Source organism: Jaculus jaculus, chromosome 3 (assembly GCF_020740685.1).
Source record: "Jaculus jaculus isolate mJacJac1 chromosome 3, mJacJac1.mat.Y.cur, whole genome shotgun sequence".
Classification (NCBI taxonomy): Eukaryota; Metazoa; Chordata; class Mammalia; order Rodentia; family Dipodidae; genus Jaculus; species Jaculus jaculus.
Genome location: NC_059104.1, coordinates 154,964,104 through 156,080,007, shown reverse-complemented (window position 1 = coordinate 156,080,007; position 1,115,904 = coordinate 154,964,104). Strand labels below are relative to the sequence as shown.

Below are 1,115,904 nucleotides of genomic sequence, written 5' to 3'. Positions count from 1 at the left end.
TGTTTTAGAAACATTTTTAACTAAATTGGAGACAATTGAAGTCTTGGCTTTATGTTACTATAATATTGCAATTTATGCTGTTTGACATCTCATTGAAGAACATACGATTGATTCTATTGCTGCATAGGAAGAAATGAAATTAATGAATATGCTATTTGGACCAATTTCAAAGTAGGTCAATCTACAAGTGATTCTAGGATGTTATCCAAATAATTAGTGGTTGATAGGTTGAAAATATTTCATGACAGTAAGGAAAAGACTGTCATGAAAGACAACAGATCTACGTAAGTGAATGAGAAATGGTGATTGCATAGGTTGCTTCCTGGTTTAACGGTTATGACCAGGACATCAAAAGACAAAAACTCTTGGGCATGTGAAGGTTTAGGAATGAGTTGTCTCTGCTTCTGATGCTTTCTTTCAAATCGAAGGAGAGTTATCCATGTCGCACTACTGACTTCCTTCTTGCTTCAAGCGTCACTCGATAAAGAGGAGAAAGTGACTCATTTTGTTAAGAAAGTAAGTGGAGCGAGTTGCTCTGAGCTGTGTTATTTTCTACATAGGACATGTGTTCTTGATTATTTGATTTCTTTATAGACATTTAAAAAAGCCTTACAGAGGTGTGTGTGTGTGTGCGTGTGTGCGTGCGCGCACGTGTGTGTGTGCACACCCACACACGCCTGTAGCAGGCCAGACACACCTATTACTGAGCCTAATTCTCATTCTGAAACACCTTACTAAAAACACATTTGACTAGAAAGAAAGCTAAATTCTCCAAAGTATGTTAAAGTAATAAAACTGACATGCAGTGTCCCAGTTATCTGGATTTAGCTTTTCTTCCATTTAGAATTTAGGATAGTGAAAAAGGATGCTACATACTATTTCTTGTTGAAAATTTTCCAAAAGTGGACACTGTGTTTTGTTTGTATCTCTTGTGCCTTTAAAATTTTTCTCTTAATGTTATAAACATTATAACATAAATATTTGGTAGCCATTTCATATCCATCAGTAAGAGTATAAACTGTGTTGTCAGATATTATTAACTTCTGACACCATCCATCTCTCTTTTAGTACTCTTGGTTACTTGTGATTGTCCAATTGGTTGAACTAAGAAATACTTAGGGTATTCATGGGATGGGGACATCCCATGGCCTGGAGACCCTGGATGAACAAAAAGGGAAAAAAAGAGAAAGCAAATTATTGCAGTCAGTTTTGCTATGCTGTCAGAAATTACCCAACCAAGAGCAGCTTGTGGGGAAAGAAAATGTTTATTTTAGCTTATACACTTGATGGGAAGCTCCATAATGACAGGGGAAAATTATGGCATGATCAGAGGGTGGACATCACCCCTGGCCAACATAAGGGGGGCAATAGCAACAGGAGAGTGTGCCAAAGACTGGCAAGGGGAAACTGGCTATAATACCCATAAGCCTATCCCCAAAAACACATTGCCTCAAATGGGTATCAATTCCCAAGTCTCCATCAGCTTGGAACTTAGTACCCAGAACACCTGAGTCAAACAACCAAACAAGTGGAATTCCAACAATCATGTCTTTCCATTTTCTGATTTAACAGAGGTGAGGAAGCAGCCTCATCTTTCATATCATATTCATTACTTTTGGTTTTAAGAAATACATGAGAAACCAGGCATGGTGGCGCATGCCTTTAATCCCAGCATCTGGGAGGCAGAGGTAGGAGGATCGCCGTAAGTTCAAGGCCACCCTGAAACTCCATAGTGTATTCCAGGTAAGCATGAGGTAGAGTGAGATCCTACCTCAAAAAACAAAAAAACAAAAAACAAAAAACAAAAGAAAGAAATACATGGGAGAAATCAATTAAAAGGAGGAAAGATTTATTTTAACTTATGTCTTGAAAAGGTGCAGTGTGTCATGGTGATTAAAGCATGAGAGCTGGAAGATGGAACTTTCAGATTATTGAGCCCAGAGATCCACTTCAGCTATCAGTCATCAGACCTGTGCCGGGAAATTATATTGATTCAAAACAGACTATAGGCCTGGAGGGATTGCTTAGCAGATAAAGCATTTGTCTACAAAGCCAAACCACCCAGGTTTGATTCCCCAAGACCCACGTTAGCCAGATGCACACGTGTCTGGCGTTCATTTGCAGTGGCTGGAGTCCCTCGCATGCTCGCTAGCTCTCTCTCTCTCTGCCTCTCCCTCTTTCTATGTTAAATAAATAAATATATTTAAAAAATCAAAACAGACTGTAACTTTAGGGTGGGAGATATTATTTCTAACAACCATTTTGCTTCCCATGTCTAGCTTTCTATATCTTTAATTCACCTCACTATTAATCATGATCCAGAGGAAAGTGAGGCTTTCAGAATGGCAATTTTATTTTTATTTTTCTGTAATAACTACATGACCATGAGATGTCAATCTCACAGGTAGGGACAGAAAAGCCCCAGGACTGTGGGGGAAGAACTGAGGCTCTGTAGAGTGGTTGGTTCCCATGGAAACCTGTATATGACAGCTCCAAGTAGGTCAGTATCTCAGGGCTTGATAGGAAGAGTGTAAGTTCACCAACCAATAAGAGCTAGCTACATCAAGAAATGCAAAACAGGCCTGGAGAGATGGCCCAGTGATTAAGGTGCTTGCACACAAAGCCCAACGGGGCTAGCTGGATTCCCCAGTATTCATAAGCCAGATACACAAGGCCATGCATGTATCTGGAGTTTGTTTGCAGTACCTAGAGATCCTGGCTCATCCACATTCTTCCTCTCTCCTTCTTTCTCACTCTCCTCTCTCTCTCTCTCAAATAAATAAAAAATGATATCTGGGAAAGCAATTCAAAACAAGAAGATTAGAGATGACAGGCACAAGGGACTGGTTCAGGTTTGGATATCAGATCAGATAAGAAGGTGTTCAGCTGGGGGCAATGAAAGGGATCAAGAAATGTCAGTAGATTCAGTAGTAGTAGTTTAAAAGTCAAAGTGGAAAAAAAATGATGATGTTTAAAATACCAAAAAATTGGGGGCTGGAGAGATGGCTTAGTTGTTAAAGCATTTGACAAGAAAGCCTAAGGACCCAAGTTGGATTCCCTAGTACCCACATAAAGCCAGATACACAAATGTGGCACATGTATCTGGAGTTAGATTACAGTGTCTGGAGGCCTATTCTCTTTCTCTCTATCTCTCTCTCATAATAAAATAAAATAAAATAAAATAAATATTTATTAAAAAAATACCAAACTTATGTGAAGACAAACCCTGGCTCTGTGTTTGAGTGTGCCTCATCCTACTCTTAGACTTGATGGAGCCTATCTTTATTTAAAAATTTTATATTGTTTCCATCATGGAATGTTTCATATTAATTTTACCATTTTACAAAAGTAATATTAAAACATTAGCTTTTTGTCCTTCGAGACAGTATCTCTTTCAGTTGCTCAGGTTTGTCTCAACCTCATGAGTCTCCTGAGTACCTGATATTCTAGGCATGTTCCAGCCATCTTGATTAGTGGATATATTGTGGCTGTCTTACAATGTGTGTGTGAAAGCTTCATTTACCTCACCTATGCCCCAACCCTAGCATCGGATCCAAATCCCTACCTTAGCTAGAAAATGGACTTTCATATCATGGTAGTACACATATTTCTTATTTTGTTGTATTGGCTCTTTATGCAGATCTCTTAAGTAGCAGATTTTGACTTGATGGTGTCCAACATGTCTTCCACCTCTGAAATTCTCCAGGCGGCATATGCATAACACGGGTAAAGAAGCCTCAGATAGTTTGGACACTCTGGGCAAATATATGCATGAAGAAGCTGTGACTTTCCAGAAAGCAGAGCTATTGGATGAAGAGTAGGGAACCCAAAGCTGATAGTTTGCTTGAGATCTCACCCCTGACTTTCTTACATTTTTGGTGTTGATTGTCTCTTTTTCTTTTAGATGTTGAAACATGTAAGGATGCAGACATGAGGTGGTGAAGGGAAGAATGAGTCGCTGAGCAGCAGCCACATGTCACTCTTGAGTGCAGGCATTTTAAGCACCTTTGCATAAGAAGTCATAGCTGTTCTCAGGAGGGTCGGAGAGGACTCATTGCCATGTAAGGCCATCTTCCATGTTCAGGGTGAGGGAGGGAAGCCCAGGAGCTATGTGAAGTTCTTCAGTTATTTCTCACTCCAGTGAGGATTCCTGCTTGGTTATCAGCTTAGTTTGTCAGTAACTAGATCTCGAGCTATTGGAATGTATGAAGGGAGCAAGGACTAGACTCAGAGATGAGTTGCAGCGGATTTAGCTGGCTATGAGATGCACTGGCAGAGAAGAGAGATGCTGGCAGGACAGTCCCACAATGCTGATGTGTTGACGCAGCTGTAATGAGGCAGGAAGAACATCGCTTTAAGGGTGTCTCTGGAAGGGTTTGTTCCATGAAATAAAGTTAGGAAAAGTAGGAGTACCTTGGACATTGGGTTTTCCTCTTTGGAAATGACAGTTATCATGATCTGACTGCAGATTATAGAGATCCTGGACTAATGTGTGGCTCAGTATATAGAATGAAAGTGATATCAGTTCCAGTTCCTATCACATTGGCTAGCATTTTCTTTTCTCTTTTGTTTTCTTTATTTTTTTAAATTTTTTGCTCCCTGCTATTTCCATTATTGCCTCAATGGTGGGGTAAGACAGACAAAATGTGTTTATTTTAAAATATTTGAGTTTTATTTATTTGAGAAAGAGGGAGGGAGAGAGGGAGAGAGAGAGAGAGAGAGAGAGAGAGAAGGAATGGGTGTGTCAGGTCCTCTAACCCCTGCAAATGAACCCCAGATGCATGTATCACCTTGTGTATCTGGCTTACATGGCTCCTGGGGAATCAAACTGAAGTCCTTTGGTTTTGCGGGAAAATGCCTTAACCACCACACCCTCTCTCTAGCCCCAAAGTCTGTTTATTTAAGTAAGAGTGGTAGAAGCTAAAGACTACTTATTAATTCAGTTCAGAAGGATCTCGGGAGCCATTTTGGCTGGAGTTGTATCCATAGCCCTGGGCTTCTGGCCGCAGGACATTAGCAAAACTATAGCAGCCTTCCTGCAAGTAAGATTGTGTATCTTCAGTGTCGGGAAACCATCTGGCAGCAAGACATTAGCAAAACCATAACAGCCTACTTGTAAGCAAGATTAGGTGTCTTCAACCATTTGTCTGGTCCTTTGTACTGAGAAATGATTGAAATGCAAAAACTCTGTAACAGGAAGGTTTTTTGATAAGGAACTTGTGAAGCTCATAAAATCTTTGTCCATGGAAAAACTGTTTGTAAAAAAGATATAAAAAGGAATGCTGTGAAATAAACCATGTCTTCATCCTGGCTTGAGGCCTTGCTTCAGCTCTGGACTGGAGTTCATGCTTTCACTCTTTCTTCTGTCTTTCCTTAATCCTCACTCCCCATCAGGCTCGAACCCTTTCAGCCGGCAGGCTCCGGCAGAAGGACAAGCTTATTAGCTGAAGAGGTGGACTTCTCAGGCTATAATGTGTGGATGACTAATGACAAGGGCATTATGCTGTTAGAATGTGAGTTCAAATAAAAGTCCTAAGGGTCTCACTCTAAGTGAGTCTTCCAACTCTGTCTCAGCCTTACTTTCACTCTACCCCATACAGTAATTACACAGTACTTCACTGTAGTGTGTCAGTACATGAGCATGCTCATTGCTGCGACCTCTTCATAGCCCTCTGAATTATGTGAAGTAAAACAACATAATCGGAATCAGCAATCAATCAGAACTGAACACACAGTTTGGTCAAATGCTTATAAATAGAAGAATACTTGGACACAACAACCTACAGAAGACTAAATTTCCTCTCAAGTAAGTCCACTGAGAAAAAAATTATTTACATCCCAAAGATATAGGGCAGATTGGAAATATGAAGAGCATGTTACTTTCAGTTGCTAGAGACAGGCTGGCGATGAACAAAAGGAAATCAATTGAGGATATTTATAAGGTACCTGAACCCTAAAGTTCCTTTATTAGCCTACAATACAAGGTAAATCCATGTTCTCTATACTTTTCAAAAAGTAGTATGTTCTCAGAAGAATTTGAACACAAGATCTACAAGTATTAATTGTCCACAGAAATAAGATATACTACAAATAGATAAAATAAATGCAAATTCATTCAAATGGTGCATGCACACACACACATACAATAACACATAATCCTATGTCCTCGATCACTTCCTGGGACACAACATCCAAGCCAAGCACCAGGCCCCTCCCTGCATAAAGTGTAGTAGAGGCTGAGCTGCAGAAACCCAGAACCACAACAAGTGGGCTTCCTTATGATACTGGCAGCTCATGATGCTTTCCACAGTAACAGATTTCAGGTAACCCTCCCTCAGATTGCTATCCATTATACAAAAGCATGCCTGAGCCTACTGACCCGTGGACATCCCCAACAAGCATCCTGTTTGCATAGACAAACACAAGCACTTTATTGTGAGTCATATGAATGAACAGGTTGCAATTTAGCAAAGATGTTTTTAAAATATTTTTTTGCTTGGTTTTCAGGTTAGGGTCTTCCAGGATGATCTATGTAATCTCAGGCTGGCCTCAAACTCACAATGATCCTCCTACTTCAGCCCCAAATTCTGGGATTATAGGCGTGCACCATCACACTCTGTTATTTTTCTTGCCTGACCCTTATCTATATATGTGGGATGGCATCTTTACATGGGTCAGAGATCAAAGAAAAATAAGAAAATAAGAAAAAAAAATTACCAGCGAAAGAAACCATATATACCTAAATAAGGAAGCAAGCACACAATCACTGTTCACTCCAGAGAAATAAGAATCATTTTCTTCTCTTAATGAATCGGAAATTACAGTATTTATTAGAAGAAAATAACATGTCGTTCTACTGCTTTCTGCTATTGACTTACCTATGTGATCAAAACGACTATGAAAGTAGACAAAACACACCATAGACGATCTATTCCTATGATCTCTGAACTAACAGAACTTCATGTCCTATGCTTTAAGAGAAGCACATCTGTTCATGGTGCTCAAGGTGGAGATGAATCAGAATGTGGCAGGCTTGTTGAAGAATGTGATTAAAGAAGAAATCTTCATTGGGATTTGGAGGGGACTCAAAAATCAGCTCATTTTCTTAGCCCTTGTCAAAGGCTGTACACATGTGTAAGGAGTGAGAATCTGTAAGTCCCAGAAGACAGAATCTAGTACAGAGTGACAACTAAATGGAGATGCCAGATGTCACTAGATAGAGTGAATGGAGTCACAGTCCAGGCTACAGTGAATACTCAGTGAGCATCTTGACCATTCATTTGAGAGCTCAGACAGGTTCCATATTACAAGTGAGACACACTGTGTTTTAAGAACTGTGTTCTGAATCCAGTAGTTAAAATAAACCTTCCCAAACAAAATTAAACACTCAACACATGCTCTATGTAATACGTACAGTTCACATAAGACAAAGTCTTATAAAAGGAAAGATCGACACTTTGAAAACAACATAAATCAATATTACTGAGATGTATTAAGTGTTTAAGGAAAAATTTAAAAATTGCTAGTCAATGCAGCTGACATTTGTAAGTATATAAAATGTGAAGATGACATAGTTATTACAATTAGGAACTTATAATTTAAAACAAGAAATTGTAATTATATTCCAGGATATAGAGAACTTATAATGAGAGCACATATGGAGATCTGAGCAGAAAATAGAAACATTAAAAGGGAAACAAATGGAAGCTTTAAAACTGAAAAATGGTAACTTTGAAAAGAAAAAAGTTCACAGATGGGGCCTAGCAGCACATTGCATACTGGAAAGTAAAAAGGTCATAAAAATATATGATTACAAATTATCCACATTTAAGAAGACAGAAAAAGTTAAAATTATAAAATAAGGGGATAGCAAGTTGTATTAGTGGATGATTGCAAAGCCTGCTGTCCTGGCTTCCATGGTCCAACAAACATATACAGCTGCATGCAAAATGGCATATATGTGATACATGTGTGCCGACGTGCATGCATGCACACAGACACACACACACACACACACACACACACACACACTTTTAAATGAAAAATTCCTCATATAATGTCATTATATATTGCAACAGAAATCCCAGAACAACAAAAATAATACTTAATTTTTTTTAAAGAAATGTCAGACAATTTCCCTATTATAGTAAAGACTAAACCTACAGGTCTCAGAAGCTCAGAAAATATTTCACAATACAATTGTAAAGAAAAAGATGTGAAGTTGTCACAGCAAAACTTCTGAACACTAATCCTAAAATTAAAAGAAATCTTAAAAGCATAATAGGAATAAAAAAGGGTTAAAGAGATGACTCAGCAGTTAAGGTGCTTGTCTGCAAAACCTAGCGACACCCTAGTATCCATGTAAAGCCAGATGTACAAAGTAGTCCATACACCTGGAGTTTATTTGCATCAGCTGGAGGCCCTAGCATGCCCATACCCCATTCTTCTTGTAAGTAAATGAAAATAAATATATTTTAACAAATTAATAAAAGACACAGTACATCAGAGAAACTATTACGTAAATTACAGCTTCTTCCTCATCAGAAACAATGGTGAACAAAAAAAATTAAAATCTTAAAGATACTTCAGGAGAAAAAAATATATACTACTCAAATATACTAGTTTCCTAGGGTTCCCCTCATAAATTGCTACAAACTTGGTGTCTGTAGTGGTTTGATTCATTTGTCCCTCATAAACTTACGTGTTCTGAATGCTAGGTTCCCAGCTGATGGAGGTTTGGGAATTAATGCCTCTTGGAGACAATATATTGTTGGGGGCTTTATGGGTATTATAGTCAGTTTCTCCTTGACAGTGTTTGGCACACTCTCTTATTTCTATTGTCCACCTGATGTTGGGCAGGAAATAATGTCCACCCTCTGCTCATGCCATTGTTTTCCCTTACCATCATGGAACTTCACCTCAAATCTGTAAGCCAAAATGAACCTTTTTTCCCCAAAAGGTGCTCTTGGTTGGATGATTTCTGCCTTTTGTGTCTCCATATTCACAGCATGACCTCTTTGTGTTTTTATGCCTTGTCCTACTGAGACAAAGATACCAGGTACAGGACTAAAACCCAGGAAGGTTTAATCTCAAGATCCCCATTTAATTTTTCATTTGTGAAGAAAATATTTCTAAGATCACTTTGTGATGTACTAGGTTAGCATTAATTGTTGGTGGAGGGTGAATGTTACTCAACTTACCATAACTCAAAATTCTATACCCTAATATAAGATTTTTAAAGATGTGGGCAAATTAGAAATATTCTCATGAAATAAAGCCAGAGACAGTTATTTTGCATCAGATTATCTATAAGAAACAAGGAAGATAACTTTCAGGCAGAAAGAAAATGGTATTACATTGAAGTCCAAAAGAAATATGTATTACCAATGGTAACTATGTGATTAACTATAAATAGTACACTTTATCTTTTTTGCTTTTTAATAGACAACTGACTCCTTAATAACTTTTATTGTGGGGTTAACATGCAGAAAAATAAGTGACAAGTTATTAAAACTTTTGGAATAAATAAAATTATTGAGCAATCCATGGTTTTTTGTTAATTACTCAATTATAAATATTATAGAAGAAATTAAGAATGTATATTATAATTCCTTGGATAACAACTAAAACAGTAAATTTAGCTGAAAGCCAATTAATGAAATAGATTCATCCATTTCAAGAATGATCAAGGAAAAAAATGAGAACACAAATTAGCACTATCAGGATTTAAATAGGGTATTTCACCAGGGAGTATAATGATGCTTAACGAATAACAAACTATGACAATAGTCATCCTTTTATACTAAATTGATAATCTTTGAAAATCGTGCATACTAAAGTTGACACTAAAAGACAATAGACTCTGAACAACACTGTTTCTACTAAAAAATAGATTTCATAAATAAGAAAAAAATCCCCAAGGAAAAATTTTGTATCATGAATATTCAAATCATTTAAAGAAGAAAATCAATGTCAGACAATAGGACAAGTTTTATAGCCATCTTATGAAACCAGAAAGATATTGGTTTATCAATTATAAAGACACTAACAAAATCTTACTTATAATGCAACAGCTGTGTATACATATTTTAAAAGTTCTTTGTGAATGTAAATGACAAAGTTCATAATAAAATGGAAAATTTATGGTAGCATTTTTCCCAAAGGAATGATACACTATAACCAAGTGGGATTCCATCCTTGAAATGAAACTTTAATGTGACCCATAGAAATCAACCAACATAACTGAGCACATTAACAGAATAAAGTAGGACAGTGTGTTCATCGCAAAATGGTATTTATAAGTTCAATATCAATTCACTCTTTAAAAATTACTCATAGCAGTCTTGGTCATTATCTCAGTTTAAAAAAAGTAATAGCATATATGAGGCCCTGATCTAGCATCACACACACACACATAGACACTGTTAGTACAAGGAAATGGCTCAAGATGATAAAGGAAAAATCTACATGGACCATCATACCACAGTGGCGAAATGCTGAACACTACTCATCTTTGAGGAAAGTATGGTATACATTCACCTCTAGTAAGTACAAAGAAGAAATTAAGACTGGACACATTGAAGAAAAATTTGTTGTATTGAAAATGACATGGGTATTTATATAGAAATTTCTAAATAGACTAGATATAAATCAAAACACTCTCTTAGAACAAAGAAGCGAATTTAGTAAATTCTCAGATTAAAGACCAACATGCAAGACCTCAGTTCATTTGTAGCAAGTAAAAAAATAAATTTCATAGATTTGTATTTTCAACATGATTGAAAAATATTGCATACTCAGGCATCAAATTGGACAAAAATATTGAAAACCTTTGTAGAGGAAACAAAATATTCCTAAAGGAAATTAAAGTAGCCATAAAAGACAGAGACATACTCAATTTTTCTGGACTCAAATACTTAATTTTGTAATTTAAATGACAATCGATTCATTTTAATGTGAATTTCTCCAAAACTAATTCATGGCCCCAGTACAATCCTACAACATACTTGTTCCAGAAGGTTTTATTCTCCTTTCATAGAATTAATGTCTTTAATTATAAATACTAAGGAAAAGCAAGGAACAAAGAATAGTTAAAGTATTGTCAGAAAATAATAATAAATTCAGAGAACTCATGAGATAACTTCAAGAATTATCATAAAAAAATCTAGCATAATATTTGCCCCTAAAGTCAGTGGGACAGTACAGAATAAAATGCCTATAAACAGAAAAATATTTATATGGTTAATTTATTTACAAACTGACCAAATAATTCAATGAAGGGAAGAAGAATCATTTCCAAGATTGATACAACTGGAAATTTATGTGATAAATATATCTCATTCATATCTCCTACCATATGTAGAACTAAGGTAATTAAAATTATAGTATCATTGAATTAATTATAAGGACAAAAATTTAAAACCACCTAATGAAAATTTAGGGTAATATTTAGAATTTGGTCATAGCTAAAGATGTCTACACTTTTGTACCAAAAACCTAACAAAAATTAATACATCTAATTATGTCTAAATTAAAATCTCAGGGCCAAAGACGTATTAAAAACAGCCTAACTGTGCATATTTCATATTTTTGTGTCACTGTGACAATGGACAACATACTTTGTTCAAAACAAACAATACAAATAATTGTTGAATTGAGATGTACTCTTTTTTTTTTCATAAGAGTCAGAGTATATCAATAACATGATGAGAAGGAATCCTAACTATGTTTAATCATGATAGACTCAAGAATTTAGAGATAAATAATGTCACTAAGAAAGATAAATTTTGTCTTGAAAGGATGAGAGTATTTTGGTTGTGTTCCTCTAAACATTTTTATACTTTGTTTCATGTAATTCTTAAATTAATCTTATAAAGTGTCATTATCCTACTTTTATTTTTTAAGATTTTATTTATATTTATTTATTTATGAGAGAGAGGGAGGGAGAATTGGCACAGGGCCTCTAGCCAGTGCAAACAAATTCCAGATGCATGTGCCACCATGGGCATCTGGCTTAAATGGGACCTGGAGAATCAAACCTAGGTCCTTAGGCTTCGCAGGCATGTGCCTTAACTGCTAAGCCATCTCTCCAGCCCTCATTATCCTATTTTTAAATGAGGATCTGAGGCAAAAGACAAAAGGCAAAATTTAAGACCTATATTCACAACCCAAACACTAACCCTGCTCTTAGTAACCTCTTATAATCAAGCTGCCACCCTTCAGCACCTTCCTTTACTTGCCTCCTCACCTAATATTCCCAAATGTCAGCTCTTGCTCCTTCTGTCTAGAAGTGACTCCAAAAAAGCCTGGTCTCAATGTTAACCCCTTTGACCACTCCCTTCACTGAACCCTTTCTGTCTGGATTTTATTTTAAAAGTTCTCAAAGCCCTATAAGAAAACACCTTAGTCTGACAAGCTGTTACAGTCGATATCTACTGTTAGAAGTATTCAGTGGCCCCACAATTCCTTTTACTCTTCACATATTTTAACTGGGTAAGTCAGATATGACTACACTTAATGTAAGACACAGTATTAAGAGGTTACATGGATTTTGGCAATCATTTTTTCATAAAATAACTTCTTGTTGGGAGCTAATTAGATATGTGTAAGGTATATTTCCATATGCAAAAAGAAAACAAACCTCCTGTGGTTCAAGATCTGGTCCCTACTTTGATTTTCCAATTTTTCAGTATCATTAACTTTGAAATAGGGCCATTTCTCTCAATGAGGCATTTTAAACCATTTAAAAAGCATATTTTTGTGATTTTCAAGGAGAGAATGAGAATGAGCATGGGCAGGCATGTCAGGTCTTCCTGCCCCTGCTAAAGAACACCAGATGCATGTGCACTGAGCCACCTCTCTAGGCCCTAGGAGGCATTATTATTATTATTAGCATCGTCATCATTCTCAAGTTTAAAAACTGAGACTTACATTGGGGCATGGCATATTTAAAGTAGCCTAGGAATTTGTAACTTAATTCATGTCCAGCCTGCATCCAATTCACATGCACTCCTAAAAACTAATTTGAACAGGCATGATAAATATGTGACTGAAATGGCCACTGCTGGAAAATTAAAAATGATAAAGAAAAGGTACGATTATGACAAGGGTAGTCTTAATAGTAATATTACAACCTTGGCCTCAGCTATTCAATTAATTTCCCATGTCCTTATATATAATATTATTATATATTAGATTAATGATATATTAGTACTATAACATCTGTTATTATATAATAGAGGCCAGAGGCAATATAGCCTACAAAGGCACTTACTCCCCCAGTAGCTTACAGTCCAGTCCAGCCTCACCTTCTCTATTAGTTATTTTTCTTACTGCTGTGACAAAATACATGACAAACTGTGGCTATAGCTGTGGGGTTTAGTCCTTCCTGGCAGGGAAGGCCCAGTGACAAGAGCATGAGACAGAAGGCCATGTGTCAGCAGTCATGAAGCACAGAGATGAGTGCTGCTATTTCCCTAATTTTCACCTTTTTATTCAGTCTAAGACCCAATCCTATGGAATGGTAGAACTCATTGGCAGGTGGATCCTCTCTCCTCACTTAAGCCTCACTGGGGGCTCCCTCACCAATACACCAAGTGGATTGTACTCTGGGAGAATCCAGTCAAGTTGACAGTCATGAGGCACCATCGCATCGTCCCATCTCCATCATCTAGTATTCCACTTGATTATGAATCCATCAAAGGATTGGTTATATCAGTGCCTTCGTGATCCAATCACTTTTCAGTGACTGGCCACCAGCCTTTTGACGGACACTTCATATTCAAATGATAACACCTGGTCTAATCACATGTCAAGTCTCTTCCCCATCTTGAGCATCTTCAGGTTTTGAATGTAGCTATGAAGAGGTATGTCAGAGATGAAGAGATTTCTTTATATTATCTCCTGATGTATAAACTGATGCTCTCCTAGCCAATAAGAGCTCCACATTTCTCAACTAGAGCAGACACAGGAAGAGTCCCCATATTGCTTAGATATTTGGAAAGGGGCTATTGAGGTCACCTTCAGAATCCATCAGGAGACAAGATCTGCAACAAGAGATGCCACCATATTGCCAGGGAAGAGACTAGGAGTCATACTGGTGGTAACTAACACTGAGGAAGGTGGAAGAAATGGGGCATCAGTATCGAGTGTGTCTACTGTATTGCTTTGTATATCATTTATGTTCCATCATCTTTTTAAACCAGACAGCTTCCATGCTTGGGAACCCATATATATTCTTCTGCATTCTGTGGGAGGATGGACTAGGACAAAGATGAGTTAATAATGCCCTACACCAAAGCCACCTGTGTCTTCTCTTGCACACAGCTAGTGATAGAAATTACATGATCCACAAATTACTACCAGCCAGATGAGACATATCTATAAGCTCCTTTGTGTTATTGAAAAAGTATTATTCTTTTCCTATTGAGTCAACACTCATCATTCTACTTCCTGTCCTTCCTCAGTATTCTAATGAGCATTGAATTGGCCTATTAGAGAATTTAATGTGTTTTAATTTCATGGGGAATCTCGTATTCACTATACACTATCATAATTTCAAAGGGCGAAGTGCAGTAAATTGAGATCACATGACAAAAAATAGACTTCTGAACTCTCAAAACACATATATCCCAAAGCACTAACAGCCATAGTTTCCTCACTGTAAAATAATATGCTTGCTCCCACCTCCCTGAAAAATCATATAGTTCTGACATTTTCAGGGTCTATTAATATTCTGAAGTTCATTTATTTCAGAATTTCTGAACACAATAAACATTACTGAATACCAAAAGCAATCCAGAAGGGAACCTGAAATTGTTATCTAATCTTAGATGCCTTAGAGAATATCAATTAGAAACAGAAATAGAAAATTGGATTCAGGAAATAACAACCTTAATAGTAATTGTCTCTGCTTATCTGTGCAAAGCAGGAGCGAAGGGTACACGCTTTACTGTCTTCATTAATTTCTTTTGTTTGGATGAAGTATGTGTTCAGCAAAGCACAAACAAATACTGTTTTTATTTTCTACTAATAACATCGTCAGATGTGGCTTCATGCTTACTCTGTGTTTCTCTTGTTTGAAAGCTGAAACAAAAGAACGAGAACCAATTGAGAACGGCAAGCAGCATGAAAAGCAGTGCTGAGATTTTGTTCTACCTGATTCAGAACCTGAAGTTTAGGAGATTTATGATTGCTGCAAACTGCTACCATGAAATGCAAGAAAAGAGCCAGGGCAGTTATGTTGAAAAATTGAAACCAGTCAAAAACGGTCTCTCGAGTAGGTGCTGGGCTGAGATGGATCTAAAGAAAAGTGTCTAGAACAATTCCTGTTTTCCACATTTCTCTGAAGTTTATGGTTTAACAATGAGAGCCTTATCAATTCACCTTGTCTTGCATGCACAGTCTGGGGTTGGAATGGACTACTTGTTTCTCAAATACATGGTATAAAATAAAAACTTGATTGAAAACAGGTATGAGGAGAATAAAATCAATCATGTAGGGAACAGTTCACATGATTTTCATATTGTTTGCATATTGCTACATAAACAATACCAGACTTGCAGTAACAATACTAGAAAAGAAAGATGCATGAAAATGATTGAGCAGCCATTATATATGTTGCCTTTTTTATTAAGTGGAAGAAAGAAGATAAATGCTACCCTAGAGAGAATGTTCTCACTCTTTTTCTTCAGTGTCAGGTAGTTGAAGATAATGGAAGCTCTAGAAGGACAAATGAAAGGGTAAGGATCTTGATGCCATGCTGTAGAATACACACACACACACACACACACACACACACACACACACATACACACACACACACTTTTCTTTTCATTTATATACTTCATATGTGGTGATTTGAATGGAAAACGCACCCCCTGATATCCTCAAGTGTTCTTGATGAAGCCTTGTACTTAGTCCCAGCTGGTAGAGTCCTTTAAGAGGTGGAACCTTGCTGGAGATGTTGTATCACTGGGGTTGGGCCTTGGAGTTTTACAGTCCACTCCACCTTACTAATGCTAACTGAACTCACACTCTCTACTTCCTCACTGCTGACATGTGACAACGTGAGCTAGCTTCTTGCTTGTGCCATGTTTTCATAGGCATCATGACCTGTAAGCCAAAATCAACTCATTCCTTCCATAAGCTGTTTCTATATTCTGTTTTGTCCTTGTAACAAGAAGGTAAATGCTATCATATGGTAGGTATCTGCAATTCTATGTGTGGAATGTGAGGTTCAGAAAATTTAAAAGTTCTTCAAATTCACATAGTTACTGGATTTATAAAATCTGGGATTCAGGATTCAAACAGAGGCAGGCCTGACACACCAATATTTTTCATAAATTTCTTAATTTACTTTATTTATTTATTTGAGAGAAAGAAGGAGACAGAGAGAGATAGAGAGAGAGAGAGAGAGAGAGAGCATTCCAGGGCCTCCAGCCACTGCAAAGGAACTCCAGACCCATGTGCCACCTTGTACACATGGCTTACGTGGGTTCCCGAGAATCTAACCTAGGTCCCTTGGCTTTGTAGGCAAGTGCCTTAACCACTAAGCCATCTCACCAGCCTGGTTTCTTAATTTTATATGTATCCTAAAGTTTCAAGAATAGGAATAACCTATGTTACTCATTCTACCATACAAAAAGTGCATCATGTAAGTGTTATTTTGCTAATCTAAAATGAGAAATTGAAGCCCTGATTCATTTTAGAAAATGGGTTTTTGAATTTCACACAGCTCAGATGTGTTTAGACGTTATGTAGTTGAGACCGGCAGTCAGCTCTGACTTCGAGGGTGTGCTCCATTACCCTCCCAACATCAGGCTCTGATTGTAATGGATGCTGTGAGTGGTGGTGGGCATCCCCAATTTATTCCAGCACAGTGATCTACGCTATGGGCAAAGCCTCTTTATACTTGGACAGCTGTGTGGTTTATGCAGTATCTTTCCTCAAACCTTATTTTTCTTTTGTCCTTATTCTGTGCATTCCTGATGAGGTGAGGGTAGGATAGCACAATTTAGAGACTCCCCACTTTCCTCAGTGAGGTTTACAGAGTGAAAGAGACATCCTCAAGGGCTACTCTGGAAATGCCATTAGAAGGAGCATTGAAGAGTGAAGGACAGAAACAGACAGACTCGACAACCTGTAGAAAGTTATAAAGAGGAAGACCCATAGACTCTTGAAAGAGGAGCTCACCAACCAATCAAATTAGAAATGCATAACAAATGGACCTTAAAATCAAAATATCAAGCTTCAATCGTAGCTTGTATTTCTTTACAAATTTTACCAGTTGTGAGATTCTGCTACAATGTCAGCTCTTTCTGACAACTTTACTTAAGGTTATGTTCCTCAGCACTAGCCAGGAGGGTTCATCTTCATCCATCTGACCACCTGCCTGGTGCTACAAGGAGATGCTTCCATTTATCCTGTGAGCTTTGCCACCTGAGAGGTACTCCATTCCTCAGGTGCTGTTGGGGTTGCTCTCTTTAATTTTAATCCTTTGGGCAATGCTGTGACCTTGTTTGCTTTAAATCCCAATTCTACCAACTACTTAGTATGACCTTGGGAAAATCCACTTAACCTTCTGAGTCTCTCTTTTAAAAAATATTTACTTATTTGTTTACTTATTTAGGAAAGAGAAAAGGGGAGAGAGAGAGAGAGAGAGAGAGAGAGAGAGAGAGAGAGAGAGAGAGAATAAATGCACAAGCCAGGGCTTCTAGTCACTGCACAAGAATTCCAGATGTATGCACCACATTGTGCATCTGGCTTTACATGGGTATTAGGGAGCCCAACCTGGGTCCTTAGGTTTCACAGGCAAGTGCCTTAACTGCTAAGCCATCTCTCCAGCCCCCACCCCCCAAGTGTCTCTTAATTAATATTTAATAATCCTGAATGCAAAGCTCTTAACATATGGCAAACATTCAATTTGGTATTAGCTATTATGTTGATCACCGTTTTGCAGATCATGGACATGTGTTATTCATGCTATTGCGTGTTTATTAGATCTACTAGAGGGAGTCAGGAGGAAACAAGAGTAGGTTATGAAAGCATTTGTCAAAACAGAGCTAATATTGCTCCTTCCTACAAAGGAAGTATGTCTCCTTAAAAGACCCCTAATGAGTCTTTGCATGCCCCAGGCTCTTATCTTAGTTAAAAGAATATCTTGATTCTTGGAGAAGAACGATGGTTTGGAGTGCTCTGTGGAGATATTGTGTGAGTCCGTCTCTCCTGCCGTGACATCCTTTAGGTAAAGGACAAGAGCCATTCTGGCTACTTTGGGAATTTTGGACTTGTGGATCAGAATAAACCCTTACCATTTAGCCACACACATTTCCTGTGTAGTCTCAGACTGGCCTGGAACTCATGAATCCTCCTACCTCTGCCTCCTGAATGCTGGGATTAAAGGTGCCAGTATCACACCCAGCTTAGTAGCCATATTTTCTTTGTATTCCTCATGGCAGTCCTTGTCTGATTGTGACTATTTGGAGTCTTGGTGTGGGAAAACATGTGTTTGATTTGTGTACTTGACCTGCTCACCAAAGGCCAACCCACATCCCCCACTGGGATCTAGTAGGATGCGACAATGAGAATAATTAAATTATTTTGTAGTGTTCCCTACCTTTACTGTCTAACAGGATAAGAGTATGGTGAAAACTGCACAACATAAAGGACCACTGTTCCTGATTGTTTATACCTTTGCAATTGTTTTAGTTTTCTGGGATCCAATTATACCACCTGCAACATTTAAATCAAGAAACCTCTCTGAGTGGTATTGTATTGACGAGTTATGTTAGATCATGATGGCGAGATATTTGCCTAAAGAACCGACTCCTACGCCTGTGAAATACAGTGCAAACTGTTGAATATTTGGCATGATTTTTTTTTTTTCTTTGCTGATACAGTAAGAAGTTTTCTCATTAACTTGCTTCTAGGCGAACACAGGTGGCTAATAGCTGTCCACAGCCAGCTAAAGACATAGCTTTATTTATTTTTATTTTATTAAGTAGAAACCTTACATGGACACACAATGTTGGTTCCATCATTTTCCCTCCTCCCTGTCGCCACTCCACTGAGATGGTTCTTTTTAAACGAGTCACGTGGTGAGTCCACAGCCATTTCTCCTTCCACCTCCAGGAGCAGCCACAAGGGGGCAGCACAGACCCGCATGCACTGCCTGGTCATATGCCACAGCTCCATTCTAGCCATGCAACCATTTCCTGGTTTTTGTTGTTTTTTTTTTTGGTTGTTTTTAAGTTTAAAAGTTTTCTTTCAGATGCAGGAGAAATAAGCAGAAACACGTGAACTAAGCAAGACAAACACCATGGCACCATGGCCGTGGTGTTGTGCTCTCCTTCACTTGCTTGAGTCAGTCATCTAACCTCTTGTGGACCTCACTTTTCTGTATTTCTAAAATTCACCCAATGTCTAGGAAATCAAAACAAGGCAACTATGTCTCCAAAATGAAAGTATCCAACCTCTCTGCCTTAAAGTAATTCACACCATCTTGGGTTAATCATACTAAAAAAAAAAAAAAAAAAAAAAAAAAAATCACATAATAAGCAAAGTTCAAGTTCAAATTTGAAGAAGCCAAATTTTGGTGAGTCAATAAATAGATGAGCAGTGAGAACAGAGAGGAAAATATACCTAAGTCGGGACTGCAGAGAGATGGTTACGTTGCATTTGGGGGTAGGAATCAAATTCTTATCCATTGGTCCATTAATACTTCTTCATATATGATATTATACATAGGTATACATGTGTATTTCTTTCCGTTAAAATCCATTTTTGATCATGTCATATAAATCTATTTTAAACTAAAGCTCTTGGAAAGAAGCTACATCGCACTCGTGTTAAGCATGCATGCCTGATAGCCTCATTGGTTCTGGGATGTTGGAAGGTTCCAGGTCTAGAGATAAGCTATCTTTAGTTATTTTAGCCCCTTCAATGGCCATTTTTACCCCACCTCTGCATCTTACATAACATCATGGGACTGTTTAGTAAATGCTTTGGAATGTATGAACAGACCTGTAACTTCCATAAGCTCAGAAGCTAAGGTTGTCATCAGAGAGCATCTGTGGCCTATAGCAGAGAGACTTCTGGCTTTAATGTGTAGGGATCTGGACTCAAGTACTCAGACTCCAGTAAGAGCTACCTTCTTTCCAGCCCACTGTCATTTTTTTTTAATTATGTCTATTGTATTTAATCATCTGTTTGAGACAAAAACATTTTAGAACTAATGAAAGAATGTGGCAAGTTTGAGTTCAATTTAAAAAGTGTAAGGTCATTATGCTAAAATTGGTAGTATTTTTTATCTATTGGCATCTGAAAGCCAGAAAATCAGTATTCAAGCCTTACTTTTAGATGAATTACCATTAGATGTGCTTGATTTGTTACCCTAAGATTTGATTTTGAATAAATAGTTTTGGCTCCATGTGACTGTCTTAATATTTTTAAACTCATTGATAGTTTCTCTGACTTAGTCATTATAGTGTGATTGCACAATGGTTTTTAGATATGTCTATGTTTACTAGCTATCATTCTGTAAAGAACCATTTTATGGAGCTAGAGAGATGACTCAGCATTAAAGGTACTCACTTGCAAAGCCTGCTGGCCTGGGTTCAATTCCCTGGCTATCCCCTTAAAGCCAAACAGACATCTGTTAGCATTGGCAAGAGACTGCGGTACACCCACCTGCCAAAGACACACACACACACACACACACACACACACACATACACATACATCTGTAAATAAATAATGAATATTTTTAAATCGTTTCTGATTCTTTTCTGTTTAATGTATCAGTATTAACTTTTCATTAATACCTATTATTATGAATAGATTTTAATCCATTATTTTATAATTTTTTATGTGCTAGTGTTTTAATTATATTTTATATTTAAATATGCTCATATGCTAAAGTTTACAAATCCTTTTTTGGGATTTATTTTTATATTGTATTGATAAATGCTTCAAACGATGGGAAATCCTCAGTGAAAATAAAAACAGTAAAATTTTCACAACTTTATGTGAAGCATTGCATAGCAATATTCTTCAACACATGTGAAATAATATGGGAATGCTCAGAATCCTCAGTGATGAAATTAACTATACACTATTCATAGTTCTTCATTTCAAAGCAAAACTGGTTTTCATAAATATTTAAAATAATTTGTCAATATTGGATAAGAACATAGCAGTTCACAAATCTTAAATGTGCCATTCAATGATTTTTACCTATTATAGCCAAGAGATAACACCATCATCCAAATCACAATAGAGCATTATCACAACCCCAAGAGTCTTCCCATGATTCTGTCCAGACTTCAACCTGATGCTAAACCACAGCTCACATCCTGAATTCTACCACCATTAATTAGTTTATTTTTCTTATTTAACTTGATATAGATGAAACCATAAAATGTGCCCTTTTTTATTCAGTGCAAGTCATCCATGTTGTGACAAGTATGAGTAGATCATTCTTTTTTGTTGTTGTTTGCTTGTTTATAACACAAATATGCTACTGGATTGATAAGGTTATTTTTTTCCCCTTTTGTAGTACTGACATATGCTATTATAACCATTATTCCTGTCTCTCTAGTGTGTATAAGGTCATTATTTTGCATTTTCTATAATGTTCTTCCATGTATTTTTCATTCACTTTCCTCATGTGTTTCAATCTGCATATTTCCCAGAAACTTATTTTTTTTTTTCATCTTAGAAATTCTTTCCTCTTTTTTCACTTAATTTATTTTAGGTTCATCTGCTACACTTTTGAAATTCTAAACATTATGTTTTTAAATCTAATGCTTCTTTTGAAAAATAAATTATAAATGTAATCTGATGATGGTGATCATGTTCATATTTTTAGCAAGTTACTTGAATGTTGTTAATTATAATTATCTGAGATTTTCTCTGAAAGCTGTGGTATCTAAGTCGTTCCTGGATATGTTTCTATAGTTTAAGTTTTTTGAGGATTGCTCCTGTTCCCTGACCTTGCTGGTAGTTTTGACTGAACATTATGCATTACTTAGGTTGGGGTGGCGTAGAATGAGAAAGTCCTGGGCTGTACTATCTTTCTCCAAAGAAAATTCAATTTCCTTATGGTAGGTAGAGTGTGATTATGTAACCTTTATGGAAAAAAGAGGCTGAAACATTTCAAGTTACATTTCAGCTGGTTTGGACTGGCTTATGTCTGCACTGTGCTTCCTCCTGAAGACTCTATGGCTCCCTAAGCAAAATCAGGTATTTCCCAAGTAATCTCAATTTTGGCTTTGCCTGATTTTTTTTCTCTTCCCAACCTATAAAATTCTCTATAAAAAAAAAATAATAAGGGTTATCCCATTTTTCTCCTGCTAACTTTACTCTCCATTGGAGAATCCTAAGGAGAGAACCACCTCATCATACCTCAAAAAGGCCCCAGCTGAAACTAAGAATAATTGGCAAAACAATCAAGGGTGCTATTTTCTTGGTGAACCTGGTACCAGGACAAGGGTGAAGAAGATCAACACAGAGAACAATCAACCCCTACCAAACCAGATATCCAGAGACACAGAGGCCCAACACTTCATCACTGAAGCAGACCCAAAATGAACCCAACATGGCTCAGAGAAATTTTGCAGAAGAGGGGGCAGAAAGAATGTCAGAGCCATACATTGGGTCATGATAAGCAGAGACTTTTCCTCCTACCCATAACTGTGGGCTAACTCCACAACATATGACCCATATACCTCAACAAGGAGGGCCAGGGGCAGGTGGTAGGACATGGAGGATGCTTGCAATAGTACCAATTAGACTATTCACTGAGTACAAAACTAGTTAATAAAAAAATTAAAAACTAAATGTCTTCCTACTATCATCTCCTTTGTGTTTTCAGCATGAGGTTTAGTTTAAATATAAAGTGATTCACACAAATGTATATATTTTAATTATTTTATTTCTATGCTCTGAAACAATTAAAGTATAAATGCTCTTTGAAGGGTTGGTGGAATTCCCTATGTAACCATCGAGCATGAGTAATTTTATGTAAGTAGTTCTTGGAATTATCTTTCTGTATGACAAACAGCCTATTTAAGCATTCTATTATAACAAACACCAATTTATATAAATTGTATTTTCTTGTAGTATTTCAAATTCATCTACATAGATTGATGTGAAAAACTTTTATGATTTTGCTCATTTAATCTTTTAAAAAATTATTTCTCCACTATAATTTCTCATTTTGCTTGTGTTTATCTAAGTTTTATTATTTATTCCATGAAAAGTTACATAATAGTGCTTTTTTTATTTGGTAGTTTTCTCCAAAGAACCATTTTAATATTCTAAAATATTGTGTTAATGGTTTAACATTTTAATATCAATAAAGTACACTCATTTTAAGTGTACAGTTTGAGAAATAACAAACATGTGTTTGAATAAGCACCCCACAGTAAAGGTAAAAAGCGTTTTCATCAAATAGAAACTCCATCACAAAATTCTCAATAAATAACATCACTCCTATCCATAGGAAATCACTCTTCTACTTTCTGTCAGTAAACTAAGTTTGCCTATTTAACTTAAATTCATGTTTTTGTTTTTTTTTTTTTTTTTTTTTTGGCAGTGTGTTCTATATCACAGCCTATCCATGTGTGGTCTTTTAATTATATGGCTTAGGAAATGTTCCTCTCTATACAATCCCATATTAACTGGCATTTTGCCTAGAAGAAAAGCAAAATCCTGAATAATGTTAAATGAGGCCAGAGCACTCTGACCACAACTGCCTTAGTGTGGAGAGGCCAAAGCAGCAGAAGCATTTATCGATATTTCAGAATACAGGCTCATGAAATTAGTATGCATGGTAAAGGGCTAATTAAGACCTCTTTATACATCTGCTCTTTCTGTTGGTCCTCCTTTACTATGTGCTTTCCCCTTTCTTCCTTGTGCTGGTTCCCTTCTTACTCTCAGTAGCCCCCTTATACTTTTATGCTACATGAAATCTATTGCTTTCTCTCTCTTTCTCTCTCTCCCTCCTTCCCATAAGTCCTCTTTTCCTATGGCATAGTCCTTTATCCAGTTTCATGACTTATAACTTTCCATACTCCCCAATACATCCATCTATAAACATTAAATCTGGGCTCTGCATGAGAAAAAAAAACCACAATGTATTTGTGTTTTTAGTCTGGGATACATCAGTTTACCTAATTTCCAGTTCTATCCATTTTCCTGAAAATGACATGATTTCATTTTTCTTTAGGGCTAAATAAAATTTTATTATATAAATATACTATGTTTTCTATATCCAATTATTTCATGATGGACATTTAGGCTGGTTCCATTTCTTGGTTACTTGTGAATAGTGTGCCAGTGAACATATCAGGTATCTCTGTGTACAACATAGATTCCTTTGACGATATGCCAAGAAGTGGTACAGATGGATCACGCAGTTCTATTTTTAGTTCTTTGGGGGGGGGGAGGCTTCCATCCTGATACCCATAGTGACTGCCCAACTTCTAGTCCTGCCAGCAGTGAATAAGAGTTCATCTTTGCCTTACACCCTTCCCAGCATTGCTCATAATTTTTCTTAATGATAGTCATCCTGACTGGATAAGATGGAATCTCAAGTAGTTTTAACTTGCATCTCCTCAATGATGGTTAAGGATATTAAACACTTTAAAAATACATATTGACAATTTATGTTTCTTCTTTTGAGATTTGTCTACTCAATTATTGAGTTCATTTATTGCTTGGTAGTTTGGAGGTATTTAAATTCTTTCAGCTGCTTATATATTCTAGATATAACTCCCCTGTATGGTGTATAGCTGGCAAGGATTTTCTCCCAGACTGTAACCTGTGTCTTCACTTTACTGGTAGCTTACTGTGCAGAAGCTTTTTTAAAAATTTCAAGTTCATTCATTTATCAAATTCTGGGGGTTATTTTCTGTGCTATTGGTGTCTATTTCAGGAAGTTTTTGCCCATATATGCCTATATCTTGAAGTATGTTTTCCTTGAAGTAACAACTTTTGTGCTTCATATTGATTAAGTATGTTTGGTGCATTTTGGAGTAGGGTGCGAATATGGGTCTCATTTTCCTCTTCCACATGTAGATGTGCAATTTCCTAGCCCCATTTTCTGAAGAGGCTGCCATTCATTTTTACCATGTATATTGTAGACCTCCTTGTGAAAAGTAGGTTCTAGAAGCTGTATAGATTTATTTCTCTTCTATTCCATTGTTCTAAATATCCGTCTCCATGCCTGTACTAGGCTGTCTTTGTTATTATGGCTTTGCTGTATAATTTGAGGTGAGGCATTGTGCTATGCTCAAAATTTTCTTTTTATATATTGTCACTTTCTTCATTCCAGAATTTTGTATTTCCACATGAACTGTGAGATTGTTTATAAAAGTTTTGTGAAAAACATTGGAATTTTTATGGGGATTACACAAAATGGACTGCTTGTTCATCTCTTCTAACTACTTTTGGTTTGAAGATAACCCTATTACATATAAGCATCCATGCCAGCTTGTTCATACTTCCAGTCACTTTGTAGAGTGATTTCCATTCATGATCTATCAATTAGGACATCTTTGCCTGTGAAATTTACCTTCTGTAGACAATATATATTTGTATCATTTTTTTTCTAAATCTAGTTTGCTATTCTGCATCATTTAATTATTGAGGCCATTGTACTTAATATTATCATTCAGAGGGATTTGCTTTCATGTGCTATTGTTGGTTATGGTTTCAGTTGGTTGGATTATTTCCAACCTTTGCCAAATTTTTCCACTGTTTTTTTTTTTTTTTAGGGATCTGTTGGTTTACTGCATTGTGTTATTATTAAGGATTTGCTAGTTGACTGTGTTGGGATCATGGAATCCTTTCTGCCTGGCCTCTCTTCAATTCCTCTCCTGAAATGCATTCTTTCTTAAACTGTTATGGAAAAGACTCAACTTCTGTAGGAAGAGTTTCTTTAAGAATCATTTTTTGAAATGTTGCCTTACTTTGTACTTATCATGAAATGTTATTTCTTCACCCACTTTAAAAGATAACTTTGCTGGGTATGACAATCTTGCATAATTGTTATTTACTTTCATTTCTTTAAATATAATATGCCAGGTTTTCCGGGGCTTCAGGTTTATTGATGAGACATCCAGTGCTATTCTGATGCTTCTGGCTTTGTATATGACTTCTCACTTTTCTCTTATACCTTTTACTATTGCTTCTTTATGTATTTTACATCTTGATTATGATATGTCATGGATTGGTTCTTCTCTGGCCATGTCTCTTTGGAGTTCCAAATAGTCTTGTGCTTGAATGGGTATTTCTTCCTCTTGGTAAAGAAAATTTTATCATATAATTTCATTCAATATATTGTCTATTTCTTTAGGTTTTATCTAAGTTCCTTCTTCTACTCCCGTAGATTTTTGAGTTTTGTCTCTTGAGTTGATCTGAGAGTTCTTATAAGTTTTTGGTCTTGGTTATATTTTTACATATGTTTGGCCTTCCTCCATTTCTGATATTGATCGTTTGCTTTGGTCTAGCCTGTTGATGCTTTCTATTTTGTTTACTTAATTAATTTGTCTTTTGGATTTTCTGATTTATGTTTGTTTCTTTTCCAGAGTCTCATTTCTGAATTTTTCCTCCATACTTTTGAGTTTTTCTTCCAAGTTACTGACCATTTTGTTTGTTTTAATAACATTCTTTTTTTAAGGTTTTTATTTTTTTATTAATTAGTTTTGTACTCATCAAATACAGTCAGTTTGGTACCATTATTAGGCTCATCCATGACCTACCCCTCCCCTTGGCACCTCCTTGTTGAGTTATGTGGGTCATGCATTGTGGAGTTAGCCCACAGTTATGGGAAAGATAAATGTCTCTGCATATCATGACCCAACATGTGGCTCTGACATTCTTTCCACCCCTTCTTCCACAAAATTTCCTTGAGCCATGTTGGGTTCATTTTTGGTCTGCTTCAGTGATGAGTTGTTGGGGGCCTCTGAGGCTCTGGCTCTCTGATTTGGTAGGAGTTGATTTGTCTCTGTGTTGATCTCCTTCCCCCCTGTGCTGGTACCAGGTTCACCAGGAAAACAGCACCCTTGCTTGTTTCGCCAATTTTTTTCTTAGTTTCAGCTGGGGCCCTTTTGAGATATGATAGGGTGGTTCTCTCCTTAGGATCTACATCTATCTGAAAAAGAGAATCAGATTCTCCAATGGAGAGTAAGTTAGCACCAGGACAAATGAAATAACCTTTACATTTTTTATAGAGAATTTAATAGGTGTAGGTCCTCAACACAGATATCCATCACTAGATAACTAAGATGTGGTATATGTACACAATGGAATTCTATACAGCAGTAAGAAAAAGTGTCATAATGTTTTGGTAACATTCTTATCTGTATTGTGAATTTATCTCCTTGCTTCATTCTTTTGCTTGGTTCTTCTACATGGTACTTTACCTATTTAAAAAATAGTTCTCTGGGGCTGGAGAGATGGCTTAGCAGTTAAGCGCTTGCCTGTGAAGCCTAAGGACCCTGGTTTGAGGCTGGTTCTCCAGGACCCATGTTAGCCAGATGAACAAGGGGTGCACACATCTGGAGTTTGTTTGCAGTGGCTGGAAGCCCTGTCATACCCATTGTCTCTCTCTGCCTCTTTCTCTCTCTGTCACTCTCAAATAAATAAATAAATAAAATGAAAAAAAATAGTTCTCTGAAATGTTTTTACATCATTTCAGCTAGCTCCATTTTGTTTTTTAATGATTTAGTAGGTTATCATCTCAAGCACGTTTCTTTGTTGTGTTTGTGCATTGGTTGGGCTGGAGGTGGCCTCTAGTTTTTCCTCCGCATTTTGGTTTCTTTATTATTCATGTGAATCCTTGTGATGAGCTATTTTCACTTGGAATTTTGTTCTTCACTTATGTGGGAAGAGGGGATGACTAAAGAACAGATATGCTGATGTAAGGACAGTTCCAGTATAACTAGTATAGGGCACTGTTGTACTTCATTTGTATCCCCAAGATGGTGCAGAGACAGTAACACTCATATGCAGATGAGGGAAATGTAGTTTATTTAATTAATGGTAAAGGGCCAATATTTAATGAAACAAGAAGGGAATGGGAAAGAGGGAAGGAGAGTAGAGTATAGTAAGAAAGTATATTGGTTAGAGTCTGAGATGTAGTAGAAGAAATATTGGGACGTAGGTATAGTGAAAGAAATAACAGCCGTAGAAGCCTTTTCCAGCGAGACACAAAATGAAAACACAATAATAAAACATTTAATGTAAAAATAATAAGTAATAAATAAACAAAAGTAGGTAATTAAATGGAGAATAAGGTATTATAGCCTCAGTAGTCTTTCTTCCCAGGTGAAAGACAAGATTTCTTCTTCCCCATGGATTGTATTTTGAGTCACTCTCCACAGGTGTGTGTGGCGAAGAAGGAATATTGCTATTCTCAGTACTTCAAACAAGTTCATTCAGTATGTTCTTCCCAGTGAGAAGAAATTCTATGACTAAAGTCTACTTCCTTCTGAAATTCCTTAGACTGAGACCCTCTGATTACAAATAAAATCTTCTCTTTTAGGTTTTGGCCCATCATTCTTTTCTACACTGGTACCCTTTGAATAAGGTTCTGAGGGCCCACCTGTGTTAGTCATGCCACTCAGGATACTGCACCAAATCCCATTATATACGTCCTACAATTGAGTGTAAATCATGCAGGTAATGGTATGTTATCTCTTTCTCTCTCTCTCTCTCTCTCTCTCTCTCTCTCTCTCTCTCTCTCTCTCCCTCCCTCCCTCTCCCTCTCCCTCTCTCTCTTTCTCTCTCTCTCTCTCCCCACCATCCATAAGAACAGTTCTAAGATAAATTCAGCACCGAGGAAATTATGTATTTTAGTTGGAGTGATCAGTTTGGCTGTTTCTTTGTGAAAAAAAAAATCCAACATATGCTTATTTCTGTTTTCTAAAGAAATTTGTAGAGAGAAAAAAGGCTCTTTCTCTTAGAGGAATGGGATCTAATTTTTATCTTAATGATTTTCATCTGGTCACATGGACTTGATTTCTAATCTACTCTCTTATTAGGAAGTATTAACTTGCTGTGTTTCCTATGTTCTCTATCAAAACAAACATACATTTACCCAATATTCTCTAAAATAAACAACTTAGTAATCATTTTTTTTGTTTTCTGTAGACCTTTTTTTAACTTATTAAACAAGTATACCAATTCATTATCTTTACAATCTGTACTTCTGTGTTCTTATGATTATTTATTTAGTTCATGGAAAACAATTTATGCTCAAATAATTTGTTTCTTTTCCTTTGTTTCAGTGCCTATCTGATGCACAACTTTATAGATACATTTGATGTACTCCACATTGCAATCAGCAATACTTTGTAAAAGCCTGTTTATTTGATTTTTTTATTTGCTGTGTGCAAATGTTCTGATATGCTTTATATTTGCTAAAATGAAAAAAGGAAGCCTCTGATTCTTTTATAAATAAAAGACACAAACATGAGGAAAATACTAAGAAATTAAAAAAGTTAAAGTTGGGCTGGAGAGATGGCTTAGCGGTTAAGCACTCACCTGTGAAGCCTGTGGACCCCGGTTCGAGGCTCAGTTCCCCAGGACCCACGTTAGCCAGATGCACAAGGGGGCGCACGCATCTGGAGTTCTTTGCAGTGGCTGGAACCTGGCGCGCCCATTCTCTCTCTCTCCCTCTATCTGTCTTTCTCTCTGTGTCTGTTGCTCTCAAATAAATAAATAAATAATGAACAAAAATATTTTTTAAAAAAAGTTAAGGTTGAATCTGTTTTAGAGCACATAAATGAGGTAGAACAATTGGGTGACACATAAAAAGTGAAAGAGTAGAAATGTGTGTGTTCTGCTGTTTTTTAGTTGGGGCCAGCCTGGGGGGAAAATGATTTTGGATAATATTCTGAGAGGGATGGGAGAAGGGAATGGACATTAGTTTTATCAATTTCAAGACTTCTTAGAATCTATAAATACTTTGTTACTGTATCATTTCTGTTTGTTGTTCGAACAGGCTGGCTATTAGGACTCTAAGCAGGCTTTGCCACTTATAAGCTTCAGGTTCTTTTTTAGACTTATTGTGTGGGGACATACTTAACAGGTAACTTGGTCAAATATAAATCAAACATGCACCTAATACCCTAGATAAACAGAATAGTATTTATCCTAGATAAGCAGAATAGAAAAATGCAGAAAAAAAAAAATTAGTAGCACCAAGAGAAGAAGGGACTAAGATTCCCAAGTTCTTTTTTTTGAAGCTCAACACTATTTTTGTTCTAGTAATAAATTAATTGGGTTTCTCCAAATTCCCACTAGTCAAGAAATATCTAAAGGAAATGCACCAAAAGGGGAGGGAGAGGATGAATGGCAAATTAAGCTCAACAACAACCTCAATGGAAATGAGTGTGTACCAAGAGAGACTTTAAGCCACACCTTCTATCAGGGTAGAGCTTTAGGCTCCTTGGCTGTTTTAAGTATAACCTAAAGAACTATGACTTTGTAAATTCAACCTTGCACATCTTAAAATGAATAAAATGCTGGTGGGAGTAGGGTTCTGACCAGACATTTGTCTTTGCTTCATTAATTAAGAAAGATCCAATAGTTAGCACTAGTTCTTGACTTCATATAGTAGCAAATGAACAAGGCCTTCAAAAACCTGCACCCTTTTACAGCCAGATGTTGTTCTTGAGGCGTTTAATGATAGAGTCCTAGGAACTTTTGACTGAATAATTTCCTAGGAGTTATTTTATAATTGCCGGGTAAGGAAGCTCCCACAGACATACTCTAAAACCTTACCTGTATTTTTTATCTGATTTTCCAAGGAAAAAATCCCCTTGATCATGTGGCTTAAACAAAAGGAGTTCAGTTGCTCACAGTTTTGCACACTGGATGTCTGAGATCCAAGTATTAGCAGACTCTTCCACCCCTCTATTTAATTGCCACTCCATATGCTCTTCTATCTGGATACATCTGGGTGTCAGACTTTTCACTACTATGACAAAATACTTAGGAGAACAATATTAAAGAAGAAAAGATTTTTTTGGCTCAGGGTTTCAGTTCACTATGATCAGCCTCTGTTGCTCCTGGAGTGTGGTTAGACATGGATGAGTAGGTAGTCACATCATGATAATAAAGAGGGAGAGACAAGAAAGAAAGAAAAAGAAAGAAAGGAAGGAAGGAAGGGAGGAAGGAAGGAAAGAAGGAAGGAAGAAGGGAAGGAGGGAAGAAACAAAGAAAGAAACAAAGAAAGAAGAGAAGGAGGGAAGGAGGGGAGGAATGAAGGAAGAAGACATGGACTAATTATAGGGCTAATAGGATCTCCTCAGTGCCTTACTTCCTTCAGCTCCCAGAGAATTCAGAACTTCCCAATATGCTGCCACCAGCTGAGGTCCTCCAACTGATAAATATTTTGGAATAATACTTCATACCCAAAACACAACATTCTGTATCCTAAATTCCTCTTCCTATACAATACCCATTACATTAGATAAGAATCAATTCTAATGCTATCATTTTACTCAATTATCCCCTTAAAAACCCTATTTCCAAATACAGTCACAATTTAAGTAGTAGAGATTAATGCTTCCGAATACATACTACAGAGCAGGGTTAACATTTTTCCCATTATGCTTCCCAAAGATGCACACTTGTGTTTTAATGTTGAAAATATACCATCAACTTTAAGTAATTTTGTCAAATTTTTGCCTAACGTTACTTTTATCAATCTACTTCTATATCATAATTGTTAGAACTTTTTCCAAATAAATTCATTAAAGTAGATATAAGCAAACTTCTTGTGATTCATTCTCTCTTCCCATTGCTGACTATTGCTCTCTACAAGTTAGTAGCATTTATCCTAAAAAGCATTGCTGTGTATCTTGTCTTTAGATTTCTGTTGTGTTATTAACTGACTTTTGGTATAGATCATATGACTTACAGATGCTTAATATTCTCATATAACTTAAGAATAGATATGGGGATGGAGATATGGCTTAGCAGTTAAGGTGCTCTCCTGCAAAACCAAAGGACCTAGGTTTGACTATACAGGACCAATGTAAGCCAGATGCACAAGGTGGGACATGCATCTGGAGTTCATTTGCAGTGGCTACAGGGCCTGACACACCCATTCTTTCTTCCTTTTTCTCTCTCTCCAATAAACAAATAAATAAATAAATATTTTTAAAGGAATAGACATATATTTGACACCAAGGCACATTATTTAATTGCCTGTCCTGACCTGACATTCCTGTCCCACTCACTGCCCTGCCCCTTTACAACAAGAAGATGAGTATGTCATGTGCATTCATAAATTTTTATTTCCTTGTACATACCTTTCCCTGCCTAGAATGACCTGGCTTATTGCCATTTAGTGTATGTAGTTCTTTCATTCTCATGGTCTTTGAATAATTCTGTCACAGTGCACATTGTATCAGATAAGATGGTAAATTCATGTCATGTTTCACTGAAAGGGTGGCAATATGGTGACTGACACATTAAATACTATTAGCTCAATATTTATCAAATGCATGATCAATGTCTGGGCTTGTTTGTCATTGATGATACTGTTGATAATACTACCTAATTAGCACATGTCCCATGAAACTGAGAAAAAAAAATTAGTTATTGGGTAAATCTGAAAATGGCGTATATATGAGTTCCAAGAGCAATACAAGTGGCATCCAAATAGGGAAACAGGAAGATAGATGTATTTTCTGAATATCTTTCTCCTACTGAGACTTCTGGTGCCTCTGCACCTGTGGCACATGTGGCTGGCACACTCTGGGTGCCAGCGTACAGCCTTTACTTGATGCCCGACAGGTCAGGCGCCTCTGATCCTGGTGAGAACTGCGACAAGCCACCTGGTAGTAAGAACTTGTACTTTGGTCTTATTAAAATGGATAACTTGTCCCTGGAAACTAAATCCACCATTATCCATACCTAAGGGAAAACACTAAAGATTTAAGGAAATAAACAATAAATCTTAATAATAAATAAATTTGGAAGGACAGGTTAGGTCCTGAAATGTTAAATATTGCTTTATTATTATGTCTATGCTTAAAATTTACTATAAGTTAAACTCTCCATTTTCAAGGAAAAAAAAATACATTTTTAACAAGTCACATGCCATAGACCTAGGAAAAGGCCTGACACATCCTAGAGACAGCTAACCTGTGGGGGGAGATAGCCCCCGACCTTTGTGCTTGCTAACTTGGGCAGTCAGTTCCTATGCACAGACCTGCTGCACCACTAGTACCTCCTGTTAATTGCTTCCCAGGGAAGTGCTGAGAAGCTAGGCTGGAGACATCTAGCAGCATCCCGAGCTGATTCCCTAAGGCTCTCTTATACTCATTATCTCTCTCATACACAACAGCCTCCAGGTTTCCCCAGAGCACTTTAAGTCAGCTATGACACAGGACAGCAACTTAGATCTCCTCCCTACTGTGTGATATAACGGGAGGATAATTCTCAGGCACAGTGCCTGGGGATGCCAGGGGAGTGTGCAAGGGAGACTGGTAATTCCCAGGTAAATACATGTCAACTCTCTTAACCTAATTACTGGAGGCAGACAGAAACTGTCTAGGTTTGCAGTCCTTAGAGGATGCAGGCTGCAGTGTTGTCACTAGAGACAAAGCCAGAGGACAGGGCAGAGAATTCGTGGGGAAGGTTTGCAAAGTCTTCTATAAAATATGACACTGAGTTGTTCTTCTATTCTGACCCTCAAAAAGCCCGACTCAGGTCTCAAAACTCACAAAACAATTAGTAATTATGATCTGTCATAGATCAGAGGTTTAGAACAGAAACAACTCTACAATGGGTGGCATAATAAGATACAACTTTCTATAGCGATAAGTTAGTGTGTAGTAGCAGCAATCACTTGAAATATATGTATTTATGTAAAAACTCTGTACACACCATACGCATACACTGAACAATAAAATAATTACTGTTGCTGGAAAAGAGGAAGCCTATGCATAAACAACAAGTCTGAGGCTTGCTGATTGATTATAACTAGATCAGAATAATCTAGAAAGTACATATCTCTTAGACTTTCCCCTACATAGACATTTCATTGCCCCAGAATCATTTGCCCTCTTTCACATGATCAGGCCTGTCTCCTCAAATAGACAGCAATGCTCTCACCTGCATCCCTGTTGTCTGACTTACTTCTGTATATTCTACTGTGTCCAGTAAAGAAACAGATAGAAAGGTGCTAAGTTAGTGTTTGTGCAAAGGAAGGAAACAAGGCGAAGAAGGAACAATGACAGGATGGAGGCAAAGAATGAGCTAAGGGGACAAAGGAGATAAGGAGCCTTTTAGGGGCTTCTGAAATTATATAGAAAACCATTCCCTGGGCCAAGATACAGATCGAAATTTTTATTACAAGGAACACATCCACAGCTTATATTCACAGCTCTTAGTATGCAATCATATTTAAAGGTTAAGGAATATTTATAGACATCCTATACTGTTTTATAACCATTTGCCTAAAGCTGGCCAAATCCAATAAGCAAAACAGTTATGGACCTGGGAGCAAACAAGCAGATATTCTATACAAAGGGCTTCAAATAGGACATTTAAAATATATTTTCAGTCTTTGTCTAAGTATGTGTGTAGATAGCTAAAGAAATGACAGTACTTGGGCTGGGGAGATGACTCGGTGGATTAAGTGCTTGCTTCACAAGCATGAAGGCCTGAGCTGAGAGCCCAGCCCTGAGACAGCAAGATGTGGTGGTGCTCACATGTAATCCCAGTGTTGAGGAGGTGCAGACAGGAGGATCATTGGCATTTGGTGGCCGGTGGTCAGTTAGAGACCCTGTCTCAAAGAATAAGGTAGAGAGCAATTAAGTAAGATACCTGTAGTCAAGCTTTGGCCTCAACATGCACATTCATACATAAACACCTGCACCCACATACACATGTGCATTCACACACACTTGAAAATGCATGCATGTATGCATGCATGACACACTCAAAATACACTAGAATTTTTTTTTTTTAATAATAACACCAATCTTGACTCATCATTCTTAAAACCATGATCCACCTTTTAAGGTGGATCATTGCTTTAAGCAACTGAGACTATAAATAAGAAAAATGGTTGAACCACTCATCATACCTCAAAAGGGCCCCAGCTGAAACTAAGAATAATTGGCAAAACAATCAAGGGAGCTGTTTCCTAGATGAACCTGGTAACAGGACAAGGGTGAAGGAGATCAACATAGAGAAAAATCAATTCCTACCAAAACAGATATCCAGAGACACAAAGGCTCCCACCACTTCATCACTGAAGCAGACCCAAAATGAACCCAACAGGGCTCAGGGAAATTTTGCAGAAGAGGGAGCAGAAAGAATGCCAGAGCCACACATTGGGTCATTATAAACAGAGACATTTCCTCCTACCCATAACTGTGGGCTAACTCCACAATGCATGACCCATATGCCTCAACAAGGAGGGGCCAGGGAGAGATGGTAGGACATGAAAGAGGCTAACAATGATACCAATTTGACTGTATTCACTGAATACAAAACTAATTAATAAAAAAATTAAAAAGGAAAAGAAAAATGGTAAAATGGCCAGTGCCAGCAAATATGGAGAAAGATTTTCATATTCATGATTTCCTCAAAACAATGAGGAAGAAAGAAGCCAAGATAGCAATTTATAAGTTCACAATTATAACATCTTTTTCCCCACAGATTCAGAGGGCAACATGAAACAACCACAACTAGCTAAAACTTGTTCACTCTGATCATGGCGATCCTCCTACCTCTGCTTCCCGGTGCTGGCATTAAAGGCATGCACCACCACGCCCAGCAAAATGTGTAGCCCAGGCTGGCCTCAAACTCCTGATCCTCCTGTCTCTGCCTCTTCAGCAATATATCCTACCAGGTTGAGCCACCACAACTGGCTCCCTCTCTTTCTGCCTCTGTCTCCCTCTCTCTTTGGTGTGTGTGTGTGTGTGTGTGTGTGTGTGTGTGTGTGTGTGTGTGTGTACTATGCACTTTCTCCTATAGAGTGAAGGCAAAAAAAAAAGTTGCGTTATTTTTAAAAGTTTAATAATATTCCTGTCATGCATGCTTCATGGCACATAGTTAGAAGCTCATCACTTAGGAGGCTGAGACAATAGGCTCCAGAATTGGTAGCCAGCCTGGGCTGCATAGCTGGACCTTATGCTATTTTTCCAGCCCTGTGGCGCTGCTTGTCTTGAAAGTCTGTTGAGCTGCAGATGGAAGTCTCTGTTCTGTAGGATGAGATTTATTAAAGTTATAATGAATATGGCCAATTTTTAAGAGATTCCAAGTGAAACTGAGAAAATGGTGAGAAGGCAAATTGACTAGTATACTCAGAAACCCTTGGCCATCCAAACCAAAATTTCTACAACATGCCCCTAAGCAGGATGATAGCTTGTGTAACAGAAATATTACTTATCAGGTCACTTATACTATAGAAGGCAATATGATAGGTTATGCAGCTTATGCTCATGATCTAACAAAATATAGTAAAAGTTGCCCTAACCAATTATGCTACACCCAATTTTACTGGCCTGGTGCTTGCCCACACTTCTCAATAGGTTTTGCATGATGATATCTGTGAAGGCCAAATAGAGGTGACTAGAAATGAATACAATGAAGAGAGCATCGATGGTCAGTCTGGTGCCTTCACTTGTATGGATTCAGGCCTTCCTTTAACTACAACGGGCAAGAAAGTTTTTGGGGTCTTGAACCTAATCAAAATCCTATGGCTAGGAGATCATAAACCATAGGCGGAAACTACACTGTTGTTTGGCTAAATGGATATATTACGACCACCAAACTACCCTCGATACTGATTTTCATTTTTGTTGTTGTTGTTGTTGTTTTTCAAGTCAGGATATCACTCTAGCCAAAGGCTGATCAGGAACTCACTCCTTCATTCCAGACTGGTCTCAGACTCACAGCCATCCTCCTATGTCTGCCTCTCAAGTGCTGGGATTAATGGTGTGCACCATCACACCCAGCTAAATACTGATTTTTTTTTTGCCCAAGCATTAATGGTACTCTTAGTGTTGATTAGAGAAGCCTCTATGTTCAGATGATGGTGACCACATTGGAGGCTGAAAACTCACCAAACTTCCGAGAAGAAGTGACAAGGTAGTTCTCAGCAATGAGACAACTCTATCATATCCTCCAAGGCTCAGGTTACTTTGAAGAATAGATGGAAGGAAGAATGTAAGAGCCAAAGGAAGGGAAGGAGCATTTTGCAATGTTGTCTTCCAAATACCAAGTAGATGGGTCATTCCTGACCTCACAGTGGCTTAATAGGACTGTGATACTTTGACTGGATGCCCTCCAAAATATTCAGCTTTATTAAAGCATCTTGGATTTCTAGCTACCTGGCTGGACGAGTTGTCACTGGGGGGATCCTGGTGTCCAGCGCTAAGGTATGTCTAAAATTCCAGAATAAAATATACAGAATACTTGAGCTATGTCAGGGTTCCCGAAGTGTACTTTCCTGTGAAAGTGGTAGGCTTTTTTTTTCCCCCTCTCTGCATGGATCTGTGAAAGGGGGCCAGATTCTTCTGCATTATGGAATTTGCCCTGGATTTGTAAGCTTTAAATAAATCCCTTCCTTTCATAACTTGTACCTGATTTGGAAGTTTATCCAAGCAAGTAAAGCTGACTATGACCAAGGGGAAAAATGATGACATCAAAATAGAAGAAAGACTAGTTAGAAATAAAGGTTCAGTGGAGGAGGGATAGGAGAGAGTGAGCAAAAGAATGTGGTCAGAGAGTACAGTGGTCATGGTATATTGTATATATGCATGGAAAATGTCAATAAAAGTTTCTTTTAAGCTTTGGGTGTCCTGAAGGGAACTGTGGATGGAAGCTTGTCTGTCCTTCTCAGTACCAAATGATTCCCTGGCTATGACTTTGAAAGCAAGGAGTTCAGTGTCGAATCATTTCACTGGTCAGGATGCTGCAGATTATTTATGTTCCCTGATAGAAGAACATGAAGACACCTGGAAGAAACGTTTCTCTTGGTACATACCAAGCAATGGAGCTCCAGAATGGTTGGAGAGATATACAAAATTCCATATGTAAAGCCTACAAGAAGCCCAAGAGAGAGGTTAACAAGAAGAGAGTGGGTGCATGTAGTCTGTGTGAGGTGATGTGTGTCTACTGGGTATATGCGTGTGTGTTTGCAGATGTCTGTGTTCTGTGTGCATGATTGTAGAAACCAGAGAAGAGCATCAGGTGCCCTCTTTTAGCTCCTTTGGTTGTTTCCTTAAGAGGTAATCTCTTACTCAGTCCAGTGTTGACAAGTTTGCTATGGTTTTCTAATCTCCAACCCCTCCCCAAGAGGACTATGGTCACAGGTATGCAAGGGTGCCACTGAATTGAATGTAGGCAGACTTGGGCCCTATCAGGCCCTCATGCTTGCTCAACAAATGCTCTTCACCACTAGGCCTTCTCCACAGGCCCCAGTGTGATTTATTTTTAATGAAGATGATCATTGATAAATCACCAACATTAGATTAACCTTAAATAGCCATATTCAAACAGCAGTAGGTAATTAGTGTCTTGAATACATGTACTAATGCTAAAGTGTTCTAGGACGTCAGATAGCTTGATGAAATTTAAAGGTCTTTGAGCTACTTTCAGAAATGTTTCATGAGCCGGTGAGATGGCCTAGCTGTTACTCTACAAAACCTACCAACCCATGTTGGATTCCTCAGTATCCACATAAAGTCAAATGCGCAAAGTGGCCAATGCATCTGGAATTCATTTGTAGCACCTGGAGGTCCACTCTTATCTATCTTCTCTCTCTTTCCCTCTTCTCTCCATCACTCTCTGCTTGCAAATAAATAAATAAATAATAAAAATAAATGTTTCGTGACAAGGAAAAGAAAACCAATCACATAATTGTCATAGCTACATTGCTAATAAAAGCACCTGACCAGAAATAGCTTATTGGAGGAAAGGATTTATTTTGGTTTTCAATGTTGAGGGGAAGTTCATGATGGCAGAAAAAAGATGGTATGAGCAGAGGCTGGACATCACCTCTGCCACAGAAGTTGGAATGTAACAGCAAAAGAATGAGCTAAATTCTAGCATGGGGGAACTGGCTACAACACCCCTAAGCCTGCCCCCAATAGCACATCTCCTGTGGCAAGGCTCCACCTCCCAAATTGCCATCATCCCAGTGAAACATTCCATCATGTGGGTATAAGGGGAAATCTGATTCAAACCACTATACTTATGTAATGATTCCTATGGGCATAATGTGGAGAAAAAACTGTAGTAGCAAACAGGTAATGGGATAGAATAATATGTTCTAAAATTAACATAAAGATGCTTAGTTTATTTGTAAAGGAACATGAAAATGTGGATAAAAATACCCCTGTATAGGGAAGGAAAAGTTGGCCAAAGGATGTGAGGAACCAAAGATAAAACCACACCTTCCCAAGGACAATAAACAAAATTGAAAGCAATAGAGGCAGAAAATCTTTAACCTGAGGTGTGTAACCTTCAGACTTCAGTGACTCAGAGGAGGCACCAGAGTTATGGTAAAATAAATTACTACAGTTCAGGCAATAAAAAGGCTGTGATTATCAAATTATGAACAAAAGCTTGTTTTGGTTTATTTTCTTGTGTTTTTGAGGTAGACACAGTGCATGTGTGTGCCATCTCTGACTCTTATATCATTTTCCTTCTGTGTGTGCAAAGTGACGCTATTAAACAATTTGCTTTCAAACTTATAAACTATGTTTTTAGATCTGCTCTGTCTATATTATGACTATTTGAAAAAACTTGTGTATCAGTTACCTGTTAATATGAGAATCAGAAAGCTAAAATATTTAATTAATTGATTCATTCTTTTAACCAAATTACTACCTCATATTTTCCAGTCTCACAGTTATACATAGGAAGGTGACTAAGAGAGCTACATCCTCTGTCTTCAGCATGTGTAATTCGGAGGTTGGGAGATGTCTAGAGAACATTACAGGAATATACAGTGTGATGGGAATCATGTGACAGAAATTTTCTGTTAGGTTTAAAATGACAGCTGTCAATGTGAGGATTGTCAGTGAAGGGTTACCAAAATGTCCTTCAAACTAAATGCAGTTACACTTGATTGAAATTTTTTCTTTCAAAACATTTAATAAGCCCATGAAGCTTTTATAGGGACAAGTGAAATACAGAAATCATGAAATCACCAAACCTAATATACTAACGTTTATGTCCAAGTTTACTTGATGATTCCCATCTTCACTTGGTGGATTTCCAAGGTTTGTCATTGCCGTCTATTGGTTGGGTCCTGGGTACAATCACTGAACAAGACTGACCTGACCCTACCTCCACCCAGCCTTTCTACAGCCCATCTAACTCTTCAGCACATCCCTGGAGAGTCTCTACACAGGGAGAAACACTGAGCACATTAGGGGTGGAGACCTTTCTCAACCTGGGACAAACCTAACAGGAAAGATGACCATCAGCCTGAGAAATCCCGCAGCCATTCCTTGCCTGCACAAAAGACATGAGAATTCAACAAGGTATTCTGGGAGGAATTTGTTTCCCTCTTCCCAAAACCACTCATAATGCAAACATCCTCAGTTCAAAGGTTTCCTTATGCCTGGAGTCCTTATCAATGAGGGAGAGAGTATCTGTAAAATAAAAGATTCCTAGATTGAAATCTTTGCCTCCAAACATCAATCCAGGACAACTCAGTAATTGCTTGAGTTTCCCAACCCTCACATTCATTATCTCTCCCAAAAATGAGGAGAAGCCTAATCAATTTGCAGAGTTATGATAAGAGTGTAACTGCTAGCTACTGTGACTGAGGGACACAGCTCATTGTAGTCAGTAAATGCTATTATCTTATGGGTCACAAGGTCCTGTCCAGTTTTCAACACCATGTTAAGACACTTTTCATTTTGCTGAGACACTGTGGAGCTCAGAGGTAACTTCTGTGTTCTCAGTCTATCTTGGGAATGGGCTTGCCAGGGCCTGTAGCCACTGCAAATAAACTCCAGATGCATATGTCATGTTGTGTATCTAGATTTATGTGGGTACTAGACAATAAAACCTGGGTTGGTAGGCTTTGAAGGCATGTGCCTTAACCTCTGAGCCATCTTTCTAGTCCTCCTGCTATTTGTTTATTTATTTATTTACTTACTTACTTACTTACTTAAGAGAAAGAGGCAGAGAGAGAAGGAGAGGGAGAGACAGAGAATGGGCGCTACAGGGCCTGCAGCCATTACATACAAACTCCAGGTGCATCTGGCTTATGTGGGTCCTGGAGAATCAAATTGGGGTCCTTTGGCTTTGCAGGCAATGTCTTAACCACTCAGCCATCTCTCCAACCCCTTCCTCCTCTTTTAAATTCATTTTTTAAAAATTTTTTATTTATTTATTTGAGAGCAACAGACACAGAGAGAAAGACAGATAGAGGGAGAGAGAGAGAATGGCGCGCCAGGGCTTCCAGCCTCTGCAAACGAACTCCAGACGCATTCGCCCCCTTGTGCATCTGGCTAACGTGGGACCTGGGGAACCGAGCCTCGAACCGGGGTCCTTAGGCTTCACAGGCAAGCGCTTAACCACTAAGCCATCTCTCCAGCCCCTTCCTCCTCTTTTGAAACTGTTTTCCTACCAGACTACAAACTCCTTTAGGGTAAGGGGTATGTCTTCTGTAGCTGTGTGGCCCTGGCCTAGGATCATTGTTTGGAGCCTTTTAACTGCTTTTCTCCTTTTAGCACCCTCCACATCACACCATTACACCAACTTCCCCTGTCACTTGGAGATAAAAAGATTTGATGGAAGTAAAATTAACCAGAGGTTTGGGACTCTTTTAAGCATCCTCACAGGTAAATCCCAGTGCTTCGGAAATCTCTGCCACAGACAGAGGAGGTATGTCCTGCAGAACTAGGTCTTACAAATTTTCAAATGGTTGGCTGTGCTTATTTGACAACCAAAGCAAAGAAGGAAATGTGAGTACTTATATGATTTGATGTGGGAAATCAACAGCAAACAGAAGCATTAGAGAAGAATAGTTCTCTCTGGTATTAAAACCAAAGAGTCATTTCTCTACGGCCTTCCACAGAGGACACTCCCATTTAAGAACAATGCCTGCAAGAGGATCCTTGCGGTACATGCAGCAAAAAACAAAAAGCTGATAACCAGGATATCTGGGCACATTCCTGCTGGCCATTTGTAGTCTAGAGATAGATGTTTCAGTGTTTAGAGGAACAAATGGACAACATAATTTTCAGACTGTCATCCATAAATATCATTTTCTTGCAGCAAATTTGATATACTTGGAACATCTGTGACTGAGAATCTACTTCCTTGACAATACATCCAACAGTATGGTTGAGAAAATGTGAATTCTGGTTCTAAGGAAAAGACAAGCTCTTCTCGTCTTCTGATGGGAATGTGAGCTTGTACAGCCATTTTGAAAACCAGTATGGAGATAGATCGAACATCTAGCCCAGCTCAACCACTCCTGGGTAGACTCTAAGTCAGCATACCACAGAGATACTTGCATAATTGACAACATCTGATATTGGGAATCTAAAGGGACTTTCAAAGGGCTTCCAGGTTTTTGTGTCCCAGAACAAGGAATTGAGAAGAGAAAATAATTGTAGCCAAAGCTGAGGCCCTTAACTAGGCAAGAGTGTAAAGTTCCAGAGGGATGGGATGTATTAGAGCAAAGAGAGAATTCAGCATCTCAACAGCTCAACAGTTGGAGTTCACATAATTCCTCTCATGGGCAGAATTTAAATCTATCTATCATCTATCTATCTATCTAACTATCTATCTATCTATCTATCTATCTATCTATCTATCTATCTATCTATCTGTGTGTGTGAGAGAGAGAGAAAGAAAGAGAGAGATGGAGCATATGTCTAAAGGGAAAGGAAAAGTGGGGAAGGAAAGGAGGTCATGTGGTAGAAAAAAAGCTAGATAACATATTTTCTGTCATCTGGCACATTTATTTTTTATTGTTTCTGGAAGTGTTCTGGGGAGTTTTCTATGAAATGATGTCCAGGTTCTTTGAGTCACAAAATAATAAACTGAAAAAGAAAAATAGTGATGGTGAAAATGTAAATTTATTAAGAGTGAGATCAAAAGCATAGAATACATCCAATAGGGTGGGAGTAGCTAAAGTGAATACCAGGGTTTTTAGGGGCATTGGGGTCTTTTTATGAGCTGAGTGGAGAGAACACTTGCTCCCCAATGATAAGAATGTGATGGATACTTATTCTGATTGCAACAAATGGTTATATAACTTTGACAATCTGTGCCTGAGTGGGTTGTATAGCCCATCATTTTAAACAAAGTTCAGTCCATGCATACACATGAGATGGTAAGTAGGAATTTTCCTCTGACAGACAGCTGCAAGGATAGACATACCCTTACTGCACTTACATTTGATATTTATTTAAATTGGCATTATTTCTCCTTTCACCAGGAAGTGCTTGACTCCCACATTACCCATTGTAGGAGAGGTCTGAGCATAGATCTAATAGGAAGGGGCTTATACTCTTTCCTGAAGGGAGTTGCCCCAAGGTATACCTATTTTTGCCTACCTAGTAACTACACACACACACACACACACACACACACACACACACACCTTTGTATATGTATAATATATGCACATATATTATGTATATATGTATATACCCATTTGTATATACATATATTCATATATATACATACATATATGGAATAGAAGGGTGGCTATTTGGGGGTAGAAAGAAGACTATTGACAGGGAAGGGGGAGGGATGTCAAGGATTGTAGGGGAATATGTGCAAGACTGTATATATATATATATGTGTGTGTGTGTGTGTGTGTGTGTGTGTGTGTGTGTATACATATATGTACACATACATATACACATATATATGAAAGTGAAAATGTCATAATATAACCCATTATTTTTTAGTGTACTAAAAAACAGTGACTATACTGAAATAAATCATGCAAATTATACAAAAATGTCCAGACTCTGACTCACACACTGTCCTAATCAGTGTTAATTTTGTGAGTTTGATAAAAGGTATCGGAATTCTCCAAGATTTATTATGTACATGAAAAATGCTTAGCTAGATGTGTAGGAGATTATACATACTTAATAAACAGCTATTAACACACTTTGAGGGGGACAATCGCTGTCTCCTAATTATTCATTTTCTTACATTGAATCTAGTTTGCTTCCTTTGGATGATAACTTATATCCATTCCAAATTGAAGTTTTCCTCAGAATCTGTTAATGTATGGGATGGAATCCATTCCATTCCACACAAAGAACAAGTGTTAAACTTTCCTAATCTTACCACCCTGTCTTCCCCACAATGAAACTTCCCTTCTTTGTCAGCCAAAATAAACGTTTTGCTTCCTTAAATTGATTCTGGACAGGTATTTATTCACAGCAATGAGAAACTAATTCATGCATTATATATTTATCAAATTATATATGTTTGTTACTCTTCTTGTTGTGGCAAAATATCTGATAAAATCAGCTTAAGGAAGGTATGGTTTATTTTCACTCACAGATTTAGGGTACAGTCTTTTGCATCAGGGAAGGCATAACATCAGAAACTTAAGACATCTGTTACTGTTATCTGTAGTCAGCAAGCAGAGTGATAAATGCCTGTGGTCTACTCACTTTCTCCTTTGTATACAGTCCAGGACTCCCTGCTCATGTCATAATGAGTGCTCAGCAGTTAAGGTGGCATTTGCCTGAATAGCCTAACAACTCAGGTTCAATTACCCAGTATCCACAAAAAGCAAGATGCACAAAGTGGTGACTGTGTCTGAACTTCATTTGCAATAGTTAGAGACCATGGTGGGCCCATTCTTGGTCTCCATCTCAGTTCACTCTCTTTCTGCTTACAAATAGATAAGTACAAATATTTTTTTTTTTTTTTAAAAAAGGAAGAGCCAGGGCAACCTGTGTAGTGCCAACCAGTGTTCAGGAGTGTCAGTAAATGGCTACAGATGGTCAAAAGATCCAAGATCAAGAAGTTGGCAGAAGCCTCAGAAGTACAAGGAAAATTGTAAATTGGCATGAATTTCAGTGCTATGCAAACAAGAATATTACTCATGTGTATTTGGAAGAGACATTCCAGGTGTCTAGAGACATTAGCCTGGTTATATGTCACAAAGGAAGGCATCACATTTTTAGTTATCATTGAACAATCAAATTTCAATATGCGATTACCTCGAAATGAGAGGGCTGAGTCAAGTAGTGACCTTCTTGACTGGAGCAAATTAAGAATATTGAGGTAATGAAAGAAATTTTGTTAAACACAATCCCAATGTCTTCTAGACAATGAAATTCAATTGACATAATATTGTCTTTGTAGGCCCTAGAGAGCTGCCTGAAATATGGCTAAACACAAGTGTGAAGCCTGATTTCCTCTCATGTAATCAACACACAACATGCCAGCAAGGAGACCTGCCAACCTGCTGCACCGGGAGCCCATCTGGCACCATGCTGAGGCATCACTCAAAGAAGAAAAGGTCAGCCTCACACTGCCATTGTCGTCATACAGCTGAAAGCATTTCCTGTGTGAGTGTAAAAATGATGCTTTCCACCCTAAAATAGTATTTTCATTTTCTTTATGACCTCTTCAATTACACTCTTCTCAAATTTTTGTGTGTGTGTGCTCATTTCAAACAGAAACATCTAGGAATGCTCTGATAAAGATGTCTTCCTGTCTTTCCATTGCTAAGAAGAATGCGGAAAGATATTTTGGTAAATAAACAAAAAGAAATAGACTATCTTCTAGTTACTTTTCCTTCTTGAATTCTTCCCATAGGCATCTTTATGTTGTTTGTGAAAGATTTGTTTTCTCTAATGCTTGGTAGCTTCCTTTCATTAACTCAAGCAAGACAAAGAACATGGTAGCTTCCTTTCATCCACCATGTTCAGATTAATGACTCATGAATGGCTTAGGCATATCTCAGTTTATTCCTCTGTTGGGAAGACTGAGGGGAATTAAGGGACAAGTCAAGATTATATCATAATCTTAATAACTTTTTGAAAACTCATTCACTGAGAAAGAGTCCTTTGGAAAGTGATATAAATCTATTGCTTTCTCGTCATATTGATAATTTAATGTATGTAGACATATTTGTACACAAATATATGGAAATTTTCTGATACTTTAAAATGAACTTAAAATACTTTAAAATAATTTTGAAATGCATATGTTCAATCATTATATATGGCTCTATTGAGAGCCAAATAATTGCAACAAGCCTCATCAATGATTAGGGATGGACTGTCATTAATCAAGATTTTAAGCTTTGGGAGGGTCACTGTACTAATGAATGACTAACTGGGACATTGTGTTACCACCTTATGAATAAGGTAAATGTATTCAATGTGTGAAAGAAAGTGTAATAAAATACTGAAATTCATAAAGACAGATTATAGAAACTTACTTCTACCAAACTCAATTCTCATGCTACATTGGAGCTATGTGACTGGGTTTCAGTTAATGTCATGTAGAAGAAGGCATTTATTGCCACGTTCTGGACCAGCTTATACAGCCACATCACACCGTATGTATCACGCTACTGCAAGTGAAATGTAGAACTACCTCAAAGAAAAGAGTATACATCCCTGACTTGACATTCATCCTGTGTTAATGTAAATTAATATAATACTAAATTAAATCAATTAATTAAAATAATAAGGTAATGTACAAATGGGCATCTTTATTTTTCTGCATCAGACTATGATATGCATCAGAAATAAACCTGGGTTTTATAAACTACTGAAATTTAAGTGCTGTTTGTTGAAGCAACTACAATTAATAATCTTAGATTTTCTTTTTGCCTAAATCATCAGATTCTCAGGATAATATGAGCATACCATATAATGAGCCATTGTGTAATTTGAGACTGTGTTTTCACTTTATAGTTTGGGAGATTCTTTGATTATGATCCTTTGGGTTTTCCTGATATTTTCTGTTTGTCAAATGTCCATGATGCTAAAATGTGATCTGAAAATAAGCAGTATTTCTTTCTGCATTGACTTTATCATCTAGTGGAGAAATCTCTGAGTGTTGAAAATGATTTTTACAAATGTTTTGAGTCTCTAGGAGAAAGTCTCTGATATAAGGCTATATTATCTGTTCTTGGGACCCTCATTCCTGACTTTTCTTTATACCATCTCTTTTGGGATCTTTTTAAGGCCAGAGCTCTGTAAAGGTAAGCAGTTCACTCCCAGCTCCATTGTGACGCTCAGCTGCAGGTTTACTTCACAAGTATTGACTCCATTGTGTCACAGTGATACGTTCTGCAAGTTCTAGAGCATCTAAGATTTCATCCACAATGCCTGAATCATTGCGGTAGAATAACCTACACTTTCTGGCATCTAACATTCCTAATATTTTTGACGCACTTGACCTCACAATGAATATGTGTTGCTCAGTATGCCATGCTTGGAGACTGTGGGGAAGTGCTGAGGAAGGAGTGGAAACACATAGATTTATTTAATGTCAAAACTCCTTTACCTGGGTCTATGCATCCCCAGAAGCAGGTGTAGGCAGCAGAATGTATCAGCATTGTTCTGCTCTTTGGGGAAGAAATACAGTATTTGGTACACGAGGATAGAGAGAAATAGAGAAGCGTGAATTTCGTATCTCCCACTCAAAAGCTGTGGCCACCCTTTACACCTCAAGCGCCATTGAAAAAGAGGTCGAGGAAATCGTGTACGAGCCACAGGTTGAGAAGGAACGCTTTGCAATAATGTCTGCATAAGACTTCCATGATATTGTGCCTATCAATATGTCATAGTGGATAATGGAAAAAAGATCAAAGGTAAATGGAGAGGACTAGTTGGAAGTGGAAGATGTGTGACAGAATGGGCAAACAGAGGGTGAGGGAGGGGATTATGATAACGATACATTGTATGTCTATATGGAGGTTGTCAATAAAAAACTATTAGAAAAAAATGTGTCTTTGGGCAAGTGTACTAATGCGGGTCGCACATCTTATTAATTTACAAATGGGTGTCACTCATCAAGAAGCCCTCATATGGTCTCTGTGACATTGAAGTTGTTACATGCAACACTTAGGCAGGGTGTTGGTTCTGAGAGTGACCTCAGGTTACAGCATAGTCAAGCAGTTTTCAGTTGATGTTCATCATGATGCCCAAAAAGATGTCCTTGTGATCTGACTGATTGTTCTGTTTTATATTTACATTTCAGATTCAGCTTTATGTACCTTTTATGAGTCTTCTGATGGAAAGTTAAAAGATGACATGGGGGCAAGGTTGTTATAAGTTTAGAAGCTGCTGTCATTGAGGGGTGAAATGACCCTGAAGTGACCCCAACCCTGAAGACACACTGAAGACTGCCTTGTTTTATAATTACCAAAGAGCAAGGGACCTTCATTCATATGATTTGGAAATTTAAATGTACGCTCTGTCACAGAGGATTAGATAGACAACAGGGTAACTTGATTGCTAAAATTCTGTCTCAGAGACACTTCTGACTCCATGCTGGTTCACTGCACAAAACACATCAGCAACAGTCTTGCCACTGGGTCAGGTATACTTGAATATGCTGCATAAATTTACATTCAAAGCCCATACCAACACACACACACACACACACACACACACACACACACACACACAAACACAAACACGGCCTGAAGATTCATGCTGATTATACTACATTAATCCTAGGTCTCATCATCTTTGCTAAAGATATTGGAATAAGATTGTTTTCATTATTGAAATTTGTCTAAAACGTGAAAGTCTTTCTCTCTCTAAGAAGATAAGTCAAGATATTTCAGAACCTGTTGCTCACCCTCATTCTGAGTGCTGCAGTATCTAAGGATAAAATGACACAGTAAGACTTTCAAAGCATGGTGAAAAATGCACTGGACTAACTAGTGGCAGTGATACTAAGTGGTTACATGCAGGGGCCATGTTTTAACATATATCTGGATGTTACGGGGTCACAGTCACCAATAAATATGAACTTGAATAAATTAACTCACCATTGAGATCCTTATTTTTCTCATCTGAAAGTAGAAAAACAAAATGCCTCAATTCCAAATTAGCCCTGGTGGCAGATTCCTGTAATGCCAAAGGATCACAGGTATAAGACTGCCCTGGGCTACATGAAGAGTTACATAACAGGCCAGCCCAGGTTATCTAGTAACTGGATGCCATGGACAGTTCCATGCCAGACTAGGAGATCCTGTCTCAAAACAAGTAAACAAACAAACATTTAGATGGACAGATAAATAATATAAATGAAAGAAAACAAACCTTGATTCCCTGGGAAATTTTTCATATTAGCTTTTACCTGTCAATTTCTCATTGAGCTATAATTTGCTGACATTAAAATACCCCATAGGTTTGTGTAAAATGATGTGTTTTTCAAAGGCTTATGAGCCCCATCAAATACAGAACATTTTCATCAATTTATGTACTACCTCAGGGTGCTTTACCATTCATTGTGGTTCCACTCCAGAGACAACTACTGTTTTAATTTTTTTTTCTTAAATAGATTTGCCTTTAAAGGAGACAAAACATGAAGTGAAATGATGAATGTAGAATGCTTAGAATATGTACTGACATCTAGTAAGTTTTGACTGAATTATACCTCTTTTTAAAATTTTATGTATGTGCTTGTGCGCATGTTTGTGTGGGGAGGGGGGCATGCATGTGCTATGGGACATATGTTAAGTCAGAAGAAAGCTGGTTAGTTCTTGCATTTCTTCCTCATTTGAGGCAGGGCTTCTCTCTCTGGGTCTTGCTCTGCCTCTGTTCTTTGCTGGATTGCCACAAGCTTCTGAGAGATTTTCCTGTCCCACCTCTCAATTTGCTGTCAATATGCTGGTGTTACAGAAGGCCACCACACCTTCTGGCATTTCACATGAAGTCTGGAGATCAAAGTTGGGATATAACCACCACCACCACCACCACCATCATCATCATTATTAATGTATCTATACAGAGAGAACATCAGGGTAGCCAATGTAAGGCAGAATTAGAAAACAATCATTTTTAAGAGTTTTGGGATGGAGGCTCTCAGGCCTCTTACATATGGAATCATGTCATCTGCCAATAGAGCTAACTTAACTTCTTCCTTTCCAAATTGTATCCCTTCTATTTCTTTCTCTTGTCTTATTGCTTGAGAAAGGTCTTCCAGTACTATATTAAAGAGCAACAGTGAGAGTGGACATCCCTGTGTTATTCCTGATCTCAATGGGAATTCCTCCAGTCTCTCCCCATTAAGTATTACTTGGGCTTTCATAGCTTTATATATATCACCTTTATTATGTTGAGATATAAACCAACCATGCCAATTCTCTCCAATGTTTTGATCGTGAAGTGATGTTGTACTTTGTCAAAGGTCCTTTCTGCATCTATCGAAAACAATATTCAGGAAAATTCAAGTTAACAACAGAGAATGAGTTATATAAGAAAAAAAATTTAAATGGGGAAAAAAAGAAGAGATCAGTATAAGCAATATAGTGTTCATCATCCATTGAGTGAATGAAAGACGGCAGCACCATGCCAGTACTTTGCTTTATTTAATCTTTTATTTAATTATGAAATGGGTTAACAAAACAAGCACAGGGTTCACAAAGGAAGAAACACAAATAGCCAATCTATAGTTTATAAAATGTTCAGTATTCTTCGTCATTGTGGAAATACAAATTAACATCACTTGAGATGCCATCTCAGCCTAGTCAGATTGTTTATCAAGAGAACTTACAACAAATGCTGGTGAGGGATCAGAAAGGGGGACACTTGTTCACAGCTTGTGGAATGCAAACTAGAATAGCCAATGTAGAAAACCATATGGAGGCATTCAAAAATATTAGAAACAGAACCACCATAGGACACAGTTATACCACTACTGGACATGCGCCCTAAGGATTCCACAGTGTACTACAGAGAGATTACTGTTTTTGTTTACAATAGCTAGGACTTTGAATCAGCTTACGTGTCAACAAATAAATGGCTATTTAAAATGTGGTACATGTACACAGTGCAATTGACTATCATGGATCTGTTGCTTTGGGAGATGAAGGAATAAGAAAGCTTAATAGATGAATCCACTTTCCCCTGCCCCCATTCTTGTTCCATGCCAATATTCCTAATACTTGCTACTACTTACAATCAACTCAAGCGATTCCAAGTTAGGAATTCCATATAAGCAAGAACATGCACTTTATTTTTCTTTCTGAGCCTGTGTGACCTCACTAAGTAGGATATTATTTCCAAATCCATCCATGTTCCTGCAAATTTTATTTTATTTTTTATTTACTGCTGGATAGAATTCCATTGTGTATATGTACAAAATCTTTATTAAACATTCATCAGTGGATGAACATATGGGCTGATATATCAATTCCAAGTAATTGTGAATACAGCAGCAACAAACATTGGTGAGCACGTATCTCTGTAGTAAAGAATAGAGTCTTTATGATATATGCCTGGAAGTGTTATAGCTGGGTAAGATGGTAGATCTATTTTCATGCATCTATGGCCCTACAGTGAACAGCCAACAACACCACTGAGTAGGGCTGTCAGTGGAATGGGGGCAAGAAGGAAGGGATACACATATTGCTGGAGAGTCCATATACTTGTGCTGCAAGCTCACTGAAAAATCCTGCTGGAACTGAGCTGAAAACCTCCTCTGTGTAAACCAGCTGACAGAAAACTGGAAAAAACTCTGCTGCATGCCATTCCATGGGAGAAAGAGAAATCGCCAGTGGGGATAAACAACAGTGAATATTATAAGCCTTAAATTTGGCCAGCCAGGCCAAATGAGCCAATGGGTACAACAGTGGCATGTCTGTTATGGGGAAACCAACTGCTATCTAGGACTGGAGGCTCACTCCATGGGAGGGAATACATAGCTGATACTGAAAGCCTGTGACAGGGAAGTCATGAGCCCTAGGGGTATAATGTCTGCTAGTGTCTGGCTAAATTTAAACACTATGCTCACCAAACTGCCCAGTAAGCACTTCTTTTAATTCTTTTGTATCTGATGGGACTTGGTCTGTGGCCTAGAATGGGGAACATTTCACAGGAGATATCACAGTTACCATGTATACCCTTAGAACTTCAAAGGTCATGACCTCAATGGTAGTGAGCAGAAGATGTCTGGCTCAATAATTAATCTCCCATACTCATGAATAAGCAGGATTTTACTGTGAAATGGCTATACTACTAAGCTAGTCTACAGATTTAACATAACCTCCTTCAAAAGTCCCAATGACTGGGCTGGAGAGATGGCTTAGCGGTTAAACGCTTGCCTGTGAAGCCCAAGGACCCCGGTTCGAGGCTCAGTTCCCCAGGTCTCACGTTAGCCAGATGCACAAGGGGGCGCATGCGTCTGGAGTTCGTTTGCAGAGGCTGGAAGCCCTGGCGCGCCCATTCTCTCTCTTTCCCTCTATCTGTCCTTCTCTCTGTGTCTGTCACTCTCAAATAAATAAATAAAAATTAAAAAAATCCCAATGACATTCTTCACAGAATTAGAGAAAACAATCCTAAAATTCAAGGTATCCCGAACACCTAATTCAATCTTCTAGCAGAAAAAATAATGCTGGTTTTATTAAAAAAAATAAAACCTAATCTCAAATTATATTACTGAGTCACAATAATAAAACAGCATAGTACTGACATAGAAACAGACATGTTGACCACAGAAGGAAATATAAGACATGGAAATAAATCTATAGAGTTGTAATCACTTAATTTTTGAGCTGTCAAAACTCATTGGAACTAAAGACAGCCAACTGAATAAACCATGCTAGGAAAAATTGAACAAATTCATTTCAAAGAGGATCAAATGCCTTAACCTAAGACCAGAAACTATGAATTTTTAGAGGAAGTCATATGAAAACACAGATCTAGGAATAAGTAAGGATTTTCTAAACAGAATTCTAGCAGTACTAAAAATAACCCCAAGGATTAAAAAAAGGGGATTGTAAGAACTAAAAAGGGTCTTACTAGTAAAGGAAACACTCACCAAAGTGAAGAGACAGCTGAAAGAATATGAAAAAAAAATCATTCTAATATACAAGGGATTAATATCTAGGATACATGAAGAACTGTAATAATCAAATACCAAAAATCAAATCATCCAGTTAACAAATTGGCTAATGAAATGTACAATCAGTTCTCAAATGAAGAAATACAAATAGCTAATAATGCCTTGAAAAAGTGTTTGACATCCTTAACCATCATCAAAATTAAAAATAGAACTGTGGAGATTCCACTTGACCACAGTCTAAGTAATCATAAAAGACAAAAACAAAACAAAACAAACAAAAGATGGCAACTAATACTGGAGACTATGTGGGGAAAGGTGATTAATCACTGCTGAAGGAAATGCCATTTTGTACAGACACAATGGAAGTTAGTATGGAGGTCTCTCTAAAAGCTTAAAATAAACCTACCCTGTGGCTCAGCTATGCCACTCTTTGGCATGTGATGGACTCTAAGAAATGCTCGCATTTCCATGTTTATACCAACCACATTCATAATATCCAAGGAATGGAACCAGTCTAAATGTCCACCCACAGATGAGTGGATAAGAAAAGATATGGTAGTGGTCACTACCAGAAAGAAAGAAGACTTACACATTGATTAGGATGTCTCAGACATGGAATTGGAGATTTTTGTGGGTAAGGTGGAAATAGATGGGAATCTTTAGGAAAGAAATATACAAAATATAGAAATCTGTCTTATGACAGTGAAAAAGACAAATTTTTGATGCTTCTTCCATAACTTCAACTCAGTGAAGTCTATACTTGCTTCGGTGGTTAAGATGCAGTGGGGTACAGTGGAAATGTAATATCTGCATCACTCACATCTACCCAAGATAGATTGCAATGTGAACACTCACTCACTCTGAGAAGTGGGGAGAATTGTCTATATTATTTGACACTCTAGCTACTCTCTCAAAATGGCACTACACTTACTTCCCAGGACACTGTAGGGTTACATGACTGTTTCTCTGAAATATCTTCTCTCTTTTTCTCATGGCATGATCTCTTAATTTTACAAACTTGATAAACTGCCCATCAAAAAAGCCTTTATCAGCTTCCAAGAGTACCCTGTGTTTACCTAGCCTAGCTACATAAGCTATAAATTCACATTTTTAAGTAAAAGAAAGTCCTTGTTTCTTCTATATTGATGGGTTATATCCCTCAAATTCCTAATCTATTTTGTGATATGATCTTTATCTCTCTGTCATTCACTCTATGGTGTGAAAACATTTGTCTGAGGCTTAATATTACCATAACATGTATATTTGTATGTACATGTATATGTATGTATGTAGTAAGTATAAGTATGCATAGCAGGGAGAGGGGTATCTGGAATCCTGCTATAGACATCTGCCCACAATGCTATCCAGAAATGTGTCTTTATGCTCCCATCATGATTGTTCTGAACAAAGCCTGCTACTCCTAGCCACCATTGCCCCCCTTATTATCTCATTTGCTTCAGCACCACAAGGGGTTCAGAGAACCTCAGATATTCACTCACTGGACTTTGTTATGGAAACCAGGGACCCTGGGAACTAAAACTAGTAATTCACGATTACAAAAACTTATGAATAGATTAACTTTAATTTTTCTCTAATTCTGTGAAGAATGTCATTGGGATCTTGAAGGGGGTTATATTAAATCTGTAGTTTAGCTCAGTAGTATAGACATTTCACAATACAAACCTGCTTGTCCATGAGTATGGGAGGTTAAATTCTTGAGCCAGCCATCTTCTGCTCACTACCATTGAGGTCATGAACTTTGAACTTCTAGGGGTATGCTTGGTACCTGTGAAATCTCCTTGTTAATCTGTGAAAACTCCTCTGTTAATTTTGCTGGAATGACCTGACTTCAAGAAGAAATCTGCAAAACAAAACAAAACGTGGTTAACATCTTGTCATAGACCTATGTGCTAAGTTTTGTAATGAGGATCTTAGTCACTGGGGCCATCAAATACAGAGTCCCTGTAGACCATTATTGCCAGCACTATTTTCCTTTAACCTGATTTGCTCGATGAAGGTTATTGATGTGCTAATGGATATCTTGGTGTCTATTATTTTTCCCTATATTTACCCTTCTCCTGGGATGACATCCTAGGGATCCTCCTATACCAGAGGTAGGAAGTGACCTGGAGAGGAACACTCCTTTTCTACTTCTCTAATGCCTGTTTCTCATTCTACCAACATTGCACCACAGTAGCAGCATGTCTTGGGAGGGTATCCACTCCTGTGGCATGGAGACTGGCATACAGTGAGTCCCAGCTCTAAGTACCACGCCTCAGTGGGGGCTCAGACCCTCAGGAAAAATTGAGTACAGAGGACAAGTGGATTATATACCTTCCTCACACACATTGAATAATTTACTTAAAATGGGCCATATAACTAAATATTAGGTAAAAGTAGGAAAAATATATAAATTAAAATTATTATTGCATATTAATTGTACATATCAGTGAGCTTTACTCTGACATTACCATCTATGCAGAAGATGGTTGCATTTTGGTTGTATCTACCATTGCCCCATTTCACCCTTCCTTTCTTCCAACCTCCCGTAGCCCTCCACCCTTTCCCAGTAGTTCCTTTATTATTTTCAGGTCACTTTTTTTTTTTTTATTTTCTAGATTCCAGCTATAAGAGAAAACATAATAGTTGTTTTTCCACATCTGACTTATATCACTTAACATTACAATCTCCATGGAGTTTCATCCACTTTTATACAAATGACAAGATTTTCTTCATGTGGCTGAGTAATGTTCAATTATGTGTATACATATAATGCATTTTCTTTATTAATTCATCTATTGATGGGAGCTAAGCTGATTCCACAACTCCTCTATTAAGAACAACGTGACAATAAACAGGGTTAGGGTTTGTTTAGAATCCTATATAGACTGAGCTTTGGGTATATGTGCTGAAATGGTATAGCTGGAGGATATGTTCATTCTCTTTGTAGTTTTTTTAATTAATTAATTTATTGATTTGAGAGAATAATAAAGGGAAAGAGGGGGAGAGAGAGAGAGAGAGAGAGAGAGAGAGAGAGAGAACTAGTGTGCCAGGGCCTCCAGCCACTGCAAACTAACTGCAGATGCATATGCTACCTTTTGTGTCTGACTTACATGGGTCCTGGGGAATTGAACCAAGGTCCTTTGGCTTTACAGGCAAATGCCTTAACTGCTAAGCCATCTCTCCAGCCCATAATTCTTTTTTCTAAACATCCATACTATTTTCTGTACTGGCTGAAGACTAATTTGAATTCTCACTAGTATTAGAAAAGGATTCCTTTTCCTTCCACAGCTCTAGAAGCTCATGTTAAATTTTATTTGCTTTCATAGTAGTATTTTAACAAGGGTGTGATGGAATCTCAATGTACTTCTGATTTGCAGTTTGCTGTTGGCTAAAAATGTTGAGAATTCTTCATGTATGTATTGGTCATTTGTATTTATTTTATTTTTATTTGTTTTTGGATAGACAGAGAGAGAGAGAGAAAGATGGAGAGAGAAAGAGAAAGAGAGAGAGGGAGAGAGAGAGAATGGCTGTGCCGGGACCTCCAGCCCTTGCAACCGAACCCCAGATGCATGGTCCACCTTGTGTATCTGGCTTACATGGATTCTGGGGAATCAAATCTGGATCCTTATGCTTTGCCGGCAAGTGCCTTAACTGCTAAGCCATTTCTCCAGCCCAGTCATTTTTATTTCTTAATCTGAGAAGTGTTTGCTCAGATTACTTTCCCATTCATTTATGGGATATTTGTCATTTGTTATAAATTTTGTTGAAATTTTTTTTGAGATGGGATCGTGATATGTAATTCCAGCTGACTTTGAATGTATGATCCTCCTATCTCAGCCTCCTGAGAACTGGATTTACTGGTGTGCACCACTCCTAGCTGTTTGGGTTCTTTATATCGTCTAATGCCCTGAAATGAGTGGCTATAGGAGGTCTTGTCCTTCTACTGGTCCTCTTGTTTGCTGTAAAGCAAATAAAAATTTTAATTTGATGTACATGTCAATTCTTGCTTTTATTTCATAAATATTGCAACGTTATTCAATAAATTATTTCCTGTGTCAGTATCTTCAAATTTTCCTCTAGTGCTTTCAACATACTGAATCTTACATTGAGAACTTTGATTTCTTTTAAGTTGATGTCTATATAAGGCAATTCACATGGATCTAGTTTCTATATTCTACATAGGCATACACAGTTTTCCCAGATCTACTTGTTAGACTGTTAAATAGTTACCGGTAGATGCATTTGGTTCTAGGTCTTTCATCATTACAGGACTGTGTTGGGGACAGTCCCAGGCTATTAGTGTGATATCTTTGAATTCCAGAACTGTAACAATTCTTCACTTATGGCTCTTTTCACCCAGGGTTGGGATTTTGCATTTCAGCATGGATTTTATAATCTCTTTTCTAGTTCTGAAAAGAATACTACAGTTATCTTGATAGTAACTGCACTGAGTATATAGACTGTTTAAGGTAGTATAGTCACTTTAACACTGTTTCTTCATATTCATAAACATTATAGATATTTCCATATTTTCATGTTTATATGAATTTATTTCCTAGAAGTTTTTATTATTTTTATAGCTCTTCCCATTCCTTGATTTGGTTTCTTGCTGTCTTTTCTTTTACCTGTTTTTTTTTTTTTTTCCCTATACACCAGTATTACCTACATGAGAAAAGAGATCTTGCTGCATTCATTGCTTTTTCTCAGCAACTTAAAAAATTTTACAAGTTGGTGAATAAATGAGATGCATTTGAAAAAAAAAGGACAAAGGAAGGAAGAGAAAGGAAGGAAAGGAGGAGTCCTTTTGTTAAACAAAGGTCTACTGTAGGACAAAGTTATCATTTGGAGTAACAATATATGTATAGTTTTTTGTTCTTTTTTTACTTATTAGTTTTGTACTCAGTGAATACAATTTGGTACCATTATTAGGCTCATCCATTACCTACCCCTCCCCTTGGCCCCTCCTTGTTGAAGTATATGGGTCATGCATTCTAGAGTTAGCTCACAGTTAAGGGTAGGATAAATATCTGCATATCATGACCCAGCATGTGGCTCTGACATTCTTTCCACCCCCTCTTCCGCAAAATTTCCTTGAGCCATGTTGGGTTCATTTTTGGTCTGCTTCACTGATGAGGTGTTGGGGGCCTCCAGGTCTCTGGCTCTCTGATTTGGTAGGAGTTGCTTTTTCCCTGCGTTGATCTCCTTCACCCTTGTGCTGGTACTTGGTTCACCAAGAAAACAGCACCCTTGCTTGTTTCTCCAATTGTTTTTAGTTTTAGCCGGGGCCCTTTTGAGGTATGATGGGGTGGCTCTCTCCTTAGGATCTGCATCTATCTGAAAAAGAGAAGCAGATTCTCCAACGGAGAGGGAGTTAGCACCAGACAAATGAGATAGCCCGTACTTTTTATAGAGAATTTAATAGGTGTAGGCCCTCTTGTATCCCCCAATTTGTGGTTGCTTGATAGTGGAGAGCATGCTTATGTTTGGATATGGTTCTGATTTGTTTCCCAGCTCCAGCTATGGGTCCCCTACCAATGAGGGGATCAGTAAGCCAAATGCAGAGCAGTGGGTTCCCCACCATGGCTATGTACCACTATTGCACTTGTGAGGGCATCCCAACAGGTTATTTGCTGCTAAGTAGGTGAGACCATGAGTTGCTTGGACAGATATTGGTCATTTTCCCCCAGATGCCTATGTAGCACCTTCTGGCACTAGATGCTCTGACTGTCTGGGGACTGACTCTCTTCCAGCTTCCAGCCATGCCATTCCATTTTATGTGTCAACCACATAAGGTGTCTTCAGCAGTAGGGTCTTACCACTCACCTTTGGTGGGTTATCAAGTACTCTGACAGAAATCTGTCTTTCTTTTAACAAACCTTGTAGGTCTCAATGAAGAAAAGCTCATTGTGGATGATAGCCACATGCTGGTACTGGGAGTTACAGGTCAGTGCCCACTAAGAAAAGGAAGAAAAAGATAACTAATATAAAAGAGATAGAAGACAGACAGACAGACAGAGAGAGAGAGAGAGAGGCTGTAGAATATTAAGGTTAGTCTTCATTCTACCCTCTCCAGTGTCTTGTGGCTCAGGTGTTCCCTCTAAGGACCTGGTGAAGGTTCAGCCATTTGGTCTGCCTTTTAGGATGTAGAATTTTATGGTACCATTACCGTTTGGGTCTAGATTTGTGTTTCTGACTTCCTCCCCTCCCAATAGATGTATAATTTGATGTCATGTTATTAAACTTAAAAATGGACAAATGTATTTATATAGAAAATAGTGCAGAAACATATACTTCAAAATGTCAACAGAACATATAATTTGATAGTGTGTTTATACGGAGGGGTTTTTGGAGGAAATAGAAAATCTATTTTTTTCTATCTGTTATTTTATATTTGGAAACAAAACAAAAAAGATAATTCTCTCTATGAATATCTTTTTTTTTTTCTTTTTCAAGGTAGGTCTCGTGTTAGCCCAGGCTGACCTGAAATTCACTAAGTACTCTCAGGCTGGCCTCAAACCCACATTTATCCTCCTATGGCTGCCTTCCAAGTGCTGGGATTAAAGGCATGCACCACCACACCTAACACCATAAATATCTTTAAACAGAAAATTATTCTTTTTTAAAAATAATATATTTTATTTATTAATTTATTTGATGCAGAGAGAAAGAGAGAGGGAGAGAATGGGCACACCAGAGCCTTCAGTTCCTGTAAACTAACTCCAGATGCATGCGCCTCCTTGTGCATCTGGCTTATGTGGGTCATGGAGAATCAAACCAGAATCCTTTGCCTTTGCAGGCAAATGCCTTAACCACTAAGCAATCTCTCCAGCTCCAGAAAGTTATTCTTTAGAGATAAAAGATGTAATAAATATAGAAGGTGTGTATGTTTATATTTTCCCATCCATTTCCCAACCAGAAAGTTCAACCTTGGGACTAGATTAAAGTAGACATGATTTTATCTATACACAAGAAACTTACTTTCAATACTCATTGTCATAGATTTACATACTATCAATAAACACCAGTGAAATACCTATCGCTTTGTAGGGAGTAGAATATTAACAGGTCAAATTCCAGAAGTATCCACAGGAATAAATAAACAACAACAGCAACAAAATATACCAACAGTAAGACAAATGGCAAACAGCTAGCTGACGGAACTAAGTGAGAGTACAAGAATATTCCACTTGTGTCCCTCAAGCAGTTAAACTGTTGGGCAGGTAATACAGAATTTGCATTTAGGAAGGGAAGAAATCTTTGAGTTCAAAACCTCTACTTCATTCTTATGGAATATGGATTTAAAAAGTAACCAAGAATAGACTGGGTCCCTCCTGAGGCATAGTGTGTTACCACACAGTAATGAGTGCTTTGGGTTGTTCTCACCTTTGTGACTCACAAACAAGGCATATCAGGGACTTTACAGATATACTAAGGCTATGTCTGTCCACTACTGCAGGAAGAATGTGAGGGACTTTTTCATCTCTTAATCTCCTCTGCTAGCATTATATTTGTATATTCAACTTTACATTTGTATATTCAATACCAAAATTAAAGTAATTTCCAACATAAGTGGAAAATCGAAGAGAAACCACAGCTTCTGACTGTATCACTGCATAATTGAGATCTTAATCTAAGGTCTCAGAGCCTCATATGTCTTATTAGTACCACACATGGTTGTCAGCATTAGATACAGTCAAACATAAAAACAATTCATAAATTCATAAAACAATATCACATCTCTTATGTTCTATTCCTCATGCTTTTTGTTGAGATCAACTCCTCCAGGAAGCATTAACTTCACTTTTGAATTATCAATAGATTTATCCATTAAGCACTATGATTTGGATTTTTCCATAGCTTGTTATAAGTTACTATACATCAGGTATGTTAGAGATGCAGTCATACCAACAAATGGAGTTTTTTTTTTTTTTTTTGGTGGTAGCAACAAGCAGACACGATTTTACTTATAGACAGGAGAACTTCCTTTCCATTCTCATTTTCCTTGACCTTTCTGTCACTCAACATTTTATCATAAATTTTGTGTAACAAGTGAAATAAGAGCATAGTAAAAGATATTTCAAAACCAGAAAGAAAGATGGTGTAGCAATTACTGTCTCGTTACCAGTACAAAATATCTAACCAGAAGCAGTTTACAAAAGGAAAGAGTTTCTTTTGGTTTATATCTTCAGGAGGACACTTACATCATGGTGGGGAAATCATGGTGGGAGCAGACAGCCAGTGTCACATCTTCACATCAGTAGGGAGATACAGAAAAGATAAAGAGAACCAAGCAGGGCTGAACTTTAGCATCCCAAAGCACAACCACAGTGACACACCTCCTCCAGCAAGATTCCATCTCCTAAAAGCTCCACAAACCTCCCAAACAATGCCACCAACTGGAGACCATGTATTTAAGCACATGAGTCCATGGAGGACATTCTACCTCAAAGCAACACAGAGGGAAGAGAAAACAGGCTGTAAAAGACATAGGACAGTGTATCTGATACTAAGAATCAGAATTGAATTTATCTCCCCTTGCTGTGTGGCCTTGTACAAGTTACCTAACATCTTTTCTGCCTCTTTTGCCTGTAAAGATATATGTATAATCAAATTTGGTGTGGCAATTAGATAAACTAGTCTAAATAGCAACCCTGATATGCAACATTCCATAAGAGAAATGCGGTATTCTTAGTGGAATATGGGAGATGTTATTTGTAGCCATTTTTTCTGGATCTTGGTTAGATGCATGACCACATGTATGCCACTCAAACTTTTTAGATTTAAGTACTTTTAAATGGAGAAGAGATGTATAAAAGAACCAAACATAAAGATTGTTCTATACCATGGTTTTAAAACCACTTAATTTGTTTAAAGGACATTTTTAAATAGTTGGATTTTCTTTTTGTATCGATATTTTACAGAAGCTCCTCTGAAACTCAGAAATAGAATAAAACCCAAAGGAAGCCTATCTGTGTCCAGTGACCTCAGTTTGTCCTTTTAGAATCATGACTTGGCAGAGAATGGCTAAGGCTATTTTCTACATTGTATTTACACCTATCATTTCTACCCTGTCTGGGGGAATAGAACACCTACATTACTTGAAAACAGTCCATCCTCATGTCCTACCTTTTTATATACTACTGAGGATGATTTGTATTTTTATATTTTTCTCTTTTATGATTTATGGATTAAAGGGGTGTGGTAGGAGGAATGTGAATGTATGTTCCCCGCTAGCCTAACATATTTCTGATGAAGCCTGCAATATGAATCTCCTATGAGCAAAGCCCTGATGAAGAAGGTGTCACTGGGCAGTTTTAAGCTCAGGCTCCTCATGGCTGTTTGATGATATCTCTCTACCATTTGGTGCTATCTTTTGCCATTGATGGTGCCTCCCCTGGATTCCATAAGCCTAAAAATAGACCCTTTCCTTCCATTAGCTACATCGGGTCAGGTGTTTGTCCAGCAATGTGAAGGTAACTGCATCAGGGGAATAAAAAAACAAATTCTTATCATTTAGAAAAGTTAATTCTAGCTTAAATGTTTCTTATTTCTAACTGAGCATGGACTGGGCCAAGCAAAATTAAAACATGTCCCTGAGTGCTCACTTTGGTTCAGAAAAAGCTCCTATAGTGTTAGCCTCTCATTTCTTGAACAAAGCACCCAACCAAAAGCAGCTGATGGGAGGAAAGGGCTCATTTTAGGCTTATGATTTGAAAGGGAAGCTTCATTGTGGTGGAAGACTGGCTTACAACATCACTCCCACAATAGAGAGAGAGCAGTCAGTGGAATACATGGTAGGCTAGAGGTAAGGTTCACTGACAGTGGCACACCTCCTCCAGCAAGGCACCACATGCTGGAGACTAAATAAGAAGTTTAAAATACTTGATGCAGTGGAGACATTTACATTCAAACCACTGCAACTCCTTAATCAATCCTATTTGTCTTGATAATTATTTGAAAGTCATTGAACTATATCTTATCTTTATCTAAATATATGAAGAAACTTGTCTTGGCAATTTTTTCATATGTAAACTGATTGTGTATAATATATAAAAATGTAATAAAATATTGGAAAGTAGATTCTAGGATTAAAATCAAGCCTGGCTTGTTATTAAATATTCAACCACTTTCATGCCCTAGAGCTTAAGTAAATCCCTTTCCTTGTTAAGTTATTTTGTTTTTCAATTTTCACAGAACTCACTAGCTCTCCTTGAGCCATGGGTTTTCTTTGCTTGACTTTCTAAAAAATTCAAAGAAAGGCTGAAAGAGACCTTCACATGGGCCCAGGTGGGAATTCTTTCACATTAATGTTTCACTGCATTCAGTTAGACCCTCCTAAGGGGAGTGCACAAACTCACAGTGTAAGCATAGATGAATACTTTGTAGGGAATAAGTACACACACACACACACACACACACACACACACACACACACACTCCAAACCCACACACCTTAAATCAATAAAGTTAAATGATTAAATGTGCCAAGTACACATTTTATAAGGTCAGTTGTATTTAATACTCCTTCAGAATAATGATTTGGGTACAATCTCTGTCTATAGTTGCTACAAAACACACTCCTGGCACGTAAGGTCAAGACATGCCTTTTGTGTCTTGACATTTGAATTTCAGTACATATCAGAACGCTAGTAGCTAATGTTTTGCAGTTCAAATTTCTAACGACCCTTATAAAAGCTTCACCTCAATTACCTCATTTAACTCACTTGACAAATCCATGGTAAGGAACTTTATTTTTTTTTTCAGTATTATTGGAAAGTCTTTGATCATGAGTGATTTCCTATATCATCTCTTAGTAAAATAATAAGGCACACATACAACTAAAAAGAAAGAATGGAGAAGTGGAAGAGTGGGAAAGTGAAGATGGTATAGGAATTTGGGGTTCCTTGTCTTTGCACCGGTATGATACGCCAAACCACCAAAAATTCTGCAGTGTCTCTGGATTCTTGTCCTGTGAATTCAAAGAATGAAGTCTACAGATCACAGGAGAAGGTTCAGAAAGGTTTGGTTATAGCTTATTGATTTAGGAGGGAAAGTTCTAAAGCAGGGGTGCTTGAGGGAAGGAATGAAAACATTGTTTTTGCCTAAAGAGGCAAGAGAGGGCTTGAGAAGCACATTTCAAGACACAGGTTGGGGAGTGTGTGTGTGAGAGAGAGAGAGAGAGAAAGAGAGAGAGAGAGAGAGAGAGAGAGAGAGAGAGAACTGTGATTGGGTGGCTGGTCTATATAGTCCAGTCCTAACATCAGTTGTCTTGGTTCAGGATTTCTGGAAAAGGACAATCTTTGCAGAAATCTTAATTTTCTAGGGAAGGCCTTCTCAGAAGGGATGGGCGGAGTCCCTAAATGGGCAGAGATAAGGTAGGCATTTCTGAACTACAGTAACATGAAATGAGTTAGATTTTCCCCTATGGGCCCAAAGACAGTTTCAGTGTTTAAACAATAAAAAGCTATTCATTTGGGGGCCCTAACCCACCGAGCTATTTTCTATATCCTATTCTTCAAGGGAAAAGAAGAAATAAACAAATAAAAGCATTAAAAATAGATAAACAAATAAAGCCATCTGTCTACTATTCTAAATTCAAAGAGATAGAACAATATTGAAAGATGAGGAAATTATTCAATATGAGCCAATAAAGCTGAAAACTAAGATTAAAAAAAAAATAGGAGAGGGAATGGTGAGATTTTATGCAATTTCAAAATAAGAAAATCATATAAATGCCCCTTTATGATGACAGACTGAGCTTGTATTACATAATCCAGTAGTCTTTCACATTTTATACCTTATATTTTGCCAACAATACATGTTAGTTTTAGAGAAAGGACTTCACGATGTAGTCCAGAGTGGTGTCCCACTCATTATCCTCCTGCTTCAGTCTTTCTGCATACTGGGATTGTAGACATGTACTACCAGACCCAGCAGTCTTCTGTGATTTAAATTGCAAAACTAAATACTTCTGTGTAAATTTCTTGTATCTACTCTATCACTAGAATTTTATTTTATGCAAGGTTAAGATGTAAGTAACCTCAATGGTATTTTAGAAAGTGCATTTCATTGTCATTATTCACAGTAAGATTATCTTACTATGATTTCAAAGGTGGTATAATAGCATGGATTCAAAAAATTGTTTTTCACTATAAGACACAAAGATGTCAGTCATATTTTGGGCAAGTGAAGTCTGCAAGTCACATCTTTCTGGCAGATAAGTAAGTTCTGAGAAAAATTAGTTCGTGCTTACCCTTCTTTTTTTTTCAGAGCCACCACACTTCTCCCCAACTATGAGAGAGCAGACTGACCTTTGCCAAGAATGCTGGAAAGGAGGGCAAGGGGGAGACTTAAACTTGAATTTAATCCTGTCTCCAATTGTAAAGCACATTTCTATAACCTGACATTATACTTTTGGTGTCTGCAAAGATTTCTTCCCCTCATATAGTTATGAATATCACCATGACATGCACATTGACAGGTTGTTTTTTTTGAAAGGAATCTGTAATAATTGTGAGTATATGCCCAAGACAGGATCATATGTGGCTATGCTGCTTGGCCATTTCCAAACATCTCCTATAGAGGAGAAATTAATAAGAAATAAGCTGTCTGAGAGTAATTTTCAGGTTTCTCTAAAAATCTGCATAAATTATGACTGAGCAATTTTATTTCAAGAAATTTTTTCTTAAGAAGTTACAGATACCATACAATTTATCCTTAGACTATTATTCAAAGGCATATTATTGATGAACATGAAAATGTACTTCATCAGTGGCTTGGTTATGTAAGCCACACTGTGCACTAATACATGCATTTCTGTGACAACTGGGGACATGAGCGCCATGAAAACAGACAGCTGGATTCAAGTTGAGTCCTCTCTTAACGACTAGGCAGCTATACTAGTCAGTATCAATTGGTTTACAAACAGTAGAGAATCAATCTCCTCTTCTCTAAACAGAGAAAACAAAGCAGAATGTGTTGCTTCCTATAACATGGAAAATAAAGGTTAAATCAGGATTCATATAGGATCTCCCTTCCTGTCCACCCTGATCTCTCATTATTTGATTCTCAGAACACTACGTATGGGTGACATTTCACTGGGCTGCTGCTAAGGTAAGAAAATGATGGTCATTCTCTGTAGACCCCTTTCTGAATGTTCCATGGACAAAGGAGAAGACAGTGTGATAGAGCTTGGATCACTAGCATACCTCTCCTTCTGTCTCTGTCACATTACTGAGAAAGGACGGAATATTCAGATAGGCTAGGAAGGTGGAAGCACTGGCTCCACAACATGCCAGGTCACTTCTCTATAAGCCTGTTTTTCTATCCGTAAACTGTGAAAGCCTCCCCCCCAGCAAAGTGATAGTGATGATTAAATGGCATGCTTAGGGAAGCTATAGTACATGCTGCAGCCCAAGATGATAGCTATTAGCACCCGTAATGAGAAAAGTGGGGAATGTCATGCAGTAGAAACAGAAGCAATTATTTTGACCCTCATTTGATTCTTTTGTCAGTCTTGTCAACCACTCACTTCCTCCATGGAAATTCCAAAGTTAAAGTGCAGGGAACCATGGCATTTTATTCCTCTTGTTTCCTTGACAACAGCTATCAAAGGAGGAAAAAAAGAAACATACACATTAAGCACTATGCATGTTGTTATAGATCTTGATACATGGCCCATTTAATTCAAACATGCTGATTTGCTTAGAGCAGTGACTTGATAGTCGTTTGATTAAGGAGTTCAATGAACACAGTTTGATTGATGTGTAATATTGGGCATAAGGTAACTTCATAAAGTTCAGTTCAAGGGATTGGGGAAATGGCTCAGCAAGAGTTTGTTTCTCAGTACCCACATAGAAAGCTGAGCATGATCATGCATGCCTGTTGTCCTAATGCTGAGTGGGATGAAAACAGAGGATGGTTGAGCCTCCCTAGGCAGCCAGTGTAACTGAAAAATGAGGGTGTCCAAGTTCAGTGAAAGACTTTCGCAAGGAGATAAGGCAGTAGAACAGATAAGAAAGACAGTTCATGTGTTCTCTGGCCTATGTATGTGTGCACATTGAGCTTGCATATCCGCATACACATGAACATGTACCGCACACAAATACACACATACACACACACACACACACACACACACACCATACATGCTACACACATACACAAAGAAAACTGTTTAAAAGTTCAGATCAAGACACAACAGTAAACAACCCCATAGTGCATTGTAAGTAACAGGAATTCTTTGGTATCTGACATTTAAAAGAAAACATCACTTCTTGGTTCTTTTGAATGTAAATTTTGTTTAAAGAAAGCATAATTCAAGTTGTCTGTAATTTTAAATTCCAGTGTCCTTTGTTTTAACACTAGTGAGTACATTGCATGTAGGAAAAAATACTACCTGTGCCTGGAGACTGATATTCTGAAAACTAATCACATTGAAGAAAATAAGTTGGTTTGTCGCCAGGAGTGCTTCACACTGACCGATGCTGTGACGTAGTTGTGAAGATGCTTCTCAGAGGCTTTGCACCCAAGTGTTTGTGACTTTTGTATTGGAATGCCTCATGCATTTTTTTCAGTACTTTGTATTGTTTGAAGAGCCCAGACGGTCACAGATATTTTTGAAAAGAAACAGCACATGTGCAGTTGAATATAAACCCAGGCACAGGGCTAGCTCTACCACCCAAGAGCAAGCTGTGAAGTCAGAAGTGGTGGGCAGATGAGGGTGCTGAGAAAACTTGCCCTTAAGACTCCTTCCTGCAGAGCAAACCCAGGACAGTATTCCCCAGATGAGCTGAATTAGTGTGCCTGGGAAAACATCTTCATACTGCTTTGTCCTCTGCTTCTTCTTGTCTTATCATAGCCTTATTACTTACTTTCACAACATATTACATTCATCTAAAGTATACCATGGGATGGATTTTGAATATTCACAAAGTTGTGTGACTATCGGACATTGCAATTAGTTTAGCAATAATTTTACTATCCCTAAAAGAAAAGTGTTACTTTTAGCAGGCACTCTTGTTTCCCCAAACTTAAACAATCATAAAGTATATCAATAGATTATTAATCCTAGTACCACATTTTTTAAATCTTTACTTTCATTGTTGATAATTTCATTACATGTATATAGTATATTTTGTTCATGGTCACCCACCATTACATCTTTTATTCCCTGCCAACTCTCCATAAACCCTTTCTTCTTCTCACTGAAACCCCTTCTTCTTTTCATGTTTAGGGCTACATTTTTGACATCTATAAAAATATGTACAATTTTTTATTAAATTATTACCCTTTAACTGAAGAATAAAGAAGCAAAATAATATCATGATAATCATACTTATTAATGGCTTGTTATGTTTTGGGCACTACATTAGGTATTTTACACTCATTACCTCTTGAAACTACCTCTCATCTCTGTGAAGATAATGCTTGGTAGTTTCTGGTATGAAAACGTCTCTTAGCATTTTCTAGGCTGAGTATTATACTTTGCACTCAGGCCTGTATTCCTTCTAGATATCTACGAGATAGTTTTCCACAATCCTTAGTAGCAAAGCCATGGGAATTAGACTTCCTGGGTTTGAATCCCTGCATTGTTGGCAGGTAAGCTGTGTGGGTTTTGGCCAGTTGCCCAATGTCTTCATAAAGATGAACTTATGACAATATGCTGATCCTTTGAATTGGGTAAAATTTTCAACTCTCCTTCCCCTAACATAATGAATACTGCAAACATCAGGCAGAGCTTGTTGAACAAAATAGTCTAGTGAAACTAGATCCTAGTGTTCATCGAAGAGAACAGCAGTCACATGTACTTTATTTCCTGGAACGTGATTATAGCTATAGTCATTGTATTCAGAAGTATCAGTACTCAAATCATTTCCAGAAGTATCTTAGATTGGATATCCGTCTTCTCATCTAACATAAGGTGAATTTCTGCACATTTGAATTCCTGATCATCACATCTTACTAGTTAAGATCACAACTCATTGTATCTCTACAACAGTGCCTTACTGGTGGAAACATTTTTGATGGTTTAATAAATATTTGCTTATAAAGTGAGAGAGCTAATAACTTCATGAAGATTTCTTTTGGGGGCTTAATATATATAAGAACGTTCTGTGGTAGAAGAGATTTAGAGTTCCCATCTTTAAAAAGCAGTGTAGTGTGGTGCAGACCCCTGTCATTTCCATGATATCCAGAAGGCTGAAGCAGGAATATCACAAGCTCGATACCAGTGTGGGCAATAGATAGACTCCAGCTCAAAGACAGAACATAAAATAGAAAATCAGTGTCTTACACATTCATGGTTGCTGCCTAGGGTGCTTTGCTGTTTTAAGGACCATTAGCACTTAAAGGTCAACCAGAAATAAAATTCCTTTAATGATCCTAGGATGCACTAAAAAGAAGGGAGAGGAAAGGGAAGGAATCCAGAGAGGCTGTAACTGTGAGTACCGCTGTCTGTAGCTTTGCCCTAGTCCTGTTGGAGATCTCTGGGGAAGTACATAGAGCAAGCCCGTTATCCAACCCAGAGGATGAGGAAGCTGTGCTACTTATTAATTTACATCAGTCTTGCATGAAGCTCCTTCAGGAAACATCAACTCTGTAGCACTCAAGCCCCCAGGCATCCGGAGAAAGCTTTTACACAAAGTTACACAGGACTACAGTTGGAGTGAAATGCAGGTGCATATGGTATCCCCTGCTGTTGTCTGCCAAGGTTCACATCTCAGATGCTCCGACTCACTCCTCCTGCACCTTTCTATCCCTCTGCCCTTTCACGGACTTCTGAGGGATGTCACTTCGCTGGTCTAAATGAGCGCATCTTAAACTTTTCTCCCATGTAATCCCTTTCTACTCAAGAAATTATTACAGAACCGTGGATATACACATAGCTATATAAAATAGGTACATAAAACAAGCATTTACTGATAATAAACTATAAATTTATATTAAAAACATCGGGGACGCATGTAATTTTTCCATTTATTAAAAGTGAATGTAAGGGCTAGAGAAATGGCATAGCAGTTAAGGCACTTGTCTGCAAAGCCAAAGGACACAGGTTCGGCTCCCCAGGACCTACATAACCCAGATGCACAAGGGAGTGCATGCATCTGGAGTTCATTTGCAGTGCTGGAGACTCTGGCATGCCCATTCTGTCTCTCTCCCTGCCTATTTCTATATCTTGCTCTCTCTCCAAAATAAATAAATATAAATAAAATATTTTTAAATGAATGTAAATACAAATAAGATGGATTGTCTTATTTATATATACATAACAATTAAATATTAGTTGAATATTTAATACTACAGGACATAGAGTATCTTCAATGTTATTCAAAATTCATTGAAATTTTGATTTGATAATCAATGATGCTGAGAATGAGATGTCACACAAGCATGCAAAACAAAATGGTAGAAGTGTGTTTAGGACCATTTTAGAAATTGTTGAAAATTCTGTCCTAGTCCCAAGCCCAAATTTCTTGAACAATTTTCGTGAAACTTAAGTGAGTAACTCAAACAGTGATTTTCAAAATCAAGTATTGTAGCCCAATCCAGTCTAATTTTATATTTCCATGCTGGTGAGTAATGACAGGAAAATATTGTCTATTTCCCACAGTTAAACTATTATTTTTCTTTAAGAGCAGAAAACTTTGTAAGTACAGTTAAAATCCTGCAGTTCATAGCATCCAATCACCTTGACTCTGAGCTGAGCTGTTCCAGACAGAGTTTGGAGTTGTGTCACACCCAGTACAATGTACATTTGCATGTTCAGAACCAGGCCTTCAGAGAAGCCATGAGCTACAGCATGGGTGAATATCAGAAGGACCTTGGACTCATTACCTGTTTGATTTTGTGTTGCTGTTTGGTAGCTGTGTGTTCAAAAACCTTTTATTGTTGTCAAATTTTTCGCAACTCTCCATTCAATTATGTGACAATGTATATGGTCACAACACACACTTTAAGAATCTGAGATCATAACAAAAAAAGGGAAAAAATCTACAGAAAAGGAATGAGGGAGTGGGGAATTAGCCAATTTCTCCTCTATTGTAGTTAATGTTGAGATCATAACTAATCTTACAATTGGTGTTCAGCATTCCTCTTTTCTCCCATTCCCATTCCCTTGACTTAATTGCTTCCAGACCAATTTCATTGCATGGTGCTATAGGTCACATTTTCATTGCTATGAATATGAGATCCTAGTTACCCTCACCAATGGGATGCTGCAATTATCCAGTTATCCAGTTATCACCAGGCATTCAAACATTAAGCAGAATCCAAGTGAACCTAGAATTCCAGACATACTCCTTTTTCATCCATTACATATCAGCAATCCTAGCTTCCCTTGACCATCAGGGAGAATTACTCTGCTTGTGTTAAGTACATCCTCTACCTGCTGGTACCTGGGCAGAAGCAGTAGGAAGTGACCAGATGGAAGCTGGAATTATAAACATAGTGGAATCTTTACTATGTTCATTAATGTAGGGATCAGGACTCCTAATTCTGCAGCTTCATACTGTAGCAATGAGAAGCACATTTTTAGAATTTATCAATAAAAACAATAGTGAGGTATTCCATTCTACTTTTAGTCAAGGTATACAGAACATTGCAGAAAATGCACTGGCATCATTTTAAAGCCAGTCCTTGTGAAGCATGTATGGGGGTGTTTCTATTAAAACACAGCCATCTCTCTATAAACTTAAATCTGTTCTGCCAAAACAGCCTCCTTTCAGGTTTTTACTGATATTGTTTCTTTCTCTCTGTCTGTCTGTCTGTCTCTCTCTCTCTCTCTCTCTCTGTCTCTCTCTCTCTCTCTTTTGGAAGATTCCATATTGCTTTAGTGAAGGGAGTAAATTCCACATTCAGATAGATGACATAGTCAACTGGTAGCTTCTTTGATCTTTCAATATGAATACTTTCTAATATGTGCCCTGCTGTGAGAACTTAAATTGCTTCTTTATTTTACCAAGATAATGGTGGGCATCTCCCTATCATTTATTTCACACCAGTACCATTTGAAAACTTCAGGTAGACATAGAGTAGCATATTAAGATCAACTATAGGTGGACTTTGCAGAATGTTAAAAGTCTACTCATGAGTAGTACCAACATAAACAAATTCTCTACTATCTGGAGTCTGTGTGTGTATGTATGTATATATATATATATATATATATATATATATATATATATATATATGTGTGTGTGTGTGTGTGTGTGTGTGTGTGTGTGTGTGTGTGTGTGTATGTATATATATATATATATATGTATATATATATATATGTATATATGTATATGTATGTATGTATTGTCCTCCCTTACCAAGGATAATTTATTGAATGGCTTTACAGATCCACTCCAGGCATTTTTAAACTAGATCTTTAGTACACTGACCTATCATCCTCCATCTGAGGTCAGCCTTTTCCATTTAGTTCTGCAAGGGCCCTGACTTTAGTGAAGGGACTTGTTAGCTCTGTGAATTCACCCTCCTTTATAACTCTTCCTCTCATACAAGAAAATAAAATTTTGAAATGGATAGTGAGAAACATGGTTATTGTCAAAAAAAAAAAACACACAACATTCACAATACTCAAAGAAAGGAACCTCAAAAGCACTTTCAGAACTAGAGAAACAGCATCTTTTAATGTTTTATTTTTCACTTGTGAAAAATATATATAATATATCTTACATGCGCTGAGAAGACCCACAGCTTGAATCAGGCAAATCTTTTCATACAGGTTTTAGTTAAGCCAGCATTCAGGGCATAGTAAGTGATGGTGAAGGTAACAGAAGCTCAGGAAGCCTGTGTGCACAACTCCGCTCCACATCACAGGCAACTCTTAAGTCTGCTAAAGGAGAGAACATACTGTTTCTGTATAATAGCACTATCGGACCATCAGAAAACACTGAAATCTGAACAAGGACACACCAGGGAATGGCAAACACCAGTGCTTAGCTTGACAGCAGGTTTACTCTTATTCCCAGTCTCTGCAAGGCCATAGGCCTGTGCTGATTTAATGGAGTAAATATCACAGCTGACTCTTCCTGTACCTGGGAAGTTTTGCAAGGCAATATAACAAAATTTTTTTTAACCAATATTGTATTTAAAAAGCTGTAAACACTGTGATGATGGTGGGAAAACTTAAAAAAAAAAGCACAGTTGCTATTTCTCTCTTACAGAAATGTACAGTCATAGATCTTTGGCTTATCACATGTGTTTCCCTATCTTGAGGCTTACCCAATATGGTAAAAATTGAGGCACAATTTATGAGATCATGGGATTGTGTCTGTCACATGTCAGTGAAGAGCCTACTAGGCTTTGGCACAGCCAGAGCAGCTGACAACCCTGGGTGCTGTGAGGTGGGGCTTCACAACGTCGGGTTCAATAGACTCCATGAGGTCGCATTCGTTAGCAAGTATGTGTTTCACCAGGCATCGGGAGGCTTCATCGATGTTTATATTTTCCTGAGGGGAAAGGCAAACACTTATTATTCAGTATTCTCAAATAACTTTGCAGTAGAATCCCTCACATAAGACAAAAGAAAAGGGTTTTTGATGCTTCATGATGCTTCTGTCACTTCCCTTTCATCCTCTGTTTCCCTATCACTCCCATTATTTTTCCTTTGTAGAACTCTGTGCTTTGGTTCAAGGATGAACTACATTGCCTGTACTCATAGAATAATATTATAGGAGAGCCATGGTTTTCAGTCTTAGATTCATAGCTGTCATCTGCTGCACACTGCATTCATGGCCTTGAGAAGATACAGACATAACAGGATCCCTTTTTTAGCCATCACTAGTAGTTTTACAAATATTTCTGGCTCTCTGTCTTTCAGCTCCATATTAAGACTTGACTTCTTCTGGCCTTCTGAAAATCAGTCTGGGATGTGTGATGGCTACAGACCTGTGAATTGTATGCAGTGTTGTGTCTCACTTTCATAGAGAAGCAATCAAAGCTAATGCTCTGTTCCTCACCTCGTCTTGGTGCACTTATCGAAACACCAATATGGGACTTCTCTTAGCCTTGGTCTATGAGAAAGGATCTGGTAGAAGTCAATGCAAATGAGCTCAGGGGGATATACATAGCATGGCTGAGAACTGTTCCTTTGTTGTTCTGAGCCACTAAGATTTGAAATTGCTTATTACTTTGGCATTCCCTACCAAATGTGTACAACTATATATGGCCAAGGATAGTAATAAATGTTTCCAAAACTGTAAAAATGTTAAAATTATGGGGCTTGTTTTCTGCAATTTTTTTTTTTTTTTGGTAACTTAATTTACTGGTTCTGCAGTGTGGACTTCCTAGATGACAATGTCATGACACAATGATAAAAGCTTGGGAAAGTCATTGATAGAATCCTTTAAAGGAAACCATGAAGTCAGATATAAATCTAGTGGAAAAATATAGAGCAACCATTTGAATATAAAATAATATATTTAATTACTACAGAATAAAATGTTCTCTGTTCCTGCTAGTCAGAAAGCAAAAACATGGAATATTTACTACCAGCATACTAATATAAATATATCTTTTTCTTAAGCAAAATGCAAGAATGATCTTTCATAAAGTTAACTTTTATTGTTTTTATATTATTGTTTACTGGCAGAGTATGTGGGGGATACACATACCACACAACACACCTGATGGTCAGAAGGCAACCTTGCTATGGTAGATAGCTTTAGGCCACTGGGATGAACCTCCAGACTAGACACAGTTTATAGAAGGAAGTGTTTATTTGAAGCCTACAGATTGAGAAGTTCCACAATGGCAGAAGATGTTGTCTCCCTTTCACAGATTTAAGCACAGAGAAAGGCTACCACCAACACCAATACCATAGGCATGCATACTTTAGGCAAAGTTAAAGCACTTTGCAAATCTTTAGACTGGATTTCCCTAAACACACCTTAGGGCTGGACACTAGGGTCTATCCACAGTGACACCTCCTCCAGCCAGACAGCTAGAGTTGCAAGCATTAATAAACTACTCAATATATTGAGAGACATTCATTCAAATTACCACACTTGGGAAGTCTGTGCTCCATGTCTTTAAGGCAGTCTCTTATACCTGAAAAAGAGCATCAGCCAAGCTTCAAAGTCTCCTAGCTCTGCTTCCCACTGCTGTAATTTCATGTGTCAGGCTTTACATGGGGTGCTGGGGGAATTGAGTCTAAACTGGCAGTCTTCATATACAGCATCTTTAACCACTGAACCATCTCCCCAGCCCTATACTGTTATTGTTTTAATAAAAATTTATAGAATTTTTTAGTATATTTCCATATGTTCTATGTGAAAATAATAATGACTTTCTTCTTGCCAAATTATTTTACTGCTGCTTATGTGCTGAGAAAGAAGGCAGTGAAAGCTTACCAAATGAGAGCTGTCGTTATCTATGTTTGCAGATATGAAAGTTTAAAGTTAGAGAGGTTAGCAACTTCCCCATGATCATGCAATAATAGGGCTGGAGGACCAAAATGAAACCAGGTTCCTCAGACAAAGCCTGTCTTATCAAGTACTATGCCTTTCCAAGTTTGTTTTTAAGAACAACTACACAACAAATAATAAAATAAATAAATAATAATTTTACTTTTTACTAAACTGAAATGGACATACTTGTTCCTGTTATTTTATGTTTGTTAAAATGTTGGTATATTTTGAGCAAGAAATCACGTCACATGGAAAATGTAAGATGGCTAGTCATGGCTTCCAAATGGCTCTATAGCTGAGGGCATTGGCTTAATGTATTCATTAACCTACTCTCCATCCATCCAGTCTGACCTTGAGTTCACCTCCAATCAAAGTGTAAAGCACCCGAAACCCTAGATAAAAACAAGTGTTTTTCTGTCTCTACAGAGCTTTAGTGAACAATGTTTCTGAGAGCTTCTACATGAAAAAAGCAAAGTAAAAGTTCTGCCTACCATTGTGCTTGTTGCAAAAATGTGCTTAGACCTCATTGCTATTGGTTTATGCCTGTCTCTGAGCCAATTTTGTCAATTATATAATGGCTTCTCTGCTAACCCTCACCTATGTAAAACTTGGTTCTCTTGACAAGATGCAGTGGTCACTGGTAGGTTCATAAAGGGAACATGCTAGGTATATCACAGTGATGGCTTTCCATTCCCTTCAGAGTGTTACAAGATGCAGATGAGGTTTTGTCTTCTCATTGACTTTGTTGTTGCTGCTGGAACGTAAAGCGAGTGATGTGCCTTCCTTCAGCTCATGTATACCTGCCGTATTCCCTGGAAACCAAATTATAGCAATACCTGTGCCTCTGATCCCTGTCAGATAGATCACTGTGCCTGTAATTGCCACTCCTTCTGTTACTCTTCCTGTTTCCACTGTCCTGTCCAGATGTGCCACTTGAACTACTTGCTCTGGCCCAGGCAGGATCTGGCTCTTTGGGATAGACCTGGCTTGGCACTTTTCTCCTGAATCTGGCCACAGATTTATCTGACTGAGTAGAATCCTATCCAGTAGTCCTTCCACATCATGTTTAGGATGGTGGATACATGTGTGCAGGACTCAACATCATGGGCCAGCATATCTCACCAAAGCCCAACATACTGAGGTTACTTTAAGATAACCCACTTGGCACTTAATAAGCCAATACTTTGATTCTCATTTGGCTGCTGCTTATGTGCTGAGAAAGAAGGCAGTGAAAGCTTACCAAATGAGAGCTGTCGTTATCTATGTTTGCAGATATGAAAGTTTAAAGTTAGAGAGGTTAGCAACTTCCCCATGATCATGCAATAATAGGGCTGGAGGACCAAAATGAAACCAGGTTCCTCAGACAAAGCCTGTCTTATCAAGTACTATGCCTTTCCAAGTTTGTTTTTAAGAACAACTACACAACAAATAAAATTCCTTTCCCTAGTATGAGATATAGGAGGTACTAAATAAGTATAATTCATTCCTATTTACTATGTATTGTAATAAAAACATCTAAGTGGCAAAAACAAACAAATATTGAACACTAAGAAGGATCCTTCTTCTCATACATTATAACTTAGATTTTATTCAGTATCATTTTAACCATTTTGAATACATAATAATTTATGTATTAACATACCAGCTTCCTTTCATTAATGTGTGAATTGACAAAATCTATTAGTGAGCAGAGTTAAATGCTAGCATGTCTAAGACAAAGAAACTACATCATAATTATGAAAGAAATGACTAAAATCTCTGCCCAGTTAGTGGCACCATAACAAAATAATTTTAGTCAAAGATAAAAGGTGACTCAGATGAAATAGTATGTGAAGTTGAACACCTCAAGAAAAGGTGGATTGAGTCAGGACTGGACTAGAGGATGGCTCCCAACAAAGGACACAGGCCGAGCCAGACGTGCAGTCTTCCCTGAGACTGCAAAAATATGAACAAAGTGGCAGCTCATGGAGACTGAGACACATTCATTAGTGTGTGTGTGTGCATGCACACACACATGCATATGCACACATATGTCATGGGATGAGTGTGAGTACAACTTTGGGTGTTGATCCTCACTAACTACCTTGTTTGAAGCTGAGTCTCTCCTTGTTTACCACTGAAATTCCCTTCCTTTGCCATTGGAGCACTGAGATTACAGGTGTCCACTACAGCGTCAGGCTTTTATGTTAATTCTGGGCATGGAAACTAAGGTCTGCAGATTTGCATGGCAAGTGCTTTATCCTCTGAGCCATTTATCCAGCCCCCACATTCACTCTTTCTTTCTTTCTTTTTTTTTTTTTTATTTGTTAGAGTGTGTTGCAGTCAGGTTCGCAATGCTAGCAGAAATCACCCAACCAAGAGTAGCTTTTGGGGAAAAAGGGTATATTGTGGCATGTAGACTCGAAGGGATGCTCCTGGATGTCAGGGAAAGTCGATGGCATGAGTAGAGGGTGGACATCACCCTCTGGCCAACATAAGGTGGACCATAGCAACAGGAGAGTGTGCCAAACACTGGCATGGAAAAACTGACTATAGCACCCATAAGCCCACCCCCAACAATACACTGCCTCCAGGAAACTTTAATTTCCAATTACCGTCAGCTGGGGAGACTAGCATTCAGTATACCTCAGCTTATGGGGGACACCTGAATCAAATCACCACAGAGAGAATAGGCACCCCCAGAGCCTCTACCCACTGCAAATGGACTCCAGACACATGTGTCACTATGTTCATGTAGCTTACATGGATACGAGGAAATTGAGCCTGGATCCTTAGGCTTTGAAGGTAAGCACATTAACCAGTAAGCAATATCTTCAACTCCACATTCAGTCTTTCAACCAAGATTAATTAGATTTCGATTCCTCCATACAGAGAAAAAATATGATGAAGCCCCATTCCAGACTGAGCTTACACATGAGAAATGTTTATATAAATAACAAATCCACAGACACGTTTACAGAGAGAAGCTGAGGGTCAGATCACTGCTTGACTTGATGACTAAGTTGGTCAAGTGAAATCACTGAAGTTTTTGTTTGTTTCTTTCTTTCTTACAGTTGAAGTGCTAACAAACACAATACTATACATACCCATTGCTAGGCAAAACTGTATAGACACTCATCCCTCTGCCTCAGCACTCCACCAGTGTGTGGTGGGAGTTAGCACAGCAGCACACCTAGGTCAGATTAGATGTTTCAGATGAAGCCAGGAATAATGACACCTGCTATTTTTTATTGTCATGTTCTCCATATGCATGGTATAGAAGGCAAGGGATACACCGTGCAGAGAACTGGCCTGGAATCACAGACTTATCTCACTCTCACTTTCTGTCTAAATGACCTTGTAAAAGTTCATGTAAACCATAAGATGTGTCAGTTTCTTCATCCACAAAAAAAAAAAAACCCTATAAGAATCCTTTCCCACAAGTGATTGTAAATTAATACTTAGACCACATGAAACACTTAGAATAGTGAATGACATAAAATTATCTTTATATTCTTCTCACAATCATTTAGTGGATATTCATGTCCTTCATTTGTAGCTGAGGAAGTTGAGACAGAGAAAGGATTGGGAACTAAACTCAAGTCACACACTAGTAAATGGTAGGGCAAGGTGCCCAAATGGTGGAGAGAGATGTAGTGTCTAAAAGCCAGCTTGAAGCTGGACAGAGTCCTTGGCACCATAATTAAAAAGGTAGGGGCATGCCATCAGGACTTCATGCAAGGTGGTATGTACTATTGGCACACTCTCGGGCATTTCTATACCTGTTCTTACTTTTCTTTAAACCCTCAAGTCCCTGACAAAGAGCCTAGACTGACAGAAGGATCGTCAGGACAGAACAAACTTCCCTCCCCTCTTCTGTCCCAAAGCCAACCTGGATGACCCAGCCCTGCCTCACAGGCCTGCGATGGATTGCCACTTTGCTTCCAGGTAGACACGACGCTGGCATGTCCTGGGTGAACATGTAGAAACAGAACTCCTGGGCCCACTCTACAATACAACTTGCACATTTTCATTTGCATTTATTACAGACATCCCAGTACGTCTTTGGCCTAAAAGGAAATTTACACATGCTGTAACTTCCCAGTCACATGCAGGCCCATAGCATTCTGCTGATTTATTTGCATATCTGCAACATGACAAGATGGTTTATTGTGCTGGCTGCTTTCGGTCAGCATGTGCTCATTGCTAGTGCCACTGCTATAATTCTATTGTTTGTTTAGATCAATAAATAAGTCTGGGAAACAGGCTTAAAGTGGCTAACAAAGCATTCTGCTAAAAAAAATAATAATAATGGAAGTAGCTACTATGGCTAAGCAAGTGCTTTATTTAAAAAAAAAAACAATGTTCTCATGCGCACTCCACAAAAGTCTACTAAGAGCTAATCGCTACGCTGTGAAGTTCAGGAGGAGGCAAAGCTAGGTAAACTCACCCAGAGCAGGGTCTTGCTTAGTTTGTCGTTTCAGTCAAGATAGCCCTAACTCAAAGTTCTTTGCTTTTCTTTACACATGGCATGATAAGTTATACCAGGATTAAAACTGGTAAATTTCTAAACTAGGAGTTCACAATCCTGGCTTCAGATTTCTATCATTTAAGATTTATAAATGGACACTGCTAGAATCCTCCTCCCAGACATTGATCCAGTTGTCTAGTGTAGCAATCCATATGCACAGCTTTACAAAGATTCTCCACTCGCTTAAAATGTGTACCCAGTTATGGACACACTTAGATAATTATGAATGGCTTTAAAGACATTGTCCTTTTGATTTCTATGGTGGAGCTTCTGGAAATATAATTTAATACAGTGCAGTGATTCTGATCTTCCCGTGGAGCAATGCCTCTAAATCTAACATCTGAGGTCCAGGGTACTTGACAGTTGTTTAATTAGCTCTTCAAAACATCTGTCTGGGGGCAAATTGTTTAAACTTTGACCCCCACCCCTCCCAGTTCCTGAGAGAAAAAAAAAATTCTAATAGAAAACCTTCACATCTGCCTAGTTGGAAACTAGCAAAGAATTCATCCTCCCATAATCTTTCCAAATACATCAAACTCAAACAAAATACCAAATGTACCAAAGGCTCTAAGGTTAAGGCACTAAATTCCTCAGCCCTGTGAAATTTTAATTAGAGCAGATGGTGGCTGCATAGTAACACCACTATAAGAAGTCTTGCACAGTGCAGAGCTATAAAAATCCCCTCTCTGAGAAGATTTAGCACTTGTTTATTGAGCACATAAATACAAAACAGTTTCTAGCTTCCTGTTTACTTTAGTAAATACCTAACATGAGCGGGTGTATAAGGAACACCTATACTTTTATCTGCTAAGCACTTTTGCCTCTTTCTTAAGACCTCCCCCATTTCCTTTGAGAATTCGCTGCCTGCCAGTGAAATCACTGAGCTTCAGGTGGGGCTCCTCTCCACCAGCCTCATGCCTCAAGAGTTGTTCTCCCAGCGTGGCATTTTACTTTCTCACCACAGTAATGCTGAGTCATCTTTTCACAGATGTGAAAATTGCAGTTCAAAGAATGAATGTTGAACACAAGGTCTTGGGACAATAAGATTCTAAGCCAGCTTTCAATCCCTGTCATCAAAGTCCTGTATTTTCCACTTGCCTGTTTATGCTCAGGCTAATGCTCACCAGCCTCGAAGGCACACGGCTTTGCCCTCTGCCATGATTTCTTCCCGAGAGACCATGTGTGGAGAGTGTGGTACACAGAACCCAGGTCTAGAAGATGCTTTGTGGGGACTAAAGTTACCAGACTTTAGTCTAACAGTTACTGGAAAAGGACAGACTGAACCACCTCATACAATTTGAGCATAGAAAAATCATATTGTCTGTGTGAAGAAATGGAGAACAGAAAAGCAGAGTTTAAAAATGCAGCCATCTCTCCAGCCCCCCAGGACCCACGTCAGCCAGATGCACAAGGTGGCACATGCATATGGAGTTCATTGACAGCAGTTTAAGACCCTTGAGCAACCTTTCCTCTGTCACTCTTGTTCTCTCAAAATTAAAATAAAAGTATAAGTAAAAATTTTGAAATGCAGTCAAGTACAAAGATTGTGTTCATATAAAAATTCTGCCTGTATTGCCACCATACCCTACCTTAGGCATTCTGTTTTCAATATTTTTTTTTCCTGTGCTAGAGATTGAACTTAGGACTTGAAACTATTAGGCATTTGACATTTACATTATGTACCCCATGCCCTTTGCTTTTTAGAAGTTATAGTCCATTTTAAACCTTTTTGACTCCTTTACTGAAGGTTCAGGCCTTCCTATCTTCTGGCTTTCTTATCTACTGATGGATACTTATCCCATCATTCAGGCAGCTTCTGGTACTCTCCTTCAGCCAGGAACCCACCCCAGACTTACAGAAAATCAGCAAACATTACAGAAGATAAATCAAACCTCATGACTACTTTGATATGTTTAGTTTTACACACCAGAAAGTTAAAGAAGAGGAGGAAAAATACTTACCTGACATCACCCAGGCTACCTCACAGAGAAAATATGCCACCATGTACTTCCCATCTTAGCTCTTGCTGTGTGTTCTTCTCCCTGTTGTATGAAAACATCATCTCTCTGGGTAGCCTTCTCTTCATATTACGAAATGTATCTTCTACATGCCCTGTCTCTTTATACCCACCTCACTTACACTTAAGACTGACCTCCCTGACTATTATCTGTGTTTTGATGCTAGCATAATGTCTAATTATACATGTGTTGCTGGCATCCAGCATAGTAAGTGCTTTCTAAGCCATAATACTACTAAGAATCATTAATCCCTGAGGATAACATATTATAAGCTAGGCATCATTTATATACCTATGTCATATATATATATATATATATATATATATATATATATATATATATATATATATACATATATACATATATATATATATACACATATATATAGATATGTATATAGTTTATATATATTTTGACATATACAAAATGCCAAGCAAGCACATGGAAGTTAACTAACTTCCCAAAATTACCTAGATCACATGTCAGACTGATTTTCTAACTCATCCTCAGCCACCAACCATACAAGCTCTGAACGCTCCTATGCTGTCAGGTGGCAGGGCCACACTTAAGCTGAGTCCCTCTTCTTAGCTCTTCCTCATAAATGCTTATGGAAGGCATGAAGAGTTAGATCTCCTGACTTGCTGTCCGATTGCTTATGTTTAAATCTCAGAAGTATGAAAGAGTAGAACATAGTGTACTACGTTTCGTCCACAGCTAGTCATTCATTTTAGTGGTTTTCAGTTTGAACTGTCCCTAGTGTCACCTGCAAACATTCCACATTGTCACAGAATTTACCCATTTATGATACATTTCTAATCCCTGAAAGATATGACTTGTCACACCTGCCTTATCTCCTACACCTGGTATTGCAATCCTAATATTAGACAGTTCTCAAGCTGGGTTAAGATTTTGCCATTCCTCAGCAGGCCTCGGGTATCCAAACATATCCTTACCAAAAGAAACAAGTCTGGAGGTATCACCATATCCAATCTAAAGATATATTATAAAGCCATAGTAACAAAAACAGTTGTTTACTGGCATAAAAACAGAAATATAGACCAATGAAACAGAACTGAAGACCCAGACATTAGGTCAAGTAACTACAGCTACTTGATCTTTGACAAAGGCATAGACTGCAGAAAAGACAGCATCTTCAACAAATGGTGCTAGAGAAATTGGATAATCATATGTAGAAAAACAAAACTAGATCCACTCATCTCACCATACAAAAAAAATCAAGTCCAATGGATAAAAAAAAAAAAAAAAAAAACTCAATATATAACCTGAAACTCTTCTCTTACAGGAAGAAAAAATAGGAGGAACTCTCTGTGATATAGGAGTGGGAAAAGACTTCCTGAACAAACCTCAGAACAACTCAACCAATCGGATTTCATGAAGCAAAAAAGCTTTTGCACAAACATAACATAAGCAGAGCTAACAGATTACTCACTGCATGTGTGAAAATTACCAGCTATACTTCTGACAGAAGCCTACTATCTAGAATCTACCAAGTACTCAAAAAATTAAACAATAAAAACATCAAACAACCCACTCCAAAACTGGGGCAGAAAACTGAATAGGGAGTTCTCAGAGGAAGAAATACAAATGGAAAACATGCACTTAAGAAAATGTTCAACTTCCCTAAACATTAGGGAGATGTGAATTAAAACAACTATGAGATTCTACTTTACTCCAGTAAAGATGGCAACTGTTAAGAAATCCAACAACAAATGTTGGGGAGGATGTAAGGAAAGAGGAACTGTCGTTCACTTTACTGGGAATGTAAACTTGTACAACCTCTATGGAAGTCAATATGAAGATTTATGAAAAGAATAAATATAGAGCTACCAACAGACCCAGTTATTCCCTTACTGGGCATTTATCCTAACTGCTCCATGCTTCTTCACTACAGAGATATTTGCTAAACCATGTTTATACCTGATCAATTCATTATAGCTAAGAACTGGAATCAACCCAGGGGTCCATTATTGCATGAATGGATAAGAAAGTTGGGGGCTGGAGAGATGGTTCAGCAGTTAAGGCGCTTGCATGCAAAGCCAAAGGTCCCAGGTTTGACTCCCCAGGACCCATGTAAGCCAGATGCACAAGGGAGCACACACATCTGGAGTTCATTTGCAGAGGCTGGAGGCCCTGGCACACATTCTCTCTTATTATCTATCTATCTATCTATCTATCTATCTATCTATCTATCTATCTATCTATCTATTTACCTACCTATCTATCTATCAATCTCTACCTGCCTATGTCTGTACCTCTCTCTCTCAAGTAAATAAATAAAAATATTAAAAAGTGAAAGTTGTGGTACATTTACAAAATGGAATTCTATTCAGCAGTAAAAACATAATACAAAGAAATCTGTAGAAAAATAGACAGACTTGGAAGATCATATTCAGCGAACTCATACAATGAAAGAGAGACAAACACCACATGATATCACTTATCTGATAGGCAGCTCAAGACCCATACAATATGGACGGAAAGGTTTGTGGGGAGGGGAGGATGGGGAAAACACACACAAAACTAAATCCAAGTTGAACTGGTGCCATAGAAATCTTTATCCTTGGAGATAGACTTAAAGATATAACCCTCAACAGGAATAAGGGGAAGCACCTGAAAAGAAGGACCCTGGAGAGGGTGGGATGAAACTAAGTTCTTTTTTAAATTTTATTTTAATTTTGGTCTCTGGCCTCTAACTCCCAGCACCAGAAATCAATTGCTACCTACAATGAGCCATTGATCAGAAAGACCCACAAGGTCCCCTAAACAAGACAGGTTTTTGTCAAGCACTTGATTATCAGCCTGAGGCATAAGGTAAGACCCTATTGCTGAAGAAACCATATGCTGCTGACACATAGCACGGGGAGACCTGGCTGGAATCTAGAAGAGAGCCAGTCCCCAGACACCCCATCTAGTTCTGGAAAGTGCCACATGAGTTACTGGAGAAAAGTGGCCATCAAAAGCCTGAGCAACCAGAGGTCTAAGCTACTCAGAAGCAAACACCCTGACAGGATGTGCACTCCAGTATGATAGCAGCACACCGCCTTGGTAAGTAACCAACAGCTTTCTGAGTGGCTTAGAGCGCCACTCAGTGTAAAGAAACCCATATCTAGAATTGAGAACCAGATTACAATCCTATGGAGACCCGAGGAAATAAACTATCCTTCATACTTCAGCCAAGCCATAGCTGAAACCACGGAGGAATTGGGGAGATGAGCAAGAGTGCTGCTTGTATGGCGAACTTGGTAATCAGCACCACGGTGGAGACAGACCCTGAGCACACTCAGCACTTCCCAAAGCAGAGATCCAGAGGCTCCTAAGAGATCCTCACTGAAATAGACTTAAAACTCCCCTACCACATCTCAGGGAATTTTGTAGAAGAGGGGGTGGAAAGACTGTAAGAGCCACAGGTAGTGACATCATGCCCAGAGGCATTCCCTTCCCGCCAGAAACAACTGACCGCTGCTCCCACAATGCATAAACCACAACCCCATGGGGATTACCTGTAACCCACTGAGGAAAGTCCCCAGCAGAATGGGGGCAGAGATGGGGGAAAAGAGGGTATTAACACATGATGTATCCATACAAAATATCTTGTTAATAATAATAAATACATAAATAAAGAAAGAAGATTTGGCCACGCCTGAGCTACATTTTCCACATTCAGTATGTGTAGCTTACCATGAATGATCATTCAAAGTTACAACATTAATAGACTCTGCCTCTATTAACACCTCACTTTTGATTTAGTCATGTTTTAATTGCTAAAGCTATGAGTCATTTACTAAAACAGTACCAGAACACTCAATAATTAGTTTTTAAAGAAGAATAAATATAAGTCTAAAAATTACCATTTAGTCAGACTTAATAATTCAACTTATGAAGAGCAGACTTCAGTTAAAATGCCTTCTTATTTGTCAGCTGCAGAAGATATGTGACTCATCAGATACAAAATATTAATAGTAATAAAAGCTAGCCTTGACTGAATACCCACTCACTATTATGGTATGTGTGCTTCTAGATATGTAATCTTAGTTGAACACTTAGCACCAACCTTGAGAAGTTACACAGTGTTAAAAAATGATTGCACAGAGAAGACCAAGACACATATAGAATAAACCATTTAGCCACAACACTTGCTAGATGTGTTCAATTCAATGTCAAGTGTTATTGATTGCTTGGTATGGGAAGAAATTATGTGTTTTACCAGCTATCACTGTCTTGATTAAATGCTTTGCTTTTATTCTGCTCCCTGTGTGCCAAGAGTACAGAGACTCGAACATCATTGTCCCAGGAGGCAGCAGGGTAGGATGGAATGAGAAAGAGCTTTAGGGGCAAGCTTTAGAACTTGCCTTAACCAACGACAAGTTGAAAGCCTCTAGCTTCACTCCTTAGTCTGTAAAATGAGCCCAATCGTAACTCTATTTCATGCTGCTCTTATTTGAGTGAAATATTCACAGAGGAAGCATCCAAACATGATGTAGTTGCTACTCCATTGATCATACCCCTATCACCTCAGCACCCTTCCTTCAAGTTATTCTTTGGTGATGGCTTTCTGTGGGGTGTCTTTTCTGATTATCTATGGCTGGAACAAATGACCTTCTAATCTAACTCCTAAATGATCAACAAGGGGAAAAATCGTGTGTGTGTGTGTTTGTGTGTGTGTGTGAGAGAGAGAGAGAGAGAGGGAGAGAGGAAGGGAGGGAGGGAGGGAGGGAGGGAGAGAGAGAGAGAGAGAGAGAGAGAGAGAGAGAGAGAGAGAGAGAGAGAGAGAGAGAGAGAGTCTTTGGATAATACACAGGCAAACAAAAAGCCAGCCAACTGACTGGATGGGTAAACAAGGTCCTCAGAAGACTGACACATCACAGTTTATTAGGTTGGGTGATTTGGGAAGAAAGTGAGAAAGAAAATATGTTCATGGCAGAATTTATTTTGTAAGTCAAGCTGCAGTTCTTATTTTGTTTCCCAGTTACTATCTGACACCATTCTATTCAGGTGAAGTGGAAGACTGGCTGACTGAGCCAGTTCCTCAGTACTTGAGCTGAACTCAGTTGGGAATCAGATTTTTCACCCAAGCAGACCCTAGGTTGGAACCCTGATTTTCTTTAAAAATAATTATTTAAGCCGGGCGTGGTGGCTCACGTCTTTAATCCCAGCACTTGGGAGGCAGAGGTAGGAGGATCACCATGAGTTCGCGGCCACCCTGAGACGACAGAGTGAATTCCAGGTCAGCCTAGACTAGTATGAGACCCTACCTCAAAAAACCAAAATACATACATATATATATATATATATATATATATATATATTTATATTTATATTTATATTTATATTTATATATATATAATTATTATTATTATTTATGCCTTGTTGTTTCAAAGTTACTTGGGATAATTTTTGCTGTTTTAATAACTAGATTTACTTAAGCAAAGGACTTAATTTTGGGGCCTTACCTATAGAATACAGATAGTGAAACCCACTTGACAGAATTATTAAGGAACATGAACATTACACGTGGGAGGGGAGTAGAAAGAAGGTAATATTACCTATTTATGATTGCCTATTAGTGTAATATAATTCCTATAATATTTATACATGCTATTTCACTACCATCTTCCCTTAAGAACTTCTATAAGATCAAATGAATAGCTACTTCTAGTGTATCAATATCCTTTCAGGACTGTAGTTAGTTTTTTCCTCTTCATATATTACTTTTCTCTAGCCTTCAGCCAACTCTCTGATACAGTGCTTGAAGTTCTTACCTTGCCAGCAATATAACTGAAATTACTACTTTTTAACAATTATTTATTTGAGTGCTAGGGGAGTTGGGTGGGACAATTGCCTCCTCAAACAGACACCATATACTTGCTACACTTTTTAAAAAAAAATTTTTCGTCTATTTTTATTTATTTATTTGAGAGCAACAGACAGAGAGAGAAAGAGGCAGATAGAGAGAGAGAGAATGGGCGCACCAGGGCCTCCAGCAAACAAACTCCAGACGCTTGCACCCCCTTGTGCATCTGGCTAAAGTGGGACCTGGGGAACCGAGCCTCAAACCAGGATCCTTAGGCTTCACAGGCAAGTGCCTAACCACTAAGCCCTCTCTCCAGCCCCACTTGCTACACTTTTGATTCTGGTTTACCTAGGTAGCTTGGGAATTGAAACTGGGCAAATAGGCTTTGCAAACAAGTGCCTTTAACCACTGAGCAATATTCCCAGCCTCAAGTGAAATTATTTCTACCCACACTGTTAGAATACTGTAAACTTGGTTGAAAACACATAGGAACAGGAGCTGTGTGTGAAAATAGAAGTGTTGATAAAACTAGAGAAATTCACCTGCAGTCAGTCATCTTTTTTATATTTGGAATGCCAGTGGCACTAGCAAACTATCAGAACTCTGGCTTCAACTGTGGGACATAGGACAATCCCAACCAACTTTCCAAATCCCTGAGGGATATCTTCTAAATTCCTCAGTCACACAGCAAGTCGTTCACAGCCTGGGATCCACCTTACCCAGCCTTTAGCAGGTGCTATATAATTTCCTTCTTTCAGATGTAGAATAGCATGTTCCCTCCTTCGTTCCATAAATATGTAATAGGAAAATAGATATTATATGAGTTTTAATTCTAACCATTTAAGACTTGAGATATTACATAACTGAAAGAAATAATTTGTTGTTCAGCAAATAATTATTGAGCATTTTCTATGGACCAGAGAATATCTATCTAATGCTGGGCTTTAACATACTATGATTGTCTTCTTAAGCCTGGCTTTTCTGTAGGTTCACATAGACATGATAATTGTCATGATGTGCTGTCTTCATGTCCTGTACAGTGTCCTCTATGTCTACATGCTTTCAGTTTCCTCCTATTACAATCACCCTCCCATTCCTTCCAGAGTAGCTCCTGAATACTTTATTTGAAGTGTAGTTAGTTAGGTTCATACCTCATCATCCGTGACCAGTTTAAAATAATGTATTGGTTCATCCAAGTACGCAATCCTATTTGGAGTTAGTACAAGATACTAGACTGAAGCATCCAACATGCCACAGCTTCTCTCCTCTCATCACTATGTGTTTGTCCTGTTTAACTGGGCCTAATAGAGCTGGAACCTAGGACCATTCCTCAGTATGTTCTCTACTTGAATTAGTATGATCCCTGTATATGCATGCAGATATATTATATGCCTTTGCTTGTATTAGTCTGATTCAAGGTCTATCTGCAGATGCACTATATATTCAGACAAAAATATCTCATTTGCAAACATTTAGCTGTTGTTCCTAAAGAATTAAATTTTATTCGGCTCTAGGGTTGTGGATGAAATTCAGGGACATTCTTCAGCTTTAGAACATTCTAGGATTTTGAATTATTAATATTTTTGTGTTTATTTAATTTTAAGAAGAAATATGAAGTAAAAGGACTCAGAAATTTCTCATTTCACCAACTGCTGGCTGTGCAACCTCAGGAATGTCACTCTAATATCTCTCTCCCGTTCCTTTCTCTCCCATCCCATCTCTCTCCCACAGCCTCAATATATTTATCTTTAATCTATGATTTAAAAATAACACCAACTTTATAAGTAGTCAAGGACGTATAAAAATGAGGTAAGTGTAAAGAAGTCAGCAATAGTGAGTATACAATAGATACTAAAAATAAAAGAGCAAATAATACAACATATAATAAATATGATTAAGCCCATGTAAAATGTGAATGTTAGGAAAAGCAAAAATATTTATTTGGAGCTATAGAGATGGCTTAGTGGTTAAGCGCTTGCCTGTGAAGCCTAAGAACCCCGGTTCGAAGCTGGATTCCCCAGGACCCACATTAGCCAGATGCACAGGGGGCGACGCATCTGGAGTTCATTTGCAGTGGCTGGAAGCCCTGGCGCACCCTTCTCTCTCTTTCTCTGCCTCTTACTTTCTCTCTCTCTCTCTGTCACTCTCAAATAAATAAATAAAAATGAACAAAAAAAATTATTTGTTGAAGTAAGATGTCCAAATGTCAGTACTGAGGTTTAAAAAGATATTGTAGGAAGGGAAGAAAACTTATGGCTAAATAACTTTAAGAAATGCTAAGCTAAAAATAATTCAAACATGTATCATAGTCATGGGATTTCTCAGTCTTAAAAAGCCCAGAATGTGGCATGTGATTAAGCTTCCTGTATTAACTGGAAAAGCATCATTGTTAAGATGACATGAGAGGAGCCAGAAATTGGAGCCCAGGAAACGATTTGCATCCATAATGTGTGGATCTGGAAAAGGTTGATTCCAGTTGGAATGAAAAATTGAAGCGAACCCAGCAGCTCTCTTTCTTTATTCCATCCAAACCCAGGGAAGGAGCATGTCTCCCATTCACTGGACCACATCACCACTGTGTAATGCCACTTCTCACAGGAACAGTGACCCTCTTCTCACATCCTGGCAACCTCTAAGCAGAAGCCACAGGGGTATATGACAGGAAGGTAGTTCGGGATGGAGAGGTTGGGCAATTTGACATGTAACAACTAATTTTGAACTGTCATTATTTGTAAAATTATGCTGCCTAGGCATTTTACCCTTCTCATATTTCTGTACCTAGTTCAAGATGAAATAGTGTGTTTTTTAAATACATAATGTTTAAAAAAATAGTTATGTGATGCAAAATTGGAAACAATGGGCTTGATTGGTTATAAAGAGGCATTGGTGCGCCCTGATAGATCAATATACCCTGCCCCTAAACCTGAACAAAGTTGAATGCGTCTTCTAGGTCCTTCTTAGTGGTCTTCTATGGTAGCTACCACCCTATAAATGCAAATACTTTTTTAAAATATCATTAATGGGGCTGGAGAGATGCCTTACTGGTTATGGCACTTACCTGCAAAGTCAAAGGACCCAGGTTTGATTCCCCATTACCCATGTAAAGACAGATGCACAAGGTGGTGCCTATGTCTGGAGTTCATTTGCAGTGGCTAGAGACCATGGAGTGTGTGTGTGTGTGTGTGTGTGTGTGTGTGTGTGTGCACACTCTCTCTTCCCTCTCTCTAAAATAAATAGATAAATGCTTTTCAATATCATTAATGAGTGAGTTTTCTTATAAAATGCAAAGAAAAGTTAGAAAAAATTATTGGGAGTTCCTCTGTTTTGATATCCTTTAGGTCAGGGCAGGTGAAGACAGGGAATGAAAAGACTCAGCCTTACACTTGATGTTGCTCCAAACTGTCTCTGGTGACAACTTCATCAGCTGTGAAGACAGAATTTAAACTCTGTCTTTTTCCAAACAGGACAGAAGACGACCCTTGAGATCATCTCCATCTCTTGACAAATGTAGTTAAGCTTGTGGAAGAGCAGAGAATAATGCTCCCTTAATGGGAAATATTTCTCAAACTGAGAGTTTAAGTATAAGACATTTGTATAACAGATCACTTGCTAGAGAAAGTTCATTCTATCACCATGATTAGCCATAAGATTTTCTTAACTACAAACACCAGAAATCCATTGAACTGCCTAGGCTAGATGGAAGACAGCTCCCAAGAGTGACAGGAGTACTATCTTTCAGAAAGAGAAACTCAGGTTATTCCATGAACCTTAACAAATAAACGTAGACTCTCAAATGATATCAGGTCAGCTTATTTTTTCTACCTGCCAACAGCCTTTTGCATATAAAGAGGCCTGTAGCCTCTGGGCTCACATACTCATTGTTTTGTAGCCTGAAACCCGTTTGTTTCTAGACCTCAGGCTCAGTGACAAAACTCCCAGGGAAACACCATGATAAATTTAGTGCCAGTATCCTGTTCACACTCAAGACTAAAACAACTCTAAGTCCAAAGGTCAGTGATGTCAGGAATGACCCCACTTGGATCACGTGGACACTGTTAGGCAACTACAGGGAATTATTGGGCACACCATTTAGGGCTAACGACTTCCATTTAGATAACCTATGGGCAAACAATCACATGGCTAAGAGCAGAAACAGAAACCTAACATGGTAGAATCATTTTGAACTTGAAAACTCTTGGTTGTATTTGCTATGTCACATTAATAATGTGATTTTAGAAGATGAATAAAAAAATAGTTTGAGTTAAGATATGCATTATCAAGCAGAAAGAAATACAGTAGCAGCTGAAAAGGTTACCATGTACAGAATACATGTATAGAGGAGGAAAGTTGGAATACAAATACTTTGAAAAAAGTCTTCATCAAAAAGGCATAATTATTCAATGCATTTATTTTTGAAAACAAATATAGGAATAAAGTTATTTCTTAAAACATTAGAACTAATCGTGGTTCCTATTGTTTTTTTCTCTCTCTATCTATGTATATATGTAAATTTTACTGTCTCTACTAGATGAAGAAAAACAATACCTTAGATAACTAAAAGGTGCTTCTGCCTCAAATGCGAACTTGAAAACTTCAGCATTATGCTGGGAACCATGCAAGACACTGTGTTGTTTCATATTCTAGAGCATTATTCAGAAAAGGAGGTTCCAGTCCTGATTCTGGTACTTCTCTCCCTCCCACAGTTGTTATTCCATATACGCAGCTATACATCTACATATAATGAGTCAGTTCAAGGCTGAGACTTTACAGACAGATATGACTGATAATAAATAGGATGACATTCCTTTTAATCCATGTATATACTCATATTTCTTACTAGTAGGAAACAAAATGAAATTTAAACAAATCAGTTAATGTTTGATCACATATAAGGTTAATCTTGTATTTTATAATTCTAGTTATTTTCTAAGTTCTCCATATAGTAGATGGGCTATACTTTTTTTTATTTTTTTCTTTATTTTTATTTGAAAGTGACCGACAGACAGAGCAAAAGAGGCAGAGAGAGAGAGAGAGAAAGAGAGAGAATGGGCGCATCAGGGTCTCCAGCCACTGCAAACAAACTCCAGATATATGCGCCACCTTGTGCATCTGGCTTACGTGGGTCCTGGAGAATCTAGCCTTGAACTGGAGTCATAGGCAATCGCTTAAGTGCTAAGCCATCTCTCTAGCCCCAGCTAAAATATTTTTATTTCACTGGGATGTCGTTTAGTTGATAAGAGTGCTTACTTTGCATGCATGATGTCCTGGGTTCAATCCCCAGGGCGGCATAAAACCAGGTGTGGTAGTGCAAACTTTAATCCTAGAATTTTGGAAGTTGAAGCCAGAGAATCAGGTGCCCAAGTCATCCTCAACTAGTTCAAACCTAGCCTGAGTTACATGAGAGTCTGTCTCAAAAAAGTTTTTTTCAAAGTATGGAGCAAAGAAAAAACAAAGACTTTTAAGTTTTAAGCCTTGAGCTAGTTTATTTCAGCTCTGAAACCCTAAAACATGAAAGAACATGCTGATAAATATTCCATGATCTAGAAAATAAGAACATATAGGAATAAATGGAAAAGCTCTGTAGGTTCCATTAACATATGGAAAAGAGTTCATAATTTAATTGGAGAAAAGTAATAATAGGATACCAAAAAATTATAATTACAAAATCATGAGTAATCCAGTGAAAGAGTAAAGAAATATAAAAGAAACCACCTTGACTACAAAACCATCTCCCATAAGGTAAGGTTTAAAAATAACATGTACCAAGGAAAAAAAGAGAAGGGATATGAACTCAGAAAAGATTCAAAATTAGTCTGAACTCATCCAAATAGGGTCAAGCAATTCAAATGAAGTCTCAGGACAAGGTTAACAAAATACTAATGGCATGAAGCTTATCAGAGCAAAGATATTATTACTGAAAGGAAGGAATCACAGTGTGAGTTTAGTAAGAGACACAGAGCAGACACACCTACACAAAAAATAACTTCATGTTTTTCATTAACAAAGATATAGATTAAGCAATCAAAAGACTTTGCTGCAGCTGATCTTTAAAATATTCCCTTCATAATATTCCAGCTGACATGATAATTATAGGTTGGTACTAATAGAAAATGAGTCGGTTTGTATGGATTCAAACCAAGGACTACTAAGAATTTAATTTCACTAAGCAAGTCCACAACTAGCCTCATTTTTAACAAAGATTGAATATTCTCATAACAAGCACACTTGACAAAGTTTTGCTAGCTACAATAATAAGAAGTCAAACTGACATAATAGAAAAACCCAGGATTTTAGAATGTTGTCTGACAAACAGGTGGACACTTCTACATTGTTGCTCTATATAAATTAATTTGTTTTTAAAAATAAATGTGGATGCAGAGAAGACTCATTTAATGTATGCCTTTTATCTTTAACCTCTCCAGAACACGTGGTCTTGTACAGCAATCACTATGGTGGGCCCAATTCTAAGATGTCCCCAGTGTTCTTATGTCCTGGGTTCCATGCCCATTGAGTGTATGATGGGAGAATCTCCTTCAAATCATGAAGAGTAACCTGCAATGTGGTGGAAAGGCCAAAGGACTAAGAACTCAGGTTAACCTCTAGAGGCTAAGAGCAAACCCCACAGTAACACCAGTAAGAAGAGAGGAAGCTCAGTCCTCCACTGCAGGGAACTAAGTTCTGCAAATAACCAAATGAACATGGATGAGAGTCCCAGGTGTCCAGCTAGAATACACCATGGCCAGTGTCTTGATTGCAGCCTGATGAGACCATGAATGAGGAGCCAGCTAGTCTTGCAGCCCTTCAAATAACCAATGGAAACAGAAATCATAAAGCTTTATTATTTTAAGCTGGCAAGTTATAGCAATAGAAAATAAATAAAGGAGCTGAGGAGATTGCTCAGCAGTTAAAGACACTTGCACTGCATGCCTGCTGACTATAGTTTTATCATCAACACCCATGTAGAGCCAGACTCTTGGCAAGCCAGCTAACTGGCTTTCTTAGTGGGAAAATATGAAGAGACACACCCTGTCTCCAAGGTGGAAAGGAGAGGACCAATATCCTGAGGTTGTCCTCCCACTTCCAAATATGCATGCCATGGGGGAACTCACATACACACACACACACACACACACACACACACACACACACGATATAAATAAATAAATAAAATCAATACAAATGAGGAAATAAAAAGGTTTTCTAAATTATTTATTTATTTGTGAGAAAGAGACAGAGAGAAAGAGGCAGACAGAGTGAGAGAGAGAGAGAGTAAGAGCACACTAGGGCCTCCTGCCACTGCAAATGAAATCCAGATGTCTATTCCACTTTGTGTATCTGGCTTTATGTGAGAACCGGGGACTTGAACCCAGGCTACTTAACTGCTGAGCCGTGTCTCCCTCCCTGTATTGTAGGTCTGAAATTGTGACCCAGTCACGGTAGGTTGGAGCACTGCTGTGCCACTCTCTGATCAATAGAACTGGACACTCTATTTAAGCTACATATGAACCGATCAGAGTGTGTAGATAAGGCAATGAGAATGAGAGGAGTTCTTAAAGCTGTCTCATATAACAGATGGCAAGAATGAATTCTCCACAGAGAATCTTTCATTTTAGAATATTATATTTGTTCATTTTCTTTTAAATTTATTTTATTTATTTTGAGAGAGAGAGGGAGAGAAATAAAGAGGTAGATATAGAGTGTGCCAGGGCTATCAGCCACTGTATACAAACTCCAGATGCATGCACCACCTTTGGGCATCTGCCTTACGTGGGTCCTGGGGAATCAAACCTGGGTCCTTGGCTTAACAGTCCAATGCCTTAACCACTAAGCCATCTCTCCAGCCCCTCCACAGAGAATCTTGAAAGAGTGAAATGTCATCTTGCGCTGAGAATTCAAAAACAACAGATAAGAAAAGAGATACTGGAAAGTCCCAAACATTGAAATCCCATGCAAATGTCATATATTATCATTTGGAACATTCCTGGTGAGTAGTAAAGGCTGACTTTTCCACTGAGATGAAGAGATCATTTATGAAGTTTCTGAATATTTTTGCCTTGTTATAGACTTGAAAGTCACATTTGCATATTAAGCTCTTTGAATGGGAGTTAAATATGTCAAAGTATGCTAAAGCCTGAACAAAGTAATGCTTCTATCATATACTGGACCTGTTAAAATTTTATGATCTAAAATAAAGGACACACTGTCTATACAGACAGAAATTCATTTCATTCTTTAATTTTCTACTTTAAGTTTCAGGCCCAACAGCAAATAAGCACAAAGTAAATAAGTCTATGTTTTGAAGAATTAGAGAGATATTCTATGCTATACAACCTGGATTTTTATTTTCTTGTCCAACATCTTCCCGGTTGATGTAATTTCCCATTATTTCTTGTCTAGACTTATATCTTGAAGTGTTTTCCCTATATTTTCCTGTAATTGCTTTGCAGTTTCAGGTCCCACTTTAAAGTCTTTCATCCAGTTTGAGTTGATTTTTACATAGGGTAAGAGAAAGAGATCTAGTTTCCTTTTTCTGCATGTATTTTTCTAGATTATTTAAAGAGACTGTCTTTCCTCAAAGTGTACATTTTTGGCTATAGATATATGAGTGCATATCTGGGTCCTCTATTACAAAAAGAAACATGTCTACTTCTCTGTCAGTACTATGATGGTTTGGACACTATGGTTCTATACATAACTTGAAACTAAGTATGGTGACGCCTCCAGCATTATGTTTTTGCTCAGAATTGTTTTGGATATTTGTAGTTTTGTGCTTTGGTATGAATTTTAGAATTCTTTCCAACTTGTGTGGAGAATGCCATTAAAATTTTTATGGGGACTGAATTGTATATATTACTATAGATTACTTTCACTAATATAGCTATTTCACAATATTAATTCTGCCAGTCCATGTGTATAAGAGGTCCTCTGTCTGCCAGTATATTTTTCCAATTTCTTTTTTCAGTGTTTAAATATTTTATTGTAGGGTTGGGCTGCTCAGTAAACAAAGCATTTGCTAAACAAGCACGACTACCTGGGTGCGGAACAGCTCCAGAACTCACTTAAAGCCAGACATTATAGTCAGCGAGGAGGAAGGCAGAGACAGAAGAATCTGCTGTAAGCTTGTAGATCAGCTAGCAAGCAAAGAGATGAACAATTAGAGACTTTGCCTCAAGCAAGGTGTAAGGTGAGAGCTGACACGTAAAAGGTGTCCTCTGACCTTGACAATGTGTGCTGTAGCATGTGTGTTCCCACATTACACACATATAAACACAACTACACACATACATTTTTACTTCAGAAGGCCTCGGTGTGGCTATGCTCGTGCTTTTATTGGCCGTTTATCTGGATGTGCTTGCTCTGCTCAAATGTCCGCACTGTGGTCTTAGCGCTGAGTCCAGGTCAGCTCATGTGGAGTGTACACGTGAGTCTCTGGGTCTCATACTCTTAGTGGTAGAGGAAGGCTTTGGCTTTGGCTTTGGAGAAGTGGTCGTTCAGTGTTCTCTCTTCCCACTCCACGTCCTGGCCCAGCAGTTTAATTGACGAGTTTCTCTAGGAATCTGCGCTCTCCTTGCCCCAGTATTGTAGGATGCTTGTCAGCAGGTAATTTCCTAGCATCTGCTCCACACAGATAGTGGGACTTCCATCTGTTTTGGTTTTTATCTTTGCTTCTGGAGATTTTCTTCTTCTCTTTGGTTTGCAGGCCCAGAGTGAAGAAAGGAGGAATCCTCTGATAACCCTTCCCTGCTGCTTTACTCAGTGTTGTGCATTAGTCTATTATTTTCCTGAGAAGTCTATCTCTTGATTCTATCTAGTGTCTCACACTCTGCTAATTATGGTGACACTCTGCTGCCTTTACTCACTTCCTGCCTCCTTTTATAGTCACGTTTGAGATGTTTTCTTTCAGATTGATGTGGCTATAGAAGAGTGCTGCTTGCGCCTGCTCTGCCATCTCCCTTCTCCCCGTGACATGCTAATCATTTCAGAGTATCTCTCCTCACAGCAGGCTGAGGCAGCCTCGGAGCACTTCCCCAGTATGTGAGGTCGGAGGACTGGCAGCTAGGGAGCTGCCGCTGCTTCTCATTTATGTCTAATGGGATATTGATTTTTCCCCAATCCCAGCAGGCTCTCCCAAGAAATCAATAACTCACTAACAGTGAAGCAGACAGAGATGAAATGGAATGCCTTGGTAGGATAAGACTGTCACCCACAAATCAAGAATGCTTCAAAGACGGCAAACAAGACACATTAGAGAAGGTGAAGCACCATGAAACAAGGGATGAGCAAACTCAATACAGAAAACAATGCGGTGACACCAACACCAGAAGGAAGAAGGCAAGCCAGGCTTAACAAAGGAACCCCTCCTGGAACAGGAAGCAGGCCCTCCTAGCGCTAGAAGAGAGGGAGGTTGACAGGGCCTTTGTCTATTCCTTTTTACATTACAAGTTGGGAAAGACAGCTTGAAGGCGAATCAATCATACCTGAGTCTCAATCCTGGCTCTGACACTACTCAAGTGATGAATTACAGTGGGTGATACTGTGTATGTAATAAAATGAAGATAAAAATACTAATTTTTAAATACACTGCAACAATTACATTACACAGTGGCTAGGATTTGGGTAAGAAAGCAGACAACCAGCAAATGGAGAAAGAACATGCACACTTTCTACTTAAATATGGCAGAGCAAGGACATGTGTTCCTCACCTTTCACTAGCTATCCTCTACAAAAACAACTGCAGCATACTATCATAAGCAGAAACTTAACTTCTTTTTAAACACAGAGAGAGGGAGCCAGATAGAGAAAGCTTCAGTGGGTATGCCAGGGCCTCCAGCTGCTGCAAATGAACTCCAGACACATGTGCCACCATGTGCATCTGGCTTATGTGGGTCCTGGGGAATTGAACCCAGATCCTTTGGCTTTTTAGGCAAGTGCCTTAACCACTAAGCCATCTCTCCAGCCTGAAACTTAACTTCTTAATGAGAAAATGATTAAATGTGCATTTGTAAGATCTGGGAGTAATGGAGAAGCAGTCTTGGGATGGCTAGCATGTAGGCAGATCATCTAAAGGTTGTGAAGAGGGAAAGATGGTTAATAGTAGATATAACTCATGTCCATAAAACCCTAGAGTGACACAAATCACATGTTAATGGTAGTTGAAACCAGGGGGAATGTGTTAAACGTCAAAGTGGAGCCATTAACCCCATTCCTTCTTTCTTCTTTCATATAAAATAGCACCAGCTAGACATTTGCATTTTGAGCCAGACGCTGTTCCTCTGAATAAACTAATGAGCAATGATACTCAAGAGATGCTAATGAATGTGTCTGTGTAGAGACATTAAAATGGGCCAAAAAAGGTCAACTAAAAATCTTTCAGTATGACAGCCAGATCTCAGAAAATCTCAGATTTTCTTACCACTAGTAGGACTGAATTATTCTGTAGAGAAAAAAATTCTCCAGCCATATTTGAATGGCCTCAATGGTTACCAACTCAAATTGAAACACACTTATCAATATCAGCATAACCAGCAAGTTGATCTATACACACAGAGTTTAGTATGTGCAGCTTATTTTTTTTGGCGTGTGTGTGTGTGTGTGTGTGTGTGTGTGTGTGTGTATACGCATACATGCCAGTGTCTCTTACCACTGTGAATGGATGCCAATCCAGTTTTACAAAACTGACTGGAGACTTGAATCCAGGCCAGCAAGCAAGTCCCTTTAACTGCTGAACAAGATATCCAGTCCCAAGTACTTGTTTTTGGTACTCTACCAAAGACCACTGGATGTTTCAAAGGAACTATCAACATAAAATACAAGAAAAAAATGGTCTGAATCAATACCTCTAATAAAGTCTATGATGCTGTAAGTGAAAATAAGCTTTGGAAAAATCAATTACTGAGGCATGGCAGATGATCCATTGGTAAAAGCACTTGCTATGCAAGCACAAGGTCCAAGGATCTGAGTTCTGTCCCCATAACCCACATAACATGCCAGGCACATGTCTATGATTTACTGCTGGGGGAAAGGAGGTAGAGAAAGAAAGATGAATGAGGTTCATCAGTCAGTCACTGTAAACAAAATAATAATAATGATGATGAGTTCTAGATCAGCAAGAGACCCTTTCTCAAGAAAATAAGGGACAAGATCAATGGGAAAGGATCCTGGATAGCTTCCTCTGGCCTCCACATGCACACATATGGGACACACTCATCTCCATGTGCATGTCTACACACACATGCTACACACAACAAAGCACTTAAAAAGAGAAATGAGTCATTTCACAAATGCTGTAACATTCTCAAGCACAGGATGGCATAGAAAAATCAACTGAAGAATAGAAAAGAATTTTTTCTCAATAAAAATTTTAATGGCTGTAATGAAGAATATTAGAATCATAGAAAATTAAGTCAAAGACATGCAGAATATACTAAAAATTACAAAGTGTTGGATTTATGTGGGGAAAAGTATGTGTTCACAGACTTAACTGATGAGGTTACATCCAACAGCAGGATCATAAAAAAAAAAGGGAGAGACAAAGTGTATAAAACTAGCAAAGAAAAAAATGTTGCTTTTTTTTTTTTAACAGAATGTAAATTTCTAACTTGACAGAACTCACAGAATGCAGAAGCGTAAATGACAGTTCTCAAGGAGCACTTGTGAGATTACAGATCACCAGGGGTATAGGGATGATTCCACAGTCTCAAAGACAATGGGAAGCACCTTTAACATAGCGCCTAAGCAATCACCATAAACCCTCACCCCAGCAAAGGTATTAGGCAAGGCCTTCACATTATAATAGGAAATTATTTTAAACCTAGAATTCCAGATCTATCCAGATAACTGAAATTATGTGAGACTTAGAAAAGTCATATTTGAAGACTTAAAAACGAGCATAGTTTTTCTTAAGAATTGCAGAAGCCTGTGTTCTACTTTTTTAAAAAGGACATACAGTTGGGCTCTTGGGGAGCAGGCAAGGGCACACCACAGAATGGCAAAATCCAGCTGGAGTCATGAGTTGGGTCTATGGGGCACTCATATTGGATGTGAGAATCAGAAGAGTCCAAGACAGAGGTCACCAGCACAAAACTGTTCTCAACAGAATGATTAATATGATGGAATTTCTTTGTTTTGGTTTTTTTTTGAGATAAGTTCTCCCTCTAGCCCAGGGTTATCTGGAATTCACTATGTAGTCTGAAAGTGTCCTTGAGACAGAATTTCTCTCTCTCTCTCTCTCTCTCTCTCTCTCTCTCTCTCTCTCAACATGGGGCTGTGTTTATTTATTTATTTGTGAGCAGAGAGAGAGAAGACAGATAGAGGCAGAGAGTATGGGTGCACCAGGACCTCCAACAACTGCAAATGAACTCCATATGCTCATGCCATTTTGTACATCTGGCTGTACATGGATATTGAGAAATCGAACCAAGTCCTTTGCTTTGATAGCAAATGCCTGAGCCACTAAGCCATTTTTCTAGTCCTGGAGCTGTTTTGTGTGTGTTTGTGTGTGTGTGTGTGAGTGTGTGTGTGTGTGTGTGTGCGTGTGTGTGTGTGTGTGTTTTCTTTTCTTTTCTTTTTGTGAGCCCCAGTGATTCTTTGGTATTTTTCTCCCCAACAGGACTGGAATCTACAGAAATGCATGGCCCCATCTAGCTATTTACATGAATCACAGAGAATAAAACTCGGAGCAGTGGCTGTCTCAGGAACTCTCAGGCCCTCATGTTTTTGGCAAGTGCTCTTCCCTGACAAGACATCTCTTCAGCCCATGGTTACTGTTTTCATATCAAATTATATAATACTAAACCAGGCATGGTGGCACAAGTCTTTAATCCCAGCATTTGGGAGGCAGAGGTAGGTGGGTTGCTGTGAGTTTCAGGCCAGCCTGAGACAACAGAGTGAATTCCAGGTAAGCCTGGACTAGAGCAAGACCCTACCTTGAAACACTGAAAAGAAATTATATGATCCATAAATTTTGTTATGGCTCAACTAAAAAAGTGACAGAAATCAACTGTCAAGACTTGGAGTAGCTGGAAATGAATTATGTCAGAAAATAAAATCTTCATCCAGTACAGCAAGTGATCTGTGCCTATGCCTACTTCTCATAAGCCAGGCACACATGAGGCAAGACTACTACTTAGACCTGGGAAAGAGAAGAAACCAAGGTTCACGTAGGGAGCTTTGCTCTATTCTAACTCTTCACATGCTCAACACACGACCCCAGGTAAATGCATTAACTTCTCTAAGCTCTGGCTTCTTCATGTGGAATAATACCATCCATTTCTATGTCACACAGATTCATGAGAGCTGGCAAAATAAATACCTCAAGCACTTAGGGAAAGTCCTCATTGAGAGTAAGCATGTGTTTTGTAACTTTTTGCTAGTACCCAGATTCTTTGTGACCTCATAAAGTTAGGTCACCGTGCAGTAGCAGCAGCATGTTCTTGCTCAGATAACTGAGAATGAAGATGAAAAGCTTGCCTTCTTTTTTAAAGCCCACAAGTCCCTAAATGTGATTCATAAGCCTCCACTGTACAGCAACCATCAAAAAGGAGTTCTTCTCAGAGTCCCCATGGGTCTTCCTTTGAGGCCTCCTTCTCCTCAGCGACCCTGAATGAACAGAAAGGAATTTGCTTCTAGCAAAGGTAGAGGTTTTGTCTGTAAGTTCCCTCCTTACTCTCACAGAATTACCAAGTTTCATGAAACACAACAGTGTGCTATTATTTGTTTTGTGAGCTTTCTTCCAGGAGACTGAAATATTTTTAATAAAGAGAAACTGTGCTTCATAATTTCTGGTACTTAGCAAAGTACCTACCTGGATGCACAGGAGTTATTCTCAGAATGCTATGGGAATGCGTAAAGAAGGAAGGAGAGAAAGAAGGAAGGAAGGGAGGGGAAGGGAAAGGAAGGAAAGAAGGAAGGAAGGAAGGAAGGAAGGAAGGAAGGAAGGAAGAAGAGAGGGAGGAAGGAAGGTAGAAATAGATTAGGATGGGGAAGGAGAAAAGAAAGGAAAAGAGAAATGGATGGAGGAAGGGAGAAAAAAAGGGGAGAAAGGAAAGAAGGAAGGAAGGAGGAGGGGAGAAAGGTAAAGGAAGGGAAGAAAGCAAGCTAACACCACTCCGTCTTGACCAGTGTGAAAATTAAAATTGCCTAATGATTTATTAAATAATTTATTTACTTGAGAGCAGAGAAAGACACAGAGAGAAGATGGACATGCCAGGGCCCCTAACGACTGCAAACAAACTCCGGATACATATGCCACTTTGTGCATCTAGCTTTACATGGGTACTGGGAAATTGAACCCAGGGCTTTTCAAGCAAGTTCTTTAACCACTGATCCACCTCCCAGCCCTTGAATATTTTTCACAACATTCTGACATCCTCCAGCTATCTCAAAATTTTGGACCATAGCATCTGCAATTTTAGCACAAATACGACTGTTGCACAGGCTTGTTCAAGAAACACTGACAGTTGGCTGTATCTGAAGAGCAAGTCCAGTTTCTTCCATGAAAATCATCCCTAGAACATTGTCTTTTTATCAGAGACAAAAATGACAGCAGTTATATAAGGTACAAATGACAGTGACAAAACACATATGAAAAACAAGTAAAAACAAACTTTGAGAACTCCAAGTGAGGAGAAAACAGCTATATTTTAGGTCCTAACATTTGAAGGTGGAGTAAGTTAGACAGTCAGATCTACAGACCAACATTAGGCAGTTAGGGGAGGCTGGGTAACACTACCAAGCAAAGAATCACAGTCCCCCGTTTAGAGGTGAGGGTGATAAGTGTGTAGAGATACCTCCTTCACCTTCACTTTTCTCCTGTGCTCCTCCATCCACACAGCAGAGCACTACCAGCTCCTTGACGTCCAAGTGTCTGGAGAGCTTTCTAGATGAAAGGAATTACATATTGTGGAGTCCTTTTGGGAAAAGAAGTGGTAATTTAATATTTCTGCTTCTGCCAGGCTCTCTGAGGACAAATATACCCCATAAGGGCAGAGAGAGAATGATACAGTAAAAGAAACTTCCGAAAGAGTCCTTGAAAGACAACGCAGCAACTAGTCCTGTTCCGTCCAATCAAGTCTGATCAGAGAAGTCATCCCCCTGCCCTGTGACAGCCACCGTGCTGGGTGTCAAGCGCACCTCATAGTCTAGGCCCATGAAGAAAGAGTTTTCACACAAAGTCGTAAGGGGGAAACAAAAGAAAAACTGAGAGTCGTTAATTGCTGACTCCCCAAAGGAGAAGCCAGTGTGTAAAGGTAGGAAGCAGGTTCCAACTGGGACAAATAAGAGACCCAGGGAGGGCTTAATGCCGTTTAGTCCAGCCGTGGAGCAAAGAGGGAGATAAGAACACCTGGAAGGAGCAGAGAAAAGCCTCACCGTGAGACTTGTTTATACTGAGCTAAGAGGGTATAGAAGCTTCAGTGTTAAATGTCCCCACCAGCCTCATGTATTTTGAATACTTTGCCCACAGCTGGTGGCAAACAGGTAGAGTTGTGGCACCTTTCAAGAATGCATTTTTGCTGGAAGAGGTATAACATTTGGAGAAGACCTTAAAATTAATTAAGTCCAGCCCTCTGGATGTTCAGAGTTAGCTTATTTTTGCTACTTCCTCTCAGCTGGTGTGACATGATGCACAGTGGCCTGCCATCCCATGCCTTCCCTGCCATGATGAAGCTTCTGCCTTGAAACTATAAACCAAAATAAACTCTTTCCTTCCAGCATCTGCTTCTGGTCAGGTGTTTTTTGTTTTCATTTTTTCCTAAATAATGAGAAAGTAACTATTATAGAGGGGTTCCTGAAGGATAAGCGTCTTGGTAATATGGTGCCTGGCTTAGCTGTGTGTATGATAATGTTTTCAGAGAAACTGGTGCATTGAAGTTCAGACACGTTAGGGTTAAGGAGTTCACTGGGCTCTAGAACAGCAAAGATCCAAAAGAATATATATGGATATCTGAAGCTATAGAGAGAGATCCAGGCAGAAACTGACTCCATGGTTAGTTCATCATTCCTTGGATCCTGCTACTAATAATGTCTAGAGTCCCAAATTTCATGATCACAATAGCTAGCAGCACCCAAGAAGAGTGTTCACTCCCAGTCATCCCAGAACTCTACCTGAATTCCCCACCTTTCATAAACTACTATTTTTTATGAAGGGCTTTTCTGTTTCAGATGACACTGTGATAAGGAAGAGCCCTGGGTCATCTTTAGTCCTTCAAAATCCGAAGGCAGCACAAAGCCCTTTTTTTTTTTTTTTTTTTTTTTTTTTTTTGCTTAAAACATTTTTATAGACAATTATGACATGGATCAGAGATATAGTTAACACAGAATGCAGAATGAAAATGTTACAGAAGGTTCATATGGACTCTTGTTGGTCTGTAATTCCTGGTTCCCTGTCTCAGATGACACCAAGAAGCTCACTGGATTTTTCTGAACAATCCATCTGCATTTTGGAGAAGAGTTGGGCTTTCTCTTCATCAGTCTCCAGCATTCTAGATAGACTCACCACTTTGTGGCTCATGAACACACTCCCAAAAGAGCCATGTCTGAACCTATACAGTGACTCAAGAGGGAAAGGGAGGTGTTGGCACCCTCATTAAGACATCTTGTGAAATTCTCTGGGAAAAGATTTTAATTTAAAAGATCTACCACTCCATCCTTTCTGATTGAGATATTGCACTCCAAAATGAATCATACACTTGTTCACTACTTTTTCCCCTTCAGAAATCTCCAGCTTCAACAGTTTTTGAACTTACCTTTGAAGAGGACTTAAGAAAGTCAAGGTACCAGGGACTAGCTACAGAACACATTCTGTGCTTCAGTGGACAAGTTTGTCTAGGAAGCCTCTGGAAATTTTGTGCAATGATTTCACAGATGTATCTTTTTCTTCCTTTTGGAGGTCCGATCATTTGTTGTATAATAACTAGCTTCCAGGTACTCCATACCTCTCCGCCTTCCTGGCTGCCGGGAACTGAGTAGCTTTGCTCTCTCATCTGACTACCATGTGATGTCCAGTCTCACCTCAGGCCCAAAGTAACTGGGCCAGAAAGCATGGACTGAACCTCTGAAACCATGAGCCAGAACATATCTACTGCTTCTGTCCAAGTTACTCCCTCAAGAATTTCATCCAAGTGAGGAAAAGCTGAGGAACACAAAGACTTATTTCCATCCCTGTGTCTCCCTCATTTGACTTTAAGCTTCTAGAGAGCAGGGCCACATTTTATTCATCCATATGTGTCAATTGCTCAATGAGTAGTAACTCTATTACCTACTACCCATGAGAACTTGAGCTAGTCATTTACACTTTCTATTCTAAGATGTATTCTCTTAATCTGTAAAAAGAAAAATGAATACTAACTCCCTTACAATCTTGTTTCAAGACTCAAGATTGGCCTAATGCATATAAACGCACTAGCACAGTGGTGCGTATAAATCCAGTGGCACGGTGTCTGGCTAAATAGTAGCAATTCTTACTCAAAGACATCAGTGCTAAACTGTGAAGAGTATAGGGTTGGATGATGAACAGTTCAGGGTCTGGAGGCAATTAAGGCCCCTGGTATAACTGCTCAGCTGTGTGGTTGAAGCAGAAAGCAGCCATCAATAACATGTGAGCCCCTGAGCACGCTGTGTTCCCACAGAATTTCACAGAGGGAAGCAATCTTTGTCCAAGAGACCAGAGTTTTCTGTCTTTCCTCAGCTGTCCAGATCATAATTATGAACAGTGAAGACTGCTGAAGATTTCTGAACTAGGAAGTGACAGGACAAAAATGTTCTATAGACAGTTGTAGATTTGAGCAGCAGGTATATGAGCAAAGTCTGATGATCGGATACAATAAACATCTGAGCATGAGAATGCAAGGATCAAGCTTTAAGTTATGAAAGTAGGATCTATGAAGGACAGATTAAAATTTTCTTCACCAAGCCACAGTTATATTATCTGATAGTCCATTTCTATTCTTTTACCATGTCTTAGTCACAGCTGGATCTCAGAGTATCCAGTAAATTACAAACATAAACCTAGATAATATTTAGAGAAGTAATTAGATAAATATAAAATTGTAAATGCTATTATTAATGTATACTAATCATTAAGCAGATGAATAACTTGAGACTAAAACTCTTGAGGTTAAACGATTCTCAAGTTTAGGAAAATATTTCCATTTTTCATGTAGAGCATTAAGTACCTCACAGAAATAATGGTGTATATAGGTGTATTACAGAATTGATAGTCATGTGAACTAATCAAAACTATTGAGGACAGCCATAATTTTCTTTAACTTAAACCTTCTAACTTCACTTTGATTTTAGATTTCAGATAAGCCTCTTCCTTTGTTTGCCTTAAGTTCTACTGGATAAGCTAAAAATACAGGCTTAAATGTGCCATGACCAATTAAGTCAGTTTAGCCATGTCCTATAAATCTATGGGAGATAAATGTCTAAGACCTATAATATCCATTTTCCACAAAGCCCTTTTAAAAAAGAACAGGTACATTTCTCTGAACATGACACAGAATTAGTGCACAGCATTCCAGTGAAAAATCCAGAAATAAAAGTTACCCAGGATACACTGCACTAATCAATGACTGCATAAGTGACTGTAAAGATTTTTTTTTCATATTTTGCCATTTAAAAAGTGGAAATGATCTGAGATACATTTAAATATAAAATTATTATAAAATAATGGACTGTACTCAATTCACTAAAAATGAATTAAAACAACCTTTTACCTATACCCAAATGTAATTATCATTTCCAGTTGGTATCAATGCATAATATAACTGCATATTTTCTAGAAGCCTATAAAATAAATGATGCGTGATGCTACCCCTCAAGCAGCTTCTAGACAACTAGCTAATTTGATCTGCTATAAATTCTAACTAGTGGGATAACATAAACATTATAATAAAAGAGCTCACTCAATTTAATGAAACCCTGAAAGCTTTCCTTTTGCAAAAGAATTCTAGCCTACTGCTCTGATTGTTCAACACCACAAAAACCACTTAGAAACTACTGTACAGATATGTCATCTTTTGGAGGAAACTGTAAAATCCAAATCAATACAAGATAAGTCATAAAACATTATTTATGAGACACACCATCAGACTTTAGGGTATACCTTAATTTTGAAATGGTAACATGAGAATTTTAAAATATATGTTAGGGGCTGGAGAGATGGCATAGCGGTTAGGCGCTTACCTATGAAGCCTAAGGACCCCGGTTCGAGGCTCGATTCCCCAGGACCCACATTAGCCAGATGCACAAAGGGGGCACACATGTCTGGAGTTCGTTTGCAATGGCTAGAAGCCCTGGCACACCCATTCTCTCTCTCTCTCTCTCTCTCTCTCTCTGCCTCTTTCTCTCTCTGTCACTCTCAAATAAATGAATAAAAATCTAAAAAAAAATTTTTAAAAATATATGTTAGAATAAAAAATGTAGTACACTATAGTGAAGTCACCTCAGACTTCAATTTTGTTTTTCTTTTAACTAATAATAATGCCTACTCCATAGGGTCTTGCTAGTGATTGTATGAGTTCATGCACATGAGTTTCTGCACAAAGCTAGCATACCAAGCAGCAAGAGGCACAATGATTGTTATTAGTTGAGACCCAGAACACACATTAGAATATTAAAGTCTGAGCAGAATAGTTAACGAGGTTTTCCACATGCATGAGACGATCTATATGGTAATCCAGGTTCTTATATGCTAGGTGCAGAAGCTAATGATGCCTTGAGTAAATATGAGCTTATACAAGGGATGCTGGGTAAGTCTGTAGAATTATTTAGAAGTTCAGAGAAAACATTCAACCTAATCTTTCCTAAAGAAACTCAAACACCACCAAGGAACATTCTAAGGAAGAAACTACTCCAGCCACCACAGAGCACTGCTGCTGCATCTGACACTCCTAGGAATTTGACTAGCACCCACTTGTCCATGTATCTAGTGGTGAGTGTTTCTGTGTCGAGTTCAGGACCCTGTAAGTCCTGCCATCTCCCAGAGCAAGAGCATGCTGGACCATATGTCCTCCAAAAAAATGAGCTCATCATTCCATCTTTTTCATCTAGTTGCTGTCTTCCTAATCCATGTAGCTGGTGGAATCTAGGGCATACGCCTGTGGGCTAGCTCCAAAGGAAAGAAAGAGGGAAATATTATAGACCAGCCTTGCACAGTGAGCTAGAAATTTACCAAAGATAATAAATGTGTTAAACAACAGCTAGAAAGTCAAAATACTGTGGTGGGGAATGTTCACGCCTCCTAAAATAAATAAATACATAAATAAAACACCAATACCCTCTCAGAGAGAACACAGTGGAGTATACTCTTTTCCTCAGCTCAGGGACACACATCAATACTATTTCTTTTAATCAAAATAGACTAGGTTTAAATTTAAGAAGGCTTCTTCATAGAACAGCCACTTCTTCCAGAACTCTCTTAAATGAGTAGACCTAAGAAGTCCCACAGTAAGCAGAACAGAAATAGTCAAGAAACTCTGTCAGGAATAGAGCTTGAGATATAGAAAAACACGAACAGGAACACTGCAAGCTCTTTCTGTCAGTTTGATTCTTTTTATTTTTCTTTGGTTGGTTTTTCTTTTTTTTATTGACAATTTCCATAATTGTAAACAATATCCCATGGTAATTCCCTCCCCCCACTTTCCCCTTAACTCCCTCTCTATCATATTTCTTCCCCTTCTCAATCAGTCTCTCTTTTATTTTGATGTGATCATCTTTTGGTGGTTTTTTGAGGTAGGGTCTCACTGTAGCTCAGGCTGACCTGGAATTCACTATGTAATCTCAGGGTGGACTCATACTCACAGCAATCCTCCTACCTATGCCTCCCGAGTGCTAGAATCAAAGGCGTGCACCACCATGCACTGTTGTGAGTTTGATTCTTATCTGTACTATTTTATAGATATACGTTGATCCATCATTTCTCAGCTGTAGTGTACTTCCCTGGTGTTCTTCTGAGCATAACCACAGCTGCAGCACAATACTCCAAGAGTGAGGTGGAATAGACTAAAGGCTGAGATATACAAACAGGCTGTGCAACCATGTGCAGCTGTGTGTCTCAGATCCAGTTACAGCTGGTGAAACCCAGACAGAGAGATGGGCTTGGGAATGGATAGTAGGATACTGTTGCAGGCAGCTTCACATTGCTGGGGTGAATTTTCAAGCAGGTACAGTTTATGGGAGGAATGAGATTTATGTTAGGTTTACAGATCCAAGAAGAAGCTCTATCAGTGGTGGAGGATGTTGGCTCCCATTCATAAATCCAAGAACAGACACACCACCAAATGTCAAACAGCACCACAAGCAAGCACAAAACCAACAGCAAATAGCAGGGAATCCCAATAGCCCCAACAGCAGACACCTAGGCAGAACTCTGACCTCTCTGCATACCTTCAGGGTGGAAACAGATCTGCCCCCAAACACACAGTGGCTGGACCCCAAGATCCACCCACAGGGAGACCTCTTCCAGCCAGGTGGCTAGAAATTCAAATTTTGATAAAAACACCTGAGTCTATTGGAGAAGACACCTGGCATACATTCAAACTACCACAGATCTTGTGTGTGTGTGTGTGTGTGTGTGTGTGTGTGTGTGTGTGTGTGTGTGTGTTAGAGGAACCATGTATAATGCAACTGGTAACTCCACAAACTTTCTCCTAATGATTAAAACAGCTCCAGAAGGCGGTTAGGGAGCAAATCCGAACATGATATTAGGTAAGGATTCAGACAACAGGTATTAGGAATTCACCAAATAAATCAGTTAATGTTAATAGGTAGTAGGGCTCAGTCAACCACTAAAATAAACCCAGATGACAAGATTTCAAACTGTGGGCATATATTAACACCAACAGGGTAGGGCCAGAGCACATTAGAAGACAACACTATCCATTATAAAGTTATGGATTATGTTGTTGACCAATAGAATGACCATATAAATGTAAATTTCAAATCAGGAATAGGGAATATTATTAGTAATTACTTTAGGACAAGTATAAACCAGGAGTGTTTAGGGGCAAATTGAGACCTGTTGTGACTCTCAATTATATATAACCTAAAGCATCCACAAAATACTGAGAAAAAGGGGGAAATGCAAAAACTGAAAAGAAAAGAAAGTCTTATTTAGAAAACAATCCTATTTCATTTTCATTTGTTTTTAAAATCAGAAGAAAATATTAAAAGTCAGATACCACAGTATAATTAATTTTTTTTCCTTAAATCACTAGTTAGCCAGGGGTTACCATGCTGATTCCAGCAACAGTCATAGGCATGACACTCTCATGTGATATGAACACGGATAATGGAAGAATAAGAAGGTGTATTCTCCTCAGCAGTGGGGTCAGCAGCAGGATGGAAGTTGGTTTCAATGAAAAGTTCCTCTAAGACTATCAGTTCTATTTCGGAATGCCTGGCTACTTGCTGATGCCCAGAAGAGTTCTCCAGGATGAGCCCAGTGTGAGTTGGGCTCATTAGAAATTTTGGATATAGAAAAGTAGAAGTCAGATTTTTATCACCAGCCTGATTATGTCACTCAAGAGCTCACTGACTTTGCAGATTCATTTTCTAGCAGAAAGCCTGCAATTGCAATGTTCCTTGACCCCAAATGTAATCAGGGAAGGACTATTTGTTGTTCTTAAATGCTGCTTTCTTTAGCTTCAGGCAGATAGTCTGATCTAGTCCTCAGGCAGGATCTCCTCAGAAAGAGAGCAGAATGTTAGCTCATGACTTTGAACTATGGGAATTCCACTCTGTTAATGCTGAATATTATATCAGAGGTTTCAACTATTGATAATGAAGATTGAGCTGGCACCATCACACTACTTTCTTTAGGACATTCAAAAACACAAATTCAATTTGTGTCACTTTTAGAGGGAAGAGAGATGTGGGAACCAGAAGCAATTTTAATTGCCCCCCCCCCAATTTATAGATCTCTTTCTTTCTTTTTGTTTCTTTTTAGCATGGAATCACTAGAAAAACACAATATATTTTATTTATGCTATGGTGTTGTTATCTGCAAAGGCAAGATGCAATCAGCTTTATACTTATCTGCCTTTTAAATGCTTGAAATACTTGGCTAGAGTATAATAGATATCCAGTAGTATTTATTTAATTTACAAATGCTGGAAGACTCCCCTCACCACATTAACTATTCATTCTAGTTTTTCTTAACTAAGAAAGGAATTCTCTTAGGTCTCCCCTCTACCTGAGCTGGAGACTGTGAGAAAGGAACTTGAACAAAAATATAGAAACTATAAAGTTGAGTGTGTGCCTAAGCAAAAAGAATGGAGGTTAAGTCGCATTGTTGTAATTGAAAAGACAAAGCAAGGATCTGAAGATGACTCAGTGGTTAAAGACATATGCTTTCAATGCCTGCCTACCTACCAGGGTTAAATTCCCCAGTATAATTACATAAAGCCAGATGCACAAAGTATTGCATGCATCTGGAATTCATTTGCAGGAGCCAAAAGGCCCTAGCATGCCTACATACCATATACTTTCTCTTCCTCTTGCTGTCTTTGTTTATAAATAAATAGATAAGTATATAAACAAACAAATAAATAAGTAGGTAAGTAAGTAAATAAATAAATAGAACTTTAAAAAAAATTGAAGAAAGAAAAAGCCAGGCTAAAAACCCAGGAAAAGAATCAGAATGTTTGTCAAGTTTTTGTAACTTAGTCATATTTAAGTTTTGCCATACATGTCACCTTTCATAGCAATAAATCCTTCAAACAAAAAGAGGAAATGATAGTGATCTATTACATACTGAGCTAAGGAATTATTTTTGTTTTTGGTTTTTCGAGGTAGGGTCTCACTCTAGCCCAGGCTGGCCTAAAATTCATTATGTAATCTCAGGGTAGCCTCAAACTCATGGTGATCCATCTACCTCTGACTCCCATGTGCTAAAGGCGCACACCACCACACCTGGATGGAAAGAATTTTTTTTTTTTTTAAATGGAGGGAAATTAAAGATTTTTAGGGTGGACGAGTATGCTGAACACTGGAGCCACAGACAGAAGGCAATTGTACTAGGAAGTGAGGAATAATGATTCTCTGAAGAGCAGAGTAGCTTAGTGATAGCAGAGACAAGTCAGCAGTGAGACTCCATTAAACTGCTAAAACAAAGATCTTTCCCAAGTGTGATCCAAACATTACCTCCACTACGCCCTATTACTTTCCATCATCCATGGAGGCAAACAGATGCTTAACCCTGTTGTGTTTCTACCTCAATGATGGCCTCAAATAGTTTTTCTTCAAACTTCTATAGACACTAATGTTAGTTAGGCCTCATCATTTTCCCATAGAAACTCCTGTAGTATTTAAATCTAAGTAAAGATATCTGGTGAAAACATTTCTTAAACAATGCTTTTTCTATTTGAAAATATACAATACAGTTCCATTATTATAGTCTCACTACTAGGCAATAGAATACCCCCAACTTACTTTGAAATGCTGGCTTTTAATATTTTCTTCTGATTTTAAAAACAAATGAGAGTGTATTTCAACCCATTCTCTGATGACTCATACAAAAGTACACAGTGAGGCCTAAGTGTGACCTCCATAGATAAGGAAATCATATCTATCTTATTTACAGTTGAATCTCAAACAAAGAGCACAATACTTGTGCTCCACAAATATCTCAATATTTGTCTGCATGAATTAATCAAAATAAAGCAATCATGATATGACACTATGCCAATTTCAATCTTAATAACATAAAATATATACTTCTGCACACAAAAAACAGATGAATATGTGAATTACACTAAGTTGAGTATTGCCTAATGTTTAAATGAATCAAAGTAGTTCATTTATTTTATAAATAAATATTTAAAAAAAATATGTAAAAGCATTCCATGTGAATTAAAAATAAAACTAAATACTTTTAAAATTTTACCATGAGGGCTGGAGAGATGGCTTAGCAGTTAAGCGCTTGCCTGTGAAGCCTAAGGACCTCAGTTCAAGGCTCGATTCCCCAGGACCCACGTTAGCCAGATGCACAAGGGGGCGCATACATCTGGAGTGGCTGTAGGCCCTGGCACACCCATTCTCTCTCTCTCTCTCTATGTGTCTCTTTCTCTCTCTGTGTCTGTTGCTCTCAAATAAATAAATAAAAATAAACAACAACAACAAAAAAATAAAGGTGTGTGCCATCATGCCTATCTTATTTAAAAATAAAATTACCGTGAAAGATAGTTTCTTTTGAAAGTGAGATTAAAAAATAAAGTCAGGGCCTAGAGAGATGGTTTAGTGGTTAAAGATTGCCTGTGAAGCTAAAGGACAATGGTCTGATTCCGCAGTACCCATATAAGCCAAGTGCACAAGATGGCACATGTGTCTGGAGTTTATTTGCACTGGCTAGAGGCCCTGATGCACCCATTCTCTCTCTCTCCTTTACTCCCTTGCTCCCAATTTCCCTCCGCCCGCTCTCTCTCCCCCCCCCACCCTCTCTCTCAAAAAATAAGGCAAAAATGGGAGAGGAGAAGAACAAAAGCCTATTCCAGCAAATCAGGTACCATAATAAAGCAAAACTGTAAGTGTAATGCCCTCATCATGACAAGTGAAAAGAGCTGAAAGAGTAGAATAAAATCCAATTGCCTTGGCCAATGAGATAGAAGAATAAGACATAAATGTAGATGTAATACACTCATCATGCTGCAGGAGATCCTGGGACCCCCACCTCTACCTTTGCTCCTACACCATGCACTTCTCTGCCTCCCAAGAGAATCAGCAGCACAGTTTCTCCCCTCATACTGTTCTGTCACCTCACTACTCCAGTATTCCCCATGTGGCAGTTCTGTATTACTGCCATCTCTTCACTGGTATGGCAAAATGCAATTTCCGACATAGAGTTGAATGTTTTAAGTGGCAACAGCATTAATTTAAGAATAAGATAATGACACAGCATGTGAGGCCCATTTCTTTAATTTACTATGAATTTAGATTTGTTATGAAGGGTAGATATAAGAATCCATGTGAAACATGCCAGGCACACAGTGAGCACTCAAACATTGTGCACAGTCATAAACTGTGATGAAAGTGACCAGGTACAAGTGGCTTTGCTCACTCAGTCCATCATCCCAAACTGTGGGTAATAGTTCCTACCCTGCCCATTCACTGCACTGAGATTAGAAAGAGCAAAAAGCAATTTGGAAACTACAATCACCAACCAGACATATTATTATGACAATGCTGATGATAATGATTATGAGCTTCTCTCTTTGTGAATCTTGCCTGTACGTACTAAGCTTATGGTTTAGTGCCACATTACCTTTGCTGACGTTTCAAACCATCCTACGAAACCATGCTCCTTGCAGAACTGGTCCATCTTGAGGCCATTATTCAGGAGCACGTCCTTCCCCTGATCACATTTGTTAGCTAACAAAACTACTGACACTGGCTTGCCATTGGGAAGAGTTAACTTTGAGTCCAAGTCACTTTTCCACTTGGCCACTGCTTCAAAGGTGGCTGGCCTGGTGACATCGAAGACAATAAATGCGCCCATAGCTTCGCGGTAATAGACTCTTGTCATGTTTCCAAATCTCTCTTGACCTGTCATAAAAAAATAGGATACAAAAGTTATTAAAATTGGAACCAGAAAATACATAAGAACTTCATTTTACCTTCAGTATAAGCAGGTCAGTTAGCAAAGAGTTTTATGCCTAATGTCTCAAGAGTGGAATAAGTATATAGTCACGCAGCTGTCTTCTTTAATCTTTAAATCCAGAAGGAAATTCTTTCATTCAATGGTATTTATTGAGAAAGTACTATCACCATATGGGCTACAGAAATTCAAATAGAGGCTGGACACAGTGTGTGTGGATAAGTGTCCAGTGCACAGCAGACTGTGGAGGAGAGTCAAAGCACAGAATAAACTTACCAAGGAAATGGAAACAGGCTGGCAGAGCTGTTCCTATATCTGATTAGGTACATTTCAAACCAAAACTAGTCAGGAGAGGTAAAGAAGGCTGCTACTCATTTATAGAGGGAATAATATATTAAGAATATAAATAGTACTGAGATTTCTCAGTGGGTAAAGTACTTGCTGTGTACACCTGAAACTGAGTTAGGGTTCCCAGAACCGACATAAAAGACAGAAACAATAGCTCATATCTGTACTCCCAGAGCTCCTTCAACATGATAGGGAAAGGAGACAGGATTCTTTACAGACTCTCAGGCCATCTACACTGATGCATCCAGCAGAAAATAAAAGATTGTCTCAAAGAAGATTTAAATAAACAATAGTTGACACTGAAAGCCTTAAGCTTGGCCTGCTAGGCCAAGTGAGCCAATGGATGCAATCGTGGCATGTCTATTATGGGGGAAACCAACTGCTCTGTAATTGGACTGGAGGTCTGGTCTATGGGAGGTAATACATGCCTGATCCTGAAAAACCTATGATGGAGGAAGTCATGAACCCTAGGGGTGTAACACTTGCTGGTGTCTGGCTAAATGCATGCATTATGCTCACCAAAGTGCCTGGTAAGCATTTATCTTAATGTTCATACCCATATAATAATGCCACTCTCACTTTTGGTTACAGAAGCTCTTCTTTTCAGATGGTGCTAACCTCTGGGATGACTCAAAAGGACCACAGTGCTGAGAAAAAGTGACAAAAGTGTGCTCAGAACTAAACTATATCACACCTTCCAAGGCTCAGCATCCATTGAGGAAGAGGTGGCAGAAATACTATAAGAGCTAAAGGAAGGGTAGGACTCCTTACAATGCACTCTTCCAGACACAAAATAGTCTGTATCCATGACCTTGCAGTGCCTGGCACTATCTACACAAGACCATCATGATAGGAGGAAAAGATGATGACATCAAAATAAAAGACTGATTTAGAGTAGGAGGGGATATGATGGAGAATGGAGTTATGGTCGAGAAAGTGGGGGGAGAAAATTATCGTGGCTTATTGTCTGTTTTTGGAAGTTGCCATTAATAATTAAAAAAAAAAAAAAAGATGGAAGATGACCAAAGTCCGAGGCTGTCATCTGATCTCTGCACGTATACCATGCCATGCGTGCCCACACTCATACACACAGACATTCACACATAAACAAGTGTTTTGATAATATGTAACAATGACTGTACCTTTTTCTGAACTAAATGATAGTGTTTCCAATTTCATAAAACAAACACTGAAGCCCATGAAAGATCAGATAGATCTTAATAGAGTAAGAAGGGAGATTTAAATAACCCAATCTAATTTTTAGATAATTCTTCCAAATTAAATATAAAAAAAATGAAGCTCAGTTTTAAATGGTATCATAGTTTCACTAGATCTTACAGATACCGAGCTGTGGAGGTGGCTCAGTGGTAAAGTCTGTAAAGACCTGAGCATAGATCCACAGAGCCCACCAAAAAATGCTGAGCATAGTGGTGTGTGTCAGCATTCCCAGCACTGAGGAGGAGCCACATAGATCTCTAGTGATTACTTACTTACTAGTTAATCTAGCTGAATTAGTGAACACTAGGTTCAGTGAGAGGCCCTGTCTCAAAAATTATATATATGTTTATATAAGGTGTAGAATGACTAAGGGGGAAACCTATCATCAATATCTGTGTTTCAAACACATGTCCCCACAGTTGTATGAGCAGCAGCACATATACACATACACCACACACATTCAAACATGCATGCATACATACATGCATGCATATGCAAAAAATCATCAAAAATCTACTTCATTCGAAGACCATAAAACAAGTCACCATACTCTGTATGTTACTAACCATCAAAAATGTGACATATGGGGCTGGAGAGATGGCTTAGTGGTTTAGCGCTTGCCTGTGAAGCCTAAGGACTCCTGTTCGAGGCTCGGTTCCCCAGGTCCCACGTTAGCCAGATGCACAAGGGGGCGCACGCATCTGGAGTTCGGTTGCAGAGGCTGGAGGCCCTGTCACGCCCATTCTCTCTCTCTCCCTCTATCTGTCTTTCTCTCTGTGTCTGTCGCTCTCAAATTAATTAATTAATTAATTAATTTAAAAAAATGTGACATATGAAAATGATGAAAGTTCAACTAATATCCTCATTTTGACCTTATTATTATTATATGCCTGTAGCGATTGGAATTCAACTCTGGATCTCATATGTACTGGCTAAGCAGTCTGCCACAGAGCTAAACCCTCAGCCATTATCCTCATTTTAAAATGAGAAAATTGATACTTAGTGTCTAAGTAACTTTCTCAAGTCAAGCAGATGGCATGCATACAAATTCAAAATTTTAATCTGAATCCAAAGCCACATTTATTTATTAACGCCAAGTACTTTCAATTCCTAAACTATCATCTGATACCAACTCTCTTCAAGATTTATGTATCAGGAGCACCCTTTTAAATCCAATTTTACAGATACTTCTATGTCTGTAGACTGCCAGATTCAAATGCTCAAGATATAACAGTGAACTAGAAATCTCTGCCCTTAGTCTACAGACTACTAGATAAGAAAATACCCTGACATTACACAAAGTCATTTTTTATTTGAATGAAGAAAGAATGAGAGTTGGTTTTGGAATTAAGCGGCAATCAGTTTTGCTCTGATACTGAATTCTCTAAGGGAGTGTTGGCAAGCTTCTTATACACAACTAAGCCCTCTGCTTTTAGAATATGTAACTTTGCAATAAGCACCAAACAGACTATTTTAAAACTAGTCAACATTTGAAATTCACTTCTATGTATTCCATATGTTAAGAATGTAATAGAAATATAATGCATGTTCTGAAGGAAGACTTTCAGACCAGAGTTCATAATCAAGCAAAATGACAGGTATTTCAGCTGTCACAAGAGTAAACAAAATCATATCACCCCTAATTCTGTGAACTAGTAATTACTGAAAATGGGAGCTGATGAAGATGAGATTATAATTTCTGAACCTAAAACCTCAGAAGCATGAAACCAGGCACTTTTCATATTTGAAAATGTTTGTTGAATTCCATAAAGTTATATAAATTAGAACAAAAGCAAAATGCCTATCACTTTTCTTAAAAAGAACAAAAATGCTGAAATGGAGTATATATCAGAAAATGCAGGTCAACATAGGTTAAGAACACTGTAAATATAGTCTGAGAAACAAAAAGATTCTGTGCTGGTAAATTTTAATATAAATTAAAAATTTTTTATTAATTATTATTATATGGTTTTTTCAAGGTAGTGTCTCACTCCAGCTCAGGCTAACCAGGAATTCATTATGTAATCTCAGGGTGGCCTCAAACTCATGGCAATCCTCCTATCTCTACATCCCAAGTGCTGGGAGTAAAGACATGCACCACCACATTGACATTCACACTGAGACTAAAATGGTTAAGACTCTCCAGGAACTTTTTTTTTAAGTTTTTTTTTTTTTAATTTTGTTTTTTTATTTATTTTAGAGTGGCAGACAGAAAGAGAAAGAGGCAGAGAGAGAGAAAGAATGGGTGCACCAGGGCCTCCAGACACTGCAAATGAATTCCAGATGCACATGCCACCTTGTGCATCTGGTTTACATGGGTCCTGGATAATCGAGTCTCGAACCAGGGTCCTTAGGCTTCAGAGAAGCCACCTTTCCAGCTCCTCTCCAGGAACTTAGGGAGAAGGGATAAAAGGCAGCTGTACTGGGCTAGAATCTGAGCCTGTGTGCTCCAGCATGGCTCACTGCAAAGGAGCGTTTTGTTGGGACCAACACATGACAGTATGAAAGCACTGCTTCCATAGATCGTACCACGGAAACATTCATCCATCAATGAAGGCAAAAGGTAAGAAGTCTTCACATGACTCACAACCCATGAGTGAACTTTCATTTCTCCAAATGAGTACAGTTAGTTTTCATTCCTTACGCCTGATGTAAACAATGGTCTCCTTTGATCCTATTAAGGGTGGGCAATGGAATTTCAGGAAGAGAGGGGAGGAAAAAAAAAGCACTCTGTGATCATCCACAACTCTGACAGCCTCTAGGCTTTTGAAAGGATGTCTTATGATCTTTTTCTGAGATCTAATCTGATAAAGGACAAAGTCATGGGTTATTCAATAATCTGTCTTTCCAGTGGTTTGCAGTGTACAGTAGGAAGTGTCTAAGAAGAAAGATTTCACATTTTAATAGATAGACAAGGATTTTCTTAAAGCAATGCAAAAGGCAGTATATATATGGTTTATACCTTCATTAAGAGTAAAAACAAAAGTATACATATGCGCCTGTAAGTGTATGTACTGCATCATATATGTGTGTTCATGAGCTTGTGAGAGTATGTACTACAATGAGAAGACAGCTTGTTTCTAGAAAGAAAAGATCTTTGTATATGGAGGTCACTGGGCCAGTTCATTTTGGAAAGTATATACTTTATGCATTCCAGCAAGGGGTCACATTCAGATCAGAGCATTTCTAGCACTCTTTCCTTCATCAGCTGACAGCCCTCTCTGCTGTTTATTGTTGAAAAGAATGGGAACCACGTGATTCTTAGTGACTGCCTACTGATGGGTAGAGACACTTGTCTGACTTTACCTGGACAAATAAACTTTAAAAAAAAAAAGATTAAAATTCAAAACCCACTTTTATCATTACATCACTCATTAATCACATGTCTACTAAGTGCTTAGTGAGATTCTGGTTCTGAACTTTGTGTTGCCAATATGTAGAGTTTTGTCCATAAGGAACTTCTAACCAGGAAGAGTCACACTGGATCCTTGCACTGAAAATGACCCAAATCACCACGTGGGACCTCATCTTCTTTTAGCCTCTGAACACCTCCCTGGCAAGTGGATGTGGCTCATCATTCTTTGTCCAGCTGCCTGGGATGTTAAGTGGCAAAAGGCCTTGACTTGAAGGGTCAGAATACCTGGACCTTGATTTTAATCACTGCCAGTCTTTCAGTCTTCAACAAATCAGGGCAGTCTTAAGACAATCCTGTTTCTCTCCCTGAGCATCCTTTTTTCCCCTGCGTTAAGTGAAGTTGATATGGCTAATCTCTAAGGCTCCTTCCTGTGATCATGCTTAAGTCAATCCAAGGTCCTCTTTCTAAACACCCTGAATGGTTCAATTAGTATCACAAATTTAGCTAAAAACACAAGCAAATGTGATAGACCTAATGTGCATTGATGGCACTTTCACATCATAATGAGTATTCTGTAGACACTCTCAGCAAGACAATCAAATACTGAATCTCCTGGACAGGCATAAAACCATTGGCAGGGGCATGAGGGGTTATCTATTATATTTATTTACCACTCTGGTCCTAACCACCTAGGTGTGTGACCTCAGATTAGTCACTTCATCAGTATGAGCCTTAGTTTCCTGATAGATAAACAAGAATGCTACATTGTAAACTATACCCACTATTGATTCTGGGAGCCTTCTCTTTCTTAGGTGGTACCTAGTCCTCCATCTAATATTCCTTCTCTGTTCTTTCTTTTGAGTTCAGACAGATTTTTGAATATTTTTACTTATATATTGGTCTTACAAATATTTGTTTTAAATGGGACTTTTGTCTATGAATATGATAAAGCAAAAAAAAATCTGGCAAATATCAGGGCCAAACAAATTCTTAACAAAAATTTTCTATGTAGTCTTCATTAACACAAACCTTTGTGAACATTCCACTCTTCCTGTCGATCCTGAATCTGTTTCACAACAATGAAGCTACAAGGCGATGTGGTGATTCAATACAACTATAAATGTTTGTAATAAAAAGAAAATGGAGAAGGAAAATTTATGGGAGATTCTGAGAAGCAAGTAAACTCTTGTAACTTTCAGCAATGCACAGTACAAGAGGCACACTGATTAGCAGGAGTGGGCACAGCTAAGTTGTTTTCTAGGGGCTCCAGTAGTTCATGTAACAATTAACAAAAGGATAGGACAAAATTTGAGCAAGATTTATACATGTTGTAATGTTTCACTTGGAAGTTCTTCCTCTTGAGGATGCTAAGTTCTTCAGCAATGTTCCCACCATCATCCAAAGCTTTAGTACAGAGTATGAAATACAAACATACTTGATTTGTAGCCCCCTAAACAGTTTGGGTTTATCACTTCTGAGAAAGCCTGGACTTAAGGGGACTGCCCTAATTTTCATCCAAGGACCCTCAGGACTAGCTCTTGCACATAGCTTTTTGGTTTTAGGTTGTGCTTCTTCCTAATACCAGCCTCTGCAAGCAGGATCCAAACTGAAGGATGTTCTAAAGAAGATCACAGAATTTCAGAGCAAGTTTCTTGTAAAACCTAACTCTTCAAGCCTCTGATGACAGCTCCACCTGAGAGCAGACATCACTTGAAGCAAGATGGACAATAGCAAGTACAGTCCCAATGGTGGACGTAGCCACTCACTCATTGCCACAGCTAGAGACTCTCCTACACCTTCTGTATTCCCCAGTCTGGGTTGAAACATCACCCACAGAGCCACTTATAATAAATCTTTAGGTCATATTCTAACACACTCCCTATTCTGTCAGCAAAAGGGCCTCTAATATCCTACCAATACTTGCAGTTCAGAAATTACCCTTCTGTTGGCCACTTCCTGTCCATCAGCATTGCTACTGTACCTGGACAGCCCCATGGATCCTTCCTTGGACCACTAGCTCTTTTCTCCTGCTCTTCATCAATTTCTCTCTACCCAGATTTCAACATAAGCAAAAGCAATCATAAAAAAATGTAATAATGAAGGTCCTCAGACAGTTTCCACCTGGCATCATTAGAAAAAAAAAATATCTGAACCATTTATAGAATATTTATCCATGTACTATATAATATCCACAAAGTCTTACTGTGTTAGTCTTGTGTAAAGTACAGAAACCTACATTTTAGCACTGTCTACATGACATTCATGCATGCTCTAGTCTTGTGGCTCCTAGCTTTATTATAATCCGCTTACAAAAGGTAATTTTACCTTGCTGTTTTAGCTATTCAACAACTCAAACATACTTAAGAAAAAGACATTTTAATTATATGTGCATACATAAAATTATATCTTTTGACTTTGACCACTTTTACACATTCATCTCACGTCACATCTTTCAAAATATTGTATGGCCAAGACACACTGGAACACTCGTCTTTCTAACACAGAACCCACGTTAATCTTAATTTTCCTGCCATTTTCATTTGTCTGTACTCTACTCTCATCCTTCAGTGAAATCCAATGTGTCCTTCAATTGTACCCCAAAATTTCTTAACATGTGTACAGACTTCACTGTCCTGACAACCGAAATCATTTACTCCTTTATTCATGACTCCACACTTTCTTTGGCCTACATTTTGAGCACTTGTTATAGTGTAATCCTGGAGAGCAGGATAGTCATGCTTTGATTTTATAAAACTTGGGGCTATTTCCTCACTTCTTGGAAATAGTGAGAACTGAAGACATCATGACAAAAATAAACTGAAATTGAAGTACTTTTTCTCTAGCACACAGCATCACATAAATATACTCAAACTGCATGCTGGTGAGCTTTTTCTATATTCAGATCTCATTTTCAGTAAATAATTAGTATTTTTTCATTAGAACAAAAGGTGAACATTGCCCTAACAGGATCCTGCATATATCTGTTGCAGTAAGTTTCAGGCTGTGTCATGCTTTTGTAACCATTCTTATTATTAAGAAATTATTTGCTCCAAATGATACACTTTTGGGGGTCATGTTCAAATGATAATATCTAAAAGCAACATGAATATATTCTCTATATCTCTTAGAAGTGAATCAGGAAGTCAATATAACACCTAAAGTAAATATGGATTATGCACAATGTGCTAGAAGCAAAATAATCAAATGATATGGTGGCTTCATGGTCAATCCTGACCTTTCACTAGGGCAAGCATGTTTGGAAGGCTCAAGGGAAGTCCATATACTAGGATCAGAACCAGGATGACAACCTAGGATCAAGGTTTTCCACAGTTTTAGGAGCCTTTCTGATCCCCTTTATTGTATGTCTTCTCTACTTTGCCCTGTTAAACCTGTGACAGCAATGTGTCATTGAACCACTATTTTTCCATTGTCAAGGCATAGATTCTAGTATCCACTTTTGCATGAGCTTCTCCATAGCCCTGATGCTTCTGCCATCCCCATAATGAGCGCCTCTATCCAGTTAGAATTCCTTAAGGCCTCTTCTCCCAGTACAGGAAGAATCCTGTGTTGTGATTTGGATATGAAATCTCTTCCCGAAAGACTAAAGTTCTGGAAGCTTGGTCCCCAGTTGATGGTGCTATGAAAACAGGACTCATGATGCCACAAGGAAGGAGGGCCTGGTTGAAAGTCGTAGTCCACTGGAGGTATACCACTGGAGGTACACTTTGTGATGGCGTCAGTCTCTTTCCCTCTCTTTCCCACCCTCCTTCCCTCCTGCACTCCCCTCTTCCCAGCTGCCATGAGATAATCCATATAAGCCTTTCTTTCTCTGTTTTTTTTTTTTTTATTTTTTTTTTCACAGATATTTTGTCATGGTGACATGAAAGCTGGCTTACACATCCCTAATCCCTTAGCTTCTTTCCCGGGGATAGTTGCAGACATACTGCCTGTAAACTACCTGTATTGCCTGTTGCCTTTGTTTTAACCCCACTTATGTCATCTAACCTTATTATTTAACCAAAAAATGTAATGCCTGTAACTTTCTAGGAATTGTTTTAGCAACTAGAGCAAAAACAAAACAAAACAAAAAAAAACACCATGTTTTTATGACATTACATACTATTAGAAAGAGACAAACGTTAAAAAATAGTAAGTACAATGTAAAGATTGCTACTTTTCTAATGAAAAATGAAGTACAAAAGAGCAAAGAATATTCTGGGATGGGGCAGAATTAAAATAGTTGCACAGTGAAGGTGGCATTAAATGTATGTCATTAGAACAAATAATAAAGTTACAGGCTCTCTGAAGATCTTGGAGAAGATTTTAAACAGAGGGAATGGCATATGAAAAGACAGTGAGACATGAATGAGTCTGGACAATATTTACAGACTAGCAAGAAATGGCTGGATGGAGGGGCAGCACAGGGTCGGAGTAGAGTCAGATAAAGCAGAAGGACCAGGCTGCAAACAGTTCAGGACCATATTGTGGTTGTTGTCTTTAATTCTGGGTAAGAAAGGAAAGAGAGAGTGCAGGAAAGAAGTCATGGGTACCTGATTGACTACTGTGTTAAGAAATAACTTGTAAGAGTCAAGGTGAAACTGCAGAGACCAGTGAGGAAGGTGTTGCAATAACCAAGCATGACATCTTAACTATTTAAGCTATAGGGGTAGTGCGGAAGATTTGGTGTTTTCTGCATATAAATGGAGATGGAGTTGGTGGATGGCTGTTGGGTCCTGAAAGGCCCAGGCGTGAGGCCTAGTGGAACTTCCTGAGCCTAGCTAAAGTTTGGGGACCTGTCTCTGGCCAGCTAGGACTCAGCAAGACACCTAATGGCTTCTGGCCTGCCACTTCCCCATGGCAATTGTAATTACCATTTCAATAGTTACAGTTTACTATTGGCCCTTACCTCTGCCCCTGTCCTAAAATCCCCACCTTCGTCCCCAACATGATATAGGCAACTGCTCACAGCAATAAAGTTAGCTTTTTTGTGAGTTCTTGCTTCCACAAGACTCCTGACTCAGTGTGGTTTGTCTCCAGTGGCCAAGAGAGGTTTCTGAGTCATCGTATGCTCATCTTCCTTCTTAACCCCTCCTTAACCCCTGGTCCTTCCCTCAGCACTACCTGCCCAGGGAGGAGCCCAGCAGATGGGCTGAAAGCAATGGATGATTTAAGCATGACTCCTAAAGCATGAATGAAAGTATGGCCTTACCATTAGCTGAGTTGGGAGACAAAATTAGGGGCCACAGGTTTGTGTGGGGGTTGCAGCACTGAATGTAAGTCAAGATTCTAAAGTGATAAATTTGAGATATCTGTTAAGACATAAGTTATATGCATAGTTGAATAAATGAGCCAGAAGATCCAGGAGACGTCAGGGCAGAAGATTCCACTTGTACTTTCTTAATTGCTGTGTACTATTGTCAGATTCGCTTTCCACAACCATGTGTCCCCATATCAATCCCCTAATTAAACATATGAAGGGATTCACAAATGCCTACAGCCAACACTTGGGCTTGGAGTATTAACATGCTGTGTTATACACACCAGGTTTAGAACAATTTGAATTAGTCCCTTAAGACAGTTGTTAACTGGAGACTTTACCATAAATATACAGATATTAGCAATCTGTTTGCATGTGTGTGTGCATGGTGTTCATGCTTGTGTATTCGCATGTTTGTATATATGTGGGAGTATGTTGCTGCTGGTGTGAATGTGTGTGTGAGTAGAAACCATAGGACAACTTCAGATATTATCTAAAGGAACACTGTCCACATCATTTTGAGACAGGATCTCTCATTGGCCTGGAACTCACCAATAGTCTAGACTGGCCTGTCAGAAAACTCTAGGACCTACCTTGTGTCCACTTCCCAAGTGCTGAGACTACAGATGCACATTGCCATGCCTAGTATTTTTATGTGAGTACTAGGAATTGAAATTGGGTCTTTACTTCATGCGTATAAGGCAAGTATTTTATCCACTGAGCTAACTCCTTGGCCCTGGATTAGCTTAAAAATTCTGAACACTTACAAACACTGGGCCTATATTAATAATAATAACTGGTTAGTAGTGCATTTGAACTGATGAATACTAAATTCCTTACCCTTAAGGCAAAAACAATGTTTCAGAGCTATTTCTTTCACATTGCCATAGTCCACTAAAAAAAAATTACTTTAAACTTAAAATGCTTCATATATCTCAGTTTTATAGAAGTAAATACCCTCTTTTTAACCAAAATATTTAGAAACTAGTAAAACCTATCATTTTATCTTAAAGAAAAGTTGTGCTACAGGTATACCTTTCTTACTGTAAGTTTCCAGTTAAAGGTCAACTAGGATTTCCTGATTATTTATTTGCATCAAAATATTTTAGCACACGTTGACTCACTCCATTACATCCAACTAGTTGCGCTTGGAGTTCTGTGAAGAAAATACTGGAATCAAGCCTGTGAAGAAGCTGTGTTCCCATTTCTTATGGAACAGGAGCAGTGGCTTAGGTGATCCAGAATTGAGAATGCATTTTTCAGAAAGTATCTTTAAAGAGCAAATGAGGGGCTGGGGAGATGACTCACCGGGTTAAAAGCTTTTGCTTACCAGACCTGCAAGCCTAGGTTCAATTCCCTCTTAACCACACGAATACAGATACACTAAAGATGAACAAATGTTAGTTGGGCCAATCAAGAGAGCTCCTTTCTCTTACCTTCTGACCTCCTTTGAGTATTCTGTGGATGCAAGTTAAGGACAAGTCAAAGTATGTATCAGTAGTCTCTGCTAAATCCTTGTTTTTATTTTGATACCTGCTCTCTGTGGTAATCCACTTCCCACAGAGGATACCCTCTTTATTGTCTTCTTTCTAACAAAATCCTACCAAGTGTTACACAAGTCCAATCTTCTTGGAGACACTGTCTGGCTACTTGGCTCTATCCTCATCTCTTTCTTCCCATATATTCCCATAGCACTGACTGACTGTATCACCTACTTGGCCATTTATTCCATCACTTGCTTTTTCAGTACTGTGCCTTCAGTTATTCTGTAAACTCCTTGAGTCTTCTATTCAATTACTCAAGTACTTTGCCAATGCAGTTATAGCACACACACTCTAAGAGGCTCTAATCTATGCCCTGATGGACTTACATAGTAGAAAGGAACCAGGAATATAAGTACTTTTTCAAATAATAAGGTCATAATAACTGGTTCCTATTTGTGGGAGAAAAACCCACAAGGGAAAGAAATGGTTTGAATACAGTATGTTCCCCCATCCACTTCATTTACTTTCTATGTCAACCAAATTATCCAAAGATCTCCTCAAGTTTTTTAATTCAGAAACGCATTCTTATTAAATTGTGAATTAATACTTAAATCTAAGGCAGTGTGCATATGTGTATATTTGAAAAGGAGTCTTCATTAGGGTTTCATTGGAGACTGGGGTCTGATATTGCCAGCTTAGATGAAATAATTTATTTGGATAGAGAAATAAGACCCTATAGCAATTAAAGGGCCAATAATGTAGGGAGAGAGATAATGAGACCAAGTCACAGATGTGAGAGAAGTTAGCAAGAATGGAGATATAATAATTATACCAGATTTTCAATAAAACAAATATACTACCTGAAAAAAAAACCTTATGCTGAATCATCAGCTCAGATATATTTAAATGAAAAGTTATCTTTAGATGAGGGAGATAGCTCAATCAAGCAAGTGCTTGCCTTGCAAACATGAGGACCTGAGTTCAATCCCCAGAACCAGTGTAAAATGCTAAAATACTGGGCACTGCAGTGTATGCCTGTAAACCTAGCACTGGCAAAGCAAAAACTGGTGGCTACCTGTGGCTTGTTGGCCAGTCAATCTAGATTAATTGTTAAGCTCCAGACCCAGGAGAGACCCTGACTCAAAGGAAGTGGGTGGCATTCCTAAGCATAACACTTTCTCTTTGGCCTCCACATGAATGTGCATACACCTGCACACACAGCCACACATGCATCTACGTATGCACGGACACACACACACACCACCACCACCACCCACATGCACCAAGAAATGCTATATAAAGGCTGAAGGGATGGCTTAGTGGTTAAGGTGTTTGCCTGCAAAGCCAAAGGACTCAGGTTTGATTCCCCAGGACCCATGTTAGCCATATGCACAAGAGGGTGCACATGTCTGGAGCTCATTTGCAATGGTTAAAGGCCATGGCGCAACCATTCTCTCTCTCCCTCTCCCTTTTCTCTGTCAAATAAATAAATAATATATATATATATATATATATATATATATATATATATATATGAAATGCTATATAAATTACCAAATTTGAGACATTACCTTTATGTAGCCGTTAAAATTTCATTCATATGTAATTCACCCAAAAGAATTTCTATATTACTCTATAGTTCTGTGATGCTCCACTGAAGCCCCAGCAGTTCCACAGAATAGTTTTAAACTGCAAGGTAAGCACAGAGATAGTCAAGAACAAGTGGACTTCTCGGGAGCAATGGGTTTGTGGTAGTTTGATATGATCATATGCAAAGCTGAGCTCTGGAAGCCTCAGTGATGGAAAGCAAGCATCATGTGACAGTCAATGCAAAATGGAACCACAGTGGTAGAATCCATTCTTTCTCAAAGGGTTAAAATGAAATTCCAATGAACACACACATGCCTAGAGTAAACTGTAGGTACCAAAAGTTAAATAAATGTATTGTCCTTTAATATGTATGCCATTTTCTCACATGGCTATCCAGTTGTTTAAACACACCCTTTTTTTTTTTTTTTTTTTTTTTTTTTGAGACAGGGTCTTATGTGGCCCAGGCTGGCTTTGAGCTCATTCATTATTTCAGTGAGAACAGCCTTGAACTTCTTATCCTTTCCTCTTGCCTCTACTTCCTGTGTGCCAAGGTACAAGCATGTGCTACCCCGCCCAGTTTTAAGTGGTGCTGAGGACGGAGCTCAGGGCTGTGTGCACATTAGACGAGTCCTGTACTGACTAAGCCATTGCCACAGTTCCAGCACATAAATTTATTAACTCATTTTATGCGAACTATTTCAGGAACAGAATTGCTAGGTATTTCTTTTGACCTAGGGGCATAATGAAAAATCATTCTGACACTAAGAATTAATTGGCAAATTATGAGTTTGGGAACTTCTGCTATAGCCTCTTGAGACTAGACTGTTTTCTTTATATCTAAAGCACATGCAATGCACATAAACACGCACATGCATCACACAATACACACATGTAGCCCGTCTGTCGCTGCAAGAATGAAGATTATTCAATACCATAATGCATTGCAGCTATTCTTCACTTTGGCTTTCAAATGGTTGACTCTTTCCCCTCAGGCACTGTCATTCTCCTGCCTAAACAGTAATATGCAAATATGGTTGCTGTTAAGTCCAATGAACCATATGGTCTTAGCATTGATGTATGCAAAGAACTCCATTCATATTGTAAGTTCAATTTCAATAAACTTTGAGTTATATAAACTCTTGCATTGTCTTATGATATATTAGGACATATTAGAATAGACTTACAAAATAGGATTTATGGCCATACATATTTCAACTAATAACAGCACTACTTCTTATCTGTATGACTTTTAAAAAGTTGTATTTGGGGCTGGAGAGATAGCTTACAGGTTAAGCGCTTGCCTGTGAAGCCTAAGGACCCCCGGTTCAAGGCTCGATTCCCCAGGACCCATGTTAGCCAGATGCACAAAGGGGTGCACGTGTCTGGAGTTCATTTGCAGTGGCTGGAAGTCCTGGTGCGCCCATTCTCTCTCTCTCTCTGTCTGTCTGCCTCTTTCTCTCTCTGCTGCTCTCAAATAAACAAATAATTTTTTTTTTAAAGTTGTATTTGTAGCTGGGCTTGGTGGCACACACCTTTAATTCCAGCACTCAGGAGGCTAAGGTAGGAGAATCACCATGAGTTCAAAGCCACCCTGAGATTACATAGTGAATTCTAGGTAGCCTAGGCTATAGTAAGACCCTACCTCAAAAGAAACAAACCAAAAGAAAAAAAAAAAAAAAACTGCTTATTTCTTAATCTGTTTTATATCCTGAGCTTAGTTCTCTCATCTCTATATGATAATTGTGTTTACCAGACACACTCACTGTTAGCAATAAACGAAATGATGCATAGTAATATGCTTGACCTTCAATAAATAGTGGTTATTAATATCACATTATACAGCAGAGGCAAACAACCCTCCTAACAAGTAATTCAAGTCAATTTGTTTTAAACTTCTATGAATTAAATTATTTTGGCATCCACCACACTATAAACATTGCCTTTGTCCTCATTAAACTGAGGAAGTCCACAAGTAAGTGCCTCATGGTGCTTCCTGAGACAGCAAGGCTGATAAATTAACTAAAAGTGAAACTCAGATGTAAGTGGTAAGAGACAAAGGTTAAATGATGTGTCCTGATAACACAAACTCCAAAAAGTTGGGACTCCAAAGAAAAAGAAAATTAAACATTTAAAACTCTTCATTCTTCTTAAATTCAAGGTGCATGCCTTTGCTTGTCTCCTGCTTAGCATTTTCTGTATGTCCTTGCAGACTGCAACTGTCTCATTAAATTATGTAAAAAACAACTTATGCTAAAGTGTGTAAAGGATATCAACACAAGTACAAGATAACTTTAATGTTGAGATTTAAAGTTGAACTTTTAATGCACTCCACACCTGCCTTGCCTTCACAGTGCTTATCTCCTGTAGTAGATATATTTTTATTCATCTTATACATACAATCTTATTATAGTCTCTGCTGCTCCAATCTGTTTAATAAGGTTGAAATTTTGGCTATTTTTTTTCCTGCCACCCCTGCACATGGGACCAGCAACCTCCCTGTCTTCTCTTTGGATAAGTCCAAACTATCTTTCAAATATAAACTTTTTGATGATGAGAATTTAGAAAGCATCCCCAGGTATGTTTTCTCTAAGAGCCTTAATTAGATACCTACCTCTTTCCTGCAACCTTGACAGTGGATAGATATGCCTTCCCTGAGATGTACTCACTTTAAGTTCCTTAATTAGCTACTGCTATATGATCCTTCACCTATAACCTTGAAAATAAACAGATGTAATTTTCCTAATAAAAAGTCAATCACCCCTCTGAGCCATGTGAAATTCTCCACTTAGTTTCAACCTTGCAAGGTAGCTCAAAGTCAATTTTGTTTGTCTTAGGGATCTCTCGTCTGTGACTCCATCACTTGAATACAAGTGACAGAAGTGTTATATGGAAGTAATAATAATAAAAAAAAAATCACACGTGGGACTTAAGAAGGAAGAAGTTACAACTGAAGGGGAAAATATTAGGAAGACTGAATGGGAGTTTCTTTTCAGATGAGACTGAAGTGTCACATGGTGTTAGGATATGTAGAGGCAGAAAGAAGGATCCTGGCAGCTAGAGGGAGGACAGGAGCAACATGAGACAGAACAAGGAGGGCCAATGAACTCTAAGGACTGAACTGGCAGACCATGTTTCCATCCCCAGTACCAGTGTAAGCTATATACAGTGACACAGAGGCAATTGTGTGACCTATGGCATAATGGATGAAGCAAATAGAGAACTCAAAGAGAATAAAGTTAATACCTGAGTTATTCTGAAGAATCAGTTTAAGATTGTACATTTATTTCTCCAAATGTTCAAACACCTAAATATACATGGTGAAATGGTTATTTGAAATCTTAGGAAAGAGCCTTACCCATGGCCTTGTGAAGTTGAAGGAAAACCCTTTAGGGCACCAACATGGAAGTAAGGATCTTTCCTAGAAAGAATTACCTAGAAGAGCCACTGTATCCCCTGGAAATGTCCACCTCAGTGTCATAGAGAAGAAAATAAAAGAGGTCCTACTTACTTGAAAGTTTGAAGCGTTTTCCACAGTCAATTATCAGAAGAGAGAGAAATCAAAAGCTCCAAACCTACTTCAAGTCAACTATTGTCAAAACTTTATTGAGTACATGACAATTTAATATCAAACCTAGTAACTACTTAACACAAGACAACTTTTATTGAGCAACTGTTATATAAAGATATTGTAAAGAACATGGCCCTGCTGGAACTAGGCATCTGAAGCTCACAAGAAGCCAAGCCTTTGAACACAGTTGTAGGGTCACTTGCAGAGTTGAACCACTCCCAGACAGTAACTGTGGTGAGAGCACAGAAGGAGCATGACCACAGCAAATCTGGTAAGTCAGCCTTTGCCAGCTGCCTCAGACTTAGATCTAAACAGTGGAAGGGCGTGGGGTGCACATGACCTCTTTGTACCACAGGAGTATTTTGAAGTTATCCATATGCCTCTCACTATTACAGATGACTTGCTTTCATGTCATTCTTTCCAGTAAACTTTGAGCTTTTTGAGGTTAGGAATCAAGTCATACTAAATTCCTTGTCATCCTTTCCCCTCACTTAGTACAGAAGCAAAGAACACATGTGAGAACTAATCTTTGCTGTCCTCCCCCCACCTCTCCCTCTCTCCCTCATGACTTAAGAGTTCCTCGATGAAGCCACCTCCTATTTTCCTATCAGAGCCAACCCTAGATGATGGGACATTTCTACATGCTCATCATTCACACATCTTGAAAAGATAACCCTTTCCCCACTCAGCCTTTGCCCAATATTGAAAATTCACCATCTTTTGCTCACTATATACATGGTTTACCTGTAAGTACACAGCATAATATGCCACAAAGTAATCAGAAAATCTAAAATTACCAGGCTAGAAACAAGACAAAAAACTTCCCAGCAAAGATGGAACTATCCTTGAATACATTTTGTTTCATTTATATTCTGGTGGCCAAAGTTGGACTTTCTGTATTTCTAGATCTGTTGTCTTGAAATTTAAAATCTTACTTATAAAATTCACTGGAAAGTGGCCTGTGGACACAGGTACTAAAGAGATGATCAAGTCTAAAGTTTTCTAAATCTTAGAGCTTCAAAACTTTTTGAAGTGTAAAGTAATATTCCACTGTGATCTAAATAAGAGGGAAAAGAGAACATGGATGTGGCTTGCATGGAAGTGGAAATAGTTTTCTTATAAGTTGTAGCCTATTAGAGGTATTCGTTATTTCTAGATTCCTGCAGTGAAATATTTGCAGGATTAATAAGTACTCTTTAAATTACTGACAAGTGTAATTTGTTTTGCCCCACACTTGCTGACAGTAGAGTTGAGTTTTGTGATGACTAATGAACTTGGTCACTCTTTCTCTCTCACACACATGCATGGACTAAAGTGAAGCTTCCTTTCCTTTGTCACCTGTGGCCTTGAGCAAATCCTCCACTTCTCTGGCTCTTGTTCTCTAGTATAAAATAGGCTTAATACTAACTTCTCTGTCACAATCCTCAGTAGGGCTAGAAAGATCCAATAGGAAATTATATGAAAAAGTAGTGTGCAATAATGACAATTTAGCAAGAACAAGAAGAATAATATACTTAGCAGTGTTTATGATGTATCAGGCCTATACATTAACACATTTAATTCCTGTACAAAAAGAAAACCAAGGCACAGTGGATACTTCAATTGCACGTCACATGGCTCACTGGTAAGGAAGTAGGAATAAACTATCACATATTACCTACACTTTGGGGACAGAGAGGCTATAATATTAAAGCTGAAAGTGGCTATAAGATATAATATCTTATAAATGTGGTGTAATGTAAAAGCAAAATAATTACTATTCTATCGGTGAGAAAATTGAAATCCCTCAAGTTTATATGGTTGTCCAATGTCAAGTATTACATTAAAAAATATATTCACTTATAGTTATATTTAGAGTATCTATGAAGTACTCTGTTATTAAACAGAGAGAAGTGGAGCAGAGTTGTTAGGAACCAGGGGGTCAGATTCAATAGTCATGTTTTAAATTCTAGCATTATCACATAACCAGCTATTTCACTGGGAAATTAACTATTACTGGAGAACTGCAAAAATAAAGGTTTAAAAATGATAGCTACTTTAGCCATGATTGTCTCAGTTCCTAAAGATATGTCTCAAAGTATATCAAAATTTCCCAACAAAATTGTACAGTTCTTTCAAAGTATTATTGTGGCAGTTGTGGTATCTGGAGAAAGAAGTAAGAAAGGAAGTTACAAATGTGAACTTTTTTCTCTTTCCCTGGCTTATAACTATATAAAGGAAAAATAAATAATTTCACATCTTAACCAGGAACCAAATTTTCAAAAATAAATCCTTATTTTTTCCCCATTTTCTACATAGTGGTACCTACTAATACCCAAAAATCATTTAGAAATAGAAAGTAGAAGGCAAGAATAGCCTCATCCCCATGGGCTGACTATGTGCCAGGCCAGCAGGCTTCAGGAGCATATCTTGATTCCAAGTCAGACAGAATGGCTCCAATCCTTCTCTTCCATTGTTAGCAAGGTGGCCTTGGGCAACGTGACTTAATTCTCTGAATCTACCCAGAGATTGTGAACACAGAGCTGACCCAGATGCTCCTCTGTGCTGAACTTGTTCAGATCTGGGACAACTGTTGTCCCCTGTGAGGTCTGAGGGACTCATTGTCTTGTCCCATAAGCCCGAAAGGTAGGTTGTAGAAACCGTCAGGTCAGCCTGGCCAATTAAAGGGAAATATAAAATCTGTATCATGGGGGCTGAAGTGATGGCTTAGTGGTTAAATCACTTGCCTGCAAAGCCTAGGCTCGATTCCCCAGTACCCACATAAGCCAGATGTACAATGTGGCACATGTGTCTGAAGTTCATTTGTAGTCGCTAGACGCCCTGGTATGCCCATTCTCTCCATCTGCCTCTTTATCTCTCTCTCGTAAATGAAATTAAATTTTTTTTTCAAAAATCTGTATCATGGCCAATTTTTGGCCAAATATGGTCCTACTTACCATTGAACCAAATGAATATGAAGCATCACCTGTGCCAGGACTCCTTCTATCACAGGCTTATCTAAAGTCCTGTAGGATCAGGGCTAGGTCTTTCCATCCCATCAACAGTCTCTTCCCTCTCAGAACCAGACCCTACCTTCACTACCTGATCTCTCTAGATACGCATGAGAGACTCAAGGACAGAGGAAGACAGGCTGTAATCTGAAGGTACTAGACGACACACTTAGCTAACCAGAGTGTGAGTGGCAGTGGAGGTTGTATTTCCTATGAAGTTACAAACCCCAGGGGCTCTGTACAGTTACACACCTTGAAGCATGTGTTTCAACCCTCCAAACCCCCATGATTTAGCCTCTACAGCTTTGTGAGCTGCTTATCCTCTCACTCAGCAGCACATAACTTTTGATCTTGAGGCTGTCAGGAAAAGGTAGCCATTGAGCATTAGAAACCATGGAAGAAAAGAAACTCCTTTACTGAGATGCAGAACATCCTATCTGTAGAACTGACTTCCTCAGACTCTCAGATTATCTACACAGATGTGTGTGACTGTAACATCCACAGAAACTATGGCTCAAAAAGCATACTCAATGGGATGTGGCGGTGCACGCTTTTAATCACAGCACTTGGGAGGAAGAGGTAGGAGGATCACTGTGAGTTGGAGGCCAGCCTGAAACTACATAGTGAATTTCATGTCAAGGGTCTACCTCAAAAAATAAATAAAAATAAAAATAAAGAAAGCATTCCTAAGCCTATGAGATAAATAGATTATGACAGCAATCTTGGTACTTAAATTGTTGTTGTTGTTGTTGCAAAATGAGTAAGACAGATAGTGGTGCTGGTATTTGGAGGAAGACATATATGTATGATACAAGGGTTATAATTTATTAGGACTTAATCAGCCCAACTATAACATGTTCCCTTTGCTTAGCATTTATAAATGCCCCCCCCAAAAGCCAGAAATCCTGATAACAATTCTTTTTTAAAATTTTTTTTTGGTTTATTTTTATTTAATTATTTGAAAGTGACAGAGAGAGAATGGGCACACCAGCGCTTCCAGCCACTGCAGGTGAATTCCAGATGCATGCACCCCCTTGTACATCTGGCTAATGTGGGTTCTGGGGAATCAAGCCTGGAAGAGGGGTCCTTAGGCTTCACAGGCAAGCGCTTAACCGCTAAGCCATCTCTCCAGCCCCTGATAATAATTCTTGAAGAGCTCTTAGTCGTAGGTGCTATGGCCTTTACCTGGTAGTATTGGTTGATCACCTCCTCCTTGTTTATAGATTTAAAAAAAAAAAAAAAACTGAAACAAAAAGGTTAGATAATTTTCCAGGGATAACATAGTACATGGAGAGAGAGATGGAGGTATTCCACTCTGAAATTAGACCTCAGAATCTCCCGATCCTTCAAGGTCTTCTGTTTAGGTGGAGAAACTGAAGCAGACATATAAAATTGAGGAAACAATACTATTTACATATTTTTTTAAAAAAATAGTTACTTACAGCTACATCCTTTTTTACACACTATGCTATTTCTAAACACAAGTACTAAAGCCGTTTATGAAATCAGAGGAGACACTAAAGCACGCAGCAACAGCACAAACTGGCTTATAGGGGAATTCGTTTCATGAATAGCCCAATAGGACACTGGTTTCTGACCTTTTCAGGCCTGTAGTAACAGTTGTCTTTCTAGAGCTGGTGAAAACCCCAAAATCTGAATCTGTCTACAGGCCAAGAACTTTATCATAAGACCTGGCAGCTCATGATTAAAGAGGCAATAATGTCTCCAGACTAGAAATGCCCTTTCAAAAATGTCCCATGAGTGTTCTTGCTTCAAAACATTGTAAAATACTCCGGTCAAATGCATTACTTGAAATGAACTGGTTTTAGGAAGAGAAAAATTGGCTAGTCTGGGTTTGGCACTTCAAGAAAGGTTCCTGGTGCCACAGACCATGACATCGAGAGTAAGTGGGATATCTGCAGAGGTTCATCCTGAACCTCCGAGAACTTCTGATCTTGTAGGCAGGAAGGTTCCTGAGCTATCATTGCCTTACGCTTTTCAGCTTAACAGAGATGGAACTGAAGGCATCTGCCCAAAGCCACAGCTCAGGTCAGCCAGGAGTAGAGCCACATCTGTAAGAAGAGCTTGCATATGCCCAGGTGGCAGGCAGGCAGGCAGCCTCCGTCAGAGGATTCTCTCTTGGCACAGACACTTCGTGTCTTCTCCATTTTCCCCTGTGCCTGAGTCCAGATACAACAACTTACCATCAAATTCTAATTTCAAACATTATTTTAAAAGTATGCCATATTTCTTAATTGCTTAAGGAAAACTTTAGGACCAGATGAGGAAATCTGATGGCCAATATAATAGTCCCTTACACAAAAGTTGCTCTAAGGGACACACGCAGTCTTCTTCTAGTGAGAGCCAGATATAAACACAGAGCGAGGGGTGGGTGGAGTGAGGAGAAAAACTTTGCTCTTAAAATTTGCAAAAGCAAAGAACATTGGACTTTCTTTGACGGACAAACAGAAAAGAAAGTGGTGAGACTTGGAATAAAATGAGAGAGAGAGTCCAGCTACCAGAGGCTGTTAACATGCCCAGTTTTCTCTCTGTTGGCCTGGAAAGCAAGGATGAAGGGCATATGTGGCACTTTGGGACATGTTACGATAACTCGCAGGCAGAAAAAGAACTTGAGAGAAGAGCAGGCAGTACTGCAGACCATCTCTTTCTGGGTCCCCATGGGACGCCTGTTCTGGACCTGGAAAACCTAGGAAGAGAGCCAACCAGCGCCAGCTATAGATCCCGAACGCCAGCGGAGGCAGTTGAAACTTTTCTTTTTCTTTTCTTGAAAATGTATCTTATGGTGGAAGGCCCCGACTGTAAGCAACTCCAGGCTTCAAGCCACTGTTGGGGGAGGGGGGGTTCCTGGAAACCCGCTGAAACCCGGCTCCCCACCCCACCGCGCGCTCACCTGCGATGTCCCAGAGCTGCAGGCGCACCACGGTCTCCGGGTCCCAGTGCAGCACCTTGAGCGCGAAGTCCACGCCGATGGTGGCGCGGTAGTGCGAGGAGAAGTTCTGGTGCACGTAGCGCTTGATGATGCTGGTCTTGCCCACGCCCAGGTCGCCGATCACCAGCAGCTTGTACAGGTGCTCCTTGTGCGGGGCCTGCATGCTGCCTGCCCGGGGAAGCGCTGCCTGGGCTCGGCGCGGGACGCAGACCCGAGCGCAGTGAGGGCGCGGGGCAGAGGCGCGCGCGCGGCGGCCGGGCGGAACTCCGCCCCGCCGGGGTTAATCCTCCTTCCTACTTCTCCGTCCGCGAGATGGGTGGAGACACGAGCTACTACTCCTGGGGCTGGAGGGGCTCCCGCCTCACTATTGCCCGCTCCAGCTTGGGCTTGTAACAGCGCTGGGCGGGGTTCACGGGGATTTTCTTGTCTTTGGTCCCCGGCACAAACTTTCATATCGCCTGTGAAAGAACTGTCAAAAGGAACCACATCTCCTGAGGTCAGCCGGTCACAATAAATAAGTGAATATTAGGGGACCCAACAAACACCATGGTTTTTGGCTCCTCCATGGCCCCTGGGATCGAGTAAACTTGGGCAAATCACTTGAGCCACTGTGCCTGGGTGTCAGTAAAGTGGTAATGCAGCTTTCAGGTGCCAACATTAAGCACTTTTTCACTTACTCAGCTATTGATAAGTCTAGCATAGAGGACGAATGGGCTGAAATTGCTGAAGGCTTTCGTAGTTTTCAGTCTCTGCTCCTGTCCTAAAATTTCTGAGCCGCACTGAGAGTTTTAACATCTGGTTAGGTCACTTCAAGCAGCACTAAGTTACAAAACTTTACCGACCACTTTTATATGCCACTCAAATATCTGAATAAATAGCAATAAACAGTCCCATTTTACAAAAGCCAAGGACAGGCCATTTACAGTATTTAGCCCAGGGTCCAATAGCTAGTAAAGACAAAGCCAAAATCAAGCCTAGGTCTTTCTGGTGCCAAAGCCTTTTTGCTTCTCATTAATTTTCACCTAATAACGGACATTGAATGTCTACACTATATCATGGAGAGATCCCTGTGCTTGCGATAATATAGAAATAATCACAGAGGCAAAGATTCTTGGTGAGGACAAATGTATAGACGGAATACAGAGAAGGAATATGGAAAATATGAGCTTGGCTATTTCCAGACGGTGGGCAGAGGAAGTCCCCCTGAGCAGGTGACAGTTGAGGAAAGGAGCTGAAGGAAGGGACATAATAGGCATGAGGTCTGGGAGATACACCTTCCAAATCAAAGTGAGGCATCTGTGTCTGAATGTGCTGGGCGTGCACCTGGTGCACATACGCTCATCTCATCCTTCCAATTCCTTTATGAAGTTAGTCACAGTGTTCAACTTACAAATGAGGAAAACAAGATTGATAGCAGCCTTCTCAGAGAGACATACAGCTAGAAATGATCAGAAATGAGATTTAAACTCAAGTCCATATGAAACAGGGAATAAAAGGTTTGGTACAGCCTGTCTTTTGGCTATACTCCTCTGAAATTAGCCTCACTTTCAACCCACAAGCCCATCACTGGTGGAGACACGAACTGGGTAGGTGACCCAGACACATAACATAAGCTCTCTGAACATTGACTTCCATGTCAACAAAATGAGAATAATGATATCTAATTTCCAGAGTTGTTGAAAGGACCGCAGGCAAATTACATATGTATTTTAAAATGGTAAGACAAGAGTTTGTCAGCACTAAATAAAGGGTAGCTCTTACATGAAAGAGAGACAAGTTGCAAACACTATCAGCAAGCTGTTTCTTTTTTTTTTTTTTTCCCAGCTTTCTTTCCCCGTGGAGGATAGCTCAGAAACTTTGCTCATTATGGACACTAAGGGAATATGTGCAGAGCTGCTCTGACCTGGCCTTTTATTGATGTGCTTAGTAAATAGGTAACCATCATTCATTGGTATCTATTTACACAGGACATGCTGAGCAGATGATATCTAACAAGTGAGAGAAACCTTCTTAAGAAATTGGCTGACAATTCATTTTATAAGAAGGACTACTCAGGAACTTGAAGTGCTTATACTGTTCTTACCTCTTATAAAATTAGGGATTTTGACAATAAAAGATCCTTGCCAAATTCAAAATCCTGTGTTCTATAGATTAAACACACACACACACACACACACACACACACACACACACACACAAGTTTAATATAAATGAAGAGCTGGTGGCAGAAAGCAGCAGAAGGGTAGACGTTTGAGACATAATGAGGCCCAGCCCTGAAAGTTATACCTGTCCCAGATTTTTTTGCAAGTCCCAGCCTGTTTTCCCAAGCTAGGCACAGGCTGAGTCATGCTGACCCTTATCTAGTCTCCCCAATGTGGTTTGGAGCATACTGGAACACCAGCTGTTTAGATGTGTGATGTAAAACAGGCAGGGCAAGATTTAGGAGTTCAGGGCCAAAGCTTATTAATTTAGAAGAATGGCTCTTATAGGTAAAGAATATAAAATTTAAAATAAAAAAGGTAGATCTAGAGCCACAGAAGGAGTTCTGAAACTTCAGTTTCATTGTCTCTAGTGGACAGTGGCCAAGCATAGTGAGCAAGCTCTCAGACTAGGCAGGAAGTATGTGCAATTTGTTTCCAGAGGCATTCATTTAGGTCTCATGATAACTCCTCACAGTGGAAAGTGACTACTATTAGTTTATATTTTCAGTCCTTTAAAGTGAAGTAGTATGTACCCCCAACTAGCAGTAAAACCTAGAAAGTTCTCTGCATCAAATGAGGCTTCTCTTTCCAATGTCCACATGGCCCTGTAGAAACCTGTCTTCCACATAAACACTCCCAGCACCTCTGCTATGTTTTCATACTCTTACTGTGCCCATGTTGCCAAATCATAGCACACCCTCCCTTAAAGAACAGAAAAGCATTTAATCCCAGCACTCGGGAGGCAGAGGTAGGAGGATCGCCAAGAGTTCGAGGCCACCCTGAGATTACATAGTAAATTCCAGGTCAGCCTGAGCCAGAGTGAGACCCTACCTTGAAAAACCAAAAAAAAAAAAAAAAAAAAAAAAAAAAAAAAAAAAAAAAAACAGAAAAGCAGATGGCTTAGGTCTGTGAAAGGTGTAAAACCACACAGTGCTCCAAATCCAAGGCCAAAGTGGTATCCCAGAACACACAGCCTCTGGTTTCTCTGTCTCCATTCCCCTGCTGTCCAGTATGGGCACATAAGCTCTCATTTATTAAGTGGAAAAACTAATTAAAATGATTAGAAATTGCTTTGCAAATATAAACTTGAAAGGCCAATCCCTCGTGCTTCCCTCCCAGGGTTGCTAAATTAGGTGAGCTCCTGCAAACTTACTTTATTTGCTTTTGCTATTAAGAGAACCACAGGGAGTTACTTATTAGCTCATGTGAGCTCTTAATTATTGCATCAAAGAAATACTTACAGTACTGCAAGATAGAGTCCCAAAGGCTTTGTTGTATAGAAGGTAAACTAAATTTTCTTAGGTTGATGCAAGAACAATACTGTAAAGAAGATGGGCCATTGCCCTACAAAGTTCCTGTTAAGAGATGACTATATAATTTATTATTGAAAATGAGCCTCTTGAGAATGAAATAATGACACCAAATAAGAGGGACAAGCCAAGGCTTTTCAGAGTCATATTCATTCCTGAATCAGAGAGTTAAAGACCTCAAATGAGATTTACATCTACCAGTGGCATTGAAAATCTCTAAATCACTATTTTAATAAATAACACTGCCAAGTTCAGGCAGATCATTGCTCTGTCACCTTCAAAGAGGAGTTTGATCCACTGGGCTTGTTTGAAAGCTGTTCATCTGAATCCTGTACTGACTTGTAATGGGAGTTATGTCCAGTATTGATTCAGGAATGCAGCAGTTGTCTGGAAGTGGGCATTAATTTGAGATTGTTTGGAGACAGGCCAAGGTGTATGTAGCATGGCAAGTGCTTGAAATGAATACATTTCAGTCACTAAAGTTTTTTTTTTTTTTTTCCTCTAGAAAGAAAAGTGGTGATGGGGCATTTAGTGATCATCAGAAACTAATTGCAGTTGAGGTTTTGAACTCTCCATTACTATTAGGAAAACCTGATTTTCAGTAATAGACCTAATGCCAGGTAAAATTATGTCTCACAGATCTACTCTCTTGAGCCTGGCCCAGAGCTTTGGCTGACTTGGAGCTCTTTATACTCCTAAACCATCCCACACAGATGAGGAGAAGTGAGCTATGGAATGGAGGGAAAGTAAGCATATGCAAAGGCCATGAAGCAGAAAGTTTCTGTATTCAGTAAAATTTCATCCTTCCTTCTATGACACATCCTTTACTTTGGTGACTTTATTTAAACCTCACAAACACCCATTGGTAGTAGAGACCTCTCCTTTATAAGATGGAATATAGGACTCAAATAATTTTCGCAGAGTCACATACATGAAGTGATAGAAAGAGAATTTCATTGACTTTTTCCAATATCACTGTTTTTCCTAATATACCACACTTTTAGCGTGTAATAAAGTCTAGATCCAAACCTCTTTTCTAGATTTACTTCTGCTACACTACTGTATAATCAGGCTGTGAGAGAGGGAAAAAAGTTGGCTCAATTCTTATTTTACAAAGTCTTATCCTTAAATGATAAAGGTATGTATCCCACACTCAACAACTCAGGCAAAAATGCAGCATGAGTGAAAGCAGCATTCCTTCCATGCGTACAGTATTCATCTTGCATGTAGAGCAAGCACGCACCAAGGAGTCTACTTGTATTACAAGGCAATAATTGTATATTACTGATGACCTCCAGGACTGATCCCCTAGCTTGTACAAATGATGGCACAGGAGCAGAAGTGGTCCAGCTCAGAAGGATAAAATTATGCATGTAATTATGGACTTGCTTTCAATGCATAAATCAAAATTGCCAACATGTGAAACATTGAAAGAAATCTATTTAGCATCTCACATTTTTCTAAAAGCCTATGCAAGATACCAGCCCCTACCATCAAAACACCTCTATTCTGGTTAAAATATTAACAGATATGTAAATGCCCTTCCACCTATTCTAGGATCTCCTCCTCAGACTCTTTATTGACAACCTCCTTTCATTTCTTCCCATCTAGTATTCTGCTGTTTTCCATCCTTCAGATTCTATCACCCATCCAAGTACTAAACAGACCTAACCCTGCTTAGCTTCCAAGATCAAATGAGATCTGATGCTTTCTGGGTGGAATGGCTATAGACCAGGTCCTATCTTCACTTGCACTCATCCATTCTGGTAGAAATATAGTAAGTTAGTCTAGAGATTAAACTTTCTTTCAAGTTCTACCACTACCCACTTATAAGACCTTCGTAATTTAATTGCTGTAACCTTGTCTTTTCCTATGTACAATGAGAATAAAGATGGTTTCTATCTAGTAATTTTTCTAGGAGACTAGATGACATAATGTAATAAAGTGCCTTGTTTAATGCTTAACCCAGAATATGCACGGAAGAGAAAATGTTGTTAAATCAGCCAGTGTGTGCTGATGATTTCCATAGCTGCCTTTAAAACCCCAACATTACTGCTGCATACCATAGTCTTGTTACAAACTGCCCGCTTGCATTTCTACCAGGTTTTCTGGCAGGCATTGCAACCACAACGTGGGCAAAACCAACTCATTATCTACCATAGCAGACTTGTTCCTTTTCCTGTCTGCCTGGCTTCTGGTCTGTGGTTCCACCCTTGCTGGAGTGCAACAAGCCTGGAAACTCAGTCACATTGGCTCCGCCTTCCTCATTGCCCCATTCCACCACCGAACCCCGCCCCCTCCCCCGCCCCCCAGTGCATTTCCTCCACTCCTCAGAAGTGATATTAGAACAAATAGATAAAGGTTTTCAGTACTATATCAGGAAAAGATCTTTAAGGATTGCATGAAAATCATAAATGATAAAAGAAAAACTGTTCTAAATGTCCATGTATGTTTGAGTCTGTGGAAGCAAGACAAATGATAAATGCAAAATGGTCAGAAATATTTTTTACATTTAAGACAAAACTTGAACTTTAATTATATACAAAGCTTTCATTATTTAAAAAAAAAAATCAGCCTCACAGGAGTGAACATACAAGCTCAAAATTGGGCACTCAAGATATACAAAAGGCCGGGCTGGAGAGATGGCTTAGCTGTTAAGCGCTTGCCTGTGAAGCCTAAGGACCCCAGTTCGAGGCTTAACTCCCCAGGACCCACGTTAGCAAGATGCACAAGGAGGTGCATGCGTCTGGAGTTCGTTTGCCGTGGCTGGAGGCCCTGGCACGCCCATTCTTTCTGTCTCTGTCCGTCTGCCTCTTTCTCTCTCTGTCTGTTGCTCTCAAATAAATAAATAAACGACAACAAAAAAAAATTTTTTTAAAGATATACAAAAGGCCAATAAACTAAAAAGAATATTCTCCAGTGGTAATAAAAACTAAGCAAAAATGAGATAACACTTTTCACTTTTCAAACTGGCAAACATCATCTAATACTAAAAGTGCCTAAAGTTGGTGAGCCTGCAAAGAAATAGATAGTTCCATATGAAGCTGGTGAAACTAAAACTTAACAAATTTTTACGAAAATTAGGTAGCATGCATCAAATCTTAAAAATATGTGCCTTTTCAATCAACAATTCTATTCATAGGATTTTATGACAGAAATCACTGCAGATTTGTCTACATATGAATATGGATACTTAGCTTTAAGAATACTTACTGTCATATTGTCTATAAATAGTCAACCTATGGAACCTTGTAAGTATACCCAGAACAAATATGGTGGTGGTATAACTATGTGATGAAATGTTTACAGCCGTCATGCATGATATTAGAGAAAACTATTGAAATCAAAATGTCCATAAATATTTTTTCATAACATTTTTAAATTGGGGAAAAATAAATCACAAAATACAATCATAAATTATACATAAAGCACGTACTTTTAAATATAAACACATCTACATATTATTGATGGAAAATTTCCTCCAATTACACAATTGTAAGGATTCAAACTATTCCTGGGGTGATAGTATTCCCAGCAGATGGGCTGAAAGCAATGGATGATTTAAGCATGACTCCTAAAGCATGAATGAAAGTATGGCCTTACCATTAGCTGAGTTGGGAGACAAAATTAGGGGCCACAGGTTTGTGTGGGGGTTGCAGCACTGAATGTAAGTCAAGATTCTAAAGTGATAAATTTGAGATATCTGTTAAGACATAAGTTATATGCATAGTTGAATAAATGAGCCAGAAGATCCAGGAGACGTCAGGGCAGAAGATTCCACTTGTACTTTCTTAATTGCTGTGTACTATTGTCAGATTCGCTTTCCACAACCATGTGTCCCCATATCAATCCCCTAATTAAACATATGAAGGGATTCACAAATGCCTACAGCCAACACTTGGGCTTGGAGTATTAACATGCTGTGTTATACACACCAGGTTTAGAACAATTTGAATTAGTCCCTTAAGACAGTTGTTAACTGGAGACTTTACCATAAATATACAGATATTAGCAATCTGTTTGCATGTGTGTGTGCATGGTGTTCATGCTTGTGTATTCGCATGTTTGTATATATGTGGGAGTATGTTGCTGCTGGTGTGAATGTGTGTGTGAGTAGAAACCATAGGACAACTTCAGATATTATCTAAAGGAACACTGTCCACATCATTTTGAGACAGGATCTCTCATTGGCCTGGAACTCACCAATAGTCTAGACTGGCCTGTCAGAAAACTCTAGGACCTACCTTGTGTCCACTTCCCAAGTGCTGAGACTACAGATGCACATTGCCATGCCTAGTATTTTTATGTGAGTACTAGGAATTGAAATTGGGTCTTTACTTCATGCGTATAAGGCAAGTATTTTATCCACTGAGCTAACTCCTTGGCCCTGGATTAGCTTAAAAATTCTGAACACTTACAAACACTGGGCCTATATTAATAATAATAACTGGTTAGTAGTGCATTTGAACTGATGAATACTAAATTCCTTACCCTTAAGGCAAAAACAATGTTTCAGAGCTATTTCTTTCACATTGCCATAGTCCACTAAAAAAAAATTACTTTAAACTTAAAATGCTTCATATATCTCAGTTTTATAGAAGTAAATACCCTCTTTTTAACCAAAATATTTAGAAACTAGTAAAACCTATCATTTTATCTTAAAGAAAAGTTGTGCTACAGGTATACCTTTCTTACTGTAAGTTTCCAGTTAAAGGTCAACTAGGATTTCCTGATTATTTATTTGCATCAAAATATTTTAGCACACGTTGACTCACTCCATTACATCCAACTAGTTGCGCTTGGAGTTCTGTGAAGAAAATACTGGAATCAAGCCTGTGAAGAAGCTGTGTTCCCATTTCTTATGGAACAGGAGCAGTGGCTTAGGTGATCCAGAATTGAGAATGCATTTTTCAGAAAGTATCTTTAAAGAGCAAATGAGGGGCTGGGGAGATGACTCACCGGGTTAAAAGCTTTTGCTTACCAGACCTGCAAGCCTAGGTTCAATTCCCTCTTAACCACACGAATACAGATACACTAAAGATGAACAAATGTTAGTTGGGCCAATCAAGAGAGCTCCTTTCTCTTACCTTCTGACCTCCTTTGAGTATTCTGTGGATGCAAGTTAAGGACAAGTCAAAGTATGTATCAGTAGTCTCTGCTAAATCCTTGTTTTTATTTTGATACCTGCTCTCTGTGGTAATCCACTTCCCACAGAGGATACCCTCTTTATTGTCTTCTTTCTAACAAAATCCTACCAAGTGTTACACAAGTCCAATCTTCTTGGAGACACTGTCTGGCTACTTGGCTCTATCCTCATCTCTTTCTTCCCATATATTCCCATAGCACTGACTGACTGTATCACCTACTTGGCCATTTATTCCATCACTTGCTTTTTCAGTACTGTGCCTTCAGTTATTCTGTAAACTCCTTGAGTCTTCTATTCAATTACTCAAGTACTTTGCCAATGCAGTTATAGCACACACACTCTAAGAGGCTCTAATCTATGCCCTGATGGACTTACATAGTAGAAAGGAACCAGGAATATAAGTACTTTTTCAAATAATAAGGTCATAATAACTGGTTCCTATTTGTGGGAGAAAAACCCACAAGGGAAAGAAATGGTTTGAATACAGTATGTTCCCCCATCCACTTCATTTACTTTCTATGTCAACCAAATTATCCAAAGATCTCCTCAAGTTTTTTAATTCAGAAACGCATTCTTATTAAATTGTGAATTAATACTTAAATCTAAGGCAGTGTGCATATGTGTATATTTGAAAAGGAGTCTTCATTAGGGTTTCATTGGAGACTGGGGTCTGATATTGCCAGCTTAGATGAAATAATTTATTTGGATAGAGAAATAAGACCCTATAGCAATTAAAGGGCCAATAATGTAGGGAGAGAGATAATGAGACCAAGTCACAGATGTGAGAGAAGTTAGCAAGAATGGAGATATAATAATTATACCAGATTTTCAATAAAACAAATATACTACCTGAAAAAAAAACCTTATGCTGAATCATCAGCTCAGATATATTTAAATGAAAAGTTATCTTTAGATGAGGGAGATAGCTCAATCAAGCAAGTGCTTGCCTTGCAAACATGAGGACCTGAGTTCAATCCCCAGAACCAGTGTAAAATGCTAAAATACTGGGCACTGCAGTGTATGCCTGTAAACCTAGCACTGGCAAAGCAAAAACTGGTGGCTACCTGTGGCTTGTTGGCCAGTCAATCTAGATTAATTGTTAAGCTCCAGACCCAGGAGAGACCCTGACTCAAAGGAAGTGGGTGGCATTCCTAAGCATAACACTTTCTCTTTGGCCTCCACATGAATGTGCATACACCTGCACACACAGCCACACATGCATCTACGTATGCACGGACACACACACACACCACCACCACCACCCACATGCACCAAGAAATGCTATATAAAGGCTGAAGGGATGGCTTAGTGGTTAAGGTGTTTGCCTGCAAAGCCAAAGGACTCAGGTTTGATTCCCCAGGACCCATGTTAGCCATATGCACAAGAGGGTGCACATGTCTGGAGCTCATTTGCAATGGTTAAAGGCCATGGCGCAACCATTCTCTCTCTCCCTCTCCCTTTTCTCTGTCAAATAAATAAATAAGATATATATATATATATATATATATATATATATATATATATGAAATGCTATATAAATTACCAAATTTGAGACATTACCTTTATGTAGCCGTTAAAATTTCATTCATATGTAATTCACCCAAAAGAATTTCTATATTACTCTATAGTTCTGTGATGCTCCACTGAAGCCCCAGCAGTTCCACAGAATAGTTTTAAACTGCAAGGTAAGCACAGAGATAGTCAAGAACAAGTGGACTTCTCGGGAGCAATGGGTTTGTGGTAGTTTGATATGATCATATGCAAAGCTGAGCTCTGGAAGCCTCAGTGATGGAAAGCAAGCATCATGTGACAGTCAATGCAAAATGGAACCACAGTGGTAGAATCCATTCTTTCTCAAAGGGTTAAAATGAAATTCCAATGAACACACACATGCCTAGAGTAAACTGTAGGTACCAAAAGTTAAATAAATGTATTGTCCTTTAATATGTATGCCATTTTCTCACATGGCTATCCAGTTGTTTAAACACACCCTTTTTTTTTTTTTTTTTTTTTTTTTTGAGACAGGGTCTTATGTGGCCCAGGCTGGCTTTGAGCTCATTCATTATTTCAGTGAGAACAGCCTTGAACTTCTTATCCTTTCCTCTTGCCTCTACTTCCTGTGTGCCAAGGTACAAGCATGTGCTACCCCGCCCAGTTTTAAGTGGTGCTGAGGACGGAGCTCAGGGCTGTGTGCACATTAGACGAGTCCTGTACTGACTAAGCCATTGCCACAGTTCCAGCACATAAATTTATTAACTCATTTTATGCGAACTATTTCAGGAACAGAATTGCTAGGTATTTCTTTTGACCTAGGGGCATAATGAAAAATCATTCTGACACTAAGAATTAATTGGCAAATTATGAGTTTGGGAACTTCTGCTATAGCCTCTTGAGACTAGACTGTTTTCTTTATATCTAAAGCACATGCAATGCACATAAACACGCACATGCATCACACAATACACACATGTAGCCCGTCTGTCGCTGCAAGAATGAAGATTATTCAATACCATAATGCATTGCAGCTATTCTTCACTTTGGCTTTCAAATGGTTGACTCTTTCCCCTCAGGCACTGTCATTCTCCTGCCTAAACAGTAATATGCAAATATGGTTGCTGTTAAGTCCAATGAACCATATGGTCTTAGCATTGATGTATGCAAAGAACTCCATTCATATTGTAAGTTCAATTTCAATAAACTTTGAGTTATATAAACTCTTGCATTGTCTTATGATATATTAGGACATATTAGAATAGACTTACAAAATAGGATTTATGGCCATACATATTTCAACTAATAACAGCACTACTTCTTATCTGTATGACTTTTAAAAAGTTGTATTTGGGGCTGGAGAGATAGCTTACAGGTTAAGCGCTTGCCTGTGAAGCCTAAGGACCCCGGTTCAAGGCTCGATTCCCCAGGACCCATGTTAGCCAGATGCACAAAGGGGTGCACGTGTCTGGAGTTCATTTGCAGTGGCTGGAAGTCCTGGTGCGCCCATTCTCTCTCTCTCTCTGTCTGTCTGCCTCTTTCTCTCTCTGCTGCTCTCAAATAAACAAATAATTTTTTTTTTAAAGTTGTATTTGTAGCTGGGCTTGGTGGCACACACCTTTAATTCCAGCACTCAGGAGGCTAAGGTAGGAGAATCACCATGAGTTCAAAGCCACCCTGAGATTACATAGTGAATTCTAGGTAGCCTAGGCTATAGTAAGACCCTACCTCAAAAGAAACAAACCAAAAGAAAAAAAAAAAAAAACTGCTTATTTCTTAATCTGTTTTATATCCTGAGCTTAGTTCTCTCATCTCTATATGATAATTGTGTTTACCAGACACACTCACTGTTAGCAATAAACGAAATGATGCATAGTAATATGCTTGACCTTCAATAAATAGTGGTTATTAATATCACATTATACAGCAGAGGCAAACAACCCTCCTAACAAGTAATTCAAGTCAATTTGTTTTAAACTTCTATGAATTAAATTATTTTGGCATCCACCACACTATAAACATTGCCTTTGTCCTCATTAAACTGAGGAAGTCCACAAGTAAGTGCCTCATGGTGCTTCCTGAGACAGCAAGGCTGATAAATTAACTAAAAGTGAAACTCAGATGTAAGTGGTAAGAGACAAAGGTTAAATGATGTGTCCTGATAACACAAACTCCAAAAAGTTGGGACTCCAAAGAAAAAGAAAATTAAACATTTAAAACTCTTCATTCTTCTTAAATTCAAGGTGCATGCCTTTGCTTGTCTCCTGCTTAGCATTTTCTGTATGTCCTTGCAGACTGCAACTGTCTCATTAAATTATGTAAAAAACAACTTATGCTAAAGTGTGTAAAGGATATCAACACAAGTACAAGATAACTTTAATGTTGAGATTTAAAGTTGAACTTTTAATGCACTCCACACCTGCCTTGCCTTCACAGTGCTTATCTCCTGTAGTAGATATATTTTTATTCATCTTATACATACAATCTTATTATAGTCTCTGCTGCTCCAATCTGTTTAATAAGGTTGAAATTTTGGCTATTTTTTTTCCTGCCACCCCTGCACATGGGACCAGCAACCTCCCTGTCTTCTCTTTGGATAAGTCCAAACTATCTTTCAAATATAAACTTTTTGATGATGAGAATTTAGAAAGCATCCCCAGGTATGTTTTCTCTAAGAGCCTTAATTAGATACCTACCTCTTTCCTGCAACCTTGACAGTGGATAGATATGCCTTCCCTGAGATGTACTCACTTTAAGTTCCTTAATTAGCTACTGCTATATGATCCTTCACCTATAACCTTGAAAATAAACAGATGTAATTTTCCTAATAAAAAGTCAATCACCCCTCTGAGCCATGTGAAATTCTCCACTTAGTTTCAACCTTGCAAGGTAGCTCAAAGTCAATTTTGTTTGTCTTAGGGATCTCTCGTCTGTGACTCCATCACTTGAATACAAGTGACAGAAGTGTTATATGGAAGTAATAATAATAAAAAAAAATCACACGTGGGACTTAAGAAGGAAGAAGTTACAACTGAAGGGGAAAATATTAGGAAGACTGAATGGGAGTTTCTTTTCAGATGAGACTGAAGTGTCACATGGTGTTAGGATATGTAGAGGCAGAAAGAAGGATCCTGGCAGCTAGAGGGAGGACAGGAGCAACATGAGACAGAACAAGGAGGGCCAATGAACTCTAAGGACTGAACTGGCAGACCATGTTTCCATCCCCAGTACCAGTGTAAGCTATATACAGTGACACAGAGGCAATTGTGTGACCTATGGCATAATGGATGAAGCAAATAGAGAACTCAAAGAGAATAAAGTTAATACCTGAGTTATTCTGAAGAATCAGTTTAAGATTGTACATTTATTTCTCCAAATGTTCAAACACCTAAATATACATGGTGAAATGGTTATTTGAAATCTTAGGAAAGAGCCTTACCCATGGCCTTGTGAAGTTGAAGGAAAACCCTTTAGGGCACCAACATGGAAGTAAGGATCTTTCCTAGAAAGAATTACCTAGAAGAGCCACTGTATCCCCTGGAAATGTCCACCTCAGTGTCATAGAGAAGAAAATAAAAGAGGTCCTACTTACTTGAAAGTTTGAAGCGTTTTCCACAGTCAATTATCAGAAGAGAGAGAAATCAAAAGCTCCAAACCTACTTCAAGTCAACTATTGTCAAAACTTTATTGAGTACATGACAATTTAATATCAAACCTAGTAACTACTTAACACAAGACAACTTTTATTGAGCAACTGTTATATAAAGATATTGTAAAGAACATGGCCCTGCTGGAACTAGGCATCTGAAGCTCACAAGAAGCCAAGCCTTTGAACACAGTTGTAGGGTCACTTGCAGAGTTGAACCACTCCCAGACAGTAACTGTGGTGAGAGCACAGAAGGAGCATGACCACAGCAAATCTGGTAAGTCAGCCTTTGCCAGCTGCCTCAGACTTAGATCTAAACAGTGGAAGGGCGTGGGGTGCACATGACCTCTTTGTACCACAGGAGTATTTTGAAGTTATCCATATGCCTCTCACTATTACAGATGACTTGCTTTCATGTCATTCTTTCCAGTAAACTTTGAGCTTTTTGAGGTTAGGAATCAAGTCATACTAAATTCCTTGTCATCCTTTCCCCTCACTTAGTACAGAAGCAAAGAACACATGTGAGAACTAATCTTTGCTGTCCTCCCCCCACCTCTCCCTCTCTCCCTCATGACTTAAGAGTTCCTCGATGAAGCCACCTCCTATTTTCCTATCAGAGCCAACCCTAGATGATGGGACATTTCTACATGCTCATCATTCACACATCTTGAAAAGATAACCCTTTCCCCACTCAGCCTTTGCCCAATATTGAAAATTCACCATCTTTTGCTCACTATATACATGGTTTACCTGTAAGTACACAGCATAATATGCCACAAAGTAATCAGAAAATCTAAAATTACCAGGCTAGAAACAAGACAAAAAACTTCCCAGCAAAGATGGAACTATCCTTGAATACATTTTGTTTCATTTATATTCTGGTGGCCAAAGTTGGACTTTCTGTATTTCTAGATCTGTTGTCTTGAAATTTAAAATCTTACTTATAAAATTCACTGGAAAGTGGCCTGTGGACACAGGTACTAAAGAGATGATCAAGTCTAAAGTTTTCTAAATCTTAGAGCTTCAAAACTTTTTGAAGTGTAAAGTAATATTCCACTGTGATCTAAATAAGAGGGAAAAGAGAACATGGATGTGGCTTGCATGGAAGTGGAAATAGTTTTCTTATAAGTTGTAGCCTATTAGAGGTATTCGTTATTTCTAGATTCCTGCAGTGAAATATTTGCAGGATTAATAAGTACTCTTTAAATTACTGACAAGTGTAATTTGTTTTGCCCCACACTTGCTGACAGTAGAGTTGAGTTTTGTGATGACTAATGAACTTGGTCACTCTTTCTCTCTCACACACATGCATGGACTAAAGTGAAGCTTCCTTTCCTTTGTCACCTGTGGCCTTGAGCAAATCCTCCACTTCTCTGGCTCTTGTTCTCTAGTATAAAATAGGCTTAATACTAACTTCTCTGTCACAATCCTCAGTAGGGCTAGAAAGATCCAATAGGAAATTATATGAAAAAGTAGTGTGCAATAATGACAATTTAGCAAGAACAAGAAGAATAATATACTTAGCAGTGTTTATGATGTATCAGGCCTATACATTAACACATTTAATTCCTGTACAAAAAGAAAACCAAGGCACAGTGGATACTTCAATTGCACGTCACATGGCTCACTGGTAAGGAAGTAGGAATAAACTATCACATATTACCTACACTTTGGGGACAGAGAGGCTATAATATTAAAGCTGAAAGTGGCTATAAGATATAATATCTTATAAATGTGGTGTAATGTAAAAGCAAAATAATTACTATTCTATCGGTGAGAAAATTGAAATCCCTCAAGTTTATATGGTTGTCCAATGTCAAGTATTACATTAAAAAATATATTCACTTATAGTTATATTTAGAGTATCTATGAAGTACTCTGTTATTAAACAGAGAGAAGTGGAGCAGAGTTGTTAGGAACCAGGGGGTCAGATTCAATAGTCATGTTTTAAATTCTAGCATTATCACATAACCAGCTATTTCACTGGGAAATTAACTATTACTGGAGAACTGCAAAAATAAAGGTTTAAAAATGATAGCTACTTTAGCCATGATTGTCTCAGTTCCTAAAGATATGTCTCAAAGTATATCAAAATTTCCCAACAAAATTGTACAGTTCTTTCAAAGTATTATTGTGGCAGTTGTGGTATCTGGAGAAAGAAGTAAGAAAGGAAGTTACAAATGTGAACTTTTTTCTCTTTCCCTGGCTTATAACTATATAAAGGAAAAATAAATAATTTCACATCTTAACCAGGAACCAAATTTTCAAAAATAAATCCTTATTTTTTCCCCATTTTCTACATAGTGGTACCTACTAATACCCAAAAATCATTTAGAAATAGAAAGTAGAAGGCAAGAATAGCCTCATCCCCATGGGCTGACTATGTGCCAGGCCAGCAGGCTTCAGGAGCATATCTTGATTCCAAGTCAGACAGAATGGCTCCAATCCTTCTCTTCCATTGTTAGCAAGGTGGCCTTGGGCAACGTGACTTAATTCTCTGAATCTACCCAGAGATTGTGAACACAGAGCTGACCCAGATGCTCCTCTGTGCTGAACTTGTTCAGATCTGGGACAACTGTTGTCCCCTGTGAGGTCTGAGGGACTCATTGCCTTGTCCCATAAGCCCGAAAGGTAGGTTGTAGAAACCGTCAGGTCAGCCTGGCCAATTAAAGGGAAATATAAAATCTGTATCATGGGGGCTGAAGTGATGGCTTAGTGGTTAAATCACTTGCCTGCAAAGCCTAGGCTCGATTCCCCAGTACCCACATAAGCCAGATGTACAATGTGGCACATGTGTCTGAAGTTCATTTGTAGTCGCTAGACGCCCTGGTATGCCCATTCTCTCCATCTGCCTCTTTATCTCTCTCTCGTAAATGAAATTAAATTTTTTTTTCAAAAATCTGTATCATGGCCAATTTTTGGCCAAATATGGTCCTACTTACCATTGAACCAAATGAATATGAAGCATCACCTGTGCCAGGACTCCTTCTATCACAGGCTTATCTAAAGTCCTGTAGGATCAGGGCTAGGTCTTTCCATCCCATCAACAGTCTCTTCCCTCTCAGAACCAGACCCTACCTTCACTACCTGATCTCTCTAGATACGCATGAGAGACTCAAGGACAGAGGAAGACAGGCTGTAATCTGAAGGTACTAGACGACACACTTAGCTAACCAGAGTGTGAGTGGCAGTGGAGGTTGTATTTCCTATGAAGTTACAAACCCCAGGGGCTCTGTACAGTTACACACCTTGAAGCATGTGTTTCAACCCTCCAAACCCCCATGATTTAGCCTCTACAGCTTTGTGAGCTGCTTATCCTCTCACTCAGCAGCACATAACTTTTGATCTTGAGGCTGTCAGGAAAAGGTAGCCATTGAGCATTAGAAACCATGGAAGAAAAGAAACTCCTTTACTGAGATGCAGAACATCCTATCTGTAGAACTGACTTCCTCAGACTCTCAGATTATCTACACAGATGTGTGTGACTGTAACATCCACAGAAACTATGGCTCAAAAAGCATACTCAATGGGATGTGGCGGTGCACGCTTTTAATCACAGCACTTGGGAGGAAGAGGTAGGAGGATCACTGTGAGTTGGAGGCCAGCCTGAAACTACATAGTGAATTTCATGTCAAGGGTCTACCTCAAAAAATAAATAAAAATAAAAATAAAGAAAGCATTCCTAAGCCTATGAGATAAATAGATTATGACAGCAATCTTGGTACTTAAATTGTTGTTGTTGTTGTTGCAAAATGAGTAAGACAGATAGTGGTGCTGGTATTTGGAGGAAGACATATATGTATGATACAAGGGTTATAATTTATTAGGACTTAATCAGCCCAACTATAACATGTTCCCTTTGCTTAGCATTTATAAATGCCCCCCCCAAAAGCCAGAAATCCTGATAACAATTCTTTTTTAAAATTTTTTTTTGGTTTATTTTTATTTAATTATTTGAAAGTGACAGAGAGAGAATGGGCACACCAGCGCTTCCAGCCACTGCAGGTGAATTCCAGATGCATGCACCCCCTTGTACATCTGGCTAATGTGGGTTCTGGGGAATCAAGCCTGGAAGAGGGGTCCTTAGGCTTCACAGGCAAGCGCTTAACCGCTAAGCCATCTCTCCAGCCCCTGATAATAATTCTTGAAGAGCTCTTAGTCGTAGGTGCTATGGCCTTTACCTGGTAGTATTGGTTGATCACCTCCTCCTTGTTTATAGATTTAAAAAAAAAAAAAAAACTGAAACAAAAAGGTTAGATAATTTTCCAGGGATAACATAGTACATGGAGAGAGAGATGGAGGTATTCCACTCTGAAATTAGACCTCAGAATCTCCCGATCCTTCAAGGTCTTCTGTTTAGGTGGAGAAACTGAAGCAGACATATAAAATTGAGGAAACAATACTATTTACATATTTTTTTAAAAAAATAGTTACTTACAGCTACATCCTTTTTTACACACTATGCTATTTCTAAACACAAGTACTAAAGCCGTTTATGAAATCAGAGGAGACACTAAAGCACGCAGCAACAGCACAAACTGGCTTATAGGGGAATTCGTTTCATGAATAGCCCAATAGGACACTGGTTTCTGACCTTTTCAGGCCTGTAGTAACAGTTGTCTTTCTAGAGCTGGTGAAAACCCCAAAATCTGAATCTGTCTACAGGCCAAGAACTTTATCATAAGACCTGGCAGCTCATGATTAAAGAGGCAATAATGTCTCCAGACTAGAAATGCCCTTTCAAAAATGTCCCATGAGTGTTCTTGCTTCAAAACATTGTAAAATACTCCGGTCAAATGCATTACTTGAAATGAACTGGTTTTAGGAAGAGAAAAATTGGCTAGTCTGGGTTTGGCACTTCAAGAAAGGTTCCTGGTGCCACAGACCATGACATCGAGAGTAAGTGGGATATCTGCAGAGGTTCATCCTGAACCTCCGAGAACTTCTGATCTTGTAGGCAGGAAGGTTCCTGAGCTATCATTGCCTTACGCTTTTCAGCTTAACAGAGATGGAACTGAAGGCATCTGCCCAAAGCCACAGCTCAGGTCAGCCAGGAGTAGAGCCACATCTGTAAGAAGAGCTTGCATATGCCCAGGTGGCAGGCAGGCAGGCAGCCTCCGTCAGAGGATTCTCTCTTGGCACAGACACTTCGTGTCTTCTCCATTTTCCCCTGTGCCTGAGTCCAGATACAACAACTTACCATCAAATTCTAATTTCAAACATTATTTTAAAAGTATGCCATATTTCTTAATTGCTTAAGGAAAACTTTAGGACCAGATGAGGAAATCTGATGGCCAATATAATAGTCCCTTACACAAAAGTTGCTCTAAGGGACACACGCAGTCTTCTTCTAGTGAGAGCCAGATATAAACACAGAGCGAGGGGTGGGTGGAGTGAGGAGAAAAACTTTGCTCTTAAAATTTGCAAAAGCAAAGAACATTGGACTTTCTTTGACGGACAAACAGAAAAGAAAGTGGTGAGACTTGGAATAAAATGAGAGAGAGAGTCCAGCTACCAGAGGCTGTTAACATGCCCAGTTTTCTCTCTGTTGGCCTGGAAAGCAAGGATGAAGGGCATATGTGGCACTTTGGGACATGTTACGATAACTCGCAGGCAGAAAAAGAACTTGAGAGAAGAGCAGGCAGTACTGCAGACCATCTCTTTCTGGGTCCCCATGGGACGCCTGTTCTGGACCTGGAAAACCTAGGAAGAGAGCCAACCAGCGCCAGCTATAGATCCCGAACGCCAGCGGAGGCAGTTGAAACTTTTCTTTTTCTTTTCTTGAAAATGTATCTTATGGTGGAAGGCCCCGACTGTAAGCAACTCCAGGCTTCAAGCCACTGTTGGGGGGGGGGGGGGTTCCTGGAAACCCGCTGAAACCCGGCTCCCCACCCCACCGCGCGCTCACCTGCGATGTCCCAGAGCTGCAGGCGCACCACGGTCTCCGGGTCCCAGTGCAGCACCTTGAGCGCGAAGTCCACGCCGATGGTGGCGCGGTAGTGCGAGGAGAAGTTCTGGTGCACGTAGCGCTTGATGATGCTGGTCTTGCCCACGCCCAGGTCGCCGATCACCAGCAGCTTGTACAGGTGCTCCTTGTGCGGGGCCTGCATGCTGCCTGCCCGGGGAAGCGCTGCCTGGGCTCGGCGCGGGACGCAGACCCGAGCGCAGTGAGGGCGCGGGGCAGAGGCGCGCGCGCGGCGGCCGGGCGGAACTCCGCCCCGCCGGGGTTAATCCTCCTTCCTACTTCTCCGTCCGCGAGATGGGTGGAGACACGAGCTACTACTCCTGGGGCTGGAGGGGCTCCCGCCTCACTATTGCCCGCTCCAGCTTGGGCTTGTAACAGCGCTGGGCGGGGTTCACGGGGATTTTCTTGTCTTTGGTCCCCGGCACAAACTTTCATATCGCCTGTGAAAGAACTGTCAAAAGGAACCACATCTCCTGAGGTCAGCCGGTCACAATAAATAAGTGAATATTAGGGGACCCAACAAACACCATGGTTTTTGGCTCCTCCATGGCCCCTGGGATCGAGTAAACTTGGGCAAATCACTTGAGCCACTGTGCCTGGGTGTCAGTAAAGTGGTAATGCAGCTTTCAGGTGCCAACATTAAGCACTTTTTCACTTACTCAGCTATTGATAAGTCTAGCATAGAGGACGAATGGGCTGAAATTGCTGAAGGCTTTCGTAGTTTTCAGTCTCTGCTCCTGTCCTAAAATTTCTGAGCCGCACTGAGAGTTTTAACATCTGGTTAGGTCACTTCAAGCAGCACTAAGTTACAAAACTTTACCGACCACTTTTATATGCCACTCAAATATCTGAATAAATAGCAATAAACAGTCCCATTTTACAAAAGCCAAGGACAGGCCATTTACAGTATTTAGCCCAGGGTCCAATAGCTAGTAAAGACAAAGCCAAAATCAAGCCTAGGTCTTTCTGGTGCCAAAGCCTTTTTGCTTCTCATTAATTTTCACCTAATAACGGACATTGAATGTCTACACTATATCATGGAGAGATCCCTGTGCTTGCGATAATATAGAAATAATCACAGAGGCAAAGATTCTTGGTGAGGACAAATGTATAGACGGAATACAGAGAAGGAATATGGAAAATATGAGCTTGGCTATTTCCAGACGGTGGGCAGAGGAAGTCCCCCTGAGCAGGTGACAGTTGAGGAAAGGAGCTGAAGGAAGGGACATAATAGGCATGAGGTCTGGGAGATACACCTTCCAAATCAAAGTGAGGCATCTGTGTCTGAATGTGCTGGGCGTGCACCTGGTGCACATACGCTCATCTCATCCTTCCAATTCCTTTATGAAGTTAGTCACAGTGTTCAACTTACAAATGAGGAAAACAAGATTGATAGCAGCCTTCTCAGAGAGACATACAGCTAGAAATGATCAGAAATGAGATTTAAACTCAAGTCCATATGAAACAGGGAATAAAAGGTTTGGTACAGCCTGTCTTTTGGCTATACTCCTCTGAAATTAGCCTCACTTTCAACCCACAAGCCCATCACTGGTGGAGACACGAACTGGGTAGGTGACCCAGACACATAACATAAGCTCTCTGAACATTGACTTCCATGTCAACAAAATGAGAATAATGATATCTAATTTCCAGAGTTGTTGAAAGGACCGCAGGCAAATTACATATGTATTTTAAAATGGTAAGACAAGAGTTTGTCAGCACTAAATAAAGGGTAGCTCTTACATGAAAGAGAGACAAGTTGCAAACACTATCAGCAAGCTGTTTCTTTTTTTTTTTTTTTTCCCAGCTTTCTTTCCCCGTGGAGGATAGCTCAGAAACTTTGCTCATTATGGACACTAAGGGAATATGTGCAGAGCTGCTCTGACCTGGCCTTTTATTGATGTGCTTAGTAAATAGGTAACCATCATTCATTGGTATCTATTTACACAGGACATGCTGAGCAGATGATATCTAACAAGTGAGAGAAACCTTCTTAAGAAATTGGCTGACAATTCATTTTATAAGAAGGACTACTCAGGAACTTGAAGTGCTTATACTGTTCTTACCTCTTATAAAATTAGGGATTTTGACAATAAAAGATCCTTGCCAAATTCAAAATCCTGTGTTCTATAGATTAAACACACACACACACACACACACACACACACACACACACACACACAAGTTTAATATAAATGAAGAGCTGGTGGCAGAAAGCAGCAGAAGGGTAGACGTTTGAGACATAATGAGGCCCAGCCCTGAAAGTTATACCTGTCCCAGATTTTTTTGCAAGTCCCAGCCTGTTTTCCCAAGCTAGGCACAGGCTGAGTCATGCTGACCCTTATCTAGTCTCCCCAATGTGGTTTGGAGCATACTGGAACACCAGCTGTTTAGATGTGTGATGTAAAACAGGCAGGGCAAGATTTAGGAGTTCAGGGCCAAAGCTTATTAATTTAGAAGAATGGCTCTTATAGGTAAAGAATATAAAATTTAAAATAAAAAAGGTAGATCTAGAGCCACAGAAGGAGTTCTGAAACTTCAGTTTCATTGTCTCTAGTGGACAGTGGCCAAGCATAGTGAGCAAGCTCTCAGACTAGGCAGGAAGTATGTGCAATTTGTTTCCAGAGGCATTCATTTAGGTCTCATGATAACTCCTCACAGTGGAAAGTGACTACTATTAGTTTATATTTTCAGTCCTTTAAAGTGAAGTAGTATGTACCCCCAACTAGCAGTAAAACCTAGAAAGTTCTCTGCATCAAATGAGGCTTCTCTTTCCAATGTCCACATGGCCCTGTAGAAACCTGTCTTCCACATAAACACTCCCAGCACCTCTGCTATGTTTTCATACTCTTACTGTGCCCATGTTGCCAAATCATAGCACACCCTCCCTTAAAGAACAGAAAAGCATTTAATCCCAGCACTCGGGAGGCAGAGGTAGGAGGATCGCCAAGAGTTCGAGGCCACCCTGAGATTACATAGTAAATTCCAGGTCAGCCTGAGCCAGAGTGAGACCCTACCTTGAAAAACCAAAAAAAAAAAAAAAAAAAAAAAAAAAAAAAAAAAAAAAAAACAGAAAAGCAGATGGCTTAGGTCTGTGAAAGGTGTAAAACCACACAGTGCTCCAAATCCAAGGCCAAAGTGGTATCCCAGAACACACAGCCTCTGGTTTCTCTGTCTCCATTCCCCTGCTGTCCAGTATGGGCACATAAGCTCTCATTTATTAAGTGGAAAAACTAATTAAAATGATTAGAAATTGCTTTGCAAATATAAACTTGAAAGGCCAATCCCTCGTGCTTCCCTCCCAGGGTTGCTAAATTAGGTGAGCTCCTGCAAACTTACTTTATTTGCTTTTGCTATTAAGAGAACCACAGGGAGTTACTTATTAGCTCATGTGAGCTCTTAATTATTGCATCAAAGAAATACTTACAGTACTGCAAGATAGAGTCCCAAAGGCTTTGTTGTATAGAAGGTAAACTAAATTTTCTTAGGTTGATGCAAGAACAATACTGTAAAGAAGATGGGCCATTGCCCTACAAAGTTCCTGTTAAGAGATGACTATATAATTTATTATTGAAAATGAGCCTCTTGAGAATGAAATAATGACACCAAATAAGAGGGACAAGCCAAGGCTTTTCAGAGTCATATTCATTCCTGAATCAGAGAGTTAAAGACCTCAAATGAGATTTACATCTACCAGTGGCATTGAAAATCTCTAAATCACTATTTTAATAAATAACACTGCCAAGTTCAGGCAGATCATTGCTCTGTCACCTTCAAAGAGGAGTTTGATCCACTGGGCTTGTTTGAAAGCTGTTCATCTGAATCCTGTACTGACTTGTAATGGGAGTTATGTCCAGTATTGATTCAGGAATGCAGCAGTTGTCTGGAAGTGGGCATTAATTTGAGATTGTTTGGAGACAGGCCAAGGTGTATGTAGCATGGCAAGTGCTTGAAATGAATACATTTCAGTCACTAAAGTTTTTTTTTTTTTTTTTCCTCTAGAAAGAAAAGTGGTGATGGGGCATTTAGTGATCATCAGAAACTAATTGCAGTTGAGGTTTTGAACTCTCCATTACTATTAGGAAAACCTGATTTTCAGTAATAGACCTAATGCCAGGTAAAATTATGTCTCACAGATCTACTCTCTTGAGCCTGGCCCAGAGCTTTGGCTGACTTGGAGCTCTTTATACTCCTAAACCATCCCACACAGATGAGGAGAAGTGAGCTATGGAATGGAGGGAAAGTAAGCATATGCAAAGGCCATGAAGCAGAAAGTTTCTGTATTCAGTAAAATTTCATCCTTCCTTCTATGACACATCCTTTACTTTGGTGACTTTATTTAAACCTCACAAACACCCATTGGTAGTAGAGACCTCTCCTTTATAAGATGGAATATAGGACTCAAATAATTTTCGCAGAGTCACATACATGAAGTGATAGAAAGAGAATTTCATTGACTTTTTCCAATATCACTGTTTTTCCTAATATACCACACTTTTAGCGTGTAATAAAGTCTAGATCCAAACCTCTTTTCTAGATTTACTTCTGCTACACTACTGTATAATCAGGCTGTGAGAGAGGGAAAAAAGTTGGCTCAATTCTTATTTTACAAAGTCTTATCCTTAAATGATAAAGGTATGTATCCCACACTCAACAACTCAGGCAAAAATGCAGCATGAGTGAAAGCAGCATTCCTTCCATGCGTACAGTATTCATCTTGCATGTAGAGCAAGCACGCACCAAGGAGTCTACTTGTATTACAAGGCAATAATTGTATATTACTGATGACCTCCAGGACTGATCCCCTAGCTTGTACAAATGATGGCACAGGAGCAGAAGTGGTCCAGCTCAGAAGGATAAAATTATGCATGTAATTATGGACTTGCTTTCAATGCATAAATCAAAATTGCCAACATGTGAAACATTGAAAGAAATCTATTTAGCATCTCACATTTTTCTAAAAGCCTATGCAAGATACCAGCCCCTACCATCAAAACACCTCTATTCTGGTTAAAATATTAACAGATATGTAAATGCCCTTCCACCTATTCTAGGATCTCCTCCTCAGACTCTTTATTGACAACCTCCTTTCATTTCTTCCCATCTAGTATTCTGCTGTTTTCCATCCTTCAGATTCTATCACCCATCCAAGTACTAAACAGACCTAACCCTGCTTAGCTTCCAAGATCAAATGAGATCTGATGCTTTCTGGGTGGAATGGCTATAGACCAGGTCCTATCTTCACTTGCACTCATCCATTCTGGTAGAAATATAGTAAGTTAGTCTAGAGATTAAACTTTCTTTCAAGTTCTACCACTACCCACTTATAAGACCTTCGTAATTTAATTGCTGTAACCTTGTCTTTTCCTATGTACAATGAGAATAAAGATGGTTTCTATCTAGTAATTTTTCTAGGAGACTAGATGACATAATGTAATAAAGTGCCTTGTTTAATGCTTAACCCAGAATATGCACGGAAGAGAAAATGTTGTTAAATCAGCCAGTGTGTGCTGATGATTTCCATAGCTGCCTTTAAAACCCCAACATTACTGCTGCATACCATAGTCTTGTTACAAACTGCCCGCTTGCATTTCTACCAGGTTTTCTGGCAGGCATTGCAACCACAACGTGGGCAAAACCAACTCATTATCTACCATAGCAGACTTGTTCCTTTTCCTGTCTGCCTGGCTTCTGGTCTGTGGTTCCACCCTTGCTGGAGTGCAACAAGCCTGGAAACTCAGTCACATTGGCTCCGCCTTCCTCATTGCCCCATTCCACCACCGAACCCCGCCCCCTCCCCCGCCCCCCAGTGCATTTCCTCCACTCCTCAGAAGTGATATTAGAACAAATAGATAAAGGTTTTCAGTACTATATCAGGAAAAGATCTTTAAGGATTGCATGAAAATCATAAATGATAAAAGAAAAACTGTTCTAAATGTCCATGTATGTTTGAGTCTGTGGAAGCAAGACAAATGATAAATGCAAAATGGTCAGAAATATTTTTTACATTTAAGACAAAACTTGAACTTTAATTATATACAAAGCTTTCATTATTTAAAAAAAAAAATCAGCCTCACAGGAGTGAACATACAAGCTCAAAATTGGGCACTCAAGATATACAAAAGGCCGGGCTGGAGAGATGGCTTAGCTGTTAAGCGCTTGCCTGTGAAGCCTAAGGACCCCAGTTCGAGGCTTAACTCCCCAGGACCCACGTTAGCAAGATGCACAAGGAGGTGCATGCGTCTGGAGTTCGTTTGCCGTGGCTGGAGGCCCTGGCACGCCCATTCTTTCTGTCTCTGTCCGTCTGCCTCTTTCTCTCTCTGTCTGTTGCTCTCAAATAAATAAATAAACGACAACAAAAAAAAATTTTTTTAAAGATATACAAAAGGCCAATAAACTAAAAAGAATATTCTCCAGTGGTAATAAAAACTAAGCAAAAATGAGATAACACTTTTCACTTTTCAAACTGGCAAACATCATCTAATACTAAAAGTGCCTAAAGTTGGTGAGCCTGCAAAGAAATAGATAGTTCCATATGAAGCTGGTGAAACTAAAACTTAACAAATTTTTACGAAAATTAGGTAGCATGCATCAAATCTTAAAAATATGTGCCTTTTCAATCAACAATTCTATTCATAGGATTTTATGACAGAAATCACTGCAGATTTGTCTACATATGAATATGGATACTTAGCTTTAAGAATACTTACTGTCATATTGTCTATAAATAGTCAACCTATGGAACCTTGTAAGTATACCCAGAACAAATATGGTGGTGGTATAACTATGTGATGAAATGTTTACAGCCGTCATGCATGATATTAGAGAAAACTATTGAAATCAAAATGTCCATAAATATTTTTTCATAACATTTTTAAATTGGGGAAAAATAAATCACAAAATACAATCATAAATTATACATAAAGCACGTACTTTTAAATATAAACACATCTACATATTATTGATGGAAAATTTCCTCCAATTACACAATTGTAAGGATTCAAACTATTCCTGGGGTGATAGTATTCCCTTACATCAACTGTATTTTCCTGCTTTTACATACTTTCTATTTCAAGAAGCATTGCTGACTTCTCAAAGAGAGAAAAAAAAAAAAAAAAGTAAGCACACTGAATAGGTCTTGGACAAGGATTCCCAGCATCTCTAGGTCTAGGTTTCAGGGTTCAAGGTACAATGACAATGACGTCCAAAGTCTCACTACCAGGTTCTCAGTTTACATATCAGTGTTTTTCCAGCCAACCTTTATCATTCTGATCCCACTGATCTTATCAGTGTAGAGACAGTTTCCCTCAACATGGACCAACACACCATTTCATAGGTGACATAATCACACTGACACTCCAGAACCAGTCAGACAGGGTCACAATGGTGTCCTGGAGTGACTCGGTCACAGAGGCCCAGGCTCAACTAAGCAGGCATAGATTGGTGCAGTTCCCATGAGCTCCACTTGTGTCAAAATTCCTACTAAGCCCATGGGAGTCCTTCCTGCTTCTTGTGTCCTTCCTGCTTCTTGTGCCCTACTTTTCCATTTTGGCACCATTTTGGCGATTCTTCTCTTCAATTCATCTGGTCCTTTTCATTTCATCTCTAAGTAACTCATTGATATGCTGCTTCCTAAGGAAATCTCCCTGACTCAGTTTCCTCTAGTCTGAACTCTGTCACAACCCTCCCTCTCTGCACCCCAATCAATCTCCATAAATAAATCCCTTCAATAGTACATTCTTCTATTCACAACCTTGACATTTACCTTATATGTGAGAAGAATATATTCTATTTTACTTAACCTTTTGTTTACTTGAGCTCTGTGATATACAGCCAAACCAAATTCTAAATAAGAATCTCCCTTGATTCTCAAAGGGACTTCTTCCCAGCACACTTTATGCACCATTTTGGCCTACTTCCTTCTACCAACATTTTATTTCAGATTTCTCTCTCTTCTTTGACTCTACCTGTCAGACTCAAAGCATATATCCTAGCAGCACCTATTGCACAGCCAATTACATCATACCTGTAACACTCAAGACATGTTCCATACTTGTTCAAGCCCAGCTCCATTTAATCCTCTGCCTTGCACATAACTCAGTAAATCATTTAATGACAATGGGAATTTTGAAATATGCAAGACCATGTTTTTTCTGTTACTGACAAATACTGCACATCCTAAATATAGTTAGTTGTTTCTCTTGCTTTTAATAAGCTAGTTAGTTAGTTTTCTATAAGAAGTTTGAGCTTTCCTATAAGCATTCTCAAAAAATAGTGGGAAGAGGGAAGTCTAAAGATTGTCAGAATCAGTCTGGTTTTGCCTGGCTCCTTTACCTTACATGATGCTACAGTCTGTTAAGTGGATTCTCTAAATTGATCAGAACTTTTCAAAGTCAATTTGGCCATACATAATATAGGTTTTTAACATGTACGTAATTATCCAACAAATGTTAAGTGCATGGAGCCAGTTTCTCCTCATTTAATAATCTATTCTCTAGAAATCAGTAGTCATTCAAAGTTCTATGCATGACACATTTAAGGCACCATTAGTTTTATTAGTGAACAGAGTACATACACATCAACAGAAAATTGGCAAGACAAGGTAATAGCCATAAAACGTAATATTTTATAGTCATTTAATATTTAGCTTATTCAATTGAAGCATTATTCAGCATTATATATTATTTAAAATGTAAAACTTTAAATTTTAATTATCTATCTGTATCAATTATACCACATATATAAACTATTATTTTGATACAATGATATGTGCAGTATGCATGTATATCAGTTGTCATCCCAACTTTATAAACAGATGGAGGTGGTTATGCATGTAACAGGGGAGAGATATGGGTTATATACATAATATGTGATCTTGTTATCAATATATTTAATATGTAATTATTTTGGAAGTATTTTAGATATTAATTTTTATTTTCATTTAGTATTTTGAAATTTTCCAAATAAACTTTAAATAAGTCAATACAAAGTCTCTTTCATTTAGATACTCATTATTCACAAGCATTCTTGATTATCACTCTGCTAATTTTCTCTCCAATACTCCCAAATTTTTTTGCAAGTCTAAGACTAGACCACTTAAAAAAAAAATGTTTGTGTGTTTTGTGTCTTAATTCTACTTCCTGGAATATTGACTCAACTTTTTCATCCAAATCTTTCATAGAAAAAATTTTGGTAATGGCTAATTTGTAAGAAATGTTTAAATTATTTGTCAATTATTAAATGTGACAGGCTTTTATAAGATAAATATACTACTTAATTAGCTAAAGATTTTTTTTTAGTGTTTAATAATGATACCATAGCAGCAAATTAAAAGCTATTGGGAGATTCACTCCTTAAAGACACCACTCCACTTTGCTACATGACAGTACCCACATAATAGAAATGTATGCTTGCATGTGCATGTGTGTGCATGAGTGTGTGTGCTCATGTGTACATGTATTCTTGAAGGACAGAAGACAACCTCAGGAGTGCTTTTGGGGGGGGGCTGTTCACATGTTTTGAGATAAGATCATTCATTTGCACAAAACAAGACTGGCTAGCCCTCAGCCCCCAGTGCTTGTCTCTACCTTTTTGGTAGTGTAAAGTACGTAATACTGGCTGGAGAGATGGCTTCGCAGTTAAAGGTGCTTGCTTGCAAAGTCTGGTGGCCTGGGTTCAAATCCCCAGTGTCCACATAAAGCCAGATGCATAAAGTGGTACATGTATTATTTGCAGTGGTTCTGGTGTGCCCATCCCCTCTTTTTCATTCTCTCTCTCTTTCTCTCTTTCTCTCTCTTTCTCCTGCCAAATAAAAAACTAAATGAAAATATTTTAAAGTGCCTAACACTATATGTAGCTTTTTTACATAGTTGTGGGTATCAAACTCGGGTCCTTATAAGTTGCAATGTAACAACGTTGCCAAATGGGCTATTTCCCCAACTTTTAAGGTGTTTTAAAAGGATTCCAGTTACATATTGTAGATTTAAAAACACTGACATTCTTCCTTCAAAAATAACTTAGATATTTTGTGACAGTGATACTAGGTGACTTGTAAAGAACAGAAAAATTGAAACACATTGATATTGTGAGATCCCTTCAGTAAGCTCAAAATATGTACATCCAGTCTTGAAGGCCAGTAAAAATGAATGGCTTCTGCCATTTTTTCACAAGGTTTGTTTAGCCCAGCATGGTGGCATACTCCTTTAATCCCAGCACTTGGGAGGCAGAAGTAGGAGGATCACAATGAGTTTGAGGCCACCCTGAGAGTACATAGTGAATTCCAGGTCAGCCTGAGCTACAACAAGACTGTACCTCAAAAACCAAAAGTTAAAAAACAAACAAACAAAAACAAAACACTTTAGTTTAGAAAAAAACAAAAGGAAAGATAGAAAATACAGGTAATGAGGAAAGATGGGAAAGTTTTCTTATGAGTTAATTTTCTGTCATTCATATATATATATATTTATATATATATATATATATAAATATATATATATATTTCTTACTGCAACCCAAACGACTGTGAATGACCCCTTCTAAACTGTGGCAGGATGGCTGTGGAGCTGCCAGAACATTGTCAAGAATGCTAAGGCTGTGGGCAAGGTGATGACAGAGTTAAACTGGAAGCTCGTTAACATGGCCTTCTGCATGTCCATGTGTCTGTGGTGGGTCTGACCTGTGCCTGGAGGAGAACAGTGCCAAATGTGATAACATCAAGAAGGTGGTGAAATAGGCATTAAGGTAGACATCATCCTGCCCTACACAGGCGGCCAGGTTGCTTCCTGTGGCTTTAACAGTGACACTCTTCCACCTTTGATGCTGGGGCTGGTATTACCTTCAATGACTACCTTGTCAAGCTCATTTGCTGGTATGACAACAAATTTGGTTTTAACAACAGGGTGGAGAACTTCGAGGTCCACATGGACTCCAAGGAGTAAGAAGCTCTGGATCACGCACCCCAGCAAGAACATGAGAGAAAGAGAGGTCGCTGAGGAGGCTTCAGCTGCTAGGGGGTTCCTGGCCCAACTCAGCCCCCAACACACTGAGCATCTCCATGTTTCACAGTTTCCATCCCAGATAACCCTGCAGGACAGGAAGGGAGTTAAGCCCTTTTCTGTCACTGCTCCCAGCCAAAAATAAAATAAAATAAATCTCTTAATACTGGTCTATTTAGACTGGTCTACCCCAGAGGTTTTGGTTATATCTTTCTGTTGCTCAAGAGTTGATTTCACACCTTTATCAGGAGTTGAGTGCCAGAATCAGACTTTCTGGTTATGATGGGTGCCAGCCACTCTCAGCTACCTCACCTGGGAGAGAGAGAGAGCTCTCTAGGTTGCTGGAATCATTTCCCCAAATGAGACTTATTGTTGCATAAATATGCTTACTTAGTAAGGACTAGAGAAAAGAGGACCAGAGGTGCCCCACCAGACATGCCTCCAAGGCTCCTTGATGCTCTTGGTCACATAACAAATTCCAAGAAGAAGCCCCAGGCTTTCCGACTTGTTCAGTATGTGAAGACTCAGATTAGGCTGCAGACATGCCAAACTCCACTACCAGGGCGATGGCTTAATTGTTTGCATCAGTTGTGAATAGAAGGGTTGCCCTTGTTGTAGCTACTGTTGTTTTGTTTTTAGGCACATGGTCATGCTGTGGCTGAACAAAAATTTTTACTCTTTTCTCCACTTGATGCAGTAGTTCTTCAACCCAGTCTTTACCACTAACTCATTAAAGCAAAAGTCCCCCAAGGCAATCCCATCTGAGTAATTGGTTCTCATGACACATTTCCCACACACTCAGCTGTTGTATAACATAGTCTCTGCATCTCCAAAGAGAGCACAAAATGTTGCTGGCCTAGGAGACTTTAGGAGTGCAATCCATCAACCAGCTTGGCCATGCTTGAGTACCTCTGTTTGTTTTGAGTTATATGTAAGGTTTGTGTTTTTTTTTTTTAATAAAGAGTTTACAGCTTGTTAATTCTCCTTTATTTAGAAGAAGTGTACAATGCTGAGAACTTTTCTTGAGTCATTTTTAAAGCAGCTTTCGTGGTAAATCTCCATCAGAAAGCAAATGTCTGAAATACCCCCATTTCCACCTTTATTTGGGATCAAGGCCCAGTCTCCCAGCTCTTGGTATGCAAGACCAGCATTCTTTTCTGCTGGAATGGGCTCGAGGCTTGGTCTAAGGGATTAGAGAATAACCCCCCCCCCCCAACCTGCCACCTTTCAGGGAAAAGGGCCAAATAAATAATAATTGAAGATGAAAGAGTTTTCACAGTTTCAACTAGGGCTAAGAAGATTATATCCACTCTAACCCTAATCACAGTGGTAGCTTTATTGCTACTTGAGTTCACAGTGAGGTCACAAGTCACAGGCAGTAAATAGGGGCTTTGGAAGAGTAAGACTTATGCATCAATAGGTATTGTCTGCTGTTTGATAATTAGCTACTGCTATCTGACATTCATTATACAGAGAAGTTAGCATAACTAGGAAAAGGAGGGAGATTTGGAACCCTGGGATGGCACAAATTACTGGAGGCTATAATTATAAGTCTCACCAAAAGGAAATGATGGTCATCTTGCCTGACAAAAGGAAATATTTAGTAGATTCCAGGGATATACTCTGCTGGGAGGCCAACTCTTTACTTTGCATTCATGGCACTTTAAATTTCACTGAAAAAGACCAAGTTACTAAGTATAGTTCCAGCCCCACAAGTCACCTGCAGTGGCCAATCATTAGACCTCTCTAAGCTGCAAGTTCTACCTTTGTTCTTAACCAAAGTAAAATAGAAGCAATAAGCCTCCAGTTTTAGCAGTAAAATGTAATGGATACTGTCCACTCTCCTTGGCTGTAAAAATCAAGTCAAAGAAATGACTCACTGCTCAAGCAATTAAAGAGATCTCTATACAAAAGTAAATTATGGTTTCTTACTCTCATATACTCTAAGATGAAAGGAATTCTGCTGCAAAGGATAAGCACTAATTCACTAATTGCGATAATGCTTTTATTGAAATGGTAAAGACTAATCGCTTTACTTATAGACAAACATAAAGCTAGTTCTATCAGATGAAAAGAATTCTACTAGTCATGATTTAAAAAAAATGGGGCTGGAGAGACGGCTTAGTGGGTAAGCACTTGCCTGTGAAGCCTAAGGACTCCAGTTCGAGGCTCAATTCCCCAGTACCCACATAAGCCAGATTCACAAGTTGGTGCATGCATCTGGAGTTCCTTTGCAGTGGCTGGAAGCCCTGGAATGCCCATTCTCTCCTTCTCTCTCTCTCTCTCTCCCTCTCTACCTCTTTCTCTCTCTGTCCGTCTGTTGCTCTCAAATAAATAAAAAAATAAACAAATTATGTTTTAAAAAAGCTAAAAGTAAATGAAGAAAGTATTTTCTTGGAAAGTACCCCTGAATGTTACCAAGGAGAAGTGACCCTGGTCTCTCTGCTACCCATGCTATTTTGAACTCAAGCTATACATAATATACACTAGCTACACAATCTTGAAGAATTCACTAAATGTGCCAAGACATGTTTTTCATGGTTTGTCTAGTATATAATTCAAACCCATTCTTTCTTAAACACAAACTAGTATGACTATTGCCTTTTATTTATGTATAATCTCAATCTGTGAGGCTAGGTTTCTTTTCAAAAATCATGTTAATTCTTGAATTAGATTTTTAAAAAATATTTTAAATTGATAAATGAAAATGGTATACATAGTTGCATAAATATATGTCTTGTGCAACATGTTATTTTGAAATAAGTATACAATGAAGAATGGCAAAATCGTGTCACTTAATATATGCATTACCTTACATACTTACTTCTTTCAGTTTGTTTACTTGAATGTTTGTTTGTTTGTTTATTTGTTTGTTTTAAGACAGGGTCTCATTCTAGCCCATGCTCACCTGAACTCTCTCTGTATTAGCACGCTGGCCTTGAATTCATGGCCCTTCTCCTATCTCAGACTCCCAAGTATTTGGTCTAAAGGCATATGCCACCATGACTGGCTTACTTACCATTTTTTTAATGGTGAGAACACTTAAAAATCTACCCATAGAAATTTTCAGTAGTAGAAAACACTGCACAGCCCACATTATTCAATACACAACACTTGAACTTAATTAATTAGAATTTAAAGCAAGAACTATGTAGACCTGGAGTCATATCACTCTTTGTTGAGCAGTGCTGCGTAGTCCTAAGTACAGAGCAAAGCAGTAAATGGCCAGAAAGTTCAGGCAGAATATTCCAGTTGAGTGCAGACCCAAACACAAAGTTCCTGAGATTATTTTGGTGCTACCAGTTATCAGCTATGTGACCATGTGCAATATAGCTAAGCTTTCTGTGATCCAGTATTTCCCCCCATAAAAGGGACATAAAAGCATTCTACTTTGACAGAATTTCCTGAATACTATTTTAATGTTCTGAGTACTAAGCTAATACATGGAAAGTAAGTAAGGCAAGACAGGCATGATGTCACGTGCCTATGATCTCAGCCCTGAGGGCCTGGAAGAGGAGGATCTTGAGTTCAAGGCCATGCTATATTACATAGCAAGGTCACGTTCTCATGTATACACACAAAAGTACTTTAAGTACTCAATAAAAAATCATCAAATCAAATAGCAATGATTTTCTGACCTTTTCTTCACCAACCTACACAGTCTAAATTACAGTCTACTTCATGAAGAAGTAAGGTATCATCACTGAAAATTATTTTTGGAGCGTTACTAGTAAGTTATAGATACTTCTGCCAATACATATGTTAACTGGAGAATTTCTGTGTTTCGCTGAAACAATTTAGGTGGGATTTTTTCATTTCATTTTCATTATACATTCATACAGATTCAGCTTCAAAAACTTGGCAAACATAGAAAGTAGAGAAAGGTAAATCAGTCAAAATTTTTTCATCTGACACAATCATTACCAAAATTTCTTGCTTCTTATTTTCCTATTTATGTCAGTTTATTATACATGTGCATAAGGAAATAGACTTAATATAATACCATGTACATAGTCGGATTCTTAATTCTACTTGTTTACATAATAATGAACATTATATAACATTATGAAATTTCATACATAGTCTATTCTCTTAAAAAATGTATTTAAGATAAAGCTTAGCAAGGTATGACTTTTTTTTAATCCCAAAGTGCTTTTCTAAATATAATCTCTCTAGAGACTTAATGAGTTTTTTTCTTATTTTAAGCACATTACATATGAAGTGATATATCATCGGAAATAGCATTTTAGGAAATAGCATTTCCTTTCTCAAAAGATAATAAAACACCTGCTTTACTCAAGAATAAAAAAGAGTTATAAAAATGGTCTTCTTGAGCTATAAAAGTTACCTTTCATATATTTAAGGAGTTTCTCTAAAGGACAAATTTCAGCCGGGCGTGGTGGCGCACGCCTTTAATCCCAGCACTCGGGAGGCAGAGGTAGGAGGATCGCCGAGAGTTCAAGGCCATCCTGAGACTACATAGTGAATTCCAGGTCAGCCTGAGCCAGAGTGAGACCCTACCTCGAAAAACCAAAATAAATAAATAAATAAATAAAGTACAAATTTCACAAAAGTGTATGTGCCCTTTGAATGTAAGACGTTCTCAAAAGTCTAAGTGTTTGGACACTTGGTCTCCCAGCCGGTGTACTGGGGAGGCTGTGGAACCTTTAGAAGATGTAGCCTTGCTGGAGGAAGGGGTTCACTGAGGGTGGGTCTTGAAAATTTATAGGTTGGCCCAACTGCCTATTTGCCTTCAGATTTCTAACTGGAAACGGCAAGCCAGAATAAAATCTTTCCATTCCTACATTGCTTCTGGTCAAGTATTTTGTATGAGCAGCAAGTAGAAGAGAAGCTAATATGGAAAATTGGTCCTGAGAGTAGGGGTCACTGCAGTGATAAAGCTGAGCATTTTGTTTACAGGCATTTGGAAGTGGTTTGTAGGGAAATGTGGAAGGCTGTTGAGCTTTGTTCTAGAAAAGCTCCACCATTTTGTAAGCAGAGATTTCGGTAGGGACCTTTAGGTGGGGGTTTGGAAGCAGAGAACAATGAGAGAAACCGGGACAGAGGAGGCCTGGCACATCATGTTTTAGACAGGAACAAAGACTTTATCAGTAGTTGGGCTACAGGCAGGTTGTGTGATATTCTAACAAAGAAACTGGTTGCATTCACTCTGTCTGTAAAGGTAATGAATGGGCTGTGGAGATGGCTCAATGGTCAAAGGCACGTGGTTGCAAAGCCTGCCAACTGGATTTGATTCCCTAGTAGCTACTTAAAGCTAAATGTGCAAAGAGGCATGTGCATCTTACATTCATTTTCTGTGGCCAGAGGCATGGTTGGACCCTCTCTCTTTCTCTCTCTCCCCCTCCCCCTCTTTCTTTCATATGCACACAAAAGCAAATAATTTTTTTTTTAAACTAAAGTAATAGCAGTGATAGACTAATGTGTTTGGCTGGAGTAATTTCAAGTCAGAAGCACACTGAATCTGAAGCATGGTTTTTACTCATGGCTCTTGTTCTGATCTACAATGAATGAGAGATCCAAGCAAAGTGAAGAGATATCAAAAATGTGCTATTTGATGAGAAAAGGGGCAAGTTTGAAACTTTCCACAATAAGTATGCAGATGCTAAAAATCAGCTGCAATTGTTAAAGATATTATCAGCATTAAAGAGAAGGGAGAAGGCTACTGCTCTGCACTGAGAACATTGAGATCAGAGTCCCATTTATCATGGATCCAAGTGGTAGACTATGAATTCTTTAGAAAGGACAAGGCCTGAAGAAAAAAGGCTGATGTTACCTTCTCTTGGAAAGCAATCCCCTAGGGAAGTGCTTCCCAAGGGTCAGAAGCTGCTGCAGCTGTGGGCCAAGGGGACCAGACTGAGCTGGCAGCAATGTAGTCCACATGGTGATTGTTTAATAGGCATGGAAAATAGAAGATTAAAGGCATCAAGGTATCTTGGTCCACAGTTTAAAAGAACCACTGAAGCCAGGTAATGTCTGTTAAGGTTGGAGTTCCTGTAGGGATGACCTGGGAGGTATTTATATTACTGCATAATACCTAGGTTGCTATGATGTGCCCAGCATGTTGAAGATGCCAGGACCATGGTACATCTGCAAAAAAAAAAAAAACAAAAAACTGTAGGATCAAAGTGGTTCCCACCCAAGAGAGTGATTATGTGCAGATTATGTAGCAGAGCTAAAGTGATAATGTTATTCAGGCCTTGTGGAGCCACAGGTGATTTCACCCTGAGTCTCATATTCCAGACATGGCGCTACAGGATTTTGTGTCTGCCTTCCTGCATTTCAGTTTTGCTTTGGTATAATTTTTCTTTGCTATACCCCATTCCTTCCTTTTGGAATGAGACTGTTTACTCTGTACCATTACATGTTGATAGTATGTAATTTGTTTCTTTCATATTATAGGGGTTAAGAGACTGCTTATATCTCAAATGAGACTTTGAACTTTGGGTCAGTGTTGGGACTACTAAAGACTGTGCGATTTTGAAGTTGAACTGAATGCATTTGTATCAAGATGAGATGGCTATGAGTCTATGAGGCCATGGTTGTTGTGGGTGGAATGTAAAGTGTCCCCCACACAGGCTCATGGGTTTGATCACTTGTGGGCCAGGTGGTGGCACCATATTATGGGAAGGTTGTGGACCACTTCTGGAGGAAATAGGTCACTAAGGGGTAAACAGGTTTTATAGGCTGATGCTGCTTCCTGTTTCCCTCTGTATTTTAACTGTGACCAAAATATGATGAGCCAACCTCCTGCACCTACTACTCTGTAAGAATGTATTCTCTCAGCACCTTAAGGCAGATTATACCCTGACTTTATATATATATTTGTTTAATTATTTGAGAGAGAGAGAAAGAAGCAGAGGGAGAGGGAGAGAATGGGCACGCCAGAGCCTCCAGCCACTGCAAACAAACTCCAGACACATGAGCGCCCTTGTATATCTGGCTTATGGGATCTGGAGAACCTAAACGGGATCCATTGGCTTTATAGACAAACACCTTAATGGCTAAGCCCTCTCTCCAGCCCCTACCCTGACTTTCTTAGTGCTTTTGGTCAGGTATTTTATCCCAAGCATAAGTAAAGTAACTAATATAAAATGTAACATTTCTGATAATATTTGCATCAGAGCATTTCACACATATCTTAGTAAAGAGACAAAGTTTTCAAGAGCTGGGTGTGGTGGCACACACATTTAATTCCAGCACTCAGGAGGCAGATGTGGGAGGATCACCATGAGTTTGAGGCTACCCTGAGACTACATAGTGAATTCCAGGTCAGCCTAAGCTAGAATGAGACCATACCTCGAAAAAACAAAAAAACAAAACAAGAAAAAGACAAAGTTTTTAAATTAAAGGTTTAATTTGGATTAACAATTAAAAATTTACCAAAATGTTTTATATGATACAACATATAATAATATACAGTTACAGTCTTTCCAAAATACTTTCTATTTCAAGCTACATGTATAGCATGAAGAATTCTACCAACCTGTTTTGATCGATTGTTACTTATTAAAATAAAACCAATCCTGGGGCTGGAGGAATGGCTTAACAGTTAAGGCATTTGCCTGCAAAGCCAAAGAACCAAGGTTCAATTCCCCAGGACCCACGTTAGCCAGATGCACAAGGAGGCACAAGTTTCTGGAGTTCTTTTGCAGTGGCTGGAGGTCCTGCCACACCCATTCATTTTCTCTCCCTTTTTCTGTGTCAAATAAATAAATAAAAATAAAATATTTAAAATAAAATAAAACCAATCCAAATAATGACATTATAGATCAAGCATTATCAATGATCAATAAAGTAAATAGTTAAGGACTTTATTAAATTAACATGCCATTTTCCACCCACTTAAAATTTTTCCACTGCCAGTTTTTAGTTTTTGACCCTCTGTGACTACTGTACTGGAAGCCTAAAAGCTCTTTATCAGATATACCTTGGTAAATCCTTATGATAAGTTACTTGTAAATCTTTAGGAGAAACTATGGACCTTATAAAGATTTATTATCAGAATTGATGGTAAACCAATTGCAAGTGTCCATAGTTGTAACTATTCCATAGTTGATAGGAATCGCTGACTAGTGTTGAGCAGAAGATATTAAGTAAATTCTGCTGTAAAACATTGGTCGATTGCTTGATTTCAGTATTTTCCTTGCCATTATTGACATGCATATATTAACTTTAAAACATTTATTGCTTATTTTTAACTACTTGTGAACATTTGTCTCTGATGCCATGAAAACATTCTTAAAAGCATGGACTTGAGGTACTTCACCCCTGCTGCCTTTTGACAGGAGTGCTCTGTACTTCCTCCTCTTGCCTTCTTTCAATCTAATGAAGTCTATCTAGAACTTTAAAGAAATGAAATTGAGATAAAGTAACAACATCAAACAACATAACATATAAATGCATTTAAAAATCTATTAAAGTTCACAACATAGCACCAAGACCCTAAAACAAAATATGGCAAAATGAATTCATAATGCACTATGATGTTAAAATTTATTTAGGGTAAAATGTGGAAACAGAAAATGGGCTAGATAAATAAAAGAAGCAGAAAAGGGGGGAATAAAGGACAAGCAATGTTAAATAAAGAGAAAGAGAATGAAGAATGGTACAAAATATGATGAGGTGAAATGAAAAGATCAAAAGATTATAAAAAACTAAAGATATTTGACCAATAATGAAAGAGTAAGTTCAAAAAACAAAACTAGGAAAATATAAGGGGAAAATTAGAAATAAAAAACACATGAGTTTAAGGGAAAAGTAGATAAAGTCAAAGCACTATTAAATATATAGCAGAGAGAAAGGAGAGGCAGGAGTTAAAAAGGAAAAAAGAAACAAAAGAAAGAAGAGAAAATGGATTGCCAAATAGCAAGAAAATGAATAAAAATTATATGACTGTGGATGGGAATGAAAAGGAACAACATCACATTTTCTACAACACAATAAAGTAAAAATAATGTTAAAAGAGAAAAAAAAAAAGGAAGTGATGAAACACAAGGGTCTTCAAAAATCAGAGACTGTCAGTTAGATGTGTGATTGGGAGAAGATCTGTTAGACTGGTAGACTCTTGTCTTCCCTGTGGTTTATCCTGGGGAGGAGTCCCAGGGAAGTTTGAATGTAAATTGCCCCCCATCGATTCAGTGCATCTGAATACTTAATCCCAATTTAAAAAGGTCCTGGGGTAGAATTGACAAGGAATGTAAGAAGTATTTTAGAGATGAGCCACATGTTCTTTTTCTTGGCTATAGTGATAGTTTCACAGATGAAACATATCAAAACTTATCCAATTACATACTTCAGATATATGTAGCTCTTTTCATGTTAATTATACCTTAATAAACCTGCAAAGTTATAAAAACTGTAAAGCCTATACATCTCTGAAAAAAATAAATCAATAAAAAAAATCTGGATTTTTCATGAGTTAGAAATAAAACTTTATTGTGTTTGAGTGACATTTGTTTGTTTGTTATAACCTAGTAGGGCTGGTCCCAAGATTTTCTAGTTTTATTATTTTAACCTCTTTTCTAACTCATATCCAGTGGAAAAAATGTACTTTTTTTAGTTAGAAGAAAAATATTTATATATTCTAAAACCACTAATATCTACATTTGCCCCCGACCTGTGGGGCCAATGTTACGCGGGGTGGTCGGGGAGGGCTGCAACCTGAAAGAATGGGCGGGAAAGAAGAAGGAGACCAAGCCGAGGTTTTGTCAAGGTCTCATTTAATGTTGGATTTTTTAGCTCTTTTATAATCAACCAGAAGGTAGGGCAATAAGGGGGGAAAAGGGGGGAGGGGGTACAAGGAAGGAGGAAGTAGGGCCACCTGGCCATAATCTTCTGGAGCATCTTCTTGGAATCTCTCCTGTGATGTCTCCCAGAGCAGCTGTTTGTTCTCAGGGGAGGGGCTGCATGAGAGCAGCTAGTTCTCTTTTGTCCTTAGGGCAGTCAGGTCATGGTCTCTGGCATTTCTTCCCTCTTTATATAATTGAAATGGGAGAAGTACCCTGTCTTAGGCTATATGGTATGCTTCCAGTCCCAGCATCAGTTACTGAAGATGGCCCGCCTGTCTTAAACTATGAGGGCTGCCTCCACCCCTGGATCCACAATAATCCCATCATTGGCAGCGATCACAGCTCATGGAAGGTGATCCACCTGTCTTAGGCTATATGGATGGCCTCCAGGGAATGGGCCCTACAATATTCTCATCTCTGGCTGTGGCCATAGCTTAGCGGTGTGCCTCTGGGCTTGGTACCATAATAATCCTGTCATTGGGAGCCTCGCAGCCATTTAGGGAATTGAAACCATGACCTATTGTTAGCCAAGGGAGAAAAATCAAGTAGGGCTGAAGGAGAGCTGAGGGGTGTCTCATCTGTTTGGCCCTCTTCTTCTTGTAGCTGTAATCTGTGGTAATGGACAGACACTGAATTTCTGGTGACAGAATCAACCTGTTCTTTGACAAAAGAAGTTAGTCGTTTAAATGCCCAAGGTCCAAAAGAAAGAAGAAGGAGGAGTCCTACAAAGGGACCAAGAATAGAGGGGAGTAATGTGGAAAACAGAGGAGAAGTGGAGAACCAGTTTTGGTACCATGACTCCTGCTTTTCCTAGTTACGCTTTCGTTCCTCCAAGCTGGAACGGACCTTGTCAATACTATTTTGAACTAAGCCAGTTTTGTCTGCATAAAAACAACATTCTTCCTTAAGTGCAGCACAGAGTCCCCCCTCTTGTAGAAAGACTAGGTCTAGCCTGTGTCTGTTTTGGAGGACCACCTCAGACAAGGATACCATAGAGTCCTTTAAGTGTTGAAGACCCTGTTGTAATTCCTGCAAGTCCTTATCTACTGCCAAAGAGAGTTGATTATATTGTTGTGGGGAGGTGACTAATGAAGCGATTCCTGTGCCTGCTCCAGCGGCACCCAACCCCAGGATAACAGCAAGTGTGATGGCAATGATAGGCTCCCAATTGGCATGTGACAGAGATGTTCCTCCCTCCCAAAAATGGAGGAACTCATCTTTGGAATATATTGTTAGCTTGGGGAAGAGTTGTACAAGGACACAATAATCTTTGTGAGCTAAGAAGGTGGAAGTTACAATGTAAGGAGTGAGACCAGTAGAGCATGCAAAGTAAGTGCCAGCAGGGGCAACAATATAGAGAAAGCTAGAGTTAACAACATGAGTGAGATTGCAGGTTGTTTGAAGCTCTATAGGTGGAAGAATGGACAGACCCAGGAGGCACATCCGCACCCAGATACCTGGGCGACCATAAGGCCAACCCCATCTTGCTGTTGCCACCATAAAGCCATGGTGTCATTGGTCACAGTTAGTTCTGCATATAAGGCAATCCCTTCATATAAAGGGGGCCAAGGTGAATAACATACCCAGCATTCCTGAAATTCGGATATATTGGTCTGATGTATGGCCTCTATAGAGGCATTAGCCATGGTCAGAATAAGGTCTGCCGATGAAGGCAACCCTAGTGGTAAGGTAGGTTGGAACAGGGTGATGCCAGTGACAGCTTGTGGGGTTGGGGGAGAAGGAGGGAGTTTTTTCTTTGCTTTGTTGGGAGGGGGAGAAGGAGGGATTTTTTTCTTTGCTTGGTTGGGAGGGGTTGATGAAGAACAGGATTTGGTCCTATTGCAACCTTAGGGAACTGAGGGGGTGTTTTAAGAAGTTTAATTTTAAAAGTAAGGCCGGGGTCTGTCCCGTAGGCATATAACCTAAGGCCCCACTCAAAGCCTCTGTTGGTCCAATCCTGTCTTTTGCCTTCTGGCGTGAAGCTGATATTGAGTGGATTACACCACCCTTTTCTAGAAGAATCATGTCCGCATTCCGAATTTAGTGGTTTTGGATCAGAGACAGTATAAGACTTTTGGAGGGGGTGGTTAAGTATGGTCTTGTTAATTGAAACTTGTAAGGAGCTTAAATCTATAGATAATTGAGCAAACTCTTTTTGAAGCGTAAGTACATCCCGTAATTCAGTTATCGGTTTAGTGAGATGTTCTTTGGCACCAGTAAGGGTAGAGGGGTGAACCCCTGGAGGTAGCAGAGTGGGTACTAGAGTGGGTGCACAAAGCTGGAAGGGGTAAGGGGGCAGTCTGAAAGGGGGGGGGCGATGCAGTGGAAGGCCAGTCGGGATTATGGTATTTAGCAGCCTCTTCCTCAAGAGAGGTAGTGTCACCTGGATCAAGAGGCTTGGGATTGCAATTTCTTGAAAAAACCAGGTTAATGAGGGGTGTACATTGAGAAGCAGTCTCGGGGGGGAGCGGGCTTGGGCAAGGGAGGGTACAACCTTTCTACTGCTTGGGGAGCACCACAGTTATTGGAGTTAGAACCTATATAGATAATGACTGACGGGCAATGGGATTTCTCAGGAGGAGAAGAAAGCGAAAGAAAGAAACACCGCACGAGAGAGGGCGGAGGCAGTATTCAGCGACAGAAAGGAGTTGTTGTTTATCTGGATCTGAATGCGTTTCCTCCACTATGTCTCTTATGAGTCCCCAGTAGGAGAAAATCCTGGAGGGAACGAAATCAGGTCCCTCCTCTAGAATACGGTGATTTAGGTCTTTACTGACCTTTTGCCATTTTTCAAGATGAATATCAGGACCAGAAATAATGAACCAGGGACACACTTTGTCAAATGAAAACAAAAAAATTAATGAGGTCCTTTTTCTTAACTCTAATTCCTCTTTCCCTGAGTGAGCTCTTTAAATCCTTAAAAAAAGAGCCTCTTTACTAAGCTTTTGGCCCATTCTGAAAATCGGACGAGAATGAAAAATAAGGGCCCTGACTTACTGTGTCCTGTAGCCGAAATCACGAGCAACGAAATGGCGGGACACTCTTCAAAATGTCTCTTGGCGTCCCAAGGAGATCTCCAGTAAGGATAGTCGTCCAGTCAAGACCCGTGCCTCGAGCCCCACGTTGGGCATCACTTGTCCCCGACCTGCGGGGCCAATGTTACGCGGGGTGGTCGAGGAGGGCTGCAACCTGAAAGAATGGGTGGGAAAGAAGAAGGAGACCAAGCGGAGGTTTTGTCAAGGTCTCGTTTAATGTTGGATTTTTTAGCTCTTTTATAATCAACCAGCAGGTAGAGCAATAAGGGGGGAAAAGGGGGAGGGGGTACAAGGAAGGAGGAAGTAGGGCCACGTGGCCATAATCTTCGGGAGCATCTTCTCAGAATCTCTCTTGTGATGTCTCCCAGGGCAGCTGTTTGTTCTCGGGGGAGGGGCTGCTAGTTCTCTTTTGTCCTTTGGGCAGCCAGGTCATGGTCTCTGACATAAATTTATATGATTAGCTATTATATTTAATGTTGCCATTTAGATTTGAAACAATGAAATTTATCACATTTACTTAGTATTTTAATTTCTTAGATTTATGTATTTGTTATGTATATGTATGTTATTAGTTCTAGAAGAATTAATGAGTTTGTACCTAGTCTTTCTCTACTTGTACATATTTCAGAAAAATCATAAGAAAAATAAGTCAGTAAGATTAAAAATCTATGAAAAGATTTTCATTATCTCAGAGGTCCATATTTTACACATTTTAGATTTTTACAGTCTGACAAAGAAATGTCTCCTAATTAAACATGCAGTGTAAGAGCTTGCTGTTATTTCTGAAATACCCAAGCTTTAATGAGAAAATTACCAAAATGAAGTAAGTCTAAGACAAAGAGCTGGAAGAGGATAAGGAGAATGGAAAATACTACCCAAAAATATTTCAATTAGCAACAATTAAAAACAATTAAAATAGTAAGGAAGATACTTCAGACACTTTTGTTTTTCTACTCTAGATTCTAACAGCCCTATGGAAGTGTGGAAGAGTTCATAACTGATTGATCCCTGTCTTGCACTCCCTCAGTTAACAATACAGGTTGAGATAAGCACATTGCAAAACAGATCAAATTAAGGAAGTGGTAAATTAATCCTTAAGCCAAACATAGTTTATAAAAATTTACTGAGCATGTTCCAAGCAACATTATAACACTATGCAGATGTGCAGATGAAAGTAATACAACATTACCCCAGAAATTTTCACAGGGGGAGACATTATAAATATATTTCACAACTATGTACTAAAGTGAAATAGATATCTTAATATGCTTACCTTATATTTGTGTTTACACACAAAAAACACACAGGCTCTGGAATCACTTAGGGCTAAGATAATTAACTTAGAGGAGTGACAAGGAAGAATGAGGCTCAAGGAAGTCCTTACAGAGGACATAGGAGATTCAGTGTATAGGCTGCTAGGACTTTCCTAAATGATCAAGACATCATTCAAGACAGAAAGGATGGTAACAGACTCTGAGAAAACAAAGGCTAGATTTTTTTTAAGTTGAACTACAAATTCCATATTTTGTGGCAAAATAAGCCACCTATAATATGAATTCACCATGTTTACTAGAACTAAATACCTTATTTGAATTAGAGTTCAATATATTAAACCAGATTCAAATTCTTCTAAAACCAATGAGGGGGAAATTATAATACAAAAGTATTCTTTGATATGATATGGAGTCACTAAGAGAATTAAGATAGACATACTGCACATGATGCACAGATAAGAATCTTCAAACACACTGCTAGTGCATACAGTTAACTGTCTAATTAATAATTGAGTCTGTGATTTAGTGCCCTTGAAATGACTCACCCAGAAAAGCTTTAGACTGGATTCAGTGAAATAGATGAGTTAATTTTAATAGACATCTAAGAGAGGAAAAGAGGCCTTCCTCAAAGGTAGTATGAGGGAAGTACTCTATTAATCACATTACAACTGGAGATATTTCTTTGGTTTTAATAACTGAAACTATCAAGCTGAAAAACTGCAGCATCTTGCTACACTTAAGAACTTTAAGTGATAGTCAAGAGTTCTTGGCCGAAGAATTTCGACATTCTTGCAGACATCTGGATGAATCAGCAGGCGGTCCTCATCTTCACCAACACTGTCTTACCACTTTTTTGTGAAAACACTTAGGGTTTTCCCAAAGGGTGACTGTTAACAGTTAACAGTTGAGAGTTTGAATGTGCAATATTCCCATAGCCTCAATTGTTGACTAATATGTTTCCAGAGCATGATACTATTTCTGGAGATGGCAGTAATTTTAGGAGTTTAGGCAGACATAACTGGCAATAGTAGGTCATTGGGGGATGGATGCTTTCTCTCTCTCTCTCTCTCTCTCTCTCTCTCTCTCTCTGCTTCCTACTTATTAGAAGGTGACCTCTGCAACATGCTTACCATCCTGTTATTCTGCCTCATCCCAGGCCCAGAATGGAAAGTATCAAGGGCCATGGATTGAAGGCTCTGAATCTATGAGGAAAAATGTATCCTTCCTCCTTTAAATTTATCTTAGGTATTTTGTCACAGTGACATGAAGTCTGACTAGTCAAAGGCCTACTGTGGTGGTTTTATTCAGGTGTTCCCCCATAAACTTATATTTTTCGGAATGCTAGGTTCCCAGCTAATGGTGATTTAGGAACTAACATCTCCTGGAGGTGGTGTATTGTGTGTGTTGGGGGGTGTTATGGGTGTTATAGCCAGTTTCCCCATGACAGTGTTTGGCTCACTCTCCTGTTGCTACTGTTCACCTTATGTTGGCCAGGGAGTGATGTCTACCCTCTGCTCATGCCATAATTTCCCCTGCCATCATGGATCTTCCCCTCAAGTCTGTAAGCCAAAATAAATCTTTTATCCCTCAAACTGTTCTTGGTCAGGTGATTTCTGCCAGCAATGTGAACCTGACTACAACACCTACTATCTTTTATTTAATTTTTAATTTTATTCTCAAATTACACAGGTGTCTCATAATTGTAATTCATAGCTGTTAATGTGTTATTCTTATACAACATATATCATATATCTATAGAAACATTTTATCTTTTCAATCAAGACAATTACTACTTAATATACACTATTTTATAACTATGTATTACGAAATAATTTTAGCATTTAAATGAGAGTAAAGTAAATGAACTGTGTTTTCTTAAGTTTATTTTATTATTTATTTATTTATTTATTTGAGAGAGAAAGAAATATGCAGAGAGAATGAGGGAGAGAGGGAGAGAGAGAGAGGCCGATAGCGAGAATGGGCACACCAGGGCCTTCAACTGCTGTAAACTAACTCCAAAATCATGTGCCACCTTGTGCCTATGGCTTACGTGACTCCTGGGCAATCAAACGTGGGTCCTTTGGCTTTGTAGGCAAACACCTTAACCACTAAGCAATCTCTGCAGCCTGAACTGTGTTTTTCATCCCAAGTTCAAAATTACTTTCATTACTTCATTCCAATAAAATTCAAAACAAAACAGTGGGTAAATTTGTAAATCTAAATGATGCTTTCCTTTTGCTATTTCTAGTTTTTACCTACTATGCTATCCTCAATCCACCCAACATTCACAGCCAACTTCAAGACCACTTACCTTGAAATGTTTCAAAACTAATGACATTGTCCCCTTTCTGCTGTTTAAAGTCACCCACCCAAATTCAAGACTCGCTGGCTATTCTACTCAATGCCTCCTAAACTCCTAATTGCATAGTTATCAGTTCTTGTTCCTCACCAAAGTCTTGACTCTCTTTCCTCTTGCAGGCTTGAACTTTTGAAAACTTTGCACCAGGCCTCAAGAACTCATATCCAGTCTATACCCAGCAAGGTCCTCTACTTCCTTAACATTGTTTCTGCAGTCTCTACCACCTTCTGGAAATAGACTTTTGCTAAGACCTATTTCTGCTATGTCTTTCAGACACACCAACATAATTGTAAGTTTAATACACAGTTAGCATTAAGAGAAAAGATCACTCTACAAACAGACTCCTGAAAATTATTTTTTAAATATTTTTTAATATTTATTTATTTATTTGCAAGCAGAGAGAGAGAGAGAGAGACAGAGAGACAGAGAGACAGAGAGAGCATAGGCATGCCAGGGCCTGTAGCCACTGCAAATGAACTCCAGATGTATGTGCCCCTTGTGCATCTGGCTTAGGTAGGTCCTGAGGAATTGAACCTGGATCCTTTGGCTTCACAGGCAAACGCCTTAACCGCAAAGCCATCTCTCCAGCCTGAAAATTACTTTGTAATATGCAGGCAAATGATGTTAAGTGTCTCTGCAATTACCATTCTATAGCACACATTACCTGACTTTAAAAAAAAATATTTATTTAGTTAGTTATTTGAGAGAGAGAAAGAGGCAGACAGAGAAGAGAGGGGAGAAGGGAGAAAATGGGTGTACCAGGGCCTCCAGCCACCACAAATGAATGCCATATGCATGCACCCCCTTATGCATCTGGCTTATGTAAGTCCTAGGGAATCAAACCAGTTAAGGCAAGCAAATGCCTTAACTGCTAAATCATCTCTCCAGCCCCATTACCTGACTTTTGAAATATAGTTATGCTACAACTATACCAGAACAGATCAAAGGAAACTCTTAATAATAATTGCAATTTCCTTTCAGTAAGAAAAAAAAAATTAAAGGGTTTTTGGTATGATTCAGAGCCTAACTTTATGGTTACTTTCAGAGTAAATGCCCTTTAACTGTTTTCTGCGTATGTGTAAGATTCTTAAGCCATGAAAGCCTGGCATGCCTTATTTTCCTTATAAGGAGACTGGGTCTTGCTTTGGTGCCTAGGCTAACTTTGAATTCTTAGATTCACATGATATACCTGTACCAAATACCAGAGTATCCAAGGCTACATCATACCACCATGACTGGAAAATTTTGAACTCTTGTTTATTTCTGGATTGCTAATTTATATAATATAGAAGTTAATATCTTTTATAATATCAAAGTCAGTACCTTTAAAATTATTTCTGAAAATTAAATGACAATATTTACATTAAAATAATTGAATAGGGATAGAAAGATGGCTTAATGGTTAAGATGCTTGCATGTGAAACCTAATGGCCCAGCTTCAACTCCCCAGAACCCACATAAGCCAGCCACACAAGATCCCACATGCACTCAAGGTGGCACACAAGTAGGAATTTGATTATAGTGGCTAGAAACCTGGCACACCAATTTTCTCTCCCCGCCCCTTTCTCCCTCTGTATCTCATAAAAACTTTAAAAAACTTGAATAAGGTTAAGTGCACATCAATAAATTCTATTTTGTCTCTTTTGGAACTATGATTGAGAACTCTTTGCTTATAAGAAGGAAGTTTATAACTATATTTTTGACACTATATCTATCTAACTCCTAAAACAATAATTAATGTAGAGATAAATTATTGCTTTTAACAGTTTCTTTTCTGTCAGTGCTGTATTTTTACTATATATTTTTCATTGACAACTTCTATATTTACAGACAACAAACCATTATATTTTCCTCCACTCCCCCACATTCCCCTTCATGACTCTGCTCTCAGTCATATCCTTTCTCTCTTCCATTAGTCTCTCCTTTAATTTGATGTCATCATCTTTTTCTCCTATTATGAGGGTCTTGTGTAGGTATTGCTAGGCACTGCAAGGTCTTGGATAGTGAGGCCAAATTCTGTCCAGACAGTTGTATGTAAGGAGTGGTACCCTTGCTTTCGCTCTTACATTCTTTCTGCCCCTCTTCCTCAATAGACCCTGAGCCTTGGAGGGTGTGAGATGTTTCAGTTCTGGCCACTCCTCCATCCCTTTTTCTCAGTACTATGCTGTCTTTTGGGTCATCTCAGTGGTCATTGCCATCTGAAAAGAGAAGCTTCTCTAACCAGCAGTGAGAGTATCCTTGATATATGAATATGAACATTAAGTGTAGGGCTTTCAGGGCAATTTGGTGAGAGTAATATATGCATTTTTCAAGACAAAAGCAGGCTTGATACACCTAAGGATCATTACCTCCCCTGCCATAGGCATTTGATTAGGTTTTCAGTACCAGGCATGTATTCCTTGTCTTAGAGTGGGCCTTCAGTCCAATTAGAGAGCAGTTGCTTTCCCCCACAGCAGACATGCCATTATTGCACTCATTCAGTCATATGGCCTATCTGGCCAAACTTGAGGTTTCCAGTGTCCACTGTTTTCACCACTGATGACTTCTGTCTCCCATTAGGCTGAATACAGTGCAACATTTGAAGGAAATGCTCTGTAGATATCTATTAGGTCCATTTGTTCCGTGACATCATTTAATTCAGATGTCTCTCCATTTATTTTTTTGCCAGAATGACCTGTCAAGTCATGAGAGTGGGGTATTGAAGTCACTCACTACAATTGTGTTTGAGGTTATCTGTGTCCCTAAGTCTAATAGTGTTTGTTTGATGAAACTGGGAACTCCCGTGTTAGGTGCATTTATGGTTACAATTGTAATTTCCTCCTTTTGGAGTGTTCCTTTAATCAGTATAAAATGACCTTTTAAACTGTCCTCACTAATGTTGGCTTGAAGTCTATCCAGTCAGATACCAGGATAGCAACACCTGCTTGTTTCCTAGGTGTATTTTCTTGAAATACTGCTTTCCATCCTTTTACCCTAAGGCCATGTCTATCTTTTATTGAAAGATGAGTTTCCTGGAGACAACAAATGGCAGGATCTGGCCTTTTAATTAAGTCTTCAAGCCTTTGTCTTTTGGTTGGTTCATTGAGGCCATTTGTATTAAGAGTTATTATTGAAGGATGCATTTATTCTCATCCATCTTTTTTTATTTTTCAGTGTTTCCTATTTTCCCTTTACTCATTTGTTTTAACTGCTATTTGAGTGTGGTTTATTTTTTCCTATTTCTTCCTGTGTGTGTTTTGCTTTGTCTTCAGCATGAAGAATTCCTTCAAGTATTTTCTGTAGAGCTGGTTTAGTTGTCATAAATTCCTTTAGCCCATTTTTGTTGTGGAATGTCCCTATTTCTCCAACAATTTGGATAGATAGCATTGCAGGGTAAAGTCATCTTTGTTAACAGTTGTTATCTTTCAGAATTTGGAATACATCATTCTAAGCCCTTCTGCCTTTTAAAGTTTGTGTTGAGTATTTGCAATTATTCTGAGGGAATTGCCTTTGTAGGTGATTTGCTTTTTCTCTATAACTGCTTTCAATATATTTTCTTTTGTTTGCATGTTTAGTAGTTTAATTACAACATGGTGAGGAGCAGTTCTTTCCAGATTTTGTCTATTTGCTATTCTAAAAGCTGCTTGTATCTGCATTGGCATTTCTTTCCCAATTTGGGGGAAATTTTTTTTCTATGATGTTGTTAAAATACCTATTAAGCCTCCATACTGAAATTCTCCTGTTATACCCTGAATTCTTATGTTTGATCTTTGCATAGTGTCCCAGATATCTTGAAATTCCCATTCCTGTCTTGCAATTAGCTTGTCTTTCTCTTTGTTGGATTGTATTAAGTCTGCCACATGATCTTCTATTTTAGATATTCTGTACCCTCCTTCCTTCATTCTAATGGTGAGACTTTCCACAGAGTATTTTATTTCACTGTTTTCTTCAGGGCTAGGATTTCAGCCTAGTTTTTCTTCAGCATTTCTATTTCCTTACTCATGTCTTGTAATGACCTCTTTATTTCATTAAGCTGGTTTTCTGTGTTCTCTTTCAGAAGCTTGTTTTCTTCTTTAATTCTTTTGTTTTCTTGTTTTATTCCCTTCATTTATTCTGATTTCTTTGGTCATATATATCATCATTTTCTTGAAATCTTTGTCAGGCATTTCATCTAAAACAGTCTTATTGGTGATCATTTCTGATGGATTTATAGATATTTGTAGAACTTTATTGTCATGATTCTTTTGAGTTTCTTATATTATATTGTAGCGACTTTTCCATCCTGTATTGATTTGATGCTTGGGTTTTCTACTTATCTGCAGCATTCCTCAGGATATGAGTTCAAGGTTCCAGGTGTAGCTCTTGTCCCCCACTAAAGCCACAGAAGTAATCCTAGGCATTGAGTTTGCTTGCTAAGCAAGTATTCTAGTGGACTGGGTAGAATAATTTACTGGCAAATTCTAAACTTCAACTGAGTAACATTCACAATCAATAAAAATCAGCACAAAGTATGCAATTGTGGGAATTAAAACAGATAGTCCTATAAAGCCAAAATCTCTAAGGGTGTGTGTTGTTCTACACCTCTAATCTTGGCAGCTGGAAGGTAGAGATTTCTGTTCTCAATTGGGTTCTAGGTCAACCTGGATCTGCATCAGACCCTGTCCCCAATAATGACAGAAGCAAAAGCAAAAGGCCCTATAAATACGAAAGCATCAAAGGCAACAATATTCAACCCCTAAATGCAGGTTATTTGAAAATTGTAAAGCCAACCAAGAATATATAACCTATAACCTTCCCTGACAAGGAAAGAGAGATTAGCTCTTCTAATGCAGGCCTGTATGTCTGGTTTTTTTTTGTTGTTGTTTGTTTGTTTGTTTTCTCATCAGCTTTGTTACCTTGTGAGGTGTCTTTCAAGCCCACCAATGCTGGATGCGCACCTCAGCCCCTCCTTGCTGTGGTGTGGAGCAGTTCTGATCAGCTCTGCTGGCCGTGCTGCCACTGGGGGCTGAATGCCAGAGGTTAGCCATTCAAATGGTGGGGGATGGGGGAGTTCAGCCTTCTGGAGTTGCTCACAATTTCAGTAGCTCTTTGGTTGATCTCAGCTATCTCAGTTTCTCAACTTTGCAAGAAGGCTGATGAAGTTGAAAAATCTGTTGTTTGGACTCTGCTGCTGCTGTGCACCTAGTGGGGCAGTTCTGGGCTGGTGCACCGAGAAAGGATTGAGGGCCGAGAGAGCCTCAATGGGACTCTGGCCCTTTTCCTCCTTTCTAGGGAACTTGGTCTCTCAGGCTTTTCTGCTGTGTCTAAGAATAACCTTCCCTTTCCAGAAGGAGAGTGTATTTCTCTGGGGTTTTGCTTAAATCCCTCCCTTGGCAGGTTTGGCATGGCTCCTATGCTGCCATCTTACCCTGAAGTCCCACTTTTCACACTGTTTCTTTAATGCAGTATTATCTTACAATTTTTTTTCTTCTCATTAGTATGATCCTTTCCATTATCCAAAACACTTCCATATATATATGATGTTATTTTCACAATTCTTTAAAATGTTAATTCCTATTTGCAAAAGAAGAAACCTAATTTCAGAGAAATTATTTTAATCTCATACTGCTTCTTAATAAAATGAATTTGGGTTGGAGAGATGGCTTAGCAATTAAGACACTTACCTGCAAAGCCAAAGGACCCAGATTCGACTCCTCAGGACTTACATAAACCAGATGCACAAGGTGGCACATGTGTCTGGAATTTGTTTGCAGTGGCTGGAAACCCTAATGAACCCATTCTCTCTCTTTCCATCTCTTTCTCTAATAAATAAATAAATAAAAATTATTACAACAAAATAAATAAAATGAATTTGTTTGGTAAAACTGTTTCATGATCAGATTCCTCTCTTAAAAATTCAAATTTTAGGGCTGGAGAGATGGCTTAGCGGTTGAGCGCTTGCCTGTGAAGCCTAAGGACCCCAGTTCGAGGCTCGGTTCCCCAGGTCCCACGTTAGCCAGATGCACAAGGGGGCGCACGTGTCTGGAGTTCGTTTACAGAGGCTAGAAGCCCTGGCGCGCCCATTCTCTCTCTCTCCCTCTATCTGTCTTTCTCTCTGTGTCTGTCGCTCTCAAATAAATAAATCAAAATTTAAAAAAATTCAAATTTTAAGAAATAATTCATAAAAGCCAGGTGCTATGATGCATGTCTTTTGTAGTAGAGGTAAGAGGATCTTTATGAGTTCAAGGACACCCTGAGACTAAATAGTGATTTCCAGGTCAGCCTGTTCTAGAGTGAAACCCTACCTCAAAAAAAAAAAAATTATAAAATAAGGGAAAGACAGTTCAATGTATTGAGTTTGACCTTGAAATCTTAATTAATAATGTGATTTAAATTTTGTGGAGATCTTTATAGTCAGAACAGTGTGGAGTGGAAAAAATATGAGCAAGGTATATGTATATTAAAATGTCAGAATGAGGGCTGGAGAGATGGCTTAGCAGTTAAGCACTTGCCTGTGAAGCCTAAGGACCCCAGTTTGAGGCTCTATTCCTCAGGACCCATATTAGCCAGATGCACAAGGGGGCGCACGTGCCTGGAGTTCATTTGCAGTGGCTGGATGCCCTAGCGCACCCATTCTCTCTTTCTCTGTGCCTCTTTCTCTCTCTGTCTGTCGCTCTCAAATAAATAAATAAGTAATTTTTTTTAAATGTCAGAATAAAATCAATTTGCTTACATACCAGCCTCCTTTCTTTCTTTACTAATAGAGGAGCTAGACATAGAGGTGTATTCTTGTAATCCCAGCATTTCTGAGAGTGAGGAGACAAGATAGTAAATTTGAGACCAACCTGGTCTACCTATCAAACACTTTTTTTCAAAACAATAATAATTAATAACAATAATAAAATAATGGATTTTCACTTTTAAATGTAGTAAAGTAGGTCATACCTATGTTCAAACTAGGGGAAATTTCAAGCCTAGGAAAAGTTATATAAATTATACAAATCCTAATTTTAATTGCATCACGAGATCTAACAAGGACTACATTGAACTTTCAGAAAAAGTAGTGATTAGGAAAGGCAGCTGAGAGTCTCACATCCCTTTTCCTCACAGAGCATTTTTCCATTGTAAGATTGGAACCTCTGCTGGGGAAGAGACATCAAAGACATTCTGATAGTCATGTGGAACTTGTCTAAAGCAAACAGGAAACTTAAAGAACTTGGGGAGGGGGGAAGAAATGAACAGAGCTCAGAGTGACAGAAAATAACTATAAGGGAAAATTAGTGCTCTCTTAGTCTGGTACAAATAGATTGTACACTATGATCAGTGGTAGGAGATGAGCATCAAGCACCACTCTCTTTCTCATAATTATGCCAAAATGATGCCCAGAAATTCTCAGTGCATGAAACACCAATTCTTCCTATTAGATTCTTAGAAAGTAAATGAGTAAGCCATGGCGCTGAATCAATTCACTATTTTTTTAATATAAATCATTTCCTGGAAATTTTGTCTAATAGCTAACAATGTGTTAAATTGGCAATATTGTCAGTACTAATATAAGAGAGAGCCATATGTGCTAATTCCAACTCCCCCCAGTTAAATTACAAAGACATACCATACATCCTTTGTACAGCATTTAATAAATGTAACTAAAAAAAACTCCCAAAATAAAGTTAAAGGACAGGTAAATTTTTGAAATTAGTTGAGAATTTTATATTTTATTATATCACTAGTTCTCAAACATAGGAAAAGATTCATCTTTCAAGTCTGTTGAGAAGAGTTTCAGAAATACCACATAGATGATTAATACACATTATTTATAATTTGGTAACTAATAATTGAGATATTTAAATTTACCATGCTATTAATAACATACCCAGTGTGAGAGTGACACATATTGTTGACGTTAAGAGCCACGCTAGTATTTACTGGTGACACATGGTAGGGAAACATACATTATTTGTCAAATACCAAAGATGGATTGTGCAGCAGGGATCCAGCCTGCAGCTAGCTTTCAAAGAGACTCTGTTCAAGAACAGAGTCTCTTTAAAATAAACAGGCTTAACAGATTCACAAAGAAAGGAGTCAGGGCTGATTGGATAGCCTAAAGGAAGACATTGCCAAAACATTTCAATGGTGTGAAAATGAAATATTCCCAGTTGAGAAATGACCAAGGAACCTACAATATGCCAAAAGGTACATGACGTTGAATATTCATTTAATTTCTACCATGCCTACAGAGTACTGGCTTCAGATGACCATCATATAATTTAAGCATAACATTTCCTGAACCTGAAGTCTGTGTTATCCTTATTTCAATCCTCGAATGCTCCAGAATGATAGCCAGTAAAAGAAGTCTATCAATTTCCTATTGTATTAATTGGCATCTCAACAAAATATAGCAACAGACATGAAAAAGAAAGTTTTAGTTTAAAATAAGGCTTTATTTTTAAAATACAATATTTTTGAAGCTAGAGATAGATATTATCCTGAAACTATTATTGAAACTGAAGTGAAGGTTTCTTATCTGAGAGTGATTGGTCGTATTTTCAAGTGAAGCAAGGAAAAAGCAGTTAAATAGTGGTCAGTGTAAGGAGTAAACAGTTATATCTTTTTTACATTTTCCCAGAAATGAAGAAGATGTAAATTTTCCCCTTTCTTCCCCAGAAATATAAGATTATTTATTTCTTAGCTTCCTTTGAAGTCGGATAAGAGTTATGTGTCTGAGATTTGACTAGTATAAAATATGAAGATGCAGGCCTGACTACAAGCCACTTAAATGACTCCCTCACTAATTTTCTCCTGAGGCTACTGGTAGAAGTGAAAGACCTTAAGATTATCTTTGAGTGACTGGCTGGAAGCAGCACTACTTCAAAACCCCCAGTAAATAACTTGACCTTATGAAAATGGTAACATCACCTTAAGATAAACCCTATTGCTTCAGTCAAATGTTATTTAAGCTTCTTTCTCTACAGAAGCTGGAGTTAATTGCCTGATGACTATAGTCTAATTATATATCCACATAGTTCTGAACATTAGCAACTATGCACATCATCCTACAGTTGATTATGGTAAAGCAGAGGAGTGGTGACACTAAGTGAGGAAAATTTCCTTGAAGAACCAAAGAACTCCCTGTAAAGTAAGATGACAATTGTGAATCACAGAAATTTTCCTTCAGTGGACAGAAGAACAGAACTATGCCTTAAGTTTCTTGTGTGGTATATGAGTTACCTGTTGATGGAGCAAAACGCCTGACAAAATATCAGTTTAAGGAAGATAGGATTTAGCTCAGTATATAGTTCCGGGTTACAGTTCTCATGGCAGGGAAGGTATTTAGGCAAGAGCTCAAAGCAAAGTTGGTCACACTTAAAGCACAATTGGGAAGCAGAGCATGGTAAATGCTGGTGTTTAACCAGCTCTTTCCTTTTGTGTACAGTCCAGGACCAGCTCTTGGAATGGTGCCCCACAGTTAAAATGGGTCTTCCCACCTCAAACTAACTAAGATGATCCCTCACAGGCATGATCAGAGTATAAACTAATGTAGGTAATCTCTCATAGGGAATCATAGGTCCTATCAAGTTGATAATTTATATAAAAGATCACATATGGAAAGGAAAGTAAGATAAATATATAGATAAATAAACAAATAGATATAGATGAGCTCCACAGATATAATCAGAGCTGCCCGAAAATTTAAATAATTTGTAAGTTTACAACATAAGTCAACCCCTAGTCTCTCAGTGAGAAAGTGTTATGACTGTTGGGAGAATTAATTAGAGAACTATTTTGTTAAGGCAAACTTGAACTTGGCCTCTGAGAGAGGGAAATGTCACACAAATAGGCTGTTAATACAAGGATGAGTGTGGTTGCTAGGAGAGAAGCTGAACCAGCTACTCACCTAATAGATTCGTGTGGGTTATAGTCTGGGCATTAATTCTGCAAAATTTAAAAAGATGCAGGAGCTCATCTATTTCACCAATTTCTATTTCTGATTTCTTTTTGCTCAAAATAATTTGTTGTTTTTATTTATCCAACAGTCAAATATTTGTTGAATGTTGATGGAAGGTATTGTGTTAGTTTCCCTTTAGGTTATAAAAATAAATTGAAAAACAATCATTGCTGCTGAGGCCATATATTACAGTAATGAGAAAGATATTTATACAGAAAGCATGTGAACAAACCACCATAAAACAAGGCTTAAAACTTCATGACATGTAAAAAATGATCTCCAAAGGAGTTCAGCATGCCAAACTGAGCAGTGAAAGTATAGGGACTAAACTTACAGAAATGGGGGAAAGAAATGCTTGCCTAAAAAGTCTCTAATTACTGAGTCAAATTTCATGATTTAATTTTTTCTTAACTGCAAAATAATCATGTACAAAATTAATGTGTTCTTTTAATAAATAACACAGAACTTACATTCATCCTCTTTTTTTAGTTCTTTTTCTTGAGTTAGGGTTTTGCTCTAACCTATGTTGACCTAGAAATCACTATGTAGTCTCAGGGTGGCCTCGAACTCATGGAGACATTCCTACCTCTGCCTCACATGTGCTAGAATTAAAGGTGTGTACCACCACATCTGGCTTCCTTTTTATTTAAAACATTTATATTTACTACATTGAGTGCTATAGCATATATAAAAAATTAGCACAATTAATTTTAGTCTAAAGATCATACAAGTGTGAAGGGGAAACTATCTCTGATTAGTCTAATCTGTTATGTACTCAGTAGGCAGAAAAGGAACACTTTATTTCATATCTATTGACTATATAAATCTAATCTAATCATGAAGGAAGATTGAGTTGACTTACTATTGTTTTCTTACAATTCTTTCAGGAGTGTCAACAAATAGTTTTATTTATTCAGTAAATTAAGACTCATGAATAATTAATACACTGTAAAGATAAAACAGCTTCAGAGTTTTAGAACAAAATTTCTAAGGATCATGTGTTTTAAATGCTTGTCACTAAGGCACTATAAAAAGAAAACAAATAGCCCCCTAGTCAGAGCTCATTTAATGTCATCTTACTATTACAATTGTTTTCTTTTAATCACTAAGACATTTTATTGTTCTGTCAGCTAGCATGTCTTGCTTCAATTATATTGATGACAAGTCATTGAGAATTACTGGACTTGCAAAGATTCTTTTTAGGCTTTTTATTGACAGCTTCCATAAGTATAGACAATTCACCATTAAATTCCCTCTCCTGCTCCATTCCCCTCTCAAATTCTCCCTCAACTAACCTTCCAGTTAGTCTCTCTCTTGTTTTGAAGTCATAATTTTTTCCTCCTATTATGATGGTCTTGTGTAGGTAGTATCAGGCACTGCGAGGTCATGAATAGCAAGGCCATCTTGTGTCTGGAAGTTTTCACTGTAAGAAGTCCTACCCTTCCTTTGGCTTTTGCATTCTTTCTGCCACCTCTTCCACACTGGACCCTGTGCCTTGAAGGGTGTGGTAGAGATGTCTCAGTGCTGAACACTCCACTTTCACTTCTACTCAGAGCCATGGCGACCTTTGAGTCACCCCATTTACTATTGCAATTCTTTCTGAAAGGAATAATTAGAAAAATCTCTGCTGTATTTTATATATCATTTCTATAATTTTTCATAGTAGCACTGTTCTATTTATAGTGTGCCATCAAGGAAAAGCAGTTCTTATAAGATGAGAGCCAGGTTCTAGTGCATTGAGAGAAATGTTGAAACTAAATTATCTTCAAATAATAACAAATATATTAAATTCGAATGGTATCTCAGATATAATCTAAACTTATGTGTATATTTCAAGCTCATTGTGAAATAATAAAAAGAGGAATGTCCTGTATTCAGGTGCATCTGAGCTCAAAACTTGACTATTACCTCTTAACTATATGTATCTTGATTCTAATTTTGTCTTTAAGCAGGAAAAATATCAAACAGATATTACCAAAACAGTTCTTACTTCGAGGCCACACTGAGACTACATAGTGAATTCCAGGTCAGCCTGAGCTAGAGTGAGACGCTATCTCGGAAAACAAAAACAAAATAAAAACAAAAAAGCAAAACAAAAACAAAAAAGCAGTTCTTCCATTTCAGATAAAGTGTGCTCAAAAAGCTGCAGACCTAACAATAGACTAAATTTACCCATGCTTTGAATAACATGACCCTCATGTTCCTCACAAATGGGCTTAGTTTGATAATTTCATTTAGGCAGAGGACTAGCTTTAATAACATCTAGTATACAAACTAGACTTAAGTATGTACTAATATCAAATTAAAGATAGAGATTTTTATTAATATAATGTATTGATTACAACTAAAAGTTCAGTGTGTGAGGCTTCCAGTCAAGATGGCAGAACTTCATGTTAGAACTTCCTGTTAGAAATTCAAGAGAGAAAGAAGATGGCCAGAATGCTGGGGAAATCCAAGATCTATCAACTCCACAAGAAAAGACAGCCCACTGCTCACTACAAGATGTGCCACCCCTTCCACTTGGGTCCAGAAGAAATTGCAGAGGAAGTAGTTATGAGTATTGCTCCCAGTGCTAGTCCCCAAGCTGCCCCCAGGGAGATAGAAACAAAACACTGTGGGGAACCGAAGCATATCATAACAGAAATACAGGGGCTACAGCGAGCACAACACTAAATTCAAATTGCTGACACACCTCCCAAGGCTCAGGGTCCATTGCGGAAGAAGGCATGTGAAGATGGTTAGAGCCCCAAGGTAGGTAGAAATACACAGAACATCACCAGAGACTGACAGAGACCCTACTTATCCCCACGGTGAATACCAAGGACCCTCCTGAGGAGGACCCTCAGAGAAATGGGGACTGGGGTAAAAAGATACAAGATTATAACTTATGAAAAAAATATGCAATAAAAACCTCAAGTCAGATGGACAGCTATTTATCTTTGAATTTATATGACATTTATACATATGCAAATTAATTTGTTCTGCCAGCCTGTTTCATCTTCCTGACCTCCCACTCTGTAGTTTAAAAATCACTGTCTTTAATGTCTCTCCAAACATTCACAAGACATACCACAACCTTTTCTGCAAGCATGATCAAAGCCTTGAAGTCAATGAGAGTTTCCATAGGGATTGTCTGAAGAGCAATGAACAAGTTGTTTCATTCATATTATAGTTTGTGTGTAATTAGTGCTACTATTTTATGAGTGGATCTATTTTTTTCTTTTTCTTATTGTGTGAGAACTATCTTAATATGTTTAAAATTTCTCAATAGTTTTAACAGCAGGGGAGACCTGGTTCATTATTCACTAGGTAGAAAGTTACACAAGTTTTTATAATTATTCTTGCATGCAATGTACAAATTAATTTCATGTTGAATTTATTAAGTTTTATTGTAAACAATTTTTTTAGTTTCCCTGGAAATTCGTTTAGTTTTTCTGCCCTATAGACATGTTATGTGTGACAAATAATGAACTATTTCCTCCTTGTTAATGCTTGAGCCATTCTTTTCTAATAAGTATCTCCAGTATAATGTATAGCATAAATTATAGTGGGCATACTCACTTGTCCCTAGTCTTGTGTTACATATGTTAAAAATGTTACCACTGAACTTAAGCTGTAAAATAAGTTTCATAGGCATGAGTTCAGAAGGGACAGAAGTTTACTCTTATCATTTGAATGCTGAATATTTATAAGGTACTTAGGTATTGAACATTACCAAATACTTTGGTTATACAATTATTATATTATTATTATTAGTTATTATGTGGTAGCAGTGATCAAACCCAAAGACTTGCTTATACTATAGAATCACTCTACTACTGAGCTATGCCTACATTCCTGCTGTGCAACTACTGAGATAATCATAAGATTTTTCTCTTTAAAAAAATAGTATTTTACTTATTTAATTGAGAGAAAAATGTAGATACATAGAGAGAGAGAGAGAGAAAGGACATTCCAGCACCTCTAGCCATTGCAAATGAACTCCAGATGCATGTGCTAATGTGTACATCTGGTTTTACATGTGTACTGGGGAATAGAACATGGGTCCTTATGCTTCACAGCCAAGCACCTTAACTGCTAAGTCATCTCTCCAGCCAATGATTTTCTTCATATCGGGAATTGTATTGGTTTCTAAATGTTAAAGTAAACTTAAATAAGCTCAATAGTCTCACTTGTTTAGTTATCAGCTGATATTACTTAGGAGTTTTGCATCATTGTTTATGAGTGATGGTGACCTGTAGTATTTCTTTCCTGTAATATCTTTATTATGTTTTATTGTCTTTTCGTTTTTCTTTTCTCTCTCTCTGTTTTTTTTTTTTGTTTTTTTTTTTTTTAGGTAGGGTCTTGCTCTAGCCCAGGCTGACCTGAAATTCACTATGTAGTCTCAAGGTGGCCTCAAACTCATGGCAATCCTCCTACCTCTGCCTCCTGAGTGCCGGGATTTAAGGCATGTGTCGCCACTTCCGGCTCTTATTGTCTTTTTATTATCTTATCAAAACTCTGGTCCAATAATACTGGATACAGTCTTTCTTTGTAGTCTCTTGTAGAGTTATGTTTGGTGTGATTTTTGTTTTTTTCATTTAGTGCTTGATTGTTCATCACTACATTTACGTGTGGCTGCAGTTTCCTATATTCAAAGGACATTATTGGCATACATATTCCTTTACCAGGTATAGGAATGTTAACCTAGGATAATATTTATGCATGTGACTTAGTAAGTTACAATTAAAATTTTATCAAAATTTTGTGACTTAGTAGTATCCTTTTCCCATTATTTCCATCATGATAATTATTTTCAGATCTAAAAATAATGGCCTGACTTTTAATCTTGGTATTATTTGTGCCAACATTTAATCTCAAGGAAATCTTACATGATAGGTATTATTACAAGTTTCCACTTTATGAAAAAGTAAACAAAACACAAAGAACTAAGAAGTTACCCATACTTACTCAGCTAATCAAAGAAAGTCAGTACTCCAAGTAAGGCTGCAGCCTGAAGTGCCCATGTTCCTTAGATTCTTGTGATACTTGCTTCAAGCATGCACTGCCTTTGTGCGTGTGTTGATTTTAGTCCTATCAAGAAAGAAATGCATAAAACAGCATCTTTGTCCAAGCAAAAGAAAACCTAGAGTAAGAAAATGGTAAATGTGCTTTCCCAGGACTCTTGACACTTAGTTTTTGACATCAAGATTGCTTGAACCCATTTTCTACTTGATGTGTGCCTTTTCATGCTTTTGAATTTCTTTGGAGATTCCTCCTCCATTCTATCAAAAAAAAAAAAAAAAACCTAAGTTATTCTTGAAGTACCTACTCAGTAGATGATTCCTTCTATTTTACTCATCTGGGTTTTCTATTCCACAAAGGATGATTTAACTTTGCCTCACATAGAACACTCTATTGTATAACTGCTGTAATGTTTATAAAGTCTCAATCATAGCTTACATATTTACATTTCATTGTCAATATGTATCTAAGCATCTGCTTGTCCTACTGAACTGAGAATGCTAGGAACCATGGCTCCTGCATCTTTCCATTCCAAGTGCAGAACATAATCTCAAAGAAACTGTGTGGTGAAAACATGATCATAGCTTTCTAGTATTATTTTGTTCACGTGCTTTTTAAATCCTCTCTAATATTTTTTTCCCTTTGGGAAACCATTGCAATGTTCAGCATTTTACTGTCTAGATTATTAAATTTCTCCAACGAATGAGTATTCTTAACTGATTCCATAATTAAAGTTTCAACTATATTTTTTAATGTAAATATCTTATTTGTGGCTGCAGATTTTTAAATGTTTTAAATGTTTACATTTAACTAGCTAATGTTTAAAATACATGGTCACACGTTTAATAGCTATCTATCAAGGTAAGATTACCTCAATTCGAGATAATTAAATTTGAGTTTTAATAAATGTCATACTCAAATACTTATCCTATTCCCTTTCTTTTCTTTATGACTCCCTTCATCCTCCTCTATTGTATTGATCACAAATGTAATCAATAAAAAGGATAAACAAAAACCATCCAGGGTGCTTTACTGAAGTCCCAAGTAAACCCTTCAGAATTTATAGCTGCAATATGAGACTTAACCAGTAAGTGGAGCCCTATTGAGCCGAAGATTGCATGAGGTCCAATTCTAACCCCTGATGCTCATAGGAGGATCTCTTTAGAACCAAAGACATTGACTAACCAGTTTTCTCAATGCCATGGTGGAAAAGACTGTCTGTCAGCTCAGGACCAGACTAGCAAAGACCCCACACTGAGGCCATGGAAAACCGGAAGTCAGACCTCAGTGCCTCTGTTCACTGGGTCTTGTCTTTGAAGAAGTAAGTAATTTACCTCTAGGATTAAAAATGGGGGGGGGGGGGGAAGCAAATAAAGAGAAATCCTTGAGCAATGTTCTCTGTGGTGTGACAAACCTTGTTGGCAGAATATGAGCAAGCTTGTCAGCTGGAGTCACGCAGTCTCGTCCAGAGCAGATTTCGTCTGGGTGCCGACGACGAAGTACCCAGATGCCCTCATACTGAATCATCAAAGGGGTCATGCCAGTGTCTGCTGCTCTCCACTGTGTGGTCAAGACTGTCGGTAGCTTTTCCTCTGGCAGATTATGTGGTCAGACGCAAGCCCACTGCTTCTACAGGGGAAAAGGGCACCGTCTGCTGTGCCTGATGGGCACCAGGGAAGCGCAGTGCAGCGAAAGTGCGGCGAGCTGGGTGCGGGGTCCATGACTGTGACCAGGCGTGATAATGGCAACGAAGAGATGCACTTCTGGGCTGTTCTGGAAGGGGATTTTTTTTTTTTTTTCCCCCAGGAAGAATTAAGTACAGGGAGAAGACTCTCCCCCAGATATGCCTGGCAGGCAGCCCAGTTATGAACAAACCATAATTATGTAGAGTGATCACAAGGAGAAATAAAATACAACAGGATATTAGGCATAATGGGTGTAAAGTGTGTACAGCAAGCTCGGGCACATGCACGTGGGTACTCAGAAGAGGGCTGCTCTCAGCGCCGGCTCAGGTCCCGGCTGCGTTTACATGGACAGGAAAAGTGAAGCAAAGTGACCCCTCATTGCTTCAGCGGGAGCGTCTTGTCTTCTGCTGGAAACCTTCAGTGTCGGTTCGCATGCTTGCGTGCAATGTTTAGGAACGACTTTGAACTAAGCTGCTCATAAATAAGGATTGTTTACATTCCTAGAACCTTTTTTTTTTTTTTTTAATTTGTAGGATGAAAATAAAAGCTAAGTTAGTTTTTTTTTAAAGAAAAAAAGATTAGGTCTGGAGAGATAGCTTAGCGGTTAAGATGCTTGTCTGTGAAGCCTAAGGATCCAGGTTCACTTCCCCAGTACACACACAAGGCAGAATCACAAGTGGCACATGAGTCTGGAGTTGGCTTGCAGTGGTTAGAGACCCTGGAGTGCCATTCTCTCTCTCTCTCTCTCTCTCTCTCTCTTTCTCTCTCTCTCTCTCTGTCTATCTTCCTCTTTCTCTCCTTCAAATAAATAAGCAAATAAATGAATATTTTAAAAATGAAAGATTCATATAGAAATTAAAGAAAAAATAGTATACAAAGTAAACCAAGGCTCTCAGTTATGTTAGTAATTTTCTACACCATTAGAAACTATTAAAAATCTAGGAGAATTAAAATATGGACCATAATAAAGAATCCCTATCCTGGGTACTATTTTGTATAGTAAAAACACAAAAAGTCTTATAACAGTTATTTTATTTATTTATCTGTTTATTAGAGAGAGAGAGGGAGTAGGAAAGAGAGAATGAGTGTTACGGGACCTCTATCCACTGCAAATGAATTACAGATGCATATGCCACCTTTTGAATCTGGCCTATGTGGGACCTGGGGAATTAAAACTGGGTCCTATAGCTTTTCAGGCAAGCACCTTAACTGCTGAGCCATCTCTCCAGACCTCTTATAATATTTTTAAAGTATTATATAAAGATGTACTGACTGTCCCTTTCTGGAATGTATGTATATATATTATGCATATTTTATCATACATATATATAGCTTCCCTTTGAGAGATAATGAAGTGTTTTTATTATGGTATACGTAGGAAGGCAAGCCTACTGAGCTCATTTTGACCAGAAATCTTTGTCAATGTTTTATCCTCAAATATAAATAAATTTTGTCGCAACATCAAGAGCAAAAAATGGAAACAAACCAAGACCATATTGTGTAAGTCAGACTCAGGTGTCATAATGTCATTGAGAATGAAGCAGGGGGCTCTGATGTCTCCTCTGAAGAAAGGCCCTCCCTTCTGAACAGAGCAAAAGTGTGACTGTGGAAGACATAGCTGCTGCAGCTGCACCTGTCTTTCAAGCATTCTCTGAAGTCTGATGCTGCAGCTACTCATTTATTTACTTAATAATATTTCCGTTAAGTAGAAACTTTGTATGGACATATCATGTGTTGGTACCATCATTTCCCTTCTTCCTTCCCCCATTCCACTGAGGGTCCTCCTCAATAGACTTGCTGGTGTTCTCCATGGCGTTGTGAGCTATGAGTTGTGAGAGCAGCAGTCACTGTAAGGGGAATGCCTCTGGACTTTCCCTCCCACCCTGTGACTCTAACAATCTTTCTGCCCATCTTCTACAAATTACCTGAGTTGGGGTAGGTGTGTTTTAAGGCTACTTTAGTGTTGTGCTCTCAGAGCTTCTAGGTTTCTGCTTTGATGTATTTTGAGTATCGTCAGTGTCTGTCTCCACAACCCTGGTGTAGGTTGTCCGGCTCACCACGGAGGCAACACTTTTGTTCATGTCACCAATTCCTCTGGGGTTTCACCTAGGCCCTAGCTGCTGTGCAAGGGGTAGCTACTCATTTAATAGCAGCAGATGAGGAGGGACAGCTCATGACTGTGAAGTTGTAGACTGAAAATTGCTACTAATATCATATCACCATGAGTCATATCCAACAGGGTCATCTCAAGACTTTGAAAAGAGCTTTCATGGAAAAGAGAATAAAGGGATAAACTGAAGCTGCTGATTTCTTTTAAGTCATCTGTTATTTGCTTTTCCTTTTCTTAATGAACACACTGAGGGAACTGCTCATAACTGTGTCTTATGGAGGATGCATCCATCCCATCGCCCTTAATTTTCTAACATCAGATTTACAAATATCCACAAACTTGTTATTATAGTAGTAAATATTTTAGAACAATCATAGGTGATGTATACATATATATTTTTTTCTCTCATCTTACATATGAAGTTACATTAATATAAAATGTGAAAGAGCTTTAAGGAGATTGGGAAAGGTCATACAAAAGGACCTGAGACTCATGAAAATCAGTGACTTTTATTTCTATCTCCTAATGGGTCTGAAATTTGATCTTGTTTTTCTTTCTCCATTCTCAGTATATAGCCCCCAGTACCTTCTCTCTCATTCTTTCTTGTTTGTAAAGATAATTGTATTGAGGTATAATTCAAATTTAATACAATGTGCCCATTTAAATTGCATAATTCAATAGATTTTAGTTTGTTCAGAGATGGGCAACTGTCATCACAATCAATTTCAGAACATTTTCATCACCTACAAAACAAACTTTCACAACCATTCTCTTTTTTTCACCTCTATCCTGCCTATGTCCTCCCCCTCCCCTCCATATACACGCATGGAGTTCACTTCCTTCCTGTCTGCAAATATTTGCCTATTCAAGACTTTTAAAGATATCCCTCCTATCTAAGTACAAAGATAATATGCTTCACACAGCACTGTCTCTTACCAACCTCCCTAATCACTCATGCCTCCACTCTTTATTTCTCTGAATTCAAGCGTGTTAGAGTCCAAAGAGTGAACACATGCTTGCCATATTTCTCTGAACACAGCGTCTTTGAGGATCTCTGGTCACATCCCAAATGACAAACTTTTCTTCTTTTTATGGATGACTAGTGTTCCTTTTGTGCGGATATGCCACATCTTCTTTAGCCCAGTTGTCCACTGAAAGACACATAAGTTGGCTTTAAATCTTGGTTACTGTGAGTAGTGCGCTAATAAACATAGCAGTGCAGTATTTCTTTGATATCGTGATTTCATTTCTTTTTGGGATTGCTGGATCTTACAATAGCTCTGAATTTAATTTTTAGAGGAAGGTCTGTAATAGCTGTACTTGTTTATACTCCCAGCACCATTGTGTAAAGGCACTCTTCCCTCCATGTCCTCACCAGCAATCCGTATCTTTTGTCTTTTTGTCTGGAGCATGCTAACATGTGTGTTCATATCTGAAAGAGGTATTAGCTTACACTTCCCCCATGGCTGGTGATATTTAACACTTTTCATATACCAGTTGGACATTTGTAGGCTTTCTTTTGGGAAGTGTTATGCACAGAAAGCTTCTTCATGCAATGGTTTGTGGTCTCCAGTTGTGTTCACAATTCTCTCACTAGTCACAGTTTGAAAAGTCACAGGGAGAATAATAGCCTTTGGCTTTTCAATTTTTTACTACACAAGGGAAAGTTTTTACTTGCTTATGATTTCAAATTTTATTATGTATAAGTGTTTCTAGTTAAAACATGAACTTATCAGATAAACTGGGATCTGTAGGACTTTAATAGATTGGATATAGGGGGTAGTTTTTAATTTATGCTTATGTGTATAAACATCACATACATTATCTCTATGTTAATTTAGTCCATAATTCATATCATAGTGAACTAACCCAAACTCTGCAATTCCATAGCAGAGATTTATGCAGAGCGTTATGTGGAACCAAGTAAAAGTGTCCTATCCATCTGACAAGGTAAGAGAATAACTTTATTTAATCTTCCCATAATCAATTCTGACTTTGTTATTGAAATGTCTTATAACTTAGTCCACATGTTAAAAGAAAATCAGAGTTCTGAAATGGCTTTCCTACCCCTAGGTAATTCCATTGTCTGCCATCTTCTCCATCAGTGCCATTTACTCTTCTATTTATTTCCTCAATAAATTCCTGATGACTTGCTATAAGCCAGGCCAGGCCTATACTATATAACTCTGACCATGTATGTGACTAAACCTCTCCTTATGGTCTGGTATTGTCTGATGTTGGTATGGCACTGAGGGACCATGTTTACTTGGCCATGTTCCTCTGTAGAGCACATCTATTCCAGCAACTCACATGAGTCCCACTTCACTGTTTGGTTTTTATCCAATTACCCATGTTTATATTCCTTGTAGCTTTTCCATGTGTGCTTAAATTTCCTTATTGCTCTCTCTCTTCCTGATCTGTTAATTTCTCAATTCTTCCTATGAAAAATTTAGAAAAAATTCTTTTAAAACATCAATCAAAAACTAGTTTGTGTTTTATTTGTAACTAGAAATAAAGGAAAGCTATATTATAAAGTTAACAGTAAACAGTACTAAGGATTTTTTTTAAACCTATCTACTTCCTTATACTTTCTCAAACTTTCTTTGGTGAGCATTTATTTAATTAAGTAATGGAAAATATGAACACTTTTAATATTATAGAGTAGAAGGGAGGAAAGGAAGAATTAAGGCTGGAAAAGCATCAAAAGAAAGTCATTCAGTGATTGTGAAAATTCTGCCATGCTAAAGAAGATACCCACTGGATTATTGAGCATGCTTTTGTTTCTTTATGATAAAAATCACCCTCATGCTTGCATTTATACCCAATCTCAGTTAATTACAGTATTATTTGTTGGTTGCTTCTGAGCAGGGTCAATACAGGTAATTAGATGCATTACCATCTTTAGAAAGTTCCTCTCATTTCCCATGAACCATCAATATAAGATGCAGTGTCCATTAGTAAGGAGACATGGTGAGTTATAACATGATCCTAAAGTCAGTGAAGTGAAAAACGGAGACAATTAGGAAGGTAACTCAGACACGGTTTCTTGTCCCTGAATACCCAGGAGCAATCTTGTTTTGTCAGAATTAGTTAGAAGAATGTCTCCATTTTGAGATCTAGCAAAGCCAGAAACATTAGAAAATTATGTACTCTAAGAAGCTAGATAGATGCTTAGGAGCTGTCAAACTTTGTCCTATTAGTGAAAGCCTTTCTTGATATCAAATCTAAAATAGAAGCTTTGTACTATAATCTTTTAAGCATGGTAAAGAAAAACAAACAGGAGTTACAGTCTCTTACAAACCCAGACTTGAGATTTAGTCCAAAGCTTTGTTTTCCTGTGAGTAGAAGAGGGAAAATAAAGTGTACCTGAAAGACTGGATGTGACATAAAAACAAACAAACAAACAAAAAAAGTAGCCTTGATTTATTAAGTGCCATTAGTATCTGTAGTTAATGAGTCTAAACTAAACAAATAGAAAATGAGTTTGTTCTCTGGAAAGTAAAATTACAGTTGGCATATGCAAAATCATTAAACACAGTTTAATCATTCACAATTCAATAAAACTAGTTTGGATTGAGATGGATTTGTATTTCTTCAATTTTTGAAGAAAGGAAGAGGCAAATGGAGTTGAGAATATTGGTGATATTCTGAATCTCAGCATTTTCTACAGGATATTCAAATTTAGTCAACAATCTACAAGTATTTAGGAGCACACTCCGAGGAGGATTTTGCATGGAGGAGTTTCACCAGACACAATTGCCCTTATCCTCAGATTTAAGAGTGAGGTGAGATCAGTGCCTTCAGACCATGAATGCCTCCTGGCTCCCTTGTCTTGAGTCGATGGTATTCATAAAACCTCTTTTGCTCATTTAGAATCCACTAGGTCATCCTCTAGTAACATATGCAGATGTCACATGAAAGTGGAATATTTCAGTGCTTGTGGCATTTTTGTTTCTATAGCAAATCTATAAACTGGTATTTCAATACAATATCTCAGTTCTATAAGCTTTCTCTACATGACTCTGCCTTAGACATAGGGATGCTCTCACTTTACTGAAAATATCAGCAAAGCTCCTAATTAAGGGAAAAAAATTACCAAGGCCATAAATGTCCCCAAGTGAAGGAAGCCCAATAGGTGAACTTGTAGCCTTCTTTGATGAGATAACCCAGTATTATATCCTGGCTACAATGAATCTTTTTTTTTTTTTTAATCTCTATAGTAGTAACTCATTAAGTCATCTTCCTTGTATCTCACTTTCACTCCAAGGAGGCATGTTTGGTCAGATTCTGCCCCAGTAATTACTTGTGTGCAAATAACATGTTAGGAACATAATACCAGAAAACACTGATAGGAAAGGAAAAATAATCATGAAATAAAAAATAAAAAGGAAATAAAATAAATAATAAAAACCTAATACCAAAAAACACTGATAAGAAATAGAAAAACTCAGGCTGGAGAGATGGCTTAGCGGTTAAGAAATAGAAAAAACTCTGCAAAATTTAGAATAGCAAGTGAATTAATATTAGGAGAACTAAGGCTCAACACCAATATGGAAATGAGAGACAATGTAAAACATGCCGTCAAGTTATTCCCCACCCATGACAAGGAAGATGCTTATTAATCCCATCTTTGCCATCTTTGGTTAAAGGTTACCTCTTTGTTAAAATTCATACATGTCTGTGCATGCATGTGCCTATTTCTGTGGGAGGGGGGGTTGTATGTTGATGCATGTGCATGTGGAAACCAGAGGACAACCTTGAGTGTCATTCCTCAGGAATGCCATCCACCTTCTTTGAGACAGTCTTTCATTTCCTTGGAGCTCACCAGTGAAGCTCACCAGTGAATGGCTAGTCAATGTGCACCAGGGAGCCGCCAGCCTTTACTTCCCCTGTGTATGGATGTGTGTGTGTGTGTGTGTGTGTGTGTGTGTGTGTGTGTGTGTAGGGCATGTCAGGGCCTCTTACCACTATAAACAAATACCAGACACTTGTGCCATTTTTGTGTGTGTGTGTCCAGTAGTTGTGGGTGGTTGGGAAATTGGACCTGGGCTGGCACCTTTAACCACTGAGCAACCTTTCCATGCTTCAATTTCTCAATTTCATTTCAGATTCTTTAAAGACTTCTGCTCGCTCATCAAAATTAGTGAGACATTCATCCGTCAATTTGGAAGATTGTTGAGATGGGTGCATTTCTACATTTCCTGTGTGATACAAGAATGCTGACAGGGCTTCAGGGTGATGGAAGTTATGTAGTTATGAGGTGGTGTTTCACAGGCATCACGGGTGCTTCACAGTGAGGAAGTAAGGTTTGACTGTGAACATGTTTCTGCTGCCTTTGCTCTTTGCCGTCACATGGTGCCTGAGGGTGAGACTCCTTGTGATCCTTCCATCCATTTTCTTGGCCACAACGAGCACCCAGTCCTGCATTTCTCCTTGTCTTCCTTCCAGGATCCCAGTGGATATGGGGTTCAGCCTCTTCTGATTGATGAAGCTAGAGGTAAAAAGTCATCTGTACTATCTTGCCCTTGGACAAGAAGTTTAATTACTTCATTGCAATTAGAGTTGCACCATTACTATAAAACAGCAGCAGGGAAACAGGCATGGTGCCATGCACCTTTATTTTTATTTTTTATTTTTAAAATCACTAAAGGACTTTAAAATATATATGTATATTTATTTGTTTGTTTGAGAGCGACAGGCAGAGAGAAAGAGACAGATAGACAGACAGAGAGAATGGGTGTGCCAGGGCCTCCAGTCATTGCAAATGAACTCCAGACACATGCACCCCCATGTACATCTGAATAATATGGGTCCTGGGGAATTGAGCCTTGAACCTGGGTCCTTAGGCTTCATAGGCAAGTGCTTAATTGCTAAGCCACCTCTCCAGCCCGGCATATGCCTTTTGTTCCAGATGCTTGGGAGGCTGAGATTAAGGAACAATTGAGTGTAGAAGTTTGAGAGACCAGGCTGGACAACTGAAACCCCATTAAAATACATATTAGTACTACTATCAACCATCATTGCTGGTGGGCAAAAGGAGTCAGCAAACTAATGATTTATACTTGTACTAATTTTTAGTATAAGCACCTACTATGCTTCAGGCTTATGTGTTCAGTTAGTACATGTCAAAGTTAGAATCCGAACCCAGGTCCTTTTTCTCCAAATATGGTAGCTTACATTCTCCTTGTGAACCTTTGTGCTGCTCACCAATGTTGGTAGCTGAGTACAGGCCAACACTTCCCTACCTTCCTAACATTGAATATAGCCATCCAATTTGGTTTGCAATTTACCTGTGAGGAGAAAAGTGAGGTCTCTGGGTTCATTTTCTTTACCTGTAACAGGGAAGAGTTACATTCCTGAGGGTAGTAGTCTAATCAAATTGGGCTTCATTGGAGCACAGAACCTCCAGGGCAATTTAAAGTCGGCCTAGTCCAATCATGTCAGGTCCCAGGAGAGCACGGAGCCACCAGAGCAACTCAAGGTAATCCTGGAGCACAACCAAAAATTAATCTTCATTGTCTTAAGTCCCAGTTATTCTTGGGATTGATTGTTATCCCAGCATAATCTACTTAACATGATGAATACATACATTTCAATGAGTAAATTGTTTTTAAATGTAAGATGGATTTGTAGAGGGCTGTAAAATAATTCTGCTAGAAGTGAAATATCATTAGCATTGGAATCTATATTATACTGTAATGCAGTTGGCAGGATTTGGGGTTGCCACCCAGTAGATACAATTTAATTTGGAAAGCTGGTCTTACATATTTTAATACCTTGTTTTGGGGGTTTATTTATTTATTTTTTGAGGTAGGGTCTCACTCTAGCCCCACTTGACATGGAAGTCACTCTGTAGTCCCAGACTAGCCTTGAAATCACAGTGATTCTCTTACTCCTGCCTCTCACCCAGATAATACCTTGATTTTGATTCCCCAAGTCCCATATAAAGTAGATGCACGTGGCGGCACATGCATCTGGAGTTCATTTGCAGTGGCTAGGGGCCCTGGCATACCCATTTTCTCTCTCTCCCTCTCTCTCTCTCTCCATCTCCAATAAGTAAATAAAAATAAAATCTTTAAAACAGTCATTGTTAAAAGCACAGATTCCTAAGGTTCATAAGTGATTCATTATATTATAAAGAAATTATGCACATTTTTGGCAACTTTCTTTGGCAATTCTTCTCTAAGATAAGAAAATTATTACACTAAATTAATATCAAATACTTATTTCCTGCATGTGCATGCATACATGTACACACATCCACACACACACTCAAGTGTGTTAGACAATCAGTTTCAAAGAGGTTCTTGAAATAATCTTGGGACCATCAGGAGGAGATCACTCACTACTCTGAAGATGCATCAAAGTGCACTCCACAGAAGAAGTCCAGGAATGTGGTCCACACTTCAAAGCAGCAGCATCTAACAGGAAAATCTTTGTACATTATTTTTGCCCCAGAGCATCAGATGAAAATAGCCTGACTAAGGCGAGAATAGCTGATGGAGATGGAGGAGAGTCAAGGACTTGAAGTCTGGATGACAGCAGATGCCTATAAAATGAGGGCAAGGACATATCTAACAGCCACTCAGATAATCACTATATTTCTTGACATTTTCTGGTAGAATTCCAGGCTAGAAATTATTTTGTTGTTGTTGTTTTTTCCTCACAGGTAAATTGCCAAAACAAATTGGATGGCCATATTCTATGTTAGGAAGGTAGAGAAGTGTTGGCCTGTACTCAGCTACCACCATTGGTACCCAGCACAAAGGTTCACAAGGAGAATGTAAGCTACCATATTTGGAGAAAAAGGACCTGAGTTCAGATTCTAACTTTGACATGTACTAACTGAACACATAAGCCTGAAGCATAATAGATGCTTATACTAAAAATTAGTACAAGTGTAAATCATTAGTTTGCTGACTACTGTTACACACCACACAGCGATGATGGTTCAGAGTCACATAGTTGTTTTATTTCATGGTTCAGCTCAGATCATGAAATTTCATAGTGAAATTATGTGTAGAAAGAAGGGAAGGCAGTTAACTTGTACTTAACTAGTATGAAAAACTTTCATAGTCTGGGTTCCCTCATGCATTTGTCAGGATTCTCTAGAAGAACGGAACTGATAGAGTGAATTGTATTAAAAAAGGGAGTTTACTGGATTAGTTTATTGCAATCCAACAATATCAATCTGCAGGCCCCGGAGCGTCAAAGAACCCTGTAGCGACTCAATCCACAAGGCTGGGGCCACAGCAGTCCCAATACAGCACTGAAGGCCTGAAGACTTCCTGGAAAGCAACTGGTCTTCAGTCCTGGTTGGCCTTCAGTCTACACCAGAAGGCAGCAAGCAGCACTGACAGCCAGGTGGGTAGAAGGGATTCTTTCCTCCCAGTCTTTCTTTAGATAAAGCCTTGGTGGAGCCAACCCACTGTGGGGAGGGACTCATCTGGCAAAGGACTTCCTCTTTCAGTTAATCCTTCCTGGAAGCAACCTTAGGGACTCTCACAAGAAGGATGTCTGTGGACTACTAAATAGATCAAGTTGACAACAAAAGTTAACCATCTACTACCTATGTAGGACTGTCATAATAGGAGGAATAAATGATGACATTCAAATAAAAGATAGATTAATTGAGAGGGAGAGCAGTTATAATGGACAGTGGATTTGTGAAGGGGAAATAGGGGGAGGGGAGGGAATTATCATTTACTGTCTATAATTATGAAGTTGTCAATAAAAAAATGTTTAAAAGAAATACCATCATACCTATTAAATACACTCTTGGGTGATTTTTTTTTTTTCTTTTTCAGAAACAGAACCTGCAAAGAAGTGAGGGAAGTCACATAAAATAAGAAGAAAATGTGTTTGCTGATGTGGGAACAGAACTCCATAACATGGAGCTCTGGAGTTCAAGTGTCTCTTAAGGAATGGTCTAGATTGTACAATGGGAGCTGGACCTACTTTTGGCCATGTAACACACTTAGAAGGCAATTCCTAGGAGGGACCCAGCCTAATGTCATAGTGGATAAACAAACACTTGCAGCCAGGTGTCATGGCAATCACTTTAAAAGTCAATCTAGATAGAAATGGAGCAGGCGATAAAATTCATGGGCCCTGAACTAGTTATTCTCATCTCTTCTCAATAATCCTTGCTTCTGTTTGGACACTTAGTTAATTCAGGCCTTTATTGTTTAATGTTCTAATACATAAACAGTGAAGCTAGTAGATAAAAATGAAATATTGTATAGGTGCTAAATTATTTGTTTCTTTGTGTCTCTGTCACCCTTTGTGACTCTATCACCCTTATGCAGAAGTAGCTGACTTCCTAGAGAACACTGTCACAGTGCTGACTCTTGTGGCAAACATCACTGTTTGGCTTATTTCCCCATGTGCTAAAATACTTTCTAAATATTTCCAACTTAGATTTAGACAAGCAACTATGGGACAAAGAAAGCATATTTTCTGGAACACAGTGATAACTGGATGATTTGAAACCTTAAGTGGAGAAAGAGACAATTTAGTGACTGCACTTTGAAAGCATATATATGATGGAGCATAGAACTGCAAATTGTTTCAAGGAGAAACTACATATTTAAATATATTTTGTACTATGTATAGAAATTTCAACTATAAATGTACACAAGTTTTGTGTTGTATTTTCAAGGAAAGTTCAACATAAATTTTTGAGATACATCCCTTATATTACTGTAGCATCCCCATGATACATTGATCACATGATTTTTTATACTGAAGTCACATCTCTTGCAATTGCTTCCCTACAAAATAGAACAAACGAAGAAGGCTTATATTTCTATAGAACACAAAGGGTAGATTACACTTGATTCTGTCCTTCAGTAGGGATTTATGCAGTTAGAAAGCCCAGTGGGCCTCCAAAGAGATATCATAAATCTTTTCTTAGAACATCTTCTAAAATAGGATCATGGTAGAAACTAAGAGAATCAGATGTGGATTAGTTTTTTTTCAAAGTCAAGATTACCATATAGTTTATCACATATGATCAAAATTTGAAAAGTGTTTAATATGCTTTTAAGAAGAAACCAAGGGTAAGAGAACTTAGGCAAATGGAACAAAAGCTTAAACGCAAAAGTTACTGGTCATTATATATTTATGACAAGAAGCTATTGGACAGAATGGTACATTCTTTTGACATAGAGAAAGGCCCTGTAGTATAGAAAGGTGTTCATACTCTGACTGTTAGTGACAAAAGGATTTAATATTTTAAGCCTCACATATCTTATCTGAAAAAAATTAAGAGTACTATGGCTGGGCTGAATTGCTTAGTGGTTAAGGCACTTACCTGCAAAGCTAAAGGACCCAGGATTGATTCTCCAGGACCTATGTAAAGCCAGATGCACAAGGCGGCATATGTCTGGCATTCATTTGCAATGGCTAGAGGCTCTGGTGTGCCCATTCTCTCTCTCTCTCTTCCCTTTCTCTCTCTCTCTCTCTCTGTTACTCTTTCTCTCACAAATAAGTAAAGTAAAATATTTACAAACACTACTGCTGAGTTATGAGGTTATCTATCTATCTATCATCTAATTTATAGTGCACTTTCTAGATCTTCTATTATATAATTCTTTGAATGGAATAATTGTGGTGTCTCCTCAACTACTCAACATGAAACTTGGTGGCATACCAGCATTCACTCAGGAACAACCCTTCTCAGGAGAGAGAAATGCTTGAATTTTTATTATTACTTGTATTAGTTACTTTATCATTTATATGAGAAAGCACCTGACCAGAAGCAAACTAAGGTAGGAAGGGATTTGTTTTAGCTTATTTTTAGGAGGAATACATTTCAGTATTGCATGAGAGACATGGCAGGCAGGAAGCAAAGAACCAGTAGGAAATAGGGGCAGGCTATAAAACCTCAAAGCTGCCCCCTCCACTATAACTCCTTCCTCCAGCAAGGATCCATCTCCTAAAGATTCCACAACCATTTCAAGCAGTGCCACCAGCGAGGAACCAAATGTTGAAATATATAAACCTGTGGGGGACATTTTATACTCAAAGCCATCAGTATTTATCTTTATAATTCGGCCACAGATGTCTCTTCTCTAAGGCAATAGCTGACAGTAAGAACATCAAATATTCTGTCATTTTCACTGAGAAGCTTTGAGAATATTCCCAGAACCCTTTATTCTCATCTACCTCTATTACCTGGCCTATTTTCCATGGGATATTTTTCTCACCATTTGAGCTAGCCTTAATTAAAGCTAATAATTCTGGGGTACCTTCCACATGCTCCCTGATGAATGTGATATAAATGGACATAATAAACAGGCCATCTAATATTGATAGAGTCTACAGCTGCATTTGCTAATTAGGACCAATAGAGGCTTTAGGGGCAAGAGTTCCCATGTGACATTTGTTTAATTAAAGCCTTTGTCTGCCCTACTCAGTAGGGTGAAAAATACTCCATTTAAAATTTACTGAAAACAACATGGACATTACAATGAAGAAGACTGCACACTAGTCCCAGAAGGAAACATTCAGGGCAAAATACAATTTTTTCCTCCTAATAACACAGTGTTTCTCTTGTTGCTAACATTGTTTTAATCAAGCCTGATAATGTATTGAATTTCCAAATTCAATATATACATAAAGTATGTCTGACCAACAAGCTTTAAGGAGAGAATAGGTTGAGGGAGCCAGCTGCTTTGGAACAAATAAAGACTAATCTCTAAAAGGCCTCCAAATCTATTCTGTCCTTCATATTTCAGAATATCAGCCATCAATGGGAAGTATACATAGTGATTATTCCTCACAGGTTTTCTACCCAAATCCAAAAATAAAATATGGCCAAGTAAAGCCCTCTGGGTGGGTACACAGAACAAGAATCTGTGTAGGAAAGAGAAAGGGGATGGTTATTTATCACAATAGCACTCAGGAGACACTAGCATTTTTGTTCTTCGCTAGATTTTTGCCATCATTTTCAGAATTGGTCATCCCAGAGTACTTGTGATTATCACAATGGCCTCCCTTGTAGATGATCTTTTTCAAAGCCTTTCTGTCTATACCCTTTGTAGGAGGCCTGCGTCTCCTTCACCCCCATTTACTATTGTTCAGCACAAGACATGAATTCTTTCTTGTTTTCATAATGGAGTAACTTGCTAAGAATCTGTTTCACTGTTTCTCTCAATAACTGTTTAGCCACAGATGAAATCAAACTGCAATTTAAAGGTTTATAATTCAACAGATATCCAGAATCCCAAGATCTAGTCCAGTGGAGTCAGGCATATAGGCCTGTGTGGCCAGCTCCTCTCAGACTTCTGGGACCCCCCTTCAACCTCTGGGACCCCATTTCCCCAGGGTGGAAGAATAAGGTCTATTCACCTCCATCCACAAAGACTTCCAGAAAGACAACACAGTGTGTACAGATATTCCAGCCTATATTTCTAGGCAAGTGGAAGTCGATTCTATCATTTACCCTACAAGGGGGAAGTCCAGTCTAGCTACAAGCCAAAAGAAGGTCCTGGAGCCCAGCCTACCCATTTGGCCCACATGAAGGAACTTTAGCCAGGGTGGCAGCATCTTCTGTGGGTGAGCTCCATTCATGCAAAAAGGGTCATTTACAACTAAGCATAACCAGATTGACTGGATACATGAGCATTGAGCACTACGATCACAAGTGAAGGGGCCTCTAGGAATTCCATGGAAGACAAGCAACCTCAAACCACCAACTGGTTCTAAAAGAGTGAGAAGTTAGGCTTGGATCAGATATACAAATGACAAAGAAACAAAGAATGTGGGAGATCATCCCACCTCGGCTCATTCCCAGACTCCTACCTACTTTACAAGGGATGCCACAACCAATGAGAAAGTGGAAATGTCAGAGAAAGAATTCAGAATCCTACTTCTGAAAAGCATCAATGACCACACAGAAGGTTCAACCAGATGAATGAACTAAGAAAATCTATTCAAGATCTTGACAAGACAGTCTCCAAAGTGAATGATACTGACTGCAACAGTTAACTTGCTATCACAGAGTTGTGGTGTTGTGGCTATGATTCTGAAATTGTAGATTTTGGTCTTTTGGAACTTGTGCACTGGAGAAATGTGGATGGACTTGATATTTGTGACTGCAGAAACCTCACAGTGCAGAAGCCAAGTTTTATGGACTATTCTGGTGAGGTGAGAGTTTAAAAATACTTAATGCAGAGAAAATTTTGTTTGAAGACTTGGCCTATGGACTCTTAAAGAGGAAGGAGAGATGGCAGAAACCTTGTTTGGACTGAGCTACTAGCATAAAGGCTAACTGCACTCTTCTGCCCATGCCCAGAGAATGTAAGCAAGGTTGAATTTAAAAGTAATGGGCTAGTGTGCTTGGCAGAAGGTATAGAACTAAAATACGTATGATTTAAAGCCGGAAAAATTCAAGCAAGTTTAAAGTTACAGGCACAGAGACTGGTTTTGAGTTGCTTAAGCTCTTATTGTTGAATAGATTACCACCATTAAGAGTGGGCCAACTGCCTTACACTGAAGTAATGGAAAAGATGCATCAGGGTGAAGTCCACCTAGGAAAGGCTTAATGGCAGAAATGCAAATTTTTTTGAAAGAGGATGAGTGAAGTGCAGAATTCCGAAGGTTCTTCAAGATGTATTTCCTCCTTAAATTAACAAATTGGCCATGTCTCTGTATACTTGCTATTAGTTTTGGAAACATGAAAAATGCAGGGTGCCCATGGTTCCAGGAGCCATGGCTAGGATGTAGCATGTGAAACATGCTGATGTCCCTGTTTAAATTAACAAATTGGCTATGTCTCTGTATACTTGCTATTAGTTTTGGAAACATGAAAAATGCAGGGTGCCCATGGTTCCAGGAGCCATGGCTAGGATGTAGCATGTGAAACATGCTGATGTCCCTGTTTAAATTAACAAATTGGCTATGTCTCTGTATACTTGCTATTAGTTTTGGAAACATGAAAAATGCAGGGTGCCCATGGTTCCAGGAGCCATGGCTAGGATGTAGCATGTGAAACATGCTGATGTCCCTGTGACAAAATTGAGTCATGAGCTATTGCTGAGATGTGGCATGTGAGGCAGGGCCATGTCCCTATATGTAAGTCCAAAAAAGCTTGAAGCTGTTAAGATGAACTGTGGTTGGCAATGTTTTGGATATATTTAGGACTGTTCAAAGGCTGGAGAGCTGTTAGCTCAGGAGGAAAATTTTCTCCAGGCTACTCAGCCCAGCTGGAGGGGTAAAACAGAAAATCTAGAGACTGTCATCATTGGTTACAGATGTTGGACTTCAATCACAGGAGTTTGATATCTGCTTACTGGTTATTGATTTTACATTGGACCAGTCTCTCCCTATGGCAGTGGAAATGTTTAGTCTGTGCCCATATACATGAACATTAAGAAAGGTACTTACCAGGCAGCTTGGTGAGCATAATATATGCACTTACCCAGACACCAGCAGGTGTTACACCCCTAGGGCTCTTGGCCTCCCCTGTTAAAGGTTTTCGGTATTAGGAAGTAATCCCTCCTGTGGAGTGGGCCTCCAGTCCATTTAGAAAGGGGCTGGTTTCCCCCATAACAGACATGACACTATTGCACCTGTTGGCTCATTTGGCCTGGCTGGCCAAACTTAAGGCCTGCAGTGTCCACTGTTGTTTATCTCCACAGATGACTTCTTTCTCTCTCATGGAGTTGCATGTACTGTAGTTTTCTTCAAGCTTTCTATCAGCTGGTCTACAGGGAGGAGGTTTTCAGCTCAGCTCCAACAAGATTTCTCAGTACATGATTTCTTTCAAAAACCCAAATCTGGGCTGGAGAGATGGCTTAGCAGTTAAGCGCTTGCCTGTGAAGCCTAAGGACCCCGGTTCGAGGCTCAGTTCCCCAGGTCCCACGTTAGCCAGATGCACAAGGGGGCGCACGCGTCTGGAGTTCGTTTGCAGAGGCTGGAAGCCCTGGCGCGCCCATTCTCTCTCTCTCCCTCTATCTGTCTTTCTCTCTGTGTCTGTCACTCTCAAATAAATAAATAATTAATTAAAAAAATAAAAAAAAATTAAAAAAACCCCAAATATGGCCTCTTGGGTTCACTAAATCTCAGTTTTTATATCTGTAAAATTCTCCTTAGAATCCAATTCTAATAATCTGTATCAAAGGTTGTCTTGAAGACCAATATAAATAAAACACTATTGAATTCAGTACTTTTAAAATTTTATTTATTTATTTATTTGAGAGAGAGAGACAGAGAAATGGGAGTGCCAGGGCATTTAGCCACTGTAAATGAACTCCAAACGCATGCATCCCCTTGTGATACTGGCTTACCCGGGTTCTTGAGAATTTAACCAAGATCCTTTGGCTTTGCAGGCAAATGTCATAACCACTAAGCCATCTCTTCAGCCCTGAATTAGGTACTTTTTGTTGCTGAGATATGCCTTACCAGAAACAACTTTCAGAAGGAAATAGTGTAATTTGGTTTACAGTGCCAGGGGAATATATTCCATCATGGCAGGGAAACATGGTGGCAGACAGGGAACCAGCTGATCGCATTGTATTCAGCATCAGTAAGCAGAGAACTAACAGGAAGTGGGGCTGTGCTATAAAGCTTCAAGACTTGCCCCAAGTGACCCACTTCCAGTAGCAAAGCTCCACCTTTTAATGGCTCCAAGGCCTTCCAAAATGGAGCCATCAGCTGGAGACCAACTGTTCAAACACATGAACCTGTGGGGAACAGTTTACAACAAACCACAACTATCATTGAAAACAGTTATTCCATCAATTTTTATGATCTTTGGAACAGGTATAATCTACTCAAATATCAGGTTAACGTGATGTCTTATTTGTGACATGTAAAATGTAAAAATGTTCAGAAAGTGTTTTAAATCTTTCTTTAACTAAACAGGAGATTAAAAAATCAGCTTTTGATGCCAGAGTTTTGGGCAGAGGCCAGTGAAATTCAGCTGCCAGCTACAGAGCACCACAGCCAAGTGCCAGAGACACTACTCACTACTGAATGTGGGATTCTCTGTGCCAAACCAAGTCTTAAGGGTTTTTGTCATGCTTTCCCATATGTCCCTAAGAAAAGGTCATTTTTCATAACTCAGTTTTAATGGGGTCTGTCAAAATCACAACAATCAGCTGCTTTCCAAGCCTGGGAGCTTGACCCAGTTAAAATGAACTTGAAGATGGAGTTTTCAGAGACTTTAGTGAGTCATACCTTGAAGTCATGGGCAGTAGATTGAAACAAGCCCAGATTGGGCGGGGGCATTTTTACAGTGGGGCCTATCCAGGTCCTCTTCTGTATCGTCTGCTGCCAAACAGACAATGCAGAAGTGGGAAAGGACCCTTCTAGCGTGATGTTTGCAATACTTAATGAGTTATGTCACAATCAATTAGGAAATGCCATTTTCACTCTTAGCCATCCTTACCCCATGACCAGATTAATAAAAGCAAGAGGGGGTTTGTTAAAGCCAGACCACAGCATCTTCAAATTACAAGCAGCTCAAGTCTCATATGATCTGGAGAGGAATTTAAGCTTCCAAATGGTATACAGCCCCCTGCCTTTACCAGGAGGAAGTGCATCATTTTCTCTTGCATTGGCATCCTGTGGGCTAGCAGAATCCTCAAGAGGATACTGCAGCAAATAAATCTGACTTTCTAAGAACTGATATGAAACTTTTAATAAATGAAAATATATAGCAAGTTATATAATGCCACAGAAGTATCTTCAAGGGATTCAGCCTCCCCCAAAGATAATTCTTTTAAAATTAATTGATAGCTGTTACTAAAAACAAACACAACTGTTGCCAAGTTGACTTTCCCCATAGCTGAAATTCCACATGAAACCACTTCCCCTTACAACTCATTAAGGAGTTTTGATATGATTTAAATATAACTAGACCAGCCAGGATATTTATTATTCATCATTTATACATCTGTACCAGGAAAGAAGATTTTGCTGAGTTTAAGTTTCTACAGTTTAGATTACAAAAATCACAGGCTTTGGGTTTAATTTGTATTTTCAGAGAACTTTATTCAACTTGAAATATTTCTGAGCCACAGAAGTGATTAATAATTTTAGGGGCACCGGGAGTGGTGGTGCAGCACTCAGGAAGCAGAAGTAGGAGGATCTCCATGAGTTCAAAGCCAGCCTGAGATTGCATAGTGAATTCCAGGTCAGCCTGGGCCAGAGCAAGACCCTACCTCGAAAAACCAAAAAACACTGATGCAGACCAAAAATGAACCCAACATGGCTCAGGGAAATTTTGCAGAAGAGGGGGCAGAAAGAATGTCAGAGCCACATGTTGGGTCATGATATGCAGAGACATTTATTGTACTAATAACTGGGGACTAACTCCACAATGCACGACCCATATACCTCAACAAGGAGGGGTCAATTGGGAGTGGTAGGTCACGGATGAGCCTAATAATGGTAACAAACTGCCTGTATTTGCAGAATAGAAAACTAATAAAAATATTTGAAAAATAAAGAATTTTAAGGACTAGTAAGATTGCTTAGTGGTTAAGGCACTCAGATAGCCACATAAGCCAGATGCAAAAGGTATTGCATGTATCTGGAGTTTGTCTGCAGTGGATTGAGGCCCGGACATGCCCATTATCTCTCTAATAAATTAATTAATTAAAAAATAATTTTGGCTGGAGAGATGGCTTAGCGGTTAAGCGCTTGCCTGTGAAGCCTAAGGACCCTGGTTCGAGGCTCGGTTCCCCAGGTCCCACGTTAGCCAGATGCACAAGAGGGCACACACTTCTGGAGTTCGTTTGCAGAGGCTAGAAGCCCTGGTGCGCCCATTCTCTCTCTCTCCCTCTATCTGTCTTTCTCTCTGTGTCTGTCGCTGTCAAATAAATAAATAAAAAATTTAAAAAAATAATAATAATTTTAAGAATAAGGCTGGAGAGATGACTTAGCTATCATAGGCGCTTACTTGTAAAGCCTGACTCCTGGGTTCAATTCACAGTGCCCATATAAAGTCAGATATTCAAAGCGGTGCATGTGTCTGGAGATCTTTTGCAGTGGCAAGAGGCCCTGGCATGTCACCATTCTCTTTGTCTCTCTCTCCCTTATTCTCTCTCTCTCTGATTATTATGAAATAAAAAAAAATATATATATATGCTTAAGCAGAAATGACAAATTTTCACCATTGCTGTGGTGATGTGCAGAGGAAGGCCAGGCTGTGGGTAGAAAGGGGTGCTAAGAGGCCAGGACATTGACATCATGCATTAGTCAGGGTTCTCTAGAGGAAAAGTACCAATAGAATGAATTGCATTAAAAAGGAATTGAATTAGTTTACAGCAATAGAACAATAGCAGATTGCAGGCCTGAGAGTCAAGGAACCTTGTCACTGCTCAGTCCATGAGGCTAGATGGCTCAGCAGTTCCAATCTGACACTGAAGGCCTGGAGGCTTCCTCAAGAGCCACTGGTCTTCCATCAGTCCACAGTGGAAAGCAGCAAGCAGCACTGGCAGCCAGGTGGGAGGAAGGGATACTTTCCTTCCCAGAGCTTCCTTAGATAAAGCCCCCCTTTATCTACAGAACCGCCCACTCTGTTAATCCTCCCTGGATGCAACCTCAGAGACCCACTTGTGCTGAATGTCTATGGATCCCTAAACAGATCTACTTGAGGCAATACTTATCACACATGTGTTACAGATTGTTGTAGTCATAACTGTGAAGCAACAAAGCCAGGTGACCGGAGAACTTTAATCATGAGCCAAAATATTTCCATTTGTTTGTTTCCTTTACTTTGTAGTGGCAGAGGATGGTAATGTAACTAACCAGGAACTGACTTAATCCCCTACCTACAGGAAGCTTCTGGTAATTTGCATGAAATGTCTGATAGGCTCATGAGGTTTGAATACTTGGTCCCCAGCTGGTGGCAATTTTGGAAGGTTGTGGGGCCTTTGAGAGGTAAAGCCTTGTTGGAGGAGGTGTGTCACCAGGAGCTGGCTTTGGGATGGTACAACCCAGCTCTAAGCTCAGTACTCAGACCATTTTCTTCATGTTGCTCTGGAAATGTGGAGTCCCTCTGACTGTGTGCTCATGCCTTGCTTTCCCTGTCATCATGAAACTTCACCTTGTAAGCTGACATGAACCCTTTCCTTCTATGAGCGGCTTCTGGTGTGGTGTTTGGTCACAGCAATGAGAATGCAACTGCCACAAAGAGGATTCATTGTACAATGTAAAGGATGCTTTCTTAGCCCTTTTTAGATGAGACTGCAGATCAGGGGCTCACAGCCCAGTTGCAGCCTTGTAAGAAGCAGAGAACAAACAATGTAGGGTGAAGTCTGCTGGGATTCCCGACCCAAAATATAATGAATGTTGCGTTGATATTCAGCACTATGTCCTAAGAACTTTTGTTAAGCCACAATAGATAAGGAAAACAAAAGCTCCAGAGATGGAGGCCAGGTTTGGAACTCTCCAGCGCCCAGATCACATATGGAAAAGTGTATATGGGCTTGCTGAAATCAATGTGTACAGATGGATAAAAGGAAATTGGTATAGAAACGGAAAGAATAACAACTTTGAAGAATCAAAGGGGTACAGGAAACTTAAAAAGAAAAAAAGAAAAAAAAAACTGAAAGGCAGAAATTGAAAGGATAGAGAAAATGGGACCAAGTATCAAATGCAGAGATAAAAACTAAAGCCTGTTTTCAGTAGCAAGGTAGATTTCGCTTACTTTGATGTGAACAATTTCAAAGAAATGACCTGGAGGAAGGCAGATTTCAATAGATAGAGCAGTGAACACAGAAAGAGAGAGTAAATGTGTACTCTTTGAAGAGGTTTAGCTGTTGACAGAGGGAAGATTAAGAGGATATTTGCCGAAGGGGGCTGCTTGTGAGGGGAGAAAGATGAACATATTCATATGATGAGGCCTTGGGTCATGCAAATTTAGATTAAATTTTCTGATATGTATAACAGAGCTATTTTAATAATAAAACAATTCATAATCCTCCTGCCCTTTTGAAGACATTTACATGCCCATTTGGCTCTTCTATAACAAAATACGGCATTATTCTCCCCACATAGAGAATAAATATTACTTAATATTGTTGTACTGGTGGATAGTTATTCTTAATAGGGTTATAATATATTGTGTACTATAAATGATCTGTTTTGTATTTGTTAGACTTCTAGGTTATTCCAACATTTTATAGATGTAAATAATGTTGGATTAGTTGTATGAGCTTGCTCCAAAGTCTAAACAGAGGTGCTCCTCATAAGAGATGTTTTTTCAAAGCCAGAAATCTTTGTGCTAAAGGGCTCTGAACTGACTTCAAGAAAAATACATGCAAAAAATTCTGGGGCTCCTTTTTTCATAGCTTTGCAAACCCGAACTTCAAGAGCCCAGCAGGTGGGAAGTACAAATCAACAGAAAGCGATCATGAAGCGCAGAATGAGTCTAAACTGTCTGGACCCAATGTGCTCTCTGAACCTATTCTGGTTGATGCCTTTAACAACATCCTGAGGTATGTGAAACAAAGCAGCTTGATCCTCAGTCACCAGTCATAGCCTATTGCACTTATTTATCAGGAGTATTCTTACTATTTCCCCTGCTCTTGCAATCCAAGTAATAGCATCCCCTTAGAGCATGTGTATAGGCTGCCAGAAAATATCTTCCATTTGAGTTTACAGCTGTTGTTGCAAATCTGTTAAACAGTAGGTTTGCCAAATCCTTGCTAAGAATCATTACCACATTTCTGGCAAGACACTTGTTAGAAAAAAAAAAAAAAAAGGATTGTTCTGCTTTTGTAGTGGTCAGCTGAAGTTCAACATACTTAACAGAGAGCTTGTCATCCCTCTCATGCACCTCCCTTTGACTCACACCTTCTCTTAGGAGAGACACTGCTATGGCTTGAGAATGGCTTGTGTCTTTCAAAACTCACATGGATGGATATGCGGTCCTTTGTTAGTGCAGTGATGACAGCTATAACTGAATGGGTGGTTTTTGAATTGCAGTGAAGCCCTCATGAATGAATGAAAGAATTCTTGCTCCCATGGTACTGGCTTAGTTACCACAAAAGTAAGTGGTTACAAGGTAAATCCACCCTCTTTTGCGTTCCACGTACTTGCTTGCCTTCCATTTTCTACCAAGATAAAGTTCTCATCAGAAGCTAAAGAGATGCATGGGACTTGCTTTGGGCTTCTCAGCTTCAAACCTGTAAGCCAAAACAATCCTTTTCACAAATTAATTATTCATAGGTATCCTGTTATAGCAACCAAGACAAGATGCCACCTGTTTTGAATTTATTCTGGTTTAAGATAATGAAGGTATCTTCTCATCTCTTAGAGCTTATGTAAGTATAATAATATTTTTATTTATTTATTTTTACAAAAGCAAGGTAGAAATCAGCATATCCCTGAGGAAGGCACTGATAAAACTTTGAAAGGAAAATATAGTCATTAAGAATTCTGATTCTATTAAAAAAAAAAAAGAGGATTGCATTCAAATCCCAAGTAAATGTACAAACTCTTTGATTTAAAACATGACACTTAACTGGTCTTCTTCCTAATCTATAAAACAGGAACTTGGTGAGAAATTCCTTGAGGCCTCCTTTGTAAAGGGCTTACCTCATCCATCATCTGGTACATAGTGATCCCTAGGTAAATGGCAGCTGTCATTGCTACCAGTTAAGACAAGGGCCATCACAGTAGGCTCCAGCCCCCTTCAGGGTAAAGGTAACAGTGTGGACTCCTGTGGCACACAGAAGCATCAGTGAGAATGTGACTGGTTCCTTTATTGGTATTAGTTTTGTGGTTGTGAGGTGGGTCTTGCTAACCAAGTTAGTCTCACAGAAGAGGAAGATGGCCCATGTACATCCCAACCACAGAGAAACTGAGAAAGGCCAGGGCTGAGAGCCACTAGGGCTCAAAGAACAAACTGGAGTTTGATCCCCAAATAGGGTCTGAGGTCTACACACAGCAGGATCGCCACTAGAAGCTAAGTCATCTGCTTGGTCCAGTTCCAGAATCCCATGGCCCAAGGTTTTCTCATGGCTCCCCCATGCCTATTACAGTGAAATCATCTGGGTTTTGAGGTGGATACTGAATGGGAGAGGAATTACATCCATACATAGCTTATTGCACTGGCACTCATAAGTTTCTATGAGTCTGTTGATATTTTATACAAGATGTAGAAGGAATATGAACATTTTTCTAGGGAAAGAATCCATAGATTTTTTCAGTCTCAAAAGGGTCTAGTACTAGCAAGGGGGAAAGGTCAAATGTTCTTTCTTTCTTTGTTTCTTTCTTTCTTTGTTTCTTTCTTTCTTTGTTTCTTTCTTTCTTTCTTTGTTTCTTTCTTTCTTTCTTTTTAGTAAGAATATATTTTGTATGGACATATATCATGCATTTGTACCATCATTTCCCCCTTCCCTGTTCCTATTCCACTGAGGGCCCTCCTCAGTGGGGTTGGTGGTATTCACTGTGGGGTTGTGGGTTATACCTTGTGAGAGCAGCAGTCCATCATTGTGGGTGGTATGCCCTTGCAACCTATGGCTCTTACAATCTTTCTGCCTCCACTTCCACAAAGTTCCCTGAGCCATGTTGGGTGTATTTTAAGTCTGTGTCAGTACTGAGCTCTCAGGAGCTTCTGGGTTTCTGCTTTGGTATGTGTTGAGTATCTTCAGTGTCAGTCTCCATTTTCCTGGTGCAGATTGTCAGATAAACACAAAACTAAACTCAAATGTTCTTTTTATTTGAACGTACTGCAGACTTCCTTCCTTTGTTAATCCAGGGAGAATAAAGCAGACTTTGAAGAACAGGATGTTCCTTGAGCTCTTAGGCCCCTTCAGAAGCATCTACATTCTTCCTGCTGCCCTGGTGCAGGTCAGCTGGCCCAATCTTAAAGGTTATAATCTCTCATATAATTGCAGCTGAATAGGTAGAAGTCTCAGTCCAAAGATTTCTTTTCTATGCCATATCTCTCTGCCCACACTAGTCCATTTCTATGCAATGCAACCCTGTACAAATTCTCAGGACACGGGCACAACAGCAAGCCTCTCACACAAACTGCTTCTAGCCCAGTCTGGGTAAAGCTCTTTGTCACCCTCACAGGCTAAATCTCACAGTCCATAGCTCTTACTACATTCAGAACAGTCCATCAAGCTGTATTTACAGCACTGCAGGGCATCTCTTAGGCCAAGGTCTCAAATCCAAATCCTCCCACACTTTTCTTGAAAATCAGCTTCAAAATGCCAAAGCCACACAGTCAGGAGTCTAGCACCAATGCCACTGTCAGTATCAACTGTACTGTAGCAGTCAGGTTCACATTGCTGGCAGAATCTACCTGACCAAGAGCAGCGTGTGGGGAAAATAAAAGAAGAAACTTACTTTGGTTTAGAGACTCTAGGGGAAGCTTCAGGATGGCAGGGGAAGACAATGGCATGAGCAGAGGGTGGACATCACTCCCTGGCCAACAAAAGGTAGACAAAGCAACAAAAGAATATGCCAAACACTGGCAAGGGGAAACTGGCAATGATACCCATAAGCCCAACTCCAACAATACACTGCCTCCAAGAGGCATTAATTCCCAAATCTCCATCAGCTAGGAACCTAGCATTCAGAACACATAACTTTATGGGGGACACCTGAATCAAATAACCACACCTTCCCTTCATTTCAGTTTAATCACTTATTTTCTACTTATTTAAATAATACTTTTACCTTCATGAGGAACACTTAACTTTGTTTTAAAAGCATATTACAAGGGCTGGAAGATAGTTTTGTGGTTAAGAGCAGGGTATAAGGAGACCCCAGAGACTGCTCAGGTTTCATAACCATGACTCAGATAATTGATTGGCTGTCAGCACACATGTTTTTAACCCTGGTTCAATGGGGAGTAGAGATTTGAGAATCATTGGAGCTTGAAAAAAAAAAAAAAGAAGAAGAAGTTCTGGAATCAGTAAGAGACTGGCTCAATAAGAACAGTTGGAAGAGTGATAGAGTAGGGCACCCAAAGTCCTCCTCTGGCACCACAGGTAAGAGCCCAGAACCTCACATGGACACACACCATGCATACACCACACACTTACACATGCATACACTCATACACACACACACACACACACACACACACACACACACACACACGAGCAAAACACAAAATAGCTATGTATAATTGTTTTCTAAAACCTTGCCTAATCCTTTAAAAGATATATTAGCATATTATCCTAGCATTTAGTAAGGCTAAGACTCCCAGAGCTCTTTTTTTCCAATGACTGAACAAAGCCCCCACCCAAACTCATTGCAACACCAAAAGTTTAGTCAAGAGGGTCGGATGGCCAAGTTCACTGTATTTCATGGAAAACTACTGTATTGTTTACTTTCTTTATTTCTTTCTTTTTTTTATTTGTTGCAACACATGGTCATGTATTTTATTACAATTTCTCATACCTCATAAAGGCCAACCACCTTATCATGGTATAGATCTTCTGTCCAGTATGATTAATCATCAGAAGAAGGCACTTGAAAATATACTTGTCAGGGTGACACCAATGCAGTGAGATCTGTTCCAAGTCCTGCACAAAATTTTACCAGTTCAAATAAATAGTCTATTCTCTCTACATATATTCCTATAGTAGCACATTCTGTCTCTATGTGCATATACACAAGTTGATCTATGTGCATGTATAAAGAACAACATCTATACACATTTATACAAACAGGTGTGCATCTGTAGAGGGGAAACTCAACTGTTGGCTTTAATTAAATAGTATGTAAAAATTTCAGTTCCTTTATTTAGATCAAACAATTTCAAGACTGACAAACTGATGAGGAAATGTACCCATTATGTCTTCCCATGCACATGCAAAAAGGCAGTAAAATCAATGCTTGGGTCTTTTAGATGTCAACTATAAAGATAATAAAATCAAGTATTTACAAACAGTATATTCCATGGCAGGGAACAAGGAAGACATTTTTTGGTACTATGAATTTTATATACTCACACATCCATATTGCTTATGTTGAAAAGAATGGAATGGAGGAAATTTCCTTTCATTACCCACCGAACTTTAACAACTTCACTTAAAATATAATCGAAGTCTCAGCCAGGTGTGGTGGTGCATGCCTTTAATCCCAGCACTCGGGAGGCAGAGGTAGGAGGATTGCCGTGAGTTTGAGGCCACCTTGAAGATTCAGAATGAATTCCAGGTCAGTCTGAGCTAGAGTGAGACCCTACCTTGAAAACATGTATATATATATGCATACAAAGTCTTGTATATAAACATATTTTCAGGATGTTGAAACTCTCAAGGTGTTTCCAGGGCACTGGAAGTCCTCTAGGGCTTTTGTTAAATACACACAATTACCATGTCAACTCACTACTTTGTACTTGAGATGCAGTTTTGACAAACTCAACTTTCCCAAGAAGAGGTGTACAAACACATTCTTAGGGTATGAAAGAACAATTAGTAATGGCATTTAAAACTTAATTACCAACTGTGGAATGATGGGGAACAAAAATCAAAACCGTCCTTAAGAGTTACAAGGTGGACTGGACTCTGTACTTTTCTGTTTTTTAGCTGCTGGCTGCTCCATCTCATGAGAATCTAACATGCTCACGTTGGACTTCAGGATAGGGTCTCTCTCAGGTTGTCCAAGACAACTGTGAAGCTGGACAGAAGGTACCCCCCACCTCCACTCATCAGCAATTTGGGATGACTTCGATCTGGCAAAACCTGGTAATTTCTGAGCCAGGTTTCAGACAGCCTGAGGTTGATGACTCCACCCTTCTCTTGCAATTTTGTGTAGCATTCTAACAAAGGCTCTTTATACTGACAGTAGACTATAAACAGCCTTGATGGGGCCACAAAGTCTAGAAGAGACAGCAGCAATGGAGTGGGATGGAAACAGCTGGCCACAAACAAACCATCTGCATTTCTCTCACTCAGCAGAGCAGCAGCCTCTACACGTCTTTTCCTCTGCTCTTCTTGTCTCTTTTGCTTTTCCTGAATATAATCTGTTTTGTTTCCTCTCTCTTTAGGCTCCTTGTACTCTGGATCTGGAGAAATCTCCATTTTGTCTTGCTCTTCTGGGTGACTGCCATCTGGAGCCCCTGCCCTGCAGTCTTCATTAGCTTGCTCAGATGCCTGTTTTTCCTCAAGTGCACCATTATTTTCTTCAACCAAACTTCTGTCTTTTGGCTCAGAAGACAACATTTCAGCAGAAAATGTTTCATTTAGGAGACTATCTACTTTGTTGAGGGGGAAATCATACAGACCATTAAGGAAAGACTTAGGAAACCCAAAGCATGCTGTTGCTGCCCGCACAGGTCCATCTCCAGGGTACAGCTGAATAATGGAGCCAAAACCTCCCATTCGCTCCATCACAGCCTAGCACCAAGCCTGAGCATGTCTCTATTACAAGCATTTTGTTGCCAGAACGGATATTCACAAATGTCAACACCTGGGTTAGTGTGTCATATCTCATGTGGTTAATATTTCCAGGTTCTCTTGTATAATACATAATTGAAAGAATATGTGTAGATGGCTTCAAAATAGTAATGATGGCTTCTTCTTCTTTTTTTTGTATTTTCTTCTTTTTAATATATTTATCTTGGGCAAATTCTGTCTTGTTTCAGAATGTTGTGCTATTTTCAATTAACTGCTGAACTATTTCCTCTCCTTTAATGCCTTTGTATTTCAAAGCTTTCATGTCATCTTGAGTAAGTTTCTGAGATTTTCTATCATCAATTATATTTCATGTATCTGTGCCCGCTTCTTTAGTCTCTGCAGTAGGTGCTTCTGTCTTCTTCTTGAGCTGAAGGCTTCCTCCACTGGTCACTTCAAATGTTGAGCTATAACTATGACCAATGACATTATCCAGATAGAACCATTGTTTTTCAAAAGTCACTTTTTTTCTCCTCTGGACCTGTACGGCTTTGAACACATTTTCACGTTTCAGCACCACAAAGTCGCCGTCTTGGATACGGTGGTCCCCCAGAAAACGAGGGCTGTAGGTTCGGCGTCTCCCCAGCAGCCTGCATGGCGGGCGAGCGTCCAGCTGCTCCTGTATTGTTTACTTTCTATTTACAGACTCATCCTCTTTTCTCAACTGAATATCAGCCTGCAGAACTAGGACTGTGTCTGTACTCTTTTGGGAATGGTGGTAGTTTCTTAGGAACAGTCCATCTAAAGGGGGAAAACAACAACAACAACATCAGAACTTTTACTTTAGTTATTTAGGAAGTCAAGAGAGAATGGGGGTATAAAACACCTGATACTAAAAACACCCATTTTGTATCATTTATCTTGAGCTACACTGAAACCATTCAATACTTTTTTTTTTAATTTATTTTTATTTATTTATTTGAGAGCAACAAACACAGAGAGAAAGACAGAAGGAGAGAGAGAGAATGGGCACGCCAGGGCTTCCAGCCTCTGCAAACGAACTCCAGACGCGTGCGCCCCCTTGTGCATCTGGCTAACGTGGGACCTGGGGAACCGAGCCTCGAACCGGGGTCCTTAGGCTTCACAGGCAAGCGCTTAACCGCTAAGCCATCTCTCCAGCCCCCATTCAATACTTTTAAAGGTGATGAAAATACATTATAGAGGAAAAATAACCAGCATGATGATAACTTCAATGTCCAGCTTCAGCTTCATGGCCTGTTCTCTGGGGCAGGCGATTTCTCCAGCTGATTTCTTTTCAATTGAATGCTAGAATTTCAATCTCTTTAGACCTTGTACATTAGAGGTAGGAGCAGGTCTGTTTTTTCTTTTTTCTTTTTTTTTTCCATTTAGGGAGTTAGAAGTTTATAACACACTTTCCCCACTTACCTATCAAGCTGGATTTTAAAAAAAAATCTCTCAGATCACAAAGGTTAAATATCTAAGAACTGCAAGAGATCACAGCCACAAAGTTGGAGAAGAGGTTAAAAGAGTTACTTTTAAATGTCAGTGGAAAGAATGACTAGTGACAAATGAACTTTATAAAGATAAACCTGGGGCTGGAGAGATGCTCTAGTGGTTAAGGTGTTTACCTGCAAAGCCCAAGGACTCAGGTTTGATTCTCCAGGACCCACATAAGCCAGATGCACAGGGTGGTGCATACTTCTGGAGTTCATTTTCAGTGGCTGGAGGCCCTGATGTGCTCATTCTCTATCTTCCTCTCTCTCTCTTTCTCTGTCTCTCAAATAAAATAAAGTAAAAGAAAGTCCTTCCTCCCTTCCTTCCCTCCTTCCCTCCTTCCTTCCTTCCTTCCTTCCTTCCTTCCTTCCTTCCTTCCTTCCTTCCTTCCTTTCTTTTTAAAAGGAAAACCTAAGACACAGACATGGGCATGCCTTGCATCTTCTAGACTATACAGTTTATCTGCTGTGATTTCTGTTTGCTGTGCCTATTAGGAAAAGTGGAGATGATGGGAAGGTCTGCTAAGGTTTCAAGCATGGGATACCCATGAGAAATATGTGCTTTCTTTCAGATTTATAAAGTCAACATATTACAGCTAATACTTCATTAAGCTTAATAGTTGACCTACCTTCAACACGCAATTTCAATTTCATACACTCCCCTTCAGAAAAATTCCAGTAATGTATATAAAACTGAAGTTTTGGTCTTTCTTTTCAGAGCTAAGCAATATAAAAAAGATTATGTACAGAGGAAACCAATTAATTAAAGTTTTCTTTCTATCCACCATAAATGGTTCAATACATAGAACACTGTCTCCCATATATGATTGTATTTTTGAGAGCTAGAAAGTATATGTAGCAGACAGCTTCAGGTTCGCTGAGATGAATTTCCAGGCCAGGCACTCTTATAGAGGAAGGGATATTTATTGAAGCTTACAGATCCAGGGGAAGTTTCATAATGGCAGAAGAAGATGGATCACAGGACCAAGCAAACAGAGAGAGAGAGAAGCACAAGCCTAAAAGCCAAAAGCCACACAGCACAGCACACTTCAGGAACTCTAGCTAGATACACTTTGCATATCTTTAGATTGAAATCTCAAACCCACCACCATATCTTAAGACCTGCCCAGTGATACCTCCTCCAGCCAGTTGGCTACAGATGCAAACTACAAACTAATAAAACACTGATATATTGGGGCCATCTATTCAAACTACCACAGTATCTTAGAAATGATTCTCCAGAACAGCAATTACAAAAATTGTAGGAAATGAGCCATTATCTGCCCCCTTAATATTTTGATTTCTTTTCCCATTCTTCTTAATTAGTAGGCAAGCAAGCTGGTATGGAAGAAATTTCTGGACATATTAAAGTCCAGATATATCTTTATTAGCTGAACATCAGGCATGTTATTTTACCTCCCACAAATAAGCCCATTTTCAAAGACAGGTTACCTAGAAATTCTTGCTGTCTAGTTATCTTAGGGTTATTAGAGTCAAACTTATCTGAATGCAGCTCAGAGCTGACCAAGTGGGAAGACTGTTACACCCTTAGATTGGCCATAGTTTGCTTTTGCCCCTGTATATCTGTGGGAGAACAGGTAGATTACTGAAGGTCCTTCAATTCCACATTCATTCTTCTTTCTTAACAGGCAACAGCAGAAACAAGAGGATAATGAATATAAAAACTATTGCACAAAAACAAAATTAAAATAAAAAAAATCCTTCCTCCACAAATCCCAAACCTAAGCAAATACAACCAAATAAAAATCATCTGCTTAATTCAAACCATTTGACAATTTTTTGTTTGTGGGTTTGCTGTGTCAATGAACCTCTGTGGATCTTTGAATTAAAAAAGAAAAGAAAGATCCTATGGAAACCAAGGTCATGGACTCCAACAAGAAATTCCTAGTTTTTAGTGGCACCAGGGTCATGGAGACAGACAATAAGGATACTCAAAGTAAACCAAAGGATCTATCCAGAACCTGCTGAGAGCACAACACTAAAATAGGTTTAAAGAACACCCACTATGGCTCAGGAAATTTTGTGGAAGAGGAGGTGGTAAACTTGTAAGAGCCACAGAATAAAAGGGCATGTCCAGAGGTGTGGTATCCCCCAATGACTGACTGATGCTCTCACATCTCATAACCCACAACCCCAGGGGGAATATCAGCAAGCCCTCCGTGGAATGGGGACAGGGAGGAGGGAAGTGGTGGTCCTAACACAGGATGTGTCCATACAAAGTTTCGACTTAATAAAAATAAAAAAGAAAGAAAAAAATCTCATAAGCTCTCTCATAGTAAGTTAGAAATATTTATAGACTATAGCTTAGCTATTTCAATATAGCAGATTATCTTGCAAGTTGAATTCATAAGAAGATACTTAGTGGACTAACACACACATTGTGCATGTTGTGTGTGTGTGTGTGTGTGTGTGTGTCCTGCCTTCTTCATGTCAAGCACTGCTCTGTCACAGGCCTTTCTGAGGCAGGCATCTCTGTCATTACCTAACCCCCATTCAATTCCTGAGGTCAGTGGTTAGAAGTCAGATAGAGTTACTTGGGTAATCTTGGATTGGCCAGGGCAACTGAATTATTTAAACTCCTTTATATAACTCCCATACTTAGGATGGTGAAAGGCTAGCATTTAAATAGCAGGTATAATTTAAAATGCAGAAGAAATTCTTTTTTTGTTGTTGCAGCAGCAAGCACTTAGAAGGGAGGATTCACAGTGAATTATTGTACTGTACTGAAGCAAAGATTGATTAAGGAAAGTGCCCAAGATTTAATGGTTAGTTACTGGCAGTCAGAACCAGAATCTTTCCTGGACTCTGGTTCCACAGGCAGTACTGTGCCCATGATAGAATGCCAATGAAATTTATTTTCCTCCTTATGCCATGTGTGTACATCGTGTAGATTTCCCAACACTATAGAGATGTTTGCCGTAGATACCATTCTGCTTTATCAGTAGCTCAGTTTGTCAGCAGACTGCTTGTGTCTTGACTGCATTGCCATCATCAACATGGTTCATGTGATAAACCTTGCTTCCTGTGTGGCTTAATCGTCTAATCATGTGGCTTATGGAAAGATGACTGAAGCTGTATCTCCTTAAAAAAAAGAAGCTGTCTCTCCAGATAGGTTCAGTGTGGTGTCATCTGGGCTCTTGTTCTTGCCAATTCCTCTTGCGATCTGAAAATTTAGGATATCTTCAAAGCACTGTTGTTCTCAGCTCAACATGCCTTGCATGAATTGGTACCCATAGACAATTTAGTTCAAATCTGTGTTTTGCCTTTCCAGTACTTCCTAAAGAATTTAACGATGGACAAGTGCTTGTATGAAATTACACAAAAGTACATGTGTTCTGTATCTTCAGAAGATGCTCATAGCTGTCAGCTCACAGTTGTCCATCTCATCCACCAGAGAATAAGCTCATGCCTACATGATAAACTGAATCTTGTCTACTAAGCTGACAGGTATTATTTTCATGAATTTTAATAAAAAATAAATTCATGGTTGACTTCAAAATTCTGTTTGCACTTTTATATAGCAGAAAGACTTATAAGACTAAACTTATATGCCTTCAAGACCATTAACAAAGAAAATACATTGCCTGAGACCTTCAAGACAAGAACCTTGGCTACCCCTTCTGGACTACTGTTCTATTCATTACAAAATGAATAGTCAACAGTTTGTGGCACATGACAGGTCCAAGGAAACACACTTTAAGCATGATGACACTGAGCTTGGTGGAGCATGCCTGTAATCACAGCACACAGAAGGTGGACCACAAGCTAGTGGCTAGCCTGGCTATGTATTAAGCGCCTGTCTCAGAACACCAAGAAGAAAAAAAAATATACATAAATAACCAAAAATAAATAAACACACATACTCCTGTTTCTGCAGTATTATTTTTTCCTTCAAGGTTAGTAAAACTGTTATCTTAATATACTGTGATTCAAAAAATTCATGACTCTTAAGACAAAAACACTTTTGGCATCACGACAAAAAGACATTTGAGCAGGCAGCTAATGTCCCTGGTGACTAGACACTCTTGCGAGAGTTCTCTAAGTGCTCAAGAGGAGTTAGAAGCTTTGGGTTCTGTTCAGGACCACCCCACTTACGAGATGCGACCTAGGAATCACCCCTTGCCCTTCGTCTAAACCACGGTGTCTGTTTATGCAAGGTGGAGGTCAGGGGACACAGCTTCTGGGGCCCTTTTGATTCCCAGAAGGCTTCTGGGATGTGAAGATGCACAGCTAAGGGCCTAATTTGCCCGTCACATAATTTCTACTGCTTACTCAGCAGACGTTTTACAACATTGTCAAATACCCTTCAGCAGTCCCAAAGGGCCACCCAAACCCCAAATGGTTAGCCTTTCACTCATTAAGCTATCACTGTACATGACTGCAGGTTAACCAATATTCTCAAATGCAGGATACACTCCATAAGAATTAGTTTCACCAATTTTCAGATTTTATCAAAACTACCTTTTATTTATACTACAAATGTTAAGGTTTACTAGGTATTATATGATTATATTCCTTGTCACAAAGGTAAATAATTTTTTTTTTTTTCTAAGTGAAGTACTCCCCTCCTTTTTAAAGGGGCTTCCAGGACTAGGAAAATAACTCGGTTAATGAAATGTTTGTTGAGCATGCATGAAGCCCTGAGTTCTACTTCCAGCACCAGATAAACTGGGTACAAGCCTGTAATCACAGCACTTAGCAAATAGAAAGCTGGAGGACCAGGAGTTCGACTTTCACAGGTCACAAAGATGAATCTAAAAGCACCCTTAAGGACCTTAAGGATGCACAGAAATAACACAAATAACAAACATTTATAAAAATGTTTCAAAATTTTAATAATCTTTGCCAAATTTTCATGTGATTTATACAACTCAAAAATAAGTTTGTATTTTTATATAGAATTTTGAAAAACAAAATATCTGGTGGAGTTACAAATGATCAGTAAAAAAACCCATTACTTGACAGCTTATCCATCATTCAGAAACACTGTCTGTCAAAACCACTTAGCAAAATGCAGCACACAGACCGAGATGGAGAGGTATATAGAAATCAAAGGTGGTTTTAATTTTAAAGGCAAAACTCTTCCTGGAAATCTAGTAATAAGCTTCAAGAACCGCTGTTGAGGAGCCTTAAGTCTGTGAAAGAATCACTCCTTTGTGTAAGTGATGGTGATCCGGATGCGGGAGGCTCATGCTACAGTCTAGGGATTGGTGTGGCCGCCATGGCGATGCTCTCAATTGCACACTCGTCCGTTCCTCTGCGGATCCGGAAGTAGCCATTCTCACCCCAGCCGGTGCCCCAGCTATTTTTAACAACCCAGTATTCTATGTCTGTGTCCTTATCTCTGCCATAGCCCACAAGCAGAACAGCATGATTTGTCGGCTCAAAGGGGTTGAAAGGGTCTCTCAGTCCGGTATGGTGGTAGATCCCACTGTGGTAGTGCATGAAGTCGTCATGGACTTCAAAGGCAACTGCCATGGGCCCATGATGGACCAGCTCAAGCTTCATCAGGGCTTCATTGCAGCCCCCGTAGAAGCCCCCCACGTAGTGGTACTCAGAGGAATAGAAGCGAAAGCAGTCCTCCCTCAGTTTGCATGGGGCATCGGTGCCCCTGTAGGGGAAGCAGGACTCTTCCACCACTCCAAAATCTTGGGCGTATTTTCCTGCAATGAGGTATGGGAAACCACCTTCACAGCCTGAGGACGAACAAACAACGTGCATGGTTATTACACCTTTGTTGGAAGAGGGCACTGCATGTTCTTGTCTCGTCTGCTCCATTATTCCTTATACGTTACCCATGGAGGTTATTCTTACTTAAATACCATTTCACTCATCTTCACTTGTCATCACACTAACTCTCCTCCCGCCCTAGGCACTTAGCAAATACTTATTCAGCACCCAACAGGGATGTAACATAGTAGTGGGTAAATGGGAGAGGCTGTGAAACCAGTAGAGATTCAAATCTCAAAGCATGAACAATTGAGGCTCTCCGTATCACTGCTCACTTAACTGTAAAATGTGGGTGCTAATAACCCCTTCATTGGGATTTAAAGTAATTATTTCATGTAAAAAGTATCAATTTATGAGAGGCAGAGGTTGGAGGATTGCCGTGAGTTCAAGGCCAGCCTGAGACTCCATAGTGAATTCCAGGTCAGCCTGGGCTACAGTGAGACCCTACCTCGAAAAACCAGAAAGAAAAAAAAGTAACAATTTAGTGATTTCTGTCACTGCTAAATAGCCACACACACAGCCTGATTAGTCCTCAAATAAGACTTCTTGGACAATCTCTTGCCAACAGACCTCTCCCTTTTCTCTCTTAAACCAGGACTGATGATAGACACACAAATGTAACACTACACCTTGTCATCACTGGTGCTTTTCATCCTTACCATTAATGAACTGGCTTCTGTTGCTTAACTGTAAGTGTCATGAGGGCAAGAGCAGTTTTGATATGTAACAAGCCCCCAGGGCCTGGCAGTTACAATACTGGTGTGTAGTATTTCAGACAGAAAGAAAGGACCACTGGTGGTCACTCATCAGCAGTTTCACTGGTGACCTGGACTAAGTGTTACTTAGTCACTGGAGACAGTGATTAAGTTTGGTGCTGACAGAAGACTACTTTAAAATGGTAGTGATTCTCTTTCATTCAGTTTGAGAAGAGCTTCCTACATGCATCTTACCTATACAGCCTATTCTATAAGCTTAAGTATGAAGCGCTAAAATCCTCCTAGAAAGATGACAATATGGCTTGAATAGTAACTGGATTTTGGAAGATGATAATGGTTAAGGTGCTTGCCTGGAAGGCCAAAGGACCCAGATTTAATTCCCCAGGACAAATGTAAGCCAGATACACAAAGTGGTACATGGGTCTGTAGTACGTCTGCAGTGGCTGGAGGCCATTGTGCTCATTCTCTTTCTCTCTCTCTCACATACTCAAATTAAAAAAAAACAAACTGCATAACTATAATATTGCAAAACTGCCACGCATGCTTATTCTCTCCCTATGCCAGCTCTTTATAGCTTTGTGCAATTAGGTAATATGGTCAAAGGTAGAAATCACTCAGTCTTAGTAATGATTGACATCAAGCTGCAGGATGTAGGGAATTCCATGAGGAACTGTCCACGGATAAGTGATGGGGCCAGATTTGCACCTAGTTTCTTTGACTAACCCTATGCTTTCTCTACTACAGTGCTTTAGCTGATGACACCTGCTTACACCAGGAAAGAAACTTACAACATAACACCTGACATACAACACTTACCTTGGGCATACTGGCTGCAGGACACCACCTCCTGTGGACTCAAGATTGGTGTCTGAGAATTGTTGGTTAAGATACGGATTCTTGCCTCCAGCATTCCCATAGAAGCAAAAGAGTAACAGCTTCCACAAGATTCTGCAGAAGCAATAACACATAAACACTATGCTTATGGTATCACAAAGAATCATATACAAACCAGAGCCAATGAGATGCGGTTATAATGAAAGGTGTTCATCACGAACTAGTACAATATAAGACTCAATCCACAAGCTTTGAACCTGAGATGCTCTGGACAGCAATGTTGATAATGAAGAATGGATGTATGTCTTCATATTGAGAAACATATGTGGAAGAATAAATGTGAACTAAACTTAAAAAAGTCTCTAATGCTGGGATGAGAAAATGGCTCAGTACTTAAAGGTGTATGTTTGCAAGGCCTGCTGGCCCAGATTCAATTCCCAAGTCATCCATGTTAGCTGGTATTTGTTTTTAGCAGCAAGAGACACTGGCATGTCTCTTCATAAACACACACACACAAAATACACGCACACATACACACCTCCAAACAAATGAAAAAAAATATTCAATCTCTAATGCAGTGGTATGCGTAGGTTCCCTCAGACTTCATGTTGACATTCCAACCCTCAAGATGATGGCAATAGTAGATGTGCCGTTTGGGAGGTAATCCTCATGAGTAGAATTAGTGTTCTGTTAAAGAAAGAGACTCCAGGACCTACTTGCTAGGACCAAATAAATTTATAGGCATCTTATAGGAATAAGTAACCACTTCAAGAAAAGAATAATTTAGATATAAGAACAATGATTTTTCTGTTTCTTCAAATCGTGAGGCTAAAAAAAAAAAAAGAAAAGATTGCATGGACTTCCACTCATTATGATTTTTTTTAAAGAAAGGAGCATAACTTTAATGTTCTATTGTCTCCTACTCTCTTTTACTTCTAAAATTGATTCACTTTACAGGGATGTAGATTACACCAAATCAAAGATAAAGACAGCTTTACAGGAGAAGTGTAAATTGCTTACATGATGAGTATTCCACTGTGAATGTGATTTACAACACTTAGTTACATGTTAAGTAACTCATTTTACATAGAGAGAGAGGGCTCTAATAAATCTGACTTGAGTAATTTGGTAATGATCTTTACAGAGAAAGTAGTCAACAGTGTGGCGCTTTTTCAGTATTACCAGGTATCCTGTTTTCCTTTCTCAAAGGAGTGATTTACATTCCTCCACAGACAAAGGAAAACCATGACACTTGCAACTCCAGCATCAAAAACTCTGTTAGAAACCCTAAGGAAGAGCTGGAGAGACACTTCAATGGTTAAGGCACTTGCCTGTAAAGCCTAATGACCCATTCTCCTGTTTCCCACAGAAAGCCAGATACACAAAGTGGCAATGTATCTGGTGTGTATTTGCAGTGGCTAGAGGCTGTGCATGCCATCATATTATCTATCTATCTATCTATCTATCTATCTATCTATCTATCTATCTATCTATCTATCTATCATCATCATCTCTCTACCTCTCTGTTTGCAAATAAATAAAATATTTAAGAAAAGCAAACCCTAAGCTTACTTTCCTCAGACTAAACTGGACACTTCCTTGGCTGCTCACAGGAAATATGTTTTCTTTACAGTGGAACTCTGTACATGACAGTGAGAGGCATGAGCCAAAGGATGAACAAATAGTCACATACTTATATCCCAGAAATAAAGTAAATTCTGGGAAAAAGCCAACCTCTACCTACTTGTAAGATGTAGAGAAGGCAGAACCTTAGACACTAATAAGAGACTCCTTTACCCAGGTCATAGTGCCCGCCCTGGACTTAATCTATCAAGAACCCTATTTCCTCTTAACTACTGTCATTTCCAATGTTCCCTGAAATTCTCTCCCTAAAACTCTCAGATTTATCTATATCATATAATGCTCATGCTGCTGAGAGAACAATCTATTTTGAAGATAAAAAGAGAAACACTTGAATGGTGGGCTTGGTATTTATCTGCTGCATGATCTGCTCACTTGGTAACATGTGAAGGGGGTTCAGACACGGAGGCGCAGCTAACAAAAGGTGGGCGCTAGCGTCGTGTTTCTCTTAATGCTGCATTATTGGCCTCACCAGTTTTTCTTCCCTTGTCACAGTCACTTCATAGAAGGGAATTAATAGCAACTTTGTGTTTTTCAATCCCTCCAGAAATTACTGTCCTTAATGACTCTTCTACCAAATGAACGAATCTCAGAACAGATGTGATATGTGATCAAAAGGCCAAAGCCAGTATTCCTCTCATTAGACACCAAGGCTTAGAAGCAGTAATAATATGATAAATCAATACCTGGACACAGTATCCTTATGGCTATCTATCTAGCTTTCCCTTTTGTTCTCTTTTTCGCTTTCGTGTGTGTGTATGTGTGTGTGTGTGTGTGTGTGTGTGTGTGTAAAATGGTAAAATGCCAGGTCCCCCTCAATTGTTCACTCACTTATTTCCATGATAGTGAATCATTTTACTGATTCTAGGGCTTGCATTTTCCCAAGCCCCAGTGATTCTCTGGTGGCAGCCACACCCAGCTATTTACGCGGGTTCTGGGGAACTCAGCAGCATCTATCAGTCCCTCTGAAGCCCTCATGCTTGCTCAGGACGTGCTCTTAACAGGAGAGCCATATCTTCACACCCCATCATAAAGCAATCTTAGCTTGTAACAGCCAAGAAAATGACCTCTCTAATTATTAATCATTAAGCCCTCATTATATGACCATTAGCCACTATGGGAGGGACAGGTCACAAGTACATTCCAGGGCTCAGGATGGGTTCCCTTTACAAAGAAAAATCAAAGGAATGAGAAAATCTCCCTTAGGCCCCTAACTTTCCAGGAAGAGAGTCAGTTGCCAAAGTAATTATTGCCAGCTTTCAAAAGAAAAGGCTGGTCCCTTAAGACCTAGAACACAAGGCAGTAAAGAAAAACACGTGGGTGCCACTCAGTGAGAGCTCATCGGTGTGTCCACAAATCTCCAAGGTACAAATGTGAATTTTCACAAGGCCCACATCTTCTAGCAGTGGAGACCACACAGAAGAGTCCCAATTCCCCTTCTGTCCCTCCTCTCTTGCTTTGGCCCTCATTAGCTGTGTGACTGGGGAGGCCCCATGGCCTTTGGTCATTTACTGTTATCTTTGTGCCAGTAGATTAGGTGGAGTAGACAATTGAAGGCCTTCCTGCTCCAGTAAGCAGCATTTAAAACCAAGACTGAAATAGACTGTATTTTAACTCTAGGAAAACTCTCTGTATTGCCTAAGAGCTTGTGATGGAAAAAAAAAAAAAAAAACAACACCTCACTCATTTTCTTCTCTTCCCCTCCTGCTTAAAGAGAAGTTAGCTATCAGGCAGGTTCAAAAAGCTGCTGTATTTAAGTCTATATAACTGTAAAAACCTCATTTTTCTTTCCAAAAGTTCTTTTCACTTTCATCTGTATTTGTTCTCTGATTAGAGAAAAGCTGGGAATGCTCTTCACTATAGCTAATTTGCAGTTCAGATTATATAGAAGACTGGCATTGTTAAAGTTAGTAGAAATTTCTAAGTACCTCAAAGAAGAGGGAGAGAAAATAATTTTCGTCTTTTCTAATCTACAGCATTAAAAAACAAAAACAAAAGTCTGGAGTGACTGCTTAGGTGTTAAGTGGCTTGCCTGGGTGGCATAAGGACCCAGGTTCAATTCCCCAGGACCCACGTAAGCTAGATGCACGTAGCGGCACATGTGTCTGGAGTTTGTTTGCAGTGGCTGGAGGCCCCAGCATGTCCATTCTCTCTCTCTCCTCTCTCTCTCTTTCTCTCAAATAAGCAAAAAAATTAAATAAGCAAAAGGAACTCAAAAGAGGAACCTCGAAACACAGCATTTCTCAAGGATCTGACATGATAGTACAGACGGTTAGTTTCGATCCTCTTTAACATCCAACATTTACGTTCACTTCCAATTTATAACTGAAGTTCCGTGAAGAAGCCACATGGATGGTGAAGGTTGATCAGACTGAATAACTGATTAGAACTTTGATTAAGGAGAGCTGGGATGATACAAATTGAGATCCAAAATTATCTTGAGCAACCTCCAGTCCTGTTTTTGTCTGGGGGGGAACAAGGTTTGTTTGTTGTGTTTTTCTTTTACTTTTTTTTTTTTTTTTTGGTTTGGTTGGCCTGCATTCCTTCCTTCCTTCCTTCCTCCCTTCCCTTCCTTCCTTCCCTCTCTTTCCTTTCCTTTCCTTTCCTTTCCTTTCCTTTCCTTTCCTTTCCTTTCCTTTCCTTTCCTTTCCTTTCCTTTCCTTTCCTTTCCTTTCCTTTCCTTTCCTTTCCTTTCCTTTCCTTTCTTTTCTTTTTTCTTTTCTTTTCTTTTCTTTTTTCCCTGATGTAGGGTGTAGCTCTAGCCCAGGCTGACCTAGAATTCACTATGTGCTCTCAGGGTGGGCTCAAACTCATGGTGACCCTCCGACCTCTGGCCCAGGTGCTAGGATTAAAGGCATGTGCCACCATACCCAGTGGGTTTTTGTTTGTTTGTTTGTTTGTTTTTTGAGGTAGGGTCTCACTTTAGCCCAGGCTGACCTGCAATTCACTATGTAGCCTCAGATTGGCCTCAGATTCACTCTGATCCTCCTACTTCTGCCATACAAGTGCTGGGATTAAAGGTGTGAGCCACCATGCTTCTTCCAGGATTCACTAATTTAAATTTTCAGACAGCAAATACTATATATCTATTTTACAGTAACTAATTAGATGTGTGGATTATCTTCAAAATGAGCATTTGTTTGGACTTTTACCAGTTCAGTGTTCCCAACTAAAATATCTGAAATCCAAAAAAATTGTATAAAGTTTCAAATTTTGGAGCATTTCAGATTTTCAGAATAGGTATATACAAGCTACATTACAGAAATTATTCTCTGAGTAATTATCGACTAAAATTTAGAATAGCAAGTTTATTTATTATCAGCTGAGGGTAAGGGGAATTTTGTTAAGTCATCTCATTCAGTATCAACTTTCTGAAAATAGTAAAAGTCAATTCTACTGATAACTTGGCAATCGTGGATCCTGCTTCCAGGAGCTGACTTGGGAAGCTGAGTTAATATGTACCATCAGATGCTGTATTTTAATATAAAATGGATTAAAACGTTGTTACACAGTTAAATGAAAGTTCAATGATCTGTTTTCTGATCATGTGTAACTAAAGACTAAATGATGAGAGAAGGAGGACAGGTATCCAAGAATTTGAAAAAACCACTCTTATTTCCATTAGAAAGGAAACCAATTTTAAGTATTTGCAATTATGTATTTCTATAGGAGTGCCTCCCACCAGCCAGGCCAATGAGTTCCTAGCTGCCTGAAAAACAACAGAAAGGATGCTATCCTCAGCTAGAAAGAACATCTTCTAGCCAAAGCGATCAAAAAGGATGGAGTGAGAATTCAGAGGCCATTTTATTTATTTATTTGAGTTTTCAAGGTAGGGTCTTGCTCTATCCCAGGCTGATCTGGAATTCACTATGTAGTCTAAGGCTGGCATCAAAGTGGCAATTTCTTGCATCAATCTTCCCCATATATGCCACCACACATGGCCTCCATTTCTTTTTCTTTCTTTTTTTCTTCTCTTTCTTTCTTTCTTTCTTACTTACTTTCTTTCTTTCTTTTTATTTTTATTTTTTTTTGAGGTAGGGTCTCTCTTTAGCTCAGGCTGACCTGGAATTCAATATGTAGTCTCAGGGTGGCCTTGAACTCATGGCAGTCCTCCTACCTCTGCCTCCCGGGTGCTGGGATTAAAGGCGTGCGCCATCACACCTGGCCTCCATTGCTTTACTAAAGTAAATCATGTCCGTTTCATTACTATATTTCCAAATCCATCCCAGTGCCCAATACATAACAAATGTTTAACAAAAAACTTGGAATAAGTTAATGAGAACTTTTGTTTTACCTTGGTTTCGAACAGGGCTAACAAAATTGACACCATGAACATTTCTCCAGTCCCAAGAGTCTGGCAAATGTGCAATCTTTTTCAGTATTTCATCAGTTATTGGTGCAGGTTTGACCCTAGAAGGAAATATACACTTGAACTCAACATAAGGTCTTTCCTTAGACAATTATTTGCAAACCTCTGACTCTATGAATTAGACCACAGAAATAGACAGGATCTACAGTCAGGCCCAAAGATCCCTTGTCCCATAAATGTTTCAATGTTTCTATTATATAATGTGTCAGTTATATAACAACTAGGTAAACAGTTGTCATATACTTTTCCTCTGGGCAGTGACAATGTCTTCATGATGTTAGTTTTAGTTTCAGACATACATTGATCAATAATGGGAGGGCGGGGGCGGTCTGCAGAGATGGCTTAGCAGTTAAAGTGTTTGCCTGCAAAGCCAAAAGATCCTGGTTTGATTCTCCAGGACTCAGGACCTGCATAAGCCAGATGCACAAGGGGTCACATGCATCTGGGCTTCATTTGCAGTGGCTGGAGGCCCTGGCATGCCCAATCTCTCTCTCTTTCTGTCTCTCTCAAATAAATAAAATATATTTAAAAAAGAGAAATGAGGGATAAGTTCAAGATGCATATAAAAGGGTAACAAGAAAACACAAGACTCAGTGATCTTGAACTCGGAAAGATAGTGTTGGTTACAGGTTACCAGTCATGTGAAATTCTGAAAAGAATTTCATATCATAGTTTATTCTTATTAAAATGAGTATACTTAAACCTACATCAAAGGGTTTTATTTCAAATTGAATGTAATAATCATAATGATAATAATGATAATCCAACAATAGAAAAGTACCTGTTGCTCAGTCCTTAATAAATGGCAACTATGATAACTACCACCATCATTGCTCACTCACGTCATCAAGAGTACTAAGTGAGATGTTAGCGCTGTGAAGTGATTATCTGGCACAACAACTGGCATTTACATATTAACTTTCATCTTCTTACCACCCTCTAACACAGACAGTTTTCCCACCACACACACACACACCAAATGAGGGAAGACAAAAGTGAGGCATAAAAATGAAGAAAGAGAAAGAGGAGTATGGAAGGTGGGGTTACTAAAGTGAGAATTACAAACATTTTAAAGATAAAGTATGTTATTAAATCTTCATGGTTTTGCCCCCAAATTTTTAGGAATCTGGTAAAAAGTTCAGATTAGAGCGATGCTCATGAGTATTAGTTGAGTATAGCTTCAGCAGTTTCTCTGACTCCTTATGCCTCAGATTAAGAATTCTTAAGGGGGCTGGAGAGATGGCTTAGCAGTTAAGCGCTTGCTGGTCAAGACTAAGGACCCCGGTTCGAGGCTCGATTCCCCAGGACCTATGTTAGCCAGATGCACAAGGGGGTGCACACATCTGGAGTTCGCTTGCAGTGGCTAGAGGTCCTGGTGCGCCCATTCTCTCTCTCTATCTTCCTCTTTCTCTCTCTGTCTGTCGCTCTCAAACAAACAAATAAATAAATAGAACCCTTAAGGCCTTCTATTAAATCATTGGGTTTATACAACAGAACTAACGTAAAAAAGAGACTGAAAACTTCCCCTTTTTTATTTGATTTCACTTATCTTAGACTTTCTATGTATGGTATGTTAGTAGTAAAAGCAGCCCTTCATAAAGCTGGTCATTCTCTAATACAAAGGAGGGTGAGAAGACTGAGAGTCAAAGAGAGAAAGAGTACTTCAGAAACAAAGCATGGAACTGTGGCAAGAGCGCCGCCAAGCAGGAGCCAGGCCCGGAAGTCAGGTACAACTCTCTCCCTTTCGGAGGCTCCTGGAACTCAGTGCCAACTCCCTTCCTTCTAGAGACTCCAAGAAGTCAGGGCACCTCCCTCTCTTCTGGAGGCTCTCCTGGGTTTTTGTTAAGCAGGTCTCAACTACAGTCTTTCACAGACTCATCAGGATTCCACTTAACAAATTCAAAAAGAGATACTCTCTTTCCAAATTTTGCACAGAAGATTCTTTTAAGGGAGGGGCAGAACTCAGGACAATGCAATTAGTTGAATAAAAAAACCTCCACGGCAGTTTCATAACAAAAAAATGCTAAAGTATTGAGAGTTGATCTGCAGATGAAAATGTTAGTGATGCATCTCATTTAGTTGGAAAAGCTAATCGTTTGATGATATGTTGTAATAGTAAAAAATTGCAAAATGGACTCCATAGATATTCAGGAATATTTATTTAACTTTTTTAATACTTTGAGAAATGGAAAATGCGTTAATATACTAAGGGAAGATAATCTACCTGCATAAGTTATCAGCCCCCATAAGTTCCCTACTGGTTTCCGGTTTTCTTCTCCTCAGTAATACACTGGCTTCTCCGAAAGAAAGCTTTGATATTTCATAATATCCTTAGATACTAAACAAGTGCTGGGAGAACACAATCTTTCATATATCTAGTCACAGTTTGGGGGAAAAGATAAAATTTAAAAAGATTTCCTAATCAGCTGTTCAAATATTATATATAATCTCACAATGAAGAAAGACACTATGGAATATATAAATTAAGGCTCACAGATGCCACTCTGGTTGAGGGTAGTGAAGGTATAACAATAAATATTTTCCCCCTGCACCTTAAAGCACTGATATTTTTAGGTTTTTTTTTTCAGTGACATATGTAAACGTGGCACATTGAAGTCTATCTGAGAGAACAAAAATGGCCTAAATGGAGGTAAAATGAAAAAACAAAATGTTTCATACTGTTAGAATGCATAACAATACAGTCATGGTCACATTTGGTTACTTATGTTACCAGGGAAAATCTATTCTTTAAACAGTATCAGCAACACAGTCAAGCTGATTATAGAAAGATGAACCTGACAGTATCTCAAAGAGTGGCTAAAAATGAGGACAGGGAGGAGAGGAGGACTAAGATACAGGAACACAGACAGGGGCTGGGGACCAATCAATCCACAGAAGATAGGATGAAACCTAGAGTGCACACAGAGGAATAAGAGAAGAGGAATAAGAAAAACAACAGACATCATGAAAGCAAAACCCCAGCACAAGACTTGGAAAGCAAATATGGATGACTAGAAAGGGAGATGGAAAAAAATGGTTAAATTGGGATGACTGTAAAATGATGGGCCATCTAGATAGGGCTGACTAGAAGGAAGGATTGAATTCAACACCAATGTTCTTATTAGTGGAAAGGAGAGGCACTTTACTACCTTGGTATTCTTGACCTGTGGCCACCACTCCTCCAGATCATATCTCTCAGGCTAAGCATCTCATACTTCTTGTATGTCGTTGCGGTCCAAAACTTCTGAACGGCATTGATAGCTTTCACAAAATTGTGGTTATATTTGTAGAGCCTATTAGAATATCTGCCAATAAGAGGGAGATTGTTTCAACTATAGACTCTATTAATATAGATACTCATGTTCTGTATATCTAAGGAGAAGGTGTTATGCTCTTTTAGGATCAATATGCGTAAGCCATGTAAAACTATAATGTCTCTCATAAAATTTCAAATTAACCAACATGTATATGTATATATGTGTGTGTGTGTGTGTGTGTGTGTGTTTTCAATAAAACACTTATAATGATGATAGGTTGGAAACAATCTAGATAAACATTCCAAAACAAGGGAATGATTAAAATAATATTAATATTTAATTACTACATGGTTTATAAAATTAAAAATGTAGGGCTGGAGGGGATGGAGGGATGGCTTAGTTGTTAAAGTATTTGCCTGCAAAGCTAAAGGACCCTGATTCAATTCTCTAAGACACACATTAGCCAGATGCACAAGGGGGGCTCATGCATCTGGAGTTTGTTTGCAGTGGCTGAAGGCCCTTGTGCACTCATTCTCTCTCTCTGTCAAATAAATAAATAAATAAAATATTTTTTTTTAAGTGTAGGGCTGGGGAAATAGCTAGCAGTAAGGCATTTGCCTGTGAAGACTAAGGACCCTGGTTCAATTCCCCAGGACCCACGTAAGCCAGATGCACAAGGGGGCACACACATCTGGAATTTTCTTGCAGGCCCCGGTGTGCCCATTCTCTCTATCTGCCTCTCTCTCTGTCAAATAAATAAAGAAAGCATTTTTTTAAAAAAAATGTGCAGAGTAATTAGTTATATGGAGAGGATTTCCATTATGCTAACTTTTTAAAAACAAATTTATAATTACTCAATTATTGTAAAACACACACATATATTTTAATTATGTTACACATATATACATATTTTAAGGCAAACTATGTTTGTCTCTGCAGGTGGAAAGACAATATTGCCTTTCTGGAATGCCCCTTTATACCCTATTCTTTTTATAACTATTATAAAAAAAATAAAGAAGGAGACATAAACTGTATGTAATGTGCAAATGTACAACTCAAAAGAAATTCCATAGAATTTTATGTCCTTGTTATTGAAAATCATTAGCAGCAATTTCTGGAAATTAAAAAAAAAAAATGTAGGCATTACTCAACTCCTACCACCTAAACCAGAATCTATACCATAATAAGTCCTCATTTAATTCACAAAAACATTAAAATTTGAGAAGTACCTTTTTAATCAGAAATGTTTGACTTCAGATGTAAAAATAACAAGGAGCATGTTGACAAAAAGGAAAACATAATTATTCACTTAGTTCAAAGATATGTCAATCCTATACATTAACAGTAATTATGTACCACACTATGGTTCTTATTTTAAAATATTCTAAAGAAAAACAAGCAAAAAAGAAAAAGTTCTGTAGTTTGAAGTATATCTTACCATCCAACATGTGCATCAGCATTCAATATTGGAAAGCAAGATAAACCCAATGTAAGATTTTAGGCATAAGATGAACTTTTCTTTCAGTTTTAATTTACAATTGTAGAGAAATTATTTTGATATAGTCAAGGAGATACAGAGCATTACAGAAAATAAGAAAAGACGGACTGTGCAGCCATATTTATAATGCTTTAATGTTCTTTTCACAATTCTATCTCAGTGTGAGGTGTGAAATCTGAGAAGTACCTTTACTAACTAAGGAATAAAATCACCTGTCCTAGTTTTGTTAACACAAGAAAAACAAGCTGTAACTGTGCATTTCTTTAGGCACAAGAGTAAATTTTAAATTGTAACTGAAAATATTTTAATTATTTCCCAAGTCACCTTTGTACTGATATCAGTATCTGTAACCATAACCTCTTGCATAACCTCCTAGACTAATGGGAACATTAAGTCAGGACAAGATATCATCATTAACTATTATTTTTGGTGCTTAAGTTTAAGGAGATTAAAAACAATATAACCTACTATAGGATAACTGAGTACTAAGAGCTGAAAGAGAACCTAAAAGTAACTTAGCTCCAAATATTCATTTTATGGGTAAGGTGATGTAAAGAAGCGTCATTGGTAAAGGAGAAAATGTGTAGTGTCAACTCAGGGACATGTGCACAAGCATACCAGAAGAGTAGCTTCAAAGTGAATAGCTTATTAGGATATGTGCTGCTAAAGTATCAAGTCAAACAAAACTATTTAAAAAGTAAACTTGCAGGGCATGGCAACACACGCCTTTAATCTCAGCAATCAGGAGGCAAAGGTAGGAGGATTGCTGAAAGTTCAAGGCCACCCTGAGACTACATAGTGAATTCCAGGTCAGCCTGAGCTACCCTGAGACCCTACCTCAGAAAACCAAAAAAGAGTAAACTGAAAAGGAAAGGGGCAGATTAGTTCCCATGATGGTTTGCACTTTGAGTGACAGGTGGGAGTCGTGCATCCCTCTGCTCCAGTCACTCACTGTCAGGATCACATGGCTTTGGATTTTGGTGTCTTTCACAACTAACTAAAACATAAAGGGAAATACTTGATGCAATGGTCTGGCATTTCTTGTTTGAACCCTTATGGCAGATAAGCTGAGAGAAAAAAAACATTGATTGCACGTTGCACGCTGAATTCTGTCCTTTCTTTTTTCTTTTATTTAATCTTTTCACAATTTTTATTAGCATTTTCCATGATTATAAAAAATATCCCATGGTAATACCCTACCCCCCGCACTTTCCCCTTTTGAAATTCCATTCTCCATCATATTACCTCCCCATCTCAATCATTTTACTTACATATATACAATACCAACCTATTAAGTACCCTCCTCCCTTCCTTTCTCTTCCTTTTATATCTCCCTTTTTAACTTAATGGCCTCTGCTACTAAGTATTTTCCTTCTCACGCAGAAGCCCAATCATCTGTAGCTAGGATCCACATATGAGAGAGAACATGTGGTGCTTGGCTTTCCGGGCATGGGTTACCTCACTTAGTATAATCCTTTCCAGATCCATCCATTTTTCTGCAAATTTCATAACTTCATTTTTCTTTACCGCTGAGTAGAACTCCATTGGATAAATGTGCCACATCTTCATCGTCCACTCATCAGTTGAGGGACATCTAGGCTGGTTCCATTTCCCAGCTATTATAAATTAAGCAGCAATAAACATGGTTGAACATGTACTTCTAAGGAAATGAGATGAGTCCTTCGGGTATATGCCTAGGAGTGCTATAGCTGGGTCATATGGTAGATCAATCTTTAGCTGTTTTAGGAACCTCCACACTGTTTTCCACAATGGCTAGACCAGATTGCATTCCCACCAGCAGTGTAGAAGGGTTCCTCTTTTTCCACATCCCCGCCAACATTTATGATCATTTGTTTTCAGGATGGTGGCCAATCTGACAGGAGTGAGATGGAATCTCAATGTAGCTTTAATCTGCACTTCCCTGATGACTAGTGATGTAGAACATTTTTTTAAGATGCTTATATGTCATTCGTATTTCTTCCGTTGAGAATGCTCTATTTAGCTCCATAGCCCATTTTTTAATTGGCTTATTTGGTTTCTTATTATGTAACTTTTTGAGTTCCTTGTATATCCTAGATATTAATCCTCTATCAGATGTATAGCTGGCAAAGATTTTTTTCCTATTCTGTAGGATGCCTCTTTTATTTACTGTGTCCTTTGCAGTGAAAAATGTTTGTAATTTCATGAGGTCCCAGTGATTAATCTGTGGTTTTATTGCTTGAGCAATTGGGGTTGTATTCAGAAAGTCTTTGCCATGACCAATATGTTGAAGGGTTTCCCCTACTTTTTCCACTAGCAGTTTCAGAGTTTCAGGTCTGATGTTAAGGTCTTTAATCCATTTGGACTTAATTCTTGTGCATGGAGAGAGAGAAAAATCTATTCTCATCCTTCTACAGATATATATCCAGTTTTCCCAACACCATTTGCTGAAGAGGCTGTCTTTTCTCCAGTGAATATTTTTGGCATTTTTATCGAATATCAGGTGGCTATAGCTACCTGGACTTACATCTGGGTCCTCTATTCTGTTTCACTGATCTACATGTCTATTTTTGTGCCAGTACCACGCTGTTTTTGTTACTTTGGCTCTGTAGTATAGGGTAAAATCAGGTATGGTGATACCACCAGCCTTATTTTTGTTGCTCAATATTATTTTAGATATTTGAGGTTTTTTGGTGATTCCAAATGAATTTTTGAATTTTTTTTTCTATTTCCATGAAGAATGTCTTTGGAATTTTGATAGGGATTGCATTAAATGTGTAGATTGCTTTTGGTAAGATTGTCATTTTCACAATATTGATTCTTCCAATCCAGGAACAAAGGATGTTTCTCCACTTTCTAGTGTCTTCTGCAATTTCTCGCTTGAGTATTTTAAAGTTCTCATTGTATAGATTCTTTACTTCCTTGGTTAGGTTTATTCCAAGGTACTTTATTTTTTTGGATGCAATTGTGAATGGGAGTGATTTTCTGATTTCATCTTCTGTGTGTTTGTTGTTAGCATATATGAAGGCTACTGATTTCTGTGTATTTATTTTGTATCCTGCTACATGGCTGTAGGTTTTTATCCGCCCTAATAGTTTGCTAGTAGAGTCTTTAGGGTCCTTTATGTATAGAATCATGTCATCTGCAAATAATGATAACTTGATCTCTTCCTTTCCAATTTGTATCCCTTTTATGTGTGACTCTTGCCTTATTGCTATGGCTAAGACTTCCAGAACTATATTAAATAAAAGTGGGGACAGTGGACACCCTTGTCTTGTTCCTGATTTTAGTGGAAAAGCTTCCAGTTTTCCCCCATTTAGTAATATGTTGGCTGTAGGCTTGTCATAAATAGCTTTTAATATATTGAGATATGTTCCTTCTATTCCCAGTCTCTGTAAGACTTTTATCATGAAGGGATGTTGGATTTTGTTGAATGCTTTCTCTGTGTCTAATGAGATGATCATGTGATTTTTGTCCTTCAACCCATTTATATAATGTATTACATTTATAGATTTGCATATATTAAACCATCCCTGCATCTCTGGGATAAAGCCTACTTGGTTAGGGTGAATGATCTTTCTGATATATTCTTGCATTTTGTTTGCAAATATTTTGTTGAGATTTTTAAAAAATTTTTTGGTAGTTTTAATACTTTGAGAGAGACAGTCAGAGAGAGAAAGAGGCAGATGGAGAGAGAGAATGGGCGCCCCAGGGCTTTCAGCCACTGCAAACGAACTCCAGATGCGTGCGCCCCCTTGTGCATCTGGCTAACATGGGTCTGGGGAATCGAGCCTCGAAACAGGGTGTTTAGACTTCATAGGCAAGTGATTATCTGCTAAGACATCTCTTCAGCCCTTGTTGAGAATTTTTGCATCTATGTTCATGAGGGAGATTGGTCTGTAATTTTCTTTTTTTGTTCTATCTTTGCCTGGTTTTGGTATCAAGGTGATGCTGGCTTCATAGAAGGAATTTGATAGAATTCCTTCTTTTTCAAATTCCTGGAAAAGCTTAAGAAGCAATGGTGTTAGCTCTTCCATGAAGGTCTGGTAAAATTCAGCAGTGAACACATCTAGGTCTGGGCTATTTTTAGTTGGGAGATTACTGATAACTGTCTGGATCTCCATGCTTGTTATAGGTCTATTTAATTGATTAATCTCAACTTGATTTAATTTAGGTAGGTCATATAAATAAAGGAAATTATCTATTTCTCTCAGATTTTCATACTTGGTGGAGTATATGCTTTTATAGCATGTCTCTAATTTTTTTAATTTCTCTGAAATCTGCTGTGATGTTACCTTTTTCATCTCAAATTTTATTAATTTGTGTCTCTGCTCTCTATCTTTTGGTCAGAATTGCTAAGAGTTTATCAATGTTGTTTATCCTTTCAAAGAACCAACTCTTTGTTTCATTAATTCTTTGGATTTTTTTTTGTTTGTTTCTATTTCATTAATGTCAGCCCTAATCTTTCTTATTTCTTCCCATATACTGATTTTTGGTTTGCCTTGTTCTTCTTTTGTTCTTCTTTTTCCAAGTCTTTAAGGTGAAGCATTAGGTGGTTTACTTCGAACCTTTCTAATTTCTCTATAGGCACTTAAAGCTATAAATTTACCTCTTAGGACTGCCTTCATTGTGTCCCAGAGATTTTGGTATGTTGTGTTCTCATTATCGTTAGACTCTATGAATTTTTTGATTTCCTTTTTAATTTCTTCATTGACTCATTCATCATTTAGTAGGGTATTGTTTAGTTTCCATGATTTTATGTATGCTCTATAGCCTTTCTTGCTATTGATTTGTACTTTAATTCCATTGTGGTCAGATAGAATGCAAGGAATTATTTCAATTTTCCTGAATTTGTTAAGATGTGCTTTGTGTCCTAATATATGGTCTATTTTAGAGAATGTTCCATGTGCTGCTGAAAAGAATGTATATTCTGCAGCTTTTCGATGAAATGTCCTGTGGATATCTATTAGGCCCATTCCTTCTATGACCTCATTTAGTCCAGATACCTCTCTGTTTATTTTTTCCTGGGATGACATGTCAATTGATGGGAGTGGGGTGTTAAAGTCACCTACCACCACTGTGTTTGGTGTTATCTGTGACTTTAGTTCTAATAGTGTTTGTTAGATGAATTTGGGAGCCCCCATATTAGGTGCATATATGTTTAGGATTGTAATGTCCTCATGTTGGAGTGTGCCCTTAATCAATGTAAAGTGACCTTCCTTACCTTTCTTGACTAACGTTGGACTGAAGTCTACCTTGTCAGATATTAGGATAGCAACCCCTGCTTGTTTGCTAGGCCCATTTGCTTGAATCACTGTCTTTCAACCTTTCACCCTAAGATAATGTCTATCCTTTGTAGAAAGGTGAGTTTCTTGGAGACAACAAATTGTAGGATCCTGCTTTTTAACCCAGTCTGCAAACCTATGTCTTTTGTTTGGGGCATTGAGGCCGTTGATGTTAAGAGGTATTATTGAAAGGTGTGTTTTTATGTTTGCCTTTTATTTTTGTGGTTCCGGTTCTACCTTTGCTCTCTTGTGTTTACTAGTATTTGAGTATTGCTTGTTTTTTTTCCAGGTTCCTTATATGCGTGCTTTTCTTTTTTGTAAGCATGGAGGATTCTTTCAAGTATTTTCTGTAGAGCTGGTTTTGTCTTCAAGTACTTCTTTAACCTGCTTTTGTCATGGAATGTCCTTATTTCTCCATCTATTTGAATGCATAGCTTTGCAGGATAAAGTAACCTTGGTTGACAGTTGTTATCTTTCAGAACTTGGAATACTTCACTCCAAGCCCTTCTGGCTTTAAAAGTTTGTGTTAAATAATCTGCTGTAATCTTGATGGACTTGCCTTTGTAGGTAACTTGATTTTTCTCTCTAACTCCTTTCAATATTTTTTCTTTGGTATGTGTGTTTGGTAGTTTGATTATAATATGGCGAGGAGAAATTCTTTCCAGGTTTTGTCTGGCTGGGTTCTAAAGGCTTCCTGCATCTGCATTGGCCCCTCTTTCCCTATTTGGGGGAAATTTTCTCCTATGATTTTGTTGAAGACACCTACTATGCCTTTGGAGTGGAATTCTTCTCCTTCTACTATGCCCTGAATTCTCATATTTGATTTTTTCATAGTGTCTCAAATATCTTGAAATTCCCTAAAACATAAAGGGAAATACTTGTTGATCCAATGGTCTGGCATTTCTTGTTTGAACCCTTATGGCAGATAAGTTGAGAGAAAAAAAAAAAATTGACTGCACGTTGCATGCTGAATTCTGTCCTTTCTAATCCATGTGAAAAGCTTAAACTGCAATACCTCAGCATGAGACTGTACTTGGAGATTGCATCTTTGAGGAGGTAATTCAGGCAAATGAGGTCATGATTTAGATCCTAATCCAGTATAACTACTGCCCTGAGATGAAAAATTAGTCAAGGAAGGCCACAGGAGGACACCGTGAGGAGCCAGCCAGCCGTCCGCAGGCCAAGAGGAAGGCAAAGAAAGCTGATGGCACCGTCCCATGTAGCCTTCTCTACCAGGAGAAAGCAACAGGCCCAAGTTGTCCAGGCTCTGATGCTTTGACGTAGCACAAAACCGCAGGCTGCAGAAACGCCAGGCACTTTGACTTCAGTTACTTATTGCCAGGTTTAAAGTTTCTTAAGTCTGTAAACCCCTGCACTTCGGGCATATCAGCATATGCATGCATGACATATTATGCAATGTCATATTATGGCCACCAATAACATGTTTTTCCCTTTACTAGCAATTTGTGGATCTGTGGTCCTTTAATTATTTTGAAGCTTCCATTGGTCCATGTGTTTTGGAGTATGTTTAAAAAAAAAATTAAAAACAATTTCTTCCATCAGTTATATCAGCCAGTATACATTTCCAGTAAGGTTTATGTAACATGGCTATGTTCCTAAGCCAAATGAATTCTGCATAATCAAAAAAAATGTTTCCAACAATGAATACCAATACATACTCACATAGACCATAACAGAACTAAATGTATGTTTCTCTTGTCACAACTTACTGTTTCTCGGGTCTTTCAAGGTGTGCCACATTTACATTCACCTTCACAGATGGGCTTCCCACCTTCTTGCCGGTGAAACAAGCCCAGTTCCGTCCCAGCACGTCATGGACCCACCCAGTCATTGTCTCATGGCAGTAACTGATGACTTGTCTGCCCTTGACTTCATACTGCAATCAAAGAGAGGAAAGGCCAGTTAAAACTGTGTTCAGCACTCAGATCTGTTTCCCTTGGCTCCAATTTACCATAAAGATGTCCTTTTTACCCTTTGCCAACCAAAACAAAAACCTCACCCTGACAGATGACATCCGAGAATTACTCTAGAACATGGAGAAACAAACTTCATTGGTTAGCATGACTGGGCAGACAAAATGTAAAAGAAATATTTCTGGGAATAAAAGGAAGAGTCTCACATTTGTAGAGCAACTACCAGATTCAAAGAATCCTGCAGACGTTACTCTATTTAATTTGCACAATAAGCCTATGAGGAAAGACACAATAATTCTGTCTTTACCAACAAACAAGTGAAAGATTGGCTCAAAGAGTAAGGCGGTGCTCCCAAAAGCCACATGTCCCTTAAGGAGCAGGGGCAGAATTTCCCTCAGCACACTTCTCTCCTCTGAACAGGCTCACGCTGGCAAACTACAGGAACAGGTGGAGAATATTTTCTGTATAGTTAAAAAAAAAAATCCTATCTTTCTCTTTTTGGTTAATCCCTGTTTTTTGTTTGTTTGTTTGTTTTTGTTGTTGGCAGAAATTGATTATGAATGAGCTAAGACAACCTGATTGTTATTTGATGGCAAGCATTCTACTTCTTTCAGTAATGTGGTTCTTTATATGATTCAGTGTTAACACTGAAAATGAACTATGAGGAGACAACGCCGGAACTGAACTCAGGCACTTTGGCTCCAGAACCTCACCCCTTCAAGGAAGAGGATTTCAATGTGGCAGGGAAGAGATCCAGAGTGAGTACACAGGCAAGGCACTCAGACAGGACGCATAGTTTCCTACATGTCTACGAGGGAAGGCTTAGCCCAAGTCATTTCAAGTGGTGTCTTATTTCCTTAGAATAAGGAGTATGTGCAACTTAGGGTGAGATTTTCCTAGGCCCCAGAACTCCAAAACAAGGAAACTAGAAAAAAATACCCTCAAAAGTGCATATTCTGAAATCCAATGATTGAGTGCAAGTTGGAAGACATACCCTTAAAAGGCTAAACATCAAATACGTGAAGTTCTGTAGAATTCTAAGATGGAGGACAAGTATTAAATGCATTATTGACATGATTGTCTTCAATTTACAATGTGCATATAGGGATCCAAACCAAGTTGAGAGACAGCAACACTGAGCTATACAAACTTCTGCCTTGGTGGGCTGGAAACCATCCAATTCTGGTGACAATGCAACCTAAATCTTTTAGACTTTGATTATGTGCATTTTTTAGAAAAAATTTTATTAGCACTTTCCATGATTATAAAAAAATATCCCATGGTAATTCCCTCCCTCCCCCGATTATGTGCATTTTTCGTTTTTTTTTTAAATTTTTATTTATTTATTTGAGAGTGACAGACACAGAGAGAAAGACAGATAGAGGGAGAGAGAGAGAATGGGCGCGCCAGGGCTTCCAGCCTCTGCAAACGAACTCCAGACGCATGCGCCCCCTTGTGCATCTGGCTAACGTGGGACTTGGGGAACTGAGCCTCGAACAGGGGTCCTTAGGCTTCACAGGCAAGCGCTTAACCGCTAAGCCATCTCTCCAGCCCGATTATGTGCATTTTTAAGAGTCACATTTACTTCTTCTCTGTCATCTACTAGTAATGCAGGACAAGTAAGGCTAAATGAATGTTTCCTTTCAACTCTGTTCTGGAAAGTCACCTTGCAATGTTTTTATAGTCTTGCGATTCATATCCCCTCCCACCAGCAAATAAACATTGGAAGATACTATCATAGTATAAGAGAAAAGTTAATAGCAGACCCAACACCAAAAAGACCTAAAAAAGCTTCAAATATCCAAGTTAAGAAAATTTTATTAATTCATAAACTAAGAAAATTTTATTAACTTGTAAATAGAACTGTCAATTAATTATATGTTGCATGATTAATGCACATTAACGCCTATTTCTGTAAATGCATTTTTATTGTAATAAACAAGCAGGTGGAAATCATACCCTTTCATCTACAGTTATTTTTGTGGTAGAGGGCAGAAACCTCTCCTTTACAAACATTGTACATATTTCTCATAAATCTTATAGGCTCAAAAGAACATAGAAATAATATATTCTCAGGGTGCAAAAAACAGCTAAGGTGGTTGAACTAGAATGCATAATTAAGGACGCAAACCACAAAGCGTTGTTCCCCATACCCTCATTTTTTTCTCATACACCATCTTTTCACAAGAAGCTAGAGAGGTCGACAGTTCCCAATGACACGGAGAGAAGAAACTAAGCAGCAAAGGCTGAAAGCACAAAGTTGCTTCCAACTGTATTGCGTGGGCCACACAGTCATCTTTTGGGTTAAAGAACACTCCCTCTCTAATGAAGAAAATGTAGCCTTGCAAAGTTAGTCTTTATCCAGGTCCAGTGTCTCTGCTTGTGAAGCGCAGCACTTTATCCATGGGAGCTTCTAAAAATGTTTTAGATCAGTTGACTCATGAGAGGCTCACACTGTTGCCCGTGGCCCTTGCCAGCTGGCCTGAACTTGGAATCTATGCTGCTTGGCCTTTTGCCATTCTTGGGACGGGTTTGTTAATGCAGCATAGAGGTAAAGGATATTGATCTACTTACTTATCTCTTTCAGGTGTTCGACTTCCTAGATAGGCTCCACTGTTCCTACTAAGGAGGTTGCATGACAAGGGGCCAGTGACTTCTCTGTACTTCCATTCTCTGATGGGGAAACTAGGGCTGATAGTAATAGACACCATCTTATAGGCTGTGTGTGTGTGTGTGTGTACATATATGTGTGTGTGTGTGTGTGTGTGTGTGTGTGTGTGTGTGTGTGTATTCTAACTGAGAATTGATTTCTTTTTTCCTGTTGTTGTTTATCCAGTGTCTAGGAAACTGTCTAGCAGTAGGAAGAAATTAGGAAGAAGTTAACTATTGAATGAATAAACAGGGTAAATGCCAAATCTGTTTTTTTGTTTTTGTTTGTTTGCCAAGGTAGGGTTTCACTTTTCACTCTAGCCCAGACTGGTCTGGAATTCACTATGTCATCTTAGGTTGGTCTTGAACTCACAGCGATCCTCCTATCTTTGCCTCCTGGCTGGTGGGCTTAAAGGTGCGCACCACCATGCCCAGCCAAATCTTATTTTAACACTACCTCCTCCAAAAAAACACAGGAAAGATGAGAAATGTATAATTAATACAAGTATGGTAATGCCAAGACATCAAAGAGTTCAAATTATAACTCATATTTGCCTAAGGAAATGTGGATGTTTTTCTCCAAGCCTCTTTTATTTTTTCATCTGTGAATTCACATTCACATAGCATTTCTAAAAGTTCTCTTTGAGCTTCCTCAGTGCACATTATTACAACTGTGGTTTTATATAAAATTAACAAGGATCAGGAAGTAAGAGTGCAGACACTCTTATTTATGGGGCACCACCTCCCTCCAAGATGCGATATTTGTTGTTCTAACTCAAATCCTATAAATGTAGTTCAAATGCTATTGACAGTCAATTTTGATGGACAAAACTGATAGAATTATTTTCTCCTTTAGATTTTGTGTCCTATATTATTCTGTAGCTTTTGTAAGCTGGGTTAATTTGGTCTTTTTGAGAAACTGCATTAATCCTATGAAAGGGTGGCGAAGGGTAGGCAGGCCTGTGTGACCTGTGCAGCTTTCACTGCATAGGAGAAAAGAAACATTGATCATGTTTTTAGCAAAAGCCAAAAACACTTAATATGCTAACCCAAGGGGCCTCCGCCACACCTGTTACTTTCTTTATTTGAAAGTGCCCAGGGTATCTATCTCTTCCATCTACTAAGAAATCTTGTCCTTCTCACATTATCACTAATTAAGAGACTGAAGGTTTTGCCACATTGTCCAGCTATAAATATAGTTAATTTTTTTTCCAATGACATTCTTCATATATATAAATATCAGTCCCCGAAGACTGGGTTGTATAGGAGACACAATTGAAGCTTCTAGTCACTTCTGCCAATTCCTACTGCCAGAGACTGAGAATTTGCTAAGATGTGACATGTCTTTTGTTTAGAAACCTCTACACTTCAGTAACTATTAATTTGCCTCTATGTCTCAAAAGAAAGAGAAAAAAAGATCTAAAGACATCAGAAAACTGTGACCAAATGTTGAAAACTAAGTGCCATGAAAACTATTTATAATAGAAAATTCAATACTGCTTTTGAAAATAAAGTTAATACAATGAAGCATGTTTTGTATTACTTTCAAATGGCATCACCTTGAAATATATTTGTGACCTTAGCAAAGAAAATATTGAATTCTGAAGTAGTTTATATGTACTACAACAAAAATATGACCACAGTGGTACATGTGTGCAATTTTACATCTGTACAAACTACAAAATATAAATATATGTTTTTATATAAATAACTATGTACATATATAATATGTCTGATGCATCAAGGTGATTTAACACTTCATAAAAAAGTACTCTGCCTGAAACTTGATTTAATGGTAAAGCATATATAGAGGGTTTTATCACATCTAGGCAATAGTGAAAAACATTTTGCTTCTCCCCCCCCCCCACCCCGCTTACTTTAAGTGCAAATAATCTATAATAGGTGCAAAGTAAAGCATTCTGTTTGCTGCTGGGTTTACAGTGTGAAGAAAACTGTTGGGCAGCAAAAGAGAACATGATAAATGTTAACAAATTTGCATTTGGCCAAACCCTCCAAGAGGGACATGCTTTTCCTAAGAAAGGAGCCAACTTCCCTAATCCTATTCCAAGAAGAAGCATTTATTTTCTGCCGGTTAATACTGGACAGTTTATTTTAAAAGTTGATTGCTAATGAAATGCAAAACTTCCAGCTGATGCTATAGCAGTTGCAATCAAATAATGCCTGCATTTTACAGAAAGTGTTGGCAATCAGATTTATATGTAAGAATAGAGAGTGTGGGCTAAGGAAATAGCTCAGTCAGGAAAATGCTTGCCTTGCAAGCATGAGTAGAAGCCATATAAAAATGTTAGATATGACGGTGCATGCTTGTAATTCCTGGGCTGAGAGGTAGAGACAGCTGATGGTATGATGGTCAGCTCGTCCAGCTTAAATGAGTGAGCTCCAGGAAATTAAGAGACCTTATCTCAAAGAAGGTCGATGGTACTCCCGAGGAATGCCACGCAAGGTTGTCCTCTGTCCTTCAAATGCTCACACATGCAGGTACAGCCCCACACATGCGCTCCCACACATAGCACATGCATAAGAACAGAGAATATCGTTTGTTTCCAGTACTGACACAATAAATTTAAACCAAAATACACATTCCAGAGTTAGCCAAGAAAGCCACCATTTGCCACTCAACAGAACAATTAAAACTCCCTGATCTCATTCTCAGTTACTTGTGCATGAACTCCTGTGAGGTTAGAAGAAACTTTAAAAGTGCATTAAGCTATCTATAAACTGTGACTCCTCCTTACCATGCTCAAAAGAGGCGTGGCACAGCCTGCAGTCTTCCAGGCTAGGCCAAATACTTGCCCAGGGAATCAAACCAGGCATGACATCCACTATTTCCCTTGACAACCAATTGAGTTTTTAGTAGTTCTGAAACTTAGGTCTTTACTGTTTTAAACTTAAGAATCCTATCTTGGCCTTGCAGAGTCATGAAAATCGAAGCATAAATAAACAGAAAGAAATGTGAAAGTCTACTATCTTTTCCATTAAGCCATTCAACAAATGGCCTGAGGTCCCCTTAGCCTCTAAGGACAGGTTAGCAACATTCCAGACACATATCAATAAAAATGACACCATAATGCTGTATTCTTTTATTTTTATTTCATGTAGTCAAATCATTATTTCATTTCATGGCTGTGTTTTTTGTTTTTTCCCCAAAAATAATATTCAATGTCTCTGGGACATAACCTTAAAGATGTGTCTTCATTTGGGCTAGTACAACAGATTTTGTACATTGAGAGGCTTTATAATAACTAATAACAGATCTCACAGATCTGGAGTTTGAGGAGTACAAGACTTTGGCAATATGGTTCCAGTGACAGCCTGCTTCCTGGTTTCTCCCTATGAGGTGGGGAAAGGAGGAAGTACTTTCCTCTCTCTAAGAGGAAGGACACTAATTCTACCCCAAGAGTTTCATTCGCATTATCTAGTAAATCTAGTTACTTCCTCACAATGTGTTCTTCAAGCTTCTCTCTTATGCAAAAATAAATTAAAAGCCCATTATTTTTCTATTACTTGTCACATATTACACTATACATGGAGAACAAAATGGTTGGTCCTACAGAATAGACCCTTGCATTCATGAAGTTTAAAGACCAGATAAACACACAATCATGACAGTATGGTGCCAAGGATATAATGCGTTCTAACCCACATGTACAATGTTATACCCACTTGTTCTTCTCTTTTATTAGAATATTTATATACAAAATTATGCAGAGAAACAAAAATATTTAGTAATATTTTAATATATATATATATAATTTCAGCAATACTGAAGCATCTTGAAAATAGATTTTTGGGCTCTCAAGACAAGTCACTTAGTTACATTGCTGGCCTGTGTTTCTAGAACCTCAGGAAATTGATGCTTCGTAAGCTAGAATTACTTGTGTAATGCCTGCAAAAAGAAGAGTGTAATTTGTTTCTCCAAACCTATAGAAAATTCTTTGTGCTTGATGCCCTGAAGATGCAGAAGAAGGAATACAGGCTTGCGCTCTGGAAGATGATGAGAAAAAGGAGAAAAGCCCTACGGATGAGGTAGACTGGGTATAGCTCCACATTTTCGCTTTTCCAAGTCAGTTCTAAACCAAGTGAGGAGGAAATGAGTTCACTACTTAGCAGGAAAGAGCCAACACTCAGCAATCCTATGAACAATAGTGTAATTAAGAGAACTCAATTCAGCAAGAGATTTAATTTGTATTTACACTGAAGTTTAAAAGCTTGCTTCCCAAGTTTTGAGACTGTAATGGGCAAGATAAGCTAATATTTTGTGCTGAAGGGAAGAATTCTGGATTAAGGAAAGAGAATAGGCTCATTAGTAAAGAAAACTAAACTTCAAATGCAATTCCTCCCTTACCTCAACAACAGCCAATGCAGTGTACACTCTGTTCCATTAAACTAACACTGCGGGGCTTGTATGCTGGAATTCACCAGAAAACTACCCAGTTGTGACTCTGAGAGCCACTTACTGCTCTGTCGAGATGGCTTTTCTTTTACTTTTTAGTCCCAGGGAAGTCCTTAGACTTGAAACACAACCTCTAGCATTTTACAGTTAGAAGTTAATATGAGCTCTAGCATTGAAAGAGACTAATTATCCCTGCTTATAAGTCATATCTATTTCACAGCAATTCAAAATTTACCAAAAAGTAAAAAATAAAAAGGAGAGAATAAACTCAGGGTAAAAAGAAAAACAAAAGGAAGAAAGGGAAGAGAATCAGAGAGAAGGGAAGGATGAAGAAAACTGAGAAGAGAGGACAGGACAAGAGAGTTATTAGTCACACTATCTTTCTACAGGTCCACTCTGGAAAAGGATAAGCTTTTCTGGTTAATCTAAAAAAGGCTTGCCCTCCTTAAAAGTGGCCCTCCACAGAACCATCTTCCCTCCAATTTACTTTCATTTGTGTACCTCAAGACATCCAAACACTTTGTTTTACAACAAATCCTGAGGATCCTCAAGGTAATTCAGATGAAGGGAAGACCGTCAAGAAGGAGCAATTAAGCTATGAATAAAATCTTCACTGTGATTACAACAAAACACCAAACTGCAATGCTGACTAGTTAAAAAAAAAAAAAAAAACATTTCAGTAAAACATCCTCCTGACAGGAATACATCTTAATATGTTGTGTTGGGTGTCATTCGTTTTATTAATAAAGCTAAAGGGTGACACTGCCTGAAAAGTTCATCTCTGCAGAGCTGTTTTGTAGTTTTTCTTTATCCTGGGCAGTTTCTGGTCATTCACATTCCACAGTGGTGATTGCTGTTTTCCAAGGAAATGTTCAGGGCAGCAGCCTTGGAGGAAGGTCCCCAGGACTCCTCTGCATTTTACATGCAGATGGACTGCAGGAGGGATGGTAGCTGCCAGGGCCTCTGCTAGCTGCTAGAGGTAGATCCAGCTGCTGCCTGCTGTTAGGTCTCTCAGAACCAAGGCCTGTAGTTTTAAGAGAGGCCCTCAACAGATGATCTATTCAATAACTACAAGACAATAAAAACTATGGTTATAAGCCAGAAAGGATCACACGGTCTTTTAACAATAACCGTATTAACTTCTGTTAGGTAAGAAAAGAAAAACAGATACCAGCAGCAACATTTTAGATTCTGGTAGTTTTGCTTAATGCTATTTAAGACAGTCACAAGAAGCAGCAATCCTGCAGTTTAGTGCTTAAGCAACATGTATTTTGCATGCAGCCAACATGCTGATCAAGTACATGCATCCTGCTACTCCAAAACATGCTGTCATTTTCAAGTGACTAAACCAACAAGCTAAACTCTAATAGCTTATAACCACAGCGTTCCTTATGAACTAAATGTAGTCTTAATACTGCTTGGACCTATGTCTAGGATCTAGGGTGTTTCTAGGTTCTGGAAAAAAGATAGGCTCTTTGGCTGATCTGAGAAAGGATTGTCCTCCTTCAAACTTGTTCTTCCCCTGGTCTACTCAGGTTACAAGTACCATTATTGTGGCTAGATGTGTATAATCAGAACACATGAGAATGGGAAATTATCCAGAAAAATCATATAAGCAAGCTAGAAGTAGCAGATAAGCAGGCTCAAGCAAGAAATCTGTAAGAAAAGCATCTTCTTGCAGACTCTTTTCAGATGAGTAAATAGCTCTGATTTGCATAAGCCACCCTGGCAGGAAAAGCTGGCTTTTAATAAGGAAGATAAAAATATTTTAATGGAGCTCACCCAGTTTGTTCCTCAGATGTGGCAAATCATAAATGCCCACAGTTCCCAGCTGCATGAACAACTGACTGATAAAATCAGTGACATCCTATGAAGAGTTTATATTGGTAAACTGAGTCACGTTCAAATGAAGAATAATCAAGAAAAAAATATAAAACAAGCATGCATATACTGCTATATTTCTAATACCTTTACTCCACCAAATACTCTTGAAAGTAAATCTTAAGTTGTCAAAGACAAAAATAAAGGACTGAAGAGATGGCTCAGTGACTCAAGATGCAAGCTTGCAAAAGCCCACGAGCCTGGGTTCAATTCCCTGGTACCCACATGAAACCAGATGCACAAAGCTGTGCGTGAATCTGGGGTTCAGTTGCAGTGGCAAGAGGCCCCCTGGCATGCCCATACTCAATCTCCCTTTCTCTCTCCCGAATAAATATATATTTTTAAATATGAAGTTTAAAGTATTGAATTCATATATTTTTGTTCATTTTTATTTATTTATTTGAGTGTGACAGAGAAAGAGACACACATACACATACACACACACACACACACAGAGAGAGAGAGAGAGAGAGAGAGAGAGAGAGAGAGAGAGAGAGAAAGAAAGAATGGGCGCACCAGTGCTTCCAGATACTGCTAATGAACTCCAGACGAGTGCGCCCCCTTGTGCATCTGGCTAACGTGGGTCCTGAGGAATCCAGCCTTGAACTGGGGTCCTTAGGCTTCACAGGCAAGTGCTTAACTGCTAAGCCATCTCTACAGCCCTGAATTCATGTTTTTAAAAGGAATACTGATTTCAAAAATAATTCTACTAAAACTATTTTATCTGAAAAGTGAATTCAGAAGGCACAGTGATAAAATAGTACACAATTCTCAATTCACTCGTTATGGAAACACAACTGATATTTCTGGTTGTTGTGAATAGTTTGAAAATTACAATTTATATTACCCAGAACAAAGAATTAACATAGTGTCTCAGTATGTTCTTTGAGTACCAAACTGCATTAGAAAACCTACATGCTGATGCTGTGTATCTTGTTCTTTTTTTTTTTTTTCCCAGTCTATAATGCTATTCACATGGGAGAGCCCAAACATGAACTGAATTAGAAATCACAAACATTTGCTTGACTATCACCAAATAAAACTTTTACCCATAAAGCCATATAAATCTACTCCTTCCCTCTGCATTTGAGTAACTTAGGCTGCAAAATATACAAGATCATTTTTGACTGCTCTTTTCTGGTACCTTTTATTATTACCTTGGAGAAAATAAAATGAGGAAAGTGGAAGACAGGTGTCTATCCTCCTGCAGGGCATTACTGGGATGCTAGTTTGTTTCACATGACTTATTCTGGACACTCTGGTTGGGATGTTCTACAGAATACCTTTATACATACTTGTCATAAAAATGATGCCAGTACATAAAAACACAAAGAAAGAAAAAGGGAGTGGTTAACTTATCCATAACACAAAGACATAAGTGTGTATTTTTATCTTCAGCTTGGCTGAGTTGCATTGTGTAGGAGGCTGACTGCTTTGAATATGCCATACTTTAAAGAGGTACAACTCTGACAGTGCCAAGTATAACTAATGATAAATGCCACTGTAATCTGCGAGTATGAGAAACTGCCCTGCAGATAGTTTCTTCAGTGGTTTTGACCAGCAGTGTTTTAAAAGAATACCTCTAAAACATTGTTATTTTACATAAAGTTGTTTCTAATGCTCAGGTACATGCATGAATGGGACATAATTGTATCTGAATTCCTATAAAGTCAGATAAGGGGAAGAAAAAAACACCTTGAAATATATATATATCTATATATATATCTATATATATATCTATATACACACACACACACACACACACATATACACACACACATATATACACACACACATACACACACACACACACACATATACATACATATATGTTTTTGTCCAACTTGAACTATGCAAAAAGGTTCAAAGTAAAATTCATTTCCTTACAAGCTTATATCTAGTATGAAGTAATCACATGAAAAATACAAATAATGGGCTGGAGAGTTGGCTTAGTGGTTAAGCACTTGCCTGAGGCTCGATCCCCCAGGATCCACATTAGCCAGATGCACAAGTGAGTGCACGCGTCTGGAGTTCATACACAGTGGCTGGAGGCCCTGGCGTGCCCATTCTCTCTCTCTGTCTGCCTCTTTCTCTCTCTGTCTGTTGCTCTCAAATAAATAAATAAAAATATGCAAAAAAAATTTAAAAATACTGATAAGCCATCTCTATTTTTTACTCATAATGTTTTAAGCAGTGAAAAGCCAAGATAAGTCTAACATGGTGGAGCCCACCATTAATCCCAGTACTCTGCAGGCTGAGGTAGGACTGCTATGAGCTCAAGGCCACCCTGGGTTCAGAGTGAGTTTTATGGTCAGCCCGGACTAGAGTTAGACCCAGTCTCCAAACGATACCTAAACTGGGTATGGTGGCGCACACCTTTAATCCCAGCACTCAGGAGGCAGAGGTAGGAGGATCGCCGTGAGTTCGAGGCCACCCTGAGACTCCATAGTGAATTCCAGGTCAGCCTGGGCTAAGTGAAACCCTACCTCATAAAACCAAGAAAACAAACAAACAAACAAAAAAACCAAAAACCAAAAAAACAAAACAACAACAACAACAAAAACCCTAAGTTAAAACAAAAGGGGACAAATTACCTTTTTTATTTATGTTTACATGTTATGTTTACATGCTTTCACTTTGGGTTACAGAAGCTTCTCTTTTCAAATGGCGGCAACTGCTACAGAGACTCAAAACTTATCAATTTGCTGAGAGAAAGTAACAGTGGAGTTTTCAGCCTCAAATGAGACATCTGTACCACACCCATCAAGGCTCAGGGGACATTGCAGAAGGTAAGAGAGGATGGGAAGGGGCACTTTGGAGCGATGTCTGTCAGGAAGGGAGTGGTCGGAGCATTCACGACCTCACAGGGGCTCTTGTTGCTTGAACTAGACCTGTATAATATTGGGCCCGTCAACATGTTGTCACGGATGATGGAGACATCAGAAGAGAAAAGGGAATAGTTGGGAAGAAGAGGGGCTTCAGTGGAAGGGGATGAGGAGACAGACAAAGGGGGGGGGGGTGAAAGGGGCTTATGTAAAAAAAGTATGAAATTTTAAAAGATGAAACATTTTGAGAGTCTGGGGCCATGAAAGATGATCATTTTTTCAGAAGAGGCTTGAGTAAGGAGATCTGAATAAGGCAAGCTACCAGCAGCAAGAGCTTCAAGTTACTGGTGAGTGGGAATGTGAAGAAGGAGAATGGAGGAAGCTGTGCAGGATGCTCAAGGGAAGCCTGCAGGAAAAGCCGGGGTGAGGGACAGCCCTGGAGTGTGTACCATGTGCGCAGTGAGCTCTGGCAGACGTGATTCGGAAACTGAGGAAGGCCCATCTGAAGACGGCAGCAATGCATAGTACGCTCTGCAGTATCAGTAAAGGATCTGGAAATGCAAGCATTGTGCAGAAAAACAACGTGTAGGGCACCAATGGCAGGAGCACGTAGCAAGAGCTTGTTGGATATTTACATAACAGCTTGGGTTGAGTAAGTGGACTTGATATGAGACATTCCAGATGCATGTGCCACCTGTGGTACTGGGGAATTGAACGCGGGTCCTTTGGCTTTGCAGGCCAGCACCTTAACCACTAAGCCACCTCTCCAACCCTTAAGTTTCTGAATATGTAAATTCAATTCCATCCTATACTTTTTTCCTTAGAATTAAATATTCTTTTTCCCAACAGTGTTTCAGTTGTACTTAGTATTAAAATATGGTATTGTGGGGCTGGGGAAGACGGCACAGTGGTTAAAAGTGCTTGCCCGTGACAGGCATGATGGTGCACGACTTTAATACCAGCACTTGGGAGGCAGAGGTAGGAGGATCACCCTGAGTTCAAGGCCACTCTGAAACAACATAGTGAATTCCAAGTCGCCTGGGCTAGAGCAAGACCCTACCTCGAAAAACCAAAAAGAAAAAAAAAAAAAAAAAAAGGGTTTGCTTTGCAAAGCCTGCTGAATGGCCCAAATTCAGTTCCCTAGCATCCACATAACGCTGTTCACAGGCCAGGCTTGTTCACAAGAGAATCTATCTCCAAGAAGTTAGAGAAGGTGACTTCTCTGGCATCCCTGTGTGCACTGTGGTACATGGACACCCATCCACATATACAGACATGTGCACACCTCAATAAATTGTTTTAAAATGCTATTTTTATTACTTCACAAAATACATTGCTGACCTAATTTATTATGCCAAAATGAAATTATTATCCCTCTGCATGAGAATAAACCATGGTCATGACAATGGTCCTATCAAATGGCCACTTTAAAAAAAAAAATGACAAAATCAGCTAGATAGGTGCACTCTTCCCTACCTAATGCCAGAACAGCATTTGTCTAATGCCAGCCAGAAGGGTACTTGCAAGTAGGGCTTCAAGGAACCTGCTTTATCAGGGAGCAGTTATCTGCATATTCATTGACTCTTTCCACTCCTGGCTTTAAAGATTGGTTCTTTTGACCTAATCTGATTATTATCCCCATGTTCTGGCAAAATGCCTATGCTGCTTACACTGATGTGAATAGAAAATGCAAAGCGAGTTCCAGTTCTTCATTCTGAGGCCATAACACCCTCAGTCCCTGATGAGAAAGTGCTGCAGGAACTATCCTCACCTCTTTCTGTGGTTATGTCCCTAGTGATTCAGTGGTGATTTTAGAATTTACCCTCTAGTTCTTCAGTACTGATGAAATGAGCTGTCTAAAATACATGGGCAAATTATTTATTTACACGTTTATACACTGTTTCTCCACTTACCACCTACTGACTTACTCAGTTTATTCCAAGCTGAATTCTACCTCATCCATTCCATTCATCCCCATGTTTGAACAAATATCACCTGCCCACTGTATAACAACAAGATAGAGGAAAAGGAAGACAAATAAAAAGGTAGGAAATCATGCAGAAATTTCAGGGTTCACCAAAAAAACCGATTTTCTTCTATGTGCACGAATTCTATAGAAAATTTCATCTGGAAGTAAAGAGCCTTTAAAGGAATGTGACTAAGAGGCCTGCAAAGCCCCAGGCCCATTAATAAGCATATCAAGAATTTATTTCAAGTTGAATACGTTATTAAAGATATAAAACGTTGAAAACTGAGATACTGTTAGAGCTGTTTTTAATACAGTGCCTGGGGCAGATATTAAAAATAGCTAACAACTGGGCTGGAGAGATGGCTTAGTAGTTAAGGCGTTTGCTTGCAAAGCCAAAGAATTCTGGTTCAATTCTCCAGGACCCATGTAAGCCACATGCATAAGGGGGAGCATGCATCTGAAGTTCATTTGCAGTGGCTGGAGGCCCTGGCATGCCCATTTTCTTTCTTTCTCTCTCTCTCTCTCTCTCTCTCTCATACACACACACACACACACACACACACACACTCTTTCTCTCTCTCAAATAAATATTTTAAAATAACAAAAAAATAGTTAACAACTAACTGGTCAGGCATGGACTAATCAAATGGATGGCCAGCTATCAACAGTTGCCTCATAGATAATTTCCACCAGATAAAGCTGAGATTTGAACTTGAACTACATTTCCCTCTCCATCCATTCCTTTTATTTAGTTTTTATATAAAGAACAGTCCCTATCAAAGTATTAATAGACATTATTATTCTAAGAAATGTGATTAGCTCAGTAAGAACTACATATCTTGGTGATAAATCCTAAGTCACAAGAAAAATCACAACTAACTCAGAGATCAGGCCATAGTCACTGGGTTTTTTTTGTCATTTTTAAGATTCATTGCCCCACTTTCCCAGAAGTCCCTATAAACGGTCAATTTTTACCAGATGTTCCATAGCCTGCAAAGACTCCCCATGAAACGTCTGTATTTATGTTCTAAGGATAATGAGAAACAGCTCGTTTTAGACCTGAAATTTATTCTATTTGAACCATTTAATCTTAAACCTACATGAAAAGTTCTACATCTTTCAGAAAAACAGATGGGATATATTGCAAACTTGGCCATCTCATGCTATTTGAACCCTGAGTGCATCTGTACCTGGAAGCAGGGAATTTGAATATAAGAATAGGGGCTGGAGGGATGGCTTAGCCGCTAAGGTGCTTTACTGTGAAGCCAAAGGACCTCAGTTTGATTCCCTAGGATCCACACAAGCCAGATGCACAAGGTGATGCATGCATCTGGAGTTCGTTTGCAGTGGCTGAGAGCCCTGGTGTGCCCATTCTCTCTCTCTCTCCTTCTTTCCCTCTCTCAAATACATAAATAAAAATAAATTTTTGAATATAAGAATGATCCTTTTCCAGTTAGAGAAGAAAAAATGTAAGCTGAACCAGCTTTTGCTTCAGTAAGTCTAAGGAGCAGAATAACTCCTGTGTACTTTATTGCTCTGTTTTAGTCAGGTCAATTCTTCACATTACCATACTTAACACTTTTTATTACTTCAATGAGCAACTGAGGCCAATCTCTCAGAAACAAGGGGCTATAAGAAAGATAAGAAGGATAGCATAAACTCTAAGAAAACGAATTTGGCATTGTCTTATCTTTTCTACAGAATAAATACAAAGCCATTTAGAATAAGTTTAGTAATAAAAAATAAGAATTTTGTCATACTTACCAAAATATAATTATAGCAGATTATGTGTGTGTGCATGCCATATATATATATATATGTATGTATTCAAAAATACCAGGTATTTTTTAAACCTACAAATAAAGGGTCAAAATTACTAATTACTAGTACCCAACTTCTCTTAGAAAAAGTAGTATCAATTTTGGTTATCTTCTTAATTAAAATTCTAGGGTCTTCTAATTAGAGGAAGCTTCAGATGTGACCACACACTAACCTTAAAGAATGCAAACCATTTGTAGTCATTCAACACAATCTCGAAGCCTTGGTTGTAAATGAGGGTGAAATGTCCAGAATTGCCAAGTTCATCATAGGCCGTATCCAGCTTCTTAAGATGGATCACTACCTTTTCTTCTACTGGTCCTAAAGAATACAACACAGATTACAAAATCAAGTTCTCTGAAGTCAAAAGGAGAAGGACTTTCCTCCATAATTTCTACTATGCCAGGCAGCTGTCTACTCATGTGACACCCCCCCCCCCATGAGCTGGCTTATGAGGAAGGAAATCAGGAGACAAGCCTGCTAAGCAAGGGTGCTCAGACACAGGAGTGCCAAGTAGTGCAACGGGCACAGAGAACCCGGTGTAAACAAACAAAAATAATTCTCCAAGAGAAATAAGGGATGCTCAAAGCTACAGGCAGAAATAAGAACAAGAGAATAGGTGGGCGTGGTGGCATACACCTTCAATCCCAGTACTCAGGAGGCAGAGGATAGGAGAATAACCATGAGCTTGAGGCTACCCTGAAAGTATATCGTGAATTCCAGGTCAGCCTGGGCTAGAGTGAAACCCTACCTTGGAAAACCAAAGAAGAAGAGAATAAAAGACATAATAAAATGAAATGAATGATGGCATTAAGAGATCAGCTATCAAATTGTAAGGACAAAGTGTTAGACATAGAAAACAGAAAATGTACTATTCAGAGAAGAAATGGGGTCTGTTTCTCCTCAATGGAATCTGAACCTTTCCCAAGGACTCAGCACACTTGAGGTCTGTAGCCTACAAAACTAACTTGTGCCGATAGAAATTGATGTTGAACTTTCACAGGATGAGGGCTCAGATTTGTGGGTTAAGGTTAAAAGTAGGGCTATAGGCAGAGTTTGCCCCCAAAGGGTTCAGCTGTGACCATCCATGGATGAGAGATGGCATGTAGCAGGGCTGTACAATCTCGATCTCTCTGCCCTACCTCACGCTCAAATTTATCAAAGAAACATAGGGGCTGGGGGGATGTTAAGGTGCTTGCCTGCAAAGCTAAAGGACCCAAGTTTAATTCTCCAGGACCCACAAAAGCCAGCTGCATAAGGTGGCGCAGGCTTCTCGAGTTCTTTTGCAGCGACTGAAAGCCCTGGCACGTCCATTCTCTATCTGCCACTTTCTCAAATATAAACAAAAAAATGAAAACAACAATAATAAAAAAGAAACCTGGGCGGCTATAGAATGCCTAGGATTAGATAAGGCCTTACAGCCACCTGGAATTAGATAGGTCTTAAAAAATAAACCCACGTACTATTTGATATCATTCATTCTGATGAGGAAATTATAGAGGGGTCTCTCCCTCTGTGCCAAGTCACAGGCTTTGGGAACACCAGGAGCGTCACTCTTCGGGTCTGTCCCTGAGTGTTTCACTGGCTCTGTTTCTAAGGCAGACACACGTTATCTGAGGCAGGAGAGCGGCACTACACCGTGCCCACCAAAGAGCGTCCATGCCTGCCATTTGCAGTTACCGGGGCAGGAGTGACAACAACAACAACAACAACAAAGAAAGCAGTTTCTTGTTGCTCTTTGTAACTCCATGCAAGGCGTGAAACAATGCAGGGTGGTGCCAGGATGTGCAAGAAATAGTAGCAGGAGCACGCGCGGGTGCAAATAAAAATTAATCGCGGGCAGCGGAGTCCTTTCCTACAGCCTCGCAGAACAACGCTTGCTTTGCAGAGTTCAATCAGTGCGACACGGGGTTAAAAACAACAAAACAAACAAAAAACCTGGACGTGTTAACGCACGCCTTTAATCCCAGAGGATCACCGTGAGTTCAACTCGAGGCCACCCTGAGACTACCTAGTGAATTACAGGTCAGCCTGGGCTAGAGTGAGATCTTACCACAAAAAAATAGCTTAATGAATTAAAATAAAATAAAATAAAGTAAAATAAATCCCTGCCACAGTGGAGGGGACAATGGAGTCTGCTATGTCCGCTTTCCCCTGGGAAATCAGAGCAGCTAAAGCAATTCAAAATTTAGGAGGTCGGAGGGTGGGGGGGTAGTTTCTAAGAAAGTCCACTGGCATCGAGCGTGGAGTTCGGAGTTGCGGCAGCTTCCCGGGGCTGGCCGGGGAGGAGAGGCTCCCACGGGACCTGTGGTCACCCGCGGCCCGGACCCGAGGATGGGGGTCCCGGGGGTCCCACTGGGGGATGGCGGTCCCGGGCGCCTGCAGCTCAGCTTACCCATCGCCGAGCAGTTCACGTCGCGCTGGGCAGCGCTGGGCCCCACCTGGAAGAGCCAGGTGCCCAGCAGGTCCGGGTAGGTGCAGTTGGCAGGTGTGTCGCAGCGCGCCGGGCGGGCTCCGGCGAGCAGCAGCAGCAGGAGGCCGGCGAGCGGCGAGTGCGGCCGGGGACCCATGGCACAGGAGGCCCGGGAGGGAGCAGGCGGCCTGGGAGCCTGGCGACCCGGGGCGGCTCGAGCCTTAAAATAGCCGAAAGTCCGGAAACCCGCGGGCCTGGGGCGGGGGGAGTCGCCGGGGCGGGGCGGGGTGAGTGGGGCGGGGCCGGGATGCGCGGGGCGGGGGCCGCCGGGGTCCGGGCCCCCCCAACTCCTCGCTGCAGGTGGGACTGGGGGGCGGGGCCTAAGCGCCTCACCTACCTGCCCTGGGACTCTGCCCTGGAGGACTTGGAGAGGACTCTGCTGCTAAGCGGGAACTTCCCAAAGTTTGTGCAGCCGGAGTGATTAAAACAGAACCTAGCTCGAGCAGAGAGACCGAGGTGAGAAAAAGTTTGACCCAGGCAGAGGTCCAGCCAGGGAAATTCTCTTTTCTTTGTTTTGCTTCCCCTTCATCTTTGATCTGGTCAGCCCACTACTGGCTGTCATCTCTCTCTCTCTCTTTCTCTCTCCTCTGAAAAAAACATTATTTGCCAACTTGAGCCTCTTGAGAACTTCCTTCCATCCATTTCTCAACTTTAACTGCCTTTTTATCTGCTCGGTTTGTTTGGTTTCATTTCAACGCCATTTACCTAGGAAAGATTTCAATTGTAGTGTAAATTTACAGGCTTTGTGTATTAGTTTTGTCCCCCTCCCCAACTCCATGGGATTTAGTACCGAGAGTCTGAGAAGGCTTGCCAAGACTAAATTGCCCAAGGCCCTTCTGTTTTTGCAAACGATAGGCCCAGAACAAGGAAGTAGCTCACCCTGCATGATCCGGTGTAGTAGAGAGTGGCTCCGGTGCCAGGCTAAAGACCAACTGGTTTTATGTAGCAGTCTGCTGACTCAGGTGCAACGGCACCCCTCCTGTGAGAGCTGATCCAGCTTGCCTGGTGAGCGTTAGTCTGGGCTGACTGTGTGGCCCCCTGTGATGGACAGGGACAGATAGTCTTGATGTGTCTCTACCCTCTTAGCACGTGCATTGTGGATCCCATCACACTGGTCACAAATACTTTGTATGTTTGAGAGGGAGTCAGGTTAAGTAGTTTAGGGTAATGACCCCAAAAGTAAAGGTAGGTATGTCCTTGCAATCTCTACTTTGCAGATCAAAAAAATGCTCTGACTTCTTAGCTCTTGCCTCAAAGAGTTCCCTAGTCCTGTGTTATCCCATAAATAACATGAGACCCTCCTGGCGAGAGGACCCTTTTAGAATTTAAATCTAATCCTGGACCTTGTGGTTGGTCAAGTTTAGCCCTAGCCCAGTCCAGTCAGCCCTCACTCTGGCTCACCTGAGCCTGAAGGGGGAAGCCCACTACAATAAGGTTATAAGTAGACCCTTACCAGGGGTGAGGCCTCTTTTGGCTGCCCTTCAGTGCTCCTGAAACTCCAGGTTGCTATAAGGTTTCTCTTGGCCTAGTTGGGCTGAGAGGAGGGGAGAACCCCCTTGATTCCACAAGCTTCTGCCCTCCACGTGGTGCTTGGTATTCTTTTCTTCTCTCTGTAAATCTCTGTGCACCTTTCTTCCAGGCAAACTACATGGGCTCTTAAATCACATGGGTATGTCAATTTTCCTTCCCTTGGTTTTGTATTTCCATAAATAAATACCATAATTTAATAATTGTCCTTCCCAGTTTAGTTTAACTAATTGGTTCAATACAAACTCAAACTCAGGGCTTGGATTTCTAGGACTCTATTCCTAAACTCCAACACCACCCCTGTAGTAAGTTGACTTTTTGCAATGATTATAACCATTCCAAGGAAATAAGCTCAAATCAATTATTTCTGTCTCTCTAGATTCTGGTTTAAAAACACTCAGGAAGTGCCTTACCGTGTGGAACGATACCTTGGTTTTAAGTCTGAAAGCCAATTTTGACATGGCAAAAGCTGTTCTTGAAAGCTGAAAGATGGAAGTGCTTTTTAATGTGGAACCAAGCTACAAGGGCCATGGTGGGCCCTGTACCTTACTTTTATATTTTATAGAACTTTTTAATATAAAAAGCTGACACTACATAATTAAACTGACACTCATTAAAGACACTGACAGGAAAGCATTGCCTTCCTAAATTCTACGAAGTATGTCATCATTGAAACGCTAAAAATTTTACTACATTATCAGTATCTTAGGGACAAAAGAAAATTGGAAATTTCTTTGTAATACTCATAGTAGCATACTTTATTATCAAGGAAGTTTGAAACATTTTTTATGCAGTGGATGTCAAATGGGAAGGGACTGTGCAGGCCATTTGGTCTAATGAATTCACTGAAATATTTATTAGGAAATGGAGGTATCTGAAACTGGTATCAGCAAGCTGTGTTCCCAAAAGCTCATGTATGGTATGTGATATAAAATAGAAATGAGGGCTTGAGAGATGACTCAGCTGTTAAGGCCCTTGCCTGCAAAGCCAAAGAATCAGGGTTTGATTTTCCAGTACCCATGTAAAGCCAGATTCACAAAGAGGCACATGCATCTGGAGATTGTTTGCAGCGGCTGGAGGTCCTAGGACACCCATTCTCTCTGAATGTCCCTCTTCTACCTCTCTATGTTTGCACATAACTACAGTATTTAAAACAGAAGTGAGCCAGGTAGACTTTAATCCCACTCTCAGGAGACTGAGGTAGAAACATCTCCATGAGTTTGAGATCTGCCTGGGCCACAGAGTGAGACTGGGCTGGAGTGAGACGCTGCCTGAAGGGTAGGAGAGAAAATAAAACAACAACAACAAAAAATAGTTTATTTACAAAACATAGTTTCTCTGAGCTTCCATAATTATAGGGAGGTTTTCTGAGTCAGTCTTGCTTAACTGTGGTTCTCCAAGTGTGGTTGCGAGACCAACAAGTATCAGTGTCTCCTTGGAATTTGCTGGCAATGGCAGTTCCTGATCCTTACCTCACTTATCAAATCGGGATCACCAAACCTGTGTTTTAAAGGTCTTCTCTTAGAGCGTACAATAGTTAGGAAGTATCTCAGGGATTCAGTCAGGCTGAGGTCCCAGCCTGGCTGTCACACTAGTAGGCTGCAGTTGTTTTCTTGCTTCCTGTTTTCCTTTTTTGTCTTCTTTTTAGAGGCAGGGCCTCAGTCTAGCCCCAGCTAGAATTCACTCTATGACATAGGCTGATTTTGAATTCATGGCTTCTACCTCAATGTCTTCCGTGCTGGGATTCTAAACATAATCTACCATGCCCAGCTTCTTTTATTGACTTTTCCTTTTCTTTCTTTATTTTTTCCGGGAAGCCCAACAGACTGTTTTTTTTTTTTTTTTTTTTTGTAACGCAAGAGAGTGAAAGTGAAAGAGAGACAGACTTGAACAGAGAATTGAGAATTGGTGTGCCAGCGCCTCAACCACCTCAATCGAACATGCGCCTCCTTGTGCTCATGTGCAATCTTCCTTATGTGTTTGCGTCACTGTGCTTCTGACTTGCATGGGACCTGGAGAGTTGAACATGAGTCCTTAGACTTTGCAAGTAAGCACCTTAACAGCCAAACCGTCTTTCCAGCTCAACTTTTGCTTTTTGTATGTAAAGTGAGCATAAATTATGTCTCCTATGTCTATGTCATCTGGTTCTGAAAAGTCTAAGTGAATTAATAACAGACCTAATAGATGTTTATCACTGTATATATTTCTTTTTTAATTTTATTTTTTATTTATTAGAGAAAGTGAGTGAGAGAGATACATGTAGAGAATGGGTGCACAAGGGCTTTTAGCCACTGCAAATGAAGTCCAGATGCATGCGCCACCATGTGCATATGGCTGACATAGGTTCAGGAGAATCGAACCTGGGTCATTAGGCTTTGCAGGCAAGTACCTTAATCACTAAGCTATCTCTCCAGCCCTCAGTGTATATATGTCTATTAGAAAGCTTTTCCTTATTAGACTAATAATTCAGAAATCTTATTAACTGAAATTCTAGTAGCCTAAATAATTCTTGGAATAAAATAACTATTCATGTTATTGGAAGAGTGAATAATATGGTGGCTGTAAATTGATCACTGGTGCATGGTATTTGACAGAGTATCACAATTCATACTTTCTGTCTTGTAAATAAATGTGAAAGGTGCTTTGCTGGAACACATGTCAAAATAAAGATTTTATAAGCAGAGGGAAGACTTGACAAATCAATACTATCTTATCTTATTTGGTATTATGTATATTTCTACCATTGGCAATAATAACTATAAAATTTGATTTATTACCAAGGTAATAAATATTTATCATCCCATTTAATTATCATGTATTTTTATGAGGTAGCTATTACCTAACTCCATTTTATCCCTAATAAACCTGAGGCTCAAAGGACTTATTAGAGACTAATGACTGTAAAAGAAAACGAGGGAAAAAAGGTGGCGAATAAGTGTGCGAAGCAAAGAATGAGGGTGAAAGAAATTCGGATCTATAATCCTGAGGTAAGTTCAGCCAGACAACGGGGAGCTCAGGTGCCAAGATTGCCCTTAAAGGAGCGTGGCTTTGGAGAAAATGGTCATATTTCAACTCAGGAGTTACTTTTAGGCCTTGGCCTTCATTAGAAAGTTGAGGATGATCCTGAAGTCAGGCTACCAGCACTCCTACTGCAAGGGTTCTAGAAAAGAAATAGGCTCAGTTCACCCCCTCCCTGTGGTGACCATGGTGGGACGATGTCTGTTTGAAATCAGAGGTTAACCCATAAGCGTAAAAAGGAGATGGCTGTGTGTTTTGGTCTTGTGATGACCCAAGCATTGTGCTCTATTTCACCCTTGTGCTTCAGACAGGCATGGCTTTCCTGCACCTGCATTCACGAGCAGCCCATTGATCTGTTGACCTTTCTACCAGGATTCATGTTGGCGAACTGTACTATTTTTGTACATCATACTTTATCATAGAGCAGGGACAACATTTTCTCATTCCTTTCCTCAACAAAATGGGTAGGAAAAAGGAAGGTCAGAAAGAAGGGATGATTCTGGGTGTGGTGGTGCACACCTTTAATCCCAGCACTCAGGAGGCAGACATAGGATCGCCGTGAGTTCAAGGCCACCCTGAGACTACATAGTGAATTCCAGATTAGCCTAGGCTAGAGAAAGACCCCTACCTCAAAAAAAGAAAGAAAGAAAGAAGGAATGACGAAATGTCTATGTGTGAAAAGTAAGCTGGTGAGAGCTTCTTTTTGCACTGGACAAAATCTCAGGTCATCCTGGTAACACTTTCCAATGCTGCCCAGGTTGGTTAGCTGTCTGCACCCATTTTTTTTTTTTTTGCCAGCTCTTTGTTTTCAAGAGTGCCTTTACATTTGTTAAGGTAATGTTTATTCTAAAATGAATGAACACTAGGGCTGGAGAGGTGACTTAGCACTTGCTTACAAAATCTGGCAGCCTGGATTTGATTCTCAGTGCCCACACCAACCCAGATGACAAAGTGGCACATGCATCTGGTGTTCATTTGCAGTGGCATGAGGAGCTCCCATGCCTATTCTTTCTCTCTTTTCTTTTTATCTCTCTCTGTCTCTCCTTGCAAATAAATAATAAATATTTAATAAATATTAACAATATTAATAAATATTAAATAGTCAATAAATAATAAAAAATTAAAAACAAAATAAAATGAATGAAAAGTAATTCAAAAAGAATTGATTTATTCATCTAACAATAAAACTAAGGTAATGTACTCTTGAAAACTAAGTCATGTGTCCCTTAACAGTAGAAACACATCTGGAGAAAGATGTCATTGGGTGAATTTGTCCCAGTGCAAACAGAATACAAAAACCCAGGTTGTCTAGGTCAATCATTCCATGCAGCAATCAAGAGGCATGCTAAATACAAGATGAATGATGTTGCTGCCACTGTTAGCATGGCATACCTTCTTACTGTCACGCATTCCTTTCTAATGAGTAAACATATTGCACTATAAAGTAAAGGTTATAAATAGAGTATAGCAACCTAGGTGTGGTGGTGCACAATTGTAATATTACTGGCCTTTTGAAAGCTGAAGTGTAAGGCTCATGAAGTTAAAGTCAACCTGGGCTACAAACATGAACTTGTTTAAATAGCAATAATTTGGGGGCTGGGGAGCAGACTTCCTGTCTAAGCACACTTGTCACATAACACAAGTACCTGGGCTCGGATCCCTGGGACCCACATGAAAACCCAGCACCTGCGACTCAATGGGCTGTCGTGGAAGTTTGTGGTTCGGAAAGTTTGTTGCACACAGAGAAGAATAAAAATGAGAATGAGAGACACTGCTGAAAGACACTGTTTCCAACAGAGCAGAAGGGGCAGATGACAACCGAAGCAATCCTGTAACATTCATGCTGGAGCCAGTGCAATGTGCTCTTGCCCTCACACACATGTACAGGCACACACGTACACATGGTACGTGCACACACCTAAGGTACAGTAAGTACATAGTTGTTTATCAAGTACTATGTGCTGCTCATAATTGCATGATGTGTGCTTTTGCACAACTGGCAGCAGTATGGGCTTGTTTTGTGCATTTTGTAAGACCCCTAGAATGAGGACCCCACGCTCTGCCCGGAAATGGCGACACCCCAAATCACTCACAAGAAACGGTCTTGATACAAACAGCAAGAGAATTTTATTCCAAGCGTGCTGGGGCCCACAGTCGTACACCACGCAGGGGTAGAGGACTGCAGAGCCCCGAATGCAGGAACGGGACAGTTTTTATAGGGTTTCTAACAAAGCCTGTGCATTAGACCAATCATTTTTTTTAACATCAGGAGCCCGTGGGGTGCAAGCCAGTCAGTTTGTGTCACTCCATAGTTTCTAAGCCAGTTAGTTTAATTTGTTCAAGCCCCTCGTGGACCAATCAGTCTCCTATGACCTTGGTGGTCAGCATTTGCGCAGGTCCTTGGGTGGGAGTAGCAGAGTGTGGTATCAGTCTCCTATGACCTTGGTGGTCTGAGGCAGGCTGCTACAGCTTATGGTGCGCGCTACTAAGGCTTACGGTGTGGGCTATTAAGGCTTATGGTGCAGGCTATTTACAGAAACCAAATAAGTGGTTCACTTCATTACTCAGTTCCCATCCTTGAGGGATATCTCATGCCCTTTTTACCTAGTTTTATATTAGGAGCGGCTCTGATATAATGAGAAGAGGGATTCTTTACTTGCTTCTAACAGAGAGTAAAGCCTGGAGTTTGAGGTATGCAGGGGCCCGCTTAAGCTCCCTTTGGAGCGTGATAGTATTTCTGGGCTTCTGAATTCTTGGGCCTTTCAATTTCACCATAAGCACGTACTCTGAGAATGTCTGCGTTAAGAGTAATTTTCTGCTTGAAATACTTTTGTTGACAGCTATAACAAAAATGTTGAGTCTGTCTCACAAGATGAACAGGATTGAACATAGTGTGGTTAGATGACCACAGTAGGGTTCCAAGCATGGAAAGCCACTAAAAGTATATTCCCTGTTAGTTATGGGTCATTAGTGTCATTTTTGTATGTCAGTTATGAAAATGTTGCATTTACTCAGACACAATATAAAAAAATAAGAGAACATCTTGAAATTGATGGAATAACACCTTATGATGTTAGAAACATTTTTTTCCGTGTAGTTGAATAGCTTGTTGCCATGTGTACGTTCATTCACACTTTATGTCAGTCTGAAAATTTACCCTCCAGTACTACTATTTTCATTTTCTAGATAAAGAAACTGGAGCTGAGCAAGGTCAAGTGACTTCTCTGCAGGCACACGGCTGGTGACTCTAAATCTAATCACCAACCAAATTTCACATTAATCAATACATTAGAATGGAACTGAGAAGGTACTGACGCAGTCAAATATAAACTTCAGAGACATGGATTTTAGAAGGGAGCTGAACAGACAATGGCAGGGAAGCAGCTGCAGACCACGAAGGACTCATCAGTCTCCATTATTTGACCCCAGACACACTTCACCTCCTTCGGTTGCAGAAACCAACTTTTCTGAAGCATAAGTTGTGAGAAGTGTGTTTCACTGAACCTAGGGTTCTCCCACAACTTCACATGTGTGCCTTTTTTGCTGTTGTCCACGAAGAGCCCTCTGTCTGGCGCAACACGATGGTTTTGCTGTTATCACAACCATCACCTATTTTCATTCACTTTTTCTTGAATTTAATTAAAAAAATAGGAAGTCAGGATCCCCCTTGAGGCTCCTGAACTCACTGGCTCATGTGACTCACCATGTGTCCTCTGTTTACCCTTCACTGCTGTGATTTTTCTTTCTGACTACAAATCATATCAAGTAGCTCTCTTGCTTAATATGCCTCACTGACTCATAGGCCATTTTATTTGGGCAAAATCCTTAGAGGCTCTGCATGATTGGCCTAACTTACGCTTTCATTCCTTCTGTTGCCCGCTGTCACAGGTGCCCTGTCCATCCCTCTTCTCTTCATTGTCTATTCGCTTTTTGTCTGCCTGAAATTATTCAAGTCACTTAGCAACTGCTTATTATTGCTGTTGATGAAACTCTTTCTCATAAATATCTTACTCCCTCAGAATCATCTCCCCTCACACCAGCAATTCTCCCAACGCAACAATCTAATATCATTACTCTACTCATTTCCAAATGTTTCTTAAAGATGCCTATAATTAATGTATTTTCTTATGAATTAGGTGTTTATGACACTGGGACAGAAGCTCTCAGTTGCTCGAGACTTATATATCTTATAAACTACTCTATTTCTAGCACATAGTAGATGCTCAAAAATATTATTGAATGTCAGCTTCAAGAATCAGGTTTATTGGAAAAAAATTTTTAGTGAATGGATATTTGCATCAATAGATGGTGAGTTTTGTACTTCTTACTCCATAATCTTCACTTTCAGATACATCCATCTTGTATAAGAGGCCTACTGATGAGCTCCTGAGACACAAGGGATTTTTTTTTTATGGCTTACATTTAAAATTTTAATCCATTCTGTTTTACTTTATATATTATATTGACAACTCCTATACTTACAGACAACAAACCATGGTATTTCCCTCCCCTCCCCTACTCCACTTTCCCCTTTATAACTCTGCTTTATGTCATATCTCCTCCCTCTCTCCATTAGTATTCCTTTTAATTTTATGTCACCATTTTTTTCTTTCTTTTTTTTTTCTTTTTTACTATTATGAGGTTCTTTTGTAGGTATTGCTAGCCACTGCAAGGTCTTAGATATCTAGGCCAAATTCTGTCTGGAAAGTTGTATGTAAGGAGTGGTAGCCTTCCTTTGGCTCTTACATTCTTTCTTCCACCTCTTCTGCAATGGACCCTGAGCCTTGGAAGGTGTGATAGAGATGTTTCAGTGCTGGACACTCCTCCATCCCTTCATCTTAGCACTGTGTTGCCTTTTGGGTCATCCCAGTGTTCATTGCCATCAGAAAAGAGAAGCTTCTCTAGCCAGAGGTGAGAGTAGCATTAATATATGAGTATGAACATTAAGTTTAGTGCTCAGGACAATTGGGTGAAAGTAATATATGCATTTATCCAAACAAGAACAGGCTTTATATACCCAAGGCTCATGACCTCCCCTGCCATAGGCTTTTCATTAGGTTTTCAGTAGCACCCATGTATTCCCTCCCATCAAGTGGGCCTTCAGTCCAATTAGAGAGCAGCTGGTTTCCCTCAGAGCAGACATGCCACTGTTGCACTCATTCAGTAATTTGGCCTGTTTGGCCAAACTTGAGGTTTCCAATGTCTACTGTTTTCATCAGTGATGCATTATATGCATAAGACTTCATACAGTGCAGCTTTTTCCACCTTTCAGTTTGCTGGGCTATATGGGGGAAGGTTTTCTGCTCAGCACCAGCTGATTTCTGAGTAAGTCTGCTGCTTAGGTATGTGAAGTCTTCGGCAATAGGGTCTTACCATCTCTTTCTCACAGGAAACCAAGGGCTTTGGCAATAGCCTATAATGTTTTGGAAGCAACAGGGACCACTCTGGCCAACAATTTCCTGTCACTGAAAATGGTACTGGATGTGCCATTATTCAAGAAAGTGGATTTTCATATGTCTTATTCAGAATACCTTGAATTTTGTTTGACCCTCACCCCCAACTTTCTCCCTTAGGACTTTCCCCTCCCTGTAATCTCTGCTTCTACTTACATATGTAGAATTCCATCCCCTTAAGACCTTCCCTCTCCTTCCTCCCTTATAGCCTTTTTCTAGCTTATGGGCCTCTACTACTGATTTTTGGTTCCAGATCACACGCAAGTCTATACATTTGTAGCTAGGATCCACATATAAGCGAGCATGCAACATTTGGCTTTCTGGGCCTGGGTTAAGTCACTTACTATAATCCTTTCCAGATCCATCCATTTCCCTGCAAATTTAATAATTTCATTTTTCGTTACGACTGAATATAACTCCATTGTGTAGATGTACCACATCTTTATTATCCATTCTTCTGTGGATGGACATCTAGGCTGGTTTCATTTCCTAGCTATTGTGAATAGAGCACCAATAAACATGGTTGTGCAAGTATCTCTAAGGCAGTGAGAATAGTTATTAGGACATATGCCTAGGAGTGCTATAGTTAGATCATACGGTAAATCTATTTTAGCTGTCTCAAGAACTTCCATACTGATTTCCACAGTGGCTGTACCAGATTACATTCCCACCAATAATGTAGAAGGGTTCCCCTTTTACCACATCCTCACCAACATTTACTGTCATTTATTTTCTTGGTGGTAGCCATTCTGACTGAAGAGCAATGGAATCTCAAGGTAGTTTTAATTTGCATTTCCCTGATGGCTAAGGATGTAGAACAATTGTTTAGATGTTTATATTACATTTGCATTTCTTTTGATGAGAACTCTCTATTTAGTTCCATAGTCCTTTTTTGTTTTGTTTTGTTTTGTTTTTTTGTTTTTTCAGGTAGGGTCTCTCTCTGGCTCAGGCTGACCTGGAATTCACTAAGTAGTCTCAGGGTGGCCTTGACTGTACAGTGATCCTCCTACCTCTGCCTCCCAAGTGCTGGGATTAAAGATGTGCACCACCAAGCCTAGCTCATAGATCATTGTTTGATTGTGTTGTTTGATTACTTACTGTTCTGTTTTTTGAGTTCTTTGTATATTCTGGATATTACTCCTCTGTCAGATGTTTTCTCCCATTCTCTAGGTTGTCTCTTTACTCCATTCACAGTGTCTTTTGCTGTACAAATGCTTGGTAATTTCATGAGATTACAGGAATTGATTAGTGGTTTTATTTTCTGAACAATTGGGGTTATATTCAGAAAGTCATTACCTATGCCAATATGTAGAAGGGGTTCCCCTACCTTTTCCTCTAGCAATTCCAGAGTTTCAGGTCTGATATTAAGGTACCTGATCCACTTGGATTTGATTCTTGTACATGGAAAAAGACAAGGGTCTATTTTCATCTTTCTACATATAGATATCCAGTTTTCCCAACACTACTTGTTGAAGAGGCTGTCTTTCATCCAGTGAATATTTTTTTTTTACATTTTTGTCAAAAATCAGATGGCTGTAGCTGCCTGGATTAACATCTGGGCCCTCTATTCTGTTCCATTGACCTACATATCTGTCTTTGTGCCAATACCATGCTGTTTTTGTTACTATGGCTTTGTAATACAGCTTAAAATCTAGTATGGTGATTCCACCAGCCTTATTTTTGTTGTTAAATATTGTTTTGGCTATTTGAGGTATTCTGTGCTTCCAAATGAAATTTTGGATTTTTTTTTTTTTTATTCCTGTGAAGAATTCCACTGGAATTTTAATGGGGATTGCATTAAGTGTGTACATTGTTTTGGTAAGATTGTCATTTTTACAATATTGATTCTTCCAATCCAAAAACATGGGATGTCTTTCCATTTCCTTGTGTCTTCTGCAATTACTTGCTTGAGTGTTTTAAAGTTCTCATGGTAGAGATCTTTCCCTTCCTTAGGTAAGTGTATTCCAAGGTACTTTTTTCTTTTTGAGGCAATTGTGAATGGGAGAGATTCCCTAGTTTTATTCTCCGAATGTTTGTTGTTAGTACATAAGAAAGCTACTGATTTCTGTGTGTTTATTTTGTGCCCTGCTACATTGCTGAAAGGGTTTATCAGCTCTAACAGTATGCTGGTAGAGTTTATGGGGTCTTTTATGTGTAGAATCATATCATCTGCAAATAGTGATAATTCTATCTCTTCCTTTCCAATTTGTATTCCTCTGATGAGTGTCTTTTGCCTTATTGCTATAGCTAAGACTTCCAGTACTATGTTAAGTAAAAGTGGGGATGGTGGAGACCCTTGTTTTGCTCCTGAATTTAGTGGAAAAGCTTCGAGTTTTTCTCCATTTAGTATTATGTTGGCTGTAGGTTTGTCATAAATAGCTTTTATTATGTTGAGATATGTTCTTTCTATTCCCAGTTTTTGTAATACTTTTACCATGGAAGGATGTTGGATTTTGCTGAATGCCTTTTCTATATGTAATGAGATGATCATGTGATTTTGGTCCTTCAGACCATTTATGTGATGTATTACAGTTATTGATTTGTGTATGTTGAACCATCCCTGCATCCCTGGGACAAAGCCTACTTGGTCTGTGTGAATAATCTTTTTGATATATTCTTGTATTCTGTTTGCCAATATTTTGTTCAGAATTTTTGTGTCTATGTTCATGAGGGAGATTGGTCTGTAATTTCTTTTTTTGTTCTGTCTTTGCCTGATTTTGATATGAGGCTGATACTGGCTTCATAGAAGGAGTTTGGTAGAATTTTCTATGTTTCTATTTTATGGAACTATTTGAAAAGCAGTGGGGTTAGTTCTTCCATGAAGGTCTGGTAAATCTCACCAGCTAATCCATCTGGGCCTAGATTTTTTTTAAATTGGGAGACTTTTAATAACTGCTTAGATCTCTGTACTGGTTATAGGTCTATTTAAATGGTTTATCTTATCTTGATTTAATTTTTTTTTTTCAAGATAGGCTCTCACTCTAGCTCAGGCTGACCAGGAATTCACTATGCAGTCTCAGGATGGCCTTGAACTCATGGCGATCCTCCTACCTCTGCCTCCTAAGTACTGGGATTAAAGGCATGCGCCACCACACCCAGCTCCTCAATTTGATTTAATTGGATAGGTCAAGGAATCAAGAAAATCATCCATTTCTTTCAGATTTTCAAACTTAGAGGCAAATATTCTTAAAGTATGTCCTTATAATTGTCTGAATTTCTTTGATATCTGTTGTAATGGTGCCTTTTTCATCTTTAATTTCATTAATTTTTGTCTCTTCTTTCTTTCTTCTGGTTAAATTTGCTAAGGGTTTATCAATGTTGTTCATCCTGTCAAAGAACCAACTCTTTGTTTCATTGATGCTTTGGATTCTTTTTTTGTTGTTTCTATTTCATTAATTTCTGCCCTAATATTTATGATTTCTTCTCATCTACTGATTTTTGGTTTGCCTTGTTCTTCTTTTTCCAAGACCTTAAGGTAAAGCATTAAATTGTTTATTTGTGAACACTCTAATTTCTTAATATAGGCACTTAGAGCTATAAATTTCCCTCTTAGGACTGCCTTCATGGTGTCCCACAAGTTTTGGTATATTGTATTATTATCATCATTTGATTCTATGAATTTATTGATTTACTTTTTGTTTTCTTCAATGACCCATTGATCACTTAATAGTGTACCGTTTAGTCTCCATGAATTTCTGTATGCTCTGTAGCTTTTCTTGTTGCTGATTTGCAGTTTAATCCCATTGTTGTCAGATAGAGTACAAGGGATTATTTCAATTTTTCTATATTTGTAGAGATTTGTTTTGTCTCCTAATATATGGCCAGTTTTAGAGAATGTTCCATATGCTCCTGAGAAAAATGTATGTTCTGCCGCATTTGGATGATATGTTCTGTAGATATCTCTTAGGTCCTTTAGTTCCATGACATCATTTAATTCCGATGTTTCTCTGCTTATTTTTTGCTGGGATGACCTGTCAATTGATGAAAGCAGGGTATTGAAGTATCCCACTACAATTATGTTTCATGTTTTCTGTGGCTTTAAGTCTAATAGTGTTTGTTTGATGAAACTAGGAGCCCCCATGTTAGGTGCATGTATGTTTAGGAGTGTAATGTCCTCCTATTGGAGTGTTCCTTTAATCAGTATAAAATGACCTTCTTTATATTTCTTCACTAATGTTGGTTTGAAGTCTATCCTGTCATATATTAGGATAGCAACCCCTGCTTGTTTCCTAGGTCCATTTTCTTGAAATACCATTTTCCATCCTTTCACCCTAAGAAGGTGTCTATCTTTTATTGAGAGATGAGTTTCCTGGAGGCAACAAATGGCAGGATCTGGCCTTTAAATACAGTCTGTAAGCCTGTGTCTATTCCATGGTACATTGAGGCCATTGATATTAAGAGTTATTGTTGAAAGGTATGCATTTATTCTCACCATTCTTCTTATTTTGTAGTGTTTCCTGTTTTCCCCTTACTCATTTGTTTTAGCTGTTATTTGAGTGTGGTTTATTTTTTCCTATTTCCTCCTTTGTGTGTTTTGCTTTCTATTTGGCATTAAGAATTCCTTCAAGTATTTCCTGTAGAGCTGGTTTAGTTGTCATAATTTTCTTTAGCCTGTTTTTGTTATGGAATGTCTATTTCTCTATCAATTTGGATGGATAGCTTTGCAGGGTAAAGTAATCTTGATTGATAGTTGTCATCTTTCAGAACTTGGAATACACCATTCCAAGCCCTCTGGCTTTTAAAGTTTGTGTTGAGTAATCTGCAGTTATTCTGATTGGCTTGCCTTTGCAAGTCATTTGCCTTTTCTCTCCAACTGCTTTCAATATATTTTCTTTGGTTTGTGTGTTTAGTAGTTTAATTATGACATGGCGAGGTGAGGTTCTTACCAGGTTTTGTCTATTTGGTGCTCTAAAATATTCTCAAATCTGCATTGACATTTCTTTCCCAATTTGGGGAAATTTTTCTTCTGTGATTTTTGTTGAAAACACCTACTAAGCCTCTGGATTGAAATTATTCTCCTTCTGTTAAACCCTAAATTCTTATATTTGATCTTTTCATAGTGTCCCAGATATCTTGAAATTGTCATTCATACCTTGCAGTTAACTTGTGTTTCTCTTTGTTGGACTGTATTAGGTCTGCCACCTGGTCTTCTATTTTAGGTATTCTGTTCTCTCCTTCTTCCATTCTACTGGTGAGACTTTCCACAGAGGTTTGTTTTTTATTTCACTGACTGTTTTCTTCAGAGCTAGAATTTCAGCCTGGTTTTTCTTCAGTATTTCTATTTCCTTACTCATGTCTTATAATGACTTCTTTATTTCATTAAGTTGGGTTTTCTGTGTTCTCTTTCAGAAGTTTGTTTTCTTCTCTAATTCCTTTGTTGTGTTCTTTCATTTCTTCTCTGATTTCTTTGAGCATGGATACCATCTTCCTTCAGATTTCTTAACTTTGCATGAAGGCTGATTAAGTTGAAAAATCTGTTGCTTGGTCTCTATTCCTGTTGCCTCCTGGTGTGGCCGCAAGCTCCTCAGTGGGACTCTGGCCATTTTCCTCCTTTCTGGTGGGTCTTGGTCTCTTCAGCTTCTCTGCTGTGACTAAGAATAACCTCAACTCCTTCACTTTTCAGAAGAAGCATGTATTTTGCTTAAATCCCTCACTAGGCTGGTTTGGTATGGCTTCTATGCCACCATGTTACCTGGAAGATGACATAAGGGATTTTAAGGTAACATGCTGACAGAAATTACTTTGGAAGTTGTAGAGGATGACCTTGAACAATTTAATGAATATTTGGCCTGCTGAAGCAAGCTTACAAACACATAGTGGGCAATAAGAAGACTATCCTGTGCATCATCATTTTATTTTCAAAGCTTTGCAGTTTGAGTTCACTTCCCCTCTATTCAAAGGCTATGCCAGGAGGAAAACATGAACTCAAGGTGAGTTCTGAAGCAGCAAAACCGTAGAGTCTTGGCAGGAAGAGAGCAAAACTGAGCCAATAGCTAGCCTAAGGTGACAGCTGTAAAGGTCAAGATTATCATTTTCTCCAAGTTGAGGAAGTTCTTTCTCAGAATCAGATAATGTCCCTGAGTAATGACAGGGGAGATTTAAAATGTTTAATTGTATAAGCACTTGAAAAAAGCAGTAAGTGTATGCATTTCTCTACTGCTTTAAACAACACTTAGCATCCTTAAGATAGATTGAAAGATAATATATTAGTCAGCGGTCTCTAGAGGAGGCACAGAACAGAATGAGTGCATGTCACAAACAGGATTAATTACATTGGCTTATATGACACAGGCTGGGTTATCCAACATGGCTACCTGCAGCTGAAGAGGCTGAGGAGCCATTAGCTGTGCGGTCCACAATACTGGGTGCCTCAGTAGTTCCAATCTGGCACTAATGGGTTCCTGGAGATCCAGCCCTCTTCAGTGTCCTATGTTGGTATGCCAAAGAAACTGAGTTCCAGTTTCAGCAAAGGAAGACTACAACAGACTAAATACATTTACCAGCAAGGACATATGCAGGCAGGCAATATTCACCACTTTTTTTTTTTTTTGAATAGAAACTTCTTTATATATGGCTCTTTTTGTTCTTTTCCTTTTCTTTCAGGCAGAGTCTCATTTTAGCCCAGACTAAACTGGAACTAACTCTTTAGCCCAGAATGGCCTTGAACTCAAATGAAGATCCTTTTACCTCAGCCTCTTGAGTGCTGGGATTAAAAGTGTCAGCCACAGGCTGGAGAGAGGGTTAGTGGGTAAGGTGCTTGCCAGTGAAGCCTAAAGACTCATGTTCAACTCTCCAGATCCCATGTACATCATACACACAAAGGTGAAGCAAGCACAAGGCCATACATGTCCACTAAGTGGCACAAGCACCTGGTGTTTGATTGCAATGGCTGAGGCTCTGGTGTGCCAACTCTCTCTCTCTCTCACTCTAAAAATAAAGAAACAAATTAAAGTGAGAGGTACCACATTCAGCATTATTGAGCTATTTTTTAATAGGTATTTGGATTATTTCTAGATATTTCAGCATTATTTTCTTTTTCAACATAAACACATTGCAGTTAGAATTCTTGACTATGCACTCTTTCTATAGATACCTTCTGTAGGATGGCGGCAGGTACTAATTGCTAGTTAAAACCACCATTGATGGATTAACAATGTTATACTTAATAAAGCACATTTCTTCCATTGGCATCAAGACTTCCACCATCTTCACCCTGTTCTGTGCTGAAAAACAAAAATAAATAAAACTGTCCTATTTTCTGAGCTTGAAATATTGAAATATTTTTCCAATTGTTTAACATCTGTTGAAATATTTCAAAAATTATTATTTAAAGAAGTAACTTTAGATCTGGACATGGTGGTGCATGCCTTTAATCTCAGCACTTGGGAGGTAGAGGTAGAAGGATCACCATAAGTTCAAGACCACCCTGTGACTACATAGTGAATTCCAGGCCAGCCTAGGCTAGAGAGAAAGTGAACCTCGAAAAAACATAATTAAAAACAAAAACAAACACACAAAAAGAAGTAACTTTAAACTTACATCTCTGCAGCACCTAAGGTCTTGTTTTGCATGTGGTATGATGTAAACCTTCAGTTGTCTTTTCGCCTTGTTCCTGCAGTAGTCTGTTAAATATTCTTATTTAAATACTAAGTTAAATATATCCAATTTCAAGGCATTCTGAAATATTTGGCTTCATTTTGTTCTATTGATAAACTTAAAAGCAAGTTTACTCTATATTCTTCTCCATATTTTCCACTCTGGTATTTTTACTCTAGATGAATTTTAGGATTACTCCACATGTTTTTAAAGTATTTTATCACTTCCAAAATTATATGCTGTGTTAACTATTCCCTCTTTTTAAATTTATTATTATTATTTTTTTTGAGGTAGGGCTTCACTTTAGCCCAGGCCCACCTGGAATTCACTATGTAGTCTTAGGGTGGCATTGAACTCATGTAGAACCTCCTGCCTCTGCCTCCAGTGTGCTAGGATTAAAGGTGTGTACCACCACACCTGGCTAGAGGTCTGATTTTTATAAAATAACCATATGAGAAACTATATTCTTTTATGTTCAAGAAAACTGTATACTAGCAGTGATCCTATCAAGTCTGTGTGCCACGTTGCTTATTTTTGTCTATTATATCTTTCCACTCTGAGTGATTGAAATATCTCAGTGCACTTTGTGTATTTGTGTGCACGTTCATGTGAATGCATGGAGGCCAGAGAAAGATGTTAGATATCTTTGTCATCCACTTTGTATCTAATTTATCGAGAAAGAATCTCCCTAAACTGAGAGCTCACTGATTCAACTACACTAGCTAGCCAGTTTCTCCCAAGGCTCTACCTGTCTCTACTTCCCCAATACTGTGATTATATAAGCACATGCCACCACATGTGGCGTTTATGACTTGTTGGGATCTGAATTCAGGTCCCTGTGCTTGCATGATAAATGCTTTACTGACTAAGGTATCCCCCAAAATGTTCCAGGGTACTTTCTAATCAACAACTCAGCTATCGAATCTCTTTTCCTTTGTATAATTAGTAGTTATATTATTTGCTACATTTGGATATACATATATTTTAGTTTTTGAAACATGATTTTTTGCTTTAATAAGTTTTCTAGAGCATTTCTCATCTCTGAGAATTCTATTTGAGCCTGCAGCTTTAAGTATTTGTTCAAAATGTCTTTCAAAGGCCAGAGAGAAAGATCTGTGAGGAAGAGTTCTTGTTTCATAAGCATGAGGCCCTGAGTCTGACTCTCAGCACCTATGTAAAAAGCTGGGCATGACCATATATGTCTGTAACAACAATGCTAACGACAGCAGAGACAGGAGGACCGCCATGGCTCACTGGCCGGCCGGTCTGACTGAAGACCGTGAGCTCCAAGGTCAGTGAGAGACTCTTTCACAGGGAAATAAAGTTGAAGAGGACACCGTTACCCTCCTGTGACTTCTGTGCACCTGCACATGAGGTGCACATATATACCACACACACACACACACACACACACACACACACACACACACACCACATCACATCACATACTACATACATATACACCAGAAAAATATACTTTCAGTTTGCCATGTCTGGTTGCTGTCATACATAGCATGTAGTTAAGATTAAGTTGAGAGAGAAAATGCTGAGAATACACATTTATATTATTATTACTATATGCTTTACGTTTATGATTTAATGCATTTTTTCATCTTCTGACTTGTATGATTTTATTTAACCTACTCATACGCTCAGGCTATACTGTGGCCATCATATTTTGCAGTAAACTAAGAACAGAGAAATTGAATTAAAAGTGAGAGCAGAAAGACAATCATAGGGTATAAGAAAAGTTCTCACTTAAAATAACTGACAATTAATGAGGATGTAGGATGTCAGACACTATGCATACTCACACTGACAGTTTCTTAAAACTGCACAAAGGATTTTACACATAAAATGATGGGCCTGGCAGAGTTCTTGTGGGCATGCATGAAGCCTTGAGTTGTTTTTGTCTGGATGTGAAATGTCACTCCAGGCTCTTGTGTCTGAACACTTTATACCCAGCTTGAGGCCTTATTTTGGGAAATGATGAGACCTTTATGAGGTCAGGTCTCTCTGGAGGCGCTAGGTTGCTGGGAGCAGGCCATATGGATTACAGCTCTGCCTGGATTCGGCCTTGACCCCTTCTCTGACTCCTGACTGCTGCTGGGTTGTAACCAACCTTTTCAGATTCCTGCTGCCACAACGGCAAACTGTGAGTCAATACCACTACCCTACTTTCTCCACCGTAATAGCCTAAACCTTTTCAAACCATGAGCCAAAATAAACCTCTCCTCCCTTAACTAAGTTCTTGTTAGGTATTATGTCACTGATGAGAAAAGTAACTAATAAATGTTCAAACTCCAAACTCAGGTGTGGTGGCAAACATCTTTAACCCTAGCACATGAGGGAGGCAGATGTAAGAGAGAGTCCAAGGCCAGCCAGGGACCACAGAGTGAACTCCAGGTTACTTATTCTGGCTAGAGTAAGATACTACCTCGAAAAAAAAGAAAAAAACAAGAAAAGTTCAAGCATCACAAGAAAGAAAGGAAGGAAGGAAGAATGAGAGAAAGAAAGAAAGAGGAAGTGAGGAGAGAGGGAAGGAAGGAGGAAGGGGAGGAAGAAAAAGTGGAACAAGGCAATTATCTTGCTCTGTCACATAGTTGGTAAGTGACTGATCTAAAACTTTGGATAATTGCAAAGGTATGAAAATGCTGCATCTCAACATCTTATTTCTCACCACTGTAACCAAAGCACACTGCCTTTCTTGTTATTGACTGAAAAATTATTGATATTCTGAATAAATGGTCATATATGACTAAGAAGCATAATATTCTTTAAAATCTTAATATCTGTGTTCAATAAATATTCTACACATGCTGCAGCTACAAACCAAGAGGAAAGATTAGTAGAATAGATCTTTAGAGAAAAAAAAATGCAAATAGCAACACATCTTTCAAGTACCTATGAGATACCATCATGTCTTTTAATGAGCTAAAAGTAGTAGCGTAGGAGAAGGGAGAGAGATCATTTTACAGATATATATCTACTCTCTCATGGTTATAGGCAGGCAATGAGAACATCTTTAACAAGTTCACATTTGCTTAGCTAAATACAATTTTTTAGCTATCATCAAACATATGAAAGTAGAAATGCCAGGAATAGGAAAGATAACCCAAATAATACTCATATTATACTGGAAGAAAGTTAAGAGGAAAGGGTAAAAATATGTTCAAAATCAAAACAATTAAAGGATAAGCTTTAATAGAAGAGTTGGTGGAAGAAAGCCTAAAGGATCCAACAGAGAGAGTGACAGGGTGACAAGCAAGGAAGAAGAAAGTTTGAGGACTGGGGAGATGGCTTAGCAGTTAAAGGCGCTTGTTGCAAAGCCTCGCTGCCCTGGTTTGATTCCTCAGTACCCATGTCAAGCCTGATGTACACAGTGCTTCATGTGTCTAGAGTTCCTTTGCAGTGATAGGAGTCCTTGCCATACCCATGCGCACACTCTTTCTCCCTGCTCATGAATGAATAAAGAATTTTTTTTTTTTTTTGGTTTTTCGAGGTAGGGTCTCACTCTGGTCCAGGCTGACCTGGAATTAACTCTGTAGTCTCAGGGTGGCCTTGAACTCATGGCGATCCTCCTACCTCTGCTAGGATTAAAGGCGTGCGCCACCATGCCCGGCTCGAATAAAGAAATATTTTAAAGGTAAAAGTATTTAAAAGAAAATTTTGATAAAATTTAATGAATGAATGTTTACTTCTCCCCATCTCATTCCTCAGACACAGCTAACTTGACTTCAGACTTTCCAGACCACTTGCCAAACTGATGGTGTATTGCTTGTGTTCAAAATAGATTTCTACTTCAGTGGACACTGTCCCCGAGTTGACAGTTTCTAAATCTTATCAAGAACCTGAGGTCAGGTCAGCTGACACTGTCATGCGTCCACTCTTGATGGACATTGTGTGGTTTTGTGAGTGGAACTGGTAACTTTCATTACATGGTTACACTACAACGTGGCATATCTTTAAAATTCCATTATACAGTTACACCACAATGTGATATATCCTGAGAGCTTCTTTTGAACTAAATCTTACATAAACTTATCATTTTTCTATATTCAGAAGTTATATGGAAATACTATCACTAACTTTCTGGCTTCTTAGAACCTGAGTGAAGAGGAATGGAAAGGAATTATTGTGGCACCTTAGACTACCTTCATTGTTTTTTTTTTTCAAGGTAGCATTTCACTGTAGCTCAGAATGACTTAGAATTTACTATGTTGTCTTGATTTGTCCTCAAACTCATAGTGATGTCTGCATTGGGTTTTCTTTGGAAAATTTACAATTTCCAGGCAATAGGTGTATCACATAATTGAAGATATAATGACAAGCTCATCTGTACCTGAGTTCATCTGTGACAGTCAAAATGAAAATGTGACTTAATTTCACTTAAACTCAACATGGATCCTTAGAAGACCAGGCAAACAAGTTGTCCTGATATAGTCACAATTACTTATCTGGTTAAAAGGAATCCATCAAATTACTGATTCATAAATGGATAAATCTCTATAGGTACAGAGACAATGACATATTTAAAAAAATTTCTATGACTCTCCCAAGAACCCAATTTGCATGAATATATTATATTTAAATGACACAAATATTCAAACAGTTAGTGAAATACTGATTTTACCATAAATATATGCCAGGTTCCAGGCAAGCTGGGGCTTTGAGGAGATCAAGTCACACTGTCCCTGTGATTTCTTACTTGTCAAATCAGAAATAATTGTACTATCCAATTCACTAGATTTCTATGAGCAGCCATAGTGGTTCATGAATTTCTTTGACATTTTTATTTTTATGTATTTTTGAGAAACAGAGAGAGAGGAGAAAGGGAGGGAGGAAGAAAGACAGAGAGAGAGAGGAAAGAGAGAGAGAGGGAGAATGGGTACGCCAGGGCCTCTAGCCACTGCAAATGAACTCCAAATGCATGTGGTACTTTGTGTATCTTTCTTACATGAGACCTAGAGAATCAAACCTAGATCTTTAGGCTCCAGCACCACAACCACTAAGCGAACTCTCCATCCCTTTAACTTTTATTTTTCTCTTTTCAACATTTTTATTTTTGGTTCATTCATCAATGAAAGACTCATGTGTGTTCTGCAAAGATTCATTCATTCAGGCAGGTAAGACAAGGTGCTTCCTGCATGGCAAGGTGTTCCCTGCCACCAGGGGTCCAGTGATGAGCATGGCAAGTGAGATACCCTCCCATATAGGTCATGTTTAAGGAAAGAATTGGACCATAAGTTACATGCGGGGTGAATGCTGCAAAGGGAAGTGTTGGTTGTGACATTGAAGCATTTAAGTCTGGAAATTTAGGGAAGAAGTCTCTGATGAAGTGGAACTGGGCTGGAAAATGAGAGTTGTATGTAACAGCTGTATTCTAGGGGGAGGAAAGGTGCTCGGAATGTAAAGGTCTACAGGAGATGAGGAAGAAAAAAAGTCAGAATAGCAAAATCCTTGAGTTATAGGTGAAAGATAACAATCTTGAGCACAGATTCTAACACAGAGGACATAGCTTATTTCAAAAAATGCATTTTGGTCTCTCTTTGTGTAGATGTACACACTCCATATGCAAACATGCAGAGGCCCGAGGAGACCTTTGGTTGTTCCCTGTGCTCTTTCCTTTAGAAGTGGTCTCTCACTGAACCTGTGACTGCCAGTATTGGTAAAACTGACTGACCAGTGAGACCCAGTGTCTCTCTGTCTCTGCTCCCCACAGAAGTGAGGGTACAGGTGTGTGCATGGCCTTGCCCAGCTTCACACATGAGTACTGGAGATCAAACTCAAGCAGTCTTGGGCCAGTTCTGGCTTCAATACTTCTGTGACAAGCACACGCACATGCTGAGACAACTCTCCAGCCCCTCAAACACTTTTAAGGCATTATGCCAATACTAAATAAGAAACTCAAAATAAATCTGGGGCCTTGGGCTCAACAATTTCACATTTGCATATCTTTCTTACTAAAATGCAGAATATATATATATATATATATATATATATATATATATATATATACATACATACATATACACACATGGAGAGAGAGAGAGAGGAGAGAGGGAGAGAGAGAGGAGAGAGGGAGGTTGGTTCTGGCTTTATTCCAGGATGACCTGGAATTACCTATGTAGTTTCGGGGTCACCTTGAACTCTCTGCAATTCTCCTATCTCTGCCTCCTGAGTGCTGGGATCAAAGGCATGCATTATGCCTGGCTGTAATATATATATTAGTGGGAAAAAAATTTAAACCTATATAAGAATGAATAAAGAACTTAATTGTGTTCAAATCGGGATACATACATACATACATACATACATACATATTTCAAAGTAGTATCAGAAAATATGGATGCTATAACATAATAAAAAAAGGATTGGGAGCTGGAAAGATGGCTCAGTAGTTAAGGACACATGCTTGCAAAGTCTTATGGTCTGGATCTAATCCCCTAGCACATGCAAAAAGCCAGAGGCATGAAATGGGCATGTAGCTGAAGTTCCTTTGCAGAGGTGGGAGGCCTTGGAATGCTCATCCTCATTCTCCCTGTGTCTCAGTCTCTGTCCCCCTCAAATAAATGTAAATAAAAAAGAGGAAAATGGAATGAGCAAATTGTGTCTCTGTGTCCCAAGGATACTGTAGTTATACCTGGAATACTAAAATTGAAAAAAAAAAAAAATCTCTGTGGGGCTGGAGAGATGATTCAGCTGTGAAGGCACTTTCTCACAAAACCTAATGATCTGGGCTCCATTTCCATGCACAAAGTGGCACATGCATCGGGAGTTCATTTGCAGTGGATAAGGGCTCAGGGATACCCATTCTCTCTGTCTGTCTCTTTCTGCTTGCAAATTGTATGTATAAAAGTCCATGTGTTGGGCACTGTGGGAACATGTCAGAAGTGTTAAGAGGCGGAGCCTAATCCTAAGGTGAGCTGTGTCATTGGAGGCAGGCTATTGAAGCGCAAAATGGGGCTCCAGAACCTCTGTTGTCCTCCCTTGGAGGCCAGGTGGTGAGGACCTTTGCTTCACCATGTACTCCCTCCCATGATGTTCTGCCCTATGATAGGCCAAAAACAGGGTTAATCAATCTCTATTATTGTGAGGCAAAGTAGACCTTTTCTCTGGATAAAGTTGACTAAACACAGAGCAACGGTCAGATGTGGATCTCCATATCTTAATGCTTTCTGGAAAAACCTGTTCACTTTGACTCTGGAAATAGTCTTTAACTTTATTATCCTGAAGTGACTACAGGAAAAAGAGGGAGTCATCTCCTCTTCATTATCCTGGTCAGCAAACATTGGTCTTTGACCTGTACAAAGACTCTTTTTAGCTTCTGAGGGGCTGTTGCTATAGAAACATGATCTGAAAAAATGCTATAGAGAGTTGTCTCTCAAAGTCCTTCTGACTTTTGAATTGCTTTTTGTCATTTTTATCTAATAATTATTAATGTTGTTTTGGCAAGGATTGCTACAACAAGGACACAGTATCCCTACCTTTGTCAGCACTGCAAACCGGGTACATAAAGACTCAAACACTTCTCACCTACTGTTCACTAGGTCCAGATCAATCTAGTAAAGTCTCTGCCACCAATTAAATAAAGTGACCTCTCCAAAACCCCAGCTTCTATTAAACAGGTAAAAATATACACTGTCTAAACTCTAATGTGTCTCAAATTAGGCAACTTACTTATGCCACATGTAGGAGGAAAATACTACAAATGATTGAATAAAAGCAATCAAATTATTCCATTTCAAAGAACCTGTCTGGCAATAATATTAATAGTCTATAATCATATTAATCAAATGTAGTGATCTAATCTATTTCTTATCTGATCAAAGACACTTCAAAAAGTAAAAATTGGGCTGGAGAGATGTCTTAGCAGTTAAGGCGCTTGCCTGCAAAGCAAAAGTACTGAGTTTTCATTCCCCAGGACCCAAGTAAGCCAATGCGTAAGGTGGTGCATGCATCTGGAATTCATTTGCAGTGGCTGGAAGCCATGGAATACCCATTCTCCCTCTTCTCTCTGTCTTTTTCTCTATATGCCTATCTGCCTTTTCTCTCTCAAATAAATAAAAAAATATTTAAAATAAAAATCAAATACTTTATTCCATATACATTTCAATTTCACTTAATATTACTGGAACAAAAATGGGTATAATTTTATAGAAAAAATTAATAAAGATATAGTAAGTAAACATGTAAAAGCCAACAAAGAATCTCTATAGTGAAAACTTTAATACACTGAAGGAATTGGTAAAGATGATAAAGATGGAAAGATCTCCCATGTTAGTGGACTGGGAGAATTAAAATTGTGAAAATGGCCATGATACCAAAAGCAAAAAAAGAAAAAAGAAACAAACAAACAAAAAGGTTGGGGTTGGGCTATAGTACCTCAAAATCTGCCCCCAGTGATACACCACCCTAGCAAGGTTCTGCCTCCCAAAGGCCCCACAACTTTTCCAAACTGCCATTAGCTGGGGATCATGAGTTTAAAACAAATGAGTCTATGAGGGACATTTCTTTCAAACCACCACAGTTACCTACCAATACTAGATGGTAAGTCCCTATTGCTGCACACAGCATGTTTTGGTTATAGGACATAAAAACAAACAAAAACCCTGGTACTGTGTTGGAATCTTCCTCCCTCCAAGCTTGCTTTCTTTATGCCACAAGGTGCTCTGAAAGCAGCTAGGGGAGAAAGTCATCAACCACCTGACCCAGCTGTGGACCCAGTGTACTTCCAGGTGGTGCAGTTGTGGATGAAAGTTATGACAGTAACCAATGGCTCTCTCATTGGATTTGAGGTCCCTTCATGGAAGTAAATCATCTGAAACTAAATCTGGTCAAAATTCTGTGTCTAGGAGTTTAGGTTTTAGAGGAAATCCATTACAATATCAGATGCTGAGCTGCCATCTATGTTTAGAGTGCACATGTGTCTTTTATGCAAAGTATAGAGGTTAATACAGAGATGCATAGTTGGCAACATTATGAAGAATAAGCAAGCAGTGTGTATTCAGACCAACACATGGCATTTAAATCACACCTTCCAGATGTTTTTAAAAGATTGACTGTTATCAAACTAGGTTGTCATGACTTAAGGCAAGACTGATATGATAAATTAGCTTATGAGTTACAGATACAACATAAGGACAATCTCCCTAAAGATAACAAAGAAACTTGAATCTGAAAAGATAAGGTTATAGCTCATCTTTCAAGGCCATAGGTTATATTAAAGGAAAGGGATGGATATAGTTGAGAGGGCAAGGGATGGGGAGGAGCAAAAAAGATCTTAAGGAGTTTGTGTGTGGTGTGTTTTACATCTTGTGCACTTAGCAGTTAAGGTGCTTGCCTGCAAAACCTAACAATTTGAGTTCGATTCCCATTACTCACAAAAAGCCAGAGGTACAAAGTGGCGCATGTGTCTGGAGATTTTTTGGAAGTAACTAGAAACCCTGGTGTGCCTATTTTCTGTCCCCTGGGTATGGTGACACATGCCATTAACTCTAGCACTTGGAAGGCTGAAGTAGGAAGATTGCTGTGAGTTCAAGGCTAGCCTAAGACTACATATTGAATTCCAGGCCTGGACTAGAGCAATTCTGTACCCCCCCCCTCAACAAAAAATGTCTCATGACCTCTCCACAATTGAAATTAAAGCTACTTTGACACAAAGTTTTGATAATTTTCCTCCTACAATCCCCTGGTGATACAAAAGAAAGGGGTAAAACACATACTATTTCTGATATTTGGTACTGCATTATAAAAATAAAACCCTGGTAACAACTTGACATGCTTAACAGTCTGAAATTTGTTGATGTTTCAGATAGTCCACAGTTTTCATAAGCAGTGGTGTGAGTACTCAAAGCCTGGTTATTATCCACTACCCATATCCTTTTGGTATACACAATTCCGTGTGTGTGTGTGTGTGTGTGTGTGTGTGTGAAAGTGAGACTTAGAAAATAAGGGAATACCAGGGCTCTTTGCCACTACAAATGAACTCCAGTCTCACAAGCTGATTTGTACATTTAACTTTACATAGCAACTGGGGAATTGAACCCAAGCTGGCAAGCTTTGCAAGGAAATGTTATTAGCTGCTAAGCCACCTTCCCACCCTCTAATATTTTATTGTATAAAAATATAATGAAAGGTTCCTGTCATCCAAGATCTGACAAAACAAGCCCTTTCATGGGTCTCCATTTTCCCCTGAGCAGACTGCCCCCGTGAAACTTGAGCACATCAGGAAGTACTCCCATGAAACAAGGGTCTTTTACTTAGAGAAAACATCAAAGTCAAGGAGTTGAATCACCTGGAAGATCTCACACAAACAAAGACTTGATCCCTAACTTTTTGGCTAAAATATCATTTTTAACATCTTTCATCTTGAAATTGAGTAACTACCAATCCAAAGCACCTCATAGGAACATGTAGTAGAGGGGGATGGAGCTATGTGGTGGCAGAAAGCTGGAGGTGCGCTGGTCTCTGGGAGTGCAGAAGTGACATTGGGGTACCCTGTGCAATGAGGAATGGGTTATTTATTTATTAGTTTTCTATTCTGCAAGTACAGGAAGTTTGGTCCCATTATTAAGCTCATCCGTGACCTACCCCCTCCCCTTTGGCCCCTCCTTGTTGAGGTATATGGGTCGTGCATTGTGGAGTTAGCCCACAGTTATTGGTACGATAAATGTCTCTGCATATCATGACCCAACATGTGGCTCTGACATTCTTTCCACCCCCTCTTCTGAAAAATTTCCCTGAGCCATGTTGGGTTCATTTTTGGTCTACTTCAGTGATGAGGTGTTGGAAGGATTGGTTTTTGTAGTCACTGATCCAATGATCACATGTCTATCAAAATACGTGATTCCAAAAGTAAGGCTAAATTTCCATTTTATGCTTTCTTTCTGCAACATCCTTTTATGTACATCACTGCAAAAATTGAAAATAAGGGGCCCAATATCCTCATGGTTTTTTTTTTTCTTTTTCTTTTTGGTCAGGGTTTCTTTCTCCAAAAGTGGAGAAATTGGTTATGTTCATGCTTTTAAATTTGATCAGGAAATCAGTTTTGAATTGAGAAATTTCCATCAAATGAGAATCTGTAAAACATTTTGCATCTTTTAGGAATGAATGAACAGCTATGGGGACTTAATTCTTCAAAAATGGAACCTAGAAGGCACCTACTTGTTTTCAAATAGGTTAGTATTACAAAAAAGAAAATATGGCTATCAAAAATATTTGTTAATTGAATGCAAACTCTTGCATTTCTCACATGGGGCAATGAGACCAAAAATATTGAAGTTAAAGAAAATGTAGCCAGAAAAGAGAAAAAGATGCAAGAATTATTTTCATTTGGGGAAAAAAATATTAACTTGTTTACCATTGTTATATTTGCTAAAAAATAACTGAAACACATTTCAACAGCCTTACATCTGTCTCCTCATTCTGACAATTTTTCCCAAATCACCTGTTACTTATACCTTTCCCAACCATACACCTGCCCTTATACCTCCACCTCCACTGAAGAAGGTCTTGAGAATTTTCATACCTATAGCAGTGACATAGCTGTTTGTTTCTTGTGTGTCTCCATTAACTAGGTATTACTTGTTATATGTATGAATTGATGTGAATTTCTTTAATTGACATATCTGAAAAGTGTCTAATCTTTATGTTTTGGCTGCGGTAACTACTTTCAAGAATGGAGCAGGAGCTGTCTCTGCTTAGGAGGAAGGAGTTAGGGCAATGCCAACTCTAATTACAATTGTCAAGTCTGAGCTCTCACTCTCTCCCTTGTGACTTTTCTTCTCTATCCAGTGATTTATTTCTCCCTGGCAAAGAATAAAATTTAATAAGGCCCTTCAGCAATTATGTTTCAATCTTCCTTTTGAACAAACAGCTATTCTTCACTGGTAATGAAAGAAAACACAATAGAAAAATGAATCAAGGATATGAATTTTCATTTTAAATGAATTAAAAGTTTTAATTTTGATAAATAATTTAAAAAAGACTTAAATGTAGGCACTTTAAAACTGATAACAAAATTAATATCCTGGGCAATTTGGGTGTAGATGTGGGAATTTAAGGATATGGCTATACTATGATGGGTATAAACATGAAAATAGGTTTTCTTGAAGATCAATTTGACAATATGAATAAAAATTTGAAGTACAGGATTGGAGATATGGCTCAGCTGTTAAGGCGTTTGGCTGCATAGTCTAAGGACCGGGTTCAGTTCCCCAGTATCTAGGTAAAGCTAGATATAAGAAGTGGTGCCTGTGGCCAGAGGCTTTGGCATACTCATTCTCTCTCTCTCTCTCTCTCTCTCTCTCTCTCTCTTTTGACTTTTCTTCCTTCTTCCTTCCCTCCCTCTTTTACCTTGCAAATGAATAAATAAGATATTTTAAAAAATTGAAGTCCATGCAGAATTTTGACTCCACATTTCCTGTCCTTACCCAAGTATGAGAGCCTTCTGTTGGAAATTTTTCTTTTCCTTTTTTTTTTTTTTCCTTAAGCCCTGGATGGCTCTGTCATCCTTAATTAAAATTGTTGAGTTTATCTCCTGTATAATAGTTCCCTTCCATTGTTTTTTTTTTTTTTCTTTTGAAGCTATATGGATGAAAAGATCACAGAAGCAGTAACTGCCAAGGTATGTAAAGACAGAAGAGAAAAAGCAAAATGTGACAAGGTAAGTTTAGTGGAGGAATTGAGAACATACTTACCTTTGGCATTGCATGTTAAGGAGACCATTCTCAACAGAATTATATTTCCTACATAAACTCATTCCCCACAAACAGTTCAAAACTGCTGCTTCACAATGTTGGGGATCTTGGAGTTCTACTTTCACTCATTTATTTATTGAATGATAGTTTGTGAACCATTAGGTGTGTCTGAGGATATAAATAGATCCTCAAACATTCCTCCCTAGATGCAGGAAAATGGTGGTAATAAATTTTAAAGTCAAAAGATTCAGATTAGAATCATAAATTCCTCTTATAATTTGATCTTGGCAATTTATCATGTCTTTCTGCACCAGTTTTGTGAAGAAACAAAACTAATATTTTTTAGAAACATAATTGTAATGAGTAAGTGTGTCTCCTTAACATGTTATCTTTCCTTCCATCACCATCACCATCATCATCACCATTATCATATTACTGGCCTAAAATAACTTCTATAACTTATAAGCCTTTATAACTTATATGTTGAGTTATGTTGCTCATTCTTTCTAATTCTCAGGTTTGGATTTTACTCTTTTATTTTGATAATGGGGGGAAAAATCACATAGGTCATCTAAAAAGAAATAAGACCCAGTTTATTCTGGAGCCAAATCTGAGTACCCATGGGCTAGAAAATCAAATTTAGATTGCCCAAAATTCCACATTCCAGGTTGTTAACAATTTCATGAATTTTATAGGAACAGAACAAAATCAAGGCATTTCTTAAATACACTAGTGGAAACAATTGTGCAGGCTGGATACAAGGAAGCAGAGAAATCTGGGCCCCAGATGCTATCTGATGATATCCTTAGCTTTCAGGTTGGTAAAAGCCAAGGGGTCTTACCTTCCCAAAGGTTTTACTTACTCATCGTGGGATGCTACATCTCACACCAAGTGAGTGATAAGTGGCATTAAAGAGGCTAATATAGCCCAGTTTAATTTGGCTGTGGATATGCAGCATTCCAAGTTCTCTATCATCCTTTGCATTCTAATGAGTTAATCAGTTTTGTAGGACGTTTGATGCAGGTGTGACTGCTCAGATAACCAACTCACACTCTTTAAGCCTTTTGTTTGTCGTGTCTTCTGATTTCTCTGAAGCATGGAGCCCAGTTCGCTGGGCCTTTTTCTCACCGGTGCACCACTGTCTGCGCTGCCCCCTGACCTGCTAGTCGCAGGGCTTTTGCTTGAGCACCCACACCCAAGCTGACCCCAAAGAATTGATGCAGACACACTCAAGAGGGATAAACTGTGAACTATTAAGTTTATTTAGGGAGAAACCACAAATTGTAGGGTTTATTTAAGGGGCATTGAGATCTAGGAAGGAAAGCTACAGCAGAGTCATAAACTAGTGGGAAGTAGGAAACATGCTTTCATGTGAACACTGTGTAGTTTACAAGGTTCAGTTCAGAGAAATTGAAGCTGCAGGCATGTAGAAAGCTCACTTAGGTGCATGTATGAGGATATTTAGAAGGAACACACATTGAGGGCAGTTAAGAGGGCAAATGGTGAGGCTCAAGGAAATAGTGGAGGAAAATATCAAAGCCGAGACCAGGAAATCCAGAGGAGAAACGAGTGGTGGAGAAATTTACACTTATGGTTACCCTAAGTTTAAAGAAATTACATATGTAGCAGACCCAGACTTAGTGAAAGCATCCAGTGGTAGATCTGGGATGTAAGGGAATTATACACAGTAGAATAGGAGACCAGAGGAAAATCATGCATGCAATCAAAGTGAGAAGTTACCCCTGTAAAGCAGAGGCAAGCATAATAGTTCCTCCAGACCAAGAAGCAGTTTTATGCCCCTGCCCCCACACCACCCCATGGAAGCTAGACTCACTGTGTTCCCTGTGGCCAAGCAAAGAGAGACAGGCCAACAGAGTAGAGCAGAGTGGACTGGGGCAGATATAATGACAGGAAGAAGACAAGTCTTTATAGGCAAAGGGAAGACTTGATTGGTTTGTAGATTTGGAGGACAGAGCCCAGAGCCAGCCCATCTGGCCCTCGGTCTAGGTAGCATGTTAGACTATGGCCAGCAGAGGGCAAGGTAGATCAGTCCCAATCAAACACAGTTCCATTTCTGCCGAGAGTTCTGTTCTTGTGTCAGGGCGAGATGGCATGTGGGGTGGCATCTCTGGGTTCTCTTTGGGCCTCAATTCCTAACTGAAACTTACTAATAGAAGCTAGCTTTCTCCTATATTATTCCTTTATTAAGTACACTTTTAGTTATATTTTGGACAGGGTTTTTATTTTCCTTATCATCATTACAAAGTGTTTTTTTCAAGAATTAAGGTTTATAAACTCTGCATCCAACAAACTTCTCCAAAGAAAAATGGAGAAAAATGTTGATCTCATTGAAGATAAATTGGTTTCACTTAATTGTTTATCAAAAAAGTAATTTCATTAGTTTCAGTTCATAACCACAAGAATATTAATCAAGTGTTGACAATCTAGGTTACTTGGAAAATTATTTTGATGAATAGATACATAATTTATTATGAAACATTCTTTTGCATGAATAACTTATTTTTGCTCATTAGCAGTTGCAAATGCTTTTTTATGAGTTCAATACTGCCACTATAATGCTATTTAAGCTGTGTTTTGCTCTAATAGCTCATTGATAAATTGAGTCATCAAACATTTATCTTGAATATTAATAACAAAACAAACCCATCTCTAGAAAAAAATACATAAGAATATTAACCATTTCTTAACATTAGGAGAAAAAAATTATCATTAAATAATTGAAAAATGCTTACAATTGGGATAAAAATATGAAAATTAAAATATTATTGGATTTCTTGTATTGCTAATAATAGGAGCTATGTGTAACATCCAGTCACTTTTAGATGGAATTATACCATTGAACCTGAGGGGATGCTGTATCTCTGACATCCACTGTGGAGTCACAATGTGTCTGTCTTGGTCAGTTTAGATACTGCCAGTGCGAAAACATTTAATTTAAATTTAAATAGCTACATGGCCAGTGACTCTTGTGTTTGACAGCACAACTTTGGAAATCATTCAGTTCACAAACTTCTTTGTTATATTATAAATGTATACACTTCTCTTAGCAAACAGTTTGGAAAATCAAAATTTAAAAGGCTGACATATTTGACTAAGCAAACCTGATACCTGAAATCGAATACAACAATACTTAAAGGTGTGTATACAGTCAAAGTATAGCATAAATTTATCAAGAGTTAATAATTAGAAGCTTCTTAAGGACTGAAGAGATGGCTTAGCGGGTAAGCACTTGTCTGTGAAGTCTAAAGACCCTGGTTTGAGGCTTGATTTCCCTAGGACCCACGTTAGCCAGAGGCACAAGGGGGCACACACCTCTGGAGTTCATTTGCAGTGGCTGGAGGCACTGGTGCGCCCATTCTCTCTCTCTCTTTCTATCTGCCTCTTTCTCTCTCTTGCTCTCAAATAAATAAATAAAAATAAACAACAACAACAACAACAAATTTAGAAGATACTTAAATATATATTCAATATCTATTATTAAAATGATTGAGTATATTGGCAGGTATATACAACCATACAATTAATACAACTTATAAAATTACATGTTACATCTTCGAATACTAACATGAAAAGTTACACATTATAGTAAGTGAAATAGAATTGTCTAGTGAAAATATACTAAACATTATGTAGACCCATTTCCCAAAGCAGAAAAAACAAACATATGTGTAGATGCTTGTACATGCATAAAATATCTGATATAAAACAAACTATGTTTGTGGTTGTTGCTTTAATAGAGAATTATACACCAACCTACTTGAACACACTAAAAGCATTTTTCAGGCCAGTTTGGGTTATTTGACAAAAGTCCCTTTTTTTTTTTTGGCAAAAGTGAGAGATAATGGGCATACCAGCTCCTCCTGCAACTGCAAACAAATTCCAGATGCATGTGCCACTTTGTTTATTCGACTTTATGTGGGTACTGGGGAATTGAACCCTGGCCATTGGGCTTTGTAACAAGCACATTTAACAGCTGAATCAGCTGTCCAGCTGGGGGAAAAGTCTTAAGAAAAAGATAACTATATAACAGAAATATTAATTGATGTTCTGTATTAGGTTTTATGGTTTTGTAGGAAGATAGATGAGAAGTTAAGAAGACTGGATGAGCTGGTCGTGGTGGCGCATGCCTTTACTCCCAGCACTTGGGAGGCAGGAGGATCACCATGAGTTCAAGGCCATCCTGTCTTGAGACTACATAGTGAATTCCAGGTCAGCCTGAGCTAGAATGAGACCCTATCTTGGAAAACCAAAAAAAAAAAAAAAAAAAAAAAAAAAAAAAAAAAAAAGATTGAATGAATGCTAGCTACATAAATCTAAGAAAGTGAGAAGATATTTTATTTGTATTTACCTTTGAATTTTATAAGTAATGCTGCAAAAGTTATTGAAATATTTATGTAGAAATTTCAGTGAGTGATGATTGCAGAATTGACTCATTTAATACCAAGGTCAGGTGGTATACACCCTACACATATGCCATAGAAATAGCTAATCAAACCAAGCCTTTTGCTGGTTGGAATCTCCTCCTTTTAAAAAAAAAAATTTTTTTTTTTAAATTATTTGACAGCAACAGACAGAAAGAGAAAGATGGAGAGAGAGGGAGAGAGAGAGGGAATGTGCATGCCAGGGCCTCCAGCCACTGCAAATGAACTCCATATGCATGTGCCACCTTGTGCATCTGGCTTACGTGGGTCCTGGAGAATCAAACATTGAATCAGGGTTCTTTGGCTTCACAGGCAAGTGCTTAAACACTAAGCCATCTTTCTAGCCTCTGGAATCTCATCTTTAAAACTTCTGTTTATCACAAGGTCTTATGTATTTCTAAAATATAAATTTGAAACTAGGTCTGGGGACACAGACTTTCAACCTCATCACTTACAAAGCCATGTAGGAGATTAATGAATTTGAAGACACTCTGAGTTGCATAGCAGACTCTATCTTAAAAAAATAAAATAAAGAAAATAAAAGTTAAAAACACAGATTTTATCTTAGTCTTTTACTATACAAACTCTAGCACTTTTCACACTTTCCAGATTATTATCATGCCCAATCTCCTCAATTTACTGGTTCCACTTTATGTTACATTACTTATGACTTCTATTCCCTCTTAGAGGAGAACACTTGTTCATTACTGAAGTCTATCAAGAACTGTCATACATTCATGGCATTTTCATATATTATCGTCAAAAATACCCTAATTTTGGGAGGTTAGTATGTAGCTCAGTTGGTAGAGGGCTTGCCTGGCATGCATGAGTCCCTGGGATCAACCCCAGCCCTGCAAAAACTAGATGTGGTGTATACTTCCATAGTTATAGGACTCAAGAGGTCAAGGTCATTCTCAGCTACATTCTGAGTTTGAGTCTAGACTGTGTCACATAAGAACCTGGCTCAAAAAATTGCAGTGAAATAATAATTTAAATATCCTAATGTTACTCCTCTATGCAAAGCTACCTGCTGAACTCAAGGCCTTACAGAGTGTTATCTCTTTTGATCCATCCTCTCTAGATGCCCAGGGCAGAGCTAATTTCTCCCATACCCTTTATTTTCTGACAATCTCCATAATTGCCTCTATTCTAATTTAGCAGTAATGTTTAAACATTAAATTAGAGTTAATTATTTGCATTACTCATTACCATTTTCCTTCCTGATGTGTTCCCTTAGCTGGTTTCATGTCTCTTCCAATGTATGAGGTAATGCATGTATAACACAGCACAAAGAAGCCCTTGATATATGGAAATATTGGTTTACTCCTAGTGTTTATTATAATCTTGTTATTTAATTGATTTTGCTTGAATATGTGAATATCCTGCAAAGAATTGTCTATTAGCTAAACCCTGCTATAAAGAGTTGTGTCTTATTTGTCACTCCTATGCTCTGTGAACCCTGAAATTTTTTAACTTTCTTGTCTTTAAGCAACCATATTCATAATTGTCTTTATGTATCTAATTTGTTCAAGAACTACTTAATAAGATAATTTATTATGAACTAGACACTTAAGACAACAAAAATGCAGAAGTAAATTAAATAAAGATGATTCTAGCTTTCATGAAGTTGCACCTTTCCAAGGAGCACAGTCATGAAGCAAAGGATTACATAATTAAGCTTTATGTTTTTTTTGTTTTGTTTTGTTTTGTTTTTCAAGGTAGGGTCTCACTGTAGCCCAGGCTGACCTGGAATTCATTATGGAGTCTCAGGGTGGCCTCGAACTCACGGTGATCCTCCTACCTCTGCCTCCCGAGTGTTGGTATTAAAGGCGTGCTCCACCATGCCCGGCTAAGCTTTATGTTTTCTATTTACTATGTTTGGAATGATTGCAGGAATGGAGTTCTAAATATGTGGTGAGTTAAAGAATATCTCCTTGAAGATTTGGTTATTTGTACTAACATCAAAATGTGGTTAAGAATTTGGTAGAAGATAGGAGTCAGAGAGAGCGAGAGCGAGAGCGAGAGAGAGAGAGAGAGAGAGAGAGAGAGAGAGAGAGAAGTAGAAAGATGAAAATATGGGGGTGAGTTTCAGATAAAGGAAAGTAAAGTCAGATACTTAGATCCAGTTTAATGTAGAAATCAGTTTTCCAGAGTGAAAGGGTACAGTAATGTGCTTGCCTCTAGTTCTTAGTGGCAGTCAAATATCTTTGTCGGGTATCCCTGGATTCAATCTGTTATTACAAACATGCCTTTGCATGTTTTCTTACACATATGTGCCTTTACACATATTGCTGTCTTTGGTTTGAATGTTGTGTGTCTCCATGTTCAAATTCTACCTGTGTTTCACAGACCAACTTAAAGTTTGAGATTCTCTTCTGCTCAGCTGGCAGCAAGGATTCTTACGCTTCACCATTTCATATTTTATTGCTATTTCCCTAGGCATGGAAACTTAGAGAAAGAAGGATCAGGAATCTATCACAGGCTGAGGAAACATCTTCGCACATGTCCATCTTCTCTCTCACTTGCACACTCCTCCAGAGCACTGAGAACACTTTCAACCGTATTTCTACTATTCTCAGAACCCAGAACAACAGGGAATAATCACAGAACTAAAGTTTGCAGAATAGAAATATTGGTTGGAAGACCTGGAAATGTTTTGTTGGATAAGAGGATGGATGTTTCCTGTGCTGCTGAAAAGAGTATGTATTCTACAGCATTTGTATATCTGTATATCTGTAGATATCTGTTAGGGTCTATTTGTTCTATGACGTCATTTAATCCAGATGATTCTCTATTTATAGTTTGCCAGGTGTGAGATTAACAGGATCCATTATACAATGTTCTTAAAATTAGCTACAGTGTAGGTGAATAGGTTGATCTATAGGCATTTGAATAGATAGTTCTAAAGTTCCTTTGAAGATTTCGTGTTGTCAAAACTTATTCATGATAATCATAATAAAAACACTGATATAATCTTCTCTTTCTAAGTACTTAATTCACATCGTGACATATAACAAAGTGGTAAGCCTTGATCATGCTATGCAGAATTCACTACACCTGCTAAAATTATATCCAGGTCTGTAATGACTCTGTCCCACCCTCAACCATGATGTTTAAATCCCACTATACTCTATGTAACAAATGTCAGGTCTAACAAGCTTCTAGATCTTACACAACATGTCTCCGGTGATGCCCTTCCTCAGCACTCTTAGCTGAATTAATTTCTCCCTTTACTTGAGAAAATTACAATGCTTACGAAGCACATTGTACTACACTGTCATTAAATTTTGCATAGCTAAGGCTGAATCCAGGATTCAGGATGTGCCTAGGATTCTGTAGTATTCAAATATATCTCATCGTAAAGGTATTTATTTCCTTCCGATTGTCATGAAAGTCTTACCACTACTCAACCATAGCAAAAAGACAAAAATTGTTTATCTTTTCATCATTTTCTTTTTGGTTTCATTAGAGTCACAAAACAAACTAGCTTGCATAGTTTTTGTGAACGTAAGTGTGCGTAGTGTGTAAGTGTGCTTGCATGCATTCAGGCTCATATGTGTGCGGATACATGTGTGTTTGCATGCTTGTTTGTACATGTTCCCTATAGAGGTCAGAGGTTGGCATTTGGTGTGTTCCTCAGTCACTTTATACCTTATTCTTTGAGATAGGGTCTCTCACTAGACTTAGAGCTCACTAGTTTGCCAAAATTAGCTAGCTTGCTTGACTCTGGGTTTACTTGCCTCCATCTCCCCCAGTGCTGGGATTATAAGCATGTGTCACCACATATGACATTTTATGTGGGTTCAGTGGATCTGAACTCAGGTCTTCATGCTTGCCTGGGTAGGACTTTACCCTTGGTGCCATTTCTCTAGCCCTCATTTGATTTTATTTCTGACTGTCTTCACTAAAGACAAGCGTATAAGGGATTATTTTGCCCAAATAATTAATAAATAATCTACCTCTCATGTAGGAATGTATACTTTTTTCCACTGACTTGATATTAATACCCTTATTTAAAATGACCTACTATAGCATGATAAGATAGAAGGAAAGGGAGTCTTAAAGATTTATTGGAACAAATAGACTTGGAACACAAACAAAGACCATGGGCTTAGATTATGAGGGTTTTCATTTAAGTCAATATTTCACACAATTAGCATGCATTTCTCAAACTGATAATCTCTCTTGAAATGAACAGTTAATTTCCTGGTCAAATGCATTAAGGAAGCACTGCATAGTGTGATTTATAAAACAAATTAACTATCTAATATTTTTTGAAAAGTCTGTTTTAGAATGCATGATTGTGTGTATATGTGTGTATATGTTCATGTGTGTGTGCATATGTGTTTGCATGCATGTGTGTGCACTTATATATGTGTGCATGTGAAAGTCAGAGGATATACTTGACATTCCCCAGGAATACCATCCACTTTTTTTTGAGGCATGTTCCTTTATTAGCCTTGAACCCACCAATTACACCAGACTGTCTTGCTAGTGAGCTCCAGGGACCCTCCTGTCTCTGCTTTGCCTCAATTCTGGGATTACAATTTTTTTAAATTAATTTATTTATTTGAGAGAGGGATAGAAGCAGGCAGGGGGAGAGAAAGTGAGAGAATGGGCATGTATCAGGGCCTCCAGCCACCGCAAATGAACTCCAGATGCAAGTGGCCACCCTTGGGCATCTGGCTTATGTGGGTCCTGGGGAATTGAACCTGGGTCCTTTGGATTTGCAGGCAAGTGCCTTAACCACTAAGCAATCTCTCTAGGCTGGATTACAAATTTTTGCTACCACATCAGCACTTTTACATGGGTTTCAGGGATTAATCTCAGGTGAGAGTTTTACAGTCCAAGAAATGTTAGTGAAATGAAATCATTTATACTAAATGACTAAGCAAACATCTCTTAGGTCACTAATATTTTCAAGCAAATTGAGGACATTTTGATTTAGATAACTGTACAACCATTTTAGATGTATTGACCCTTATGTTATCAGTTCTATTACTGCTTGGTTGCAAGGTTCTGAGATCTACTGGAGCTGATACCAAAGGGGAAAAAAAAATTCTGAATATATGTTAAGTTGAAAATAGAACTTGGAGCTGGAACCAAACAACAAGTATTAATGCAGCACTTCCAACAATGGCTCCCCAGACACACCCTGACCCATGTTTCTTTCGGTAGTTCCTGCTGCTTCCATCATGAAGCTGTCTCGCTCTCTGGCAAGCTGCTGTTCTAGCAAGTCCCATAACCTCTGCTCTACTGCCATCCTTGCCAACAAAACAGATGCCTCACACCTGGCTCCTCTCCCCATTTAATCCCATTTAAATTCAAGTTTCATGCTTGTGCATCTGATTGGTAAAACATAAACACATCCAGAACATTAGCTTTAGGGGAATCTGGAATATGTGATTTTTCAGCTTTCCAGCCTTTGCAGTATCCTACACACCCTTGCCATTTTATACCAATATAAGCTATATAGAAAGATCATGAGGGTCCTGGTGATATAGGTCGGGTGTGGGGGAGAAAGATGAATTGTTTTAACATCCTTCACTGAGCTAGTTTTATAGCCTCATGGCGCCAGGAGTTTGCTTTTAGTGTCTGGTTCAGTATCTGAAAGAATGTGCTTATTCGGTGGTGTCGTTTGAATGCATGCATGGACAGTGCAAGACCACTTATAATCATGCTTTCCTGAGGATTAGCTAGAGGTGTGATGAAGATGAACAACTTGTTTCTTATCCCCACAATGAAATCCAACCTATCCTAAATTTCTGTTCATTTGATTGTTCTGTGGCATGGATATTATTATTACCATTTAAAACACAGCATCCTGCTTTTGTAAATAGGCTCTAATTAGGAAGAAATATGTAGTCAAAAGGAATAAAATTAAGTTGAATGAACAAATATTAATGGACTATTAAATGTATAGCCAATTACTCTTTGGAGCATGAATGAACATATGAAACCCTCCTATTTCAAAGCAACAGCTAAATTAAGTTATAAACATGGACTTTTTACTTATGAAATACAAAGTTTATTTTAGAGAGAGTTAGGATCCAGAGGGAAGGCTCATTGGAAGGCCCAAGCCCAAATAAATTCTAAGCCAGTCTGAGAAAGGGGAGAGAAGATGGGGAAATTTGTCACATAGAGAAACTTCTAGGGAAGAAGCCTCTGGAGAAGTACACACGTGTACACACACACACACACACACACACACCCCAAAGCAGGAGCACCCAGGCCAAACAATTCCCTTTGCATAGAAGGTCACAGGAGACTTATCGATGGTAGGGGTTCAGAGCTTAAAGAGAGCTTACACATGGAGCTAAGCAAGAAAACAAACAAAAACCAGGCAGGAAAGTGCATGAACAAAAAACATCTTGTCCTGTTTTACAGCATGGCTGGCCTGCTGGGAAGGGCTAGAGGAGACTGAGTGAGACTTATATGCATGTGGATCCAGAGGAAGAAGGAGGGGAGAGAGAGATAGATAGACAGATAGACTGAGAGAGAGAGAGAGAGAGAGAGAGAGAGAGAGAGAGAGAGCTTGGTAAGAAATCACCCAGAATAAGACACATGTGGAAAGCAAGCAGAAAAACACCTAGCAGTCTAGAAATGTTTCCCAAAGCAAGGACCAGGAGAGTCAGGGGTGAGAAGAATGAAGACCCAAGAGAGTTTCCCACCCATGGTCATACTCCTTTATATGATCAGACAAGACATCCAACTGAGATGAACCTTATCATCAGAATCAAGTTTTTAAGGGAGAGACTCGACTGGTTGGTAGGCTCAAGAAGCCAACTCAGGAGGGGCCAGCCCCAACGTGTGCTAAGCTGTGAGTGAAGTGAGAAGCCATTGCTGAGGATTTGCGTGCAACTGTCTTGACTGAGACTGGATCAGATGTGAGTTTTTGTCCTTCCAGGGCAGGCAAATTGATATGCATGGTTTCCTTAGACCCTTGTCTCTGGCTCCTATTCTCCTTCGTTTCACCCTAGTGAGAAGAAACTTTTAACTGCTGGTAGGGAAACGGGGTGATAACTTCTCTGATTTCTTCAAACTGAACAAGGCAGTAGAGCGAGCCAGGAAGATAGAGCTCTAAAAAGGGAGCCTATATAAAGGCCTGTGACAGAGAGACTATTGCTTGTGAATCAGTCTGATTTCTCATTGCCATCATAGCAGTGGGCTTTATCTCTGTTTTCTACCATACGATTGTATTAAAATAATGTTATATGCATAGCTTCTATAGTCACCTTTATGTACATTTACCACAACTTGCAGCCCATGGGGTTAAAATTGTATTAAAAGCTTCATTTTCTTCCTTATAAAGTTTTAAAACTTAAGTTTTAGAATAAATTATACCATATATATATGTGTGTGTGTGTTAATCCTTAATACTATTCTCTGTAGTTAATGACATAAAAAGGATTTTATACTCATCTATATTTAGTATTATACAATATAGACTTTCTGTGAAGTCAAATTTCTACCACTAATGATTTCTGTGAGTATCTGTAACATTTTACCATAACAAAATATCATTGGTTGGGTGGCTTATACAATAGGATTTTACTTCTCATGGTTTTGGAAGCTGGAAAGTCTAAGATTAAGATTCTGGCAAGGTAGATTTCTTTCAGTGCCCTCTTCCCTTTTGTAAGCAATGGTCATATAGTTTCATGTACATATGATCTCTTTGCTCATATGATTTCTTCTTTATGGGTATGTAAAAGGGTTGGGAAGAGAGGAGAGAAGAGAGGGAGAGAGAAAAAGGAAGAGAGAGAATCTTTCACTTATAATTAGGACACTAATCCCAAAATGAAGCCATATTCCAAACCTACTCTGATCCTAATATTTTCCTAAAGGTGCCATCAAGAAGTACCATCATACTGGGGTATAAGGATTCAAAAGATGAATCTTGGAGTCATACAACTTAGTTCACATCAAGAATCAAATCAGAAAAAATAAAATAATCCATATTATTCAGAGTGAGATAGGGCTCTGGCCTCAGAACAGTTAAAAAACAAAAAACCCACAAACAAACAAAAACAAGAGGATAACCTCCAAAGGACTCCTAGGTGCTCCTAGTGATTAATGATATCTCTGAGACTTGTAATATGTACCTCTGTTATTGTCAATCTTTAAGTTTTACTCCATTTCACAAATAATGAAATGTCCTTGCTATAGTATATTTTATATGATCTCTCCACCCTTTCATTCTATTGTTAAAAAATGTTTACAATTCCCATAACAGCAGTTGGGAAGGTTGGGGTTATAGCAAATGAATTCTAGAAATTAAATGGATGAAGCCCTCCCACAGAAAGATTCATGGATGAGAAAACAAAGACTAATTATATGCTGCCTGCAAGAAGGTCACTTTTGATTAAAGAAATACGCAAGGTGAAAGTGAGGAGATAGGTAAAGCTACACTAGGCAAGCAGTAATCAAAAAGAGTAGATGGTGTTGTAGTTTGAATGTGAAATGTCACCTACAGGCTCATGGGTTTGAACACTTGGTCTCCAGCTGGTGGTGCTATTTTGGATATTTGTGGAAACTTTAGGAGCCAGAGCCCCTGAACCTAGTGGGTCACTGGGAGCAGCCCTTGAAGTTTCATTGTGCAATCCGAGTTCCTCTGCTTCCTGAGTATGAACTCAGTGTGACTAGTCACCTCACACTCCCTGCTGCTGCCATTCTTTCCCCATATGATGGACTGTCTCCTGTCACATTGCAAGTCAAAATAACCTCTTGCTTCCGCACATTGTTTCTTGTTGACTATTTGGCCAAGTAACAAGAAATGTAAATAATCCAGATGACCATGCTTAATCAAAAGCAGCTGCAAGACATGAAGAGTGTTACTATATACCAATACTAATGGTATCTATTCAGTATGAAGCTATGAAAGTGTAAGCATGTGGGCATCTATATCACATCATCTACAAAAACAGAGCAAAACTGACACATCTAAAGAAGACATCACAACACAATGATGGCATAAGACTTCAAAACCCCACTTTTGAAAATGGGTTAACTATCCAGACAGGAAAATCAATAAGGAAACAGTGAACTTCAACTGCACTATAATGCAGACTGAAACAGACAAATAAGAACATTCCATCCAGTTATTGCAAAACACACACTTTTCTCAAGTGTGAGCCAAAAACATTTTCCAGGAGAGGTCACATGTTAGGTAATAAAACAAGCTTTTTATGTTGCCTCTTACCCATAACTGATGGCTAACTCCACAATGTATGACCCATATTCCCCAATGAGGAGGATCTCCATGGAGGGAGGTGGACAGGGAGGAAGCTAATGATGGTACCAACTTGACTGTATACACTGAGTACAAAACTAATAAAAAGAAGAAAAAGTCAATATAAAAAAAGAAAAAAAAATATTATTTAAATGATGCTTAATATTTTTTGCTGTCACAATGGAATGAAAATAGCTATTGTAACAGAAGGAAATCTGAAAAATCCACAAAGATTTTGAAATTAATTAATATAGTTCCAAGCACATGTTTAATAAAGAAGTAAAAAATATGGATATAGAAAATACATTGAACTGGATATGGTGGTATACTTTCAATAGTAGCCCTTGAGAAGTTGAGTTAGGAGGACCAAGAGATCAAGGTCATCTTCAGCTATGTAGTGAACTTGTGGCTAGCCTGGGCTACATGAGAGACTGTCTCACAAATCAACAAAAGAATAAGTTGAGGTAACTGAAGATGAAAATCAGACATGCCCAGTCATTGGGATGCAGGATGGAAAGTACAAAGGAGGTAATGTGTAGCAATACACACTAGAGGAAGAAAGAGCTTACATAAACAAGCTAACGTTTTATCTCACATACTAGAAAAAGAAAAGAAAAAATAAAAACTGAAGTGATTTGGGATTGTTCAGTTTGTAGTGTTGCCTTCAGTCTGTCACAGGTTTCAAATTCCTGTCTTCATGGAGGGCTTTACTGCCCTGTGTTTCTGTTCTGCTTCAGAGTGCTAGAAACCTCGGCTGGCATTCTTGTCCACCCTTTCCTTTCCATAGACCTTGCCTCTGTGTATTTGGGCATTTTTCCCTCTATGCACAGTCCCCTCCCTTGGTGGCAGACAGTTGTTGCTATTTACTGGATACAAAGGAGGTAGATGAAGTGCTCTTGGATCTTTCTCATGACCACTTGGTAGATTTGCATAGGCAAGAAGTTTTGAGAAAGAATGAATCTCCCTTATATGTGGGACACCAAGGAATATTAAACTGTCATGATGTTCTATGTCTAGCCTTTGAAAGCTCATTAAATCAACAGGTATAGTTTCTCACCTGGTTTTTTGATGGTCATCTCATCCTTCTGCGTGTTAGCCAGGATAACAAACTCCAGATGCATGCACTTCTTGTGCATCTGGCTTACTTGGTTCCTGGGAAATCAATCCTGGGTCCTTTGGCTTGTCTGCTATCAGCTAGTCAAGTATATTTTTTCCTGTGTAATTTCTAAATCTTTTGCCCTGAAATAAAGTCTCAAGGTTCTAGCTTATGTAAACATCTCTTGACTATGTTTCAGTGAGTTTGTCAAAATAAACAAGAATGTTTCTTTTCTCTATTTCTCTTTATCATGATAATAATTGAACAATGTTAATCTACCCTGCAGAATAAATGATATGCCAAGGTTTTTCTTACTCCCTCTAGCTTGATTCACACACTTGGTTCCAAAACTGAGATGACTCTTTAACTATGTTAGTTCATCTCTCATCTTCATGCCACCTTTTTTATGTTAGCTCCTCTCTCGTTATTGTGACAAATACACTTGACAGAAGCAACTAAAAAGAAGGGTGTATTTTGGCTCTCATTTTCCTTTCATGGAAGAGAAAGGCATGATGGTGGCTTTATGAGGTATCTGGACCACAATGTGTCCACAGTTCTGTTGGCCTTCCTCATTTTCTCTCTATTTTTAATTTTGAAAAGTATTTTATTTATTTATTTGACATAGAAAGAGGGAGAGAATGGATGGGTGTGCCAGGGCCTCCAGGTAATGCAAACAAACTACAGGTGCATGCGCCCCATTGTGCATCTGGCTGACGTGGGTCCTGTGGAACTGAACCTGAGTCCTTTGACTTTGCAGGCAAATGCCTTAGTTGCTAAGCCATCTCTCCAGCCCCTCATTTTCTCTTTCTAATCCATTAGGAGCCTGGCCTATGAATGGTGCCACCTACATTAGTGTTGGTCTTCCTGTCTCAATCAAATCTTTTCAAAAATACCCCTACCGTCATACTCAGAGGTGTGATTGCAAATCCACTTGTGTTTTCAATTGAAATTAAGCATGACACTTTTAAAATAACGTTTACATAGACTGACCATATGTGACTGTTCAAATGTAAAATGTCCCCTATAGACTCATGTATTTGAATACTTAATCCCTGATTGGTGGTGCTGTTCATGAAGGTTAGTCAATTTCTAGGAGGTGTATCCTGAGGAAGTGTGTTATTACAGGTAGGCCTTGACATGTTATACACCAGCTATTCTGGACCTTCTCTGTCTACTTCCTCTCTACTGATGTGCCTGTGGAAATTCAGTTTCCTCCACATGCTTTTTTCCTGCAATTATGGACTTCCATTTGAAACTATAAATTGAAAAATAAATCTTTTCCTTCCTCAAGCTGCTTTTGGTTGGGCATTTTGTCTCAGCAATGAAAAAGTAAATATTATACCACATTTGCCAGGAGATAGACATTATGCTATTAGTTTGAAGTATCTTGTCATCTCTTTGGACAAAAAAATACAATCCATTATTAATCTGGAGAAATGGCTTAGTGGTGAAGACGCTTACCTGTGAAGCATAAGGCCCAGGTTCAATTCACCAGTACACATGTAAGCCAGTTGCACAAAGTGGCACATATGTCTGGAGTTCATTTGCAGTTGGTAGAAGCCCTGGTATACCTATTATCTCTCTCTTTATCTATCTGCCTCTTTCATTCTCTTTCTCAAATAAATAAGCAACTTTTTTAAAATCCATTATTAAAAATGATGAAGTATACATTTTATTATCCAAAACTTCAATATCTATTAAGCAATTAAATATAACAAAGATCTAATCTGATCTTATGATGTCTAATTCTATGTCATAAGCATCTAGAAACTATTTAATTTTACTAATGAAGTGAATGTAAATGCTTATTTGAATTACTTAGGGAGCCATACATAAAACGTGGTGAATCCAGGTGTAAAATGTAAGATGAACAGCTTCAACTCTTTTGTATGTTGTTGTGTCTCAGGCCACCTCCCAAATGTTTATGATAAGCATTTATGAAAAGCACAAAAACAAAAACACTATTAACACTCATTAAATGAGGAGTGGAAGGGGTAAATGAGGGCAAACTACAGAACCTGTCCACTCATTAGCCTCTAAATTAAGATGAGAGATAGTCAGATGATCATGAATCACAGTTGATGCAACCAAGTGCTTCCACAGGAGCTTTAAATGCTGACATTCATCTAGACTACATCTACAAACACATTGTGACCAACCAGCGAGAATGGACCTTTTAGTTCCAATCTCATCTCCTAAAAAAGACTTGCCTAAAATTTGCACACTGGCCTATATGTGCTTCCTCTGGATTCTTTAGATTTATTTCCCTCCTTCTTTCTCTTTCTAGCTTTTTTGCTGTTGTTGTTTGCTTTGTTTTGTTTTTTGAGGTAGGGTCTCAGTGTAGCTCAGGCTGACCTGGAATTCACTATGTAGTCTCAGGGTGGCCTCAAACTCATGGTAATCCTCCTACCTCTACCTCCTGAGTGTTGGGATTACAGGTGTGCACCACCATGCCTGGATCTTTTTGTAGTTTTATAGTTGTACTAACACTACCACATTTTTTGGTGTGTTTTCAGATAGAATATGACCTCTTCCTTTAGAGTCTGGTCCCTTTAACATTATTTTTCATGATGCTGAACACATTAAGGGCAAAAGATAAGTATTTAACAGATGACTGTCCTTGTGATGTTTTCCCATCACATCTTCATATACAACTTTACAGGAAGATTATAGCAATCTAGATAGTTATATCAACATAGATAGGTGTAAGGATTATATATAAAATATAGCAAATCTTCCTAGTGATTTAATAGTTATAATTATAATGTCTATTGTGATTTAGTCAGAAAACATTTTATAAATGCCAATGTTTCAAAAATATCAGATTTTTTAGAAAAAATAGTACCCTTTTAATCTTTTTTTGTGTGAAATAATAAGTTATTATTATGCATAAAATGTTATTCATCAAGTTAGACTGAAAAAGTTATAACAGCTTCTGTAGTGCCAAAGAATGTTTGCATTTTAAAGAATCATTGAGAATTTCCAGAATTTTCCTTTATTATAGCAAAAGCCAAATGTAGTGTGTTTCTCAAATTTCTATTTTACCTTCTATGTGTGTTAATGATGTTACACAGCTTTCAAGCAGAAAAGCCTTTTAATGAACTCCTGCTGGAGGCCAAATACAGAAAATTAACTTTTGATTTTTATCTTGGGTGAAGTGGTATTCTTTTAAAGATGTGCCCTCTTCACTTACACACACACAAACACACACACACACACACACACACACACACACACGTGCATGCAGGCATGCGGACACACATCAAGTATGAGGCAGCCTCAGTTCTTGCATGTAATGAATTAAAAGCACTTGCAGTAGGACACTTCATTAACAGAGCATGGGGAGAAAGGCCAAGCTATATATGATTTTCACTTTTTAATGATTCTTGGGGGGGGGGTGGCGGATTTCAATATCTAGCAAGACTGGTCTAGGGAATAGTAAACTCTATATACTCGAAAGTCATTGTAAGTGTATGACTTGATTTTCCAAAAGTGTGCTTGCCTCATCTTACCAGCATTTTGTTTTTTTCTTTTTCTCCCTACTTTAGTTTCTATTTCTTGTTTCTGTTTTTCCTCTTTTTTCTTGAATAATTCAATCCAACAACATCAGGAGGGGTCTTTGTAGGAGTCCTATGTTGGAAGGAAAAGATGTTGGCAGAGTGGGAGGCAGAGCCCAATAGGGAAGGGATAGCATCTTCATGGGAGGGGTCAGAACTTGAGAGTGGAGGAAGTGTGAAGCCAGTGCTGAGCGATGGGAGCACCACACGTTGGGGGTAGGGCAGCGCAGGGGACTGCAGCTTAAATGGTATGTGCAAGGGGTGCCCACAGGAGAGGAGGGAAGTCTGGAATACGTATTGAAAACTATGAAGGACATTTTTGTTTCACTCAAAGGGTCCAAGACTTCTCAAAGACACTCTTTCTGCTCTTATATGTCTCCTGGGCATTCCCTCAATATCCTCACTCTCATTTCCTCCTGTGTTTAGACATATTTCAAGTTTTTCCATCTTTCCTTAGGATGCAACCTCTTTCTAGGATTCTGTTACCTCCGTTTCACATTTGACTGACTCCTAATCATTTTTAGAGATACACTTATATGCCAGTTTCTTACATCATTTCTATCCCCCAAAAAAGCCCTCCAAACTAAATTTTACCTTACCATGGTCTCCCTCACAGCCTATAAACCACAAACTACAACAGCTTGTGCTTTTCTAGTGAGTAAATAGGTTTCTAGGTAGCTCATTTGTTTGGATGTCTCCCCCATTAAAATAGAACTGGAAATATGTCCCCATTTAACCTTATAAAGATGTACCGAACGTAGGTACTCAATATGTGTTTTTAAGTGGCATCCACGGTTAGTTAGATCTTTGGAAGAAAAAGTGAGGAGGGAAATGGATGAGTGAGTAAGCACTCTAAAGGACATGTGAACAGAAAGTTTTATATCTTGGGATAGGATTAGTTTAAGCAGAATAATTGATTTAACTGACTACATCTTTTATAAGATATTGGTTCTAGGCTGAGTATATTGGCACAAGAAGCAATAGGATCTTGAGTTAAAGGTTCAAGGTAAGCCTGGGTTATATAGGGAGAACTTTTTAGAGAAACAAGGGGATTAGAAGGAGAGAACTATGAAAGAATAAGTATAGTGCCTCACATATAGTACATGTTCAATGTATCATTTTATTGTGACTAAAGAAAGGGCATTTTATAATTGTAAAGGTGGAAGCACTTTGCAGGCACATTTTATCTTAGATCATCACTGACTGTCAGGATATGTGTTAAAGAAATGAACATTTTTTGATGCTCTTATATTTTATTTTGCAGCAGTCCCTAGTGTACATGGCAAACCTCTAAACTTAAAAGGCTTGGTCTCTCAATCATTATGAAATTGCAAGTAACCAAGTTTCCATGTTCATGTAATGCTCTGCAAACAAAATGGAAAAAATATAAATATGTTTCCACTGGGGTCATAACACAAATTGTTTATAAAGACTAACTTTCAGCTCTAGAGCTTAAAAATGAGGGCATGAAATATTTTTAGTTGTATTAATTTTTCATTTTGGCCTCAGTTCTTAACTCTACATAGTAACAACTTTACAGTACTAAGTTTCTTAAAAACAGAAAAGATTCCATGACCTCAAAGCTGCCTGTCAGTTTCCCAAAAATCAAGTTTAGAAATCAGATATAAAGTTAATACAAAATGAACATCATACATAGGGAAAGGTTTTTCCATAGATTTATTTTGCCAGGTTCTTTTTAAATGGAAAACATCTGTATCTTTGTATATGTAACATGTGTTAAGTGAAACTTACTCTTTTACTTGTGGACCCCTGCTTTCTGAATTTTGTCATTTCTGTACAGCATATGCAAATGCAGAAGCTGCTATTTGCTTACCCCAGCTATCCACAGAGCCCTCCCCACAGTGGGAAATAGCAACCGCTACAGAATTGTATTTGGTTCTGTCATGTACCGTTTTGGTAGAAAGTCAGCCAATAGGTTTAATTTCTCTTCATAGGGAATCACTTTGCTTTATCTCCCCAGCCCCTCACTCAGTTTAAGGGATTACAGGAGATGAGGACTAATGGATGTGGACTGGGATGTCTTTATTGAAGATTAAGGTAGTGGTCACAGCAGCAAAGGAAGGATGGTGGTGCTGTAACGCGAAAGAAGTCTTTACAAAGGCAGAATCACTGCTTCAGCTGTCAAGGGTACATGGGGTGAGAGAAATGCAGTGGAGGGGGAGTATAGAGACGCTCCTGTCAGAGGGCCCAGGCAGCACAAAGGCATCGAGAAAAGGAATCTAGAATCACCAAATAATCAGAGGGTAGCAGGTGGTTCAGCCGTAGTTAGCCCAATATAACACCACAGGTATGAATTAGAGAGGACAAACCTGGGAGTGGTGCTGGGTGGTCAAACCACCAAGAAATGACTCCCTGCTTGGCAAGCTGCTGGAGCCCAAAGCATACTTCCCTCTGGACTCTACCCATAGGAATTTTCTCACCACTTTCAGTTTTCATGTCAGGCATAAAACATGGAAGTAAGTTACTGTAAGCAAGCATCCTGACTTGCATTTGTTTTCAATATGGTTTTACACAGTTTAAACTACAATAGGAGACAGAAATTTTAAGTGAAGAAATTTGGTAAGAGATACTGATGTTTGCAGTTTTTCAGGTTATATAGCATGATTTGACATTGGAGAGCTACAATGTGATGCCAATTGGGAATATCCTTTATTGGTATGTTATTGGATAAAAGGAATGAGGTCACCAAATAGGGACATCTGTCCATGGAATCAGGCACTATACTCATTTATATTAGGTGATGCCATAAGACTGTAGTAGAGTTCATACTGTATTTCAGTTTTCTTAGTGAGGAATTCAAATGATAAACATGAAACAGTCTTCCTTGATCTCACAACTGTGAAGTTTTTGAGCTAAAGAGCAAATGTAAGATGCTTTGATTTCAATTTCATGCAAAAGTCAGGGAAACACTCACAGTGACTGGAAAAAAAATGATAGTGATATAACAAAAGAAATTATAATTTATATGTTTAATTTGTACAAGTAATGCATTATATTTTGTAATTTTCAGAGCTACTAGTCTATTTTCTGGGAAATTATTCACATTACTGAGATGAGAAAAGTAATGTTGAGATATAAATAACTTTTGCAAGATCCAAACATGCACATGTGTTGGGGGAGATATTGGAACCAGGTAGCTAATCACAAAGTACTTTTCACAATTAGTTGACTAATCTGAATATTCAGTGAGAGTGAAGAGAATGTGATAGTTAAGAGAATATTCCACCTAGACTGTAGTAAACAGGTGAAAACTATAATTTTTCTCAATGGGCTGTGATCATGTATCTTCACAACCACATGAAACAAAATTGAACATTTCATGCTTATTTTACTTTAAATTTCATATGAGTAAAAAAAACCACTTCTGTAGCTTTTGTTAATGATAGACATCAGGCACATCATAATTTCAGTATATACATCTCACCTTCTTAGGAAAAATTTAAGTATTGAAACAAACAAAGTTCTTAAATCTAAGAAAAGCTGGAATGCTCTTGATACATGAGCCATTTTTCTGAATCATTTGTTGATATGTCTAATTAATTTCTCTGTCACCAAAATAGAATTTTTCTGATTAAAATGAATATATGCACAAGTGTGCTGCCCACTTAAGTTTAAACAATATTTGTATTAGATTAAACAAACTTTAAAAAGCAACCCTTCTTCATACCTCATCTAAATCTTAGCAATACTGTGAATTCTTTTGCTCTATTTTTACTATGAAGACTTGGAGCAGAAGCAATGGTTGAATTTTTTTTTCTTTAAAATGAGTATTCTTATAACAAGTTTGGCATAAACCTAGACATTCTCTTGTGTTTTCAGTGCAGAGGGTGGAGCTGAGGAGAAATAGGCGCAAGATGGTTTTTAAGTCGGTAGTCAGTGAGGGGACGACCCAGAGAGAAGTCAGCCTGCCAGCCTTGGCACAATTACAATTAAGCATTTGACCCAGTTCCATCCCTCAGCAGCAGTGCCCCTACTTCTTCCCCAATCCCATGTGCCTAGGGATGCTGGCCCCTCTTGGGCTAGCTCCTGAAATTTAAAAAACAAAAACAAAAAAAACACCTGTCAGCTCACCCTCTTGTTCACTTGAGCCTGACCATAAAGCCCATCCTAATTAAGAAGGCTTGCCAGATGAACAGCCAAGGATCTTGTTGGCTGTTCCTCTGTTCCTTTCTTCTCCTGATGCCTGAACCTAAGAATCCCTGTTCTGATACACCCTTCCCCCAGGCGGGAAGAAGGGAGATGGAAAAACTTTCCTTCTCATTTTGTTACTCCCTCTCCCTTCTAAGCTGTGGGAGTTTTACTAGCTCATCTCAGTTTTTTCTAATGTGAAGGAGAGAGCCTCTCCACCCGCTTGCTCTACTCCCCATTAAGGAGCGTGTGTGTTGCTTTACGCTTTCATGTTCCACTTCTCACGTGGGTGTGCACGTGTGCTCTTCTACACACACCCTTGTGCCCCACTTCCTGAATTGGTGCGTGTACCTTTAAACTTCCTTATGTGTATATAGCATCCCAGCCTTTCCCTAAATGCCAATTTTCCCCAAACAAACCTTTATAATTAATAATCTAACTCTTGGACTCCATGTCTATACATATATATCTTATAAAATGAACAAGGATCTAAAAGTTGGGATTGACAGACTAGTGGTAGGGGGTGGAACTCACATACTCCAAAAAGCCCGTAACATAATCGAGAGCCTCATTAATGCTAAAGTGCTCAACTACTGAGCTATGCTCCCAGCCATAAATGTAGACACTTGTCCAACACCAAAATATTTGATATTTGAGAATTTTTCGTTATCACTCTTATGACCCTGGACTCTGAATTCCTTGGAGAAAAGATTTGTTTCTTTACTTTTGCCTTTATAATCTTGTAAGACATTTGGTAGAATAAATACGTAAATAAAGTACTTTTGAAATGTTCAATGGATTTATCAGCTGTGGACTTTGTTTCACTTTTATACTGCTTACTTTTTGGAAAGATATCCAAGTGAGTCTTCTCATCTGTTTGTTTTGTTCCTTTGTAGAAAAGGTCTTTTGGGACTTACTGTAGGGTAATTTCATGTGTGTTCTGTGTGTTGTAGAGTCAGCCAGGTTTTGGAGAACTTCCTTAGTAGCCTGGGATATTGATTTTCCCTGTTCCCTGTTAGTCCACATCACATTTGGAAGTTGTTCCTAAAAGAGGGGTTACTCTTTTACATGTAAAGTTAAAAACAAATTACTTGTTTGCACATGTGTGTGCATGTGTGTGTACGGGCATGAATTAGGTTCTCTTGCCACTGCTAATGGATGGCCATTGGCTTTATGTCAGTGACTGACTGGGAAAGTGAGCCTAGACACCATGCTAGTAAGCACCTTTAGCCCCTGAGCCATCTCCCCAGTCTAATTTACTTATTCATTTATTTGTTTATTTATTTATTTATTTGGTTTTTTGAGGTAGAGTTTCACTCTAGCCCAGGCTGACCTGGAATTCACTATGAAGTCTCAGGGTGGCCTTGAACTCATAGCAATCCTCCTACCTCTGCCTCCCGAATGTTAGGATTAAAGGCGTGCACCACCACGCCCAACTATTTATTTATTTTTAAACAGGAATAGGATCATGGGTTTTTACACAACTTTTAAAACATTCAGTACAGAAGAAAACCATGACCATGGTTAATACAAAAGAGAAATTGCTAAAAGGATGGGAAAAAAAGTCACTACAATTAACGAAAAGCATCTGACTCATAAAAGAAAAGAACAAAAACTAAATTATGAAACTTAAAACAATCAGACAAACTCCCAAGAGAACATTTTGGCTGGCTGGCTGGCTGGCTGGCTGAAGCAATAGCAGAGCTGCAAGTGATGAGCATGAGAAGTTAGTCAGAAGAGATTCCAGCGGTGATGAAATGAGGGTTCTGCCCTGGTTTTCCCTGCCAGCGTGAAGTCTCTGAGTGTCTTCATTCTCACTTGTTAAGTGGGGGAATTGGATGCAAAAGCATATGAGATTTGGTTCAAATCTGATGTGTCATAGAAGCCTCTGATTTTATGGCAGAATAAATTAATTGTATTTTAGGCTATATGTTTAGTCACATGTTGTGGTGGTTTGAATAGAATAGGTGGCCCCCAATATATTCAGTTCTTTATTGTTGGTAGTTTGCATCTGCTGGCTACCTGGCTGGAGGCAATGTCACTGGGTGATCTTAAGGTGTGGTGGTGGGTTTCCTATTTCAATATAAAGATATGCAAAGTGTGTCTAGCTGGAGTTCCTGAAGTGTGCTATGGCTTTTGACTTTTAGGCTTGTACTTCCCTCTCTCTTCTTGGACCTGTGAAGGCAGGCCAGTTTCTTCTGCCATTATGGAACTTCCCCTGGATCTGTAAGTGTCAATAAATCCCTTCCTCCATAACTGTGTCTGGTCTGGAAGTTCATCTCAGTGAACCTGAAGCTGTCTGCTACACATGTATTTTGATCTTTATATCTTCTTCATTCACTTAGTCTACATGTATTGAGTGGCTGGTATTTATGTGCCTGAAGCAGTGGGCGTATAAGACAAGTAAGAAAAATTCACTCTTGTCTATGATCTCACTGTGCGTGTGGCCACAGCTTTATAATCTGCAATCTTATAGATTGCAGAGGGGTTGGCTAGGGCATGCATGCAGGGATGGTGATGGAATAAGCAGGTAAGAATAAGTGGAAACACTTCACAATCTCCTAAGATACAAATAGAATCACTACCTATAGGGTGAAAAAGGAATAAATGGTTGGGAGTGTCATGAACTGCTCGTTGACAGAGCATGTACTTACCTGCTGAGAGACTCTGGGTTCAACCTCCAACAACAAGGTAAAAGTAAGGAGCAATGACTGGCATGAAAGAGTATAGGTGATGCTTATATTTAAATGATAATGCAGGATCCACTGCCTTTCCACATTCCCTATAATAAAAAAAAAAATAGCTGACTGTTTCAGGGATGTGGTCAGTACTAATGGTCTATGGATTTCACTGGCCACACAAGAACTATTTGATATCTAGGGGGTTGCATATTGATTCCTCAAAGAGCTCTATGTTGACCTTATTTTGTTTTCCCAGTGCTCTACCACTGAGTTACATCCTTTGCCTCTGATTTGGTTGGAATGTAGAGAAAAGTATTGAGACCAGAAAAGGCTAGTGCTGGATAGCAAATGTGGCCATCCTGTTGGCTGTCCACACAGGCATGAATGTGTGAAGCAGGTGGCCACAAGACATCACCAAGTACTGTGGGTTAATGATTAACCAGACTGGCAATATTTTATGTAATATATTCAGTTTCTTTTCTCTCCAATCCACAGGCCTCTTGAATCTTGTTCCTGTAGGAAGGTATAGCACAGGCAGGTTCCAAACTGTGGTGGCTAGGAAACTTCTCTTCTGCATATGGCACTGCCTGGCACGCAATAGCACTTCAATTAATAAATTTTTCAGTGGGAAGAGTGTTTTGGCTCATTGGATTTTGTCAACTTCTTGCCTAAAAAGTTGTTTAACTTGTCAAATGGTTCCCTTAAAAGCCATACTGAACATTAGAGACACATCTATAGAATTAGTCTAAGGTGGATTTTTTATTAATGCATGAAAAAATAGAGATAGCTATGAAACTCATATATAATACATGCAGAGATTAATGCAAAGAAATGCACCTAATTGTACAAAGTGGAAATGTCTGTATTAGGAAACAACATTAACAGCATCATGGATATCACACCACCCTCTCTTCCTCTCTTAGGATTATTATTAACATTAGTTGGCAATGTGTCTGCGTCCTAGACTCACCAGTACTGATGCAAATTATCTTACTTCTCCTGCCAAGTTCTTTTTCTCTTTTGTATCTATGTAGCCATGTTACTATCACAGTAGAACATAGTAAGTTCTAAAGGAGTTTATTGAACCAACTCACAGTGTCTAAAACCCAGATTTTTCCCAAAGAATCATGGAAAAATTTCTATTCCAAGTCCATTTCCATTGTCTAATCTCATCTACTAGATTTAATTCCCTAGAGGTGCATTTGGTCTTGCATGTTTGCAGGGAATTAGTTTTAGGACCCACGCATAGCAAAATCTGTGAGTGCCTAGTCTCCTTACAGAGAAGGGAGTAGTGTTTGCATATTAACATATGCACAGACTCCTGCACAGTTTAAATCATCTGAAGGTGACTTATAGTACTTAGTACAATCGAAATACTACATAAGCAATTGTTATGTTGTATCTTGAGGGAGTAATCACAAGAAAAATATCTATACATGTTCATATAAATGTAAAATATTTAAAATATTTTCTGAGGGTAGGAGAGAGGGTATATAAGAGTCTAACAAAATGGGAATGTGACAAACATGCAATATGTTCATAATGTAAAGATGATAACTATAAAAATAATATTAAAAATAAATATTTTCACATGGCCCTGAAAAGTGCTATGGGAGCTACAGTGTGATAATGGTCACCAACAGCATGAATCCGCAGGAGACCCTGAAAACAACAAAACCCACCAGACAAATAAGAAGCACACACTTGTTCAATAGTGGCACACAGCCCATGTGGGTAACTAGCTACCCTCTAATTGGAAGTGAGGCATGCTCAGTGAGAGAAAGCTCATAACCAAGTTAATGTCCCAGAAACAGGAAACTCACAACCCTCAGAGAGAAGCCTCCATTTCTCTCTGGATAACTAGAGTGGGCATCCTCATCAAGTGTCTCTGAAAATTATATTCATATCACATTCAACCTTGGTTGGAGAATTGAATTTAATTTACAGATGGCAGCGAATACTGGCAAGATTCATGATCCACTGTTGCAGTCCAGTTCGCATTGCTGGTAGAAATCACCCAACCAAGAGCAGCTTCTGGGAAAAGGAGATTTATTTTGGCTTATAGGCTCGAGGGGAGGTTCCACAATAGCAGGGGGAAACGATGGCATGAGCAGAGGGTGGACATCACCCCCTGGCCACCATAAGGGGGACCACAGCAACAGGAGGGTGTGCCAAACACTTGCAAGGGGAAACTGGCTATAATACCCATAAGCCCACCCCCAACAATACACTCCCTCCAGGAGGCATTAATTCCCAAATCTCCAACAGCTGGGAACATAGCATTCAGAACACCTAAGTTTATGGGGGACACCTGAATCAAACCACCACATCCACCAATGCAATAAGACAGCCAGATGCTCACCAACAGTTAGGCCACCTCTACCACATTTCCAGTGCTAACCTGACAACCACCTCCAGGGACATGGAAACAAACACATCAGAACAGAAATGCAGAAGTTACAGAGAACTCAACACTAAAAACAAGCTGCTAACACATGCAAGGCTCAGGGATGGTTGTAGAAGAAGACACAGGAAGACTGTAAAAGCCACAGGGTTGGTAAAAATATTCTGAGGTACAGCCCCCAAAGAACTAACAGAGATCCTAATTACCCCACAATGAACACCAAGGCCATACTCTCTACTGAGGAGGACCTTCAGGGAAATGGGGAGTAGAGATGAGGGGATACGAGTCTATAACCTACGTAAATGAATATATATGTGTACATGATATTTTCAAACAGTGGTTAGCTAAATCTATGAGTAGAGGATCCATGGGTGCAGAAATTACAGATATGGAGGGTTGATTCTACCTACAGTTCCAGAAAAGATTATGTTTTAAATATCATATAGTTAATCAGCAAAAGCTGATGTAAAAAGATGGTGGTATTGAAAGGATTTAGTTAGTGTTTTTACATGTTTTAGATCATTTACTCCTGCTTCTGATCCAAGGATTAACATGAGATAGATTTTAGAAATGCATTTGGTGGAAACTCCCACCAATGCTTGCTTAAGAGGGTGATGGATTTTAGGTAAACAATTGCAACACTTGGGGAAAGAGAGAGAGGGCAAGTAGCAGCAGGGAAATCCAGCTCATGTGTTTGCTGGTGTGCCAAATAGTCATGGGAAAGTAAGAGCAGGGCAAGAACTTACTGGAAAGTACTCCTCTGTTTTCCTGCCTTTTATATGAACTGAATACTAGCAAAAATAATCACAAGTATTTATTTCCTTGGCTGCATGTCTTTAGCTACTTACTGGACAATCAGTTCTAATCAAGTTTAGGAGAGTCTTAAATTCACATTTTACCAAGCACCACTTATAAATGGACATGTAGTCTAAACAAGAAGGTGCTCTAGCAAGCCTGGATGGAAAAGATTGGAAGAGACCGACAGAGTGGATGTCTGATTGAAAAGGCAGGAAATTCAGTGATCATCTCTGAGCTGAGGAAGACAGGAGTGCTTGTGGATTTCCCCCTTTTAAAATCACAGTAGCTGGGTGTGGTGGCTCATGCCTGTAGTACCAGCACTCAGGAGACTGAGGTAGGAGAATCTCCATGAGTTTGATGCCAATCTGGGCTACAGAGTGAGTTCCAGGTCAGTGTGGGATGGACAGAGCGTGTAACTCGAAAGAAAGAAAGGAAGAGAGAAAGAAAGAAAGAAAGAAAGAAAGAAAGAAAGAAAGAAAGAAAGAAAGAAAGAAAGAAAGAGAGAAAAGAAGGAAGTAAAAAATTAAGGAAGGAAGGAAAAAGAGAGTAAGCAAGCAAGAAAGAAACTTAAATTTAAAAAGACAAAAAATAAATAAACACTGTAGTTTGATTAAACATCAAAGTTCTTCCTTCTAGTGCCTGATGCTCTTCATTTTTGAATCTTTTCTTTGGTTTAAATTTTCTGAGCTTTTCTCAGGAAGATTACTCCAGTGTAACAGATTTCTTGGGCCTAAGTTGAAAGAGTGAGTGTCTGAAGCTGATAGTGTGATGCCCCAATTTCAAGTACATTGGAAAAATCTTCCTGCCTGTTTTTATGTTGCTGAAATTCTTTATTCTCACCATGAAAGCTTCTTTGTTTCAATATAATCAACCACTGTCTCAAATTTTGTTTTAGAATACAAATTCTCATAAAAAATTAACTGGATATATTCTACTAAGCCCTGAGTAAGCAGATGCAGAGCCTGGGAAAGGTTGGAGGCATGTGTGTCAGTGTTTCTTGAGAATAGAGAGTAAAGTCCACTGGGGACTTTCCCGACCCTGGCTTTTGAAATTCTTGCAACCGGAAGAGAAAGCAAGGCATCTGGAGCAGATAGAAAGAGTAAACATGGGAGGGGAGGTCACGAAAAAGGGAGATGTGGAGGGAATATCTACTTTGGATTTTACGTGGAGGGAATATCTGGTTTGGATTTTGTGCTGTTGACTCTGCCTTTTTGAGACTCAGTTTCTTCATCCATGAAATAAAGTGGAAACACTTGGTTTGGATATCCATGGCCTATCAAGAGACTCTCTTTTGCCAGGCCAGTCTGCCAATTAATCATTCATTTATCAAACACAAATAGTGTTAAGTCTGGAGTCTCACGACCTATGCAATGGCTTTGTGTCCCCCTACTTGCCTGTGCCCCCTTTAGTACTTCCTCGCTGTTCTTTCTAAGTCTCATTCTAGCTTACTGAACAGTACTTAGTGCAACTTACAAACCAGATTATTCCATATCAAGATGTCCATAAGAGAGAGCACATATGGTGTTTGCCTTTCTGAGCTGGAGTACCCTGCTTAGTCTAATTTTTTTTTCCAGGTCCATCCATTTTCATATGAACTTCATAACTTCATTTATCCTCTCTGCTAAATAGCTACTGAGTATGTGTACTCCATCTTCACTGTCTACTCACTAGTTGATGGCCATCTGGGTCGATTCTATTTACTAGCTAACATATGTCTGTTTTGTGCCAGTACATGCTGTTTTTATTACTATGGCTTTGTAGTATACCTTGAAATTGGGTATGGTGATACCACCAGCAGTAGTCTTTTTTCTGAGAACATTCTTGGTTACCTGTGGCCTTTTGTGTTTCCATATGAATTTTGAGATTATTTTTCAATTCTTGTGAAGAATGTTGCTGTAATTTTTGCATTGAATCTGTGTATTCCTTTTGTCAGGGATGAACATTTTCACAATATTAATTCTTCCAATCCATGAACATGAGAGATCTTTCAATCATCTTGCACCTCTTCAATTTCTTCTTTCAGTGTTTTAATATTTTTTATTGTAGAAGTATTTCAGCTTCTTGTTTCTTTTTTAAAATTTTATTTTGTTTGTAATAGAACAGGTTATATTCTTTCATCCCTTTGCTCCAGCCCCTCCACCCTGGGAAGCCTCCCCCATGATGATGTCATGGTATCCACTGTGGGACATGAAGAACTCAGTCCATGGGGTATTAGGCGGGACCATGTCCCTAAACATACTGATCCACTCTGTGGCTCTTATATGTTTTCTTTTTCTTTTCTTTTCTTTTTTTCTTTTTTTTTTTTTTGGTTTTTGAGGTAGGGTCTCACTCTAGCCCAGGCTGACCTGGAATTCACTGTGGAGTCTCAGGGTGGCCTCGAACTCATGGCAATCTTCCTACCTCTGCCTCCCGAGTGCTGGTATTAAAGGCGTGCACCACCACGACCGGCTTCTTATATTTTTCTAGTCCCTTTTCTTCAATGTTCCCTGAGCTATGGCAGGTCTGTTGGCAGTCCAATTACTCTATACCTCTGGATTTCTGCTTTGATAGGTTTTTTTTTTTTTTTCAAGGTAGGGTCTCACTCTAGCCCAGGCTGACCTGGAACTCACTATGTAGTCTCAGAGCGATCTTGAACTCACGGTGATTCTCCCACGTCTGCCTCCCAAGTTCTGGCATTAAAGGCATGAGCCACCATGCCCAGCTCTTTGATAGGTTTTGATTGGTCACTGTGCCTGTCACCATTAGCCTGGAACTGGTTGTCAGGTTAGCAGTAAGAGCAGTGTCCATATTGCCTTTTCCTTTGCAATTTCTCCTGGGCCCTGGCAAAAGAGGTAGAGTTGGGAAGTCTTATAGTGGGCACTCAGCAATCTTTACTCACACTAATAATAGAATATTTCTCTATCCCTTTTCCTTTCTCTATTGTTTCTTTAAAAAGGCTCCTATGAGGACAGGTATGGTCTCAAACACCTGGGTGGGAAAAGAATTTGGATTGATTACGAAATCTGTCCTCCAAGTAACTCACATCTGAGTGAAGAAACAGAGAGATAATGACATGACTGTAATAGAGTATAACACATGTATGCTCTAAGCTATAGGAAGCATGAAGAAGGAATATTTATGCCATAATAAAAGAGTGAAGTGTGTAAGACTTTATCATTCTATACTTAAAAAGTATTTTCAAAGGATATTAATATGTGATTGTTGTTATATCCCAGGAGACAAAGTATGTGGTAGGAATAAAAACTGGAAAGAATGAGACTGATGCTATAATGACTGGAAAAATGTCTCCCGAATATTTTCCTGTTAAAACCATCTCTATTCCCAAGAGGCTACCTTTCTTTTTTTTTATTTTTTTTTTAATTTATCTATTAGAGAGAGATAGACACAGAGAGAAAGGCAGAGAGAAATAGAGAATGGGTGCGCCAGGGCCTCCAGCCACTGCAAATGAACTCCAGATGTGTGCGCCCCCTTGTGCATCTGGCTAATGTGGGTCCTGGGAAATCGAGCCTCAAACCAGGGTCCTTAGGCTTCACAGGCAAGCGCTTAACCGCTAAGCCATCTCTCCAGCCCAAGGCTACCTTTCTTTAAAGCATTTGGAATTGGTATTTGGTTGTACTGTGAACTCTTCTAGAGCTGAGCACATTATTTCATGCATAGAACAAGTGTTCTATGTTTCATATTGATGGGACAGAACACACCTGACCAAAAGCTGCATTTGGAAGGAAAGAGTTTATCTCAGCTTATAGTTTGGAGGTGAAGGTTTATCATGGCATTGCAGAGCAGAGGCTGGGTATCACATCTTACTCCAGTACCTAGGAGGTAGCAGCAAGAGTAAGCTAACTCTGATAAGGAAGGGTGTTGGCTAAAAGTGACATACCTCCTCTGGCAAGGCTCCACTTCCCAAGTTGCTACTGACTGGTACTTGGTCACAAACACCATGAGGCTATAGGGTTAATTTCATATAAAAACTATAACATTATGTGATTAATGTTTATATGGTTAAGCAAGCCTAGAGACAGTGGCACATTTTTCATATCAAAACTAATTTATGTCTAGATCCCAAAGGGAAGTATAGCTTCTCAGCAATAGAACTGGGCTCCTTGTAGAGAAGCAGAACCAAAGTGGGAAGGAAAGAAGTTGAGGTTTGATGAACAACATCATGTTAGGTGAAATGTGGGAGGAGCGTTCTATTTAAAACCACAAGTGCTTCCTAAGAAAAGCAGATTGAATTTGAGGCATAATTCCTTCTGAGAACAAAAGAACCATCACAGGGTTACTCAGGTGTCAGATGATTGTGAATAAGTAAAACTGTCTTGTTGGAAAGCACTCAGGAGGCAGAGGTAGGAGGATTGCTGTGAGTTCGAGGCCACCCTAAGACACCATAATGAATTCCAGGTCAGCCTGGGTTAGAGTGAGACCCTACCTTGAAAAACCAAAATATACATATATATATTTTCAAAGGACATTAATGTTTGATTGTTGTTATATCCCAGGAGACAAAGTATGTGGTAGGAATAAAAACTGGAAAGAATGAGACTGATGCTATAATGACTGGGAAAATAGTCTCCCAATATTTTCCTGTTAAAACCACCTCTATTCCCAAGAGGCAGATTAAGGCTAGAGAGTACTGAATTTCTTTGCATGATATGAAGAGAATTTGGAGTGTTGAGGAGTAATGTAGGAGAACCACTGAAGAGAAGAGAATGGGCAAGGGAGAGAAAGGAGCTATTAAGATAATGAAAGAGCAAGTCCGCTTCACAAGGGTGATGTCTTCAAATGGCAGTATGGTTCCCATGGATATTGGGCTCTTTGTTGTTCACAGAAATATTGCAAGTATAAGCAATATTACGTGATGTTGCTTATAATTTTTTAAGAACCATTTTGAAAGTCCACATCTGAATCAAAGTGCTATAAGCTAAGGGCACCAACTAAGGATGGATGAGACAATTCAAGCGCTGAACTGACTTGTGGAAGAAAGAGTTCAAAACTAGAAGTGACTGAAAACTGAAATCTTTCAGGGAGTCACTGAATTCTAAGGAAAGGGTTTCACTATGGTATTGGGGCTCTGAGGTACTGTGTCTATTGAATTTACAGTCTGCACAATGGGCATTTTAAATAACTTAGTGAAAGTGAGAGTCCCAGATCAAACTAAGGCTTTTTAATGTCAAAAGGAATTTGATTGTCATACTTTTCAGAGACTCTTTTTATTTTCTTGCTTTAAACACAGTTCATCTCCATCTCTTCCTTCTATGATTTTGGTAAGACATCACCTCCACAATTATTACCTCTTTCCTTCCCATCCATCTTCCCCCACAAGCCTTTGTCTGAGAAATAAAAGAGGTAGTAAGCAAAATTGGTTTACATGCCTTACTGAATTCTTACAATGAAAGAATAGCCTGGAAACATTTTACATTGTACTCAATAGAACTGTTTTACAGCCTGCATAGCCCACTACCTAATTATAAGTTTCAATATTGTTAAGAATAGAGCAAAAATCTCAAGAGCCAATCATATCCCCAATCAGGGTTACTGGCAATGCATGCAGCAGCTGGCGAGAAGAGGCAGTCACTAAACCAGAAGATCTAACCAGTTTGTTGATCACATAAACTTTCTTACTGCTGTCCTCAGAGAGCTCACAAATCACCCAGACACAAGGGACTTCTTCAAAAGAGAGTACACAAGGTTGGTAACAGGAGCTTGTGTGTAAACCTTGGCTCTGGAGAGGGGTTATTGAGAGAAAACCAGAAGCATCAATTTGCCCTGTTCCCTGTCTTCCTCTAGGATGTGTTTTGAGAGCTTGCTTCCCTGCGTGCACGATTGTTGCTCAGCAGTCAACAAGAATACAATCTATTGCTGGAGAAAAGGCAGTGTACGTGGGAGGGAACCCAACACTCTTTTCTGAGGGCCTCGGGCCTTAACTGCACAGTCAGGATCCAGGGAAAGGAAGCTAGCTTCAGTGACTGCTTTACAAAAAGAGAACACCTGACTTGAATAAGCAGACAGTGCTCCCTCCCTTTAATCCTTCTATTTATTCTGTACAATTTGTTTCCAAGGATCTATCGTATAATTTAATCCTGGTGAGGGACATGATGTCATGTGAATAACAACAACAACAAAAAAGTCTTATTTTAAAAATCATTTTAAAAGCTGGAAAAAAATGTGGGCTGGAGGAAGCAGAGGATGTGGGTTCTGTGGCGAGGAAAGAGACTGTGCTAGGTGAGGGGCATGCAACATGAAATCTTAAGAGCCAGTCTGTTGTCTGGCCTGAGCAGGCAGAGCTGTTTGTGTAAAGAGAAAGGCCAGAAAACCACCACAGGGAAGAGTGCTGACTATAGACCGGAGTAGGAGTTGACTGCACTGCTGACCCTGAAGTCAGGTCTATAGACATCTGCTCAGTGGTTCGCATGCTTACAGGCTACTGTGAACATTGAGTAATGGTATCAGAAAGTGATCCTTTTGACAAGCTCTCAGCCAGGACTCTACATTGGAATTTGTGGTGACTTGAATCAGGTCTCTGCAACAAACTCATATTTTGAATGCTTGCTCCGCAGCTGATGGCAGTTTGGGAGGTGGAGCGTTGCTGCAGGAGGTGTGTTGCTGGGGGATGGGCTTGAGGGTGTTATAGTCAGCTTCCCTTTGTCAGAACTTGGCTTACTTTTATGCTTCTGTTTTCTACCTGCTTTAACAAAAGTGATGTCCCCCTTCTATCATGGAGCTGTAAGACAATAAACAACCAACCAACCAACCAAATAAATAAATAAATAAACTTTCTTCCCATCAGCTGCTTTTGCTCAATGCTTTATCCCAGCAATCAGGAAGTAATTAAAACAGAATTATTTTTAAACTACCAGTGTTCTACCATCCTAAGATATTCTTACGCAGCAACAGAAAGCCAGTACAATTAATTTTAAGAAAGAAACAAAGAAGTAGCTATCCAGTAGGAACAGAGGAAAGGAAGCTGTGGCATCTTCTGGCACCAGAGGTGTTAGGTATGGCTGAGTGGCAGACATGAGAACATGGAGAAGATGGAGACGGAACATGTCACATCATGAAAAGCTTCATAAAGCCGGGCAGAGTTATGGATTATTTTCCAAGATCAAGAGGAACCAATTAGTTATTTGGCATGGACAGTTTTATTTATAGGGAATGCATGTCAAGGGGCCATACTAGAAGGGGGTAGACCCATCCAGAGGGGCAGACAAGTATGGTGAGGATGGGGAAAGCAGATCATGATTGTACTACTGACCTCAGTCCAGCTCAACAATTAGGCTTTCAGTGTGGACACTACTCCAGGAACCTCAGTGGAGAGAGGGTCCAGGCTGCCTTTTATTTTCCATAAATTCTATGGTGGTAATATGAAATTGTAGTTTATGGAACCTATTCTTTCACTTCCAAAGTGTCCAATGTTAAGCAACACACTTAACCTTCATGAGTATTGTTTTCCTGATCTATAAATAGCTACAACAGCTACCAGATAGCCATTGAATGAATCAAAGTATATAGCAACTTTCAAATCCAAATTTGTACAAGCAGGGAGGATATTACAGTTGTTAAAGGTACTTATAAACCTGCCTGTCCCAGTTCCACTCCCTAGCTACCATGTAAAAAGCTGAACACAAAGTGGTACACACATCTGTGATCCCAATGTGCCCATGGCAATGTGAGGTTGAGCCAGGAAAATCCAGAAGAATCTGGAAGGTTATGGACCAACTAGACAGGCACATGTGAAGTGAAGAGCAAAAACAAACTAATAGGGGAAATCCTTTCTCACAGAGTAGAGTGAAAAAACTTTGTTCAAAATATGATTATGTATTTAAAAATATTTTTATTTTTACTTATTTATTTGAGAGAGTGAAAGAGGGAGAGAGAGAGAGAGACAGAGAGAGAATGGGCCTGCCAGGGCTTCCAGCCACTGCCAATGAACTCCAGATGCATGTGCCACCTTGTGCATATTGCTTATGTGGGTCCTGGGGAGTCAAACTGAGGTCCTTTGGCTTCACAGGTAAACACCTTAATTTCTAAACCATCTCTCTATCCCTGATTATGTATTTTTTAACACTATGTACACAATTGCATGTATATAAACACATTTCCCTGACCATTAAGGTTGGACATTAAGGTACATAATAATGCATTATATTTTAAGTTAAATGTTCAAAATTAGATTCATTTGATTAGATATGTGTGTGTTTACATTTGCATAGTTGTAGTATACAAAAGATCAAAAGAGAAGAAAGCATGAATATGTGCTTACAAAGACTGTAAAATATGCCTAAGATGTTATCATGTTCTTTTGGATGATTTTTGATATTTTTTCAGAGTATTATGTATCTTCCAAATTTTGTGCAATAAATAAAATTTGTGAATAGAAGAATAACCCAAGACATTTCAGTAAAGACATATTGACAAGGTATATGATGGCATTATATATAGAAACTTATAAATGTGTACAAAACTGTTTTCAGAATTAAATGATGCTTGAATGGCATCGTGATTTGAGCTAGATGACTCCCATAAATTCACATGTTTTGAATGCTTGGTCCCCAGCTAACGGTAATTTGAGAGGTGGAGCCTTGCTGGAGGAGGCATAGTGTTGGGAGTGGGTTTTGGGGTATAATATCCAGCTCCCTTTTGCCAGAGATCAGCTTATTCTCTCGCTGCTCTTTTCCACCAGCTGTTACAAGGAGTGATGACGTCTCACCTATGCTTGCGCTACGCTTTTTCCCTTGAGACTGTAAGCCAAAATAAAACCTTTCCTCCCGTCAGTTACTTTTGGTAGGGCGTTTTTTTTTTTTTTCCTAGGAAAGAGAAGGTAATTATAACATATATGCATAAAAACATCACATTATGCTATAAAATATGTACAATTATTATATGTCAAACAAAAATGAAATTAAATAAACAATATCAGAAAGTGTGATGATTGCTGAGAGGTTTGACAGTTTTTATCCTCCCAATACTGAGGAATTTAAACAGAGAATTTTCCTATGAGAAGACTTATATTTTTGACAAGTTACAGTGAAGGAAGCACAAAACATGTAGAAGAAATGAGGATGATATGAATGGGAAGATGGAATCTCATAGGGAAGCTAATATCTAGATAAAAAATGATGAAGGCCTGGGCCATGACAATATGTCGGGAAATAGAGAGAAATTATAGAATCAAAAAATGTTTGGGACCTATTTTCTCTTCTATCTCATACTATATAGATAAACTAGCACCGAAATCCATGTAAGGGTGAGCACCTAATGCCTCCATAATGCAACTGCATAGCTTAGCAAATGGTTAAGCCTCCAAGGCGATAGTGAAACCAAGATGTGTGATGTGTCATCTTTGAAGGTTTCATCACTTGGTTTAGTCCTAACTTCAGCAAGCCTAGAAGCAGTATTTCTGAGGTTAGGAGCTGCTGCCCTCTGGCACAGGCACAGGCTGTGGAGAAATGGGAAAAACCAAAGAGGTAAGAAAGAATGCAGAGGAAGATCCCGCAGGCCTCGATGACAGACAAGAGCCCATGACTCACATATGTAGTCACAAACTGCAGAAGCATGATTTGAAAAGAGAGGCAGGCATTTTTATTTATTTATTTATTTATTTATTTATTTATTTTTTGCTTGTTTTTAGTATCTGTAACACCAGGATCTCTAACTAATGAAAAGAAGTCAGGACTTGATGGAGAAAAAAAGAGCTTGAGAGTGTCGGGAGAACATGAGATTCACACAAGTTCGTGACTATTTGGCTGCTTGGCTGCACAGACTAAGGAAGGAAACCGGGAAGGGAGGGGAGGAAACTGTCAGGTTTGCTTTTGCCCATGTTTGGCTTTTCAAGTTCTGCTTTTTATGTTTTCTTCAAGTGAGCCAATGGCTTTCATGGTTTAATATTGAGTCTTTATCTTAAACTTCCCTTCCTGCACATATACTTTGGAAGTGTCTAAATTCTTCCCATAAAGGAGCCTGTCCTCACTTTTATTTTACACAGAGAAGGTATAAAAATTCAAAGAGAAACCATGTTCTAAATCACAGGCTCCATGTTTTTGATGGGCATGAGACAGTGGGATATGGCCATGTGGAAGAATTCTAATATGGGGGAGAAGAAGGCAGAGTAAAAGAAATTGAAACGGGCTGTCCAGCAGGAGAGAGCCTAGGTTCAAAGTACCCATAGCAATCACCCCCTCCCCCTGGGCTCATGACTCAGCAAGGGACAGTCACAGCATCATTCTTCTAAGATATTTCTGAGTTCTGCTGCATTCAGACTTTTTATCTCTGGTCCCACCTGAAGGGCTTAGTCTGCCTTTTATAATCCCTAGCATTTTCTTCCTGGTTTCACATTTAGATTCCATGGGCTAGGAGGGCTGACCATAGTTATTTGCAGACTTTCCAGAAAATTAGAGTTGTCTTACAAAGTGAGTTTTTCATAATGGGAGTATTATCCTCTATTGAAGATTTAATCTGGACCAGAACAAAAGGCCCTTTGAGCTAAAATCACAGGAATACATTGCTTCTCAAGACTTGTCTAAGCTAGAAAGGAACACTTCCCTCACTTGTTCTTCAGTGAAATGGAGTAGGCATGTGTCAGGGTAGTGACTGTGTACTTACTCAAGGGGAAATTCCTTTAAGGTGAAAAACCCAAAGCACAGGAACCATGATAGGGAGGCATTGTGGGTGGGCATGGGGAAGGGTGTCAGGAGCTGTTCTTGGCTTCAAAGTCTTCAGAGTGGAGAATGAAAAATAATCCATCACATGACATCCAAGACTTGAGGAATCACTTTTCCAAGAAGAACTACCCAACAAATACACAGACCACAGCTTCCTCTGGGCAGCTGGACTGGCTGAAGTTCTCTGTTGGTGAGAGCAGAGACCTATTATTATTCTTCCCTCCTTCCCTTCAGTGAGATGCAGACATGCCCCTGGCTGCCTCCACTATCCACAGCTTGGCTCATTCAGCGGGGTAAATAGGCCATCACTCGCCACAAGACTTTTTTTCCTTTTCTTGTTCTATTAATTGCCAATTTTCTGATTTTTTTTTTTTTTACCCTCAATGGATTACTTTTTCTTCCTTCCTTTCTTTCTTTCTTTCTTTTTTATTTTTATTTTTATTTTTTTTTGAAGTAGGGTCTCACTCTAGCTCAGTCTGACCTGGAATTCACTATGTAGTCTCAGGGTGGCCTCAAACTCATGGCAATCCTCCTACCTCTGCCTCCCGAGTGCTGGGATTAGAGGCATGTGCCACCATGCCCGGCTAAATTACTTTTTCTTAACATAGTAATTGTTTCCAAGGAAATATAATATGGCTAACTTTATCATTTTAATGCTGTTTTGTCCCTTTTATGATAAGATAACATTTCTCTTGCTTTGTTGTATTTCATCTGCACTTTTGTCAGTCAACTCTTGTTTTCTAGGAGTGACTGAAATTGCCCTGGGAAGGGGCTGTGTGGGAGTGAAAAGTCAGAGAGAAAAGGTTAGTTTTCTGCAGTTATTATCAGCTGGAACAATGTGTGAGCAGAGTATGAGCATGCCCATGTGTCCATGACCTTGACTTGGGAAAGGTTCTTGTTATCTTCCCAATTGTAAGAATACTGTAGATCCCTTCATGCATAATTTTAAAACTGATTTCCTTGAATAGAATTGTAGTCCAGGTCCTAAGTTGTCCCATGGGTACCATTCTGGAGCTCTAGGTTGAATACCAGTCCTCAGATTATCTACCCCTTCCCACAGACACACATATAAAATGCATGCTTATGGCTTGTCACAATTTATGATGCTAACTGGAAAAATGTACCTCTCTACTGGGCTAGGAGAAAAGTTTCACATCTGTCTTCTTGTTTCTTTATGATACCTATCCTAGTAAACATACCTTTGTTTAAAACACAGAAGAATTTCCTTCCTTCAGTATAAAGAGCCCCCTCTCACATCCAATTTTTTGGCAGCAAACAAATTGCCTTCTCTTAAACATCCAGAATCATTTCAGAATGCAAAGAACTGTGTCATGATTCCATAATGGCAATTTTATCTATGCCAGGTTTTGGGTTGAGCACCTTATATGTATGAGGGTAGGAAGGCAAATACAACTTTTGTCACCATTTTTTTAATAAGCAGCCAGATGATTAAGCACTTTGCCAAAGGCCACTGATAAACAGTTGGTTATATTAATAGAAATTGTACTTTTCATCCTTATGGATATTTTTTATTACCAATAATCAACATTTATAGGCTGGTCTAACTGTATAGACTTGGCATCTTTTGACTTTGACAAAGCTACTAAATCATAGACAACATCATTACTGTTCACAGCAGTGGCTTAAAATGTAGTGATTAAAAGTCATCTTGGCCAGGCTAGTGCTTGGGTTAATGAGTTGAGAGAAGTAAAACACAAGAAGGAGAAAGTAAAGGACAAGGCAGGGTTGTGGTAGCCAGTGGCCTCCACTTTGATGTTCCTGTTCAAAAACTTTCTGGACAGAGGTGTGGCTCAGGGGTAGCAAACTTTCCTAGCATGGATGAGGCTTTGAATTTTATTCCAGTAGAGCAAAAGAAAAGTACAAAAACAAACCCTTCCTGATTTGTTCCCAACTTTCTTAGCAGTGTCTACTACTCTCTGTGACCTTGAAAGGACATTGTTATGTGTGCATGACGGAAGAGCAAGGACTCCAGATAAACTCTACTGACACAGCAGTCAGAGTAGAAGTCATTTATTTTCCCTGACAGTGCTGTCCCATGCAGAATTGAAGGAGAAAAGACCATCAGTAAAGCAAATAGCACAAATGGAGTTATAAATCAACTCAGTATCCATCAGGGCATTCATTCAACTGAAGACATCTCCAATTCAGACCCTATGCCTTCTGATTTTTTTGCTTACGTGAAAAAATAACAGCTAACTATCCCAGGGCAAAAGAGTTTTATTAAAAACCAGTTCTTTGCAATGTGTTTGATTTCTCTAGGCACCATCAGATACTTTTTAGATTTGAATTTAATAAAATGTAATCCAATTTCTTTGATAAGATTTTTATGTTTTCTCAATCTTTATTACCCCATGTATTTCACATTCCAAAATAAGAGTGTTATAATAAGATAACGTAAGTGGATCCAGAATCAAGTTACAAGTCTCTTTTATATCTACATTGTCACATACTCCCACTTGTCTCTTTTGACTTGATTGAATCTATACTTATCATATTTTTCTACTTACTTTGTAGGGTTTATTTTTATTTGAAAGCAGAAAGATAAAGAAAAAGACCAAGAGAGTGAGGATGAGAATGGATGTGTCCGGACCTCTTGACACTGCAGACAAACTCCAGATACATGAACTACTTTGAGCACCTGGCTTTACATGGGTACTGAGGAATCAAAACCAGGTCATTAGGCTTTGCAGACATCATTAACCACTGGGCTAGCTCTCCAGCTCCATTCTTTTCTGCTTAGTACATGTGCACAGAATAACATGATTTGTTAAAGGAAGGATGGGGTGGCAAGCCTACCTTACCTGCTTTGGAAAATGAGGCTAGAGTTAGAAGGCTAGGAAAGCTCATTAGTAAGGCACCTAAGCTGGAATCTGCAGCTTGGTAATCAGGGATCATGTCTACTTTGCCATCTCTGCTACCTCCAGCACTCATTAATCCCTGACATTTGGGAGTCCTGTCATAGGGAAAGGCTGTGGGAACAGAAAAAGAAAAGAATTTTCCTGAGGGGTGGTGCACACCTTTAATAGCAACACTTGGGAGGGAGAGGTAGAAGGATCATTATGAGTTCAAGGCCAACTTGAGACTGCCTAGTGAATTCCAGGTCAGCCAGGGCTCTTAGAGTTAGACCCTCCCTTGAAAAATCAAAATAAATAAATAAATAATAATTGATTTTTTTTAATTTTCCTATTTTATTTGTTTGTGCAAAAGAGAGGGAGATGGAGAGGAGAAGAGAAAGCACGAGAGAGAGGGCGAATGGGAGCACCAGGGTCTCTAGGCATGGTAATTGAACTCCAGATGCATGTGCCACCTTGTGCATATGGCTTACATGGGTATTAGGGAATCGAACCTGGGTCTTTAAGCTTCAAAAACAAGTGCCTCAATCACTAAGCTATCTCTCCAGCCGCAATAATTGATTTTTCCCCATTAGACATAGACATCTTCAAAGGAAGAATGATAGAGATTAATGTTTATATTTATTACACATTGAGGAATTAACATGTGCTAAATTCTTTTACACACAGTTAAAGATCAATTTGAAAAGTGAGGATCAGTAGTATAGACACTCAAAATCAGATCTAACAGCTTCTTGGATTGCAGTAATAACACGAAAGGTCATTTAGGGCCAGGGATAGGGTTCCGGGTAGAGTGCTTGCCTAGTATGCATGAGGCCCACTTTGATGGATCTTTATCACTGAAAAACTAAAAAAAAAATGAAAAGAATGAAAAGGAAGCCTTTTACTTAGAAAAGAACCCTGCGTTTTGTACATTTGGCAATATAATTGGGATGTAGCTGCAAGCTTCTAAATTAGAATTCATAGGAGAAAATAAATTATCTTTGTTATTTAAACCAGTTCAAGGTGGTGTTTTCACTGAGCTTTTGTCTCAACATAATCATATACATATATGATTATATATACATATATATAATATATATGTTATATATGTACATATATATGTGTATATATGTATATGTGTGTGTGTGTGTGTGTGTGTGTGTGTGTGTGTGTGTGTATATATACAATTTTAGTTAGCATACAAAGATTTAGGTTTCATTCATTCTGGCATTTTCAAACACAATTTATTTTACTTGATTTTCACTTTCCCTCTTCTCTCCAGGCCCCTCTCCTCCAATATCTTGCCTGTTCTGGTTATCTGTCTGTCTCATGTGTCCTTTTGCCACTCCATCACCCCTCTTCCTACTCGACTTATATTCATTCTTGGTTACCTTTCTACCTTTGTAAGTTTTACCCACTTTTGCTCAACTTTATATACAAAGCTATAGATATTAAAAGCTAGGATCTACATATCAGAGGGGAAACTGGTTGATAACCAGTTAACCCTAGTAATCCTGTCTTTGACCCTCTCAGTCCTGGGGTTAAAGTCCTACATAGCCATGCCTAGTTTTGTATGTAGGTGCTGGGTATCAAACTCAGGTCTTCATGCTTATATAGTAGCTGATTTTAACCACTGAGCCATCTCTCCATCTCCTCATAGGCATGGTTAATATGGTGCTGCATGTGCTGTAGGAAGAGAGGCCATATTTTGAGTGTCACTTCTGTAAAATAGCTGCTGCATTGAGCAGATTCTGGAGTAAAGGTTTCAGAGCTCCGAGGAAGGCATAGTAAGTTTTCTCCCCACCAGAGGTAAGTCCCAGCTAATAGTGGACTAAATCAAGCCAATATTTCAGGTTAGCATTAGAGTACTACATTTTGAATCCGCTTTCTTATTTAGCTACAGCCAGAGACTGGCAGGGCTGTGAGTGGGAGGGAAGGAAACTCTAGATCTGGAGTGGAGGATGGGAGCAGAATCAAAAAGGAAGGGAAACACCAAATCTGTAGTAAGAGGAAAGAGGCAGGTAGGAAGAAACTCTGAAAACCTGCTGCAGAGGATCAAAAGAAAAGAGGAGTGAGGAGAGAGAGAGAGAGGGAGAGAGAGGGAGGGGGAGAGAGAGAGAGAGAGATTTATGCCCTTTGGGAGAAAGGAAAAGGGGGATTGTGCCACTGTGTGGAGGTAGCCTGCAGCCAGGCTCTGGTGGCCTTGTTGAACTCTGGGAAAGTGAAACCTTTAAAGTCTCAGTTAATAACAGGAGGTAGTTCCAGAGCCCAGAGCATGATTGGGAAGGGCCAGGGAGGGGGACATGGAAGGAAGTGTTCTGAGATTCTTACATTTTCTTCCCAAAGTAAGAGCTTAAGGAGCTGGGAGAATATTTCTTCTGCATTGGCAGATCAGTGAGAAGAAAAGTTTATCCTGCAACATTCTTCATGCACTAGAAATCATGTCAGTATCTAGTGATATTATACAAAGAAAAGGCATGTGTTAGGAGGATTCTGAGTACTTCACAGAGGAAAGGAGACAGCTTGCAGCAGCTCAAATGTGTGACTCTTCCCTTTGGAATACTGCCACTGAGTGTGGCCGCTACAAGCAGTTGGTCCTCTGCAGTGTCTTTACTCGTGTGATTTCCAGTGGACAGAGACAGATAAGCCTACCACCCATCATGTGTGCATTCTGGAGTACTGACACTCAGAGGAAACCCACAGAGCAGGTAAGATATCATTTCCCTGAAGCAAGGATTGCTGGGGATACAACTGATGCCCATGATAATGCTCCTAATATAGAAAGTAAGGGTACAAGTGGAACATGTAGAATAAAAAAATCTGTATACAGAAGCAAAAGTGTGAGTCATGGGAAGGAAGTCTGAAAAGTTATAAAACCATTTTAAATTGATGAGCATGTTTAATAAACAACGAAAGTGGAGAGCATATGGTAGTTATATACACATGGCAGCTACGAAGTTTAATACTTAGCAGGGTTTCTCAATCATGGTGCTGTTACCTTGTGTATTGAGAGATGTTTAGCAACATCCTTGGTCTCTGCTCACTGGAAACCAGTAGCTGCCTCACTCTTCACTCATGACAGAAACTGACAAATGTCCCCTTGAATCAAAATATTGTCTGATTTAAACTACTTATTTAGGAAATTATTTAGAGAATTAGCATCTTCTAGGAAAGAAAGAATCTAGAAAGGGTGATTTTCCAACTACCTTTGAATAACATAAACATTGTTATTGGCCATGGGAGCCCGTGATGAGGTAGGGTTGTTAGTAAATTTCTAACTTTTGATTCAGATGCAGGAGAATATACATCCCTCTGTTATTCAGGATATGTACTGTATGTCATTAGCATATATTAGAAGAGAAGTTTTAGCAAGATGAATAACCACTTCTCACTCTTTGTGACATAATAGGATTAATTGCTTTGGAACATTCAATTCCTTCTGAAGGTTTGAGTGAGGAGCTAAAGAAAATAAAGGAACAGAAAGTATCTATTGGTGTTTTCAGTGTTCCAATCCATAAGACTTTAGAAGAGAAAAATGGTTCCAGACTCAAATATTCAGCTATGCTGATGGTACTGGAAATCATATGGAGTTCTTCATAATGGTGTAAGATACGGAAATGGTGATCTTGGATGATAAACATTTGTTCCTCTGGAATACTACTTCTCAAAGGCTGACTTGCATCAGAGTTACTGCCAATAATATCAAGTCCTCTGATCTGTCACCAGCTTACTGACATCAGTAGGACAATAGGTATCATCTTTAATAAGTTTTTGGGTGTTCCTTTTATGTGAGCTTTGAAAATATATTGAATTGTGGTGACTTATCTGGCAACTAAGCAACTCAGAACAAAGGCAGCGAGAGAAACTAAGGGTAAAGTTATCAGGTAAAACACTATGTTAATTATTTGCTAATTCTGAAGAATGAAATAGTAACAAAGAAGAGGATAAAATGTATGCCTATATGTTAACAGGAAATTTAAATTATCATATAATGATAATTTATAAAGATTACTGAAACTTTCTAGGTTGACATGCATAAAACTCAAGAAGATGATTTAAGGGTGAACTTCACTTAAAAAAAAAAAAAACAATGAATTCTTCTTGGTCTGGGCATCAAAGTTTTACTGTGAAAAATGTACTTACTGAGGAAATCTGAAAATTATATTTTATAGTATATTTTCACGAGGCATAGAGATGATATGAGGGCAGATATACATCAATAGCAGTAGTGACTAATTACAAAAGTGAACAGTAACAATCCATCTGCAAAAATACTCCTTCAGCTAAAGGCAAAGACTAACAGATTCTTGATCTCTTTTGATTAATTTTCTTCCTGAAAAGAATGCAGAGAGGAACCAAGATTTGTGCGTGAAATGTAGTCCAGTGAAAGACATCATCTTTCAGGTAAAAAGCCTCCACACTTATTACTTCATACCTGAAGGAGAAGAAAAAAGCAACCATATTCTGAAGTTTTCTTTAGGAAGTAGAATTTAAGAACTTTAGAAAGAGAATAGTTATGGCACAGCATCATGAGACCTCTGGAAGAGAAGTCCACTAGAAAGACTGCACAGCCCTTAGAAAAACAAAAATGTGGTTCACATTTTACATTTGCAAGTGACTAAAACAACAAAATTGGGGAATGATTTTAAAGATTTATCACTTATTTAACAGAGAAAAAGAGGGAGAGAGAGAAAGAGAATGGGCACTCCAGGGCCTCAAGCCACTGTAAATGAACTCAAAATGCATTTGTCTCCTTGTGCAACCGGCTAATGTGGCTCCTGGGGAATCAAATCTGGGTCCTGTGGCTTTGCAGGCAAATGCCTTAACTGCTAAACCATCCCTCCAGCCTGAGGGATTATTTTAAAACACAGAGTGTACATAGCTTGCTAAAGTGACCAGACTTTTTTTTTTTTTTTTTTTGACCCAATGAGTATCTTTAGGGTTGCCCACAGGATCGCAGGTGAGGGTTTATTTACAGGAGCATGAACTCCTTAGTAGTCACTGAAGAAAATGTCTCTCCTTCCCCCAGTGACCACATTATAGTATATATACTAAATTATTTTAAGTATGGTAGTGTCAATTTATTTGTAGAAGTTTCATTCTAAAATTCTCAGTGAAACCATGAGCAGAAACCATGGGCAGCCCCAATCCCAACATATATTGTTTTTTCCTAGATATAGATACATATAGCTTAATTATACATTAAGCATATTAAAATATTATCAATAATGATAAGAAATTGTAATAATTATAGCAATATAGTGTAATAAAAGTAATGTAACTATGATTGATCTGATAACTGAGAAGGCTATAAAATGCTTATATCTAGAAATTATAATTTTTGCTATAATTTGAATATAAACTATATGGAAATGCCCATGTTTTGAGGACATGGTCCTCAGCTGGTGGAGGCAAGAGGTGATTAGATCATGAGGATGCAAACTTCATTAATGGATTAGTCCACTGATGCCTTCATCAACTGGATTAAGTGGTTTTATGAAGTAGATCTTAGTAAGAGGACCTGTCATTGGAATTATGTCTTCTCCCTGGCCCCTTCTTATTTCCCTCTGTTTCCTGGTAACTGTGCTGTGAGCAGCTTTCTGTCAACATAGTGTTTCTGCCTTGCCATAGGCCTAAAGGCATTGAAGACCTTTGCTCATATATGGAAACTTCATAGACCAAAAGCCATGATAAAGCTCTTATCTTACAAATTGTGAGGAATTTAAAAGACAGATACAGTGAAAACCTCTCATGACAAGAATTACTTAGAGCTTTCTAAATGAAAAACACCTATGCTTTTCTCTATTTTTAGGCTTAATAAAATGTCACACAAAAAATTGGTTTCATCTCTTAATAGTATATTAAGAGCATGATAATACCTAATTTTATTGGAATATTACCATATTCCAGAGATTATTTTTCAACACCTTTCACAAATTTATGTGCTTGTGCACATTTAATCCTTATAGGAAGTTATCAAAGAATGCTACTACCAATCCTAAATTAGGAAAACCACTATAAAAAATTAAATACTAAAATATTTTAAGCTTATTTGTACACAGAGAGAGAGGGAAGAGAGAGGGAGGAAGAGAGAGAGAGAAAGAGAGAGAGGGAGTGAAGGAGAGAAATGGGTGTGCCATGGCATCTAATTGCTGCTAACAAACTCCAGATGCATGAGACACTTTGTACATCTGGCTTTACATGGGTACTGGGGAATAGAACTAGGTTTTTCAAGCAAGTGCCTTTACCATTGAATCATTTCTCCAGTCCTACAAATTAAATATTCTGTAGAACTTAGGTACAAAGAGCATTTGTAAGGAATAAATTTGAAATGAAAAAAGAAACTTTAAAACTTTACACAACCAAATAACAAAATCCATAAATGGATTTTTTGACAGGAACCACACTACTCCTTAATACAGATACAATGTTTCCATGCTGTTAAATAAAGATGAAATCCATCTCTTTTCACCCCCTTTCATAGGTGAAAGCCTAGAATAATGTTCATTTATGTAGTGGTGATTTTAAATAGAGCTAACTTTGGTTACTTTGAAAATACAGTCATTTAGCAATGATAGCACTTCCTTGGAGTTGTTTCAATGTATAAGCAAATTCCTGTTTGGGATTTTGTTGTTGTTCTAGCTCAAATTTGAGCATGATTCATGATGCAAATCAAGTTATCAAATACATATATCATTAAATTTTTCTTTTGGCTTTTTAGATTTTACAGTTTCAATAGTTGTAGACAATAGACCACGATAATTCCCTCCCCCGCCTCACTTTCCCCTTTATGACTCCTCTCTCTATCATATCCCCCCCTTCAATCAGTCTCTCTTTTATTTTGATGTTATCATCCTTTCCTCCTATTATGAGGGTCATTTGTAGGTAGTACCAGGCACTGTGAAATCATGGATATCCAGGCCATTTTGTGCTGAAGAGTGCAATGTAAGGAGTCATACCTTTCCTTTGGCTCTTACGTTCTCTCTGCCACCAATTACACAATGAACTCTGAGCCTTGGAAGGTGTCATGATTTCCCTTGTCACAGGTTTTCAGTATCAGGCTTGTATTTCCTCCCATGGAGTGGGCCTCCAGTCCAATTAGAGAGTGGTTAATTTCTCTTATAACAGACATGCCACTGTTGCACCCATTGGCTCATTTGGCCTGGCTGACAAAACTTAAGGCTTGCAGTGTCTACAGTTGTTTATTTCCACTGATGACATCTCTCTCTCCCATGGAGTTGCATGCAGCATAGGTTATTCCAGCTTTCTGTCAGCTGGTCAACAGGGAGAAGGTTTTCAGCTCAGTTCCAGCAATATTTCTCAGTGACCTTGAAGCCCATGTATTCAAATCTTCAGCAAAAGGGTCTTACCATCTATTCTTGGTGAGAAATCAAGAGCCTCAGAAATGGCCTATAATGTTTTAGGGCATCAGGGCCATGGCCAACAACTCACTGGAAGGTATCCCATCCTGACAATGAGAATTTTCTAGTAACACTCTATGGCTTCTGATGCACCATTGTCCAAAAGGTAGGGTTCCATTTGGCTTATTTATACCCTCTTAGATTTTGATTAACTTTCCCCCAACCCTTCCTTTACTCAGTCTCTTCCCCTGACCTTACTTAGGTCTTTACACCCCCAGTAATCTGTTCTTCTACTTACATACATATAATACCATCTCCTTAATTCTGCCCCTTTCCTCCCTCACTTATAGCCCCTTTCTAGGTTACTGGCCTCTGCTACTGAGTTTTATTACTTCTCACATGCAAGTCTACACTTTTGTAGTTTAGAACCACATATGAGAGAGAACATGTGGCACTTGACTTTCTAGGCCTGGGTTACCTCACTTAGTATATAGTTCCTTCCAGGCCCATCCATTTCCTTGAAAATTTCAAATTTTATTTTATTTTATTTATTTATTTTTTTACCACTGAATAGAACTCCATTGTATAAGTGTACCACATCTTAATTATCCACTGATCAGCTAAGGGACATCTAGGCTTGGTTCCATTTTATTCTACTAAGTATGTATACAGAATACAAAAGTAAAATAACCTGGGACCTGAAGCCGTTATCAACCATCTGTGGCTTCTATGTGTCATGACAGATTGCACTGCTTGCCTGTCTAACACCTACTTCCTGGCTAGATTTCTATAAAAGCAATGTGTGCTTCCTATGCTGTAGGGCTAAAATGCCAGCCTCCCATTACCAGTCTCCCTTGCAGCTACAGCTCTGATCGCATGTCCACTTTCTAACCAGTGGGAACTCAAGATAAGTTTCTTTGAGACCCAAACCTCAGTTTTCCTACCAGGATTTCCTACAAAGGAGATGCAGTAGATAAAAGTTGCCTTCTTACCATTTGGATATGGCAGAATATGTGGACTGGAACAGACAGTCATCTTGGGATAATGTGAAAAGGCTACCATAAAGATGAATGTGGAGAGCTGAGGAACAGAGGCAGTGGTTATTCATTTCCTAGTTACAAGTTGCTGCCATAAAGTGTCACAGCTGAGGTGGTTGAAACAATAGAGATTTTTTTTTTGGCCTCACAGTTCTTGAGACTAGAAGTCAGAAATCAGGGTGTTGAACCCTCTTGCTCTGAAACCTGTAGGTACCTTTCCTCCCCTTCTTTACCTGGTAGATATGTCTGGTGTCCTGACATGGTGTTCCTCTTTGTATGCTCACATCCTCCCCAGCCGCCGTAGGTTAGCCTCTGTGCCCAATTTTGTTCCTTATAAGGACAGTAGTCATACTGGAGTCAATTCTAATGACCTCACTTTAACTTAGATATATTTTGTTAAGATACCATTGCCCTATCAGGTCACATTCTTAGGTATTGGTGGCTAAATAAACATTTTTGTAGGGGCCACAATCCAACCCAGAGCAAATGAAAAAACTACTTTTCACTAATATCATTTGAGCATAGCAGTAATTCTATTACATTCTTTCTTAATTATTCTATTATGTGAGACATTTTGGTAACATAAATACATGGCATTTTGGTGTATTCTATTATTTCAACATAGACCATAACCAATATATGCTTTGGTCTTTGAGTTTCTATAATAACATGGCATATATTGCATAGAGCAATGAAACATTCAGAGTATGAGCTCAAATCTATCTGTCACCAAAGTTCAGCATTCTGTGTTGCTTCTTCACTCTTTCCTCCACATTTCTACTTCTCTCACACCACTCTAGTCTACCACAGTGATTTTTCTCCAAGTAAGCACTTTTTAAGAATTTGCAACTGGGCGTAGTGGTGCACACCTTTAATCTCAGTACTCGGGAGGCAGAGGTAGGAGGATCGGTGTGAGTTCGAGGCCACCCTGACACCCCATAGTGAATTCCAGGTCAGCCTGGGCTAGAGTGAGACCCAACCTCAAAAAACCAAAAAAAAAAAAAATTGCATGAAGGGATTTACATGAATGAAATCAATTCTTCCTCATAGTAACATGTCCTTTTTATGACAGAAAGACAATGGAACAATGAAAACCCATCAACATCAGGATTTTTGATACTATTACCATTTGTGATGCTTTCTCTCCACAATTCCTACTTTCCAGGTATGTAGTATGTCATCTAAAGAAGAGCAGCTTTGTGCTCTGTCATGTGTCAGGCATGTGTTTAACACCAATGAGCTTGTGTTAACAGTAGTAATAATTCTGAGTCATGGCTGGTTTACGTAAGGTGGACATAGAAATTTTGGAATCGATTCTGGAGACCAAATGTGACAAAGCCTAGATAGTAGGCACAATGCCTAGACATCTCACTTTAAAATTATTTCCCTGATACTTTAGTAGAGAATTTGAGGATTTAGTGTTGGCAGTAAATGACTATGCATTTGGTTTGTTTATGCAACAGGGTCACACTATATGGCCCTGGCTGACCTGAAATTCACTATGCAGAGCAGGCGGTGCTCAAAGTCACAGGGATTCTTTTGATTTTGCTTTCACAATGCTGGAACCAGCGGTGTGTATCACCCTGCTTTTTTTCTAAGTGGATCACAGGTATATGCCACCCTGACTGTCTTCTACACCTTCTTTTAAACATGTCTCCTGTTTTCTGTCCCAAGGACCTACTGAGAGTATATCAGAAATGCATAGCTCCTGGTCATTGCTGTGGCTTCTTCAGTCTTGCCACCACTCAGCGGCCATGCCACAGAAAAACACTGGGTAACATGGAGTCAGGTTTGTTTCTAGGCCAATAGATGAACAGTTTATGATTTGTAAGTATGAGCATATTTGTACTATGGAAAACATGTCTCTGGCTTTAGTGTGGAGACAAATTAGAAAAGTAAGAATAGAGACAGGGAAATCCATGAGGGAATTCATTGCCATTGAGGCAATGCACAGTGATGGGCAGCTGTTAGAATGCAGATAGGGAAATGGCTTCAACATGGATGGCAGGAAGACTGTCATGCTGTTGGTAGTTAACATAATCAATTTCGGCCATTTTTAAAAATTTCTTCAGAAGAAACTGTCAATTTCTACATATTGTCTGTTGCTTTCCCCAAAACTAACCTCTCAAATTGAAATAAGTAAGAATGACTAATTCAAAAAATTAAACTTAAAGACTTGACTTTGAGATCATCAAAGGCAATTTTTTACTAATTCCATTAGAAGCTAGAATTGCGATGCCACTGTAATATTGCTTTCCTGCTCTTAAATCCAGTTGCATGCCATGACACAGGCACTTTTAATTTTTTCTCCATTCCTTGTTGTTACTTGCATATATTCTTAATTACGTAGTCGTATACCCCTCTTCTTATGCTTTGCAGTCTTTCTCCGGGGAACAGCCGGGCTTTAGAAGGTGACAGGAAAGGGACGCACACTCCATCTGCAGGTGTCGTGGATCCCATTTTCCCTCCAAGACTCGTCCCGGAGTCAGTAGGTTGCACAAATCTCTCTCCTGTTGTTAGGTTCTGCACTATACTTCAGCCTGCTTCCAGCCTGAGGGTTGTAACTCCCTTAGAAAGCTCACAAATGTCTATTTAGGGTGACTTTAAATGGAATGTCACCCAGCGGCACCTCTGTGGCATTCCATCAGCATCTTTCATTAAGTACAGCCAAGTGGGTGTCTGATGGACCATGTGAGAGGCAATTTCCCAATTGTGGGGATCTTCAATCGTTTTAACAGTCCCAATTCCTGTCACACAATTCAGCTGAAGGAAGATATTGCTTTTTAGCTTGTCACAGAGTGTGACTCCCATATAATGGCTTTCTGTGGTTCAGGTTTACCTTTCAATGACCACCTGCTATTTCCATGTCACTGGACCCTGTTGCTAAATTAAATTAAATTTCTAAGTAAAATAAACAATTCACTTTGTGGAGATTGAGATGTAAAGAGTGTTGTGAATATCAATTTACTATGTCTAGGTTCGTTCCAGGAAGCCTGTTTTTCTTTTTATATATTTTATTCAAAAGCCGAAGTGATTCTCTAGTTCAGACCTCCTCTGTAAAGTATGCATCCTATTGTTCTCCACACACATTTGTATTTTAATCTCACCAACAGAGAAAAAGATTCTACTCTGTTTCTCTTGTTTCAGTGGAATTTTTCCTTCCTAAAAATGAAATGTATCTTCAAAAGTATTTCAGTAAATAAATTTCTCTTAAATATGACTGAGTGTATTTAGAGTTTGGAAAATCAAACCAAAACAGTAAACAATACTACTGTTACCTGTAACAGACTTTCTGACCTGGAAGGGAGTTCTGAGGTGTTACAGTCTGATATTTTGCAAATGAAATCATACTTCATCCGTGATGCTCACTATCTACCGAGTGAAATATGGAATGCTGGACAGAAAGAAGGAGAACTTGAGCTGCACCGTCAGACAGAGAGGAAGGTAAAGGGCAACTCCACAAGGGCAGGCAGCCTGTAGTGTAAGGGTTTTTGAGTCAATCACTGGGAAGCAGAGTTTTAATTTACTGGTAGGAAAATGGGACACAGAGAGAGTGAAGGGTGGCTCCATGCCAGCATGTATGATACAGCTCTTAAGTATCTGGCCTATACCCTCTGTATGTTACAGTATAGCTGCTATTTGTACCTTTGCTCAAACCAAGTAAACACATAATCAGTAAAAAGTGATAGAGTTTGTCCTTCTTCCAAAAGAAAACAGCTGTTGTCTGAAAGGTCTGATATCCAGTCTATCATCACTGTTGAATCAAGTGTTAGGGTTCTAAATTTCTAGATAATTACTTAATTTTGAATTTAGTAATACTGACAGCAAATACTCTATTCCCAGTACATATGAACATTAAATAATAAATACATAAACCCATTTTTGTTGAAGCCTAGAAATAAAATTTGAGACATTATTACTAAGATTTTTAAAATTATATATAGATTTTTCATGGTCTAATGCATAGAAAATTATTTGTAGATAACTCATGATTGCTTTTCCTAATTTTATCTCCTTTGTTACCTCCACTCTATTCTTAGGGTCATCATCAAATCTTGGATCTACCTAAACAGCAATGTTGTCTGCAGACTGAAATTTCCATGAGATATTTTATTAATGGAGAGCTCCTTTCTTAATAATCAACCATGACATCATCCTACTATAAAATCAGCTATCATCATTCAAACAAAACAGTGCCAGATGTGTACATTGCCTTCAAATAATATAATTAATTGTCCTTATAATTACATTTTTTGCCTTAAACATGACTATGATTCAAATCATTCAAATGACTAGTAGGCATATATTTTTTGCTCATTTGTCACTTCAACGAATTAACAATTTTATAACTTTTTGTTTATTTTCATTGATTTATCTGAGAGTGACAGACAGAGAAAGAGAGAGAGAGAGAGAATGGGTACACTAGGGCCTCCAACCACTGCTAATGAACTCCAGACACATGTGACCCCTTGTGCATCTGGCTAACATGGGTCCCGGGGAATTGAGCCTTGAACTGGGGTCCTTAGGCTTCACAGGCAAACGCTTAACTGCAAAGCCATCTCTCCAGCCCGGATTAACAATTTTATAAAGCATATATTTAGCTTTTCTTTAATTCCATTGTTACACTATATCAGTTTAACCCCTGTTCATTTTTCCTTTAATGAAAGCATCTCTCCAAATACAGATGTTTGTTCTGTTAGTCCATTTTCTATTATTGTAACAGGATGCCTGAAACTGGTTTGGACTTATAAGATTCATATAAGAGGACAGCAAGAAAATTAAAGTCTGAGAGGGGTGAAAATGATACACTGCTGATTATGAAGTTAGAAGGGGACACTGACAAGCATGTGGGTGGCTTATGGAAGTTGTGAATTCAGCCACTAACTGACATCATGATTTTAGCAAACAAAACCATAGTAATATTTCTGAATACTAAAACTGTAGATCACATACACCTTCAGTTTTCTTTTCTTTTCTTTTTTTTTTTTTTTTTTTTTTTTTGGTTTTTCGAGGTAGGGTCTCACTCTAGCCCAGGCTGACCTGGAATTCACTACGTAGTCTCAGGGTGGCCTTGAACTCACGGCGATCCTCCTACCTCTGCCTCCCAATTGCTGTGATTAAAGGCGTGCACCACCACGCCCGGTCACCTTCAGTTTTAAAAATTATTTGTTCAATTTTTTATTTGTGTTTGTGTGTATGTATGCTTAAACATAGGTACCAGGATGATGTTCTCAAATATAGATCTAGAGTCAATATTCCTTACTGTGTAGTTCATTTTCTATTGCTGTAACAGAAGCACAGAAGTTAAAGTTCCTTACTTGGCAAAATATGGAAGTGGTTTTGGAGCTGGGCATGAGAAGAATGAAAAACATTGAAGAGCATTATAAGGACAATCCTAGATTACTGTAACATACTGTGTACCCTACAAGTTTATTAGAGTCACAATTAAAATATTCCATGCTCTTTTTTTATAAAAGAAAAAAAATCATTTATAAATGCATATGAAGCCATAAAATCATAGTCTTTCCAGAAATAACTGGGGACATCATGTTATCTGACTTCAAAATACATAATTAGATAATATTAATCAAAATAATATCTTGCTGGCATAAAATCTGATTTCTTGCCCATTAGAACAGTACAGAAAGGACAGAAAAAAGAGAAACATTTGTTTTCAATTTGATTTTGACCCAAAACTATTAAGAAAACAATGGGAAAAAAAAAATAGCATGCTCAGTAAATGCTAGAAAAACTTGTTGCCTACATGAAGACAAATGAAATTATGCCCAAATGCCATGCACAAAAATCAACACAAAATGGATTAAAGACTTTAATATAAGCCAAGAAACTCTAAACTAATAGAAGAATACATGTTGGAAAGCTTTACAATACTGATATGAGATAAAACAATTTTGGACTGCACCCCCAAAAATCAGACAACAAAGCAAATATAGGCAAATGGAATTTCATCCAACAAAAAGATTCCCCACAGCAAAAGCAACAATTAACAAGTGTGTCAGTGGTTACAGAAAATGTGAGAGGGATCTCATTAAAATGAGGAACAATGGAAAACATGCATTTTAAATAAATGCTTCTGGATAGGTGTGTATTCATAGAGAAATATTTACAACTGAATGCTTACCAACATATGGCACAAATGCATCCCTGACAGTCTGAAGATCAAATGGAAAACACAAGATCATGTCAGAAAATATCAATATCACTTTTTGTAATGTCTCTGTTTTGAGACCATAACTTGTGTAGTTCCGGCTGTTCTCACACTCCAGTAGCTGAAGCTGGACTGGAACCCTTGCCATCTCTGGTCCTGAATGCTGGAGTTACAAGCATGTGCCCTTGTGCCAGCTTCAAGACACATTTTTTAACTCTGTGTGAATGCAGGTAAACACAGCACATGTGTAAAGATTAGAGGACAACCTTTGTCATTAGTCATTACTTTAAGGGAAGAAACACTTTAACTGTTTTGACTCATGAACACACTGAAATGTGATGGTATTCCCATCTTTTTACCCTCCTTTGCCTGCCTTCCCCTCTCTACTGACAGAGCCCCTCCTCTCCAAACAATCCTTCTTCTGTATCAAGACCTCCTTTCTGCCCTCCTTGGTCCTTTGTATTAAAATGCCGTTGGACTAAGAACTGTATAGGACTTTTGGGGAGAATGGCAACTCCTATGGGGTCATGACAGGAGGACAGTCCACCAGAATATTCCCTCCCATCATAGGGCCCTTGATTTTTTTTTCTGCCCCTCTTTTGAAATGTTCCATGAGCCTTGGAGAGAATACTGGAGAGGTCTTATTCAGTTGTGAGGTTCCACCTGCCTCTTATTTTCAGGCTGGGATTTCTTTGTTCTTCTTTGCAATGTAGGCCAGGTTACTTGACCTGTAAGCTTCCAGGCCAGTGTCCTGTCTCCTTTTCACACCTCACTGTAGACTGTAGGAATGCTGAGATGATGGAAAAATGGTTGCATTCAGCTTTATGTGGGTTCTGCAGATCCAAACTCAGGTCCTTATGCTTACGCAGCAAGTGCTTTACCCTAAGTTATGCCCCTAGCTCCCATACACGTTTTTTATTATTCATTTTTTTATTAACCACTTCCATGATTGTAAACAATATCCCATTGTAATGCCCTCCTCTTCCCCCCCCCCCTTTGAAATTCTATTCTCCATCATATCCCCTCCTCCTCACAATCAGGCTCTTTTACTTTGATGTCATCATCTTTTACTCCTATTATGATGGTCTTGTGTAGGTAGTGTCAGGCACTATGAGGTTATGGATATCTAGGCTATTTTGTGTCTGGAGGAGCATATTGTAAGGAGTCCTACCATTCCTTTGGCTCTTAAATTCTTTCTGCCACCTCTTCCACAATGGATCCTGAGCCTTGGAAGGTGTGATAAAGATATTGCAGTGCAGAGTACTCTTGTCACTTCTTCCCAGCACAGTGATGCCTTCTGAGTCATCCCAAGGTCACTGCCATCTGAAAGGAGAAGGTTCTCTACCAAAACTGAGAGTAGCATTAAAATATAGGTATGAACATTAAGGAAAGTGCTTATTGGGCAGTTTGATGAGCATAGTATATGCATTTAGCCTGACAGCAGCAAACATTACAACCCTAGGGCTCATGGCTACCACTGTTTTAAGTTTTCAGTACCAGGGATGTGTTCCCTCCCATGTAGCAGGCTTCCAGTCCAATTAGTGGGCAGTTGGTTTCCACCATGACAGATGTGCCACTATTGCACCTGTTGGCTCATTTGGCCTGGCTGGCCAAATATAAGGCTTGCAGTGCCTGCTGTTGAGTATCTCCACTGGTGATTTCTCTCTCTCCAATTGAACTGCATGCAGAATGGCTTCTTCCAGATTTCTGTCCACTGGTCTACATGGAGGAGGTTATCAGTTCAATTCCAGCAGGATATTTCAGTGGCCAAGTATGTGGAGTCATCAGCAATAGGGTCATAACATCTATTCCTGGTGGGAAACCAAGGGCCTTGGCAATGTCCTGTAATGTTTTGGGGGCATCAGGGACCTCCATGGCAAACAATTTACTGGAAGGTATCCCATCCCTGGCACTAAAATTTTATGTCTCTTTTATATTCTAGATGTCAATTCCATCTTTAAAATACTTTACTTACTTATTTATTTGGGAGACAGAGAGAGGCATAGAGGGAGAATGGGTATACCAGGGCCTCTAGACTAGCCACTGTAAATTCATTTGTGATCCATGAACCACCTTGTGAATCTGCTTGTATGTGGGTACTTGGGGATGGAACCTGGGTCCTTTGACTTTTCAGGCAAGCACCTTAGCCACTAAGCCATCTTTGCAACCCTTTAAGCCAATTTTCATATAGTTGGCAAAGATGATTTCTCATTCTATAGGCTTTCTGTTCACTTTGGCAAATAATTCCTTTGATGTTTGGAAACATTTTCATTTCATGCCATCTTAGTCAATTCTTGAAATTATTTACTGTACTGTTGCAGACTATTTTAGGAAGTCATTGCTTATTCCTGTATCTTGAAATATTTTTCCTATGTTTTCCTTTAGCAGTTTCAAAGTTTTGGATTTACATTAAAGTATGTGATCCATTTCAGATTGATTTGTGCATGGTAAGAAATATGGGTCTAGTTTTACTTTTGTAAATGAGGATATCCAGTTTTCCAAGCACAAATAAAAAACCATATTTTATTACTTATTTATTTATTTATTTATTTACTTGAGAGACGGAGAGAGAGACAGATAGAAAAGGCCTCCCGACACAGCAAATAAACTTCAGATAACATGTGCCACTTTGTGTATCTGGCTTTACATGGTTAGTAGGAAATTGAACCTGGGTCCTTAGGCTTTGCAGGCAAATGAATAGAAATTTCTATTGCTGTGCTATATAGTATTTTAATATTATTCTTTACTTTCTAAGATTATTTATTTTATTTATCTGAGGTAACCATTGTTGCCCTTAAGTTACAATGTGAGCTTCTTAGAGTAAAGACTTTCATCCTGTTTCTTGACTCCTTCACATGTAGTATAGAATATCTGGCATGTAATAAATGCTTTATTTAGCACCTTAAGTTCTGCATATGTCCTTTCTTCATTTTACGTAAGTGGTTATATATATGGCTACAAAATATTGTTTCTTAAAACATTATTCTCTAATGGAAAGCCAACACATTAGATAAATGATATGACATATACATTTCCCACTAATAAGCACTCATCTAAGCAATCTTTAGCTATAGCAATAGAAATAAAATCCAATATTACATAACTTCTATACAAAAGACAAAATGTATACAAACACTTTAAGTACAACCCAGGAAAAGTGGCTACATGATGAGCAGAGGAAAATACGTAGTGTTAATATCTTAATTGTTAGGGGAAACACTAAAATAAAGTTATTTTATATTTATAGCACTCATTTTAGAAAATAATTAAAATCAATCAATAGTAAGTACTATGCAGGGCATGGCACACACCTTTAATCCCAGCACTCGGGAGGCAGAGGTAGGAAGATTGCTAAGAATTCCAGGCCATCCTGAGACTACATAGTGAATTCCAGGTCAGCCTGGACCACAGTGAGACCCTACCTCAAAAACAACAACAACAACAACAACAACAAAGTAAATTCTATGAAGAGTCAATAGATTTGAAATGAGCAAAATTAAGAACAAAGGTATTAGAAAATTAATTCCAAAGTTGTCATTTGAAGTGACCTATAAGATATATGAATTTGAAATAAAAGAATAAAAGAGCCCAAATAGTTTAAATTAAAAATGAGAAAAACATATATATATAGCCTGATGAAATCAAATAATAAATGTAATAGAATATTATGTGCAACAGTTTTACCAAAAAGTCTTTAAAATCTAGAAGAAAATATTTAATTAAAAATATAGCAGAATGGGGGACAAGGGTAAGGGAAACGAGGGTACCAACACATTATATATCCATACACAGTATGTTGTTAATAACAACAATAATAAAATAAAATAATGACTTATTCCCCCATTCTCACCCTGTATAAAGTGCCAACAATTTTAATGGGGAACACGGTAGTTCTGGCATTGAAATCTTCCAGTGATACTGTTTCTGGAAGGAATTTATATTATGTTAATCTAGCTATAGACTTAATAAAGGTCTCTGTTACTGGGTTTGTGAGATGGATCCATTAGTAAAGTGCTTTCCAAACAAACATGAGAACTTGAGTAAAGCTGACAAAGGTGGTGATATGGGCCTGCCATCCTTATTCCAGGGAGTTGGAGACAGGGATTTACTGGAGCACACTGGCTAGCAAATCTACTGAATGTATGAGCTCTAGGTTCAACCCAAGACCTTCTCTGACAGAAATACATGGAGAATAATTGAGAAAGACCTCTGTACATTCCCTCCTGAGTAGACCTCTGGCCTGTACACAGCACACTGATTGACATCTAGCCACACACATGCAAGCAGGCCTAAACACACACACACACACATATGCAAAGGAAAAGAAAGAAAGATCAAGTTGCCATTATCTACTCCTGAGTTTCATCTGGAAGCCTGAATTTTCTCACTACTTAAGGAAAAGTTAGAATGTCCATCTGTCTTCTTACTCTGGTACATTAGCAGACCTGGTCCATCTCTGGATATGGACCAAATGTTTGCATACTGGCACCTTGGTTCCCAGGGCTTAGGTTCCTACTAGAACCATACATCTGGCTTGTAGATGGCAGAGTGTTGGAATTTCTTAGCCTCCACATTTAATCTCTATCTCATTCTATCACTCTTGCTCACTCATTCATTTTCACTCTCTGTCCTGCTGCTCTGAATCTGAATCACTCTGGTGCACACATTGAATAAAGTGCTTTTCTTTGTTTAATATTTTACTTTATTTATTTGGGAGAGATACAGAAATAGGCATGTATATATATGGAGAGAGAGAGAGAGAGAGAGAGAGAGAGAGAGAATGGGTGTGTGCCAGGGCCTCTAGTCACTGCAGACTAACTCCAGATGCATGAGCCACCTTGTGCATCTGGGTTACATGGGTCCTGGGGAATTGAACCTGGGTCTTTTGACTTTGCAGGCAAGTGCCTTAACTGCTAAGCCATCTCACCAGCCCCTAAAGTGCTTTTAGATCAGACTCTAGAGATAAGGAAAGTAGGATCACACTAGCCTTGGGTAATAACCATAACCACCAGCTACTATCTGAGGGAGTATGAACCTTACCCAAAGATATGACCTCTCTCCTGGCATCTTAGCATATAGTACCTTGCATTTTCAGTCTTGGTTCTATATAATCCATCCTGTTTTTAATCACACATTAAAAAAGAATTATTAGCATCTATCTTCTCATAAGTCTCCAAAGAGGGACAGAACATAATGGAACTGCAAGCATTTAATTTTGCTCAGATGAGTACATTGGACTTTTGCTCCCCCCCTATTTTGTTTAGTTAGCTGCATGTTTGTCAGTGATAAGTGGGCCTGCTCTCTCTATGATGACTATGAAACATACTAGTGTAAGACAAAGCAGAGTAGCAGTGAAATTGGTGATACTTCTAGGCACTCAGGACCACTCCCATTACCACAACACCAATGAACAGCCCTGCCTGGTCTGGTCTCTGCCATGCATATGCAAATCTCATGAGAAGACTGTGAAGTGATTTTCACCTGCAGTTGTCTCACTTTTTATCATGATATACTAAAAGTCATTTTTAGTGTAATGTAATAAATAAAAAAGAGTTAGATGATCAGAGAGATATGATGAGTTCATAAAGTCATAAAATTAATTGGTGAGCACAAAAACTCATTTTTTTAAACATAGATAAGTACTGTTTAAAATAGACATGTTGCTGCTCAGGGCCAGGTTGGCAAGACCAGCCCCTACTGCTTGTGGTCCAAGGACACCTGTGTTATGACATTGGGGCCTTTCTAGAGCCTCTGTGACTCCTGAAGGTCGGCTCTGTTCCTCAGAACTGAAGCCTCAGCTTTAGAATCCTGCCATACTCCTCCGTGGCATGCTAACCCCCTCTAATAAGCATTTTCCCCCAAGAAGAGTACTGTATCAGTGTTTCTCTCTACAGAAATGGCATTTGTAGTAATCTTTCTTTTATTACTTTTACATATACTTTTTCACTATTTCCTCTTCTTTCAGTCAGAACATGACAATTAAATATAAACATGTCATGCCAGAATTTTGTATCTTTCAAAGTCTGTACTGAAAATTAAGTTATAATTGATTTATCAAGTTCCTTTAATCATCGGAGTGCAATTTTGTTTATTATTTCTCTGATGATTAAATGAAAGAATTCTCTGATGTGTTTGTGTCTTAATTGCTTTGAGGCTCATTAAGTAGAGAATTTGTCATTGTTTTATACAGCCCAGTTGGAAAATCATCATTTGGAAATTACCATACAGGGTGATTGAGTGTCAGAAACACAGTATTGTTAATGGTTTCTTGGAAATAACAGGCCATTTTCAATTGTGTGTTAAACATTTAAGTTGTTATCCAGAACCAATGCTAAAATTATATCCTGCCATGCACATTGTAGATACTCCTAATATATATTTATGGGATGAATTCATGCACTATAAACCTGGAATTTTCATTCTATCACATCCAAACTGAAAAGTTATTCCAAGTAATATACAAACCTCACAGTTCCAAAATCTAAATATCTACTTTGGTTCCCATATTCCATGTTCTGTTTCCAATCCCCAGCTGCATTTATTTATGAATTTCTCTTTTATACTCAAAATCCACTAGAATGAGTCTGACATCATTCATGGTCTTGTGCAATCCAACATCCTCCTTGCCCCCTAGTTTTCCTAGTAACCTGATCTAGAAATGTTAGAGTCATCACCAAGAATTTCTTGAACCTCATAGTATTCAGTAATTTTTTTTTCCTAAATAACCTTGTCTCAATTTCTGAAATATCTCTCCCATTCATCATATTTTTATGATACTTTCATCACAGATGTCCAGAGCTCACTTCAGGAAAAGGAAAACCCACAGAATTTAATCAAGCAACATTCCAGGGCCATGTGCCTATTGAAAACTGGGAAGAGATCTCACTGAGGCAGTCTAATCCTAGAGCGTCTTCATGTCTGAACTGTGCTGCACCCCAGTATGCTCGCAAATGTTCCTTGTGTACCTAGTGTTTTTCTTCTCTGAAATTATGCAGAGATAGTGAAAGGGAGTTGGGAACGAGCTTGGGAGATACTTGCATGCCTATCATTTTACCCTCATTCCATTGAGAAATCTCAAAATTTCTCATTGCCCACCTGTACTTTTCTGGCATCAAAACTCCTCCCATATGTATATGTCTTGTTATCAGATTCCCTTTGAGCCCCCTAATTTTACTAAGTGCTGTGTTCTGCATCGTGCCTATATTTGTGGTAACCTCTGCTTTGGTAATATGTTTTTTTCCTGGTTGCATGTTAAATTCTAGCTATTCTTCAAAGTCGAGTTCATCTTTTAAATCCTTTTGATTACAACCTCTCTTGATCTCTGAAGTAAGTAGTGTTGGTCAGTTTGCTGTATCTCTATCTCACTCTTTTGTGTTTTCATGTTCATCTCTGTATATAAATCATTCTAGAAGGTGATAGAAAACTGGGCCAAGAATCTAGAAAATGAAACTTCAGGGTAGAATGTGGGAGAAATAGGCAATGGTAGTGTGAGGGAAATTGCCTACTTCAGACCTCATTTTGAAGCTGCATGTGGAGGGTTATGCCTTTAATCCCAGCAGTGAGGGCCTGAGTAAGAGTTCAAGGCTGGCCTTGGGCTACAGAGCGAGCTTTAGGTCATCCTGGGTTAAGATCCTGATTCTCTCTCTCTCTCTTACACACACACACACACACACACACACACACACACACAGAGAGAGAGAGAGAGAGAGAGAGAGAGAGAAAGAGAGACAGAGAGACAGACACATAGAGAGAGAGAAACAGAGATAGAGAGAGAGGGGGAGGGAGGGAGGGAGAGAATGGGAACACCAGGGCCTCCAGCCATTGCAAACAAGCTCCAGACTCATGCGCCACCCTGTGCATCTGGCTGATGTGGGTTCTGGGGAATCAAACCTAGGTCCTTTGGCTTTGCAGGCAAATGCCTTAACCACTAAACCATCCCCAAAGCCCTTTTTAATTTTTAAAAAATATTTTATGTTTGTTTATTTGAGTCAGAAAATTTTTTCAACTTGTAACAAGTTCTGTTTTTCTCATAATTTCCCTAGGTTCTAATCTATAAAATTAGGTGTCTGGAGTTAACTGGCAAAGGGAAACTGGCTTTAATACCTATAAACCTGTCCCCAACAATACAATCCCTCCAGGAGGCATTAATTACCCAAACTCCATCAGTTGGGAACCTAGCATTCAGAGCACCTAAGTTTATGAGAGATACCTGAATCAAACTACCACAGGTTTAATCCTCCTAGGAATCTTAATTCCAGAAAAGAACTCCTTCCTAGGGAGTGACTCAGGCTGAGTTTAAGGAGAAACAGATCCAAGGAACTCCTTCAGGCAGGGAGATAAGGAGAAGCCAGAGCCTTCTGACCTCTATCAAAGAGGAGACTATAAGATCAGGCTCAAGGACATTGCTTGCTCATACTTTTGGGGAGCCTTGTTAACTCGAAACTGCCTCAACATTACTTGTTACAATTAGTGAAAACCCAAGATGGCTAACTAAATACTTGGAAAAGAACATTTCCTCAAAACTGATTGGAAGATAAAATGGAATTTATTGGAGTATTCTACCATGTTTTTCTTTTACTAAAATTTCCATTTTAGGGCTGGATAGATGGTCCAGTGGTTAAGGTGTTTACCCGCAAAGCCTAATAATGCCCAGGTTTGAGTCCCCACTATCCACAGAAAGCCAAGTGCACAAAGTGGCAAATGCACCCAGAGTTGGTTTGTAATGGCAGAAGATACTGGCACTCCATTCTCTCTTCCTCCCTCCCTCCATCCCTCCCTCTCTCTCTCTCTCTGCAAATAAATAAATAAAATATTTAAAATAAAAACAAAAATCCTTCCATTATGATGGTATTTTAAGAGAAGATCTTCTAATCAATTAGTAAGGAGAGAACTGTCCAGTTTCTCTGCTGCTTTCAAATTCAACCTTTAAATAAATTGACAGATGTACTTAGCAGACATTTTGATAGTAGGAGTACTCACCATTAAAGAAAAGGAAAGGAATAGAATTTCTCAGTAAACCCCTCCCCACACCAAGAATCTCCTCCGTGTTTCTGCTATCAACATTAAATTTTTATGATTACTTTCTGAGACGGAGTCTTGCTATGTCCCCCAGATTGGCCTCTTACTTGAAGTCTTGCTTCAGCCTTTTGAGTACCAGGATTATAGGTATGTGTCAGCAAGTCCCTCTTTTTATGACATTTTTATAAGCAATTTAAATGTATGGCTGAAAAAGACATAAATGGACTAAGGAATTAACCTTCAAATAAAGTACATTTAAAGGTTGCAGTCTACCTAGGGTGCCTTCCTGGGACAAGGCACATTGCAAGTCTTAACAGCATTCCTTATTGTCTTGCTAAACAAACTTGACTAAATCTCTGGCTCTCCTCATTGCAGGGAAATGAGGATTCTATTTAAACTGTATGTTTCAACATTTTGAGAGCAACAGATTTTTTTTTTTCCCCCTCAGGCACATTCTTTGATTGCTTGTCCTGGTTCCCTTCAGACTGGACACACACTTCTGCCTATCTTCAGCATCTGTCCCACCCACTTCCAAGCCCATGTCAAACTGCTTATCACAGCTCCATGTAACTTTAATTTGAACAGCATCTTTCATTTCACACTGCTGAGGCAATGCCACGTGGTAGAAGAGCCCGGGCCTCACGCCAGAGTTGAACTTGAGCCTTGGCCCTCCCATTGCCAAGCAACCTGGGATAGTGTGCTTAACTTCTTTTACCCTCTTATTTCTGCATACGACCTTCAGTGCTAAAGCCTGGTCCTTTTGAGGAAATCAGGAGTCAGTCAATATCCACACACAGCTTAGAAGTGACTGGAATCTTGTAGGTTCTCTGCAATGGGTGGCTATTAAAGATCTAATTGCACGCTCTGTACCTTCTGTGTAAGTGGCACTACAGTGCTTTTCCTCTGTGAAGACTGCGTTGTGAAAACAGGCATTACGTGGTGTTTTCTATGGTAAAGTGAATCATGGATTTTGATGATATCTGACATTGCCCAATGACACAATGCCTGTGAGTGTAGCATGTTACCACGGCAATCTTATGAGGTGTATATGAAAATTATCTTCTTTGAACAAATGAGAACAATGTGAACCTTCAGAGCCTTCCTTAAGCGGTTGGAACGAAGGCAGGGCTCAGGCACAAAGGCTCTTTCTCTGGAAAGCACAGCCAGCAGGCCTCGGTGCTTTCAAAGGATTGTTTACTGTGATGGACACCACACATGCTTGGGGCTCACCACACAAGTACAACTGCATACTCAGAATTGGAACAATAACCAAACTTGGGTCCTTAACATGTCAAGCATGCAGCTAGGAATTCGTCACAAATATCAGATCTTGCAATCGGAGTGGAATCTGTAGGAGTTAAGTATCTGTCATTCTGTCATTGCCATTGTAACAGACATGCCAGTTTGCTTGTGGTCATGTAGTTGTTAAGGGTTGGATACAAAAATAAAAACTATTGTACCAAATGGTCCACAAATACTAGTACCTTCTCGCTTTATTTTGTTGTTGTTGTTCCCAAGGCTCTAGCCTAGGCTGCACTGGAATGCGCTATGTAGTCTCAGGGTGAGACTTACAGCTATCCTCCTACCTCAGCTTCCTGAGTGCTGCAATTAAAGACTAACACGCCAGGCAAGTTCTAACATATTACTAGTCTTCTTTTCCCTTAGATATTGCTCATGAGGGACTCTTTTCACTTTGGGAAAATAAGCATTTTCCTAATTTCTAAGTCTGAAAAACGAAGCAAATAAAGAGAGCACTAAACTAAATAGTAACAACCAAACCTTGATGTATTAGTGAGTCCACAGCATGGGTGGATTTCCCAAACATGCTACAGAGAGATAGGAAGAGCCATGACCAATATGAGATGCTAGAAGAGGAGAGTCGATAATGTGATAGGAGCAGAGACTGAAAAGGGAGCCAGAAGGGGTGTTTTGGAGGGCTGAGTCTACCTATCCTCATTTAAGATTGCTGATATATTCTTTCTTATGTCATTTTTTTGTATATTTATTCATAAAATATTTCTAGAAACTCTCGTGCTTGTTACTTCATGAACTGATGCTCATTGGTTCCTTGCTTTTTTTGGATGTAGTAAGTTTATTTTAGTCTGGGGTCTTTTTGGGTTGTCCTCAGAGGCAGCACACACCCAGAAAGCAGCAAGGACAGACTCTTTTGGGACCTGGGAATAGAAAAAAAAAAAAAAAAGCATGGCATCAAGACACCTTCGGGGAACATAAAAAGCAAGAGTCTTTCTGCAAGACTATGATTGAGGAATTTGTTTAAGGGGTGGGGGCGGTACAGTGGTGTGGTGCCAATTAAGGTCATCAGCAAGCAGAGCAGGGCCAAGGGAGAGAGCTGAGGCTGCCACCCCTTCACCCTGTCAGGGACTAAAAGATCCTCTATTGGATTGTCTTACTATTATAATTACTGTTAAAACACATATTTAGTGTTCAAATAAAAGTACTTCATTATGACATTTTTAAAATTCATGTATCATGCTGTGTGATCATGTCCTCCAAGTCCCCCTTCCCTTTGCTGAATGTTTACTACTTTCAGGATAACTTTTATTTGTGTTTTTGCTACCACAAATGGGAGGAAACCTGACGTGTATCTTTCTGAATCTGTGTATGGATTATTTCAGTTAATATGATGTCTGCCAGTTCCATCAATTTTCTTGAAAATGACCTGAATTTGTTTTTTTCAGCTATAAATATATTCCATCATGTATCTACTATATATATATATATATATATATATATATATATATATATATATATATATACACACACACACATATATATGTACACATATTAATATATATGGGTTAATATATACATATATATACATATGGGTTAATATGTATATATTAACCCATCCATCTGTTGATGGGTACGTAGCATTACATATGGTACTTCTCTATGTTTTGTGAAAAAATACCACCATAGACTTGGGTATACAGATACCCCATTGTTTGATGATTTCGTTTTCTTTGGGTATATACCCAGAAAAGAGTAGTTCTATTCTAATGTTATTGAGGAAATCCATACTATTTTTCATAGGGGCAAAACTAATTTATATTAGTGCTAATAGTGTATAAGGATTCATGGTTCTCTGTATCATCACCAGCATTTATTACATCATACTGTTATATCATTTGATTATATTGATATTTATAATTCTGAGTAGAATGGAACAGAATCTCAATATAGTTTGGACTTTTACTTCTCTGAATGCTGAAGATGATGAATAGTTTTTTGTTTATGTATTGGCCATTATTACTTCTTCTTTTGAGAAGTGCTTGCTCAGACAATTCACCATTCCCTGCTAGGATTACTTGTTTTCTTGTTATTTATGCTCTCTGGAAATGAAGTTAGAGGTTTTCTCATCCATTTTGCATTTTTTTTTAACTCTGTGGATGGCTTTTTTTCTTTCTTTCTTTTCTTTTACTTTTTTTTTTTTTTTTTTTGCACATGAGCTTTTTAAATTTGATACAATTCCATTTATCAAATTTTGCTTTTGTTTCCTCTGCTGTTGGATTCCAGTTTAGGAAATTGTTGCATGTTCCATATCTTAGAGTCTTTTTCTTCTAGTACTTTCCAACTTTCAGGTCTTTCACTATGGGATCTTGTTAACTCTGAGTTTGCCTTTGTACTAAGTGAGAGACAAGGGTCTGAAATCAACCTTCAACATGTTGATATCCAGTTTTCTCAGGTCTGTTTGAAGAGGCTGTCTTTTCTCTAATGTGTATTTTTGTTATCTTTCCTAGGAAAAAGCACACTGTTGCTATGTAGGTTTAACTTCTGTCTCTTCTGTCCTATTCCATTGATCCCCATTTCCCTTTTTTCTGCAAATATCACACAGCTTAATAATTTTATTTATTTGCTGTGTATGTATGTGTGTGTGTGTTTGTGTGCGTGCATGTGCACACATGCATGTGTGTGTGCATGAGCACCGGGATCACTTGTTATTGCTGAAAATGAACACCAGATACTTGTTCTACTTTTTTATCTGGTCTGATGGGTGTGCTGAGGAATTAACTTACTCTGCATTTCATGGGGTGCTGGGAATTTAACATAGGCCTTTATGGTTTAAGCAAATGCCTCTACCTTCTGAGCAGTACCTCTAGCCTATCGCACTGCTTTGTGACTATGGCTGGGCAGTCTGTTTTGGAATCAGGTACTGCGATACCTCCAGCTTTGCACAGTTTCTCTGGATTCTTTTATTTCTTTAGGGTGTTAGTAATTCCATATGAATTTTAGAATTAGATCTATGATATCAGGGGAAAGTTACTTTAAATAATAATCCTTACTTACTTTTCTCAAGTGGATATAATATATGTGTTGCGGAATCTGGAAGATGAAATGAGGCCACCATATCTATCATACAGCACACTGCTTGACAGCATGTCCATGTTGATTCTTCCCATCTCTTCATCTCTACATTTTGAACTTTAAAATAAGCATTGACTGCAATTGCTTAGAATCAAGTAGCAGAGGTTTCTAGGCCAGAGGAATGAAGCAAAGGACCAAGCAATGGAGAGAGAGTGTTTTTATAGAGAAAAGGCAGGCAATGCATTAAGCCTTAGGGTTGGGCTATGGTTTTGGACAGTCTCGTTTGTCGAAGTTCCGATTGTGCATATCAGGCCCTGGTGAGCTATTAAGTTAGTTTTATTTTTTAATTTTAATTTTTTTCTTGACCACTTCTATACTTAGACAATAAACCATGAGATTTCCCTCCTCTCCCCTAGTTTCCCCTTCACAACTCTGTTCTCCATCCTGTCCCTCCCTATTAAGTACTTTGTGATCAATGATAGCACTAAGGATGGATTGCTATTGGTAAACTTGTGAGGATGGATATTCCACTGTGGAGTCTCTTATTTCACTGTTGGAGTTGGGTTGAATCTTGAGTGGATATTTACTATAAATGAAAAATGCAATCATTCCTCAAGATACTTTAACTTTATGGGTCCCAAATCCCACTTAAGACTAATCATGCAGAACTCTGTCATGAGTACTTTCAGAATTTCATATTTCAGTCAGGTTAACTGATTAGCCGCAGTTCAGATCTTGTGGCTTCCCAGTTCAGTTTGAATTGAGATGGTTCTGTTCAAAAGATACAAACAAACAGAGCAAATATATAGCCTGTGATATTCAGGTGGATCATAACTTAATTATTTGATTTTAATCACATATTGTTTCTAAGCCAGTTTTTCTGATCAGCTCTGTGTACATACACTCAATTTACTTGCCCATGGAGATGAAGGCTTTGAGGCAGCAACTAGAAGCCACAGGATCCTACCATCTTCCACATGGTTTGAAGAAAGGCACTTTAGGAAGAAACATTTCTTGAAAGAGAAAAGTAGCATTTTTTTTCCAGGGATTAATACACATTTTTTTTTAAAAAGTAATTTGGCTGTAATGGGTTTTTTTCTATATCCTTTATAAAGGTCTGTGGTGGTTTGGTTCAGGTGTCCCCCATAAACTTAGGTATTCTAAATGCTAGGTTCCCAGCTGATGGAGATTTGGTAATTAATGCCTCCCGGAGGCAGTGTATTATTGGGGATGGACTTTTGGTTATTATAGCCAGTGTCCCCTTGCCAGTGTTTGGCACACTCTTTTGTTGCTATGGTCCACCTTATGTTGACCAGGGGTGATATCCACCTTCTGGTCATACCATCATTTTCCCTGCCATCATGGAGCTTTGCCCTCAAGCCTGTAAGCCAAAGTAAACCTCTTTTTACCCACAAGTTGATCTTGGTTGGGTGATTTCTACCAGCAATGTGAACCTGACAACCACATCCTTTTCATTCCACTCTTGGTGAAAACTTTACTCTTGTATGAACACACACACACACACACACACACACACACACACACACACACACACACACCACAGATATGTACTTGTTTCCCTTGGGGTGGAGTGAAGTGAGGTTTGTGTACATATGAGATAACCAGGAATTATTTCTTATTGCTCTAAACTTTTCATCCAGGGCCATAACTTAGTGAATCAGCTTGTGTGATTAGGAGCATCAGTTATGAAACCAGTGTGCCAATAAAGCAAAAACAAAAAACAAACAAACACAAAAAGAACATTCATGTCGTCCGGATGAAATAGTCATTATAATCCCATGTGGGAATGCTGCTCAGTTTTCAAAATAGTCACTCTCTTAACAACTTCTAAGTACAATATGGGATTCACTAGATTTATAAGGAAGCATCCTTTCAATATGGAAAGAAATGCCCCAGCTTGTTATTAACAGAAGTACAAGAGAAACTTTTCAAACATTTTATGCTTTAAAATATTTTTTGTTTTTTTATATGAGAGTAAGAGAGAGGGAGGGCGAGTGGTCTTCTGCCACTGCAAGGAACTCCAGACACATGTGCCACTTTGTGCATCTGGCTCTATGTGGGTACTAGGGAATCAATTGAACTCATACTGTCAGGCTTTGCAAGTAAGTCTTTAACCACAGAGCCAAGCCCAGGGGTTACCTTTTAAGAGTTGGCCATTTGCTGTATATATCACATTGCATGTAGGAAGATGCCAGAGTACAGTATGTCCCACTTTTCATTTCCCTTTCTTTACTTGCGCTTTATCTCTCATGATGATATGAAAATCAGAAATGCCCAGTTAGTTCTGTCTTCTACCTTTAAAACATCATAGCTTTAAAGGTCTGACTGGGGATTAAAGGTGTGGGTCAGGGATAGAGTGCTTAGGTGAGGCCATCCTTAGCACCTAAAAATTACAAAAATAAATAAAAATACAATAAGAGGGGCAGCTTCATGTTGCTCACAGAAAACACCCAATCCAAAGCAGCTGATGGGAGGAAAACTCTTTATTTTGGTTTATAGACTTGAGGGGAAACTCTATGATGACAGACTGGACATCACTTCCTGGCTAACATCAGGTGGACAACCATAGCAGGAAAGGGTGCCAGACGCTGACAAGGGGAATCTGGTTAGAACACACATAAGCCCACCCTGAACAGTACATCATCACCAGGAGGCTTTAGCTCCCAAATTGTCACTAACTGGGGACCTAGCATTCACAACTCATGAATTTATGGAGATCACCTGAATAAAGTCATCACATTCTGCCCCTGGCCCACATAAACTGATAAACATTCATGATGTAAAATGCAGTGCATCCAGTTCTACTTTAAAAGTTCCTACAGTTTTTTGTTTTTTGTTTTATCCTATCATAATGCTGTCTTTTAACTGAGCCATAATAACAAAATAATAATAAAAATGGCATAGAATAAACATCCATATTGCAAAAGATGCATTGGGCATAGCATATAAAAATAAATTGAACCAATATAAGATTTAAAAGAAACAGAAAACATCAAATTCTGTAACACCAAGTCCAGCAACTCTAACCCATGACAAGTCTCCAATTCTAATTCTTCTAACCAGTGACAATTATCTGGAGCTCCAATTCAATCCCTCCAGCTTGGCTACTCAAATACCCTAAGAAAAGTTCCACCTGAGCAGGCAGCTCTCCCTGGAAGCCATCCCATAGTCCTAGCATCTCTTTTGGGTCTCCACTGCAAGCCACTGTTCATCCTTATGGCTCCACAGATCCTCAAAGTAGGGACTTCTGACACCTTCCCTCACATTGCCTATGGTCATTTAAAAAAATAAAATAAAACTGTTGTAAAGGGTATTGTTTTCCTGATGAACCAGATACCAGCACAAAGGAGAAGGAGACCAACACAGAGAAAAAACTCCTACCAAACCAGAGAGCCAGAGCCTCAGAGGCCCCCAACACCTCAGCAGTGAAGCAGACCAAAAATGAATCCAACATGGCTCAGGGAAATTTTGCCGAAGAGGGGGCGGAAAGAATGTCAGAGTCACATGTTGAGTCATGATATGCAGAGACATTTACCATACCAATAACTGTGGGCTAACTCCACAATGCACGACCCATTTACATCAACAAGGAGGGACCATTGGGAGGGGGTAGGTCATGGATGAGCCTAAACAATGGTACCAAACTGCCTGTATTTGCTGAAAAGAAAACTAATTAAAAAAAAAAAAAACTGTTGTAAATCCAATGACTTTCACTTTCTTGCATACTTGCCATAGTACCAGATGGGCTACCAATTTGCTAATCTAGGGAGGAATAAAGCTTACTTTGAAGGAAAGGACATTCCTTCAATATTCAGGACCCTTACTTCAAAACAGTTTGCATTCTTACTGCTGCCCCAATGCAGATCAGCTGGCTCAATCTCAGTATTGTAAATCTCTCAAATAATTGCTCCTGAAAGGGCAGAAGTTTCAGCCCAAAGATTTTATTTCTTTCTGTGCCATATCCTCTTGCTCACATCAGTCTATTTCTATGCAATGCAGCCCTGCACAAGTTCTCAGAACACAGGCAGGCAGAATGCAGCATGCCTCTCACACAAACTTCTTGTAGACCAGTCCTAACAAAGTTCTTTCTCAACTTCAGGAGCCAAACTTCACAGTGTATAGTTCTTACATCATTTAGGTCTTTCAACTCCAACCAGAATCCATCAAGCTGTACTTACAGTACTTCATGGTGTCTCTTAGGCTGAGGTTTCAAATCCTTTCACATTCTTCCCAAAAAACAGTTCCAAAAGCCAAAAGCCACACAGTCAGGTTTGTAGTAGTAATGCCCCACTTTTCTAGTACCAATTTGACTGTAATATGTCAGAGGCTTGTAAGGAAATAATTCATTTTTCCTACCTTCTCTTTTCTTTTTTCCAATGCATGAGGACATAAAGAGGCTCTAGAGATGTCTTAAATAAGACCTGGCATCTGATACAAAAGCTGCACAAGGTGGATACTACAAATGATTTTGCTTGCAGGTTGTTTTGAATACTTTATTTATTTATTTGAGAGAGAGAGAGAGAGAGAGAGAGAGAGAGAGAATTATAAAAAGAGAGAATGGGCACACCAGGGCCTCTAGTCACTGCAAATGAACTCCAGAAACACATGCCACCTAGTGCAGCTGGCTTTATGTAGGTACTGGGAAAATGAACCTGGGTCCTTCGGCTTTGCAGGAAATTCTTTAACTAGTGAGCAATCTCTTCAGCCCTTGCTTTCAGATTTATAAAAAATCTGTAGGCTTATAGCTGGGAAAGGAGAATACCATGAACTCATGAGCCTTAAGCATGATTTATTGCTATCCTAGCATTCTTACTTGAAAATATCTCTATATGAAAAAAGTATGTCTCTACATTAACAATCTTCACTGTAAATATTATCAATTGGGATGGAGTGTTCTCAACTGGGCCAAAAATCTTCAATCAGAACCAGGTTTGACATGCTATTTTCCTTTCCCATGTATCCACAATTTTTTTTTTCCATCCTTCCCATCTTCAGAAACAGAATCTGCATGTTACCTTAATCTTTGACTTCCCAGCCTGTAGATCTGTAAACTATAAATGACTATTGTGTATAAACTCCTCAGTCTAAAGTGTTTTTGCTACAGCCGTCTGGAGGAATTAAGATCATCACTCATGACAGTTTGCTGTTCTGCCAACTACTTGAAAGAAGTCCTCAATAATTCATCCCTAGTCTGTGACCATGTTCTTCTGGCTGGCTTCTCTACCTGGTAATTGTGATTCCTGGCTCAATTCATCTTCTTTAAGTGTCAATTTCATCATAACATTTCATAATTTAAGCATCTTTAATAGTTCTTTATTTTCTGATTGTCACTTAGCTTTTTAGTCCCTCTATATTATGGCCATATATCAACTTTCTACCTACTTTATTGATCTCTAATACATTCTGCTTTATTTTACAGACTGTTGTACACTTAAGTTCACATAGAAAATGATATATAAAAGATTCTACAAGCTTACTGACTTGATGAAAACTTAGTGACTATGGGTAGTTAGACTATTGCAAATACAGAACCAAATTAGATTGGGTCTATTTGGTATTCTCCATAGCCAGTCATTGCCACCTCTGTGGCAATATCTTTGTGACTATTGGCAAAACTCTTTGGACTATTAATTTAGTAAACCATTACCTTTCACCAGCCTAAGATCTAAGACTATTATCGAATAGTGCTCAAGACCTGTACCAGAGATTTTCCTATTCACTTTTAACTTACATACCTGTGTTTTGATCAGTGTATAGGAACAATGCTTTAGAAAGTGATTTATAAGCATCTTTTGTTTTGTGATTACAAATCCTTCCTAAACCTTTTGCATGCTGGAACATGATATTGAGGGCAACCAGAATCTGTGCTTCTGGACCATGATCACTTATACTTGGCTCCAGCATGAACTATATGTTAACAGCCTTTGAGGCAAGAGCTGTTTTTTTTTTTTTAAATTTTTTGTTCATTTTATTTATTTATTTATTTGAGAGCAACAGACAGAGTGAAAGAAAGGCAAAGAGAGAGAGAGAGAAGGAGAGAGAGAGAGAGAGAGAGAGAGAGAGAGAGAGAGAGAGAATCAGCAAGCCAGGGTCTCCAGCCACTGCAAACAAACTCCAGATGTGTGCACACCCCCTTGTGCATCTGGCTTATGTGGGTCCTGGGGAATCGAGCCTCGAACCTGGGTCCTTTGGTTTCACAGGCAAATGCTTAACCGCTAAGCCATCTCTCCAGCCTAAGAGCTGTGTTTTTATTGACAGTCGCCATCCATCCACTCATCAAGAATTTATGGAATACCTCACATACTCAACCACAGCTTCTTCCATATAAAAAAAAAAGTCTCTAAGTCCAGATGAGGTCCATGTTCTCCGTGAAGCTCTCTCTATTCTGCTTTCCTTTTGCTCTGAGTTCTTTACTTATTAACATTTTGTGTGTGTGTGTGTGTGTGTGTGTGATGTAAATGTGTGTTCACATGTGTGTGGGAAGGTATGTTGTTTGGGTGTATATGCACATGTGTATGCATATATGGAAGCCAGAGGTTGATGTTTGATGTCTTCCTCAATCATTTTCCATCTTCTTTATGAGACAGGATCGCTCACAGGAACTCAGAGCTTGTGACTCAACTAGTCTATCTGGACAGCTTGCCCTAGCATGCCACGTCTCTGCCTTTTCTTTGAGTTCTTATCATCACAAAATGCATTAAACAACAATTTTTCCTTATGTTTTAAAGGTTCTATTGGGTTTTTGAAAGTTTTGTATTTGAAAGGTGAGCTCAAGTGTTGTAAAGGAAAATCACCCATCTTATGCTATTTCATATCTCTTTCACAAACCCACTACTGGTCCAGAATATGTTCTATGCACAGTTTGTTACTCAGGGTTAATGATATTCAATAGTTTTCTATATCTATGTAAGCCACACCCTCTTTTCCTAGAATATATTTTTGCTATTAGTTTTGCCTCAATAAACACTTTTTATCTTTACTTAAGAAACTGCTTTATAGACCAACATGCAAAGTTTGAGTCAAATTTTGTTCATCCATATTGCCGCAAAAAGATAAGCTGGAATTTAATTTTAATCCCTCTTGTTGGAAGTAGAAGAAGAGGGGGCGATTTGACAGGCACCGAGCCATTTTAATCGTGAGACCTCTGGGTAAGACCCTTGTCCCAAGATGTCCACACAGTCCAAGCTTCCCAAGCACCTGGTTTCACCACATGCCATATATTACCTTTTCTGAACCTCAACAAATCCTGAAAGTATTTCCCTCCACATCTTTTGATGTTAGTTTGGTAACTCTCTTGTAACTAATGTACCCTTACTTGTACCCTCGTTCTAAAAAGAATGCATCTTTGGGCAGTGACCCAAATCCTCCTCCCTTCCCTGGCTCTCTGTCTGGGTCTTTTGTCTCTTTGCTTCTTGACTCAGTCCCTCTCTTTATTGTATTCACACTTCCCTTAGAATTATTACCAAGTGAACATGAAGTCCTAAGAGAAAAGTAAGTTATACAAACTAATGGATGGGCCACAAGACCATGAACTCAAAAAAGCATGGCCTGATGAAAATATCAAAATATTTCCCACAAATGCCAAACCACATGTTTTTTTTGTAAAAAGCCAACACAGAAAAAACTTGAGCCAGAATTGAATATTCATTTTTCTCACAACTATAGAAATAGAACAAAACATGAATCTTAAAATCTTGTATAAACAAAGATCTGAACAATTAAATTTCTTTTGACTTAGTCATCTGACTATACCATTTTGCGGACAACTGGAGTGATAGACAGTAAAAACAAACGATTATGTTTGATTAATGATTTGTAGGTTATTGTTTTCATATCCATGTAGGGAATGACTAAGAATATAGACACAAGCCTTCTGTTATAGACTGTGTAGATAGCTCAGCAGTTTTGTGCTTGCCACTTCAGCATGTAGGCCTCTCAGTCAAAAAAATGCCAAGTTTGGATCTTCAGAAACCAAGTAAAAAGCTAAGCATGACAATTCTGTAGACTCAGTTCTAAGGGTCCAAGAAGGAGGGAATAGACCAAATAGTCACTGGGACTCATTGATAAACAGCACCTCCAGATTAAGGGAGACACTCCATCTCAAGCAATATGCTGATGATTATGCCATTCAGAGAAGGACACCTCACATTCTCATGAATACATGTTCACAAGGCAAGCACATCTGTAGACACATTTGCATACACACATCTGTATATGCACCACATATTACACATACCCTATCTACATATACCACAGAGCACATATTCCATCCCACTGACATACTATATTTCAATATCTATTATTTATATCTGTATAAGTTTGGAAAATTTTATCACCTCTGTTCCTTTGTTCTTCTATTTGTGACATGAGATTAAATCAGCATCTATCTACACCATAAGGTAAAAGAGAGAGTTGATATCAATCACACAAAAAGCACTTCAAGCAGCCTATCTATGATGAACACATTGTTAGTCTTGGCTGTTCTAGTGGTTATGATTCCATTTGACTCTTGCAATTGCCCTGTGAGGTGATGAAAAGATAAAGCTACATTTTCTTGAGAGAAGACAATGGGAGATATTTGATTTCTTCAGAAATCAAGACCCAGAGAGAACAAATGGCTTTCTCTCTCGAGTTGTATAACACAAATCTAAATGTAGTCTTTTCAAATTTCAAGTCCATAGATGTTTTAGGAGGTAAAAAAAAAAAAAATAGATATATACCTTTAATCCCAACCCTTAGGAGGCAGAGGTAGGAGGATTGCCATCAGTTTGAGGCCACCCTGAGACTACATAGTGAATTCCAGGTCAGCCTGTGTTACAGCAAAACCCTACCTCAAAAAAAAAAAAAAAAAAAAGAAAGAAAGAAAGAAATTGGGACTACCCATGAAACGCCAAGGACTCTCTGTATATTAAACAGTGGTGCAGACCCCACAGGCTAGACTGGGCCATAATCATAGCCCAGTGAATGTTCTTTGATAGGAATTTACTATCAGTTGGAAAAAGAGAGTGTAGATAAGAATAAAATTGAGAAAGGCTGAGAAGACAGTTCAATGGGCAAAGTGCTTTCTGTACATGCATAAGGACCTTAGTTCAGATTTCTAGCTCCCATGTAAAATATCAGGCATGGCAGTATGTGCCTATAATCTCAACACTGGGAGGTAGAGACAGGCATATCCCTAGGGCATTTTAGCTAGCTATTCTAGCTGAATCCATGAGTTTAGTAAGAGACTGTCTCAAAAAATAAAGTGAAGAACAACTGGTGAGGAAAACAGAATTGATCTCTGGCCCACATATTCATAAACGTGTGCGCATAGACATTTTCCTACATACACACACACACAAACATGCAATACACATGCATGCATACACATATCTAATAAAAGGAATAAAGTTAAAAAAAAGAATAAAATTGAGAGAGCAAAAGAGTGTTAGACCCAGCATGGCTGAAGCATAATCATGAGAGCTCAAGGTGATGCATGCTCCTCCAACATCACATATCCCACAAGATAGTTAACTAGAAAGAGAGAAAAGAAAGAAGCTGAATTTTGCTCTATTTGCCAATTATTTTCTAGTTTTGCTTTAATCATTTCCCAAGGACTGACTACATTTTTCAGGCTGGTACTCCATGACTTAAGCTTGAGCATGGTAAGGGAATGTTGAGCAAAGATTAACATTGTACTGGACTGGGCTATTTGGATTACCATCCCACCTCGATGACTTACTAGCTATTTCATCTTGGTTAAATGCTCACTTAAATTTCTTCATCAAAGACAAAATTGATTTATAGGATGATATGAGTAGATGAATTCAATAATCACTATAATGTAGTTAGTATAGCACCTGATTTTATGTAGTTAAAATAATCAAGTATTGCTCCAATTATATTGATCTCTCTCTCACATACACAATCATTTCAAAATGGTCAGAAGCTTAAAAGCTATAAGACATCATCTTACAAGCCATCCAACTTAAAAATTACAACCATTGAACCTTTTTAATTTCCCAAATAAAAATCAGTCTCCAAATCCTATTGATTCTCATTACTACCCTGGTCTATGTGGTTTCATTTCATCATATTTAGCTCACTGGTTGCCATCATGTCTGTCTTTTGCATTACTTACTGAGTAAATGATTAGACACACAGAAGCACATTGTAGAATAGATTTAGATATCTCTATCTGAATAAGACTTGCATTTTAGGTAGAGAATATGCTTTCCTGTGCCTGACAATTTCCACTAAGAGAATGATGTGCAAACATGGATCCAGTTCACAAAGCCCTTCATGATCTGGCTCCACACTACATTCAGCTCTCACTTCCTGATTCATTTTTTAAATTTTTTTTGTTCATTTTTATTTATATATTTGAGAGCAACATACAGAGAAAGAGAGAGAGAGAGATAATAGGCACACCAGGGCCTCCAGCCACTGCACACGAACTCCAGATGCTTATGCTCCCTTGTGCATCTGGCTAACGTGGGTCCTGGGGAATTGAACCTCTAACCAGGGTCCTTAGGCTTCATAGGCAAGCACTTAACTGCTAAGCCATCTCTCCATCCTCTCCTGATTCATTCTTGATGTCACCTGCAGTCTGCCTTCGCTAGGGTGGATATTCATGTTCCTTAAGTCTTTGTAGTCCCTCAATATCTCTATAACTTTATTCCCTCTGGAATCTTTACTTTTATAATTGTACTTATTCCACAAGTCTAGATCAATTGACATGTGCTGCATGAAGCCTTACAGAATGTCTAGGTGAACTGAGAGAGCCAGAGCTTGGGAAGCAAGTGTCCCTGGAATAACCCTTTTGTTTCCAGGCTGTTGTTTGCTCAGTGGTAACCAGCAAAACTTGCAGACTTCCTACAAGAAGAGTTCATGTCCCAATTAATGGGATTTGACATGGTCTGAAAGGTTCTAGGTTAGGAATTTGATTTTATATGTATTCCAAAACAAATCATAAAAGAAATCTAAAGAAAAATGGTAGAGTTTGGGCAATTTGAATGATTTTATTTTCTACACAACAAAATAGCAGACTTTGAGCATGTGTCACTTGAGCTTTTTGGAAAGAACTCATCACCCAGACATGTTGAATACAATGATGATTCAAGGTGGAAATGTCTTTCTCAGAAGAATGCATGCCATATGTGAGCCGTTATCCATTTCCTTCCAATGAATGGATTTTAATTTGTTAATGGAAGCAGAAAGTTGGGAAACCTCTTTGTGTACCTTGGGAAAAACATTTATTCTTTACTCTTGGTTTTGTGAAATGCTAGCATTTATCTTACTGTTGTTAATCTATAGCTCTATATAGTTGTATAGGTCACAGGTCCACTGGTGATTAGGACTATTGCTGCCTTTTCTCCCCTGGCAGCCTGCATAGCACTGTCCAGCACTATGACAGCTAGGCAACAAGACAGAGGCGTCCAGCTCAATTCCAGTTTGGTTTCTCAGTGTCTTGCAACTGAAACAAGTGGTGTCTTCAACAGTAGGGTTGTTGGGCAGCCACGAGCAATGACAATAACCTTTGTTGCTTAGTAGGACCCTAGGAGATCCAGTGACCAACAAGTTCCTGGACGATATCCCTTTCCTGGCACTGGGACTTTCCGATAAAAATCTGTGGCTTCTGGGAGCAGCATTGCAGGATCGCTTCCTCTATGCTTTAACGCTCATCTAGCTCAATCTTGGCAAAAATATTGTCTGATAAATTTTGTGATTTATCAAGGATAAGTTCAGAATCCTTGACAAATTTCTATAGTTTTGAAGAGAGAACTACAACAGCAAGATAAGAAAGGCTTCATCACCAGTGGCCCTGTAGTAACCTTGGAATGGATAAGCTGAAGACCATCTAATTTGAGGATATAAACTTTCTATTATGCTCACAATAGAATAAAAGTTTGTCATTGCCTCATTTCCATAGTTTATATTGCCTGACATCCATATAGCCATACTTAAGGCATATGTGTCCAGAGTTGCAGTTTCCATTGGCACAATTTGACTATTTGCTTACCACTGGACTGATGACCTACAAGGATGGCCATAGCATCTGTTTTCTGATCATTGTATCTTTAGTGCCTGACTTGGTACCTCACGTGGAGTAGACAATCAAATCCCATTCATTGAATGGATAAGTGAATGAATGAGTAAGATTTTTATCTTAAAGAGCTTGCAAGAATGCTCTCATTCCTTTTTTTTTTTTTTTTTTTTTTTTTCCTGTGTGTGGGTTGTTTGAGAGAGTGCCTCCAGCATGATCTGGAATTCACTATGTAATTCCAGGCTGGCCTCAAACACAGTAATCCTCCTATCTCTGCCTCCTAAGTGCTGGTGTGTGCCACCATGCCCAGTAACACATATTTTTTGTCTCAAAATTATAATAATTGCTTTTTTTAGTTATTCATGTTTTAACACCTGAGACCTTAACTCTATTTAAATACAAAGTGGCATGCAGCATCTCTTCCTTTTACTTGTACTGTGTTAGTGTGCTGTGTATGTGATTTTTGTTTACTGAACCCTTTAAAGGGAGTGCCTGCTTTGTAGAATGAATCCTTCTCATCTCTTCTTTAGCAAGATAGCCATTTATTTCTACTTTCTTCAAGGTATTGCATGCGGACGAGCTTTTGGGTTTGTTCAGAGATAAAGGCTCACTATGTAGCCCAGGATGACCTAGAACTCAAGAGCCCCTCAGCTCCCCAAGTTCTGAGGTCATAGATAGGCACCATATGCTTGGCTCTTAAGGTACTAATACCAGTTGTACTGTGTGAAAATAATTTTGAAAGGAAAACAAGGGACTGAGGAGATGAATGAGTGGATGAAACACTTGTGTAAACATGTTCAGATGCCTAACAACCCCCCTCAAATTTCTGGTAGGCATGGTGGGTGCCTGTAGCCCCAGCTCTCGGGAGGCAGAGATAGATTTCTCTTGTGAGCTGGCTAGCTACACTAGCTGATTCAGTGAGTTCTGGGTTCAACTGAAAGACCGGGCCTCAGTAAATAGAGGAGAACAATTGAGGAAGATATTAAATGTCATCCTCTAGCTTCCACATACACTTGCATATGTAACACACACATATGTGTGCCATCATGCATACAGACATGCATGATTACCACACATGAGTGCAAAAAAGACAGTGAAGGAGAACACAAGGCCAAGTTTGATGTTCCTTTTCCCAAAGGTTGGAGAGATCATTTTCTCTAGTGAAGATGGCCTGAGAGGAAAGGTTTGTCAGTTCTGGGCTATAGATGACCACATATTCTGTTACATTATTAATAAACATATCGGGACTATTTTGTTGTTGTTGTTGTCTCTTTCAAGGTAGAGTCTCACTCTAGCCTAGGTGACATGGAATTCACTATGTAGTCTCATGGCCCTGAAATTACAGAGATCCTCCTACCTCAGCCTTGAGAGTGCTGGGATTAAAGTGTGTGCCACCACGCCTAGGAGAGCAAGAGAGAGAGAGCAAGAGAGAGAGAGAGAGACAGAAAGAGAGAAATGAGCACACCAGGGCCTCTAGCTGCTGCAAGTATACTCCAGAAATATGTACCACTTTGTGCATCTTGCTTTACATGGGTACTTGGGAATCAAACTCAGTTCATTAGGCTTTATGGGCAAGTGCCTTAACCACTGAGCAATCTCCCCAGCCCAGAATTAATTTTTAAAAAGATGAAAAGAAATTATGACAGACTTATATAATTTAAAATTGTGAAATGTATTTTATTTATTTGTTTGCAAGGAAAGAGGGGTGAAAGGAGAGAGAGAGAGAATGAATGAGCACACCAGGGCCTCTGGCCACTGCAAAAGAACTCCAGATTCATGTACCACTTTGTGCATCTGGCTTTATGTGGGTACAGGAGAACTGAACCCAGGTTGTTAGGCATTGCAGGCAAGCACCTTAACCACTGAGCAATCTCTCAAGCCCTCATTTAATTTTTATACAAGGAGATGTGAGTTAAGAGTTAATAAAATTATATGCATGAAAATTCCCAAACCAATACCTGGCTGTAGTTGCTTGAATTAGATGTTCCCATAAACGCATGCATTTTGAGTGCTTGATCCCCAGATGATGGCAATTTGGAAAGAGAGAAATGGGTATACCAGGTGGTGTATCATTGGGAGAAGGCTTGTTGATGCTATAGAAAGGTTTGCCTTTCCAGATAGTTTTTGGCATATTCTCTTGCTGCTGTTGTTCACCTGATGTTGGCCAGGAGGTGATAGTTCCTCTCTGCTCATGCCATGTTTTCCCCTGTCATCATAGAGCTTCAAGTTTATAAGCCAAAATAAAGCCTTTCCTCCAACAAGCTCCTTTTATGTTTCATGCCAGCAACAGGAAGGTAACTACAATACTGGCACAAAAAGAGTCAGTATGAATTTGTTTGCTTTCTATACCAAAGCTCAAACAGAATACATATTAAGAAGGTTATAAAACATGATTGTCAAAAATGTCATTGCTTGTGGAGTGGTTGTGAAGCCAATAATTTCTGATCAATTTGTACCTCTGTGTGGTCTCAAGTAAGTGACGTACTCTCCCTTGTGCAATGTTTTCTTTATCTAAAATAACAGTCCAATTCTATAGCAGTTGGAATTATTATTTTTTTGCAACAAGTAAAGTTTCAAATATTGGTGACATTTTTTCTTTTATAGATGAATGTGAAATAGAAACACCCTGGGAGTTAGAGTGCCTTTAATATTATGGGAATCAAGGATATTTCTAGTCTATACTCTTAGTAAGTGGAACTTATCTGTAAAACCACCATAGATTTCAAGACCCTATGGAGATCCAGTTATTTTTATGTTCATTCTATGCACAGTAAAATGTTAATCAAATTTGGGTACTCATTGTAAGGACAAAGGAGAGAACTAACAAAAAGGAAATTGGAAGCATCTGCATCTACTGCTTCACTTTAGCAGAGCAGAAGGGGTGATGGGATTTCTAAACATGGTGATACATGCATAGCAACTAGAATGAATGGGAAATAAATAACGGATGCCCTCTACCACTAACCAATATCACAGAGCAAATCAGTCAGAGTTAACACCTGGATAAGATCTTGGACCTCATCTATTGTTCATTTCTCATGCATTAGCTGTAGATTAAGTTGTAAAAGGTAATGGAGTGCTACAACTACTAATATATAAGTCTTTAGTTGGGAAAACTTGGTACTCGCAAAGCCTGGAGGCTGGAAAATGTAGAAACCTGATTTTCTTGATATAAAGATAATAGACATGTCTCCTGAAGCAAACTCAGAAAACAGTTACCCAGAGACTGATACATAGTTACCAAGGTATCAATTTACTAATTTGTACTGAGATATATTATTTCTAAAGGCTAGAACAAAATAAAATTTGCAACATATTTATTTTCTGAGAGTGACTTGTACATAAATCCAGTTTTAAAGAGTTATTAAGGAATATAATAGCAGAACAAAGAAAGCAAAAGGATGTTAAATGGGAAAAAGCATGCTTTAGCCAGGTGATCTTCTATCTAGTACTATACTAGAGCCATACTGTAGATATATTTATTTTTCTATTTCCCATCTTAAAAATTGTAAAACCTGAGTACATATGGTAATGCCTACCTATAAACAACGTATTAAGGAGTTCAAGACCAGCTTTGTCTATAAAGAAAGTTTAAAGACAGTTTGGCCTACAAATATTCTGTCACAAAGCAAACAAACAAATTGTCATTGAAATGAACTGATAAGTTATTATCAATTTTCTAATGATGTGACATTCCCTCTAAGAATGTAGCTAAGTAGTACAGTACTTGTGATTTGAATCACATGTCATCCATAAACTCAAGTGTTTTGAACACTTGGTTTCCCTACCTTATGGAAATTTCAGAGGTGGAGGTTTGCTGAAGGAGGTATGTTGTTGGGGGCAGGGCAGGGGCTATAGCCAGCCCCCTGTCCCTTGCCAGAGCTTGGCTCACTCTCTTGCTGCTGCATTTCACCTGCTGTGGCAAGGGCAAGGAGGTGATGGCTGGCCTCTGCTCATACCTTGCGTTCCTCTGCCATGATGCAGCTTTGTTTCCCTCCCCCTTTTCATTCTCTAATTCTGAAGTACCTGTTTCATACTTGCTTAATGTTATATTTTACAAATAGTTAACACTATTACGTGATATTGGTGCTATTTGTCCAGGAGAATGACAATCAATCAGTACTTAGAAAACATTGGTTAAGATACGGAAAAGGAACGACCGCTTTTGACTGGAAGCGTCAGCAAAGAATCCAGAAATGTGGTAACAGCTAACTTCAGCCTTAAGTTATGAGTAGGATTTTGACAAGGGACAAAAACTGGCAGTTGAGGAAAGAGACAACCCATGTGAATAGACATGGAGGTTTTTAAATTTTACAAAGTGTGCTCTGGGTGTGGTCTTTTAGATCAGAAATCCCGTCTGTCCCCCTTCCTTGGGCTTGACCGGAATGTGATTCCTCTCACATTTGGGCTAATTCCACACGGGTACTTGTGATGGTTTATCTCCAATGTCAACTTGATTGGATAGAGAATCACCTAGGAGGATGATCTCTGGGCATGTCTGTGGGGGAGTTTCTAGATTAGGTCATTTGAGGTGGGAAGACACACCCCACCCAGGGGGCACTGAGTGTGTGCTGGGACCCCAGGCAGAATAAAAAGGAGGATGCTGGCTGAGGAAAGGCTTCGGTTGCTCATGCTCTTTGCCTCTTGACTGCAGAGGCCATGTGGTCAGCTGACTCATGTTCCTGTCACCATGGCTTCCCTAGGACAATGGACTGTGTCTTACTTTCTCATTGCTGTGGTAAAGTGCCTAAAAATGCAATTAAGGAAGGAAAGGTTTATTTCAGCATGCAGTTTGAGATTATAGCCCATTATGATAGGAATTTGAGGAAAGTCGTCACATTGAAAGCAAGTAGAGAGTCATGAATCCATGTGCTCAGATAGTTCTCTGTCTTTTATGCGGCCCAGGGAATTGCACCATCCACATTGAGGATGGGTATGTAGGAAGCTACCTTAAATAACCTAATGTAGAAAAGTCCTCACAGACTTGTCCAGAGATCTGTTTCCATGGTGATTTTCAGGTTTATAACCAGAGACTAACCTTCACAGATTGTCATCTTGAACTGTAAACTGAAATAGATCATTACTTCCTTGTTTCTTGTGGTCAGGTACATTGCCACAGCAATGAGAAAAGTAACTGACATAAAAATTTGTTATCGAGAAGTGGTGCTCTTACTGTAACGAACCTGACCTTGTGGTCCATAAGCCTTTGGAACTGGTCTGTGAGGGGACTGAAGAAGAGTTTGGAACTTTGGACTAGAAAAGCTATAGAATGTTATAAGCAGTGCTTAATGGGCCATTCTAGTAGGAATTTGGAAGAACAACAAAAGCTCAACAAAGTGTAGATGACCTCCTCACTTATGAAGTTTCGGAGAAGATCCAGGACTCTATTGGGAACTGGGCTAAAGACCATTCATATTGTATTCAGGGAAAATAAATAAATGTAGCTGCATTTTGCCAAATTTGAATGAGGCTGAGGCTGAATTCGGAACTAATGGACTCTTTTTAAAAATTTTTTAATTTGGGAATGACATACAGATGGAGAAAGAAAGAGGGAGAGAGAGAGACAGAAAGAGAGAGAGAGACAGAAAGAGAGAGAGAGACAGAGAGAGAGAATGGGCATGCCAGGGCCTCCAGCCACTGCAAACAAACTCCAGATGCATATGCCACTTGTGCATCTGGCTTATGTGTGTCCTGGAGAACCCAGCCTCAAATTCGGCTCCTTAGGCTTCACAGGCAAGCGCTTAACTGCTAAGCCATCTCTCCAGCCCGGACTTTTTTTTGTCAAAGGAAATTTAAAGATAGCATATCACTCATGGTTACTCATTGAACAGTTACATGGTTACTGTCCACTGCTGTCATTCAACTTTGCAGTGGCAGAGAGAACAAAGATATGAAAATCAATGTTTTTTTGAGGAAAGGTGTATGAATAAATTTAATGTTTCAGGCAGAGAGTACAAAAGACTACCTGTAGTTGTTAAGGAGAATCATTTTCTCTTAACTTTGTGTCATAGTCAACTCACATTACCAGGGTGTTCCCCCAGACCAGATAAAGTTATGGGAAGAAGGGAATTTATTTGAAGCTTACAGATCCAGGGGAAGTTCCATAATAGTGGAAGGAAGCTGTCCCCCTTCCACAGGTCCTCACACAGAGAGAAAAACCACCACCACCAGAACAACCAAATATACTCCATGAACCCCAGGCAGAACTCAAACACTCTGCACATCTTTAGACTGGAATTCCAAATCCACCCCATACCTTAGGGCTGGAACCTAGGATCCATTCACTGTGATACTTCCTCCAGCCAGGCAGCTGGAGACCTAAAAGCTGTAATAAAATTGAATCTATTGGGGCATCCATTCAAATTACCACAGTGGGTTAATAAGAAAGGTTCTCTGAAGGTGAGATTATACACCGAAGGCTCTAACTTCTGACAACTCAAGTGTATTTAAGAGGAAAGAAACCTAAACTAGAAATGCTGCTGAAGTAGTTCTCTTCTGGAAGACAACTGTCATGGAAGTCTTTTCATTGCGTTAGCACACAGAAGCTGAGGAAATTGTAGTCCAAGGGTGCCAGGATCTACCTTAAGCTGGCAGCAGAATGTGGTAGCATCTTTAATGTAATAGTAGCTTGATTGCATACCAGATTTATAATAGAAGGGGACTTGGACTATTTCACCATAGTTTTAGACAGCTGTTGAGGGCAAGGAATATAGCACAAGTTGGATTTCCTGCAAGGTGGCTTTGAGATGACCTGTGTGAAGCTATGAAGGTTATGTTCATGTTGCAATGGAGAGCCCATGGTGTTGAAAATACAAGGGCCATGAGACATCTGCCAAGTACAGCTGTGGGCTCAATGTAAAGCCAGGCCAAGAGATAGAGGCTGTGTATTGTATGGGCTGCAGAACTGGAGGGATAGGATTTGAATTGTAGCCCTGATCTTTAATACTTCAGTCCAGGCTACTGACTGTTTACCTTTTGATTTGATGACAGTGTAATATTTACTCAGCCTGAAAGTATGTCTACCAACATGCTCTTTTCATGTGTTCTGACTTGTGCAAGCAAACAGCTATCAGTCAATATTACCCTGAAGAAAGGCAGGCACAAGGGAAAAGGGAAAGGATTGCCAGAGTGCATGACAGTGCTCCTCTAACAACAGTTACAGCCGTACAAACGTTCAATGAGGAAATGGGGTGTCATGAGTATGGCCCTTATTTTGGGACCAATGATTATTGAAGAAAGATTTAGCTCAACCTTTTATAGTCTGGTATGTAATTTGTTGTATTAGCTATTCAAAATATAGTGCATTTCTTATTTAGACTTCAGCATTGCTTTTAAAAACATTTAATTATTTAATTAATTTATGAGAGAGAGAGCAAGAGAGAGAGAAAGAGAGAGAGAGAGAGAGAGAGAGAGAGAGAGAGAGAGAGGGAGAGGGAGAGGGAGGGAGAGAATAGGTACATCAGGGCCTCCAGCCACTGAAAATGAATTCCAGATGCATGTACCACCTTGTACATTTGGCTTATGTGGGTACTGGGGAATTGAACCTGAGTCCTCAGGCTTCACAGTCAAATGCATTAACTGCTAAGCCATCTATTCAGCCCTTAAAATCATTTTTAAGATGAATAATTGACTCACAAATAGCATTGGTGCATTATTTTTCTATAGCCACTCCTTATCTTATAAAGAAATACTTCTTAGTGACAAGGATTCAGATATGGCAAATTCAAGACTTGTGGGACATGATAAATTCTTTGTTTTTTGTAGGAACCTTCTCCACATTTTTTAAAAATCTTCTGAAAAACTTGCACTAACTTTCTATTTCATTATCAGCCAAAAAATTTTGGCTAGCATTCACAAAAACTCTTGTTCTCATGAAAAACACAAGATAAAAATACTGTCTACAGGCTTGCTAAGTCTTCTCCTCACCCTCTTCTACCTATCTGTGCATCTACTGACTGGACACCATCATCATATCAGCAACAACAGATGCATGGTGAGAAATTATACTGAGTTATTTTCCTGGGTTAGACAGGTGGCTGTTTCTCAACAATCTGAATGTCCCTGTGCATGCAGCAGTAGGGTGTGAAATTAAAAAAACAAAACAAAACACTATGTTATAATAAATTAATCCCTAGAAAGATATGAAGGTTATAATCTTGAAAATGGACCATTTTCCCATAGGCCCTATTCCATGCTGCCTTGCCCATCTGTTGGCAGAATCAATTTTTAGCACATTGTCCACACAGATGGATGATGTTAGCAGGGGCTATATTCCCTTGGCCAGGGCTTCTGAGCCAGAAGTGTGTCACACTCATCTGCAGAATGCTGAACGCAATGGTGATATATACCATGTCTCACTCCTTCGCTGAAAACATTTCCAAGTTGGCAATTGCATAAGTAGATGACAGTCTGTTTTTTTTTTTTTTTTTTTTTTTAAGGGAGCAGGCATTTGTGACCATCCTGAATTTCTCTCTCCAGGAAAGAAGTTGGAAAGGAGATTTTTTTTTTTTTCCAAATTCTGATTCTGATCTTCTAACCCATTTGCATCTTGGTGTCATGCTGTCCCCTGGCTCTCTTCTGCCTCTCTCCAGATTCCCATCCAGGTATGAGTTCTGAGCTTCCTGTCATCAGGAGAAGGAGAGAGGTCACAGTAAGAGGGTAAAGTGGATATGACTGTCTCACATCTGTCTGTATTGGGAGCTAATACAACTATCTCCTGAGCAAGAAGAGGAGAGGAAAAAGCATGCTGGAGTGGAACATCTCTAGAGAGGAGCTGCAAATGGTTTCAAGTCTGCTATACATGACATTTTGTGTGGGATGAATGGCTTTACAAGCATTCCATGCCTTGCTACAGGAATATAGCAGATGCTCAATTCCTCCTTTTCTGGCCCTGACTCTTTCTTAAAATAGCTGAGGCATTGGACGAGCCATTAAGACTCTCTGTAACCTCATCTATAATTAAAAAATAACTAGACAGATTTTTTTTTTTTTGTTGGTGTAGTTTATTTTGAGGTAGGGTTTCACTCTATCCCTGCATGACTTCAAACTCACACTGTAGTCTCACCTTGGTCTCAATCACATGGTGATTCTTTTACCTCTGCCTCCATAGTGCTGGGATTTAAAGTGTGTCCTACCAGACCTGACTAACTAGAAATGAATATGGTTCAGATAATATATTGCCAAGCATGGAGCAGTGTTTTATATAAATTTAACATACAATAAATATTTTGTATTTGTTCTCTATGTATTCTCTTCACAGTGTTAGCTCCTAAGCAAATGCTATCTGGCAATGTTGTAATAACTTTTTCCCCTAATTTTAATGACTTACAGGTTTAATTGCACATGGTATTGGGTTTACACAGATAAACAGTGGACAGTGTTACTTAGATATGTGGTGCTACTTTAAGCCAGGATGTTGGATTAATAGCATAGGGTTCACTGGCAGTCAATTTCCTAGGGCTGATGTAATGGACATATTATTAAAGAGCTGCCTACCCTGTCCTGGTTAGTGTATCTCACACTGAACCATCATAACTGTAGGGAGCTGTGTGGACAACTCTAAGGAAAAAGAGTATGGCTTTTCTCAGCTTGTAAGGATGCAGTACTTTACAAGGTGTCTTCTCTTATAGCCTCAGCTCTGGTGCATTAGGTAAAATCTTTCTCTTTTGCACCCCCACTCACTTCCTACTATTATAAGTTCTTTGTAGTTAGTGCCCCAACCTTCCCCATACACTTGTAAGTAGTTCTGCCATTAACATCATTCAAGTGAGTATTTTGGGTTCTGTCTGTTTCCTGCTGAGACACTTTTTTTCCCTCTCTCCAGAGCCCTATGTCTATTATCCACTATTTACTGTGCCTGCTGACTGTACAGTATTTTCAGCCACATAAACTCTGAATGTATAAAATATAACTCCTCACAACCTGCTTTTCCACTAGTGTTTTGAAACTCCATGAAGTTACTATCTTTTTCAGCACTGAACACCTGGGTGGAGTGCGAGACTTTGTCATCTTACTCACTAACCAGCCAGTCTCTCATTTCTATCAATTCTCTTTCAGAACATGTCCTGAATTCACCACTTCTTCACCATCTGCATAGTTCTTGTTTTCATTATTTCTCAAGTAGATTAACAGCTGGCCTGGCCTGGCTTTTTCCACTCTTTTGCATTACTGCTCTAATAATATTTTAAGAAAATAAGCCTTCTTATAGGAATCTACAAACCTTTTCCATGGCTCCTTGGGACTTTAAAGATAAAGTCTTTAACTTTTGATAGGATATAGAACTTTGATTTTATTTTTCATTTTCTTTTTGATTCTTTTTATCCTGCTTAGCTATTTCTATGAAACACTCCACTTGAGAACCCCACACTTCATTCCTACCAAACTCCTTCATGTGTTTGTCTTCATGTGTACTATCTGTTCTTCCAAGAATGTCTTTGAGAGATAATCCCACCAGCCCTGCCTTCAGCATCACCTTCTTTGTGAAACTTCCTAAGACAACTCCACAACGAGTTTGGGTACATCTCAAGTGGTCTACATTAGGTGATGGATGGTCTACCTCAAGTCAAATACTCTGTGCTCTCTGAATGAAATACAAACACTTTGTCCTACTCTCTGAAGAACCAACGCTGGGCTAATGCTATGCTTGCTGTGCTCCTCTAGTCCAGTCCAATGGTGGATTAGAGAAAGAAAGTATTGCAGTTAAGTATCATGCAACATGGTTGTTGGAATGAATGATAACTCTTGGAGTCTGAGAAAGTTTAGAAAGTCAAGCCTTCTGTCAACTTTGTTCATGTCTTTGGAGGAAGAGAAGTCGGGAGTATTTTGTCAGTGGGCTGCTTGCTTAGCAATGCTGTTGAAACTTCAAGTTCTAGAGCAGGAAGAATGTTAGTGAAAATGACTTTAGATTTTGCTTTTTAGCTAATGACAAGACTGGGTTTTTTGTTTGTTTTAATTTTCTTTTCTTTTCTTTCTTCCTTTTCTTTTGAGGGGGAATAAGAGGGGCAGGATCTTGTTATGTTGCCTAGGGCAGCCTCATACTCTTGGGTTCAAGTGATCATTCTGCCTCAGTCTCCTGAGTTTCTGGGCCTGCACACATATATCACCACCCCTGGCCACAATTTCTGTATTTGTCATTTAGGTTCATCTCATTTACCACACAAAAGATAATCCTTTTTTTACTTGTAAAGCATTTCAGTTAGGGTATATAAAATTTAAATTTTCTATGCATATTATAAAGTTTAGTAATTTTTCAGTTAAAACTGGTTTCAAGGATAATATAGAAAAGTATCTGTCAATCTGTGATGAGTTGAACCCCTTTCATAATGATATATAACATCAAAAAAGGTGATGCTTTTAAAGAGGCTTAAAATCATGACTTTAATTAGTAATGATTAAGAAGTAATTTTAGGTCTGAAAAGATTGCTCAGCGGTTAAGGTCTTTGCTTACAAAGCCAAAGGACCCAGGTTTGATTCCACAGTGCCCATAGAAGCCAGATGCACATGGTGGTGCATGCATCTGGAATTTCTTTTCAGTAGCTAGAGGCCTTGGTGTGTCCATTCTCTCTCTCTCTCTCTCTCTAATACTTAAATGACTCTCTCTCTCTCTCTCTCTAATACTTAAATGAATAACAAAATAAAAAATAAGTAATTAAGTAATTTTAAGTTCAACTATTATGTAACATTTATATATTAGATAAAAAATTTACTTGTCCATAACATAAATACATATATATGTATATGTATAAAGTATTTCTAAGGCAGATTTTTCCCCTGAACTCCAAACTCTAAAACCGTCTTTTTATTGTACTTAATGTCTGAAACTTAACATATCCTGATACACACATACACACAAACACATACACACATAAAAAAAAAGATATCAAAGTAAAGGAGGGAATATTTGGGAAGAATATGGAAAGGTTTTAGTGAAAAGGGAACAAGAAAGGGGGTCAAGAGAAGGCAATGGGAGGGGAATTAATCAAAATATGTTACATACATGCATAAAATTGTTCATAAAATTTGAAAGATAGTATAGCAAAACAAAAAAACAATTGCAAAGAAGAGAAGTGCTGGAACATTGACAAGAAAAGGCTTAGAAGGAGGCAGCTAGGTCATGGGGGGCCACTGTTTCCAGAAGATAACAGTACAGTTTTTGTGGGGCCCTGGTTAGTTCTAGCAAAAGTTATCACGTATGTTATAAACCATTTCCAATCCAAGTTAGCCAACACAGATAAGTTAGGGTCACCTGTTTTTGAAATGTTTGCTCTCAAAACTGTGAGCTCAATAAAACTATTTACAAAAAAGAAAGAAAGAAAGAAAGAAAGAAAGAAGGGAGGAAAGAAAGAAGGAAAATATTCTGTTCCAATGGCAGCTTTTCACAATTCACATAAACATGACCAGAAAACCACGGAGTCATTGTCATCTCCAAGTAAATCTCATAAAGAAGATTAATTTTATATCTTTTCCTCATTGATGGACCCTCCCCACCCCTGCCAAACTTCAAAAAGTGCCCCAGCAAATAGCAGTTATCCATTAAGAATGTGCTGGTCAAATAAATTATATATAAATGCAATTTATAATTTCTTTCCATTTACCAAAAAGCTTAAAAAATTTCCATTAAATTACATTTAGAAGAGAGCTGTTTTGATGGTATCAACATACTTAAGACTATTTCTTACTTAGTCAGAATATAATTTAAAGGTGGATAGAAATGGTATTATGGTTTGTGGCAAAGTGACCTGCTTTCATGACATAAAAGTAGGAAGCATATTTGGAATTTAAAGATCAAATTGCTTATTTTATAATATTCATGATTTAACTCTAAATTAACCCAGATATGTTTTGTTAATATGGTGAAAACTCCTCAAAAGCAATTACATTTCCAATATTTCTATTTAGCACACTGAATAAAGGATCCTAACCCTATACATCTTATTCCTGTGCACTGCTCACTATGTACTCTCTCAAAGTGTTTTGGGCCACACAAGTTTAAAAACATAATTTTTCTTAGTTATTCACAATAGTCAAGATGAGGAAAAACCTCAATATTCATTGATGAATAAATAAAAATTATGCATATATATATAAAATATTGGCATTATTTATTATTTGTTAATATCATCATAATAAAGGAATAATAAATACTGCTAATAAAAGGAAATGTTGCCATATGTGGTGGTATGGCTGCACTGCTAAGTGTAATATACTGTTACAAGAAGACAATAATTCATAATTCTCATTTGAAGTACCTAAAACAGTCAAATGGATGGAAGCAGAGAACAGAAATGTAAAGGTTGGAGGAAATGAAGAACTGCTCTTCAGTGAGTATTAACCCTTAGCTTCACAATCAACTGCAATTTGCTAGAGTTAGCAATACCATATCATACTATTAAATATTTAAGAGTGCACATTAAACATTCTTGCCACTGTAATAGAAAGGGAAGAAATTTAAAGTGTATGTTTATGCTACCCCAATAGCATAACAATCTTAGAATAATTTGAAATACTGGAAACTTGGAGCTAAATAAATTTCAGCTTGTAGAAAAGAGGAGCTGGAGGAGAGAACATTCAGGAGTGGAAGCGACTAAGGTGATCTAGACATCTAATGATGCTACCACTACCACTGTGAAGAAACAAACACCCCTTGCTAAGCCCTCCATACACATTATATTGCTTAACTGGAAATGGCACTCCTCTGAACATCCTGTGTGCTTCCCTGTGTTGATAAAGGCACAGTTGCTTGTGCCTGAGTAGCCTCCTCTTTTTGGTCTCCTACATTATCTAAGATCTTTAGAGTCCATGTTTATAATAAGGTTCATGTGTAATTTTCTTTTACTTTTATCCTTGTTTTATATTTGAATCAAAGCTATTAAAGTGTCAGGACAATGTGATATAGTAATTTATTTTGAATTTCAAAATATTTTGTGAAACTTATAAATACTATTTTTGCCTGAGATATCTTTATTAATATACATTTATATATCCACTTTCTAGCTAGCTACCACTTATCAAAGTAGCAAATGTTCTGAGAATAGTTTTTTTTTTTCAAATTAAAAAATGTATTATTAATTTATTTGTGAGGAGAGAGAGCGAGAGAAAAAGTATGAATGCATCAGGGCCTCATGCCTAGGAACTCCAGATGCATACGCAACTTTGTTCATCTGACTTTACACATGAACTAAAGAATCAAACCTCCGCCAAGGCCAACAGAATTTGTAAACAAGCACCTTTAACTGCTGAACCATCTTCCCAGCCCCAAATCATTTATTTTCTAAACTGACCACTTACTTGCAGCTCAGTCAAACAAGTTGACCAATATTAAGAGATCAAAAAAGAATTCATTTTGAGATATTAACTATCAATTTATTAAATTGGCCTCAATATACAATTTAAAATTCAATAGGTTTCTCCCCTGATGCATGCTTTAAATTTGATTAAAATTCTGTTATATTTCTACAAGACTGCATTTTTAATATTTTATTTATTTATTTATGTAATTTTATTCTCTTGAGGCATGTCCAAAAGACTGACCTTTTTTTATGTGAGAGACTGAGAGAGTTAAACTAAGAACAAAAGAGAGATTATAGGTGTCCTAGGGCCTTTAGCCACTGCAAATGAAGTCCAGATGCGTGTACTTCCATGTGTATCTGACTTATATGGACTCTGAGAAATTGATCCTGGATCTTTAGAATTTGCAGTCAAGCACCTTAACTGTCAAACCATCTCTCCAGGCCCAGATATAATAATTTTAAAATGTCTGAGGAGTATTAACCCTTTACAAAATACTATATTGATGTGGATATTGGCTTTTGTATATCAAGCATTTATCGTGTACCAAAAATGGGGAAATGAAAGAATTTCACATTTTTTTTCTTACATCTGCATTTAAAGAAACAGGGGCTGAGTTACCTAGAAATCAGAATAATTATCTAGGGTTTTATGGTGAAAGGGTGATAACTCCTGACTTTTATTTCAATGTATGTTTTACATCAGCTGAATTTGAGTGGACCTCTATGATTTCATCAAGTCTTACAAGTCTCTTGGTTTTTAGAGGGTAAATTTATCTATATTTTTTGATATATCTCACTTAAGCTCAACTTTATATGAATATACTATTGATATTATTTCTATATAGGAGTTACTGAAGTTCAGGAAAAATATGACAAAGTAGTTTCCATGACAAAGTGGTTTCCATGTTTGAGGTCAACATAACATGTATAATAATGTATGCACATGTACCTGAATATATGCATTTATATTACATATAGCTATAAGTAAGAAAAGGCTGGGAAGCACAGTGAGGATGTATTTTAAAATATACATTTACATCAATTATCTACTATATATTTTAGCTTGTTGGTTTTTACTAATTTCTGTTCAAAATGTAACCTTGTTTAATCTTAAAAATGAAAAGTGATCTGACTTTTTTGGAAAAGTATATAAATATATACATCAAACACATTTACACACAGACACACATGTAGATGGATTCACAAGTAAATGACTATGTGAACATGTGTGCACATTTCTCTAAACTCACACACATTTATGCATATGAACTATTTTGTATGAGGGATATCATCACTATGTACACAGATATTTTTGGAAATATTACTATACTTTGTATACTTAGAAAAAAATGTGGAGTCATAGTATATTCTAAGGTATACATTTATATATTAAACGTTGTATGCAGATATTTTGGGGTCAGCATTTCTTACTGATTTGTGGCTCATTAATATTTTCCCTGTAGCTTATTATCCATTGCCTATTTTGTAAACGCAATTCAAATGCATGTGCTATTCAGAATTCAAGATTAATTAATAGAATGACTCTTTTCATTGTTAGAAAACACTCTTTGGACAACATTCTAAGCATTTGAGGGGAATAATCTGGAAGTCATATTATAGTTTCTTTTTTAATGTTTTTCAAAAAGTAACTGACTTCACAAACACCAACTATAACATGATTTAGACAACTCAGAAACAGGCAAGTATATTTTTTAAATGCTAAAATAAAACACATTGATATAAGTACAAAGCAAAACAATGCTGATAAAAATGTTAAAATTTATGAAAAAAATCATTAGCAGTTCACATCAAAATAATTTAACATTCTCTATTATTTTAATAGAACAAGCTGCAACAATGGAAAGAGAACAGATATGCTCACATGGTTTTAAAACCAAATCAGTTATAAGTGCAGAAAAAGTCAGTACAAGCACTTGTAGCCCACACAAATCTTGTAGTATTGGCACCATCTCTCTAAATATCTATATTCTATATAGATTTCTAATTACAACACCACCAGCAGCTGCCATTGAATTCTAGAAATACACACAATATACATAGTATATTTGTTCACATTGGGAAGATCAGTGAAATTCAGCCAACTATTTTATACATGCCTCATTCTTCAATAATCAGTAGAAATACCACAGGCTTCAGAGCCTCTTCAAAGCAAATTCTCATCTATCTTTATGCTTTCACTGATCTGTATTTTTTTCACAGTATAAAATTGTAAATGGTAACTATAGAGATTCTGACAGCTTGAGGGTTATTAATAAGCTGTTGCTAAATGTGAACTCAGATAATACCTTTGAAGTCTCCAAACCATTGACATGTTGCTGGGAGACTAGCACAGGAAATTTTTTTTTTGTTTATTTTTTTTGTTTTTCTTAAGAAAAAAGAAAGTGTTGAATTCCTAGTTTGGAAGTCACAGAACTACAGTAGAGCCATTACCCAATGCATTTAGTCAGAAACAGCTCCTTGTCTTTCTGATCGCTTGCTGGTAATATCAGTAGCTCAAAAAAAAAGACTATTATGTTCAAGGATTAGCACATTTGTAGATTTGCTTTTCCCTTTCTTGTGTCTATGAACTTTTTTATGATTTGCCTTTCCATATTCCCTTTCTGTCTCCCATTCCCAGATCCAAAAGATTATTTGCTCCCATTTACATAAGGCCTTCTCAGGCTACTCCTAGTTCTCTCTTCAAGTAGAAAAGGTTCATAGACAGAAACCAGGCCTTCTCCTTCTTCCCTGGATCACACTATCCTTTCCGGTCACTTTGTGGTCCTTAGCATGTTCACCCTTCTTACTGGTTATGCAGGCTCCTACTGTATTACCACTGGGTACCAGCAACAAATTGTTTTCAAGAAAATCCAATAAGAATAGGTACCCAGATGAATTATGAAGTTTATATCCTAGCCCTAGAATGAATATTCAGTTCCTTTTGTATTGCAGTAAGTACTTGGAACGGAACCTGGTATTGGAATTGGCAAAGAGGGAGTTAGCATCATTCCAAAATAAAAGATCTCAAGAAGGTATTACTGACATTGTGTTCACTATACAATGCATCCAATGATGTGACAACTGTTACAGAAATATGGAGAAAAATAACCTCTAATTGGATAAATTGTCTTTATTATAGTTGATTATAACATCAGATAAAAGTTGTTTTAAACTTCAATATCTAGTGCAGTTTCTCATCAGGTGGTATACTTTAATTTGGTTATGAAGAAAGTTCTGGAACTTGTCAATGAATAAACTTACTGTACATAAAGATAAAACAGAAACCAAGGGATTTGATGAAACCAAGTATAAAACTTAAGAGTAGAACCTATTTATAAGAGTATTAATTACTATCTAAGAAATCAAGACAGTAATGAGGTGAATGCCACCTTTTAAAATGAGGATCCATTATTGTTTCAAAATATTTACATTTGGTTTGCAGGTAGAGGCAGACATTTGCTTTCAAGAAGCTGTGGGAAGTTAGCTAGACTTCTTCTGTTTCAAGTGTCTCTAATATTTAGGGTTATGCTACTCTGATAATGTTATTTTCAAATTTATCAAAGGAAAACTAATTAACTTTAAGTATATACTTTAGTGAATGTCTTTGTCTCTTATTTTATAGTGGGAGATCGGATTTATGATTTCAGTAAGAGCAGATATAGGACAAAGAAGGCCAACAATTATTACATGTTTTAAAACTGGAGAATCATGCCAATGGATCGACTTCCAGTTTTCATTTTCTAAGTAGTTATTAAATTGAAAACAAATCAAGAATATTGTGATAAAAATTTTAAAGTTCTATTTAATTTTCTCTCTGCCAAAAATATACTTCTGTCTCATGACAAGTCTTTATCATAAGGCTATCTTTAATATAAGGCTGGGTCAACTGAACTTTAAATTTTAAAGGATATCTTCTCCTTTTATTACTAACCTTATTTAAAAATCAAGAACATTTGGTACCTGAGGATAGCTGCAATGGGACGAATATAAATATGACAGTAGATTCAGGTCTTGAGATATGGTTTCTACCTATCTAAGCCTATCAAAGCACATGTTTTTATTATAACTCTAAAACTCTTTTCTGCAGTATTTAAAAAGTGACAGTATGAATGCACAAAATTATACTAATTATTTCAAAAAGTAAAATATCAATAATTGCTTTGCCTTTTATTGGAATGGCTAAGAAAGACTGGTTGATATTCATTAAGGTTCCTCTGTTTTAGTATTCTGTATTGCTTTGAAAAAAAAAATCTACATTAGTCATAGTTCATAGCTGCCCTGTTTAAGCAGCAAAGAAAAGTTATAATCACTGCTAATTGGCATAGCAAAATTGTCGCTATGCTGACTTTCAGTGTATTAAACAGATTGTGTTAGTATTTACTTTTTTTCAGCAATAATCCCTCCAATTTTGACATCTGCATTGGGTCTACAGACCACTCTTCCAGGGGTGGGATTGAAGGGAAACGAAGGAAGGGAAGGTGGGTGTGAAGGAAAGCAAAAAGAAAGGAAGAATTAAAGAATGAAGGAAAGAATAACAGAGGAGCTCACTGTATATCAGATTCTCAAAAGAAAGGAATGAAGAAGCTCCAATGCGCGTCTTAGTAATTTAGCTGGCAACACTGATGGAACAGCATTCATTCATAAGAGTGGCTATGTGTCATAAAAGAAATAGCCAAGCTAGAGCTCACAAAGTATTATTATAAAGAGAATTTCCAGCTACACAATGCACCCCAGTGAGGGAATTACAAAACAGTGTTCCAGAAAATATTTTTTTTTTGCTACTCCAGTATTGATTGGCAACATGGTGAAATAGTCCAGAAATCTTCCACTGGTTTTCTTGGTTAATGGAGGTGAATCTGAAATAACTGGTGGAATTCCGGATGCAGGCTTTGGAAGAGTATCTTAAACCTCATTGGAAAGTCTCTGCTAGAAGCTCTAGGTACATTACACATCACTGCCCAGCCGTATGATACGCACGAGACACATTCACAAGCCTCAGTAGATACCGGGCCAGGTGACTGCTTGCTTCTCAAGATCTTTAAATGGGAGGGTGGGGAGAGGAAGAAGGAAGGAAAAAAAAGAGGGGAGGGGTGGAGGTTGACGTTTTGGTCCCAGATTCAGAGTTTGTTAGAAAATGTACATTCATGTTTGGTGAATTAAAGACTCTTCTGGGAAAAGAATGAAAGTAAACAAACAAAACTGTTTTACAGTTGCTTATCAACCGCGCTTTTCAAACGTCCTGCGATGGGATGCTCCCCCTTGAGCAAAGCGCTCGGTACTTGGCTGCTTTCACACTCGCTGCCAGCCCTCCAGAGAACCAGACGCGGCCTTTCTCCAAAGCCCAAGTTTTCTAAGGCCACTAGAAGAAAATCTGCCAGAAGATCTGTACGTGGTTGGTGTCGTCGCCGTCGGTTCTGGGTGAAACAGCGCTGTTACCGATCTCGTCTCCATCGCGGGGGTCCTCACCGGGGGGGACGGGGTGTCCCTGCACCCGTGCACCCCTGGCCACACCGCAGGGCCCGCAGCTCCGCCGCGCGCGCGGGCGGGTGCGCTGACCTTCACAAGGACGAGGAGCTCTGCGTGTAATCTCTGATGATCAGAGTGTCATATTTGGGAGACGACGGGATACACAGGGCCGACTCGGAGACGGGCGAGGTGGGCGTGGTGCTGCCGGAGTCCACCGAGTCCCTGAACGGGGACGGCGGCGTGAGGGCCACCAGCTCCTCCAGGTCCGGTTTTCCGGGCGCGGCCTCGGCTCCGGCCGCCAGCGGCTCCTGGGCCACCGTAGCCCCCGAGGCTGGACCCCCGGCCGCCGCCGCCGCCGCCGCCGCCGCCACGGCGGGCTGCGCGCCGCCCGTCACCTCGATGGCCGGCAGGGGTTGGATCTCGGCGAACGTCGTCATGGTGGTGGGCAGCTGGATCTCTTTGGGGATCAGGTAGGACGAGCAGAGAGGGGCGCCTCCTCCGGGGCCGGGCGCGGCGGCGGCGGCGGCGGCGGTGGACAGCATCATGGAGTTGAGCTCGCTGATGTTGGCCGTGAAGCGCGTCACCACGCTGCTGATCTGCTCCATGAGCGAGCCCTGCGAAGAGCTGCTGCGCGCCGCGGGCTCCGAGTGCAGCGACGGCACGTCGTCGTCGGTGCGGCCGGCCGAGCCCGCGCGCTGGCTCAGCGTGCTGATGGGCGACGGCGAGCGCGGGCGTGCGGCCGCCGGGAAGCGCTCTTCCGCTTCCGCCACGTTGTACAGAGCCTTAGGGCCCGCGTCGGGGGGCTCCGGGCCGCCGGCACCCGCGCCTGCGCAGCTCGCCCCGCCCGAACCCCCTGCGGCTCCTGGGCCCCCGCCACCAGCGCCTGGGCCCGGCCCGCGGATCTCCGTGCTCTTGGGGAAGGGCTTGATGACCGCAGTTTGGTTGGGATTCTCCTTCTTGTTGATGTGCACCGACAGCCGCTGCCACAGGTGCTGCCCGCGGCTACTCTTCTCGTTCTGGGCCCAAGTGACGGACTTCCCATTGGAGCTGCGGAGAGAAGAAAGAGGAGACGTGACTCAGACAGTTCCGCACCCGGATTCCACGTGCTCACTTGGTGTCCTCAAAACTGGATGGAAGGGGGGACCAGAGAAGAAAGGACTTTTCTTATTCTTTCAGGGGGGGGGGGGAAATGGAAAGAAAATGCTTATCAAAGGGGCATATTAAGAAATCTAAGAAGTGGCATTTGCTTGTTTTGACTAAGAGATGGCTTATTTCATCAGGCCTTTATTTTCATCATTACAGGGCACATGCGTCTGGGGAGGCGGGTATTAGGATAAAGGATCATTTACGAGGATACTGCTGGAGTTTAGGCGCCAGCCATGAGTGCATCAGCTGTTTTTTGCTGCAAACGTACATGCGAGCGGTTGTAGTACTGCATTCATGGTGCGGCGGAAATGCCTGGCTGCAAGAGCGAAGGCTTTCTTGGTTTCTGGATGGAAACATTAATTAAAGTGGGACCTAAAATCACCAGCAGACTTAACAGGGGAAGGAATAGGTGAACGAATCGTTACCAGGCCTTAGGCAGTGGATCCAATTTAGCTTTTATTCTGCAGGTGGGGATATTCACCTGCGTATTGCTGTCTGAAGTCTTAGGTTTGAACATGATTTTATTTAGTCTGGCTTATCTGCTGGAAATCAAAATTTTAATGAATACATGCAGAAATTTCTAATTAATTAATTTTTTTTTTTTACTTCATAGCAATTCTCCTCATAAATTTGTTTTTAGGCCTGAAACTTAAATAATAATTCCAGGAGGGAAAGTGTAGTGTGCTTTTGATACTGAGTATAGTCTTCTCAAATTAGGGTCTTGAAAAGTGTTGTCTGGCTGAGGATGTTTTAAAGGACTTCCTCATTCTTTTCTGTCCCAAGGAGTCAAGGAGTCTTGTTCGGTCTCAACCCTGAGCTCTGAAAGTTGCTTTGGTGTGAACATGTAGTTGGTGTCTGAAGTATAGACTCTGCATCTTCCTTACCAAACACAGTGGCCCTTCCTACTGGAATATTACATGGAGCAATGCTGGAAGCTGGTGTGAAGTACCATCACGATTAATCCAAGATGTGTAACCCCTATGGGGTCTGTTACATTTTGTCTAGCCAGCTCTGTTCAGGTTTTATCATCAAGACATACATCAGCCCAGGCAGCAGTTGCTAAGTTCTTAAGACTCAAGGAATTTTTCAAAACTAGTGAGTCATGGCCCCTGGCTATTCTGGCATTCTGGCTTGGGTTCTAGCTATCAATACCCTTCTTCCTACAAGTGCCTCTGTAGCAGGTGTTTCACAAGCTGAGAAAACTGATGGAAAACTGTCCCCACTCCCTTATTTTCCTGATTTCCCATTGCTCTTTGGCTCCCTTGCTTGGGAAGGCATGGCTGCCTGTATCAGGCAGAGGCCTGAACCCTGTTTGGTATCCACTGGTTTTGAGGCTGCCTGCTTGCACCTGCCAGATCCACTGTGCACAAGACACTTCCAGACTTGATAACAGACCACTACTCTACAGCTGCCTTAGCAAAAGGCCTTCCACCCATTCCTGCTTGCTTATCTTTTCCTTTTCATTTTGTGGGTTTCCTCTCTCTGGTTCTTTATGTAAACTCCGTGCCACTTAATCTTCACAACATCTTGCAACCTGATATTCTTCAGAACTCTGGAATGTGAGATGCCCATCACCCATCCATCCTCTGGTAAAGGATGGATGAATCATTTCAGGTCTGAAGGTCACCATGCAGACATCAGAACAGAAAGGGCATGGCTAATGCGTTACTTTCCTTTCTATCAGCCTCGGAAATTGTTCTCCTAAGTTACATTAACCTGACTCAATACCTTTTTAAGTTTTCAGTGCATTACTTTTCTTCTTCCCAAGTGTCCACTAACTTCTGCAGCATGGCACAGATGAAATGGGCCAGATTACTTAAGGGATTTGATTGAGAGGATGATTGCCAACTACTCCCATTCTCTCAGCAGAAAGATAAGACACATGCATTTTGGGAGGGGCAATTAGTCTTTCAGGTCACTGAGGCCCCTTTGAATAGAAAATGTGGGCTAGGAACCAGAAACATAACTGGACTTGCTCTACCAAGTATTACATAAGGATATGCTAGCTTCCAGAAAAGAGCTGTTTGAAAACATCTGCTTTTAAAAGCCTCCCTGCCCCCTTCTCTTACTTAAAAATTTACTGTGATAGAACAAAAATTTTAGTGTTATAACTGACAGTCTTTGGCCACATACATAGTTATGCAAGGAGATTAGTATGGTTAAGAACCTTTGGGTGAGTATGTGAGAAGAGAACCAGCCTATGCAACTTTGCTTTGAAGTAGCTAAGCTTTGAAGTGGGGAGGGGAAGCATGCAACAATGAATAAGGCCATCAGAACAAATATAGGAGATACCTGAGAAATAGAGATCATTTTTTTAGCACTTCCTTTCACTGTGAAATGTGGACATTTTTCCCCTTCAGAATAAATTTAAACATGCTAAGAAAGAAAACCTCATGACATTAGTTTATTTGTTAGTAGGATGTATTTTCCATGAAAATGAGGAGCTTATTGTATTGTTCTGTGACATCAAAATCTTAAACATGATGACTAAATGTGATTCTACATTGTGTTATGGAAAAAGAGATCTCAGAACTTAGATTTTGAGGCTATGGAGATAGCTCAGTTGGTAAAGTGATTCTCTTGCAAGCATGATGAACTTTCCAGCACCCATAAAAAAATAAAAATAAAAAAGCAATGCCACGAATATTGCCCTCATGGCTAGCCTGAATACCAGTTCCAGGGAAATGGTGACAAACATTGTGGTCACTGAAGCCTCATAAAATCAGAGATCAAGAGTCTACAGCGAAGGCAGCACTAAATCTGATCTCTGTCTTGCCCGTCAAGACTCAGGCAGCATCACAGACGAGGGGGTGGAAAGACTGTCAGAGCCTCAGCCCGGGTGGGAATAGCCTGGCACACCATGTGTCCCCATCCCTGCAGAGACTGATGGAGGCCTCTTGGTCCTCACAATGAATACCAATAACCCTACCAAAGACACATCAGAATTGGGGCAGGGGAGTGGGGGCTTATGTATGCAACCTTTTATAAATAATTAATAAAAATAAAAATAAAAAGCCTGGTGATAAGGCATACTTGGAATCCCATCACTGGGGAGACAGAGACAGGAGGATCCCTGGTACTCTCAGGCCAACCTGTCTAGTGTATATGTTGAGCTTCAGACAAGTGAGAGACTGTTTCAAAACTAGTGGGCAGCACATAAGAAACAACACCTGAAGTTATCTTCTGGCCTCCACATACACGTGTACACATGGACCCTTCACACAGAAATACACACACACACACACACATACATACACACACACACACACACACACTGGACTTTTAAGTTTCAATTTTAGGTCTGCCATCCAGACTGTTTGAAATAGAAAAAACAAGGTATTTTTTATGGCTTAACAAGAAGCAGTGTGTTACTTTAGTAAAGGTCATTTTGAAGATCAAATGAGAAAGTGTTTATGTTCCACATGAACAAAACTCAGAAAAGAAAAGCACTGTTACAGTGGTTAAAGGAAGAGAGACTTTAGTACAAAGTAAAATACATGGTAACTGCGCAGTCTTCCTCATCACTTCTTCATGACCAGTGGTAACAAATTCCATAACTATGATGAAAACCTACACTCAACTTTTTCAACCCATAATGGTCTCCTTGGGTGAACAGTCACTTATTCCACTAAATTTCACATTTTTCTCCCTCCCTCCATCTCCCATTGCCTTCTCTTTTCAACCCTTCCCCATCTCACCCTGGTCTTCCATTTTCCTTAATTTTCTTGAAGAAATATCTCCTGACCTTATCCTAAACTATGCTGGATTCCCACAGCCTTTGTATACAGACATTTAATAGCATTTCCATCAGAAAATAGGTCAATGAAAAGAATTCATAAATTAAGAATATTACAAGCAGAAAATTTGCAATGACTGTTCAACTGCCTGTTAAAACTTTTAGTCATTGTATTTTGTTTTCCATATTTTGCGACAAATTGCAAAATATTCAAGCTTGCTTTTTAAAATGAACTTAATATTGCTTATATTCTGATTTTTTCAAAGTATGTGAATTCAGAGATTTACCTAAAACCTGACATCTTGATTTTGAAAATTACACTTAAAAATGTGTTATGTAACATTATAGATGGGAGAATCATCTGTACAAATTCCATCATTTCTAGCAGAAATGGATGGAAATAACTGCCTTGTTGACAGAAACCATTTAAGTGGCCTTGATGATGTATACATTAGAGATGTACATAGAGAAAAACACTTCAGGAGAAAGAAATGAAACTGAGGACTAAATTGTATAATAGAAGCACAATACACAAAGCAACCCTACCGTATATATGCATAGTGCTTTATCAAACGTGTTGCAACCCATGTCACTTTGAGCATGTGACTTTCCATTGGACTGGGGAAGCAAACCTCGGGCCAGCAGGCTTTTCAAACAAACATGTTTAACCATTGAGGTATCTCCCCAGCAAGATACATGTCTTCCTCCCTCTTCCCCCCCACCCCCTTCCGTAGGTTCTTGCTGTGCTCTAGGCTGACCTAGAATTCACTATGTAGTCTTAGGGTAGCCTTGAATTCTTGGCAGTCTTCCTATCTCTGCCTCTTGAGTGCTGGGATTAAAGGTGTGCACCACCGTGCTTGGCTAAAATATGCCTTTTAAAAATGAAAGTAAACCAAAGCTCAGTGAGATTAGGTGGTTTTCCTGAAATGGATACAGAGTAAATATATGGCCAAGAGAGTCAAAAATTAATTATTTCTTGATTGATAATTCCAACTTTTTATTTTGATTTTTTTTCTAGTGATGTACACAGTGTGTATATAACCATGTTGGTACTATTGTTAGTCTCTCTGTCCTTCCCCCTCCACAGCAGGGACCCCCCCTTTTTTTTTTTTTTACAAGGTAGGGTTTCACTCTATCCCAGACCTGGAATTCACTATGTAGTCTCAGAGTGGAGTTGAACTCACTGTGATCCTCCTACCTCTGCCTCCCAAGTGCTGGGATTAAAGGCATGTGCCACCATGCCTGGCCGCAGGGACACTCTTTGTTGGAGAATGTGGGTCGTGAATTGTGAGTTTAGCCATCAGTTATTGTTAAGAGGCAATGTCTCTGTGCTTAATGTGCCAACATGTGGCTCTAAGAGTTTTTGATAATTCCAACTTCTTTGTCCTTACTTTCTTTCTAAATTTCTTATTCCATAAAAGAAAAGCTTCAGGTAAGGTAGTCATTTGTTTTATGTTTTGTCTTCCCCTATATTGTTATACTGTGTGTGTGTGTATATGTGTATGTTATATACTTGTTCATATATGTGAATGCAAGTGCATACACACCAAGTAGCAGCATGATGAGGTCAGAGGAAAACCTCAGGATTTGTTCTTTGCCTTCTCTTTTATTTGAGGCAGGGCCTCTTGATTTGTTCATCACTGAATTTGTCAGGCTAATGGACCTGTAAGCTACTGGGGAATTCTCTCTCTCCCTTCTTACTGGGCTAGTTGGTATTGCAGATCCCTGTTTCAGCATGTGGCTTTTTCAGTGGGTCCTGGGGATCCGAACTCAGGTACTCATGCTTTCATTGTAAGTACTTTATGCAGTGAGCCATCTTCTTAGTCCTCTGCATTCCTTTATCATACACCTTCTCATATACTTAAGAAAGTACTCTGCATCTTTCTATGGCCATTAACTGAAATAAGTTATTGGGCACCAACATTTGTCAAAGATGACAACTGTATGCCTTAGTGATGAAAGTGCTTGAAGCTTATAACTACATTAACTAACATTATGTGAAAGTTGATGCTGTAATGGAATTAAAATCCTATGCTGTGGATCATTATGATTGTCTCTGACTTATTTTTGGAATTCCAATAAATTGAAATGGTCTAAATGTAGGTATAATCTGAACATTTTGGTGTTTGAACTAATATTGGCAAAACATGATATATTTCAAATGATGTATCTTTACAAAAGATTTACATTCATCAGTGTGGTTTAATATAGTAGATAATTACTGATTGTGTTGGTTTGAATGTAAATATCCTCATAGCCTCAGGTATTTTTGATTAAGATTAAGCTTCCCACTAAAGACTTTAGCAGGCAGAGCCCTGCTGGAGAAGGTAGGTATGTCATTGTGGTAAGGGAGATCTTAAATCCAGCCCTAGGCATATGTTCTGAGTCACTTCAGGCTTTCTGGTACTAATGGTTGTCTCTCTGTTATGGATGTTTGATGAAGTGAGCCAGCTTCCTCTACCATCATGAATCTTCTCCTGTAATCTGTAAGCCTGAAATAAACCCTTTACTCTCGTAAGCTACTTCTGTTCTGGTGTTTGTCCCAGCAACAAGAAGATAACTGCAACACTGAGATTTTATATATATATATATATATGTATGTGTATATATATATATATATATATATATACATATATATATATATATGTATAAGAATATATATATATAAGAATATATATATGTATTTATATATTCTTTCAAAGGGTGGAAGATTGAATTCAAGACAGAAGACAGAATACAGAATATAGGTACATAATAGTCATAGTATTTTAACAGACATGGGTCACATTTCTTTATCCTGGAACATTGAAAAGAAGAAGCAGATGAGCAGGTAGTTGGGTGCTAAAGATAATAAAAACAAATGATGGTGCTTGTATCAGACAGCTTCAGGTTCACTGAGATGAACTTTCAGACCAGATACAGTTATGGAGGAAGGGATAGTTATTGAAGCCTACAGATCCAGGGGAAGTTCCATAAAGGGCAGAAGAAGCTGGCCTGCCTTCACAGGACCAAGCAAAGAGAAAGAGATGCACTAGCCAAAAGCCACACAGCACAGCACACTTCAAGAACTCTAGCTAGACACACTTTGCATATCTTTAGATTGAAATCCGAAACCCACCACCACACCTTAAGATCCATCCATTTAGAGTGCTTCCAGCCACAGTGGCTGCAGATACAAACTACAAACAAATAAACAATTGAATATATTGGGGGCCATCTATTTTATTCAAACCACCACAGTGTTGGAACAAGGGAACAAGAATGCAGATGCTTGGGCTCACACAGGATACACATAATGAGGCATTCTAAACTCCACAGGAGAGAAAAAACACTTCCAGTGACAGTGATCACAGAATACTACCTTTCTACTGGGGAGAAAATGCATCTAAGCTTTCAATACCTCATCTGAACACCATAAAATACTGAAAACAAATGACAGGTATTGCCCTACACTAAAAATGCAGAGTCAAAATTTTATGAAATTGACAAGGAATATTGAAGAGGTAACTAGTTTTCCAGTAGGATAGCATGGGGATGGCATAGCAGTTAAAGCTTCAAGAAGGGAGAATTGTGTCTGTTGTGTCTGCTATAAGCTTTCTATCTGGCTACTCTAATCTACAATGTGTTACTTGGATGATAACTCTTTAGTAATTAACCCTGGACTTCTTATCATTAACTGGAACCATGGAACAGTATGTAGTCTAAAAACACCTGAAAAGAGGGATGATTGATAGATATAATTGTGGCCTGCATGCTTGATCAGTGAATGGGTGGAGAAAATACTATTCATTGCTTTATTCTTCAAACATAACAACTTGTGTTATTTATTGTTTTATATATTTGATTATCATTTCTTATATGAGCAAAAACTGTTTGAATACAGGCACAATATCATTAACTTCTTAAGGCTTCACCCATCTTTATCCATTGGCCTTGATCCAAATTTAGCCCCCTGGGTTCAGGAAAATGGTAAGGACTATCTCTTAATTAGTTCTCAAAGACAAAAAAGAAGAAAGGAAGGAAAGAAGGAAGAAAGGGAAGGGAGAAGGGAAGGAGGGAGGGAGAAAACTGACTAAGGCCAAACAGGGTACATGAACAGACTGTTTTTATAGCACAGGCACACAATATTCAGATACGAATGGGGGTGACAAAAAGGAGGATGGAAAGGAATACACTCATAGGAAAACTACTTGGATAAAAAACATTTGCTATTGACCATTGGGTTTTTCTTCTTAGCATTAGAGAAATGCAGAGAACAAGTTGCTACTGGGAAATGGAAGTTTCAAGGAAAGATTTGCAATTAAAGTGAAGCTTAATGATGTATATATTGAGGATATTAAAATAGCACATGGAATTAACTCCACATGCCTAATGCCAGGAAATCCTTCTGCCAGTCTGTGATGTGGTACAATCAGTAGCTACCTACTTTTATGATAATTTCCTACAAAATTATTTTTTAACCAGGCTTTTAATCCTTAAGTAAGGTTCTGTGGAATGAGAATTGCTTAGCTCTACATTCATACATCGTTGATTTAATAGCAGCGGGGGCTGCTGCAGAGTTACATGCCCATCCAAGCTGCGTAATTCAAGTGCCTGGTGCTCCCAGCGCCACTGCTGCTTCCTTCAAGTCCGCAAAGATAACTCTTTACCGGATGATGACAGGGTGCACTGGGTGAAGATTCTGCACTCTTTGACTCATTGCCATTTTCTTTCCCAAACTAAGTCATTTTGATGTATAATTCAGTTACCTGCATAGAAACCTTAAGACTGCATCTAATCTTGACATTTAGCTCTGGGCTTTAGTTGAAGTGTTCCCACTAAGATTAAGAAGAAGCTGCAATTTTGGGTATCTCTCTCCAAAACAGGAAATGATACTTTCAGCAATCACTATAAAGCTCAGATTACAATTGAGTAAAGAGAGAACAAAACAAGACACAGCTGGTTTGTATCTATGGGCAGACAGAGAAAGTACAACTTTGTGAGGAATTCAGCTTGATTTCGACCTTGAATAAAACGTGGAATTAGGGTTGGTGACAAAGAAAACAGTCCTGGTGCCAGAGAGATTGCTCAGTGGTTAAGGTCCTTGCCTATAAATCCTAATGACCCTAGTTCAGTTCCCCAGTACACACATAAGACAGATGCATAAAATGGTGCATGAATATAGAGTTTATTTCCAGTGGCAAAAGGTTCCGGCATACCTATTTTCTCTCTCTCTCTCCCTCTCTCTCTCTTTTTCTCTCTCTCTCATCTCTCTGCTTGAAAATAAACATTAAAACAGAAAAGAGTACTGAAAGAATAATGGCTCTATTATAATAGAACTTGCTGCTCACAAGGTGTCTTCACCTCTATTTTCATGCTTGACCTTCACCACAGCTGTCTGGCACAGTGCTTTTCCAAATGATTACTTACTTATAAGTGGCTCTCACATTAACTCTGGAGCACCCCAACAGCAGCAGCTGCATGCATCTCCAGAGCTCAGAATTATACCTGCTGCAGAATAAGTGTGCAAGTGGGCTGGGTATGTTAAAGAATTAAGGTAAATGATAATGTTCTGAACACTTAGCATAGACAGATATTATTAACCTGTACTGTAGATGTGAAAACTCAGATGTTTGGAACTTTACTAAGTTGTGCACATCAAAGTGAATGATGGGAATGACCGTGCCTGAAAAAAATGCAAATATAATGCTGGAAATCTATTAGGTGTGGAATGCCTGCTTTGTATCATTTTGAATTTACAGTGGGAGGCACAGTGACTTGGGTGTAAGTGATAAAAAGCATTTCTAAAAGTAAATTTTGTTGAAGAGTCATTTCAGATTGATTCAAGAAACATAGAATAGATGAAATGATTAAATTTTCAGAGCACTCAGATTTGTTGAATAGTGTTTGCCTACATTTCAATAGTACTCACCTAATAGGAATCCAACAATGAAAGTAGAGTGGATATAATTACAAGTGTTATCCATAGTATGATGTGAGAATCAAAGCAGAAGGCATCCTTCAACATTCATTTTCTTCTAGAGCATTAGAGTTCAGACTTCCTGACTAAGGCATTTTGTGGTTGGCACTTCTTATATCAGAGGCTATTTTGACTTCCTTCTTTCTTTGTATAGGAATTTTTTTGAGGTGTCATATCTATTGCCCCCAAAACAACACATGCAACTAGGTATCTGTATGTAACTACTGAGTTATCTGTAAATCTATGTGTTATGTGTCAGTGTGTGTCTGAGGGAGAGGAGAGGAGAGAGAATGAGAGAATTTACAAAGTACATATCTCACAATCAAGAACTGCAGCCTCAAAAAGGCTTTGATTAGGTTCTCCCTTCCCCAACTAAAAGGGTGTTAGTAAAACCATTGAGCAGAAACCCAAACAAGAGTGTCATGGAAATGGTGCAGTCCTGTAAGCACTTAAGCAGAGAGAATAAAGGTCAAATACTTAGGGCAAGGTGATTTTTGGAGGGACTTGCATTCTGTGTGAGTGACTTTGGATTCTATCCTACATAGAAGATATTGTAACCATTTGAGTTTGAATTCCAGAATTGCATTGATTTGTACTCCAATTTGTAACCTACCATTTGGAGCCATTGTCTTGTGATTGATCCATTTATTTACGAGTCTGAGGCACATAGGAGATACTTCTTAAATGAGCGAGGCTCATGACTAGTGTTTAGTAAATGAGATTTGCTTGAACAAAGAAATGAATGGAGGCAAAACAATACTGATACATATTTGGGACTACCTTTCTGATAATTTAGTAATAACTATTATGTTAGATTCTCTAAGGTTTAATTGATAAATATTTATAATTGCTATAATTATATGATATATAAACTGTGTGAAAGTCAGTTATACATCTGATTAGAAGTTAATACTACTTGAAAATACTGCAGTGAAATAGCACTAATAAAAATTCTCCTTTTGTTCTTCATAAAAATAACCTATTACCACCATCATTTCTTGTAGCATTTGTGGGGGACTATAGATCTATTTATTTACTTTGACTAAATGAACCTTTTCTCAGAGACCGAGACATTCAGAATGTCTATAACTTTTATTTGTAAGAATACAAGATGAACAATTCAGAACACAGTTTCCAGCAATTTTCCATAACTTGTGTGGTGGTTTGAATAGATGGCCCCCAAAATATTCAGTTGTTTATTTGTTGTAGTTTGCATCTGCAGCCACCAGTCATTGGGCTGATCTTAAGGTGTGATGGTGGGTTTCAGATTTCAATCTAAAGATATGCAAAGTGTGCCTAGCTGGAGTTCCTGAGGTGTGCTGTGGCTTTTGACTTTTAGGCTTGTGCTTCTCTCTCTCTCTCTGCTTGGTCCTGTGAAGGCAGGCCAGCTTCTTCTGCCATTATGGAACTTCTCCTGGATCTGTAAGCTTCAATAAATCCCTTCTTCCATAACTGTGCCTGGTCTGGAAGTTCATCTCAGTGAACCTGAATCTGTCTGCTACAACTTGCCACGGGGGAGACTGGCAATAATAATGTTCATGATTGATGGTGGACCATCTCTGTATAAACTCACATGTTAACAGTCACAAAGTTCAGAAAATTTATAGTTCTGTAGACCTCTCTGTTTAGGTCTTTCTTTCACTTCTACAATCAGAAGGATTCTGTCTGACACAGTCTCAGACTGTATAAAATGCAGAAATCAGAATATGCTAAATTCCACTAAGTTCAGACAAAAAAACAAACAAACAAAAAAAAAAACCAAAAAAAACAACCCATGACCATATAAAGGAAAAATAGCAGGTCTGGAGAGATGGCTTAGCAGTTAAGGTGCTTTCCTTCAAAGCCAAAGGACCTTGCTCTGATTCCCCAGGACCCACATAAGCCAGATGCCCAAGGTGGCACATTCATCTGGAGTACATTTTCAGTGGCAAGAACGCCTTGGCATGCCCATTCTCTCTCTTTCTCTCTTTCTCTTTCAAATAAATAAAATGAAATAAAATTAAAAAGAGGAAAGAGCAATATACTATTTTCAGAAGATAGAGTGTTATAGGTAGATGTGATATTCTATGTTATACATCCATGATTTTGTCTGGTATGCTTGATAGGAAACTAAATGTTCTAGATCTGAGAACTGCAGTTCTAGACTTCAAATCAGAAGTCATTCATGTATATGTATATGTATATGTATATGTATATGTATATGTATATGTGCATATATATATATATATAATATATATAATCTTCACAGAGTACTAAAGTCTTATTTGATGAATCTTTTTTACCCTACTCCAGAGCTATTTACCTTATTTTTAAACACAGAAATTATTGCACATTTTCCTTTTCGAGTGAAAGAAAACTAGAAGCCTCAAACATTTCTGTTAAGTTACTCACACTAAACAATCCACTGATATCCAGCTTTCTGACACAGAGATCCAAGAGCTGTAGAGAGGATTGTGGGTAGAAAACTGTGTTCACCTATGTTTATCTATGTGTGTAAACACTGTCTCATTGCCTTTCCTCAGGGGGCTATGGACCTGAGTTGCCAGGTCTTGGCCAGGGCTTCTATGATAATCAATTACACTTCCTGGAACTGTGTTCACAGCCTGACAGGTGAGCAGCCCAGAGTAACTGTGCAGTGCACTGGTCCTTGAAAGAAGCGAGTCATTATTTTTAAAATACAAAAGGATTTTACCACTGAGGAAGTAAACACAATGTTTTGGGGTGAAATTATTAGGATTCAATAGGCTTATGTTCTTGTTACACAGCCTGGTCAAAAATCTTAGTACATGCAAACACATATGTACACAGTATTTCCTAGGTGTCCTCATTTCTCTAATATAGGATCCTCTGCAACATTTTGTTCCCTAGACTTGAACCACAGCTATATTGGGAAGTGCTCCAAAAATTACAAGAGCTGTAGAAAGCTCTTGGTGAGTGGTTTCTCACAAGTCCTTCCAGCATTCTGGAACTGTTTAATGACAATTTTGGTTGACTTGGTCTCCAGAGTTCTTTTCTTGAAACCCAGTTGCATGCAGAAAAGCACGTTCATTTCATGCAGCACAGCTCAGTTGATGCTTATTGATCCAAATACCCCAGTCAACAGAGAACACCTCAGAGGGAAGTGCCTGGTGCGAAGGAAGGAGCATGCACAGCACAGCGATGGGAAGAGCTCATCACCAACACGGGGAAGTAAAGGAGCTGCAAAGCTGTAGTAGTCAGAGGAGGATTTGGTTTCCTGACTCCATTCAAGGGATGTCTCTTGCCTCTGCCATCCACTACTTTAGAATGGTATTTGCCCTGAGCTGTGAAATGTTACATTCAAAGTAACATTAATATCCAGGCTCGGCTAGGACCAGTGTTCCCTCAATTACAACCCTTCCCTCAAATCCCATCCTTATCTTTAGCATTTATTAGTTAAAGGATTGAAAAGCCCTTAAATATGATTTTCCTCCAATCTCTTCACTTTGCAAACTCCAGAAGCGTTTGATCAGTAAGTTAAAGTCCAAAGAAGAACTGACTGTTGCTAAGGCTTCAGACATGCAAAGCGCACAACCCTAAGAAACAGCAGCGCCTAGGGCAGGAAGCTCCCATCAGTTCACAGGAGGATGGCATGGGTTTTGCAGATCAAACACACACACACACACACACACACACACACACACACACACACACACACACACACAAAACTTGTGGTGGCCTGGGTTGGACTCACTGCATGAGATGCATTACTGAACAAGGACCCAGGACAGGGAGCCACCTCTTCCTCTAGCTTGCATACATTTATATGACACCACCTCAGGCCACTCACAGTTTGCTTACCTGCTCATGGTTGCTCTCCCACCATTCCCCATACTCCCTTTGGGGGTGAAACACTCTATTTCCGACTTGTGCTGGGCCAGTCTCCTGTCTTTGTACCTGGTAAGCATGAACAAGGACAGGAGCAAACAGAGAGATGTGATTGTGTGCTTAACAGCCAGGCTGAGGAAGAGCCAGGACTGCAGACAAGGTCATCCCACAATATAACCGGGACTCCTGCTTCTGACTGCAATGACTGATCTCTGGTGTTTACTAGATGGTTGCAATGATACATGGACAACATTAAGGATGATTTTTCCCTTCACAATTAAACCACATGTAATCTACGCTTTCATATAACAGTTCGTCTGTGTATTTATTATATACTATTGACAATAGAAAAAGAAAGATAATTCCTAAAATCTAAACCAAGGATGGCAATGAACCAATAAGAATTTATTTAGTGCTTACCATGTACAGGATCTGCACTAGAGCTTTTCCTAAACTTAATGTTGTCAGTAGTCTTATGATAGAAGCTCTGTTACGATTATTTCCATGTTACTGACGAAGAACTATAAAATCACAAAGACTAAGTAAGCTGACAATTGGTAAATGGTAACTGGGCTTTGAACACAAAGTCAAAGTTTAGAACCCAACTATATGCACTATATGTTGCCTTTCATGACCAAGTTTTTAAAGCCTACATTTTATCATTGTCAAATCTTTCTGAGACATACTCTGAATATTTGTATTAGACATTAGTACTATTAAAATAAAAAATAGCTAAGAGGTTCTGATAACTGTTAATCTGAAGTTTTAAAGGTATTAGATTTAATTATAAATCTTTTTAAGGCAAATTTCTAGTCATTTAACTTCTTCATAAAAGAGATAAAATGCCTATACTTTTCATGCTCATAAACTCTTCTGTCTATCTGCCTGTTTCTGTTGCTCTTTCTTTCATACACACACACATACTCTCTCTCTATTTTTCTGTTTTATCTGTTTTTCAATTTTTTTTTTTTAACATGGTAGGTTCTCATTCTAGCCCAGGCTCACCTGTAATTCACTATGTGAAGGGTGGCCTTGAACTCATGACAATTATCCTACCTTTGCCTCCCAAATGCTGGGGTTAAAGGCATGTGCCACCATGCCTGGCATCTTGATCTATTTTCTCCATTCTTTCTTTTTCTGTTTCCGTCTTTCTGAATCTCTCTCACAGCTGCTTTCATGTATTCTCTCACTCTTACACTCTGAGGCTCTCATTCTCTTGATCTTGCTTTAGTATTCTCACGCCCATCTCTCTCGCTCCCAGGTGATCTCTATCTCTATCTCTCTCTTTCTTTTTTTCTGTTCATGTCTCTTTCTCTCATCCTTCCCAGTCTCCACTGACCCTACTGGGTGACTTTCATTTATGTAATATAAAATAAATAAATTAAATAAAATAAATAAAAAAATAAAGTAGATTCTAAACATCCTATTCTATTTGATAAGTTTCACCAGTAAACAAATGTTCTCCCACAATTTTTTTTTAATTCCAACAAACACATAAACAAAGAGCAAACAAGACAACCAAATTCATTCCAATAGATGAAGATAGTTAAGCAAATTTTGTGTTTAGCAAAAGAGAAAATGGCAATGATATAGTTCAGGAAGCTCATGTTTGCTTTCAGAGGTGACATTTCTTGCCTACCTATAAATTGCCTTTTTTTTTTTTTTTTCTGTTTACCAAACACTAAAATAGATGAGAGGCCAGGCATGGTGACACATTCCTTTGCTCCTAGCACTAAAGCAGATAAATTTCATTACCTTATATGTTCAATTCATATACCCTTTGGATACTTACTAACACAAACTTGCATGCTTTCCTGGTTCTATACTAAATTCACAATTTCACATGCTTCTTATATAAAATGTAAAATCTACACCAGAACTATTTAGAGTAACACCAGACTATTGAGTGTTAGGGTATATTCTGTACATCATCATCAATTTTTAGAACCACTTTATGAAGGACATACTATTATCTTCACACTAGAGACCAATATTGAAGATCAGAGTCAGCAGGCAGTGCTCACAAAGCTCACACACCATATGGACAGGGAACCTAAAGGTAGAATTCAGCTCATACTGTTTCCATTAAGTTTCCCTCTAATAACAACTTTCATGCAAAACCTTACTATTTACTATTTTCTTCTGTCCCCTGATTTTGCAAATGAGTATTGGAGTTACTAAGGATAGCTGGTTGAGGATCTAATGAAAAGACTGTCCTTATTGTTTCTTAATCTGGGTCCTATTGATATTTACAGTGCTTTAATTTTCATCATTCAAGACATTCATCAAACCAATTCCTGTGCTAGGCACTAGCATAAAGAGCACTTGGGTAATTCTGTGCCATTTATGGCTTATAGTCTATAGGGATAGAATGAAATAGAAGCAGGCAAATTCTAAACAATGTAAGAAACAAATACACGGGGGATTAACTCTAATCCATACTAAAAGGAAGTAGAAAAGGTTAGTGAGGTAGGATGCTTAACATAGTTTTTACAAGATGAGGAGAAATATATTGTGAAAAGATGGGCATATAAAAAGAAGAAAAATCAGACAAACACAAAGAAGGGCTTAGAAAATTGTGCCTATGGGAAAGCACTGGCTAGTATTATTTTAGATAATAGTTTTAGTGTAAAATAATAAAAGGAACAAAGAAAAGACAGTTGGAGAGGTATACAAAAGGTGATTAATTTACCTGCAAGTTATGAGATGACATAGACGCATTTAAGCTAGGAAAACAATGGCCAGAGCTGAGTTAACATTTGGATAAAATATGGCATGAGAGACAACAGTAAACAAAGAGAAAGAATCCTATTGTATGAATGAGTACTAGTGCGTGTGAGAAATGAGAAATACTTTAGTATTGTTATGACACTGAGGAAATGTGAAGTACAGTTTCAAATCAATTTAGGAGTCAAAAATAAATAGAACTTATTGAATAGCAAATATAATAAAGATGTAAAATAAATGTGTGTACAATTATTTCAATGAGTTAAATTACTATAGAAAAAAGTCTGGTGGAGGAAATTAATTAAAAACTTCATTTGGGAATAGTGAGTATGAAGTGCTGATAGGATATCTAGAAGACATATTCAGCAGATACACAGGTATAGGTATGAGGACCTGGAGGTGAGACTTGCTTGATTCTGGGGATCTGCCAGCATACAGATGGTTCAAATACATTGAGTGCAGTGAAAATCTTCAGACAGTAAGAAGGATATTAGGTCAGTGGAGAGAAAGGACTTGCAGATTTGCACATCTTGGCACACTTTTATAATACTGCTTATTGAAGTATTCCCTTAGAACAATTATTGAGTCTGATAGATGTTAAAAACAGAGTCCAGTGTACTTTGTTTTATGATTTATAATAATAATAATAATAATAATAATAATAATAATTATTATTATTATTTGAGGTAGAGTCTTGCTGAAGCTGACCTGGAATTCACTATGTAGTCTCAGGGTGGCATCAAACTTATAGAGATCCTCCTACCTCTACCTTGCAAGTGCTAGGTAGAGCACTACCCTTGGCCTGTTTCATGATTTTCTTGCAAACTTTGTTCTTCTAGAGTTGTAGTCAACATATTTTTGACACTTGAGTATATAGGCCAAAACCCAACCATAAAAAAAAAACTTGTATAAAATATTTATTAGGGCTGGAGAGATGGCTTCGTTGTTAAGGCATTTGCCTTTGAAGTCAAAAGGACCCAGGTTCAATTCCCCATGACCCACATAAGCCAGATGCACAAGGTGGCACATGTGTCTGGAATTTGTTTACAGTGGCCTTGCCCATATCTACTGCACTTTGGTTTGCTTAAATTTTTTTATTGGTACTGTCCTTCAGAATACGTGAATGAGTCCACAAAGAAGATGAACGAGTAAAATAACCATTTTGGGCAGTGCCATGGTCTGAATATGTGTATTCCCTATAAATTATATAGGCAGTGCTATTATGTGGATATATGTAATCCCTCTAAACTATATGTAATCCTGATCCATAATATGATAGTTTTGGAGGTAGCAACTTTGAGAGGTGATTAGCCACAAGGTCAGATCCTTCACAAATGGGCTTTAGGCTTTTAAAGAAGAGACTCCAGGAAATATTTTTGAGCTTTCCACAGGAGAGAATAGACAGGATAAAAAGCACCAACTCTGAACCAGAAAGTTGATCCCCAGCACACAATGAATGTACCAAAAGTTCTTTTGCCTGGGTCAGAAATAAATCCTACAGCTATTTTAATAGAATAAACTGACCATCAGGTAATTTATAGATTATTCAAGAAAAAGGAAAAATGATTGACAAATAGTGAAACTTTGAAGCCCAAAAGACCATTTAGAGAACAAGTATTGGCTTCAGGACCATCCTATCTTTGGATCTTGGACATCATAAAATGTAGAATTAAGCCATGGAATTATGGACATTTCAATAACATCTATAGTCTTATGGGAAAATTTTTCCTATTGCATTTGATTCCTTCAAGAAACTACCTCCTTCAAATAAGAAACTCATGGCTCCAAAGGCTTCATACCCAGGCCAGTGTCTCATAGCCAATATACCACAGAAATGTTACAAGAAACCAAATATTTTCATCTTCAAATAGTATGAAGTTTACCTTGGTTTTTCTTCATTTTATACTGATGAAAGTTTTCAAATAGTTTGATAACACATTTGAAAGACACAAAAGTTCATACTTGAAGGCAATATTGTGTACTTAATGGAACTAAGCTTTGGGCAAAATGTAAACTGATGTTTTAAAGGTCAAATTTAAATAAATAATGGCCAAGTTGAAAATATAACTCTCCAGATCTCTTAACTTAAAAAATGCTATTCTATTGCCTAGGGTTTACCATCTGAAAATGTGAGGTCTACAAAAGAGGAACTGCTGAAAAGAACTGTCAGTCAGCTGATGTGTGGGAAACAGTGCGACATCAGAAGACAGACAACAATGAGAGGGAGAGAAGATTCCAACAGCTCCAAAGTGCTAAGGAACGCTAACATCAGCCTTTCCAGCAGTACTGATGAGAGGAAAATATTACATGGAGGCAGAAGAAAGACTTAAAAATCTTCAATTTAGAAAGAAAAAAAATGATATCAAAACTATACAAGTTCACTGTCACAAGTGTAATATTGCTGAGTAATTAAGAGTAATTCCTTATTCCAATCTCATCCTTCAAACTATACACAAATAAATGTGATAGGCCAGTATACCAAATTTTCCATAGATCTCATAATTTCTATACAATCTCAGGCACAATAAACATCTTTTGCTTAAATATGAAGTGTCAACTTGATTCATTCAGAGATTTCTGATTAAAAACAAAAAAAATCAAGCATGAGTAATAGCTCCATAAAACAATATCACAAGTGAACATAAGCTCTGAAAATATTTGAGAAGCTGCCAAGGAACATATTACTGTGCTCTGTAAAAAGAAAGGCGGCAGAAGTTGACAGGTGTGAAAGCAATGCAAATAAGCAATTAAAATGTAAAAAATCAGCTTTATTGACCCCCTAATCCTATTCATAGGAATTTGTGCTTAAGAAATAATTCAATAAAACTACAAAGGTTTCTTCACAAAGGCTTTTCACCTAAGTGTTATAGAAAATGGCACAAAAAAAATCTAAACATGAAGAACAAACCATTGGAGAATAGTTCAATAAATTATAAGCAGAAATATTATGGAAATGTGTTAAATTTTGTATTAAGTAAAGCCTTTTGTTGAGCTTCCAGAAAATTCCCCAAGGATGCATTTTCATTCCACTTATACTGAGAATTGTTTTCAGATGAAAATCATCTTAAATCATTGCTGGTTTGTGATGTACTTTCTTTCAAATTTCACAATCAATAAGAGTCCAGGAAGACACAGACTTGGCAAGCAGTCCTCATCACAAACACACACAGCATTCTCAGCTGGGAAAATTTTCAGGGAGAAACTAAATGTCGAGTAAACCTAGGAAATCTGTAGAACAGACCAGATTTAAGGAGAATTTGGTACAACATTAATTAAAGGTTGCTGGCATTTTAGGAGGTATCCTGCTAGTTCTATGGAATTTTCAGACAATTCATTATTTCCAATGTAGATGGTTTATTATTGAACAGAGACTTATCCTTACTTGTGTGTGTGGTGCATATGCATGCGTAAACAGAGAAATTTTGGAGAGAAATTAAGCTGCATAATGATGAGAATCAGCCATGATTTGCTGAGCACTTAGCACATACCACACACCACTCCAAAGATGTACTTTGTTCTTCTAATTTAAGCATTGGCATCTCCCTATTCATTAGGTACTATTCTTGTCCCTATTTCACCAATGAAGAAGAACTAGGTCATTGGGAAATTAAGTAACTTGTCTAAGGTCACTAGATTGATTAATGATGATGTGTATTTCTTCCCATAAAATGTCAGCTACCAACAACATTTGTGCCATTTGTTGGGATTAGTTCTGTCCTCAAATGACCCTAGCGACAAAGGCAACTATGCTATTATATATGATATTTCATTCATTTTTTTAAAAACAATCTCCTTGGCTTGAGCAAGTTATTCTGTTATTTCCTCAGCCTTTTCTATCCTATGGGATATGTCCTGGTTGCACTAGCTAGTTGATTATAGTCTAAAGACAGGTGGAACGCAAACCTCAGAACTGTTTTATAGAACCGCATTTACTCAGAAGCTGATGGAGAATCTGGATGGAGAATCAATGCCCTTCTTCTAGCATTGCATTCAAATTGAAGAGTATTGTTCTTAAATAAAGTTTCCCAAATAGTATGAGTTTAATATTTTCCAAAGTCTATCACTCAATGGAAATCCTGTTTCCATACAAAGAATGAAATCCTACATTTGGGGCAGCACAGATAAGCCCAGAGGGTTTTGCATTAAGTGAAAAAAAGCCGGGTACAGAAAGGCAAGTACCACACTTTCACATTTACATGTGGAAGCTAAAATGTTAACCCTATAGAAATAGAGGATAGGGAGAATGGAAAAATTATGGTGGAGGGATGAAGAAAGAATAGCTAGCAGGTGTGGGGGTGCAGTTGGATAGAAAGAAGTTTTGTGTAAGTGATCATATGGTACTTACCTCTCTATGCCTGACTCATTTCATTTAGCACAACACCCTCCTGACTTATCTATACATTCTTATATAGACCAGCAGGATACCTACAATTGATCACAATTAATTTCATATTACAAAGTAGCTAGTGAAGAGGGTTTTGAATACTCCCAACACACACACACACACACACACACACACACACACACACACACACACACAATGTCAGGTTGTACATACAACAATCACCCTGATCTAATATTGCACATTGTGTGCATGTATTTAAATACCATAGGTATTCTATAAATGCATGATTTAATGTTTAATAGTGACCAAAACCATATACACAAACAGCCTAAATCTACCTGATTCCCAGAGTTTACCTCTCACATTATTAAGGGATCATAAAAAGGCAATATTATGTTAGTAGAATTGGTTATGCTTTCTGAGTTACAACTTCACAATCTTCGAATGTAAAATGCTTCACCTAAATAGGTGGTAAGTAATATTATTTTCACTCCTGCCATTTTCCTCACACGTATAGCTTCCTTTGTGTGGAATGTGTGTATAAGCATGTGTGTGGTGGTGCATTGGTATATGTCTGTGTGTATGTAGATCAGAGGTCAACTTCAGATATCATTAGTCTGGGACTGTTCACCTGTTTTTTAAATTTTATTTTAACTAATTATTTATTTTTTTTAAAAATTGAGACAGGGTCTTTCATTGGCCTGCAGCTTGCCTAGTACTCTAGACTTACTGGCCAGCAGGCCTTAGGTATTGGCATCTCTTCACCTCCTCAGCACTGAGATTACAAACCCATGTCACCGTGCTTGGCTTTTTCTTATTTGGGTTCTAGAGATTGAACTCAGGTCCTCGTGTTTGTGGGACCATCATTTTACCACTGTATCTCCCCATTCTCTGTACCTGTAACTTCCTTATCCAAGAAGTTATTCCACAGATAGTTGAAGGACACAATAACTCGTCCTATTGCTCCACATGCTTAGGAAACCATGTGACCTGTGTGACATGGCGGGTATAATCACCATTAAATCTTATAAATTAATGACTTTGATTTTCATCCCATCGGGCCCTAGCTCACTCACATGAGCTGCTTGATCCCACATTCCCCCATCTATGCTGCCTGTGATTTGGGCTAGATTTGAAAAACCACACAGAACCAGTGATGCTCCTCATTATACTTCAGCCATTCTCCAGTTGAATTCTATTCTCTTATTTCATAACAATTGCTACAAGCTGCCACTACATACGGTTTTGTTTCTTAGTTAATTATCGGTCTTTTCCACAAGACTATAAACTGCACAGAGGTAAGGTAGTGTCTGTTCTTTTTGTTTTGTTTTGCTTTTCTTTTTTTTTTTTTCAAGGTAGGGTTTCACTCTAGCCCAAGCTGATGTGGAATTCACCATGTAGTCTCAGGTGGCCTCAAACTCATGGTGATCCTCCTACATCTGCCTCCCAATTGCTGGGATTAAAGGCCTGCACCACCATGCCTCAGGATGTCTGTTCTTTTAAGAAGCACCATATTTTAGGCCTAGTATAGCAGTAACTCAGGAAATACACATTGCATGCATGTAACTGTGCTCACATTAAAAATTCGTCTGAAGCCAGAATTTTCTGAACTGACTTTCTGCTTCTGCTGCTGCTTCTTTTTCTTATCTTCTTCCTATAATTATTATTTTGCATGGAAGTTCAAGAGTCAGTTCTTAACATGATAATGGATTCTTTTTGCCAGTGCTCATCCTATTTCTTCACCATTAATCCCTTGAGTCCTACCTCCACATATAAAATTGTCTTTCTTTTCAAAATTATTTTGTCTTAGGGCAACTTAGAAACAAAAAGGATTTCTAAATTTTGCAAAGAAGTTTCCATTTCTTTCAGATTTTCATTTTCTTTTCTTTCTTTTTTCTTTTTTGGTTTTTCAAGCTTTCCGGCTTGCTTTGAGATCATTGATATCCTCTTACCTCTTTCACATTCTTCAAAAACACTTGATTTCGACAAAAAAGCTGACATAAGGGTACATAAAAGAGACTGATGGTGGTTACAAGCCCAAGCCTGAGAATGAAGGCCAAGGAGAAGGAAATGTCCTTGGCTGGCTCTGGGCCCATCAAGCTGTGTTCTTAGACTAGCTGAAGAGGAATCGTCTTCAGCCCATAGCACTCAAAAGAGGGGCTATCTGCCCGAGCTGGGAACCAGGGATTGGCTTTACACTGTCTTCTATTCCCTGTAATTATTTTAAGAATCATTTTACTCACTGAAATTATATTTCTTCTGGTTTTAGGATAATATCTTAAGGCTCATTACAATAACACACAGTACTAATAGACAAACTTGCTTATTTTGCCCCTTCCAAGCACACAGCTGTCACTATATGTGGAATATATATCACAATAGATGGTTTAAGTTTCATAATGCAAAACACTCAAACACTAGATTTCCTTTTTTTTTTTTTTTTTTTTTTTTTTTGAGTTAGGGTCTCACTGGAGCCCAGGCTGACCTGGAGCTCACTATGTAGTCTCAGGTTGGCCTCGAAATCACAGTGATCCTCTGCCTCCTGAGTGCTGGGATTAAAGGTGTGTGTCGCCATGCCCAGCTATTTCTTAAATATTTTTAGTTATGTGGCAGGTACTGAACTAGTAAATAGTGGCATCATGATCCAGAAATGCAAGAGTATATCATGGATGAGTGCAGTAAGCCCTTTTTTAAAATTTATTTTATTTATTTATTAGAGACAAAGAGAGAGAGAAAGAGAGAGAGAGAGAGAGAGAGAGAGAGAGAGAGAGAGAGAGAGCATGGACGTGCCAGGGCATCTAACCACTGCAAATGAACTTGAGGTGCATGCCCACTATGTGAATCTGGTTTACGTGGGACCTGGAGAATCAAACCTGGGTCTTAGGCTTCAAAGGCTAGCACCTTAACTGTTAAGCCAGTTCTCTGGCACTAAAATGGGAAGATTTTGATGTAAACAAAACTTATGTCATCATGAGATGCATGTTGCACATGATCATTTGTTAACGGCATATGTAATATGAAGAGTTAAATGGAGGAAAAAGATATGATGTTCTCTTTCTATTATTTTTATTCCTCACACGACCTAGTAGACTGGAAGATCTTAGTTTTGTTCATCACATGTAGGAAGATCACAAAGCGTTGGAGGAAAGCACTGGGTAGGATTACTGTGGTGCACCTGACTGACATGCTCACCACAAATAAAACAGTATTGTAATTTTCATGAAGTCAGATACTTCACACAAATCCTAGTGTCTGCAACATCACTAGGATCCTCTTAGGTTTCAACCTGAAAAATTCCTGAGTGATTGAATAAAACAAATGATGGATAGTTTCAAGAAGAAATAGGAAATCAGAAGGGAAAGAAAACAACTAAATAAACACCCCTACCACCACCAGGATCCATACATCTCCTTATCTTTGACATCTTTCTGGTTCCTTCTTACATACATCATTTTAAAATTTTTTATTTATTTATTTTTTTGCTGTTGTTCACTTTTTATACCCCTTCCAAGCACCAAAGGTCTGTGCACTTCTTTACTGACATTATTTGTTTACACCCAGCTCTACTATAAGGAGAGGGGAAAAGTTATTTGGGGAAAGGACTGTATTGTATTTATGTTTCTTTCAGAACTAGGATTGAGCACAGGCCCTTGAAGATACTAAGTGCTCTGATACTAAATTTATATACCCAACCCTGAAAGTCTTAAAATTTCAACTAACCACGCCACAACATGTTGTGTATAATGGTCCTCGCAAATAGTATCTATTTATTGTTATTGCTTTGGTAATAAGTTCCACTGGACAGAGGGCAGCTCTTTCCTTTAGTATCTGATCACCTAGTCTCTCTTTCAGCCCACTTCTTTTTGATGCCTTGTCTCCAACTTAGACCTTCTCCTTATATTCCTGAATGAGGGTTAACTTCTGTTTCATTCTCTATAAGTGTGTTTACTGCCCCCATGTGTCTCCATTTGTGAAGGGCCTCAGGAAACCTCTCCAACTCCCAACCTCTAATATTCCTCTCCCCTCCTCCAAATCTTTGCTGCCCCCTAGGGGGCCTATTCATCCCAGGCTTCTCAGCTCTAGTCTGTTGGCTCTTGGCAGTACAGTCCTGGAGTAGGAGTGATAAGCCTTTGGCAGGGCTGCCAAGCATCAAAGAGACTGCCTGCTACTATAGTCCCAAGTTTAGAAATCGGAGCTGTTTTAAACAGAATTGTGAGTTTAGGAACATGAGACCTGCCTAAGCAAATGAATGGGCTATGCTTAGAAGCCTGTCACAAAATAGAAGCATGGAAGACGTTTTCATGGGCTTTTAGTGTTCTTGGTACCAACCAGGACACTTTGACTATGATAATTCCACCTACATATTGAAATCCTGTATATTAGATCTTGGTCCAATTCCCCAGTATCCATGTCAAGCCAGATGTACAAAATGGTGCATGCAGTGGCAAGAGGCCATGGCAGGCCCGTTTCTTCCCTCTATACCTCTGTTTGCCAATAAATAAATAAAACAATTCAAATGTTTATTTGATGTTGTCCTGCCAGCATCAATGAATGATAGGTGAGTGAATGTATACTCATCTCCACTTCTGCATGTGCCTTGGCAGACAAGGACTTTCTTCACAGAGTTGGAATTTGTCAGTGTTTTTCACTGTCTCATCGCCCAACTGGGTTGCATCACCAGTGAGGACTCTTTAACTATTTATGTAAACATTTGTATAACTGGAATATTTGAAATATTGATAATACATTCATTACAAAGCCCTTATTTTACTTTGGATCTCATGGCATCCATGATAGTCTTGGTCTAAAGGGATTTTCATGTTACACTAGCAGTCAGAAGTTTGATTTATAGTTGTTAGACTTTGTTTATGGTCTTGTTCTCTCAAACTGGACATATTCCAAATACTTTAATGTTCCCACGAGTTTTTCTATAAACTTCATATTCTTATCCACTTAGATGTTTCACCTTAAAATTAAAAAAAAATTCCTTAGCTATTATGTTTAAAAATATTTTATTCATTTATTTTTGAGAGAGAGAGAGAGAGAGAGAGAGAGAGAGAGAGCGAGCGAGCTAGGGTCTGCCACTACAGACAAACTACAGATGCACCATGTTGTGTATCTGGCTCTACTTGGGTACGGAGTATTTGAACCTGGCCCTGTAGGCTTTGCAAGCAAGCACCTATGACCTCTGAGCAATCTCCCCAGCCCTACATTTTTGTGATCTGCTTTCTTTACCTTTATACCTCAATACCATAGTTTCTATCATTCATCTCTATCATCAGCGAATGAAGATAGAACCCCTATCTGCACTTTTTTGTTTGGATTTTCACTCTGTGTTTCCCCTTTGATTATGTAATACATAATAATACATCCAAACTTAAGTTTTGATTTTCCTCTTCTCTCTAAAACTAAGTTACATTGCTTTAATCTTCCCAGTTTTTGGGGAAAATCTTAAGACTCTTTTCACCATTTTCCCCTGCATATATGACATTCAATTTATCAGTAAGTCCCATAATTTTACTGGCCATTCCCAACCACCTGGTATAATGTACATCCATTCTATCTATAAATACCAGAAGACTGTAATATATTAATCTCATGTACCATCTTATGCATTCTGAAACTTATTGTTCCCTTCAGGGCAAAATATAAAATCTGTATTCAAGAAGTCTGCTCACAAAACATTGGACTACATACCATTATTTACTCAACATATTTCATCCCAAACACAATGGAGATATTTTAATCCCCTAAATATGACAATCTGGTTCCTATCTCACACATTTTGTGCTTCTTTCTGCATGGACGACTTACCTTCAGTCTCTGAGACCATCTTATGTTATACTTATCACATCAAACATCTTTCTCTTCATCTTATTCAAAGAGATTATCCAGTACACTTTTTATAAAAATATCTAAAATCATTCCTAAAATACTCATTCTTCAATTTAACAACGCTTAATTTTTCATCATAGTGGCTAATAGTTTGTCGTTATTGCTGGCCTGGTTGAAGTTCTGTGAGACTTGAGATTTTGTTTTGTTCATTACTTGATTCATATAGCCAAGCACATTTCCAGTCATATAGCTCATTCTCAGTGACCACTTGCCAGAAGTGCTGGGGAACAAGGATAGGGTCATTAGAGTTTCTACTCACCAATGTAAATTCACACATAGAGGTTAAACAGCTATTATAGTAGTTGTAAAATAATTGACTATATGGTCAGTAACATTTTCTGGTTGAATGTTGGTTAATTTGAGGATAAGGGAAATTCAAGCAAGGTTAATTTTGAGAATAAAAAAACACAAAGATATGATAGGTTAAAGAAATATGGTCTAGGTTTTTGGGCACAAGCCTCTAATTCCAGCCCTTGGGAGACAGAGGTAGGGGGATCACTGGGTTTGAGACCAGCCTGGAATTATAGAGAGAATTCCAGGTTTGCTTGGGATACAGTGTGACCTACCTTGGAAAAACTGAGGGGGGGGGAATATATGGGGAAAATACAGAAGAGCTTGACTGAAACTAAAAGAGGGAGAATAAGTTTTGAGTGGTAGAAAGCTGAGGTAACTGTAGGTATGAAATAATTAGAACTATCTAGTTGTCATTTATAGACCCACAGCTAGAAAGCAAGGAAAGGTATTACATGAGAACTGAGAGTGCAATGTGTAATGATGGTTGAATTCTCCAAAAATGGCATAATACAATGAAGCCAAGAATCATGGATGACCTTGGTTTGAAGACACGAGGCAGTTTCAAGTGGCCCCCACCTATGTTTGTGTCTGCTCTTTGGAGCACTCTGACTTCTTTGTCTTTCTACCACCAGGGTGACCTTCCTTAGTAGGTCACTGAAAGTATAACTATACTTGAATTTCTCTTTTCAGGCCCATAGTAACACAATTTTTAGTAAAGGAGTAATGAAGAAGATGAGGCACAGTGCAAAAAATATGAGGAACAGTCACTATCTCAGTTATCCTCTAAGAATATTACAATACAATATTAGAAAACTTGTTCCATTTCTCTGAGCCTCAGTTTCCTTAGCTATAAATGTTGGGTTGCAATGTTTTCCAAAATAAATAATATTTTGTAGATTTCTATACCTGAACTTTTGATGGAGCTTGATGAATATCTATTTCCTCGTTTTTGTACCAGATCTCAGATATAGCTCTCAATGACAACTATGAAGACGCCTTAATGGTAGGGGTGGGGAGTGGCTTGGGAGGCATGGCAAAAAAAAAAGAAAAAGAGAGAGAGAAAATGGTGGACAAGACTGAGGAAATATAGAGAGTCTATTCTAGCCAAAAGAAATTCAGATTGTCTATTTTCCCTTTATTTCTTCTATCTATACCAAAAGGATGTAGCCTGAGGGAGAAGCAGGGTTATTCACTCCCATGAAAATTTATTTTTCTGAAAGAATATGATGAGCATTCCCTGGATGTGTTGCACCCAGGCCACTTCCAAGCAGGACTAATTCAAACAAAAGTAATATTCTTATGCTACTATCAGAAAAGGAAAAAGAAATTAAAACATGCCAACTTTACCATATCACCCATCAACTAATGAAGGGTATTTTAATGAAATCAAGTAGTGAGCTTTTTCCCATCTTACAAGATGGTGGGTGCAAAGGCCGAGAAGGCAGACACTAAGGAGAAGTAACCTTCGGTCAAGAAGGCTGATGCTGCAGGCAGGGCTAAAAAGGTTGACCCTAAGGTTACAAAGCCAAAGAAGGGTATGCCCCACTGCAGCAGAAGCCAGGCCTGGTGAGAGCACTTGGCAGGTACTCCCAACCAGCAGTGCGTTCCAGAAAGGCTCTGTACAAGAGGACGTACTCAACAGCCAAATCCAAGGTTGAAAAGAAAAAGAGAGCCAATGATGACTGGGTGGCTCTCTCCTTAGGATCTGCATCTATCTGAAAAAGAGAAGCAGATTCGCCAACACAGAGTAAGTTAGCACCAGACAAATGAGATAACTCTTACTTTTTTTTTTTATAGAGAATTTAATAGGTGTAGGCCCTCTTGTAGCCCATGATTGATGGTAGCTTGGTACTAGAGAGTGGGCTTACATTTGGATATGGTTCTGACTTGTTTCCCAGCTCCAGCTATGGGTCCCGTTAGCCAAATCAAGAGCAGCTGGTTTCCCACCATGGCCGTGTGCCACTATTGCACTTGTGTGAGCATCCCGACAGGTTATTTGCTGCTAAGTAGGTTAGACCTGAGTTGCTTGGACAAATATTGGTCATTTCCCCCAGTCGCCCATGTAGCACCTTCCGGCACTAGACACACTGACTGTCTGGGGACTGACTCCCAGCACCTCATTACTGAAGCAGACCAAAAATGAACCGAACATGGCTCAGGGACATTTTGCAGAAGAGGGGTCAGAAAGAATATCAGAGCCACATGTAGGGTCATGATATGCAGACATTTATCCTACCCATAACTATGGGCTAACTCCAGAATGCATGACCCATATACCTCAACAAGGAGGGGCCAAGAGGAGGGGTTAGGTAATGGATGAGCCTAATGATGGTACAAAATTGACTGTATTCAATGAGTACAAAACTAATTAATAAAAAAATTAAAAATTTTTAAAAAAAAGGAAAAGAGGGAAAAGGTTTTTGCTATGGTCACAAAACCAGTCAATGGTGACAAGAATGGAGGCACCCAGGTGGCTAAGCTTCGTTAAATGCCTAGGTATTATCCTACTGAAGACGCGCCATGGAAGCTGTTGAGCCATGGCAAGAAACCTTCAGTCAGCATGTGAGAAAGCTGTGCACCATCATCACTCCCGGGGCCATCCTGATGTCCCAGGACACCATAGAGGCAAGAGAGTGGTTTCCCTGAAGCAGCTGGAAAGTGGCTTATTACTTGTGACTGGACCTCTTTCTCTCAATCTCTGCGTAGAACACACCAAAAGTTTGTCATTGCCATCTCCACAACAATTGGTATCAACAAAGTTAAAATTCTTTAACACCTCACTGATGCTTACTTCAAGAAGAAGAAACTGCGGAAGCCCAGGCATCAGGAAGGCAAGATCTTTGACACAGAGAAGGAGAAGTACGAGATTACAGAGCAACACGAAGTGGATCAGAAAGCTGTGGAATCACAAATTTTGCCAAAGATCAAAGCTGGTTCTCAGCTCCAGGGTTACCTGCGGTTGGTTTTTGCTCTAACAAAAGGAGTTTATCCTCACAAATTGGTACTCTAAATTTCTTACTAAGGACCTAATTAAATAACTGATAAATTTGAAAAAAAAAAAAAAAGGAAATCAAATAGTGACAAAGGGGACCACTAGTATCAAAAATAAATTAAAATTCACGGTAAGCATAGCATTCAGGAAATTCAGCTCATTATAGAAAGGGAGGATTTTAGATGAAATTCATCAAAATCATTCAGACATAGTCTCCTATGTCTCTATGAAGATAGTTCAATTATTACAAAACCAAACCATTTAACTAAGCAGTTCAAAGCTTGTTTCCCTACAAAGTAAAACACCCTAAATACATCTTCATAACATATAACATCCTAACCCATTAGGTCTAAATCTTCTTGACATTTAATTTCCTTTCTTTTTAAAAGAGATCAGAGGGCATGCGTGAGCATGAGAGAAAGACAGAGAGAGAGAGAGAGAGAGAGAGAGAGAGAGAGAGAGAGAGAGAGAGAGAATTGGCATGCCAGGACCTCAGCCCCTGAAATTACACACCAGATGCTTGTGCCAGCTAGTAGGCATGTGTGATCTTGTGCTTGCCTCACCTTTGTGCATCTAGCTTAGGTGGGATTTGGAGAGAGATCAAACATGGGTCCTTAGGCTTCACAGGCAAGCACCTTACCTGCTAAGCCATCTCTCTAGCCCTGCATTTACTTTCTACATGTCGAGTGACAGATATAAATATGTTTTAATTGTGCATTATCAGGCAGGGATAAGCAACAATTGAAAGGTCGACTTACCCTTTTGTAAAAATGTTCTCTTATTGAGTGTAGATTTGACATTAGGGGAGGAGCTAGGTTTTTACAGTGAGTCTAAAGAAACAAATCATTGCTGGTCTCTGTATACATATGTGTATTAAAACAGCCATTTGCTAGTTGGTGATAGCAACAAGCCAATGGCAAAGAGAAGCTTATCACTCAGCATGAGGAAAAACATGTGAACCAATGTTAGTCACCTCAGATTTATCATCATACTTTGCATATGTGAATGGTATTGTATCTAATAAATATGCACAAAATTAATGTGAAAGTCTTATTTTTTGACATGTGTCACTATGTTGTCTAGTCTGGTCTTGAACTTTGGGACTCTTACTTTACTCTTGACTCAACTTCTCATATAACTGGTATTTAAAAGTATGGTGTTGCTGTACCAAAGAATTTAAAAACAAATTTAAACACATCAACAATACAGTACCACCTGATGAGTTTTATGTCAGGAGATCAAGAAAGTCCAATATAAATATGATTTATAATAAAAGTTTCATATTTGGGTTCAAGCCAGGGTATTTTGTGAATTACAAGAGAGAGAGAGAGAGAGAGAGAGAGGGAGAAAGAGAGAGAGAGAGGCTGGAGAGATGGCTTAGGAGTTAAGGTGCTTGCCAGTAAAGACAAAAGACCCAGGTTTGATTCTACAGGACCTACATAAGCCAGATGCGCAAGGTGGTGCAGGCATCTGGAGTTTGTTTACAGTACCTCTGCCTCCCAAGTGCTGGGATTAAAGGCATGTGTTACCACACCTGGCTTAAGCTCATATTTTAAGAGAAGAATGCCAGAAACATTTTTTAAAAGAAAAAAAAAACCCAGTAAATTGTAAATGGCAAAAATGAAACCATATACCTAATATATACTCGCCCTCAGAAAGCAGAATATTTCTATCAGTTTTGTTCAGGTCAGTTCTGTTTTCAATGAAACTTAAATGACCTTGTCTATTTTTGCTTTCCTGACCAATTCAGATGACCTATGAGCCTTAGCAGGATCATAGTACAGGAAAAAAAAACACAAAAGAATAAAAGAAGATGTTAATAAAGATGTGGTAGTAGATTATCACTTGGTTTGACACAATTAAAATCAAGTCACAGCTATATTAGTTTCCAAAATGTCATTCTCCAGCCTGATCTTTCATTAATTCCTGCAGAGTCTTTATTGGGCATCTCCTAGTTTGAAGTTCCTAGTTCATCAATTGTATATACTAAATGTTACATATCACATGGGGGAGTTTTGATGACTTAGTGAATGCGCATGAACTGCTGACAGTATTGCTTCCCACAATGTAGACACTCAATGAAATTTAGGTAACCTAATCTGCACCAGCATTGTCACTGTGACCTTTCCATATTCCAGAACATTCCACCTTCCTTCCTGTAGTTCTGCCTGCTTCAACTTTTGGCTGTAGTGCATTGAAGCTTGATTCTTTTAAAATTCAGTAATAGTGGCAGGGTCTGTCAAGCTGCATTTCCCATCTTTTTTCTCATGTAACTTCCACTAGCAGACTCCAGTCATTTTTTTTTTCAAAACTTGTTTGAGCATTTGGGTATAAAATGCTGCACATTAATTTTTATGGATAGTGCAATCCATCTGCTTTTTCAAAAGATCTTGCCATCCTCCCTCCCTAAAGTGGCACAATGAATACATTACATAGTATACATCATACATGATATACCAATAAATTGAGTATATTAAGTAGTAGTTTCATTCTGAAAGACCAATACACGAGGCATGATACATTGAGTCTGACAGGAATTTCTGGTATTAAAAATGAAAGTAGAAGAATATTAAGGTCAGATTCCATGTTGATATTTAAGACTAAGATATATGTTACTTAAGTCTAGTGTTGATCTTCTAAGAAACAATGTTGATATTTTAACAGATGTTAAATGAAACATCATTTTTATAGGTATGGGAATGTGATACAAAAAACAAACAAACAAAACAAAACAGATTAAATCTGGAATGATTATGAACCTATCAATCATCTTGAGTTGATCATATCCGGGAAGTAGTATGCCTATCCTTGTCATAATTTGTGTAAAAAATTGTCTATCGATGTATAATAAACTCTCTGTACATGTTTACATGTCAGTCCATCACTGCAACATGCTGCTGTGTGCATCTTGAACAGAAATACTCTTCCTACTCTTCCATAGGAGCTGCCCAGAGAGCTAGCTTGCCACCTAGTGGCCAGGAAAGAGACTTGGTCTGCTGACTGCTAGAAACTTGGGGGTGGGGAGAAGCAAGGAAGTCAAGGAGGACAGGAGGGATTGTAACAGGTAACACATGAGGTCTGGTTCTCCAGTAGAATCACTACACATGGTCAGAAATGCCCTGGAGTTTAAAGGCTGTCTGCTCCTTTCTGCCCAAGTTCCCTCTGTGTCTGGCATTCTTCTCCCAGGAGATATAGTCACAAAGCTCTGTCTGCACAGTGAATAAAATTAAATGAAAGCCTCTGGAAATGTCCAAGGGGAAATTAGATAACATGTGCTTTGATGCAGGGATTTGGAGTTTGAAGGTGAAAAAAGATGGGGAAGACATCAAAAGGCCGCATCTGCTTGGTGCCAATTGACATTAGCATTCTGCAAATGTACCTTTGTAAGTTCTTCATCGAAGTCAATTTGCTCAATTTTTCTCAAGTGCCATCCATCAGACATTTCGAAGATGCTTTGATTAAAACCAACTTTAATGTTAGATTTGTCTTGTGAGAGAATGTTGAAATCATTTTTTTCTTACATTTTCATTAGTTAATCAATGAAAAGGAACATTGCTTACTAGTCTTTTGGTGCTAAAACATTTGATTCTCATTTTGCTTTCCTTGGAGGCACTAGCTCTGGACGTGGAGGAATAAATTTTATCTTGGTCCAACCCCAGCAATGGGTTGCACAATCTTCTGTACCCAATGGGTGGAGATGACCCATGGTTCCCTCTGCACTGAAGCTTCTCTCATTTTCATGACCTTTGTTCACTATCATTCTACACTTGCCCTAGCTAGAAGATACTGTCTTTTGTGGCTGGATTCACACCAAAAGACATGGTGTGGTCCTCCTCTTTACATATTCTGACCATGATGTTGCTGGGTTCTATGGTAAAAAGGGCAGGACCGATCACAGGGGGAAGTTAAGATGTTTGGTGTGGTACTGTGTCATTTAGTGCTTTGCGAAGCAAGAGGAGTTCTCATGAGGCTTTCCTTTTACCTCCTCAGTTACAAGGGTGGCATTGCTCTCACTGGAGTAGCATCATGGCACCGGCAGTGCCGTATGCCTTCTGTGGCTCATGGGGATGAACTGTAGCCTCTCCTTTTGCAGCTTCTAAAGGCTGCTCATCATTCGTTCTTTTCCATTCCATAGTCAAATCCATCAAAGAAACATCTTCAAAGCTTCCTATGACTGACACTCCTGGACCCTCCTGTAAGGATCCTCTTTACATTGAGCCCATTGGGATAGATCATGGTCCTCTTCCCATCTCAATATCCTGAAAATAATCATCTATACTGTTCCTTTTGGAATTTAAGGTAGCCTACCCTCCAGTTTCTGGAGAATAGGATGTGAGCATGTTTGGGGCTCACTGTTTAGGCAACAGTAGAAGGTATATATCCATATGGGTATTATTCTGTTATGTTACCTTCTTTGTTCCGCTCATGCCACCTAAGATTGAACAAGATTCACTTGTTTACTTGCTTCTGCTTTTGTTTTCATAGAACTGCTACATGATAACTGCACAGAGATCCTGGCCAAATCCCCAGGCCTTTGCACATTCCCTATTAGTTAACCATGCTCCTCCATTTGGCATTGATCCAACTGGTCCTAAATGCAAAAGGGTGGACAACTAGCCTGAAGCTTCACACTAATTGCAGTGAGTTAAGAGGTTTTGTCCCTAAGCAGAAGGAACAGATGAACAGTGACTACTGTGGAACTCAATAGATTGGCAGAGTGGAAAATTCACTGAAAATTCCAACCAACAGTAAGCCTCTCTTAACAGCAATATGATCATCTTATCTTCAGGTAGGCAGGTAACACCTTTGAGTTTAATGACTGTAAGAAAAATGTTCTAATCTGGAATAAACAAGAAGGAAGGAAAATTATCCACTTGATATATCTTTTTGAAAAATGCTACTGTGGTAAAGATGTGACATTGTACTGATATTGAGCTTGAGTTTGTAATGATCTTACACAAAGCTTATAACTTCTCTCAGCTTCCATTTTCTCAGTCTGAAAACAGATATCACCATTTTGACATGTGTTCAAGTTCATGGTTCCCAATTCAACCTTAGAAGTGATTCCTAAGCCATCAGCTTGAGCCTCTCATGGGAGCTTACTGGAAATACTAACTGTCTGGCCCAACCTCAAACCTACTGAATCATAAACTCTGGGTTGAGGAGCTTGATTCCACAACATGATGATATGCAAAATTCATGGAATAGTGTCTTCCATACAAGTAGGTTTTGCTTAACTTATGCTAATCCTAATTATTCTTGTTATTAGGCAGTTCAGTGTATTCATTGTGCTTTGCTTTTGAGTTATTGTTTTAGAAAGCAAGGTCAGTGACAGATTAGTGTTTATTCTCAATGTTTGTTCATCAAGTCATGCCCTTTCTTTTGATTGCATGCTAAAGGGCACACGGATAAATAAGAGAAAAGCAACATTATTAGTTTACTATCTTGGCTGTGTCACATTAACTCAGCAGAGGGTGGGTCACGCTCTCTGGCAGCTTCTGCCATATAAGTGTGCTGTCGTGATGACAGAGAATGAGAGAATGCAGCCAGCAAGCTGGTGGGCATGTATGAAGCTCTATTTCCTCAGTTATATGTTTATTTCTAAGTGTAAGTAAACAATGTGATCATATACTTGCTTCATATTGAGAGCCATGTGTGATGGGATACATAATGTTTACTACAGTAATTCATCATTCCTTTCCTGAATAATTAAGTACTGATGATTCCACATGCTCCAGGACAAGTAAAAACTACACTTATATGAAAAATATAAATGCAATGACATGACAGAACCACACTATGATGTGAGACATTGCTAAAATGCACAAACTATTTTTTTTAAATTTATTTGAGAGTGACAGACATAGAGAGAAAGACAGATGGAGGGAGAGAGAGAGAATGGGCGTGCCAGGGCTTCCAGCCACTGCAAATGAACTCCAGACGTGTGCGCCCCCTTGTGCATCTGGCTAACTTGGGACCTGGGGAACCGAGCCTCGAACTGGGGTCCTTAGGCTTCACAGGCAAGCGCTTAACTGCTAAGCCATCTCTCCAGCCCACAAACTATTTTTAAATTCTAAAGAAAACTTACACAAGTCCCACTCAAATAGAATTTTATCTGACTAAATGTATATACTATGTTCACCAAACTGCCCGGTAAGCACTCCTCTTAATGTTCATACCCATATATTAATGCTACTCTTACTTTTGGTCAGAGAAGCTTCACTTTTCAGATGACAGTGATCTTGGGATGACTCAGAAAGCACCAGAGTATTGAGAAGAAGTGATAGAGGAGTGCTCAACATTGAAATATCTCCACCAAACCTTCCAGCTCTCAGGGTCTATTGCAGAAGAGGTGGCAGAAGAATACAAGAGCCAAAGGATGTGTAGAACTCCTTACAATGTGCTCCTCCAGACACAAAATAGCCTGGATATCCATGACCTCACAGCGACTGACACTACCTACACAAGACCATCATAATAGGAGGCAAAGATGATGACATCAAAATAAAGGAAAGACTGATTGTGAGGGAGAGGGGAAATGATGGAGAGCGGAGTTGCAAAGGGGAAAGTGTGGGGAGGGGGGAATTATTTATAATTATTATCTATAATAATGGAACTTGTCAATAAAAATAAATTGGAAAACAAGAATAAAATGGAAATTTGGAGGGCTTTGTGCCTCTAGGATGTAGTAATGATTTACTGTATTGAGCAAGATTTCCAAAGTCAAATAATTCCATGTCAGCGACTTTCTTCAAGAATGAAGTCATGGAACCAGATCTGCACGGTGAGCAGACTTGAACTGAGGTGACCCTATGACTAGGAGGATGGAAACTGACGACTCATGGAGCTGGACAGCTAGACACCCTCAGTTTCATGCTTACTGAAACTCTTTGAATGAAAGATTCTGGTTCTTATGCTTTGGAGGCTCAAGAGGTGAAATGTCTTTTCTAGAGCCTAGTTTTTGAGTGGTAGATCCAGGAGACAGGTTCATAGCACCACAGCATGAGAGAGATGGACAGGCTGCCTTGCTCACTGATGCCACTTTGACTGACCATCTGCCTGTCTAACCAAGACTTGTCCCCTTGGTAGTCATTTCTCTAAGGCTATAAATCAATATCAAGATGCCAATAAGATAACAGCAAAATAAGATGGTTAAGAAAATGAGCCTATCAGAAATGCAGCAGTTGAATGGAAAACAGATATAAAGACATAAAGATCTGGGTTTGAATTTCAGATTTTTGTTCCACTGCTTACTAATTTACTATCTATTTTTTATTATCTATTTTGCCTCTATTTGCCTATTATTTGTATCTATTAACAGGGAATAATAATTTCTATTATAAGAATTGTCTGTATCAGTTAATGAATTTCAAACTATTCTGCAAAGATTCAAAAAGGTAGCAAAATATAATTTAGCCTAAAACAATAAAAGAAAAAGAAAAGAGAAAAAAATAATTTGGCTTAGTACTTGTCATGGGGTAGTTGATCGATAAGTGTTTACTGCATGAAAGGTGAAACAACCATTCATAATCATTATCAATAATCATGCTCTTAATAGCACAAATTAGCTATTCTGTTTTCTAGCAGAGAAAATGGGTATAAGACACCCACATTTCTGCAGGCTACATGAAGGGAAGTAGCCCCAGAGTATGAGGGATTTGGCTATTTGCGGTGGGTAAGTGTTCAATGAAAAAGGTAATGATTGGACAGACATTGGGAGAGTTGGACAACCAATGACTGCCTGAGGCCACGCTCTTCAGGCTACAGTGGAGGCTCCTCCTTTCCCCTTCATGCCAGCCATCTCCGGTGACCTCCTGGTGCACATTTCACATAGTGTCACGCCCTGCACACCAGCTGTCTTGTACTTCTGTGTTGTGACACTGTTTCCAGGAATACTGAACACCACGGTTTTCACTCTGATCAAATGAAATAGCCTTTGAGATTCAACTCAGGTGTCTCCCTTCCAGTAACCTGCACATCAGATTCAGTTCCTCTTCAGGGGCCTTTGTCTTCCCTCTGTATCTATCTTCCTTTTCACTTCATGCACTACAAAAGCAATGTTTTGTGGTTGGGTTGGTCTCCATTACTCTGTGAGCTTCTGTGTGCGTACTCCCAAAACTAAGCTGTGAGCCCAGTACACGCTGATATTTTTAAACAATACAGCTTGAATTAAACTAGATTTACCCAAGGTGTCAGGAACTGCTTTAAAGTGCTAACTCTTTTCTATTTTATGCCAATTCACTTGGAATTAGGCAAACTGTCCCAGAAAAGAATTAAACCAAAAAGTATTATAAATCCTCACAATCCCTATAAATAAATAATGAAAGTCAGTCAGATTTTGTTTTTATGAATTTTTCATATAGGGTTTTGCAAAATTACAATTACATTTTTAGATTTCAGGTAATCTTGAAGGTTCAACCTGTAGCAAATGTTAATAAATGTAATTATTCCCTATTGTCAGTGCTTCTCTAGTCATTGGCAGATGCCAGAGCAACTCAAACATCATTATTCATGCATCCATCCATTCCTTCAGGTAACAACTCTTTCTGAGTGTGCATAATGACTGTCAAGGTGTTAAGTTTGTTCTTGGTAAGCTCATGATATAGTGGTGTGTTTGTATATGTGTACTGTGTGTGTGTAAAGACATATTAGAATTAGACAGGTAATTATAGCATAGAATGACAAATGTTCTAGCAGGAAGCATATGGCTCACTTAGATAATAAGAACAAAAATATCTAGTGAAGCTTCAGTGTGTTCAACAGTGAACAGAGCATTATTTGAGTAGGAATTGGCCAAGTAACAGTTGGGGAATACTTACATGGCTGTCTTGTTAGATAGGCCTGAAGACAAGGAAATTGTGAGAGGTTCACTGTGGGTAGTCAGTCAAGGCTTGGCCATAAGCCAAGCTGACTGGGGTATCAGGAATCTGATCACCAGAGGCATTTCCTCATAGGTAAAAACAGCTAGACTCGTCTTACGCATCCCCAGGGAGCAGCCCTGATGTCTTCAAAATGGGGATTCAAATACTAGTTATGCTTAGTTTCTATGGTTTCAGTGGTTATGTTTAAGTGTCTAACTCACAAAATTTATCTCTACACTCCACTCATGAAAATGTATCACATCATTGAATGTGTGTCTAATCCTGTCTCCTTCAAGAGGGTGAGGACATCTCAAAGACTGTTTCCTTGTTTTTATTTTGTTTTGGTCTCTGTATTACCAGGATACAAAAGGATGATCAACATAGCAAAGACACTCAACAGAAGCGTGCTTTTTAAAATTTGGTTTTAGATAAAGTGTTAAATTCTGGGAAATCAAATCAACAAAGTAAGCAGATATTCTTCAAGGCACTGGCTGGCGCAGGAGTCCTGTGAACTACTGTCCAACATAGCTGTGATCCGTCCATCCTGTGAAGCAGTATTTAGTGTTGAGTGGATCAGGCCCAGAGAGATATAAATGCACTTATGATAACACTGGGGGGTTGTAAAATATTTTGTATGTGCACAAAACAATACCAACATGCCTAGGACCTAGTTCAGTGTCTGATAATGTTCAGGCTTCAATAAATACAGATAAATAAGGGAGACGAAGAAAGTGATAGGGATGCATGTTAAGTACAGTTTATACAGTCAAAATGCTCCAAGAATCCAAATGATGGATTTAATCTGATTGGGCTTCCTTAAGAAATCATTGCCGAGGGAAAGAAATAGGATCTAGAGAGATAGAAGAAAGAGCCAGAGGATTCCAAAGATAGCAATGAACACCCACACAAAATAATCCCTTCAAGAAATCCCACAACTGCAATCATTCATACTCTGATAATGTCTAGGACATATCACAGTTCTAGGCATATTGCAATTTAGTCAATGGATATGGATGGGCTAGTAGTTGGTTTAGTAGACAGATGAAGTGAGCCTCATGGCATTGTTAATTAAAGCAAAGTTAGTTAATTAAAACAAAAATGACAAGTGATAGTTTCTAAAATGAAATTAGAGGCAACCACAGTAATGATTCTAAAAACCTGACCAGAATCTCAAGGGAGGATTTTATCTTTGGAGAAAATTTATAATTCACTTAGAGGGCTATGCCATTAATTTAGCTATGAAAGGCTCATTACATTTGAGAACTTCATCCCAGGTCTCTGGAAACTAGGAATCTTGTAGACCCAGAACTTTGGACTTGTCAGCTTCCGTGCTTTATTTAGGTCAGAGCTGGTTTTGTGCTTATTTGTCAGTGCGCAGCTGAAGAGAAGGCCTTTCAACAGAAGCCTGGCATTATCAGCTTGACAATGATTTGATGCTGCACCATGTCGTGTGGGAAATTAGTGTCTAGAACCAAAATGTTAATCACAGGGACCTCTATACATTGATGGCATAAATAGCATGTTTCCATATTAAAAAAAAAAATCTATAGTGACTCTTAGTGACTCATTCACATTTAAATAAAATTCTCTCTTTGCTATTTCAGTGAATTGAATGAGTGACTGGGCATGTTGCACTCTAGGGTAAGCCAATTTAACTGTCTAGAAGACTGCTAGTCTTTTCAAATTAGGTGTGTCTTCTCCTGTCATGCTCATTCTCTATGAATAAAGAAAGAACATGGCTTCTCTATATCTCTTCTCAGTAAATATGAACTATTCTTCAGACACCCTAAGCATGACTTGTCTTTAAATGTTTTTCAAAGTGATTCATTCGGAGCATCATTTTTGTATAACATTAGAAAAAAAGCTCTTTAGGATCAAAACACAGATTGTTTTAAGATAATATACATGTTTCATTTTCTTAAAATCACCTAACCTGATAGCTAGTTTAGGATTGGGTTCAATCAGTAAGTTTGCTGTAATTTTCATATTATAAGTAACTTTTCTTCACAAATACAGGTACTTGTAAGGTTATATAGATGTACTGGCCATGTCTTGTCAAATCATGGTAAAAGTAATGGTTTTCATTATGATATCTTTATGTGTGAACATTAAGTACATTGTTCGTAGTCATCCCGATTACACTTCCTTGTCTCCACTTCCTCCAAAGTGTACTCTTTTCACTTTCATGCTATATATGTATACACATATCTATTCTGAATATGAACAAAAACATGACATCTTTCTATTAGAGTTTGTTAAGTCTTCTTTAATAGGACAATTCTCCTTAAAACCTTTGTAGTAGCGGCAATAAGTTTTAAGTAGAAAATATTATTACTGATATTTACCCAATACTCTTAGATATGATATGAATATTTCTATTTTATAGCTTTTCACATATGTGAGTTACTTTTCTCACCAAGTATGCAGTTAATATATGTTGTTGACTGAAAATGCAGTAAAGCCTTCCTTCTATACTTTCATTCATAGCGATGTCTACTCATCCAGACTCAACACTGCCTTAAATGGAAGAATTGCAAGAGTGTAGCTAGCATGATCTCGGGTGTCTTTGCCTGCCTCCTCAGCATCTGCCAGTACTTCTCAGATTCTTGCTTAGTCTTAGAACACGTTTGAGGCACACGGGCACATAGGAACTGGGTTACCTCTAAATTTTCAATCAAGTCTACTTAGTAGTTCACATTTATATTACAAGATGTTTTTCTATTGTCACTTTAACAATATTATTCATGTTTGTTTGTTCAGTTCATATGTGTGTATAACATTTTCACATATGTGTGTAGATGCACACATTCTATGAGCCTGTGTGTAGAGGCCAGAGTAAGACAGCAAGTGTACTTCCATACTGCTCTTTCTACCTTACTTCTGTGAGTCAGGGCACCTTACTGAACCTGAAGATTTCTGTTTTTTGACCAGGCTTGTTGACACAGTAGCCTCACTACCCACCTGTGTCCTCCTAACTCAGCAATGTGGTTACAGTTATTGCCAGTATATTTCTTTGAGTCCTAAGCATGGAACTCAAGTCCTCCCTCATGCTTACACAGTCAGCACCTGTACCCTCTAAGCCAATGGGTACTAGTCAGTGTCTGACTACTTTTATTTTTAAGGAAGAAAGTAAGTATTTTCTGGTTATAAGGACAAAGCCCAGAAACCTACACTTTTAATGAGCATTTATTTACTATAGTAGTTTCTTATGTTTTGAATGCTGAGGAAGTGTTGTCCATGATGATCTGCCTTTATGGGTGTTCTGTTAGTGTTCAATGTTTTAAAATATAAATTAAAAACACTCTACAATCATGTTTATATTTACTTTCTTTTACTATGAATATGCTTTGTATGGACACATGTGCTGGTGCCCTCATTTCCCTCCCTGATCCCATTCCACTGAGGGCCCTCCTTAGTGGGATTGCTGGTATTTCCCTCGGGGTTGTGGACTATGAGCTGTGAGAGCAGAAATCGGTCACTGGTGGAGGCAACGCCTCTGTATATGGCATCCCAACCTGTGACTCTTACAATTTTTCCACCCCACCTTCTGCAAAATTCCCAGATTTACTTTTTTAACTAAAATAGCTAAAGAGATTTTTGGATCAAGTTGAAAGACAATAAGTATATATGTTGAATTAAAAATAACAACCACTTAATTTAAAAGAAATTGGCCCTGTATACACTTAGAGCAGGAAATAATTACTAAAGGAGTTATTTGTATATTTATTTCAAGATTTCTCAGGATTTATCTACAATAAAAGAACAGAATTTTTCAAGCTCTGCTTTAAAAAATAATTTTTCTTTCAAGGAATGGAACATGAGGCATTTTCCAAAGAATATACTAGGATATTATCAACTTATAGTGGCCATAAGTTGAGACCCAAGTTAAAAATAGAACCATTGCTTACAAGATGGGAGCTTATAGGTAAGTCTTCAAGCTATGTTGAGCCTCAAGTTCCTTATCAGAAGAATGAGGAGGAGGATTGTTTATACTTGAAATGTTTTATGATAACTATAAATGGTGACTAATAATACATATGAGAAGTTCTGTGAGGTGGCAGAGCATAGTATGTCAGTGATAAATATGCCATTTTGGGAGACCATTCTGACATATACACTTTAAATTCACTATTCTGTTCTTCTCTACTTCTTTGTTACTTATTTACCTCCGTATGCTCTACTATTTGTCTAGCCACCATCACTACTGTGTACTGCCACTTTCTGCTGTAGATATAACTTACCAGTTACACAACGCATATTGCTATCTACCTTTACCATTTAGCTTTCCTTACAGAGGCTGATAAGGTTAAATGCTCATGTTCCCAGACTCCTAAAGCAGGCAGAAAGTCATTTGACGTGAGGACAATTCCTACAGGACTCTTGTTTTCTCTACTTAAGAAGATGCTATTCATGGACCTGACAACTTTCTCACAATGATCAGCAAAATGGCTAGGGAATGACTGAGGTGCTGACATGGAATCTCTGTGTGAACACCATGAAAAGCCTTTTCTCATACTTCTTGTAACATGACAAGAATATAAAAAAGCATAACTATCTGAAAATGGGTGTTATGGTGCTTGTATTTAAACCTTTCTCTAAGAGGCTCATCATTTTAAGTGTTTTCTATGTGTTGCTAAGAAACACTTATATATAATTTGATTCCCTTTGCAAAACCAAAATTTTACCTTCCATTTTTCAGGTTAGGGAAGAGGCTAAAACCTTTTGTTCAAGTTCATGTTGCTGGATATAATGCAGGCGTGCCTCTACGAGGCATGCTGTGTTTGCCCCTACTGTCTCTCTCTATACCCCCTCCAAAAGGATATACTAACTTTTAGAAACAGTCCTTGAAACTTTGGAAGTATTATTATATTGTTTACTAGAAGGTGTGAAATTTATGTTCTCTTTCAAATGGAGAGGTGTCCATTACAGTCTGCCATTGGATAAGGATGGGTTATGTAGAGAGATATGAAAAAACAGAGCTCAAACACAGTCTAAGTTAATAGCAGCTGCTTCGGCATCTACTGATGTTGGAAGGGATCAGAGCAAGACTGGGCTCAGCATAGTAGCTGCTTCTCCCTAAAAACCTATATCCACAGATGTAAGTTACCTATTAGGCTTTCCTAAATCAATATAGATGAGCTCATTGACATATTACAGAATGCAATCACTGAGAAATATAACTAATAGCAGTTATTTAGAAAAAATGTGAAAATATTATAAAAACTCAAATTCATTTATCCCCCATTGATTATAGCTCATGTATCAATATAATATATGCACTGACATTTATAAAATTACACATTTGAACGAGAGGTTCACAACATGAAATGTATTTTATGATGCGAAAAACACTATATTATGTTTCTACAATCCTTATTTTGTATCACAGAGAAGTAATAATTAATTTAGGAGCTGGTGGGACCCAGAAGGAAAGGAATTTCAGGGTACAACCTTCTTTGAGGATTATAGCTTAAAAAGAAAAGAAGGTGGCATGTGATGCAAAAGGATTATAGCTTTCTTGGCTGTCATTTTTCTTTCCACATCAACAGCAAGTTCCATCTCATATATCTTTTGTTGATGGAAAAAATAAATATATACTCATACTGTATTCTGACTTTGCTATAATCACACTGATATTCCAAACTTTACCCAAGGTTGCATAAGGAAACCACCATTGCCAAGAAGTCTCTTTACTTCTTTGAGATTGTAATACCCAACTGTACTGACCTCAACATCCAACTATTAAGAATTAAAAACCCTAAAGGGAAATCACATTAAAACATTGTGATAAATGCTCAGAATTTTGTTCACCATCAGAGCCATTGGTAAAATTCATCATGTTTTTTATTGCCTCTCAGGTTTTTCTTAAGCCTAAATAGAAATGAAGTAGGTGAAAATATTATATTAATACTAGAGGAATAATATCACTATAACAAAGCATGATATCAACAGTTCAGTTCTTAGGCAGAGACTGATGGCAAGAGTATGAGGGACATTTGTAATACAGAACAATGAAACTTGATGTTATGAAAGTTAATATGATCACTACACTTGAAGATGGCAAAAATAAATACCTACCACATTACTACTTTGCCAAACTCATTCATTCATCAAACATACCAAAGCATTATTATTGACCTTCTTCTGTGAGTTGCACACCCTGTCAGTAAAATTAGGCACGTTGAGAAAGGTAGACCAGACCCTCAGTCTCAAGGAGCTTGTTCTGTTTTCATTAGACAATGTGGTACACTAAACAGTTGAGTAAGGATCTCTACCAGGAAAAAGAGAAGAAGCCCAGACTATATACACAGTGTCTCTATAGACTTGTGCTGCACTTACATGATGCTATCTTTCTTATGGCCATCACATCTAACAGTGACTTTCAGGTGTGGGAATAGACTAGCCATTGAACAATTATAGAAAATAACAATTCGTAAGAAATGTTTATTATGTAGCAGACCCTACAAGTATTGGGATTTTTTTTAGTCCCCTCTATGAAGTCTTTATTTCATGATCTCCATTCATTGGAGGTGGGAACTGAGACCCAGAGAGGTTATGTAGATTTGCCTAATGTTACATAGCTGGTAATTGATGGTGCCAAAGTTTAATCCCATGGAGATCTAGCACTACACTCTGTTAACTTGACTTAAGTGCCTACGAAATTCCAGGCTGTGGAGTTCTTATCTCCATTCCTTACAGTTTGGGAGTGGTATGGTGTTAATTTGTCAGATAAAGAAAACAAGGTATGGGGCTGGAGAAATTTCTCAGTGGTTAAAGTGCTTGCATGCAAACCCTAACAACCTGAGTTCAATTCCCTAGTACCCACATAAGGCCAGATGCACAAAATTGTGCATATATCTGGGTTTTGAATGCAGTGGCTAGAGGCCCTGGAATGCTCATTCTCTTCTTCTTTCCTCTTTTCTGTCTGCTTGAAAATAAATAAATAAAATCTTAAAAGGAAAGAAAATAAGGTACGTAGAAGAAATGGCAAAGCCAGTGTCCAAACAAAAAGAAAACCTGTTTATATAGTCAGTATTCTTCACCATGGCCCATGCCATATCTTCAAGAAACCTCTCATGCTTTCAGTAGTCAAACCTAGGTTTATAGTTCTCTTACTATATCATCTGGCCTGTCTTATATGACCATATTCTCTGGATAATTTTATTTCAAAAAGGGGTTTGAAAAAAGAGCATAATGAAAGAAAAGTTTGAAAAATAAATTCTCTGGCCCAAATGAAAAGCTGGTCCTGCCAAAATTTCAGAAAAAAGGAGTGTTTCAGAGAAGTCAGGAAGACAACTGAAAATATGTGAGCAGGTTAGATATATGGAAGGCCTGTGGATAAACCAATACATTGCTGAGATTTATTGCTGGAGGGAAATACACAATTTATGGTTTGACAAATGTCTTATTCAATGCACATGAAGCATGTAAGAGTTAAAATGGGTTGAACAAAATAAGAGTGCAAGTTAATAATGCAAATCAATTAGGCTTTGGAGTAAACTTATTCAAGTACAATGTGAACTCTTTGTAACTATCCACAGGGCCAGTGCCTTTCCCATCACTGGAATTTATGCTTTGAAGATACAAGGATGACAGTGAACATTTTCATCCAGGCTAAATGACAGCATAGAAGAATAGTTCAAGCAATATTATTTCGATATTTATCTTTCATTTTAAAGGTATTTATCATCCATTTTAAGGTACTTAATCTTCCATTTTATTTATCTAGCTTTTAGAAAGGCTGTCAAGTAGCAGAAGAGATGTCCTGATTAGCCCTTTGATAAGTACTTCCTCAATAGAGGAAATCTCTATTTTTAATCCATGTATCTGTAGAACAACTTATTTCCAACTACCACCAATCTGTGTAGCCTCTTTAGTACTTCAGAATTTGTTCTCCAGCAATTGAGAACATGCTTTTATTTTTTAGTGTGTAGACTCCACTATAATATAAGGGATGTTTTGCATATTGGTTTACATTATTTTCTGTGAGGAATTGCCTAACAACTGATGGTATGAGATGGGACTCTATGCAATAGAGAGTTGGGAAAGGATTGTGTTGTTTAGCAAAATTATATATACCAGCATATTGTTGTTTTGTCCTTTTAAGCTACTTAGACATTTACATAAGAGTTTAACTTGCCTATAAGAACTAAATTATAAAATGTATATCTAATGCCTCTCTATGATGATGGACAGCCAAGAGTACATCTGGGCTGAGACATGCAAGTCTAGCCAGGGACACTTGGCATTTTGCTCAAACCTAGACTCATAATATTTAGTAATAATAATTATTTTTATAAAAATTGTTTTAAAAATTATTGCATGTTTGTGTGTATGAGCATAGCAGGGACTTTTGCCACTGCAAACAATTGCCGGACTATGCATCCCTCTTTGCATCTGGCTTTATGTGGATATTAGGGAATTGAACCTGGTCCAGCAAGCTTTGCAAGCAAGTTCCTTTAACTGCTGTACTATATATCCAACCCAACAGCAATCTTCTCTACTTTGTGTGAAATAAAATTTAGCCACCAATAGTCCTCTGTGCTTGGGACCTGAATATCTTTGCCTCAGTACTGTCACTTAACTTGTTCCTTTCTGCCCTTGCTAATTCCTCTTTTGGTGTAACAACTTTATCAGGGATCTCGAGTTCCATACCTCCTAAGCCAGAAAAAATCAAATGGACAATATTCAATTAGTTCTACCGAGAGGAAGAGCAAAATTAAAAAAATATATATGAGACAGTTGTTATGCCCTAAGGCTCTCTGCCTCCTACAAGCTTCACTCATTCAGATCTCTCCAATTTAAAGCCTATTAAGCAAATGGAACTGTTAGTTCTAGGAGACATACCCCGCTATGATCCCCACATCTGTTACCTTAGGGTTTCCCCCGAGGAGCCCCTCCTCTTCCACAGGTTGACTAGGCTGCTGGATCTGCTGGCTGCGGAGGAAGACTTGCCATCCCCTACATGCATGCGCACCACTGTGGAAGTGGTAAAGGCGCTGCGCACGTTTCTCTCCGGCTTGGCCAGGATGATGTACACCTTCGGTACAAACATGCAGCCCAAAGCCACTGTGGCACTGAGGCTGACGGAGAAACACATGGTGATGATTTTGTAGTTGCTGCCAAAGTAGATTGGCACAAAGGCCAGCCATATGATGCAGGTGGTATACATTGTGAAGGCAATATACTTGGCCTCATTGAAGTTGGCTGGAACATTTCTGGTCTTGAAAGCATAGAAGGTGCAGCTCAAAATCAACAATCCATTGTATCCAAGAGGGGTGACAACTCCTAAATTGGTGGTGTTACAAATCAGGTAGACTTCCCGGATGCTAGGGTAGTCATGCATGATGTCAGGAGGCTCCATGATGAAAAGGGCCACAATAATGCCCAACTGGATGCATATGAGAATGAAAGCGATCACTAACTGGGCACAGGCACTCATGAACCTGGGCTTTTTGGTACAAATCTTCTTCTTGCTGCCAGCTAAAATCCTTGCAATACGGTTGGTCTTGGTTACAAGGGCAGAGTAGCTCATGGCTGGTGAGAGGCCGATGCCAATTCTCTGAAGATAACAATAGATCTGTTTGGGCTTTGCAATGAGGCAGAAGGTACACAGGTATCCCAGACAGATGCCAGCAAGGATAATGTAGCAGAGCTCTCTGCTGGAGGACTTGACCACTGGTGTGTCCCGATAAATAATGAAGATTATGGTAACAAACAGGGTGGCCAACAGACCGAGGCACGCAAACACCACAGCTGCAATAGGCTCAGGGTCACCCCAGCGAAGATACTGCACTGGGATCAAATCACAACCTGCAGAGAGACAAACACATATTGAGAAAGAGGGAGAAAGTCCAGTTTGTTCTTAAGTTCCCAAGGCACAAGCAACTGCTCTTGACCATTTTGTCTCCCATCTAGCTTTCTAATTTCAGCATCCCTATCTATGACTCATCTCCTCAAAACTTCATTCAGGAAATATTTATCTTGTCAAGTGTAAACTGCATGACAAGAGCCATCTACATTCTGAGACATAATAATAATAGTTATTATTAATAATAAATATATAATAGTGTGCCCTGACTTAAAATAATTGGGGTCTTTTAAAAAATTATTTTTTATATATAATTTTGGCATAGGCCATGGGAAAATATTGCGTGGGTTCTGGAACTGAAAGTTGTGGTATAGTCAAGGATACGTATGATAAAAATTAACAAACGCATGTGTGAGTTTGAACATGAGACTCAGTAGAAAACAAGTTAACTAAAAGCAAAGGAATAAGAAAAGAAGCCACTGTGCAATAGTGCAATGGATGGAGGAGGATGATACAGGAAGCAGGAGGGGTGTCGTGCACGTTAGAGAGACCAGGTTAGTGGGTAGTTATTATGGGGAATTATGTAGAAGAATGGCGTGAGTGGGCTTGTGTGGCTACATTTTCAACATGCTTTGATGCTGTGTGGTAAGTAAAACTGTACACAAAACTATGAATTATTTTACAGCCATACAGTAGGTCTTCGTGGATGTAGGAGTACATGTAAAGTAAAGGTACTGAGATGATCAACATTGGTAAAAGGGCCATTACAGAACCTGTGGTTTAGATAGTACCAAAAGGAAGATACAACTGGACATAAAGGGAATGGTAGTTTTGCTAAAACAAAAATTGTTTAAAAGCCACTCTGAGTATTTTCAGAGTAAATGTAAAAATTGAGAATGATTTTTACAATGGTATCATTATTGTCTATGGCATGTAAAAATATGAATTAAGAGGCTGGAGAGATGGCTTAGCAGTTAAGGCGCTTGCCTGAAAAGCCAAAGGACCTTGGTTTGATTCCCTGGGACCCACATAAGCCAGATGCACAAGGTGGTGCATGTGTTAGGAGTTCGTCTGTGGTGGCTGGAAGCTCTGGTGCTCCTATTCTCTCTCATCCTTCTCTTAAATAAATAAATAAAGTTATTAAAAATATGAATTATGGTAGCTTCATTGAGTGAATAGTATAGTAGATGAGTTATTTGGAGCACTGTACATTTCAGAAATATGTCATCCCCAACAAAAGATCTCATTTTACCTGGGATATTAAAGGATGCATCTAAAACACTGAATTTTCCAGCAATCATTGCAGTCAGATGTTGCATATGACTAAGTTTTAGCCAGTAAAATGCAACCCAGAAGATTTCTTAAAGGACAATGATGGATATTAAAGAATACCCTTTTCATCCTTTAGGCACTTCTTCCTTCTCTCCTTTCCTTCAGCCCTCACCCTTTCTTTCCTTATTTCTTTCCTTCCTTCCTTCCTTCCTTCCTTCCTTCCTTCCTTCCTTCCTTCCTTCTTTCCTTCCTTCTTTCCTTCCTTCTTCTCCTTCCTCCCTCTCTCTCTTTTTTTCTCCTTCTGATTCTTGGAATATAAACATGATGGGTAGAACTCCAACTTAGATGTTAATTTAAAAAGTAAAGATATTAACAATAGGGGTTGGAGAGATGGCGTAGCAGTTGAGGTATTTGCCTGCAAAGACAAAGGATCTTGGTTCAATTCTCCAGGACCCACATAAGCCAGATGCACAAGGGGGTGCGTATATCTGGAATTTGTTTGCAGTGGCTGGAGGGCCTGGAACTCTCTCTCACTCTCAAATAAATAAATAAAAGTAAAGTTTTTAAAAATAAAAATGATTAATGTGAGCTCACCTATAGGTTGGAATTACTTTGTCTAAATGAACACATTTATTTTCTGATATATGCAGCCAAACAGAATCCTAATAGATAGAGACACAGGGTTTTCATATTTCCTTCCTCTATGCCATGAAAGTGGTTATTCTAGTAAGTGGCTTTGAATATCAGTGATTACTTAAAGATAGGGAAGCAACGATAAGTAATGACAGCCAACAAATATGTAGTTCTTCCAAAATGTATCTAAAGGTTACTTTGTTGTAGAAAATAAACGAAAAAATGATTCTTCGTTTCGTTACATCTGTCCTATGGCCTATCACCTCAGCATTGCCCATTTCAGATAGTGAACCATTTAAAGTATAAGTTAAATAGCAGTTGTAAGCCTGAGATGCTTTAAACGTTGCAAAATTATTTGTACTGGAAAATTCTTATTATCATCAAGTATTTATTTAATATTAAAGCAAAATGTTTTTAACTGAAAAATTATGTTAATATCCTAAGCTAAATATGAAATAGTTATTATGCATATCTTTATAAAATCTATATATCACACCCATGTGGATCATATTACTTATATACTAAATGTGTTATTTACTAAGTCATAGAGATTTGGTTTATGTTTATAATTTGCTCCTTATAAAACTAATTAAAAATTAATTACTATTATCCTTATTCTTATGGAGCAGATCATTTGAGGCATGAATTTGACAGTGAAATTTATTGTTTAGTTAATTATGTGAAGGCTTGTTCCCACTGTTAGGGCATGAGTTTCTAATGTCCATAGAATTTACGGACAAAAGAAACGGGTGGCATATGAGGCAGAAATCCTTTCATTAGATAAATAATCAACTGTAAAAGATAAACATTTACCTTATAGGCTTTGCTTTTACCCAATTTTTCTGTTATTCTGCTAAAGTTCAATTGCTTTTTAATCTAAATTTAATTAGCACCCTGATTTCTTAATGCTTTGCAGAAGATAACATTTATCTCTATTTTTTATGCAAGATACATTCTTAAACTTTCCATGTGTTATACATTAACATCATGTGTGAAACTAAATGCAACTCATTAGATATATGTGTTGGAAAACTATGAGGCATGAGGCATAGCTCTAATGTGATGCAATTATTTTAACCAACTTTACCAGAATTTATACATTCAAATGATTTTTTTTTCACTTCATGTGAACCACTCAGAAAACTTCATGTTTATTTAATGATGACACCATTTGCACAAAGAAGTTTTGTAACTATACTTGTTGAACAGTTAGACACATTATATACTCTTATAATCACTAAATCTTACAGTAGAACGTTATCTTAGCATTTCTAATAATAGATGTGTACATAGTCATTTAAGAAGCATTATACAAATCCAATTTGAGGGTGTAAAATTACGAGATTTAGAGTGATTATTTTGTGGTGGGATAAATATATATTGTTTTGAATAAGCAGCTTGTATGGCATCATACAACGAGTCTTTGATCAGCAAGTTTTAAAAATTTTTATTTGGTTTGATGATTTTTTTGTGTATGAGAGACAGAAAGAGATAGATAGATAGATAGATAGATAGATAGATAGATAGATAGATAGATAGATAGATAGATAGATGGATGGATAGATGGACAGGCAGACAGACAGGCAGACAGACAGGCAGGCAGACAGATAGACAGACAGAGAGAAAATGGGTTTGCCAGGCCCTTCACCCATTGCAAACTAACTCCAGACACATACGTTGGCTTGTGCATCTGGCTTACAAAAAAGAGGGAGAAAGAGATAGAGAGAGAGAGAGAGAGAGAGAGAGAGAGAGAGAGAGAGAGAGAGAGAGAGAGAAAAATGGGTTTGCCAGGGCCTTCAGCCACTGCAAACTAACTCCAGACACATACATCGGCTTGGCACCTGGCTTACATAGGTTCTAGAGAACTGAACCTGCATCCTTTGACTTTATAGGCAAACACCTTAATCACTAAGCCATCTCTCCAGCCCCTTGGTCAGCAATGCATTGGTAGGGTTATTAAATGAATGAGTCATTTGCTAACACTATGAGGTGATCACCCTGAGATTTCTTACAGTTTTCTATAGACTGGGGATGATGGTAGTGGCTTGAAGATGAACTAGGAAAGCAGGAGGTTGGATGGTTAGTGGAGACAGGTCATAAATAAACTCGTCAAAAGGTCATCACAGGAGAGTACGAGTTAATAAGGGAACAAATATAGTCATTACCAATACAACAAACTCCGAGGACATTTCATAGCTAGGAGTGGAAGAGATGTGGAAGTACTCAGACAGGGTATTTAAAGTGAAAGGCTTCTAATGAGGTGGTAACAATACGGTTAATCAAGATGCGGACTATTGAAAGAATGCCATGTTTTCTTTAGGCAATCCTCATCTAAATTGCTTGGACAACGTTTTAAGCTTTAGGTTTACAGGTCCCTTTCCTGGTTAACAAATAATTATAATTTTCCACCCAGTACCATGAGGTCTAGATTTTTTTTTAATGTGAAGCAGTCAAGTATACTTCCCAACTTCAAACACATGAATCTTTAAATAATACTCATTTGATTATGACATAAATTTAAATCCCATAGATTAATATCCCCAATACTAGTATAGTTCCGCAAATCACTAAAATATCTAATGATTCTTTCTAATTTTCTTCTAGCTTGAGTGCTTTTTAAAATTTTTTATTTTTCATGCTTGTGTCATTTCCAGTATAATGGTAAGTCTATAGAAGTGTGTGTAAAGGTTAACTCTTAACCTTGAGTGTATATATTTTATAGTCTCTTATCAGTTTAATTAATTTATCATATGTTTTAACATTTTAGGTTAAATAATCCTGATCATGACTCTGACATTTTTCTGCCCTAGCATGCCCATTTTCTCTCTTCCTTGCAAACAAATAAAATATTTTTACCTGAAAAGGGGCCATAGGGGGGCCAATCCTTTATACACGAGTAATGGTTCTGCTCAGAGCATGGGGTTCTGACTCATGACTAAAATTTCCTATTTGTTTGAATCTGTTCTACCTGACCTTTTTGATTTAGGCCTCAAGGACTCTGGTCTTGGGTCTCAGGGATATTCAGAATTCTTTCTGAAGTGAAGATATTCTTGGTCATTTGATGGTTACTCTTACATTTTCATGACTTTCACAATTGGCAGGGGTTGGAAATAATGCATGAATGTGTAATATTTAGGTACCATATTTTCACTTGTAGCACTTATTGTAATTATAATCTGTTTGGTGTAAGATATTGTGTCTTTCTTTATTCATTATAAACAGCTGAGGTTATTTAGGAAACTTGTCCATTGCTCATAAGTAGCTTTTTAGTTATGAGAATTATTCACATGGCTGGCATAATTACAAATTGATATATTTACCACATGATCATAGTATATAATTCTCATTCTGATGTCAGTATCAAGTTATTCTACACAGTTATGTTACCTTAAAAAAGTTTCACCTTACAAAACAATTATGTACTTTTATAGGCAGAAGTTTAAAATCAGTACATTGTACTTTTGAGGTGCCAGACTCAGCTACCCAGAAAGGAAAATACTAGATAAGCAGATCAAAGCCTTACTTCTATGTAGTAATGTGATATATTTTTTCCATGAGAAATATTTCTGATTGTAACTTACTATTTAGTTGGAATTTATGATTGATTAATCTCATTTTGAATAACTCATTGGATTTGGATAATTCATTTCTCACATTAGCAGAGAAATGAAGAAGGCAGTAAGCAGAAGTTATTCTTTGAGGGACACCATCTAATTATAAAGTTCAGATTCATTCTTCCCAAGAATTCTGCTAATTGTGATAAGAGAAACTGAGAAACAGAAGCAGCACCAGAGATAGAGTGGAGAATCAGAAAATTTATTTATGTCAACATGGACTCAAGGGAATAACTTCCAAAGCCTGACTACTGATTTTTTATAGCTCAGAGGTTTTATAGACAGCATAGTAAACACTTTGACATCATCTTGAATTTGTTATACTATTGGTGGGTTGCAAGTTTTTAAGGGTACATAATTTTGGGGCAAACAGAAAATTCCTTAGTGATAAACCATTGATAAGAAAATACAAATATACAATAGGAAGCTGTTTGATCGGTGGAGTTCGTACCTGTGGCTGCACTAACTAGATAAAATACCAGCAGGGCTTCATAGATAGGAAGGAGACTAAGGTTCATGCTGTCTCCCTGGTAAAGCTTGTGCAATAAAAAATGGTTTATAGTATCTTCTGGGCCTGGTTTCTTTGTTAAATTCCTTCTACCATAATTGCAATACTTTTAAACTTTAGGATAGATAAAACAACCAAAGGTCTCTAAGTCTTTTGCAAGGAAGACAGAGAGTTAGTTCATTGATACTTTAATATTTGTATTTATTTGAGAAAGATGAGAGAGAGAGAGAGAGAGAGAGAGAGAGATTGAGAATGGGTTCTCTAGGGCCTCCAGCCACTGCAAATGAACTAACTCCAGAAGCATGTGCCATCTTGTGCATCTGGCTTACATGGGTTCTGGGAAATCAAACGTGGATCCTCTGGCTTTGCAGGCAAGTGTTTTAACCACTAAGCAATCTCTCCATCTCAACTTTTATTATTTTTCTAGTGGGAGAAAAAAAATAGCATGATCATTCCATCAAGTAAAGATGCAATCTTTACACACAGTGTAAAATGTAGCCTCTTCAATAACAAGTGGCCTTATTTCCATTGCGGCAGCATGAGAAAAGTTTAAACTAACACATTTTGAGTGTCACTATCAAAATAAATGTACCAGGTAAACATCATTCTCTTTATTTCATAGAGGGCTAATATGAATTTTGGTAAGACATGTCTATTTGTTGGAACCTAGATGCAAGCCTTGTTGCAAACCTTTATTTACTTAATTTATTGATTGATTTATAATCCACCCAAGGTGGCAACCTGATCAAATAATCCTCTGAGGTCCTGAGGCTACTTAGTAAGAACACAAATATGATTACTTAGTAATATTTTTCAAGAGCAATGAGGGGGTCAGTGGTGGCACAAGCATTTGATCATTAATCTGGCATAAATTCATGCCTCCTTACAAGTAATCTCGTTGTTTAAAGCTCTTCAGCAAGATTTCATCCTAGCCTGTGTGTTCTGAGAATTATTGGCCAGATACATGGATTGGTAAGCAGTTAATATGACTCTAAAGATTTCTTTTGTTTAGCATAGACCATTATTTAAACAGACATGGAATATCTGTAGCATAGGAGAAAAAGGATGGATTTGGGAACATTGTTGATTATGCCACCGAGTGAGCTCAGAGCTGTGCAGTCATCATTGAGCCCAGCCTACTTCATACCCTTCACAGTTTTATTACACATTTTTATTTTAGAGTCCCTTAGCAAAACTCCATTAAAAAGCCAAAAATTCAGAGCTTTGCTTTTAATTTAGTTTTTACTTTTGTTCTTTATTGGTTATACTTTATAGGAAGTTTTGAAATTATATGCCAAGATTTATTTCATAATTAAGACACAAAGAATAATTTAATAGTACTGCAGAGTGCTGAAGGAAAAGATTACCACAGATGCACTTTCACAGGGAATAGCCTTGAAAAAAAAAATCATGACTTCTGGTCATATTGCAGATGAACAAGCATGGAAAAATACAGCATATGGATTTAAATAATAATATGTGCTGACTGAACTACTTGTCCCGTTCTGCTCTTCCCATATCACTTATCTCCATCTTAGACCTCATTATCCTTCCATCTTGCTGATTTTCTCTGAGAATGATTTTTCTGATTCCCTACCCCTGAATGACAGGCTCCACCCATGAGGTCAAAGGGCTTCCTGGCTCGTGCTTGCATTTTCTTTCTGTGTCACATAGAGGACTGAGCAAGGTGACAACAGATGATGGCTTTTTGCTTATTGCTCAGCCTAAGGACAGCACCTGGCTCACAAGTAACAGCTCAGGAGGTTGAATGACTGAATCATATTCTCTGAGTAGAGAATGAGAAACAAGATGATGCAAAGTGCTTCTTCACCTTGAAAACAAATTCTTCTTACTTATACGAGGCTTTAATTTTATTCATTTCTCTATGTTTCTGTACATAAAATGGAAATACTGCAGATTTGTCTTACCTATCTATGGTGAGAGTTTATGTCTGGAGAAACCCGTATAGACATACCGGTATGATATGAGAGAACAAGGACCCAAATAAAACAGTGGTATAAGGATGCATGTAAAAAAAAAAAAAAAAAAAAAAAGGCTTAATACTATTTTGACTTTTCATGAGTTTATAAATTGAAGTCATACTTAAAAACAAGTAGACCATCTGTGGAATTTATATAAAACATGTTAGCTATAATTAGAGCTTTACTACCAAAGTCCACTTATCTTTCCCAGATAGCCCATTGGTAGTTGAGATCCTTTTCCTTCTTCAGCTGTATTCACATTCATGAAGTTGATTGATTTAGTTATTACTCACATTTTCAAATAAACTGCTGACTGGAAAGCATTTTCCTCCCATGGCTGGCAATCCATGCAAATGTTCAAAGGATTTCTGATTTCATGACTCAGAGTTTTTGAAACCACTTTCTAAGCCCTGATCCACTCCTTCTATATTCCCTGTACCTTTGATTTTCTTTTCCTTTGAGATGTGCTGGGACTGCTCTAAGGCCTGGGATATATTAAATTTCCTGAGGCTGATTGAAAAATCATATGCAGACTCGTGGTTAAATTTTTCCTACTCTTTCTCTTCTCAAGATTACTATTTCCTAAATTTCAAGAAATATCATCTTGTAAGCACTTCCCAAATGATCTTATAATATATATTTTACTAATCAGAATGTTTTATTACAGATTGAAAATATGGGAATCAAACCTACATGAATAGTTGCCTATGCACTAACACGCATCTGATTCAATAAACACTTGGAGCTTGCACTCCATTTGTAGCACTGAGGCTTCACCATTGTGATAGAAAGGAAATCATTTGTTTCTTTAAAATAGTTAATTGTCCTAATGCTCAGCTGTGACTATACTGTCAGGCACTGTGGTGAGTAGTTTAAACTTACTAACTTCTTCAACATTGTTAGGAGATAGGGACCATACTTTTACCTATTTTCAGTTAAAGCAACAATGCTAGGATTAGAACTGAAGAGTATTTGAAAGGCATCATAGAAGAAGAAATACAGTCATGGAAGCAGAAGCAGAGACACAAAACAAACAGCCAAGATGCAGATCAGATATGCAGATACAGCAACAGTAATAAGAGAATTACAATGTCTCCAAGACAGCAGAGAACTTAGATAGAAAAATCATTCACAGTGTTAGAAAGGAGTGCCTGCCTGATAATACCTGTCTGCCTACATCTCAAGGACTGGTAGGAGGCCCATAGGAAACAGTATACAATCTGAACAATGGTCTAAAACTTTTGAAATGAGAAGGGGGGATGATGTACACATAAAACAAAAGGGATTCAACATCTACTGTATTGCCTGTGAATTTTATCACACCATTCTGTATTCTTATGGGCAAAACACAGGCTGCTGTACCTTTCTAGTCTCTTTACAGATAAGCAATTCCAAATAAATGACATTATAGGCTCTTAAATCATATGTATGAGGCAATGAATAGAGCTCTATAAATTTTTCACTTCACTTAATGCATTTTTAAGAAGTGTTAAGATGGGAAACATTTATCAGTGTCATATTACTCATATAATATACTAATACTTGATGAAGCTTTCCCCAATAGGTTAAATATGTAAGGATGAACATGGAATTACAATTTTTTTTTTTTGGTAGAGGAAATGTGATAATTTGTTTTGGGTAGGCTATAAAACTGAGACCAATGAACCACACTGTTTTCTCCAGTCTCGCTATATCTGAGTGACATGGAATTACAATTTTTTTTGTGGAGAAAATGTGATAATTTGTTTTGGGTGGGCTATAAAACTGAGACCAATGAACCACACTGTTTTCTCCAGTCTTGATATATCTGAGTGATTTTGACCACAGCGACATTGGTTGAACCAGACCACAAATGAATCATACTGAAGAAGACCACAAGTTTTTCACTGATTCATTTCACTTATGCTGAGAACTTGCTATGATTTTCTTCATTCTAATGAGACAGGGGTTGGGAGAACTCCCTCCCCAGCCCCTGGACTAAGTAATGCTTACTTGTCCAAATATACCATAATTTTGGTTGAGCTGATAAGAGAACTAATCATTCATAAGTTGATGAAGGTTGAGAGATTTGAAAAATCAGAATGCCTACCCTTGTGGAATCTCATTAGATTAAGTCATTTTTCTGTTCAGCATTAAGGGAAACAACTTCATCAAATTTGTTATTTGAAAAGAACCAGTGCTTATATCTTTTATTGCATTAAAAGCCCCCCTCCCCCCCCCCAGAAGGAATTCAATGATACACAATCACTTCCACAATGCTAGAAGAACCACTTCAAGAAAAGAGTATGGATTTTGTACAAAGACAGAACAGTCTTTAAATGACACATACCTACTTACTATGTGTTACAAACACAGACATTACTATTTTCAACTTATTTTCTGCAAAGTAGAGATCATGCTTTTAACCTTTCATGATATCAGGAGGATTATCTGTGAGAACACAAAGTTCCTATTACAATGAATTGGTGATAAGTGCTTAATACATGAGGGTTTCTTTCTTTACCTCCATTCTATAACTATCTATGGAATGTCTGAAAAGCCTGATATTGGAAATTCCACATTACTAAAATATACAAAAGGTACTACTCTTTAAGCTTATATTTCATCTCATAAAACTGAAAATCTATAATTAGCAGAATAAATAAATACATACTAGCATAAAATAAAAGGTGCTGAGTAAGGGAAGTCAGATAAAATGAAGGTAAAGCAGAATAGACACATAGCAAAGGACCAGATCATCATGACCACAAATGTGCAAGGTCTTCTGGCTTTTCCACAGAATGAGATGTAAAACCTTTGTAGGTTCTTATACGATGGAGTAACATGACCTAGTTTTATTTTAAAGCTCTGTCAACTTGTAAGTTGGAATAAAGATCAAAAAGGAGTGCCATCAAAGGGTAGGGAGATAGCTCAGTGTGTAAAGTACTTCCCTGGCAAGAATGATGATCTGAGTTCAGACCCACAGCAAAAGCTGAACTCAGTAGTGTTTGTCTGCAATTTTAGTGCTGGGGAGGTGGACACAAGGATCCCTAAGGTTTGCAGGCAGACTATCCTAGCTGAATTGGTGATATCTAGGTTTAGTGCGAATCTCTGTCTCAACTAATAAGGTGGAAGATGACATTGGAAGATGCTGACATAGACCTGCACATACAATGCATGTATATGCATATGAACATGTATACATACTGCACACATATGCACACACCAACAATAATGAGAATCCTTTCAAGGTTTATATGTACTGAAGCAAATTAGTGATGGTCTATCTCAAAGAATGAACAGTGGGGCTAGGGGATAAGGAGATGGATTGGTGGATATTGTTACTCAAACCTGACTACCCAAGTTCAGATCCTCAGGTCCCATGTCAAATATGGAAAATGTTGCTGGCTTCTATAATCTCACCATGCTGACAGTGACATAGAAGACAGGAGAATTTATGTAAGCTTGGGTACAGTTATCCTACTGAATGAAGCACTGACTAATAAGAATGAGAAACCTTACCTCAGATGACATGGAAAGTGAGGATGACATCTCACAGTTGTCCTCTGACCTCCACACATGCATGCACATACTTATACATATGAAAAATCACAGATGAGTAACACACACACACACACACACACACACACACACACACACACACACCAAGAACAACACAAATGAATTCTCAGTGCAACTACTGAGAAGTGGTCAAACCATGGAGGTGAAGAATGGGCCAATAGAATTTCCAAAGAACATGAGAAAAAACAGAGGGTGTTTCCAAAGTTATGAAGAACCTTCAAGACTAAAAGTATAATTTTCCATCAGGTAACAGAATACTGAGGATACAGTGTCCTGTGAAATTAGGAAGAAAAACACCTGATTTTGACTCAGAAATGTAGAATGAGATCTACCATGTTAGTCCAATAAATGTGTCAAAGAGGCAATGAATCTTCAAGTCAAGAGGACCTTAGAGGGAGCACCTGAATTGAAGGGCCCTGGAGACAGTGAGACAAAACCTAACCTCAGATTTCTCCTGTTTATCTTTCTCTGGATTTTTCCTTTTTTTTTTCTTCCCTTGGAGCTGCCCTGAAATTCCCTATGCCAGGATGTGGTCTACATTCACAGTGAGTTGTTGATCAGAGAGTCCTCCTAGATCTCCCAGGTCAAACAAGACAGATTTCTGTCAGAGCACTTTACCCACCGGAGGTTAATGGTAAGACCCTATTGCTGAAGACACCGAATGCTATTGGCATGGACCATGGAATCAGGAGGAGAGCCAGTCCCAAGACAATTAGTTCATCTAGTATTGGAAGGCACTGCATGAGCTACCAGGAGAAAGTGGCTAACAATGGTCCTAGCAACTCAGTCTAGCAACTCAGAAGCAAACAACTTGACATGATGCTCACACAAGTGCAATAATGACACCCAGCCATGGTGGGTAACCAACTGCTCTTGGATTAGCTAACAGATTTGCTCTGTCGAAAGGAAACCAAATCTGAACTGGGAAACAAGTCCAAATCATATCCAGATAATTGTCAAGCTCCCAGTAACCTTAGACTATAAGACTGTAAACCCATTTAATTTTCTCTAAATTAATAATGGTATGTCCCATTTAACCAGTGCTAACTTCACTCTCTGTTGGAGAATCCGCTTCTCTTTTGCAGGTGGGAACTGGACCTGAGGAGATAAACGACCCAGCACACTCCACCCAGGCCCCAGCTTAAACCACAGAAGAATTGTAGAAATGAGCAAGAGTGCTGGTTTCTTATTTAAGCTGTTATCAGCACAAGGGTGATGGAGAAAGATACTGAGGACACTCACCACCTACAAACCAGTCATCTAAATGCTCCTAAGTGGCCATCACTGAAGTAGACTTAAAGTGCTCCCAGAGGGGCTGGAGAGATGGCTTAGTGGTTAAGAGCTTGCCTGAGAAGCTGAAGGACCCCGGTTTGAGGCTTGACTACCCAGGACCAACGTTAGTAAGATGCACAAGGAGTGCACACATCTGGAGTTCATTTGCAGTAGCTAGAGGTTCTGGCATGCCCATTCTCTCTCTCTCTCTCTCTCTCTCTCTCTCTCTCTCTCTCTCTCTCTCTCTCTCTCTCTCTCTCTCTCCCTCCCTCCCTCTTTCTCTCTCTGTCACTCTCTTAAATAAATAAATAAAAATTAAAAAAAATGCTCTCAGAATGGCTCAAGGAATTTTGTGGAAAAGGAGGCAGAAAGACTGTTAGAGCCACAAATTGGGGCATTTTGCACAGAGACCTTGCCCCTTCTACCCATCCCCTCCACAGTGCATGACACACAATCCTCATGGGGTTGACCTGCATCCCTAAAGAGGAAGGTCTCTTCAGAAAGGGGGCAGGGGGGAAGGAAAGGAAGTTACCAACATGTGATGTTTACATACAAAATATGTCCATATCTAATAATAAAAACAAACAAATAAATATAAATAAATAATTCTCATTAACAAGCTTATGTAATCTGAAATGGTGGAGTAAAAATGCATCTATCTCCCTTTTGGTAATGCTTTCACAGTGGTAATATTTTCAAAACCTGTTTGTCAGAAAAAATTGTCTTCCTTCATTTAAAATATATATATATAGGCAGATGCCTATTAGGATTTCCATAGGCCATAGCTATATTTTACTCCTTTTTAGGGTTAACACTAACCTTATTCAGCATATCTTCTTAGAATATGATGTCCTAAAATGGTAATCTAAGTGAAATCAAAAAAGATATTTATAAAAGGAAGCTTAGTTTAAGAAATGTGAGGTCACTGCTGTACCGTGCCAGCTATCTCGCTAGTTATGGGCTTAATTGATCTTATTTTTTTTAACCTAATCACTTTTTTAAATGTTTTCCCAACACTTACATTTGGAATTATATTTTTCAACACACAAACTTTCAGGGACACATTTGAGCCACAGCAATTCCATTGTAAGGTCATTATGTTTTATTTTCCATCTTCCTGCTACTAGACCCTGGGTGCTTTCCAGATTCTTCTCTTATGAATAAAGCTGCAATGAGCATTCTGCTCATTTGTATTTCTCTTTAGTTCTTATTAATAACTAACAGTTGATATTTTCAGTCTTTTCAAATTTATTCTAATGAATATGAATTAGAATCTTATTATATTCTTAATGTTCTCTGATTATCAAAGATGCAGAGCTTTATTTTTAATGTGAAAGATGTTAAATAGAGACAGATTGGAACTTTTCCAGAAAATTTCACTCATATTCATTCTTTCCTATATTATCCATCTGTCTTTCAAACCTTTGGGGGTAGGCAGGGCATGGAGATGCACACCTTTAATCCCAGCACTCAGGAGACAGTGGTAGGAGGATTGCCATGAGTTTGAGGCCACCCTGAAACTATATAGTGAATTCTAGGTCAGCTTGAGCTAGAGTGAGACCCTGCCTCAGAAAACCAAAAGAAAACAAACAAACAAACAAACAACTTTGAGGGTGGTTAATATACTTGGCCATTTAATAGATACTAAGTCATTTGTATTTCAAGACCTCAGTAGTTCTATGAATTCATTAATATTGCTTCATTTTGTGGAAGAGTAAGATATTCCAAGAAGGAAATTTATTTGCTTGATGTCATGAATGAGTCATTTGAGAAGAATGTATTTGAACATGGCTGTCACTGAATCACAAACCTTCCACAGTAACATGAGTTATTGTGGACTTGTCTTGAACATGAACTTCTCAGATGTAATTTTTTCTCTCTATTTGTTATAAATTCAACTTCAGAATGATTTGCTGAATGAGTATGCTTCTAACTTTAAAAAGGGAAATCTAGACAATGCTTAGGGACCTGGGAATTCTATTGTCAAGGCTGTCACTTTCTTTTATAGTTGATATCATTAGGATATTTATTATTATGAAATGGATGACTCCTACCCATAGTGTGATTTGGTTTGATGGAAATATTGATATGAAATGGTGATTCACTGGCCTCTAAATGAGTTGAATTTGAAAAAAAATTCAGACTTATGTACATCCTTTAGACAAAACATCCAACATTCCTTACCATCTTTTCTTTTTGCCTGACATATTTCCTTAATTATCTGCAAAATCTTCCCCCTCTTATTCACTGATTTTCTGTCCCTCCAGAAGATTCTCAAAACTTCCAAGACCTGGTCAAATTTTCTTTTGTCAATATTCTTATAGTGATCAATGCTTCTTCAAGTTATATCACTCTTTCCCCCTCCTTCCTTGATTTCCTCATTTCCTTGTTTCTTTTCTGACTTCATTAAATAATCATTAAAATAATTCTTATCATTTGGCAGGCAAATTTCATGTATTGACATTGTTTCTGTGCTTTCAGGCATCTCTGGCTAGGCTCCAGAAAACTTGAGAAAAAATATGGCTTTCTCATCACTGTATTCCTATGTACTTGTCATCTGTTAGGACTCAATAAATGTTTGCTAATGAATAATTTCATCCTTTAAGGCACCAATGCATTTGGTCTGGGACTAAATTATTGTATCCATTGTGTCTATACTTCTGGTGCAATCTTAAGTCAGGCTTCTACTATGGACACATGATTCCATACAAATGAAGTGTTAGGCATCTTTAAAATTTTTTGTTCATTATTTATTTATTTGAGAGTGACAGACAGAGAAAGAGAGAGAGAGAGAGAGAGAGAGAGAGAGAGGGAGAGAGAGAGAGGGAGAGAATGGTCACACCAGGGCTTACAGCCACTGCAAACAAACTCCAGACACGTGCGCCCCCTTGTGCATCTGGCTAATGTGGGTCCAGGGGAATCGAGCCTTGAACTGGGGTCCTTAGGCTTCACAGGCAAGCACTCAACCACTAAGCCATCTCTCCAGCCCCAATTAGGCATATTTAATTTAAATCTGTAGACCAAACCATTGTGACATAAATAGTAAAATCTGTTGAAAGAATGAATGACAAGATAGCCAGCTGTGTAGCATGAAGTCCAAATAAGATTATTACCTAGCCAAGAAACCAAGAATTGGACAGAACCATTCTAAAAGCTGCTCAACTTTTAATAGCAAGAGAGCTGCTATAAGTATAATAATAAAAATAAACCCATTTATCATCTAAATTCTTAATAAATTTCCTCCAAGGCATCAGAACACATAATATTTAATAAGTGATGAGACTTTGCCCATTTCTTTGTCTAAATTTAATTGTAAAGATCAAGTTGCTAGCATATTTTAATCACATAAAGAACAGGAAATACCACAACAGCTTGGAGATAATTAATATTTTGACCAACTTGAAGCTGAATTTTTTTTTCTTTCTATAATTTATGTGAAATATGAAGCTCTTAAATGAGATTATGGGGAAGGTCAGGTAGAATAATACAAATCCCTGGGCATGCTTTTCCAGTAGTTATGTGACCTTGAACAATTTACAGCATCTTCCCAAGTCATAGTTATTTCAATTGTAAAATACAGTATCTATCTCACAGGATTCCAAAGGCTGATGTTCCATAGTTTCTGTAATTAGCAATGCAAAGCAACCTCACACATTTTTATTAAGTGAGCTTATTTATTAAATGCAAAAAAATCCCAAATAAAAACCCAGTAACATGAACCAAAGGTCATTTGTAATCAAGCAGTAGCTCAAATGCTGGAGTTAGAAAACCTACCAAGGGCTTCACCCTCTTGGAGCTCATCCTTTACTCCCACCAGATTCCCACCAAGTCTTTTTGGCTGATTCTGCTTATCCACCACCCCATTAAGTGAAAATATAAAAGTTCCATCCTCCAAAGCAATTAGGTAACTCAGGAAACCAAAAAACTTCCTAGAGAATGTGTCTATTGGCAACATGTTGATATGCACTGCCTTCCTTTCATTTTACAACTTTGCACGTAAATAAGATACATTTCTTTATAAGTGAAAAGTTGGAAATCATTTGAACTTCCTGTCATAATGCTCCCCACTGAGTCTTCAAAGCCACATTGATTTTGCTGCTTCCTTTCACTGGGTTTATTGGAGGCTCCTGGAGCCTGGCAGACCTGCTTGGAAGGGTTTTGGGAGCTTTGAACATGAGAGCTAAAAATCTGAGTGCTTTTGCACTTGAATCTTACCTTAAATTCATTGACAGAAAACAAATGAGAGTTCCATCCCCTCCCCCAGGACAAGTTTTACAGTGGCAAGGAATGCTGAGCCATGGAAAAGTATCTCTCAGAAACTTTTAGAAAATTCCGTGTTTGGTCCCAATTGTTTCCTTTCACTACTTCTTTCCTCTCACAACCAATTGTTACTCTGCTTACCTTCTTCTTAGAGAATACATCCCAGTTAGTCTTTTTTTTTTTTTTTCGAATTTTATACTGTACTATTAAGTAGCTCAAATAGTACAAAATGTTTTAATTTAGAAGATTTAAAATGTGTAGCATAATATAGCATAAATATAAAAATTCACATTTTATAAATGTTAGCACTTTGCCAATATTTATTTCAAATTACACACACAATCTTTACAGATACAACTGAACCTTGTCTGTATCTCCCATTGGAATCCTGCTTGTTCCAGATGATATCACTACTACGAAAGACTTTTACTTCATGATTTCAAATAATCATTATGCATTAAGACTATGTAAATAGTATTTGTTAAGTGGCCCAGTAGAATTGCATTTTATTTCTTATTTGATTTTTGAATATTCCTAGAGATAACGGTCTTGGTAAACTTATTTTTGGGGAGCAGAAGAGATGGCACAACAGTTTAAGTTTTTCTGTGCAAAGCATAAGTACGCAGGTTTGATTCCCCAGTAGCCATGTAAAGCTAGATATATAGTTATTGAGTAAATTACTACATTACTAAAATAATAAATAAATGGATTTTAACTTCTTTTTTGGTAAAGTTCAAAGTATCTACCATGGTACATAAAACCCTTTAAGAGCTAGTCTTTACCTGGCTTTCCTAGCTCCTTTCTACTTAGTTTCTGTATTCTAATGTCCAAAACAACCTTCTCTTTCATTCTCATTTGTGTAGGTACTGCCTTTATTTCAATTCTTGGTTGTACACACTTCATTGAATAGGACATTTTAAATGTTACTTATTTTGCTTCCACTGTTTGGAACTCCCTCACTTTTCTGGGTTTCTCTGATATTAGCAACTAACCTCTTATTTGTCAACCTTTCAAGTGTTAGTCTCCTGAGGACAAGAACCCTGTTTATTTTGCTCACTGCAGTCACTGGGACTCGGTGACTATTAGACAATGGGTAGGCTGATTTGTGGATATCGTCCTTATTATGCTGTCTTCCTTCATTACCAACCTTTCTGACTTCCTAGATTTCACACCAGGCTATCTTCTCTCTCTTATTGATTTCTAGTTATTGATTAGTTTTGACTACTATAGAGACTATGTTTAATTTTAAAAATATTTAATTTTTTGTGTATTACATCTATGACCTCTGTGTAAAATTGCTGTATGTCTGTGTCTATGGGTGCTTATTTGCCACAGAATATGTGTGGAGGTCGGGGATTGTCCTTTGGGTGTTGGTCTCTTGGTCAACCCTTTGTTGTTGTCTTGTCTCTATAGAGACTCAACTAGTTTGTCCATGAGCTTTTGTTGGAAGGATTGAGAAGCAAGTGCCTTTAACTACTAAACCATCTCCAAAGATCCTATTTAATGATAATACGAATGAAAATGTATCTCAATAATGTGATATTCATTACATCCCTTATACAAATAGGCACATGCGTTCAAATGTATGGATAAAAATGAAAATAGATTTTAATGTCAACTCAGTTATCTTGTGAAATTTATTCAGGTCCAGATTGGCTCATATCTTGTAGCTATAGTAATAATCTTGCAGGGTGGTGCTGGTATTTAATGAAATGACATTTGTCAGATGTTTTGCACATTTGTTGATACTTAGAAGGCTTGTGGATGTTTAGCTGATATTTTCCAAAAGAAATTAGCTATTGTCACTGACCCAAAAGTGACCTGGGCTATCATGACATCGGCTAAAGGAGGTGGTAATTGAGAGTAAAGTATACAAGATTTACAGTATTGCCCAAAACTAACCCAAAGTATCTCCATGATCAATTGGAACTGATGGCGCTGGTAGTAAACCTTCCAAGTGACCTGTTACTGGGCAGTTAGTGATTTAGGCTTGCATATAGCTGTAGGCTTTCAAAAATAAGTGGTTTAGATTCCAATGAAAGGTCAGACTTCACCAACTAAGAAACCTTTCCAGATTTGGCATTCCTCCACCTTTCTGCTGTCATACCCAAATACACTCCTGTAGCTATGCAGAGGAGCCTGACAACTAATGCCATGCTTTTGTCTGAGAACCCATGGTAAGTCCCACACAGTCTACTGAAACCAAATCCATTTTCTTTGCTAAAAGTTTTGTCTATAGACTGGTCCCTATTTATAATACTCTTCATTTATAATAAGCCCCAGAATTATGCAGCAGACAGATACATGTGTACTAAGTGCCTACTTTATGTCAGTATTGGGGTTTGCACCGAGATTACAAATGTTAAAGAGACAGCTATTCTTGATAAGCTAGAAAAGTCATAGGGAGGCATATGTATTCATATATATGACATCAAGGTCTGGTTAGGCACATGTCACTATGTACATCTTTAAAAGTTTTCATGGTTGTGAAAAGAAATGTCTTTATTATTGAAGCCACATGGCTCAAACCCTTATAACAAAAACAAAGTAATAAAATTAAAACATACGAATATATTTGATATAATTTTATAAGCAGTACAGCTCCATGGAGTCAGATAAATGAGTAATTTTTGTTTGCTTTTAGGACATATGCAATTTTTAAAGAAGAGATCAAGTGAGTAGAAAAAAAGAATGGGTGAGAATTTATTAGTAAACAAAAAAAAAATGAGGGGAAAATACATTCTAAGCAGAGCAGACAATGTTTAGATGAGGAAAATAGCCGTATGTGTAGAGAGGATCAAAAAGTCTATGATATTAGAATGTAAAATGAGAGATAAAATGAGATGGCAACTAAACTAGTACAACAATAGGAGGTTTGGGGAGGAAGAGGATTTTGTGTGTCGTGTTGTAAAGCTTAGACTATATCCCAAAAAAGGGCAACCGCTGGCTCAGACCTGCTTCAACCAGCTGCCCTCCTGAAACCCAGGAGGAAAGAACATCAGTATCTCCAAAGGCACAGCATCACTGAGAAGAATCTTTTACAGGCTTTGTTCTTTACCACATGGTTTGTTAACATTAGATTGTATTTTTTTTAATCTAATTGTAATTCTCCATGGACCTCCTGGAAATTGCTCATGTTTACCTCTCTCTTTGGGCTTATTTTCTTAAAAATGTTCCATGTAGTGTAAAGCATAAAATAAGTTGCATGTTTCAGATTTGTCTTTTGTTAACATGACTTCAGCCACAAAACTTAGATAAGAAATGACGATATTCCATTTATCTTTTGTGTATGTTGTATATATGATATGTGTCTATGCATGTGTGCCTGCCAAGATGCATGCGTAGAGGCCAGAGGGCAACCTCAGGGAGTTGTTTCTCACCTTCCACCTTGTTTGATGCAGGGTTTTTCTTGTTTACTGCAAAAGCCATTCTAGTTGGCTGGTTTTAGGATTCTCCTGACAGCTCCTCCCACTGCTTGAGTTGGGATTATTTGTGTCACAACATTTGAGTTTACTTGGGTTCAGTGGATCTGAAATCCAGTCATCAGGATTATGTAGCAAATCATTTTTTTTTAACCACATATGCATGTCCCCCAAATTCCTAAAGTCATTTCTTTTCCCTTATATGAACAATAATGTAGATAAAAGAAATGAGTCTGCATTTTGAATACATTGTCTACTTCAGTAGAATCAAAGCAAATTACTGTAAGAGTTAAGTGTGAAGAATTGTACAAGTGGAAAGTGGGGGAGGAGATAAGAAAATCTAGCAACTTAATCACATTTGGCAAGTTGCCAAGAATAGAGAGCAGCATCAATGCCACTCATTGATTTCTGTCTGAGGCCACTAGAGAGTGAGGTGGCATTTTCTGAAATGGTAGATATAATGGGCAACAGAAGTGTATGATCACATGATATTAAGGGGGTTTAATGCTGAAATGCTGAGGTTTGGGCATTCTGGGTGACCATATCTATGAGCAGAACAAGTTGAGGCACTCAGAGTACATTCATGAATCCTAGTCTTGGTAAAAGAATGTGGCTGAATAGAACTGTTGAGTCAATTGCATGTTGGTAGACATTTAAAACAACACATATCACAACATTTGGGGAGGCTGTATAAAATAAGTAAGCTAGTTAGGTAATGATGGAGCATGAGAAAATGGTGGGTTTTCACGGTATAGAATCTAGACAGGCAACCCTACATATACAACAAAAAACTACTTTGGAGTATTTAGGTTGGCCAGATAAACTATGGTGTCCTTCAGTGTATCTTTATAGAAGATTTTTAATAGCCTGGTAATCGTGGGAGACAAACTGCCATGATAAAACAAGTATGAGAAGTTTAAAAATAAGATGAGTGAAGGTGCTGCTTCAATAAGGAGCCTGTCCACCAGCACCAGTGTTATGCAGACAGACACTGAGGATACTCAAAGTGCACCAAAGCAGAAATCCAGAACCAGCTGAGAGCACAACACTAATGTAAATTTAAAACACACCCACCATGGCTCAGGGGATTTTTGTGGAAGGGATGAAGTAACCAGAAAACAGGGGGAATACCAGCAATCCTACTAAGGAGGGCACTCAGTGGAATGGGGGCAAGGAGGAAGGAAATGATGATAGTAACATATAATATATTCATACAACTTTCTACTTAAAAAACAGAGGCTCCCAAGACATCATCACGGAAGCAGACCTAAAATGAAACCAACATGGCTCAGGGAAATTTGCAGAAGAGGGGCAGAAAGAGTGTCAGAGCCACACATTAGGTTATTATACACAAAGACATTGCCTCCTACCCATAAATGAGGGCCAACCCCACAATACACAACCCATATTCACCAACGAAGAGGGCCACCGGGGAAGGGGAAGGACAGGGAGGAAGCTAACAATTGTATCAAGATGACTGCACTGAGTACAAAACTAATTAAAAAACTCTAAAAAAAAGAAAAAAATAAGAATCTTAAGAAAAAATTCTTTTTCAAGAAGTTAATTGGGAGCTGGAGAGATGGCTTAGAGATTAAGGCATTTGCCTATGAAGCCCAAGGACTCAGTTTCAATTCCCCAGGACTCATGTAAGTCAGATGCACAAGAGGGCACATGTGTCTCGAGGTCATTTACAGTGGCTGGAGGCCCTGGTGAGCCCATTTTTTTCCTCTCTCTCTCTCCATCTCTCTCTCTCTCTCTTCTTAAATAAATAAAGAAAAAAAATTTAAAAGAAGTTAATTGGGAAAGGAAAGAATGATAAATAAAAGTGGAAAGATTTGTCTTTATACAAGGGTATTTTTGAGACAAAATAGAGTGAATAAAAGTGTGCATACATACCTGCTTATTAGGTAGATATATAGTCCAACAGCTAGTCCTCTTTTTTGTTTGTTTGTTGGCTTGATATAGGGTCTCACTCTAGTCCAGGCTGACCTGGAACTCACTATGCCTTCTCAGTGTGGCCTCAGTCTCACAGTGGTCCTTCTACTTCTGCCTCCAAAGTGCTGGGATTAAAGCTGTGCACCACCACGCCCAGCTCACTCTTCTGTCTTTAGGTTAGGACATAATGCTGGACAAGCTACTTCTGCCCCGTATCACCACCTTCACTTTTTATGTTCTTTTCTTTTAATTAATTAATTTTTTTAACTTTCAATTTATGCCTCAAGATTAGACCTCAAATTCTCCAAGGTCAGTTATATTTTTCCTAAGTTGTCCATAACACACTTATAGGACTAACTGCAAGGTGGTGCTACTTATTTTCATGCTTTTCTCCCACAGAATTATAAATCTCTTGGAAATTTAGACTACATATTTATGTTTCCAGTCCATATTATTATTTTTTGCATATACTAATGCCTTGATTATCAAATTAATTATTTCTACTTGACTCTTTCAAAGATAGCTCAAACTATTTAGATATAAAACTAAACTCTTGGTACTTATAAAATAATATACTTAATCCTCCAGTATTTCTGCAATATCAAATGTCTTAGACTGTAAAAGGTGCCTTCTTACAGCTGGAACAAATAATCCGAAGAGCTTATAGGAGGAAAGGATTCATTTCGGGCACAGTTTTGAGAAGAAGCTTCATCATAGCAGAGGAAATTGGCTAAGGCTTCACATATTATACATCAGTACGAGAGAAAAAACAGCAATACGAGCTGCCTTTGAACACCCAGTAGGAGATTATTCAACTCCTTTTGCCATCCCCCAGCAACATCCTTCCTCCAACAGGGCTCCAATTCTCAAGGGCTCCACCAGCTGGAGACTAAGTAGGTAAATTAACCACAAACACTTGGGGCTATAGGGGATGCTTTACATTATTCAAACCATCACACTAATTTTTCTTAACACCTTCCACATTCCTTTCCTCTATGCATATTCTTAATCTTATGCCAAATTCTATGTCAGCACTTCCAAAACATTGTTGTGTTGGAAACCAAGAGCTTTTATCTGTAGTAGCAACCACTCTCCAGTTTGCCTACCCGCTTCAGCTTTCTTCCTTCATTCCCCAGATTATTCTACCTCACAGAAGAAGCAAGAACACAATTTAAATGTACCTATAATCATACCCTTGCACCCACTGAAATATGAAATGTTTTCCCAGTGTGCTTGGCAATAAAGCTGTCAGATCCAGAACGTGTTCTAGGAGAACTACTAGAGCTACCTCCTGAGCATTCCTGACACCATTCTCCCATCTGCCTCCCCATATGTGCTATTTTTGTATTTTTTGTCACAATGCACTTCTTTTATTTTGATAGCCCTTTCTATTTATCAGGGAAGTCATTTCTCTGGAGTATCTTTAGTGAGCACAAGTGTCAATGACATATTCTCTAATATATTCAGTTTTAGCTCCAATTCTAACTTCATGTAATTAATACAGTGTGTGTGTGTGTGTATGTGTGCATGTGTATGTGTGTGTGTGTGTGTGTGTGTGCACGCACACGTGTGTGTGTTTAATACTTCTCTTTCCACAATATAAGGAAGGTATCAGAAGACTATATTATACAGACCTAATGCCATGGCAATTGTCTCTTTTTTCATTCAACTTCTATATCACCCATTATTACAGTGAAAACAGAATAATAAAATGTGAGTCTATTGAGTGAATGAAATTATAGGTATGTTAATTTTTAGTAGCAAACTCATACAAGACAAAAAATAAAGGGGATGTCTATATTCACTCATTTGGCTATGTACACATGTTCTGTATTAACAGCTTCAACCACTTAAAGACTAAACATATTTGGAATAATTGCATCTATACTAAATATAATAAACAAGTACAGACTGTTTCCCTGTCTTTATTCCTTATGCAAATCATTTTTCTATTTTTTTATATTTCTCTTTATTTACAACAGAGAATGAGGAAACAAAGTGAAAGAGAGAGAGAGGGGGGAAGAGAAAGAGAAAGAGAGAGAGTAATTATGAGTATGCCAGGGCCTCCTGCCATTGCAAATGAATTCCAGATGTGTCTGGTCTAATGTGAGTACTGGGGAACCAGACTTGGGTAGACAGACTTTGCAAACAAGCACATTTAACCACTTAGCTATCTCCCCAGCTCTAGAAAATCATTTTAACAGCTGGTTATATAAAGTTTTCCATTGCATTAGGTGGTATAAATCATTTGTAGGTAATTTAAAGTTTACAGGAAAATGTGCAGTGTCAGTTATAAGCAAACACCACACCATTTTATAGTCCAGAGTTTGAATATCTGTAGATTTGGGCCTCCTTCAGGAGACATAAGACTACCCACCCACAGACAAAAAGGGGTCACTAGATTTAGTCACAAGGTATATAACAATACAAAATGTTGAACATGCAAGATAGTTTTGAAATTCAGTAGTAATGTAGGTTGCAACTAGAAAAAATATATAAATATGTATATAAAGAAAATGTCAGCAATACAGTGCCACACTTACCTACCAAGAAAACTAATCAATAATTTTTTTTCATCCAACATTTTAGTTTGTACCTGTATATACATGATAATTCATCTATTCCACAAAGCTTATTGAGGGTAGTGTTGTTTAGCACTGAGTCAGCTCTGCAGATACCAGAATGTGTGTGAGCCTCTTGCATGTGTTTTTAAAATCAGATTTCTTTAAAAAATAAAACCTGTATGAATGCAACCACTGCAAATAAACTCTAGATGCATGTACCACCTTGTGCTTTTTGCTAATATGGGTGCTTGGGAATCAAACATGGATCATTAGGGTTTACAGGCAAGTGCTTTAACCACTGAGCAATGTCTCCAGCCCTAATAAAATATCTTAATGTGAGTGATTCTCAAAAGGCACCAGATCACAAATTTTAAAACCAGGGTTTTGAAGTAAGCTAACATAAAGACAATGGATTATCAGTTGTCCTGTGTGGGATTAAATCTAATACCGACAAATTTATGATGCATTTCCTAGGAGTCTTATACTAAAATCCTTTTAATTTTGTAGTTACTAGACATATCACATGATGGGCCCTTTGCCTGGGATATTCCTTTAATATCAATGGGGTCTCCTGTCATCCTCCCTTGTCCATAAATCTATATCCTTTTACTATATATTAACCATATTTGTACATTATGGCCTTAGAATTAAACTTTGACCTTCTTTAAGGAAAAAGTAGTATATTTTTAAAATTTTAGCTGTAGGAAAAATATGCACCTCTGGTGGGTATATTGAATAGAATGGGAAGAAGTTTAGAAAAATGTATTTTGTTTTTGTATTAGAAATATTAAAAGTGTTTACGCAGTATAAAATGGATACAATGGCATATGGGAACATCCTTTGTAATCAAACAAACAAATTAAGGGGAGGCATGCTATTCCCTATGCCAGCACTGCTTAAAAATGCATTAGCTGGAGACATCTAGTTTCACTTCAGAAAGAATACTCAGAAAAGCAAATACTTTAAGTAAAATTTCTACCTTTATGTTTTGGGGATTCAAACACATTTCCGTATTCCTAGGAGTCTACACCTTTGCTTAGTGACATCTGAGAATGTCCTGAGAATGGGTGAGAGTATCCAACAGGAAACCCCAAACTTTCATCTTTTAGGAGTAAGGGTGGAAAGGAGACACATCTTCCTCTGAGATCTAAACATTTTCATGGTAATCTCAGATGTTGGGAAGGTTTATGTTCTCAAATGGGTTCTTTGTCCCATAATTAAGACCATCCTTAAAGAGAAGCTCTTGGAGATATGACCTTTCCTCTCATGTCTGCATTATTTTCCAGTTGACTTGGGAGGACCACACTGACTTTGTGATACAAGTACCTGTCAGGTCGTCTGTGGGCCAGGACCCCAGCTGGCATGCTTTGCAGGTGTACTCATCAAAGACATATTCATTCTCTTTACAAGGTGTGCAGGTCCAACAACAGCTCACTTCTCCCTTTCGGATCACCTTAGAGAAACATTTCAAACATGTAAGTCACTGCTCTAGGAAGCAGCGAGGGTTTTAAATACATTATTTCAAATGCTATCAGATATGCAGGATAAGTATTAATATTCTTATTCACAATCATGGAAACTGAGGATGAGTTTAAATGAGTCCAACATTATACAGTTGCTAGGTGGCAGTGTTAAATATAAAACCGTATGTTACTCTGGATCGCTAGCTTGGATTCCTGTATTTCACTAAGTATCAATGTTTGTTCACATGTGTTCACGCATACACATATACAAAATTATACATTCCTTAAGAGATATGCCTCACCTTTTCACAAATTAAAGCATTTTGTTATCTTTATTCTACTCTCTTACTTGAATAATAACAAGCAAAATCTCCTGTGTATCTTAGGAGGTATAGTGTCCAAAAACCTATCTATACTGACAAAATAATTTAAATGTGTATTGGATAGAAAAATAAGGTCAGACCACAACTGTTTTTGAAAATAATCTCTTTCTACTAAAAATGTTGTTCAATAACAGCCCAATCCCTCCACTTCATAGCTTGGCTTTACTGAGCATGAAGGTAGATAAGGTCATAAAGGTTGTTACATAGTGTTCAGTTCATCTATAGGCCATCATATGTAATTGAAGTAGTTTAGCAGTTCAAACAGTCTCTGATGTTATTCTTTTTTGTTTTTATTTTTTGACTCAACAAATGGATGACTTTATTAAGAGAAGACCAGATACGTGCTCACCTCAAACCAACCAGGAGAACAAAGCACACAGACTTACTTATACAATACTTTGGTTTGAAAATTATTCATAACATCAATGTTAAACCTGATATTTGAAAAGAAATGAATGGGACAGAAGGTGTAAAATACAAACCAAGAAAACACAAATTTGCATAGATGAATTAATGTAGACATACAAGTGCCATTTAAGGAAGGCTTGAGCACTGGCAAGTACCTTAGTGATATTAACCACCTCAGCCTCCCCAGACACATGAAAGTAGTCAGCACCATGTTTCCCTACTTCCTCATCAAGGCTATGGTCAGGAAGAGCTTGTGCTCTAAGAAGGTAAACTGAAAGACTGCTTCATCAGCTTAGTTCCCATGGGTGCATATGATGTTATTCTTTTTAATTTTTAAAATATTATTTTAAAGTTTTTTTATTCATTTGAAAGAGATAGAGAGAGAACACATTTCAGGGCCTCCAGCCACTGCAAATGAACTCCAAATACATGTGCCATCTTGTGAATCTGATGTTATTCTTTAACAGACGTATACATCTTTTATCCACCCTTCACTGGTGCATGATTTCCTCCATGGGCAAGAGAGAGAGTTCATTCAAGAATATTATTAATAATTAAAATAATAATGATTATGTTTGATATCCTTTGTCTTAGAATCGGGGTTAATTGATGAGTTTTGATGATATTGTCTAAGTACCTATAGTCAAATATAACTGTAAGTTGCACTTTTTCACTGCTGGTTTTGCCCCTGGTGCTGATTATTTTATTATTAATATGAGCACATATTCATTATAACAAAATAAAAGGTCTCAATATGACACTTTTTTTTTTTTTGAGAGCGACAGACACAGAGAGAAAGACAGATAGAGGGAGAGAGAGCGAATGGGGCTCCAGGGCTTCTAGCCTCTGCAAACAAACTCCAGACACGTGCGCCCCCTTGTGCATCTGGCTAACGTGGGACCTGGGGAACCGAGCCTTGAACTGGGGTCCTTAGGCTTCACAGGCAAGCGCTTAACCGCTAAGCTATCTCTCCAGCCCTCAATATGACACTTTAATACATGTATATCATCTACTTTGATCATATCCCACATTAACCTCTTCTACAGCCCTACTAGTCTATTTTATTCTCTCAAATACTCCCTCTTCTATGTTCTTGTGTTGTAGGCTTTCCTGTGCTGTCCACAACAACAAAATAAGGGACATGAGCATAAGCATACTAAGTCTGAGGGTAATTTGACCTCACAGGGTCTCATTATCTGCACAGTATTGGACTGATCAACATGTGTTCATGGGTGACGAAAGAATACAAAAAAGACATCAAAACAGAAGGACTGGCTGCGGGGAAGGCATTAAGGTGAGAGAAGAGAGTATGATGGGAGTTGATTATGATTAAAAATACATTGTGTATATATGTAAAAATTGCCAATGAAAACAAAACAGTATAGATATAGATTCATATGAGACTTCAAAAACATCAAGGAAAAAAAATTATAGGGCCTGAAACATCCTTGCCCTAGTATCATTTACTATGTGAGAACAAGTTGATTACTAGACCTGCTTAATCTAGCTAAAATGATCTTCATCACAATACTGACATTTACAGGCTCCATAGAGCATGCTGTATGCTGCCATGCCATTAAATATTGGAGAAGCTCTGTATAAGGGAGATGTCTCTTTTTTAAAATTTATTTTTAGAGGTAAGAACTAAGTTATAGTTAGCTCACATGTTATAAATATTGAACTTTATTGGAAAGCTGACTTCATATGAAAGCTGCAGGGGAAGGAACACTGTCCTGGATGTGAAGAGGTCCCAGCTCTAGTCTTTCAAAGAGCCCTCACCCATCCCTCAGTTGATGCTCAGCTTCTTCAACCTACATCCATTCTGTCTTATTACAATGGTAGTGGGTAGGATGTCATGACGGTAAGATATCAGTGAATTTTTAAGTACTGAATGGGCTAAAATGTTAGCTACTTGTATAGGCAAAACCCACAAATGCTAATGCAAAGCAGGAATTTCCTTTTCAGGACCATTTCACTACTCTTTAGTTGTGTAATACACAGAGGTATATTTAAAATACCAAAAGAGGGCTGAAGAGATGACTCAGCAGTTAAGTGCTTGGCTGTGAAGCTTAAGGACCTTGGTTTAAGGCTCAATTCCCCAGGACCCATGTTAGCCAGATGCACAAGGGGGCGCACACATCTGGAGTTCGTTTGCAGTGGCTGGAAGCCCTGGTGTGCCCATTTTATCTCTCTTTCTCTCTCTCCCTCCTCTTTCTCTCTCTGTCTGTTGCTCTCAAATAAATAAATAAAATAAAAAAAAATAAAAAAATTACCTAAAGATTCTCTTTCCAGGTCTTAGGAGGAATTGACCAATAAGAGAAATTAAAAATGTTTCTTCCTTTAGATAGGCTGGCACTCTATAGCTCATCTTTCATTGGTTGTGAACTTCATTATTTTTGCTAAAATAAACACTACTGCTTTTCCAAGAATAATTCCAACTCTGACTTAATCATGACAGCTTGATGTATTTTTTTTTGATAATTTAAAACTCATTTGTATTATGTTTTCACATATTCTTTTTAATAATCTTCTTGGGGGATGGTTCTCACTCTAGCCTAGGTTAAGAGAACTCATTCTTGGGCTGGAGAGATGGCTTAGTAGTTAAGGCACTTGTCTTTCAAGCCTAAGAACCCAGGTTTTATTCCCCAGATCCCACATAAGCCAGATGCACATGGTGGCACATGTGTCTGGAGTTTGTTTGCAGTGACTAGAGGCCCTGGTGTGCCCATTCTCTCTCTCTCTCCCTCTCTCTCTATCTATCTCTTTCTCTGTCATAAATAAAAATAAAATGTATTTTTAATAAAGAGAACTCATTCTGTATCTTAGGCTGGCCTCTAACTCATGCTAATTATTCTACCTTAGCATCCTAGTACTAGGATGAGAGATATGCATCACCATGCCTGCTAATGTGACAATTCTCTGTCCTTGCAGGTTCCATTCTGAACATACTGAAGGTAGTGGTGTGAATGCATAAGACTATGTAACATATTTGAACTTTTGTTGAGACTAAACCTTAACGGAGTTTAAGTTGACATATCTATGAACACTACTATGAAATGCTATTATTAATGAAATTGCTCATTTACAACATTGAGCTAAATTAAGAAAATTTTGTATATTGAATACAATAAAAACAAGATAGAGATAAGAATATAAAATTTAGAAATTTAAAAATGACCTAAGCAAATGTTTTGCATCTATTGGTGTTAAAACTATGATGACATGAAATCAAATTCCTACATTACATAAATTATGTCCAGTAATAGGGTTAGACAAGCATATATCAAAACATATCGCTATTGGGTCATTCAGAATTTTGAAGGTGCAGGTTCAAGCTTTATTGTGTGAAGTGTCAATAAATGAGCAGCATCCACATGATAACTTAAAGTATGCAATCTTTCTTTAGGAAGCACTCAAAATTAAGAACTTACGATATTCTAGATTGGCTCACAAAGATGTTCACATGAATCATTTGGCTATAGTGTGCCTGGGCAAGATACATATCTATTTTATCACTATGAATCATGTGTCAGAAAAATTTCATCCTTCAAAAGGTCAAATACTGTACATTTAGGGTTTGGGACAGGTAATTGCTACTTCAATTCATCTATTTAACTGTAATTATAGCATGAGATCATTCCGAGACAATATGTGAAAGATCAAAACTAAGTTCGGCTATATTTCAATGATCCTTTATTTACAAAATCAAGCAGTAAGTCAGATTTAGCTCAGGGTTCAGAGTTGCAGTGCTTGGAGTATGTCATAACAAGATCTTCAGACATTTTTAGATAAGCTGTTAAGCCATTTAGCGGGCATCAACTTATTTTACATTTACTTATCTTGTGTTACTTCCTTCTAGTTCTATGCTTTCTAAGTACTACTTTAATGATCTTACTATCAATATCAAATATTATAATTTTTAGCTAATATCTGAAAGGTGTTCTAAACTTGAGTGAAGGTGAGGGTGACTAAAAATATACAAACTGTTCCAAGTATTTATGATTCCAGAAACGGTACTTTATAACTATTTCATGAGCAAATAAATTATTTTGAAATCATTTTTTTTTTCTTTTCCTAAGGCATTACATTCTGTGATAGTTTGATTGTAAAACTTTGCCCATAGTTTCATATGTTTATGATTAAACCTCATACAGGATCCCTAGCTGGAGGAAATTTGAGAGCTTTGCTAGAAGAGGTATGTCACTCTGGTCCTACCAATCCCTGTACAGAGTCTAATTACCTCCAGAAATGTGAGCCAGCTCACTCTCCTACTGCTTCCTGCCAGCTGCTGTGGCAAGATGTGATGATCACCGTTGTGCTCCTGTGGCGCTTTTCCTTGTTCTTGTGAACCTCCCCCTCCTCACCTTTAAGCTCTAATGAAACCCTGTCCTCTCATAAGCTGCTTCTGGTAAAGTGTTTTGTCTCAGCAATGAATAGGTAACTGTAACATACTCCAATATCTAACCATCCTTGCCTTCTTAACTATATTTTAATTCTAATATTCATTGGCATTTTATTCCCTGTAAATATGGACAGACTATATGTAGCTTCAAATAAGCCTTCTTATAAAAAATATTTATGTATTTGAATGACATGGAGAAGGCCAGTGAGTTTGGGTGAGCCAGGGCCTTTTGCAACTGCAAATGAACTCCAGACACTGCACCTGGCTTGATGAGGGTACTGGGGAATCACACAGCCTATTAGGCTTTGCTAGAAAAGCACCTTTAGACATTGAACCATTTATCCAGCCAAATCAGCTTTCTTATATCATCAACTTATCAGATAACTTCTCATCTGCTTTGTACTACATACTGATGGGTTTTTAGCAGTGTGTTTTGCTCCATGTGACAGGTATCTATGTCCATAACACTCAGTGAAAGGCTACCTCTCCATTATCACTCCTTTCCCCCTCTTCCTTTGCCTGCCTTTTCTAATGCTGCCATCTTTGCTGGTATTTTTGCCATCTCCCTCTCTGAATCTGCTACAACTCAGCCTGTGCCTTTTCCTTCAAACCAGTAGTATCCAACCTTTCTCCATTGTGATATGACATTGTCGTCTACAGATGAGTTGGTCTTCATAATAGATTATCCTGGGATGGCTGTGGCCTATGGGCTATAGGTTCAACATGCCTGCATTATACTTTAAAGCAGATCAATACACTATATTTTTCTCTAATACTACCCTCATCTTTTCTTTACTCCTGATAGTAGCACTGATACCTGGTCAGATCAGAAGTCACATTGAAGTTTTGGGACTTCATTTTGTTCTCCAATTCAATATTAAATTCAGTATTCAGGCTGGTTAGGTCTTCCTCTACAAAGTGTTGTCACATGTTTCTCCTGCTCGCTTTTCAGTTCTCATTGTCCCTTTTCTTGTCACCACTACCAGTGCCCATTACCCTTAGCTCTTCCTTTGTTTTTCATGATCCACAGCTCCACTCACTGATAACACCTTTTGTAGCCCAGCATATATCAGCATCTTGCTCAAGACACACTTTCAATTAAGCTTAATAACACAAGCTCAGCTTATTTAGCCTAAATTAAAACTTGGCCATAAACGTGACCTAATTGCTTCATTATAATCTGTTTTTTTTTTTTTTTTCATGGTAACATCTAGAGTGACCATTTATATTACATTCTAATCAATCATTTCTTAACCTTTCCTGTTAGTGATCCCTCTATAGCATAGCCATTTTAATGGTATGATGTTTAAAATTTCATTCATAAGAAATATTGATCTCTGGCTTAAATCTATATAGCCTTGATTTTTCTTTCTTAAATGAAATCATCACATGTAATTTTGTTTATATGTGCACATATTTTTCTCATTAAGACTATATCTTCTGACAATAAAGGAGATCATACTCATTTATCTCCACTGTTAATATTAATTTAAGAGATGTTTGGTAGCTATTTACTACCAAATTAATTAATTAATTATGATAAATATGTTTTCAAAGTCTAAATTTTTTTGTTGCCAGAAAGCATTGTCTTCAAAGTCTTGCATAGGCAGGGTGAGAGGCAAAAATTATTCCTTACTGGTTCAATCATCTCAGACTAGCTACTAAGAATTGTGTGGCCTGCATGTTAAAATTAATGATTGTAAAAATTTTTTAAAAAGTCTTGACATTAGATGCTTACAATGTAGACTGTAAAACAAGTATCAAATTAAAACAAAAACAAAAAAATAGAGCTAACATTGTTAAATTCACAACAAAAATTGAAAAACCATTAACATCCATTTTACCTTTATCTGGCCTTTCTCACAAGGCTCACTGCATACAGATCTGATGATGTTATTCTTCTTGGACCACACTTCATCATCATCCATTTTTAATTCCCCATTGTCCCAACTTCCAACATTGATGTAATCAAAATAATCTTTTCCCATTTCCTTGAAATTCATTATTTCATACCTTAGAAACAAGAACATAATAATTATTCAGCTAGCAACATAAATGGTCTTCTGTGAAAAGGCAATAGGCTTCATTTCCCAAATAATAGTAACTGTCTAGGGAGTCACACTGGAATTTTCCATACTAATACATTTAGCACAACAAAATACTATCTGTTTCATTTTCACTCCAGAGATGACCATTTTTAATATTTAAGCTTACACCTGAAAAGGAAACAATCCCATGTGAGACATGACTTGATCTCAGCAAGGCTGACAGATGGGTTTTGTTGTTGTTGTTTGTTTTGGTTCTTTGAGGTAGAGTTTTCCTCCAGCCCAGGCTGACCTAGAATTCCTCTGTAATCTCAGGGTTGCCTTGAATTCATGGCAATCCTCCCACCTCTGTCTCCTAAATTCTGGGATTAAAGCAGTGAACCACCATGCCCAGTTTGAAAGCCAGTTTTGAAATAACTTCATTAAGTTTAAGTAAGAACTTCCATTTGTCTTCTCCAAAAAACTATTTTTTAAAATCTATACTTTAGTGACATGATAAAAGTTTCCTTACTTACTCAAAAATTTGAATTTATACATCATTGAATATGCTTTTGACATTAGGAAATATTAAGGTAATTTGGACAGGGCTTGATTTTACCCTTTATTAATGGCTAAAATCATTCTATAAACAGAACTTTAAAAGTTTTTTTTTTTTTTTTTTAAATTTGGTATTGCTTTCTGAAGCATCTTGTGAAAAAAAAAGATAGGACTGTGTTGTGAGTTTTCAACTTTTATTATTGATTATTATTATCCTGAGCATAGGAGTAGAAATATGAAATGGGCAGACCAATGTGTTATTTGTAGGCCTGTTCTTCTCTGTAAGAACATTTCCAAAGAGACATTTCCAACACATTTTTTCCAAACAGAAGTCATTAGATGAGCCATTCCATAGATCAGTGCATGACCACAGGTAGTAACAGCTACATGATATCTTCAGACAGGACTCTACTTTTCACCTCCCAGGACTTTCAGTTCTGCTAGATAGGCTCATGCATACTTCCTCCAATTTTGTAATCTCAGCATGTTCACCTATTTGGAAATGGATGTGGATGGAAACCTTCATACCTTTTGTGTTATAGTGACAAGTATGCCATACTTAACTGGATGCTCTCTAGGAAAATATAAAGGCCAGACTTGATATAATTCTACTGAAACTATATTGTTAAATGATGTCATTATTTATTTACTTGCTATGACAGTTGTTTAATTGCAGCTTCAAGTTTCAGAATGTCAGTCCTTTCTTGTAAATTCTGTCTGTTCAGGAGCTTAAGGATTATCCTGCAGTGGCTTTGTCTGCAGTCAATTTAATGGCAATAGTTTTGAATAACTATCCAAGTTGCATCTTAAATCAAAATTCCAAGCATTCTTTTGTCTCTATGCTGTCATGTTACTCCATGGCTACTCAATATGAAACGTGTTGAGCTATTAGAACAGAAATTGGAGTGAAGAAAACTCATGTAGAATGTCACTGGCTGCTTAAAATGTATAAGGTTTTAAGTCTTAAAAGATGACTTTCTGTGAGCACATGCCCTTTGAATATTCTAGTCTCAAATGAAAATGCCAACCTTGGGAGGCATCTTTCTTAGCTGCTGATCACTTAAAGAGATATAAGGACTTCATTGACAGCTCAGAAATGAGCCATAACACCACTAATTCCAACTTTTAACTCTGGCAACATCTAGACTAAGCTACTAATTTTATAGATGATATAAGTGAAGCTCAGTGAGGTTAATTGGTTAAGACCAGGCTTCAGAGAACACAGGTAACAAAGCCAAGTTAGTATGTTACTAAGTCTTTAAATTTCAAGTCAGCCACTCTTTCTTCCTATTAGATTACTTCTGATCTATGTCATAGAACTTCATTTTACCCTGAAGAAATTCTAGTAAGTAAAAAGAACCAGTTTTTGAAAAAACAAAACATAAAAACCTTATGGAATGAGACATGTCATATTTAACAGGAAAATGATTTTAGGAAATGCTAAATTTTAATTTTGGACTATTATAACTGCCCTAATGTCAATGAATCCTTTCTTTGGAATTATCTTTCACTTCTGGTAATTGTATATTACCAAGACAAATGGAGATGCCATCATATCTACAGCTGTGAAAATATCCCACTGCAATTACATTTTTAGTAGCTGTGCACTAAAAAAAAAAAGTGAGGGAAGAAAAATGCAAGTAGAAAAGAATACCTGTAATTTTGATTTAAATGGAGTTTAGATAGCTTCTCAAAAGTGTTGCAATTAAATTGAATGCAAATCAAAAGCTTACCACAGAATATTCCTTAAGCTACTGAAAGTCAAGAAGATATAAGAATGTACTAACATTCTGAACATGATATTTGAATCAGAAAACTGTAATTGGAAGTAAATAAAGAATTGCATGATTTTACAATGTTGTTTCAGTAGACTGATGGATAATAAAGTTTCTCTACTTCTCTGAATATAAATATGACTTAAAATTAAGAGATAGAGCATAGATTTTATTTTCCAACAAAAGTGCAAAAAATAAGTCTTGTTCAACAAAAGCCTTATTTACCTTTTAGGAGGATTGAACATCTACTGGCTGACAGTAATGTTTACTCATTGTTTAATCCAGAGTATTGTATTTTATTTTCAAGAAAGAGAAATAACTAATTGAGTATATTGTTTTGTCTTTAATGAATATGGTAAATATCCAAGTAACAAAATAAATCACAGTTAGAAGCAAAGATTAGAGTATGAATCTATTTATTCATTTATTTATGAGAGAGAGAGGGAGAATAGGCACCCCAGGGCCACTAGTCACTGCAAATGAATTCCAGATGTATGCACCACCTTGTGTATATGGCTTTACATGGGTACTGTGGGGTTGAATCTGCATCCTTAGCTTTGCAGGCAAGCACCGTAAAGTATGATTCTAATCACAGAAACTTGGAGGGTATGAATTCCATGCACCAGAATTCTCTTATCTCCTCTTCTCTCCCACTCCCTCCCCAGTTCCACCTTTCTCTCTTCTGTGCCTCTTGCTTTTACATGTCTCTGTTCAGTAATTTCTCCCTTATCTCAGAATGTAGCAGTGATTGAGGTTCTTTGCGGACTCTTTTCTCTTTCTTTCTGTATCTTGACATTGTCTGTTTCTTAACTGGCTACAGTTTAATATTATGATATACTGATTATCTTAAAATGAATATATATGTACACATATTTTTTAAATGGAGAACCCAAGTATAATTCTCTCTCTCTCTCTCTCTCTCTCTCTCTCTCTCTCTCCTCTCTCTCTCTCTCTCTCTCTCTCTCACACACACACACACACACACACACACACACACGAAGGCAGATTCTATTTAAGCACTTAGCTGAAATCAGAGGAAGTCTACTAAAAAACAAGGACATTTCCTAATGGTCAGTATTCCTTTGCCAGTGGCTTGAGAGGGAATGCTGTCAGTGAAATGAACAATCATCACTGAGGAAAACTGTGGAGAGCTTATGGCTCTCAGTGCTCTCTTGGGCTGAAGTTGTGATGTGAAGACCTTTACTTTAATATGTGATTATTAAATATGTTCCAAATTGTATATGTACCAGCCCAATAGATGTACTCAACCCTAGCTCACAAAACAGAGCAATTTCAATCATCTATGACTTTTAGGATGGGTTATCCATGATTAAAGAGAGACCACAGTGTTAATTTGGCCAAGTATTTAGTAGAATGTTATCAACAATTGAACTCATTTCTACTATGTAAACTATTTTAACTGTAATGTAAGAAAAATGAAATAGAAATCTAAGGTAAATTATCACTTTGATAATATCTAAGAGTTAAATATTACTCTTCACTGTTACAAATTGGTTTTGTAACCTTAAACATGTCTATTGCCTTCTCTGAGACTTGTTTTTCTCCAGGAAAATTGGAAGTTTGACATAGATCATTTATTTCTTTGTAGTTCTTTAATGGCAGAGCTATATTTCAAGAATTGTGTGCAAGGTAGCGACTACCTGCAACTTCTTTTACTCTGGCTTCCTCTTTTCTCTTTATTCTTTGTGGTTTTTATCTTTCCATTATTTATGTCTTATCGTATTTCAGGTTAATCTTTTCCTATTGTTTCAATGGATATATATAATTCCTCTTCATATTATAATTGTGGTGTTTCTTTAAAAGGAAACAATGCTTCTTACTCTGCTTAAAGTTAACATTGCATCACTAACTATAAAATATAAGGTACTTCCCCTGGGACCCTTTCTTTCCTATACACAGTTATTAAATATTTTACATTCTCAGGCTTATCCACCCTACAGCATAATATGTATCTTTTTAGCTTGAAATAGTTGCATTCATTTTGTCATTTGCTTTCTATGTTCCTTCTGCTTAGTTATGGTTCATCCCAGGTAGTGGTTAGACCTCTTAATTTTTTTTTTCTGATGCAGTTTCTAAGTGATAGATCAGCCAATGTTTGTTCTTAAGTGATGATTAGTAAATATTTTAGCCCTTGAAATAGTCTCTAGATATTCAACTCTGTTATTATGGTATAAAACTAGCTATCATATCACTTTAGATGAGTGAGTTTCTAAAACTAAGTTTCCAAAAACCAAGTTCTCTAAAACTTTATTATAGAAGACTTGGCATGAAGTCTGTAGATCAAAGGTAGTAAATAATAGAACTTCAAATTTATTTTATGAAATGTACCATGCTTAGAGCTTTGAAAACTAAAATTCTTTTAAAACTCATTTGGTAGGAAAACAAAAACCTATCTGAAATTATCCAGTTTTAAAACCTGCCCCAATTTTCTATGAAGTTATATATAGTGTATTTTTAGCACATTACAAATATTCATATGTATTTCTATAGAAATAATAATGTGTCAATTAAGTTCTGCTGTTCCACAGGATGGAAGAACACCATATTTATGTAAACTTTTATTTATTTTATTTTTATTCATTTACATTTTATTTATTTGAGAGAGAGAAAGGCAGAAAGGGAAGGGGATAAGAGAGAGAGAGAGAAAAGAGAGAGAGAGAGAATGGGTGCTCCAGGGCCTTTAGCCACTGAAAATGAATTCCAGACACATGTGCCACTTTGCGCATCTGGCTTAAATGGGTACTGGGGAATCAAACCTGGGTCCTTTGGCTTTGCAGGCAAGCACCTTAACCACTAAGCAATCTCCCCTACTCTTCCTGTGTAAATTTTTATAAATTCAAAAATTATGAATTCCGTATTACAGCTGTACCATGGTTTTCATTAAAGCTCTGTGGTTGACAGTACTCTGATCAGAAGTGAAATTTAAAAAAAATTAACTAAAATTTATTTTAAAATAATCTTCAAGGGATTGTATGCTAGAAAGTGTTGCTACCTGCCATGGTTTAGATATAAAAATCCTCCATGGCCTCAAGTTTGAACACTTCGTTTCCCAGCCTGGTGACATTATTTTGGTTACTTGTGGAGCCTTGAGGAGGTGAGGCCTACTTAGAGAAAGTGGATTACCCATGGTGTACATCTTGTGATTTAATTATTGTCCTTGCTTTCAGACATCCCTCTGTTACATGAGCAAGCCAGTGGCTCCATGTCACTGTTGCCACAGCTGTGAGCCACTCCTGTCACCACGGCTTCTTTGTCATTGTGGACTGTGTTCTCAAGCCATGAGGCTAAAAAAAAAAAAAAAAAAAACCCTTCTTTCGGTATGTTTCTATATTAGGTATTTGGTTACAGTGATAAGGAAACTAATAACTAATACAGAAATGATCCTGAGAGTCTGAGTAATTTCTGTGACTACATGATAGTGTGGTTCTAAGATATCACCTGGTTTGTGGGATGAGTATAGCAATGTTGGGAGTTGTAGGGAACAGAAGCCAGAGCCCTGTCAGCAGAGACTAATGGGCAATTATCATGGGAATATGGAAAACAAAAGTACAGTTAAAAACATGGGCAGTAAACATTAAGCTGTTGATGTTTCTTTCCCAGGGGAATAAGGATCTATCAGGAACTGCACTAGGGGCCGTTTGTGTTATATTCTGGCAAAGAATCTTACTGTGTTCTCCCCATGTCCTGAAAACATGAGGCTTAATTAAGAAGGAATGAACTAAGCTGTTTGGGGGAGGAAATTTCAAGATAGTATAACATCCAAGGTGAGTCATGACCACTACTCACTTCTCTTAGTTGTGTTTACAGTAAGAGGGAACAAAACACTATGCACAATGTAGGTTGTTAAGGACAGGAGTAGGACCATAGTTAATATTGCAGTCAGAGTAGACAAGATAGTTTTGGATGAAGTAGATCTAACTTACGGAGATTAGCTTAACTACAATTGAAATGGTGGTTAAGATTCCCACCCATTGACAGTTTCAGGACACAGCATCCTTTTTACCGCTTTGTCCTTATATCACAAAACCAAAAATTCCTTTCTCCTTTAAGTTGCTTCTTGTCCAAAATTTGATCACACCAATAACAAAATAATTAAAACACTATTTCTCATTTTTTTTTCTGTCTGTGATCTTCTTGAGACCATCAATTTAATGGAATCCTTCATTACCCCAGGCTTCTCTGATTCCCTTCTGAGCTACGAGTCTCTTTGTTCCTACAGAACTGCAATACTTACTCCACAAAATTCACCACACTGTTCCTGAAAATGCATTTCTCAGAAAATCAGCTTCTTTTATTTTGAAACTGGTTGATTAATTGGAAGGCTGCTGAATGAGATGAGGAGCTGAAACCCAGAAGACTAAGTGCCAATCCTAACTCACACTTACTAAACTATTTCTTTGATGAGTCACTTAGATTTGTGTAATTCAGTTTCCTTTATGCTATAAAAGAAAATAATATTGTCTGCCTCACAGGATTAAAAATGCAAAGCAAGTAGCTTAATATTTTGTTCAGAATACAAAATGAATATTAAGTATAATTATATATTTTGGAGACATGGTCACAACTTGTTTGATCCATATGGTTTCATATATATGCCTAGTTATTTCCTGGGTGATTTATGCTCTCAGATTTCAAATCCAGTTCTAGTAACCTATTAATGTTTTAATGTAACACTGAAAATTAGGACTACATGAACAGACTCCAAGCAACCACAGACTTATAGAAAATGTTTGCATACTATTCTTGAAAGAATATCTAGAATTTTATCACAATCTTGAAGGGATTCTTGCTCAAAAAATGTAAAGAACCGGTGTTCTAAAAGTACCTCTGCCTCAGGAATATTTATTTTTTGGAGGACCATGAACAAGGCAGTGATATTTTGCCTTACTTGACTCTCAGTGGACTAGAGCTGAGTTATATCGGGAGTTTCCTCCACATCCAGTTTGTGGAACTGGCTTGGGCTCATGACATGACAGAAAAACGCTGGAAGTGTCTGACATGCAGTCATCAGTCCACTAACAGTGCTCTGGTGATTTACAAAGGGGAAGTAAACCCATGCCTGGATATCAGATCCTAGTCATGAGCCTGAAGATGAGGGTTCATGTTTCAACCTGGTGTAAGATGACATACACCACTTGGGAAGTTTCCTTTGGACCTGAGAAAATGCTTCCTTTTCGCCTCTACACATACACTGAATAGCCCCAAAGTGAGAATAACAAACAGCCAATTTATCTTGGCAAACAGCTTGGTTGGTGTAAAAATCCTTCAAGTCTCCAGAATAGAGGAAATATCCAGGCTTTAATTGGCTGCGAAACTAGCTGTCACTTAGCAGTGCAGCATATGAGATGGCAACAGCTGCACCCAGGAGCAGCTCCAGCTAACCTCAAGATATGCCAATGTGCTAAAACAGTATTGCTGGCAGAAGTGTGGCTGATAGGTCGTGAGTATGGAGGAACTCATGAGACCTCCTCTTGGCAGGATCAGCTGCAAATAGAGTGTGCAGACACTTCCCCAAGCACTGCTGCTAAGGATACACTGTTGCTGGAAGAACATTTGGGTTTTGCAATGAAACCAAACGGTCCTGTTTATTGATGCAAAGTAGACTGAAGAACTAGTTCTGATGTAACTCACAATAGGAAATCAATGAATTACCTTACATATTAGAAGTATATGGCTTGGTATCACTTACGACTTTGGAGTATAAGATAGGGGTGAATTCAGCTAAGTTTTCAAACTTGGTGATTTCTCTAAATGCTCACCTATAATTACAAGAAAGATTCCTATTTCTCAGGTACCTCCATATCATTAATGAGAGGTGACATTTCTGAAGAAAGAACAATTTAATAGCCAACAAAATAAGATATTACATGACTGCCTGTAAAAGCACTCCAGCCTTATCTTTGGATTACCAGGATTGAATTGCCCCTGCTTTAGGATTATTCTGTGACACAAGAAGATGACTGAGTCCAGAGAGTTCTTGAACAAACATGCACTGAGAACATGCAGTTCTTTTTTCTTTTTTAATCTATGGTAAACTGAGCCTTCCTCTTCTATGTCTAGGGCTCTGAAATGTGGTGAAGCTTTCAAAAGCACATTTTGTATAACCATATCTGTGTTTTTCCTTGACCAAGATATACGAGGCTTTGCCTTTCTGCCTTTGCTGATGTTGGTGTACTAGCCATTATCAAATATGGCCAGGCAGCTGCAAAACTAACAAAAGGCAGGAAAAGATCCTTAGGTTCAAGATTGGCTCTAACTTGTTCAGGCTCTATTGTCAAGAATGAGAATTATAACAGTACCTTCCTGGAGAGTCTCCATTTTCATCAAATAGGATCATATCTCCAGAAACTCCAGTAAAATTGGTTTTCATCAGTGAGTCCAAAAGTTTCCGCCCATCAATTGGCTTCATTGCATCACAGAGTCCTGCGTAGCCCGGGCAGAGGGACATCTGCATGTTGTGGAGCCCATAGGCCATGGAATATATAGCATTGATCACAAAGCCCATTTTGGAATCTTGAACATGATGTGTTCTCAGAGTCAGAGAACCTGTTGAGAAATAAATGAGGGATTAATTTAAAGTATAGTTCCCGCTGTTGCTGCATTAATGGATCCTGATCACTAGAAATGACTTGTCAAATTTAGAAGGAGAGACAGTGCAAAGAATCAGGTTCCAAATATCATGTTTAACTACTCTCTACCATTTTCAAGCTTTTCTTTCAAAATTGCAAAGAAAGATATGCATCCACAACAATACCAAGACTTCCATGTGACTGTCATCACAAGGGCATTGCTTTTCTGTACCACATGTTTATACTACTGACTGCACATAGTATGCTCTATGAAACTCTTCACTCTTTGTTCAGAAATCATCAAAAAATTTTTCAGTTTTTCAAGTATTATGTCTTATCTGAGCAAACTAAGTTCTTTACCATCTGACCTCAGCTTACTTATTTGCTCATTTAGCACTCCTCACTGCCAGCCTCAAAGAAAATGCTCTTCATGATCTATCCTATTTAAAAGCCATGGAACTACATACATACATAAATTTAAACTACATACATATATAATACATACATACATTTAAACTACCTATGTACATAAATTAATTCAATAACATTTATTGAAGTCAGATTATATATGAAGTTGAGTAGTTGGTGATCTGCAGAGGAAATAGAGGATTTAGACACAAATTTTACACTAATGGAACTTGTCCAATTACAGTCATATTAGTAGTGGCCCAACTTATTTTTTCCTATTCAAACTAATAAGACTGGGAGAAGGATGTTCCAGGCAGAGGCATTGTCTGGTACAAGTGGGTCTATGTTTAGTATGTTCTTTAAAATTAGAAGGAGGGGAAAAAGAAAAGGATTTCAGGCATGAGAACTAGGTTCAGACTGTGGGATGCCTGATGTTTTTGATTTTTGTTTAACATATTTTACTTTGCTACAAGGAAATAAAATGAAAGTAGGAGAAGGAATCCTGTAAAAGAATTCTATGTGGATTGGTCCATGTAAAGTTCTGAATATATTTGAAGGCATAGAGAATAGGATTGCTAAAAGATAAGATAGGAGGTATTAGAGAAAAATAAGAATAAAGTAGTAATCAAACCTTTCCTGTTAAATACTTATAAGTTAGAAAAATCATTCATGTAGAAGTGGAAAATGAATTGATGGATATGAATAATAAAAATGTTATTTAGCTATAAATCAGGGATATATTACTTAGCCAAAGGAATAGACCTGGCCATAGATACCAGTAGCTTTACTTACTTACAGTGACATACATGGTAGAGAAGGAGACATGTGAAAATCGAACAGGCAGAACTAATGAATTGGCTAGGTCTTTCTCAGACATCAGACTCCTTGTTGAATTTTTTATCATGCTGTTAAAATCCCATTGTTTTCTGTTTCCACCATTAGCCATCTTATAATTCTGTACCCTTCTCAGTGTTTTAAATGCCATATAAATGAGGGCTCCCTAACACTACTACAGAGACAGGTATTGTTTTCCACACAATGTAACAGTTGACTCAATTCATCTTTATAATAGCCTGATCAGATATGTACTTTCTAATAAGGGAACAGGTATAGAGCTGTGTGTTAATTTCCCCAGTATTATTCAGCTACTAGGCAGAAGTAAAATTTAATAGGTAGTCTACTTAACAGGTTATTCCTATAAGCAGGAAGTGCTACTATTTTTAAAATCTTAATTTAATTGAACTCATAGATATAGTCTGACACATGTTAATAATCACCATTTGAAACAATTGACATCATTCTAAATTTCATCCCACTTAACAATGGTATCCCTTTCCTGTCAATCCCACTCCTGCCAAAGTAAGTTGGGATTTTGGACTGTCTCAGTTATTTAGATGTCCATTTCTGGATCCAATATTAAAATCAACAGATTATGGAAAACTTGTCATTGTCTTAGGTCCTTTGGCATTCAATATTTCTCTGTAGGGGTATTTATTATTTTAATTCTTTATCTTTACAACTTCACAAATATTGATGTTCAAATCAGATGTAATGCCATAAATGGAAACATACTTTTTCAGGTCTTGTTTTTAATAATGTACTGAGAGTTTGATATTCTCTCCATATTTGTACATACAGAGATTCTATATTGTGTACCTAGCTGAATGATAGTCTCTCATCTGGATATAATAATATAATCCCACAGAACTTTATGTAGAGTTTCTTTCTTTAGTTACTAAGATGACTTGTTAACTGACTTTACTGCCCCATCTTGTCCTGTATAATTTATATATTCCCAGTGTAGATACTTAAGAGAGTAGTCTTTATAAAGCACAAAACTCAACTTGAAAGTCAACTGAAACCATTACCATCATTCAATTGCTTTAATTCATTTGATAATATATTTTAACTAAATATCTTACTGATCTTTGATGCCTTTCTTATTTTTCCCTGAATTTATTTCATTATTTATTTATTTATTTTTATTTGTGTGCATGTGTGTGTGCATTCTTGGTTGTGTCAGGGCCTCTTGCCAATACTAGATGCTTGTGCCACATTTTGTATCCTGTTTATGTGGGAAGCCTTCAAATTGGACCTGGGCCAACAGGCTTTGCAAACAAGCACTGTTAATCACTGATCCATTTTTCCAGTCCCAATTCATTTCACTCTTACCCATTATACTCTAAACACTTGACTTTTAGAGCTTCTTGCCCTTATAATGAACTTCTTTTCCCTTATGTGTATCTGGACCTCTGTACATTTCAGACTATATACCTGGAACATACTATCCTTGGATTTCCTAATTTGATATTTCTCATGGACTCTAGGACTAATCTGTGTTCACAACTTGTTTATGACCCCCTCCTATTCTGGGATTATATTTCTGCTCTGTTTTGATTCTGTCATTACAGGAAGCATACCAGACATATCTACCTGTAGTAGGTTCAAGTCCCTGCTTTGTTCTCTTATTACTCCAGTCATAGTCTGTTTTTGGTTTCTAGTACAATTTGTATTTCCTGAGGACAAGACTTTGTGCTGGTCACAGATGTAACTGTTGTATTTTAGCATAGGATGTGACACATGATTGTCACAAATAACATAATTAGAGAACATGAGTGAGACAAAATGGATGACAGGCCACCTCCACAAGTATTGCTTAATATGAGGTCCAGTCCTCAAATTGTCAGAACAGATTAGCTGAGAAATCATTACTTTGTAGAACAGCACTCATTTAAGCAAAACTAAATAAAAACTCAACAACTATTGTTGTTGCTAAGGTGGACTAGATGATGTTTTTATGCAATTTGATGCATTTTATCATCTAATAAAACTACCAGTTAAGCATTCTTATTTGATCAAGGTCAGATAAACACATTCTATTCTATTTTTCCCTGGAAAACAGGATAAAAATCCTTGGGCTGAGTGGGAGAGTTAGATGAGACTATGGAAAATAAATGATTACAGGGGGACTTACAGGCAAGATGGCGACTATCTAGCTGCACTGCAAATCCCAGGGAAAGAAAGGCAAGACATGAAGGGTTTTCTGGGTCTTCTTGTTAGTGGGAGGGCTCGGGGGGGTGGGGGACAGGGAATCAAGGATCTCCTTACAGGCAGGTGGACCAACCCTCCGGCTCCCCACTGTCACATCTTGCCCCATGCCCCACTGCTGTGGCCACTGGGTCTGCCACCAATGCCACTGCGTGCTGAGCACGCACCTATCAATCCCTAAGTGTGGAACCTTAAACTGTGATGCACATTTGCCCACATTACTGCTCCTGCTGCTGCACATTCAGCAAGCCCAGTCCCACAGCAACTGCTACACAAGCCCAGACTGTGTCTCTCACTTGTGCCAGCTCAGGTACCATCCCCCATTCTCCTGTGGTGGGGGAGCGCAGACTGTTTCCAGGTTCCAGTGTTTCCAGCCAGAGTTTGGGCTGCTTCAGGGCTTGCTACCTCAGTCCTCCTCCAAGCTTGAAAGCAGGCAGCTTTGATGCATTACTGCTTGAGAATTCAGGCAACTTTGGCACCCCTGTCAGGCAGTAGATAGGTGAATTTGGCAAGTGGGAACTCAAACCCAGGCTGCTTGGCAACTGCCCCAGGCTGCCTCAGATTCCCATTGCGCTAGAGCCCAGGCTGATCCACCCACCTATGTGCCCATACACTGTCATGGCAGACCACAGTGCAAAAGAAATAACATGAAAAATCAAATGCAAGGAAACCCAGCTAGGTCATCCAGTCCTACAATGAATAATAAATCTAACCAAAATATAGAAGAGCCATTAGGATCAGAACATCAAATTGAAGCTATGAGCAATGCGACCCTGACCAACCTCATGTTAGAACTTGTAGGAAAGCAATAAAGGACTGACATTCATGTGATGCTACCATCACTAAGCTAGAACAAATTGATAAGCAATTAGAAAGTGTTAAAACAGACTTAATAGATTTGAGGGAGAGTGAAACAAGAGAGGAACTTAAAAATCAAATGGCCATACTAAATGAAGACATAAAGAAATGAAGGATGAGTTCTAAGAATCATCAAGAAAATCAGAAAATGATGTGAAAAGGGAGCTTGACAGAGCAATGGAAATGATACATAGAAAAGTGGAAAATGCAAACTTAATTGAACAAGTCCAAAACTCTCTAGAGGCTCTCAAGAATAGATTCAGCGAAGTGGAGGATAGAAACTCTGATCTGGAAGATAAGATGGAAGAAACAGTTCAAAAGTTCAAAAATTTCAGTAAGTTCAAAAGTTCCTGTGAGCAGAACATGAGGGAATTGTGGGATACACTTAAACATCCTAATATCAGAATCATTGGAATACCAGAAGAAGAAAAATTTCAGACCAAAGGCATGGAGAACTTATTTAATAAAATAATTGAAGAAAACTTTCCCAGTCTCTTAAAAGAAAGGCCCATCAAGATACAAGAAGCCAACAGAACTCCAAACAGACTAGACCAAAGGAGAAACTCTTCAAGACATATTGTCATTAAGACGCTAAACATTGACACCAAAGAGAAAATCCTAAAAGCAGCTAGGGAAAAACAGGACACCACTTTCAAAGGTAGCCCCATCAGAATTTAGACTTCTCAATAGAAGCCCTGAAAGCTAGAAGGGCCTGGAATGAAACACTCCAAAGTCTAAGAACATATGGTTTCCAACCCAAATTACTCTACCCAGAAAAAGTATCCCCCATAATAGATGGTGAAAGAAAAACTTTCCATGACAAAACTCAGCTTTACAATTATATGAACACAAAACCAAACCTACAGAGTATTTTAGGAAATTCTCCACAGAGAAGAAACAAATAACCAAACTCAAATACCTACAAGAAGCAGATCACAATAACCAAACTCAGAGTAGGCACAAAAAACTTCAAAGCCCATGAAAACTCCAACAGACATCTACCATCACAAGATGACAGGGATCAAATCAAATCTCACAGTCATTACCCTAAATATTAATGGCCTTAATTCACCCATCAAGAGACACAACCTAACAGGATGGATCAAAAATTAGACCCCTCAATCTGTTGCCTTCAAGAAAACCACCTCACCACTAAAGAAGGATACTTCCTTAGGGTTAAAAGGTAGAAAACAATATTACAAGCAAATGGGAATAAGAAACAAGCAGGTGTAGCTATACTAATATTGGATAAAATAGACTTCAAACCAAAACCTATCAAAAAAGAAAAATAAGGCTACTTCCTACTTATCAAGGGAATGATCCATTAAGAGGTTATTACAATCATAAATCTCTGTGCAACAAACACATGGGCACCACAGTTCATAAAACAAAACCTACTTGACAATAAGACAGAAATAACCACTAACACCATCATAGCTGGGGACTGCAATACACCATTATCAGTAATAGACAGATCATACAAACAGAAAGTCAACAGGGAAATAAGAGAGCTCAACAAAACCATTGACCACATAGACCTAACAGACATCTACAGAACTTTCCACCCCAAATCCACAGACTACACATTCTTCTCAGCAGCCCATGGAACATTCTCTAAAATAGACAATATACTAGGTCACGAAGACTGCCTCCACATATTCAGAAAAATTGATACAATTCCCTGTATGAAATCATATCACAATGCTATATTGCTAGAAATCAACAACAAAACACCCACCAAGAATCCCAACGGCACCTGGAAACTGAACAGCACACTTTTAAACAATAAATGGATAGTGGATGAAATAAATGAAATTGCAAAATTCCTGGAATTGAATGACAATGAGAACACATCATACCAAAACTTATGGGACACAATGAAGACGGTCCTCAGGGGAAAATTCATAGCACTCAATGCCTTCATAAAAAAGACAGAAAGATCCCAAATCAATAACCTAACCATCCACATAAAGGCACTGGAAAAACAAGAAAAATCCAACAGAAAGAGCTCCAGAAAGAAAGAAATAATTAAAATCAAAGCAGAAATTAATGAATTGGAAACCAAGGAAACAATTAACACAATTGACAAAACAAAGAGCTGGTTCTTTGAAAAAATAAACAAGATTGACAAACCCCTGGCCAATTTGATCAAGCAAAAAAGGAGAAGCTTCAAATTAACAAAATTCAAAATGAAAAAGGAGAGATCACAACAGACATAAGTGAAATTGGGAGAATCATCAGGACTTATTTCAATAACCTCTACTCCAAAAAACTGGATAATGTGGAGGAGATGGATAAATTCCTGGATGCATACCATGTATCAAAGCTAAACTCAGAGCAGATTAATCACCTCAATGAACCCATCACACTCATGGAGATTGAAAAAGTAATTAAAAAAAACCTCCCCAAATAGAAGAGTCCAGGAACAGATGGCTTCTCAGCTGAATTCTATCAAACCTTCAAGGAAGAACTCAAACCAATCTTCCTTAAACTGTGCCACACAATTGAAGAACAGGGAAAGCTACCCAACTCCTTTTATGAAGCTAGTATCACCCTAATTCCAAAACCAGGCAGAAATGCCACATGAAAAGAAAACTACCGGCCTATTTCCCTAATGAACTTAGATGCAAATATCCTTAACAAAATCCTCGCAAATCAAATCCAACAACCCATCAAAAGCATTATCCACCTTAACCAAGTGGGATTCATCCCAGGAACACAAGGGTGGTAAAACATATGGAAATCTGTCAACGTAATACACCACATAAACAAGGTTAAACATAAAAACCACATGATCATTTCTATAGATGCAGAAAAGGCCTTTGACAAGATACAACATCACTTCATGATCAAAACATTGGAGAGAATTGGCATGGTTTTTACATATCTTAACATAATAAAGGCAATATACAAAGCTCCAAAGGCCCAAATAATAGTTAATGGAGAGAGACGGGAGGAATTCCCATTAAGATCAGGAACAAGGCAGGGTTGCCCTCTCTCACCTCTGCTTTTCAATACAACTGGAAGTCCTAGCTCAAGCAATAAGACAGGAGAAGGAAAGAAAAGGGATACAATTTGGAAAGGAAGAAGTTATGTTAGCTCTATATGCAGATGACATGATTGTGTATGTAAGAGACACAAGAGACTCGATCCCAAAATTCCTGAAGGTGATTAACTCCTATAGCAAAGTTGCAGGATACAAAATCAATGCACAAAAATCAGTAGCATTTCTATATGCACATGAAAAAGATACAGAGAAAGAAATAAGGGACATAGTCCCATTTTCAATAGTAACAACAACAACAAAATACCTTGGAATAATGTTAACAAAGGAAGTGAAAGATCTATACAACAAAAACATTAAAACACTCAAAAAAGAAATTGAGGAGGACTTGAGATAATGGAAAGACCTCCCATGCTCCTGGATAGGCAGAATTTACATTGTGAAGATGACAATCCTACCAAAGGCAATATATAGATTTAATGCAATTCCAATTAAAATCCCTACAGTGTTCTTCACAGAGATAGAAAAAAATGATCTCAAATTTCATATGAAAATGCAGAAGGCCTCGCATATCCAAATATATCTTCAGCAAAAGAAATACCTCTGGTGGCATCACCATACCTGATCTAAAGCTATATTACAAAGCCATAGTAAGAAAAACAGCATGGTACTGGCATAAAAACAGGAGCATAGACCAATGGAATAGACTTGAGGACCCAGACTTTGGATCAAGCAACTATAGCTACTTGATATTAGAGAAAGGCCTGAAAAATATAGGCTGGAAAAAAGACAGCATCTTCAACAAATGGTGCTGGACAAACTGGATAACCACATGCAGAAAACTGAAACTTGATCCACACATTTCACCATGCACTACATTCAAATCCAAATGGATCAAAGACCTCTATATAAGACCAGAAACTCAAATATTACTGGAAGAAAATTTAGGAAGTACTTTCCATGATATAGGAATGGAAAAAGACTTCCTGAACAGAACCCCAGTAGCTCATGATCTTAAACAGTCACTCAACCAATGGGATCACATGAAGCTGAAGAGTTTCTTTACAGACAAGCATACAATAAGTAAAGCCAATAGATCACCCACAGATTGGGAGAAAATATTTGCGGGTTATCCAATTGACAGAGGCCTAATCTCTAGAATCTACAAAGAACACAAAAATCTAAACAGTAAGAAGTCAAACACCCCACTCACAAAATGGGGCAAAGAGCTGAACAGGCAGTTCACAAAGGAAGAAATACATATGGCAAACACACACTTAAGAAAATGTTCATCATTCCTAATCATCAGAGATGCAAATTAAAACAGCTATGAGATTCCACCTTACCCCAATAAGGATAGCAAACATCAAAAAATCAAATGAAAATAAATGCTGACAAGGATGTGAAGACGTAGGAACACTCATCCACTGTTGGTGGGAATGTAGGAAGTTACAACCACTTTGGAAAGTAATATGGAGACTCCTGAAAAAGCTGACTATAGAGATACCAACAGACCCAGTTATTTCCTTACTGGGCATCTACCCTAAATCCTTCAAACCATAGGCCAGAGAGATTTGCTCAACCATGTTTGTAGCAGCTCAATTCGTAATAGCTAAGAGCTGGAATCAATCCAGATGTCCGTCACTAGTAGAATGTATAACTAAGATGTGGTATATCTGCACAACGGAATTCTATATAGCAGTAAGAAAATATGACACTGAAATTTGAGGAAAAATGGTTGAACCTGGAACAGATCATTTTCAGGGAACTTACCCAATCACAGAAAAAAAAAAAAAAAAATCACCACATAGTCTCACTCATCTACAGCACCTAACTTGAATCTACGCAAGATACCTTACATACTCAGCAAGTATCTCATGGACTACACACTAGGATGGATGGGGATGGAGGGGAGGGCATCAAAGGGGTGGGAATAACTAATCTAGACCCAAACAGCAATGGCACCATAAAATTCTACTACCTAAAAAGCAGTACAAATGGCTGAACCTTCACCAGGCCCTTACAGGAAACACCTGAATCACAAGAAAATGGAGAGGGTAAGATCAAGTCTAACTTAAATCTTCTACATCTTCCCTCCCTCCCTCTCCCTCTCTCTCTTTTTCCTCTCTAACTCTTGTATATTAGTTACCTTTTTCCTCATTTTCTTAGTGGGCACTGACCTATAACTCCCATTACCAGCATGGGGCTATCACCCACAATGAGCTTTTGATCAGAGAAACCTACAACATTTCCTAAAAGAATGACAGATTTCTGTCAGAGTACTTGATGACCCACCAAAGGTTAGTGGTAAGACCCTATTGCTGAAGACACCATATGCAGCTGATATGTAAAATGAAACGGCATGGCTGGAAGCCAGGAGAGACTCAGTCCCTAGACGGTCAGTGTGTCTAGTGCCAGAAGGTGCTACATGGGCATGTGGGGGAAATGACCAATATCTGTCCAAGCAACTCATGGTCCAACCTACTTAGCAGCAAATAACCTGTTGTGATGCCCACACAAGTGCGAAAGTGGCACAGAGTCATGGTGGAGAACCAACTGCTCTTGATTTGGCTAACGGATCCCCTCAGTGGTACAATACCCAAAACCCATAGCTGGAGCTGGGAAACAAGTCAGAACCATATCCAAACATAAGCCCACTCTCCAATATCAAGCTACCATCAATCATGGGCTACAAGAGGGCCTATACCTATTCAACTCTCTAAAAAAAAAGTAAGGGTTATCTTATTTGTCCTGGTACTAACTTTCTCTCCGTTGGAGAATCTGCTTCTGTTTCTCAGATAGATGCAGATCCTAACAAGAGAGACACCCCAACATACCTCAAAAGGGCCCCAGCTGAAACTAAGGAAAACTGGCGAAACAAGCAAGGGTGCTGTTTTCCTGATGAACCAGATACCAGCACAAGGGGAAAGGAGACCAACACAGAGAAAAATCTACTCCTACCAAACCAGAGAGCCAGAGCCTCAGAGGCCCCTAACACCTCAGCAATGAAGCAGAACAAAAATGAACCCAAACTGGCTCAGAGAAATTTTGCAGAAGAGGGGAGGGAAAGAATGTCAGAGCCACATGTTGGGTCATAATATGCAGAGACATTTATTGTACCAGTAAGTGTGAGCTAACTCCACAATTTACCTCAACAAGGAGGGGCCAATGGGGAGGGGGTAGGTCACAGATGAGCCTAATAATGGTACCAAACTGCCTGTATTTGCTGAATAGAAAACTAATAAATTTTTTTTTAAATGATTACAAAGAAAGCACGAACTCAAGGCACTATGGAAATATGCATAAATTTCTTTCCTTTTCTTTCTCTGTTTCTTTCCATTTCCCTTTTCTTCTCCTCTCTTTCTTTCTTTCTTTCTTTCTTTCTTTCTTTCTTTCTTTCTTTCTTTCTTTCTTTCCCCCTCCCTCTGTCCCTCCTTCTTCCTTCCTTCCTTCCTTCCTTCCTTCCTTCCTTCCTTCCTTCCTTCTTTCCTTCCTTCCTTCCTTCTTCCTTCCTTCTTATTGTTCTTTGTTTTTGAGGCAGGGTCTCATTATAACCCATGACTATCTGGAAACTCACTCTGCAGCCCAGGCTGGCTTTGACCTCACCGAAATCCTCCTAACTCAGCCTCTATAGTGCTTAGTGCAACTCACCACACACACTGAGCCATGAATAAAATTCTTAGATCTTTCTTTCCCAATATCGTCAGATTTGGACACACACAAAAAGGTTAAACATTGAACTCTACATCAGATACACACAGAACAAGCTCTCAAGAAATCCAAAAAGAGTCCTCTATTTTTCTTTTTATTTCAAGATTGAGAAGTAGAAAGGAATTTCCTAAAGTCTGAGGTAGCAGAAGAAATTCTCTTTTGTGCATTTCCCCCCTTCATCTAACTCCATACCCCTGTCCCAGCATCAAAGCAGGGACAGGGACATAGGAAATAGTCGCTGGGCAGGGATCTTAACTCTGAGGGTGGAAATCTTTCTCTATGACCACAGGATCCCAAGAGTGTGTAGAAATGGCATGGGGCATCTTCCATTTCTCTCAATTCTCCCTACCTGATCCCCATGGCAATTCAGTAGCAGAAACAAGTAAGAGACAGAGATGAAATCCAAACCTTGGAATTCCTAGCCAGAGGGTCACAGGCTGGTTGGATAGGCTGGAGACTGTAAAAGATCAGGAAGGTATTTGAGAGGGAGGGGCTGGAGAAGGCAATTCTGATCACATTGCACATGAACTCCTAGAATCCTCCTGGGAACTAGTCCCTAAGTCACCATGTCAAAATCCAAGACCTGAATTCTGTAGCCCAACACTACTATAGGTCAGTAACTAACCACTTGATGAGACACAGATTTGATGAACACGGATAATATGTTGAAGTCTTTGGATGTTGAATTAGTAAGTGGACCACAGCCCACAGAAGGCAGAAGCAATCTTAGACTGAAGCTAACCTGGTTCCCACCTCTGCTTCTTTCCCTCCCCCCCAAGGCTACATAGCTGTCTTCATTCAAATTCAGTTCACTCCTGCCTCAAACTCTTGAGTGCTGGGATCACAGGCATTCATCACAATGCCTGATACATTCATCCTTTCATAATAAATATTCTCCTCCATGAAATTCAAATAGCATCCATTGTATAACACATTTGAAATTTCTAGAACTCTAGGCTAGTATTGAGAGTAAGACAATTATGCATGGTCATGTGGGAGTCCCATAAGCTTTTCTTCCACTAATATTTACATACTCCTTGCTTTTCTTTGGTTTGTCTTTCTTCAGATGTCTTAATAGAACTTAAGACTCAATTCTTTTTGTTGTTTCTGTTTTGGTCCTAAAGGGAAATTCCACTTCATTAGTTAAATTATTCATTGACTCATTCAGAGATTAATTAAGTTATTGATTTAAAAATCATTTATTGATTCTCTGTTGTATGTCAGACTGCTGGGTGCTGGTGATACAAATATGAGAAAGATAGAAACTTTGTTCTTCAAAACTAACAAACAAAATGCCAACTTCACATCTAAGAGGCTGGCTGATAGAAGCCCTAGAGGTCTGAATACACATCATATGGAGGTCCTTTTTATCCAAACTTCTGCTCATATTGACTGACCTTAGGAAATAGTAGGCATATTAATTACTTGGCATGTGGCTGCTCCAAATATTTGGACTTACTTTTGCAATATTTACTTTATTCAAGGGTTACTTTTCAGGAGTACTGGAGGCCAGACCCAACCTGGCATGATGTTCTGTGCAGCCAAAATTTGCCAGCTGCTCCAAGCCATCTTTGGAAGAGAAATAAAATCAGGGAATATCTATACTTCCTTTCGCCTTCCTTTATTCCAAACAGAATCCTGGACTTAGAGGACTTAATATTCAGGCCCAATGTTACTATTATATAATCAACTTTGAAGCCTCCAGAAGGATTAGCAGAAATTGAAATGCTACAATCTGTGATTACAATTTAATATTACATCCCAAAAACATTCATCTGGGGAAACAGAGCTTTGATGCTTAGTATATGTCGAGCAGAAGGAAACAAAACTGTCAACATGCAGAGCCAGAGAATGTCATAGACACAAAGAATTCTATACAGCACTGTGTCCAAAGGAAGTCCTTAAGCTGTATTTGGCCTTTAGGTATTTATTATTTGGCCTAAATTTTATTTTATGGAAATTTCATATACCCAACTTTGGTTAAAAAACCTGCTTTTGAAAATTAAAAGATACAATATGGGTTCCTCAATCTCACATGTAAAATATTGATTCTTTTCACTTTTGTATTACTTCTGATATCTCCTAATTTGGTCAAATAAACTCAGGCCAAGAAAGAACTTCTTCAAGAATTTTTGGCTTCTGATTTTTTGGTTGTTTTTAATTTTTTTTTTTTTTAATTTGAAAGAGTGAGAGAGGGAGCGATGGGAGGGAGCATGAGTGAGTGAGTGGGCACAACAGAGCCTTTTGCCACTGCAAATGAGCTCCAGGTACATCTGCTCCTGAAGGAGGAACAGGAGAAATGCAGGTTTTTTTCTTTTTTTTTTTTAGTAAACAGTCAACCAGGTACAAAGGCTCAAGGAGACTATGAACACCACCTTATCTGCACTGGCAGGACTAGAATCCATGTCTGTTTCATCAAAGATGGCTATATAAGCAATTCCTAAGAAACATCATTTTCTGCTTCTTCCTCAGCATAGCACACATGGGTGAGCTGGTTCCTCCTTGGTCAGCCTCAAGAGTCCAACAAACTTTTGGGTCTTTCCCTTAAACCTCTGAGTCTGGTGACAAAGTTCATTCTAATTGGATGTTTAATTCACAAATGGGCCTGGCATGCACATGCCAGTCTCTGAAACCACTGTCGTGTTCCTGAATCTGTTCCTTGCCTTGGTAAGCTCTCTCCCTCTCCTGGGGAAAGAATTTCTGTTTGTCTGTGTGCTTTCCAGCCTCATTTTGCAATGCTTTCCTGTTTTGCTACATTGCATGGTTTTTCTTTAACCTGTAAGTCCTTCCCTATCCCATCTCTTTGTCCTTTCTGACCCCCTATGTGAGGGTACATGTGAAGGGAATCTTTTGGCTTGGGCCATCAAACTTTGCTTTCCGAGTGTGCATGCGCTTTCTTGGGAAGCCTTTTCCTGGAGATTTCTCTGTGAAGGTGATGCTATCCTTTCCCCTCACACTTTCCAGCTTGGCCAGTGACAGAATTCCCTTCTGGCTTGAGTCTTTCAGCTTGTCTTCCCTCTGGATTCTAATTATTCCTAAAACAAACCCGATAATTCATAACTTACCCTCTTCAGTCCATTTTTTTAATCATTTGCTAATTTGGATAAGGACCCAAAAGTTGGGGTCTCTGGGCCTGGGATCTTCTGCTGACTTACGGAATTTAATTCCTTCTATACCCCAAATCTTGTATCAGTACTTTGGGAATCTGATTTTATATCATATTAGGAAATCAAATCATGGCCAGGCCACCAGGCTTTGTAAGTGGGCATCTTTAAATGTAAAGTGATTTCCCCAGCCTTCACATTTTCTAAGTAGTGCTATTTTCATTATGAAAGGCGAAATAATCTTAATTTTAGAAAATTAACTCATGACAGAGGAGCAAGAGGATGTTTTAATAACAAAAGAAAACAAAGTTAATTCTTTATGTTAGCTCTAAGATTTGTTCAAAATTGTTCTCATGTTCTGTATATTCACAAGTAAGGAGAAATATAGAGAAGGAAAAGATAAAGGAATTGAGTCAATAGTTTTCAAGACAATACTGTTAGTAATACAATATAACATTAGGATGAAAAATTGCAGTGAATCAAGTTCACCCTACTCTCATTTATCTTCTGAATCTATCTATTCATCCCTTATACATGCAGTAAATAAGTTCCAGCTATGCACAGTGGGTGATACAATCATGTTTTCTGTGAAGACAGGAAGGAAAAGCATCTTCCCAAACCAGAGTTAAATCTTCTACAATTTTGTATGACTATGAAAATGGTCTCTCTTACTCTATGTAGCACTTTTTGGCATGCATTGTTAATTATCCATGACCCACCACAGGGTATGAGATTCTTGAAGTCCATCTTGTTTACTCTGCAAATTTTAATACTACAGACTAAAGTAGACAATTCTCTCATTCTGTCAACATTTACTAAACATACTTTTTTTTTTTTTTTTTTTTAGTAAAACATATATATCTCTCATGGAATTCAGAGATTAGCTCAGAATAGACAGTTCACCATGAATGAAGTGCATGTTGACCTTAAGTGATCATCTTTCCTACATAGTCATGAAGGGGGAACTCAAGCACGACAGCTTTTTTTAAAAAAAAATAAGTATTCAGCCAGGGACAGATGCCCAAAGCGAGCCTTGTCTGCCCAGAAAAGACTAGAACCTGTGTTTGATAAAGTCTTACCCAAGATGGCTGAAAGCAACACTTCCCAGAAACAAGTTCTTGCTTCTTCCTCAGTTTAGCACACCTAGGTGGGCTGGCCTCAACCTGAGTCAGCCTCTTGGGTCCTCAAACCAATCAGGTCTATCCCTTCCAAACCTGAGTCTGATGAGGAGACTCATTACAGTTAGATATCTGATCCATATAAAAGAGCCAAACCACTTGTGTAACATCCCTCTTCATCACCTTGACACACTTTGTCCTGTAGTTCTGCACACACAAGTGTGTAAGTCTTTCTTTTCCTGACCCAGCTTAGAATTTCCTTTGCCACAATATTTTCTTGCTTGCTTTCTACATGAATTTAGCTTCTGGATTTTATTTCCTGTTTTTCTACACATGTGAAACCTTGAGTTCTTTAATTTCTCCCATTCTTTTCTGATTCCCTTTGTGTGTATGAAGGTGAAGGGGATTTTGGTTTGGGCTCTAATGCTTTGTGTTCCGTGTGTGTGTGTGTGTGTGTGTGTGTGTGTGTGTGTGTGTGTGTGTGTGTGCGTGCGCGCGCGCGCGCGCGCGCGCGCGCGAGCTTTCTCCAGAGGTTTTTATCTCCTAGAGATTTTTCTGTGAAGGAGGTTCTTTCTCCCCCCTGCGACATATCCTTTCCAGCTGGGCAAAGGGGAGCATTCCATTCTTCATCTGGGTCTTTTAGATAACCTTTCCCCTCCATCTGAAATCTCCGTAATATAAATCTCATAATTCATACTTTACCCTTTTTGGAGTCCATTTTTTCCAATTATTTGCTAATTTGTATAAGAACTCAGAAGTTAGGGTCCATGGGCCTGGGGTTTCTTACTTCTGTCTGAAATTTAAATAGGTCTGAACCTCAAATACTATATAAGTAGTGCCTTGCATTGTCAAAGTTTATTTGGTGAATGAATGATGAATGTACAGATATGAAATAAACTTACTGTATAAACCTGAACAGACCAGAAGGAGAAATGAGACATTTTAATGAAGATGAAGATACCATCTTGATAATGTAGATTAATGCCATGAAGAAGTGATTATGTGATTTAGGGTATAAGCTCAGAATAATGATATAGCGTAGAAAAGAACACTGTGGATAGGCTGGGATGACTGACAACTACATATAAACTATTCATCCCCTTTGCTTACACTGCATGGGCCCAATCTGTGGCAGGAAAACAAAGCAACCCTGGGAACCCAGAGCTGTACCAACAGATGTTATTATATCATAGATGTTGGTCCTTTAAGAGGATAGACACTAGCCTGTTACTCCTATTTATTCCAGGTATTGTGAGAAAGAAATCAGGCAGTCTGGCCAGGATAACAGGACCAGTTAAGTCATTATTTCAACCTATCCAGTACCTGCTTCTAGACTCTAACACTAGCAACTCAAGTCACCACATGTCAAAACATTTTCTTTAGTTAGAGATCCATGCACTTACAAACTTATAAAAGCAAGGGATATCTTTGTTAAGCGAGCCTTGCTATTGACTATCTTATCTCAGCTTGTTACACTGCTAGTGATTAGCATTAATAAAGAATATTTTACCTGAATTCTATATCAATGCCTCTCTGTTAAACTAGGTCAGAGATATTTCTCCTATTTATCTAATACATGTCTTTAGTGTACCAAGTTCTAATGTCTCCAGGGTCTCCAGTGGATAGCTGGGTCTGAAATATGGCCAGGTGACCTCTGAATGCTCACGTTGCAAAACACAGGATCCAAGAAAATGCAAAAAAAAAAAAAAAAAAAAAAAAGGCTCAAGGAGCTCGGCAGGGATTGTACATTTTACATTCAGGGTGCTAAATTTTACATTTAAATAACAAACATCATGAGCAGCTGGTTGGCAGCCTTCTAATAGATATGTGATTTCAGACAACATCTTTCATTCATTCACATTACAACATTTGGAGGAAACTGGCATATGGTACATAAATGAATTTTTCAGACATATGAAACTGAGTGGCTATGATATTATTTAAAAAATGTGAGAACAACACAATGCCATTATACTCTTTACTTTACCAACCAACTCCTGCGCCAGATTTTTTCTCAATTGGACCTCTCTGTTTTCCTTTATAGTCACCATTCTTTCATGTCTTCTATTTTAAATTTCTTTTGTAATATTTCCTGAAGATAGGAAAGGTTTCCCAAAGTCTATAATTATCTTCCTCTCATACATTAAAACATCATATAGTGGTCACTTTACTGTCAAGCTCTATTTGGGTCTTCTAGGAAGAACTGAATTGTTCCCTTTCATGACTACCTCCTTTTGCAAACAAGATCATACTTTTTTTTATAGAATGACAGAACCCAAGACAAGTGTGAAACTGTTATTGCCACAAGAAACTCTGCATATCAGAAGACTTGCTGTTGTACATGTAGTATAATTTACCATAAGACATTACTAGACTTGAGATATTTATAGTATTAACAGTACTCACATTTGAAAATTTCAGCATTATTTTACTTGTTATCTATTTTTCTGATGATAAGTGATACAAAGACATTAATTTCCATTAAGATTTTATTTCTAATTAAAAATAACAAACTGTAGTAAATGAGAATTCCATCTTTTATAACAAGCACTATAATTGAAATAAAGTACAAAATTACAAAAATAAATGACTTTGCTATATATAAATGTCCTGCAAATAACTCAACCACAAAATGCTGAGTTTACAAATTGTACATGTAGAAGACTAATTATCATCTCCAGTATAACAGATTTGATTAGGAAGTATATTTATGGAAGGTTATAGACAATTCATCATTTTTATCAATAAGTATTTACAAAATTCCATGTTCTCAGAGGTAGTCACTGTACTAGAAATATATATAAACTTTAATTCACAACAGTGCCAGTTTTAGCCATGATTTTATATATATGATAGGTAGACAGAGAGCACAAGGGTGAAGAAGATAGACACAGAGAACACTCAACTCCTACTAAACCAGAGATCCAGAGACACAGAGGCTCCCAGGACCTCGTCACTGAAGTAGACCTCAAACAAACCCAACATGGTTCAGGGTAATTCATGAAAGTCAGGGCAGAAAGACTTTTAGAGCCCTAAGTTGGGACATTATCCACAGAGACATTGCTGCTTCCCCATAACTGATGACAACCCCCACAATACATGATCTACAATCTCCATGGGATAGCCAGCATATCCAAGGAGGAGGGTATCTTCAGGGGGGTGGGGCAGAGATGAGGGTAAGGATGGTACCAATATGTGCTATTTACATACTGAGTATGACCATAACTAATAAAAAATGCATTTTCAAAAATTAAATTTTTATTGCTTATATACATGTATATTTTCCTCTTTTGCCAATAAAGGTACATTAATGGTGATTATAAGACTGATGAGTATGATAACATAGGAAAAATAAAGTATAGAGCCTAGCAAGTAAGTGATTGCTTAAAAATATTAAATTATGGGGGCACACGCATCAGGAGTTCGTTTGCAGAGGCTGGAAGCCCTGGCGCGCCCATTCTCTCTCTCTCCCTCTATCTGTCTTTCTCTCCGTGTCTCTCGCTCTCAAATAAATAAATAAATAAATTTAAAAAAATATTAATTATGATGATGATCATGAGACAACTTGTGTTTTGCTGAATTTACTAAATTAAAATGGAGTAATCTACATAGTTAGACTGCATAGAATACAATTCTATTCATAGACCTCTTCACTTTACATAGATTATAGAAGATTATCTAATTCTTTCTTTAGGGAATTTGAAGTAAACATTTCATCCTGTGTTATCCATTTCCTATTGCCAGACAATGGAACTATAACTGAAGTTCAATCAACTGGAAACTCCTTTCCATGAATCCAGAGAAAGTCAGGCACAGTATTTCTTTGTAAAGAAGTTCAAAACAGGCTGAAAATATATTTACACTCTGGCCAAATTGCTAACAGCTGAGCTTTCTATATCCTGGAAGCCCAGGGAGTCAGGTCAGATTCGCAAGTTTTGTCTTCTTGCATCTTGGGCAAACTAGTCATGTCTATATAGATTAGTTTAGTTTATTTACTAGGATCAAGATAAAACTGGTTCACAGTGATTGCAACAATTATCATTGTATGAGTTGAATTGTTATTTGTAAAAGCAACCTCTTATCAGCTGGTTAACTATTTACCTGATTATATAATAAGTTCTGATTGAGGTATTCATTTTCCTAATAATGAGGACTGTATTTTACTGTTCTACAGGTTTGTGTACATGGCAATTGCCCAACAGAGGAATTTATTTAATTTCATGTAAAAATAAGATTTTGGACCAAAAGATTTTCTGAGCTTTGCTGTTTGAAGAAGAACATACAGATGTCAAATTCACTTCACTACTCCTGCTTTTGCTTATCTGGGATGGCTGCTGTCTTGCACCCTGGAGGGCTGCTTTGACAAGGAAGAATCCCTGCCACTACCTTGTAACTGTTTGAGTCTGAAAATTCAGTTAGAAAATGTATTTCCCAGAATTTTCCTTTCTTTTTTATTTGTACAAAAGCCAGCTTGGTCCTTATCCATTTCTGGGTCTTTTTCAAAGACCCTGAGAAACACAGGGAAGGAAGAATGGTACCAGGGAATCTAGAGTAAGGGGCTGAAAATGTTGGGCAATGCAGGAGGCCCTTACTGTAGAAAACTTGCCCTGTGCTGTTGAGGCTATAAGTTAGAGCACAAAGTTTGTCTTGCAATTATTTCCACTTGATGTCTACTATCAGCTAATTTTACAGAATTTTAAGCCATTCCTTACTTTGAGGTAATAGTTTAGGTGCATTTAACTATGTGCTAGAAATAGACTTGGGATTTTGATGTCATTAATGGGAGGGGGAGCAGCTCCTGACCTAATTAATTCCATTTTGTTTCTCACTCCATCTTATTTTAAACCCTCTTGAGGCTTTCTCTTCTATAGTTACCTTGGATTTCAAGAACTACAACTCTGATTAATGAACAGTATGTTGATGGCATAAGATGTCCATATCATCTCATGTGATTTAAATATCATGTCCCCAGCTGGTGGCAATTTTGGAAGTAAAGCCTTGCTAGAGAAAGTATGTTTCCCTGAGTGGGCTTTGGGGTGTTCTTGCTAGAGGTAGCATATGTGGTTATTTCCCTTGCCAGAGATATCTCATTCTCATTACTTTCTACCAGCTGCTTTCATTAGATGTGAGGTTTAGCCTTTACTCAGTCTGTGCTTTTTCTGCCATGATGAAGCTTCCTCTCAAAACTGTAAACTGAATCAATATATTTTATCACAGCACTTTCTTGTGTTAGGGATTTTGTCCAAGCAATGAGAAGGTAATTGCAATAAGCATTTTATGACAAAGGACAAATCTACCTAGTAAACTACAGAGGCATTCTTGGGTACCAGTAAAGCCCCTTGTGGCCCATACTTTCATAATGGACACTAAGAATGGTTCACCAGACTGCATCATAGAATGCTACCATTCACAACTGTTTCTCTTTCCTACATAACACTGATAATGCAATAAGCATTTAGAAGACAAATCTTAGTCATTTTCCCTTTGTTTCATACAGCATGGTCCAGTAGAAAAGAAAGTTCTTTTTGCCTTCACTGTTGCTCATCTTCTTCATTTGCTCTCAGGAATAATGGCCAAGTCTAGTCTACTCTGCTGGTGGGGTCTCTGCCTTCCCTTATTCCAATAACATTACTAAACTATCACTCCTAGGAGATCTTTGCCTGTGGGGTTCACTAATAAGCTACAACCTTATCAAACAATGACTGTATTTCAAATGTGAAATTAAAATATCTTTGTATTATTGAAAATATGATCTCTGATGTGAAGTAAATTTAAATTCAAAATCAAAGGAACCAACTACGCCGGCCTAGATTTAAAATTTTCACTGGGAAAGTTTAGCAGTTCTTTCAGGAATAGATTTAAAAAGTTTGGTGTGAGTACCCAGTATCCAGAGTCAGGCTTCCTAATGTGCAGGCAAGTAGGCTTGTTTTTCTGGCCTCACAGAGAAATGATGGAACATAATGACTAGACTGGTGCTTAGATGAGAATGTGGCCCTTTTTAGCATTTTCTACAAAAAATGCACAGAGAAATGACAACCACCCATCCTGTGTCCTTATTATTTCATCCCATAGAGACTGCACTCTGTGAAAAGTAGCCTAGTACCATTCTGGAAGCTGGAAAAATCTTATTATTATTTTTTTTTTCCTTAGAAAAGCTCTATGGAGTCCATAACTTCCTCTCAGGACAGAAGTTTGAGATGAATGTTAAATATTAAAAAAAATAAGCATAAACATATAGAACCATGTATAGAAGTGATCATGCTCTTTATTCTTTGGATATTATAATCTAGAAAGAGTGTTGGAATGACATTATTAAAAAACATTTTTATCTTAGGCTGAAGAATGCTATAATAGCCTTCTGAAATTCCACAGCCCACATAAAATACAGGAATGCCAGGTGGAATTCAGAGGCTATGGCACAAAGCACCATCAGATGTCCCCAAAATAGAGCAGGTGTTAAGCAGGTGGCTAATTTTTAACCAGGTGTCTTCACTTTAAAGATTCAAATGCTTATTTCTTAGCTAATGCTTCTAACAAGTCTATAAGCTGAGAGCAGATTTTACAGGGTAGGCCATAAGTAGAGATATTTAGTACAGGCCAAGATGACAGAGTTATAAAAGAACACAGAGGTATTTCTGCTAAATATATCTTTTAATATGTTCTAGAAAATTAAGATTCTTGAATGTTACATTCTTATTTTTTTCTAGAACTTCTTATGCCATTAAGAGCAAATTATGAAAAATCATCTAACCTAAAACATTTCTGGCAACAAGTTTGCATAGTTTATAAATGAACAAAAGTATTAAGATTGCTTCACTGTGACTGAGAGTTGTGACTTCCATTTGTGGTTTGTCTCTCCATACATTATAATTCTTAACTGAATTCATTTTCAGAAGAATTACATGTTAAAATGTGTTTTGAAGTTTTGGAATCCATAGCTATGTGAAGTAGTGGCAGAATAATATGATGCTAATGAAATACTCCTGAAAATGTTCCCAGCAGTCCTTGTTACTCACTGGTGTATGCATCTACCTTGTTTAAGGTATTTTTTGTGGATATCAGGATCCTGCTTCTTTGGCCTTCCAATGTAGAATAAAGAGCATTGGTGCTTCAGTGACCTTATAGCCTTTAGCATCAGTTAGGACTATTGACTCACGCAGCCTTGTGAACTGAGCATCTGACAGGTTCTTCAGACTCCTCAGCCTGCAGATAGCCGTTGTTGGACTGCCCAGCTTGTACCACATAAGCAAATCTAATGTATTACTTGTTATTGAATTTTACTAGATTTCATGGTATGGTTGTATGAACCGAAATATTTCCTCCCCTCATTCATATGATGAGCAACTAACCAGCAGCTATGGAAGATAGGTTTAAATGAGGTCATAAAGTCTTCAGGAGGGTATTGTTTTAGGAGAGACATGCTATCCCTTTATTTCTTCTAAGTCTCTGTGATAATTGAAGACAGAGCAAAGAGATCATCTATGAGCCAGGAACTAGAAAGGAACCCTCATCAGAATATGTTGCATCTTGGGCTTCCCTTCTCCAGTACTATAAGAGAATAAATTTCTTTCACATAAGCCACCCACTCACTAAATGGCATTTTGTTCTGGCAGTCAAACTAAGTAAGGCACTATGTTAAGTGCTCTGTATGTGCTATCCCATGTTCTTATCAGGCCTAAATTAGGTGGCCATTTAATATTATCCAAAATTTACAGCTAAAAAATATGAGGACTAGCTGGACGTGGTGGCACACGCCTTTAATCTCAGCACTTGGGAGGCAGAGGTAGGAGGATTGCCGCGAGTTCGAGGCCAGCCTGAGACTACATAGTGAATTCCAGGTCAGCCTGGTCTAGAGTGAGACCCTACCTCAAAAAGCCAAAAAAAAAAAAAAAAAAAAGAGGACTGTAAGCAATTTTTCTAATGTCACAGAGCTTATAAATTGCAGAGTTAGATAATACATCTAACTTGTCATCTGCCAAATTTTGTCCCAACTCATTTAACTGTGATGTTTTCAAGATGTGTACTTTTTATTTCATAAGCCAACACTCATTGGTCCATGTATTTAATCATGTCTATGTTCTTTCCTAAGATGTGAGTGAACCTTACTCTACTAGAGAACTGCTTTAGGTCTGTGGATGCAGCTCTGGCTGCGGTCGCCATGTGAGGACGCACATTAGGGACAGCTTTCACTAACCTTTGTCTTTGACTTCTTTGTGCTTTTGTAGAGGTATCTAGTCATCTACTTGCTAATTTTCTGGTGTTCCGCTGCATAATTTTGTACCAGGTGGTCTTCATTACCATGGCATGCCAGTCATGTGCCTGTCAGACCTGGAAATGACTCTAAACATCCACCTGTGTATCTTCAAACTCAAACATTTAAAGCAGAGCTTATCCTTCCTATGAAGAATGGCTTCAGTCAACACTTCACTATGCTTTTTTTTTTATAGTTTTCTATTAAACATTTCTCAATATTCTGAGGTTGAACAATTAAGGTGACCCCACTTCCTTTCCTTCAAACCCTGTTTCCAAGTTGACTTCACTCTTTTGATTTGTAAAGGAAGCTGTCAGGACATTCATAAATTTGCAGTAGCTAAAATGCAATGAAAGTCTATTTCTTTCTCATATCCAGTGATAATCATTTCTTCATTTAATAAATTCTAAATAATCCTGTCAGCTTAACCTTTTTAAATGTGGTTTTTGATTACATCATTTTATTTCTCTAAAATAATTTCAACAATCATTCCATACAATAAAATTTCCAAAATCAAGTCTTAACATTCACAATTCTTACAGCCTTTTTCTCTACATCCACCCCCAGCATATTAGTACATGAAACTTTTGTTCAGGTTGAACTTGTAGACCCTTCATCACTTAAGCAGGCCTTTTATTTTCTAAAATTCATTTTTTGGCTTCTAGGCTTAAAGTATATACTTTGCCTCCAACTCTGATAGTCCAACCAAGCACAATAATCCAATGTGAAATATAAAATTAATTACTGCTCTCCCCAGATACAGACAGTCTCTTCCACTGTAACATCTTTATTGAATCTATCACATTTCAGTCATATTTTATGTATCATGTGCAATAATTTTTTTAGGTATTCTTAGATAAATTCTAAATACCAGAAGAGACTGAACGTTAACTAGTTTTACATTCTTTTTCTTACAATTCTTTTTTTAATACCGTATTGAAAAATATTGCAAGAAGACAGCTAGAGTACCAGCTGCAACCTCTCTCACAGGTCTAAAACTAGCTCAGGATCTTGCTTAATGGATTTTCTTTTAAAAAGAGATAATTTGATAAGAAATATAATGGGAATTTAATAAATACCTTGAACTTGTATCAATACTTCGTTCATTGAAAATAAATCATGTCCCATTTAGGGAATATTTCGTATCTTTTCTGATAATCATTCAGCCTCTAGCTAATCTGTAAAACACTTCATAAGCAACAGCTTAAATATCATGGATATATTCCAAAAGAAATTGGATTGCCAGAGTCAGTGGGGAGTCACCATGGTAACAGATGGAGCCTCTCATTCTTGTAGTCATTTTGCTTGTAGACTGGCATTTGCACATTCTGACAAAAGCCTTGAAATTGCTGCCCATTGGGAAAAACAGGAAGGTAGCAAGTCAGGGTCATTAACAACTGCTACTACAGCTCACATATAGCTAGTAGCTTAACACAATTAAAGCATATCTCTTGCTCACATGCAGTATGAGGTAGACATGAAGCTACTATGAACCTTCCAAGTGGCTTCAGGAACTTCAAAATTTTTCCTGTCTCATGATTTTGGCAACACTGAATGTTAGCTTCTAGTCAATGAGAGTAAGCTCAAAATTTCTAGTGGGTTTTATGGTAATAGGTCTATAAAATAAGCAGGTACATCACTTTACGTCCTATTCTGTTGGCCAATAATAATTAGATACTGCAAGGCTTGCAAATGATACTTTCCCAGGGGCTCAGAAAAAGGGAGTGAATTGGTACACCACCTGGCCTATCTTGGCCATGCCATGGTTCTACTGCCACCTGAAGGAATTTGATATCTGGATCTAAAGGTTGCTTATTTGGATGGCATAATACTGATACACTAGGTGTATTGGTAGTGATAAAATTCTGTTACAAGTCTTTGAAATAATGATCTGACTTTCTTTAGTAAGGGGACAAACCAAGGACCTGATTAATAACACTGATCACCTCAATTCTGTTGTCATTTATTCTCAAACTCAAGCATTTGAGTGGTGCTTCATGCTTTTCTATATGCTGGCTACCCTCTATCTTGTCACCGTTATCTTTATGTCTTTCCTTATTACTTCAATCATTGTCCATTAATGTCCCTGAACACAACAAATTTCAAAACCCCCATAAGATAGGAGAGAATTTTGAATTACAATGGCATCATTAATGCTAAAGATCAAATGCAAGTCCTTTTGCTAATGGTCTTGTTTATTTCCCATTCTATTTCCCATTCACTGGCACTGTTCTCTTTGTTTTTCCTCCCGTTCTCTCTTAGCCATGTCACATACATACTGTGTCTTCCAATTGGTCTTGGATACTCTGACCTACATCAATTTATTCTAAACATAGACTTTTGTGACTCTCACTATTTGAGCTACACACTGCAGCAAGTGCTTTATAACCTTAAAGATTCTGTGGTAGACTGACATTCCAACTAAAGTGTCCATCAAATAGAAAATAAAAATAAACTAAGCCACAAAACAAAACAAAAACTTTCCAGTCAAAGCTCCTATTTTCCCAAATGCTCTAATGGCTTTTTATTTATTTATTTTTTAAATTTTTCTTTATTTAGTTACAAGCAAAGAGAGAGAGAAGAGACAGATAGAGGGAGAATGGGCACAGCAGGGCCTGTAGCCACTGCAAATGAACTCCAGATGCATGTGCCCCTTGTGCATCTGGCTTATGTGGGTCTTGGAGAATCGAACCTGGGTCCTTTGGCTTCTCAGGCAAACACTTTAACCACTAAGCTATCTCTCCAGCCCCTCTAATGGTTTTTTATTTCTCTAGAGTAAAACCAAAACCCAATGGAATAACAAGGATCTATAAGAATTCACCTTCTTATTGATTGCCATCCTTATTACAGCAAGGTGGAATTTCATAGTTGTTTTAATTTACATTTTCCTAATGTTTAGAGATGGTGAACATTTTCTTGTATATTTTTATTTATTTGAGAGCAACAGAGAGAGAAAGAGTGAGAGAGGGAGAGAGAGAGAGAGATGGAGAGAGAGAATGGACACACCAGGGCTTCCAGCCACTGCAAACGAACTCCAGACGTGTGTGCACCTTTGTGCATCTGGCTAACATGGGTCCTGAGGAATCGAGCCTTGAACTGGGGTCCTTAGGCTTCACAGGTAAGCGCTTAACTGCTAAGCCATCTCTCCAGCCCATGGTGAACATTTTCTTAAGTGTGTGTTTGCCATTTGTATTCCTTCCTCCAAGACTCTCTATTCAGTCCTCTGGCCCATTTTTAGGGTGGGTTGTTTGATTTTTTTATTGTTTAATTTTTTGGGCTCTTTGCAGATTCTAGATATTAGCTTTCTGTCATTGGTATAGTTGGCAATCATCATCAAAAAAAAAAAAAAAACAAATGCTGGCAAGGATGTGTGGAAAGAGGAACCCTCACCCACTGTTGATGGGAATGTAAACTTGCACAACCACTGTGGAAATCAATATGGAGATTCCTGAAAAGGAAGAATATAGAGCTACCAACAGACCCAGCTATTCCTTACTGAGCATTTATCTTAAATGCTCCATGCTTCACTACAGAGATATTTTCTCAGCCATGTTTATTACTACTCGGTTCATTATCGCTAAGAACAGGAATCAATCCTGGTGCCCATAATTGTATGAATGGATAACAAACTTGTGGTATATCTACACAATGGAATTCTACTCAGCAATAAGAAATAATGATACAATGAAATTTGTAGAACAATGGACAGACTTGGAACAGATCATAGTTAGCAAATTCACACAATCACAGAAAGACAAATGCCACATGGTGTCACTTATCTGCAGTTCCCAATCTAGACCAGTTTGAGTTGCTGACATACCTGATAGACAACTCAAGGTCTCCAGACAATAGGGGTAGAAAAGGTTTTGGGGATGGATAAGGGGAGGGTAGTGAAAAACAAACACAAAACTAAATCCTATATAAAATGGTATCACAGAAACTTTTTCCTTGGAGATAAACTAAAAGACATAACCCTCAACAGGAGTAAGGGGGAAGCACCTGAAAAGAAGGGCCCTGGAGAGGATGAAGTCTAAGCTTAATTTTTTTCTTTCTTGCCTCTGGCTTGTAACTCCCAGAACCAGAATTTGGCTTCTACCCACAATGAGCTGCTGATTGGAGAGACCTATGAGGTCCCCAAAACAAGACAGGTTTCTGTTAAAGCACTTGATTGCCTGCCTAAAGCAAAATATCAAACCCTATTGCTGAAGACTACATATGCTGCTGACAAAGAGCATGGAGAAACCTGGCTGGAATCCAGTAGAGAGCCAGTCCCCAGACAGTTAGTCTGTCTAGTGTTACATGAGCTACTGGGGAAAGTGGCCAACAGCTGTCTGAGCAACCAGAGGTCTAAACTACTCTGAAACAAACACTCTGACAGAATGTACATGCCAGTGCAGTAGTGGAACTCAGACTTGGTGGGTAACCAATAGCTTTCTGGTTGGCTAAGAGATCTGCTGATCTGCTCAGTGTAAAGGACCCATATCTGGAATTGCAAACCAGATTAGAACCCTATGTAGAAAGAGATCATGCTTTCATGTGTGAAGTTCTCACTAATCTTTAACTAAAAGTGGGGTTACATATGTCAAATTCTCCCTAAATTAATAATGCTTATCCCATTTAAACTATGTTGACTGCACACAGTGTTGGAGAATCTGTTCTTTCTCAGAAGGCAGCAAGACCTGAGGAGATAAACTACCCCTCACCACAGCTGAAACCACAGAGGAATTTGGGAGACAGTAAGAGTTCTGCTTCAGTACTGAACCTGATAATCAGTGCCGAGGTGAAGGAGACAAACCCTGAGGCTACATAACACTTACCAAAGCAGAGATCCAGAGGCTCCTAAGAGCTCATCACTGAAGTAGACTTAAAACACACACATCGTATCTAAGAAAACTTTGCAGAAGAGGGAGTGGATAGATTGCAAGAGCCACAGGTTGAGACATCATGCCCAGAAGCATTCCCACCCCCTCAAAAAAACTGACTGCTGTTTCCATAAGACATAACCCATACCACCATGAGGAATACCTTCAATTTTGCTAGGGAGGGTCTCCAGAAGAATGGGGGCAGGGACAAGGGAAAAGAGGGTAACAACACATGATGTATCCATACAACATATGCTATTAATAATAATAGTAATAATGAATATTTTTTTAAAAAAATTCAACCTCTGTTGGCTCCTTTATACCATCTCCTACTAGTTTCCCTTCTCCTCACATTGGTCTTCCAGCTATTATCTAAGGTAAGGTCACCACACTCCTTTAGACTTCATGCATGTGATCTCTCACTGCTCTACCACATTCCCCTGTGGACACCTACATCTCTCCCTCATTTCTATTTAGACTTTGCATGAATTTACTTTCTCATTAAGGTCATAGCTAGTTATGCTACTAAACTTGCATCAACATTATAAATCCAATTTCCCTAATGTATTTTCTCCTCATAATGGTAATGTACTATAACATATATTTGTTTATATGATTGTTTTTGATATATTTTCCTTAACAAGAACACGTGTTATGTGAATGTAAGTACTTTTATTTTGCTTAGTACTACATATGCTCAGTATCTAGAAAATAATGAGTGGTAAATAATATACACTGAATATATATATATATATATATATATATATATATATATATATATATATATATATTGGTTTTTCAAGGTAGGGTCCCACTCTGGCCCAGGCTGACCTGGAATTCACTATGTAGTCTCACTATGATCCTCCTACCTCTGCCTCCCAAGTGCTGGGATTAAAGGCATGCACTACCATGCCAGGCTTTACACTGAATATATATTTATTGAGGGTATACATAACCTCTTATTTTATAATGTAATTTTTGTTTCAGGTATAATTTAGATGTCCTGAAGTCAAGTACCCAGTCATATCTTCCCTAAGACCCCTCCTCTGCATTGACCAGTGATGTGAGATTTTAATAATAATTTATTGATGCAAATTACCTTAAGATAGTCAGACTCTCCTCCATGAGTTTCTTCTGTAACCCTCTCTGACAGGTGGCTAATTTTTCACTTAAGTGCTGTATCATAGTTGTAGGGGACAGACATCAAGCAGACTTTTTATTTAGTAGCCATCTTGCCTGGCCAGTTCTGTACAATTTTTGCAGTTTATGACATTGACCATTATTAAATTGTTGAAACACTTGATCAATCATGATTATTATGGAAACAACAGTCCCATAGAGATGTCATGGTTGTGTGGTGTGTGTAAATGCATATATAGTGTTTAGTACCAGTAAGAAAATTAAAATTAAAAATGGCTCTCTTTCTTGGCTCAGGGAGCAAAGCACATTATAGGACAAGTGTGCTTTTCTGAATCATGTAAGTTAATATGAAGACTACATCCCTGAACTTGTAGAGATTTTAAGTGTCATGTTCTGATAATATGCTGCCAGTCATCATTCTTAGATTAAAAATGATCAGAAATGTTTATTTACTAATATAACATATTGTGTTTCTTTTTTCATATTTGATTTCATCTCTCTCTCTCCACACACACACATATATACATGCATATAAATATAAAGCTAGTCATTTTTTTCCCATTTCATACCAGTAGCTTTATTTACACATAAAAAACACACAGGAGTCTATTATAAATATGCCAGCAGTATCTCCACATTTCAGAACATCACTCAGTCTAAAAGCCTGCAAGGAAGGCTTTCTTTTCATAAGTTTCTGGCATTTCTTTGTACAAAGTGTGGTATTAGCAAGTGCATTATCATAACATTTTCAGTTTAAAATCTATTTGCTATGTTGGAGAAAGGTGCATTGGAACTTTTTTCCTTACAAATCCAAAAGACTACATACAATGGCAGTCAACTGCCTGAAAAAAATCATACATGGCTAATGTTAATGCCGCAGGGTCATTTTTCTTGAAAGCATGTTAAACACTTTGGCAGGAAGGTACTATTAGCAGATTCAAAGTACTACTGTATCATGGCAGGTTGATTTAGAGTTTGTTTGTTTTTTCAAGGTAGGGTTTCACTCTAGCTCAGGCTGACCTGGAATTCACTAGGTAGTCTCAGGGTGGCCTTGAACTCAAAGTGATCCTCCTACCTCTGCCTCCCAAGTGCTGGGATTAAAGGCATGCACCACCATGCCCGGCCCAATTTAGGGCTTTTTATGTTTGAAGCTGTTGAAACTTGTTTCTTTGTAAACGGGTACCAACAGCTAAATTAAGATACTCTTATTTTTCCTGCCAATAATCTTTAATAAATGCTCAGCCATAACAAAAATTTAATGTTTTAACATGTAATTGACTTACTGTACTTGTTGTCTGTTAAAGATGAAACTATCTCAAAAGATTTCTACCCATGTGAAATGTTTTTAAGGTTGTAGTATATACCAATAATTGCCTGGGTAATTTTCTCAAAATATGTTGTAAACATCACCCCAGTCCCTGAATGCAACTTAATCAGAGTATGTGTGCCTATGTATTTCTCTTTAAAAAACAAAGACCAGTATTTTCACACCACCATTCTCATGTACTGTATTGGTGTGGAGCTTAAGCAGCTGTTACCAAGTACGAAGAGCACAATGATTTATTTACCTTTCACTTCACAGTGGACATTGAGCTCAATGCAGTGCTCCACTTGAGGGATGTACCTGAATTGCTACTGGTATATTTACAAACAAAAGGAAATTTAGGTCGTCATTGGATCTTTGAAAACTAAAAGAAATGGTCATTGTTACCATTTCTTGCTAAATTTTTAATTCAGAAGATCATAATTCATGTTTTCAGGTTTAAGTGTGAATCAAAGTATTTAATTTTTGCTATACTCGGCCAAGTGGCCCTCCGCGTAGAAGTAACAGTAAAGTTTTATATAATGTTTATGGAGATTCTTTGATAGGAGTTTTACATTTATTCCATAGTTATCTTGCTCTCATCATGATCTTAAAATAGCAATATCTGAACTGTACAAATAAAGAAAACAGTGTAACTGGTCCAAGGATATGGAAGGTGATCCTTTGATAGGATTTCCATCATATTATGTTATACTAATCATTATTCTAAAGCTCAGGTATTATCTGAAATGTATGAATGAATAAGGCTCTGTAATTGGACCAAGACTGTGGAAGGAATGAATGGTGTAGCTGTTTCTCCATGCAGAGCTCTCCCTCTGGCCCCCTGCATGGTACAGCTGAGAAAAGCAGGAGGGAAGAGAAGGGGAAAATGCTGCAGGAGAATAAACCCAGGGAATAAGGAAGAAGAATAAATTATTTTATGGATTATATATGTTTGGTTATGCATACCAAAATTACACTGAGATAGAGATTTGGCTTCTTGCTAGATTCCTTGAAGCCTAACAATCCATCAAGCAAACAGTAAATTGTCTTCACACACATATACACCAAAGGATATTAGAAATTATATATATTACTATGACCTTATTTTCCTTGCTATTAAAATATTTTATTTTATTATTAAGAACATATTTTGTATGGATTCATCATGTGTTGGTACCATCTTTTCCCTTCTCCCTGACCCTCTCTTTTGGGGGGTCCCTTCAGTGGGGTTGCTGGTATTCTCCATGGGATTATAGGTTATGTGTTGTGGGAGCAGCAGTCAGTTCTTGGGGAGATGCAATGCTTCTATAATTGACATAAGATACTGTAAATAACAAGAGTGAAACTTGAGTAAGTCTTCATGTATATTCATGGCCATAAAATTACTCTCATTGCGACCATCAAAGTGATAACATCGTTTTTAAGAAACTGCTAAATCATGGTTTTCAATATGGTTATATCATCATTTCCTCCATTGTACATGAACATGTTGGTTCTTCCACCTGCTTGACACTAGATACGATCAGTTTTGTAGTTTAAAAAATCTCTTTTTGGTGCATGTACATATGAGGAATATATGTGTATGCATGAGTGTGGGCATGTGCATTCCATGGTGCACATGTGGAGGTCAGAGGACAATATTTGGTGTCTGTTCTCACCTTCCACCGTGTTTGAGGCAAAGTCTTGTGTTGTTCATCACTGTGTTTGCTATGTTTCTTCACTGGTCTAGCTGGTCCATGAGCTTCCAGAAGATTCTCATGCCTCCACCTCCCTTCTTGCTGTAGGTACATTGGGATCAAATGGCTTTGTATGGGTTTGGAGATCTAAACTCATTTACTCATGTTTGTGTGGCAGGTATAATATCCCTTGAGTCATCTCCCCAGGCCAATTTTAGGTATTCTTTTTTTTTTTTTTTTTTTTTTTTTTTTAAATCGAGGTAAGGTCTCACTCTAGCTCAGGCTGACCTGGAATTCACTATGTAGTCTCTGGGTGGCCTTGAACTCATGGTGATCCTCCTACCTCTGCCTCTTGAGTGCTGAGATTAAAGGTGTATGCCACCACTCCAAGCTCAGTTTTAGATATTCTAAGTGTGTCATGCTATCTTATTATAATGAATTTTAATTTTCTGAATGAATACCAATGTTGAGTATCTTTTCACATACTTGTCTGCCATCCTTGTAATTCCTTTATGAAATTATTGTTCAAACATTTTGCTCATTTTTGTATTACATTCTTTACTTAACACTATTTTTTTTCTTTTTAAAAGCTAAATAATGTTCCATTTTCATTGGATACCCATTAATGTACATTTATAGCTTATTATCATTATTCACTCATCTGTTGTTTCAATTTTTAGCCTGATTTCTTTACTTGGTTATTTTAATAATACCCTAAAACAAAAGGACATGAAGATACATCTATTTTTTTTTGAGATACTGATTTCCTTTTTTGCCTTCTTACTCTTTTGAGACAAGGTCTCATGTAGTTTAGGCACTTACTATATTGCTGAAGATGCCCTTCAACTCATAACGGTGCTCTTGGCTCTTTCTCCCAAGTTCTGGAAATATAGGTTTGCTATTGTTAATTTTTAGGGAAGCTATCTCATGGTTATCTATAATGGGCTATACAAACTTTCATTGCAATCAATAGTATAGAGAGTCCTTTACTCTGTGCCTTCAATATTCATCTTTTGTCTCTTTGATAATAACCATTGTAGAAGGAATATAAAGTAATATCTTATACTGGATTAGATTTGCATACTCTTGATGATTAGTGATATTGATTAAGTACCATTTCATATACCTGTTGGTCATTTATATGTGAACTTTTGGAAAATGTTCAGAGCCTTATTCATTATAGTCAGGACATTTCATTAATTTTTGCTATGGAGTGGTTTGAGTTATTTATATTTTGAAATACATATGTGTGTGTGTGTGTGTGTGTGTGTGTGTGTGTGTGTGTATTTGATGTGGGAAAAATTAATTTGATGCATTCCATTGGCTTCTTGTTACTTTATAATCTGTGATGCTTTTGTTACCATATCCAAAAATAGCATTGCCCAGACCAATGTCAAGGAGCTTTCCTTTTATGCTTTCTTGTAAATATTTTTATATGTCTACATCTTAAGTGAAAGTTATTAAGTTTTAATTTTCATATATGGTGTGAAATAAGGCTCCATTTTCATTCTTCTGCATGTGACTATCCAGCCAATGCTATAATTTAAAAATTATTTTAATATTTGATTGCTTGGTTTGATTATGTAGAAATAAAAGGGAATTTTGTGCATTGATCATATGACCTGAAAACTTAGTAAACTCAGTAGAATTCTGTATGTAAATGACACTAAATTTTCTAGGTAAGTGGCCAATGTCATATATTAATCATAACTATATTAGAGATAGCAGTGGCACGAGCAAGATTCCTTGCCTGATTAAAAGAGAGAAGATTTTAAGGTGGCTGAAAGAGTTTCTGCCTATTCTTATCTTGCTGTCACTTTTATTAGAAATGACTAATTTTATCATTTGAAAAATTTGAATGTGTTAATATGGGATATTATTTTGCTCAGTTTTGTATATTAAGCCAACCTCTTACTTGGGAATAAGTACTATTTGGTACTGATGTATGTCACTTTACATATCACTGGATCTGTTTCATTAAAATTTTGTTTCATGGGCTGGAGAGAGCTCAGCAGCTAAAGCACTTGCACACCAAGCCCAATTACCTGGGGTTAATTTTCCAGGACCCATAGAAGGCCAGATGCACAAAATGGTGCATGCACCTGAATTTGTTTGCAGCAGCTGGAAGCGGTGACATTTATGAATCACTGGCTTTATTCGGAGTTCTTTTCAACAATTGTTAATAGATATTTATCATGGAAAATCACATATTCCAAACACTTGGAAAAATAATTACTGTCATTTCTTAACTCTGGATTTCAAGCAAAAACTCTATCAAATTATTTTTCTCAAAACAGAAAGAAATCTCTAGCCTGATATTAGGAAGTAGAAATTGGCTAGTATTATCTGGCCTTTAAAATTCCATTCCTCTCTTTTAGCAGTTTTCTTTCTTGGACCACTATCTCCACTCCAATGTCTATGTTGGTCTACTTTATTTTTTAATATTTTTATTTATTCATTTGAGAGAGAGACAGATAGAGAAGAAGAGAGGAAACAGAAGTGAAGAGAAAGAAGAGAAGAGAAAAGAAGAGGACAGGAGAGGAGAGGTAAAGTGGGAGGACATATGAGTATTCCAGGGCCTCTTGACGTAGCAAATGAACTCCAGGTGCATGCATTATTTTGTGTATCTGGCTTTATGTGGGCATGGTAATTGAACCTGGGCTGGCAGGCTTTGAAAGCAAGCACCTTTAACCACTTAGCAATCTCCTCAGCCCTATGTTGGTTTTGGTTCTTTCTTATTTATTTATTTATTTAGGTTCTTTGTTCATTTTGAGCAATGCTCAAGTGCTCTAAGCAGTGGGAAGCCACTAATGAATAGCTTTGACAGATAAAAAGATGTCAGAAACAAAAAACATGAAGAAGGAATAGGAGGAATCCTCTAAGTAACCCATATGAAACCCTAGTAAAATGTATTCCTCAGAAAGAATTTTATCAAACTTCTCGAGAAGCTGGGAGATTCAACAGAAGCATCGTTGAGTATTTACTTGCACAGCGATGCTAGTTTTCCACATATTTGTGAAGTTAAAAAGGGAACAAGAAAAGGTATGTGTTTAGGGGCAGTTACTAATACCAGCAAAGAAGGATGACATAAGGTGTCTACTGTGACCTGAAAGACTGATTCAATGTGGATCCCACAACACCAGTTTTTTCTAGAATGAAAAAGAAAATCACAAAGATTCATTTCTGTGAAAAAGTTTTGCTAGCTATACTATTATCTCCAATTAATAAGAAAAAATCAGATACATCTCTCTTATCCAAATAAAACAAAGCTCAAATTTTGTCTGTAAACTGAAGTTTGTGGGCAGTGTATCTAAACATTTGAGTAAGTAAATCATTAACTGTTCAGTACCAGACGTGGCAAATCTAAGGGGACATTGCACTGTGAACCCATCAACACATGTGCTCTTCCATACTTTCCAGAACCATAGTCAAGGCCAGCAGGAAGCTCAGTGGCACCTTCACGGTGACCACCATCATCTTGTCTCACTTGGAACAGTTTTTCATTTTATTTCCTATGCAATAGAAAGTCGTGTGATCAGCCAGCTTTGGTCTAGTGTCCTGCTCTGTCTTCCTGTCACACATGCACTTGTCTGGCTTTATCTGCAGTATGTGCGCTGCCATTTTGATGTCAGTTTTCACTGGTTGGTTGAATAAATTTGAGGCATCAAAACACTTGATGTGACAGTAAAAACAATACCAGTATTTGATCCAGTTTCATCTCAGCTGTGCTATATCTGGACATTTTGGATGTTTAAAAAGGTCTTTTATGGGGAAGAAAGTATGTATATGAAACAATAAATGTATAAAATTTATGAGTAATGTTGGCTCTGAACAAACTTTTGAAAACTTAGTTGATGACATTTTGGATCAATTGAAAAAGAAAGCATGACTTTTTAAATCTTTGGATGCCTTGGTTCTCAGTAATATCACTCTTTATTGATTTATTTTTCTTATTAAAGTATGTAGTTTTTATGACTTGTCCTGACAATATTATGTAGTTTTTTAGTGTGAGTAGATGGGAGTGTTGCTTGTATGTTACCATACAGCTAACATGTATTTTTGGTCTGTTCTTTATTATCTGAGTAGTTCCATGCTATGTATGTAATATAACCAACATATTACCTATGAGCAGCATGTAAGATGATGTATTTACAGCCATTGTTACAAGTTTATAATGTATTTTCTATCTTGTTTTATATGTGTGTTATATTACATTATAAAAGAATTTTTTCTTGATTGAGAAAAGGATACAAAATGCAAAATCCACAATTTTGATGACTGAAAATTGCCAGTTGTTTTGCAGTACTTTGTTATATTGGATGTCTTGACTTCCTTGGGCTTTTAGTTAGTTAATGAATGAATACTTTAGATACTTCTGGGTTTTAATTGGGATTTTATATAGCTTGCATTTTAATTCTTTGGTGTTTTGCTGTTTCTATTAACCCATAGCATTATTTTAATAAATGTTATAATACCAACCTAAAAAAAAAGAAACCTGGAAATGCACTGTAACAGAAAAATAAAACTTTCCTGGTAGTAGACATATTTTTAATATAGAAAATAATTAAAATTTCAAAAGTTTCATATCATATGAATTTATTTTAACTTTTAGTAACTTTGGCTTAGAGACATACTACAGTATTAAACTACTATCAACTCAATATTTATTCTTTTCTTAATATTTTATTTTTATTTATCTATTTGATAGAGAGAGAGAGAGAGAGAGAGATACATAAATAGGAAGGTAAAGAGACAGAGAGAGAATGGGCACGCCAGGGTCTCCAGCCACTGCAAATAAACTCCAGATGTGTGCGCCACCTTGTGCATCTGGCTAGCATGGGTCCTGGGGAGTTGAATCTGGGCCCTTTGGCTTTGCGGGCAAACACCTTAATTGCTAAGTCATCTCTCCAGCCCTCAACTCAATGATTCTTAAAATGAACTTGTGTTTTGCAATCCACAAAGTTTGTGCATATACATCAGAAGATGCAAGTCCATTGGTAGTGCTCAGTCACATAGATAGTTGGTAATGTATAGAAAGTCAAGAAGTTTGGTGGCACTGGATGTGAGGAATGCATTGTATAAAACATAAGATTTAGACCATCGATAAAATTCTATTTATTCTCAAACATTTTTCATGAAAATAAAAACTAAAAACTAAATATTTGTAAGAATTTCTGAAGATTTAGATCAGAATTAGCAGGCAACTAAAACAGGGGAGTTGTAAGCATGTTTCCAATGGATGGTTTCTGTAATCTCCAGATTTCAATGACCAATATAACATTCTATATTTCCTTTCCTCCCCCACTCCATAAACAGAAACTGAGACACTGACATAAGTTTGCCAAGCTCTTGCATTATCAAATCATGTCATTTCAGAGCAACCATAAGTAAGTCACCATTTACTATCTCCATCATTTCATGAAAGAATGAACCTATGCAAAAACACTGGATAAGTAAAATTCAGGAAGGAATGTTATATTAATCTACTATTTTTGGCAATTTGATGCTGGTATGTGATAAGTTGTCTGTAGCCTGACGCTGCCTCTTGGGATAGGATTTCACACCCAACTCACTCTGGTGTTCCTGCACTATGGACAAAGGCAATTATATTAGACACTGAAGTATTTCATTCCTTTGCAAGTAAATGCAGCTTCCTTGTTACACAATGATGAATACCTCATTCTCCACAATTCATTCACCAATTTTACCATACCTTAAGCTTTGCAGAAAGAAAAAAAAATACACTCGGTGTGGTTATTAAAATCAAGTAAGGCTATCTTTGGATATATTAACAATAATACTAAGCTCATCCTTTGTTTAAACCTTTTTAAATCTCTTACAGATTTTACATTAAGTAGCAATTTTCTTGACATGAGTGTATTATTTCTTAGAAGCTAAACTTTTTAAGGCAAAGACTAGTTTCCATATTCTAGTACCTTTATAACTAAAGCAATAATTTGACACATTGCTGAGCCCTTGTAGGTACTTTCTGAATGGTTGTATGGCAGCTCTGGTTGTTATGTTTCCTGAGACGTTATAATTATACATAGAGAATTCCTACTCGAAGCACTGGTTTATTTATGGAAGTGGGAATTAAATCTGTCCTTCGACATTCACTTTTTCTTTCTTCAGACATGTGTGCCACTACTGTGCTAACTGTGTGAGGGAGTAGAAACGTACAGAATGTCGTCTTTGCCTTCAGAAGTGCCAAGAATAGTCCTGCAGCTCATGTGAGCCTTTCAGCACAGTGCCTCACAGAAATGTATCAAATTGCTTGCATGATATAAATAGCAATAATTTAATTATTTAAAATCTCAATAGAGCAAACACATGTTCAGATGTGTTTTTCTTAGTGAGAATAAAGAGTGTTTATCACCATTAAGTGGCAATACCCATTCTATTTATGTAAGCGTCCGCATCACTAACAATTACAGCCACTATCCCCACAACATGTTTTAGGCTTACGTAAATTGGAGCCTTAGCATTATCTACATTACAGAAAACAATAAATCAGCTTACTATTGCAAGTCTTGTTGTACTTGCTGTTCTCCTGTGCAAACCCTTCCAACCGGCACTGAAAACGATGCTGCCAAAATTCTTGAAACCAAGGGTTTCGGAGGTTGGTTTCTGGCCGGAGCTTCAGATAATAATCATCAAACCACTTGACATCAGGGGATTGGAGCTTGATTGTGATCCCACCAACAGCTTCTCGCTGGTACCCATCTGTCACGTCATACCTGTCAGCCCAGCCATCACTGGGGACACAGAAAACCCTCCAGTTAGAGAAGGAATTTTATGTAGGAATACATTCTTTTGTTTCCTTGTTTTGCTTAAGACATTAGTCATAAAATGCCTACTTCAGGAGTACATCCCACCAGAGGTGACTGTTGACATATCAATATGTTGAAATTAAAAAAAAAAAAAAAAAACAGAAACTTAATGATGTAACTGAGTTTCATAGTACCAGAGGACAACGATCTCACTCACCTTGGACTGCACAGACTACTGTATTATTTTTGGTAGAACTTTTACTGGCTACACTATAAGGTATATAATATCACCACTTATAGTTTTAATAGATTTTTAATAGCCAAATCAAGTTAATTTTCAATGTAGTCTTTTCATTTTGTTTATAACAATCATTAAAGGAACCACATAATAAGAAAAGAACTATTTCTAAGACAATATTATATTAATTAGAACATAATATACATGATATTCATTGTTATTTACTTTATATAAAATGAATTATAGAAGCTTAAAAAAACTTGCTGACTATAGACATTCTATTAAGTGTTGATTTACATCAGCCTCAAACTGAAATATCTATATGTCAAGTCCACATGCTCTTTCCCATCCCATGAAATTTTTCAAATAAAATAAAATATACATTTGAAATCATATTAACATGAGTTCAAGAACTTCTCTTTTTTGGTACATCAACAATAGAGACAGGGTTATAATTTCAAACCTACTGTCATTTTAGCACTGATTACACAAAGTAGTAACTTAAAATTAAATCTTATAGTAAAAATCTTAAAATTTTGAAATGAAAGAAGTTGACATCAGACAGTTCATGTTATAATGAAATTAGAGGATATATTAATATTCTACGTTTATGTAGAAAACAGTTGAAGCACAATATTTTGGGAAAAAAGTAACAAGACACCATGCTTAAAGTAAACTTGGATCTACCTAATAGGACTCAGGGAAAAAGAAAAGATTCATTCTCTGGTTTATCCATCCTCTGTCACTGCAGTACCCACAGTGCTGGGTATTTGCTAAACTCAGTGACACTGTCTTTATGTTGAAGACATGCAAGTTCTGTTTAGGAAATATAACATCAAGGGAAATTTTAACAATTTTAAAAAGTAAAACGCAAAAATGTGTAGTATAATGGAGAAAGTTGAGGAGAATGAGTTAGTGGAAACTTCAGAATGCAACAGGAAAGTGTTTAACTTGAACTGGGGGTGGAGGGCAATAGGCAATAGAGAAGGGCTAGGAAAGAGTTTTACATCATCCGTTATTTACTTCATCCGTGCTATTTTCCTTTGTCTGAATTTCATGTTAACTATCTCCTTCCATCACTCCTACAAAAACATGATCTAATTATTTGCATAGAAAACCAGTACTGTGGAAAATGTTAGATATGAAATTAAAATAACATGAGTCCACTTTTAAAGTAGGAGCTGCTATATTAAGTCTGATAAGCATGTATCCTTGGGGGTTGCTCCAAAGGTCATAGATTACTCATTGCAGCATTAGAGTGTTTTGCCCCATTGAGGAGATGTTTCTTAAAGCATCAGTGGGTAGAGCAGGAGAAAAGAAAATAAAGTAAATCATTTCTTCCTATAAGTTTTTCTGAATAGATAACTCATTAAAAGTTATCTGTGGCAAAATTTAAAAAAGTTTTGTTGCAGATCAGAAAAAAAAAATGTAAAGCAATATGTTTTGCCCCAATGTTGTGTTTGGCTAGTTCACACATTATCATCTCTCGAGTTTCTCATTTTCATCTCTAGAAGATTTTATTTAAAGCTGACAAGTTGAAATGAAGTGGGCTTGTTTGTCTCATTTTCTCCCTGTGTTATGGAATAGGTCTCACTGGCACTCCAGGAGATGCATGGGTGTGCTACAAACGGGCAGGAAGCTCAGTTTGCTAAGAAGAGCCCATTCTCCAAGGAAATGGTAGTTCAAATTGCTATACTTGTTAATGTTAGCACACTCTTCTTACATAACACTGTGATTATGAATATTATGTAATAAATGTAAGATTATAATAGGCTCAATTACTCTTCACAATTCATTCATTGAGTTTAATAGAGATTGTAAAAAACTTGTCTTGATAAACTCTCTTGCAGTTGATAGTTCCATAGAAGAAAAGTATTTGGACTAGAAAATATTAATTTGTGCTTCTTTCATCATGTTATCTATCTCTTCATTTCAGGAATAAACCTATAAGTTTAACAAATTAGAAAAAAAAATTTAAAAGTTTCAGTTTAATCTATTTATTTGAGAGAGAGGCAGATAAAGAGAGAGGGAGGGAGAGAGAGAATGGGTGTTCTAGGGCCTCCAGTCACTGCAAATGAACTCCAAATGCATGCCCCACCTTGTGTATCTGGCTTACATGATACTGGGTTCTCGAACCTTAGTCCTTAGGCTTCATAGGCAAATGCTTTAACCACTAAGCCATCTCTCCAGCGCCCCTAAATATTTTCATATTATTTACTTATTTATTTGCAAGTGTGTGTGTATGTATGTGTGTGTGTGTGTGTGTGTGTGTGTGTGTGTGTGTACACCAAGGTTTCTTGGCTGCTGCAAACAAATGCCAGACCCATGTGCTATTTTTACCAACTGGTTTTATGTGGGTGGTTAAGGAATTGAACCCTGGCAACAGGCTTTGTGGGCAAATGACTTTAACTGCTGAGCTATCTCCCCTGCTCCAGATGATTTTATTTTATTATTAGCCTAACAAGTTTCTGTTGTGAACTCAAAATCGTTTTTGTTTCTGTGTATGCTTGCATGGTATGCAGGCAAGTGTGCATGAATGTTCATAAGATGTACATGTGATGTATATATGTGGAGGTGAGGCTAGAAGTTGATATTAAGTGTAATCCTATGTTGATGTCTACCACATTTTTGAGACATGTTTTCTCACTAAACTTTGAGCTGACGATTCATGAGCCATGCTAGCCAGCAAGCACCAGGGCCTCCCCTGTTTCCACTTCCCAACTCCAAGATTATAGGAGTGTGGCACCACACCTGAATTTTTATGTGGGTGCTCAGGAGCTGATGTCAGGTCCTGACATTCAGACACCAAACCCTTTACCACCTCATTCATCCCCAAGCCCTTTAAAATAATTTACATATTTTTATATGTGATGTCTGAACTCAGATATTTATAATTAATAGTAAAGTAAATCATAAAGGAATCACCATAGAAACATACAAAACATCCCAACATCCATGTTCCAGAATAGAGTCATTTTATTTAAATTCAGTAAGGGTATATGTTAGATCAGGTCAAAGAATGGGCATATGATTCTAACTAAATAAGAATATGATTTAATGACTGGATATTAACTACTGCCATTGTTATAAGCATGTACCTTTCAAATTTGTTTAAAACGACAGAACATCTTCAAGAAGAAGTCACAAATACAAAAGTAAAAATCCACACCAAGGAAAACCTGAACTAAGTTTAATACTACCCAGTGTTTTCTATTATTTTTATAGAGAGGACTTTCAGCATATTTGCACTGCATTAATGCTTTGGACAACAGAGTCTTATCACAGCAAGAAAACATGGTTGAAGGTAGTGAAAGAAACTATCACTGTTGAAATCTATCACATATTTTTCTAGCTGTATTGTAAGTCTATCCATCTGGCCATAGAATCCAGTTCATCGAATGAAATTCAATGTTCACATACTCTGAGCTAACAAATTTAAGAATGAGAGTGTCTCAGTAGTGGGGCACTTGCTTAATATGCATAAAGATGGTTTTTATTCTCAGCACCCCAAAATGTGTTTTAAAATTCCATCACTTCCTACAACTTATGTGAAAATCAATATTGGTTTCATTATGTTGTCATTCACAACTATGCATGGAGAAGGAAAATCTACCTAACATGCTCTTACCCATCTGCGGTAGGAGAAAGTGATGCCTGGCCATTTTTTGTTTTTTCAGTTCCAAAACAATAAACTCCTTATTTTACAGCCTGCTTTGTAACAGGTTTTGCACTTTTAAATATTTTTTTGTTGGTGGTTTCGCTCTCACATGGCCTTCAGGAATAGCACTGTTATGTGACCTAATGTTTTTTAGCACAAAAAAGCTGCAATTTATAGATAAAATGCATATATCACATGATCCACATTTTGGAGTCAATCAAATGCTGTTAAATGAAAATTTTGTGTTGTTGTGTTGACTAGTTGATCTGTGACTAGGAGCCCACCATATGCTAAAACTTTATTTCCTCTAGAGGAAATTGTCTCTATTCATTAATATGGCATTTGACTCATGTTTGCAGCACAGCGCAATGAATACTGGGAAGTAATGGTACATAGAGTCTTGATCTGGATTCAGTTTCCGTGAGACATCTAGTTTTCCTTTGGCTGCAGAACCACAGTGACTTGCATGTTTGGGAGGAAGCATTTTTCTCTTATTTCGCCTGATTTAACTAAAGGATGAATTTCCATGCATGTGCACACGTGTTCCAAACACCTCCCCAGAGGATACTTAAATTCCTTTAAACCTTCCCTGATCACAACTTAAAATCATACTTAGGAAACAAAATTTCACTTTCATTTCTCCCAACAACACAATATGAAAAAATTATCAGTTCAATCCCACTTCCCAGTTTTTCTTATAGTTTATAATTTAAAACAGTTGTGTGTGTGTGTATGTTCATGCATGTTCATACATGTGCTCTTGCATGTGTATGCAGGTGCACACATGTACACATGTGTGTATGTGGAGGCCAGAAGACCTCCACTAGTGTTCTTCTTGGGCTCCAACCTTTCCTTGAGATAGTCTTTCATTGGTCTGGAGCTTACCCTCCTAGCATCGGATTACAAGCATTCACCACATTCACATGGGTTCTGAGGATCAAATTCAGATCCTTTGTACTATCCATCTTATGTGTTCTTTTTATTGTTTTTATTTTAGAGAAAGGGAGAGACAGAGGGAGAAAGAGAGAGAGAGCACTCCAGGGCCTCAGCCAGTGCAATCAAACTCCAGAATCATGCACCTCCAGTGGGCATATGTGATCTTATGCTTGCCTCAGCTTTTGTGTGTCTGGCTTACATGGGATCTGGTGAATCAAACATGGGTCCTTAGGCTTTGAAGGGAAGCACTTTAACCACTAACGCATCTCTCTAGCCCCCATGTATTATTTTTTTAACAGAAGCTCTTGCTCAAAGAAAAAAAAATCTACCATTGTGTATTATATCCTTATAAACATTTTAACACTTTATAACATTATATTAATATAAATTAAGTTAGGCCAGGTGTGGTGGCACACACTTTTAATCCAGTATTCGGGAGGCAAAGATAGGAAAGTTGATGTGAGTTAAAGGCCATTTTGAGACTACATAGTGAATTCCAGATCAGCCTGGTCTATAGTGAGACCCTACTTTGAAAAACCAAATATAAATAAAAAATAACATTAATTAATTAAACATTTTATTAATGTTTAGAATAATTTTATTGTGTACTTCATTAAGTTATATCAGACCAACCAGTATAATTCACAGAAAAAAATTCTTTTATAAGAATGTGGAAATTGGGCTAGAGGGATGGCTTAGTGGTTAAGGAGTTTGTGTGCAAAGCCAAAGGACCCAGGTTCTATTCCCAAGGACCCATGTTAGCCAAATGAACAAGGGGGTGCACATGTCTGGAGTTTGTCTGCAGTAGCTGGAGACCCTGGTGTGCCCACTCTCTCTCTCTCTCTCTCTGTCTGTCTCTCTCCCTCTTTCTCTGTCAACTAAATAAATGAATAAAAATAAAAATTTATTTAAAAAAAAATTAAAAAAAGAATGTGGAAATTTTCTTGAGGGCTAATATGGCAACATGTAAATAGGAGTAATTAAAAAAGACTCTTGAGAAAATATTGAGAAATGTTTAAGTTATCTTGCACTGAGTGGAGTTGTAAAATAATCTTAAAATTTGGTTCCTTTACCATAATTCTTTCCTAATTCCAGGTTCTTTTCTTTTCTCATTTTCAGAATCAACACTTAAGATATTGCTACCAAAAAATGAACAAGAACATGTAGTACAGAAAAAAAAAAATGGACCTGGTCATTTTTAAAAGATAGTGTCAATGATATGTTCATTCCAAAGCAGTAATTCAGTCAGGAGTCAGCATGTCCCTTTTATGACAGACACTGAGATTAGCTCTGGGCATGGCCTGTCCGAATGGGCCTGCCAATCCTGGTCCTCATTCAATCTTCACCCTGAATACCCATTTTCCTTTTTTGTCCATCTCTTCATGAGCAGTGCCATTTGTGCAGCTTCCAGTCATGAATCATCAGGTGTTGAAAGTCAGATTTCTCTCTTGGTCTTGCTTACATTATTCCCTGATTATTCCTTTTAGCATTCTGAATGTTTTAGAGTCCTCATTGTTGCATTTAAAACTTTTGGATCTATTTGCATGAAATCTAATTATGTATAATGGGTGAGTGGTTGAACGCAATGTGCAACATATTTATTTATTGTAACGATTTTCTCCCCTTGGGGAGGCAATGCACTGTCCTACCTGCCACAGGTGAATGACATGAATCATCTCAAAGTCTGTGTTCAAGGACACAATGCAAGAATAATATTGTAGGCACCTGAGTGACTATTTTTAGAGAGGAGCTGCATTTAAATTTTGATCACAAGATCCAAACTGGGGAATTTGGGAAGGGGTAGTCTTTAGTTCAATTTACCACAAGAATATTGGTTCTGCTGGTTCTTGCCACAGTGATATTGGTTTATTCACATCCTTCCCTTTGGGAGCTAGCTGTCAAACTTTCAAAGTTTTGAATATGTTACTCCCTTTGCATGAGGCGCTATCCCCTTACTTCTCAAATTTTCTCTTTTTAACAATATTTTAAGTCTTTTAAATATTTAATTAGTTTATTTATTTGCAGGGACACACACACACAGAGAGAAAGAAAGAGAGAGAAAGAGAGAGAGAGAGAGAGAGAGAGAGAGAGAGAGAGACTAAGAGAGAGAGAAAGAGTGCATGGGCATGCCAAGGCCTCTAGCCACTGCAAACGACCTCCAGACACATGTGCCACTCTATATCTGGCTTAGGTAGGTACTGGGGAAATGAATTCAGGTTGTTAGGCTTGAAAGGCAAGTGTCTTCACTGCTGAGCCAACTCTCCAGCCCCCTCACAAATTTCCTGATTTGGTAAATCTAATTCTTCCATAGAACAGACAGACTGCAGCTTATATGCAAAATGACCCAAATTTTTCTTGACACCCTCTGGGATTCATAGTTTCCTGCATCTAAAATACTGGTGGCATTCACTCTCTTATTTCCTTATCTAGTGTAGTGTAAGTAGTTTTTAAAATATTGAAGTGGGGCTGTGAGTAAGAAGTCCAGATTTCTGCTCTTGGTAACATTATAGTGTTCTTAGTATTGAAATTGTCACTGTATTAAACATGATTATGTTTATTTATCTCTCCTCCAAATCACCTACACATTTTGGATAATTTAATGTCCTAATATTTATGATAATGGCTCATATATATTAAACATTCAACCAAGGTTCAATATCGTGTATTGCATGATAGGGGATGTAGCTTAGTTGTATATTGTTTGCCTAGTATGCATCAACTCTGATTCAACCCATCTTGTTCCACTTCCTCCAAAAATAAGAAGAAAAGAGAAAGGATAACTTACTAGAACACTAGATTTTAAATTCTAAACTTCAACTCAGAGTTCTTTTCAGATGCAATATTTACTTAGTTTCAATTGAGAAAATGCCAATGTTGAACGTGCCATCTGAAATGACTGGAGGGCTGAGTGATCTCCCTCTCTCCACATGGTCCCATCCGCTTTCTACCTGATGCTATTAAGATTAATGAATACATTTATAGGACTGCAACCCAGCATGGTTCACAACCCACATAATTATTATGGAAACTGGTGTTCTACCCACATATTATTGTCATCCTGCCAAATCTCATACCAACAGCATTTAAAAAGACATTTTAGTTTTTTTAATTCTACTCATGGGGGGTCTACTGGATGCCTGACTACCTTCATATATATTCATATATTCTTCCACTGGGAGAGTAGAAAAAATTTTAAATCTCCAAGTATAGCAAATATCAAAGAATGGTATTGAAATGTTAAATAAAATTCTTATAACCATTGGGGTGGAGAGATGGCTTAGCTGTTAAGTGCTTGCCTGTGAAGCTTAAGGACCTCAGATGGAGGCTCAATTTCCCAGGATCCATGTTAGCCAGATGCACAAGGGGGTGCACGTGTGTAGAGTTCATTTGCAGTGGCTGGAGGCCCTGGGGTGCCCATTCTGTCTCTCTCTCTCTCTGCTTCTTTCTTTCTCTATCTGTCACTCTCAAATAAATAAAAATAAAATGTTTTTAAAAAATCTTATAACCATACACTAAACACTCATGAAATGCAAAATACAAAATACAAAAAGAAGCATAAAAAAAGACTAGAAAGATTGCTCAGTGGATAAAGGCACTCATTTGTAAAGCCTGACAGCCAATGTTGGATTATCCAGTACCCATGCAAAGCCAGACACACAAAGTGGCACGTGTCTGGAGTTCATTTGCAATAGCAGGAGGCTCTGGAATGCCCATTTTCTCTCTGTCTCTTTTTCACTCAAATAAATAAATAAAATGTTTTAAAAGGAAACAAAAAGTAGGATTGTTGAGAAAAAGGTAAAGTTGTTGATCAAAACTCAAATCTCTGTGGAGTTCATAAATCTCCATTATCCCACTTAAGGTTTATAAAGGGTATGTAGGTGTGGGTTGCAGGAAGTACATCAGAACAACCAAAATAAGGGAGATAAATCAAGAGCCAGAAGTTTTCTAGGTGTCTCACATAAATGACTTCCAGGCATGAGTTTGCCCATTGTTCTACAGACTCAGAGATGATTCATATTAACCTTAATATTATAGTTGAAGAAACAAAAGTTCAGAGGTGCCAAGAAACCTGTTCAAAATGCCAGGCATTCCTTAACTCTAAAATTCTAATATTTTCTATTCTTTATAAAACCTATTATATAATGACCTACAATGGTGCTAGAAGTAAAAATATGTCTTGGAGAATCTTACTGTTTAAAAGCTTGTCTTAGAGGGTAGAGAGCAGAACACAGGGTTGAGACTGTATAGACAGAGTTATAGAAAGGCTTTACATTCCCTAATCTTTGGAAAACTCACAACTCTCCTTGTTATTCAACACTAATCAAGATAGATGATTTAAATTGTTAAAAAATATTTTTATTTTTATTTATTTATTTGGGAGAGAGTGAAATAGGCAGGTTGTAAAAGAGAGCAACAGAGAGAGAGAGAATGGGTGCACCAGGGCCTCCATTCACTGTAAATGAACTCCAGATCAATGAGCCACCTTGTGCATTTGGCTTAGGTAGATCCTGGGGAAGTAAGTCTGGGTCCCTTAGCTTTGCAGGCAAGTGCCTTAACTGCCAAGCCATCATTCTAGCCAAAGAATAAGTTTTAGTTGTTTTGAAGACACAGTTAAGATCCCAAATAAACTGACTTTACATAAGGACATTATTCTGCGTGTGTCTCATCTAATCAGGTGAGCCTCGAGAATGAACCAGCTCTTCCTGACAAAAGTGTAGAATGTGAGTCACATTTTACAGGAGAAACTTGAAGGAGCACTTTTGGTGCTGGCTATAATGATAGAGGCACTACATGCAAAGGTGCGGAGAATGTCCTTGGCCAATGACCAGAAACAATGGAGACTCAGGCTGAATTCTATCAAAATCTGAGTGAAGCCAATATTTGCATGAACCTCTAGAAAAAAAGTGCAAATTGGCAATCTTCTGACTTCAGCCTGAGTTGACCATGAGCAGAAGACCCAATTTCCATAAATTGGACACTTATTTCCAGAAGGTACTGGAGCAGGAATAAATATTTCTTGTTTTGATGAATTGTTGATAATTTGTCAAGTGGTAGTAGAAAGTGATTTTTCATTCCCCACCTCTATCCTACTATTCCCTCTATCTGAGGATGTGGTAGTTTGAATTATATCCCCTGATAGGATTTCTAGCTGCTTGGCTGGAGATGTGACTCTGGGCTGCTCTTGAAGTCCATCTCTAAGGTGTTACTGGAGGTGCATCTGAATTCCAGCCTAAGGTATGCAGAGTGTTTGAGCTCTGCCTGGAGTTCCTGGAATGCACTTGCTTCTGTTGATGGCTTTTTTTCTCTCTGTGTAGATTGTGTAAAGGGGCCAGATTCTTCCTCCATTATGGAACTTCCCCCAGATCTGTAAGTTTTAGTTAAATTCCATTCCTCCCATAAACTTTGTTAGGCTTGGAAGTTCATCTCAGGAACATGAAATTGACTGTGACAGAATTAGTACCAGAAGTGAGGTGTTGTTGAGCTATGAATCTGACCATGTCTTTTGGAAATTTTGTTTTGATGAAATGAACACTGACTTAGTACTTAGAACAGAAGATGCTTTCTTTTTTTTTTTTTTTTGGCTTTTCAAGGTAGGGTCTCATGCTTGCCCAGGCTGACCTGGAATTCACTATGGAGTCTCAGGGTGGCCTCAAACTCACATCAATCCTCCTACCTCTGCCTAGCGAGTGCTGGGATTAAAGGCATGCACCACCACACCTGGCATAAGCTGTGTTTTATGATCCATTCTTGTGAGAGTTTGAAAATGCTAGGTACAGAGAAAATTGTATTTTGAGGATTTGCTTATGAACTTTCAAAGGGAAAGGAAAGACTACAGAGGACTTTGTTAGAACGGGGTTACTGGCGTGAGGGCTGCCTGCATTATTCAGCCCATGCCCAGAGAGCTTGGTCAAGGTTAAATTTGTAATGGAGTAATATGCCAAGCTAAATATATGCAACTGAGAGATATATAAGATTTAAAATTGGAGAAATTCAAGCAAGTTTAAAATTTACTCGCACAAAGACTGGTTTTAGGTTACTAATGCTACTGTTGTCAAATACATTAGCATTTGAAAGAAAGATGGTCCAACTACTTTGTGTTAAAACAATGGAAAGGATGCCTGAGAAAAGACTAAATGGTAGAAATAGAAATTCTTTTGAAAGGAGTCTACTGACAAAAAAAAGGAACTTGCTCTCCAAGGTCACAATTTGTTTCATCCCTGAATTAAGAACATGGCTGTGAGACGGGCACCCCTGGCATTGGTTTTGGAAGCATGAAGAATGTGTGGAGTGGTTCGTCAAGTGCACTCAGTTCCAGGAGCCACTACTGATACACAGCAAGTGAGGCAGTAGGTGATGACCCTGATAGGTCACTGAAGCCATTGGAAGATGGACTGTGGTTTGCAGTGGAGACCCAGGGATGTTTAAATACACCAGGACTGTGCAAGGGATACCATGGGGCACTGTTGGCTTGCGATGGAAGTTTTCCCTGGCTGTTCAGCCAAGCTGGAGGGATAAACTTGAAAATCTGGAGACTGTTAGTCACTGGTCATAATATCAGTCTTGAACTGCAGATGTTGTGTTTTCTTGATGGTTACTGAATTTGCATTGGTCCAGTCTCTCCTTGTTATGCCTTATAGCAGTTGTAAATGTTTACTCTTTACCTTTATATGTTGAAAATTCATAACTTGTTTTGATGTTACAGGACTCATAGCTGAGACACAGTCTTAAATCTCAGATGAGACTTGGAGCTTTTGAACTATCTTAAGTTGGTAAAACTATGGGGATCTTTGAAGGTGAATTAATTACAATTTACAATATGAGATTATTGTGAATCTTTTGGGTATTGGGTGCCAAGGGTGAAATATGGTAGTCTGAATTGATATCCCCCACTAGATTCTCCAGCTACCTGGTTAGAAGAGGTTGTCACTGTGGGCAGATCCTGAGGTCCAGCCCTAAGGTATAACTGGGGTTGGATCTGGATTCCAGCCTATGGTATGCAGAGTGTTTGAGCTCTGCCTGGGGTTCCTGAAGTGTGCTTACTTTTGGTGATGCTGGTGGTAGTTGCTTTTCTCTGTGTGTGGAATTTCCCCTGAACCTGTAAGTTTCAAATAAATTCCATTCCTCTCATAAACTGTGGGTAGTTTGGAGATTCATCCCAGCAACAGGAAGCTAGCTGTGACAGAAAACCAATCCTGTATATACTGGAGGAACCACAATCTAACAAGAGTTGACTAATTGTGGGGTTTTTTTCCATAGGATGCTTTCAAAGACTTGGGGATTTCAGGAATTAATAGACAGCACAGTGAATCCAAATGTCTGGGAACACCTTTACTATGGACAACAATTCTTTTTCCTGTGATTTGACATCTTGTCCCTTGAATGGTTATTTCTCTCTCTATCTATCCTTTCAGAGGAGAAACCTAGAAACATACTTGTAAATAGGTCCTTTGTGTATTATACAATCTATTGCTTTTGTCATAAAATAGCCATTTGGAAAAATGTAAAAATTGAGGCTATTGTGTAAAATGTGCATCAGTTTATTTAGAAGAATGACTTAGTGAAATAAAGGAATGATTTATATGAGTTATGATAGCTGCAGTTTTACATATAACAATTTCTATTTTTCTATAGAACTTTCTTGCTGAGATAATTTTCTAGATTTCAGCCTACAAACCTTCTTTCCATCTAATGAAACAATTTTCAGCTGATCAGCTGGCTAACTTCCATTAGTAAAATTAGTACTTAACATTTTCTGCTAAGATGTCAATAGTAGGGATGCCATGGGTGTATTGTTTCTTTCCTTTTTTTTCTTTTTTTCTTATTTAAAGACCAAACATACTCTGAAAATACATTGTGTTTTCATAGTGCTAAATACAAATATTTAAGCAATAAACAATTGGCTATCTGTTAAATTCCAAATAATAAGGCTAACTTGATAATGGTGTTGATTGATAGAAACTCCACTTTCCAAACTGCTTTCTTACCTTATTTATCATTTTAAATATTTCAGATATACTAGACTTCCAGCATGTTCTCCTCAGTCTTCATGTAGCATTTAGCAATACCTAATGACCAACATGTTGTGCACTTGTCTAGTACTCTGCAAGTCTGTTTCAAACATCACATACACGAAGACATACTGAGAAGATCAAATGCATACAGTTTGGAATGGATATTCCCTTTAATTGAGACAGTTATCATAAACTGTTGCATTTACATTCTGACAGAATGCCATATAATTATTGTTAGAATAAATACGTAAAGGCTGGGTGTGGAGTCACACACCTTCAATTCCATCACTCAGGAGGAAGAAGTAGGAGGATCACTGTGAGTTCAAGGCCAGCCTGTGGTGAGTGAAAGGTGAGTAAAGAGTGAGTACAAGGTCGGTTGGGACTAGAGTGAGACCATACCTCAAAAATTAAAGAAAAAAGAATTAACTAGTAAACGTTAAAATGTATTTACAAAGAAAAGAACAATTAACAGGTACTCATATTCTGAATTCTATATTCAGAATTAGGACTCCCTTCAATTTTCACTTCATTTTGAGAGACTATTTTCTCTTGACTACTTTACCTATGATGCCCATTGAAGCCATACTGCTAATGTCTTACATCTGTTTAATTTGTAAAAAGGATTTAAGAATACTATGTACTATGAGATAAAGACATAGAAATAGTCATTATACAAATAGTCAGACAAATGTCAAAACCTAATAACCTGAAAAATTAGATGTCAAATTCTCACTAAGTAATCCAAGTAGACTGTCTGAAAATGCAAATCATTAGAAAGTGGACAATTACTTTCACTTATATCTATGATAAATAAATTATTCTCAAAATACTTCTAGAGAAGCTAAGTAATTAAAAATATCTACTCAAGTTATAAGGAGCTATCTGGTCATACCGAATTGTGGAGATCAAGGTCTTGGAGGCAGAGAAAATGTACTGAGTTAAGAATTTCCATCAGAAATACATGATAACTTTCTGAAGTTGAATTAATTGAAAGAGTCTAAGAAGTTGAGACAAAAGAACCACATAAAAATTTAAAGCATTGGGGCTGGAGAGATGGCTTAGCGGTTAAGCGCTTGCCTGTGAAGCCTAAGGACCCTGGTTGGAGGCTGTGTTCCCCAGGTCCCACGTTAGCCAGATGCACAAGGGGGCGCATGCGTCTGGAGTTCGTTTGCAGAGGCTGGAAGCCCTGGTGCGCCCATTCCCTCTCTCTCCCTCTATCTGTCTTTCTCTCTGTGCCTGTCGCTCTCAAATAAATAAATAAATAATTAAAAAAAAATTTAAAGCATTTTTGGTTGTTGTTTCTTGTTATTAAGTTCTAAGTTAGCAATTCATTTAAAATATGATCACCAAGTACCTAGGCAGGGCAAGAGAGAAACAAAGATTAGAAGCACACATTAAATAGTACTATGTTTTTTTTTTTTTTTTGAGCCTGTAGTAATTTGTAGGCAGTTGCCAAGTAGTTCAGAAGTATATAATATAACAGTAGATAAAACCTTGAAAAGATCACTGAGCTTTAGGTAGTCACAGTGGATTGATAGAAAAGATTTGCAATTATGGTTCTTCAGGTGCAAAAGTACTATGATACATGTTTTTTTTTTTAATTTGGTATAACTAAAAGATGTACTATGGTTGTAACACCTAATTGGAAAGAATTAAGTTTCAATAAAAATGGCATACAACATGAAATCCTCTAACTATCCACCTGAATTAACAAGCCTTGATATCTACTAGTGCTTTTCTCCAGTTTTGTTATTCCTCAAAAATTCTTTCTGGATTTTTCTTGGCCCTTTACACTTTTATCATGACTTTAGAATCCGTTTAATAAATAACATCCACACTTTACCACTAACCAAGGAAACCCCATGGAGTATTTTGCCCAAAAGATGCATGAAAAGTGGATCTGTATTTAGGGAGGAAGATATTTTCTCTTCCTAGACTAATAACTGGTCTGAAATCTAAAGTGGCAAGGAGATGACAATTATCAAAATGTAAAAGCAAAACAGAAAGAGAGAGAGAGAGAGAGAGAGAGAGAGAGAGAGAGAGAGAGAGAGAGAGAGAGAGAGAATTATGAAGAATTCAGCAGGAAAAGCTCATTGGTAAGTACAGTAAAATGTCAGGTATGATAACTCATGCCCAATAACATAACACTCAGGAGACCAAGTCTGGACCATTCCCATAATTTTGAGGCTAGCCTGGAGTACTCTGGGAGACAATGTCTTATGTTACCCCCTTCCAAAACACATCCAATATAATCAGACCCTACTATCCATAAAATATGTTAAAAAATGAAATATAGGACCATGGCCAACTTCAGGCTTTGTGTTTGGATCTCCAGAATCCAGCAAGCTGGGCACATATTACAAGAGTTTGTCATCCTTGTGTGTATACAGAAAGAAGACAGGTTCATCCAGGAGTTCCCCAAGCATGTGAGAATGCTATCCCGGTAAATATAGCTGCAAACCAAAAAAGAAATCCTATCTCAGAACAAAGTGGAAGGTGAGGACCTACCCTTGAGGATGTCCTCTGACCTCCATTTGTGCACAGTGTGTGTCCACATCCACACACTGAACACACACATCATACACACATGCACACACAACCTAAAATATCATTTATAAAATCTGCTGACCATATGCTTACACTATATAAGCATCATGGGACTAGTATCATATATATATGAAATTTTCTAATACCTAAAAATAAAGAAGATGCTAAAAGGTAAAATGAGCATTACTTAGTGAAATAAAATTAACAAATGTATGAAATGCCACAGGTGTGAAGACCAAGATGGATATGAGAGAGTGGTGAACAAGAGAAAGCAGTTGCTATATTTAGTCTTCAAGCATTCACAGAATCTTCCAAGTTACAAAAAAGAGGAGATGACATTTGAAGCACTGACTATACCATGCACAAAAACAAAGCCGAATAAACTCACTTTTTCTATGCATGAAAAAAAAACAGTAGTTCAATTTTTCACTAAAATTTTAAGCATAAACTTGATACAGTCCAATCTTTTAGGTGTCCCTGTAAAAATATGTGTGAAGCCTTTCCTTCCCCAAATACTTGGCAGTAGGCACAGAGGATTGGAACAGAAAAGTGGTGGCAGGATGGAAAAGGGACTAAAGAAAGAAAAACTGCCTTGACCTAGGGCAAAGAGATAGGGAATTGTGGCTAATATCCTATGAAATTTGAAGAAGGAAAAGCAAAAACAGGATAATAATGGGGGTTATTGAATGGTGGACTATTATAACAAAACAGAAAAAGGCAAGAGATTCATAAGAAAGAAATATATAGCCAACCATTTCAGGTGCAACGGGGAAATCTACATTAAAGCTGTTCTTATGATCTTGCAACTTACTGGAACATTTTGGTGGAGTGGTGAGACCGAAGCCAGATTCCTGTGGTTTAAGGACTAAAGGAGAAAATGGGATGGATGGAGCCAACGAGGATCACAATAGGATGAAGAGAATATGCTGCTCTCTAGGAATTCTGAACAGTTTAGGAATAGAGCTTCACAAGGCAGCATGTGGAGTAGAATTTGCTAAATGGGAAAAGAGTTCGGTTTGCAAGAGGTTTTCAAGGTTTAGCTGACAGAACATTTTGTATAAGCAACCAAAGCTTATTAAGAAAGTCAGGTTGGCCTAGTTACTGAGATGTGGGGAAGAGCAGGGAATGCAGAAATCGTAACACAAGGTCCCCACATAAGAACAATGACATAAAAGCAGGTACAAGAGGGATTACTCAGACGATGAGGTTCTAGACTTAGTATTTCCAAATGAGGAAAGAACTGAAGGTGCGCCACTTGCCATGTGTCAGCGAGCATAGATTTTCTGCTTGTTTTCCATCATACAATAGCTTAACAATAAGGAGGCTATTTTGTTTGCCATTATTGTGATTTGTGGATTCTATTTTGGGTAGTTTTATCCTAGTGATGCTTATATGATAGAATGTACTCACCTAACTTTTTACTAAATCCTCTTGCCTTTTCTCTTAGCCAAAACAGCACCATAATATATGTTCTAATTTAAAGCAGTTACACATGCACATGTATCTATAAATGTACTAGCACACAGAGTACACACATATGCATGTGTATACGTGTATTTATTTGCACATTAAAAATAACACTATGTAGGAGATTTCAGATTTTCTATTTTATGTTAGGGTTTATAAGAACCATTTCATTTATACTGTGTTATTGTTTCCCATCCAACTTTATTTTACAATATCAAATTGACAAATAAAGACTTTATATTCACAGTGGTAAACATGATAGTTTGATGTTATCTGAAGAGTGGGACAGTATGAAGGTACATGATTTTAATACTATTGGTAGCAAAGAATGCAGAATATTAGTCAAAGTTAAATGCAGATAAGTGAAACCAATAATCAGCACTGTGAATATCAAGTGAGGGTTTCAGGAATTATACTTTTGCCTCATTGTTAAGGTCAGCACAGAGAAGTCTGTTTAGTTAAGGACGATTTAGTTCTAAGAAACTGGTTCATTTTTTCCCCTAATTTTATCAAATTCATCTCACAGATTTTTTTTTTCAGTCTGAAAATCCATTTTGGGTTTCTCTTACTCCCTCTAACTGGTTTAAATATACTAATCATTCATGTCCCAAGCCCAGTAAAGCCAAAGTTTCAGAAGCAGAAAGGGTGAACAAAGGCTGACTACAGATATATATTTTATCTTTAGCAGAAATCATAAATGCAGATGGTGAATGATGAGAGAAGGGTGGTGCCACGTCTTCTGTAGTTTAATATTGAGCTGCCTTTTCAGACCCAGATGATGCCATGATGTTTTCAAAAGTGGAATTATGAGCACTTTTGTACTGTAACCTGTGTGGATGTTTGCAACAAACACATCACAGAGGTTAAAAGAATGAGTAATAGAAGTGTTTAAAACATTCAAAGATGTCTGAGGGGAGAAACCCCACATTCTGGTTATAAGCTGCCTCTAAAAAATGTTGGAATAACCTAAAGAGCCACGTGGTTTCATTTGGATGTGGGAGGGGGTGTTGAGAGCCCCTGGACTTTACTGCAGTTTAAGAGACTGAAAACCTCCCATCTCACAGCTTCTGAGGAACCAAATTATCTTGAGGCTTCTCTCAAAACCCTGTCTTTCCTCCTATACAAGAACCTCAGAAAGGAATGTAGCCTCAGAGCCTTTTCTTTGATATGTTTTACATTTTGCTTGCTCTCTGGACAGCCTCTCTCTTTTATTCCCCCCTCCCTCCCTCCCTTTCTCTCTCATAAACAGATGCACATACTTTGCTACTATTCTATAGCTTAAGATCAGTAGATTCCACCCCTACTATGCAGCTTGATACAGGGGCATATACAAGGTAATGACTGCTGCCTTTCTGCTGGACATCTTTAGATGGATGCTATTGTTATCCCTCACGTTGTTCAACAAGGATGGTGGGGCTATGGGGGCAGGGCAGGCAGTGTCACTCTTCTTCTTCAGTGACAATGTCACAGTGATTTACTATCTTGGGCCCACATTTCTTTTGTCATGTGACCTCCCAAGTGATGGCTTCATTCATCACTCACTTGGACTAGGTGCTTCTAGTCTCATTTTGGTGTCATTGGTAAGATTTGCAAGCATCACACCTAACAATTTGACATTTGTGCTGAAATATTTCCTTAGACTCTAAGTATAGCCTTTCTAAGAAGTCACATAAAGTCCTTTATAATACAATCCTAGCTCCTTTCTTGCCATTTATCCAATAATTTCTATATGTCTGATTGCTTTTTCTTCTTAGAACATATCATGTGTTTAAAAATTAATTTTCCATATTCAAATTTTAATAAATGTTTTTATTTGTTTATTTTGTTTTTTATTTGTATATATATATATATATATATATATATATGGAGAGAGAGAGAGAGAGAGAGAGAGAGAGAGAGAGAGAGAGAGAGAGAAGGAGGCAGACAGAGAGAGTATGAGCACACCAGAGCCTTCTGCCACTGCAGATAAACTCCAGGTGCCTGCACTACTCCGTGTATCTGGCTTTTGTTTCTACTGGGGAATTGAACCCTGACCTCAGTTATGCTTCATAAAAAAGTGCTTTTAACTGCTGAGCCATCTCTCAAGCCCCTATTTATGTGTTCTTTTACCTTCATTTTGCGATCTTCTCTTTCAAGTCGTCTATGTATGATCCCATCAGTTAGGAAGAGACACACTTCATATCTTAAACATCATGTGTCTAATTCACCTTTAGCATGCATCAAATTTTGTTTCTATGTTTTCCCTGGTCATGAAACTGGTATGGCTCCATGGCCCAGCATTTAGCTTACCATTTATCAAGCATGTATTCCTTAATGTTGATGATATAAGAAATAACATAGTTGCTAAAGAAAATGGACTTGATTTGAGAAGGAAGAGCACAAGGCTGAGAGGTTGGAAGAAAAAGGACATTTGAAGGCTTGGTAAAATTTCAGATTTGTGGAGGATTTGAGAGAGGAATGATATTTTCTAGCTTCAAAAACATTAAAGTCTTTGTGGGCTGATGAATTGTTAATATGTGATCCAATGCTGAATGATCTGAAGCTGTATAGAAGCAAATGATAATATCCAGAACATGCAGGAAAAGGGAAATAGGACTACTTACAGGAATGGGGATAGGCACAGCAGGCTTTAAAGGAAAGAGAGGACTATTAAGTGCATTTTGAAGTATTTACATGTAATGTATAGTTTCAACAAAAAGTGACATTCCCCAGATAATGTGACCATCAGACCTAGGATGGAGATGGCATGACATATGTAAGTGATGTTAAGAATTCCATCTTGAGGCTACAGTGATAGGGTTCAAGGTGTTGCTTAAAAGTCCTGACAGCCCAGGTTCTATTCCCTAGCACCCATGTAAAGTCAGATGTACAAAGTACTACATATGCCTGCAGTTCATTTGCAGAGGCAGAAAACCCTACTAAGCCCCTTCTCATTTCCCCACCCCAAACAAATATTCAACAAGGAATCCCAGTGTCATGGTACATGCCTTTGATCCCAGCACCTCAGGAGGCCTAGGTGGGAGGAGAGCTTTGAGTCTAAGGTCAGCCTAAGGCTCCAGAATTATTTCTAGGTCACCTTGGGCTAAAGTGAGACCATACTTTGCAAAAACAACAAAAAACAGCAACAAAAAAAAAAATTCAGTTTTGGTCTGGAGAGATGGCTCAGTGGATAAGTGGGTCCTGGGGAATCAAAATGAGATCCTTAGGCTTCGCAGGCAAATGCCTTAACTGGTAAGTGATTTCACCAGCCCCACAATTCCTTTTTTTGTTTAGTCTAGGACATCAGTCCTAGATGGTGCCACCCACTTTTAAGATAGGACTTCCCACTTTAAGTCTAGAAACTCCCTCACGGACATGCTGAGACTCATGTTTAAAGTGATTCTAAATCCCATGAAGTTGACAAGATTAACTACTGAATTTGTCTGGCCTGGTCTTCTGTTAAGTTTCTTCTTCTTGAAAACTTAAAGCCATTCACTCACATTCCTAATATGCAAAGTTGAGTAAAGATCCTGGCATGTAAGAGATATTCTGTAAATGTTTTCATAGTCAACAACAAAGAAGTATTAGGAATCCAATATGATCACATACAAGGAGAAACAGTATCAAAATGCAGAAAAAAATCTATATATATACATGAAAACTAGGCATTCTCATATGGAAAAGATACAAACACAGTATTTTGAGAGTTAGGAATATTTAATGTTGGGAACTGCAGCTCTGGCTTTATGATCATTTGGATAGAAGCACTGAGGTTAACTGTAACAGAGAACAGCAACAGGGATCAAAATAGTCAAGCTGTTTTATCCTTTCAGATGTTATCAACACTGCATAACAATTAATTTAATGTCTAGAATTTTATTGTAGCATTCACATAAAATTTATTCTTTCCGACTCAATGTTTTACTATTTTAATTGATTGATTTTATAGCCATGATTTACTAAAGCCCCATTCCCAGTCCTTACAGAGAATTAAGACAGTGATAAAATTCTCTAAAGAAAATTATCCATTTATTCTATAATGCATTATTTATTAATCAAAATGTTTATTTGACACCTACAATACACTTATAATAATATTTAATGTAAAATTTTTAAAATTGCAATATTCTGTGTCTACTCTTACCATCATCTCTCTCTCTGTCTCACACACACACACACACACACACACACACACACACTTGAAGTTCTCTGAGAGAGTGAGCAAATATTGTATGTTTGTTATAATTATATCCCAATAACCAGAAAATGACAAAATTGATTATTGACTTAATGAATGCTAAATTAAACATCATAAATTCTATGATTCATATATGTACACCTTGCTATACATAAAGATGTATATAAATAAGAATTTATTTATTGGCTCTCCCCATTTATTTCAGAGAGCAGTTTTCCAATTGTGTGATAAATATTGGAATTCACATGTGAATGATATATATTAAATAACTTAGTTTAAATACTCTATTATCTAGAAACCGCTGGATTACAAGAATGATAATGTCCAAATGAAATATATGTTGCTTTAACAAATTAACATGCCCTAAACACTTAAAAGTTAACTCACACATTTAATAGTGCCTAGTTAATTATTACTTACTATGTGCCAGGCATAGTACTTACTGTTTGTAGTCAAATGGTCATTTTGTTGAAAAGGCTCAGTATTTAGCCACCTGAAACTGTAGGGAAACTATTTACAATTGAGAAATTAAATACTATCCCTGTGTAAGTAAGTGTTTGGAAACTATTCAAAAACTGTAGAATATGTATGATGAGGTGATAACTTGCCCTATGCATTACTTAATAATGTAAATTTCTTTATTGTTGGGAACATGTGATTTCACAGTTGCATTTTACCTAATGTTGAGTGAAGATAATTTATTACATGTATTTTTACATCACTAGAGGGTATATTTATATATATAAATTAAAAAAAAACCCATCTCACACTAGCAGTATTATCTAGACTCTCTGACTTGTAACAGAGTGGGCGTTGGGTTTCCTCCTCTATTGGCCTTCTTTCCCTGAAGCAGAATCTCTCATGGAACTTGTAACTCACAATTGTCCAGTTAAACTGGCCGATCAATGAGCCCTCTTCAGTGATCCTCCTGTTTCCAACCTCCTCAACATTAGGGTTACAGGTGTGCATGATCAAGCTTGGCTTTTTATGTGGGTGTTAAGGATAAAACTCAGTACCAGATGCTTGCACAGCAAGTACTCTTATTCCCTGACCCCTCTATGCAGCTCCCAATAGTATTTTTGCAATTATTTTGTTTCAATTTGACTTCTCTTAAGCCTATTATTAAAATTCTTTATCTCTTTACTTTCATAGCCTAGTGTTCTTTATTTTTATAACTATGACCCTTTCTTGACCCTTTAGTCTTCTTTCATATTCACATAATATTCCCCGGTTGTCCACAAATTCGCAAGGCTGAGTTCTCTTTTCAATAGTATTCATCATTATTCTTGAGAAATCTCAAGTTTCTTACTGTGCCTTCGGTAATTCCTACTTTTTTTTTAACCTGTGAAAAATCTAATGTCCAGATAAATAGGAAAATTTAAAGTCTTGTTGGCTAATTTTAAATTATGTGACTCCTTTAATTTAATTAAGTAAACTGAATCACTAACTGAAAGACACATCATTGATTAGACAACTTCTCTATATATCTGGACTAGTCTTTGTGGCTATTAGAAAGCTGGCTGAACTAAGCAAACCACATTGAAGATGACAAACCATGTCAGGCTACAGGTCCTCTGCAACAATATAGCATTGGAGGGCAATGGTTGGAATAAAAATGCCAAGCTTGAAAGTTAACATTTAAAAAAAAAACTGATCTATGGCTATAATTAGGTGTGGTACTAGATATAATTATGTGTCAGCAACACATAACACAATGACCTCTATTTATAAGGCAGCCATCACCAGATTGTTAGTTATCCCAAAACCGAAACTGGTCCATATGCCACTTATTTCTGGAATATTTTAAAATTCAAATTCTATTTATCTTTAAAGGATGCATTCTGGTATCATTTGTCTCCAAATCTTAATTAACTTCTCCCTTCTCTCTCAATAATGGATCTATTTTTTTCATACATTGACGTGCAACATTTTGTGTACCTGTTAATAATACATTTCTCCCCATCATACTCAAATAAACAGATTGCAGTCATATATCCATCTCTAACTTGTGATCTCTAAGAATTAGTTAAATGTGAACGATCTCTTCTTTCCTCCCTCCCTGCCACTTTACTTTCTTTCTTCATTTTGTCATTCTTTTCTTTCCTCTTGTGAGTCATAGTTATAATGCCATCGCAGGCAGGTATCAGGGGATCATTGTCCCCACAAGGCAGTATATTAATTTCACAATGTGCTTCATGAGTGGTATTATCACTGTCCCTGGGTAATCTATGGGCATTAGGAAATTCCTGATGTTTCCTGATCACAGGGCTTGTACTCTACTCTTTCAACAAGAAGTCTTTCCCCCAAGGTGCTGTCACCAGAACAAACAATATCTAATGGCACACCATGACCTATGCTTATAGTCAACATCTCTTATGTTTGCATTTAATTTTGTACATGTTAAACTTTTATTTATCATTTTTCTTACACCAGGCAAGTATATGTTAATGATATCCTGGATATAGTTAATGATATATGCATGGAATTACATCAGATGAGTATGTCAGTTATCATTGCCCTCATACTCATGGAGACTATCTTGAAAACTTATCTGTGGAAATTGTCTCAATCAACTTATAGGTAGCAGCTTAAAAAGATGTCTGCTTCTGTGTAGGATGAGCTATCTACTTTGGATAAATGGAAACTGATTAGGATACAATAATTTGCTAGCAAATATATTTGATAAGCACTATTATGTACCACATTTGTATGCAGGTCTTGTCAATACAGTGGTGACAAGGAATAAAAGGGTGGGGGACTGACCTTCATGGGACTTAATTCAGATGGGTTGGTGGAAACAGACCCCCATATGTAATCAGTTTAGATACAATGTGTATTGAAACAAAGCCCATGAGAGTGCTAAACATTAGATGGCATTGGTGGAGGAACTATGTTTCTGCTGCTAGAGCAGAAAGTAAAGAACATGAGAAGCTGAGAAGAGGCCTGAAAAGGAAGTAGTCACAGGGAGGACTGGGAAAATAATATTCTTGGCAGCTGAAAGAGCAAATGCAAGGTTTTCAGGGTTTTTTGTATTTGTTTTTTGCAAAAATAAGCAACATTGTGCTTGTTGCAGTCAGCTCAAGGTTGCAGGGACGAATTTTCAAACAGTTTACAGAAAGAAGTGATTTATTCCAAGCTAACAGATCCAGGAGAAAGTCCATTAATGGTGGAAGAAGCTCACTCTATTTCAAAGATCCAGGGCAAGAGAAATCCACCAAACAGCCAGCAAACACCAAAAGCAGAAAGCATGCCCCAGAGTTCACATTCCTCTCCACACCTTTGGGCTGGAATCAGATCTGCCCCAAGTGACTGGCACACTCTAGCAGGCCACTGGAGACTAAAGTAGGAAGTTTAACCTTAATCAAATAATTCCTGAGGCCACGAGGGACATACACGACAGTGCACCAAAACTCAAAAGAAGCATAGGGTTGAAGGTTCATGAACAAAAACAATAGTAAGTGTTTAAGCTAAAAAAAAAAAAAAAAAAAAACTTAGCTCATTTGATTGGTAAAACATTTTATTCTAAATTGAATGCTTTGGAAGTGAGAGTTATGTTTGATTGATTGAAGCTAATAGCTATTCCAGCTTCTACTCTGTAGTCAATGTACTTTGGGAGCTCAAAAGTAGAATTAGAAGATCAGTTGGGAGCTAATCTACTAATCCAGGTAAGAATTATTGATGGTTTGTAATTGACAAGGGAAAATGCTGGTGATCTCAATTAATTGTAGCAGAGATATATTTTGAAGGTTAGCACATGATAATTTGTTCATTTGGATGTGAGGAGCCATATATAGAGAGATAAACTGTGATACCAAAGTTCTGCCTTTATGAATGAAGTAAGAAATGTAAATAGGTTGAAGATGTCTCTATGGGAAACAAGTTTCAGAGGCATATATTAAGTTATCTAAAGCAATGTGTTAAAGTTAAAATTAGATTTTAATCTGGCCAGTCAATTCCATTGGTTTGAGTGTGGTGGTAATAAATCAGCTTTTCAGATGAAGTTTATGTTTTAGTAGCTATTTGTCATTCTTATTTCTTTCAATCCTTAATTGTCTTTAATTTTAAATAATTTTGTTTGATATTTGATTACATTAATAGCTATTTTTAGAGTGTAGCTGGACAATTCCCAGGTTCCTCTCTGATGTTCTTGTGCCATGGGACCCTGATAGCTCAGAAATAATTACTCCACTGGTAAAAAACAGTAACATTTAGAAATACTGACTATAAGAGGACTTGAAGTTTAATAAAGTTTGTTTGATTTTATAATTAAGTATAGTCTAATTCAAATGAATTATTAATATGCAGGGAGATGTAGCTAGAAAATATTTCATTAATCCTGAGAATAATTTTTTCACTTATATTAAAAAAGAAAATTTTCCAAATATTTTACTCACTAATGTGAAAAGCACCAAAGAGGAACACCATCTATAGTTTATATGCTTGAGAAATGAGTAAAAATGTTGATTTTAACTTTATTTAAATTAAAAAGATTAAATTGAATATGCACAGCAGAAAAAAAATAATTGTTTTGAACTAATTAGGAAGATTTGGGCTTGATTTTAGATCCTCATCCTATTAGAAAATTCAACCTTGAGCAGTAAGTAAAAATCCATGCCATTGGTTATTATTTGCAAAATGTAGGAGAAGATCATCAACTTTGTAAAGTTATGGTTAAAATTAATCTTAAAATGCAAAAGCACTGCACTGGGGAAATGACTCAGCAATTAAGAACATTTGAAGCTTAAGCATGAAGGTCTTTCAGGGCTGAGAGTGCCAAGTTTGACTCCCTGCTTGGAACCCAAGTCAAAACTGGGTATGGTCATGCATGGCAGTAGTTTCAGTCCACTTCAGGGTGGGAAAGTCTCAGTCTTAAGCAAATATGCCAATGAGACGTAAGTGGACACCTGGCCTTTTCCTCTGGCCTCAGCTTATACATGCATGGGGTATGCACATCTGCACACATGTGCATACAATACACATTGCTTGTCATATACACCACATACATAACACAGATATTCTGCACACACATATGACAAAAATGATCCCATGGGAAGAGGATCTGACCCACTTTGGGATTCATGGTCTGTACAGAAATGGTGCAAGACTGTGGGGGAGCAAGCAGGACTGAGGTGGGGGAACCCTGTTACTAGGTTTTAAGACTGCATGGTTCCTGTGCTCTCCATGGCTCTTATGCAAGGAGCATGTACACTGTTATGGGGCTTGCCAAGGTTCTTTGTCCCTCATTAGCTTCTCTTGGTGCTGATCTGAGACAGTCCCCCAAGACCACTGTTTTCACATTCATCTGGATTTAGATTTAACAAGTCCCTTTCTAATTCCCAGCTCTGTTTATCTTCTGCCCATTCAGCTCAGAGGTTGCACCTGTGCCTCCTGGTATCTGACATCAGTTTATGACCTTGGCTAGCTTCTCTCCCTTCTCACTGTTTGTGGCCAGGATATAGAAGCTGGGCAGTTTGACACAGGTATTAGATAGACAGCATCTAAGAGTAAGCCCAAGAGGGATAGATGATCCTCATATGTTTGTTTGCAAGAAACATACTTGGTACTTTGCCCTTTATTAAGGACACACATACACACATAATGATAAATCATTGTACATGATAGAGAATCAAAGTAAACTGTTTCTCAGAAGCTTACTATATGAAGTCAAATACACAATACAGAAAGAGAAGGGCTAATAAAAATATTTGCAAAACTCTAGAACACAGGGTTGATTCTTATCTGGTAGTCAATTTATTATTGCAGACACAGACACATGCAACTGTGCATAAATCATAAATTATATATACATATATAATTTATGCATATATATATAATTTATGCACAGTTGCATATATATTTTTTTCAGTACTTCCTCCCTATTAGTCCTTATGCTGGGAACACTATAAAGACCTACCAGCTATTCCCTTTATGTCTACTGTGAATTCCTTATTATGCAAATTTTACATCATCCGGCTTTCACAGCCACCTATGAGCAGCAGGGTATACTCAAATTCTTTACAGTGGGCCATGAGCTCTTCACAATCTATCCTCAATTCTTTAAAAAAATATTTTTTTTAATATTATGAAATTTATAGTATGAACATATTGCATGTTGGTCATAGTCTCATCTGATTATCTTCTTATATTCCTTGTCTCTTGCTGGCAGTGGATACAGGGGAGAACCAAGTTCCAGCAATAAAACAAGAAAGACAGCCAAGTGGACTGCCTACATAAGTTATCTTTATCACATCTACCAGGGCCCAGAAGACGCTGCAGAAGAAATGGTGATTTAAAGTCAACTGCTGCTGTTACTGCTCTCCTGACAGCCTGCCTCCTCCAGAGAGAGGTGGTAGACATGCAAGAGAATCAAAGGTCATCAAAATGGGCCTAAACTCTTACACAGCACTCCTTATCTGCAGCAGGTAAGATTGACTCTGCTGTGGAGATGGAGGCTCAATATTTTCTTTTGTTTCTGGGTAACTGATGCTGAGGTATCTTTTCATTTTTCTTTACTATTCTGACCTCATAGCCTTTTTCACCAGGTTCTCTAATGATTCATTTTCTGACTTGCCAATCCCTATGAGCTTATTATGGGAAAGTGATGATCTGCTGATTCTGGGGTTAGTATTGCATAAGAGCTCACTGTGAAACTTTTTAAGCATATGAATGGATCAACGAGTACATAAGCAAACTGGAATAAGTTATAAGATGAAAATAATTATTAGTGATAGGAAACCAACTTTCATTTCAACTTTCCCTGATATCCCAAACTCCCATCACTGCTGTTCTCTGTCATCTGAATGACTCAGCCTCCCATGTGTAAAGCATATTTAGTGCCTCAGCAGTAACTACAAGGTTTTGACATACTAGGTGTTGAATACATTGCTGCAGAAACACTGGTATGCTCATAATCATTTGGAATAAAATTATAAGATGTGCAACAACACAACATTTTCAATTAAAGATGCTGTGTTTTCCCTTGCCTAAAATAAACTTAATGGCAGTTATCTCTCAGCTCTCATAGAGGATGCCTCAGCTTCAAACATAGGAGGATTACTACTTCAGAGATGTGAAGTCTCTTCTCTTCATTCCAGGGCAACCCTCCAGGAAACCTTCAATATAGGGGCCAGTTCAGGACGAATAATTAGATTGAATGGGAAGAGAAACAAGCAGGCGATGCTCTTAATGGGATCAGTTAACTGGCCCAAAGTCAGAGGTCTGCACATTTCATTTCCCCACTGGGATTTAATCACTGCACTGACTTGTCTACTGCAGAGAGGAAAAATGGCATCTGTGTCTCTTATAGGCTTAAACCCATGGTAGAGTTAAGGAAAATGAAAATAAGAGGGGGGAGTGGTAGATTTTAAGCTTCATAGAAACATTAAATAGCAAAGAAACAATTCAGTTTAATTAAAAAAGCATGTTTTGAGGCTTTGTCTAGAAAATAAATACTATAGTGGGTTCACTGGGAAACATACTAATAAATAGGAAACAAAGAGGGCTGGGCTTTTATAATTTTATGTAAAGTAGAATATGTTACCACTTTATTATAAAGATTAGTATGGAAACATGAACTCTTGATGAAAGACAATGATATATGACTTGGACTTTGAAGAAGATTTTCAGAGGAAGTAGAATTTGGGATCTTGTGCATGCTCCCACACTGCCTTGTTCATTCTGTTTGATTTCAACGGGTTGGAAAATTGAAAATAATGGTAGAATGAAAAGTATCACAATACATAGTGAATTTCTTAGGCTATATAATGTTGAGTGGATTTGCTGAAACTGATTTGAGGTACCACACAGACTTATCTAATCAGGCAAACTCAAATTTCCTGCTAGCACAAGAGTGGGCACATTTCTCCACAGTTTGAACTCAGTAATATTTATGAACTCAGAACAGCTCTAGCTTTAAGAAAGAAAGATCATTTCTAAAGATGAATAGTACAGATGAGTGGCAGGAAGTTAATCTCAAATTTACCAATCAGAGAAGTCACCCCATCCCTTCAGAGAAAGTCCAGAGTTTTCTCATGGAGAATGGGAAAGCGTAAGGAGTTGGGGAAAAACAACAAAACAAAACAGAAAAACATTTCCAACACATTCTGACAGCAGAGTTCTGATATGGATGGAGATGTCGGATGAGTGCAAACTTTAAAAACAAGCCCTTAGGAGGTAGAATAGTGTTATGACTCACAACATTCTCTTTGGAGTAATGCAGCCATAGGTGGTTTAGGCTAACTCTTCTTTGATTTGAATTGTCAACTGAGTTCTCTGACTTTTTCAAGTTGGGATTAATAGTACTAATCTCACAGAACTCAACAAATGGCTATGACAGTCTCTCCTACCGGAAAGACTGGACTAGAACTTGATGTTGTATGCATACTCAGCAATGTCTGTCACAGTTATTGTAGATTATGAGTTGTATTAAATAATCCATTTTAAATTTCCAAGTATTGAGTTTTCTTGAAGACTGTCTTAATCTGTTTCTGACAATTTCATATATATATATATATATATATGATGTATTTTGATCTTAATCTATTTCCTAATACTCTCTCTTGAACACTGTCCTATGTGGTGGTTTGATTCAAGTGTTCCCCATAAACCTAGGTGTTCTGAATTCTAGATTCCCAGCTGATGGAGACCTGGGAATTAACACCTGCTGGAGGCAGTGAATTGTTGGGGGTGGGATTATTGGATGTTATAGCCTGTTTCCCTTTTCCAGTGTTTGACACACTCTGCTGCTGTTATTGTCCATCTAATGTTGGTCAGGAGGTTGTGTCCACCCTCTGCTCATGCTATTGCTTTCCCCTTCCATCATGGAGCTTCCTTTCAAGTCCCTAAGCCAAAATAAACCATCCCTCCCCCCACAAGCTCCTTTTGCTTGTGTGATTTCCGCCAGCAATGTGGACCTGATATTAGATGGACAATAAAAGCAGGACTCAGAAAGGGAAACTGGCTATAATACCTGTGGTGGTTTGATTCAGGTGACCCCCATAAATTTAGGTGTTGGGAATGCTAGCTCCCTAGCTGATGGATATTTGGGAATTAAAGCCCCCTGGAGGGAGTGTATTGTTAAGGGCTTTACAGCCAGTTTCCCATGCCAGTGTTTGGCACACCCTCCTGTTGCTGTGGTCCATGTTATGTTGGCCAGGGGGTGATGTCCACCCTCTGCTCATGCCATCATTTCCCCTGCCATCGTGGAGCTTCCCCTCAATCTGTACCAGAGGAGTGGGATTGCGACTAGACCCCTGACTGTGTGGCTTTGGCCTTTTGAAGTTGATTTTCAAGTGGAAAGTGGAAGAACTTGAAACCTTGGCCTAAGAAACACCTTGCAATGCTGTAAGTACTGCTTGATGGACTATTCTGGTCCTAGTTGAAAGACCTAAGTGCACTGAGAACTAAGAACTGTGAGGTTTGGCGTATAAGGGTGAGAAAAAGCTTTGCTTGGACTGGGCTAGAAACAGTTTGTGTGAAAGGCTTGCTGTTGTGCCTATGTCCTGAGAACTTCTACAGGGTTGCTTTGTATAGAAATGGACTCATGTGAGCAGAGGAATATAGGACAGGATTGAAATTTTGGGACCAAATCTTCAGCTTGTTCAGTTGCAATTATATGAGAAATTATAACCTTTGAGATTGGGTCAGTTGACATATATTGGGGCAATAGGAATAATGCAGGCTCTTTTTGAAGGGGCCTGAATGCTGAAAGACTGTTCTCTTCTTCATAGTTTGCTTTATTCTCCCCTGGATTAACAAATTGGCATCCTATCTGATATTATGGAATATAAGAAAGGAAGGAAAGAGAGGGTCATTAAATTTGCAACATGGTCTTGTGTTTTGGAAATGGTCATGGTCAGTGTGTACCAGGTTTGCTGGAAGCCTGCGTGTAGACCTGGTGGAGCTGTGACAATGGACGGCGAGTTGCAGTGGAGACCCAGTGGAGATGCTGGAACCACGAGATAGCTGCTAAGGAGAGCTGCTGGTATCAGATGAATTTTCCTGGACTGTGAGTAGTCTAGCTAGAGGGGCTGAGTTGGAACTCCAGAGAGTTGTCATTGGTTAGAATTATCAGACTTGGAGACTTGTCAGTGACTAGAGTTGTTGGAATTGTAGGTACAGAGTTTGATATTTGCCCTGTGTAAACCTTGCATTGGTTGAATATTTCTTTGCTATACCCAATTCCATCTTTTGCAGTATAAGCATCTATTCTGTGGCATTATGGTTTTTTTGGGGGGGTGCATTTTTGGTATTATGGCCCATTTAAAAGATCTTAGAGGGCTGGAAAGATGGCTTAGCAGTTAAACACTTGCCTGTGAAGCCTAAGGACCCCGGTTCGAGGCTCGGTTCCCCAGGTCCCACGTTAGCCAGATGCACAAGGGGGTGCATGCGTCTAGAATTCGTTTGCAGAGGCTGGAAGCCCTGGCACACCCATTCTCTCTCTCTCCCTCTATCTGTCTTTCTCTCTGTGTCTGTCGCTCTCAAATAAATTAAAAAAAATGTCTTAGACTATGGGAATGTTTGAAGTTCATTAGGATTGATAAAAACAATGGAGACTTTTAAAGTTGGATGAATGCATTGCATTTTACATCATGTGTGGTTTTCAGTTCATGGGGGCCAGAAGCAGAATGTGGTAGTTTGATTCATGTGTCCACCATGAACCTAGGTTTTCTGAATGCTAGGTTCCCAGCTGATGGAGATTTAGGAATTAATGCCTCCTGGAGGTAATGTATGTTAGGGGTGGGTTTATGGGTATTGTTGCAGTCCGGTTCATACTGCTTGTAGAAATCACCCAACCAAGAGCAGCTTCTGGGAAAAAGAGGTTTATTTTGGCTTACAGGCTCAAGGGGAAGCTCCACGATGGCAGGGGAAATGATGGCATGAGCAGAGGGTGGACATCACCCCCTGGGCAACATAACGTGGACCACAGCAACAGGAGGGTGTGCCAAACACTGGCATGGGAAACTGGCTGTAAAGCCCTTAACAATACACGCCCTCCAGGAGGCATTAATTCCCAAATATCCATCAGCTAGGAAGCTAGCATTCACAACACCTAAATTTATGGGGGTCACCTGAATCAAACCACCACAGGTATTATAGCCAGTTTCCCTTTCTGAGTGTTTGGTATACTTTCCTGCTTTTATTGTCCATCTAATGTTGGCCAGGAGGTGATGTCCCCCCTCTGCTCATGCTGTTGTTTTCCCCTGACATCATGGAGCTTCCCTTCGAGACCCTGAGCCGAAATCAACCTTTATTTTTCCCCACAAGCTTCTCTTGTTTGGATGGTTTCTGCCAGGAATGTAAACCTGACTGCAACACCTTATCTTCCTTCCACTGGTCATTTATTTTCCATTTGTCTGTCTTCTGCTCAATGTCTTCTATTCTACTCATCCTCCAAAGGGAGAATGCTAGTGAGTTATGTCTTGTACATGCCTTTCATGGGCTGTGAGATCATGAATACAATGTCTACTTCCTGTCTGACAGTCACCCCTCTAAAGCACCCCTTACCATCCTGTCTCTTCCATTCTTTCTTCCCTCTCTTCTGCAATGTTCTCTGAGCCTTAGAGTTGGGAGAGATTTTTGATTTATTTTTTTATTTTTATTTATTTATTTTTTTTAGTGTTAAACACTCAAATGATTTATCCTCAGCACCTTTAACAAGTTTTGAGTTTCCCAAGTCATCACTGCCAACTGAATAAAGAAGCTTCTTTGAGCACAGATGACAGCAGTGGTGCCAATCTATGGGAGTAAGTATAAATATGTGTAGAACAACTCTGATGAGTACAGCATACCAGTTTGTCAGTCAGTACTACCTGAACCCCTAGGGTCAACTTTGTGCTAGCCATAGAATTATGACTAAGTTTATAGTACCATGGTCACTCCCATGAGTCAGCCTCAAATACAATCTGAAAGCTGTTGGTTACTCCATAACGGTCATACCACTATTGCATAGGTAGATATGTCTTGCCTGGCTTACCAGCTGTATATTTCACAGGGTTCACTGCTGGGTAAGACTGTTGATGAGTTTTCTCCTCCAGAAGACTACATAGCACTTTCCAGGTCTCTTACAGCTAGCCAGCAGGTAGCTCAGGTTCCTCTTGGTTTCTCTGTGTCCTACAACTGAAGTATGCAGTTGCTCTAGTAGCATGGTCTTACTAACTAGTTCTGGAAGGCAAGTAAGAACATTAGCAACAGCCAGTATTGGTTTGGGGAGCTCCAAGGGTCTCCCTGACCAAAACCTCACTAGGAGATATCCCAATACAGCCTCTGGAATTGTCCTATTACCACCTATGGTAGTATCCACTCATGCAAGGTACTTTTACTCAAATCCTCTTTTTTTCTAAATTATATTTTTAATTAAGAAGGAAGTACATTTCCACATGACTTAATTAAGTTTGGGTTTTTAAAAATATTTTTATTTTTATTTATTTATTTGAGAGAGGGGGAAAGAAGCACAGAGGAGACAGGGAGAGGAAAAGAGAGAAAGAATGGACATGCCAGGGCATCCAGCCATCGTAAACAAATTCCAGACACATATGTCAACTTGTACATCTGACTTTTGTGGGTCCTGGGGAATTGAACCTGTGTCCTTTGACTCTGCAGGAAAGTGCCTTAAATGCTATGCCATGTCTCCAGCCCTATCTTTAGTTTTTATTAAGCCTCATTACCCATTCCTTCCCTCAGTCTTCTTATCAGGATTCCTATTTACACTTTTCTTCTCCAAATATTTTCCTTTTTCTGGCAGGATTTCATATGTCCAGGTTAGCATCAACTTACTATGTAGCTAAGAATGAGCTTGAACTACTGATCCTCTTGCCTCTACCTCCCAAGTGCTAATGTGTAACACCAAGCCTGCTGGGTGTTCTTAAAGTGAACACATAGTCCATTGTGTTTCTATACTGTGTCAGTAGAGGAAATGAGTAGGACAGTTGGTGGAATAGGAGAGACTATCATAAGTAGGTACAATAAATAGCAAAATAATAATAATAATAATAATAATAATAATAATAATGAAGAAAATAAAACAATAAAGAGGAAGGTCATGATGGTGTTTTGCTGTGATCACAATATGCAGGAGGCTAAGGCAGGAGAATCATCATGAATTCACACTCTGCCAGGCAACATATTGAGTTTCAGACTACTCTGGGGCAACAGTGAGACCCTTTCTCAAAAAAAAAAAAAAAAAAAAAAAAAACCAAAAGGATATGGCAAATTGCAAAGGATATGACATGAACATAGCCAAATGAAATAAGACTGGATAAAAGTATATTTTTCTTTCTGGGCCTGCACATCTTCAATTTAAGCAGCATTTTATTATTTCTTTTTATTATTGCTGGATAGGCAAAGAAGCTGATTGGACATATAATTGATGTCTTATTTGGATACAGTACACTATGAATAAGTACTATATATAGTATTAATATAAAATGATCATGGTGGAAACAGATTCTAAGTCAGCAATTCTCTTTCAGATGCAACTGCATTCAAATGCCTCTCCCTGGGTAAGGAAATACACTATTTTCCCCTAAGGCCGCATAGAGAGATAAGTGTGAAGAGCAGCTGACAGAAGGTCCTTTTGCTCTGAGAAAAAGCTGTTTGCCTGACAATAGTGCCTAAGCAACCCTTGAGTACTGTCATTAAGATTGATGAGCACATGTGGGCCTCCCAGAGGAGTATTTATGTCTTGTTCCTCCCTGTGAGATTTGGTGTTTTGTAAATTCCCACTCAATACTTGTTAACCAACAGTAACAAGCAATATACACAGATAACTAGAGCATCTATATGAAGTTACCCTCCTTGCTTCTCAACCTGAGTAAGTAAAGACAGCCTGGCACTCATTATAGAATAAAGATTTGGTAAAATTTCTCAGCCTAGCATCCTTGACTCCATGCATAATAATATAATGGAACATAATGCCATGCAGCATAAAATTTACCTGTATGGTACATGCAGAATTGTGAGTGGGTGGAAAAGTATCTTGTTCAGGACAGAAGTTCTGTAACTTCTGTCATTTTATTACAGGATCTGCAATTCAGTCACATATGTCCATATTAATGAAGAAAGCTCTAAACTCATAGAAGTAAGTAACCCCAATTTTCCTGGTAATCCTTCTATATGCTTATTGCACCATTATTTATATTCAAGCATGCTAACAAAAACCCTAGAAATCACACTGCACATCTCTTTCACATGTAACCCATCATCAAATGCTGCCAGTTTTGCTTGTTAAATGCTGCTCAAATATACTCATGTTCCCCCAGCTCTGCTAGCCTGCCTTTCCAGTGCTATCCCTGCTTTCATCAAGACCACTGTAATAAATTCATAATTCTGTGCTGTCATCAGGGCTTGTCCTCCATTAATCCATTCTCCAAAGGACAGACAGGGTCCTTTTAAAAATGCAAATCTGATTATATCCTTCCGTGAATAAAACAATTCAGCAATTTCCCATCGTGAATATGATTCTACATGGTCTGGCTTTTGCATAGCTCTGCAGTTCCTCTATAGACTATCCACTCCACTCAAAATGACTTTCTTCCTTTTGCCAAAGCATATATTGCCCCTTGTGCTTTCAATACTCTTATTTTTTTTTTTTTTCATCAAGTTAACACTACTGATGCTTCATATGTCATGCTGAATACATTTCATTAGCAAAATCTATCATGACCTCTATGGCTAGGGTCAATTCCACTATCATGCCCATACCTAGAACCCCCTTCCTCTTCTTTACAGCACTGTTTACAATATACGCTCTGACTTAGTATGTGATTATTGGATGTATGTGATACTTTCAATTAGATTTTTGGCTAAGTGAATGTGATTTGTTTAACCATTGAATTTTCACAGCCTGACATAAATTCCAGGTAGAAGGAATTATCCATAAGTATATGAGGACAGAATTAACAATTGATAACCATTTAACATTGAAGTAAAAGGTTTCAGATGTTAAAATTGTATGGTGGATTGATCAAAGTTAAGGGCTTAAAGTCCCTTTGCCTAAGACTGAATGCCATTTGCACCTATGTTCTATTTAATGATATGGTCTTGGGCTCTGGAATCTATATGTAAGAATGGTTATTATTTCAAGGTTACAGATGCAGGAAGAGGAGCCATGGTGATAACAAATAAACAAATAAGTATTGCTTTATATGAGTTTCCCAGTTACGGAGTTGACTTAGTTATTTTCCAAGTATTACTCTTGCTTATTGATGCAGGATTTTGAGATTTGTGGAGCCCCCACATTTGTGAACCCCGATTTTTGGGTTCTTATCCTATTAAAATGAAGATTTGATAAAATCAGTCTTGAGTAGGATAAATTATGAATTACTGAGTTTATTTATGAAAAATTGAACTGTGAGATTCATTTAGGGGAAACTAGGATTTGGGAAAAGGCTGAACCAGTTACATATACTCATGGAAGACAGGACCTAGCCAAATGATTTAGAACAAACACATGCTCACTTGAGTGGAAGAAAAGCATTAATGCATCAGGCCTGCAACTTTATACAGGAGAACATTAAGAAATCAAGTAGTGATGGACTCAGAGCTTAAGGAAAGATAATGGAGGGAAAGCACTAAAGTGGAGATGCGGAAATTCAGATGTCCTAAAAATGAGTAGTAAAGAAAGTCAAGAGACTTATTACACATGTGGTAGAACCTGAGTTTATAGAAATTACACATGCAGTAGAACAAGAGTTTAGAGGAATATCATACCAAAGTGAAAAAGGTATCTGGAGATAGAATTCATATGCAGAACGAACAGAAGAGCATTCAAACAGATAATGGGAGCCCTCCCTTAACAGGCTGAAAGAGGAGAAAGACCCTTGCACACTATTCTGATGGGAGAAACCGAGGTCAGTCGGGTCACCCGGGTTGCAGAGAGGGCAAGAAGCCATATTTAACAATCCTCCCTCAGATCAAGACCAGGGAGGATGCAGAAGTAGTGAAGGACTCGGAGATCCAATAAAAATCATGTCTGTAATCAAAACAAGAATCCATGCGGAAACACCTGTGGAAGGCAGGCAGGGCAATACCCAGGCTGAGGAAAGCAGAACTTACATGCACACCCACCTAGGTAGTTTGCTAACTGGGGAAGCAACAGGGAATTCTGCTCCATTGTGGGTGAGACTGTATCAGACACTGAATTCCAGAACTGTCAAAGCCAATAAGATGACGTCTTCTTGTTCTCTCTTTGGGTTCTGGATGCCGACTAACTGCCTGAAAAAAAGCTTCCTGTCTCCACAAAGCTTGGTTCTCGTGGGCACATGCTTCCTGATGGTCACATAAGTAGCATGCCAATAAACTTATAACTTTAGCTTCCACTAAGTCAATTTAGGTTCTCCAAATGACAAGATAAGCTAGCAAAGAAAGGAAACACTTTTCTATCAGGGATAGAGTCTGTGCTGCCAATTAACAATGACCACAAGCAGAGAGGAGAATAGGTTTGTTATTCAAGATAATTACCAAGGCATCTTTTGGCACTCCCCTGACTCTCTTGTAAGAAAAATCCTGATAAGTATAGTAGCCAGGGACTAAAAATAACATGATAACAGACTCTAAGACTATTTAAAGGGATGAAATTCGTGGTAAGATCAGGAAGCAAGCCATCAAGAGAGCATAGGTAAGGGTGAGAGCTGATAACAGTAGTAACACTTAAAGACTCAAGGTGACTTCAGAGGTGGAGGCAATAATTTGCTCAACCAAACTTCTTCCTGTATATTTTCTTCCTGCAAAAGCAATGAAGCCAAAATTTAGAGCAGCCATTTCTGTGGAGCCCCTAAAAGGAAGCAGCACATAAACTATGGTAGATGTGAGGAAGGAGTCTGTACTGTCTAAGCCCATCCACAAGAGCAGCCTTCTAATGTGGAAGTAAAACTGGGGATAACTTGCCTCAAAAGAGTACACCTCTAAAAGGTTACATAAGGGCTGAAGAGATTGCTTAGCGGTTAAGCGCTTGCCTGTGAAGCCTAAGGACCCCAGTTCAAGGCTCACTTCTCCAGGACCCACATTAGCCCGATGTACAAGGGGGCACATGCATCTGGAGTTTGTTCGCATGGCTGGAGGCCCTGGCACGCCCATTCTCTCTCTCTGTCTCCCTATCTGTCTCTTTCTCTCTCTGTCACTCTCAAATAAATAAAGAAAAATGAATTTAAGCAAAAGTAAAAGGTTACATAATTTAAAATATCAGTGATATCTGTTGCAAGTGCCTCAGAGTTGAGCTTCACTTTCTGTCCAAGGGTGCTCTGCTCTTGGTTCTCAGATACTGGCAAATCTCCTGCAGTGCACAACTCAGGCTCTCGTGTCTGCTTCCTGCCCCTGTTTAGATGTGATGACCCCCACCAAAATTTCAAAAGTTCCATGTTTATTTAGTTTTATGGAAAGTCATAGGTACTTGAAGTTAATTGAAGATGGCAAAGATGTTTTACAACCATAAATTTGCAACCATATAATCTATTGAATTAAGATTGCAGATAAATTTATAGACATAACTGTTTTTGTTTCAAATTCATAGAATGAAGCCCCAAACTCTGTTCTTGATCATATTTGGAGATATGATATTTAAAGTAGTATGTCCAGCTCCTTTTTATATCATGCTTTCCCCTGACAACATGAAGCTTCCTCTCAAGACTGTAAGAGACTGTAAGGGAAAATGAAAATCAAACTTTCCCCATCAGCTACTTTTATTCGGGTGCTTGATCCCAGCACTGAGAAGGTAACTACACATACCAGCAAAGGCATTCTTGTCTTATTAAATTTTTCTTTATTTGTGTGCGTATGTGTGTGTGTGTGTGTGCGTGTGTGCGTGTGTGCACTAGCATGCACACATGCACATGTGTACACGTGCTTCAAAGCTTCTCATCATTGCAAATAAACACCAGATGTTTGTGCCACTTTTTGTCTTCTGGCATATGTTGGTGGCTTGGGAATTGACTGCAGGGTGTAGGCCTTTACAAGCAAGCACTTTGCCTATACATTTTTTTTTTTCTGTGTTTGGCAAGACTATAGTCATTCCTTCTAATTTATGCACCCTGGGTTCTCTAGTGAAGGTTCCAATCCTGAGATTTTACTTAAAGCTGAGAAATACAGCAATTGATAATAATAATAATAGTAATAAACATTGTTTCCATCTTAGTGTGTGGAATTTCTCTTTGTGTCTTTAAGCTCATATTATCATTGACATGGCACAACTTTATTTGTGATGGCAAGAGTAGGCTAAACAGAATCAAGGAGTGGTGGAATAATGCACAAGGGAATAGCTGCTAACTTGCACTAAGATTTTCCTCAAAGTTTTCTTCATTATAATCACATATTTTAATTTAATACAAAGCATGTTTAATATAAATAAAGCTTTATTCCAGTATAAATTCAAGAGTAAAATTACCTTATTCAACAATTTATTTACTGCCAAGCAGAGAAGGAGGGAGTAAGGGAGAGAAGGAGAAAGAGAGACTGAGGAGTAAGAGAGACTGGGCACATCAAGGCATCTTGCTGTTACAAAGGAATTCCAGATATATTTGCCACTTTGTGTATCTTGCTTTATGTATGTACTTGGAAAAAAATTGAGGCCAACAGACTTTGCAAGCAAGCACCTTAACCACTGAGACATCTCTTTAATAATAATTACCGTGTTATTTATTATAAATAGAGGGTAATGTAAAAAGAAATAGCAAGACAAAACGATTTATTAAAACTAAATGGTTTGTCTTGTCAACATGGGCTTGCCCTTCTTTTAAAGCAGAATGCATGTGGAATATTTAGGAGTCACTTTGATTAAATCAGTAACTTAAAAGAATATAGCAATGCTTGGGGGGAATCACAGTATAAAGAGATACAGTCAGCCGGGCATGGTGGCTCACGCCTTTAATCCCAGCACTCGGGAGGCAGAGGTGGGAGGATTGCCGTGAGTTCGAGGCCACCCTGAGGCTGCATAGTGAATTCCAGGTCAGCCTGGGTTACAGTGAGACCCTACCTCAAAAATTCAAAAAAAAAAAAAAAAAAGAGATACAGTCAAACTGGATAACCATATGCAGGAAATTGAAACTTGATCCACACAACTTGCCATGTACAATACTCAAGTCCAAATGGATCAAAGACCTCAATATCAGACCAGAAACTTGGCTAATACTGGAAGAAAATATAGGAAGAACTTTCCATGATATAGGAATGGAAAAAGACTTCCTGAACAAAACCCCAGTAGCACAGGATCCGAAACAGTCACTCAACCAATAGGATCACATGAAGCTGAAGAGTTTCTTCACAGACACACATACAATAAGCAAAGCCAATAGATTACCCACAGAATGGGAGAAAATATTAGCTGAATATCCAACTGACAGAGGCCTAATCTCTAGAATGTACAAAGAACTCAGCAGTAAGAAAAAAACGAAACAATGGAATTTTGAGAAAAATGGTTGAACCTGGCACAGATCATTCTCAGTGAACTTACCTAATCCCAGAAATATAGTCTCCACATAGTCTCACTCATCTATAGCACCTAACCTGAATCTACCCAAGATGCCTACATACCCAGTAAGCATCTCAAGGGCTAGACAATAGGGATGGGGGGAGGGAAGGGAGCGAGTGGAGGGAGGGGAGGGAAAAGGAGGGGTGGGGGACACAAATCTAGACCCAAAGCAATGGTACCATAAAATTCTACATCTTAAGAGGCAGACCAAATGGTTGAACATTCACCAGGCCCTTACAGGGAACACGTGAGTCACAAGGCACTGGAGAGTGTATGATGGAGACTGACCTTAATCTTCTACAGCTTCTCTCTCTCTCTTTCTCTCTCCCTCTCTTCTCTGTAACTGTTTTATAATAGTTATCTTTTTCTTCCTTTTCTTAATGGGCACTGACCTACAACTCTCAGTACCAGCAGATGGCTATCATCCACAAAGAGCTTTTGATCAGAGAGAACTACAAGGTTTCCTAAAAGGAAAACAGATTTCTGTCTGAGTACTTGATAACCCACCAAAGGTTAGTGGTAAGACCCTACTGCTGAAGACACCATATGCGGTTGACATGGAAAATGGAATGACATAGCTGAAAGCTGGAAGAGAGTCAGTCCCCAGTCAGCATGTCTAGTGCCAGCAGGTGCTACATGGGTGACTGGGGGAACATGACCAATATCTGTCCAAGCAACTCATGGTCTAACCTACATAGCAGCAAATAACCTGTTGAGATAGTCACACAAGTGCAATAGTGGCACACAGCCATGTAGGAAAACCAACTGCTCTTGATTTGGCTAACTGTTCTGCTTAGTGGAATGTGACCCATAACTGGAGCTGGGAAACAAGTCAGAACCATACCCAAACATGAGCCCACTCTCCATTAGCAAGCTACCACCAATCATGGGCTACAAGAGGGCCAACACATATTAAATTCTCTATAAAAAAAAATAAGGGTTATCCCATTTGTCTGGTGCTAACTTTACTCTCCTTTGGAGAATCTGCTTCTCTTTTTCAGATAGATGCAGATCCTTAGGACAGAACCACCCCATCATACCTCAAAAGGGCTCCAACTGAAACTAAGAATAATTGGCGAAACAAGCATGGGTACTATTTTATGGGTGAACCTGATACCAGCACAAGGGTGAAGGAGACTGACATAGAAAACAATCAACTCTTACCAAGTCAGATATCCAGAGACACAGGGGCTCCCAACACCTCATGACTGAAGTAGACCCAAAATGAACCCAACATGGCTCAGAGAAATCTTGCAGAAAAGGGGGTGGAAAGGATGTCAGAGCCACCTGTTGGGTCATGATATGCAGAGACATTTCCTTCTACCCATAACTGTGGGCTAACTCCACAGTGCATGACCCATATACCTCAACAAGGAGGGGGCAGGGGTAGGTGGTAGGACATGGACAAGCCTAACGATGGTACCGACTTGACTGTATGCACTTAGTACAAAACTAATTAACTAAAAAAAAAAAAGAGAGGGATAGAGAGATACAGTCCATAATTTGGGGGAAGGTCTGGTGGCTCTGTTGCAGAAGCAGTGTGTGGCAGACTGCTTACACACCTATCGGCAGAAGAGGAAGCAGATCTGGGACAAGAAGCAGGACTAGGCTATAAAACTTAGGGTCTTCTCTGTCCTTCAGTAACTTTCTCCTTCTAACTAGTTCCTCCCTTCCAAAGGTCCCCAACATCCCAAAAGAGTACCACCAGATAAAGCCAAGTATTTAAACACATGGTGGGAATTTCACATCCAAACAATAGCTGATATAAGGAATGGAAGGTTAGCACTATAGGGAGGATATCTCTTTGGTTTAACTGAATAAGGAAAGGACTAATATTTGTCAGCATATGGACCAGTACTATGTAGTGCTTTTTCTGTTTCAAAGTAGGGCCTCACTCTAGCACAGGATGGTCTATAACTTACTCTATAGTATTAGGCTGGCCTCAAACTCACAGTCATCCTCCTATCTCTGCCTCCTGGATACTGGGATTAAAGGCATGTGCCACCATGACTGCCTTGGTGTTTTTTTTCATTATTATTTTCAAACTCTTAGAAACATCTCATTTTTTTTTAAGGTGGTGGAAAGGTAACACTAGGATGAATGGAAGGCAAAGAAACACAAAGACTAAAACATGAGAGTTATTAACTATTCTGGCCCATTGATCATCTTGGAAAGTTGAAAGGCACCCATATAAATCTATTTTTCTAATTAAAAACATTTGATAAGTTTATAATATGAAGTTTGCACTTGCTGGGAGTTGAGTTATAGTAAGGAATAATAGAATACTCATTTTTATAAGGTCTAACAAGAAAGGGAAGTAAACAAAAAGCCATAGTGTCATATTTACTTCAGGTATGCACAAATTTTGCCTATTTTCACATTTCTGTAAAACATATCCTACATTTTGATGTCATCTTATGTATTAAGAATATTGTAATTGGGGACTGGAGAGATAGCTTAGCAGTTAAGGTGGATGCCTGTGAAGCCTAAGGACCCAGGTTCAATTCTCCATATCCCACATAAACCAGATGCACATGGTGGCACATGCGTCTGGAGTTTATTTGCAGTGTCTAGAGGCCCTGACAGACATATCATCACTCTCTCTCTATTAAATAAGTAAATAAAGATAAATCTTTACAAGAAGAATATGGTAAGTGACATTTTGACTAGAAGTCCAGGTGCCCCAGGAAAGGCAGGAGATTGAAGCCCTTAGTGAAAGCTTCCCAGAGGAGAAAACACTTAGCAGCCTAGAGCATTCATTGAGTGAACCAAAGAAGGAGGGAAGTGACAAAGAAAGACTGCGCTGCACAAAGACATGTTAGTATGGGCAGCATGTCCAAGGACCACTCGTTATTTTGTACAGCAGCAGCACCTTGAGGGGACAAGAAAGGAAGGGATGACCCAAGGAGATGAAAGTTAGAGGTCTGGTCATGTATGGCCTGGTAAGCCAGCCTGGACTTCATTTAAATGACAATTATAAACCTTTAACAACGGGATTTGGGATGACTAGATTTGAAACATTGGATGTCACTGAGTCACCGTCAAAGAAGGCACTGAAGAGTAGAATGACGATGAAATGTCCCTGATAAACCCATGTGTTGGGACACTTGGTTCCCAGATGGTGGCGTTATGTGGGAAAATTGTGGAAATGTTATGTGATAGAGCCTTGGTGACTGGAAGAAGTGTTTTCTTTTTTAAAATTTATTTTTATTAGTTATGTATGCAGTGTGTATACAGCCATGTTGGTACCATTGTTAGCCTCCTCCCTGTCCTCCCCCCTCCTCAGGGACCCTCCTCATTGGGGAATATGGGTCTTGCTTTGTGAGGTTAGCCATCAATTATGGGGAGGAGGCAATGTCTCTGTACATAATGTCCCAACATGTGGCTCTAACAATCTTTTGGCACCCCTCTTCCACAAATTTCCCTGAGCCATGTTGGGAAGAAGTGTTATTGTAGGTAGACCATGAGGCTTGGCTTTGTAGCCTGGCCACACTTCCGGTTCACTCTTCACTTCCTGACTGTGGATGGAATATGACAAGTCATTTCTTGCTCTCTTTGCCTTCCCTGACATGACGGACTGTCTCGCTTGTTACTGTATGCTGAAATAAACCTTTCTTCTTTTAAACTGCTTCTTGTCAAATGTAATGAGAAGAGCAAGTGATAATGTTCTGGAGCGGAGGTCACTTAAGATCACCCTCAGAACTGAGAGAAGGAATCTGCATGTTCTGTGCGCAAAGCTGTCCCCTAGGTTGCTGGGCTGTTGGCCTGAATCCAACCTAAGTCAACAGTGTCTGTATTTCCAATAACACTTCCAGGCAAGTCTGTGCTTCTGGAATCTTCTTTATGTGCCCCCAAGGGCAAATTTATCTGGGGTTTGAATGTGTGAATGCCCCATTATATCCAAAGTCTGAGAATCTCTTTCTGCACACAGGCACTGAACAGCAAAATCTGTCCTCAATAGGAAACAACTGTGCTGTTGGAATTGGCAGACGGAGTTGGAAAGCAAGCAAGTAATAGCTCTGCTCCACTGCCCACCAAGCTGCCTCTTCCAACTTCCACTAAAGACCCCTTTGGTTCTCTCCCCTCCACAAACAGAGAAAAACGCTGGGTATTCACATTCACTATTCCAATTGTTTCAAATTAAATTTCCCCAGGAGCTAAATTACCTCAGTGAATGTTTCTCAGTACTAAACCACTTTGCAGTCTAAGAGGTCTCAAATACGATTCCCTGAAGACAGGCTTTGTTCTTCTTCATCTGTTCAAAAATAAGGCATTTGCAAGTTACAATCCTGTTCGCCGCAGAAAGTGTTGCTTTGGTTTCATATAAGTGGTGGGTGGGAACAACACATTGGGAACAAAATTAAAAAGAATAAGTTCTGAAAAGAACTTTGGGTGGTACTTCCCTAACAAAGTCTTACTGAAGCTCATTGCCCTTGACAGGCCTGACAGGAAGTGATTAGGGCATGTGGAGCAGGTGACCTGGAGCTGGATTGCTACAGAGAGTCTCAGACCCTTGCAAACAGGACATTAGGGTACCACCGTTAAGCCACGATGGGATAGAGAATAGTGTGAGGCATCCTTATATCTCATAAAGGAAAATAATGGGCAATGGTGTGTGTGTGTGTGTGTGTGTGTGTGTGTGTGTGTGTGTGTATGTATGTATGTACATATGCACAGTTTGCTAGATAGTTAAGGCAAGGGACCCCAAACTTTCAAAAACATTCTAGCTGCTCAGGTGTGATGTACACAGATAAATGAGTAATGTACCATAGTTCATGTATAAAAGGCTCCATGAAAAGGTGGATCCAAATACATTTGTGTCTGAGTATGTGTGTGTCTATTTTTTTTTCCCAGGTGGGGCTGCTCTAGGATTTGGGAGGAGGGCTGCTATGAAAAGACCGTACCTTACATCAGGGGCTGTGACATCCCTGAGTAGGAGCTGCGTTAACATGTTTCTGTTATACTGCAGGCATGGGGAGGAAGAAAGAAGTCCAGGTCATAAGTTTCAAATTTGCTTTGGTTTTTATTTTTTTATAATATAACATCAAAAGAGGGGCATTTCCATTTCTGGAACCCCCTTCATCTGTATAAGAGCTTTGCCTCCCTTCTTCTCTTAAAAAAATCTTTTAATTTTATTTATTTGACAGAGAAGGAGGAGGGAGAGTGCGCGCGCGAGAGAGGGAGAGACAATGGGTGTGCCAGGGCCTCCAGCCACTGCAAATGAACTCCAGGTGTGTGCACCTCCCTATGCATCTGGCTAACATGGGTCCTGGGAAATCAACCCTAGGTCCTCTGGCTTTGTAGGCAAACACCTTAACTGCTAAGCCATCGCTCCAGCCCTCTCTTCCTCTCTTAAGCTGTAGTCATAACATAATAAAATATTTCTAAACTTTACCCTTTGGTCCGTGAAATTCAATTCTTTGAATCCATAAGATAAGAATCATTTTGCCACTGACACGATGGAAGTTTTGTGTGACTATGAGAATCTGACACCCTAACTCCTGAACTAAAGGCTACATCAATCTCAAAGACGTCTCAATTTCCATATTGTATTTGTATATTGGCAGAGGACCCTGATTTCTGTATTGTATTGGAAGATATTAATTGCCACATCCCCAGATAAATTTAGTTAGATGCTATCATTGTTTAACAAGACAAAGGTGTTCAGATATGCCCTTTATTCACACATTTCTTCTGAGTGTTTAATAACCAGACACAGCAGCCAAAACCAATAAAGACACTGTAGGTAGGAGGGCAGCCAATATTTTGGTACCAGCCACTAGGTCAAGTAGGACCCAGGGGATGAGGGGAAAATTCTAGGTCTTAGCTAGACATGAATTCAAATGGACATGAGGTTGGATCATTTTTGTCATTTACTAATTGTAACATCTTAGATAAGTTATATAAATTCCTAGAACACAATTTTGCCACCTTCACAGAACAGTTGTGGATGAAAACACAATGTGTGAATATATTGCTCATGACTCTGAAGCATAAAATGTGTATGAGAAAATTTGGAAGAAAAGTCCCCTCTGGCTCTTATGTCCATTAATTATTCCTAAAATTACCAGTGAAAATCACTGATATGGCAGAGATGTTGGAGAAAGAGAAACTGATGGAGAAAGACTCTTTGTATTCAAGTTCAGATGAAGAAATGGATAGACCCTACCTGGGGATATTACAGTGAAAGGAAGAAAATATTCAAAGTAATAATGAGGGCTCATACAACACTAAGGGTGTTTTATACAGTTTGAGTTGACTTTTGTGCATATTTACATGTCTATTCTTTGGTTTCTATATAAGAACCAGTACCACGCTGTTTGTGTTAGTGTGTCTCTGTAATACAGTTTGACATCAGGCATTGTGATACTGACATCAGGCATTGTAACACAGCAGCATTACTTTTTCTACTGAGATCTTTTGTGTTTTTCTTTTGTCTAGTTCTATATAGAATGTCATTCATCGCAGTCAGAATGACGATCATAAAGAAAACCAAAGACAACAAAAGCTGGTAAGCATGTAGGGAAAGAGGATCCCTGTTGGTGAATTCAACACTGCCAGTGGGAGTGTAAACTTGTGCAGCAATTACGGGAATTAATATAGTAGTTTCTCAAAAATCCAAAAACTAGAACTACCATATAACCTGACTCTCACTTTTGTGAATATACCTAAAGTATGACTCAATGTAATGCACAGGTAGTTGCACATCTATGTTTTTTGCTGTACTATTTTTCTATAATTATTGCTACTCTGTTCACAAAAATGAAGGGATGGTACCAGTTTAAATGTCCATCCATAGATGAATGGATAATGTGATAATGTGTATGCAGATAGACACAATGAAATTTTATTCAACCATAAAGCAAAATGAGCTGAGGATAGCATGCACCCAGTGAGAGGGAGTTATCAGAGTCATATTTAAGAGAAAGATCCTCACAATATCATCAGTGCATTCTTAGTAGCAGACTGTTAAAGAGTAAAAACAAAGAAAGAAGGGTGATGAAAGGTGAATGTGGCAGCAGCACAGGGAAGAGAGATGCTGGGAAGACCCTCGTCTTTCATCAGTGGACTAGAATGGGACATTTTCACACAATATCCATGGTTAGGTGAGACACTCCTGCTGAATCAGTGGCCTGACAGCTCAGACCACAATCTCTGGAAACTTAAGAGAAAGTGTGATAGGACTATTCACTGCATAGCCCTGCAGAATACCCTGAGGCTGCAGAGAAGAACCTGCACCAGAATTGTGTGCTGTATTCAGTGAGGTGGAAACCTGATTAGAGCCATTCTACAAGGAACAAGATCCAAGCAGTACAGGCAACATCAGGAAGAACAGCCTGGGGCTAAGGTCAGAATTCAACCACTAATGACCACTCAGAGGTGTGATCAGCATCAGTGATACAGTGCATGAGTAACCACAGACTGATGAGATCAGTATCTATCAGCTGACCTACCAAAGGACCTCTTAAAACTGTTACAGGCATCTGGGAGCCCCAAAAACAGAAATGTGAGGAGAGTTGAGGCTTCTATGAGCTCAGATGAGACTGTATTCACAGCCTATCCTCTATCTAGGTCTTCCCCCTTCACAGTTAATTCTCCTTTATTACTTCATCATAATTTGGTTGACTTGTCCCATTCTGCCCTGTTATCACACACCCTCACTCTCTCTTTTCTTTCTTTGACGCCATTTTTTTCAAGTCCATTTTTCTTTTGATGGAAATTCCCCTCTCCCAAAATTAATTAGATAGATTTATAAGGACTACTTGTTTCAATCTCCTGAGACCTAGGAAATTTTTAGGTTATCTGATTTGATTTCACTATGTCATTATTTTCATTCTACCTTTAGCCAAAACTACCGCATCTCTCACCACTCCATCCCAAACATTTTCCCTTCTGGCTGTGTTTCCTTCCCTCTTTTATGTGTTTCCTAGTAACACAATACTAATTAGAATCAGTTCTTTTGCAACGTTTTTGTCCCTTTATATTAATACCTGGAGAACTAATAGATATGACACACAATACTGTCAATAGTACTTTATTAAACAACTAATATTAGGGGTTGCTTTTTATTTGACAATAGTTGAATGGAATAGCCTTAGATATGATAGTCACAGTGTAAAAATAAAAGAAACATGTAAAAATGACACATGATGACTCCAGAAATTACCAACCCTCCCAAATGATCTACAATGAGGACTCAGACAAAATCCAAGATCAAGAATTCAAAAGAATAGTTAAGTAGGCTCAAAGAGGAATTTCTGAGAACACAAACATCTGAATGAAATAAGGAAGTCAATATAGAATATGAAAGTGGAATTAAATAAAAAGATAAACGTACTGAAAAAAAACTGAAATATTAGAAATTAAAAATTTAGTAAATCTAATGCAAAATCCCAAGGAAAGCCTCACAAATAGAATAAATAAAGTGGAGGACAGAATATTAGGGCCTGAGGACAAGATAGAAGAATTGGAACATTCAGACAATGACAAAGATAAATTAATAAGAATTATGAACGGAACATTAGAGATTTCTGGGTCACTATGAAAAAAATCAAATAGATGAGTCATGGGAACAGAAGACAAAAATATACTAACAGAATGGACATTGTTTTTTTTTTTAAATCATAACACATTTTCCACATCTAGGGGAAATAGGTTCAGAAAGCATCAAGACCACCAGAGAGGACCAGCAAACCACCAGCCCACATGACTTTAAAATCAAAACAATAAATACGTAGAACAAGTAAACTATATTGGAAATCTGAAAATCCCAAGTCATATATGAAGGCAAATTCTTCAAAATAAAGATAAGATTTTTCACCACAAACTATAAAATCCAGGAGGGACTGTAATATCATATTGAAAGTATGAATGGCTCAAATGCTAACCCAGACTGTCAAAGCTAAAGGAGAAAAAAATTAAAACAACAACAACAACAACAAAAACTTAACAGGGTAAAAAACAGGGGAAAGTGATTCATGACTAAACTTCCACTATAGAAGATATTGGACAGAACCCTTAAGATTGTAGAGAAAACTAAATATATCCATAAGACAATAGGAAATATTAAGCCACAATAGAAGAGTTGTTGAGTAAATGTAAGAAGAAAACATGAAACACTATAAAAATCAATAAAATGAAAAGAATTAACACACACGTTTTAACCATATCTCTGAATGTGTATCTGATCATTTCAGTAGGCACAGAAAAAGCTTTTGACATTTAACACGTGTTAACAATGAAAGCCCTGAAGAGACCAGGTAAAGAAGGAATGCATCTCAACCAAATAAAGCTACTGTATGGCAAACCTACAGAGAGCATTATAGTAAATGAGAAAAACCACAAAGCATTTCCACTAAAATCAGTAAGGTGTCCATAATCTCTACTCTTAATATAGTGGTTGAAGTTTAAGCTAGAGCATCATGAGAAGGAAAGAAAGTGATACAAATAGGACAGGAAGTATTGAAAATATCTGTTCGTGCAGATGATAAGATTCTGTTCATATAAGACCCTAAAGACTCCAGTAGAACACTCTTAGAACTGATAAAGGAACACAGCAAAGTGAGAAGATATAAAATTTATCCATTAAAACCAATAGCTTTCCTATGTACCAATAACAAACATGCTAAGAAAAAAGAGGGGAAATCTTGCTCACAATTGCCTCAAAATTATAGAAAGAAAGACCTTGGAATAAACCTAGCCAAGGGAGTCAAAGACTTTTACAATAAAAAATTTAAAACATTGAAGGAAAAACTGAAGAAAATATAAGAATTTGGAAAATACTCCTATGCTCATGGACTGGAAGAAATTATATTGTGAAACAGGCTGTACTTCCTAAATCAAATGTACATTCAATGTATTTCTCCTCAAAATTCCAATGAAATTTTTCACAGACACAGTGAAAAAAAAAAAAATCCTAAAATCCATGTGGAATCAAAAAAGAACCTAGATAAGTAAAGCGATCCTGAGCAAAATCAACTGTGCTGGTGGTATCACCACATTGGACTTCAAGTGACATTATTGTGTGATAGTTTGAATGTGTGTCCCCCATAAACTAAGGTGTTTTTATTAAAGATTTTAATTTGAGTCTCCAGCTGCTTGGGTGGAGGAGGTGTCACTGAGGGAAGAACCTCACATGCGTTTTTGGGGTGGATCTAATTTCCATACCAAAAGTATGCAAGTGCAGTCTGAGCTCTGTAGGGTTCCTGCTGCTTGGTGCCCATTCCTGTTTGCTGCTTTTGGTTTTGGGGGTTTGTTTGGGTGTTTCTCTATGGATGGAAGGGAGCCACTTCTTCCACCACTGATGGAACTTTGCCCTGGATCTGTAAGCTTGAAATATATCCCCCCTTCCATAAACTGTGTTTGCTTTCGGTGTTTATCCCAGCAACGTGAAGCTGTCTACCACACAGTGCTATAGGAACACATTCAGAATGGTACCGGCACAAAACATAGGTTGATGAAAGTGAATAAAGGACTGGAAATAAATCCATTCTGCTACAGCTGCTGGGATTTTGACAGATGTAAAAAAAAAATGGATAATAGACATTCCTTTCAAGAAATTGTGCTGGAAAAAACTGGATATACACATGCAGATAGTCCATATTTTTCAACTTGCACATAAATTATCTCCAAATGGAAAAAAATCTTCATGTGAGACATGAACTTCTGAAACTGTTAGATGAAAAATAAAGAAAACATTCAAGTTAAGCATAGGCAGACTTTCCCAATAGAGGCTCATGTAATAAAGCAAGTGCATTTTAAGTGAAATAATCCAGACTCAGAAAGACACATATTTCATAACATATGAAGAAAACCACATTTACATACATATGTGTATATTTTAAATTTTATTTTTATTCATTTATTTGAGAGAGTGAGAGAGAAAGAAAGAGGCAGAGAGGGAGAGAGAAAATGGGCATGCCACTGAAAAGGAACTCCAGACTCATGTGCCCCCTTGTACATCTGGCTTACTTGAGTCCTGGGGAATCAAACTGAGGTCCTTTGGTCTTGCAGGCAAATGCCCTAGGCACTAAGCCATCTCTGCAGCCCCTATGTGTGTGTTTGTATAGGACATAAAACTAGAAAGGAAACAATGAGAGGGGAGGAAGATTTCTTCAAGTATGTGCAAACAGAAACTTAGTGGAATACATGTAACATGAAAACAGGGTGACAATAGGAAAAAATGAACCAGCCAGGACAATTGCAAGGGACACAGTGCAGGGCAGTAGGAGAAGATGATGAATTAGAAGATGTTATAATTAAGTAGAAAAAAGAAAGAAACAAATTTTAGGACCTGATCAGGACCATGGTCAGGATCACTGAAAAATGAAGTAGAAATATTAGAGCAGACATGCTATAACTTATAATTCAGGTAAATTTGTCTGAGTCCCTGGAGAGAACAGATGGGATATTGAGATTAGGACCATTAAGAAAATTTGAGGAAGATGAATAAAGGGACTATTTATAAAGGTGAAGTCATGGTGTAATGAAAATCATTGAGACACCAACACCCAAATTCTGAAACATCAGGAGAGCAAAGGAGTAATCTTTGGAAAAAGAGAATCAGAGTTGCACTTAGAGTCTTACTTGGAGAGCAATAAGTAGTTTCCATATTAGTATTGGAATTGACTTAGAATAAATAGTGTTAATAGTATGATGGCAATCAATCCCTAATGAAAAGAAGACTTGGAGTAACTAGAGTGTGACATATTATTGGAGGCTGAACAAGGAAATGTTTTACTTGTGGAATGAGAATGCTAATGTGCCATGACACTGAAGTGATTAGAATCAGAAGCAGCTTTTCCTATGAATGTGTTTTATGTCATACATAAAATAAGGCAAAATTCAAAGTGATTATATTCCATTTACATATATTCAGTTCTTATACATTGGTTTTCCTATATGAGTATCTTTGTTATCCATCATCTGTTTGGTCCAAAGTTTCTGGCTATGCCTGGGTATTCAAAGGCTTCATACTTAAAATTTTATTTATTTATTTATTTATTTATTTATTTATTTATTTATTTATTTATTTGAGAGAGACAGACACAGAGAGAAAGACAGATAGAGGGAGAGAGAGAGAGAATGGGCGCGCCAGGGCTTCCAGCCTCTGCAAACGAACTCCAGACACGTGCGCCCCCTTGTGCATCTGGCTAACATGGGACCTGGGGAACCGAGCCTCGAACCGGGGTCCTTAGGCTTCACAGGCAAGCGCTTAACCGCTAAGCCATCTCTCCAGCCCCAAAGGCTTCATACTTAGAAAATAGAAAGTCTTACTTCTACTTCCTTCTAGATGTAGGCAGGACCTAGATTACAGAAAAATTAGAGAGCACTTATGGCTTTCAATTGCATTTCACAAGTCATTCCTCATATTACCTTGAGAATTTAGTCAAAACAATAAACATTTACCAAGCATCACTTAAGAGTGTGAGTTATCCAATCAATCTTTAAGTAAATATCAATACAAATGTTTTCTTCTTCAGGGGAGTTCATGGTTTACCAGTATACTGCAGAGGTGGCATAAGCTTTAGAGCTTTGGGAAAGCATTGTAATCATTTCTCTCCAACCTTATTTTTGTCACATTTAAAACAGGAGTCATAATTACATCTGTCATAGAAGGTTGCCATGAAGATGAAACAGGTTTATAATTATAAAACTTTTAGCACAATGTCTCACAAATGCTCAACTGTTGAAGGGTATTTTTCTTATTATTAGGGAAAAGACACATGGAAACATGTCTTACTGTGGCACATCCTACATGGTGAGTGACAGGAAGAGATGGTGTGGATATTTGGAGAATATTTACTATATTTTTTCCCTCATAGAATACAAACACACTTGCTGAATACCCAAAGACATGTATGGTAGACATTAGCATGATGTTATAGACACTCTTGGGGAAGAAGGAAAACGTGGATTTTGTCTCCATTGAACTTAAGTATGTTTCAGTTGGACACACAAACATGGACAATTTAGCTTGAGTACTCTCTAAACAAGAGATATTTTGGGGTACTAAGGTTAATTTGGGGACCTGAATGATTAAATTCCTCCAGAAATTAAAAAAATAAGCTTCCAATTATCTCAAGAACTCTTCAAAATTTCTGACATTTCTATGAAACTTAATAAAAATAGTATTTTTTCACTTTCTCTTAAATTGAGAATCTGTTTCAAAGCAATGATGGAACAAGATTGACATTCTGAAATTTAAGATTTATGAATCTCCAGGTTAGAATTAATCTATCACAGTGATTTTTTTAATTTCAAATAGGCATTTTTCTTGTGCACAGAAAATGGATCTTAGTTTTCATGTAGTTCAATCATGACTCAGAATTGGATAGGTACTTAAAGTTTTGTTTTCAAGTGTCTAACAGTGTTGCATAGAGATTAAATCTTGGAGAAACTTGGAAGGTGGAAAAGTCATAATGGGACACTTAAAAGCTGTTGAAGTCATTGTAAAGTGTTAAAGACTCAGTCAGTTAGTGGAGGGTGGGATAAGAGGGATGAGAACATATCTCAAAATTCATCACAAGTTCCCTAACAGGCTGGAGAGGTGGCTTAGTGGTTAAGTGCTTGTTTGTAAAATCTAAGGACCCTGGTTCAAAGTTCAATTTCCCAGTATACAAGAAAGTCAGATGCACAAGGTGCCACATGCATCTGGAGTTTGTTTGTGGTGGCAGGATGTCCTGGTGCACCCATTCTCTTTTTTTCTCTGTCTGTGGCTCTCAAATAAATAAAAATAAACAAAAAATTGAAATAGTTCCTCAACTTTAGAAATATATGGAGGTAAGGATGGGGTGAGGAAGATAGCCAGCAGGCCACATACAAAAGATAGTATCAATAACTCTATTTTTGTAACATTGTATTCATTAAGGGTAAAAAATGAAGGGAGAATTATTTTGCTTGAAATATTCTAAACATAGCTATGGGATGGATTTATAGTTCACAAGTATTAAACACCTGGACAGTTCTGGTTTGACTAGATGTGCTATGTTCCCTTCTTTGAGAAGTAAGTTGCAAGTTTATCCCTTGGACTATTCTACAGTTATATTTTCTCCTGATCCATGGGATGGAGATAAATTATATAAGTACCTTGTAAGTTGCCTTAAATCCTTTTTTTTTGGGGGGGGGGAAGATAAGTGAATATAAAAGTATAACTAAGCACTACTGAGGAAGTACTATGACTTCACTGCAATTTCAACAGATGTTTACTGAGTGTCAACACTGTTCTTACTGCTTTGAGTATGCAATATGAGAGAATGAAGACATAGTAGAGAAAAAAATATTCCTACCCAAGTTAACTCATAATTTATCAAATCAAATCAGCAATTTCTAAATCTATGGCATTTTTTTTAAGAATACAGAATGAGACTGTCTGTGTTTTGGTCTGAGAATTTAGATTTTTACCAAGTCATAATATTCTAATGAATAGTGAACATTAAGGAATCTCTGAATTGGAAGTGTGTTAGAGTTTGGATTCTATGATTTTCTAACATTCTGAAGCTTTTTTGTTTTTATAAACATAGTGAGGATAAAGTAAGTGTAGGTTTCTGTAAGCAGCACCTTACTTTAAGTGGGAATCCAGAGCCAAATGAATAAGTATTGGCCAAAAGGTTTGAAAGTCATTGGCAGCCTAGGCTAACACCAACCCAAATCCTAAGTGACTTTGGCCAGATGGAGATTTTCTAGGCAGTTTAATAGGCAGTGGCATGAATCCTATAGGACAATAGATGAAGCACAAAGAATGGGTCTGCATGGTTAAAACCAGGACATTTAGCACAGCATTTTGCACATTCTGAACTGGCAGTGCATATAACATCACTATTATGAGGATAGTTAGAGTTGGAGGTGAGTAATTAGGCCAAGAAAGTGAGGCACAACCTTCTACTAGAATTGAAAAACCAGCTCCAAACCGTACTCTCAGAGGTTTCCAGTGTCAATTCCATGCAGAGGGTGGGGATATGTCACTCCTTTCTCTATTCAGAGTGCTGATCAGCTACTTTAAAATACAAAGATGATGACAGAAATTTGGAAAAAAGGGACTCAGCTCTTGAGTAGCTGTGATGCACCAAGTAAAGTGAAGTGTTTTGCATGTTGAATATTTAATTTTCAGAGTTATACACAGAAGCAGTGGCTATTTCACAAGCAAAGAGACTTGGTATGGCTACATATTGCTGTAGCAGAAACTTCAGGTTGAGTTGAAAACTACTTTCTATACTTATAATTCTAGCCTGGACAAGATCACCATAATGACTTTTTATTCTAAGCATGCTTTCAGCAGCCACCCATTCATTCTTTTCTGAGACACTCTCTTCTTTACTTGGTCAGCTTTGCAATTTGATGCTAGTTTGGCTAATTTGGAATGACTTAGACAAATTATGAGAAGAAAGCCACCATGTTTGCTTATATCTCCAATGCTTTTCTATTTAGAAAAACAGTACATCACCATGAATGTCTGTGACTACTCAGCCAAGCTGCAGAATGCAACTGTTCCCTTCTTCAGGGGAAAGAAACCCTTTAGTTCAGACCAGTTCAGAAATCAGTTATCTTTACCACAATGTGCTAATACAGTAGCTTCTGAGGGTTGTATACTAATAAAGAGCTTTTTAAATCATAAGCAACATTTATACATGTACATAATATATTTTGGTAATAATCCCTTCCCATTGCCTTCTTTTGTCCTCATTTCCTTATCCTCCTTACACTGAATCCCGTCTTCTTTATAACTAGTCTTTTTTCTATATTATTTATTTATTTAATTGAGAGAAAAGAGTAAGACAAAAAGACCCAGATAGAGAGAAAGAAAATAGACATGCCATCTGACCAGCCCTATTTCATCTTTGTAAGCTCTAAACTAAACCAGTTGTAAGGAAGAAAGAGCTTCCCGTAAAACAGAATGTTATCATATGTCCATGAAAGCATGGGGAAATTTCCATGGTATAGGAATATGCCTATACACATCATACAAAGTTTTCTCATAGACACATTTAACCACAAGCTTCAAGAGGAAAATCGCAGGGCTGAAGAGATGGTTTAGTGGTTCAATGCACTTCATGTGCAAGCATGAGGGCCTGAGTCTGAGGAAGCCCAAACTTGCCCCAGTTTGAATCTTAAGAAAAAATATCAATAGCTGGACATGTTCACACGTGACTATAACCTCAGTCACCACAAAGGGGAGCAGAGACCAGGGAATTGCACACAGAGAAAGCTCCAGTATCAGGAGAGACTCTAGCTCAAATGAGAATGCACAGAAAAGTGATGGAATCAGGCACAAACTTTCTATTCAGGCTACCTCAGAGGACTGACCTACACTTTAGGCAAGCACATGGAGTCCTCTGAGGGTGTGCATGTATGTGTGTGTGCACACATACTTACACACACACCACACACACATGCACACCACACAATATAAAATAATTAACTGTAAAATATTAACAATTTTTCTCTAAAGGGTTGAATTAAATATTCTGTGTTCTTTCTAATATTTATGTTTCTCAGTTTTTATGATATTTATAGCTGCTAGGGTAATTGCATGTTAATTAAAACAGAATACATAAACACATTAGGAAGATTATAAGGAAAAACACCAAAACATTGAGAAGACTTTTATTTAAGCAAAAGAGCTATGAACAGTTAATAATGTTATTTTGTTTAGATCTTATTTCTCCTAGTAGAAAAAAATTTAAAAAAAATCCAAATATCTTTGTAAGCATTCAAGGTCTATTATAATCTGTCTTCTGTATACTTTTTTTTAATTTTTATTTATTTATTTGAGAGCGACAGACACAGAGAGAAAGACAGATAGAGGGAGAGAGAGAATGGGCGCGCCAGGGCTTCCAGCCTCTGCAAACGAACTCCAGACACGTGCGCCCCCTTGTGCATCTGGCTAACGTGGGATCTGGGGTACCAAGCCTTGAACCAGCGTCCTTAGGCTTCACAGGCAAGCGCTTAACCGCTAAGCCATCTCTCCAGCCCTATACTTTTTTTTTTTTTAATCAGCAGTGACTATGTGAGTTTTGTTTATTTATTTATTATTTTTGTATTCATTTATTTATTTATTTTGAGGTAGGGTCTCATTCTAGCTCAGGCTGACCTGGAACTCCCTATGGAGTATCAGAGTGGCCTCAAACTCATGGTGATCCTCTTACCTCTGCCTCCCAAGTTCTGGGATTAAAGGCATGCACGCATTTTTGTTTATTTTTGAGAGAGAGAAAGATAATGTATGGGAACACCAGGGCCTCCTTCCACTGAAAATACACTCTAGACAACTTCTTGTGTCTGGTGTTCTAAAGGTACTGGGGAATCAAACCCAGGTGTTCAGGCTTTACAAGCAAGTGCCTTTAACAACTTAGGCATCTCCCCAGCCTCATAATTCCCTTTTCAATGTCTGTGAATGTGTATGTTTGTGTGTGTGTGCATGTGTTTCCAGACTTAAGTCTTAAAACTCTACTCTCTTATTTGACCATTTAATGGTGTATTCCTTTACAGGCCAAACTTACCCATTTGACTCATTTGGCTGACATCATTGGACTATAACATTTCAGGGGTCATTTTCTTATTGGAATAGTACTGGTGTTTTATGTGCTTACTATACTACTTGCTTCAAAACAAGGCTATGTGGATCACAATGTTTTACCAACACCTCTATTTTCAGGAAAACAAAGTGATTGTTAGGTTTGGGTTTCAGAACCACTAAAATTAGAAGAGAGGTATAACTTTCATAATTTATCTATGCTTTTCTGTATGAAAGTTTTACAATACACATGCAGCCATAAGCTACTTGTGCAACTTGAAAAAAAAAGGAGGACCTAACTCCTTACAATGTCCTTTGTTACAGAAAGAAAAAGATTACCTATTATTAGCTACTTCTGTCTTTTAATCCTCTGTGAAAAATATTACCTCCTTACCACAAAGCTTCTCATTCATCCTTAGCTCAGCTCATTTGTCTATTTTCCTAGTTTTCATTTGGTTTGATTCTTTACAAATATACTTGCTGCAATGCAGTTATTGATGATTATTTTTTCTACTGTGCAAGCAAGAACACAGGCCTAATTCACCTCTGTGCTCCAAAGGCAAAGCCCATAGTTCCACACTGTGTAACAGCTGAAAAAGCACATTGACTTATTTTGTCAAGTAATTCATTTAAAAGGTGACATGATTGAAATGCTTCATGTGATTCAGGGTGTTATCCCAGCACCATAGTCTCAGTGAATCATGTTTAACCAACCTCTATAAAATTTCTTCATTATATCCTTTGTCTTCCTTATTATAGTTTTGATCATTGATATTCATTATTGTCACTGAATATTATGTATCTTATATCACTACTTTATTAGTACTTATCTCCCTTTGCAAAGATTGAGAAATATCTATTTTTCACTGCCATGTTTCCAGAGCCTTATATAGGACCTGGCATATAGGACATATAAAATTTCCATCTGCTGAATAAATGGATAGCATATACAGAATTATAGAGATGTGTACATCATGTTGCACAGTCAAATGGCTCCCTATGTGCCATGTAGAACCTTTATCTGAATATCACCTTGATCACAAATGAATAACAGTGAACTCAAGACAATACTCAGTGCTTTGAATAGACCCATATTTTTCATATATTGACCAACTACATATGTATACATTTATGGGGTACAGAGTGAAGTTGTGTTATTTCTAAATACAAAATGGAATGTTTAAATCAGGTTAATTAACATGTCTCAAACATGTATGTTTATGTGGTAAGAAACTTTTAACTTTACTTGCAGTCATTTTGAAATGTACAATGTTCAGCTATTAGATATATTTACCATGTGTCAATAAGCATGAATTTCATTCTTCCCCTCTCATAAACTGGTACCCTTTGACTATAATTTCTCATTTTCCCTAAGCCTCTGGTAAGTACAATGCTTATTGTTTGTGTCTAGAGTTCAATTGTTATAGATCTCACACTGCTGTGGGTTCAACTGTAAATGGACTCCAACGACTCGCGTGTTGAAACTTAGTTCCTCAGCAGGGGTACTTACAAATTTGTGAGGTGCTAGGAATTTTAGGAGAGGGGTCCTTACTGGAAAGGTTAGGTCACTGTGGGATGTGTTGTTAAGGCTAAATCTTGCCATGTCTCCTTTCTATACTGTCCTTTCTCTGTTTCTTGGCTGCCAGGAGGGGAAAGGCTTGGGCCCACATATTCTCTGGAACTATGCCATCTTCACCTGACAACTACAACCCCAGAGCCATCATCATGGGCTGAAACTCCTGAAACTGTGAGCACAAGTAAATCTTCCGTCCCTCAGCTCCTTGATCTCAGCTGTTTTTGTCAAAGCAATGAAAAACTTGTACCACACATACAAATGAAAATATGCACTCTTTGACTTCCATTTATTTAATAAACCACAAGTTTCTTCTATTCCATCCATACTGTCACACATGACAAAAATTATCCCCTCTTTAAGGCCTTTGTGGAAGCATAAGCATGCACACACACACACACACGCACACACACACACACACACACACACACACACACACACACACACACACATTGAATTACTGAGATTCCTTTATTCTTCATTTAGACACAGGTTGCTATCAAATATAATAATTAATGTTTTAATAAATAAAAGCATGCAAGCATCTCTGAAGCACACTGGCTTTAAATCTTACAAATAAAAATGCCCAGAGAAGGGGTTTCGGGGATCATACACAAATTCTATTTTAGCTTGTGAAAGAAAAAGTGTTTATAGTAATGCCTGTGTTTCATTAGCCATTTGCAAGAGTTAGCCTTTCTCCCTATTCCTGCTACACTTGGTATCTTTGTCTTCATGATAACCATTGTCACAGATGTGAAGTGCTATCTCATTTCAGATTTAAATTACATTTCCCTGCTGATTACTGGTAGTGAACATTTTTCTATTATCTGTTAGTCATCCTCTCTCTCTCCCTCTCTCTCTCTCTCTCTCTCTCTCACACACACACACACACACACACACACACACACGATGTCTTTCCTATTTTTATTCAGAGTACTTATTTTCTTTATATTATTTGGGTTACTTGCATATTTATTTATATATTCATTATCAAATTGTAGACTGTCTCTTCATTTTGTTGTTTCTGTTGTGCAAAAATGTTTATGTTTAGATTTAACTACTTTTGTCTAGTTTTGTCACTGTTGCCATTGTCAATTTTATTTTAGGGCTCAAATTTAAAATTCGTTGCTCATAACAATGTTGTATCACTTTTCCCATTTATTTTTGTACTAGTATGTAATTTCTGGTTTTATGTTCGCATCTTCAATTTCGAGGTTTCTTTTAAATTGAGTGAGGTGCGAGTTCAGTTTTATTTTGTATATTAATACTGATTTTCCAAGATCATTTACAGCAAAGGTTGTCCTTTATATTTCCATATTACTGCATCTTTATAAAAAATCAACTTGTCATTGACATATAAATTAATTTCTGTGATGCCTAAGTTGCATGAGTGTGTGTGTGTGTGTGTGTGTGTGTGTGTGCGCGCGCATTATGTTGTCTTGTGACTGCAACTATGGCTTCTGTCCTATGCTCTTGGTGACACCTCTCAATGTTAGGAGGGAATACTACAGAGAATGACTCGGGAATTTTTCTTCTTTTCTGTAACATTTTCTATTTATTCTTGCTGCAAAAAGTATAGCTATTCAGGCATTATCTATGTCTTCTCACAGCTGTCATCTAACTTTCTCCAGTTTATTGCCAGGAGATTTTAGCAGACTGCAACTGCATATCATCTGCCATCTTCAGAGTCCACAGTGGAATTTTTACAAGGGTGACATTGAACCAGTAGATTGCATCGATTATATGGATGCATTAAAAATACTAGTTCTTGCTGAAGACTTAGTAAAAATACTAAATCTTGCTGAAGACTCCACATACTTGGGCTGCAAGGTCACTGAGAATCCTGTTGGAGCTGAGCTGAAAACCTCCTCCATGTAAAAGAGCTGCAAAAAGCTACACTGCATGCAGTACAATGGGAAAGAGAGAGAGAAATCACCAGTGAAGATACTCCACAGTGGACAGTGCAAGCCTTAAATTTGGCCAGGCATGCCAAATAGCCAACAGGTCCAATAGTGGCATGTCTTTTATGGGGGGAACCAACCACTCTCTAATTGGACTGGAGGCCTGCTCCATGGGAGGGAATATATCCCTGATACTGAAAACCTACAACAGGGGTAGTCATGAGCCCTAGGGGTGTAATGTCTACTGCTGTCTGGCTAAATGTATATACTATGTTCATCAAACTTTCCAATAAGCACTTCTCTTAATGTTCATACCCATATATTAATGCTTCTCTCACTTTTGGTTAAAAAGCCTTCTCTTTTCAGATGGCAGTGACCTTGGGATGACTCAGAAGGCACCATGGTGCTGAGAAGAAGTGACAGAGGAGTGCTCAGTACTAAAATATCTCAATCACACCTTCCAAGGCTCAGGGTCCATTGTGGAAGAGGTGGCATAAAGAATCTAAGAGCCAAAGGAGGGGTGGAACTCCTTACAACATGCTCCTCCAGACACAAAATGGCCTGGATATCTGTGACCTCACAGTGCCTGACACTACTTACATAAGACCAGCATAGTAGGAGGAAAAGATAATGACATCAAAATAAAAGAGAGACTGATTGAAAGGGGTGAGTGATATGATAAAGAGTTGAGTTTCAACAGGGAAAGTAGGGGGAGGGAGGGAATTACCATGGGATATTGTTTATAATTATGGAAGCTGTCAATATAAAAAAAATTAAAAATACTCTTACTAGCCTATGATCCAGATATTTTTCCATATATTTGTATTTTACTCAAGTTATTAAGGCATTGTAGTCTTAAATGTATAGTTATCAATGTATTTTAGCATGTGGTTACCTTTAATTCTAATTGCTTTAATATATTTTTATTAAGTAGAAACCTTGTATGGGAAAATCATGTGTTGGTACTATTTCCCTTCTCCCTGCCTCCATCCATTCAGGGCCCACCTCAATGGGATTGCTGGTGTTCACCATGGGGTTGAGTGCTGTGAGCTATGAGAATAGCAGTCAGTCATTGTTGGGTGAGAATAATACCTCTGGATGTTGCTTCCCATTCAGTGACTCTTAAACTCATTTCACCAGCTCTTCTGAAAAATTTCCTGAGGCTTGTTGGGTATATTTTAAATCTACTTTAGTGTTGAACTCTCCGCAGGTTCTGGATTTCTGCTCTGCTTTGGTACATTTTGAACATCCTCAGAGTCTATCTCCATAGCCTGGTACAGATTGTCAGGCTCACCTATGCAGCATTTTAACCAATTCCTCTGAGGTTTCACCTGGGCCTTAGCTGATGAGTGAGGGGTGGCTCATCTCATTATAAGAATTCAGCTATCTTTTCTTGTCTCGTTGATAGATTTTTTTTTGTCCTCAGTTTTCATTGACTTCTGTAAAAGAGAAACAAATTCTCCAAGGAGAGTGAGACCAGCATAGGTTAAAGGAGATACACCTAGGTAGTTAAGATATATTTTGATGGGTGCAACCTCTTTTTGGGGAATGGACTAGTGGGGGTTTCTTATTGAAGTTCATGATCCTAGTCTCTTTAGGATTCTGACTTAGTTCCCAGGACCAGCTACCAGTTCCTTTGCACTGAGTGGGTCTCTTATCCAATCAGCAAGCTTTTGGTTACCCATGTAGGCTGTATGCCACTATTTCACAGCTGTGTGTATCTTGTCTGACTGGTTGCTTTCATACAGCCATGTCCCCTGCTTGCTTATAATATTGTTTTTCATTTTCCCCTAGCAGCTCAGGTAGTACTTTCCAGTACTATACTGGCTAACCATCAGGGAATTGGATTTCTTCCACATTCTAACCAAACTCTCAATGTTCCCTGTCAGCAGCATGTGTTATCTTTAGTAATAGGGTTTTACCTTTGATCTCAGTTAGGTAATCAACTGCTTTGACAGAAGCCTGCCTTGCTTTGGGAATCTTATAGGTCTCTGACCAGCAACTTAATGTGGGTTGTGACCAATTTCTGGTACTAGAAATTACAATGCAGAGCCAATTCTTTTAAGGTTATGCTTCATGCTTTAATTTTTGATTATATTTCAAATGGGTTTGTTGTTCTGACTTCTTTTTCAGAATACTCAATATTATTATAGGTAAATAATACTGATTTTTGTATTTTGGTGTTGTCTTTTTCAACCATAGAGAGTTGTTTCATCAGTCTTCTTCATTTAATAGTTTTATTTATTTATTTGCAAGCAGAAAGAAAGAGATGAGAGAAAGACAGAGATAATAGGCACACCAGTGCCTCCAGCCATTGCAAATGAACTCCTGATGCATGAGAGACTTTGCGCATATGTCTTTATGTGAGTACTAGTGAATTGAACCAAGTCTGGATCTTTAGGCTTTACAGGCAAGCACCTTAACCACTTAGCAATCTCTCCAGCTCCTCATCATTTCTCTTATTATTTTGTGTGGTATCTTTAGAAGTTTGAATAACTAATATGTCAGCAAACAGTGACACATTTACTTCAATTTCTGACTGAATACTGTTTATTCTTACCTTTGAGTTCTGACAGGAACTTTCATTGCTATATTAAATAGAAGTACCAGAGAGAGCATCTTTGTTTTGTTCTAGTAATGTTAAAAAGAAAAAAAAAAAAAGAACTTTTTTGTTTTTCATTGTCAGGTTTAATGATCTTTGGGATACATACACAATGTTTGTATTGTTTCGATTTTAATTCTTTCTGTGTTTTCTATGTTATAATGTCCTTGAATGGTTTCTGTATAGGAGTATGTTAGGCATTTAAAAGAGAGTATAAGTATTCCCTCCTTTGTGATTTTTTTCTTATGGTGTGAGTGTATGTTGTACTGTGGGATGTGTGGCACCTGGGTCCTGATAGCACGAGTGAGCTTTTTTAAAGCTCTAAGCTAAACACTGTTAGGAGATCATTAAAGTCCTTAATATAAGCAGTGAGGCCATGTATGTACTGGTCACCACCTATTGCTACCTCTTCACCTCTGGCTGTTTTCTTTACTACTTAGTTCAACTTATCTCTATTGGTTACCTCCTATCTGTGTGTTTGTGAAGATATCAACCTCACACAGATCCCAGGCATGCTCCGCCATGTCCAACTAAACCCAGCTTTTGATCTCAGTACTAGGGTCAAAATCAGGGCCCCTTGGCCCTCCTGTTTGCACTCTTACCAGCCTAGCCATCTCTTTAATCCCTAATGAATATGTTTAATATATATTTAACAACAATAAAATTTTGTTTATGAACATCTTAAATATGATCTTTGTTGGACTGGAAAGATAGCTTAGCGTTTAAGTCCTTGGGTCCTGAGGAATCGAGCCTCGAAACTTGGTCCTTAGGCTTCACAGGCAAGTGCTTAACTACTCAGCCGTTTCTCTAGCTCAACATGATCTTTCTTAAGTTTGTTTACTAATTTTGCATGTTGATATGGGTAATTTACAATCTGAGCAATTATTCATAATAAGAATAAAGCTCCTTGGAGTCATCATGTTACAAATGCATGTCTATCCCTTGATCTTATGCTTCTTAGTATGCACCCCATCACTGACAGCTTGTTGGAAACAAGTAAAAAGCATCCAATACTTTAACTTCCATTTCTTGATGAAGTTTTTATGCTTCCAAGATGAATATAGATGAGAATGCCCTGTTGTACTAAGATCATGAAATATAGGAAAATAAGTTGACAAAAGAAAAGAAAACATTTGCTCTTTGTCATCCTGGATGCAAGTTTGAAAGACTTTTCCCTTTTATAAAGATGCACTTCATTACTTCTTAATTTCTTCCCAGAACAGACTGGAGATGCAAGATGTGTCTGAATAACTAGTCATAGATCTAATTATCACAAATGGAACACACAGCCTGCAAGTGAGTATCTGGTCAATTTACACTCCTAAATTAATTAACAAAGCAGTGAAAAGGAAACATCTAATGACCGACCGAACAGTCTCTTGGTCCACATTCAGTCAAGATTACATTTCCTGGCAGAGAATCACTAACGAGGAACACCTGCACATATTGCCTGAAACCATACTTGCATCATGTTTCTGCCTTGCTCTGGTTTGAATATTTGGCGAGGAGAGAGTGTGTGTGAATAGCAGAATCATGCCGATGAACTGCTCCTGTAGTATTATGAACATCTGAGTTTCACTGGAGAGATGCCCTGATGTGATATCTGCTGCCAAGTGCTTGCGCTTCTTGGGGATTCTGCTGTGATTTTTGACACTGATTCATTTTGCTCCAGGTCTCTGGCTGTGACTATCTTTTGGACATATCTGTAGGTGTTGAGCAGAGGAATAACCCAGACGTGAGAGGAACTGTCTTGTAGTGATGGCTGTTTTCTGAGCCTGTGATATGCAGGAGTCTCGGAACAACTGCTCCTGCTTCCTACATCGCTTAGATTTTCCCAGAGGGCCTAGCACTGTGAAAACATCTGTGTTTGGACAAGGGCAATCCCTGGGGGAAAAAAAAGCCAAAAAAAAATCCCATTATTTAATGTATAATGAAATAGTCTCTTGGGTCGGATTTTCTAGCAATTCATGACTATGCTACAAGTTATTCCTGAGATTAACAAAATATTTTTAGAGGACTTTAACATTTGCAGAAACAATACCCATAAATTACACTTGCTATTCATTCTTCATGTAGTACCTAATATGGATTTGCCAAGTATATAATGACATATATGCACTGTCACAGTTATCAACCAAATTAGTTGCATGCCCTAAACAGACCTTGTGCTTTATGCATTTGTTCTTTCCTTCTACTCCTTCTTCTGGCAAACACAAATATTTTTGCTATTTCTGAAGCTTTATGTCTTCAGAAGGTCAAACAATTGGCACCACATGGTGTATAGTCTCCAGATGCACTTTTCTCTTTTAGCACTGTGTTTTCATAACTCCTTCATAATTTGTGGCTTAATAACACATTTCATCATTTTGATGAATACTGTTCTAATGTATGAATGTAGAACACTTTGTTATCTATTTACCCTTAGAAGAACAGCTTGGGTACTTTTCAGTTTGGGCCCATGACATCTACATTCACATAACATCTTTAATTAATTAATTAATTTTACAGAGAAAGAAAGAAAGTAGCAGATAGAGAGAGAGAGAGACAGAATGGGCATGCAGGGCCTCCAGCCACTGCAAATGAACTTCAGACACAAGCATCACCTTGCATATGTGGCTTTACATGGATATTGGTTACTCGAACCTGGGTCCTGGTAGCAAGAGTGAGCTTTTTTAAAGCTCTAAGCTAAACACTGTTAGGAGATCATTAAAGTCCTTAATATAAGCAGTGAGGCCATGTATGTACTGGTCACCACCTATTGCTACCTCTTCACCTCTGGCTATTTTCTTTACTACTTAGTTCAACTTATCTCTATTGGTTACCTCCTATCTGTGTGTTTGTGAAGATATCAACCTCACACAGATCCCAGGCATATGTTACTCCTAAGGTCCCCTGGAAAGGTGACACTTGCTCTACCCTTCTTCACGTACTGAAACAATACGTTCATTCTTCAGACTCTGGTGCATTAAGAATTTTTTCGGGGGGCCTTTTCTAGTACTCTGTTTGCATTGGGAACTAATGTGATGGCTTTTCCTATACAGTATTTCTACTCTTCAAAGTGTTATCTAAAATTTTGATTTCATAATCATCTATGTGATAAATATCTTCTTCTCTGGCCAGTATACTTCATGAAGACTCCATCAACTTCAATCCCTGATGTATTCTCAGAATTCTTAACAGTGATTGAAGCATGCTATAAGTACTAATTAAGTGAGCAAATAATAACAGACATGTCATAATTAAAACTGAGAATTAGGAACATCTTAAGAACATTAACAACTATGAATTAAGAACATCTTATCAATGGACTAATAACAGCAGAAGTTTCTATCACCCATGGAAATTGCCACTTTTTTTAATTGATAAGAAAGTTGATTAGGTCCCTTTTCACTTACACTCAGCCATATATGCAAGATTCTTCCTGATGTCACTTTTGATGACTTCTCTGGCCTCATAACCAGTCAGTTCTCTTTTGTTTGTGAGGCTGTGGACACAATGGGATACCTTCTACTCCACATCAACACTTTGTTCCCATATAATTCTGAGGCATTATTCGGGCTTTTTCTACTGAATAAACTATCATCTCTTGTTGTTGGAGAAATAAATCTCATTATAACCTAGATGCCAAGCCTTCCAGAAAAACATCTTGAATTCTAGTCCAGGCAACTGTATCTTGGTATCCATGTAGTTTCACATCATGTCACAAATGTTTAACAAATATTTAAGGGATAAAATTGAGTAACATATACCACATTAAATCATCATTACTGGAAATTTTCTACTTACATTTATGCCTATCTTTGAAGACAGGAGTGACATCAGTGATAGGGCTTTTTACTCTTCAATGTCTCATCCCTGATACCTAACAACATGCTCAAGATGGAGTAGTCACCTGACCTATTTTGACTAATGTTCATTAGGTGACCCAAACCAAACAGTATTAAGCTGGTTGAAATTTGGTCAAAGTAGAACACTGAAATAATCAAACAATCAGTTCTTTTTATTCATTATAGGTAATAAATTCTTTAAGTAAAAAAAAAAAAATTAGGTGGAGAGATTCTCAGTGGTTAAGGCACTTGCCTGTAAAGCCTAACAATCTAGGCTTCATTCCCGGTACCCACACAAAGCAGATACAAAAAGATTGTGAAGGCCTTGGCATGTCCATTCTCTCCATTTCTCTCTCTCTCTGCTTGCAAATAAATATATAAAATATTAAAAACAACACACAATTTTGTGTAGTTTCTGAATGCTATCAGAATCCATGTCTTTTCTACATAAAAAGAGTAATTATGTCCTGGCAGCAATCTAAACAGACTCAGGAAAACTGAATGAAGCTGTTACCAATGATGTGCCTTGCAAAAAGGAACTTCAAAGCCAGATTTGTCCAGTGTATCTTTGATTAACCATATGCTAGTGCTCCCTTTGTTGACTTGGACAATAATTATCCTCCATTTTCTGAGACATTCATGTCTTCCACCAAATTTGATGACTACATCAAGCTGTTTAGCATGTTAATTTTTCCTTCACCACACTGTTAACAATATATATGTAAGTACAATGATTGAGATGGGGAGGGGATAGGATGGAGAAAGGAATTTCAAAGGGGAAGGTGGGGGGGGGGGAGGAAGGAAGGGTATTACCATGGGATATTTTTTATAATCATGGAAAATGTTAATAAAAATTGATAAAAAATAAAGAAAAGAAAGAAGAGAAGAGAAAAGGGGAAGGGAGGAGAGCGAAGGGGAAAACTAAGCCAAGAGTAAACCCTCTTCTTCCATAAGTCTTTTTTATTTGTTTGTTTTGTTTTTCCAGGTATGGTCTTGCTCTGGCCCAGGCTGTAGATTCTTGGAAAATGGAATGTGAAAGGAATGGGATGATCCCTCTGTCCAATTCAGGTGTTTGCTGTTACTTAAGGAATGGGATGATCCCTCTGAGCAACGGACAATGACCTCCCTGTATCTCTTTTTTACATAGCATACAATGTTTCTTGCCTCAATTCCCCCTATGTGACCCAAGTAACCTGGGACTTCTTGTAATAGCACCCCCTCTTGCTTAACAGTGTGGTTTAACTCCCATTCTTTTTTTATTATAAGCATCATGTGGTTATTTCCAACAAAAGCTGACACTCCGAACAGATTAAGGGCTGCATCTTGAGATCCAAACTCTGGGATGCAGACCTGATGCACCAGCTTTCGCTTTCTTCTTTTTCTTTCTTTCTTTCTTTTTTTTTTTTTTAAATATTTTTATTTATTTATTTATTTGAGAGCGACAGACAGAGAGAGAAAGACAGGTAGAGGGAGAGAGAGAGAATGGGCGCGCCAGGGCTTCCAGCCTCTGCAAATGAACTCCAGACGCGTGCGCCCCCTTGTGCATCTGGCTAACGTGGGACCTGGGGAACCGAGCCTCGAACCGGGGTCCTTAGGCTTCACAGGCAAGCGCTTAACCGATAAGCCATCTCTCCAGCCCCCTTTTCTCTCTTTCTACCCAATAAAACTTTGCCTCACAAATAACAATAATTTTTGGGATGGAGAGATGGCTTAGTGGTTAAGACACTTGCCTGTGGAGCCTAAGAACCCTGGTTTGTTTCTCCAGCTCCCATGTAAGCCAGATTCCAATGGTGGTACATGCGTCTGGGTGCCTTGGCAGTGGCTAGATGCCTTGGCACATCAATTCTCTCTCTTTCATAAATAAATAAAAATAAAATATTTTTAAAAAGAACTATTGTTGGCATATGTTTCCTTTGTTTGCAAATTTCCCAAGGACATGGCTCCTTGCTTTCTAAGAGACTAAATCAGTAGCCAGCCCATAAAAACATCACTTAATAACTTGCATGAGTAAATTGGCAAACATATGTATGATAGGAATAAATGCAAGGTAGCATTGTTAAATAAGTAATGTAAATGTATAAACCATCTGAAACATTTGAAAAGTAAAATATCTTCAAAATCAGCTGTACTGTAATACTCACTGAACACCTGTGATACTCTACACACACTGCTGCAGGTAAGTGCTTGGTCAATGTTACCATGTCTCAAAGTTACAACAACTTGAAAATACATATAATTGCCTTATTTTTTCAGATAAAGAAATTTGAGCTCAGAGAAAAAGAATAGTAAAAAAAAAAAAAATCTGGCTTCTAAGTTCTTTCTTCTGTTAGCCAAAGGCTGTGATTTTAGTAGACCCACATTCAGAATGGTAGAGGTTTTGTGTAAAGAAAATGAAGGAATCACTAATTAATAGCTTTGGAATGAGAAACAGTCATTCCCATACAAAAGAAGCTAGCTCAGAATATAAGGTCACCCTTCACATCCTTATCTGCCCCATTCCCACATTTCTATATGTAAGCAGACAAAACACATTAAGGTACTGTTGCTGGGGTTCTAATCTGGTTATGCTTTTCCAGGGCTAAGATTGTTGACCAAAGGATCCCTTTAAAGCTATAATTTCTGATGTTTACTTTTAACTTTTTTGAAATTCCTTAGTATTATTGAGCTAAGCACAATATATTGATCCTGAAAAGTGGACTACCTAGAAATGGCCTAACAAACTTATTATACATTGATAGGATATACTGGAAGAGGGAAATTTTTGACTTCTTGTTTTTTATATTTTTTAAAATTTTTTCTGAGTTTTCTTCACTAGTTTCTAAACACTTTGAAATTGAACACCACATTCTGTTTGCCTATTTGAAGTATAGGAGAATATCTTGAACACAATGTCAGCCAAGGAAACAGTTATTGCCCATCTGTTTGTAGAGGTCATAGAAAGCCTGACAAAACACTTTGAGCAGGGAAATGTTTTTTTTTTTTTTTTCAGCTTTATGTATATAAGAATACAGAAAGATATTCAATACTCTTCATAGACCATGCCTTAAGAGGGATGAGACCTGGAACCACTGACTCTGTATAATTTTGTTTCTTCATTTAATTATCCCAAAGGCAATGATTTTCTTGATGAGGCATTTCTTGAGAATCCAGAAATATCTATAGTTTTTTAAAGGAACTTTTTAGTTACTATTTATGCTTTAATTGTTTAAACACATTTACAAGTGAAAATTGAAGAGCTGGAATTAGCAAACATTTTGTTGTTATATTTTAAGATTTCTGTAAATTAACTGACAAAGCTACAAATATTTGTTCTGCTGGACTATGTTACATAATCATAGATAAATTTCTCAGGAACCTGAACAAGTTTTATTCTTGCAGCCAGTTTTCATCCTGAGGGTAGCTCAAAGGAATTAATAAGCTTTAGAGAAGGCAACTGGATTTCATAAGAAAAATGCATTAGTGAAAGAAAAGTGGAGATAAAAAGAAAGCCATTAACTAATTCATCCTTAGTATAAAATCTTCCTCTTCATTCTGCTGCCTGTGTAGCTATGAGCAGTAATTACCAGTGTGGTGAGATGGCCCCAGTAACAAACAAGAAGAGCTTAAATAATAACTGATAAATGCTTTGATTTCCATAGTTAACTATATCTTTAATTATACACTATTAGTTTGTTTTTTTTTAATAGAAGAACTTCTGTAAATAGTACCAAGAAAAAGGACATAAGTGAAAATGAGCAAATACATATCTAACTGAAAACTTTACATAAAAGGCCAATAAAATGATGAAAACGATGTTTGATATCACAAGCTATAAGACAGATATACATTAAAACTATGTGATACTTTAGCTATTAGGGTGACTATTACCAAAGAAACTTTCTGTCTATCTATTTCTAGGTGTGTGTGAGTGTTTACATGCATATGTATGTTGGTATTTTGAGAAAATGATTCCTTAGACACTGTTGGTAAAAATGTGTAATGGTGGAGTACAGTAAAATGGAAAATAGGATAGATTCCTCAACAAATGAAAATTGGGACTACCATATGGCCCAGCTAGCATACATCTGGGCATTTATCCAAAAACATTGGAATATGATTTCATTGTTCATATTAGTCATGTTATGAAGTCAACCTAAATATTCATCAAAAGACAAATGGGCAAAGGAAATGCAACATGTATACAGTGGCATGTTATTTAACATTAACAAGAAGGACATTCTGCCATGTGTAGTAGTGTGGATGAGCTAAAGGATATTGTACTACATGAAATACAAATATTATGATTCCACTGTTGAGCAATTTTTAAATAGTGAAGTTTAGAGAAGAAAAGGCTATATCAATGTTTGCCAGGATTAAAATTAGTTATTTAGATGGCTATTTTTAAAAGTAAACTTATGTTTCCTGAAAAATATTTTAATAGACACATTATTCAGAAAAAAATAAGAAACTAACATCTATATGTACACACACACACACATATATATATACATATAGTATATATATGTACATATATATACTATATGAGAGCACTTTTGATGTATGAATAAATGGTATTTGGAAAATACTATGTTACAGTTTAAATTTATGCATATATTCTTCTATTTTAAAGTTTTCCTAAAGACAGCTGCCTCCATTACATCTTAACCTGTTGATACTGAGTGTGTCGGTGTTTCATAATATTTTTAAATCTTTTTTTGTCTTTCACTGATGAATGCTTTAAAATTCTGTGTATTAACTTTCTACAAAACATGCTAGGGTAATTACCAAGTAATAGAAAATCAGCCAATTTTATAGTTATTAAGAATTAATTAGTTATAATGAGTGTGGAAAATAGGATATGGATTTTAGTGAGAAAATCAAGACTGTGTGGTCAACAGAGGGTGGCTGAGTGACCAGGGAGAGTAGTCATATAAGAGCCTCAGTTTGCTAAATTTATAAAACAATTAAATAGTAATTCATTGTTGTTAGCAACTAGCACATTTTTTCATAAGCTAATCTCATTTTCTTTAAACTTTGCATTAGTTGTGCATAGTAAAAATATTATAAACTTCAAGGTATTATTGTACTTGTAATACTTTATAGTCTCTCCTCCCTTTCTGCCCTTTATCCCTCCTTCCATTTCTCTTCCTCTCTGTCTGTCTGAGACAGTCTCACCCTGTAGCTTGGCTGGCTTGGATCTCACTATGTAGCCCAGGATGACCTTGAACTCATAACAATCCTTTTGCCTTAGCCTCTGAGTATCAGTATTATAGGCATGTATCACCATGCCTATTCACTCTGAATGACTTCATTCTATTATATAACCATACAAAATACATTAAATTTACTTTGGTTTCCAAAAATGTTGATATTCTTCACATTGTCACTCTTGTCTCATGGGGCTTTCTTTTATTTTATCAAAGATAGCTGTTACCTATCAGCATAATGAAGTGAAATCTTTCAGTTTCCCTAGCACTCTGTGGTGAGTAAACCACCCAAGAATATATAGCTTTGCTAGCATACATTTTGCTATAAAAGGAAATAAACTAGCTGTCAAGAGATGCAATTTCTGTGTCTATGATTTTATTCTTTGATTTTACACTGGTAAAACCTCCAGCTCGTTCCTATTTCTATTACCACTGCCAATTTTATATTCACAGAGCAGTATGCCCATGCAGGTACAAGCTTAGTTCCACTGACTCTGGGCCAAGGATACCTGAGAGTAATTCACAGTCCTTCTTTCCTTTGACTGGCAGCTGCAGTTTGAAGTGCATTTACTTCCTCCCCATGTCCAAGATTCTTGGCAAGAAAGCAGCACATGGATATTTCCAGGACTGAACTACAGTTTTACAATTGCACCAACACCCCTCTTTGTGTCCTGGTTTTAGTATATTTCAGTATCTCTTTTCAAATGGTTAGATATGCAGATATGAACAGGCTAAAAGCCAGCAGACAGAGTCCACAGGCAAATTTCCAAAAAAGTTTTTTTTTTTTTGTTATTGTTGTTTTTTCTCTCAGGGAACTTCTTTGATGACATGCTGGAGTTGGTGATATCTACATTCTTTTCCAGGTTTGTTGCAAACATGCACATGTGAGGCAGGCAAAGTCCTACTCTGGCATTTCCCATGGTACTTCTTGCTGGCCCACTTCCCTATACAGCAGGAAGATTGTGTGAAATTCTCTCATTCACTGCCATTATATATGCTCATAGGACATCTGTGTGACAAACCTTGACAATATTAAATGTACCCTTCTTGGAATCAGTAGCTATTTCACCATTAATACCAAACCATTTATCCTAAGTGAAGGCAGCTCAGCTTGTTAAGAACACTGGATGGTGTCTGACCTTGTTTTGATGTTCCTATGCTGTGCTTCTTTGGCTTTGACAGCCAATGTGCTTGTCCCTCCTCTATGAAGAAAATGCACTGGACAGTACAGATTACATCTGTAGTAGTGAACTATTTAAGTAAATTGATATACAGTCCAACATTAAGAAAATGGCTGCCAGAGAAAGGAATGTAATTCTCAGATGTTGTGCTGTAGATGAACTTTCAACTTAAAGTTCACATTGTGAAAAGAAATCATAAAGATTCAAATTCTCATGAGGTGCTATTTCTCACAGCCAAACACAGATTTTTGTTATAGACAGCTTCCGTACAAAGTCAGGAGGGCACATGTGTGGATGTGAGTCCTTTCACACACAGCTTGAGGAGTAGAAGAGGCTCATCATGCTTAACCCCACCACATAGGTGATCCAGAAATACTATCATTTTCTCTGGGAAGCACAGTGCTTTCCATCCAGGAGGTACTTAACACATCTTAGAATAAATTTAGATGATCATTAAATAAATGATGCATATTAAAATTAACAGCTTTAGTCAGGCAAGGTGGCTGCCAGGTATTGTGGCCCATGACTCGAGAGATGGGGGCAGGAACTTCACTATGAGTTTGAGGACAGCCTAAGCTACCCAGTAAGTTGCAGGACAGTCTGCTACAGAGTGAGACCCCCTCTTAGCAAATCAGAAACAAAACAGAAAGTCACACTAACAAATTTTATCATCTTTCATGTTCTATGGCATCTGAGATCATTTCTTCTAAATCTAAACTCAGAATATTCACAAAAGTTGTAAGTTGTAGAAAAACAAGTACCGTTTCTTATCTCTATCGAGTGAGCTGATTTCCACAGTGATACAGCAATAGCAACAGGGCCAACCACAGGACAGACACAGGATATCTTTTACAGAATATTTCCCCCAGAATCTTTAGGGAATAGAAGGTAGGGGTTTAATTAGGCCCATCCTGATCAAAGGTGCATAGCTTGTCTCTAATTTCACATTTAGCTACATTACAAGATATATGATCTTTTAAAACAGATTGTAAGAGAATAATGAAATTCAGCTTGAAAATAGCTTTTAAAATGTCATCCAGTTATATTTGGAAATGTTATGAGAGCAGCAGTTATGCAATCCCATGGTTAATTACCATGCTCATGAACTTTTCCAGTTAATATAACTGTATTTACCAAGGAACTGCTTCCAAGTTACCCAAAGATTTCAATTCATAGTGAATGTCTAGTGTTTATATTTTCATTGGTAATCTGTGCTTTTCTTGTAACAGTGACAACATACTTGCACATGATATTGAAAGACCAGCATCACTGCAGTGTTGGTACTTTCAAGATTGTTCACCTAAGTTTGTTGTTCAGGCACAGTGATTGACAGCACTTCTGGAGATGGTAGTTTTGACTCTGCCCAAGACAGGCTGCTTGTGACATCTCTGTAGCTTTGGACAGAGCATAGGACAGAGACTTCCAGTCCTCTATGTTTGCACTATGCCATGAAAATAGTATCCATGTTCTTTTATGTGCAATGGTATTAACATGATTTAAGCATTACCTGGAAAAGGTAAAGTCATAAAATGTAAAAATTTTCCCAATTAAAACAAAAGACAGGGCTAAAGAGATAGCATAGCATTTAAGGTGCTTGCCTGGGCAGCCTAAGACCCAGGTTCGATTCCCCAGTACCCACATAATTCCACTTATGGAAGTACCATAATTAACATGATTAACACACATAACTAATAAGTGGTGATAAAAATATGAAAGAAAACTTAACAATTTTTTTGGTTACATTAATATAACTAACAAGGACTTTTTCAATAATAAAAGAAGATTTGGAGTACTAGATATAGGATTAATTCTTTGTCAAGGATTTTCTTCCTGAAAATTGACTTCCTTTTCTTTGTCCTAGGCTTCCTTATCTGAAAAATGGAGATAGTTTTATTTAAGATTGTTATGGGGGATTAGAAACTTCATTAAAACTATAATCCTAAATACTTAGATTGATATTTATTCATAAATATTATTTTATACAATATTTAAAGAAGGTGTGGAATGTAGCTCTGTTGACAGAGTACTACCTTAGCATGCCCAAGGCCCTTGCTTCAAACTTCATCACCACATACACCTACCATGGTTTCTGTCACCTGTAATCCCAATTATCAGGAAGTGAAGGCAGGGAGATCAAAGATTCAAGACTGGAATGGTGAGACAGCTCCAGGGTTCAATACATTTCTTGGACAAGTGTGAGGACCCACGGGGCCTGAGACTCCAGGAGTATGAACCTCCTGAACCCACAGAAACAGCTGGGTGTGGCCACATATTTCTGTAACCCTAGTTCAGTGGTGAGCAGAGAACTGACAATCTATGGTGCTCATGAATGCTAAAGCACCTGAATCAGGAAGAGGCTCATTGCAAAGAAACAACAATAATAAAAAAAAAAATGAGCAAGAGAACAGTGGAGGGGAATCCTGCTCTCTTGCACCAGGTGGCCCCATAAGCACCATATCAGCACGTACACACCACTCAGACACCACCACACATCGCACATACCACATATAGTATGCATATGCAAAAAATGCTCAAAGTCATTCACCCTCAGATACACAGAACAGAGCAGAATGTCATATATTACCTGATTGGAAAATACACTTCAAATCTACAGTCATCAAGACAACACGATAATGACAAACAAATGGGCACATTTAATAATGGGACAGAATTACAAGCCTAGCAGTGAATCCATGAACCTACTGCCAAATTTCTATGAAACTAGGAAAAAACTTCTTGGGGAAAGGTCAGCATTAACGGCATGAGTAACATTGGATGTTCACATAGAAAAGGAGTAAAATTACACCCATGGCTCTCACTAGGTAAAAATACCAAGTCAAAACAAAGAACTACATATATGTTACAAAACTATTGCAAGAAGACAGAAGAGAAATGCTGCAGGACATGTTATTGAGCAAGGACTGGTTTTGAGACAATACCCAGGAAGCAAATGCAAAACTGCTTAGGCATTTAGGCAAAACTACTTAGGGTAAAGAAAACAAGAGTGCAGAGATAGTCTATAGAATAGGAGAAAAATGGATTGATTTCCAGAGTGCATTAGGATAATTCCACAAACTGAATAGCAAAAACACAAGCAAATAATCGCTCAAGCCTAATTAAAAAGTAAGCCATGCATCTATATTATGGCTTATCTATCAAGTGTCCCTCAAAAAGTCATGTGTTAAAGGCCTAGTTCCAAGAGGGCACATCTAATCATCGAGAAGTGACTGGATTATGAAGGCTTTGAAATACTCAATGAATCAATCTTTAGATGAGCATGTAATCTGATGGCATAGTTGAAAGGTAGTGAAAATAAAGATGTGGGCCCTAGTTATAAGAAGGATCAATCTTGTGTCTGATTCCTTTTGTTTCCTTCTCTGCTTCCTCATTACCATGAGGTGAGCTTTCTCTTTCTCTGCTTTCTCCCACTACCACAATAGTGTGGCTTGCCTCAGGCCAAAAGTAAGAATACAGCTGACTAAGGAGTAAAGCGTATGAAACCACGAAGCAAAGTGAATCTTTCCTTTCTTAAGTTACTATTCTCAAGTATTTTGGGGAAATGATGAAAAACTAGCACAATCCTCAGAAAGAGAATATGAAATAGAAAAGTATATGAAAAAAACTTGCTTGACATAACTCATTATCAAGGAAATGTAATTCAAAACCACAATGTGTATCACCTCACTCCAGTAATGAGGTCAGTTATCAAAAAGACTTAGGGCTGGAGAGATTGCTTAGTGGTTAAGGCACTTGCCTGTTAAGCTTAAGGACTGAGGTCTATTTCCACAGTGCCCACATGAAACCAAATGCACAAGGTGGTACATGTATCTGGAATTCTGTTGCAGTGGCTAGAGGCCTAGGCGTACCCATTCTCTCTCCTCTCTCTCTCTCTCCCCCTCTCTTTGTGTCCTTTGCATATAAATGAATAAAATATTTTCTAAAAGACTGCAAAATAGAGCTGGAGAGATGGCTTAGCAGTTAAGCGCTTGCCTGAGAAGCCTAAGGACCCCGGTTTGAGGCTTGGTTCCCCAGGTCCCACGTTAGCCAGATGCACAAGGGGGCTCACGCGTCTGGAGTTCGTTTGCAGAGGCTGGAAGCCCTGGCGCGCCCATTCTCTCTCTCTCCCTCTATCTGTCTTTGTCTCTGTGTCTGTTGCTTTCAAATAAATAAATAAAAATTTTTTTAAAAAAGACTGCAAAATATGCTAACCAAGATTTGGAGAAAAGAAACTCCTTATACACTGCTGGTTAGGATGTAAGTGGATATAGCCATGCAGAAGACAGTATGGAGATTTCATAATTACAGTTAGATCTACTATATGATCCATTTCTCTATTGTATGACTGTGGTGAGTTTGGGTTATGGCAGGCACTGAACAAATATTGAAAATGTTTGGGAAAAAATAGAGTATTAAAATATAGAAACTATAGTTCATTTCCTTGTTTTGTCTTTAAATGCATGTAACACATCAATAGAGCTTCAAGTGGCTAAATTAAGCCACAAGTCACTAACTAAGCTATATGTAACTAACTTTTCCTTGACTCTTAAGGCTTTATCATATATGGTCATAGTTAAATTAATGGGATAAGCTATTTAAAAATGAATTTTGAAAGTAACAATCACAAAAATTATGTAAAGAAAAATATTAATTGTAAAATTTGGGAAACGAAATTCATGATTACAACATTTTTACTGATGTACATGAAAATAAATAAATGATAATAAAGTTGGCAAGTTTTATTTAATAATAATATTTTTGAAGCAACATTTTTTTATTCCTATTAATTCATTGACATTTAGGAGTTGTTGAAATGTTCAGAACAATGATTTTACATTTCACACCATTATCATTTTAGCATAATTGTGAAATCTCTTTTGAATGTAGAACATGGTGGAGCATGTATTAAAAGATGTACTCTATAGTGCAAGACTGGTAACCTAGGAACTACAAATCAATATTGGTGGAATGCAGGGATGTTTAAGAAATATTATGGAAAAATCAATGGTCAGAACCTCAATAACACGGTGTCTACAGGATCATGAGTTACACTTGACCTTCTTCATCTTCTAAAGTTTCCTTATAATTAAATATTTATCCATGACCTAGTCTTTACTTAAAGCTATCCTATCTATTCTTTGAAACAACTGGCTAGCGAAATGTATTGAGGATGGTTTTCAATTCCACCATCTGCCTCTGCTAATGTGAAGATCCAAGGGCTCAAAATTCTTATTTGTTTCATTTAAATATAAATAATTAGGAAAGGAAAGCATATACCTGGAAGCCACTTTTCATGTTTTGGTTCTTGAAGGCTTTACTATATATGGCTGTGGTTATATGTGTTGTTATTTCTGCTTAATCCAAAACAACCTTATTACCTCTCTACATACTAATCTTGATAATTTGTATCAAATCTTACTTGGCTTCTTTTGCATACTCAAGGTCCATGTTCATGACATTTCCTATAATATCTCATGTAACCTAAACCTCTCAGCTAAAAGTAGTGGCTCTTGCCAACTTTTGTAATGTCTTTCTTGCATATAGAATTCCCTTTTTCCCCTAACTCTACATGTTCAATGCTAGATGTCACTAAGAGGTTGCTTTATTCATGAAGTGTATTGTATGTTACCCATAAGAAATGATCCCTCTAATCTCTCAATTTCTATACAGTTAGTGTTAAATATTTTATTGCACTTGGCTTTTTTTTTAAAGAAATCTCACCCAGTCAAGTTACTGATTTCTTTCTTTATTCATTTATTTATTTGAGAGCAACAGACAGAGAGAAAGAGGCAGATAGAGAGAGAGAGGGAGAATGGGCACACCAGGGCCTCCAGCCACTGCAAACAAACTCCAGATGTGTGCCCCCTCTTGTACATCCAGCTAACATGGGTCCTGGGGAATTGAGCCTCGAACCAGAGTCCTTAGGATTCACGGGCAAGCGCTTAACTGCTAAGCCATCTCCCCAGCCCTGCACTTGGCTTTTTTGTTTACTTTGTCAGTATATATTTTAACTGGACTATAAGTTCTTAGAGGAGAAGCTCTGCATTGCTTTCAATGATGTTCATAGAATTATAGCTTACTTCTTGCTATATATGTTTATAATTTCAGACATACAAAACTATCACTGAAAGTTCAAAGAACTCATATTTATAGTTTGCAGATATTCCTAAAATGTTAACATATTACATAAAAGAACCTCAACTAAGACCATAACATTAACCTCAATTTTAAATTTAACTAGTCTCCTGATATTTTTCAAGATTTGTCCAATCTAGAGAAAGTTCCACACATTTAGTTGTCATGTCATGCCATGTCAAGTTCTTTTAATGCAGGGTAGATCTTCAGCCTTCTTCCAGTTTTGATAACTGTAATACTGAGCAATTTGTTATAAAATATTACAGAATTTTCATTTATCAGAGTTTATTCCTAATTAATTTTAGAAATGTGCTTTTGGAAACCCTGTAATGTTATATTAGACTTTCTCAGGACTTCGTATCAGACAACAAAGAATACTAATACGTTCCATTTCTAGACGTGCTCATTTTGTCTAAAAAGGCTTTCTCTCTCATCTCACTGTTTTGTTTTTCTTTTTAACTTAATTTATTCATTTCAGAGAGAGGGGAATAAAGAAGGAAAGAAAGAAAAGAAGGAAGGAAGGAAGGACGGAAGGAAGGAAGAAAGGAAGGAAAGAAGGAAGAAAGGAAGGAAAGAAGGAAGGCAGAGAGAAAGAGAGAGAGAGAGAGAGAGAGTCAGATACAGAGAATGGGCCTGCCAGGGCCTCCAGCCTCTGCCAACAAACTCCACATGCATGCAACACAATGTGTATCTGCCTTATGTTGGTTCTAGGGAATTTAACCTAGGTCCTTAGGCTTCCAAGACAAATTCATTAACTTCTCAGCAATCTCTTTAGCCCCTGTTCATTTTTATTTTCTCATAATTCACACATCTAAAGCTAAGCCAAGATTAATAAGTATATAAGGCATACTTGGGTCTTTCATGAAGCCAAGAGATAGCAAAGAAATTTAGAACTGATGTCTGCTCAGAGGAGTAACACAAGACAACCTGAGGTAGGGTAATCTAACTGAATCATTTTTCCTATAAAACTTTATTTTCCCCCTCAAACTAGGAAGCAAAATCCAGATAGCAGGATTATGCAAAAGGAATTTTGTAGTATTTACACTAGGAATTATTGGTAGTATCTTCCCCATGGCAAGATACACATTTTAATTGCTATAGCTGAATCAGTGTGCATGATGCAGGTACAAGACAGGAAAATGATTATACTTGTGGTAGTTGGCTACCCAAATCTGGAAGGAAGAATCTGCAGTAGGAAACTAGGTATCAGGCAATGCTGGAAAGTTAAGCGCTAGGTAATTAATTAATTAAAGGTATAAAGAGTCAATATCAATGTAGCTAATCAAGATTAGATAAGGTCACTGACCTAGAATATTAGACAAATAGACAGCCTACAGAAAATATAACTGAAGCAAGGATTTAATTATGAAACTAGACCAAAAAGATGAGGGTTAGGAATTTTGCAATGGGGGCACCACACCACCTTCAAGGCATTTGCTTCTGGAGGGCAGAGTGCAGTTACCTCACTGCCTCAGTTAGATTTCCGTTGATTAGAGTTCCCACAAACCTTCTCGTTGGGGAGATGGGGCTGAGACAGCTGACATTCTTATCCCCTCTGCCAGGAGTTTTTGAGGACCTGATTCTTTTGTGTGTCCATGCCTTCATGCATTACTCCTGTTCAAGCACTAACAATGTATGCTCCATATATGCAGATAGCCTACGACCAATATGTGTTCTAGTGACACAGTTCTCTAGTGACGAGGACACATTAGGAAGAATAGCAGTTCATAGTGTCATGTTGCATATTGGTTGGAGTATTTAAAAAAAAAAAAAGTATCCATGAAGGAACTCTTCCATCTGTGAGAATAATATCTGTAAAGAAACTGATACAAGGACCAATAGGTCCTACAAATGAAAACATATTTTAAAAAGTTGGAGTGGTTCAATAGCAAGATGACTGCCTAAATAAGACAACATTGTCAGAAACACACCCACTGCCATCTCTGATTAGAATGTTCAATGATGGCGAAGTGGGGGAAGGTTAGGCTGTGCTGCAGCTGAGTAGAGACTCTTAAGTAGCTGTGAAACATAACACTGAATGACATTTGGGTAACCCCTTCTATAATAATAGGGATTAGAAGTGTAGAAGATTCAAACAGTCATAGAGTTCAAATCTCTGATCAGTTCTAATTCTACAAAGGTTATTCTAATGTTCATTTACATTTGCATAAATACTTTAAAACTTTCATAACCATTGTTTTGTTTGAGCCACACAACTTTTCTAAGCTAAGCAAATACAATATTTTGTTTTATTTTCATTTATTTATGAGAGAGAGAGAGAGAGAGAGAGAGAGAGAGAGAATGGGCATTCCAGGGATGCTAGCTACTGTAAACAAACTCCAGATCCATGTGCCACCATGTGCATCGGGCTTACAGGACTTGAACTTGGGTCTTCAGGGTTTTGTAGGAAAGCACCTTAATTGCTAAACTATCTCTCCAGCCCCAAATACAGTATTTTAAAATATGTATTCTTTATTTCTCAGAAAAGGAATTAAAGGAGTTAAGAATTTAAACTCATGTTTAGAGAAGACCGAGCTAAGACCTATAGCAAAATAATTCCATGTTTTTTGTACCCTAGAGTTCTCAGGCAGGTATGATTTTGCATACTGGTAACTCCAACACGCTAGAGATGGAAGGAAATAAATCAGTCAGATGGAGCCTTAAACCTTTTTGTATTATCTCATTTCTCTGTCAATAATTCCAAGTCCCCTTAATGCCAGGTAATCAAGGAAAAGCTCATCCTCTGATATAGAAAGTCTGCTATCTTCTTTGTGATTCCTTTCTTTCTATAAAGAATGTATGAAAGAAAGAAATTATATAGGGAAGCTAGTTTGAATTATGACTCCTTTCATAACATCTACCTTATTTTTTCCTCACAAATATGCAAAATGACATATTTGTGTACTCACAACAGGGGTGTGTGTGTGTGTGTGTAAGCTATGCCCACCTAAGAAAACCTCAAGTGTCATTCCTCATTAGTATGCAGAATGATATATAGTTTCCTTTTTAAAAAATGTTTTAGGGCTGGAAAGATGGCTTAGCGGTTAAGTGCTTACCTGTGAAGCCTAAGGACCCCAGTTCAAGGCTCAATTTCCCAGGACCGATGTTAGCCATATGCACAAGGGGGTGCACATGTCTGGAGTTCGTTTGCAGTGGCTGGAAGCCCTGGATGGCCCACTCTCTGTCTCTCTCTATGTGCCTCTTTCTCTCTCTGTCTGTTGCTCTCAAGTAAATAAATACAAATTACATAAAAACAAACAAAAATTAAAAATGTTTTAAAATGCTATTTTTTCATTTATTAATTTGAGAAAAATAACAGGGCAGATAGAGAGTCCTCGAGCCATTGCAAACAAACTCCAGACACATGCACCACCTTATACATCTGGCTTATATGGGCACTGAAAAATCAAATCTGGGTCTTTAGGCTTCCCAGACAAGTGGCATAACCACTAAGCCATGTTTCCAGCCCCACTTTCTTTTTTTGAGACAGGGTTTCTCACCAGCCTGAAGTCAACAATTAGGTTAGACTGGCTGACAAACAGTCCCCAGAGATCTGCCCAACTCTACTTCCCCAGTGCTGGAATTACAATTACAAGCATATACCACTTTGTGCAGCATTTTTACATGGCTTCTGGGGGCCACATTCATGTTCACAATATTTACTCAGTAAATAATTCACTGAGCTACCATCCAGCAGTTACCATAGGTTTCCTAAACATATACATACATACACAGAGAGAGAGAAGAAAAAGAAGAAGGAGGAGGAGGATGAGGAGGAGAAGGAGGAGGAGGAGAAGGAGGAGGAGGAGGAAGAGGAGGTAGCATTTTAACAAGTAGATCCTTAAAGCTTTGAGTAACACTGGAATTTCAGAACTCCTTCTACAGTTTTTGTGGGCACTGTTGTCCCAACCTCTATTTAGATAGATAAATTAAAAACAAGTTCTGGATGGGTATCCTGCTAGCTTCCTTTCATGGAAAAGGGTCATCAAGAAGTGGTGCAGGAGAGTCTTAGCCTCCCTATTGATTCTTCCATTTCTTGAAAATTAAAGTATTCCAATAATATTTACAGAGGTACTATCAAAATGCAAGTTTAGGCTCTCCATTGAAATTGTTGTTTATTTAACCATTCCAGGTTCTGCATGAACTGTGAGCACAGGGTTCAAGACTTAAGTGAAAAGACTAAGGAACCATCTCACCCTTTCCATGAAGAAACTGACTGTATAAGGTTTTGAGGACATATCCACTCAAACTACTACAATTAGACTGAAATTCATATACAAATGTTCTCATGACCTACTTAAACATTACCAGCACAAGATTCTGGACATGGTATGGGGAGCAAAGGGCAGATGATATTTAGATAAACTGAATGCTCCTGTACTTTGTCTCTGCCTCAGTTTCCATACATCTGAATCACCCACACTTTACCTCTCATGCCAAGTAGTCTTCCTTTCCAGTGCTGGATATGTTAAAAATGATTGAAGAAGACTAATCCTGGACATTATCCACACCACTCTCACTGATGACTTCTTAGAGGCCATTGTCTATTTTATATTGTGGTCTCCCATGGGCTGAGTGGGCTTTCAGAATTTAGTGCCAGTGAAAGAGATATGATTATGCAGCCTCAGGATTATCCTTGAGCCGTGGTTATAAGGATCCAAATAACCAGTGAACCAAATAGCCTGTCTGGACAAAATTTCAGGCAAATAAAATCACATTGTATCATATCAGAAACCTAACAACAGTTTTCCACAATTAATCACTAACTGAAAATGGCAGATTGTTGCCCCAGAAGCAGCAGATCCTTCTAATTAGTTCTGGGTGATTGACCACACACGCAGATTTGGCTATGTATGCTAGAATGAATTACAGTTAACCGCCAGTGGTAATGAAGCTTACATTGACTAGTTTGGGTAACATCAAGAGCAAAACAAAGATGATTCAAGAAAATATTGAAATGATACCGAAGGCTGATAACAGAACAAGCTCTTCATAGGTTTGCCAGATGAATATCAAGAAGAAACATACTAATACAATGCTTATATATCTTAAATTTTAGCAGCAGATAAACATGGATCTTCTACCTCCTCAGGTTTGAATTTATAAATATAGGGTTATAATTAGATTAGTAAACTTGTATTTTATTTTGGTAAAAAGCCAATGAGAGTAATTTAGTTTATAATAAATATTTTCAAGGGGATAATACTAACATTAATAAAATAATCTTCATAATACAAAAGAAATACCACAGAAGGAAGGGCAGCATGAGAAAAAAAATGATATCAGGCCTCACATCAATGTATCATACATAGACAGGAAGACATTAAAAGGCATCTAGATATTCCATGAAGCAAACCATTATTTATGACAAGGTTACATTTATTATAAATAGATACTCAGCAACCATTGAGTTATCATCTGGGAGGACTTTAGAAATCATAAAATCCATCTCTTTTTTTTTCTAAATCTTTTAAAACAAAGTCCAGGAGTAGGAAAGAGAAAAAAGAAAACAGGAGTTAATGATTGCTAAACATCTATGGTTTAAAGTGCCTTTATTTTCCTTTTACACACAACTGATCCAGTCCTCATACAAATCTCGAAAGACATATATTCCTGGTTCCCATGCATGCATGAGAAAAGTCAGGGCTACTGAGAAGAATCAGGAGATCTGGCCCTACTGCAGAAAGAAAACATATCTTTCTGGCAAGCAAACATGACTAACTTGTTTGGTGAATGAACACTGGTCTGGGTTTGAACTTCTACCTCAGTATTTATTCCGTATCAAGGGACCAACTCCTAACAATTACACTAGAAGAAAAAATTCAGAATCTTAAAAACAGTATTTTAAAAATACTTAAGCAGTGAAAACCTTTGGCAGCATTGAGTTTTGGAGTAAGAGAAGCACTCTGCCATCTAAAATATATGTCTCTTTAACTGTTTAGAAAAAATAAATAAAAAAAACAGTGTCTCCTGGTGTATAAAACTTGAAATACTATGCTCAGGTGAATTAAGCTAGTCATGAAAGGACAAACACTACAATTCTCCACTTGTTTGAAGAATTTAAAATAGGCAATATCCTTGAGAAAGAAAGTATAAAATACTATTAAAGCCGGGGAAACAGGGTTTTAGTTTTAATGAGCAGAATTTTACTTCTGCACTTTGACAGGTTTTAGTAATGTGATGCCCAAACCTTAGGGAATTAACTCTAGTGAACTGTGTACTTTAAAATGTTTGAGATGGCAAGTTTAATGTTGTATGATTATAACCACAATTAAAAATAAAATTTATTGTTTCATAGAACATCTATTACAGTACTTGACTAAAAACAATGACTAAAGTTAATTGAAGACTGTTTAGTGTTGAACGCTATATGCATAGCTCTATCGTACACCATTTATTTTTATTAATATCTGATCATATAATAATTATACTTGTTGTAGTCAGCTTCACATTGCTGGACAAATACCTGCCAGAAGCATCTATGGTAGGAAAAATGTTTATTTTAGGCATATAAATTCCAGGAGAACAACATCAATGCAAGAAGAAGCTGACTTACTTTCATAGATCTAAGCAAAGAGACACCGTCAAACAGCCAGAACTAAAAAACACAAAGAGACAGATTTCCAACTGCTGTCCAATGCCTTCAGGCTAGACTGGACCTGCCCCCAACACACCTTAAGGCAAGAGTCTAAGATCTGCCCACAGTGACACCTCCTCTAGCCAGGCTGCTGCAGAACCAAGCTCAATTCTTAATCAAAAACAGCTGAGTGTATTCATTCAAACTACTACAATATTTTACAGATTTACAAAATCACAGTGGAGAATGGGCTAGTAGTTTCCAAAAACTACATAGGTAAGAAATGGCAAAGCCAGATTTTTAAGAATGTTGGTCCCCAATATTCTTGCTTTTGTTTCTATGCACTGAGATACTCTGCTATTTCTTAACTATCTCCTGAATTTACAGAGCACTCTAGACTTGATAGTTTGTTTCTCCTTTGACCTCATTGCAAATCATATATTTCTAACAGCTATAGTTTTATGTACTAATTTTTCATCCTTACAAAGTCAGAAACCCTTAGGTACTCCTTTATATCTCTCCAAGTACACAGTGTGCTACCTTGCAGACTATATATGAAGCAAATATCGCTAGTAGTATCTGTTGTAATAGGCTTCCCTGAAGCCACTCCCAAATGTACGTTTATTTTATCAGTTTCTGTCCATGTTAAGAAGTTTCTTAGACATAAGAGAGGCAGGAATTACTGTAAACCTTCATTTATTGCCTGCAATGGTTAATCTGGTTGTTGATTTGAGAGGATTCAGACTCACCATGGAATCAAATATTTAGATTAATTGAGTTGGTAAGGCACACCCTAATTGTGAATGGGAGTCTGGACAGTAAAAAGAAAGGAGAGAGCTGGCTTAGCACAGGCAGTCATAGCTTTCTACTTCCTCTCTGCTAATGTGAATTGGCTTCCTGCTTCTTCCATGCTTTCTCCTGCCATAAGGCTCTGACCTCTGGAAATGAAAGCTGAAATAAACTCCTTTCCTTCCAAAAGCTATTTCTGGTTGGGAATTTTTATTCCAGTTATAAGAAAGTAAACGAAATATTGCCTGAGTAGCCTGGGCCACAGTATTTATTTATTTAATCATAATAACAAGTTCACTTACTTGTTATTATGATCAAGTATCTGACAAGAAGCAGCTTAAGGGAGGAAGAGTCTGTTTATGCTTACAGTTTGAAGGAATACAGTCCATTATGGTAGGAACACATGGTGACAGGAAAATTCGTCCATAGTGAGGAAGTACAGAGAATGAACAGGTAGTGGGTCTGCACAATAAGACTTCAAGGCCTGCCTCCAGTATTTCACTTTCTTGAGCAAGGATCTAATCCCTAAATGCTTCATAACTTTAGTGTCACCAGATGGAGGCCAAGTGTGTCAACACGTGAGACTATGGGGGACATTTCATACGCAAACCTCAACAGCTGTCAGTCATAACTGTAGCATAAATGACTGGAGCCACTGAGGACCATGTGGTCACTCAAGATACTCCAGCCACTCAGCAGATACTTATTCCTCCCTTTTTCCCATGGTTTGAGATAGGCCTCCTTAGGTATGGCATCCACATTATTCCTTCCAACTTCCCTGGTTAGCTTTTTGTTGTACTCTTGCTACTAAAAAAGCATAGTGACCACCTTGTAGGAGAAATATACTATCTTCTTCCTGGGAAAAGTGTTCTATCACAAAGAAAATTTAAGTACCCTAAGGATCAAGACTTTCATCTTTAACTTTTTCTTTGTATACAAGTAGAAGAAATTATCACTTTCTCCTATCTCCATCATGGATTATGCAGTGCCTAGACATTTCATGAGTCAGAATAATAGGCAATATGTTTTATACCCAAAGATGATATCTGTAAATTTTAATTCTAACATTTTCTAGGACCCATTCAACTAGGTAGAACCACATACATTTAAATTCAGCAGTTGTGGTTGGGAATATTGACTCAGTCCATTCATGATCTAGGTAGTATTTCTGTGGCCCAGAGGTGTGAAGATATACAGAGTCACACTGCAAATGAATGCACAAAATGAACACCTTCCCAAGTTTCAAACCGCAGGCCCTGTGATACTATATATCTCTGCTTCCCACTAACAAAAAATTTACAATGACTTGATACCTCAGAGATAATTCACTTCATCAGAGCAAATGCTTTTTCCCATGTTGCATTATATCCATATGGACACAAAAGCAATTTTTATGAGCCATTTTGTCATTGTTCTAAGTTCTTCCTGAAACAAACTTATTTCAAATAAATAATAGTTGGGAATGATTATTCTTAGAAGGGATATTATCATTTATTTCAAAACTGAAATTTATATATAACAAACTAGGACACAAATAAATGTTTATATCCAAGGACAGAACATCAGTAGAAAGACCTATGATGTAATTAATAATTAATGTTTCCTGTGCTTTAAATCTGCTAACCTGGTACATATATCTTGTTATATTCTGGTAGGAAAAATGCATTATGCAGATAGCCACATATTATATGTGTACATACAAATAAAATTGGCAAACGGACTAAAAAATTAAAAGATCTTATCAAAGATCTTAAATCATGCATAAATACTCATGAGTCTCATATATTATGTTATGGGTATTATCTTTGAAATTTTATCTTTTGTAGTTCATATAAAATGTAACTATTGGATAACTATGAAAATAAACACATACCAGGTATAGAGGTTTGAAGTTAAAATGCCTCAATTTGCTCCTGTGTTTGAACACTTGGTTCCCAGCAAAGTGATGTTGTTTGGAAAGGTTGTATACCCTTTAGAATTTTTAGACTTTATGAAAGAAGTGGGTCTCTGAGGATGGACCATGCTGACATGAATTTTATTAAAAAAATGCAAATATCAGGGCTGGAGAGATGGCTTAGCAGCTAAGGTTCTTGCCAGCAAAGCTAAAGGACCCATGTTCCATACCCCATTATCCACATAAAGCCAGATGCACAAAGTGGTGCATGCATTTGGAATCCATTTGTTCTCAGTGGCTAGGAGGCCCTGGTATGCCGATTCTCTCTCAAACACTATATGCCTCTGTCTCTCTCTCATTTCTCTCTCTTTCAAGTAAATAAATAAAATATTAAAATAATAGTTAACACCAAACAATGTAAAGAACCTCATTCAAAGCTATATTATTCAAAACAATGTGATGCTGGCATATCAAATTCTTAGACTATTATGACCGACAGTTGTTAACACTTTCATGTGTAGGTGATAGATTTTTTTTAAAGAGTGCTTATGCCATACAATTGGTAGAAAAGAGTCTTTTCAGTCAACAGTGCTGGAAAAATTGCACGCACATACAAAGGACTGGGATTTTACCCATATCTAGCAAATACAAAATGAACTCAAAGTGAATGAAATTTCTAAATACCATATGAATAACTGTTACATTTAGTACCAAACTTCTTGCCATTCTATTCAAAAATATTTCCTTAAATGTGACACTGACCACAAGCGGCAAAAGACAGGTTGCCAACTGAACTTCATGACCAAGGTATGTTCAACAGAGTTTAAAAGATATCACACAGAATGGGAAAAAATACTTTCAGATCACTAAGGAATTGATATCAGGCTATATAAAAAAACTAGAATATAGCCACAGTAACTTAATCTGAAAATGGTCTACATATTATACCACTCTTCATCTGAGAGGGTAGGTATTGAAAACCAAAGTAAACCAGCCAATCTAAGCGCTGTTGAGGACATGGTAAAATTGAACCTTCTGTGAACTGCTTATGTGGATTTAACATGGTAAATCTTTGGAAAATATGCAAGTTACTTTTGAAAAACAACTGTTTTCTGTCACACGATCTTCCAATTCCACTTACCAGTGTATGCTAATATAACCGAGAGCTGGGTCTCAAAGAGATTCTTGTACAAACATGTTGAAAGCAATACTACTCATAGTAGCTGAAATGCAGGAACAACCTCAGTGCCTATCACTGAGTGGATGGAAAGTGTTGAGCACAGACACAACCGTTTTATTACTTAGCCTTCAATAGAAAGGAAATTATGTACTAGGGTGTGGCTTATTAGTATTTTTGATAAGCAAAGTGAGTCATAAAACAATAAATACAGCATGGTTCTACTTATATCATATAGTTTAAATCTTGAAACAGTGGAATTGTTTGGGCTCAGAGGGGAGAATGGGAAGTTAATGATTAACAGGAAAATGTTTATTTGGTAAGATGAAATGTGTTATGGATACAGAGGATAGTGTTATTTATACTTTACGGTTTCAAAGTCAATGAGCTATACACTTAAAATGGTTAAGATGGTCACATTTTGCTATGTCATTTATCACAATAAAACGTTAAAGATACAAAGCGCTTTATTAGCTGCCTGAGGTGAAAGGTAAGACCCTATTGCTGAAGATACCACATGCTACCAAGACTGAATATGGAGGAATTTGACTGGAATCGGGAAGGAAGCCAGTGCTCAGATGGCTATCCCATGTAGTTGTGATCAAGCAGGCGATATTCTATACCAAAATAAACAGACTGAAAAGACATACACACTATGCAGCCCTAGCACCCAGCCTAAGTGGGTAACCAGGGACTTTCTGATTGGCTAATAGATCCACTCCACCCATAGGAAAGAAACCCATACCTGGAACTGGGAACCAAGATAGAAACTTATGGAGACCAAAATTATGGATTATGACTAGCAGTTCCCACTAGTTTTTGGCACAAAGAGAGGTTAAACACATCAAAATCTCTCTAAATTTAAATTTTTTATCCCATTTAACTCTCCTGATCTCACTCTCCATTGGAGAATCTTTTTTTTTTTTTTTAAGAAGGCAGCTTGAACCAAGGACATCTAAAAATCTATCAACATGACTAGAAAATAACTGACTCTCCTGCAGGAGATGACCCACTCCTAGCACATCATCCGAGGCCCAGGTGAAACCACAGAGGAATTGGCCTGATGAGCAAGAGTGCTGCTTCTGCGGTGAGCTGGACAACTTGCACCAGGGTGATGGAGACAAACACCAAGGATGCTCAAAGCACACAAAGCAGAAATCCAAAAGCTGCTGAGATCTTAACACTGAAATAGACTTGAAATGCATCCACCATAGCTCAGGTAATTTTTCAGAAGAGGAGGCTGAAAGATTTTTAAGAGCCACAGTGTGGGAGGGAATATTCAGAGGCATTGCCACTTCTCCCCAATGACTAATTGCTGATCTCAGGACTCATAATCTACAACCCCATAATGAATACCAGCAATCCCACTGAGGAGAGCTCTCAGTGAAATGGGGGCAGGAAGGAGAGAACTGATGGTACTAACACATGATGTATCATACAAAGTAACTACTTAAAAAAAAGACATTAAAGATTCTATTTAACATTAAAAAATTCTCACACCATAAATATACTCACATAAATATAATTTGTAATGAAGGGAATGAATCTAGTGTAGAACGTGGGATGACAGGAGACAGTAGCTGGAGTGATGCCAGCAAGAGCCACGAAATAGACATGCAGTCTTTTGAGCTGAGCAGGCATGGGAATCAACTTCCCTCAGAAGGTTTCAGTAGGCACCTAGTCCAGCTGACACCTTGGTTTTATCCTTTGGATATTAAGAAGTGTAATTGTAAATATATATATGTATATATATATATATATATATTATATTTATTATGTATATATTTATTATTTTAATATATATTATATATTATATTAAATAAATATTAAATTATATATATATAAATTTCTTAAATAGTTAAGTAAACTAGTAAGAAACAGTAGGAGCCATATTTCTAGAAAACAGCAAGGTAAGGAGGTTAGAATGACTTATATGGTAATGGATTATGGTTGTAGTCATTAATGAGTATAAATTTATATGCAACTTTACATAGATAATACATAATATGGATATTTTTGTTTTATTGTATTTTCATGTTTATATATATTTCTGTTGTGTTAGCTGGAAGGAGCTTAAAGGAATGCACCTGAGTAGTAATGACCATGACTTTGCAACCAGATAAGATCATGATTTGTGTTCACATGCTCCAGTGAAAGTTATTAGAGGCTGGGATGATTCTAGAAGAAGGAAATATGCAAGATGATCATGGAACATATTATGATGCAATAATACAAAGAAGCTGATGAGGCATACCAAAAGAGTAATTAGTATGAATGTGATAACAATGCATTATTTACATATTTGAAATTGTCAACAAAACAAGAAAAATAATTTAAAACAAATAAAATACAAATGACCATGTGAAAGCTGTTTTCAAAAGGCCCTAGGGTCTCCTAGAAGACAAAAATGAAAGTTATGAACAATCTGAGCAAGAAAACAAGGTGTTATTGGATGGTTGCCCAAATTACAAAATGCTAACAATTCTGTACTCCTAATAAAATGATTTAATAAATCAACAAATGCTGAAGAATTCCAATACGAGTTGTGTAGAAATTGCACCATAAAGGATGAAGTGCAAAGCTCTCTATTCTTAAATTATGGACTGCACAGAGTGACTTCATCTGAACACTAAAATATGAAAAAAAGGCAGAAAGTATTGTAACATTGGGGAATTCTGGAAAATACAATTTTAACCAGACAATCCAGGTAATCCCCGGCAGTCATAAATCACATTGGCAGCACACATTCTTGCTATAATGTGACTATGGTGACACCCTTCTCCTGGAATATTTCTCTCTAAAACCCTAATAACAATTTCCCCTAGGAAACATAAAGGGACAATCTCATTTTTGGAGGATTCCACAAAGTCCTTGAACTATACTTCTCAAAAATCCCAAGGCAATAAGAAAAACATGAGAAATTGTCACAGACAAGAGGACCTTCAAAGGTACATGATTCCTCACTGTAAGGTGGTAACCTGAATCATATCTCAGAATTGAAAAAGGGTGTTAAATATGGAACACACCTTTATAAGATATGGATTTCACTTAATAATGCTATGTCAATATTGTTTTACCAATTAAAAAATATTATACTAATGTAAAATACTAAATTTATATAAACTGATGAAGAGGAAAGGATAATGTTGGAATTAATGCATTATATACTAATTAGTGTGCTATACTGATAATTTTTCAGAGACTCTAAAACTGGTCCAATATCTAAATTACATTTATAAAAATCATTAGGAAATGTTGCTTTCAAAATTTTTGGGGGGCTTCCGGTTAAGATGGCAGCCTAGGAACCATGCCAAAGCAGTCTAGGGGGGAAAAGACCAAAAAAACTCAGCAAGATACACACTTTTACTAAAAAAGTGAGGTGTACAGGAAATCAAAACAGCAAAGGAGAAGTAGAAGAGATCCAAAGCCCACACAGGCTGGCAAAAGCAACCCCGGCAGGTCCGCCGACCATGGCAGTGGCAGTGCACCAGAAAGCTGCCAGGCTCAGCTCCAGCCACAGGAAAAGCCAGGTGCAGGAGCTTCCCCTCACACCGGTGTGCTCCACAACTCAAGAAATGTGAAGGGAGAGCAGCAGTGAGCAACTGAGGAGCAGACCATGAGATAGAAGAACACGTGGAAGAGCGAGAGAACCACAGCAGCATCGGCTTCCTCCCCTGCCCCACCACCTGTGCCCAACTCCAGCGAGCAGAGCAGCGGTCCTGGGACCTGGCCATGCCAACTTGAGCCGACAGCGGGACCCAAGCAGGAGCAGAGTCTGGCAGCAACATCAGTGGCTCCGGCACCAGCAGCAGCAGCCCCAGCAGCTGCAGATCCAGTAGTGGCAGCAGTGGCAGATGCAGCAGCAGTAGCAGCTTCAGAGGCAGCAGTCACAAATCCAGCAGCAGTGGTGGGACAATCCAGCAGTGGAAGCTAAAGCAGAAGAAGCAGTGGCAGCAGCAGCAGTGGACCCAGCAGAGGTGACAGACCCAGCAGCGGCAGCTTTAGCAGCAGCGTAGACAGATCCAGTAGTGGCAGCTTCAGGAGCAGCAGTGGCGGTTCCAGCGGCGGGGGTGCCGATCTGTAGGGCCACAGTTTCCAGGCTCGGATTGCCCAGCAGGAAAGCCAGTGCCCAGCTCCAGAAATCAGAACAGCAGCCCAAAGACCCAGCCAGCAACTTGACTGAGACAAAAATCATCCAAAAAGGTAACTGGGATTGCACAAGGGAAGGTTCTTACTTGACCAGAAGCTGACTTGAATCCCTCAACAGACCAGAAATCATAATGTCTTTGTTGATAGAGGATATAGTTGTCATAATAAGTACTCTTTCATAAATACTTGTTGCTGTTTTTGATTGAATGTGTACAGTGTTTAGTTAAACTTTAGAATCTACGTGTATTTTATTCCACTCAGCCTACTTGAATATTCCCATAGCAGGGAAGCTCAACCCCTAGGAACAACTTTGTAGATACTCTGAGAGTCTGAAGAGCCACACCTAACACCTTAAGCTCTTACCCTGAATATATATAACATCAAATCAATTGATACAGCTGAGATACAGCTAGCTAGAAAATCCAAGCATTAACTTAATCCAAGATGCAAAAATATATACATTATAACACAAGAAACACTAAATAGCAAGACAATATAAATCCACCTTAAAGTATTAATGCATCAGAAATGGCCTCCAGTGAGAATGAGTTAGAGGAAATGCTTGAGAAAGATTTCAAAAGAATGACTGTAAACACATTCAAAGAAGTCAAAGAACAAATCAAAGGAATCTAAGATGAAATTAAAGAGGAAATCAAAGGAATCAATGAGGAAATCAAAGAAGATGCAGGACACCAATTTAATGAAACAAAGAAGGCAATACAAGACATAAATAAGGATATAGAAATAATAAAGAAAAACCAGTTAGAATTACTAGCAATGAAGAACACAGTTAATGAAATAAAAATCTCTGTAGAAAATCTCACCAGTAGAATGGATGAAGGAGAGGACAGATATCTAAGCTAGAAGACCAGGTAGCAGATCTAATACAGTCCAACAAAGAGAAAGACAAACTTATAGAAAAGTATGAGTGGGAATTTCAAGATATTTGGGACACTATGAAAAGATCAAATACAAGAATTCAGGGCATAGTAGAAGGAGAAGAATTCCACTCCAAAGGCACAGTAGGTGTCTTCAAGAAAATCATAGAAGAAAATTTCCCCCAAATTGGGAAAGAGGTGCCAATGCAGATACAAGAAGCCTTTAGAACCCCAGCCAGAAAAAACCTGGAAAGAACCTCTCTTCGTCAAATTATAATCAAACTACCAAACACAGAAACCAAGGAAAACATATTGAAAGTAGTTAGAGAGAAAACTCAAGTTACCTACAAAGGCAAGCCCATCAGGATTACAGCAATTTTTTCAACACAAACTTTAAAAGCCAGAAAGGGTTGGAGTGATGTATTCCAATTTCTGAAAGATAACTGTCAACCAAGGTTACTTTATCCTGCAAAGCTATCCATTCAAATAGATGGAAAAATAAGGACATTCCATGACAAAAGCAGGTTAAAAGAGTATTTGAAGACAAAACCAGCTCTACAGAAAATACTTAATAGAATCCTCCATGCTGAGGAAAAGGAAAAGCACACATATAAGGAACCTAGAAAATTCAAGCAAAAACTAGTTAACACAAGAAAGCAAAGGTAGAACTGGAACCACACACACACACACAAAAATGGCAAACATCAATACACAACTTTCAATAATATCTCTTAATATCAATGGCCTCAATGCCCCAACCAAAAGACAAAGGTTTGCAGACTGGGTTAAAAAGCAGGATCCTATAATTTGTTGTCTCCAAGAAACTCACTTTTCTATAAAGGATGGACATTATCTTAGGATGAAAGGTTCGAAAATGGTGTTCCAAGCAAATGGGCGTAGAAAACAAGCAGGGGTTGCTATCCGAATATCTGACAAGGTAGACTTCAGTCCAGCATGGGTCAGGAAAGATAAGGAAGGTCACTTTATATTGATTAAGGGCATACTCAAAGAGGAGGACATTATAATCCTGAACATATATGCACTTAATATGGGGGCACCCAGATTCATCAAACAAACACTATTAGAACTAAGGTCACAGATAACACCAAACACAGTGGTGGTGGGTGACTTTAACACCCCACTCTCATCAATTGACAGGTCATCCCGGGAAAAAATAAACAATGAGGCAACTGGACTAAATGAGGTCATAGAAGGAATGGACTTAACAGATATATACAGGACATTTCATCCAAAGGCTGCAGAATATACATTCTTTTCAGCAGCACATGGAACATTCTCTAAAATAGACCATATATTAGGACACAAAGCAAATCTTAACAAATTCAGGAAAATTGAAATAATTCCTGGCATTCGATCTGACTACAATGGAATTAAACTACAAATCAGTAGCAAGAAAGGCTGTAGAGCATACACAAAATCATGGAAACTAAAAATACACTACTAAATGATGAACGGGTCAATGAAGAAATAAAGAAGGAAATCAAAAAATTTATAGAGTCAAATGATAATGAGAACACAACATACCAAAATCTCTGGGACACAATGAAGGCAGTTCTAAGAGGTAAATTTATAGCCTTAAGTGCCTATATTAAGAAATTAGAAAGGTCGCAAGTAAACGACCTAATGCTTTACCTTAAAGCCTTGGAAAAAGAAGAACAAGGCAAACCAAAAATCAGTAGACGGGAAGAAATCATAAATATTAGGGCAGAAATTAATGAAATAGAAACAAAAAGAACAATCCACAGAATTAATGAAATAAATAGTTGGTTCTTTGAAAGGATAAACAAGATTGATACACCCTTAGCATATCTGACCAAAAGAAAAGAGAAGAGACACAAATTAATAAAATTAGAGATGAAAAATGTAACATCATAACAGATTCCAGAAAATTAAAAAAATCATAGGGACACACTTTAAAAGCATATACTCCACAAAGTATGAAAACCTGAAAGAAAAGGATGATTTCCTTGATTTATATGACCTACCTAAATTAAATCAAAATGTGATTAATTACTTAAATAGACCTATAACAAACATGGAGATCCGAACAGTTATCAATAATCTCCCAACTAAAAAAAGCCCAGGCCCAGCTGGATTCACTGCTGAATTTTACCAGACCTTTAAGGAAGAGCTAACACCATTGCTTCTTAAGCTTTTTCAGGAAATAGAAAAAGAAGTAATTCTACCAAACTCTTTCTATGAGGCCAGCATCACCTTGATACTAAAACCAGGTAAAGATAGAACAAAAAAAGAAAATTACAGACCAATCTCCCTCATGAACATAGATGCAAAAATTCTCAACAAAATATTGGCAAACAGAATACAAGAGTATATCAAAAAGATCATTCACCCTGACCAAGTAGGCTTTATCCCAGAGATGCAGGGATGGTTCAATATACGCAAATCTGTAAATGTAATACATTGTATAAATGGGTTTAAGGACAAAAATCACATGATCATCACATTGGACACAGAGAAAGCATTTGACAAAATCTAACATCCCTTCATGATAAAAGTCTTACAGAGACTGGGAATAGTAGGAACATATCTCAATAGAATAAAAGCAATTTATGACAAGCCTACAGCCAACATATTACTAAATGAGGAAAAGCTGGAAGCTTTTCCACTAAAATCAGGAACAAAACACGGGTGTCCACTGTCCCCACTTTTATTTAATACAGTTCTGGAAGTGTAAGCCATAGCAATAAGGCAAGAGTCACACATAAAAGGGATACAAATTGGAAAGGAAGAGATCAAGTTATCATTATTTGCAGATGACATGATTCTATATATAAAGGACCCTAAAGACTCTACTAGCAAACTGTTAGAGCTGATAAAAACCTATAGCTATGTAACAGGATACAAATATATACACAGAAATCAGTATCCTTCATATATGCTAACAACAAACACACAGAGGATGAAATCCGAGAATCACTCCCATTCACAATTACATCAAGAAAAAAAAAATAAAGTACCTTGGAATCAACCTAACCAAGGAAGTAAAGAATCTCTACAATGAGAACTTTAAAACACTCAAGCGAGAAATTGCAGAAGACCCTAGAAAGTGGAGAAACATCCCTTGTTCCTGGATTGGAAGAATCAATATTGTGAAAATGGCAATTTCACCAAAAGCAATCTACACATTTAATGCAATCCCTATCAAAATTCCAAAGCCATTCTTCACAAAAATAGAAAAAAGCAATCCAAAACTTCATTTGGAATCACAAAAAAACTAGAATATCTATAATAATACTGAGCAACAAAAATAAGGCTGGTGGTATCACCATACCTGATTTTAACTTATACTACAGAGCCATAGTAAGAAAAACAGTGTGGTACTGGCACTAAAACAGACATGTAGATCAGTGGAACAGAATAGAGGACCCAGATATAAGTCCAGGTAGCTATAGACAACTGATATTCGATAAAAATGCCAAAAATACTCATTGGAGAAAAGACAGCCTCTTTAGCAAATGGTGTTGGGAAAACTGGATATATATCTGCAGAAGGATGAAAATAGATTTTTCTGTCTCGCCATGCACAAGAATTAAGTCCAAATGGATTAAAGACCTTAACATTGGACCTGAAACTCTGAAACTGCTGGAGGAAAAAGTAGGGGAAACCCTTCAACATATTCGTCTTGGCAAAAACTTTCTGAATACAACCCCAATTGCGCAGGCAATAAAACCACAGATTAATCACTGGGACCTCATGAAATTACAAAGATTTTGCACTGCAAAGGACACAGTAAATAATGCAAAGAGGCAACCTACAGAATGGGGGAAAATCTTCACCAGCTATATATCTGATAGAGGATTAATATCTAGGATATACAAAGAACTCAAAAAGGTAACTAATAATGAATCAAACAAGCCAATCAAAAAATGGGCTATGATAAATGTCTCTGCATATCATGACCCAACATGTGGCTCTGACGTACTTTCTTCTCCCTCTTCTGCAAAATTTCCCTGAGCTATGTTGGGATCATTTTTGGTCTGCTTCAGTGCTGAGGTATTGGGTGCCTCTGAGGCTCTGGCTCTCTGATTTGGTAGGAGTTGATTTTTCTCTGTGTTGGTCTCCTTACCCCTTGTGCTGGTATCTGGTTCATCAGGAAAACAGCACCTTTGCATGTTTTGCCAATTTTCTTTAGTTTATCGTACCAATAACTGTGGGCTAACTCCACAATTCATGACCTATATACATCAACAAGGAGGGGCTATTGGAATGGGGGTGGGTCACGGATCAGCCTAATAATGGTACCAAACTGCCTGTATCTGCTGAATAGAAAACTAATAAAAAAAATTTAAAAATGGGCTATGGAGCTAAATAGAGCATTCCCAAATGAAGAAATACGAATGGCATATAAGCATCTAAAAAATGTTCTACGTCACTAGTCATCAGGGAAACGCAGATTAAAACTACATTGAGATTTCATCTCACTCCTGTCAGATTGGCTACCATCATGAAAACAAATGATCATAAATGTTGGCGGGGATGTGGAAAAAGAGGAACCCTTCTACACTGCTGGTGGGAATGCAATCTGGTCCAGCCTTTGTGGAAATCAGTGTGGAGGTTCCTAAAATAGATAAAGATTGATCTACCATATGACCCAGCTATAGCACTCCTAGGCATATATCCAAAGGAGTCAGCTCATTTCCTTAGAAGTACATGCTCTACCATTTTTATTGCTGCTCAATTTATAATAGCTGGGAAATGGAACCAGCCTAGATGTCCCTCAACTGATGAGTGGATAATGAAGATGTGGCACATTTATACAATGGAGTTCTCCTCAGCGGTAAAGAAAAATGAATTTATGAAATTTGCAGAAACATGGATGGATCTGGAAAGGATTATACTAAGTAAGGTAAACCAGGCCCAGAAAGCCAAGCACCACATGTTCTCCCTCATATGTGGATCCTAGCTACAGATGATTGGGCTTCTGCGTGAGAAGGAAAATACTTAGTAGCAGAGGCCAGTAAGTTAAAAAGGAGATATAAAGGGAAGAGAAAGGAAGGGAGGAGGGTACTTAATAGGTTGGTATTGTATATATGTAAGTACAATGATTGAGATGGGGAGGTAATATGATGGAGAATGGAATTTCAAAGCAGAAAGTGGGGGGAGGAGGGAGGGTATTACCATGGTATTTTTTTATTTTCATGGAAAACATTAATGAAAATTTTAAAAAAATGTTTTATTTTTATTTATTTATTTGAGAGCGACAGACAGAGAGAGAGGCACACAGAGAGAGAATGGGTGTGCTAGGGCCTCCAGCCACTGCAGACGAATTCCAGATGTGTGCGCCCCCTTGTGCATCTGGATAACGTGAGTCCTGGGGAATCGAGCCTCAAGCCAGGGTCCTTAGGCTTTACAGGCAAGCAATTGACCGCTAAGCCATCTCTCCAGCCCAAATGTTGCTTTTAATTACATTGGATAACCAATGTTTCCTGCTTTAACTTTGTAGGATGCAAGTACACTTATATTTTGGTTACCAATTTGTTTTATTATTTTGTAATTGGTGGTATATGCCATAAAATCTGAAGAAAATTTTATAACTTACATGAAAGGAGCATGTTTCCTACAAAAAAATGTGCTCTTGGCAGAAATTAATACAGGTTTTATAATTGGAGTTATCTGATGATTTAAATCTTTTCTGATACATGTATTGGTTTCATTTTTCAGAATATTAATTCAAATATAATCATGTTTTCCATAGTTAATTCTGAAAAGAATAACTAAAGGATATTTGTCACACTTTTCTTCAGAATGGATTCCTGGAAAGATATGAACATATTGTCACTCTGCAGGAGTCAAACAATTTAAATGTAATTTCCTAATGTTTAAGTAATTTAAATCAAAAATCCATCTTTCACTACATGGTATACCCTTCTGCTCATGAAAATAATAACCAGCAAAACCAGAAAAACAAGCAAATTTAAGATACATTCAATGCCACTGAAAATTAGACATGGAAAGATTTTTCCAGACCTTGTTGCCTCCTATTTTCCAGTATAGTAATCAATTTGACTTAAGGTCAGGATGAATTAAAATAATCTGTAAGTATAATATGCACACATTATTTCATAAGTTTAATACCAAAATTAAAACATAATAGATCAATAGATCTTATTGGCTACATATTCAATAACAATATTTGGAGTACATTAGATAAAATAAAACAAGTATCTTCTGCTTTTCATAGTATAATGTTATTAAAAAACTAAAGTTGTATATGTGGTGGACACAATGTTGGTCTATCCATTTCTGTTTCCACACTGAGGAAGAACCCATGGCCCATATAAATCATCTGAACATGAAAGTTCTTAATCTTGGGTAATGTGGATATTTTAAACGTACATATTTATACTATTATTTAGTGTGTTTACACTAAAGAGGTTTCATGAAGTTCAAATGAATTTTTCACAACAGTTTCTAGCAGTATGTTGGCCTGCTGCCCTCATAGTTTAGTAAAGGGAGCTCAACTTTAGACAGGTGTACTTTGTACCATGAACAGAACACATAATGCATTGTGTAATTTCCACAAAAATATTTTACGAATTAAGAATAAATGATTGGAAAGCAATTTTCTTAAATACATAACCTAGTCAGAAGAGGAAGACATGGGACTTAACAGTTCTGCCTCTGAAATGTGTTCTACAGACTGCTCTCCATTGCTTCCTAAGTGCATGCTGAGGGTCTATTTAGATGGCTGGAGTTAAAACTTGAAAAGTGTAAGAACTATTTAGCCTTTCAAATTTATTGAGGTTAGTTGGCATTTGAAATCCTTTCAATTCATCTGGCAGAACCTTGCCATGATAGTATTTGCTCCACTGGATATAAGTATCCATAACGTATTGTTCTGTGACACCAAAACTCATGTGGCCCTCCTGCCCTTAAACAACCACATTGCCGCAAAGGCTAAGAGGAAAGACCAGCATTTTGAGTCTGGATAACTATTCAGATTTCCTACTTTTTTAGCAAACCCCCCAATTATATGAAGATTTCATAACAAGATTTTGTTTCAGGAGGAAGAGGAAATGACATCAAAGTTTCTAATTTAAGAATTAGAGAAATTAATATCTTTGTGCACACACCCTCGTACCCACCCACTCCCAGAGCTGTAGAACAGATTCATCACCTTTGAAAATACTTTCCTAACTCCAATATTGCAGCTAATTTTGTTTCCCTTATTTGGTTTCTTAGTCACCAAAAAGCCAAATAACTTGATCCAAACCAAATTATTTTCATCCACACACACATCCACATTGTTGGTCAGCTCTTTTAACTCCTCTCCCTCTCTCCAGTGTCTCCTGCATCCTTTTCCTGATCTCTAACACAACGGCATCCCTGGTCAGTGCCCTCATGCCCTCTTCCTATACTAGTGCTAATCTCCCTCGCGTATTACACGCTCCAGCCACTATAGTTCTTAATCTCCCTGGAAAACAGATGCTTTGCTATGTGATTGGAATATTCTTCCCACACCTCCTTTCCTTAATTAGATCTCACACATTCTTCAGTCATCTTTCCTCATAAGCACCCTTTCACAACCTCTTCAGATGTAGGAGTACCCACATAGACTCTGGGAGATATCTATTCCTTGTGACACTTTACAACAGTTACTTGAGAAAGTGTATCTTAATACCTGTTTTTGATTCTGGGATGCTATTAAATATTATGTGACTGTATATTCAACATTTTTTCTAATCAAGAATTTCTATAATCAATTCTAATGAGTCACATTGGAAAATTTACACGATTCTATTTTTTAATATTTATTTTTATTTATATATTTATTTATGAGAGAGAGAGAGAGAGAGAGAGAGAGAGAGGGAGAGGGAGAGGGAGAGGGAGAGAGAGGGAGAGAATGGGCAAGCCAGGGCCTCCAGCAACTGCAAATGAACTCCAGATATGTGCGCTCCCTTGTGCATCTGGTTAACGTGGGTCCTAGGGAAATTGACCCTGGGTCCTTTTACTTTGCAGGCAAATGCCTTAACTGCTAAGCCATCCCTACATCCTACAAGATTATATTTTAATCAGTAAACTTTAAATTTTTTTTTTTCATTAGGCTTATTCATGGTCAAGAGAATAGATTTCATTGTTATGGTTTTAAAATATTTTCCTTGTCTCTGTAAGTAGACTTAAGCAAACTGTATGTTTTTTGTTTTATAATATTGCTAAGTATAGTAGGTTCCCCATAAATCAGTTTACATATATAAATTAATAGTAGTAATATCTTTAGTCCTCATGGAGTTTTAAAAGTTGAGAGTTAGTTTATATAATAAATGTATAGTTCAGGCATCGAAGGTTGTACATAGTGCCAATAAATGTTGGCAAATAACAGCATCGTGAAGAATGCCTGGATATTTAATTTATGGAAAAAGTGCTCAATACTACTCTTCTAAAGATGACAAAACCCCAAATATAAAACCTATATTAATTTTTGCAAAGAGCATATTCTTTGCAGGAAGTATGTTCTTTTTATGTGATTGATAAAATTCTCTTCAGATTTCATGACATATACAATCAACCACAAAATAAAACAAATTCATAACCAAAACATAAGCGTAGTTTCAACCCACAAAGTTTTAACAATAAATATTGGTTATACAATGTAATTAAAAGCAACACTTTTTTATAAATGCAATTTAAATTTTAGAAACAAACTCCCATTAACAAAGGAAACCATTGTTGAAAATGACAAAACTTTGAATTCCCCTTCATGGGTTAACATATTCATTATGTAGTAATCAAGACATGGTGAAGTTTCTCAATAGAAAAATCTTACAACTTATAGAGAATAACTTCAAGCTCATCTGCTTCTGTCTGAGTAGCTGTACATACGGATTTGTGGAGAAAAATTCATGAAACAGTGAGAAAACAACTAAGCTCCTCATATACTTTCTTTTGGTGCTGAGGCTTATTTTTTAAATTTTTTATTTATTTATTTGAGAGCGACAGACACAGAGAGAAAGGCAGATAGAGGGAGAGAGAGAGAATGGGCACGCCAGGGCTACCAGCCTCTGCAAACGAACTCCAGACACGTGCGCCCCCTTGTGCCTCTGGCTAACGTGGGACCTGGGGAACTGAGTCTTGAACCAGGGTCCTTAGGCTTCACAGGCAAGTGCTTAACCACTAAGCCATTTCTCCAGCCCCTGAGGCTTAATTTAAAGAGCATATGAGTTAGGGGTAGGCAACAATGGGAGAATGAAGGATAAGAGAAATGCAACTTCTTAAAGAATACCTCTCTGATTATGATAACCAGTCACGTCTAAATCTATGGTGAGTGTCAGTGCCTATCTAGCAGTAGTAGTGCACTGGAAGTACTTAACCAAGAAGGACCTCTACAGATCCATGCAGAGATCAGTATATGAACACACGAATCTCACTTGCTCACAGATAGATGCAGAAGCCAGAATTCTCTTCTCTGACTTCTATCCATACACTGTGTTTTGTTCACTAATGCCAAGGCATGGTACAGTCCTTTTGCTCAGAATTTCCCAGCAAGAGGTTTTTTGGCCGTGATTCCAATGATCTTATCTACGTTTGATTCTCACAGATGGCTCCCTAGTTGCTTCCAACTAAGTCCATTTGTCAGATGAGGACTGAGCATGTTCTGTTGTTCTGTGACTCTCAGAAGGGCTCCTGGCTTTCTATTGACTGGGAACCAAAAGGTGAACCTTTAGACTGTGGCTACACAACTACTCACTTATAGAGCCTTGCCACCTGCACTTAACCATCTCTTAGCTAAGTGACAACTGTTGGAATTGACAAGGCAGCAAAGCATAATGCTCATGCTGAACTCAGGTCAGAACACCTCAGAATGCCAATGCCCCACTGTGTGACAACAGGCTTCACAAATGCATTAACATGGCATTCTGTTTACAAACATTACTTCTAAATGTTCTATACACTATCATTCATGGACAAAAATTGTATGCTTTAAAAGATATGACTCGCTAAAGAATAAATTCTATGAATTTATGAGTTTTATACATTTGTTCTTGTAGAAAATCATATTTATCAAAATCTATGTAATTAGGTCTCATTTATATTGAGAATAATTTTTGGATAAATTAAATTTCTAATAGCAAATGACAATTCTAGTAGTGACAGTAATAACAATACTACCATAATGTCTGTACTATTTACATAGCATTTTTTTTCTTTTTTTCTGTTTTCTTTTTTTTTTGATTCCTGGAGGTGGAGGTCTCACTTTTATCAGAGGAAACATTAATAGTAATGACTGAACTTATTCTTTTTGCCATGTTTATGGGTGTGTGGTGTGAGTGAGTGTATGGATGTCTATGTCTGTGTGCACACATGTATTTTCACATATGCATGCACACACATACATATGTGTTTGTCATGTGTAGGCCAGAGGCTGACACTGGGTGTCTTCCCCAACCAATCTTCACTTTATTTGTGTGTGTGTATGTGTATGTGTGTGCATGTGTATGTGTGAATATGTGAGTGTGTGCATGTGTGTGTATGTGTGTTTATGTGCATGTGTGTGTATGTGCATGTGTGTGTGTGTCTGCATGTGTGTGTCTGCGTGTATGTATGGCATTGTGTAGTAAATGATGAATGCACAGGTATGTGAAGAAGCGCATGTACTCTTCACAGCATGGGGAGGCCACAGGAAAATGCTGTCTCTCTTCTATCGTTTATCCCTGTGCTTCCTTGAGATTGTCTCTCAAAAATTCCAGAGATGCTCTTTTTTCTCAGTCAATCTGAACAGTAAGCCTCAGTCTATGCTCCCTGTAAAACTGGGGTTACACATGTGTGTGGCCATGTGAAACTATTTACATTGGTTCTGGGAAATTAAAGTCATGGTGAATCAGGCCCTCATGCTTGTGAGCCATCATCCGCAAAATCTTATTTTTTGCAACTGAGTCTTTTACTAAACCCAGAGCTCACTGATTGTGTTATGCAAGTTAGCATGAAAACGATGGAGTTCTTCCTATTTCCACCTTCCCAGTGGTGGTGTTAAAGGCATGTGCACAACATTTGGCTTTATCATGGGTGTTGAAGATCTGAACTCAGGTCCCTGGACTTATATGGCAAACACTATTAAAAGAACTCTCCCTCCAGCCAAAAAAACACATTTTTAATGTAGTTACAGATTTGATGTTGTCTGTTTGACTTAGAGAATTTTAGCCTTCTCTTCTAGGAGTAATCTGTAAAGATCTATAAATTAAGCTCAACATAATGGACTGATGACAACATGATTTCTTTCTTGCATTTTTAGCAATATATAAATCAACCAGCATTGAATTTTAGTATTTCTACATTCTTCATACATATATTTATTAATGCAGTGTAATTCAATAGTATTTTATAAGCCCAGTTGTTATCTGATTTTCACATTGAAGTTACCTATTTAAACTTTACAGGAAGAAAAAAAAAATGCAAGTGGCCAAGGAGGTATGTCAAAGCATGAAGTGGAATAGATGCGAACATGGGAGATAATTTGAGGCATGGTTAGTGTAAGCCGCAGGAGTTTCTAACAGTGAAAGACAACTAAACAACATCAAAACTTTCCAGAAATCTGACTTCTTATTCAAGTATGTTTCAGTTGCTGCCTTTGGGCTCGATATCCAGACCCTTCTCAGATAGCTAGAACATCCATACAATTGAGGCAGCAAATGACATAGAACTACTCATAGGAGACTTCAAGGATTTAGTTTTTATTTTTCACCTATAAAGCATACTGACCTTAGTGTTTCATCTATAACATAGATGATAATTGTCTACCTTTAATAGTTACTGGAAATAGCATATGTTAATATTTAGAAAGTAACTCACATATTGACACATAGAAAATAATAGTGAATATTTTTTACATTCTTTTGAGACCATAAACCTAGAAGTGAGTTCTTCTGCACACAGAAAAAATAAATAAATCATTCCCATTATCAGTGGAGTGCTGATAACAGCTTCCTGGCAGCTTAAGGGAGTCAACTATGCACACTTCTTCCCAAGCCCTCATCATACTGCATCCTCAGATCCCTTCTGACCTTGTTTTCTCAAAGCTAAAACTTACCAGTACAGGATTGTGCCATTAATTTACCTTCTATATTTTTCCTTCTGGGAACTTTTATTGTAGCAGTCAGAGTGGAAAGCAACTACAAGAAAGAAAATAAGACTATCTCTAGTCTCGGTGGCACATTCATGCTCTGGCAGGTGTCAACAACAATGAAATACCACCTACTCTTAAGCTGATCCAGTAGGCAGCTGAGGCCTCCTTACTCTGAAAGCTTCTGGCTTGGAACTATCAGTAGGAAATACCCTCATTCCTATTTTCCACTCTCATGCTCACTTTATCAATTCACAATCCCACCAAACATACATAGATTTAAGTGACAGATACTGTATTAAGTGCTAGAATTTAAAAAAAATCACAATCATAGAAATGATTTTGCCTCACAATGTAGAAGAGAAAAATGGTTCTCAGAGGGCCTCAGCATAAAACCCAGAGTCACAAAGCTGAAGTATGTAGAGTGAATGTTTAAAACACAGCCTGCAGCACATGAACTGGAGTGTTAGATTGTACCCCCACCCATATTCTGTTGAAGAAAACATGTATTCATAGGTTATCATAACTAAGCATTAGGAAAATAAAATCTTTTACACTATTATGGAACAATGAAATCTAGCACTTTATTCCTCCCTAAAGAATTACCCAAAATACAAAGCAAGCCCATAAACCCGATTAGCAGATAAAGGGCTGTCCATGTTTTGTGGACATTAATCCCTGGACACATGATGCAGATTCTATTATGTCCATTGCACATTCTATTCTGGAAAATTTATCTTGAAATAAATCAACAATTTTCCCTATAATATATACTCACAGAATTGATTCAAATCAATGTTGTAAAATCATCCTCAAGATCTTAAGATATAGAAATCTACATTCATTTTAGCACATGTTGAAAACTAACACACTAAAAAAAAAAGCAGGACATTTAGATTCCAAGAATTAAAAAGCTCTTAAAAGATACCAAATGTATTCAAAAGAGGATTGTCAGTGGAGGTTGATTATCTTACTATCACAACTGTAATGATCCCATGGCAAACATTTGGTTTCTTAGTAACATTAAAATTATAATTTGTTAAATTGCTCATGCATCTACAAAAGGTGGGCTTACTCAAGTATATTGGAAGGTCTGGAGCTATTGTTACAGGGCACATTGTTCAAGCCTTTAGAAGAGATCATAATGCATTTGAATTTACTTGAAAAGTTTTTAGACAGTGCAAAAATGATTTTGACTAATAAATGGCATATATCTTACTGAGTTCAAAAGTCTTTCTTCTCCTATTGTCAAATGAATGGGCTATGGCAAGGATGGAGTGGTGTAATGGACAGAAGATTCTTCAAGTCATCCAATTCAGAGGTGGATACTTGTGTTATGTGAAGAGAAATTCTGGAGAGAAAATGGATTTATTTAAGGTCCACAATAATGGTAGATCATAAGGGGTGGAACATGGGTTGGATTTTGGATGTGAGAAGAGACCAAAAATGAGTCTATTCATGCTTTGTTGCTTAAGTAATATGATTGACTTAAATGAGAAGCCTAGGAAATCAGCTGGCTTTGTAGATGTGGTGGAACACTGCTCTGTTTCTGGACATTTTAAATTTAAAAAGACTCCCCATGATATTGGAGATGTCCAAGCCAGCAGGTAGATAGATTGCTTGAACCTATGCCTGTCTACATCATTACACAAATTTTTTCAAGGGAATGTAGTTTATTTCTATGCCAAGAATCATGAAAGGAGGTGTTTGAAATATTTTATAGAATACTATTTTCTTTATAGCCTGCTCACTTGCTAGTTAGACCTGCTCAGCACTGTAGGCTTGAAACACACAATTTCTATTCTTAAATCTCTCTCTCTCTCTCTTTCTCTCTGTCTTTCTCTCTCTCTCTCTCTCTCTCTCTCTCTCTCTGCATATGTGTGTGTGTGTGTGTGTGTGTGTGTGTGTACTGTGTACACAGACAGGCTGTGGGCACATGTGCACCAGCACTTGCATTTGGAGGTCAGAGGACAGCTTCAGGTGTCATTCTTTACCTTACACCTTGTTTGAAATAAGCTTTCTTCTTCACAATTGTATATGTCAGCATAGCTAGCTTTCAAGTTTCTGGGGATTCACCTTTCTGCCTCCCATTTTACTTTAGGTGCCCTGGAATCACTGGGTCCAGCTTTATGTAGGTTTTGAATACCAGAACAGAATAATTCATGCTTTCATTGAAGGTGCTTTACCCATGTAACCATTCCCCCAGTTTTCTATCCTGATATTTTTCAACAGATCAGAATAGGGTAACATGTATAAGTTGTTGGCATTTAAAATATTTTATTCATTTTGCAAACAAAATTTGATAGGCATCATTGATAGAACATATATACCCAATACATATAATAGTATGTTTTTATAATAAAATATATCAAACATTATGCTAACATTTATAAAGAAGTAATCCCAAGAACAACTGGAAAACAGTGTGAGAGGTGATGTGTGTGTTGGGGGGGGGCAAGGTAATCTGAGGTGATAAGACACATGGAAAATACAAGGGTTGTGGAAAGGACTTTTATGAACGCATTAAAAATATTGTTATTCAGTAGCTACACTTATCAAACATACTGTAATTGTGGTGTTATATTGAATTTCATGGGAACCATATTTCACTTGACATCACATCTAAATGAAAACCAAGAGAGATGTGGTCAAAACTGGATTTAAAAATAGTTGGAGTAAATTACTAAAGCTGTTTTGATATTACTTGAATGCTCCAGAAATGTGAATGTATTTCCATATGCTTTATGGAAACAGATTTTTAAAACCTCATAATTTCCAGTTATGTTTAATGTAACCATGTTGTTTTCAAAATTTGGCCAGTTGCTACGGAAACTGGAAAGGGTGACCTAAAATTATATAGGGAAATCTACAGTGTAAAATACAACTGGAAGAGGTAAAGCAAAGATTACTTTTCATGGACAAGCAAATGTGTGAAAGCCTGTGGAAGGGATAAAATCCTTAACTGGCATTTGGATGTAGATTCTTTGATGTCTTTCTCAGAAAGCACTGCAATTTTTCTGGTATCCATCTTCTTATTGATTTCTTATGGATTGCATTGCTGAGGATGGTGGGAAAGTGTGAGGACAAGTTAAGTTCTAGTGGGATCAATATCATAGTTACAGACTAAATTAATGAGTAAGAGATCTGCACTACAAAACAGGTGCAGATGTAAACCTAGCAAAGTTGCTTTCACTGTCTGGTCTTCAGTTCAACATCTGAGTATTAGTGTATATGGGGCAAGTAATTATTAGATTTTGTTTTAGTGACAAAAAAAGGTAACCATAAACATGGAGAGGAATAATATTTCTATAACTAGAATGAAAATGTGGGTGTTCAGCGATACTCTATTAAGCTTTAACCACAAAGTACAAGCAGCACAGAGATATATAAATATAAATGATATGCATATGCATATTTTGACAAATAAAAAATATCCCTACATATTTGAACTCACATATTTGAACATTTGATCTCGAGCCAGTGGTGGTGTTGGTAAGGTTGTGACAGCTCTAGAAGGTGTAGTCTTGCTGAAGGAAATGGGTCATTCTTTGTGAGTCAAATGGGGATTTATAGACTGACCTCACTTCCTCTTCATTATCTCTGCTTCTTGGCAGTAAAATTTCTAGTCATTATGTCAACCAGGTCTTCTCTGACATGAATGTATCCTTTCAAAACTGTAAACATGAATAAATCCTTTCCTTCCTTAGCTGCTTCCTGCTAATTCTTTGGCCAGACCTATATGTCCTAGTACAGAAAGAACAGGGGAGAACTATGAAGTCAAATGAAGTATGAAAATAAAGATAACAGAAGTAATCGTTTGGACATAGGAAATAACATGATGTCTTTGGAAGCATTAAATATGTAGGAATTTAGAGTAAGAGTGCCCACAGTAAAAGGCATGTTTGGAGAAGAATTCGAAACTAGCATATAAGTGCTTTAAATTAATGACAGATAATTTGAACTTTATCTTGTAGGCAGTGAAGAGAGTTCTAGAAATTAGAATTAAATTTTAAAAAGATTGCTCAGGTAACAGTATGTATGATGGATTTCAAAGGGGCAAGAATGAATGGAAGAAGAAACTAAGTCATTGAACTAGTAAGGAATGAGGCAAGTCTAGAGGGAGTGACTACACTGTACAAAATAATTAATACATAGTGTTGCAGTTACCTTCATGTTGCTGTAAGAAAACACCTGACCAAAACAAGCTTGTCTGGGGGAAGTGTTTAATTTGCTTAAGGTTTCTAGGGGAAGCTTCATGATAGCTCGGAAAGGAGGATGGAGCAGGTGCTGAACTGGTATCAGTTCGTTACCAGCATCAGTTAGGCAACAAAAGCAAGAGAGGAAGCCAAATTATAGCAATGGGGAGCTGGCTACAACACCCATAAGCCCACCCCCAAGAACACACCTCCTCCATCAAGCCTCCATTTCCCAAACTGCCATCAGCCAGAGACCAAGCACTCAGAACACAAGAATTTATGGGAGACGCATGATTTGAACCACTACACATAGGAAAGAAATTCAACCATTAGCAACAAAATTTCATCATCAATTGGAGGAGAATAGAGTTTTACATAGAATATTCTATAATGACTCTTTTTTTTTATAAAGACTAGACCCAAGAGGACAAGAAGTGCTTTTAGATGCTAATAAAATGCTTGAGACTGAGAAACTTACAAAACATAGCATATTTGACTGGATGAAGAATCTCAAAATGAAGACTTACAGTGTTTATGCTGCTTCAGCTCAGCATCTAGTTTTTCTCAATTTTTATTAACATTTTTCATGATTATAAAGATATCCCATGGTAATACCCTCCCTCCCCCAACTTTCCCCTTTGAAATTCCACTCTCCATCATATCCCCTCCCCATCTCAATCAGTCTCTCTTTTATTTTGATATCATGAACTTTTCCTCCTCTTATAATGTTCTTGTGTAGGTAGTGTCAGGCACTATGAGGTCATGGATATCCAGGCCATTTTATGTCTGGAGGAAGCACATTGTAATGAATCCTACCCTTCCTTTGGCTCCATAGACCAGCTTACAGAAAGCTGGAAGAAGCCATTCTAAATGTAGTTCAATGGGAGAAAGAGATACCACCAGTGAAGATGCTCAACATCTAATTTTATGACGAATAATGTAACATTTAAAAAAAACAATTATAGCTTTATGTAGATGAGTCTTACATCTAAACAAATAATGCTGCTTGCTTAGCAAGAACCTGATAAAAGGGTATTATTAATGTTTTAGCTATAGTGAATCCCAATTTTAAATGTTTCAACATGTATGAATATTACCTGGACAGGAGTAGTTATAGCAAATGTGGGACATTTGTTTAATTTGTATTTATTTGGGCTCTTTATAGGCCAGAATTGGAAAAACTGGTGCCAATCAAGTGTTTTTTATTTTTTTCAGGGAAAAAAAAAAGTTCCCAAAGAATAATAAGCAGCTTGGTCAAGACTGCATGGAAGCTCGTAAGTTCTCATCCAATTTCACATTCAAACAATGTCAGATAGAAAGCATTGACTGCTAAAGTCCATCAATATTGTGACCACCTCCGAGATGCCTCAGATGGAAGTTCTGCACTGGAATATACAAGCAGAAAAGAAGTCAATTGGCGTAGAATATTTTCCATTAGAAATAAATTATGAAATAGGAGAAGGCAATTAAAAATTGTTTCTCACTTGATGAAAACAAACCATGAAGCCATTAGGAATGGTTAATTACTTTTAACAAAAAATAACAGCAGCAACAGTATCAAAGTTAATGTGTGCAAGGTAATAGGTACTGAACCCGGATATTATTTTATTTTTACAACAACCTTGTTAATTAGATCCCCTGATTACTCCCTATTTTTGAAATGAGAAAGTGTAGCACTAAAAGGTTTATGCAATTTGTCCACAGTCATTTTTTCCAGCAAATGGATGAACTATGTGTTGGAACTCAGCCATGTTCTTTACCATTTTACTATACTATGCCTGAGGTTATTCTACCAGATCCCTCGGCCTGAGACAAGAAAGGATTCAATAGTTACACATGTTTCCTCTGCATAGATGTTTCCTGGTGAGACATTGCAGAAGCTTGTTAGGTAAATAGTAAAATGGAAAAATAAATAAATTACCAATATAAGTAGCTAATCTTCTTGATTGTTACTTATTTAATGAAATGTATTAGTGATTTTAAATGGACTACAATGAATTACTTAGAGAAAATGGATTCAACTAATTGGTCCAGAAAATAATCTCAAGGATGTAATTAAATTGCCTAGTGTAGTATTACTGCAAACCTAAACACCACCAGTGATCTTCACATGACTTGCATTTCCAGCACAATTAAAATTAAGTGGTGGGAAAGACAAGATCCATGAACATAGAGTGGTTCAGGGAATTAGTCACGTGGTGAGCTAATTAAATTAAAGAAAGTCAGTGTTTGGTGCTCTCTCTCTCTCCCTGCCTCTCTCTCTCTCTCTCTCTCTCTCTCTCTCTCTCTCTCTGCTCATTTATAACACCTAAATGCTTTTTGAGGAAAGTTACCATTTTGTGTAAGTACAAACTTGCTAGATTCTAATCTGTTGTTCTTAACAGAATTAATATATAGGTAAACATATTAATTAATGAAGATGATCAATATAGTTATATATATATGCTTAAGATTTCTAAAAGTATATTTTTTTCCAAATTTTAGGGACATAGCCTTTTAAAACACAAACATGACAACATTTAAGAACAGAAGGTTAGATCAGAAAATTATATATGCTTCAACTCAATATGATTTTGCTGTAGTAACTTATAGTAATGAAAAAGAACAAAAGTAAGGAATGAAGTTTTCTTTTTCTTTTTCTTTTTTTTTTTTTTTTTTTTTTTTTTTGGTTTTTCGAGGTAGGGTCTCACTCTGGTCCAGGCTGACCTGGAATTAACTCTGTCATCTCAGGGTGGCCTTGAACTCATGGCAATCCTCCTACCTCTGCCTCCCAAGTGCTAGGATTAAAGGCGTGCTCCACCACGCCCAGCTCAAATTTTCTATTTTTTATTTACCAGAGACAGAGAAAGGGAGAGAAAAATGAAGGGGGAAAAATAGAGATAGAGAATGGGCATGGTAGGGTCTCTAGCCACTGCACACAAACTCCAGACACAGGTGACACCATGTGCATCTGGTTTATGTCTATGGGAGATTGAATCTTGATCCTTAGGCTTCACAGGCAAACACCTTAACTGCTAAGTCATATCTCCAACTCAGAAATACTCTTACTTTAGGTGCCAAGATATTTACATGACTAATTGTTATTATGTATGAGAAATCACAAAAGAGCTACTAATCATATCTGCCATTGGCTGTGCATTATTTGTACTATATCCATTGCCTACACAAAAACAACTGTTTGAACTTAGTAACCAAATGGTAAAGTTCTTAAAATTGAAGCTAGATTACTCAACCATTTCACTAAAGACCTTGGAGTAACTCACATCTCTTCCTATGCAAGAGGCAGAAAAGCACAGTCAATATTGATTTTAGTGATGGTGTAGACAGTAAAAATATATGAGCATGTACATTAGGAAAATTACATACTGTTATGTTCTTATAATCTTAGCATAATTTCTTGGTAAGCCATAGGGACTTAAAAGATACTTGCTATCAAATTAATGTACACTGAATTAATACCAGAGATTGAGTAGACAAAAACATTCTTGCAAAATTTAGATTTTTAATGAGAACATGTAGGTGTTTATTATGTGCAAATTTTAATATATATATATATATATATATATATATATATATATATACTTAACTTATAAATTAGTTTACATTTTTAACTTTTTTTGTAAAATTAAATCAATAGGTACTTACGGTCAATTTTTCTCAGGTTTGTGTAAGACCATACTAAGGAATGTGAGTGGTTAAAACTAAAATATAGTGAACCTAGCAACACTAATTAACAAGGATAATAATGTTCTCTATTTCTTGATTATTGCAGTAAATTCTATATTAATTACATTTGGTTGGATTTTCTTGCATGTAATGATACAGGGTTTTGCAAGTAAGAAATGCTTTTGCACACCTACATATATGCCTAGATTTTGATAATATACTAGATGAACCTAAAACATTTTAATGACATGAATTCTTAACAATCATCTGTAGAATTGGGGAAATGGTTCAGTAGTTGAAGGTGCTTATTTGCAACTCACATTGGCAAGAGTTCAGTTCCCCAGTCACTCACATAAAGCCAAGCCCCCCAAATGGCATACTCTTTGAAGTGGCAAAAGGACTTGGTGCATGCCCTCCCCCAGCCCACAAATGGAAATAAGTAAATCATTTAAGGGCACAGCTGCACCTTTCCCAAACCATATTGCAGATCACCTATACATGAATACATACATACCTGCCTGGAGTTCAGACTAGGCCTCACAGGACTTATGTGGTGGTAAATACCACGGAGGCCCACGGTGTATAAGAATGAGAAGAGAAAGCTAAACATCTAGCGCTGGATGAGTCACCTCTAAAACATCCAGGGCCCAGGATGCATGAGGACAGAAGAGGCAGACTGAACATGAAGGATGCTCTCATGGCTGGCCTGAGAACCTCCTCTAGGAGACTCAAAAATCATCTAAGCAGAGAGCTTAACACTAAGAGGCTTCTAACATGCCCTTCCAGGTTCAGAGAACTTTGCCAGTGAGGGAGTGGAAAAAATGTAAGAGCCAGAGAGTGGGAAGGTATATTCTGAAACATGGTCCTCCCCAGTGGTGTATCCATAACCCCATTGTGACTACTTATAAGCCCACTGAGAAAGCCAGGAGTAGAAAGGGGGCAGGGGAGAGGAGACGTAAGAGGATAACTAGATAAGAATATAACCAATTAGCAATATGTCCATATGTTAAAGTTCTTGATTGAAAAAACGAAACAAAACATTGAACTCTCATTTGGGTCTGCAAGGCAACCAAACCCAAAATAAAGCCTGGCACTTTTGAAGAAAACAAAACAAAACAAACAAACAAACAAACAAAAAAAAAACTGACAGATCACAATCAATTGATTATGTCTCTTTCTTTTTTTTAAATAAAATTGACAATTCAAGAGTAATTAGAGGAACTAGTACTGTCTCACACGCAATACTACATGACAAAATGAAATGCTGCATTCCCTTCTATGCATTTGTAATGCTTTCTTGCTATGCTGTCCTCTCACTATTTTACATTTTCCCTGCTCTTTTCCTTTAATTTTGCAAACAAGAGACTCCTCTTGGTCCCATAAGTCTCAGGTCAAGTATTAGTTACTATTGGAAATGACTTTTCTGAGTCTAAATGTCTCCCTTCCACCTTAATAAGTAAGTGTTAGGCAGCATTTAACCCTGATCTCAGACAATTTTCGTCATTGAATATATTTAACCACTTCTGTATTCTTTCCCACTCTTCTGTACTAACTAATGAATTTCTGCATGTATCAAACTGTATAATATTAAAAATTAACCAACTCAATACAAAAATACTGAACATTCTCTAGGTGCAAAGTACTCTTCCTGATGCTGGGAATCCTTGACCCCAACTTCAGTATTTTGTATACAAACCAGCTTTGTGGAATGAGTGAATGGATGAATGAATAAATGACAGCTTATAATAAATGAATGAAATTTTATAGAGCAACTGATTTTAAAGAAGGATCTCACATGGAAAATTGATAATTATGGGGCAGTGGTCCAATCAGGGCAGAGAACAACCATCTTTATCACACATTATTAAACTAATAATTCTCTATTTAACAAAAGTGTTTCTTAAATAATTCAATATTATATATTTTATACATTTGAATAACATTTGTATGGAGATACAGGGAAAATAAACATGTCCAGCTTTGAAAGTCATATGATGATGAAAAAATATCAGTCATGATTATTATGCTTGCTAGATAGGATGTTGCAGAGAAAGTGAAGATTAAATTTTTGCATTGAGTCAAAGTCAAGAGTGTGCCAATGTTTCCTTGTTAAAGCATGAAAAGCATGCATACTAGAAAATACTTAGAAGGAGGCAACTACACAACCTCAGAACGTGTTCAGGAGCTCTGTGGATATTACGGAAAGTGTAAAGATATAAAAAGCTTTTGTTTCATTTATTTAATTTCTTGTTTATTTAGCAAAGAAGTGAGCTTGCCTTTTATGGTCGTTGAGCGGAAATTTGTAATATGCATGAAGAGTTCTTAAAAGTTCAAAGCCTTTAATTTAGAAAGTTTATTTTTCAAATTGCTTTTTAAAATAAAGAAGTGTATTTATATTTTCATATGAGAATTTTAATATTATTGCCTATTCTGGTAAGATTAGACTCAATGTGAATTTTCATTATTGCTTTTCTAAATATGTATAGCAATCATTAAACTCATTAAAATTAAAGATTTAAAGCAAAATAATTAACATGGAAGCTCATCAGCAATAAATTATTTAGGAACTATTAAATGCAGCAATATGGAGTTGTTTCCCTTTCATAAGGGTGTATAGAAATGCACATTTCAAAGAACTATACATGCCATTGCATATGAGATTTTGTAATGTACATAAGTCTGTGCAAGAAAATGCTTGAAATTTGTGCCAGCTTAGTAATTTTATTTATTTTGTTTACAATTAATGTAGGCATAATAGAGAAACCTTAAAAAGTAAATAATTCAAAGAAATAGAAGTGCATAAAGCAACACCATTCTATACTTGAACTATCACATTCAAAAGAAACTTGACAGGCTAGAGAGATGGCTTAGTGGTTAAGGAGCTTGCCTATGAAGGCTTAGGACCCAGTTTCGATTCTGCAAAACCCATGTAAGCCAGATGCACATGGAGGCACATGCATCTGGAGTTTGTTTGAATGGCTGAGAGGCCCTGGTGCTCCCATTCTCTCCCTCCCTCTCTCTCTCTCTCAAATACTAAAAATAAGATATTAAAAAAGAAAGGTGATAAATTTTTAGTCTATATTTGCATCTATGTGATTGTTCCCCAGTTTATTTTTATCCTGAGCAATGTTAGCTTTTTGTGATCACAACAATGTTAAGATTATGTTCAGAAAGTATCTGCATCTTTTTAACCATGACACAAAGAAATAAAATAGGCAGAAATAGTTTATGAAGTGCCTCTCAGATTTTATACTGGGTAAATCAGTGAAACACATATCAATATTCCCATTTGAAAGCACCAGGCATTGGTCCTAGCTTTCTGGTACATAACTGACTCTAAGTGGGTGACGGACAGTGCAGTTATAACCAGCCTCCCAGTGAAAATAGAAAATGGCATCACTAATGAGTCCTCAAATATTTAAAGAAATATCTAAAAGCACGTTCGTTCTTTCTTTCTTTTTTTTCTATTTGAAGTACAGTTTCACTGTAGCCCAGGTTGACCTGGAATTCACTATGTAGTCTCAGGGTGGCCTTGAACTCATGAAAATCCTCCTACCTTTGCCTTCCAAGTGCTGGGATTAAAGGTGTGAACACCATGCCTGGTTAAAAAAAGAATTACTGAAACTTCACTGTGGGGATATCATATACATCTCTGAAAATATATAAAAAATAATAAGTATAAATGGAGGAGATTTATTTATTGTTTTACTATTCTATTAAGTTTTAAAAATATTTTGTTTTTATTTTATTTATTTGAGATAGAAAGATAAAGAGGCAGATAGAGCAAATGGGCATGCCAGGGCCTCTAGCCACTGCAAATGCAAACAATTTCCAGAGGCATGCACCACCTTGTGCATCTGACATATGTGCATCTTGAGGAATTGAACCTGGGTCCTTAGGATTTTCAGTCAAGCATCTTAACCACTAAGCCATCTCTCCAGCCCCCTATCATTTTACTTTAAAGTTGTAGAAATTTGGATACAAGCAAGGAATAAATTGTCTAAGTCATTCCTAAAATTATTTCTTTAGAATCATTTCTCTAAAATCAAGTGCTCTAATTCCCATCCTAGCATGGTTTTATCTAGGACACCTGAAAACACTACCATTCACATGGATTTTCTGATTTTTTTTGACAGGATAGCAAGGGGATTATGTTATATCAAATCCTTTCCTGATCATGGAAGGCAAAGTTATATAAAGCTTTTGTGGCTCTACAGAACTCTTTTAAAAAATGTATGCTGGGTACCTGTAAAACAATAATATAATTGTGTGTGTGTGTGTGTGTGTGTGTGTGTGTGTGTGTGTGTGTGTGTTTCATTTATCTCCTATAGAAAATCATGCTCTCAAATATAGAAAAACAGACTCACCCTTTGGTCATGTTTAGTCCTAAGTGTCAATTACATTCCCTAGAATACAGCAAGCACTTCACAAATATTTAGAAAATTAATAATGCACTTCTCTTACTGTAACTAGTAATTAGAGAAACTTCCCAGGGATTAAACATGGAACACCTGATGTAGTAGAAAGACTCTGGTCTCACAGGTGAGGGAGATAGATTTCACTTCCAACTCCATTGGTTCCTATCAGCCAGCAGAGAAGCAGAGGACACCTTACATGCTCTGGGAAGACTTTCTTCACCCACATGTCAGCACCATACCTGCCGTGGCCATCAAGAGCAAGTGGGGGATATGTGGAAGTAAGAGCAATTCTATAAATAGTTAACTGCTTGTGTGAATAGAAGGAACATTTGTGATGGCATTTAACCAAAGTCCATCTTTATCTGTGCATTCCATTTAAATAGACAGTTCCCTACAATAAAATAAAACATATGGAGTTACTGGTATATGAAATATACTTTATGTGTGTTCACCTGCAAAATACCAAGTAAATGCTTATGTGATCAATAAATGTTATGAAATATGAGAGTTATTCATCTATCCACTGACAGATTTGGGATTCTATAGACTTGTGAAAACATTAAATTCTCCTATAATGGATAAATTATTGCAAGTTGGAGATAAGAAAACTGTGTTTCCATGCAGCACTGGAAAAGTGGTGCAACAACTTACACCTGCTGGTCTCCAAATGTGAGATCATCGTGCACTTCATTAAAGTAATAAATTATTGCAGTTTGGAGCTTGCCAGGCTCCCTTTCACATAGAAGACAATATAAATGTTCAAGAATAACAACATTATGCTATAGTTGAACAGAATATTGTAATGCTTTGAAAAATATATACTTCTAAGTAATCATCCATATAAATGCAGTTGACATTCATTTTAGGAACAAAAACCTTTTGTTTTGTTTTGTTTTTGGTTTTTTGAGGTAGGGTCTCACTCTAGCCCAGGCTGACCTGCTATTCACTATGTAGTCTCAGGGTGGTCTCAAACTCATGGTGATCCTCCTACCTCTGCCTCCCAAGTGCTGGGATTAAAGGCGTGCACCACCACGCCTGGCTTAAAAGCTTTTTTTTTTTTTTTTGGTTTTTCACGGTAGGGTCTCACTCTGGTCCAGGCTGACCTGGAATTAATTCTATAGTCTCAGGGTGGCCTTGAACTCACGGCGATCCTCCTACCTCTGCCTCCTGAGTGCTGAGATTAAAGGTGTGCACCACCATGCCCGGCTCAAAAACTTATTTTTAAAATATATCAAGAAACCTAAATTCTGTGAGTTGATCTCTATAGTATTACTGGGTTTTTTTCTTAACACACCAGTTTGTATCTCAGGAGGACAGTCTCCAGGTGACCTTAAACTCATGGCAATCCTACCTCTGCCTCTCAAATATTGGGATTAAAGGCAAGCATTACCACACCTGTCAAGAGTTCTTTTAAAATCCCTTCACAACCAAGCATCCTGTTTAAGTTATACTCAATCTTTAAAAAAAAAAAAAAAAGTGTCATCAAGTAATTATCTTGCTTTCCGAAACAGGTAGAATCTAATCCAATCAAGGCCATATTTCCTTAGGCAGGCAATGCATTAGAACAGGCTATATATGAGTTTCCATTCAAAACAGATCCAGTTTGTGGTACACATGAAGCTGAAGTGAGCATGCCTTTAATAGACTTCCATAGGAAGTGTATATAAACCACATACATGAATAACAGTAGTACATTGTTTCAATTCAGATACAAGGAAAGTTGCATAAGTGTTTGAAACAAGTTATCAAGGAGTTATTGGAAGAATGGACACAATAGGATTTTGAAAAAAAATATAATGTCTGAATATGTGGACAATTGTTCAATTTATTCCAAGTATTAAAATACACATACAAAGAAAGAAAATTGAGCAACCCATGTATGGGGCATGTATCTCTTTCCATTGATTGACAGGAAAATTGAAAAATATCTTGGGATATAGGCAGATGACAGAAGCTTTAAGTATCTACAATTGAGCTCAAACTATGCCCCTTAAGTCAGCTAAATTATTATTAGAGGAAGCAAGTATTATCAAATAGAAAATATTCAGTTACTACAAATCTGTGTTCAAAAATCAGGTGTGTCACTTTTTACTTGGATGATTATTTATGGGTTTTGAGATTTTGTTCACAATCTAGCATCATTAACAGAAACAACTATTTAGACCTTTAAACACTCTCATTGACACATAATAATCTCTCAATAAAGCCTTAACATTGTACTTTATCTTAGACAATCTACTTTGCATTGTGTGAGGAGGTTTTTTTTTTTTTTTTTTTTTTTAAACTAGAGACAAGTAAAGTAAAAATTGGTGGAGAGGACAGGATTTGTTTTAAAAGGGCGATTTTTAAAATCAAGGGTCGCCAGGTCCTATGCTATACAGGATAACCATGCATGGTCAAGTAATTATGATTCTGTTCTCTCTCTGTCTCCTCAGCTAAGAGCCAATGTGCCATTTGATATTGATCGTATTGACACTCATGCATGCCGTAAGATCTAAGCACTTACTTCTAGGCCCCGAGGACCAGGAGTGATTGATGGTCTGTCATTATGTTTATAAAATTACAAACTATGTCAACATTGGACATCATACCATTAAGCAAAACTGTCACAAAAAGGAGAGACTCGATTTTCAAGTTATACTTATTTTATTACAAAATAGCCAATAATCCAGAAGAATCTATGAATGTCATCTTAGTTTTCAGCATCTGAAATTCTAACAGAAAATTTCAAGTAAGACCTTTGTAAATATTTGAATCCTTTAAGTTAAGAAGTTGAATTGTACCTACTATCCAAATAACTACTGCTTCTTACCTGCTATCCAAATTTTATAAGTGTTTAGAATATTTGCTTCTGAAAATTATTATATTCATAGTAATTTTCAGAAAATGGATATTTCATAGCATATACTTTGATGGAATATTCAGTTATAAATTTAAAGATATTGGCTAGTATGTTATATATGTACAAATAATACTACATAATAGCCACTATTTAATTATAGTATAAGTGATAACACCAACACTATATCAATACTCTAGCCAAGCAATTTAGAGTACAGGCATGTTTTATGTGTATATAACTGGAATTTACAGACATGCATGTTAAAGCCTTATTGCATAGCAACTCACATGTGAATATTTTACTTCATATAAATTTTAAACAGTAATATTTTCTAATTCCTAAGTAATTACAGTAATCTGAAACTCCATCAGCATATGAAAAAATCTAATTATCCTTGAAATGCTGTAAATCAAACTTTTAGACTCATGAATTTTGACTATAATAATAATATACTTTGATTATGCCTACAGTCTATTACAAAATCATTGCAAGCAGACAGAAAAACAAGCAAAAAACACTAATCCTACATGTTTTATTACAAGTATTATATTTAATTTTGTCATTATAAAATTAAAGACAATTAGAAAATGATATGGATGTTTACAGTTTTTAAATTGTTTGAATTGTATAAAATAATGTTTTAGTGAAGTTAAGCAGTAGGCATCCGCAGATTTTATTAAGAAGTGATAAGTTTCTTAATTAAAAATCAATAAAACCACATGTTAACACATTAATCATTGTTTATGACAGTTGTAGATGTCAACATAGTACATTAGAACACGAAGTACCACAGGGAAGATAACAAAGGAGCCGAAAGAACAGATTGACAGGTTAAAGTTTTTACCACACAAACATGAAGCCCCAAGTTTAATCCCTAGCTCCCATGTAAAAAGCTATGCATGATCACACACACACACACACACACGTAATCACACTCCTGTGGGGAACAGACAAGACATAATTGTGAGGGCTCTCTCTGCAATCTAACTGAAAACAGAGGCTATGGGTTCAGTGACAGTTTCTTTCTCAATGAAACAGTGTGGTTTAGCAGTAGAGGAAGATAACCAATGCTCCTCCTCTAGCCTTTGTATGTGTATACGTGGGGAATGCATATTGACACACATATGAGCATACACTATAGATATACACACCACATACCACACCATACAAACTGTAGACATGAAAAAAATAACAAAAAAAAAAACACCCAAAACACCAGACCAGTGACCTCATGAGTTCCAATATTTCTTTCTGTCGGTCTTCCTGGATAGCTGGCTTGGCAAGAGTCTGAATTCAGCTTATACCATGTTTATGACTGTTCCTCATGCATCGGGAGAGATGAACTCTGACTATGAAATAATTCTGCTTTTTTAATATTTCACAAAGATGTGTGGAAGAGAGTTATCTAGCATTTGTTGGCACCCTTTATTTTACTAACAAACACTCTCATATATTCATGGAGGAGCAGACACAGTCTTACAGTGAACTGCTTTTATTTTTAAGTAAAGTATTTGTATCTTCCTTGAGATTATTAATTTAATCCAAGGCTTCTTAAAATATTTTTTGTTGGGCTGGAAAGATGATTTATCAGTTAAGGTGTCTTCCTGTGAGGCCAAAGGACCTAGTTTCAATTCCCCAAGACCCACATAAGCCAGATGCACATGGTGGTGCATGCATCTAACCGTTCTTCCTTCTGTCTCTTTAAATCTGTGCCTCTTTAAAATAAATAAATTAATTAAATACTTAAAAATATTTACTTATTTCTTTTTGTGATTTCAATCTTACTGCTGAGAGAAAACCACTGAAGAGACTGAATTATCTGAAACTGAATCATTGGTCCATATGTGAATTTTTTATAACTGATGGACCAACTGAAAATTCAGCATCACCATGAGCAGACTATGCAACTGAAGAAGAGTTGATGAGTATGTGAATTCATGTAAGTTTTATGCCAGTCTTTATCTATAAAGAATTCTTAAACAAAGCCTCTAACTACAGCCAACAGATTCTAAGTTAAGATTCTGACTTCATCGTATTTTTTCTGGTATCATAGGCATACAAGTCAGGGTGGTGACAGTGAGGCTTTAGATGACTACTTCTGATCATTCATTTGATTGTGGATTTCCACAAGTATTTATTTGTGATGACCATCTCATTTTATTTGCAAAAATCACAATTTTTGCCATTTATTCAGGTTGAATAAATAGTATATCTTAGAAAATTAAACCCCAGTTCTTATCTGCTAACTCAGTAAACATTTGTATGCCTTGAGAAAAGAATACGATAGCAAATGTGCTTTGAAAGTAATGAAAAATTGCACTTGTGAAGGTATGCATCACATAGTAAGATTAAATCAAGAATAATTGAAGCCAGACATCCTGCAGTTAGTGTGTCAAAAAGCATATTGAAAGAGACTCCTCAGGGATAGGATAGCAAGACTTAGCAAATGTGAAAATATACTATAACATTTAAATGTGATTTCAAAAGAGTGACACATTTTAAAAAAAAGTAGTTTCCATTTAGTATTTGAGATACCATATGTTAAACAAATATACTATAACTTGATTTTCAAGCTCAGCTCTTATCTTGTATTTCACCTGACTGCTTCACTCAGCATATTTTCCTCCTAGAAAAACAGAGAGGAAACTTCTACTACTGAGGACAAAACCTTGGAGAGACATTACAAGGGAAACCATGATTTAATGAGACCTCTCATAGAGTGTTACTTATTCTTAAGACTGGTACCCAATTATCAGAAAATTATAGAAAATACAAAAATAGAACTGAAATCCAGTTCAGCAAGCATCAGTTAATTAAAAATACACCTTATATTAGTTTCACTGAGGTCCAGGGAAGCCAACAATGATTAAGTTAAGTTGAGTAGGAATTGTTCAGAAGAACCTGGGCAGAATTCTGAAAGTTGCGCACATCTTGTTAATATGAAGAGGAAAAAAATATATCAGTAGTGTTTTTCTTCCCTCGAGCAACCAGTGCCAACAACAACTCAGGAAGATGTGGAGTCCCATGAGATCCACCCCAATATATGAAAGAAGGCTGATAGTCAATCATGTTTGGGTCTTGTCCAAGTATCCACAGCTTTGTGACCCCTAACTCTTCCCACTCTTTCACAAATGCGTATAAACCCTTTCCCCTGACAAACAAATGAGCTGCTCTTCGATGCTGCCCCCCTGGGTTGTTTTTCCCCTGTGTTTTTTTTTCCCCATTACACTCACTCAAACCCTGTTCCACAGTTGTCTGGACATCTCCGGGAAGCCTACAGACAAGGCTCCCTGTGGAACCAGGGACCCACACAAAGGGACAAACATGCATACACACATTAAAACTATATGAAATTAGAAAATGGAGTAGTTGGGAAGAACAAAATGATGAAGAAGGAGAAGGATAAGGAGGATGAGGAAAAGGAGGAGGGTACAGAGAAGGGTAAAGAGAAGGAAAAGAAGATAAAGAAAGAAAGAAGGAGGAGGAAGAAAAAAAAGAAAGGCAAGACAAGGAGGAGGAGATTATAGGAGACAGATAGGGACAAATTAGTATGATAGGAGGGGAATATGATATAAATGTATAAAATTATAAAAAATAAAGTTTAAAAACATGGCAAGTCTATCTAGCAGCATTAAGAAAAATAGAATCACGAAAATAACCCTATTGAATTTAACTTCTGTGCAAAAGTCTATAATTATATAACATTGTATAAAAAAACAATGTAGGGTCTACTTCTATCTGAAAAAGAGAAGCAGATTCTCCAGCAGAGAGTAAGTTATCACTAGGACAAAAGAGATAACCCTTACCTTTTTTTTTTTTTTAATTTTTATTTATTTATTTATTTGAGAGCGACAGACACAGAGAGAAAGACAGGTAGAGGGAGAGAGAGAGAATGGGCGCGCCAGGGCTTCCAGCCTCTGCAAACGAACTCCAGACACGTGCGCCCCCTTGTGCATCTGGCTAACGTGGGACCTGGGGAACCGAGCCTCGAACCGGGGTCCTTAGGCTTCACAGGCAAGCGCTTAACCGCTACGCCATCTCTCCAGCCCACCCTTACCTTTTTTTATAGAGAATTTAATAGTTGTAGGCCCTCTTGTAGCCCATGATTGATGGTAGGTTGATAATGGAGAGTAGGCTTATGTTTGGATATGGTTCTGACTTGTTTCCCAGCTCCAGCTATGGGTCCTGTGCCACTGAGGGGATCAGTTAGCTGAATCAAGAGAAGTTGGTTCCCCACCATAGCTGTGTGCTGCTATTGCACTTGTGTGGGCATCACAACAGGTTATTTGCTGCTAAATAGGTTAGACCATGAGTTGCTTGGGTAGATATTGGTCATTTTTCCCAGTCACCCATGTAACACCCTATGGCACTAGATGTAGACCCTAAGGAGGGAGCCACCCCATCATACCTCAAAAGTGCCCAGGCTGAAAATAAGAAAAATTAGCAAAACAAGCAAGGGTGCTGTTTTCTTGATGAGCCAGACACCAGCACAAGGGTGAAGGAGATCAACACAGAGAAAAATCAACTCCTACAAAATGAGAGAGCCAGAGCCCCAGAGTCCCCCAATACCTCATCACTGAAGCAGACCAAAAATGAACCCAACATGGCTCAGGGAAATTTTGCAGAAGAGGGGGTGGAAAGAATGTCAGAGCCACATGTTGGGTCATGATATGCAGAGACGTTTATCTTACCCATAACTGTGGGCTAACTCCCCAATGCATGACCCATATACCTCAACAAGGAGGGGCCAATGGGGGAGTAGGTCAGAGATGAGCCTAATAATGGTACCAAACTGACTGTGTTTGCTGAATACAAAACTAATTAATAAAAAAGAAACAATTTAGGCCAAAGTAAGTGCTCATAAATGAGATACTAAAGTTAGGAGGGACTCTTGCAGTTGAGGATTAAATTGTGAAAGGAGCCAATAGTGAAGGCCAGTGACTTAGAGCTAGTATGTTTCAGGAAAAAAATCAATTTGACAGACCAAACAAATAGGAGGAAAGTAAACAACTTCTGTTGACATGCTGTCATATCAAATGTTTGCAATTAAATCCAGTGTGACATATAAATATTCTTGTTAATTTAGGGATGTTCAACATGAATCAGGTTCATTATATATGTGAAATTATGAAGAATAAAATGGATAATACTAGAGTAAAATGATGCCAGTTCTCTATACTAGGATCTCTTTGATAGGACCATGGGACTAGGAATAGCTGCATTGTCCTTTCTGTTCTTGGCAGTGACGCTGTTTGGGAGTGGAGTTAAATGTTGAATAGTGATAACAATTAAATTATGCAAGTGGTATCTCCAGCAGACTGAGCTCGTATCACGAAAAACAAACCCAGAAGATTTTTCCTGGAGAACTTTATTAAAGCATTTTAGGGGCTGGAAAATGGCTTAGTGGGTAAGGCACTTGCCTGCAAAGCCAAAGGACCCAGATTCTATTCCCTAGGACCCACATAAGTGAAATGCACAAGGTAAAGCATGTGTCTGGAGTTCATTTTCAGTGGCTGAATGCCCTGGAGTGCCAATTCCCTCTCTCAATTCATCTTTCTCCCTCTCTCAAATAAATAAAATAGAATGAATAAAATAAAAAATCAAAACATTTTAGGAGACCCTAGGATGGACTGAAGAAAAGGAATGATTAGTATAAAAAAATCCAAGGGCTGGAGAGATGGCTTAGCAGTTGAAGCACTTGTGTGTGAAACCTAAGGGCCCATGTTCAACCTAGATCCCACATAAGCCATATGCACAAGGTGTTGCATGTGCAAGGTCACAGATGTACATGAAAGGATGCTCACATCTGGAGTTTGATTGTAATGGCTGGAGGCTCTGGTGCACCAATTCTCTCTCTCTATCTCTCCTTCTCTCTGTCTCTCTCTCATTCTTGCTCTCACTCTGTCATACAAAAGGCCCATCTTTTGGGCTTGCTCAAAAATATCATATTAACTCTAAAATGTGAAAGGAAGAAGGACTTTGTATATCAATACACATAATGATAAATTCAGTTTTAATGACTTCTCATAGAATCCACAGTATTTTCTAGCATTATGCACATGTAGAAACTTTATGATTTTTCACTCTTCAGGGTATGTAAAGGTAAATATTCCAAAAAGATTTCCCTAGAGCATTTAGGGACATGGTTTCATCTGACGCCAGCCCTAGTATATATTTTCCTCAGATTAAATGGGCTTCCTATGTATGAGGGAAAAGAGTGGATTTTCAGAATGACAGATGCTGGCATCTCAAATTTAATACCTATACATACAGGTATATATTTTATAAGATGAAAGCAATACTATGAAATGTGTATTCTCCTATTTCCTTCAGATAAGCTATTGTGCATAAAGAATATATAATGGGCACATGATAGTGATGATTTACTTCCTTATCATATACTTCCTGGCCCGATTTTTATCTTTTCTCAGAGTACAGCATGTGCAAACACCCTGATATGTACAAGACAAATTTACATCTCACATCCAAGATAATGGCCAGGAATGACATGATCCTTTCTCTGAATAAAGTCTTTTCTTTGGAGTGTGGCAGGAAGAATTAGGTCAGTTATATAAGACTTACATTAATAGAGTACACTCTGGGCTCCTTTGCTGAAATTGTTAATGTTACTGCCTTCAAATGGTAACAAGAGAATGGTGAATTTAATTTCCCTTGCTTCAAGTTATATGTTTTAGATGTCCAAGGGGTGCAATACAGTAATGATAACCTAAATAATGTGTGAGACATTTTCTACCAAAATAAATGCTATATTTCAATAAGGATTTCATAAATATCCAAAAGAAATTCTCCCAATATCCTTATATATGGCAGTTAGCTCAGCAGGAAAAGCCATTTTAGTGATGAGGTTGTGAAGAGATCCCACAATCTTGAGATAATTACATGTGATATGTCAACTACCAAAATCATATTCATGAGAACTGCTCAATTATGTATGAGTAAGAATCTAAGAATTATCCAGGAGAGGATTCCATGTGGAGATAAGGCAAGTGATACTGTTTGCTTTTGGTTACCTTGTAAAGGTAGACATGGTTCTGAGAAAGGTCTTTTTCCCTAACAACAAACTCTGTTGGTACAAATGTGGCTGAAACTGTATCTCTTCCCCAAAGGACTTTATAAAAAAAATACAAAGGGGCAGTGAAAAATAATGCAAGAAAAATACTATTTATAATCTCAGAAATTTTAACACATGCATGCGCACACAATAAAGCTCTGGGTATTAAAATGCTCTATCTGAACTTATAATAGAATAATTAACACCTAACTTTATATATGAAGAAATTCAAGCACTGCTATTTTAAATGTTCTGCACATCAGAGTGGTAAAAATTTTGGAATCAAGGCCTCATAATTGCTGACAATGATTTTTTTTTTAATTTTTCTACATCTATTATTATCTAAAAGCTGCTAATCCTGCCTCTGTTTTACCTACTTGTCTTCATAACCAATCCCAAATATTTATATCCACATGTTTATGTTTTAAACATAATGTATACATTAGTGTGTTTCTCATTTTAGTATTGCTCTGTTTCTTATTTATGTATATTGTTTGAATATTTTTATGTGTCTTTCAAGCACCTGAATATCTTTCCCAGGAAATCAGCCATTTTTATAACACTAGAATTTCAAATACGTTTTTATACACTGTCATTCGGTCTTTCAATAGTTGTTGACATTTTAATCATGTTTCATCCCTTTACTTGCAGGTAGGGGGTACTAAACACTTCCTGCGAAGTGTGTGAATGACTAATGCCAGCACCAAGGACAGTGCCCCAAGCTGAGCATTTTTTCAGTTCTACCAATTTTACAAAGAAGTTTTAATCAATATAATTCAGGTTTTATTTTATAACTTAGTCAAAACTTGAGTGTAACACATTGAAAGACCACATACTTCAATTTTCTGCAACTCACAAAAGAATAAAATGGCAATGATAAATGTGCCATATGCTTACAATATTTTGGGACACACAGTAGTGGAATGTTTAATAATTACCTAATTGCTTTCCAATGCTAATTTTCTAAATGTATCTTTAAATGTCATGGCTTTACATAACAATGACCTCGATATAAAGTGAAACAAACTATGCATCTTGAGTTAACCTATTGCATTTTTAGAAATTAAGCCTACTAGATATGAAAATATATGCAATCATAATTTTACATATGATACATAATGATTCACATTATTCAGGATCATCTACATAATGCAAGGTTTGGGAAAAACTATATGATACAGCATAAAATAGATGGTTCACCAGGTAAGAGTACTTCAACTAGTAAATGATTAAAAAAATTAATGCTGCTGGGCATGGCTGCACACGCCTTTAACCCCAGCACTTGGGAGGCAGAAGTAGGAAAACTGCCATGAGTTCAAGGCCACCCTGAGACTATACAGCGAATTTCAGGTCAGCCTGAGCTAGAATGAAACCCTACGTGGGAATTTTTTAAAAAAAAAAATTAAAAATCAGGGCTGGAGAGATGGCTTAGAGGTTAAGCGCTTGCCTGTGAAGTCTAAGGACCCCAATTCTAGGTTCGATTCCCCAGGACCCACGTTAGCCAGATGCACAAGGGGGCGCACGCGTCTGGAGTTCGTTTGCAGGCCCTGGAACGCCCATTCTCTCTCTTTCTCTCTCTATCTGCCTCTTTCTGTCTCTGCCACTCTCAAGTAAATAAATAAAAATGAAAAAAAATATTAAAAAAAAATCAATGGCATCGTCTGGTAGCTTCTGACCAGCTATGCTGCAAGGAGTGTGCGGACAAAAGGGTGCTGCAGTTTATAAGACAGGAATCTCGACAACCATAGTGGATAGTCCTTGAGGATTTATTAGGAAATCGGTAATATCTACATGAGAGTTAATGATAAGATGCTGTAAGTCACACCATCTTAACTTGAAAAATAGTAAACATGTATGGTCCCATTCAGTGCCTACTTTCTTAGCCAAAGTAGAAAATCTCATCAATCCAGCTATTCAGTGGAATCTTAAGAATACTCTTTCCTCTGCATTGGATAACATTTATATATAAATATTTAAATATAAATATAAACAATACAGAATTATGATAATATCTGTAAATTAAAAAGTAAGACCACGAAGCTTCATACCACCTAATCCTAAGTGAACTAGGATCAGAACAAATATGAAGAAATACCCATTAGTGAAATGATGCATATCAACCAAAATATACAGTACCTGGATTAATCATTTGAATGGAGCCAGACTTCAGAAAAATGTGATCATGAACAAATTGTCATTTCACTAAGTAACTATAATAACTCTAAATATACATACACCTTAATGTCCTCAAAGTTTATAAAATAAAATTACTAGAACTTCAAAAGAATATATGAGTACATGGACATAGTAAAAATTTCAATTCTCTTCTCCTAAGAATTCACAGATAATTCTTTTGAAAATTATAAATAGTGTAGAAAACAGGAGCAGCAAAGCAAAGTCACACAGTTAACTTCTGTAGTTGTGGTTCTTACAGCTTATATTTTCTGAAATATTTTCACATTGTATTTAAAATCTTCAGTAGAATACTCATAGGAATTTTACATAAATCATTTTATGTTGAATATGTTTGATTATTTCAACTGACATGTAAATAGTGTTTAAAATGTCCTTTAATTTGACATAACTTAATATTTGGTAGACACTGCTAAACTTTAAGATTATTTTAAATTTTAGTTATTTATTATTATCTATTTGCAAGCAGAGAGATGAGAGAGAGAAAGAGAGAGACAGACAGAGAGAGAGAGAGAGAGAGAGAGACTGTGTGCAAGCACTCCAGGGCCTCTAGCCACTGCAAATGAACTCCAGAAATATGGGACCCTTTGTACATCTCACTTGACATGGGTAATGAGGAAGCAAACCCAGGACATCAGTCATTGAAGGCAAGCGCCTTAACCATTGAGCAATCCCTCCAACACATCTTTAAGACTTCATTCCTCCTCTATCAATACTGTTTATACTATTTTGCTTGATGAACTCATGTTTAGGCCTTTCTTAATTTAAAGCTTTATTTGTAGCAGTCCCCAAGCCATAAGCATTTCACTGCCAAGTAGATGTCTTCAGTGATGGCAACCAAAAAGTACTAGTATTTAACAAAACTGGCATGCTTATACTGATTTCTAATTTTCATGACTAATGCTTTTAAAATCAGCATAACTTAATTGAAGGTACTTTTATCATCCACCAACCAAAAAAAGAGGCAACAGTCAGCCTATTTTTGGAATTAATTAAGAAGTGAATTCTAAGCATCCTGAAAGGCAGGTATTCATCTTTCATTGTAAAGTTGTCGAGTTTTTACTTTCTTATAGTCCTTTATTGCCTTCTATCATGTATTAGTTACCTTTCTATTTGCTGTGACACAATTCATAGCAACAGCGATTTGAGGAAGGACAGCTTTATTTTCACTCACAGTCTGAGTGTATAAACAATCATGACATGGATCTGGGATCTTGAGACAACTAGTGACATATCTTCATCAGGAAGCAGGGAAGAATGTAGCTGCCCAGTTTACCTTTTCCTTTTTATTCCATCCCAGCCTATGGAAAGGTATACCCCCACTTACAGTGGGTCCTCCCACCTCTGTTGAGCCTTCTAGAATCTTCCTCTCAGACATGCCCAAAGGTTTGTCTCTTAGGTGGCTCTAGATCCTTCCAAGTTGGCCAACAGTATTATTCCATGTTTTATCCCCATAATTTTTATGAATATAATTATGTTCCTATAAATAACTTGCCTGAGCTCCCCTGTGGAATACCAAAGTGCTGAGATCTAGACTAGCTTTGTTGGACCTTTATGTCTGTCTTTGTAATCAGCATGCTACACTGCTTCTCTGAGTATGTTTCTTTCATTTGTCTTGTCAGGGTAACTCACAAGTTAGTATATACTCACAGAATGCCTATTGATTATTGGTTTAGTTCCCTTATGGGATTTCCATTACTCAAACTTGTCAAAACCTTGATTTCTCTGTGCCTTGAAAAGTAAAACAGTATATAAGACCATGAAGAAAAATTAAAAATAAGCTATAAGCTCCCTTTTTACTTTATTATTATTATATATGGACATATTTTGTATGTAAACATCACATGTTTGTACTATCCTTTCTCTACTCCCTGCCCCTTTTTTGAAGAGACCTTCCTCATTGGGGATGCAGGTCAACACCATGGGGATTGTTGGTCATACATTATGGGGGCACCAGTATAAGCTTGACACTCTCGTGATGTTTTAGAGCGCAGTTAGAATCCTACACATCTTGCTGGAACAATGTTTTAGAGGGTAGATAGAATCCAATATATCTTGCATGGAACAATCAGATTTGGTTTAGCTGTCACCATTATCACTGATCTCATTCAGTAATAGTGTCACGACTAGGTCAAGGAAAAAAAAAAAAAAAACAAACCTTCAACTTCTGATATTTTATAAATGCCTGTACTCAAAGCCAAGAATGACCAATCTGTATACATATGCCATAGTATCTTTTAAAATAAGGAAACACATGCTAGTCAGAAGACTTGAAGAAGTAGAAAGATGGATGTATATAATTGCATGTTACAATAAGCCACTCCCTTCTATTAGTGATATTTGATTAATATACTGTAGGGCTGCTTTATGTTTAGGGAACATTCTGCTTGATGTTAAGTATCACATAAAATTTATTGTTCTTAAAAGTTGCAGCAGGATATATTCACTCAGTGTATAGGCAATGAGTATGATCTTATCTTGTATTATTTCATTTATCAGTTAAAATGTAATATGTGAAAATGAGTATAAAGAAAAGAGATTTATTTTGTTCATGGATCTGGAACTTCAAAAGCATGGTGTGGAGCTGGAGGGATGGCTTAGCAGTAATGATATTTGCCTGCAAAGCCAAAGGATCTAGGTTTGATTCCCCAGGACTCACGTTAGCCAGATGTACAAGGGGGCCCGTGCATCTGGAGTTTGTTTGCAGTGGCTGGAGGCACTAGCATGCCCATTCTCGCTCTCACTCTCTCTCTCTTCCCCTCTTTCTCTACCAAGTAAAAATAAATAAGTAAATTAAAAAGTAAATAAATAAATATTTCAAAAGCATGGTGTATTACCTTCATCCATGCTCTGGAGAAAGCCTCATGGTACATGCCACCACAATGGTGAGAGTACTGGTCAGAGAAGTAATACCATGGAGCTACAGGAAGCCAGAGACAAGGAGACATTTTGCACTAAAAGTTATATCACATGGGCTGGAGAGATGGCTCAATGGTTAAGACACTGGCATATTAAGCGCAAGGATCCGGGTTTGATTCCTTAGACCTCATATAAGCCAGATGCACATGGTGGTACATGCATCTGCAGTTCATTTGGCTCACTCATTATTTCTCTCTCTCTCTCTCTCTCTCTCTCTCTCATATATATATATATATATATATATATATATATATATATATATATATATATTAATATACAAAAGTAAAACATTTAAAAAATTCAATCACTGGATAATAGATGACAGGTTTCCTGAGAAGTCTCTGAATCCCTCCCTAGTGCACCATCTCAATGACAGGCACGTCCTACAAAGTCCTGACTGTTAAAGTTCTGACTGCCCTTTAGCCATGCGGGAGTAGGTTCCATGCTTCCAATATACGAACTTCTAGGAAACATGCACAAATCACAGCAAAATCACCACAAAACCTAAGTGATTTCACATAAGTTCTCAAATTACCCAACTGACGTAGTTCTACTAATATAGTTCATTAGGAAAACAGGGCTAATAACTACACCATGTATCTGTCAATCAAGAATTCCAATATGAATGCACTAGAAAGACAACACAGGCTATTAAAATTATGTATGTATCTAGTATTTATGTGTTCCATCAAATAGAAAGAGAGAAGTGGTAACAACATAATGTTCATTATTTTATGTATGGACACTGATCCCGTAATTTGATAGAAACTCCAAAATCAGCAAATCTATCGGTTGTACCCGTGGATGGAGTTTACATTTATGTATGCTAAATTTCAACTTTTTAGCTTACATTTAGTTTTTCAATAAAAGGAGTTTTAATCACCTTTTATTTTTTATTCTTGTATTAGTTGTAAGGACTGAAACACAGATCTCTGTGTAAAGGACGAGTGTGTTAGGTAACACATTGATGGATACATCCATAACAAGCACTGAGATAAATGTTTTTAAGGACAGACAGTTGTGGCAGAGTGGAATGAGGAGAAATCTTAGGATCAAAATAACTGTGACCTCAAATAACTCCTTTGCAACTCTATGTAGCTGTCTCCCATAGAATATAGATAAGGCAACAAAATGTAAAAATAATTTGTTGACTGAAAATGATTGCATATTTCTTCAGACGTGGCTAGAATACACAGCAGATGCCACAGTAGACATCCTGTTAAATTGATATTCATCTTTAAGCATTTTTAGTAAAGAATCTAAATTAAAATTTTGTTATCCATTCAGTTAAACTGTTATTCTAAATGAAAACTACACAGGTTTTTTTTTTTTTTTTTGTAGATATCTTACTGCCTTTGTTATCTCATTAGGCATTTTGTAGTGAAAGGAAGAATCCATATTGGTTGAGCATTTTCACGGTTTGCCATTGACTTCTATTAAAAATGGAAAGATTACATTTGCTTCTCTACTTCTGTGTGAGTATACATGTATTCCCATGAATCACCTCATTCCTTTTTAATGTCTTCTAAACCATATTCACCTCTTCATAAATACAATCAGTAAAAATTAATTTTCTAGTTTTTATTTACTTAGCTCTTTATCACTATGTCTTTTTAAAAGAGGAATTCAGTGGTCACTTGACTCTATGGCATAGAAATATGAGGAAAAAGAAACAGTACCATGAAAAGCTGTGATTTGAACTTGGCTCTTACAGTTGCTCACTGTGCAATCATGAAAAAGTAGCCTTCCTAGGCATTGATTTGTTCACTCAGACAAATGCAGGAGCACTGACAAATGAATTTTCCACAATTTGAACTGGCCAAATAAAGCACTAAAATGGATACTATCAACTTTCTTTACCTAGGGATCCTGCACAAATTAGCTTCATGCAAGGGAGAGAAAATGAGAGTCGTTTTAGAACTGTATACCAATAAGGATGATTGCCTGCAGAGATATGGCTGAACACTGGGAATTTTGCATGGCAGGTAATGATTCAATGACCTCAGCTGTGCTCCTGAAAGGTCTCTTACATCAGAGTTAAAATGGCCATGAATAACAAGATAATTAAGCATCTTCTTTAAGAAACCATTTGGAAAGAGATGTTCCAAGCTTCTGAAACAAGCCGTCAAAAAGAGAAGTTTAAAGAAAAATAAGGCATGTTGGCCTCTTGAATTCACTGGTGTTCTGTTTTCTTTGACAAGGGTGTACATGGCTCCTCTCTGGAGCTTTTTACATCATGTAAAAGTTCCTGAGGAGACCCCCCCCCAAAAAAAAAGAATGAGGGTACGGCAGGCAGAGAAAAGGGTTTAGATATAAAATGTTTTCAGTTGGAGGAAGTATTCCATTTTTGCAGAGCCAGCACCCAACAAGGAGCTATGAGCTTTCAATGCCACCTTCCTCCTGATGTGGAAACCATATTGTTAGTTACTCTGTTTCTTCCCCAACAGTGCATTGCTTCATGTTATTAGCAGCTTTCCTGTGAATTGCAATCCAAGTACAGATGACTTTCAAAGATCTATTCTGGTTTTGCTTTAGTTCACCTCCTGGAGTGAGCATTCCGATACACAACTTAAACCTAACCTGAATTTCTCCTGCTTGAAGTACCTCATAATGCTATTGCCAGCAGGATAAAATATAGCCTAGAAAGCAAATTGCTTCAAACTTTGAATATAGATTTCCAGATGCTTTGCAAGCCCCAGAAAATTAGAGAAAGAAAAGGTCTCTAGAAATGTTATATATTGTGGACAGGAATGAAAGAGCTAGTGTACCCAGTGGAAGAGAGAGCCACATGTTTGTGAGAAACAGTGGGCTTAGCGAAAAAGACTCTTTTGTACTGATGGCAGGAAGAAAACTGAGATATGAACCTGGGGCAGGAGTGGATATATGTAGTCTGCATGAGATTACAATAGTTTTTGCCCATATACCAGACCTCTATATTTCTCCATTAAGAAATTTATGACTTTTCTAATATGAAATAGCTTTGTGACCAAAATGATTTTCAGAGATTTGCATTTTTATAACTTCTTCATAGAAAACTATGCCTGTTTATTATTTTCTTGAAGTGAAAATGAAGACTATTGCTAGGATCAAGTAATTTAAGTAACATATAATATATTTTGTGAAAACTACTAAGTGCTAGACATTGAGAAAGAATGGTTAAAATTAGATATGTTCTATGTTCCCAATTAATTTATGTCTTAGACATAGATATTTAATAAACAGATAATTTTGGCACAAGATGTTTCATGTTGAGAGAAGACCGGTTCTTAGGTACTATACTATCTATAGTAAAGCTTATGATCTCATGAAAAGATAGATATACAGTTAAAATGCCAATTAATATTTAGCTACAAATTGTATAAATTATATGATTTAAATATGCGATAGCACAGCAGAATTTAAGTTATTTTCGTAAAAAGAAAGGAAGACATCATGGAGGAAGTGACATCACTAAGGAAGTGACATCTACATGCATATTTGATGGAAGAAGAGGCTTTGGCTGAGGAAAACCTGTAATAAGGAGCATTCAGATTGAAGAAGTGACATGTGCAAACACTGAGGCAGGGCAAGTATAGATATATTTAAGAAATCAAAGAAACAAAACAGGATCAAATGGCACGCTAGAGAATTATGGCTGTAGATGAAGAAAAAAATAGACCTAGTGTGCAAATTGTATTGGCTCTGTAAGCTCATGACTGTGCTATATGAAATTTGTCTTTATTTTTGTTGCCTGCTACTTCCTAATTGCTCACATGTGCTCTCTTTGTCCTCACCTGTCTCCCTTTCCCCCCACCCTCCATTCATTCATAACTACTTGACATATTTTCTCTTGTTTTTTCAAATTTGATGAAAATGTGCCTCTACATGTTAGTATCTTCACTAAACGCTATTATATTCAGAGGGCCATTTAGTGAAGTCAATATCCTCCAGATTTTGAATATTTACCTTAAATTATAGTTTGAATAACTTATTTCATTAACTTTCTCTATTATTTCAAAAATATTTCTCATTCAAATATTGCAGCATTCTGAGCCAGTTCTCCTGATGATGTTGTCCACCTGGCCAGGAGGTGATGTCCAGTGTGTACTCATTCCATAGTTATTTCTTACATTATGGAGCTTCCCCTTTAGTCTGTAAGCCAAAATAAACCCTTTCCTCTCACAAGATGCTTTTGGTTAGGTTTTTGTGCCAGCAGTGAGAAGGTAAGTACAACATAAAATTGGAAAAGTGAGGTTATTGGTGCTAGAAACCTGAACTTGTAGCTTTTGACCTTTTGGAACTAATTAACAGGAGAAATGCGGAAAGATTTGGAACCTGGTTCTAAGAAACACTTTGCTGTTCTGAAAGCAAGTTTCATGGACCATTCTGGACAGAGATAAAATATCTGAATACAGTGAGAACTTGGACTGTGAAGTTTGCCTTATGAGAGGAGAAAAGAACTTTCTAGGGGCAGGGATAGAAAAAAAAAAGTTTCTGTGAGTGGTTTGTTGCATTCTGCTTGCCTATGCCCTTAAACACAGGATTACATAGTGAAGAAATGGACTGTTGTGAGCAGATGGACATGCCACAGAAACAAAGGAAATATTTGGACTGAAAGTGTTGCCTTTTCAGTTTCAATTGCTTTAGAGATTACAACCCTGTTGAGATTGGGCCAGTTAATCTGCATTGGTACTGCAGGAAGAATGCAGACTCTCTCTTTTTTTTTGTTACTCAGTGAATATAGTCAAGTTAGCCTCCTCCCTGTCCTTCCCCCTCTACAAACGCCCTCCTTGTTGGAGTACATTAGCCATGCATTGTGGGGTAAGGCTTCATTTTGGGGTATGAGTAAATCTGTCTGTGTGTCATGACCCAATGTGTAGCTCTGACATACTTTCCACCCCCTCTTCAGCAAATTTCCCTGAGCCATGTTGATTTATTTTAGGTCTGCTTCAGTGTTGAAAGTAGAGAGCTTGAATATTGAAGGAATGTCTGGCTCTGAAGCTTAATTCCCCCCTGGATTAACAAAGTTCATAGCCTACCTGGTAATATGGAGTAAAAAGAAATGCAAGTGACATAGGGTCATTGGATTTGCAACATGGTTTTATTTATTTGAAAATGGTCATGGACACTGTGAAGCAGGCTTGTTGGAAGTCCTTGAATGGAGGCCCAGTGAAGCCATGAGGATAAACCATGGGTTGAAGTGGAGATGCCAGGACTATGGGATGGCTGCCAGAGAGGGCTTTTGCTTCAGGTGGAGTTTTACACAGGTTATGAGCAGTGCAGATGAAGGGGCAGCATTAGAACTCTCTCTATATATATTCATTCCAAGGTCCTAAGAGTTAGTTGCAAAACAATATATAGTGTTTTGCAACTAAGGACCTTGTACTAAGGGGATGTTTTTACAGTATTAGGATAAAAAAAAAAAAAAAAAAAAAAAAAAACCTATGGGGTCCTTTAGAGTTGGAGTGAGGGCACTGCATCATGTATAGCTATGTTTACGGAGGTCAGGACAGGGTGGTAAGTGGTGGTTTGAACTAGGTGTTGCCCATAAACTCATGTGTTATGAATGCTAGACCTAATGTGCATGGCAATTTGGGAATAGGAGCCTTGTTGGAAAAGATGCATTGTTGGGGGCATTCTTCAGGTTGTTATTGACGGTTTCTGCTTGCCAGTTTATGGCTTGCTTTCCTATGGTGTTGTCCACCTGATTTTGGCCAGGAGATAATGTTCTGCTCATACTATGTTTTCCCATGCCATCATGGAGTTTCCCCTTGTGTTTGTGAAGCAAAATAAACTCTTTGCTTCCACAAGTTACTCTTGATCAGGTGATTTTAGCCAGCAACGTGAATATGACAATAAGAGTAATTTACTTCAAATCAAAAGGGACTTCAACATTACACTTTTCAATCTGTAAGTAAGCAGTGCTTATATGTACTAATACTTAGGTCTATATATATTTTTTACTATATTGCATTGAGTACAAAGTGATTATGATATAGTAATCAAATCAGTAATTATTGAAGGTGCAAATGAAATATGAAAATAATTTTAAAATAGGACCAAGCAGGAATAAGCAGACTCCTAGGTTTGCATGACTAGTTCTATATACTGCAATTGTATTTTATATTCATTTATGTTTTGCTTTTTATTTTAGACCTTGAATAATTTAGAAAAATTGTCCAGGGCCTGTGAATCTGCTTTTAGTAGACATTAGTTAGTGTGTTTGTAAGCCCCATGTCTGTTTTTTGGCCATCTGGTCATACTGTCACTGGCAACTAGCATGCATTTACTGGATAAAGAGGATTAAGTGACACAATGTATGTCAAAGCATTTTGTAATCTTTAAAGTACAGAATTCACAGAACCAAATTCTCAACTAACCTAAACCTAAAAATTTTTAATTAAAAACATTAAAAAAGTTTGCCTAACTGGAAAAAGGAAGATTACATAGATTTTAAATAATTTTTTTTCCTTGGCCATTTTGACCACTGATTGCTGTTCTACTTCATTAAACCAGCTATAGAAGATACTATGGAAGCTACAGAAATATAAGAATGGAAGTACCAGGTTTTAGCCATCCCTTGGAACTACTGTGTGAAGGCAGATATGAGTGGTATGTGTTTGTGTGTATGTATATATGTCTGTGCATGTTTGTGTGTATGTATATGTGTATGTGTGTACACATATGTGCATATGTGTATGTATGTATATGTGAGTGTGTGTATGTGTGTATGAGTATGTGTGTGTTATGAGTGTATGTGCATGTGTAGATCAGCAATAGATCACATATCTTCCTTTATTGTTCCCCATCTTATTTACTGAAGCAGGCAGGGCCTCTTCCTAGAACTCAGTCAATAGTTATTTATTTTTTTCCCCTAGTCTTGCCTAGCATTGAAATTAATAGCTTATTGTAGGAGGTAAAAGTTTATTTATAATAGATTCTTAAAAATAGCTAAACAAATGATTATATAAGTAACATTTTTAGAAATGTAAGCATATGACCATGAAAACACAAACCTCTATAAAAATTCAAAGTTAATGTTTATGAAAACAACAAGGCAATTAGTAACAATGTCATTTACCTAAACTTTACTTCAAACTTTGCTCAGTGTCATTTACCTCAACTTTACTTGAAACTTTGCCCTCACCAGCCTCACTAAGACCTCCTCATTGGCCTCACTGACAACTTTCCACCAAGGACTTTAATATCCTGAACTGAAATGCTTCATCCTCACAAGGTGTTCTGGTGAGTTTCATGGAGATCTCTAGAACTTTTGCTTTTATATGTGATGTCTTTCTTCCTATGTGAGGCTTTACTTTAGACAAAGTCAGCTGTCCAAAATGTTTGCATGAGATAAGAACAACAGTGACAAGTGAGAAGCCAGTGTTTTCTTCCATACCTGTGTCTCTGGTTTCAGATGATGCTAAGGTCTACATGTGAAACTGAAAAGGATGATATTTCTCAATATGTGTTAAGAGTTCTATTGTGAGCTGAGTGGGGTGGTAAATGCCTTTAATCCCAGCACTCAGAGAATCAGAGATAGGAGGATCACTGTGAAGAGCACCCTGATATTACATAGTAATTTCCAAATTAACTTGGACTATAGCAAAACCTAGCCTTAAAAAACCAACAGCAACAAAAGAGTTCTATTGTGGAAGACAACAGGTTTATTTGTAATGGATCTTTTTTTTTTTTTTTTTTTTTTTGAGGTAAGGTCTTGATAGCACTTTTCTCCTGCTGAATAAATGACCCAATCATCACTCTTATTCTTGCTGGGGAGAAGAGCATGAAGTACTTATTGTATACAAGGTATTTTTCAGGAACCCTTAATGGAGAAATAAATGAAAATTAAAATAAGAAAAATATCTCTGCTGTCATGATGTTTACTTTGAACCCAGATGAAAATACAATAAACTCAGTACTCCAGCCACTTCTTACCAGTACTATGATACTTTCTGAGTCATCCCAAAGTCACTGCCATCTGAAAAGAGAAGATTCTCTACCTCAAGTGAGGGTAGCATTAATGTAAGGATATAAATATTAAGAGAAGTGCTTACTGGGCAGTTTGATAAGCATATTATGTATATGTTTTCAGTCAGACATCAGCAGATGTTACAACCCTAGGGCTCATGACTACCCTTGTCTTAAGTTTTCAGTATCAGGGATGTGTTTCCCCCCATGAAGTGGGCCTCCAGTCCAATTGGAGGGCAGTTGGTTTCCACCATGACACACATGGCACTATTGCACCCATTGGCTCACTTGGCCTGGCTGGCCAGTTATAAGGCTTGCAGTGTCCACTGTTGAGTATCTTCACTGGTGGTATCTCTTTCTCTTATTGAACTACATGTAGAATGGCTTCTTCCAGCTTTCTGTCAGCTGGTCTACATGGAGGAGGTTATTAGCTCAGTTCCAGCAGGATTTCTCAGTGGCCTTGCAGCCCACGTATGTGAAGTCCTCAGCAATATGGTCTTACCATCTATTCCTGGTGGGAAACCAAGGGCCTCAGCAATGGCCTATAATGTTTTGGGGGCATCAGGGACCTCCCTGGCCAACAACTCACTGAAGGTATCCCATCCTTGGCACTGAAAATTTTCTAACAATGATGTATGGCTCCTGAATGTTCCATTGTCCATAACTGGAGGATTCCATATGATTTATTTGCATACTCTTAGATTTTGATTTGCCCTCCCTCCACCTTTCCTTTACTCAATCTCTTCCCCTGACTTCACTTTGGGCCTTTTCATCCCTGTTAATCTATTCTTCTACTTGCATATATACAATACCAACCTATTAAGTACCCTCCTCCCTTCCTTTCTCTTCCCTTTATATCTCCTTTTTAACTTACTGGCCTCTTCTACTGAGTTTTTTCCTTGTCACACAGAAGCCCAATCATCTGCAGCTAGGATCCACATATGAGGGAGAACATGTGGCAGTTGGCTTCCTGGGCCTGTGTTACCTCACTTAGTATAATCCTTTCCAGATCCATCCATTTTCCTGAAAATTTCATAACTTCATTTTTCTTTACTTCTGAGTAGAACTCCATTGTATAAATGTGCCACATCTTCATTATCCACTTATCAGTTGAAGGATATCTAGGCTGGTTCCATTTCCCAGCTATAATGAATTGAGCATCAATAAAATGGTTGAGCATGTGCTTCTAAGGAAATGGGATGAGTCCTTAGGATATACGCCTAGGAGTGCTACAGCTGGGTCATATGGTAGATCAATTTTTAGCTATTTTAGGAACCTCCACACCTTCCGAGGCTCAGGGTCTAATGTGGAAGGGGTGGCGGAAAGAATGTAAGAGTCAAAGGAAGGGTAGGACTCCATACAATGTGCTCCCTCCAGACATAACATGGCCTGGATATCCATGACCTCATATTGCCTGACACTACCTATACAAGACCATCATAAGAGGAGGAAAAGACCATGACATCAAAATAAAAGTGAGACTGATTGAGATGGAGAGGGTGTATAAAGGACAATGGAATTTCGGGGAAAGTGGAGGAAGGGAGGGTATTACCATGGGATACTTTTTATAATATGGAAAATGTTAATAAAAATTGAGAAACAAATAAAATAAAAATTCAAAGAAGAGAAAAATACAATAAACTAAATTAGTAAGAAATTATGAAAAAGAAATTATGTAATGAATTAAGTAGTAATAAGTGCCTTTGACAAAGATAAAATTGGCCTATGTTCAGCAAGAATGTTTTATGCTTAAATAAGGGAGGTAGAGAAGTTTACTTAGCACCTGATGTAGGAGTGAATCGTCAGATGGGAAATCCAGTGATGAGGAAGTCTGAGGGAAGATCGATTCAGTCACAGAAGCAAAAAGTGTGAGGACCTGCAATGGGAATGGGGCAACACTATTGTAGCTGGAGTAGAGTGGCAGTGGAGAGGAATAACAGAACATGGATGGAGAGGGAGGAAAGGCCATATGTGTACAATAATATTAAGACTGGAACTTTCATTGTAAATGAAATAGCAAGTGAGTTCTAAGAATTTTCAAACATATAGATAACTTGCATGTTTTTAATTGCCAGTTTGAAGTAGAACAAAATTATTTATTTATTTTTAATATTTATGTGTATTTATTTATATAATTGACAGAGAAAGGGAGGGGGGAGAGAGAGAGAGAGAGAAACAGAGAGAGGATGGGCGTGCCAGGGCCTCCAGCCACTGCAAACAAACTTGTGCAGCCCCTTGTGCATCTTGTTAACAGGGGTCCTGAAAATCGAACTTAGATCCTTTGGCTTTGCAGGCAAATGCTGTAACCACTAAGCCATTCCTTCAGCATGTGGGTGAGAAAGGATCTATTACCAATGAAAAGAAAAGCCAGATATATGCGCTACTTTTCTTATGGCTTTTCCTAGATGCTGGGGAGTTGAATCTGGTCAACAGGCTTTGTGAACAAACACTTTAACCACTAGCCAACTCTTCAACACCTAAGTGTAAATTATTTATTTATTTATTATTTTTAAGTATTTTGTTTATTTATTTATTTTTATTTTATTATTTTGAGAGAGAGAGAAAGTGAGAGAGAGAGAGAGAATTTGTGGGGCCAGGGTCACCAGACACTGCAAAATAATTCCAGATTCATGTTTCACTTTGAGCATCTGGCTTACGTGGGCCCTGAGAAATTGAATCGAGATCCCTTGGCTATGCAGGCGAATGTCTTAACCACTAAGCCATCTCTCCAGCACCCTGACCATAAATTCTTAAAATGTTACTAGTGATAGCACAAATTGCATATTCACTGCTTAGGTTTCTAATGTTATGCTCAGTTTTATTTGTCAAAAATTGAGGAAGCGTGTGTGTACGTGCATGCACACATGTTTATATGTTTCTCTAACTTATTTATTTGGATCTTAATGTATGAGGATATGGGGTTACAGACAGAGCAATGTAAGAAGAAAACAAGTGTATACAATAGATATAAAATCTAAAAAAGTAAATAATAATAATCTATTGCTATCATTATTATGCTGAGTGACATAGATATTTTAGTGAATAATCCAAATCAAGAATATGGTGTAATCGTGCTGGAGAGATGGCTTAGCGGTTAAGTGCTTGCCTGTGAAGCCTAAGGACCCCGGTTCGAGGCTCGGTTCCCAAGGTCCCACGTTAGCCAGATGCACAAGGGGGCGCACGCGTCTGGAATTTGTTTGCAGAGGCTGGAAGCCCTGGCACGCCCATTCTCTCTCTCTCCCTCTATCTGTCTTTCTCTCTGTGTCTGTCACTCTCAAATAAATAAATAAATAATTTTAAAAAAAGAATATGGTGTAATAAATGTAAGTAACAAGTCAAAGCTAACTTAACTTCTTCCTTTCCAAATTGTATCCCTTTTATGTCCTTCTCCTGTCTTATTGCTTGAGCTAGGACTTCCAGTACTACATTGAAAAGCAGAGATGAGAGAGGACAACCCTGTCTTGTTCCTGATCTTAATGGGAATTCCTCCAGTCTCTCTCCATTAAGTATTATTTGGGCCTTCAGAGTTTTGTATATTGCCTTCATTATGTTAAGATATGAACTAACCATGCCAATTCTCTCCAATGTTTCGATCATGAAGTGATGTTGTATCTTGTCAAAGACCTTTTCTGAATCTATCGAAATGATCATGTGGTTTTTATGTTTAACCTTGTTTACGTGGTGTATTACATTGACAGATTTCCATATGTTGAACCACCCTTGTGTTCCTGGGATGAATCCCACTTGGTCATGGTTGATAATGCTTTTGATATGTTGTTGGATTCGGTTTGTGAGGATTTTGTTAAGGATCTTTGCATCTAAGTTCATTAGGGAAATAGGCCAGTACTTTTCTTTTCTTGCGGCATCTCTGCCAGGTTTTGGAATTAGGGTGATACTAGCTTCATAAAAGGAGTTGGGTGGCTTTCCCTTTTCTTCAATTGTGTGGCACAGTTTTAGGAAGATTGGTTTGAATAGAAGACATCTGGTCCTGGACTCTTCTTTTTGGGGAGGTTTTTTTTTTATTACATTTTCAATCTCCATGAGTGTGATGGGTTCATTGAGGTGATTAATCTGCTCTGAGTTTAGCTTTGATACATGGTATGCATCCAGGAATTTATCCATCTCCTCCACATTATCCAGTTTTGTGGAGTAGAGATTTTTGAAATAAGTCCTGATGATTCTCCCAATTTCACTTATGTCTGTTGTGATCTCTCCTTTTCCATTTTGAATTTTGTTAATTTGAAGCTTCTCCTTTTTTTGCTTGATCAAAATGGCCAGGGGTTTGTCAATCTTGTTTATTTTTTCAAAGAACCAACTCTTTGTTTTGTCAATTGTCTTAATTGTTTCCTTGGTTTCCAATTCATTAATTTCGGCTCTGATTTTAATTATTTCTTGCATGATTGTATAAGTATGAGACCCGAGAGACTCCATCCTCAAACTCCTAAAGATGATTAACTCCTATAGCAAAGTAGCAGGATACAAATCAATGCACAAAAGTCAGTAGCATTTCTATATGCAAATGACAAAGATACAGAGAAAGAAATAAGGGACATAGTCCCATTTTCAATAGCAACAAAAAAAAAATAATATACCTTGGAATAACGTTAACCAAGAAAGTGAAAGACCTATACAAAAAACAAAACAAAACAAACAAACAAACAAAAAAAACATAAAAACACTCAAAAAAGAAATTGAGGAGGATTTGAGAAAATGGAAAGACCTTCCATGTTCCTGGATGGGCAGAATTTACATTGTAAAGATAACAATCCTACCAAAGGCAATATATAGATTTAATGCAATTCCAATTAAAATCCCTACAGTGTTCTTCACAGAGATAGAAAAAATGATCTCAAATTTCATATGGAAAGGCAGAAGGCCTTGCATATCTGAACATATCCTCAGCAAAAGAAATACCTCTGGTGGCATCACCACACCTGATCTAAAGCTATATTACAAAGCCATAGTAATAAAAACAGCATGGTACTGGCATAAAAACAGGAGCATAGACCAATGGAATAGACTTGAAGACGCAGACTTTGGATCAAGGAACTATAACTACTTGATATTCGACAAAGGACTGAACAATACAGGCTGGAAAAAAGACAGCATCTTCAACAAATGGTGGTGGACAAACTAGATAACCACATGCAGGAAACTGAAACTTTATCCACACATTTCACCATGTACTACACTCAAATGCAAATGGAGCAAAGCCCTCCATATAAGACCAGAAACTCGAATACTACTGGAAGAAAATTTAGGAAGTACTTTCCATGATATAGGAATGGAAAAAGCCTTCCTGAACAAAACCCCAGTAGCTCACGATCTTAAACAATCACTCAACCAATGGGATCACATGAAGCTGAAGAGTTTCTTTACAGACAAGCATACAATAAGCAAAGCCAATAGATTACCCACAGAATGGGAGAAAATATTTGTGGGTTATCCAATTGACAGAGGCCTAATCTCTAGAATCTACAAAGAACTCAAAAATGTAAACAGTAAGAAGTCAAACACCCCACTCAAAAAATGGGGCAAAGAGCTGAACAGGCAGTTCACAGAGGAAGAAATACAACTGACAATCACACACTTAAGAAAATGTTCATCATCCCTAATCATCAGAGAAATGTAAATTAAAACAACTATGTGATTCTACCTTACCCCCATAAGGATAGCAAACATCAAAAAATCAAATGAAAATAAATGCTGGCGAAGATGTGGAGGAGTAGGAACACTCATCCACTGTTGGTGGGAATGTAGGATGGTAAAACCACTTTGGAAAGCAAATGGAGACTCCTGAAAAAGCTGACTATAGAGATACCAACAGACCCAGTTATTCCCTTCCTAGTCATCTACCCTAAAACTTCAAACCATAGGCCAGAGAGATTTGCTCAACCATGTTTGTAGTGGCTCAATTCATAATAACTAAGAGCTAGTATCAATCCAGATGTCCATCACTAGAAGAATGGATAACTATGATGTGGTATATCTACACAGTGGAATTCTATACAGCAGTAAGAAAAAAAATGACACAATGAAATTTGAGGAAAAATGGTTGAACCTGGAACAGATCATTCTCAGTGAATTTACCCAATCACAGAAAAAAAAAATCATCACATAGTCTCACTCATCTACAGCACCTAACCCAAATCTACCCAAGATACCTTATATACCCAGCAAGCATCTCATGGACTAGACACTAGGATGGATGGGGAGGGAGAGGAGGGCATTGAAGGGGTGAGAACCACTAATCTAGACCCAAACAGCAATGGTACCATAAAATTCTACTTCCTAAAAGGCAGACAAAATGGTTGAACCTTTACCAGGCCCTTATAGGAAACACCTGAAACACATGACACTGGAGAGAATAGGATCAAGTCTAACCTAAATCTTCTACATCTTCCCTCCCTCCCCTCCTGGGAACTGACCTGTAACTCCCAGTACCAGCATGGGGCTATCACCCACAATGAGCTTTTGACCAGAGAAACCTACAAGGTTTCCTAAAAGAATGACAGATTTCTGTCAGAATGCTTGATGACCCACCAAAGGTTAGTGAACCTTTAAGGTTAGTAAGACCCTATTGCTGAAGACACCATATGCAGCTGACACGTAAAATGGAAGAGCATGGCTGGAAGTCAGTCAGTCCCTAAACAGTCAGTGTGTCTACTGTCAGAAGGTGCTACCTGGGCGGCTGGGGGAAATGACCAATATCTGTCCAAGCAACTCAGGGTCCAACCTACTTAGCAGCAAATAATCTGTTGTGATGCCCACACAAGTGCAATAGTGGCACACAGCCATGGTGGGGAACCAACTGCTCTTGATTTCGATAACTGATTCCCTCATTGGTACAAGACCCATAGCTGGAGCTGGGAAACAAGTCAGAACCATATGCAAACATAAGCCCACTCTCCAATATCAAGCTATCATCAATCATTGGCTACAAGATGGCCTACACCCATTAAACTCTGTATAAAAAAAGTAAGGGTTATCTCCTTTGTCCTGGTGCTAACTTGCTCTCCACTGGAGAAGCTGCTTCTCTTTTTCAGCTAGATGCAGATCCTAAGGAGAGAGCCATCCCATCATACCTCAAAAGGGCCCCAGCTGAAACTAAGAAAAATTGGCGAAACAAGCTAGGGTGCTGTTTTCCTGATGAACCAGATACCAGCACAAGGGTGAAGGAGACCAACACAGAGAATAATCAACTCCTACCAAATCAGAGAGCCAGAGCCTCAGAGGCCCCCAACACCTCATCACTGAAGCAAACCAAAAATGAACCCACCATTGCTCGGGGAAATTTTGTGGAAGAGGGTTTGGAAAGAATGTCAGAGCCACATGTTGGGTCATGATATGCAGAGACATTTATTGTACCAATAACTGTGGGCTAACTCCACAATGCACGACCCATATACCTCAACAAGGAGGGGCCAATGGCGAGCAGGTAGGACATGTATGAGCCCAATAAGGTACCAAACTGCCTGTACTTTCAGAATACAAAATTAATAAAAAAAATAAAAAATGGTAACAAGTCAGAATCATATTCAGAGAATGTTTTTTCTTTCCAATATCAAGCTTTCACTGATCTTGGGCCAAAAGTGAGTCTACAGCCTTTAAATTTTCTCTAAACTAATAATGGGTACCCTACTTAATGAGTGCTGGCTACACTCTCCCCTGGAGGATCTGCTTCTTTTTTTCAGATGGGAGCAGGACCTGAGGAGAGAAACGGCAGATCACACAGCTGCCCCAGTCGAACCCACAATGGAACTATAGAAATGAGCAAGAATGCTGGTTTCTCAGTGAACCTAATAACCTGATATCAGCATAAGGGTGAAGGAAATAGACATTGAGGACACTCAACCCTTACCATATCAGGGATCTAGAGGCTCCTAATAGCCCATCACTGAAGTAGACTTAAAATGAACCCAACATACTTCAGGGAACTTTGTGGAACAGGGATGGAGAGATTGTTTAAGCCACAGTTTGGGACACTGCACAGAGACATTTCCTCTTCCCCATTACTGACAGTTGCCCTACATTGCATGACCCACAATCCCCACAAAGATGACCTGCATCCCCAATGAGGAAGGTCCCTTTGGAAAAGGGGCAAAGATGAGGGAAAGGATGGTACTAACTTATGCCATTTATATACTAAGTATTTCCACAACTAATAAAAAAGGGGAAAAAATCAATAGGCTGAGCTAGCTTCTAGGTAGTATCTTAAGATATTACATTAAAGAAATGTCCTGGGCTGGAGAGATGGCTTAGCAGTTAAGCACTTGCCTGTGAAGCCTAAGGACCCTGGTTCGAGGCTCAATTCCCCAAGACCCACGTTAGCCAGATGCACAAGGGGGCACACGCGTCTGGAGTTCGTTTGCAGTGGCTGGAGGCCCTGGCGTGTCCATTTATCTACCTGCCTCTTTCTCTATCTCTCTCTATCACTCTCAAATAGATAAATAAAAATGAATCAAAAAATATTTAAAGAAAAATAATTGTCCTAATCTCTATATGTACACTGTATAATATTTGCAGAACAAAATATATGTGTACATGGAATAAATTCTACAAATTAAATGAGCTTTAGTATTAAAATTAATATATCTTGTATCAAAAAAAGTTAAATAACAGGGTGAAAATAGCTCAATTATTCTGTGTTCATATAGTTACTGGGTTGGTAGAAAATTCAAAACGTCTGTAAAGAGTTTCAGATATTAAATAAAGAATTTGGATTACATAAATATGAAGCTTTATACTATAGTAACACTATGTACAAATTTAAAATTTCATGACCAAAAGGTTTTAGCTCTGTAACAAATGAAGAAAATACCCTTTCTTCAGTTGGATGTACATATTGAGAAAAAATTGCCCTCTGCTTTTATTATATTTTTTGAGGTAGGGTCTTGCTCTAGCCTAGGCTGAACTGGAATTCACTATGTAGTCTCAAAATGGCCTCAAAGTCATGGCAATCCTCCTACTTCTTCCTCCTGAGTGCTGAGATTAAAGGTGTGTGTACTATGCGTGGTTTGTATTAAATATTTTAATATCATAATTTACCCTACCTGCAGTAAATATCTGGCAACCAAATTTTATAAATTAAAAAAAAAAACTTAAAATATTTAGGAATTGTTAAAAATTATGAAAATAATATTAACTGTTATGGTATACAAGTACTAAATATAATTGAAAAATAGTATAAAAGACACTATGCTATGATGAAAAAACAATGTATTGGTACCAAGGAAAGCACCTAGAACTATGCAATTATATTATGTACAGAAAATATAGAGAACACACAGATTACTGTCAAATTATCTAGAATCTGTATTTGCAAAAATATAAATTTTAATATTTGAAATCTTTATGCTATTTCAGTGTGATAGGATTATATAGGGATATCTTCCTTTAAAACAAATCATGAATTTCTAGCACTGATTGATTCTGGTCTTTGTGAGTATACCAGTGAGGAAATATCTCTGGATTTGCTCAAATGATCTCTTGAATTCAGTGAAAGTAAAACTCACTCATCTATAGCTTGAGGACTAGACAATAGGGAGGGTGGGGAAGGAGAAGAGGGCAAGGAAGGGAGGGTGGGACACAAAACTAGACCCAAAAGGCAATGGTACCATAAAGCTCTACATCCTAAATGACAAGCCAAATGGTTGAACCTCCACCAAGCCCTTAGATGGAATACCAGATTTACAAAGCCCTGGAGAGGGTACAACAAAACTGTTCATGATTTCCTCCTATTTCTGCTTCTCTTTTCCTCTCCCTCTCTCTCTCTCTCTCTCTCTTCCTCCTCTCTCTCATCTCTTTATTTATTTTTTTAATTATTTATTTATTTATTTGAGAGTGACAGACACAGAGAGAAAGACAGATCGAGGGAGAGAGAGAAAATGGGTGCGCCAGGGCTTCCAGCCTCTGCAAACGAACTCCAGACGCATGCGCCCCCTTGTGCATCTGGCTAACATGGGACCTGGGGAACCGAGCCTTGAACCAGGGTCCTTAGGCTTCACAGGCAAGCGCTTAACCGCTAATCCATCTCTCCAGCCCTCTTTATTTCTTTTATATCATTGATCCAGTTCTTCCTTCTCTTCCTGGCTGCTGATCTGTAACTCCCAGTACCAGCAGGTGGTAGTCATCCACAATGAGCTTTTGATCACAAAGATCTACAAGGTTTCCCAAAAGGGAAAGGTTTGTGTCAGAGTGCTTGAGGACCCACCATAGGTTAGCTGTAAAACCCTACTGCTGAAGACACCATATACTGCTGATGTGTATCATGGAATGACATGGCTGGAAGCTGGAAGACAGTCAGTCTCCAGAGAGTTAACATGTCTAGTGCTGGAAAGTGCTACATGAGCGACTGGGGAATAAAGACCAACAATCCCCAAGCAATGAATGCATGGTCTCACTTACTTAGCAGCAAACAACTCGATGTGATGCTCACACAAGTGCGATAGTGGCACATAGCCATGGTGGGAAACCACCTGCTCTCAATTTGGCTAATTAATTTGCTCAGTGGAACAGAACCAATAGCTGGAGCTGGGAAACAAGTCAGAACAATATCCAAAAATGAACCTGCTTTCCACTAAACTCTCTCTAAAACCAGTGGTTATCACATTTACTTGGTGCTAACTTTCCTCTCCATTGGAAAATCTGTTTCAGATTTTCAGATACATGCAGATCCTAAAGAAAGAACCACCCCATCATACCTCGAAAGGGCCTCAGCTGAAACCAAGAATAATTGGGGAAACATACAAGAATGCTGTTTTCTTGGCAGGAACTAGCACAACAGTGAAAGAGATAGATGCAGAGAGCAATCAACCCCTACCAAACCAGAAACCCAGAGACACAGATGAACCCAAGATCTCAACACAGAAGCAGACCTAGAATGCACCCAACATGGCTCAGGGAAATTTGCGGAAGAGGGTCGGAAAGATTGTCAGCGTCACATGTTGGGTCATGACACACAGAGATATTTCCTCCTACTGGAAACTAAAGGCTAACCCCAAAATGCATGATCCATATACCCAAAGAAGGAGGATCCCTGTGGAGGGGGGAGGACAGGAGGGAGGCTAACAATGGTACCAACTTGACTGTATTCACTAACTACAAAACTAAAAAAATAAAAATAATTTTAAAAAGATTTCTTAGAAACCATAGTCGAGGAAAGGAATCCAGAAAACACAAAAGAACTGTATTATATTATGTATCTGAAAAGAATTTCAAGTTTGTAAAGGATCAAAAACTCAAAAATTGCTGGCTTTAATCCTACCACTTGGGAGGCAGAGGTAGGAGGATTGCCATGAGTTTGAGGCCACCCTGAGACTCTATAGTGAATCCCAGGTCAGCCTGGGCTAGAGTGATACCCTACCTCAAAAAAAAAAAAAAAAAAAACCCTCAAGAATGTATAAATGTGCCTGTACCAATGATCATCAGAACAAGAATAAAGATGGTAACACTGTGTTCATATTGATTACCTGAGGGAAAGGAAAAGGGAGAATAGAGAGAAAAAGAGAAGAAAAAGGAAAATACCAATAGAGGTAATGAAGAGGTAAAGAAATATGTTTTTTTCGCCAGGCGTGGTGGCGCACGCCTTTAATCCCAGCACTCAGGAGGCAGAGGTAGGAGGATCGCCATGAGTTCAAGACCACCCTGAGACTCCATAGTGAATTCCAGGTCAGTCTGGGCTAGAGTGAGACCCTACCTCGACAAACCAAAAATAAAATAAAATAAAATAAAATTAAAATTAAAAAAAGAAATATGTTTTTTTCAGACAGCCTTTTTACATCAATACTACTTGTTTTTAAAAAAATAAGCATGAGCTGGAGAGATGGCTGGATGGTTAAGGTACCTGCCTGCAAAGCATAAGGACCCAGGTTCAATTCCCCAGTACCCACATAAGCCAGATGCCCAAGGTGCATCTGGAGTTTGTTTACGGTGGCTAGTGGCCCTTGTACTCCCATTCCTCTGTCTCTATCTTTCTCATGCATCTGGAATTCGTTTACAGTGGCTGGATGCCCTGGCATGCCCATTCTCTCTATCTCTTTCTCTCTCTCTCTCTCAAATAAATAAATGAAATATTTAAGAAAACATAAAGATAAATAAGCATGTTGCAAAGTGAAAACACAGTAAAACAAATGAAAATAAAGACTGATTTTGGAAACTATTCCTTTTGGCTTTCTATAATACCAATATAGTGTCTGTAAAGTCATTGTTGAAAACACAAATGAGAAACTGAAATTGAAGATCCACAAGAAAAAAAAAAAAAGTTTAACTTGGGAGTCTGTAGACCACTGTTTTGAAGGTCTAGTGTATTCAGAACCAGTGATGGACTCTTTCCAAATCAACTCTTCTTGACACTTTGGCAAGTCCAATGGGGGCAGAGGGGGGCTGGGGACTAACATATTTTTTTTTTCTTTGAAAGGAGCTAGAGTCTGGGAAGCTTTCTTTTAAACAAGTATATCTCTATGGTGGTCCATGGGCTTTGCATCATAATCCTATAAAGTTCACTTTTCCCATTGCCCATAATGTATTATTTTGATGTGTTATAATATACCATAGAAAAATGCCTCATTTCTTCAAGGACATATCTGCAAAGGCCAGCAGCATTCTACTGTATCTACAAGCTATAAACTGGCAGTTGTTATAAAATTGTAGGCAGGTAATCCTAAGGAATGAGCTCCAGTCTCCAACATGAAGCTTTCAGTTGACTTCCTTTCAGTGAAGCACACATTTAGTATGCATTTGCGCTCTGTAAAGACCTCAAAAAGCCTACCTGAAATTTACTTATGGCTGTTAGAGGGGAAAAAAATTCTCCACCTTGATATAACTTACAAACTAATTTTTCTCTGCATTTTCAGCCATTGTTAAATATTGCTCATGAGTTGGGTATTAAACCAAGAAAATTGATAAACCAAACAAAGGGCTCATGTTCTGGTTATGAAGAGAAAGAGAGCAACAAAAGATTGAAAATGAAATGTCCCAGTGCTTTAGGATGATGGCAAAGTTCTCCTGGAGTTCATATTTTCACAACCCTACAGGAAATAATTTTACATGATAAACCCAAGTGTGCAGGTGAAAGATATGGTCATGATTCCAGAGAGAATAAGTGTAAGTGACGCTGTAAGAGAGGCCTGGTTGAAACATGATAAGATTTTGATTGACACAAGGAAAGATTTGACAGTATTGGGGAATTTCAGAAAGAGCAGTCTCGATAATCTACACATATGTACAGCCACAGATTTACCTGTTGGTTTTGATCTGCATTTCTTCCAATTGAATCTGTACATTACTAATTATTAAATACTTTATAATTTTGCTTCTGAATATAGTGGTAGCTATAGGCATATTCAGGCCACACATTTAATAAAAAAATGTGTGCCCAAATATAGAGTTCAATATTTTCACAAAGGGAAGATGCTTACAACTATTTTTACAAGGATGCCCTAATTAAATAGAAAAATATTCAAGGAAGATAGAGGGGAAAGAAAGGAAATATTTTTTGATCTATGTCACCAGTCCCATTTAACAAATGAGAGGAGTAAAAATACCCTTATTTGAAAGACTAATATCTATACCCAAAGGGTACATTCCTTATTATATTTAGCTCATTCTTTTATTTTAGATAAAATTAAATTATTCAGGGCTTAAGGGGAGGTTTTTCAACTGCACTGCCTATTACAGTGGGTTTGAACATTATGTTCCAAAACGAAGCAACAACAGCATAAGCTCCTTTCACTGTCCTTTTGCTCTTGCTCTTCTCTCTAACGAGAAATGTAGTGCTGAAACCTGTACCCCAGTATCCAACAAGAGCAACTATGACTGGCCCATTATCAGTCTAGCGTTCTTAAACTTCTGGGAGAACTGAAATAAAAACAGAAAATTAGCTGCAGACTATAAGTGCTGTGGGGTGAAATTTAAAGGCTGAGGTCGTGCTGTTGAACAAGGAAGTAGAAACATCACAGATGAGAACGTGGGGTCTCTTGTCAGAACAATTTTTACATACAGAGCCAGAGATTAAAGATTTTGGATTTATGGGACACATGGTTTCAGTGACTACAGAGATACCATTACAGCCCCAGAGCAGCCAAAGACATTATGCAAATGAGTATGACACTGTTCTAATGAAAACATGGAAAAGCAAATGATCTAAGGATATTCTTCCGATTAAAACTGTTAGGTTTTATTTTTATTTTTTTCCATTTCTGAAAGCTAAGCTTTTTTTTTTTTTTTTCCCACAGTGTTTCTGTGAAAAATGGTATGGTTTAAATAGCCCTTCTGGTCATTGGTTTTGTTTGTCTACATATAGTTTAATTGCTACAGGTTTTATACATTTTGAAAATAAGAAAATTATTTTAAGCATGACTTTTATTGCTGTGCTTTTCTTGGTTTAAACTTCTCTACTTTACAAAGAGAAAAATACATTGAGATTTTATGCTATGAAGATTAACTTTATCACTGAATTTAAGGAATATCAAGATCGGCCCATTACTTGACATCACCATGAGGTACAGGCTACTTCTGTTTGTCCTCTCTGACTACCTGTGTGACCCTAAGTAAGTTATTGTTTCTCTGGCCCTCAGTTTCCTCAGCTGTAAAATGTGGTTAATAATAATTTTACCATAAAAAGTAAAGAAATCAATCCATTTACAACAGTATTTGCTGACAAAGAACACTTTCCAAATACCTATGACTGGTATCCAGGTGTTTAAAAAATTACTTTGAACACATTTTATAGTTACAATGAGTCCTCAGAATACCAGACTTCTTTGAGATGCAAATGCTTGTTCCAGAAGAGGTTCAGTGATGTAGTGGTTTGACCCTACACCTTAGGAAAACATCTCTGTCCTTGAACATCAAGGCCGTCTGGTTTCCTTTCAGAGCACCTTCCAAGGTGACCAGTATGAATTAAATTTCAGCGGAACATCTATTTATCTGAGTGACCACTGATGAGACAAGCATTAGATCAGCTTCAGATTTTCCATTTGCAAAGCCAAGTCAACAAGTCAACATCTGAAGGGATTTTTAAGAGATAAAAGAAATATCCTATTTTACATTTTAAAAATTTATTTATTTATTTATTTATTTAAGAGTGACAGACAGAGAAAGAGGCAGAGAGAGAGAGAATGGGCATGCCAGGGCTTCCAGCCACTGCAAACGAACTCCAGATGCGTGCACCCCCTTGTGCATCTGGCTAACGTGGGTCCTGGGGAATCGAGCCTCTAATCGGGGTCCTTAGGCTTCACAGGAAAGTAAGTGCTTAACTGCTAAGCCATCTCTCCAGCCCTTTTTCAAATTTTTATGGGTTGTTTGAGAGGGATTTCTGCTGTACAGGAGGGAAAATATGGAAGCTTTTATTCCATACCTCTTCCCGTTTTCACCAGGTTTACTTGTCTGGTGACACCAGAGGACTTCAATATGCATTTCCACTTTTTATTGAAATATCTGTTTGGTATACTTCAGGCTTTACTTCTCTTGTTCTTCTGAAAGCTGACTAATACAGGCAAATCCACAACTGTCACAATCTTCCTGGGACTCTCAGATGCAGGAACAATGTTGGGAGGAACCCATCCAGCATTGGTCCAAGGCATCATCTCTAAGTATTTATTATTAATTAATCTTCATGATCATTCCTGTTGGTTTGTAATTTGTAGACTGAGATGTTGCTTTACCTATCTTTTAAACGGAAATAGTGATATCTCATCACAATATTTCATGTGAAAGTACATGTACAAATATTAAATTGACTATTATTTAAAGAACACTATTATTATAGTGTAGTCAGATCTTACCCTCATCTTTGTTGGTAACAGATGGAGTAATATATTTTTTAAAGTAATGTAGGAAGCCTCTTGTTATGAATGTTGTTCTAAATTTCCAGTATCGACTGATATCTTCTTAACCTAATGCTATTGCCTACACACACAAATACTCTTCCTTACTTGTCTCCACAACTACAACGGAAAATCATCAAGTGATAGTTTTATGTTCAAAATATTTAAAATACTTGCCTCTAATGTAAAGTGTTTCTGCATCTGATTTGGTTGTGAAATTAACCTTCCTAGCTCTGCCTTTACTTATGATTAAATGCTACCCATTCCTATTTGGGACCATTTTATACCATTTGTGGTCCTCTTCATTAACTCAGTCCTCTATCCTGCTTAGAACCACAAATTAAATGACCAACTAAATAAATATGCCTCCTTGGTTGGTTCTTGAATATAATAATTAAATCCTGTGAGTTACCAAAGACTATAGGTGGTTAAAAATATAGTTTGATATTGTCAAAAATGACACAAGGAAATTAAATGTCAAGAGTAGCAATATTTTCAACATTTTTAAGTGAACCACATTTTTTTTACTATGTCTTAATTTATAATATGCTTTTATAGTGAAGAAGGAAAATAAACTAAGTTCATTGATACAAATAAAAGGTTGGTTGTAGAAAAAATATATAGCATTTATGGGCATTGGAAGAACATATAAGGTCAATTATACTAAAATATAATTATGCTTCTTTCAATTAAGTGTTTAACACATATCAAATAATTTAATTATGCCCTAAACTGGTGAAGATATAGAAATAGTGCATTTTTTTCTACATTTGTGGTTTCATTTCCCTGTAAGATTATTCATGATCATAAATTACATATGGGTAAAAAGATAACTGTAGCAAGCTGTTTGTTTGGGGGGTGTGTGTCCAATTATCCCTACTAGGTACAAAAGTGGTATTTCTTAGACTCTTTTACAGACTCCTTTTGCAGACAGTCTACTTGTTCTCTGTGCTTGACCCACATGGTCTAGATAGTTTTACATATTGCCTGATGCATATGGACACAAATAATAGACATAACTTTATGTGATTTCTCTTCCTGAATAAAGCACAGACAAGTAAAACATAATTCAAGCAAAGTAGAGCATAATTTGACTGGTTTTATTTGCATTATAAATTTATCACATTCACTTCTATATGTTTCCAGGCTTTTTGCTAGGTTTCTGGAATGTTCAAAGAATTCCCCCGAACAAGAATACAAATATAAAGGAAAATTAAACTGAAATAAAAAAATATATTTTTAATTTATTTGCAAGCAAAGGCAGAAAGGAGAAGGACAGGCAAAAAGTAAGAGTGTGCCAGGGCCTGTGGCTATAGCAAATTAAGTCTAGAGTCATCACCACTGCATCTGGCTTTATGTGGGTATTGGAGGATCAAACCCAGATCATTAGGCTCTCTAAGCAAGCACCTTAACCCTTGAGCCATCTGTCCAGCCCCCATGAACTGAAATTTTACAAGTATTGGAACACATACGTAGCCAGAAGTCTTCTGTGTTTGTGATGCTTACATGGGCAACAATGGCATGTTATCTTTTCTACTCATTTAACCTCTTTAAATCTCAATTTCTTCTCTATATGAAAGCAATATTATTAAGTTCAAAAATATTTCAATCTCAATTTATGCAATACTTTGAGAGTATAAATGTTATTGTCTCCTTCTCTGTCTCCATTCCCTTTTTATGTCTGTCTCCCTTCCTCTCTTCTACCATCCATGAAACTCAATAAAAATATTTTTTCTGCCTTGTAATTGAATGTCATCAAATTATCAAAAGAAAAAATGTTTACATGTTTGTAATGGCATTAATTCGTAGTTAGTACCTTGGTTATTAAGTAACAATAAAGAGTAATATCTACACACAGTTAATAACTATTTTCATGATTTGCTGGAACTTTTTTTATAATCTATCAGCAAATACATTTATTGGAATAAAGTCTATTTTTTATTGGTTTTTCAAGGTTGGGGTCTCACTCTCACCCAGGCTGACATGGAAATCACTCTATAGTCTCAGACTGGCCTCGAACTCACAGTATTCTCTTACTTCTATCTCATGAGTGAAGGGATTAAGGTTATGTACCACCATGCCTGGAAGAATTAATTCTTTTCATTTTGAAAATAACTGAGGTAGAGTTACTTCCTATTATATAATATTTATAATTCACAAACAAGTTCAAACTTAAGCACATTGCCATTTATTGTCTGACATATTCTTCACTATGGTACAGGACAACACAATTCAAGCAGACACAATTATAGTTAACTATTTTTTAATTAGTTTATTTGATAATAGCTCTCATTTCCAAGTTCATATTAATGTCTTCACATTTTAAATACTATATCTCCAGTACTACATATACAGGTCTAGAAATAAAACAATGTATTTATAATAGAAAAAAAAATTAGAAATGCCATTTTTTACCTCACTCACTTATAGTGACCAAAGTCTTTAACAAAGCTACTTCAGAGACCTGGATGGGATATTTTTAATTGACAACAGAAAAGAGAATAGCAAGCTATCAGGTGACAGTTTTAATGTCTGGGGCTGTGCACCCCTATCCTTACATGGATGGAAGGCCTAATGGCTGGGGATGTGCACCCACAGAATATGAATGTGTAGTCCAGAGATTGTATCTGAAGTGTAGTCCCCTTCGTTCTGCCAAACTTCAGCTAAATGACCAATGAAACATGACTGAACCAAGGCAGCTGGAGAAATAAGTAACGATAATGGAAATGTGGGAGCTTATAACAATCATGAGAGTCTCCTTCCTTTTACTTTGGCTTCTAGTTTCTAAAACCCATCCATTCATGTATGGATCATTGATCAGATGTGGAAGAAACAGAGACTGTGGGGATCAGGATAGGAAAATAATCATAAAATATTAGGTGCATTATGAGAGGAACAGAAATCAATTTTTAAGAAGTAATGATATTCAAGGACTTGCTTAAAATCAATGTATTTCTTTGTCCATTATAAAAAGACAGGATAATGAAGGATGGCATGATGCTAACTGGACTGTGAATCATGTTAACTGTATTCTTGTGTGACTTTGACCATGTCATCCTAACTTCCAGGGTATTAGTTGCCCCATTTGTAAAAGAAAGGCCAATGTCCTTGCTATAGATTTTCTTACTACTCATAACAGTGTTATTTAATATTTTGGAAATTTAGAATATTTTTATATAAACTGGAAATTGTATCAGTATTCAACACAGGTTATATTACTATCTTTAAACATTATAAAAGTAAAATTATTTTCTGCTTCACTCACAGAAGCATTCTAATGCACAGCAGAAAGTGAATATTTGTCAACTGAATGGTTAAATGAGATGATGCATGGTAAGTGCTTCACATGGTATTTGCCACACAGAATTTGACAAGTAGCCTTTTTGATAAATGCTTCTGACAAACAGTGTTGTAAACACTCAAAGCACCACCTCACTAAAACTGGCTGAAGAAAGTAGAAGTGGTGTCTGAGGGATGCCGATGGTGATTAGACCATAGTATTGATTCCAGTTGCTGGAAATAGCATCATATATTCTTTGACAGAAAAGAACATGACTGTATAGGTGAAAATTACAGTAAATTATTTTTAAAATTCAGAAAAATGAATACTTTTAAAACCAATTGCTCAAAGATCAAGTGAACTTATCAAGTAAAAATAAAAAAAAATTGTTGTATAACTAATAAATAAAATAAGCAAAATGTAACTCAACATATAAGTCTCTTTTTCTCTGGATTAAATGACTTGAAAAGAACTTTCTGTATTTAGTATATTATATCTAGAATAAATTAAAAGTATAAAATCATTGAATCTTGACTGTGGTATAACATGCAATAAAGTTATAGGTGGAAAATGGAAATGTAGTAAATAGTAATCTGTTTTCAGTCAATAAAAGTGACCTAAGTTCTTCCCATGTAGTCATTAAAAAAGAAGCAGCTAGGAACTACAAAATCACTTATCCCCTACCAGAGAAACAATCAAACCATTAAAAGCCACTTTCTTTCCTGTTTTTAACCCAGTAATATCACTGACCATTGAAATACAAATGGATTGTCAGAGGGCATGTTCTTGAGTTCTGTGAAGTTAATTGGTATGTCACTAATACCAAGGTAAGGATGCAAGTTATTAAGAATGAAATTAGACCAAAATGTATTACATCAATTTAAATGAAACCCTCACCTTGTTTAATTTTTATGAAGGCTATGTGGCTTCACACCAAAATAGCTCCATAAATTTGCTGTCATCATTTCAGACAAAGAAGAATTAAGTACATAAAGAAACTATTAGATTATGTACCTAAGCAGGTGTTTAGTCTGAATATAGAGGGTCCATTAAGCTTTTGAAAAATAATATGTGTGTTTTATTTTTAAAAGCTCCCAATGGAAAATTATATGACTTACTTGTTGAAGATAGCAATATTGAAGGAAGCAGTGATTTGAAGTCTTTTCCTATTCAGTAAATTATCTGGCATTTTAGAAGTTATGTGACATACATTGCCTTCACAGGATATGAGCCTGACTAGCTGGGTGTGGTGGTACATGCACTCTGGAGGTTAGGTATGAGAATAGCTATGAATTTGGGCTACAAAGTGAGTTCTTTATCGGTTTGGGTTACAATGAGAACCTATTTGAAAAAAGTAAAGGATAGAAAACAAATCTTACATGCCACCTTAAATGGTAATGTTTCCATATCCAGAGTAAACTTTGTTCACATATTCAACACTGTTATTTTTTCATGACTCAATGGTAAGTTTTGTATTTGTATTTGGCTGACACATGGGTATTCAGCTATTTGTCATCATATTATCTTGAAATTTTTGGGGAGGATGTTTTAGGATGGAAACGTTTGACTCAGTATACTGAATACAGCAGACTGACCACTGCACACACATATCACACTCCAATTAGTCTAAGACTTGAACTAAAGAAACAGGCTGGAGAAAAGGGTCCTTTACATGAGCACATTGAATGAGCCACTGGCCTTTTTCAGCCTCCAGATATGAACTGCAACACTGTTTTTTCTTGCTATTGAACATTCTGACTTTCAGACCAGAAGTGAACACTATCCACTCTCATAGATCACGTGTATATGTGTATTTTTATCTATGTATCTATGTATCTATGTATCTATCTATGTATCTATCTATGTATCTATCTATCTATCTATCAATCTATCTATCTATCTATCTATCTATCTATCTATCTATCTATATATATATATATATATATATAGAGAGAGAGAGAGAGAGAGAGAGAGACAGAGAGAGAGAGGGAGAGAGAGAACTTCTATACTTATAGACAACAAACCGTGTTTTTTTCCTCCCTTCCCCTTCCCCCTCCTCCCCCAGTTTCTCCTTTATAGCTCTGCTCTCTGTCCTATCCCCCCCCTCTGTCTATTAGTCTCTCTTTTAATTTGATGTCATCAACTTTTTCTCCTATTATGAAGGTCTTGCGTAGGTATTGCTAGGCACTGCAAGGACTTGGATATCAAGGCCAAATTCTGTCCAGATAATTGTATGTAGGGAGTGGTACCCTTCCTTTGGCACTTACAATCTTTCTGCCACTTCTTCAGCAATGGAACCTGAGCCATGGAGGGTGTGAGATGTTTAAGTGCTCAAACTCCTCTGTCCCTTCTTCTCAGCACTATGTTGCCTTTTGGGCCAACCCAGTGGTCATTGCCATCTGAAAAGAGAAGCTTCACTCTCACTTCTGGTTAGACAAGCTTCTCTTTTCTGATGGGGTATTTTTATCTTACATATAGACATATTAAATTTTGGCTATTCCCCTAGAAACCACAAGTAATATATTTTGTTATATAAGCCAATGATGAGATGAATCAATATGAACTACCTGGATAATTAAAATAAATCCTAAGACTAAGTGTGTACAAACTGCAGCCCAACCTGTTAGTAGAAAACATCAAGTTGTGGTGTCAAAAGTTATGTTGTACATATCTATTTTACAACCTTGTCTCGTAACAGAGTAGATGATCAGAAAAGTTAATACCTTTGAATCCTACTATAGTAAATTGATCTTTCAATGATTTTTCAAAATAAATTTGTAAGCATTTCTCTTTTTGTAAAAACCAAAATCCTATGATTCTATATTATAATGCAAGCATTCTCAAAATCATTTTCAAAATAGCATCAATATATTTCAGATACATGCATTTTCTCAATATCATTAGATATTTAAGAATCCTGCTCATTTCCTTATGGTTATTTTTGAAGACTTAAGGAATAATCAACTTTATGTTTTGATTCTTTTTTCCATCATTAATTAGTCTCTAACATATAATTATTTTCCATTGTTTTCAAGCTTTATGATATGCTACGCTTAAACTCTGCTTCCATGACACAGGTTAAAATTCTAAAGCACCTATCTTATGCACCAAAACCATATTACTAAATTTCTCACATTGACTGTTGGTTGTCACTTACCTGCCTAAAAGTAGAAATTCTCCTGCTAGACCCAGGCGTCTCATAGCCATGAGCAGGCCTCTCACTGTCATTCCCTCACAGAAGCAGGCCACCACCCTGGCCTTGGGTAAGTGACTTCTTAGCTTTTTCAGCAGCTTGTCGAAGCTCTGTTCCCCAGCGTTGCTGTAGATTTTGTAAGAGTGGGCGATGCAAATCCCTTCCTTGGCTGACATATCTTTGAAAGCTTCCATGCCACTTTCTCCATAGTTACCTGTGGAAAAAGCACACATTTGAAAGGGACAGTGAAATAAGAAAGATTCATTTATCAAGTAAAATAAAACTGCAAATGTGTTAGAAATATGAAATCCCTTGAGAGTGTTGAACTTGGAACTTAACATTTTGAATGATGGAGACTTCTAGTTAAGATGGCAGCACAGGAACCACGCCAAAACAGCCTAGGGGAGAAAAAGCCAAAGAAAACCCAGCAAAATACACACTTTTACTAAAAACTGAGGTATATGAGAAATTAAAATGACAGCAGAGAAGTAGGAGAGTCCCAGAGCATCCAGAGCCCACACAGGCAGGCCAAAGCAGCTCCACCAGCATTGCCCAGCTCTGGCAGCAGAAGTGGTGGTGGAAGCCGTGGCTCTGGTAGCAACAGCAGTGGCTCCAGCACCAGCAACAGCGGCTCCAGCAGCAGCAGCAGCAGCTCCAGCAGTGGCGGCTATAGCAGTAGCAGCGGCGGACCCAGCAGTGGCAGCTTCAGCAGTAGCAGCTTCAGCAAAGCAGTGGTGGACCCAGCAGCAGCAGCTTCAGCAAAGAAATGGCAGACCCAGCAGCAGCAGCTTCAGCAGTAGCAGCTTCAGCAAAGCAGTGGCGGTCCCAGCAGTGGCAGCTTCAGCAGTAGAAGCTTCAGCAAAACACAGCGGACGCAGCAGTGGCAGCTTCAGCAGTAGCAGCTTCAGCAAAACAGAGGCAGACTCAACAGTGGCAGCTTCAGCAGCAGCAGTTGCAGCTTCAGCAGCAGCGATGGACCCAGCAGTGGCAGCTTCAGCAGCAGCAGCAGGAGCGGCAGTTCCAGCAGCAGGGGTGCCCATCTGCAGGGCCACGGTTGCCAGGCTCAGTTTGTCCCACAGGAAAAACCAGTGCACAGCTCCATAAAACAGAATGCGGTACAGCAACCCAGCCAGCATACTTGACTGAGACCAAAATCATCGAAAAATGTAACTGGGATTGCACCAGGGAAGGATCCCACTTGGTCACAAGCTGACTTGGAATCCTCAACAGACAAGAAATTTTAAAAACTTTGTTGATAGAAGATCTGGTTTTTATAGCACCTACTCTTGCATAAATACTCGGTGCTGTTGTTTGATTGAACGTGTACTGTGTTTAGTAAAATTTTAGAATCTACCTGTATTTTGTTCCACTAAGCCTACTTGGATGCTCCCATAGCAGGCAAACTCAACCCCCTAGGATCACTTTTCTAGATATTCTGAGAGTGTTAAGAACCACACCTAACATCTTAATATCCTACACTGAAGATATATAACATCAGATCAATTGATACAGCTAAGAATACCCAGCTAACTGGAAAATCCAAGCATTAACTTAATCCAAGATGCAAAAATATATACATTATAACACAAGAAACACCAAAAATCAAGATAATACAAATCAGCCAAAAAGTATTAATGCATCAGAGATGACCTCCAGTGAAAATGAATTAGAGGAAATGCCTGAGAAAGACTTCAAAAGAATGATGGTAAATATGTTCAAAGAATTCAAAGAACAAGTCAAAGGAATCAAAGAAGATGCAGGACACCAATTCAATGAAAGAAGGCAATATAAGACATAAATAAGGAAATAGAAATAATAAAGAAAAACTAGTCAGAATTACTAGCAATAAAGAACAAAGTTAATGTAATAAAAAACTCTATAGAAAATCTCAACAGTAGAATGGATGAAGGAGAAGACAGAATATCTAAGCTAGAAGACCAGGTGGCAGATCTAATACAGTCCAACAAAGAGAAAGACAAACTAATAGAAAAGTATGAATGGGAATTTCAAGATATTTGGGACACTATAAAAAGATCAAACATAAGAATTCGGGGCATAGTAGAAGGAGAAGAATCTCACTCCAAAGGCATAGTAGGCATCCTCAACAAAATCACAGAGGAAAACTTCAGATACAGGAAGCCTTTAGAACCCCAGCCAGACAAAACCTGAAAAGAACCTCTCCTCGCCATATTATAATCAAACAGCCAAAAACACAATCCAAAGAAAAAATATTGAAAGCAGTTAGAGTGAAAAATCAAGTTACCTACAAAGGCAAGTTCATCAGGATTACAGCAGATTACTCAACACAAACTTTAAAAGCCAGAAGGCTTTGGCATGGTGTATTCCAAATTCTGAAATATAGCAATTGTCAACCAAGGTTACTTTATCCTACAAAGCTATCCATTCAAAAAGACTGAGAAATAAGGACATTTCATAACAAAAGCAGGCTAAAGGAGTATTTGAAGACGAAACCAGCTCTATAGAAAATATTTGAAAGAATCCTCCATGCCAAGGAGAAGGAAAAGCACACATATAAGGAACCTGGAAAAAAACAAGCAATAATCAAATGCTAATTAACACAAGAGAGCAAAGGTAGAACCAGAACCACAAAAAAAAAAAGGCAAACATAAATACACACTTTTCAATAATATCACTAAATATCAATGGACTCAATGCCCCAACCAAAAGATATAGTTTTGCCGACTGGCTTAAAAAGCAGAATCCTACAATTTGTTGTCTCCAAGAAACTCACATTTCTACAAAGGATGGACATTATCTTAGGGTGAAAGGTTGAAAAACGGTGTTTAAAGCAAATGGGCCTAGAAAACAAGCAGGGGTTGCTATCTTAATATCTGACAAGGTAGAATTCAGTCCAATGTTAGTCAAGAAAGATAAAGAAGGTCACTTTATATTGATTAAGGGCACACTCCAAATGAGGACATTATAATTCTAAACATATAAGCACCTAACATGGGGGCTCCCAAATTCACCAAACAAACACTATTAGAACTAAGGTCACAGATAACACCAAACACAGTGGTAGTGGTGACTTCAACAACCCACTCTCATCAATTGACAGGTCATCCCAGGAAAAAATAAACAGAGAAGCATCTGGACTAAATGAGGTCATAGAAGAATGGACTTAACAGATATATACAGGACATTTCATCCAAATGCTGCAGAATATACATTCTTTTCAGCAGCACATGGAACATTCTCTAAAATAGACCATACATTAGGACACAAAGCAAGTCTTAACAAATTCAGGAAAACTGAAATAATTCCTTGAATTGTATCTGACCACAATGGAATTAAACTATAAATCAGAAGCAACAAAGGCTATAGAGCATACACAAAATCATGGAAACTAAACAATACACTACTAAATGATGAATGGGTCAATGAAGAAATCAAGAAGGAAATCAAAAAATTTATAGAGTCAAACAATAATGAGAACACAGCATACCAAAATCTCTGGGACACAATGAAGGCAGTTCTAAGTGGTAAATTTATAGCCTTAAGTGGCTATATTAAAAAATTAGAAAGGTTGCAAGTAAACGACCTAATGCTTCACCTTAAAGCCTTGGAAAAAGAAGAACAAGGCAAACCAAAAATCAGTAGACAGGAAGAAATAATAAAGATTAGGGCAGAAATTAATGAAATAGAAAACACAACAACAACAACAACAAAGCAATCCAAGGAATTAATGTAACAAAGAGTTGGTTCTTTGAAAGGATAAACAAGATTGATAAACTCTTAGCAAATCTGACCAAAAGAAAGAGAGAAGAGACACAAATTAATAAAATTACAGATGAAGAAGGTAACATAACAACAGATGCCAGAGAAATTCAAAAAAATCATAGGGACACACTAGAAAAGCATGTACTCCACAACGTATGAAAATCTGAAAGAAGTGAATGAGTTCCTTGAATTATATGACCCACCTAAATTAAATCAAGTTGAGAATAATCACTTAAATAGACCTATAACAAGCATGGAGATCAGAACAGTTATCAATAATCTCCCAACAAGAAAGATCATTCACCCTGACCAAGTAGGCTATATCCCATAGATGCAGGGATGTTTCAATATACGCAAATCAATAAATGTAATACATCATATAAATGGATTGAAGGACAAAAATCACATGATCATCTCATTAGACGCAGAGAAAGCATTTGACAAAATCCAACATCCCTTCATGATAAAAGTCCTACAGAGGCTGGGAATAGAAGAAACATATCTCAATATAATAAAGGCTATTTATGACAAGCCTACAGCCAACATATTACTAAATGGGGAAAAACTGGAAGCTTTTCCACTAAAATCAGGAATAAGACAAGGGCGTCCACTGTCCCATTTTTATTTAATATGGTTTTGGAACTCTTAGCCATAGCAATAAGGCAAGAGAAACACATAAAGGGATACAAATTGGAAAGGAAGAGATCAAGTTATCATTATTTGCAGATGACATGATTCTATATAATGGAACCTAAAGACTCTACTAGCAAACTGTTAGAGCTGATAAAAACCTACAGCCACATAGCCAGATACAAAATAAATACACAGAAATTAGTAGCCTTCATATATGCTAACAACAAACACATAGAGGATGAAATCAGAGAATCACTCCCATTAACAATTGCATAAAAAAAATAAAGTACCTTGGAATAAACCTAAGCAAGAAAATAAAGAATCTCTACAATGAGAACTTTAAAACACTCAAGTGAGATATTGAAGAAGACACTAGGACGTGGAAAAACATCCCTTGTTCCTGGATTGGAAGAATCAATATTGTGAAAATGGCAATCTTACCAAAACCAATCTAGATATTTAATGCAATCCCCATCAAAATTCCAAAGGCATTTTTCATGGAAATAGAAAAAAAATCCAAAAATTCATTAGGAATCGCAAAAAACCCTTGATTATCTAAAATTATACTGAGCAACAAAAATAAGGCTGGTGGTACCACTATACCTGATTTTAAACTATACTACAGAGCCATAGTAACAAAAAACAGCATGGTACTGGCACAAAAGCAGACGTATAGATCAATGGAACAGAATAGAGGACCCAGATGTAAGTCCAGGTAGCTATAACCACCTGATAGTCGATAAAAATGCCAAAAATATCATTGGAGAAAAGACAGCCTCTTCAGCAAATGGTGTTGGGAAAAGTGGATATGTATCTGTAGAAGGATGAAAATAGATTCTTTTATCTCTCCATGCACAAGAATTAAGTCCAAATGGATTAAAGTCCTTAACATCAGACTGGAAACTCTAAAACTGCTAGATGAAAAATTAGAGGAAACCCTTCAACATATTGGTCTTGGTAAAGACTTTCTATATACAATCCCAATTGCTCAGGCAATAAAACCATAGATTAATCACTGGGACCTCATGAAATTACAAAGATTTTGCACTGCAAAGGACACTGTAAATAAAGCAAAGAGGCAACCTACAGAATGGGAAAAATATCTTCGCCAGATATATATCTGATAGAGGATTAATATCTAGGATATACAAAGAACTTAAAAAGTTAACTAATAAGGAAGCAAACAAGCCAATCAAAAAAATGGGCTATGGAGCTAAATAGAGAGTTCTCAAAGGAAGAAATACGAATGGCATATAAGCATCTAAAAAAATGTTCTATGTCACTAGTCATCAGGGAAATGCAGATTCAAACTACATTGAGATTCCATCTCACTCCTGTCAGATTGGCTACCATCATGAAACCAAATGACCATAATTATTGGCGGTTATGTGGAAAAAGAGGAACCCTTCTACACTGTTGGTGAGAATGCAATCTGTTCCAGTCATTGTGGAAAACCGTGTGGAGGTTCCTAAAATAGATAAAGATTGATCCACCATATGACCCAGCTATAGCACTCCTAGGCCTATATCCTCAGGACTCATCTCGTTTCCTTAGAAGTATGTGCTCATCCATGTTTATTGCTGCTCAATTTATAATTGCTGGGAAATGGAACCAGCCTAGATGTCCCTCAACAGATGAGTGGATAATGAAGATATGGCCTCTCTCAAGCTCCTCATGACATACCTTCCATGCCATGATGGATTGTAACCTGCGACTATAAACTGAAGTAAACCCTTCCTCCCTTAAAAAATATTGAATGAGAACTGTTGCTATTTCATTGACCTGTTCACTTGGAAAAGATTGTATTTCTATTTCATTATAAATATATTTATTTTCCTTCTATACATTAATGGAACACAGAGAATTATATAAAAATGCAAGCAAATATCTACTTTCTTTGGATTCAGAACAGTGCACATTGTTTGTTTTAGTTTTGCTATGTGTCCTTGAATTTTTTATCCATAACTTTTAATTTAAAATATTTTAATAGAGATAAAATTACTCATATTAATGATTTATTTCTGCTGAAACTGAAAATCATTTATTCTAGCTTTTCAAAATGTTACATTCATGTCATTATTTCCAGCAATGTGTTGTCTGGTAGGAGTACCCCAGAACCTTTCTCTCCTGTTACTTAGTACTCATTGATCAACTCCTTGCTTATCTTTCTCCTTTGTGATTCTCCCTAGCAATGGTAATGATCATTTTACTCACAACTTAATGTGAAATCAAGTTTTTTGTTTTTTTTTTAAGATTCTACATATCAGTGAGATTATGCAGTATCATGTGTGTTTGTCTGGGTGTGTGTGTATGTGTGTGTGTGTGTGTGTGTGTATGTGTGCATGCGTGTGGTTTATTTCCTTTCTTCTTCCACATCATGCAATGATACAACCCCCCAAAAAGCATAATGATGCTTTTGCTATTCACAGCTACCTAGAATGGTGAGCCAAATAAACCTCTTTTCTTTGTATATAGTCCAGGATCAGTTATTGTGACAATGTGAAATCGATTGAGACATTCACTTGTCAAATAATGATGACATTGTGGCCTGGTTTTCTCAACTGAAAAGGCCCAGAACCTCAGCTGAGATATAGTATTATTATCATTACAAAAGCATTTAAATACTCATTGTATATAATCATAGGGCAATTAATGATTATAAATTCTCAACATAACTTGCCAATTTTGAAGGTAAAGGGTTAATAATCATCTTTCAAAATCAATGAAAAATGAAAATTAATGTTGACAAGTAACTGTATGCAAGGATTATACTAGGATTTTATAAATGCAATCCTATTTAATTGCCACAGTATTTTGCAGATAGGTATTAGTTCTTGCATTCCATAAACAATATTAATGAGGTAGTTAGGTCCATATATGGTCAGAGTTATAAACATGAACACTAAATTCAGGATGTACTCCTTTCACAGATCTGAATATGTAGGTTCTGCATCCACCACAACTAATGCCCCAAAGTCCCATAAGATCTGCATTTCTCTGTCCTTTGCTGCTAAATTTTTAAGATATGTTGAGCATACCAATGTTCCACATGCCATGCTTGACTTATTTCCCAAGTTTTAAAACAATTAATTGGACAAGGGAGATTGATTTAAAGAATAGAGGTGTTTCCTTAAAAGACAGGTAAGATATACACTATAAAAGGGTATAAACTGGCCTAAAAATCAGTAATACCTAAGAGCTGGAATCTTATAAGGACAAGTACATATCATATAAATCAAGAATATAAGGCTTCCAGTTGTATAGCATGCCTATGTCTACAATAGCTATAACACAAATAGCTATATAATAGTTTAATTTGAGAAATGTCAGCCCCTCTATACATATTAGTTTACTTCTTACATTAGCTCTATGATAAAGTTAAATTTCTTGTAGTGAAGTTCAATAGAGCATGTAGGTGCGTGGCTGAGTTTTGGTAGACACCTGCATTGTCTGACTGCTGCCCATGTACTGTTCTACCATACTTCGGACACTTTGCTCACATAAGGTCCTCAGGAGGCATGTTTGCACAGGTCGATTCTATCTACACACACATACACAGGGAAGAAGAATCAGATGCCACTTTTTTGATCCTTTTTCTCTAGAATTAAAAACAGCAAGAATCCACTGTGATGGTGGCAGGTGGACAATCCAGTTATTTTGCAATTAGCAGAGTTTAAATGGTGCTTTCTAGAAAATGTGCCAAAGGACCTAAATTATTGGTTTTATACTAATCAGAGTAATTTACTCTTCTTTAATCTATTTTAGCCAACTCTATTTTTTTTTCAAATGTGTTGCTTGATAATGCTGAGATATTCATAAACAAAGGATAGAATTAAATGTATTATGATGAAAACAATAAAAATGATCAATATATACACAGCAAAACAAGAATATATATATTAAGAATTTATAACCTTTACTACCTCACCTAATAATGACTTTGTTTTAACATCGTTTTTATTTATATAGCGTGTTGTCTAAAAGCAAGTAGAAGAGAGTACAGTGTTTTTTGTGTTTTTTTTTTTTTTTTTGGCTTGGGGAAGACTGAATTTAAATTCAGTTTCTCTAATCTCAGGGTGTTTTAACCTGAAATAAATATAATATTTTAAATTTATATATGTGATATGCATAAAGTATCTCTTACTTCCCTCAAACCCAGTCATGTTTACCTTATGACATCACAAAGAAGATTCTAGTTAGGGGTTAGTGGCTTTCTACTTATACAGTGAATCCTTCCAAACTAAAAGCAGCAAACCATTATTGCCAGGTTCATCAAAATCAGCTGGGGCCACTCACAAGGGACTCTTGAGTTTATGCCTGTTGACATCCCTTCATAGAAGCAGAGGTGTGGGGAATGTCTTTAGACCCTCATTGAGATCTCAGGAGCCCCCTATGCCAGGTGTATGCAAAACTTGCCAAGGTCTTGGGACCTTAGAGGGATAGTCAAGGAAGAAGGTCAAGGAATAGAGAACACCTCCTGCCAAACTATGGGGAGGTTATTATCCATGTTAGGATGAGACCTTTCATTGTGGCTGCTCTGCGGTTTCCACACTCCTGTAAGTAGCCTCAAATAAACTCACTGGTTCTCCAAAACTAGTCTTGGTAGAGTCTTTCTTATGCCTGGGGTGAATAGATATGTGTCTATGTCTCCCCAAGGAAAAAGTTTCATGCAACACTACTGGAACACCAAAACTAAATAATGGAGCCAAACATCTTATTACTGAGCAGCATACTTAATAATGAGCTTAAGGCAGCAGAAGGAACTACATCTTCATCATAGAAAAGTCTAAACTTGGGCTGGAGAGATGGCTTAGCGGTTAAACGCTTGCCTGTGAAGCCTAAGGACCCCGGTTCGAGGCTCGGTTCCCCAGGTCCCACGTTAGCTAGATGCGCAAGGGGGCGCACACATCTGGAGTTCATTTGCAGAGGCTGGAAGCCCTGGCATGCCCATTCTCTCTCTCCCTCTATCTGTCCTTCTCTCTGTGTCTGTCACTCTCAAATAAATTAAAAAAAAAATTTTTAAAAAAAGGAAAAGTCTAAACTGCCCCTCTTAAAATGAAAAGACTATGGGAAATCTCTCTATCTGCAACTCTATTTTGTACAAAATCTATAACCACTACCAGCTTAGGTATATTTCACACATAAAATATAAAATAATAACTTGGGTTTATAAATATATCCATTGTAGTCTAGGAATTAAAATTGAAGATAGGTGTTCCAATAAATTGGAACATTCCATAGTGTAGTTCTGCAAATTGTTGATATAATCTACTATAACATGCAGATATGCATTTGTAAACAATGATGGTATAAAAATATGCAGATTTATTGAATCATAAAATAAAATTTGAAGGACATATAGAATGAGGGAAAGGTTGGGTATTTTTTTTCCAACAGGCAATCAATCAGTGAGAAAGAAAGCATATTACCAAAGTGTGGCATCATATTAGGCAAGTAGTAGAAATAAGAAGAGATGCATAGAATATTATTTTGTAGGTGGCAGAGGTGTTATTACTCAAAAGTTTGAAAATAAAATGATAAAAATGGTCCAAGATTTACCCTCATCTCATTTGTTTACAATTGTGATGATCCATAAATTATTATTTTTCAATTTTAGACACACAGCCATTGGCAAAATAAAGAAATCATTGCACGATCAAATTCAACTGTTACAAATCTGTACTATAAAAGATGACAGAAGGTGACAGGTGGGAACAAGGAAATATTAGAATGGCAAGAACATGGAAAGATTCTTCACATAAGTTGAAATTTGGGCTATAGGATGAAAAAAGTATATGTGATTAAAGGAATTATTAGAAACTAAAGAAAACAAAAAATGCCTATATTGATAATAAAATTACTGTATTAAGGTGCTACATGAGTGAGTAAGGGAATATGACCTATATCTGTCCAGGCAACTCATGGTCTAAGCTACTCAGCAGCAAACAACCTGACGTGATACTCACAAATGTGCAGTAGTGGCTCACAGCCATGGTGGGAAACCAGCTGCTCTTGATTTGGCTAATCGATTTGCTTAGTGGGACAGAACCCATAGCTGAAGCTGGGAAACAAGTCAGAGTCATATTCAAAAATGAGCCCGCTCTCCATTATCAAGCTCCTGCCAATTGTGGGCTACAAGAAGGCCTACATCTATTGCATTCTCTCTCTCTCCCTCTAAAAAAAAAAAAAAAAAAAAAAAAAAGTATTATCCCATTTACCAAGGCTCCCAAGACCTCATCACTGAAGCAGACACAAAATGAACCCAACATGGCTCAGGGAAATTTACAGAAGGGGCAGAAAGAATGTCAGAGCCAAACATTGGGTCATGATACACAGAGACATTGCCTCCTACTCGTAACTGATAGCTAACCCCACAATGCATGACACACATTCCACAACAAGGAGGGTTCCTGTGGAGGGGGGTGGTTAGGGAGGAGGCTAACAATGGTACCAACTTGTCTGTATTCACTGAGTTCAAAACTAATTTAAAAAAGAGAAAGAAGTAAGAAAATATTTAAGGAAACAGAGGATGTTTATAAATGTAAAGGCTGAGACTTCAAAGCAGGACTATATTGATACTAATTGTGGATAGAAAGATGGGAACAAAAGGTTTTTTTTTTTAAATTTAGGACCCTCCCTCCATGTTAACATTAAAAACATAATGGTATAAATGTCATGAGAAATTGTAGAATAATGTTTATTTCTCACCAAAAAGGCAGAGTACATACAAATAATTTAAAAGATTTTTTTTTTTACTTTGTTTTGTTTCTAAACATTATGAGTCACTGAACTTTATTTATTGTGAAGGGTCAAAATAAGTTTTAAACATTTATAATCTGACAAGTGATACAAACATTATACATGTGTGTATGTATGTGTATGTATGTATCTTTATAGTATTATGGATTATGGTAAGAACACCTTTAACATACATACACACACACACACACACACACACACACACATATATACACATTTGGTCAGGGGAAGAGATTGAGTAAAGAAAAGGTGAGGGAGGCCTAATCAAAAGCTAAGAGGGTTTGACTAAGTCATATGTAAACCTACTTTTTAGGACAATGGTACACCAAGAAGCCATAGATTGTGACTAGGAAATTTTCAGTGCCAACGTTGGGTGCCTTCTAAGAAGTTGATGGGCAGGGAAGTCCCTGATACCCACAAACATTACAGGTCATTGCCAAGGTTCCTGGATTTCCCACCAGAAATAGATGGCAAGACCCTATTACTGAAGAATCCACATACTTGTGCTCAAAGGTCACCGAGAAATCCTAGTAGAGCTGAGCTGAAAATATCCTGTGTGTAAATCAGCTGACAGAAAGCTAGAAAAAGCTATGCTGCACGCAGTTCCATGAAAGACAGAGGAATTGCCAGTGAAGATTAAAAAAAAAAGAAAAACAGTGGGCATTATAAGCCTTAAATTTGACCATCCAAGCCAAAACCAATTGCTCTTTAATTCGACTGGAGGTCTGCTCCATGGGAAGGAATACATGCTTGATACTGAAAACTATGATGGGGGAAATCATGAGCCCTAGGGATGTAATAACTGCTGATGTCTGGCTAAATGTATATACTGTGCTCACCAAACTGCCCAGTAAGCACTTCTCTTCATTTTCATACCCATGTATTAATGTTGCTCTCACTTTTGGTTAGAGAAGTTTCTCTTTTCAGATGGCAGTGACCTTTGGGATAACTCAAAAGGCATCATAGTGCTGAAAAAATAGTGACAGATGAGTGTTCAGCACTGAAACATCCCTATCACACCTGCCAAGGCTTGGGGTCTATTATGGAAGAGGTGGCAGAAAGTATAAGAACCAAAGAAGGTTGAGGCTGCTTACAATACATTCTTCTGAATATAAAATGGCTTGGTTATCCATGATCTTGCAGTTCCTGACACTACCTACACAAGACCATCATAATAAGAGAAAAAGATGTTGACATGAGAGGGGGAGGGCATATGATGGAGAATGCAATTGCAAAGGGAAAGTGAGGGGAGGGAATTACCATGGTTTATTGTCTATAATTATGGAAGCTATCAGTAAAATAATAATACACACACACATATATATGTATATATTATATATAACACATTACTAAGCATATTCTCAACACTCAATATAAAAGTCAACAAAAATATTTACAGTTAAATTACAGTACATATTTAAAGAACTAATAAATATAAACAGGTTATCACAAGCAAAAAAAAAAAAAAAAAAAAAAAAAAAACCCTCCTTCTCTTAAACCCATCAGATCTACTCTGAAATAAATGATATTTTAGGACACAAAGAAAGTCTTGAGAAATGTAAGGGAATCACAATAAATTATTCCATTAGATCAGGTCATAGTGCAATAAAACTAGAACTTAGCAGTAAGAGAAGCCACAGAAATTACAAAACAACCTACAGACTGTATAACAATAACTCACAGATTTACAAAAATCCAGAAAATGCACAACACAACTCAATCTTTAGAATACAGATAAGAAAGTTCTAAGAGGAAAGTTTGTAACTATGAATGCTTATATTAAAATATCAGAGAGCTCTAAAATAAATAACCTAGTGAGGTACCTCATGATCTTAGAAAAACAGGTAGTTAAACTCCAAAGATGGCAGAAAAATAATGAAATAGAAACTGAGAGAATAATACATGGACTAAATAATACATGAGCTCAAAGTCAAAGAGTTTGTTCTATGAAAATATAAACAGGATGACAAAATTTTAGCCATTTAGGAGGACAGAGAAATACTTAAATTAATAGTTATGTTTAAAAGGTAATGGTAAAAATAATTTGGAAATAAAATTATAAAAGAAATTAATAAAAAGGAATGGTACAACAGATTTAAGTGAAATCCAGATGATGATTGGGTAATGATTCATTGAGACATGTTTGAAAATCTCCAAACAATATAGAAGAATTTGATAAATTCCTTGTCACATGTGATTTATCAAAGTGAGTTCAATAGAAATAAACTAAACAGATTCATAACAATTTAAGCAGCAATAAAGTGCCTTCCCAAAAAGAATAGCCAAGGGCAAGATAGATTCACCACTTCCTTCTATGAATTCTTTTGAAAACACATAACACAAATCTCCTCAGTGTTCAAAAGTATGAATATAAGCATGCTATAACTTCCAAACTAACCTGATACCAAAATAATTCCTTGTACAATAATTTCATTGACATAAACATAAAAGTCCTCAATAAAATTCTTGCAAAATAAGTGAAGAGCAAATTAAGAAAAGCATACATCATGAATAGGTTGGTTTCATGTCAGGGAAGCAAGTGTATTTTAATATGTACAAATCAATAAATGTAACATAGTATGTTACAGTCAGGTTCACATTTCTGCCAGAAATCACATGACCAAGAACAGCTTATGGGGGGAAAAGGGTATATTTTGACTTGCAGACTTGAGGGGAAGCTCCATTATGGCAGAGGAAAATGATAACATGAGCAGGTGAGTATCACCTCCTGGCCAATATCAGGTGGACAAGAGTGACAGGAGAGTGTGCCAAACACTGGTAAGGGGAAACTGGCTATAAAACCCATAAGCCCACCCCCAACAATACACTGCCTCCAGGAGGCATTAATTCCCAAATCTCCACCATCTGGAAACCTAGCACTCATAACACCTACGTTTATGGGAAACACCTGAATCAAATCAGGGCTCAGCACATACATAGAATTAGTTACAAAATTCCACCTCACATCTTAGTAGATTTAGAAATAGGTTTCATGCTAAAAGCCATAAGATAGGAATAAAAATCACATATTTTAAGGAAGAATAATGGGTAGATATGACAGGTCTATAGCCAACTTCATACTAAAGGGGAAATCTGAAAGCCATTATTAAAAAGTTTTGAATGAGGGCTCGAGAGATTGCTTAGTGTTTAAGGCACTTGCCTACAATGCCAAAGGACCTCGATTCAATTCCCTAGGACCCATGCAAGCCAGATGCAGACGGGGTTGCATGCATCTGGAGTTTGTTTGCAGTGGCTGGAGACCCTGGCGCACCCATTCTTTTTCTCTCTCTCTCCCCCCCTCTCTCTCAAATAAATAAATAAATAAAGTATATTGAAAAAAGTTTTGAACAAGACTAGAGTACCCAATCTGTCTAGTCTTACTAAATATATTTCTCAAAGTCTTAGGGCAATAAAATAAAAGAAAGAATTAAAATGGATAAAAATAGAAAAGGAAGATGTCAAATTATCCCTTGTGCAGACACTATTATCCTATATTTCATAGATGCTAAAGATTCAGTAAGAAAATTGAAAGATCTGATAAGCATTTTCAGCAATATTTCAGTATGAAAAGTAATCATACACAAAATCAGTAGCTTTTCTAGATATCAATAATAAACTTGCCAAGAAAGGAATTAGAGTAAAAATCCCTTGATCAATATCTTAAAAAATATATATGAATAAAGCTAGAAGTAAAACATCTTAAATGAAAAAAAAATACACTAAAGAAAGAAATTAAAGAAAACACTTAGAAAATAGGAAGTCTCACCATGCTCATTGATAGGCAGAATTAGTATTATGGGTATGGCGATATTATTAAAATAGGCTGTAGATTTAACGTGCTCCTCAACAAAATTCCAAAGGAATTTTTTGGTCAATTTATTTATTGAGAGAGAGGCAGAGAGGGAGGAAATTTGCACCCCAGGGCCTTCAGCCATGTGAGTCCCCTTGTGTACATATGCAACCTTGCGTGCTTGCATCACTGTGCCTCTGGCTTAAGTGAGACCTAGAGAATGGAACGTGAGTTCTTAGGTTTCAAAGACAAGTGCCCTAGCCATCTCTACAGTCTGGCATTCTTCATAAAACCAGAAAAATAGTTCTTAAATTCATATAGAAGCATAAAAGACAACAAATAGACAAAGCAATCCTCAGAAGAAAGAGCGATGCTGGAAGTATCAGTATTTTTGAAAAGGAAGCTACAATGAGACTTGGAGAGAGAGTGAGCAGGGAGGGCGAGAGAAGTGGAAACTTGACAGGCAAGTAGAGGTATAGATTACAATGTGAGAATGGTGAGGGGGTGGAGTAAGGGGAGAAGGGAAGGGGAGAGATATGTGAAAACAAAGTTGACATCAATTAGTACCATACAAACGGTTCTCTTGGTTAACTAACGGAAAGATATAACTCTCTTAACGAGGGAGACAGTAACGGGAAGCAGTAATAGTTTGGGCAGAAGTACCCTGTAGGGGTGAAGAATGCTTTACCTTAAAACCACAGGCTGTTGCTAGTAAATTCAGTGCAAAAATCAGGTCATCCTCTACAGTGAGCTATGGGTTAGGGAGGCCCATGAAGTGCCCCTCCCAAAATGCAGACCATTATCAAAGCACTTGATTACCCACCAGATTTAAAAGGTAAGGCCCTATTGCTGAAGACACCACAGGCTATGGTTATAGTACTTTGAGAGATCATGCTGGGACTGAGAAGGAAACTCCCTAGGCTTGCTGTCATATACCGTGAAGTGCTATGCAACCTCCTGGGGAGTAATGATCTTCCATGGTGCAATCAGTGGATCCTCTGGGTTACAAAATCAACTAGCCAGGCAAGATGTACACGCTGGTGCAACAGTGGCACACAGGTTATGGGGGCGAGGTAATCAACTGCTCTCTAATTACATATGAGACCTGCTCAGTGGGAGGGAATTCACATTGAGAACCAAATCAGAAGACTATGGTTTGGAAGGTCACAGACCCCAGAGTAAAGCTTCCTCTGTTCTCTGGCTAAAAGGAAAGGTTATGATAATAAAAAAAAAAATATTCTAAATGTCTATGTTTTTCACATTTGGCCCATGGAGCATTTACTCTTGATTACAGAATCTGACAACAAATATCACAGAGATGCTAGACCTATCAGTAGTACAAGAAAAGAAAGCCAACTGCTTATATATGAGGTGAGTCTTCTCTATCACATATGCCAGAGCCCAGAAAACATCATAGAGGAAGTGGTACATTAAATATGATTTCTGTTCTCAATGGTAGCCTGAGTACCTCCTCCAGGAAGTTGGTGGTAGACTCAGAGAAAACTCAAAACTCATCAAAGCAGAAAATTAGAGGCGTCCAAGAGCTCAACAATAAAGGAAATATATAACATGCCCTCCAAGGCTAGTGAAATATTGTGGGAGAAGTGACAGAAAGAATGTTCGGAGTGACTGGTTAGAAAGGTGTCCTCAGCACAACAGCAGTGGAGATGAGGGAACATACAAGTAACACTGGTTGGGAATGTGGCCATTAGAAAATATATTCATAAAGTAATTTGCAATTATAAACAAACTACTTTGAGATTCCATCTCACCTCAGTCAGAGTGCCTATCATTAAAAAAAAAAAAAAAAACTCAACACATGCTGAGAGAGAACATTTATTCATAGCTGGGAGGCAGTGTACAATGTGGCGCAATCACTGTGGGAATCCATGACGAATAAATGAAGAAAATGTGCTACATATTCACAGGTTGATTCAGCTGCAGAGATAAATAAAATTAAAATCTCAGTATGCTTAATAATACTCCAACAGACTTTTTGACTAACATTCTGTTGCTACTATAAATACAGTGCATTATCAGATAGCTACTGGGGGAGGAAAACACTGCCATTTGTCATGTAAGTGGCTACCAGAGCCCGGACACAGGCCGGCGGGATCATTCCATCTGTGTCCAGGCCACGATCCTGCACTTCACAAAGGTCAGAATGTTTTCAACAAGCTATTTTCACTCAAATTATCCATATCAAAAGGGAGTGTTGCTTAAAATAGTTATTTAACCAAGTCGTTCATAAGTGAGAAAAAACGAACAATAAAATATCTTTTTACTTTGTAGGTATTTTAGAAACAGGATGTCCCTTGTTGTTAAGATAGATGCAGTGCATGCTATTTGATGAGTAAAGCATTTTCAACTTATTGACGTTTATGTTCTGCTACTAAGAAACTTCTCCCATGTTGATATTTGCATCCCGACAACAACAAAATAAGTACATATATTTATATTGGGTCAAAGTCAACAAGAAGTTAAGCTGCACAAGCACCATTAATAAATAGGTCCAAATAATTCAAGTAATTATCACCCTGGAATTTTTTAGCTGTCGGCAGGATTAACAGAAAAGTAGCAACCATATGCTCTCATGAAGGTTCCATGAACTATTATACATGCCATGACTACGAAAAGCTCAGTTTAAAAAAAACCAAATAAACAATTTCCAATTTTTAGTTGACAGCTCAAATGCTTCAAATTTTTACCTGAGATTTTCTATAGCATGACCTACATAACACAGCATTGAGCTAACACAGCATTACACTAACACAAGGCATTGTTATATCTCAAACAGGATGCTTGAAGTACCAGTTTTAGCAAATCACAATGGGTATTACTCTAGAAATGTATAATGTTGGGAACATTTCAGCAATACCCTAAATTGAATTGCATGGGAAAGTGGTGTAGAATAATACAATTACTTATGCAATCAGCATCACTGCATATGCTAGAATATTGTACAAGTATATTTACAAATTTTGAAATATACATGCAAAAATTAGCATTAAGCATAATAGACTGGGCTATCATATTATATCAGAAGAGTATACCTTAGGTAGTTGTTGAGTAGTAGTAGGTATGGATGCAGTAGGTATTGGGGTAGAAAAAAGGTTTAAATATTTTTCTTGGCACTGGGGCAAAAATTCTTACCATCTTACTCTAGACAGGCACCCTATATCTAAACTAGTCCCAGAATTTTGATCTTTAAGGCCAAAGGTATGAGTGGGACTAGGCACACTTGCATATGGCAGAGGAGGAAGGATTAAGAAAATGCAATATTACATGACTGTTATAACAGTGAAAAATGTCAGAGAAAATAAATATGAATACCGTTTCTGCTCTGCACTTTAGGTTCTGAGTCTGGAGGCCAAAGTTGTGATATCTGCTTCCTTCAGAAATTTGACTTCAAGTGGGCTGAATGAATTTAGAAATTTATTTTTAAATTTCTGTGAAATAACCAAGTAAGAATGCTATGTAGGCATTCTGGCTCAGAGAACAGATCTGGGAAATGGAATATAAGGAAGTCCTTTCACTATGAACTGCAGCAGTAATTTCTAAAATATAAGATGTGAGGGGAAGATGGGCCTGAATTGCACACTAACATATTCAAATATTCATGCAGCAATTGAGAAAGAAATGCTAACAAAACAGTGGACGAGAACCCAAGAGAACAAATATATTCTTATGGAGCCAAGAGGAAGAAAAGGTACTTTTATTTTTTTTTCTTTTACATTAATTGTTAAAACCAAACGTACACTGAAAATCTCCACTGAGTTTAGTAATGTACAAGTCATACAGGAGTACAGGAGTAGGCTTGTGGATAAGATTTTAAAACCGAAAATCATGCACTTATGAATCTACACACTTCTTTGAGACAGATTTGGTGCAGTGGCAACCAGAATTGAATAGAGAAACCTTAAGAGAGGTTGTGCTTGCTCAGTTTTAGAAGAGAAGCACTTAGGAAAGTGCTTAGCCTGAGTGGTGGCACAGAGTAAGAAGCAGATACATGATAGCTCATACCATCTCCTTCCTATTCATCATCACCATCATGAAAACATAATTTACCTAGATCCTGTGTGTGTGTGTGTGTGTGTGTGTGTGTGTGTGTGTGTGTGTGTGTATGTTGCACTAGTTACTCCAAATTGCATAATATTATGACAACCAATTAGTGACATTAGGCAGTAATTATCTCCACATTCATAAATAAGAACAGTGTTAATGTTGATTTTTTTTTTCTAAAATTTACAGTTAGCAATGGGAAGAGCTAGAATTTCAACCCACCTTTCAAATGACAAAGCCTGTGCTCTTAAGTGAAGAGACAACCTACATAATGAGAGGAAGTCTTTGCCAAATATACTTCAGACAGGGAAATTCTAAAGAACTATAGTAAATTGGGTCTGGTATCCTTTTGCAAACGCAGGAGGCTCAGGTATCATGCCTGTACACACAAATATATAACTGAATAAAAATTTAAAAGAAAAAAAGATTAAAGTGCAACAAATAAAAACATCAAAAAAGTCACCAAATGGGATAATAAAAAGGGCAGGTCATAAAAAAAGAACCACAATTGGCCAGTAAGGATTTAAAGATGTGTTCAACATTCCTAGTCATAAGGAATATGCAAAAGAAAACCACTTTGAGATAACATCTCAAACTATTCTGAATGATAGAACAGCTATCATCAAGGAAACTCACAACAGATACTAAGTAAGACATAGGGGAAGAGGATTTCTTACTGCTGGTAGGAGTGAAGACTATTGCAAACATTATGAAAATTGGTATAGAAGTTTTTTTCAAAAATTAGACCATACGGCTTTGGAGCTAAGGACTTCACATTATACTGTAGAGATCCTTACACATCCATGTTTATTGCTGCTCTATTTGTAATAACTAAGAATTGGAATCAGCCTACATGTCCATGAACAGGTGAAGGGATAAGAAAAATGTGATGCATATACACAGTGGAATTTTACTCATCTGTAAAAAAATCAATTTGTAGAAAAGTGGATGGTCTATTAAAGGATAAGACCCAAAGTCATAAAACTCACAGCTGCATGCTCTCTGTCATGTCATATGTGGATCCTAGTTAATAGTAGGGACATGTACGTAAATACAAAGGCAAACTTGGTAAGACCTAAAACACTAGAAAGGTGACAAAGAGAGGGCAAATAGATAATGAGTGGGAAAGGGCACTGGTTTACATGTGACATATAAGCAGAAAAGAGTTGGGGGCATACAAGGCAGAGACAAGGATCGGAGAGACAAGGTAAAAGAGAAGAAACTAAAATAAATTGTTCTCGAATATACCATAATGCTACCTAAAACTTCGTTTACTATCAGAACAACATTTACAAACTGCTCATTCCTTCAGTGTCTTTTTACTCAAGTCAGTAATGGACCCAGTTCTGTTCCTTAGTTCTTCCAAAGACACTTCTCCTCATCATTAAATATTTCTTTTGAAGCTGGTTTCAGATCTCATGAATTGAATTTATCTCAGCAAATATATTACTTAACTAAAAATTATTTTGCCAAGTTTCCAAGCAGATAAAGGAATTATAAGTTTAGCACTAAATAATCCAATCCACATCTTTGCTGAGAATCGGTGCTTAAATCTCTGTCTTCTTACAAACTGTGTAATACTTAATTATAGCTTTTTTATAGATAAAGGCTGATAAAATAAGGAGGGAGCTTGGAAATAGACCTGTGATATCATGCATTATTAATCTCTTAATTATTACATTGCTGGTGATGGAGAGACTGAAGGAAAGGACAACTTGATTTTAATATTAACAAACACTAAGTATTTTAAGTTTGAACTTTGTTAGCATAGTTTGAGATTTGCAAAAATCATACTATTCATTTTCTTAAAACAATATCAAAGGACTTTTATCCCTCATTTCTTTCTCCAGCTACTCTTCCGAGGCTACTTTTCTTAGGGGAAAATGAAATGTTAAGACAGATGCTATGACCTAGATTTCCACTCTAGCCTTCCAGATTTGAGCTTCCTTTTGCTTTCTTTGTAAGCTGTCAAGTTCATGGCTGAAGCCTCCAGTGCCTGTCTCATTAGGAGCAACGCCATTTGTGCAGTGTGGGACTCAATGTGGGACTGTGTGTCAATGGGTCGACTGGACTGGGCACTTATTCATTTCACTAGTTTCAGCTCATTAGCCACCTCTAATCCTTGATTCTAACTCGATCTAATGCAGTGCAGATACAGTCCCACATCAGTTGATGGCAGAGAGTCTTTGGCAGCACAGCCCAAACTACTCAAGCTTGACAACATGAGCTGAGGAGTCGCTTCACCGACAGCATCTCCATACCTGCCACATTCTCCAGGGTAGATCTGCACTGGCAAGCAAGGTTTTGTGGTTGCTAGGTTCTTCTGGGAAGTTTCAAGTTTTTAATTTTATTTATTTTTTGTGTGACAGCACTGGAAAGAGGGAGTGAGCATGGGTTCAGATATGAGTAAAGGTAATTATAAGGGTTGTGAATATGTGATTGCCAGTGACGGTGCTGTATTGAGCTAACAGTTTTGGTGTGCCTCATCAACAGTTTCCACTTTTCCCGTCTAATGAAGTAGCCACTGAGCACACATGGTCATTGTGACTTTCACACATAGCTAGTTTCAAATGGTTTTATTTCCTCAGTGTAAAACTCAATGGACTTCACAGACAGTATGTGAACAAAAATAAGGTATACCCTTAATATTTATAATGTTTCCTATATGCTGTAATGCTAAAATTTTGGAAATGCTTCAATAAATCAACATACTCTTGAAACTAATTCTACAAGTTTATTATTTTTTTAAATTATATATATTCTAGCAGTATATTTCTGTTACAAGCTATAGCTTTATATATAGTAGAGGAGATTTTTTTTTAATTTTTATTAACATTTTCCATGATTATAAAATATATCCCATGGTAATTCCCTCCCTCCCCACCCCCACACTTTCCCGTTTGAAATTCCATTCTCAATCATATTACCTCCCCATTACAATCATTGTAATTACATATATACAATATCAACCTATTAAGTATCCTCCTCCCTTCCTTTCTCCACCCTTTATGTCTCCTTTTCAACTTACTGGCCTCTGCTACTAAGTATTTTCATTCTCACACAGAAGCCCAGTCATCTGTAGCTAGGATCCCCATATGAGGGAGAACATGTGGCGCTTGGCTTTCTGGGCCTGGGTTACCTGACTTAGTATAATACTTTCCAGGTCCATCCATTTTTCTGCAAATTTCATAACTTCATTTTTCTTTACCGCTGAGTAGAACTCCATTGTATAAATGTACCACATCTTCATTATCCACTCATCTGTTGAGGGACATCTAGGCTGGTTCCATTTCCCAGCTATTATAAATTGAGCAGCAATAAACATGGTTGAGCATGTACTTCTAAGGAAATGAGATGAGTCCTTTGGATATATGCCTAGGAGTGCTATAGCTGGGTCATATGGTAGATCAATCTCTAGCTGCTTTAGGAACCTCCACACTGTTTTCCACAATGGCTGGACCAGATTGCATTCCCACCAGCAGTGCAGAAGGGTTCCTTTTTTTCCACATCCCCGCCAACATTTATGATCATTTGTTTTCATGATGGTGGCCAATCTGACAGGAGTGAGATGGAATCTCAATGTAGTTTTAATCTGCATTTCCCTGATGACTAGTGACGTAGAACATTTTTTTAGGTGCTTATATGCCATTCGTATTTCTTCCTTTGAGAACTCTCTATTTAGCTCCTTAGCCCATTTTTTGATTGGCTTGTTTGATTCCTTATTAGTTAACTTTTTGAGTTCTTTGTATATCCTAGATATTAATCCTCTATCAGATATATAGCTGGCGAAGATTTTTTCCCATTCTGTAGGTTGCCTCTTTGCTTTTTTCACTGTGTCCTTTGCGGTGCAAAATCTTTGTAATTTCATTAGGTCCCAGTGGTTAATCTGTGGTTTTATTGCCTGAGCAATTGGGGTTGTATTCAGAAAGTCTTTGCCAAGACCAATATGTTGAAGGGTTTCCCCTACTTTTTCCTCTAGCAGTTTCAAAGTTTCCGGTCTGATGTTAAGGTCTTTAATCCATTTGGACTTAATTCTTGTGCATGGCGAGAGAGAAGAATCTATTTTCATCCTTCTGCAGATATTTATCCAGTTTTCAAAACACCATTTGCTGAAGAGGCTGTCTCTTCTCCAAGGAGTATTTTTGGCATTTTTATCGAATATCAGGTGGCTATAGCTACTTGGGCTTACATCTGGGTCCTCTATTCTGTTCCACTGATCTACATGTCTGTTTTTGTGCCAGTACCATGCTGTTTTTGTTACTATGGCTCTGTAGTATAGGTTAAAATCAGGTATGGTGATACCACCAGCCTCTTTTTTGTTGCTCAGTATTATTTTAGATATTCGAGGTTTTTTATGATTCCAAATGAATTTTTGGATTGTTTTTTCTATTTCCATGAAGAAAGCCTTTGGAATTTTGATAGGGATTGCATTAAATGTGTAGATTGCTTTAGGTAAGATTGCCATTTTCACGATATTGATTCTTCCAAGCCAGGAACAAGGGATGTTTCTCCACTTTCTAGTGTCTTCTGCAATTTCTCGCTTGAGTGTCTTATAGTTCCCATTGTATAGATTCTTCACTTCCTTAGCTAGGTTTATTCCAAGGTATTTTATTTTTTTTGATGCAATTGTGAATGGGAGTGATTCTCTGATTTCATCCTCTGTGTGTTTGTTGTTAGCATATACGAAGGCTACTGATTTCTGTGTATTTATTTTGTATCCTGCTACATTGCTGTAGGTTTTGATCAGCTCTAACAGCTTGCTAGTAGAGTCTTTAGGGTCCTTTATGTATAGAATCATGTCATCTGCAAATAATGATAACTTGATTTCTTCCTTTCCAATTTGTATCCCTTTTATGTGTGTCTCTTGCCTTATTGCTATGGCTAAGACTTCCAAAACTATATTAAATAGAAGTGGAGACAGTGGACACCCTTGTCTTGTTCCTGATTTTAGTGGAAAAGCTTCCAGTTTTTCCCCATTTAGTAATATGTTGGCTGTAGGCTTGTCATAAATAGCCTTTATTATATTGAGATATGTTCCTTCTATTCCCAGTCTCTGTAGGACTTTTATCATGAAGGGATGTTGGATTTTGTCAAATGCTTTCTCTGCATCTAATGAGATGATCATGTGATTTTTGTCCTTCAACCCATTTATGTAATGTATTACATTTATAGATTTGCGTATGTTGAACCATCCCTGCATCTCTGGGATAAAGCCTACTTGGTCAGGGTGAATGATCTTTTTGATATACTCTTGTATTCTGTTTGCCAATATTTTGTTGAGAATTTTTGCATCTATGTTCATGAGGGAGATTGGTCTGTAATTTTCTTTTTTTGTTCTATCTTTGCCTGGTTTTGGTATCAGGGTGATGCTGGCCTCATAGAAGGAGTTTGGTAGGATTCCTTCTTTTTCTATTTCCTGGAAAAGCTTAAGAAGCAATGGTGTTAGCTCTTCCTTAAAAGTCTGGTAAAATTCAGCAGTGAATCCATCCGGGCCTGGGCTTTTTTTAGTTGGGAGATTATTGATAACTGCTTGGATCTCCATGTTTGTTATAGGTCTATTTAAGTGATTAATCTCATTTTGATTTAATTTAGGTAGGTCATATAGATCAAGGAAATCATCCATTTCTTTCAGATTTTCATACTTTGTGGAGTATATGCTTTTATAGTATGTCCCTATAATTTTTTGAATATCTCTGGAATCTGTTGTGATGTTACCTTGTTCATCTCTGATTTTATTAATTTGTGTCTCTTCTCTCTTTCTTTTGGTCAGATTTGCTAAGGGTTTATCAATCTTGTTTATCCTTTCATAGAACCAACTCTTTGTTTCATTAATTCTTTGGATTGTTCTTTTTGTTTCTATTTCATTAATTTCTGCCCTAATCTTTATTATTTCTTCCCATCTACTACTTTTTGGATTGCCTTGTTCTTCTTTTTCCAAGGCTTTAAGGCGAAGCATTAGGTCGTTTACTTGCGACCTTTCTAATTTCTTAATATAGGCACTTAAGGCTATAAATTTACCTCTTAGAACTGCCTTCATTGTGTCCCAGAGATTTTGGTATGTTGTGTTCTCATTATCATTTGACTCTATAAATTTTTTGATTTCCTTTTTGATTTCTTCATTGACCCACTCATCATTTAGTAGTGTATTGTTTAGTTTCCATGATTTTGTGTATGCTCTATAGCCTTTCTTGCTACTGATTTGTAGTTTAATTCCATTGTGGTCAGATAGAATGCAAGGAATTATTTCAATTTTCCTGAATTTGTTAAGATTTGCTTTGTGTCCTAATATATGGTCTATTTTAGAGAATGTTCCATGTGCTGCTGAAAAGAATGTATATTCTGTAGCCTTTGGATGAAATGTCCTGTATATATCTGTTAGGTCCATTCCTTCCATGACCTCATTTAGTCCAGATGCCTCTCTGTTTATTCTTTCCCTGGATGACCTGTCAATTGATGAGAGTGGGGTGTTAAAGTCACCCACCACCACCGTGTTTGGTGTTATTTGTGACCTTAGTTCTAATAGTGTTTGTTTGACGAATTTGGGAGCCCCCATGTTAGGTGCATATATGTTTAGGATTGTAATGTCCTCCTGTTGTAGTGTGCCCTTAATCAATATAAAGTGACCTTCCTTATCTTTTTTGACTAACTTCGGACTAAAGTCCACCCTGTCTGATATTAGGATAGCAACCCCTGCTTGTTTTCTAGGCCCATTTGCTTGAAACACCGTCTTCCAACCTTTCACCCTAAGATAATGTCTATCCTTTGTAGAAAGGTGAGTTTCTTGGAGACAACAAATTGTAGGATCCTGCTTTTTAACCCAGTCTGCAAATCTATGTCTTTTCGTTGGGGCATTGAGACCGTTGATATTAAGAGATATTATTGAAAGGTGTGTATTTATGTTTGCCATTTGTGTGTGTGTGTGTGTGTGTGTGTGTGTGTTACTTGTTCTACCAGTGCTCTCTTCTGTTAACTGGTATTTGAGTATGGCTGGTTTTTTCTAGGTTCCTTATATGTGTGCTTTTCCTTTTGTTCAGCATGGAGGATTCTATCAAGTATTTTCTGTAGAGCTGGGTTTGTCTTCAGATATTCCTTTAACCTGCTTTTGTCATGGAATGTCTTTATTTCTCCATCTATTTGGATGGATAACTTTGCAGGATAAAGTAACCTTGGTTGACAGTTGTTATCTTTCAGAACTTGGAATATATCACTCCAGGCTCTTCTGGCTTTAAAAGTTTGTGTTGAATAATCTGCTGTAATCCTGATGGGCTTGCTTTTGTAGGTAACTTGATTTTTCTCTCTAACTGCTTTCAATATTTTTTCTTTGGTTTGTGTGTTTGGAAGTTTGAGTATAATGTGGCGAGGAGAGTTTCTTTCTGGTTTTTGTCTGGCTGGGGTTCTAAAGGCTTCCTGTATCTGTATTGGCACCTCTTTCCCAATTTGGGGCAAATTTTCCTCTATGATTTTGTTGAAGATGCCTACTATGCCTCTGGAGTGGAGTTCTTCTCCTTCTACTATGCCCTGAATTCTTATATTGGATCTTTTCATAGTGTCCGAATATCTTGAAATTCCCACTCATACTTTTCTATAAGTTTGTCTTTCTCTTTGTTGGACTGCATTAGGTCTGCCACCTGGTCTTCTAGCTTAGATATTCTGTGCTCTCCCTCATCCATCCTACTGGTGAGATTTTCTACAGAGTTTTTTATTTCATTAACTGTGTTCTTCATTGCTAGTAATTCTGACTTGTTTTTCTTTATTATTTCTATTTCCCTATTTATGTCTTGTATTGCCTTCTTTATTTCATTAAATTGGTGTCCTGCCTCTTCTTTGATTCCTTTGATTTCCTCTTTGATTTCTTCTTTGATTGTTTTCATGTGTTCTTTGAACTCTTTGAACATATTTATAATTATTCTTTTGAACTCTTTCTCAGGCATTTCCTCTAACTCTTTCTCACTGGAGGACATTTCTGATGCATTAATACTTTTAGGTCGATTTATATCGCCTTGCTTTTTAGTGTTTCTTGTGTTATAATGTATATATTTTTGCATCTTGGATTAAGTTAATGCTTGGATTTTCTAGCTAGCTGTGTATTCTTAGCTGTATCAATTGATTTGATGTAATATATTTTCAGGGTAGGACCTTAAGGTATTAGGTGTGGCTCTTAAGACTCTCAGAGTATCTACAAAGATGTTCTTAGGGGTTGAGTTTCCCTGCTATAGGAGTATTCAAGCAGGCTGAGTGGAATAATATACTGGTAGATTCTAAAATTTAACTAAACACTGTACCCATTCCATCAAAAACAGCCCCGAGTATGTATGCAAGAGTAGTTATTATAATGACCAGATCCTCTATCAACAAAGAGGTTTAGATTTCTGGTCTGTTGAGGTATCCAAGTCAGCTTGTGACCAAGTGAGACCCTTCCCTGGTGCAATCCCAGTTACCTTGGGTGATTGTGGTCTCAGTCAAGTTGCTGCCTGGGTCGTCGGGCTGCTGTTCTGATTTCTGGAGCTGGGCACTTGCTTTTCCTACGGGGCAAACTGAGCCGCTGCTGCCGCCTCTGCAGCTGTTGTAGCTGCCACCCCCGGAGCCACCACCGCTGCTGAAGCTGCCGTTGCCGTGTCCACTGCTGCTGCTCACCCCGAAGCCGCTGCTGCGGGATCTGCCACCGCTGCCGCTCCTGGGTCCGCTGCTGCTGGGGCCACTGGTACCGGTGCTGGAGCCGCTGAAGTTGCTGCCGAATTCTGCTCCTGCTTGGGTCCCGCCGTCAGCCCAAGTTGGCGTGGCCGGGTCCCGGGCCGCTGCTGTGTTCGCTGGAGCTGGGTTCAGGCGTTGGGGGAGGGGAGGGAGCCGCGGCTGCTCTGGTTGTATCGCTTCTCCACGTGTGCTTTTACCTCGCGGTCTGCTCCTCCCTCTGTTGCTCGCTGCCGCTCTCTCCTCACGTTTCCCGAGTTGCGGAGAGCGCGGTGTGAGGGGAAAATCCCGCACCTGGCTTGTCCTGCGGCTCGAGCCGAGAGTCCGGCGGTTTTCTGCCGCTCCGCGGTTGCGGCGGGTGGCCGAGCCGCCCCGGAGCCGCTGTTCCCGCCTGTGCAGGCTCTGGATGCTCTGGAACTCTTCCACTTCTCCGCTGCCGCCTCAACTTCCTATACACCCCACTTTTTAGTAAAAGTGTGTATTTTGCTGAGTTTTTTTTGGTCTTCCCCCCCCCCCCCAGGCTGCTTTGGCGTGGTATCTACGCCGCCATCTTAACTGGAAGTCCCTAGTAGAGGAGATTTTTATCCTATTCTTTCAGGAGAGCACCCAGACCCTGAAGAATAGGTTATGATAGCCAAGATCCCCTAGTATCCAGTGCTTAATCTTTTTCTCTTTTATCCTTGCTTGATTATTCTTTATGCAGTCATGTTCCAACCATAACAAATATCATGCAGTCCAACAAATACACTATGCTTTCTACAGCATTAGGAGCTTCTTTTTTTTTTTTCTTTTAAATTTTTATTTACTTATTTGAGAGTGACAGACACAGAGAGAAGGACAGATAGAGGGAGAGAGAGAGAATGGGCACGCCAGGGCTTCCAGCCTCTGCAAACAAACTCCAGATGCGTGTGGCCCCTTGTGCATCTGGCTAACGTGGTACCTGGGGAACCGAGCCTCGAACCGGGGTCCTTAGGCTTCACAGGCAAGCATTTAACTGCTAAGCCATCTCTCCAGCCCATTCTTTTTTTTTTTATTCTGTGTAAATATGAGTGACTATGTTCCACCAACCTAAATGACATGTCCCACCATTACATAAATATTTACAGCCACAGAAAAGCAAAGCGTGAGCTAGGGCATTTACAAAATTCACAGCTATGTGCACCATGCTTTTACATGCCTCAGGTTTTATGTAATCTCTGTTTCCTTAGACAGTATTCTATTTAGTTAATTTGTACATGTTCTTTGAGACAAAGCTGACAAGGATGTAATTCTACAATTTACCAGTTCTAAATATGTATCTTCTATTGTGCTCTCCCTGCCAACTCTTACTCAAGAGGCACAAGAGTTTTCATGCCACATTGTAGTTGTTTATTTGACTCTGTTAGAGATTATGTGACAATTGGGGTCTGGAGAGATGGCTTAGCAATTAAGCGTTTGCCTTTGAAGCCTAAGGAGCCGGTTAGAGGCTCCATTCCCCAGGACCCACGTTAACCAGATGCACAAGGGAGCACATGTGTCTGGAGTTCGTTTGCAGTGGCTGGAGGCCCTGGTGTGCCCATTCTCTCTCTCTCTTTCTCTTTCTCAGCCTCTTTCTCTCTGTCTGTCACTCTCAAATAAATAATAAAAATAAACAAAATTGGAAAGAGGGATTATAGCTCAGTTTCCCCTTTATCTACAGAGTCTTGACGTTGAGTAAATGCATGTTAGAATGTAAACATCAAATTGTTATTAGTATACTACCACTGCACAAGTGCTATATTAGCTATGTATAGCATCCCTAGTAGTAAAAATATTCTGGGGCTAGAGAGGTGGCTAGCAGTTAAGGCACCTGACGATGAAGCCTAAGAACCCAAGTTTGATTCCCCAGTAACCACGCAGACCAGATGAACATGGTAGTGCATACATCTAGAGTTCTTGTCAGTGGCTAGGAAGCCTTGGTGTACCCATTCTCTCTAAAATTCAAATATAAAAAAAAATATTCTGCATTATTCATGATCCAAATGGAGCAAGCTTGGCTAAGATAAGACATATTATAGACAATACACTTTAGTCACAAGTAAGTTGGACAGAGTGAAGGGAATGTGCGGAATCTGGTTATCACCTATAAGGTCTTTGGAAAACCAGGGTGTGTGTGTGTGTGTGTGTGTGTGTGTGTGTAGTATTTGTTTCTTCAGTTGTGAATGACATGAAAAAGAGGAAGAGCTTAAAAATCATTACAGTGGGATTTTAGATCTCTTTTGTCTATCTTTTTATTTTATTACTACAAAAATATGTTAGACAATTTTAAATTTTTGTACATATTCTTACTCCAAATTCTAGTTTCTACTTCTCAGAATATATACTACCTCTTCTTAACAATTCTTAAGCTAAATCTTGTAAACATTTTTTAAGTCAAAAAGTATACCCCATACTGCCTTTACTTTCAAAAAGGATTATCTAGTTGCATATGTCTGATAACATATTAAAAATAGTCTTCACCGATTTTTGTAAACCTTATAATTGATATGACTGCTCTTTATTCATTCACCTTTTCCATTTTTTCCCAGACACTAAAGCAAGTATAAATTATTCTCTTGAGCTGGGCATGGTGGCTCACACCTTTAATCCCAGCACTTGGGAGGCAGAGGTAGGAGGATCGCCATGAGTTCAAGGCCACCCTGAGACTACAGAGTTAATTCCAGGTCAGCCTGGACCAGAGTGAGACCCTACCTCAAAAAAGAAAAAAACAAAAAAAATTATTCTCTTGATATATTATTTGATAAGAATTCAATGGACCCATGTCAATCTGTGTAAATATCTAAACAGCTATAACTACTTTTCACCAGACACAAGAAATACATTTTTTGTATGTGCAAAGTACCATGGGATATTAGAACTTGTAATCCTAAAATTACCCTGTAAAATCTGTTTATATTCAGTTTTTGTTTGTTTGCTTGTTTGGTTTTGTTTTTACTTTTATTTCAGCTTATTTCTGGGGATCAAATGTGGGGCCGAGAACATGGAAGGCAAATCTTCTACTGCCAAAATACGTTCCCAACTGAGCATTGGCTCTATGACAAGGGCCACAGTCCTTGGCGTGGGGCCAGAGAAACTGTGATTTTTAACACTTATTTGAAAGCAGGTCTAATTTCAAACATTACTATCCTGACTACAGATAATTCATGAATGCCACAAATTTCCACCTAGCATTAGAATGGGAGAAGGTGAGCAGGCGACTGGTATTGGGTGGCTGTTGAACATGAAACATTGTCTATAGGCTCATGTGTCTCAACACTTGCTCCTAAGCTATAGTACTGTTTGGGAAGCTCATAGAAATGTTGGTGGTGGGGACTTGCTGGAGGAAGAGGATAACTGGAGGTGAGGCATTGAGGTATTTCAGGGTGGCACCACTGATACAAATGCTAATTCAGAAGCCTTTTTATATTTAATTTGAATAATCTCCATAAATCCTAGATCTAAAACCTTTAAGAGAAATACGTTCTATCCTAATAAATAGCTAGGCATTTATTAAAGACAATTTTAAGAAATCAAAAGATGCAAAAAGACATAGGAGAAGAGGTCTCAGAAGAAACAAGCTATAATGACACTCAACCTTGGGTTTCTACCCTCTAGCAGTGTAAGATACTGCAATTCTATTGTTTAAACAATTCAGCCTGCAGTTGATTATTATGTCCACTCAAGCTAACTAATGTAATTCTTTAGATAACCCAACCTGTCAGTCACAGAAAGTCTTCATATCACTATGCATGATTAAATTAAAATAATTCCATTGCCATGAAGATCATCATGTTTAGAAAGTAATTAGCTTTTCTGCTACATAGACTGGATTTGATTCTGGAATCTTCAATTTCCTAGCTCATGACCTGAGAATTAAATTAAATTAAGTCAGATATGGTAGAACAATTCCTACTTAATGCCTTTCATAGAGTAGCTACTCAAAAAAAGTTAGTTTTTGTCTTTACTACCTCCTTATTTCTTCCATGTAATGGATGGTCATAAAATATGCTAAGAAAATGCTTTGAAGTTAGATTAAGTTTGAACATCAGCTGAAGTAATAAAACCTGGATTCAAATTGTAGCTGTACTCTTTACTCATTTGGGTTTGGGGTCAAGTTATCTAATCTCTCTAAGCCTTTTCTTTATTGTCATAAATAATGCCTAAAGTCTAATGTAATTGTGCATGGGAAGTGCATCGTGCAGAATCTGACGGATCTATTAAAAGCGCTTACAATGGTTTGCCATTATCCGCATACATTTTTATATTCTTTCTGTCAATTTCCCAGATGCTGGTGTTTATGGACCTCTGTGTCACCCTGCTCCTGCCAGAAATCCTGCCGGTGTTGTTGCATGGATTTTCAAGGCTTCTGCTAACACCTGGAAAAATGTTAATGCAACACACCTGGAAAATGTTAATGCAACTACAGTGAACATTCTTCTCAGAAGTTTAAAATGAAAACTGTTCATTAGAGATGGTTTCAAAAACAAACAAACAAACAAACAAAATCTCTGCACCTATTGCCTATGTAAGCATTTTACAAGGCAAATGAGAGCACACATAACCCTTGTCATTAGGGAGTCTAACAACTAAAGCATCTTGATTGGATTCTCCTTGTGTTTTAATGAAATCGCTCATGGTCCAGTTCACCTGTCCTCATTTTGTTGTTGATGAAATCCCTGGATAGTACCAGAGTGTTGGCTTTTTCACTCGGTTGCACTAATGTGTGCTGTTCCCCATGCACTAACCCTTTAATCATACCTTTGGGATGCTAGGATGTATTAAACCTCTTGAGATTACCTAACACACAGGAACAGCAACTTAGTCTCAAAAGCATATGGAGGCTGTCACAGTGGTTTGCTTTCTCTCTTTAGCTTTATATACTTGATTCAGCCTTACTCTTCAGGGAAGAATTCAGGCTGAAAGGATTCCCCAAATGGAGTTATTATATAGTTCTAACTTTTCTTTTCTTTTGAAGGTAGAGTCTTACTCTAGCCCAGGTTTATCTGGCATTCTTTATGCAGTCTCAGGGAGCCCTTAAATTCATGTCCCTTTTCCTACCCCTGCCTCCCAAGTGCTAGATTAAAGACAGGCGGGCTCGGCCTGGTCCTAACTTTGTATTGAGCAGGGCAGGGCATGCCAGTTTTAGGAATATGCCAAGGATTTGGAACTGGGATACACATGAGTTAATGAAATTGAAGGTTAGCAGTTAAAAAAGAATTGAGCACTATCGTTTTGTTGAGTGAATTTAATCATTCTTATTGATGCAAACAAGGCTCTTGTATGTTTCTAAGAAGTCTCTGGATAGAGTGTCTGTAGATACTTCTTTTTCATACCTCTCTTTATTTGATATAATTGTACTTAATATATTACAAGGGGATGATTTTTAAAGCATGATATATGTTAATTTATCATTACTAAATATAAATTTCCTTTACACTTGGAGATCTTCAGACCAAAGTCCTCAGTTGTTTAAACTACTCATTGAGTCCCTTTGCTTAGATTTTTTCAAACTCAAGGAAACATAGAACATATCTTTTACTATAAAATGTATTTATTCTACACAAAATTCTTAGCCAAGATAGTCACTAGTCATGGTTTAGCGAATGATGAAATTAGAAAGGTTTTCCTCATGACCCCTACAATCCACAACCCAAAATCCCCATCGAGGAGGGTCCCTTCAGAGCAGGGAGGACAGGGAAGAGGCTAATGATGGTACCATGTGCTGTTTGTACACTGAGTGTGTACATAACTAATAAAGAAAAAAAAGAAGAAACAGAAATCGAGGGTCTAATATTGTCAGGTCACTGGTCCTATTGTTAGTTGGCAAAGTAGCTCTGTGGTTTTCATGATTTTATAATTATCTCCTCATTTCCTAAATTCTGATTTCTGTCACTTGCAATAATAGAGTCCTATTAGACCACAGAAGAAATAAGATAAGAGGAAAAAATAATTCTATAGAGAGTTTGTAATTCAATGTGGCCACAAATGACAGAAAGAAATGGCTCAGTATTTCAGAGGGAATTCAAGATATGGTAGAGCATCTACTATTGCCGAGAAGGAATAGTCCACTAATATGTATTAGAATTTTGATTATCATCAGATTTCTGTAATCATGGGGCCATATGAATGAACAATGGTAGAAAGCACTAAAGTACAAGGAAGTTTCAAAGATAAGCAAAGAGTTGCAAGCTACTAATAACTGCACATGGTAAAACTGTTCTACAGCTTGAACACATGAATAGTGCAGTATCTAAAATAGTGCTGTGTGTCTGGGTACTTTGTTCAGTGGTAGAGTGCTTGCCTAAGATTTATCAGATCCTGTGTTCAACTCATAACACATGAAAATTCATGGCAGTGGTTTATATGGTTGAGTGGATAAAAGCATGTTGTGAGAGACATTCTCTGAGAAGCTACTGAAGGAATTCCATTGTGAGCTGACAAGATCACTCTTTTCTTCTATCCTTCTCTCTCCCTCAATCACTCCTTGTACTTATATTATTACATAAGAATTCTATTTTTGAATTACACCACAAGTGAAAAAGATCTTTAAATAGGACATAGATGACAAAAATAGACAGAGTTATGGTAAATTTAAAGAAGAGAACATGGTGTTTGGTACCATAATCTATTTAGATAAGGCTAGGAAGTACACAAAAAGAACAAGGCAATGATGACTCCATAGAGTCTAGGTAGGGGATAATTGACAGAAACACACGGAGTAACGGGGCTTATGTTTGGCAGGAAAGATGAGATGTTTCACTGTGGACATGTGGCTTTAACACCAGGAGTCTGAATGATGATGTTGTGGACTATCATGTTAATCTAATGCTGGAATTCTCATAAGCATTCTGCAAAGCAGAGGGTAGTACAATTATTACAGGGAGATGAATAGTAAATCAATGAATCTGAGTGGAAACAAGACAAAAAAAATACTTATTTTAGAACTTCACTCAGGGAGAAACAATAAATGTCAGAAAGGTTTTTTTTGTCTAAATTTACCATAGTGTACTATATTAGTGTACATAAAAACTAAAACGGAAATATTGATAATATGTAAAATTAATGAAAGTCAGATTTTGGTCAGTTTTTATATAAAGTCTCAATAAATTCTAAAAACAACATGTTGATATTGGCATCAAAGATTTTTCCAATTTCCTGGAGGAGAAAAGTGAAGCAGAGATTATTTGGGTGTTTATCCTCATGCCTGTTCAGTTGAAGAAGATGCTCACTACACCAGAGAGATTTACAAATGGTCTTTGACATGAATCTAGGAAAGAAGAAAGTCCAGAGTGACAGGTGCTCCTCACCTTGAGATGCTTGCATGGGCAGGGGGAGGCAGAATGGCAAACTGAAGAAGGAAGGGCACAAGACATGCCAATTAGTGACCACAGGAGACAAGCAGATTGAAGTTATGACAGCCTGTTCTAGTACACAGTAATAGGCAGAAAGAGGAACTGGGTTAAATCAAATAAATCAAGATAAGCAAGAAAGACAATACCATGGTATGACATCATTCGTCCATGTGATATTTTCATTCTCCAGAGATATGTAAAGTGCCATCCATTAAAAATATGGATTTTAAATTAATGGCCTCAATTTTATTTTATTTTACTTTTGAGGCAAGCCCAACAGACTGGACTTTTTTATATGAGAAAGTAAGGGCTAGAGAGAGACAAAGAGCGAGAATTGGCATGCCAGGGCCTCCAGCCACTGTAGTCAACTCCAGATGTGTGCGCCCCCTTGTGTGCATGTGCCACCTGGCACGCTTTTGTCACCATGTGCATCTGGCTAAGGTAAGATCTGAAGAGTCCAACATGAGTCCTTAGTCATTGCAGGCACGTGCCTTAACAACTAAACCATTTCTCCAGCCCAATAGCTTCAATTTTAAGCTGAATAGCTGTTGAATATATTGCAGTTTGCCTAATAACTTCTTAATGACTATGAAAAATATGTTAAAGATGAATGTACCTTCTATATAGATGAAGAAAATGAAGATGAAGAGACATCAATAGTTTGCTAGAGGTCAAAAACCCAGCAAGTGCCAGAGATAAAATCTAGACTGCTAAAATTTATTAAGCATTCTTTCCATTTTATCACAAAATATAAAGACAACTTGCATTTTCCTATAGAAAAAAAATGAGAGTTAGAAATTATGAGCATGATTCAGTATTTTCAAGGTATTCCAGCGAATATTTGTGAGAATAATTAGAACTATATGTTTCAGAAGAAATCATAATAGCATATATGTAACAATGATAAACAAAATTAATAGTCAAGAAAAGACAGTACATAAAGATACAGAAAATATTGTACTAATACAAAGTGAGAAATGGTATTAGATAAATTCAGTCATTCAGAAAGTAAAATATTAAAAATGATTCAAAGCAAGCATGACTTAAAATGCATGTTTTATTCAAATGGATCATCTGAAGGGTTTTATAGCATCAGATGTTGTCACATTTCTTCCTCTTAAAAACTTCTATAATTTAAATGAGACTCGTTTAAGAACAGAACAATAATTTCATATTTTGATTATATTATGAATATTAGATATTTCTCTTTCCCTTTCTTTCTCGTCCTCTCCCTTCTCCGTCTCTTCTTCTCTTTTTTACTCTTCTCCCTGGGCCACAACCACCCTGATATGATTGACTAAAACCTTTGTAACTATGAGCCAAAATATCTTTCCTCTTCTAAATCATTTGTTGGATATTGTCTTACAGTGACAAAAAATAAAAATAAAAATAAAAATAAAAAAAGAACTATTAGCAGAAATGGTCAATGAGCACACACACACAAAAGATGTTCCATATTGCTAGTTTCAAAAGTGTTATGTCATCTGCTCAACATTTAAAATCAAAATGTCACGTTGATGTCCACAGGTATGATAACAAAGAAGGGATGGGCCAGACAGAAATAATCCTACAAGAAGTTACTTGGCTGATAGCAGCATACAGACTTCTGTCCTGATCTATTTAAAAATCTACCCAAGAAACTGGAAAATTAAACCCCAACATGCTTTGGGGCTATATTCAATTGCAAGTAAGGAAATATGAGAAATTATGTTCACTAGAAAAAGAAGTAATTATGCTGAGATGAAAGCTATTTTTTTAAACCAAAGGGGAAATAAAACTCTAGTATCAACAGATGGAGCCATTTGACCAAGGTCTTCAGGATCTTCTAATTTTCACATAAATATTGTAGCTTGTTCTACAGGTACTTTATCATTGCTAGAAAAAAAAAAAATATCCTTGACCAGATGCAACATAAGGATACATAGGTTTTATTTTTGACTTATGGTTTCAATGAGGAGTTTTATCATGGCAAGGAGAGCTTACAGGAGCAGGAAGCCAGTATCACATTATCACATCAGCATGAAGGAAGTAGAGAGAGAGAGAGAGAGAGGCAGACAGTGAACATGCTTGGCTGGGCTTTAACCTTTTAAGGCCCACCCTCACTGACACACTTCCTTCAGAGGGCTCCTCCTCTTAAAGGCTGCACAACCTTCCCAAACACTGACATCAACCTGGGTCTCACTCTAGCCCAGGCTGAACTGGAAATCATTCTGTACCTCCAGCCTGACTTCAAACTTATAGTGGCTGTGGTAGTATGAATGTATTCCCTATAGACTTAGGTGTTTTATTAAAGCTTTTAACTTGTGTCTCCAGTCCCCTGGCTGGAAGAGCTGTCACTGGGGCAGGTTCTGTGGTCCTGCCCAGAGAAGTGTGGAGAGCAGTGTGAGCTCTGGTACAGTTCCTGTGACTTGTTGCTTTTTGGTGTTTTGCTGGTCAATGATGGCTTTTCTCTCTGCTTGGCTTTAAGAAGGGGAGCCAGCTCCTTCCACCATTAATGGGACATCTCTTGGGTCTGTAGGCTGACATAAATCACATTCCTCCCATAAACTGTGTCTGTTTGGAAGTTCGTCCCATCATCTTGGAACTGGCTGCTACCATGATCCTCCCATCTGTCTCCCTAGTGCTGGGATTATAGATATGCACCACCATGCCTGGTTGGGGAACATTTTATATTTAAGCCACCACATCTGCTTTGTTCCTAAACTAAATCACTAAGAACTTTCAGGATGGGTGAAGTAGAATTATTTTATAAATGTTTAAATGCAAATCAGCTCTAGCTCAGGAATGACTCTGGTATGATAGTTATTAAGATAAAACTTTGCTTGAGGCTACTTGGAGTTCTTGGATAATGGTCTTAACTTACAGACAAAAAAAAAAAAAAAGCCTGTATTGATAGAATGAATTCTGTCTCTTATTCAGCTTCTTTTTATGCCTCATAAAAATTGTAGAAAGGCTTAAATTTATGTATTGAACTTGCAAATACCAGGACTTATGGTTTCAAAGGATTTTAAAACTGCAGTTGCCATCAGTTTATGATACACAGCTGTTGTCATGTTTATTGCAAGCATACTTCATTTCATCATGCTTCGCATTACTGCTCTTTGCAGAGATGGCAATTTTACAGATTAAAGGTTTATGTTAACCCTACATATAGCAAGTCTGAGAGAACCATTGTTTTTAAAAGAACACATGCTCATTTCATGTTTCTGTGCCACATTTCCTAATTCCAAAATATTTCAAAATCTTTCATCATAATTTTATATTTCATGACAATAAATGGTCAATCATCTTTATTGTTACAATTGTAATTGCTTGAGGGCTCTAAGAATCACATAGAATAATGGACCAAATTGTTAAAAGTGGCTTGTGTTTTATTTGCTCTTCTAATCATTGATTTCCCTATCTTTCTTCCTGATGGTGAGTGTTACCTATCCACTAAATCAAAATATTTACTTTACAATAACATATAAGTGTCCAAATGAAATAATCAAATGTCTCTTCCCTTAAATCTAAAGCTGACAATGTTTAGGTGAGTGAAGGAGCCATGTTATGTTGAAAGTTGAGACAAGCTAAAAATCTGAATCCCTTGCAGCAGTTTGCCATGTTACTAATGCAAGGGAAGGTTCCTAAAGGAATTAAAATTACTACTCTAATGATCACATGACTAGTAAGAAACAGCCCAACGGCTGAAAGAGACAACCTTTTATTGATCTAGACTGAGGAACAAACAAGCCTGAACATTCCCCTAAGCCAACAGCTTATCAAGAATAGTGTCATTGTGGTTTTTTGTTTCTGTTTTTTGTCTTGATGTCTATTTCTTCCAGGAGAGAGAATCTTTTGGTTGCTTAAACAGTGAGCTATAATCTTACCCACATTTATAAATAAACTTTACATGAATAACTGCAGTTAGATATCTTCCCTAACTCTATCCCCAGGAAAATCTATCTGTTTTCTGCCAATACAAATGACAACCATTTCTCTATCATTATTATTAACGGTGGTCTTTTGTTTTTAAATCTTTTTAAACTAGCACAATTTGCTGTATATATTTTATACAGAATTGCATTGCAAATGTTTTAATTGTTAAATTGTTCAGTCCTCAAGTGCCTTTATACAAAGTTTTCTCAAAATACTCTCCAAGGAATAATGCCATGAATGGACAGTTAAGAGTGACTGGTCCCAGCTGAAACTAAGAAAAATTGGTGAAACAAGTAAGGGTGCTGTTTTCCTGATGAGCCAGATACCAGCACAAGGGGGAAGGAGACCAACACAGAGAAAAATCAACTCCTACCAAATCAGAGAGCCAGAGCCTCAGAGGCCCCCAACACCTCATCACTGAAGCAGACCAAAAATGAACCCAACATGGCTCAGGGAAATGTTGCAGAAGAGGGGGTGAAAGAATGTCAGAGCCACATGTTGGGTCATGATATGCAGAAACATTTATCTTACCCATAACTGTGGACTAACTCCACAATGCACGACCCATATACATCAACAAGGAGGGGCCAATAGGGAGGGGGTAGGTCATGGATGAGCCTAATAATAGTACCAAACTGACTGTATTTGCTGAATACAAAACTAATTAATAAAAGAATTAAAAAAAAGAGTGACTGGTATTTGGTGACCTAGTAAATAATTTATTTTGCATAATCACATGGTCAGATTGTTTTATGTATATGCAACCTGGATTGGGTATCAAGTAAATGTGTGTTCAGTGCAATGTATTTAGTTTATAAATCTCTTTTGTTTTGGCATTTGTTATGTAGAGTACTGCCTTAATCACTGCAATGTAATCTGTATTTGTGTAATTTTGCATTTAAAAAAAATAATATATACATATTTTATTTGTTTGACAGAGAGAAAGAGGGAGAGACAGAATAGGCACACCAGGGCCTCCAGCCACTGCAAACAAACTCCAGACACATGTGCCACCTTATGCATCTGGCTAACATGGATCCTGAGGAATAGAACCCATGTTGTTGGCTTTTCAGGCAAGTGCCTTAACTGCTAAGCTATCCCTCCAGCCTTTTAAAAAAATATTCAAATCTTTAGATAAAACATTTTATACGCATTAAAAAAATAATAAGTCCCTTATTCTCTGCAATTCTGTGGAGTTTAGGAAGTACAGGGAACAAGTTTGAACCTAAAAAATTGGCTCATGAGGCTTAAAGGTTAGAAATAATTGCCAAAAATGAAAATGTATGATGAAGCAGTAAGTGGTAGCAGAGATGCTACAGCAAATTATCCAAGGATCTGGCTAAGGTTAGTATGATAAATGAAAGCCAGTATGCTAAATAACTGGCTTTTGGTGTCGTCTGATACTGCCTCATATCTGGAGTCTTTATCTAGGACTTCCATATCTAGACAGGAGAAGTCATGTTCTAGTTTCAAAGAAAAGGCAGACTTTCTTGTTAGTGGCTAATGTAGCTAGAGTCTGTATCATGCTTACTAATGAACACAAATATGTGCTGACTCTTGGGAATGATGTTCACTCTATTCTACTCATGTCTGGAAATGGAACAAAAAAGGCTGGATGACAGCAAATCTCTTCATAACATGTTTTATTGAGTATATTAAGCCTACTGTTGAGATCTAGATTTAAAAAAAAAATCCTTTAGTGCTGGAGAGATGGCTTAGTGGTTAAGGTGAATGCCTGTGAAGCCCAAGGACCTGGGTTCAATTCTTCAGGTTCCATGTAAGCCAGATGCACATGGTGGGGCATGTGTCTGGAATTCATTTGCAGTGCCTGGAGGCTCTGGCATGACCATTCTCACTCTATCTTTCTCATTCACTCTTTCTCTCTGACTCTGACTCTGACTCTAATAAATAAAGAAATAATCATTTAAAGTTGTACTGCTCATTAGTAATATTCCTGGAGACCCAAGAGCTCTTATGGGATATATAAGAAGGCCATTGCTTTCATATTAACACAACACCCATTCTGTGGTGCATGTATCAGGGGTAATGCCACTTTCAAGTCTTATTATTTAGGAAATATATTTTAAAACTATGACTGTCATTACTCTGTTTGGTAAAACCAAAGGAAAATGAATTTTAAACATGGAAAGAATTCATTATTATACATATCATTAAAAAATTTGTGAGTCATAGGTGGGGGTAAATAATAAAATCATTAATCAGCATTTGGACAAAGTTGATTGTTAGCATCAGGAACAACTCTCAGAGACTTAAGACTTAATGAAAGAAATAAAAACAGAGCTAGAAGTAGAGTTTTAAAATGTGATTGAAATCTGATAGCAAACTTTTAATAAATGAGGAATTGGGTTCTTTAGATGATAAATGAAGTGATTTCTTAAGATGTAGTCAATTTCAAGTGAATATGTTAGGAAAAATGTTAAGACAACAAGAAGTGACCTAGAGCATTATATGAAGTTAGGTGAAAATGCAGCAGTTGGAGAAGTTCAACTTCAATTTTGAAGGAAGTTGTCTGATGGGTAAAATTGCCACACATTGCATGCTATAGAGTAAATTTGTGAAAAAATGCACCACACAAGATAGAAACCTTTTTGTTTTGTTTTCTTTTGTTCTGTTCTGTTAATTTGAGGTAGGGCCTAATTCTATCCCTCGTTGACCTGAACTCACTATGTAGTCTCAGGCTGACCTTGAACTCACGGCGATCCTCCTACCTCTGCCTCCCGAGTGCTTGGATTAAACACATGTATCACCATACCTGGTATAGTAAACTTTCTTGATTGATTTATTCCTGACATTTCTATAACCACCCCGACTTTAGGCAATCACCACCATGATGAGCCAGCAGATTTCAAATCAAGCAGGATTCTCTTCCTACAAAATAGGTATGGCATATTGAAAATTAAAGTGATTATCAACAGTGTTTATCTCAGGCTCAGAGTCCATTGCAGAAAGAATGTAAGAGCCAAAGGAAGGGGGTAGGACTGTTTACCAACAAACTGTTTTGTAACAGTCACATATTTGTACAGACTTGATGCTATTGCACACATTTTAGACTATAGTATAAAGTACATCACTTCTTATGATAGAGAGAAAGAGAGAAGAATTGGCATGCCAGGGAGGCACTATAAACTAACTCCAGATGCTTGTGCCATCTTGTGTGCATGTGGGACCTTATGCTCTTGTGTCACCACATAAGCATCTGGCTTATGTGGGATCTGGAGAGTCAAGCATGTGTCCTTAGTCTTCACAGGCAAGTGCCTCAACTGCTAAGCCATCTCTCCAGCCCGTGTACATTACTTTTACATGGACTAGGAAACCAACCAAAATCTGTGGGACTTGCATTGTTGTGATGTTCACTTTGTTACATGGTTTTGATGTGAACCCTTAATGTCACCAATATATTCTTATCTTATAACTGTTTTCTAAATGGGTCCTTTCATTTTTATAAACCCTCATTTCAAAATGTTTTTATTACTTTTTCAGCTAATTTAAATTGTTAACATGAGTTGCAAAGAAGTTTTACATAGGATATTATTTATTTATATAATAGATTTTTTTTTCAGAAATGTTTCTGTGATCACCCAAATTTCTATTTTTCATAGCATCAGTCATTGAGTTAGGAACCATGCTAATTATCAAATTTCAATCTATATCTCTGTAAAGATCCTATTTCCAAATAAGGCTACAATCTCATGAACTAAGTGATAGAACTGCAACAGATCTTGAGGGTAGCAGGCAGTTATCCTCATAACCTAACTGACTTTATTTGTCTAAATACTAGTTCTTTATTTGCAAAGCAGTAGTAATACTGTGTGCTGCTTCCAACTACAAGAAGTCAGCTATAGAGAATCAGTTTGCATAGCAGCTGCAAGTGTTCAAATTATAGACATAAAATTTCTCCTTGTATTTATATTCCCCAAGTATTTTTCTCTCCATAGTATTCACACTAGAAGATATATTTCATTGCATTTGACACATTACATTTGAACTGCTAATCATTTGTTTAGCTTGGTACTAGTTTTGGGATTATAGACTATTGCAATAATTTTAGTTAACCAATATATGCTTTAGATTACTTTTTTGAATTTATTGATTAAATACAATGATGAATGGTCAAAGAAGAAAGAAATAATTTACCAAAGTATTCCATTAGCTGTGAATTTATGAGCAAACAAGAGTTTAGGTAGTATCTGCAGTATTCTGAGAGATATACAAGGCACTAGTTACCTGCTTAATATTTTTTCCACAGCTCTACATATTTGGATTTTTAACAATTCTAGGTATTGTGTACTATATTTTTCAGGCACTTTATTTTAGCACATATTCCAAAATAATCCTTTGGCATCTCATGTAATTTCTTCCTCATAGGACTCCACATTTAAAATCTTACCAGTAAAGATACTGCATATAATTCAGACACCCATCAATCATGGGTAATTTCTTTTGCTCTCATTGAGATAGTGAAGATACTGAAAAGATTTATATTTTTCAATAAAATTATTTTCATCTATTTACTATTTTTTGGAGGAGCAATACTAGTGAATTCACTATTTAAAGTAAAAGAGGTGAGAATAGTATTCTAATAGAATTTAAAACACATTCATATCCTTGAATACTTCCACTGAAGTGATTACAAAGGAAATGGACTGACTTATAACCAAAAATTGCTTTACAATAATGACCTGCAGTTTGAAATCCATGCTTTATTTAGGAGCCTGAGCTAATTATTCATAATACTGGAATGGCCTGAAATAATCTTTTATAATACTGAGCATAAAGTTATGGGAGAACAATCCTATCTTTTATCTATGTGCATAAAATAATTTCATCATTACATTTTCAAGAAAATCAAAATAACTGCCTTATTTTCCATCATTTTGCTACAAAAATAAGGCCAAGCAAGAGTTTTTCAGCTCATTATATTTATATTTACTTTTAGCAATATCATTTTCCCTTGTTCAACAGAGATAATTGTGTCTAGTTTATTTAACTTGAGCTTAATCTATTCACAAACTAATCTTCATATTTTCTATTCAGTAAAACCTTAGAAGACTTGACAAGATGAATATTAACAGGAAAAAGTTAGAAATGGATACTCCACATTGTTTATTTTGTGTTCCTGCTGCCTGTACATAGAACTTTGCTGGTGGTATAAAGAATGCAATAGAGTCAGAAACATAGTTGACTTCTAATGTACATTGATGAACACACACACACACACACACACACACACACACACACACACACAGAAGTGCACACCTTAGAGTGTGTTACAGCTAGCTTTGTGTTCCTGCCAGAAAACACATGGCCAAGAGCCACATGTGGGAGCAAAAGGTTTGTTTTGGTTTACCAACTCTGAGGGAAGCTCCATGATGGCAAGGGAAAATGACGGCATAAGCAGAGATGGACATCGCCTTCTGACCAACATAAGGTGGGCAACAGCACCAGGAAAGTATGCCAAACTGGCATTGAGAAGCTGGCTGTAAGTCCAATCACCCTGCTCCAACAACACATCACCTCCAGGAGGCGCCAATTCCCAATTTGTCACTAGCTGGGTACCTAGCATTCAGAACAAATAAGTTTATGGGGGACACCTGATTCAAGTAAGCACATTCTGCCCCTTACTCTCACAAACTAATAAGCATACACGATGAAAAATGCAATGCATCCAGCCTGACCTTAAAAGTTCCCATATTTTTTATGAATCTCAATGATAACCATAGTCCAAAGTCTTTTAATTGTGCTGTAATACCCAAAAAAAGTACATGATGACACAAAATAAATATTCATACTGCAAAAGATGACCTTTGGTATAGTAAAGAAATATTCAACCAATATAAGGATTAAAAACAACAGTATAAACATCAAACTTTGTAGCTCCAAGTCTGGCAACTGTAACCAGTGACAAGTTTCTGAGTCAGATAATTCTGAACAATAATGAGTCTCTGGAGTTCCAATTCTGCCACTCTAACTTGGCTACTCATAGCACCAGGTATAATCCATCCAGTGCCAGCAGCTCTCCTTGTCAGCCATCTCATAGTCCTGAAATCTCCAGTGGGTCTCCACTGTAACCCACAGTTCATTTATATGGCTCAGTCAGGCCTCCACACAGATAATACAATATGCCTGCATCACACTGCCTATGGCCATTTCAAAAAAAAATTGCAAATTCGATGACCTGTATTTATTGTACTCCATAATACGAGGTGAGACACAAATTTGTTAATCCAAGGGGATAAAGCTGACTTTGAAGAACAGCAAAATTCTTTAGCATTTAGACCGCTTAATTCAAGAAAATTCACTTTTTTCCTGATGTTCCAATGAGGAGCCACTGGCTCAGTCTCAATGATTGTAAACTCTCAAACAATTGCAGTTGAATGGGCAGCAGTTTTGGCCCAAAGATTTCTTTTCTTTTCTTTTCTTTTTTCTTCTGTGCCATATCTTTCTGCTCACACTAGTCCATTTGTACACAATGTGACCCTGCACAAATTCTGTGGACATAGGCAGGCAGAACAAAGCAAGTCCCTCACACACTGCTTCTAGAACAGCCCTGACATAGTTCTTTTTCATCCTCATAAGCCAAGTCTCACAGTCCATAATTCTTACTGAATCCAGGTCTTTCAGCACTGACCAGAACAGTCCATCAAGCTTAGCCCTGCAAGGCATCTCTTAGGACAAGGTTTTCAATTCATCCACATTCCTCTCGCAACTCAGTTCCAAAAGAACAAAAGCCAAGCAGGTTTCTAGCAGCAATAACTCCACTTTTAACTGCCAATATAACTGTAGCAGTTAAATAGTGTTTCAGTTAGCTTCATGTTGCTGGCAGAAAACACCTTACCAAAAGAAGCTTGTGGGATGAAAGGGTTTATTTTGTCTTATAGACTCCAGGGGAAGTTCCTTGATGGCATGGGAAAATGATGATATGAGCAGAGGTGGATATCACCTCTTGGCCAACATCAAGGGGACAACAGCTTCAGGAGAGTGTGTCAAACATTAGCAAGGGGAAGCTGGCTATAACACCCACAAATCTGTTCCCAGCAATACATCATTTCCAGGAGGCACCAATTCCCAACTTGCTACCAGCTGGGGACCTAGCATTCAGAACACATAAATTTATGGGGAGGGGGCACCTGAACCAAACCACCACAGAATGCATAAAGGTAAGAATTATATGTGAACTGATGTGCTTGTAGATATATGACAATGTTCAGTCTAGGAGGAAACAACTGACTTTAATTAAACACTCCCAAGGATAACCAAGTTCAAGTTTACATGGTATAGTTCCTAAACATGGAGTTGGAGAAGACACACAGAAGGCCATGTGGCAAGTCAGAGTGACATGCTGCATGCACGTCAGCACTTCTTGGAAACTATGCGAGGAATGAGAGAAAATTTTACAACATAAAATATTAAACAGCCTAATGTGAATATTTAACCTGAAAAATCCTACATACCCAGAATACAATAGTCTAATTAATATGTCAAATGCATAAATCTATAGATATTTCAGTAATAAGATTGAGACAAACCTTTATTGTACATTTCACAAATGTAGTAAAGGGCATGATAGATTAAGTTTTTTGGATCACTGCTTGTTTATGTCAAACTATGCTATGCAAAGGGAGCTGAGATGGGTAGGGCATCGCTTCTATCTCTATTTTCTACAGCAAACCACTACGAAGGTAATTGCAGGATTCAAATTCCAAGTAATAAAGTGGAGGTCAGCATCTATCCTGTAGCCTAGGGAATGGCATTTGTCTTGGTCTGAACCAGGGTAACTTTTGGGGATCCTAAGGCTGCTAGAATCACTTCATGAAGCACAGCTTCTACTATGTTACAGGCATTCTTATTGCAGAGCACAATACCCTCTGGCCCACATTTGAAACAAGCTCTGAAAACTTCACGGAGGATAAAGTAGATCTATGATTTTGTGGGGATGATAAACACATTAAAATCTTTGGGCCAGATTAAAAATCCTGAATGGATCCTACAGGAATTTGGCTGTGATGGTCACAGGCAAGGAGAGCTCTCGTGGCAGGCTGGGGACAGATAAGCTATGAGCTTCATGTGTAAGATTAGTGTACTCATTTGCCTGTAGCATCTGTTTCCTTGTCAGTGAAATACATGTTCTCTTCTGGATAACAATATAAAAAATAGCTACTGTTTGCTGTGTGACTTCAATACTATTTAAGTATTTCAGATACATAATTCACTTTAATCTCACAGAAGATCAGTAAGTGGCTATTTTTCTTTCTTTGTTTACATTACAGAAATCTGAAATGATTGTAAGCTCCATAAACTTCCCAGCAAGGAAGGGACAGAGGATGATTTACAGCTTTGTATCTCAGGCATCTCATGGAGTAATTACAGGCTTTTTGTTATTTATTTATGTATTTATTTATTATTAATTATTATTATCATTGTTTTGTTCTTTGAGAAGTTGGAATACTTCCCTAAATGCTGAGATGGCTACATGGCAGAGCTGGGACAAATTGAAGATCTAGGCTATGCCCCTTTGTGACTATGAACCTTGTAAATGAGCCCTGGAAATGCCAGGGAAATTTGCCACCAAATCTTCACATTAACTTTTCAGCAATATTCCCCAGTTTACTAATTAGGAGGGAGGCCTATCTTTCCTTGGCCTTTGAAAACTGATCATTTGCTTGATTGCTCTCAATGGAAAATTTCCCATAGCCTCTGATATTTTCTTTTCATCTCTTCTGAGTTGTTTAATTTTAATTACTTAACATTTTTATAGCCGCCTCTTTTGAATGTATCTCAAACTTAGGGCTAAAGAGCCAAATGCTTCAATTTTGTTCCCCCACCTACTATGCAAACAGGCAAAAGGAATTCAGTAATTAAGTCATGTTATTTTTTTTTTCATCCACAACTTTGCAATTATATGTTCAATCCACACTTAAGGAATACTCCCCAGCAATTCCTGCTTTACTTTAACTGGATAGATTCTTCATATTCTAAATGAGTAAGGTTCCAAATACTCCCCTACTTCAACTCCACCTATCACCTTAGTACAATATCTTTTCTTACAAGGAAATTTTCATGAGTCATCTATCTTTTGCATGAGGTGCAATGTAAGCATTAGTCTAGAATAACTTGAAACTTACAGAATGCCTATAGATGCCTATAGCTAAATCTTACTTCTGTTGTTGTTCCATGGGAAAGTTTTTAAAGTTTCTCTCAACCTCAAAAATTTATTTGTTCAAATTAGATAAAAAAAAATCCTCAAAACTTGTCTTTTGTAGAAATTAGGAAGAATATATATATGTATGTATGTATTGTCTGTCACAGTGGTCATTCAAGAATATTAGTATTTGCTCAAATGATGAATGTTAATAAAAATGTACATATTCATAGATGACATATTCATTTATGGAAACCCAATGGTGGACTCATAAATAGAACTTTTCAGTGCAGCCCTGAATACACTCAGTTATTCCTTGATTGCTCTTATAGATTCTGAAAAGGAGTCACAAACAAAACCTAGAAACAAGAGATGTACAGATGGCTTATCAGTTATGGCATTTGCCTATGAATACTATGGAACCAGGTTCAATTCCCTAGTAGCCACATAAGCCAGATGCTCAAGGTACCTCATGTATCTGAAGTTCATTTGTAGTGGCTAGAGGCCCTGTGATATCCATTCTTTCTCTCTCTCTCTCTCTCTCCTTCTTTCTCTGAAATAAGTAAATAAATAAATAAAATATTTTTAAAACCTAGAAACAATCAAATATAGAATTATATACAGAGAAACAAATCAGAGTACAAAGATGGGCCAAGCAAAGAAAGTGATAGCTTTTATGAAGAAACAAGAGACAGGCAGACTTCAGATTATGGTTAAAATCATTCATGTATCTGAGTAGGAAAAGAGTTAGGAGTATACCTCTGTCTTGAGGAAAAGCAAATGATAAAGTCTTGAGGGTAGGGGGCCCTGGCATCAAAGAGCATGTAAAATGATTTGTTTGGAGGGAGGGAATGTGAAGGGACTGTTTGGAGAGTTTGAGCATGAAAGTGTGACTGATTGTCAGGATCTGTTGTCTAGGTAAGTAAGGACTGTAGCATTCAGACTGAGTGAGACACAATAACATTACAAGACAGGACAAAAAATGATGGCATGAACTGCAATATGCTTCTACTGAGAAGAAACACATAACCAGAAACAGTCAGATAAGCTTGATGATCAAGGGTCTAGTATCTGACTGATGATAAAGATCTATCCAGAAGCACATATTAAAGAATACAGAGAGAATGGAATATGAGGTGTTGGCAAGTCAAAGTCAGCTGCTCTCATGAAAAGGAAAAATGAGCCAAAGACATTGTGATTGTGACAATGTCACATTTGCTGCTTTCACAAAATAGAATACCAACATATCTTGTGTTAGGCCTACCATTCAATTATCTACAGCAACACATGTTGAAAAAAAATAGATTGGAAATAAAAGCTACCAGCGTGCATTCTCTGTTACTATCTTGGATTATTATGGAGGTCTTATTGTCTAAAGAGTATTTTTAATTGGAATATGATCATGCAATGACTCATGGATTTTGCTGAGGATATGAATGTCTCATACACCCACATGCAACCAGAAAACACAGTCTGGCTTTGTCCATATAATTTATCTGTTGATATTTGAGGGGAAAAGGAATTTTCTTCTTATAAGTAAGCCACACTCATGGAGAGACTGGGAAGAAGGGAAGAATAGGGCAATAAATTTTGCCCCCTTTCTTGTTCTTTCTTTATCTCTTCTCCCTCCCTCCACCCCTCTCGTCCTTCCTTTACTGCATTTATTCTTTGAAATAGGGCCAATACTCTCCAGCTCAGTGGCCTTGAGGTGCCTGAAGGCAATCTCCCTGTCTCAGCCTTATGCCTGTTTGCATTACAAGCATGAACCGCCATATCTGGCAGAAGGTGGCCATATTCATGAGTAGGCTGACAGAAGAATCCTGCATGAGAGCAGATCACTGGCCATAGGAATAATAGGTAGGTCCTCTTGTTAAATCAGTTCTGCTGGAAGACTTAGTGGCATGGTTTCAAGCGCAGTTTCATGTCCTCTCCAAAGCTTACTCAAAAATGTATTTATTATTCACCGATCTAATGTCAGACACTGACAAATGTATGTAACCAGAAAGTACTTCATGACTATAGACAGTTTTATCACTAGGATGGAGCAAACCTACAAGAGCTGTGGACAACCAGCAGGAATGATATTTGCTGTGTACATGCAAATCCTTATTTATTTATTTATTTATTTATTTATTTATTTATTTATTTATTTTTGAAAATAAAAGTTTGAAAAGAAAGGGCATAGAGAACAACCTAAAATTGTTAGGGGTATTAAAAGTACTCTCAAAATTCATAAAAGGTTTTAAAAAACTACTTGTTTACATACTAACTATGTCCATATCTAATAAAAAAAAAGTCCCAATCCAAAGAAAATACTAAGTTGTAAAACATCAAAATAGCTTCTATAGGGCTTCTTTCTCCAACTGTGACATGAATAGATGCTCATAACATACTGTGACTTACCAGCTCCATTACGTGTGAATTTAAAATTCCTTGAAGATGTCAAAAATGACTTTTTGGGTGCAAAATTAAATAATATATTATATGAAATGATGTTTTCATTGTGTGTATCAAAAATGAACAAAAAATTTATAAACCAATAAAACGTATTGAGCAGTGAAAATAATCTACTTATATCACAGCAAAAAGAAAGTCGAAAATTACTGATTCTTGATGCTTTGTAAACGTCAGCTTTATTTCAATTCTTATTATTCACTTGTGTGTGTGTGTGGCATTCTGTGTGCACATGTTCTTGCAGGGGAGAGGACAAGCATATGCCACAAGACCCTGCAGAGTTAAGAGGAAACTTTTAGGCCATTGAACACCTGTTCGCCTAGGCGAAGTTTCTCACTGGGGATCCTCCCTTTATCTGCCATCCTTTGCTGCACTCTCTGGGAGTTTCTAGGAAATTCTCTTCTCTCTGTCCAGCCTCTCCCCTTTGGTATCAGTGCCGGGGTCACAGCAGTCCCTGACAGTCTCCAGCTCCTTGGGTCTGGAACTGGAACTCAGGCACCTCAGCTTGAGTGGAAAGTGCCCTTTCTACCAAGTTACCTCCCAATTAATTTTACAACAATTCTGAAGCCAGACAAAATTACTTTTACTTTACACATCAATCAAAGGCATTTGTGGTTGGTGGCTTATTAAAACAAAAGTGCTTCTCAAATAACTTTACTAGTTTTCCTCATATTTCAAGGACATTTATGAGTCTGAAAGTTATTTTCAAGAAGTAATTTCATTAGATGTTTTATCTCTGTAAAGTGATTCAAGAATTCTATAATTCGACTTCCGGTTAAGATGGCGGCGTAAGTACCACGCCAAAGCAGCCTAGGGGGGAAAAAGACCAAAAAAAATCTCAGCAAAATACACACTTTTACTAATAAGTGAGGTGTATAGGAAATTGAGGTGGCAGCAGAGAAGTAGAAGAGTTATAGAGCATTCAGAGCCCGCACAGGCGGGAAAAGCAGCTCCGGCAACATAAACATATATGCACCTAACATGGGGGCTCCCAAATTCGTAAACCAAACACTATTAGAACTAAGGTCACAGATAACACCAAACACAGTGGTGGAGGGTGACTTTACCACGCCACTCTCATCAATTGACAGGTCATCCAGGGAAAGAATAAACAGAGAGGCATCTGGACAACTTCAGGAAAATTGGAATAATTCCTGGCATTCTATCTGACCACAATGGAATTAAACTACAAATCAGTAGCAAGAAAGGCTATAGAGCATACACAAAATCATGGAAACTAAACAATGCACTACTAAATGATGAGTGGGTCAATGAAGAAATCAAAAAGGAAATCAAAAAATTTATAGAGTCAAATGATAATGAGAACACAACATACCAAAATCTCTGGGACACAATGAAGGCAGTTCTAAGAGGTAAATTTATAGCCTTAAGTGCCTATATTAAGAAATTAGAAAGGTCGCAAGTAAACAACCTAATGCTTCACCTTAAAGCCTTAGAAAAAGAAGAACAAGGCAAACCAAAAATTAGTAGACGGGAAGAAATAATAAAGATTAGGGCAGAAATAAATGAAATAGAAACAAAAAGAACAATCCAAAGAATTAATGAAACAAAGAGTTGGTTCTTTGAAAGGATAAACAAGATTGATAAACCCTTAGCAAATCTGACCAAAAGAAAGAGAGAAGAGACACAAATTAATAAAATCAGAGATGAACAAGGTAACATCACAACAGATTCCAGAGAAATTCAAAAAATCATAGGAACATACTATAAAAGCATATACTCCACAAAGTATGAAAATCTGAAAGAAATGGATGATTTCCTTGATCTATATGACCTACCTAAATTAAATCAAAATGAGATTAATCACTTAAATAGACCTATAACAAACATGGAGATCCGAACAGTTATCAATAATCTCCCAACTAAAAAAAGCCCAGGCCCGGATGGATTCACTGCTGAATTTTACCAGACTTTTAAGGAAGAGCTAACACCATTGCTTCTTAAGCTTTTCCAGGAAATAGAAAAAGAAGGAATTCTACCAAACTCCTTCTATGAGGCCAGCATCACCCAGATACCAAAACCAAGCAAAGATAGAACAAAAAAAAGAAAATTACAGACCAATCTCCCTCATGAACATAGATGTAAAAATTCTCAACAAAATATTGGCAAACAGAATACAAGAGTATATCAAAAAGATCATTCACCCTAACCAAGTAGGCTTTATCCCAGAGATGCAGGGATGGCTCAACATATGCAAATCTATAAATGTAGTACATTACATAAACGGGTTGAAGGACAAAAATCACATGATCATCTCATTAGATGCAGAGAAAGCATTTGACAAAATCCAACATCCCTTCATGATAAAAGTCCTACAGAGACTGGGAATAGAAGGAACATATCTCAATATAATAAAGGCTATTTATGACAAGCCTACAGCCAACATATTACTAAATGGGGAAAAACTGGAAGCTTTTCCACTAAAATCAGGAACAAGACAAGGGTGTCCACTGTCCCCACTTCTATTTAATATAGTTTTGGAAGTCTTAGCCATAGCAATAAGGGAAGAGACACACATAAAAGGGATAATTGGAAAGGAAGAAATCAAGTTATCATTATTTGCAGATGACATGATTCTATACATAAAGGACCCTAAAGACTCTACTAGCAAGCTGTTAGAGCTGATCAAAACCTACAGCAATGTAGCAGGATACAAAATAAATACACAGAAATCAGTAGCCTTCATATATGCTAACAACAAACACACAGAGGATGAAATCAGAGAATCACTCCCATTCACAATTGCATCAAAAAAAATAAAATACCTTGGAATAAACCTAACCAAGGAAGTAAAGAATCTATACAATGAGAACTTTAAAACACTCAAGCGAGAAATTGCAGAAGACACTAGAAAGTGGAGAAACATCCCTTGTTCCTGGATTGGAAGAATCAATATCGTGAAAATGGCAATCTTACCTAAAGCAACCTACACATTTAATGCAATCTCTATCAAAATTCCAAAGGCTTTCTTCATGGAAATAGAAAAAACAATCCAAAAATTCATTTGGAATCACAAAAAACCTCGAATATCTAAAATAATACTGAGCAACAAAAAAGAGGCTGGTGGTATCACCATACCTGACTTTACCCTATACTAGAGAGCCATAGTAACAAAAACAGCATGGTACTGGCACAAAAACAGACATGTAGATCAGTGGAACAGAATATAGGACCCAGATCTAAGCCCAAGTAGCTATAGCCACCTGATATTCGATAAAAATGCCAAAAATACTCATTGGAGAAGAGACAGCCTCTTCAGCAAATGGTGTTTTGAAAACTGGATAAATATCTGCAGAAGGATGAAAATAGATTCTTCTCTCTCGCCATGCACAAGAATTAAGTCCAAATGGATTAAAGACCTTAACATCAGACCGGAAACTTTGAAACTGCTAGAGGAAAAAGTAGGGGAAATCCTTCAACATATTGGTCTTGGCAAAGACTTTCTGAATATAACCCCAATTGCTCAGGCAATAAAACCACAGATTAACCACTGGGACGTAATGAAATTACAAAGATTTTGCACTGCAAAGGACACAGTGAAAAAAGCAAAAAGGCAACCTACAGAATGGGAAAAAATCTTCGCCAGCTATATATCTGATAGATGATTAATATCTATGATATACAAAGAACTCAAAAAGTTAAATAATAAGGAATCAAACAAGCCAATCAAAAAATGGGCTATGGAGCTAAATAGAGAGTTCTCAAAGGAAGAAATACGAATGGCATATAAGCATCTAAAAAAATGTTCTATGTTACTAGTCATCAGGGAAATGCAGATTAAAACTACATTGAGATTCCATCTCACTCCTGTCAGATTGGCCACCATCAGGAAAACAAATGATCATAAATGTTGGCGGGGATGTGGAAAAAAAGCAACCCTTCTGCACTGCTGGTGGGAATGCAATCTGGTCCAGCCATTGTGGAAAACAGTGTGGAGGTTCCTAAAACAGCTAGAGATTGATCTACCATATGCAGCTATAGCGCTCCTAGGCATATATCCAAAGGACTCATCTCATTTCATTAGAAGTACATGCTTAACCATGTTTATTGCTGCTCAATTTATAATAGCTGGGAAATGGAACCAGCCTAGATGTCCCTCAACAGATGAGTGGATAATGAAGATGTGGTACATTTATACAATGGAGTTCTACTCAGCGGTAAAGAAAAATGAAGTTATGAAATTTGCAGAAAAATGGATGGACCTGGAAAGTATTATACTAAGTCAGGTAACCCAGGCCCAGAAAGCCAAGCGCCACATGTTCTCTCTCATATGTGGATCCTAGCTACAGATGACTGGGCTTCTGAGTGAGAATGAAAATACTTAGTAGCAGAGGCCAGTAAGTTGAAAAGGAGACATAAAGGGTGGAGAAAGGAAGGGAGGAGGATACTTAATAGGTTGATATTGTATATATGTAATTACAATGATTGTAATGGGGAGGTAATATGATGGAGAATGGAATTTCAAACGGGAAAGTGTGGGGGTGGGGAGGGAGGGAATTACCATGGGATATATTTTATAATCATGGAAAATGTTAATAAAAATTAAAAAAAAAAGAATTCTATAATTCTAGAAGTGATTGTATTTAGGAAAATTATTTTTATTTTTACTACACTTTCTAGATAGTAGCATACTAACATGTTTATGAGATATAAATATAGATAAATTCTCTTAAAACAAATATGTAAATGCCAAAAGCTATCTGTAATTCTTTCTGTAATAACCATAGTTGAGAATAAATGAATATGACACTTATATTAGAGATGGAAAAAGTAGCAAAAGTTGTGAACTTTGGTATATATTAGCTACATTATCTAGGGCAAGTCATTTAAACATACTAAGGACTTTCCTCACTGCCAGAATTTCATTGTATAACATATATTCTGAGGAGCAGTTCAATGGGTTAAGACACCACCTTTGAAGGTGGAAAGGTGTCTGCACTGGATAAATTTCATTTGGAAATTAACAGTTACAATTAACAAAAATATATAGTAAGTGAACATTATGGCAGAGTTTAACTTCCAGATATTTTATTTTTCAGCCATGAAACTTTATATATAATTTGGTTTGTTTATGACATGTGTCCTCATCCACTCCTGAACATAGTTATGAGAATTAAGTTTCTATGTTTAAAATGCCTGCAAGCTTACAAGGCATATAGTGCCCACCAATACTAGCTAGTACCAACTCTACTAGCAGCCAAGAGGCTACAACTAGAAACACTCAATAGCATAGAGCACAGAGCCATCTTCTCCTGTGATTTATGGTCCTACGCAGTCCAGACTTGCCACTAGTAGCATGCATGGCCACAGGAAGCAAGAGCAAGCTCGAGAATAAGAGGAAAAAGAATGTGATACTGGTTAAAATGAAACAAAATGTTATGCAGGCTAAAGTAGTCTTCTAGCTTTCTAGCATAGATGCATTGGTAGATGACATAAATAGATTACAGGTAAATAATTATTGGTACAATTTAAACTGTCACAACTTTGCAGATATGTATAGCCACCTATGTATTTGAAATTATTACTGCATTGAACACTGATATGGGGATTTAACATTTACAAATTGGAAGAACAGAATAACTTAATTTTGATGACCTAGAGCGTTAGATTAAAACAGATGTGAATTAAAACCCAGTCCTTTGTTTAATAGCTGTGCAATTTCAGGAAAACTACACAACTCCATGAGTCAATGGTTTATACAAAGAATAACATTAAGTAATGTTACTCAGAACAATTATAGATTTAATAAAACTGAATAAAGACATATATGTGACTATAGAATATTATAGAAGAAAATCTGGCAACATTGGTGCTAATAAAATGGAACCATTAAAATTGTATGTTTTGCATGTAGTTCATATAATTTGTACATGTTTACACCATTATTAGGCATTATATTTTAACTTTTTAAATTTTTATTTATTTGTTTATGAGGGGAGGATGGAGACAGATAGAAAGGGAGAGAGACAGAGAATGAGAATGAGTGAGAATGGGCATTCCAGGTTCTCTTGCCTGTGCAAATGAACCCCAAACGCATGTGCCCCATTGTAAATCTGACTTTACTTGGGTACTGGGGAACTGAACCTGGATGGACAGGCTTTGGAAGCAAGTACCCTTAATTACTGAGCCATCTCCCCAGCCCTAGACAAAATAATGTTGGATGATTAAAAATATAAGTAATAGTATTGAAAGTGATTATAAGCCAATTGCAGGAAGGAAATATTCATTAAATTATTGTGGTAATTAAAATGATATAAACCATGCAATAATACTTTATGTAGTGAGTTTGCAATGTGGTCTTGTGTTTTGGAAATGGCCATGGGCAGTATGAAGCAGGTTTGCTGGATGCGTGCATGGAGACCTGATTGAAGCACAGAAGATGGACCATAGTTTGCAATGGAGACCCAGTCGAAATACCAGGACCATGAGATGGATGCCAAGGAGTGGTGCTGGTATCAGATGAAGTTTTCCAGGACTGTGAGTAGCCTAGCTGGAGGGGCAGAATTGGATCCCCAGAGACTTGTCATTGGTTAGAATTATCAGACTTTGGAGGCTTGTCGCTGATTAGCATTGTTAGACTTGGAGCTACAGAGTCTGATGTTTGCCCTGCTTTTTTTTTCTTTCTTTCTTTCTTTTTTTTTTTTAATCTTGGATTGGTTGACTATTCCCTTGCTATGCCAAATGCCATCATTTGCAGTGTGAATGTTTATTCTTTGCCATTATGGGTTTTTAGGGGATGTAGTTTTGGTATTATGGCACCTTAGACTATGTGGATGTTTGAACACCATTGAGATTGATTAAAAACTATGGGGACTCTTAGAGCTGTACTGAATGCACTGCATTTTATATAATGTATGGATATCAGTTTGTGAGGGTTACTGTAGCACTTTATTTTCTAGGTATATTATTGTATAGTCCACAAATATTACTTTTTAACTGATGGGTAGTCATTATTATTACCCATTGTTTTCTGATAATGATCTGTATTGCTATCTGAGTTTGACATAAACTTCTACCAAGCATTTCATTTTAACATGATTGGTAAGATTTCAGAGTGCCTATTGAACAAATTACATTCACCAGAGTAAGGTTAGCCATTTGCATGTGGCCCTTTTGTTCCTCCTCCATTCCATTAGACAACTACTTAGTCTTAATATTTTGTTCTTCTGAAACTCCACTTATTTCCATCTTAACAACCAACTGATGCTAACACTTGGACTTTGAGTCTGGATGCTTCACTTGGAGGTAGTGAGTTGAACACATATATCCCAATCCAGCTTGCTTACCCAAATTGTGCCTGGCATTAACAGATACTAGGCAAACTAAGTGGACCTTCGATTCCTCATTTATCTATATTCATGAAGTTCAGAGTTGCCTTGAAGGGTGCAAAGAAATAGGTGATGTATAAGGCATGGTTCTATTAATTCTGGGTACCTCACACCAAACATTATGTAATAGCAATCTAAACTCCATTTAACACTTAGTATATGAATAAAGCTGGCAACCTGTTTCGACTTATCCAGTGTCTGGCTCAATGAAGCTTATGTGAGAACTGACGTGGTACTCTAGGCCTGTTCATGACCTCTTCTTTTCTTTTCTTTTTTAATTTTGTACTGCCTTGTTTGGATGGCTAAACTGACATGTCATTCTAATTCATTTCTAACAGTTATTTTATTTTTATTTTTATTTATTTATTTGAGAGCAACAGACAGAGAGAGAAAGAGAGAGAGAGAGAGAGAAAATGGGTGCGCCAGGGCCTCCAGCCACTGCAAACAAACTCCAGATGCATGCACCCCCTTGTGCATCTGGCTAATGTGGGTCCTGAGGAATCGAGCCTTGAACCAGGGTCCTTAGGCTTCACAGGCAAGCATTTAACCTCTAAACCATCTCTCCAGCCCTCTAACAGTTATTTATCTACATGTTTCCTTACTTTGAATCACATACATTTTTTTCTATGAATAAACCTTCTTAATTATTTTATCCCGAACAGTTTGCATACATGCATGTACACACACATGCATGCATGCACACATGCACACACACATTATAATATATATTATAATTTCTTTTTGTATGTCTGGCATGTTACAATTCATATTTTCCTCTTTATGACTGTTGGTTTGTTGTTTTTACTTTGTTTCCACTAATATGTGAACCCCTAGAGTAAGGTAGTGACAATGTGTTTCTTTTACACTTCTCTACGGAGCCTATACTCTGCTTAGCACATGTGAAGAGAAGAGTATTTATAAATGCTCCCCCACCTAATATCAGTGCTTAAAGCTCTGAAGAGAGCAGAATAGTTACTTAATTAATAATCATTGTGAGAACAAATAAGATTGGTCTTGGCGTTTGACTTTGTTTCTTCTCTCTCAATACAGCAAGTATAAATCATTTGTCATTTAAGCTTTATATATGCACATATATATATAAGTGTGTGTGTGATTTCTATTTTATATTAACATATATGTAACATACATATATGCATATTATATAATCAATTTTATGCTGATACAAAAGTTTATTTCCACCAGTTAACTATTGTAAATATTTTAGTAGTTACTCACATACAGATATCTGTTGAGTTTTTTTTTTCTATATTTTTGAGCAACATACTTAGGAGTGGAACTTTTGTATGGTAAGTTTATGTTTAACTTCTTTGTAGAAGCACAAAACTGCTTTATATAGAAATTGCACAATCTTATATTGTGTTGTGTAGTTTCAATTGTCTGTTCTTGCAATGAGATTGTGAGAACAGAATGAATTAGACTGAAACTATTCTTCATAGGCACATCTAAAATTGTCAAATGTTTCAACAAAGAAATACCACCACCTGTTCCAATTTGAAAAAATTATGTTTGCAAAAGCATGAGAGAGGAAATAGGAAGAATTTAAGGATTACACCAAGTAAGAACTAGCCATTGGAATAATTTTCGGCATCAAAATTGCATACTTAAAAATACAATGAAATATATTTTGTTTTGTGTACAGGTAAGTTCTAAGCCCTGTACAACCTGAAATCTACTAAATGTCTTATGAGTTTTGCTTTCTCTCATTTATGACAGCTAAAGAATAAAGATGGAAAAATAAATACAAAGTCTTCCTGGTTTTCATTTACTAAGTCATTTATTTGAAGAGCACCCTAAACTAACAATGCACACATTATACCATATTTGAGAAAAGAGTACTGCTTTATAAATAGCAACATCTATTTAAAATCTTTCTAGATTTTCCTACTGACTAGCCTCTTCCCAAGAGAGAAAGAAATCCACCACAGAGATCCTAAGAACTTTAAATATAACCAGCTCCCATTGTTTGCTAAGAACCATTCTAGGCACAATCCTAATTGGCAAGCATTAGTTACTCAGAATAATAAATTCATTGTTAACAAGTCTTTCACCTACACCTACCTACACCTGTGCCTATGTCTACACTGACACTGATGCCTACAGAATAGCATAGCACAAATGGTGTCTGTATCTTCATCTTTCTTCATGCACTCATCTACCTTCTGTATCTTCCTCATTTTTCTAATGAAAAAAAAATGAGTAAAAATTACTCAAGGCAAAATTAAAACAAAAAAAAAAGAGGCAAAATCAGGTTGATTATTTGGTGCTCTATGGAAAGCTTTCTCTCAATACTGTTAAGCTTATGTGATGGGAAATGTAAGAAGATTATTTCTGTAACACCAGGATTTTAGCCTAGGCAGGGCACAGAGTATACAAACTGCACTGGGTTTCACAGAGACTTTGTTTTAATCCTGGCATTACTAATTACTAAGATTTCTGGCTTTATTTTTAATAAGCCATTGGAGGTCTGTAGGCTACTTCTTTACTTGAAAAATGAGGCAGTTGGAATACATTACCATTTATATCTGTGGAATCTCAGCAGCTAAAGTAGAGGTGAGGAATAAGATTAAGTACAGCTTGTTAATTGATACTCTTGCTTCAAACTCAGTACTTTTATTTTCATCTGGCTATTTGTGTTTTTGTTTTTTGTTTGTTTGTTTGCTTGAATTTGTGAACAATTTTAGGTGGGGAGTAGGAAAATTTCCCATACTGGAGATTGAACTAGTCTATGACAATAAATTCTTTTTCATCCCATTATGAATGACACTTAGATACTTAATATAGAACTGCTACAAACGGTAGCCAACATCTAACTAGCTAGATTGCTGAGAAGAAACTATAGCTATCACACAAAAAGTAGTGAAGAAGTTCAGAGGAACATGTGTCTTCATAATGTACCAAAACAAAGAGTAGTTCATTCAGAAGCTCAGACAGAGGAACATAAGTCATAGTTCTATTCCTCAGTAGGAATTTGTACACATGTGGATATGTTCATGTATCTATATCTAGCTATCTATATGTATATAGATAGATATAAATATAACTATATATGTATAGATAGATATAGATATATGTTTATACATATTAACTTACATATATAATTTGTGTGTACATGTTTGGACATATATAGAGAGATATCATATATATGCATATAATATATTTATTTATTTTAGAATTCCCACTTGTTGGTCCTGCTTTCACAGTTATTGTCAGAGGGTGGTTATGGTTTTCTGCTGATTCGGTATAAATGTTAGTTGTCCTTTCATTGAAAGATCTTAAACCATATAGGATAAATTCTGTATCCAGCCCAGGCTGTAAATAATTTGACATTCAGCATGTAGATGTTGTGTTCTATTAAGGCAGCCAGTTCATATATGCTTTTGGAATCTCTGTAGAAGTCTAAAGTGGACCTTCTTTGCTTCATTCAGCAGCTGATCTTCTTCCATGCTTATAAACACCATCTATAGGCTACTAATACCATAATTTCCCTTTCTACTAGCAATAATTGGTTTTTTTGTTCTCAAAATATAATAAAAATTATAATGAGCTGCCTAGGGACCATGGCAAAATTAAAAATAAAAGCCAAAAGAAAAATCCCTATTTATTAATTTTTTTAAAAAATGAACTTTGTAGCCAGGCGTGGTGGTGCACGCCTTTAATCCCAGCATTTGGGAGGCAGAGGTAGGAGAATCACCATGAGCTCAAGGCCACACTGAGACTAAAGAATTAATTCCAGGTCAGCCTGGACCAGAGTGAGACCCTGCCTTGAAAAACCAGAAAAAAAAAAAAAAGAACTTTATTTGAATGAAATTACAATGTGATTACCCTATTGTTTGGTATTGATATTCAGAAATGCATGGGACAGTTAAAAATTCCTTATTAAGATTTGCAGTAGTTTTGTTATCAACTTTTTACAAAAATAAGAGAATACATTTTCCTAAATACAGATTCGTCAATAATTATAATACTCAGAGCAAGAGTTAAGACTACCACTATCTAATCTTGCTAAAATATTAATCTAATCAGTTTTAGAGCAACAAAAAATATAATTAAAAAGAGAAAGGAGGGCTGGAGAGATGGCTTAGCGGTTAACCGCTTGCCTGTGAAGCCTAAGGACCCCGGTTCGAGGCTCGGTTCCCCAGGTCCCACGTTAGCCAGATGCACAAGGGGGCGCATGCGTCTGGAGTTCATTTGCAGAGGCTGGAAGCCCTGGCGTGCCCATTCTCTCTCTCTCCCTCTATCTGTCTTTCTCTCTGTGTCTGTCTCTCTCAAATAAATAAATTAAAAAAAAAAGAGAGAGAGAGAAAGGAGGGCTGGAGAGATGGCTTAGCGGTTAACCGCTTGCCTGTGAAGCCTAAGGACCCCGGTTCAAGGCTCGGTTCCCCAGGACCCACATTAGCCAGAAGCACAAGGGGGCGCACACGTCTGGAGTTTGTTTGCAGTGGCTGGAGGCCCCGGCGTGCCCATTCTCTCTCTATCTGCCTCTCTCCCTCTCTCTCTGTCATTCTCAAATAAATAAATAAAAATGAACAAAAAAAAAATTAAAAGAGAAAGTAAAAGCAGGAAGTGGAAAGACATGAAATTATCCATATGTATACCCTGAAATTTTTCTAAAATAGTTTTATGGGATTACGTCACAAAATGCAAACCAAGCAAACTTTGTTGCCAGATTTTTAGACCGAAGGCTCAGTATGAATTTGGTTTATAAGCCAGTGATTTTGGAGGTAGAAGGGTTTCTAGGTCATATTAGAATAATTATTGCTGAGCTGAAATGTAATTAAGTGAAAAGCAGTGACATGAACACAGTTCTTCATTCACTTACTAGGAAGGAGATGTTTGTACTGTGGCTACCACAGCTCCCCAAGCTAAAATCAAGTCAATCAGGAAGGGCTTAGATTCTTCTTGTTATCTAATCCAAGATACATTGCTATTATACACAGTATTAACTTCAAATTCCATTCATTTTATGTTTATGGATGTCTCTTGGAACTAGGTCTTGAACAGACACTTAACTACCCAATTGCTAGTTCGTCGGGAATATTTTTACAATGTGCACAGGTTGTAAGCAGGAGTCCTTGAAAGATCCTTTAGGCACCATTAAAACCAAACCTATCTTCAGATTGGACATCCATGGAGAGATGATGTGCTTGGAGCCATAGCGTTTTGTTGTGCAGATTGCATTCCCTGTGTAAATATGATCATTCTACAGATTCAAAATTGCCTATATAATAAAATGCCAACATAGTATTTAGAGGAATATGAAATGTTTACTTAAGTAAACAAGAAAGAAAGTGTTCAGAGTAGTAAAACACTCAGAAAGGCCAAAGATAAAATGAATGTCTAGTTAAGAACATGAATTGGAATGGTACCTATATTAATGATCATGCCACTTTTCTTATTAAAAATTAAAAATTTATTTTTGAAGGTCAGAGATATTCTTCCAGAAGTTACTACCATAGGTAGAAACCACAAAACAAAACTGAAAAGAGAGAAGAAGTGAATGATGTAGTTAAAAAGTTACTTAGAGCCGGGCGTTGTGGCTCACACCTTTAATCCCAGAACTCGGGAGGCAAAGGTAGGAGGATCACCATAAAGTCGAGGTCACCCTGAGGATAGGTGAATTCCATGTCAGCCTGGGCTAGAGTGAGATCCTGCCTCGAAAAACAAAACAAAAGTTACTTAGTTTTGTTTAACCACACAAGGTGTTAGAAGATACAAAACTAAAAACTTCATCAGGCATTTGGAAAGAAGTACGTATTGCCATGTTTTAAATAAAAAAAAAAAAAACAATAATAAACTGGGCGTGGTAGCACACACCATCAATCCCAGCACTTGGGAGGCCGAGGTAGGAGGATTGCCATAAATTTGTGGCCACCCTGAGACTACATAGTTACAGGTCAGCCTTGGCTAGAGTGAGACCCTACCTTTAAAAAAAAAAAAAGGCAATAATAGGCATTGCTGCTAATTGTTGAATAGTGACTGTACACTGACATGGGTTTAGGTCCTCCAACTTCAGGAGATCCATTGATACTACTTCAGAACTGAAGAAGTAGGATAAGAGATGCTGATTACTATTCAAAGTTTTATTTCTCTTGTCTTTGTCATAGAAATCATTTTCATTCCCATTTCCACCATATCCTCCACTGTAATTTTATACTATTCTTAGTCCCATTGGCAACACAATTTCTGACCTATTCCTCCTATAATTCTCTTTTACAAATTTGGCATATCCCATGCTTATGAGTAATCCTATTCTTGAATCCATATATAATATCCACAGATAATACCTGAGAGTCAATTGTGATGTATTACAGTGATTTAAATATTCACCTAATACTCAGGAAACACCTCAGGGAATTTTTTTAAGATGCTGGACTTTCTGTTTATCTGTCTCCTTTCTCTTTACTTTATAAGAGTTCTACACCTAGAAACAGTTGCGTATACTTTAGAAGAAATGTAGATCTGACAAAGATTATTATCTCTCAACACTGATCCTGTCATGCAAATGCCCAGTCATGGTGGTGAGCAGCCGTCATATCTACATCACAGGTTAGATAGGTTCACCTATTTTCCCATACAATTCTTTTATGTATCTAAAATGTGTGTTGTTTTGGACCCACTCTTACAAGTAAATTCATAGGAAGCTTAGACAACAGAATGTGTTCTAAGAAAAACCCGCTCAGGTATTATTTTACTCTTAGATTTCAATGTGATAATAATATCTTCTCTTTCACAGTGTCATCTGTGAAAACTGGTAGACGCTCTGATATTTTATCAAGTAAAAGAAAAATATTATATTTCTTGGATAAAGTTAGTGAGTCACTAAGTTCCTTTATATTAACTGTGTAAAACATCATAAAACTTTCAACCCATTCTGTCCTCATCACTAATTTCATAACTTTATGTGCACTAAAATTAATGTTAACAAGAACCCCCATTACTTTCTACAAACACAAACACACACACATGTACACACGTGCGTGCGTGCACACACACACACACACACACAAACACACACACACAATGATTCCATATGGAACAGAGACCTGAGACTTTGAAAGATTGAGAAAATTATGGAAAATACTTTAAGATAAGGCATGCCAAAGACTTGCTACATATTACTTCTGTTACTCAGGAAACAATGCCAATATTTGCAAATGGGATCTCATGAATTCAAAACAAATTCTTCATAGCAAAAGAAACAGTTAATTGAGTGATGAGACCAATCTTTGCAAGCTATATATCTGACATAGCATTAACATTAACAGTACACAATGAACTTAAAAACATAAATAAGATATCAAATAATCAATAACTGGGCTAATGAAATGAACAAACAGTTCTAAAAAATAGGGCCACAAATGGTCATTAAGTGTATATTAAAAATATCCATTCAACCTCACTAGTCATCAAAGAAATGCAAACTGAAACTATATTGAGGTTTTAAGGGCAGACATTAAGAAAAGAAATTACAAATGTTGGCCAGGATATGGACAAAAAGAAACTTATACACTAATGATGTGAATATAAACTAGTCCAATTACTGTGGAAGTCAATATGAAGGTTCTCCAAAAAACTACAAATAGACCTATCACATGGCCCAGCTATACTACTCCTACTTATTTACCTAAACATTCCAAGTCAATTTCTCACAGATATATTTGCCCATTCATGGTTATTTCAGTGCTATTCACAATAGCTAAGAAATGGAAACACCCTACAACTTCAGCAACAGAGAAGTAGATGGTGAAAATGTTGTACTTATACACAAAATAATTTTTGGCTCTAAAAAGAATGAACATATGGTTGTTTTTGTTTTTGTTTTTTTAAGAAAATGGGTGCAAGTGAAGATAATAGTATTAAGTGAATTAAGACAGTCTCATCAAGTCAAATATCACATTTGCTCTTATGTGTGGTTTCCAGAATGTGACAGGTTTGGCATGAAAGTAGAAGAAAAACTGTCTAGGGGAACAAAGGAGACTAACAAGGTTGAGAAAGGGAAGGTAGAAAGATATTATGGGGGAATTTGCTCAGTATAAAATGTATGCTTATTCTCCATGTAGACCAGCTGACAGAAAGCTGGAAGAAGCCACTGTACATGCAGTTCAATGGGAGAAAGAGATACCACCAGTGAAGATATTCAACAGTGCACACTGCAAGCCTTATAATTGGCCAGCCAGGTCAAATGAGCCAACAGGTGCAATAGTGGAACATCTATCATGGTGGAAACCAACTGCCCTCCAATTGGACTAGAGGCCCAATCCATGGGAGGGAATACATCCCTGATACTGCAAACTTAAAACAGGGGGAGTAATGAGTCCTAGGGGTGTAACATCTGCTGATGTCTGGATAAATGTATATACTATGCTTATCCAACTGCCCAGTAAGAACTTCACTTAATATTCATACCCTTATATTAATGCTACTTCCACTTTAGGTACAGAATCTTCTCTTTTCAGATGGCAGTAACCTTGGAACGACTCAGAAGGTATCATAGTGTTGGAAAGAAGTGACTGGAGTACTGAGTAATCTCAACCACACCTTCCAAGGTTCAGGGTCTAATGCAGAAGAGGTGGCAGAAAGAATGTAAGAGCCAAAGGAAGGGTAGGACTCCTTACAACATGCTCCCTCCAGACATAAAACGGCCTGGATATCCATGACCACATAGTGCCTGACACTACTTTCACAAGACCATCATAAGAGGAGGAAAAGGTCATGACATCAAAATAAAAAACATACTGATAATTTTGCAAGAAAATTTAAAAAAAAACAACCTGTTCTTTAGTTATTTCATGTTGTCCTGCAACAATCTTTTTCTTCTTTCTTATCACCATATTCCAGGACCTACAGTAAGCATAACATTCCCTAGATCACAGACCACCCTAGAGCTATTTCCATGTTCTGATCACTATTGAGCCTGTACTTAAAAGGACAGCTATTTACAGACCATGGCTACCTGAAACATGCTTGTTCACTGAATCAAGAATCTGACTTCTCTCTTTACTATGTAGTCATTTGTTAAATATCTAACAATTGTGCTTCCACTATTTATTTAAGAGTTAAATGTTTTTAATCTTTAGCTATTCATGCCATTCATTGAAAAAATGATGTGAAAAATTGCTTTTGTATTTTAGGTAGCATTTCTTTGTAGCTTTCTTCTCTGAAGTATACAAAATTAGTGAAGACAATATTAATTTGTTGTTAGACTCATGACATCTTGAATAAGGTCTTTATCTCACAGTGGTTTGGATGACCTTAGCTGCCTGCTATGGGAATAAAGGTAGCACTCAAGGGAAGGAAGGCTATAGAGTTGTCCAGGAAGCTCTCTGTTCCTCTGGGCCCTCTCCCAACTCTAGTACTATTTTCACATAGCCAAATCCCCAGACTTAAAATAAAAGCCTTTGGAATGCTTGGCAGAAAGAATACATTCTAGAAGTGGATCATTTTTGGATTGCCTGGCTGTCAGGAAAAAAGACATCATTCTTTATAATCTACAATGTGAATGAGAATTTTCAATAAAGAATTAGAAAGCACCTCAATTTCAAAGCTGCATTTGTCAGTGTTTAACAAGAATACATCTTAAGACCCTAAATGTTTTTAATAGACTGTTTCTACTATAAAGGATTTTTTCATAGCTTTGGTAATTTGTCAAATCATTGAACTTAATTTGGATGGGCTAAACTTTGTCTCTTGGCAACCAGAATGCAGAGGAATTGGTCATGCTCTCTCTAGAGGAAGAACATGCTTTTCAATATTAATGAGCTACCTTATTAACTCCTCAGCCTTCTCTCTAGTTAAAGGCTGGTCATCCCTTCAGAGTAAGTCAGCAGTACAAGCAGGAAGGAGTTGCACACCCTTTTTGCTCTTGTGTATGTGTGTCTATGTTTACATATATGTGTTTAATTCACTTTATCATGATGAGATAAGAAGATGTTTGTGTTTTAAAAACTTCTATAAAATAAATAAGCCAGGCATGGTGGTGCACGCCTTTAGTCCCAGCACTCAGGAGGCAGAGGTAGGAGGATCATCATGAGTTCAAAGCCACCCTAAGACTACAGAGTGAATTCCGGGTCAGCCTGAGCTAGAGTGAGACCCTACCTTGAAAAGCCTCTCTCTCGTTCTTTCTCTCTCTATATATAACAAATGTACTACTTACAACTCAAATGAATTCTTTAACACACACCATTTCATTAAAGTGCTATTTGTTAAAACAGAGAGGACACCATACTTTGAAAATACCAAACAAGATACCTCAATGAATTTCAGAAGCAGGTTCTAGAAACCCTTTTCATTGTTCCTCTTCTGCTCAGACAACTTAGAAAGCAAAGGGCAAGAACACCAAACTGAATAAACAGCATGCTATTTCTAGTACGGATAAACAAAGCAGTGCTGTTCAAGAGATCAAATGGAGTTGTTATTGTTATTCCCCTCTATAGAAGCTATTAGCCTGATCATTTTACTGTGGAAAATCACAAATCCCATTTGGGGAATAAATGCTCTTAGTACCTTATTTAGAGTCTTATTTGTGAAATAGATAAAATGTACATGTGTATATCTATATGCATGCATATATGATTCTCTTTCTCTTTCAATATATATGTATGGATAACATATTTTGGGAGTTTTCCCATGGTTTGCCTTTGAGCTGACATGATAATGCTATTTAAATCTTCAGGTTTGTGTGCAACTATTTACATATCATATATGCCAGAAGAGCACAATTGTCCTTTTATGAACATGTCCTAACACTAAGCCCTTCTCTTAAGAGAAGGAACAGTAATTCAACAGCTTCACAGATAAATCCGCTTAGACTGGCTTCAAGGCCAAGAGGCTTCTTAAAGACAGTAAAATACACAACTAGTGCCAGTAAGTATAGAAGAAAGAAATCATATTGAGGCAATGGGTGACATGAAAATATTGAAGGATAATCTATCAATCATTTCAAATGTCCCATGTTTTAATATCTATTTAGAACAATAAAAAGAATTCATGTTTCATTGGAAGGTACATAAAATTCTACTCAGAAGACATTTTCTAGTGATCTAATCCAAAATAGTGATTTAATAGGCATCAAAGAGTTGGCTATTTACATACCATTTATTTATATATTTATTTATTTATTTAACAGAGAGGGAGAGAGATAGATAATAGATAGATAGATAGGCAGGTAGGCAAATAGATAGATAGATAGATAGATAAATAGATAGATAGATAGATAGATAGATAGATAGATAGATAGATAGATGGATGGATGGATGGATGATTGAATGAATGTGTGCACCGGGGCCTTCAGGGATGGCAAATGAACTCCAGACACATGCACCACCTTGGTGCATCTGGCTAATGTGGGTCCTGGGGAATCAAACGGGGTCCTTTGGCTTTGCAGGCAAATACTTAAACTACTAACAAATCCCTCGAACCTTTAAATATCAATTTTTTTAGCAACATGTTGTGGTATGGTGCTATACTCCTATAACCCCAACATATGGAAGGCTGAGACATCAGGATACCTAATTCAAGGCCTGTGTTGACCACACAATGACTTAAGTCATGGCTACATGAGCTTTGTCCCCTCAAAAAGTTATTTTATTTCTATACATACAAATATATAGTAGTAATAACAGCATGCATACCTAACAATAAAATATTATCTAAGAAAGTTATGGTATAATAATAATAATAATAAAACACTAATCAGCCATTAAAAATAATATCTACACAAATTTGATATGAAATACTTTACAGTATATGTAATGGTTTGCATAGTAATTGTACATAGTGGGCATTTAATTCAGTCTAGCTATTATTATTTTCAATATCTTTTAAAAAGAAAATCATCATCAGTATAAAATAATAAGATAAATCTGTAAAGAATGATTTAAGGTAAATGAACATATTTGGCAATGTCTTAAGGGTTGTAAAAACTCAAACATGCCATTAAGGCTTACATGTGAGTTATTTCACAACTAAACTCTTTAGATACTTTTGGAATTATGAGTATTTTAAATAACATTTATTTGCCTTACACAGAAATTAACTATAGGCAAAATAGTTAAACAAATTTATCAGTGCCCCTGTAATCCACTAAAGAGTATTTAAAACCTGAAATTGCCAAATTATCAGGCAGGTTTTCATTAAAGACCACCTAAACTCCAACCATTTAATTTCTAATTACTTATCTACTTGGCCTGACCTACATGCCTCTAAATCATGTATATGACCTTTTAACAAATCAGTTTTATGTGGAAAAACATACTATTTTGGCTTCCTTTTAAACATCTGAGAGACAAGCCTTCTAAATGAGCAACCCATAAAGGTCACAAACAAGGAATTAACATTTAAACATTAGTTTCATACCTTTAATACTCTCAAAAAGTTAGGAGGGGCTTGAGATATGGCTTAGCAGCTAAGGTGCTTGCCTGTGAAGCCTAAGGACCCAGGTTCAATTCAACCCATGTAAGCCAGATGCACAAGATAGCACATGCTTTTGGAGTTTATGTACAGTGGTTAGAGGCCTTGGCATGCCCATTCTCATTCTATCTGCCTCTTTCTCTCACTCTCTCACTGTCAAATAAATAAATGAATACTTTTCAAAGTTGGGAGAGTTTTAGACAATACTTTATCTCTACATTCAAATGTTTTGGATAATTCAGTTTTGTTAAGCATATGTGTTTGTATTCAACACACATATATATACTTAACCATTTACTTAACTATTACTTAACTAAATGCAGTGATCAAGAATTAAAATAACAGGCATGGTTGTTCAAAAGGAAGCCCGTGAATTGATTTTCTTTCTGTGAAATATGTTATTTAAGTTGTGATTCTCCTGTCCCACTGTTATACTTAATAAACTTTTAATGTATTGGTTCAAAGTTCAAGTCAGTAGTTTGCTCCACTGTTTATACCCTCATGGCCAACTATAATAATCCATGAACATGCTGCATTGTCTACATCAGAGTGCGTATGTGTGTGTGTGTGCATGCATCCACGTGCACATACATAGACAGGAGGTTGATGTATGGTGTCTTCCTCTATTGCACTCTTCTTTGTTTTTCTTAAGCAGAGTCTCTCATTTGGGCCCAGAGTTTACTGCTACAGCTAGACTAGCTATCCCACTTGTAAGGAATTTCTTGGATCTGCGTCCTAGAGGCTGAGATTATAGTCAGTGGTCACACTCCCTGGTATTGGATGCTTGGGATCATAACTCAAGCCTCATGTTTTATGCCAGCATTTAACTAACTGAAACATCATTCCAATCATTACTTCTTCACTTTTTTTTTTAATTTAATTTATTAGTTTCCTTTTCAGTAAATACAGGCAGTTTGGTACCATTATTTAGGTGCATTAGGTTCATCTGTGATCTACCCCCTCCCATTAGACCCTCCTTGTTATTGAAAATGGGTCGTGCATTGTGGAGTTAGCCCCCAGTTATTAGTATGATAAATGTCTCTGAAAATCATGACCCGACATGTAACTCTGACATTCTTTCCGCCCCCTCTTCCGCAAGATTTCCCTGAGCCATGTTGGGTTCATTTTTGGTCTGCTTCAGTGAATATTCAAACATGTTCAGTAGTGTTTTCACTTCTCAATCATTCTGCATTATGTATTCAACCCATTATTTACTAATGCATTAGATGCAGACCATAAAAACTTGGAAGTCAATATGCTTAAAAATATTAGTTAGGTTATTAATTTTCTTACATGTACGTTGCTCAAACTGTTCCTGGTAGTTAAGTAGAAAGCCTCTTTTTATGTATTGAAATCACACACACATACACACATACACACACGTGTGTGTGTGTATATATATATCCTAATATATATATGTGTGTGTGTATATATATATATATGTGTGTGTATATATATATATATATATATACACACACACACATACATATATGTATCCTAATATATATATATATATATGTGTGTGTGTGTGTGTGTGTGTGTGTGTGTGTGTGTGTGTATCTCCTAATATCTATTTTATATTTGCCTCCTAATGAACCCCTTCTTACCAAATAATCCCTCTCCTACCTTGTTCTCTTTCTCTTTTTTTCTTGTGTGAGGGGTGAAACAGTAAGTTTAATTAGAGTGGCATGCAAAGGCAGCGGTGGGTTCATGAGAGATTATAGTTATTCCTTCTCACAATAAATGGCTAGGGTAATCCATCACAGGTGATAGATATTGAAGTGAATATAAAACTGAACTAGAGCTAAACATATTAAAATAAAAATCTGCCCTGAGAAATGAGCAAAAACCACAGAGGGTTTATAAGCCAGTACAACTAGATCTGCCCTTATTTTACTAACAATATTGTTAAAACAGGTAGAGCATTGTACAAATCATATAGGCCTTACTATGACTAAAACAAAAATAGAAAACAAAAAAGCCTTTTTATTTACACTGAACTGTAATTTACTTAGGTAATTTTCTATATTATGAAAATATTATAATCATCAAAGTGATTTTTAGAGGTTTCTTCTTAATCCTTACAGTCTTCTCTAAATAAGAACTTTTCAAACTCTGATCTCTGTACTGTAGTAATGGAATTCACAATGAACTTTAGGTATTTGCCAAACTGTCAAACAATTTTAGAGATAACTCAACAAAGTTAATCACTCTTATCTTCTGTATAATAATCCAATAGCCAAATACCGCTTGACATTTCAATGCACAAAGCCACATCTGCTCTGCCATGTACTTTTAAGTGAAAAAATGACATATTTAATCTGTAGATGATGCATTTGCATCAATTGAAGGTTAAATCATTTGAGGGTCTAATGCTCAGATAAGGCATTGGAAGGATCACTGTGCGCTGAGCGGCGTGGGAGTGAAAGGATCCCCAGGCTATCGCAGCCCACAGTGGGGAGACGCATGCCCATGGGAAGCAGGCCCAGAACCACACTCATGAAGCACATCATGACTGAAGTTTTACGATAAGTTGTCTTCTTCTGCAACCTGGAAGGAACATCTGTGAATGCACAGCTATGAAGGCGTTTCCAGAGAGTCTTAACTGAGGAAACAGGGTCTCCATCTTGAATGTGAGTACACCTCCCACGGCCGAGTACCTGGACTGAAGAGCGAAAGAAAAAGGTGAAAGTGACTGAGCACCAGTGTCCTCTTGTTCAGCACGTAGTGTGCCCAGCAGCTTCCCACTCCTGCTGCCACAGCTGAGAGCCACTTCTGTCACCACGGTGCCATACCATGATGGAAAGAACCCTCAAGTTATGAGGCAAAATTAACCTTTCTTCCTGAAGTTGCTTCTTTCCCTGGTATTCTTGTTGCAACAATGAGCAAAGTAACTAATACAAACATTGAGCACCTTAAATTAATATGTTTATCTAAAGTTTACTATATTTTAATTTACTTTAAACTTAGTTTGATACATAGATCCAATTTTAACTGTATAGATTTTATAAACATAGGTGTATAATTTGTAATGAAATTATTTATATTTCAATACTACTAATAAAATGCATGAATGATAAGAATCTGGGTAAATCTACTTTACTTTAAAGGGGCATGAAATTTAAGCCTGGTGGAGTGTTACAATATCCCATTTTGTAGATTGGAAGAATAATAACGTTAAAATTCCCATACTAGTTAAAATAACCAACATAATCATTGAAATCAGTAATAAATGGCATTCTTTATAGAAAAAATATATAAAAATATATATGGAACCCCACAGTAGTACTGATACCCTCACAAGGCCATCAACATTTTGATATGAAGAATGGAGGACAAAAGGAATGAGACAACAAAACAGAGGGAGGACTATCTTGAAAAAGAGGATCTTCAGGGGATGAGGGGCAAGGAAGAGTGGACAGAAAAAGAAGAAAGGGCAGGAACTTGATCAAATTATCATACATTCATGTATTAAAATTCTCAATAAAAAATAAAGCAAAAAGTTTACATGAAATAATATACCAAATTGCTGAAGCAATCTGGAACAGATGATGAAAGTAGAAAACATAAAACTACCTTGGAAATATAATACAAAACTATAGAAATCAGCTGGGTGTGGTACACATGCCTTAAATCCCAGCACTCGAGAGGCAGAGGTAGGAGGATTACTGTGAGTTCCAGGCCACTCTGAGACTACAGAGTGAATTCCAGCCAGGACAGCCTGGACTAGAGTGAAACCCTACCTCAAAATAACAACAATAACAACAAAAACAACCCATAGAAACAAAAATATCAACATTTTGGTATGAAAATAAATATATGGGTCAATGCAACAGAATATAACCTGGAAATAAATCTACACATATATAGCCATCACAATGTTGATAATTATGATAGGAACACACACACAAAACACACACACACACACACACAAACACACATTTTCTCTCTCTTTTCCCCTCCCCCTCTCCCTTTTCCTCTCTCCTTTTCTCCCAGGAAAGGATAGCCTCTCTGCTTTTCCCATAAATACTGCAAGAAATTTAGATTTTCACCACTTATCAGCCACAAATATCAAAAACCACCTCAAAATGGATTAAACATTTAAAGGCATAACCTGAAACTAAAACTCTTGAAATAATACATGGGAAATGTTTCAGACTTTGGAATAAGCAAGATTTTTTTTTTATATATCTGAACTCAAAAAGCATACATAAAAAAGTAAACAAATGGGATTCTGTCAAACTGAAAGTTATAGCAAATGAAATAATCAAAAGGGGTAAAGAAACAACCTTCAGAATAGGAGAAAATAATTTCAAACTATAGCTATCAAGAAGTTAAAATCATGTTTAAATTAGGAAATCAAACAACTCTGTAGCCATAAAATCAATTGTCCAATTAAAAGAGGAAAATATTTTAATATGCTTTTTTTCAAAGAAGTTATATAACACTATTTGAAGAACGTGCATAACCCCCAATCATCAGGTAAATACGATAGAAAACCACCATCACACAAGCTATAACCTCGCACCAGTAACAACATCTGTGAACCTGAATGGGAAAGGATAACAAGGCTGATGAGGATGTGGGGAAACAGAATCCCCAAAAAATGTTAGTGGAAAGGTAAATAAATACCATACACATGGAAAAAGAGTGCTGTTATTCCTTAATAAATAAAATGACAGCTATTGTATGTTCTATTAATTTCACCATTGGGTAATTCATTTCAAAAGAACTTAAACAAATAGGTAATAGAGAAAGCTGCCTCACCACTGTTCACAAGAGCTGAAAGTGGATTCAACTTCAGCCACCATCAACAGAAGGTCAGATAAAGGAACACACACACACACACACACACACACACACACACACACACTGCCATAAAATTTTTGAAATGCTAACAGTTTTGACAACATTATGAACCTTGAGAACCTAGGTACAGTAACATGAAGCCATTCACAGTTGAAATACTGAAAGATCTGACACTTGGTGTGTGGAATCTAAAAACGTATTTACCTGGAAATAGAGGATAGTACAGTGAGTACTAGAAATTAGGGATGATAAAACTGTTGGGGGATAGGTTGGTTATTAGGAGGAGTAAATTCCAAAATTCAAATGAAATCAACAGTTGTGTGTTGCATAGCACCAAACCAAGCCAGAGGAAGCACCAAGCATGGATCTGTGAATGACGCCATGGAACAGTTGTGCTGGAAACTCACTCCCAAAGATTCATGCTGTTAGCACTGGGAAGAGAAACTCTTTGTACGGTGAACAGAGGTTACTGCAGACTCACAACTTGTTAAACTTCTGAGTCTATGTGAATTTTGAAAGTTTACCTAAAAGGGTCCTCTAAATCACCCTCTTGTAGGCTCAGAGAACTTTGCAGAAGACAGGGCAGAAAGTTTGTGACAGAGGACGGGAAGGCATGCTACAGAATGCTGTCTTTTCTGCATGTCATGGCAAATGCACTCAAACTCTTCAGCACTGTGATTACATGCACACAGCCTGCACAGGGCTGGGGTGTGGCGTTCCATCACGGGAGGGTGAGCTGCTCATGAGGCTCTGGCCCCTCCTGAGGGTCTACAGGCAGTTAATGGCTGCTGGGGAAAAAGATATTTTTTTTTTCCAGTGGTATAGGAGCATATGCTGTAGTAAGTAATCCCTCACTCATGTGTATGCCAACAACCCTAGTTAAATTCACTGGGTCATCATCACCAAAACAAAAAAAAAAAAAGACATGAAAGTAGAAGGGGACTATTTATGAAGAAGAAGGGCATTCCTCATTGACTGTGAGGGAGTGATATGGAGGATAATTGGAAAATGTGATCAAAATACATTATATATGTATGGAAATGCATTCTTAAACCCATTGATATGTTTAATTAATATGTGCTAATAAAATAATGTATTGTCTATTTTAAAATAGCTAGAAGATAGTACTTTGACTATTCACACTATGGATGGAAATATAAATCAATGCAGTGATATAAGTACTCATTTATCTGATTGTGATTATTATACAATGGGTATGTGTGTGTGTGTGTGTGTGTGTGTGTGCATCAAAAGAATACTAATGAGTGTGTGATATCACATGTCAACTGAACATAAGAGGGAAAGGAAGGAAAAAGAAATAAGAGACAACAGTCAAAATGGTTTGCCAAATTCAATTGTTAAAAACTGGTTATAGCCGAGCATGGTAGCATATCCCTTTAATTGGGAGGCAGAGGTAGGAGGATGGCCACGAGTTCAAGACCACCCTGAGACTACATAGTGAATTCCAGGTCAGCTTGAGCTAGAGTGAAACCCTACTTCTAAAAACCATTAGGAAAATAAAACTAGTTATAAGAAATGAGGGGGCCAAATTGAAGTACCATGCTCGATACAGTTGAGATTAGACATCACATTTTCAACATAGGTCTATGGAAACTCTTAATAACTCCAAGGAGAGAAAAACATGGAAAAACTTAAAGATTGGGGCAGGGCTAGTTAGAATTGTAGTTCATTTGAAAAAGTGCTTGCTTAACATGCAGGGAATGCTTGGTTTGATTACCAGTACCATATGAACGAGTTGTGATGGTGCACACCTATACCCCAGCACATGGGAAGCAGAGGAGGGAGAACCAGAAGTTCTAGCTCATTCCCAGCTACATAGCGAGCTTGGAGCTAGCATGAACTACATGAGATCCTGTCACAAACAACAAAACAATAACTGAATAAATAATACATGAATAAATAAGTTGGATGACTTCAGAAGAGTCTCATAAATCTAAATGATAAAGGTATAATTTTCAGACCCTGATTTGATTTGACTTGACTTTTTAACAATCTCATGCCCTCCTCTTTCAAAAGAATTGGCTATTTGCTAATGTTTCAGGATCTTCCCTGTAAAGCCATGCAACAAATGTTTTCTCATTTTGCAGAGTATTGAGGGCTCTCACTAAGGGCAAAGTGCAGCTCATGTCAGATCAAAGTTGTGTTCCACCCTCTCTCTTCTAGGGCAAGGGAATGAAAAGGGAAACTCATCAATGGCACCTAAGAAATGCAAATTTTACAGAATGAATAACCTCTGTGCATTAGCTGCTTATCATATTTTTCTCATATGATTTTTTTGTTAATTATGCTTTTTAGAAAAACATACCTTTAAATAGGCATTGTAAGATTTCTGGAAAGATAAGCTTGAGTGATTCATATTGTATTTATTTGTAATAAATATCATTGAATATATTTAATATGAAACTAAATTAAAGTGCTAGTTCTTTCTGATAATGTTTATGTGACATACAGATTGAAAATATTTTAATGTTTTGCTACATATAATACTACAACGTAATCTCCCCTTTCTTATGAATAGGCAGTCAAGAGGAAGGTCAGACTGTGTTTATCCAGGCATGGTGGCTCACACCTTTAATCCTAATACTCAATAGGCTGAAACAGGAGGATTACTGTGAGTTCCAGTCCAGCCTGAGACTACATAGTGAATTCCAGGTTAGCCTAGGCTAGAACAAGACCTTACCTTAAAAAAAAAAAAAAAAAGATTTAAAAAGCCCAAGACTGTTTATCAAGGTCCAGGCAGTGATGAAAAGTGTCAAACAGATGAGTGTTCACATTTCAGCCACTAGCTGCTAAGACTTGAAGAGTTATTTAAATTCTCTAAGACTTAGGTTATTAATCTGAATAGCATCTTCCTTTCAGGAAGGTCTTACAATTAAAAATAACTTAGGAAGGTGTTTAACTAGGATGGACCTGGAGTCTGTGTGCAGTAACTGTTATTACAGAGTAGAAACTATTTCCTTAAGTCACAGTTTGAAAAGCAAAAGCATCTTTTCGGAGGAAGCAGAGGCAAGTCTCCTGGGCCAGCTACAGCAAGATGCATCTGAGTCACCCAACTCTCTGTTGTTTTCCCCTCTCACACTTCCCTATGTGTACTATTGTGTCAGAGGAGATAATAAAGGTCATGGAAAACTATGTGAATTGAGGTAGCATTTAAGATTCAACTGGAGGAAAGCTGAAATATCAAGGCAACCTGGTGAAAATTATGCATTTAAACAAAGATACTAAATATTAATTTTCAACTTCTTTGGGTATAAAAGCTACAGTTAAAAATTCCCACCTATAATGTTTTTAGCCTGCTAACATTAAACCGTTATTGTTTGATAATGATAGTATCAACAACCCAATTATTCCTATTCAATTATCAAGACACACTAACATCCCAAAGCATAATCACTCTAGTACTACTACGGCTAGACTATAGAATTGGAACAGGGTGAGAGAGGAGCAGCTTCAACATAGCACTCCTTGTTCATTACTGTTCGTTCCATGCACAAGCTGCACATAGTTGTTCTACAGTGCTTTCATGCATATGTATGTGTGGTGTGTGTGTTTGCACATGTGTGTGTGTCTGTGTGTGTGTGTGTGTGCATGCTATGGTGGATAGAAGTGAATGTTAGGTGACGTGTTCATTGTCAACCTTATTTGTTGAGACAACCACTCTCAGTTGAACCCAGATGCAGCGAACCCCCTGACCAGCAGGAGAAGAATGACCAGCAAACGAAGATCCTTCTTGATCACACTTTATTGGAGAGCCTCTTGGTTAACAGGAAAGCTGATGGCGAGGTGCGAGGGGCGCAGGAGTGTAGCTGCTTTTATAGGGCAGAATACTATGGGGTGCCTGCTGATTGGCTGCCATAGGCTCACCCACCCACAGGAGCCACGGGATAGGTTTGGGACAAGGTGCATCAAGCACATGCGTAACCTCAAGCGAGGTTGGCGCCAAGGCGCTGCCTAAATAAGGAATTGTTTACCTCAAGACTGGCAGGAAGCCAGCGCCATTAAGATGGCATCTGCATTAGCTTCCTACACCCAGAGAGTTAGATTTGGCTAGTATAACTAGTCAATTTGACATGGGTATGACCTATGTCTGGAAGCAGGACATTATCATTACAGGCAGGCAGCCATGCTTGCTTGGCATGGATTTGGCTGCTGTGGTTCTGAACTCAGTTCTTCACACTTGCCTGACAAGTATTTTACTAAATGGTTCATCTCAGCAGGACCTGTTCTAGGTTCTGAGGTGCAAGGAGTAAAGATGGAGAGACTGGAAGTTAGACAATGTATAAAGCCCGTGCTATGATCTATAATGTATTTTAGAAGAAAATAAATGTGTTATGTTGAGGAGGGAGGGGATAATCAAAAAACCAGCAGAGATGATCCTCAAAGCCATGCAAAGACAAAAAAGGAAAGATTCCTATGGCTCTGGAATTTCTAATCGGACAGACCAACAACCTTGTTCCTTCACAAATGCAGATATTGTCATGATTTATTTCACAAAACATGCTATCTTATATATTGCCTTTATTGTACTTAATATCAAATAAAATGACATTACTAATGCTATTCCCTCAGTGGAACATAGAAAACAGGGAAGCTATTTGGAAAATGGAGTTGATAAAGCAATATTCATTTTACTTTTCTTCATAATGCTCTCCTTCCATCATTTATAACTCTGAAGTCTGATAGATTTCTCATTTTCAAGATAATGGCAGTGTAGCCCAAAATGTATGCATCTCTGTTTAGCAGTGGCAGTTTTAAGATGAAGTAAAAGAAAAAAAACATAATAATTGCAACAACCAGAATTTATCCTGAAAGGCCCAAGAATTCAGAAGCTCAGAAATACTATCACGCTCCAAGGGGAGCTTAAGCGGGCTCCCTGCATACCTCAAACTCCAGGCTTTACTCTCTGTTGGAAGCAAGTAAAGAATCCCTCTTCTCATTATATCAGAGCCCACTCCTAATATAAAACTAGGTAAAAGGGCATGAGATAGCCCTCAAGGATGGGAAATGAGTAATGAAGTGAACCACTTATTTGGTTTCTGTAAATAGCCTGCACTATAAGCCTTACACTATAAGCCTTAATAGCCCACACTGTTAGCCTTAGTAGCTCGCACCATAAGCTGTAACAGCCTGCCTCAGACCACCAAGGTCATAGGAGGCTGATACCATACTCTGCTACCCCCACCTAAGGAATTGCACAAAGGCTGACCTCCAAGGTCATAGGAGACTGGTACCACACTCTGCTACTCCCACCCAAGGACCTGCGCAAATGCTGACCACCAAGGTCATAAACTAATTGGCTTAGAAACTATTGGGTGGCACAAGCTAACTGGCTAACACCCTGCGGGGCTCCTAATATTAGAAAATGATTGGTCTAATGCACAGGCTTTGTTAGAAACCCTATAAAAACTGTCCTGTTCCTGCATTCGGGGCTATGCAGTCCTCTACCCCTGTGAGGTGTACGACTGTGGGCCCCAGCGCGCTTGGAATAAAATCCTCTTGCAGTTTGCATCAAGAGCGCTTCTCGTGAGTGATTTGGGGTGTCGCCTTATCCGGGCAGAGCGTGGGGGCCCCCTGCGGGGTTTTTTTCCTACAATCCATCTGGATGTTTATCCAAAATATATTCTCATTTGTTAGAATGAAAAATATATTTCCAAATGAATTTCTGTCAACATATCTTTGAGTTCTACATTTCAGAATGTCTCCTTTAAAGGACACCTTGAGGCACTCACTGACATTATATGATCTTTTATTTTATAAACAGATTTTATGGCAAATCCACATATAGAGTTTCCAAACTTAATGCAGAATAAAATCAGAAAACATATTGATAACTTTCATATTTAAAAAATTGAGGTCATACAATCATCTTATACGATAATTATGGCTCTGATTATTTCTTTTTATAATATTTTATTTATTTATTTGAGAGAAAGAGAGAGAGAGAAAGAGAGAGAGAGAGAGACTCCAGCTACCACAAAAGAACTCCTGCACTCCAGAAGCAGCGCTACCCTCCTTGCTTATGTGGGTACTGGGGAATTGAACCTGGGTCCTTAGGCTTTGCAGGTAAGCACCTTAAATACTAAGCCTAGCTGGTGTTCTGAATATATATGCACACACACACACACACACACACACACACACACATATATATATATGTATGTATGTATGTAGCTGGTGTTCTGAATATATATACACACACATACATACATGCATATATATATATACATATATTTTTTTTCTTTTTTTTGTTGTTGTTGTTTGTTTGTTTGTTTTTCAAGGTAGGGTCTCACTCTGGTCCAGGCTGACCTGGAATTAACTATGTCATCTCAGGGTGGCCTTGAACCCATGGCAATCCTCCTACCTCTGCCTCCCGAGTGCTGGGATTAAAGGCATGTGCCACCATGCCCGGCTTCTGTTATTTTTTTTTTTTAATTTTTGTTCATTTTTTATTTATTTGAGAGCTACAGACACAGAGAGAAAGACACATAGAGGGAGAGAGAGAGAATGGGCGCGCCAGGGCTTCCAGCCACTGCAAATGAACTCCAGACGCGTGCGCCCCCTTGTGCATCTGGCTAACATGGGACCTGGGAAACCGAGCCTCGAACCGGGGTCCTTAGGCTTCACAGGCAAGCGCTTAACCACTAAGCCATCTCTCCAGCCCCTGATATTTTTTTTAAAGGAGGAGGTGTTCCTTAAAGAAATCAAGTGTTCCATCTGAAGTCATATAGTCAATAAATGGTAGTTCTCTGCTCAGCATTTCTGATTCCAGAGTCTAAGTTCCAGGCGTTCTGCCTGTGATCATTGCTTTCTTATCCCACCAGCAGCATTGTGGGCTCAAGTCAAAGCAGGTCAATCTTTGCATGTTTCACTAATCCACATTAAAAATTATTAATGATTTTTTTTTTAAATTTTTATTAACATTTTCCATGATTATAAAATATATCCCATGGTAATTCCCTCCCTCCCCACCCCCACACTTTCCCGTTTGAAATTCCATTCTCCATCATATTACCTCCCCATTACAATCATTGTAATTACATATATACAATATCAACCTATTAAGTATCCTCCTCCCTTCCTTTCTCCACCCTTTATGTCTCCTTTTCAACTTACTGGCCTCTGCTACTAAGTATTTTCATTCTCACACAGAAGCCCAGTCATCTGTAGCTAGGATCCCCATATGAGGGAGAACATGTGGCGCTTGGCTTTCTGGGCCTGGGTTACCTGACTTAGTATAATACTTTCCAGGTCCATCCATTTTTCTGCAAATTTCATAACTTCATTTTTCTTTACCGCTGAGTAGAACTCCATTGTATAAATGTACCACATCTTCATTATCACTCATCTGTTGAGGGACATCTAGGCTGGTTCCATTTCCCAGCTATTATAAATTGAGCAGCAATAAACATGGTTGAGCATGTACTTCTAAGGAAATGAGATGAGTCCTTTGGATATATGCCTAGGAGTGCTATAGCTGGGTCATATGGTAGATCAATCTCTAGCTGCTTTAGGAACCTCCGCACTGTTTTCCACAATGGCTGGACCAGATTGCATTCCCACCAGCAGTGCAGAAGGGTTCCTTTTTTTCCACATCCCCACCAACATTTATGATCATTTGTTTTCATGATGGTGGCCAATCTGACAGGAGTGAGATGGAATCTCAATGTAGTTTTAATCTGCATTTCCCTGATGACTAGTGACGTAGAACATTTTTTTAGGTGCTTATATGCCATTCGTATTTCTTCCTTTGAGAACTCTCTATTTAGCTCCTTAGCCCATTTTTTGATTGGCTTGTTTGATTCCTTATTAGTTAACTTTTTGAGTTCTTTGTATATCCTAGATATTAATCCTCTATCAGATATATAGCTGGCGAAGATTTTTTCCCATTCTGTAGGTTGCCTCTTTGCTTTTTTCACTGGGTCCTTTGCGGTGCAAAATCTTTGTAATTTAATTAGGTACCAGTGGTTAATCTGTGGTTTTATTGCCTGAGCAATTGGGGTTGTATTCAGAAAGTCTTTGCCAAGACCAATATGTTGAAGGGTTTCCCCTACTTTTTCCTCTAGCAGTTTCAAAGTTTCCGGTCTGATGTTAAGGTCTTTAATCCATTTGGACTTAATTCTTGTGCATGGCGAGAGAGAAGAATCTATTTTCATCCTTCTGCAGATATTTATCCAGTTTTCAAAACACCATTTGCTGAAGAGGCTGTCTCTTCTCCAATGAGTATTTTTGGCATTTTTATCGAATATCAGGTGGCTATAGCTACTTGGGCTTACATCTGGGTCCTCTATTCTGTTCCACTGATCTACATGTCTGTTTTTGTGCCAGTACCATGCTGTTTTTGTTACTATGGCTCTGTAGTATAGGTTAAAATCAGGTATGGTGATACCACCAGCCTCTTTTTTGTTGCTCAGTATTATTTTAGATATTCGAGGTTTTTTATGATTCCAAATGAATTTTTGGACTGTTTTTTCTATTTCCATGAAGAAAGCCTTTGGAATTTTGATAGGGATTGCATTAAATGTGTAGATTGCTTTAGGTAAGATTGCCATTTTCACGATATTGATTCTTCCAAGCCAGGAACAAGGGATGTTTCTCCACTTTCTAGTGTCTTCTGCAATTTCTCGCTTGAGTGTCTTAAAGTTCTCATTGTATAGATTCTTTACTTCCTTAGTTAGGTTTATTCCAAGGTATTTTATTTTTTTTGATGCAATTGTGAATGGGAGTGATTCTCTGATTTCATCCTCTGTGTGTTTGTTGTTAGCATATACGAAGGCTACTGATTTCTGTGTATTTATTTTGTATCCTGCTACATTGCTGTAGGTGTTGATCAGCTCTAACAGCTTGCTAGTAGAGTCTTTAAGGTCCTTTATGTATAGAATCATGTCATCTGCAAATAATGATAACTTGATTTCTTCCTTTCCAATTTGTATCCCTTTTATGTGTGTCTCTTGCCTTATTGCTATGGCTAAGACTTCCAAAACTATATTAAATAGAAGTGGAGACAGTGGACACCCTTGTCTTGTTCCTGATTTTAGTGGAAAAGCTTCCAGTTTTTCCCCATTTAGTAATATGTTGGCTGTAGGCTTGTCATAAATAGCCTTTATTATATTGAGATATGTTCCTTCTATTCCCAGTCTCTGTAGGACTTTTATCATGAAGGGATGTTGGAGTTTGTCAAATGCTTTCTCTGCATCTAATGAGATGATCATGTGATTTTTGTCCTTCAACCCATTTATGTAATGTATTACATTTATAGATTTGCGTATGTTGAACCATCCCTGCATCTCTGGGATAAAGCCTACTTGGTCAGGGTGAATGATCTTTTTGATATACTCTTATATTCTGTTTGCCAATATTTTGTTGAGAATTTTTGCATCTATGTTCATGAGGGAGATTGGTCTGTAATTTTCTTTTTTTGTTCTATCTTTGCCTGGTTTTGGTATCAGGGTGATGCTGGCCTCATAGAAGGAGTTTGGTAGGATTCCTTCTTTTTCTATTTCCTGGAAAAGCTTAAGAAGCAATGGTGTTAGCTCTTCCTTAAAAGTCTGGTAAAATTCAGCAGTGAATCCATCCGGGCCTGGGCTTTTTTTAGTTGGGAGATTATTGATAACTGCTCGGATCTCCATGTTTGTTATAGGTCTATTTAGGTGATTAATCTCATTTTGATTTAATTTAGGTAGGTCATATAGATCAAGGAAATCATCCATTTCTTAGGTCTATTTAGGTGATTAATCTCATTTTGATTTAATTTAGGTAGGTCATATAGATCAAGGAAATCATCCATTTCTTTCAGATTTTCATACTTTGTGGAGTATATGCTTTTATAGTATGTCCCTATAATTTTTTGAATTTCTCTGGAATCTGTTGTGATGTTACCTTGTTCATCTCTGATTTTATTAATTTGTGTCTCTTCTCTCTTTCTTTTGGTCAGATTTGCTAAGGGTTTATCAATCTTGTTTATCCTTTCAAAGAACCAACTCTTTGTTTCATTAATTCTTTGGATTGTTCTTTTTGTTTCTATTTCATTAATTTCTGCCCTAATCTTTATTATTTCTTCCCGTCTACTACTTTTTGGTTTGCCTTGTTCTTCTTTTTCCAAGGCTTTAAGGCGAAGCATTAGGTCGTTTACTTGCGACCTTTCTAATTTCTTAATATAGGCACTTTTGGCTATAAATTTACCTCTTAGAACTGCCTTCATTGTGTCCCAGAGATTTTGGTATGTTGTGTTCTCATTATCATTTGACTCTATAAATTTTTTGATTTCCTTTTTGATTTCTTCATTGACCCACTTATCATTTAGTAGTGTATTGTTTAGTTTCCATGATTTTGTGTATGCTCTATAGCCTTTCTTGCTACTGATTTGTAGTTTAATTCCATTGTGGTCAGATAGAATGCAAGGAATTATTTCAATTTTCCTGAATTTGTTAAGATTTGCTTTGTGTCCTAATATATGGTCTATTTTAGAGAATGTTCCATGTGCTGCTGAAAAGAATGTATATTCTGCAGCCTTTGGATGAAATGTCCTGTATATATCTGTTAGGTCCATTCCTTCTATGACCTCATTTAGTCCAGATGCCTCTCTGTTTATTCTTTCCCTGGATGACCTGTCAATTGATGAGAGTGGGGTGTTAAAGTCACCCACCACCACCGTGTTTGGTGTTATCTGTGACCTTAGTTCTAATAGTGTTTGTTTGACGAATTTAGGAGCCCCCATGTTAGGTGCATATATGTTTAGGATTGTAATGTCCTCCTGTTGTAGTGTGCCCTTAATCAATATAAAGTGACCTTCCTTATCTTTTTTGACTAACTTCGGACTAAAGTCCACCCTGTCTGATATTAGGATAGCAACCCCTGCTTGTTTTCTAGGCCCATTTGCTTGAAACACCGTCTTCCAACCTTTCACCCTAAGATAATGTCTATCCTTTGTAGAAAGGTGAGTTTCTTGAAGACAACAAATTGTAGGATCCTGCTTTTTAACCCAGTCTGCAAATCTATGTCTTTTCGTTGGGGCATTGAGACCGTTGATATTAAGAGATATTATTGAAAGGTGTGTATTTATGTTTGCCATTTGTGTGTGTGTGTGTGTGTGTGTTACTTGTTCTACCTGTGCTCTCTTCTGTTAACTGGTATTTGAGTATGGCTGGTTTTTTCTAGGTTCCTTATATGTGTGCTTTTCCTTTTGTTCAGCATGGAGGATTCTATCAAGTATTTTCTGTAGAGCTGGTTTTGTCTTCAGATATTCCTTTAACCTGCTTTTGTCATGGAATGTCTTTATTTCTCCATCTATTTGGATGGATAATTTTGCAGGATAAAGTAACCTTGGTTGACAGTTGTTATCTTTCAGAACTTGGAATATATCACTCCAGGCCCTTCTGGCTTTAAAAGTTTGTGTTGAATAATCTGCTGTAATCCTGATGGGCTTGCTTTTGTAGGTAACTTGATTTTTCTCTCTAACTGCTTTCAATATTTTTTCTTTGGTTTGTGTGTTTGGAAGTTTGAGTATAATGTGGCGAGGAGAGTTTCTTTCTGGGTTTTGTCTGGCTGGGGTTCTAAAGGCTTCCTGTATCTGTATTGGCACCTCTTTCCCAATTTGGGGAAAATTTTCCTCTATGATTTTGTTGAAGATGCCTACTATGCCTCTGGAGTGGAATTCTTCTCCTTCTACTATGCCCTGAATTCTTATATTGGATCTTTTCATAGTGTCCCGAATATCTTGAAATTCCCACTCATACTTTTCTATAAGTTTGTCTTTCTCTTTGTTGGACTGCATTAGGTCTGCCACCTGATCTTCTAGCTTAGATATTCTGTCCTCTCCCTCATCCATCCTACTGGTGAGATTTTCTACAGAGTTTTTTATTTCATTAACTGTGTTCTTCATTGCTAGTAATTCTGACTGGTTTTTCTTTATTATTTCTATTTCTCTATTTATGTCTTGTATTGCCTTCTTTATTTCATTAAATTGGTGTCCTGCCTCTTCTTTGATTCCTTTGATTTCCTCTTTGATTTCCTCTTTGATTTCTTCTTTGGTTGTTTTCATGTGTTCTTTGACCTCTTTGAACATATTTATAATTATTCTTTTGAACTCTTTCTCAGGCATTTCCTCTAACTCTTTCTCACTGGAGGACATTTCTGATGCATTAATACTTTTAGGTGGATTTATATCGTCTTGCTTTTTAGTGTTTCTTGTGTTATAATGTATATATTTTTGCATCTTGGATTAAGGTAATGCTTGGATTTTCTAGCTAGCTGTGTATTCTTAGCTGTATCAATTGATTTGATGTAATATATTTTCAGGGTAGGACCTTAAGGTATTAGGTGTGGCTCTTAAGACTCTCAGAGTATCTACAAAGATGTTCTTAGGGGTTGAGTTTCCCTGCTATAGGAGTATTCAAGCAGGCTGAGTGGAATAATATACTGGTAGATTCTAAAATTTAACTAAACACTGTACCCATTCCATCAAAAACAGCCCCGAGTATGTATGCAAGAGTAGTTATTATAATGACCAGATCCTCTATCAACAAAGAGGTTTAGATTTCTGGTCTGTTGAGGTATCCAAGTCAGCTTGTGACCAAGTGAGACCCTTCCCTGGTGCAATTCCAGTTACCTTGGGTGATTGTGGTCTCAGTCAAGTTGCTGCCTGGGTCGTCGGGCTGCTGTTCTGATTTCTGGAGCTGGGCACTTGTTTTTCCTACGGGGCAAACTGAGCCGCTGCTGCCGCCTCTGCAGCTGTTGTAGCTGCCACCCCCGGAGCCCCCACCGCTGCTGAAGCTGCCGTTGCCGTGTCCACCGCTGCTGCTCACCCCAAAGCCGCTGCTGCGGGATCTGCCACCGCTGCCGCTCCTGGGTCCGCTGCTGCTGGGGCCACTGGTACCAGTGCTGGAGCCGCTGAAGTTGCTTCCGAATTCTGCTCCTGCTTGGGTCCCGCCTTCAGCCCAAGTTGGCGTGGCCGGGTCCCGGGCCGCTGCTGTGTTCGCTGGAGCTGGGTTCAGGCAGCGGGGGGAGGGGAGGGAGCCGCGGCTGCTCTGGTTGTATCGCTTCTCCACGTGTGCTTTTACCTCGCGGTCTGCTCCTCCCTCCGTTGCTCGCTGCCACTCTCCCCTCACGTTTCCCGAGTTGCGGAGAGCACGGTGTGAGGGGAAAATCCCGCACCTGGCTTGTCCTGCGGCTCGAGCCGAGAGTCCGGCGGTTTTCTGCCGCTCCGCGGTTGCGGCAGGTAGCCGAGCCGCCCTGGAGCCGCTGTTCCCGCCTGTGCAGGCTCTGGATGCTCTATAACTCTTCCACTTCTCCGCTGCCGCCTCAACTTCCTATACACCTCACTTTTTAGTAAAAGTGTGTATTTTGCTGAGTTTTTTTTGGTCTTTCCCCCCCCTAGGCTGCTTTGGCGTGGTACCTACGCCGCCATCTTAACCGGAAGTCTATTAATGATTTTTTATGCTATTCATGATTTGCTTCTTGAAAGGCAACCATCTCCATTTGCATGGTCAGCATTTATTCTAGTGTATGGCATCCAGTCTTGTCACTGTGAATTTATACTTTAGTTGCTACATTACTGATATTTGGCTTAAAAGTTCTTGATTGCAATATATTTAAATTCACAGTTGCTCCATTTTTCATCTGCTACAATAATTTTCATTTACCATCTTGTGAAAGTGATTTCCTTTTCTTGTCAAATTCAATATATTTTTAATTTATGACTAACTCATCAATGCATGACTCAAGAATTCATTCCTATCCTGGAACATCTAAAAAAATTCTCTTATCTTGAGATTACCCAAGTATATATTCAAATTATATTCTCCAAATGTCACTGCTGAATGACTGAATTATATATTCAATGTTGTTTTATTTTTTAGTCATGAGGACTTTGGAGCCAGTTTTACTTACATGAAAATATTAGTTCCACATTATGAAAACTATTATATCAACTAGCCAAGGTTACCTTCATTGGAAGTATTTTTGGAAGTTCCAAACACACTAAAATACCAATAGCATCTAATCATGGCTTAAGAGGAATAAGACTAGAGGAAAACTGAACAAAAAGATGAAAGGGTGAGTGAAGCCAGATGCCTTTAATAGTTGTAGCTTTAAGTGTACTTTATTTCTACATGCAGGAGAGAGAAAAGAGAAATCATATGGCAAATAATCAATTTACTCTCTCATGTATTAGGCATTATGCTAAATGCTTGGCCTTATCCTGGAGTAGTTTACAAGTTTAAAGAGATAAGGAGCCACAAGATTAGATGAGAATAGCTGAGTGTGCGTTTGTGATGAAATAATATGGCAATACCTGGTATTTGTTCAACAATGAGTAAACAAACAGTTAGAAAGGTAAGTGCTATGGAAGTATCCAGTGTCTAAATTGTATTAAGATGTAGTCACTTTTTTTCTCTCCTACCCTCCCTCCTTCATGCTTCCCATTAAAAAATAACACAAAATAAAGGAAAAAAACCTTGCAGTGGCCCACTTAAAATAAATTAAAGTTGCACTCCAAGCAATTGATGAAAATAGCTAAATAAGAAGCAACAGAACATGGGTATCATCTGGGAGAGTGTAGCACAGTCATGCAACGTGGCAACAGCATGGGGTGAGAATGCAATAGTGGAAGGAACCAGAGTGTAGAATGGCTTTCATGTGTAGCTGTGGCAAAGTATCATCTGATGGCACTTCATAATCACCCATAAGCTTTGATGGCCTGGTTTCCACTTTGGATTTTTTTTAATACAAAATTTAAAAAGGCTGCCTTAATGCACTAGGTCAGTTTCTATTAATGACCCAAGACTTCACTGGAACACACCTCAACTTTCCAAAAAAAAAAAAAAAAAAAAAAACTTACCATAATTTCCTTCTTTGTGCTCTTGGTTCTATTTCCAACATTATTTCAGTGGCCCATTTTCTTTCTTTCCTTCTTTTTCTGATCTGAAATCACCCCACATACTGTGTGATCTCATTCCAAGTTCATGAGCTTTTTTTTTTTTTTTTTGGAAGAACTTTTAGAAGCCTTTTTGTTTATAAGGACAGTTGGGATTTTTTTAACTTACTTTTTATGGAAAAAAAGAGTCACCATGTAGGAATAAGAATGAAAGTTTTGCAGTTATTTCATACAATTTTCTTGAAAATGTAAATAGCTTATTCAAAAGCTAATCAGAATATAAACACATAGTCTTAAATCCTTGTAAGATTGATAAAATAGTCTCACTAGGAAACACTAAAGTAAGGAGTATCTGTAAACAAAAATTTAACTGTAAAATCTTTGGGAAATGTAGCAGAAGGATAAGAAGAACTAGAAAAATTACCTGATATTTTGTAAATGAATGTGGTAAGGCAATTCTGAAATGACTCTCGGTATATGGTAAGATTAATCAATGGGTACACATGGATAGTGTAGAGAGTGAGAATACATATGCAGGGCTGGAGAGATGGTTCAGCAGTTAAAGCTGCCTGCTTGTAAAGCCTGTCTATCCAAGTTTGGTCCTCTCCAGCACCCTCATAAAACCTGACACAAAGTGGTTCTTGACTCTGGGATCCCAACACAGGTGCAAAAATGGGTGATAAAGCCAGGGAAACACAAAATCCAAAGCTGAGCTGGGCTGGAGGAGGTGGAAGAAGAGCACAGAAAGGCTGTCCTCTGACTGTCACGCTTGTGTCGTGGCACCTGAGCCACCCGAGAAAACACACGAATCCACCCAATCCACCCACACACAAATAGCAAATGAATAAATTCTAAAAAGAATACAAATCTATCACAGGAGAAGATAAAGTAAAATATCAAGTCAAGAAAACAAAAAAGCCAACTGTTGGCAAAAGATTTCAATCTGAAATGAGCCCAAAATGGCTGCCTCATTGCTGATGAACTGTCAGTCAATGCCCTGCACTCACCTGGAGCATTCCTAAGGCAGCTGTTTTCACATGCTGTACTTTAATTGGAGTGGGCATGTTTACCTGAATAAAAAAATCTATACAGATTCTCACTGAAAAACTCTAACTACTCCATTAGGGGGAGAAAAAAAAAAACTTGTAGGATTTTTAATCAATTAAGCATATTGAATTATTTCAATAGATGACTTTTGTACAATGACCAAATGAAAGACATACTACAATTTTGTTAAAGATAATTTCCATTTATGTACTGTGTCATGTGTCGATCCTCATGTGGGACATGTATTCACATTTGATCTTATGTTCTGCATTAACAGTTGGCTGTTTGTGCAAGCTACTGTAGGTAGAAATCCTTACTTTGAGTAATCTTTTTTTTCTGGTGAAATATTTGCAGTGTCAACTATGTTTAAACCATTTTTTTCATAAATAATATGTACTCCCAGGCCAGTGGCTCCCACCTAGACATAAATGTAAACTCTTCACTAGGACATTATGGTCATGCACACACTTTGCCTCCTGTTTCAAATCCTATGTTTTCAAATATGATGTTCCATCCTGTGCAATGTGCTGATATTTACCAGTGTGCCTTGCAATTGTTAGACCCTCTATCCCATTTGTATTCTGGGAGCATTTTGTCTAGTTTAAGTATTTGACAATTACCACTCAACTGTTGGTAGTTTAGTTAATTGATAAATAGATGTCATCCATCAGTATTTCAGGTAAATGCCCATGTTAATAAGTGAGACTTCTCTCTATGTATTAAGCCAAGAAAAGCTATTTAAAAATATTCTTGTACATGTAACATCCCAACCCTATGTTCTATCTCCAAACTTCCAATAAAAATGTCACTACTCTGTGCATATATAAATCTATATCTTGGAAACAACCCTGATATTTATGGCTCAGCTCTGGAGCCAGATCTGCAAAATGAGATGGAGCAGCCTTTTGATTTTGAATGTAATTAGCAAACACCTGGATTCCAAGGACATGCTTCACAGATAACTAGGTAGGAATGGAAAGATTGGGGCCAACAGGCTAGGAACAGGGAGGCTTTGGGAAATGTAGAATCATCTGAACCAGGATAGAAACTTTATTTACCTCATTTATTGGACTTATAATAGGTCTTTTTCCAAAAGGAGATAAAAACTTTTCCTTTTTGCTTTTCTTTAGTTTTGAAACACACTAGTATAATAAATACTGGCTGCCAATATTTATGTTTCAAAGCAGTAAGAATTGCATTCATTAATTAAGGAATCAGAACTTGGTATTCAAATCAGTCTGCATCAAGGGCAGGTTTTCTTTTTCTTTTTTTTTTAATTAAGCTTCTGGTTCGATTCACAAAAGACATATTTACATAAAAAAAAACTCACCTAACACATACAGCAGACAATAATAAGTACACAATTATCAGCAACTTTTGAAACTTATTAAATGTCCAGTATTCTGGTCTAGATCTATGTGTGCATGTGCATATGATATGATAGGGTTTGTTTTCTTGCTTAGTTTTATTATCATCATTATTATTTTGGATAGGTTTCAGTCTTCTGGGTGGCTGTTCCTGAGTTAATGAAGTCTAGTATTTGGCCTCCAACTCCTGAAAAGCTGGACTATAGGCAACTGTCTTCATATCCGTTCCCTCAGTCATGTTGGGGACTGAAGAGAGAGCCTCACAAATGCTGGACAAGCAATCTAGCACTGATCTTTGCTCCTAACTCTGTACATGGATTTATACATTGGTAAGAAAACTGTGGCCTCATTTATCAAACATTTGTACATTACCTGTCACTGTTCTGCACTGGAAATCCCTACCACACCTTCCTTATTCATTTTACTTCCCAATTTTGACTCCTCCCCATTCCTCCTTTTCCTTTTCATCTTCTTCCTTTTTCTACTCTTTTTCCTTCTTTTCTGTCTCCTCCTCCTTCTTCTTTTTTGTTGTTGTTTATTTATTTATTTATGTGAGAGAGATCAAAATTGAAAGAGGTAGAGAGAGAGAGAGAGAGAGAATGGGCATGCCAGGGCTTCCAGCCACTGCAAACAAATTCCAGATGCGTGCGACCCCTTGTGCATCTGGATAATGAGGGTCCTGGGGAATCAGGCCTTGAACCAAGGCCCTTAGGCTTCACAGGCAAGTGCTTAACCACTAAGCCATCTCTCCACCCCCTCCTCCAACTTCTTTTGGACCTTGTACTCCTTCTCCCCATTCTTTTTCTTTCCTTTTCCTTCTTATGGATGAGTCTAACAATGTGGTATAGGTTGCATGGAAAGATGTTTGCAGTTCTGACATTGTCAACTTTTCAATGTCAGCTCTCAGCAAAACTCTGCACATGCATACACACACATACTCAGACCAGTGCAATGCACCATGCTCTCTGGTTTGAGTGCTTGAGTGAATTCATACTCTTGGCTTTCTTCTTGAGACATAGTTTCTATAACTTCTCTGAAAATCTCTGGTATATCTTCCAAGTTTCTGCACTGGACCTCATCTGGTCATATAGACTTCTTAGTGTGTTTATACAGTTCTCTTTACTTCCTACTGATAAAGGAATTGGAGGACTCCTTACCAATGCACCAACATGAATACACCAATCCACCATTAATTTGATATGTCTCTGGGATCTTGTTTTATAAATTTTGAGAGTTAAATCCATAGAGCAGAGAATAAGGTTCAGAAAGATTTTATGATAACTTATCTTACAGCTTTGTGGAGGGAGACCTCAGAGAGAATAATAGAAGGAAGGAAAGAAGGAAGGGAGGGAGGGAGAGAGGGAGGGAGGGAGAGAGAGAGGGAGAGAGGGAGGGAGGGAGAAAGGAGAGATGGAAGAAAGGGAGACATTGAGAAGCCAGAACTTAAGCGAAGGAGAGCTTTTACCTGGAGAAGAAAGAGTAGATTTGAGACTCAGGCTGGTATTTTTATAAGCCCCATGGATGGGTGGCTGGTTTAGCCAATCTAATCCTGATGCCAGGTGTCTGGGGTCAGAATTTCTAAAAATGGGCAATCTTCCCAGAAATATTAATTCTCTAGGGGAGACCTCCAAAGGCAGAGGAAGTACTCCCTAAGGGGGATAGAGATAAAGCAATGCCAGACCATTCTGACATATTTTGACCTGTAGCAAAGTGTACTGACCTAAATTTTCCCCTACAGGCCCAAGAATAATTCCTCCATTGAATCAAGGAGAAAGCTATTCACTTTTGGGTCCAGCCACCCCTAAACTGACTTGCTACTATCTCTGAAAGGATTCTGGTTACCCTGGATTATAATTGCCCAATCATTTCTATTTGACATCCTAGACCGGAGTTTTCTCCCTCCTTCATTGTTTTATTGCTAGTGCACGGTGTGGCAAATGGCATATGGAATGTTCTCAATAAATATTGGCTGAATGAGTAACCAAATACACTAATATTCTAATGCAAATTAATACCAAAATTATGAGATTAAAATTTATATCATGAATTTATCTTTCTTTTCAAGGTAGGGTCTCATGAGTTCTGGGATTAAAGGCATATGCCACCATGCCTGGCAATATCATTAATTTACCCATCAATTACCTCATATAAATTCCATAATATGTAGGAAGAAGAACACTGTGAAAAGCTAACATTTTAATCTCTACTATTTCTAAAATAAAACATCACAGTATTTCTACTTTGTTAATAACATATGTGTCTATATATACTAAAAATGTTTATATCTTTTTGAAAAAAAGAGTAACAGAAAAAGAAGAAACACATATTAACTTTCATATCATTTTTTAAAAAAGCTATATTTTGGTAATATTGGCTTGTGAGTTTTAATGTGTGAGTGCCATGGCACAAATGTGGACGTTAATGGCCAACTTTCAGTTTCTGCGAAATTCTGCCTTGAACATTTCAGTCAGTATCAGCTTGCTGGGATTTCAGAAACCTACCATGGCTTCTTGCCTCTTATGTGGGGGTTAGGATTTGAACTCGGGTAGTCCATCTTTTGTAGCAAGCACTTTATTGACTTAACCATCTCCCAGCCCTCAACTTTCATATCTCATCTCAATTGTTATTATTTGCAAATCTTATCTAACATTAATACAAGAAAAATAAAAAATGCAATAATTTAAATATGAAATATTAAATATGCAATATGAATCTCTGTGTTTCACAAATTTTTGCCAATGTTACCTTTTATTTTCAGTAGTAATAGACAAAAAAACTAATAGAGAATAAAGAAATAAATCAGATGTATGAGTCACCTTCACTTGTCCTGCTGAAAACATGATAAAGTAAACTTCCTGGCTGTCATTGATAAAATTTACTTCAGCCCACTGCAATCCCTTACAGTTTATACATCTGCCAAGTCTAGTTTCCTGATAGAAAAATGGAAGCAATCAAGATGCAAAAGTATTGACATTCCTTTTTTTAAGTAATTTATTCCGCATAGATACAGGAATTTTGGAGTCCCTGGACAATGCATCAATATGATACAGGAACCGGGTTTCTCTGCCAATGCACCAATATATGCCAATGCATCACTATGATATGATAATTTGGGAACATCCCAAGATTTTTGTCTTGTAAATTCAAAGAACTGATATCCACAGATGAATGGGAGAAGTTTAGAGGGTTTTTTAGATTACAAATAGAGTTTAAGAGAAGGAAGGAAGTCAAATCCCATGGTCCAGAGGGGTCATAAGCTGAGTACTCAGGAATGGGAAAGCCCAGAACTTATGAGGAGAAGGAACGTTGAGCTCTTGTCCAGCAAAGCAAGAGGGAGTGTTGAGTAGCCTGCCTTGAGAGGCATATTGGAGCCTGAACCTTCTTGGGTAGGGCAATTGTCTCCTCTAGGGAGGGGAGTCTTCTTTCTTGAGAGGGTCTCACATTGAGCTCAAGGAAAAACAACCTAGAGAGGAAAATACTTACTGCAAGAATAGACTATTACATTTTATTTTGGACTATATCACCTCTAGCCAACCTCACTATGTCACACACATACATATATACATACATACATATATACATACATACATACATACACCACAACACACACACACACACACACACACACACACACACACACACACACACAACTTGTAAAAAGATATCTAACAGCACATCGAAAACATAAATTACCAAATTGAACAAAAATATGCTATTAATATGTGATCTGGACACAAATAACTTGTTCCTTTAGAATTCAGAAGGCTTCTATATCATATTTTCTTTATTCAGACAGTATCTTCAATGAAGTTCAAGAAAGTATGATAAGCAAAACTATGTTTGCATGTTTATATACTCCCTTAGAGGTTCTTGTCCTGACATCTTATAAAATGTAAAATCACATGACTTTGGCCCTGTTATTTTCCCTGTGCTTTTCACGAGCAGAACTATAGTGCTTTGGGAGTATTTTGACCACAATGAAATGCCAGTCACCTTGCTTTCGTCAAAAAGCACATCCCCTCCATATCTATAACATCAACATTGCCTAACTTGGAAATATGATCTCATTGTCTGTGGTGCTGTATTGCATATTTGATGGAAAGAAAATCTAAATGATGTTTCGTGAAGAAAGAAAAAGCTGAATTCACAGCTAGGTAGAAAGTTATATAATTGAATGTGTTATGCTGCTAAGGATATTTTAGCAATCATTTGCATATGACTTTTGTAATGTAACATCCTGCCTTACAAGATGTTAAGAGTAGCATTTCACTCAATTGTACATATCCTCTGACCACAACTGTAAATAAACTGTGCTGTAACAACCACTGAAGGGAAGTAATCTGTTTTTATGTCAATTCAGTCTTCAAGATCATAAGAGATATAGACAAAGATACTATTCCAAGGATCTTTTTTAGCAGGCTGTTTACCTGTTACTATAGGGAGGCTCATATTCTGAACTTTTCTGATAGTCTTATCCCATGTTGATCTTGAATCCATAGTTTATGTCAATTGTTTTCCATTCCCCATTGAGAAGTTAAAGAAAAAAATACAAAACAGGGTCAATCATTGGCACCCTCCACATTAACAGGACCAAATTAGTATGCTAACAGTGGTATGGTCCAAATCTAGAAGGCAATCAATGAAGATTGCAAGATTTGATATTAATTGAGTTTTGCAAAATGGTGGTCCTTAACATGTTAAAAGTGATTTGACTTAACATATTTTTGTATTCTCCCTAGAATACTGTGCTGGTTTGATTCAGGTGTCCCCATAAACTTAGGTGTTCTGAATGCTAGATTCTCAACTGATGGATATTTGGGAATTAATGCATCTGGAGAGAGTGTATTGTTGGTGCAGGCTCATGGATATTATAACAGTTTCCCCTTGCTAGTGTTTGGCACACTCTCCAGTTATTGTTGTCCACATTACGTGGGCAGGGGGTGATGTTCATATTCTGTTCATGCCACCGTTTTCCCCTGCCATTGTGGTGCTTCTCCTTGAGCCTGTAAGCCAAAATAAACCTCTTTTTTCCCCACAAGCTGCTCTTGGTTGGGTGATTTCTACCAGCGATGCAAACCTGACTGCAACAAATACATAAATTAAGATATATTTCTTTCATCACAGTGATTTGTAGTGAAAAATGAGGTCTAGGTACAATAGAGTACTCTTGAAAGTTTATTTCATAATTAGTAATACAGACATGTCTAATGTTAGTCCAGTACTGTCATGTAGAATGTTCTACAGATAGAGAGGTATCTTGTCAAGCTGAGCTTTCTAGTACCTGTGGATGCCAAACACTAGAAATGTGGTTAATGCTGCTAAGCTGTTGAAATTTATTTAATTTTAGTCAGTATGCATTCAATTCACTCTATGCGGTTAGTACTAACAGACCAGCCCTAGTCATTCCATGCCCCTTTACCCTGTCCTGGGATCACCATGTTTGTTGGGTTATAGTCATTAAGAGGCTCAGATTGGTCATGGTGAAGAAGAGGTTAGAGATGGGCCAGTTGAGGAGCTCTGCAATGATAAAAGCTGAGGAATCCATAGTTAACCAGCTTAACAAAAAGGAATTCTTAATGTATCCGAGTTTTCAAAAATGATAAAATACAAGGAAACAGATTTAGTAAGTTTCTGCAAATATGTGATAATTTTTGCAATGAATTATAACTTTCCCAACATGCCCCACATTATCTCATTAAATATTGTTAAATGATTTTGTGTGTGTGCCTGTGAGTGTGCATGCCAGGGCTTTTTGCCATTTCAAAGGGAATAACCAACTCTTGTACTACTTTTGGGGTCCAGCATTACATGTATGTCTGGAGAACTGAACCTGGGTTGGCAGGCTTTGTCAACAAGAGCCTTTCCCCACTGATCCACCCCCAACCTCAGTAACTTGAATGTTAGAGCTGTGCTTTGGATCCCCATATGCCCAAGTAGTGGCAGTGAAAGCATTTATTCCAAGTTCTCAGCTTAAATAAAATTGTTAATATGATTTTGAATGTTTCATTATAATGCCTTTTTCTGTTTTGTTTTCTTTTTGTTGTTGTTGTTTGTTTTTGTTTTGTTGTTGTTTGAGGCAGGGCCCATTATTCCAGGTTGGCCATGAACTCTATATGTACACTATATAGTGGAGGATGGCCTTGAATTTCTGATCCTCCTGCTTCTACTGCCAAAGTGTTGAAATTATAGTTATGCCCTGCCATTCCCAGTTTTTATCATAATAGCCTGTAAATAAATATGCTTCATAAAACATGTGTTTTACTCCCATCAATATAATGAAACACATAAAATTATTGTGTTTTAAATATCTGTATTTCTTCAGAATATAAAAAAATTGCTACATTTCTTGCTCAACTACAACTGCATTCGTTTAAATTCTATATTTGTCTGTCAATTTTTTTTCACATTTCCCCTACACTCAAATCACAGTTTTTCCTCACCAGGAGACAAATTTGCCCTGGAGTTCTTGTCTGCCATAGTGGGTGGAGTTAGCTTACTGTGTTCTTGCCAACTGTCTCCCTGCTACAACTTAAACTCCTTAGTGCTGAGATTAGACGCTTCCCACAACAGAAAGTCTTTTTCCTCACCAAAATTCTTCAGACTTTCTTCAGGTTTCCTTAGTGATTCTGAATCTGATGTCACATTTTGTACTAATTGCATGTTGAAAGCACTTGCTACCAGTTAGCAGTATGAAAGCAATAGAAGATGGGAAGCATTTGAATCTTTCCCAAATGGCTTCTTAAATAATGCTAGTTGAAAAGGATTTTAAAAAAAAAATCCAAGTGTGGGGGTCTGGGGGGGTGGCTCAAAATTTAAGAGTCCTTGCAGTTTAAGCACAAAGGCATCTGGGGCCCAAGACCTCCATGCTGTAGCTTCACTGAATGCACATTTAAAGTTATGTGTGGATACACATACAACTCCACTCATTGGGGTGCTGAGACTTAGATGTGCTGAGACCTGTTGACAGACAGAGGAGCGCAGCTCTGGGTTGAGGGAAGACCCTGTCTCAGAAGAAAAACAGGCAGATGAGAAATAAGAGGATACACTATAAGAGGACACCTGATGCTTCTCTGTTCTGTCCTTTGTAAGAGCATGTACATCTGTGTGCATCCCTAGTTCCTCAGGGGCCAATGCAAACCTGCTGCCCAAAGGCGTCCAGGTGACTGTGGTGCAGGGTGTTGAATGGCCGTGAGTGCGACATGAAGAAACACCCAAGAGACAGCTTCAGAGAATAGCTCCTCATTTGTCAGGGACTGGGTTTTTATAATCATTTGGGAGAGAGTTGGAAAAGGGTTCTAAGGGGATTGGTGAGATCAAAGGTTGCTTCCTGATGCCTAGGGACATTCATTCCAGCATGTAAGGACAGAGTCAGGTGATCTATACAGTGGCAGGAAAAGGTATGGAGTACAAGTCTCAGGGGGATGGACTGTGTGAAGGCTGCTGGTTGATACCATATAAGGAGTTTTCTAGGCAACTGGCCAAAGGTCACAGGCCTATGAATGAAACCTAAGTCTTATCAGGACATCCAGATGTCCCAGGCTTGGAGAGAGAGTGTCTCTACTTCCTGCCAATCTTGGGGCCTGAGATTTTTTTTCTTAATTTTTATTAACATTTTCCATGATTATAAAAAAATATCTGGGCTGGAGAGATGGCTTAGTGGTTAATTGCTTGCCTGTAACACCTAAGGACCCCGGTTCGAGGCTCGATTCCCCAGGACCCACGTTAGCCAGATGCACAAGGGGGCACATGCATCTGGAGTTCTTTGTGGTGGCTGGAGGCCCTGGCATGTCCATTCTCTGTCTCCATCTGCCTCTTTCTCTCTCTGTCTGTCACTCTCAAATAAATAAATAAATAAAAATATATCCCATGGTAATACCCTCCCTCCCCCCACATTCCCCTTTGAAATTCCATTCTCCATCATATACCCTCCTCATCTCAATCAGTCTCTCTTTTATTTTGATGCCATGATCTTTTCCTCCTCTTATAATGGTCTTGTGTAGGTAGTGTCAGGCACTATGAGGTCATGGATATCCAGGTCATTTTATGTCTGGAGGGAGCACGTTGTAAGGAGTCCTATCCTTCCTTTGGCTCTTACATTCCTTCTGCCACCTCTTCTGCATTAGACCCTGAGCCTTGGAAGGTGTGATCGAGATGTTGCTCAGTACTCCAGTCACTTCTTTCCAGCACTATGATACCTTCTGAGTTGTCCCAACGTCACTACCATCTGAAAAGAGAAGATTCTCTACTCAGAGTGAAAGTAGCAGGGCCTCAGATTTTTCTGCAGGGGTCCAGGCTCACTATGATCCCCAGAAGTGTGGGGAGAAGCTCCCCTGCCAGTCTGGGACCCGAGATGTGACTGGTGGTTCAGGCTTGCTGCAACCTTTCCATAGCCTGGGGCCCTCAGTCCTGTCTCACAGCTTAGGCTTGCTTTAACCCTGGCACCTGCCTGTGCCCCACATATCTGCACACACCAGTGTACATTACACTAACACAAAATCCAATTATGTATGATGTGTGGGAGGGGGCACAGGCATGCCTTGTTGTGCATGTGGAGGTCAGAGGACAATCTGGGAGTGTGTCTTCTCTCCTTCCCATCTTCTTGTGATATTCTTTCTTCTGTTTGTGAGCTTGTACACATACACACAAAATTAACTTTTTAAAATTAGGAAAACAATCTGATTATGAAATAGTATGTGTGGAATGAGACCCCCCCCCCAATAAACTAGTGTGTTTTGAATGTTGATACCCGTTTGGTAGCAAATTGGGAGATGGAGCCTTGCTGGAGGAGGTGTGTCACTGAGAGTAGACCTTGAGGTTTATCAGCCCCCTGTAGGCCAGTGCCAGTCAGCCCACACTCCTGTTGCTGTTTCCAACCTGCTTTGGTAGAAGTGAGGTCCAGTCTCTGCTCATGCATGCTTTCCTTTGCCATCATGAAGCTTCCCTCAATACTGTAACACAAAATAAAACCTTTCCTCCCATTAGCTACTTTTGGTCAGGTCCTTTGTCTCAGCAGCTAAAATGTAACTATAAGAGTGTATGCATTGCCTTTTGTTTTGTCTTGTTGACTCCAGAATAATTTCACAAAACAGTGCCATAAATCCAAAACTCTTTTCAAGAACACCTGATAATACTCACGAGTCAGAATATGAATATGTAAACCCTGGAGTAGCAGGCTGGCAAAGCATCCTCACAGCTTCACGATTTTGCCAGAATAAATAATCACCTAGCACATTGCATTCACAATCTTTGCACTTAAAACCTAAAATGTTCAGAAGTCAAAGCTCTTCACAAAATTCCCAGATGAAGCAGAGAATAAAATTAAATTCTTAGTGATGACTGGCATTTATGACTAGTGTAATTAGTGGAATTATTCCTAGTCTAGAGTTTTTTATACTAAAAATATTCTTTAGCATGATAACACTTATTCATAAAACTTATACTAAGCACTCAATATATGGTAAACACTCATTCATTTCATCTTTACATAATTAGTAAATTTTTATTAATATGGCCTCTACTAGGTCAGAGGTTGGCACAAATATTTCTTTGCCCCCATTCTCAAGAAGGCAGCTAGTTACATGTCACTTAAAAAAAAATCAAACACATATGAACCGACTTCCTTATTTTTTGCCATTGGATAAATTAAATCATTAGATTTTTTGGTAGTCATTTTATCATTTCTTATGTCTGTTTCTTTATTGGTAGAATTGGGACAATCAAAGTATATACCTCTGCTATAATCAATAAATGAATTTATATATATATATATATATATATATATATATATATATATGACTGAAACAAATGTTTAGAGTATAATAATAAGTTCTCTGTAGTTATTAGTCATTATTGAAGTTCAAGATAACAATTATTATGGTCAAGGAACACAAAATACCCAGCAAAAATGAAAGATAATCCTTGACTTAGCTTTTTCAGAGGGAGACTTGTTGAGAGTAAGACTTGAAAGACTTGAATATAAATATATTGAAGAAAGCTATAAGCATCACATTATGACTGGGACAGCTGGTGTATTGAGAAAAGACTACAGAGCATGGCAAACACATCCAAGAAATATCAGAAGAGTATGTGTAAGGATCTCTATGTTACAAAGACTTGTAGACTAAACTTTATAAAATGTTCTTCAAATGACAGCACAGATTACAAAGTTACTTTAAGTATTCCAGACCATAGATGACCTATCATTATTATTAAGTATATAGGATAAGATGATGGAACAAGATGATTGGTGTTGGGTGTGGAGTGTCCCCATATCACAGCAGAATAAATTATGTCTTTTTGGTGCCCTTATTTCCAGGAAAAAAAAAAAAACACATTTTCTGTTTTAATGATAATTAAGTGTTCTATTAAGTCTCCCTCCCTTAAATATCTCCTCCCCTTTTGTGGTCTGCTTCCTAATTTCATGAGCAACACAAACACACACACACACATGCGTGTGTGCATGCACACACACATTTAAATTTATTTTATACATGAAGAATAACATGTAGTATTTGTTTTTATGAATTGGCTTACTTGCCATGTGACAGTTAAGCATCTGTCATCAGTTCTTGATCAGATCAGGAGTCAAGTAAAATAAAACATCTTAGGTGGGTGTGTGGAGACATTTTCAGGGAGGAGTGATAGCAGAAGAAGGATCCTCCACCATAGGTGGGGGTCCTTCCTGTGATGAATTATATATTAAAAACCTCTGACCTGCCCATGCTACTAGCTGGGTACATGCATCTACCCTGCCTCTGCCATCTTTTGGGGAGATCAGAACTTACCTTTTATTAGGCTTTGAATGTGCACTGAAGACAATCAGCTCTTTACAAATTCTCCAGGCCTTCACTACCAGATTGGGATGGCTGAGCCATCTGGCCTCATTGACTGAAAACCACCAGGTTCTCACAGACAGTTATTGTTGGATTGTCCAGCCCATATCCTATAAGCTTATGTAAAAGTACAGATATAAAGTTTTAGTTATAGAACAAAACAAGGATGTACAAGTATCTCAATGTTAGGACTTGGGGTACTTTGGATATATACTCAGGAGTTGTAGAAGCATGTAATATGTATATGTAATATGGAATTTTATTTTAATTTTTAATTTAATTCTTTTTTTTTCTTTTTTTCTTTTTATTTGTTTATTTATTTATTTTTGGGTTTTGAGGGTAGGGTTTCACTCCATTCAAGGCTGACCTGAAATTCACTATGTAGTCTCAGGGTGGCCTTCAACTCATGGCGATCCTCATACCTCTGCCTCCTGAGTGCTGGAATTAAAGGCATGTGCCACTACACCCAGCAACAGTATTTTATTTTTTGATGAGCCTTCACATGGGGTTCCAGTTCACATTCTTCACAGCAGTGTACAGGAGTTCCCCTTTTCCCTCATCCTCAATATCATTGATTGTCTTCTGTTTTCTTAATACTAATCATTCTGAAGGGTAAATGGAATCTTAAAGAAGATTTAATCTGCATTTCCCTGAGGACTAAGAATTTTGACCCATTTCTAAAGCATGGGTTATTTGAGTTTCTTCCTTTGATAACTGGTGTTTTAGTTCTTTAGCCCTTTTGTCGAGTAGAAGAACTTAATTTATTGCAGATCTTTATAAGGTATTGATATTTATCTGCCTATTTGTCCGTGAGCATCGATCCTTTTTAAAAATATAGACTCTGAGGTCTTTTTTATGATATTTCAGTAATTTTATCATTCATGGTTTCCAACAGTGACTAATTATAAATTTGTGCAGATGTTTTAGTGGCTCTTTTTTCACATTTTTGTGTTTCTTTGCTAGGCACATTTGCTGGGATGGGTGTATTCTCACACTTTGTTTCTATTTTCTACTCTTTCTGATTGATTGCTTCTGGTTTTATATAGGAGTAGTCCTAGTGAGTTCGCTGCACGTAGGTTTATGTTCTCCAGTACTATTCAGTGTAGAAGCTCATTACAATGACACATGCACCTAATACACATATAACACATTTGACAGCCACTCACATGATGGTTGTGTACTTTACCTGCATCCTTTATGAAGTTCAAAGACAGTGGTATTGCAGAATGATGGAGCTGATATTTTTGTAACAGTACAAGAAATAGTAACTAGAAGTAAAAGAATGGAAAACGTGAACAATGGTACTACAGTGTGGAAGGACAGGGGAAGTGTGTGTAAGGAAATGCGAAATAATAGAGAACATATTATGCAGTTGGTATAAGAAAAAGTGTCATAAAAGTCTACTTTGGTGAAATTTTAAGTAAAACAACAACCAATTGAAGTATAAATGTGTAAACTGAAAATAAAATATATTTAGAAGCAAGCAAATGAAATATAAGATATAATATCAGTAAGACTTGGGCCTTGGTATGATTAAGTTTTCTCCCACACCCTGGGACATCTTTGGATTCAGGCTTTTTTTTTTTTAAATTTTTTTTTATTTATTTATTTGAGAGCGAGAGACACAGAGAGAAAGACAGATAGAGGGAGAGAGAGAATGGGCGCACCAGGGCTTCCAGCCTCTGCAAACGAACTCCAGACGCGTGCGCCCCCTTGTGCATCTGGCTAACGTGGGACCTGGGGAACTGAGCCTTGAACTGGGGTCCTTAGGCTTCACAGGCAAGTGCTTAACTGCTAAGCCATCTCTCCAGGCCAGGATTCAGGCTTTTTTAAAAATGGTTTTATGTATTTATTTGAAAGAGAAAGAGAGAGAATGGGCATGCCAGAGCCTCCAGCCACTGTAAATGAACTCCGGATGAATGTGCCCCTTGTGCATATGGCTTACGTGGGTCCTGGAGAGTTGAACCTGGATCCTTTGGCCTTGCAGGCAAATGCCTTAACCACTAAGCAATCCCTCCAAGGGCTGCTTGCTTCAGAAATTCAAACAAGAAAAAGAAGACCAACCCTGCTATGTGGCACCTCACACCATTTCACTTTCTGCAGAAACTTTCCAGTCAGAGACACTTCCCCATCTCAGCCTCCAAACACACTCACCTAAGATTTCCTTCTGCCTGCCAGATACAACTTCCTGTCTCACAGGATTGGGATTTGTCTGTCCATGCAGGGCTTTGTGACTGAGGGATAGGGAAGGCAGGCCTCTGCTCCTGGGTGCTGCCCCTTCCCCACTGGAGCTCATCTGGGTTGATTTGTTTGCTTGCTTGGCTTCCTCTCCTGTTTCCCACGGGATCAGCTCCTCCTCCTGTGCCCATCTTGTCACTCTGACACAGAGGATGGCTTCAGCCTTCTCAATCTAGCCACTGAGAGGCACTGTTGCAGGATCTTAGTTTAAGGTCCTGTGCTACATATCTCCCACAGTTTCCATAATGATCACTCTGCCAGCCATGTCCCCACCCACAGTCATTCCAGTCTCTGGTTGTGTCCCACTCACTGTGATTCCAGCCTCTGCATATGTCTCCACAAGCCAGTCAGGCTCTCACTGTTCCTATGTCACATATGTCCAGGGGGCACAGCACCTTCCTGGCAGCTACCACCGACTTCATCCTGGCATGAGCTTCACTATGTAGCCAGTTCCCAGTTCTTGGCTTTTCCTGGCTGGCTGTCCATGGGTGGGGGGGGGTGCGTTCATTGATGTACCCCATGTTATTTCTTCACTGTGTCACCTGCCTTCATTTCCCCAAAGTGTTTGAGGATTTTTGTGTTCCCAATGCTCCCTTTCTCATAGCAATAGAGTCTATTCCTTCTTATCAAGAGTACAACTGTTTATCCACTTCTTATCCAGAACCTCACAACTTAAGCTTTTGATCAGTTACTTTTATATTATTCTGTTTCCTTTCTTGACATTAAATTCATTTGGTAAATAATCCCTAAAATTTATTTTTTGCATTGTCCAGTTGTTATAGATTTGTGACAAAAGTATTAAATTATTTTTGTAAAACTGTAATCCTTAAGAAAATTTAACAGTCCTGCAAATGACAGAAAAGCTTGCAAAAATAATACTGAAGTTTATCCTACAAAAATGAAAAAGTGCAGAAAAAAATTGCAATCTTAAGCAGGTCGTAGTGGTGCACACCTTTAATCCCAGTACTGGGGAGGCAGAGGTAGGAGGATCACTGTGAGTTCCAGGCCAGTCTTAGATTACATAGAGAATTCCAGGTCAGCCTGGGCTAAAGTGAGACCCTACCTCAAAAAAACAAAAAAATAAAAGAAAACAAAAGCTTGCCATAACATTCCAATTTTTCAATTGTACAAGGGAACTTGTCCTCCTTAAATTCATGGAGTTTTAAAAATTGTTATCTTTAATTTTGGAAATTTGCATTTTGTACTATTAAGATTGACGCTAGGTACTCTCCATTGGACAATCTGCTTCTCTTTTTCAGATAGACGCAGGTCCTAAGGAGAGAGCCACCCCATCTTACCTCAAAAGGGCCCCGGCTGAAACTAAGAAAAATTGTTGAAACAAGCAAAGGTGATGTTTTCCTGATGAACTAGATACCAGCACAAGGGGGAAAGAGACCAACACAGAGAAAAATCAACTCCCACCAAATCAGAGAGCCAGAGACCCAGAGGCCCCCAACACCTCATCACTGAAGCAGGCCACAAATGAACCCAACATGGCTCAGGGAAATTTTGTGGAAGAGGGGACGGAAAGAATGTCAGAGCCACATGTTGGGTCATGATATGCAGAGACATTTATCTTACCCATAACTGTGTGTTAACTCCACAATGCATAACCCATATACCTCAACAAGGAGGGTCAAATGGGGAGGGGGTAGGTTATTGATGAGCCTAATAATGGTACCAAACTGACTGCACGTGCTGAATACAAAACTAATTAATAATAAATGATTGAAGCTAGGAATATACAGAATTCCTTATCTATAAACTTGTTAACAGAATCTAAAAAATTATAGTGCAACTACTTAGATTAGTTTTTCTTATAAAATAATTTTGCAAAATAAGTATCCAGAAGAGAATTAATAAAATTTGTTCTTCCAAGTACATGTAAACTTAAGTATTTATACATAAGATAAAGTAGAACTAACTTTATCCTGTATTAAGCAGCATATTTTTTTTCTGCTTTATATTATTTACTTCTAGAAGAAAAGTTATCTCCTATAAAAATTTCTCATCTCAGGACACCTTTGAACTCTTAAATATTAATGAATTCTTCAAAGCACTCTGGGAGTCACATCTGTTGATATTTAACATGTAAAAATAAAAATTCAGAAAAATGGTAAATATTTGCTTATTTATTTTATTTTATTTACTTATTTATTGGCTTTTTGAGGTAGGGTTTCACTCTAGCCCAGGCTGATCTGTGATTCACTATGTAGTCTTCTTACCTCTGCCTCCAAGTGCTAGGATTAAAGCCATGAGCCACCACACCTGGCTTGTTTATTTATATTAAATAATGATTCATTCAGTGGTATGGAACCCATCACTGGAGCTGGGAAACAAGTCAGAACCATATCCAAACATAAGTCCACTGTCCATTATCAAGCTACCATCAATCATGGGCTATAAGAGGGCCAACACCTATTAAATTCTCTATAAAAAATGTAAGGGTTATCTCATTTGTCCTGGTGTTAACTTACTCTCCATTGGAGAATCTGCTTCTCTTTTTCAGATAGATGTAGATCCTAAGGAAAGAGCCACCCCATCTTACCTCAAAAGGGTCCCGGCTAAAACTAAGAAAAATTGGTGAAACAAGCAGGTGCTGTTTTCCTGGTGAACCGGATACCAGCACAAGGGTGAAGGAGATCAACACAAAGAAAAATCAACTCCTACCAAATCAGAGACCCAGAGACCCAGAGGCCCCCAACACCAACACCTTATCACTGAAGCAGACAAAAAATGAACCCAACGTGGCTCAGGGAAATTTTGCGGAGAGGGGGCGGAAAGAATGTCAGAGCCACATGTTGGGTCATGATATGCAGAGACATTTATTCTACCCATAACTGTGGGCTAACACCACAATGCACGACCCATATACCTCAACAAGGAGGGGCCCAGGGAAGGGGGTAGGTCATGGATGAGCCTAATAATGGTACCAAACTGACTGCATTTGCTGAATACAAAACTAATTAATAAAATATATAAATAAATAGGAAAATAATTATTCATTAAATGTTAATCAAATACTTCTGTCTAAAACGTGTGTATTTTCATTCAATCACTCTTTAATGAGGAGGATACTTTTCACATCATTGCACAAGGGTTTGAGAAAGGGAGAGCTGTATGTACTGAATTCACCTAATGTCCTATGCACAACATGATAGCATCTTTCCAAGATGCCATTGTGCTCCCTAACACAGAGAATGCTGACTGCCCTTTTCTACATGCAACATATCTGCATCTTAATAGTCCCTTAGTATTCTGAAAAGTCTAAAGATATTTTTCTAGAGCAGAATCCTGCATTCTCTTTTTCTTTTTTTCTTTTTTTTTTTTTTTTTAATTTAATTTATTAGTTTTCTTTTCAGTAAATACAGGCAGTTTGGTACCATTATTTAGGCTCATCTGTGATCTACCCCCTCCCATTAGACCCTCCTTGTTATTGAAAATGGGTCGTGCATTGTGGAGTTAGCCCCCAGTTATTAGTATGATAAATGTCTCTGAAAATCATGACCCAACATGTAACTCTGACATTCTTTCCGCCCCCTCTTCCGCAAGATTTCCCTGAGCCATGTTGGGTTCATTTTTGGTCTGCTTCAGTGCTGAGGTGTTGGGGGCCTCTGAGGCTCTGGCTCTCTGACTTGGTAGGAGTTGATTTTTCTCTGCATTGATCTCCTTCCCCTTTGTGCTGGTATCCAGTTCACAGGAAAACATCACCCTTGCTTATTTCGCCAGTTGTCCTTAGTTTCAGTTGGGCCCCTTCTGAGGTATGTTGGGGCAGCTCTCTTCTTAGGATCTGCATCTATCTTTTTTTCCCTCGTTGTTTGTAGTGCAGCTAGGCGGTCGCCATCTTGACCGGAAGCCCCCCTGCATTCTCTTTTTCAACCACTTCAACATTTTCATCACTTAAGAGTTGTATGTATCTAAGACCATGGATAAAATGGGAATTGGTAAAAAAAAGATCTCTTTCTATTATTTTAGCAGAAAAACCTTCAGCATCTTCTAAATCATTATCAACAAAGAAGTCAAGGCATAGGGACAACATGGAGATCAGCATGCTGCAAACAAAATTCTGATCATAGCAACAGATAAGTTGACTTGAAAGCTCCACTAGAAAACTAGATGCACATTTTATGTTCCTGCTAAAATGGTTAATAACAAGAAAATGACATATCAGTGAATAAGTAAACATCCTTTATCATTAGAGGAGATGTGAATGAAACATAGAATGAGATGCTAGGCAACACCACTTGAAACAAATAGGTGGAAATTTTTCCTTTAAGACCACAGACAACTTGACACAAGAAGAGTCTATTTAGGCTATTAAATAAGCATGACCAGGGACGGACAAGGGGGGGTAAAGAGGAATTCCTTCAGAAACCTGGAAGGACTGCTTAGGTCTTACAAAGATGTCAAGGCTTTGTGGGGACCAGATTCTGTTGCAAATCATCCTAAGGAGGATAAAATATTTTTATTCAGTGACAAGAGATAACAATATTCTATGAATGGGCAACTCAAGAAAATGTGTGTGGTGGGGTGTGTCACTGTGGATTTAATAAGTGAGCTAACTAAAGAACATTTGAATCATCAGTGTGATTTCTTCCTTGCAGGAATCTGGACCCAAAAAAGTGGTTTATATTCAGGTAAGGAAAAAGGAAACTACATCATACAAGAAAACAGTAACAGTGGTTTAAGATTCTTAAGAACACTTAGCTAGAGTGGTGAAGGGTTCCTCAGATATTATCCCTGGCAAACAAGTAACAATGTAACACGTTTGTCTTCAAGCAAAGTTACAGACTGATAAGCGCAATCTTTTATGCTGACATTTGTGTTCTGCAGTCTGCCCAGTGTCCTCCCATTTGGATCCTAAAACTGAGGAAGAAAGCAAATGGGGATTATCAAATTCAGAATGCATTGCAAGCTGATAGACTAAAGAGAACTGTAATATTCCTGTTAACATTCTTGGAAGAAAGGTACACTCATGTGCGCCAAGTAGGTGTCTTTACTGCTTATTTCTATTTCCAAATGTCTCTAGGTTCCATGGTATCTCTTTAGGATAAGTTATCTGGTATTCTTAAATGTAACATTGTTTACTCCCAAAGAACTAATTGTAGAAGAGTTATCAGAGGTTTGGGAATCCAGCAAGCTTCTTTTTATTCCCAAGCATGGCAGGAAGCAGCCCCAGTCTCTGCTTGACGAGGATGAGTGTCTGGGAAGTGAGGTGCTCGGTGCTGAGGCGGAGTAAGTGGTTTTCATGACAGTAACAGATTGTTTCTCTGGCCAGTTAAGAAAAAAAGATACATTAAATGTAATGAAAAGTTTCTGAAATGCTCTAACAATGGAAGCTGGTTTAATTCTCATTTTTGCTTCTCTAACAATCTGCTGTTAGGAAGGCTATGGAAAAATTTACCTTTTATTCTTGAAAGAAAGAGAACAAAAAGGTCCACCTATGAGGGGTATAGAATAATCCATATAATATGGAGCTCATGTTGCTGCTCTTTAGTGAAATGTCCATTGAAATTTTCAACAATTTAAATTTCAATCACCAAAAACAAAAATGTTAAGGCTACTACATCAATTTAAAAATGGTCATATTATATTCAAGTAAATTAATTCAGAAAATAATAGTGAAGTTTTTAGAAATAGATATCTAAAAAATTGGCAAAATTATATAACTGTTACCAACAATTATTCAGCTGGCACATTTTATTTTTTATTTTAACTTTATTTATTTATATGAAAGTGGCAGACAGAGAGAGAGAGAAAAAGGCAAAGAGAGAGAGAGAGAGAGAGAGAGAGAGAGAGAGAGAGAGAGAGAGGGAGAGATTGGGTGTGCCAGGGCCTCCAGCCACTGCAAACGAACTCCAGATGCATGCACCCCCTTGTGCATCTGGCTAACGTGGGTTTTGGGGAATCGAGCCTCAAACAGGAGTCCTTAGGCTTCACAGGCGAGTGCTTAACCACTAAGCCATCTCTCCAGCCCCAGCTGATACATTTTAATGTATCAGAAACTCACTATAAATATACTTAACATTTAATACGCATTTTTATAAATTTCATTTTCTATGCAATTTGGAAATTTAATATGGAAATTCAAGAAATAGACATCATTCTAGATATATGAGTTACACTTATTCTACTCATTTAACAACTCTAGCCCCTTTAAGGCTATTTGAGATAGCTTAATTTGAAACAAAATAGAGACCATACACTCCTTGTGTGCTAATAGAAGGATGCTTCCTTTCTTATTTAAGAGAGTACTTGAGGATTCAACCATGAACAAAGGGTCCTGGGTTACAAACACTCATAGCCACTAGGTGAGGAGTGTGACAATGGGTCCGTGTTTCCATGTTGGCCACACCACTGTCTGCTACATTCAGTTGAGATACGGCAGAATAAATTAGTAAACAAACACAAGGATATTTTTGGCAGAAAATTTGTAGCTAGGTTTTGGAAAATTTTATTTTTCTTTATTTTCCATTATATTTTCAGCTCAGTTTAAAATGTGACATTCACCACTAAACACCCCTCTAAAATGACATTTGAGGGGATATTAGTGTGCAAGGAGTAAGTGAGCCATGAGGACTATGGGTGAGGCATGCTCTCAGCAGAAAAATTGCACTTGTAATGATCTAATACAGGCTTGTATTGGGAGTGCTAGAGGAAGAACAAGATTAGTAGCCCAAAACTAAAAGGGTGGAAGGAAGCATAAGGAATGCAATCAGAGGTAGAAAGGATCAGATTATATAGATCAATTCAAATCAAAATGAATACATTTGGGAAGGATTGGGTGGTTGTAAATAAACAGTGTCCAATAATTATCACATAATGTACTTAGAATGTGCCAGGCTCAACTTTAAGTACTTTATATAAGCTTGTCCAATATCATAAAATTCCTATGTAGTAGACACATTAAGACTATAACTGACCATTAGAAAGGCTATGTGGAGTGATTAAGACTGACTCTCTAAACCACTTTTAGACAAAGACAAACATTTTCTGCTCCCTGAGGTTTACTGTTACCAATTCTTCATACATCAGATATAACTTGCAATGTGAAAGGATCACATAGGGTCAGATGTTGTGATAAAGCAGGGCATGTGTAGAAGCAGAAAAATGATTTGAAAGCCTTTCAGAAAATTTGGAAAATAAAAGGAGTGGACATATTTGGGTTTACACATCCAGGATTTCTATCACTAGCAGTGACCTGATCACAATCTTTCTTGTGATAGCAGCAGGCAGAGGCAAAAATGAGTTCCTGGTTGACAACATGACAGATGTAAAGTCACAGGATTGTGGTAAGGATAAACAACCAATCACACATGGATTCAGGTAAAGTCACATATTATTTCATTCCATTACAATAAACCCCAATATGTTAGGCTAAATTACCCATCCTGATAGGCCTGTTAAAAAAATTAATAAGTAATGGTGAAGAAAAGAGAAAGGAGATTTATTCAAGGTGTTCACACTGAGAAAAGAAACAAGTAAAATGGTCCAGTGACCTCAAGTCCATCTTTGGACATGAACTTTGGGCTTAAAGAGAGAAAAATGAAGCAATAACATGAGTTATGCATAATTAAGCAGGCCTAGACAATTGAGGTCTCACAGATGACTGTCAAAATTTTGGTACTGCCAGGTGGTCCAAAGAGGTCCTTGCAACTGATATCCCTTGGGTAGATTGGTCTGCTTCTCTAGTGATCACCAATGATTCAGGGAAGATCTATCCTAGGAGGTGTGGCTCTTCCTAGAATCCATGGCAATTACACATTTCAGACAATGACTTATCTTGTTGCCATCAAATTAAAAGGGACACACAGAGGGAGGCAGAGATATCAGGTTTTCCAGCTGCTGTAAGTTACAGTCTGAGCCCAAGTGAGGAGTCAATAATTTCTTCACACCAGCAGCTTCTATGTTCTTGCTTCAGGGTCTAGACAGCAGGACTAAATGTGTGTACCAGAGCCTCAAGTGTCTCAGTGGTTTCTTTACTTTTTATCAACATCATTCAGCCAAATAGTCCTCAGGGACATGCTAGGTTTTTGTTTTTTATTTTTGTTTCTAACACTGGCAAAGCCAGAGTTACTGCAGCCAAGAACTGAGGTTGCCATTTGCCAGTGTGCCAGAGTTAAAGTCACCATCTGCCCTTGGAGCACTGAGTCAGAGATGCTGAGCTCTCACTTTTCTCACAGATAAGTAACTGAAACTATTTCTACTTATGCATTTTTCCTTTAAGGTACTCCAGAGAACTTGCAATTTAATAAGCATGGGCAAGACATTATCACCTTCTCTAAGCTAATTTAATCTTCATTCTCTTTACTTCCAATATCCAATGTAATATTCCAAGACTTACTTGATGATTCATGATCTTTCTCTTCCAATTTTTTTAGGTTTTCATAAGTTTGTCTTCTGGCATGGAAAACCCCCTTCAGTTTAATGGTTATAATCCTTTTATGCATATCTCCCATCTCCCAGACCAAATGGGGCCTCTGAAAAGTCACAGCCATAATTGTGTTTGTGTGCTTGTCTGCATGTGTGTTTGTCTGCGTGTGTGTTTGTATGTGTGTGTGTGTGTGTGTGTGTGTGTGTGTGTGTCAGGGATGGTTGCAAGGCTGAGTCGGAGTAAATGGTTGGCTGAGTATTAGAATGTGATGATGTATAAGACAAATATCAACTACTGCTTCAAGAGTACATCTTTGGTGCCAGTCACTAATATAATGTCTTACTTTACTCCCTGGAAAATTTGCAAACTTTTTTTACATGTTTACAAATGATAAATCTTATATGCATAGTGTTCAATAACTAATGAAAATTAAGTCTTTGGAAGAGGTTTAATAAAAATGCAGGCAATTTTTAAAATATATATATATATTTATGTATTTATTGGAGAGAGAAAAAGAGAGACAGAGAGAGAAAATCACATGGAGAGCACATGCCAGGGACTCTAGCCACTGAAAATGAACTCCAGATGCATGCACCACCGTGGCTTATGTGGGTTCTGAGGAATCAAACCTGGGTCCTTAAGCTTTGCAGGCAAGCTCCTCAACAGCTAAGCCAATTCTCCAACCTTTTTTAACCTCAATTTTTTAAATCAATGACAAATGGCACAGCTATTTATGTTTGCAAAGCACATTCTCCATGCATTCACCACTATACTTACATATACCTGTACCCATCAATTTAATGGATTATCCACCCATTTTCTTCCCTTCCAATAATCCACTATTCTATGTAACTAATCATCCATGTATCATACATGCATTTCTCAACCTTGTTTTCTATTCAGGACTTTATCATCTGTCCTCCTTCTCACTCATCTAACTGATCAGTGACCTTTCATGTATGTACTAAACACCCCAACAGCTCCAAGAATCTACTGTATTCTGATTCATCTATCCATCCCCTCATCTACCTACATACTTAAACTCTTAGTAATCTGAGCATTTATTCCTCAAGACAATCATTTATGTATGTGTGTATTAATGTTACTATTCCTAACTTATCTGCCCATTCATTCTCCTGCTTATTTGACTATGTTTACCACTGCATATGTTCTTCAGTATATTCACATCACTTTCTTATAGTAGACTTGCAAAATATATTGAATGTCTAAACTCTGCCTGAGGGTCTCTTACAGTCCAATGCAGAGTGTAGGAAACACTTGTAGTAAAGGAAATAAATAGTTGTTATAGAGAATGAGGGCACAATTTAATAAAACTCCCCAGAAAAGGTTTTTATACAAATGTAAAATAAAAAAAGAAAAGTGGATGAGTTGGAAAGCAAAGTATAGAGTCATTTCAGACAAGTGGAGAATGTGAAAGAAATTTTATCTGACATTAATTAACATGACATATGTGACATATTTGGTGTGATCCAAAATATCTTATTATCTCAAGAATTAATAAAAATGCTGATTAATAGCTAGATAAGTAGTTAATGAAAATCAAAGTGATCTATTTCCCAACCTCAACAACCAACTACATAACTAGTTGTCACCATTTATGCAAGTTGGATCACTGAATGAGAACAAAACTGATGTATGAAATATTACATTGTAAACAGAGAAGCATAGCATTCCTTTCCCCTTTATCTCCTGATAAATAGCACTGGGGTTAGGCTGTCTTGGAACACCCATAAATGATAAATGCTAGAGAAGAAAGACTACTTATTAGAAGTGAGAAACCTTGGATCCCTGAGGACTTAGTGATGCTGAACCAGTTCTAAGGCAGGGTTTGACTTTATGTTTTGTTTAAGCCACATGTAAGTTTATATTTAAATATTAGTTTAGGGTATGAGTACATGCACATGCATGTTCAAGGGTCACAGTGCATATGTGGAGGGCAGAGAACAACCTCCAGTGTCAGTTCTCACCTTCCAGCTTGGAGTGCACCGGGCTAGCTGGCCATAGGTTTCTTAGGGATTCTCATGTCACCACTACCTCATCTCACTCTAAGGCCTATGGGAATTCTAACTGCTTGTATTTAAAGCATACAGCTGTATGGGCTTCTGAGGATCTGAACTCAGGCTTACATAGCAAGTACCTTATTCAGTAAGCCATCTCCCTCATATTTTGAAACAGTCTCTCACTGGTACTCACTTGTTAAGCTAGACAAGCTAGCCAGCCAGCCCCAGGAATCCTCCTGTCTCTGCTCCCCCAGTTCTGGGATCATACGTGAATGCCGCTGTATCTGGCTTGAACTCGAGTGTCAGGGTTCTGAACCTGATTTCTCGTGTTTACATGGCAAACACTTTACTAACTGAGCCAGATTCCCAGCCCCACATTTAAACTAATAATGGCATTGCGATTTTGACATCAGTATCTTGAGATGGAATGAGGCACTGATAGAAATTCAGCTTTATGGAATTGCTTTGAGACAGGCAGGGAAGCTCAGAGGACACAGGGAGCCCATCTGAAAAAGCTAGCAACTCTTCCTCAGCTGTGCAAATATTTAATACTTGTCCAGTTGCTTTCAAAGAAAACCCATTCCTGAGACTCTGGACCCAAGTGACAATATTTGAGTGGAATGTTTCCGTAGGTTGCATTCTTGTGGGAGGGTTGGGCGACACCAAGCTGGCTGTGACTTCACAGATGGCAGCACACAGAAACCACAGAAGGGGTTATCCGCATGTGTGATCCCTGAGCAGTTTGTAACCTAAAGTGAGTTTGTAGCTTAATCTGGGACCCAACAGATTAGAAAGGTGAATTGATTTTGCATTTTCTATGGAAGACATACAGTAAGTCAGCTCTCAAAAAAGCCACTTTATCTAGAGAAGAGAATATTTAACTGAAACATTTTGTTAAAAAATGATGAGCCAGATATAGCAGCTATTATCATGGCAAACTTCAATTCAAGGGTGTTATCCCTCACCATAGAAACGTGTTAATACAGATGATTGCAAGATAGCTATGGTTTTGTTTTGGAGAGAGAGAGGGACAGAATGAATTGATGAGTATGGTTAAGGTTTATAGAAATATTTACTTTTGTTTGTCGAGGTAGGGGCTCGTTCTAGGACAAACTGACCCATAATTCATTATATAGTCTCAGGGTGGGCTCATGTCATGGGAATCCTCATACCTCTGCCTCCTGAGTGCTGGGATTAAAGGCATTTGCCACCAAGCCTGACCTATAGAAAGTTTTAAAAGAATATATATGGTTTTTCAAGGTAGGGTCTCACTATAACCAAAGCTGACTTGGAATTCAGTATGTAATCTCAGGATGGCCTCAGACTCACTGCAATCCTCCTACCTCTGCCTTCCAAGTACTGGGATTAAAGACGTGCAACACCATGCCTGGCTTAAAAGAATTGTTTTAAACTTGTGACCATTTAATTATTTTTTTTAAGATAATTCTTTTTTATTTTTTTTTTTATTTGAGAGCAACAGACACAGAGACAAAGACAGATAGAAGGAGAGAGAGAGAATGGGCGCACCAGGGCTTCCAGCCTCTGCAAATGAACTCCAGACGCGTGCGCCCCCTTGTGCATCTGGCTAACATGGGACCTCGGGAACCGAGCCTTGAACTGGGGTCCTTAGACTTCACAGGCAAGCGCTTAACCGCTAAGCCATCTCTCCAGACCCATTTAATTATTTTTAATATAGAGTGAGACTGTGTGTTTTCCCCAGTAAAACAAGAGAAGCCAGTCTAACAAGTTTACAACCAATGGTAGGTCACAGAGTGTTGTGGTATAGTTAGTGCCTCCTATCTGACCTGACAATCACCATCATAAGTGAACAACTGCTATAGTGTTATGCAGAATATCTTAGCAACTCAGTTATGGCAATGATATAAGCAAGGTATTACAGTGATAGATAAGCCTAGAGTAATAATAATGAGATTGTTAACATACCCTGGTAAAAGGAGGGGTGGGCCTCAGGACCCTTGCCCAAGATTCCACACACCACTCTTGCATGTTTCCCAGTTGCAAGGGATCTTTGATGAACTAAGAGTACATAGAAAGAGGAAGAATATACATGAAATGAGGCTGGTACTACAGTAATTCAAGTCCGTGAGGGCTCATCAAGGGGTATAGCTGTTTTTGAGTCACCAATCCTTCTGTAAATAAATTTTCACTCAAGCCTCCAGTAAGAAATGGTGACCTGAAATTCCCAAAAAAGTCACACTTATGTTAAAGGTCCTATAAAGCTAATTACTATGATCAGAATTTCTTTATTGGGAGTTTAAATGTTGGAGAATAACAACAAAAATATCTTGGCTTCTCTTTTGTCCCCTGAACAACCATTCACTTCCTTCCCATCTTTGTGTCTGACTTAAAATCCTTGTGACTATCAGGTAATTCTTTTGAAATGTACTAACTTAAAAAAAAAAATAAAAATAAAAACAACTACTATATGCCACCAAACTCAAAGGTAACAATGATTACAAATGTTAGATGAAGACCACAGAAGAGAATTCCCTGGACTATGGGATCTTTTCATCGCTGTATTTGAAAAGTGCCCTTATTTGTGACCCTTATTCTACAACTTTAAAACTGAATGAAATGAATAAAATGAAATGCTTTCCACATGAGAACAAGTTGTATAGGGCAACGTGAATCTGTGTTTCTGGGCCATGGTTACTCAAAACTTTATCTCACATTCTTTTTGAAGTAAAAGTTTTGATTTACATTTACCCAACTCCAATGAGCTCATTGGTTTTCCAAATTGGACTTGGATCAAATGTGTTTAGCCTGTTGATGGTTTATTGGGAGTGAGCAGACACAGGGTGTTTTCCCAGTAGCATAATGCATCATAATGCATCACAAAGACTATAGGTTTAGAAAAGAACAGACACCTGCAGAAAAAAAAAAATGACACAATAGTATGATAAAATCATCAATTAGCACCAATTACACACACACACACACACACACACACACACACACACACATATATATATATATATACATATATATTTCTAAGAAGCTTAGAACAAGTGCAGTATTCTTTCAGATGCCACACCTCAACACACCTTGTTCAAACTATTAATAACAGAGGATAAAGAAAAGTATCCCAAGGTAACCAAAGAGTACCTTTTATCCCAGTAACCAGGAGGCAGAGGTAAGAGGATCACCATGAGTCCAAAGCCAGCCTGAGACTACATAGTGAATTCCAGGTCAGCCTGAGCTAGAGTGAGACCCTACCTAAAAAAATAAAAATAAAAAAAGAAAGGAAAAAAGGAATAATGTCAAATTTAGTTAGTAGAATAAGAGTTTTAAAAGACTTCATAACTCTTTCAAACTAGAAGAATGATATATTTAATGTGATTAAAACAATTAAAATTTACTTTTTAAAATGCTCAGTTAAGAGGCTGGAGAAATGGCTTAGCAGTTAAAGTGCTTACCTGCAAAGCCAAAGGACCCAGGTTCAACTCTCCAGGACCTACATAAGCCAGATGCACAAGTGGCCATACACATCTGGAGTTCATGTGCAGTGGCTGTAGGCCCTGGTGTGCCCATTCTCTCTCTCTCTCTCTCTCTCTCTCTCTCTCTCTCTCTCTCTCTCTCTGTCTTTCTACCTGCCTATTTCTGTATCTCTCTCTCAAATAAATAAATAAAAGTAAACTATTTTAAAATGCTGTTAAGTGATATGGGGAAAAAGCTCCATGAGTAAGGTGTTTGCCATACAAGTGTAAGGGCCTGTATTTAGATCCTTAACAACAACATAGAAGCCAGGTAAGTATAGATTTAAGGTCAGTTTATGAGTCCTGCTCATGAATGCTGCACTGTCACGACCCTCGTACCTCTCAAAGGCCCAGCCTGCAAGTCAATAAAACCAAACTATGGTTTCCGTGTATCAATTTATATGACCACACACATCATGGCACTTTAAAAAATTGTCTGTGATATGATAAAAATAAAAGTATGCAAATGCCTGTAAATATTATCAAGTATTAAAGTTATAAAAACTATCACAAAGTAGAATTCAGAAGAGAACATTTAAAATAAAATGTTGTATACTAGGATCATTTCTCCCAGATGATACTTTATAAAACTTAATTTGTCTGCAATTAACATCATGATATCAAAATACATAAATCCAAACTCTTAGTATAGAAGGGAGAAAATAAATGTTACAATAACAATGGATTTGGAGATATCAATAGTCCTTCTCAATAGCTGATAGAACAAATGTCCAAAATGTCAGGAAGCTTATGGAAGATCTCATAAACGGTAGCTAACATCTTGACCTAATTGATGTTTTGCATAGCTCATTACCAAAAATAGCAAAAACCCATTGTTCTTAAGCATATCAGATGTGCTAAATAATGAATCAATTCCATCAACTTACAAAAACTAAAAATCATAGAAATGAATGAGTATATAACATTGGAGTTAGTGACATGTGGGTAAATAAATGTTGAAATATGAAATTGCAGTATTACATGCTTATCTTTGAAAAAATACAGGAGTTGGAAACATAGTTCAGCTTGCAATGTGCTTTTCCCAGGAGTATAAGACTCTGAGTTTGATCCCTAGAACCCATGAATGCTGGCTATTGTGAGGTGCATTTGTATTACTAATGCTAGAAAGAAGGAAACTGGCAGATTCCTGGAATTCATTGGCCAATGAAAGAACCTGTCTCAAAAAGTGTAGTGGATGGAATACCTGAGCATGACATTTGGTATTGTCTTCTGGCATCCACAATATGCATTCTTTTGCATGCATGCACACCTTAATGCCCATGTGTGCTAACACACATGAACATTCACATATGGAGACATGCATATCACACATGCATGTGCATGCAGGAATACACACACAAACACACACACACACACACACACCAAAAATCAAATACAAAACTTAAATCATTACTTCAAGTTACAGTTTAAAAATGAGAGAATGCAAAAACAAATCCAAAGCAAGCAAAATAAAGTAAATAATTGAGTTATTTCCTTAAATTACTAAAACGAAAAACAGAAAAGCAATAGCAAAAAAAAGCAAATCCAAAGCTAAATATTTAAAACCACAATTAATAAAATGCTAGTCATTTGACAAGAAAAAGGGAAAAGGCATAAATATGTATGCCAATGATTAAATAAGAGTCACCATATTTATCCTCAAATCCATTAAAATGATAATGGAAATCTAAGTATAATTTTTGATCCACAGTTTTGATAAATTAAAGACAATTCATGTAGCAATCTTATTTCCACTATATTGTCATCTTCTGGGTATATTCTGAATCTTTGGGTCATGAAGAAACATTTCCATCTCTAATGAAGGTAATCACACATCATGTCAGGCTCAATGACATGATCCTACTTCTGGATATGAGATGGATATGCTATATAAGGAGGAGGTAGCAATTACATGTAGGTGTCCAAGAAGTATACTGTGGCACATAATTCTTGCTTATTTTGAATATAGAACACCGTCTTTAAAAGCACTGAATTTCTTCTATGTTCAGGTATACCTAGAAGAAAAAGTATATCCCCTTGAGCTGAGTTCATGCAGATAAGCCAAAACAAGAGCAAAATTGACAAAGTTAAATGTCATATACTTCGTTTAGTTATGCCTCAGCTATCAGAAAATAGGCCAATCTAAGCATTTCTAGTCAATTGCCTTAACCACTTGCCCATGACCTTATCTGTTTCAATAAGAAAATCTTTTAAAAAATGAACTTGTTACACAGTATCAGACAATCTTATATCTGTACCTTGACTGTTACAAACTATGAAAGTACATTAAATAATAAACACATGTACTGAGTAGTCTTTTATCTGTTAAAGAGAGATAACAAACATCACTATGTCTAAGGTCATACCTTCCTAAATGAGAATGCCCATTCTCATCTGGTATTAGAAGCTAAACTGTGCTGTGTCTGGTTAACCCTTGCATTGCAGAATACCTCTGCTGTCACCAGAGATAGAGGTATAATTGAAGAAATCTAAAAACAAAAGAACACTGCTAGTATCCAAATGATGAGACCTGAATTATGGGGCATCTGTCTGAAGCTTGAAAAATAGGAAAAAATGGAGCTGCTCTTGGGACCCTGTCAAAAGTATATGGGGAGCAAAGACTTCCACTACACAGAAAGCAATCACAGTGTTACACAGCAGGAAAAATAATGAAGAAGGAGGAGAATAAGAGCAATAAACAAGGAACATAAAACAATGGTCGCTGGTCTCCTTATTGAGGTGGAATTCATATGTAATTGGACGTTTTCCCTTTTAATGGAGCGTAGGATAGAAATTATGGTTTCCAGAAAATATAATGTTGGATTTTATATGGAAAAAGTACAGGCTTTTATATTAAACAGATATATGTGTCTTGTTTAAAGGCATATCATTTCTTGTTGGGCTTAAGAGAAGGCTTAAAGGTTAAGGTGCTTGCCTGAAAAGCTTAGAAATTGGAATTTGATTCCCCAGTTCCCACATAAACAAGATACAAAGAGTGGCACATGCATCTAGAGTTTATTTGTAGTGGCCCTGGTGTGCTCATTCTCATTCATTCATTAATTCATTCATTCATTCTCTCTCCTCTCTCTTCCTGTAAATAAAGAAATTAAATAAAAATGAATCTATAAAAATGCATTGTTAATCCATTTTCTAACTCATAGTATATTGGAGACTTGCATAGCTTAAATGAAAAGTATAAGAGAAAGTTTAAGAATCGAGCAGGGATATTTTATATAATTCCATTTTGGTTAAATGTCCAGAATAGGCAAACTCCATAGTGACAGAAACAGATTAGTAGTCTCCAGAGACCAGAGTGACAGTGAGGTAATGGGTTTAAAATTTCCTTCTGGAATGATGAAAATGTTCTGTATTATTGTTAATGATTGCTAAGTTTGTGGAAATTCTGAAAACCACTGAAATACATACTAAACTGAAAACTAAGTAGAAATATGAACAGGCAGAAGGCAGGTAATCAAAAGGCTTACACTGTATAGCAAGAGGTCTTGAATTCCTTTTTGAGGTTGTGAATGGTGATTGTAGTTTTTACATACATTAACAATAAGGTTAGGTTTTTAAAGTAAAAGTAGACATACTATTGTTGGTCAGTCTTATTAGGAGGCTGAAGTTCTGAATTGAGGAAATAGTAAAGAAAATAGTGAAAGTAATGAACCATAAATAAAAAGAAATTTAAGACCAAGCATTTCATCTATGGGACCTTTGTACCCTATCAGTTGTGTATTCAGAAAGATGACCAACAATATTAGTAGAACCATTTCATTAATTTTCTACCCCTGATGATGTATTTTCTTCCCTTTCTAGTTAAATAATATAATGTGGTCACCCTGTGGAACACTGACGTGTTTGAAAACACCTGCATTCATAGCCCAGAGAGAGCCCTCTGTAGGCATTTTAAGTACTAAATAAGGTGCCTTTGTTACCCATAGTTCATAAGGCCTGGGAAACTTTTTCAATTATCATCTAAATTAAGATACAAGTGCTCCTTGTGGAATACAACCATTCTTAATTTCACAAGCAAATGAATATCTTTATGTCAGTAATTTCTTTACAGAAACCAATCAACAATCTCCTGGAATCCCCATTAAGAAAACCTCCTGGGTGCTACCAAAATAGACAAGATCCAATGGGTAAAATTACTTTTCAACTCACATTTATCAAAAATGTGATACATAGAACTGAGAGTGATAGTTTCATCAAATCTTAGGTGTTCATGCAGTACTAATTCTACATGATAATTCATTTTGCATCTTTGTTTACACATGACAACATAATGAACATTGAACAGACTGATATCAAAGAAGGAAGCTTGTGAAAATGCTTGTGAAAATTCCTTGTAAAGAAGCAAATCCACCTGATATATTTATACATAATGCTATCTATCTTTCCATCCATAGTCTTCACACAATGTGAGCTATGGCCACATCAAGAACTTTGATTATACCTATACTTAATATCTACTGTCTCATTCCCCTTATGCATTCTGTTATTTCTGATGAACACGCACACTCATTTTCTGATTTCTTAAGTGGCATACTTCTTTTCTGAGGTGCACACAGGTTGTATGTGCTTGTTGCCCTCATCCTGACATTCTTCTATGGTCCATGTGGGTTAACCAATCCTCTTTTGTGTATTTATGTCTTATGAAAAAACACTCAGTATGCACAATATTGTTAAGTAAATCTTAAAGAAGTTGCAGTAATTTGGTTCACTTTAGCTATTTTTCTATAGCAAATAGAATCCATTGCATGGTTTGGACCAAACCCCTGTAGAAATCAACATCCACAAATACTCAAATATAGATAATGGGATAATATTTGAATATAACCTATGTACACCCTCTTATATATCATGTCTAGGTGAAGAACAGTACCAGATATTATGAGAATACTACATAAATCAATATTACATTGTACTGTATAGAGAATAATTATAGGAAAAAATAGTCCATGAAGTGTGCAGACACATTTGTCTAATGTTTTCACCTGTGGTAGGTTAAAGCTGTGACTAGAGAACACATGAATATGGAAGACCAACTTTATGGAGGCTCAAACAATTCTTTTTCACTGCAAAATAAACCAAAGTGAGTCACTATGTTGCATGTATTGTGACTTCAACACCCAGGCTTATTCTTCCATAGCTTCCTTTAACTTTCCACCAGGAAACTAAAGAGGAAAGAGGGAGTCAGGCTTATCTTTGTCTTGAAATTTTGATGTAGAAATTATGTCTATCACTTCTTTGAGTATTACAATGGTAGCATATGGTATCTTTCTGAGTACAGAGGAAGAGGCACTAATTGGGACTGATCAGCTAATAGCAACACTAACTTACAACTAAATAAACTAGCAGAATAGCCATAGTTTGGGCTGGAATGCTCTCTGAGGGCAGCAGGCAACACAGCCGGGCCTATTTTGAGTTGGTATCAGAAACACTACGTTCCTGGAATTCACATTTCTCCATGGTCTGTTTGATTATCTCTTTCTCTTCATTTTATGAAATGGCCAGCCTTTACTTGTCACATGTACAGCACACTGGCAGTAGGGACCCACCTGTTAAGTTAACATGCAGTTGGATAGGATTCTGAAGAACAAGCTTCCTAAGTGGAATTTTCTTCTACCTCCTTCTAGCTGCATTTTTCCCCCATCATCCTTATTCTATATTCTCACATCCCTGTGTTGTGAACTTTCAGCCAGTAAATCCAATATGGAATTCACAAAGTATGGCGTTCATTTTTCTGTCATTGTGATGAGGAGTTTGATAATACACAGGGAGGAGTAAAACCATATGGAAATTCACTAAGAAACCCCAATGGAAAGTTTTATCCCTTGTATAACTTCAGAACTTAGAAAACAGAGAATGAGTTGGAACCAGAATGATACAAGACAATATAGAATTAAGATATAGATAAACATGAATGAATGCAAGCATAATACATAAACACATATTTCTCCACTTCTTTGGAAAGTTGAAAAGGCTTAGACATAATAACACCCAAATTATGTCCAAAGAATTGGTTTTCCATATCAATGAGCAGATTTTCTTAGAGAGAATTGGCTGATTCAGGCCTGAGGCAGGGAAAACACCAGACCAGGGAACACTTAGCAATACTTGGTATTCAAGAGCCATGTTATGAGAACACAATGAACATCTTAAACAAGCTCCCAGTGATTACTTATGGGGCCATTTGAAATAAGTAACAATAATGACTTTCAAGTAAAATAAAAATTCATTAGATTCAACCAATATAAAAACATAAATGGATACATACACAAATTGAGAAGGGAATACTTTTATGACACCTAATAAATTCAAAATAAATGATAGACTTAAAGATGTCTCCTCAAAATCATCACAGTGGGGCTGGAGAGATGGCTTAGTGGTTAAGTGATTGTCGATTCCCCAGGACCCATGTTAACCAGATGCACAAGGGGGCCCACATATTTGGAGTTCATTTGCAGTGGCTGGAAGCCCTGGTGTGCCCATTCCCTCTCTGTCTCTCTATCTGCCCTTTTCTTTCTTTCTCTCTGTCACTCCCGAATAAATAAATAAAAATCAGCAAAAAAAAAAAAAAAAATCATCATAGTGATCACTGCTTTAGACTAAAGTCACCAATGGATGTGTGGAAGATTGATGAGAAACACAAATTAACATAACTTCAGAGTAAATTCCTATAAGATGAATATTATTTGTTAATTAATAAGTCATATTATTTTAATCTTCTTTCATAAAATCTGACAGATATTATTCATCAAATGATACACATTAAAATCATCAGATATGGAATTATTGTATTTTGATGCAAAATGTTTCCAATAGCCTCATGTGTTTTTGACTAAGCCTCATACTCAATGTTGAGCTGCTGGAGCCTGTGGGAGGTGGATATTGGTTGGAGGAGGTATGTCTCTGGGGACTGGCCTTGAGGTTTACTAGTCTAGCTATAGTGGGTTTTCATTAGCCAGCTTACTCTTGCCTCCATCTTCCAGTTGATGTGACAAGATGTGATTGATGTTCAGCCTCTGCGCTGCCATGCCTTCCCCACCATGATGAAAGTTCCCCTTGAAACTGTAAGCTTGAAATAAAGTCTTTCATCTCATCAGCTGCTTTGGAAAGTCTAGTGTTTTGTCCCAGCCAGAAAAAGATAACTGCAATGGGGACCATAAGAAACACTGTGTAACTTCTGGTAGAACACAGTGAAGAGCGCCCAGCATCATGTCAGTGCCTCCTCAAGAATTTTTTTTTTTTCCACATGGGTGTTTTGAGGATCATCAGAACACTTTCCCTCAGTTATAGAAAGAGTAAATAGAGCTAAATACTTACTATGCCTAGCTTTTATTTGGGCAGACTTACAGCCTGTCATCATATTTACACTTTTAATGAATATTCAGGCTGTATCTAATGCAGAGCTGTTGTGAAATTGCTTATTTGTTATGTTGGTTCCACTGACTTGATTAGTTAATTTGGTAAATGTAATGATGCTTTAAGGAAAATGATTCTAGTTAATGATTATTGATTTGAATCTCAAGAAGAAATAAATAAAATTGATTCCTAGGTAATTACATCTTAAAATATATATGTGTCTATATCAAGAGGATGCAAATGCTGACTGTTCAAAGATGACTAATTTAAAACTGATGCAAAATTGGAGCCATGTTGGAGGGGGGAAGATTATGTATTTGAAAGTAATTAAAAAAAAATGAGAAATGACTGACCAATAACTAAAAGTGTTTTCCTGTAAAGTGGAATGCTTTTGTGAATGGGGGTGTTCAAGATGATGATAGAAGCCTCTAAGAATATATAATGTTGAGTGTCTACTTTGAAGGGATGTTGAAAAAGGTTTTCAGGTTCTCTTAAGATATAAATTTAAATTTTATGACATGTGTAATTCTCTCTCAAACCTGTGAACTTTTTTCTCATACCTAGATGTCTGATTTATAATTATTTTTTTCTCATCTTAGAGCTATTGATGAATGCCTTTAAAAGGACTTTGCTGGGCTGGAGACATGGCTTAGTAGTTGGGAAGCCTAAGGATCCCAGGTTGAGGCTCAACTCCCCAGATCCCATGTTAGCCAGATGCATAAGGGGGCACACACATCTGGAGTTCATCTGCAATGGCTGGAGGCCCTGGCGCGCCCATTCTCTCTCTCTCTCTACCTGCCTCTTTCTCTGTCTGTCACTCTCAAATAAATAAATAAAAATAATAAAAAACAACAACAACACAAAAAAAGGACTTTGCCTTTTAGATTGTATTGACAAATTGCTTCAGGCATATTACTAGGAGTTGGACCAGAGCTAGAATCTCAATTCTTTCATTTAAATGTATACATTTTGTATCAGGTTACATATATTATTTTAACATATTCTATCCAATATATATTATACAAATAATTTGACATCAGAGTCCTCATTCTTAAATGGATTTAATAATAGTATTTGAATCCAAGAATGCTATAATAACTACATAAAATATATCCTTATGAGGGAATTAACATGAATTATTTTTCTTTTGCCATATTTATGTATTAATTTCAAAACTAAAAAATGTGTTCACAAATTCACTAGTGCTCTATCTTTCAATGAATGTAACTTAATATTTTATGGTTCAGTGTTGGCTGAATTCAATTACTCATGCTAATGAATAGAATATAGCAAATTGATTGCATGTCATATCCAAGACTACAGATAAGAACTGTGACTTCTATCTTGATATATATTTGTCTTAGAGGCTAGATAATGTGTTTAAGTCTGCTCACCAGAAGATACCCATGTAGTAGGGGACTGAAATTCCCAAACATTAAACAGGGCAGAACTGAGGTTGGGTAACAAACACTTTCCAATACAATGAATGCCAATGGTCCACCTAAGAAGCCTTCCTATGATGAAGCACTCCAAGATAATATCTTGGCCATGACTTTATTATAGACCCTTGTAGAGTCAGTGCAAGTGGACCTGAGGATACCAATTAACCACATCAAATGAAAGGAAGACTTTCTAAAATAACTTCCATTTTACAGGCAGCAGAGTCATAATCACTGCCTGTAGTATGCATTATATCCCTTTTTCTTCTAATTACTAATGTATTCATATTTTAAAATAACTCTTAGTAAGTTTCACAATGAAAATCCACCATGGTACAAACTGAGATTTTGAAATGATGGATGTGGGTAGAAATCTTAAGAGAATGTTTTTAATTTTGAAACAAGGGAATTTAAATCTACAAAATTTAGATTTTACTAAGTAACTTCTTTCCATCATTAATATTTAGCACACGTCTGTTATGTGTGTATATTCCTATGTGAATATCTGTATGCATATTAAATAATATATACACAGATATATTTATACATCATACATATAATATAAATATTGTACATAAATGTACATAGGTTTGTAAAAGGAAAGTCTGTTACTCCTAGCCTTCTTTAAATGTTTTTTTACAGTCATCTAGTTTCTGCTTCAATGTTTCCAGTGGCTGCTGAAAAGCTCATCTCATACCAGCACTCAAGAGGCAGAGGCTGTGTATTCAAGGCTACCCTGAGACTGCATAGTCAATTCCAGGTCAGCCTGGGATAGAGTGAGATACTACATTGAAAAATGAAAAACAAAAACAAAACAAAACAAAAAGAAAAACAGGTGACTTCCAGCCAAGATGGGCAACAGAGAAATCAACAATAAAAGACCCACCAAGAATCCCAACAGCACCTGGAAACTGAACAACACACTTTTAAATAATAAATGGATAGTGGATGAAATAAAAAAGGAAATTGCAAAATTCCTGGAATTGAATGACAATGAGAACACATCATACCAAAACTTATGGGTCACAATGAAGGCAGTCCTCAGGGGAAAATTCATAGCACTCAATGCCTTCATAAAAAAGACAGCAAAATCCCAAAACAAAAACCAAACCATCCACCTAAAGGCACTAGAAAAACAAGAAAAATCCAACCCAAAGAGCTCCAGAAGGAAGGAAATAATTAAAATCAGAGCAGAAATTAATGAATTGGAAACCAAGGAAACAATTAAGACAATTGACAAAACAAAGAGCTGGTTCTTTGAAAAAATAAACAAGATTGACAAACCCCTGGCCAATTTGATAAGCAAAAAAGGAGAGGCTTTAAATTAGCAAAATTCAAAATGAAAAAGGAGAGATCACAACAGACATAAGTGACATTGGGAGAATCATCAGGACTTATTTCAAAAACCTCTACTCCAAAAAACTGGATAATGTGGAGGAGATGGATAAATTCCTGGACACATACCATCTATTAAAGCTAAACTCAGAGCAGATTAATCACCTCAATGAACCCATCACACTCATGGAGATTGAAAAAGTAATAAAAAACCTCCCCAAAAAGAAGAGTCCAAGACCAGATGGCTTCTCAGCTGAACTCTATCAAACCTTCATGGAAGAACTCAAACTAATCTTTCTTAAACTGTGCCACACAATTGAAGAACAGGGAAAGCTACCCAACTCCTTCTATGAAGCTAGTATCACCCAGGCAGAGATGCCACAAAAAAAGAAAACTACTGGCCTATTTCCCGAATGAACTTAGATGCAAAGATCCTGAACAAAATCCTTGCAAACCGAATCCAACAACACATCAAAAGCATCATCCACATTGACCAAATGTGATTCATCCCAGGAAAACAAGGGTGGTTCAACATACGGAAATGAGTCTGTCAATGTAATACACCACATAAACAAGGTTAAACATAAAAACCACATGAGCATTTCAATAGATGCAGAAAAGGCCTTTGAAAACACACAACACCACGTCATGATCAAAACATTGGAGAGAATTGGCATAGTTGGTATATATCATAACATAATAAAGGCAATATACAAAGCTCCGAAGGCCCAAATAATACTTAATGGAGAGAGACGGGAGGAATTCCCATTAAGATAATGAACAAGACAGGGCTGTCCTCTCTAACCTCTGCTTTTCAATATAGTACTGGAAGTCCTAGCTCAAGCAATAAGACATGAGAAGGATACAATTTGGAAAGGAAGAAGTTAAGTTCGCTCTATTCGCTGATGACATGATTGTATATGTAAGAGACCCAAGAGACTCCATCCCAAAACTCCTGAAGGAGATTAACTCCTATATCAAAGTAGCAGGATACAAAATCAATGCACAGAAATCTGTAGCATTTCTGTACGCAAATGACAAAGATACAGAAAAAGAAAGCAGGGACATAGTCCCATTTTCAATAGCACCCAAATAAAATAAAATAAAATAAAATAAAATAAAATAAAATAAAATAAAATAAAATAAAATAAAATACACTGGAATAATGTTAACCAAAGAAGTGAAATACCTATAAAATGAAAACATAAAAACACTCAAAAAAGAAATTGAGGAAGACTTGAGAAAATGGAAAGACCTCCCATGCTCCTGGATAGGCAGAATTTACACTGTGAAGATGACAATCCGACCAAAAGCAATATATAGATTTAATGCAATTCCAATTAAAATCCCTATAGTGTTCTTCACAGAGATGGAAAAAATTATCTCAAATTTTATATGGAAAGGCAGAAGGCCTCGCATATCCAAACATATCCTCAGCAAAAGAAATACCTCTGGTGGCATCGCCATACCTGATCTAAAGCTATAATCTGAAGCCAGAGTAATAAAAACAGCATGGTACTGGCATAAAAACAGGAGTATAGACCAATGGAATAGACTTGAGAACCTTGACTTTGGTTCGAGCAACTATGGCTACTTGATATTCGACAAAGGCCTGAACAATACAGGCTGGTAAAAAGACAGCATCTTCAACAAATGGTGCTGGACAAACTAGATAACCACATGCAGGAAACTGAAACTTGATCCACACATTTCACCATGCACTACACTCAAATCCAAATGGATCAAAGCCCTCCATATAAGACCAGAAACTCAAATACTACTGGAAGAAAATTTAGGAAGTACTTTCCATGATATAGGAATGGAAAAGCCTTCCTGAACAAAACCTCAGTAGCTCATCTTAACAGATCTTAAACAGTTACTCAACCAATGGGATCACATGAAGCTGAAGAGTTTCTTTACAGACAAGCACACAATAAGCAAAGCCAATAGATTACCCACAGAATGGGAGAAAATATTTGCAGGTTATCCAAATGATAGAGGCCTAATCTCTAGAAACAACAAAGAACTCAAAAATCTAAACAGGAAGAAGTCAAACACCCCACTCAAAAAATGGGGCAAAGAACTGAACAGGCAGTTCATAGAGGAAGAAATACAAATGGCAAACACACACTTAAGAAAATGTTCATCATCACTAATTATCAGAGAAATGCAAATTAAAACAACTATGAGATTCCACCTTACCCCCATAAGGATAGCAAACATCATAAAATCAAACAAAAATAATGCTGGTGAGGATGTGGAGAAGAAGGAACACTCATCCACTGTTGGTGGGAATGTAGGATGGTACAACCACTTTGGAAAGCAATATGGAGACTCCTGGAAAAGCTGAGTATAGAGATACCAACAGACCCAGTTATTTCCTTACTGGGCATCTACCCTAAAACTTTCAAACCATAGGTCAAAGAGATTTGCTCAACCATGTTTGTAGCGGCTCAATTCGTAATTGCTAAAAGCTGGAATCAACCCAGATGTCCATCACTAGAAGAATGGATAACTAAGATGTGGCATATCTACACAATGGAATTCTATACAGCAGTAAGAAAAAAAATGACACAAAGAAATTTGAGGAAAAAATGGGTGAACCTGGAACAGATCATTCTCAACGAACTTACCAAATCACAGAAAAAAAAAAAAAAAACTGCCACATAGTCTCACTCATCTACAGCACCTAACCTGAATCAACCTGAGATACCTTACACACCCAGCAAGCATCTCATGGACTAGACACTAGGAGGGATGGGGAGAGAGGGGAGGGAATAGAAGGGATGGGAAACACTAATCTAGACCCAAACGACAATGGTACCATAAAATTCTACTTCCTAAAAGGCAGACTAAATGGCTGAACCTTCACCAGGCCCTTACAGGAAACTCCTCAACCACAAGACACTGGAGAGGGTAGGATCAAGTCTAACCTAAAGCCTCTATATCTTCCCTCCCTCCCTCTCCCTCTCTCTCCCTCGCTCTCTCTTTCCTCTAACTCCTATATATTAGTTACCTTTTTTCCTCATTTTCTTAGGGGACATTGACCTGTAACTACCAGTACCAGCATGGGGCTATCACCCACAATGAGCTTTTGATCAGAGAAACCTACAAGGTTTTCTAAAAGAATGACATATTTCTGTCAGAGTACTTGATGACCCACCAAAGGTTAGTGGTAAGACCCTTTTGCTGAAGACGCCATATGCAGCTGACATGTAAAATGGAACGGCATGGCTGGAAGTCAGGAGAGAGTCAGTCCCCAGACAGTCAGCGTGTCTAGTGCCAGAAGGTGCTACACGGGCTACTGGGGGAAATGACCAATATCTGTCCAAGCAACTCAGGTTCCAACCTACTTAGCAGCAAATAACCTGGTGTGATGCCCACACAAGTGCAGTAGTGGCACACAGCCATGGTGGGGAACCAACTGCTCTTGATTTTGATAACTGATCCCCTCAGTGGTATGAGACCCATACATGGAGCTGGGAAACAAGTCAGAACCATATCCAAACATAAGACCATTCTCCAGTATCAAGCCACCATCAATCATGGTCTATAAGAGGGCCTACACCTATTAAACTCTCTATGAAAAAAGTAAAGGTTATCTCATTTGTCCTGGTGCTAACATACTCTCCATTGGAGAATCTACTTCTCTTTTTCAGATAGATGCAGATACTAAGGAGAGAGCTGCCCCATCATACCTCAAAAGGGCCCCGGCTGAAACTAAGGAAAATTGGCAAAACAAGCAAGGATACCGGATACCAGCACAATGGGGAAAGAGATCAAGACAGAAAAAAATCAATGCCCACCAAATCAGTGAGCCAGAGCCCCAGAGGCCCCCAACACCTCAGCACTGAAGCAGACCAAAAATGAACCCAACATGGCTCAGGGAAATTTTGCGGAAGAGGGGGCAGAAAGAATGTCAGAGTCACATGTTGGGTCATGATATACAGAGACTCTCAACTTTATTTTTTAACCTTTACAATGATTCTTTGAATGAGAACTTTAGTCTTGCTATGTTTAAGCATAACATGTTCTAAGTTATAAGATGAACTAAATTGTACTATTTAGTCTATAAAATTTACTGAGTTTGAGTCCATAGAAGGTAACAGAGCAATTTGAAGCTTTGTTGGAAGATAGACAAGGCTTTGATTAAAGCCAAGATTACTAGAAGGTTCTATGACTTAAGATCAGGGCCATGACTTTTTTATACCTCAAATTTTTGTATTTAAGGGACAGACCATAATAGTTCCTCCGGGTTATTGTAATGATTACAGCACATTAAAAAGCCCAAAATGAAGGCATGCACTCCTCAAACTCCAGCACATGGAAGGTGGATGAAGGAAACCAGGTAAAGCACCCAGAACTATACTATGGAAATTAAGGCCACTCTGAGCAGCACAAGACCTTGTCTCAAAAGACAGAATAAAATAAAATCAGATAAATTATAATGGAAAAAGTAACAAAATAAAATTAATGTTAAAACTTGAAAAGAGAATGGAGATATGTGAAGCATAATAAAGGCTCTATAAACTGCATATTGTACTTGAAAATTGTTACTGTTTCTAATATTTTTAACTGAAAATAACTCAAAATGTTTTTTTTTTTTTCAAATTTCAACATTATTCTATCCTTACCACTACTAAAATCAGTGTTTCAGGTAGGAACTGAATCCAGGATGCATTATACCACAATTTTTTAGTTTTTTCAGATCATCTAATATGAGATATCACACATGTGCTACTGGAAAATCTAGAGGAAATGATTTCTAAGTATTAGGGTGGTGCTGAAACTATTTACAAAGAAACTGGTTCTTAGCAACAAGGGGCAATTATTCTGAATCCAGAACAAGAACTGTGACAACTATGCAATCAACATGTAGGTTTGTAACATATCCTATGCTTTATCCTTTACACATTTCTTACCATCTTCAAATGCATTTAGAACCTACTTGATTTCCCATCATGCATTTTGACATTGTGGATATAAAAATAACATGAGAGTTTTCAAATGCCAAATTTCAGAAATATGCTGATTTTTAGATGCACTTCTAATCTTCTTAGGTATAAAAAGACATTCGCCTTCACTTCATCTTTATTACTATTTCTTTTGCAGTTTTAAAATATAGTTTGAATAATTAGATTAAATTCTTGTTGAAATCTATTTCAGTCATAGAAATTTTGTGAACTTTAACATGATTTTAAATTATCTTATTTTTCACTCCATTTCTCCCTTTTTATTCTATCACTCAAAATCTTTGTTTCTTTATCTAGCACACACACACATGTATATATGCATATATGTGTGTATATGAATGCATGTATATAGAACACAATGTCTAACAGATGGAGTTGTTGTAACAAATAGATAGATAGAAAGACAAGTGCTTAATCCATAGGTTTTGACATAAAACCAGATAAATAATGGCTGCAATTATGTATATTTTACACACTATAAATGGGGGCAGAAGCTTATGATATGAATTTTGCAGCCCTGCATTCTTTGTGACTTGCAGCACTCAGAGTATATGGAAGTCATGCTCAGTGATCTTGGCAGAACTGAGCATCCAGAATAAGATTTTATATTACTATTCTAGTTGCAATCAACCACAAAAGTGAGACATAATTTATTTTGAAGAGGTAAAAATGGAAATTCACATAGACTACTTCTGTAGGCATACTTATCTTAAAGCAGTTCTACAGGTAGGACACAAATACTGAAGCATGCCCATTTTTCTTCCAGGCTTAGCACATCTCCTTTAAACATTATTTAGAATGAGAGTAAATGGACAATGTCATCTCTAGTAAACTCATCAATACTGAGGCAAAACTTTTCAGTTTTATTCTCTACGAACTGAATGAATACCATTTCTACTACAGGCAGAATTTAATTCCAGAAAAAAATCCAAATAACAGGATCATTTGAAAACATGAAAATGATCCTTTCTCTAAAGGAAGGAATATTTTTAAATGAATTTGAGAAATTCATCTCAGATGTTTACAAGAAAGTTCAAAAATATCAGAAATTTTTGTAGCTATATTTTTACTTAAAATATCTAAATTTTAAAAGGTAAAGTGCCATTCAGAGTGTATGAATTTAAATTTCCATGGAGTCACATTCTTGCTCTCAGATAGGAAGGTCTGGCAGCATGCGAGGCAGAGATTGGATTTGAGTGGCCCAATGGGTATGCATGTGCTATGTGGTGGAAGGTTGTTGTCCTAATTGAGGTTAATAGATGCTGTTTCTCCCAGTGTTCAAAGAGAATTCACTTACATTTTGATAATAATTGAGATTGATATGCCAAGAATTACCTTAACACTATGAGGTTTTATTTGACAGAACCGGATACCAGCACAAAGGGGAAGGAGACCAACGCAGAGAAAAATCAACTCCTACCAAATCAGAGAGCCAGAGCCTCAGAGGCCCCCAACACCTCAGCACTGAAGTAGACAAAAAATGAACCCAACATGGCTCAGGGAAATTTTGCGGAAGAGGGGGCAGAAAGAATGTCAGAGTCACACGTTGAGTCATGATTTGCAGAGACATTTATCATACCAATAACTGTGGGCTAACTCCACAATGCACGACCCATTTTCATTAACAAGGAGGGTCTAATGGGAGGGGTAGATCACAGATGAGCCTAAATAATGGTACCAAACTGCCTGTATTTACTGAAAAGAAAACTAATAAATTAAATTAAAAAAAAAAGAAGTCCAAGTAATTACAGGTAGACAAGAGTTACTTCCTTTCACACATCCATCTATTTGCACAACCATGGCATTAGAACTCAGCGTTCTCACAGTAACAATTGGGTGTTTTAGTTAATTATTACGTGAATTACCATATAGACGTTCTTCACATTTTTATATATAATAAATATGTTTCTTTCGCAGTTACAGTGATTCAGTTTTCCCATAATATACCTGCCCTATAGATCCATTATGGTTAACAATATTGCATTATATAATTAACAATTGACTAAGAGGATAGATCTCATATACCTCATGTTCTTACTACATAATGATGGCAATAATAGTGAACGAGGAAGAAGAATGCATCTTTTGGATGTGCAGAATAACATATTAAGCAGCTTGTGGTGGTGATTACACAGGTATGTCATTGTCTCTGTGCTTGTTGAGTTGTACACACTAGTCATGCACAGATTTTGGTAATTCAAGCATTGAATTAAAAATATGTGGGAAATGGGGCTGGGCAGGGTGGCACATGTCTTTAATCCCACACTGGGGAGGCAGAGGTAGGAGGATCGCCATGAGTTTGAGGCCACCCTGAGGCTACATAGTGAATTCCAGGTCAGGCTGAGCTAGAGTGAAACCCTACCTTGGAAAAAAAATGTGGGGAATAGTATAGATGTAAATGTTTGAAAGGAGAAAGAGAACTGCTAATATTTTGAATGCCTCACTATGCTATTATATAAGGGACTCTATGCATATATAGAATTGTATATTGTATTACTGATTATGTATATCTCCACTTTGCTGATGAGAAAATTGAGCTTCAAAGACAGTAGTATTTTATAAAAATCACACATACTACGAAAGAGTTGAGGAGGAGTTCAGGATATCTAACTTCAATCATATGCCTTAATATTATAACTCTTTCTTGTGTGAGAGAATTCACGAGCACTGGGAAATACACCATAGTCTTCATTTACTTCTTTCCTTCTCTATATGAGTCCTATTTTATTTATTTATTTATTTATTTGTTTTTCGGTCCTATTTTTATAAAACAGTATTTCACAAAGACTCAAACATCTTTACTATCTAGTTCAGCAATGAGGTTTCATAAACAAAACTTGATGCAAGGTTTTCAACAGCTACAGAAGTCACAGCAGGGGAAAACAGAACAAAGACCCACATACTCATAATTTCTTAGTGCCCCCCAAGTGCATTAGCATTATTATTTTTTGTTCCTTTTTCGTGAAGAGGAACAGGCTAACTCTTGGGGAATAAAGACCATCTCATTGTCAATACTTCACGGCTTCTACAATATTTCTTTAATTTTTTAATCCCAGAAAGACTCTGGCACCAAGCATTTACTGAAATAAGCTGTCATACATTTTTCTCTATACCTTAAATGTGAATATATGTAAGGTATAAATGTTCTATAACAGTTGCATTAACTTCAGAAGCATTTTCATACAGACATTAGGAAAATGATTAACCCTTGGTTGGAATAAAAAATATCTTTGGTTCTAGACTCCTCTCAGAGATATCTAATTATTGCTGTCTTTTTGGACACCTCTCATGAACTTCCCTTAGATTCCCAGTCTTTCCTGATCCCTATAGAATAGCCCTCAGCTCTTCAGCTCGGTGCTGCCTCTGCTTAGTAGTCAGGCTCTCCCTGGACTGCGCTTGCCTCTGGTGCTTGTTCCTTTCCTTTCTTCTGCTGACAGACATTCCAAAATTCGGTTTCTGGGATAATTTACTTCCTAATCAGGCTTTCCATGGAAATCAGTGAACGAGCAGAAACATGGAGAACTAAAAAGACATGAGCCCCCTTTCTGTGCCGCTGATGTTGATAAAAGGCTATGACATTTAAATCTTGGATGTGAAGACATTTGAAAGGTTGCCAAGTTATGTTTGTAGAGAGGGGTGGGCTTAGCAGTCGGGATCCTGCTGATATATTCTAGTTGCGGGAATCTCTGCCACTCAATTCAAATGGTTTAAATTTAGGTAAATATGTTATTATTTGTAAATATTATATTTAAACAATATTTAATGCAAACATCAGGGTCTAAATTTCCAAACTACTTAAATGGCAAATGATATTAGTGAGGAAAGATTTAATCAGCTAGTTTAGCAAAGAGTAATATTAATTAAGTAAACAGGCTCTTAACACTGCTGGAAGTTTTTTTTTTTTTTTCCCATTCAAAAGATAAAAATCAATGGTAGTAGTTCAATTAATAACATTTTACTAACTTTCCTCTTTGTCTCAACAAATATAATGTGATTCCCTAAGCTGACATTACAAAGAGTAATTAGGTGAGGTCCTTGCAGTACTTACTTAAAATGTTTCTTAATAACTATACATTCTATATATCTATATCTATCTATCTATCTATCTATCTATCTATCTATCTATATATATATATATATATACATTCTATATATATATATATACATTCTATATATCTACATTTAGAGCTTGTTCTGTCTCCATATTTTCTTCTTAAAGATTAAGTTTTTCACGTAGGAGTACACATAAATCTATAATCCAGCTCTTATTTTTGATTTCAAGTTATCTCATAAAAGCCTTTTTGCCTTAGACTTTATTAGTACAGGCAGGTATTTGCTTTGTGGCAGAAAATTAGTTATTATGGTAGACACCATTGTATTAAAATAGTATATATATATATATATATATATATATATATATATATATATATATATATATATGATTTTCAAACTTATAGTGTAACATTTCTAGAACACAACAATCCCAGGTACTGTGGAAAACATTTGCAGTCCCAGCTACTAGAGAAATTAAGAAAGGAGGACTGTTGAGTTGTTGGGTCCAGGAATTCAAGAAAGCCCAGTCTTAGCAGTAAAGCAAAACCCACAACTCCAAAATTAAAATAAAAAATTGACAATGTAGGATATATGTATATTCTTTTCTCGTGTGTGTGTGTGTGTGTATGTGTGTGTGTGCGTGCGTGCGTGCATATGTGTGTGTGTGTGTGTAAATTAATTCAAAACTCCTTTCTGTGAGTATATGAACAAGGGTTTGAAAACAAATGTCATAAGCCTAGAAAGTTAGTGCAATGGGTTGGGTGTCAGTAGACCAATTCTGAGGCAATCTACGAGAGTCAAAGATCCATGAGTCACTAATAGAAATATTCTGAAACTAGACATTGAATTCAATGTACTTGTTATCCTTTCTCATGAAAGATGCATGAGGTATAGTGGGTACTCAATAAATACAGATATCATGAGAGGTATAGTCATGGGTATTAACCCACATTGTGTTTAGCTGGAGCCACAGGAGACGCTCTATGTCGTTCTGTGTTGATTTCCTTCTGGCAAAGAAGTTAAAGAAGCCTGCTAATCTTTGTAGCCATGGCATAGGTTGCTTTATCAGTTTGTCATTTACACAGTGTTCACATCTATATTGTTAGCTACATACTACAATACCAGAGGACAAGTCTTTCAATTAACTAAACCGTTTCTTCCTTAGAGCAATTATTTTGCTTTTTTACATTCACTCACACACAAAGAAAATTCTATTACACCACTGGTTATTTTACCAGTTTTCTTAATTATTTCTTAAAGCTACCTCATGCCTAGTTCATATATTTACTAGTGTAATGATTAGTAGTACATATATTCTCTTAGCTATAAGAAATGTGTTTCCCTGAATTTAAATAAAGATTATGACATTGACTTATACTCATTAGAAATGCACATTTTTAACGCAGGGGATTAAAATCTAAGTAACATGAAAAGCATTTGCTTATGCAATAAAAGAAAAGAGTCGCAGTACCAGTGGAATAACCTAAAGATATCTCTCAGACACGTTATTTCCCAGGATGTAGTGCATCCTAGATTCAGTTAGTTTACTTTCCTCAAACACCCACCTGATAACACTAGGAGAATAAGACTTATGCCACTCGTATATCGCTTTGTACAATAAATGTCAAATACCACTGATGATCCTGAAAAAGACTTTAAATATGCTTCTTTTATGTAACCACATAATATCACATTACATATGTGGAAAAACAACATATTGGAAAAGTTAAATGTTAAAGGACTTATGAGTATGACAATCATATATATCTTCATTTTCTTTCTTGGGGGTTGAGGGCAACCCCACAACCACTGATTCCTCTACCTAGCCACCCTCTGCATCACCTCCTTCCACCCTGAGCATAGTAGCCAAGGATGTTTAACACAAAGAACAGTAGTATTTTGCCTCTGAGTAACTGTCCCCAGCTCCAGTGTGGTAGGCACATTTTGCTCCAGGACTTATGTGGTGCTTCAAATTTCCTTTACCCAGTGACAATGATCCCCAGTGAGTGAAGTGGCTCACTAAGGATGAGCAGCTCGCTGTGACCCAGGATCTCCCTGTGAACAAGGACAGACCTTACGTCATCCATCTTCAGTATGAGGTCACCGAGGTGAAGATTACTTCCTGGGATGCAGTCCTGTTTAGCCAGAGCCTGTTTGTAGAAATCCCAGATGGATTATTAGCTGATGGGAACAAAGATGGATTGGTAGCACTGCTAGAGTTGGCTGAAGACAAGGTGAAAATGAACTAAATGTCCATGTGTTTCAGGAACGTCCTGGAAGTCAGAGTTCCGATCCTTCAGCTTTTAGGGCTTTGAGCTTCTGCATCTGGTCATTCCTGTGTTTCCTGTTTCTACCCTGGACCAGAACTTGTCCGATTAGGACTAATGGTGATAGAATGCTCTTTGCCTAAGAGCCTCAGTTGAAAAAGGATGCTAGGCAGCCCTGGGACAAAGGTGAAGAAGGTTTCTCTCGGTCTAGAGGAAATCTGGGTGAGAGTTGTAACTTACTGTGGTCTCAAAGTGGAATTACTGAAATTGTTTTTCACAAAGAACAGTATAAACATATTACTCACATGTAATCAGCAATAATAAATGAAGATGTATGTGAACTGGTATTAGAAACTTTTTAAGTCTCTAAACAACACTGCGATGGGCTCCATCTAGCCTAGGGGTGGAAATTTCCTGGAGGGGAGTGACTGTCTGGGTATAGGGGCAAGGACTAGAAAGCTGGTAGCAACCCTGTAAGGCTCAGGTTTCCTTCCAGTTTCCCTTTATTTTCTATTTTTTAATCACTTTTAATGTTGTTTTATTTGAGAGAGAGATACAAAAATAGAGAAAGCGAGTATGAGGTCATCAGAGCCTCCTGCCAACAAACGAATTCCATATGCATGCATCATTTTATGCATCTGGCTTTATGTGGGTATTGAGGAACCAAACCTGGGATGCAAGTCTTTTCAAGGAAGTGACTTTAACTGCTGAACCACCACCCTAGATGCTGGTTTTTAAGTTGAAGTATTTTTGCTTCCTGTCAATCCAGGGGCTCCTGAGTAGGCTTTTACACTCCTGTGAAGTATGCTTGGGTTAATTTTAACAATTCCACTTGGGTTTCTCTGTATGTTTTTTTGTTGTTGGTTTTTTTTTGTTGTTGTTGTTGTTTTGTCTGACATGGTACACAGGTCTGACTCTGCCTTCTTTACAATCCGGTGTTATTCTGGCATTTGGAACTAGGTTAATTTGGCTAATGCTATCACTGCTACCGCCAAGGCTTTTTGGGGTTGTTATTTCAATGAACTTATTTAAAATTTGAAAAATAAAATATAAATGAAAATACCAGTGACTTATACTGTACTGGAAGGAATAATCACTGATAACCCCATCATCTGTATACATGCCATATCCCTCTCCTCATTCTCACCAACACTTCACCTCGCTTGCCTTTTAATCATAGGCATTCTAACAAACATGACACATCACTGTGGATTTGATTTACATTTTCCTGATTATTAGAGCATCTGTTCACACATCTGCTGGCTATTAGCATGTGTTTTTCAAGAAAATGTCTATTCAACTATTTTTCTGTTTTGTTTTTTAATTCATGTTGTGTTTGTTTCTTTGTCATTGAATCTGTGAGTCTTATATATGGATCCCATTAATCTCTTATGAGATATATGTTTGTGAATATATTCTCAATATATGAATATGAATATATATGAATATATATGAATATATATGAATATATGAATAGAATATGCTCTTATTTTGTTCATTGTGTTCTTTATTTTATAAAACATCATAATTTGTTCTAACTTTTTGCTTTTGTCATTTCTGTGTTTTGTTTTAGAGATAGAGTGAAAGCAAGAAAGGGAGAGAGAGAGAGAATTGCCACACCAGGGCATCAGCAACTGGAATCAAACTCCAATGCTTCTCCTACTTAGTGGGCATGTGTGACCATACACTTGTGTTACCTTTGTGCATCTGGCTTACATGGGATCTGGAGTGAAAATGAACATGGGTCCTTAGGTTTCACAAGCAAACAAAGTAACTGCTAAGTTATCTCTCCAGCCCTCATTTCTGTTTTTAATGTCATATTTAAAAAAAATCATTGCCACAGAAACTGTCAAGAAGCTTTTATTTGCTGTTCTTCTATAGAATTTTTAAATTTTAACAATTACAATAACAATTTGAACCCACTTCCACTTCATGTTTGAATGTGCCAGACTATGGAGATTAGTAATAAACAAAATATTTGCAACTGGGCTCCTAATCTCCACAACTTCAGAGATTTCTTTTATTACTATTGTGTTGTTAAAATTGATTTGTGTATTTTGTGCATGATTTCTGCATCTAAATTTAACAGGAATATTAATGTGTAATTTTATTTTGCAATGTTCATATAGAAAGTTTTATATGAAATTGACATTAGATATTTTCTAATCATTGTCTCTTGATTTTGTAGATTTGAGAAAAGATCCACTAAAATGAGTCATATGTACAAAGCATCCTGAAAAATAGAGACTTAAAACAATTACCATCTGAAATTTTTATACTATATACATATGTGCGATTATCTAAGAGGTATCTTAGAGAACCAAGGAGGCATCAATTAAAGTCAGATGACTTCAGGATTAAAAGATACATATTCTGAAACTAATGTAAATAGATAGCTGCTAGCCAGAATTTTTTTTTTTAAATCAAGGAAACCAGCTAAAGCATTCATAAAGTATATGTAGTAAATGTGTATTAATGGAGAGACTGGGAGGGAGAAAATAAGGGAATTAAGAAAGGTGGAGGAAGGAAAGGGGAGGATAGATAGAATGCCACAAAGTTTAAAAGAGCAGACAGCCAGTTTTCACTGATTGACAGAAGTACATTGATAAGGGAAAACAAAAGTGACAGAAGCATCATGAAGAAAACCCACGGAAACCATATAGTTGGTAACAAAGCATGAAAGGAGAAAAAATAATATCTCAGTCCTAGTGGCTTGGACAAGAGCAGGATTTTTGACATTAAAGTGGAATTAGGAAAAGAACAAAATATTGGTTTTAATAGGGATGATTGCTTCTGTCTTATATGTACTATTTATAGGATAATATAGAAATGTAATTGCCATGCCTCAAAAGTAGAAACTTGACAAAGAAAAGTTGGCACTGGGAATAGATGGTTAGGATGCATCAGCAAGGGCTCTCTTTGAGAGCAAATATTTCTAAAAATGTTTAAAGCAGAAGCTGAATCAGGGCACAAGCTTTAAATTCTGGAGTCAAATTAGATCTGTTGTATCAGAGAAATAGAAGTTTAAATTATATCATTATCCATTTTGGCTGGCTAATTGGGGAAAAGTGCAATGTAATAGATATTAATGTAAAGATATAAAACATGAATAGAAGTATCAGATATAACACACCACAGTTCATAATCACAAAAATTTCAGTAGCACAAACATTCATGCACAACTTTTAAAGTTGGCTTATAGCTTTGCCATCGTAACTGTTAGTTCTTTACTCTGATATCTCTTTAGTCAGGTAAGAATCTTCATTTTACACATGAGCACAAAGGATGTGGTTATAATGATTCATGTTTCTCAAGATCATTCACACCACCAAAATTTCAAAAATAAGGCAAGCCCTAACATCTGCTGATGAAAATATGGAAGAGATATCAATTTTTGTGTGTCTTATTAGATCCAGCTAAAATCCCTATTGGAACTGGAAAGTTAGGAAAAGGAAATTTGACTATGTGGAAAGCAATGACTGCAGCTCTTGTTAGACTGAAATGAGATGCCCATTCCCCTGCCAAAATGCCATTAAAGGAAGCTGAGCAAGGATCAAGGAGCCCAGACCCTCCTCACAATTTGGAAATATTTAGAGTGCAGTTCCTTGAATTAGTGGAGAAAGTTGTGAAAGGCAGGACCATCGACACTAACTTGTCAGTCCTGAGCCATCTCTCCTCTCCCTGTGTAGGTTTTTGGAAAAGTCTTATGGAGAGTCAGAATCTTCACCATCACCATCACCACCTCATCATCACTTCACTGATGATGAGGAGAGCATTCTCTGGCCATACTGGTATCCAAGGAGAACTTAGAGCAGTGGGAACTGGTTCTGCTCTTTCACTCTTTGGTTGTCAAGAGAAAACAAGGATGACACTAAACTTTCTCCGCCTGGCAGACACAAGATGACATTCATGCCTGAGTAGTATGCACATGTGCCAGCTAAACTGAAGTACTTACACACATCCAGACTCTCCTCACATGAATTGTTCATTCAAGTTGTGATAATAACTACCACCAAAGAAAATAAAGAAACAAGATGCCAGGGAGTTTAGTTGAAAAGAACAATGAATGACACCACTAACATGAATACTGTATTATAATTAACTGGCATGTTTCAGCCAGGTGTGGTGGTACATGCCTTTAATCCCAGCACTCAGGAGGCAGAGGTAGGAGGACTGCTGAGAGTTCAAGGCCAACTTGAACTACATAGTGAATTCCAGTCCAGCCTGAGCTAGAGCAAGATCCTACCTCAAAAAACAACAACAACAAAAGTGTGTCAGTATGGCTCAGTTATAAAAGTTTTCATCAGAAATGATAGTAATTTCAAAAAGTGTCAGGGAAATTATTTTCAAAATCCTCAGCATAGAATCAGAAGATATAAGCAACAACTAAATACAAAATTTAGAGTTAAAAGACATGGAAGCTTAAAGAGAAAAATAATCCTTGATGGACAGATTTATGATAGATTTTGTATATTGGAAAATAGAAGTGTGGAGATTATCCAATTTGAACAATATGAGAAAACAAATTTTAAGAGAGAAAATAAATGGACATGGATTCAGTATGTGGAATTCACCATATTACATGTTCATATCAATAAAAGTAAAAATATCACTTGGCAAAATTCATCATCAATTTTGAAAACACAAATCTAATGATAAAATGTTTCAGGGAAAATATATTTTTCTTTACTAAACAGTAACTATAAAAATGTCAGTTTTATATTTTGAGGGGAAGAAATGCCTCTGTGCATGATATTTCATTCTGTGGCTCTTACATTCTTTCTGCCCCCTCTTCCACAAAATTCCCTGAGCTGCTGTTCACACAGTGCATATGCTAAAACCCAAGGGGTGATACCTACAACCCCAATGAGGAGGGTTCTTAGTAGAATGGGGGTGGGATTAGAAAAAGAAGGAGTTAACCCATGATGTACCCATATAAAATATGATGTTAACAAAAATAAATAAATAAATATATATAAGTGCCCATGGTTACTTAGTGGGGAAAAAAAATTGATTGTTTTCCTATTCAAATTCCAAAACAAGCAAGGTTGGCTGGGCCTGGTAGCACACAACTTTAATTGCAGCACTGGGCAGGCAGAGTTAGGAGGATTACTATCAATTCAAGACCATCCTGAAACTACATAGTGAATTCCAGGTCCACCTAGGCTAGAGTAAAACCCTGCCTTGAAAAATAAAATTAAAAAAAGCAAAGTTGTGCAATCTTTCCATTACTATTCAATAAAAGACTAGATATGATTCCCCCGTCCCACCCACCACCCACTGATGAGTTAACATCATCTCATCACCCCGCCTCATAGGGATGAGGGAAAAGACAGCACAAACATGTGCTATTTACATACCGAATATGTCTATAGATAATTTTTAAAAAAGAAGCAAAAATCAGTAGCAGAGGCCCATGAGCTAGAAAAAGAGCATAAGGGGAGGAGGAGAGGGAAGGTCTTAAAGGGATGGTATTGTATATATTTAAGTAGAAGAACAGATTACAGGGAGGGAAAAGGCCTGAGCGAGGTCAGGGGAAGAGATTGTATAAAAGAAAGGTGGGGGGAGGGTCAATCAAAATTCAAGATATTCTGAATAAGACATGAAAAATCTACTTTCTTGAATAATGGCATATTCAGAAGCTATAGTTAGTTCCTAGAAAAATTTCAGTGCCAGGGATGGGCTGCCTTCCTGTGAGTTGTTGGCCAGGGAGATCCCTATTGCCTCCAAAACATTTTAGGCTATTGTCATGGCCCTTGGTTTTCCATGAGGAAGAGATGGTAAGACCCTATTGCTGAAGAGTTAACATCCCTGACTGGTAGAGTCACTGAGAAATCAAGCTGGTGCTGAGCAGAAAACCTTCTCCCTGTAGTCCAGCCAACTGAAAGCTGGAAAAAGCTGCACTGTATGCAGCCTTATGGGAGACAGAGTCATCAGTGCTGACAACAGTGGACACTGGAAGCCTCAAGTTTGGCCAGACAGGCCAAATGACTGAGCAAGTACAATTGTGGCATGTCTGCTCTGGGGGAAAGCAACTGCTCTCTAATTGGACTAAAGGCCCATTCTATGGAGGAAATACATGCCTGGCACTGAAAACCTAATCAAAAGCCTATGGCAGGGGAGGTCATAAGTCTTAGGGGTATAAAGCCTGCTCTTGTCTGGATAAATACATAAATTCCTCTCACCAAATTGTCCTGAAAGCACTATACTTAATGTTCATGTTCATCATATGTTAATGCTACTCTCACTTCTGTTTAGAAAAGTTTCTCTTTTCAGATGTCAATGACCACTGGGATGAGCAAAAAGGCAACATAGTGCTGAGAAGGGATGAAGGAGTGTCCAGCACTGAAATATCTCACACCCTCCAAGGCTCAGAGTCCACTGTGGAAGGGATGGCAGAAAGAATGTAGCCAAAGGAAGGGTACCACCCCTTATATACAATTGCCCAGACAGAACTTGGCCTCGATTTCTAAGACCTCATAGTGCCTAGCAATACCTACAAAAGACCCTCATAACAGGAAAAATGATATCAAAGTAAAAAAGAGACTAATGGACAGAGGGAGGAGATATGATGGACAGCAGAGGGAGAGAGGAGGAAAATGCCATGGGTTGTTGTCAATTAAATGTATATATATATATACACACATACATACATATACATACACACATATATATATATTTATATATTTATATATATATTTATATATATATATATGAACAGAAAAAGAAAACACAGTTTCAAAGCCCATCTGGTTTACTTAGCAAACTTCAGGCTATGCAGGACTACATAGTGGGATTCAGACTCAAGAAGAAACAAATAAGTACTAACAACCATAACAAGAGAAACAGGTGGATATTTTTTTGCATGTTGTTTTTTTTGTCCAAATTCTGTCCTAAATTTGTTATCCATAAGTTACAATTTTCAGTTTTGTTTCCATTTACAAGTTTTAGAAATCTGTTCTATGGTCATAAAATATACTTCAAAATTGGAATTGTCAATTATCTTAGGTGGTGAGGTAATAATAGCCAGCCAAGGCCATTTCATTCTCTCATCTCTTGGCTTCTAACAGAAAATTCTGATTGTCTTTGTAACTGTCAAATGCCTCATCTATTGTATTTGTTTGTTTCTTTGTCTTGTAGGTAACTGAGTTTTGCTAATTATTTTCATTGGGAGTGTTAATTTAATATAAAACATTCTATCACAACAAAAACTGAAAAGGCTAGATATTGGGCTGGAGAGATGGCTTAGCACTTAAGGACTTTGCCTGTGAACCCTAAGGATCCATGTTTGACTCTCCAGATCCCACATAAGCCGTACACACATAAGTGAGGCACGCACAAGGTTGCACATGCCCATTATGTGGCGCAAGCATCTGGAGTTGGATTGCAGTGGCTGAGGCACCAATTATCTTTCTCCCTTTGCCTCTCCTCTCTCTCTGAAACAAAACAAAAAATAAATAAATAATTTTTTTTTTAAAAAAAAAAAAGCTAGTTAATATCATAACATGCAACATAGATAAATAAAATCCACAGAGACTAGAGATGAATACTTAGCACTGTCCCTTTGGAAAATGACATGAAAATCCCAAGAAACCTACAAAATTACCCCTATAGCTAAGTGAGTTCATGCATGGAGCAGGAGGCCTGACAAACATTTCAATCAAATATTATTTTTATCTATTAGCAATGACCATGTGCATACTTTCTCAAAGTAAATGAAGCATTTAAATCTAAATCTAACAATATATTCAGGTTCTTGAGTGTTTAAACAACATTATTCTGAAGTTTATGTGAGACATAAAAGGAATAAAATAATGTTGGAAGTCAAAATGGAAATAGCAGTTTCCAGAACTCCCATGAAGCAGCAGTACTGAGTTTTGTCTGTCTAAGGGGTGGAGACACATACGCTGGTGGAATAGAACAAGGAACACAGAAATAAATCTGCACAAATACAGTCACTGGGTGTATGGCTAATGTGCTGAAACAATTTAATGAAGAAAACATGTATTTAAACAAATATGCTAGAGTAAGTCATTGTCAAAGGAGGAAAACAAACAAATCTTATGTTTTATGCAGAAAATAATGTGTGAATGATCACACTTGAAATTTAAAACATGATTGTCGTAGGTACTTTCTTGCTGCTGGACTGGAAGCACCTTATGAGAGGAAAGGGCTTATTTCCAGTTTACACATTGCAGAGGAAATGCCATCGTGGTGGAAGGAGCAAGTTCACTTTCACAAATCAATAGCAGAAAAACATCACCAAAAAGCCACCAAACACAAACAGCCAGAGCTTAAACTATGGTCTTTATCCACCTCAAGGCTGGAATAGAAGCTCTGACAACCCCCACCGACCCCCGTCCCCACCCATGAAACTCCTCTTGCTTTGCCAGCTAGAGATTCAAGTTGCAAAATCAAAACATACCTCAGGCTATGGGGGACATATATTGACATTCAAATTGTCTCAATGATATTGTATAATGTTTGGAATAAAATAAATATTTTATGCTATAGGGCTAAGCAAAATTTCTTATTCTAACATCAACAGCAATATTCATAAACAGAAAATTGATAAATAAGCCTTCATTAAAATTAAAAACCACCCAGCATAAGACCATGTTAAGAAGATTATAACAAACCAAATTAAACCTGCAGATGAGAAAATATTTGCAACCATGAAATCAACAACTTACTCTGTAATGTATATTAAAAAATCCAAACCAATTTAAACATTACACTATTGCTTGAAACATAGTATGGTCAAACATATTGCAAAGGGTATATAGTGGTGGATAGTAAGAATGAAGAGAATGGCCACCATCCACGAGGAATATGCAAAGTAAAACCACAGTGGAGTTCCTTTCACTCTGTAAGAGAACTAAAACAATATATAACACTATTAGACATTCATATGTTTGTACATTACTCGAGGATGCAAAATAGTACAGACGCTCTGGGAAGCAATTTAGAACGCTTTTCAGAAAACAAAACCAAAGATAAGTTTTGTCTACCTTACGACCAAGTCATTGCATCCTGTGGCATTCAAACACCCAGGCTCAGAGAAAAACATGTTACTTGAATGTTTACATCACCTTCACTTTCACAGTCAGACTGGAATCCGAACAGGCGCCCTGCTGTGTGGAGCAGCTAAACTACAGTGGGTATGAAATATCCATCAAAACAAAAGAATGGGTGGCTGATATAGCCAACAGCATGTAGAAGTCTCCCGAGAACTAGAAGCACGATGGCCAGTCTCCACAGAGTCACATTTTGTCTGTTTCCCTTCATATAATACTTTTCAAATGACACGATTACAGAAGTGGAAAACAAACTAGGGGTATGGAAGGGGAAGGATGTGATAACTGCTACAGGAAGTAGAAACAGTAACCACATGGAGGTCAAGACAATGGTGTTTCTCTTCTGTTGGTTTTCATTACAGTGTAGTTTTGCAGAGGTGACTGTTGAAGGAATGCTAATGACCACACAAAGCCTCTCAATACATGTCTCACAATTCAGTGTGAATCCACAAATATCTCAAAATAAAATTTACTACAAAACCTTACACCATTGGTATGTAACTTTCTTAGTTGTCATTCAAAGACATCAACATAAGAACAGTAGAGATAAAAATAACTAAATAAAACATCTGCTCAACAAATTTGTCATACTAAACAGAAAAATCTAAAGCCAATTTGTTTTTAATAGTCTCATTTCAGGGTGATAATCACTTGAACAAAAGCACCTATATTCCATTGGATCTGTGAGCTATTCCTCCCCCAGACAGTCATGGAAATAAGGTGATGTCATTTGTAAAGGCATGTGGACATAAGAAAAGCATTTAATAGCTCATAGAGTCCCCTAAACCTCTTAGCTTAAAAGCATTTCAAATTTAACTATTTTTGGCTTACAGTTTTTCCAAACTGTATCTAGGTTAGTAAAATACATATGGGAAATGGGGAAAATTTAAAAAACATATAAACCAGAATGTTGTAAACAATGTTTGACAAGGAAATGAAAGGTTTTATTAAAGCGTGAAAGGCTAATTGCATCAGGAAAAGTGCAAGTAAATATATTTAACATACCAAATATGCGTTGTTCTTTATACAGAGGGGGAAAACAAACCTTTTGGAGCTTTTGCTTCCTCAAAAGCAGATATGTGCATTTGCTATTGTTAGTAACTGGGTTTCTTGCCCCTGATTCCTATATAAAAGCAGGCTACTTTTGTAATGGGTCTTGGTACACAGCTTCCTTGACAGCATGCTACTGAATTTTCTCAGTTCCTTTATTCATCTAAATATATCAGATGTAAGAAGGGAGACCTTTGTATTGTTTGAATTTCATGTCAGCAAATATAGAACACAAAAAATAATAATTACTTAATAAAATCACCTATTACACATTTAGAAGCACCACACTTCCCTTAGTTCTCACACACATTCATCTTTCCTAAACTGAATCCCATCATTCCAAAACCATCCCAAGGTTTCATCTCACTACCAAGAACCTTCCTACAAGGTAGCTTGCTCCACCCACTACCACCCATGTAGAAATAGTTCTCACTACCTCATATCCATCAGATGACTGACTGAAAATCCCACCTCAGTAATGCTTACCCTGGCAATCCTATCTATTTAATCTATCCTTTTCACATTAGAATACATTAGGATATCCTTGGCACTTTTCTGGTGACCAGGAACATAATAAATGATCAAAAAATGTGTTAAACATATGGGTAGGAACTTACATTTGCCTGGTCTTGCCTTATGCTTTGGTTCACTTTGTTTTGTTAGTAGTTACCTTCTAAGGAAGAAAGGATCATTTTGATTATGGTTTTGAAGGCTAGAAAGTCCAACTTTGTATGGCCACATCTAGTAAAAAAAAAAAAGACTTCATCTAGCATTATAACTTGGTGAATGGCATTGCTTAGTGGGGCACAGCTGAGAGTTGAAACACCAAACACATACTTTGAGTCAAAATAATCCATTCACAGGAAATGAATCTGAATTGCTTCTGAATGTGAAGCCTTCACGGCTTTACCAGCAGGCCACACTCCTGCTTCCTTCCAATGCCTCTCAAGGAGCTCAGAGGACAACTTCCACCTCGTTGGAGTCAGGGCCTCTCCTTGTCCACTCCTTCATTTGTGAACTTCAGGGAAATTCTCCAATCTCTCCCCCTACTTGCTTTAGGCATTCTAGAATTAGAGAAGTTCACCACAGCATTTGACTTTTATGTGGGGTCTGGGGATCTGAAATCAGGTACTCAGAATTTTGTGGCTTTATCCACTGAGCACTCTCCCTAATGCAGAAAATATTTTTAAGAGAAAGTGTACATTTTCTTAGAACTCTTTTGACCCTAAATGAAAAATTCCAAGAGACTTATAATGAAGGTTTTCATTGCAATTAGGAAGAAAATATGGTTGATAATTTTTTATCATAATGTTTCATTTAGTAATTTATTATTAATTGTAAAATTCCCTGATAGTACCCCTAATGTTTATATTTATATTTTGCAACTTAAAGAAATTCAACTTCTTACAATGTAACACATTTACATGTTTTATTATTGTCTGTCTGTATCAAAACTTTAGTATATAAAGCACTTTCTTCTTAAGTATGAGGACCTGAGTTCAGCCTCCCACATCCTATTTCATTTTTGTCCATGGTGGTACACAGGTATAGGTAGTTTTAGGGAGGCAAAGGCAGGTTGATCCCTTCAGCTCACTGGCCAGCTATTGTAGACTACATGGGGAGCTCCAAGCCAATGAGGGAACCTGACTCAAAAAGAGGTGGACAGTGTTCCTGAGAATGGGACTTGAAGTTGTTCTTTGGCCTTCACATGCATGTGCACAGATGTGCACCAACACACACAGGAGCATATATATACACATGCATGAACACCACACACACACACACACACACACACATACACACACACACACACGCCTGCACACTTAGGAAAATCTTGTGTTTGCATTGGAATGCTTACCATTAAAAAAAATTGCCTTTAGTAATAAATATTGGGACTGTGAATAGGGACAGAATAAAAATAATTACATAAAAAGATACGCTATAGGATATGGGGAGTTTCAATCAGAAAGAAAAAGGAAAAGCATGGAAGTTTTAAGGAACTAGGCAGGAGCTGTGGAAGACAAGATTTGAGAGCTCTCAGAGCTCCAGTCAAAAGGGACTGAGGTCTGAATTTGAAACCTAGCTTTGTGACAGGGACTAATTAACTCTTTCTAATAATCATTTCCTTCTTTTTAAATCATACCTGAATTGTATCCAGCTGTCAAACAGATTATTTTTTTTCCTAAATTTTCCCATTCTGTAGGTTGTCTTTTCAACTTGGTGATTGTTTCATTTGGTATGCAGTTTCTTAACTTCACATCATCCCGTTTGTGTATTCTTGGGATGATTTCCTGTGCTGCTGAAGTACAGTTCAGAAATCCCTTGACGACATCTGTAGCTAGGAGTGGTTTCCCAGTGAATTGCAAAGTTTCAGTCTTATATCAAGATCATTGATTAATTTTAATATCATGGAGGGAGAACAATAAGGATCTATTCTCATTCAAATATATATATATATATATATATATATATATATATATATATATATATATGTGTGTGTGTGTGTGTGTGTGTGTGTGTGTGTGTGTGTGTGTGTGTGTGTGTTCATATTTTAATCTGACTGGAACTAATATCTAGAGTATGTAAAGAACCTCAAAAGGTAACCATGGGGAAAAAGAAGCCAAACCATCTGATCAATAGATAGGTCAATGAGCTGAATATACAGCTCTCAAAAGAGAAAATTAAAATGGCCATTAAAAACTTGAAAACGGTTCAATGCCTTCATTGAATAAAGACAATTAAAACTGCTTTGACATTTAGTTCACCCTATCAAAGTAGCTGTCATCATGAAAATAAATGCTGTAGAAGATCACGGAAATAAGAATGCCTATCACTGCTGAAAACTCAAACTTTTCACACATATGGAAATCAGTATGAAGGATCAACAAAAAAATTTGAAAATAGAATTACCATAAGGCTCACGTATAGCACTCCTGTTTATTTGCCAAAAGGATTCTGAGTCAGAATACCACAGGGACACTTGTACATCCATGTTTATGGCTGAAATATTAATGGCCACAAGAGAGTAAAGGTCCATCAGTACAAGAATGGGTTAAGTGTGGCACATATACACAAAGAGAGCTTATATAATCATAGAGGAAATGAAATTATGACATTTCTAGTAAAATGGATATATGTTAAGGAAAATAAGCAAGGTATAGAAAGACAAGTACAATGTTTTCTCTCATATACAAAACCTAGATTGAAATTATGTATATATTAAAAAAAAAAACAGAACAGATGAAGTAGTGTATCTGAGCCACTTTATGGCAAATGTGGCAAGAACATGTTCAACCTGAATTTCCAGGTAAAGAATTAATAGAAAGCCAAATGATATGTGAGTAAAATTATGGAAAGTTTTGAAACCTGAGAAACAGCACATGGAAAGATGGATTATCTGTGATGATGGGGTGGGTAGTTATACACAGAGTATGTGGTGCACCTCTCTGCCTTGTCATAAAAAAGTATAGTGAGGCTGGAGAGTATTCACTTAGCCTAGGACCCCTTCTGCAGCCTGTGTGGCAGATAGAAAATAACCCAATAAAAGTATTTTTCAGGGCTGGAGAGATGGCTTAGCGGTTAAGCGCTTGCCTGTGAAGCCCAAGGACCCCGGTTCGAGGCTCGGTTCCCCAGGTCCCACGTTAGCCAGATGCACAAGGGGGCGCACGCGTCTGGAGTTCGTTTGCAGTGGCTGGAGGCCCTGGCACGCCCATTCTCTCTCTCTCCCTCTATCTGTGTTTCTCTCTGTGTCTGTTGCTCTCAAATAAATAAATAAAAAATGAACAAAAAATATTAAAAAAAATTTTCAAAAATAAAATAAATAATAAAAATACACCACTTAAAGGTAAAATTTAGTAATCCCACCAGTCAGGAGACTGAAATAGGAGGATCACTGTAAGTTCAAGGATAGCCTGAAACTACATAGTAAATTCCAGGTCCAACTGGGTGAGAGTAAGACCCTACCTCAAAAACCAAACAAACAAAAAAGTTAATGAAATCAGTATGAATGAAAGAGCAAGACACAATATATACTGTCCATGATACATATTGATTTTATATACAGAAGAAGAGAGAAAATGGGAACATAAAGGAGGTGTGTGTGTTTGTGTGTGTATGTGTGTATGTGTGCATTTTAACCCTAGGGCAGAAAAGATGACTTGGCAGTTAGGTGTGCTTCCTGCATAAGCATGAGGGTCTGAGGTGGGCTCTGAGATCAAATCTCCAGATCCCAGATGGCATGGCCACACTTGCCTATATCCTCAGTCGCTCAGGGGAACAGAGACCCAAGAATCAAGAGAGTCCTTCAAGCTGTGAAAAAAATCAAAAGAGACTTGGGGTAAAAAAAGAAGACCAGGCAGAAGAGCAATGGAGCAGCACACCAGCGATTCCATTCAACGAGCTACAGTCAAGTGGCTCCTGCTTTACGTGGGCACCACAAGGGTACATGCACAAACACACACACACACACACACACACACACACACACACACACATGCATGCATGCACAAATGTGCACACATATGTAAGCATTAAAAATAAATAAGAGTTGGACTGGAAAGACAGTTTAGTGTTTAAGCACTTGCCTGTGAAGCCTAAGGACCCTGGTTCGAGGCTTGATTCCCCAGTACCCATCTTCATGTAAACCAGATGCACAAGGTGGCGCATGCTTCTGAAGTTTGTTTGCAGTGGCTGGAGGCCCTGATGTGCCCATTCTCTCTCTCTCTCTCTCTCTCTCTCTCTCTCTCTGTCTCTCTCTCTCTATCTCTATCTCTATCTCTATCTCTCACTCTCACATAAATAAACACAAAGAAAAAAAATTTAAATAAAATTTTAAAACACCACATAGTGTAGATTATGATGAATTAATTGTTCATTTTTCAGTTATAATTTAAAACAAAGAAACCAATGCCTTTGCTGTCATTATTTTCTTCCTAAACATAAATTCTACAGTGTAACATACTGTATGGTTTCATCATAACTTCTGATGTTGAAAAATAGTTTTGCTGACTCTATTCTCTTGCATTTCCTGGTACAAATTTAAATATGATCATTTGTCATTTCAAATCCAAACTCAAGACAAAACATTGTTTTTGTTCATATTAAATGAGTTATGATTTCCATCTGGCCATGCATAAGTAATGGTTTACAGTAAAGCAAGTGAGTGAAGTATGTGTAGAAAATAGAAGGAACAGTAAATATGCACAAGCTTTCAAAAATTCTCTGCATTTTATTTACATATTTTGCTTCTGCTATTTCCTTTCATTTTAATTTCTGAGGGCATTTTGGCATAATTTTTAAATAGCAACTAGCCATGGATACCTCTTTGACTCCCACTAACTAAAAGCTTAGGTAGCCTTTAACCTTTTAATTTTGTTTATTTATTTGAGAAAGAGAAGATGGAGAGAGAGAGAGAGAGAGAAAGAGAAAGAGAGAGAATGGATCTGAGAGGGTTGTCAGCCACTGCAAAGGAACTCCAGATGCATGCACCCACCTTGAGCATCTGGCTTACATGATCCTGAAGAATTAGATTGGGATACTTTGCAATTTCCCACAAATGCCTTAACTGCTAAGTCATCTCTCCAGGCCTAACTTATTTTTATTTAAAATGCCATATGAAGACACTGCACTGTCGGATCCCTCATGAATCTCTTCTTCCTTTGCCTCCCACTTCAAAAAAGAAAGGAAGGAAGAAAGGAAGAAAGGAAGAAAGGAAGGAAGGAAGGAAGGAAGGAAGGAAGGAAGGAAGGAAGAAAGGAAGGGAGGAAAGGGAAGGCAGAGAAAGAAAAAGTTAAAGGAAAGGAAAAGAAAGAAAACACACTCAGGCTGAGAAGATACAGTAAGGTTTATATGATTAATATTAGTTACTTATAATGAATTAATTCGCAAGTACAAGATAAATTGACAGGTTAGCATGCACAGATGAAATGTCACTAAATTAAAATTCAGTAATAATAGATGTGATAGTCATAAATTTCTCTAACTCTGCATTTCTTAAACTTTTCAAGTTTAACAAACTAATTTAAATTATAAACCATATAGAAAGTTAGTTATTTTCATAAGCTAATAGCTATTTGACCTAAGTTTCCTTGAATGACAAATAGTAGCCCATTAAGAGAAACCAAAACTCAGAAAATTAGAGGAATTCACCTAACATTCTCCAGCTAGTGGATAACAAAACAAGGATTCAAGTCATCCTATTTCTGTAAGAAACAACAAACTATGAAGAAAATATAATTCCAATCTCAGAAATCAGGAAAAATATCTCTAAGAATTCCATTATATGAAAACATTTAAAGTTTTAGTACTTGTGAATTTCTCCATATATCAAATAGTCAGCTAAAACTCTCTCTATATATAACAAACACAGGAACATGTGCATATATACATATGTATGTATATGTATGTCTATACTCATATGAAATACAAATATCAGAAAATCAGAAAAAATAAATTACTAAAATTCAAAGCTCAAATTTATATATATTTTTAAAAATATGCTCTTACATTTTCATCAACATAAAATTTCACAATGGAACATGAGTAAGTTTTAATAATACTATTCATTTTGGCAATAATGGCTATACACATAAAGGTGCCTAGGATTTTCAAGTGTCTTAAGATGGTTTTCACATCGATTACTAAACCTATATAGCTCAGGTCCTGTAAATATAACAGTATTTGACTTGATGCACAACACTAAATGATGACTGGAATTGATAACTCTCCCTGAAACAGCTTGGAAAAGCATCTGGGCTACTAGGAATAAAAAGGGAAGAGAGGAAAAGTACTTGCAAGAGCAATCATCTGAAATACACTCTTAGGTTTAGTAGGGAATCAATATAAAGCTAGAAATTAAAGTCTATAAAAGGAAAATATTTTTAATGTGATTATTTTAAAAAATGTGTGCTATCAGTGGGTGTATGCACATGTGTGTACAGACGTGGATGTGGGGAGGTCGAAGGAAAACAATGCATGGATTGTCCCTCTCCTATCATTCTTGTTTTCTTAGAATGGAGTCTCTCACTGAACCCAGAACTGCTGCCTTTGTCAGAGAAGAAGACAAGCAAGACTTGGCAAGTCTCTGCTTTCCACTTCTACAGAACAGGCCTGTGTGACCATGCCCAGGTATTTACATTGGGAAATCTAACTTAGGTGTTCTCAAGCCCTATAAGTTATCACACTGGCATGCCTAGTGCTTTTTTCCTCGGAGCCATCTCTCCAGACCCAGGAAGATACTTTTATAGGTGTGTTGTTTAAGTCCCTGAATACACAATTACATAGATAGACAGATTACATAGATAGATAGATAGATAGATAGATAGATAGATAGATAGATAGATAGATAGAAAGAAAATGTTCTCATACAATGAAAACATGCCTATAGAATATTCTCTCCTTAAGTAACAGAGTGATAAAAGAGCTAACCAGGCTGAGTATGGTGGTGGATGACAACAATCCGCCACTTCAGAGGTAGAGGAATATGACGGTTTGATTCCAGTGTCCCCCATAAACTTCGATGTTCTGAATGCTAGGTTCCCAGCTGATGGAGACTTTGGAATTAAAGCCTCCTGGACACAGTGTATTATTGGGGAGGGCTTATGGGTATTATAACCAGTATCCTCTTGCCATGTTTGGCAAACTCTTCTGTTCCTATTGTCTACTTTATATTGGCCATGAGGGGATGTCCACCCTCTGCTCATGCCATCGTTTTTTCCCTGCCATCATGGAGCCTCCCTTCGAGCCTGTAAGCCAAAATAAACCTCTTTTCCCACACGCTACTCTTGGTTGGGTGATTTCTGCCAGCAATGCAAACCGGTTTGGTACTGAGGAGTGGTGTCATTTGATGCTAGACACCTGACTGTATGGCTTTGGCATTTTGGAGCTGAATTTCAAAAGGGATGTGGAAGGATTTGAAACCTTGGCCTAAATGATGCCTTACAGTGCTATAAGTATAGCTTGATGGACTATTATGGTCAGAGTTGAAAGACCTGAATGCAGTAAGAACTATGGACTGTGAGGGTTGGCTTATGAGGGTGAAATTTTTCCTGGACTGGGCAAGAAGCACTTTGTGTGAGAGGCTTGCTGTTATGCCTGCATTCTGAGAAGTTGTGCAGGGTTGCTTTGCGTAAAAACAGACTGGTGTGAGCAAAGGGTATGGAACAGAAAATATGAAATCTTTGGGTGAACTGCTGCCTGTTCAGCTGCAATTGATAGATTATAACCTTTGATATTGGGCCAGCTGACCTGTACCGGGGCAACGGGAAGAATGTAGACTCTTTTGAAGGGGCCTGAATGCTTAAGCAGTGTCCTGTTCTTCAAAGTCTGCTTTACTCCACTCTTGAATTAATAAATTGGTAGCCTACCTGGTATTGTGGAGTATAAGAAATTCAGGAAAGAGAGGGTAATTGGGATTGCAATGCCGTCTTGTGTTTTGGAAATGGCCATGGGCAGTGTGAAGCAGGTTTGCTGGATGCCTGTATGGAGACCTGATGGAGCCATGTGAATGAACCATAGGTTGCAGTAGAGACCAAGTGGAAATGCCAGGGCTACAAGATGGCTTCTAAGGAATGCTGTAGGCCCTGGATGAAGTTTTGCAGGACTTTCAGTAGCCTAGCTGGAAAGGTGAAATTGGAAATCTAGAGATTTGGTGCTGGTTATAAGTATGGGATGTAGAGACTTTTCTCTGACTACATTGGAACTACAGAATTTGATGTTTGCCCTGTTTAAATCTTGTATTGATTGAATAGTTCATTGCTATGCCCAGTGCCATCTTTTGCAGGATGAATGTTTATTCTGTGCCATTATGGGTTTGGGGGCATTTTTTTGGTGTTATGACACAGTTAAAGGACCTTGAACATCACTAGGATGGATAAACACTATAGGGATTTTAAAAGTTGTACTGAATGCATTGCATTTTACATCATGGATGGTTATCAGTTTATGGGGGCCAGGGGGAGAATGTGGTGGTTCAATTCAGATATCCCCCATAAACTTAGGTGTTCTGAATGCTAGTCTCCCAGCTGATGGATATTTGGGAATTAAAGCCTCCTGAAGGCAGTGTATTGTTTTGGGAGGGCTTATGTGTATTATGGCCAGTGTCTCCTTGCATTGTTTGGCACACTCTCTTGTTCCTGTTGTCCACCTTCTGTTCATGTCATCATTTTCTTCTGCCATCAGGGAGCTTATCCTAGATCCTGTAAGCCAAATTAAACCTCTTTTCCCACAGGCTTCTCTTAGTCGGGTGATTCCTGCCATCACTGCAAACCTGACTGTAACAAGGCAGAAGGAACAGGAGTTAAAATCTTAGCTGCATAGTGATGTAGAGGCTAGCCTGGGCTGTGTAGTGATGTAGAGGCTTGCCTGGGCTGTGTAAGGCTTTGTCCCACAACAAACAAAACATAAAATAAAGTGCAATAACAACAACCAAGATGTAACCAAGATTTGAAATGAGTTCTGTCTGGGCCCAAAATATAAGCTTATACTGATATAATACCCTATAAAAATGTGACCCACATAGTTTATGCAAATAGCTCAAATCTTCCAGCAAAGCCAGAGCTATAGAAAGTACAAAATGGATATAGTCTCTGATTCAGAATTCTGACCTAGAAACATTTCACATATATTTTTCTTCCAAATAGTATAAGCTATTTGAGGGGAAAATGCAAATGCTCAAAGATGCAGACATAAGGACAAAAATCATTTAGGGTAATAAATAATGGTTCTTAGTCTAAGATCCATGTAGTCATATGAAATTTAGGATATAAAAGAATTATTAATATTACATAAAATTGTATTAATAAAATCCCACATCATGTCAATTAAATTCATAATATTATGCAAATGAAATATGGTTCTTCAATTTTTAAGGACTGATGATATAAAAGAACTAACTTATACACAAGGAAATGATAGCATAGAGAACTTGGTTAATATGGGGTCCACACAGCAGATGCTATAATCTGAATACGAAATGTGTACTATTCATGTTAAAGATTTGCTCTCTCTTTGCCGGATGTGGTGGCGCACACCTTTAATCCCAGCACTCGGGAGGCAGAAGTAGGAGGATCACTGTGAGTTCGAGGCCACCCTGAGACTCCATAGTGAATTCTAGGTCAGTCTGGACTAGAGTGAAACCCTACCTCAAAAAAACAAAACAATTCCCATGACATCACTATTTAGGGATGGTTGTAGACCTACTATATTCTATGATATAGAAATACTATTTCATAGATTTTTCCCAAACTTTAGAATACTCAGACTTAAGAGGCTAAATAAGTTACTTCTCATCAACCAACTAGTAATGAGAGATGTATGAATTCGATACCATATTACCAAATGCCAAGGCGAGTTATACTTCTTATACTGTCAGGTTATTTTCTATGTCATTCTGACAGCAACAACACCTAGAAAATGAATATATTTTCCATACTGATTTAAAAATTAGAGAGAAAGGAAAATATATAGACATAAAATAGAGGGAAGAGAGACAAGGAAAACTGGAAGAAAGGAAGGAGAGAGGGAAATGTGAGAGAAGGACAATAGGGAAATAATTACTTTATATTATTATAAACAACAAAAATGTACCACAGCAAATCTATGATCAGAGAAGATTAAATTGACTGTCTGAGAATAACAAGAACTTAATAAGCCAATGAGGAGTGTGTCCAGCAGGAGGCAGCTGGCCCACACTCATTAGATGACAAAATCATGGTTTAGTTCTATGAGTGTCTAGTATCAAGTTAAGCAAAACCACAGCCTTAGACTATTTCACCTAATCCAGTTGGTCATCATGCTTGTTATGATTCTGGACTTATTTGCTACAATTTATAGTAAGTAAAATATATAATGTTTTATGATTACAAATGCAAATATTATGTCTCTAGGCCCAAGCTAGCTAACAGATTTTGACAGTTTCACTGTTGAGAAAGCTACCTCTTCTCTCTACTCCTCCCAGTAGGTGTGCCCAGAACCAGAATGCTCCTTAAATATTGTTCAGGAAATTGACTAAGCTTTACTGTCCCAGGGCTGGGATGGGGATGCGACCTCTTTCCAGGAATTACCCTTGGCCCTGTGTGGGGAATGGTAATCCAAACCTTGGTTTCCTCAGAGTTTCTGTAGTCACTGTACTCCAAAGAACTGCAGAACGTGTCCATAAAATCCAGACCAGAAAAGGGTTGTCTCCCTCTATCACAGAAGCCTGAGTCACCTTGAGCCCTTCCCTGGCAGTGCACTTCTCCCCTCCCATTCCTGAAAGCCCTTAAAACTCTCCTTCCACCCCTTAGTCAGGATCTGGAGGCTTGCCTCTTCTTGATTCAGATCCCACCAGTCTTTATTTATCCAAAGATTCCTTTCTCTTTGTTCTGGATCTTGCTGGTTTCTTATGACATTAAATAGAACCGCAGGTCCAAGAAATTCTCTGTCTTACGGCACTCTATTGAAAACCCCAAGTGTGATACTTACAATATGAAAAAGAGAAAATGTTAAAAAGCTGTTTTCAGAACTTACTCAAAATTGAACTGGATTTGAAGGCTCTAGGTGAGACAAACATCAGAAAGCCTCAACGTATCAAAATTCCAGTCAGCTCAAACATTCCAAAGAGTAATTAATACTTAAGAACATTAAGAATCATTAGGAACTATATGAATAATCTCATTAATTCACTTTGTCCTTTATTTATTAAGTATAAAGAACTTGTTTCTCTTGGCATGGTAAAGGAGTTCTTGCTTGCATATAATCAACATCACTAAGATCCTGAAAAAGCCTATGTCTGCAAAAGATTACCTGGAAATAGCAACAGAATGTTCGTTTTCACCAGGTACCTTATTACAATTTTAATGTGATCCATTCTCCATATTTCACTGCATATAAATTTTTTGTGAACTTCAGGATATATCAATATCTCCTCTCATTTTGAATGAAATTGGACTTTAGGTTGTCACATTCACTTATCTCATGCAAGGCTTTCTAAACTTGATAGGATAAATGACAAATATTGAATGCATAACAGACATATTATTTTTCTGTATTCATCCATATCTGTTGTAGGAAAAACTATTAAGATATTATTGGCTTCATTCCTGCCTTGATCTACAGTGAATAAACTGCCACTCAACCATTCTGTCTTCAGGGAAATATTAAAAGGAAAATAATTCCTTTTCATTTACTTTTCATTTTTCACTCTCAGATGTTCTGGAGAAGGGAAAGTACTTCCTTCAATAAAACTCTGAATTATGGGTCTGGATTATGTACATCATAGTTTACTACAATTTCTGTTGCAGAAGAGAATGAATAGGGGAGCTGAGGAAACTTTTTGTAAAAATGAGGACCTGAGTTAAATTTACAGGATCCATGTAAAAATGCTGGGCATGATGTCTTGTCCTTGTAATTCCAGAGCTGGAGAGGCTAAGACACATAAATAGCTGGGGCTTGCTAGCCAGCCAGTTTTAGTCAACACGATGAGCTCAAGGCCAACGACAGAACCCCATCTCAAAGAGAAGGTGGTATATTTGTGGATAGTGTTGCTGAGGAACAATGCCTGAGGCTATCCTCTGGCCTCTGTGCACACGCATGAGTGCACGCACACACACACACACACACACACACACACACAGTGAAATAGAAAAAAAGAAGAAGAAAAGAATAAATAATACAAAATCAGACACTACACCCTAATATATTCCCTTTCAGTTCAAGACATGCTGTAGCTCTTAAATCTTTGCCCCATGACAGCAGAGTTGTCCCAAAGTATTTCACCCGGAATCTTTCTATTCTGGCTACAATTACAGTAGTATATTTGAAATCTGTCTTATTCACCAGCCCTAATCTAACCACCCTCATACTGTAATCCCTTAAGAAAAATTAATATTCCCATAGTACTTAACATAGCCTGATAGACTACTATTTAAATTATTTATGTACCTGATTTCTTTAGTGAGTAGACAATGGGTCCCAAGCAATCTAAAATGAGGATATATTTATTTGTGTGACCTCCCACTTATAAAGTGAATATATTAAATCTATCAGATCTGTAAGATGATGTGTTTTCAATTCTAGCTCAGGCAAGGCAATATGGCTAAAATAGTAAAACCAGGTTCTTTGAAGATTTTTACTAACACTTAAACTTAGAACATCTGTAGCCATACATACACACATTTGAATGTGAACATGTTTGCACACATATCACACATGCTTAAGCATCCAGAGCATTTACATTTTTTAACAATTGTTGTTCAACCTCTACTTCTTGATGAAAAATCACTTTCCTTCAGTAAAAATAAGTAAATTTGCAAACCTTCTAGGAACACTAGTGTTATAGCACCAAGCAGAGAACAGAATCCATGTTACTGTTCAACACTGAAGGCACATCCTTAAAACACAAGGAAACTTGTCTGAGCTGTCCTGTAAGGTCTAGAGTGTATTACCTACATTCCTTATTCCTGACGACTAAGCTACATTTTTTCTTTAAAGGCATGGGCCAATATGCCCTAAATGACTTTTTTAAGGGTGACAGACAGAGAGGCAGATAGACAGACAGAGAGAGAGAGAGAGAGAGAGAGAGAGAGAGAGAGAGAGAGAGAGAATGGGTGCACCAGGGCCTCCAGCCACTGCAAACAAAATCCAGACACGTGTGTTTTGCATCTGGCTAATGTAGGACCTGGGGAACGAAGCCTTAAACTGGGGCCCTTGGCTTCACAGGCAAGCGCTTAACCATTAAACTACTTTTGATGCTAGCTTTGCTCTCCTTGCTCTTATATGCCTGGTTCAGGCCCAGAGTACTTGTGAGGAGAGTGCCTACTACAGGCACTACTGAGAACTGTGCTCACTTTTCTTTTACATAGGCTGGTTCACTGGTTAGCTAGAACCCTGGGGAACAAAGCTTTCTGTTCCCATCAATCAATGCCACAGAATAATCCCAAACAATCACATGAAATAATACAGCATGGTTTAAGTGAAAGGGCACAGTTGCCAAGGGTCTGGGTTGAAGCAACATACATTACTTACCTATTTAATTGAATATGGACTGGTAACTTAGCCTGGCTAGACACTAGATCCTCTAGATCCTTTATTAATGTAGAATGAGTGTATATTTAATATTATATAAGCCCATTTTGAAGTATCCCTCATTATAAAATTTCTAAACTATGATCATAATGTTAATTCTGCCTATCCAGGAGCATGGGAGGTCTTTGCATTTTCTCAAGTCCTCCTCAATTTCTTTTTGGAGTGTTTTCATTGTGTAGATCACTTCCTTGGTAAATGTTATTGCAAGGTACTTTATTCTATTTTTTTGCTGCTATTGAAAAATGGGACAATGTCATTAATTTCTTTCTCTGTATCTTTGTCATTTGCATATAGAAAAGCTACTGATTTTTGTGCATTGATTTTGTGTCCTGCTACTTTGCTGAATGAGTTAATCAACGTCAAGAGTTCTAGGATGGAGATTCTTAGGTCTCTTATGTATAGAATCATGTTGTCTGTGAATAGAGCTAACTTAACTTCTTCCCTTTCAAATTGCAAATTATTTCTTTGGCCTGTCGTATTGCTTGAGCTAGGGCATCCAGTACTATATTGAAGGGCAGAGGTGAAAGTGGACACCCCTGTCTGGTTCCTGTTCTCAAAAGGAATTCCTCCAGTCTCCCTCCATTTCGTATTATTTGGGCTTTAGGAGCTTTATATATACACTTTATTTTGTTAAGACGTAAACAGAAAAAAAAAAGATATAAACTGACAATGCCAATTCTTTCCAATGTTTTGATCATGAAGTGATGCTGTATTTTCTTAAAGAACTTTTCTGCATCTATCAAAATTATTATGTGGTTTTTGTGTTTAATCTTGTTTATGTGGTATATTACATTGACAGATTGACCACCCCTGTGTTCCTGGGCTGAATCCCACTTGATCAAGATGGATAATGCTTTTGATGTGTGGTTGGATTCTGTTTGCAAGGATTTTGTTCAGAAATTATTATATGAAATCTAGTAATATTAGTCCTATACCTTAAAGCTTACAAACAAGTACTTTGCCATTGCTGTGTTCCTCCACTGTGAGGAGCTCATGCTGTCCCTTGGGGCTAGCTCCCACAGTGCATGGTAGCTTTCCATTTGATCGGGCCTCTTCCTGCCACCCACAGCTTATGATATGACAGAGAATAAATCGATGGCTCAATGTTGGTACGGTTTTGAAAGGAACATTCTTTTTTTTTTAAATTTTTATTTATTTATTTGAGAGCGACAGAGACAGAGAGAAAGACAGATAGAGGGAGAGAGAGAGAATGGGCGCACCAGAGCTTCCAGCCTCTGCAAACGAACTCCAGACGCGTGTGCCCCCTTGTGCATCTGGCTAACGTGGGACCTGGGGAACCGAGCCTCGAACCGGGGTCCTTAGGCTTCACAGGCAAGTGCTTAACCGCTAAGCCATCTCTCCAGCCCGAAGGGAACATTCTTTAGGTCATGGGTAACAGAAGGTTTTCTGGATACGTCTACCTATTTTTGGATATCTCAGGGTCTCATTTACCACTAAGCAATCACCAGTTAACTTTTGTTCTACAGCTAGATTCAGACAAATAGTTTCTTCTCTATGTGGTTAAGAACCCAGAGAGAACTAATAGCATTCCCAGGGTAATTCAAAGACTGGGGTATGCCTTTTGAGGTTTTCAATAGAAAAGTTTCCCCTAGGTGCTAGGAAGATAGCTCAGTGTTTTAGGGAACTTGCTTGCAAAGTCTGCCAGTCTAGATTCAATCCCTCAGCCACCCATGTAAAGGTGGACAGGCATTCATTTCTCATGGAAAGAATTTTGACATGTATACACACACACACATACACACACACACAAATATATATTTAAAAAGAAAAGCTTATTCAATGGATAAAATTTATTTGATTAAAACCAGTTATATGGTCTCATTAAAACTTTGAGTGTGAGCCAGGCATGGTGGCACATGCCTTTAATCCCAGCACTCAGGAGGCAGAGGTAGGAGGATCACCATAAGTTCAATGCCATCCTAAGACTACATAATGAATTCCAGATTAGCCTGAACTAGAGTGAGAACCTGCCTCAGAAAACAAAACAACAACAACAACAACAACAAAAATGAGTATGAATCCATAAACTGGTGTTGAAGATAACCAGGTGCTACCTGGTTATTTTCACCTTGATATAACCAATTGACTCACAGCCTGCTTTAAAGACCATACCATTTGACCTCGTGACCTTTGTTTTCTCTCTTAAAATGAAAGATCTAATATATTTGTATTTATGGACAGTCTTTGGAGGTTTGAATGTAAATGTTTGTCTCCTTTAGTCTGATGTATTTTTTTTTTTCATTAAGATTAAGCTTCCTACTTAAGTTTCCAGCAGTCTGCTGGAAGAGTCATGCCACAGGGGGGTGGATCTTGTAATTCAGACCTGCAAAGGTATATTAAGAGAAATTTGAGTTCTAGCTGTTTGTGCTTCCTGGCTGTTTCTTGTTTTCTCTCTTTCTCTCTCTCTGTCTGTCTGTCTTTCTCTCTGTCTGTCTGTCTTTCTCTCTCTCTGCCTCTCTCTCTCTCTCTCTCTCTCTCTCTCTTTCTCTTTCCTCTATGGATCTAGGGAAATATGTTAGTTTCTTCTACCATGATGTAGTTTCCCCAGGAATCTCTAAGCCTGAAGTAAACACTTTTCACCCATAAGCTGCTTCTGGTAGGATGCTTCTGTTAACAATGAGAAGGTAACTGAAACAAGGTCCTTCTTGTAATATATTGTGATTTATAACAGAGCACAGAATTGCTGAAAGTGAAATAATCAAGTCTAGTTGGAGGAGTGGGTACAAAGCTCAGTAGCTGAGATCTTGCCTAGAGTTGACTATGCCTTTATTTTGGTCATCATCATACACTCACAGAAAATATCCAATTGGAAGGATAAGAATTAAATATAATTGTGTAAGGAAAAAAGATACTGTGTTTAAAAACACAAACAATTGTACCATTGACATCCCTGAGAGTCAAGGTTCAAAAGAAAACCACCTATTTGTACACCATTATCTAGGGACTGGGAAGATGGTGGAGTTGGTAAAGCATTTGCACTACAAGAAAGAGGGGCCTGTACTCAGAACTAACACCCAGTATCCATGTAAATGCTAGGTGGGTGGCATGGCCCACTTGAAATTAAAGTGCTCTGAAGCCTGAGAGAGTGGATGCCCAGAGCAAGTTGGCTCACAAGACCAGCCAAACTGATTTAAATGAGGGACTCTAGACCCTACAATAGCAAATGAGATGGAAAGCAATCAAGGAAGACATCTGATGTCAGTCTTTGGTCTCCATATGTACACATACACACATACACACACACACACACACACACACACACACACACACAGACACAAAGTGTGGCTATACATATGCAAGCATGCATAAATACACATGCAAAACTATGTATATGACATATATTCACATAAGTGATAAATATAAAATCAAACTTACTATATATACACATATATGTATAGCATGAGAGTATTAGTATCAGCATAGGTGTGTTGGAATCACATATGCAATGCACAACTTTCATTGTCATTAAGTGTGTGGCTAGGGAATTGAACCCAGGCTGGCAGACTTTGCAAGCAAATGTTTTAACCATTGAGCAACAACCAAGCTCCAGATCCATAGTTTTCATGTAATATCTTTTTTCATTTTTGTAATATCACATCCAGAGGTCCAGCCTACAGTGAGCCTAATATTAGGCTCCTAAAATCTGTGATCTACTCTCAGATTTTTCTTGTTTTGAAAACCTTCAGTTTTGAGAAATACTAAGGTATTTTGTAGCATCACTCCACTGGTAATTGTCTCATTTTTACACTGGGTTTATGCATTTTGAGGAGGAAGACCACAGAAGGAAGTGCAATTTTCATCACACAGTGTGAAGGGTACATGCTGTTAAAATGGGTTATCTACTTCCGTGGTACTGAAATCACCTGGTTGGAATGCTTGTTGTGTTCCTCAGATATTAGGCTACTTCTTTCCACAACCCCATACTGTTTACATTGAGTGTATAGAGCAGAATACTGAGGTGGAAATGCTTAGGGAGAGAGGATGCAGGAGAGGAGGGAATGGCAGGAAGGTTGAGCAAAACTTACAATGATATGACTAAGCCACATGAAAACCTACTTCTTTACTAGCTAATAATACATATGCTGAAAAACACTTTGGGTAGAAGTATCTGGTGGACAGATTATCCAATATTGTGTCCAAAAGCCATAGATTGTTATTAGAAAAATTTCAGTGCTGGGGTGGGATATCTTCCTGGGAGGCCCCGATTTCCCTAAAACATGACAGTCTATTGCAAGGTGGAAAACTCTACTGCTGAAGACTTTATGTGCTTGGACTTCAGGTCACTGAAAAATCAAGCTGGGGCTGAGCCAGAAGCCTCCTCCTGATTAGCTAGCTGTAAGAGTGCTGGAAAAAAATAATATGGCATGCAGCCTTTGGGAGGAGAAAAGGAATCAACAGTTTTAGCAGTAGCTGACCACAGAAGTTTTATGGCTGGCCAGCCAAGCCAAATGTACCAACTGCTGCAGTGGGGCATGCCTGTCATGGGGAAAACCAACTGCTTTCTGACTGGATTTGAGGCTGCCTAGTCAAATGCCTATGGCTGAGGTGGTCATAATAAGTCCTAGAGAGGAAACTGCTACTGCTGACTGGCTAAATGGATATATTATGGTTACCAAACTACCTTCTAAAGATTTATGTTTATGTCCATATATTAACTTTTGGTTAGAGAAACTTTTCTATTCAGATGGTGGTGACCAGTGAAGTGACTCAAACCTGGTTAAAGTGATGAGAATGAGAAGTGAAAGTGGAGTGCTCAGCGCTGAGACATCTCTATCACACCCTCCAAGGCTCAGGGACCATTGTGAAAGAGGTGGCAGAAAGAATGTAAGAGCCAAAGGAAGGGGAGGACTGCTTATAATGCTGTTATCTAGGCAGAAATGACCTCCTTGTTATTCATGACTTCACAGTGGCTGACACAACCTACATAATTATAGGGGAAAATGATGCTATCAAAATAGAAGAGAGTCTAGCTGTGAAGAAAAGAAGGGATTCAGTTGGGGGTGGCAGTTGGGAGAGGGAAAGGAGAGTGGTGGGAGGGAGGTATGATCAAGGTATATTGTCTATATTTATGTGAGTTATCAATAAAACGTTAAAAATAAGAAAATGTATTATTTAACCATTGTTTTATCTCACATTCTCCCTGAGTCTCAAAGAGAAAGAATCATTTTCTCTCTGGAAACTAACAAATTCTCTAGTATGAACCAGGGGAGTGAAACCAAGACTTTCAGTTTAACAATCCATATGATTTAATGAGCGAGGGTGTTCTGCTTGAAGGAAGTGGATGGCTCTGGAGCCCCTCCATTACCAATTTCTTCACATGCTGCACTCTTTTATGTAATGCAGCTTCAGCAAGCTTGAGGTGTGCTCCAAAACTTCATCCGTGCAAAATCTGGGCAAGGAGAAGAGTCAGGGCTGCCATGCACCGCAAATGGAAGGGGAGGTAAGAAAAACATTGACAGCTGTTGGCTTCCCTCTTTTAAAGGTGCTGAGTATACATTATCATACTTAATTTTCCTCACTCGATTACCATGTGAGGTAGGCAGATCTGGCCCTGTTGTTTAGAAGAGCAGTGAAAAATCTCAGCCAATACCATATGGTAAATGTCAGAAATGGAATTTCAACTGAGGTGCTCAGAATTCCAAACATGCTTTTGCAGCACCTAGAGACATTCTAAGCAAAGGTCCAACATTAATAACATATTTGTCTTTTCATCACTACGTAAACTGCAGAGCATGCTCACTTCTGAAAAACATTTCTAAGCTGCGATATTTTTTCCTATAACTGGAGCAACCATATCAGTCTAGCCTGGGAGTGTAGGCTATGGCAGAAAATAAGGAGAACGTACTATAATTATTAAAGATTAGTGGAGGTTAGCCATTTCAGCAATAACACTCATGTGTAGAAGAAAAAATCAAGACAAAAGACAGTGACGATAATTCTTTTTCAACCGGAAAGTTCTACGGGCTCCTACAGGGTTTCCGTACCAGTGACTTTACGCAGCACAGACACAGAACGCTAAGCAGCAGTCATGCAAGCTCAAGCTTCTACTCTATCCAGTTTTGATTAATGGCACATACTCTTTTCTGAGCTCACTCACAGCATGACATCTTATGTTAAAGTAACACACCCAGCACGTACTTATGCAGCCCCTACTAGATGCCAAGTACTACGCTGAAAACCATCATAATCATCTTGTCATTTAATTCTCTAACATCTCCCTTGATAGTTACTATAAACCCCAGTAAGCAGAAAAATGAATCAAGACTTAATGAGTTTAGGTGATTTCTGCTGGCAGTTGGATTGGTACTAGAGTCCAGGATATTCCACCAGTCATGCTCTCTATCTAATGCCCTCCATCTTGGTGATAGAGGAAGATGGGCATTTGGCTCGAATCCCCTAATTTCACCAACTAAGTTACATATTATACTTACCTCTATACAATATTATTAGTCCATAATGAAGGCTTTTAATGTTTATTTATTTATTTATTTATTAGAGAAAGGAGGGGGACAAATAAAGAGAATGGGCATGCCAGGGCCTCAAGCCACTGCAAATGAACTCCAGATACAATACCACCTATGCATCTGGCTTACGTGGGCACTGGAGATTCAAATCTGTCTCCTTAGGCTTTGAAAGCAAATGCTTTAACTGCTAAGCCATCTTGCCGGTCCCATAATAAAGTTTTTAATGGATAAAATTTAATAGCATCTTGAAGTTAATGAAGAGAAATGAGGTTTAAGCATATTCTATGAAATAAATGACATTCAATGAAACATTGAAAATAAACAAGTAAAAGATGCTAAAGTTCTTCATAAATTTTCTGCTTTGCTAAAAGTCATAAGCAGAAATAAAATGTGAAGGAAGGATGTAAAAATAAAATTTCATCAACAACAAGATCACCCATCACCTGCCTGGGCCTCCTTAGAAGCTGCCCATGACCAGGGGTCTTGTTCTCAGTTCACTAGACTGCAATGCTTTACAGGGAAACTGCTACTTTAATCTTATTTTCCTGCTTCCTTGGTTCTCATGGACACTTCCATAAGTTGGGTTTCTTGATAACAAAACTATGAGGACAGCTATTGCTTTGGTTACTTAAACTGGAGAGGACAACTATCTACGAAACTGCTGTTTTGAACAATTATCAAATAAAGACAATTTGTACCAAAATGAAACAAGCTTTTACCATCATGTTTGAATGAGGGTAACAGGGTGTAGATGTGGTCTCAGAAGCTAAGAAATGAAAGCTTTAGAAATGGAGAGAACTGAGCATGACTTAAGGGTCTATACCAAATAAACACTGCTTACTTGCTTGCGTTTCAATTTCTTTACTTAAAATAGGTGTTAATGTATCTTATGACAATTGCATTTAGCATTTACTTAAGTTTAAATTGATCCAAGTGATAGTACTTCTGTTTTCAAGTTGAACTGGACCCAAACACGGAAAGTGATGAGGCTTACTCATATCACCATTTAGCACAAAGATCTCAAAATCATAATAATAGAAAATATTTGTGATCTATTCCAATACATTATGGCTAACAAAATTATACAAAAATATCATAAAAATGATACTTTTTACTTTCTTCAACTTTTTCTCACAGAGAGCAGGAATACAGACCTCAACCACCACAAATTATGCACCTGAGTTTCCTGCATTTGAAAAAATTACAAAGGTCAGCAAATAGGGAGGGCAATGGATAAACCTCACCTTCAGAAACCACCTTATTTATCATGGTATCTGCCCTGCCAGGTGTGTGCATGTGTGTGTGTGTGTGTGTGTGTGTGTGTGTGTGTGTGTGTGTGTATACATACTATGGTTCAAGTTTTTAATGAAATACTTTTAATTGCTGACCATATAATTGAAAATAACAGATTGAATAATTTGGCCAATAAGCCTAAAATATATAGATCCAGTCTTGTAATGTAGAAATGGGCCCTAATACTGTGTAAATTATGTTGTGTGCCTTGGCCCAGTCTCTCATCATAGATGACCCACTACCCAGGCGCTACATGTTCAAAAGTTAGTATCTCCACCAAAAGGTCAGAAAATGAGTTCTATAGTACTAATGTATAAATCTTCCACTAGGAAAGTTTCACTTCTTTCTTCCTGATGCCTTCCTTGAGCCAGAAATCTATTAAATATTATCAGGAGAAACTGAAAGTTAAGTATAGCAAGGATGAAATACAGAAAATCTTGCTTAAGTTACATACGTCTTATTTGTCTCTACACATGTTACAATGTAGAGATGTACACATGCATGGGGTAGTGAAATGTGGGAAATAGTATATTTTTGAAGAAATATCTTCCATTTGTGTTGCTAACTACAATAGAGAATTTTTATTATGTTTGAGTGATATTGTATGACTGGTTTTGCATTGGTTGCTGCCAAAAACGTGTGGGCTCAGTAGCTTAGATGGGCACTAACATAGGGTGGACATTGCTGAGGACAGCAGCAAAGGGTCACATGGAAAGGAATGGTCTAAGTAATTAAGGTATCAACCAGAGTGAAAATATGAAGCAGAGATAAATATACATTGTAGAGTCCACAGATTCATGAAGGCCATCTGCAACCTCAGTATTCAAACATTCATACTTAACAGAGCATCCTCTTGACTTGCAAAGATGGCTATGATAAATTTCTGTCATTGTTTTACTCAATTTATAAAAGATGGTACACAGGACGGAATTTTTACTTAAGAATATTCCTGAGCTTGAGAGCTTGCCCAGTGGTTACAGGTGTTTGCTTATAAAGCCTGATGACCCAGATTTGATTCTTCAGTACTACATAAAGCTAGATGCACAAATGGGTGGGCACAAGCATCTGGAATTCATTTGCCCTGGCACACCCATAGTCTCTCTCTCTCTCTCTTCTCTCATCTTTTAAATAAATAAATATTTTTTTTAATGTTCCTCAACCAAACAGTGAGAAAAAGAGTGAAGGAGTGAAATAAAGCAGTTTTGAAAACTTCTAGAGAAGGTAGAAAACTATACCTGAAGCCAAAACTATAATTACCTCTGAGAGTGGAACTAGAGGGCCAGGTTTCCTTTCAGGAATTTGATACCTGCATCTTGAATCCTGCACATATCATGGTTTACAGCACAGAGACTATGAGGTCAGTAACAACTTTAAAAAAAATGTTATCTCCACCATATTTACACCTTAATAAACCACTTATTATTTCTATACTTTAGTGTTTGTACTTATGTAATTATATAATGACACTACATATTAATATGAGATAAAAATGATAAGACATTTATGGGAAAAAACACATGATAGTTATTCAGTAACAGTTATCCTAAGACTTTGATGGGAGGAATAAAGAAGGATATGAGAAGCCTGTAACTCTCTCTCTGTTAATTGAATAAAATTTAAGGAAAATGGCAATTCAAGGGAAAAGAATGGCTCATCTGGGAAAATTAATCTTATCACTATTATTTTTTCATAGTAGGTACATCCCATTTAAGCACATGTAAATAAAAAGCTAAGCTATGGGACAGAATGGGGGGATTGACTATTAGGCAGATACTTTTGAAATTTACAAACATCCTGTCTTCCCCCAACCCAAATGCTAACAGTTGTATCAGATATCACCTGAGGTCTGTAACAGAGATATTCCCAGTCTACTCTAGCTTTTTTCCAACTGATGATTGCTCCAATATTACTAAACTGTCTTGATTTATGGCTTTAGAAGCTTTATAGCATTGCTACCACAATATTGGAGCATAGTATTATGGGTAACCTGAATCTGTTTTCCCAAATAATGGTCCAGAATATATGGCTCCAGAATATCGCTTGCTGTCTTTAAGGTGAGAAGTGTGATTTTGTGTCAGCACATTCAGCTGTAAAGAAAATTAAACTTCTCCACTTAAATTACTTTTGTCAGGTATTTTATAACAGCAACAAGAAAAATGACTGATATAAAAAGTGGATACTGAGATGTGGAGCCATTGCTGTGATAAATCTGACATGGGGTTCTTAGACCTTTGGTTTCACAAAGAAGGAATAAATTGGGAATGACATGCTTCAAATACCCTTGGATGTTTTAGCATAGATAATGGAGTATCCTGGTGGGAAATGGGAAGCTCAGATTTTTTTAGAAAAGTACAAATATAAACAGTGGAGGCCAAACTCAGGAGGTTCCAAATGTAAACAAGACCCTTTGAGTAACTGGGATATAGACAATTCCTATTATATTCTGGAAAATAATTTGGTTGCATTCCTTCTGAGTCCTGAGAACTTGAGTGAAGCTGGATTAAAAAGTAATTGACTAACTTATTTGGTAGGAGAAATTCTGAGGCAGGATAGCGTTCAACCTATGCAAAACATCTTGCTGCTCACTCCTCCGACCCAGGTCTACAGTGAGAGAAAGCAGCAAGTGCAGAAGAAAGATATAAATAGCATGTCACCTGGCACAGAAAGGTATTCACTTAAAGATGAACACAAGGCTGGTGCTGAGAAAGTCGCTGCAAAGTGAGAATTCCACTGAAGAAGAGGCTAGAAAACACTCAAGTAAGAAAGTGTTTTCCCCAGGGTCAGCCTGTAGGTCACAGAGCAGATGCATACTGGGCACTAGCCTACACTTCAAGATGCCAGCACAAGTGTGAAGCAGCATCCAGGTGGTACAGGAATTTTAGTCACAAAAGATGCAAAAGTGTGAGCATTATGGAGACTTAGGCCACGTTTTCAGAAAGCTTCAGAAGCCACCCAATGGGTAGCAGGTTTCGGTTCCTGAAAGGGTTCCAGAGGGAACCACTGCATGAAGCTGTTAAGGTGAAACGTAAGCAGCAATGGAGAGTGGAGGGTGTTAGAGATGCCGGGACCGAGGGATATCTGCTAAGGTAAGCTGCAGGCACAATGTAAAGCCATCTCTGGGGAAAGATAATGTGAGCTACAGAAAGTACCACTAGAGACATGAGGCTGCCCATGCTTTTTGGAACCCAGGTGATTCCATCACAAACTCCAAACGTTAGATAAGGAAGTATGGGATTTGGTGTTTGTCTTGGGGTTTAGGTCTTGCTTAGGACAGGAATGTTGAATTTGTGTCATCACATATTGGAAGTATGTGACTTCTTTTTTAATAGGGACTCACAGTTAAGAGACTGCCTTGGCTCTCAGCTGAGATGTTGGACTTTTGAACAGTGTTGGGATTGTTAAATCTATGGAGACTTTTGGAACTAGTCTAAATATATTTTGCATTATGAGATGAAAATAAGACCTTAAAAGTCAGGAGTGGAATGTTATGATATAATGTAATGTGTTTAATGTCATGTTGACCAAGGACAGTATTGTGGTGATTAACCCTCACGGTCAACTTAACTGGATTTAGAAACCTCATGGCAATGTATTTCTGGGTGTGTATATGAGAGTGTTTCCAGAAAGCTTTAATAGAACACTCTGCAAGTGAGTGGTACTATCCCATTACCTGAGGTTCTGTGACTGAACAAAAGGAAGCCAGTGGGCTTAGTACCATCATTCATTTCTCTCTGTTTTCTGACTGCAGAACAATGTAACCAGAGCCTCATTTCAGTCTGCTGCCATGATGCCTCCCCTGTCATGATAAACTGTGTCACCTTGTGCTGTAAGCAAAAATAAAACCTTTCTCCCTTGCATTCCTTTTGATGGATATTTGTACACTGCAGCAAAAATATTGCTAATATAAACAACAAAATCTTATGAAGAATAATTTTAAAGTAAAGTTTAAGTCTTTAGGTTATGCAATGTTTTTAAATTATGGAAACCCTAATGGTGCATTCATCATTGCACTTTATTAATGATCCCAACATCCATTGCCCAGTTATTGATAATCAACTTTTCTGAAATATGGTAACAAGATACAGAAATGTTGTCTCATATCTACAACAAACATAGGTAGTATTTATATCAGGTCTATCTGAGAATTCAATGTATCTTAACCATTATTCAGTGTTCCTACAATTAGAACTCTTAAGCCACTTTTAGATCCAATATGTTATTATTTGTTAATTACTAACATGCATATGACAGGGATAAAAAATTCAGCCTTTGTTTCCTTAACAAAATCCACTCATCAAAATGTTACTGTTTGGGTGAAATTGCTTAATGGTTAAAGCTCTTGCCTGCAAAGCCAAAGGACCCAAATTCAATTCCCCAGGACCCATATAAGCCAGATGCACAAGGTGGAACATGCATCTGAAGTTCCTTTGCAATGGCTATAGGGCCTGGCATGACCATTCTCTCTGTTTCTATTTGGCTTCTTCTCTTTATATCACTCTCAAATAAATAAATAAAATTATTAAAAATTACTGTTTTTATTTATCTAAGATCAATTAGCACTTGTTAGAAAAGGTCTGATTACTAATAAAATGTCACAAAATTACTAATTTATCTGATGTAATATAAGCATACAATAAGGGTTTTATGCAACTTGATAACAATTTAACCTGTTTTAATGATGTGGAGATATCAATGATGCCACTTGCATTAGTATCCAATTTTAAAAATAATGTAGTCAATATTTTAGAAAATAGTTTTACAGCCCAGTAAAAGTGTAGATCTTGTCATACAGAGAACATTTGTTTAGTATTTAATTAACAGGCAAATTTAGACTTATAAAATGAACATTAGCTTATTGTTCAATTGATCATCAGAATGAAACATTTGTGTAGTACGAATTCAGGTCAAAAACAGGTCCAGCCAATTGTCATCTTGAAAATGAGACAATTCCAGAAGTCATCACAAAGCAAGAAGTAAGCTATGGGCTAAAGAATAAAGCTAAGTTTAATATTCTTTTTACTGACCTCAAAATAGAAGTGTTTGATTTTCTTGAGAGTTCTGAAATCAAGTATTCTCTAGTCAAGTGTAATAACTTCAATATAAGGTTTTGATCTCTCAAAGAAATGGTTAAATTTTATTTCTTTTACCTCTGATTAGAAAGTGGGTACAGTTTGAAAAACTCTACTAGTAACAATTTGTGAACTTCATATATAAAATGTCTGGAGGATATTTTTATTTGTGTTTCTTAGTGTTTTTTTTTCTATTAATGTTACAAGTGTTATAATCTCCGCATCCTCTTCAAATATTCTGTTGTGTACAGTGATTTGCCATTGAATGACAAGTAAAGGCAAAAGCAAAAAACATGTGGCTAGTTGAGACACTATTAGAGAGATTCCCATTCTTTAAAGTTAAAAAAAAAATACAACTTCTCTCAAATATGCTTTCCATATAGAAGAAGTTCTACTGATTATTTAACGGATTAAAAAAATAACAATAAATACAGGAAGAGAGAATAAAAAAGATACAAGAGAGGTTGAGAGGTTCAAATATTAACAGTTCTAACTTCTATTTGAGTGATAACAATTTGAACAAAACATCAATTTATTTATATACTGCTATATTTAATATAATATAGGTGTTTTATTGACTGGGATCTATGTTATTTCATTTTATAATCAGGATTAGCTTCCATTAAAAAATGTTTTAAGGGGGATGGGTAGATTGCTCAGGGGTTAAGGTGCTTGCTTGCCAAGCCTAAAGATCAGGCTTCAATTTCCCAATACCCATATAAAGGCAAATGCATAAAGTGGTGCATGTGTCTGGAGCTCTTTTGCAGTGCCTAGAGTACCGACACACCTAATTTCTCTATCTCTCTGAAATAAATAAATAAAAAGATTTTTAAAAGAGAAAGTTTTCACTTGCAAATTAGCAAAGTTCTGTGAGATTGTCTAATTAAAAATCAATGATGAAGTTCGGTATATATTGTTTGTACTTACCTTTTCACTACAAAGTTTCTTAATTTTGTTGAAAAATAAAATAATGATAATAATGTAAAGGTGCTTAAATTTTATCATCCACTTTTAACATTGAATGCCCTTTCCTCATATGCCCACATCTTCAACAAATAAAAAACAATAACAACCATGTCTAGCTCCGAGGCTTTCCAGACTTTTCCCATTTTACTATTCTTTCATGTCTCTTACCACACCACAGCAACTGATTAAGGAGTATGCAGTGTCATCATAACTATGTCAAAGGAAAGAACACCCTATGCTTTATTGTGTGATTGTAAATCTGACTTCCAAAAGACAAACCAGTAGAGATTTACAACTAATTACCCAAGTTGGCCAATTCCTTAATCAATATTCTATTGTAATCAGTAGTCAATTTTATTTATGCAAAGCCAAGAAGTTATATCCTTATATCTTTCTTTTTTTCCTCCATGGCTAAAGTAAAGCAAGGCAAGTTCTTGGCAGTCTAATTTGGAAGGTACTTACTGGATAATTGCTAGCTGCATGGTTTAATGCTTGTGATTTATATTTAGGTTTCAAGCCAGATGTATGAGAGATTTGTTTTTATCTCTGTTTGGTAGTAAAAGGAACGTAAATTAAATGCTTTATCTAACGTATCTCTACTACCATGAATACTAATCAATATTTATACTCAGAGTTATGTGTGACCATGCTACTACCTTAAAGAATATAATTCTAAACATCAAGGAATTTAAATACAGAGATGACATTGCAATGAACATTGTGATTTAAGATGGCATTTTCACATTTCATGGAACTACTTTTATTTTAAAATGATGTCTTATATCTTACACTTAACATTGTTTGTAGTGGGGTTGGCATACTCAAAAATCACCAAGGATTATAAAAAATCTTTAATTCAACAATACTAGTTGAACTGAATGTGCCCAAATGAGATTTCATAACTTCTGGAACTGATGGATTTCACAATAGTCTGTCATATATAAGAATTGTCTTCCTGCTCTTAAAACATGTGTACAATATTGCTTTATTCCATATTTGGCATCTGAGTGCAGTGTCTACTGTGGCGATAAGAATAAAAAACAAAAGACTCAGTCTGTCCTTGTCATCAAACAGAAAGTTATCTTGTTGCATGGCTTCTCCTTAAGTTTTATTTCTACTCTAATAAATCTGTTCCAGGGCATCAACTAAAAGGACTGCTTTCCAAACTGGGTAAAAAAGCACATGAAATGTACAAAACTTTTTTGTCAGTGGGGAAAGAAATAGTGCCTTGCATCCACTAGGGAAGCAAAAAGCCTTCGGAGACATGCATTTCACTCTTCCTTAAAGCGGCTGTAACTACTCCCACAAAGGCTCAAGGAATGTAGGTTTGACTCAAAGTGTTGGCGTTGGGTCTGAATTATTGCCTCTGCCATACACTAGCTGCAGTGTTATGGAAAACTGCATGCTGTTCTATATGGAAGAAGAAGAGAGGAAGAAGAAGAGAGACAGAAGGGAGGAAAAAATGAAGGAATGAGGGACATTCCAGAATCTGATCCCTAAATAGTATGTTCCTCTATGATACTATAAGATACTGACATTTGATACTCTGAATTATGAAATAGAAATGAGGTAATAGATATTTTGAAATATAGTGGTACATGTAATCATTTTACTTGCAGGAATGGAATGCCAATTCATTTTTATTTGAGTTTCAACACTGAGATCTATAAAAGAAACAAATTGTTCAACCCTTCCTTTTGCCCAACTAAGAAGGGTTAAGTTCAGTTGTCTTTTTTTGTTTGTTTGTTTCATTTTTGCTTTTGAGACATTCCAGGTGGGTCCTAAACTTGCAGTCTTCCTGCTTCAATTTCCCAAATACTAAGATCACAGCTGTGTGTAACCACACCTAGTCTAAAGCTTTTATTTTGTCTTTATCTCCTTCTGCCTCCCTTATTTCTTTTTTATTGAGAGTGTCTCATTCTGTAGCCCAGGCTGTCCTAGAATTCACTCTGTTGTGCAGACTAACCTCAAACTCATGATAGTGCTTTTGCCTTAGCTTTCCAAGTGCTAGGATTTCATGTATGAGTCACCAAACCCAGTTCCACAAAGTTCATTTTCCTATCCTCCTCTCCAGTGACTTTCTACTCTGACCTATGCATAATAAAAAGGAAAAGAAAGAAGGGGAGGAAGACGAAGAGAGACAGAAGGGAGGAAAAAATGAAGGAATGAGGGACATTCCAGAATCTGATCCCTAAATAGTATGGTATATATCAATCTTACTTTTTCTTATATGCTTTGCTTGTGAATACTGAACAGTGAAGAATTTTGTTTTTGACTTCTGATATATGTTTTCAGAAGTATGTTGAAATACAATAAGTTCACATAAATACCTCATATTATACTCTCTTACTACACACCTTCCCTTACTCAAAAGCAACCTCTATTATAAAGGAAAAGCTAATATAATATTTCAGAGGAACATAGTCACTAGATGCTTTTATTAATAACAATGACTAAAATTTCAGCCTATTCAAGCTCTAAATATGAAAGATGTAGGGGCATTTTTCCTGTGTAGGGTTCTCATACACAGACACCAGCACAAGGGGGAAGGAGACCAACGCAGAGGAAAATCAACTCCTACCAAATCAGAGAGCCAGAGCCTCAGAGGCACCCAACACCTCAGCACTGAAGCAGACCAAAAATGAACCCAACATGGCTCAGGGGAATTTTGCGGAAGAGGGGGCAGAAAGAATGTCAGAGCCACATGTTGGGTCATGATATGCAGAGACATTTATCGTACCAGTAACTGTGGGCTAACTCCCCAATGCATGACCCATATACATTAACAAGGAGGGGCCATTGGGGAGGGGGTAGGTCACAGATGAGCCTAATAATGGTATCAAACTGCCTGTATTTGCTGAATAGCAAACTAATAAAAAAAATTTTTAAAAAAAATTTTAAAAATTGGTAAATATCAATTACCTGAAAAATACCCAGGTGATGTTCACATTCAGGGCGCTTGTTCACATTTGCACATGGCCTAAGGAATCTACTTATGTGTGCTGGCAGGACAGGGCAGTGACATCATCTGAAAACAAAGTCCCTTCTAACTTATTATTTTGGGCATGGGGGTTTTGGGACAGCAGCTGTAGTATTTTTTAGCAATGGACAGATAGCAAATGTCTCTGAGGAACAGGAAGAGGGAATGTTACCTCAGGCATGAATCCTTCATAGGGAAGTCAGAATTCCATACAAATTTGTGTAGTCTACAAGAACCTACCAATAGGTAACAGAGTGCCTAGGCCATAGTTAAAATGTGTCAAATATTTCCTTCCTGAGATAAACAATAACTCCACTTGCAACTACTGGCTAAGCATTCCTCTGCTGATCTATTGGAAGCAGTGATGAGAGGGAGTACTTCTCTGAGCAGTCCTCTTAGGCTACCTGATTATCTTTCATTATTAAAACAAAGTTTTGCTAGCAATGTTTGAATGTGAAATATTTATCTCATATAATCAGGGTAGCCGTTGTATTTCTCAGATTATAGATCCATAATCTAACTTAGTGAAGCATTCCCTGAGAGTCGCTGAAACTTCTGATTTTTACATATTATTAAATACTTTTTTATTTTTAATTAATTTATTTATTTGAGAGAGATAGACACAGAGAAAAAGACAGATAGAGGGAAAGAGAGAGAATGGGCGCGCCAGGGCTTCCAGCTTCTGCAAACGAACTCCAGACGCGTGCACCCCCTTGTGCATCTGGCTAACGTGGGACCTGGGGAACTGAGCCTTGAACTGGGGTCCTTAGGCTTCACAGGCAAGCGCTTAACCGCTAAGCCATCTCTCCAGCCCATGATTTTTACATATTATTATGTCAGTGATAAATCAATATAACTATGCAATGGATCCATAAATTTCAAGTTACCTGATGATCTAATATTTTCATAATTTTAAGGAAGAAAGGGAACATTAAGGTTTCTGAAAAATCTCAGTGTGACCCATGCAAAAGAGTGCTGTATTAAATTTATAGAGAAAAACTATGGTGTTATGATATTCTTTAAAGCTCAATTCTCAATAAGGACTGAAGATCATTTGTAGTCTAAGCCAGTGCTTCAGATAGACATTAAAACATCCAGCAGATTGCCTACAAAGATCAATGCCACTGAGAAAATGGGAAAATAAAGAAAGCATTTTGATGTAGAGGTAAAATAATGACAAAGAGAATTTGAGTAAAAAACCAAAACAGTGATATGGAAACAAAGTTCGAGACAGTTATGTTAACTTCTAAGACTCAACTGTGTAGCTTGTTTTGTGACAAACATGACAAATTTGATTGAAATATTCTTTCTGCTTTCTCAGTTGAAAAATAAGGAAGAAAAATAAATCTTTTCCAATCCTAACAGTATCTTGTATTTCTGAATAAGTACCTTCAATACTTCTTTCCCGAGAGTAACAAATGAAATCTCTTTAAAAAAAAAAAATCTTAGATTCCAGAGTGACATGATTAAACATGCATATCTTTCCCTTCCCCCTGCCCCCGGGGTAGGGTCTCACTCTAGCTCAGGCTGACCTGGAATTTATTGTGTATTCTCAGGATGTGGCCTAGAATTCATGGCAATCCTCTTACCTCTGCCTCCCAAGTGCTGGGATTAAAGGTGTGCAGCACCACACCCAGATCTTTCCCAATTTTTTAATAACACAGCATTATTCACAGTAGCTAGGATATGGAATTTTCCTGTTTATTTCTTTATGAAATGATAAAGAAAATGCTGTATTATCAAGAAAAAAAATAATGAAATTCTTTTATTTATAGTAAAATGAATGCAAGGGGAGCCCATTATGTAAAGTGTAAGAAGGCAGTCATGTAGAGAAGTAAACTATATTCTCTCTTACCAATGGAATATTTAAAAAGAATGACTTAGAAGTTAGATAAGAATTGCTGTATTTTTGGTAACCATCTGTGGAGTTGAAATGTGTGACTGGAATTTGTCAGAAAATACTGTGTGTATATTAAAATATCATGTTGAACTCTATTACTACATGAAATTAATATGTGCTAATAAAACTTTTAAAAATAAATTGAACTAAGAAAATCACTATGATTCACAATGAAAGTCATTAAAATAAGGTTGATTATTATTAAATACTTAAATAATTGGACAGAATTGGGATCATATCCAAGAATGGTATAGTACTGCAATCTATGGGCTGACCAGAAGACAATAATTTTATTGATGCAATGTTACTGTCAGATTTATTGATACATTTTCCCACAGAGTATCACGGAGATGTGTTCCTACAACAAATTAGCTTCTTAATACCATTAGACAGAAATAAAAATCATCACAAACACAAAAAGGAGTGAGGTGTGAATAGCACTTTACAATTAATAAAGGGAGGTATTTTGGCACCTTGTTTTTATAAGAAAGCAAAACTGTGAAAGCTACAAGTGCTAGCTATTTATTCACATGACGTATCTTCATGAGCAAGGAGTTAGGCAGTAGTACAAGAGAGCTCCATTCACTCAGTTGATCTTCGCTGAGCACCTGTCTTGAGCCAGATACTCTGAAAGATTCTGGGGCTATATCCTAGAGGTTCAAGTAAAGTTAGCAAAAATAATCAACTATAAAAATCCTGTAAATGACAATCTGTGTGGTTTTTTTTTTAATTTTTTTATTTTTTTTTTTATTTTATTTAATTGAGAGCGACAGACACAGAGAGAAAGACAGATAGAGGGAGAGAGAGAGAATGGGCGCGCCAGGGCTTCCAGCCACTGCAAACGAACTCCAGACGCGTGCGCCCCCTTGTGCATCTGGCTAACGTGGGACCTGGGGAACCGAGCCTCGAACCGGGGTCCTTAGGCTTCACAGGCAAGCGCTTAACCGCTATGCCATCTCTCCAGCCCTGTGTGGTTTTTCATATAGAAAACCCAGCCCAGGAATTGCTTCTCTCCATGGAATTGTGTTCTCTCAACAGAAGGAATGGAATAATGGTATATGATTACTTTTACTCCTTACATTTTGATTAGAGGTAGGGTCTCACTGTTGACCAGCATGACCTGGAGCTCACTATGTAGTCCCAGCCTGGTCTTGAACTCAGAATGCTCCTCCCACCTCTGCCTCCTAAGTGCTGGAATTAAAAGGGTGCACCACCACGACCAGCTTACTAAAATTTTAAATTTCAAAGAAATGATCAAATACCCAACTCATAGGAATAAGAGTGAAAAAAATTCTAATTAATTTTGTCTCCTGAATTGTTTCTTGGAGGGGCCTGCATGTGTATGCAATATGGTGTGTGTGTGTGTGTGTGTGTGTGTGTGTGTGTGTGTGTGTGTGTGTGCATACAGACATGTGCACACATGTGTGCTTTGCACATGGTGTGGCATATGTGATATATGCATGTATATGCTCCCTTTAGGCACCATGCATTTGGCTGCAAGTCGGAGCACACCTGCACTGTCTGGAATCCAATGTCTGGCATCCCATTCTCCTATTCCATTGTTCTTCTGCCCGTTCTTGTTTAAGGCAAAATCTCTTACAGATACTGGAGATTCCTGTTTTAAATGAAGTACTTTCAACAAGAAACATTTATTCTGCTTTATGTAAATTTTCGCATGATGTTAAGTCCTGGGAAATAAGTTTGTTTTCCTCCGATTTTGAAGGTTGAACACAGCTGAGGTATCCTGCCTATGGGGAGAGAAGTTAGAATCTAAAATCCATTAGATCTCTATGCTTGTTTTTGAACTCCATCCTGAAAGCATCACAACCAGGCCAATTAGGCAAAGTATGTTTTCAGCTGGACTTGTTTATATGATTGCGGGAAGCAACTGTGCTGAACGTCCCTGAGTGTGCTCAGATGGTTGGTGACAACAAGTCAACAATGTCTTCTTCTAGAAACCTGAGAACTCTCAATGCCTCATACGGTGATATCAGTGTCCCATGCAGGCTAAAAAGGAAATGCAAGCCAGTGGCACACATTTATAATTCTAGTGACTCAGAAGTCTGATGCAGGAGAACTGATAACTCAATATCAGCCTGGAAAAGTTAGTGAAACTCTTTCTAAAACTAAAAATTCAAGGAGACTAGGGAAGGGGTCACTGATGAAGGGTTCTCTTTGCTTGGATGGGGTTCTGGCTTCAGCAGGAAGCACTGGGCAGATCATAAGGAACATCCACTTCAAGATTACTTCATGAAAACAGCCACAAGGCCATAGTGGCACATGACAATGAAAAGAAGCTGTCCAATTGCAAAGCAAATGATGTGAATTCAGGGAACTCATTAATGAGGGTTACCATCGCAATCAATCTACCACAGTCCTAAGTAGGCAAACATCATCCATCCTGTTTCCTAATGGGCACATATGTCAAGCTTTGGAAAAGTACTGGATCCCTTAAATTTTCTCTACAGTGGAAAGAGTGCTGACTGGACTGACTTCTTCAAGACAAGTGGGTTTTCTTCTGACTCACTGCATGTTTCTTCCCTCTACATGATCAAAGAGATAGTTTGACCTGACCTTAAAAAATATTGTTTCCCCACCCCCTCTATCATTTTTTTCAATACTATTAATCTCTTAGCCTAGAATTTCTAGGCATAATTTTTATGTCACCATACATATTCATTCATGTAGCCTACAAAAGCCATAAGTCATAGGAAATATAAATGTAAAGGCTGAACATTAAAGCTGAGTCCCAGGAAGTGAAGAGATGGCTTAATAGATAGGCATATATATCTGAGTTTAGATAACCAACACCCACTTAGAAGCCAAACATGACAGAACATTCCTGTAATCCCAGGCTTAGGGAGACAGAGACAGGATTCCTAAAACTTGCTAATCAGCTTGTTTAGCTGAATTGGTATGAATGCTAGCTAGGTCTATTGAGAGACTTTGTCTTAAAAATAAGGTGGAGAGTGATTGAGGAACACACCCAATGTTGACCTCTGGCTTCCACATGCATATACATGCCTAAAAACACACACCATGCACCCCCACACCCCACATACATACATGCACACACACACACAGAGACACTCAATGAAGGCCAGGTGTGCACCCCTTCCTCTGGAATTCTGTTGCACCATGGGCTTTCCTGAAAGAAATCTTGAAGTTGCTGACAAAAGGGATTGAATGACACAGTATTACCAAGTTTAAGCCAAAACACATGGCAACTTCAGGATAAAATGTTTCAGGAAATAGGGTCATACCTTTTGACACAACAAAATAGATCTTGTGAAAGCAAACAGAATTTCAATACTTTTCAAGAAGGATGCTGACAGCTGAGCAAAAGAGGGCGTTGCTAAGAACACCAGAACAAATGGAAAGAAACAGTGAGTGAGGGCTCAAGGGCTATGGGGGATTTCCCTAAAATAGTCAGAGATAGAGAATCAAGATTATGAACTGGACTGACATCTTCCTTTAATGTAGGATCTGGTGGAGACTTTCTGAAAGGCCCTGTACCAGAGCACTAGGGATAGTGTCTGCATAGCCCAGAAGTTTCTACATCACAAGTTCAACCACCTCTATGATTGTGGATGCTAGTTTTACTTTGTGAAAATTCTTATCATGTCACTCATATTAATACGTTATAAGACATGATGCCACAACTCTGTCTGACTTCAGGTGCCCCTTCCACTTGTAATAAAAGCTTTAACTCTAACAGGGCATTGCACCTCCGCTGCCTTTCAACAGAACTAGCCTGTTGTTCTCCCTGTCACCCAGGGTCTTATCACTCGCTATCCAGATTCTGGGTTGGAATTAAAGCAAGATAAGCACCTCCTAATATAATCAAAAAAAAATACTACAAGTCAAACAGAAATTCTTCTAGTTCTTGAATGTTCACTTATAAAGCTTGTTCTCCCCTGAATCCTGTCTCTATCACATCATATTTTGGATGCATTTGGCAGTACAACTTCGATTGTACTTTCACCTTCAGGATACTTGCTTATAATTGATGTATTACAACAGGAAATTTACATGCCACAGAATATTAAATGAATGTATTCAAAATATATCCATGAAAAGAAAATTTCTCCCATCCCATCATGACTCTAATTACTAAGGTATCCTCTCAGAACAAGGAATTTTAAAGTTTTGCTCTTTTCTGTTAGTAATTATGTTGATATACAATCAAATGCTCAATACAGAACACTGTATATCCAGGACTTTACCTTGTTTTTCATGTAAAATCAGCTTGTAGATGATCTCATTGCCAGTATAATAAAGTATGACATTCATTTTAATGGAATGATAGCAATATATTGTATGACTGCATCATCTCCTGTTTTATTACATTATCTATGTAGCACTGATGTATATTTAGACAAAAGTAACATTTAGAATGAGCAAACTCTAGGGCATAACTCTCGTTTTCCTTGTAGCACAATTTTGAATAAGGCTTCCTACATTGTGTCCAAGCCTTTGTTAATTGAAGTTATTAAAAAGTCAACCTTTTCTATTCCCTCATCCTTAAATGAAACGAACCATTTTTATCATTTTACAAGTTGCCAGTAATTTCCTATTAAATACCAGAAATTGAATTGTCTAAAATTTCCACTATACCTGCACAATACAGAAAAAAAAGGCAATGATATCCTTCATGAATTTACTTTAAGGAAATTTTGAGTAACTTCATGTCACTTTTGGCTATGGTTACATGAGAATGCATACAGTTCATATCCCCTTTATCAGACTGCAAACCCACTGAAGATTTTGAAACAAAATATTGGCTGCCCTCTATATAACTCTCAGAAAGGCTTACACACATATGTGTTAATTAACAAACATGTGTTACATAAATGTATTCTCGGGGCACAGTTCATTTGGGTTCTGTTAAATTATAGTAGTGTACAAAACTAAATGTTAGTAACTATGAGCTGTAATCCTGGCTCTAAAATTGCTATTAGGAATAGCTAAGTTATTTAAACATTTTAAAGCCTTTGTATTTTAAAATTAGAATCAGATATATGGCTTATACGTATCACAGGATTGTTGAGTGAATCAAATGAAACTGTTATTTTAAAAGGAAATATCTCAATATTAGGCAGAAAAAAAGAAAGGACAGAGTGTACAAGTGGTATCTTAGAAGAATATTGATTGGCCAGCATGTGCTATGTTCAATACTTTGAACTTGATTTCCAGTACACAGATACAAAATAATATATTTGTTTTACTCAGAACAGAGAAAAAAATAAAAGATCTCCAAATCTGAATAGATAGGCATTGTTCAAACTCATCACTACATATCAATGTGCCTCTAAATAAGCAAGATATTTGCACATGAGAACTTCCCAAGATAGAGAAATCCCAAGTCCATGTGGAAGCACTATTTTCATTTGTGTAACTCTAAACAATATGAATGAGTGACTATATAACAAAATGCATAGTAAGACATACAATAATAAAATAAGTCATTATATCTTAATGGTTACTGATGCCCAAACTCTAAAGTAAACTTCTCTAGACCATAACATTAAATTCCCAATAACTTATTCCCACATTTTGTAGGATTTTATTGTACTACATTGATACATTGTTACAGATTTATTTTAAACCTTAATCTCTACAATAATTTGATGATTTTAAAAATGTGTTTGTACCTTCATGAATTTATTGGGCTTGATATGCATTTTATTATCTTTGGGAAATTGTTACATGATTTCTTTAGGTCAAACCAAAGCTAAGCTAGTGGCCTTAGTCAAGGACTAACAAACAACATTTGAAAAAGCATTTTAAAAAGCTATAAGCAGTAAAGAGCTAATTATTCTTAACTTATAAAGCACCAGTTATGTTTCCCTTCTTTACTATTCTTTTAGCAAAGCAAAGCAAGAAACATCAAGCAAACCAACATTAAATTATTTAAAATGTTACCAAATTGTTGTTTCTATTTCAGATTTGACTATGCACTGTATGAAGAAATACTTTTAATACTAAACTATTTGTCAGTTCTCTATAATGGCATACCAGTTTAGCACTGGTTACGTTCTGTACAGTATACTTTTATGTGTGCCTCACATTAGCTACCAAAAGCAATGGGTAGTTGAAGCAATCCTAAAATGTTCAACAGCTAGAAAATGGAATCTTGAGTAACAAGCATCAGAAGTAGAAATAATGCAATACATTATTCAAAAACTTTTAATTTAACCAAATAATGGACACAGAGATGAAATATTAACTTAATTATATGACTTTCTACATATCTTCTGTCTATCCTGTTTGGTCATACTAGTAAAACTGAGGCACCTCAAAATACCCACAATAATTAGGAACAGCTTAAGCTAACAAAACCTGGAATTGTATCTGAGAAATATTGCATCATAACATGCCCAGTGTGTTTAGAGGAAACCTACCTTCCGTGTGCACTGCTGATACGTAGGTCCAGTTGTATCTCTTCACTATGTCCACCATGGCTCGAGCCTGCTGTGCATCGGAGGGCACAACCCTCATGAAATACTTGAACAGAGTCTTGTCACTCAGATCCATGCTGGTTGCAGAGTAAGCAATCTGAGGTATGTTGAAAAGCTGGAGCAAGTTCTGGACCTGAATGGCCACAGAACTGGAGCCAGGCCCAATGACTCCTACTATGGGTTTCTTGGAGCGAAAGGAAGAAGAAGAGCCATCCACACAACGCACCAAGCCCTCTTCCTCTTCTGAAGAAATGAGGGAATCCCTTATGAACTCAATGCTCTGCTCTAGGGCCACAGCTGAATGCCAGCAAGAATCCCTTATCTCACAGCCAAGTGTGATGTTAGGCAAGAGTGTGGGGTCTGAGTTGATCCTCTCCAGGGTGTGCAGCATGGCCTCCACTCTCTGAATGCCATACTGCTCACGGACTGCCCCACACTTCCTTTCGTGGACTTTGTCCACAGTTGGCTGGTGGTGGACAGAGAACAGAGCTCCAATAATGATGTCACCTGGCATGTGAGCCACCACCCTCCTCTCACTGGACTGTGCACTCCCTCGGACATCTTCTTTCAAAAGTAGGACTGAAAGGATCAATAGAAGGACCATTTTAGGGAAGAAGTTCAAGCTAATAAAGACATCATGGTGGGAGAAACTCAGAAGACTTCTGGTAGTGCACTTAGATGATGTCCTATGTTGAGTGACACACTAAGGAATTTACCAACAATTTAGACATGTTCTTTACAGAATAACCATGTCCCATTTCTCCAGGTAGCATTGCATCCATATGATCATGATCTTCATAGCCTGAAGAAAAAAGAAAACATAAGTTTTAGTAACATAAGTATAGCAAGTTTAAAGTACATCATAGCTAGTTGAGAAATAGACGGCATAGATGAAAAACAACTTAAAAAAATCGCAAAATATTTTTGACCTTTCCATCTGCTATCATTACAATTTGATGGAATAGGAGATATAGCATCCTGCCCCTCTTTTTTTTAGATTGACATTTTTCTTTGGATCATCAGCACTACACAAAACCAAATGTGATGTGCAGCAAGCTGACCTGTGGCCTGAGGTAGAAGTGAGAGGGAACAGTGGCCAAATGAGATATGAACCAGAACCCCTGGAGGGTATGTACTCCCTGATTTTTAAAATACAGATGGTCTTTGGGTGATAAGATTATAGCCTGTTGCCATTCTAACTTTTGTTTTGCTTTAATTTATTTTTTCATCATTAAGTAGCTATTATGCAATTTTTTTAAAAAGTCATAACTTCAGGGCTAAAGAGATGGCTTAGTGGTTAAGACACTTGCCTGCAAAGCCAAAGGACTGAGGTTTGATTCCCCAGGACCCACATAAGCCAGATGCAAAAGGTGACACATGTGTCCGGAGTTCATCTGCAGCAGCTGGAGACCCTGGTGCACCCATTCTCTCTCTCTCTCTCTCTCTCTCTCTCTCTCTCTCTCTCTCTTCTCTCTCTTTCTTTCTCACAGTCTCAAATAAATAAAAATAAAATATTTTTAAAAGTTATAATTGCAAAATATTTATAAATCATGTATGGTGGCACATATGTTTAATTCCAGCACTTGGGAGGCAGAGGAAGAAAGATTGCTATGAGTTCAAGGCCACCCTGATACTACATAATGAATTCCAGGTTAGCCTGGGCTAGAGTAAGACCCTACCTCAAAAAAGAAGTGTGTGTGTGTGTGTGTGTGTGTGTGTGTGTGTGTGTGTGTGTGCATGTGGACAGCACACACATGGGCATACAAGAGCCTCATGCTAATGGAAATGAAAACCATACACTTGTTCTGCTTTCTGCATCTGGCTTATGTGGGTGGTGTATGTGGGTGGCTTGGGAATTGAACTCAGTCAGGCAGACATTGCATGCAAGTGTCTTATCTGCTGAGCCATACTCCCAGGCCCCCAAAATGGTTATCATTAAAGGGTTAAGCATTTGGTCCAGAGAGATGGCTCATAGGCTAAGGGAGTTGTTTGCAAAGCTGACAGCCTGGGTTAGATTCTCCAGTACTCATGTAAAGCTAGATACATAAAGTGGCACATGTGACTTGAGTTTGTAACAGCAGACCATTGCATTCATATTATCTTCTCTTCTCTACCTCTCTCACTGTAAATAAAAATATTTTAAAAAAATAAAGGGGGCATGGTGTGGTGGTACATGTCTTTAATCCCAGCACTCAGGAGGCAGAGATAGGAGGATTGCTTTAAATTCAAGGCCATCCTGAGACTACATAGTAAATTCAAGGCCAGCTCAAGCTAGAGCAAGACCTTACCTCAAAAAAAAATAATTAAAAAAATAAAATTTTAAAATATGTACAGGGCTAGGATGTATCTTAGTGGCAGAACATTTGCATTTTCTATGCCTCGCATTGGCAGCAAAATGAAACAGAAGCTATGTACTTCCTGTTCTTATGCAATGCAAAGCAAATTGAGTCATTGTCTTTTGAATATACAATTATTGTGTCTAAATATCACATAGGATAGAACAAATATTAATATGGACACGGAAAAATATTAACAAGGACAAATTAAATGAACTATAAGAAAGAAAAGAGATGATTGTTGAAGTGCCACAAAGAAAAATGCCACAAGCAAGCAATAGTGACATGGATACCAATTGTTGGAGAACAGAATATATAGGATCAAATCCCAGTTCGGCTATTAATCAGAATTCATAAAGTTCTTAGCCTCCTCTCAGTACAAGAACTTTATCAGTCTATAAATGGGGATGATATGTACTGGGCTGCCATTATCATAACATATTCACTATTCACCAAAAAACATCACCTATCCCAAAGCTTTTAACTTGAATCAACCTATATGTATTTCTGACATAATATATTTTTGTCATTAAATTTCCAAGAGAATTATGTGGCTAAGTGGTAAGGAAGAAAATTCTCTAGCCTTCCATTTGGTTCTCTAAAGAATTTTTAAAGTAATTGAACAGTCTTATAATTAAATCCACAGTTATCAGTCCTTATTCCCTGTTCTGGGGGAGAGGGGGAAATCAATGGTACTAAGATGATAAAAATGCATATTTCAGGCTAAAGAGATGGCTTAGCAGTTAAGGAACTTGCCTGCAAAACCAAAGTACCCAGATTTGATTCTCTAGGACTCATGTAAGCCAGATGATAGGTAACATGTATATCTAGTTTGTTTGCAGTGGTGTGCCCATATTCTCTCTCTCTCTCTCTCCATATATGTGTGTGTGTGTGTATTATATATATATATACACATATACATATACATATATATACATATATATATAAATGCACTTTTAGAACTATCCCTTCAAGAAAAACATGAAATGAACAGAATGTTGTATTTGTTTCAGTTTGAATGCCTGAAATGAACAAAAGCTTACTCCATTTCTAACATCAAAATTTTTAATAATCTGCTTTAAAAAACTGATGGATACAGTTACTGAAAATTATTTTGTAGTAGATTTATTTTGCATTTTATAAACTGTCAACCAAGGATTATAAATTGTTTGAAACTTACTTCTTCAGGATCACCTACCAATAGCAGTGGGTATTTCTTCAGGAACACATGCAGTTTTCATTGTTTCAAGCTTCATCAAACTCACAAAAATTTTTAATCTGTACACAAATTAATATAACTTGGATAACACTGCTGACCATTCTACCTTCTCTCTACATGAATATTTCCTTGAACTATTTCCTATGGCAACAGTGAATGTCTCCCTCTCTCTAATACATGATTATGAAATTAAAATCTCATCAATAACTACACGTTCCAAAACAATGAGGTATTTGGCAACATATGGAAAGAAATCACATTTGGAATAAAAGTTAGCATTACAGACAAGGGAAGAAGTGCTGTCAAATCTTCCATTGTGAAGTCATATGAATACACTTATGACTGCCATTCAATTCCTTAGATAAAAGACTTGGGAAGAGAACCGATTTTCACAGTCATTAAATCCAGAATCAGTGAGGAAACCCAATAACAAAATAATGTTCATTTTTTAGACAAGAGCCTCAAGGTGATATGAGACTAGAAATTACCCATTAAATACAAGAAAATGAATTGAAAATCCCATGTGTTTTAATAAAACAGCTTTGAAAAAGGCATGTATCTGGAAACATGGTACCCATATGAGAAACACTGATATTTGTCTCCCTGATATACACTAAATTAATTATTTACCTATTTTAACAAAAATTTATTCTTAATTGGAAGGATTAAGCACAATGATGGCCAGAGTAATGGCTTACTGGTTAAGGCATTTGCCTGCAAAGCCAAAGGACCCTGGTTTAAATCCCCAGGACCCATGCTAGCCAGATGCACAAGGTGGCACATGCATCTGGAGTTCATTTGCAGTGGCTGGAGTCCTTGGTATGCCATTTATATTCTCTCTCTTCTCTCTCTCTCTCTCTCTCTCTCTCTCTCTCTCTCTCTCTCTCTCTCCCTCCCTCCCTCCCTCCCTCCCTCCCTCCCTCACTCCCTCCCTCCCTCACTCCCCCCTCTCTTTCCCTCTTTCTCTTTCTCTGTTAAATAAATAAAATAAAGTATTTTAAAAAAAGAAACACAATGATATACATTGACCTTCTCATGAGTACCGACCTTGCCACCATTTATGATTTAAGTCTTTTCTCACACATTTATGGCCTGGTTATGCTATGGCTCTCTGTCTTAACTATCAGATATTCAAGACTGAGTATGGTATACATGTTTCTAATACCCATGGATCTGACAAATTATTACTGCCAACAATAGCATGTTCTAACAATTGATGAATGTGCAAAATGATGGAAAGAAATATGAAAAAGATATGGTCATATCAAAAGTATGGCTAGAACATAAACAATGGGAGGGGGGGATGGTGTCAGATCCAGCTCAGGTTGTATCTCTAGAATGCTTATAAAATATATTTAGTTTTAATTGCAACTCAAAGCTATTTCAAAGATGTAAGCAAATGATGGGCAAAATTTAACTTTATCATTATTTGTGCAGCCCAATTTTCTGGAAAATACACTGAAGAAATGTGATGATGACACTCATAAAATGGAAAGAAGAATGGCCATTGCTTGCTTATCACAGATTAGAAATTGAGGAAAGTGAAAAGCTAGATAAATTTTTCAAGTAAATTTCCCTGGATGTAACAATGGGCTCGATGTGTATGGTAAAGTGGAGAGACAAATGACAGTCTCCTCTAAAATATCTCTCCTAGTTTCCAGACTAGGACACTAATGCATTTTGATAGCATGAATACAGAGGAGACAAGCATTTGAACAAACCTGCAGCAGAAAAAGAAAACAAAGTTTATCTTCTGAATATGTTAAATGTGAGGTGCATTTGATGTGTCCATGTGTAGGGAAGTAAAATGTAAGTGAAGTCTTCCAGGAATGTATAAATTATGTGCTGTCAACTGAGGGTAGACTATATATAAGAATCTCAGGAAGGCATGAAATCACCTGAAGAGCAAAAACAAACCTAGTTAAAATGGGACTGAGAAGTAAGTCCCACCCAGAGGCCAGGTTTTGAAAAGACAACTCAGGAAGGTGACAACCCTCAGCATAAAAGACAAAGTACACATCTATGGAGCATAGAAATTAAAAAGCAAAATATGTGGTGCCCTCCAATAACATATGCTCTGTGTTCATTGTATATACGGATGATATTTGACACAATAGCTATCTCTTTGTACATATCTGTGTGTGTGGCAGATATATATCAATTATACTCATATAAACCCTGAGATATAGGCATTTTGATTTTTACACATATTTTGTAAATAATGTAATAGATATTGCTTTTTCTTTTCCCCTTTTTTGGTGTACATGTGTATATGTGTGTGCATACGTGCATGCATGCGTGCATGTGTACATGTGCTTGTACATGGTACATGTGCCCACATATAAAGAACAGAGGAAAACTGAGGTATCCTCTTCCTTCGCTCTTCTGCCTTATTTCCCTGACACAAGCTATCACTAAACTTCAAGCTCCCTGTGTTTGGTTAGACTAGCTGACCAGCAAGCCATGGACATCCGTTTGTCTATGTCCCAATCAGCATTAGGGTTTCAGGTAGGCACAGCCATGCCCGACTATTCCCATGGGTGCTGAGGATCAAACTCACATCCTTGTGTTTATGCAGCAAGAAAGAAGCCCCATGTAACGAGTTTTGATAAATTAAAACCTAGCCAGTCACTTATAATATGATAAAACTACAGCTGATTCTAAACACAATGTTTTCACCATTTCTTATTGCCTCATCACCCCTTCCTTTAGGAGAAAAATAAGCAGTCTATGGAAGTGAGAGGGGGCATATAGGCACATCTCAAATTTCTCAAAGGAACTTACAGGGTTATCCAGAAATTTAGAGGGTGAAGAACTCACCAAGGGATTAAAAAAATGATTCAGAAAACAGAAGGCACAAATATGTATGGTGTCTAATATGTCACCCACCATGAGATTATCAAGTCCAGATGCCTAGAGGTGTACATTTTGAAACAAATTACTACAATTTAGAAAGTTAGCAGAAATAGGCTATAACTCAGCTTACTGTAAAACTAGAAGAAAAACATCCTATATCCTATCAAAACACTATAAATTAGCCAGGCATGGTGGTGCACACCTTTAATCCCAGCATTCAGGAGGCAGAGGTCTGAGGATCGCCAGGAGTTCAAGACCACCCTGAGACTACATGGTAAATTCCAGGTCAGCCTGAGCTAGATTGAGACCCTACCTTGACAAACCAAAAAAGAAAATCATTATAAATTAAGAGAGGATGAGTTCCAACCTAACCAGCAGATGATATGTCACACTTTTCATCCACCTGTCCAGTAAATATTTACTGAGTAGACCTAAGACCCAATGTTCTCCTAGACCCTTAAGATTCTATGTAGGATAAATATCTGAGAGAGGGAGGAATTGTCAACAATAAGTATGATAAGGAAGTAAAACTCTCTATACTTCAGAGGACTGAAGCATAAGGAGGAGAAAACAAAGGAGGAAATCAAACCAGAAAGTGTCAGAGAGGTGAGAAATGTTAAGTGCTCTGGACAATGTGATGTTTGAAAAAGTCCCTGAACTAATTAAAGAGTCTGTCATCTAGGAAAATAACATTTCAGGCAAAGGTCAAAGCAAAAAGGTCCTGAGACAATATTTTGTAAACTGGAGAGAGAGGCAGGCCAGTCTGTGAGGACTGGTGATGATATGGAGCCAGTTTGGACTTTTTCTAAAGTCTCTGGTTTTACCACCACCTGAGGGTGCTTTCCTGGAAGGCGATTCAGCACTTTAGCTTCACGTTTAACAAGAGAACAAAGGCCAATGCTGGGTGAGCAATTGGGAATCTGTGGAACTGACTCAAGTAACGAAAGTGACAGATGCTAGATGTAAGATGGCAGTGTGTGTAGGATATGGGAACGACAATGATTCTTAGTATATTTTCAAGGTCAAGTGAAAAGGTGTGTTGTCAGATGTGACTTGGGGCGGTGATGAAAGCAGAAAGCACCAATGAGGAAGCCGCGCTTTTCTGCTGAGCAAATGGAGGCTGCTATTGCACTAGAGCCTGAGCACACAGCAGACCAGAAGATCTGCACGGAGGCAACAAAGGTTTGGGTTTGGCATATCGAGTTTTAGATGCTTACTAGAATGCAGGAAGATGTGTGGAAGCAGCAGCTAGATATGTGAGACTGAAATTCTGAAAAGAAGTTTGAATTGGAGATAAGAATGTGGGAGGCATCAGCATACGAATGTTCCTTTTGCAAACCAAGTAACTGGCTAAAATTACCTAGGAAGTAGAAAAAGAAAGAAACTAATTACAGAGAACCATCCCAGGGAAGTGCCAACTCGAAACTGCAAGAGACAAGCTAGCAGAGAAGACTGGGCCATGATGGTTCTGAACAGAAAGTTTCACTCATGCAGTGTCTGTGACTGGGTTGGAGATTGAGACAGAATATAACCAAAACTAAAAGACACCTATGGTTTGACTTATACGGCAAGCATTGTGAGGAGGCATACGTACAAAAACAAGATATACACACATTGAATTTTTATTCTTGATGTTTTTCATATTAACTGCTTTATTGAGCCATATCTTTCATTTTTTATTTGTCTTTTCTAACTTTTTTCTTTCTTTCTTTCTTTCTTTTTTTTTTTTTTCTTTTTCTTGAGGTAGTGACTTATTGCTGAAACTGACTTAGAATTGACTAGTTAGTCTTAGGTTGGCCTCAAACTCATGGCAATCCTTCTACCTCTGCCTCCTGAGTGCTGGGATTAAAGACATAAGGCAACATTCCAGGCTTTTTTTGTTTTTAAATTTTTATTTATTTACTTGAGAGAGAGGCAAAGAGAAGGAAGGAGAATGGCCTCTAGCCACTCCAAAGAACTCCAGATTCATGTTTGACTTTGTGCATCTGGGTTATGCGGGTCCTTTGGCTTTGCAGGCAAGCACCTTAACTGCTAAGCCATCCCTCTAGTCATCGTTTTTTTTAATATTTTTGTTTATTTTTATTTATTTGAGAGCAACAGACAGAGAGAGAAACAGGCAGAGAGAGAGAGAGAATGGGCACGCCAGGGCCTCCAGCCACTTCCAATGAAATCCAGACGCGTGAGCCCCCTTGTGCATCTGGCTAACATGGGTCCTGGGGAATTGAGCCTCGAACCGGGGTCCTTAGGCTTCACAGGCAAGTGCTTAACTGCTAAGCCATCTCTCCAGCCCCTCATTTTTTTCTTAATAAAACAATTTTCATACTTGTACAGAATAAAATTTGGTCATAGTCCCCTCCTAATACCTTCATATTTCCCCTTCACCCATTCCCCTTCCACTGAGCTCTCTCTGCTTTTTTGAAATATTTTATATATTTATTTGCCAGCAGAAAGAGATAGTGAGAAAGTAAATGAGAATGAACATACCAGGGCCTCTAGCCACTGCAACAAACTCCAAATGCCTGTGTCACTTTGTACATTTGACTTTACGTGGGTACTGGCAACAAACTCCAAATGCCTGTGTCACTTTGTACATTTGACTTTACTTGGGTACTGGCGAATGGAACTTGGATCATGAGGCTTTGCAGGCAAATACCTTAATCACTGAGCCATCTCTTCAGCCCTGAATTCTCTTTTTTCTAAATTTTTCCCTCTTCTATTTTGATGACTTTTCATTTATGACCTCACAACAGCTGTCATTATATCTGCAACATTTCAACATGGATGGTGAAGGTGAGTAAAAATTTTTAACAAAATTTTTGTCTTAATTTGTGTTTCTGATTTTGCTAGTTTTGTTAGAATATATTTGTGTTAGGACTTCAGGATATTACTAAATGTCTGTATAGGTCTCTTCAGTGATGTTGACTCCTCTCTACTTGCTTCTCCCTGGAAGTCTATTTAGTCCAGTAATATTAGTTTATTGTTCGAGTATTTATTACTTTGCTCTAATGGTTTTCTTCGCATAGGTCTGACACGTGATACTCCCTTGTTCCAATTACCTTTATGACAAAGTTATATAGGCTTGAAATCAGGTAGAGTCGAGTGTGAATACTGGCTATATTCTTTGTTAGCTATGTGTCCTTGAACACTGAGGCTCTCTGAGTCTTATATTGGCAATACTGGCTAGGAGCTAGTAAGATAGCTTTATTGTTAAGTAGCCAGTTAGGAGAGGGTCAGAAGATGGAACTAAAAGAAATACCACACAGCCTGCTTTGGCAGAACTGGAATTCATCATTTGATCCAGTTTCATCCAGGTCTCTGTCTCCCTTACCTCCTACTCAGGAGTGCTGGCCTCCTCCTGAGCCAGTCCAGACCACTCAGAATTCCCCTGAGCCTGAGAGTGAAGTTCACTGGAGTAGATTATAAATAAATGCTGCACAGGTGGACATGGCCTCTTTCTGGCTGCTCACCTTGCTAAGGCTTGAACCTCCAAGACCCTGCTCTGGTAAGCTTCCCACACACCACCCACCACCCCTGCAGCTGGGATGGGGGAAGGGGACTTTTAACATTTTTTTCCCCAAAAGGCTTACATCCTTTTGTTCCACTTCCCACCACGGGGGTGTGTGCCTGTGTTTCTTTAAGCCATGGCCCTTTTCCAACTTCCCTTGGGCTCTTTACCCCTTCCTGCCTTCCACATGGCAGGAGCATTCTGTACTTTGTGCTCTTTCCTTTTGTTAATCTAATGAAGTCTCACTAAACCTTACTCTCTGGACTGTGGATTTTAATTCTGTAAATTCGTAAATTCTGTAAATTGCTGTGTTGGCATATATTTATTTACCGGGAAGGAACCCCCAGACTTCTGTTATAATTGCATGAGAGTGGTACATATCTCCAAAAGCTTTGCTGAAGAGTGGGGATAATGTTTTTAAGTGGTTTATTTCTGAAACAATCCCAGATCTTTCCATTTGTAGTGCTCAGGGGATCCTTTGAGCACACAGAGCAGCTTTTATCTATTCTTTGTCTTGTGATATATATTGCTAAGTTAATATGGCTACACGTTTCCACTTATAACAAATTTGAAATTTATTAAAAGTTAAATATGAACTCTCCTTACCATAATTTAGTACACTCTACACAAAGTTAGATATTCAAAAAATCCTGGATGTCCCACAAATAAAACAAAATGCCTCCACTTGTCCTTCTCTTTAACTACCGATTGAAGATTCCACGATAGCGTTCCCTTCCACTCCAGAAAATTGAAAAGCATATGAGAAACCTGCTTCTAGCCAATGGGCTCAAAAAAGAGAAGCAGGGCTGTGAAAAATCAAGGGAAAAGCTTGAGGACTCTTGTTGCATTTTTAACAAAATAAGTAAAATAACATCATAGAAATAGAAAGGGCTCCAGTGATGATTCAGGGTAACTGAACCATGAAGACGAAATGATCTCTTAGTAGAGTAGGCTGACATTGTAACAAACTTTCATCTCAGAATCCAGACTTAATCATATTATACAGTTTTATATCTTTTATAATTTCCTAAGTATCCAATTTTACATGTCTTTATTTAATGTAATATCAGTATTAAATATTTCCATATTTTGTTCCTCAACATATAATATATTGTAAACATCTTTCTATAGTAGCTCTTTTGGTGTTGGAGACTTGTATGAAAACACACATAGGGTTAGATGTATGGCTCACTGGTATATTACCTGCCTAGAATATGCAAGGCCCAGAATTTGATTCTAAACACTAAAGAGAAGGGGAAAAGAGAGGCAGAGACAGAGACTGTAACAGAGACCTCTTTCCATGTGATAAGCACATTACTTACTATGCAACATTAAATAGTATTTAATTGTAAAATAAACTACATAATAAATAATTGTGCACATTTCTAGATGATGAATGACCTGAGTCAGAGAGACAAACTTCACAAGCAAGTGAGGGACATAGCCACTCACTCTACAAATAAAAGGAGAATATCTATTCAACAATTGAGTAGTATTCAGCTGTATTACCAAACCAAAATTTATTTAAATAACTGCTGTTGTTAGATATTAAGATGCCTTATTTTCTCATCATAAACTGTATATTCATATATATATACACACACACACACATACACACAGACACACACACACACACACACACACACACACACACATATCCCTATCCCTAGCCCTACCTCCTTTATTTGCTTTGGAAAATATTTCAGTAGCACAAGTATGTAAACATGGAACTACTGATAGAAATGACCTCACCTTTAAAAGTCTTTTTCTTAAGCCTCATCAATTCAAGACCTCCAAATATGTTCTCAGAGAGAAACTGCTCTCTCTGGACACTATACAAGTTCACAGTTAAGCCAGTTTTCCTTAGCAGACTCACTGTGAGATTCACTCATTTTGTTTCAATGGCAATCTGGCAGATCAAAATAGGAAACATTACTTTTAGTAGAAATAGCTCTTTTGTATTGTTGATTTCACTTTTACCTAAAAAAAAAATACATCCAAGAATGATTATCATCATTTTGTATATGATACAAAAACAATCTCAAAAATACAAGGCTTGTTTTGTCTTTATTAGACTGTGGTAGATGTATTTCAGTGGGATAAAAAAGATCCTTCATGCTGTAGACGCTGGAAGGAGCATTATTACCTCATATAATGATTTTTAAAAGGCTATAAATGGTACAGATTGATCATTTAGTAATATGGAGATTTTCAATTCACTCAAATGGGTAAATGTATGGATAGTTCAACTTATATGAAATGCTGGTTCACAGTCCCAATTTCAGAATCATTTGAGTGCTTGATCACTTTGTATTTCTGGATTCACTACCCACCATAGAAAAAGAATGGACATAAATTTAATATTCAAAAATGTACCTTATGTTAATTAACTATGAGTCTCGTGGCCTACATGAATATGAAAAAGAGATATCAGTGGGGGGAATTTTCTATAAGTAGCAAATGGTAATGTGATAAAAAAAATCATGCCTACATTATCTTTTATTTCAACAATCTTCTCAAATACTGATCATCTTTCTGGCACAGATGTCTGTTATATAACTTAATCCTCACACAAGCAAATCACAGAGCTCGGGACATCAACACTGACATGATTCCTTCTGCCTGAACAATAGCCTCATCACAAATAGTCAAGGGTGTCAAGATTACATATGCTGGCTTTGTCTTTGTTGTATTTTTTAAGAAGCAAGCACATAGACAGATCAGAGGTGCAGAGATACTGAGCTCCACATAGTGTGAGGAGAGCTTCACAGCCATCACCATCTGTAGTACACATCTGTGACCTTGTAAACAAAAAAACAACAGCAGCCCCTTTGTTCAACCTAGGACAATGAATAGGCAATATTTTAATCCAGCCCCCAAAAGCCATAAGTGGTACTGTACAAAGATGAAATCTGCACTTTTACGCATTAGCTAAAATGTGCTGGCAGTAAAATAAAGCTTAGTAAGTCACTGCAAATCATTTAAAAAGTGGTTTGGTTTAGTAGTCCATGAAGATCTGAAGCGTCCTTGGTGTTGTTTTTTTGTTGTTGTTTTTTTTTTCTTTTTCTTTTTTGCAGTCAAGCAATAAAAAAAAAAAAATACAATCCACCATTTTTAACTAGTATCAATTTAATAATCAAACAGGGATTTTAGACTTTCACCCATTTTATAGCCTTCAGTTGATTTTTTAATAGGTATGGAATACCTCTAAGTACCATAAGGCATTATTATTATTATTCCTATTGCATTACCTATCATCAGATGCTTGAAAATGTGGTTCTGCTTTTATAACTTTATCTATGTTTACTTATTAATAGGTAATATTTACTGTTTGTGTGAAAAGTATATAACTATTATTTAATGTAAGCATTGCTACAAACCTATGATGTGTGTGTGATTACTAACTATAGAATGCTTTGAATTATAGAGGAGTATAGTTAGAACTCTTACTAAATTTCTCACCTCTTTAACAAATGGTATAGACAGAATATGAGCCCAACTGCTGCTAACTCCAACATCCACATGATATAATCCTATGACAATGTCCTCCAGAGGAAAAATATGACTTGGTTTCTTCAACTTCCCTATATCTAGTCGCCGTTGCAATAATGCTATTTTCCATTTAATGTTATATTTGTTTTAATGTGAGTCATGAAAAATCCTCAGAAACTGCAGAAGAAATTTACTTTAGTTAACTCTGTTTACAAATGTCATTTAAGTCACAGTTTCTCAACCACACTACAATGGTAAGGCACTGCTATCTGATGCTTTGGAAAATATTTTGCCATATCACTGGTCTGTGACTACTGTTATTGGTGACCAATAGCACCATTGCCTACTTGTGAAAACTAAGTTTGTGCCCAGATATCACTGGATGCTCTCTAATGGTCAAAACTACTTGCACCTGAAATCCACTGATTCACATGAAACTCAGCCTACCTAGCAAGCTCAACGTAATCATCAAAGAAAATGAGCTAACAAGACACTATCTGCATTCACCATTCTTACACAGCCTTTCTCTGAAATTTCCAGATTATATCAAGTAGAACAATTTGGTTTGGCTTGCCTTCTTGAATTTGCTACTTGTTTGTATGTTATATTGGTAACAAATTTGTCATCAATATTGACAAAGGTAATTTAAACTGTGAGGGTTAACACGGGCATTCTCTTATAGTGAGCTAGTATAGTTTTGAGTACCCACAAATCACAGTAAATGAACATATGAAGAGTATCAATGGCTGTTTAAAAGAGCACAAAATTCAATATACAAGGGTAACAGCAAAAGCTACATTCTGTAGCAACCTAAGTATATTTTTTTCAAAATTTTATTTTACTGATTTTTAAATTAATAAGAATATGGTATTATTTATAGATTCCTAAATTATACTACATTAAGGAAAATGATTTTTCTAAATATTTTATTATTACAAAATAAAATGTATGTGAGTTGTATTTTATGGTGCCCACTAATGCCATTATGATCATGAAACTTTCATCTTCTTTTAAACATTTATGGAAAAAGTTAATATCAACCTATTATTAGAACTATTGTAGCAGGTAACCCCTAAAGAATGCTTCTATATGGTACTACACCACCAACAGACTCATATCTATATAAAATCTATACTTTTTGCTTCTAAATCTTCTTTTAATTTCCTTGAATAGTTTTCCTAAAAAATAAATAATACATGTAAGACAATTAAGTATTATTTTTATTTGTAATTATGTCCAAATATTTGCATACATATTTTTTTTTAATTTTTGTTTATTTATTTGAGAGAGACAGAGAGAGAGAGGAAAAGAGAATGGGCACACCAGGGCCTCCAGCCACTGCAAATGAACTCCAGACGCATGCGCCCCCTTGTGCGTCTGGCTAACGTGGGTCCTGGGGAGTCGAGCCTCGAACCGGGGTCCTTAGGCTTCACAGGCAAGGGCTTAACCGCTAAGCCATCTCTCCAGCCCTGCATACATATTTTTAATGTTCATGGATGTTTGAGACAAAGAAATATTTTCACACTCCCATGTGGTAGAAAAGATGTTTCTGATTCAAAGTAGAATTCAAGCAAGTCAGCCTATACTTCCATGTTACAGGCAATAATCACGTTAGGAGTAAGAGCTTGGGATTTCAGTACCATTCTATTCAAATACCTGTTTTGCTGTGGGCATAGGTTGTGGGACATTAGACAAGTTATTTAGTCTCTCTTTATCTCAGTCTTTGTTGTTAGGTTCACAATACAAAAATAGAACTCAGTCAATGCAGCCATTAAGAAGATGGATAACAAGAGAACCCAGAAATGCTTTATATCAAAAATCCTGAATATGATTAATAGTCATAATTTATATTGATACATTGATCACTATAGATCAGGCAGAGTACTCAGATCTGCACAATTAATCTTTCATACCAACTCAGTGGCAGTAAGATAATTTCTATCTGTACCATTTTAAAAACAAGGCAGCTGAAGTATAGTGATTTAAGTGCTTTCCAAGTTCACACAACTACTCAGTGACAAAGGTGAGATTCATGTTCAGGCAATCTGGTGCCAGAAGCTGTACTTCCAAGTACACCATAACTCACTGGCAACCATAGTGAAAGACTTCTGTGAAATTCAGCTACCATAGGCTGAATTATCTTAGTCTTATGGAAACATGATGTATTCAGGTTGCAAAGACTACATATATCACTATATATTTTCTCTATATATCTGTATCTATATCTAGCTAGCTAGAGGTATAGAATCTAGATTATATATAATATCTATAATATATATATAATATAATGAAAATAATATATCTGTTTCTATATCTAGCTATCTAGCTAGCGAAAGATATAGAATATGGATAACATATGTATACTACATACATACAACTCTTCAACAGACACACAGAGGATGAAATCAGAGAATCACTCCCATTCATAATTGCATCAAAATAAATAAATAAAGTACCTTGGAACAAACCTAACCAAGGAAGTGAAGGATCTCTACAATGAAAACTTTAAAACACTCAAGTGAGAAATTGCAGAAGACACTAGGAAATGGAAAGACATTCCTTGTTCTTGGATCAGAAGAATCAATATTGTGAAAATGGCAATCTTACCAAAAGCAAGCTACACATTTAATGCAATCTCCATCAAAATTCCAATGGCATTCTTTAAGAAAATTAAAAAAAAAATCCAAAAATTCATTTGGAAACACACAAAACAGCATATGTAAACATATATTCCTTGATGTGGATAGTTTCATTATGCTCTTTTTGTCTCAAGATATTAAAAGTGAGAAATTATCATTTTCACAATAAAGTATGTAGAAATGTTCACTTGTCCACAGTATAAAAGCAAAAGCAATTATTACTTTGTATTAATTTTATGTGGATTAAATGAGGTATCTATTGTCTAAAATGGTGGCTTATATAGTCAATAAATGGTAGTTATTAGATCAAGCATTAGTGTATACCATAACTTTTGACTTGAGGCTATTCTGTGCAATGGTACATAAAATTCAAATAATATGAGGACTGGTAAAATATAGATTTATTTCTCTTTATATGAATTTTGAGGAAATTAACACAAGCATATGGTATGTCATTGTACTGAATTACATTTATCCAACTGAGATAAGAGAATATCAAGAAGATACTATCTGATTTACAAGCAGTTGAAACTTCAGAGTCAAAATTGAAATGTGTTTGTTCTTGACTTATACAACAAACAGGAAATAAAACTATTTCTTTGGTTATTACCATCTCTCTGAAGCTTCACTCACTGACAGTAATAAAAACTAAGTGATACCTTTGGAATAATAAGATTAGTATTTCCAAACTCATAATTTCAAACAACAGCATGTTTCTCTTTTATGTAATCCAGCTTGAGGATATCCAAGTACCAAGTAAATCAAATTTGCTTAGCATATGTTGTATATACAGTCACACATTTGATAGGCATTTTTCCATAAAGTCATATAACATTAATAGAATATATATATATATATATCATAAAATGTATATGAAGGTCTATTTATGTATGTCTCTTTCTTCATCCCATGGAAATAGAAAATCTTGTATAAAATAGGTATAATAAATAAGGGCAGAGATTTTATGATTAATTTTATCTTGTACTTTCCCTGTAATATCACCTATTTATTGTTACTTAATTTAATTTTTCAGCTTCTCTTCCTTTTTGAGACAGGGTCTTACATATCTTTGGCTGGCTTCTAACCTGCTAGCTGACAGTGATCTTGAATTCCTGATCTTCCTGTTCCTAACTCACAAGTGCTGTGACTACTGACGCGTGCTACCACATGCAGGTTTAATGGGACTTTTCTTTCTTTTTGGAGGTAGGGTCTTGCTCTAGCCCAGGCTGACCTGAAATTCATTATGCACTCTCATGCTGGCCTCAAACTCACTGTAATCCTCCTGTTTTGGCCTCCTGTGTGCTGGGATTATAGGTGTTCTAAATCCAAAATTATTCTCACCATTCCGCAAAAGACAACAAAGGAATGTACTTACAAAATGGCCAAAGTGTCTTGAAGAAAAGTAACAAATGAAGAACTACGGGAAATCTTTAGGGGTTGGGGACGCTTAGTGATTAAGAGGACTTGCTGCACAATCATGAGAACCCAAGTCCAGTCATCAGCAAAGATATAAATATCCAAGCATTTCTTCTCACACTCATAACCCTAACTAACTCTGAAAAGAACAGAGACAGAATTGCAGGGGCTCGCCGGTCATCCAGCCTAACTGAAATGGGGAGCTTCTGGCTATGTGAAAGACATTTTCTCAGGGAAATAAAGTGGAGAGTGATGGAGGAAGCACATCAGATCCTACCCATGCATGCATATAGAGTATGAATAAGCCACATTAATGCACATACACATATCATATATACGAAAATCAGCAAAATGGACTTGATAACATTTTTAAAATTCTTTAGTCACAAAAGTAACATACTTAGTGAGGTGAATTAATCCATTAGACAACATAGCAAAGTCACTACTTAGGAAAGCCTGAGTATGGCATGCCATTGCTTGTGAGTTCTTGAAGTTTGGATAGTCTATAGGGTATGAACATATATCTATCAGTGAGTATTTCAGTTCCTCTCAGTGTGTCTGTCATTGTGGCCATGGTGTATGTGAGGTGAGGTAAGAGCTTTGTGTAATCTATTCAAACAGAGTAAAGTTCTGATCCTGCACTTGGACCACTCTAATTCTGTCATCTTCTTAAAATATATACTTATAAAAGATATGCATATGTCTCAATTCTTGAACTTTTCCCTACTGCACTGCACCCCGTTGTTCATGCCCTTTTCTGCCATCAGGTTTAATTAACTAAAGCCTTCTATCATAAATGAACACTTAATAGTTTCTCTTTCTTAATTTTATTGTCATCTTTTGTACCATTTTTGTGGTTTTTTGTTTTCTTTATTTTTTATATTCTTAAATATTACTATGTGGTATCACATTGCTTTAGAGGAGTTAACATCTATAGATTACATACTTTGTAACACTGAGAATAGATAACCAGGGAATGCATTTATCTTTTTTTTTTCCTTAAGGTTATTTTGGAAGTGTGCAAGAGTTAATGCATATGTACATACTCTTCCCTAAAACTTAGAAGGATCTGTCCAGAGTACTGAAAGAATATCCTCTGGAAAATGCTGGATATCATTCCTGTCACTAGCCTGATGAATCCCGGAAGCAGTATTTTCTATTTCTAAGCCAATAACACTCAGAATTGAAGTTTTCCTCAAGAAAATGCAGAAATAGTCACAACTGACCCTTAGATGCATAGTTGTATACAAGTAATAAAGAAATTAAAGGAGAAAAATCCCCACACCTGATGAAGGGACAATCACATGTATACCTAACACAAGGTAGAATAACTAAGCTCCCCAGAGCACATGAAAAGCTTTACGACAACACAGGGGGCATCTACACAAAACCTTTGCTTGTGTGGCACTGAAGGGAAGGCAGTGGGTGCTCGGCAGTGCTTCCTGTGCTGTTCCGGGTGGTCAGCCTGAAACCAGCACGAGGAGCACATATAATCCCTAGCTCATTCCTCAGGGCCTTTGAACAATAAAACATTATGTCGAAAACAGCAAAGAAGAAAGAAAAGACTAATCCACTTTCCCGCTGGCCAGTGCCAATTTCTTGATCCCTGTACCTGTCCGGCTACCTAAGCAGGTTCAGCTGAGGCAGTGCCTGGGTTGTGACTAAACAACACAAACATTTGTTATTCCTTCTTCAACGTCTCTTTATCTCATGGCGCATAATATGAAGGGAAATGTGGACCGTCTTAAATTCCAGACCAATCCACCTTGCCCTTTTCAAAGTTCCTAAGTGTAGGTTAGGCTCAGAACAGTAGCTAGACTTGGCATTGGTAGGTCTGCTCTGGATTCTGGTCATCAAGTTCCTGTTGCCTGGGCTCCCTCCTCTGCACACTGTCCAGCTGCCTTGGGGTAACTAGCCAGCCAGCTTTGTGTCTGAAAGGAAGGGACTGATGCATCCAAGGGAGAAATAAAGGGCAAGGGGGCTTAGGCTGCTGTTCAGAGCAAGGCAGTCTAGCCTGAGTGAAAGAGATTTGCTTCCAGCACCACCCGCTGCCCTCTCTCCCTGCAGCGAGCGCCACAGCTTGACCCTGACTGGTCTGGTCTCTCGGTTAGCAATTCTCTTTCCTTTCCTTCTCTGTCTTTGCTTCTTTCAATTTCAAGCCCTATGGTGATTTGGGCAAGTGTAGTCTGCATTCCACACCATGTTCTCCTTGCCTTAGAGAGCAGGCACTGGATCCAAAGGCATGCAGACTGCCTGTCTAAACCCTTGAATCTCTTCCTTCCTGCATCCCCTTGCTCGCGCCTTTTCTGCCAACAGGTTTAATTAACTAAAGCCTTCTGCAAAAGGAGCAGATGTGACCCTCGCCAGCTCTGGCCACCCACCCACCCCCACCCACTCACCCCCCCCCGTTCCACCCACGCCCCCTCCCCCCAATCATCCGGAGAGCTGCTCCACAAGCTAACAGCTCCTACTTCGTTCTCAGGACCAGGGGATACCTAAGAACACAGACACTGAGCAAGCTTACCCCGCTGTCTGTTGGCCACAACGGCGGCAGTGAGATGAGGTCTTAGCTAGCCCCCACCCCACCCCCTGCAAAGTTGGACCGCCGGATCAAGGGGGTTTGAGCCAGCCTTTCCAGTCCTGGGTTTCCTCCCACCCCAAGATGATCTCAAGCTCATCCCCCTGTGATCCACAGACTCAGAACAGCCGAGCTGAGGGTGGTGAGTGCAGCAATCTTCCCGCTACAGAGAAAGGGGGAAGGGGAGAAGAGGAGAGAGCGGAGGAGGGAGGGGAGGTAGTTAGTATTTATAGAGGAGAGAGTCCTCTGCAACTTTTTGGTGCCACCAAGTGGCACAGAGAGTTCCTTTAGGAGCACAGGCACCTGGATAGACCAGGATGGCTACACTAGCTCTAAAGGCAGATGCTCACATGGGGGTGGAGCTGCATCCATCCCAGAAATTGTATCTGGGAATGTTCAATCTGGGATGCAACTCTCCAAACCTACCAGCAAGTCTGGGGTGGAGGGTATTAGAACACCTGTGTCCTCTTCAGTCACAAGGCAATAGTCAGGTGCCCACTGAGCCTAGAAGTTTAGAAGCCCATGTCCCATAAGAACTTCCCCTGTGCTTCCTCCTCTCTGTCTCTTCGGCTCTTACTGAAAGACACTCCTATCCCGCACCTCAACCTTTTCCTTGCCACTCTGAGAAGTTAACCTTTAAACTGGGATGCCATAGTCCTGATGCCAGAATCAATGTTAAATAGCACCCAGAATCCTCCAATTTAAATAACCTTTCTTGTCACTAAAAATGCCTTTTGCAATTGTTGCTTAAACAAAAAATAAAACAACAACCAAGCAAAACTGTCACTTTAAGCTCTGTGGATGTGAGCTTTTCCAAAAAAAAAAAAAATCTCCAAAATCCGGGTTCTGAGCGTGCTGGTTGGGTGTGTGCTTGTTCACACTCCCTGTCCACAGACCTTTGAGTACACATTTTCTCAACAGCAGTCAGGATTTGGCAACTGCTTTTGATGTTTTGAGGGGCTGTGTCTTGAAGCTCCCCTTATCTATATCTTCTAGGTATTCTTACTTTTTTGTATGCACGTCTTCAAAACCATACAACCGTAGATACTCTCCACACATGCTATGAGACCTTAGTGTACCACAGGGCAGAACAAAGTCTCCATCTTGCAGATGGAGAAAGTGAGTATGCAGGGCTGAAAAGCTTGTTCAAGGTCACATATTTTCCTAGAGAACAGCCCAAGGACTTCCTAGCGCCTCACTAAATGAACACTGATATCAAACCTGACTGCCAACCTCTGCTTCCTTCTCGCACCCCAAGCAGCCCATCCAGTCATGGTCAGCTCCCTTCTCTTCCTTCTTTCTCCCCAGGTTTCTCTCTGTCATTTTCCTTTGTGAAAGTTCTACCAGAGAAATGACGGTAAAAATATCTTCTTAGCCTACCTAGGAATACATGAACTTGACTTTAAAGGTTCAGAGATACAAGTGTAAAACCTTAAAACACCCTCCAATTTTTGAATACCTCTTCTTTCTGATATTGTAGTCATGGAAGTATCATTTTAGAATTGTTAACATTGGTTTTAAAATCGACCACTCAACTCCCACCCACCCCCGGGCCCTGGCCCTTGCTGCCTCTTCTTTTCGGTGCTGTGGAATCAGGAAGTGTTTGCACTCGTACAAAAACATCTAATGGCCTCAAAAACACAGAAACCCCCTCACTTACTAAATGCACGCTTTTTCTGCACATGTACTAGCGTGAGAATGAAAGGGGGGGGGCTTTAGCTCACATCTCTATTATTTCTTCTTATTATTTTAGTTCCCCCACCCCCATATGGGAACGAGCCCACTGAAATCCTTCATGTATGCAAATACAAACAAAATGATTTTCGAAACCTTCCCACTGGAGCCCTACCACGGTGGCCCGGGCTCTTGACTGAAAATGCATGTCTGATTCACAGGACGCATGTCCTTTGCAGGGTGACTTTTCTAAACTTACAGGACCTCCTAGCGTCCCCTGGCTCCAACAGTCCTCCACCTGCCCACCACCTGCCCTGCCCGGTCCCTTTCGCCCAAGCTCCCGCCCCTTGCCGGTGCAATCTCCATCCCTGTGCTGGGGGAGGGGCTCTGGCGGCATCCTACATCCCCGGGCAACTCTACAGCTGAGAGAAAGGAAAATCGCGCCTTGCTTACCAGGTGCGCGCCCTGAGCCCGGCTCCCCTGGCCAGCCGCCGGTTGCCAGCCTCCTGCGCTTTTGTGGCGGCCTTTGGCTGCCGCCGAGGCGCTAGCGGCTGCGACGGGAGCGGTAGTGGCAGCAGCAGAACGGCTGCGGGCCCGCGGCGGCGGTGGCGGCGGCGCTCGCTCGCGCCAGCGCCCGGAGCACGTGCCGCGCCGCGCTCGGGCAGACGCAGCTGGGAGCGCAGCGCAGCGCAGCGCAGCGCAGGGCTCGATCCGACTTCTGCAGCGCGCGGCGCGGCGCGGCGCGGCGCAGCTCCGTGCTGCAGGCTCGCCCAGGCTTAGGGGGCGAAGGAGGGTCCTAAAGCCTCTTGACGGCCGCGTTCAGCGCACGCTACCCCTGGGCTCCCTTTTCAAGCGCATCCTATTCCCTCCAGGAGCTAGGGAAGAAGCTGAGCGATGCTGGGAGGCAGGCGTGGGTGGCGTGTCACTCTCGGAGGGAAGCTGGGGGAGCAGGTACAAAGATAATCAGCCTCTCTCTGGCGACGATGGAACTTAAAACTCCTGACAATGATGAGGAGAAGGGGGAGTCATGGCTGGGGAGGAGAGAGAGAGATTGAGAGAGAGAGAGTGTGTGTCAGGGAACCCCAACGTGATTCAAAGGTGTGAGTGGTCAGGGAGAAGGGTTTCTTTAATGGTATTACTTAATGCCATTTTGCATCTGTCTGCTCTTGTTACATATGATTCTTCCTCAATCCATTAAGGTTTTTCTTAAACTGCAGTTTTACTTCCTCCCCTCACATCGCTTTTGCCCCCTCCTCACCTCTCTAACAGCCCAAGACCGTCAAAAATGCTGAGGTTATCTTTAAATACATGGTTTTTTTTCCCCTTGGGCTAAAATTGGTATAAATTACTTTCATGGCTTAATTTAAACCAAATAACGCATTGTATTAATACTAACACTGGTATTGTCTAGCAAATTTTGAAGGAGTGTTTCAGCTTCTGGATGAAAGATTAAAAGGTGAGAGCACCATAGGCGCCAGTCATTATGAAATAACTGATTACTAATATTTGATATAAGGTAAGGAATTCTTTGGTTGTTACTCAACAATAGCATAGAGAAAAAATAGAAGTGACTCTAAGACAACTTATTGAGCATTACAAGTTTTTTTTTTTTTTTGAATGGCCACATATACTGATGTTGTATTGGTAATTTTTAAGATTCTTAAAATTCAAACGGCAAAGTTTTGTACTCTCTGGAAAACCTGTCAAACTTGTAATTAGCCTTTACAAAAAATCAACAAGAAAAATAAGAAGTATTGCATACATGAGAAAAAAATATGAACATGGCAGTTGTGAGTGAAATAAAAAGTAGCATGACTTGATTTTAGTGATGCAAGTAAGCAGAATGAGTAAATTGGTCTGTCCACCAATTATTCAGGACTTTGACAATGAGCATAAAACCTCATATCTGGTCTTTGTGTGAAACCCCTACCTTTAAGTAAGCTTAGGATCTTCCACGTTCCCCAGCTGTCTTCACCAGCTGGTGCTGAATAAACCATGCAAACAAGTGGACTGAAACCAAGAATGGGATTCTCATGTTAACCACACAATTACTTAAACTTTTCAAATTCCTACACATATTTCCTTCCCTGTCATCTCAAAGGGTGATGGAGAGGCTATGCCAAGACATACCAGAGCATATCAGAAAAGACAAGAAAAGTCCATACATACATCCAACATATAGTTTACCAAGGCATTTCCATGTCTTATGGTCTAAAACTTAAATAAAAAGTAAACATATACATATATATATATATATAATTTAGGTTTGGTTTGGTTTTGCTTTTTTAGGTAGCTGTAGCCCAGGCTGACCTGGAATTCACTATGTAGTCTCAGGGTGGCCTTGAACTCTCAGTGATCCTCCTACCTCTATCTCCTAAGTGCTGAGATTAAAGGTGTGTGCCACCAGGCCCTGCCCCTCTTTCTCTAATATTTCACAATTGGTCAGGAAACCCTGCTACCTCTAACTTCATCACATATGCTAGCATGTTAACACTTTGCTCCATATCCTACAACTACCATGCTGAAACAAACAACTGTCATATTTTAGCAATAGATTTCAAATTGGCATAGTAATCTTTAAAACATAAATTAAAACTTTCCAATAACATCTCATCTCACTCAGAGTACCAGTTCATGTCTTCACCATTGCCCTAAGTCTGGTTCTATTTTGCTCCTTACCTTTCTAGGTGTGTCTTCTAGTATCCTTCCTCTTTTCTCATTCTACTACAGTCTCCAGGATTTAATTCTTCTTCCTCAAAGGTCCCTGATATGTTCCCATCTAATAGCCTTTGTCGTTTTCATATTCCCAACTCATCATCAGGCCAAATATCCTTTCCTTGAAATGCCTGCAAAACCCTGGCCAATCCACTCTAGTTATACCTGTGAACTATTTTCCCTTGGAATTTCATTGTCCCCAATGCTTTTTACTCTTTGTTGTTTTTCCACTTATAGCCATTAATGAAACCAAAACATGATTTTCTCCATTGTTATCCTAATTTCTTTGATCTAGCAATCTTTATTTTTAGGATAAAATATTCTTAAGGAAATGTGTTTTTATTCCTTTGTTATTTCATATACTCGAGAAAAATTCTATCACAGAGAATATGGTCAACAAATATTATGAAACATTATAAAGATACACTTATACAGGCCACATGTTGCTTTCCATTGTCAAAATTGACAAAACTAGGGATAAATCCCATGAAAAATCATTTTAAAATGACTGACAGCAACTTTTTCAAGCTTGAAAATAACCAAATCTTTTATTGTGTTGTTCTGAGGCTCAATAGAGGCTATTGCAATTCTAAATATTTTCAATCTATGGTTATCTGGATCCATTAAGTGACCAAGAAATGACTGTTAATTTCTGATATTTTTATTGTTTTAGAAAAGTCAGCATGTTCAAAGAAGATTTTATAGTAGAAATAGAAATATTTTCATATTAAGTGTTCTTATATAAAATCTAGACCTAACATGGGCTTTGGACTCATGCAATTTGTGACTTTAAAGTATAGCTCTCCAAGAAGGAAAAACACAGGCTCTGAACTTCTCAATGTTTATTTTTATCATGATGCAGAGTAAAAAAGAAATAAAATAAAGTGCAATAAAAATAAAAATAATAAGAAGAACGCATTAGCCTCTGAGTGCTCACAGACTATAGCTACTTTAGTCTGTTGTGGAACACGAAGCCCTGCCCAAAGAGAGCTCTTGACACACACGACAAATACAGAAATACTCACCTTCACTCAGTTTCCACTGGTCACAATTATCTTTCTTATTACAAGATGTGGAACATTTTTCTTGCAGCCCAGGTAGATACCAAGCTGCAGTTATCCTTTGAGCCCTGATCGAAGGGTGCAACAGAATGTCCACTGAAACCAGGCCTAGCAAACTGCCTTTGAAAACTCAGTCTGGCTCTTATATGACTAGGAGAACTGGACAAGCTCCTAGACCTTCAAATCTCACTTCCTTGTCTGGAAATGGGAAAATGATAAAGATAATTTTTTAAATCTAATTTTCTTGGTTATACATAAACTCACATTGTCAACTAAAGTGTTACTGAGGTCTCAGCGAATCATAATTCTCTTCTTCTCAAATTCCATTAGAGTTTGTCTTCATTGCCCCAATATCTTCCCTATGTGTAGGCAGGAATTTTCATAATGGTGTTGTGTTATAGGAGTCATAAATAACAAAAAATTCTGAATTGTGATTCATAATTACTAGAAGTTTCTTGTTTTGCTTGTCTAAAGGGTGTATAATAAAATCTGCCTAGGGAGGCTTGTGCTAAGGAAAGCCATAATTAATATGAAGAAACTATGCACTTCCTAAGATGTGGCAGGTACATGATATTTAATGATGATAATGGTAGGAATTATGATGAGTTTATTTTACAGTTTTGTTTCCTTTTTGTTGAGAACATTACTATATGAACTTACTGTAGTTTAATCATATCCTTCTTTTATCCTTTCTGCCTTGCCTCCATTCTACCCAGAACTTTTTTCTTTTTAGGCAATCCTTGTTGTTCATTCATTTTTACCTCCTCTGTCCTACATGTCAAAATATACATGGATCACAGAGCAGATCTTGTGCAAGTATCAGTAAGCACTGTGGTGTCATAAATGCACCAATCAGTTCATATCAGGAGTGCCCCCAAAGTACATTCCCCCAACCTGTGACTCTTATTTTTTCTTTCCACCCCATCCCCAACCACAATATTGTCTGCACTTTGGAGAGCTGATAGATATCTTGTTTAGATTTCTGCACTGGATATTATAATGGCCAAATAAGAGCTTTGAGATCCTCTACTTTAGTCATTTGGAAATTTGTAAATCAACTTTTAGTCCAGTTGGGTTCATTTCTCTGTAAAGTAAACATATTTAAGTAGCAGAAGGGGGTATTGTAGTAATTCTTAGAGTACCCTTTTGACAAAAATTGTAAATTTTTTATCGACAATAAAGCTAGACTAAATATACTAGAAGAAGGAATCTATTTTGCGCTTACATGATCTAATAGAGTTACGCAGAAGATTTTATCCATGGGAATTTTGAGCCTATGTGCCTGAGAGACAATTAGGCTGCCAGTGGTTCTGACTGAGCTATTACAACTATTCAGTCGACATTTAATCCTCGGGTAGCAATATTCAAAACCTGAAATCTAAGATTATGGCCAACTTTCTACAAGTATAGTGATTCAGACTATTTCTGTTGTTTTCAATATTACATTTTCTTAGAAGAAATTTATCAAGCTAATACTAGGCATTACTTAAAGTCGTACAGTAAGCAGTGAAAGCCAGAATTTTGAATAGCTCATCAAAATTTGTACAGATGTTGAGTAGGTCTAAGAAATGCTATCTGAAGACACAAAAGTAAGTGCTTCAGCTGAGGTGGGGAAGCACACAATTCTATTTCTTAGCATGTAGAAATTAAAAGTTATATAAATTAGTTGTAAAAACTAAATGGCCTGAAGCCAGGCGTGGTGGTGCATGCCTTTAATCCCAGCACTTGGGAGGCAGAGGTAGGAGGATTGCCACCCTGAGGCCACCCTGAGACTTTAAAGTGAATTCCAGGTCAGCCTGGCTACAGTGAGACCGTACCTCAGAAAAAAAAAAAAAAAAAAAAAAAAAAAACTAAATGGCCTGAACTTGAAGAGCACTGAGCATGTTACCAGGTAAGCAGTTGGTGCACTATTAATATTCATTATAGATGATAAAATGTGATGTCAAATTATAATAGCACATTAGAATGAGTATGAACTCTTATTTCAACCTGCATAGATCTGATAATTGGTCATTTTTGTACAAGTCATTTATAGATGATTTAAATTTTATGTTCCTCAGACTCTTTATTCATGAAGTACAGAGAAAGTAATAACAAATACGTCAGAGTGACTATTAGAGTTGAAAAGATTAACTCAAATGAAAGCATTAGAATCATGGTTTATCTATAGGAAACATGCAATACTAGTTATTGTTAGGATATAGTAATTTTATATCCAGTCATCATTCAACTTAAAGGCATTGTACAGTCACAACAAACTTGATAATACAAGGAAGTATGAAGTATTTGCCTGCCTGAATATGATATTGAAATGCAGGTACTCAGGAAAAGGACACTATATTATTAATCTCACCTCTGCATTTGTCCCGTCTGTGTTCGTGGGACAATTCAAACTCTGAAGCATGACACCTAAGATCACTCATTGTCTTGTCCACCCTTCTTTCTAGTCTTTTCAAAACTAGCTTGCTTTTCCTATCACAGTATGTACTTTTATTTTGTTTTACTTTTTAGAAAACATTTAATATTAGCCCCATAATTTCTTTTCTTTGTTAGTTATGTACATACTCAGTGTATAAACAGCCATGTTTGTACCATTAGCCCCCTATCTGTCCTCCCCCCTCTGAAGGGACCCTCTTCATTAGGGATTGTGTGTCATGCATTGTGGGGGTGGCCATCAGTTATGGGGAAGAGGCAATGACTCTGTGCATAATGTCCCAACTTAGGGCTCTAACAATCTCTTCACCCCCTCTTCTGCAATTTTCCCTGACCATGTTGGGTTCATTTTAGGGCAACTTCAGTGATGAGGTCTTGTGAGTCTCTGTGTCTTTGAATATCTGGTTTGGTAGGAGTTGAGTGCTCTGTGTCTATCTCCTTCACTCATGTGATGGCACCAGGCTCACCAAGAAAGCAGAACTATTTCTCATTTCCCTAATTACTCTTGGTTTCCGCTGGGACCCTGGTGAGGTATGACGGGCTGATTGTCTCCTCAGGTTCTATATCCATCTTAAAAAAAAAAAAAGAAAGAAACAGATTCTCTAATGGAGAGTGAAGTAGGCACCAAGTGGGATAACTGTTATTATTTTATAGAGAATTTAATAGGTGTAGCCCCTTGTGTAGCCCACGATTAGTGTAAGCCTGATATTGGAAAGCAATTTTTTTTTTTTTTTTTTTTTTTTGTCTTTTCAAGGTAGGGTCTCACTCTAGCCAAGGCTGACCTGGGATTCACTATGTAGTCTCAGGGTGGCCTTGAAATCATGGTGATCCTCTGACCTCTGCCTCCCAACTGTTAGTATGAAAGGTGTGCTCTACCATGGCCAGCTTCAAATTTGTGTTTTAGATATGTTTCTGACTTGTTTTCTAGTTCCAACTATGGGTTCTGTTCCATTAAGTGGATCTGTTAGCCAATTCAAGAGCAGCTGGTTACACACCATGGCTGTGTGCCTCTATTGCACTTGAGTGTGCGTCACATCAGGTTGTTTGCTGCTGAGTAGCTTAGTCCATGAGTTGTTTGGACAGATGTTGGCCATTTTCCTCATGTAGCAACTTCTGGCACTAGACAAGCTAACCATCTGGGGACTGATTCTCTTCCAGATTCCAGCCGTGTCACTCCATGTTCCATATCAACAGCATATCAGCATATGGTATCTTTGGCAATAGGGTCTTTCCATTAACCTTTGGTGGGTAATCAAGTGCTCTGACAGAAACCTATCTTCTTTTGGGAAACCATGTAGGTCTCTCTGATCAACAGCTAATTGTGCATGTTAACAGCATCCTGGTACGGGGAGTTACAGGCCAGCAGCAAGGGAAAAGGAGGAAGAAAAAGGTAATATAAAAGAGAAAGAGAGAAGAAGACAGACAGAGGGAGAGAGAGAGAGAGAGAGAGAGAGAATGAGAGAGAGAGAGAAACAAGAGATGATTAAGCTTAGTCTTCATCATATCCTCTCCAGAGCCCTTTTATTGAGGTGTTCCCTCTAGGGACATGATGACATTTCAACCTTTTAGTCTGTCTTTCAGGACATAGGATTTTATGGTACCAGTTCCATTTGGGTCCAGTTTTGTGCCCCAATACATTTTGCCCTCCCCTCCCACCCCATTCTCCCTGTTCTCCAGTCCTCAAGATGCCTGTTAGGTATGTCAGCATCTCAGAGCCCCATAATTTTCCTAATGAATATATATTCATTCTTTAAGAACAGCTCCTGCAAAACATCATTCAACTTTTTGAGTAAGCATATTTAACGTGTTCTCCATGCACAGTAGCATGAATAACATGTGGTGGTTCCCAAACACAAGTTGAGAGATTAATGAATGAGTGCTTTGCAGCAGCAACTCTCACAAACTAGATACTAAAATTGCCAAAATAGGTTATATATACAGAATTTCTAGTTTAGTAGTTCTGACTTTTGCTATACTAATAGTCATCTGTGAGAGCTTTTGAAAATGTTAATTTTTTTGGTATCAACCGGTTGATTCTTGGGAACTCCTTTTTCCCTTGAGTTTAACAGGTTATTTTAATGTACTTCTAACACTCAAAATCAATTTTCAGACTTTATACTTTTTCTTTTTATCTAATGTTGCAATACCTTAAGTTAAATAAATAGGATATAAAACCAGTCATGGTGGTCAATACTTTTAATCCCAGTACTTGGGAGGCTGAGATAGAATAAGATTGTTATGAGTTCAAGGTCAGTCTGGGATACAGAGTGATTTCAAGGTTAATCTGGGCCAGAGAAAGCCCTTCTTAAAAAAAAGGAAAGTATTTATGTTATATGAGTCTTAAAAGATCATAATTTATATGGGCTGGAGAGATGGCTTAGCAGTTAAAGAACATGCCTGTGAAGCCTAAGGAACTAGGTTTGATTCTCCAGTTCCCATATAAGCCAGACACACATTCATCCCATTTGACAGCAGATAAAAGGACCTTCCATATGAGTGTGCTCTCTTGACTCTTCTGATGGCAGTGATCTTTCCTAGCAGATATTCATAGTTTATACTTGTAAATTTCTTAAAGCCATACTTTTGTCTGAAACCCACAATCTTCTGAAATTATGTTCATATAATCTTTAGGAAGTAAGTGACACCAGGAGAGTGGAAGTACATTGTCCTAAGCATAAATTTTTAAAATCATACCATTATAAAACTCAAAATGGATTCGATCTCCAAAAATTGTATGTTATGCCATAATACTGAAAATACTTCTAAACCTTGGGTCAAATTGCAAATTTGAACTCTGAAAAACCTTATTTTTATATTCTAGAATTAAGTGTCTTTTGTTCAAAAATGTAATTAGTGAACTGGAGAGATGGTTCAGTAATAAAAGGTGCTGCTTGCAAAACTTGATGGTTTGGGGTTCAATTTTTCAGGACCCACATAAAACCAGATGTACAAAATGGCACATGTGTCTAGAGGCCCTGGGGTGCTCATTATCCCTCCTCTCTCTCCATCTCAAGTAAAAATATAAACATATTTATATAATAGGCTACTGATTAATTTACTACAAATTTTATTTTATGCACTTATAATTTTCATCAAGCAAAGGAAGAACTAAATATATAGGTATGTATGTGTTCACTCTGAGCTAGTTAGAAATTTAGTGATCTATTTCCAATTATTCTCATATTCCTGTATTTTCAATATAAATTTCAATCTATTATATTATTTTCCTATTTCTATTTAATATATACTTATGTTACTATTATTATATTTTTATACATTCTATATTATTATTTCTCAGTAATAGTCTAAGATTCAAAAAGCCAAAAGAACATTTCTTCCATTTAATTTTTTCCTCTGCAAGTGTCATCATAAATAGTAATAACCCTGTTAAGGAAAGAGATGAATATCAAAAGAAAAAAGATTTTATTGAATTAATAAAAGGAGGGAAAGACTGAGTCAAGGAAAGGAGTGAGGGATAAATAGATATGAAAAAATGAGGAAGTGAGGAGAGGAAAAATGAAAATACCCATAGCATAGAATTTTGCAAAAATCCTCAAATCCTGTATAATCCAAATCTCAATTTATAAAGAAATTAGCAAAAACAAGGTTCAAAATATGTAGCAACATTTAAAATTTAACAAACAAATCCTAAGCTCAGGACCACTTTTTTGATCTCTTGATGTTTCATGGATTCATGTCTTGTTTCCATAGTGACCATTTTCATGAGTCATTTAAATAATAAGAAACATTTCTTTTTCTTTCGTTACTATTTTCTGTATTCTGGAATTAGAATATTTCCCTCCATTGCTACAATATCTAACGGTATATTGTCTTTAACTTACATGCCTGTAAATCAGAGAATAAAACATATTCCACTCATTAGACATAAGCAAAGTATTTTGACCACCACCAATTAAATATTTAGACTTGGGTAAATCTGATCACAGATAGATGATTACTTATAAGAGTAAAATATCTTTGTCTTCACTCTTCCCTCAGTGGCATGGATATTAACAGGTTTCCTTCTCCTGTGGGGAGCCCCTCCGCCGCATGGCCAAGGCCTATGGGGAGAGTACCCCTGGCCAAGCCCTACAGATGGCGCCTGATGGAAGTTCAGTGCTCGGGACAAACAAGTCCATATTTGGAGGAGTTTGCCATCTCTGCCGCTCATTGGTTTCTGATGCTCGTCTGGAGGGGTTGCGTGGCCTGGAGTGATTGGGCTGAGTGAGTGGGCGAGTGAGTGCGCTTATAAGGAATCCCCGCCCGAGGCTTGGGGGAGATGAAGCTTGAAGTTGCCTGAATAAACTGCTGTAAGGAGAACTGGTGGTTGTGTCTTCCTTGCTGGTCCAGGCAGACGCAACATTCTCCCATGGAGTCCTGAGATTTGAAAATCAAAGGAATAAATAAACAGACATGCACTGGACCCACAAGGTGTGCTGTACAGAGATGAAGTTAATAACCTTCAGTGGATCCTAATTTTTGTTTTTCTTTTTTAAAAATATTTAATTTTTGTTTATTTGAGAAAAAGTGAGTGATAGAGGATAGATTGAGGGAGAGAGAATGGGCACACCATGGCTTCCAGCCACTATACACGAACACCAGATGCTTGCACCACCTTGTGCGTATGGCTTTCTTGGGTCCTGAGGAATTGTACCAGGTTTCTTTGGCTTTGCAGGCAAGCACCTTTAACTGCTAAGCCATCTCTTCAGCCCAATTCTAATTTTTCATTCACAGAGTTGTAGGCATGGCTCTCCTCTGCCTAAGATAACATAAGAAATGCAATCATGAGTATTCTCTTGAAACCTTGACAGGGTTTATTTTCAATATTTAATGTAAGTTGGTATCCTTGATTTTGTGGCATCCATAATTTCTTTTCAAATTATATCCTAATTCATTCCTTTGATCATTGTAGGTCATGAATTAGAAATAATTTCAGATGAAATCAGATAAATATATGCATAATATAATCTACCAGGCGCTCCCTTGAGTAACCTTGTTGCTCTTATCTCACTTATATCACCCTTTTTTTAATCCAAAATATATATTACATTTCTGTGTTCCAAAGTTCCACAAATTTCTGCAATCACAGAAATTCAAAGCATATGGTTTTTTATTGCTTTTATGATTTAGTGTTGTTTCTTTTAAAACATTTCAAATTATATTTCTATGGATGCCTGTTTTTCTTACTACCATACCACCATCACAGCTTAGGACATGTCTGACTTATATTGGCAATATAGTTTGCCTTTACTGAGTAAATAATGAATTGATGTTGGTTCCTTTCCTTTAACTAACCATGAATTCATAAGGAAAAACTGATGTTAAGACTTGTTAAGATTCAAGGTAGAAACATTTATTGAAGCGCCATTGATAACAGCTAAGTTATGGAACCAACCCAAATGGCCAATAGCAGAAAACATAGACTATCTCTTAGTCACAAATATAAGCAAAATTATATCACTTGCAGGAAAATGGATGCAAGAGTAGATAATCATATTAAACAAACAAGTTTCACCAAAATATTTTGTATGATATTTTTCTCATTTATGATTCCTAAATTTTATGTAATACATGAAAGTGCATATAATTAAATATATTTTGTTTTTAATTATATGCTATTTTATATATCCAAATAAAATGTGTGGACATATATGGCATGAAAATAGAAAAAAGACTTTTCAGGGAGCAAAGACTAACAATGAGGAAGCTGTGAGAAAGGGAAAGTGGGGGTGATATGCAAGAATTGGCCTCAAAATTCTATATATGTTATAAATACAATACAAAATGTAATATATATCATAAGTATAAAAAGTTATAAAATAAATAATTTGGGCTGGAGAGATAGTTTAGCAGTTAAGGTGCATGCTTGCAAAGCCTAAGGACCCAGGTCCCATGTAAGCCAGATGCACATGGTGGCACATGCATCTGGAGTTTGTTTGCAGTGGCTAGAAGCCCTGGTGCAGCCATTCTCTCTCTCTCTCTCTCTCTCTCTCTCTCTCTCTCTCTCTCTCTCTCTTTCTCTCTCTCTCTCTGCCTATCTGTAATAAATAAATAAATAAATAATAAATCTTAAAAAAACATTTAAAAATAAATTATTTATTTGAAAAATGAACTCAAACTGTAGTATTTGATAACATTGAATTAATTTAATTTTTTAAAAATATAGTTTATTTATTTTTTTGAGAGAGAGAACAGAGAATGGGTGTTCCAGGGTGTCCAGCCAAAGCAAACAAACTCCAGATGCATGCACCCTCTTGTGAATCTAACTTACATGGGTCCTTGAGAGTCAAACCAGGATCCTTTGGCTTTACAGGCAAATGCCTTAACCGCTAAGCCATCTCTCCAACCCCTAATTTAAATTTTTGATTATTATTGAAGTGACTCAATTACATCTTGGTTAAAAATACTATATGAAGATAGAATTATAGAATCTTCTGTTTATAGGACATCTTTCTATGACAGTTTTCCATATGAAACAGAGGAATCTAGTTAAATTTAGATTCCAGATAAATTAATCTTTTTTTGCTTACACATTTCCCCAAAGATTTGGGACATACTTAAATTTTTAAAAAGTATTGTTTTCCTGAATTTCAAATCTCACTAGGCACTATATATAGAGAGAGTCTATAGTTAAGCCATTAACTCCAACTGCAGTATGTTTGAGAAGTTCAGTCTATTGGGGCCAACAGAGGGGTGCAGCAACACTGATCTGACAACTGGGCCAGGATCAGTACTGCATCACTGCAAGAGGACACGTTACAAGTGCTTAAGACCTTATTAAAATTTTGAGAACAAATCTTAGGAATTACAGTATATAGGAAAATTATTTACAAGAAGTAAGAGTATATAGTGAGAAGCGAGGGTAGTATCACAACAGAGGACCATAACAAAATCCCTTCAGAAATTTAGGAATTTTGAGAAAGCTCTTTGTCCTTGAGAGGCTGCCTCATGAGCTCCAGTTCATGATATCAAAGCACCTCCACCATGAAGAAATTATTCTAGGTAGATATCAAAGAAATACTATCAAAAGCAGCATTCAGACTAATACAACATAACCATTGATAAATTTTTGAAACACATGGAAACATCAGTAAATGCAGCCTCTGGAGGTTTCTATGAACATTTAAAATGATGTAGATTAAAGTAATTCTAATAATGTTAGGAAATGAGAACAGTAATTCTATCTTATCTGAGTACTTATAACTTTTAGCCTAGTTCCTGGCAATGATTTAGCATGTGAAACATATTTTTAGAATAAATGAATACCTCTTCATTTTCTGAGTCCTCTGCCCTTTAATTTTAACTTATCTATTTCTAATCCTACTTTCTCTCCTATGATAACTGGGGATCTCACAGCCAAGAGGCAAATGTAAAGAGTATGGAAAATGATCAAATTGCAATAACTAGAAAATATAACTAGAATCTCTGCCTATATGAAAAAAAAGTGATAGAAGAGATATTTGAGTTTGAGAAAGCATCAACATCTGAAGGAAGGATTTGGGTAACACCCAACAGAGGCGTTGAAGTAACCCAGGATCCTTACAGTAAGGTATATGCTATGATTTACTGGAGCTGGGAATAAGAGCAGACAGTTTGCTGAACTGTTTATTCCAATGCTTTAGGCCAAGTTAAGCAATTTTCATGATGAAACGGGTGTGCTGGGATTTATAAGATTCAACACTAGTAAGAAACTGCATTGCACACATTATGTGGCTAGTTTGATAAAAGATGTAGGGAAAAATTCACACAATGAATGAAAGCCACTGGGCACCAGGATAGATCTATTCCAGGGTGCATTAAGAACCTAAAGCTTCCCATTCCAAGAAATCCCAAGGCAATTTCTTTAGCAATTCAAAAAAACTTATATTTTGCCAAGGGATAAAAAGTTCTAAAATGATGCCTTCCTGAATATTTATTTCCAAATAACAAAAAATGTTTGTACTGTGTTTTCCATACTTGTACAATAATTTTAATTATTTTGAAATTTCAATATCCCAAATGGGCCTAAAATATCATAACTAATTGCAGTTAATTTCTTTGAATTGATGATTCCAGATTAAAAATAGCACAAAAACTGTTAAGATGTTATTCTGACATAAGAACTTGATACAAGGGAAACCAACAGTCTAGCACTATGTAACTCTGAGGGCTGACTCAGGGTGCTCTTAGTCACCATGCCTTTACCTTATCTGACATAAGTATAATAAATGAAACTCAGAAAAAATGTTTATTATATTCGTGTTTAGAATGATTTATTATATCAAGATCTAGTAAATTTACTTATTAGAACCAAGATCAGAAAAAAAAATTGAAAAGTTACATCAAATTTGAAAATTCATCCATGGTAAAGGAAGCCATCAACAGCCTTAAAAACTAGCATATGAAATTTGGAGACATTGGTAAAAGGTTTGTCTATCAATGATATAATTTCATAGTAACTAAAGAATTCTTACAACTCAACATCAAAAAAAAAAAACCAACAAAAAATAACTTGATTGAAAAGCAGGAAAAGTACTTGAATGAATATTCAGAAATATTGTGCAAAATTCAAGTAATTATTAAAAAGTTAATTAACATCACTAACCACAAACCTGCTGGAACTGATGAGTTTATCAAAATTAAAAAAAATAAACATCAGTATACAAAAGTGAGCTATATTCCTTAATGCTATTTCGGATGATGTTTAAGTTAAACAAAGGGAGCAACATTTAAGAATGCATTTATGCTAGAGAGATGGCTTAGTGTTTAAGACACTTGCCTGAGAAGCTTAAAAACCCAGGTTCAGTTTCCCAGTACCCACATAAGCCAGATGCACATGGTGGCACTTTTATGTGGAGTTCATTTGTTGTGAATGGAAGTTCTGGTGTGCCCATTCTGTCTGTCTGTTTGTCTGTCTATCTAACTCTCTCAAATAAATAAATAAATTATTTTAAAAGGCATTCATTTTCAAGGTTATGGTTCTATCAATAAACCATTTGAATCTGAAGTAAAAATATCAGCTGGGCATGATAACACATGCCTTCTTTAGTTCCAACCCTAAGGAGGCTAAGCTAGAAGTATCACAGTGAGTCTGAGGGCAGCTTGGAGCTATGGAGTGAGTTCCAGGTGAGCATGAGTTAGAGTGAGACTTTTCCTAAATAAAATAAAATAAAATGAATCCTTACCTGCCATCTTTACTGATGAGTCTAGCAAAAGACACGCAAAATTTATAAACTGAATATTGCCAAAAATGCACCAAGAAATTAGTGCCAGCTTACATTGAGTAGGTATAGTCAATAATCAGTTAGGAAACACAAATTATCAACAAATTGATTCAAAGACTAAACCTAAGTCACATAAGTCAACTAAACTTTTTTTTCTTGGCAGAAATTTATGGATTGAATCAAAATTATTTTTAAATGTGTTATTATTTATTTATTTGAGAGAGAGAGAAAGAGAGGGGCAGAGAGAGAGATAGAGACACAGAGAGGGAGAATGGGTGCACCAAGGCCTCCAGCCACTGCAAACAAACTCCAGATGCACATGCCACCTTGCACATCTGGCTTAAGTGGGTCCTAGGGAATTGAACTGAGGTCCTTTGGCTTTGCAGGCAAGCGCCTTAACCACTAAGCCATCTCTCCAGTCCCTGAATCTAAATTATTTTGATAAAAGTGTAACTAGAAGAATCACAAACTTAAAATAAGAGGGTAAAGTTGACTTGCACTTACCATGATTAGCTGTTTACTCCAAAGATACTGTCATCAAAAAAGAGAGTAGAGGGCTGGAGAGATGGCTTAGCAGTTAAGTGCTTGCCTGTGAAGCCTAAGGACCCCAGTTTGAGGCTCGGTTCCCCGGGTCCCACGTTAGCCAGATGCACAAGGGGGCGCACGCGTCTGGAGTTCGTTTGCAGAGGCTGGAAGCCCTGGCGGGCCCATTCTCTCTCTCTCCTTCTATCTGTCTTTCTCTCTGTGTCTGTCGCTCTCAAATAAATGAGTGAATAAATAAATAAATAAATAAATAAATAAATAAATAAATAAATAAATAAAAATTTTTAAAAAAAGAGAGAGTAGACAAAGTATGACTCCATTTGGGCACATTCTAGAAAGTCCACAACCATAAAGAGAGAATCAGATTTAATTTTAAGCAAAACCTAGAGAAAGAATAATCACAAGATGGAACAAAGGAACAGGATGTTGGTACAGTTTTATATTCTAGTTGGTGTAGAAGTTATACAACTGTGTGGATTTGGACAAATGTATTAACTTTAGTCTTTAAAAACACACATCCTGCATCAATTGAATCTGATCTAAAATGTGTGAATGGGGACTGTGCATTGCATAAAATCCAGCATTTAGTGGCTGTATTAAGTGACTGTACTTGTGATTCAGATTCACATAATGAGCCAGAATGACACACTCAAGTTCTATATCATTCATATTGCTACCACGTTGTTATCATCCAGTTACCACTCACTAGTCCACCAAATTATCCAGTCATGTATTCATTTAACAAGTATCTTTCCCATGTACACTAGAGGTGAATCATTATACACCATACAATACCTGAAAGAGATAAGCAGACTTTGGGCAGTGGATTCAAGACCCCTTTCCACTGAGTCATAACTTGCTCCATTCTATCACTGTGATAATGTGTTTATCATATCCCCTATCTGTAAAATATCGGTAATAATAGCACATTATTGTTAATATTCCATATTAAAATACCTTGAATATACTTTTTTATTATTATTGTTGTTGTTAATATCCACATATTTTGTATGGATACATCATGTGTTAGTACCCTCTTTTCCCTCATCCCTGCCCCCATTCCACTGGGGATTCTCCTCAGTAGGGCTGCAGGTATCCCTATGGGGTTATGGGTTATGTGTTGCAGGAGCAGCAGTCAGTTTGGGGGGAAGGGAATGCCTTTGGGCATGATGTCTCCTTAAACAAGATTGAATATATTTTTTAGAGATCCAGAATCCATTTTGGGGATAGAGTCAGGAATTTTCATTAGAAAGTTTCAGAGTCTTCATTCAAGCTTCCTGGAGATTCTGATAGAATATAATGCTTGAAAACTCTACAAGTCCCAATTTGGAAAAAAAAAAAAATCTGAATTCAGTTTTGGTAACTCAATACTTGATTCATGTTTACTGCCCTGTTCCTGAAGTAATAATAAAATATTTCATATTTTGGGCTCGAGGGATGGCTTAGTGGTTAAGGTGTTCACCTGCAAAATAAAAGGACCCAGATTCAATTCCCCAGGACCCATGTTAGCCAGATGCACAAGGGGGTGCATGCATCTAGAGTTCTTTTGCAAAAGGTGGAGGCCTTGGCGTGCCCCTTCTCTCCCTCTCTCTCTCCCTCTCCCTTTCTCTCTTCCTCTCTCTCTCTCTCTCTCTCTTCTCCCTCTTTTTCTGTCAAATAAATAAATATAAAATACTTTAAAAGACAATTCATATTTAAATAGGTATATTCTGGCTTCAACCTGTAGCCAAATGAATAGGAATAGGCTATTGCTGATATTTCATTGTTCTAAAAGTATTTATTGTTGGGCGTGGTGGCGCACAACTTTAATCCCCACGCTAGCGAGGCAGAGATAGGAGGATCGTTGTAAGTTTGAGGCCACCCTGAGACTACAGAGTGAATTCTGGGTCAGCCTGAGCTAGAGTGAAACCTTACCTCAGGGAAAAAACTAAAAATAAAAAAGTATTAATTTAAGTAACTAATATGTATTAAGCCCTAATCCATATATTGGACATATAGAAACATCAATAGAAAAAGGGCACATTTTTCTGCAGCTTAATTAATGTAGCATATGATAAACAAATGTCTAAAAGTTATTTTGTGAAAAGGTAACATGAGTGGAAAAATAAGGTAATGATTATCCTTTTACATGGAGAAGCGCCTCACACACACACAAAAAAGTTTATCAACCTGATGCTGCCTATGACTCCCAGTGTGGTTCAATAAAAGCTAACCATCTCATTACCACTGGTTCTACTGGCCATGTCTGTTCTGTTGAGGGCTTATCAGTCAGGTACTGTACCACCAGCCTGGTGTGGACTGATTCTCTAAGGCACTGCAAGGAAACTCTTGCCATAGCTCGTACTGCCACATTCTGGGACAGGAAGCTTGTTTCCTGGAGCCTGTAGATGTTCCTGGCTCTATGAGGTCTAACTCAATGTCGGATTTCCTAATGTCATTACCGACCAGAGATCGGGCCACCTGGTATTGAAGGGTTAACTGCAGTGATAGACTACCACCAGGAGAGGGTAGCAGAGGGTTACAGAGTTAGAGCTGAGCGGTCGTAGGTCTTCCCCTGCAAAGGATATGTTCAAAGGACCGACATAGTCAAAGTCAAGGGGCAAGTTCACCGGATACACCTACACTAATGGAAACATACTTCATGAATACTGAGATTATTCTGGAATTACACCTCCCATGGACCAAAATAAAAGAGTAGATGTATCAAGCAAGTTTGGAATCCTTTCCTGAGTACATCTTTTAGCTTCTAAGAGATCTTTGATTTCATCGCAAATAGAATAGATCCCCAGATATAGTCTACATGTACTCTTTTATCATTATAGCTCTACTGTAGCTCTGTGGGCGGGCACTGCCATCCTCCTTCACGCAGTGCTGGTTAGGGTCCACCTACTCAAGAATACAGAGGGCTCCAGACAGGCCATGCGCTCTCAAGCTTCATCCCTTCCTGCTTTAGTCCGTGTTAAATACTTACTCGTTATGAGCCTCTTGCTTAAGCTTGCACACAGGAAGTGTTAAAACCACAGTCTCACAGCATTTCTTTATTTGAGAATAAGATGAAGGTAAGACCCAGAATCATTTGTATGGTTCAGTTTTTGGCAACACTTCCCATAGCACAGTACCGAGTACATGAGAGATACTCAATAATTTTAATTGCCATAGTTCACTAAATTGTTATAGAAAGCAATTAGATTAAATTATATTTTTACAGTATTTGTTTCTGTAAAAGGCAGCAGGATGGCAAATTTCTTTTCCAGCTTATGTTCTGAAGAAACCAGGTATAACATTTTGTCACAAGTACCTGGTAGGAAGCCTCCACATACTGACCTCTTTGGGAAGTCCCCTGGCAGTGATGAACTTGAAGAAAATGTATCAGAGGAAAGCAATATGTTCTTAGAGTAATGATCACCCACAAATTTTGATCAGAACGTAGTCAGAGGACAGTACTGTCCCTGCACTCCTCAATGGCTGGGACACTGCCTCTGTCAATGGCAGTGCCTTTGCAAGCAACTCTCTCTGGACAAAAACTAATAGAATTTCTGGGCAGGTAGCCAGATAATTGCCATGAGTCTTAGAGCCAACTACATGAAAAGGGAAAGGGAATATTAAGTAACTTTTTTTTCTTTCCAACAGTACTATAAAAGCAAACAAAAACAAATTTCAAAGCATTTATCTTTTCTATTTTTACAACAGCCCTTAAAGGGGTATTATTATTTTAATTATTATTACTTGCCTCACTTATGGGAAATTATGAGTAAAAGGAAAATAAAGAGGCTGATTCAGGTCACCTACTGTGCTATTCTGACTCTATGTTATTTTATTTCTGTACTTCCATGCTGCCTAGTTCATTTCTATGCAACACATGTGTGCTGGTTTATTCTTTATAAAGCCCATGAAGTAGTTATAATGTATCCAACACAAGCACCCTACTACATAACTAAAATATCAATTATCTCTTTGGACATATAAGGGCACAAAGAATGGGAACATGTGAATTTTTACTATAAATCCAGTTTTCACTGAGCAAATATCTTTGTGCCATCTGATTCATTCTGACTGATATAAACTAAGGAGAAGCCAAAACAAAACTTCGTAAGGTGGAATGTATTGTTTATAATCTGCTTGGGTACTTTGCAGCAACTCAACCCTTGTGTACATATAAAGTGATAAAATGAAGCTTCACAAAATGGAATTTCATTTTTATACTGCTGTAAAGAAAGAAAAAGTGAACCTTTCCACTTGAAATGTGAAATAATCACATTCCTTGCTGCTTTCTTGTGTGTGTGTGTGTGTGTGTGTGTGTGTGTGTGTGTTGAGGAAGAGTGTGTAGAACAGAAGCATAACTTATCCTGTAGTTGAACAAGGAGGAGTAGATACCAGATAGAGCTTCTCTAGCTGCTTACAGAGCTAGTTCTTGGTTTTGTTCACAAAGAGTGGTGCATCAGCAGAGAGTCCAGGATAGGGCTGCAGGGATGGCTACCCAAAACTAAAGATGTTACGAATCAGCCATGTGGAAACATGCTTCTTGGTCAGCTAACTAAAAACCCAATTTAATATTAAAAAAAAAAAACTATTTTATTTTTATTTATTAGAGACAAAGAGAGGGAGAGAGAGTGTGTGTGAGAGAGAATGGGCATGCCAGGACCTCTTGCTACTGCAAATGAACTCCAAACGTGTTCATTACCATGTGCATCTGGCTTATGTGAGACCTGGAGATTCAAAACTGGGTCCTTAGGCTTTGCAGGCAAATGCTTTAACCACTAAGAGATCTCTCCATCCCTATAAACAGAATTTAAAAAGAGAGTGTTTGGGCAAAAATACTCTCAGAGGATGGATAATGCTTCTCTCAGAATCCATAGGTTGTTACAAGACATTCCCAGTGTCTGGACTGGAATACTACCCCAATATGTTGTTAGGCAGGAAGACTACAAGGCTGCTGAAACAGTATAGGCTATTGGCAATGCTCTTGGTTGCCCACCAGAACCAGATGATAATACTGTATCCCTAACGGCACCACATGATTCAGTTGCAGGACAGTGAGAAGTAAAGTTAGAACTGAGCTGGAAGCCTCCTTCCTGCTGGCTAGCTATCATAGTGCTGGAAAGTGCTATGCAGCCTGCTGAGGAAGAAAAATCAACAGTGTTAACCAACAGTATAATCTGAGAGCTACATAACTGATTAGCAAAGCAAGATGTACCCACTAGTAATAGTACCATTATTATAAGTTAAACAACTGCACTCCGATTGGAGTGGAGTCTTGCTCCACAAGATGGATTTCATGCCCAGTACTGAAAACCTAGTCAAAAGCCTGTGCTGGGAAGGTCATAGGCCACAAGGGGAGAAAGGTGCTACTGTTGTTTGTCTAAATGGATATGATGTGTTCTTCAGATTTCCTTCTACATATTTATGTCTATGCTGAGGTCAGTGCTGTTCTTGCCTTTGGTCATAGAAGTTTCTTTGAGCAAATGGTGGTGACTACTGAGTTTTAAAATTCATCAAGGTGCCAGCAATAAGTGATTGTTGAGTGCTTAGTGCTAAAAGAGCCATCAATATCACCCCTCCAAGGCTTAACACACAGGACTGCAGAGAGGAAGAGGAAATAATGTAACAGCCAGAGGGTTGGAAGCAGTGCTCTGATCTGTGTCTTCTGGACATGAAGTGCTTATTGCATTCATGATATCATAGAGGCTATCCATTACCTACACAATATTAAGCTCATCAACATTTCAGCATGGCTCATGTAGAACAACAAGGAAAAATATTAACATCAAAATAGAAGAGTAATTAGTTAAAAAGAAAGGTTTCAGTAGAAAGAGAATGGGACAAAAATGATAATAGGAAAGGAATATGACCAAACGACATTGTGTGCATGTATGAAAATTGGCAATTAAATGTTTAAAAAAACAGAATGGAACATCAAACTGAGTTTCAAAGCAGAGTATATTAAGAAATGTGTGCTACATTGGAAAACCAAGGGATTATACTTTGTTTTGTTTGAATTAGTGCCAAGCCTCAAGGAAAAAATCCTGAAAGAACAATGATTCAGCAAACCTGGAATCCAAGTTGAACCACTAATATGAGACCTTTCTCAAAATTCCAGCACTATTGGCAAAAACATAGATGATAGGGCTGGAGAGATGGCTTATCGGTTAAGCGCTTGCCTGTGAAGCCTAAGGACCCCAGTTCGAGGCTTGGTTCCCCAGGTCCCACGTTAGCCAGATGCACAAGGGGGTGCACGCGTCTGGAGTTCGTTTGCAGTGGCTGGAAGCCCTGGTGTGCCCATTCTCTCTCTCTCCCTCTATCTGTCTTTCTCTCTGTGTCTGTCGCTCTCAAATAAATAAGTAAATAAATAATTTAAAAAAAACATAGATATAGAATAAGGTGGCCAAAGAAATGTGGCCTGGAAATTAAAAAGTAGAAAGATATTAACTCTAGTCTAGATTATACTTCTAAACCATAATTTGACAGGCAATATTTATTGACAATTTACTGTATGGCAGTTCGGTTTACCAAATTGTCTCTACATTATTTAAGAAAATTTTTATATTTTATTGACTTTAGTGACCCTTTACATTTTGAAAATGAATGGGAGGTTATTCATAGAGATGCAATTTTTACAGTTGAAATTTTCTTTTTTTTTTTAATTTTTTTATTTTATTTATTTATTTGAGAGCGACAGACACAGAGAGAAAGACAGGTAGAGGGAGAGAGAGAGAATGGGCGCTCCAGGGCTTCCAGCCTCTACAAACGAACTCCAGACGCGTGTGCCCCCTTGTGCATCTGGCTAACGTGGGACCTGGGGAACCGAGCCTCAAACCGGGGTCCTTAGGCTTCACAGGCAAGCGCTTAACCACTATGCCATCTCTCCAGCCCAAATTGTAATTTTCTCAAAACTCCATGGGAAAAAGAATCAGAGTAGGATTAAATTGTTCTGTCTTCTCCAGGTACATGTGAGCTTGCAATTATTCTTAATAACTTCAAAAGCCTGAAAATATGATTTACAACAAAATCTTCTTATCCTTGAGTTACTCATTAATTTAGATTCAATTCTCTCATAATGAAGGCAACTTCCAATGAGTATAATACAGCCACTAGTTAAGATGTTTCCTTATTATCACCACTTAGATATATTCAGGAAGAGGTATTCCAGCGAAATTTCCTTGCAACTTGCAAACTTCTCTCCATTATACTAAAAACATGAATGCCTATGTAGATGAAATGCTTAGGTGAGACTTTCTGTTCAGCTTTTAGAAATTAAGACTACCAAGAAAGTAGCATTATGATGAAGCTTTTTATATTTATTCAAGAGAGAAAGAGGCATACAGAGAAAAAGAGAGGGGAAGAGAGGGAGAGAGAGAGAACATGGGCGTGGCCAGGCCTTCAGCCTCTGCAAACAAACGCCAAATGTGTGCTCCCCCTTGTGGGTATGTGGGACATTCCATGCTTGAGTCACTAAGCATCTGGTTTAAGTGGGACCTGGAGTTTCAAACATGTGTTCTTAAGTTTTGCAGGGAACCACTACGCAATCTTGCTAGCCCATGATGGCATTTTTAAACAAAATGTTTCATTTGTTGCACTGATTATTAAAATATGGAGAAACCTCAATAGTTGATGGGGTGGTAGTGGTTTGTTAGCTAAGAATACTTTGTACATATTAATTTAAATGAGAATGTTTCTGAGTTGGGTTCTAATTGACTAGGAGACAGTATTGGGAGAAAGGGACATGAGTCAAAAAGACAAATGTAGGCCTCATCTAGGAGAAAATTATACTTCAAAGGAAAAAGCTAATGTTTTAAAGAGTAATGGGAAACTTTTTTAAATTTATTTTTTAATTTTTATTTATTTAGTTGAGAGCGACAGATAAGAGAGAAAGAGAGAGAAAGACAGAGAGAGAGAGAGAGAGAGAATGGGCACGCCAGGGCCTCCAGCCACTGTAAATGAGCTCCAGATGCATGCGCCCCCTTGTGCATCTGGCTAACATGGGTCCTGGGGAGTCGAGCCTTGAACCGGGGTCCTTAGGCTTCACGGGCAAGTGCTTAACCACTACGCCATCTCTCCAGCCCAATGGGAAACTTTTAATATAACACAGTAGGTAATTATAAATAGTTATGAATGAATGAGACCTTCCTGCTTCCAGGCAGTATGGAACAATTTGTACACATTATGTTATTTACCAAAGAGGAAAGAGTTTCCAACACAGGCTTACAGACTGTAGGAATTGAAGGTGTGGCCTTGTTTATGGGGGTCATTTAAGTGTTTGGTCTCGTATCTATTCCCTATCTCATTACTTCTTCTGTTCATTACTTGCCCTATTCAATGTCATTATTCTTAGATTTGCCTGTGGCATCTTAATTATTCTTTATAAAGCTTTTGTGTGATCAATATATGAGTTAAAATGTGTTATGGGTATAAGTAAAACGTAACCTGTTGATCACTGACTTAAAAAACATGGGCTACAATTTTTACGTAATGGGCAGCCTGCTAGTATGACTAAAAAGCTCAGTGTGGGTTCTGGTTTCCTCGGGCTTCCAGAGCACGTTTTTGACCACCCATGGGGAATCATTACTACCGCTGCCATGCAAAAATGCGTTGATGTGCTCCAAAGACATAGAGATCCTTCCGGAAAGCTGCACAGCCACAGGCTTGTCAGCACCGAGTGGTGACTGCCCTCCATTGTGAAGACTCTGATTGGTGGGGCAAGAACCAAAACGTTTGTGCCGGAGCACTCTGCGGTTGACCCTGTGAAGGAGACAATGGAGTTGAAGTCTGCTAATATTTCATTCACTAATATGGTTTCGGTAGATGGGAAACTTAGGTACAAGCCATATCCTCAGGACCTAAGAAAAGACTGTTTTGACCCAGGAAGCCATAACCACTGTGAAAGGTGTCAGCCTGGGCAGCTACCTTGAAGGACTGGTGTCCAGCACCATATCTTGCAATGGGAGTAAAGGCCAAGAAGCAATGGAGTGGGTGATCCATAAATTAAAGGCCGAGACTGAAGAACTGACCACTTTGGCAAGAGGATGTGCAAGGGCTCCTATAGTGGCAGCTGTACTAGGAGAAATGATATTGACAGTGGGGGTGTAAGGGTAGGTCCCTGGGTTCTCCAAGCTAACGGCATATTTATTTGTGATTTAAAAAAAAAAAAAAAAAAAAAAAAAAACGCAAGTATTGGGCTGGAGATCTGGCTTAGCCATTAAGCGTTTGCCTGTGAAGCCTAAGGACCCTGGTTAGAGGCTCAATTCCCCAGGACCCATGTTAACCAAATGCACAAGGGGGTGCACACATCTGGAGTTCGTTTACAGTGGCTGGAGGCCCTGGCAAGCCCATTCTCTCTCTCTCTCTCTGTCTGTCTCCCTCCCTCCCTCCTTCTCTCTGTCACTCCCAAACAAATAAAAACAAAACAAAACAAAAAAAGAAATGATAAAAAAAAATGCAAGTAGTTTAGGTAAAATTTTGTTTGTTTAAATAAGGTGGGGTAAGGCTGTGACTTGATGAAAATAAAAAGATGCGAGGCTAGGAAGGGTCAAAAAGGTCATGTAAGGCTAGTGTGGCTTGAAAAGATTGCAACTAATTTTGAGGGCCTTGGTGCTCACGTGAACAATTAGCAGCTTTTTTAAAGTACTTGTAAGAAATGGGTACTGATCTTGAGCCTCAGGGAGGTAGTCTTCAGGCCTTGGCTCTCTGCCTGGCTATGGACCAAGCCCTCAACCAAGCAGCCCGACCCCCTCAGTCCACAGGATGGCCTCACTGCTGTAGCTAGAATGGTATGCAAGTGGAGAACTTACGTCCTTTCAGGTGACAGTGATTTGTATCAAATAACTTGCTCTGCTAAGATCCATGGTATTTTGATTTGGTACTTAAGTGATATTTTTGGAGTGTAAATTAACATTAACATATGTATGACTCCAACAAAAACTGTATTGATTTGCTAAAGTTTTGTTACTTAGTAAAATTCTCACCAGAATTCCTGGGATGTGTCCTTCTTCACGGAGCATGCTGCTGGGGTGGGGATGTGGAACACAGAAAATGAAGTCCTTCCTTCAGTGAGTTTCATGGCAGAGCTGCTGATCATTCTTGCTGCATATCACATGCTCCTTAGAAAGTACAAGCCATGTGTCACTTAGAAAGTGCAATATGTCACAACCACGCATGTGTACTACATTCAGGTTATTGGAATATGATTTTTTTTGTGGTAATTGACCACAAAGCATCTTTTTTTGTTTGTTTGTTTACATGGAGAACTACTTCATCTGAGATCGCTGGACATAGCCTTGATTCAAAGCAAGAACTGCAGTGCAGGTTCCCCATGCTGCAAAGTACAAACCCAGAAACAAAGACAGATTCGTTCCATGTTTGAGCAAGAAATCATTCTGAGTGAGATGTTTGAGACTATAGTTGTTGCATATTTCTGTCAAAAGGTGACTGGGTCTCACCTTTATTTTATAGTGCTTAATGTGACCAGTCTGGAGGGTTTTGTACTACAGACAAGTTAATATGTATACATAAGGCCAGAAAAAGTATTACTATTTTTTTTTATTTGTGGTTAAACTAAAATATTACTTAAAGAATCTAAGAGGTGAATCTTTGGCTAGTTATAAAAGCAGATTAAAACTAGTGGAGTTTCTCAGGTTGATTTTTCATTTGTTTTCTTTCTTTCTTTTTTGTGCCTGGAGATTTTTTTTTTTTTTTGTTTTTTGTTTTTTGTTTTTTGTTTTTTGTTTTTTCGAGGTAGGGTCTCACTGTATCCCAGGCTGACCTGGAATTCACTATGGAGTCTCAGGGTGGCCTCGAACTCACGGCGATCCTCCCACCTCTGCCTCCCGAGTGCTGGGATTAAAGGCGTGCGCCACCACGCCTGTCCTGGAGATTTTTTTATATAAATGAAATGCCATTTCATCTGAACAGAAAATTGCCAAATATTACTGTACAAAAAAGTGAAATATAATTTCTGTGTCCTGTAAAAGGCATAATACCATAGCAAATATTTCTGGAAAAGTCCTATACATTTTTTTTTTATTTTTATCTAGTAATGAAATTCTATAAACTCAAGTCATGGCTTTTAACTGGTAAAATATAATACACAAATGAACTCACTGAAGATTCAAGATTCAAGATTATCCTGGGATAAATGTTAGTCAATATATCTTGAGCATCTTAATCCTATTTAATATTTAAGTGAACTTTCATGAATTTAAAATCTTTCTGGTTAATAAAAAATTTCTCTAAGAAAAAGCTCAATGTGCCAGGTGTGGTGGCTCATGTCTTTAATCCTAGCCCTTGGGAGGCAAACGTAGGAGGACCATCATGAGTTCACAGCTAGCTCGGGACTACAGAGTTCCAGTTCAGCTTTGCTAGAGTAAGACCCTACCTCCAAAAGCAAAAAAAAAAAAAAAAGAAAAGAAAAAGAAAAGAAAAGAAAAGAAAAAGAAAAAAGAAAAAAGCTGAATTCAAGCAGTTGCTTGTCACCCCCCCCCATACCACTGTTCCTTTCCATATCTCCATAATCACACAAACACCGGTCACACCTTCTTTGCTATGTATAAGTAAATATTGTACGTCATCTTCTCCCTTATTTTATCAATAATTTCATCTTATATTGCTAACCTCCCAATTTCGGTACTTTATATTATTTTACCATTATATCTATTTCATATTCCTTAGATTAAATTGTAAGAATCTATATAGTAAGTTAAGTTCCCAGAATGATTATCAAATGTGTCACAGGTGCTGGGTACACATGTGTGAAGTTCACTGGAACCCCATTAAGAGTGTCTCAGTGCCATCCTGTGAAGTGTGTTGGGTGCTGGGATTCAGATTGACTAAATTCATTTGTTAAACTTCTATTTTGTCTCCTTTTAGATAGTCAATAAATGAAATTTAAGATTTTAGGAAATACAAGTAGGGTAATAGCAATTTAATAATTATCATACTTAACTACTCTCACTTGTATTCATCAGAGGAGGAAATAGGTCATTTCCCCTAAATGGACATATTTAAGTTTGGTTAAGAAAAGAATCAAGAGGTGCATCTTTATGCTTCAATAAATTAAATATTTATAAACTTCAAATATTAATACTTATAGAAAAAATGTTATAAAAGTTTTCATTTCCAATATGCAGGTTTCTAAGCTTTTGAACAGTTCACATTCACAGATATCTCTAGAACACTATATACATATGTATATATATGGAGAGAGAAAGAGAGAGAGAGAACATTTATATAAAGAGTGTATTTTTATTTGAATTATACTCTTTCCAATTACCTTCTCTTATCCTTTTTCACCTCCCATTGATGTTCCTCTTTTGTCCATTAACCACATATTAACCCCCTCTCTATTACACGCACGTAAACACTAGGTTCAATTAAGTTTGCATTCATGATCATAGGGGAAGCTTATTTACTGTGGAATGGTTAACTCATCAGTGCCTATACTGTTGCACCTGATTGGCCCCTCCCAGTAACCATTAGTTGCCATTAGCTACTCTTGGAAGTGTGGATTCTAATGGGTATTTTTCCCATCAATTGTGAAGTATTGACAGGTTCAATCTTGTGCCAGAATCCACAGAAGCTCTGAGTACATGGATGTAACAACAATGCTGCCTTCCTCCCCATTCTCCCTCTACATTCTTCCAGTCTGTTCTTCTGTGAGATTCTTTGGCTTGTAGAGCAGGGTGGTTTTGATGCCTTGTTTGAGGCTGAGTACACAGTGATCACTTATTCTCAGTGCGTTTGCCTCTATCCATTTCTGCATTAGTCACTGTCCATTCTAGTAAGAAAACTCTGTGATCCAAGGCTCAAGCAGTTCTAATCTGTGGGAACAAGTCTAGATAATTAGAAGGCAGTTTGACACAATGTCAGTTAAGCGTAACCACCGGAGTTCCCTGCCCCACCATCCTACGCCCTAATGTATCAAACTGCAACCCAGAAGTGATGGAGGCGCAGCGGACACAGCAGGCAGACAATAAGTCCTAAAACATCTCTTTGAATAATGACAGCATGATAATAGTATAAATGTAGGCCTACCTGTCAATGAAATGAAAGAGTAATTATAGTGACAAATCCCCATATCTATTGACTATTGAGTTTTGTTCACTGGTACGAAGATGATTGAATGGTGAAGGTTAAAACTTAAATCAATTTTCCAAAATACTAAAGGATTACTACATATAGCGAAGAAAATTTTTTTAACTTCTCGTATTATGCCCCAAATTTACATGGATTACAGATGCAGCTAAGAGGCAAAAGATATAAAACATCTTGAAGAAAAAAATAAGAATTTAAAGATATATTTATAAAATAAAATTTTAGGGCGGAAGAGATTGATTATGGCTTAGGATGCTTGCTTGCCTGCAAACCCTAAAAATCTAGGTCCAATTCCCCAGTACACACATAAAGCAATATGCACAAGTGGCGCATGCATTTGGAATTTGTTTACAGTGGCTAAAGGCCCATTCTCTCTCTATATCTGACTCTTTCTGTCTCTCTCTCTCTCTCTCTCTCTCTCTCTCTCTCTCTCTGTCTCTCTCCCAAAATAAATAAATAATATATTTAAACAAATAAAAATAGATAAAATTTTAGAAAAATTAAAAATAATGAAGTGAAATAGATCTACCATTTGATTCAGCTATACCTCCCCTGGGCATATACTTGTCCACCATGTTTGTTGCTGCTCTATTCACAATAGCTGGGAAACGAAATCAGCCCAGATGCCCATCAACTGATGAATGGATAATAAAGATATGGCACATATACACAGTGGAATTCTACTCAGTGGAAATACAGAATGAAATGATGAAATCTGTAATTGTATGGAGTTGGGGGAAAAAAATCATTCTAAGCAAAGGCATGTAGGCACAGAAATTGAAGCACTGCATATACTCTCTCATCTGCAGTTCCTAACTGGGATCAACTGGAAATGGGTGCAAATAGTAGTAAGGACCAGAAAATGGACATAAATTTATAGTAAAACCAAGAGAGATAAGAAATAGGGTAAGGGGAGAGGAAGAGTTATTTGACAGTTGAGGGAAGGAAAAAAAAAATCAGGAGTCGGGAGGGAATTAACCAAAAATTAAGAGAAAGTGAATGAGCTCCTCAGAGAACTTCATTCTGGCTAACATTCTGTGAGATATAACTACCAATGAAGGTGGAGGGAGACAGTCCAGGAAGAAGGTGGGAAAAGCTTAACCTTAAGACCATGGATTCTAGCCGGTAAGTCCCAAGGACAGAGTTCGGTTGCCTCTCCCCACCCACACACAGTGAACTGTTGGCCAGGGAGACCCATGAGATGCCCAAAACAATCTAGTTGACTGCCAAAACACTTGACTGTCTGCCAGAGGTAATAAGTAAGTCTCGTTGCTGAAGATACCACAGACTGGGGTCACAGGACAGTGGGATACCATACTGGAACTACAAAGGAAAATAGATCCCTCCTGGCTAACTCATCATGCTAGAAAGCCCTATGGGAGTCACTGGGGTACAATGGTCACCAACAGATGAATAATTAGGGGACCCTGCAGACTATAAATTCAGCCAGCAGAACAAGAAGTACATATTTGTGTAATAGTGGCCCACAGCCTCTGAGGGTAACCAACTGTTCTATGATTGCACATGAGGCCTGCTCAGTGGGAGAGAACTCATATCTGGTACTGAAAACCAAGTCAGAAGCCCTTGGTCAGGAAACTCAGGCTTCAGAAAGAAGCTCCCACTGGTCTCTGAAGCAGAGTGGGCTTGCACACCAAAAAAAAAAAAAAAAAAGAAAATCTCTTTTCTTTGTGAAAAAAATATTATTGAGAAATGATATTTACGAGACCAGAAAAGAAGACAACTATAGAAGGTTTTATCTATCTAGAGGGATATTTGAGCTAGAGGATGATACAAGGCAATGCTAATACCTTACAGAAAATATAGATAAAGGGGTAGGGAAATCACTTAGAAATTAACCAGATCCTAGAGTCAAAGCTAATAGCCACCATTCACTTAATGCTATTTTCTGAGCACTGTAAACTTTTCGCCCGTACCATCTAAATTAAGTATGCCCAATAACGCACATCAAAAATATAAATTTGGGGCTGGAGAGATGGCCTAGTGGTTAAGCACTTGCCTGTGAAGCCTAAGGACCCCGGTTTGAGGCTCGGTTCCCCAGGTCCCACGTTAGCCAGATGCACAAGGGGGCACACGCGTCTGGAGTTCATTTGCAGAGGCTGGAAGCCCTGGCGCGCCCATTCTCTCTCTCTCCCTCTATCTGTCTTTCTCTCTGTATCTGTCACTCTCAAATAAATAAATAAATAATTTAAAAAAATATATAAATTTGGAGATATTAAGAATTTTTAAATAATATTTTTTATTAAGTAGAAACTTTGTATGAACACATCATGTGTTGGTACCATCATTTTCCTCCTCCCTGTCCCCATTCTGCTGAGAACCCTCCCCAGTGGGATTCCTGGTATTCACCATGGGGTTGTGGGTTATGAGATGTGAGAGCAGCAGCAGTCACTGTAAGGGGAAGAGGGAACATTCCCTTCCATTCCATGGCTCTTACAAATTCCTCCTCTGCAAAATTGCCTGAGCTATGGTGTGTTACCAATCTACTTTACTGTTGTGCTCTCAACAGTTTTTGGATTTCTTTGGTATGTTTTGAGTATCCTGGGTGTCTGTCTCCATCATCCTGATGCTAGTTGTCAGGTTCACCATTGAAAGCACTCTTGTTCATCTCTCCAATTCCTCTGTGGTTGCACCTAAGCCCTGGCTAATGTGCAAGGGTGGTTTATCTCCTTAGTTCTCAATGCCTTCTGACAAAGAAAAACAGATTCTCCAATGGAGAATGATGTTAGCATATGTTAAATGGGGAAAGCATTATTAATTAAGAGAGATTTTGGAGCCAGGCATGGTGGCACACACCCTTTAATTCCAGCATTCAGGAGGCAGAGAGTTAGGAGGATCACCATGAGTTCAAAGCCAGACTGAGACTATATAGTGAATTCCAGCTCAGCCTGAGCTAGAGTGAGACCCTACTTCGAAAATCCCACAGAGAGGGAGATTTTGATGGTCATGGCCTCTCTTTTGGTAAAGACTAGTGGGAACTTCTCACTGGAGTCCATTAGTTTGGTCTTCATAGGATTCTGATTTGCTTTCCAATTTCAGCTATTGGATCCTGTCCACTGAGCAGATCTTTTAGCCAATCAAAGAGCAATTTGTTACCCCCATCCTCCCACCCCCGCTGGTCTGTGTGCTGCTATTTCACCAGTGTGCACCTCTAGCCAGGCTGATTGCTTTCATACAACAAGGTTCTCTGCTAGCACACATTGAAAAATGCTGGGAGAACCCAGCAGCTCATGTAGCACATTCCAGCCAAATATCTAGTTGTCCTGTATCAGCAGCATGTGGTGTCTTCAGCAATAGAGTCTTACCTTTTGCCTCAGGTAAGTAATCAAGTGATTTGACAGATGCCTGTCTTATTTCAGGGACCTCACAGGTCTCTCCAACCAACAGCTCAATGTATGTTGTAACTGATTTCTCATACTGGGAATTATAAGTCAGAGCCAAATGTTTTAGGGTTAGGCAGGGGAAAACGATGGCATGAGCAGAGAGTGGACACCACCCACTGGCAAACATAAGGTGGACCACAGCAACAGGTGGGTGTGCCAAACACTGGCAAGGGGAAACTGGCTTTAATACCCATAAGCTGGCCCCCAACAATATACTCCCTCCAAGAGGCATTAATTCCCAAATCTCCATCAGCTGGAAACCTAGCATTCAGAACACCTAAGTTTATGGGGGACACCTGAATCAAACTACCACATTCCACCCCTTACCCCCATAAAGTGATATCCATACATGATGTAAAATATAATGCATTCAGTCTGACTTTAAAAGTCCCCATAGTTTTTATCAATCCCAATGATGTTTATACATTCCCATAGTCCAAGATCTTTTAACTGAGCAACAATACCAAAAAATAACCTCAAAAACCCATAATGGCACACTGCAAAAGATGGCATTGGGCATAGCAAAGAAACATTCAACCAATACAAGATTTAAAACAACCAGGGTAAACATCAAACTCTGTAGTTTCAAGTCCAGCAACTCTAGCCAGTGACAAATCTCCAAGTCTGATAATTCTAACCAGAAACAAGTCTCTGGCATTCCAATTCCGCCCATCCAGCTAGGCTACTCACAGTCCTGGGAAACTTCATCAGGGCCGGCAGCTCTCATTGGCAGCCATCTCATGGTCCCGGCATCTCCACTGGGTCTCCACTGCAAGCCATGGTTCATCCTCATGGCCCCATGGGGTCTCTATGCAGGCAACCAGCAAACCCACTTCACACTGCCCCTGGCCATTTCCAAAACACAAGACCGTGTTGCAAACTCAATGACCCTCTTTCCAGCATTTCTTATACTCCACGATACCAGGTAGGGTGCTAATTTGTTAATCCATGGGGGAATAAAGCAGACTTTGAAGAACAGGACACTCCTTGAGCACTAAGGCCCCTTCAAAAGAGTCTCCATTCTTTCTGTTACCCCAGCAAAGGTCAGCTACCCCAGTCTTAAAGGCTGTAATCTTTCAGTTGCAGCTGAATGGGCAACAGTTCACCCAAAGATTTTTCGTTCTGTGCCATATTCCTCTGGTCACACCAGTTCATTTCTACGAAAAGCAATCCTGCACAACTTCTCAGGACATGGGCACAAGAGCAAGCTTCTCACACAGACTGCTAACCCAGTCCAAGCAAAGCTCTTTCTCACCCTCATAAGCCAAACCTCACAGTCCATAGTTCTTATTGCATTCAGGTCTTGCAGCTCAGACCAGAATAGTGCATCAAGCTGTACTTACAGCACTGCAAGGCATCTCTTAGACCAAGGTTTCAAATCCTCCCACAGTCCTCTTGAAAATCAGCTCCAAAAGGCCAAAGCCACAGTCTGGTATCTAGCAGCAATCCCACTCCTCAGTACCACTTTACTGTTGCAGTCCAGTCCGCATTGCTGGTAGAAATCACCCAACCAAGAGCAGCTGGTGGAAAAAAAGAGATTTATTTTGGCTTACATGCTCAAGGGGTAGCTCCACAATGGCAGGGCAATACGATGGCATGAGCAGAGGGTGGACATCACCCTCTGGCCAGCATAAGGTGGACGACAGCAACAGGAGGGTGTGCCAAATACTGGCAAGGGGAAACTGGCTTTAATACCCATAAGCTGGCCCCCAACAATACACTCCCTCCAGGAGGCATTAATTCCCAAATCTCCATCAGCTGGGAACCTAGCATTCAGAACACCTAAGTTTATGGGGGACACCTGAATCAAACCACCACATCATTACTTCCATATCTTATTGTTTTTTATTAGTTATGTACACAGTGTATACACAGTCATGTTGATACCATCATTAGCCTCTGCCCTGCCCTGCCCCGTCACAGGGAGCCTCCTCATTGGGGAATATGTGTAATGCATCGTGGGGTTAGCCATCAGTTATGGGTAAGAGGCAATTTCTCTGAACATAATGACCCAACTAGTGGCTCTAACAATCTTTCCGCCACCTCTTCTACAAATTTCCCTGAGCCACATTGGATTCGGTTTAGGTCTTCTTCAGTGAAGAAAGTCTTGGGAGCCTCCGTGTCCTTGGATCTCTGATTTGGTAGGAGTTGAGTGTTCCCTGTGTCTACCTCCTTCACCCTTGTGCTGGTACCAGGTTCACCAAGAAAGCAGCACTCTTGCTCATATCCCCAATTACTCTTGGTTTCAGCTGGGGCCCTGTTGAGGTGTTATGGGCTGATTCTCTCATCAGGATCTGTGTCCATCTGAAAAAAGGAAGCAAATTCTCCAATGGAGAGTGAAATCAGCACCAGATAAATGGGATAACTATTATTATTTTAGAGAGAATTTAACAAGTATAGACCCACTTGTAGCCCATGATTGGTGGGAACTTGGTTATGGAAAATGGGCTTGTTTTTTGGATATGGTTCTGACTCGTTCCCCAGATTCAGCTATGGGTTCTATTCCACTGAGTTGGTGAGCTTTCCCTGTTCTCCGATTGTGTAGCACAGTTTGAGAAAAATCCGTGTCAGTTCTTTCATGAAGGTTTGGTAGAATTCACCTGAGAAGCCATCTGGTCCCAGACTTCTCTTTGGAGGAGGTTTTTGTTTAGCTTTTCAATCTTGATGGGTTTGATAGGCTTGTTCAGGATATTAATCTACTCTGAATTTAGCCTTGGTATGTGGTATGTGGCCAGGAATTCATCCACTTCCTCCATATTATCCAATTTTATGGAGTAGAGGATTTTGAAATACGTCCTCATGATTCTCCCAATTTCACATATGTCTGTTGTGGTCTTTCCTGTTTCATTTCTAATTTTGTTAATTTGAAGTGTCTTTTGTTTTCACTTGATCAAATAGGCCAAGGGGTTATCAATGTTGTTTATATTTTCAAAGAACCAGCTCTTTGTTTAATCAATTTTCTTAATTGTTTCCTTGCCTTCTAATTCATTAATTTCTGCTCTTATCTTTTTTTAAAATTTTTTTGATGTTGTTTATATTTACTTATTTGAGAGCGACAGAGAGAGAGAGAAAGAGGCAGATAGAGAGAGAGAATAGGCGTGCCAGGGCCTCCAGCCACTGCAAACCGAACTCCAGACGCATGTGCCCCCCCCCCCCCGCCCACGTGGCTAACTTGGGTCCTGGAGAATCAAGTCTTGAACCGGGGTCCTCAGGCTTCACAGGCAAGCGCTTAACCTCTAAGCCATCTCTCCAGCCCTCTGCTATTATCTTAATTATTTCTTGCCATCTGGAGCTTTTTGGGTTGGATTATTTTTGCTTTTCCAGTGCCTTTCAGTGCATGGTTAGGTTTTTATTTGGAATCTTCTGCTGAGGACCACCTTCATTGTATCTCATAAGTTTTGGTATGATGTGTTTTCATTGTCGTTTACTTCTAGAAATTTCAAAATTTCATTTTTTATTTTGTTCACTACCCACTTATTTAAAACTGTGTTGTTCAGTTTCCAGGAGTTGATAGGATTCCTGTTGCATCTTTTGTTGTTAATTGCTAGCAATACAACATTGTGATCTGATATCGTGTAGGAAATTATGTTGATCTTCCCAAATGCATGGAGACAGGCTTTATGACCAGCATATGATATATTTTAGAGAAGGTTCCATGGGTTGCTGAGAAGAATGTGTAGTCTGTGGATTTGGAGCAGAATGTTCTGTAGGTGTCCATTAGGTCTAATTGATCTATCGTTTTGTTGAGCTCTCTCACTTCACCTTAATTTTCTGTTTGGATGATCTATCTATTGCTGATAGTTCTGTATTGAAGTCCCCAAATATGATGGTGTTGGTGTTTTTTTTCTGTTTTGTTGTCAAGTAGTTTTTGTTTTATGAATTGTGGTGTACCTGTGTTTGGTGCATAAAGATTGGTGATTGTGATATCTTCTTCTTGGATTGTTCCCTTGATAAGTAGGAAGTGGCCTTCTTTGTCTTTTTTTGAAGACTTTTGGTTTGAGGTCTACTTTATCTGATATTAGTATAGCTACACCTGCTTGTTTCTTATTTCCATTTGCTTGGAATATCATTTTCCACCCATTCACCCTGAGGAGGTGTCTGTCTTATGGTGAGGTCGGTTTCTTGACGACAACAGATTGACGGGTCTAGTTTTCTAGCCATGCTGTTAGCTTGTGTCTATTTATGGGTGAACTAAGGCCATTGATGTTTAGGGTAACGACTGTGAGGTTTGATTTAATCCCTGCCATATCCTGGTAGTTTATGGGGTTTGTGTTGTTTTTTTTCTCAGTTATTGTGATCTGCTTCTTGTAGGCACTTGAGGTTGGTTATCTGATTCTTCTGTGTGGAGAATTCCCTGAAGAACTCTGTGAAGGTTTGGTTTTGTGTTCATATAGTTGTAAAGCTGAGTTTTATCATGGAAAGTTTTCTTTCACCATCTATAATGAGAGATACTTGTGCTCAGTAGAGCAGTTTGGGTTGGAACCCACAGGTTCTTAGACTTTGCAGTGTTCCATTCCAGGCCCTTCTGGCTTTTGAGGTTTCCATTGAGAAGTCTGAAGTAATTCTGATGGGGTTACCTTTATATGCAATGTGCTGTTTCTCCCTAGCTGTTTTTAGGACTTTCTCTTTGTTAACAATGCTTGGTATGTCTTGGAAAATCTCTCCTTTGGCCCAGTCTGTTTGGAGTTCTGTTAGCTTCTTGTATCTTGATGGGATTTTGTTTTGAGGAAGTGGGAAAGTTTTCTTTGATAATTTTGTTGAATAAGTTCTCCATGCCTTTGGCCTGAATTTCTTCCCCTTCTGGTATTCCCATGATCAGAGTGTTGGGCCATTTAAGGGTATCCCACAGTTCCCTCAAGTTCTGTTCACAGAAATTTTTGAACTTATTGAAATTTTTGGACTCACAAAGAGTCACCAGTTTTGTCTGAGTTTCTATCCTCTACACAGCTGACTCTATTCTTGAGAACTTCTATAGTGTTTGGGGCTTGTTCAATTTGGTTTATATTTCATACTAATTTATTTTTTTTAATTTTTTTAATTTTTTAATTTTTTTTTTTTTTTTTTTTTTTTTTTAGGTAGGGTCTCACTCTACCTCAGGCTGACCTGGAATTCACTATGTAATCTCAGGGTGGCCTTGAACTCATGATGACCCTCCTACCTCTGCCTCCTGAGTGCTGGGATTAAAGGTGTGCACCACCACACCTGGATTCTACTACTATTTTACGTATAGTTCCCATCCCTCTGTCTTGTTCCCTTTTCATGTCATTTTCTGATTTTCTTAGTGCTTCTTAGAATTCATTCTTGCATTTCTTTATGCCTTCATTGAGCTTAGACACCTGGTTATTGAAGACTTTTTTTGTGCTATCCTTCAGATTATTTAACTGTCTTGGATCCCTTACTGGTTCTTATCTATTAGGTCTAATCTGGCAATGACAGCATGCATACAATTATCGGCCCTTTATTGCTTTTCTGAAAATTGTGCTATTTGCTTGCTTAGAATTGCATAGCTTTTATCTTCATTTTCGGGTTCTGTTCCTAATGTCTCTTCTATGTTTTGATTAGAAGACATCCATTGGGGGACTGGGCATCATATTTGATTTAGTTGCATCTGAGTTTTCATGTTATTCCTTTTGTGCTGCCCATCAAAGTGTATAAGTCTTACTTAATTTAGAAGGAAGCTGTAATCTACCCTACTGGCCTGGGGCCATGCATGCGGTTGGGGGATGGAGGTGAGTGGGAAGGTGCTTGGTGTTTGGCATTCATGAGCGTGGGTGGCATGGGTCCTCTTACCTGCAGTTAGTATGAGAGGAACCTGCAGCTGGCACTATGGCTAGGATAGCTGCCTTGAGGGGGTAGAGGGACTGGTGGGTGACCTGAGAGCACCGGAATCAACAGATTCCATGATTTTTTGCTCCTCTGTGCCTCCCCACTGGAGGTCTATTAGAGTTGGCTCACCCTTTGCAGACCTAATGAACCCTCAACATCTTGCCTTTCCTTCCCCTGGAGGTGTGGCATGGTTAGGTGGATGCCATCTATGGTGGTTTGAATAGACGTCCCCCAATATATTCAGTTGTTTGTTTGTAGTTTGCATCTGCAGACACCTGGCTAGAGGCAGTGTCACTGTGTGGATCATAAGGTGTGGTGATGGGTTTCATATTTCAATCTAAAGATATGCAAAGTGCGCCTAACTGGAGTTCCTGAAGTGTGCTTTGTGGCTTTTTGGCTTTTGGCTTGTACTTCTCTCTCTCTGCTTGGACCTGTGAAGGCAGGCCAGCTTCTTCTGCCATTTATGGAACTTCCCCTGGATCTGTTGTAAGCTTCAATAAACATCCCTTCCTCCATAACTATGCCTGCTCTGGAAGTTTATCTCAGCTAACCTGAAGCTATCTGCTACTCCATCTTGACCAGAAGTCAAGTACAAAAGCTTTTTAGCTTCATGAGATCCCAGGGTTTGAGTGATTGTTTAATTTCCTTGGTGACTAGGGGATATCTCTAGAAGTCTTTTCCCCACTCCTATATCATGAAGAGTTCCCCCTATTTTTCTTCCAGGCAATTAAGAGTTTTGGGTTTTATGTTGAGGTCTTAAATCCATTTAGAGTTGATTATGCATTGTAAGGAATGGGACTAGTTTCAGTTTTTTGCATGTGGTTGCACAATTGATCCAGCATTATTTGTTGAAGATATGGTCTTTTCTTCAGTGTACATTGTTGGCTCCTTTGTTGAAGATCAAGTACCATAGTTACTTGCACTAACAGCTAGGTCTCCAGTTCTGTTCTATTGTTCTACATGTCTTTTTATGCCAGTTCTATGCTGTTTTTGTTACTATGGCTTTACACTATAACTTTAGATCAGGTATGGTGATACCTCCAGGGGTGTTTCTTTTGCTGGGAACATATTTTGGATACCCAAGGCCTTTGCTATTCCACATAAATTTTGAGAATACTTTTCTATCTCTGTGTAGAATGATATTGGGATTTTTTTGACACTTTGATTTTTATTGGTATTTCATTGAATCTGTATGTTACTTTTGATAGGCTTGCCATTTTCACTATATTAATTCCAACTATCCAGGAATACAGAAGGTCTTTCCACCTTTTCATGCCCTCTTGGATTTCTTTCTTGAGTGCTTTTATGTTTCAGTATATAGGTCTTTCACATGCTTTCTTAGTGTTACTACAGGCAGGTATTTGATTTTTTGTGGCCATTAAAAATTGGACAGTCAGCTTGGCATGGTGGCGCACGCCTTTAATCCCAGCACTCGGGAGGCAGAGGTAGGAGGATCACCAAGAGTTCAAGGCCACCCTGAGAATACATAGCTAATTCCAGGTCAGCCTGAGCTGGAGTGAGACCCTACCTTAGGGAAAAAAAAAATGGACAGCCTTGCATATTTCTTTCTTTATATATTATCATTTTTGCATAAGAAGGCCACTGATTTTTGTGTGTTGATTTTGTATCCTGTCATTTCGCTGAAGGAATTTATTGTCTTTAGACGTTTTATGGTATAATATTTCAGATTACATATATACAGGATCATGTCATGTGCAAATAGAGCTAGTTTTTTTTCTTCCTTTCCAATATGTATCCCTTTTATATCTTTCTCCTGCCTTTTGCTTGGGCTAGGATTTCCAGTACTGTGTTGAAGAGCAATGGTGATAGTGGCCACTTCTGTCTTGTTCCAGATCTTAATGGGAACTGCTTGAGTCTTTCCCCATTAAGTACGATTTGGGCTTTAGGTGCTTTGTATATAGCATTTATTATGTTTGATCTATAAACCTTCCATTGCCCAGTCTTTCCAGCATTTTGATCATGAAGTGATGTATTTTGTCAAAGGCTTTCTTTGCATCAATTAAAATGACCATGTTGTTCTTGTGTTTATTTATGTGCAGTGTTATGGTAATCAATTTCTGTATCTTGAACCATCCCTGCATGGATGAAGTCTGCTTGATCAAGGTGGATAATACTATAATACTTTTGGTGTGTTGTTGAATTCGTTTTGTGAGGATTTTGTTCAGAACTTTACATCTCAGTTCACCAGGGATATAGCTCTATGGTTTACCGTCTTTTTTTTTTTTTTTTTTTTTTTGAGGTAGGGTCTCACTCTAGCCCAAGCTGACATGGAACTCACTATGTAGTCTCAGAGTGGCGAGTGGCCTTGAACTCAAGGCGATCCTCCTACCTCTGCATCCTGAGTGCTGGGATTAAAGGCATGTGCCACAATGCCTGGCCCTTGGTTTACGTTTTTGTTGTACCTCTGTCTGGTTTTGGTATTAGGATGATATTGGCTTCATGAAAGGAATTGACAAGCATTCTCTGTTCTCCGATTATATAAAAATCTTTTAGAAAAAGTGGTTTCATTCTTCTTTGAAGGTTTGGTAGAATTTTATTGACAATCCATCAGGTCTCAAACTTTTACTTTGGGGGAAGTTTTTGATTACAATTTCAATCTTGATGGATGTGATATGTTTAAGAGATCTATCTGTTCTAGACTTAGTTTTGGTAGGTGGTATGTGTCTAGGAATTCATCTATTTTCCCCAGGTTATCCAATTTTGTGGAATAGAATTTTTGAAAATATATCCTGATGATCTTCCAATTTCACTGATGTCTGTTGTGACCTCTCCCTTTTCATTTCTAATTTTTTGAGACTTCTCTTTATTTTCATTTGGGAAAATTGACCAGGGGTTGATCTATTTTGTTTATATTTTCAAAGAACCAGCTCTTTGTTTTGTCAATTTCTCTAATTGTTTTATTAATTTCCAATTCATTAACTTCTGTTCTGATCTTAATAAATTTCTTTCTGTCTGGAACTCAAAATGTGGGATAGTTCTTCATTTTCCAATGCCTTAAGGTGAATGGATAGGTTATTAATTTGAGATCTCTCTGTCATTGTTATAAAGGTATTTATTACCATATGTTTTCCCCTCAGGACTGCCTTCATTGTGCCCCTTAAATTTTGTTCAGTCTCCAGGAAATGATACATTTTCTGTTATATTTCTTATTGCTAATTTCTACTTTTAAAACATTGTAGTCTGATATGATGCAGGAAATGACATCAATCTTTCTGAATTTGTGGAGGCATGTTTTAGTCCCTAATGTATGGGGTACTTTGGAGAAAGTTCTGTGGAATGCTGAGAAGATTATGTATTCTATAGTATGGGGGAGGGGTTATTCTCTTGATGTTGGTTAGTTCTAATTGATCTATGGTGATGGCAAGATCTATTATTTCCCTGTTGATTTTCTGCTTACATGATATATCTAATGGTAATAGTGGGGTATTAAAGTCCCCTACTGTGATGGTATTGAGATTTATTTCTGATTTGTTTTCAAGTAAGTTTGCTTTATATAATGTGATGTTGGCTGGAGTGATTGCTTAGTGGTTAAGGCATTTGCCTTTAAAGGCACAGGACCCAGGTTTGATTCCTCAGGACCCACATTAGCCAGATGCACAAGGGAGCACACATGTCTGGAATTCTTTTGCTGTGGCTGGAGGCCCTGGCACACCCATTCTCTCTCTCTCTCCCCCTCTTCCTCTGTCAAATAAATAAATAAAAATAAAATGTTTTTTTTTTTTTTTAATGTGATGCACCTGGGTTTTGTGCATATAGATTCATGATTGTGAGGACTGCTTCTTGGATTATTCCCTTAATGAGTAAAAACTGACCTACTTTATTCTTTTTAATTACTTTGGTTTGAAGTCTATTTTATCAGATATTCATATATACACACCCATTTGTTTCTTATTTCCATTTTCTTAGAAAATCTTTTTCAAACCTTTTCACTCTGAGGAGGGGTGAGGTGGCCTTCCTGATGGCAGCAATGGAAGAGTTCATTTTTCTGATCCATCCTGATAACTTGCATTTTTTTAATAGGTGTCTGATTTAATCCCTGCCACAGTAGAGGGTTTATAGAGTTCTGCACTTTGAAGACTTTCCTGCTTGCTCTAGTTGTGGTTATTGGGTTCAACCTCTTGTAGGCTCTTTAAGTTGGCTTTTTGACACTTCTGTGTGGAATATTTCCTGAAGTATCTCTGTAGGTTTAACTTTGTGTTCATGTAAGCTGGCTTTTGTTATGGAAAATTTTCCTTTCACCATCTATTATGAGGGATACTTTCACTGGGTACAATAGTTGGGGTTAGAAGCCATAGAATTTTAGGTTTTAAAGTACTCCATTCCAAGCACTTCTGACTTTCAAGGTTTCCACTGAAAAATATGAGGTGATTGCCTTTGTATGTAATGAGTTCTTCCTGGTTGTTATCAACATTCATTCTCTCTCTTTATTTCATTTAAAGTTCTAATCATAATCTAAGCAGATATTAATAAATCATATGGAAACCTACTTTTTTGGACAACGAAACACTTAGGAGCCATAGATTGTTACCAGAAAATTTACAGTGCCAGGGATGGTATACATTCCAGTGGGTTGTTGGCCAGGAAGGTCCCTGATGTCCCCAAAACATTACAGGCCATTGCCGAGGCCCTTGGATTCCCACCAGGGATAGATGATAAGGCCCTATTGCTGAATATTCTACATACTTGGGCAGTGAGGTCACTGAGAAATCCTGCTGGAACTGAGCTAAGAAAACCTACTCCATGTAGACCAGCTGATAGAAAGCTGGAAAAAGCCATACTTCATGCAGTTCAATGGGAGAGAGAGAAATCACTAGTGAAGATATTCCACAGTGGACCCTGCAAGTCTACTATTTGGCCAACCAGGCCAATGAGCCAATAGGCATACTACCGGCATGTCTGTTATGGGGGAAGCCAACTGCCCTCTAATTGTACTGGAGGTCCACTCCATGGGAGAGAATGCATCCTTGATACTGAAAACCTACAACAGGGGTAGTTATGAGCCCTAGGAGTATAATGACTGCTGCTGTCTAGCTAAATGTATATACTATGCTCATCAAACTGCCCAGTAAGCACCTCTCTTAATGTTCATACCCATCTATTAATGCTACTCTCACTTTTTCATTAGAGTATTTTCTCTTTTCAGGTGTCAGTGATGTTGTGATATGTTGCCATATGCTTGCCAGAAGGCATCATGGTTATAAGAAGAAGTGACAGAGGAGTGCTCAGCACTGCAATATCTCTATCTCACCTTCCAAGGCTCAGGGTTCATTGTGGAAGAGGTGGCAGAAAGAATGTAAGAGCCAAAGGAAGGGTAGGACTCCTTACAATGTGCTACTGCAGACACAAAATGGCCTGGATATCCATGACCTCACAGTGCCTGACACTACCTACACAAGACCATCATAATAGGAGAAAAAGATAATGACACCAAAATAACAGAGAGACTGACTGAGAAGGGGAGGGGATAGGATGGTGAGTGGAGTCTCAAAGGGGACAGTGGGAAGAGGGATGGAATTAACATGGTTTATTGTTTATAATCATAGAAGATGTTAATTATAAAAATAATTTAAAATAAAAATGAATAAATAAACTTTTAACTATAATGTGCCTTGGAGAGTTGGTTCTTTGGTCCTGTCTGTTTGGTGTTCCATGAGCTTCTTATATCTGGATGTGTCACTCTTTGGCAAAATTGGGAATATTTTCTTCAATAATTTGGTTTAATAGATCCTGTATGCCTTTAGCATGAATGTATTCCTTTATATGCATTCACATGATTTTTTGGAATTATTAAAGTTTTTGAACTTGTAATTAAGTTCTTCTGTTTTGTGTTCCAAAACAGAGTCTTTGTCCTCCATATAAGTTACTCTGTTCATGAGGGCTTCTAGAGAGGGTTTTAAAACCTCTATTTTATTTTCATTTTCTGCGTCATTATCAATCTCTATTTTGAGGTCCATTTCAGTTTGAGGTTTGGTTTTCTTGATGCATACTGGAATTCATTCTTGCATTTGATCATGTCTTCCTCAAACTTAATTAGCTGGTTGTTGAGATTCTCTATTTGTTGATTAACCTTCAATTCATATATCTCTCTTTTGAGGTCTCTTAAGTTTTCCTCAATTAAGCTAAGCCTAGAGTTGAAGGCTTTGTGGATTACAATTACTTGATTGTTGTTTTTTGCTTCCAGTTCTGCCATCTGTTTGGTCAGTGTCTCATTGAGTTTATGTAATAAGCTTATTATACTTTCATTTTGGTTTTCAAGTTCTGTTATCTCCTCTATGTTATGTTTTCATTGGAGTCTCACATTGTGGTACTAGATAACCTTGGTGGAGACCTTTCTGTCTTTCACTTCCCTGTTGTTTTATTCTATTTTATTTTTTTGTATTAGAGTCTACCCATCTTCGAATAAAAGTCATTTTGTTAAGGAAGGAGCAATTATTTGCCCTTGAAGGTGCTTCGGTGAGCTGTTTTATGTTTTAACAGTAATGGAGTGGGGTGGGATTATTACTGTAGATACAAGGTTTGCAGAGTATACAAGTGCATCAGCACCTCTGGGATAGTGGGTGATATAGTACAATTGGTTTGGAGACCTACAGTCTTTTCAGCCCATGGTCACAGCCGTGCCTGGATGCTCAGGCAAAGTTGCACTTTCCCTACTCCCGAGCTGTACCTCAACTGAGCAGGCGTGCACTGGTATGCCCCTGGGTATGCCATATGCTCCTGCACTCCCTGTCTGGGGCAGGGGAAAGGTACCAAGGAGGAGGGCATTTTGGGAGGTGTTGGGAGGAGGCTGCGCTGAGCTGTATAGCGCAGACCCGACACAAGCTCCACAGAGGTAGCAGGTGGGGGAGCCCTGGTCTACAGAGGTGACGGGGGCGCAAGCACAGCAAAGTGGACATGGCCAGAGGCATGGCTGGGTGCCAGTTAGCAGAGGCACCAGAGGCCAGAAGTGGGCTCACCTGTGTCTACTTGTCCCAGAGATCAGATTTTATCCAGTGTTTCCCTGCCCCTGGTAAGCACTTGCCCACTGGCTATGTGTTCTCAGAAAGCAGGATTTCCCCCGAGGCTCCCTGGTTCCAGTGAGCACCTCTTTTGCGGCTAACTGTTCCCACGGATTAGGTTTGCACTTTCTTCCTGAACCCAGAGAGGGCTTCCCAGATGGCTCGCTGTTCCCAGCAAGCAGACTTTCTCCCTCTGTTGATTCTTTATTAAAGATAGGATATAACCCAAAACTTGGGGGTTCATCAATTCTGGGGGATCCCTGCTGCCCCCCAAAATCCTGCATCAACAACATGTATGGGAATCCATTGGTTCCCTACCTGCCCCACTAAGGAATAGGAAGCCAAGGCCTATTCTCAGGCACAAGAGCAGCGGGGTCCTAGGAGCCCCACTGCAGTGGCAGGGGAGCTGGGAGCTAAGGAACCAGGAACCTTAGGCATTTTTTAATCATAATTCTATCCTGAACTGGAAAGCAATTGAAAGTTTTTTAAATAAGAAAATGCTATTGCTGTCCTTACACTCTTTGTTTTCTATTATCCACTTCTAATGAAGTCAGAGAATACTAAAACCAAACTGGACCTTGGAGATTATCTAGTTCAATGACTTTAAACCTCACAGTCAGAAACTGGGGCAAAGAAGAGAAAATTAACCTGCTCATTACACACAGATGTATGCTTAGACATTAGGTATGATTAGAGTCTATGACTCCAGATGTATCCTGCACTTATGTACTTCTAATATCACTCTCTTTCTGGCATTTTCTTTAGTTAGCCCATTGAAAGCAATTGCAATGGCTCTAACCCTCAACTTAATGAATTCTCTTCTTCCCTTCTTTTCCCCACATTTACTGCATCTAATGTGCAATTTAAGACCAAATAAGTAGACATTGGTTTTCTATTATGGGGGATCAGGATAGTTGACATTCTTTCATGCTTACTTAATCATTTTAAACAATTATTTTTATCCCATCAGACCTTTAGACCAAACTGCTCGTAATTGCCTCATTAAAGTTCACTCTTCTAATGAACAAACCTATGAAGTGTTGAGAAGGCATTTCTGAGCTGGTATAGGGGAAATTGTTGACTTAGAAGCCACCACAGCAGAGCTTATTCAATCCCACTGTTTATAGGTCATGTGACTAGGGACCAATTGCCTAATTACATTGGTGAATTTGTGGCATTAATAGCATCCCTTCCAAGTTGTAACGGTATTAAACTCTATCATGATATATAGCTATATTTTTATTGCTAAGTGAATAGATTTTTTCTATTTAACTTCACCAAATTGGAGAAAGGGGATGTGGTTATATAAGTAGGTGATAAGATTTAAAATATTGATTGTTAATAAATAGCATATACAACTGTTGTTTAAAAAATTAAATTGAATATAAGTCAGAAACTTTATGTTACTAAAAAAGAGACATGGAGAGATGGCTTAGGGGTTAAGGTGATTTCTTGGGAAGCCTAAGGACCCAGGTTAGATTCCCAAGTACTCAATTAAGCCAGATGCACAAGGTAGTACATGTGTCTGGAGCTCATTTCCAGTGGATAGAGGTCCTGGTGCATCCATTCCCCCCCCCCCCTCTCTCTCTCTCTTTCTCTCTCTCTTCCTCCCTCTTTCTGCCTCTGTCAAATAAATAAATAAAAATATTTTAAAAATTAAATTTAAAAGTTCCTATTTTAAAGTGGTATTTCTCATCCCAAACTATCATCTGTTCATTATATACCCTTAGAATAAATTGTAAAAATATCCAAAATATAGATACTATTTCATGCTACTCAACATCAAACTCAGGAATTCAAACACAATAGTTCTTGAGAGATAAAGACATGTATAATCAGAAAAAAATAAAAAGGAAATAAGTTTGCATACAATCAAGAGTTAAAGTTCACTGATTTCCTACATGAGTACACCTATATTTAACTACTGAGTAGGATTTTGTTCATAGATTATATAAGGTAAGGTTGCAAAACATTTATTTTATGGAAAGATATTTGTATCTAAAGAGCTTTATTTTATTAAATAAGATTATATAAAAGTTTCTGAGGTGCATTGTATAGGTTTAGAGTATGATGAGATTTAAAAAAATATTTTTTAAAAAATCAAAGGACTCTTTTATTTTAAGTTCCAAACTATTCCTTTATTTCTTGGTGCATATGGTGTGTGTCTGTGTGGTGTGTGTATGCATGGTGTGTGAGCAGACATACAGGCCCCATTTGAACATGTGGAAGTCAGAGGAGAATGTCGCATGTTCTCCTCAATCATCTTTTCAGTTTATTGTGTTGAAATGACATCTCTCAGTAAGCATGAATCTGAAAGGTTTTTTTTTTTTTTTTCTTTCCCTTTTCTTTGGTCTTGGTTTTTTTGAGGTAGGGTTTCACTGTAGCCCAGGATAACCTGGAATTCACTATGTACTCATCTCAGGGTGGCCTTGAACTAACAGTCAAGGTCATCTTCCTACCTCTGCCTCCTGAGTGCTGGGATTAAAGGCATTTGCCATCATGTCTACCTGTGTTTTGTTGTTTTTTTTTTTTCTTTTTTTAACTAGTGTCTGGCCAGTGAGCCCTACTGATCCTCCTGTCTTTGGCCCCCATCCAGAGAACTGGGGTTACAGGCATATGTGACCACAGCCAGCATTTTACCTGGGTGCTAGGAGTTGAATTCAAGCTCTTTTCAGACCCTAATACTTGTGCAGCAAGCACTCTTACTCACTAAGAAATCTCCCCAGGCCAGAAATTCTTATCATACACATAGGTCATAAGGAGGACAAGAAATTGGCAGAATGTAACCATGGTCAATGATCTGGTTTCAAAAATTTGATCAAAACCAGGAGATTTTGTCTCATCTAGCAAAAGACAAAAGGCAGACACTGAGAATAAAGGTCTCTTTCCCTTCCATGTCTCCTTAAATGTCTATAGTTTCATCCTGCTTCAATTTCCTCCACAATGAGACTTCCACCCTTTAGTTTTAAGGAATAGTGATGGTCAAACATCCATTTTCTGAATGAATTACATTTTTTAATTTTTTTATTTTTATTTATTTATTTGAGAGCGACAGACAGAGAGAAAGAGAGGCAGAGAGAGAGAGAGAGAGAGAGAGAGGGAGAGAGAGAGAGTGAGGGAGAGAGAGACAGAATGGACATGCCAGGGCTTCCAGCCACTGCAAATGAACTCCAGACGCATGTGCCCCCTTGTGCATCTGGCTAACGTGGGTCCTGGGAATCAAGCCTTGAACCGGGGTCCTTAGGCTTCACAGGCAAGCACTTAACCACTAAGCCATCTCTCCAGCCCATGAATTACATTTTAAAATACTTTAAAACAAGAAAAAAATCTTTAGAAAAATTGAATTATTCAGGAGGAAGATAATTTCTAAATTTATGGTATTGTTGGAATACAGGACATGTTAATTAATTCTAGTTTTAGAGAGTAGATATTTATGGTGTTAATGTAACAGTAATAATCCCTTAGGTCCTTTAGCTTGGGTAACATAAGGAAAGGATACTTTGACATTCTAGGAAAAAAAAATGACGTAAACAATTTTTGATGAGTTTTGGTGATAATGTCAATCTACTACCTATCACTCTTAAGGGATACACAATACCTTCTTCATAGAAGCCATGGGATCTCAGAGGACAAAAATGTAGGTCATAGATATCAAATTTCCCCACATGATGCTCAGACTGAACAAGGTCACTCTGGTTTCATGGGTTAAAGTCAGTCAGGGTGAAAAATGCTAGCAAACAAGAAGGAGATCAAGGTCATCCAAGGGATATTCACATGGAACATTTGGGCAGGTGAATCAGGCTCACTTCCAAAGCTGAATAATTGTAGACAAAGGGAGTAGTGAAAAAATGCATGTGGAAAAGGCAAAAAAAAACCCTCTCTTTCACCTCAATTGCTTAGGTGTAGAATGAGTCACTCAGCAGACAAGATCACAGGAAAGCAATGACCTAGGAAGCTAAAGGAAGAAAGATCTTTGGATTCTTTCTAATTGTGCATGGTGTGAGAAGATCTATGAAACTTGTTAACTCAAACATGATACCTTGGGAAGGGCCTTTTCTGGCTCTTATTTCTCATTGTTTGAGAGGATCCTTTCCTCTTATTGTTTGAGAGGAAAAGGTTTTATGAATAGGAGACAATTAAAAATGATAATTTCATTACAAAAATTAACTTATATACTAGTAACAAAAAAATAATGGCAAGAGGAAAGAAAGGCTACAACTTGAAAAAGGTCACATTCTCTAAGTCTCTTGCATTCATTAAAACAGACTACACCTTCTGGATGGTGTAAACTGTGGAATATATAATGTATGTTTTCAGAAAGGAACCCACACCAAAGATGCAGTACATGTCCTAAGTATTCAGCAAGAATGGTGACAGGATAGATTGCTACAAAGGTAGTATATGCATCCATAATGAAAATTTCTCTGAATTTATTTCAGTTGCTATAGGAAGAGTTGTCTGCCTCCAAAATCAATGTATCAAAGTCTTAATTCCCAGTACATAACAGTTTTGACATTCCACTTCTGGTAACTTGGCACATATTCTTTTAAATACATAAGATCATCATCACCATATTCAAATTAAAATGAGATAATTTGAGTGAACTTTAGTGAAAACTACTTTTCATCTTCCTAGGAAATGGGAACTTGTTCATAGATACCTATTTAGGTAGAATGGCACAGGAATATAAAACTAGATAGCTTTCATAATCCAAAGAGAAAAGAGATGAAATGAATCCCTCCCTCATAAAGTAGATGAAATCAACCTTACCCATATCATCTTGATTTTAGGCTGTATATTATACAACTTCAGGTCTCAGAGATGAACTTCCAAACCAGTCACAGTTATGGAGGAAGGGATTTATTGGAGTTTACAAGATTCAGAGAAAGTTCCACAATGGCAGAAGAAGGTGGCCTGCTTTCACAGGTCCAAGCACAGAGAGAAAAGCCACAGGCCAAAAATCCAAAAGCCACACAGCACACTTCAGGAACTCCAGGTGGAACTAGGCACTTTGCATATCTATAGATTGGAATTTCACTCCCAGGACAACACCTAAAGATCCACCCAGTGACACTTCCTCCAGCCAGGTGGCTACAGATCCAAAATACAAAAATACAAACTAATAAAACACAGAATATATTTGGGGGCCATCTGTCTAAACTACCACAGACTTCTAGCACTTAGAACACCACTGTTTTTTATTATGTTGCTGTTGCAGTCAGGTTTACATTGCTGGTAGAAATCTCCCAACCAAGAACAGCTTGTGGGAAAAAAGAGGTTTATTTTGGCTTACAGGCTCGAGGGGGAAGCTCCATGAAGACAGAGAAAATGACAACATGAGCAGAGGGTGGACATCACTCCCTGGCCAACATAAGATGGACAATAGAAACAAGAGAGTGTGTCAAACACTGGAAACTGGCTATAACACCCATAAGCCTGCCCACAACAGTACACTCTCTCCAGGAGGAATTAATTCCCAAATCTTCATCAGCTGAGAACCTAGCATTCAGAACACTGAAATTTATACAAAATACCTGTATCAAACCACCACAGTTGCTATAATAATCTCAGCCAACTGATAAAATGGTTTTAGTAAATTGGTTATCCAAACATATAAGAAGACATCAATGTATAAATGTTATACATAGTACATTTAATTATACCATAAGCATATTAAACTGCATACTTGTAGATTAAGTTCCCTTCCCAAGAGGAGAGGATTCAGATTTATAATCATTTATAAAAACCATACAGGACCTAGTTTTACTGTTCATTGTTAGCATATGTCCAGTAGTTTTGTTTTCTGTTTCTCTTTTTGTTTTAATTTTGTTTATTTTTATTTATTTATTTGAGAGCAAGACAGAGAGAGGAAGAGGCAGATGTATATGTTTAGAGAGAATGGTCACACCAGGGCCTCCAGCCACTGCAAACAAACTCCAAATGCATGCGCCCCTTTGTGTATCTGGCTAATGTGGGTCCCAGGGAATCAAGCCTCAAACTTGGGTCCTTAGGCTTCACAGGCAAGCACTTCACTGCTAAGCCATCTCTCCATCCCTCTGTTTCTCTTAATAGGAACCTATGCTTATCTGCAAATAGCTAGTTGAATATTTGCCCAAGTCTGCACCTGGAACATTTATGGTCTTGAAACATCTTCAAAGATATATGCTTCTATTGTCATCCAAGAAACTCCTTACCCACTAATTTGACTTATTTATATTGATTGGGTCTCACTGTGCTTTCAAGGTCAATCCTTTTTAAAGTTTTATTTATTTATTTATTTATTTGGATTTTCAAAGTAGGATCTCAACTCTAGCTCAGGCTGACCTGGAATTCACTATGCAGTTTCAGGGTGACCTTGAACTCCTGGTGATCCTCCTACCTCTGCCTCCCAAATACTGGGATTAAAGGCATGAGCCCCACACCCAGTTAAAGGTCAATCTTGAACTCATGGAAAAGGTCATTCTGCTGCCTCAACCTTCCTATTGCTGGCACTGCAGGCACAAACCTAGCTTTATTAATTCATTTTAAATTCTATTTTTTTTACCTTGTAATGATATTGAAAGGGACCTAAAAATGCATCTTTACAAAAAAAAGAAACAAAAACTTTGGGGCTGAGAAATTGGCTGTTTTTAAAGATACTTTTTGAACAGCCTGATGGCCCGGGTTGGATTCCCCAGTGCCTATATAAAGCCAGATGTACAAAATGGCACATGCCATGAAGCCCTGTATGCCCATTTCTTCCTTTACCACCCTCTTTCTCTATCTCTCTCTCCTAGTAAATAAATAAAATAAATATGTAAAAAATATTCTAAAGACTGATCCATGTTAATATTCCCAATAATTAAGTGAAAATATAAAATTCCTAGATTTTTAAATCTGGAATATTTAGCTTTACCTAATTGAAAATCTGGATTACTCACCCAAGATCACACAGTTAAAAATAGATGTAGAAATGGAACCTAAGCCTTATAGCTAATAAATTGTGAGAGTAATGAGTTGCTGAAACTGGAAGATCAAAAGCTCATCTATCTCAGATCTCATACTAGCATTGACCTCCCTTGATCATCTCTATGAAATATCATATTAATGAGTTATATCCACCATAACATATTATTTCCCATTATTATAGGTCAGCAGATGCTATTTAATACTAAAAATACAAAATAGTAACAATTGCAATGCTACTTAAGGCCAGACATATACTGTGTCTCTAAAGTAATGTGCTTGGTTTGTTATGTTGCTTATTTATTATCATCAGGGAAGTCTCATGTTCATAAGGAGAAGCTGACTACCAAATTCTTCTTGGAAAAATAATTAATAGCAGCAATACTGGTGACCATAGGAGTATTTATGTAATACTTTTAATTTCTTATTACTGCTTATAAACATTGACATATAATATTCCAGACAGGTATCTTCTCTGATATACAAATATACAATTTTTTTACCTGAGATATTTTTTAAATCATCAGAAACCTGTCTCTTATGTTAAATAGACAGAGTGAGTGGCAAATTATAATCACTGTAGGACAGTGTTATTTTACTCTACATCTAGAATATGTATTCTCCTATAGGGAAAATCATTTCTAAAAGACATGTCACACTAGAGTGATTGCTATTTCAGGAATCAAAAACCCCAGTTTCTTCCCAGGAATTGTGTAAATTAGTGGGTCCTTTCCTGCATAGGAAGAACTGTGAAAAAACATAGATTGGGTCATTTTAATCAAAGTGGATTCCAATAATCTATATATAAGCTGACATGTTGCTACTTTCATTGAATAACTTACTAATAAGTTAATATTACCTTGACTTTTCTGCCATGGCAGGCTTTTCTCCAGGCTTTTACATAAATGAGCTTATGATACAGTTTGGCGTTACAGTAGCAGCATTTAATGTTGTCTTATTATACCGGTCATAGGTCTGAGTACTTTTATATTCTATGTTTGTGTCAGAGACTGTTGAAAATATATTTTCTGCTTCCTCCAAGGAAACTGTTTTCTTAACTCACACCTAGTCACCCAAAGTGAAGATTTTTTTCCTAAATTGCAATGAATATGATGGTCATTGAAAGCATGTTATAATTTCCAGGTGGGCCTCAAAGGGAAACTGTCTCAAAGTTGGCTGAGATATCAATCTATTTGTGTGCCATCTGGCAAGAAATGTCACAGTACATTTGGAATCAATGATAAACTAACTTGGGTTTCTAAGCTACTTCCAAATGTCTGGCCAGTGCAGTAAACGAAAATTTTATGTAAGAGAGAAACAGATCTTTGTTATGTTAATATGTGGTATAGTTTCTGTAACACTTACAACATTCCTGTATAAACCAATGTGCTTGGAACTGGTACAATGAATCACTAGTACAATGAATCTATAGATTACTTTGTGTAGTGTGACTGTTTTAAAATGATTAATTCTTCCAGTCCCCAAATGGGTCATGTGTCTAAGTTCTTGTCCTTTCCAACATTTTTTAAAATCAATTATTCATAGTTAATAGTGTACAGACCTCTCACTTCCTTTGTTTTTATTCACTTACTTGTATGTAGGGGGAGCACACCAGGGCCTCTTGACACTACAGATGAATGCTAGATTCTCATGGCAATTTTTGTATCTGGCTTATATAGGTGACTTGGGAACTGAACCTTGGCTGGCAGGCTTTTGCAAGCATGCACATTTAACTGCTGAGCTATCATCCCAGCCCTAAGCAAAAGTTTAAATAGAAATGGCAAATGTTCAGAAAGTCTTTCCCTATGCCTATATCTTGGAGTATTTCCCTACATCAATATATCTAGAAGAGATAGCCAATTGTCCACAAGGAATTGGGTCACCTCATCTGCCTGGGCCAAGAAGTCATTACAAGGGAAGCAGTGACAGAAATACTGCTCCCATGGCATGGCTAGCCTGAAAACCAGTTACAAGGAAATGGTGACAGATACTGTGGTGTCTCAAACTTCATAGAAACAGAGTTTCAGCCATATGTGGTGGTGCACACCTTTAATCCCAGCACTCATGAGGCAGAGGTAGGAGGACAGCCATGAGTTCGAGGCCACCCTGAGACTCCATAGTGAATTCCAGGTCAGCCTGGGATAGAGTGAGACCCTACCTTGAAAAAACAAACAAACAAACAAACAACAACAAAAGAAAACAGAGATCCAGAGACTGCAGAGAAAGAAACACTAAATCAGATCTCTGTATTCTCCCCCACCCATGAGGGCTCAGAAGGCATCATGGAAGAGGGGGTAGAAAGATTGTAAGAACCTCATGGTGGATGAGAACAGTCTGAGATGCCATGTCTCCCCCATCCCAGTGGAGATTGACTAAGGCCTCTTGACCCCTACCATGAATACCAATAACCCCACCAAAAACACTCCAAGAATTGGGCAAGGGAAAGGGAGCATCTATGTGTGAAAATTTTATTTTAAAAAATCAATAAATTTTAAAATATAACAAAAAATAAAAAATGTTAAAATATCTATACTGTCCAAAAAGTGTAGAGATTGATTGCTTCCTTAACAAAATATAATTAATATTCTATTTTTAATATTTCATTTGTATTTATTTAGAGAGAGAAAAAGAGGCAAACAGATAGAAATAGAAAAAGAGAGAGAGAATGAGTAAGTGAAAGAGAATGGGCATGCCAGCACCTTTGGCCACTGCAAACGAATTCCAGACTCATGTGCCACCATGTACATCTGGCTTTATGTGGGTCCTGGGGAATCAAACCTAGGTCCTTAGGCTTTGTAGACAAGGGACTTAATGGCTAGGCCCTCTCTCCAGCCTACCGTTGATATTCTTTAAAGTAGGAAAAGCAATCCTAAAAATTGTGTATAAATGCAAAAAGCAAAGCTTGACTAGCCAAAGTAATATTGAACCAAAGGAACATAGCAGGATTACTTGGCTTCAGATGAGCCTACAGCAATGCCCCTGAGGCCACAGCAGAGTTATTTCAATGTTCTTGGGGTTGTTGTGAGTATCAGGATGGAATCGTGAGAGAGTTATCATAGTAAAAGTAGATTATGAACATCATAGTTCCCAATGTACCTTCTTCCTAATTATATACATGTGATTTGTAAAACATTTTAGAAAGTTCCTTGGCTTCATAAGTGAAATACGAAAAGTATGTCTAGATGGTGACAAGGTGACAAAAATGAGAGATGATAAGTGCAGTACATCAGAACTAAAAAGAAATATGGGACCACAAGAATAGAAGAAAGGTGATGAAGAAGGAGGGAGGGTCAAAGACAAGACCGCTATGGCCATAGTCTTTTGATAACATATTCATGTTTTATTTCACCTATGCATATTTAATTTTTAAGTTGTTCAGCTTGCCTTGGAGGAATCTGAGCCACTCACATTTGCATATGCATAGCCTCTTTGTTGTACATGAACCTAGCCAAAATCTTCTCTAAAGGGTTCCTTGGGAAATCTCAGAAGTGTGTTCTTACAGGATGGCTACATCAGCTTTCCAGAAACAACAATTACTTTGCTTTGCATTTCCAGAGCATATATAATATGAACTTTGGCTGGGATTATGCCTTATTTACTCTCTCAGTTAAAAAGCAAAAAATCATAGAAATCAATCTCAAGATGGGGTGAAGTTATTTTGTTTGGATTGATCATTACTGAAGCATGCCAGGGGAGGAATTGAGAGGATGGATATTGTATCAGACAGATTCAGGTTCACTGAAGTGAACTTTCAGACCAGACACAGTCATGGAGGAAGGGATATTTATTGAAGCTTACAGATGCAGGGGAAGTTCCATAATGGCAGAAGAAACTGGCCTGCTTTCACAGGACCAAGCAGAGAGAGAAGCACAAGCCTAAAAGTCAAAAGCCACAGCATACTTCAGGAACTCCAGCTAGGCACACTTTGCATATCTTTAGACTGAAATCTGAAACCCACCACCACACCTTAAGATCCACCCACTGATACTGCCTCCAGACAGGTGGCTGCAGATGCAAACTACAACCAAACAGCTGAATATATTGGGGGCCATCTATTCAAACCACTACAGATATGAAAACAAGATTATTATGCTTGACCGTAATTATGAGTGACATCAAGAAGGGAGTAAATAGACAGGGGACACAAGTGAGTGAAGAAATTAGGAAAAGTTTCTAGTGAATAGAAGGAATCTAAATAAACCCTCAAAAAAGAGAGTCAAATCTAGAAAGCACATTATGGAAAATGAGAAAATTATGAGAAAATTAGTAGGTAAGCCAATAATAAGACATCACCCTGGATAAAATCACAGACTTTTTCAAATGATCATCTGGCTTCAGCATCTTAAGATGATCATGTTTGTTTGTTTTTTTTTAATTTATTAGTTTTCTTTTCAGCAAATACAGGCAGTTTGGTACCATTGTTTAGGCTCATCCATGATCTACCCCCCTCCCATTGGACCCTCCTTGTTGATGTAAATGGGTCGTGCATTGTGGAGTTAGCCCACAGTTATTGGTACGATAAATGTCTCTGCATATCATGACCCAAGATGTGACTCTGACATTCTTTCTGTCCCCTCTTCCACAAAATTTCCCTGAGCCATGTTGGATTCATTTTTGGTCTGCTTCACTGCTGAGGTGTTGGGGGCCTCTGAGGCTCCGGCTCTCTGACTTGGTAGGAGTTGATTTTTCTCTGTGTTGGTCTCCTTCCCCTTTGTGCTGGTATCCGGTTCATCAGGAAAACATCACCCTTGCTTGTTTCACCAATTGTCCTTAGTTTCAGTCGGGCCCCTTTTGAGGTATGTTGAGATGATCATGTTTTTGAAGACCAGATAGTAGAGTTGATAATAGAATGATATAGGACACCTAACATGTGGCCATTCATGACTCATAAAAGAAATAGACATCCATGTAATATTTAAGACTTAATTGTTGCACCTCCCTGAACATTGAGTAGTAAAAGTTTCTTCCCTCAGTCTAAACATTCTGCTGGATCATTTCATCTTATAGTCTCATAGTTCTTTCACTGATTACCCAAGTGAGTAGTTTATGCAGAGAGTGGATTGGCCTATCAGCCAGTCTCTCTCTCTCTCTCTCCCTCTCTCTCTCTCTCTCTCTCTCTCTCTCTCTCTCTCTCTCTCTCTCTTGCTTTCTCACTCTTTCTCTGGATAGAACATTGACAGTAAAACTAGCAGTCTCAAGTGATCACAAGGTGTGTGTGTGATAGAAAGATATAAATAATCTCAACTGGAAAAAATGAAGAGAAGCATGAAAGTCTGGTTGAGGTTCAACAAATTTACTTTGTTTGCCTAAGCTGTTTTTTTTTTCTCCCCCCCCCCCCCGTGTTGTGATTTTGAGGATGCAGAAGAGAAATGCTATGGAAGAATTTACTGAGATTTTGATTAAATGGGGGAGGGAAGGAAAAACATGAATCATCTATAACATTAATGAACATTTTCTTTGACTATGTATTAACAGACATGAAAAAAATTAGCTTCCCTTAACATTATTTTGTACATGTTGTTAATATGAATGAAAGCAGACAAGAAACAAGCATCTGACTGGAATTGGGTCATTAGTTCAGTGATCATCCTAAAATTGGTATGAGTATGAATACTTACTAAGGAAAGGTTAAAAAAAAATCCCTGTCATTAACTTGCTGCAAGAGTAATTGTCACATCTCCCCACATACGGGTGATTTATTTCCTGTCATAACAGATTCAGGCTCAAACTCGGGAAAACATTCTTCATTGTCAATCAGTTCCTAGAAAGACAACTGGCATTCTTGAAGTTTTATGGACAAGGTGGGAGAAATATCAGAACAAGCAAAGTTAGCTTTGCTGTTTACATTGCAGATTTTGTTTTGTTAATCCATTGACTACAGTGAGCATGTTTGACTCAAAGTTCAAAGGACTGAGAGCTATAGTGGATAGAATCACTGACATGCAAAGTAATTATAAAGACCCTCATGACAGATTTGGAACGCGTCATCAATCTTTGGACTCTCAGGGAGCTCATTTTGAAATCTGAGATGTCTCCATCCAATTTTTTTTTTTTAATTTATTTATTTGAGAGTGACAGACACAGAGAGAAAGACAGATAGAGGGAGAGAGAGAGAGAATGGGCACGCCAGGGCTTCCAGCCACTGTAAACGAACTCCAGATGCATGTGGCCCCTTGTGCATCTGGCCAACGTGGGTCCTGGGGAACCGAGCCTCGAACCGGGGTCCTTAGGCTTCACAGGCAAGCGCTTAACCACTAAGCCATCTCTCCAGCCCTCTCCATCCAATTTAAAGTTCTTTAAAAAAAAAAAAAAAGTTTTTAAGGGCTGGAGAGATGGCTTAGCGGTTAAGATCCTTGCCTGTGAAACCTAAGGACCCAATTACATTTCTCCAATACCCATGTGAGCTGGATGCAAATGGTATTACATATGTCTGGAGTTTTTTTTTTTTTTTTTTTTTTTTGCAGTGACTGTAGGCCCTGGAATGCCCATTCTCTCTCTGAATCTGATTGTCTCTCTCTCTCTCTCTCAAATAAATCAATAAGTAAAAATATTTTTTTAAGTTTTTATTTATTGATTTATTTGAAAGGAGAGAGAGACAAGCAAAAGAGGGGGGGGGAGAGAGAGAGAGAGAGAGAGAGAGAGAGAGAGAGAGAGAAGCACAAAGAAGAGAATAGGACTTCCAGGGCCTGTCGTCTGTGCAGGGGAAATCCAGTTGCCTGTGTCATTTTATGAATCTTGATTTAGATGTCCTGACACCTTTGCCTTTAACCACTGAGCAATTTATCCAGCCCTAAATTCATTAATTCTTTTTGATGGAATTTTTGCTAGAATGTGAATATGAAGATTTGAAGCTGGTATAATTTTTATTAGCTTTTACTTTTGTTGATACATTAAAACATAAAAATTACATACAAGTGGAGTTTCATGTAATGTTTAATATATGTGTAAATTATGAAATGTTTAAATAAAATATCTTTCAATTTTTATAGTGAAAATATTCAACATCCTTCCTTAAGTTGTAATTTTGAAATATTAAACATGAAATTATTGTCTGTATTCACCTATGTACTAATTAGATTTTCTCATTACTGTCTGTATTTAATTTAGGACATATTGTATATATGCTCACAAAAGCAATCATCACTATGTTTTCAAACAATGAACCACTTATATCTCTATTGAAATGGTTCATGCTATTATTTCTTTTCCTGGTATGTGGTGTGTGTAAATATAATATTAAAAGATATTGAGGTCTTAGGAATATTACAGTCTTGCCTAGAACAATACTACCAGACAGACAAAGGAAGAGAGAGAGAAAGAAAGGAAGAGAGATATTTTATTTCTACATGGTGAAGAGGTTAGATATTAAAAAGGCACAAAATAATATGTACAGATATAGCACAATTATTCAACTAGTACCCAATCAATTTCTTCCTCTTATCATCATGCCTGTAATATAAATGATTTAAAGATTTTAGTCCTAAGATATTCATTAGCTTCCTATATCTTCCCCCAAATTATTCCTTTACCAAAAATTTACCTACTTTACTATAAAGAAAATAACTTATTGACAAGCCAGGTGTAGTGGTGCACACCTTTAATGGTTACCTGATAATACAAATTAAATTTTTATGAAAATCACTATGTATTTATGATATAAAAAGCACATTTAAGAAAACTAGGAATAGTAGAAAACTTCCAAAAAAGGATAAAATTTTTCTACAAAAAAACTTCCCACTAATAAACTTTGTATTTTGTTTTATTTTTATTATTTTAATAGTACTAGAGATAGAACCCTTGAAGCCATGTGTACTAGGCAAAAGATAAACACTTGCACCACATCCCAATGCATGATGCTTAATTTTTAAAGATAGAATACTTTACCCTAAGATCAAGAGCAAGCAATACTGTCTATTTTACCATTTATCCTAAAGATTGTACCAGGTACCATAGCCCGTACAGCATAGCAAGTAAGAACACAAAAACACATACAAAGCATGCATTTCAAAGTGGAAGACAGAAAGCAAGAGGCTCTCTCTTAAGGTTTCTTTTATTGAGCCATGAATCTCATTATTAAAGATAGAACCCTGTGGACTTACTCATCTTCAAAGGCCTCACATCACATTGAAAATTAGGGTTCAATTTATGGATTTGTAGGAACATGTATGTTCCGGTCAAAGACCAAACTCATTTTGTTTTCATAGTGTTAAAGACATTTAATTGAAATCAAGATCCTTTTTATACAAAACTGTAAAATAAGATAAATAAATAAAATAAATGAGGCAAAAGAGATGGCTCAGTGGTGCAGGTACTTGCTTGCAAAGCATAGGGACCTAGTTTTGATTCCCCAGTACCCATATAAAGGCAGAATCACAAAGTGGCACTTCCATCTGGAATCCATTTACAGTGGCTAGAAGCTACTACATGAGTTTTATCCCCTAGTGCCCATGTAAAGCCAGATTCACAAAGTGGTACATCCATATGAAGTTCCGTGCATGCCCCTTCTCTTTCTCTATCTGCCTTTCTCTCGAATAAATAAAATATAAATCTACAGAATATTATAAAAAATACCAAATTTTGACAGTTCCCATCTTATGGCTAACATTTTACTTTATATTAGAAAGTAATGCTGAATATATTTAAAATAACCTTTGTCATCACTTTTAGTCCCATTTTCAACCTTTCTCAGGACAGATATTGACATAAACTTTATTCTTATCATTCAGCTATATTATTTATTTTACAATTGCAAGTAGGTGTCTAAGTATCAGATGCTATACTTTAAGTGTGTATACTTCATAAATAACACACTATATGCATTATTCTGAATCTTGTTCTTTTTCCCGTCATGGTGTACTCCCAATACCTCTGTATATTGATATATGGATTCATCCATCTTAACATCTTAACATTCTTAACATCTAAGCAATATCTTATGATTATACCTCAGCTTATTTACCGGTTCTCTTGCTATAGCTACTTTGGTTTATTCTCAAATTTATTTCTACAGTAACATCATAGCAAAAAAAAAAGTATGTGGTTGTAGAAAAAGATGCAGACAGTTCCTGCAAAGCATAAACTCTGAATAGAAATTGTTCAGGGACTTCAGCATCTGTTTGTAGCAAGTCTCCCAGGTGATGCTGTTGCTAGGCTGAGAGTGTCTGAGTTGGTCAGCTTATATAGTGTCTGAATTTTCTTCATTGTTATTGTTGTTAAACCTTCACTGTGCATAATAAATGCTCCTGATGGCTCAATTAGTAATTTCAATTCAATGTTCCATAATATAGAAAAATATTTACACAATTCCTTAATTATCAAAATGGAAGTAGTTTCTATTAGATGACTATCATAACACATCCGTGCCAATTACTCTGTTATGGACCTTTAATTTCATTTCTTTTTGTCTTGGTGACAGATTTGAAGCAAATTAGTCTCACTTTTACACAGCTAGGAAGGGTACTATTTGAGGAAGGAAAAGATATTGACATAGCCTGGTCAAAGAGTTCAGGAGCTTGGGCTGGTGAGATGTCTCAGCAGTGAAGGCACTTATTTGCAAAGCCTAATGACTCAGGTTTGAGTCCCCAGTACCCACATAATGCTAGACACACAGAGTGGTACATGCACCTGGAGTTTGTATGCAATGGCTATAGGCTCTGGCGGCTGTCTCTATATATTTTTGGAAAGAAAGAAAGAAGAAAGGAAGGAAAGAAGGAAGGAAGGAAGGAAGGAAGGAAGGAAGGAAGGAAGGAAGGAAGGAAGGAAGGAAGGAAAGAAGGAAGGACAAGGAAGAAAGAAGTGAGGGAGGGAAGGAGGGAGAGAGTAAGCGGAGGAAGTACATTAATTCAGAAGCCTAAATCCAAAATTCTCTGACTCATGAAGACGTCTGCTGAACATCAACCCTTTGTTCTCGATATTGTTCTTCCTCTTTCTTGAAACATTTTGGGGGGCTCCCTTCCAGTTTGCACTCTTCTCCCCCTAACTAAAATATCAGTTGCTCTTTCATTGCTGGGACAAAATCCTTGACCAGAAGCAAGTTAAAAAATAAGTAAAACATAGTTTTAATTCAGCTTATAGTTCCAGATGGTAGATTCCATCATGGCAGAAAAAGCATGGCAGGTGCAGGAAGCGTGTGTCACACTGCCACATCAGCAGAGTGAGGCCAGCAAGTGGATGGTATTATAATACTTTATGTCCTACCCCTACCCCTAATGACAGGCTTCCTCCAGAGAAGCTTGACCTCTGAAATCTTTCACAGCCTTCCAAAAAATAGCACCACTTTGCTGGGAACCAAATGTTCAAACATATGAGCTCATGTGAGACATTGCACTCAAAGTACCATACCCATCAACCAACTGATGCCCTTTATAGGAATTTAATCAATAAGGTTCATTCCAGCTGAATAGCAATTTTCCATATGGGTCAAAGACAAGGCTTATTCTCAGTGCACTCAGTATATCAAAATCTGATCCCAAGAACTGGGCGGCAGAAAGAAAAAGACACTGGCTTCAAACAGTATTATAGCTATACCCAGTCTGTTGCTCTATTACAGTGTTCTCAACAAACATCATCCTCCACAAAAAAATTTAAAAATTGATAAATAGGGCCAGAGTGATGGATCAGAGCTTAAGGTGCTTGCCTGCAATGTCAGATGCACAAGGTGGTACATTCATCTGGAGCTTGTTTGCAGCAGCTAGAGGCCCTGGTATGCACCAGAACTCTCTCTCTCTTGCTCTCCTCGCTCTCTATCTCTGTGCTTGTAAATAAATAAAATATTTTTAAAAACAGATAAATAAATATAAAACTCTTTTTTTTTTTTTTTTTTTTTTTTTTTTGGTTTTTCAAGGTAGGGTCTCACTCTAGCTCAGGCTGACCAGGAATTCACTGTGTAGTCTCAGGGTGGCCTTGAACTCACAGCAATCCTCCTACCTCTGCCTCCCGAGTGCTGGGATTAAAGGCATACAACACCATGCCTGGCTACAAAACTCTAATTTCAGTGCTTTATTTTTTTAATTTGAATCAACCTCTTGGAATACAAACATGAAAAAAGCAAATTTAATGAATTTAACCCAGAAATAATTTCTGTTACATTATGCAGCATTGCTAATAAAACACCACACATATGATAGAGGTGTCCACAGAAATATTTTCCTTTCCATGTTTATATCTTTAGAATAAAAAAAGTTAAAGTATCAAACATGATTGCATTTGGCATGCGCTGATTATATCAAGTAGAATTGGATAAAATTTTACTAGTGAATAGGATGATGTTTCTGAAACACATTAAAGTCACATGATTTAAGTGATGTAAAGTGAAGGATCCCAGCTTTGTATATGAAATATTATCACAACTTTAAAAGATAAGTAAGAGCTGCAAAGATTGCTTAGTGGTTAAATGCTTGCCTATGAAGCCTAAGGACCCCGGTTCAAGGCTCGATTCCCCAGGACCCACGTTATCCAGATGCACAAGGGGGCACACACCCCTGGAGTTCATTTGCAGTGGCTGGAGGCCCTGGCACACCCATTCTCTCTCTCTGTCTGCCTCTTTCTCTCTCTGTCGGCCTCAACTAAATAAATAAATATGAACAAAAAAATTTTTTAAAAAGATAAGTAAGTTAGCTAAAATAGCACCCAAACTGATAATAATCTTAATGTGATTGTGCTAGTCAGGGTTCTCTAGAGGAATAAAACAGATGGAACGAACATGCATTACACAGGGGTTTATTAGATTAGCTTGCAGGATCCTGGTTGGCTAGTTCAAACATAGCTATTGGCAGGCTGGCAAATGTGATTAGTCCCTGAGTCTCAGTTTTCAACAGTCCCAGTGTGTCACTGTTGGCCTGGAGAGACAAAAGCTGCTGGGCGGAAGGCCTATGAATCTCAATGTCGCTGTCCATGAGGCATAGCAGCAACTAGGTAGATGCATGCAGCATCATGCAACACGCTCAGGTAACCAGGCCAAAGACCCCGTGTTCTCTTGCAGCCCTTTACATACAGTCCACCACTCTAAGGGCCACTAACTCTCCAGGAAAGTTATTCTTTGTCTTTGAATACTTCTTGGAAATGCTTTCACAGACTTATCCACACCTCAACAGGTGTGTCTCTTACTTGACTCCTGTCACAAGAGCTAAACTCATTAGTCAAGAGGCAGATTATGTTGGTTCAGTTGCCATACTTTATTCACTCTTCACACATGTTAATCAAGTCAGGTCCCTTTTATCCCTTATGCTCTCAACTAGTTTAGCTTCCTGGGCCTACTCCCCTAGGGCACTCATATGCATCATCACTTGGCCTGCTCCACTCCTTGCTGGGCTGCCACCCAGGGATCCTAGGGGCTGCTTCTTCTTGTGGCGGGTATGAACAGACAGAGAGACAAAGAGTCTGACTCTCTGAGTTTAGTGCCAATTTTCTGAGCTTTTCTGGGGTTCTCATACCCATTTTGTCTTCAGCCATCTTGGTTGCTGATAACCACCTTAGGGTTAGCTCATTTGTATATCAGCTGGCAGTGGGTCTCTGGTCAGTCTCTGATCTTGGCCCCTGGTTACCATGGTGACCTTGTTACTGCTGAATGAGTACTGTTTATCAGCTCGGCCAGTCTCTGGTCAGTCTCTGCTGAGTGAGTACCCCATTTTTGCTTCTAACCATTGCGCCTAACAGTCCCCACTTTTACTTCTAACTATTACACCTAACAACTCCTAATCTGATCAAGTGATCAACAAAACTTAACTGTCAAAATCTCTCCCGTGTGAACTTGGACTCCAAACCACTCTCTCTTGTCAGGCTTCATTTTGCCATGTAGAAAATAACAAGGTCATAATTGTGCCCAACAGTGATATAACTATCACACATACAAATGGACACACACTATTCTATTATACACACGATTATACATCACAAAGTCCCTTAAGGAATGCTATCACTATTTCCAAAACTTTAAATATAATAACACAAATTTAACAACATTTTACTACTGATGCTAAGTCAATCAATATTACATTGCATAGTAAACACAGAGGAAAGTGGGCTGGAGGGATTGCTCATTGGTTAAAGACACTTGGTTAAACAACCTGATGGCACAGGTTTGATTTCCCAGTACCAACATGAAACCAGATGAACAGCATGTATCTAGAGTTAATATGTAGTGGCAGGAACCCCTGATGTGTGCATGCACACTCTCTCTGTGTCTGCCTTTCTATCTTCCTCTCTTTCTCTTATAAATAAATAAATAAATAAATGAAATATTTTTCAAAAGAAGAAAGAAAAACATTAATATGTACACAAAGGAAGCCTGGTAATCTGCCTTTTTTTGTGTTTGTAGGTGATTCTCCTGCAGACAGCCTGATTTTCATGTATACTTGATATGCACCAGTAATTGTCTTTTAGGATTATTTTTTTCAATTATTTTCAACGAGGCTTTTGCTCTTCATCTCTTCCCATCAAGTACCTCTTGAACATGTGCCTTATTCCTGCAAGGTTTTAGCAGATGCCTTTATCCAGTAAACAAATGTTGACTTGAATAGACTATTTAAGTATGACCATCAAAGAGGTAGCAATTAAGAAGAAAGTGGCCACTTGGAGGGCCCTAGTACTGAATAACATTCTATACTTCATCACTCTGAGTCAAAATCTAGAATCTCACAGACTTGTTGAATGTGGTTAATAGGCACGGCACATCGAATCAAACTGTTGACAGACCAACATCTGACAGGTACCAGAAATCCCTGGGAAGAGATGAAAGGACTAAACAGAGAGCAACCATACTAAGTTAATCATCATTAATTATTTAGAAATAGAAATTAACATGTAGAAAAAAAATTCCCACAGTGGAATGGCATCTGCAGTGCTTCACCAAGTAAAAACATTCATAGTTTCCTTCCCTCATACAGCTGAGAGAGGCTGGTGTCTTCTAAAGCCTTCATAGGTTTAATTCTTTGACATCACTTACAATGGGGAACAAAGAGTTGAAACTTCCTTAAATAAGAGTCAAGCAAAGTGGTTTTGATTTTTATTCTGCCCATAACTGTCATCTTCACTACCTCATTATACTACTTCTGGCCATATTTTCTTGAGAGTTGGTAAAGTTAATAAGAGCTTCTACTGTTCCAAAATTTTGGTGCTAAAGTGGAATGAGAGTGATATGAAGCTTTGGGAGGAAAAAGTTAGACAATGGGTTCTTAGAAATGGACAATAAAATCTTTTTTTAAAATTTTTTTAATGATTTATTTATTTGAGAGCGACAGACACAGAAAGACAGATAGAGGGAGAGAGAGAGAATGGGCGCGCCAGGGCTTCCAGCCTCTGTAAACGAACTCCAGACGCGTGCGCCCCCTTGTGCATCTGGCTAACGTGGGACCTGGGGAACCGAGCCTCGAAGCCGGGTCCTTAGGCTTCACAGGCAAGCGCTTAACCGCTAAGCCATCTCTCCAGCACGACAATAAAATCTTAATATTCAACAAAGACTTAATGTTCTGCAAAACCAAAGACCCCAGTTCCCAGGACCCATGTAAGCTAGACGCACAAGGGAGAGCATGCATCTGGAATTCATTTGCAGAGGCTGAAGGTCCATTCTCCCTCTCTCTCCCTCCTGATTTCTGTACCTCTCTCTGAAATAAAAATAAAATATTAAAAATATAAGTAAGGAGATAAATAGATTGATGACAGATTAGACAGATGATAGATTAACGATAGATTATGTGCATTTTTTAAAGATTTGTTTCATTTACTTATTAGAGACAGAGGGAGAGAAAGGGAAAAAGAAAGAGAGAGAGAATGGGCATGCCAGGGCCTTTAGCCACTGCAAATGAACTGCAGACTCATGCACTACCTTGTGCATCTGACTTATGTGAGACATGGAGAATCAAATCTGGGTCCTTAGTCATCACAGGCGGGTGCCTTAACCACTAAACCATCTTTCTAGCCCTATGTGTATTTTTATTTAGTCTCTTTATTTCTCTCCCTGTGTCTATCCCACTCCCCCATTCTTCTCATTATGAAAGCATGTGCAGAATTCCCTCAAACATCTTATGCTAAAATTAGACAGATGTTTCACCTTGTATATCTGGCTTACATGGATCCTGGGGAATTGAACCTGGGTAATTTGGCTTTGCAGACAAGTGCCTTAACTGCTATGCCATCTCTCTAGCAATTAACCTACATCCTACATTTTCTTATTTTAACTATTTAGTCATAATAGCATATAATGCATTAAGAATCTATGTTTGCCAATGCAGTTCTTAGCTAAAACATTCCTCAGGTATTTAGCAGCAAAGCACAGCAGATAACTAAACAGAAGAATGACCTTGGCAGTCAAATCAAAGTAAAGCTTCCCTCTCTGCCTTGCTAACAGCGGTCTGATGTTCCTAGCTCACTGATGCAGACCAAGACCTTCTTTTGAGCTTTGCAACTAATCTTATCTTAGTGAGTTGGAACTGAGTCATACAGTTAGCATGAACTTCTATCTGATCACTCTCAGTGCCCTTCATCTTCCAGTTATAAATTATCATTTCGAGTGCATGACAGGGGAAAGAGGTAAGTTGATGATGGAGTTATGAGAAGCAACTGAAGGGGTGGTAACACAGTGTTGGAGGAGGGTCTGCTTCTGAGAAGATGAATGTGCCCGCTGAAAACTAGACTGTTTACAGAGTCGGTATCTCCCAGGCATTATGTCATAAGGTAAATTATATATGGCTTCATTGCTAGCTTCGAAGCCAACAAGAAAAGGCTTCAGCAGAGTTTCATGGCTTCTCTGTGTCTCTAAACCCGTGATCAAGCAATGAATATGCCTTTTCCTACGACAGCAGTTGCCATCTGACGGCATTAAAAGGCTTTGAAAATATCAAGTCCTTGAGTGCTCCATTCATCAGAAAGAATGGAGTATTCAAACCCTGGGAATTTAGTTACAGTTATGAAACAATAAAAGACTCAAACTAGTTTCTCAGTTCCTTATCCAATCTAATTTTCTACATTGTAACATAAAAAAAGAATTGATATGAAGTCTTGGTCCAATGATATTTATTGTCTTAGCCATTTATCAATTATGATAATGGGAGATGAGAGAAAAGTTAGATAATCTAAATTCTTTCAGGTGAATCCAATACTATTTATTTACAATTGCAAATAGAAAAATAAAACTGGACATACTTATATGTTCTCTGTCCTAAGTCAGGTAAAGGCATATCCTCTAGAAAGAAATATAGAACACAGAGAGAATATGAAATATTTGAGAGAGGTTGCCTGCTTTAAAGTTAGTAGCAAATTTAATTCTACATCGGTCCTGAGATCTGATTTTATTATACTTCTTGTACCAAAAAGAACACCAAGGTCTTAGTTAGATTTATGGGTTTTACAAATAAAACTTTACTTGATTGCGCAACATATTACCAGTTTCAAAGCCTATTTTTCCTATACATCATAGTTTCCTGTATATAAAAATATCTGATTAGACAAATAATAAAATGGAATGTGCCACTTTGTGCATCTGGCTTTATGTGGGTACTGGAGAATCAATATCTGGATATCAGGCTAGTCCAGCAAACACCTTTAACCACTGAACCATCTTTCCAGCCCTTGAAAAAATTCATTTATGATGGATTTATGACTATGAACCACATCAAGGCATATATTGTATTCAGTAAAATATTTAAATACTTATAATGATAAAACTAGAAAATGTTGTTCTGGACCTCTTCAGTAATTCATATTGGGCCAACAGTAACAGTAATATGTGAGCATACTGTATCACTGTAATGATTATTTTTATATTTTATTTATTTATTTAAAAAAGAGAGAAAGAGGGAGAGAGAGAAAGAGAGAGGGAGGGAGGGAAAGAGAATGGGCATTCCAGGGCCTCTAGCCACTACAATTGAACTCCAGGTGAATGTACCATATTGGCATCTGGCTTACATGGTTACTGAGAAATCAAACCTGGATCCTTAGGCTCTACTAACAAGTACCTTAACCACTAAACCATCTCTCTAGCCCCTGTAATGACTTTTTGCTATGTCTGTTCTTTTGATTTTCACATCAAATAACCATATGCCTTTATTTGTATAAACCATAAAACCTATACATTATTTAATATACACCATGTAATCTTTTTCCTATCTAAGCCTTCAAACCTTCGTATTGAAATCATATTTTCTTATTATAGTTGTACTCTGTTTCAAATTCAATCAATGACTCAAAATCTTACAGTATCTCATCAGGTCTGCACATAACTTCTTTCTCCCTCTACTATTGGTCAGACTTTTATCCTCATCTGTTATCTCATCACTCTTCCTTCATGGTCAAAGCTTCAAGTTGCCTCAGGAAGCCTTTTCTAGCCTTGACTAAAATGGGCCTTGGGGGCTGGAGAGTTAGCATAGCGGTTAAGCGCTTGCCTGGGAAGCCTAAGGACTCTGGTTGAGGCTCCATTCCCCAGGACCCATGTTAGCCAAATGCACAGGGGTGCACTCCATCTGATGTTTGTTTGCAGTGGCTGGAGGCCCTGGCGCTCCCATTCTCTCTCTCTCTGATTGCCTCTTTCTCTCTCAGTCACTTTCAAATAAATAAATAAAAATAAACCCATTTTTTTAAATGGGCCTTGTGAACCTAGACCCATTCATAAATGCATGAGTTACATCTCCACAGTGCTCCAATATTTCCATGAACATAAATTCTAACACTGAGACCTGGTGAAAATAAAAGCAAAAATGCCTTGCTACATTAATGAGTTCAAATCCTCAATTATCCGTTACTAGACATATGACCTTGTAAGCTTTCTGAACCTCTCTCAAGTAAACAAGATAAGAATAACTATTTAATGCAGGGCAGTTGCAAAGATTAATGGCTTTATGTGACAAATGCACAGTGGGTATATTGAATATCATTGGTTATGGCCTCTAAATGAATCCTTCACTGTTTTGGGTTCCATAAGGCTAACATAAGAAATGCATCAATAAATTCCTTGATACCCTAGCATGACATTTCCTTCATTCACAGAGGTGGACAGCAAGAAAATTAGGAGGCAGAGGGAGAGTGAAATCAGCTCTCATCATATTTTGTCCCTCACTTCCTTTCTGCTATGCAGCCAGGAAATGCTTGTATCCTTCTCCTAGGCCTCCAGATGGTTCCATCAATACAGTGATGTCTGTGTTCCAGAAGCTGATTCCTGGCCTTTTCCTTCATGCCTAGGGCACTGTATTGTCCATTCTTCACTGTCTGAAACCCAACTCCCAACACTGTAAGTAGGTTCTTTTTAAAGGCTGTTCAACAACCAGCTTGAACATGTCAGCTGCTTCCTGCTAGAGCCCTAACTGATACCACGATGCCATTAATAATTGAACTCAATAAACCATCCTGAAATTGTCTCTTCATTTCTCTCACTCCACAGCCAGAATGCGAACTACTCCATAGGATGTGGTTTGCTTTTTTTTCTAGCATCACTCTTGCTGCTTGGCAAAATTTAATCACTAAATAAATGTTTTGTTGATTGAGTGAAAGAAGGAAGGCATATATAATTTTTTTAACTCCTTTAGAAAGTGCTTCTTATTCTTCTTGAACCTGAACACAGTATTTAATAGTGGGAGATCTAAATACATACCTTTTGTAAAGAATATGAATTTGCCTAGAATAAGGGTTTAGGATGATTAAGTGGAACATTTTCAGAACCAATTAAACTTGTGAACAAGTTATTAGGCTTAAGTTTTATATAAAGTCAGCTTGCAATATGCATGGTAGGCTGAACTCTAGGAAAGGCATGGTTTTCATTTGGGGAATATGTTTTTCTTTTAATTTTTATTTTTGGTTTTTCGAGATAGGGTCTCACCCTAGCCCAGGCTGACCTGGAATTCACTATGGAGTCTCAGGGTGGCCTCGAACTCACAGCAATCCTCCTACCTCTGCCTCCCAAGTGCTGGGATTAAAGGCATGCCCCACCATGCCCGGTGGGAATATGTTTATAAACACATTCATGACTTGATATATTGTACACAGTAAGTAGTCACAGAAAAATTGTGCAGAAAGCCTTCTGCAGATTATTTAAATAAAAATTTTATTCCGAATACTGTGTTGCATAGAACACTAGTCAGGGCCATTCATTTGGAATGATACTACTTGGTGTATGATCACTGAGGTTAACATTTTTCTTCTCTATACAAGCACTATAGTTTCTATTGATTTTCTGACATGGTCTATTGTTGAACATTACAATCTCATCTTATTCCAGGGATCACCTCGTATCTATAAAGAACAGGAGCTATTCAGAGAAGGACAGTGGGATTCCAATGGCCAATTAAAAATTGTAGACAATGAAGAAGTGCTGGGTTTGGTGATTTACACACTCAAAAACAAGGAGAATCATAGCTGTGAAACTACTAGCCATTCTTAAGTTGTGAAAATATAACCTTTTAAACAACCTATAGTAGACAAAGTATGCATTACTGTGCACATTTTAAATCTGTGACCAGTTATAATTTAGACAGATTAGTTTCCAAAAGTCATGCAGAACATTGTAGCACTAGAAGTAATTTGCACTAATTTATGGTTTAGTGTTTGCACTTTTACCAAGATGACTGTTCAAACAAGAACAGCCAACATTTTACTTGACTCTACTATAGGCTCATTTTTTAAAAACTTTCTTATTTACTATAGTTTTTCTTTATTTATTGTTTGTGTATTTGTGTGTGTGTGTGTGTGTGTGTGCATGTACATAACCAGTGTGTTGTTACATCAATGTGCATGCATACCATGGTACATTAGCAAAGGTCAGTGGACAACCACAAATTGTTTCCTTATTCTACCTCTTTGAGACATGGTCTATCTTGCTGCCACTGCTTTGGGGTTTCCAGATTCTCCTGGCTATACTTTCCTTCGTGTAGGTCCTTTGTGATTACAGAAACTTGTGGCATGTTGGCCCTGAGCAGGATTAAGTTTCTATTGGCAAGTTTTGCAAAAAAGTGTCTTTAATCCACTTTTCAAGGTTTTATGTGTTTTGCCCAATACAGTGATGATAAGTTATTGTGTCATTTTCAAAACTTTTATGAAATACTTTATGACAGTAAGAGTTTAATAAACAAATATAGGGAGAGTCTTATTGGATTAAAAGGAGTGAATCCAGTTTTTCTTACCATATTTCATATGGAGAAAACCAGTGGAGTTCACTGGGGACGGTCAAGGAGCCCATTAAGCTTCTATGATCTTCCCAATCTCCTTCAACTTGACATTGTCCACAACATGTTCTAAGCCCCAACAAGAGACTTGTAAATTTGACTGTAACAATAATAATATTAAAGTTACTCATGTTCTCTGTGTTGAGCTCTCTGAATCTATTCTACAATTCTTTCTTTTCCTAGTAGCTATTTTCTTTACACTGGGTCTCAAATAGTACCTTCTGTTGAAGTTAGCTTCACATTGCTGGCAGAAAACACCCAACCAAGAGTGGTTTGTGGGAGGAGAGGGTTTATTTTGGCTTACAGACATGAGGGGAAGCTCCACAATGGCAGAGGAAAATGACATGATAAGAGGGTGCACATCACCGCCTGGCCAACATTAGGTGGACAACAACAGCAGGAGAGTGTGCCAAACACTGGCAATGGGAAGTTGGCTATAAACCCAGAAGTCTGCTTGCAGCAATACATCACCTCCAGGAGCCACAATTCCCATATTTCCACAAGCTGGAGACCTAGCATTAGGAACACATTAGTTTATAGGGAATACCTAAATCAAACCACACCTTCTGAATTTATACATTTATTTTAGAGAGACAAAATAAGAGACAATATGGTGAAATAGAGTACATAGTTGTGCCAGGACCTCTTTCCACTGCAAAGAAACTCCAGACACATGGACCACTTTATGCACCAATGTTTATGTGGGTGCTGGGGAATGAAACCTTAGCTGGCAGGCTTTATAAGCATACATCGTTAACCTCTAAGCCATATCCCCAAGAACCTACACTCCGTTCTTAAAATGCAGATTTTGCTCTTTGACACTGCCATTGAAAAATATCCAGTAACAACTTAGCCATAAGTAGTGCTTGCGTTTAGTGGTGTCAACCCTAGTTGTGTATGTGGTCTAATGATGAACAGCTGGGGAACTGTCTCTAAGAAAACTAATGCCATTGCTTTTGGAATAATTTATATAGGCAATTTAAATGAGACAAAGAAAAAAAAAACTATGAACTATTTGGTATTGCAATGAACATGTTTTCGTTACCTCAACAGCCTATGATGATACATTTGGGTGGAGCATTAGGATATAGCTGAGATATCCCACAAAATCAACCTTCAAATTGAAGCAAGGGGTGAGAAACAGTCATCTCACTTCCCAAGGTAATCTGAGATTTAGCCAGGTGCTCAAAGGGGACCTTAAAACAGCTATGAATACATTCTACATAGGCCAAGTTCAAAGTCCAGGTACAGGAATACAGAACCAACTAGTCCAATCCATATCCAATTTCCACAGACAATCTACACTCTACTTTCCCTTATTTTTATGTAGGAGAACACGCCAGAAAGTTAGGAACCAATTTCAAACTCTTTTCCCTTTACCTCTTACCCTTCTACAAATTACCAACTATTTCCAGTCCATGTGTGCACTTCCCTGCCTACATCCCATCAGAATATTTGAAGGCCTGTGTCATTGTTCCGTGAAGGCATATATATATAGTATTTCATCCATGTAAAAAATGTTCACTTCTGAGCGTTCCATCTCCACCAAGCCCATCTCTTTTTTATTATTATTAAGAATACTCTTTGGAGACTTCCAGTTAAGATGGCGGTGTAGGTACCACACCAAAGCAGCCTAGGGGGGGAAAGACCAAAAAAAAAAAAAAAAAAAAAAAAAACTCAGCAAAATACACACTTTTACTGAAAAGTGAGGTGTATAGGAAATTGAAACGGGAGTGGAGAAGTAGAAGAGATCCAGAGCATCCAGAGCCCGCACAGATCAGCAAAAGCCGCCCCAGCAGGTCCACAGTGGTGCACCAGAAAGCCGTCAGACTCAGCTCGAGCTGCAGGATAAGCCAGGTGAGGGGAGCTTCCACTCACACCAGAGCTCCCCACAACTCAACAAATGTGAAGAGAGAGCAGCAGTGAACAACAGAGGAGCAGATCACAGGGTAGAAAAACACGTGGAACAGCAAGAGACCTAGAGCATCATTGGCTCCCTCCCCCACCACCCGTGCCCAGCCCCAGGAAACAGAGCAGCGATCCCAGGACCTGGCTATACCAACTTGAGCCAACAGCAGGACCCAAGCAGGAGCAGAGTCCAGCATCAGCATGAGCGGCTCCAGCACCGCCAACAGCGGCCCCATCAGCGGGGGATCCAGTAGCAGCAGCTTCAGCAGCAGCGGGGATAGATTCTGCAGTGGCAGCTTCAGCAGCAGCAGTAGTGGTTCCAGCAGCAGGGATGCCCTTCTGCAGGGCCAGTTGCCAGGCTCATTTTGCCCCACAGGAAAAGCCAGTGCCCAGCTCCAGAAATCAGAACAGCAGCCCAACAATCCAGCCACCAACTTGACTGAGACCAAAATCATCCAAGGTAACTGGGATTGCACAAGGGAAGGGTCTCACCTGGTCACAAGCTGACTTGGATCCCTCAACAGACCAAAAATCTTAACCTCTTTGTTGATAGAGGATCTGGTTGTTATAATAACTACTGTTGCATAAATTCTCAGTGCTGTTTTTGATTGAATGTGTACAGTGTTTAGTTAAATTTTAGAATCTTCCTGTATTTTATTCCACTCTGCCTACTTGAATACTCCCATAGCAGAGAAACTCAACCCCTAGGAACACCTTTGTAGATACTCTGAGAGTCTTAAGAGCCACACCTAACACCTTAAGCTCCTACCCTGAAGATATGCAACATCAAATCAATTGATAGCTAAGAATACCCAGCTAGCTAGAAAATCCAAGCATTAACTTAATCCAAGATGCAAAAATATATACATTATAATGCAAGAAACACTAAAAAGCAAGACGATATAAATCCACCTAAAAGTATTAATGCATCAGAAATGACCTCCAGTGAGAACAAGTTAGAGGAAATGCCTGAGAAAGATTTCAAAAGAATGATTGTAAATATGTTCAAAGAAGTCAAAGAACAAATCAAAGGAATCAAAGAAGATGCAGGACACCAATTTAATGAAATAAAGAAAGCAATACAAGATATAAATAAGGATACAGAAATGATAAAGAAAAACCAGTCAGAATTACTAGCAATGAAGAACACAGTTAATGAAATAAAAAATCTCTGTAGAAAATCTCACCAGTAGAATGGATGAAGGAGAGGACAGAATATCTAAGCTAGAAGACCAGGCAGCAGATCTAATATAGTCCAACAAAGAGAAAGACAAACTTATAGAAAAGTATGAGTGGGAATTTCAAGATATTTGGGACACTATTAAAAGATCAAATATAAGAATTCAGGGCATAGTAGAAGGAGAAGCATTCCACTCCAAAGGCATAGTAGTTGTCTTCAACAAAATCATAGAAGAAAACTTCCCCCAAATTGGGAAAGAGGTGCCAATGCAGATACAGGAAGCCTTTAGAACCCCAGCCAGACAAAACCCAGAAAGAACCTCTCCTCGCCATATCATAATCAAGCTACAAAACACACAAACCAAAGAAAAAATATTGAAAGCAGTTAGAGAGAAAAATCAAGTTACCTACAAAGGCAAGCCCATCATGATCACAGCAAATTATTCAACATAAACTTTAAAAGCCAGAAGGGCTTGGAGTGATATATTCCAAGTTCTAAAATATAACAACTGTCAACCAAGGTTACTTTATCCTGCAAAGCTATCCATTCAAATAGACGGAGAAATAAGGATATTCCATGACAAAAGCAGGTTAAAGGAGTATTTAAAGACAAAACCAGCTCTATAGAAAACAATTGATAGAATCCTCCATGCTAAAGAAAAGGAAAAGAGCACATATAAGGAACCTGGAAAAAACAAGCAATACTCAAATACTAGTTAACCCAATAGAGCAAAGGTAGAACTGGAAACACAAAAAAAAAAAAAAAAAAAAAAACACCTTTCAATAATATCTCTTAATATGAACGGCCTCAATGTCCCAACCAAAAGACATAGGTTTGCAGACGGGCTTAAAAAGCTGGATCCTACAATTTGTTGTCTTCAAGAAACTCACCTTTCCTCAAAGGATAGACATTAGCTTAGGGTGAAAGGTTGGAAAACGTTGTTTCAAGCAAATGGGCCTAGAAAACAAGCATGGGTTGCTATCCCAATACCTGACAAGGTAGACTTCAGTCCAACGTTAGTCAAGAAAGATAAGGAAGGTCGCTTTATATTGATTAAGGGCACACTCCAACAAGAGGACATTGCAATCCTAAACATATAAGCACCTAACATGGGGGCTCCCAAATTGATCAAACAAACACTATTAGTACTAAGGTCACAGATAACACCAAACACAGTGGTGGCAGGTGACTTTAACACCCCAATCCCATAAATTGACAGGCCATCCAGGGAAAAAATAAACAGAGAGTCATAAAAGGAATGGACCTAACAGATATATACAGGATATTTCATCCAAATATACATCCTTTTCAGCAGCACATGGAACATACTTTAAATAGACCATATATTAGGACACAAAGCAAATCTTAACAAATTCAGGAAAATTGAAATAATTCCTTGCATTCTATATGACCACAATGGAATTAAAATCAAATCAGTAGCAAGACAGGCTATAGAGCATACACAAAATCATGGAAACTAAACAATACACTAGTAAATGATGAATGGGTCAATGAAGAAATCAAGAAGGAAATCGAGAAATTTATAGAGTTAAATGATAATGAGAATAAAACATACCAAAATCTCTGGGAAACATTGAAGGCAGTTCTAAGAGGTAAATTTATAGCCTTAAGAGCCTATATTAAGAAATTAGAAAGGTCGCAAGTAAATGACCTAATGCATCACCTTAAAGCCTTGGAAAAAGAAGAACAAGGAAAACCAAAAATCAGTAGATGGGAAGAAATAACAAAGACTGTCATTAGCCATAGAGCAAAAACCTCTCCATTTTGCCTAGGCCTGCTCATAAGCTGACTCATTACTCAGAAAGCTGATCCATCCAGCTTTCTGTTAGGTACTTCTGGAACATCAATCAGCAGACCGCTTACAGAATCTTATCTTTTGCAAAAGGCCAGTTTATGGTCAGGATGTGAAACCTGGTTCAGTCAGGATGTTAAGCCATTGAGGCAAGATTAGATGAACACCTAATTACATCCCCTCTAGGTTTCCTGACAATTCCAAAGCCCTAAATCATGTCAGCCAGCTTATTCCCCCACTTTTCTTCCCTTATATAACCACTGTGTAAAAAGTAAAGACTCTGAGGCTTTGACAAACATCTAGCATGGTCTCCTTCTTGTGTCTGTTTGCCTTTTCTCATACAGGTTAATTTCCCCTCGGGTCCTTGTTCAACTCCCTGCTGGCTGGGACAAAAGATTAGGGCAGAAATTAATGAAATAGAAACAAAAAAAATCCAAAGAATTAATGAAACAAAGAGATGGTTCTTTGACAGGATAAACAAGATTGATAAACCCTTAGCAAATCGAACCAAAAGAAACAGAGAAGAGATACAAATTAATAAAATCAGAGATGAAAAAGTTAACATCACAAAAGATTGCAGAGAAATTCAAAAAGCATAGGGACATACTATGAAAGCATATACTCCACAAAGTATGAAAATCTGAAAGAAATGGATCATTTCCTTGATTTATATTACCTACATAAATTAAATCAAGATGAGATTAATCACTTAAATAGACCTATAACAAGCATGGAGATCCGAACAGTTATCAATAATCTCCCAACTAAAAAAAGACTAGGCCCAGATGGATTCACTGCAGAATTTTACCAGACCTTCAAGGAAGAGCTAACCCCATTGCTTCTTAAGCTTTTCCAGGAAAGAGAAAAAGAAGGAATTCTACCAAACTCCTTCTATGAAGCCAGCATCACCCTGATACCAAAACCAGGCAAAGATAAAACAAAAAAAGAAAATAACAGATCAATCTCTCTCATAAACATAGATGGAAAAATTCTCAACAAAATATTGGCAAACAGAATACAAGAATATATCAAAAAGATCATTCACCCGGACCAAGTAGGCTTTATCCCAGAGATACAGGGATGGTTCAATATACACAAATCTATTAATGTAATACATTATATAAATGGGTTGAAGGAGAAAAATCCCATGATCATCTCATTAGATGCAGAGAAAACATTTGACAAAATCCAACATCCCTTCATGATACAAGTCCTACAGAAATGGGGAATACAAGCTGGTAGTATCACCATACCTGATTTTAACCTATACTACAGAGCCATAGTAACAAAAACAGCATTGTACTAGCACAAAACAGACATGTAGATCAGTGGAACAGAATAGAGGACCCAGATGTAAGTCCAGGTAGCTATAGCCATCTGATATTCGATAAAAATGCCAAAAATACTCATTGGAGAAAAGACAGCCTCTTCAGCAAATGGTGTTGGGAAAACTGGATATATATCTGTAGAAGGATGAAAATAGATTCTTCTCTCTCTCCATGCACAAGAATTAAGTCCAAATGGATTAAAGACCTGAACATCAGACCCTTCAACATATTGGTCTTGGAAAAGACTTTCTGAATACAACCCTAATTGCTCAAGCAATAAAACCACAGATCAATTACTGGGACTTCATGAAATTACAAAGATTTTGCACTGCAAAGGTCACTGTGAAAAAAAGCAAAGAGGCAACCTACAGAATGGAAAAAAAATCTTGGCCAGCTATATATCTGATAGAGGATTAATATCTAAGATATACAAAGAACCCAAAAAGTTAAATAATAAGGAATCAAACAAGCCAATCAAAAAATGGGCTATGGAGCTAAATAGAGCATTCTCAAAGGAAGAAATACGAATGGCATATAAGCATCTAAAAAAGTGTTCTGCATCACTAGTCATCAGGGAAATGCAGATTAAAACTATATTGAGATTTCATCTCACTCCTATCAGATTGGCTAACATCATGAAAACAAATGATCATAAACGCTGGCGGGGATGTGGAAAAGAGGAACCCTTCTACACTGCTGTTGGGAATGCAATCTGGCCCAGCCATTGTGGAAATCAGTGTGGAGGTTCCTAAAACAGCTAAAGGCTGATCTACCATATGACCCAGCCATAGCACTCCTAGGCATATATCCTAAGGACTCATCTGATTTCCTTAGAAGTACATGCTCAACCATGTTTATTGCTGCTCAATTTATAATAGCTGGGAATGGAACCAGCCTAGATGTCCCTCAACTGATGAGTGGATAATGAAGATGTGGTACATTTATACAATGGAGTTCCACTCAGTGGTAAAGAAAAATGAAGTTATGAAATTTGCAGAAAAATGGGTGGATCTGGAAAGGATTATACCAAGCGAGGTATAATCCTGGCCCAGAAAGCCAAGCACCACATATTCTCCCTCATATGTGGATCCTAGGTACAGATGATTGGGCTTCTGTGTGAGAAGGAAAATACTTAGTAGCAGAGGCCAGTAAGTTAAAAAGGAGATATAAAGGGCAGAGAGAGGAAGGGAGGAGGGTACTTAATAGGTTGGTAGATACTGTAAGTCTGTCCCACAGTGATTATGCTGTCCTCCTCATCCTTTAACCACATGCTTGAGAAATGGTTTAAACACATGCCGTGTGTTTACTAGGGTTCTAGTTTTGCTTCATGTAAATTTGTTAACTTTGTTAGGGTACACATTAATCACTGGGAACTCTCCAATCCTATAACCTGGATGCTGAAATAATTTACATCTAAAAATGGAGAAACCACTGAAAATAGGTTTTCATACTGAAGAACCCAGTGTGTGGGAATAACAGTATTATGTAAAAATATCATTATGTAGTTGAGCTATATTGAGGTCCTAATGGAGAGCCATAAATAAAACTGTTGGTTGGGTGTGTTGGTGCAAACCTTTAATTCCAGAACTTGGGAGGCAGAGGTAGTAGGAATTCTGTGAGTTCAAGACCAACCTGAGACTACATAGTGAGTTCCAGGTCAGCCTGGGCTAGAATGAAACCCTACCTTAAAAAACAAATACAAAAAAAAGAAAAGTGTTTATCTGAGAAAATAGCTACATTGTTAAGTGTATTCAGAACTTAAGCATGAGGTCCTGAGAGAGCCTAAGACATCCCAAGTGGGACTCTCCCTATAAAACACTGGACACTTCCATGGTCATCTGTTACCCTAGTCCACAGAGGACAGAGATCAGAGAATTGAAATGGTTTACTGAGTTAAAAAAAAAAAAAAATGTAGCTCCTGTTTGTGGGAAAGACATTGTCTAGAGAAAGTAAGTGGATAAATGGAGAATGATTCCTACCCAAAGTTCTTCAGCCTGCACATACAAGTACATGGTTCATATGCATCAGAATATACACATGTGGGCATGCACCACATAATATGCTATACCACATGTACACACACACACACACACACACACACACACACACACACACGTTACTTTAAGGAAATCAAACTCTTTGAAGGAAATTAAGAATTAATTCATTCATCCAAGCAGGCTCTGAACACAATTGAATTATTCCTGGGAGAGCAAATGCCAAAGTCCTGAGATAGCATGATGAGAGACACTGAGTGATTTCATAGAGAAACTTGCTAGGATGGGGCAAATCAAAGATGAATGTCTACTAATTTGAGCCTGAGAGGTTAAATTATGTCTGAAATGGAAATAAATTAAAAGGGACACCTGGGATTATAAGTAATACTTAAAAAAAAAAAGACTCCTGAGGAAAAATTAGTCTCATGGTGATCTCTTATTGGCTCTAAAAAGGAAAAGGAATAAAAAGATTAGCCTCCCAAAGGAGATCATGTATAGCTTCCTGTTTCCAGCACGAGACAGCATTTCCATGGAAACTTCTCTGCATCTACACACTGCTCAATCTACCAACAAAGGCTGTCTTGAGTCTCAAGAGAGTCTTCTAGAGGAGTCTTGATAATTTTTAAGTGAGAAAGAAAGAAAGAAAGAAAGAAAGAAAGAAAGAAAGAAAGAAAGAAAGAAAGAAAGAAAGAAAGAAAGAGAGAGAGAGAGAAGGAGGGAGGGAGGGAGGGAGGGAGGGAGGGAGGAAGGAAGGAAGGAAGGAAGGAAGGAAGGAAGGAAGGAAGGAAGGAAGGAAGGAAGGAAGGAAGGAAGGGACACCTACCAAGAAGGGAAGAAAGCAGAAAAGACTTCAACTTTTCCTAGGTCCTCTCAGACCAGGGATCCAGACAGACTGATGCTTTCTTCAAATTTTCACTTTTTTTCCCCCTTTACTCTCTAAGTTCAGAGAACTACCCAGCCTTTGGTTTGAAGTGGTATAGGTAAGGAAGCCCTTGAGGGTTAAATATGGTTTGACTATTGCCATCATTTTTCTGCCCATAACAGGGCTCCTGCCACTTAGATGCATCCACTTACTGAGAATTCAAGCCCTTTACAGTTCAGTCTCAGATTCAAATGGTTGCAATGCAGAGGCCCTCTTGGAGTCTACTGTGCCCACTGAGTAGAGGAAAGACATACACAGTTGCCTCTACCTCAAGTGCATTCTTCTCTCTCTTTAGTCCTTCTACTTTGGGGTTCGACTCAAGAGGCACTACCTTAACAATACCTACATTCTGTTTGCACTTTTTTCCAATATTGTCCATCCTCCTCAGTTTGACACACTTACTCCTTGTGCTGCTCAATTTAAATGTGACACAAGTAGCTAAAATTATATTTTTGTTATGCATTTCAACTTCTCTACCTCAGTGTATATATGGAGAAATCACTGCTGACAAAACTGAGATGATAAACAAATGTTTGAATAAACATATTATACCATATTAGTCATTAAATTGATAATTCCTTTTCAAGGAACATATTTCAAAAACTTCAAAAGAACTTGTTAATTTTCAGAATTTTTGAACAAAATAGTGTAATGAGAGAGAGAAAGAGAGATTGATGATCAGCTTTTTAAAAAAAAAAATTGAAGTAGAAAACTTTCCACGATGAGCATATAAAATAAGATCTCCTTGGCCATGCAGAACATGTCAAAATAATTAGGGAAACATTAGGAAAAGATTGTATTATGATATTTTTTGTATAAAATAGTTAAGTTGCAATGTATTCAGACACAAGAAATGATATCTTGGCTGTTAAGAATTTTTCTCTGTTAAATGTATTCTTTGAAGGCTGTCATCCATTTATGGTCCCTGAAAACAGCAGCCTTGTACTCACAATGTGGAGCAATTTCTGATATTCATTTATAGGAGGAACTCTATTTCTGAAAACACTTTTCATCTGCAGATTTTATTTGTATTAATTATAATAGTATATCTCTCTCCAGCACTGGCCTGTCCCATTGTAGACTATGTGCCAACTTCAGGGAACAGTTGGTCATGTGCTTTCCACAAGATAAAAGCTTAAGATGAAGACCAAGCCCGCTTGATGTTGGGGGTGGGAGCGGTGTAACCTAGGTCTTAGCCAAGACATGTGATAGTCACTGCAGTGGCAGCTGGAAAAGAAATCTGCGGCTCTAATGAATAAGTTCAAGCAGATTTTGTAAGGTCTACAGGAAAAATGTTCCTGGCTGTTTTGTGCTGCCTGCTGTGGAGTTTCCCTATTTCTAGTGGCCATTTCCCTAGAGCCTGTGCCTCCTCTGAGAACCTGCTAGCAAAGGAATGCTGCCCACCGTGGAAGGGTGATGGGAGTCCCTGCGGCCGTCTTTCAGGCAGAGGATCTTGCCAGGATGTTCATCTCTCCAATGCACCATCTGGGCCTCAGTTCCCCTTCAGAGGGGTGGATGACCGGGAGGCTTGGCCCACTGTCTTTTATAACCGGACCTGTCAGTGTTCTGGGAACTTCAGTGGATTCAACTGTGGAAACTGCAAGTTTGGCTTTGGGGGCCCAAACTGCACAGAGAAGCGATTTTTAGTGAGAAGAAACATCCATGATTTGAGTGCTCCAGAGAAGGACAGATTCCTTGCCTACCTCACTTTAGCAAAGCACACCATCAGCCCGGACTATGTCATCCCCATCGGCACCTCTGACCAAATGAAAAACGGATCAATGCCCATGTTTGCTGATATTAATATCTATGACCTCTTTGTCTGGATGCATTACTATGTGTCAAGAGACACGCTGCTTGGAAGATCTGAAGTCTGGACAGACATTGATTTTGCCCATGAAGCGCCAGGGTTTTTGCCTTGGCACCGACTCTTCCTGCTACTGTGGGAACAAGAAATCCAGGAGCTGACAGGGGATGAGAACTTTGCTGTTCCATACTGGGATTGGCGAGATGCAGAAAGCTGTGACATTTGCACCGATGAGTACATGGGAGGTCCGCACCCTGCAATTCCTAATCTACTTAGCCCAGCATCCTTCTTTTCTTCTTGGCAGGTAAGAAGCACTGGACAGGCAGTGTGAAAGAAGACACCAATTTTACAGCCGCTTTCTTCACCTATGTGGTAGTGAATGTCCCTTCAGTACCTCAGTGTTGAAAAACTTCCTCCTTATTAAGAGCTGTTAATGACCCTTGTACTTTTCCCTTACAGAGCACTTCACTGTTATAATTAAATACATATGTGTGTGTTAGCTTATCTCACATATAACTCCTGTTTTAGATTTCCAACCTGCAAAGAACAAACAGGGCTTGATTCCCCATAGTATTTCCAGCACCCGATGGAGCCTGGCATACATCATTGGTTCAGAAATTCGTTTAGGAAAGCATAAATGAATGCATATCCGGATGAGTTAGTGATCTAAGTCAATGTTTCTGAATGATAACAATATTAATTAAGGGCTGGAGAAATGAATTAGCTATTAAGCCACTTGCCTGTGAAGCCTGAAGACTCATTCCACTCTCCAAGCCCCACATAAGCCAAATGCACAGTGATATAAGCACACAGGGCATGTGTCTGGAGTTTGATTGTGGTGGCTGAGGGCCCTAATGGGCCAATTCTTTCCCTTTATCTCACACACTCTCACCTAAAAAATAAATAAAAATATAGATCAATCTGTTGGGATTGCCCCCCAAAATAGTCATTAAAATAAAAGGGCAATAATGAATACCTATCCTTGTCCCAGACCCTGGGATCAGAATCTTCAATAGAAGTTCCTGGAAAGACATCACTTACTTATTATTGCATAAAAGTTTGATAAATGCTGTCATTAAAAATATATTCTAAGTGTGTTAAGATTCCAAAGCTCAGGTAGGTAAGACATTTCAGTGATTGAAGCCCTATTGTGTTTTGTGTAGTAACCCATCTAATTCATAGTTGATATCAACCTGTCCCCATTTTAAAGGCATAAGCTATTAGATAATATGTTAAAATTTGATTTAAGATGGCATAGCTAGTAAACAGTAGTCTGACTGTATGACTATTCTATAGCATTTTTAAAGGCATGACTGCTCTTTCACAGGGACATGGGCCATTCTCAGTTTTTTTTTTTTTTATTAGTGAAAAAAATAAAGTCTTTTCCTAAGTATTTACAAATGTTAGACACAGAATTAAGGAGTTACTATTTTCAAATTTAAGTTTTTATTTCTACTATTTCTATTTTATTTTATTTCTGGATTGAAGCAAAAGATAACCAAAGAAATATTTGTTATATTGCTCACCATTTAAATAAGTACAGGCAGAAGAGGTGCTTTTTGGTTTTGCTTCCAAAATTCCCTAATTTAGTTCTTCTAGCCAGCAGTGCTTTATGAAATTAATTGAAATATTTTAATGTGCTATACTATTTTTGTTACACTTTGCAGTTTGAAATATAAGGGGTATTTAAACTCAATGATCACACACTTTCTAACTGAACCCCATGAAAAGCCACTGAAAATGATCACGAATTTCAAGGGTCATTAATGATAGCTGTTTACTAAGTGCAATGTTTATGTGAATATAGGCGAGACTGCACAGACTGTAATTTTTAAAAAGTCCATTTCCATAGGTTTACAGATAGCCTTCCATACTGTATTGACTGCAGAATCCTTGCGTAGCTCCACAACCTCTAGTTGTTGTTTAAACTAATTTGAAGATTGGATGTGTGCTTCTCAGGTGGTTACAATTAGCTTCATTTGACCCAGAAAGGCTAAAGGATTATCTTATTATAAAAAACCTAAAAGCTAGAATATACACAGTAATCTTGATGGGAGGACATGCATTAATATTTAATTACATAAGGTGTCTACTACCAGATTATACCTTGAATTATCTGCTTTCTAATAATTTATTAATTATTGAATTTATCTTTCCTTTTTATTTCCCTAAAACAACAGTCAATTGCATTACATTGTAAAGAAAATATGTTATGTGGAGTAAGTTAGCACTGTCGTTACAACATTAAAATTCAGTCGTTAACAATATTATGTTCTAACATGTTTTATGTTTAAAGTGTTGTGAGGAATACTATTTTCAGATAGAACTAGGTAACATAGTAGAGAAAGACCACTAAAGAAAAGCGAATAGTTTTCAAAAGAGGCACTGAAGAAATGAACATTTGCTATCCACCTACTGTATGTGATGTCAAGATAATCAATTGTAGAAATGACGGTTAAACCAAATTGTGTTTCAATATTGCTTTATTCATGCATACTCTCTGGTTAGAGTCTTTCAAAAGTTAAGTTTGTTTCTTTCCTATGCCATTTCCCATTACTGGAGGGAAGGAAGTCATGAGTGAGAGATATGGTCAACATACATTATAAACTTGTTCAAAAGTATCCTTATGAAACCAGTGATTTTTAGGTTGATTTAAATCAATAGTTCTTGGTATCAAAGTCATTTACAAAGGTTGTGTGTTTTTGCTTATTGTTTTGTTTTTTAGTAGCATAGGTTTCCCTTACACTTAAATTTTGTGGGAAACTTAGACTCAGGTGGTATACTTGGTTGCCTATAATTGTTTTGGTTGTTTTTGTTGTTGTTTATTTGAGATAGTCTCACCTTGTGGTTCCAGGCTGGCCTAGAATTCAGGTCAGTCCCCCTGCCTCAGCCTCCCAAGGGTGTCTGTACTTTCCAAACCTCTTCATATGGTTTTAATGGAGAGTTACCACTGAAAATCAACAATTTAATCAGTATGGAGATTGTTTTGATATCTCTTTGCTTTTCCTTTATAACAACTCAGTTTCTGGAATAAACACACCACTAATTTGAATGCTTTGCTTAAATTGAACACTCAAATTAAGAATTGCACTACTTTGTGTGAGATGAGATCAAAAAGCTTCCAAGCTACAATGAGATCATTAATACCTTCAAATTAGCTAGGCTCAGAGCCCCTTTGATACTAAGCCTTCATTTTTTGCTTGACTTCAGAAGTCATTTTGTTTGACAAACAAGTGGAGATTTTAAAGAGTTGATAATACATTCCAAGCTGAAAGACCTTTTGATGTAACAATCCAACTTTATAAAAACATAGGTCTAAAATAGTAGGAAGCTTTGACCAAGGTCACATGTATAAGAAAAAATCCATGTGCCTCTGACTCCATTGTTATTTGAATCAACTGTGTTGCACATTTACTATCAAAGAGAGTTCAGTAAACAACATTTAAAATATGGATATACACTGTGACACATGGTTACTTTGATGCCCTTAAATTCATGTGCACTAGACAAATGAAACGGCATTATAAATATAGTCCTTTTCATTTATGTTGGAAATATCCTATCAGACTTTTACTGATCTATATCTCTGCGACAAATGGAACTGATTTCCCACCTTCATTCCATCATTACATTTTGCAGATTTGTTTCATAGCTTCTGTAACTCTTTAGCACGTAGAAATGGTTTTAAACCTGTCTTTGTCTATAAGACTGCCAGATTCTCCAATACAGAGACTATTTGTAAATACTTTTATAGCTAGGGCTAAGGACCATATTTACAGGAATGGAATGGATCCTATATGTTGAGCTGAACCAAATTTAAAATGAGAAAAAAATTAACTCTAATGCTGAACTGATTTCCAGGACCTCAGCACATGCACGCACCCCCCTCCACACACACACAGTATCTAGATCCTCAAAGCTAAGGACACAGCACTGCCAGCTAGTAGTACTTACTCAAATTTTAGGATAATGCATCTTGTGTAGGTCATGCTGATTTGTGCGTGTGTGTGTGTGTGTGTGCGCGCATGCACACGCACATGCATATGGTGTATGTTCACACAAAAGAGAGGACACGATAAAGATCATAGCACATCTAAAAGTTATTTGAGTTTATGATATTTATCTTAGAGGTTTTGTAGGACCTGAAATTATATATAAAATCAGGTAGCTAATGATTGTTTGCTCGAAAACTTATATTTCCAATCCATGATTGTTGTTTGCTTGCTCGTTCATTCATTTAATTAACATCAAAAGTGTTTAAATTAAAAGTGTGTTTGTCATCAATCAGAAAAGTCCATTATTTTTGTAGAAAGAAAATTGCTCAGCTACACTGAAGTAGAAAATACACATGCTCAACAAAATTACATCTTATGCAACCAGCAGGAAAGCTAGCCATAAAATATCAAGGTATATCAGAGGCAGCAGCCATGGTGAATCAATCCGAAGAACAAAGCATTCCCGAGTGATAGATAGGAGTGAATTCCAGGAGGGTATTCACTCCGCAGGTGAAAAACCCATCACATGGAAGCAAAAGTGGGAAGCAAAACAAAGTCACATTTCAGCAGAGAGTCATGGGTTTAGGTAACCATGGCAACAGCTCTGGAAAATAACGGCTTCTCTTTTTTCTTTATATAAAAAATATTTCGTGGAATGTCATATGGTTTTCTTTTTTTTCCAGATAAACCTCTAATATTATAAGAGAATCTTTGTTTCTGAAAGCTTTAAAAGGTAGAAGTTTTTCTTTTTTACTATTTTTTAAAATTCAATAGCATGCTACATAATTTCATCTTTCTTGTTAAAACATGTGTTGCCTCAGCTCCCAAACCCCATTTTTGTAAGTGGGACATATGACTATTTTCCTCACAACATATGCTACAAGTTTCTTGTGATTGTTTACAGAAGGAGCAAAATCCCCAAAAACCTGGGCTCAATTTCCATTTATCAGACAGTATGAGACAAGATATTTAGAATTTTTGACCCAAAATTTTTTGCAACAGAAAAAAATCATGGTGAGCTTCTCATACATGTTTTGTAAGAAGATTAAATGAAGGGGAAACAATATGACAAAGTAAAAAGGGCACCGTCTTTCAACTTGCATATATCTAAATTAGAGCAGACTTCTGCGCCTTACTTAACCTACAGGACCCTGAGAAAGATACTTGTATACTATAGATATTTTTGTCTCTAAAGAATGCAGTAGTTCAATATAGCATTACTAAAATATGATTCAAAAGCATCTGTTCATGTAAATGACTTGTTTAAATGTTTGACATATGGTTTGAATTTCATGCATGGAAAATATTGTTAATATATTTTAAGTGATAGATCAAAATTAGTATAATAATGAGTATTTAAACCATTACATATTCAAAATTAAGGACTAATTGGGATGTGTGACTAATGATTTCAGATTCAATAATGCCCATAATAGTTAGCAATGTTAGGGGTAAGTGTGCTGGGTACACATGGCCCTTTCCATGCTAGGCAAATTACAAAATGAGCTATAGCCGTGGCCCATCACTAATAAATACTCTAGACTGTCAATGTATCCTGGTGCTTTATATTAGACTATTTAATCCATTGTTACCATATTTAGAGATAGAAGACCACAACAGGGAGCTGGGACAACTTGCCTGAGAGAAGGAGTAATAGAATTAGCATTGGAGACTTTTGTTTGTTTGTTTGTTTTGTTTTCAAGGTAGGGTCTTGATCTAGCCCAGGCTGACCTGGTATTCACTACGTAGTCTCAGACTGACCTCAAACTCACAGTGATCCTCCTACCTCTGCCTGCTGAGAGCTGGGATTAAAGATGTGCAGCATCGTGCCTGGCTTTCTTACTAAAATGTTGATAATGATAAGCAGAATGCTAGCAATTATCAAACATAAATACAATGATTTAAAGTTTCATTTTTTTACTTTATTACTGCACATAGGATAAATTTCCTCTGTGTTGCTGATGTTTTCATTAACTGACCTTTAAATTTTTTTTTTTGTTCATTTATTTATTTGAGTGCAACAGACCCATAGAGAAAGGCAAAGAGAGAGAGAGAATAGGTGCATCAAGGCCTCCAGCCACTGCAAACAAACTCCAGACGCATGCGCCCCCTTGTGGTGCACCTGGCTAACATGGATCCTGGGGAACTGAGCCTCAAACCAGGGTCCTTAGGCTTCAGAGGCAAGCACTCAACCACTAAGCCATCTCTCCAGCCCATTAACTGATCTTTTATTCACTTGAAAGATTGTATTTAAGAAAAAAAATAATAATTTGATCCAACGTCTCTAATTTAGCCATGTCACCTGAAGGGATTTTTTTTTTTCCTGGAAATAAAAGGGTTTTTGTGAAAGTGTGTTTGGTTTATTAGCCAAAGAAGAATGTAAATGACTGACCTTGTCTACTGTTGCAGTGTCTAGCTAGTTGGCATTGTAAAGCATCTAACACATCACACTTAATACAAAAGCTAGGCTCGTCCTATTGAGCCATTTGTGAATCACTAACAGTAAGAAACAAATGAACTGGACAGTGTTAGACTCAGGATGGCTAAGGTTTGAGGCTTTGAAATCTTTGCATATGCATAAAGAGGCAGACACTTTAAAGATGAGATCCAACTTGAAATGCCAAATTTATTTATGTTTAACATTGGTTTCATATATATTTTAGTCATACAGTACAACAATAATTGCATACAATATGTTTTAGCACACTTGCATTTTAACTGCACCCATGAAGTCAGATACAGAATGTTCACTTTGGCCACATATCGGCACTCTAAAAGTTTTGAATTTTGAACATTTTGGAGTGGCTGCATGACTTTGGCAGCAGGATAATGAGAAGACTGAATGAATGGGAAACATTTGCCAGATTAAAGATACATTTTGGAAAAAGTGTTAAAATTAATGGATGGTGGAATTGATGTGAAAGACAAAGATGAACAAAATACAAAATAAATCTTCTGGTTCTGGTTTAAACTGCCAATGACTCATGGGCTTTTGGCTTGAATGCAGGGTGGTTGGTGGGAAGGTACAGGAAGAGGAGCAGGTGTTTCATTATAACTGATATATTTGGCATTCATGAAAACAATTTTGAAATATTAAGTAATACATGGGTAAACATGTTTAGAGAATAAGCCAATGGTTCATTCTGACAATGGAATTTGAAAATCCTTATTAAATGCCATTGAAGACCAACCTAAAATTGGTTTAAGCATCTGAAGGAGAGGAAACAGGGAGATAAAAAAAGAAGAAGAAGAAGGCATGGTCACAAGTTCTGAACCAAAGCCAATCTCAGAGCCTACATCCTGTGCAGTGAATAGCCATTCAAAGTGGCCTGATGTTTGAAGACTGACAAATCTGTGATCTTTGTTTTGAAATTCTTCATAAATTTATATGTGTATTTGTGTTTTAATTTGAAGTTAAAAGTGTAGTGAACATAGGCCCTCAGTCCTGTGTCAGTCTATTCCTAAAGTCTCACAGTTTCTTAAAAGTACCTATGTCTCTGTCTTCCTTGAGCTATCACTACCAATCCAGTAGCAGGAGACAATTTTGTTCCCACCCCTAGGGGTTACTGATGGGCAAAGGAAGAGACACTTACCAGTGTGACTCTCCATCTCTAGGAAGTACTTTGTTGTAAGCAAAGGGAGAGTCAACTATCAATGTGGTCTTTAGAGTACATTGGTACAAGGTAGAGCAAATGTTCACTTTGGCCAGGCTGGCAGTATCATATCATGGTGGGCAGGGGAAAAATCACTACAGGTCCTTCTCACCCAATGCTATAAGCTAAATTGTGTGCCCTTCAAATTCATTTGTTGAAACCTTAACAACACATGTAACTGATTGAATTTTGAAATATATCTATTAAGGAGGTAATTGATGATCACTTTAGGACTCTTACTTTAATCTTGCTGGAATTTACAAGTTTCATTTGTATCCAGAAAGTACCTAATTAACTTTGAGCTGTCACAGCTATAACTCACCAAGTGTACCAATAGTTCTTTTCTATGACTTCAGTTGCATTGGTCAGTACTGAGTATGCCACCCCAATTACTCTGAAATAATCCTGTAGTTTAGTTGTCTTTCTCCTTTTCTTCTTTTCTCCTCCCAAAATCACACAAATTAACATCATAAATTTTCACTATGCTAAAAGAGACAAGTCATTTTTCACATTGTTTCATCTTGATTACCAAGTTAATTTCCAGGTCTCGGGTACCCTTTAACCCAAGATTGCACATTGTTGGATGAAATATCTCCAGACAAAATAACACCAATTGATTGTATGATTCTTATTTGGTCATACCCATTTGCATTAACAATAACCAATGCATGCAAAAGAAGGCTCAATGAATGTAGAAAGCAGACAAGTAGATGGAGAAAACTAGGATTGTAATGGCAATATTGTCATTCCACCTAAAAATGTCACTTACCTCCTCTGAGACTCAGTCTCTTCATGTGTGCGTGCATGTGTGTGTGTGTGTGTGTGTGTGTGTGTGTGTGTGTGTAGTACATGTGAATTCATGCTCATGTGTGGGCACACATTTGTGTGTGAGTGGGAGGCCAGTGGACAACTTTAGGTGTTTTCCTCGGGAACATCATCCATTGCCTCTTGAGAAAAGATGTCTCACTGAACTGGAGTTCACTAATTAGCCTAGAATGGCTCACAACTGGCTTTCAGGGATTCTTCCTTTCTCCATCTCCCCAACATTACTATTACAGACACATGCCATCATACTTCGAGTTTTTCACTGGTAGTGGGGATTGAACTCAGTTCCTTATGCTTTCAAAGTAAGCATTATATCCACTGAACAATCTTCCTGTTGATATGGACAATCCTGACATCCTACTTAAATAAAGCAGTCCAGGTAACATGGTTTCTTAAAACCTTTATCTATGGGCTAGGGAGATTGCTTAGTATTTAAGGTGCTTGCCTGCAAATCCAAAGGACTCAGATTCAATTTCCCAGAACCCATGTAAGTCAGATGCACAACGTGGCACATGTGTCTGGAATTAGTTTGCAGTTGCTGGAGGCTCTGACATACCCATACTCTCTCTCCTCCTCCTCTTTCTCTCTCAAATAAATAAATAAATATTTAAAAATATTTCTCTAAACATGTGAAGAGTTGTTATTTTTAAGTTGATGGCCTAAAAAGGAACACATAATTGCTAACTGAATTAATCATAGTGCTTAAACTATAGTGCATGCTTTCACAATTATTTGACAAATTAATTTTCTATCAAACATTATATATGATGCTTATTTTTTTTATCACAATTTTATGTATAAGGTCCAGGAATCTTAAATACTTCTAAGTGGTACGTACAAGACAAGTATCCTACTCTAGGTTGGTTCATCATTTGTTCTGCAAATTTCAATGACTGCATCTATTACAAATTCATTTAAAATATTTACCTCCTGATCACTAGGAATCTGAAGATGGTAATCAGTAAGTCCAGTCTTCCTACCTTGTCCCCTTGACTCAGAGATGGTGATGATTTGTTTCACATGAAATGATTTTCTCAGATTATTTGCAGCCGACTGGAGGAGTACAACAGCCACCAGGTGTTATGTGACGGAACTCCGGAGGGACCACTGCTACGCAATCCTGGAAACCACGACAAAGCCAAAACCCCAAGGCTCCCTTCTTCAGCGGATGTGGAATTTTGCCTCAGTTTGACACAATACGAATCTGATTCCATGGATAGAGCTGCCAATTTAAGCTTTAGAAATACACTGGAAGGTAATTTCCTTTATTTTCATCCACTTTTAGTTTTTCTACAGAGCATGGGTTTGCAATCACTTGTCAGGGATTCTGGGTTTAGAGGTGTTTACAGTTCAAGGTTTTCTGATTTGAGTGAAGATATGTTTCTTTTTTTTGAAGATATGTTTTGAATACATCTATAGATAGAATAATTTTAGCAGATTCCAGGAAGCACACTGGCAGGTTAGTGATGCCTGAGGACATTTTGTGGTAGCGAAACAGGAATTTTGGGTTTCCTCTGTTTATGTACCAATAAGGTATGCCAAAGCATTAATGATTTGGGTATGTCTCTGGATTCTTGTCTTATGGATTAAAAGAATGAAATCCATAGAACTGAGGATAAGTTTCATACACATTTTACTATAGCTTAGAGCTTTCAGAAGAGAAAAGGGAGCTTAAGAGCAAGAAGAAAGATATTGATACTCTCAGAAATTAAGAGAAAGAAACAAGGCTAGGGAGGCAAAAGGGATTTTGGGAAACCTATCTCAAGACTCAGATTGGGAATTTTTAAAAACATTTTTATTATTTATTAATTGAAGAGAGAGAGAAAGAGAGGGAGAATGGGCACATCAGAGCTTCTAGCCACTGTGAATGAACTCCAGATGCATATGCCACCATGTGCATCTGACTTTATGTGGGGTCTAGAGCATCTAGTATAGGTCTTTTGACCTTGCAGGCAAGCACCCTAATTGTTAAGCCATTTTTGCAGCTCTCAGGTTAGGAATTTTTTTCAAATATTTTTATTTTCATTTATTTATTTGAGAGCAACAGAGAAAGAGGCAGAGAGAGAGAGAGACAGACAGACAGACAGACAGACAGACAGACAGAGAGAATGGGAGGACCAGGGCCTCCAGCCACTGCAAATGAACTCCAGATGCGTGCGCCCCCTTGTGCATCTGGCTAACATGGGTCCTGGGGAACCAGGGTCCTTAGCAAGTGCTTAACTGCTAAGCCATCTCTCCAGCCCTCAGATTAGGAATTTTTATGTGAGCCACATGGATGGGCAGCTGGTTCAGCCAATTAGTCTTGACATCAGGTGTCTGGGGTCAGGATTTCTGGGAAAGGGCAATCTTCTCAGAAACATTAAATCTCTAGGAGGCCTTCTTAGGAGGGAATAGATAAGAAAAAGCCAAATGCTTCTGAAGTTTCTGATCTGCTTTAAAGTATAATGACCTAGATGTTCCCCTATAAGTCCATATAGTGAAGGAGTGAGCTGTTCACTTTGGGGTCCTGTCACCCCTAAACTTCCCCAATAGATCCACCTTGGGAATAAGAGGAGATAATGCTCAACTAATAGGGAATAGAATTAACATGTTTCAATGAAAATTAATAGAAAAATAATTCCACCTTTATAGATTTTTGTATTTTAAAATTATAAATTGAGCTCTATGAAAGCATAGTATTTTATTAAGATTCAAGTGGGCCTTTTCATTCTGGCTTCAAATATTTTAGACACTGAGTTATTTGAGGCAGTTCTATTTCCTTAACTGCAACGAGAGCACAATCCATCTCGATCCAACAAGATTCCTCCCTTTCTTCCCCAGGGTCCTCATGCCGCATCAGAAATGGTTCCTTGTGACCGGCTCTAATGCATAGGTACCTCAACATATTTTATCTGCTTGCTTGCATCTTTCCTTCAATGTCAGTTCAACTTCTCTCCTTTTGATCACACTGCCCTATAAGTTCTGTTTATCTACTATACAGAGCTGTTTATACCTTTCTTTCTCATATATGCTTCCAAGCTATAACCCTAAAACCTTAAATTGAGAAGTAACGGAAGCAAGGACAGCCCCTTGTGAAAGAGAAATTGTGGTGATAGATATTAAAATAGAAATTATGGGCTGGAGAGATGGCTTAGCGGTTAAGCGCTTGCCTGTGAAGCCTAAGGACCCTGGTTCGAGGCTCAGTTCCCCAGGTCCCACGTTAGCCAGATGCACAAGTGGGCGCACGCGTCTGGAGTTCGTTTGCAGAGGCTGGAAGCCCTGGCGCACCCATTCTCTCTCTCCCTCTATCTGTCTTTCTCTCTGTGTCTGTCGCTCTCAAATAAATAAATAAAAAATAAAATAGAAATTATCTTTATCTTGTCACAGCAACAAAACATTTTTTAAGTAGTCACTATGTGCAAAGCACTGTGTCAACCACTTTCTGTGGCACTGTCTGGCGTTTGCTCACTTAATCATTCCAACCATCTTTATCAAGATTACCTCATTTTTCTGAACTGAAAGAGAGTAGATAGGATCAGAATCTCAAGTCATTGAGTGAGTGGCAGAGCAAAATCTTTACCTATTTTACCAATTGTCAAGTTCCACACTCTTTCCACAGTACTTTCAAGGCCTAATGTGGTGTAATAAGAGTTTCCTATAAGTGGAAAATATTGTGGTCCATATGAGATCATTGGATATCAGATTCAGAAGACACCTCCAGAGGGCTTCCAGGTTTTGTCTCATAGGAAAAAAAGAATTGGACAGAGACACGTGGGTACTAGCAGACACAGAGGCAATTTATAAGAAAAGAAACACTTCTAAGGGAGGAAGTGGGCAGAGTAGAAAAAGAGATCTAGAGGTTTAGTGGCAACCCTGTAAAAAACTGGAGCTTTAGTGGCACATTACACAGACTTTCTAAGTCACCAACATACTGCATGCTTTTCCCCACATGCTCTAGTACAAGCTGGTCTTGGCCAAAAGGTCTTCAGCCTTCCTTTTTCACCAACAGAGTTTTCCTGTAGGTTAATTTTATAGCCTTTGTAAATGGGTGGCTTTAGCTGGATCAAAGGCATTTGCCTCTTTTACCCACATGAGAAGATGAAAGAACATTTTTAACTTAGTGGTGTATTCCCAATCCTAAGCACAATGGCAGACTATAATAAGTACATATAAATCAGTGAGTAAATGAAAGCTACTATTATTATTATAAAATTAAATACAGTAAGTAGAGCTGAGGAAATGGCTTGGCAGTTAAAGGGATTTGCCTGCAAATCTTACTCACCAGTGTTCAATTCCCTATCACTCACTTAAAGCTCAATGCACAAAGTGGCACATGCATCTAGAGTTTGTTTGCAGTGGCAAGAGGTCCTGGAATGTCCTTATTCTCTCTTTCTCTTAAATAAAAAAAATGGAAAAAGTTAGATATCTTGATCATGAAAATTAATTAAATTATTTATATCTCCAAGAATGTGTCTTTGTAACTTGTTTTTGAAGTGTTACTATAGACCACGGGAAACATGAAAGCATTTTAAGGGGGAAAATGATAACAATCCCTTTTATATTTCAGAAAGATATGAGGTTTATAGACCACGGGAGACATGAAAGCATTTTAAAGGAGAAAATGATAACAATCCCTTTTATATTTCAGAAAGATATGAGGTAACTGAGTCTTATTGAATGATGCAGAAAAATTTACCATTCCGTTATTGGGAAGACAGTAGATGGTGGGGCTTGATCTAAGAACCTGAATGCCTTTACTTCAAGATGATTTTGTTTGAGTATTGAATTACCCAGAGATAACAGGTGGAAGATGAAATAGACAACAAGAAGGTGGGGATGTTGTGATCTATGTGACATTGACTTTCAATAGACAGTCCTTATCTTTCTCTGTTTTTGCTACATCATTCAAAAAACTCAATTAATCTTCATATAGAGACCTTCACAAAAAGTTCTACTATGATTCTCCAGAAGTCTTTTTCCTGAAGCCCTTCATTTGTATATATATTTTAAAATTTTCAGCCTGAATACTAAACACTCAACTGGGAAGCATTGGGGCACCTTGCATCCTATGATGCGTGAGAATGCAATATAAAGAGTGTTGATGAGCTTTTGTGAAAGACAATGGAAGATTAGAAAAAAAAAAAACTTGAACAGAGCCCTGGATATACCCAGGGCATGTACTATATATCCAGACTTCAAACTCCCAATCCTCCTGCCTTAGCCTATGAAGTGCTGGGATTAAACACTGAAAGCCAATATACCAGTCACAAAGAAATTTCAAAGAATTACCTACTTTTCAGTATCAGTGTCATGGCATAAGTTGTAACTCCTTAGCTGATACAAAAATGGTCACAGTGATTAAAGAAAATATTTTCTAACTGGGTAAACCAGACTGTCAAGGAAATGAGTCAATGAGGTGAAACATTGTAATTCAGTTCTTTATTAATCCTGAAAGGATCCTAAATACAAGTGATTTGGGGTGTTCTACCTCAGGAATGGGATAGCTGGTTCTGAAATATAATAGTCCAGAGCAGTGAAGTCTGTCTGAGTAAGGCACACTTAGCATCTCAGCACTCCTACTTTGCCAGACATATACTATGCTGACTATGTAGTAATCCTAATCAAAGCGATAATAAAATTGTCATGTGCCAAGCTTTCTGAGTTCTCTTGAACTCCTTTATTTAGTCTGCAAAACTGTCATGATATTGAACTATCCATTACTTTCATAAAGTACTTACTACAATTATATATCCTGTAATTTTTAGCCAATTCTACTCATTTTCCTCAAAAATTAAGTATTCTGTATTTTATTACAAGTTTTTAAACAATACACTCCCCAAAGCATGTAGAAAATCCAAATATGTCAATTAAATTACCTCCCAAGTAAATTTCTTTTAATGTAGCTTTTCATAAGAAAGGAACATTACTTTTCTTTAGTTCTGAAACAAAATAGATCCACTTATAATATGGGTAAAGTTTTGTGGACATTTATATATGTTTTAAGTTCTCTAAAGCAGAAACTGCTCTGGGAAGAATTATTTTTTTAGTAATAATTTTGTGAAAAATAAAAACACATTGTGAAGCACAAGTGCTATACATAAAAAGTCTACAAAGTTCAGTTAGTCAGTTTTGTCTTCCAAACGAATAGTGTCAAGACAAGAATATATACATACATTGTCATGCAGTCATTGGAAACTCTGGCTAGGACATACTTATGACCAATTAGAAGCTATGAATGTTTGAACACTATAGAACATTTTATTTTTTTGTAAAGAGATTTCTTTAGAAACACTTGCATTGTTGAGACACCCAGGGTTATAGAAAAACAGTATATATTACATTTACATTTGAAAATGCTTTAGAATAATCATAAGTTTGAGGTAGGGGTTGTTTGACACAGCAAACATTACCTGTAAGTACAATAGTGATGTAGCATTAGGCATTTGTAGAAAAGTGAAGCAGTAGTCACTATACATTTGGATATTTTAAATGATTCTTCTATTTCTTATCTCTTCCCTTGCTCCAGGTGTAATAGTATAAAATTTACCATTCTCATAAAGTGTGAATATTGATGAAATATGTTTCCTTAAGTGTGTGTCTTTTTTTACTATTAATTAAAAGGTACTGATATTAAGCTGATAAGTATTTAAGAAGTTCTAAGGGATGCATAAAGATGGGGAGAAGAAGGGAAGGAGAAACTAAGGGCAGAGAGTATGAATAGGAGTGGAGAGAGCAAAGATGACAGAAGAAGGCAGATAGAAGAAAAAGTCAAGACAAGGGGAGAGAAGAGATGATTTTGAAGTCTACAGATTATATAAGATTTGAAAATTAGTTCAGACACTATGAAAACCTTTTACTTCATTGTAAAAAAATATATTATCCAGGGAGGGAGGGTATTACCATGGGATATTTTTTATAATCATGGAAAATGTTAATAAAAATTGAGAAAAAATATATTATCAACACAGATTTAGGCTATTGTTAATATATATATGCCTAGTTCCAACCACATGGGAAAAAAATGTTTCTTTTCACATCTATTTTTCTGTAATATTTAATAGCCACTTAAATTATTATATAATGCCATACATGTTTCATTTACAATATATTGGGTTTGGCAGCTCTACCAAATATTGAAACATGCCACTGTATAATAGGAAAAAACATAAAAATTAATATCACTGATCTAATCAGAAACAATTTTAATTAGTGAAGTTCTGTCATGGTCAGAGTGACAAACTAAAATTTTTAAAAATTCTAACTTTTGCTTTACAATTGAAAAACTATTGGCAAATGCCCCCCCCTTTACTTCTGTCTCTTTCTGTAAGTAACAGACTTATACTGTCCAATTTTAAGAAAATGTGTGCCAAGTGTCCAGCTCTAAATAGGTTATCTAAGCAGTAAATATGGCAAGGTTAAAACTAGGAGAAAATGAATAAAGGACTTATGAGATATTTCTGTATAATTCATTTTTTGTTTCTTTTTAGTTTTTTAAGTAGAATCTTCGTATGGACACATCATGAGTTTGTGCCATCAATTCCCTCCTCCCTCTCCCCACTCCACTGAGTGTTCACTATGAAATTGTGGGTTATGAGTTATGAAAGCCACAGTCAGTTATTGTTCAAGAGGGGGGCAATGTCTCTGGATATTCACTCACCCCTGTAGCTCTTATTCTTTCTGTCCCCTCTTCTGCAAAATACCTGAAGCCTTAACTCTACTTTAGTGTTGAGCTTTTAGTAGCTTCTGGATTTCTGTTTTGGTGCATTCTGAGTGTCCTCAGTGTCTCTGTCCATGACCAGTTTCAGGTTTTCAGGCTGGCTGTGGAAACAACATTCCTCGCATCTGGCCATTTTCTCTGTGGTTTCACCTGGGATTTTCTGCATTAGATCTCTCTCTTGGATGTTTTGTGTCAGCAGCCTGTGGAGTCTTCACCAACAGGGTCTTGCTTTGACAGAAGCCTGTCTTGTTTTGGGGACCTGGTAGGTCTCTGGTATCAACAGCTTAAGGTGGGTTGCACCCGATTTCTAGTACTGAGAGTTACAAGCCAGAGCCAGATATTTTAGGGTTAGGTTTCTTCCCACCCTTTCCAGGGCCCTTCTTACCAGATTATCCTTCCATGCACCTATTGAGGGTTATGTCTTTTAGTCTGCTACCCAGGAGGAAGATTTCTATGGTACCAATTCAGCTTTGATTTAGTTTTGTGTACATCTTCCCACTCCCTTTCCCCTCACCCCAAATCCTCCTAGCCCTCATATCTGTCTCTATATGTGCTTATGAATATGAACTACCTCAAATATTACAACTGTAATTAAGAAATAACAAAAAGTTGTAATTGAACCTGTTTGGGTAATATTTGCAATTTAAATTTATAAAGAAAGACAGTCGAAAAGATCTCAGCACTAAGGGCTGATTTTGTTTAAGTAACAGACAATCCTCATTTTATGCATAATTATTCCCTAATACTAAGACATACAGTTTGTAATGTCCACCAAGGTTATGTCACTTGTTTAAATATTGATATATGATTGTTTGGGAAAATATATAAGATAAATTTCATTTTAATTTTTCTACAAAAGATTATCATTTTTCGCTGACAGTTTTAAGTGAATGAAAACATAACTGTACCAGCTAATAAATCAATTGCTAAATAACACATATACAATTTGCTTGGACATGCAGATTGTATATTGCCACTTCCTTTAAAATAAGCATCATAGTTCTAGTAACTAAGCCTTCCACAAACTCCTAAGTTTTAAGATACATTTGTGTAATAATTAGTGAGCCATTCTTCTTATGTTTTTTTTTAAAGTTTGTTTCTAAGTATATAACAATATTAATTGCCTTTTGTTTCGATGTCTTTTTATGGAAGAATGTAAGTAAGAACTTGAACATTTTATTAAGATAATCACCAAGTAGATGACTAGCTTTTCTTATTGATTAATAGATACGTTGCCCCTGCTTTTAGGTTTTAAAGTTGAGTTTAAATTGTTACTTTGATCAATAGTGATATTTAATTGGCTTTGCCAATCCCTTGTAAATAATCTGAATAATTCTTTGATATGAGCAATCTAAACTTTAAAGAAACCTGAAAAACTTTAAGTAGCAAGAAAAGGTGTCCTTTAAACTAATATGTCTGTTAAATAGATATGTCTTTTATATGTTTAAAACACACTATAACATAAGGTCTGAAAAGTCCTATAATAGAGAGCTATTTCAGTTTGTTTACTAAAAACTGTATACGACTAATTTGGCAACAAAATCTACTCCTCCTCATCACTTTGCATCTTTTATTTCCTCAAATAACCTTTAAGTACCTTGCAATTTAAATGCTAGTTGGGAGTTGGGGCGTTTGCTCAGCGGGTAAGGCACCCACCATGCCCGTATGAGGCTTTGAATTCAGATGCCCAGAACTCACATGAAGACAAACACTGTAGTGTGAGCAAGTGCAGTCTAGCACTCCCAAGACAGATGGGAGGTGGATGCAAGAGAATCTCCAGAAGCCAAGAGGCCAGCTAACATGGGTACGCAGAAGCCAATATTAAGAGACCATGCATGAAACAAGGTAGAAAGCAAAAACATGCCAGATTTTCATTTATTCACACACATGAATCTGCACACACACACACACACACATACACAGACAGAGAGAAAGATTTTTTTTTTTTAAAGTTATTTCACAGCTCGAGAGGAGGATAAGTGGTTAAAGACACTTGCTTGCAAAGCCTTCTGGTCCAGTTTGATTCCCCAGTCCCCATAATAAAGCCAACTGCATACTGTGGCTTCTGTGGCTGGAGTACGGTTACAGCACAAGAGGCCCTGGTGCACCCATTTCTCAGTCTTTCAATCTCTCTCTTTCAGTAAATAAATGTTGAAAATAGTTATTTGAACAAACCTGGACTAAAGTTAAATGTCATGTTAATATACCAAATGTAATTCTAGTCAACATGCTTTTAGGGTCAATTACCTTCATGTCATGCACTAAGAAAAACTCACATTTTCTTCCTAGCACAATTATTTAGGAATATCAAATGGATTATTTATTTATACAGTGATTTGAATAGATTCTTTTTTTTAAATTATTTATTTATTTATTTGAGAGCGACAGACACAGAGAGAAAGACCGATAGAGGGAGAGAGAGAGAATGGGTGCGCTAGGGCTTCCAACAAACGAACTCCAGACGCGTGCGCCCCCTTGTGCATCTGGCTAACGTGGGACCTGGGGAACCGAGCCTCGAACTGGGGTCCTTAGGCTTCACAGGCAAGCACTTAACCGCTAAGCCATCTCTCCAGCCCTTGAATAGATTCTTGCAGTAGAGTTTCAGCCAGATCCAAGGCATGTGAAATGCAAGTTGATTTCCAATATCAGCTATGTGTGTGATACATTTTTTTCTGACTACAAAATTCTCATTTTTGTGTAATAATATCATGACTGTTATGAAGGTATCCAACTGATCTTTTGATTGGATCTGAGGCCCACTCTATGCAAGGAAATCTGTGTCTAATTCTGAGAGACTATTGCTGATAAAGTCATCCATATTGGTGAGGGAGGGAGGGCTACTACCACTGACTGCATGGATATGACGTGCTTATGAAATTGCTTCCCAAAGTTTGTATTGTTTATAATCATAGTTTAGTGCTGCCTTCCCTGTTGGACAGCTAAACTTCTTTAGGCAAAGGCAATGGGTACTTGAGAGTCTCAAAAATTGCCCAAATGCTGAGAATATACAGCTGTTTAGCGCTCAGTGCTGAAAAAGACATTGCTATCACGCCCTTTAAGGTTCAGGTAACATTACAGCAGAAGTGAGAAAGAATATTAGAGCCGAAGGGTGGGGAGGCGAACTATGAGAAATGAAAAACAAATAAAAGTTATAAAATAACCAAAGTCATGGCAGTGAAGAACCCAGGGAACATCATTAAAATGTTCATCTATTATGCTTCAGATAATTAAGTAATTACAAAATATTATTCTCTAGAATACATTTGTATAGTGCTAAGCACTGAGTCTACTTAATAAAATAACAAAACTAGTAGAAAACATATCACATATCTTATGAAGCAGTTCCTCTACATATCTCAAACTTGCAGTGAGCAGTTCTTAAATTTTTGGAGTACTTTCATTGTATATAGTAATCAATTTCGTATTTTCATACAAGAACATCATGTACTTTGACTATGTATATATAAATAGCTAACCCTGCCTTTCCCATATATCCTATAGCCTCTTTATATTGCCAGTCATACCCACTGCCATTTTGGTTTCTTCTTTCTTTCCATATATATGTATATAGTGATATATGCACATATATGATTCATTGTATCTATATAATATGTAGGAACCACACATGGGGAAACATAAAAACTCCCTTGAGAATCTAGTTTTTTTTTTCAAGCGGGAAAGTGAATATATCCTGTGAAATACAAAGACAAAAAATGGAAAAAAAAATTAAAAATCATCTCAGTATCATATAAAATAACCTACAAATTCCCACAAATCACCTATAATTATAATTGAGAAAAACTGTTAATATCAAGATATGCCTATTCTTTCAGTCACTATAAAATCTCTTATATCTATTATTTTCTGAAGCCCTATATCATTTTTACTATTATGCATATTTTGTAAACAGAAATGAGATTGAGAGAATTTAAGTAAGTTTACAAGGTCATGCAGCTAAAAAAATTGGATCATTAATAGGGAGATCATGTCCTAAAGTCTTCCAAATAATATTTTGCTAGGTGTGATGACACATGCCTCTAATTCTAGCAATTTGAAGGTGGAGGAAGGTTGAACAGTTTAAGGTCATTGTTTGAAGTCGCCCTGGACTACCTGAAGCCCGGTCACAAACAAATCAAATGAAACACACCACAATGGCCAATTTTTAGAGGCAGAACAAAATAGCCTTTAAAAATTAAACTGCCTGGCTTTCAATCCTAGTGATGTTATTCCTTCCTAGATAAATACTATGAAAAATTTAGCTTTTTGTATTGCAAAATTAATTGAGTTAATATTTATAAATTGCTTAGGATAATCCATTTTCTATAGTGATAAACATCAACTAAATAAAGTGATTTATTTGTATATTGAGTTGCACACTAATTTTCTGGCTATATAGAAAAATCAAATTCTCAACAAACTTGAGACCCCAAATGAGTAAGAATTATTTCAGTATTACTATAGCTAAATTAATTTTATATTCACCAAGCAAACTGTGGCAAAAGTACTTTCTATTCAGAATGACTATCAAAAGAATCTTTTGAGATGAAATTGTATCCTTCTACCAACTCTTAAAGTGTAGTAAGGTAATTAAATATGAAAGAAGGAAAACTAGTCATAAGGTCTTCTCTTTTCTTAAGATAAATCTGCTCGTTCCAGCCTACTGTGCCATCTGCTGTTCTATGACAGGAACCTTGGCAAGTTCTTGCCCAGACAAGAAACCACTGTGAGAAGGCCTTTTCTACCCTCAGAGGGTATATTTTGAAAAAAGATGCACCTTGACTTCTTATCCCAAAGGAGAAGAAAAGAATTAAGGGAGACATAACTGGTACAGAAAGTTATTGTCAGTTTTACATTTAGCATAACTGGTTACTTTGTATTAGATATGAGAGCCTAGCATAAAAAAGATCATAGCTTTGATGCCTGCCATATATTTGACCTAAATCCTGACTGTGTCATAACGAACAAATTTTGTATAAAATACCCAGCCTCTTTTTATCTTTCTTTTACAGCCTGAAAGTTTGTTAAACAATACCTTTTTTACAGTGTTAGTATGATGGTGAAGTTCTATAAGAACAGACAAACACAGTGCAGTACAGACCACATAGCAGTAGAAGGTGTAGCAATAGCAGTAATATTTTGTTGTACAATGGAAGATAGTGGAGAGGAAAAAAGTGTGTTAATCGTATATCTACATACAATAACTTGCAAAGATGAAGCTTTCACCAAGAAAGTATAAGGAAGAAACTAAAATTGAACTTGATATGGAAATAGAGTTATCAAAATTTTAAACATCTTTTATGTTGGTTATGTGTAATATGTACACATTTCCCTTGTGAATGCATAAGGTTATGAGTGCACGTGTGTGTGTGTGTGTGTGTGTGTGTGTGTGTGTGTGTACATAAGCCAAACTGCCAAAGTACCAAAATGCAGCCTTGAGTATTATGCTCAGATCTATCATGCACTGCTTTTCTGAGACTGGACCTCTAGTTGGTCTGGAACTCACAAACTCAGTTAATTTATCTGGCCACTAAGCTCCAGTGCTCTGTCTAGGCTTCCCCAGGATTGGAATTAGAGGCAACTAACACCATACCAACTATTTACATAGGTACTAGAGATTGATTGAACACGGGTTTTCATGCTTGCAATGCAAGTGCATTACCTATTGAGCTATCACCCCAACCACTCAAACATCTTTTAAAAAGATTTTAATGACAGCAGCTTAAAAATAGCCAGCCATAATTTAAGTAGAAACTTTATTTATTCTATTCCTATGACACTAACTTTATTTGATGATAATTTTGTTTTTGTTATTGTTGTTGTTGTTTTAGAGACAACAAAAAGAATGTTATAGAAATTGGATTTAGTATAAAATTGTAGATAGAATTATGACATTTTCATTTAAAAGACATTTAACCTTTAATATGTCATATTGATTTCCCCAACTTCAGTTTTTCTTGCACCATAAGCATCCGGAACTTAATTCTCCTGAGTCTCCATTCAAGAATCATTAATTAAATCACAGACACCTAGTTATTGTTGAGTAACATACAGTTTCGTCCTTATGAAGGCAGCCCTACCTAAGATACAGAACTTCCAGTGGTCAAACCAAACCATCCTTGGAGTAAACTGGGTCCGGGATGTTTGATTGCCAAACCTTTGTTTCATAATAGCAATATCCTTAATATATTATGTGATTGTGTTTTCACAGTATACAAAATATGCCAAATGGATTAGAAGCTATCAATGCAGTCATTTTTGAATAGCAAGGACTAGCCTCAGCATGAATAGTACTTTGTTGACAAATACCTTTATTTTTATAAGTGGCTGTGTTGTATGCTCCAGTATTCCTGAGTCTTTTCAAACACCACAATCATCTTAGTGTATGTAAATTAATTATAATTTTGTTAAAATTAAACCAAGTTTTAGGAAAAATGTTTAAGTGAATGCATTATCTATTACTTTTTAAGTATATGACTTCATTATGGACATTCTCATAGCCTGGTAATAATGTCTAAGAAATGCTGAAAATAGTTAAATCATATAAAACTATATGTATTCTGTGTACTCACAGCATGTAAAGAAAATTATTATATACATACTAAAGTTGACAAGTTACCAAAAAATAAATTAATAAAACCTATCCCCATACTTACAATAATAATCAATTCAAATTTCACATGAAAATTGTAAGGTTCAGGAGTGATCAAGACCACGGGGACCACTCTGAGGCAAATATGGAAGCTTTTATTTGGGAAAAACGTGACCTGCCAGGACCGATTCTCAAGAGCAAGAGTGGAGCAGTCAGTCAACTTTGAGATTACAGATAGTGGACTATATAGAGTTCTTCAGTTGGGGAGAGGTGAGGAAGGGAAATAGCCAGGGTGTGACACTGAATTGTGACCAGGTGACCTGAGAGATAAGAGGGCAGGAAACCTAGACCTGGGGCATTGCTAGACAAGGGAGGGATAATGGCTGGGTGGTTCCTTGCGTAATATAGGTAACCAATTTCCTTATGTCTCTGTTGCCATCCTGATGTCACTCCATTTTTGTCCTGATCCAACATTCCAATCTTTTGTTAATGATAAGAGATGAAGGTTATTTTTTTTTTTTATGTTGACCATAAAGGCAATGAGTTCTTGTGGCAGAGGCTAGATAATGTGGTCAAGGGGTCTCTCTTCAGGGCAGGTCATGAGGAGGCCATTTCATGGTGAGGTGGCAGAGTTGTGAGATCAATAGCACCAGTGTAGCATGTTGTTACAACTTGGTCCTGAAAGAAGCAGAAACTTCTCTCATACTGTCCTTGTATTGAGCTGGCTTCAGGGCAGTCACTGGCAGACACCTGTTATGGAGAAAGTGAGGGAGATGGGCTCTGTACACCCCGAGAGAAGACAGAAGGGAGAATAAAGGAGCTTGTTACTCTTGTCAACAGCTATGACATCAAAATGCCAGGTATAAAGGGGGTATGAGCATTCAGAGGTGAGAGATAGAGGGCTCGGGGCAAGAGAAGGCCGAGGGGCATTTTGGAATCTGGGGAAAAGTAGGAACACGAAAAAGTTTAAGTTTGTGAGTGACCATTGGGATGGCAGTGTACTTATCCCTGGATGAGATAAGGTAAGGCCTAAGGACAGAGGGGCCCTGAGGAGTAGCTCTGATTCTGGCTAAGGCAAGTTGGAGGAGCTAGAGTCAGGGTAGGTGAAAGAAAATTGTCTAATTAAATAAGATAAACCATTATGAAATGCCCAGAATCTACCTGCTACATCGTAGTTAACTCAATATTTTCAAAACATCATTTTGAAGAAAGCATACTGTAATAGTTACTTCAAAGAAAGCATTCCACAGCATAAGTTTGCACTGTGAGTTTTTAAAGGTGAAAACAAAACAAAACAAAAAAATCATGTGAAGGAAATTATATATTCGAGGTAAAGATTTTGAAGCATGCATTTAGATTTACAAAATAGCAATTTATCCAAAAAGGGTAAATTTCAACCCTGATTGCACATTATATTCCCTAAGGGTAGTTTTTAAACTTTTAGAGACTGAATTCCACTCTAGACCAATTAAATCCAAATCTCTAGGTATTAGAGATAAGCATCAATATTTAAAAGGAGCAGATAAAATCTCTCCAGAGTAGCATTAAGAAAGGAATGAATGGGAAAAAGAAATGGATTGACAAATTGAAATTCCCATTGTCATTCATCTGAAACTGTCTTTAAATTTCCCATAGGAGTATAGAACACAAACTGAAATGCTTAAACTCTAAATAATTTGGGGCTCTGTCAATCCCCTTGGCAAAGAACTGTGAACCATTTTTGGCATCAGGGAAGGTAATAAGTTCCCTACTGACTTGTTAGACTTTCTTTCACAGAGAAATCTCTGAGCAAGGGTGAGGCAGTCACATCAGGCACCTTTCTGTCATGCAATGGGTTTGGGAAGTGGCAAATCTACTAGTTCATTTCAGAAGCACAGTGCAAGGAGACCTTCAAGTTGTGCCAACAAGTCAGCACACGCATTACTTTATACGTTTTATGGAGAAAAATCTCTTTCTTATTCACATAATATGCTGTATATGTGCAGCAATGGCTGAAAAATATATTCTTTTCTTTTAAATGCAGAGACACTGACTGAATTTGATGATAGAAAGTCAAAGTAAATTGTTCATTCTCTATATTTTTTGTTGTTGTATGTTGGATTATTTTTTACTAAGTATGGGCATATTTCTATAGATGCATCATGTGTTGGCATCATCCTTTCCCTCATCCCTGCCCCCATTCTGCTGGAGGTCTTCCTCAATGGGGTTGCAGGATTTTCCCCAGAGGTTGTGGGTTATGTGTTGTGCGAGCAGCAGACAGTCATTGAGGAGAGGCAGTGCCTCTGGTCATGATGTCTCAACTTGTGGTTCCAACAATCTTTCTGTCCCCTCCTCCCCAAAATTCCCAGAGCTGTGTGGGCTGAGTTTTAAGTGTACTTCAGTGATGAGCTCTTAGGAGCCTCTGAAACTCTACTTTGTTAGGTGTTGAGTGTACCCAGGGTCTGTCTCCTTCACTCTAGCACTGATTATATGGCTCACCATGGAAACTGCACTCCTGCTCCTCTCCCCAATTTCTCTATGGTTTCATCTGGGGATTGGCTGAAGTACATGGGTAGTTTATCTCCTTGGGTCTGGCTACTGTTTAAAAAAGAAATGCAAATTCTCCAATGGAGAGTAAAATAAGCACAGGTTAAATGGGTAAGCACTATTAACTTAGGGTGAATTTGATGGATATAGTCCTTGTTGCCCAAGTTTAGTGGGAGCTTGGCATTGGAGAGCATAATCTGTGTCTATAGAATTCTGACCTGGTTCTCAGTTCCAGATATGGGTTCCTTTCCATTGTTTAGCCAATCAGAAAGCTATTGGTTACCCACCAAGACTGTGTGATGCTAATGCACTTGTGTGCATATCACATCAGGGTGTTTGGTTTTGATTAGCTTAGCCCCGGTTGCTTGGACGGTTCTGTCTTTGATGTATTTCTACTCTATTTGAAGAAACTCAAGCCTGGTATTTTGAAAAGAGTAGAGGTTTTAGAATCAAGCAAGTTTTTGATTTCCCAAACACTAGTTTAAATTTTGACATTTCATAACTATAAACTATTGTTTTCTTCCCTATAAAATTGTCTCAGGTGCCCTGGATATCAAAATTATATCGTGCCCATGAAAGATTGAAAAACTGAATTATATAATGATTTTTATTCAGTGTCTAAAATTTCCTCTTGGAGATGGTCTTTCTGAACTGAATGAAATGTAGCAAGAGATGTAATTGATGTTGTTATAAGCATTTTTATTTTTAAAAAGTAATTTCAACACCATCCTCCAAAATTGACTGTATGATCAGGTGAAATAGAAATCATTTGTTTTCATGTTAATGTTATTTAAATCATTAGCATATTTTTCTTCAGTAAATACAGAATAATTTACCATTCCTGACTCTGTTGGATTTAAAAATGGCTGAAGATAGTTTACTTTTCTTTTAAATGCAGAGACATTTGAAAGTATAATTTTATTTACTTATGTGCAAGCAGAGAGAGACAGACAGAGAGATTGGGTGTTCCAATGCCTTTAGTCACTGCAAAAACCTCCAGAAGCATGTACCACTTTGTGCATCTGGCTTATGTGGGTACTGGGGAATCAAACCTGGGTACTTGGGCTTCATAGTCAACTGTCTTAACCACTAAGCAATTCTTCCAGCCCAAGACTGTAGTTTTGATGCCTACTTTTGAGGCACTTCTAGTCTATTTCAAGAGAAGTATTCACTTTTAATGTAATTTTTTATTAATTTATTTTTTATTGACAACTTCCATAACTGTATCCAATAGCCCATGGCAATTCCCTCCTTCCCTCCTTTCTCCTTTGAAACCCCACTCTCCATCATATTCTCTTCCCTTCTCAATCAGTCTCTCTTTTATTTTGATGTCATGATCTTTTCCTCCTAGTATGATGGTCTTTTGTAGATAGAATCAGGCACTGTGAGGTTATGGATACCCAGGCCATTTTGTGTCTGGACGAGCACGTTGTAGGGAATCCTACCTTTCCTTTGTCTCTTACATTCTATATGCCTACTCTTCAACAATGGACCCTAATAATTGGAAGATGTGAAAGAGATTTTTCAGTGATGAGCACTCCTCTGTCACTTCTTCTCAGCACCATGTTGCCTTCAGTCATCCCAAGATCACACAGAGGATAAAATCAGAGAATCACTCCAATTCACAGTTGCATCAAAAAAATAATAATAATAATTAAAGTACTTTGGAATAAACCTAACCAAGGAAGTGAATGATCTCTACAATGAAGACTCTGAAACACTGAAGCAAACATTGCAGAACACACTAGGAAATGGAAAGACATCCCTTGTTCTTAGATTGGAAGAATTAATATTGTGAAAATGGTGATCTTACCAAAAGCAATTTACACATTTAATGCAATGCCCATCAAAATTTCAATGGCATTCTTCACAGAAATAGAAAAAAACAATCCAAAAGTTAATTTGGAAGCACAAAAACCTTGAATATCTAAAACAGCATCCTGCAATTTAGTATCATTAATAAAGAAATACTGTACCTGGTGAAAACCTTTACCCTGAAAATCCTCTTAAATTCTAGATCACCCCAATAATAGACAAAATTTAAAAGGGCAAACAACAGGTATGTTTCTGTGTATCATTGTAGTTGAGGTAGGAGGGAGGTGTGTGGAGTGAGAGAGTGAGACTTAATAGCTTGATGGAGAAGCAAAAATGAGCTTTTCTGCAGTAAAAGGCCTATATAAGTTTGCTTAGCAGCTTCCAGGATGAATACTCATTTATCAAACACAGATTTAGAAATGATTGTTCACTCAAGGAGCACTTATTTTGCATCAAATCTATGCTAGACATTTTCTTATCTGCTATAAGAATCTATCTACTGTCTAATAGATGGGCATTAATTATCCTCTCAAAAGCGAAGAAACTGAGCTTTCCCCCAAAATATCCCCAAATATAACACAATTGACAAGGTTATGTTCCTTTCTAGTAAATAACATAGGATTTTAATCTTGGTTTTCAAAGCTCTAAACATTTTCTACAGTAATGACTTCACTCAGGGATAGGAGTAGTATGCCAGTTCACATGGACTCCCTGGAAAATACATGGCACAGAAGGTTTTAATGGGAGGGGGTAGATCACAGATGAGCCTAAATAATGGTACCAAACTGCCTGTTTTTACTGAAAAGAAAACTAATAAATTAAATTTAAAAAAAAAAAAAAAGATGCACCAATTTCAGGGACTTTCAGTTGGCTCAAAACTAACAAACTAAGGAGGCAACTGACACCCATAGGTGTTCTTAGTTGTTCCTTCCTGGCCATAGCTATAGGGTAAACTGATGACAGTAAATAATTCAGCTGTTCCTTTCTGAACCAGATCTGACAAAATTAATAAAGTAGGCTTGTGGCAATAAAAAAAAAAAGAACTTCAGTTTTAGGTATTCCCCATAACTATAATTTTTAAAAAATAAATGTGGCTGAGAAGGTTACTGAAGGTCTTCCTTTATAACTTCACCTTTCATAGTCCTCTCTTCCAATTTTTACAAAGTTCTAGATCCAATATTGTGTGGACAAAAATCTTTCAGGGTTCCAAATACTTAGATAATTCAAAATATTGGTCCAAAGTGGATAGCCATAATGATTAGGTAACAATTCTCAAGCAGTATACAGAATCATAAGTCATACCATTACTTTCACCAAAGAATTCTCAATTGAGCTGTCAGTTCATAAATTTTGTTATGAAAATTAAATTTTAACCTTGATTGCTCTTTTATTACTTACAAAAAATATTTTTTTTATTTATTTGAGAGAGAGGGAGAATGAGGCAGATAGAGAAAATGGATGCACCAGGGCCTCTAGCCACTGCAAAGGAACTCCAGACACATGTGCCACCTTGTGCATCTGGCCTACATGGGTACTTGGGAATCAAACCTCGATCCTTAGGCTTCATAAGCAAGCACCTTACCCACTAAATCATCTCTCCAGCCTCATTGTCATTTTGTGACATAGAAGAGGAGCTTAAGTAATCAAGTGTAATTCTTAGAAAAACATATTTATTGCTATCATATCATTTGTGAAAGCATTATTTCAGTAGAATTTTGTTAATTTATAATAAGGTTTATAATGAACTCTATCCTTCTTAATAAAAATATCCATCCCTATGTATTTCAAGCCATTTTAACAAATTTTCAGTCATCTGATTAATATTATCATTGTTAATAAATTTTACTTCTACAATTAGTAAACATTTGGCAACAGTATTCATTTGAGTTTGATCAGTTGTGTAATGTTAAAAATGTTAATATCAACTCTACACATCAGATTAGGCTAGCATTCACATCAAATATTAAAAGCAATTTTAATTTATATGCTTACTTTTAATACATAAATTCTAATTGCTTACTTTTTAATAAAAAGTGAAATTGCTTTATTTATGTAACATAGTATTTTATATGTATACATGATAAGGTATCCAAATCAAAGTAATTAGCATATATACTAGCCAACATATCTATTCCTGGTATGTGAATATTTCAAATTGATTTTCTTACCAATTTTCAAGTGTGTAATAGATTGTGATTGTTACCATCATGTTGTATACTGCATCTCCGAGTATTATTGCTCTTATCTAACTTAAATTTTTTTACCTTGACTGGACTACACCAACTTTTCAAAACCATTTCTGCCACAAAATAATTTGTATCATGTATTGATAATTCTGTGGAAAAGTTGTATGTAAATACTGTCAAGCATGCAAATTAAACTAAAATTCTAAGCTAAATGTGTTCAGTAAGGTATTTTGATATGGACAATTAAATTATTAATGTATGAAACTTACAAGTTATATTACCTCTATAAAACTTTATACTATTTGTGTCTCTGAATTTTATGATATGAAAATATATTTCCGGTTAAAACAACTTGGACAATGCTTTAAAATATGTGATGCCATACATGAAATGCAGTTCTAAAGCTGTCATTTAATGCTATGGTTAAGCATAAGAAATTGAAGTCCATTACTGTTCAGAATGTTCCCCTCAATGGCATATGATTTATTAGGACATACAAAAGACTGTAATCCATTGTATTCAAAAGCTTAAACTTCATAATAAAACAGGGTTTTCTTCCAACTCTAACCCCATTCATTCCTTAATCTTACACAAGTTCCTTCACCTTTGTAACCACTTTGCCAAGACTATAAAATGTAAGAAATTAATTTGTATGATTATTATAAGGTCAGTATAAAATTCATCATGTCAATGCCTGTTATATAATGCTAGTGATACAGTGAATATATATTCCCAAATGTTACTGACTGAAAGCACAATGAGAAGAGCACATTTTTAGAGTAACTTTTCAAAGAAGCTAGGGTCTGTTATGTCTGTTAGAGTCTTTGAGAATAAATTCTAATTAACTATGACAAGAACTTAAAAATTATGACTTGAAAAGTCTAAGACAATTAGAGATGAGTTACAGATCAACTACAGTAAGTAGTTCACAAATTTATGCTTCCTCTGTAACTGGGAGCCAAATTAAAATAATCTGCAGAACTGGAAAGCAAGAGAACACATAACAGACGAAACGAATTTCTGTTACAGATTTAAGTGAGAGTTAGTAGTGATTGTTATAAAAGGTTCTTATGAATTTGTGGTCACCATGAGGAATTCCAAATTGGTTCAGTCTATTCCTTCTGCTTAGGCCACATATTATACTCAAATTAAAACCATTTAGTTCTACCAAGATTTCTTGAACAAGTAGTGACTGATTATTCAGAATGCAAAAATACAAACACAGCATGCATTTTCTTATTGGTTTTATTGATTTAAAATCTTGCTTTCTTCTCCATTTGAAAAATCAAGTGAGATAATCAGAATTTCAATCATTTGGGTAACTATATGATTTAATTTTCTTTCTTTCTTTTTCTTACCCACAGGGTTTGCTAGTCCTCTTACTGGGATAGCAGATGCTTCTCAAAGCAGCATGCACAATGCCTTGCACATCTACATGAACGGAACAATGTCCCAGGTCCAGGGATCAGCCAATGACCCCATTTTTCTTCTTCACCATGCTTTTGTGGACAGGTTAGTTGGCATTTCTTTATATATTATGGTTTTATTGGATTGAAATATACTGAATCTATCAAGTATGACTCTGCCAGGCACTGGCTGCATTTCTTAGAGGTGATGCAACTACAGTTCCAGGATTCTAATGCTTTCAGAAGCTGGTTAAAAACAAAGCCATGGATATATGTAGTGGACCATGTATATATACACATACATATATACATGTATATATACACATATACATATACATACATATACATACACACACACACACACACACACACACACACACACACACACACACATATATATACTGTGTATGTGTATGTGTTTTGCCAGCGTCTCTTGCCACTGCAAAACAAATATCTATCTTGCTTGAGGAGGTTGCCTGGGAAATCTATTCTAGACTGTCAAGCTTTGCAAGAAAGCAACTGTAGCTGCTGAGAAATCTCCCCAAATCCAGTGCTTTGCAAATAGTCTTAATTAACTCTCAAATCCTTTTCTGATGTGTCTTGGATCAGCAGCAAGATAGCCTGAACAGAAACTGGTTCAGCGAATGAAACAGGTAGAAAGAGTGGGGCCTGATGCTCACTTTGTGACAGTTCATGCCTCAGGTCTTAGATGAAAGGAAATCATGTGGTGGACAAGCCATGAATGTTGAAGAGAGAACTGTGAGAAGGTCCTGATGCTCTTTCATGGTTGTGGTTCAGGAAAACTGAAGATCTTTTTGAGCCTCATTTTCTCCCTTACAAATGATTGAAGTGATAGTACATTCCCTTCTTTGGAGTCATGTAAATTTACACTTTATAAACTATAGCACATTATACAAATACTCATGAAGAGCACAGAGGGCTTTTAAAAGGCATATATAGTGTTGGAGAGACGGGTCCATGATTAAGGAACTTAACAGCAAAGCCTAAGGACCCAGGTTTGATTCCCCAAAACCCAAATAAACCAGATGCACATGACACTTGCATTTGGAGTCTGTTTGTGGTGGATGGAGGCTCTGAAGATCCTATTCCCGCTCTTTCTCTTTTAAATAAATAAATAAATAAATAAATAAATAAATATATTGCTTTTCTCTAAGTGTTTTATGGTATTAGTAATAACACCTTTAGTAACACTCGGAAGCCTGTCTTTTGAGTATGGGGGAATTTTGGTAAGTGCATACCTGAGGAATACATTCCAGGAATGACAAGCCCTCTTTTGTTCTCATTACAGAATAATTACATCTCCTCCAATGACTTCTTGGCTGTATTTGTCAGTGAGACTTCCCTTCCATTCTACTCCTAAAGCATCTTCTGGGCTATCTTGCAGAGAAAGCTGCCCCAAAACACGTGCCAAGTTGGCAGCACAGAAAGAATTGAAGCAGAAGGGTGGCAGCTAGGCAGGCCCCTGGGGCTTCTGGAAGGAACACCAGATTGCTTCTCTACTGGGGGCTTCAGGCTGGAGCTTTCTCAGAAAGGTAGAATATCAGGGAACTGCAGAAATGTCTTAGTCTGCTCCTGTAATCACTGTAATCAGGTGGGCTGGCAGAGGAGACATTGTCTTTCTGTAGGTTATTTTTCCCAGTCTTGGACTGGGTCCAGATTTTAAAATGCTCACTGATCTTCTTTCCTGGATCACAATTAATTCCCTAGAACAGATTTCATTTGTACCACAGTAATCATATTTGACCATATTCCCAGAGCTGCTGTTCCTGTTAGATTTAACGCTGAGAAAAATTTGTGTTGGATGGAACCACGTCTTTCTCTCCTAGTAAAGAAAAAGAAAAACCTTAGTTCTTGCCTGGCAAGGTCTATGCATATGCATTTCTGGCACCTAACATAGTCCCTGACACATACAAACTATCCATTAAGTACGTATTCAAATAAAGTGTCATATAATTGATAATTCTGAGGCATGTAGTCATATAGATTATTAATAATATTTTAGTCTGGAAGAAACTTCATCCAAGAAGATTGAATCACACTCTATCAAATGATAAAAAAATAATTACTATAAGTAATGACCTAGAGTACTCTATAATATGGAAAACTGCCCATGTCTTTGTAGATATTAGTGTGATTTAGTACTAGGGAAAGTAAATTACTTAAATTAAAATATTTGTAACCTAAATATTTCATAGGCAGGAAGAGAAAGAAAATTGAGTTTTCATCAGTTTGGCCCAATATTTATATCTGATCATGATCCATAGTCCTTATTTTACAAGTAAGAAAATTGGGGCATAGATAAGGTGTCCTTCTCAAAGATCATTGCTAAGTGCAGAGCAGAGTGTATAACATCATTTCTCAAGGAGGTAGTAGGAGATATTTAACCAAGGCAAGCAAAAGCAATGTGAATATAGAAAATGTCCTCATCACAGTCATTTAGAGAACAGAACATCATCACTGCTGAAATAACATTAAGAATCAGATCTAGGAGAGTCATACCAGAAAGCTGGAAATCAAGACATCTCTAGACATTAAATCAAATAATCAAGATCACAGATTTCAGTATTAGACATGCATCATTTTAAATTCCCAGGTAGTTATATCTGGCCATATAATCTCTACCAAGATATTTATTCTCCTCTAAGCCTTCCAAACTCAGCCATAAAATGGTGGTGCACACCTTTAATCCCAGCACTTGGAAGGCAGAGGTAGGAGAATCACCATGAGTTTGAGGCCACTGTGAGACTACAGTGTGAATTTCAGGTTAGTCTGTGCTACAGCAAGACCCTACCTCGAAAAATAAAAATTTTAAAAGACGCAAATATTACTAGCTACCCAGATTTTATTTTTTTAGTTTTTATTTATTAATTCCTAATGTACTTAGTATGAATACATCAAGTGTTCATACCATCCTTTCCCTCTTCCCACCCCTATTCTGCTGGGGGTCCTCCTTAGTGGGGTTGCAGGTATTCCCTATGGGGTTGTGGATTATGCATTGTGGGAGCAGCAGTCAGTTATCAGGAAGAGCTAATGACTCTGGGCATGATGTCCCTACCTGTGGCTCTTACAATCTTTCCACCCCCACTTTTAGAATATTCCCTGAGCTCCATTGGATTTTATTTCTGTGGTGATAGGCAAGTGCTTTACTAATGAGCTACAAACTATGACCTGTAGCTTTGATTATTACTATAGTATTTTATATGCAAACACCACTGTTATTAATACCTCATTACAAAGAGATACACACTCACCAATAAGATACTTACATTCTGTTGGGGCAGCACACGGTCACACCAGGAAATAAATAAGCATAAAACCCAGCTAAGCATTACAGTATGATATAAGCCATATATTCACAAAGAAGTACTTGGAGCAAGCCCCAGCCAATGCGTCTTTAGTGTGGCTGCTCTCTCTTAGGACATGAGCTTAACGCGGAGATCACAAAAAGAAGCCAGCCAGTCATTGAACATCCTTTGAGGAATGTGTTTCCCAGGGAGGAATGATGTTACTTTATCCCTGGCTGGAAAATTAGGGAAACTAAAAATGATAAAGGGAACTGATGTAAGATGACATTGACATCAACAGAGCTTGATGTTCAGTAGAAACTTCCGTGTTTTGTTTTATTCTGGTGTGCTAGCTTTCCATTTCCAAGAAAAAAAAATAATTTGGCTGACAGTTTTGGAGGTGCCTTTCCATGATGAGAGTACTCTGTTGCTTTAAGGTCTGAAGTAAGACAGTGGATCATGGGGGGGAATGGGTGAAGATACAAACTCACTGAACTGCTTATTGGGAAGCAAAAGAACAAAAGATAAGGGGATTAGTGTACCAGAATAACCTTCAAAGACACACCCTTAGTGACCAAAAGACCTCCAACTAGGCCTTCCTTTTAAAAGACTACGTCATCTCCTTATAGTTCCATGGGCTTGGAAGCAAGCCTTTAATGTTTGGAAGGACACTTCCCCATGTCATAATACCTGGATATTGAAATAAAATAATTAGAATTATTTCTTCCTTTCCTTTTTTTTCCTTTCTTTCTTTCTTTCTTTTTTTTTTTTTTTAATTCTTTTTGGTTTTTCAATGTAGGGTTTCACTGTAATCCAGGCTGACCTGGAATTCACTCTTTTCAGGGTGGTCTTGAATTCACGGCGATCCTCCTACTCTGCCTCCCAAGTGCTGGGATTAAAGGCATGGGCCACCATGCCCAGCTTTAGATTGATTTCTTTAAGTTGCCTTGGTAGCTATGACAAATGGATTGTTGGGCAAGAACTGCAATAAGTGGGCAGGTTATTCTATTGTTTTAGTTCAAGTGAGAGGTGATAGAGTTAATAACCAGAGAGGTGACAAGGGAGTTGCTGGGAAGACAACTGAAAGCACATGTACTTCACGAGTAAAATCAGCAGGACTTATCAATGCAATATGTCATATCAACATACTTCCCAATAATAATTTTAAAAACTAAGATGGTCTCAAGAATTAGGAGCATTAAAGCAAGTAGTGGGGCTGATTATTGAAATATAATAGAAACATAAGAAATTCATAAGATGAATTATAGCTTTTTAAAATATATCTGGACATATTATAATTAATATCAATATAAAGAATTCTACTAAGGATTGAGATCATATAATGTGGTATTCAGAAGTCAAACTAGGGTCCTGGAAAGAAGGCTCAGTAGATAAGAGATCTGGCGTCACATGCATGATGCTTGAGAAGGCCTAAAACCATCTAGTCCAATTCTACAGAACCCGTGTAATATAGCTACACCAGAGCATGGCCTGTAACTCAGTATAAATGGCAGCACCCAGTGAAACAAGGCTCTGTCTCAAGGAAACCCATAGATGAGTGATGGTGGGGCACACCATTCCTTCTCCCCTGGCTCTCCATAATCACCTACATGGGGTATATACATCTACATACACACAAACATTCACCAGACACACCACACCACAAGTGACACACACACACACACACACACACACACACACACACAGAGAGAGAGAGAGAGAGAGAGAGAGAGAGAGAGAGAGAGAGAGAACAAGTAGGAAACACATATTTGATAGTCTTTACATGTAGATATCATGTAAAACTGTAGGAATAGATAAAAACACCATGGGACTGACCATTAAAAATAAGAAAAGTGCAAAGATTTTGGCCCATCTCATTATTAGAGGACCAGATACATAAAAGCTAACCATAAGGAGGAAGACATTTGCTGGTGAAACAGGACAAAAACCAAGATAGGAGATCCCCAAAGCCACATTACAAGAGATAACAAGCACTAATTGAAGAAATGCACACAGTTGTTCTGACAAGATGAAGAGAGAAATGTGTCTACTGGACTTTTATCTTTATGAAAATGTGAGGGCAACTGCAATTTCAGCCATACAGACTCGGTGTTTTGGAAGCTTTGGGCACCAGACTGAAAAGATTTCTTACAATCTTTGGAAACATTTAGTTTACTTTTTAATATTTTTTGATTTATTTGAGAGAGAGAGAGAAAGAGGAACTTTTATCGTGTGTGTGTGTTTCTGCATGAGAGAGAGAGAGAGAGAGAGAGAGACAGAGAGAGTGCAGACTTGCCTGCATGCCACGTTGAGCATGGGGAGATCTGAGGGAAACATTTGGGTGCTGGTCCTGGCCTTCCACCTCCTTTGAGGCAAGGTCTATCATTGTTCTTTGCTTCTTTTACCAGGGTAGCTCCTATCTCCCTCTCTCCCTTCTTGTTCATTGGAATGACTGGGATCACAGAAGGCTGCCACTAACATTCAGCATTCTACATGGGGCCTGCAGTTCTGAGCTGGATACTCAACGCTTTGTGGAAGTGCTTTATCCACTGAGCGTTCTCCCTAAACCTGGAAAGAGTTTTGAAAAGTCATAAAATAGTGTAGAAAGAAGTAAGAAGGAGAAGTGGGATCAAAAGAAGAGCTGAAACATTTTGATGTTTAAATATAGGGGATATTAGAAAATGTTTGCATGTTGTTTGAAATTAATACAAAAAAATTACAGAGGATAAAAAAGAAAACTGTCATACCAGATTTGCAGGCAACTGAGATCCAAAGCTAAAAGCCAGGTGGAACCTTTCTAGAAGGAGGGATGCACTGCCTTTTGCCTGTTTGGACAGAGAGCGAGGATAGAGAATAGGCACACGTATATATGCAAACCATATTGCAAAAGTCAGCTATTCTGACCTAGCTAATTCTATTTATTTTCTCCTTCAATACGATTGGAGATTAAACATATTGTAAGGGTTGGTTGGGAAGATACGAAGGAGAGCTGAAAAATGTGTAAAGGATTTGAGGGAAATCTTAGCACCAGTGAATATATGAATCATGCTGATTTAGCAATAAGAAAGTAATATAGTTTAATGAGTTTCCTTAAAATCTTCCTGATATCATGCATGGCATTCCCATCTACCTACCTACTTATCTATCTGTCTATCTATATCTATCTGTTTGTCTATCTGGCTGGTTGGCTGGCTGTGTGTGAGCATTTTCAAATGTATCAATCCTTTCCATCCTGAAAAATATTCTTATTACACCTTTTCCAAAAGATTGAATACTGATACTCATAAATATTAAAGAAATAATTTTTCCAAAATTTCTGAACTAATTTGATTGGTATAGTACTTCAACTCATGTCAGTCTCTGTCTTTTGGGTTTGTCACTATGTCAGCTCACAGTTCAGTGTAATGATAATGACATGTTGAGTGGTTTTATTAGCTTCCTGTTGCTATAACAGTATCACAGTATCACTGAGTGGCATAAATATCAGATAGTTTTTGACAGAGTTCTGAGGATAGAAGTTCAGTCACCAGAGTTGGTTTCTCCTGAGGTTTTTCGACTTTGGCCAACTTGTTCTAGTGTCTTCACAGTGAATTTCCTCTCTGTGTGTCTTTGTCCTCTAGTTATTTCCTTTAGTGATACTGGACATGTTGGAGAACTGCTCCTACCACCTTATTAAAAATAACTGTGATTGTGTTTCTAACTGCAGTCATAGTATGAAATATTGGGGTAAGGATTTTAGCATATTAATTTGGAGGAAGGACACATTTAATCCTATGAGAGGCGGCAATGGTAAAAATAAAACTGTCGCAGAATGAAGACAGAAGAGGAAGTAGAAATGTTAAAATAGACCCAAGATTTTAAAATGGTGATGATAAAATAAAATAGACAGATGATGTAAGAGGATTAAGGAAGAGAAACACAGAATGGCTTTTTGCTGTAATAATAAGTGGCAGGAAACTGATTATAAGGGAAAAAATCCAAAGACATGATACAAAAGCCATTAAAGTGAAATACATTGATATACTTTTTAAAGCAAATTAGGAAAAAAATGTACGATTTTAATTCTAACTGGTATTCTTAATGAAAAATTTTCCCAAAGTGAAAAATCAAGAATATGATGGTTCCAACATATTAATATTCATAGGAAATACTACATTGTGAATTTAACTTGTGATATTATTTGTAATATTTTAAAATTTTGATTCATTTATTATTGTATTTGATGACCTGTGGGTTTTTGGAAATATGAAAATAAAATTTATGCATGTTTTTTGGTAAAACAGGTAACATAGGAAAGCAAGGACATATAGAATACAAATGTCACTTCTTCCTAGTAGCAGACCAAGATTCATCTGTGAAGTACAAACTGTCATGTCTTGAACTTAGAATAACAATGAGAATACCAATGGTTTGAATGATGAGGAAAGATATATTACTAAATCCAGTAAGTCAGAGAGGAAGTGGCAGTTTGGAAAAAAAAAATATTTGTTGCTATGTCCTCACACTGCAGGAGAAAAACACTTAAATTGATCAAAAGAAGAATGTTTGTTGCAAAGTGTGTTTTGCCCACAAAAGGAAAAGAAGGAGGAGGAGGAGGAGGAGGGGGAGGGGGAGGAGGAGGAGGAGAAGAAGAAGAAGAAGAAGAAGAGGAAGAGGAAGAGGAAGAGGAAGAGGAAGGAGAAGGAGAAGAAGAAGAAGGAGAAGAAGAGGAGGAGGAGGAAGAAGGGGAAGAAGAAGTAGAAGGGGAAGAAGAAGGGGAAGAAGAAGAAGGGGAAGAAGAAGAAGAAGAAGAGGAAGAGGAAGAAAAAGAAGAAGAGGAAGAGGAAGAAGAAGAAGAGGAAGAAGAAGAAGAAGAAAATGAAGCAGAGTCACTCCTTTCAACTTATGGAGAAAATAGGAACAGAACAATCTTACTGATAGAAATTACTGTGTCCTTTACCCAACCAGCATAACATATTTTTTTTTTTCTTGTTTTTTTGAGGTAGGGTCCCACTGTAGCTCAGGCTGACCTGGAATTCACTATGTAGTCTCAGGATGGCCTCGAACTCACAGTGACCCTCCTACCTCTGCCTCCCAAGTGCTGGGATTAAAGGGGTGCACCACCATGCCCGGCCACTATTTTTGACTACGAAAACAGTGTCTTTTAAGCACAGATTCTGGCTCTGACACAGGGTGTTCAGAACACTTGCCCACAGCATTGAACTGCTCGCAGTCAATATTCACTTTAAAAGGATGACAGAAAGAAGCACACAGAGAAACGTATTCCCAGCCCTGTGCTACATGCTAACCAGTTATAATCTCATTTCTGGTCCTCCTTCTCCTCAATGCAAACTAATGATACTGCCTTTTCTAATTCCTAGGGTCCTCTTATTTTCTGTACTTTGAGGGATGGATGGTGCTTAATTTATTTTGAAGGAATGTCTTCCTTATCATTGTAAAATTGTGATCTATGCTATTATATATCAGATATGTGGTTTTCTATTATAGCAAGATATTAACCTAAGAAATATTAAGATTCTCTAGATAAACCAATAAAAAGGAAGGTTGATAAACATAATGGTTGAAACTTACATTGCTCCCTTTAAAATACAAAGAGCAGTCATAATCCGGAAAGAAAAAAACTGTACGCAGAATCATTAAAGTGGGAAATTGTCTTGTTCATGGTGATGACTGTTGGGATTTGGTCTCGTTGACCTAATGTGTAGATTTTCCACAGATGAAGGACTTGGGCTCACAGCTTATACTGAAATGTTTGCATATAACCAAGACCATAGAAGTCAGTAAATGAGTATACTAGGAAAATAAAATTCTAAATAAGTCATAATGGAGCTATAAATATCTAAGACCTAGATAGATAAATCCTTAAAAAAAATTAAATCTGAGGTTTTCACTTAACACAATTTTGTATTTGGATATTAACCTATTATTGATTCAGAAAATGTAAGTAAAAAAAAAAAAAAAAAAAAAAAAAAAAGAAAAAAGAAAAAAGAAAAACTTCCTGAAACTGAAACTAAGAACTTCAAGTGATCAATACATGTACAATTAATTTCCATTTGAATATACTATTAAAAAAGAATATACTTTGTTCATGGGCTGGAGAGATTGCTTAGTGGTTATGCACTTACCTGTGAAGCCTAAGGACTCTGGTTCAAGGCTTGATTTCCCATGACCATGTCAGCCAGATGCACAAGAGGGCACACCCCTCATTTGCAGTGGCTGGAAGCGCTGGTATGCCCATTCTGTATGTGTCTATCTGCCTCTTTCTCTCTGTGTCTGTGGCTCTCAAGTAAATAAATAAATGAACAACAAATCATTAAAAATAAAATAAAAATAAAAAGAATATACTTTGTTCATTTATATTCTCTTACATTTATTTTGAAATCTCTACACTAACCTGCATAATTAAATATCTCCTGTAGGACTAAGTATATACAGGCATTCTATTATTTCAGGTGGAGTTTCCTATAAATTTTGATTGAATCAATTTGTTTAAAAGTGCTATTCTACTGATATGGAGGTACAGATTTTTATCTGCTTATTTCATTATTACAAAGCAAAAAGTTCCAGAGTAAAATTTTGGAAAGTAATTATTAATGATATCTGTAGTTTTGCTTATATATTTTAAAGATTTATTCCTAGGTCTACACATCTTTCTCAAAGTTATATCATTTAGTAAATGGTCATGATTTTAATAATGTACTGCTTTTTATTCCTGGTTCTAACATCCACGTTAATATTAACTTAGTAAAAACAACAGTCCTCTTCAGAATTGTGGGGGTTTGGGGGAAGATCATTCTTTTATATTATTATTATTAGTTATGCACACAGTGTTTATACAGCCATGTTGGTACCATTGTTAACCTCCTCCCTGTTCTCCCCCCTCTGCAGGGACCCTCCTTGTTGGGGAATGTGGGTTGTACATTGTGGGGTTAGCCATCAGTTGTGGGTAAGAGGCAATGTCTCTGTGCATAATGTCCCAACATGTAGTTCCAACAATCTTTCCGCCCCCTCTTCTGCAAATTTCCCTGAGCCATGATGGGTTCATTTTATGTCTACTTCAGTTATGAGGTCTTGGGAGCCTCTGTGTCTCTGGATAGCTGGTTTTGTAGGAGTTGAATGTTCTTTGTGTCTATCTCATTCACTCTTGTGCTGGTACCAGGTTCACCAAGAAAGTCACACTCTTGCTCATTTCCCCAATTTCTCTTGGTTTCAATTGAGGTCCTGGTGAGGTGCACTAGGCTGATTCTCTTGTCAGGATCTGTGTCTATCTGAAAAAAAAAGAAGCAAATTCTCCAACAGAGAGTGAAGTCAGAACCAAAAAAATGGGATATAGTTGTTAGTTTAGAAAGAATTTAATAGGTGTAGTCCCTCTGGTAGCCCATGATTGGTGGGAACTTGATAAAGGACAGTAGCCTTTTTTTGTTGGATATAGTTCTGATTTGCTTCCCAACTACAGATATGGGTTACATTCCACTGATCAGATCAGTTAGTCAAATCAAGAGCAGTTGGTTACCCACCATGGCTGTGTGCCACTGTTGCACTTGTATGAGCTTCACATCAGGCTGTTTGCTACTGAGTACCTTAGACTAGAGTTTATTGGACAAATGTTGGTTATTTTCCTCCCGTTGCTCATATAGCACCTTCTGGCACTAGACATACTAACTGGGGACTGACTCTCTTCCAGATTCCAACCATGTTACTCCATGTTCCATATCAACAACATAAGGCATTTTTGGCAGTAGGGTCTTACCACCAACTTTTGGTGAGTCATCAAGTTCTCTGACAGAAATATGCCTTCTTTTGGGAAACCTTGTAGGTCTCTCTGATCAACATCTCATTGTGGATGTTAACCACATGCTGGTACTGGGAGTTACACACCAGTTCCAAGGAAAAGAAGGAAGAAAAAGATAGGTCATATAAAAGAGATGGGGGGGAAGACAGGAGACGATTAAAGTTAGTCTTCATCATGCACTCTTCAGGGCCCTGTGATTCAGGTGCTCCCAATAAGGACTTCATGAAGATTCAAACATTGAACCTGTCTTTTAGGTTGTAGAATTTTATGGTACCATTACCATTTGGGTAGTTTTGTGTCCTCTACCCCTGATCCTTGAACCACCCCTCCAGCCTCACCCTCCCTATTATCCAGCCCTCCAGATTCTTATTAGATAAGTGAGCATCTTGGGCAGATTCACGTTAGGAGCCACAGATGAGTGAGACCATGTGACGATTATCTTTCTATGATTTGATGAGTTTGCTGAGTATCTTTTCCAGGTTCAACCATTTTTCTTCAAATTTTTTGGGGTCATTTTTCCTTGCTGCTGTGTATAATTCCATTGTGTAGATATATCACAACTTGGTTATCCAAGTGAATTTTTTTAAAGGCAGCATAACTTTTTCTCTAAACAAATAATAATTTATTTAGTAATTATCACTACGTCTGGGATCACATCACATAATACTTTGCTATTCATGTCTCACTTGCTTTAATTTCTCTTAGTTGCTTCTCCTTTTACCCCACACACACATACACTTTCTGTGTTTTTATTTTTACAGCTTTTTGCAACAGGCTAGCCTCAAATCTGAATCCTTCCAAATCAGCTTTTTGAGTTCTGAGGGTTACAGACATGCACTAGCATGCCTCACTTCACTTCTTTCCTGATTCATTCAAACCTTCCAACCTTTCTTCATTTCTTTCCTTCCTTTCTCTTCTTTATTATTTTGTTTTGTGTGTGTGTGTGTGTGTGTGTGTGTGTGTGTGTGTGTGTGTGTGTATGTGTGATATGTATGATGTGTGGGGATGTTGTGTGGATGTTTGTGTATTCATAACTATGGACACATGTAGGTCATGGCTGCATGTGGAGCTCAGAAGGCAAAATTCCAGGGTGAGTCTTTACATTTTCCTTCAGGCAGGGTGTCTCATTCTTCTTGTTCTCTGTGGCCAGTTTCCATGAAATTCTCTTGTTTTCACCTCCCTTCTGTTGGCATAGTGAGATTACAGAAGCCCACCATAGCTTCTGGCCTTTACATCTGGTCTGGGGATAAGAAGTCATGTTCTTAGATTTGCATGGCAAGTGTTTTAGCCATTGAGTCATCTATCTAGACCTTCCCATCTGTTTCATTTGTGTTAAATATTTTATAATGATTCTTCTATTCCTATAATTGGCCTCTTCTTCTTCTGCTATTGCCGCTTCTGCTTTTAATTCTTTCATATTCCATTCTTCTTTTTTTCTCCCCTTTACCTTCTTCTGTGAAACTTTGAGAAATGTCATATGGACTCTTAATTTTGGGAAAAAATTGATTTCAGATCTTCTCCCCATTCTTTCTGGGCTTTCGCTTCCCTTTGCCATCCTCCTCCTTTTCGGCTTTCTTCCTTCCTTCTCCTACTTCTTCCTTTTTATTTCTTTCTACCCTCCTTTACTTCCTTCTTCTCCTCTTTCCTTTTTTATTCTTCTCTATGACTTCTGAGCTTCAATTATGTCAATTAAAAGCTAAAATTTAAAAGAAACCTCCAATGGTGAGTTATCACTACTTTTGGTGTAACCCAAGATAAGTGCTGCTGGAGTATTAGAATAATATTTTTCTTCCTCCTCCAGATTTTATCAGGTTATGCACATCACAGAAAGAATCTATTCGTGTCTCACTTGACACCAGGACTGCTGCTATTGCAGGCACTTGGCTGTAAGATTGGTTGGAGTCCAGGAGAGGCACTGTCTACTCCAGCATCAATTTTATGTGTGTCGGCACCTCAATTATATTTTGAGAATCTCCGTCAGTCATGTTGAAAATATAATATCCCTCATCCCTAGATGTGCTCAGTGTTATAGGAAATATAAATTTTCCTTAAATTAAATTTCAGATTCAATCCAAATTTTGTGCCCTTCTATATAAAAAGTATTTCTACTTTGAAAAAAATACCTCAAATTGAAAAGATTTCAAAATTTGGACAATAGGAAAAAATTATATAAATGAGTCACCTATAATATGTATTTGGGAAAGAAGTCATTTCCACTTCCACCTGGTTTCTAGCACCTATAGAGAATTTACATGGAAGAAATATTGGCCAATAATTCAAACTCCACAATGCCTCTATAAGACCACACCCCAAATTCTCAAGGTATTCTCTCAGCTAGAAATAAAACCAAGCATTCAGTGGAAAATCCATTATTATGTTAGGTCTAATCATTTTAAATGCCTAACAAAAAAGTCTTTGAAATTCATAGTAAATGACATACTTTTGCTCTGTGTTTTTCTACTTTTTTTTATTTTTTTATTTTTTTAAATCAGAAATAACATTAAGGGAAATGGTGTGAAAACAAAAGAAACACTCCTTTGGCCTGAAGGTGGCGGTTCTAGAAGGAGCACTACAGTCAGCGCCAATAAATGTGTATGCTGATAATGCATTGACCCTGCTGAAAACAGCTGCTTCCCTCTTTGCAAGAAGAAACTAATATTATCTATGTGCCAGGGAGGTGACTGCTCCCTGCTCTGCTCTAAAGAAATGATGCATTATATAGTTATTTCTGATATCAGATTGAGCCTTCCACAGTGGGGCAACATGGGCTGGCTTCTGTGAGGAAGAAAATTATGCAGATTCTGCAACCAAAATAGAGTTTATTTATTTAAAATTAAGTGTATGACAGAACAGACTATTAAATTTGTACAGTATTGTAGCACACAGCTTTAGGTTCGCTGAGATGAACTTCCAGACCAGGCACAGTTATGGAGGAAGAGATATTTATTGAAGCTTACAGATCCAGGAGAAGTTCCCATAAAGGCAGAAGAATCTGGCCTGCCTTCACAGGCCCAAGCAGAGAGAGAAGAAGCACAAGCCAAAAGCTCCACAACACAACACACTTCAGGAACTCCAGCTAGGCACACTTTGCATATCTTTAGATTGAAATCTGAAACCCATCACCACACCTTAAGATTACCCAGTGACATTGCCTCCAGCCAGGTAGCTAGCAGATGCAAACAACAAACAAACAACTGAATATATTGGGGGCCACCTATTCTATTCAAACCACCACAAGTATCTACTCACTTTTGGTTTATTTTTATATGTTTCTCCATTTATTTGGTTTTCTAATCTAATTCTATAGGATAGCAATATATTTTATAAAGAACAACATTAAGATTAAAATTAAAATTCCTCAATTTTACATAATTTATCACCTAACTTAAAATCTTTTATTCATTTTTTAAAATTTTTTTGTTTATTTTATTTATTTATTTGAGAGCAACAGAGAGAAAGCTGCAAGGGGGGGGGGGGGAGAATGGGCGTGTCAGTGTCTCTAGGCACTGCAAAGGAACGCCAGGTGAGTGCGCCCCCTTGTGCATCTGGCTAATGTGGGTCCTGGGGAATTGAGCCTCGAACTGGTGTCCTTAGGCTTCACAGGCAAGTGCTTAACCATTAAGCCATCTCTCCAGCCCCAAAAGCTTTTATTTTATATACTGACTCAATAGCAGCCCAGGCTCATTTTTGCACATTCTCTATTGACCACATGTTGGCATATAGGTAGTGTGAAACCTGCCATTTTATCTTTAAAAATATTATATACATTCAGCTCCTAAAAAAAAAAGAAATTAGTTTTAGTTTATTTTTAAGATTATTGCATTTACAAATGATGAAACTGACAGTATGGTTTTCATTTTATATGCAAGCAGAGAGACAGAGAGAAGAGAGACAGTCAGAGAAAGAGAGAGAGGGAGAGGGAGAGAGAGAGAGAGGGGGAGAGATGGGCACATGGGGAGCCTCTAGCCACTGCAAACTCCAGACACATGTGCTGCTTTGTGCTTCTGGCTTTATGTGAGTACTGGTGAATCAAACACAGGTTACTAGGGTTTGTAGGCAAGTACTTAACTGTTGAACCATCTCTCCAGACCTAATTTTATTTTTGTTCTTACCTTACTTGATGTACATAGCTAAGATGAAAATAAATTTTTTGCTCTCCACTATTTTTAAGCTATCATGTATCATATTTTTAAATTTTCTTATCTTTATCCACATAGGATCCATTTGAGAAGATTTGTTTTCATTTTCCAATAGCAATCAATGTGCCTACTATTTTCACAAGGCTACACACTCAAAATTAATTAAAAGGCATAAAATAAGTGTTATGGATTTAATTATGGTAATTCTAGAGACTTTATTCACACCACAACATAATTGCACATTATTGCATTTTATGAATAACATAAATGTTTTTTAAATCAATTAAACATTCCTTTGCTAGTCTTACTCAATACATTCTGCTCAATGTCCTCATTCATTTTTGAAATCAGACTGACCCAAAAGAAAAGCTAATCTATTGCTAAGATCTCTTCCATTCCTTTCTACATAAATTAATGAATGTATTCAAAATGTCACGTTCCAGCCGCAGACAAATGATGGTGATTGCCATGTATAAAAATCTGGGCATCAGCAATTTAATGAATACAAGAATAAACTGCACCTATGCCCACATGAGTAAGCCAAAAATTAGGAACATAAATACAACCAGACATTCATAAGTTAGCACTGTTCTAGCTCACTTTCTACATCACCACATTATGTTTATTCCTTGCAACCTTAGCACTCTTCCCACATTAAGAAGCATTTCAGACACATTGTTTAGAATATTGGAATAGAATCACTTTCATCTTGCAGAATTAATCTTAATCTCTTTCCTAAAGATGATTGGTACTCTTTAAATTTCTATCCTGAGAAAATGTCAACTAGGCAGATAACCTCATACTCTTTCAGTCACTCATTTTACCCTGAACAACAGATCTCACACTAACTTAAAACGCTTGGAACTCACTTAGAAATAACATCATGAATCTGTGACCCTCCTACCTCAATCCAAAAAGCAGCTGGGGCAGGACTTATCAATCATTTTAACTAAAGAAGGGCATGGTTTTTATATGGAAAATTACAAAAGAGTATTGAAAGAAGTTTAATGATCTTGAATGACCTTGCTTGTGTATTATAAATTTTCTCTTAAGGTGACACGTTTCTACAGATTCTATAAAATATCCATCTAATGAGAGGAAGTATTTGTATTCATATGTCACAGACACTCACTGTTCTTAATGCATGAAAGATTTTTTGAATAAAAGTGTCTTACTTTTTATATGTGCCCTTAGAATGTTGTCCAGAGAATAAATGGTGGTTTTGATCACATACTTGTTGCCAAATATGCTTATTCCACAGAACAACAAGTCCAGAGAGTCCCTCCCACTGCCCTTCCAGCAGTGAAAATCATGATTAATTTTTTACTTTAAATAGAGACTGAATGACATCTTAATATAACATATACACATAAATGCTACTGTTTTTTTACTATGATTTCCAATCCATTTGGATGACAAGCTCACAAAAACAGTAAAAAAAAAAAAAAAATGGCTATGCATTTATCATATCCTGTGTGAGATGACAGCATTCTTTTGAGTCCTGATATTCTGTGATGTGTGTAAAGTAGGTTTATAAATATAAGAATGCTCCTCTCTTTTAAGGACCATGACTTTTTGATAGTACCAATTTATATCTTTACTTAGGAAAAAAAAAAAGCTTTTCCCTTGGTTCCTACTAAATATCAATATGTTTAATTAGTATGTTTGAATATTTCGTTTCATTCATCCTTACCTCAGTTTTGAGTCCAGACTGAATATGCACAAAGAGAACGGGGAAAATTGGGCTTTTATTCACATTGCTCAGTTCTTAAAAGGAAAGAAGAAAGTCCTAAAAATTTGGAGATGCAAAGAATAAACTAAATTATTATCTCTAAATGTCCAAGGGCTGGATGTGGTGGTACATGCCTCTAATCCCAGCATTTAGGAGGCAGAAGTAGGAGGATCATCGTGACTTCGGGGCCACTCTTGAAACTACATAGTAATTTCCAGGTCAGCCTGGACTAGAGTGAAACCCTACCTCAAAAAATGAAGAAAATAAAAATAAAAATAAAAAATAAATGTCCAAGAGTGTTTAAGTAGCTAGAAGAATGGCTTCAAGATAGGATGCCATCCATCTGAACTTTGAAGGCAGGAATTTTCAGACATGTCAAAGGAGGAGTTGTTAACGTGACTGCATAGCTCATTTTATCCTCAGAATCACTGTCCCTTAGTCCATTGCTTGTGGGATTCATAGATTTTTGAAGTTCCTGTTATCTTTCATATTTCTTATGGGGATCCTTTCAGCTTAATAAATTTCAGCACTAATCACTAGGAAGGAAATAGGAAACAGTGGATTGTAACTTGTGACTTTACAGAAAGTACATAGCTCCCTTGGTTTCATATTCCTGAATCTTGTTGAGATGAACATTGTTGACTTGCTGTTTTGGTCTCCGTGATGCATTGTGTATGTTGAGAAAGGGAGGCTCTAATTCCACCACTGTGGAAAGAATTTCTTAGCAAAGAAAATAGGAATCTTGTCCTCATGGTTCTCTGTCTGCCCATGGTAAAATTCCATAGAAACGGTATAATACATTTGCTCTTTGTCAACGTGGTAATTTACATTTTTAAATATAGATTAAGGGCTGGAGAGATGGCTTAGCGGTTAAGCGCTTGCCTGTGAAGCCTAAGGACCCCGGTTCGAGGCTCGGTTCCCCAGGTCCCACATTAGCCAGATGCACAAGGGGGCGCACGCGTCTGGAGTTCGTTTGCAGAGGCTGGAAGCCCTGGCGTGCCCATTCTCTCTCTCCCTCTATCTGTCTTTCTCTCTGTGTCTGTCGCTCTCAAATAAATAAATTAAAAAAAAATTCTTTAAATATAGATTAAGTGGTTGCCAGGCATGGTAGCACACGCCTTTAATCCTAGCACTCGTGAGGCAGAGGTAGGAGGATTGCCATGAGTTCGAGGCCACCCTGAAAATACAGAGTGAATTCCAGGTCAGCCTGGGCTACAGTTAGACCCTGCCTTGAAAAACAAAAAAATAAAAAATAAAATAAAGGAACAGAAAAAGGACTGGATAGAGATATATAGGTGAAGATTATTATTATAAGAAAAGAAAAAAGTGGTGAAAAAGTGGCTATGTATCTAATCCCAGTAGAGTATCTCCTCTTACATCCAATATTATGTAGACAGTGGATAAAACAGACAGAAAATAATCTGTTTTTCAGCATTTCATATCTCTTTTCGTGGGTTCTTTCCAGTAGTCAGGGTCCTTAAATGTGATTCAAATGTCAAGTTGTAAGCTGTAGTTGCATTTGCTTTTTAAAGGATGCTTTCCTCATTGTTTTTAGTTCTTCATGCTAGTCTTAAACACAACCTTTTTCTCATCTACATTTCAAATTATATTAGTATCATTATTTCATACATTAATGCATTTGTGTTCCATATGCTTCTATAATTGAACATCATAACTATTCTGAGGCATGCATGGAACATTTGCTGTTTGCCTGAAACACTTGAGTTCATGGTAAATTTCTCTTTCCAGATGTTATCCCTGGTGTTGAAACATCTGTGACATTCTTTATTTTCTTGTCATAGATTTAAAAAGTGCTTTTAATTTTTCTTTTTTTTACATTTAGCATAAGTCGTATGTACTTATCCATACTCTATGTAGAGATCTCATTCTTCAATCTTTAAAAAACCTCTGTACCATAGAACAAATCCAAATAAATGTTTCTATTCACCATGCTTTTTGACAACATCCCCTTTATCCAATAGCAAAAGCATTTTCTATTGACTATATAATAAATTCAAATTTTTCTGGAAGAAAGCCATATATTTTGTACTTTATTCTTCTCTACCCATTTTTCTCTATATATTTTTAATCAGTATGAACCACACTGCTATTAGTTTTTTATAGCTGAGGAGGACATGGTATTTGAAGACAATGTGATGGTATAGATAAGTTGGCAAGTGACATATTGATGATACAAAATGATGATGAGACCTCCAGAGATTTTTATCAACAGGACGTCTTGGAGCTACAGAATAGATAAAGCTAGGTTAACATCTGTCGCAGTAAGAGGAACAATGATTGCATGTAGCCTCTGTACAGCTGTGAATGTACAGATTTTAGGCACATATTGCTCTGGGTCAAGAGTGCAGCCACGACACTGAGGAAGTAAGGCAAAGAGTGTGGATTGAGTTCAGTTAGCATCACTACGCATTCCTTGCCAATGTTGGTCATCTGTGCTGTGCAAGGCAAAGGTAAATGAAGGCACAGAAAACCTGGTTACATTATATTAAGCAGGTAGATTGTATGTTGCTAAGATTAACTTCAGAGCAAGTTATAAAACAAGAACTATCAGGAAAAGATGTCTCACAGCAATAGTCTCAAAACAGTTATTTGGAAGGCCCATATGCAATATTCCCAAGGTTTTTTTTTTTTTTTTTTTTTTTTTTTTGCCATAGCTCGTCCCCATAGTTCATTCATATATTTTATTCTTACAGTTTATTCCAATTCCCACAGAGCCGTAAGTGCAAAAGGAGCCTGCATTCCAAATACAGGAGTGACCATCATCTTTATATTTGGGCATATGAGGGACTATTCCACTGTAGTCCTCAGAGACAGGGGAATCTACCATCACTGGAAAAGAACTAAGGATCTTTGGTGCTTGTGAAACTAGCAACATTTCAGTTTGGGTGCAAAAAACTAGAGGGTATTTTCTGGTGTTCTTGGCAGGAGTGCTGTGTATATAAGAGTATGGCTATACCAAGTTTGTACACCTGGGACTTACCTAACTTTTATTGCTATGAAGGATGAAGCTCTGTCTGTAGCACTTGAAGGCATCACTCCACTGCATAATTAGGTCCTTAGGCTACTGAATAAATATATAAGAAATATAAATAACTGAAGTTATCAACATATGAGTGACTTACTCCCCTAAAATCTGATTAAGGGATGAATTCTGCCTTTAAAACTTTCATATTTTCCATTTTATAATATATACTACCCATACATGCCTATGCAGATAAATGCTCGGTAACTGTTTGCTAAACATACATCTCAAGGAAACACTTAATACAGTTTCCTTGTAAATGGATTTGGAATTCCTCTAGGAAGACTGTTTATAGAATACTTATTGTCAACTGTGGCCAAGCTGTAGCCTGGCTTCTATGAGTACATCTATAAACAAGTGAAACATTTATGTTTTAGGTGCTGGTGAGATGGCATAGTGGGCTACTCTTTGTTATCAAGTTCTCTCAGCTGTACAACAAGGGTACAAATAAAACATAACATAGTATTTTAAAGATTAAATATAAAATACTTAGACTACTACCTGGGTAGGGTTATATAACAAAGCTCTCATGACTGCTAGTATTGCCAATAAACTTCCCAAAATTCTTATTGGAGAAATACAATAATGATGTATGCTAAAGCCTTAGCATATAACTGGACAAATTAAAGATGCCTAACAAATAGCAACTACTACTGAATTAGATAGTCATTTTCATTATCAAAGTGGTTAAAATTATCATTCAAATAAAGAATTATAAAAATAGAATGCATTGCAGACAGTTTTTTAAGTGGTTCCTGGAACATAAAATTACAAAGGTACATTTCTTTCACAAGTTAAAAACATCAAATCAAAATGGACTAAAGTTCTTCAACTAGTAAACTACTAGCAGAACATGTTCAAGGAATAGTTCAGAAAATTACAATGGTGATGTATTTTTGACAATATCATAAAAGCACAAGAACCACAATGTAAAACAGATAAATTGGATTTCCTGAAACAAAAACCTTTCTGTAGCAATGAAAATAATAGAAAAAGATGACATACAGGATTTTGGAAGATATATGTGCACTATGCATCTGTCAAAGTATATAAGAAAGACAATAGGAAAAGGATAGAAAGGTAGAAGAGAAAAACGAGAAGAAAAGAGAGAACAAAAGAATAAAAATAACAAGTAATGGCAATGATATGGAGAAAAGAGAAACCTTGCACACTGATATTGAAAATGTCAGAGTAGTGACTATGTAAAATAATACAGAGATTTATCAAAAGCTTAAAGATGGGATTATCATGTGACTCAGAAACCCCACTACTGGATACATTTCAAAAGGAATTTAAAATCTATGTGCCAAACAGACATCTGTACTCTCATGTTTATTGTAGATATACTCAGAATAACCAAGAAATGAAAGCAGTCTAATTGTTCATCACACACTGAACAGATAAAGAAAATGATACAGGGACTGGAGAGATGGCTCAGCAGTCAAGGCACTTGCTTTTAAAGCCTAACAACCCAGGTTTGATTCCCCAGTACCCACACAAAACTAGATGAATAATGTGACATGTGCATCTGGAGTTCATTTACAGTGGCCAGAGGCCCTGGTGCACCCATTCTCTCTCTCTGTCTTCTCTCTCTATCTCTCGTTACTTGCAAATCTCTCTTCTCTATCTCTCTTTGCTGGCAAACAAATAAATAAAATATTTTTAAAAAGAAAAATGATACATAGATTACCTTGGCCATGAAAGGATTAAATACTACCACTTACAACAATATATATGAAACAAGATCATGATATTTAGTGAAATAAACCTAAAAGAGAAAGTTTTATGTGATATGACTTATATGTGGATCTAAAAAGTTGATGCCTTACAGTTTGAGGATAGAATGTTAATTAGTATTTGTTGAGAACTGTAGATGAATGGGGAAAACTTGAGCAACAGCTACTAGGTTATATTTGGACTAGAAGAGTATTAATTACCTATTTTACAATAGGATGACTCTAGATGAAGACAGTGATTCTATATGTCAAAAGCTATATTAAGGTACTTTCAATGACTTCACTAAAATGTGTTAAACTTTTAGGAGATAGGAATGCTTATTTTTTTTTATTTTAAATTTATTTATTTGAGAGCAACAGACACAGAGAGAAAGACAGATAGAGGGGGAGAGAGGGAATGGGCGTGCCAGGGCTTCCAGCCTCTGCAAACGAACTCCAGATGCGTGCGTCCCCTTGTGCATCTGGCTAATGTGGGACCTGGGGAACCGAGCCTTGAACCGGGGTCCTTAGGCTTCACAGGCAAGTGCTTAACTGCTAAGCCATCTCTCCAGCCCAGGAATGCTTATTTTGATATACATATTATGTGAAATATACATGTATGAAAATATCACATGGTACCCGATAAATGTCTATTTTTTGTTTTTATGTATGTATCAGTTAATTTATAATAATTATATTTTAAAGACCAATAAAAATAATTTAACAGTTTGTTGAATTAGGAGGAATTTTAGAAAGAGGAAACATAGAATAACTATCTTGAGAAAGTTAATATAGAATAGAAGTTAGCAGGAGGCTATTATGATCAAAATACATTATGTAAGTATATGAAATTGTCTTTAAAAGTTTTTTCACAGAAAATTATTGCAGTTGTGCTGGGCATTCATGGGTGTTTAATCCATGGTTTTATGGACAGAAAAATCCAGAGATACTTTATGACCTTTTGGAAAATTGTGTGATATTTATGAACTTCCTTCTGTATACTTCAATTTGTCTTTGTATCACATATCTAATTTTTTTTGTTCATTTTTTATTTATTTGAGAGCGACAGACATAGAGAGAAAGACAGATAGAGGGATAGAGAGAGAATGGGCATGCCAGAGCTTCCAGCCACTGCAAACGAACTCCAGACGCATGCACCCCCTTGTGCATCTGGCTAACATGGGACCTGGGGAACCGAGCCTTGAACCGGGGTCCTTAGGCTTCACAGGCAAGCGCTTAACCGCTAAGCCATCTCTCCAGCCCTGTACCACATATCTAATACAGTGTTAATGTGATATAAATAGCTTTTATGTTTTATTTTTATAGAATAATGCTGGTGGAAAGCTTGGACTTAATACACACTTTTAAAATTATTAATTCTCAGTTTGTTGAATCTATAGTTGTGAAACTCAGGGGTAAGAAGGTAGAAGTTGTTTGATTCGCTATTAGTCCAATCATATTCTGTGACCTTCAATAAAATATAGGAAATCAATTTTGATTCATTATGCATTAATATATCTTATATACATCTAATAAAATTATAATTAGAAGGTTCAAGTCCAATCATGGTCATTCCTTATATAAGGTACTTACTTGGCAAGTTAACCCTCAGTATGAAGACCAAATTCTCCCACCATGAACACAGGGTTTGTCATAATCTGACAGTCCTGCATTTTTAGTTTCACTTCTGATTGACTCAGCACTGTTATCCATCCCATCCCACACCAACCTACTTTATTTTTCAGTTCTTTGTGTACCAAGATCCCCTGTGGATCTATGATTTGGATGCAATACCTTCTGCATTATTTTCTCAAATAATTTAAATCCCACCATTGGTGTGAAGTGCTTCTTGTCTCCTCCAGTGAGTTAGTTGTTCTTCCTTTAATCGCACAGGTTTTATCTACATTCTTCCAAAAGCTTTACTGACATTGCCTTGAAATTTTATATATGTTTTTACAACAACATGAAATGGGACTCATGACACTAGAGGCAATTGTATCTATACTTGGAACTCAGCACATACTGAGCATATGGTGGATGTTTTACTGAATAAGTAAGTAGGCACCTTGGAGGGGTAATAAAGTAGGCTTTATTTTCATGACCTCTCATATAAGAACACTGAGGATTTGGAAACCAATTAGTGTCATTAATTGAAAGACAAATGAATACCTAGACCCCATTTATTGTCAACACTTTATGTAGGGGCTAGTCTTTATAGCCCCTTTTGAAGACTTCACCCTGACAAGCTCATGAATGTAGCCTGACTCATTTGACTTGAGTGCAACTTCTGTCTAATGCATTATCTTTCAAATATAGGTGCATATCACAACCACATTCCCTTCCAAATAGCTCATGGTGGGGTGCTTGCCACTTAATTATATGCTTAAATGTTTATGGGATTAGAAAAATAGTTCTTAATTGCCTTATTTTTAAAAACTTTAATTCTTATAGCTCTTTTAAGTTTTTATGCTAAGTTCTTCTAAGTTTATTCATTAGTCTAACTTATTTTAATCTGATTCTAATTCTCTTACATTCCCCAAAGAGTTGTTTTCATTTTCCTTGACTAAGTTAAGAAGTTTTTGTGTATATACTTGAAATTAGGGCTAATTGGCACTGGCCTCAATTGAATGTCATAGTTTCATGCCAGAGATTTTTTTTTTTCATTAAAAGCTACTAATTTCTGACAATCTATTTAAAGTGTGAAGTTCTTTAAAAAAAAGTTTATCAGAAAATTTTTTCAAGTACTCTCCAGATTCCTCCCATGATACAGGAACATTAGAAGCAGAGCTATAAAGAGATGACTTTGGGGCAAGGTGTGGTGGTGCAAGCTTTTAATATCAGCACTGGGGAGGCAGAGGTAGGAGGATTGCCTTGAGTTTGAGGCCACCCTGAGACTCCACAGTGAATTCCAGATCAGCCTGGGCTAGAGTGAGACCCTACCTTCAAAAACCAAAAAAAAAAAAAAAAAAAAAAAAAAAAAAAAAAAAAAAAATGACATGACTTTTTTCTCATTCAGACAAGGGCTCCAAGATTTTCCCCATAGCCTCAATAAAAATTTATTCTGTGGTTTATTCCCTTTGAAACCTGAAACCTAGCTGTTGGTTCATCTACTTATACATGAATTAAGCATTATTCTGAAACCCCTTTGATGGAAAGCCTCCAACGGCCCTTCAGCATGTCCAAATAGTATTTAGACACAATACCTTTATGTAAAACTTCACATTTTCTGGGTTAACTCACAAGTATTTACACATACCCTTCATTCCAGTTCTTTTTTTTTTAGCATGATTTATTTTTATTGGCTATATATATTTTTTCTTTTTTATTAGCTATGTACATACTCAGTAGGTGACACATGCATGTCCCAAGATCCTTTAGGCCTGAAATTTTGTCTTCTGAGCCAGCCTCTTCCATTTCTATCTATTATTTTACCCAGATTTCTGCTACTTAGTTTTAAAACTTTAAGCTCAAGTATCACTCCACCCCCACTGCAATTATTTTCTTGTTGCTGGCACCAAACATTTGACCAGCTTATAAAAAGGAAGGGTTTATTTTGACTTACAGTTTTAGGAAAAGTTTCACAATGGTCAGAAAAGGAAGGCGGAGTGGACAATTGAACATCGTATCTGTCACAGTAGCAGGAAAGATTCAGCAGGAGTAAACTAACTCTCAACACCAAGTGGGGAAGGCAAATAAATGACCATGTGTTGTAACACACCTCCTCCAGCAAGGCTCTATGGCTCAATGGCTCCACAACATTCTCAAATTGCCTCCAGCTCTGGACCAATCATTCAAAACACAGGAGCCTATAAAGAATATTGCACTCAAATACACACACACACACACACACACACACACAATCTCTTTTTTCTGTTCTCTCTAGGTAGGAAAGTCCCTGATTCTCTCATGACATCTATATACTCCATGAAGTTATATAGCAAAGTTTAGCATCCTGAAAGATAAGCACAGCCCTTCATGACTGTATTTTCAGCACCTGGCACAATGCTCATTGCAGGAAAAGCAGTGTGCTCACTGGTGAGGATAAATGAATGGCACAATCTGCTAAGGTCCAAGTGAAAAATCACCAGCCTCTCATAGATCCACCTTTTTCCCTATTCAAATCACCAAAGGAATGATTCTCACAATTTTTGATTTACACTGTTATTAAGAATTTAATAAAAATACACTTTTTCAAAAATTACATATTTATAGATTTTTCCATATGGAATGTGTGTGAGTGCAAATTATTTGAATCTAACTTGTGGTTTGTTGTGGTCATCACGTATAATTTGTTCATCACTTGTACTATCTGTCTTGGCCAATTGTTGCTGCTATGATAGAAAACCTGAGCCTGAGTGATTGACGAGTGACTGAGAATTGTTTCTTAGAGTTCTTAAGCCAGGACTATCCAAAATTAGCAGTTTGCATTTATCAAGAGCCTTCTTGCTTTAAGTCCAATGGCAAAGAGCAGAAACCTCTGATAGAGTAGTATAGCAAGACTATCAAGAGAGGTCTACTCACTTTTTGAAAGTATTCCTTTATTTGAGAGAAAGAGAGAAGGAGAATGGGCAGGACTTCCTGCTGAGCAAGCAAATTCTTTGTGCATCTGCATTTACATAAGTACTAGGGAATTGAACCCACAACATCAAGCTTTGTAAGCAAGAACCTCTAACCATTGTGCAACCTCTTCAGCCTCTTAACCTCAATTTTATAGCAAGCCCCCTCCTAGACTACTTATCTACTGTCAAGACAAGCGCATTAATCCATTCATAAAGGCAGAGCCCTTACATCCAAGTGACCTCTTTTAAGACAGTGCTTCAAAATATTGCCACATTGAGGACTGAGTTCAGTGTGTGAATCCTTCATCCTCAATGTGAACTCTGTAGTCTTTTAAAATGGTAGTTTTATTATTCTTGGACTTTTAGGGCTAATGATTGCTTTGTCTTTTTAGGCTTTTTTTTTTTAACTTGCCATTTTGACATGCCTTGTGGTTTTATGTTTTAAAAAATTGTTTGTTTTTGAGTGTGTGTGTGTGTGTGTGTGTGTGTGCGCGTGCAGGCATGCTCAGGCCATGACACACGTGTAGAGATCTGAGGGCTGCACTCAGATCAATCCTGGTATATCTGCCACCTTTGAGGCAGGTTTTCCCACTCTGAATCCTTGCTCTGCTGATATTTGTTGTGCTAATTATGAGTTTCCAGAAATTTCTCCTGTCTCTTCCAATCTCATAGAATAGGTAAGCTGGGAATTTCAAAGTCCACCACAGCTTCCCTCTATTCATATGGAGGCTGAGGATCAAATTTCAATACTCCGGCTTGAGTGGAGACCACATTATCCACTAGCCCATCTCTCTATCCCCACAATTTATTTTATTTTTTATTGAATTGTTGGAACTGGTCTAAAAAGTTATTAGTAGGGAGATAAGCTAATTTTAAGAGGTGTCTGCCTGTGTTTAATTTGTACCGTAGCTCGAATTTCCTTTATGTCTTTGTTTTACTTTCCACCCCTTAGCCTTGGTCTTCCCTATATGTCCTTCTTAGAAATTGTATAGTCGTCCTTAATATTGTAGTTCTTCTACTTGGTTATGATTTACTTCCTCCATGAATTAAGAATATGGCTATTTTTTCAGTGTCTGAGGCTGGGGCAAGCAGGCACACTTGCACCTGTGCAGCTCTCTTGCTGCAGAGGTACCCGGGGCCCACCAGCTGGGAAGCACCGCAGTCATGCTGGGCTCAATGTCCAGAGACAGCTGTGGGAGTGCTGAGTTCCCCCGGACATGCCATGTCCCACCACCCAGGTCTCCCCAAGGTCGACCCTGGTCATTGGTGGGCCAACTTCTTCTTTGGGAAGTCCACTCTCCCATTCATGACCACAGTCTAGGAGTCCCCTGAGCACTCGGCAGAATTCCCCCAGACCTTCAGCAGCATGGTCACCAGTAACCAGGCAGCAGAAACCACACAAAAAGCAGCCAGTCAGCCAAGCCAGCACCAGGCCACCATCCTGGCCTGACAGAACCACAACCCAAGCATCCAAGGTGCTAGGCCAGAGCCCTGCCCATCCTCCCCACCCTGCAAACTAGACAGGCTGCAGTAAGCAACAGACACCAGAAGACACTGGAGAAAGCTCCTTCCTCCCTCACTGCGCCACAATTTCCTGACCCTGTAAAATTGTGTCTTGCACCAATCAGAAAATAAATTCCAAGTGGTCATCTTTCACAAAAAAGAAAAAAAAAAAAACATGACTACATCCTGCACACCTGGTATTGATCTCTGAAGCATGAAAAATGGGTGGAATGGATCCAAGTACACAAGGTTTCAGGAGCAGCTGTTGAAATGAAGCATTTAGGTAGAGCCTGATAACCCTAATAGGCCTGTGGAGCCATTACAAGATGGATGAGACAGGAAAACAGCCTGGACTAAGAGGAATTTGCTTCCTCTAGCTGGGATAAGTTCTTGCAGTCATCTCCCTTTAATTGAAGGTTCTTGTAGAAAAGGTTCTTGACATATTTTGCTATGATGGCTCTTCCCTGCCCTTGACAGAGTCTGGCAAGAATCTTTCTTGGATCTGCATCATGAAATCCATATAGAATGTTTGAATTGAGAATCAAAAATTTATGTGGTAATTCCTATAGAAGTCCCTCCAAGGAGTTTCTCACTATTATCCCCAGCCTGGAACAAGTCTCCAGGTGTTCTTCAAAGTGTCTAAGTTCCATTACCACTTGATGAGTCCCTGTTCTGTTCCTGGTAAGTAGACTTCAGTCATATTCCTTAGGTACACTTATATCCATAGCTTTTGGGCTGTTACTTTACCCAGAGGCCTTGTTTTCAAACCAAGCTGTTGAGTGATTTTTTTTTCCACTACTTTTTGTTATTGTAAGGGAAAGAGTCACCAGAGTCTTTATTTGTCAGACTTGAAACAAAATATCCCAGGCTTTAATGATCAACGACTTCCCCAGTTTCCCTAAGGTGCATTTCATGGTTACTTACATTTCCAGAAAACTGTCCAGATACAGTTCAAATGAATATTTGATATGAAGATTTTTCCACAAAATGTATGCCAGGGTGATTATCTAACTTATATATTGGTATTTCAATGTGATCCATTCTGGACACAGTTTGATGAAATTAACTGAAGATGATAACCACCAATGGAGAAGTTAATCAAGACTAATACCCTCATTTTAAAAGGTTGATAAGGTAGTAAGCAAATTAATGGTCTCAGCCATTAAATCTTCTGGTGCTAAAAATTGATGTCCTTGTCTTATTTAGATAATTTTTAAAATTTCTTGGCAGAAACAAGATTATTTTAAATTAAACTATAGTTGTAATTTTTCTCAATTGACACAAAGTACAAATTTTTCCTCCAGCCCTTTTCTAGTGACTCACTGTACATTAGGCTGTTCCTACATCAGTCAGATTGTAATAGGAGTTGAGGAAGGATTTCTTATCTAAGATTCTATGATAATAGATTCAAAAATAAAAGTTAAAATAATTTACCAGTTGAAAACACATAGTTTGATATAAATCATATATCTTTTATATAAAGTATCTACAACATGATTTCATTTTTGACAAAGTATGTATGGGATATTATGTAAGCATTTAAAAAACAAGAGAAAAGAACAATATAGAACAAATAGATATTATTCTTTCACCTCTTGATAGTGTTATTTCAATTGCCTATAATGAACAATTAAATTTGTGAATAAATAGTAGAAGTTAACATTTAAAAAAATAGTTTATAAAACCATTGGATTTAAATAGACTTTGGGGTTTGTTTGTTAAGTCAGCTTTGGATACTTTAGGTTGAGAAAACTGAGACACAGGAAAAAAAGCTTTTAAAATCATTCTCAATCTCACCTGTCATTAAGATAACATAATTAAAGACCTTGCTCAAATATACACAGCCTTGGTATCTCTATTGCATATCTCACACCCCTCATCAATTACAAAGTTCTCCTGCTATATTGAAAATAATGAAGGGCTCTACAAAAGAACAGAGCACAGCTACTATTGTAAAGACACCTACCTCTGTGTCTTGTGTTATTTTAGTTAATCTGTACAATATCTTCCTGGAATAGGTATTGTTTTCTCTTTAAAAAAAGAAAGGAAAACAAACAAAAAGGTTAAGAAATTTTACAAATCTCCCTTGCCATAGCCTGTTTATCTTGGAATTTTAGAAAAGCCTATGGATATTGCCCTTCTACAGATGCTCAATAATCCATATTTAATAATGAGCTTATTTTTTTGTTGTTATTTAGAGGTAGGGTCTCACTATAGCTCCAGACTGACCTGTAATTCACTCTGTAGTCTCAGGGTGGCCTTGAACTCACAGAGATCCTCCTACCCACCACTGCCTTCCAAGTACTGGGACTAAAGGCATGAGCCACCATGCCTGGCTGAGTTTATCTTGTAAAGTATTTGACATTCAAGGGCCAAATTGTCAGCGCTTATCAGTACCTTCTTACTGTAGTTATCTTTTCATTGCTGGAACAAACACCTAACCAGAAGCAGCTTATGGAAGGAAAGGATTTATTTCAGATTTACAGAGTCCAGGGGAAGCTTCATGATAACAGAGAAAGCTGACTCACTACATCATACATCCACAGCAAAGAAAGAGAGAAAGAGAAAGAGAAATGGTGAAAGCAAAGGCAGTTCAGAACAAACCTTAAGTTTGGAGCTAAGATCAACGCTAGTGACATACCTTCTCTGACAGAACGCCACACCCCAAATACTCCAAGCTGAGGACTAACTAGGAAACTGAATCCCAAACACCTGAAGCTATGGGGACACTTCTCACTCAAACCACCACAATTCTCATATCTTCATCAATTTACAAGAACTCAACATTGACCAGAGTCATGCTCGAAGTCCATATTCTCTAAGTGAACAGAATTAGTTTAACTTGTGGAGAAAAGGTCACTATCACCATTTTGCTTCCACATTGCCCTTTATCATACTTAAACTGCTAACATAGTAATTCTAAATTTGATTAACATATTTTTATTCAATTTTATATAACTTCCCCTCTAAAATATACTGTCTTTTAGTACCTAACTTAAAATTAAAAGTAATAATAGCCTATTTACTTACCACTTACTTAAAAAATGTTACATTGGACATTGTCTTTGTTGGTTCATCACAATGAGACATCCAAGAATTCCCATGATTTTCATCACCAGAAATCTATTAAACCATAGAGCTAGTCTTCCATGAAAGTCCTTAAACCCAGGTCTCATACAATTTCCCTCTGTTACAACCCTTAATAAGAAAATAATTTTCTTTGTCATGTTTTTAATGGCTCATTGCAAACTTTCTTAAAGCTTGAAATTTGAATCCATTCTTACTGGATTTTGGTATCCTTCAATTCTTTAGATTTCTTACCAGTTAACATACTTAACACAAATTAATGTTGACATATTTATAAAGGAAGTTTGCGAAGCTCCAAGTATAGAGAAACAAATTCAGAGATCATGGTTTTGCTGTAAAATGTCCCATGTAGACTCATGTCTATGAATCCCTAGTTGGTGTGGTATTTGAGAAGGTTGTGGAACCTTTAATAGGAAAAGCCTGGCTTGTGGAATTATGGTACTGGGGGTGGGTCTTGAGGTTTTATAACTCAGATCCACTTTCTATTCACTCTCTCTCTCTACTTCCTCTCCACTGATGCATGATATGAAACTGGTTTTCCGTTCCAACCATGACTCACCACCATGGTTTCTCCTCTCAATAGTATGCCAAAAATAAACCCTTTTATCCTTAAGCTGCTTCTTGTTAAGTAGTTTTTCCTAGCAATAAGGAACATAACATAAAAAGTTAGTATTAGGAATAGGGTGTGTGTGAGAGGGCAATGATTTCTGTTATCTGTTCATGTGTGTAAAAGGCCATTGGAAATGGTTTATGAGAGAAATGTGGAAGGATTTGGAACTTTGGACTGACAAGCCTTTCAACATTGTAAGCAGAGTTTAGTGGACCACTCTTGTAGAAGTTTGACATACCATAAGGCAGAGAGAAATGTGCACTCTGGAAGCTCTACTTCTGAGGTTTCATATTGGGGGAATAGTACTTATTGAGAACTGAACTAGAGGAAGTTCAAGTGACATGAAGGAAAAAAAAATGGCTGAATTCTTCCCATGTACTAAGGACTTGACCAAATAGTGGATGAAATAATGGAGGAAATTTCAAGGCAGAAAAGCATTAATACTGTGGCATGCTTTCTCTTTGTGGCCCTGATAAAGGTATACAATGAAAGAGAGCAAAATGCACAGAAGAAAGGTATGAAAAATAAAATGTTTAGCACAGAAAGTTAAAGGTCCAGTTCAATCAGCTGTAATTGTTAAAAAGATTTACACCACTAAAGGAAAAAAAAATAATCTAGTGTTTTCCTTTGTACAATAAGAAGGATGCCCTGAGATCAAGACCCTGCCTAACTAGACCAATCTAGTAAGGATGCAGATTCTTTTGAGTGGAAAAGGCCCAAAGGGAGAATGCAAAAGGGCATCTCTGTTTCTAAGGTCAACATACTTAGGCTGCAACATCTGTAGTTCAAGGCCAGACTTCATCAAAAACTGAAAATAGAACTTGGCAGCATAGTGAATGTGATACTGGTTGCATAATAATGAAAGAGGTTACATTAATGTCATGAAATACTGTGCCATAGTTACACTTAGGCTAAGCAATGTGAAGCAGAGTCAGAGTCCTTGCAAAGGGGCCCTACTTGGGCTGTGAAGATGACCACTATGCAGTAGACACTCCAGAATGTTAGAGATGATAAAGACATAAGATATGCACAAGGAAAGCCTCACACTCCAGGCAAATACCGCCCAAGAGCAAGATTACAAGCAGCACAGCTTGAGGGGTGAAGCTACCAAGACTTTTGGAGCCTATATGACTTCATCACAAGTCACAGATAAAAGACATATAGCTGCTGGGTTTGGTCTTTTCCCTGCTGTGTCTTGCTGTAGTGTTCTGTTTTCATTTTCATTGCCCCCATTCCTCCATTTTCATATGGATTGTCTATTCCATGCCATATGTGTTAGAAATGTACAACTTGTATTTTTGTTTGGTTCTTTAAAATCTTTTTTAAAAATTATTTTATTCCTTTGACATATATAGAAAGATCAATATCTTTTAAATTTAATTGTATATAGTCTATTTTAAGATTTGAACCAAAATTTATATTTATGACTATGATGAATTTGAACAAAACCAATAACTACCCTTGTTATATAATATTCTGGAGGTTTTAAACCAGCTTTGTAAGTTTCAGTCTTTTCCTCAGGGGAAAATAAACATTAAATCCTCATAATTCTTTCTAATTAGTGAGATTTGTCAGAATTAAGCCAATACTTTCCAAAGTATTTCCAAAGTTTGGTGATATTTAGCATATTTCTATGTTTAATGCACATCTTTCTCTCTGGGAATTTCAAATATTTCTCTTAGAAACAATATATTGTTGAATCAAAGTAATCCTATCCTCCACAGTATTTTTGAACAATGGCTCAGAAGACACCATCCTCTTCAAGAAGTTTATCCAGAAGCAAATGCACCCATTGGGCATAACCGTGAGGCCTACATGGTTCCTTTCATACCTCTCTATAGAAATGGTGATTTCTTTACCTCATCTAAAGATCTGGGCTATGATTACAGCTACCTACAAGAATCAGGTAAGGTTAATTTCTTTCACATAAATTGATGAAACTAGTATAATCAATTTGTTTTGTAATGATTTTAAAATGCTTTGTTTCTACAATGTTATCTTCAAATTTTGAGTTGACAATACATATTAAACCAGTACATATTCAACATGTCACCAATTTTTTATTGTATGAATCAAATTCCAATCATAAGCTTTATACCTAACTCATTTACCACTGGACATTCTGAATGGAAAAATTATTGGAGAATACTAGAATTGGAAAGCTTTAAAACCATAATTGCTATGTAAGCAAACTATTGTGTGACCTTGGACAATTTGCTTCAATTCCATGTACCACAGTTCATGCATCTGAAATATTTAGATCAGAATAACTCCAAGAATTACTATGGGATACATTAAAGAGCTTAGTGTAGTAGTATACAAGGTAAGAAATTATAGATTTATCATTGGAAACTTCTTGCTAGGATTAAAAAGAAAAAAAATTAAGTCTAATTAATAATGAGTATTATGTAGCTATCCCAATGCTAATTGCAATTCCTATGGTTATGATAGTAACATAAGACCCAAGACTAGAACTAAAGCTGGACTTTAATCTTTTTAAGTAAAACTATGTTAACATTTTCTCAACATTGAAGAAATAGACACTAAGAATGACTACTAATTTTGTACTCTATCTGGTGTTCTATATAGCTATGATTTTTGCAATGGAAAATGTCTCAGAAAAGCATTATAAATGAGGAAAATATTACTTTGCTCATCATTTCAGAGGTTTCAGCCTATGACCCAATAGCTCTTTTGCTTAGCCCCTGAAGGAAGGCAGAAATGTGCTGGCCAGAGCATGTGACTGAGGCTTCTCATCTCTGACAGACAAAATGAAAATCCCACTTCTTTAATACCTGCAACCAGATCTCACATCCTACTATCAAACACCTCTCATCAAAGTATAAATTCATTAGTTGGTTAATCCATTAATGTAGCCAGAATCCTCATGATTCAGTCACTTCCCAAATCCATCAGCTATCAACTAAGCCTTTAAAGTATGAGCCTTTGAGGAATACTTTACATCAAACCATAATATATGCATTATTCATCAACCATTTATGAGGTGATATTGTTTTCCATACAAAGAGATTAAATTACTGACACTGATTAGTAAACTTTAAATGAGCTTTTAAATATATTATTTATGTATTTATTTACTTAAGAGAGAGAAAAAGAGGTACAGAGAGAGAGAGAGATAATGGGTGCTCCAGGGCCTCTAGCCACTGCAAATGAATTCGAGATGCATGCACCTCCTTGTGCATCTGGTTTATGTAAGTCCTGGGGAATCGAACTGGGGTCCTTTGACTTTGCAGGTAAATGCCTTGACCACTAACCTGTCTTCTCCATCCCCTAAATGAACTTTTAACTATTATGTATTAGATGCCAATGTATGGAGGCACTATATTTTGACACTAGGTCATCTCCTCTTACCACTCTATGTTTTCACTCTGACACATAAAGCCCCAAACCAGTAAAATAGCATATGGCCTGTGTTTAAGGGACACTCAATAAACATTGATGTTTTATTATATTCATGAATTACTCTTGAATCATGAATAGACTCTCAGATAACAAAAATAACATATACAAAAGAGTGAGCGTTGTCAGCTCTTGGCTTTTAGGGTCAACTCTAGTTACAGTGCAATAACTAACTCAGATTTTAATCTCAGGATGCTCCAAGTCTGAAGGTAAAGTGAAACAAACAAAATCCTACAGAGCCACAGGTTGGAAATCAAGGACTTGTGTAATGATTAGATGGAGTTTGGAAGGATTAGTAGACAAGTCACATAAATTAAAAGTATATAAATAAATAAATAAATAAACAGATAAATAAAAAGCAGCATAAAGTGGCAGGGGATATCTAAATGAAAAAAAAAAAAATAGAAAGAAAACAAACTGAAAAGATGTGCCCTGTGGTTGTGAACTTCTCATTTCTAGAATAAAGCTCGCTAACAAAGCAGCTGATGGGAGGAAAGTTAAGGTCTGAAGGGGAAGCTCCATAATGGCAGGGGAAAATATGGCATGAGAAGAGACTGAACATCATCTCTGCCATAGCAGATGGAAAAGAGCAACAGCAGAGTGAGCCACATTCTGGCAAGGTGGAGCTAGCTATAACAACCTTAAGTCCACGCCCAGAAACACACCTGATCTACAAGACTCCACCTCCAAAATAGCCACTAGCTGAGGACCAACCATTCAGAACACATGAGTTTATGGTAGCATCTGATTCAAACTACTACATACTCTCTATGGATTACTGAATTATTTTTATGTGTATGTGTGTATGGCATATAGGAGTATATGTATGTTCATTTACATGTGGCCACACATGTGAGTGCATGAGGTGGAGGCCAGAAGTTGATGTATGCTATCTTGCTTAATTGCTATCCACCTTATGTGCTGAGGGAATTTCTAACTTGAACACAGATCTCACCTAATGGCCTCATCTAGTTGGCCATCTTGCCATAAGATACACCATGTCTCACCTCTCAAGCACTGTGATTACCAGAGGTGCACTCATCATCCTGGCATTTACATGAGTGCCAAGATACAAACTACTGTCCTTGTGTTTGTATGTCAAGTGTTTTATCCACTTCACCATCTCACCAAACCATGAAAAGAAAAGTCTTTTGGTGATACAATGGAAAAGTCACATGACTGAGTCATTTTATAATAGCTAACATAAATTGAGTGACTTAGTATGCCAGAAACTTTACTATTTCAGATGTTATATGTGAATTTTTTTTATCTTTATTACTACACTATAGAGTAGATAGAATTACTTATTTTTCTATCTCATATGTAAAAAATACCAGGAAAAAAAACCAATATGGAAGCTGTGGTAGGATATCAAAAGTGTAAGGCCAGGGAGGAAGAGATAACTCAGCAGTAAAAGGCACTTGCTTGCAATGCCTTATTCACCAGTACTCACATAAAGTCAGAGATGGAGTGCTGCATGTATTTGGAGTTCAGTTTCAGAAGTGGGAGGCTTTACTGCACCCATATCTCTCTCTTTCTCTCTCTTTCTCTCTCTCTCCCTCCCTCCCCACTCTTCTTGCAAATAAAAATAAAATAATAAATAGGAAATACTGCAAGGCCATTCTCAACTACATAGTGAAATAGAAAGAGAGTGAGGGGGAGAAAGATTCAAGTAATATATTTTTTCTTCTTTCTATAAAAAGGAACACAAAAAATACAGTATATACACCATTAAGTGTTTTATGATTTAAAATTTAACTCTTTTTTCCAATTACAGAAGGTGCCAGACTCTATTGTGAGCATACGTGTTTCAACAGGCTGTTGTGCTTGCTCAAATTCTGGCATTTCTCAAACTCATAGATATACATAGCAATGTTTAATTGCTCCTTTCTTAGATTTGCATGGCAATTCTCTACTTATGAATCTGAACCATTTCAATCTGCATTGCAAAGCCCTAGAAGGCCAGACTTTATCTTGTGTTTATTTCTCTTCTAAGTATAAAATTTCTTGAGGGCTGAAATCAATGATTTAACTTGAATGTAAGTAAAGTTTATCATGAAAGATTGTATTTATTAACTAATAATATAGTGAAGATTTCTATAAAAATGTACTTTTGGGGGGGGTCTTGGGGGGTGTTGAAGTAGGGTCTCGCTCTAACTCATGCTGACCTGGAATTCACTATGTACCCTCAGGCTGACCTCAGACTCACAGTATTTCTCCTACCTCTGTCTCCCGAGTACTTGGATTAAAGGCATGCACTACCAGGCCCCAAAACTTTTTGATTAGTACTTTGAGCCATATTTCAAGTATTCCAACATTGAAGACATTTTTGGGTGATCTTATTGGTTCTTTTATTTATTGTGCATATATTCACTAGTTAATTACTTTTTAAAGATATTATCTTACATAGATTATTCGCTCACTCTACATTGCTTATATTGCAAGAGAAACATCTTTCACTTTTTTTAGTTACAATACAAAGTAACAGGTTTCATTATAGCATTATCATGCACATATTATATTTTACATTATTCCATATTTATTCCCCTCCTAAACTGCTTTCCTCTATCAATTTATTGATCTCTTATTGGTCTCCTTACCTCCATGAAAATAGTCCCCATTTCTGCTTTCATACCATATATATTTTATTACTCTCTCTCTCTCTTTTCTTCTCCCTTTTCCCTTAAGCTTTTGGAGTGGAAATACCTTAACTCCTTGCATAATGCAGCATCTCTTTAGACCAGGACCTTTTTTATTATAAGCCAATGAGATGATGTTTCAGATGATATCAATATAACAAGTGGAATTAACTAGTGAGGAGGGAGTTGTGATTATGGATTTTGGCAACTTTGTTAGAATAGAAAATGTTGATGGGCTCAACTCATTGTGGTAAAATTTGAGCTTTCAAAAGCTTGCCATTTTGCCAAAAGTTTTGAATCCATTAAAAAGCACGTGCAGAAATGCAAAGTGGTCAATGAAAATGTCATCAGAAGAGTTCAGGGGAGAAGTGATGACAGTTTGGATTGCAGCCACGCTTGTGGGAAAGGAGGAAGAAAGCATAAAAGATTTTGATATTTTGAGGATAAAATTAAGGGAAATTTGCAAATGGTTCATATATACAGAGTGAGAAGCAAAGAAGTTATAGGAGTATATTTCACTTCTCTGGCCTGTGAAACATTCATGGAAATAATAACAATATGAAAGGGGGAAGGCATGAAGAAGCCCACATGTCTTGTTATACAGAGAAAGAAAACACATTAGACATCAGGATAAATGTGTGTGAACACAATATCCAAGTTTGAAACTCAAAATAGAACCTTCCCTTCAGAACTTAATATGAGAGGTATCAACAGAGCAGGTATCTCAGCTAATCTATAAACTTCTAGGTGCTAGTGGTATTAATCTCATTTCATAAGAAAATAAACTGACAATTAGAAAGATAAGGAAGTGACTAGGTCTAAATTGCAAAGGTATCAGTAGCTAATAGTAACCCTAAACCAAATAATCTCCCCTTTGGCTGCTAGATTATCTTCTACTCATACACATCCTCACTGTTCTTCCTTAGTGTCCACATGGATATGTTTTCCTTAAAAAGGCAAAAAGCTCTATTGAGTAAGAGGGGTGAGATAAACTAACTCAGAGGCTCAGAGATATTAATTCTAATCAGATTAAAGAAAATAAATTGATTGGAAATGCTTTATCCATTTGGAGTGCTTTATATGCAGGTGTGAATTTGCATAGCTAACTTTAGAATTTTTGACTTTAAAATAAACAGCAGTAATTGCCTATTTTCTATCTCATGAATCATTCTTTCTTACTGCTCCCATTGCAATTTCAAAGTATTTAAAATCTACCTTTATTCATTGCTAAACATCAGTATTTCTAAGAAAGTATCCTTTAAAAGTCTTTGAAATAATTTAGTCCAAGAGTGCCAATATTCATCATTCAGCAGGTATTCATGTCCATAATTACTTAAGTATTTTCATTTAAAGCCAGCTAATATCTGGCATTTGTCAAACTATTTTTCCTTATAATCAAATTTAGCACTGTTTTGAAAAATTGTGTTACAAGTGTTTCTTTTTGTTGTTGTTGTTGTTGCATGGATAACTGATTAAATGGTAAGACCAAAAAGATTTAACAGTGAAAGGTTATGCCCTCCATCTGTTGGTGTATACCATCTCATTTTCTTGTGGTGCTAACTATTTACCACCATGATGGGATGCTGATGGGCCAATTATTGAAAGAGGTTACCTTTACACATGCTTATTAGAACACTTCTCTTGAAAAAATTTGCTAAGCTATCACTCGTCTTTTCTTCAGAGGAGGTACTCCGTCGTAGCTCTTGTCACACTCTTTGCCTACACTATTACTTGCCATCCAGTGGTCCTTAGCAAATCTTTCTGTTAGGAATAAAATAATGGATAAGTACAATAATTAGTGATGAAATGCACAAGACAAGGTCTATATTCAAAATTTGGCAACAGGCCTTAAAGTAGCATGTCCACATAAATATTACAACATATGAGTTATTGTGCCATGAGTCAACAAGGATAAAATAAGGAAACAGTTTGAAAATCTTGAAAGTCAACTGTTTACATAGATTTGAGAAGGGGGAAAAAACTGAAAGCAGCTTCAGTTAACATATAAATGAAATTATTATGAAATAATAATGGATGTTACAAATTGCTTTCCATACAACCATTGCCCTAACAATTATTCACCAAGTTATTTTTAATAAGTATGGTCAATCTTTCTAAACTACATAGCCCTTGAATTAGCATAATGGCTCTCAGCTATCTCATTTTCTTGATGTGTCTAAAAATGGAAAAAAAAAAAAAGAAGTCTTGGTAAATGACAATGTACAAAACAAAGAACTTGCAATTCTTCTTAAGGAAAATGTTTGACAGCAAATACAATAGAAATATTTGACACGGAAAAGAATTAAAAAGTTGCTTTGTTGGTATTCAAAAGTAGATAGCCAAGAAAAAAGTGTTCAGGTTTTAAGTAGACACTAAAAATGCTACTTTGAAGAAGATTCTTTATTGACAGGAATTACTTGTATTATTTGGAATGGAACCAGAGAAAGTAACAAAAAACTAAAGAACAGAAAAATAAATACAGAAACAGTACTTAAAAAGCTATAAAATTACTTACACTGAACCTTTCATAATAAAGGAAATGCTACTTAATATGTAATTTTCTTGCATACTTGGTCAGGCACTTTAACTATAATACATGCTTTAAAAACTAAGAGCAATATAAGAGAGGCACTGACTCATTTTCAAAATAATTCCTAAATATATTGAAAACCAGTTTTCATAATTGATGGAAACAAATTTTACATTTTCCATTGTGTTTATAAGTAAATGTCAAAGTTGTAAATACTTTGCATTGTAATTTTATAATGTCAATCTTTTGCAAGTTATTGTCTTTTCTGATGAGTAGAAATAAAACTTTCATTCAAGTCATCCTTAATGAGTTCTGTGAGCTTTAGAGGTGTTTTAGTGGCAGCAGACAATAGGATGGTGGCCAGAATCAGGAGAGGAAAAACAAACATTAGAAATGCATGGGACTTTATCCCTGAAATCCCACATAAGGCAGGAACACTATACCATTATTATATTTGAATATGGAGCTTTAAACATGATTAGCTTTCAACAGTTTTATCAAATGCAAAGAGAATATTCCAATTTCATTTATTCTAAACATTACCAAGTTTATGGTAACAATGAAACCTTGTAACTTTTCTTCATGTTGATACACGCTGTTTTCAAAATACCTTATAAATAATGTTTTTACTTGTTTTCCCCAATCTAATTTTTATTATAGTTTACATATAATTATAATTCCATAATATCCCAAAGTATTCATTTTTATTTTGGTGGATAGATAATAAGCTTTTCTAAATAGTTAGAAAGTGCAAATAACAGAAACTACAGGGGATACGATTAGATTAAAAGAACATTTTTTTGTTAACAAAATCCCCCAAAGTGGGGATTATTCAAAATATGTATAAGCAGAATGAGACTAAGAATATGTGCTTGAAGTGCTTGAAGATAGGATCTCTCCCCAGCTCCCTAGCTCCCATTTCTACATGTCAATGTGCTGGCTGCATTCCACACTGGGGAAGCAGGGCATTAGTACCTGCACCACCTGATCAGTTCCAGCACGGTGAATTCTGAGCAGTGATGCTGAATAAACCATTCTGGAAACTAGATTCCATTGGGACCTTAACTATACCTAAGGAAAGGGATCATGAAAAAATGTTTAACTTCCTACTCCAGCAAGGGAAGGGTAAAGAATAGGAGGAAAGGTATCATTTCAAATTCCATGTATAAACACATCAGCTTATTAATTACTCCAATAGCAACGGTGAGATGCTATTGAATATTACAGTTTTAGCAGCAGACCTTCTCCTTCCTAACAGTTCCCGAAGACCTAGGGTGGAAGTCCTGGGCTACACTCTCAGTATTAGCACACAATCAGCAGAGGCCGCTGCACAAAGAATAGGTAACAATCCGAAGCACATGACATATCAGGGATATTGATAAGTTTCAAGTTACTCCAGTGAGAGAAGTCATTTTCCCTTTTTCCTGATGTGGAAACTGAAAATGAGAACGCTTCGATGTAACTTGCCCAGGCACATCCAGCTACTAAACTAAGAGTTGGCATTGAAATCCTGGTGTCGGACTCCGAAGTGCCATGCAAGAGTGATGATGATAACAATGACAGCAAGAATTTTATGAGCCACAGAGTGGATAGAAAGGTCCAGAAACATCCCCCCAACCCAGACTGACAGAAGCCCTAATTACCCCACAGTGCACACCAAGGACCCCACTGAGGAGAGGAGGACACTCAGGGAAGGAGACCAGTCATGAAGGGATACAAAACTATAACCTATGTAAAACGATACATGTATATAAATTGAAAAAAAGCATAATAAATAAAAATACTGAGATGTCTTTCTATTTCATATCCAGGCTTTTTTCAAAACTACGTTGAGCCCTACTTGGAACAAGCCAGTCGGATCTGGCCATGGCTTCTTGGGGCAGCCCTGGTAGGGGCTCTCCTCACGGCTGCCCTGTGTGGCATCGTTGGCAGGCTGCTGTGTAGTCACAAACGAAAGCAGCTCCCCGAGGAAAGGCAGCCACTGCTCCCAGAGAAAGACGATTGCCACAGCTTACTCTACCAGAGCCGCTTATGAACAGCCAAAAAGTCTCTAACTATTTACCCAGGTGATATCCCAACAACGAAAATCAACCATGATATTTATCAGTGAAAAACATTTTCAGAATTGTAATCTAATATGAAAGGTACTTCTTCTGTTACCCAGGCAAACCACGTGCCATCTTACTGGTTTTTCTTAGCCTCTTCACAGCATCTTCTCGAGCTCATGTTTCCAAGAAGAGCATGGTGTTTGGAAATGAGTTACTGTTACTTGTTATGTGGATAAAAGTTTTCTTATTACAACAAATTGGATCTTGGTTTCTGCATTAATTACTTAAAGAAGTGCTTCCTTTTGTTCTTTTACTTTGATTCTTTGATTTTAATAAAATATTGACAAAATTTGATCAATTGATGCTTCTGAACTTGTGATATAATTTTGCTTGCCTAGAAAAGCATACTATGTCAACTGAACTTACTGTCGCATCATGCATTAGAAGCTTCATGAGGAAAACAAACTTGAGAGATGTGGCAAAATACATATATTTTATTTTCTTTAGGAATCATGGGATTTCTGTGTAGTTTGCATTCCTGCTTTAAAGTGTATGTGAACTTTGGGTGGAAAACAACCTTTCCTTTTTTTACTCTGATTAAGAACAGGGCCCGTCTCCTATAACAATCTGCAACATACAGTACTCAATAAGATGTATTCACTAAAGACTTGACAAGGATAATAATAAGCCTGGAGGGCTGGAGAGATGGCTTGGTGGTTAAGCACTTTCTGTGAAGCCTAAGGACCCCGGTTCGAGGCTTGACTCCCCAGGACCCACGTTAGCCAGATGCACAAGGGGGTGCATGCATATGGTATTCGTTTGCAGTGGCTGGAGGCCCTGGCGCGCCCATTCTCTATCTATCTCTACCTGCCTCTTTCTCTCTCTCTGTCACTCTAAAATAAATAAATAACTAATTAAAAATAATAATGATAAGCCTGGAAACAGTTCTTTATGCTTCGTAAAGTTTTCTTATGAAAAGTTTAGAATGAAATAAAACATTTGAAGGCGGAAAAACTGTCTGAATAGCAGCGTGTCTGCAGTAAAATAACTTATTTCTCTTTCCCTTGGCTAATAAAACAATTAATAAGGATGTTCAGAAAATTGCACTACTTGACTTTTCATGGATTTCTGAGCTTTGAAAAATTATTAAATTGATATCACACTTATATTAGAGCTGTTTGTAACATAAGACAAGGGTAAGTTGGGTGAAGGTACAGGAGTGCACTTAGCTTCAGTGGAAGGAAGAATCTCCAGTGAACACAGTTTTCCAAAGCCAAAACAGACTTTCTTGGAAAACAATCAGTAACAGTTACTAGAATTATTCACAGGTAGGGCTGTGTTTCCAATTTTTCTTTGATTGATAGAGAAAAGATTAAATCTAGAGTAACATGTATTTAAACTGACAGACAAGAAAGTTTATGAACTCATTTTCTTTCTTTTTTTTTTTAATCCCTAGACAGTTCCCTACTTTGCCACTGCATCTATAGATTGGTTTGTTTCTCTAGAGGCTCAAGTTGTCTCTTTTTATCAGCAGCCTCCATGATTAGACCACCACTTCTTGATTCCATGTTTATTCTCAATGTTTCAACAGAATTATACTACTGATATCTCAAGATATCTAATAATTTCATTTAATGCTAACAAACCCTGTTATTTTAGTTTTGCTTTTTTCGTGTGGCTTTTGTAAATTGCTTCATTTTCTACACTGAGATTGCTTTGTTTCTACATTGTGTCACATTTTATTACAAAGAGAAATAAACAGTTGACACACTTTTTTTCCTCTTTCTGTAGCTTTATTTTTTGAAAGTGCATTTTTTTAGTACTGAATTTTTCCAGCAATTCAACCATGTATTTCTCCATCTGTAGAAATAAATATATGATTGATACAAGTGATTTGGACCACTGTCCTCAGCAGGCTGACAATAGCATTGGTGGCTGTTATTCTTTGACAGCCTGTGCCCTCTTTGTATGAGCTTTCATTTGCAGGAATGGTTTTCTTTGTCACCACAGAAAGGGCCTCATTGGGGCCACCTATTGTGAGCCTGTGCTATTTTGGAGAGCATACCAACAGAACAGAGTACTGTTCCCCTCCATTCAAACTCCTACAAGGGGCTGAAATACAATTATAAAAGAGGCATTGTATAAGGTTTGTATTGCTTATTTTTCCAAAAAGCATTTGCCAGTCTGTGCAATTTAATGAAAATTTTAAAATTGGATGTGGAAATCACTTGGGCCTTGGGAGCTTTCAAGCTGTTCAGCTACAAAAATACTTATGAACATTGTGAGTATTTTTAAAACCTTATTAAATTGCTGTATAGTTTTTATTCAACTTATCATTTTATGAGAAGATTTAGTAAGAGCAATGTGAGAAGTTAGTGTCATGATTTCACATTCATGTGACCCTCATGACTTGTTGCTTTGTTTTGTGTATGTTTGTGTGTTTGTATGTGTGTGAGTGTATTGTGTGAGCAGGTGCACATGCATGCATGTGTGTACACTTGAGAGGTCAAAGCCAGGTACCTTCCTCAGTTGCTCTACATCCTATTCATTGAGACAAGTTATCTTACTAAAATCCAGAGCTTTCTAATTCATCTAGTTAGCCAGTTTACTCTGGGGATTTACTTGTCTGTGCCACGCAAGCACTAGGATTACAGGGGGGCTGCCATGCTCAGCTGGCACTGACATGGGTGTTGGGGACCCAAACTCAGGTCCTCATGCTTGCACAGCAAGTGTTTTACCAACTTAGCTTCTGTCTAGACCAAATCTTAAAAAGAAACAACAAAGATTTTTCAATTTGGCAAACAGTCATAGTATTTTTAGAAATATGTTAGAACGTAAGTTAAAAATACCTTCCCAAATTTTCATCATTGTTCAATAATTTAGAGACTTTCTCTGAGATTTAAATTCAGTTCCTCTGACATTTTTCCTCGTAGAACATTAATTTTGTGTCTGTATGGTATATGTATGTGTATTTAAGGTATTTGTGTACTTATACGTGTTTTTACACTTGTACATGTATGTGCCTGAGGTCAACATCAGGTATCTTCCTCAATTGCTTTCTACGTTATATTTGAGACAATCTCTCACGAAACCTGGAGAACATTTTGACTAAACTCTGAGAGTAATGAGCCCCAGGTATCCTTCTGTCTTCATATCTCCTTAATTTACAAGTACGTGCCACCTGACTTACACATGGGTCCTGGAGATCTTAACTCAGGCCTTCATGCTTGCATTAAAGCAAGTGAAGCTGCTGCCCAACCTCTCTTCTGAGATTAATGTTAAATATAAGTGTGATAGTTTAATTTTATTCAATTAGGGGAAATGCCACAGTTTACAAATTCTCAATACTTTCTGCCTTCAGAAAAAGAAAACCAGATTCTCCAATGTAGAGTGAGATCAGCATAGGTTAAAGGGAATAGGCATTGTTACTTCAGAGAAATTTTTGATGGATATAGCCTCTCTTTTGGCCAAAGACTACGGGAGCTTCTCGTTGGAGTACATAATCTTGGACTCCATTGGATTCTTACTCTGTCTCCAGTTTCAGGTATGGGTTCCTTTCCACTGAACGGATCTTTCAGCCAATAAGAGAGCCATTGGTTACTCACTTAGGCAGCGTGCCACCCCTGCACAGGTGTGTACATCTTGTCAGGCTGGTTGCTTTCATATAGCAGGGTCCCCAGCTTGCTCACAACATTGTTGGCCATTTTCCCTCTATAGCTCATGTAGCAGTTTCTAGCATTATATGGCCAGATGATCTGGGAGCTGGCTTTCTTCTACATTCCAGCTAAATATCTAGAAAATCTGTGTCAGCGGCATATGGTGTCTTCAGCAATAGGGTCTGATTGCTTCTTCACATGAAATCTATGGATGTAAACTTTTGGGGGAGCAAAAACACTACACAAATAATGTGGTTTTCTTATTGCATAAAATCAGAAAACACATAATGTCGCATTGCCTCTATCCATGATATTAAGATTGACCAGTAGGTTCAGCTAGTATCTGACTGATTTAACTACTATGAAGTTCCATAATTCGTATTAAGCTCTGAAATTCATTACATACATTTTATAGGAGTCTATATATGCACAAACTTCACAATATTATCAGCAGTCTACAATCCCCCACACACAATGTTAGCTTCTTTGCAATTGAATGATAAACCATTGATAAAAAGGATTCAGATCTTTCCATTTAGCAAAAGGCAGGAACATGGAGGGTTCTTGTATAGGCAATGCAGGAGTAACTGGTTCATGGCAGTTTGTATGATCTGTTGCTAGAACAGAAATTTGATGACAACTTTCTCCTCCCATCCACAGTGATTTTTCTTTGGGACACATGTTTTATTCATCAAGCTCATGCATTCTTGTTGAGGGTGATCACTGATTACTTTTTGGAGGGGAAATATAAAATATTACAATGGGTTGTGTCTCTCCAATAGACCACAGAAACGTAATTACTATCAGAATAGCAACATACTCCTCAACAGGAAATATTTTTAAAGCCAGGAGAGCTTAAAATGATGTATTTCAAGTTCTGAAATACAACTTCTAAACAAGACTAGGATGTCCAGCAAAATTATCTTTCAAAAACAAACTAAATATATGACCATTAAGCCAACTTTACAGAAAATTCTTAAATTCCTTAATATTGAAGAGCTTTAAAAAAAAAAAAAAACATAAGGGCTGGAGACATGGCTTAGTGGTTAAAAGCTTGCCTGTGAAGTCTAAGGACCCTGGTTTGAGGCTCGATTTCCCAGGACCCACGTTAGCCAGATGCACAAGGGGGCACATGTATCTGGGGTTCGTTTGCAGTGGCTGGAGGCCCTGATGTGCCCATTCTCTCTCCATCTCTCTATCTGCCTCTTTCTCTGTTGCTCTCAAATAAATAAATAAAAATTTAAAAAGATTAAAGCACCAAAATGGGGACTGTAGAGATAGCTTAGCAGTTAAGGCACTTGCTTGTGAAGCCTAAGGACCCAGATTTGATTCCCTAGTACCCACACAAGTCAGATACACAAAGTAGACCATGCATCTGGAGTTTGTTTACAGTGGCTAGAGGCCCTGACACCCATTCTCCATCTGCTCCTGCCCCACCTCCCTTTGTCTCTCTCTCTCACTCAAATAAATAAATAATAACATATATATTAATTTTTATTTTTTTCTATTTTTTTAAATTACAGACATAATGTGGCTACATCATGTGTTGGTATCATCCTTTCTCTATTGCCTGCCCCCATTCTGCTGGGGTCCTACTCAGTAGGGTTGCTGTTATTCCCCATGGGATTGTGGGTTATGCACTGGGAAAGCAGCAGTCAGATAGTCGGGGGAGGCAATGACTCTGGATATAATGTCCCAACCTGTGGCTCTTATGATCTTTCTCACCTCTCTTCTGCAAAATTCCCTGAGCCATGGTGGGTATGTTTAAGTCTACTTCAGTGATGAGCTCTTAGGAGCCTCTGGATTTCTGATTTTGTATGTGTTGTGTATCCTCAGCATCTGTCTGCTTCACCATGGTGCTAATTGTCAGGCTCACCACAGCAACAGCACTCTTGCTCATCTCCCCAATTACTCTGTGATTTCACCTGAATCTTGGCTGAAGTGCAACAAGTGGTCCCCAAAACAAGACAGACTTCTGCCAAAGCATTTGAGATAAAAGTTAAGACCCTATTACTGAACACTCAATATACTGCCAACACAGAACAGAGGCCTGGCTGGAATCTGGAAGAGACCCAGTCCCCATACAGCCCATCTAGTGCTAGAAAGTATACATGAGCTACAAGTGGGAAGTGGCCAACAACAGTGTGAACAACCAGGGGTCTAAACCACTCAGAAACAAACACCTTGACAAGATGTACACGCTAGTGCAATGCTGGTGCAAAGCCTTGGTGGGTAACCAGTTGCTTTCTAAATGGCTAAGAGATCCATTCATTGTTAATGAATCCATATTTGGAGCTAGGAACAGGATCAAAATCCAATGGAGACAAAGATTATGGTCTCCAAAGACAAGCTCCCTCTAGTCTTTGATTAAAAGTGGGCCAATATCCATCAATTTCTCCCTAACTTAATAATGCTTATCCAATTTAACTTATGCTGACTTCACTCTCCATTAGAGAATCTGGTTTTCTTTTTCTGAAGGTAGTGAGACCTGAGGGGGGAAAAATGAAATGAAATATTTTTAAAAGCTGTTAATGAGGCCACACAAGAAAAAATAACTCATACTTGAATAACCATTAATGCAAGAGAGGATTGAGCAATACCAATAGGTAAATAGTAAAGTGTAGAGACTTTAAGGTATGTGCCTTGTTGTGGGTATTTCTAGGTAATGCGGTAGGTCATTCGAGAAACCTCAAGCTGATTTCAACAATGGCTTTCACAGTTTTCTCCATTACATTTAGTGAATAAAGGTACCTCTTTCCCACACCCTTAGCAGCATTTGTGTCATTTCATTTCTTCATATAGACATTCTGGCCTGAGTGAGATGGAATCCCAAAGTAGATTTAATTTGCATATTCCTGACTGCTGAAAATGTTGAACACTTTTGAAAATATTTATTGTCCTTTCATTCACATACTAACCAATCCAAACCCTGTTTAGTTTCTGAGTTCAGATAAGATTGGGAACATTCATGGAGGGAAAGAAAAATGGAGGTGGGTTAGCCAAAATTGAGGAATTTATTTTTAAAACGCATATAGCACCCTATTTCTTTGTTATTAAAGTTAAGTATATATATAACCTTTAAAAAAGTGTTTGGGAAGGAGTACCCTAGAGGGGAGAGTAACATTCTTACCAGAAGTAAATAAATAATAAGCTATTATTTAAGTGTTATTTCCATAATTAAAGAACTCATGACACCCAAAAATTAGCTGAGCATTTCAAAATCTGAAATTACTTATTGAACAAAATCTCTAACCAAATCTTTTGTCAAAATAAACTGGAAGTTTGGGCTGGAGTGGTGGCTTAGCAATTACAGCATTTGCCTGCAGAGCCAAGGTACCGACCCAGGTTTGATTCCCCAGGACCCACATTAGCCAGATGCACAAGGGGGCACATGCATCCACATTTGCAGTGGCTGGAGGCCCTGGCGTGCCCATTCTCTCTCTTCTCTTTCTCTATCAAATAAATAAATAAAAATATTAAAAAAATAAACTGGAAGTTAAATTTCAGAAACTGTCCTTTCAAAATGAAAAGTAACTTTGAAATCTGTCATAATTAACACTCATCCTGAGTCATAAAAAGTACTTTTCACATAATAGTTTGTGTTTCAAGTTCTGGAATGGACATTTGCACCTCCCATTTCATGAAACATTCATCAGCTGTAAAATGGCTTTGTCAACACATGTAACTTAAAAACTTTATTACAGGTTTTAATGCTTAATTAAATTCCAATGAGACACTTTGACTTTTGTACACTTTTATATTTAATGGCTTTAGCAAATGCGCTCCTGAAAATACAGTAATAAATATAAATAAGAAAAGACATTTTAGAGACACTTTTCATCTTCAAAATTGGTTGCATCAAAAGTTCTTTGATTTGCACACAAACACAACCAGAAAAACATTTGTCTCAGTCTTGTTTAGAGATCAATCTACCCTTATTGTTATTGAATAATTTTATAATACTTGTGCTATTAATTTATGTACTCATGACCCCACTGTGACACAAGCAGATAATGTAGATACCAAATGCATGCACATAACTGATAATCTTCTCTTCTAAATGCATTTAAACTTGACCTATGGAAATGTTCTTTGCAAAATGTGTGACATCTTTGTGAAAAGCTGGGGAAAGACATGGCCTTGGGAAAGCAGTCTTTGAAAGCAAATGACTCTAAAGATTATATGGTAAGAATTCACCGAAAAAAATCAGTATCTCATAATGAAGTAACCTGTTTAAACCCTACAAACAAGTAATCACCATTAAATCATCTATAAATTGGAACACTGAAGAGTCTGATTAGACTTAGAAATAACTTGTAGACTAAAGAAAGGAGTAATAATGTAGTATAAAAACCTTACATTTAAAAAGAAGGGTAATATAAAATCTTTCATTCTGCCCCAAATATTTTTTTTTCATTCTACTCCTGCAGGAACCAAACTAATTTTGTTTAACATACTCCATATGCCTTGGGACCTAATGGTGACCATAATCATGCACATCGAAATGTGTTTACTCCTCCAGGCCACTGCAAAATGAATTTCCAACTAACATAAAAAAATTAGAATGATCCATAGAAAGTTTCTGGCATGAACTTCAATGATGGAAAAGTCAATTTTCATGTGGTATTAGACAATTGGTGACAAATATCTTATTTCACCTATGTAAATGTCAGACACACCTAAGAGTGACTATGACTGTATGTATCATTCTTTACCATTTGCATAATTACAATTTAAAATTACAATTTTAAAACATGGAAATGGTAGTGCACTCAACGATGCAACTACCTGGAAGCAGGAGTTATTTCATCAATATAAATATGTACTATAAAACTTGGACTTTTGATGATAAACTGTAAAGCCTCATCATGAATTCATAATCAACACATTACCATGTATTAATTTTCTGGGCATAAAATATCTATATATTTGACATTTTAAATTTTCAAAAACATTTGATGTTTTAACAAATGAGCACCATATATATATATATAGATATAGATATATACATATATATATAAATATTAAATATGAGAATAATACAAAACTTAAGAAAGAAAATTAAAATCATAAACTTAGCATATAACCTTTAGAGATTGGGATCCTTTAGTTCCCAGTTACATCTCCTGCAGAAAGAAAATTTCAAGTTGGCAGTCAGAGCACTCAGGAAGTATTTCAAACAAACCTTCTTTTAATATTACTTGTGTGTTATCATCACTTGGATGACTACTCTGATTATTTGACCTTCCTTTAAGTAAAAACAGCACTATCTTGTAATCTAAATCGTGGTGAAGTTTCTGTCAAAAGTTAAGACATTTTTTTCCAATAGGAGGAGGGTGCATGTATTTGAGTCACCTATATTTCTTTAGCTTTCCAAAAGTAGATCATGTTCCAAGACACCAAAAGCTACAAATCTTTATGAACATGCAGGTGTAAAATATGTAAACACATGTGGTTTTAAACTACTTGCACACACCAGGTTTGGCTTGGTGCAGCCTCTCCAGCACTGTACAGCCTCACGTTCCCGTCCACAAAACAGAAATCCAGTACAACGCTCTTCACGAGCATCACACATTTGATAAGAGGACTTTTAACCACTCAGTATATCTCCAGCCCTTTACTTCTTTTTTTGAAATTAAGATAGAAAACTTTGGCTGGAGAGATATCTTGGAAGTTAAGCTCTTGCCTGTCAAGCCTAAGGACTCTGGTTCGAGGCTTGATTCCCCAGGACCCATGTTAGCCAGGTGCACAAGGGGCACACACATCTGGAGTTCCTTTGTAGTGGCTAGAGGCCCTGGCGTGCCCATTTTCTATCTATCTATTTGCCTCTTTCTATCTCTGTCTGTTGCTCTCAAATAAATAAATTAATATTTTTTCTTTAAAAGATAGAAAACTAGGGCTGGAGAGATGGCTTAGCGGTTAAGCGCTAGCCTGTGAAGCCTAAGGACCCCGGTTCAAGGCTCGGTTCCCCAGGTCCCACGTTAGCCAGATGCACAAGGGGGTGCACGCGTCTGGAGTTCGTTTGCAGAGGCTGGAAGCCCTGGCGCGCCCATTCTCTCTCTCTCCCTCTATCTGTCTTTCTCTCTCTGTCTGTCGCTCTCAAATAAATAAATAAATAAATAAATAAATAAAGATAGAAAACCTTATTTTTAAAATTGTGTAATCCTTACCACCCTCCACTGAACTTTCTTTTTTTAAATTAATTAATTAATTAATTAATTAATTTTATATTTTCCCTTTCCCTCCTCCATTACCCACAACTACCTGTTAGTGGGACAAATGTAATGCAGGTCTTGTATAGGAAAGACAGCTGCTGTGAGGTCATGAGTACAACTGCCACTAAGTGTTTGGGAGAAAGGGTTCCAAAGCATTCCTCTCCGTCATTTGGCTGTTAAGTTCTTTCACTTACGTCTTCCTGACAGTCCCTGAAGCACTGTGTGATAGAGATGTTTCATTTAGTGCTGAACAGTAAAATACTGCCTCTTCTCAGCACTCTGACAAGCTTTCAGTATCCAGAGCACTTTCCACCACCTGAAAGAGTAACTTCAACAAAGTGAGTACAGCACTAATATATAGACATAAACATGAGCTTTTACGGGTTTTTTTTTTTTTTTGATGGGCATAATACATGCATGTATCCAAAAAATAGAAGTCATTTCCTATCCTAATGTTTATGACCCATTACTATTTAATTTAAAGAAAACTATAAATAAAAAAAGAAGAAAGAAAATTTCTTTCCAATACTATTTGGTAAGCAGTCATCAGTTTAAATAAAGGTGTATTGGCACCCAGGGAAGCATCCAGATCTGTGAGAATGTCACATTGACTCTTGAGATGACTCTATTCACCCACAGTCCTGGGAGCCCAGAGAAAACAGTGCACAGCTTCACTAAACATCACGTCACGTCACAGTGCACAGCGCAGGCTATGGTCCAACTTGTGAACCATAAGATATTTTATATTCCTTTAACACTAAGGTCAGGGAGGCAGGTGGAAAATACTATACTACTCCTTCAGCCAATATCTTGGCCATATCACATTTTTAAGCACCTAGAAAACTTTCCAACTTTTATTCACTGCAGCGATCCCTCACCATTAAAATGAATTATATGGTTATATTAAATTAGTAACAGAGTCCATATGAGTGTGCTGATAGAAGTGAGTAGACATCCTGTTATAATACAATAGAGAATGTGTTTCTTGTTACGCTTGTTGAAATTTCTATTCCCTATGAACAAAGAAATAGGACCTTGAACTGACAATGTTTAATGATGGCATATGCAATGCAAGAAATGTCACCAGTCTTCCTTCTTCATGGCTGTTATGTAAGAGTGTTCATGAAGTACTTGTTTCTCTGCTCAAACAGTGACTCGGCAAAGCTCTGTTAAAGAAGCCAGGTATCACTCTGTAAAGGTAAATGTTGTTATAACCACTAATGTCAATGAAAATGTGAAAGACCCCCAAAACACAAACCAAACACATTGCTTAACATATCTTCCAGACCAAATAATATACTGTATCACCACAATGAGTATCTTTTGAGGGGCAAAAAATAAAGCAGATTGTCTTGATGTGTTAAGTGCTTTTTATCTTATTTTAAATTCTTCATTTATTTTTACATTTGCTCTTACATAATTTTTATTACCTTTCTCAATTCTTCAGTAGAAGGATCCTACATTTCAATTATTGGTATCTAAAGTATTAATTGCTACTAATTTAAAAAGAATACACTGTCTTCCTTTTAATTGACTTTGCTATTCTGGAGTATTTCATTTTTCCTTATAAAGCTTAGTTTTTGTAACATTGTTTTAAAATAGTACATGGTGGAATAAATAATTTGGGGGAATGAAGAGAAAATTGAGATGGAGGGAACAATGAATTCTTATTGTTTTGTGGTGATTGAAGTTAAAGTTAATATCATTATGCCTGATTTCGTTTCTTTCCTTTCTCACTTGTTTAAAAGGCTGATTCTTCCAGGGAAGAAAAACATTATGGTTATGTGAATATAGACTAATAATAGTTGTGGTTAAATATCAAATTTTCCCATGGAGGCCAAAAAGCTGGCAAAGTTATGACCTCCACATAAAGCTAAATTTATAACTGTGATCTTAGGTCTTCTTAAATATTTTACTACACATTTCTCCTTACCAACCTATGGAGAATCTTATCCCTTGGCATATTTATCAGATTAAAGTACTTATACCTAGAAATAAGTCCTATTGGGAAAAAATAAGAGTAACAAATTTATAATCATATGACCAGATTTTATCCACCGACATCTGGAATTAATAACACCTTATTTGCCGGGTGTGGTGGCGCACACCTTTAATCCCAGAACTCGGAAGGCAAAGGTAGAAGGAGCACCATGAGTTCGAGGCCACCCTGAGATTACATAGTGAATTCCAGGTCAGCCTGAGCTACAGTGAAACCCTACCTTGAAAAACCAACCAATCAAACAAACAAAAAAACCTTATTTTCCACCCAACACTCAAGGAATGCCTAAGGAAGATTCAAACTCCCAGAGCTATATTATTAGATGTAATTTCATGGCAAGGTAGAAAGAGACTATCAGTAAGAGAAATTTAAGAACATGCCTTTGGAATTATAATTAAGATAGTAACATAAAACAATATAATAAACTAGTTTGTATTAATGATACTAAATAAATTGTTCTTCAATTTCAATGGTTGTCTTAAAATATGACACCATCTCTCTTTGCACATGAGTTTGTTCAACAGAAAATGAGAGTTCTCCTAAGTTTAGTGTTTTATACTGTAAGGGTTTATGGAAATGTCTTAGCTGAAACAAGATGAAGAAATTGTTTATCATGCATAGCAACTTAATGCTTTATACCACTTGGCTTATTCAGAAGTAACTAGCCAGCTGGGTAACCATCCCTTAGGACAAAAGGGACATTTTCTTTCAAAATTTTGCCCTTACTATATTGACAATTATTTAGCACAAGCATTATAGAGTTATCTACTGATAACAACAGCTGTTCTGTCTGTAGTAAGTCTCTAAAAATGTGTATAATTAAAATCTATTAGTGTTGGCATTTACATTCTTATTCATGTATATGTGTAGGAATTTGAGTTTGTTAATATTATTTATATGTAAGATCACTCTCTACTCTTACAGGAATAAGAAGACACAAGAAGTTAAAAAAAAATGATAAAAGCCTATTGAGTTGTTTCTTTAGCACATATATGGAGAATTTTCTTTGTGTACCAAGTAAATTTGTATGATCCTATAAAATATTGATGGCCTCTTAAAAATTACAAAAGAAAAGAAACATAGGTAAAAGACAGAAAGACACTCATTTCCCCCTAGAGGTTCATAACTACATGCTCTTAACTATCAGAGATTTTAATTTTTGCACCTATACTTAATTATATGCTATGTGCTGCATGTTATAAGATGCATTTTGAATTGTTCTCAAAGCTACAATATACAATAATGATCATATAGCCAGGCATGCTGGAGCATGACTATAATCCCAACACCTGAGAGTCAGAGGCAGAAAAACCAAGAGTTTAAGGTCATCTTCAGATACATAATTAATTTTAAAGCCAGACTGATCTACATGAGACTCAATCTCAAAACTCAAAACCTAAAAAAATGAAAACTTAATGAATATGAAGGAGAAATTTTAAACCTAGTATGAGAAGTAGTTTTCTATTGTCACACCACTGGCCTGTGACCCCAGATTCCTAAAGCTATCATGATAGTGTGAAACCACATGCTCATTCCTAAAAATGGGTTGTTTCTTCAGCATTGCTTCTCTATTTGTTGCAAAGGCAAGGTGAGGTGTTCTCATTGTAATTTCACAGATACCATCTCAATTTTAATATTTATTGCCATCAAAATGTGTGATTTAGGAATTACACAGTAAGAACAATTATCATAGAAAGAATCCCTCAAAACAAAACAAAGCTGTGTTACATATACATGATAAAGCTTTAATTTTACTCTTGTTAAAAATGAACTAGTAGATTAACAAATAGATGTTTGAACTGTGGTGGAATTTATAATAGGCAAGGAAGTTCATCCACAAAGTTCTGCTGTATACATTGCAGTTTTCCATAGGAAAGTACTCTACCGGTAGTACTGAAATTGATGTTTTAATACAATCGCATAAGTAAGTTATGACCAGTGAAGAGTCGGTATTACATGTCAGGCCTAGATAATCTCAAGTTTCTTCTTACTGTTTGTTGTTGTTGTTGTTTTTCTGTTACATGTTTTCATGAAAATTCTTTATAATTTTGGATATGTTGTCAAGGTGTGCTGGCTGTTAGATATATCTCCAGAGCTCAATATGCAAGAGTATTGCACTTCTCCCATCATCACCTTTTCTAAGTCACCTACTTTCCACAGAAGGAGTAAAATTCCAAAGAGAAGAGTCATGTACATAAAAACGTGCACATGGTCGGTTGGTGCCTGATGGCTTAGCATGCTTGTCTCATTGCAGTGAATTTTACCACAAAATAAGAGTAGCATCTATGAAGTTTTTTTTTTTTTTTATGCTATATGCAGAAGCTTATCTAAGGCAAGGCAAGAAAGTGCTGGTTTCAGCAACATGTTATATTTGGTGGCAAGTAATAAATACCTACTAAATAAGATCAAGAAGCTGAGTGCTTTAATTCTCAAGGTAGTCAAACAGGTTTTTCTTCTGAGTCAGGAATATAGTAGTGAGTGATCATAAAAGGAAGAGATCACACAGCATACTCTCAATATTGAATGAAATACAATGGTTCACCACTATATCAAACAGTGCAAAAGTATTAATGATTCCAAAGTTAAATTTCAATAAATAATGAAGTAGTTCTACTTATGTAAAAAGCAAAATATATGGTTCCTCTTCAGAAATGTGACTTTCTCCTTTACAAACCAATTTGCAATAAAGCAATGAGACTTTGTATTTCAATGTCTGTTACCTGATAGGAAAAAAGACATATTAAATCTGAAGGATAAAAGTGAAAGAAATACCAATAGAGGAAAAATGCTAAATAAGAAAAACATGATATCCCTTTATAAGTCTTAGTAATGATACTTTCATTACTAATGCAGTAGTAGTGGATTTAGTGGCTAGATTTAGGTAGGAAGGACCAAGTAAATTATTGTGTTAAAGAAGGGCACATTTCCCTAGATAAAGGAAAATAGAAACATTAGTATATACCAACATTGAAAGAAGTTTTAGTGATAAATGGGCTACAAACATCACATGGAGGCATTAGCATCAGTAGTGAGCAAGATTAGATATGGACACAAAGTACCCGTATCAATACAAAGTTCTGTGTTTCATTTCCAAACACTGAACCTATCTGCCTGGAACTCCTCCAAATTAAAGCTACTCCATTTACACACAATGTTGTAAATGGAATCAGAGCTTCAATGAATTTTTAATTTTGTTGGAGCATGCATTTGCTCAGCCAAAAACAATTTAAAGAGGACCGTGGCTGTCAGCTTCACCATAAGCAAGCTGAGTTTCTCACCAGGGAGTTAGTGGCTTTGCCATAAAAATCAACAGCATGCATATAACAGCATATTTTAATTTGAGCATCAAAAGGTGAATCACCATGCCAACCATTCTTCTGGATCTCTTTGGCTTCTTGCTGCATTCTCTGCATCTTCATTTTAAATAATCATAAATAAGAAAACATTGCTATTCTTTGGCACAACACAGCTGTTTGATTCAGCTGAGTTTCCAAGTCTTAAAAATTGCACTCGTTCCATCCTTAGAGTCCGGGTATACTTCGGAGGGTTTCAGCTGAAAGATTCTTTGTTGTACTCAAATTTTGTCCCATATGAGTTACTCTGGTTACTCAAAATATGAAGAGTCTTGGAAATTGAACTAGGTCCACAGCAGAAAACACCAACTGTTTTCCTGGAAGGAGAAGAGAGGAAATGGAAAATTAGGTGCAGAATTTGGCAGAACAAGATAAGCCATGTGCTATACAAACATGGACTTACGGTATTGACAAAGTTAACTGCTTTCCACTTTTCATATTAAAAAAAAAAATAACACATTCCAGTCACTTCTAAATGAAAGGGATTGTAATAAAAGTATTTTATCATTTACTTTTCATACTTGAATTCATAAAACATTCTAAAAAATAAATATAGTCACAAATTGACTCACAATAGAAATTAAGCAGTGTCACTGGGTTTTAGTTTATTTATTTTTAGTTTGCATAAAAAGACTTAGGTATCCCTCATTATGGCATACTCAAATACCATGTGTTTTAGTTGATTCTCAATTTTCACTACATGTCATCAGTATGGACAGAGCCAATGTTAACTTGACAGACACTAAACATACTTAGTCAGGCCTATTCTTTTTGAATGTGTATGTGTTTGCATGTTCAGGTATATGAATTAATGCAGACATGTATGTGTCATGGCATGTGTGGAGGTCAGTGGATAAATTCAGGATTGATTCTGGTTGCAGTCAGCTTCTCATTGCTGGCAGAAATCACATGACCAAAAGCAGCTTATGTGAGGGAAGGGTTTATTTTGGTTTACAGATGCGAGGGGAAGCTCCATGATGGCAGTAGAAAACATAGCATGAGCAGAGAATGTAGATCAGTTTGTGGCCAATATTAGTTGGACAACAGCAGCAGGAGAGGGTGCCAACCACTGGCAAGGGGAGGTTGGTTATAACACCCATAAGCCTGCCCACAACAATACATCACCTCAAGGAGGCTCCAATTGCCAAATTGCTATCAGCTGGGGAATCTAGCATTCAGAACACAAAAATTTAAGGGGGACACCTGAATCAAACCAACATAGTCCTTTTATTGCACCTCTTATGAGGCAGAGTTTCTTGTTCACCATTATGTTTGCCAGACTAAGTGACTCACAGTCTTCTTGGGGATTAGACTGTATCTACCTCCCATCTTATAGTAGGCATGCTGGGATTATAGACACATGAACCATAGTATCTGGCTTTTACTTTACCTGGATTTTGAGGATCCAGATTCAGGTACTTTTATTTATGTAGAAAGTTCTTTATCCTCTGAGGTATCTCCCAGCCCCATTTCTTCTTTTTAATTTTATTTACACATGTGTCTGGTGTGTGTGTGTATGCATGTGTATAGATGCCTGTGTGCACAAGGGTGAATGCACATGTGTGTATACATATGTCAGTGCATATGAAGGTCAGAAGTCAGTGTCAGGCATTGAGTATCTGTTCATTAGAAGGTCAGAAGTTGATGTCAGATTAGTCACTCTCTATTTTTTAAAAATATTTTTTATTTGTTCGTTTGACCCAGAGAGGGATACAGATATAGGGGTAGATAGAGATAGTTTGAAGCCACACCAGAGAAAGTGTGGGTCCTCCAGGACCTCCTGCCACTGCAAACAAAGTCCAGATGTATGTGCCATTTTGTTTATATAGTTTTATGTCAGTATTGCAGAATCAAACCTGGGGCATAATGCTTTACAAACAAGTGCCTTTAACTTCAGAGCAATCTCTCTGATTTCCCCACCTTGATTTTTAAGGCAGGGTCTCTCTAAACCTAGAATTTACAGGTTTGGCTGGACTGGCATCCCCTAGGGATGGTCCTGTCTCTGCTTCCCCAGAACTTGGAATACCAATATGTGCCACCACCCCTGAGCACTTAAATGAATGATGTGGATCTAAACTCAGGTCTTCATGCTTGCACAACAAACACTTTACCAAATGAACTATGTCCCAGACCAAATACTTAATTAAGTATGTTATAAATACATTTGTAAGATTTCCACACAGATTTGTGTGAGCAGTGATAAGAACTAAAAGAAAGAAGGAAGACATTACCCACTTGAAAGTATAATTCGATGGCTAATTTAAGTCCAAATAGGAAGACAATATATTAATCCGGATATATTAATTTGTTATAATTGTAAGAAACATATCAAATAGGTTTTTGTATTCTCTAACATAAAGTTTTAAAATCAAAACTACATATTCATAACAAAGAGAGGAAATAATTTCCAAAGAATAAATAGCATTTCAAATTGATCTTCCTCAAGAAGCTTATTGATTTGCATTGGCTTCTTTCTAGGATCAAAATGATTAATATTTTCTACCATATATATACAAATATAATATATCCTCATTGCCTCTTAATAATAGATACTAGAAGAGAATGACAGAAAATATATTTTAATTCATAACAATGATACAAAGACTGAAAACACTTTAATTAAAATTTTACACATGGAAGAAATAATAAAGAACTAAGAGAATGGAACTTTTACAGGTAGCTAGGATGGCAAAGTAGACACCACACTTCATCTTCTTGTCTTAAAGAACCAGAAAAAGGGATGGGTTGCTACTCAGTGTTGGAAAAGTTTCCTAGCATGTGCAAAGCCCTAGGTTTTATCTCTTGTACTGCAAAAATGACAAAAATAAAGAAATAAAAATAAAAGGCAAACATGAAACAAGCATTTTGAGACCTTGGGCATAGAACTATGATCTATGAGCAGATAAACAATGACAGTTATCTCTGCTTATTGTGAACTGGCAATCTATAGGCTATGTAAGGTAAAAGTAACCTCATGCAGACTCACTTAGTTAAAGAGACAAAGGAGGGACTCTGTGGAGAACAAAATAGTGGGATACTGTGTGGCAGAATGTGCCAAGGGTGAAAAACCTACACAATGAAGTCCTTAAGCTCCGGAGAGGAGAATCCATAAGTCTTTGGCTGAATAAGAATCCGCTAGTGTGTGAGAAGAAACTACATTAATTTGGTTACAGAACTGCCAGGAATCAATAGGTCAAACACACAGTGTTTATACAGGGCTATGAATAATTCTTATAACCACAATGCAGAATATAAAGCCTTATGCTACATGGACAATAGTGAGTGGCTAGTATCACTTTATTTGCCAGGAGTATTAAAGATGTTGGTGAAGCTTGCCTTAGAATGAAGGCTGTTCCATATCTTCACTAACAAGTCATAAAGCATTATGAGTCCAATTTGAGCCACAGTAACACAACTGCATGCCAGAAAAAGTCCAACAAAACTGAAAAGATTATATTGAAATTTGACATCTAAAAAACAAACCAGGGCTGGAGAGATGGCTTAGTGGTTAAGCGCTTGCCTGTGAAGCCTAAGGACCCCGGTTCGAGGCTCGGTTCCCCAGGTCCCACGTTAGCCAGATGCACAAGGGGGCGCACGTGTCTGGAGTTCATTTGCAGAGGCTGGAAGCCCTGGCGTGCCCATTCTCTCTCTCCCTCTTATCTGTCTTTCTCTCTGTGTCTGTCACTCTCAAATAAATAAAATTTAAAAAAAAAAACAAAAAACAAACAAAGCATAAGATGTGCAGCAATCAATATTTCTGGGGAGGTTTAGGTGCTAGATGAAGCTTTTAACATGAGCAGCGTCCTGAGTTCAGATCTCAGAACAAAGCACACACCCACCCATACAGGAATGTTATAGGCTGATTTGTTTCCCTCAACTCATATGACAAAGCACAACTAAGTGCCTCAGAAGGTGGCTATCACTGGACACAGGACTCTTTAAGTGGTTAAACTGAAAAGGGACAGTAACTGTAGATGCTGATATAATCTAAAAGGTATCTGCATATCAAGAGGAAATTTGAATACAGAAAAAAAAACAAAACACAGTTGTATCTTAGCTGAGAAAAGGTTATATGGATGGGCAGCAAGAGAGACATCTGGAAAACAAAGGTGAAGTCCTCAGAGGAAGCCAAGCCTATTGACACCTTGATGTTGAACTTTTGCCCCCAGAACATAGGGGCTAGGGAGATGGATTAGTGTTTAAGAAGCTAGCCTGTAAAACCTAAGGACTTAGGTTCAATTCCCCAGTACCCACATAAAGCCAGATGCAAACGTGGCACATGCTTCTGGAGTTTGTAGTGGCTAGAGGTCTTGGCACTCTCATTCATCCTTTCTGTCGCCCTCAAATAAATAAATAAATAAATATATACATATATTTTATTTTTTTGTTTATTTTTATTTATTTATTTGAGAGTGACAGACAGATAGAAAGACAGAGAGAGCGAGAAAGAGAGAGAGAGAATGGGCGCACCAGGGCCTCCAGCCACTGCAAATGAACTCCAGATGTGTGTGCCCCCTTATACATGTGGCTAACATGGATCCTGGGGAATGGAGCCTCGAAATAGGGTCCTTAGGCTTCACAGGCAAGCGCTTAACCACTAAGTCATCTCTCCAGCCCAATAAAATATATTTTTTAAAGTATATTACTTAATGTACTCAGCTGATAACACTTTGTTATGATATGTCTATCAAATCCTTCACCAGAAACAAACCTAGAATAATGGAAATGATGGGATTGTCAGATGTGGTCATTGAAATAATAATGAAGGTTATGTTTCATTGATTCAAAGGAAAGCACCCACATAAGAAGAGAGATGCAAGATATTTTAAAGGCGTTTAAATATTTTCTAGGAACTGAATGCAATTTTTGAAATGACAAATACACTGCATGAGTTATCAACCTAATAATTCCTCAGGAATTTGAGGGAAATGGAATCTACTCAATGGAATGAAGAGAAGTAAATAGTGAATCTATGAACAAATATAAATTTATTCTGTTTTTAACCTTCTAATTCATGTTTGAATTGTAAACAAAGTATTAAGGGTGGAATTTACACCATATACACAGGTAGGATGAGTGGCAGCTACAGACAAATGAGTAAGTTAGGAGGGAATGGCAGCATGTAAAGTGATAACATGTATATGAGAGAGACGGTAATGGATGCTATACATCGAGAATCCCTAGGGGACAGATGGCAACATAAGATTGTCAAGCTTTCTGACTAAAGCTAAATGTGCCCTGCTATAAAATATACAGTGAATACACAGTCAGGAGATAAGAGTTCATGTCTAAATTCTTACTCATTAACTATAGCATTTAAGAAGCCATTGTCTCTTTGGACCTCTAATGATACAGGCAAGATCACTTCAAAATCTCCTCCTCTTTTAGTGGTCATATGTTCTCATTACATAATTCATTTTCCAAATTTAAAAATGCCACAGAAGGAAAGAACACAGAAGTAAAGAAGGTATGTTGGCTCATTGTTTTGACAGTATCTATATGTGGGTACTGCTTGAGCCAGAAATTTTATTTCAAAGGTCTTAATACAAAACAATTATGCAAAAGGATAATTTATTTTGCAATTTGTCACATTAAAGAACTAGAGGTAATCAAAATATTAATAAATTAAAGTAGCAATGTTTCATTATGCATATTCTATAATATGAGACCAAATTACACAAAAATTATCCACGATCAATATATGAGTATAATATTTAAAAGTAAGCGGATGAATTCCTATAAGGTCATCTACTCAATACTTACTTAAAATCTAAGGCTTAGGCTGGGCGTATGGTGCACGCCTTTATTCCCAGCACTTGGGAGGCAGAGGTAGAAGGATTGCCATGAGTTTGAGGCCAGTCTGAGACTACATAGTGAATTCCAGGTCAGCCTGAGCTACAGTGAGACCCTACCTTGAAAAACCAAAAAGAAAAAAAATATATGAAAGAAAGAAAAAAAACTAAGGCTTATGTTTTAGTATATGTACTCATATATAGTTATACTGAACCAATTCAAAGTTTCTGTAAGAATTCCTAGCAAAAAATTACAAGTTATTAACTTTATTCCCCCCGGGAGTATTTCGTGTAAATAAGCACAGTAGATCATGTTAAATGGATGTGTACTGGCTAAATAAATAAAACTTTTCTGAAAAAAAAAAAAAAACACCTGACCATCATACAATATTTAAAAAGCTAAATTTATATACTAGTCATACCTCACTTATCTCTTATTGTTGTTTCAGCAACTTATGTGCAGGAGGTTAATCAGATAATGCACCTTAAGTGAGAACTTCCAATTATATAGTGCTTATTTTCCAATGAATGAATCCTCAAAATGTTAACCCATTATTTCTCTAAGTGTGCTATATAAAAAAATCCATTGAAGCAATTAATGCCAGGGCCTGTCCATAATAAAAACAAGATGAGAAGTTGTGCACAATGTCAACAGTACCTGGTACACATTTATTCTTACCATACCAGTTTTTCTGTACCAAAGAGAAAACAAAACATACAAAATCATAACAAAATCACTCTAAATCTTCCACTGTCTTTTAATTATGACACTAGAAGGGGTAGACTATCTGGCACAGATGTGTTAAAGATATACAGATGTAGGCTGGAGAGATGGCTTAATGGTTATGGTGCTTGTTTGTGAAGCCTAAGGACCCACGTTCATTTCCCCATGTCCCACATAATCCAGACACACAGGGTGATGGAAGCTCAAGGTGGCACATGCCTGGAGTTCGAGCGCAATGGCTTGGAGGCCCTCATGCACCAGTTCTCTATCTCTCTCATAAAAAGGTTTTAAAAAGATATAGAGAGCCGGGCGTGGTGGGGCACGCCTTTAATCCCAGCACTCGGGAGGCAGAGGTAGGAGGATTACCATGAGTTCAAGGCCACCCTGAGACTCCATAGTGAATTCCAGGTCAGTCTGGGCCAAAGTGAGACCCTACCTTGAGAAACTAAAAAAAAAAAGAAAAAAAAAGATATATAGAGCTAGATACACATGTGGCAGCATTTTATGTATTTTTTATCATGTATGAAATCTATATTTTTATAGTGAATGAATCTATAATATTTGTATAATTATGAAGTTGCCTAAAAATTTACTTGTTCAAACATGTCTACCTCATTAAATGGCTGCACATACTAATAAGTGTAATGGTAAACAAGGTGCTAAGAAAAAAAATTATCTCTAGGCTTTATGTTCACAGGATATTTTTTAAATGAGAATTACAGTTTCTTGATGCAGAAGTTCTATTAGTTGAACAGTGAGACTATAACTGGTTTAAGTGTAAAAAGTACATTTAATTCTGACAGAATTCTGTGGGCTAATGGAGTGAAAATACAAATTACAAGGGAAAATTATGCTCAGTTTTCAATTTCTAATGACAAACTTGTTTGTGTATCGTCTTAATAATGAGTTTAGAATGAAGTAGCTAAGACATTCATAGTCCAGTGAGTATGTTTAAAGAATCTATGTTACTTATAAAATATTCACATCTGCAATATTATAAAACTTACATCCATTGTAACTTATGAAATTTGTGGTGAAACTAAACATATGATTCAAACTTAGTTTTCAAAATGTTTTAGGATTCTTTATTATATTTTTCTAGTTTTGACAATTTCACATAGACATAAAATACATTTTGATCTTCTCACTTAACCTCTCACTTCCCTTTCCCCCTCCAACTAAAATCCTTACTCTCATTAAATTTCCATCCTAATTTCCTAACTTGTTGTTTTTTTTTTTTAATTATTTTAGGCCATCTAATTTAAATTAGGGTTGCTTGCATAATAGTGAGTGAAAGGTTATTTACTAGAGAATGAGAACTCCTCCAATGGTTACCTCATAAAGGATATGTCTTCCCATCTCACAGCAATCATTGGTTACTCTGGGAATATGAGGTCTTATGAGCCCTTCCTTTATCTTGTTGGGATATGGTCAGGCTCAGTCATACACAAGAAACTCCATTTGCTGTGAGTCCATGAGTATAGAATTCTTATACATTACTGCTGTGAATTTTTTGATAATTTCAGAGAAGACCAATTAGCTGGATATTCTCTGTCCTAAAATAAATTCTTTTCCGTCCATAGAAATTTTTCATATCAAAGGCATGCTAAGATTATTAATAGAATTATAATTTCCAAAACTAAAAATTGCATTTGGAAATATTTCTGATACCAAAAGTCCCCATTAAAATGATTTTTAAAGCACCCTGATAATAAAGTAGAAAGATGTAATTTCTAAATACATTCCTTATAAGACATATTGGTGAGTGTTCAAATGAACTTGTGATTTGTAAACATATTGTGATTCATCATTTTTTACTTTATTTATTTGAGAAATAGAAAGAGGGAGAGAAAGAAACAGAGAAATAGAGAGAGAGAATGGGCATACCAGAGTCTTCAGCCACTGTAAACAAAATCCAGGCACATGCGTCACCTTGTGCATCTGGCTTAAGTGGGTCCTAGGGAATCAAACCCAGGTCCTGTGGGCTTCGCAGACAAATATCTTAACCACTAAACCATTTATCCACCTGTGATTCATCATTTTACAAAGTGAGCTCAGAAGATTTTAATTTTGACCAATATCCAGGTATCAGTTTTTAAGGTATAGAACTTACCCTCTGTTACATTTTGCAATTTCATCAAACAGAAGCTTCCATCGAGGACGTCCAATAAAAAGTCTTGAATTCAGTGCATGATATTTTTCTCCAATTATCTTCTGCCAGAAAAGAAGCATATGACTCAGGGACATGAATCAATAATTCATTTCTCTTAGCATGAATTCTGTTGTTGTTATATCTTCTCACCAAATTGTTGTGACATGAAGAATATAATTACCAAATATAAAAGCCTGTTAAGTACAACCATTCCAAAATGTCACTTTTATTTTGTTTTCATTTAAGATCTAGTATTTTCTTGAGTGTGATATGTACAAATGGTTGACTCCCTAGACCTTAGCTGGCTGATTTATTTTTTAAAAACTGCAATGTAATAGTGAACTGATCGCTTATTATCAAGTAGTTTCAGAACATAAACTTTACTAAAGTTCTTTTTTTAAAATACCTGTTCATTATATGAGTAAATTCACACAAATTATCATCATACTAGAAAATACATTCCAAGACAGCACAGCTCCAAATCTTGGTCCTATCAGTAAATGATGGATAATGGACTCATTTTTGCAATTAACAGAACTCTACACTTTCATTGGTAGTAAAGAGTCACAGTGAAGTGAGAAAGAGAGAATGCTCAACTTGCAGTAAGGTAGACTGTGTCTAAATACAATTTTGTCTAAACCTTAATTGCACTGATGTCAGAAAGAATAATAATATTATTCTACTTCATGAATATGATAGAATATAAGTTTTTAATGAAACATTTGCAAATTACTTAACAAATTTTATGATAGTTTTAAGGTAATTTATAAGCAATAATAATTTGTATCCAAAAGAATATAAAGTGGAAAATAGAGTAGTTAAGTCTGGGTGCAAATTTGCCCCCAGATTTGTTATACTATGTAGCAATTTGATGTTTTTAAAACTCAGTTGCGGGCCGGGCGTGGTGGCGTACGCCTTTAATCCCAGCACTCGGGAGGCAGAGGTAGGAGGATCACCGTGAGTTCAAGGCCACCCTGAGATGACAGAGTTAATTCCAGGTCAGCCTGGACCAGAGTGAGACCCTAACTCAAAAAACCAAAAAAAAAAAAAAGAAAAGAAAAGAAAGAAAAAAAAAAAACTCAGTTGCTTTATCTCTAAACTAAGAAGAAAATGGCCTTCACAGATCTGTTGGGATTACACAAGATGATGTATGCAAGATGATGTGGCAGATTTTTATAAGTTAAATTAAAGCATGATGACTATTAGTGTGTAGTTTAAGATTTGTTTGAAATATACAAAGTTCAATCTTGTATGATTTTATATTTCCCCTCCACACTGCAATATTATCACAAGCTGTTCACTTATAGTCTGATCTCAAGGATAAGTACTTGAAGAAATCCTGAAGAGGACAGATGGAATTAAAAGCCCTACTCTAGCATGCAGTGAGAAGAACAACTCAAAGTCATGGCATGGTGGACTTCAAGGACAAGTCAGGAGGACTTTGGACATACGCCAAGGGAGGCCTTCCTCTAGGAAACTTCTGCTCAAACCACCTGCAGAAATTGTTTTCTAGCACAGCTTTGACAGTTAATCTTCTGTTATCAAGAGTCTTTTTTAATTAACGATGACATCCAGCCACATACCTGTATCCCATCTGTCTGACTGAGGTACAGCTGGATGTTGACATAGTCGGGACGGTTTTCTTGCCAAAGCTGGGAGAACATAAAATTAATAAACTTATTAAAATTCTTTCCAAACACTTGGATTTTTCTAACATATGGGACTGTGTATTGGAATGCATAACTTAGATTATGATAGCAAATATTTACCAGTAAACAAAATATGGAAGATAGCCCCATGCTGGGGGCAACCATCCATAATGAGCTTTTGATCAGAGAAACCTACAAGGTTTCCTAAAAGAATGACAGATTTCTGTCAGAGTACTTGATGACCCACCAAAGGTCAGTGATAAGACCCTATTGCTGAAGACTCCATACACAGCTGACGCGTAAAATGGAATGGCATGTCTGGAAGCCAGGAGAGAGTCAGTCCCCAGACAGTCAATGTGTCTAGTGCCAGAAGGTGCTACATGGGCGACTGGAGAAATGACCAATATCTGTCCAAGCAACTCATGCTCTAACCTACTTAGCAACAAATAACCTGTTGTGATGCCCACACAAGTGCAATAGTGGCACAAAGCCATGGCGGGGAACCATCTGCTCTTGATTTGGCTAACTGAAACCCTCAGTGGTATGGGACCCATAGCTCGAGCTGGGAAACAAGTCAGAATCATATCCAAACATAAGCCCAATCTCGAATATCAAGCTACCATCAACCATGGGGTACAAGAGGTCCTACACCTATTAAACTCTCTATAAAAAAAGTAAGGGTTATCTCATTTGTCCTGGTGCTAACTTACTCTCCGTTGGAGAATCTGCTTCTCTTTTTCAGATAGATGCAGATCCTAAGGAGAGAGCCACCCCATCATACCTCTAAAGGGCCCGGACTGAAACTAAGGAAAATTGGCGAAACAAGCAAGGGTGCTGTTCTCCTGATGAACCCGATACCAGCACAAGGGGGAAGGAGACCAACACAGAGAAAAATCAATTCCTACCAAATCAGAGAGCCAGAGCCTCAGTGGTCCCCAACACCTCATCATTGAAGCAGACCAAAAATGAACCCAACACAGCTCAGGGAAATTTTGTGGAAGAGGGGGTGGAAAGAATGTCAGAGCCACATGTTGGGTCATGATATGCAGAGGCATTTATCATACCAATAACTGTGGGCTAACACCACAATGCACAACCCATATACATCAACAAGGAGGAGCCATTGGGGAGGGATAAGTCACGGATGAGCCTAATAATGGTACCAAACTGCCTGTATTTGCTGAATAGAAAACTAATAAAAAAAATCTGGAAGATAATAGAAAGATGATAAAGTGTTGATGGAAATATGATAGATAGATGGATAGATGATTGATGATATCTAGATAAATAGACAGGTGATGATAGATGATGATAGATAGATGATAGATAGATAGATGATGGATGGGTAGATAGATAATAGAATGACAAACAGGTCTCACTCAACCTTCCCCTGATCTTCTGGTGAGAATTAGGCACAATGAATGTAAGAAGAAGTTATTATTCATCCTTAACGCATGTGTTCATTTAATAAAGACCCTACAGTGACCCAGTAGAGTCAGTCTAAGGAAAACAAATGAAAATATATAATTTCTTTTTCCTGAGCTTTATCTATTCTGTGCTGGTTTTCCTAAAATAAAAATGTATGAAGTAAGAAATGAAGAAATAAGCTTGAAAAAGAATTCATCTTTTAAAAAGCAGAAATTAAGCTTCACACTCATTCCTGTCTCCCATTAGCCTCTAGAAACTATCATTTTACATTGAGAATAAGTGAATAAACTATTCCCAATACTTAGTGTAAATAGAATCATAAAATACTTGTCCCATCATGCCTGGCTTACTTCACTTAATATGTTCAAAGTTCATCCATGCTGTGGCATGTGACTGGAATTCTCTCCTTTGTAAGGCTAAATAATTTCAAAGTTTAAATTTTGTTTTCTAATTCATCAGTCAATGCACATTTGGGATGTTTCCATTACATATTATAAAAAAATGCTTCTAGGAACAGTAGTGCGGTAATTGGAATGTATGGCCCATAGACTCAGTCACTCTTGATTAAACCTCCTACTTGAGCCCCTAACAGACAGATCCCTGCTACAAGGGACTTGCCTCTGGGGCAGATCCTGGAGTCCAGCCCTCAGGTATGTTGGGGGGCATATCTTCAGTCCAGCCCTACTATTTATGTCCAGAGCAGTTTGAGCTCTAGTGGTTCCTACTTGCTGCTTTGGTCTATGAAAGTGAGCCAGCCTCTTCCACCATTGATGGAGCTTCCGTTGGATTTTTCAAACCTGAAATAAACCTCTTCCTCCCTTAAGCTGTGTCTGCTTAGATGTTTGTCCCAGCAACAAGGAGCTGACTGCATCAGTTAATGTACAAACAGCTGTTTTATAGCCCGCCTTCAATTTTTCTAGGTACACCATCTTTTTTTTCCCTAAAATAAAGCTACCTTCTATAATCTATCTTTGCACAGAAAAAGCATATACACATATATATCTCACTTTCCACTTGCCTGTCCCATAATTCCTGCCCTTGCTTACAGTACACAGATGCTCCTCCTCTTTTAACAATGCACCAATTATATAACTGTACCAGAACTCCTGACCAGGAAGGTAGGTACTTGTCTCATCATTTTCCCCAAACACTTCATTAGTCTGCTTCCTTACTCCACTCTCTCCTGCAGTAGCATTTTGTTTGGTGGGCTTTTGAGAATATACAACCTAAGTGGACACACCCTTTATGGGTAAAATTGCATTGCCATTATTTTTCTTTTTGTCTTCATCTCAATTAAAATCCTCTAATCAAGCATCCTACATATTTACTAGTTTTGTGGTCTATTTCACCTATTTAGAACATAAGTAAGGTCAAAGACTTGGCTTTATTTTTTTCTTGTTGTATCTCCATATCCTGAAATAGTTCTTATTCACAGCAGCCAGCTTATAATATGTGTTAAATGATAACAGGACTGGCTGAATAAAAAAAGACACATTGCCAGAAGGCACGTGTAATGTTAACCACTGAAGCACTCTTAGTAATAATGAATAATGAATGTCCTAAATTAGGAAATTCTTATGTAAGTCATATATACCTGTGCCATGGAATTCTCTACAGCAGTGAAGAGAATAAGGTGACTATTCTATTTAATTAAAAATATAATAATATGAAAGGAACCTCATAAGAAAGCTCTCATTAGTTAGACTGAGTAGGTATGATTCTCTCCTCCTATCTTCCCTAAACACCTCCATGCTTAACACCAAATATTAGAATTTATACATTCATGCTTCCATGTAAAAATATGTCATATTATATTATATATAATCACAAATGTCCATACACGAAAAATGTTTATCTGATGGTTATCAGATTTTATTTCCACATTTTTACTTAAATGAGCATTTTTATTCTATAGCAAGGATATATTGTTCTTTCAAATATGTAAGACAGCTGTAGAGATGGCTTAGTAAGTGAGGCACTTGCTTGCAAGCCTGAAAGCCCAGATTCAAATGCCCAGCACCTGCCTAAAGCTAGGTACAGAAAGTGGCACTTGCATATGCAGATCATTTGTAACGGCAAAAGGCATGTCTCTCTCTTTCCCTCTCTCTCCCTGATTGCAAATAATCATAAGTATTTATTTTAAAAAAGAAGATATAAAAGTAACTGCACTTCAAATAAAAATGACAAAATTAAGAAAACAATCCCAATATTACCTTGCTATGCAACATACAAAGTAGGTCGGCAAACCAACGGAAGGACTGGATGTCTCTGCACACCCAAATAAAGTACAGTCTTCTAAGTTTGTATGGTTTCCAATCATCCCTTTAAAATTGTAACATAGTAGTCATTAGAATTATAAAAGCAAAACAGAATCCATATATTCCTGAAAATGTTCTTTCACTAGTAAGTAAACAACATAAAAAAGGTAGACACAAATATGCCAGCATCTATCATAGAACTTAGTATCACTCTCCAATGAATGTAAAAGACACTGTATTGACTCAAAGATATCAACAAGTGTTATGATTATAAATCTTATATGCATTCCACCTGTTCCCATCCAAAGACCATAACTAAAGATTACATTGGTCCATGCACCCCAGAAAAAAAACAATTCTGTAGTTTTAATGATTTCTATCACTGAGCAGGACTCAAAAGGGCATTTAAACTTATCCTCACTTCCAGGCAAGACCATTCCAGAAACTTAGTTGTTTATCCCTTTTTTAATAATATTAAAGAACAAGATTTCACAACCATGTACTATGTAATGCATTCCAGCCACTCTTAATTCCATGTCTGGATTCTTATTTATAACTATGAAGTAGACATGAGGTTAAGAAAATGTTCTTGTTGTTTCATAACATTACGTATCCAAATAACTTGCAATGTGCTGTTCGAAACAAATGATTTCTGGCTTGGAATATGACTATTTTTCTAAAGGGTTTCCAACAGTCCTGAAGTCACATCTAATATTTGAAACTGAAATAAAATATCATTCAACAATTTAGTTATTTATTTTTTTTACTTTTGAGACAAAGGCTTGGCTTGTATCCTACACTGGCCTTGAACACCTGCATCCTCCTGCCTCAGCCTATAAAGGATTTAGCATGGTTTTTGATACTCTATAAAACTATTTTAATGCAAACTGTATAGACTTGAGAAGTGAATGACATAGATTTGAGAGTAATTTCTTACTCATTTTGGTTTTTATTGACAATGACTTAACTTTTACTTATAATTCTAAAACTGAATAAAAAAAGTATTTCCCAGTTGAGAAATATCACCTCTAAAATTTCTTCAGTCTGTTGTAAATTTGCTAAGTAATAAAGGAAGGAATTGTCTGTTCATTTGTCATTGTCTCATAAAACATTTCCCCTGACCATATTTCTACAATAACACCAGCACTTTGTTTCTATCTCCCATTAATCTGTATTCTTTTCTTTGTGATTAATGATACATCTTATGACTTTCTTACTGCTTACTTTTTTTTAATTGCTACAACTGACGAACCTAAGGTTTCTAATGGCAGGGACTATATTTCTATTCCTAAAAACTTGATCAGTTTGTACAAAAACACACCAAAGTATTTGTTGAACACATGATTAGTGTCATCCACCTATGAAATAAATAATGGTGGTAAATGACATTTACCAGAGGAAGATGACAGACTTATTTTTATAGAGAGAATTAAGAGAACCATAGACAACGTGCTGAGAATTATTGAAACATTTTCCCTATTGATTAGTAAACGATAGTCCTTGAATACTGAGTAAAAAATTCTGGAAAGAATTATTTTATATTAAAAATGGAACCATCTGAAATGTTGCCTTTTGTCTAATGGTCTAATGAAATAGATCAAGGTGACATACAGCAGGGTATTGAGTATCGATGCAAATGGAGTGACCCCAATGCCTCCAGCCACACAAAGGCTAACTTCATAATTCAGTGATTCCTCAAATGGACTTCCAAATGGACCATCAATATAAAGCCTGTAAAATAGAAAACGTTGAAAAAGTTTTAAAAAATGAGTTATGTTAATTGTCTTAAAAACAAGAATCATGCCTTCTAAATCCAAATCCAAATTCTAGCTATTATGACAGTTCAGGCCTTATTTCATTGTTTTTCATTGTGAAAAGACTAAAGTAATAAGCAAGTTGCTTTTGAACTATTGATAGTAAAACAAGTAACTTTTTATTTAAACATTTCCTGAGGGAAATATTTTTAAAAATTAGATAATTCAACACAGGACTATTCTGGATAAGCAGGGACTAGATAAAGATCTAATCATATTTCAATACTATATTTGAGAAAATTAAAACATCAATTAATTCACTATGGGTACCTTCAATAGCATACTCTTCTATACGAAATGCTGTGGCAGATATATTTATGAAAGCATTTACTACATGAATGGAAATGTAACAAGAAACAGGAAAATAATGCAACACTTTTCATCCTCTTGCCCTAGGTAGGTTAATAAATTTAGAAACTAAAAAAAACACCAAAGAAGTTGTACTTACTCAAGATTATACACTCAAATGTGTGTGTGCATGTGTGAAGTGAAAGAAGTTTCTAATTGTCCACTTAACATTCATCCTCCATGACTTAGTAACAGAGCATTAATTTTACTCAGGAAGCAGAGTGTCCAGCCAAAACACTACATTTCTCAGATTCCATTCATCTGTTTGGCTGTATAACTATGTTTTGGCAAATGTGTTATAAATCCAACTGCAACTGGAACAACTGGAAAGGCTCCTTGAGAAGCTGTTGCAGTTGGAAGTTGCACCACTGTTCTTCTTCCTTGATGTCTGGAATGTTCATTTTATGGTCAAAATAGTTATCTGTGATCACTGAGATATTACCAAACTTTCTATGGACTCCCTCATGTGAAACATCTTGACAGAAAAAAAAAAAAAACAAGTCTATATGTATATAAGACATACCATTTTATAGCACTTCTTTACAAAAAATAATGTTCCTAGTAAAGTTTTCAACAGTGCATTATCTAAGTTTTGTGATGTGCATGACATTTATGCTAAGGAGCCACTAAAATAGTGACCAGCTAAATAGATCAGCATGCATTTGTGGGCTGAATGGTTAGATGATTGGTGAATGCCTAAGAAGTGAATTCATAAATGGACATTGCTTTGAACTCCAGGCTCTAGTCTGGGTTATATAGTATTAGCCATTGATGATATCTGTTTATTTTTCCTCATTTTCAATGAGGAGACTATAAAACAATATTTCTCAGGTTTCTGTGACCACACTGGGCCAGATGTCATCCTCCGCCCACTGGGTTCTAAGTGGAAGCAATATTTATAACTTTTGTATGCAAGAGCCTTTAGCTGCTGAGCCATCCTCCGGACTTTTGGAATGGGACAGGAGAATATCATTTCCTATCTGTGGGAACTAGAAGGCATAAGCTGACCCAGAAGCAAGAAACAGACTGCTGTCTGAGCCATCACTCAAAGGATGCTGTAGTAGAGATCAAAGGCACTCACAGAAGAACCTGCACAAGCAAGGAATAAAATGTTCTGAGTCTCATCACATTCCCAGTGGTACTTCTGGGTTGACTGGTGACTATGGCAGAACTTCAGCGATCATTCACAATACATGCAAGCCTTAACTGGCAAAAGTGTTCTTTTGTAAAAATTCTATATCAGAGAAAATAAAATTCTTTTACTCCAAGGAACCATAATCAAAGTTGCTATGTCTAATGTAGTGTCTAAATGTGATAACATGAAAGGAATACTAAGCATGTTATGTCATTATAATATGTACAATTCTTTGTGTGTCCACTTAAGTCATGTCGTCCACTTAGTCAATAAAAGTGTAATTTGTGCAAATTATTTGTGTGCTGCTGTTTTTGATTCAAAAATAAAAATGATTACATATCCTCCCCAAAGAAACTTTAAGTGAATTAGAGTATAAACTAATTTAATGCATTGATCTTTTAAGAGGTTAAACGTTTACGAACCTCAATGATAAAATTGAGACTTTAAAAAAAAATGAGAAGAGTCATGAAAAATATCATTTTTCTAATCATCTGCTTCTCAACAAGAACACTTTCCATATTTCCTACATAGTTATTCTCTGGTGCTTTATAAATACTTATTTATTTGTTATTTCAGAGAGAGAGAGAGGGAGGGAGGGAGAGAGGAAGAAAGAAAGAGAGAATGGGTGTGCCAGGGCCTCTAGCCACTGCAAATGAAATCCATATGCATCACCTTGTGCATATGGCTTACTTGGCTACTGGGTAATCAAACCTGTTTCCTTTGGCTTCTCAGGCAAACCCTTTAACAGCTAAACTATCAGTACAGCCCTTTCTGTTGTTTTAAAAACTTTTCAAGAACACTGCAATTTGGAGGTTTAGCCATTCATCAAGAGGAGGATCTCAGACAAGCTGCTTATCTTCTCTGAAAGGGTGACAAAAAATGCCTGTGAGGAACTGTGTAATGTGATTAAAAACATCATGGAATTTTGTTGATGACCTCAATGTGTCTACAGTGAAATATCTGGCCATTTGAGGTGTCTTGTGTAGATATAAGAAATGCACAAAGCTCAATATGAGGCAGAAAATGTTGGTGAGAATTTGGACTGATGAATGCTGAAGAATCAGCTGATTTTCCTTTTTCATAATTACTTTTAAATTGCTACATTAAATAATAAAAATTATACCTATAAATGTGTATTATGTGATATTTTGGTACATGAATGTATTATGGAGTGTTTACATCAAGATAAGCATACCTATGTATCTATCACAAATAATTATTATTTAATTAAGACAAATGCATGCAGAACTCTTTATCCTAACTTTTGAAGTATGTATTACATGTCACCTACAGCCATCTTCCTGTGTAATGGCATACAAGAATTTCATATATTTATTTAACTGCAACTTAGTACACACTGGCAAGGCTCTTCCCCATTCTGTCCCCATTGTATCAGTCTCTTTTTTTTGCATAAGACAAAATTTTTCTTTGACTGGAGGAAATATCACAAAATTGCCAGTAATTAATTACTTGACAAGACCTAGCTTTTAGGGAAGGTAGATAGAGGAAAATAACAAGTATTTTCTTATATATTTAAAATGGCTTTATGCAGAATGCACTGCCCTTCAATTGTGAATAGTGACTATATCTTAGTATATGGCTTTTACTATTATCAGGTATTTGAAAAAATTTAGAGGGATTAAAAACTACTCAAACAAAACATAGAAAATATCAACTTGAAATTTTAAAACTCCAGTTGATAACTAATGAACAGATCATTCTCGTTGGGTGTCCCATGCCAGAGACTGAATTAAGAGGATCACCATGAGTTTGAGACCAGCCTGGACTATACGAGTTCCAAGTAAACATGGGTTACTGTGATACCCTGACTCAACAACAACAAAGACCTTTCTTGAAGAATTGTAGATTTAAGAAAATTCCCAGCCAATACTATATAAATATAACCTGAAAGAATAATGAATTATTTTTATTAGTAGAATCTATTAATGCTTTCTAAATTGGTTTTATTGTTTTGTTAAGTTTGAATAAATTAAGCATTTGCATGAGATCTGTTTCTTTCAATGGAGGAATTAACAAATTAATCTAAACTATAAAAATAAAGATAAAAGTTATATATCATAAAAATCCTGCTTTTCCACATTTTACTCTCTCTCAAACACACTGATATCACAACAAATTAGAATATAATTTTAATTATTTAATTTATTTCATTTTAATAAACAAAAACAGAATTATGGTAATTAAAATGGAATTTTGATAACTCGGAAAGAAATGTGGTTATAATATTAGAAGAAGCCTTAATTTGTAAAAGTTGATATTCATTTATACCAGCATTTCCAAAAAGGGATTCCATAGAATATCAGAAGATTGAGTAAATATGGCATGACAAATTTGAGGGATCTGTTAAATGAATACTTTTTAGTTTATTTTCAAATCGATGACACAAAACTCCACATTTTGAGCGATATGATATCAATGTGCCCACTTAAGATGAAGCAGGACAGAACTGCCATTGCTATTGTTACAAATGGCAAGGGTCATATGCCTTGGCATGGTACAGTTAGATTAAGGAGTTCCGTGGACCACCATTAGCGGGAGGCTATGTTATATGCATGCAGCTTTCCCAACCTTGTGCACCACTTTCTTCTTTTGCCTAGAAAGAAGATATAATGGGAAAAGCTAAAAGAGCTGTCTTGTAGTCATGAGAGGGAACAGGTAAAAAGTTGCAGAACCTTGGGTTTGATTTACTTATAATATACCAGTTGCAACTGGTATTTATGTTGGCACATCTAATCACAAGAGAAAGCAAACTTCATCATGTTAAGTAGCTGCATGTAAACACATCAAATAAAACTTTTAGCAGGAAGCCTCTAAGTCCATACAAATAACACAATACTATTATAAATTATAGAGTTTTATGATTTATTTACATCCACTTGATGTTGACATAATGCTTATCATTGGAAAATTATTTGTGTTATTTTAACTTATAGTTCAAAGCTTCGTAATTAAAAACAAATATCTATGTTTACCTCAGATACTTAAAGTAAGACATAACAAAGTAGACACTATTCACTTTATTTCATACCCTGTATTGAGGAAAGTATTCCATATACAACTTAATGCCTGATCACATATCTTTCAAGGGAGGACAAAATAAATTATTTTATTGAAATGAGAACTGAAACTTGAAAATCTTAACTAATTTCTCAAAGCCACACTTCTATTTTGGATAAAGACTGTTGTTAAATTCCTTGTAAGTTTGCCTTCAAAATTCATTTCCTTAATGATTAGACATTAGTCATGACAGTAAATTACTAATTATTTTGATTAGGGATTACATATTAAGTCAAAAAATGGGAAGAGGGAGTTATAAACTATCAATCGAGTAACAATTTTTTTTCATATGGATAAAAATAATGAAGATTAGCTGTTCCACAGGAGAAGATGGCTTTGCAGTTCAGACTGATGAAGAGAAAATTATAACAGTGAAAGTTATTTTTCAAAAGGAAGGGAGCTAGAGATGGTCTTCAAAATCTGCATTGTGTAACAATTTTCAAATTAACATAAATCAGAAGCTTCTAGAGTATGTATTAAAACACATAAAACTAGGTCCTACTTCCAGATTTTCTACTCAAAGCTAGTGTGACTGAGGTGAAGACTGAGACTCAAATTTCTTTTCTTTTTAATGTTCAATATTGCTTTATTTTTCAAAAACTCAGTGGTTTCTTATTTGGTGACCTGATCCCACTGGCTTCAACTTTGACTCTCATTTACATTTTTTTTATTAAGGAGAAATTTTGTATGGATAAATCATGTGTAGGTACCATCCCTTCCTCCCTGCCCCCACTCCACTGAAGGCCCTTCATAGTGGAGGGGACTGGCATTCCCCATGCGGTTATGGGTTATGAGTTGTGAGAGCAGCAGTGGGTTATTGTGAGGGGAGGGCACTGCCTCTGGATATTCTTTCCCACCCTGTGGCTCTTCTCTAACAGGACCCCAAGTAATACCATGTTACTGCTAGAGGTGAACTCCTGTGGGCAGTAATTTCAAAGACAGTTGTCAGGCTAGGCACTTAATATTGAGTTAATACTTTATAAGAGGACTAGAGAGAGAACTCAGTTATAAAGTATGGTAGGCAGTAAAGCAGTTTTTGACCTAGGACCCTCATGAACCAAACACACACACACACACACACACACACACACACACACACACACACACACACACACACTTACTAAGGGAAGAAATGCTACTAGAAAAGGGCTAAGAAATCCCTGACAGACATCATTAATCAACTTAAGGTCTGTAAAGAGAAAAACTTTCTAGCAAGGAGCTCCCATAAGAAAGCATAATATCGAAATAATACTTTCATATCCACTATCAGCTAATATCTTTAATTTAAGAATGGCTTTTAACTGCTATTTTAACATTCATTTAAATAACATGAATTACGAACTCTTTCTAACTGGTCTAACTCGAAAACACTGCATTAGTCCACAGCTAAGAATATGGTTGAACACCTGAACACGTTAAGAGGAGGTCGTTTCTGTTCAAGGACATTAATATGGGATTTCATATATTTTCTTTCTGTGCTGGCAACATAACAGAGTACTTCTTTGGGGGGGATGAGACAGGGTCTCACTCTAGCTTAGGCTGACCTGGAATTTACTATGTATTCTCAGGGTGCCCTTGAAAATCCATGGCGATCCTCCAACCTCTGCTTTCGGAGTGCTGACATTAAAGGCGTGCACCACCATGCTCGGCCCTCCAGTTTTTGTTTTTGTTTTTAATATTCATTTATTTATTTATTTATTTGCGAGTGACAGACAGAGAGAGAGGGAGAGAGAAGCACATAGAGATAGATAGAGAATGGGCGCGCCAGGGCCTCCAGCCACTGCAAAGAAACTCCAGATGTTTGCGTCCCCTTGTGCATCTGGCTAACGTGGGTCCTGGGGAGTCAAGCCTCCAACCAGGGTCCTTAGACTTCACAGGCAAGTGCTTAACCTCCAAGCCATCTCTCCAGCCCCCCTCCAGTTTTTTTGTTTGTTTGTTTGTTTGTTTTTTCACATACAAAGCAAGCAACTCTCCCATTGAGTTATGGTCTCAGAACTTACAGGATGCTTTCTCCTTCAAGTGTCAACCAAAACCACATCCCTCAAAAAAGCACACAAAACACCCAACAAACTTACAATCACTGGAGTCTGCAGAGATGTACCTAGGTTGATAATGTGGGATGTGGCAGAAGCAGGAGAGTAACGACTCTCTGGGACACTACACGGCAAATTCCATGTGCTAAACTTAACTCTTAGAAGGCACCTGCCTCCCCAGTGTCCAATTCCCCAATGGCTGAGGTTGCAGCCACCTAACATGCTGCAGAAGACTCCGGGTTCCCATGTGCAACCAATATCCATCTGACTCAGGAATGCGTTGTTTTCTCACTCAGCACCAGGGCACCCTTCTTGCTTGCCCCATGGCCTTATATTACAAGCTGCTGGACTTATCACATCTTTCAAAACGTAGCTTAACTAAAATCAGTAGTGATTCAGCTTGTAGACTTATTTCATTTTAGTGGTTTGCCTTGTTTTTACAATTCCAATGACAGCTTTCATTTGTGAGTTGTCTGACAAGGATCTTGGCACCTACTAGCTGCTAACAGAATACTTTTATTCTGACTTCTTGCTTCCCTAGTCTTGAGAGTATCCACAGCACTGGGAATCTTCATCATTCCATTTCACACTCAAGTCAGAAAATTAACATTTATTTTTGTTTTCTTGATAAGTAGGAATTGGGATAGCACCTAGTACAAATGCCTAAATTTAGAAAGGAGAAGAAAACAGACAGTAATTCTTTAGAGAAAGACAGCATTAAAATATTCCTTATACTGTGGTTAGAAGGAACTGTAGTGGGGAAACTACTAGAGGAGATCCCATCTCACACAGGCAGGCATGCAGTAGAGAGAGCTGCTCCCTTACTAATTCCCCTAACAGGTCTATCAAGGTGCCATCTTTTACTGGGAAAACAGTGCCCCCTGTGGCAGTGACAGGACTCTGCTGTGGCCCTCACAGAAGGCACAGTTTTGATTTTTTACTAGTTATGTACACAGTGTGTATACACAGCCATGTTGGTACCACCTTTAGCCTCCTCCCTGCCCTCCCCCTGAGAGAGAGAGAGCAGAACAGAGCTAAGAAATGAGGAATGTGAGGAGAATTCACTTTTGAAAAGGGCAGTTGCTTTCTTTATGCCATTTTCTTTACATCATAAAGCTATAGTGCACAGTGTTAAATTAGGCCACACACTGAGTATTTCTTAAAGCAACATTATGAGAAAGATCTCTTATACAACCAAAATATAGAAGCCAAACGAAAGAATAAAGATGCTGAGAAAGGCTGCCACTTGTGTATCAGTAGAACAGTGAAGCTCTTGGAGTTTCCCCACTGTCACCACCCCATCTCCTCCCTCCTCACCAAGCTACGGAATTGTCATTACATTCTGTTGATTGTGACCCCTAACATCCCAAGGCATCTATGTCATATTCCCTATTACCATCACCACAACTTAATTCAAAACTGCCAATTATAGAATTACAGAATTATCATCAACATGTGGTATCACATGTCTGTCTCCATGATTCATGATAGGTCTGTGAAAATGTAAATCTAACTTTTTTCTGCGTTTCCTCAAAACCATTTTAATGTTTCCCCATTGCCTTCAGAAGAGAGTCCAAGTTCCTTTAAACCTTGATGCAAGCCCTTTGTGGCCACACTATCTACTTTCTCCTTAAGCCTCCACACCCTGAATGTGTCTTTGGATATGAGCAACTTTTCAACTGCTTGGTGGCAGTCTCTCATTCATTTCTTCAAGTACATGTCCAGTTACTCTCTTGGTTTTAACTAAAAGCCTATTCTTATCTGGACACTTTTACTCAAGTGAAAAATTAAAAATTATATAAATAATTTAGTAGATACATTCTCTTCTCCAATATAATTTAGTGCATGTCCCTATATATGTCTTCTCATGTTGCTACAATTTATCTAGTAAACTCTAATTCTGCATTTCTCCTAGTAGAATAGAGATACCTTAAAGTCATATTCTATGTCTTCATCATTTTGGTCCCTTAGTAATTATGATTGCTTTTGGAGCATGGTATATATAATTAGATGAATGGAGGATAGATGAATGAAATGCAATAAAAGAATTCATTTTAATTTGAGCATCAATTAGATATGGGTTTGAGCCCCAGTTATATCCTATGATTTTGGTTAAGGCATTTATTTCTTTGATCCTCAGTCCTTTAATGTGTATAATTAGGAAAACAATGCTGCTTAATTCATAGAGAAATGGTTAAGATTCAATTAAATATTTATGAAAAATATATATCATAATTCCTGTCATATAGGGTATTCTATGTATATTGTGACTTCTTTATTATTATAAATGTAAATAAAATTGGTTAACAAATACAGATATATACATATTGAACAAAAGTTACTGATTAGGGGGCTGGAGAGATGGCTTATCAGTTACTCACTAGTTTGTGCAGGCTAAGGACCCCAGTTTGAGGCTCGAGACCGCAGTACCAACGTAAGCCAGATGCACAAGGTGGCACATACATCTGGAGTTCGTTTGCAGTCACTGGAGGCCCTGGTTCTCTCTGACTCTCTCTCGCGAGTGTGCATGTGTGCCTCTTTCTCTCTCTGTCTGCCTGTCTGTTGCTCTCAAATGAATAAATAAAAATAAACAAAAGTTTTTAAAAATTACTGATTAGGAATTAAGGATTTCTGGAAATGCAACTCATTTTTTTCTTTAAGGAAGAAAAAAGAAGATAAGCTGTTGAGCAAATAAAGCCTTTAGAGGTTATCTGAGGATTTGCAATTTAAGAATATTACCCAATTTTATCATTTGAAGTCATTTTTAAGCAGCCTACTGGAAATTAGATTGAGTTGAGACACTGTTTTGATTGCCCAAGTGATCAAGGTCATTCTTTGGCAATAAACCAAGCTGAAGAACAGCTTTGAATTTTGTCATAAATAATAATCCCCTCTCCAAGCAGCTCTAGCACTAGGCACAGGTGCAAAGAAAATTTTTTTCTTATAGAAATAAAGTATAAGTATTTTATTAATATATTTTATATAACTTCATGCATATCTAGACTAAAGCTTCAAGAGCTGATGCATCATTTTGCTGTTTTAATTATCAATATGGTTACACATCATTTCTGAACAAAATCATGTCAAGTTCTCTCAACCATTTTGTACAACCAAACTGTGTTTACAAAGATAAGAATATATGTATCCCTTAAGTATAGTATAAGCCTAAATCTTTTGACCTAATGACAACACCAGTAAGGAATAAATATTGGCTACTTTATTTCTTTCTTCTAACCTATCAACTAAAATGTATTTTTCTTTAACTGTACTTTTCCTTTGCCCCTTTTCACAACTGACATTTGTATTAATACTGTGAGAATTTTTAGAAAACAATGTTTACAGTTACACTCTAATGAGAGATGGATAGCTCTGGTTTTGGCAGTGGGTCAAACAAGAGTTCATAGATGTATGAATATGGTTAATGAAGATGTTATGCTTTAGAAAACTGTTCCCCAGAACCATTAGGAAATACTTTCAAATGGCATTTTCTTAACATTTCCTCCACCTCCACAAACACAAGTTTCAGTAACTAATAATTTTACGTGAGTGTTTTTCACCTTAAGGACATATTTTTATATCTTTCATTTGGTAGATTTATCTTGATAACAAAATGCTAAATACCACAGGGAAACCATGCTACCTAATTGGAGATCCTACCAAAGCATATATTAACCAGAGTAGAATGAGTCCATGCTGGCTAAGTTATGCTTCATAACTATTATTCTCTTTATATGTAGCATAAGGTATACAATTTCTTTTTAATTTATATTTTAAATCTCTAAATGTATTTCTCAACAGTTTAGTATATATCTGAGTCAATAAAACAACCAGAAGAATAAGAGGAAAATTTCAATATAAATAAATATATCAATATATAAATATAAATCTCAATATAAATATATTATAAATGAAACAGAGAAAATTATTATAGTATCTTATAAATGAAAGAGATAAATTTTACTGTGTGACTAGATTTTCAACTTTCTAGAAATTTTTCTGCCACAAATTTTTAAATTCATTAGCTTTCAGTTATATGTAGTAATAAATACATGAGAGTATGTTTAAGGGAAAATAAAATTGAGAGGATACTTGAGAATTTAAAACAATAGGTATACAATACTACTTTAAATAGAGTTTGTATAGACACAGTCTTTCTATTCATACATATTAACTTCACCCTTTTCAAAAATTTCCACTTATTCTCATATTCCATACATGTCTAGTGTCCTTGCTCCTATTTCCCCCCAATAGACAAATTCAGCACATCTTGGACAAAGTACATGTAAACAGAACCCTGGATATTAACCCTTCCTTGCTTTCTTCATAGTTTATGATTCTATCTCAATACCAAATATTGGATGGAGAGAAGAAAGTGCTTAATATTCTGTAATTTAAATCGAGTATGCAATCCACAATTTACATAAGCATCATTCAGACCCAAATATATTGACATGCTTTCATTGGATAGTTTAGAAAAATCAATCATATAAAGGTCACAATAATAGTGTCTCACATTAGCATGTAAAGATAATTTACAAACATTAAATACCATTTCCCTATGAATTAACAAATAAGTGTTGACAAAGTATCAAAAGATAGAGCTTACTTCAAGATCATTGAACAACCTATTCCCTGTATCAATTAGAAGCAGAAAAACCTAATTAAGTTTTTATGCAATTTTGAACATACATAATGACAGTAGCACTGTCTACTAAAATGGACTTTTACTACATGTCACATTTGGTTCTAAATACTTTATGCTTATTGATAACTGAATTTCTGTAATACCCCTGAGTAGTAGGCATTGGTGTCTCCCACTTCATATAGGCAAAAGCAAGAATGAATTGGTAAGTTGTCCCGGGGCAGTCCATTGCTAAGACAATCTGCTACAGATTGTATACTCTTCCTTACCATAATATAATGGCAATATCAGTGAATGACTTTTGTTTTTCTTTCAGAATCCAAAAGAATATCCACCACAAAGCCTACACACACTGCATAAATATTGTCACATGGTATCTCTGACTAAAGATCAGAACAAAACGTGGACTGACTGATATTTGTGTATCTTCAAAATTCACGTGCTGAAATGCTAATGTGATATTATTACAAAGTAGGGATTACAAAGATAACTATGACATGAGCATGGAGACCTTGTAATGAGTAAAGATCATACATGATTACTCTTCCTTGAAGAGACCATAAAGAGAACCTTCACTAGCCACCTGATCTGCCAGCACCTACTCTTAGACTTCCAAAACTATGAGAAAAATACTTGTGATTTAAGGCATCCAATCTGTAACCAATTTATTTTAGCAACTAAACCTTACTACAACACGGCCAGTAAAGAACTCCAAGAGCAAGAGGAATATACATAAATCAGTACAGTTAAGGAATTCTATGAACATAGCTGGAAATTATTACTGGAAAAAGCTTCAGTGATGCCCTCTTCAAACCAAAGTAGCAGGCAGATAGCGTCAGAAGAGTGGCCATCTTCAGCCTTTGCAGATAACAGTTACACATAGATCCCATCAGCTAAATCACCATCAACACACACCTAAACAGTAATGCATACATATAATGTGTCATGAAGGGACAGAAACATCACTGCTAATGATTAAATGTGTATTCTTATCTGAAAAGATGCACTAGCAAGATAATTAGAATTCCATTTTTGCTCTTTCATCATATTTAAGTATTATAAAAGATAAATTATGGGAGGTGTCGCCTCAGGGGAAAAAAAAAAGTCCTATGAAAACTAAAGCAAGCAAAGAGCATAGCATTTCATTTCTATAAAATTCTAAATCCTTTAGTTGCTAACCTTATTTTTTTTGTGTCTCACATACTAATGTGTTCATTCTTTTTAATTTTTTTTTTTTTTGCAAGTACAAATAGAGGAAGATAGAGACAAAAGAGATAAAGGGTATGAGAGAGTGGATGTGCCAGGGCTTCCTGCTACAGCAAACAAACTCTGGGAACATGCATCACTTTGTGTATCTGGATTTATGTTGGTACTGGGAAATCGAACCCAGGTCATTCGCCTTTGTAGGCAACTGTCTTAACCACTGAGCAATCTCTCCTATCCACAAGGTGTCTACTTTTTAGCTCATTATATACTAGCTAGGAAAGAGAATCCAACACCAATCATCCAAGATTCCACA

At 37.7% G+C, this 1,115,904-nt stretch overlaps 6 protein-coding genes, 1 non-coding gene and 1 pseudogene across 11 annotated transcripts in view; 2 read left to right on the top strand and 6 right to left on the bottom strand.

Moving 5' to 3' along the window:
* Positions 1-72,631: 72,631 nt before the first annotated feature.
* Positions 72,632-138,337, bottom strand: Rab38 (RAB38, member RAS oncogene family). The gene is made up of 3 exons (XM_004658260.2): positions 138,094-138,337; positions 115,040-115,320; positions 72,632-73,481 (listed from the first exon to the last, which is right to left on the bottom strand). Exons 1-3 carry the CDS (start codon positions 138,293-138,295, stop codon positions 73,329-73,331), a joined length of 636 nt encoding a protein of 211 aa, XP_004658317.1. The 5' UTR covers positions 138,296-138,337; the 3' UTR covers positions 72,632-73,328.
* A 91,284-nt stretch (positions 138,338-229,621) lies between these two features.
* LOC101602795 (tRNA (adenine(58)-N(1))-methyltransferase non-catalytic subunit TRM6-like) lies at positions 229,622-230,377 on the bottom strand. Its single transcript, XM_045146333.1, has one exon. The coding sequence runs from the start codon at positions 230,375-230,377 to the stop codon at positions 229,622-229,624; it is 756 nt and encodes a 251-aa protein (XP_045002268.1).
* A 6,348-nt stretch (positions 230,378-236,725) lies between these two features.
* Positions 236,726-275,323, bottom strand: Ctsc (cathepsin C). Of its 2 annotated transcripts, XM_004658259.2 has the most exons (7): positions 275,110-275,323; positions 272,890-273,035; positions 256,955-257,121; positions 248,355-248,510; positions 245,131-245,246; positions 239,178-239,309; positions 236,726-237,611 (listed from the first exon to the last, which is right to left on the bottom strand). In XM_004658259.2, exons 1-7 carry the CDS (start codon positions 275,282-275,284, stop codon positions 237,109-237,111), a joined length of 1,395 nt encoding a protein of 464 aa, XP_004658316.2. In that variant the 5' UTR covers positions 275,285-275,323; the 3' UTR covers positions 236,726-237,108. The 2 variants fall into 2 exon arrangements, with proteins under 2 accessions (XP_004658316.2, XP_045002282.1); XM_045146347.1 differs by lacking the exons at positions 236,726-237,611; positions 239,178-239,309; positions 245,131-245,246; positions 248,355-248,510; positions 256,955-257,121 and adding exons at positions 264,920-265,289; positions 266,004-266,088.
* Positions 275,324-403,404: 128,081 nt separating this feature from the next.
* Grm5 (glutamate metabotropic receptor 5) lies at positions 403,405-916,553 on the bottom strand. Of its 4 annotated transcripts, none has more exons than XM_004658258.2 (10): positions 916,428-916,553; positions 894,203-895,061; positions 704,037-704,286; positions 538,300-538,535; positions 499,025-499,271; positions 490,192-490,360; positions 483,018-483,144; positions 455,731-456,670; positions 421,717-421,812; positions 403,405-408,103 (listed from the first exon to the last, which is right to left on the bottom strand). In XM_004658258.2, the coding sequence occupies exons 2-10, from the start codon at positions 894,861-894,863 to the stop codon at positions 407,149-407,151; spliced, it is 3,681 nt and encodes a 1,226-aa protein (XP_004658315.2). In that variant the 5' UTR covers positions 894,864-895,061; positions 916,428-916,553; the 3' UTR covers positions 403,405-407,148. The 4 variants fall into 4 exon arrangements, with proteins under 4 accessions (XP_004658315.2, XP_045001409.1, XP_045001410.1 ...); XM_045145474.1 differs by lacking the exon at positions 916,428-916,553 and adding an exon at positions 914,247-914,439; XM_045145475.1 differs by lacking the exon at positions 916,428-916,553 and adding an exon at positions 905,928-906,071.
* On the top strand, positions 436,422-438,014 carry LOC105943991 (annotated as a pseudogene).
* LOC123459918 lies at positions 876,722-876,884 on the bottom strand. The gene has a single exon (XR_006636653.1). It is a non-coding gene; the product is annotated as a U1 spliceosomal RNA (small nuclear RNA).
* Positions 916,554-998,781: 82,228 nt separating the features above from the next.
* Positions 998,782-1,072,096, top strand: Tyr (tyrosinase). Its single transcript, XM_004658118.3, has 5 exons — positions 998,782-999,600; positions 1,008,808-1,009,024; positions 1,029,946-1,030,093; positions 1,063,197-1,063,378; positions 1,071,867-1,072,096. The coding sequence occupies exons 1-5, from the start codon at positions 998,782-998,784 to the stop codon at positions 1,072,094-1,072,096; spliced, it is 1,596 nt and encodes a 531-aa protein (XP_004658175.1).
* Positions 1,072,097-1,085,699: 13,603 nt separating this feature from the next.
* Positions 1,085,700-1,115,904, bottom strand: part of Nox4 (NADPH oxidase 4) — a 116,960-nt gene continuing 86,755 nt past the window's right edge. The window contains exons 15-19 of the mRNA XM_045146119.1: positions 1,102,947-1,103,066; positions 1,101,291-1,101,399; positions 1,097,584-1,097,652; positions 1,095,962-1,096,062; positions 1,085,700-1,087,649 (exon numbers count right to left, since the gene is read on the bottom strand). Of these exons, the coding sequence (XP_045002054.1) occupies positions 1,087,529-1,087,649; positions 1,095,962-1,096,062; positions 1,097,584-1,097,652; positions 1,101,291-1,101,399; positions 1,102,947-1,103,066 (520 nt within the window). The 3' untranslated portion in view covers positions 1,085,700-1,087,528. The remainder of the gene's footprint in view (positions 1,087,650-1,095,961; positions 1,096,063-1,097,583; positions 1,097,653-1,101,290; positions 1,101,400-1,102,946; positions 1,103,067-1,115,904) is intronic.

Coding starts and splice junctions, on each gene's coding strand:
- Rab38 (XM_004658260.2), bottom strand. CDS start 138,295: ATGCAGGCCCCGCACAAGGAGCACCTGTACAAGCTGCTGGTGATCGGC. Junction 115,321..138,093: donor GCAGCTCTGGGACATCGCAG/GTGAGCGCGCGG, acceptor TTTTTATGACAG/GTCAAGAGAGATTTGGAAAC. Junction 73,482..115,039: donor GGTTTGAAACGTCAGCAAAG/GTAATGTGGCAC, acceptor CTTTCCCCTCAG/GAAAATATAAACATCGATGA.
- LOC101602795 (XM_045146333.1), bottom strand. CDS start 230,377: ATGGAGCGAATGGGAGGTTTTGGCTCCATTATTCAGCTGTACCCTGGA.
- Ctsc (XM_004658259.2), bottom strand. CDS start 275,284: ATGGGTCCCCGGCCGCACTCGCCGCTCGCCGGCCTCCTGCTGCTGCTG. Junction 245,247..248,354: donor CACAGGTCAAGAATACCAAG/GTAGTAAAGTGC, acceptor ATTTCCTTCTAG/GGTCAAACCTGCACCAATAA. Junction 239,310..245,130: donor TAGCCCTGTTCGAAACCAAG/GTAAAACAAAAG, acceptor TTGCTTCTGCAG/AATCTTGTGGAAGCTGTTAC.
- Grm5 (XM_004658258.2), bottom strand. CDS start 894,863: ATGGTCCTTCTATTGATCCTTTCAGTCCTACTTTTGAAAGAAGATGTC. Junction 499,272..538,299: donor GTACAACAAGACTTGCAATA/GTAAGCTGATTT, acceptor ATTTCTCAACAG/GTTCTCTGACTCTGAGAACA. Junction 421,813..455,730: donor TCCTCGGGGGAAACCCTAAG/GTAACAGATGTG, acceptor CATGCTTACCAG/GTACAAAGACAGGAGACTGG.
- Tyr (XM_004658118.3), top strand. CDS start 998,782: ATGTTCCTGGCTGTTTTGTGCTGCCTGCTGTGGAGTTTCCCTATTTCT. Junction 999,601..1,008,807: donor CCTTCTTTTCTTCTTGGCAG/GTAAGAAGCACT, acceptor TGATTTTCTCAG/ATTATTTGCAGCCGACTGGA. Junction 1,030,094..1,063,196: donor CACCATGCTTTTGTGGACAG/GTTAGTTGGCAT, acceptor TATCCTCCACAG/TATTTTTGAACAATGGCTCA.